This window comes from Lutra lutra, chromosome 2 (genome assembly GCF_902655055.1).
Source record: "Lutra lutra chromosome 2, mLutLut1.2, whole genome shotgun sequence".
Taxonomy (NCBI): domain Eukaryota; kingdom Metazoa; phylum Chordata; class Mammalia; order Carnivora; family Mustelidae; genus Lutra; species Lutra lutra.
In genome coordinates, this window is record NC_062279.1 from 108,609,975 (window position 1) to 109,737,986 (window position 1,128,012).

A 1,128,012-nucleotide genomic window follows, 5' to 3' on the forward strand; every position below is an offset into this window, starting at 1 on the left:
CTTTTACCTTGCTTTTATGTTCCTCCTTTTTATCTCTTCATCAAGGAAACTGTATTCCATCAAGCCCCAGGGTATGATAAATAACTTACAAGGATGCACGATTGTACATAACTCTCTTGACAGGGTGACTCACAACACTGATAGGTATTATCTACATTCTTTAAATGGTTTCCTGCAGGGGGAAACCTGTGTGCACCCAGAAATACAAAAGCACAGGAGAATAAAATGTCTAGAGGTGACTTGTTTGGCCCATCCTTATTTCCTTGCAAGAGGTTGCTTAGAAAATGCAACTATTTTCAAAAAGGCATGAGCAACTGAGAAACAGATGTTAGCATTCTGCCTGATATGGATCCTTCCAGGATGGCTCAGCAAACAGCCCATTTCTCAGGGTGTCGCAACCTTTCATGGGCTCCAAGAAAAAAGGCAGAAGTCGTGTTGGCTGGGAGAAGCATGAATACACTGAAACTGTGCCTTTCCGACCTTGCTTAAGAAACCTTTTTGCCAAGTGCTTTTCCAAAGAAGTGGGAATTCCATTAAGCGACATTTCTCAGGTACAGAATCCTCCCTTTGAACTTGAGTCTTTTGGCATTTTCATTTACTTCTGCTTAAACAGACACACGACCAGTGTTTATCAGTCCAGCACTTGGCTGGGGCCTTCTCCCTTCTAAACCATGAAAGGAAGCTCTGGTAAAATTATGATTCTTTATACCTGACAGGTTGTGACCTGTAGAAAGCTCTGAGTTCTGGCAGAAACACAAAATCAATTGAGTTTCATCTAAACCATTCTTTGGCTTTCAAGACCCTTTGATAAATCTCAGACGGAAATTCTTCAGTCCCACAGAAGCTCAGGAGGATAACCATACACTTTGATTTTTTTACTTTATCATGTAATTGAAGTGGCATTTTTATTGATCAGTTGCTCACTGGATCAGTGGTTTTATTAATCTGCTTTTCTAGTCAAATAACCTGACAGGACTTCATTTAAAACTGATTGTAGTGTCTGTAACTGGGCTTCACTTGAGCAGCGACCATAGGTGACTGGAGTCAGCATTCTATGACAAAGCCCACACACAACAGAATAAAGATCCAGTCAAGTTGGGAAAACTGGGAAACTTAACATGGCCGCCATTGTCAGCTTCCCGAGTCCCAGCAACAACTCGTTGTTTGGCTTAGCGGGAGGGTAAGGGAGAAAACTAATCCACCCTCCACACTCCAGCAACAGTGATCTTTCTAAAATACTAATTCTATCATGCCTATACCCTGCACAAACCCCTCTGCTTTTAGGACAAAGATCAAAAACTCACCCGAGCCTCCAGGATCTTCCAACACTCATCTCCCTCTCTAGTCTCATCCCTTGCCCCTCACACTGTAAACGCTGCCACCTGAACTCCTTACAGTTGAAGAAGTTCATCAGCCTCACTCTAACTTCTTGGCTTTTAAGCATGACAGTCCTTCTGCGTAGAACACACTTTCGCTATTCCTCAGGGGCTAATCCTTATTTGCCCTTCAGGACAGTTTTAACTCCAGACTTTTCAGAAGTTCTTGATATCTAACACCATTTTGAAATCTCCTTCTATCTTTGATGCTTGATTGTAAATTCCTTGAGAAAAGGGACTGTGTCTTAGACATCAGTGTTTTACTCTATTGCAATATAATTCATAATACATTACACATAATTTCTCCCCTCCAGATTATTTATCCTCTCTGGAAATATGCTGTATGGAGTCTTGTCTTCCCAGCCAGAAAAACATCCATGAGAGCTTGGCTTGCCCATTCACAACACAGAGCAGTTTGGGAACACATAGTAGTCATTCCGCAAGTATTTGCTTCTGGGAAGCAGGTACTCAGAATTCAATGAATCTAGGGTATCACTGATGGTGAGATGCGTCAGTATTTTAACCTACCATTAAGAAACCAGGTAAAGCCTCCAAAATTATGACATAATGCTTATTGAAGCTATGACACTCTATTCTTACTACTTAGACATTTTTCTATTTGGTTTAAGAGAACTGTTTGGTCATAGATATTTATCCTATCATTCTTACACATGCATAAAAAGGAAAATATAAGCAAAATAAATTGGTTCCACTTTCTAAATGTTTTCATATTCAGAATCTAATTCTGCTGCATCACATTTTTTAATTCAGAAAGGTCCGCGTCCATGATGTTTCCCACGATATCATCTGTGCCAACTGAGTGTTGGTGTTGTACCCTTTTCTTTTTTTTCTTTTGTTGACAGAGAGAGAGGGAGAGCACAGACAAGTGGGGGAGTGGGAGAGGGAGAAGCAGGCTTCCTGCTGAGCAGGGATCCCAATGTGGGGCTGCATCCCAGGACCCTGAGATCACGACCTGAGCCAAAAGCAGACGCTTAACCAACTGAGCCACCAAAGGCCCTACTGTTGTACCATTTTCTTAAAAGAGTGCTCCACTAGTACCTCTTGGATTTTCTTCCAAGCCATTGACACCACCCATTTTGCAGGTTTGGGGGCCAAGTGTTGATAAGATCAACACTTGTTGATCTTATCAAGTGTTAGATTTCAAATGACCACAATTCATGTGCTTTCCTCAAATGGTCCTTAAAAGTCAGTTGACAGAAAAAAAGAAGCACTCAGTTATCCAACGGTTCCATAGGGAATGACAGCCAAGTGTACACCATGTTTGCTCTGGCTGACAGCAATGGAAACCACAATCAATGCGAAAACCTACCACAATTTTAGAGTTAATAAAATGTGAATAAATACCTTACTTAGAACTGATGCAATATAAAAGTCTGTGCTTAGTAGGTGTTGTTGAGTGAATGAGACTAGCAGAGAAACAGATGTTGGAAGAACGTTGCCTTTGCCACATCTTTTTCCTCCCCGTTTGAAGTCTAGGGCGATTTCCTTGTGCACTGATACACATACGCTTGAAAAACATATCTCTCTTCGTGGATGGAAAAGGTAGTGAATGTTACAGTCTACGCACACTTGGTTCTCTGTGTTCCATGGATGGCCATTTCCTTCCAGTTTGGAAAACACTGGACAATTTTTTTAACTTAAAAATTAATCTTAAAAAAAAAAACTTAAAAATTAAAAAATTTGGGGCGCCTGGGTGGCTCAGTGGGTTAAAGCCTCTGCCTTCAGCTCGGGTCATGATCCCAGGGTCCTGGGATCGAGCCCCACATCCGGCTCTCTGCTCCTCGGAAAGCCTGCTTTCTCCTCTCGCTCTGCCTGCTTGTGATCTCTGTCTGTCAAATAAATAAATAAAATCTTTAAAAAAAAATTTTTAAATTTAATTTTTAATTTAATACATTTTATTTATTAAATACAATACAATGCAATATATTATATTATATAAAAGTCTGTGCTTAGTAAGTGTTGTTGAGTGAGTGAGACTAACAGAGAAACATTTGGAAAAATAGTTCTAGGAAGTTAATCCCCAAGGTATAAATAATTTCATATACGGTTTCTACTTTCATTGACTGAACATATACTGTATACCAACCCTAACGCTTGGTTCTTTTTTATACATTATCTCATTCAATGATATGTACATAATTTCCAGGTGGTATAGTCAGTTCCCATAGTGAAATGTAAATCTACTTATGTATCACTCTGTCTCCAGAATTCTCCATTCACCTGGAAATTACTCATATCAAATATCACAAGCAAAATTGATTTTTATAACTACATAATCAGAAAATATCTTCAAATCACCAAGGAAATTATTAGTTTTATTGTCAAAGATATTCCATAATAATTCCTGAAGACTGATCACTGATGTCAGGCTTTTTTTTTTTAATTAAAATATTTAATTAACTTGAAGTTTCTGTATGGTTTCAAAAATCAACTATTAAATCGAAATGCAAAGACAGATTGAAACTGGAAGATGGGACAAAGAGCTAGAAAAGTTATTTCTAGCCTTGGCTTTGAAAAAGTCTGGAATGTTGCAAATAGTTTCAAGAGGTATTTTAAAATTGCTAGAACAATTATTGAAACAAAATCAAGTTTAATTCTCTTGGACTTAAAAATATAGGCCTTCTAAGGTAGGAATTAGGAGACTGGGTTACACTCCAAAGGCAGAGAATTAATGGAGTTGAGTAAAACCTCTGCCCACCCAAATTTAAGAGCAAATCTCCTAAAACCAGAAGGGGTGTATGTATGTGTGTGTCTGTTTGATTAATGGATCAGTGTTATTCAAAGCTCATCTGACAATGAATCTTTGAGCAGAGAGATTGTCCCGTTATCTGTTAATCTCCTCTTCCTTCTAGCCACAGAGCCTTGGCCCCACCAAATGGCCCAGAGACAGCTCTGACCTGTGTGCAGTCAAACAATCCCACTCACACCATTCCCCAGCATTATTGGAAATTTGGGTGGTTGACATCTGAGGAAGGAGTGGGAAAAACTCCCTGGCAGGTCTGACAGTATGGAGGCTAATTTCCAAAGGGCAGAGTAATAAAATGTCATTCACTCACACAAACCCCTGTGGTTTTCAAAGCAAGAGCCAATGTGTTTTCTGCTACAATCTTAGAGGGACAATTAGTGGAGGGGGAAAGGGGCGGAGGTCTGAAACCTTGGCAGTGTGTAAATGTACCTGCTATAAAGATCAGTCTTTAGCTCACTTTCCTGGTCACCAGGGATAATGTGGATGGTGGTCAGAAGCTCTGTGTCCATATGGTGAGGGTGCTGCTTTGGAGTTTTTGTTTGTTTGTTTTTCATATTAGAGTGGGCAGCTCTCAATCTGATAGCCAGACTAATTTACATAGCAGCACAAAAGCTTGTATTCTGCAATGAGTTCCCAGTTGAAATGGAAATATCCTTACTAATTACCTGAGCGGGACTTTCTGACCGGGTCTGGAGATTAGAGGGATTTATTCACCTGCGGAAAGGCCAAGGAGAGACAAGCCCACTCCTTTGGAGAAGGAGATAATCTACAAAAGCAAGGGGAAAAAAGGGAGGGGGAGGGGGGAGAGACTCTCCGGGACAGAGCTCCAGGGCTGCTGCTGGCCTGTTTTTGTCCCATATTGGGGCTTACCTGCTGGCAGGCCTGGTGGGCACACACAGGGTACCTAGAGAACACAATACTTTTAGGGGCCCACGAAAACGTTTTTATTTTTTTATAAATCAGTGGGGAAAAAATGAACTTTTAGGTTGAGGAACATATTGTAACATATAATACTAATCTATCTCTTTTTAATTTAAAATTATATTTAATTTTTAATTTAATACATGTTATTTATTAACTATAATCAATACAATATATTATATTATATTATTATAATATATAATTTATATATAATACTATTCCTAAAGAAAATGGATGCTTTCCAGTCTACCTGCCTAAATAGGGAAGTCACCAGAAAATAAGATAAGTAGGTGAAGAAGGAAGGACTACGGCATAGAGCACATCAGCTCTCAATTCACCTGTTACCCACTGCAAATAAAACTCGTTAGGGCCAAATTTCAGAGTTGGCTGTCCTGGGGGATGAGGCAGTATGTTATCAATACAAACATCAAAAAAATATAGGGCCCTACCCTCAAGGAACTAGAGTTTAGTGGATAAAAGTCACGTACATAAATGATACATGAAAATGAACATCAATGAAGAGGAAAGAAGTACTACGTGGGGATTGATAGAGAAGTTAACTAGAATCCAGATTCTCCTTGGTGATGAGATGAGTTTTAAACATAGGCCATGGTCATCGTGAATGATGATGGATTACCCACTCTCGTCTGTGGTCTATTGAGAAAGTTGCGTGACTTCTGTTAAAACCCAGCACAGAGGCTAGTTAAACATTTGAACTGGAGAAGTCCTGCAGGTTCTGGAGAAAAAGGATACCTGTAAGCTGGGTGGTAAAAGAAAGAAATGACTGAACTCTCATCCTATAGAGCTGTGAAGGGAGAAATAGGACACTCTATGGATTTGGTTCAAGGCCTTCATTTATCTGAAAATGTCCAAGAACCTTTGTTGTGTGATTGACTTTCAGAAATTCTAAGAGGAGAAAATGGAGAGAGCCACTATCTGGCTCCTATTTAGAGAACAACAGAAGCAAAATGGTTACCTTCTTAAAACACAGCCCACTTCATTATTAGAACAAGGATTACAGAGGGAAAAGCACAGAGTCCATTTTGTGCCAATTTTAGTTTGGGCTTAAATGGTGAGGTTGGAGGCAAGAGGTGGAGCCAGGGAGTGGTAAAGCATTAAATACCCAACCATGACTAATCTTTGAGTTTAGCCTGAATGAATTCACTCTGCAAACATAGGTGTCATCAAAACATACCTTATGCAAGGCCTGAATGGGAAGCATGTCACAACATATAACCACAAATCCATTCTTTGTCTGCAAGATCATAATCAACTATGTCTGTGGTGCAGCATTTGGTATGGTCCAGTGACCCGGAATGGTTGCCCCAGGTGATTTCAACTTTGATGAAAAGAGACAAAGGTAAGCGTTTATTAATTGTGTTGTTAGAAGTGAATCTGTGCAAAGAGTTAGTTGTTGTTATTGTTGTTATTTTTAATTCAAAGTACGTGCTATGGCAGAATACAGCTCCCTTTTAGGACAGACCCGGATTCATATTCTAGGTCTGTACTGAGCCGGCTACACGAGGCACAATTACTTTATCTTAAAATGAAGCCCCGTCTCGCGCTAGAGTGCTATTACACTGTTTGGTTATCGTGAAGAGCTGAAAGGCACTTTCCTCTGCAAAGGTGGGAGAGCATCTGAGAAAAAAAGTAATACACCATTAAATCCACTTACCACTGCATGTGAGAAAGAAAAATAATGAATTAAGTAGGGATTCTGTGAATTTATTTCCTACTCCCTTCTTTATCCACTAATCCCAGCTTTCAAAAAAATAAGTGAATATATTAACTATAAAAAAAAAAAAAATCTACCAGGTAGGGGTGAACCATAGGACATTCAAACTTAGTACTTTTCCACTGAGCCCACACACCAAAGAGGGCACACAGTTGGAAGTTTTGACACATGTGTGTGGTATTCTGAAAATGGGCAACGTATTTAAGAGACCAAACTATATAAATGAGCTGTTAGAGTTTGGTCTAGGCCAGGGTTTCTCCACCTCAGGGCTTTTAAAATTCTGGACCAGATAACTCTTGGTTGTCAGGGACTATAATGCACCCTGCAGGATGGTTAACAGCATCGCTGGCCTCATCAATGCTGGTAGCAAACTGCTCTCCTCCCAGCTGGGATCCCCAAAAATGTCTCCAGCTATGGTCAAGTGTCCTCTGCAGAACAAAATCACCCTCAGTTAAAAATCACTGGTCTGGACAAAAAAGTGAGGTGGATTATGACGTTTGCTTTTGATATGTCTGTTCCCACTACCTTTCCTGCTCCTTATCCCAGTCTTTTTTTATTCATCCATTCAACAGATATTTATTAAATGACAACTGTGTGGCAGGCACTATACTAAGAGATGAGGAAAAAGCAGTGAACAAGAAGGAATGGTCCCAACTTTCATGCAGTTTACAGTTTTGTTAGCAAGACAATGTGAAGAAAATAATTATAAAATAATATGTACAAAATGTACAAAATCCAGCATTTTATAAGCTGCAGATTATAAAACGTACAATAATATGAACAAAACCGAAGTTCAGGGAACCTGTGTAGATACAGACAGCCCCTCCTTCCCCTGTTAGTGTTATGCTTAGGATTATAGTGAATGGTTTAGTAGACAGAAACCCACAAAGGAATGGGAAAGGATCAGAACAATAAAAACTTTGGAAGGCAAAATTTAGACAGATGAAATGAACTTAATGAACTAGAGGAAACTGAAATAAGACTCAAAACAAAACATAGCATCCTGATGCTGAGTAACACTGAGGTCAGAGAGGAAAACCTAAAACTTCCACAGAAGAAAAAGAAAAAAACCAAACAGATCACATACCAGGATGCATGAATTAGGAAGTCATCAGACCTCTCGCTGGCAGCACTTACAGCTGGAAGAAAATAAGCAATACCTTCAAAGTTCTGAAGGAAAACTCTTCCAACCAAGAATTCTGTACTCAGCCAAACTGTTTCATGACTAAGAGATAGAATGAAGACATTTCAAGACATTCTCTCAAATTACTTCCTATATGTTCTAGTTTTATATTGCTATAACAAATGACCTCAAAACTTAGTGGCTTAAAACAAATATATGTCACATTTCTAAGAATTTGAACAGAGCACAGAGAGACCAATCATCTCTGACCCTCAGTGTCTGATATCTCAGAAGGCATGACCAGAATATCTAGGAGCTGGCCCTATCATTTTTCTCTTCCTACATAGCCTTTCGACATGTTTGGCATGGGCTAGCTCACAGCAGATTAGCTAGACTTCTTACATGGTTCCAAGACAACAAAACAGAAACAGTTCTCTTAAAGACCAGGACTTGAACTGTCATACTCTATTGGCCAAAGAGTCATAGGCTAGGAGAGGAGGGGGAAAAGACCTCTCTCAATGCACTAAACCAGTTCTTAAATAGACCAAGAGGTGTTGTGTAGCCAGCAAGTTTGGGATTGAGTTGAAAAGGAAAAGGATCTGCATGGAAAGATAAAATAATCTACTTTAAACCTAATAAAGAGAAACCAAATGGATGAAAATTGCATGACACACTGATGTGATTTTAATTGAAATGACAAGGAAGGGACATGAGATTAAATGCATTTAAGAAATCTCTCTGAACTGCTTTGTAGAGGATGACTTGTGTGGGACAAACATGGAAGCAGGAAAACCAGCTGGACACTTACTTGGACTAAGAGAGTAAAGGTAGAGAATAAGAGAAATGGGCAGATTTGAGATTGATTTTGGAAGGTGAGCCAAATAGATTTGCTGGTGGGTTGGACATGGGAATAAAAGAAAGAATCGAGGATGATTTCTAGGTTTTTAGCTTGATGAACTACACGGACACTGATGTCATTCACTGAAATGGGAAAGAAAAGGAAAGATTTGGGAAGGAAATCAAAAATTCTAGCTTGAAATGATTATAAGTTATCAAATTTCGTATCAAGGAGGAGGCTGGCTATGTAAACATGGAGGTTAGTGGAGCTGATGAAATACGTTTGGAAATAATCATCTGGGTGGTTTGCAAAACCATGGAAATGGTGACGAGTGTCTAGAAGGGGGACCGAGATAGAAAAGAATAAAGAAGCTAAGACCAAGCCTTTGGAATGCTCAGAAATTTGGGAGTTGAGCAAAGAAAGAATATCCAAAAGGAGGAAGACAAAAGCTGTCAACAGTAAAGAAAATAACCAGAAGAACATAGTGTCAGGGAAGCCAAGTATGTTTTTAACTGACTTTTATATGCTGACTGGTCAGTGAGATAATATCGTAAGGAATGCTGGGTCTTGTATTTGGCTAGCTGGGATCACCATAAATCTTGGTGACAATGGAAACCGCAGTAGACCAGGTCGAGGAGGAATGGCATGGGAGGGGTTAGAAAAAATAAGATTCTCGAAGCAGTGGGTTGAGATAGGATAAGGACCCAGAATTCCCTTAGGAAAAAAAAAAGATCCAATGACTCTTACTCTTTTCCTGAGTGATACAGAATTAGGAAAATATATACATCAAGGTGACTTGCGATGACTTGATCCAAAAGCTATTGTAGGAGAGGCAAGGTAGGAGCCGCAACTAGCTCTGGTGCTAAGATAGAAGGTAAGTGTGATGGTATTTCTGGAATGGGCAGAAGAAAGCTGAATGAGTCCTGATCTACCCACACCTCAATTTACATAGCACCCTCATAAACAGTGTAGGTGTGAAGCAAAAAGTTCTGGTTGCTAAGAACCATAACACAAAAGGATTAGCCAGATTCTGGCCATAAAGTTTCTTGTGATTGGGCATAACCCAAGAAAAAATAATTTTCCCTTGAAAAAATTCTGTGAATGAGAAAGGCTTTTCTCTACCCACTTAGTCCTGGTTATAGTCAGGACTTAGTCTCGCCTGTCCCCGTCCGGACTTAACTTTCAGAAATAGCCAGGGAGAACCAACCAGGAGCATTAGCAATTCCAAGGCTCTCCGATCCCACCAGCTCAGTGGTAATTAACAAAGCCAAAGCCATTAGCTTCACCTTGAGATTGCTTAGCCTAAGCAAGAGTTTTAGTCCTGAGAGGCCTGGCCACTGGGCCTGGGAACCTTCTTCTTCCTCTTCTTCTTTTTTTTTTTTTCTTTTTTTAAGATTTTATTTGAGTGAGAAAGAGCATGAACAAGCCGGAGGGGGGGGGGATGTTGAGGAGGGAGGGCAGAGAGGGGGAAAGAGAGAAACAAACTCCCTGTTAAGTTCGGAGGCCTATGAGGGGAGGGGCTGATCCCAGGACCCCAAGATCATGACCTGAGCCAAAGTCAAACACTTAACCCACTGAGCCACCCAGTGCCCCTGAGAAACTCCCTCATTGACTTGAGGCAGTCCCCAAGACCAACAGCCCTCTCCCTGTCGTCAGCACACACAGAACCAACAGGACCTACTCCTCAAGTTACACACATGCACTCAGGGATGCGTGATAAAGAAGCAGAGGCTAGAGCTGTGGAGTGATATGTGCCGTCCTTCCAGACTTTGTTATTTCTGATGTGTTATTTGAACATAAAGAGTGCAAGAAGATTTGGCAGTTACACGGGGTTTCTTACGGCTTGTTCACTTTCCCTTTTCCCTTGATCTATGTCCAATCTCTGGATAGTATCGTCTAAAATGAGGCCCTGTTCCCACCCAATTTCAAGTCAAGTGCATTTTTGCAATAATTATAGAAAGGGATCAATCTGAACATGATCACTGGCACATACTCAAGGCTCACTAAATGTTGATCTTTGGAAGTTAAATGAATGAAACACTGTATAGTACACAGGCCATGAGCAGTGACAGAGTCACAGTTGGTTGGTTGATATCAAAACGGATGTCTTACATCACACTTATTTCCCTAACATCTGTTTTGAGATATAATTTCCCTAACATCTGTTTTGAGATATAATTACAAGCCATACAACTCACCCACTTAACATGTACAATTCAGTGATTTTTTAGTAACTATATGAAGTTGTATAACCATCACCACAGCCCCCAATTAGAACATCTCCCTCACCCTATAAAAACCCCCATATTCATTTGCAATCATATCCACTTCGCCCCAAGGCCAGGTCACTGCTAATCTACCATTTGTCTCCATAGATTTGCCTTTTTAGGATACTTCCTATAAATGGGATCATAAGACACAGTCTTTTGCATGTGGCTTATTCCATGTATCACAGCATTTCTGAGGTTCATCCATGTTCTAGAAAGTTTCTTTTTATTACTAAATAGCATTCCATTGTATGGACATACCACATTTGTTTATCCCTTCACCAGTTCATGGACATTCAACATGATTTTTTAAAAAATCCTTTCCTGAGTGTGTTTGTGTTCAAATGTGTCCTAAAATTATATTGCAGACGGACTGTTTCCTCCCTCCCTAAATAAAGGTCGTTATAAGCACTTCCTCAAGGAGACCACCAGCATCTTATAGAGGCTGTGCTAAGGGCTTCATGTCGGCTACAATAGGCTATGGATAGATAAGTGAGCAGTGATGCTGTTCTACTATCTTCTCTCTCTCTCTTTGTGGAGGGAGGGACAGGGAAATGAGACTTATTCAGAAAATCCACAGGTGGTCTTAGAATGCTCATGATACCAAGACATAATGGTGTCGAATTCTCCTGGGAAAGAAAAATGAAGAAAATCAGAGGCAACACCAAGATTGACGGAAGTCCTAAACAACAAGGGAAGGAGAGGTTGCGCCTGCCCTGGATGGGTAGAAATCCTGAAGGGAAGTGGAGTTTCTTCTCTTAGTAGAGCCCCAGAAGCTTTGTGCCCGGTCTTGAAGCACCAGCTGGTCCTTTGTGGGGAGGAAGAAAAACACTGTGGTATTATTCAACGGTACCTCCAGACCAGTCTCTGGGGAGACTGTTCCAAGTTCCTTTAAACGGGTGGGGGGGCAGTAAAATTGAAAGAGTAAGACTACCTCTTAGGGGCCTAAAATATCTGTGGCCACTAAACTAAAATATCAGGTCAGACCACCCAAGATTCCCAGAGTAGTTTCACTTGGATTGAGAGGTTGGCTCCTCAGCGGGGAGCAGGCCGTGGACGAGTGCAGGGGTAGTGGAGAGCAGAAAGGCAGCCCGAGGCAGCTGGCAGCCGTGGGAGGAGATGGGGGGATGGTTTGGTGAGCAGCCGTGGAAGCAGAGCACAGAACAACAGCAGAAGACCGTATCGGCCACAGAGGGCCACGTGGAGAGGGAGAAGCCTCCCTGGTTTAGAATTCTATACTACAAGGGGCATTGGGAGACCCAGGACAGCCACTACCAAACCTGGGAGGCAGAATGCAGGCACGTTAAACATGACCTGGGCTTTCCTGCCTCTGTGTCCTGTGGCTGCTCCTGCTGTCTAGAACATACTTTCTGGGGCTTCAGTAGGAAAACCTACTTCTACTGTTCAGTTGTGAGCTAAAAATGTGTCTCATCAGAAAGTCTGCTGCTGCTTAGAGATGCCTAAACATCTGTTAAGATGCCTTAACAGCCTATCACGGCTCCTGCTTTCCTTGAGAGTACTGCGTTTCAGTGGTTCTAAAACACACATTTCCCCTCACATTTGAACATCTCTAAGATTGGGATAAGTCACAGTTTAATTGGACACAGTCTTTCTTTCGAAGGGATGTTTTAAAAAGTGGTGTATTGGGGCATCCAGGTGGCATAGTAGGTTAAGAGGTCAACTCTTGGTTTCTGCTCGGATCGTGATCTCAGGGTCGTGAGATGGGGTCCCCCAACCAGCTCCTTGCTCAGTACAGAGTCTGCTTAAGACTCTCTCTCCCTCTTCTCACCACCTCCTCCTTGCACGTGTGCATGCTCTCTCCTCTCTCTATAATTAAATCTTTACAAATAAATAAATAAAATTTTTTAAATGATGTATCTTAAATTCGGTTGCCTCTCTGTTCGATAAAATACAGTATTCATCACACTCTGCGAATGTTGTTTTGCTTTTAGGTTTATTGTTTGTCTATCCTATAAGACTACCAGCTTCTCCTTGTCTATCCTAGAAGACTACAAGCAGGCACCATCGCTGAATCACCTGCCTACCCAGCATGTAGTACAATTTTCAACACATTGTACGTGCTGGATAATAATTAATCCAACGCATGACTTAGCCTTGCTATAGGATCTTGGCCAGAAAAACACCATACACCATACTATGTATAATCAGGTGACATAATAAGCTCTTTTAGACAAAATCAAATATATATTCTCATTGTCGGATTCACACGTACCCAGTACTTGATCCCGAAGTTTGAACTACAAGTGCTGGTTTTAAGCAGAAACTCCCACACAAGCGGATATCTGAAAACAAAGGACACTTGTATCTGTCTAACCAGAAGTAGCTGGTTTTTTGCATTATACATTTCTCAGAAAATCATTTTTAAAAGGGAGCTATTAATAGAAAGTATCCACAAAGCCTGTCTCGTAGTCAAACCCGGGTACTTTGACAAGTATGCTATTTTTGCATGTGAAGAAAACTCATTGTCACACATTGTGACCATTTTCTCCTGCTTAATTCTAATCCTATGTTTATAACCTTTTAATCTATTTTTATAGACACCATAGGTTTGGCCTTATCTATTCATCTGGCCCTGACTTAAATAAGTAGAAAAACCAGGGTGACTGGATCTAGGCAAAAAAGAATTTAATAATTAGTAAATATTTCAGGAAATGCCACTTAGAAACAGAGGAAACATAAATGGATTCCAATGCATGGTTGATCCATTTGAAACTGCTCCTCTGACTAAAAGTCTTTCTTGAAACTGATGCAAAGTTCTGGATAAATCTCTTTGTTATAAAAATCCCCAAGAGTGAGAACTTAAATACAAAATTATGCAAACTGAGAAAAATGTGTCATTTTTGCCACTGCCTCATTCTAGGGTTTTTGAGCCCAAAAGAGCTGAGAATGAAAGCATCTCAGCCTCACTATAACCCACGTCTCCCTCCAGCAGTCACGTGACACTTCTGAAGCTGTTTGCAAGGATAAACACAGAAGTGATTCTGATCTTGGGCGGGTCACGCCACTGGGGACCTCAGAAGTAATTTCTGCTCTGCGAATCTGACTTGTCCAAGCCCAGTTTAATTGTCGTCTCTGAGAAAACCTTCCAGACCTCTCTAGTCACCATCAATGTCTCCTTCCTCTTCTGGACATGTCTAACCCCTTCTTCCACTGAAACAATTACGTAGTCTGCCTTTGGTATAGATGGGTGTATATCTATTTGCAGTGGAAGGCTGGAAACTCCTGCGTCAGGATGATTTTGAGTCGCCCTTGGGTCTGGCACGTGGAGGGTATCTCATGCCTTTGCCATATCAAAAGGAATGGCTTTATAAGATCAGCCTTGACTTATTATTCTACGTATGTTCCCCAAGGCGTTTTGATTTTGTTTTTCAGTCCTAATACTCCAGATTCGAAAAAAAATCTTGCTCCTCTCCAACCCTCCTGGGTCTTTGTGTGTGACCTGGAACAAAGAGCTGGGTTCAGCCCAACTCAGCTCAAAGAGTGCCTCAAGCAGTTCATATCAAGTTCACGTCCTGAGGAACTGCTGGCTGGGGTTTCACTGGGCCCCAGGAGGAGAGCGCTTCCTATGAGATCTTAGGGATGAAAATCAATTCCCTTTGGTTCTAAGGGTAGAGGCCAATGCTGTCTGTGAACCATGCCGCCATTAAGGCATCATGACTATCTGCACAGCCCAGTCCTGGCTCCAACACTCATTTTCTGGGTGATGATATGTGGGTCCCTGAAGCCTCATGATCATTAGCTCCTTAGTCTCCAAAACGAGAAATCTAATGTGAAAGTGGCTCCATAAGGTGGACTGGTGTGAAAAGTAATAAATACAAAGCATTCCCAAGGACTCTGAGAAGGTTCAGTGCTAAGTATAGTGAAAACAATGTGGCCAGAGGCCTTGGACCTGTGCCAGATGCAACTGGCCTTGGCCACTCTTTCCCATACTGTTCCCAGATGATGATGGTTTGGCTGGAGATCCTGCCAGGACCCGCCACATCACCGTTCCCAGAGGGAGTCACAGGGTCCAGCCTGGTGTGTGCTGAGAAAGCCCCTGGGAAGGATGGGAACCACAAAGGCATTGCTAATGCTCTTCCCAAGTCAAATTCATGAACGTTCCCAGCTCTAAGCATTATTTCATGTATATCCGTGCTTCTGACCAGCAGCTAGTCATTAGTGATAGAAAACTCTTCAAATAAAATTCTTTTTACTTTACCCAGTTTTTGGTTTCAGGGAACCTAGCTGTGGGCGAAATTTCAGTCTTACACCTAAATAATGCCGAAACTATTGGCCCACTGAAGCATTTCCTTGGAAAAATCAATCCAACCAAGCTGTTTGATGTTGTCTAGCCACACCAACTGATCAGAGTTTTCACTTCCTAACCAGTTGCTTTGGCGTTGCGTAGATGAAGCCCAAATTAATTTTGTTCTTGGTCACTGTTCATAAAATCTGAAATCTGAAAGTTCAGCCCTAACCACCTCACAAAATGGGCAGTCTTGTTCTTGACCTCATTAACAAAGGACTCTCCTTCCAACTCACACCAACCTGGGGGAGGAAATAAACCAGACAGCCCGAATGACGACAGAGAGGGATGAAATTAACCCCTCCTTGGGACAATGCCTTTTCCTGTTTCTGGAGGCTCCTCCTATTCCCACCCTGGTTTCTGTATCCGTTACTCTAGCAGGATCCTCTTTCACTTCAAAGTGTTCCTCCTCGGGCTTCACAAGTAGGGGCATAACCTTAGCTTCTACAGGAAGGAATTTTCTTCCCAAAGGAAAGGGAAAAACCATGTGTTTGGTCGCTATAAAATTACACACCACCCTCCTTGTTTTTCATTTAATAATCATGCACACGGAAAGTAGAGGCAGGCCTTAAGACACTAAGGGCTAAACATTCTTCTCCTGGACTCCTGTAGTTCAAGTTGAAAGCATTACAAAAAATTAAAACTCTAGCCATTCAGTCTTCATTAATGATATTGAATGCCCGAGTCAGGAAAAGTTTTTGTAGAGGATACGATTCTCTTCTACTTCAAAAGCACATGAAAAGGCAGAAGCTGGACAGATTTTAAGGAAGAGAGGTTGAAGAATACCATTCATTCCATCTCAGTCGAGGCTACTGGGACCCTTCTTGGGAGGTCTGCGTTTACATCCAGTTTTCAACGGCTACATGTAGTTGGTGACAGTAGAGTACCAAAGCTTTTCCAGAGCTGTCATTTGTGTCATTATCAAAAACATTTATTTAGTACCTAACATATCTTATGTGTGGCAGATGCTTGAAGAGGCACATCCCTCTCTCTCTGGGGCATTTGGTCTAAGGTGGTACGCATATCCTCAGGGATATGGTGTAAATATCAGAACCTTAAGAGGAGAAAGCTCCCCCCCGCCAACATATAATTCAGGGGCGGGGGATTAAAAAAAGAAAGCTCAACCGATTTTGAACTGGTGGGATATGTAGAAAATACAGTTCATTGTCTTTGGTGTAGGGCCCTTTTGAGATGTAGCACATTTGTGGGGTGGGAGGTATTGATCAAAAGATGGCATAGGTTTAAAAAAGTGAGGATATACTCTTCTAAAAGTGTTCTTCCCTCCCTCGTTCAGAATTTATCAAATGCTCCCCGGCTGCCCAGATGTGTAGCTTGCACTATGAAAGGTATAAAACAAATAGACTCATCCATACCTTGGAAAACTCAAATACACTCAGGAGTCCATAACGACACAATGTTAACACATGGAAGGAGATGATTTATCCCAGTCCAGACAAAAACAACTGGTCGTGTGCAGACAGGGTTAGAGTGATTCTGAATCACTTTGGGCTAGACAGAACTAGGCTTAGAGAAAGACGAGCATAATTCCTAATTGACCTTAAGTAACTCCAAGGCAATCTTCCTCGCTGTTCTCTCCCTCGCTCTTCAACGAAGGGGCAGAAATCAAGCCCTGTGACTTAGGAATTTCTTCTCACAATTAGGAGAAGGTTTCTTCACCAAAGGTGAACACTGTAGGCTTTAGTCTTGGGCTAGGGAAAGGAAATGCTGAAAATGGATCAGCTCTTCCATGAAGACTATCTCTGAGGATTGTCCTCATGTCCATGAGGATATCGTCATATCCTCATATTTAAGCAAAAAAAAAGGGGGGGGGGAGAAAACGTAGTGCAAGGCAGAAAAGACCAGATTCCACTCCACCAAGGCCCCCATTGTCTCTGAGAAACCGGTGTTAACATGAGAAACAATGATCCCTTCACCCCTACACTGACAGAGAAAGAAAAGGAAAATCATTGGCAAAGCCTCTGTCGGCGGCCCTACGGAGTTTCAAGGCCATTATCTTATACTTAATCCTCACAAACAGCCTACCTGGAAGCTGTTAACAGCTCTCATTTCATAGACAAGAGAACTGAGACTCAGGAAATGTAAGTAACCGGCCCAAAGTCATATTGCCAGTAAGTACTAGAGCCAGGAGTTAAATTCAGGGCTGTCTGAGGCCAGAGCTCGTCAATTTTCCCTTGCCCCCCACACGCACCTCACTCCATGTATGCACACATGCACACAACATGGCACACATGTCTGTGAGCCCCGGGCTGGCTGTGGGATCGATAGTCCTTTAACAAGTTTTACCTGTCCAGCCTCTCCAGCGATACATGAGTATTTTTCAAATAGATTTTTCACTCACCCAAATTCTTAACAATTTCTATAGTATTTTTATAACAGCAGCCATGGCTTATTTTTGAAATGGACTATAGACTGTTTCTGGAGGGCTTCTGATGAATAAAAGGAGAAGCTTCTACACACACAAAATACTGCAAAATAAAATATTTAAAGACCTGTGCAACTATTATCATCATTCTGAGGCAAAACTATACTATATTCTATTTATAAAGTTATTTCCTTACATGTCTTCTATTTTTTCCCCCATCCTGTCATTCTTTTTCCCCTGATAATCTCTAATATATCTAAGGAAGAGGAAGCAAGAAGTTGTACCACCTGTGTTTACTAATTATAGCGTTAGGCCTGGGTATTTTATTAGAATGCCGATTATCTCTCAAGCAGCTGACCCTACCTTTTTTCCTTAGAATTGGCAAAAATTTAGATTCAAATATCTTCACGACGGGCAATTTTGTTTTATGTGGCACACCAGAAGAGTAAGTTGGTTTGGGTGTGTTTGGTTTGGGGCTTTTTTTCCCCCCTTTCCATTTTTGGTAGAAGGTTATGCTTCAGAAAAGTATGTTCAGTTGGCCTATACCATTGGAAAACTTTCTTGAGTTGTTCTGCCCATATGCCACAAGCCTGAACCCAACAGATACCAGCTCCAAGAAAAAGCAGGGCATTCTATCTCTGTGACCGATTTCCTTTTTGGATTCCCTTTGAGTCTGCCAACAAGTTCCAGATGTGATGCGTCGGTTTTACGAATGCGAGTTACCTGTCCGCTGGGAGCCGAAGGAGACCGCTAGTTTGGGCCACCCACAACTGACAGATGGCAGTGACTTTGGTCACTGATGATATTGGCGGGATTAAACTCGGCTTAGAAGAGAAAGAAACCATAATACCCCTTAACAATTTCCTTTGCTCCACCCAGTCATTCTGCTAAAGAAAAGAAGATTTGAAAAGTCGAGACTCCAACACCACATGTGCCCCATTAACATCTGGACAAGGGCTTGAGGGAATCTCTCTGGAAACAGAAAAGAAAAGGAAAAAAACCCTCTTGGTAATTGTTGTTCCCTAACTCTGCAGGGCAGTACGGTTGGCGGAGCTGGGTGGAGTGCCTGGTTTGTGAGACAAGCCAGCAGAAGGCCTGGCTGGTTGGTTACATAAACTGAAACTACTTCTCATTCACCTAAAAAAATTGGTAAATAGGGGCACCTGGGTGGCTCAGTTGGTTAAGCATCTGCCTTGGCTCAGGTCAGGATCCCAGGGTCCTGGGATGGAGCCCCTCAGCGGGCTCCCTGCTCAGCGGGAGCGTGCTTCTCTCTCCCTCTCCCTCTGTGTGTGCTCGCACACTCTCTCTCTCACCCTCTCAAATAAATAACGTCTTTAAAAAATTGGTAAATATAAGGTGCCTGTTACATATACAAAAATAGTACTAAAAGACTATAAGTATATAAAATTTTAATATACATGACTTTTTTCCAAGAAGAAATGCTTGAAAAAAGTTTCTGTATTCTGGATTTGGGTTCCCTCAAGAAAAACAATAAATTGGAGGTATCCTAGAGTAGCACATCTGATCAATACCATGGCATATGGGAAGGCCAACTCAGACCAACCAAAATGCAACAGTATCCCGAAAATTTGTTTTCCTGTTTGTTTTTTAAGAGTTCTTACATGTCAGAATTCCTTGTTTTCTGTTCAGAAAAGAAATTTCATAATTACCACAATGGAGTGAACTAACTCCACAGGCTTTGGAGTCTTAAGAATCCCAGGTTCAAATACAATCATGACCTTTGTTTGGCCAAGTGACACAACATCTCAAAGACCTCAGTTTCCTCACTTGTGGAATAGCACCCATGTTATAGAGTTGTGAGAATTCAGTGAGGTCATGTCTAACTAACACCTCACACAGTGACCGTCAGGTGGCCAAGTGCTCAATAGTTGTTGGCTATGAAATATAATCACAGCTATTCCCTTCTCCATTCCTACTGCTTCCTCTCTAGCCCACTGGCCATGTTCCTAACATTCTAACTCCTGACATGTGGGGTTGTTTTTTTTTTTTTAAAGATTTTATTTATTTATTTGACAGAGATCACAAGTAGGCAGAGCGGCAGGCAGAGAGAGTGAGGAAGCAGGCTCCCCGAGGAGCAAAGAGCCCGATGTGGGGCTCGATCCCAGGACCCTGAGATCATGACCTGAGCTGAAGGCAGAGGCTTTAACCTACTGAGCCACCCAGGTGCCCCCTGACATGTGGGTTTTATGGGCAGCACAGTGAATGTTTAAAAACATGGATTCTAAAGTCCTGCTGCCTGGGCTCGGTTCCTGTCTCCCCCATTTCCTGGCCCTTTGACCTAAGTCAAGTTTCTTCACCTCTCTGCACATCAGTCTCCTCCCCCTTTAAAACAGGGATGATAATAGTATCTAATTCTTAGGGTTATCTGAGGACTAAAAGAGTTAATACATGTAAGCCACTTGAAAACTATGCTCAGCGGTAGTAAGCTCTCGGTAACTATTAACTATCATTATTATTTTTATGCCTATTAATGCAATAGAATCATAACCTCCTTGAGTGAAGTTGCTGGACTGCAAAGTTCATAAAGTCTGCTTTTGTATTCATGGTATTCCCTGGTACAGAGCAGGACCACAATAAATATTGACTTTGACCATCTCTGCTTGCAGACTACGAAGTGACCTTCTAATATCTTTCTCACTCTGCGATAGCTCCCTTCGAGTCCATCCAAACTGGCCTTCAGGTCTGTCCCAATCCTGTCCTACCTGCCGGTCCCATCTCATCTCCCATTCCTCCCGGACATATACTCCACCTCCAGCAAACACTGATTTCCTCCACCAGCCATGAACTGCAGGGAGGGAGGTCTCAGCCCCTGCCATTGAGAGTGAATCATCATTCCTTTAGACCAGTCAAGGTGTTCTCATTACTCGTGCTGTTGACTGATGGAGGTATGGACATAAGTGGAATTTTGACCAATTAGATATCAGAACAAGCCTTCAGAGGAGAAGGGAAGTATCTGAAAAAGATTTTCCTCAATGACAGACCGTCTCTGTCCTCCCACTAGATACTGTGGCATTTGCATGGGAGACCGCTGGAATGGCCGCTGCTACCCGACATGCATAAGGGAAACTACCCCAAAGTGTTGAGGATGACTAACGAGGCACTGACCTGCTGAATTCATCAACCCTGGACCACCTAGCAATAGGGTCTGTGTTACAGAAAAGGACACCTATATCTGATTTGGGCTCTTCTGTTACTTGAAGCCCTGACTAGCCTAACAGATACGCAAGAAATCCTCCCCCGGCCCAGTAAGCCAAGATACTAAGACTTACCCCCACCACAAGTGTGCAAGTGCGCATGTCATAAATATACAGCTCCTTGCATTTTTCACAAACTAAATACAGCCATAAAACCAACACCGACATAAAAATTCAACTTCATTAATACGTTAATAAAAGGAATAAATCTTTTTTTAGCTAGCTCACAAAGTGGCAGAGATGATTAATATTCTTTTTCTTGGATGCAGGAAAGTGTATTCTCATATACTTCTGGTGAGAGTCTAATTTGGTAATAGGTATCACAATTTTAAGCATGTTCACCTTTTGACTCAGCAATTTAACTTCTAGGAATTTATCCTGAGGAAATACTCAAACAGGCACAAAGAAGCATATCAATTTTCATAGCTAGTGTTCCCCAGCAAATGTTTGCAAATAACCCAGGCAGCCATCAATGGCGAATTAAAAGCTGAAATAAATTTTAGGTGTACCTTTTAAAAATGAGATCTTTATGAATTGACACGGAAAGCTCCCCATGATTTACTGTTTAAGAAAATCAGCATGTTGTCAAATACACAGTATAGTATGAGCCCATTTATAGTATGTAGGGATAACAGTGGGGGATAAGAGCACAGACAACATCTACTTTGTACAGCATTGTTGTGTTTTACTCTGTGAATCAATAGGCACATGCTACTATTTTCATCAGAGGTCACGCTGAAAGAGCTGAGAACAAATATTCCGCAGGGTGCTGGATGGACCACCCCAACACCACAGCCGTCTCCTTCTGACATCCGCTGGCCTGGGGTAAGGCGGTGGGTTGCGGTGGGGTGCCACTGGGTTGTCCCCGTACTACTGGCTAGATAGAGACATGGTCTAAATAGGACATTGGGTTTTCATAGCGACCACAAAGAATTCACTGGAAAGACCAATTCTATTAATGCCTTTATATTAACTTACTGTTAGAGGAATAAGTTTAAAATGTCTGTAAGAATTACAGTTATATGACATTCTGGAAAAGGCCAGTGGAGCTCAGTGGTTGCTGGGGCTTAGGGTGGAGGGAGGGATGAGTAGGTGGAGCACAGAGGACTCTCAGGGCAGAGGAAATATTCTGTATGATACTATATGATGCACACATGTTGTTACACATTTGTCCAAACCTAGAAAAAGAGTGAACCCTCATGTAAGCTATAAACTTTGGGTGCTAATGATGGGTCAACATCTGGTTCATCTATGGTAACCAATGTACCACTTGGTGGAGGATGTGTGGGGACAGGCGGCTTGTGAAAACTCTGTACTGGGGCGCCTAGGTGGCTCAGTCATTAATTGTCTGCCTTTGACTCAGGTCATGATCCCAGGGTCCTGGGATCAAGCCCCACATGGGGCTCCCTGCTTGGTGGGACACCTGCTTCCCCCTCTCTCACTCCCCCTACTTGTGCTCCCTCTCTTGCTCTCTCTCTCTCTCTCTCTCTGTCAATTAAATAAATAAATAAAATCTTTTAAAAAACTTAAAAACTCTGTACTTTCCACTCAACTTTGCTGTGAACCTGAAACAGCTCTAAAATAAATTAAGTCTGTTTTTCATTCAATATATGTCTATATTGCAAAGTGATCACAAGTCTAATTAACACCCTTACCACACATAATTATACATGTCTTTTTCTCATGATGAGAACTTTTAAGATCTACTCTCTCAGCTACTTTCAAGTACACGATACACTGTTAATAACTGTAGTCACCGTGCTGTGTGTTCTATTCCAGGACTTATTTTATAAACTAGATGTTGTACCTTTTGATGACCTTCACCCACTTCACTCACCCTCCCTGCCCCCACCTACAACTACCAACCTGTATTGATGAGTTCAACTTTTTTTAATTTTTGTTTTTTGATTCCACATACAAGTGAGATCATATGGTATTTGTTTTTTTCTTGTCTGGCTTATTTCACTTAAGCATGTTTTCAAGGTCCATCCATATCATCACAAATGGCAGAATTTCCTTCTTTTTTATGAAGGATACTCCATTATGTATATAATGAACAATTATCCATCACATATAATATAGATATATCACATTTTCTTTATCCATTTATCTATCAGTGGACAGTTAGGTTGTTTCCATGTCTTGGCTTTTGTAGATAATGTTGTAATGAACATGTATCTTTTTGAATTAGTATTGTCACTTTCTTCAGGATAAATATCCATATGTGGGATTGCTGGATCATACGGTAGTTCTATTTCTTATTTTTGGGGGAAACTCCACACTGTTTTCCATAGTGACTACACCAATCAGTTTACATTCCCACCCACAGCATATGGGGTTTCTTTTCCTCGACATCCTTGCCAACACTTGTTATTTCTTTTCTTTTTGATAAAAGTCATTCTAACAGGTGTTAGGAGATATCTCAACGTGGTTTTGATTTGCATTTCCCTGATGATTAGTGGCTTTGAGCATCTTTTCAGGTACCTCTGTATGTCTTCTACAGAAAAAAATGTCTATTCAGATACTTTCCCAATTTTTTAATCAGGTTGTTTTGATGGGTTTATTTGAGAGGGTGTTATTGCACTGTATGAGTTCTTTATATGTGTTTGATATTAACCCGTTTAAGGTCTATTTTAAAGAAATCCTATAAGCATAAAACTCTTCTTGGGAAATAAGCTCATTTGTTTCTCTCATGAGAAAAAATGACTGGTGTGAGCTAAAATGGGAAAGGTTCAAACCACTCACTAATTATAGCTTGTTTCTGAATCCCCATTGACTCTCACAACCTAAACAACACTTTGTTATTCTCACACCTAGAACATTTATCCTCCCAAGCAAGGATGTTTCAGACTTAAAGGTAAGTTTTCACCCAAAGCATTGCAGTCATAGATGAAATCAAATAGAGACAGTTCCCAATCACTCGTGGTGCTTAAAATATTTATAATCCTTTCTATAGCCAAAGGCAGCCAGGCTAATTATTTACCAAGCAAGTGGAAATGATGTCCCCAGGGACACAGCGCAACTGATACATCAATTGGGAGAAAGATTGGTAGTTAGTTGGAGGTCGGGGAGTCTCAAATCATCGTGAAGTGGCTCTATTTTAGCCTCATATAAGAACTGGACCATCGAGCTACAAATGACACATTTGCTACTGAAAAGATCAAACGGTGCTGGGAGGGCTCCTGTAGCTAGTCCGCACGTTGATTTTCTGAGCATCTCTAATGAGCTGCTGCGATAGAAATCTATGCTCTCTGGGGCTAGGGGGTCCCCAAATGGAAAGGCTCTGTAGATTCCAGGAGAGAGATTTAATGGAGGTGGGAGATTATTGGGTCTCCACAAAGGGCTTTAAATTTCCCAGCCGAAAAGCTTTCTATTGGTAACAGCAGTGATTTTATGGGTTTTGTTAATTAGAAGACCAATTAATGCTTGCTTTAAAATTTTTCAGACAACACAGTAACATCTAGACTTGAAATTGACTCTCCCTCTCATCTGACTCCACCACAAATAACAGTAACGACTTGATCATATTCTTCCAGAATTTTTTCTACATTGTATACACATGCATATATTGGTATTGGCAGCTCTGTATTTAGATCTCATGTTACAATGTTGTTGGTCATTCCCAGCTCTTCTTGAAATGTTCCATTAATGACAAAGAGGTTTGGAGATTTGATGCGAAGACCAACAGACTGGACTGAGTTTGCCCCCTGTTGAAATGTCTGATTTCCTCCTCACATCGGTTACGAGAATGCTTCTTAAACATTGCTAGCTGTGTTTTCCGAGTTTGAAAACCCTAACCGGTGACCACTCTGCAAGCCAGAAACCTTGAGGTTTTCCTTACCTTAACACCATCCTCTCCCTTACCACCTTCTTCCATCCACAACTCCGTCCAGCGAATCTGAGCTCCTTCCCTGTTCCTGTCTCTCCATTTTCAACATCACTACCGTGGTCCAAGTCATCAAAATCTCCCACCTGAATTGCTATAGTAACCTCTTTATGATCTGGCCCTCTTCTAATCCATTCTCCACAAAACAGCTAGAGTCCTCTTTTTTTCTTTTTTCTTTTTTTTTTTAAGATTTTATTTATTTGTCAGAGAGAGAGAGAGAGCCCACACAAGCAGGGGGAGTGGCAGGCAAAGGCAGGCTGAGCAAGGAGCCTGATGTGGGGCTAGATCCCAGCACCCTGAGATCATGACCTGAGCTGAAGGCAGACACTTAACGGACTGATCCACCCAGGCATCCCTAGAGTCCTCTTTTTAAAGACAGAAATCTAATGTTAACATCTACTTATCAAGAGCATTGCATTGCACATACAACAAAGCCCTTGTATGGTATTCCCATCAGTCCTGTGTGTTATTACTTTGCCTCCTGGTCCAGTCTCAGCCACTCTCCTTTCATTTCCCAGGCTCCAGCCACAATGGCTTTCAATTCTTGGACTGTTCCTCCACCCCTGGCTCAGACATTTGGACGCTGCTCTTCTCCCTGCCTGGAGTTTTCTTCTTCAATCCTCCCTACTTCACCTAGTAAACTCCTAGTCAGTCTTCACATCTCATCTCGAACACCACTTTGTCCAGAAAATTTTTCACTGTATGTGTGATGGTTTGGTTAATATCTCTGTTGCCCACTAGACTGTAAGCTGCATGCAGACTGATCTGTTTCAGTACCTGGTTTCCCCAGAAACTAACAGAGTACCTGCCACGTGGCAGAAACTAGAATATTCACGGTGTCAGTTTATTCCCGGCAAAGGACCTGAATTTGCTAGTAATTAAAGGACCAGTACTGGTGAAGTTGCTGGGCTGAGTCCCAGCTGGGGAAACACTGACCATGCCCCCTGGTAAAGCAGCCTGCGCCTCGGAGTTTGCTCTCCACTTCCAAGACCACTCAGGCACCCAACCCCAGGCTTCGGGTGGTACTCCGTTCAGCTTGGCCACATCTGGATGGGCAGAAATGACATTACACATATGGAGAGCAGTTCTGATTCCTCCTTCTTCAAGATGAAAAGATGACCTTTCAAAGGTTTTTAAAACTATATTTTTACCAGTGAATTGAGCGGGGAAAATAAGCTAAATCTATCAAACTACTTTTCCATCCTTTGGTGCCCTCTATTGACCATAAACTCAATTGCAGTGAATTACACCAAGTTTTTTTCTAGCGAGGAGGGCTGGCTAATGAGGAGGGTAAATGTAAGTCTTTGTACAAATACTGGTTCTGGGTGAATTTAAGATCTGTGGGCAAATCCAACTGCTCTTTCATCAAAAGCAGTGTTTATGGGCATGCATCCAAACTTTCTATCACATCCTTAGGCGTCTTCATCTGGCCAATGTCAGAACTCAGCAAAATTGTGATAGAATTCCCAAGCATCAAATAGCAATAAGAGAGAATCACCTTTGCCTGTGCAGAAAACACACCCTATACAGAGCTGCGTGGTTATCTTTTTGTTTTTCCTGCCTGGACAAAGAGCAGAGTTATACCGGAAACATGGACAAAGCAACTATTAAAATATAACATTGATTTAATTTTTAATTATTTTTGTTTTAAGTTGTTAATTAAATACAATCATGTAATTTTAATTTTAATCATTTTATTTTTCCCAAATAATTTTAGTTCCAAAATAATGTTAGTTCTTTTCAAAATATATGGCCCACTTCTCATAGGAACATGGACAAGTCAGTAAAAACGGAGACATCAACTTTGTATGTGCCTTTAATCAGAAGCTCAGTTATTGGTTAGAAACTTCTTTTTCTAGAAGCATTGACAATTGAAGCAAAAAAAATGTAAGAAAATTCTCTGAATGAATTAATTATATTTTTTTGGTTTTCAGAAATTTTGGAAGGAGATACAAGTAGAACAGAACCCACTTTAAATTTTCCAGCTGTCAGCCAAGAGAACCGTGCCCCCCCCCCGCATTTTTTTCCCCTCCAGAAGTGGTCTGAGGAGAAAAATGAAAGAGTGGTGAATCTCCACACTGAATCTACAACTCAGCTTGTCTATCTGAGGTAGATTTGGTTTCTGAGGCTGTGGGACAACACCAGACAAGAGAAATACAATGCAAGCCCCACATGTCACTTTAAATTTTCTAGTCGCCAAGCTAAAAACAGTAAATAGAAACAAATAAGTGCTGTTTTAATATGGTATTTTATTTAACCCAGTAGGTCCCAAATATTACTTCAGCATGGAATCAACATAGAAAATTATTCACAAGCTATGGCACACTGGTTTTCATGATGCTTTCAAAATCTAGTGTGTACATCTCTCAATTCAGACACTAAGTTTTCAATGATTAACGTGAAATGCAGTTCTATCAAAGCAATAAAGTTATCTTCAATGGAAAAATATTTTGCACGGCCTCAGCTCTTAAAGTTAGGTAGGACGAGGTAAACTTTGAATTTCAGTACCTGCATCTCTCTTGCCACATTTCAAGTGCTCACAAACCTTGTGAGCTAGCAGCTAACAGTGATGGATAATTTTACACGTTGACTTTGCCAGCCCCTGGGTACCCAGATGAAACACTATTTCTTGGCGGAGGGGGGGGGGGCTGTGAGAGTGATTCTGGAGGAGACTAGCATTTGAATCATCCCACTCAATAAAGTAGACTGCCTTCACCAATGTGGGTGGACAGCATCCCATCGATTGATGGAATAGATAGAATAGAACAATGGGCAGAAGAAGGAGAAATTCACCACTTTTTTCCTGCCTTAGCAGTTGGGCTGGGATATTTCGTCTTTCGCTGGTCTGGGATTTCCACATAGGTTCCCCTGGTTCTCAGGCCTCTGGATTTGGACTGAATCACATCACCAGCTTCCCTGGGTCTTCAGCTTGCAGACGGTAGATGGCGAGACTTCTCAGGCTCCATAACAGTGTGAGTTCATTCCTCATAATAAATCTTTATATATAACCTGAAGCTTATACATACACGTCCTGTTTCTCTGGAGAGTCCTGCTAACACATTGCCCTACTGGGCGGCAAAGGTCTAACACATTCCCACCCAACAAAATGCTAAGTCATCTCTATCCTGCCTCTGCCACAGACTAAGTGATCTTGATCAAACCATTGACTTCTCTGGGCCTCCCTTTCCTCGTCTGTAAACAAGTGTTGAAGGACATGATCTTTGAGACCCCCTCCAACCTGTAATTTTATATTTCTAAATCCTCCCACACACCCCTTGGATTCACTTCATTTCCTGAAAGGAAAGCAGAAACCCCACGTATCCCTACACTCAGTTCTGTTCTACAATCTTTCATGGAGCATCCACCGGTGTGAAGACCTGAAGACACACAGATTAAACACATTTCTGGCTCTGCCCTCCAGAAGCTCACAGTGGAATGATATTATTCACTGTAACACACGTAGAACAACACTGCGTGCAGGCTATGAACAACTACTGTGGGAACAGGCCGAACACTGCAACAGCTCTACAGCATTCACGAAAAGATTGTTTTAACTTCACGAATTCAGTGGACAATCTGTTAAGCCATGCATTTGGTGGCAAACAAAATAACTAATATATTGGATTTTTTTTCTCCTTTGGAATCTATGCTCTAGGTTTCACTGGGGCAGCCTCAATATCTGAGGAGAACACAAATGGTGCCGAATTCCTTTGTCCCTTCCTGCAACATGCTTTTTCTGGTCTCTCAGGGCTAAGAGCCATGTGCTGATCTGCTTCCCGTGGACTCTGCCGAGAACAGCAAGTCCTCTTGCCAACATTTGCCAAGCAGATACCAGCCCGTGAATCGAAATTTCCAGCTGTGGCCAAGCATTCAGAGCCCCCACTGTCTCAGTCAGCGGTCTCTTTTTCAACTCATGGAAATGCTGCCCACGGTCCACAAAAAATTCATTTTAACCCCAACCTCACCTGCTGAGACCTACGATTCACCACCTCTCCACTTCAACTCTTTGCAAACCGGAGCCCATGCTAGTTCCATGGGCTAATGTTGGCTAAGGACCCCTCCCTCCAAATTCTTACACTGAAGGACAAAGTGGTAGCTATAAATTTCACCAAGGCCTGATATAAAAGCTGTGTAGTGTTTCTTAGGACTCTGAAGCACTTATTTCTGCCCCACATAGAACCTATTCGCCACAATGAAATGGGAAGACTTCTCAAAAGAAGGCATTTGATGTTCTAGCCGGTAAAAACATAGAAATGATTAAAACAGAGGCAAAGAATCCACATGTTGCTAGTACCTTAATGATTAAAACATGTATCTCATTAATTTAAGCTGACAGTGGGCCCTTTTGTGGGTAGACAACTCATATGTAACGTCTTACTCCAGCTGAAGAGACTTGTCCCATGCTAAGCCTGGCTCCCCATTTCTTTTATTGCTGAGAAGCCATCGGTACAATCCAAAATGATTAAAGCCATAGAGATTGAATTGCAGACAAAGAACTTCAGACTGGATCAGGGGTGGGAAAGTAAAACTCCAACCAAGGGCAGAACTCAAGGGACTTACAAGCAAAACATTCAACATTTTTTTTAAAGCTGGAAAATCCAACTTTCTCGTTTAGAACATGTTAAGGAAAAAATAACTGACATGGTCTATTAATACATTAATCCTCTTTCTGTGGGAGGAGTTCTTTCAGCGTCCCCAGATGAGGACGCTTAAAATCATGTATGTACTGTACACCGGCAATATGTGTTGTCAGAAGTATAAGGAAACTAATGAAACAGATTCCCAGCTCCAGTTCTCTTCGTCCACAGCTCCTCAAACCTCGAAAAACTTGTGAACTTGATTGGAAAAACAGCACCTAGAACATCTAATCACAAATACACCAGAGCAGCAAAATTAATACCTCACCAAAATTACAGAAAAATAAAGTTCTTCAAATCGCCTCCATATACCTGACCCATGAAAAAGAAAATTTCCTTTGCACAAAACAAACACAAATAATTCAAACCTCCAGTGTTGCTCAAAAAGCACAGAAGTCATTTTCTATTGCTAGTGTTCTGCATTTAATTTTTAAATCTTAAATCACTTCTCAATCACTAGACTTGAGCCTTGTTCTTTTTCTTCTCAGGTTGTAACTGATATATTAAAGCAAACTATACCCTTATGTGATGTTAAATTAGCCCACAGAGGAAATTCCCACCCCCTCTGTTTAACATCTTCTTTCACACTGTATCCATTTCCATGGGACCATCTTTATCCAGCTCATGATACAGATCAACTGAGCGAAGGGCACAGTTCTTAGGATACTTTTCAGTCCTTCTTAAAACAAAAGTGCTTCATGTCGAGATAGATCCCGTTTTAATCAAATGGTAAATTTCATTCTGATATTCTGTTGTCCAATGTCAGCTCTTTCAATGTAAAGACAATCATGACAAATGCCGTATTAATTTTCCCCACTTGACTATGGATGGATTCTTAAGTCAAAATAAGCTCATCTTCAGTAATAAAAATACTCAAACAGGGGGTGCCTGGGAGACTCAGTTGGTTAGGCATCTGCCTTCCACTCAGGGCATGATCCCAGGGTCCTGGAATCGTGCCCAGAGGACAGACTCCCTGCTCCATGGGGAGTGTGCTTCTCCCTCTCCCTCTTTCTCCCTGTGCACCCTCCCACCACCACCCCCCTGCTCATTTTCTCTCTCTATCTCTCTCTCTCAAATGAATAAATGAAATCTTTTTTTAAAAAATACTCAAAAATTCTTAAATGGATTATATCTGAAGCAACCCACTCCATCTGTGTATTGACATGAGAGCTGCATTGCCTATGAAGACAAAGAGAGTAACAACTATTAGTTCTTTATTTGTATGGATGAGACCTGTTTCTGGTTGATACTTCCTCTGGTTTGGTAAAGTTGGCTATATGGTATTGATGCCTAAGAGTAATGCTTCAGGTAAAATCTTGGCAATTTTAGATTACTTCTTTCATTTAATTTCCTCTCTGTGACCTGCTGTTTAAGAGGTTTCGCAATGCATTTATTATATTATGCTTCAATATTAGGACTTTTAGTTGGGGACTGGCAGAAATACTTCAACTAATGAAAACAATGATTTTTTTTCATGCTGTACTACATGGTAATTTAAAGCATTTCTATTAAACTGTCTCATTAGAGCTCCTGATGAAGCTCTGATATAGCCAGAAAACCCAAGGAGGCTGCTGGGAGGGACTCTATTATCAAATGAACGAGCTAAGGAAGGTCACCATGGGCCAAACATTTCAGAGCACCCAAATGACCTACTTTAAAACCATTTGAAGCCATTTGGTGGTACGGACCCAGGATAAATGACCCCCGCTTATAAATACCTTCCAGTTTATGTTCCAAAGGACATCCAAGTTCTACCACTGAGATTTATTTGAAAAGGCCCATTTTTTCTCCTATCCTATCTGAAGATTTCTTGAAAGCACGTTTGTAAAGTCCTTGCCTGTTACTACTTTGTTTCTCACAGGATAGGCTAATAATGAATATTATATATATGTATATATTATAATAAAAGATCATTTATTTATTTGAGAGAGACAGGGAGAGAGAGCATGAGTGGGGGTAGGAGCAGAGGGAGAGAGAGAAGCAGACTCCCACTGACCAGGGAGCCCAATAAGGGGCTCAGTCCTGGGACTCTGTCCCTGGACTCCAGGATCATGACCTGAGCCGAAGGCAGGTGCTTAACTGACTGAGCCATCCAGGTGCCCCAAGCTGGAGGTTTAAAAAGATAAGAAATTATGTTACTTTTAAACTGTGGTTGAAAAGAGATGAAAAATAAATTTTTCATGTTCTTAACATTAGCAAGAAGTGAAATTTGTAAACTTTTTGTATCACCAAAAAACCAACTTCTTGAATTTAAATGCCTGTTAATTTGATTTCAATATCAGATTTATTATTGTAGGTGGCTATCTGCCCTAGGAGGTAAGAAATGGTTTTTGTGAACACATAGCAATCCTGTTACAAGTCTTTAGAGCCTGGGAAGGAACTTGCCAAAAGGAGTATAATCTTACCATTGCTCTTATAACAGGAGAGGTCATCCTCTGGTCTTTAAATTGAATTTTAAATGTAAGTCTGTGTATTAACACTGAAAGTACTATTCTAACTAAAAGGTATTAAGTATCAAATAACTGTCTACATAACATGATGTTTAACCACCTTTGTCTCAGGTGCCTCTTCAAGGCACATGGATTCAGCTTTTCTCATGCAATTCTCTGAATCTTTGAGTTCTGAAATTATTTCTCTTTTTCACTCACCTAGCTGCCCAAAATGGCAGGTACAATAACTTCACCTTCACTTTAATCCTGAAAGCTGGAGTACATCAAATTAAGTATCACCCAAATACTGTTTTCCTAGGCGACCCAAATCAGTGTTTTAAAATGCACACCTCCCAAACCAATTTAAAGCTCACACTGTGTGTGTGTGTGTGTGTGTGTGTGTGTTTTAAGCTATGTATTTTTGAAAGCCAAACGTAGACAAAGCCTCAACAGAACACCCAAATAGCCTCTCAACTGATATTTCATTCAGTTGAAGTTCCTGCCAGAGGTCTGCTTTTGTGAGTCCTTGTTAATTACCAAGCTTTCCAAACTTTCTGTAATGACCTCTGATGTGCAAGCAAATCTACCCATTGTATAGCCAGTCTCCAAAGCAAACGGTAAGAAGACTGAGGCAAGCGCCAGGAAATTCAGGCAAAACCTCAGAGCTTGCTTTGTATCTTCTTTTAAGTATCACAAGCCCAAAGCCAGACAGCAAATAATTGATAGGCAATGGAGAAAAGAGTGATGGGATTGAAACCCTGCAGGGACTGACCCAGAAAGACAGATAAAAGGAACTGAGCGAGACTGGTTGTTCCATCTTAACACGGCCCTGAGAGGTAGATATTTCTGAGATCTGGCCCTGACGAATCCCTCCATGACTTCAAACATATTGCTCAATGTTTCTATTTCAGTAACTCTTACGTTTTCAAACGAGGATAATAAGAAACGGGTTCAGTTTCATCTCTGAACTGAGGTGCATTCAAAGGGCATCCTTCCAGTCTGTTTTTTCTCTAGGAGACAACTCTCTGAGGAAGGCTTCCCTGGGAAGATTTCTTTGTGACCAAAGGAAAGTTACTTAACCTCCTGGCCTCAATGTTCTCTTCTGCAAAATGGGAGTTAAAAATATCTACCTTGTGGGTGTGGATGAGGATAAAATAAGTTAGATGTATAAATTCACTTAACAAGGGTCTTACAAATTAAAAATAAATAAATAAAACTTCAGGAAATGGTAGCAATTGTTACTTTAAAAAGAAAGTTAACAACGACCTTCTGCATTATCTAACAAGCCTCCAAGTTGGCAAATTATCATTGGAAACCTAAAACTATCCATATTTAATTTAATCTAATTCCATTCATTTTAGGCTACCAACTAGAGAATTACACACTCTCTTCCATGTGGTTTTATGTAACTTCAATTATTTCATCTTGAAAACGCTGAGGATTCAGAAAAGGGGTAATATTGAAATAGATGGTCCCAACCAGAGTCAAGTCTGTCCACATAGAAGCTCAGAAGGAATTTATGGTGAAGCGGTTCTTGACTCACTATAGCAGACATAGCAACTGTGTGGCAGCTGCTCACCTCCAAAACATCCATCTACATCTGCAAATGAACATCTACACCTACTAACAGATCACAAAAGCCTTTTCCAAAATACTTCAAGCGGTCTCTGCTGATCTACCAACCCCCAATAACCTATTTCCAATCACAGTCTGTCACACAGAGTGAAGCATATTGTAAATGGGAAAGAAATCTTGAAGATGAACAAACTCATTTTGACTTTTTATTTTGTTTTTTTGTGTGTCTAGAGCACAAAAATCAGCAAAACAAAGAAAGCGTGACGAGTGCCATTTCTTGGTCAAATGTGATAATGGAGAGTACCGTGTAGAGTGAACAAATCAAATGAACAATTCTCAAAGCCTGTATGAGAAATGAAAACTCAAATGTTGTCTATATATACAACATCCTAGGAATACAAAAGCTTAAGTTTTATTTTTATTTGAGAACAAAGAGCAAAAAAAAAAAAAAAAATCCATGATAGGCAACCATGGGCAAAGCTCCTCTCTGGTCAGAGCTGTTGACAAGTAACTAAGTGTACACATTCTATTTGCACCTCCTCTTCCCTTCCCTGCATGTAGACTAGCAGATGGGGTAATTATCCTAGGAGGGCAAGAGGCAAGAAGGAACAGGTACAGTTGAGGTGGGAAACCAGACATGCTGATTGGTTCTTGAATAATGCATATCTGTAAGACTATGAAATTTTGGGTGATCAACATAGAAAAACAGCCTCAGTACTAAGAAGAGGGAAAAGGTTAAAAAGCAAACCTACAGAGAAAAGCTAAAAAGAAAAAGCTCAAGGAAACCTATAGGAAAAGCTAAACATACTTCAAAGGAAAAACCTATGAATAAGAAAAAAATATTTCTCCAGAAGCAGTTTTGTTTAGCTCTCGCATAAAGGACAAGATAATCTAAGCTGACTCTGTATAAGGATGCTATCCTTTGGACCACTACCACTGAGAGAAGCAGAGCAGAATAGCAGTGAACAGACTCTAGAGCCAGACTCTCTGGGTTCAATCTAAGTTCTGGAACTTTCCAGCCTTTTGACCTTGGACAAGTTGCACAACTTCTCTGTCTCTCATTTCCCTTCTCTGTAAAGTGGGGATGATAACAGAACCCAGCTCTTAATGTTCTGAAAAGTTTTAAATGGGCTAATACATTTAACATCTAGAACGCATAATAGGTATTCTTGACATAATAGGTATGATATTTGAATGTTTGCTATTGCTATGACTTGTTAAAGATCAGACCGCAGGGCGGGGGGCACCTGGGTGGCTCAGCTGGTTAAGTGACTGCCTTCAGCTCAGGTCATGATCTCGGAGTCCAGGTCCGGCTCCCTGCTCAGCGAGGAGTCTGCTTCTCCCTCTAACTCTCTCCCCTTTCATGCTCTCTCTCACTCTCTCTCTCTCAAATAAAGAAATAAAATCTTTAAAAAAAAAAAAAGGCTCAAACCTCAAGGGATGCTTGGGCGGCTCAGTCAGCTGAACATCTACCTTCAGCTCTCATCATCATCGCAGGGTTCAGGGATCGAGTCCTGCGTTGGGCTCCTTCCTTGGCAGGGAGCAGGCTTCTCCTTTTGCCTGCTGCTCCCACTGCTTATGCTTTCTGTCTCTCTGACAAATAAATAAATAAAATCTTTAAAAAAGAAAAAAGGTTAAGCCTCAAAGAAAAACTAGATATTTTTTTTTAAATAGTAGGATGTATTATTGAGTTTTATCATGTTTATTTTTAGGTACTTTACAGAATGTGTTGATTTCCTATTATTGCCGTAATGGAGCTCCACAAATGTAGTGGTTTAAACAACACACATTTATTATCTTACAGTGCTGGAGGTCAGAAGTTAGAGATGAATCTCACTGGGCTCAAAATGTTGGCAGGGCACTGCCTTTCTGGAGGTCCCAGGGGAAAATCTATTTTCTTGTCTTTTCAGTTTCTAGAACGGGTCCACTTTCCTTGGCTGGCGGCCCTCTTCCATTGTCAAAGCCAGCAATGTCCAATCAAGTCTTTCTCACAATATATCACACTGACACTGACTCTTCTACCACTTTCTTTCACATTTTAAGGCATTTTGATTACACTGGGCCCATCCTGAAAATCCAGGACAATCTTCCTATTTTAAACTCAGCTAATTAACAGCTTAATTCCATCTGCAATCCTAAATCTTCTTGCCATGCACCAAAACATATTCCTAGGTTCCCAGGTTTAAGGTGTTGATTTTGGGGGGCGGGGGAAATTGCTCCATCTATCACAGTGAGGGATAGCAATCTAAAATGCTGGGATAATTTATATAGTTAGCATGGTGAAATGAGAAAAGTTCTAGAGTGAACAGATAAGAGACCTGAGGTCAAGCCTGTGTTCAATTATTTTCTAGTTTTATGTCTGGGATTAATTTTAAGTCACTTGAATGCTTGGGATATGAACAATGAGCTGATACTGCACTGCTAAAGTCTGTACTCCTAACTAGGTATTTGCCTCAAAAATGGTAATTTGGTACCATGGAGCACAGAGCCCAGGAGTACAAGATCATCACCTCCAGTGGAAAAACCACTCAAAAGTGCTTCAGTGACAGATGATGGTCATAAACAATGTCTCTTTTACTTGCAAACAGTGGCCCATATCCAAACTTGGGCTGATCATTAACCTCGAGATAGCCTCTGGTTCTAACTGGGGAGCAACAGGAATCCCACTGGCTTTCCTGTCTAGTCTGCTTTGGGTTCTTGTATACTTACGGGGATGTTTTTAGCCAGTGATAACGTGTTGCCTTCAGAAGTTCATTACTCACAGAATCTTGGTACGCAGTATGTGTGTTCCCTGCTCCTCTTCCCAGGCAAGAACAGCTGTGTAATAGCAAATCTGTCAGGCATTCAGCTGCTCCTTGTCCCAGACCTCCAGGGTTGGCCTATCTTTCCAAGCGAATTTGAGGTTTCTCTCTTCTCTTTGTTCCCTGTGGCTATCTATGACTAGGGGGTGGGTCTCAGAGCTGTGTGGTCCAGTAGGGATATTGTGGGCTAATAATATCCATTGTCCTTGGGAACTTACATTTGCATGATGCCACAATAAAGTTCCTGGCTCGAATTTGCTTGTCTGTGCTAAAAACATCAGCAGACCATTGAAAAGGAGCCGAAGCCTTAAATGAAGTGAGTGAGGTCACGTCTAACAGATGGTATTGAGCTCGATGGTAACAAAGAGTCTAAAATGAGTGACTTACCTTTATTGTTGAAGGCATGACCTTGAAAAATATCATGAAGCCGGAAATGAAGACATGAACATGACCCATCAAAATACATCTTCTCTTCTACCTTTTATCAGAAGGGCTCATTAACAAAAACTGCAATAAAAAAAAATTGTGTTAATGCTTTCTCTAAGTTGGCCATGTGAAAAGAAATCGCAAAAAAAAAAAAAAAAAAGGGGGGGGGGCGCCTGGGTGGCTCAGTGGGTTGAGCCGCTGCCTTCGGCTCCGGTCATGATCCCAGGTCCTGGGTTCGAGCCCCGCATCGGGCTTTCTGCTCGGCGGGGAGCCTGCCTCCTCCTCTCTCTCTGCCTGCCTCTCTGCTTACTTGTGATTTCTCTCTGTCGAATAAATAAATAAAATCTTAAAAAAAAAAAAAGAAATCGCTTGTTATATCATTTAAATTTGATGCCCTATGGTGGAAATATTTGGTTACACTAACAACAATGCATCAAACATAGACTCAGTAGGGTCAGGGGTGGGTGTCTGTGTTAAATGATTTTAGTAGATGTGACTCTTGGCCCCCAGGAGCAAGAACTCTCTTTCTGTTTGTTTGTTTTGTATACTAATATACAGCAAAACCATCCTTTCTTTCCTCGCACTTGGAGAGTTCTTTTGGTTGAATTTGAGAGCTGGGTCTCTTTCAACATTGTATATATTTTTACTTAATGATGGAAAAAGTTGACTGACTAATAAGAATGCTTGAATATTAGGCTGAACAGCTGTTACCATTTTTAATCACTAAGTTCTACTTAGCAAGAAAATCCTTTCTGCCTCAACTCCTGTTAAGAGAATCATTCAAAAATTGGTTGATATTGGTTTGTTTTCTTACAAATGAGATGTATAATGCACTGAATCTAATTTTTTTTAGTGCGTTCCTACTACATTAAGGATCTCGTAGGATATGGGAATCAAGATTCTGGACGTGTTGGGACATTGTACAGCCATGGGATAAATATGTCTTAACCTTAGAGCATGCCATCGTAGTCATTACTTTTTATTAAATAGCTGATACTCCATTATTTTTCCTGAAAGTCAGTGTAGAAGTTAATTCCAGTGAATCTGTGGTTGATTTCATTGAGTTTGACCTAAACGAGATTTTATTGTAAGATGGCCAGTTCTACTATGAAGTATGAGATTTATTTGGGGGCAGAGTTAATATTTACAAATTACAAATGTCTTTTAAAAAACTTGAAAGATGAGGCTTTTTAGAACTTAGTTTCTGCATGCCACACAGGTCTGTCTGTTTCTGATGAAACCTAATTCCAAGCACCTCTTTTTACCTCCAAGAATTCTGGTTTGTGTCTTTCATTTGGTGACACTGTCGGGACTTCTTTCTGTTGCTCTGAATTTGTCCAAAAACTGTGGTACATCCTGATGAGCTCAGTCTCTCTAATCCAGCTCTAGGTCAAGTGCCCCTCCCTGAAGAGTTCTTCTGGTCCTTATGCCTGCGGTCCCACCAGCAGGGTCGGCTTGGGTGTAGGACTTAATTTACCTCCTTCTAAATCATGTGCTCGATTGCCTTCTTTTTCTCAGATGGTGGAAAGCCACCAAAGAACAGCTTAGTGCTTTAGGAAAAACAAAGTTAGGGAAATTATCCATCTGCTTGTAAATAATAGGTTCATGTATATAAAGCAGCTAATTCTAACACAGTATTAGGTGCTCCTTCAATAAAAGCAAAAGAAATTAAAAGATCCTAGAATTTCTTTGTCATGCTTAAAAGTCTCCCCAGCTCCAATCACCAGTTTTTTAGGAGTATTTGTTCTCTCCTATAATCTGAAAATGCATGTGCCTAATTGAAATAAGATGTACTCCTTAAATGATGAAAATAAAAAGTGATCAAAATAGATTTTTGTTATCCGTTGGGCATTGGGGGTTTAAATGCAAACTGCATGGCTTGCAGTGTGGGGAATTAATTATTGGTAATTGAAGTTGTAAGCTTAATTCCCTGCTTGCTTCAGTGAAAATGAATCCTTTTATTTAATATTGAAATAAGCACCAGTAACCTCATGATCTAGGACAGCACTTGCATTCAGTCATTGAGCAACATGGGATGTTACAAAAGCTTTATCTCTTAAACACTGAATTGTGATTAAAACAAAACCAAACAAAAACATCAGGAGGTAGATACATTAGCAAGTAGCATAATAGATGGTGTTGGGTACTCTTAATAGATCCTGTCTTGTTCACTGGTGACAAAAGCCACCATGTATTCTGATAAAAGTCTAAACCATTTAAACACACATACACACACACACTTTTTGAAAACTTGTTTTCATTGAACTAACATGTTTTTCGTGAACGTTTTCATTGAAATGCACCATCATATTGAAGCAGGAGGACCATTTAAACTGTTAAGCAAGTAAATGGACTGCCCTGTGGTTCTGCTATGAGGAGTTCTTTTCTTTCTGAGGGAATATTACAGCCAGGCATGATGTGGACTCTGCTTTCTGCGCAGTCTCATCTCTGATCTGTCTGTGTCTGTCTCTGTCTGCCTCTGTCTCTTGGCTCTGGCCAACCAAAGATGCTCTGGGCATTTACACTCCCTGTTTTTTTAGGACTTTCCTGGGCCCCCTATACCCACACTTTGCTTAATCAACATTGTTTTACTCCTCTCAGATCTCAGCTCACACATTACAGCTGAGACAGGGCTAAGTCTTCTTCTTTCATATTCTTAACACAGTAAAGTCATGTTGTCACTACTGCTTTTGCACCTGTCCCTTCTGCCAAAAGACGGTTTCAGGAAGGCAGGGATGGTGTCTGCCTTGTTCACAGCTAGAGCTCCAGCCACTAGTTCGAAGCCTGGCACATATTGGGAATCAAGAAATGTGTTTGAGAGAAGGAAGGAAAGAGAAAATAGGAAGAAAGGAAAACTGAAGATTAATGAAGGTCAAAGAGCCCCTTGGCAAAATTGCCATTTCATAGTCCTGTAGTATCCATGACAGTTATAAGACAATTCATGATTGCTTTTTTCATTTTTTTATGGGAAACAAATGGAATTTATACTTTCCAATGTTTTATTTATTATGCTTTGTGCTAAGTGTTGAGTGCACCTTCCCAGAAGACAATTTACACATATTTCAATATTTGACACACATAATTGTGTAACTTGGCAGGCCCACCGAGTGCCCGCTCCAACAAACAGAGTCAAGTAGAACTTTATCAAGGAGTATCGCTGTGAAATTTCAGAACACTGGGGACCAAGAGAAGATCCGATGAGCTTCCAGAGAGGAAAAACAGTTACATGCAAAGGATCAAGAATCAGAATGACTTCAGACTTCTCAATTGCAACCAGACAATGAGGAAAGACCTTCAAAATTCACAAGAAAAGTATTCCTACCACCATTCGAGATTCAGCCAAACTATCAAAGGACATTGGAGTAAGAGCATTCATCTGAAGGAAAAATAGGACCCTTCCAGATACGCAAGTTCTCAAAAAGTTAATTTCCATGTACTCTTTCTCAAGAAGTTTGAGAGGATACGCTCCCACCAAAATGAAAGCAAAATAAATCAAGAACGGGGAGGATGTGGCATGTGGAAGAGTTTGTTTCTGCACCGTATCCCGTGTTGTTAGAAGCTGGCCTTTGCGGAGTGCATCTCAGACTCAGGTTGCATTCAGCCACAGAGATCCACCAGCAAGAGATCTGGAGGAAAGGAAGGCCGGGACAGCCCAAGGGTCTGATGGGATTAAGAGATTTACAAAGTAACTGTGGCACTCATTCTACCACTCACGTCTTGTGGATTTCTCTCTCTCTCACTTTCTTTTCTCCCTTCTTAATCCTCTCCCCTCCTACGTACCTACTCTTTCTCCCTCTCCTTCAATAAACAGACTTTGACAGTACCCTCCATCCTTGCGTTTAACTATAAAAAGGGCAATCAAGCCAAAAGAAGCAACACAGCACAAGGGCTGAAAAGCGTGGATTATGGAGTTAGACAACAGTGGGTTCAAGTCCAGGTCTGCCATTTAATAGAGAGGTGGCCTTGGGCAAATTACTCACCTTTACTGCAGCACAAGAAGAAAGAAGAAAGATCACTGTATAGATCACTATATATATTCTTTGAATATTTTATGCAAACAGCATGAGTTTTTGTGATATTGATTTAAACAATAATTGATAATTAAATTTATCCACTCCACCAATCTCTTTTAATTGATACATTTAGACCAACATTTAAAGTATTTACTGATATGCTTGGGCTTAAGCTGGCCATTTTATTATTTGTTACTCTTTGTTTCCACTGTTGCCCTTTTCTTGCCTTCCTGTGGATCACTCAAACATTTTTAAGAATTACATTTTAATTTCTTTACAGTATTAATGAGTATTTTTTGTATAGTTTTCATAATGGTTGTCGCAAGGATTACAATACACATGTGTAACTTATCACGGTCTACCAGTGTCAACGTTTCATCACTCTGAGTGGTATGGAAACCTGACTTCCTTTAAATCTCTTACTCTTTTGCTTCTTTTAATTGAATTTTTTAAAAAAATTATTTATTTATTTTTAGAGACAGAGAGCATGAGCAGGGGGAGGGACATAGGGAGAAGGAGAGAATCCTCAAGCAGACTCTGCCCTGAGCACAGAACCCTATGTGGGGCTTGATCCTAGGACCCTGAGCTGAAATCAGGATTTGGTTGCTTAATCCATTGAGCCACTCGGGTGCCTCCTTTTAACTGAAGTTTTCATTGACATAATTGTATATACAGACATAGTTATAAGAAATAAGAGACTGATAACCAGTCTCCCCCAACAGTAACATTTTACAAAACCACATCAACCAGGATACCGAAACTGATATAATCCCCAGATCCTATTCACATTTCCCCATCAGACTCATTTATACGTGTGTGGCATCTATGCGTGTATCTTGAGTTCTGTATAACTTTATCATCTATGCAGGATTGAGTATCCATCACCACAGTCGAGATATTGTATAATTCCAACACTGCAGGGATCCCCAGTGTTGTTGACTACATCTGCCTTCCTCTTGCCTCTGCCAACCACTTTTTAAGACCCTAGACTAAAGAAATGGTAAATATCCTAAAATACCTTGCTACCTTCAGGGACACAGAGATTAATATACCAATTAAACCCAATACTACTCATCCCCCACTAAAAAAATAATTAAGAACAATTTAAGCGCTCTAGATATGTATTGACTTTGAAGTCTCTGCACAACCAGGATATTGAAATTGATACACCCTACTGATCATATTCCAATTTCTTAGTTTTATCGGCATTCATGTGTATGTGTGTGTATTTATGCATTAAGTTTTGTACAATTTTATTGCTTGTGTAGGTTCATGTATCCACCACCACAGTTAAGATGTTCAACAGTTCCAGAATCACGAAGACCGTGCATGTTGCCTTTTTATAATCTATTCACTTCCCTCTGCCCATTCCCTCATCCTTAACACCTGGCAACCATTTGCCCTGGCGATATGTCCTCCATCCCCACATTCTTTTTATTTTAAAAAGTGTTACAGAAATGGAAAAATAGAGTGTATAGCCTTTGGGATTAGCTTTTTTCTCATTATAATTTATCCCTCCTCAAGTATTTCCTCTATATACACTAAGCACCACATCTGATGGCATCATAGTTAAATCCTATGGTAGGCAGAATAACACCCCCTGCACCAAAGATGTCCATAACCTAATCCCCAGAACAGTGGATACATTAGGTTACATGGCAAAGGGAATTCAGGAGGCAGATGAAATTAACCTTGATAAGTAGCTGACCTTAAAATGGAAAGATTATATTAGCTTCTCAAGGCGAGGGCACTGTAGTCATAAGATCCTTAAAAGTAGAAGAGGGAAGGGGCACCTGGGTGGCTCAGGGTTAAGCCTCTGCCTTCAGCTCAGGTCGTGATCTCGGGGTCCTGGGATAGAGTCCTGAGTCGGGCTCTCTGCTCTGTGGGAAGCCTGCTTCCCTTTCTCTCTGCCTGCCTCTCTCCTTGTGATTTCTGTCAAATAAATAAAGTCTTTAAAAAAAAAATGTGGAAGAGGGAAGCAGAAGAGAGAATCAGAGAAATGAGTGTGTGAGAAGGACTTGGCCAACATTGCTGGCCTTAAGATGAGGAAGGGAACCAAGAACCCAGGGAAGCAGATGGTTGCTGGAAGCTGGGAAAGGTGAGGAAATGGACTCTCCCTAGAAGGTCCAGAAGGAATACAGTGCTGATGACACCTTGATCTTAGCCCAGTGACACTCATTTTAAACTTCTGACCTTAAGAATTGTAAGATAATAAATTTGCATTATTTAAGCTATTGTATTTGTGGCTATTTGTTATAGCAGCAATATGGAAAACTAATATAAAGTATCAAACTTGATTTTAAAAACCCATGAGGTGAAGAATCTGCCTATTATGTTTACCCCTATTTTTACCCAAACCACCTTTCTTTCTTTCTTTGTTTCTGAAGTTCTAGGCCTGCTGTTACCATTACCTTTAGAGAATCTCTCTTAGCTATTCTTTAAAGGTAGGTCTGCTGGCAACAAATTATCCTCCTTTTCCTTTGCCTGAGAGCTAATTAGGTTTAATACCTCCTATCCTAATTCTAATATAACTAAATCATTTTTCTAGCTTAAAAACTAAGTGAACTGATGTTAGGCATGAAACAAAGGCATCCTCTGATGCGAATCAAGTGGAGATACAGATAAGAAGACTTCAACTGGACCAAAAAAAAAAAAAAAGACTAGAATATATCACGAATTTATAATGAATGGTAACTAAAATTTGCAGCAACATAGCAAAATGAAGAAAATTATTTGTTTTATTAAAAAAAATATTTTAAGTATGGGGCGCCTTGGTGGCTTAGTCATTAAGTGTCTACCTTGGGCTCAGGTCATGATCCCAGGGTCCTGGGATCAAGCCCTGCATTGAGCTCCCTGCTCAGTGGGAAGCCTGCTTCTCCCTCTCCCAGTCCCCCTGCTTGTATTCCCTCTCTCTCTCTCTCTCTGTCAAATAAGTAAATAAAATCTTTTAAAAACATATTTTAGGTAATAAATTGGACAATATGAAGAAATACACAGTGAATTTGATAAAAAATTTCCTCTTGGTAGTAAAAAAGTATCAATAAAACCAGCTTGATGTGGGAATTAAATGTCCAATTAAAAAAACTCTGATAAGTTTTTAACAGAATCTGAGTTTATAATATTAATCAGCTAAAAAATGTTTCAGATCCTTAATCCGTGAATCTGTCAATAGAAAATCACATTTTGAGAGATGTAGGAAAACAAATGATTTTAGTTATGGAAATATTGATAGAAAATTATGAAGAAAAGACTAAGATTTTCTACAAAAAGTGAAAGATCACAATTAAGCCACCAAATAATTTCCCACAGACCTTTCTAATAATATCAAACATCAGGGGCACCAAGGTGGCTCAGTCAGTTAAGCATCTACTTTTGGCTCAGGTCATGATCCCAGGGTCCCAGGATTGACCCCAGCATGAGCCCCGCATTGGTCTCCTGGCTCAGTGGGGAGCCTGCTTCTCCCTCTCCCTCTGCCACTCTCTCATTCTCTGTCAAAAAAATAAATAAAATCTTTAAAAAAAAATTTTTTTTAAATATCAAAGATCAATTGATTCATAATTTGATAAATTGTAAGTACTTTTTTTTAAAACTTAGATGGGCCATGTGAACATAAGAGACATTGTCCATCAATACTTTGGTATATTTGTTTCTCAAAGGACTTTCAAAATTATGAAGTCTTATCAAATCGGAGGGGGGATGAGCTTGTGGTACAGATATTTTTTAATCTTTTATAACCTTCTAAGAAGAATTTCAGCTAGATTCTAACATGACACAGTGGTACATTTCTCTTAGGCCCCAAATCCAGATTTATTGGAAATTTAAAACAAGGGGCTGCTGCTGTTCCTTTACTGCCTCATTCCTAAGGATAATATACTGAAAATACTTACGCTTAGTTTTCTGAAGTAGATTCTATGAAAAGTGTTATGGGTACACTTGTTTAAAAGTTATCTGGTATAAACAGATACAAATGTATCATAAACAGATACAAGTGTATCTGTTTATACCAGTATAAACTGGTACAAATGCTTTGAATCATTTCCAGTTTATGGCACTGTCGAAAGAAATAGAAGACCATAATTTTAGTGATCTTGTCAGTGTCTGTTGCCAGTGCTTGTTGATAGAGTCATGGAAGGATTTTTTAAAAAATACTGTTGGGGCACCTGGGTGGCTCAGTCAGTTAAGCGTCCAATTCCTGATTTCGGCTCAGGGTCATGATCTTAGGGCAACGATCTTATGGTCATGAGACTGAACCCCACATCTGGCTTATGGTCAGTGGGGAGTCTGCTTCTCTCATTTTATCTCTCCCTCTGCTTCTCCCCTGGTTCATGCGTGCATGTTCTCTCTCAAATAAATATATAAATCTTTTTTAAAAATAGATAAATAAGAAGATAGTGTGGGGCACCTCGGTGGCTCAGTGGGTTAAAGCCTCTGCCTTCAGCTCAGGTCATGATCCCAGGGTCCTGGGATAGAGCCCCACATCTGGCTCTCTGCTCAGTGGGGAGCCTGCTTCCCTCTCTCTCTCTGCCTACCTTTCTGCCTACTTGTGATCTCTCTCTCTGTCAAATAAATAAATAAAATCTTTAAAAAAAAAAGAAGAAGATAGTGCTATGTCCAACTTAAGATTATCATGAAACAGAGGAATGCTTGCTAAATATTTGATAAATTAAGACAAAAAACAGCAGTGTGATTTATATTTTCCCATAGATATCAAACTACATATGAAATGTTTAAATTGAAAACTCAAAGAAAGGTTTTGACCAGTTAGACAGGTACAAGAATTTTTGTTGAGGTTGAAATGCTTCATAATACAAATGGACAACTATGATTTTACACATTTTTCTGATATGAATCGAAGTGCAGGGGACTCTGACTATAATCAATGCCATTTTGTAATTTGATTGCAAAAAAGAAAAAGAACTCATGAGAAAAAGTTTGAAGAATGTTTTGTTATATTGGTAAATTTAGAATTACTTTTCAGATTCTGCAATACCCCCACTGAACTCAATGTTAATAATACTAAGTAGTCACAATGGTAAATTTACTTAACTTGGATCCGTGCAGTTTTCTAAATTGATATGCTTTTACTTCAGTGTCAAATCAGTTCTTTTAAAAATAAACCACTTTTGTCAACATGATTGCAAATGTTAAGGGAAAATACCTTTTGGAACTTAATATATTTATTGGAAAAATGTCAAGTATGTTTGGAATAACTGTGGCATGTGAGTCAACTTTGAATGAAAACAAACATAAATCATGTACTTCTAATGAAAATTTATTGTCTAAATCATAAACTGAGATGTCCTATACACACCAGATTTCAAGTACCTAGTATAGAAAAATTTAAAAATATCTCATTAATAATTTTTTTTGGATTACACATTGAGATGCCAATATTTTGGGTTTATTGGGTAAAACACACTATTAAATTAATTTCACTTCTTTATTTTTAAATGTGATTACTAGAATATTTTAAGTTTTAAGTTACACATGTGGCTCCCATTATGTTTTTAGTGGACAGCAATGACCTAGATATTAATCCCTCGTTCGCTTTTGATGCTGCAACTATTCTCTCCCTATTAACTTTGCTTTGGATATCCTTCATTGGACAAGAAAAAAAGCCTTAATATTGATGTACTTGAATCATCAATTTTTCATTTATGACTTGTGCTTTCATGGTTGGATAAACTTCACAAAGATATTCTTCATTTTCTTTTACTCTGTATTCTCAGCTTTTCAGTGAGGTTTTGATTCATCTAGAATTCATCTTTGTATGGTGTAAGTCAAAAGTCTAGCTTCAGGGTGCCTGGGTGGCTCAGTGGGTTAAAGCCTCTGTCTTCGGCTCAGGTCATGATCCCAAAGTCCTGGGATCGAGCCCCGCATCGGGCTCTCTGCTCAGCGGGGAGCCTGCTTCCTCCTCTCTCTCTGCCTGCCTCTCTGCCTGCTTGTGATCTCTGTCTGTCAAATAAATAAATAAAGTCTTTAAAAAAATTTTTAAAAAATAATAAAATGGCGTGATCTTGGGGCCATACCTTAATCAAGTGATTAAACTTAGCATTACTAATAGTGAAACAACAGATGTAATATGACCCCTGATATGATGCAATGAGACAGACACACAACACCCCCTAAGTAGTCTTGCTGAACCCCTAAGGGTTAGCATGAATCTAATCAAACCACTACACCTAACTTCCAGTTTACCAAAAGTAAAGGGGAATGCGGAGCTAGTTAAATGATAACATGAGAAAAATAATCAGACAAATCCAAAATGTGAGACACTGTACAAGGGAACTGACCTGCAGCTCTCAAAAAGGCAACATCATGATAAAAAGGACAGTGCATTGTTCTATATGAAAACTAAAGAAACCTAAGAACCAAATGCAATGAGCAAACAACTTGATTTCATCTTGGTTTAAAATATATATATGACATTCTTGAACCAACTGGATGAATTCAACATGGAAACGATATTAATTTCTTGATGCATAACAGTGGAACTCTGGTATGTAGGAGTATATCCTTATTCTTAGAGGTTGCATGGTAAATGTTTGGCAGGGAAATGTCATGATGTCAAATTTACTTTGAAAATATCTAGAGCAAAGAGAGCAAAATGTTAGATTATTGACCTGTGGCAGAACATAGGTGAGTTCCATTGTAGAATTCTTTTAATTTTGATGTGCATGGAACTTTTTCATAAAAAACTTAGGCTAACTTGATTCGCTTCAGTAGGTGATACACATTAAAAAATAAGAAAAGTGTAGGCATAGAGCAAGTGAGAAGGGCAGTAGGGAGAAGGAGATCCTAGGCTGATGGGAAAAATTGAGTAGAGGCATGAAAGTAAAATGCTCATGTATTGAGAGATGAGGGAGTTGTCCCTGTAGATTGTATAAGATTCATTTCTGCTACCCCATATTGTTGGTGAGCAAACCTCTACTGAGCAGGCTGCCAGTGGTAAAAATCAGTTGAAGAAAAAGCTGAACATCCAGCTCTCAAGAAGAATTGGAACCCAAACAGCTCTGGGAATACAGGAATCCATAACAAGTCTTCCAAAGGGGACTGGATCAGCTCCAATCCTTTTCTCTCTTTGGGTTACTCTACCTATGAGTCAATTCTTAGGAGAGATCTAGACACAAGCAGGTTCTCCTGGCATGGGCACTAAGGAATCAGTTTCTAACTGGGTGGCATTCTTGCTCACCTAAATTCAACTCTATTGAATTCTATCTTCTGTTCTCTGAGCAACCCTTGAATCCTTCTCGTTTTGCTTGTTAGCAAGAGTTGCCTTCTGTTACTTGCCACTAAGAAACCACAATACTCCCCTGGGGATAAAAATATATTATATGTTTATAAAAAATAAAATTAATAAAAAAAAAAAAAAGAAAGAAACCACAATACAATTTCCTTTGTCTCTGTTTTATTTGTAGTTAGACTCTTGGACATTTTCCTGTCATACATTTCATGACACAATGCTTGTTGTGGTTTATTTTTGTCTGAATCTCTCTAGTAGATATAAAATTAGGAGATTTTGGAAATGTTTTTTTCCCCTCTGGATTCGGTAGGATATAGGGGTTAAGGATGGAAAGTATAGTAGGGTAAGGGTATGAGATACACAAAGAGAGAACGACAGAGAAAGAGAGAAGAAAGGAAGGGACAATAACTTGAAAACAATTCTGGTGCTAGAGTAAGTTTGTTAAATACACTGTGGAGCCTCGCCCTTAAGGAGCCTAGGACAGGAAGAAGCAACAGTTTGAGAACTAGTACGATGTCAGAAACTGGGTATGGGGCAAGTAGAGTAGGAATTGTAGTTGAATGGCCAAGGCTTTAAGGATCTCTAAGTCCTTTGGAGAGGAGAATGAAAACATACAAAGTCAAGATAGAGGAGGAAGGGGGCACCTGGATGACTCAGTCGGTTAAGTGTCTGCTTTAGGCTCAGGTCATGATCCCAGGGTTCTGGGATTGTGTCCCGCATCAGACTCCCTGCTCAGTGGGGAGACCCTGCTCCCTCTTCCTCTGCCCTTCCCCATTGGTCGTGCTCTCTCTCGGAAAAAAAAATAAGTAAATGATATCTTTTAAAAAATGAATTAGAGGGGCGCCTGGGTGGCTCAGTGGGTTAAGCCGCTGCCTTCGGCTCAGGTCATGATCCCAGGTCCTGGGTTCGAGCCCCTAATCGGGCTTTCTGCTCAGCAGGGAGCCTGCTTCCTCCTCTCTCTCTGCCTGCCTCTCTGCTTACTTGTGATTTCTCTCTGTCAAATAAATAAATAAAATCTTTTAAAAAAATAAAATAAAATAAAAATAAAAAGTGAATTAGAAAAAAAAAAGAAAAAAGAGCAGTTTCCTCAGGATTCAGGGCAATTCATATTCTCAGGTAATGATGCTTGGACCTGTAACAGCTACAAGAATCATCAAGGAGAGTTTTAAGGTAAATAAATATAGCTTAGATCTAAGGTTATATTTTGGAGTCGGCGTTAGGAAAGATAAAAGTGGTGAAGCGGGATGTAAAAATTGGTATGTGTGTTGGGGGAGGGGATCTTAAGGGGCAAGGGCTGTGGTTTCACTTCTGTATTTGCAGCCCCTGCCACTGCACCGGCACCAAGAGAACATTCAAATGCTTATGAGTAAACAGTTAAGTGGATGGATGAGAGAGTAATGTAGAAAAAAAATAATAACTTGTGGGCTATTTTAAAGAAATCCAGTGATGCTACAAGTTTCAAGGATAGGAATGACCATGGAGAGAATCCTTTTACATAGCTCAGTTTTAACTAAATATTTGTTAGATACACATTCTGTGCTCTGCACCTGCACTTGGGAAAGATACAAAGATAAAGTACAGTCCCCACCCTGATATAACTCACCATCTTGTGTGTGCAGAGGGAGAAGCAAGTACATTAGATGCCAGTAAGACTGGAGATACCATATAGCAAGGAAGAAGTAAAACAAAAGTAGGAGATGGGGTGCCTGGGTGGCTCAGTGGGTTAAGCCTCTGCCTTCAGCTCAGGTCATGATCTCAGGGTCCTAGGATCAAGCCCCGCATCGGGCTCTCTGCTCAGCCGGGAGCCTGCTTCCCCCCCCCTCTCTCTCTCTGCCTGCCTCTCTGCCTACTTGTGATATATCTGACAAATATATAAATAAAATCTTTAAAAAATTTTTTTGAAGGAGAACTTGACTGGGTGGGAAGTTAGAAGACTTAACATCAGAGATATCAGGAAGTATTGGGAGGTATTAGAAACACGCCTCAAGGCACTGGCAGAATTTCCAAAGATAAAAGCATTCAGAAAGAAGAAGTAGCACAAACAAAAGCAAGGAGGTGGGAAATAGTAGGGTATGTCCAGGAGGACAGGTTGTGATCATACCAGGAAGGTCTTGAATACCAGGATAAGGAATCTGTATTTAATCGCAGGTACTGGAAATCATTTAAGGTTTCTGAATGAGAGTTACATGGTTAAAAGTAGTGTTTCAAAGACCATGAGTTCATCAGAGTTTTATAGGACCCTGTACTCAAAGTCTGGTCTAGGGCCAGCGCATGAGCTTCACCAGACAGCCTATGAGATCTGCTGAATCTCAGCTCGCCTCCTAGACCCACGGAACATAAACCCACAAAGGAGCAAGAGTCCCCACGTGATCTGTTTGCACATTCAACTTTGAGAAGCCCTGGTGTAGATTATCGTGGAGGAGGACGATTTTACTTACGGAGACCAGTTGGAGACTTGGCCAAAGAGAGATGAACAAAGATGTCAGAAGCTAATGAGGTTGGCCGGGAAGGGAAAGGCCGTAAACGATGCAGAACTTTTAGGCTAGATGGGGATGGTGTATTTCGGCCTCACTCATTTCCCTAACAGATTAATCTTCTTCCCTTTGTTCGTGAAAGTCATTGTTTTAACACATTTTTCTTCTGTTTGTTCCTACTGTTCATTGGCAAGCCCTGCATCTTTCTGATTGCTCATTGCTCACAGGCCATAAAACAAGAGACATTTTTTCAACCCTTGTTCTTCAGGAATGCAGATGGCAACCACTGCTGTGCCACAGGCTGGAGTGAAGAAATCACATGAAGAGATTGCAAGGAAGGAGAAAAGTGAAAAATACCTTCGCTCGTACAGCAGGGTTCTCTTCCCTTCTGAGTTTAATACAAATCAAACAGGTGTGCATTGAGAGCATGGGAGTGTGTCTCCATCAGCTTTTCATTGTTGGCTTCCAGAAAATTCAGCTCTCTCAGAGAGAGGGGAAAAATAAACAGCTGAGTAGTGTGACTCATTTACACTTCAAATATACTTTGAATTGGTTATTCCTCAATTAATCAAATAGCTGGTGTGTCCCTAAAGTAGTATAAAGTGACACGCTGTGTGAAATCAATTTTTCTTTCCCCAATCATTAAATCCAGTAGCCTGTGACTACATCCCTGCTAATTCTGGTACCAGTCCTTTCATCCTCCATTAACTCTGGCACGCCTAACAGGCTGTCAAGAATAATTTCCCAGGACGTAAATAATTCAGAAATTAAAAATTAATAAATAATAACAGAGAACTACTGGGAAATAGGCTGGGTCAATTAGTGTGTTCTGCATTCTGTTTCTTCGCAGCGGGGGGGCAGGGGGGATGGGGGCGGCCAAATTCATTACTTGAATCTTTCCTTCGATTCTGAGGTCTGATTTACAGCTCTTCATTACTGGATCCAGTCAGACACAATTACTGCCATCCCTATCTCAGTTCCTAACTTCAAAGAAACGAACGTTTTCTTGTCTGCTTTTTTTCTCCTTGCAGCAGGCTCAGTTTGACATCCCTGGAATTTCTTCCACGCAGACTAATTAATAAGTCTTCGACTTATCATATTCACTTCTCTTCTTTGATGTGCTACCTTAGTCAATCATCCCATTTAATTAGAATTTCAATGATAACTTTACTTATCTTGTGGCTAGATGGAAATTAAAATAACGGGATTTTAATTCTCTTTCTTATAGGGTTATGACATTTTGGAAGAAAAAGTTTCAACACAAACATGATATTATGTACTTTCTGTGTGGGGGTGGAAGAGCTTTCTGCCAAATCATTTTCCTCTTGCTACAAAATAGTATCACTGTGGAGCAAGCAATGTTGGAAATGCACTGGATTTTTCTATAGCATCATTTCACCGAGTCCTTCACAGGAAAAAAAAATTGTCATAATGATTTGCATAAATAATTGGATCAAGTCACAGGTCATGTTGCCAACCAAGGCAGTGTCTGTCTGAAGAGAAAAAGTAGCTTCAGAAAAATCAAGGCTTTGGGTACCAAACCTTTAAAGGCTTCTGCCCTTTTCTGTCAAGCCACGCCATTTTCCATTTTGGAAAGTTCTGTGGGGGTTTCTTTAGACTTCTTCCACAAAATAGCACAAGGAAAATTAAAAGGCTCCCCCAGGAACACAGAAAACATTAGTAGGGCACATGATGTGATACTGACGTGTGATATGCAAAACTGGATAACGAAGGAGAGCAGAAAGCAGCATCTCATTTCTAGGTGACAATGCTAAGACCACTACTTCTTATTCATTCCACTGTGTGCCAGCCTCAGTCACACACTTTACTTCTGTTAATTCTCCTTATTATCCCCATATTAGAGGTAAAGAGAGAGTCTCAGCGAGGTTAACCTGCTTTCCTAAGGTCACAAAGGCAGCACGTGAGGAGGACCACATAGAGAAAACGTAAGAATAGAGTCTCAAGCCTTCGAGCATAGCAATGAAAGCTTTCCATGATCTAGCTTTATACTGTCTCTCTGCCTTATTCATGTTCTTTCTACTCAATTACATAAGCTCATCCAAAATGCATCTTCAGGGTCACCTGGCTGGCTGAGTGGGTTAAGCTTCCAATTCTTGGTTTCAGCTCAGGTCATGATCTCAGGTTTGTGAGATCGAGCCCTGCGTTGGGCTCCATGCTCAAAGGGAGGTTTTCTTCAGATTCTCTCTTGCTCTCTCTCTGCCCCTTTCCCTCTCTCTCCCCCTTCCCCCCTAAAAAGGAATAAATTTTTTTAAAAATGCATCTTCAGCATTAACCCACTGCCAGATGTTAGTATAATGATATTCTTATTAATACATTGTTGATGGTTGCCTTCATGTTTATAAATATTGGCTGAAACTCAGTCATTGTGGTTATAAACAGTGATCTCGGTCATCACAAATACATTATTTTCAAAGAGCAACTACAAACAGAAAATCATTTGCCATATACATAATCTTAGAATAAGAAAACAAGCTTTTCTTACATTTTCTTATACTATTTTTTCTCAGGAATAAAATTATTGGTTTTTCTCTTTGTCACTTAAAAAAAAGTAAGTTACTAGCAAGACGAACATCACTGGCAATTTCACATGATTATTCTATCCTTGCTCTCAAGTGCCCTCCTCTCCTCTCAGTAACAATGCCCAGTGAGACAACAAACAGTAGTTACAGTGACCAATGGAAACTTACTTCATTAGTAAGACATGAAACTACTCCATTAATGCCATTTTGAAGCTAACCTTTCAGGGATTTAATACAGTTGTTCTTTAACAATAGAACTTGGTTCATTTGCTACTTAAGACATGATTATTTAAATTAAAGTTAATTGGTTTCCTTACTCCCCTTTAGGGCATTAGGCTCAGAACATTTCTATTAGAAAAATCTAATTTGTCTCAAATTCTTATTTCTAAATTTCAGAGTGGCTAAAATGCTCTGATTTTTTAACTCTTTGTAGTAAAAATCATCTCTAAATGAGAGCTCAAATGGCAAAGCTATGAAAGTCGCAGGTGACGCAATTAGCCCAAGGGCAGGATAGGAGGTGAGGAGACCCAGAGCTCCAGTATAGGGGGAGCCCCAGGGCCCTGGCAGGGCCTGTCAGAGACCTGGAAAGCTGGGACCACTTCTGCTATTTCTCTTGAGGTTCCCAGTATAGAACATCCTCGACTGACCATGGTCTTACTTGACCATGCTGCAAAAGCGATACACATTCACTAGAAACCACCATGGAATTTTGAATTTGGCTCTTTTCCCAGGCTGGCCGTCCCTCATAGGGTACTCTGTCATGATGCTGGGCAGCTCCCCGCCCGCTGCACCGTCCCAAGGGTGAACCCCCGACAAACGGACGACCATCCCGCACCCAGGCAACCGCCCTGGTTTTCACTTCCAGAAGCATATTCGACTAATTACAGGAGATGTTCAACACTTTATGACAAACGAGGCTTTGTGTTGGATGGTTTTGCTCAACTGTAGGCTAATGTGAGTCCTCTGAGCACAATGAGGGTAGGCTAGGCTAAGCTGGGATGTTCACGCATTGTTAGGTGTATTACAGGCATTTCCAAGTTATACTATCTTCAGGATATGAGGAGTTCATTGGGAGGTAACCCCGCCGTAAGTCGAGGAAGATACGTATAAATTTTAAAATGAAGACCTGCCAAAGCAAGATTACCAAAACCACCACATATCTGGAATGCTTACACTGAACCAGTTAAAACGTTTAATACACAAAATGCTGAGTGATAGAATTGAGCTAGTCACAAATAATCACAGGATTAATAAAATGCTTTATTCATGGAGCTCTACAATGTGTGATACCCAATAATGGGACAAAGTGTGTACAAGTTCTACCATGAAAGTCTTTCTATTTCTATCCTGAATCTCAATGACTACCTCTATAACCTCATCTAGAAATACTGTTGAAATTCTTAAGTTCAAGCTCTTCTTGAATAGGAAGCTCAAATCCAAATGCTCCCTCTCATCATTCTTTGTCTCCAATCTCATTCATTCATTAAAAAAATACATATTTTTGAGTGCTTACTAGCTCCACGTGCCTAGGTATTGAAAATATATCCATCAAAAAAATATTTTTAAAAGGACATAATTTCTGTACTCATGCAGCATACTTCGAATGGAGGAAGACAAAATATATTAAACATACACACACACACACACACACACACGTGTATGTAACTATGTATAGTATGTTAGAAATTGGTAAGTGCAGAGTAAACAGAACAGGGCAGTGGTGGGGTAGGTAGGGAGACTGGGGAAGCCAATGAAGGACAGAAATGAGCAATTTAAATGGGAGACTTAGAATAGGCCTCATAGAAAAAGGGACCTTGAACAAAGAAGCAGAAAAAGTGAGAGTAAGCCATGTAGATACCTGGGAGAAGAGCATTCAAGGCAGAGAAATAGCCAATGAAGCAGGAACAACATGATGCCTTTGTGCAAATCAGAAAAGGACCCTCACTTCCCTCCACTGCCCAAATATTACTCACTACATTAACTGATCTAAGGAGAATATTTAAATTATCAACTTCCTAGATACTTAATAGATCTTAATAGTGTCTTAACAGATACTGAGAAAGAAATTAACACATTCAAAACCCATTCTTGACATGGTTAAAAAAGCAAAAAACAATTGGGTAGTAATCGATGGCTATTTTCTTAACACAGAACTTAGTAGACGCTTTCCTGTTAATGTCAGGACCAAAAAAACAGAAATGCCCATTATCTACACTACTATTTAATATTGCATTTGAAGGATCAGCCAATGGAACAGGAGAAGAGGCATAAGAACTAGAAAGGAAGAGGGAATATACCTGGATAATATACCTGGAAACCACGCAAAAATTAATAAAAAATTAAATACCAATAATATGAGAATTTAGTAAGACAGCAGGATACAAATTAATAAACAAATATTCACAGCCTTCAATGAAAAGAAAACAGTTAAATGGAGTAATGGAACAGAGGAAGCCATATAGATTAGCAACAAAACTATTAAACACCTATATATAAACTTAGTAAGAGATGTATAAAATCTCTATGAATAAAACTTTAAAAATAGAGATGAATAAACAGAATGATATCCCATGATACAATGACTCAACATCATAAAGAGGTCAGTTCTTCACAAGTTAATATATAAATATAGAAAAATAACAATGCCAAAAAAATTTTATTGGAGCTAAACAATTTGATTCTAAAATTTGCCTGTGTGTTAATATGCAAATGTTTAAATTATTTTTAATGTTTTATATAAAATATCTTGAAATCTATAAAAAGCAATCAGCCACATGAGAAGACAAGATAACAAAAGCCAAGAGAAATATCACAAAAGAAAGACATCCATGCAGAATTCAGATAATGGAGTTACCGATCATAAAACACTAAAATGATTATCCTGAACATACTCAAGCACTCAAGGTAGTAGAAGTCAAGATTGAAAAATTCAGCATATAATGTGAAGCATAAAAAGAGAAACAAATGGAAAGAGTAGAGCTGAAAAATACAATAACTGAATTTAAAAAAATCTTTCAACGTGTTTAACAGTGCATTAATATACTGAAGAGAGAATTAATGAAGGAGAAGACAGATCAAAGGAAAGCAGAATGAAGCACTGAAAAACAAAACAATGGTAAATACTAACGAGAGGGTGGGAAACTGTGTGGCTTTAACGTATAATCCTAAAGGGTTGCCTGCGTGGCTCAGTAGGTTAAGTGTCTGCCTTCGGCTCAGGCTGAGATCCTGGGGTCCTAGGATTGACCCCTGTGTCAGACTCCCTGCTCAGTGGAGAGCCTACTTCTCCTTCCCCCTGCTTCCGCCCCTGCTTGTGCTCTCTCTTTCCCTCTCCCAAATAAATAAATCTTTTAAAAATAAGTAAATAAAATACAATCTTAAAATTATTGATAATCTATCCATCAAGAGGCGAGAATATAAGTCCACTGCCTTTGAATCTAGGTTGGTTTGTGATATGATGATTTAAAAAAGGAAATACAGGGGCACCTGAGTGGCTCAGTTGTTTCAACATCTGTCTTTTGATCTCAGCTGGGCTCATGATCTCAGGGTGGTGAGATCAAGCCCCACATTGGGCTCTGTGCTCAGCAGGGAATCTGTTTGAGATTCTCTCTCTTTCCCTCTCCCTCTGCTCCCCCTACTTTCTCTCTCTCTCTCTCAAATAAATAAATCTTTAATAAAATAGGAATTAAATATTTGGTCTTGTTCTGACATATGGCTCCTAAAACCCCTAGAATTTCCTAAGTGATAAGAGCTAGAAAGTTTTTTGTTGTGTTACTGTGGTGACTTTGGGGCCTCACCTAAAGCTAGGGGCTGGTTGACTTGAAGAACCAACCATGTGGTTCCAGAACTGGTTGGGGAACCAAAACACTTCCATGTGTCACTGTGCCAGGCCTAAACTCCATAGTAACAAAAGATCCTCTTTGGGAGCCCTCACCCTGTGTATGCCTCCATCTGGTATTAATACCTTCTGTAATAATTTGGTAATTTGGTGGGAAAATGGATTTCCTGAGGTCTATAAGTCAAGTTCATCAAACCCAAGGAGGAGTCGTGGGAACTTCTGCTTCAGAGCCAGCTGGTCAGAAACACAGGTAACAAGCTGGACTCATGAGGGAAATCTGAAGTGAAAGGCAGTTTTGTGGGACTGAGTCCTTAACCTGTGGGATCTGATGTTATCTCCAGGTAGACACTATTGGGAAGCACCTCCTTCCCCCCACCTCCCCCATGCTGGAATTAGGACCCAGGCCTTGAGCATAGTGGAAACCAGAAGCATAATAAAATGGTTGTTATTTTATAACACTAACTTTGAGATGATTGGTTTTACTGCAACTAATAACTAGAAGAGAGACCTAGAGATACAGCGATAAGAATACAGTATGGACCTGGAGTTCCCAGAAGGAAAGAAAATGGGGCAAAAGCAATATCTGAACAGATAATGGCTGAGAATTTCTTAAAATTTCATGAAAGCTCTCAAGATACAGTTATAAAAGACCCAAAAACCTCACAGAATAAAGAAAAGCTTGACTAAGCACATCATAGTAAAACTAATGGAAACCAAAACTAAAATGTTCCCTAAGATAGCTAGAAAAAAAAAATTCCTTTTAAAGAAGAAAAAATAAGAATGATTTGACTTCTCAAGAGACCATAGAAACCAAAACACAACAGATTGATATTTTCAAAGCACCGAAAGGAAAAAAAATCACCAACCTTGAATTCTTATTTAGCATAGCAGAAGCTGTTGATGCCTTGCATCATATTCTTTCAGGCCAATCCTAATTTGGGCTTCATTTGTGGTCACTGATTAGTAACCTTAACTACACCTTCAAAATCCCTTTTGCCACATAACTTAATTATGAGATTATCACCATAGGACAGAAGTCACTGGGGACATCCTAGAATTCTTGACCTTCTGCCTACCACACATACCCTATGACCCACCAATTCCACTTCTAGGTTTATACCCAACTGAAAAGTATACATTTTCTTCACAAAATACAGGTACTGTAGTAGCAGCACTGTTCAGGATAGCCTGAACTTGGAAACCACCTTATGGCCTTCAACAGAAGAATAGTAGTATGCTTGCTCAGTGGAATTCTATTGACCTATGAGAATTTTAAAAATACATAAATGAATATTATAAACAAGATTGAACAAAGAAGCAAGATACAAAGAATTTTGTTCAGTTATATATAAATTTTGCCAAAAATCGGCAAAACTTATCTATGGGGTAGAAGTCAGAGTAGAGGTTACCCTTGGAGAAGAGGAAAGAATGGGAGTACGTAGAGAAGTCATTTGGAGTGGTGATGATACTATGTCTTATCTAGGTGTGTTCAGTCTGTGAAAATTTATAAAATTATATATGTATTGTATGTGCAAAGATTAAAAATTCTGCTTCAAGCAAATCTTAGAAAATCCAAAAGAATCTTCATACAAATTACTAGTAATAAAATTTATCAAGATGGCTGAAAGTAAAATTAATATACAAGCAACTCCGTTTCTATATATCAACAACAACAAAAATAGAATACAGACTTAAAAAGACACCTTTCACAACAGAATCAGAAAATGTCAACTTTTTTTTTTTTAAAGATTTTATTTATTTATTTGACAGAGAGAGAGATCACAAGTAGGCAGAGAGTCAGGCAGAGAGAGAGGGGGAAGTAGGCTCCCTGACAAGCAGAGAGCCCGATGCGGTCCTCCATCCCAGGACCCTGAGATCATGACCTGAGCCGAAGGCAGCAGCCTAATCCACTGAGCCACCCAGGCGCCCCAGAAAATGTCAATTTTAATTAACCTAGAAATAATCTAACAAAAGGCATGCAAATCTCTCTAGAAAAATTATAAAACTTTATTAAGGGATATTAAAGAGGACTTAAATAGGGTGCCTGGGTGGCACAGTGAGTTAAGCATCCATCCCGTGGATTCAGCTCAGGTCGTGATAGTTTCAGCTCAGGCTGTAACCTCAGGGCCATCAGATCCAGCTCTGTGTCCGGCTCTGTGCTCAGTGCAGAGGCTGCTTAGGACTTTTGCTTCCTTTCTCTCTGTCCCATCCCACCCTCGCTCTCTCTCTCTCCCAAATAAATTAAAAAAAAAAAAATCTTAAAAAAAGAGAGGACTTATACACTGAGAGATGCTACATTCATATTTATGAAAACTTCATATCACAAAAATGTTAATTTTCCTCTAATTGACCCAGGTTCAATGCAAATGCAAGCAAAACTCAGAGTAGCGGACTCTAAAATGTATCTGGGAGAGAGAAAAGGTTAGGATTTTTCGTTCCAAAAAAGAAGGAAAAGTAGTGCATATTTGTACTTCTAGTACTTAGGATCTACTAAAGAATTTAGAGAGTGTGGAACTAATAAAGACAACATGACCAGTGGAATAGAGTGAAGAGCCAGAAACAGACCCACACAGATATGGAACATTGCCATACAACACAGCTAAGATATCAGACTGGTGGGGAAAGGGGGTATTCAGTAAGTGGAGCTGGAAAAAAAAAATGATTATACATACTGGAAAGAAAGAAAATTGTATCCCTACCTCACTCTATACACAAAAATTAACTCTAAATGAGTCAATAATAAGACTTTAAATCACTAGAAAATATAGGTGATTATCTTAGACTGTTGAGTAGAAAAGCATTTTTGAAACAAGATGCAAAACGCACAAACTCAGCAAAGATACATTTGACCACATTGAAATTAGTACCTTTTATGAAAAATCTCTCAAATACATGAATTTTAAACCTCAAAGTTTCCCAGACTGAGCCAGAAAAAAAAAAAGTGTGATAGGTTCATCTTATTTCAATCTCACAAAAGTTTATAGAATATTTAGTTAGAGTACACAGAAGTCAATGAATGGGGAACTGAGAGACAGAAAGATTAATAAAAACAGAGGAGGTTCTTGGAAATATTTAATAAGATGCCCACATCTCTGATAAGACCGATCGAAAAAACACAAGACAAAGGGAATACCAGAAGGACAAAACCTGAAGGATGGAAAGAAGAAAGTAACTCACGATTATGTCAGGGGAGAAGCAGCTATTTGAGAGTCAGCGAAGGGGAGGATATAACCAGAGCCTTCCAGGGTGACAAAGATGTGAGGGATGATGTAAGTAACAGGACTCACCAACCAAGGCAGATCTCTAATAGGAACAGGGCGTCTGTCCCCAGCCACTTGCCTGCTTTCTCACCTCAACAGTCAGGCTGGGAAATGGGGAAGGGAACTTTAGTGGCTACTAGGAGGCTCTAGACTCAAATCCCCTCTTCAGGGACAATGCAGGAGGCTCGCAGCAGCTTCCCTCACTAGAGGCTGCTCTCAGCAGCTTCCCTCACTAGAGGCTGCTCTCAGCTTCAAGAAACTGCCTCACCCATGCTCCGGTGGGATCCAGGCTCAGGACTGACTGATGTGGAAGTGTAAAGGCCTGGCTCCTTGGCGGATTTGGGACAACTATGAAGAGCCATCCTCATTCCAGAGCTCTTGATAGGAACAGCTGAGGCCTCAGTGGTGGATTCCTACTTCGTCACTTCCTTAGGAGTTGGGTATTTTTTAAGGGCATTCCCCAATACACCAGCGTGCTGCTCTCTCTCAGTCTGTTAGCAGGGAGCGTAAGATAAGGATTTAAAGGCCCTTTTTAGCATTTTTTCCTTAGGACCCGATTAAAGTGCTCTTTAGTTTTTTGGAGGTCATGAACCTCTTAGGCAATATAATGAAAACTAAGGACTCTTGTCTCAAAAAAAATACACCTAGGCACTTAATGTAAACTTTCACATGGCACAGGCCCAGCTCAAACTTTATTACCTATGTGAAGCTCTGTACATAATCATAAAATTAGCCACCATTTATTGAGCACTTGCTTTGGACAAGACCTGTGCTAAGTGCTTCAGTTTGATTCTGCCTTTGATCACGGCATGACTCATTTAAAGACTTGCTCAAGGGGCGCCTGGGTGGCTCAGTGGGTTAAACCTCTGCCCTCGGCTCAGGTCATGATCTCAGGGTCCTGGGATCAGTGGCATCCGGCTCTCAGCTTCGCCTGGCTCTCAGCTCCTCCCGGAGCCTGCTTCCTCCTCTCTCCCTGCCTGCCTCTCTGTCTACTTGTGACCTCTGTCTGTCAAATAAATAAATAAAATCTTAGAAGAAAAAAGACTTGCTCAAAATAACACAGCTAATAATTAGCAGATACTAGATTTAAATCCAATTTGTTAACCTTGTGCTTTGGATGAATGACAAGAAAAAAGAAGGGAAATTTAGAGTAATTCTTTACTCTCTTTACTCTCTTACAAAGGTCACCTAGTAACAAGTGTCAGAACTGGGATCTAAATCCTCGACTAACTACAAAGCCAGGGCTCTTTGGGTTCAACGCGTCGTTGTGTCCCTCAGAATGAAAAAAGTTGACTTTGTCCCACCTCTGCCCTTTGCAGCTCCCTTTGTTATTTGCATTTGTTTCTCCAGCGATTCCCGGAAGAGCTTTGTGTGGCGCTTTTGCGGAAGGCTAACGTGCAGGCCCCCAGGCAAGGGCGGCTCGCCAGTTGCCGTACAACATGGCAGCTCTATGCATCTCCCTCTGGCTGAGGGGCGCTGGGTGGCATCCGTACACCAAGGCGGCGCTGGTTCTGACGTAACTTCCCATCCGACGCAGTCAGAGTTAACCTTTAAACTTGCATGCGCTTCCGTTTTCCTCTTCCGGGGACAGCTTCCGTAGGTATGGCTGCTTTTTTCGTTTCAGTATCCCTAACTCTTTTTACAATCGGCTGCCATCGGGGGAATTGAGGGAGCCAGGATGTCTCAGGCTTAGCTCTTTGAACTGGCGTGGGGTCAAAGGTTCAGGAGGAAGGCTGGTGGTGAGCAGGTCCCCGGCTTTTTAGCTTCAGACAGCCATCCATCCGGACCTCCCTTCCCCAGCCGGGAGTACCTGGAGCTCACAGCTCGGGCCTTTGCCGGCTTAGAAGTCGCGTTTGGAGACCTACGAGTTGTCATCCGGCAGGTTGAGACTGCGGCATCGCGGAACATTTTATATGTTACGCACACATTTTATCATTGGGCCTGCATATATGTTTAGGCTTTGGGATGGCGGACGACCAGTATGTCCGGGTCGTTATTTCAGAATGTTTTCATTTCCAAGGCCAGTACCAAGGGAGATAAAAAAAATGTTCAGAGGGAGTATTCTGTCTTGGTTTTGGAGCTGTAAACGGAATGGTAGCTGTTTGGATCTCCCGCATTGGCCTTTGGTGTCAACCGTTATGTTTTGGTGTAATGTTAGGAGCTCATACCAGCAAATGAAGGCTGTTTTCTTTTACATCGCATGTGATGTAGCGATTGCGAAGTTGGGGGTTAAAAAATGAGGATTCAAGTCTTGTTTACATTTTCGTGTTACTTTGAGTGGTTAACTGAAAAACGGTTCCTGTGCGTACTTGCATATCCGATTTGCTAAGTGACCTCATTCAGTATTATTTTCTGTTGGTAAATGAGAAAAAAAAAAAAAAAAGCTGTAATTCAAAGACACTTTGATACCAAAATAAGTGTTAGTTGGTGCTTGACTTGTCCCACATGCTACTTTGGTCTGAGTCACTGAGCCCTGAGCATCTTTTATAGGACAGGCACTCCAGTAGGTTGAGCAGGTTCGCTTCTGTCATTTAATCTTAGTGACAGCCGTGTGAATTCGGTAGAAGTCTTGTTTTAGAGACAAGGAGGCTGGGTAGCCCCTTCCAGTGGATGGCATAGGTGAGGGTATAACTTAAATGTTCAGGTGCAGTTTTTCTTTAAAAACTGTTGTAAACTTGCCTGTTCTTAACACTTTTTTCTGGACACCACGCCAAACAGATTTACTGAGAAAGAAGTCTGGCAGATTTTAATCAGTGCCATCATTGATTACTATCAGGAGAACAAATATGGGCCTCCTAGCATTCTTACCAATCACTTTAAAATATAAGTAGTTTTAAAGTACGGAGTTCTTTTCATAAGGTACTTTAAGGATTAATGTGTAGGGGCGCCTGGGTGGCTCAGTGGGTTAAGCCACTGCCTTCGGCTCAGGTCATGATCTCAGGGTCCTGGGATCGAGTCCCACATCGGGCTCTCTGCTCAGCAGGGAGCCTGCTTCCCTCTCTCTCTCTGCCTGCCTCTCTGTCTACTTGTGATCTCTGTCAAATAAATAAATAAAATATTTAAAAAAAAAGGATTAATGTGTATAAGAATATGTATATGGAATGTATGAAGTAGGTGATACCGTCTGTTGTGAGGTTTGAATTATTTCCACAATTCAGTTTTATTCCGTTCTTAATTCAGGCATTCAGAATGGTCCAGCGTTTGACCTACCGTCGTAGGCTGTCCTACAATACAGCCTCTAATAAAACTCGGCTGTAAGTATTTCTGAAATTCAAAATACATATTGTTGTTTACTCTGCAGAATGCTGAGCTTTTCCCTATCCTCTCACTTCCTAGGTCCCGAACCCCAGGTAATAGAATCGTTTACCTTTATACCAAGAAGGTTGGGAAAGCACCAAAATCAGCATGTGGCGTGTGCCCAGGCCGACTTCGAGGAGTAAGTGATCCTTCTGCTATGAATAACAAGAGCTAGTGAGCATTAATACCTTGGTAAGAGAATGCGTGAAGGAGAGGTCGCCACTGGGAAGGTTGAGAAGTGCTAATTATCCATGATCCACGTCTGTCAAGAACATAGACTTTTAAAGCCTAAATGACAGATGCAGTGAGATGCCTTTCAGATAAATGAGTATACCATTTCCTGTTCTGACCTAGCCTGCCCACATGTCAAATCCAGGACAGTTTCTGTTAAACCATCAAAGTAATCTCAGTGTTGACTTTGCAGGTTCGTGCTGTGAGACCTAAAGTGCTTATGAGGTTGTCTAAAACGAAAAAACATGTCAGCAGGGCCTACGGTGGTTCCATGTGTGCCAAGTGTGTTCGTGACAGGTAAATATAACTCTTAAATCGAGTGGTCTTTCTTGAACTTGTGTGCGCATGTGTCTGTTCCATTGCATGCTGGTCATAGAAGACTAGTGAACTTTAAACGAAAGTTGCATATTTTGGAATGCTTCCTAGACTAGGGATAATTGGTGCTCTGCAGACTGGTTCAAACTAATTCACTTGAGATTTTGGGGCATTCTTATGCTAGATGTAGAAATGAAATTGACCTTGGTTTTGTGGGGGAGGCAGGTAAGAAACTAGTAAGTTGTAGGTTACTCAGGTAGATGGAGAGTGGAAGGTCTTAAAAGTGTAGGAACAAAATAACTAGATGTGGAGCGCCTGGGTGGCTCAGTGGGTTAAAGCGTCTGCCTTTGGTTCCTGTCATGATCTCAGGGTCCTGGGATGGAGCCCCACATCCAGCTCTCTCCTCAGCAGGGAGCCTGCCTGCTTCTCTCTCTCTTTCTCCCTGCCTCTCTGCCTACTTCTGATCTCTTATCTGTCAAATAAATAAATCTTTTTAAATATTTAAAGTAAATCTTTTTAAAAAACAAAATAACTAGATGTAGTTCTGGTGTGGCTGGAGCAGTGTTGTGGGAGGTAATAGACGAAAGGTACAAGTCACAGATAGGAAGGCCCTTACAAGACAGATTTTTAGCTTGATCCTTAAACATGGAGGGATTGATGGGTTTCGAGCAGGGCCTTTGGTGGGCCAGAATCTACACCTACAGCAGAATGAATAGTAACCATATTCTTTGAACAAAAGGTGAGTGCTTGGAACGGTTCAGTTCCTCTTCTTCATGTAGGCTGAGGCACTGGCACCTGCATTAAGACGTAAAGGCTGGGTGGAGAGGGTTATAGGAGATGAGAGTGTTCCAGGTAGAGGACAGGACTTAGCTACGTGAAAGAATTGGTAGTGGCCTAGGTACTTTAGGAGTGGAAACGGTGGAGTCTGTGATGGTAACATTTACTGGGTGTTTCAATGATAAACATTGTCACAAATCCATCTGGGACGGGTTTCTGTTTTACTTTTTGTGAAGAAACCAAGGCTTGTTTAAATTCACATAGCCGCTAAGGGACAGCACTGGGATTCATTCTAGTTTTTATTGAGGCCCTTGCTTTTAAACTCACTGATTTTATAAACATGAATTGCCTCCAAAGACTAAGTGGAAGAATTTGTGAGGTAAGTTGGTCTTCACAAGTTAAGGAGCTGGTTCATTGAGTGGGTTGCCTCCAATTTATTCAATTCTATAAAATGGTTAAAGTAGGTTTCTAAACCAAATCCGGCACCAAACTTGGGAAGTTCACTCTGCCTTTCAGGAGTTAATTTGTAGGGGGATGGTAAGGCATGTTAGAGTAATACAAGTAGAAAATTTAATGTAACTTGCATGAAATACAGGAAAGCTGAACTATGATTGAAGTTTTGAGGAGATCATTACCTTCCAAGTTGCTGGGACTCTGTGAATGGCATTTGAACGATAGGTAAATATTGCCCAAGAGGTTGAAAGGGCATTTAGGCAAGGAATGTAAAGGAATGAGAAATGAGATTGGAAAGGTATATTGGAGATGAGAGGGTCATGAGTTAGTTTTAAGCGAAAAGGGTTTGGCTTTTTACCAGTGTTTGGTTCCCAGACTTTGCTAAACATAATCATGGGCACATTATTATTATTATTATTTTTTTTTTTTTAAGATTTTATTTATTTATTTGACAGAGAGAAATCACAAGTAGGCAGAGAGGCAGGCAGAGAGAGAAGAGGAAGCAGACTCCCTGCTGAGCAGAAAGCCCGATGTGGGGCTTGAACCCAGGACCCGGGAACATGACCTGAGCCGAAGGCAGCGGCTTAACCCACTGAGCCACCCAGGCGTCATGGGCACATTATTAAAAATAGGATTTACAGGCCCTAGCTCTTAAGAGATTTGGGTGTAGGTCTACTGGTAGTCTGTAGGTTAGTGTTAGCTATGACTCTGAGAGGAGTGTGGTCTTTGAGTAAGTTTAGGGAATGAGTCCAAAATCCCAGGAATTTTAGGCAGGGTTATAAACAGGGGTACCAATAAAGAGCATAGGTGGGACAGGTTTTTTTTGGGAATTTACTTTCTCTCTGGAGGTAACTTTGCTTTTAACAAGTGGTGGTGAGAACCAGCTGTTTGTCAGGTCCTATGCACTGTAATAAAAATGATTAATAAAAAAAGTACTTTCTCTCTAAATGGAGGTTCAAAGTACAGAAATTGCATCTCTTTCCCAAGTTTCATCTTCATAAAGTCTTGTGAAATGGGTATGAACTTACTGCTGTACCTTAACAACAGAGAAGGTAACTTGCCCAAGATCACATAGCTAGTAAGTCGCAGAGGTGGCCTCATTCAAGCTGTAGAATCTTTACACTTGAGAAATTGCCTCTTGCTAATATCTTTTAACCCACCATTTTGATTCCGCACACATAAATCCTTCATGACTCAGAAGAAGAGTTGCAGGTGCAATCAGCATAGAATTGAGGGACTATCCTGCTTTAAATGCCAGCGCAGGAAGGAGACTTCAGCTAAACAGTCTACCCATCTAATTTCAGCTCCTGAGTGTTTAGTCTGTACTTGTAGGTTTCGTTTACTTATAAGTGTTCATTTAATATTTCTCTTTCTAGGATCAAGCGTGCTTTCCTTATCGAGGAGCAGAAAATCGTTGTGAAAGTGTTGAAGGCACAAGCACAGAGCCAGAAAGCTAAATAAAAAAAAAAAAATGAAGCTCTTTTGAGTAATAAAAAAATCAAAAGGCTTGATCTGTTATTGCTGTTGTAATTTGTTAGTATACCCATTTCTATGGTGTTTGGGGATTTCATTATTTTTAGGTGGTTGCTTTTTCTGAAACAGGAAATGGAGGTCAGTGATACATAGAATTTTTGGATGGCAGCTCTGGAAGACTTGGACAGTTTGAGAAAAGTGGCCCTTAAAATATCTGGATGTTTCTTTTAATTCCTCTGAATAATTTCCATAGAGTCTCCCTTCAGCTCCAACATTGACAGGACAGAATTACAGTGTTCAATAAGTTACTTGGAATGGAATCTTTTACACCATCTTATTTAAACCTTACATTTCTTTAGGTCAGTTCAAAATGGTGTATATTGGAGAGCTCGAAACTTCATATTCAGCAAATAATGAGCTCTTATATACAAAACTTGTGGATCTAATGAAATTCAAACTGGTTGATGTTGAATTTATAATCAGTTCAGAAATTAAAGTAACGGAACTTGGTTATATTTATTCTTGAAAGCTGTGTGATATTCCTAACAACTCTTAATAATATAAAAGTGTGTAAAGAGTGAGAATAGCTCATTCTTACAGTGCTTAGACGGTACCAAGCATTTTCTAATATTCTATGTACATTAGTTCATTTGAATTGCCTTCCAAGACCATTTTTCGGATCATGTCAAGCTTATTTTTTTTTTAAGATTTTATTTATTTATTTGTCAGAGACAGAGGGAGAGAGAGTAAGCGAGCACAGGCAGACAGGCAGGCAGAGGCAGAAGGAGAAGCAGGCTCCCCGCCGAGCAAGGAGCCCGATGTGGGACTCGATCCCAGGACGCTGGGACCATGACCTGAGCCGAAGGCAGCCGCTCAACCAACTGAACCACCCAGGCGTCCCATGTCAAGCTTATTTTTAATCTCAGGGGAGCATAGAGAGCAGAGGCTGGCTACTTGTACAAGCAAAGAAATCTAGTCACCAAAAAGAGATTTCTATATATTTTGATCCTTTTCCTCAATCTAGGTGTTCGGTTACTGGTATGATGGAACTTAGATGTCTCAGGCAGAGGAGTGTTTCCTCTTATAAATGACCGCCCTTTTAAAGAGGAAAGGTGTCCTGGGACTAGTAAGTGGCTAAGCTGACACAGGAACTCCAGCAGTAAAGAATTTCTAATCCTGGCTTTGCCATGTGTGACGCTTCAAAATACTTCACGTCGTCTTTGAGTCCCTTTGATAACCCCGTGACATCTATGTTATCCCCAATTTGCAAATAAGGAAACGGAGGCACACAGGTTATATAATAGTACCCAGAGCCATTTGTTTTTAGGATTTTTGCAAATAATACATTTAGTGGTTGAAATCAAATGACTGTCACTCCCCACAAAGACAAATGATAGCTGAGACCCCTATTGTCAGCCTAGTCTTAATTGAGATCCACCAGGTAATAGAGTTACCTTCTGTAATGTGTAATCATGATATAAAATGAGATTTCTAATGGGGTTATAGTACCAAGGAAAATGGAATTCTGAGGTGAATGAAACAGTCTTTTCACTGACTTAGGCCAACCCATACTACAGGGACAAGTTTGGTGATTTGGTGTGTGTGTTCTATATAAGAACGTGAAAGTGAGTATGTTTAAAATAACATTAAAAAACAATGTTTCAACATTTTAATTCAGTTATTTGCTTGCTTTGTAAACTAATCTAGCTTGTAATTGTTGAATACTGGCTATGGAGGGGACAGCCTCTGTTTGCCAGCCCAGCACCCATATGCTTCCCTCTACCACTCAGGGTGCGTAGGACAGCTTGACTGAACACAGACTACCTGGTGAGTTGGACTAAGGTTCAGCAAGATGAGTAGGTTAAGAAATTTGAGAAAAGCATTAAAGTTACATACTTTCCAAAGAATGTATTTGTTAAGTGGTTTAACCTTTTTTAAATTTGCAACATTCTCACTTCCATAAAACGTCTTTGCAGACAATTTGAAAAGTATGGAAAAAACCGAGTGAAAAAAATCCCTTTTTATTTCAGTATATAGGTTATTTAACCGTTCGATTTTTTCCAGGCATAGATTTTAAATCAAAGTTGGAGGGATACTATATAAATTTTCAACCCACTTTATGGAAAAATATTTCAATGGCTGCATCTGCCATCAAATCTACGTGCCACAATTGACTCCCTTTCTTTTGAACATTTAGGTGATTTCCAGTTTTTCTTTTTTAATACTCGTGAGCATTCTTACATATTTGATCATTTCATTTATGGTGATTGTTTTTAAATTCATAAGCTGGCACTGAAGTATGGTACATATATGAAGTTTTAGTTCCTAGGGTTGCAGTAGTGCTTCCTAAGTGTCTTAGTCTGCTCAGGCTGCTGTAACTAATTACCACAGTCTGAGGGACTTAAACTACAAACATATCTCCTAGTGCTAGACTGATAGGGCTAAGCTCAGTGCTGGCCAATTCAGTTCTTAGTGAGGGCCCTCTTACTGGTTAGCAGAGGGTTATCTCCTTGTATCCACATGATGGAAAAAGAGAAGCAAGCCCTCTTGTGTCTCTTACAAGGGTGCTGATGCCATTATGAGGGCTTCACCCTCAAGATTAATTACCTCTCAAAGGCCCCCTTGCTACTTATACCATCACATTGGGGAGTAGGGTTTCCACTTAGGAATTTTGAGGGTGACACAGACATGCTAATTCCATAACATTAACAGTTATGAGATGTTCCTGAATGGTGACCCGTTTCTTCACCTGTGTTAGTTGAGCCACTGAAGTTCTTGACCACAGGCCATCCTTCTTCAGCTGCCCTTTGCTTATGCCTCTCCTCACCTCTTCCCCCCGCATTGTGCAGTCCAGCTTCCTCCTCCCACCCCTGCACTCAAAGCAGTGCCAAATTCGACGTGTAGTGTGTAGATCAAGAAGGACATAGATGGGGCGCCTCGGTGGCTCAGTGGGTTAAGCCGCTGCCTTCGGCTCAGGTCATGATCTCGGGGTCCTGGGATCGAGTCCCGCGTCGGGCTCTCTGCTCAGCAGGGAGCCTGCTTCTCTCTCTCTCTCTCTCTCTCTCTCTGCTCAGCAGGGAGCCTGCTTCTCTCTCTCTCTCTCTCTCTGCCTGCCTCTCTATTTGTGATTTCTCTCTGTCAAATAAATAAACTCTTTAAAAAAAAAAAAAAAAAGAAGGACGTAGATGGGTGTGAATATAGTACCAACTCTGCCCAAGTAACCAAAATGAATTATGCACTGTTCTGCGTTTTGATTTTGTAAAAAGCGAAACAAAGCTTTTATTGAATCCAGTTCTGTGTTGTGTGACTTAAGTATTGTTGACGTTTCCTAAAAAGACATTAAAAAGAGCCCTTAATGCCCGAATGTAGTCAGTGGTTTCTTTTTAAAGTCTAGTATTTCTCCTTCCATTGAATTGCTTATAAATTCTGTTAGAAGGATGGGGGAGGTGGTCTTCTACCCTTAAAAGCAGAAAATCTCCATATGTTTAAGTAAGTAAATTAAGTTTATTTTCAGCAATGTAATAACATACTTAGAATTTTTACCCTAATGATTTGGAGCTTGGGTTCCCAGAATTTTGATAGTCAGGACTACATGCAGCTTTAAATATAAACTGTATTTCTCATCACACCAATTAAAATCATATACAGTTCTTATGGAGTAAGATTGTGAAGCAGGGTGGAATATTAAGTTTTTTCTCTGAGGTGGATTACTTAGCAAGTTTATAATTATTAGCTGTTACCAACAGAGCCAGTGGTGTGCGGAGCCAGCTCATTCCAGCTGTGAGAGCCAATTGCGTGCATTTCTTCCCAGCTCTGTGTTTGTTGATGTCCGGTTCGTACCTTGAAATTATCATGGCAGGAGTATTTACATATGGGAAATCACCAAATGCTACAAAAATTTTTTTCTCTCCATGGGAGTTGCATGTTAAATATTACCGGGGAGCCTGGGTGGGCTCAGTCGGTTAAGCGACTGCCTTTGGCTCAGATCATGATCTCAGGGTCCTGAGTTCGAGCCCCACTTTGGGCTCTCTGCTCAGTGGGGAGCCTGCTTCTCCCTCTTCCTCTGCCTGCCATTCTGCTTGCTTGTGTACGCACACACTCTGTCTCTCTCTCTCTGTCAAATAAAATCATAAAAAAATATATTGCCAGCAAGCCACTGGCCATTTCTCAACTTAAATATGATTTTGCTTGGGGCACCTGGGTGGCAGAGCTGGTTGAGCATTGGATTCCTGGTTTCAGCCAGGTTGTGATCTTGGAGTCCTGAGATCTAACCTAGCCAGGCTCCGTGCCCTTAATTTGCAACTTAAATATGATACTACTGTTGGTTTCAGGAGCTCTACATATATTTCGTACATATATGATAATGATTTACACCTTAAAATTGTAACTAATGACTATTAATGCTTTGATTCTGTCAATATTCTGGGATTTTATTTTTTTTTTTTTTTAAGATTTTATTTGACAGAGAGCAAGAGAAGGAACACAGGCAGGGGGAGAGGGAGAAGCAGGCTTCCCGCCGAGCAGGGAGCCTGATGTGGGGCTTGAACCCAGGACCCTGGGATCATGACCTGAGCTGAAGGCAGACACTTAACAACTGAGCCACCAGGTGCCCCTTGGTTTTATAACATAGAAAAACAAAGTGTTTATTGAATCTGGGTGTGTGAATGTAGAGGAAAATAATTTAAAACCTTACAAACGTGCAAGGTTCATCTCTTTAAACAATGAGAACTAGATGTGATAAACACTGTATTCTAAACCAGGAGTAGAAAAGTTAAGACAGTCTTCATGAATTTCCTTTCTAAAGGATAAGATCCAATAATTCTGGATCAAAAGATGTTTTCAGGTTTCCAAAATACTAGCTGTTTAGTAATTTTGAGTAAATCTTAAATGTTTCTGGTTAATCTGAAGGATTATATAAATATTTTTGCCACTACATTTATAGTCTTAACAGTTTGCTTTAGTTTTCATTTGTTCACTCAGCAAATACTTATTAGAAACGACTGTGTTCCAGAAATTGTGCTCTTGGTAAATAGTAATACAGAAGTCAACAAAGCAGGCTCTTCCCTGCTGTCATGGCACAGAGGGGAGACCATGTTAAATGAGGAAATAAATACATTTTTTAAGGTTTTTATTTATTTATTTGACAGACATCACAAGTAGGCAGAGAGGCAGGCAGAGAAACATGGGGAAGAAGGCTCCCTGCTGAGCAGAGAGCCCGATGTGGGGCTTGATCCCAGGACCCTGAGATCATGACCTGAGCTGAAGACAGAGGCTTAACCCACTGAGCCACCCAGGCGCCCCAATAAATACATTTTTAATTGCATACTTTGGGATAAGAATCAGAGAGAGGAACTACAGTGCTGTGGAACAGGGTAAGAAGGACCCCTCACAGGGTGGTAAAGTAGGCTTTTCTGAGGAAGTGAGGTTTCATATTGTGGCAAGGACAAGTGGATTTTAGCTGGGTGACAAGTAGGGAGAACCTTCCAAGCATAAGAACCAACATGTGCAAATGCCTTAAGAAAGAGATTGTATTTAAAAAAAGAAAGAAAGAAAGAAAGAAAAATGGGGGCACCTGGGTGGTTCAGTCAGTTGGGCATCTGCCTTCAGCTCAAGTCATGATCCCAGAGTCCCAGGATCAAGCCCCGCACCAGGCTCCCTGCTCAGCGGGGAGTCTGCTTCTCCTCCCACTCACTCTGGTTATACGCACGAGCTCGCTCTCTCTCTCTCTCTCTCTCTCTCTCACACTCTCAAATAAATAAATAAAATCTTTTAAAAAAATAAAAGCAATTCATGCAACCCAATTCACTCAACATTTGTAGCTGAATGAATCTGATATGTATGAACAAACTTAATCACTAAGAGGGACAACATCCCTGCTACTATATAGCTTTTAGTCCACCTGCGTGGGTCCAGAGCCAAAAGTTGTGTGCCTCCTTTCCTTCCTAAGGGAGATCAATGGAAAAAAAAGCTTTCCTGTTTGGTTAGGAGAAAAGACACTCTCCTCTGCATTAGAGGATATTTAAATTATGCAATCCCCTAGATAATTTAGGCATCAACCTACTATTAAGGACGAAAGGGATCAAAATTATTGACTGAATTCCCCTAATATTCATTCAACCTTTGTATTCCTTGGCCTGTGCAAATAGCCTGAGGGCTTCACTTGCTAATTGGCCTGCTTCTCTCTCTGTTTCTCTCTCTTGGGTTGGGAGTAGGCTTACAGCTTGACGTTCCTAAAGAACCAATGGCATTAAAGAAAATTCAAATGTTTACAGCATCTTGATATCAAAGACTTTGTTAGCTATATGGTCTGTGATGAAACTATTCAACTCTGCTGATAGTGCAGAAGTGGCCCCAGACAGTACCCGAGGGGATGCTCATGGCTGTGATCCAATAGAGCTTTATTCACAAAAACTGCTGTGGGGCAGATTGGGCCCACAGGTTGTAGTTTGTGGACCCTCCCCACTCTAGATGACGCCTGCTTCTAGCACAGCTGCCATCTGCTTGCAACGGCATGAGAAACCTCAAGCAAGACCAGCAGAAAACTGCCTTGTTGAGTCTAACGGATGATGAGAAAGGATGATGAGAAAAAACAAAATGACTGTTTTACCCCATTAAATTTTGGGGTTAGTCTATTACATAGCAGTATACCACTAAAAGAGCGGTACAGTGCAATGGTCTTTAAATATGATTTTGCTTGGGGCACCTGGGTGTTTGGCAGAGCTGTTTGAGTGTTGGAGTTCTAGTTTCAGCTCAGGTTGTGATCTCGGAGTTCTGAGATCAAACCTAGGCAGGCTCTGTGCCCTGCATGGAGTCTACTTGGGATTCTCTCTCCCTCTCCTTCTCTCCTTCCTGCTTGTGTGCTTTCTCATGCTCTCTGTCTTTCTCTAATATAAATAATTTTTAAAAAAAGTAAATAGGATTTTGTTTGCATATCCCTTAAAAATCTCGGAAAAACTTTGTAGACATTTTCCCATTTTTAGATCATCTAAAACTTTTCATTATAAACTTAAATCATTGCAAAGGATATAATTTCCAGCACAGTAAAGATGTGAATAATTTGAAAAAAAAAATCACCTTTTAAATATTTCAAATTGAAGCTACATAGAAATCTTAAAAAAAAGACAGGCATAGATTCTTCTAACAGTTGGATGTTTTATATTCTTTATTTTTCTTCTTGACTCCTATCAATCCCATTTCCTCCCTGGGATTTTAAACTTTTTATGTTGAAAGTCTGTTCCTGTTCGGTGATTTCCACAATTCTGTCCTATTCTAAGAAAGAAAAGCAGAAGAGAGAGGTATGGAGTCTTGCCACCCATTTGGCCTCTGGGTAAAATACGGCAGGACCGCCCTTTCAACTGTGTTTTTGCTTCACTTTCATGGGATTCTCTCTCAGGAATTACCTGTTCTTTGACAATTTAAGGGAGATGACTGAAGGGAGGATGGTCAATGAAAATTGTCATCCCTCAGCATTCTGCATTTCATCTGAGGTCAGGTTATCCCAGTGTGGGCCAGGATAACCTACTCCAATGTCCAACATATCCCTCATGGGTGAGATAGGGGAAGACACAAAGTCCTGCACTGATTTTTTATTTTTTGAACATCAAGCAAGGAAGCATTCTTTGTAACTCATTTACTATTTATAAGGCAGCGTTCTGGGCAAGGATAAACAAAATAGACAAAAATCCCTGCCTTCATGGAAATTACATTCTAACGAGGGGAGACAATGAATGAATGAACCAATGAGGGAACGAGTGAATGCGTGGAATATTAGTATGACTAATCTACAGAGAGAAGTAAAGCAGGAGAAAGGGACAGAATGCAGGGGGAAGCAGGGCCTTATGATGCAAACAGTGATGTGAGGGGAGGCTGCTCTGAGAAGGCTGAGAACAAGATATCTGAGAAAAAGAGCATTCTAAGTAGAGGACAGTCTGGAGGCCAGAGGGTGCCATGTGGCCAGAGTGTTGGGGGAGAAAGCAGGAGAGATGAGGGTAGGAAGTTCTCAGTGTGCCAGATTGTATCTGTTCTTGTAGCTTACTGTTCCGACCACTACAGCTCTCAAAGCTGGGCAAGAGGGGCCTCTGCTCTGGCTTCCCCCTGCCAGTACCCCCCTCCTTCAATAAGCAAAGAGTTTAGGGGACTAGAATGGTATGCTGAGTTCTCCTCTCTGGCCTGTCTCTCAGGGAGAACTGTGCCCCTGAGGTGCTCCCCAGAAGCCCACGGGCATTTGCAGGGGCTGTGTCAGGAGCTTGGCTGTGTATGAGCTGAGCCGTCCACACAGCTGCACATGTGGCCCATCAAGGTAGGTAGGGCCAGAAGTCTAGAAAAAAAGCAGCTGGGCAGGGAATAGACTACCCGTATGCCACCACGCTTAGACAGAGAGCCCGTGAAAGTCCTAGGATCATAATGTTGGGCCTGGCCTTTAAGAAGTTTGGAAGGTATGTTTGTCAAAGGAGAGACTAGAACTTACCTTGTCAAATCATTTGTTGGCTCAATTTATACTTTCCTAGTGTTTAGGCATGATATCCGATGGGATAGTACACATTTATTTGTACTCCTGCGCTAAATCCTGCAAAATGTGTGGTCCGCTCTGGCTCTTCGGCTCTTGAATAGATGGGAAGCCATAGGAGTTTGTTTGAAGAAGATTGTGCTGGTCCCAATATTTAAAATTGTCCATTTATTGCTCCCAAATTTTACAGGCCTCCAGTCAATGCACAATGGAACACCACCCTTTCTTTGGTAAAATGGGAGACAAATGATTGTACAAGAGGGGATGAGAGGGAGAATTGATGTCCCGCTTATCTGGGAGGGATCAGTTTTAGGAAAGGGTACGTGTGGAAAGCAATAGTCTAGAAATTGTTTTCCTTAAAACTGGTGAAACCCAGTTCCCCTTGGGATGCTTTTGAGTAACTCTGGAGATTAAATGAGTGAAGTACCACAGTTGAAGATGGCTGAGATCATAGAAAGAGGACAATAGTAGAAGCAAAGAGGCCTCAACTGTGGCACTGGTTCTGTGACTAGTGACTTCTGTTATGGTGCCAAGTTACTTCCTGTTCTGGAAGACTAAATTAGGAATCTCCAAAATCTCCCATTCATGGACATATGAATTCATTTCATCGCCTTGGTAATGAATTGGACATCTGTGCTTCAGGCACTGGATGGGGTTTTGAGGGTGAACATGGTATCACCAGTGCCCTCCAAGAACTTAAAGTCCAGCTTAGTTCAGGTGCTCATGGCTCTTGGTAGATTCATTTAAATCAATGGTTCAAGCTCAGATGGCAGCTATGAGACATGTTGGAAATGTACTGGGGCACTGATGCTATGCATTCTGTCATGTATGGGATAGTCCTACTCAACAAATTGTCCTGAGTCTTATGTGAACTTCCAAGACCCAGTCAGATTTTTATGTAGATAGGAAACCTATTTATTATTATCTAAGTCTTGGTCAATTCCACTTAAATATAAACAAAAATGTACTTTTGCATGGTTCTAGTAAATACTGAATTTTCCAGGAGTGTGCTGTGTAATACCAAGGGAGACTATGTTTTTCTTCTGAGCAATATCAGGAGAAATTCAACACTTTGGAATAGCAAATCATAAAATTTGGGTCTTCTACAAGGTAATCCAAGATCCCCAGTTTTTAGGAGAAAAAAAACCTATAAATGTATGGATGAATATGTTGATTTACATTTTTTCTTAAATTGTTGGTGCTGGATATTGTCTGCATAAAATCTGATTAACAGAAACTTAGTTTGTGGTATAATGTGTATATCTGTCATACCCTAAAAAGAACACCATGATTTCTAAGTGCTTTGCTTTCTGAACAATTTTGAGAATTACTACTATAGGCAGTTGGGAGTTACCACAGAATTTTTAAGTACATGAGTGTTTCGAATATTTTGATGGCATTCACATCAGTTCATTCAACAGACATTAACTGTGCACTGGGTGTATACCGGGCCCTATGCTAGTACTGCCCCTGGGGAGACTTTCTGGAGTATACGAAGTCTCCGACCTCTCTTCTTAGCCCCCCTCTTTCCATACACACAGGCATGTGGCTTGGTGTAGTAGACAAAGCATGGTCTCCACTACTTAGTTATATTACCTTAAGAAATTACTTAAATGCTCTGAGTCTCTTTGTTATGAACCCGAAACATGGGTAAAGGAATACCTATCTTCCAAGACTGTTAAAAAGATCAGGTATGCCTGGTACCTAGCAGCTACTTAATCAGTCTTAGTTCCGGTCCCTTTCCATCTCTCCTCAAAACCCAACCTCAGAACACATCTGCCATCATCCATAGTGTAAACATGAGTTGGTGTGTTCCTTTTGGCTTATTTACATTTTAGCTTTAGAATTCCTGGTGCTGGGCTGAAAGACGACTTCTGTCAAAGGAATTTCGAGCAGGTGAAGCTGGTGATTCAATCTGCTGGGGTCAGTCTGTTAGATATAAATACAAAGCCTGCAGGTAATGCCAAGGACATGGTCCACTCTGAAGAGCACACCGGGAACACCACCTCTTTACAGCTAGATGTCAGGATGCAAATGAGGTTTGTCATATGAAATGTCCCTTTCCTTTTAAAAAGGTGATCATTAGGGGCGCCTGGGTGGCTCTGTCGTTAAGGGTCTGCCTTCGGCTCCATTCATGATCCCCGGGTCCTGGGATGGAGCCCTGTGTCGTGCTCCCTGCTCGGCAGGAAGCCTGCTTCTTCCTCTCCCACTCCCCCTGTTTGTGCTCCCTCTCTCACTGTCTCTCTGTCAAAAAAAAAAAAAAAATCTTTAAAATAAACAAACAAATAACTGAGCGTTATGATATGGACAAAGGTTCTCACACCGAAGAATCTGATGATCAGATTCCTGAGCCCCATCTAAGACTTTCTCAGTCAGAATCTCTGAACGTTCAGCCAACAACCTGCATTTTCACAAGATCTCCTTGCTGATTCTCACAGAGATGGATCTTGAACTGCCTTGTCACAAGATAGGGCAGAAAGTATATACGATTTGGTGTTAGACAAATAAGGGTTTAAATTGTAGGTTCCCCTCTTGGTCACCAATTAGATGACTTTGAGCAAGTGTCTTGGCCTCTCTAAATCTCAGTCACCACACCTATAAATGAAGATAATATAACTGGAGCTGTTTTGAGTGTTCAATTAAATATCCTGTGTTATCCACACCCCGGAACGCACGAACCTTTCCGGCTTTTAGCATGGAACAGCCTTCTTACATATTTATGGAGAAACCAGCAAAATGCATTCAAGGTGGCCATGATGGAGTCTTCTCCTCTGAATGATTAAAAACAAGTGATAATGTTCGAAATATACCAACAAGTCAACTGATAACTCATCCTCCTCTATCGTGTCTTATCCAAGTGATTTTTTTCCCTTTGTAAGGAATTACACACACACACACACACACACACACACACACACACACACAGAGCCTACAAATCCCAAGCTGCATTTGATTAGTTCTGGGCAGAAGCACGTTAGGGCATCTGAAAACCACAACTGGAGACATCTATTCTGATGGGCCTAATGCCCTGGGTATTTCCTTTCAACCGAACTTGGGGGGAAAGTACTTTGATATAACGTACATATGGAAATATTTTACAACATTCTTAAAAAGTTAGATATTGTATTCAGTGTATATATAAAACATACTTTTCTCCTCAGTGTTTGCAACTATGGATGAATCAATGTCTCAAGGAGTCCCTTGTCATTTCTAAGATAGAAGTGTTATGTGTTGTTTTGTTTTGTTCAATCGACTTCAGTGAGTATGAAAGGGCTGGACTGACAGCCCTGGAGACTGAGCTCTTTTCTCTGGGCTCCTGGCAGACAGCAGGGCAGCTGCGGTTCAAGCATACTGCACATACCTTACCTCTGGGAAGACTGTTTCTGAAGGTGAGAAGACGCTTTGATTTCTCATTCATTCTGAGGGATGGCCATGGGGATGGCAGTGGTGCGGTTGGCGGTTTACAAGGGCCTTTGCTTCTGAGGCCGCTGCTGCATTTCCCAAGTGCAACAAAAATTCCAGTCTGAGTTTTGGTTCAAGAAAAGACTGAAAATTTTTTTTTAAAGATTTTATTTATTTATTTGAGAGAGAGAGTAGGAGGGAGAGGGAGAGAGAATCTGAAGAAGACTCTGACCTAAGCACAAAACCCTCGCGTGGAGCTCAAACCCACCACCTCAAGATCATGACCTGAGCCAAAAGCAGGAGTCTGACGCTTAACTGACTAAGCCACCAGGGGGCCCCAGAAGTCTGTTGTTTTAAATTCTATTCCTAATCTTGGGGTGAAACATTCCTTGCAAAGTAGTCTTCATCATAAGAATCTATTAACAGCGGGGTGCCTGGGTGGCTCAGTGGGTTAAGGCCTCTGCCTTCAGCTCAGGTCATGATCCCAGGTCCTGGGATTGAGCCCCGCATCGGGCTCTCTGCTCAGCAGGAGCCTGCTTCCTCTCCTCTCTCTCTCTGCCTGCCTCTCTGCCTTCTTGTGATCTCTGTCTGTTAAACAAATAAATAAAATTTAAAAAAATAATAAAAAACAAACCAAAAAAAAAAAAACGAGGACCATCTGTCTGATGGTGTTTCAGTCCACTTTTGTTACTTATTTTTTTTTTATAAATTTCGGCATTGAAAAATGAAATCTACGAGGTTTACTTTAAAAAGCTTAACTGGATATAATTCTTTTTTTTTTCCTTAAGATTTAATAACTCAAACTTGCCAAATACACATTTATTTTTTTGCTTTTATAAGTCTATATGATATGCAAGGCAACTAGATGTAAAAGAAAATATCCTGGGTTTGATATTTTATTCATCTGAAAGTGTTGCTTTCACAAGATTTTTCTTTCATCATTAAAAGAGTAAACCATTTCCATTTTAAAGATATGCTTGACTGCTGTGGGAAGCAGCCTTTTCCATTTTGTGTAATGTTTCCTTGAGTTTATTTGATCACAACATTGAGGCAAGTTTTTTTTTTTTTTAATGAGTTTGCCTTTTTATTATGCTTGCAAATATGGTTTGTAAATCTCAAGGTATTGAAAATACATTTTGGCAAAGTACTGTGATTCCTGTAAAAGAGAACTCCTGCCCTGCTGTGGCCACAGAAAGAAATTACATGTGAGCAGCTGTCAGAAAATCATACCATTATTTTGTTGAATTGCCAGAGCTTTACAGGAAAGATAAAAAGTGTCTAGATTTACAGTTATTCTTCTTTAAAAATTTTAATGTAAAAATATATGTTATATATATTACAGAAGATTGCATATATATTACATGGAAAGATATAATTTAAAATATATGTGTATAATTTTAAATATATATATGTAAATAATTTTTTAAAAATCTGAACCCCTAATGCTGCATACTACTGCATTCTTCAAAGTGGCTGAAAGTATTTGCTACTTCTTTTTCTTTTAAAGGTTTTATTTGTTTATTTTAGGGAGGTGGAGCAGGGAGGAGCAGAGGGAGAGGGATGGAGTCTGACATGGGGCTGGATCCCATGACCCTGAGATCATAAACTGAGCCAAAACCAAGAGTCCAGCGCCCACTGACTGAGCCACCCAGGTGTCTCTGAAAGTATTTACTCCTGTCCCCAAGCCAACCCTCACTCCAAGTGACCTAAGAATAGAAACCATCCGTTGGCACAAAGCTTTAATGTATGTAAAGGTGTGGGCTTTGCAATCAGCACGCCAGAGATTGGCCGATTTCTGACTGTGTTAACTTGAGCATTTTGCCCAATCTCTATGAGCCTCAGTTTCCTCATCTAAAAAATGGAGTCAACAACACCTATTGGATGGATTAAATAAGATACCCTAATACACCTCCTGTGTTTAGTACACATTAAATATTGATCGCTTTATGCTTCTAATCTTCTGTTCTTCCTCTCTAGAAGATGACTCAAATCTTTTCCAAAGTCAACTTTACCCCTGGTGGGCTCCATCCACACACTTGCACCATGGCCCTGACTCCGCTCCACTCCTTAACACCCCCCCCCTTTCCGCCACCTCTGTCCCGCTCTCTTCACAATTTTCTTCCCTTATCTTATACAAACATGCCCAAGTCCCACCATCCTTAGAAACCCTTCTTGGCTACCACCTTGGCTCTCCTCTCCCTTTCATACTCAGCTGTGTTTGGAGAGATAAATCCTATATTCCTTCACTATTCTTATTTTTTAAATTCCCAGTCACTTTTATGAATGAATTAACTCACCAAACAATTAACTCACCAAAAATTAACTCACCCTCGTGTCCTCATTGACCATGATCCTATGTCTTAGGACTGTGCCTTGTCATGGAGTCAGATCTGCTCTCAAATCCTTCTAGTATCACGTGCTTATGATCCTGGCCAATGATCACCAATGACTAATTGTCAAACTCAGTGGCTTCTGTTTGATTTCACTCCGTCTGACTTGCTGGAAACTCATCCTTCCGAACCTTCTCTGCTACTGCTCTCCCACAGCTCTTCTTTCCTTTGATCTAGCTGTATCTATTGTGTAGTATCCTCTTAATCATGTGGGTGATTCCCTAGGCATGGTCCTCAGCTCTCCTCCCTCTCTCTTTCAATTTAGTCTCTGAACCTCCTGGAATTTAGCTGCATTTGGTGGGTATGTGTGAGCATTTTTTCTGGGAAGAAAGTGCATAACTTTTATCAGCCCTGCAAGGAGATCTTTTGCAGGATGATTCTTCTAAACAAAACCCCTGCCTGCCCTATCTCATGTTTAGGCATGTTCATCAACTAATAAGACCCCTACTATCACCCAGATGCTGCTGACTCCTGCATCTCTAAACGTGGCCTCTTTCTTCATCCACCAATGTCCCCTCCTGGAGAGTCCTTCTAGAACAATAGTTCTCATCAGGCAGATGGCAGAACCTTGGCCTCTAGCTCGATGGAAGGCACTGAGTGGGTTGAGGGTGACGGGGTCATGCACATAAAATCAGAGTCCCTGCGAGGAAGCAGCTCCACACTGGCTCTTGCCACGGAAGATCTGCTCAACATTGACCATTCTCCAGCTCCAGGAGAAGCCTTCTTCTTCAGTCCGGCTCTTGGACTCAACTGCAGAGATGCCTGGGACCATTATCACTCAGCTCACTTTCATCAGAGTCCTTTCTTTCCAGAGTGCCCAAGTCTCATATCCTTCGATCAAATTCACCTGACTCTAAAGACCTTTTTATAGTCTTTCCATCACCACCAACCTCCCTGCTCTGTGTATTTCCACAGTCTATCCCATGCCCTCATCATCTCTCATCTGGTCTTTTACAACGAGGTCTTGAAAGGTCTCTCCACCTCATGCCTTTCTGCTGTCACCTCCATCTTCTAAACACACAATTTTTATTATCCCAATTTCAAAAATCCTTCAGTGTTATCAATCTGTCAATTTAGATAAAAATTAAAGTGCCTCCTGGTGTTGAAAGACCCTCCACTCCCAGGCTTCCTTCTTTATTTTAGAGTCATATCTCCAGCCATTCTTCCATTTATCTTCTGTCATACACAACCACTCAACTTCTTTTGGACTTTTCCACCTCTCTTCAGATTGGTCATCATGGCTGGAAAGCCTGATCCTTAAGGAATGGAGCTCCTCTTCCAGTGCTCAGTTCAAATAGGAGCTCTTGTGTGAGCCTGCAGTTTTCTACCTGCAAGAATGAGTAACCCCTGCTTCAGGACTCACTAAGCTATTGGTCCAAAACTCCAATAAGCATGCACTTCCCAGACAGCCCTGCCATTGATTGCGTGTTTGTGTGTGTTTCTCCCCTGATCAGAATGACAGTTTCTCAAGGCAGAAAGCTGGCATTGGCTATCTTGTCCCTCCTCTACCCCCACCCCAGCGCTTAGAACAGAGCTTGTTCTCTGCTACATTCTCTATAAATGCTTGATAAATGAAGGAAGAAGTGAATGGTGAATATTATCATCACCACCATTGTCTGCCTTTACTGGTCCCCATCTCTCTCGAGGAAAGGGAGGAAGTGTATGAGATTAGGCAGATGCTTTCAGAGTGCACCCATAATTCCACAAAACAAGTATTAAATATGGAAAGGAGCTTTGAGATAGAAAAAAAAAGAAGATAGTAATGAACAAAAACAAACTAAATTTTGTTTAGTTTGTTAGTTTAGCTACTTACTACTACCTAGTTAGCAGGAAGGATGGCATTTTGATCGGCATACTGAGATTTGCTCAGTCTCTTAGAAAGAGTACCTTGGTGGGGCACCTGGGTTGCTCAGTCAGTTAAGTGTCTAAGTCTTGGTTTCAGCTGAGGTCATGATCTCAGTGTCATGACATCGAGACCCATGTCAGGCACAGAGTCTGAGGTTCTTTCTCCTCCTCCCCCTGCCCCCATGCTTGTGATCCCCCCCACCCCCCGCCAAATAAATAAATCTTTAAAAAAAAGGAGGGGGGCTGCAATGTGAAGGGAACTGGGGCAGGAGATGTTTGAATCTGGACTGACAAGTGGTGGCAAAGATGGAAAAGAGGGAACAAACTTAAAAAACACTAAAGAAGTACAGTTGTTAGAATGATACACTGAAGCATGAAAAGAGATGGAAGAGCCAAGAGTTCATTCATTCATTGATTCATTCAACTAATATTCAAGGAGTCCTACTGTGTGCCAAGCACTGTAGGGGGGCAAGGAATTCTGTGGTGAAAATACTGTCCCTGACCTCAAGACACTGAGTTTCTGATACTATAAATGGCTATTTGCTGGTGCATGGTAATGAGCACCCAAATACTCTTACTTAGAATGGAAACTAGTTTGGGAACCATTATTATTCCTCCTTGACAGAATAGAGCAGTGAACAATACCTGGGTAGAGAGACCGACATGCTCATGAAAGATGTCTGCTGTGTTCCAACATAATACTATTTTTATTTATTTTAAAGCTTTAAAAAAAAAGATCAATTAATTGATTGATTTGAGAGAGAGAGAGAGAGAGAGAGCATGGGGGGAGGTGAAGAGGGAGAGGGAGAAGGAGAGAAGCAGATTCCCCTGAGCATAGTCCAGGGAGCTGGATCTCATGACCCTGAGATCATGACCTGAGCCAAAATCAAGAGTCTGACGCCCAACTGACAGAGCCACCCAGGCCCCTCCCATAATACTATTTTTAAAACTTTATTTTAATTACAAAAGTAATAGACATTTATTGTAGAAAAATTAGAAAACACATGCAGTTCAAAGAAGGAAAAAAATCTGTAATCTCATCACATGGATATTAATCAGCTTTATGTCCCTCAGACTTTTTCAATCTACACTGCCCAGAAAATGCATACAATAACAAAGGGGCCAATTTCTACATACAATTTTGTAGACTGACTTTTGTTACTTTAAATCTATTGTGAATATCTTCCATTCCAGAAAATAAACTACTCCAGTATCATTTTTCATGGTTGTGTAAGTATTCTACTACGCACTTATTCATAATTCACTTAATTCATCTGCTAATTTCAATGCTTTGGGAGCAACTGATGATCAGGTGGAAATTTATTTCACTAGCTTAAAAAATAATGTCTCTTAAAAATAATAATATCTCTTGAGGCTCACACTAATTCAGAGCCTCACAGTGAGATACAGTTCCAGCTTAGCTAGGCTCACACAATAGAAATCTACCCCAGTCTATCCCTTTTCAGCATGGTATCCACATATACCTTTTTGAACTATATTTAACTTAATTTTCAAATAATGGCTGTAGCAACCATATGCTTTCTCCTAACATAACACAACTATCCCTCATACAACTGTAACCTGCTCTCTCCAAAGAGAAAGCAAAGTCCTTTTGTTTATTTTTGGGTGAGAATCATCCCTCTTCTAGTCATCTTCCTTTTCCAATATCCAGTAAGTTAAATACTAAGAGGTCAAATATTACCAACAAATATTATACTCCATGTAGTGGGAGAATGGGAAACAGAAAGAAAAAATATTGGTTAGCATACATACAAATATATTCATATCAAAACAAGGAAGAAATACTCATAACTCCCACAGTGCTTATTTCTACAACCACTCACATGGTCGCAGCTGGTATTTTTAGAGTTTTTCACTGCCTATTTCGTACTCCTTTTGCCCTCAGCAAAAACTACAGCTAGTTTTAGTTCTTTGCCAGTGGACTACAACTTAATTCCTGAAAGGTCTGAGCCATTACCGGTCCTGCCTCTACTGAGCTGTTGTTTCCCATGGATTTTAATCATAGAATATGGGGGTGGTAAGAGGCACCTATGGGGATCTCCTGCATCCTAAACACATTCCCCCTTGCTGACATTTTGTAGTGGCAATCCAATTTTTCCATGAATGTCAGGCTCATATCCCCTAGTCAATATCACACCCTTTCCTTGCTTTTGTGTTCACTGGCATGAGTGCACAGAGAGGTGAGGTGATGATTTCATCTGTGTTTAGTGGAACCACTGAGGTGTCCCTTGGTAGAAGTATTCCTTTCCTGGAACTAACATGTCTAGACCAGCAGAGCCCAAAGTTGTAGGGAATGGGAAACAAAAATCTCATCAGTGCATCACTAGAAGTAACAGTGAGAGGAGCTGCTCCCATTTTCTATCCTTGATTCCTGGACTTGCGAATCCTGGTTCTAAGGAAACAGGCACATGTATTGATCACTGATTTACAGCACATGCTGCATCCTGGCCGACACTGTTTGAGCTCCAAGAGGTGTTGACATTCAGCTGGCATCATAACTGAGTTTTCAGAAGACCCTTCCACCATTCCACACAGCTGCTTCAAGGTGATGGGGCACATGTGAAGACCGGCAAATTCCATGAACATGAGCCACTATTCATTTGCTGTCAAACACATTCCTTGGCCAAAGCAATGTTGTGTGGTATCCTGTGATGATGTGTAAGGCATTCTTTAAGTCCACACAATGGTGATTTTTGTAGCAGCATTGTGGGCAAGGGAGAAAAATTCGTATCCACTGTAAGTGCCTATTTTAGTAAGAACCAAGTGCCTACGGAAGTGGGCCTATGTAATTAACCTACACCAAATGGGTGGTTCATCTTCCTGGAGAATGGTGCCATTTTGGGGGCTCATGGTTGATATCTACTATTGGCAGTTTGGGTACTCAACAGTAGATCTAGCCCGATCAGTCTTGAGGGAAAGTCCATGTATGACCTCCATCCCTGCTGCCATGGCCACTTTCTTTGTGGGCTTACTGGGCAGACTGCAGTGACTGGAGAAAGAGGATGACTGAGGTCCACAGGGTGGATCATCTTGTCGACCTGATTCTGAATCTCCTTCCCTACATATGTTGTTTTTTGGTGAGTATGCACATGGGGCACAAATATCTTCATACTTTGAAATTTAAACCTAGGTCCATCTCTGGACCTCCTCAACAATTTTCCAATTGTGTCCCTTTTAGTTCCCTGGCCAGCCAGCCAGCCAAATAATTAGTCACTCCCCATGAATCGCCATAGACCTGCATCTGTGGCCATTGCTCCTTCCAGGCAAAATGAACAGCCAGGTAGACTCTAACATTCTGCCCACTGGAAGGATTTTCCCTCGTCACTTCTTTCAAGTGAGCCTCCCTCTAAGTGAGGCTGTGGTACAAAGTCATTTACTTTGACGTGCTGCAAGCACATTGTGCAGAATTACCTATAAAACAGCCCCTCCCACACTTCCTTCTTCAGGTAACTGGTCATTAGGTATTATTTTCCATAATGCCACAGGTGTAGGTTCAGAGAGAAGAGTCAGTGTGGCAGGGATGTGGGTCATGGGCACCTGGATTATTTCTCATGCAATTTAAATGTATTTTTAAGATCTCCACGAGACTTCTCTCCTGTATAACACTTTCATTTGATGATGGAATGCTGCTGTGGACACCCATGTTTATGGGTTGATAGGTTAGACAATGCCAAGTTGGTGATGGAGGGCTCCGGTTTCATGGTAACTTGTTGCCAATGGGCAATAGCATAGTCTCTGGTAAGATCCAATGGCAAGGCAGAAGCTACTTCTCAGTGGAGATATTTATCTGCAGAGGATGGCAGAGGTTTGCTGCAAAACTCCAGGGCTTTGTGCTATGATTCACATAAAGGGGCTTGTCAAACTCTCCATAGAGCATCCTTATCTGCCCCAGACATGCCAAGTGCTACTGGACCTGCTGAGTCATTCGGCCCAAGTGACAGAGCAGTTTGCTCAGCAAGTTGGACCTATTGCAGAAGCTTTCCTTATTCTGGGTCCCTCTCAAAACTAGCAGTTTATTGCATTACTCATTAAATAGATTGGAATAGCATGACCAGAAGTCACTACATGATTAAATTTACTTTAATCCACTGTTGCTCACTAAGATCCATTTTTCTTGTAGAAGGGCTGACTTAGCTAACTCAACAGAATGTGGTAGGGATTGTCACTCTGTATCTTCCAAATCTTTGATGGCGGCATCAGTCTCTGCAGCCATCTGGTTTTTTTGTTTCGGTTTTTTGGTTTTTTGTTCCACTTAATCTTTCCTGCCATAAGAACCCTCACTCTATAGGTCAGGAAACCATGGCGGGGATTCTTCCACATCTGAACATGCTTATTCCAGCTATACATCTTAGAATTAATCTCATCATTCTCACCACCTCTGAAAGGAGAAGTAAAATGAAAGCAGTGATGAAAGGAAACTCGTTCCGTGCATCTCTGTTGTTACAATGGGCAAGTACCTATGTTTTGCTTGTGAATTTTCATTTTCAAAATTTTAAATAATGACAATGATAACAACAAAATTTCCAATCTAATATTGCATTACAAAGAGTCTGATAGAACATGAGACATAATAGTGCTTCACCTGGTGCCTGACACAGAGTTGCCACTCAATACTTGTTCAGCTGGGGAAACAAACATACTCATGCTTATGCAGAACCAAAAGGGAAAGAGCATAGTTCACGAGACTGTCAACACAGCTGCAAAAGGTCTTTGTAAATTAATCTGAGCTAAAATTGTTATTATTATCTGACAAAAAAAAAACAAAAACAAAAACCAAAGCTACCAATTTCCTCCCTAATACATACGCACAAAAACTAAAGTCAGTAGAATTAATAGTATTGGTAGCACTAATTTGTTTAAAAGTCAGTTGAAGGGTCTCCTGGGTGGCTCAGTGGGTTGAGGCCTCTGCCTTCAGCTCAGGTCATGATCCCAGGGTCCTGGGATTGAGCCCCACATCGGGCTCTGCAGGGAGACTGCTTTCTCCTCTCTCTCTCTACCTGCCTCTCTGCCTACTTGTGATCTCTGTCTGTCAAATAAATAAATAAAATATTTTAAAAAAAAGTCAGTTGAAAACTTATTCGTGGTATTTTCCTTCTTTTGACCATCAGAGCCATTCCCGACTTCAAGGCTTCTAATTAATATTTCCTGTATTAAACATGAAAATCTTTGCAGATATCAGTTTTATGCTCTTTTCTTTTTTGAGTGTATATTTGGTTGTGGATGGTAAGAATCATTTTGCTTTTATGTATAAGCAGCTTAAAATGATAGGCTCTATTGTATATGTTTTAAATCTGTGTTTCTTCCAACATTTGCCCTTTTTCGTCTATATAAAACATCCACCCACTGAATGATCAGATTGTATGTTTACTTAAAGGCATGCTCTAATGTCCATGGTTATATTCATTATTTCCTTGGTTTTTGGTTACAGAGTTTATATTGTGTTTAACCAAAACATTTTCTGCAGAAATATTTTTGGTTAGGACACAGATGGTAACAGATGTATGTTTTTATTCATAAAAGGTTTTTTTTTTAACACTTGGCTTATACAATATTACAAAATCAAGTTGGAAAATATTTCAGATTTTAAGATGTTAAAAATAACAATAAATTGGTTTCTGGAGCAAACTTACATTTTGGAACAGAGAAAAAATGAAAGTAATAACTCAATACATAGATGAATGTGAAGCTCTGACTAGGTGATTTTATTTTTTACTACAAAATGTTTATTTTTAATTTAAAGCTTCTAGGTTTTTTCCACAATGCATATAGAATTAGTTGTCCTAAAATATATAGGAAGAAGGATAAACTTGTCCCATCTTAAACATCTCAAGATTATACTTTCAGGGATCATTTCTATAGTTCGTTATTAAAGAAGTTTCTCTAAACATGTAGAGTACCCATCTTAAACATCTCAAATCTTGTTTCCATTTGGAACAATTGCCTTTAGGTCTCAACCAATCACAGACTACTACACTTCTTAAGTTTCACTTCTCCAGCTTCAGTTTTGTTGTATGCAAAGTGCTGTTAGTATTTCCCTAACAGAGGTGTCTTGAAGACTAAATAAGAACCAGTGTAAATCATTTAACATATGTCTGTCAAGCAGTGGTTAATTGGTATTATCTTTCCCCCTGAAGCTATCAGAGAAGCTTAAAAACTTTCAATTTCTTACCACCTCAGACCTGTCAGAATGGCTAAAAGTAACAACACAGGAAATAACAGATGTTGGTGAGGATGTGGGGAAAGGGGAACCCTCCTACACTGTTGGTGGGAATGCAAACTGGTGCTGCCACTCTGGAAAACAGTATGGAGGTTCCTCAAAAAGTTGAAAATAGAGCTACCCTAAGACCCAGTAATTGCTCTACTGGGTATTTACCCCCAAAATACAAAGTAGTGATCTGAAGGGGCACGTGCACCCGAATGTTTATAGCAGCAATGTCTACAATAGCCAAACTATGGAAATAACCTAGATGTCCATCAACAGATGAGTGAATAAAGAGGATGTGGTGTGTATAAACAATGAGATACTATTCAGCTATAAAAAAAAAAAACACGAAATCTTGCCATTTACAATGATGTGGATGGAACTATAGGGTATTATGTGAAACAAAATAAGTCAGTCAGAGAAAGACAATTATCATATGATCTCACTCATATATGGAAATTAAGAAATAAAACAGAGGATCATAGGGGAAGAGAGGAAAAAAATAAAACAAGATGAACCAGAGAGGGAGATAAACCATAAGAGACTCTTAATCATAGGAAACAAACTGAGGGTTACCGGACGGAAGAGGGGGTGGGAGAATGGGATAACTGGGTGATGGGCATTAAGGAGGGCATGTGATGTAATGAGCACATATAAGTGGGTGCTACATAAGACTGATGAATCATTGACCTCTACCTCTGAAACTAATAATACACTATATGCTAATTTATTGAATTTAATAACAAGTACCTTTCAAATAAAAAAAAACCTCTTAATTTCTATGTTTTTCCTTTTTTTTTTTTAAAGACAACATAATTTCAATTGTTCCAAAGTTCTGCTTATTTATAAAACTATGGGAACTTCAGAAACATTCTGCTTTATAATACCCAGAGAAACCTGCTATGTATAAATACTGGCTGTGCTGTATACCCACTTCATTATTGCTGATATTGTGGAGATGGGAGTTTTAATAAAGGGAGAAACCAGGATGAGTTAAAGCTTTTTGGCCAGAAAGATTTTAGTATTTATGAAGATAGGGATGGCTGTGGGAGAAGCAAAGTGGAGCGGAGGACACGGGTTATTTAAAATAGTATTTTGGTCACGTTAAGGTATCAGCTTTAGGCATCCTGTGGAGACGTCATCTTGCTATTTTTGATACATCTGGACTGGATTTTTTTTTTAATTCCCAAAAATTTAAAAATTGTCAAAAAAATTTTGACAATTTTGAGCAATTATTAGTAACAGTAGTTATTACTGTCCCCGCAACTACATCGGGAAGTAAAAGTTCTGCAACTAGGGCTTTCTCAGACTCTTGAAAAAACCGCTAAAGAAAAGGCAGAATTTTCCAAACGTTCCCATTCATCCTCCAGCTCTGGGAACCTAGAGCGCCCACGTCCAATCAGCTTCTAAATACCCCGCGACGGTGAGTGGGAGGGGCTGCGATGGGTTCGGTCCCCACTGCTTCTCCCGCTTGGCCACGTCTGACGCCCTGCAGGTCCTTGAAGGTACATAAATCACCTGCCTATTCACTGGCAATAATTGAGCTTCTCATTCAAATTTATGATTAACAAAGCTTAAAAATATATATCTTAAAATCATGGTGTTTATCCTTTCTTCATAGTTTCTTCTTTTTCCTCTGGGTAGACAAACGGCCTTACAGGGTGGCGGACCTGCAAGTCTCTTCCCGGCGCACGCGCGGGCGAGCGGGAGGGGCGGACCTGTTTCCGGGTGGCGCGTGGGGCTGGAGGTCGAGTGAAGCCCGTGCCGCCACCATGGAGACTTTGTACCGCGTCCCGTTCTTAGTGCTCGAATGCCCCAACCTGAAGCTGAAGAAGCCGCCCTGGGTGCATATGCCGTCGGCCATGACGGTGTACGCTCTGGTGGTGGTGTCTTACTTCCTCATCACCGGAGGTAACTCGGGCTGGCTCGGCCCCGAGAGGCCCTGAGACGCGGAGAGCCGGCCCGCCCCGGAGGCGCGTCTATGGGGCTGGCTCTCAGCCCCGAGGGCAGCATCTCTGTGCTCTCGATCTCTTCGGAGGGTGGAGGGAATTTCTGGGGTCTCAAGGATTAACGCCCCAAAGGTTTATCTGCCCTCACGCCCTGTTCTGTTTTCTGAGAGGTCACTCATTGTTCTCACGCCCATTGCCTTTTCGCACCTCTAGCCTCTTAGCCTAGGGATCCGAATCAGACTATATTTTTTAAACCTGTCTTGTTGCTCTTTATTGCCTGCCGTAAGTTTTTTGACAAAGATTCTGGAGGCCTCTAGTCTTGTCCGTTGTACTTCCATGGTTGGTCAAGAGGGCTTGGGACTTCTCCCTTATCTTTGTCTACAGTCCCTGGACCCTTGGAAGAGACGTGACAGTCTTTAGGTTTGTTAGCTCACACCCAAGCGTCCGTTGTTGCTTTTTGCCCAAATAAAGAATAAATGCCAATGGGATTTTCCGAATCCACGGTTTTGATAAATATTTGGGATTGGAGTTAGATTCGCAGAAGGTATTGTATTTCAAGAAGCAGAAGTTGAGAATTTAAAGAATTAGGAAAATAGCAGTACTATTAAACACTCCAGAATGTCTTACCCTGTTTTTGGGGGGGGGTTGTTTTCAAATAAAACGTTGCAAAAGGGGCGTTGTTTTGTATAGTGATGAGTTGGCAATCCGGCTACAATTTTCGAGCCACCACCCTTTCAAGCCACAGATTCACGATTTACTCAAGACTGTTCTACTGAACTGGCAAACTGGGAAGTGGAATACTTAATTTGGAAGTTACAAAATTGAAGCTTACAGATTAGGGACAGCAAAAGTGGCTCCGTTTTTAAGGGAATAGCCATAAACATCTTTATTTTCATAGATGTGAAAAGCATTGGTACTGAAGAGGGATGAATCTGAAACTGTGACTATGAGAGCTTGGTACTAGAATGTGCCTTTGAATCTACCTTCCACTCCCAGTCCAGAATCATGATAGTTAACTTGTACTTATTTAAGTAAAACACATTTGAATATTTTTTATATTGGTAAGATACTATCCTAGCATTGCATTAGCATTAACATTTGCTCAGTACATTAATAGGTACTGTACTGAATAAATGAATTTAAAGTGCATGTGATTAAACAAAAATAATAGTCTTCATCTGCTTTGAGCTGCTAGTCTCTTTTTACTAACCCTTACTCCCTTGGAGTCCAAACCTTTCTTAGAAGCCGCACAGTTCCCCTTCTGTCCACTTATTCCCTATTGATTGTGTATGGGAAGATTCTCTGCTCCAATCCCAGGGGCAGATTGCAAAGAACACCTTTTAGTGGCCAAGGCCAGAGGTATCTCATACAAGGATTCGGTTTTGCCACTGGAAAAGAGTCTCTTCTAAAAACTGTGAGTGTACTTGTAGAAGTAAATGATACTTATTGCTGAGAAATAGTCAGCAAACAATGCATTGAGCCCTTATTAAGTTCCAGGCACTAGGTACTGGGAACAGCAGTCAAGGAAACATAAGAATGCTGCTCTCCTGAAGCTTGTAATTGCATGGTTGAGACAGGTTAAATATCACAGAAATCTTTTTCCACTGCATTATCTTTTCCATTACAAATTACCCGAGATTCGTTGAAGGGATAGAACAAGAAGTTACGAGAAAATAATGGGAGTTGGAACATCATTTATATTGGAGTGTGGTTCTTAGGGAAATGACATGTTAACCAAAATCTGAAGAATTGGGGGAAAGAAAATACTGGGCAGAGGGAAAAGAATGGACAAATACGGAATCAAGAGACTGGTTAGGTAGGTTTGTAGTTGATTGAGTCTAACTAGGTTGTTAGACTTGTAGACTACTGTTGGCAGTAGAGATGGAGGAAAGTATAATGAAAGATAGTTTGGAAGTAGATTCATTAGGTCTTGATGGATTGATTGGATATATGGATTAATTGGAGAGAAGGAAGTATGAAGGAATCTTTGAGCATCTGACTAGATGGGAGGGTCATTTTCTGAGATTGAAGAGTTGGAAGGTTTTTTGGTGGGGAACAGTGAACCAGAGGGCACTTCAGGATATGTAATAGTTGGACAACTATAGTTAGTTGGCTATGTCAAGTTTGCAGCTATGAGTTTAGAATTGAGAAAAGAGTTCTCTGTTGAAATGGATTAATAATAGATTTAAAAAAAAAAAATCCTCTCATAAGCCAGATACTGAAGAACAGAGAAAGTCCCTGTTCTTAGGGAGCTTACATCTAATTCTACTGGCGCTAACGTTTGATAGGTATTGGCACATTGACCATCATTAATCGTTAGTACATGGAGTTAAAACCCTGGGAAGGGATGAGTTCAGTTCAGGAGAGAATGTAGAAAAAGAGGACAGTGCATCAAGTCCTAAGGAACTCCCAACATTTAGTGGGTTTATACAACAGGCTCTGTTAGAGATGTAGCAAGAAAGTGTGACAGGAGTATCACAAAAACCAATTTTCCCCTAAAGAAGATGGATTTAGTAAACTGGGTTGAGTGCCGCTGGGAAGCCTCCTAAGACAACTGAAAAATGTCCATGGAATTTGGAGATTATTGGGAACTTTAGCAAGAGTAAGATCAGTGGAGGCAGGTGCCAGGTTGGAGTGAGTTGAAGAATGAAGGATAAATGAGGAAAGGGAGAAAAGTTTACCTTTTTTTTCCCCCCCAGAAGGCAGTCTGCATTGTTTCAAAAAGGAAGCATAGAAATAGGATGTTAACTAGGAGGGTCTGGAGTCAAGGGAAATTTGACATAGGGAAGGAGAGGTTGAAAGTTTAGGAAGGAAGAGAGATGGCCAAAGGATCCAAGTCTGTGAGAAGGTGGAAAGGGATGGAGTCCTGATAATTGCAGAAGGAATCTCACATTGTTAGAAGGAGGGACTCTTTCTTTCTTGTAGCTGGAAGGAAGGAAGGAAGGATGGATGCAGATACTAGTTTATAGATTTGGTGGTAGTGGAGAGATTAGGGAATTTCTGTGTGATTGCTTGTTAGTCCAGGGTGAGGGAGACACAGTCTTACTATGCTTAAGAAAAGCTGGAAGTGAGGTTGTTGGAGGATAGTAGAAAAGGTAAGGAATAGATGCTGGCAATGGGAGATTGGGAAAACAATTGATTTTGATGGACATTAGTATTAATGAACACAGTGACATCATGACCTAAGTGATGGACGTTAACATTAATGATCACGAATCTCTAGTATTGCTTGTCTGCCTGTTGATATGATTTAAAAATGTCTCCTTATTTTATATTTAAGCAAGAAAATTTCTCCAGTTACCTCTCAATTGATAGAAACGTATCCAAGCATATGTGGAACATTTTCTTGAACTAAAAACAGCCTTTAATATTAAATCTTCTTTATTGTGGAGTATTAGAAACAGTTACTGAATGAATTTATCAAACACCTGTTTTAGAGATAATCTGAAATATTGAATTGAATTTTTGGTGTATCTAAAGTTTAGGATATTAGCTGGGCTTCACTTGATTATCATAATATATCTCAGTAGTCTTGTTGAAATATAAATGATCCTTTAGAGACATGAAAACTCTAATCCTTTTTAAAAATTAGGAATCCATTCTAATCTATACTATTGTCTTTCATACAGGAATAATTTATGATGTTATTGTTGAACCTCCAAGTGTTGGTTCTATGACCGATGAACATGGACATCAGAGACCAGTGGCTTTCTTGGCCTACAGGTAACACTTAACTTTTTGAATGATTTGGTGGGAAGGAAGGTTGCTGGAGTATGGATATTATTTTAAAATATATTGAAACCTGTGGGTCCATCTGCATTTAGATAGTAGCTAAAATGGCAGGAAGTGGGCGAGAATAGAAGTATGTTACTTATTTATAGGACATAAAGTGTTTCACAGTGATTGACATGATCGCTTATTTAAAGGAAGGTATTGGTTTAAAATACACTTAGACTCTTCTGGGGAGCAGCAAGCTGTACATACCTGTTTATTTGTAAGTCATGTTCTGTTGGAACTAGGCATGCCCATTTGTTTATATACTGTCTGTAGCTGCTTTCAAGCTACAGTGGTAAGCGTGACACAAACCATGTGGCCTGCAAGCCTAAGACATGTACTGTCTGGCCATTTAAGGAAGAAATCTGGGGACCCCTGGATTATACTATCAAATAAAAAAATAATAATTTTGGACACTTGGGCACTCCATTTCAGTAATGAAGCACCATTCCAGTGTGGTTTGGTTCATTGGAGCAGTGCTTATTGTATTGTTTTCTAAAATTCACTTGATAACTGTCTACCAAATATAGCTATATATTTGCATTTATACTTACTTTTATGGTATTCCTGCATAGAATATTCTGAAAAGATTACTGTGATTCTCCAGGAGTGGGGGAAATCTAGATGATAGGCGATCTTGATGATTGGGGAACCCTTCGTAGTGTTGTCATTGGCACTGTTTGAATTTTGAGCCTAGTACCTGTATTGTGTTTTCAATTAAAGCAATTAGCTAACAAAAAATACATACCTCTGTAACAGATACCTATGTATAAATTATCCCTCTAACAGAAGAATTTGCTTTTTGGGAATCCATGAAAGCTCTGTTCCCAGAAAAATCAGATATACATATATATAAAAATTCACATATAATTCTAAGGATTTATAGATTGCTGGAAATCCTTGTGGGGTTCATGGAGCCCTGGATAATAACACTTGCTTTTAAAATTTTCCCTTTGAAATAAGACATTGATTGATTGATTTTTTAAAAAGATTTATTTGCTTATTTTAGAGAGAGAGTAGGTGCATGCACACATGCAAGTTGGGGGAGGAGCAGGGGGAAAGGATCTTCAAGTAGATTCCCTGCTGATTGTGGAGCTCCATGCAGGGCTTGATTCCATGATCCATGAGATCATGACCTGAGCCAAAACCAAGATGCTTAACCAAACAGATGCTTAACCACCTGAGCCACCCAGGTGCCCTAAGAGGTTTATAAATTCTCATAAAACTTCTAGAAACATTCCTAACCAATTCAGAATTGTAAATTTATAATAGAAATTTAAATGCCATAATTTTTAAAAGCTAAACAAAAGTTCTGGGTGAAGAGTTCATATACATACACTGACTGGCTTTTCATGCTAGTAAAATCTCAGCATTGATTTTAAATAGACAGTTTTGTTAGTTGAGGTTTTAAAACTTTATGAATAAAAGCTCCATAAAGACAGATTTTTGTTGTATCCCCAGAACCTAGAACAGTGTTTGATACATAATAGGCTAAATAAAAATAAATTTTGTTGACAAGAATACACAGAAATGTGGTAAAATAGTTTTAACAGTAAGAATAAAAAATAAACACAAAAATATTTTAGCAGAAATAGGAATTTCAGTCCAAAGACAAGTATTTTATTTTTCTGGGAATTTTTACTCACTGTTTTGCTGTGGTCTTTTTCAGAGTAAATGGACAATATATTATGGAAGGACTCGCATCCAGCTTCCTGTTTACAATGGGAGGTTTAGGTTTCATAATCTTGGACCGATCGAATGCACCAAACATTCCAAAACTCAATAGATTTCTTCTTCTATTCATTGGATTCGTCTGTGTCCTATTGAGTTTTTTCATGGCTAGAGTATTCATGAGAATGAAACTGCCGTAAGTTATTAAGTACTTTGTATAATCGGCAATTTAACTTCTGTTGCAAGTTGGTAAAATAATGACTTGGATCATGTAAAATCACGGGTGATTTAATTTAACCTTCATTTAAACCAGTGACATTTCTGAGAACCAAAGAAATTTGTGACTTGCTCGAGGTTATAGCTATGGTTAGTAGTAAAATTGAAATCAGTAGCAGGTCTTTCTGAGTATTTTCTCCCTACTGTTATTTTCCTGTTACATCACTGACTACTGACTGGAGATACTGTTTCTTTAAATTGCTTTTTGGTTAATGTATACAATATGGGATTCCAGTAGTAATAGTGATAGTAGGGAATATTTTCAAGACATTAATTATTGCTGCTCTCTGAATAATGATGTGAGGAAAACCCGTTAAGCCTTGGACAGGAAGATGGTTATTACCTCACCAAAAATTTGGGAAAAGGATTTTATACGTGTGTGTATTTGTGTGTGTGTGTGTGTGCGCGTGCGCGCCTGCAATATGAGAGAGAGAGAGCGAGATGGAGCTAAATCTAGGATTTAAATTTTTAAGAGGAAGGAATTTATATTTACAGGCCTGATAAGAACATTTTGTTTCAGAAAACACAATATCTTTAGAACAAAAACAAATTGGTTTTATGGCAGCTTTTATATTTCCATTTGAGATCATTAATTTGAAATGTGGACAAGTCTGATCACATTTACCTATAGTCTGATTTCACCTATGGATGAATTAGTAATTGCAGGAACCTTGGGTAGACATACCATACAGAGATTAGCTCTTAGTAAACTCATTTTTTAGGGACTAGGTTAAACATCAAGTGTCAGTGATTTCTAAGAACTGATACTCCTTTATTATAAGAGACATTAAAAGGAAATACAGGGTGCTCGCTTTGGCAGCACATATACTAAAATTGGAACGATACAGAGAAAGATTGGCATGTCTCCTGCGCAAGGATGACACGCAAATTTGTGAAACATTCCATATTTAAAAAAAAAAAAAAAAAAAGAAATACAGGAAGGTGTGTGGGTTTCATTTGTTCTGTGGCTTTACCTCTCCATTTTCTGTCACACATCTGGAGTAGAATGGGCAGTCTTCCCCTAGGAAGTCAGTAGTACTTAATCCTGCAGTCATGTTCACATCTTAGCAGGGTGGGAAAAGAGAGCAGAGTTCTTTGTCAACTGAATGAATATCTGTGTATCCATGTGGTTCCCTCAGACTCTTCTGCCAGTGGTTCTTATATTTGTCTGGGGAAAATAGTTTTGGGGTGCCCGGGTGGCTCAGTTGATTAAGTTTCTGCCTTTGGCTCAGGTCCTGGGATTGAGCCCCGTATTGGGCTTCCTGCTCAGTGGGGAGTCTTCTCCCTCTCCATCTAACCCTCCCCCTTGCTTGTGCTCTCTCTCTGGTAAATAAATGAAATTGTTAAAAAAATAGTTTTGGCCATTGGCTAAATTTTATGAAGAATTATGTACTTCAGCATCCTCTTTTTGTTCCTTTTTTTTCCTCCTCCGTTGAGAAAGGTATATTGGTATGGAAGAGGCTGAAATTTTCCATAGCAAAACAGGAAAAGAGGAGGCTCCCAGAGAGATCAAGAGGCCACTACAAATTAACCAAAACTTTTTGGAGGCATATAGCAGATCAGAAGTGGGCTGGTTTTGCCCATAGAAAGAGATTTATTTTTATTCTGCCTTAAGCTGCTCATTCTTTACTGTTTTAGGTCCTCTCCTTAGGATATAATTGCTGTTCTTTTTAGCTCAGGCATTTGACTTGTAGGATAATAGAGCTATCTACTGCTTAAAAACAAAAGCTTTGGAAAGTGCTTAATACTCTGATTGCCTCCATCTTACTGTTTCAGTTATTTATGTAAATATTTGTCTTCTTGTCCCCATTTGTAGGCTGGCATCCAAGATTGTTGACTAAGTGAACAATAGGAAATAGGGTATACTCCCTTTATATATAATCTTCCAGGTGTAAATTAGATTTAATCCAAACAGAACAGTGATCTAAATTGTAAATTGTCATGCAGCTAAATCTAGGATTTAGATTTTTAAGGGGAAGGAATTTATGGTTCCTTCTTTAATATGATTTCTCATCTGCACCTCCTAAAGCCTGGTTCCTTGGGTGCAGAGCGGGAAGAAACAACGGACAATTTTAGAAGAGAAAGGGAAGCAACAGTATTGCATTTTCTGGAATGTTTGTAGACCCCAAACAAGATGATGAGCCATGTCTGTGGGCCTACATGTTGCACACAGTAGGGCCGTGGTTAGTACCACTAGTAAGGAGGGAATATGGCTTTTTTGCACACAAATGATCTTTGAAGTTCCAACATACATAAACAGTTTGATACCTAAGTGGAACAGCAATAGCAAAAAGACATTAAAAAAACACACCACTAACCAAGGTTGCTTTCAGATCAAATAAGTTACTAGCATCTGAGGTAATGGATGGCTATGCTGCATAAGATTCATCACGATGACCTCCAGGGCTGAAGTCTTTGTTACAAAGAGTTTGATATCTTTAGTAAGAGAAACCTTTAAAAAGAAAAAAAAAAAAACCCAATAGCAGTGAATTGGTACTGTTTTATATTGTTTAATTTATGCTTTTTTAGAGACCTGATGTCTCCCTTACAGATAAAATTTTACAAATCAAAGTATGGCTTTATTTGATGCCATATATATTTTTTTAAGATTTTATGTATTCATTTGACAAGAGAGCATAAGTAGGTAGAGAGGCAGGCAGAGAAATAGGGGGAAGCAGGCTCTCTGCTGAGCAGAGAGCCCAGTGTGGGGCTCAATCCCAGGACCTGGGATTATGACCTGAGCCGAAGGCAGAGGCTTAACCCATTGAGCCAACCAGGTGCCCCTGATGCCATATTTTTTATAGAAACATGGGCACTAATAAAATGAATGACTATTTCTTGACCATTTGCATATATGACAATACATTTTTTTAAAAGATTTTATTTATTTATTTGATAGAGATCACAAGTAGGCAGAGAGGCAGGCAGAGAGAGAAGAGTAGGAAGCAGGCTCCCTGCTAAGCAGAGAGCCCGATGTGGGGCTCAATCCCAAGACCCTGAGATCATGACCTGAGCTGAAGGCAGAGGCTTAACCCTCTGAGCCACCCAGGTGCCCCAATATGACAATACATTTAAAGTGAAAAATCAAATTTTGGTGCCTAATAGTTTTATGGTACTAGTACAGAGTTACAGAAAAACAGTTTTCATTTTGAAAATAAAATTCTTCTCATATAATTCAAAAGATAATGTATGTGGGATTGTGTGTGTGCATTAGGTACCTTTTAAATGTGCACAGGTTTAAAGAATTGAAATGATGTTTAGATACTGGGTGGGAGATGGTACAAATTTGTGCTTGGTTCTTCTGAAAAGTAATGGTCATGAGATTCTCTAAAGTCTTCACTATTAGGGTTGTTTTCTGACCTAAAAGAATTGTAAAAATTAAAAAAATAAAAGATGGTGTGCTGTATCATGCTGTGATGTCCTAAAATTAGGCAAAGTGTTTGGTTGGGAGTGGAGGGATGGGTTTCCACTTGTAGGCAAGTCTATTATAAAGCTGTATAAAATAGTCTATTGAATGGATACTATGCAATTTAGGACCAAAAAAGCTTGTTTTATTTTCTATTTATTTATTTTTAAAGATTTATTCATTTGAAAAAGTGATAGTGGGGGGAGGGGCAGAAGGAGAGGAAAGAGATTCTCAAGCAGACTCCGTGCTGACCATGAGCCTCCTGGCGCTGGCAATTCCAAGACCCTGAGATCATGACCTGAGCTGAAACCGATAGCTGGATGCTTAGCTGATTCAATCACCCAGCCACCCCTAAAAAGGCCTGTTTTAGTCAGAGTGGCAAAAATCGCCTTTTTAGCAGTTTGAGCTAGTGTTTATTAAACCTGATGAGAAAAGCTAGGGAGCTCCCCTCTAAGTCCTAAGATCACCAGATCAGTTCAGTGAAGAAATTCTAAAGGAAGGGGGAATGAAAAATAAAAGTAAGAAAATAATAATACTTTACTCAATTAATGTCATTTAGGGACTAGGAGAATGCATATACATGATTTTTCTGTGTAACTGAAATTTAATTCTACACGTGCTAAAACACTTTTACTCCTTTATGACAGGCCACTTTCTAAGGTGTTTGTTTTATTGCCTCTGTAACATTCACATTTGTATTTAGCAAATATTATTTGATAACTGTTACTTGCAGGACAGTGAACATGAAGCATAATTTTGCCTTCTTGACTCAGGGTCCTTTTAGGTTCAGACTTAATTAGACACAGCAGCACTTACCAGTTTTTAGTTGATTTCCTTAGTGTAACCTGCCATTTCTCCTTTTTATCATCTTATACCTGTTGTCATTTTCCTTTTCTTCCTCTTCTTGATTTTGTTGTTAATTCTGTGTTTTGAGGAGATCGATAACCTAGCTGCTGTGCTTGCATTTTAAATCAGTCCTGGTTGAAGGAGGCTTCATGGCCTGGCTTTTTACCTGCCCTGCAGGTGTGTGAGTGGCTTTCCATTTGCTTGCAGATTTGGAGCTTATTGGTTTATAACTTTACCCTTTGAGGGGAAAGGGTAATGGAAATGAAGCTCAGTAATGTAGTCATTTATTGGGGAGGCAAGATACGAAGTAAAAACCATGAGGAGGAATTACACAATTATATTTTTAGATGGTCATTTGATTCATCATAAAATTTGGGCGCTTTGGAATTTGCTTCCTTTTCACTTTTTGTGTTTATAAATTTTATTCCTACAGGGGCTATCTGATGGGTTAAAAAAATGCCTTTTGAGAAGAAATCAGTGGATACTGGATTTGCTCCTATTAATGAAGTTTTAAAGGCTGTACCAATCCTCTGATGTGAAATACGGAAAAAGAGCGAAGCAGCAGTTAAAAGAAGCATCTAGTGAAACTAGGAAGCATATTAAAGCTTGAACTAGAATGTCTGCTTGGTATCAAAGAGACAAGCTCATCACAGTATTTATTCCTGCTGGCCTGTACTGACATATCAACGATGTTAGGTGGCATTTTCTTAGTTTTTCATTTCTTAAAGAAAATAATTCTGTTTCTACAACTATAATGTTGAATAAAGTGATTATTTTTTACAGCCCCCTTAACATTTTTTGGAGATGACATTTTCTGACTTTCAAAAATTAATGTAAAAGCAGGAAGCAAGAGTCCATGAGCTGAGAATTCTGGACAGATCAGCTTTATGTGTGGTGCTTTGCCTTTAAACAGAGTGTGTGACAGCACATTATTCAGATTTGTATGCAGGACTGTTTCATGCACAATAAGATGTATGAAAGGAGCAGAAATAAATAAGTTTTCTAATTAATAACTTTTGTATTTGTATTTTTATGAGACTGACCTGCCACCCACTGCGCCAAGAAGGCCACTTATGTATGTGATTTAATTAACTGATAATACTAACTTTTTGGTCCATAATTATTCTTGTGACTCTCTTAAACTACTGTTAGTAATTTTAAGATCTCAAAATGTGATTGATAGGTTGTCTTGTGAGGTCGCAATTCTGTATCCCTATAAATATTCAAGCATGGGCTGCATGTGTATGTCAGAGTTGTAAATGTGGTTGTGTGAGATGAAAACTCCCTTCAGGCATTCGTTTTCAGTAATTAACACAATTTTGGGCATATCTAAAAGGATCCCTACACCGGTCTGGTCTAGCCTTAATTTCTTGTAGCCAAGCCTTTTGGTTCTCCCTGACTGGCTGTGAATGTCACTTCTTTGGTGGCTCTGTTAATTCTTATCCCAAGATGTTTAAGTTTTTTGTTTTTTTTTTTAAGACTATATTTATTTTTTAGACAGAATCACAAGTAGGCAGGCAGAGAGAGGAGGAAGCAGGCTTCATGAGGAGCAGAGAGCCCGATGCGGGGCTCGATCCCAGGACCCTGGGATCATGACCTGAGCCGAAGGCAGAGGATTTAAGCCACTGAGCCACCCAGGTGCACCCCCCAAGATGTTTAAGTGTACAGGAAAATTCTGTGAGGTGATTTTTTTCTAATTCCAAGACTGATTTATATGTAGCCATTCATAAGTTAAAAGATTTATTTATTCAAAAAGTTCTACATACTTACTATATGTCAAGTGGCCCTGAGGACTATAAGGGTGAATAAGACAGATAAAGGCTCTGTTTTCATATTCTGGTAGAGAAGCCAGATAAACAAAAGATAGAAAATGCTTATGAAATGTCAGACACCAATAAACACCACAAACAAAAAGTAAGTTACTAGTCTGCTGATGAGAGATTTGGGGAGAGAATATGGTTTTATCTCAAGGCTCAGAAAAAGGAAAATAAGACCTGTATGTACTCACCAACTTTAAAAGGCTTGATTTAACTTCATTTTTTGTTATTTGGCCATATTTTAAAACCTTGGTTAAACTAGATAGAAGATGATAGGTGTTACGACTGCAAAAGGCCTTTTCCTAAACAACGAGTAGTAGACCGTTCCCATCAAACACCACAAGATGGCGCTACTGAGGTTTGGTGTGTTTTTTTGTCTCTGCTTTTAAGATTCTGTTTTTGTTTTTATCATAAAATAAATGTATCTTTACTGAATTCAGTGAAATATATTTGAATATCTGCTGGTAAAATTGCAAAGTTTTATGTGAAGAAAAAAATCATTGTCTTGTACTGGACTTAAAATGCTTTTGGTGATGCTAAAACTAAAATGGCATAGGCTGAAGGAAAGCCTTTCAAGTAATATCATTATTAACACCAGCAGAGGTTAAGTAAATGAGAAAGAGACCAAATTAATAGGTTAGACTGGAAACAAACTAGTCTGATTCTACCCCAGTATTCTCCAGGAGTTAAAGCTAACTAACGTGGAATAAGAAGTACAAAATGGTCCAGTGAGGGGTAAAGCAGGCCTGCGAGGCTAACCATGGAACGCTGCCATTCAGTGACGCAGAGCTGACAAAGTAGCTGTCAGTCCCATGGGGAGCTCCATAGAAGAGCCTGCCTTCAGAGCAGTTGGGTGGAAATGGCTAGCCCCCAGTATCAGCTGGGTCTTCAGCCCGAGGCCACACAGGCGGTGAGTTGGTCAAAGGGATCTGAGTAGCATACCTGTGGCAGATTCATAAAAGGAAACCTTACAGGATTAAAATGAAAAGAAATCCTATGTGTCTGGATAGTAAAAGAAATTGTACTCTGATTGTCATTACTTGACGTGGGAAGTGTGAGGTGACTTAGATTCTGAGTAAATGGTACATACCTGAAGTATAAAGTTGGAATAAAGGTTTTTTTTCCCATTTTGCTAGTAAGTAAATTGAGATTCATCAGCAACACTGCTTGCCTCCATATAGAGACCACTTGTTTCCATTATGAGCTGCTATTTTCTGGTATAAAAGGTCAGAGTTTGAACATAGTAATAAGTCTACATTTGTTTATAAAAGAATGAATGCCAGATGCTGGGTTAGATCAATGTGAGATTATTTAAAAAATGAGGGGTTACATAAAAAATACAAGCCCTTGCTAATGTGGAATTTATAATCTAGTGAGTGTGTACAAATTGGCCAATTCTCTGCTTATAGAAACACATGGGAAGAACACCTAAATCCAGATCTGGGTTGAGGAAAGGCTTAATTTGTTGTTGGAACATTGGGTCTAAAAGTTTCAAATGCAAATACACTTTTCCCAAAACTTCTTTGTTTTTCCTTGTTTTGCTTAATGTACAGTATTCTACTATGTACTAAGACTCTTAACAGCAAGTGAGAGAAAACCAGGCTGGCTGGAACAAAGGGTAATTGATCGGGATACTAAAGTATCATGATACTCAAGACAGGGATGCTGCCAGGCATTAGGTGTGCCAGAATTGAGGATCTACTACTGTAAGGACTTGTGTTCGTTTCTGACATATTCTATGATCTATCTGCTCCAGGCTTTTCTCTGTATAAAACTGGTCACTTCTATTCCTCTAGTTCAGAGTGGTGGGAATCACATCTGTCAGCCTACCTCGATTGTTACACTTGACAGCTTCAGCCACTCTAGAGGACATTTACTTGATTCAGTGAGTTCTTTTAAGGGTGGTGCCTCTTTCGATGGAAACCCTACCTTTTCCCTCATCTTTGACCAGCCCTTCCTGCCCCAGGCCTGCTGCTCCCAGTTGACTAGCTGCCTCTTTGAAGATTATCCAAAGTCCAGTCGTTATTAAGTTAGTTCATATTATTTGTTATAATTTATGTGAGAATTCAAGTCCTAATTTCATTGTCCATGATGAGATGTCCTCTAGCTTCTGTTGAACCTGCCAGTGATGAAAATCTTTTTACCTCTCAAGGCAGGCCATTCCATTTTCAGATCTCTCTCTCTCTCTCTCTTTCTTTTTCTTTTTTTAATTGAAGGGTGGGGGAGAGAAAGAAGAGGTGGTGATAAGGGGCAGAGGGAGAGAGACACTCTTAAGCAGGCTCCATGTCCAGCACATGTGCCTGGGATGGGACTCACTCCTCAGCCCTGAGGTAATGACCAGAGCTGAATCAACAGTTGGACTCTTAACTGAGCCACCCTCAGATCTCTTTGTCTTTTATTTTATTTTTTTTTTAAGTATTTATTTGACAGAGAGAGATCACAAGTAGGCAGAGAGGCAGGCAGAGAGAGAAGGGGAAGCAGGCTCCCCTCTGAGCAGAGAGCCCGACGTGGGGCTCGATCCCAGGACCCTGAGATCATGACCTGAGCTGAAGGCAGAGGCTTAACCTACTGAGCCACTCAGGCACCCCAGAACTCTTTGTCTTTTAGAAGCTATCTTCTGGTTTGCTTTAGTTCATTGGTTTCAGGTCCACTGCTCGTGTCTGCATCTAGGGATATGTAACTGTACTGTAATGACAGCCAACAGTTCAAATGTTGAAACTCTTAGAAGCCTTTTTTTTTTTTTTTTTTCAGGCCTACCATTATTAGCTTTTTGGGTTCGGAAATGTGCGGTCTGGTTCCTTTAGGGTCACTCCTCTCACCACACTCTAAGTTGTTCATATTCCTTCAAAAATACGTTCCCTGAAAGATTATGTACTGCGTTGGGGGTTCTTAGATGGGCATAGCCATTTTGGTGGTTACATCTCATAAGCTGTATTAATTATCAGGGTTTCCACAGTGGTTACTATGGACCTTGATGGTCGATACCATGAGTTCTTGGAAGCTCAGCTGGGGGGTCAAGTCAGAGTTGGATTCATATTTCAGCTCTGCCAGTTACCAGCTATGTCACCATGGCCAAGTTGCCTACATCCTCCGAGCCTCATCTTCTTAAGAAGATAAGGATAGCAATATCCACCTTATAGGAATGTTCTGCGAATTAAATGAGATAATGCACAGCGTCTGTCAGGAGCTCCGGAAATATTAGGTCTGTACTTATCTTTAGTCATTTTCCCTTCACACCGCGAGGTTTTATTGAATGCATGATTGTACGTTCTCCTCCCCGGGGATGGGAGTGGTGGACACGTGCACACACAGGCATGTGTACTCCATCGAACTGAACCTTGGAATGTCTGCTTTTTACCTCCACTTTAAAAAGCCTTCTTACCACTTACCTCACATCCGTCGCAGGGCGGAAACAGTTGCCGGCGGGCGGGCAGCATGACGCCGCCATCTTCTAAAGGCCAAGGAGCTGCTTTTGGTTAGCAGAGGGTGTCGCCTCTTCCTAAAGTCTGTTTCTTCAGACGCGGCCTGACGAGGATGCACCGTCACACACGCCATTCAGTGCTTATGTTGGCAATCGCTCCACCTCAGAAAAACGGTTGTTCTCTTGGCAGGAGAGTGTGGGCGCCAGCCTAAACACGGTGCACTCAAGGTCTGACCCGTTTCAGAGGTTGGAACACCTGGAACTCAGAGTCCGCTGGACTGTTGTACTGTTTTAACGGAGATGACAGGAAATGAGCTAACAATTTTAAGCCCAGAGAGCTCACGCCGGACTGTATCTTTTCACATAACACTTTATATTTGGATAACATGTAAACGGTACACTTGCGTCTGTTATCACATTTGAGTGGGAAGGAGGACCCCCAACTGTCTTCTGGGTCTCTTAGTGTCATGAGAAGAAATGGGCTGTCAGCAAGGGCTGGTACCGTGCTGGTATTTGAGCCATAGTATTTCCAATCCTTACCGCTGTTCAGTTCATAAAGAGTGCGTCTCCATTTCCCGGGATCTGCTGGGCTGGAACTGAAGCGTGCCTCGCTCTAAATCTCGCATACTTTCTGCTAGGACATCATATACGTTTCATCCTATATTCTAATGTATCGTTTTCAAAGTCGGTGTCTGCCCCGATGGTGGAGGTCAGGATGGTGGTTTGCCTTGAGAAGTGGGGCGGTGACCGGAGGGGTTGGGGGTCTCTGCCTGGGTTGCTGCTAATGTTATTTCCCGATCTGGGCCCCACGTGGTAAGGAATGTACACTTTGGGAAAATGAATTGAGCTGTACGCCTAGGATCTGTGTACCTTATGAATGTTATATTTAAATAAAAGGGTCTTTTTACATCCTGGTTTTTTTTTTTTTTTGAAAGCGAGCTCTTTACTTATCCCCGGAATCTAACATTGTGCTTATTTGTTACAGTGAACAAATATAGCTCGTGGGCATTTTGGTCATTTATTGTGGACAAGTGAGGGCTAAATACACAATTAAGGGAAATTATTGCTTCTAAGAGTGCTGCTCAATCTTTTGGGTCATAGACCAGTTGAGGATCTCATTAAAATTAGAATAAAAAGTAAAAATCAAAGCATATACATTCTATATCAGGCACTGGACCCAACTTCTTTATATGGTTTTCTCTTTACCTGCACCACACACTGTGAGGTGGGCATTATTCTCATTTTATAGATACGGGAATCAAATCTCAGAGTCATAAGCAACTTGACCAAGATCACACACTAAGGAATATTTAATCCAAGATTCAAACCCAAGTTTACCTGCCTCTCAAATCCATTCCCTTACCTACTGTACACTGCTTACCTCTAGATACTCTTGCCAAAAGAATGGACTCTTCCCTCTCTTCCATCCCCTCCAACACACACAGAGACACACACACACTGTCATCTGTTATTTCAGGAAGCTCAAAAACCTGAAGTACATCATCTTTAGACAGAGTAAGAACCAATTTAAGAAAACTTTCAGGTTGGAAAATAGGACAGAAAAAACTTATAAACAAAGGACTAGTACCATGATCTAGGACCATGGAAAAACACTCAGATCATTAATTTGATGAGGTTGTGGTTTTGATATCTTTTTTTTTGTTTCCCCCATAAAGCTTGATTCATGTAATTTTTCATGTTAACCTTTTATTATATAATATGTAATATATTCAAAGGAATATATGAAACAGACATGTAAATTGAGAAGCATAATAAAATGAACAAAGTCCCAAGAACCCATAACCCAACACAAGCATGAAAATATTTCCAATACCACGGGGCTTGTCTTTGTATTTTATCTTATCCAATCCCGTGCCTTCCCTCTAGAGGTATCCATTGCTATGAATTTGGTGCTTATCACTTCTTTGCTTTTTAAAAAATACCACATTTTTGTAACTATTTAACTAATAAAGCATACAGTTTTGCTTGCTATTGGGTTACTGCTTACCACATAGATAATATTCACTATGTTCGTAATTTAAAAAATATTTTCAGTTTTATGAAATTTGATTGTCAGATCTTTCCGGTGAAATAAAGTTTTCATCATTACGCAGTGACTCTTTTTGTATTTGATAATGATTTTTTTTTTTGTCTCAAAATCTGTATAGTCTGTAGCTATAGAGAGAATTGAGTAGCTAACTCAACTCTCTGCAGGTTAGAATTTGCCATATATCTTTTTAAATCATTTTCACTCTTTATATATATTTATATAGATATTTATATTTTGTATATAAATAGCTATCATAATATATATTTATATATTATATATTTATATATAAATATATTTATTTATATATATATTTATATATAAATATATATATAAATATATTTATTTATATATATATTTATATATAAATATATTTATTTATAAATATATTTATATATTTTTATTTTCTTTCACTCATTATACTCTGTTCTTACATATGTTTTAGATGTGTCTCCTGTGTGCATCATGAAACCTCATGTATTTATGTTTTACTCTGACAACCTTTTTCTTTTTTTTTTTTTTTAAGATTTTATTTATTTATTTGACAGAGAGAGATCACAAGTAGACAGAGAGGCAGGCAGAGAGAGAGAGAGAGAGGGAAGCAGGCTCCCTGCTGAGCAGAGAGCCCGATGCGGGACTCGATCCCAGGACCCTGAGATCATGACCTGAGCTGAAGGAAGCGGCTTAACCCACTGAGCCACCCAGGCGCCCCAACCTTTTTCTTTTAATGAGCGACTTTATTATTTTCAGGAATGGTGATGATTACATATTTAGACTTTACTGTATCTCTTCACTTGTCCTATTTGTCTCATTTTTTTCAATGCTCCTTTTTCCTCCTCTCTTACCTTTCTTGAGTTGATGGAATTTTTTTTTTTTTTTAATCCTTAAATGGCAGACTGTAGTTTCCAATGATAGCTGTGACAATACTCTGGTCTCACTTGTTTTGTGCAGAGTAACCTTGCCACTCCCCATGAAATGGTAGAGATGATGTCTTCAGAGCTTGCAAATTTGCCGGCCCCATGACCCCATGCTGACCCCGTGACCCCATGTTGGCTTTGGCCAACAGAACATGCCAGAAGTGACCATGCTGGTGCCAGATATGCTTTATAAGTGGCTTGGCAGCTTCTGTTTCCCCACTCTTAGCATGCTCACTCTTGGGGTATGCCTTCTTGGAACCCAGCTGCAAGATCATGAGAAGCCCAAACCCTCAGTAAAACCACGTGTGGTGCTCCGTCTTGCTGCTGCCCCTCGGAACAATTTGTTACTTAAATTGTAACCCTTGGAGGATTTTACTAGTTGCCAAGCACATTTAGATATGGCCTTAAGAAATACATTTACTGGCAACGGGTCTTTGGGGAGAAGGACGATAGAAGACCGTGAAGCTGGGCAGCTGGGGATGCCAGGCTCGCTCAGGGTGGGAGGCCGCCCCTTCACAGAAGCCGGGCAGCCCGGAATGCCCGGCCCGCCCAGGGCGGAACCCCGCCTGCTTCAGGGAAGCCGAGCACCCCGGAACGCCCAGTCAGCTCAGGGTGGAACGAAAACCGCCTGCTTCACTTTTCAGTTATCGCTCCTTTCTCTTCCCAGAAGCGCCTGTTGTTAGTTAGATGAGTCCTTTGAATGTGCTTGGTTAACTATAAACTTTATCCTCCTCCTCGCTGTCCTCAAGACGTGACTAACGTTTGACCTTCATCGGTCCTTCTGTTGGCTATTGTTTCTCTCTAATAAAAGTGAGACTGTGGAGTGGCTCGTGGCAGCAGTCTTTTTCGACTGTTGTCACCTGCTCCCAATCTCTTGCAGCTGACTTGTTTGTGCCTAATTGTGCCTAATTCTGACTAATTCCGATTGGAAGTGGCACGTTTTACTCCAACTGAGCTCCAAGCCAGTGGCCACCACCAACTGCTAGTCCCATGAGTGAACTCTGGTGGCCATACAGCCCCAGCTGCCATCTGGCAGGGCACCTGTAAGGGACAGAGCCACAAAGAACTGCTCACTGAGCCCAGGTGGCCTAGAAGACCTTGGGACATGTTAATAAACTGTTGCTTTTAGGCACGAGGCTTTAGGGTGGCTTTTTATGCAGCAGTAGATAACTGGGATGGAAACGTGGCCTTGGCTATGGGATTGATTGATGAATGGAAACTGATAGAGTCCTGAGAAGTTGGAGAAAGCAAGCTAGGAGGGTTTCGAGAATACCATCAATGACAGTTGACAGGTCCTCAGGGAAGTGCTGGTGGGGGCTGAAGACTGTGAGGAAGGGGACCTCGGTGGCTGAAGAAAAGTGACGCGTGCTACGTAAAGTTTACTAACGTGTAAAATAGAAAAGGCACCTAAGACAATCATGAATCCCATGGAGAGATTTCCAGGCAGAAAAGTGCCAAGTGTCAGTTGGGTTCTTCTAGCTGCAATATAATGACACGTGAGAAGAGAGAAAGAAACCAGAGAAGGAGTTGTCTTTTTGAGTTAGAGTGATAGCAAGCCCAGAAAAGACTTTCCAGGTAGCAAATAAAAGCTTGTGTTTTTATATATTTATTTTTTAGAGAAGGGGAGAGAGAGGGAGGGGAAGGGGAGAGAGAGAGGGAGAGGGAGAATTCCAAGAAGGCTCCATGCCCAGCACAGAGCCTGACACAGGGCTCCGTCACACAACCCTGAAATCACGACCTGAGCCGATATCAAGAGTCAGATGCTTAACCCAGCTGAACTACTCAAGTGCTCCAAAAGCTTGTGTTTTAAAAACACAGTTCATCCAAGAAACGTTCCTCATTTAACCTCTTTAAAAGACTTTGTGTTAAACTGATGGTTAAAGTGTAGTTTCTAGTACTTCTTCACAACTCTTAGTTGTATTATACATTTTCTTTTTTTTGAAATATTTTATTTATTTATTTGACACGAGGAGAGAGAGAGACAGTGAGAGCAGGAACACAAGCGGGGGAGGGGGATGGGAGAGGGAGAACTAGGTTTCCTTCCTAGCAGGGAGCCCCATGTGGGGCTCGATCCCAGAATCCTGGGATCATGACCTGAGCCAAAGGCAGACACTTAATGACTGAGCCACCCAAGTGCCCCTGTGTTACACATTTTCAAGGTACAAAGCTGTTGGGCATGTAGGAAACTATCCTTACTCTACAGTGTTGATATAAGCAAAACCTGCAGCCATCCTTTCTTCTCCTACAATTTTGGGGCTCTTGCTATGTGCCTACTGATCTGCTTTAGTCAGGTGGTCTATCCTCCGCCTAGTGGAGTATTATGACTCAGGATTTAAGGATGAAGTATATGAAGCCAGAGAGCTAAATATCTCCACCAAGAAACAGCTAGTAGAGATGGAAACTCGATTCGAACATTAGTTTGACTCCAAGTCAAAAGTCCTCCTTTACTTTTTTCTCTGAGAAGAGCAGGGAGCAGTCCAAAAACCAAAAAGCATCCGCCATGTGGATTATTTTCACCTTATCGAATCCCATACTTGCTGTCTCTCGCAGTCAGTGTATTTTAGACTACCTATATGTCAACCATGATTTCAACAAATTATCTGACTTTCTCCATTTCTTCTAGTTAGGAATATACCAGTAGTGTAATAGGCGTCTTCGTTTGTAAAGGGTTTGGATCAAATGACCTGCAAAGACTCTTTCACCATGGATACTGTCTTCATCTTTTCTAATTTTCCAACGCATGGGTTTTCCCAGCAGTGTCTGCGGGGCTACAAAGGAATTCCGTCTGACCAGCAGAGGGAGCTCTTGATAATTGAATAGAAGACGCATTTATTGTGTGTCTACTGTAGGTGGCCAGCTCTAGGCGGAAGCCCAATCCTGAGGCTGCCTCCAATTTATGCTATCTGTTCTATCTCTAGAAGGCCTATCTCAAAGTATTGTTTTTACATATGGTGAAGGTTTAAAAACACACACACTATTTAACCAAGAAAAAAGCTGCCTGTGGAAAACAGTAGTGAGACCTCTCCTAATGCTTCAGTGCCTGACTTGAGGCCCAGTTAGTTAAGTGACCCTGGGAGTCCATGACTACTTTGTGACGGATCTGACATGTCAGATGCCTCTCAGGATCTCAGGAGCTGGAAACGGCATCTTCTTAAGGCTGCTGTGATCATAAGTGGTATACAGTAGCCAAAGAGAGTTCAAGAATATTTTCAATTTAGGGGCGCCTGGGTGGCTCAGTGGGTTGGGCCGCTGCCTTCGGTTCAGGTCATGATCTTAGGGTCCTGGGATCGAGCCCCGCATCGGGCTCTCTGCTCGGCGGGGAGCCTGCTTCCTCCTCTCTCTCTGCCTGACTCTCTGCCTGCTTGTGATCTCTCTCTGTCAAATAAATAAATAAAATCTTAAAAAAAAAAAGAATATTTTCAATTTATATATACATTTGCAACACTGAATACCTTTTATCTATACATTGATACAAATACTAACATCATTTTTTTAAGATATCAACTAAATGATGTTTCAAAACAGGAAGTGTAAAATCCAAATGTTAGACGCCTGGGTGCCTTAGTTGGTGAAGCCTCTGCCCTCGGCTCAGGTCAAGGTCCCAGGGTCCCATCCTGATTGGGCTCCCTGCTCAGAAGGGAGTCCGCTCCTCCCTCTCCCTCGCTCCCCGCCACTTCACTTGTGTTCTCTCTCATTCACTCCCTCTCTCAAATGAATAAATAAAATCTTTTTTAAAAAATCCAAACGTTTCTGAAACTTGGCTTTCTCTTTGTTTCTCTCAAAGCTCTCTTAACAATTTTCCAGTTATCAGTGATTACTATTTTATAAACAGCCACATTCACTGAGGGCGGGGTCGTTATACCGTACTGTACTTCAACATGTCTAAGTGAGAGATTTCTCAAGACAGGAGCTGCACCAAAGCGGGCAAGACCACTTAAAACTGTGTCAACAATCAAATAGAAGATTTGTCAAATATTTAAATAAACTCTTGAAGGTAGGCCAGGACAAAGGTACTCCTAGTTCTTCCACTTACTAAGCTTGGTCATGTCTCCTCATGAAAAGTCATGATCCCTCTTCCTGTAAGGGTGACTTCCTTGAGGGAACCAGAGGCTGAGTAATCTGGGCAGATCTTCACAACAAGCTGGTCATCCATCTGGGCCACGTGACTGGGTGTCCCCTGGCCCCGGGCCACGCCTGGTCAGCACTTTGAGAAGAGCTGACAGATGTGCCTGAAAAGGCTGGATACCAACCCGAGCCTCAGGGGCTCTCAGTCCAGTACATGCAGATCTGCTTTCTCTCTCTCCCTTTCTCCCTCCAACTCCCCAGATGTCACTGTAGTTACTAAAGTAAAGCCTTGACAAGGAAACTGCCCGTTTCAAGGTTTGCTGTTTTCCTTGTCATTCAAATTCATCTTGGATCTCTTGCCCTGAGCACGTTAATCAGTGTTTCCGAACAAACAGGGTCTAAACAAGGGAGAGCAAAGTGCTGATTCACTAGTCCTAGATTCTCTAGGACTGTTAACACTTTAACTGCCTAATTCTTGTTCTGGAGGGGATTTTCTTTGACTGTTGAAAGCTTTGTTGTTTAAGGAAGGATGGGTATGAAAAATAACGAGTATTTACGGAGAAAGTGCTGGGCTCCAGGCGACATTGGAACTCTCTCAGTGTCTGAACTCTGCATCCACACAGAGGATGAAGTGAACTGATTACGTCCATTTTGTAGATGAGGAAACTGAGGGTCAGACAGGTCGAGTGGCTTGGGTAGTTTGCACAGATCCTCAGCGGGGGACCTACAGCCTGCCTCCAGAGCCTCTGCTCTGAACCATGAGGGAATGTTCCCCAGGAACGTGTCCTTATTTGGCCTCAAAGGATTAGGAAACTTTTAATGTGATTGAGTCAACCAGTTTAGAAATTGCTTGAATTCAGGATCTGATTCTGTTTCTTGTTTACTTCTTTACGCAAATGTCTGCATCACAGATGGAGCTTTGTGTTCCTCTCCACCCGCTGTAGCACTTACTACATTTTGTCAGTTTAGTCTCACTCGTTTGCATCTGAGAAAGGTGCTCAGAACTTAGCCTGAACAGGAGCTTGATTTTTATTAGGGGACTGAAGAAGAAATAACTTTTGGAGAATGCTTTAAATTTCACAAAGTACATGTACACTGCTCCACTGGTAACTACTTACAGATATTTAACGTGGTCTCCATTTTGCTGGAACTTAGAAAAGCATAGTTTTGGGGCTTCTGGGTGGCTCAGCCGTTAAGCATCTACCTTTGGCTCAGGTCATGATCCCAGGGTTCTGGGATCAAGCCCTGTATCAGGCTCCCTGTTCCGTGGGAAGCCTGCTTCTCCTTCTTCCACTCTCCCTGCTTGTGTTCTCTCTCTCGCTGTCTCTCCCTGTCAAATGAATAAAATCTTTTTTTTTAAAGGAAGAAAAGTATAGTTTTTATACAGTTTTCCTTTGAAAGCGTTAGTTAAATCCTATGTACCAAATTATATGTATGTCCCTGACTTCCTTTTTGTAATGTAGCTTCTGCATTTCATGTTATTAACTTCAGGCATGGGAACAGAAAACACCGAGGAATTCGCTCATGTAGGTGGTTCATGGTGCCAGCAATGAGGTGAGCTGTTAAGACCTTAGGAAAATGGAAAATGAGAGCACTTAAAGTAAGCTGGAAGAAGATTCCCTGGATGGAGGTAGTCTGTCATCTTGGATCATAACAGGAAATGAACTGTAGAGGTGAAGGCTGGAGACACCAAGTGCAATCAAGGTGGTCAAGATGTAGTCGCTAGAGACTTGGCCACCTGTGCTGTGGTTGGTTGGCAGGTGGATAAGGGATAAAATGGAGAAGGATCAATCTGGACCATGAAAAAGAAAATCCTCCACACCAGTCGGTAACATTTCTCCTGCGTTGTCCAGGATAGAGGAAACTTCAGTGTGCTAGGCTTGAATAGCTACCTGTTGGGCAAGATGATTTCAATAAAGGAAAAAAGTGCCTCAAACTCTTCTTTGAGAGACGTTGCTAGGATCACCTAATCACTGGAAGACTTTCTCCATCTGATACCATTGTGACTGTACCTATTACATCCATCTGTAAAATCCCAGCTTCTTTCCTAGCCAGATATTTGCATTTCCTTTAAAATAGTATGCTGGGACACAGCGACTCTAGGTGAATAGCCCTGTGGGCACTGTAAGTTAGCTTGGAATAGTTTTTCAGATCTTAATGACAGGCTGTTTCAATGAGCACAGTACTAGCCAGGCAGCTGGAACTTGAACCCTCTTGGATTTTCCCTCTCCGACCTCAAGGTACCAACACCTGCTTGGGATTTGGGTTCACAGGGTGCAGGCTCTCCTCCCCTTGCTAGGAGTTTGAGCTCCTTGAGACAGAGCCCTGACACAGGGCACACGGCATAGCACTGCGCACATCGGAGGGGTCAACGTGTCTTATGTAAATGTTGCTTTCATTATTTCCTTATCATTTTTATCATGGAAACCTTAAACAGAGGCAAAAGAAGAGTGAAGAGTAAACCGAACTGCGCCCCCCACCGCCCCACCCCGCCATCCCTTAGCTTCACCTGTTACAAACTCATGGCCAATCTTGTTCACCCGGGCCCAGCCCCGTCCCCAGCTCCCATCCCAGGTTGATTTGCAATGAGTTCCAGAGAATGAGACATACATTTATCTGTAAAGAAATTTTTAAAAATGTAGAAATACTATAGAAACTAGCTGTTAGACCAAAACCACAAACTTCCCTTCAGATTCTGTAAATATCAGTCACGTCTCGCAAACTGCTGTGAAAGAGAAGTCGAATACTGTTAATTTGGATCCTATTTGAATTCTGTCACTCTTCTCTTGATGTATTTCCTTGTGACACCAGCATTCTTGCCCAGCCGTCATACCTGAGCCTCCAGTCCCTGCGGTTCCTTACAGGTTTCATGCTGACCCAGCCATGCCTGGGCTTTGGTCCTGGGAGACAGTCCAGGCATGTGACAGTTCCCACCGGCTGCAGATGAGATCAGCCTGACACTCCTCACTCTGGCGTCCATGTGGGGCGTGCTTTTCCTTAGTGTTTCTGAAGAGCTGAGGGTTCATCTTAGGGCACAACAGCAAACAGCTGTCAAAAGGTCCTCTTTATACCATAGTTGGGATTGTAGTCTGCTGAGCAACCACCGTGTGGGGTCACCTGCCTTCGCTTTCCGAGATGCTGGGGTGGTATTGGTTCCGCCAGCCTTCCAGGGCTGCGCTGGTAGCTTGCTTCTCTGCCCCTGCCAGTGGCCCCTGAGCGGATATGTTTCTGGCTGCAGTGATTGTCATACTAGTCCCCATTCTAGAAGTTGTGCTGCTGCTCATGGTAAACATAAGCAGTTCCGAAGGGAACAATTATTTTATTTTATTTTGTTCTGTTCTGTTCTATTTTGGTTTATTTGATTGTTATTCGATTCTATTCTGTTTTATTTTATCTTATCTTATTTTACCTTATTTTATCATCTTATTCTATTTTGTTTTATTTTATTTTTTATTTTATTTTAACCCAGTCCGGGTATGCTTCCTACAGGCAGGGGCTAAAAAGAAGGCCTTCCCAGAGTGGTCAGGCAGGGTACCGAGAGGCAACAGGGCACAGGGCAGAGCCTGGAAAGGCTAGGGGCCGTCTGGCTTTTAATCTGGCCTCCACCATCTACTTACTGTGTGACCTTGGACAACTTACTTGACTCCTTGGCGCCTGTTTTCTTACCTGAAGGAAGAGCTAATCATATTACCTAGATCATAGCATGTGAGGGGATTATATTTATTTATTCAACACGTATATAAAGAATGCTACTAACAGTCAAGAATTCTTTCAGATGCTGGTGCTATAATAGTAAACAAAATATCCTGAACTTGTGGAGATTATATTTTAGAGAGGGAGACATATTGAAAGAAAGAAATATATAGTATCAGGTAGGCAAGTGTTAGGAAGGAAAACGAACTGGAGTACGGGTATGGAGATGAAAGGCATTCATACAGGGAAAGGTTTCAACAAACACGAGGCATTATTATTGTTTCTGTTAATCTAGGTTCAAAGGACGGGGCGTAGCCATGGTTTAGCTAAGGAGGGGCTGAATTTAAAGACTTGACATGAGTGTGTGTATGCTTCAGAGGAAGAGGAAAATTCATGACAAATTGGAATTATGGACTTGGCTTTGTGTTCAACACTTTTAACTCCTTCAAACAGTTGTGTAAGTTGGGTATTTTAAAGCTGGGTCTTAAGAAGACAAAACTGAAAGTTACAAGGAATTTCCTTGCCGACTTCATGCCTGTCCAGAGCGCCTGTAGTTTCTTCTACGTGATATCTATCAAGGATGCTCTTTTTTGTGCCATGGTCCAAAGACGCCAAAGAGTTGGAAACTATGTGTACTGGACAGGCCATTTGGCCCGCCATTTACACCACCCCCCACCTGAGGTAATCGATTACAGGTAGTTCTTGCTGCCCAGGCCTCCATGTTCTGAATCCCATAGTTCGGTTGCCCTGATCTCAGCTGATCCACAGATGCTTCCCCAGCCCAAGGCAGCTGTAGAGAGACTGATTATTGGCCTACATGGAGACTAGCGGAGAGGAAATTAGATTATGAAGAGTGATGCAATCAAATATTTTTTAATGGTGATTGGTGGCAGTAGGAGAGGCAGCTCGAGCCTTAACAAAAGCGACAGAAGCAGGCAGAGGGGAGGGGAGTAGTTGAGGGAACAGAAGAGAGGTGTCACGGTGACCTCCCGTGACCATCCGTTAGCCCCGCTATCCTGAGTGGCTGCACAAGGCCAATTATTTTACTGCTAAGAGAGCTTCTGGTTCTCCCTTCTCTCTGATAACTTTAAAATAAGGGGGGTAGTTCAGAGAGAGTTTGCTTATTTTAGGTGCCGAGTGCAGTAAGGCCAGCTTGGGAAATGCAGGAAGTAAGCTGAGGGAATTGATTCATTTACCGGGTATGTGCTCAGATTAGGTCCCCGTTGAGAGAAAGGGTGACTTAACTCACTTGGGGCAAGCAGGCACCATCTCAGGGCTTTGCTTTCCCTGCAGTGGAGAGGCTCAAGCTTGGGCAGAGCTAGTCTCTAAAGTCACAGCTCAAATAATCTGTGAGCCCAGAGTGGAAAGCCCGCCGAATAAGAACCTGGGATTTATCCGATGACACTTGACTCAGCCTGATGATCGCCACAGCAGATTCCTAGAGGTAAGTCAAATGACATTAATTTGAAACAGACGAAATTTGGTAATAAATCAAGTCTTTTTTTTTTAAGGTTTTATTTATTTATTTGACACAGAGAGAGAGAGAGAGACAGTGAGACAGGGAACTGGGGAAGTGGGAGAGGGAGAAGCAGGCTTCCCTCTGAGCAGGGAGCCCGATGTGGGGTGACACACAGCTGGATCCCAGGACCCTGGGATCATGATCTGAGCCAAAGGCAGACGCTTAACCAACTGAGCCACCCAGGTGCCCAAATCAAGTCATTTTGAATTGGAATATTGTTGTGCCTCAAGACAAGAAGAAGGTGACCTGTTTTGTGTCCCAGTGTGAGAAACAGAGATCATTGTGGGGGTGAGGAGAAACTCCTGTAGTTATTCTAACATAATGCATGTTCCCTTTTCAGCAAACACCTTCTCATCCTTCAAAGTTCCATTGTCCCTGCAGACGTCCTTGCTCTATGTTCCCATTATCCTTCATCCATTACTGGTCTTATTACATTGTGTTGAATTAGTCTAAAAGTCTCCTTCCCCCTTTAGACTTTGATCTCCTCAAAGGCAAGGACCAGGCCTTATTTATTTTTGCATCCATTATACTGTCCTTAGAAACTTGAAAGTCTCTAGATGTTCATCGAATGATGAATGATGTCTTACTTGAATGTTTATGCTCAGGCTGACACTGAGAGACAGACTATAGGTGCAAAAAACTGTTAATACAGTCAGTTCCCTGAGTTTAATTAAGTCAGAATAGAATCTTCACCAATTGCATTTGGGAACAAAATTGAGAGGCCAAAACCAGGAAGATCGAGGCCTGAAAACCTCACAGCATATTGAAAAAGGACAAATTCCTATTTGCTTCAGCTGATGTATTAACAATCATGAGCTTGTCAAACCGCTTCTGGTGAAGAGCCAGTCCTCTCTGAGCCCAAAGTAAGCTTCCGGTGGAAGCCTGTCATCTGCTCCTCCTGCCGTCGGGTTGAGGTGAGGGTCATCACCAATGCCAGGATTACATGGGCATGCAGATGGCCTAATCCACAGCAAAGAAGTGCTTGGATGCCAATAGTTGATTTTTATTTTCCTCACAATATACCAATTATAATGAACTGACTTATCAATTTGTTTCATGCATAGCTTATTCGGTAAATATTTATATTGAAGGCTTATTATTTCCTAGACATTGCTGTAGGCACGGGATAAAACAGTAAACAAAACAGACAAAGAAATTTCAATCCATGTGGAGCTTACATGCTAGTGTGGAAAACAGGATAAACGAATGCATATGATAGGGGTAGATGGGAGAAATGCTAAGGAAGAAGAAAGACAGAAAAGGGAGTTATGAGTTGGAGGGGAGGGTCCTTGCAATGTTTGACAAGATGGCCAAGGAAGGCCCTCCTGAGAAGGTAACTCTTGGGTGAGGAAATGAAGAAAGTGAGGGAGCCCTGAGGCAATATGGGAGCTCTTCGGTCACCGTGGGCCTCGTGAGTTCAGGGGCTCAGTAAGAAGCCCCCGTGGCTGGAGTTGAGTGAACTTGGGGGGAAAGTAGTGGTAGAGGGGCTTTTAGAAAAATAACATATGATCATATCACATTGAACCTGGTAGGACATAGCAAGGACTTTGCCTTTACTTTGAATGGGATGGGAGGCCACTGGAGTGTTTTGAGCTGAGGAATGATTCACCTTGACCTACTTGAACAGGAGGAATTTGGCTGCTGTGACAGACTATCTTGCAAGAGCCACTGCCAGGAGGTAACTTAGGAGGCAAGTTGCAATAATGCAGGTGAGAAGTGATGGTGGTTATATGAAGGGCAGCCAGCGGGGGCTGGAAGCCATCTATGTCAAAGGCAGAACCAACAGGGAGACTGAGAATGAGCAGGCAGAAGAGGGAGAGGAATACCAGACATCCCGCAAGCCAAGTGCAGAAAGTATTTCAAGGAGGGAGCCCCTGGGTCAGAGGCCCCTGCTGGGTGCAGTGAGGTGAGTGCTGAGAGATGACCAGAGTGCTTAACGGTGTGGAGTGTGGACACAGCTGGTGACATTGAGAAGAGCAGTTTCAGAGACATGGCGGGATGTTTGTAATGGAATGGGAGAAGAGAGATTGGACCGGTACACCTACCACTTGCAAGGACTTTTGCCAAAAACGGATGGGGAAACATGAGTATTAGCTGAATGGTCAAGTGGGATTTAAAAGGTCCTGTTGAGTTGGGCAAGTTAGCAATCTACTTGCCTATTGATGGGAATAATTCGGTAGAGAAAAGTGGATGATACCAATGACAGAGAGGAGAACGGTGGCAAAATGTGCTAAAGGAGGTGGGAGAGGGGATGGGCCTAGCTAGGAGCGTGGACAGTTTATCCCCCCTCTGAAGTCAGAAAGAAGGCACAAGGCCTGGCGAGGGGGGAGTGTGCACATTCTCTTTTGAGGGCACTGGCAAAGTGGGACACCAGCTTGTCCTCTGGATGAGAAAGGGGGAAGAGTTGGAGTTCTCAGGGGAGAAAGGACAATAGGAAACAGCCCTTTCCTGGCGAAAGGGGGAATGCTCTACATGTTAGGAAGTTTATAAAACCCAACAAATTGTCAATGGAGAGATTTAAGCAGAGATAGAACATGTGTCAGTGATGACGTGGAGGGAATTCAAGTGTCATACTGAGGATGTAGTAAGGGTTAAATGCTCCCTTTTTGAGTCTTTAATACTTAACTCTTTCAGAAACTTATGTATGGAAGGATTTTTTTAATATGACATATAAAATCATTGATGTGGTATAGAAATATGAGTATTTATGCATATGTATAAATACATATAAGACTTCCAGAAATCAATCTCACCAAAATATCAGTGAAATGCCTAGCAAAACTCGAAAGATGAAAAAGCCCTGAATTTATTAAAATCTGAAAAATTAAAATTAAGAATTCTTATCTAATAGTTTGATGGGAATGTGTGCTCTTTTATAACACTGGAAGTCCTCAGTAATCTTGCAATAATAATGGTCATACACTCTCAGCACTCAAAGCACTGCTGGGAAATTGCCTCATTAACCTTTATAATACCCTTGTGGGGTCGGCAGGAATTTGATGAGATTTCCATTCTCTAGAGTGGGCAAATGGAGACAGGGAGATTTGAGGAAAATTGTAGACACAGCTCAAATACAAGTAAATCTTGTGTTGAGTCCTGTGAGAGTCATCAGTTTAGGGGCATAAGAATGAATTAAAGTCTATTAATCATGGTAAGATGAGCCAGTCATGTTGAATTTATACCATAGATCTCAAGAACAGAGAGTCTTGTTAGAAAACATGGCGGGGAGCGAAGGTAGAAGAAAGAGAATTTTATCCAGTACTCTCTGTTTGGATCTTTTCAACTGTCTCCAGTCATACGTGTTCGAGAAGCGAGTGCTCATTAATGACTGCAACAAGTATGAGAATAAAATGAAGACCGAACAAAAACAGGAATTCTAGAGTTGCCAAAATGAGAGAAAGGAATGCGAATGAGGTGAAACAGAAGAATCTTACGTGAGATGTGTAAGGGAAGGAAGGGGAAAATGCTCTGAAATGTTGAGGTCTGGGAAAGCTGAGCAGGACTTTAAATCCTACAATCTTAAACTGACTGGTATGTGTGCACGTATGTGTATGTGTGTGTGTGTGCGCGTGTGCGCACACAGGGGCAGGTGCAGCGGGCTCCAGGGGAGGTAGTGGGCTGATGGAAAAAATTGATAATCTCCTAAAATAACAATTCCTAATTTGACACCCAAATGGCCTTCTGTTAATACTTAGCAGCAGCTAATATTTATTGAGACTTTACCACTTTCCAGGTACTCTTCTTAGCACCTTACGTGTATTAATTCAATCCTTCCCGCATATCTATGAGGCAAGTACTACTATTATGCTCTTTCTCTGATTAGGAAATTAAGGCATGGAGGTAAAGTGAGTGGCTACATGGAGTAGCCTGCTAATCCTGTTCAGGAATTTATTATGTAGCTGCTATGATGAGTAGCTACATATCAGGTCCATAATAAACACCATTTGAATGAATGAATGAATGAATGAATGAACGAAGAAACCAGTAAATAAATGATCTGGCAGGTTTCAATGCCAGAGTAATACCCAGTTAATGATCAAAATACCCGAAGTCCTAATTGAGGTATTCTCGCCTTTTCTTCCTGTGGGATTCTCTTCACCCTAGTTCCCATTGCTTTCATCCTGACCCCGGCAACTTAGGCGCTTCCCCCACCTACTGAAAGCATCTTTCTCTCAAAGTTTAAACTCAACAATCCACCGAGACCCACAACCTTCTTTCTATTCTCACATTAGCTAAAAATCAATACTGTTTATACTTGAATTCTTAACACCTGCAGTCAAAATGTGCCTACTGGAAGTGATTCTCACTTGGCAGAGATGAGAGACAAAAGTGGAGTCCTTAGAAATATGTCTTCAGCTATGTCTTTCCTGGCGGTCCTCATTTGATGGTATAGAAGCCCGGCTCACAGCCCCTGAATGAGGAAAGCTTTAATAAATATCTTCTATGGGGGCACCTGGGTGGCTCAATGGGTTAAAGCTTCTGCCTTCAGCTCAGGTCATGATCCCAGAGTCCTGGGATCGAGCCCCGCATCAGGCTCTCTGCTCAACAGGGAACGTGCTTCCCTTCCTCTCTCTCTGCCTGCCCTTCTGTCTACTTGTGATCTCTGTCAAATAAATAAATAAAATCTTAAAAAAATTTTTTTCTGCCCTTAAAAATAAATAAATAAATAAATAAATAAATAAATGTCTTCTATGTGGAAAATCTGGAAGGTAAGTGTGGAAACTCCCAGCTTCCATAGGTGGAGAACTTGTCAAGATAAAAGCCACAAACATTGATATCCATAAAGACATAGGTCTTCACTATCCTTTTTGCACTTCTATGAGAATAATAGAAGCCATGGCCCAGTAACTTGATTAATCGCTTCTTATGTATTTTGTGATATGACGTTCACGAGGATTCTGTGGGTCAAGACAACAGGCTAGGAGGGACCTTGACTAACACAATAAACAACGTGGAGAAGCCAGAGTTCCAGTTCATTCTCCCTAACTCCAAAACAGGTGCTTCATGGTCCTTCAGCCCTGTAACCCACGTGCGCTCTCTCTCCGTGATCAGATGGAGACAAGCACGGCCCCAGGCTCTCCACAGGCTCCCTGAGGAGAACTTCGCAGCAAATGCTCTTCGGAAAGCAACGAGAGCTTCACTCATCTGGTGCAGTAATTACAGCATTTATTTTCTGAAAAGTCTTCTAAGTCAAATCCCACAGACCCCAGGGAGAGACACATTCCTGTTCTGGACGTCAAACAAGAGTGTTAGCCCTGGCCACATTGTTACTTCTTGTCACTGAAGTGACCCCGAGCAAACCACTGGTTCGCTGCTTTTCTCAGCCTTACCACCCTGGGTGCTGGTGACCACGTATTCATGCAAATTCCAGAATCTTCCTCAACTTTGAATTCTAATCCTTTTTAGAGAGTTTTCCGTTTAGCTCCCTCCCTTTCTCATCTGCCAGACCATTCTGGTGTGTCTGTGCTGGTCTCAGGTGTTCTTGAGCTGTTACCTTCCTTCATCCAATGTGCTTCAAATTCCCGTCAGGGTCAGTCGCACATGGACAGGTATCTTGTCTTTGTTGGTCATCCTGAATATACCCTGCACCTAACTCCGTGCCTGGTATACTGTAGCAACTCAATAAATGTTTGCTCAATGAACGAGAAGGCCAAACTCTACTAAATGGAAGAAAAATAGCAAACTACCTTAACACTTTGGCCCTAGGGTATTTAGGAATTTTACAAATGGAGATTTCCAAACCTTGCAGTAGATCTGCAGAAATAGAATCTATAGGGAGGAGCCTGGGGAATTTGTATTTTTAATAAAAACACCAGACGCTTCTTAGTATTAGGCACATTTTTGAAACATGGCTCCGGGGTTTTGAATAAATATCTTTCACCTGATGGATGTCTCAAAGTGTACTTTTTTTCATGGTCATCTCACACTCATTTATTAAGCAACTACTACAGAATTTCTGAGTCAATACCATTTGTCTTTTTCCTGTTATGTCACATTATTTATGTCGATTCCTAGGCTGTCTTTATGTTAATGAATCCTTTCACTTGTACATTCATTCAACAAACACATGTTGTACATGCATCTGAGGCCAGTGGTGTCCAGATACGTTCAGATGAAAGAAGTAATGTCCACTGATGTTTTATCTCTAGGTCCCTGTTCGGCTGTGTTCAAAGGGTTGAACAGGCAATTTCTAGTGAGGTGCAGGCTGTGGAGAAGGGAGGAGCAGGAAGCGATGTGGTTTGGCCCTTTGTCAGTATTACAATAGAGTCCTGCCCTTGGCAGTGAACAGACTCCAAGGGGCTGTCCGGATTCCTTTACTGGCCACAAATGTGGTTGCATAAAATACGATGTGCCACTAGGGCTCAGTGGTTATTGCTTTTTCACTACAGAGATTTGAGGGGCAGTGGTATGTAATGTAGAGGAATTCTGTTCCACTCATGCAGGAAGGGTCATGTAGTCTCCAAATCTATTTTGTTCTTGCACTTTGCCTGTGACCTTTGGTTTAAGTGTGGAATCCTTCTCGCTGGACCGCACTATTTATTAAACAGAGTGAAATCCCAGCTGAAACAGTAGGCTTGGCCCTTTGCAATTTTGTCTGTGTTCATGGATGTTTTTACTCACGGGAGTCAAAGTCAAGTTCAATAGAGTACGTGTGTGGACAGAAAGCACTTCTGTGCTCAAGAACACTGTCTCTGGGCCTGGATGCCTCTGTTGCTGCTGTCTGGGCCATGCTGGTGTTTCTGCAGGAGAATATCGCCCCCCCACTCCACTTCCCCCCAAACCAGCTTCCCACACTGGCCCTGCCCCCTCTCTGCCGCCATCCCCCCAACCTTCAGGGTTTCTCATTTTAGCTCTTTGACATCAACAAGGAAGAAAGCTGACAAACAATCCCCACAGATATGTGAGGTATCCCTTAACATTTATAACTATTTTGTCACAGTCACCTCAGTTAGTACTCAGTTACTCAATAATTATTACCCAACTATATTACCATATTACTATATACTATACTATATTAGTATATACTATACTATATACTACTATATTACTATAGTCCCAGATTTATCCTTCCTTCCTCCTTCTCTCTCTTCTCTCCCTCTGGTAATTTTTTCTTGAGCATCTACTACATTGGGAGCCCCAGGAGTGGGGCCCATGCTTGAGGAAACAGTATAATTGGGAAAATCTTTCTCAAAAGCTGTCTGAACCGCGTGCCTCAAACGAAGCTGGAGTGCTTCTGGGGAAAGACTTGAACCCGTCCAGATCTATTGAACTTAACCCCCATTGGAGAGGGCCAAGAATGCATCATGAGGGAACACCCTAGTCACTTTGATAGTGTGTCAGGAAAGACACAAATTCTGCGACCCAGGAGTCTTTGTCCTTAGTGGAATGATGTCAGCACCTGAGTTTTCACTTCCTCAGCTAGAGAAACTCCAGCGTCACTGTGTGAGGGACGGAGATAATAAAGGTAAAACACCGTTTCTGGCCCACAGCAAGTGCTTAGTAGATCTCAGTACTTAAAACTACATGTCCTGGAAGATAAAAAAATTTAGTCAACATGATTCTCATCACCTTTACCTTTTCCTAAAATCACTGTTTCTCCTGTACATCCATGGTTCTTTGCCGGGGCTGCTCATTAGAATCACGTGGGAGGCCAAACAATGTCTAAAATCCTGATGTCAGGGCCCCCTACCGATTCCACCAGAGTTCCTGGAGGTGGGACCATGCTTTATGATTTTGAAAATTCCCCAGGTGATTCCAGTGTGCATCTGGTCTACATTTTCTCATTCTGTCCCATTCCCTTCATCCGTGACTAATCATACACTCGAGGCCTCAAGTTCTTTTTGGGAAAATAGCCCATGGCTATGTCATACCATTTGCCGTGATCTAGAGGAATGTACTTTTTGGTTGTTTTTAAGGGGCAGGTTCTGGGACCCATCCTGTTACTGCGAGGGTTAAGATGGGAACCATATGGTAAATCTGGGATTAGGGTCACAGGACAGCACTGGCAAGAAATGTTACGAGCAACCTCTGAAGAGTGCGTGGAACCAGAAGGGGAGGCTATGAGTAGAGCACAAGGACTGGTAACAGGGACAGACACTGAGGGAAGCTCAGAGGCTCTGCCGGAAGGATTAACAAATGACAGTTCTAAGCTTTAGGGGGAAAGGGGGGACTTTTCCTCTTAAACCCCTCTTCCACACTTAAACCACTTTGAGACGAAAGCCAACCAGCCAGCAACTATGGATGTGAATGAAAAGGAGAATGGGATGGTTGAGGAACCCAGAACAGGTGTGTGGTGACTTCCAGGAAGGGCTGGAATGAAGCCCTCAGAGCTCTTTCTCTTAACCTTGTGTTTTCGTTTTTGTTTTTGTTTTTTTGAGACAGAGAGCATGCTCGAATGAACGTGCAAGTGGTGGGGTGGGGGGCAGGAGCAGAGGGAGAGGAGAGAGAATCCCAAGCAGACGCCATCCTGAGCTTGGAGCCCCACAGGAAACTCAAACTCATGACCCTGAGATCATGGCTGAGCTGAAATCAGGAGTCTGACTCTCAACCGATGGAGCCAACCAGGTGCCCCTTAACCTCGTTTTTCTCCTTCTCTTTGCACACTGTCTGACTGCTCTTCCTCTGGTGAACAGGTTTCTCTGCTCTTTTGGGCACAGGGTACATCTCTTCTTCACAGCTCCCGAGTTTGTGTGTTAAATTTCTGGTCAAACAGGGCTTCCTGGGTGGCTCAGTCAGTTAAGCATCAGACTCCTGATTTCGGTTCACATTAGGATCTCAGGGTGGGGAGATCCAGCCCCGAGTAGGGGGCTCCACAGAGTCGCCTTGGGATTCTCTGTCCTTCTTCCTTTGTTCCTTTCCCCACTTGTGCTCACTCACGCTCTCTCATGCTCGCTCTCTCTCAAATAAATAAATAAAATAAAATAAAATGTTCATGGCTAAACAAAGAGACTCAAACTGCTCTTTGTTCCAATTCCAAATTTTGCAGCAGAGGGTCTGATTGGTTTCCGGGGCCGGTATTTCTGGTGACCACAGACTATTACTTTCTCTAACTTGCAACCAGCAACTACTTTTGTGTGCAGTTGGTAAATTCATTTCCTTCGGCTCTGGAACAATTTGACTATAAAATGCACCTGTGATGACTAGGGTTGTAAGATAGGTGCCCTTTTTCTCTCATTTCATTTTTACCAGAAGTTAATACTTACTGAGCCAGGCTGAGCAGGGCGCCCCCCATGGCGGGTCCATTAGTGTTCCTATATGTGGTCATTAGTCATAAAAATCACACATGCTGGAGAACATGCCCCTATTGTGACAGTCATTCATGGCAGAAATGGTAGATATGACGTGAGCTGGTTTGTAGGCATGAATGTGTATGTATCTCTACTATTTCAGTCTGAAACTTGTCCGTACACAAATTTAGATATACAGTGAAGATCTCCTCAATTTGCTAGTTATGAGACATTGGTTAAGATCTCTAGATCTATCAGATCTAGAGAAGATCTCATAGATCTGGCTTATTGATCTATGAAATGGGGACCTATGGAATGGAGGATAAAAATAATACTTAACTATCCTGTGAGGAGTAATAATAAACAAACAAATGAATATTAAATAAATAAACAAAATAATACAACTGAAGTGCTGAGCAAAAGGCTTAGCATATATAGCAATCACTCCAAATATCTTAGATATTCTTATTTTAATTTTTATTATTAAGAGACTAACTTTGGTGCCTAACTCCTAGAAGAATTAAGAACATACAGGTACTTGACAGCATGATTTTAAAGTGATATCAGTTCAGTTCAGAATGAACTGTTTTAAAAAACTCTCCCACTATTTGATACAATTTGGCAGGGCTTATGGGGTTGGGGGCGGGCGTCAGAGTCTACAGGTCTACTTTCTCTAGAGCCAAGGACAGAGTCAAAGGGGTGGGGAGAAAGCCCATTGCCAGTGGGTGACTCTGGCAGAGAACTGGTTTAGAGATAAACATTATTGAGCAAGTTTCACTTTGCCCTACACCTAAGGTGATGAAATGGACAGATGTCATGATGTCCAGAAAGAGCAGGAGATAACGTAACTGTCCAGGACAGGACAGGGTGTAAGTCCAAGGCTGCGTGCCAGGGACTCCTGAATACATAACCCTCATAGAGGGTGTCCTCTCCTCTCTGGCTGGTTCTATTTGAGCTTGCTGTGGAGGGGGAAGGAAATCAACATTTTTTGATTCTCTAGCATGTGCTAAGCACTGTACTGTGTACTGTTTGGTATGTTGTAAGAAGAGACAAATCTGTGATGCAGGTATGAACTCTATTTTGCAAATGGGAAAAACGGGCCAGGGTGGGGAGGGAGGGGGAGAGAGAGAGAGAGAGAGAGAGAAAGAGACTAATGTAACTGAGACAAATGCAACAACTAGCAAGAGGCAGAATTAGAAATGTTAAAATATTTTATTATGAAATATGCATACAAAAATTAGGTAAATCAGAAATACATATCTTAATAAGTAATTATAAGGCAGAGACCTATATAACTACAATCAAGAAACAAAACAAAGTCTCCTTATATATCCCTTAGGAACCATCCCTCCTTATTTCCCTCTTAGAGGTAACCACTTCACTGACTTTTACGCTAATTAATTCCTTGCTATATTTTAAACATATCAGTATCTAAACCCTATAGATTAGTTTTTCTTAGTTTTCAATTTTGTATAATGGGAATTGTACTATATGTATGTCAGTTCTCCCCAAAGTGATGTTTAGATTCAGCAATCCCAATAGAAATTCCAACAATTACGTTTATAGGCTGATATTATGGTGTAGACAGAAAGACGAAGAGTCGAAGATCAGCCAGGGTGGGGTGGACTGTTTTGCCCTTTCTGCTGAGAGTCCGTAGAGTGAGCCAAACTGACCAATTAGGCAGAGTACAGGGACAGATAAGAGTCTGGAGAAAAAGCTTAAGTGCTGGAGGGCTTTCTCAGGTCATCATGCAGGTGGCTTAAGCCAATTTTGTTGTTTTAGAGGAGACAAAATTGCTGAGTTCTCTGCCCCATTTGGATGTTCATAGAAACGGAGGGGATGACACTGATTTAGTGATGGGAGAAGGACTTGGGGTGAGAGGGTGGGACTCTACCCTGTTTATTCTCCCTTCTTTCAGATAGTTTCCCTTAGCTGCCTTTTCAGCATAATCATAAGTAAGCAAGGGAAGGGATTCCTTTTCAGTTCCACAATTGATTTTACTATTTCCTTATGTAATATTACATTACGCTAAATGGTGTTCAGAAAGGAGTGAGGAGCAATCTCGGAGCCTGCAAAGGCATCAAGGAGTGACCTTGACACCCTCATCGTCTCCACCAGCTCCCTGCAAAGACAGCCTCCAAACTCTGCTAAGCTTAGGGAAAACAAGGTACTTACCTTGCAAAAGCCCCTCTAAGACCAGGACCCCAATTCTTAGCAATCTAATTGGGATTGCTGCCCCGAAAGCCTCCGTCTAGAAAACCATGGCTATAGATCTCGATTCGAGATAAATAGTTCTAAAATTCTGTAACCATATTTTCTTAGTTAGGACAAACCCAGAAAAAAAGAAGGCAGATACTTTTATGATATCAACATGAAAAATGTTCTGAATAGCATTAAAGAGAACGTTCTAATGAGGTGGTTTTTCTTGCTATTTATTCATTTATATATTCACACTCATTCAGTAAGGAATACATATGTACCTGTTAGGTAATGTTAGCTTGCAAAGTAGAAAACCCAATTCAAACTAGCTGAATGACAAGAAGGATTTATTGGCTCATTTAACTGGAATATCCAGAGGAAGAGCAGGTTTTAAGGGTGCTTTTTTTTTTTCAGTGGTTCAGCAATGTGCTTCTCTCCGTAGAGGTATTACTTTTATCCTCTTGCTGATTAAGTGACTATAGGAGTTCCAGACTCATAACTTTATACCACGAGAGCTCTTCTCTTCCAGCATGCACTCTACTGGGAACAGCTTAGGCCAATGGGCCGTGGACCACGGGCCAAGGAACAGAAAACTGACTACACAAACGTGTTTGTGTATTAGATATGCATGTGAAAATCAAGCATTGCTAAAATGAAGGAAGGAGGAAGGCACCCTGGGTCAGCCGACAACAGATACCTAGTGTAGAGTGTGTGCTCCACTCTGTGGGAGAGAAAAATGTGAATCAGAGTGACTAGTGCTTTCAAGGACCTCAAAGGGAAATAGTGGCGATTAGACATATTCCCCGAGTACCTACACACTTCTGTGCTTTCCTCATATGACCAAACTTGAACGCTGTCATCAAAATCTCATGAGAGAGAACATTCTTAGATTTTCCAAGATTCATAGGCACTGTCACCCCAGAATCACAGCACCTATATCAGGAACACACTTGCATGGATGTGCGCACGTGCGCCCCCCCACACACACATTCTGTGTTGGTAAAAAGAAAATATAACATGATATTCTTCCTCTCTGGAGCCCCCTTACTTTATGATAGTCCCATGTATCCTACGGGTTCACTGGACTTGCCTCTCATTTGGAAACACTATCACTGTGGCAGACTGAGTGATGGTCCCCCAGGGTCATTCTGTCCCAATGCCTGAAACTGTGAATAGGACCTTCTATCCAAGGCGACTTTGCAGATGTGACTAAACTAGGGATTTTGCGATGGAGAAGATTATCTTAGATGATCCACCTGAATCTGATGTACTCACACAAGGCTCCTCAGCCGCAGGCAGCCAGCAGGTCAGAGGAGGGGGAGACGAGATGAGATCCGGAAGTTGGGGTGATGCACGTCGAAGGCGGAGGAAGTGAACCAGGAGTCAGGCAGTGCAGGGGGTCTCCAAGAGCCGAGGAGACAAGGAAACCGATTCCTCCCCCGAGCCTGCAGAAGCAACCACCCCGGCAATATGTTGCCTTTTAACCCTGCAGGATTCACTGTGGGCTTCTGACCTCCAGAACCCTAAGGGAATACATTTGTGTTTTAAGCCCCTATGTTTATGGCCGTTTGTTACAGCAGCAAAGGAAATAAAAGAGAAATAAAATAAAAAAATAGCCTCTCTTCCCTATTTCCAGACTCACCTCTTGGCGTTCTGCCCTGGCACTGCCTCAGAGATCTTTGTCGAAGGCAAATCTGTTTGCTTAAAGCTCTCCTAAGGCCCCTCACGGTTTAAGAGGTAACATCCAAATTCCTTTCCAGTTCCTTCCTCGCCTTCTACCACCCTTCTGTTCTCCTCATCTTCTGGTCTTCCTTCTTCCCTTGCTCTTTCATTGGTTCTCACTCTAGACCCTGGGCTTTTGCACTCACTGTCTCTGGAAGGGGGTGTCTACCCTCCTCCACCTGGGAGACGTCTTTCTTTCCACATCCCTTATCAGGGAGCCCAGCACACTCTCTGTGCGTCTAGATGAAATGTAGCTCATAGCACCCTGTGTTGTCACTGTGCCGTTTCCATCTTCTCCTGGCAGGGACTGAGCTTAAGCAGGAAGATGGGAAGAATCCAAGAAACTTTTGCCAAAGGCATTGATCCTCATGCCTGGATCACCCTAGCCTGCCTCCAGGTCTCGGGGGAGCAAGGCCGCCTCTCCTTTCCTCCTCGAGCATGCCGCAGATGGATGTTAAATGGTTCCTCGGGGTTGGCATCTACCAAACAGACCTACACCTCAGTCACAGGCTTTCAAGCCAGAAAAAGTGCTCCGGGAGAGGTTGGAGTGGGAGACCAGACCAATGGATACTCTTAGTTAGAACGCAGCTATCATACATATGGGCACAAATACAGGGAGAGCAGGCCCAGCATGAAAGTATTTTTAGAAGAAAAGATGGACAAAAATGACAAATCATGGGAAGTTTGGTAGAGCTAATATTTGGCCTTTAACTAGTGATTTGAAAGTAATTTGAAAAAAAACAAACAAACCCACGTGAGTGTGGTGATTCCTTTATTATTGTTTTTTTCTCACTTCCCAGATTCATGTTTCCCATTTCCCCACTTTGGCTTCCTGGGATGATCTCCAAAGCAAACTCTCCGTCCCCAGGTCCTTGTCTCAGTGTCTGCTTTTTAGGAAAACCCAAACTAAGGCACTATTTAAAACCACATGGCTACCCATCAGGGAAAGTCAAGACTTTTATGACTTAATTACGGGATGGAGATAAGAAAATGTTGCTGCTCTTTCATTTTGAAGTTTCACTGCCTATCTGAGGCATCTGGTAAGTCAGACATTGCTCTGCTTCTCTTCCCCATGACGGGCAGCAACTCCCCCTCTCGGGGCCCTGTCAGTCCGCACTCCCAAGTTATAACACCCAGAATCAAGCCAGATCAGATATAAAACTAATGTAGGACTATCTAATGCAAACATGCTATTAAAAGAAAAAAAAGAAAAAAGACTGTTTTCTATCATTCTTGGTCTTGACCTGTGAAGCTTTCAGAAAGACACATGGAAACAATCAAAATGAAAGGATTTCATGCATTTTGGGAGCAAAGCTTATTTATTCAAATTATCTTTATATTTGGATCCCATCACATTAGAAGCATTTAGAGAAACTCCTAGGTTTTCTTTTTAGAGCTATAGATTTCTTATTTAATAATTTATTATCATTATTATCATCATTATTATTATTATTTGGTAGAGATAAAGTGACTTGGTTTGAGGGTTCAGTTGGAGTTTTGTCTGACTCTCTAGAGATGGTTCCTATTGAACATATAAGTCAACAATTCTGTCTGAGGAACCAAAGTAGTTCTTGGTAATAGTGACAACTTTTCGCATTTTCACGGAAAACCAACTACCTGTAAAGTACCGGCTATCAAGGCTTTATCCTTTATTCTAATACATCAGAGTCATCTCGATTTTCCTGAGTTTTACTTTTATAACTTTTAATATCAGGAAAAATCCATCACACTGCTCCTTTTAAGCAGATGCATCAAGACCTCAGTGGTTATGAGAAAGATGCTAAAATTAACCTCAGGTTGTTGGGCATCTGACTGTGGACTTCAAGGGCAGGGAAGGTCCTGACTTTCTGAGGGACAGAACTATGACACTGAGGAGTTACATGAAGTCTCAATGTGACACATTTTGACCTGAAAGGGGGTCAGGAAACACCCAGCTCTTGTGTTGCCCACAGAAAGAGTTGATCCTCACTCTTCCCCATTAAGACTTGATCACAGACAAAGAGTGTCTCTGAGCGCTTCTGTTGAAGTAGAAGTTTCTTTACCCCTCCCCTCCCAAACTCAGTCTAGGTCTGAAGATTTGAGCCAGAAATACCCTCCATGGGTATGCCATCGACCGAACTGAACTTTCCTCACCCCCGACAAATTCCTATGTGAAAGCCCTAACCCTCAGTGTAATGGTATTTGGCAATGGGGTCTTTGGGAGATAATTACATTTGGAGGAGATCAAGACAGTGGGGCCTTCCTGGTGGGATTAGCACCCTTATAAGAAGAGATAGCAGAGAGCTTGCTGTCTCTCTCTCGCTGTCATGTGAAGACAGAGTGAAAAAGCAGCTATCTGTAAGACAGGAAGAGGGTCTCACTAGAAACCAATCATGCTTCTACCCTGATCTTGGACTTCCAGCTTTCAAATCTCTGAGAAAAAAATTTTTTAAACTTTTTTTTTTTTTAAAGATTTCATCCATTTATTTGAGGAGGAGGGGAGAGAGAGACTCAGCATGAGGGGCCGAGAGAGAGAAGCAGACTTCCCGTTGAGCAGGGAGCCCGATGCGGGACTCGATCCCGGAACCCTGGGATCATGACCTGAGCTGAAGGCATTCGCCCAACCGTCTGAGCCACCCAGGTGCCTCAAGAAAATACATTTTTGTTGTTTAAGCCATCTAGTCTATGGTATTTTTTTGTGGCAGCCTGAGCCGGATAACACAGAATATAAATTCCAGAAGCACCACTGAGATATTATAGAGAATTCAAGTAGACTTATCTCTCTCTCTGAGACTTTTCGTAGAACATATAGTTATCCTGACAACCATGGCTCCTGGAATCAAACACACACTGACCACAGGCCAAAAGGAAGGGGTTTTGGCTGCTTCTATGCTCTTCATATATGTTTGTCAAATGTGAAGTGTACTGTTAATTGATATACCTAAAATGGGTGAATTTTACTGTGCATAAATTATATTTCACACATAATTAACCTTGAATTTAAAAAAAGTCAATGCTTAAACAGGTGTCCTTAAAAAGGCTCAGAATAACTGGGCTTATTTCATTTAAAAAAAGATAAATTTAGGAGCAATTTAATAATATTGGAAACCCAACTGCCAGTTTTCCCCTCCACTTTTTTTTTTTTTAAGATTTTATTTATTTATTTGACAGAGAGAGATTACAAGTAGATGGAGAGGCAGGCAGAGAGAGAGAGAGAGGGAAGCAGGATCTCTGCCGAGCAGAGAACCTGATGCGGGACTCGATCCCAGGACCCTGAGATCATGACCTGAGCCGAAGGCAGCAGCTTAACCCACTGAGCCACCCAGGCGCCCTCCCCTCCACTTTAAAGATCATTCTGCACCATTATGTTTGGTAAAAAAGGGGGGAAAATTATATAGAGCCATGAATAGTTTATTGGCTCAGATGGTGTGCAGTGGACTTGGCATACCGTTCCAGAAGACCTGCATGGGGGGCCGTTGATCCCTTTAAATCTAATCTTTTTGAAGGACTCATGCCAGGACAAGTTTTGCAGATACGCTGGTATACTTTTCAGTGTCCTTGACGTACCTGTTGGAAAATAAACACACACACACACCCCTCCCAAGGACCAATACAAATTCTCAGAAATAATGTGTACTAAACACATAACAAGGAAGTCATAATTGACTCATAATTTAAAAGGCTTTGTATGTTCACAAGACAATTGGCCTTAATTGCTCCATTACTGACCCCTTAATGGCAACTTCCTTAGCTATACAAACTCCACTTGTTTCAATTCTTTAACCAGGTGTTTCTCAAAATATGGTCCTCAGACTACCTGCATCAGAATTATCTGGAATGGTGGCTAATAATGGATACCTGAAAGTGAATTTCTAAGGAATCTGTAGGTTAAAAAGTCCCCAGGAGGTGCCGGGTGGGCTCTGTGCTGGGCATGGAGCCTGCTTAAGATCCTCTCTCCTTCCCTCTCCTTCGGCCCTCCCCATTCCTTCCCTTCAAAAAAAAAAAAAAAAAAAAAAAAAAAGTCCCAGTGATTATTATACTACCAGCACTGAGAACACCCATTTTTAAACTGCTATTAGGAAAGGATTAATTTTTTTCTCTTTCTACTAGATATGAAACAAGAGCAAACTCTTTTTGTTTGGCAATTGCGTGGTCCTAGGAATGACTTGCAAAACGGAATAGCTCCTGTATCCAAAAGATTCCTTATGGAGGTGGACGCCCATCTTTGGGGCCACGCAGGAAGGGAGCCAAAGAGAAAGATGGGGCACAAACACCCAACCAACCATGTGTGTAGGGCATTTGGCTAAGGCGCTGCCTGGAATGATTTCTTTCTTTTCTTTCTTTTTTTTTTTTTTAAGATTTTTTTTTTAAAAATTTATTTATTTGACAGACAGAGATCACAAGTAGGCAGAGAAGCGGGCAGAGAGAGAGGAGGGGAAGCAGGCTCCCCGCCGAGCGGAGAGCCCAACATGGGGCTCGATCCCAGGACCTTGAGACCATGACCTGAGCCGAAGGCAGAGGCTTTAACCCACTGAGCCACCCAGGCGCCCCTGGAATGATTTCTGATTAGCTCTCTAAGGTTAGTGGTTTCTTCCTCCTATCCATCTGTCCTTTCTTCCTACCTTCCTTTCTTCCAATAAAACACTTATATGTATATGTGTGTAGAATTGAAAGAACATAATCCTTGCTTTGTAAATAGCCTCATCATTGGTTCATACATGGTCTTTACTCAGTCATTTAGTTAGATATTTTAAATAATGCAATAAATACCGGAGAACGTAACACCTAAATTGAAAGCTAGGACCTTGACAATAACTTATAGTTAAATGACATGACACCTTCTGTCAAACTATCCATTGCCAACCCTCCCCCTCCTCCTGTGCTCTTTACTACCAGCTTTGATTTCTCTATACTTCTGTTTTGTATCTAAATGTATTATTAAATACGTTGTGTGTGTGTGTAGTGTTCATAGGAAGGGGTCTCATGTTGTATGGAATCTTTCAGGCATATTTTCACCTATGATTATATTGATGAGGTCTATTCATACTGTGTGGCATTGCAACTGATCATTTTTGAATGCTGTATTATATTCCATTGTGTACCTATTTCATAGCTTACAAATCCACTCAACCGCCGAGAGGGCATTTGTGTTTCCAGGTTTCTGCTCTAATGGACAGCACTAGGGACAATACGAAATACATGAGAGGATGTGGGTCTGCAGGATCTCTTCCAAGTTGGGGGAGAGAATGGAAACCGAGGTAATGACTTTGGTGGGAATAGTTTGGCATTATTTACCCCAGCTGAGCATTCACATACCCTAGGGACTCAGCAATTCCATCCTTAAGCACACACTCCACAGAAACTATGGCAACGTGCAATCACAGATGGATAGAGGAATATCCAGAACAGGGGAGTAGTGTTATTTTGGACAAGTTTGGATGCTTCAAACTCAGGGAATGGGGCTGGGGTAAGGTTGGGGGTTATGGAGCCTGAGGTCCAGCGGCAGCGGGGTTCAGAAATCCAGGCCCCCACTGCCACCTCTCCCAAGGACTCCCCCTGGCTTTGTTTGCGGGGAGGAGCAGATCTGAAAGGGAGAAACGCTTACATTGTAATTCCCAGCCCAAGGGTTTGGAAGAGGAAGAGGGGCAGAAAAACAACTGTCTGAGGTCGGTTAGTCCTGACGCTGATGCCAGAGACCCCTCCCCCCAACTGAGGTCTGAAGGCACTCACCAGGCGACCCAAGGCAAGGGTGAGTCCCTGCGGAGCCCAACGATCTCCCCTCCTGTTACCTCTTTTCTCCACCCAGCTGAAAGGGCGGGCGTCCTTCGTCCGGCACCCTGCCCCCACCGTCAGACGCCAAGGTCAAAGCACCCCCCACGCACGCAAGTTTCAGTTTCCTCTCGTGGTTCCTTCAACCCTGGTGTCTGGAGGAAGGATCAACAATCGCTCAGCAACCCCGGGGGCCACCGTGTGGGTGTTTGCAAACTAGCTCCTAGCAGCAGACTGGGGTTGAAACCTGGGCCTTCCAGGCACCCGGCCTGTATTCACACTCCTGTCCTCACACCGCCTGAGGCGCCAGCAAGTCCTGGTGTGATTATTCTGATCTTCCACATGGGAGACCCAGATTCGGCAAAAGAAACAGGTCACCGAAGTCACACGGTGATGAAGTGGCGGAGCTGGACAGGACGCTCTAGCTCCCATGTGGCTGGGGGAGCACTGCTGGGGCCTCTGGGAGCCGGGAGCCTGAGCACGGGGCTGCTGCCTCCCACGCTAATCTCCCCCCTTGCGGGCAACCTATGGCCGATGAGCGCACCTCATGGTCTCCGCAGATGTGTGTCCAGCTGCAAAGACAGCTTTCTTGCGGGGGCCAGTCCACGGCTGCTCTTTCCTTAGCAGCTCTTTCCTGCTCTTTTTTTTTTTTTTTTTTTAAAGACTTGTGTTTTGTGGCGCTCCTGGGTGGCTCAGTTGGTTAAGCGTCTGCCTTGGGATCTGATTCTGATCCTGGGATTGGGATTGAGCGACGACGTTCTGCCCGAAGCCTGCTTCTCCCTCTCCGGCTCCCCCTGCTTGTGTTCCCTCTCTTGCTGTGTCTCTCTGTCAAATAAATAAATAAAATATTTTAAAAAGAAAAAAAAAAAAGATGTGTTTTTTGTGACAGGAGAAGGAAGCCATATTTTAAAATGCTGTTTAGGGGCGCCTGGGTGGCTCAGTGGGTTAAGCCGCTGCCTTCAGCTCAGGTCATGATCTCGGAGTCCTGGGATCGAGCCCCGCATCGGGCTCTCTGCTCTCTCGGGGAGCCTGCTTCCTCCTCTCTCTCTGCCTGCCTCTCTGCCTGCTTGTGATCTCTCTGTCAAATAAAATAAATAAATAATTAATTAATTTAAAAAAAGATAATAAAATGCTGTTTATATGCTCAGACATCATAGTGAAGGATCATTTCCCTGTGTCTCAAAATAAAATGTGTTGGAGGTCTCACAATAAATAAATCTCTTCTGAAACCCTTTTTAATTGGAGGCCGAGGATGCCCTGCCCAGACAGACCCTTTCATCGGGCTAGCACACCCAGCCCTCAACTACTCTGAAGTGATGACTGCTGATGACTCAGGGCTTCCTTTTCTCTGGAGAACTGACCTCTGCCCAAGGCAGCTGGCTCTCCCTGAGATGTCTACAAACAGCACCCTCCTCAGCTTGCAGCTAATGACTTCCTGATAGTCTCTTGTCTGAAGGGGGGGTTAGCTGTACGGTGTCACTCACGTTCCAAGGGTACTGATAGGCTCCTGCTAAGGATAGCTCTGCTGCCTCTTTCCTTAACTTTTCCTCTCCCCTCATTTCCTTAATCCCTTCCTCCTGAGAGCACCCCCAATAAATCACTTGTACAAGAATCCCTGTCTCAGGCTCTGCTTCTGGGGAATCCCATCTAAAATACCATTCAATTATTAGAGAATGTATTAATGCAGTCTAGATGCTATAGAGTAGCATTAAAAACTTGGTATATTTGATTCAACATTGAATTTGGTTCAACATTTACCATTTCTAATGTCATTTGAGCCTTCTTCACTTCTTTGATCCATGATTTAAAGGTGTGTTGTTTGGGGGCACCTAGGTGGCTCAGTTGGTTAAATGTCCAACTTCTGATTTCGGCTCAGATCATGATCTGATCGTGGTCATGAGAATGAGCCCCATGTTCAGCTCCACACTGACCATGGAACCTGCTTAAAAATTTTCTCTCCCTCTCCCTCTGCCCCTTCCTGCTCCTACTTCTGCTGTCTTTATCGCTCTCTCTAAAAATAAGTAAATAAAATTGTGTTGTTTAATTTCCTAGTGTTAGGAAATTTTCCTGTAATCATTTCTTTAAGGATTTTTAGATTTATTCCATTATGATAAGAGAACATATTTTATATCATGTTATCAGTCCTGGTCCAATTATAAAAGTGGAACCACTAGGATATATATCTATATAGTATATATAGTATTATATATATATATATATATATATATATATATATATATACACACACACACATTCACACACATATATATCCTAGTGAGTCTGCTTTTCATATACATACACATATGTTTATGCTTATATTGCATTTATATTTATAAGGATTTGTTACAGGGATTTGACCTTATGCAATCGTGGAACAATCTCGGTAAGGCAGGACAAGCATTTATTTGGAAAGGGAAGGCGGATGTGATATGGGAAGAGCAAAATCTAGAATCCAAAGCATAAACCCATGAGGACAAGCTGAAATCCATGTCGGTTTTTGTTGCCTCTGACCCCAGCAGTGTGAGTGTCATGAATTAGCTGGGTCCTTAATCATGGAACTCAACACATACCTTAAGTCCAGGAGTTGGAAGAACTAAGGGGGACCAGGGGAAGGGGGGGCAGTTGCAGCCCAGTCCCTGCCTCACATCAAGGAGATAAGTCAGCACATCGGCAACAGTGGGTGTTAGCTACAAAGGGATTTCTGCTTTGCCACCTCCTTCGAAGTCTCCAACCCGAATCTATCTTACGACCTATTCTCACCAAAAACACACAAGAAAAGGAATTCTTGGAAATACAGTTAATTCCAGGCAAATTGACACATTACAAAGCCACCACAGTCCTTCCTTCCTTGGCTTGGAACCTATGCACATCTCCTTAAACTATATTTAATCTCCAAATAAAGACAATAACAACTTTATGTTTCCACCCACCATGACACACCAATACCACACTGCAACCCCAAACACACATCCCTTTCCCCAGAAAAGGATACAAAATCCACTCCAACACACACTTTTAAAAATCTTAGGGTGAGGGGTGCCTGGGTGGCTCAGTTGGTTGAGTGCCTGACTCTAGATTTCAGCTCAAGTCATGATCTCAGGGTTGTGAGATCGAGCCTTACATCGGAATCTGCTTCATATTATCTTTTTCCCTCTCCATCTGCACCTCCCCTCCTAAAAAATTCTTTGGGTGGTGTTTGTTTTTTTCTTGCATTCCAGAAATACTCTTCCTTACCCCTATTGCATCCCAGCAATACTAGTTCCCCTTAACAATCCCTATCAATCACCCCATTGAATTAAAGCAACCATCCTCTTTGCCTGTTGATTCAATGGCATGAAAAACCCAGAGCAGCCAGGTAGCAGTCTCAGTTTTTAGGAGGAATCATTGTTGTATTCTCTAGGGGAAGGAATATTTCCTTTGGAACCAAGACTTCCAGACCAGGAAAGCCTAAGTTGTGGGGATAGGAAGAAAAATTGTTCTAGTGAATCCCTGCGGTTAATAGTGAGAGGATTCCCTTTCATTCCCACCTTTTCATTTCCTAGTCCCATGAATCCTGGCTGTAGGAGAAAGAACACCATATATCAGTCACTAATATAGACCATTTACTCCACTCTCCAGCCTCTCAAGATGTTAGCACTGTAATTGGGTCATAAAAAGGCCATTCCCCTATTCTTGTAAGCTAATTGTTTCAGGATGATGGAAAACATGGGAAGACCAGTGAACTCTATGATCACAGACCCTTTTCCGCATTTCATTTTCTGTGAAATGAGTTCTTGTGTCAGAAGTCATGTAGCGTGTAGTATCATGACAGTGGACTTATTCTGGAAGTCTATGGGTGATAATTTCGGTAGGAGCATTGCAGGCAGGGAAAGAAAATCTGCATCCAGAGTTAACCATCTCCTCCAGGATAAATAAAGCACTACCCTTTCCATGGTTGAAGCAGGATAATTTAATCAACCCGCCAGTAGGTATTTGGCGGATTCTCTGGGGGAATGATGCCATCCTGGAGGTTCAGCGTTGACATCTGCTATTGGCAGATTGGGCAATCAGGAGCAGCTGTATCCAGACTGACCCTGATAAACAGAAGTCCCTGTTGCAGAGTCCATGCATAACCCCCATCCCTGCTGCCATGGCCATTTTTTTCATGACCCCATTGGGCAATGACAGGAGTGACCGAGTCAGACCATCACAAGGAAACTGGTGTTTCTATAAAACCATCTGTATAACTGAAACCCTTTAGAAAAGAGGGATTAAATAAAGATGCAGTTCTAGAAAAAAAAGGGAAAAGAAACAGACTTATGTTCTAGATAGATATCATAGGTTAGTAATCTCAAGAATATCACACAGCAATATTATCAGTGAAGAAGAAAAGCAAATTATTGAATATTTGAAAGGAATATTCTCTCTCCATCTTCTCTTGTTCTTCTTTTATAATTCTTACACCAAGAAGACCAGAAACTATGTGTGAGGCAGGGGGGGATATGGTTATACTCATTGAGTTGAGTCCTCGGCGTGTTCTGAAGGAACAGGTGTTAGGGGACCCTGGCTCGCTGCAAATCATTCTTGCTTTCTGAATCTGCATTGTCTGCTCCCAGAGTCCCGTTTCTCCTCCAAATCCTTTGTTATGACTGCATTTTTTTTCTCTTGCTGGTGGAAAATGCATCCTGGATTTCTACTTTCCTTGGGGGTAGCTGTTTATTTCTGCACACAGATGATATTGTTATTGGTATAAAAATAGCAAGGATGCAAAAGCCAGCATTTGGTGGCCAATGTTATGTTCAGGTCCATATTACCTAGTAAAATTATTGTGTATTTGTTACTGTACCACTTGAGTGAGTTCCCCTAATTAATATTTTTGTGATTGTCACTGACTGATAAACTGTGTTTTTTTTTTCTTTTGCTTTTAGTACTTCAAAGCCAATTCATCAAAATAACTGGTTTTACATTTCATTAGGAGAGTCAACCGTCTATGTCAAAATTGTCAGTTTTATGTGTCTGATCCCAACATTTGATTATTTTTATTATTATTATTTTTTAAGATTTTTTTTATTTATTTGACAGAGAGAGAGATCACAGTAGGCAGAGAGGCAGGCAGAGATAGAGGGGGAAGCAGACTCCCTGCTGAGCAGAGAGCCCAATGCGGGACTCCATCCCAAGACCCTGGGATCATGACCTGAGCCAAAGGCAGAGGCTTAACCCACTGAGGCACCCAGGCGCCCCTATTTTTATTTTTATTTTTATTTTTTTAAACATTTTATTTATTTGAAAGAAAGAGAGAGAGAGGGAGGGAACATGAGTGGGGGAGGGGCAGAGGGAGAGGGAGAAGCAGACTCCCTGATGAGCAGGGAGCCAGATGTTGGGCTGGATCCCAGGACCCTGAGATCATGACCTGAGCCAAAGGCAGATGCTTAACCAACTAAGCCCACCCAGATGCCCCTGACTCCCAAATTTACAAATGATGTAGAGGAAAAAGCACTGACCCAGGAGTCAGAGAGATCTTGGTGCCAGTCCCAGCTTGGCCTGAAAAGACTGTACTTCATTCAGTCACTTAACATCTAAGGCCTTCATTTTACCCATTGATCTAACAAAGTTGCTGAACCAAGGACCCATTCCAAAGGAAATACTAGAAGGGTGTTCTATAAGAAAAAAAGAAAATAATTGCAGAGAGAAGGAAGAAATGAAGAACAACAAAAAGTATATATATATATAATGTCAATACATATATATGTCTTAAATTACAGACTTAAAATATTAAACTGTAACATTCAGAGAGAGAAATGAAATAAAAATATCCTAAAGTCTTCGCAATGAACATGAAGGGATAAAAATTCTAGTCATTACTGCATTGCTGGATTTTTTAAAAAGAGTTTATTTATTTATTTGTCAGAGAGACAGAGACAGAGACAGAACACAAGCAGGGGGAGGGGCAGAGGGAGAGGGAGAAGCAGGACCCCTGCCGAGCAAGGAGCCCCATGTGGGACTCCATTCCAAGACCCTGGAATCATGACATGAACTGAAGGCAGATGCTTAACTGACTGAGTCATCCAGGTGTCCCTCACTGTTGGATTTTAATAAGTACAGGTTTGGTTTGCCAGAATTTAGTTTAGGATTTTAGGATATATATATATATATATATGCAAAAACCCTAAACTAAATTCTGGCAAACCAAACCTGTACTTATTAAAATATATATACATATATATATATATGATATATATTACTCTCAAATTCTATATATGCCTATATATAGAATATATAAAAATATATATAAATATAAAATAATATACAAAATATATGACACATATATAAATATATATGTGTGTGTATATGTATATACACACACATATAATTCTACATATAGTCTGTATATATAAAGCAGTGCATCATGATGAAGCTGAGTTTATTTCAGGTTAGTTTTACATTTGAAAATGAATCTGGGGGGGGCGCCTAGGTGGCTCAGTGGGTTAAAGCCTCTGCTTTCGGCTCAGGTCATGATCCCGGGGTCCTGGGATCGAGCCCCGCATCGGGCTCTCTGCTCAGCAGGGAGCCTGCTTCCCCCTCTCTCTCTGCCTTCCTCTCTGCCTACTTGTGATCTCTCTGTCAAATAAATAAATAAAATCTTTAAAAAAAAAAAAAAAGAAAATGAATCTGGGTATATGACCTATGTAATTTTTCTGCCAAAATGTTTAACCTGAATTTAATCATGAGCAAAATTATACAAATTCAAATTGAAAGACATTCTTCAAAATGTCCAGCTGGCTTGGATTCTTCGAAGTCAGTGTGATGGAGGCAAGGTGATAGTCCACAGCAGGGACCCCCAATTGCTAGGGCAGATCTAGCTCTTGCCCCTTGTGAATGCCTAATCTGCCTGCAACAGAGACCAACAGTGAGTCCCTGACATGACATTAACCCTTGAAACCTTGAAATCAACTGGCCACTTGGTGACATGTTGACTACATTGGGTCCCTTCTGTCCTGGAAGAGCCAGTAGTTTATTTGCACAAGAATAACATCTATTTAGGGTGTAGGTTTACTTACAGAGCCTGACTAGAACCACAATCTAGGGGTTATTGTGGAATGCCTGATCCACAAGCCTGGACTCCCGCAAAACATCAAATGGGGAACTCACTTCACAGTGAAGATGTATATGGTAGGCCCATGACCAATAAATCGACTGGTTGTATTATACTCACATTACCCAGAAGCTACCACTCTGCTAGGGTATTGGAACTGGCTCAGAGGTAATACTCTACAAGGATGGTAGTCCTTCAGATGGTGGTATCTGCACCCACTCAGGGACTTCCATAAAGCACTGTGTCCCCAGGAGGGTCCTTGATACAAGAGGTCAAACCATCAATGACTCAGTGGAGAATTTTGTTCTTCCTATCACTACAACTTTGGGAACTGTAGGGTTGGAGGCTCTGGCTCCCAGAGGGGTGTATTTTGCTAAGAGATAAAGCAAGAGTCCTGCTACTCTATAAGCTACAACTGGTACCTAAGCACCTTGGACTCCTTGCATCTAGGAAGTAGCAGTTGGAGGTTCCATGTTGGCAGAGTTCATTGACTTTGATCTGCATAAGGGTGGGGGCTGCTCTTCCACTGTGGGGGAGACAGGATACATGTGAAGCTTAGATGGTATGCTTTGATGTCTCTTGGTACTCCTTGCCTAATTGTAACTGTGAATAGACAGTGGATCAACCCTGGCCTGAGAAAGTCATGGTTTCTAGGGGATCATGTGTCTTAGGAATGAGGGCTTGAGATACACCACCACCAGGACATCCAGAAGTGATTGCCCAGGGTGAATGGAATTTCAGTCATGGAAAGGGAGGTAATGAGTCCCAGTTGTGGCCCCCAGACTATTTACAGTGACAGGAGTTGTAGTTGGCTCCACTAAGCTCACTCCTCTAACTCTTCCTTGAGGAAGAGAGATACACAAGAACCACTGAAGAGCTACTTCCCAAACCTGCAGGGAAGTGGATCTGTGTGGCACAAGGGGCCGGCCATGGCGGCCACGGCTGTGTGCTGCTCAGTTCTCCTTCAAGAGGGAGCCTGTGGCGAAAAGTACAGTCCGCTGACAGTCTCCAGCTACAGCATCTTCAAGACCAGCAACATTCGGGCTGAATAAGTGTTCCCTGGGGGCTCCCAGTCAGTGAGGGAAGCCAATAGGGCCATCCAGGGCCGGTCATCTCTGCCTGCAGCTGTCTGCACAGTCCACGACCCTGAGTCCCCAGCGTACTGGCAGAGACTTTCCACAGAGCTGGACCTCAGTCTGAGCCTCTTCCCACTCAGATCTCCTCTCTGGCTCTTCTCTTTTCTTACGTTCCAGATCTGAAAGCTTTTCCTGACAACTGCTGCTTGTTTGCTCCTTTATCTTTCACAGGCCCCACCTCTAGTCCATTGTTCGCCCAATGATCTTGGTGTTAGATCTATCTTGGGACTCAATCTAGAGATCCAGGGGACCCGAGCTGACACAACCTCAATTCTGACACCCCCAAAACGAGGCAGTTACCTGGAACCTCACACACAGGTAGTCTCTGCCACATTTGGGAAGGTGTCACTTGTTTCTAGATCTCTCCTTCTTATTATGGAAACCTAACTTACAGGCAACGAAAAAGAGTACAGTATATCAAAGAAGAAAGTCTTAATTTTCTATTATCTTATACTTAGAAAACTTGTAACAAAGGTATGGGTTGTTTTTGCCTTGCTCTCTTGAACATACATACCCTCTCCTAAAAGAAAAGAGTTTAAGTACTGTCTGAGCTTGCCCACATGGGGTGCTCACGGGATGTGGATCTGTTTGGTAAGGATCTAATTAGCTGTTCCGTAGAAGCCAGCTACAAAGACCTCTACACTCCCTCCTTTTCATCAGCTCCTGGGAACCAATTTCTGTATTATCCAGCCAGAACCCACAGAGTCAGTGAAACTTTTAGGTGGAAAAAGTATTTAATAATGAGACCTTGCTTTTTAAAATAGCATTTTAATTAATCACAAACTCAGAAAGGAAGATTTTACAATTAATTTTCCTCCTGACATCCCTCTTAGTTGTCATGAAACAGCCATAGCAAAATTATTCTCCCTCCTGCATGGAACAAAAACCAAAATACAAAGTTTAATAAGTCTTCGGAAGGCCATGGAGAGAGAATGGGAAGTGAATACAGAAATTCAGATTTCCTCCAGTTAAGTACATCGGCCTCCAAGTGAATGTCTCACGGTACCAGCATGTTACAAAGAGACCCTTGAGGTTCCAGATTTCCTCACTTCCCTTGTCCGGTGTCTGGTTATAAATGTGTGTGTGTGTATGTGTGCACGCTCCCATTCTTATGTGTGCGGAGCTGTGCATGGTACCGATAAACTTGATGAGAAAGGAAGATGGCTGGTTGAAAGGTAACTTCCTACCTGACAGGTAAGTGACTTGCCAAGGGGACACAACCTGACATACACGGAGCTGAGGTCTCCTGACCAAACACAGCGCTTTGGCTACTGCTGCTGTTCCAGCTGCATCAGTGCGAGTGTTTCTGAGTTTACTCCTTGTCCTTCTTGCTGACGCCAGGAGCCCACCACGACCCCACAAGACCTTGACTAACCTGGTCCTCAGCCAGAGGTCTGATTTATCCACTTACTTCTTAACACTGGCTGTAAGCGATTTTTTTCCAAATGGTTTTGATTTCACCAGCCCTAATATTCTCTGCAAAACAAGGGGACACTTTTCTAGTAAAAATGTTTTGGTTTACATCATCTTTTATTATAGCCCCCAAAATATATATACATTAAATCAATGAAGAATGATTCCTTCGTATTTTAAGGCATAAGTCTGCAAAGTTAAGGAACCTATAGTGCTTTGTTCTTTCATTTCAAACACTGAAACGGAGTAAAGCCGCCAACTTCATTTTCAATTTGAAGCATGAATTTAGTAGAATAAATAAAGCACTTTCGGAAATCTCCAGTAAGGAATTAACAGGCTAGAGGCTGAACTAATCATCCTGACATGGTTTGATTATCACTTGGCTTACTCTTTTCACTCCGTTACCTTTTTATTTACACGTCGAAATGGAATGCAAATTCTACCGGTAGAGGGTACGATAGAGCTGCTAGGAGGAGAAAGAGACACTTCCAATAATTCTCTATAACCCTGGACATTTATCCTGCTTTATGGTGTTCATCTCTCATGTCTTGAGCTTCTTACTGAGCAGGGAATGTTTATCAGTGCACAATCCATTTCTCTTTCGGCTGGGATTTTCCCTGGGGTCCAAGGTGCCGTCATCAAGCCATTCCCGTGAGAGTGCTTCGTTTGGCATCTGCAAGACAGGTGCGCAGACTCCAGCGGGCGGCCGCTCCACCCCACCCGACCTCTGCAGGGCTCAGCCCCACACAACACCACAGTGCCCCACCGCCCTCCCAAACCCTGCCTAGACTCTCCCATAGACATCTGAAATGCAAGGTCAACATAAACTCCGAGATCCTGAGCCAAAATTTCAGAAACATGGGTGCTAACTCCGATGTGCAATTTCCCACGAACTCCCTTCTCCTTGTCAGTGTATGGTCAGTTCTCAGCTACGGTCCTGTCCTGGATTTGATAATCGAGTGTCAAACTGCAGAGAAGTATGGTTTTCGCGACCTGATCTGCATTCCACCAAGAGACAGAAGCTGTCCTGTTAGCAAATCATTTACTCTCATTCAAAGAGCCTAATGTTTCTGCACCAGGAAAAGGGCTTTGCTGACTGCTCGGTACGCGCAGGCGCGCTCAAGGCACTGAGTGTTCCTTTATGCATCGAAGTCATAAACAAATAGCAAATTATGTAACAAAGCCTCTCCAGGGTTCGCCTTTCTGTTTCCGGGGAGTGCTTTCTCAAACCCCGGCAGCTCAGGGAGAGAATGGAAAGATCCTCTGCTGGAAGCACATCAAATGCAGAAACTAGGCCACTTGGTGCCAGAGGCTTCCCAGGCCCCTGCCACCATCCGTGACGGAACACTGGCCTTTCGGAGCCACGCGGCTAATTCTTCCGCTGATTTTAAAGGGTGATGTGTGGGAATCCAACCCAGTGTCAGGTGGCCTGCGGACAAGCAGGAAGGAGCTTAGGACATCAGTTATCATTTCTCTCAATATTTTGCCGATACCCTCTGCTGGCCTGAGGGTTTTTTTGGTGGGTATGGGAATGATTCTGTAAGAATGGCTCTCTGGCTTGCTTTCTTTCAAACGGTATGACACTTGCTTTGAAATGTAATAGTGCACTCAAAATCACAACACTACGCCAATCCCAGCAAAGGTGGATTTTATTCTAAAGGTTATATCGTACAACTTTTTAAATTTGCCTTCCTTTTAATCAATGTTCCAAAGTTTTAAACTTTTCCCCCCAAAAGAGAACAGCAGACTCTTACCTTTGCTCTGCACGGAGCATTCTCAGAGATCACACTCTCACTTTGGGCTCCGATGCCTTCTTCTAAAACTACATCAAGAAGATACAATGTAGAAGACAGAATAACATAAAAATCTTAAAAAAAAAAAAAAAAAGACCTCTTTGGTGTCTATAGAAATACCTTTAATGAAGAATTGAGAAGTAAATGTAATGCGTTTAAAACATGTCCCTATTAGAACGGCTGCTCTTAGACTTTTATTGGCACATTTCATCATTATCATTTACAAGGGCCGCTGAACCTGGGCTGGGTACGCCTCGTTCACTTTATTCAACGGAAATACTCAAATTTATTCAAAGAAAGTGTTCTAACATTTGACAGTATGTTATGTTTTCCAACAGGGTTTTCGCCACTAGTTTACTCTTCAAGTTCAATTTATGCTCCTAACAAAAAACCAAATGAACCCTATTATATAATATAGGTAATCAAAAGATAAATTCCTATGACAGGGGTAGTTCTGAATGGCAAACAAAAAGCCTAAAAATGTAATAAGTGAAATACACATGCAAGTTGAACAATTCATCATATAGCAAAGAATTGTTAACCTGTAACCCATAGTTTTTATTAATAATGTTTCTTCTATTTCCCGGGGAAGAATGCTAAAACTCTATACATCACTGCATCTGTGGTGCACAGGGCAAGGCAGACATGCAGTTTTCTTTTTAAAAAGTGAATTATAGGGAAAAAATAAGGCTGTGTCTGTTCCTTAAAAACCCAGATCTGGAGCTGTGGGAGTGCATGCAGACACTTTAGAGTTAGCTAAGAGTCTACAGAGTTATTACTTTTCAGCTATCTTTTCCTGGTGCTACATAAAGTTACCCATCCATTTCTAAGCACCTTCCCTTCTGTCAGAAGAACACACACCACGCCGTCACGCCACGTATGACCGGGTGCGGGATGGGGAGGCATGTGAAACGTCTGCGAACAGACCTGTTAGAATCTCATCAAGTTGGTCCACCATAAACTTAGCATCTTCTTCTGTGAAGCACATAGGTGGTTTTATTTTCAGCACATTTCGGTGAGGTCCGTCCGCACTGAGAAGTACTCGCTTTTCTTTCATCCTAATTAGAGCGGGAAATATTCGTGAGTGCATATAACTGGTAACCAAGATTATTTAAAAATGGTGTGAACAGGGGCGCCTGGGTGGCGCAGTCGGTTAGGCATCTGCCTTTCGTTCAGGTCATGCTCCCCGGGTCCTGGGACATGGGCTCCCTGCTCCACAGGGAGTCTGCTTTTCCCTCTCCCTCTGCCCTTCCTCCCCCTTGTGCTCTCTTTCTCTCTCAAATAAATAAATAAAATTTTTTTTTTAAAGAAAAAGGAATAGTGTGAACATAGAGCTAGTTCAGTATTCTCATGCAAGCAGCCCACATTTATAAATTGAATGCATCTCTAACTTCCCTTATTTGGAGAGGTGGGAGGAAGTACAGGAAGCTTTCAAGTGGGGGGAGAGGCATGTTTCAAATGGGGACACCAGGCAGGTGTGGGGGTGCACTTACTTGTAGATGATGTGTTGAGCTTCCTCTGTGGCAGGGGTCCTTTTCTGACGGTCCTTCACCAAGTCAATTCCGATAAATAGGCCAATGCCTCTGAGGGAGGTAAAGAAAGAAAACTTGACAGATGCTCTCTCAGACACTGCATTGTCATAAAATACTAACACTGTCCCCCAACTTCAGTTTAATTTGAAGCTGGATTTGATTTGTCATCCAGTTTTTTTCTCTTTACTTTATTCTTTTTAAGTATTTTTTAAGTATTTTTTTTTAAGTATAAAATTGAGAAAGATATACACCCAAAAGTTAACAGTGGTGATATCAGTGTTCTGGATTAAGAACGAGTTTTTTGGGTTTTTTTTTTTTATGTTTTTCAATGTTTTCTAGATTTAGTTTCATGTAATTTATTTTAAATTTATAAGACAAAATTTAAGCTATTTTCATTGGAAAAATGAATAACTACATGACACATTCATGATAAACATACCTGATCTCTCCTATCAAAGTATGTTTAGCCTTCTGTTTATTGAGTAACTCGGTAAGATAATCCCCTACTCTAACGGCATTTCCTTGAAGGTCTTCATTTTCAATTATATTCAGGACAGCCAAACCAACAGCAGAAGATACTGGATTTCCTCCGTACTGTAGAAAAAAGGTTAAAAAACCATAATGGTTGAATTAGTGGTATTGCTTCATCCATGAGAAATTTGGCTCATACATAAGCAGGTAGAGATATAATTTCAATAAATTTTTCCCTTGTGTTGTAAACTTTTTAGATTTAGAATATAATGTGATTTTATTTGTTTATGACTGAGTAAAAATTCATTCCAAATTATATTTTCCATGCTGCATGACTGGTATGGAGGACTATCAGGGAGTTTATTAGTTCAACCAAACAAAAACCAGACACTGCATTGGGAGCTAAGGATTTCAGAGTATGGTTCAGTGAGGGGGATACGGGCTTCTGTACCTGAACAGTTATGTGAAAACAGCTAAGCAAGGACATTTTCTCCAAATAATTTATGTCCTTAGATTTGATTCTTACTTTTAGTTGTCACAAGTCCTATGACACATACAGCACAAACTATAATAATTTTTTCCAAGCTTAAGGTTCACGACTTTTGGGAGGTAAAACCAAGGAAATAAAACTTCCTAAAGATAAAAAATTTAGTATCTCCTGTGACAGCCATATAACATTTATAGTACTGTATCATCTAAACACTTTGGAAATGTTTGGGGAATTTAAATGTGATATAAAATAAAGAAGATCATATCATCTGTGGGTGAAACATCATAACCTCTAGAGTTGAGCAAGGCAACCATTTATCACTGGAACAATTAATCATTCTAGAAAGGGGAAAGAAACACAGGGAAAAATACAAGGAGAATTATGCCAGATAGGATGAAATACGGTTAGATCGAAGTCTGGCTGAGGACCTGGGGTGATTAGCTGGCAATACTGAACCTTATTCTTTATTCTTTACTACAATGGCAAGAAGTATAAGAACACACAGTATTTTTCCTTCTTAGCATAAGTCGGGAGGCCAACATTTACCGTATTGAAATATTCCATCCCAGAACTGCTGAAGGCTTCTGCGATTTCTTTGGTTGTCACCACGCATGCCATTGGGTGACCATTGCCCATTGGTTTTCCCATTGTGACAATGTCTGGAACAAAATCTTCTCCGTGCATTTGGAAGCTCCAGAAATGTTTCCCAACTCGACCAAAGCCCACCTGAACTTCATCAGCTATAAACACACCTCCTGCTCTGTGGACATATCTGAAAAGCAAAAGGGAAATCTTGGGTCTTCAGGTCACCAAGAGTCCCCAAACCCACCCACAAAGATACAGATTATGGAGGAATAAAAAAATGTTGTTAACTTGAGGTTTGGAAATAGTTGTCAAAACCATTTCTGTGCTCAAATCCCCAGTGACATCTGCATGATGTCACTGACTTTGAAATATAATCACACACTTTCCAGAGTAGACATGTGCTTATTATTCAGTTTTGTGCTGCTTTGAGTAAGCCCTACTATGGCATTTTAAGTGGGGAGAGAAAGACATGAACAAGAAGTAGTGTTTAGCAGGCTTAGTCTTCAAATGTTTACTTATTGGTAAAGCATGGGCACCAGCCAGAGAGGATGCCAGGCTGGGGACTGGAGCAGAGCCCCGGAGGGCCCCCCCTGCCGGACCACATATAAACGCTTTATTTGCTGGATCTTGGGAAGGTGGAGAGGTTCTGGGGAGTCCTGGTGTGGCAGGTATGCCGAAGTGGCTATTTGCCAGCTAGTCCGGAAGTACTTTGATATTTTAACCAGGACGGCCTTGCAGAACTGTCACCAAGACTTCAGTTCGACCCAGAGAGCCCAAGTCAGGTACATACTCTGCCACTTTCTGGAAGTAGCCTGCTGGAGGGATTATTTGTCCGCCACAACTCTGCATGGATTCAGCAATAAAGGCAGCAATCTATACAAGAGAAGATGGGGTCAAAGTCCATTAGGTCCCCCTTGAACCCCCTAAAAAAGAGGACTTCTTACAGACCAGGTTATTTGCAAGATGGTTGGGAATGGCCCCATGGCAAGAGGCAAACAGGCCATGTGGTGACAAAGATAAGAAGAGATAGATGTCTGTGCTGGAAAAGCAACTGATCTGAAATTCATCCGTTTCTGAAATTCTAGAGTACCGGTGAAACCACTGTGTGAGAAACGGAGGAGAGGGCAACCTCCGGTTCCCCATTATTAATTCAAATGCAGTGTTTTCATTAGGATCAACTGAACAAAAATGATGTTTTGATCCGTCTTTGACACAATCTTCTAAAAAAATTACCCAGTGCTAAACCCATTACCGTGGTGCCTGTTTCCCCAGCTGGGTGATGAGGACAGCCTGAGCCTGGAATTTGCTCTCGGAAAAGAGGAGGGTGACTGTGGGCCACACGCATTAGTTACTGAGCTGTATTTCTAGTTCTTACCCTGAACCGGACTTAACGGAATCAGGCAATTCACAAGAGGAATTGCAGAGGAAATGCTCTAGAGGGGAAGAAAGGAGTAGAAAATAGGTGACAACGAACCAAGAAGAGAAAGCACAGACGAGATGAGACAGGAAGTCAAGAGAACCGAGGTTTTCGTCCAGACTACATCTCAGTAACTGTATTACCTTGGCTTAAGTTCTTCACTTTTAAATATTTCATTTAGTAGCTATAAAATGAAGCCACTGGACTTACGAGATTGCTTCTCTAAACTCCTTTGACTTTGTAAGCACATCTATTATTCTGAAGCACCCATCTTTTATTTTCTCATTGCTTTCAGCATTGTTAACAGGACAGCATCCGGTCCATAACTACTGGATGTTAATGTTCTCAAAAAGTTATCCATACCCTTTTAGCAGCAAAAAAACCCATGTGATCTTGGTAATGTAAAGTTTTTGTTTTGTTTTGTTTTGTTTTTTCCTGGAAGCACTCTCTACCATTCGTGTAAGGGGGGATGGGCTGCCCTTGAAGAAGAAAGGCATATGAAGGTCCCCATAACAGGGAGCACTGAGGGCCAGCTACACACATGTCACGTCTGGAGATATGCAAATGACTCTCCAGCCACTAGGATAAAAATATTTACATTGGAAAAAGTAAAGTCTTCATTTTTATCTCATTAAAAAATTTTTTTAATTTCCCTGTTTATGCCATAAGCCAGTTTAAAGGCAAAACATGTGTCCAGTCACTTTAAAACTCCACATGAGTAACCCCCAAACAGGCTGGAAATTTATGTTAAGCTGAAGAGAGTAGGGTGAAGACTGAAAAAATGGAAACTCTTCTTCTTACTGTGGAGGATTCTGGTTCTGTCTTTGAAGCCCAGGCTCAGGTTGGGGAAACATTTGCTCTGCCTTGGCTAACGCAGGCTCTGCAGCTTCAGGAAAGTTGTACCAGTTCAAGGGAGGCAGCAAGGCTTCCTGGGCCTGGGAGCCTGCATTGGTTCAAAGGCCCCAGGGCCACTGGGCCTCTTCCCTTCCCTTCCTCTTATATCACTCCCCTACCCCATGGTATTTTCATTTGGAAGAGTCTGTCCATGGGCCTCTCCCCCTACCTCTTCCGGGCAGAGTTTGCATCCACTGGGAAAGTGAGAAATTAGGCCACCAGTTCTAAAACAGGCATAGTGATTGCGTTTCCAGAATAAATAAAAATAGATAGTCTTAGTGGCTTGATCATAATAATGCACTTTTTGAAAAACAAACCAAGTGAAATGTAAGCAGAAATAAACAGAAAGGAATTGAGATCTAATCCTTTTCCACCTCGCCAATGTGTCACAGTGATTTCGATCCTCTTTACAAAAGATGGTAAGCTGTTTCCAAAGCTGTAAATACAAACCTTCCTTCCATTGCTATGAGCTTCTTTAATAATTTCCTTTACTTCATCTGCATAAGCGCTGGCTGGGTCTGCATGATCTTCTCTGTATTTGCCTCTGTAAGTATCTGGAGTTGGTGCCTGGAAACAACCAAATGGTAGTTTCTTAAGATCTACGGCAAAGAAGGATGATCCCAGGGTCTTGGGATCAAGCCCCACATTGGGCTTCTTGCTCAGCTGGGAGCCTGCTTTTACCTCTGTCTGCCTCTCCCTCTGCTTGTGCTTTCGCTCTCTCTCTATCTCTCTGACAAATAAATAAAACCTTTTTTAAAAAGTACTGTGAAAATATCTACTTCTGGGACAAATGAACTCTAAAAAAAGGCATTTCCCCACAAGAGCATATTGGAAAGGTGATTATGTGAGTTTAAGTGACTCTAGGTTTTTTCGTTCTGTTTCCTTAACATTTCTGAATTCTGTGAAAACCAAGACCTTGGTATCATGAACAGGAACTTGGATTTGCTCCTAGACCTTTATAAGTCAAGACTGCATCCCTATTCGAATCAAGAGCAAATTCACATCCATAAGTGTGATTATCGTATTTGAAAGTTTCAAGGGATGAACATTGTATTAACTATTCTACACAGAAAATAATACAACACTTACCAACTCTATAGCAAATTGTAATCATTGCAAACACTAGAATGCCTTAGTACTGATGCCAGGTCTTACCATTTTGAAAGAAGGAATTGACGATTCTCTTAAAGTCTACTGATCCTTAATTAAACTGCCAGAGCTTAAATGTTTCAAAAACAACTTGACTGGTTTCTCTATTTTCTTTATTATTTATTTTACTTCATAACTCTACATAATACTTTAGCATAGAGCAGTTTAATTTTGAGATATTCATACACACTAGATTCAACTCCAAATCTCAAGCTGGCATCAGTAGACAGGAAAAGAAACTGAAGACCAAAATAAAATGATAGCTGTGAATAACAGCCTTCGCTACCACCACACTAAGTTGATTGTGAAAACTCATCAGTGGATTTTAAACAACATTCTGTCATTGACTAGCTTTTCGACTGTGCTAAGTCACATAACGGCTCTAGATCTTAGTTTCTTTTTCACAGTTCCATTTTGATGAAAGGATTGAGCTGGATTATATCATTAGGCATTCTTCCAGAACCAGCTTTCTGATTCTTGGACTCTAAGATACTCACCACATGCACAAATGCTTTCTTGACATCTTTGCCCTTCCGGAATTTATATGGACTGATCTCAATTAAAGATGACAGGTGACCATGATAAGCGCTGAAAAGAAAAAGGACAGTAACCAAAATCATTCAGAGAAGGGAGTTTTTGTAGTATATGAAAAACAATAATGTGTATCATCTAGAAGAATCTTAACCTTAGTGCCAGATTTAACTGTAAAGGATCTAATTCTTTGTGGCAAGACTGGCCACTTTATTTGTCCAGTTCTCCTTAATCATGTAATAAAACACAGAGGAAACCAAGTATGGATCCTCATAGACTTTTTTTTAAGCAGGAAAAGAAAACTTAATTTCTTAGGATGATATTAGATGTGCTAAATTAGAGTGTCTAAATTCAAAAATTATTTTCTATAGATTCACGGAAAATTGCTAAGTATGTATTCTTTAAATGTATTTGACAGTTATATTCAGGCGAATTTTAAAAACAACTTTTTATCACAGAATGGGTTGTGTTTCTGTCAGGAATCGTTTCTGTGGGATGTTGGATTGCATATGCTGGACAAATACAGCTTGTTAAGAGCAAAAGATCTCTTCAGGAAGAACTAAGATTGAGAGGTGACCAAGTGACTGTGAGGTTTCTTTCTCTTGCTTAAAATACAGTTTTCTGTTTCTTGCTCAGAGGCATAAGTGGGAGATCTGGAAAAGAAATTTTTAAAAGTCCACAAACACATAAAACAGAGAGGACTTCCCTTAACAAAATTAAAGATGCTACAGAACCATAGTAAGTATGAGAATGATATGTATGTGACAGTAAGTATGTATCAGAATGAGAACAAAGAGAGGACTGGGACAGACACCAGCTCAGAGACACCTCCACACATAAATGTTAATGCAGTGGACACCTGGTGGATTTCACAGAGGCAGGAGAAGAGAAAGAAGAAAACATCTTTGTGATCTGGGGGGGGTGTGGTCCGTGTAGGGGGAGTGATATTAACAAAACATAGAACACATAAACTATACAATGAAAATGTTATCTTTTTGATTTGATTAAAATTAAGGATTTCAGTTGAAGGATACCATGGACAAAGCTAAAAGACAGATGATACAGTGGGAAAAGATATTTGAAATGTTTCAAACTTAAAGAGATTAATGCTTACAATGGCCATTCTCAACTTGGTCTGCATCACTTGGGAAACTTGGGAATCACTTGGGAAACTTAAAAATACATACTGTTTCCTGGGATCCACCCCTGATTTTTTTAAATTGGTCTAGGGTGGGGCCTGGGCACTGGAACTTAAAGAATTTTTTTCCCAGATAATTTTAAGACACAGTCAAGTTTGAGATCTTTTGATCTAGACTGTATAAGCAAAAACACAAACCATCAAGAAACAGAAGGGAATCCCAATAGAAAAATGGGCAAAGAATATGCATTCTGGTCCCGAGAACCTAGGAATATGTCATATGGCAAAGGGGTCTTGCAGGTTTGATTAAATTAAGAATCTTGAGATAGAGAGATAATCCTGGGGAGTGGGGAGTTCAGTGGAATCACAGGAGTCTTTACAGGTGAAAGGAAGAGGCAGCAGGACGGTAGTCAGAGGCAGGGGAAGCGAGGTGAGGATGGGGGCCATGTTAGGACTGGTGGAATGGTTGCTCCAAAGAGGGGACCCCTGCGCAGACAGCCTCTGCAAGCTGGGTAAGGCAAGGAAACAGAAGAAGCCTCCAGAAGGAGCACAATCCTGTTGACATCTTTATTTTGGCCCAGTGAAGACCCATTTTGGGTTTCTGTTGTACAGAACTGTGAGGAAATAAATTTGTGTTGCTTAAGCCACTACATTTGTGGTAATGTGTTAAGGCAGGAAAGAAAGTGAATATATGACCCAACACATAAAACAAGAGAAGCCTATATAAGGGCGAGAAATGAGGTATGTGCTCAATTTAACCCTCTGTGACTGAGATGAGTGGGGTGGAGAAGTAGGAAGAAAATTAAAAGAAAAAATCTTAAAGATGGGGTTGTTAGCTTTCTTGTTTAAAATGGAATGAAGTCACGTTAAGGAGATGAAATTCAATAACGGCTCGTAATTGTCGCAAACGAACGAGAAAGGACTATCTTTTACTTGGTTTCTTATTTTCTTCAAAATTTGCTCTACATTGTTATCTTTCGAATTGATTACAGTGGGTCATCACAATGGTGATGTGAACGTATAGAGTCTGAAGAAATTAATTATATTTTTATTTGGAAAATACTGAGTTACTCATTAGTGAAGCTCAATAAACGGTTAGTGATTCAGGCAAAGTCCATGAGGCCACGGTCATAGCATTCAAGAGAGACTCCCCCGTTTGCAGGAATTTGATGGAATTAAGTATTCTTTAGGGTTTGGCTGGCCTTGATACCTTGGTACACAATAAAATCATGGTGCCATATATCCGCCCTCCTCCCCGAGTGCTTGTAGTATCAGCACGGACAGGATCGATACAATTTTGTCTCTTGAAGGAGCTTCTTGTTTAGAAGTCTTACATCCCAAACTTACTGGTCAAGAGTGATCACATCTTGGTGGTCTCTGAACTGCCGAGCCAAGCGTAAGGCCAAGTCATTGGCTTCAGATCTATTAAGAGAACACAGAGAGGGGTCAAGGTGACATAAGTCCTTTTCAAAATATTTCAAAATGTTAATTACAAAAGTTGTAAGATCCCAGTTTTTCAGAAATGTAGGGGGGAAATAAGTACAAGTCCTCTCTTTGCCCTTTAGTCTGCCCCCACCCCCAGCAGTCTCACTTCATCCTTCTCATACAAGTTTCCCAGATGTCTTCAATAAAGAATGAAACACACAGAAGAAACCCGGTGCAAAGGATACGCTGCTCATTTCAGACTTCCGCCCAACTCAGCCGCGTGAGTAGGGGACTGACTTAGAGGATGTTAGGAAGCCCACATTAAGCCTGATCTTGAAGGGAGGAACGGGAGAACGAGAGCCCATTAACAGACCTCTGAACTATGTTGCACTGACCCAATACGGGATGAGCTTCTTATGGACAAAATAAGGCTCATAATTTTTCTATCTGGTTTACATAGCCTAAAGACACGAGTCAGACACAGAAGAAAATAATCACAAGTGGGATGTTTATTATCCGCCCAACATCATGCTCAGTGTTTGCTTGCATTTATTCTCCTAACTCCTTTGCAAGGCAAGTGCTGCCCTCTCCTTTTTGTGGATGAAGAAAGAGACTCAGAGAGGTTAAGGAGGCAGAGTAAGTTCTCACAGCTACTAAGAGATAGAGCCAGCATTCAGACCAAAGTCTGTTTAACTTCAAGATTATTCTCTGTACTTGCCCAGGTTCTATCATCTCCAGTCTCTGGGGACAGTCTTTGGGGCAATCCCCCTTTGACAGTATAGGATTCTTTAGAAGTGAAAGCCAAATATGATGGTATTTAATTTATTGAAGGCAAAGATGCTTTACAACAATAAATTAGATCCTAAAATACCTTAACTCTTTACTAAGAAAAAGGGACGATCTTTAAACTTGGTTTTAAAATCTCATTGCAAAGACAGAAGTGAATCACAGAATCACAGAATCAAATATTTACAGAATTTCCAATAGTTTTAATCCACTTATACTTAATTTCAAAAATACAAGTGTACACTGTATGCACAGAGGAAATCCCAATATAAAGTTGTGTTGCAAGCTTTTCACGTCAGTAGACGTGTATTTCCAAAAACATATTTTTAAGGTCTGCATAATATCCCACAAAATGGATATATAACTTGAATTTACAGAATTTAAAAGTTGGAACATATCCATTCTTTTGAACTTACTCCTTCCTTTTTTGTATTTGTGTTGAGGAAATTGCCTAAGAAACAAGTCAATCAAAAGTCTTACAGAAGTTACAGCTTGTTCAGTAGAATTCTTCTTTTGTAAAACCCCTCATTCATGCCTTAAAGAAACTACGGAGGCCCACTGATTCTTTAGCTACTTACTCTACTTCCTGAGGAGGTGAGAGCCATCTGACAGGTTAGGTTTTATCTTAGGAACCCCAGGCTTGGATATTTTTGCCATAGTTACCACCCAAGTATCTAACCTTCAGAGATAGTAAAGCATGCTAAGTACTCTTTCCCCATCTCTCTCCAAGGAAGCCACAGTCATAAGGAGTTGAATGGCACGCTCACGTTAATCATCAGTGGCTGGGTCAATCCCCTAGGACACACTGTTGGGGAGCCTATCAACCACGAGCTCAGGAAGTAAAGCCAAAAAACGGAACCATCAGGGCCCCATCGTGTGGTCACTTAGTAAATGGCAAGAATCTCCGGAAACCTGAGGTGTCTGGGCTCCCCCAGGAAATCAAGAAGAAAGGTATGTGTGGGGGCGTATAAAAACAGATTGGGGGTGGGCGCCTGGGTGGCTCAGTGGGTTAAGCCGCTGCCTTCGGCTCAGGTCATGATCCCAGAGTCCTGGGATCGAGTCCCGCATCGGGCTCGCTGCTCAGCAGGGAGCCTGCTTCCCTTCCTCTCTCTCTGCCTGCCTCTCTGCCTACTTGTGATCTCTCTCTGTCAAATAAATAAATAAAAAATCTTTAAAAAAAAAAAAAAACAGATTGGGGGGAATGGGGTCGGGGTGGGGGGGGGGAGCTGGAAACATACCCTGAGTTGGTAAAATAGCAAACAGAGAGTTTCTCCGGCAGGGTTGCTACAAGGCGCCTGGCGTACTCCACCATATTGTCGTGAAGGAATCGAGAATTCGTGTTTAGCAGCTCCATTTGCTTCACGGCAGCCTTGACCACTTCTGGATGACAGTGTCCCACTAAAATGCAGAAGACAAAAACCCAGAAAAGGAATGAGGATTCTAAATTCCCGGGAAGTTGGTGATATTCTGAAGCAAGGGGGGAAAAAAGATGAGCTTCTTTCTCCCCACACTCTGCTGTTAACCTGTTATGGGCTAGGACTATGGGCCCGTCCAGCCAAGGAACAGCAGCCCCTGTACCTCCCGGGGCAGAGATTAGTGGTGCCATGTCTGTCCCAGTCCACAAATGTACCCTTCCAAGCGCAACAGAGACAGGATACTTACCGTGGGCCACATTGTTGATGCAGTCCAGGTACCGTTCTCCTCTCTCGTCAAACATGTACTGTCGTTGGGCTCGCACTATTTTGATGGGATCCGCAGCAAAAAAAACTTTGCATGAGGGTCTAGAAATAAGGAAAGGAAACACTTTGATCTGGAAGGACTGCTCAGTGTTTTTCCTTCTCAATGAAGGTCATGATCAGTGGAAATTTATAGCTACATAAAGGAAAGGGAAAACACAACCTGGGTGACATACGTTATTATTATTATTTTTTTAAATTTCATATTAGCCTGGAAACTTTTACCTTAATCCCCCATTGGTGACCCTGCTCACATTTCGTATGTTTGTTATATTAAATTTGCCATGATTTGACAACTGTTTAGAGGCACCTGGGTTCACTCTGACAACTCTAATTACACAAACCAATAACTAATATTCCTCTGGGACGTTTTGTTCTACCAGAAAATGAAACAAACAAACAAACTTTTTTTTTGAGGTTTATGATGTGTCAGGACCTGACAAATATTACAAATATCATTTCATTTAATCCTGCCAATAATCTTATGAAATAGGGGTTATTATCATTCTCATTTTTTAGGTGAGGAAACTGAGGCACAGAAAAATCAAGAAACTTGTTCAAGATTACAGCCAGGAAATGGAAAAAACAGAATTTGAAAGTAGACCATTCTATACTGCAGCCCAAAACAGTGTTTGCTTGCTTTCTCTTGCTCCCTTTGTAATCTAATTGATAAAGAAATGAATAGCACCGAGAGCTAAATATAAATAAATTGGTAATAAATACTATAAAAAAGATTTTTATAGGAAACCATTTCCAAGTCTTTTGAAGGGTATTTGTCCTGTACCAAAGAGATTTTCAATTCTTAAATAATGAAATCCAATTATTCTTTTAACCTCTTAATCCATTATTTAGAGCAAAATAAAAGGTCATCCATATTTTTGGTTATTTGGATGAATGTCTGGAGTATAAATCTTAGCAACATAGAACCATCACAAAGTTTTCTGATGTTGGCCCTATGGACATGTAGAAACTAAAATGTAATAGATACTTATTATTACTATTATTATTACTTAAAGACTTTATTTATTTATTTGACAGAGAGAGAAAAAGCACAAGCAGGGGGAGAATCAGGTTCCCTGCTGAGCAAGGAGCTCCATGAGGGAATCTGTCCCGGGATCCTGGGATCATGACCTGAGCTAAAGCAGGTGCTTAACCCAATAAGCCACCCAGGCGTCCCTGGAATATATTATTTTTATTTTGGTGATTTTGCATGCAGAAACAAAAATATGTGACATGCGTTGCAGGTATTTTGGAGAGTAACTAAATGTTTATATATTAAATCGATATGCAAGTGTTTAGAAGGTATTTTAACTATTGTGTATAGGTAATCTTAATTTAAAATTGCCTCAGATTAAGCATCATCAGTTAAAATGGGAAGCAATATTTAATGAGAATTTCTTATTGGTTCAATCCCAGCTGTTAGCTTACACCTCTGAGTTAAAAGCCAAAGCAAACCTTTGTCATGAATGTGGGCTGTGAACTGCAGACTTCACCTTCTCTTGCTAAGGGTATTTTCCACCTCGCCACTCAGATTTCAGGTAAAATTCTTTCAGGCTGTCCCTGCTTACATTCCTCCCTTCACAGAATTTATTCAGTTCACAGTGGAAATCACTGGGTTTGCACTGGACTCTAACTACATTGCAGGATTGAAAACTAACAGAATGGAGTGGTGATTAGAAAAGGATAAGGGGGGGGGCACCTGGGTGGCTCAGTGGGTTAAGGCCTCTGCCTTCAGCTCAGGTCATGATCTCGGGGTCCTGGGATTGAGTCCCGCGGGGGGGGGGGGGTCCCTGCTCAGAGGGGAGCCTGCTTCCTCCTCTATCTCTGTCTGCCTGCTTGTGATCTCTCTCTGTCAAGTAAATACTTAAAAAAAAAAAGAAAAAAAAAAAAAGAAAAGGACAAGGAGTGGCTGGGTAATGAGGGAGGAATTGGACCATTTTGGCTTTTCCTGCGTGGAGGTGAGAGAGCTCAGCCAGTCTCCTAAAAGGCCATCTAGAAACTTCCCGGGTTGAGACCAGGAGATGAGTAGGAGCAGCCGCCTAGTATTTCTCAGAAGAGAATACCAGTTCTTTTCTTTCTTATGTCCCAGTCCTCTCTCACGTTCACCCGCGACACTGCTTGTTAATTACGTGTGACTATTGCCGGCCTTTGACTTGACAGTGGCCACAGTCATCATTGATATTTACAGGTGCCTTTTTAAAAACCAGATTGTTATTATTAACGCTTATTAATCTCCCTTGCTGGCTCCTGTGAAGCAGAAAGTTACTCCTATTTGCACAGAAGAGGAAATGAAAGTAATCTGACAGAGGTCACGCAGGTAACGAGGCACCCTACTAGGGCCAGAGCCCAGGCCAGACTCCGCGTTCAGTCCCGTGCTCTAACCAGTCTTCTACCGAGTCGTTTGTAACATGGGCGAAGCAAAAGCAGACTGGAGAGAACACTGCTCCTTTTCATTGTACTGAGGGCACAGCTTGGGAGACCAAGGTGGGTAAGTGGCATTTTACCCTTCAGAAAGTGGTTGTAAGGGTTTTTTTTGTTTGTTTTTTGTTTGTTTGTTTGTTTTTTAACTTGCCCGGATTAGCCCTTTATCTAACCAAACATGGAAGAAGAAAAAGTTCACTTTTAGCAAAAGCTGTCAGAATTCGTTTCTGTTCATAGCCAGTATCGAAAATATTTTTTCAGTTCCTAGTTTGGAGGAACGTTCGAGTTGGTGGGATTTGGCGGAGAGCTACCCAGCTTCCCTCGCAGCGCCCATCCCTGGACTGGAGTTCCCCTCCTGGGGCATTAACCTTCGCGGGTCAACTCTTCCCGCCGCCCGCAGCCCCCAAGCGCCGGCTGGCTGCGGAGCGCCGGGACAGCGCGCGCGGAGGGGCTGCGGGCACCCGGGGCGGGCGCGGGGGGCGGGTGGCGGCGCGCGTGCGCAGGTGCGGCGCGGCTTGGAGGTGGCCTCTCGCGTGCACCCGGCCGGCCTCAGCCCTGTCGCCGTCCGGCTCGCGGCTACCTCCCTGGCTGCGGCTTCACGCCCCCTGCGCTAGTTCTTTCCCCGCTCTGAGCCTCTCCTCGCGGCTTTGGAGCCCTCACCCGATGTGCTTCCTCCTCAGCTCCAGGGTGTCCTGCTTGCTGTACAGCTCGCACATGGTGGCGCGGCCTCCGGGCGCTCCCCGGGGCTCCCGGTCGCGTGTGTGCGCCTCCCTCGCAAGCGCGCGGCTGCCTCCGCGGCGGGCCTTTTCCGCCTGATCCCTTCTGGGGGTCCCTTTGCCCTGGGCGTCGGAAGTCACCGGAGGCATCAACTAGCTGGGGTCATCCCCCTTTTAAGTCTTGCCCTGCCTTCGCTCTTCGCCAAGCCCCACCCTCCCATTCCCCTCCTCCGCCCGGTGCCTGCTTTGGCAAGTCGCCGGACTAGCCATTCAATCGCCACCACCCCTGCCCCTGGTCTAACTGGCTCCCGTCCCTGCCCTGCGCTTCCCATTTGCCCTCCTAATCCTTGCTGCTGCTTCGGACTCGCCTTCAATTTCCCTAATTTGGCCTTGCCTTCGCCTTTTGCTCCTGCCCGCGAATTCCTTCCTTACCTCCTCCTTTCTCGTTTCTTTTTGGTGTATCCCCTTATGTTCTTATAAAGGTCTGAGTTAACCCAGACTCGACAGTCGTCTCCTTTCTCACTTTGAGCGTATTTCACTACCATAACCTGTAACTCAGCAAAAGTAACAAGTCACATGCCCTGAAGAAAAGGAACAGGGGACTTAGCTCGGTACTTGTTGGGAATGATAATGTATACAGTGTTTCAAAGATCCACTTTAATTGCACTTCTAATTTCTCTACTACTATAGAGATTATAAAACATATACCTTACCTGGTTCAGTTCTTGAGACAACCCTGAGAGATGATCAGATTTATCAAGCCATTAACATATGGGGAAAGTGAGGTTATTCCTTGTCCCATGATTACATGTCTACCTGGTGGTGCCCTTGGAATTCGTTCCTAGGTTTCTTGACTTCCTTTGGGATGATCTTCACACACGGATTAAATTGGAGGTTCAATATCTCCTCAGAGTTAATTCTAATTCACTATACCATTAAGTCATGTGATTTTAAGAACTAAACATCCTCTGATTGAACTCCCCTGTTCTGGTAGATAAGAGCAGTGAGGCACAGAAAAGGTAGTCCTATTCAAGGTCATGCAACTACTTAGCCATAGAGTTTAAACTAGATCATTTCATTCTTTCTGTGTTTTGAAAGGAAGCGAAGAAATTTACCTATAACAACACACTTGAAAAATGTTTGCAGACAATCTTCCTCCTGAATGAAGTTATAAATTTATATTAAGGCACTGCAGAAGCAGTATTACTGCATTGCCTAAGATAAGTTGAGAAACCGAGTCCTATGAGGAACAGTGTGGTAAGAATCCTGGTGATTTAAATAAAGAGCAGAGGGCACTTAGGAAACTTGCAAGAAACCCCAATCACATAATCATGGTCTACTTCCATACTTGAAAGATGATGCCAAATGTACATTTATTCTCAAAACACCTAGACCTGGTGAAATCACAGATAAGCCATGCTTTTTCTATAAATCTCCATGGTTTCTTATTATTCCCAGTACTTTAAAATATGTTCTGTAGGGACGCCTGGGTGGCTCAGTTGGTTAAGCTGCTGCCTTCAGCTCAGGTCATGATCCCAGAGTCCTGGGATCGAGTCCCACATCGGGCTCCTTGCTCGGCAGGGAGCCTGCTTCTCCCTCTGCCTCTGCCTGCCACTCTGTATGCCTGTGCTCACTCTCTCTTCCTCTCTCTCTCTGATAAATAAATAAAATCTTTAAAAAAAAAACAATGAATATTAAAAAAATATATATATATGTTCTGTAAATAATGCTGGACCAAGAGTCTTAGGGCCTAGATCTGGTTCTTCCATAAATTGGTTGTGCTTCTTGACCTTTTAGAGGCCAAATTTCTTTGTACTAAAATAAATAAATAAATAAATAAAAATAAAAATCTCTCTTCCACCAAAGTATTATAAAGAACGCTTTAAAGTATTGTAAAGTCCACAAACAATGTGGCAGGATCATTGTTAAGGTCTCAATGATCCTATTCTTTTTTTTTTTTTTTTTAATACCTGACCTCTCAGCAGTTGACCACTCCTTTCTCCTCAAAGCATTTACTCTTGATTTCTTGGCACCACCACACTTCCCTCATTTTCTTCTTCTGTCACTCAACATTGATATGTTCATATCTCTGAGGGTAAGGTCTTGGGCCATTTCTTTTCTCTGTGCTCTTTCCCAAGGTAATCAACCATGACTCCTTTGGACTGAGGACCCATCAAAGTGCCACATTTACATCTCCACCCAGATCTTCTTGGTCCCAGACTCTCATTTCTATTTCCTTTCTTGACTTCTCTACTTTGATATTTCATAGATACCTCAGCCTGAATGAGTCCAAAATGGAAGCTTTGATCCCCACCCACAAGAGACTGCCTTTGATAGGGCCCCTTGCCCCCCAACCAGGCATTCATGGGCTCATTCAAAATATATCAAATGCTCACTGTATGTCCCTGAATGTTTCAGTTGCAGGAGAGAACAGTGAACTAGACTGAATGGACACACCCTCGGTGGCTTGTGCACTGGCCAGCATAGGGCCACTAGCCACCAGTGATTTTTGAGGACTTAAAATGTGCTAGTCTGAATTGAGATGTGCTCTCAGCGTAAAATATACACTGTATTTTGATGACCTTATACAAAAAACCCCTTTAACACTTCTCATTGAGTGTTATATTGCTTACTTGTTGGAGAAATATTCTAGATACATTGAATTAAGCAAAATATATCATTAAGATAAATTTCACCTCTTTTTTAAATGTGGCTTCTAGCAAATTTAAAATTTCATATGTGGCTTGCATTACTTTTCTATTGGATGGGATTATTCTAGATTAAGTTAAATTATTTTTAAGCCCTGTTGACTCCACTTCAAAATACATGCTAAATCTATCTGCTACCACGCTTTGGAAGCCTTCTGCATTTCCTCCAAGACTTATGCAGATGCATTTCCTTGCTTCCCCCTCCCACCCCGTGCAGACTCAATCAGATCCTGTCCTTTCCCTTCCTAAAACCCAGCAGTGACTTCCAGCTTTCTTCTCCAGGCTCAGTCTCTCCTGACCCCCCAACCCCATATTCCTTGTCCTTTATGACTTCAAGACTGCATCAGAGAAGTCATTCTTGACTACTCTGCCTCATGTAATTTTCAGTTAATTAAAAACATCTCTGTTCCTCTGTCTGAATCCCCTTTTTGGTCTTTATCTGCCTTGTTCATCACTGTACCTCAGCACTATCACTACGCTTGACCTATGGTGGATTGATAAATATTTGTCGACTGATGGGCTGACTGACTGAAACAGGAAAGATATTTAAAGACTTAATACCTTGCTTTGAAGATGAAATTTCTTACTGGCAATATAGCCCTTGAAACTGTTGCCTCTATTTGCCGGTTGATGGCCAACTTATATTTTAACCATTTCTTTAGGAGAGAGATGCTCAGATTCACTATTTTTTATGGGAAAGCAAGTTACTGTTGCAAAAAGTTATTTCCCCATTGTCTTACTTATTTCACAAAGTGGAATACTATAATATTACATTAAAATTATAGTATCAACGAAGTACCAGGGACAGTTTTCAAATAAAGAGTAGACATATAATAACACCAAAATAAAGATAGATGAAAGTCAACAGTTCACCCTTTACAAAGTTTTGTCAAAAAACAAATTCTAAGATATATTTTGGGTATGTTTTCTTGTGTACCTCTCTGTCATATGACTGTCTGGGAGGAGTGGGTGCTGGAGTGCCTTTCCTCCCGGAAGTAGACACTGTTCAGTTTTGGTCTTGATCCTATCGATTGGATCACACTACTGAGTGAGTTCTGACCTGAAGACCACAGATCAGTCAACCATCTAGGCTTGGCCAAACAAACCATGCTCTGCGTGACTGATATGAGAAGACACGGCATGCATGAGCTTGGGACCATCAGAATTTCACTCAGTAGTCTGATGAGAAGAGTCTAAATGGCAAGTTCCAATTTTCTTGTCAGTGAGAAACAAGCCAAGGTGAGTGAACTCTATGTCCCCAACAATAGAGGCCCTCCAGCTTATTATACAATACTCAAGATAGAATGTGAACATTTGACTGGTTCCTCACTGTTTCCTGTTACCCTGTCCTGCCCTGCCCTACCCTGCCGTTTCCTGAAATCATACATCATCTGGGACAAGAGCTGGGTGTGATGTTTTTTTTTTGACATGACACACCATATCCACAGAGGGTCTCCTTTGCCCCGACAGACCTTGCACGAGAGCGCGGGTCATATGTCTTAACTTCCCCTGAGAGCCCCCACTGATGTCAGCATGTGTGTACAATTGTGCACTCAGCTCCTAGTTCACAGCAGGAAGAACCTGACAGGCCCTTCCATCCCTGGGACTTGAACACCTCTTAAATGGAGCCATCTAACTACTCACAATGTGTGCGTGTGTGTGTGTGTGTGTTCCTACGGTACACCGACAGCACATAGGGCTCGTTCAAACCTATTCCTCTCCTCTTTCCATCCTGAGGTTCCCCCTAAACTAAGTCCACAGGAATCTTCCAGACCTGTGATTGAGTGTAACAGGAGGAGCCTTCTGAGAGTGTGTGCGGTGATGGAGAAAGGTGATATTTTAAACACCTGAGGCTCGTCTTACATTTACTGGAACTGTAGCAGCCCAGAAGCCATGTAAACACTCAAGAGGCTGGTACTGGAACTTGCACTTCGTGATGCCCTAGATGCAGACAGAGATCTAGAATATGGCCTCTGTTTCTTTCTAGTGAGTTTGTTTCTAGCAATGAAGGGGTCCAGAATATGCCACTGTGGCGTAAAAATTATTTTGAGCTCTGGGCATTTGAGAATCAATGGAGCAGGAAGGGGCTCTTTCCCTAAACTCCCTTTATCTGTCCAACAGCAGAGTCCCCGCCCCCCGAGCCCCACAGCAAAAACTCAAGTGTCATAAATCATCTCTTCCTCTTCACAGCCAGGGACACAATCTTACCACCTGGATACGAGAACTTCTGAACAGACACAATCACAAAACTCCCATGCTCGCCAGTTATTCTCCTAGGGGCCCATTTAGCTTCCCTAAATGTCATTTGTTTTCCCATAAGTACTCTTTCTCCCCTTTCCTTTCTCCCATTAAGATGGTGTATAAGCTCTGGGAGAGCTGGGTGGCGCAGTGGGTTAAGTGACTGACTCTTGGTTTTAACTTAGGTTGTAATCTCAGGGGTGGGACTGGGCTCCGTGCTCAGTGAAGAGTCGCTTAAGACTTTCTCCCTCTCCCTCTCCCACCCTCCCTCTCTCTCTCTCTCTCTCTCAAATAAATAAATAAATCTTATATATATTTTATATATATATGTATTATGTATAATACATATATATATAAAGAGATGGTATGGGTGTCTGGGTGGCTCAGTCAGATAAGTATCTGCCATCTTAAGTTAGCTGTTGTTTTTCATTATTACTATCTTTGGAATATCCTTCAGTACTTGTGAAGTGCAATCAGAAATTGATGGACAGGGGCGCCTGAGTGTCTCAGTGGGTTAAAGCCTCTGCCTTCGGCTCAGGTCACGATCCCAGGGTCCAGGGATCAAGACCCACATCTCTCCCTTTCCCCTGCTCATGTTCTTGTTCTCTCTCTCAGATAATAAATAAAAGCTTAAAAAGAAGAAAAGATGGTATATAAGCTCCAGATTCTAACTGCCCTATTGAGTCACATTTTCCTGTGTGCTTCCTCATAAACAAACACAAATTTTTCTTGGGCAAATTGATAAAGGGGACAACTGGATGGACTGCACACGGGTTCCTTCTTACTCCAACTGGGTAATATGCAACTATGCCAGGACCAAGAAGAGTTTTTCAAGGACATAATCCATGTGAAGTCTTGTTATTTTCCTCCAAAGAGCTGGCAGTAGTTGGGGGTAAGTAACAAAGTCCCAAGTTCAGCTACTTCTGGGCTGGGGCAGTGCATTGCTCTGCAGGACGCTTCCAGAATGCAGAAGGAAACCAATGTTCCATTCCATTGCTCTCCGTTCCAGCTGCCCCTGGAAGCTTTTGCAGTCAGAGAATGACGGATTCTCGCCTCTCTTGGCAGTTGGTTATCTACCGGTACTCAAAAAACTCTTATTTCAAGGAACACATTTTTTTTTTTTTTAAAGGAACACATTTTTTAAAAACACCGATATAGGCAATCTGAATGTTGAAAATATTTTTTTAAGATTTTATTTATTTATTTGACAGAGAGAGATCGTAAGTAAGTAAAGCAGCAGGCGGGGTGGGGGGGGGGGGTTGGAGCCGGCTCCCCGCTGAGCAGAGCCCGATTCGGGGCTTGATCCCAGTACCCTGGGATCATGACCTGAGCATGAGGCAGAGGCTTTAACCCACTGAATCACCTGGGCGCCCCAATGTCACTGTCTCTTATTGTAATTATACTGACAGCCTCTTAATTACTCCAGCAGCTTCTGCTTGGGTCCTCCTCCGGGGCCCCGTCCTCAAAACAGCCTCATTGGCTAGGAAAGCTCGGTCTTCCCACTCTCCTACAAACACTTCTTAATAATTTCCCGCTGGTTTTAGACTACAATCCATGATCCTGAGCAAGGCCCTGTGTCTTCCAGCCTCCTGGTCTCTTCCAGCCTCTTGCGCCTTCAAGCCCGGGTACACTGGCTCCCCGGAGCTGCCTCATCCGGGTCCTCCAGTGGGAAACCCTCTTGAGGCCCTAGGCTACTCCCACTTCTTCCCCTTCCCTCAGGCCTCAGCCTCCATGCGAGGATTGTTCCCCGTCAGCCACCACCCCACCCCTTAGGAAATCATCTCCAGCCAGCCTTTCTCTGTTAGGTATTTCCTCAGGAAATCCCATACTTTCCCTCAGGTGTGTTTGTCACAGTCATAACTAATGAATAAATGAGTTGTATCACTGTGTGTTGAAGGAAGGTCTATATTTCCCTCCAAAAATGAAAGTCCCACTGGCTAGAGTCCCACTCTATCCCTTGTGTCCCAGGGCCCAGCACGTAGTAGGTACTCAATAAATACTTTTAAAGTAAAGATCCTATGTGCTTACTGGTGTAATGGCGGTTACAGCTAACAAATGACTATCTCCATTTTCAGAGAAGGGAATGGAGACTCAGGTCATAGGCTGGGCTCCAGGCCACAGGGCTGCTTTGGGGTAGAGTGAGGTCAAGATCTAAATCTCATGACCCTGTCGTTCTGTCCAGCCACCTGGAGTGCTACCTGGTGCGCCATAATTACCTACCTTCTCCTCAGAACTCCTTCCTTAGGGATCCTGTGTTTATTTGCTTTTTCACACTGCCAATCTAGTCTGCTGACAGAGGGTTAATGTGGCTCCTGCCAGCGTGGAAGTCTGATAGGATCAGCTGCATTTCCTGGAGAAAGTCTGTGTTGGGCCGGTCGCTGTCCCACCAAGAAATAGTCCTTAAGGCCACCACGGCAGCGTTTGGCAGATGTGTTAGCTCGTTCTATGTGGAAAAAAAAAGTCCAGAAACATCAGTAAGTGTATTGAGTCACAAATGGGGTGACCCTGCAAGGAAAGGCGTGGGACCCAGGGGCACCCAGGCTTCCAGGCCGGCTGCCAGGATCAGCCTCCCTGGGAACTGGCAGGCCTGTGAGCCACGTGGCTGCCAAGTGCCTGGCCAACAAGATTCCTTTCTTCCTGACTTGCCTCGGAGGCTGAGGGAGATGGGAACAGGCCAGTCACAGCCAAGGTTATATAAGATGTATGTTTGATTTAAGCAGTGGAGATAAAGCAGTGTCAAACTTGATGTTGGATGTTTGGAATTATAAGCTTATAAAAGTGAAGTAGCCTGAGGTTTTCCTGACCGGCAGTTTCTGTAGCCTTGATGTTACTCCGCAGCCCAGTTTTCCCAGTGATAAAGACCTGTGGTGGGTTCGGTAGCCGCATGGCCACTGTCAAAGCCAGAGTTGTGCCTCCTCTGGGAAGGCAAAAAAACACCTTGAGAAGGTTTCTAGATATGAAATAATAGGCCTCAGGAGAGGGTCTTAATAAGAGGGGCCCTGAGACTGAATGACTGTGTGTGAAAAAGGGGAAGGAGTCCTTGCTGCAGAGACAGGGGCTCAAGGAGAGAGGACAGAGGGTGAAGAAGAGACAGATGAGCCTCCTAATGGGAGCTGGGGCTTGGGTGGAAGGAAAGGTCTGAGAACTTTTTTATTTTTGAACAGAAGTACGGGGCTGTCTGGTACACACTCCTGGGACCACTGTGGAACTCGTGGGGATGGGGCTAGATCCTGGAGATGGGTCCTGTGGAGAATGGGAACAGCAGTCAGCTGAGACAGGACCCTGGAGACCAAAGTGGCTGGGACAGAGCAGCACCCCGGATGCTCTCCTCCCAAGATGCACAGAGGGGTTTGTAGAGACGGTTGTCTAGATTTCGAGGGGCAGGAGAAACCCCGCTGACACCTGGGAGGTGTCCGTAGAGCTTGTTCCCCAGACCTGTCTTTTCTTCTCTCCATCTCTCACACCTCATTTCTTTTTAGGGAAACTGGGGTAGAGGAACAGGGGTTTTGGAGATAGACTGACCTGAATTTGAAGCTGAGCTCTGTTTCAGCTGCTTAACCTGTTTGAGGTGCAATTTTGTTAGCCATAAAAAGGATCTTCCAGGATACAGGATTATGGGAGCATTCCAATGATCATCTCTCTCTTTTTAATAAGTAGACTCCACCTTTGAAGCCCACCATAGGGCTTCAACTCATGGCCCTGAGATCAAGACCTGAGCTGGGATCAAGAGTCAGACACTTAATGGACTGAGCTACCCAGGTGCCCTTGGGGTGCTCAAATTCAATGGCAAATCACGCGTGGGTTAGAGCTCAGGGCCCAGAGTCAGATTGCTTGATTCCACCATTTGTTGGCTCTATGAGTTTTGGGCGAGTTATTCAACCTCCTCTTATGGAAAATAGGGCAAATATTAGGTCATTGCGAGGATCAGATGAGATAATACAGTAAAGCATTCAGAATAGTGCCTGCCATTATAGCAACTGTTTAGTAAGTGCTAGCACTACTCTTATTGTTATTATTACATATATAAAATGTCTGGTCTTAGTAGAATATTAATTGCTACTTTTTGCTGTTAATTTTATAGAAATAAACATCTAGGAATGCCTATGCTATCAACACATGTTTTCCCAGAAGAGTTAATTAAAAGAGAACCAAATGACTGCAAACATCAGGGATGGTTCATAGAAGCCTTAAACCCTTCTTCACTTACTCTGTCCTGTGTAAAGACTTCTGGCTACAACGATTTAAAATGTTGTTGATATATAAGTATATTTTATTTGCAAAAAAAAAAATGCCATCAGTTCTAAGAAATATACTTTCTGTCTTTCCTTGAACTTCAACAATCTCCTTGTAAATTGAATGGCCAGTGTTCAGCCTCTCCCTGCCAGAGGATGCGCTGACTTAATGCTCCTCAGTTTTCTCCCGTGTACATTCATTTTCTTAGTATTGCTTTAGGTTGATTGTTAATGACTTTCCATTGTTATTTGAGGGATACATCTACATGCCAGAATTTTGAATGCCATACCAAATAAAGGGGTTTAAAAAGCAGGTTCTGTAAAGTCACTGTTCCTATAAATTGTCTCTGTTCCTTTCTGGTCTGTGTTATTTTTGGGCTCTCTCCACTCAAAGAATCCCCTTTAATATTTCCTGCAGGGCTGGTTTAGTGATCACAAATTCCTTTAGTTTTTGTTTGTCCTGGAAACTCTTTATCTCTCCTATTCTGAATGACAGGCTTGCTGGATAAAGTATTCTTGGGTGCATGATTTCCCCATTTAGCATGTTGAATATGTCATGCCAGTCCCTTCTGCCTGCCAGGTCTCTGTCCACAGGTGTGCTGCCAGTATTATGCGTCTACCCTTGTAAGGGCCTCTTGTCCTGAGCTGCTTTCAGGATTTTCTCTTACCTTGCTATGAATGCAGAAAGAAAATGTATATATTATACAATGGAATATTATTCAGCCATCAAAAAGAATGAAGTCTTGCCATTTGCAATGTAGATGGAACTAGAAGGTATTATGCTAAGTGAAGTAAGTCAATCGGAGAAAGACAAATACCATATGATTTCACTGATATGTGAAATTAAGACTTTAGGAAAAAAAACAGATGAATATAGGGGAAGGGAAGGAAAAATAAAACAAGATGAAAACAGAGAGGAAGGCAAAACATAAGAGACTTAACTCTAGGAGCAAACTGAGGGTTGCTGGAGGGGTAGAAGGTAGCGGGAGGGGATAACTGGGTGACGGGCATTAAGGAGGGCACTTGATGTAATGAGCACTGGGTGTTGTATGCAATTGATGAATCACTGCATTCTACCCCTGAAACTAATATAAAAAAATAAAATAGAGGTGCTTGGGTGGCTCAGTTGTCAAGCATTCTACTCTTGATTTCTGCTCAGGTCATGATCTCAGTGTTGTAAGATCAAACCCCATGTGGGAGTCCATGATCAGTGGGGCGTCTGCTTCTCTACTTCTTTCTCCCACACTGCCCCTCACCCTGCTCTCTCTCTCTCTCAAATGAATAAATAAATCTTTAAAAATATATATAAAGGGGCACCTGGATGGCTCAGTCAGTTAAGCGTCTGCCTTTGGCTCGGGTTATGATCCTGGAGTCCTGGGATCAAGCCCCACATTGAGATCTTTGTCCAGCGGGGAGTCTGCTTCTCCCCCTCATTCTCCCTCTGTGCTCTCTCTCCTAAATAAATAAATAAATCTTTAAAATAAACAAACAAACAAATAAATAAATACAAACATACAAGCTTTAAAAAAAAGAAAAAGCAGGTCTGGAAAAGTAAGCTTTCCAGCCACTTGTCTCTCTGGAGAATAACTATTTAGTGCTGATTTTGAGGCACCCTCCCAAGGTTGAGCACAGCTTGATGGGACAGTTAGGGCTTTGATGACCAGGAGGGGATCTGGGTTCAAGTCCTGGCTCTGAGCTTATGCATGTGATCACAGTCAAATCATTTAATTTTTCTCTTTGGTTTCCTCAGTTGAAATAGAGCAGCCGATTCTGGGAGGCAAGTGGGTAGATTATTGATATCATCCTGACCATAGGTCAGTGCTCTGCAAGTCCTGGTTCTTACTGCTTACTTGCTAGGATACTTTAGTGAAATTTCAGGCTCCAAACTAGACTCTTTCCCACCCCTAGTTGAGGAAATAATTCAATCCAGGAGTGGTGAATTACTGGGAAGGACTGAGCGTGAGTGGCTACTTGTATTCCCTAGCTATGAAAAAGACGTCTCCCTGCACAGGATCGTGATCTTGAGTTCAATGGTTCTGAATCCTTTGATCGTAGTGCTATGTGCTATGTCCTACTCCTGAGTCCCCGGCACACAGCTGCAGCTTGGTGAAAGATCTCGTCAGACATTTGAAATCCTCTACCTGAGGCTGGAGTCTGGTCCCCGTGCCCTACTTTCTAGGGGGTACTTAGAGCCATCGTTCACTTTCCTGAGCTCGTTTTTTTGAGTCTGTAAAATTCAGCTGACAAAATCAATGTGAAATGATTTTTAAGGGAAATATTAGAAAGATATGTTATTTTGTGAGAAGTTGATATGAATGTTTCTAGAAATAAGTACTCAGGCTTGCCTAGAGCTTGTTTTTCTTCCCTTTTGGGCAATGCAGGTGATCTTAGGCACCTCGTCCTTTCCCTTTACAGTGTTGAGACATTTGGGCAAGGTCCTAGATACAAGAAAGGCTATAAAATGCTTATTAGTCAAATTTTGCTAATTATTAGCCACAGTGAGTGATCCGAAGGAGAAAGACAAAGATTTTGGGGGGGGGGTTTATGATGTGAAGTTAAACTACCATTGTGCTTTAATTTGGATGACTTTGGAGAGTGTAGAAGGGACTTCGTATATGACAACATACTATAGATCCTTGGTTTCAAGCTCAGAAATGAATGAAAAGACACTTTCCTTTATTTGTAAATGTCTGTTTCTTTCTGAATTCTCGATCCACTTTCTCTTTTGTACCTCAATAAACACAGCTAATAATTAGTTGAGGTTGAAGGGGAAAGTACATGCTGTCCGCCTTAGTCTAACTACCCTTGTCCTAGAATGTTCGTCAGCTTCAGCAGAACTACTGGATGTTCCATTTGCTGGGAAACCTCCTTCAAATTCTTCTGGTCTTGGGGTTCACTAGGGCTTAGAGCCACCCATGGTTTCAGGGACCAGCCCTAGGAGTATAGTTCATTGCTGGACAGGTCCCTGCTCTGGCGGGACAATGTCTGACAGTGATGTATTGCCATCTCTTTCTTCTTCCTGTCTTTTTCTTCCTTCCTTCTTCCTTCCTTCCTTCCATCCTTCCTTTCTTCCTTTCTCTCTTTCTTTCCTTATTATATTAAATGTTACCAAATATTTGAAGCTTCCTTTGTTCCAAACCCACTTCCCCCAATTCCTTTCTCTCACTCCCGGAAGGAAATCCTATCCTGAACTCCAAGACGGTCTTTACAGCCCAGTTTTTATACTTTGCTTTATTCCTCATCCATAACAATGTAGTATGGCTTTGTGTTCAACTATATGTCAATGCCATCATCCAATACATATAATTCTGTAAATTTCTGCTTTTCCTCAGCATTGTGTTTTTGAGATTTAGCCATGTTTTCACATGTAGAACTAGTGAATTAGTTTTAACTGCTGTGTGGGATTCCATTGTATGATTGTACTCCTATCCCATCCTTCAGTAGCACCATACTCTAGCCCTACATAGCATGCTAACATTACTATACTACTTCTGTAGCTTTGTTTCTTTTAAAGTGTAGGAGTTTTACTACTTTACATGTAGGTCATTAATCCACGTGGAAGTTACTTTTCTGTATACCATGAGGCAGAAATTTTATTTTCTTCCATATGAGTTATCCCCATATTTATTCAACTCTTTGACATTATGTATGACAAAAGTGAGGCCCAGAGAGATAGAGTGACTTGCTCAATGACACACAATGTCCCTGTGGTGGGACTGTGTCAGAGAAGACATTTTCCTTTTTCCCTTTGTTTTTTTGACCTGACAATGAGGAGTTATTTTTGTATTACATGATTCTTTATGAATTAATATTTGAATTACATTCAAATAACTGAATTTGTAAAATTGAGGTATAATTGACATATAACATTATGTTAGTTTCAAGTGCATGGAATAATGATTCAATATTTGTATATACTGCAGAATGATCACCACAATAAATCTGACACAACATCTGACACCATATGGCATTGCGAAATTTTTTTTTTCTTATGAGAAAGACACTTATGACCTACTCTCTTAGACTCTGAACTCTGGGAAACAAACTGAGGGTTACAAAAGGAGGGTGGTGGGGGGATGTAACTGGCTGATGGGTATTAAGGGGGGCACGTGTTGTGATGAGCACTGGGTGTTACATGCAACTAATGAATCATTGAACGCCACATCAAAAACTAATGATGTACTATACGTTGGCTAACTGAACATAATAATTTAAAAAATTTTTAAATAGAAAAATACAAAACAAAACAAAGAAAGGGAGGGGGAAAAAAAAGATCCTTACTACACTTCCTGTTGTGAACTGGCCTCCGAGGAGCCTCCAGTTTTATTGGGATTCCCCTGAAGTTGCTGCATAGACTCGGCAAATGAGGGTTGTCCAAACCCTCACCATGTTGTACATTACATCCCCATGACTTATTTTTTTTTTATAACTAGAAGTGTGTACCTTAATTTTTTTAAAAATATTTTATTTATTTATTTGACAGAGAGAGAGAGAGATCACAAGCAGGCAGAGAGGCAGGCAGAAAGAGAGGGGGAAGCAGGCTCCCTGCTGAGCAGAGAGCCCGATGCCGGGCTTGATCCCAGGACCCTGGGATCATGACCCGAGCTGACGGCAGAGGCTTAACCCACTGAGCCACCCAGGCACCCCAGTACCTTAATTATTTTATAACTGGAAGTTTGTACCTTTATCCCTTTCTTATATGTAATTTTTATATAAAACTTTATATGTAGAAACAAACTGATTGGCAAGTGTACCATAATCTCTGTGAAACTCTTGCGAATGTCCTCACCTGCTAAGAAAAGCCTGATTCAGGACTTGAAAACCATGACAGTAATATGAAAGCACTATTCTTTTGCTTAGGACCCATGCGTTCAACAACTACTCAGTATTTCTTCTTGGTTTCCCCCACAACACTTTCTTTGTGCTATCGTTATAGGGTTTATTTTATGCTGAGGGGGCATTCCAGGGGGTTGATTTGTTTATATAGATTGCAAATAGCTCGAGGGGAGGACTCGCTATGTTTATCTTATTCTGGAGGCTTATATGTTGTGTGCTACAGTGTTTTTGATTAAGAAAAAAGTGTGTGGGTGGGGAAGCTAGATCCAGAAATACAGAGAAAAATATTAAACAAATTTCACTTTCTGAACATAAACAATGTTATGTTAATTAAATTGTTAGAGTTTGCTAATAAAAAGGACTTTAAAATGTACTATTACTATTTTTAAAAGCACTTACATAATTCATTTAATTTTTAAAAATCAATGAATTCATTAACATTCAGGCAAGTTCTTTCCATTGGCTTTCAAATACATGGGCTTTTTGGGGGCAAATATTTTGTTTAGAGTTGATTTTGAATTGAAATGTAAATCTTTAATTAGCACACAGATTTTTGGATTTCATCAAATACACATCTATCCTTGGATTGACTGGGGAAACCTGCTAGTTTTGTACCTAAAGTTTTGTACTAATTTTTCTGTTATTTGGATTTGGGACTTGTAGAAACATTTAGTTTGCTTATTTGCTTGCTTTTTGGTACTGTTTTCTTAAAACAAGAGGACATTATCTGAGAGAAGATGTGTTTATATAGGAATTATATTTCAGATAAGTGAATTAGATTAGGGGTCACTAACATAATCAGAAAGACTGGAAGCAGTAATTCTTCATTCATCTGTGAGTTCATGAGGAAACTAGTTCAAGGGCACTTAAGGACACATCACTTTTCTGGGCATTCAGGGTCTGCCCTCTATTGGTGAGATGTGCTGGGGAAAAAAATGCTTTTATCCCTTAGAATTCCGCATTAGGTTGAAATAAACTTTATTGATTAAGCATAATGTTGATGGGAAGTCAGGTATGAATAAGGTAGAATTGGATTTAAAAACTCAAAATTGGATTTAATTTTTCTTAATCTGGGACCCGTTAATACAGGAAGAAAGATTGGGGGAATGCTAAAGAGAAATAGACAAATTCTGGGAAAATTTCAGTTTCACGTTTAGAAGACTATCTGCTTTGAAACCTTAAATCAAATGAGGGGTTGGACAGGTTTACTGAAGGATTAAAGACCACTCCATTTGCCTCCATGTACCTAATACACTATTACACTTTATATAAACATATCTTGATCTTTTGTGCATATCAGTCATTCCCTAATAGCCCAGTGCTCTTGTTATCAATGAAACTCTAAATATTTTGAAATACAAAATTATTTAGTTCATTGCAGAATACCCCTAATTTAAGGGTAATTTACACAGAAGTTAATTGATGAAACAAAGTTATAATATAACTTCATTTAAAAATGTAGGTTTAGGAGGCTCATTAAAAAAACTGCAAAATATTAAAATTATACATGATTTTTACTATTTTGCCTTTTATTTGCCTCTTATGTGATCCTTTTTTTGCATTCAAAAAGTTAATACATACGAGAAGCTTGGAAGAGGAAAATCCATTTTTATATATTACTCTTATGGAAAAAATGCTACATGAGTGGGCTCAGAAACCAAACTGGGTTTACATACAGACTTTTCATAGCTGAAAAACTGTCTTTTGTGATTGCTATGCAAAGTTATGAGTTATTTATCTCTTTGCTGCAGTTGTTAGCTTGTAGACTTTGGTCAAGTCTGAAAAAGTAAATTCCTATGTCAGGTACATAAGAATCTCTTCTTCTTTTTCTTTTTCGTTTTAAGTAGGCTCCACACCAGCATGTAGCCCAAACAGGGCCTGAGCACACAACCCAGAGATCAAGTCGCCAGCCAAGATCAAGAGTCAGGCGCTTAACCCATTGAGCCATTTGGGTGCCCCAAGAATCTGTTCTTAATAAACAACCTCGTAGAATACCAAAACTGAAGTGTTTTATCATGAAACCCCCTCTTTTTAAAAAGCATCTGGCAGAAACAATGTGCTGTATGCCAAACCCTTTATTTTTAGAGTATCCGTGTCACTCCCAGAACATTACCCCGGCTTTCACAGTAGTCTTCTGGCTACCATGATTCTCAAGCTGGAAAAGCCAAGCTCCCAGGCTGATATCTGCTCTACTTGTATTCAACTTACCTCTTCTGTTCTATTCCTCTGTTAGGGGATGAATTCTGTCCCCGTGAAGGATGTTGCATTCCTAATTCCCTGGTGCCTGTGAATGTGATTTTATTTGGAAATAATCCTTGCCGATGATTAGGTTGAGATGAGGGCATTAAGGTGGGCCCTAATCTAAGAATCAGATTTGGATTTCTGAATGTCGGAACGTTGCATTCATTAGTGTCCTGAAATCTACTGCAAACAATTCCTATTTACATTTTACTGACACTATGTCTCTTTCCCCGGGTAGGCTCTGCTTGCTTCCATTTTATATGTGAAGGCGCCCTCAGCACTTTAGAGGGCAAGTGCAAGATGAATTCCAAATGTAATTATTCTTCAGAAATACTCTACAGGAAAGTGCTGTGAACCAGGGAAGGCTATGTGATGGAAGCTCTTATTGCGATGAACAGCCTCCCATGATACATGGATTGCAGTTATGTGTTCTAACTCAGAATATTTTCAGCATTAGCTAAATTTATTCTGATTATCAGCTTCTTCTTAGGCATCCCTTTTCATTTTCTGATTCATACTTCTCAAATTTGTGATTTTAGTGTGAATGACTAAATATTCTCTGAGTATAGCAAATATAACAAAACTAGCACCTTTTTTAAATTTAATTTTTTTCAGTGTTCCAAGATTAATTGTTTATGCACCACACCCAGTGCTCCATGCAATCCGTGCCCTCCCTAATACGCACCACCAGGCTCACCCAACCCCCAAACCCCCTCCAAAACCCTCAGTATAAAACTAGCACCTTAATCATATAGTGAAACTTGTTCTTTATTGTTTTCTATCTTTTTTTAAAAGATTTTAATGGGGCGCCTGGGTGGCTCAGTGGGTTAAGCCGCTGCCTTCGGCTCAGGTCATGATCTCAGAGTCCTGGGATCAAGCCCCCGCATCGGGCTCTCTGCTCAGCAGGGAGCCTGCTTCCTCCTCTCTCTGCCTGCCTCTCTGCCTGCTTGTGATCTCTCTGTCAAATAAATAAATAAAATCTTAAAAAAAAAAGATTTTATTTATTTATTTGACAGACAGAGATCAGAAGTAGGCAGACAGGCAGGCAGAGAGAGGGGAAGCAGGCTCCCTGCTGAGCAGAGAGCCTGATGCAGGGCTCGATCCCAGGACCCCAGGATCATGACCTGAGCCGAAAGCAGGGGTTTTAACCCACTGAGCCACCCAAGTGCCCCAATTGTTTTCTATCTTAATATTATCCTTGTATATTTTGGAATGTGGATCAGCTGCATAGATCATGAATTTTTTTGTGTCTTATTTTCAGAGCTGGTCTGCAGCCCTCTGCAAGTTTGTTGAGCAGAACTAATTGATTAGAGTTTGATCACACCGTGCCCATGTTATATGAAGCCAAGGAACTAGTTAGGTTTGGACATGTTAGTGGATTGCTTAAATTCACGCCACCATCCTCAAAGGACCTTGAATAAGAGCATTTTCTTGGTTCATTGCAAACCTATCACTGGTATTAGAAAGCAGCTCAAGGGCATATGAGGAAAGGTCATCCCCTCTGCGGAGGAAGCATTACCATCGCTATTTACTGACTTCTGGCTGTAATTTGGAGCTAAATAGATTTTAGTCAAGTATCTTAAGAGTCAGTATCTTTAAGAGAATACAACTATATGCGGAGTTGCTAGGGAGTCATATGAGAGAAGAAATAGTGCTGCAGTTATCTGTGATAATATTTTTCTGAGTTTACTTTTACAGAGTGTCACTCAAGTTCTGCACTGTTGAACTTGAACAGGAAGAGACTGGTCATGAAAAGCCCATTATCCTAAGCTAGGTATTAATAATCTCTTTGTCTTTGTTAATATTATAATATGCCTCATTGTGCCAGACTTGGAGCACAAAGCATCAGAGTTATATAAGTGTTCTGGCCTGTGGAAGTATCTGAGAAAGACACTTGGAGTTCTAGATTGTTAAGAGGTGGAACTACACTGGTAACAACATGGGTGAAAATGTTACAAAATGCCTCTATGTAAATGACTCTTAATACAGCTGTCTTTCTTTCTTTCTTTTTTTTAAGATTATTTATTTATTTATTTGACAGAGTGATAGAGAGAGAGAGAGAGATCATAAGAAGGCAGAGAGGCAGGCAGAGAGAGAGAGAGAAGGAAGCAGACTCCCTGCTGAGCAGAGAGCCTGATGTGGGGATCAATCCCAGGACCCTGAGATCATGACCTGAGCTGAAGGCAGAGGCTTAACCCACTGAGCCACCCAGGCGCCCCAATACAGCTGTCTTTTGGTGCCCTTCCCTGTAATTGTTCATTCTTGAGAGTCTCATCTCTCTCTCCTGTTAGTAGTTCACTATCTTTATGCAAGGAAACTTGCTGAGTGTCTTGGGAGGTGATGACATTCACTATTTTAAAATACAAGGTAGTAGAAGAAAACTACCATGGTATTATTCACAGTAGCCAAGATATGGAAATAACCTAAGTGTTGTCAGTGGATGAATGGATGAAGAAATAATTATATATCGTGGAATATTATTCAGCCTTAAAAAGGAAAGAAACCCTGCCATTTGGACAACGTGGTTGAACACAGATATCAGGTTAAGTGAAAGAAGCCAGATACAGAAGGACAAATACTACATGATTTCACTATATGTGGAATCTAAAACAGGTGAGAGTAGAATGGTGGTTGCTAGGGGTTGGGGGTTAGGAGAAACAGGGAGATGTTGGTCAAGGGCACAAAGTTTCAGTTCTGCAGAATGCATAAGCTCTGGAGACCTCATGTACAGCACGGTGACCACAGCCAATACTATACTGTAGACTTGAAATTGTTTTTGGTGGAACAAAATGTATTTTATTTCAATGATACTAGTACCGGAAGGCCCAGAAAGGCCATGGATTTGTATACTTGAAATGTGCTCAGAGAGTAGATCTTAAGTATTTTCACCACTTTCACAAACATGAAATGGCAACTGTGTGAGGTGATGGATATATTAATCAGCTTGATGGTCACGATCATTTCACAATCTATGTGCACACCAGAACATCATATTGTGCACGTACGATGTATACACTTTTTATTTGTCAATTATACCTCAGTAGAGCTGGGGACATAAGAAGAAAACCACATAGATCCCACATTACTTTTCCTTTCATGACTGGTGCTTAGACCTATGTACATGGGCTATACAGAAACTTGTGGGACAGTAAAATCGTCACTGAAATTCAAGAAAGAGCATTTAGATTTTAAGAACAAATGGCTCGTGTTCCCGGTACAGACTGAAACTTTCTTATCACTGCAAACTTGCCTCTATGATAACAGACAGGCAGAGCTTTTGTTCTGAGAAGAAAAGAATAGCTAAGGGTGTAAAGAGTAATTACCAATGGAATTAATTTTTTATTATTATTAACTGACTTGGTGTAATTATAATTACTTATTAATGGAAGATTATTGTCATTCATCACCTAAGGAGTCTTGTCATCTCAGAGTTGGAAATGGTAGAGGCACCGAGTGCCTCCTAGAGGACAGAGCAGTGAAGCTGTAAGGTGGTGGAGCTCTCCACAGCTGTAAAGTTTGTCCTGCATAGAAGTCCTTGCTCAGTCACCTAGATAACCAGTAATCCAACTTCTCTGAGTCTCAGCTCTTTTTTTTTATTTGTAGAAGGAGAACAATAGTTGTTTCTCAGTGTTATGAGGAGTCAGTGTGACAGAATGTAATCGTAGTATCCTGTCACATGCTCTCTCAGGAAATCTTCAAATAGCTTGAAACTAAACAATACAATCAGAAACAGCTTTCGAGTTTGTATCAGTAAAGACAGCAAAAACCACACACCATAATAGTTTGAAGATAAATAGGAATCAATACATATTTAAGTATTAGCATAATGTGAAAAATTTCAAGTATTCTTGGTAGTATAGCACATGAAACACGGGATGTGAATAGGACTCTTGCTTTATCTAAAAATATCAATGCTATGTTAACTATTTATAATTTTTAGAAGATATCAATACTACAAAATCTGATAATTTGTAGCTTCTTTGGGTTTATCTACATATACAGTTGAATAACCTGTGAATAATGGCAGAGTGGTAGGCAGAATAATGACCCCCGCAAGGATATTCATGTCTTAGTTCCTGGAAACGATGAATATGGTATGCTATATGCCGAAAAAGAATTAAAGTGGCAGAAAAGTTAAGTTTGCCAATTAGCTGACTAACGAGATTATCCCAGATTATTCAAGTGAGATGAATGTAAAGTGTCCTTCAAAGAAGGAGAGGGAGGCAGAAGTGGAAGAACCAGAGAGGTGGCAAAGTCAGGAGGACCTGGTTTTGAGGACAGAAGGAAGAGCCAAGGAATGCAGGCAGCCACTAGAAGCTGGAAAAGGCAAGGATATTGATTCTCCCCTAGAGTCCTCAGAGAGGAATGCTGCCCTGCCAGAAACTTGATTTTAGCCTAGTGAGATCCTCTTAGGATTTCTGAAATATGGAACTGAAAGATAATATATTTGTGTTGTTTCAGATTTTGATGATTTGCTACATTTGGTCATAGAAAATGAAGACAGGCAGTTTTGTTTCTTTCTTTTCAACCCCTTTACATTATTTTTTCTTTTCTAATTGCATTGGCTGACACTTTCAATATAGTATTTAATAAAATGGTGATATTAAATACCCATTTCCTGTCTTGATTTTAAAAGGAATATTTCGGGGCGCCTGGGTGGCTCAGCAGGTTAAGCCGCTGCCTTCGGCTCAGGTCATGATCTCGGGGTCCTGGGATCGAGTCCCGCATCGGGCTCTCTGCTCAGCGGGGAGCCTGCTTCCCTCTCTCTCTCTCTCTGCCTGCCTCTCTGTCTACTTGTGATCTCTCTCTGTCAAATAAATAAATAAAATCTTTAAAAAAAAAAAAGGAATATTTCTAACTTTTTGCTATTAAGAAAGATGTTTGTAGATTGTGGTGATGGCTTCATGAGTATATATGTATCTCCAAACTCCTCAGGTTGTAAACATGAATTATATGCGCTTTTTGTATGTCAATCATACCCTTAATTAAGTGGTTTTTAAAAGAGAAAGATGTTGGGCGCCTGGGTGGCTCAGTGGGTTAAGCCGCTGCCTTTGGCTCAGGTCATGATCTCAGGGTCCTGGGATCAAGCCCCGCATCAGGCTCTCTACTCAGCAGGGAGCCTGCTTCCCCCTCCCCACTCTGCTTGCCTCTCTGCCCACCTGTGATCTCTGTCAAATAAATAAATAAAATCTTTTAAAAAAGATGTTTAATGTATCAGGTTAAGGAAACTCCATTCCATTTCAATTTTTATCAGGAGTACTTAGAGAATTTCATTAAGGCCTATATCTTAATTTTCCCTTTTTAATGTTTTATATTTCTCCCCCTCTTTTTCTATTAAGAGCATAATATAATTAGGCTTCTTCCCTTTCTTGTATTTTGGGAAAGTTAATGAGCTAGGGAGGAAAGAATCTTCCAAAATTAATAAATCCTTTAGTTCTGAAAGTAGAGAAGTTACCTTTATTGTGGAGGCATTCTCAGAGCAGCACCAAAATAGATGAATTAAAGAAGAGAAGTGAGAGCTAATATGGCAGTAAGTTATGCACAGTGAATTATGGGTAGTAAGTTTAAAACAGCAAATAATGCAAAATATGAGGCTAAAATTTATCCAGGGATAAATTCTCTTGTCAAACACCTTTACCCAGTTTTCCCACTATCACTTGCTTTTGTGTGTGTGTGTTTTTATTTTCTGAATGGAGCAGAATAGTCCAGGAAACTCCATGGTTATTGAAGCCCAACATGCCTAAGATATTTGATGCTTTATGCATCTACCAACATTTCAGTCACAGGCAGGGTCAATAACTATGTCTTCCACAATCTGGCCATTTCAGCATTCCTACTTTCTCAATCAGTGACTTTATATATTGGCTCAATATAAATAGGTTCACCTTCCTTCCCTTTTCTCATATTCCAACCTCCCCTTTAATTTGCAAGCACAAACTCATAATTTAGCAAGAAAAGTTGGTTTCTGGTTGACTGCCTATTAATGTACTCTGTTGAAACACATTTCCCACATGGAACATTATTACTCTTGGATCTTGTCATTGCCCTTGAATGATGGATTTGGGTCAACACTGAAATTAGTTTCTAATCCAAGCTAAGAAATGAATCCTTGTACATTTTAGGGTGGAGATATGAGAGGGGATTGAAGGTAGCAATGGGAAGTGGAAAAGAGTGCCAAATAATGAGGCGTTACCACTGAAGACAGCTTTGCATAGAGTCATTCCTTGGAAGAACTCCTGTGACAGGAGAAGAGCCCATATACCTGAGCTATAGCAGGTTTTGAGTGAAGTAGGTTAAATAATGCTGTAAAACAGCTGTGTCCAAACTGTGTTCTGTGGAAACTGTACCTTTAGTCCCTTTCCTAAACATTTCAGTTCATAGTCTTACATTTAATGACCTTTAATGAGGAATACCCACTACTATTTCAAAGTGCATTTCTTTTCTGGAGAATATAATTTGGACAAAAAAGAGTGAGGAATGTTTCCTTTAAGGTTTTTGTTTTTTTTTCTTGTCACTTTTTAGGGCCGATACTATAATTAGTAAGGGAATAGAAAGAGGAAGATGCTTATAGAATTATGTCTTTTGTGACAAGGGATTCATTGTTATCATGTCCGAAACAATGGAATAGTCATGCCAGTTTTAACATGGATTATATGCTTACCGTTGATTGCATATTCTCATGTTCAGTTGTTTATATTATCCTTGGATAGCCTGTTCTGCATTCGTTTGGGTAATTGCTTTTACTCATTTATTTATTCAACAAATATTTGTGGAGCATCAGCTATATGCCAGGCATCATGCTGGAATGAAGGACATAAGAGCAAACTACAAAGATATACCTCTATAAAGAAAAACCATGTCAAAAGTGCTGTGATAAATGACCTATAAGATGCAAAGGGAGCACAGAGGAGAGATGTCTAATCAAGATTTGAGGTTCTAGAGAATTTTCCCCAGAGCTAGCAATGTCTAAACTGAGACTTGAAGGATTGTTAGGAGTTAGGGAGATGAAGTGGATTTTTGTTTAAAAAAAAAAAAAAAGATGAAGAAGTGTCAGAGTTAAGACCTGGAAATGATAGAGAAGAGCCTGATTGAAGAACTGAAAAATAAGTACATAAGTACATAAAGTGCAAGGGAAAGAATGAGGGGTAAGCCTGGAGAAGTAGATATGGGCTGAGTATAGAGAACCTTGTAAATAAAAACAGAAAGTCTGAAATTTATTCTGAGAGAAGCAAGGAGTTTCAGTTTAAAGAGTTTTAAGCAGGGAAAGATCATTCTGGCTATTGTATAAGGTAAGACCAACTACAGATGATCCTTGAACAACACAGATTTGAACTGCTTGAGTCCACTTACATGTAGAATTTTTAAAATATAAATACAGTACTGTAAATGTATTTTCTTTTCATTAAGATTTTCTTAACTTTTTTTTTCTAGCTTACTTTATTGTAAGAATACAGTATATAAGATATACAACATACAAAGTATGTGTTAAGTGTGTTTATGTTACTGGTAAGACTTCTGGCCAACAGTAGGCTATTAGTAGTTGAGTTTTGGGGGAGTCAAAAGTAATACACAGATTTTCCACTATGAGGGGGTTGGCACCTGTAACTCATGGATTGTTCAAGGATCAACTGTATTGTAAGATATGCTACTATAGTAATCCAGGTAAGAGATACAAGTTACCCAGTTCTCACCATGGAGATGCCATGAAGAGGATAGATCTGGTATACGTTGAGCCAAGAGAATCAGTTGGCCATGGAGAGTAACTGGCGATGGTGAGGGTTAGGTTTGAGTCAGATATCAGAGGTAAGTTTTGGTGTTGCCCATGACGTGAATGGTGATCCCATTCCCTGAGATATGGAGCATAGGAGGGAGAACAGGGTCAGGTGGCAGAGGGCAAGCTCAGTTCTGCACCTACTGAGTTTGAGGTACACATCTCGACGTAGGCAGATGCAGTAAAAATTGGAGATTGGAGGGAGATTGGGGCTCTTGATGGTAACTTAATTTGTAGATTAGGAATTCACTATGGGAAAGAATAGTTAGGTGGACTGGTGGGGCAGAGCTTATCAGTGGATTGAGGAGTTAATGGGAGGTGAGGAATGGGTTGGCTGGATATATAATCAATCTCCAAGCTCTGAAGTGGAAGCAGCAAAGAGAGAGGGCAGCAGCTAAAGGGGTACGTGGCATTGAGGAAAAGCTTTTATAAAAATGGAAGATACTTGAATATATTTAAATGTGATTAGGATGGAGTTTGAAGAGTAGAGATTGGTATAACAGAACACGATTCTAGCAAATCCTGGGGTGGAAGTGGAGCATCTGGAGCTGAGGTTAGCTTTAAGTGGGAAGAGCGACATTAATTTCCATCATAATAGAAGTGAAAGAAATTAATGGTAAAATATGAGTACATTTTCAGTCTTGGTGGAAGTATTCAAGGGAGTCTCTTCTGTGGATTGTTTTTCTTCTGTGCATGCAAGATCAGCCATAGAGAGCAAGGAGAGTGGAGATTAGAGAAGATGGGGGGAGATTTGAAAAAGAGAAGGGTGTTTAAGAGCACAGCTGTTTAGGGGCGCCTGGGTGGCTCAGTGCTTTAAAGCCTCTGCCTTCGGCTCAGGTCATGGTCCCGGGGTCCTGGGATGGAGCCCCACATCAAGATCTCTGCTCAGCAGGGAGCCTGCCTCCCCTGCTCCCCACCGCCTGCTTCTCGGCCTACTTGGGATATCTGTCTGTCAAATAAATAAATAAAATCTTAAAAAAAAAAAAAAAGAGGACAGCTGTGGGCAACTTCATCCAGTGGTGCTGGTGAGGGCAGTAAAGATGAGGACTGCGTTTAGTCAGGACTGGGAAACAACTGGTGACTTTAGTGGAGGCATTCAGTCATTCGTTATTCAATGCATTCAAGTGATTGGTATGCACTACATTTTACTCACACAGTAATGACTGATTCAATGTGGTAGAGTTAAGAGCCAGTTGGGTATAAGGAAGCTTAAGTCATGAAAATGGAGAATCCTAAAAGGAAAAAGTGAGGTGGGAAGGCAAGCCCAACCTAGAAGCATAATCTAATAAACAAAAGTGCTAGCTGTTGCTGTTGTTATTCTAATAGAAAATCACCAGAGTTTGTTATAGTGCACTGAGTTAAATGGTGACATTGCAATATTGTGAAAGAATGAAACAAAATTCTTTATGGACTGTGTTTAAATCAGAGAAAACAGGCCAAGGTGTCCATGAACATCAATAAAGCTTTATAACAATACAATTCATTACCATTGTTTGGATTAATATTGTAATAATTACACACTTTTTACATTATGAAAATAAGTCATAAATAGTGTAAAAATAATTCTGAAGATCAACTTCTCACAAACTAGGAACCCTGAAAACAAGTTAAAAAAAGCAAATAAAAACAAATTAGAAACTGAACACAATGCAACTATCTCCAAACTGCACATCAAAAACCTCATGTCTTTTGATTCAGCAATGTCAGCTGGAGAAATTATAATGAAATTGAAATAAGAAATCAAACAGGGAGCATTCAAGCTTTCAGTTATGTACACTATAGAGAAAAACAGGTTTGTGCCATATTTACAGTGATAAGACACAACACATTCTTAGAATAATCAATTACATGAGACTGGCCCACAAAATGTTAAGAAAAATATGCAGTGTAATGCTTGCCAAAATATTTTTTTTTTTGCATTTTCTTCTTATTTTGTATTCACGTGATTTTTTTGGCAATATAAAAATAGCTGCACATAGAGATGAACTTTAAAATGTAAAAAATACAAATAAAAATATAATATTTTCTAATGGAAAATCAGATACATACATCTTTTTAAAATGTTATTAAGTTGCATGAAACATTTACAACAGTATAAAGAATATTCACATAAATGTCAACAATAGGTAAGACATTCTTTTGTGAATCCAATTTATTAATATTTCTGAGATATGTGAGGATATCTACTACATTTTGAGAAACGGTACTTTATCGATAAACACAACAGATCAGGTTGAAAAAAATCTTCCTATTCCCCAAAGGACAGTTCTGTCAATAAAGCAGCATAGGGAATCTTATGCATTAAACACGTTTAAAATATCAGAAATACCATTAAAATGTTTCAGTATTGGATTAGCAAAACAAAATCCACCAAAAGCTTAAGCTGGAAGCTTATCTCTGCTATGGCATAAAGTAAATCTAGCCAATATGAAAAAAGGGGGAAAAGTAGGGACGGAAGCTCCTCACATTTTAAAATAATTTTAGCAGAATCATAATTGATCAGATATGTTAATTCCACTAGAAATGAAGATTTTTTAATTGCCAGAATCACAGGTGCTTGTTCTTAATTATTATTTTTGAGAACATATGATTAGGTTGCTATGGCCTTGATTTTACAGAGATAGCAGAGGTTTTTTTTTTATTTGTTTTAGTAGAAATTTAAAAAGATCATTTTAGTAATGTTAATTATTAATATAACTTGGTTATGAAGACATAGAGGAAAAACAAGGTTTCAAATATCAATCTCTGCATGTTTCTATGATTGCTTACTAGGAGATTAAAACACCACCTGCTATTCAAGCATAACTTATTTCTGGGTAAGATAATATATAGTGGCAAAAAAAAAAAGGATGAAAAGCAGTATTAGCTCTTTATGGTACAATAGTAATATAAAAAAAAAAACCTTGGAAAATTAAGCACATTTTTAAGTGATAAAAACATAAGATACTGGACAATTTTTCCATAGGACTTGACATGCTGATTTGACCATTTTCCAAACTAGCAGATACATGTATACGGTGTAGACAGAGGACCTCTAGCATGAACTACAGAAGCATATGTTCTTACTGTCCCATCAGAACATCATGGACAGAAAGTAAATTCAAGAACAGATTTTTTTTTTGTTTTTGGTAGAAATCCAAGATATTCTTATGTTTTCTATAAAATCAAACAAGAAAGAAAAATTCTCCAGGATAGCTTCTCATAATGAAAATGAAAGCTAGAAGAAAAATTGGGGCATATTTGTGTGTCAGGTACTCTATGAATGTGTTAGACTTCTTTAACATCGGTTTTGTCAGATTTCATCAAACGAAATAAGCTAAAAAAAAATGAGGATGAAAGTTGGTAAAGACATATGGTATATGCAATGAACATGAAATAAAAGGATCCATGATCCAAGTAAACACACATCATCTCTAGGTACACTGTTTTGTTTTACATTAGGAAAGACTGGTCACTGAAACATATTACAGCAAATTCATGAACTTTAAAAATAAAATCACACACTAACAGTTTAGGAATGCTATTAAACAGAAAAATGAAATTATCCATAGTAGAGTTGCATTGTCCATAAAGAAAAAAAATGCATTAGCACCAACATAAATGGAAAACAATATTAAAGCTAAAACACATACCAATTTGGCATCCTTAAAAGATGCTTATCAGAAATAGAAGTAGCTCTTGACTTATTTCCAATGTGTCTTTCACATATTTTTTTCTCAATCTTCTATCCAATAATACAAATTAAGGGTTGGAAATCTTGAAGAAAACTAGATATCTGCCAACACATATACCAGCAGACATAAGTTTTTAGTTCATTTGGCAATATTTGAGAATTCTCTATATTGATGACAACATGGATGGCTGGAAATATTTTAGTAACTAAAAGTTCAAGATTATCCATGGTGGTTAAGACCTAATAATTCCACCGAACAAAGAAGAGTACTATCATCTCTTTGTTTTTCTCAGGGAAATTAATGTAATAGGAGTCTACAGTTTCCCTTACTCATAGAATAAAAATCAATGTTGTCAAATCAGTTGTAGAGCAAAAAACCCAACATAACCTAGGACAGAAGGGCTATGTTTAAAAAAATTTTTTTATGTGTGTATAAAATGTTTCTTCTTGATACTGAGGTATTTTGTTTTGAAGCTGCACAAGTTTTCAATAGTGATTCATCTCAATACCTCTTTCTACTGGAGGAGTAGAAAGAAAGATAGAAAGAAATATAGCCACCAGATTTTTTCAAGACACTGCTGCTTGTTTTCCTGAAGAGACAGTAGTTCTACCTGCTTTGGTTCATTTTTCTAAACCATGTAAGACAAATCGTTTCAGACATTGAACAATACTTTTTCCTAACCATGTCAAACAAGAGATGGTTGGAAAATAAAGGCCCTCTATTGTTTTAAAAATGCCGAACTGGCCTCAAGTGTGGAATGTTACTAGAAATGTTACCAATTATATTGATCTAATAATTTGGACATCTTTCCAATCTCAAAAACTTATTAGAAATAAAAAGAAGGCATTTTGTATAATTGAACATTTGGTTGTAGAATATGAAAGAGATCCCAAGCATCTTAAGATCTTTGTCTTATAGTCCTATCTTAACTGTTGTCACCATAAGTCAGTGATGAGCTAATTTTCCCTCCGGTGGTGAAAATTTATGAATGGAGCTAGAAATTTTCCCACAAAATGACATTAAGTCAGGAGAGAAAGTATATTGTCCTATGGGCTGAAAGAGTGACTACTCTTCGTTGATGGTGTTTCCCTTAATGTAACCCTTCCACTCAGAATAAGCATTTCAAAACATATTACCAACTCTTTACTGTGCAAAGAAATGCTCGGTCTAATACAATTAAGTAAGTTTTGAGCAAGTAGATGAAAAATATTCTATGGCAACTATATTTCACAGCTTTCTGACACACAGATTTGGTCTGTGCATAAGACAAACATTTAGAAATGTAAAAAAAAAAGATAAAGAAATCTAAATATGGACAAAACTTAAATCTAAATAGAATGATAAGAAATAGAAATGAGTTAATACTATCAAATGTGACCAAATCTTGACTTAACTGATGATCGCTATGTAAGTTACAGTCATCATATGAAAAAAAAAGTCAACAAGAACTCAAGAAATTGCTTGACTTTGATACTTTACAATGACCCAACTGAAAGCAGAGTTTCTTTTATATTCTCTTCAGTTATTCAGAACAAGAGAGAAGTTAGTAAAAAGTCAGCTTGACTACTGCTACCAAGTTATTAGGATTTGAAGACCTTCTTTTAAAAAATTGTACAAAACAAATGTGACAAAAACTGAAACAAATCTTTTCTTAATATTCCTGGGACTAGAAAAGAAAAGCATAAAAAAAGAATGAAAAATATCTTTCTGTTTCTAGAACTTTGTAGAAAATGTTTGAAATGGGTTGGATCTTGGAAGGAAGGAGAGCATCAGCTTCAATAGAGCTTATAGGGCACATTCCCCCACCATTTCAGAAGAGGTTATTTCAGCCAACCTATTCTCAGGAGTGGTACCCCTTCTCTTTGACGGGATGTACGCATCCTTTGTCCGCAGGAACAGGGGCTGACATTCCAAGAATCTCCTACCCAAAAGAAGTGCTCTATGCCTCTGTCAGTTTCTAAAAGCACCCATATTAACACTTGTTGGAATTCAGTTTATTTATTTATTTTTTTAAGTCTGTTGTTCTGGGTGCCCGCGTGTGTAAACCTCTTTCCTACTTGGTCACAGGAGAGACAGCGCAGGATGCCAAACTGGTCCTCTTCCCTTGTCTTCACTGTCAAGGGCAGCCCAAGGAAAAAGAGCGGCGGCAACCAGCTCAACCCCTTGATAGTTCAACCAAGGTGGCCACGTGAGCCCGCGATCCTGGAAGCTGGACGTCTGCAGTCAGGACTGCAACGCCCTCAAAATACAAGACCATTTGTGTGTGTGCTCTCCGCCACCTTATCTCTTTTTGGCAATAAGCCATGGTGTAACCCCCTTGAGATGACAAAAGAAATAAAAGCTCAGATGTGATCAAAGGACTCATCAAGTGGCATGCTAGCATCTGAACGACAAGCAGGCTTGGCACACGGTCATGCTTTTTTTGTTAGTTTCAGTGCGCGGCGTGGGCATGAAGCAATGCTAACAGTGAAGGTGAGTAGGGATGCGATGGTAGGCTCTAAAATCAGTTAGTTAGTATAGTACATTTTCATAGTTTTGAGTCCATATTTGGTCACAATTTCATGTAAACTATTTCATGGCGCTTTTTGTCCATGCAATTAACAAGCCCGAAGTCAGAAAAGAGCAAAAACTATCAATCTGTATCACTGGTGTGTCCGTTTAAATACATATCTTCACATAAGATAAAGAGATACTGATTTATATTTTTTTGCAGGCTTCTCACTGGTGTCACATACTGCCCAGTTTCAGATGTAAGTGGAAAAAGGATGGACATGTGTACTACTGCAAACAGGAAGAAGCAGCTCTATGTAAACATATCTCAGACTTGTAAAATTTGCAATTCGATTTTCAGCTATAAATATAAAAAGTGGACCATTATATATACAACTTCATGCTCGGAAGGTTAGATTCATCACTGCAGAAAAACAAACAACAGAAAAGACATACGTAGAATTAGTGGTCTAGAATAAAAATCTCAAATTAACATTTATTTTAAGAAAATTGGTAGAACCCTGAAAACAGTGTTTTTTTTTTAAATTAATGAGCCAAATGATGTATATCCCAAATATTACTTTCCTAAAACTCCAGGGTGTTATTAAAATTTCCTGGGTTCAACCCACTTTTTTTTTTTTTTTTTTTTTTTTTTTTGCCACTGAGAAATTAGTGGTGTTTGTCTTAGTAATGATTCTGGGAAAGCAGAAAATTAGGATTTTTTCACATATGTGCCATAATTAAAATATATTTCCTATACTTATATGATCTTCTCCAAACATTAAAAGCCACTGGGAAAGAGGCTGAGGATTCTGCCCTTGGTGGCACTGTTTACTTCACCCAACCTGACTGTAGTACTACTATCCTTCCGCTCTTATCTCCTCTTGGCTTTGGCTAGCCCTGCTCTGCTACAGCCAGTGTGCCAGGTAAACCTGCCTCTTCTCAGGTCTTCAAACCCTATTGGAGATCTAAGGTGATCTAAGGTACCGTAAATCTCTGCTTGCTCATTCTGAAGTGCCATAATTATTAAGGTTTTCCTAGAATTAAAGTCTGAGAGAACTGGGGGGCAACAGTCTTTCAGGTACACACTTACAGAGCAGATCTTGGGGACTTTGACTTTTACTCAACAAACAAAACAAAACAAAACAAACCCAATGAGAAAAGTAGAAAGCCCAGTTCATTAATTAAAAATATTTGTTTTTCTCGCTCCAAGAAAAATAGATGCTATATGAGGTGGGATTAAGAGGCTAGGTACTTTGTGATCTTTGGAGACAGAGTTTGCCCAATGTTTTCTGCATGTCATGTCAATGCCAGAGAATGTGCTTATGGAAGTATTCTTTTCCGCAAACTCTCACTTAGCTTGAAATTCAAAGATATATTTTTTTGAGTACCAATGTTTTGTAAAAAATATCTATGGAATTTTAAAGATTCTCCTTTTTTTCTTCTTTAGTATCTTAAAACTTAACTAAAAAAAAAAATCTCATTTTTTGCTGCAAACCTGTCAGCCCTACCTCACAAAATAAAGTTCAGTGAAACATTAAAAAATATAAATAAATAAATGAATAAAACATGAATAAATAATCTGATGAATAAAAAAATATGAAGCCTATATGTATTTTCCTATTACATAGTTTTTAATCTTTGGATGAGGATGGATAACTTTAATAGCCTGAAAGTATTTTCTTTCTTAAAAATATTTTATTTATTTATTTGAGAGAGTGAGAGAGAGAGCACAAGAATGGGATGAGGGACAGAGGAGAAGCAGACTCCCCACTGAGCAGGGAGATGGACATGGGGCTCGATCCCCAAACCCTGGGATCATGACTTGAGAAAAAGGCAGACACTTAAACTGACTGAGCTACCTAGGCGCCCCTGAAAGTACTTTTTTAAACATAGATTCTGCCATTTATTCACTGTACGAATTATACTGTGAACTAGTAAATCATTATTCTTCGAAGTTTAGAAAACAGAGCTATATCTAGAAAGAAAAGTCATTTAAACAAACATCAGTTTGGCATGAAAAAATTAGTATCGAGAGTAGTATGGCAAAGGAGACTTGCTCATTAATCCCAGTAATTTACGTTGCTACCACATTCTAAATTTTCACACATTTATCACTGTGCTCTAGAGGCTAGTACAACAGTGTTCAAAAAGGTAATTCATGTAGAATATGACTAACTAAAAGTAATCTGCTAGGTTTCCTTAAAAAATATTTAAAAATCACTTAAAAAATAATTTGAGATAGCTAATTTGACTATATAAGAGATTTTAGAACATTTTGTTTTTCTAATTCTTTCTTCTTCTTCTTTCTCTCTCTCTCTTTTTTTTTTTTTTTGGAGTGAGGAGGTGCTGGACCAAGCTGATCACGATTTGCATTTGTGTGTGTTGGGGAGTGTGGTAAGCAGGGCTGACGTTTTCTTATTGAGTTCTTTACATAAGAAGATGTTAGAGGGGAGCCTGGGTGGCTGAGTCAGTTAAGTGTCTGACTCTTAATTTCAGCTCAGGTCATGATCTCAGGGTCATAATCTCAGGGTTGTTAGATGGAGCCCCATGTCAGGCTCTGATCTGGGCAAGAAGCCTGCCTGAGATTCTTTCTCTCCCTTTCCCTCTGTCCCTTCCCCCTCTTCCCCACATGCTCTCACTGTCTCTCTCTCAAAAAAAGAAGTTGTTGGATTTAAGAAATCCTTAATCCAATGTAGAACATAGTGTCTATTCCGTGGGAAAATGAGTCCTTAAAAGGGCAATTTCTGATTTTCTAATGTTATTCATATTACTACTAGGTTTGGCCATTTCATGAACCAAAAAGATGAGTCCTTTCTTGGTGCCATGATTACTATGCCCTCACAAAAAGGAAATGATTTAGAAGCCACCAATAATTAAGTAAACTCAAGTTCTGAGTTCTGTCAGAAGGCTGGATAAAGTAAGCCTTTCAACATTTCCCTCTATGTAAAGTGCACCTAGGACTGTATTAAAAAATCATTACAGTATTAGATTACAGGTCAACGGTTAAAGAGTAAATGGTAATTCCAGCTCAGGATGGTATTCAAGATGCTAAGAACAGGGGTTCTGAGGGTGAAAGGATACTTTCCTCAGGTGAAGAAGAATATGATGATAGGCCCACCTTTCTGAGAACCCCTTGACCCCAGCTGTGACTGAGCTAATCCTCTGACAGGCTGAGAGTATGGGGAGCTGCTAAATAAATGACACTCCTGACGGAGAAGGTTTCTTTGCTGAGTGGGGGGACTCAGCTAAGTGGGAGAGTGAGTCACACAGGATCTCCTCACCAACGAAGCTGAGGAGATAAGACACACCACAGAGTCAAGTTTCCCTTCATCTCTCTGCAATCCTAGAGTTCTGTGTAGTCATGCTAAGAAGGCATGCCTATCAAAAGTTACTCAATAAGCCAAAAGGTGTTAGAGAAAAAACTTCGAAATGATCAGAGCAGCATGATGCTTCCCCCTAGCTCATGTTTCCATCCGTGGAATTCCTTTATCCATTAGTAGCATATATGCACAGTTCTTTATATAATTACATCCACACCATTATTGCATAAAGGGTTGGTATTCTTGGACTAGGATGGCGCCAATAGACCTCTTCCCTGCTTCAAGTCCTACCATTGCTTTCCACCGCTTGCTTCTGGTTTTGTTGGGTATTGGGTCTTGCCCCTGGAAGTTACTTAACCTCTTTGAGCTTCAGTTTCTTCATCAGTGTCATTGAGGATAATAACACTCTCCAGGGTTATTGTGAAAATTAAGTAAATGCTATCCCCTGTATGAAAGGGCTCCTCATACAGCCTTTGTACAGAGAAGACTTGCTATGAAGTTCCCTTCCATACTCAGTATGTACACAGTGACCATGGGTAGCCATATAAAGAGGCTAGAATCAATGGATATCATACAAACACCAATTTAAATATAAACAGATTCTTCTAAATAAATGATCACCGAAGGAAAAAAAAAATCATGCTTACACTTTCTGCTTTCTCAGCCTTGTGATTAATATTGGCAGGGTTCTACCATGTATTTGCATGTCTGCTTACGTAATTGAGTGAAATAGAAAAAGAACCACAATTAAGAATAGTTTTAAATAGTAGGAGGAGTTTATATAAGCAAACCATTGTCAAGATGCACTGCCCCTTTCCATTCCACAGAAAGGATTAGATAGGGAAGGTTTCCGAGTTATAGTGCTTGTTAAGAACTGTTTTCACTCATCGGTTTAGGAGGAAATCAGTAGTAAACATATTAATCAAAATATATTCTGGAGACAGAATCTTTTGCTTTCTAATGCCCAAACAACATTCAGGAATGTCAATTTCAAAAGATCTATTCTGAAAGGAAAAAACCAGGCCAGGGGAAGAGATAGGGGGAGTGCTTCTTTCAGAAATAATTCTGTAAAGCCTACCTTTTGCCAACAGCCAGGCATGGGTAATCCATCTGGCCCCTGTTTTAAAGAGAACAGTAAGAATTCCTCAAACTCCACAGAAGTGAACATACCTCACAATTCACATGCTCAGAAGCTTAAAATACGGATTTCTACCCACTAGGTGCCTGTGGCCATAGGCATTTTTTTCTAGTTATAGAATACCCAATATTAGGTAAAAGGAAGAAAATTCAAATGCTTTTTAGAGTGAGAACACATTTTGAAAATGTGAATAGAGAAATTAATGCCTAATTTTGAAAAAGTAATTTACAAAGCATAGGGGCCTGCTCAGCTCTACCTTAAGCTAAGCAATCTGGACTATTCCTCTTAATTTTACTAAAACCCATTTCATAATTATCTTGATTAAATAAACAAAACCAACTTCTCTTCCTTCACTGTGGTCTATGGTTGAATGCATGATAATGACGAATAATCCATGATGAACCATTTCTATCTGAAGTTTGTAGCTCTTCACATGCCAGTATCTTTTATTTTTCCATACTAAAAGCCAATATAGTAGAACGCATTCTATTAATTGAATTAAAAGACAGGCAGCCCATCTATATCTTTATAGTAAGATGTTATCCGTAGCATTCATCAATTTTTTAATTAAAAAGTCTTTAGAAGTCGGTTAACCAATTCTGAATCAACAAGGGATTCCTGAACGTTGCACCGTTTATTTTCATTTAAAGTGCAAGCACTCTTCAGATACAAATGATAGAAAGAAGGCAGGAAGAGCCGATATATTGAAGCATGCTTGTGTTTTCCCCTGGCAAAACGACTGTAAGGTATTTATTACTAACAACAAGCAAATAAAATAAAAGACTAGGCACCCAAATGGAGATTTTTAAATTGTAATTATTTACCAAATACATTTTTTCCTATAACCATACTTTCTTAAAAGGCTTAAGAAATATAACATTATCTTTAAAAAAAATCATGCTTAACACTGAAGAATAATATAAGAACATGCAGACCAAGGATAACAATCAATAAATATAAAACAACCCCCCAAATTTTCTTTTATACCTCAGAAAATATGAATATACTTTCTTGCTAAATGTAAAACAACAACAACAGAAAACCCACTTTGAAATAGCTTTATAAGGTATCTGGGAAAAACTTGATAATGCCAGATTGGTACAAGGAGAGGATCACCCAGTAGAATTTTAGATTTTAGTATAAGGAGGACTTTGAGTTCATGCCAATGGGGATAGGGAGTTCTGTCTACTTTAGGAAAGTGAGTTTCAAAAGGAGAGACCATTACATTGAAAAGGTTATGTGACAAAGAAGAGGGTTGGGCTGCAGCCTATTACCACCATCTTTAGAAGCTCAGAGAAGCTTGATTTCCTTCCCTGTGGTCTCTTAACAGCATTCCCTTGAACTGGTTAAGTCTTGACCACAGAAGCTTAACTCTGTCGGTCTGGCCTTATTTACAGCCTGACAGAAATGCAGCGGAAGAGGCAAAATGCCTTTATTTCTCTCAGAGAAAAGGAAAAAAAAAAAAAAAAGAGCCAAATTTAGGGATAGAACCCAAAGTTATGGCCTAGCAGTCCCTTTCCACGGAAGATTTTTATGTCATTTGCATGTCCTCTGTCAGTATTTATCCAACAGGTTAATATTCCCCAGAACGCAGACATGGCAGCCCGGTGAGCTGTAAGGACAATGTCAGGAGGTTAACGGGCAGTCCTGGACGGAGAGGCGTGCCTGCTCTCCTCACTTCGCAGAGATGCCCAGCGAGCGGTTCATGCACATGCATGTAGCGTGTTTATCATGTAAAGCTTGTTCCGCAAGTACCACTTTACACTGATAGAGATGAACATGTAATAAACAAAGGAAATGCATGCAGGGTGGTAGGAAAGAGAAATACTGTACCAATTGGCAAGGGGCATCCAGCCCATCCAGGCCAGGCTGGCCTGGCTCCCCTTTTTCCCCCTTAACGCCACGGAATCCCTGTTTGTAAAGATTAACTCACAATGTTACTAACACAAGAAATCACTTACGCACAAATTCTGCTCAAGAAATAACTACGATATCAAACCGCTGGGAGAGGAGCAACTCTGAAGGACAAAGTAACATGGGCTGAAGCTGGTTGAAGAGCCCGACCTAGCCCCGGAGTCGGGCTTCCCTGGGACACTGATTTCTCTTTGGCCTGGTGTGGGAGAGCACCAACTCCCCTTCAGACGCTGCAGTCACGTCCAGCTGCAGGTCAGTATCAGAGTGTTAAGAAGCCAAGCACAGCTGGCGGCCAGAGACGGGGCGTGGTTTATCCCGGGAAAGTCCGGGAAAGATGCGTGTGGTCCCTCCCAAGTCCCTGTGCAACAGCCCGCAGCCAGAGCCCCTGCTGTTACGGGTCCCTCCAGCGTGCTCTTCTCCCAGTGTATTTCTCCACACGCGCTATCTGGAGACAGAGTTCCAGGAGTCAGACATACCAACGGGCAAGGTGCATCTAATCCAGGAGCACCCTGTTCTCCTTTCTCCCCTTTAGGCCCCTTTTTGCCTTTCTTTCCCTTTTCCCCCTGTGGATATAAGAGTTTCAATAAAAGATGGGTTTTATTTGGGGCGGGGGGAATAATGGCGATTCAAAAAATGGTGTAGCCAATAAATGTCTGGAAGGGCATTTACCACTGTTTTCCGGTTTAGGTAAGGCATGATATTATAAAAGATAACTTAGATTTTCAGAGTGACAGTGGCTTCTGGGCAGTGATAGGTGGGATTTTACTTCAGAGGCTCAACAGGACGAAAAAAGATTTAAAAGGCCGACACATCAAGGGCTGACTTAGACCCAGCCGCCACAGTCTTGGCAAATGAGCTGTTTCCGCCTTAGATCTGGTGAGGATGACGGATACCAACTGTATGGGAGGCAGCCAGTGGTCGGTCAAATCCAAAGGAATAGTGAAAAACTGGGTACAGTTTTCAATACCTTGTCAGCTTACTTTTTTCTAACCCTGTAACAGATGAAAGCTACGCTGAGCCAGACGAAAAGGACAGAATATTAATAGCTTCTATCTTTTGGAAATGTATCCAATTTTATAACATTTTTGGTAGCTCTCATTAAAAAAATATTCAGTAAATTGAAATATGCTTCTGTGTTTTTTTTTTAACATTATTTAGGAAACTAAAAGCAAATATTTTCTTTATTAAGTCAGGTAAAGAAATTTTAAAAGTGCTAATACTTCTCAGAAATGCCAGTTGGAGAAATAGACTTATTTATAAATCCAGGGATGTTCTTTAATTCACCCTTACAGATTTCATGCCAGGTGTTCACAATGGTAAATGGATTTCCAGGTTACTCACAATGTAACAAAAGCAAAAAAAAAAAAAAAAAAAAAAAAAAAAAGTTCTGTTCAAGAGAGGAAAAGCAGTTTGGACTCAGTTGAGCTAACACTAAAAATGAGATAGGCAGGATAATTACATAGTGGGAATGTAGCCATGGAAATTAGTATTTAGGAATCATGGTAAAGGTTGTGGAAATCTGCATGGATCATGGGAATGGAGGAATTAAGGAAAGGAGGCAAAAGGAGGAGAAGGAAGGAATGCACCTCAGCTGTTTCTTATTAACATAAATATCTCTGCATATTTATAGACAAGAAGTTGGTGCTGTACAGAATACGAAATACTGTACAATACATATTTAAATTAGTGTATTCATTCCACACTCAGGAAGGCAGTTACAATAAAAGTGAATAATTTCAGAAGTGAAACAACATGAATATTCAAATACATATACATAAGATATATATGAAATAAGCATCCAAATTAACACATTCATTCTGACTGTGTGAGTGAAAGCTCCTCATTTATCTCCTGTGTGCCAAAAAGATTGCATCAGAAGGCTCAGAATCAAAAACACTTGGGTTTCTTGAATACTGGGGAAAGAGAGAAATTCTTTGTGGTTTATTAATCATGATCAAAGACAAAGACCTGAGAATCCAGGGTGACATGAGAGCAGGTGTGATAGGAAGTGAGTGAGGAGGGGCGGTCGGGACTAAATTGCTCACTCATGCAAGATCCGTCAACATTCTCAGCAAATAACTTTAGTGTCACAACATAAAATTGATTTAAACTTGTTTGGGTGAGCTCTTCTCTCCCAGGAGACAGTGGACTCTTCGTCACATAGGTGAGACAGGTGTGTTTGGTATTGATAATTTAGAATTCAATTCATTATTTGGTAAATCAACTGAAATTAGTCACTCCATAGAAAAGTGTTGTCATATGAACGTTGTCTCAGGTTATAGGAATCATTTTTCAGTAATATGTTAGCAGACCTCAAGCTTTATGGAAAACAGACACTATACTATTATATGAAGAATAATGAATCAGCGTTATTATGAACCAACCTCATTTTCTAATAGTCAGTGATTCCCTATGCAACACAAAACCCTAGTGCGTATGAGCACATGAGGGCTCTTGTTAATTTTTATCTTCCATGTCAAAGAATGATATACATAAAGTATTCACATTTGGATCTAATTTTCCTAAATATAAAACTTCTAATCATGGAATCTGAAATATGGAGATATTTTTGTATGAGTAATTAACATTATTCTGAAGATTAAATTTTTAGCTTTGTGTTTCCATCAGTTATAATACTGGTAATTTCATCTTTGTTTGAAAGAGCATTAAAATGAGCATCCCCATAATGGTGACATACTTCTGAGTGAATAAGATTATAGACTCCTACAACCCATTAAAAAATATAAAATAAATGTCTATAATCTTTAAAGCACCCCCACCTTGGGCTAAAAGCTTACATGTACAATTTGTCTCAAATCAAAACATGTGTATTTTACAGTTAGAATTTATAATTTGGAATAAAAAGGCTTTTTTAAATGTTTCACATTCTTTGTGAAATGGGGACAGTAACAGCACCAATCTCGGGGAGGTGGGGGGTGGGGGGGGCTATGAGGATGAAAAGACTTAGCTTATGTAAAGCTTTTGGGGAAATATGTAGTAAGTGTTCAATAAAGGTGATGATGTTGTTAATGATGATAGTGTTTTTACATAACTGGGGACAGAAGCTTTCTTACCAATGGGAAGCCAGGTAATGTCTAAAGTCTAAGGAACACACAGCAGGGTTAATATCCTTCTTTCTTTGACAATTCTAATTCGGCCTTGCTTTTCAACAGCAATTGCCTTCACGGTTAAAAGGAATTTATAGGTTTTGAAAACTGTGTTGTTAAGTACAGCAGGGGGGCATAAATGAACCTGAGAAACAGAACTGGTGTCAATTTGAAGTGGGAAGGTCCAATTTCAGCCACTTTTACTTGTTTTGTTGTGTCTCATGTAAACAACGAGTCTTCAAGGACCCAAGCAAAGGGGAGAGGAAAGGAAGAAATGATTTTAAAAATTCGTAATCCAAATTTTGCTTTCAGGCAAAAAAAAAAAAAAAAAATTTTTTTCTGGCATTGGCTGCTATATACCTGCGGCCGGTGGTCCCGAGACAGAACCTGAACACCAGCCTCATAAAATACACGGAAATCTTCATTTAAAAATATCTCCAGCATCAAAAGTGGAAGGTCCTAGTCCCTGATAAACTCACTGGGGTTTATCAGTCACACTGCTTGTCCTTCGTTTTCCGATCAAATAGTTGGGATACAGGACACACCTTCTATGTCTCTGCTGGGAATGCCGTGCCTGAAAACGAGAGGGTGGCTTTACAGGGTTAGATGAGCTCTGCCAGAAGACCTTTGCAGATTTGTGCTATTTAATTTTACTTTAATGTAATAAATGCTTTTTTATTTCACTTTTGAGAATCCCTGGACATTACATCTTTCAACTAATTGGTGTCAGGTAAGCCTGGCAATATTCTTCTATGCTAGACCATGCCCTTATTTCCAGCACTGGAACCTGTGAAGACCTGTTTTTTTAGAACAGGCGTCACTGTGTTTTTGGAGCACAGGATGGAGAACAATTAGATACATGAAAGAATCACATAGGTTGAACAGCACACAGCAAGAGAAAAATCAAACAGGCACATGCTAGAATGGAGAGGTCACCTTTTCTCCCTTTTCTCCCACATCACCCTTCTCGCCTCGTGGACCAGGGAAGCCCTAGACGATAAAAAGCAAACCAAAAAGATCGACTGATGTAACTGTGGTAAAATCACATTGAAAGAAAAAACATAAGATTCCATGCTCCTGAACACAATATGAAGAAAAATGGCACGACCAAGATTCTCAAAACTTAGTTAAAGTGGCACTTAGGAGTAATAGTTGTGTAACATCTCAGTTATCTATATGAAACACATTTCTTGCTTTTTCTCCTACGATTTATGTAGTGGATAGTGTATCAGGATCCTACTCTGAATCCGAGCTAGGACACTGACTTATGTGGGCTTGGGCAAATCACTTACCTCACAGCATTTTATGCTTGCCCATAACAGGTGCTCAATAATGCTCGCTTTGGCAGCACATATACTAAAACAGGTGCTCAATAAAAAGTTAACTATTATTACTTTTGCTATTATCATTCTTCACATAATAAGGCTGCCATTGTATTCACACAATACAGTGATCATTTCAAGAGGCCTTTGTTTTTGACATTCTCTATTTTTTATAGAATTATGTTATTATAAAATATATAGACTCTTCATGCTAAAAGGAAAAAATATTGCACAGCAGCTTTGAGAATGAACATACTATACCATTCCCAGAGGGTGGCACGCGAAAGATACTTCAATTTTATGCATATTTTTAAATAAGTGGTTCAACTGCTGGTGTTCAAGGTGTCCCTAATTTGGGAAAGTATTTTGAAGTGCCATTATCAACGGTTGGTTATTAACTTTATACTGATTATGTGTTTTGCTTTCCTGTTTATCTCATGCAGACACTAGTGGTATATTTTCTACTGCGATCTATACACACAGCAATATACGCTGTATGCTTAACTATGTGCCCAGAAAGAAAAAAGTATTCTTGCTGTTATTGATGATGGAGACCATCCGCATCTATTGTAATAGGACGATGTTCATTGTACATGTATTACTTACATCAAGACCAGGCTCTCCATCTTTCCCCTGCCAAAGAACCATAGTAGCTACATTAGTGTTCCTAAGTTTCATGAATAGGTTACTGTTATTGTTTTATTTAAGGCTGCCTGGACATGCAACTACTAGTATTAGAACAACTACTTCAGAAATGGGAAAGAGGTCTCTATTGATTAGTAATAAAAATTTCTTTCACCGAATCAAGTGAAATGACCGTTAATGCTGGAGTTACGGATCATGAAAATTTTTTTTATTATAGATTAGCTTACACAGCCTGCTATTTTGCTGAAGTTTAATGCTTGGCATCCAACTGACAATCCAGGAATAAGTTGAAAGCATAAGTACCATTTAATTGATTTTAAAAACATAGCGGCGCTAATAAAATACAAAAATCAATGCTGCTTCAACTTGATCAATTAATACTTGGCTCACAAATGAGTAAAGAAAGGGAAAACTCTTGTTAAATATGGTTTAATTTGGCTAGATGTGTATCTTGTCTATAAATATTGAGAGTGTGTCACAATTTTTTTTTAATTAACATATAATGTATTATTAGCTCCAGGGGTATAGGTCTGTGAATCTCCAGGTTTACACACTTACAGCACTCACCATAGCACATGAGAGTGTGTCACAATTCAAAAACAGTTTTGAAGTAAGCTTTGTCAATAAATGATCCCCAGATGCAAAGGAGTCAGACTACTGTGCAAGGATTGATAATTTCGCCCCAGGGTGCAGATTATTGGGGCCATGGTCTTATTATGTCACACAAGGGATCCATCCAAAGTTACTGGGAAGTTGCTTTAATTTCGACAATCAGATTTTGAAATCTATTTCAAAATCAGCCTCTCTCTCAGCCAGCGCTAATCCTCACATGTGGTAGGTACATAGGGATTAAAAAACCTTAATACACTATGTTTCTATTATAGTCTTACCCTACCCTGTTGAATGACTTATAATTACCCCAAAGCTAATGTTCTGAAGCATGCCTGCACTCTCAATTTGAAGACTGTATAACCGAGACTTTCCAGAGACAGGCCACTACCAACATTCTACGTTCTAAAGCTGTCGCGTCACCGCAGCAAGTTGGAAAAGTCAGAAACCTCAAGGTCATTGCAAACATCAATGTGAGAAATCACCTCTATTAGCAAGATTAGTTTTAGTAAGTAACCTGTGAGAACAGATGAAGTCTGATGAAAGTCATCTGGAATAAAACTTCCATGCCCACACAGGGAGCGTGTTTTCTGACAGTGGGGATCCTGTCAGAATTCAGGTTAATTCTGTTTATCTTGTGGACAATCTCTGATCTTCTCAAGCTCACGAAGTGTGTGTGTGTGTGTGTGTGTGTGTGTGTGTGTGAAAATAGATGTGACTATGACCCGTGAAGGACATGATGTTGTGGAGGGTCAGTGGATGGGTCTTTGCTCCTCTAACGGGATTAGTCTGCCCCACCAGGGAAGGGTTAACCGTGCCGGTGTCACGTCATCTACACATGCTGACGGTGGAGACCAGAGACAGAACTCACAGGCAGACCATAGGGTCCTCTGGGTCCGGGTTCTCCCATAGCTCCTTTTTCACCCTAAAATAAAAGCCATAAAGTTCAAATCATATAAAATGCCTATATTCACACACTTTCCCTAACATCCTGTGTATAAAAGCCTCCTTGTGAGGTACCATTCTATCAAGATTCTGACTACACAGGCTCTTCTGGGGTCTCAGTCCACTCTGTGGTAAAGGAACCCATATTTGCATATTTTACCAAATTACCTCTGAAAGAAGGGCAATAAGTAAGAATGCAGCAGCCAAGTTGCCCCAAGGACTTGCATATTCTAGGGTGCTGTACTTGGGTTTCTTTGGCATTCATGGGAAACATTTGTCACTCATTATTTTAAGTTACTATGTTTTTAAAATAGAAGAATAAAATGTCTTTTTTTTCCCCTCTCAAATATTTTCCTCGGCCACCCTGGCCCTTTACCAAGATGTATTTTGCTTTAGAGCCTCCCACACCAGGAGACACAGGCGAGTTTTATTCTCCATTGAGCTCACTAGAATAGGCACACTGGGGGCCAGGACCTGTGACTTGGCTCCCTCCCCCATCCATATGGATCACGCAAGTGTCCGGTGCATCAGGAAATATTTGTTGAATTAATCAAGTCAAAAAAGTACAATCTGGTACATGCTTTGTTTCCTTTCTCAAAGAGAGTTTAAAAACTTGTATGCCTTCTTCTAAATGCCCGAGAAGGTAGGTATATATTATTTTCATTCCTTGCTCTCCACGTGCCTATTTAAATACTCTTGCCCCAGCTCTAACAATATATGTGATAATGATGATCTTGAAGGCTTATAAAGAATAACATAGACTAGAGGTCATCCTAGGAATATGAAATAATAAAGAGATGTTCTGCATTTCAAGTTGCATTTTCTTCTGCTGTCATCTCCAAAATTAAAGAGTGTGTCAGGATTTAGCATGCTAACTTCAGGAGTAATGGAGATATTTATATGAGTGGCTGAAAAGAAAACGTTACCTTCTTTTATCACACCCTTAAAGTTTATAAGGTTAGCAAATCTTTTTCCTCGCTAAAATGCGAACTTCTGCTGGTAGCTGTGTGTGGAGATCCAAGTATTATGCTGTGTGTCTCTGTGTGAGATTCCTATGTGAGCAAATTTCAAGTCACTATTCACATTCTTCTTTCTTTCTTTTTTTTTTAATATTTATTTATTTATTTATTTATTTATTTATTTATTTATTTATTTGAAAGACAGAGATCACAAGTAGGCAGAGAGGCAGGCAGAGAGAGAGAGTGGAGGAAGCAGGCTGTCTGCCAAGCAGAGAGCCCGATGCGGGGCTCGATCCCAGGACCCTGGGAGCATGACCTGTGCCGAAGGCAGAGGCTTTAACCCACTGAGCCACCCAGGCACCCCCACATTCTTCTTTCTAAACTTAGGGGTTGGTGGAAGTAATCAGCATTGTCACCTAGAGGTACATATCATGTGGAGAGAGTACTGAAAAGAGATACGATAAAAGCTCATTGAACTTCTACTCACGATTACTTTATGTTTAATATTGAAAGATCAACAATCCTATTCAGTAAGGTGGCCAGGCTTTGAAATGAAACAGATTTCAATTTGAATTCCAATTTGATACTTACTGACTCTGTGGTCTTAGGTAACTTTCTTAACTTTTCTGCGCCTGAGTTTCACTGGCTGTTAAATAAGAATAATAATACATATTCTACAAGAATTTTTCTGAAGATTAAATGTGATTGTAAAATATGAAATGGTATGCCACCAAATAATATGTCCCATAAATAGTAGCTATTGTCATTAATATACAATTAGAGGTCTTGTTTTTAAAGAAAAGGGTTTGGCAACCCATTCAAGTTAGATTTCTTTCAGTTGTATCTGGCAGTGTGATTTATGATGTTTTAAAGATTTTATTTGTTTACTTATTTTAAAGAGAGAGAGAGAGAGAGTGCACAGAGAGAGGGGAAGAGGGAAAGAATCTCAAGCAGGTTCCAAGCTGAGCACAGAGCCCAGCGTGGGGCTCAATCTCACAACGCTGAAACCGAGTCAGACACTCATCCCGCTGAGCCACCCAGGTGCCCCTATTTATGATTTTTTAAATGGTAATGGTGTATATGTGTTCATGTGCAAGCGAGTGGGTGGTAATGGAGGGGCTGGGGGTTAAAAGGAAAGTTCACATCACCTGGAGTAGGTCTACTTGGAAAAATCTCCACAGATTTTTTTTGATATACCTATTCCCTTCTCCTTCCTCTGACTGAGTACTCTCAGTTTATTGTGTTTTTAAAATGCATATACCATGGCTTGTTTGAATTAAACTGTCAGTAAAACATTTGTCTGCTGGATCTCCTCTTACAGAAATGCTCACCCCAAAAAACTGCTTTAAGGTAATGACAATTCCATTGCACTTGCCAGTGAATGCTTCAGAAGCGGACACATGCTCTGATTCTGGCCAGTGAGGTGCTGGGGAAGTCTGAGGGGAAGCGATGGGGAAGGTTTGCTCGCTGCTAAGGAAGAGACATGGGAGGAAATGATGTCTCTTGGTTCTCTGCAGATGCCTCACTGGAGGGAAGGTTTGTAGGGACTGTGACCAGCTTGCTTGTGATCAGAAGACCAAGCCAGCTTGTGGAAAGGGAACAGAAGCAAAGCCAAGAGTCTCTCCTTTCAATATTTTGTTACATAAAACAACAAATTTCTCTACTGCTTAAGCCATTTTGAGTTGCGATTCTGTCACTTAGAGTCAAATGTATCTTAATCGTCCTAGCTTGAAAACTTTTGATTTGAATATGAAAAATATAAAGTGAAATAGGGATTTACAATTCCTCTCCTGGATTAAATAATTGTTAAAAACTTTGAACCTCTCAAATTTAACACCCTTCACAGAGCTCCTAAGCATTACAAGGCCCGATGAAGAAATCAGCTCAAGGCAGGGAAACCAACAGGGCTCACGCTGTCACTCATGTATTTGACATTTCTGAATGACACTGTCTGTGGAAGGCCTGGTTTCTTTTAGGCCCATCTCATTTCTTTCAGGCTCTTTAATTTGCACGTCTACACTGAGGAATTCTTCCAGAATGGATTCCTGATTCCTCCCTCTTAAAACTGCAAACTTTTCCAGGAGAGTCTAGATAGCACCTCAGTCAATTAACTTCAAGAATTGCACTCATGTAGCACTTTGGGTGAGGGGCACTTGGAGAGTCCTGACACATGATCTGGTTAAGATAGTTAACGTGCTGAGTAAATACAACTGTAACACTTTACACTGCACACCATTTGACTTGAACTATGTCTTCAAAAATTCTTAGCGATTTCATTTGCTCTGCTGGTTAATTCTGCCCCAGCGCCGAGACCTGATACTCTTGTGACACTGGGGAGCTATCGGAAGTAGCAGCTGATTTACCAAACGGTAAACCCTCTTGAGCCCCCAGGGCATCCTGCCAAAAGACTACTTGAGATTTGCCGCTCCATTTTTAGTACGTGGGCTGGATCTCTTGATACAATGCTTGAATGCGTCAGCAGCATGAGGCTCTCTGCTTACAAATATTTTTAATTAAGATGGTCTTCATAAGTCAGTTTGATTTTAGAGATAAGACAATTGCAGATTCCGGTGATTATTCTGTGAGGACTCACCTCTTTCTAGAAGCATTCTTGGATAAAGCCAGACTTCCTCACCGTTGTACGTACAGTCTGTACTACTTGGATTCATTTTGGTTATCTGGCTATTTCTTGCTGATTATTTTTTTTTTCCTGCTGCATTTAGATTGTAAACTACGCAAGGTCGGAGAAAAGAGCTGCTTCCTTTACAGTACTGAGTAAATCCATATAGTGTATTAGTAAGAGGTTATGGGATGACGAATCAATTTTAATGGCAGTACTCAACTCACGGCATCAAATTAGCAAAACAGACTACACAAATGGGAGGAGAGTGCTTCCATTTCACACTAGGAGTACACTGTGTTTTCTAGATCATAAAATGTAACAAATATTTACTGAATGAATGAATTCATTTTATAGAACACTGAATTAGGGAATTGGGATGGAGGCCAAAGAAATCACTCTGTGGCCCTCTATTTTTTTAAGTAAATTACCCCAGACTGAAGAAACTCTATCTAGTTTTAAAAGACCGCAGCCTGCACAATGAATCATCCCAACATTTCGAAGCCCTTACTCTTAGGATACTTTCTTTACAGCCTCTCCTGGATGGTGGGGAAATTGATGACACAATTCTGCTCAGACACAGAAAAAAACTTCCAAGTTTCCCAAAGTGGAGAAAAGAAAAAGTGGGAGAAAAACAGAGAAAGATGGGAGAAAAGTTCCAGACAGATGACTAGCTGCTGAGGCTCCAATGTATTTTTTGGTGTAGGTATTCATCTTCTGTTCTGAAGGTTTTTTGTTTTTGTTTTTGTTTTTCTTTTTTCTTTTCTCCCAAGGGTATGGAAACAGGGCCTAGCAATAGGGAGGTTAGTGAAAGGTTTTTGTTCTATAGTGCACTGAAATTATTTCCTTATGGCTAAAGAAAGGCAGCCTATTCTTTTGCTTAAAAAAAAAATAAATAAATAAATAAATAAATAAATAAATAAATAAAAGAGCACGTGTAACTATGGAGAAGAATACTTAGGTTTGGTAATTTCCTTTAAAAAAAAAAGGTTGTAACTTACTCTGAATGAATACAGTAGCTTTATATAAAAAATTATCAACAAAATATGAAGTCCTGGAGATTTTGGCCCCATGGACTTCAACTTCTGGATTAAGGCCAAATGAAAATACCTTCCTTCTGGGTTAAAAAGGAATGGTCTGAGCTATTTATTTGAGCTATGTAGATGTATGCATGATTTTTGAGTAAGGCAGCCACATTCTATTTTAATACCCCATTGTTCTCTCAGTGTGAGAACTCTGATTAGGACTTAAGATGGCATATTTTCATTTAATGTTTTAGACGGTCCTTTATTTCTTCTGGGAAATGAACAGTTCAGTTTAACTAACACAGAAAAGCCACACTGGGTTTTCTTTAGGTCACCGTTCAATAACCTCAGAAGCAACTTACTCTTTCTCCTTTGGGACCTGCGGGGCCATGGGGTCCCATAGGGCCATCTGTACCCTAAAAAAAAAAAAGATAAAAATAATATGAGACATATCCCAAGGGCCCTAAGGAAAGCAGTTATAACTCATCCTGGACTTTTCCTGGGTGAATGATGCTTTAGAACGCCAGTAAGATGACTCGTCTCCTTTCAAAGAACTTTAAGTCTGATTCAGGGCAGTGATTTTCAAGAAAGGCGTGCAAAAACGATGAGTTACATAACTGCGTATTTCAACGAAGGGCACACACGAGAAGCTGGAAGTCATATTTAATTATATACTTCCTCCCTGACTTCACAGAACATCTTCAGGAGAGATATGGGTTGTTTCCCCTTCTACCACTTCTCCAAGTCCATCCTCCACCCCCTGTCACCCCCAAGCTCCTGGGCCACGAAGCCTTGTTCTCAGCTGGTTAAGAGGCTCGAACAGTTACACAAGGGGAAAAAAATATGAAATAAATGAGAACAGTGTTGAACTGTTCAAACCAAACTCTCTTTGGCTCTGCGGGGAGCAGCAGGGGGCCTTAGAGGAAAGGAGTTACTCTCCCAGGGTCTGCAGCGGCTTACAAGGCACAAAGCCGGCGGCAGGCTGATTTAATGGCGTAATTGCCCTCTGGCCTCCCGGGTTCAGGATTAGGATTTCTGTCTCAGATTGAATGGATACAGGAACACTATGTCCAGTGAAAACAATGACTGCCTGAAGCACGTTTTTAGAATTGAAGAGCTTGGAATTTCCTTTAATTCTTAGACATGTAGCAAGGACTTAAAGTAATTTGCTCATTTTCAGGAAGACTGCACCTCTTTGCAAAGAATTTGTTGCAATATTTGCAAATGTAGGAACTAGTCCAGCACAGGTTTATAAAATAGTATTCTTATTTGTGTTCTACTGTTCTTTTTTCTTCTATCACAGCTTTGCGATATGAAATCATTTAGGACTTTGACTCATTCTGATGTTGGGGAATTCCCATCATCTTATCTAATCTTTTCCTTACTGCCTGAACTCAAAGTTCCATCTTCAGAAGACTTCTAACTACTGATTATCTGTGGCTGAAATTTAAGAAACAGAGCAGTTAAGAACCAAAGAAAAGAGACAAAATGACAGAAAACAGGTCATTTTGATGAACAGAGATTTGAAAGTTAGTGTCAAGGAAGAAGTTACCTTTTTAATATGGACAGAAACATAAAAGGAAGAACAAGTTCAACTGAATTCACATTATTTTGATCTCTTCAGAGGAGCCTGCCCACGGAATTATAGGAAATGTCCATTAGTTCTGGAAAAATTTGTCTGGGATTCTAAGACCATGAGGCTAATTAGACTGGTCATTCTTGCCACCTAGCAAGTGGTCCAGCCTGGAACTCGGGCTTCCGAAGGCTGTCCTGCAGTTTAAAAGCTGTGAGTGGATCAGAGCTGCAGACTCTGTTCTGCCCATCTTTCCCTTTTGTACTACATCTTTGTACACTTTCTCCTTTCACTCCAGTCTATGTCCCCCTCATCACGTGATGGGAGTACCTGGGGCAAAAGAGTCTGTCCCGAAGCACAAATTCATAGCCACACAACAGGTTGGAGCAAGATGAGGTACTGACTCACCCGGGATCCTGGCTTTCCGTCTAAGCCAGATGCTCCCTGTGTATTTGGTTGGTAGCAGGTTTGGTGGGTATAACACGAAGGACAAGAACAGAGATTAGTATGAGGTACTGATGAACAAATGTAACGCTTCAAACAACATCATACACAGTCATGGGGTTCTGGGATGACTGTCACATTGCTACAAATTGTTAGTTTAAAAAAACAAAACAAAACAAAACACATGACGATAAACACCCCGCAGATGATGGCATTTTCATGACATTTCCATTCAAAAAATTCTTATTTAGAAATAATGAGGTTTATAAAGAGGGCTTTAAAGTAGTTTCTGGGGCGCCTGGGTGGCTCAGTGGGTTGAGCCGCTGCCTTCGGCTCGGGTCATGATCTCAGGGTCCTGGGATCGAGGCCTGCGTCGGGATCTCTGCTCAGCGGGGAGCCTGCTTCCCTCTCTCTCTCTCTCTCTGCCTGCCTCTCCATCTACTTGTGATCTCTCTCTGTCAAATAAATAGATAAAATCTTTAAAAAAATAAAATAAAATAAAGTAGTTTCTGGTAACAGTCACAGACCGCTAATTTCCATTTGATACACATTTTCTAAGGACTGTACTGTCAATAATGAACTTCTTAAATTTCGAGAAAATATAATGGCCAATATTCTAAAAAAGGGCTCATTATAATAATCAATCAGAGTTAGCGTTTCTGAAAGGAATAAGAAGGTTCCAGTTTTTCTTGTTAAAACAGAACTTATGAAAAGCAAATGCAGAACTTCACCATGCCAAAATGACTGAAAATTGTCTCGAAGAATTGTTACATGAACAATTCTCATTGTTTTCTGGGTTTTCTTACTTTGTTCACATTAATTACCACTAGAGGGACTTCTAGGAACAGGAAAAAGCTGGAAAAAATTTCATGAGTCCAAACAAAAAATAACCGTCCTAAGCAAAATTGTTCCTCAATTCAGTTCAAAAAATCATTGCATCAAAGTCTGGAGGCGAGATAATTTAAAAATATGTTATTCTCAGGCAATGCATACTTTTTTTTTTTAACCTTGAACTCCAAGCTATGCATAGTATATGATTAAAATGTGACATTTTCAATGCTTGTTTCAAGAATAAGCACAATTACTTCTATGAATATGTCTTTTGTATCTCAAAACTCAAATACTGATTTATAGTCCTTTAAAAATATTGATTAAATAAAGGAGTATTTAAGAAAGATGATACACTAGTCCTATAAATTCTCTTGGCAAGGTTGAAGAACTAGGTTCCCACTTTATGCTTCAGATACAGTTAATAATAAAAAATGGAAGAAAAAATCTATTCCAGCTGCAAACTCTACCAAAAATGCTATACTATATATACTTGGATATTTTTAGTTTTTTTGTTTTACAATTTCTTCTATATAGTTCTATTGTGAGTCAGACTATATTGCAAAATGCATCTTAAGTTGGCAATGATTAAAATTTTTTAAAAAACCTGTGTTGTTGTTTAATGCTAACATATGTAGAGCTTTTGGCTAATTACTGCAGAGAAATTATCACTAGCTCTAAATTTGAAATTAAGGCAAACTTTAAAGAAATAAGATCAAGGGTTTAATAAAACAAATCCAAACTTTCTTTTGTCCTTTGATACTTTGTTCAGAGTCACCAGTATTATAACATTTGAAAACAAATAGGGAGATGGTAAAATTTTGTACTGATAGTATAACATCATATTTGCCTGGAATAAGAGAATTAATATATTATTATATTATATATACATTATATATAACTAATATATTATAGAAGTTTTGTGCCTCTAGTCCATGGTCTAATTGGTATGATTGAACCTATACTCTTAATACATCTTGTATCATTCATTCATAAACGAGCACATTTTGAACGTCTACTATGTGCCAGATCTGTGTAAGGCACTGGCTATCTAGAACACTTCAGAACTTCAAGTACCAAAATGTTTTAATCTTTTAAAATATGTGAATAAATTATTTTCTACCAATTTTATGTCTTACTTTAATAATATAATCTATAATGTTCTTTACTGACTTTTATCTGCATTTACTGAATAGTCAGCATGTTAATACCCTGAAACTAAAACCTTATATTTTACTATCATTTTAAAAAATCTCTTTTTAGTTGTGAGAAGAAGACTGGCATAAAATGCATGGAAGATGAAAATTCCCTTTTCACTAAAAATAAAAATCTCAAAAAAAATCTCAAAAAAATTGTCTCGAAGCTACTGCAAAATACTTCTTCCATCCTGTCCACTGTTGCCAAAAGAACCATATAAGAGGGCATTTTCAAAACAAATAACACAAAACATTTAGACTATGATATGATTGATTAATGTAAGGAGCCACAGCACTGACCCACACCATCAGCAATGGCCAATTGCATACCTGCCACCCAACAGAGGGCTACAATTTTTGGTATCAAAAGAGAAAAAAATTGAGGGAGGATTCTGACCTGCACTAAATTATTAAAACATTTGGGAGAAATTATGACATAATTAGCACAGTGCTTTTTTTTTTTAAGGGCAAGGTGATGGGAGAAGAATCATCCTTTTTTAAAGAGGAAGGTTGGCATGTATGTAATTGAATGACAGAACACTAAGAGCATCATTTGTCATGGGGTCTTCCTCTGACACGAGAGCAGTCCTCAAACAAAACTGGGCTGAGCTCTGCTCCAATAGAATACATTTTCCAATCGCAGAAATCTCAAATGTAAGATAGTCACCGAGTAAACCAGAGTTGTTACTTAGGGTAGAAAGAAAAGTCTGAGATTTGCACTGAAATGGAAAGTTTTCTTTACTTACTGGAAGACCAAGGGGTCCTCTGTCACCCTTTTGACCTGGTTCACCCTTCAATCCTTTAACACCATTTAACCCTGGTTCACCCTAAATGCAAAAGCAAATGCCAATTTTGGTTGCTATCACGGGTGTTTCAACTGCTGAGAGAAGAGAGCCAGTCTCCGAAATGGTTGCAGATTCCAGTTCTAGGTAACAGCAGAGTCAAGCTAGACTTGTCTTGCATCCGTCCAAAATTCATTTCAGACATTTTAAAAAATTAATAAACTGAAATTGACAAATAACATTCTAGGAAGCAAAACTCCTGAGCAAGCGTACTCCTTCTGACTGAAACGCATACGCCTGAGTTCCAGTTTTCAGTTCTACGTCAGAGAACCTGGTGTTACGCTACCTTGTTCTCACCAAGCAAATCAAAGACAGAGTGGAGGATGCCGAAGGAAGCTCAGTAGGAAAAAGCCACTCTGCTGGAATGAAAAACTGGAATATGCAGGACAGTGTTATATACAGATATTTTAAGCCTTTAAGCATTTTGCCCTGGGGAATGAGCTAAAAATGTAGCAGCTGATGTTTGAAGTAGTGCCATTTAGTGAGTCCTCATTCACTGACATTGCCAAGTCAGATCCCTACATGGATTAATTCACAGAATAGACAACTGATAGCCAATCCCAGAAGAGAATATGAAGACCACAGTGCTTACATGTAGTTTTACTGTTTGTGTATCCAATGTTAAAGTTAAAGAAGGATGGATTTTAACCTCAGGTGACATTACAAAAGTCATGGCGAGTGACAGTTTCTCCTGACTCTGATATTTAAAAACCTAAAAATACAGTATATAACTATTTTCTATCAGCAGCACCATTTTAGAAATAAGAGTTCTGACCTGCTCACTTGTCAACTTTTAAGTAAAGGCATTAATTTCATCACAAAAATCTGGAAAGATTTGTGAAAGGAAGATGCAGTCTCCAATGCCCTATAGAGTCTTACTGGGTAGGAACGGGAGTGGGGAGAGAACGTGCTTACATGGCAGGAGGAATTACTAACTTGGGCAGTATTTTCTCCATTTGTCTGATTGATTTAAGTCAGTGTGATGTTTGTTAAACATTGAGTCCAAGGCCCCACTTAGCGTTTAAACTTCCAAAGAGGTCACAAAGTAATGAACACATTGACATGACCTATTGGATTCTGGGGATTCGGAAGGTAGGATGTTTGAACTATAGGAAGTTCAAATGTGCTGTCGTGGGTAAAGTGTGATCCTGGGACTGTCCCAGAGCCAAAGTCAATGTCAGGTTAAGGCCAAGGCTCTAGGAGTCAGATTTAGTTAACTGGTCTCAACTTGAGGTTGATGGCTTTGCATGTATGTGGACTTTTAGCTAGAGGTCTTGGGATGATGACTAGGCAGAGCTGCCTTGGTAGGCCACAAAATTCTGTGGTGAGGAATCAGACATTGACATGAGTGGGCATTAACCAAAAAAGTGAATTTATACATAATCAAATGTAGAGACAGAAAGACCAAATTCCAACTCTGGACTTAAGTTCTAGTTCCAGATCAGTCATTTAATTAGCAGTGTAACTCAGGGCAAACAATGTAAATTTCATGGGCCCATAGTTTATCATCTGTAAAATCAAGGAATAAGCACAGGTAATCTACAAGGTCTTTTCAACTTTATAATTTTGTGAAATTTATGATTTAAATGGTGCCTTGAAATCCAACGAGAAGCCCAGAGTAACTACTGATTTAGTCCAGAGTGGGAAAAGAGACCCAGAGAGGTTTAGATAACTACCAAGACCTCAAAGATGATAGATGGGCTCTCTCTTCTGACCCCCAGAAAACAATGCCCTTACCCCAAACTATAACCCATACTTCTGAGACACTGTCACTCACTGGTCTTACCAGAAGATAGGGTGGTCTAGAAGAATAAAGAGGCATGAACTCTTTCCATTCTTGAGTGAGTCACCTGTCTGACCCCAAAAATGAAACTTAGGTTTCATTTCAGACCAATACTTCTACACTCCTAAAGTTTGGTGGGCCAGGAGGAGCCCCTAGAGGAGAGAGTGGACTGTCTCTAAGCTTTCTGATTTCTAGCTCTTGCATTTATGTGTTCCCCTACCCCTCACCATTTAAATGCACCAACTCACTACTGAGGAGCTTTCAAGAGTGCTTAAACCTTCTCTCATGCTTTCTCCCCCCTAAATGCTTAAATTTAGAACAAAGCATCAAATCGGAAGACACTAACAACTGACATTTACTGGGTATTCATCGACAATTGCATCAGATATTTTGCTAAGTATCTTACAAATATGCCTCATTAAATTATCACAACACTAAGAGGAAAATTGCCTAGTTCAGTGAGTGAAGAGAGGATAAGTAGTCAGCTTAAGGTGACACAGACAGTCAGTGGCAAAGCTGAAATTAGAACATAGGTACTAATTACATAGGCTCCCTGAAGGAAGGAACCTTTTTTTCAGGGCTCTTCTTAATCCTCCAAAATGTCCTCTTGGTCTACACAAAAGCAACGAACAGGTGCAAACCATCTTTCCAACATAAACTGCACTAATTCTGAAAAGGAGGGGTATTCTCTATTGTTCTCTTGTTAATCCAGAGTATAGAGTACATTGTAAGTGATGTAATCTTTTCTTGACTAGAGCACACCTGATACACCCCACCCCATTCTAAACCAGTGATCTCTGGGGGAGTACAAAATTAAGATGTTGGGTAGTCAAAGCATTTAGCTACAGTGCTGTTATATGACAAACAAGGAGTATCAGTAACATCTGAATCTGCAACTAATGAGACATCATAAGAAAGAGCATCTGGACTAGTCTGAGAATCTCATCAGGTCCATTTCTAAAGGGTTGATTTTGAGTATATTATGATTAGTAACTTAAGAAACCTATATAGTGTCATGGAAAAAGGCAAAATGAGGAATAATTCATCTGCAGGTGATATCACTTAAATTTGTTTTAAGTCATTCTTCGTTGTGAGATTTAAACATCTGGATACTTAAAGGCTTAAAGATTATCAACATTACTTGACAGATAAATAAGACAGGACAGACATGCTTCCGTCATGCTTCTCCATGATTAACAAGGAAATAGAAATCAAATAATCAAGGGATTTTTTGGATTACCTTTGGTCCAGGAAGTCCATGGGGTCCCTGAAAAAGAAAAACACAGATTTTAATTAAGAATTGATTCACTATTTCCTAGCAGAGCAGAAGTGATTATTGTATAGAGTAACCAAAGAGATGTAAAAGAAGAATCCTCCTGTTTGAGCTATAGCTAGAGGCAGGCCAGTGGATGCTAATACATAGTGAAAGTTCCTTCTAGCTCTTGAATTGTTCTGTAATTGGAAATTCATTAGCAGCAATTCTTTCTGCTAAATACCCATGAGAGGGAGGGAGAAATCTGCTAGGGTTAGATGGAAGAAAAAAAATTTTAAATGTATTGTGAACCTACACTATTGCTAGTTCTCAAATCCACATTTTTATAAAATCTAGGTGGAAAAATGTGAAACACGTTATAAGTTTATATGGAATAGAGGTGGGTTTTAAAATACAGAAATTTGCCAAAGAAAAGTTCCAGATTTTAAGTACCAGTGAATAAGAGACCTTCGAATTATTGAGTCCTCTAGACCCAAAAGGAATCTAAAAGAAGAAGGAATGAGGAGATGACAGTCAAGTTTGGAACCCTGTTACAATTTAATTAAAATTAATTTAAGACTAAGGAAAGGATTCTAATACAGATGCACTAAGAATTATTAGTTAGAATGCATTTGTTCTTATAAAGATGAATTCTTCAAGGCTCTCATAACTGTTGTTTACCAATGGAAAGAAGTTATACTGCATACATGAATCAGGGCTTTCCCCCTGTATTTTGTGGAAAATCTAACTATAGAGACTAATTTCTAACCTAAATTACCTAAACTGTACTGTGGATTGCTTTACACTTCTCAAGTGATTTAAATGAACTCTTTGGAGAGAGGAGTATTTAAATACCCAACAGCAAAATCATACAACAGTGTCAAAAAGATTTTTATCATGCAATATACAGATATTTGTTACATATGTCTACTGAGAAAAATATTTTCCTTTTAGGTTAGTGATGGATAAGCATTTTCAGGAAATGGCTGCTACTTTATCAAGTAGTCTTATTTTAGTAATGGTATAAAATCCCTTTAAGCTAATTAAGTTTATATGAACAGGAAATAGCATTTTAAAATTTAATTTTCTAACTTAAAATGGAGGGAGTATTAAAAAAGCCCAAAGTGTGCCATTTGCTTAATTCTTAATGAACTGCTGTTTAGTTTTAAGAAAATAAGGTTAATTATAACTATTTTGAGGTACGAAATGGAAATGGCAGTTGGTAAGAAATAGATGATTGGGTCTATGGCTACGCTTTGTGGCTTAGATCATTTCAGTGACATTCTTTCTTAGAGCACAATAGGAGGGAAGAGTGACCCATGGTTTATTTAATCTGTATGATTGAAGACATGGGGTTTATTGAGAAACTGTAGAGATGAATGTGACCTTAGAGCCTGCCTAATTTGTTGGAGTCCTGCCCCCATCAAAGGCATTTGAAGCATGCTACATTCTACGTTCTAGCCTTAACACTAGTGCCGTTAAGTGGACATTTTAAGAATTACACTGGTTTAATGGCTGCCTTCAGCACCAGACGTGAGTTCGATGAGGGCATGGCCATTGACTTCATTGGTCATTGAGGGATAGTTGTGGTAAACACTGGATCCACCAGAGCACCATAAAGATGAAAAGAGAAACAAGCAACAATACATGTCATCTGTGGAAGTGGGCTTCAGTTTTTACCTTATTATTTTATAAATGTTCCTATTAAACATCTCATTAAAGGATTTCAACCAAGGTTGGTTAGACACATTCATGAATGGCTACAATTATTAAACTTGTTATACTACTAATGGCCTAAACACTGGCTGGTTAAGATGATTTTTTGATGTTCATACTGCAGGTTGGAGTAAAGCTTGTTAAATCTATCTTCAAGTTTCCTGTCACAAAGCTACTCTATCTCTTCTCAAGAGATGTGTTTGGGATAGTGAAAGACAACACTATAAAGTCAGTAACTCTCAATGCACGTTGTATTTTCTGTCCATTCCACAGAGAGTAGCACAAAATACAAACTGGCTATTTTGAGGGATGTGTTCATGTTTTTTTTCTAGTAGCATGCTTGTAAATAAAATAAATAAATACATTTTGAAGAGAAGAAAGGCTTACCATGGGGCCTGGTGGGCCATGGGGGCCTGGTGGGCCTGGTGGGCCTATGATCTGTATGTCCAAAACATAAACATGGATTTGGTTACTTCATTTAGATAAGGCAGTTTGGCTCGAATCTTAGGCTGGGATTCTGCTAAGGCCATTAGTAGTTGCTGTGGAACAATACTAGAAGAAGTGATGCAATTGAGTCTTTATGTTTAGAAATTCATTAATGAGCATTAAAAAAAAAAAAACAACCACTAAAAAATACAGTTGTTTTACAAAAGCCAGGATAAATTTAAAGTACATTAAATGAAAAGACAACAACTGCTTACCAAGAAATGCTATAATGCCACAACCACTATTAAACTCTCAAATTATTTTGCCAAATAGCAACAGAGCTCTGGAGGAAACAAAAAAGTATGTTCTGTATTCACAAATCTCTACCCAAAAGCTTGATGGGAAAACCATTAATTTTCTCCTTAGGATTAGAGGGTCCCCTAAAAAATCTGCCTTTATCTCAAATCTCTGAGATATTTTGTCTCTCATTATACAAGGCCGACAGATACACTCTCACAGTTTGACAAACTAAGAGGTTCACGGTCTTTTTACTGTTAATAAGCCATCTGGCACAGGTCGAACTGGGCAAATAATAGGCCTGTTTCAGAAGTTCAACCGCCAAGGACTTACAGAAGGACCCTGAGGACCTGGCAATCCGGAGTCTCCTTTTTCTCCTTTCATTCCATTGGCACCCTACAAGAAACCAGTGAGAGTTGAGCCAGTAAACTTTTCCCAAAGTGTAAGAAACATCTGAATTTTCTCCCCAGACCCACCATTCTTTTGCAATTTTTATAATATTATACACATCACATATAAAAGAAGGATTTATCCCTCTGCATTTTAGTCTCAAACAGCTAGCCTCTCCAAATCTCTAGGACTGTGGGTGATATGTGAAATAAAATATAAAGTAAATAAAAACTAGGTTAGGCTTGATAGGTTAAACTTATACATTGTTAAATATACCAGATTATAAATGTCATATTTTTTATGGTGGTGCTCACTTTAAACAGCAAGTTTTTTAACTTGGTTTTCATTGACATTTATTTATATACTTCCTTGTTTTAAAATAGATCTAGAGCAGTGCAATTTTCTACATTTTTTTCTATTTTGCCTTCCAAATTCTTAGTAAAAATTATAGGGTAAAACCATAAAAACACCATTCCACACACACAAAGAGAGCACTTTCAAGAATAACTTCTTTCTAAATTGTCTTATGTTTTTTAGCTTGTTAATTTTAATTATTACAGTTTATTTTAAAATGACCAGTTACCATCATTTTACACATACCAAATTCAAGTGATCAACTATATTTATTTTACTATCTTTTGATGAAAATAATTCAGGAAAACATGTCAGTTTATTTTATAATTCATTTGGTTAGACGCTTTAAAACTTGTTTTAGTGGCCCAGTTGGAGAATAAACCAACAATACCTCAAATATGTAAAAGTAAAAATATTACTTTTTTATATAATATTAACCACTAGATGAGAGTGCAGCTAATTATATAACTCCTTTCTGATTAATTTATCTTGATATGAACATACCCTACAAAGTATAAACATACCGGTAATCCAGGAAGTCCGATTCCTCCTTTTTCACCTGGCATACCTGGGTCCCCCATGTCTCCCTTAGAGCCTTTAAGTCCCTACAAATGATATGGTTGCATGTAAGAATCATATTAACCCTTGATAGTAACATTCTAGGGCAAACAGAATTCCAGATCAGTTTTGTGCGCGGGTGGTCCTATCCAGAGAGGATTCTGATTTTCACTGTTAGGTAGAGTTATTTCTTAGAGCAACCTTCTACACTGAGTCAATACTATTTCCTCATGTAATGAAAGGGGTTAAATTCTACTACTTAGCTCATTTAATCACAAACTTAGGTGTTTACATAATTTCTCCTGATTCTATATTTTTTTCCTGGCAGCTAATTTGATACCACTGGTCCTGAAAACAATTTAAGGGATTGAATTCTCAGCAGTACAATATACATTTTGAACCAGGACTAATGTTATAATAACAAGAGGTTCAGATAAATTTCTCCTATCTCTACCCACGATACTCCTCTCCCCCTCTTAAAAGCAAGTGGAAGCTCTGGTCACCATCAGTTTCAAGGGTTCGATATAGAGAAAGGTAAATAATGTAGGCACCAATCATTAGGTGCCTAGTCATCAACTAAGCTTAGAATCACTTTAATTGTTACACAGTGTTCTTATTTTATTCTCAAACACCCCATGAGGTGATCCATGATGTTATTTTTATTCTTTTACAGTGAGAAAATAAATGTATTTTTTGAGTGCTAGCAAATCTCAATTTTGTAATAATACTCAAGTTAATTTATATTGTTAAGCATTTTTATCCAAGGAGCTTCACTACCGTACGACCACATGGTCCATTCTTGAGCAGGGATGATCATAGTTCTGATAGTCAGGGGCCCCTGGCTGCCCAAACCTGTTCAACTTTTCCATACTACAAACTACTTAGGGACAGGAACATGTCTTTTCTTGACTTATACCTATAGCACTTAGTTCAGAATCACTTGCTAGGTGGGTGGGTAGGCGCCCGAATGGGTAGATGGATCTTACTGGTTAATCAGCACCTGGCTGGTTTTAGGAATCTAGTGATGGAGAGTAGCAGGGCAGCCAATCTCTGCTATTGGACTTAAAAGCCTATAGAAAAAAAAAAAAACCCCAACTATTGTATATGTAGGGACCATGTAATATGTTATTCTGTATGATAAATTAATTATTTTTAATAACTAACATTGGGAAAGGTAATACAACTAGATTTTTAAAAAAGATTTATTTATTTATTTTGAGAGAGAGAGAGACAGAGAGAGTGTATGAATGGGAGGGGTATGGCAGGGGGTGGGGGGGGCAGAGAAAATCCCAAGCAGACTCCCAGCTGAGTGCAGAGCTCAGTGCAAGGCTCTATCTTAGGACCCTAAAATCATGACTTGAGCTGAAAACAAGAGCAAGATGTTTAACCAACTGTGCCCCCCAGGTGTCCCAGGACAACCAGATTTTAAAATTCTAATATGATTTCTGATTAATAATAGCAAATCATCTAAAGCCTCTTACTTTTTAAATTATCACATTTATTTAATGTGACATTAGAGGATTTGCAACATACCACTCTGATATTAAAATAACTTTTCTCTTAAACTTAATTTCTTATCTAATACTATCTCCTGAGGAGCATATTTTGCCAACTGTATCAAGAATCTTTTTGATTTCTTATGATCTTCTTGATGTCAGCCATTTCTCGTGTAAATAATGGAAGCCCAGAAAACATCAAATGTCTTGAAGCTAACCATTGTGATTTGACTCTGAATTCCCCATAATGTTCACATTATCCTAGTCAGATTCTTTTTGGTCAGAGGTAAACCACAGTTTCTAGGCCAAATTCAGCCCAGGGATTATTTTTGCACAGACTGAATCTTTGAAAAAAATTTAAGGTGTGTTCAGGTAAAAAACTAACGTGACAAAAACTCTGTGTGACCTGCAAAGCCTGAAACATTTACTATCTGTCTTTACAGAAAAAGTTTGCCAACCTCTGTGTTGAGGGAAACCCTTGGAGATACTGCCATTTTCTGTGAAGGTACAAACGCCCCACCTGTTTCTGTTTTTTTTCTAACGATCTTGAAATTTAGGTGTAATCTTTATTTGGGAAAAAAATCTTGTCAAAATAACACATATAAGCAATATCTAATTTTGTGGAAACTTTGACCGACTGATTTTATCTTGAATGATTTGTATTTATTGACAAAATTAGCCTACTCTTACTAAATTAGTAATGATCTTATAAGTCTAATAAAAATTTACTGAAGTGTCACTGGTAGATTGATAAGGAGTATTAAGACAAAACTAAAATGTCATACCACTTACATGTTTCTGCAAAGAAAACTAATGTCTAATTTAAAAGCAATTGCTTTTTAAAGTTAATATAATCTCTACAACAGATGGTAAAAAAATAGAGAGGATATCATATATCAACACTCATGTCTTTTTGGCTCCAATCTATAATAAAAGTGGTGATCAATTATGATGTTTGAATGACAGTATATATCTTTGAAAATTACCTGCTCTCCATCAACTCCTGGAATTCCTGGAGATCCTGGCTCTCCCTGTTAAGAGAAAAAGTGATGGCTTGCTTCCATTTATCATTGGTAAATAGAAGTCATATTAGCTGGTGACAGTACAATTTGACTTTCAGCGTATGAATCATAACCCAAGAATGGTTTGTTATGTCATACACATATCAAAACTAAGTGAAGTAACATTTTCTTGAAAATTATATGTAACAATAGTCATGTAGCTCTGATCCAATTTTTTATTTTTTGCCCCAAGTGAGATGTAGGCTAAAGGAAAAAATGGTGAAAGAAAACTGATAGAGATCATTTAGTGGTTGACCATATTCTATAACAAAAACCTATATGCCTTAGTTTATTTTTTCCTCCCTAAAAAATCTGTATGATTTCTCTTCATTTTCCAACTTCAGAAAAAAGCAAAAACATGACAGCTGACTTAAGAACAGAATGCAAAGCCATAAGTTTATAATATTTTAGCAGATAACATTTGAACAACGGATACAGGTTCATGATTATGAATGTGGTATTTCCGGACAGAATCAATCAGATAACATCTCAATGCACATAAAATTACTTTTGGATTGATTCAATTACCTATACTATGCTAGGAATAAATTAAAGTTTTCTATTCATATGATTTCTTAGAACCCTTGACAAACCCAAAAATCTATTTATTTTTTCTTAACTGAAGATGTCCCATTTAAAACAAATGTAAACAATGTGCTAGATATTTATTCCAACAAATCTCCAGTCATTTTTCACTTGGAAATGTACTGAACAAATTTTTTGAACACTTTAGATCAACGCATCACTTCTGTAAATCCCACTATATTGAAATTGTTAGACAGTCTTTCCCTGGTAAAAACGTTAAGAGCTATCAGCCATAGAATGAAATTTGAGCTTTCCAAACATTTAATGAAAGCCTGACAAACAAATGTGGGAAAAAAAAAAAAAAAAAAGGAAAAGCCTTTCCTTACTCCCGACTTCCTGTTCTTTGTGGGAGCAGCAAAGTTTATTTTGCCACAAACAAGTCTGCTGAGGTTGGATGCACCTGGCCAAGACCTAGTTTCAGGCTGAATACTTGTCAGCACTCTGCGTCCAGTAATGATTGTTTTGTTATGCTTTTACCTTCAAAATGTGACTCGTGAGTGTTTAAAAGAAAACATAACTCATGACTTATGAATTTATCTTTCACTCATCAAATGTAGTTGGTAAAGAGTTACTTGATGTGTAAGAAGTCAACCGATCCTGGTTTGACAAGGGAAAGAGAAACACTAACTGAATAGGTTTTCGTTCAGTCTGAGGTTGTGAGTCCCCAGGGCAAATGGGTTCTGTATTTAACTCAGGCTGCATTTGCTGACTCTTGGTCATAGGCATATCTCATTTCAGATATCCCAACCTTCTCAAGGAAAGATCACGGAAAGCTTGAAAGACTGTATCCATCAGTCCAAGAGCTCAGTTATGAGATCACTGTGTTTTGTGTGGGGTGGGGCAAGGTAATAGCATAGTGGGAAGTCTGGCAGGACTGAGAGGTAAGGGAGGCTCACTACTCCTCTCCCACTGCCCACTTTCCATGACATTCATTTGGCCAGTTTCTTTCTATCCAAGTTTCAGCTCAAAGTCATTCTTGATTCCTAAGACTGAGAGTAACCTTCCTATATGCGCATCCATAACGTGTACTCTTCTTCAAAGTACTTACTCTATTGATTAATAATTGTGCCTTTACTTGCCTATCTACTGTTCTAACTGTAAGCTCCTTATTGAAACCCTTACCATATCCAAGTATCTCTGTTAGATATTAGTCCTTATCATAGAGTAGAGGTTCAAAAATTACTTACTGAATAACAATTAAAATGAATAGTAATTGGATTATAAAACAAGGAGGGAGGTACAGGTTTTACCACTCCATATATCCTTCATGGCTGGGTGGTTCTTTTTGTATCTTTAGAACAAGGGATGGATTCCCTTTGGATTTCTGTAGATCCTTTGGGCTTTAAAGAAGGGTAAAGTCCTAGAAGCTTTTAGGGTGTGTTTAGCACTGGGGCAATTTGGGTTCTGGAGACTTAGTCAAGTGAGGAGAAGGACAAAGATCCTTAGATCCTAGTTGACTCTACACAGATGAAAAAACGATCTCTAGATTTCCTTTGTGGCTGTCTAATCCAGCTCACCAAAATATTAGAGTAGGAAATCCAGGCTGACTTGCTCACCAGGAACAAACAATTGGAGCATTTTTTGGTTACATTTCTTAGGGACCAGAATGTGATAGAGAAATAGAAAGTTTAAAAATCCCAAATCTTACATTAATGTTTTACATGAGATCTGTTTGAAATTAGGCTCCGTGTTCTAAATGTATCTTATATGGGTAAGGACCTCAGCACTATTTTACTTTATACTCCTTTTTATAATAGAAAAATAGTTTTCTATGTGCTAGCTTTCTGTTTCTAAGCATCTTAAAAGAAAAGGATACAAAAGCTGATGTGTGTGTCTGTGTAGGTATGTGTGTGTATGTGTATGATAGACTTAGCAAATAAACTGCTTTAAAAGGTACCAACAAAAGATGGATTTCAAAACTACTTGAATCTCCTACAGAACTCCAATGATGAAAGTCATATTTCAACAAACATAGCTCAGTTTTGAAAAGCTAGAGACACTGGTCATGTGTTAATTGCTCAAATGTGGCTAAACAAATCTAAGTTTAAGTTTGGAGGGATAAAGCGAACACCACTAATAAATTTGAGATATAATCAAGAAATTCTAGGTTCCTGCTATTCATAAGTGGTATGTTTCATTAGTTAAGATTTAAATGGCAGAATGTTTGAATAAGTATAATAGGATTCCTTATAAGAAATGACTCAAAAATGATTCCTCAAATTGTCATCTGTGAATACATCTTGCTCAATCTTCTCTTGTTCTTATTATTACAAACGAATTGAAGAGAAAAATCTTTTTTGATGTTAGAGTAAATTTTCCTTAGTCGTTCTTTTACTTTTATAATTTCTGTAAAACTTGTTTTTCCCTTGTTTAATATTCTGTTTTTCTTAGTATCTTCCCTCTAAATTTAATGCTATTCTTATTTCTCTCTCTTCTTTACTAATTGTCCTTTCTTTTTTTTTTTTTTTCCCAATCTTGCTTTCTTAAGCCCAGACCTCAAAGTTTATTCTTAGCTCTCTTAAGCAATATTGCTGATCTCAGCTCCTTCAGCATTTTGGAAGAATGATTTTTCAAAGATACATAAACTTAAGGTGGGATTCTCTATATCATACATGGTAAATGGAAACAAGAAAAATAAAGAATAACCTTTGGCCCTTGTAGTCCTTGAGGTCCAGGTGGTCCAGGGGGGCCCTAAACCAAGAAAAGACAAAGTTTTAAAAAGTAGCAAGTATATGTATTACTATTTATGCTTTAAATAATAAGTACACCATATACTTCTTTTATTTCTGTCATAATCAAACATCTCTCAATCTTAATTTGCAATGAGGGCAAATTTCACCAGCTATGGAATTATAAAAATGATTTACTTATATGCAAAAATATCAATACATTTAGGTAAAATAACACTGAAGATGCTTTTGAGTTTACTTTCTAAGATAATGCAAAATTGCTGCTGTGTCCCACATTCATCTCCTTGGGTTGAGAAAGCTTACTGATATTACCTGTGTTTCCAGACACCCAGCCTCCCCCACACACAAGGGACTTGATTCCCCAAACACTGAGGAACAAAGCTATATTATTATAAGGCCAAAGACTTTAAGAAAAGTAACAATAACTTCTCTTTTTTGGTCTTTTTCACTACACAAACAAATGACTTAGTTGGGCAAATGTCATAAAAGGTTATTAATATAAGGAAGCATAAAACTCAATATCAGACAAAAATAAGTGCTACATTAGTTCCATTACGACCAGCATGCATCAACACCAAATATGAAGTCACAGACCACAGAAATCATGCAATAGGAGTTACCGTGACAGTTAAGGTGGTAATCCTCTGTTGGGAAAATGCATTGACAAAGACAGAGTTACCTATTTTGTGTGCTAAAGTACAATAATACATTTACGAAATATTCAATTTTCTGAATACGTTCTGGCAAGCCTGATGTCCTATAAGAGACTGACAAGATACTGAAAACATATTATCCTATCTTTAAATGAATATAGGATAGAAATAAAGATTTTTCAGGGAGCAGGGGTCAGATTGCCATTCATCACCTGATAAAGATTGTTTTTAAACGATTTTTAGATTTTTCTTTAAAAAAAAATCTATGTGTTAAGAAAAAAGAAAATGTAAAAATTTTAATTCATTTGATTAAAAAAATTATGTAGTAAAATGGTGTACTGGAGAGCTTTGTCGGCATGACTGTGAACTGAGAAACTGCTATTTGCAAGAGTTCCATTCTAGAGCACTTCAGTTAAAGAAAAGGGAAATATCCAATTGTAGGTGTAAGTAATATTTTTTCTTTTTTAGATTTTAGCTTATTTATTGCATTTCAATTAGCTTTTTTGGGTGCCATGGCTAAAGACAGAAGGTGACATGGAATTCATCCAATTTCTTAGTGTAAAGTACTACAGCACCACAACAAAATGTATTCTGTCGAAGGATGATTTTCCATATTTCATTTTGAATCCATGAATCATTTCTGCATTAATGTTTTCTACTCTAAGTCTCATGCTGAAAGTTCTTTTTGTGTTGTGTGTGTGTTAGTGAGAGAGAGAAAGAGAGAGTGTGTGTGACCAGAGGGGTGGGGGGTGAGGAAGGGCAGAAGGAGAGGGAGAGAGAGAATCTCAAGCAGGCTCCAGAACCAGCAAGGAGCCCCAAGTGGGCCTCCATCTTACGATCCTGAGATCATGACCTGAGCTGAAATCAAAAGTTGGTCTTTCAACCAACTGAACCACCCAGGCTCCACGCATGCTAAAAGTTCTGTAGGGTCAATAACCACCTGACGTAGTCATAGAGGGAGCACACTTTCCATCAGCGACTCTGGTCACAGAAAAATGTTATACAGTCACATGTAAGCTTGTGAATATCAGTTTAACACCATCCGTTTATTTTCCACTCTTCCATTCCAATTTCTGATTCAGGTTGCTGTTGTTGTTTATTATTATTGTCGTAAAAAATAATCTTAATATTACCGATCTTGCTTCAACACTTGGGTCTCTAGTGACATGACATCATCATTTCTTAGAAAACAATATATTTACGCATGTGTAGAAATGATTAAAGTCTGTATTCTATGATAACATCAGTCGTGGTCATTACAGCTTCATGGATAACACAGTAGGAAAAAAACCACCACCAGTGCTTCTAAGACAAAAGGCAAAGTGGTCACAAACTGGAGGCAAGTTTAAAAAAATATACCAAGGCCCAGATTTTTATTCTATAGACTCCAGGAAACAAACTGAGGGTTTCAGAGGGGAGGGGGTTGGTGGGATGGGTGAGCCTGCCGATATTAAGGAGGGCACGGATTGCATGGAGCACTGCGTGTTATATGCAAACAATGAATCATGGAACACAACATCAAAAATTAATGAAGTACTGTATGGTGACTAACATAATAATAAAAAAAACTATCGTATTTGTGTAACACAAGGCACCACTTACTTTATTCTTAAGGGATTCACCTAGAGCTTGAGTCAGATTTATAGTCATGAGAAAGCTACTTCTTTCCTCCTATAAGTAGGTGAGTCATTTCTAAAAAAGGCTATTAGAATATTATAGAGTAGAAATAATTTCTTTATCACTGTCTTCCAATTATATATTTTATTTTTAACTACAGAGCAGAATCATGAAACCTTAGAAAGGGAAGAGAATTTACAATTTGAACTCTCTGAGGTTTTCTAAATGTAGGATATTTGAATTCATTTTCCACCTGGACACAAACTAGTTTTGTCTTTTTTTAAGGATAACAACGTGATTTATCAAGAGTTGCCTAATAAGGGCATATTATTAGTGGTAACTGAACTACTAACAGATGGAGTTTATGTCATCTTGTTAAATAACTGTATTTTGTGAGACCTAACAGTTACATAGGGTGGCTTTCATCCTGCTAATAATAAAAGAACAAATGACAAATTAAGCTTAACTTCTCAGCAACATAGTTTTTACCACCATCCTAAAGCACCTGTGTGCAGACACATGAGACATCCTGAAGATGTTGGCTCACTCTGGATTTCTTCTACCTGGTTCCTCTAAGTTAAAACTATGTGAACTCAGCAGCATTCTCTTGAACTCCACCAATGACTGGAAAACCATAATTTTGGTAGTGATGGAGAAAGACGTGTTGTTCTCTATGAGGCACGATGTGAAATGGGAAGCATGAACTGGAGGAACTATAAACAGGTTGAAGCCACCCAGGCTGTTTTGTGATTTATTCCCTGAGATCCTTATGTGAATCTCTTTAGAATTAAAGGCTAATTTCTTTCATTTCTCATTATGATGCAAGGTGAAAATCGCCCGTATTTACACTAAACAATACGTTTAAGTTATATGGCATTGAACGTTTTTAAAAACTTGAGATAGGAAGTAGAGAGGTTTTACTGTTAATTTTAGAAACCTAAAAATCAAAATAAATGGCTTATGGCAGATGTTTATGTAAATAACAATTTTCAGTAGAGGCAATGGTAAAATTTTCTATTTCTATTGTGATGTTTTTAGAATTGTAATATACATCTATTTACTTATTTGTTCTAGATTTTTGGGGGCAGATTTATTTTTAGAGGAGGCAATAATAAAATGAAATCTGTGGGGTGCCTGGGTGGCTCAGTTGGTTGAGCGGCTGACTCTTAATTTGGGCTCAGATCATGATCTCAGTGTTGTGAGACTGTGCCCTGAGTCTGGGCTCCGCACTCAGTGGGCAGTCTGCTTGAGATGTTCTTTCTCCCTCTCCTTCTGTCCCTCCCCCTGCTTGTGCACTTGCTCTCTCTCCCTGAAATAAATAAATAAAATCTTTAACAAAAGTGAAATCAGCAAAATGCTCAATACCCATCACTGGCTAAGAATAGAAGAGAAAAATGTCTACTACCTCTTCTCAGGCTAATGGCTTAACTAATTTTTTAGGCCCTTGTTCTAGTAGAGTACTATATTAGGAAAACAAATAATTTTTAAAAAATAACTATAAGCTATTTACAAGCATAACACATAGTTGCCCTAACATCCCTATTGAAGCAATAAATCTTTGTTGAGATAAAAACATAAACTACTGGGGGACCTGGGTGGCTCAGTGGGTTAAAGCCTCTGTCTTCAGCTCAGGTCATGATCCCAGGGTCCTGGGATCAAGCCCGGCATCGGGCTCTCTGCTTAGCGGGGAGCCTGCCTCCTCCTCTCTCTGTCTGTCTCTCTGCCTACTTGTGATCTCTGTCAAATAAATAAAATCTTAAAAAAAAAAATAAATAAACTACTTGACCATGATGGATATTGACTGGTTTACTGTCATACAGAACTTGAGGTGGAACAAGAAACTGAGCACATACATCATTTCTTATCAAGACCTAGGTGTCAGTTTTTTAAAAAGTACAGTACGTTTATATATGTATCAGCCAAGAGTGTTCAGGAGCTCAAAAAAAGTGACCCTAAGCTTAATATTATATTTTATGGACTCTTAGGAAAAAAACCTATTCTATAACATCTTCACTTTATAAATAAGATCAATGAAGTATAGATATACTCATTGATTTCCTGAAAATGAGTCAGCTAGTTAATAGCAAAGGAGAGATCAAAACAGATTTCAGTTTTAGGCTGAGAGTAGCTTGCTTCATGTCTGGCTCTGTTCGTGAAAAGAATACTTTAGCCCTTACTGCTAATGTTTGAAAGGATCGAAAGGAAGAATCATCTGGGTGGCAGCAGTGCAATGTTGGATGGGATTTAGATAGATGAGGGAAAGGGAAGAAGAATGGGATCAGGCAAAAAAAAAAAGGGTGATTTTTATTGATATGGTAAATATGACCACTCTTGGGGAAAATCTGTGCTGTGGAGAAATGGAAAATTCTATATAGGAAAGGCAGGATTAGAGAGCTTTGAAAGTCTGATGAAGGTCAGGCTAGATAGAGTAGGTAAGGGGGTCATTGGAGTTTCTGAACAGATTAGAGCCATCAAAAAAGTGACAGTTTAGGAAAATTAGTCTTAGAGTGATATGCAGGATGGGTTAGAAAGGGCACTAGGATTAGAAGAATTGGTCAAAGGCCTATTGCAATGTTAGCCCTGAAACAAATAAGATATGGACCAAGCTGGGAATGCAGAGAGAATGAGGCAACCTTAGGAGGCACTTCAAGAAATGAAATGACCACATGTGGTGAGATGTAAAGGATGAAGGAGTAACAATAGTTGAAAATGACTCTAAAGTTTCTACCTCAAGACAGTCAAAGAATTACAGGATCACTAAAAGATAATGATTAGTTAAAAAAAGGAATCATTTGGGCGTCTGGGTGGCTCAGTGGGTTAAGCCGCTGCCTTTGGCTCAGGTCATGATCTCAGGGTCCTGGGATCGAGTCCCGCATCGGGCTCTCTGCTCAGCAGGGAGCCTGCTTGCCTCTCTCTCTCTGCCTGCCTCTCTGTCTACTTGTGATCTCTGTCTGTCAAATAAATAAATAAAATCTTAAAAAAAAAAAAAAGGAATCATTTGATTGGTGGGAAAAGTGACCAGTATAATTGTGTGAGTTGGTAGGAATTGATAGGGCAATGGTGAATACCTAGTGGAAATATTCTTAGATAGCTGGAGGTACCCACAGCACGGACCCAGAGGTGAAAGATTTGGAAGCCACAACACAGAACACAGAGAGTGACTGAACCATGAAAAGATCAGAGACTTGAGGATACCAAAAATTAGGGGATGACAGAGAAACTGGAAATACTAACAGAGAATGGATCTATCAAAGAAGAAAACTAGAAGAAATGAGAGTAGAGGATTAGAAAAACGAGAAAGAAAAAGTTTCAAAAACAAGGTGGTTTAGTAGAAATGTCACAGAAAATCAAGGGTGAGGAGAACAATAGGCTTGACCTAGAGGTCACTGATGGCCTTTTAAGAGAAGTTTTAACAGAATATTGATATAGGCTAAAATGGAGGAAGCCAAGCATAAAAAAAAAAAAGACTCTGAGAAATAAACTGAGGGTTTTGGAGGGGAGGGGATGGGAGTTGGGTGAGCCTGGTGGTGGGTATTAGGGCACGTATTGCATGGAGCACTGGGTGTGGTGCATAAACAATGAATTCTGGAACACTTGAAAAAAATTAATTAACATTTTAAAGAAAGGGATGAAGAGAAAGCAAAGATGATGGAGACAAGCTACATGGTCTATGGACTTTTACTCTATAGGTATTTCTCTCTGGTAGTCCATTATATTATGAATGGTAGCAGTAGTAAGAAATACCTAAAGAGGACTTAGTATGTGCCAGGCACTGCTTTAAGTGTGTAATATGTATTTAGATATATATTTCTCATAACAACTCTTGAGACAGGTGCTACTATCTTCATTTTGCAGATGAGGACACTGAGGCACAGAGAAGTTAAATAACTTGCCCTCACCCATGCACTTAGTAAGCAAGAGATTGGCACCCAGGCAGCTCTGACTCTAAAGCCACAGGGCTCTTAATTGCTCTGCTAGGCTTGCTTTTGAAGCAAGGAGACAAAGTGGCGAAATAAGCACAAGGTTTAAACCAGATACAACTAAACACTAAAGTGTATCCAAAGACAGAAGGGAAAGAAAAGGAATGATGGAAATACGCTAAGAAATATGCTAAGAACACACACTGGGGCATGGAGAAGGGGATGGGCTCAGGAAGAAGGTGTGCTTTGAGCAAGTGGAGCCCTCTGGAATCGTGGAATGAGGGGCATGGGAGCTGATATTTACACATATTACACGGGTGTTCATTGGTGTCACTGTCAGGGTTGGTGACAGTCACTTACCTGCAAGGCTTCGTGGAGGTTGCCATTATAGTCTATGATCTCGGTGGCTCCCTGATCTCCCTTTTGACCAGGTGGACCCTGTGAAGAAAACCAACCACGGGAAAATCATGGAAGTTAAGCTAGCCTGTACAGGGAACTGTGGCAGAAACAAAAATAGCAACATGCAGCTCTTTCTGACCAGCCGTTCTGTTGTAGGACTCAATTGCACTTCAGAATAATTATCCTCAAATTTCGTCCTTATTGCAAAGATGACAAATGCTTTTGGTGTCCTATAGATTAAAGATATGAAACTTGATTTTTTTAAAAAAGAGAGATAATTCAATCTCTGAAACTGCTTTCTGAAAATTATAAAATATAGGCTAATCTGATTTGACTTGCAACATTTTGTTGGCTTTAACAATACTTATTAAAGCAACCCCTAATCTCTTCTTATTCTTCTAACATCTAATCGATTGTTTCCTTATTAGAACACTGTTCTGTAGGAAATGCTTGGCTTGTTCAGTAGGAACAGAATTTCATTAAAATTAAACCAAATAGGGAACAGATATAAGATGTCTACTGCACTCATTAGTTCTGCCACCGAATTTCCATTAGTCATGTCCTAATTCCCTGCCTGTCTTAAAAAAGGCTTAGAAAATATGGGCTATTGCTTTCCTTATAATTGGCTTAATTGAAAAATGGAAAATTCTATTAGCTGGATGGTTATGGGCTTGCTATTGCTCAGTTAGCAGAGGGAAAGTAGAGAGAAAATGTTCTTTAGAGCTTTTCTTGTGAGCTTATTTTACGTGTTAGACTCTATACACTCATTGTTCCAGTTGACTCAAATAAAAAAAAAAAAGAAAAAGATAAAAGGGGAGCAGCAGAAATCATCGGTAGTCCACCTCCAGTGCTATTATTGGGTAATATTAGTCCAGGTGCCTTGTGAAAAGCCACATGGATATATGAGTTGAATCTGGGCTTGGAGGGGACAAAAACTTAAATGAAAAATTTACTCACCCTTGGTCCCAGGGCTCCAGAGTCCCCTTTCTCTCCACGATCACCCTTGCCCCAGGGAAAAAAGAAAAGACTCAATTAGTAGTGGGGCCAATGGTCCAGAAATATCTCAAATCTAAGGATATATTTAAACTATGCAGAAGCACCTCCGATATGAACTTCTGACATGGAAATAACAGCTTGAAGAACAATAACCAGGGACATAGCAAATGCTTCCTTAAGATGCACTGTAAATCCCCCTTTCAGATGACAGAGTATCTTGGAATACAGAAACTCTCTTACTAGAGATTTTCAAAAGGAAGGCAAGTGGTTTCTATGATACCCAAAGTAAGCTTTTACCTCTCAGACTGAGCCATACTTTTGTTTTTATATGAAGAGATTTGGGGCAAAGGAAAACAGAGCCAATCACTGGGTTGTCTGTTTTCTGAGGGGAAAAAAAAAAAAAGAAAGGTGTGTAGAAAATCTGGATAGGGAAAGAATGGAGAGCTCAGTCTAGGGAGGTTTAGAAGGGAAAAGTGATCAGTGAGGCTGCTCTTTGATGATGATGAAGATCTAAGGAAAAGTCTAGAGATACAGGCCTTTTAACACTCAGAAGGTGCTGAAGTGGACAGAGCTAACCAGAGCAGGTTGGCAGGGCTGAAGGTTGGGGGTAGGGGGAAACCAGCTTTGTTTTTAAAATGCAATATGTAAAATCACTAAAGTTCCATTCATGGTGTTACTACCCAACCTGGAGAGAAACCAGGAATGGCCCAAGCATCAAACCACACAGGCATCCCTCCAAGAGCACTCAAAATTCTCATAAGTCTAAAGAGAATCTTTGGAGAAGAGATTTGAACCTGTGTAGACTTGAAAGTTCTTTAAGACAGCCCTAAATTTGTCATATTCTTTTCCTAGTTGGAATTCAAAGCCTTTTAATATGTCTCTCTACATATTTCATAAAATGGATTGGACCAATGAAAGTAAGCAGGAAAAGGGTTTTTCATTTTTTTCTATCCACATTATACTAATAACATTGACCATAATAATTAAATTTGCTATGAATAGAGAATTAATGATTTCCACTCTCTGTTTTTCTCATTTTTTACCCATTTTTTTCATGTTATTAGCTGATAACATCTTAAATAACATGATTTTGCTTACAGTATTAGATTATGGCAAATATTATAAAAAGCATGATAAATGAAAGAATTTTAATAGGTGGTGAAATTTTAATGCCATGGAGGGAATCAGCTAACTTAAACGCAAAGTATAATTTGAACATTTATCATAAAGACTGCCAGGAAATAAATAAGATCATACCCTACATAATGTAAATTAAATAAAATCTTTTTTTTCACCCAAAGAAGCTATTCTCACGAAACAGGAAATACAACTTCTCTTAAATAGTAGTCTGAAACACAAGAACACACTAAAACAAGATAAAACAAATTAATTGTTTTGAGATAGTATCACAGGGATGAAAATATTGTGATCCCAGTGTGTGAGAATTTAAAACATGATTCTCTGTGGAAGAGGCAAAAGGCACAGCTCTTGAAGGTGTCATGTGACATTAAAATGGTTACTGACCTTTGACCCCTTTGGGCCTCTAGCTCCTGATTCACCTTGTTTGCCCTATTATGGAAGAATATGAAAATGGAAAAGAGAAATGACAGAGGAGATAAGAACAGAAAAAGGAAATTAGCAGTGACTTAGAATAATGAAGAAAAATGGAAACACTTTATTATAACTGTTTCAATATATGGCTCTATGTAATTTTGGATATCATAATACAAAGCTTAAGTAGTTATCACCATATCATTAGCTCATTCTCTGGTCTCGCCACCACCTTCATTCCATTATAATTCTGAAGACTGCCCACCCATCACTGGATGGGAAGAGTTCTGTGAATAATCCTCATTAGTCTCAACAGTGTTGGCATAAATTTCTTTTTCATCAAAGACAAAACCATTTCCTGTGTCTCCAGGATGGATTATTAGAATAAAGTGTTACCATATTAGTTTGCAGGAAGTTTAGAGGAATAAAGACTGAACAGTGAAATAAATCCCTAGCTCTGATATTTTCAGAGTGTTCTACACCTTCAAGTTACCACAGAAACTAACACATCACATATAAACATTTTTCTCAGTAAGTTTTAATACGCACCGAGTGACAACATGTTAATATGACTGCACCTTCCCCTTTACGTTTGGATGTGTTATTAGATTTGTTTACTGGATAGAACAGACTAGAAAAGTTGAATCGTAAAAGTCCTTTCAAAAAGAACCAAACTGTGCATTTCAATAAATTATGATTTTTGCTGTTTTAATACCTGGTAAGGAACTATATTTTAGTTTCATATTCTAAAGTAAGTAGGACACATTTCCAAACCAAAGAAAGCTATCTTCCAATGCAAGAATTACTGACCTTTGGTCCAGGGGCTCCAGGCTCCCCTCGCTCACCTCTTCCAGGAGGCCCTGTCTCCCCACGTTCACCCTGTCGCAAAATACAAAACAAGTAAATGGCAATTCCTCCTTCACCCCCACCCCTGGGTTGGTCCCTATAGATTAACAAGTGAATTCAATAAAATGAAGGAAAGTGCAGAGTTACCACTTATTTACCACGTATCCTGCACTGTACTAATTTCAACATAGATTATTTCATTTAATAATCAAAACAATTATTCAGTGTTTGTATTATCATTTCTATTTTATACATAGGGAAATGGTTTGGTAATGCTTATCTGATATCTATGTTGGTAAATGGAAGACCTTTAAAGGGAATTGATAAGAGCATCATTATATTTCAAGACAGACATGGACACAGTTTTCGTTCTGTGGCAACTTTTTAAGATCTGCCAGGGGGGAAGCATGGCCAAGTGGCTAAGTGTCAGCTTTTGTAATCCAACATCTTAGACGTTAATCTGGGCTCTGTTATTCACCAGTTCTATGTTTTGGGACAAATTAGTTAAGTTCTGAGAAAGTCAGTTTTCTCTGTAATGTGAAGAAAAGTATAAAGACAAAGTGCTCAGAATGGTGCAACATACATAGGTGTTACAGCTTTTGACTATTTTCATAGCTCTATGAAGAATGAACATGGTCACTGCTCTCAAGGAGCTAATGATCTGGTTAGACAGACAAGATCCACATAAGCAATATAGTTCAGAATTAAGGAGTAATGTAAGGCTAACATGTGAGAGAAGAGGAAATCCCATAGGGTCTTGAACGGTCCAGATTGGCTAGCTGGAGGTGAGATCGAGCCATGTCCTAAAGGATGGATATGGTGTATTTTATAACTATTGTTGTTTATGACTGTGCTTTTGATGAGTCCAGCAGCTGCCTAAAACACTTCACATGCATTGTCTTATTTAATCCTTGGGACAAAGGAGAAAGGTACTGGTTCCCAGAGTCTTACAGATGAGCAGACTGAATGAAGCTCAGGGAGGTTAAGTAACATGGCCAAAAATCACAAAGCTTTTAAAGTGGGAGAGCTGGGGCGCCTGGGTGGCTCAGTGGGTTAAAGCCTCTGCCTTCGGCTCAGGTCATGATCCCAGGTTTCTGGGATCGAGCCCTGCATCGGGCTCTCTGCTCAGCAGGGAGCCTGCTTCCTCCTCTCTCTCTGCCTGTCTCTCTGCCTACTTGTGATCTCTGTCTGTCAAAAAAAATAAATAAAATCTTTAAAAAAAAATAAAGGGGGAGAGCTGTGATATAAAACTGATTGTGCTCAATACTCAACTTCTGCATAAATGTTTCTGTATGTAAATCTTTTGCACATATCTGATCATTTTCTTAGGATAAATTCCTCGTTGGGAACTTGCTGGGTCAAAATGTACAAACATTTGAAAAGCTTGCCAAATTGCTCCCCAGGAAGACCATGTCATTTTCCATTCCTGAGCACAGAGTAGAGAGTGACGGCTTCCTGCATGATGGGTAGAATTGCAACAATCAAACAGGTTTGGAATTCAGACTGGTGATGGCATGTTTATGAGTGAAAAGTCACCCTCCTCACTGAGGGAACTGATTCATCATGGAAAGGAGAATAAACTAGCATTGGATCTGTTCTGGGTGATTCAGGATTCTAAATTCCAAGATCTTTATCTGTATCATGCCCACAGTGGGGTTTTGCGGGGGAGGTGGGATAGATTAGGGGAAGGATTAAAGAAGACTCAGCAGGTTCTTCAGCATGAACTGAAAAGAATGTGAAAATGGAGAACCTGGGAGAAAGGCAAGGGACTTGTCTGGGTGGAAGAAATGGAAGAGATCTTCTAGAAGGAATTTTCCAGGGATTAGAGACAGAAGGGCCTCCACTGGTATACGGAATTTTAATTTTTAAAAAGTGTACCATATTTAGTCTTTCTTTAAATATTTTGCAGAAGAGTTCTAAAATAGTAGTTAGAAACTTATTTTAAAGAAAAGCAAAAAACCTGAGAAAAAAATTTATCTCTAGCATACTACAGGAGTCAAGCATATATATCTTTACCTAGAATTACTTTTTGTCACAATGTTCCACATTAGCTGCTTGTTACCCTATGGAATTATACTATTTATGTGTCTACTTCCATCTCTCCTTCCACCTCTGTCTAACACATACTGGAATGTAAGCTTCAGGAGAGTAGAGACTTTTTGTTGCGTTTACTGTTCATCCTCAAATATTAGAAAAATGTCTGGCAAAAAAAATGTGCTGAATTAATGAATAAACATTTTATTCAAAGTATTCTGAGTTATTCATAATAAAACTTCATTTCTTTAGGCTGATATAGATGCTGAGGATACAGCAGTGCATACGAACAGATTTTGAGATACCATTATACATCTTCCTTCCTTACAATCTCTCTTCATTATGTTGGAGATAAAATATGCAGGGTTAGTTTATTTTTTAAATCTGAATTTAGTGGTACAAATCCAGACTTGCCTACACAACTGGAAAAAGGCCACTGTTCATCTAAGACAGAATTTTAAATAAACATGACTTTTCTATTATAATACCAAATTCATATTGGTCAATTCAGCTGAAAATTACTCATATTGTTAATATAATTGTTAAAATATTGTTAATAAAACAAATTTCCTGCCCACATCCCTTCTTGTGGAAATACAAAACAAGTACAGTATGTTCTTTACTTTTATTGGGAATTCAAAGCAGTACCTGTTAAAATTCAAAGAAGTACCTGGGTTCTTCATGAGAAGGAATCAATGTTGATTTTGTGGATTTACATCTGAATTTTTTTTGAAACCCCAGAGTAGTTTATTTATTTATTTTTTAAAAGACTTTATTTATTTACTTGAGAGAGAGACAGACAGACAGACAGAAATAGTAACAGAGATGGCAAGAGATAGCACGAGTGGGGAGGAGAGGAAGAAGCAGGCTTCCCTCTGAGCAGGAAGCCCAATATGGAGTTTGATCCCAGGACCCTGACATCATGACCTGGGCCCAAGGCAGGCACTAAACTGAATGAACCACCCAGGAGCTCCAATTCCAGAGTAGTTTAAAGATTTTACTTTTAAGTAATCTCTATACCCAACATGGGGCTCGAATTCAGAACCCTGAGATCGAGAGTCTCATGCTCTACTAAATGAACCTGTCAGGTGACCTGAAACTACAGAGTAGTTGAAAATCAGTGAACTGAAGAAATGATACTTAGGGATGAACTCCATTGCCTACAACCTGTGTTTCTTCTACTTCCCCCTTTTCAACAAACAGAACGCCACAAACATTTAAAGATCTAGTTCACACCTGGTTCTCTCTGGCATTGACCAAGTTTTCTACTCCTTTGTGCTGACCTATGAGGCTGGCTTCTTTCTTTACCTGGCTTTGAGGCAGCACGTCTGAATAAGCACGACAGTTCTCATATGAACATGGAATCCTCATTATTCTCTTGCTTCCTCAGTCTTTATTCCAGAAAACACATTACTCGCGTGAATCTGTTCAGGCTAAAAGAGGCATTCTTCATGTTTTGTTAATAAGCCTGACAGCTTATTATGTGAAAAAGAAATTGCTTGAGAAAACAGAATTTTGGGTAAATTCAACTGAGTTTCAGTCCCCCTTAGGCCACACATAGTTTCCATTTACTAGGATTAGAGTTGTTTTCTCTTGATCAGCGGAAATGAGGACTCCTCTGTCAAAACAGACCATGAACATATTTCCCTAGCTCTTAGAAACCATCCTGGCTAATTTCTGGTGAATGCGATACACATTGAGGCAAAGACTTCTACGGCTTAAAAATAAAAGAATGCAGTTTGATCTAATTTTGCCCCTTTGATTCATGAATCTGTCATGAGTAAAGTTCCATCTTCAGAGCTATACCTTTTTATGTCTTACTGAGTAGATAAAAAGAGAACTATGGGTCCAACTACATCCACAGCAATGTAATTTTTTATATGGTGGCATAAATATTTTGCTTTTAGGGCCCTCTCTAGAATTGCCAAGTGGAAGATTATGACATGGTTTTCATTACAGGATCTTTCTGTAGACATTATTCAGGATAGATCCTTTTGAAATGAGACACTTAGGAATCTATATGACATCAGTACTTGCCTTTGTTTTTTTTGTTTTTTTTTTTTTTTTGTACTTGCCTTTGAAATTAAGGGAGTGAGGGTGGATAGTAATAATGTTTGATTAACAAGTATGTCCTAAAATTGGTGAAAAGGGGCAGAAGTTAATGAATTCTATTTCTTCTCATCAGAATTCCCCCACTTTTTCTTATAGTCAGGAGATAAACAGCATCATATCTACTTAGGAACAATTTGGGGGAAAACAGGAGCAACTAATATATTTCATTATCCTATTGTCTAACCTGAGGCTTTCTGGAATTAACTTCTTATGACTCTATTTAATGTGGTATTCCCATCAGAAATGTTCATAATAGGTGATAGGTAATTTCATTCTCTGTTAGGCAAAAATATCTGGTCACCTAAACAATAAAGTCACTCCACACTTCTTTCAACACAATGGACTAAAAATATATGACAAAATATTTCAGAAATAAAGGAAGGAAAAACACCACTAACCTTTGTTCCTGGTAACCCTGGTAAGCCTGGTTCTCCTTGAGGACCAATGAAACCTGGTTCTCCCTTTAAAAAGGATAGGCATATGAGATTGTTATTCATTTGGCAGTAAATAAGTAAAGTTAAACTGATTTACTTTTACCGGGATTTTGCCCCTTTGATTGTATGCAGCTTTCCTGCTGAGACCCAGCTACTGAGTATCAAAGCAATCAGAATCGGTTTTGGTCAGTGAAAATACTCTTAGCAAAGTTTTGGAGAAACTTGAAAAAGTTTTTATTTTTTATTTTTTTATTTTTTATTTTTTTTAAAAACACACTAGGTTTTATTAATGAAAATATATCAAGTTCACACAAACACTAAGTTATGCATTTCAAATCCACTCTATTGTCACCATTCGAAATACGGAATACACATGTGCAAAAGCATTCGAGTGTTTTCAGAAGGATATGGAGTACCTATTTCCAAAAATTTCAGGACTGAGGTACATTCCTCAGAAATGTGTATGTTCAATGGTATGGCGTTGTAAAGAAGAGTTAGCTACCCTCCTGCAGTCATCTGTCAGGGTTTCCTCATTTAACCACATCAAGTCATACTCTCTAACAATTGCACTTAGGAAGATACATTGGTAGTTTACTGACCGGCTACCTCTTTTTCCTTAAAGAACAATCAGGAAAACCTCTTATTTCTAATATTGAGGAAGTTATTTAGTTTCAATGCATGCAGAAGTATGTGCTCCAAACACCTATCCCATGGAATCTTACATCAATGTTATAACCGTAAGCACCATCTCCACTGAGATACACTTCATCTGTTTTATATCATACGGTCATCTTCCATGGAAAATTAGGTACACACGAGTCCCACTTAATGGAGCAGGACATCTAATTTGATGTAGCAACAATCAACCACGTGGTCTTACACACCCACAAGGAAAGGAAGAATTTTCTGGAGTGATTTCAGAGGAAATACATTAATACTGTTAGTCACAAATCTCAAATAGGGTTAATGTAAAAAATTTTAAAATACTGAAATCCTTATATATATGAAAAAGTCAATCCACTAAATCTGTTGAAACAGAGTACCACATACATTTTCTAAGTGTTTAAGTTTGATTTTTCCTTATAATCACTATTTTCATAGAGAGTAATGTTTAAATAGAGTGAATAATGTATTCCATTGGCTTGATTTCTTTAACATTTATTGGCACGTGATGTTCAATTAAATAGTTTTCTAAACACTGCTAATTTTCTATTGACTTTCCTTAATGCCCCACCCCCCGTCTTTACAAAGTTCTTTGGCATCTGTTGTCCTCCATTTCTTATCATTTACCAAATTCAGATCCACTATGTTAGGGTGGATATGGTAGGTGGCCTCTAAGACAGGCCTCAATGATCCCACCTCCTGAGTATTCACACCCTTGTGTCATCCGCCTCTGCTAAAGTGTAGATTGGACTGACTTACTCATTTCTAATGAACAGACTATATTGGCAGAAGTAATGGAATATCACTTCAGAGACCAAGTTATAAAAAGACTGTGGCTTCCATCTCTGTGGCCCTTTCTTGTTCTCTCTCACTTGGATCACATACTTTGGGGAAAGCAAGCAGTCATGCTCTGAGCAGCCCCATGGGAAGCCGACATGGTGAGGCCCAAGTTCTGCCCACAACCATGTGTGTGAGCTTGAGAACAGATGTCCACCCCATCAGAGTCTTCAGATGAAACCACAGTCCTGGCTGACAGTTTGACTGCATCCTTGTGGGAGACACTGAGCCAGAGGCCACCATCTGAGTTGTGCTCGAATTCCCTTTCTTCCAAAACTGTGAGGTAATTTTTGTTGTTAGTTTTGGGGGTAATGTGGTAGGCAACAATAGACATCTGATATATAGGTGTGGCTAGGGAGGAGATTCAGAAGTGTTCAGCATGTAAGGAAAAATATCTCTCTTTGCTATACCTCCATAACCTCTTCCCTACTACATGGAGGAAACCCAGTTGTGATATAATAAAATATATATATATATATATATATATATATATATATATGGTCTTGTTCCTGGTTCCTTGCACAGAGTTTCTAGAACCCTTAATTTCCTGAGTGATAAGGAATAAAAGGAGTAACTTTTGTTATTCACAACAAACCTCTTTCAGATGTACCTGATGGGTTCCTAGATAGCTTCCGGAGGGGAGTGTTAAAGTTGGAACTCCTCTCACCATCCCCAGAGAGGGCAGAGGGGCTGGCAATTGAGTTCAGTCACCAATGGTTAATGCTTTAATCAATCATGCTTATGTAATGGAACCTCTATAAAAATCTTTAAACAGTAGGGATTGGAGAGCCTCCAAGCTGGTGAACACATCAGGGTGCTGGCAGGATGGGACATCTCAACTCCATGGGGACAGAGGCTCCTGTGCTCGACACTCTTCAGACCTCACGCTATCTAACTCTTCATCTTAATCTTTATAATAAACTGTAATCGCATGGCATTTTCCTGAGTTTTGTGAGTTATTGTAGCCAATTTTCCAACTTCAGTGCAGTTGAGGGTGGGTTGGTTGTTAGTACCCTCAAATCTGGAGTCAAGTCAGAAGTGCAGATAACCAGGGGACCCAGTATTTCTGATTGGGGCCTCTAGATCGTCCTTTAGACAGAGGTTGAAAGTGAGGGCAGCTTTGTGGGACTGAGCCCTTAAAACCTGTGGAGTCTGATGCCAACCCTAAATAGTTGGTGTCACAATAGGACTGAATTGTAGGACACACAGTTGGTGTCAGAAAACACCCGAGACCAGTGTTCGTATTTTCTCCAGTATCCATAAAATTTTATTTTCTTTTTAACAATGTGAGCTCAAGTGTAAGAGTCTAACTTCTTGAAATCTATAAAGAAGTTTTAAAGCAAAAACTGTGATGGCTCTGTTCCCATACTTACTGCTCCACCCTCCCCCATTTGCATTATTTCTGGAGCAGTTGCTAATGTTATTTAATACGTTTGATTTTTTTTTATGTAGTGATATTTCAACATTTGTTTTTTGATACTTAGAGTTGAGCAGGCAGATACAGAGAGGATGTTTTATGACAAGTGTTTAAATGTCATCAAATATTTGGAAACACATTAGTTTTTTAAAATATGCCTCAAGGGGCGCCTGGGTGGCTCAGTGGGTTAAAGCCTCTGCCTTCGGCTCAGGTCATGATCCCAGGGTCCTGGGATCGAGCCCCACATCAGGCTCTCTGCTCAGCGGGGAGCCCGCTTCCTCCTCTCTCTCTCTCTGCCTGCCTCACTGCCTACCTGTGATCTCTATCTGTCAAATTAAAAAAAAAAATCTTTAAAATATGCCTCAAAAAACCTTGGGTACTGGGTGGGGAACAAAAGGATATCACTATCACAAAATATATCACATTGATACAGAACTCAAAAATATTTATCTTTATCTCTGATGCTCATGGTACTGGTTTCAGATAAAAAAAAAATGTGGAAGCTAAGTAATGCTTTAGGTTTATTGTTTGTGAACTTTTTGAGACTCTATTCTACCTGTTCCCATAATCTTACACATACAGAAAGGAACCTCCAAACAAATAATTTTTGTATGATCCCTTAATGGTCTAAAATGAAAATCAACAAAACTCAGAGAAATCATTGATGACCGTTCTACTTAAAGAATTTAACTTGTTATTTTAAACAAACAAAAAAATAACATGGAATACATTTATTTACAAGTAAGAGGTTTTTCCCAGTAAAATTTCATATATAAATACATAAATATTCTCTGTCCATCCTCAAGAAAAAAGTTGTAATAAAGTCAATGTGTATCATTAGTAATGACTTACTAACATGAAAATCTAATGTGAGTTAATAGGTTGAAAATTTATAGGTAGAAAAGACTCTTGCATATCTTCAAGTAGAAATAAACTGATCTCACTATTTAGCAAAACAAATAGAACACCATTAAGCATACTAGTTAAAGAGAAGAAAAAAGAGTAAATATTGAAAAAACATTTTTTTATTCAGGTTAGTGTTTAGTTTATAAAAAGATAAAGCATGCAGTTTCAAAATTCACAAATAAATAAATAAGGTTTTGTGATCTCAGTGGTCAGACAAAAGTGATTTTTCTTCTTTTTATAAAATAGAATATACATTAAATTCTCCTGAGGAAAGTATAGTAAGTTCCTTTAAATAGAATGTTCAGGGGGGAAATTTTTTACTTCCAAATACACAATTAGCCACGCCTTTGACAGTCACGATGATTTTAGCACTGCCTATGTTGGCTAATTTTAAAGACTTTTGAGTATGATTAGTTTGACCTTATTTCACTCTAAGAAAGCATCTGCCATATTGATGTATTCATTTCTTATCTCAATTTATTCAAAGGGAAAATAGCATACTTAACTTTAAGATCACACTTTTATGTTTATTTAATTACAGAGCTCTCAACCACTTTGGAGACATTTTCTTAATCCTCTCTATATCTTGGCACAGTAGGGAGGAAATAATCATTTGTCTCTTTTCTGTCTCAGGCTTGAAAGAAACTTGTTGAGGTAAACAATGCTTAAATAAGTTTACTCATAGTCTTGAGCTTATCGGGTCGTTTCTTAACTTCCTAAGCTAATGCGAGAAGTTCTCAACCTTTTTCCTTTACTCTTAGTGTACACAGTAGAAAAAGTTCATTGATAGGGTTTCAGATTCCACATTTCATTTAACACTTAATAAACTACCATTGGTAGAGTTTGGAGTAGTATTGAAGAAGAATATCTATAATTTTATGAAAAGACTATTAAAATAATCATCCCTTGTCCAATGACATATCTGTGTGAGGCTGTTATTCTTCATACACTTCAACTAAAACAACAAATAGTAACAGATTGAATGCCTACGCAGATATGACAATCCAGCTACCTTCTGTGAAGCCAGACATTAAAGAGATTTGCCAAAAAAAAAAAAAAAGTATAACAATGCACTGTTCCTGCTAATTTTTGTTTTGTTTTAGAAAATTCAATTATATTTCATAAAAATGTTATTTAATGAACACATAATGATTTTTTAAAATGCCTGTTTTAATTTCTAATAAAGAAACCTCGGTAGATATAATAAGCCTACATAAATGAAAGTTCTTTCAATCCTAGTTTTTAAGTGTGTAAAGGAGTTTTGAGGCCAAAATTTTTGAGAACCATTGCTACAAAGGTCCAGAATTGAGTTAAAGCCTGGATTTGCAAATTGAAATCCTGAGGTGCCCAACAACGGAAAATACTACTGTTCTTAAGGGGTGGCTTGGTCAAGACTTATCAGATAATGGGCAAGCAAAGCACTTAATGCTGTCACTAGAATAAAGTAAATAAACAATAACTTTTTGTCATAATTGTTGCCTTTATCTTTCAGTCTCAAAAATGCTGGCTATCATCATAATTACTATGGTTAGTAATAGTATTACAACATCTCTGCAACTAATTGGTGATATACAAGGTGACTTTTTGTTTCTCTACAATCTATACGGGGCTATACTCAATACCTCTCCAACTTCTTCTGAGAAGTAGTGCTAAAATTTCTCATGTGAATATATCATCATTTCATGAGATGATATGCAGCCGTAAGAGATTTTAGGACTGCAAAAGCAGAAGTATATAAGGTAGAGAAGTGACAGTTGTACTAAGAATGAATTTTTTTTCCTGTAAGGATGGAAAAGAAGAAAATGGTCATACCTACTGAATTTCTCTAAGTAAATGTAATCTTTAAAAAAAAATCTTGCCTCTTTGACAAGGACTGATTAAAAGTTCCAACTTCCTAAAATGTCTAGGAGAAAGGCCATGACAATCTATGGTTTTGTGGCAAAAAAAAAAAAAAAAAAAAAGCAATTGGTTTTTCTACTATAGTCATGATTCTAGTAAAGCAGAATAGAGGAAGGAGAAAAATTTGGTTTAATTTTCTGCTCTTGCCTTGGATGATGTATCTGATTTCTTCCTGAGTTGTTTCATGAGTTTTGTCCTTTGTCTATTCTTTAATGAATTAGCTCCCCACCTATGAGTTTGAAAATCGAGTCTCAATACCAAAACTGTAAAACATTTCCCTGTGTTAAACTGGTAGAATAAAATCAATAATAGAGTACCTGTGGTTTTGGCAAGTAGACTGGGATTTGGGTTGGCCAAAGAAATGCTATTTATTTAGCATATAACATAGTAAAAGTCTAGTAGTACATTGCTGGGAGCTGCAGCCAACAGCAGTCAGCAGTCCTATCTGAAAATCGGACACAAGTTGCTAATTTCAATGGAAGCTTTAAGCAGCCAGGGCACATAAAGATGCAGAACCAAGTCTACAGAGAATAGTTCTAGCTGAGATCAAGGATGTGTCTTCACACGACCAACTTTGGAGGGCCTAATTGTCTCACGTTGACCTTTCCAACTTAGCTAACCATTTCAGCAGCCACAACCTTGACCTTGCAGTACGAAGCTCAACGAAAATAAGTCACGGTAGCTAGTAAGTACTATATTTGAACAATTCCTGTTTTTGCACCAAAAAGTTTCCTTGCTAATGAGCGTGTTAATATTAGATCTCTCTTTCTTTTTCTCTTTCTATCCACTCAACTTTCTTTCTTACATTGGCAATGTATGCATAAACAGGAAAATTAAGCTGTAGGTAGGCAGCATCTGTTCACTCAACAAGATTAAAAAAGATGCAAAAAAGATAAGATTTTTGACCGAAGCCACTTTTATTACTTTTAAAAATTTTAAGTAGCCTAATGAGATAGCTTAGATTCTGTGTATTCTTACAAAGGTCCCTCCTACACACAAAACACCTATGACAAAACAAAATACCCCAAAACAATGCAAACAATTAATGTCTTTTACAACAAGAAAGGCAACAAAAACTGGCCTTCTATATTACAACAAGGCAAAGGAAAGGTAGAAGATTCCCTAACATGACCTTTCTGAAATCTAACAATAACCAACAAAGGTCTCATTAAGTTTTAGAATTCAGTAATAAAATTCAGACTGATTTCCTTCAAACCCACATTTAATACATAGCAAGAAAGCATTTGAGATCACCTTCTTTTATTTTTTAAACGGCTATTGGAACAGTGTACTGAATACTCTTCTATCAAATTTACAAAAAGGATGTCCTAGACATAGGTGAGAAGAGTCAACAAATACATAGATGGGATTATTGGTCAAGATAAAAAAGGAAGAGATGGCTTCATTCACACAGCAATGTCTCCCTGGGTGTTTCCCTATAAACATCCAGAACTTACCGTCTGTTAAATGGAATAGTGACCAGAAAGTCTTAACTGATTAGCTCTTGCCCACAGAAAAATCTCTGGTTTTTCATTTATTAACATTTGTTTTATTTTTATGTCATTATCAATTAAAGCAGTAAAAGATATTATTTTTTTAACCTGTCTAAAAAAGCCTCTAACACACCAGCTTAAACCAAGTCATGTTTTCCATGATAGTTATTACTCCCAAGCAGATCCAATTTTCATTGCCCAAAAAATAGTACAATAGGGCTTGAAAAATATGTGCTGATTTGCCTGGGCGCTACAGCATCACCAATAATTTTGATTAATGTGTCTTGACACTGAATGCATTAGCCATACAATATCCTTCTTGCTTAAAGGCTAATTAGAATTCAAGTCAGCATGATACCTGCTTCTGAGGATTACAGCAAGAACATTTGTTGTAATAAGAACGTCCAGGCAGCTAGTTTTTGTAGTGATTGATTTGTAAAATTATTGAGGGGGAAAAAAAGAATGAAAAAGTAGAGTCTGTCCCTGAAACACTATTTCCCTTAGGGACAAAATTTGAGTATAAATTAAAACATCTTGGTGATATGATGAAAATGAACTGCAATAGCAGGTTTATTTAAGACTCAGAAAACATACCTTTCTGCTTTTTTTTTTCTTCTTAACAGGATTACATCATGAAAACACATTCAGTATATTTATTGGAGGTTTCATTATGGCTGCTAAAAATCTCTGATTTCTGGTTGCGTGAGTTTCCTAACTGGATTCTTAAACTACTCAGCTGCTCAGACACAGACTCTGGGCAGGCAGGAAATAATTACAAGTAACAATAACACAATCTTATCCTTTTAACCAGTATTTCTTCCTTTTCTTTTTTCTTTTAGGAATACATTTCACACCCTATGTTACTTCCAGAAACTTTCCTCTACTGTTTTTAAAATGTGATTTGATGTTTCTGAGGAAAGAACCTCATTGCCAGTGAATTTGGATGGTAAATTTCTATTAGATTATTGAACAATGTAATTAATCCTAAGAAGGCCGACCTAAATGTTCCTGCCACCTGAAAAACTTAGCCTTTCCATGATTTGGTGTCAAAGATGATTTCATATAATGAGGTATAAAGAACTGGTTACTGTCTCTTACCCTCCCAATCCTTGAATTCTTAATCTGAATGTCAAATTTTCACTAATGTGGAAACCAGAAGAAAACTATCAAGTTTGAGGGAAAATACTTAAGATTTTTTTGCCACCTAAATGCTTTTTTCATTATGTATTTTTTACTGTATTATGTTTCCCGACTCTATTAATTTTACTGTGTTATATAAATTTTTCCCAATTTACTTTCTGAATATGATGAGATAAACTAGTGGTCTCTGTTGAAAGGAGGGAAGCAAGCATTGAAAACCCATATTTGTAAAAAACTGTCTAGGTCTAGGCAACACTATGACTGGGGCCTAGGAAGATTTCCTCATTACATGTCCAGGTTCTCTTGGGAACAGCATAGGAAGAGGAGTTTTAACAGTACCATGCCTTATGCCCAGAAGTTTGCATTCCTTCATCCTTTGTTCCTGGAATGTATTTGAGTTATAGGAAAAGGAGAATACTGTGATGTTTCAAGAAAACTAGGTTTCTTACAGTTCTTAAAGGTAACATTCATCCATCACTGCAAAGGAGTTTTCAGAATTTACCTCTATTAATTCTACAGAATGCAAATGGCTTTATGTTCTCCAGGCTAAAATAACTCACATGAGGAAAGATTAGATTGAACAAGTACATAAACCATGTCTCCAATATTCTGAGTTGCCCTAAGAGAAAAAAAGAGTAATAGCTAATATTTTTTGATATTTACTATCCGCTTGGCAATATTTTAGGAGCTACACATATATTAATTCACTTAATATACACAACTCTCTGAGTTATATACAACAATGATTCTCATTTTATAAGGAAACCGGAGAACAGGGAGATTATTGTAACTTGCCCAATGTCATGGTGAGGGGTAGAACCAGGACCCGCACACTGGTGGTCTGGTTCTAAAGTCAGGTTTCTTGCTCACTGCTCTATATTGCTTCATTACTAGGGTAATGTAATCATAAGAGGGGTAAGTAATGTATTTATGTTTTTCAAAATAAGTGTGGAGAGAAAAAAATTTTAAAAATAGGAACATCAGATCTTACCCTTTTATGTGATATCAGAAAAGCTAGTTACTCAAAAGTTTCACTCATGAAAAACATATTTGAAGTCTTATTTATAAAAATCATTTTGTGAGCTCAAATCTTATTCCAGAAGATCAATGTCTGCATGGTACATTGTGCATAATTTAATTTTCCCAGTTGAACATCTTGACATGATATGAACCATGAATGCATGAAATAGGAATTCCAAATGTCTTCCACATGGTGAGAGAACTTTCTAATACTTGTGCAGGAAGCTTAAGAATAGTTTGAAATTAAGTTATGCCTGTTGTTGGTGACTTTTATTATGTATGCCCAAGGTATCAGCACTTCTCTCTGAGTGGGACTCTGAGGTGATAGATAGATGAGTGTACTGTCTGTATTTAGGCACTTTGCTCATTTCCTGAGAGCTGTGTGGAAGGCACTGGGTGCTCATTAAGTTCCCCACCATTCCCTGAGAGCAACAGGTGGCAAATCAAAGCTTCCCTGGTATGTCATGGCTGGTTTCCTCAATGTCTTGGAAATAATGGATGGCATTTGCATGCTCTCTGTAGTACCAGAAGATAAGAAGGGGATGAATAGCAACAGGAAGTATTTCCGAAGCATGAACTATCACACAGTTCTTGCTACCACACGTTCTAAATCCATACATGTGGTTTCATCTTTTAAATATTGTTACTCATTCAAACTATGAAATCACGATTAACTATCCTGTGGTTAGCAACTGAGTAGAGGCAAGGCATATTGGAGGAATAAAGAACATCTCAGGCAATGAAGCTATATTGTAAAGTTATAAACATGTAACTCTACATTTATAAATATCCAATGCCTGCTAATGTCTATGTGTTCTTAAATTATCTCCTTCACAAGAGGACTTCTGTATTCTGAGCACCTACCATATTATAAAGAAAGAACATTGCTCACATCCTGAACTAGAGCGAGAAGACAAAGCTAATTACAAAATCTGTGATTTAAATCAAGTACTGAGTAATTCCCCAACAATATTTGATAATTGCATAGAAAAGTATCTCCAGTGAAGGATAAAAAGGTTTTGTCAATTGACAGCTTCTTGTCACAACAGTCACACTCAAGGTTTAAAAAACCAAGGCAAATATCAGCTATATGATCCTAACAAAATACTTCTGGCCATGTCTTAGGACCCTTGGAATAAAAGCATTTACTGGAGGTGGCAAATCACCAACACTCTTCCCAATTTGAAAAAGTTCAAACCTTTCGACTAGTTCACATATGATTAGGGAAATTGCCATGGGCTATTTTTCGTGGTGGAAGACATAAAATGAATAAGAGGTAACGATAAGAAATAGAGTAATTCAAATTGGTTTTTGTTCGTCTTGGAGGGAAAAACCCCAACAACTTCACCCTTACATACTCTTTCCCACCAAGACAGTGCCTCATCCTCAAGCGCATTTCAATGCAGGGCTGGAGTTCGTGCTTCACCAGTGACCATTGGAAGCACAGCCTTGCTAACTTAGGAGTAAAGCACTATAGGAAACCCTCCCCTAGCCCTTCCCAAATGTCCCTCCTTTCCAGTGCCTTCCGTCTTATATATAATGCAACCAGGTTCTTTTTAACTCATGTTGAATTAAATAATTATTTTAATTATCATTTAAAATAATTTATAAATGTACTTATAAATAAATTTAATAATAATAAATAATATAAATATAAATAAATGCACTTATAACTTATAATAAAATTTATAAATAAATTATAAATTATTATTTAAAATAAGACTAAAATAAATTAAAATTTTAATAATTTCCTTAAATTTGTTTTAGAAATCTATGATCTCCCAGTCATTTGTAAAAGGATCTTTTTTTAATGTGTGGGAATTACTAAGGAACCTTCCATAAATTAGCTCTACAATATGAAATCACATATTTAATTATTTTGCTAAATAGCAAGTGGTAAGTAAAAGACTTTGACCTTTTAGTAAGCTGTTCTCCTACAGTGTACTTTTTCGCTGAGGAAGCCAAAGACAAAAATAAAAGGACATATCTGAATGTCCATGATACCAATCTGGAAACATCAAAGAAAAAGCAGAAATTTCTGACTGCCAGCCTGAAAACACAGTTTTCATGTCTGTTACTTATACCAAATAAAGTCATAAAATATATAATACCATATGATGTCTGGGGAACTCAGTAATTTATCTTGTTTTATTCTGAAGCCATATTATTTCATGTACCGTACTTCAAACACAACCTTCATCAAACAGTATACATAGCCCATACACTGAAACTAGGATTAGTCATTTTAAAATGGTCTAACGCACACTAAACATTGATTCAAAGTTTATGAGAATAATGTAAGGAAAAATATACTTGCATTATGTTACTATATCAAATGGTTCTAGAAACAACTTTAAAGCTTTTCAGCTTTAGAAATCAGATCTTAGAGACTCGCTACTGCTAAGGCAATAGAACTTTAAGCATGTCGGTTGCCCTGTGAAAAATTTTAAGCAATTAAAAAAATGTATGTTTCCTAACATTTTTAGATGGTTTTAAAACATGGAAAACATTGTTTTCAAACTAAGCTTTTAGCAGTTATTTCAAAAGATACACACAAAGTTTATGGAAATAATATATGGTACAGGAGAGTTTAGTCATCTGACTTGTCCTTTGCAGTGAGAGTTATTGACAGGAAGTGGAAGCAGAAGCTATTTTAGAGCGATTGTTTTAACGAATGAATTACAAAAACAGCTGCCTAAATGTTCGATTTATGGAAATGTTAAGACTCTGATTCCAGTCAGAGTCTAAGGGATGCAAAGAACAAAATTAAAATGTGTAAGTGGACATCCTAGAGTTTAAAGAATTCCTTTGTGGCACTTACATTTTTTTCAAGGTCATAGTAGGTTCTAATAGTAGAATATATAGTCCAGATAGCAATGGCAAATGTCAGCAATACTTGTGCCTAGTTTTCAATTTAAAAATGCTAACGTGGGCCTCAAACCCATGACTCTGAGATCAAGACCTGAGCGGAGATCAAGAGCTGGATGCCCAACTGACTGAGCCACCCAAGCGCCCCTTGATTTAAAAAATTTAATTGATTGTGGGGCACCTAGGTGGCTCAGTCATTAATTGTCTGCCTTTGGCTTGGGTCATGATCCCAGGACCTTGGGATCAAACCCTGCATCAGGCTGCCTGCTTGGCGGGAGGCCTGCTTCTCCCGTTCCCGGGAGGCCTGCTTCTCCCGTTCCCGCTCCCGCTCCCACTCCCCCTGCTTGTGTTCCCTTTCTAGCTGTCTTGCTCTCTGTCAAATAAATACATAAAATCTTCTAAAAAATTTTAATTGATTGAGATGGCTGGAGAGAATTTAAAGGATAGCATTGTATTTTTACTTTTCATTTTTTTCCTATTTTCCTTTGATTTCTGTGACTTTCACAGTTACAATTCTATGAAACTGAGACTGTCAGTACAGTATTTACCTTTATCCCCGGAAGTCCAGGAAGCCCAGGAAGCCCTGGTTCACCCTACATAGGAAAATCACATAGCATTATAGAACAATAGTCACTCAGTCACAGTATTTGGAGAAAAACATGGCAAGTGTTCCTAACTGAATACTTGCTGCATATATATGTATACACATATATATAAATATTGTCTAGTTCTAAGAACTTTGGTGAGATTATACAGTTCAGTCAACTCTTGATTCAGGGATGGGTTGACCATTTGCAGATTTTTCAGGATTTTTTCTCTTCCTGCCATCTCACTGCTCGTTGGCATCTCAACCAGAAGGCAAGCGAGAGAAGTAAAAGGAACAGAAACTCTTGTGTTTTATTATTCCCTGGTAAATGATTTCTTGCGGAAGCTGAAGCTCTTTGCTTAAATGAGGATTATGTATGCATTTGAATAATGCATCCTGTTCCTGGGCTCTCTTACCTCAGATAATCAAGAGTTGGCTGTGTGAACAGATGGTCACATCAAAACAATATACATTAAAAGTCTTGCTCACTTAAAAGTATAGTAAAATTTCTTTTCCATTCCTGAATGATGAGAAGATAAATGCATGGTCAAGATCATACTTAACTTCAGCCTGTATTTCTGACAATTGTTGAGTCTGGGTAACCCTGCTTAGCGATTTAGGGCTAATGGTACCATGCGTGCAGCTGTTCCTGAATACAGGTTTGAGATTAAGTGGTACATTTTGTGTGAGCACACTGGAGTCAAGCTAAATCTCATTTTCACAGAATTGTCTACATTATTTTAAGTACAAAGTATAGTGACAAGAGGTTACATTGCTTAGAAAATCCCCTGAATTCCACTAAAGAAACATAAAGGAATTGCCAGGGAAAATGAAAGTCCGTCCTATATTGGACTGAGATGACTATTATTTGTGGAAACAACATTTGAGGGTCAAAGGCATACATTGCTTCAGAATGGTCAGTCAGTGGGATAGACAATGATACTAAAAGAGACTAGGGCATTAAACTAAATAAAAGTGGTAAAGGGAGACACTTCTTTTCATCTAAGTGTTTCAACAATCCTCATTCCAAGGAAAACCCAGGAACAATCAGATATTTTGTCTTTAATAGTATTACTCTCATATTATGAAGAGCCATAATTTGTTTTGGTATTATCAAAAAATGACTCCAGGTACTGTTAACTAAGCTGTATGGTTAGACGTAGAAGGGACAATGACTTTCCTGATGGTTTAGGTCACAGGTACTTCAGGAATGCAAAAGAAAAGCTACACTGTTTGAAACTATATAACTCAAATTTTGTACTGTGAACAGTAAGACTAAGATGAGGTTATGCCAGAGAAGAAAGAATGATCATTAAGAATTTAAGATTGCATTCAAAGAATACTTGTCCAAGTGGATTAAACTTGCCAAAGAAACAGTATGCATTGGATTTTCTTTTTTCTTTACCCTTTGCTCTTCATTTGATAAATTTAAGAAGATCCAGTAAATAAGGCTGCATCTATATTTTACTGAAGATTCTCTTTTACTTAAAAAAAAAAAAAAGTACAAGGCATTCGAATATACAGTAAACTGCAGGAGAACATACAACCAATAAAAGCAAACCTATTGGTGAAAAACCTATAATTTTGTATTGTTTGCAGAAAGGCCTCTGAAACTCAAGGCATCTTATTTGAAACACATGAAAATACAGGGGTTATAACACTGTTTGCCTGTAGGAGTTCTTACCACACTTCCCTCCTACCATATTAAAAGGATTGTACAACTACTTTAAAAAAGATATGTATATACACGGGTGTACACAGACATATGCCCATGTTTTCCGACAATGAGAAATATGTATGAGACATTACAGATATTTTACAATGTAGGTTGAACACTTAACAGAGACTTCAGCACTTAGCTGTTCTCTATATTACATGTGTATGTATGTAGGTATGTATACATATTACATTATTAAATGGACTTTTTAAAGGAAAAAGAAAGGAATTTCAGAAAGGAATTTGCCATTTCCAAAACAATAGTCAACACAATGAAAGATTATAAAATATTTCATGCTACTCTTTGTGGAACATCTCAACATTATTAGGAAGACTTTTCTTCCAGTATAAAAATTTTCCTATATTTATACCATGAAGGCTTGTCTTCCAGTAAGACCCAGTTTTTGCTGACTTCTCCATTTTTGCCTATTTCTTGGCCCAGGAGCTTCTCTGGGTTGAATTCTTGGGTATGCATGGCCCAAAGTCAGATCTGGGTCATAACTGAGAATTGGTTTATTCTTCGGTTCAAAGAATACTTGTCCAAGTAGATTAAACTTTACACATTATACTTTGGGTTCTTTTTTTCTTTCCCTTTGACTCTTTACCCTTCATTAAAGGAGACCCTTGTCCGCTGTCAAATTTGTGACTCTGCTTTTGCTCCCAGTGCCTTGTACTTTTATATATACTTCAACTGCGAAGGTCCCTTCTAATGGGGGATCAAGTATTTTCATCCCTTGAAAATTAAAAAATGTATTTTAAGAAGATGCAAAGAAGTTAGAAAGAAAAAGCTATGTGATGAAACACAATACCTATTTTTGTATATATATACACATTCAGTTTACAAACATAAATACGCATACTAACTCATGTATCAATCACACACTTTCCTGTTGAATCTATCAAAGGAAAAAGACTATGATGAAGTCATTCTACATTATGAATGTTGCTCTTAGACAACACCAGACAGTGGAAAGCTTATCAATGGGCTTTTCGTTCTGTCACAACACTCTACATTTCTGAAATGTCCCTCACGCAGGAGCTTGTGTATAGAATGCACAACACAGTTCTTCAATGATGAGGAAAATGCCATGGAAGTTCTCTTGGATTGGTTCTGTATTCAGTTCTGCTTGTCATTTTCTAACTTGAGTAAGCAGCAAGTATGGGAATACTCTACTTCTAAAGCGACGTTGGGGTAAGTATTGCCAAATCCCGATACTAGACAAAGGAATTTGTAAATACTGTAGGCAAGTGAGATTGCATCAAAGGATAGAATCTGGCCTAAATATTGAGGAAAAAGATGCTGTTCATTTGAGGGCACGTACTCATTCAGATAGGTTGTGAGCTTTTAATGAATCCACCCCTTCTCCTGATATAGTTTAAAGCAGATTTTTAATGAAATACAAAGGAAATCCAATGTTTCCATATGTAAACCTAAGAACTTCTAGGAATGAATCTAAACTGTGTTTCTAAATAATCATAATAAGGCAATATTTTATTAAACAATTGAAAATCATTTTGGATCTTCCACTGTGAAAACAGTGGAACCTATATAAAATTATGGCAGATTTGTTTTGTTTTGTTAAAAAAGCATAATAGTCCTGCAGACATTTTTTTAGTATATCACATATTTGGAGAGCACTTTAAATTTAGCCTTCAACGTTTAAAGATGAAGGAACCTAAAATTAGATCATCTGAGAAGATTATTTGCTTTTTCAAACCAAAGCAGACCATGGATCGCTGATGATACCACTAATTTCAAATTCCTTACATAAAGAATCAGTAGGAAATGTTGGGAGTTTAAGAGCAAAATTCACAGAATTCTGCTGGGCTCTTTGGAAAAGTCTGAACTTTACCTGAAACTGGGCCTGATGAATCATTATTCTTAAAGCCTAAGTTTCAAGAGAAACTGAGTTTCAAAAGAAAACTCTATTTTTAAATTAGAGGAATTTTAAAAGAACATGATAGGCCTTCTCAAAAATTACTTCAATCCTAAGTGTTAAAACAAAGCAATCATCCTCTCAATGGCTTCAAGAGTGTGGGAACACTATTTTACCACGTCTTAGGATTCCAAACTCCTATAATGAGATTTATTTTTTCTTTTCCTTTACACTAATGGGGTAAATTCTGTATCTCTAATTATGTTTTTTTCTACAACATCAGCTATTGCTAGATAAAGGTAGAGTCACGATCTTAAGAGATTTAGCCTAATGTGGAATTCACATTTACTTGTTAGCTCTAACACATCTGTTACCTAAAGTCTGACAGCACTGGGCACTGATATCCAGATGCTCAGACAATAAACTGCTAACAGTTGTTTCCTGCCTCAGACTCAAATGAGAATATGAATCTAAACATAATCACTGCATATCCTCTAATTTATCCCTGAAGTGAAGCACAAATGATTCAAAAAAATTCATGTATGCATTCACAGATCGGTTAAAGTGCTTGGCTAGTGTCTCCAATTAAAACTTCATTTATTAACAAATCTGGTTTGTATAACATAACACCCACTGCATAGGGAGACATAATTCACATAAGAAATATCAGGAGGGAAGTATTTGAAATGAAAGGAAAAGGAATATAAGAAGCTCTCATTCCCAATTGAAAGAGTTTAGTAAATATTCATTTCTTCTCATGAATGACAGAAACATGTAGAGCGACTTTAAACATGCAAGATAAATTGTTGGCATTCCAACCCGACTCATCTTTGTTAGCCTCAGACAGCTAAGCATATGCAGACCTTAGCTGATAAAACATCTTTTTACACGTACAGAGTGTTTCATATTTTGCCATGGTCCGCATCAACCCTTTTACAATGCAAAACAATCAATAGCACTCTGCATGCAAAGCTTGAAGACTACATCGTTTTTCAATTGTTTTCATATCACACAGTGGAGAGTAGGTATAAAAAATGGCAAAGATGAGACAGTAGAAAGAACACACTAGAATAGCGGTATTACCTTTTGTCCTGGGCGACCAGATTCTCCAGGTTCTCCCTGCCCGAAAGAAAACCAAAGATGTTAAAAACAATCTTACAAGAATTTTCCAAAACCTTTAGGCCTCTGGACAAGTTCACAGAGATGGCCTAGCCTTCTTGATCACATGCATTTCATTCACTGTATTCTATTACTCTGTGTCTCACCAGAGACAGGAAAATTTTTTTTTGCTGCGAACATACCTAAAGCTCACATACAAATCCACATTTCCATAAAAACCAGCTGCAAAGAGAAGTGAAGGCAAGACCTCTTATTTAAGCCTTTATCAGATTTCCAGCAGATATGCCCTGTTGTGTTTGGAAGCAGATCATTACAGAAGAATAAAAAACAGTCATAACCATCAAAAGTGGTACGAAAGAAGAGAAAGCAGAGGCTTATAAAATTCAGAACTGTAACTCCTTGGGTACAAACACTTGCAAAGTTATAGTTACCTTAATTCCTGCAGCTGATGACCCAGGGTCACCCTAAAACAAAACCCATGAGAGATTATTCCACAAGTTATGAGAATAGGAAACGTACAAACACACAGAGAGCCATTATCAACATGGCATTCAAAGGCGCCCCATGACTAACAGGACCTAACTATGCTCCATAAGACCACACCAACATGTCAGCTGTTAAGATGTCAACAATTTCCAAGGTAAACAATGCACTTTCTAAAAACATGGGTTTATTTTGAATGCAAAATACTTAAGGACTATATTCCTTGAAATCAACAGAAATCTATAAATATATATCTCTTCCCTTGATACAGTGCTAAAAAGGTATTCTAAAGTAGTAAATTATAATTTGGAGATCTGGAATTTTGGTTTTCTCTATTTCTGGAATTTATTAATGTCACGGGCTCTCATTACTGGGAGTTCCTTGACCCTCTTGGTCTTCAGAAAGTCAAGGTTCAACAGATGAAGTCAAAGGGTTAATGATGTCGAGCTGGAAAAAGCCACGTAGCAGGTCGGTTTGTTTTCCTCACGAAGTACTGTCACAGTTACGACCGGCACATTTTCTCTAGCTTTACACTTATTTCTTTGTGACACAGTCACCGGAAAATTACAGGATGATGGATGACTCTCGGGTGGCAGGGACATATGTAAGACCTGAGAGAAAATCTTGAGGTAGAATCTGCTTTCTTTTCTTTTTCCTTAATTTTTTACTGTTTTATTTTTCCTATCAAACATTTATTTATTTAGGTATTTTAATTTAAATTAAATTCATTAACATGTATTACTAGTTTCAGAGGTAGACTTCAGTGATTCATCAGTCTTATTTATATAATACCCAGAGCTCATTACATCACATACCCTCCTTAATGTCCATTACCCAATTACCCCATCTCCCACCCCTCCAGCAAACTTCAGTTTGTTTTTCTATGATTAAGAATCTCCTTGGAGGAGGGGAGCGCTCCTGAGTGGCTCAGTCAGTTAAACCTCTACCTTCGGCTCAGGTCATGATCCCAGGGTCCTGGGATCAAACCCCACATAGGGCTGCCAGTGGGGATCCTGCTTCTCCCTCTGTGTGCTCTCTCATCTCTCTTTCTCACTCTCTCTCTAAAATAAATAAATAAACTCTTTTTAAAAAGGAAAATCTCTTATGGTTTGTCTCCCTCTCTGATTTCATCTTGTTTTATTTTTCCCTCCCTTTCCCTATGGTCCTCTGTTTTGTTTCTTAAATTCCACTTATCAGTGAGATCATATGATAATTATCTTTCTCTGATTGACTTTCTAAAATGCACTGTTCTCCACTGGGATACCATAAGAGGGTGACTACATTCCCAAAGTAAATATGCTATAAAATCCACAGAGAGGGATTGGTGTAAGAGAAAAGGAGGTTAGTTAAGAATGTTGCTTCTTTCTTTTTTTTTTAAATTTAAATTCAATTAGCCAACATATAGTACATTATTAATTTCTGATGTAGTGTTCAATGATTCATAAGTTGCGTATAATACCCAGTGCTCATTACCTCACGTGCCATCCTTAGTGCCCATCTATCTCTAAAATAGGGCAGCAAAAGTGCCTTGATTTTCAAGCTCCTTCTAACGCCCATCCCATAAACATGCTACAAGGCAAAGAAAGAAAAAAGAAAAAGAGGGAGAAAACTTAACTACTTGAGACTGTTGAGAAATTAGGAACTGCCATAGAAGGAAGGTACATACTGGAATTTCTTCAGTTGTCATATGCATTCAAGTGCTCAAGGAACTCCAGGAATCTGGTTCCTTATTCTGGATTTAGGAAGTTGCCCATCTCTTTCAGAGACAGAGATGAAGCCTTGGGCCTCCATCCATGGAGCACTGGTTCCCTTCACCCAATTCTTCCCACCTCTTCCCCAGGTTGGCACCTTCTCTTTCTTGAGGTCTCAGCTTATATGGCTTTGCTTCAAAGAACTTGTCAACAACCAACTTCAGACACACGCCCCACATACAGCTTCCTCCCATCCAGCATTGAGCTCTGTTCATGTCCTGCAAAGCTCACTTCAGAATTACATATTTATGTTTTCTGCTTATTCATTGTCTGTCCCTTCCTCAAACAATCAGCCACATGGGGAGAGATTCAGTGCCTGTTTTTATTCCATGCCTAGCCCATAGGAGATGTTCAACACCTCTATGGCAAAGGAATGAGCAAATCTCTAAAAGAATGTTTTAAATAAGTCAGCAGTCAAGGATCAAAATGAGAAAAAAAATTAAGAGGGGGAAAAACTTGGGAAGGAGAAGGAAATAATGAATTAGTTTACTGAAGAAACTGATATATATGTGAGCTTCTTGGATGTCTGTAATTGTTATTACCCAAGGAAAAATTAAAACATGATAAAACATAAGGGCCCTAAATACTGTCTTATACTGGCTTCTCTTTCTGATCACTAAGTTCAGCTGAGTTCCAAATGGGGAGTGAAATAAATGTGGCTAATAAAATAATACTTATTTCTACTAAATCAAATCTGAAAGCCATCAACACCAATGAATCTGGTTTGTAATATTTTGCACAAGGAGACCTTTGTATTCCTAAAAGCAATTTTGACTTTGCTAAATCCCTTCTCTCATCTCATTTAGACCCCATAGAATTCTGATGAGATAGGGCATATATGACTATTTTCACTTAATAGATAAGGAAATTGAAGCAACGAGAGGATAAGTGAATTTTGGACTTCTCATGTTCTTTTTATTAGAATAAGAATTATGGTTTAGGGGCGCCTGGGTGGCTCAGTGGGTTAAGCCACTGCCTTCGGCTCAGGTCATGATCTCAGGGTCCTGGGATCGAGCCCCACATTGGGCTCTCTGCTCGGCAGGGAGCCTGCTTCCTCCTCTCTCTCTGCCTGCCTCTCTGCCTGCTTGTGATCTCTCTCTGTCAAATAAATAAATAAAATCTTAAAAAAAAAAAAGAATTATTGGTTTATTTCATTTTGACAACAAGGCATAAACGTTGCAGTAAACTTAAAAATAAAGGGAAGTTGCTAGTATTAACTGCAATTTAAAACCTTTTTATTTTAATGTCCTAATGGAAAGTGGCTGGATAATCTACTGATGAGACTAAGGACTAGATTTAGTTCTCATAGGAAGTGGATGAAGAGAAAGACAGTTTCCTGAAAGGCTGATTTACTTGTGGAAATAGGAGCAGTTTCATTTGAGGCGACTATGAGTGATATTTTAATTCTCTTTTTAAAAACTTAGACTGTGAAATCTTGAGGAATTTTTATAACTTTTAAGTGGCAAAACAACTGCTGAAAGACAGTCATAAGTTAAACATTTTAAAGGCTAGTCCTGCAAGTCGTGGAAATACCTTATTTCTTATTTATGTGCTTATAATCCTCATTCCTCCAAAAATGAAAATGAATACAGGATTAAAGGCAGAAAAATCCAACTATGTCTCAAGTATACTCTTCGTTTTGTAAGTCGGCTGGTCTAGAAACACATTTCCACAGGGCGAGTCACGAATGGAAAAATCCTTTGAGAAGACACTTGAGGTAAATGAATTTGACTTGTGATCATTCAAACACAGAGAGTTTCTGTTTTGGGTGTGATTATTTTCAAACACAATAGTTAGTATATAATGTTGTGTATGTGTTAATAAGGTCTAAGTGGATAAATCAAGTGAATGTGGTGACATTTCTATCATTTATTAATTCATTTGATAAGTGTTTGTTGAGCACGGTGTATGTGCCAGCCATGTTCTGTTTGCAGGGATGGGGGGAGGTGGGTGAAATTGGGGAGCAATGCAGTTACAATCCCCGCCCTTGGCCTATGCTCATGACAGCCATGTACTAAAATATATACAAAAAAATTACTGATTAAAAGCATTAAAAAATACTATCTTTTTCTTCCTTTCTTTCCATTTTTTTAAAGAAACATCTGGGATAGGAAGAGATTCTTATGCTTGGGAAATCCTGTGTCTCTGTATATAGCAGAAGATATGATAAACAAATGCACGTCACATGAAAAAGTTCTACCATTCCATGGAAATAAAAAACAGTTGAAAGGAAAATAAAATTTTTAAAAACAGGTTGTTTATTCAATAAATATTTATTATCTTACAAGTATGTGCCAGGAACTTAGACTGGTGCTGGGAATAGTCTGACATCATATAGTTTCTCTTTATTTGTATGTTTTTTCTTTCCCAATGAGCTGGATGTCCAACTAAACAAGGAATTACAATAAACCGTTATAACGGTTATGAAAGGGATTTTAAAGAGTGTTGTGGGAGACTAGAGTAGGTAACCTAACCAATCTGGAGAAGACTGAAATGACTGCCCAAGGGAAATGACTTATAGACAAAGGTCGTCTCAGGGGACTAAAGAAAAGAAAGTGGAGGAAGGAGTGGACAGACAGGAAGAGGTTCTGAGCTGAGGCAACCACATGTGCTGAGTTAGAGAGACCCCTCATTGACCGGGGGTACTGGGGCCCACTGAGATAGATCTGCACACAGGATTTTAAGAAGAGACAATTTGGTGGTAGCTCCAAATACAGGTGCGACTTCTGATATGCAAACAATGAGTCATGGAACACTACATCAAAAACTAATGAAGCACTGTATGGTGACTAACATAACATAATAAAACAGAAAAGAAAAGGCTCGGAGGATGCAAATCAATGATGCTATGCAGGCATGAACCAAGAAGGCAGTGTGTTTCTGGGAATGGACACAGAGGGACCAGAGAAAGTGAAGGCACCTGTCAGGTCCAGCAGACTGAATTATGAATGATAGAGTGGGGTGACCAAACCATTCAGCTTGCTGCGCCAACGCCTACTTTCAAGTTGCTAGGAAGAGATAACAAATCCATGTCTACGTTTGTTGGTGGGAGTAACGCTCCAAAGAGCAGAACATAACCTTTGCGTAGTTAACTCCACATGAAATCATTCTTTGGCGTGTTACTCGCAAGACTAGAGTATAGCACAGTTGCTCGCCGTGGACAAAACCCAGCCTAGTAGTTTTTACAGTTCCACAGCATTTCCAGATGACCGGTCTGGAAAGGTTTCGATTACTTTACCATCCAAAGGCACAGAGTTGGATCAAAAGGAAAAAAAAAATCCTATTACAGTGAATCAGTCAATGACGTAATTTACTACATCAATAGCAGGGGAAAAAAAAGCGCATTTTTTTATTTTACATCTCAAACTTGGTAAATGATGAATGAGTTTCACACACTGAACCCAAAGGCCGTGAGAAGAGTGTTTCCAACATACTGGAAACAAATTATATGACAGAAGCAGGAAATGTTTTAAAAAACACATCAAAAATTATATTCCAATTACAGCATTCTCAGGATGAATGCTATAGGTCAGATTACATATTATATGTTACAGATTCCTATTTACAATCCCCGGTTTAGGCCCATTGAAAGTTTATAAAAATGATTTCCGTTTTAACTGCAGCATTTCTGGTACTTAATTTCAGTTGACTAATAAAACTTTTTGATAAAAAAGAAAACAACCTATCCAGTTGATTTCAATTTCCATGTGGTAAGAAAGCTAACATTTATTGAGAGTTACTCTGTGTGAGTTGTTATGGTAAATGATTTGCATTAAAATAAAATTAAGAACGATATTCCCTTGATATAGACTTGGTCTTTTCAGAGAAAAAAGTTGCTTTGTGACTGGAAAATTGAAATTAAAAAATGTGTGATTAAAGAAACTATTATTGGCCTACATTCCAAAAACGAAGCTTTAAAAATGCATCTTGTAAAGCATAAAATTTTCTGCAGAAATCCACATAGGTGTAGTTGAGACTTGGCATAAACTTTTCTCAGTTGAAAAAACTGCTCTCCTTTTTTTAAACAGAGACTGGCAACTGAGACCTGTGGGCCAACTCCAGCTAGCACCAGCATATGTGTGGCCCACGTGCTAAGAATGGGTTTTGCATTTTTACATGGCTCAAAAAAAAAAAAAAAGAACAATAATACTTCATAACACATGAAAATTCCATGAAATTAACATTTCAGTGTCCAGAAATAAAGTTTTATTGGAACACAGCCATACTCATTTGTTTACATATTGTTAACGGTTGCTGTCACACTGTAACAACAGCGTTGAGTAGTTGTGACAAAGACCACAAGGCCCAAAAACTTCAGATATTTATTTTCTGGCCCTTTATTGGAAGTTTGCTGACCTCTGGTTTTAAGTATAAACAGGAAAGTTAAATATAACATCCAGATTTATATAGGTGGTGTTTGAAATTCTGACTCCGAGAGTGATCGAGGTATATCATTAGTCTTATTAAGTATTAAGCTCATGCATGCCGTATTAGATTGGAGCATGATAATTAGATTTGACAGATACAGAGAACGGGTCTACAGCAATGGTTCTCAACTAGAAGTGATGTTATCCCACAGTGGCCATTTGGCAATGTCTAGAGATAGGTTTGGTTGTCGTAGTTAGTGGGATCTAGCAGCAGCAGACCAAGAATGATGTTAAACATTCAACAGCCCCCATAACAAGAAATTATCTGGCCCAATATGTCAATAATGCTGAGGGTGGGAAACCCCGGTCTACCAGAGACTGAGGGCCCACTCTAATTTCTGGACTGCTCCTCGAATGCAAACATAACTACAACTTGGTCACATTAATTCATTCCTACCATCCATGCCATATTTATATTAATATTTATAAGAATGAGAAAGGTAAATTTCTCCTTTTTTATGGGGATGCTTTTACGACTAACCATTACCCATCTGTACTGTAATAATTTTCAAAGCAAAATATTTTTATCCTCAACTCTAAGCTTAAATGAATAAATCTTTTTTTATCACTCAATTACTTAGCTTGATTTTCATGAAAATATGACTATTCTAATTTCAATTGCTTAAAAGATCTTTTTCTTAATTCTTTACAGCACAAGTGCAGTAAAATACCCTTCTTATGCCAGAGATATCTGTGATGCATGAAGCCAAGCAGAAGCTATAATGATAGATGGGGAGGGGGGTGATGAGAAGAGGTAGGAAGATGAGTCACAAGACCACTGTGATATAAATGCTAATAACGATTTAAAAGATTAAAAAAAAACAATGCAAAGGCTGATGAAATATCTGGATTTAGTAGATTTCAAGTGAAGGTAAATTTTTAAGATTGCACTAGAGGCTCTAATCAAATGACATTTACTTTCAAACTTGTATATCTCATCCCAATCCTGTGACTTGTTCGCTCCCCAAATTGGAACAAATGGAATCACTCTAGAAATTTTATTTTACAACTTTGAGTGGAGAGTGCCCCACTTACATATGAATAAATTGTTTTCTTTTTGAAGACCATATTATTGTAAACGAGGTTACACATTTTCTAGAATTTGTGAAATACCCTTTTATTTTTAAAATATTTAAATTTGTAGCTAGGAGTTTGTAGAATGATCACCTTTACAAGTTCGATATTCAAATATTCTCTAAACTTGTAGAATTATTTCCCATCTTATCTTATTAAGCTACTACCACTCACTTACCTTTCTCAAAATCTTCCGCTTTCACATACATGGAATAATATTTCTTGCTCATACACATACTCTTTCATATTTCACAACACTGTACCTTTTCGCCTGTGTCACCTTTGGGGCCATGCTCTCCAGCTTCTCCCTAAGGGGGGGAAAGTGATATGGTGAAATATATTGGTGACATTACATACAGTAGCTTTCATTACTTTGAATTTGCTTTCAAGTGCACTATATATCAAAATCTGTTGCAAATGTTCTACAGAGCTAACGTATTTTTACTTGAGCAGCTGCCTGATATCAAGTGATCCAAATAAAATTTATTACAATGAACATAGCTGAGCAGTTTTAAATTATTCTATGATATCAACAGAAAGCAGTACTTTCTCTGATTCGAATAGCTCATTCTGGCACGGAAAGCCTCCTTAACATTATTTGTTTTCTCCTCAAGAAAGCCTTTTCCTGACCATTCCCTCAATATGCCACATGCCTCAGCACCTCCCTGTCCATCCTTCCCACCATTCCTGCCCCCCTGAGCTCCTGCCCTCCCCTTTCCCTCCTCTCTGTGTAAATCCTACTGTGTCTTCAAGTTCAGCTCAAATCAAATCTCCAAGGCTTAGAAGTGCATGACACAGCCCTCAAAACTGCGGGCGGAAGATTAATTTGTCGGCACCTAAGTGTTTTGCATCTGTGCATTGAACACCCTGTATTTTATTTGAACGCTCTCTCTTTTTTAATTATGGTAAAAGAAACTGGAGAGTTTATGCTTTCTGGGTTATTTTTTAGATTTCCTGTGCTTATTCCCTCCCTGACATCTCCTTTCTACCACAAAGCAAAGCGTTAGGAAAAAAAAAAAAGTCATTCACTCATTATCCATGCTTTGATTCCTTCAATGCTGAATTGTTTCATTTAAGTCTTGCAGCATGTTACAGTGGAAACATCATGGACCTTGGCGCCGGCAGACTGAGCCCAGCTCCAGCACCTACTGGGCAAATGAAATCCTCCCTACATCATGTGTAACAGAAGGGCAAGAATGCTTTATGGGGTTATAAGAAATAAACACTATGCTTGTGCAAAACAACTAGGCCAGTTTCTAATGCAGCATAAACTGTTAATGATAGCCGTTAATGATAACAATGCGTTATTGTTCATAGATTCCCTAAGCTGGAAGGCCCTTCTTCTGTTTAGCTTCCTAAGAGGTCAATTCAGCATTTAAAAATTTCCTTTACATAAGACATCAAGTACTGATAATGGTTTCCGTGGAAGAAAGCAGAGATGTAGGAGAGAGACTGCTACTTTTTTCTGTTTCCTTTTCTTGTTTCAGATAAAGAAGCAGCTAACCTGCTCCGGCGTTTGTCTGTGGCGGGGGACACACCACAGCAGCCCAGCAGCCTGAGTTGCTCTCTCTGATGAATCCCTGGGAAGGTGCTGGCCCTGCTCCTTTCCCCTCCTTAATTTCTACACAAAAGAGTGACCTGATGACTAATTAATTTCAAGTTAATTACAAAGAACTGGTTGGAAGCCAAATAAATGTACCGATAGTCTCTTAAGAGGAACCTTTCACAGGCAGCCTATTAACATACTTTTAAAAAAAGATTGCTTGGAAATCCCTTTATTAAAAAACAAAACAGACACAACAGACTTTCTTATGAGGAGGACTGACTCAGAGTGGTCACGAAGTGAAGGGTTGGACTAGCCTTTCCCTCTGCTTTGCTCTCCCTCCATTTAAATAAGTGTCTTTTAAATTTTTGCTTCACAGTGCCGAAAAATACAGTTACATTCAAGAAGTGTGCTGGATCTTTAGGGGTACTTCTTTTAGGATTGGAAGTGATGATACTACTTTATCAGAATGTTCAGATCACTTCTGAAGAGCATGATGTAATGTTTTGGTAGCTTCCTACATAAGCAGCACATGTCTCAAGCATTATCAAAGTAAACAGCATGAGAACCAGGAAAATTAGCACCACGATATGTAATGAGAGTCTAAAAATAATCAGGATGCCCCAAAAGTAGTCAGGAAGGACATCTGTGAGAAATTTAACATATGGCACTCTCCGCCTCCTTTTGTGTTTCTTTTTGCTTTTTTATAAGAATTCTTTGTGGGGCAATTTCCAGTGTCTTTGTTACAGGTAAACATCTGTATTTCTTTAACTTCGTGACCTAGGAAGCAGTAAGGAGAGACACAGATGCTTAGAAAAGCATTGGAGTGGCATTAGAAAGTAGGCAAAAACAAGTTTTTCAGGCCTACAGATTTCTGAATACCATTTAGAAGCTTGACATAGAATGTTCAAATTTGTTCCCTTTCCCTCCATTTCTTTAAACCTTTTTATCCAAACCTCTGTCCATACATAAGAATTACACTATTTTCTCCTACTAATTAACAGTTAGACAAGCACAGTGGTTGTTATATCTCTCTGTATCTATGGATCTGTATCTACAGCTAGCTACTCATCCATACTTCTATACAGTTAGGTTTGATATCTCTTTGCGGCAGGGCGGGGGGGGAGGTGGTGTTTCCGGGCAGAGTCATTCTTACCTTTTCGCCTTGATCTCCAGGTTCTCCCTGAGCAAAAGATTGAGAAACACATTAAATTATAAAACAGCCAATTAAACACCACCTAACAAAATCAGATATTGACTATAATAAGTCAATTATATGTGACACTTTCTATTTTGCCAACATAGAACTGCTATATTGAAAACAAATTGCAAGATGAGTTTCCTGAAGAATTGGGCATGGATATTAATATCAAATGTAATCTTAATTCTTTGATTTTAAAAGATGAAAGAAAGGTATTTAAGATTATCATCCAGAAACCATTTTGGGGGCATTAAGAACAATGTGGTACCAATTCAATGTCTTGAGCAGCTTCTTAGTTTTCAAGTTTTTATTCCTCCCAAACTCAGAATCAGTAAGGTGAACTAGCACATCCTTTCATGGTCTTTTATTCAAAGCAGCCCCAAGTGTATGGATTATTTTAGGGGCCTAGAGTCTGTGTAGTTCCCCCATCTGTCTTCTTCAAACATGATCCTGAACACAGATCTGACTTTGGACCCCTTAAGAGTGTCATGACTCTCTTTAACCTGCTGATAACCTGCATGTTCCAAATCAGGTATATTTTGGGCAACACTGGTACCTTCAGGAAAGAGATTAGAATGGGGCAGAGTCAACATGAGTTTAGGAGAATGTCTTTATTCAAAATGATGACTGGGACAGTATGAGGACTAAAATGCAAAACTGTGCTTTGAAGAGAATCCTTATTTTCACTTTACCTAGGAAGGCACAGGCAATGGAGTAGAAGAACTCTAAAGTAAATCATGCACATCATGATAATATTCCTCTTATGAAAAGCATCAGTAAGTGTTGCCATGAGATCAGGCTGCTTAAAAAAATTGGCTCAAGATGATTATTGTGTTTTTTAAAATTAAAAATCCCTCAAAATCAGTTTGGAGGGGCGCCTGGGTGGCTCAGTGGGTTAAGCCGCTGCCTTCGGCTCAGGTCACGATCCCAGGTCCTGGGTTCGAGCCCCACATCGGGCTTTCTGCTCAGCAGGGAACCTGCTTCCTCCTCTCTCTCTGCCTGCCTTTTTGCTTACTTGTGATTTCTCTCTGTCAAATAAATAAATAAAATCTTTAAAAAAAAAATCAGTTTGGAGGCAAGACTCTTTTCAGTTGCTGGGACTCAGTCTGACCCTTTGGCTTTCTGAATTTCAAGCCACCTTTCAGTGCTCAACATCCATCCTGATGGTTGCTAGGCAACAGAAGACTAGCACTGAGAACATGCATTAAGCATTAACTCTTATCATTTGGCTTTTTAGCATGGAGCAAGGGAGGGGGAAAAGACAGGAGAATGGCCGTAGGCCCAGAAGGAATATTTTCTTTCCTCTCCTGCAGGACAAAGGACAGGTCTATAAATTTTAGGTCTGTCCTAGGCGCCTGTCAACGGCAATGTGATCTGTAAAATCAGCTGACAGGCATCTGTGGGTAAGGACACACACCACACAGCTGACGGGATTAGACATTAGTTATGTACTTCAAGGGATATTCACTCATCAAAGGATTTGGGATTTGTCTGCCTGTTCGGTTTAAACTGTCCCCAATCTTTTTATATTTAATAAATTCATTTGTTCTTCAAAAAAAAAAAAAAAAACAAAGAAAGTCTGCAACCTCCCCCAAACCCTCATTACAAGTTTTCCCTCTATAGTAATTCAGACCATATCCGTTTTCAAATTTTAAACATGCCGCATCTCGGGCCACCTGTCTGGCTCGGCCAGTAGAGCGTACCACTCTTCATCTAGGGACTGTGAGTTTGAGCCCCGTATTGGGTGTAGACATTACTTTAAGAAAGTAAACGTCTTAAAAAAACAACAAAACATGTCACATTCTTTATTCTGCTCTTCGTCTTGTTGACTGGTTATATTCTGTATGTGCTGGAGGTGACCAAATACTGCAGAAAGACCACAGTGGCACCATGAAAGTCATCTTTAGTAAATCTTGTGAATATTATGCACATTTCAGGCAGTATTAACATGGCCTACGATTTAAAATGCTTATTAAGTGGCAAAATGACAAGAGTCATATTTGAAATATGGGCTTTTTTTCATGTTATTGAAATATCCCAGAATAAAGATTTCGACAATTGTATCTTATTTGCTTTTTTGCATGTGTAATGCTAATGAGAATCATACACATAATTTAGTCATTAGTCACAAACTTCTATTCAGAAGCATGTTATACTATTAACAATATTCCATCCAAGTAACACCAGTGGGATATAAAAAACTGTTATAGCTTACAATTTCATGAAAACTCATATCTCAAATGATTCTGCTTGGTTTCACTTGTACTAACCTTTGGCCCTGGTATTCCATTTTGTCCTACTGCTCCAGGCAACCCGGGATCACCCTCATGAAAAAAATAGACACTATTAAATAAAAGACATAAAACTATACATTATATAGATCATTAGAGGATATAGCTGTCCAATAATGATCTGGAAGTAGAAAAATAAGTGTCTACTAGTGTAAATACAAATTAGCTTATTTGGTCCAAAATCCTATGTGCTAGGGCTCAAGGATAAACAGGGTTAATTTCCTTTGCTCAGTCTTTTCTCCGTTAAGAAAGCTGAAGCAACTTACCGACAGAAATGTATATCTAGCATGGTGCTGGGTACCTTGTAGGCAATAAATAAATATCTGTGGAATGAGTTAAAGACATCTGAAAACACAAGCCCTCTTGATGGAGAACTTGCAAGTGGTTCATCAGCTCAGGAAAATAAAGACCAAATCATTACATTTATGAGACTTAATCAAATGAGCATTTCTAAATCTATAGCTTAAAGAACATACACATCTTTGAACACCAACAAAATTAGACACATCTGACACAAAAGTCAAAAGTCAAAATGGCTTTGGTTTCTCTTCTCAATTTCACTACAAAAATAATTAGAATAAGACATTCAGAGCTGTGGCTCTCATTGTCCTATTGAGTGATAGGCATTTGGGAGAAAGATGATGTTACTAGGTCAGAAAAATTTCCCATCTCAGAAAGAAGAGACCATGTAACAGTTTTCCTAGGCTCTGAACCAGCAGTTGTCTTCCAAAAATGAGAAGTCATGAAGTGCCCAGCAGCAAGGATAAGATACTCTGACTCTCAATTCTTCCATGTGGCTCCAAGTCATATCAAATAGAATTCCATTTCATTTAAGAACATTCCCAAAGCCCTTTACAGTGTGCACCAATGATGGGACAGCTTTCTTCTTTCCAGTGAGGGTAGTAAAGTTATTAGTTGATTTAAAAAAAAAAACAAACTTTATTTTTATACCAGTTTTAGGTTCACAGCAAACTTAGTTGATTTTTTTAAAAGATTTTATTTATTTATTTGACAAAGAGAGACGCAGAGAGAGACAGACCACAAACAGGGCGAGGGGCAGAGGGAGAAGCCGGCTTCTTGTTGAGCAGGGAGCCCAATGCAGGGCTCAATCCCAAAACCTTGAGATCACCACCTGAACCAAAGACAGATGCTTAACGACTGAGTCACCCAGGCGCCCAACTTAGTTGATTTTTAAGCATGTTTTCTAAGTCTCCTACAGGGCAGAGATTGCACTTCAATATTTGTACTCTCAGCTTAAAAAAAATGCATATTAATAATAATAACTACCATTTTTAAGTGCCAGGAACTTTACATTCATCAATCCATTTAATTCTCACCAGTTTCTATGAGGTAAGTACTACCTTTATCTCTATTTAACAGATGAAGAAATTAAGGCACAGAGGGCTTCAGCAACTTTTCTAGACTTACACAACTCTAGCCAAGATTTGAACTCTCATGATCTAACTTAAGAGGTTGTGCTGTTAACAGTACGATGCATTCTAGAATGAATGAAAGCATCTAAATATTGGGAGAGAATACATGGGCGTATTTCCATCCTCATTATCCTTTGGTTTATACTCCTCACTTATAATGACCTTTTGGGGCGCCTGGGTGGCTTAGTGGGTTAAGGCCTCTACCTTCAGTTCAGGTCATGATCCCAGGGTCCTGGGATGGAGCCCCACATCGGGCTCTCTGCTGGGCGGGAAGCCTGCTTCCCCCTCTCTCTCTGCCTGCCTCTCTGCCTAGTTGTGATCTCTGTCAAGTAAGTAAATAAAATCTTTAAAGGAAAAAAAGAAAAATAAATGACCTTTCAGAATGTATAGAAACCTGAATTAATTATAGCTTATATAAAGATGATCTATATCTTTATATAAATCCAAATAAACTAAGAATAGGAAGCTTATGTTATCCTTTTAGAAAAGCAAAAAATATTTTACTACTATACTGGATTATATTAATTTCCTGGAAGAAATTCTGCTTTGTATATAAAGTTACACTATAATTGTAACTCTTGCACTTTCCGTGGATAATTGGCAAAAATGCTGATAGAAGAGCAATGGCCATTATAGGAAATTTTTGACTGGCCATTTGCACATCACAAAGAGTAAGAACTCAGAAATAAAATATGCCCAGAAAAAGGACTGTCATTTACTCAGCAACAGAAGAAGAGCTATCACGTCTGCCTTCTTCAGAGAACCCACAACAGGATGCACTAATATCATAACTCGTGGTTTAATGCAAACAAGAGATGTTGCCAAGAAACAATACGAACTTTGTTTAGACTTTCAAAGAATAACCATGGTAGCCAGAATAATAATAAAAAAATAGTTAAGCCTCTGGAACTGAACAAAGTACATGCTGAGATTTTGAGGCAAGGAAGAGAGACGTTGCTTAGGTATCTGGTTAACATCCTCCTTAATATATGAACACCGAGGGACTAAAACTTGATCCCGTTTTAACATTTTTATATACTGTTAAAATAATCTTTTAACATAATACAAAACAAAAAAAAATGCACCCAGGATTCTATCACCCTATAATAATTGTTTTCTTTTTGTCCTGTTTCCTTCTAGTCTTTTTTATTTATGCTTACATGTTTTCAAGCAATTGCAAGCCTATTACATAGTTTGACATTCTGATTTTTTATTATTTGATACTATTGATATTTGATACTAATATCTGACATTTGTTTTCACATGGTATTCATGATTGTCTTGTGAATAGTTTGATTATCATCTATCAAAGTCCGCTATGATCATATGTTTAGTCTGTCCCAAACACTTGAATACTTGGTTGTTGCCACTCTCTGCTATTAAAGATAAACTAAAACACCCACCTCTGTAAATATTTCTAAATTGTCTTCCAAAGGATTCAAGTTTTATCTGGTTCAATAGGTCCCCCCCTCTGTGTTACTTTTTCACAACTTCATCGGCACTGGATATCACAATTTTAATTATTTGGGGGGCAGTATTAATAAGCACAAATGAGAGTTTACTGTTGCTCAGTTTTACATTTATCACTTGTAAGGTTAAATTTTTGTATGTGTGTTTATCATTTCAACAGGTATCTCACAAAATTTTAAAGCTAAAAGTGAATAAAGCTGTTTCTTGAGTGAACCAAAGGAAGATAAAAAGAAATGTGAGAAAGTGACTCATAGCATTTTACCTTTCTAATAAGTTTTATCAAGAAGAATACACTCAGGGGCACCTGGGTGGCTCAGTGGGTTAAAGCCTCTGCCTTCAGCTCAGGTCATGATCTCAAGGTCCTGGGATTGAGCCCCGCATTGGGCTCTCTGCTCAGCAGGGAGCCTGCTTCCCCGCCTCTCTCTGCCTGCCTCTCTGCCTACTTGTGATCTCTGTCAAATAAATAAGTAAAATCTTAAAAAAGAAGAAGAAGAATTATTCAAACTTAGATTAGGAGGCTATGGAGCATTCTGCTACTATCCAGCCTTAGTTGTGGGAAGGAATTGGGAAAGGTTGTGGGAAAGGAATGTTAAGGATGAAATGCTGTGTAACTCTGAGCTCCAAGTCCAAGATGTGGGATTCTGGAAGGCATCAATTCATTCAACTAACATTCAGTGAGAATTTTCTACCTGTTCTACTCTAGACTGCATGTTTCGTGGGATATAAAGATGAAATACGTATGACAGGCACCTGTGACCAAAGAGCTGACTTTTGAGCCAGAAAAAAAAAATACATACAAAAATAACTTAAGAGGACATCTAATTAAGGTCATAGAATTTTTTGCTTTGAATGAAGTTTTCTTGCATTTCATGAAATAAAGAGACACAAATCAAAAGGAATGAATGAAGAAGAATGAGCCATATGTCATGTAGTATATTAATATTTTCTGGTGTATGAGCATAAAATACTATGAGTCCCCTTCACATAGAGTTACAATATTACATTACTATGTAATGTATTAAAAATATACATATGAAAAAAGTCAGAAAAGTATAGACGAAAAAATGACAGGTTTCAAATGTAGAGAGTTAGTTTCCTTTTTGTTATAGAATGTGTCCATCAATTTCTGATTGCATTTCACAAGTACTGAAGGATATTCCAAAGATAGTAATAATGAAAAACAACAGTTAACTTAAGATGTAGATTGATAAGGTTTTCTCTCTAATAGTTTAAATTCTAAAGCATTCCCTATTACTCACAAATGATGATGTGCGTATTTAAGCTAAAAATAAGTTGGACTGGCTTTTAGGAAACCCTCTTGCTATTTTCTTTTCTTTCTTCCTTCCTTCCCTCCCTTCTCTCTCCCTCAAACCAAACGCTCTTTAGCTCTTCGAACTCTAACATAAGACATCACTCAAGATTTTTACAATTGTTTCAGGTACTGCTAATCGGGGGCAACCTGAAATAATGCTGAAAAAGAGGAAGGATTGTGGTTGTCTTACGAAATTGAGTGCCAAAGGGAAATAGGTCATTGGTAATATCCCTCGCCTGAGGGCAACAGTTTTCTATTCTGGCAATGCGAATTTACAATGAGTTGAAGCTTAAAATTTTTAGCATCGTATAATTTTACATTCACTTGTCAAAACCGATTTTGTTTAAGTGCTGCATTTTCAAAAAGAACTCATCCAAACAGAAGAGGGAAATAACTACAAAGGAGATGAACCATCAGTGGATGGAAAGAGTGATACTGAGCAGAATATGGTGTTGGTCTCCCCTCGCCCCCCAACACCCGCCCGGGCTTTTCAACTCTTCCTTAGGCTTATTTATTTTTATTTATTTTTCAATTTTTTTACTTGAGTATAACTGACACCCAATGTCACATTAGTTTCAGATGGACAGCATAGTGATTCCACTTCTCTATACATTACTCTATGGTCAGCACGAGCGTAGCTACCACCTGTCACTATATGTTGTTTTAACATCACTGACTAGATTCTCTATGCTGTGAACATGGTATCAGTCTTAAGGTTGCTCCCCTGCCTCTGGAGTTAGGGGTGTTGGTATGCTCACGCAGTAAAATAAAGACTAATGGTCACTGACACCTAAATGAAACACTGAGTGTGCTTTTTCTCCTGCCAGTGACAGTGCACAGAGTGATCCAGTGGTTGGCAGGGTGAGGAGGACTGGCTTTTAGACGCCTTCTGCAGGCAGCCATAGTGGGGAGTGTGTGTCCTTTCGTGAGACTTGGGGGCCTCAGAGGCTTTAGAAGCAGTTGGGTAAGTAACACCTGGTAGAGGAAGATTCATTGGAAGCACTGAGCAAGGCACCCAACAGGGACTTCTGGGTACAACTGTTTGGGAAAAAGTCAAGAAAATGGTGTTGGTTTTTTTTTGTTTTTGTTTTTTTTTTTTTTTTTTGAAAATGGGGTTTCTGATCTCCATTCCTATTTATTCTTTCTAGTTTACTTTAGTTTAGTTTTCTACTCTGGTTTCCTGATGGCAAATGAATATGAACACAAAATGCACAAAAAGACCTACGTATTTTGAAATTATAGGAATGTAGCATTGTACAACACAATAAAACAAAATAAAATCCTAGTCCCTCCCTATAAGTGCTATTAATGTTTTGAAAAAGTCATTTGTCTTTTTGCACACCTCTCAGCCTTGGCTCAAATGTCCTCTTACTACAGGGGTTGACAGGATACCCCACCACCACCTTCTTTGCCCACTATCTTACTTAATTTTCTCTATTGCACTAACTGCCATGTAATGTATGCTTTTTTTTGGTTTCAAATCTGTCTCTCCTACTAGGAATGCCAGATTTGAGAAATCAAGATACAGAACAACTACTTAAATTTTAATTTCAAATAAACAACACTATTTTTAAGTTACATATATCTTAAATATTGAATGGGACATAGTCATATCAGAAGTTATGGGTTGTTTATCTAAAATTCAAGTTTAATTTGGCATCCTGTATATTATCTGGTGACCCTATTTCCCACCTCCACCCTCTCACCACACTAGAATATGCACTCTGTCTATTATGATCCCTCCTCATTCCACATTGCCTAGAAACTATATCTTACACATAATAATTGTTCAGTTACATATATGATGGAGAAATGAATGAATACAGGAGAAGCATATACATTAAGGCCACATGAAGATATAAAGCTCTTATAGGCCTGGTGAGAGACAGACAGCGCAAGACTTCTCTTCTGGGAAACTGAAAAACCTGTAAGGGTGTTGGTAAGTGATGATTCATCTCAGCTACAGCACGCCAGCCCTTGGTGGGAAAAGAGAAGGGGACCCAGGAAAAAGATGGGAGAGATGTTAAGCCAGCAGTGATACCTACAAGTCACATAGGTCAGTGTGGAACATTCAAGCTGAGGAACAGAGGAAAAGCTCAAGGTAGGTGAAGGGCAGAGTATGATGGGTGGAGGAGTCCCACGAGGGGCAAGATGCCTTGAATGAGCAGAACTTTCATGGCTTCCAAGGGGCTCACACCCCTGAGCCCCACCAGAACTCTCAGAGAAGGATGGCTGAGAGCACTAAAGCCTGCTCTAGTTGTGCCTGTAGGTACAGAAACTGGGGCCTTCTACATATTTCCCTATGTTCTTCCATCTGCTCTTTCCTGCACCCCAAGTGCCTCGGGGGGGCGGGTGGCAAGCAGGAGGTGGGGCAGTGCTGGTTATATTAATTATCGTGTCATCTAAAGTTCCCACAAGACCCTTTCAGAGCATACACATGCCATCATTTACCTTATGAACTCACCCTAACATCTGCTCTTCCCTAAGCAGAAGCACTCACAGAACAGTGAATTATTTTAGGTGAAAGGACCCAAGCCAGTTATTCTTAACAGACAAAGAAGCACATTCAGAGAATAACGTTCCAGAGGGAAATACCTACAAAGAGCAGATGTAATATCAGAGCCCAGGCCTTCCGATTCCCCATCTTGTGTGCCTTCTATTTGAGCAACTCGTGTCTAAAAGAAACCTCATTCATTTTTATTATGCTTCTTTCCTGTTTAACTTGAGCATGAAAGAGGAAAGTGGCTTCAGGAAGCCTCCAGTCTAATCTCAGGTTTTCCACCTCTGGTCTTGTGACATAGAGCAAATTGCTCAAGTTTCTATGGGGCTCAGTTTTCCTTCTCTGAAGTGTGTGGGAGTAGATTAAATGCTTGTCTTCTCTTCACTCTAAAGGACTAAGATGTAGTTTTATTATTGTTTTAAATAGGAACTTAGAAAATTTTATTCAACTCATGATACCTATATAATAATATTATTATTATTATTTGTTGCTGTTGCTGGACTCAAGATGTTACCTGGTGATTCCTTATTCCTCAGACACTGATTAAACAATTAAACAATTTCACAGGTGAAGGAAGTTACGAGTCCAGGGCTCCGCGGACCCCTCTGCTGGGGTTCATCGTGGTTTTGTCCCAGACCAGTTCAGATGGGTCAGTCAGTTCTCTTCACCAGTTGCCTCCAAAACCCCACTCTTCCCAGGCCTTTTGTGAGTTCAGGATATGGTGTTCCTGGGACGGTCTCACATCACAGAGCAGGCAGCTTTCCTCACTTGCTCGCTTCCACCCCGACTTTCTCTCTCCTCTCCTCTCTCCTAGACCACCCTGGGCATTCAGCTTTACTCTCTCTTACGTAAAGCAATTTAGTAGTTTCTAAAAGGCTTCTGCTTGCGTGCCCAGTCTCCAATTCTTTTCTACCTCCTTGCCTACGGGCAGAGGAGTCTTTGTAACTTGGCAAAAGAAAAACCAGAAAACCTGCGCAGTTGGGTTTGGTTCTATGTCAGAGAATCCAGTGTCCTGTAGAAGGCTCTGTCTTGTTTATCTAATCAGCAAAATCCCTCCCTAAAATTAGAATCTCTCTGTCCATACCAATACGAATGCTAATAAGTAGAAAGTTGATAGGTCTATCAGCCAGGAGCCTAATAAAAACATTCTGTTTCAGATAATCTACTGAAATGGGTCTTAAACTGATTAAAGTAATAACTAAACTGAACCTAGTAATCAAACCTTCATTATTCATTTTTTTAAAGTACAAATGTTTAAAAATGTAAAATAAGTAAACATAGCTGTTTTATCAATAATATTATGGCATGGACTCTCTCAGAAATACGCCTGCGAATTAGGACTGTTTATTTCAGTTTTTGTTCTGCTAAGAAATGTAACAGAAATGTACAAAATATAATATGAACAAAGAAATTCAAATACAAAAAGATAGCTAAGAATTTAGTGGTCACAGGAAATAGCTAAATTGCATTAATTTGGGCAAAATTTACATTAATGAGAATTATGTGCCTTGAGTACACCCCTAATCTTTGAAGTTCTGGGTAGAAGTCCACATGGATGACTCCACATTCCACCCCATAGTGCTAATATCCTCTCTTCCTCTTCCCAACCCCCATCCTCTTCTTCACCAGGAAGGGCCTTGGAGGCTGCATGTGAACCTCACAGCCTGCAAGCTTTGTCCACAGCTCCCCACCCAGAGCGGCTCCAAGGTCACCAACAGGTTTAGGGGTGCCTACACCAGCTGTGTGGTTGTTCATGGGACTGTGGACCTGCAGAAGAGGCCGATACAAGCACTAGAAGCAGAATCAGGACACACGAGGCAGAAATTCTTGGGTTGTGGACCTAGGATGTGATCAAGAAATGGGGAAACTGGGCATTGAGTAATCGTGCCTCCTTGGCCCTCACTCTGTGGGGAGGGTTATACCACAGGAGGGACAGAGGAGGCATTGTGAGAAGCACTGCTTGCCTGGGTCTAAGGGAAACACTATCCAGTATCACCTTTGTAAGTAATTTATGAAAGGTACCAAAATGAGCAAAAACCAACCAGAGAGCATGGTGTCATAGAGGACTGTCTTTTCTGTATGTATGCAAAAATTGTTCACCATGTACATGCTTATGGGGGAGAGAAGATTGAGAACAAAGACATGTTTTAGGAAACTATAATCAAAGTGGTTCTGTTAAGTATTCTAGGACTTGCAACATAACACGCCCTTGACAACATATTGACTTTTTTTAAGTTTTAAAGCCCAGCTAATTTCTTCTTTCCTAAAGCATAGTCCTCAATGATAAATCTATGTACAGTTTGAATGATGAATTATTTTTTTTCTCTTGAGAAGAGAATGTGCCTAATTATTAATAGAAATGTTAAGTGGTTATATTCAGCTGGAAAAATTCTAAAGATCAATGAAGAGTAGTAGAAAGAAATAATAGTTCTTACTAACATTTGCTTATACACCCAGGAGGCTTCCGAGTCATGGAGTTATTAATGCCCCTAGTACAGAAAGGAGCATAGTCTGTTCTTATTTAATATTGTAAGAATATTTAACATTTTAATAAAGTTACATTTGTTACTTTATTTTTCCTGATTAAACTTTCAGATAAGTATTTTAATCTTCATTTGATGAATGAAGACACTAAGGCTCAGAGAAGATAAATACCTTGCCCAAGGTCCTACAAATACTGAAAAGCAAAGCTAGGTTATTCTGAATTTAATATCCTCGTTCTTTTTTTTTTTTTTTTTTATAAAGACTTCAGTTAGTTTCATTTTTTTTTTAAAGATTTTATTTATTTATTTGAGAGAGAGAGAGAGAGCAAGCATGAGAGGGGGAAGGTCAGAGGGAGAAGCAGACTCCCTACTGAGCAGGGAGCCCAATATGGGACTCTATCCTGAGACTCCAGGATCATGACCTGAGCTGAAGGCAGTCGCTCAACTAACTGAGCCACCCAGTCACCCTAAGATCCTCATTCTTAACGGCGGAAGCAGAGTCATGCACAGTGAGAACAAACTTCCTGGCTTTGAATCTGAACAAACACCTCGGTAACTCTGGGTAAAATATTTGTCCTCCCAGTTGCTCGTTAATATAGTGGAGATGCTAGTTCCTCCTTCATAGGATTGCCGTGAGGAATAAGTGAGCTCATATACACACCACACTAAGGACAATACCTGATACTAAATGGTGAATACATACACCGCGCTTTTCTGTTCTCTGCAATGGGCAGAGAAGACAGAGAAGAGAATCCTGAAAGTAATTCAATTTCTCACAAATTAACCCTTCTGATACTGTTTCGCAGTTGGAAAATGGTTACGATCTCTTGGCAGTGTGGTCTCATAACAAATGAATGGAATTGGGGAGATGCTAAACTGTTAGGATTGTCACAGTAAGTTATTTCATTGCAATGCCTTTTATTTATGTATGTATTTATATATTTATTTATTTATTTATTTATTTATTCATTTCAGAGAGAGACAGCACAAATGGGGGGCGGGGGTCATAAGCTTGGAGAAAAGGTAGACCGTGATGAATACAGAAGCCCCATCATGATTGGTAATATGGTATTTTGGAAACCAAATTCTGAAAGCAAGCTTGTCTGTAATTTAATTCGTAAGTAGTGCACCATAGGGGTAGTTTCTCTTCCTTCGCCAAATGCTGGCCACCTGTGGGGTCTCACCTGAGTCACCTCTCTATTGAGAGAAGCATCACTTGGCATTACTTGGCTTTGCGCACCAGACTCTCTGCCACAGTCCTTAACAGAACTGTGACGTAACAGGTTTTTGGTATAACTGTTCATTTAATGTCCCCATCCCCAGTTATGCTGGAAATTCCATGCAGACTGGGAGAGATGGTGCCTGGCACCCAGTAGTAAGGGCTGTATGGATGACTGAAAAAAATCAACAAGTCAATCAGTGGACACATTTATGGGAAGTTTTTTTAAAAAGCTTTCCCAGATTACATACACAATTGAATCAGATGTAGTAAATCAGTATTTTTGTAATCCCTTCTGGAAAATACGGTGTTCTTTCAATTAAAACGGAAAATAAGGGGACTTGATGATCTCATAAATCAAACACATTTGCCTTGTTTGTTTTGGGACATTCTGTGAGCAGCTTGCCTTCTCTCACACCCTTCCCCCAGGAATCCCTTTCCCTCAACTTTTCATTCTTCCCTCTCCCGATATTTTAGTAGAATGACAGAATTTAGTAGAATGATAACTATTATCAAATTCTATAGTAATATGCCTAAATGAAGTCAGGGGGAAAGTGGTTTAAAAAAATCTTTACTGTACTTCATTTATTTCAAGCCAACATTAAACTACCTCTTGTAACTAACTTTTCATTCCTCTCTAAAGGGACATAAAATTAATTACATACAGAATAGAAATAATGTTTGTCCCACTTAATAAGTAAAATTGAATGAAAAGCCTCTTTAAGAGTAAGAATGTATGCAAAAATGCCTGAGAATGTATGAATCACACTTAGGGAAAAAGTGATTTGACTACATGAAATGTTCTGTAATAGGGAAATGATGATGTCTCTTTTAGAAGAAAGAACGCATCCTATTATAGTTACTAGAGGAAAAAAAGTCCTGTATTCTGAGAATTCTAATGTACATATACATAACTGCTAACTTCAGAAGAGAGAAAAATTCATAAAAACAATTTGTCTCAACTTTAACCTGCAAAATGATTGAATTGCTGTAAGATACTTTCCCTGAACTATTAATTAATCTGGAATCAGAAATCAATCACTTCATTTACTCTGAGTATTTTTTCTTAAAGTCTAAAATCAGAAAGTCACAACTATATTGGATAAAAGGACCACTGAATAAGTTCTGCTATAGGAAACTTCTAAGCTAATCAACCAGAAAACAAACAGAACTATACCATATTCAAATCCTTCAGGAATTTGATTCAGAGCCAAGGAAGCCAAAGAAAAGAGAGTATTTAGTTGTTACAGTAAGTGAATCAAGAATAAAAAATATTGAGTTCGTCGAACAGTGCACTGAACAGACTTGAATAAACAGCTTGACCTTTGGAAGTCTGAGAGCTTCAATTTATCTGTTCTCTAAATACACTTACAATAAAAATGCCATTAGAAGTATGCTGTGAGGATTAATGTCAGTGAAGACCATGAGATCCACAGATAGGAGATGAAAAGGAATTCTAAATACCATAACTATAAACTAATTAAAATTTAATGTTCCTTAAAAATCACATAGCTATCTGGGATAGACTGTAGATGATACACTAACATCATTTTTTATTAGTAGATAACGCTAGCATCATTTTTTATTTATATTATATATTGAAGTTTAAAAATTATAAATTATAGAAAATACTTGAAAAATCCATGAATAAGATCTTCTGATATTTGTCTTTTGCTTTGGAAACAATCCCTATGACTCTGGAGCCTCAGAAATACTCTAGCTTGCTGAGACAAAATAATTGGTTCTTAATCCTGAAAATATTTATTATAATTTTCATGGTAACAAACAGACAAGGGTGATAAGTGTACCAATTAGACTTTTAATGTACCCTGTCTCTGTCCCCAGATCTCTTCTTCAGTGCTATTTGCTCAGTGCTCTTATTCAAGTAAACTGTCATTATGATGATTCATTTTTATGGGTGCTAATTAATGTGAAAATGTGGAAAGAGAAGAAAAATGTAGGGTTCTAATATCACTAATAAAAGTTGAGATTTTGGAAGTTCTGATACACACATATAAACAAAAATTATTTTTTTGTTATATTCAGTTAGCCAGCATATAGTACATCATTAGTTTTTGATGTAGTGTTCAAAGATTCATTAGTTGTGTACAATACCCAGTGCTCATCACAACATGTGCCCCCCTTAATACCCATTACCCGGTTATCAAAAATCATAGACAGCAATTAATTTTGTCAAAGGAAAAAAGTTCAAAAGATAGTTTAAAAGATGGTTCTACCACAAAGTTATTTTTAAAAGCTCCCACTTCTCCAGTATATCTGAGATGTAGGGTTTAATGGTCAAATATTTAGATATGCACGTATATGTATGTATGTATAATATGTATGTATCTCTTCATGTATGCATGTGGGTGTGTAAGAGAGAAAGACAGACAGACAGAGAGGGATCATGAATAATGGGACACAAACAAAATGCTAATTACACCTTTAAACTAACAAGATCTATTACTGAGAATTACAAAAGTTTGTGTCCAATACGATTAGCTAGGGAAGAAGAGGACAACTTTTCATACTTATAGGTAAGACTTAGTATGAAATCCACCTTAATTGCTTTGGCTGCTGACAACAAATTGAAAATATGGAAACAACAGCTTTCAGAAATGGGAACTGAGAATGCTAGAAGCCAGTTGACTCGAAAATGAGACACAGCTGACTCTATCTCTTAGAGACTTAGAAATAAGTAAGTGCATCCCCTAGTCTCATTTCACAAAGGAAATGTGAAAAGGGTCTTCCAAAGGCTGCCTGCCCATGAGATGGAAGGAAACTGAGCATCCTGACCCCAGAGCAGCGCTCTAGGGTGGGTGAGTGGGGAAAGAGCCCAGGGACAGAGAAACGTTTTCCCTTCCTGTGTCATTTTGCATTTTCGTGTTCTTCCTATCATGATTCAACTGGCTTCTCCTCCCTGCTTAAGGGTAAACCTGGGGCTCATTTGCTGAAACCTCTGCAGTGTGATACTATTCCCACAGACAGTAACATGTATTGAGCATCTGTAACATTGCCTTCACTTTAGAGACATTATCTGGTTAATGCTTCAAGGTCTGTATTTCTATTTTACACCTGAGCCTTAGAAACATTTAACTTGCCCAAATGAGAACTGGGATCTGACCCATTCACTCTGTCTCTGACTTTAGAGTCTACACATTTCCCCTCCATCCCACACTGCCTTCCACATTTCACAGAAGAGGCTCAGGAGCCCTTTGTAGACTGTGGTGCCAGAAAGAGCTAGATTGGGGTTCACTGCCATGGTACTGCTTATGTAAGTCCTCTCTTAATACAATTGGAAGAACTTGAAGACCATTACAAAATAATAAATATTCAGATTAGCAGTCAAGGTGACCCACATTTGAAGGAAAATAGTGGGGGGAAAAAAAGTCACTACCAAGTTTATTGGCCAAAGCCAATCACCAATTTTGTCAATCTGAATGGATGGAAAACAAATAAAATACATTTTAAAAAATATTTTTCTTCATTTTTTAAAGGAGAAAAACCTTTCTATTTTCTAGTTGTTATTCTGTTGTGTTTCTGATGGCTAGAAAATCATATTTTTCCTTAACCATTATCTGAAAAATATTTTCTAAGCCACAAAAAGACTTCTTTGGAAAAGTGAAATTGTAATGTGGGAAAAAAGTTTTCTTAAGACAGTTTGAGGACATTTAGGTGCTTTAAAATAATTATGTCACTGTAAGCTCTTGTCTTAGAAAAGCAAATTGTAGACATCCAAAACATATTTCATATGTTTAATTACAGAATTATTACTCTTTTTCCAGCTTTGTTTTTACTATCTAAATGACTTGCTGTTTCAGTGAAGGACTCATGGTTTTGTACTTTATTTTCCTAAAGATAATATAACAAATATTACAAATGTTAGATAATGACTAGTGTTAACAGAAATTTCATCCACAAAGTTTAGGTTAAATTTTATGGAGTAGGAAAATCAATCATAAACTACGTTTTGCTAATACCTTCATAAAAGTGTGAAATTATTTAGCTTCCCTAGATCTTATAGAAAACACTTTAAAATGCCACAAAGATGTATAACAAGACATAATACTGCAAATATTAACTATTTCCTTGAAATATAATTTAACCTTGGTGACTAGGACAAGAAAATGTCACATTCCTTTCTCTTGCTAAGGAAATTGCATATTTCCTTTGCAAAAATAAAGAATATGTAGTCTTCATAAACATGTATGTGACAGTTTTAAGGTTGGTTTGTTTCAGGTTAAAGGTTTCTATAAATTTTCATGATTGTCCCAAAGCTGAAAACAGAAAAGAAGCAAAGAAGAAAAAGCAAAACATTAACCTTGAGGGTATAAGCTTTGTTCTTCACCAATGTTAAAAACATTTCTCTTATATCCATATCTGTCCTTTCAAAAATATTATCTTGACTTACATAACTTCAAAATCAATCTTAGAATGAGTATAATTCCAAATTTTTATGTGTCCCTCCATGATCTACAATGCTCTAATAGAAAGTTAAGCTTTGACCTTTACCAGGATTTGTGAAGCAAACAGATACACATTTTATTAAGTGGTAAACTGAGCAGTGACTTGGGCAGTTCACTCCTGAGGAGTATTTGGTTTGTGGACTAACGGATACGATAAGCCTTGGTTGAGGACATCAGTTTCACTGGGAATTGAGTAATTGTGGAAGCACAGAGCCTTGTTTAAGATACAGATCGATCACATTTCCAGAATTTCACCAAAACAAAACGAAAGGAAAGTTTCATTGTAAGATGCCCCCTGTCATAAAGGCATTTAATCCTCACCCGGACCCTAATAGGTGGAAACTGTTACTGCCTTCCATTTACAAACGAAGAGACTGAGGCCAGAGAGTTCAAGGACTTTGCCAAAATTCATGTGGCCTGTACATGGCAGACTCATGCTTTTTGCTAGCCCCTCTGTAGGTTTTAAATAGTGATTGTTAATTATCATCTTATTGGAGAAGAAAAGATGGACAGGATGGAAATGTTCCTAGCAGGTCTACTCTGTATGTCAATATTGGGCTCCTTATGATTTCTGAATTTTATCCAGAGTGCACGGATTTAAGATTTTCTGTTGAACGCAAGCTGATGGGTCACAGGCTTTTATACGGCTAGTCCAAAAACCCTGTGGGAGACACGTGAAGTCCCTAGCTCAGCCAGTCCCTGGCTCCTTGTAGACGGACTTTGTTAGCTGCCCCTATGGCTTTCCTGGTCTCTGTGAGGTTCCAGATTGAAAAGCCAGTCAGCACTGTTGGGCAGCATAGAAGAGCAGCCCTACCTGTGGGAAGACGCTAGATGCTTTGTCCAACCAGTAAATATGTTGCAGGAGGAGATGTAACCACACTCATAGATATGTCTGTGTAGAGTTGTGGGGGGTTCTTATTTTATTCCCCCTTCATTATTAACAGTACAATAAAAGTATACTACCAGAGCTTGGCAAGTCTATTTAAATCCTGATTTTTCTTAACAGTAAAAAGAGCTTGCTCCTAGGTTCAGAATATTCCAATAGGTTCCCTCTGTAAGAATAACTTTTGTTAATGAGAGAAGTAACACATGTTACTTTTGCCATGCCAAGAATAAACTGGAGTATATTTTATCACAATTAGTGTTAAACACAACATTTTTCCTATTCTATGTATAAGAAAGATATAATTGTATTCCTATAAAGCTTATCAAAAGAAAATGGAAAATTTTCTAAGAGTTTCTATTTTATGCATCATTAAAAATTAAAATATTTGGATCTTTTGCACCATAATTTCCCTACATTTCAGAAGTATATGTAGTGTTTTTATAAGTATATAAACTTTTTACTAACATTACTGACTAGAATGATTTTGTGATTTTAACCCTTTAAATAATCAGAAATAGTCTATAGAACTTACCTTTTGACCATTCACCCCTGGAATTCCAGGTTCTCCCACAGAACCCTATGAAGACACAGGATTAAATTAAGCAGACGAAATCACAAAATATTTCAATTTTATATTTGTATTGTATTAATTATGTGAGCCATAACCTTACCTTGCTAAAACATGTGCGAAAGTTTAAGGTTTCAGATATATATCCACGGAATTCAGATATATAATAATGTAAGCAGATTCATCAAGCATTCCCAGAAACCATGGAGTTGAATTTAACCATGTTTTTAAATATCCACTTAAACCTAATATGATTTTAAAGAAATTTACATCATAAATTGGGATCCACAGCTCTCAGAAGACCACATGGCTCTACATTTTGGTGCTTTTAAGAAATAAACAGGCTTAGTTCCATCTGGGAAAGCCTAGCAGTAGCAGTAACTCTTGCATTTCAAGAGTTTAAATGCCATAAAACAAAAGGTAATTAAAGTAATAACCACTTGTTCCACAATTAGTCAAAAAAAGCACTCAGGCTATAAACTCAAATTTGCTGTATTTGGAGCATTTTCCCCTGGACTTTCAGGGAGTACATTTAAGCCAGGAGAGTGTGAATATGTCTTCCAACGACTAGAAAAGTTGTTACAAATGTTAAATACTGACTAGGAATAAAAAACAGCACATCAAATATTAAGTTAAGTGTTTGTGTGTGTGTGTGTGTGTGTGTGTGTACACATGGGCACACGCACACTGGGGTGATTATGAATGGTTGGACGTAGGTGGGGTGAACTGAGAATAAGAAAGCTAATAATCACCTTAGAAAATCTATGACATTTACCTGAATATAGAAACATTAACAAATATTTTCAAATAGTGATGTCATTTCCCCTTTCAGGCTCCAGGAAACCATTTTTAAATAAAATGTGTTTATTCTTTGTCTAGCCTAGAAAACAGATTTTTCTCAGTTCATGTATGAAATAAAATTTCTTTAATAATAATGGGAAAAAGTTTTTTTAAACAGTAAATACAAACCTAAAGCTGCTCTACAAGAGGAAGTCTATTAAAAATACAGTCACTATAAAAATATACAGCCATTATATGCAAAACAAATTGAGATGGCCAGTTCCTTAGTGCTTTAGGTAATTATATTGAGTGGGTCATTAAATGACTTCCTGAAGCCTCAGGCAGTAATTTTACCCTGGTTGCATGTGGATTAGGGTAGCTTTACAATTTCACACCATGCTTAATAAAGACATTATTGCAAAGGACAAAGTGTTCTTATACACAAGTTGTCTCACAACTCATTGGCTTTGGACTTCGTTTTGTAGGATTATATTTCAACAGATGCCACATGCCCAGCACTTGGGGGATAAAAAGTCTCTATCTTTGATAGATTCCAAAGATAAAGAATAATCACTTTTCCACCTGTTGTAATGCAATTGTTTTCTTTAGTTTTCTGTAGATTAAATATCCTTTCCCCCCCATTGTGAGGTGGGAGTTATAATAGGGAAGAGGGACTTAGCAATATTTTGTTGGCAAAAGGCCATCTACCTACTACTGATATATTTACTACTGTATATTGATGTAATTTTAGATGTGCTAGACCACCTCCATCAGAATGTAATGGTGAATTCTGATGACTGGAAAATGACAATCAGGAAGTCATTTTTCAGATTACCTCGCAAAGGGAAACACTTGTGGACCAATGGAATACAGTTACCAAACAACAAGTACGTCTTCTGTTCTGGTCCGTTCTACGATCATTTGGTCATAATACTTGAGCAGGACCATGTAGTTGATCTGCAATGTCCTATGAACCTTCAAATTCTGAGCTTTGTCACAATGTTTAACACTAAAAATTCAGTAACGTAAAGTTTGGCAGAGAGCTTAAAAAGAGTTTACTCTGGATTTATTGGATTCCCTATAATGGAGTTGATTAGAAATCTAATGGCTCACATTAAATGATTGTATTTTTAGAAAGGAGAATGCACAATCAAGATGCTTCAGCATGGCTTACAGTAGCTAATTCTATTCACCTCTCATGTTAACCATTAGGCAATGCAAGTATAATTACTTCCCCAGTACTGTTTATACTCTACCTTTTGTCCTGGAGGCCCCAAAGGACCCTAAAAAAAAGAAAAATTATTCAATTAACATAATAATGTAACCATTGAAACTTAAACGACCAATTAAAACTGTCCTAGTCTGTAAGGTTCTCTATGCTGTGCAGAAACATGCTGATGTTTTGTATGCCAAGGAAAACGGAAATTATTGGTTGGAAGTACACAATAGGTCTTCTCTCTAGTTTTCTTTTGAAGAACATCAAGCATCTGTAGTAAGGGTCTGATTTTTTCCTTTCAAAAAAAAATCTTTGCTGTTCCGGTGTATCTGTTTCTTCAAATACCGGCAAATCCATCACCTCCATCTCATTTAGAAAAGCTGGAGTTGTTGCTGCTAGAAACAGAGAAAATGCAAGGCAGTTCCCAGCAAGCAGCACGTTATGTGACTTCTGCATCTGCAAAACTTCAGTAAGCAGATTTGCAAAGGGAATCATTGAATAGCATGACAAAGGAACACATTTTGTTCAATTCTTCCTCTTAGGAAATATGGCCAACTGACTGGCACAAAAACCTGTTTATAACCTAGGGGATGCCAAAGTCAACTGTGGCACCTAGGGTGTACCAGAAAAGGAAATAAAAGATGCTGTCAGTTGTCGATAACCTATGACACTGAGCACACTGGAGGGGTTAGAATATTCAGGAAGATGGATGGGAATATTTATATATAAAATGGAAATATAGCAGTTCTGAGATTTAGCTGTTTTTCAACCACAAAGTCAGCATTGGGATTCTATTGGCTTTATGTAGAATTAGATGCAGCTTTGGGATGGTGGAAAAGAGCACAAAGACATCCAGCTATAATTCTGACTATTTTTGTCTATTTTTACAAAAAACATTGAGCATTTTCCTACTAACTCAAAAATACTTTTAATGGTAGTATATTTTAACAAAGTTACACTTTATAAGTGATGGTAAATGATAATTTATGACTTCATGTTAACTAGTTCTGTATTGTTACATCTAATGAACAGCTAACCTATTTTCAATGTGTGACATTTCAGTTAATCAGCATCTTAATTCATACTCTGTAACATTAAAGAAAGCATAGAGTGCACATTTGAGGGAAAATTGGTCATGCATAATTTTTTATTAAAAATACACCACATTTAGGACCATTCAGAGAATCTGTTCCTCATAAATTATTTTGTAATCCTCATAGGAAGACTAAGAATTTCCTCACAAAATCAGTTTTAGGTTATTGAAAGTGCACAGTGCAACATCACTTTTCTGTGTTCCTTTTTTATTTACTCAACCAGCTAGCTTCTTAATGAACTGGGTATCTGGCATATCTGTGTAGTCAGAGAGCCTTCCTTCCCATTTCACACCTCCTATTTAAAATTCTCCCTGTGTTAGATTTTGCAGAGAACATAGAGGCTATCAGGTGTAAATTCCCTCACCACCATGTCTCTCATCAATCCAAACCCACATGGACCTCCTTCCTAGTCAGAGGGAGAATAGGCACCCCCTCTTCTGCAGGCAGATACATCCAATAGACTTTGGAATCCATCCTTCCCTCTGTCCTTGGGGATCTTTCACCATCAATTATCCCTGCATCTGTATCAGAGCCTCCTGCTTTCCACTAGTTCCTTCCCCTTAGCTCATAAACAGGTTTAATCATCTCTCTCTTAGGTAAATTGTTTGGGAAGTGAATGCTAATGCTAAGTAAAGGCAGAATTTGGAACTTGTAGTGATAGGGGAGCTGAAAGTAGAAGAAGACTTGGGTTTTATCGTGGTCTATAATTCCATTTGCCCCACCGTCTCCAGGGCATTTCACTTCTTAAAATGTTGATGTTAGGAAGGAAATCATATAACAAAAAGTACATTAATTCAATGTTTAGACTGAGAATGGATATGTGCAATTCGAAAAGGTTTGTTTCCATTTAAACCTAACCTTGCCACTTGAAAAAAGATTGTGCAGTACAATTGAGTTTTTCACTGCATTGATGGATAACTCAGGAAGGGAATATTTCATTGAAAAATCAGAGCAAATTTGAAATCAAGTGTTTTAACTAGCAACTAACATTTCTGTATTTTCTAACTTGGTCTCTGTTGCATGACCACATTAAAGTAAAGATTTAGAAAGACTATCCATAACTGTGAAATCTACAAAATTATATTGCCTATTTTAACACAATATTTCATGAAAATCAAAGGAGAGCTATAGAGAAAATAAATACAAATTTTTTCCTTCATGGTTAGGAAACTACTTCTATTTTTGCTAAACTCAAAAAATAAAAGTAGTTTTAAAGATGTAACATTAATTTTGAATTGTGAATACAAGTCTTGTGGATTATTCAGAACTATGTTGCCAAGGATATATTCTCAGCTACCAAAAATGTGCATACAGTCTTTTGATCTCACTGGCAGGAAAAATGGTAGCAAGCCAAGGATAGTGTCATCTGTTACGAGCAGGGGAGTGGGAATTGACTGGAGTTGGATAGAAGGCACAGACATACTTTTAAGTACACACACACACACACACACACACACCATAAATAGTTACTTTGCTGATCAAGATCTTGCTTATATGTGTGTTTTGAGTGTCCTTCGATTAATAAACCCATATACACCCAAGACATTGTGGTCATTAAGTTCAAGTTTACAAATGAAAGCTTCACTGCTCAAAAATTGACTTTAGGGGCTTCTGGGTGGCTGTCAGTTAAGCATCCGGCTTTGGGTCAGGTCATGATCCCAGGATCTCAGGATGGGGCCCAGCATTGGGCTTCCTGCTCAGCAGAGAACCTGCTTCTCCACCTCCTGCTCCCCCTGCTTGTGCTCTCTCTATCAAATAAATAAATAAAATCTTCTTTAAAAATGGATTTTGAAGTTAGAGTATGTTATGGCCAATTGATTAAGATATTTACATTTGACTAGTTTTGTGGCTTCTAGAGCAAATATAAATTAATAAAGTAACAAGCAAATGCCATATAACCATTCATTAACCTATCTAATCCTCTTAAATTAATTTATATTTTCAGCCTGCTCAAAAGTCATTATGAATAATGACTCAGATGAACAATGTCGTAAGTTCACTACTCATTGGTCACATTAGTGCTTTTATTATTCCCAAAATTAAAGACAATTGTCCTAGTGTTGTAAGATTTCTAAAATAATTCCATCATTATTGTCTCTGTGACTTAAGTTTGGATTAAATATTTTTCCAAAATAAGAGTCAATTTTTCACCATTTTTATTAATCAATAAATTGTTCCTTTTTAGATATTTTAGAGGATAATAAATATTACAGGAATAAATAAATACATATAAATAAATCAAGTTCTTCTTGTACCATAGACAATAATGTCTCAAGACGGGAATGAGATTTTTCACCCTTGCATTTACCCAAGTCATTTCAACACTACTGGAATATGTTAATAGCCTTTAGATTACCTTAAGTGCAAAATGAGAGGAGGAATTCACTTCAAGCCTTCTATATTAAAACAGCCAAGCAAAAATCATCTTAGTTACACAGTCTCATTAATATGGAAAGTGTTGTGGATGTGGATGTAGGTCCAAGGTCTCTAATACACTTCAGAAAGTCATTATGTAAACCATATCTAGAATTATCCACTCAAATTAATCTTCAAACACATTGCTAAGAAATGGATGTTTCTATAACCATTACTCATTGGCTGCACTTTCCAGTTTGTAAAAATTTAAAAAAGCATTTTAATAAAGAAAAGTCCTTTTAATTAAAAAAAAAGCTTGATAGATCATGGAATGGAAAAAAATTAATGAATTCTTCTGACACCACCGATGTTATTCCAAATTTGATTGAGGTATTAATTACTTAAACAGGATGCAGAGTTTCTAAATGATGTGCTTTAGGTTGCCTCTTGGGAGGTGTTTTAAGGCAAGTTCTGGTTGCCTGCTATTAGGAAATGATGTTCTGTGTGAGCAGGGGGCGGACATAGTTCCTGTTCTGTCCCTGATGGCTAACAGTAAAATTTGAAGCTCTGAAAGCTGCTGGTCATTTCTGGGTATAAGAATATACAACCAGCTTCTGTAATAAAAAGCACAGGGAACAAGAAAGAGGTGGTCCATCTGTGAAGGGGAGGATAAAAGCCCCAAACTATTAAGCCATTTAAAATTATTTCCTTTTTGAGTTAAGAATCTTCCCATGATTTAATAAGAGTTAAGCAAAATGAAGAAAATACATTAAAGTCAGGTTCTGTAGGGAAGAATGATAACACATCTAATCTAACTTTTGGTGTCATAAAATATTAGTACCAGAATTTCTCAGGGACATGGTATAACAGACTTTAATCGTAATTTTTTCAAAGACATTAACTTGGTCAAAGGCATCACAAGACCAGAAAATGCATTAACTTAGTTTATAAAGAGTAAGAGGAAATTTGAAATAAATAATGAAAACTTGTCTTGCTTAAGAAGAATTCATTGAAGATATATAAAATTCCATATTCTACTTGGATGTTTTGATGAGGGAAGGTCAAGAAACATAAACTCTAGCCACTATTATATGTATGTCTGGAGTATAATTCAAGTAATGTTTTACAAGATTCAGATTTCATAGCTTAAGTGTGTGGAAATGCCAAACTAGGAACTACGGGGAAATGTTTAGAATATAAGAGAGTGTGCTGAAATGTTTTCAGTGTAAAAGCCAATGATTTAGTTGCACTGGGTATGAAGGAATAAAGCATAGGCAAGAAAGACCAGGATAGTGCTGAGATGGGAGAGCCACCTATCTTGTTTTGAGTCTTTCATGGACTCTGTCTTCAGTCACACTTAATCATTTATATTTTCCCAAGCAGTCTCCTATTAGTCTTCACGTGGAGTTCTTAATAATTCTTCGAGTCTCAGCAGTCATAACTTACTTCCTTTGTGAGCCTTCTCCACTGCTCCCAGACAGAGCTGGTTTTTATCCTCTGTGTTTCTCTAGCACATTTTAACCAGCTATATTTTATTATATTCACATATTTATAAAATCTACTTGACTAGGCAGCAAATTCTTTAGGTCATATATTTTACATCCTCAGTACCTAGTTCGTGCCTAGCAAATAAATATTGACTAAACTGAAGCAATGAATTAATGAACATAAAAATTATTAAATGACATTTATCAAATTTCCTCCATAATCTTACCACTCAAACCATCATACCTCTACCATGGGAAAGAGTTCAGAGTTTTGAAACACTTGTTCCTCTTTAAGTATCTGGGAGTTTTGTGTCAATAATACAACCCCATAATTTCTATTATTTGAAATAGTTCTTTTTCTAAAAAAATATTATTTATTTATTTGCTTGAGAGCGATACACAGAGAGAGAGAGAGAGCACATGGGGGATGGGACAGAGGGAGAGGGACAAGCAGACTCTGTCCTAAGCACAGAACCTGATCTGGGGCTCTATCCACCCTGAGAACCTGACCTGAGTGGGAACCAAGAGTCAGATGCTCAACCAACTGAGCCACCCAGACACGCCTGAGATAGTTCTTTATTTTTTTTAATTTTTCTAAAACAGGTCTACTTTAAAGACTATCAGTAGGATGGCATGTCATTCTATTAATTAATGAATACTTGACCAAAAAATTTTTTTAAAGGAGAAATTATTTTTTAAAAGGAATAAATTCTTTCTGACTTCTCTATCTCAAGTGCTGAGTTTGTGGAGAGGGGAGAAGGATGAGTCATCCACTGGTGTTTCTCAAGATTATGAAGCTGTGACATCTGTAAGGAAGGTCTCTTAAGCTCAGGAAATTAAAGAAGTAATCCATTTTTTTCACTACTTAACAAAACCAGGACCCAAGACTAAATATTGAGCATTAACTACCACCTCAGATTAAAGACAAATCTAGGTATTTGAGAATCTATGTTCTGATTAGGTCCCAAAACAGAGACTCTATCACCTCTCACCAGATATCCAGAGCTGAAATTAGTTCATTCCATTCCCTCTAAATACTTAATAAATTGTTTCTTGTTGCTGAACTCAAAATGGAAATGACCCGGAAAGAAAGAAAAATTAACAGGCTTCCTCTGCCCTCTGTGATTAAGCACACTTCCCTAGTGTACCATAAAGGAAACAAATTTATGGTTCACGAAGGCCTATCACTGTACACTACACTCAGTAAAAAATATTTCTATTGAGTAAAGTATAAGTGCTTTTCCTATTTTAAATCAACAATGCTGAGAAACACTAGCTGCTAAAATTTAAACATCCCATGATCAGCAGAAGGAGGACATAAATTTAGGACTATAATATATACTCATTTACTCTTCAGGTCTATTTCCCACCTAGACCAGCACTGTCCATCAGAACTTTCTGGAATGATGGAGGTGGCCTATTTTGCTTGATCTAGTATGGTAACCACTAACTACAAGTCGCCATGGAACCCTGGAAATGTGGCTAGTGCAATTGTTTGGAATTGGATTTAAAATTTTATTTAATTTAATTAATTTACATTTCAATAGTCACATGTGGCTAGTGGCTACTGTATTACAAAATGCAAATCTAGACTTTGGAAAACACAGAAGACTTCAATCAGGTGAACTGAATTCCAGCCTATTTCTGCCAGACCGCTTTGTGACCTTGGTCAAGTCATTTAACCACTCTGATGCTGTTTCTTTATCTGTGAAGTGATAAACTAGATGATTCCTAAGATTTCTTCTAAACCTTTTACACCCTGCTTTAAAAATAGCCACGTAGTGTGACCAGAAATTGATACAGTTACTTTCCCACTATTCTCATGAAAATCAGTGTTTTAGTTGCACCACGCATATTCCCGCACACACATATAGTCCAAATAATTGTTACAGCACAAATGAATTTAAGAAGATGAAGGAGAAAGAGCAGTTTTATGGTAGTGCTGTTGCATTGATCCTGCCTATTCCCACTCCTGGTGTGCTATGACACTTGTTGGGAGAAAACTACAAAGCTGAATCCTTTTATTAGTACCTGATTTATTGATTCATTGATTCATATAATTCAGTCATTTAGTTTATGCACAATAAGTACCAAGCACAAGTACTGTATGACATGATAAATGCTGTGGAGGAGAGAAGAAAGCTTCTAACTTAGCTCAGTGTGAAGGGGTGTGAATAAGTGAGTGTGCATGAAGTTTTTTCAAAGAAGGCGAGCAAAGGAGAAGTCTAAAGAATCCACCCAGACACGTGGACGCTGTTCTGCCCTTCGCCCTGGGCCGGAGGTCTCTTGCTTTAGGGCCCATGCTTTAGAGAGTTCTTCTCGGGCTGCAAGCCTCATGCTTGGCCCCCTGACTTCAGACTCTGCTTTGGGCAATAGGGACCCTAGAATTCTTTGCTCCACTGACAGGAGCTCATTTCAAGGACTCTGAGTTGCCTCTCCCTCAGTTCTGTTTTTCCAAAGGTGAACCACACCACTGGTATGCACAACAATGAAATGGTGTAAGAAGAAGAGAGGTGGGTATTTTAAGGCGTGTGGACATAGTTTGATCTTTGAACATTACAGAATGTCTACAGGTGACAGCTCTTGTCTCATAAAGTCAAGGGATGAGGTTGGTGTGGGAAACAAAGGGAATAGGCCAGGGCCAGGGGCTGGGACTAGGTTATAGCTCTCCACATGCTGCCACACTCTGGCTTGGATTTCCAAGGAGTACAACAATTTTGCATTTGAACTTTCCAAATCACTATGAGGACATACCTTTGAAGGTCATAGGTCAGAACGTATTTTACTTGCCAGTTTATTAGCTTGGCTTATCCTTTTAAATATTTCAGCACATTGTATGAGGGCATCCATTTATATTCTTGCCCTAAAATGTGCACATTTGCCCTTAATCTGCAGATGTAAGGCACAGAGCTTACATGGACATGACTTGTTTTGAGAAGTTTCTTCTTACTCTAGGAATGAGATATGAGTATTTGGTAAAGAGATTTCAATGTCATTAAATATCCTCATACAAGAGTGATTTATTTTGCCTCAGTATTGCTCTACAATATGTTGGATCCGAAAGATAAAATAAATGATAGCTAGAGAGGTTGATGATACATTTGAAGGGGACAATTTTTAAGGCTTTCTTCCACTAAAACTGAATGTATGACTGTTTTTATTGTATCTCATTATTTACAGAATGTGTAGATGGATAAATGGTTATGTAATATGTATCTGTGCATTTACAATGAAACAGAATAGAATGACAGGACTTTAGATCTGGAAGGGGTCTCAGATATCATTTGGTCTCACCACTTTAATATTTGTCTAATGTGATACAGCTAGATAGACAAATTTAAATATCTAAATTTGTCTAATATGATACAGCTTTCCAGACCTTTAATTGGAACCAGACTAAGACAGTTAAAAATAGAGTTGATGCACATCGTAGAGGTTAAGGAAGACAAAACGAGATGGAGAATAACACAGACAGTAATCTATTCAGCCTTGTAGACTATCTTTTCAGACTTGTGTAACTTGATTGTACTCTTATACCACTATAAAAATGCTCCTTTAAAAGTCTACTTTTTGTTCCTAAGTCACTGAGCCAGCTCTAAAGACAAGTCAAACTTCACGCTTTCGGACCACACCAAGGTGACCTTTCAACACCTTTGTTGAAGTCCACGCAGCCAGGAATCCAAAGTGAGGCCCTCTGAGTTGGGCAACTGGACAGGGAAGTGAGCAGCCCCAGGAGAAGAAGGCATTACTTGTCTACTTTCCCTTGGTCCATTTGGAAAACTGAACATTACAGTCTCTGGACAAAAAGCACCAAGGAGATGGGAAGGACTCTGTTGTTGTGGCCTTTACTTGGACTTCATGGACAATCAGATTAAGTGAGGATAATAAAGCATTAGAGAGGTTGCTAAGGCATCCCAGCAGGCAATGTGCACAAATGAAGCAAAGCAGTGTTACTCAGTAAGATTCCATTGTAAAAATCGAGTCTAATCGCCAAATATCCTAGGATGATGTTGATCATTTTTGTTATTGTGATTTGGGCTTTTGCTTTCTTCGCCAGATTAAAATCAAAAAGAGAAGACTGCTGTTGTCTCCCATGTCTGCCATCCTGCTGATCAAGACAGTTGACAGACCAAAGTACAGTTAAGTAAAATGAATTTTGGAGGTGGGAGAGCAAAGCATTGTAACTAAATATATTTAAAGTCAACCTTCACATATTGGTTATTTCAATTTTATTTTAAATGAAGCAGAAGCAATTATTTATGTTTACTTTATCAGCTAACATAAAATGCATTACTTTCACTTGACCCTAATGTATTAAATGTATTTGTGGGCAAAATTAAAATAAACTGAACACATCTATAACCTGTTCAGACATAAGTCCAAATTTTACTGTAAGGAACAATAACAGCAAAAGTACTTCTGAATTTAAAAAAAAAAAAATCTCTGACACTACCGGGCCCAACAAATAAATTTGAAATACTCTTATAATTTAGAAAGAAATGAGTGGATATGCTATGGAGTTTACATATATTTGGGAAGAGAATGAAGGATGAAGATAGGGTTTCAGAGTAGAGAAAGTGATTTGGTCTATAAAGCATTGGATGTAGACACTTTGGGCCACAAAATAATTTCCAGGAAATTGGGATGAGTCGACATATTAATAGAGATTTATAAAACATCTATCTTTCATGCTTTTGAGAACTCCTATATTTGCCAAAGAAAGAAATAATAAGAATATCAAAAGAAAAGCTAACTCCAAAAATGCTATTTGAACAACTATTTAAACCTCTGAAGACCTTGAAAAATAAAGATCACTTGCACCAGGGTTCAGAACTTCAGCACTTCCAATTGTGGTCAGTCCTAACTTTGATTCTTGGGTCTAGTTTTATGACTCAGAGCCACTCTCTTCTTATTTAAATGGAGTCCAATTTATTTTAGCTCATGATTCCGTCTTTTACAATCTCATCCTGAATGTCTCTGCAAACCCAAAGGTCATGTTTACAGAATAGATGCACAGCAGGATTAAATAAATGTGGAACTGCTTGAGCCGCAGGCCTTCTTTTTTATTCTATCAGAGATGCTGTTAATCTTCAGATGATTATTTTTGCAATATAAAATATATATCCTGGATTATGAAAACTAATTCCCCACCTGACACACTCATAAACAGTTTTGTAAGAGCTAATTTTAGAACGTTCTCAGGTTTTTTCATGTCATCATCAGAGACATTTTACATTTTATAAAATTCTCCAGTGCCTCTCAGGACCCTTTTATCAGCAAACACTCCTCCATGATACAAAGCAATAAACATAGTGAGTTTTGCATACCGTGGAAAAGAGAGCCATGTTTTTTATTATCTTTCCTTGTTTAACTGGTGGACGAGAAGATAGTTATGAAAAATTGATAATGTAAGATGATAGGAAAAGGCCAAAAAAAAAAATGACAACAGCAAATAGGACCAAAGGAATAAGTTGCGCTTTCGATCATAGTATTTAATACACTGCAATTTCACTGATAGCTATAATCACGCTGTACTTAGCCCTTCTGTTTCACAGTGGCCTTTCTGTGTGTTATTTCCACAGGGATTCATCTTAACAGCCATACTTCTTATTTACGGAACTCTCTATAGTTCACAAAGTATTTTCATATTATTACTATTTCACTTGTTTCACACAATAACCCAGTGAGATAGATGAATTAGGAATTACTGCCTATACGTCATAGATCAGTTTAAAAAAAGATCACAGACTATAGTCAAACACTCTTAAATAGTTGTGAGGCCAGAACTACTGATGCAATGTAATTTTCTCCCTGCCAGACTTCGAGTCAAAACAAACATGGGCATGTGTGCGCACGCGCGCGCGCGCGCACACACACACACACACACACACATAATATTTAAAAGAAAAAAAATTTCCAATGAAATTTTTCTCCCATGACAACTGCTATTATTTTTCCAGGATTCTCTTTTTTCTTTGAGATAGTTTAAAATATATAGGTGCTATTTGAGTTAACAAATATGACTAGTGCCTTTTTTAGAATAATAGTTTTTTAAACCATAGAAATATTTCACTTTAAGCAAATATGCGATATAAAAATTCAGTTTGTTGAGAAGAGGAATTAGGGGATTATATTGCTTTACAAAAAGACTCTGAATGGGATTGCTTTAAATAGCAAAATTCCCCAGAACTTTTAAGATATGTTGATTTATGAAAATCTGATTCATACAGAACTTTACAGGAATACATCTGTTATATAAATCCGTGTTCACCTGTAATTTACTCTAGGGGAAACAACTGAGTGATAATAATAATAACACACTCATATAGTTCTTCGTTATAAATTTTAAAGTGCTTTCCCCTAATTTATTGCATTTGTCTTTGGCAACCTTCTAAGGGAGGCAGAGAGGGTATTATTATCCTTTCTTTACAGATGAGAAATTGAGAGGTTAAGTGACTTGCCCAAGGTCAGACAGACTATTCATTCATTTACTGCTATTTGAGTGATGTAGATTTAACGGGTTAGTCGAGGAAGTAAGGTTCTTCCTCCTAATTTTTTTTTTAAGCAGCTGTGAAGGCTATTAAAAGAGAGGTGAATGATCTCACAAATATAACGTTGAACAAAAGAAGCCAGACATAAAAGTGCACATACTGTATGATTCTATTAATATAAAATTCAAATGACGGCAGAATTAATCGATGGTGGCAGAAGTCAGAATGGTGGTGAACTTTGGGAAGAAGTGGATGGTGACTGGAGGGCAGAGGGAGGTTTCTGGGATATACTAATATTGAACATCTTGCTCTGGTTTGTGGTTACATGGTTAGGCTCACTGTGAAAAGTCACTGGGGGGTATACTTGTGATTTGTTTACTTTTCTTTATATATATTATGGAAGTTTTCTTCTAAAGAAAGAGTTTTATATCTTAAAAAACAGCACTTTAGAAGATCATTACATTACTATATCCTTTGAACATTTGTGATTTCAATTAAGTTTCTTAGCTACATTCTAAAAATGAGAATATGAACTAAATTAGAAGAGTTTAAAGAGAAGTAAAAGTTTATTAAAAAACAGAAACAAACATCCGGGATTGTCGCCTGAAAAGGTGCTGTATGAAATGGGAAATCAAAGGAAACTAAGATAATAACATAATTCACTTAGGACAAGTAGAACTAAGTCCTAGGAAGTTAGGAATTGTAGAGAAATGACATTAAATTGTGATTCCCATAGTATATTCTAAAGTATATGTATGAATTTAAGGAGGATAAGATTTTAATTTTTTTAAGAAATCTGCTTTATTTTAGAATTTTGTATATTAGGATGCTGCATTGAGCATCAAGGTAGAAAGCCAATGACAACGATAAAAATCTGAGGAGAAAAAAACATAGGCTCCCGAGAATCCCACATGGTCTTCCATGTAAGAATGTTTGGAAGAAATATGTTTTGACCATCAGCCAGGATAGAAATTAGAGTTGCATTCAGCTGCTTAAGGCAGTTTCAAAATTTATATTGTAGTTTTCTAAGAATCCTTCACTCCCTGTGACCCGCTAACCCTGAAAACTAATGCTGTGCTTGTACCCAAAGTTACCACTGATGACATAGGTTTGGTTTAATTTTCGCATATTATCTTCTTTTGTTCTTTTTCTTCCATTTTATTTTTCTAAAAAAGAATCCATTATAGTACCTCCACTTTCAAGTCATCTGAATCAATTCTCTATCTTGATACCATAGGTCGGGAACAAAGAATTTGCAGTGGGGGTGGGGGGCTCAGACTCCATTTTAGGGTACTTTCCTTTAACTGGTGATGTTTCAAAGCCAACCCCACAATGGTTAGGACTACAGCCTGGTGAATTTCTTCCCAGGAGGGCTGTTGAAGGCATCCTGTTCAGGGAGAAGACTTTAACCTTTAACCCATTCACACATTTGTTTTAATTCCTGACCAACTGCCGTATTCTCATGTGTTAGTTGCATTAGGACCTAGCTAACTAGTTTTTTAAAATAAATGTTACACCCTAAACACCTGTAAGCTGCAAGCCACACATTGTGTATAAGGCACACAATCAAGTTCACAGTGACCACTGTATCCAGGACGAGTGTGAAAAACAGCTGTCCTCTGGAATCTGGGTTATTAGAAGGTCCACCTGAGTTCCCCAATATTATCTATGTCATAAAATAGGTTAGAAAGGTGGCTCTGGAGATAGGAAGGAAGAGACAGGAAGAGGTAGGTTGAAGGAATTCTACTCTTCCAGGCCCAGCAAGCTGCCCCAACTTCTCTTTCATTGGCAAAGAATAAACAAATCATGAAGAATGGGTCATGCATGTCTATTGGCCAGTCCATGTGGAATCATTTCATGATCTTTTTTAATGACAGAACTCAAGAAGGCACGACTGTTTCTTTCTGGGGGAGCCCTTCAACAACAAAAACTCCTTGAATCCTTCTAGAAGACTCACTGTACTAATTCACAGTTAGTCATATTCCTCTGAATGTGACTTTTGAAAGCTTTTGGAAACTCATTCCTTTGAAACTCATTCCTATTTAAGCTAATATGCATATCCCTGAATATAATCTTCCTTACAGCAGGAAGGAAGAAAGGAATAACGAAAATTCCATCCTTTGACCTTCCTCACTCTCTTTGTCATTTCTCCTGCCTGGAATCTCCCACTTTTTCCTTATGCATATTCTGGACCACAGTTTTGAATAAATTAGACTTATATTCTTTTTAGCAAAGAAAAAGAAATTGAGATACTTGCCATCAAGCCTTGCTCTCCTGGTTTCCCTGGTTCACCCTTAAAAAAGAACAGTGGTAATTTTTATTAATGCTATAAACATTAAAAAGCAATTTCAATCTTTTTTTTTTTCCTCTTTCACAATACCCACTGGGGTGCATGAATGTCAAATATACTTTTCAGGCTAAGTAGAGAAATGCAAATACAATGCAATAAAAAGAGAGCCACGTTCTTTCTTCAAATGCATTTTATAAACATTTTAGGATTTAATAAAATGAATCTAGATCACAGCAGAGATTTAAGAATTATGCCAAGAATGTATTCTAAATAAAAATCACCCCTACTGGGTGATTATATTAAGTCAGTAAATGGTCCTAGAAAAATATTTAATTGTAATTCCAGTAATATCTCGTTTATTATGTTCTGTTTATGAAGACATAAAGATGATGACCTGACCCTCTTTATGAGATCTCAGAACTTCCATACACAGGACAGAGACACAACTGCTCTTAGTACAGTAATTAAATAACAAAGTGAGCAAACCGAGTTTGAATTTTGATTTTCCTGAATTAGTGATGGCTGAAATAACGTTTTATTAAAATGAATAGCATATGTTTAAATACACAGAAATGTTTTGCTATATCATACCTCTGCATAGTTTTCTAATATGCAGATTCACACAAAATTCCTTATTATGTTTTATCATCATATTATCATATTGATAGTGATTAGCAACAGATAACTTTTGGAAGAACCATTCTTGTAATGTCAATAGCTATAGAAATTGTTGGGACTTTAAAAATAAGTATTTCTCAGTTTGTTCTTATAAAGCCTTTTTCTAGTGGTTATGATGGCATATAAAAATTAACTGCAAGACTATAAACCCTGTTCAATTTCTCTAGGTGGAATTAAAAAAAAAAAAAAAGCCTGTTCATACTTCTTCGTAAAAAGCTCCATTCTTACTCAGATGAATAAACTATATTCATTTGAAGGATGACATAATTTTTTAATTCTTTACAGGTTGTCATATCTTACCTTTATCTTCTATCTTGAAAGTAATCTATACTTTGAATTTTCTGTAGAGTATACAAGACCCAACGATCTGACTAGTTTTATACCATCAAAATGGTTTTAGCCATTCTTTTTAGTAAGAAATATTCATTGCATCTTTCTTAGCAACCAGCAATTATTTGGGGAGATTTAAATATCCCTAAAGTTATGCTGTCTCTATCATTTGGGATATCATCCCAGGAAAAGGTCAGACCTTCAAAGATAGTTTCAAGGTAAAACCACTACCTTTGATGGTTCAGTGAGACATCCTAACGGCCAACCAATCATAGGTTGGGATTCAATCCCTCCTTTCATATGACAAACTGACAGCCACTTTCAGAAAGGGAAATGGGACTTCCAAGAGGTTGTCTCAGAAAAGCCATTCTAACAAAGAGAATTACTCTGAAAAAAATACATAAATATATTGAATATAAAAATGAAATACTCCAAAACATAAATGACTATGGCTGATTTTTTTTCTTTTTGATTCTTTAGTTTTAAAATCTTTCCACTTTGCAGATAAATATTTTCATTCTTTTGTACTAAGAAAACACTTACGAAAATATTTAAGTCAAAGCAATAGATAAACAAATATAATAAATAGATTAATTCAGCAATAGATTTGAATTTCAAGTTCTAAGGCCATAATATTAATTTTTTTTTACCTTTTCCATATATTTTTTTCAATTGCTGGGCTGTCTCTACCAAATCAAACCATTTATCTAGTGTGCTGTACTACTGTATTATTGACACTTGATCAATCTTAGTAACTAAGTACTTAGATCTAACTATTGAGATTGCTTTAAAATCACTTCTATTGGGATGCCTGGGTAGCTCAGTCAGTTAAACGTCTGCCTTCTGCTCAGGTCATGATCTCAGGGTCCTGGGCTTGAGCCCCACATGGGGCTCCTTGCTCAGCAGGGAGCCTGCTTCTCCCTCTGACTGCCGTTCCCCCTGCCTGTGCTCGCTCTTGCTCTTTCTCTCTCTGTAATAAATAAATAAAATCTTTAAAAATTTTATTTTAAAAATCATTTCTTTTAAAAGCTTCACATGTATTTTTTTTTTTTAAGATTTTATTTTATTTGACAGAGAGATCACAAGTAGGCAGAGAGGCAAGCAGAGACAGAGAGGGAGAAGCAGACTCCCCAAGGAGCAGAGAGCCCGATGCGGGGCTCAATCCCAGGACCCTGACACCATGACCTGAGCCGAAGGCAGAGGCCTTAACCCACTGAGCCATCCAGGCACCCTAAAAGCTTCATATTTAAAGGACAAATGATATTCAAACCATACCTACTGATGTTTTAACCATTAATGTTACTATTTTATTAGCAATTGTATTCCCTTTTTGGTCAATTTATTTACGAGGGAGTAAACATTAAAAAGATTTATCTCCTTTGCTTTCCATAATTCACATGGGACTTTATCATCTACCTCAATCCTTTGGAGAATGTTACCAATCTCTCACCTTGAGTTTCTCCCATTTAAGTCAAAGGCATTGATGTACTCTAAGGTAGTCAGGGCCCAAGTGAGATCAGGCATACTCAATCCTAGATTTCTTGAGGCTTACCTGAAAACCAGTTTAACTGCCTTCTCCAGGTCTCTCTTTGTGGTTCATATGGGTTCCCCTGGGTTGAGCCATTAGGCAGAATCCTGTTGGCAGTGCCCTGTCTGCTTGGGTACTTTCTGTCACCTCATTTCCTGCAAACCTCTAACCCTATGGCCCCTCCTTACTCCAATCCACCCCTGTTCTCAGCCCTTAAAACAAATGGATCCAAAATGCAACTCACGGGCACTCCTGGCATTCCACGGGGGCCATCTTTCCCTGTGTCCCCTGGAGGCCCTCTTGGGCCAGGAGGGCCTGGAGGTCCTGGAGGCCCAGCCTGTCCTTGGTCACCCTATAAAGGAGAAGGGAACAGACCAACAATGACCATGAAAGATAAAGACCCAGATTTTCTTTTCAACACTTTAAATTTGTATTATCTAATCCACGTTTACACTATAAAAAAACCAGAACAATCAGAACATGAAGCCTGTAGGCAATTTGCCTTCCAGCAGGGAGCAAATAAATATTCATGCTGGACGAGCTGAGTAGATGCTATTAAAATCAAGGCAGCTCCGGAACCAGCCCTCTCAGCTCTTGGAAATGGTATAAGTTATCATGGTACACAGAGCTGGTATAAAACTTTTGCATAACCTGATTTGTGGAAATGCTGCATCAGTTATATTCACCTTGTTTAATAAAATGGCTGCATTTGTGGTTGGACAAATGTGTTTACTTTTTCACAACCTATAAAATTAAACATACAAGCTCTTGTCAAACTATGTAATGATTTATAAATTACCAAAGCCAGAGAGCTTAGAAACTGGATCTGTTACTGGATATAATTTCAGTTGTCTTTCTTTTCTAATGAAGAAAAAATTAGGCATTCTATGCCTTTTTACTTTGGTACTTTCATATACATTTCAAACAAATGCAGCTCCCTACACATAGTTTTGCTCTAGGATATTTCCAAATAAATACCCCCACCCACGAGAGATAAATGGTAAAGCAACAGTAAATGGAGTAATAACTGAATGTTAAGAAGAAATCAGACTTGAGCAAGAATAAGCACTACCTTAATGAGGCGGCGTTTAATGAGCTGCTGATCAGCAGAGAGAAACCCATGATTGATTTTAGGAAACACCATCTGATCAGTCAGGTGAGGTCAAAGGTTGAAGTTCAGAGGTGAGAGAATTGGAGAATAGACATCAGAAGGCCCCAAGAAAGAAATAAAGACATACACATTAGATTTATAATGATCATTAAACAAAAGGGAACTGGTGCTTGTGTCTGACATCAGACTGTCTGGCTCTTCTTGAAAGAAACATAATCCTAAAATAGGATGGCGAGACCAGATCTGTAGTTAGAGAGGGATCTTTTGGGTGTCCCATCCTTTTGCTGCGGGTGTTAGGCCTCTCGAATGCAGTATATGAAAGCAGCAGGAAGGCTCCCATCACCTGTGTCCTGCACACTGAGCAGAAAGTCTGGAGACAAAGCACCAGTTCAATTTCCGTCAGACTTGTCAACCAGCATAATGTGGCATGAACGCGACCACCATTTTATAAATGCCCCAAGTCCAGAATACTGAGGATTCTTTAATTGACTGAAAAATGTCACGGAGTGTTGTCATGCACGTAAATCAAACCATTGAGGGGTGGCACAGTCTTAGATAGTCATGCCTGCCTCTCTTCATCGACCCTGCTCGACTTTGATGTCCTTCTCTTTTATATGTTCAAGATTCTCCTTCTCAATAGATATTTGACCTCACGGACGTAGGTGAGGTCCCAAGGATCCAAAACCTCCCTGCATACGGTGAAAGGGAGCAACTGGACTTGGCAAGCCAATTTAGCTGTTCTTGCTCACTCTTATGCTGATTGTGGGCTCTGACTGAGCAGCATGGGTGCCAACCACGAACCTTGACGGTGAGGATCTGATTACTGTGCAGAGCAGCAACTGTGGGGAAGCCTGGCAGACCCTATGGATGTGGGACAGCACCAAAACAACACGACACAAAACGTCACACAGACATTCCACTGATGGACAAACAAAACAAGCATATACCTAATACCACCCTGTCCTGGCTCTAAGTCTTGTCTTGTTTGACACACTGTAAAGGAAACCAGGCACACACACGAGGCCCCCAGGCCAAACGTTCCTTTAATGGAAAGGCCAGATTGAGAACTCCTTGTAACTTGCTATTGTGGCAGTTACACTGGGATCTGTGTACACACTCTTAACATTTCTGGAATCTTACATACAAAATGTTAGCACAATATGTAGATAACTGCAGACACTGTTATGAAAACAACACCGTGATTTCCCTCCATTGATATTCTATTTACAACTCAGGACATACACGTATTAATTCTTTTTTAGACAACAGTGAACAGAATTTTGCCATCTGATCAGAAAGATTCCTCAGAATAAATGCAGTCTGCCCCACAAAAGATAGTCTTACCACCCACATATAAAAATTTCCCTCTCCAATCATACGATGAGTCTCAGGTCTTTCCTGTTTCAGGAATTCCTGCAGAGGTGGTGGATGGAAATCTGTCTCTTATAACATGCGTATTTCATGTCAGAGGGATTTATGGTCACACTCTGCAGTAATCACTTCTGTCACGTAACTTTTCCAAAAGAACTTGACAGTTCACACAACCCCTTGAAGTAGAAAAGTGGTTTTGAATTCCTTAACCAGGGAGAACCGGGAAGAGATGTTTTAGAGACTCTTATTCACAAATTTATACTAACTCGTGTACATAGGCATTATCAATTGGGTAGGTCTGAGAGAGAACTTTTGCCTTTGTTCTATTTCTTTTCCAGCTACGTGAGATATTGGAGCCTTTTATTCCATTCCCCCCCCCACACAGAACATTTTTAACATACAAATAAAATGAACAGCAACCACACCTTACATGGCCTCAGGTGTGTGCAGGCTTCCTAGACATTCCCTCCTCATTGCCCTTCCCCTCCTCCGTTCAAATCTGTTCTGAGGATATTTGTAGTGAAGGCCAGTAAGTTTCTAGTTTTTTTTTTTTTAAAGATTTTATTTATTTATTTGACAGACAGAGATCACAAGTAGGCAGAGAGGTAGGCAGAGAGAGAGGAGGAAGCAGGCTCCCTGTGGAGTAGAGGGCCTGATGTGGGGCTTGATTCCAGAACTCTGAGATAATGACTTGAGCCAAAGGCAGAGGCTTTAACCCACTGAGCCACACAGGCGCCCCAGTTTCTAGTTTTTTAATTTTATTAATCGTGGTATATTTTTTCTCTTATTTCCCCCTTATTCAGGATATACTTTTCTTTTTAAAAGAACCAATAAAATTATGTTTGTGGTATGAAGACATCTCTTCAGCCCTAATGCCTTTTAATTTCATTCTTTAGAGCTAGGACTTCTCAGGAAGCGAAGCAGAGGAAATCTTATCTGTTTTGCCAGATCCTTTCTGATATGGCTATTAAGTGTCTGGGTAATTTTGAGGTGACCTGTATCCTCTTTTTCTTCTCCCAAAGTAAAAGTCCTTGAAACATAGAAGCTACCCAAATTCAGAAATGCTACAAGTTGGAAAACAGATGTGTACAATTTGCTTTTGTTTTACTATGGAATATGAGTTTAAAATGTTATTAGATGGTAATGTGCCAACATCTTTCCATCTGTGACTCATTAGCCCCATATTACACAGTCAGAATTTTATATATAAATCTCATATTTATGTAACAAAGAACAAAAACAGATACAAACAAGAGGTCTACGAGGGATCAGAATCTTGACTAGTGGCGATAAATCATAATGTCACTTTGAACAGGATTATCTAACAAAAATAATTTAAAATTAAAAGCCTTTTAAAAGCACACATGGTAGGCCTTACAAATGTTTTGAAATTTGAATGTATAAATGTCACTTCTCGTACTCCTATCTGAGCATGACCAGCTTGCTGTTTGATCATATTTTCTAAATGCTCACAAAAAGCATTAGTTTTTAATTTCTTAGTTTGTTTTTCAGTGTTAATGAAATCTAAAGAGGAAAGTGGAAAGGTAATTCTCTCCTTGGATGGATCTTTTTCATCAAACAGAAAATCTCTATTTGAGGAAGCTGATTTTTATATTCCTCAATCATCATAACTGTAGAAAATGCTAGCAATTAGGTGCTTAGAGCTACATTATAAAGATTTTATTAGTGACTTGGGAAAAAAGACTTCAGAAGTTTATATGCAACCGAATAGAAAGAGACATGTGGAAGAATTCTCTTAAATTCTAACAAAAATCCCATGGCCTGGGCTGTAATATTCTAGGACCCTATATTTTTCAAACCCAGACAATGCTTGAAGGGTATATGCAAGTGTTGGGGTGGTGGTTAAAGGTTATTTACTATTGAAGGCAATAGTAAAAATGGCACATCTTGGGGCGCCTGGGTGGCTCAGTGGGTTAAGCCGCTGCCTTCGGCTCAGGTCATGATCCCAGGTCCTGGGTTCGAGCCCCACGTCAGGCTTTCTGCTCAGAAGGGAGCCTGCTTCCTCCTCTCTCTCTGCCTGCCTCTCTGCCTACTTGTGATTTCTCTCTGTCAAATAAATAAATAAAATCTTTTAAAAAAAATGGCACATCTTCCTTAAGATTCAAGTTTGATAAACATTAAATAACTTTTTTTTAATGTAAATCAAACATTGTCATATTATGGGGTAGAAGGCAAGATTTATACAAATTTTTAAAAATTTTCCCATTTGCTGGTGGTAGAGAACTTCATTTCATAGGGGATACCTATAGATGACAGGTAGAAACTGAACTCACCCATGCGAGGTACTCAGAGGATAAACTTAAAAAGTATTGGCACTAAATACTTTTCTGTTAAGTCATGGCTTTACGTAGCTATAACAGTTAGTCTTCTCTGGCTGTTCACACAGAGTGTACTTTTTCATTAACTACGCCATTTTTTTCCCACAGTATCATTAGTCATAGTCCTTTCTAAGTAAATGGAGTGGACATATTTCACTTGGTTTTACATCTTGGAAAACTAGCCTGCTACACAGATGGTTCACCTGGGTGTCGGGGGAGGAAATGTGTCTCCAGAAAAACATGGAGAAAGGTTCCAGGAATAAGTTGAAATGTTGGAAATAATATGTAAAATTTTGACTCCCAAATAGTTTGAATTCCTAAGAAATTGGATGTATGAGAGTGTAAAACTACCTTACAGAATGCATTTTCCTCTTGGGAGCCTACTCAGACTTTACAAATCTTCCTGACATTCTTTAAAGTAGGTTATCACCTTGGACCAGTGTTTTAATATCATTTCAGGAGGACCTCTATGTCCTTTCATTACTTTCTAGAAGCAAAGAGGAAAGCCTAACCCAACAAAATGCTGAACAAATAAATATTTCATAAGACATGTTTCTAACTACTTAGGAGCCATAAATTCAAGATGCTATTATTTATTGTATACTCAGCAATGGTGTTGTATGATTACATTATAGTGAGAAAACTGTATTTTTTCAAAAGTATTCAATAAGGCCATGTTAGAGGCAGGAATTTAATCCATGACTTCTAATTCCAGACTTTGTCATCATGCAGTTTATGTATTTGTAATTTCTTTCTACTTTTACAGTTTGAATATTAGAAATATCAACAATCTATAAGAAGTATTTATTGAGTGCCTTCTGTGCAGCATTTGCTGTGCTAGGCATGGGGATTGAATGGTAAGCATGACCACAATCTCGCAGGGGTCAACATCTAGTGGAGAAATAGGAAAAAATACGCAGGCAGTAATCATACGGAGGGATGGTCATTTAGGTGAAGAAGAAGGGCTACAAAGCAAATAAAAGTGTACCTAATGACAGGTTTGAGGAACCCTGGAAGACTTCCCAAGCCCTGTGAATGAGGGGTTGGGGGTTGATATAGCAAAAGGAAAACTAAAGACAGAGAGCCCATTTAGGAAAATGTTACAATAGTCTAGTTGAGGTACTGTGCCCTAGAACTACAGGAAGGACAAATCCATAGTTTCAAGTGATATTAAGATGGTAAGATTCAGACTTGTAGTCTGCCTGAGAACAGAAAAGAGAAGGAGAATCAGTGAATGCTCCTTAGTCTCTAGCCTGAGTGATGGAGAATGGTAGAGGAAACACTAGAAAAGAATGGGTTTTCTGGGGCAGTTAGGTGGATATGGATAATGAATTCAGTTAGGGACCTATTGAATTTGACATGTCGATGAACAGCCAAGGCATGGCAGTTAGATATGCAAATAAAATAGTCAGGAAAAAGGTGGGAATCAAAAGTCTTAGGGCTGCTTGAAGTCATGTAAAGAGGCTGCAGAGAGAGCAGATTTAGAAAACAACTCTTGGAAAGACTTCAATTTAAGGGATGAGAAGAGGAAGAAACAACTACAAAGAAATAATAAAAATGTGATTGTAGAGGCAGGAGGAACACTAACCTCACAAAAATTCTATACAAGCAGTGACTCAAAATGACAAATTAATGAAAACTGCATCATTAATTGTACTGTTTGAATAAATGTACATGAACTGAATTCCTCCACTCACTGTTGCACTGGGAGGTAATCTAGAGGCTAACAATGGCCAATGCCACCAACAGTGGATGCTCACTGATACACACAGGGGAGTATGTCTGAGGTTGTAGAGGTATGAAGGAAAAATTAAACTAATTTAATTTTTAATTATAAAAGTTTAATTATAAAGGTGGGCAAGGAACCTCCATAAACAAATTAAATCAGAATAAAAGATATGTTATGCTGAGAAATGAAAATCCCTGAGTTTCTCCATAATGTAAATAGTATCACGACTCTGTTAGCCTCAAATATATCACACATTACAGCACAAACATTACAGTTGGTATGTGTACAGCATAAATAAAGATGAATATTCCTAGGAGTTGATAAAACAATTTCCAGCTAAGAGAGACCAGATGGGGAAACATCATAATAGGATGCAAAAATATTTAGGTAAAAGAATAACTTTAGTTTAACAGCAGGAACTGTTAGAAAGCAAAACAGTGAAAGAAAAGAAATTAAGAGAAAGGAATTTGCTGCTAGATCATTTCATATTGCAATAGGTGAAATACTCTATCTGAATAGAAAAATCAGCTACATGAAGCTAAAAAACTAATGGAATCCTTTGAACAACCAAAGACCATGACCCTATGAAAATGAGAATTTATAACTGATAGGAAAAGATTGGCTTATGGAAATATTAGTTATGGGAAAAACTAGCTTTCTTAGTTGAATATAGTATTGGCTCAAGAAGTTAACTTTTCCTTTTTATAGATACTTCAAGTTCTACACTATTGGGTTCCATCATAAATGTTAATCTTAGTCACTCCAGGAATTGTCTTTTTATATATAAATGATACATCTTCATTTGAAAATTATTTAGAAGAGAAAGAGAGCAATACAATGTCTACATTGACAAATGTCATTAAATACTGTAACTACTAAAATGCTGAGTAAAGATAAATCACAAAAGTTCCGTGACCATGAATAAGCAGAACAATGGCAGATACATTTCAACACTGGCAAGTGTCAAGTATAAGAAAAACTTCCTAAACTTCACATACTGAAAAACACTCCATTTGTTTTGTGTGATCTCATAAGGTGTTCCACAGATTGTTGTAGTGTTTGCTAGGATATACAACTAAGAACCCAACAGATTAACAGTTGTCTTGTGTAGTTGGCTGCTCCTGTAATAGGGGTATAAATATTTACAATTGTTGAAATTAAAAATAGAGCTACCCTATGACCCTGCAATTGCACTACTGGGTATTTACCTCAAACATACAGATGTAGTGAAAAGAAGGGCCATCTGTACCCCAGTGTTCATAGCAGCAATGGACACAGTCGCCAAACTGTGGAAAGAACCAAGATGCCCTTCAACGGACAAATGGATAAGGAAGATATGGTCCGTATATACTATGGAGTATTATGCCTCCATCAGAAAGGAGGAATACCCAACTTTTGTATCAACATGGACGGGACTGGAGGAGATTATGCTGAGTGAAATAAGTCAAGTAGAGAGAGTCAATTATCATATGGTTTCACTTACTTGTGAAGCATAAGGAATAACGCGGAAGACATGGGGAGATAGAGAGGAGAAGGGAGTTGGGGAAAATTGGAGGGGGAGATAAGCCATGAGAAACTGTGGACTCTGAGAAACAAACTGAGGGTTTTGGAGGGGAGGGAGGGTGGAGGGTTGGGTGAGCCTGGTGGTGGGTATTAAGGAGGACACGTATTGCATGGAGAACTGTGTGTGGTGCATAAACAATGAATTTTGGAACACTGAAAATAAAATAAATTTTAAAAGAAACCAATAACATACCAAGTTTTTTATAAATCATTTGAAATGCATATTTCACTGTATATTAAATAAAAACTCAGCTATCTAAAAAAAAAAGGCCAGCAGAAGATAAGAGCCGGTGAAAAGAGGTAAGATTCCTAAAGAAGCATTCTCTTGCCCTGAGGCAAACAGAGAAATGTAGACACAGGATACATGGAAGAAAAACAAAACAGCTTTGTCTAGGAGACTGCACAAAAATAAAGTCATGTCAGTTTTATTTATATAAATTTAGCTATCACCAAATAGGAATGATTCTCCTGAAGTGAATATCAAGAGAACAGTCCTGTCTTAGAGGTTCTTCACAATAAAGATAATAAACAATGATGATGATGATAATGACAGTGGTCAGTGTTCACAAGATACATACAATGTGCCAGGTACTATCCTAAGAGCTTTATAAATGTTAACTCTTAATCCTCACAACAATCATTTCCCAGATGAGGCATTTGAGGCATGAAGAGGTTAAGGGTTTTGCTCACTGAACTGTAAGTGGAGAAACAAGATTCACACCCTGGCCATCTCCTCCAGCATCTATGCTCTTCGTCATTACAATTTCCATAAATCCTTCAGAGTTTCTGAATTTCTTCCCCATGTATTCATTCATTTATCAAGGAGAATTTAAGAGCATCCTATTAGGCACAAGGCAATATTTGGACATTGAGAGTAGAAAGCCTCATCCCAGGCTTCATGGAACTTATAGGATAACCAAAAAAGGCAAATGTTAAACAAGCAATTACAAATGCGGCTGTGATCTCTTTTGAGATACACACACACACACACACACACACACACACACACACATCCTTTTCCTCTTATATTTTTTCCTATTCCTTTTCCCCTCAGTCAAGTTCTCAGCTAACTCTCTACTACTGCCTCAGAAGCTATTGCTTCCAAAGAGGTATAAGGAGGCAGGGTGGAAAACAAAACTTGCCTACCAACATGTCAAAAAACCAGAAATGTCTAGGAAGACATTCCCTCAAACTGGAAGAAAGGAAATAGGTCTGTGATCCCCAAAAGCAGAGGGAGCCTAAGCCCTCTTTCCCAGTGGCACTTCCAAGAAGCAACAATACCTTGAAGAAAAATGGCCATGTGACACGTCTAGATGCAGGAGACCACGGGCAGCCTTGCAAAAGATTCCCCTGTATTAAGTGTGGCACAGAAGTAGCAGAAATTTTCCCATGTCCTATAGTTGCAGCAGTGACAACCTATATGTGAAGACTCATGCCAGTCAGTCAAGCTATGCTGCCCTCTCAGCAGCAAACTGTGTGGACTGATGACCGGAGACCAGGTGTCTCTCAATTTCCACCCCAAGCCTGTTGACACTACAAGACCTCAGAAGTGTGAATCAGTCCCAAAGGAGGGGAAGTGTGGAAATCCCAAGAAAAGTGATGTTTGGTACTTTTTGTCAGCTCAGGAGAAGGAAAGCCTCAGTTTCAGAAATCAAGTAGAATTCAGATTCAGAAATCAAATCAGATTCAAAAATCAAGTTGTTACGGAAAATTAAGTCATATTACTAACTCACCTGAGTTTGCGGTTTAAAAATCATACCCCAAAAGGGAATATGATGACTGTTAACAAAACAGAAACTATGAGAGTGCAAAGAAGGTGACCTAACCCAGATCAGCTGGTCAGGCAGGACTGCCCCGACGAAGTAGTGTAGAAGTTGAGACTTGCAGAACAGAAACGCCACATGGACCCTCAGTGTCTGCTCACTCTCTAAGGGCATTGATACCTTTCCTTCCTCATAGTATAGTATTTGGTGAATATTAAAACCAAAGAGAAAATATATTTTTCTTTTCCAACAGGATACCGAATATACACTTGGAATACAAAGATTGGGTCCTGTTTTAGGTACTTCCTTGAGATCTAGGTGCCATTCTCCATTTGCAGAAGTTTAGGATAAGGGCAGTAAAGATGGCTGTGGGAGGTCCAATTAATGAGAATGAGAGTGAGATTTACTAAAATATTCATGTCTCTTAAGTACGTTCTACATGCCAATTACTGTGAAAAAAAGCTGTGGGGGTTTAAATCTAGTGGACAGGGGAGGTAATCACAAGAATATCAATTTATAAAGAAAATATACTAGTGCTGTAATTACAGGGGCAGGCAGTAGGCTAGTTAAACACATTGCATTTGGGAAATGGAATAAGGCTCCTAAAAAGATGGGATTTCAGCCATAGGAGGAAGTATGTATAGGACAAAGGTATTTGGGGTGGGGTGTGGACTTGGGTTTGGGAAAAAAGTATTCCAGTTTGAGGTACAGTAAGCAAAGAGGAGCAAAGTGGGGATGGCTGATAAGTTGAGTTTGGTTGGGGTGAAGCACATACTTTTTAGGGAAGAGCCTGGAGAAGTTGATAAGGTATAGATGGGCAAGGTTTTCAAAGGAGCTCAAAGAAGGAAGTAAGTAATGGGAAGCCACAGAGATATTTACAAAATGAAGGTTCCATGGCTTATGTAAGTTTGAGAAAGACAAACTGGTAAAATTAAGAAGAATAGATTAAAAATCAAAATACAGTTCATGATCCCTTATCTGCAATTTCAAAATCCAAAGTCCCTGAAAATAACATTTCTTCATAAGTTTAATTAAAGGTTTTCTAAGTTGGCAGCAAACTCATTTGGTGGCAAAAACTTATTTGAACAGATGTGAGGGTATTTATGATCACTAATAATTCTTAGTGTGAACATACATGTGTTTCAGTGCAGAAACTGATGGTTTGATTACAGGGTGCCTCAGTCCTCTCTAAGGGTGTCAAACAATATGCAATGTATGAGTACTAATAACTTTTAATGTCTAACAACTAAATTCTGAAAAACATTTGACTCTGAGGGTTTCAAAAAAGGATTGTGAGGTTGTTCCAAAGTTGATGACAAAGATTCCCTTAATAGAATTAAAACTTATAGAAAGAATAGTAAGATTAAAAGTTAAGGCAATGGGGCGCCTGGGTGGCTCAGTGGGTTAAGACGCTGCCTTCGGCTCAGGTCATGATCTCAGGGTCCTGGGATCGAGTCCCGCATTGGGCTCTCTGCTCAGCAGAGAGCCTGCTTCCCTCTCTCTCTCTCTCTGCCTGCCTCTCTGTCTGCTTGTGATCTCTCTCTGTCAAATAAATAAATAAAATCTTTAAAAAAAAAAAAAGTTAAGGCAATGAATTTGGTTTTGAACAAGAAAATTTGTTAATATAGGCTAGTTTGGCAAGTGCCCTGTCTAAACAAAAGGCGATCTGAATTAAATAATTTAAACAAGTTTTTAGTAACTAAAGATATATTTACTTTTATGATTTCAATTTTATATGTTAATCAGAATTACCCCAATCAATTACTATCTAGTATGTATCTTTTAATTGATTGTTTTAATGAATAAATAAGCACATTATAATTAGCATATGTTTTGCAAGTAATTATTTAAAAAAAAAGACCTGTGAAAATGTTGCTCTTTCAGGAAATTAAAAAAAATACCCTCCAGAAGTCTTGTTTAGAACAGTATTTGATTGGGGCCCCTGGGTGGCTCAGGGTTAAAGCCTCTGCCTTCAGTTCAGGTCATTATCCCAGGGGTCTGGGATCATCCCGGCTCTCTGCTCAGCAGGGAGCCTGTTTCCCCCTCTCTTTGCCTGTCTCTCTGCTTACTTGTGATCTCTGTCAAATAAATAAATAAAATCTTAAAAAAAAAAAAGAACAGTATTTGATTACCAAACACTGCATGACGATTTGATAAACAACCTCCACTTAAAAAAAAAAAAAACAAAAAAACAGTACAAAAGTAAGCTGACATTCCACCCCTTCTGAATTTCATGCAATTTGCATTTGTAATACAAATTCTGAATTATGGAGCCCAAATGACTAATCTTTTAATTTTCAAGAAGTCCTCCCTCTAGGATGGTACAGCATCATGATGGTGTGCAATACAATATTTTATATTTATTCTTCCGGAAAAACCAAGGTGCTTTGTAGTTGAAGGTGCCAAGTGAAGGACTCAACTCAGCATAAATATACTCGAACAGTTTTCTGAAAGGAAGCAGTCTACACTAGGGAGAGGAGGCACAGCATGTTTCAGGAAAGGACAGTGCCAAGAAAATGGAGGATTCATTAGCAGACAAAGCACCTTATACTGAAAGGAAAATAAGCATTTGACCAAGAGCCTGTGAGAAAAATTCAACTTTTTTTGCAATCTTCATTTTGGAAGAAAAATCAGAAATGTCCTGTTGTTCCCTAAATCTAGGGTCTGGCTTGATGGTATTTGCTAAACTTCCTTTGAGTGATATTAGATGGAGTTGACTCTAAAATTCCTTTGGCATGCTACCTGGGTGGCAGCCTCTTTTTTCCTTCCCACGAAAGAGATAGATGGCTGGAAGCCAGTCTGTAAAAGAGCTGGTGAGAGTCCCATGGGGCTCAGCTACGATGGGTGGAGAGTTACCGTTGTATTTCCTACTCCACCTCTGAAGGTCACCATCTCCCATAAATCTCATAGTCCTCTGGGATAATGGAGCTCTTCAAAATGAACTAGCACCAAAAAAGATAATAGGCAAGTTCACCAGAGAGTAATGTTACTTGAAATAAAACTACTCTAGATACCTTCCTCCACTAGTCCTATTCTAGATACCTTCCTAACTTGTCCTGTTCTCTAATGTTCCCCTTTAGTCTACATCTTAAATTTTTAGTGTTTTCCCAAGGGCTGTTCAATTACATAAACCTGGATTGTGGCTTGAAAGCATCTCTAAAATTTGCAGGTTTCCATACTGGACTAAAATATCGATTGCAATTTAGAACATGTTTGAATGCCCTATAGTTATCTTCTTTTTGATGTCACTTGCTCATATGGAGTAAACTCAACTGACTGTAAGGACCAGGCCGACGACATAGATAAAAGAACAGGATTAAGTGGGCAGACTCGGCTGAATAAGAGACAGTCCAGGGCTAAAAGGAAACAGTGAGGACTCAATTGATTTTTCCTCAGAGGAAAGCAACCTTAGGGTTGCTCCATCTAAACATCCTTAAAGAGAAGCCAGAAATCCAAGTATTCTGTTTTAAATGAATGCTTCAGATATTAAATATTTGTAACCAATTCAAATTTACTTGAAAAAATTTCACAGTCCAAACAGAAATACATTTGAAGGAAGAATGTGGCTCACAGACCACCAGTTAAAGGTCTCTGATCTAGCCCTTTTGAATGCTGTATTAGAAACAGGACTAGTGTAGAAAGGCTTTGCTTCAGAAAGGAAATAATAACAGTTAGTTGACTGACAGAACTTTATTTTGTTGTACAGCGTTTGAAGAAAGGGTTACAAATTCTCTTTGCCTCAATCACATGTTGTAATTCAGAGCACTGGTTCTTAAATCATAAAACTTTCAAAATGTGATTGTTACACAGAACCTCTAGGAGGAAAAACAGAACAAGGTGTAATGCCTTTTTAAAAAGGAAGTACTGCATCCCATAGTGATGGATCCATTTGGGAGGAGTCCCATGATTTGAGGTCCTAATGAAAGAGGCTGTTGTAATCTATGTGAGAGTTATGGGTTCTTTGGGAATCTCAGAATAGAATTTCCTGACTTCTGTGAAATTAGATCTAAACTTTGTAATGATATGGATATTGGAAATCATAATATGAACTTCTAGCTTTTGGTTTTAATTTCCTGGCTGTGGTTGATGATAACATTATTTAGTGAAACGCAGCATACTTTTCATCTTAAGTTGTAACATACTATAATGTTTATTATATTTAATTTTTAAAAGTGGTATTTACTTGCACATACAATTTAGTTGAAACATCGACACTGATCGTATGCAAACATTTTTACCTCAATCTTCTTTATCTCCCAGTTTCCAATATCTAGATAATAATATGTGAGCCAAGAATGTTAAGAGTAGATATTAGGCTGTCTTGGAAAGTTACTGAAAATGAAGGCTCATAATAAGCTGTAGCTGTAATTTCTGATAAGGTCAGTTCTCTATTTAAATGTACTTAATATGCCAGCTATCAAAGGAATTTGCCATATATAACAGAAGCAAGATTTTTTTTCTTCTTATGATAACAAGAATTAATTCAAAGTGTAACATGGTCTTTTAACTTAATAAACATTTAATGAAATGTTTGCCTTATTTGTCAGTAATAAAAAAGGAAAAAAAAGCAACCGGGAATAACCATGTTCTGTGTTTGAGCACATGAAGTGATGAATATTTCTCTGATGTCTTAGATGATCTGAAAGCAATAGCCCACCCTTCAAAACACAAACATATTTCATAGGTCTAATTTTTCTCTTCAATGGGTCTCCAATTTCAGCACCACAAAGAATAAAGTTTACGTTTTAAGAACCAGGTGGCATTCTGGTTTACTCAGGTAAGTAGCCAGTTCTGTCACTTCATCAGCTATAACTTTTATGATTCCCATATGTGGCTAAAAAATTACAAGATGTTGTCTATCATATCATTATTGAATTTAAATTACTTATTTACACATAAGGCACTGTCAACCTTTCTCCTCGTGTGATAAGGGATGTTAGTAATTATGGAACACAAAAGTGAGGAAGAATAATTTATCATTTTCCAGGACTGGGATGAAGCTTCATAACATTAGCACAATTATCTGTATTTCTTGGCTTACGAAATAGGGAGATTATTAAATATTGGGAAAATGGCACAAAAAATGTGACTAAGGAAAAAAATGTATTTTCAAAGGAACTACCACAATCAGCTTTTCCAAGGCATCATTATCCAATTTGTGAATTATTATGCTCTTAATTTCCCTTTCACTCTCCTATTCTTTTTAAGTTTTCCTTTGTTATGGTGAACATAATTAAATGTAAGGAAAGAAAGAAAAAAGGGAGGAAAAGTCAAACTCAGGATTAATACACAAAAGTGGCATGGAGCATATGAATTTGTGTCAGGGGCACTATGATCCCATTAACTTCGGGGGAAAAAAAACCAAGGGCACAAAGAACATTTTTAGTTAGAATCAGAAAAAGAACAATTAAAAAAATAGATATTTTTAGTCAACTGAGAGTGAAACATTCATAGTTGATAGAAGAAAGCAGAAGCAACCAGTTCCTACTTAGCTGCTATCTCTCTCTCAAACAGAAAAATATACAGATATTTTGATTAAAAATTAGTATAAATATTGGTAGTATAAAATACCAAAAAAGTGAAGAAACTGTAAGTGAAAACTTTGGGAATCTAAATGCTCAATACTGAGCATTGGCCACAGAAATTATTAATAATTTCAATAATTAATAATATTAATACTGATGATTTTTCAGTAATGTGAAAAGTAGAAGTAATAGAAGAAAAAACAAGGAAGAATATAAATCCTGCAAAATATAGACAGATTGGTAAAATTTTATACACTTAAGTCAAGACTAGAATAAATCATTAAAGGGTTTGTTGGTGAAATTTTGCAAAAAAAAATAGGTGCTGTTTTAAAATATTTTATTTCCTTCTTAAAATAAGGAAAATAATACATGGATATATATATATATATAAAACCAGATGACAGCATGAGGTATGTCCAGGTTTCTTATATTATCCTTAGATACTAAATTGAGAAATCTTATTAAACCTACTAAAAATAGTGGATTTATAACCAATTGAACAGTTCACTTATAATATTGCTTAATTGGTCACATAGTTCCTGTTCTCAGTCCTGATCCATTCAACATTTAACTTTTGTATCAATGAATTAGATTAATCTTCTCAAACTTTGGGTCTGAGAATCATTTCTCTCCATGTATGTATACCTGTTTTTATATCTGTGCCTCAGATGTCCAGAAAATGTGACAGAGAAGAGATGTAATATTTGTTAGATGGCAGAATCAAACCCTGGAGAGAATCTCAACATAATAGAGTATACTTATACTATGGGAATAAAAGGATTAGTGTTTGGATCCAATAAAGAAGTTATATAAAAAGACACTGAGGAGCTAAGGGTTAGTGACAGTAAGAAAAAAGACTTTGGAATTTAAGTTGATAGTAAACATATGCATCAATATATGATATGACTGCCGATGTTGTTTAAAACTGATCTAATTCCAGGCTATACTAATGTAAACAGAAGCAGGTAGGCTACCTCCCACTTAATCAAGCTGCATTAATGTGTTTATTTTTTGGACATTACCCTTTAAGGAGAACATAGACAGGAACATATGCCATAAGAAAGCACACAATTGTCAAGTGAGGAATGGAGAAAGCAGCTGGGCTGGAGCAGGGGAAGATGAGGTGGGATCTAAGAGCTACTTTAAATAGGTTCAGAACTGCCTGTGGGGCATCATCACCTCTACCACTGCGAGGCAGAATGTAGTGCCTGAAGGTTTGGATGAGAAGGGCTCTGGGGTTCATTTTAACCTTCATTCACTGATTCTATAAAATCACTGGAGGGTTGTCATGTGTAAGAAGAATTAGTTCAAAAGGCAGGACTAAAACTAGAGGTAGAAGAAGTAGAAAACAGCAGATATTTATTCAAAAGAAGTCACAATAAATGCTTGTAGTATAAATGATTTATTAATTACTTTGTAATATTTAGAACTGCCTATAATTATTAGCATGCCTTCTAATATTCAGAATTGTCTATAATTATTAATCTGCTTTGGAAGAGAGTGAGTGAGCTCCTTGCCACTGGAGGTGTTTGAATAAAACTCAAAGCCATGAGCTAAGCATACCCTGTAGGAGTTTTTAGGCAATTGCCTGGCTACGAAATGGATTTATTTTGTAGTTACAAGATATAATTTGATGTAGCGGCAAGCGAAATCTGTTACCCATATCGTCTGCCTCCTCAGCACCTTTTCAAAGTTGAACAATCAAGATTTATCTAGAAACCCTTTCTGGCATTGCCAAAAGATTTATTATTCTTACAAAAAGCGAGTTTTTAGTTCCTGTATTATCCAACAGTTAAAAACACCGCAAGAAAGAAATGTTTCAAATGCATACAACCTTTTTCTATAAAAAGAAATAGAATCTACCTTATAGGACCCTCTTAATGCCATATTAAAAAAATCTTTTGTACCACACCCTCAAACATGCATTTGTTACACTCAGAAAAATCAGGTTTCAATTTAATTTATTATCAAGGAGGACACAGAGAAAAAGAAATAAAATAATATTAGCCCAAATTTATTCTTTTTCTTAAGATTTGTCAGTAGAGCTATAAAGGGCAATTCCAAACAATTCATGAACTTGTTTTTTATTGGTGAGCCATCAAGACCATTTTGTTAGAAATGTTAGGAGGGGAAATGTTTCCATTAACCCAACTCTGCAACCACAACACCAAAACCCCAGAAAATATACACAGTGCCTTAAAATAAGACTGTTTCTGGAAGTAGACTGACTAGTATCATAAAGGAAATTATTTGGGTCCAATAAAAAAACATATGAAACTAAGTTTATATTATGATTTTAAATATCTACAAATTTCAGCTACAACCTACACAGGTGTCTAACCGATACGATCTTCAGTAATAAACGAACATCTATACTTTTAAGAAAAACCAAAAGGAAATTCCGAAATTTGGGGCCAGACTTTTCCTTAAAGTAGTGACTCTGAAGTGTAAGCCTGTGTTGTTTCTAATTTTAAACATATAAAACTAAAGGACTAAAATATATCTTTTTACCATTAATTTGCATATGAAATTACTGTTCAATTCTACATGCAACTGGGGTAACTTTGAAAAATCTGTTATTCTACAATTCATATTTCAACAAACTTCTTAAAGATAGCATAAATTATATCAACATCTTGATTTAAAAAACTACCAAGTTTGAGCTAATATTAAGATTTTTCATTTGAGTATGGATGACACACTTTGTTCCATTAGTTTCAGGTATACGACAGTGATGCAAAAACTTTATATGTTATGTTATGCTCACAACTGTAGTGAGCACCTGTCACTATACAATCCTATTACAATAACATTGACTATATTTGTTATGCTGTAACTTTTACTCCCATGACTGATTCATTCCATAACTGGATGTTTGTATCCCCTACTCCACTTAGCCCATTTTGTCTATTCCCCCCTCTCTGACAACAACCCGTTTATTCTCCATATTTACAGGTCAGTTTCAGCTTACTGTTTGTTTATTCATTTTTTTTCTTTTAGATTCCGCATACATGTGAAATCATATGTCATTTGTGTTTCTTTGTCTTACTTCATTTAGCATAATACCCTCTAGGTCTATCCATGTTGTTGCAAATGGCAAGATGAACTAGTACTAATTATCACCTTTGAAGAGACTGGTATACTAAATAAAAAAATTCTACAGAACCATAGATCAACAATCACCAATGTGAGAGGAATCCTATGTAATTTAAAAACAAATGGTATACTAATTAAATTAAAGGGAATAATGTGCCCTTCTTCCTAGAAAATAAATGTCATTAATTGTTTTGTTACCTGTGTGTCTGCATATTTTGATGGACTTTGTTGTCATAGTATCAGAGACAAAATAATCTTAATCTCTAACTGAGGTATTGCAAACTCCAGGGCCAACAGAGACAACAGACACTTGTAAATAAATAAAGTAAGTAAGCTAGGTGTCACTGTGTATAATGAAGAATACATGCTCCATCTAAGGCAGATAGACCCAATTCAGCCTCAGCCAATGGAAATTATAAAGGAATGTATACTCACTGGTTCCAATTTTCCAAGAGGAATTAAAAATTATATTGTAATAATTTTCTATATGACAGATGGTAACTACACTTACCATGGTGGACATTTCATTATGTATATAAACATCATATGTTGTACACCTGAAACTAATACAACAATGTATGTCTGCTATGCTTTTCTTTTTAAAGATTTTATTTATTTATCTGTCAGAGAGAGGGAGAGTGAGAGAGCACAACCAGGGTGAGCAGCAGGCAGAGGGAGAAACAGGCTCCCTGCTGAACAAGAATCCTGATGAGGGATTTGATCCCAGTACCCTGGGATCATGACCTGAGCGGAAGGCAGATGCTTAGCTGACTGAGCCACCCAGGAGTACCTCAGTTATGCTTTTTAATTAAAAATATTTATATGAAGGGGCACCTGGGTGGCTCAGTGGGTTAAAGCCTCTGCCTTCAGCTCAGGTCATGATCCCAGGGTCCTGGGATCGAGCCCTACATTGGGCTCTCTGCTCAGCAGGGAGCCTGCTTCCTCTTCTCTCTGACCGCCTCTCTGTCTACTTGTAATCTCCGTCTGTCAAATAAATAAATAAAATCTTTAAAAAAATTTATATGAAATTTCCCAAAACTTAAATGTTAACAAATAATTTGAGAAAGACAAATAAAATTTATCTCATCTCAGAATCTGGTGCACAAACTACCAGCCTGTAGCTTCTCATTTGCCTCATGAGAATTATTAATTCAAAACATAGAGGAAAGGTTGCACAAAATAGTTTATAGACTTCAAAAATAAGGAAAAACAAAGACACTGAATTCCTTTCCCCTGCTACAGCCAAGGGTGTTACTACTCTCTACCTTAAAAAGAAATCCCATATAAATAGTGACAGTTTCTCAAACTACAACCCTGTTGGCACATGCCATTTCATTTGACACATTCTAAAAAATCTTAAGTTATTATAAGAGTTACTACATAAAATTGGGGGTAGATACCACGACTTGAACTTTGCATTCTTCTCCGACACATTTTATTAGAAAGACAGGGCTCCAAAGTAGAAATAATACTACAGACCTGTATAGAGTTACAGCATTCACGGTCAACATTGTGCCGGGGACACAGGAAGCCTTCTAGATTTCGATTTTGTTTGACTTTTCTGCCTCAAAGTGTAAAATGAAGGCTGAAGTTGTAAATCTCTACATTAATTTTCCGAGCAAATTTGAAACGTCTAATAGATCTCCAGACATTCCCCTCTTCCTGTAACTCCTCAGAATTAATTTCCTTTTATAACATTATTGAATAATTGTGAATGACTACCAAACAAAAGTTTGAAAGACTGAAAAGTAATTTTGTACTAAGCCCCCCAAAAAGCAACAAAAATGGCTTTATAAGGTTATATTCTAAAATTTCCCAACACTGAAGTTTCTTTAGAAAGTTTACTTTGCATGGAGTGCTGGGCGTTGTACAGAAACAATGAATCTTGGAACACTGCATCACAAACTAATGATGTCTTACATGGTGACTAACATAACACAATACAAAAATAAATAAAGGACTATATTTTTATGTAAAAAAAAAAAAAGAAAGAAACTTCATTTTTTCAAAGTCAAAATAATGTGTCTACCTATAGCAGAAAATGAAAGTGGTGAGTGTAGGGGTGAAGTTTTCAATTTAAACAGAATAGCTATCTACTTGGCAGTCAAAGATTAACATACAATTAAAGGGTAAAATATTTTTTACTATTGTTTTCATCATCAAAATTATACTGATTGTTTTATTGATTATAAAGTCTTTAAACAATAAAGACACAATACCAAAGAAATGTTTAAAAAATCAATAAAAATGGTTAAGTTGTAAGCTAGCAGTTTTTTACCAAATGATGGAAAACTGCTATGCTAAAAAGGCAAAACAGTTTCTGATTTCCAAAACACCTGATCAAACTATATTAATGATTTACAATCTTTCCAATATTTACTTTCTCAAAGAACAGTTCAGTGCCATAAAAAATATATCGAGAGTAATGAAAAATCAGGACTGAAAAATTACAAGGTGCTGCTATAACATACATTCAATTCAAAGAATACTATATGCATCCCTTTCATATCAAAAAGTTTATATCCCTAAAAGGAAATTCTGGTGCTGACATTCTAGAACCTTATGATTTCCTCAACCACTAAGAAATATAAAGAAGAGAGATAGCTAAGAAAATGCTAATGGGTTGTGAGCTAGGTCTCAAACTTCTCCTGATATTCAAGTCAAGGTAAGTATTGGTCAAATAATAAACTAATTAGTATTAAGCAAAAAAAGCTTAAGCTTAATCAGTAGACTCTACTACAATGTCAAAGCCAATTTTTGATGTGCTACTCAGGAACTGTCATCATGATGGTTTCTGTCTTACTTTGTAAAGGACCACTGAGAACAGTTTTCCTTACAGGCTAAGATGTTCAGGAAGAAAAATTAAGCATTAAATTATTAAAAGTTAGTTTTTATTCTCTTTAAACAATTCTGCAATGCCACACTGAATAGAAAGGCAATTTTAAACAAAGAGTTAAGGAAGATATATCAATTTAATCCAATAAAACTTCAGAGATTGCTTTGAATGTTTGCCCTTCTTTCCTTCCTCCCTCCCTCCTACGTTCCCACCTTCCTTCCTTCCTTCTTTCCTTTCCTTTTCTTTGTTCTCTTTTCTTCTTTCTTTCTGCAATACTTTGACTATATTCTCTATGCTATACTTTGCATTTCTGTGACTTATTTGTTTTATAATTAGAAGTCTGTACCTCTTAATCCTTTTTATCTATTTTGACCATCCCTCCCAACCCCCAGCCCCTCCCTTCTAGCAACCACCAGTTTGATCTCTGTATTTAAGAGTCTGCTTGTTTTCGTTGTTGGCTTGCTCCTTTGTTTTGTTTTTTAGATTTCACATATAAGCATAATCACATGGGTTTTTTTTTTTCCTGACTTATTTCACTTAGCATAAGACCCTCTAGGTCTATCCATGTTGTCACAAATGGCAGGATTTCATTCTATTTTATGGCTGAGTAATACATTGTGTACGTATTTATATATATGTGTGTGTGTGTGTGTGTATACATATATATATGTGTATACACACACACACATATATATATATATTCTTTATCCATTCTATTGATGGATACTTAGATTGCTTCCGTATCTTGGATACTGTAAATAATGATGGAATAAATACAGGGTTGCATATATCTTTTTGGATTAGTGTTTTCATTTTCTTTGGGTAGATCCCAGTAGTAGAATTACTGAATCATCTGGTATTCTTATTTTTAATTTTTGGAGGAACCTCCATACTGTTTTCCACAGTGGTTGCACTCCCACCAACAGTGCCCGAGGGTTCCCTTTCGTCCATGTCCTTGTCAATACTCGTTATTTCTTGTCTTTTTGAAACTAGCCATTCTGACTGGGTGTGGGGTGATTATGTCACTGTGGTTTTGATTTACATTTCCCTGAGGAATAGTGATGTTGAGCACCTTTTCTTTTTATTTTTTAAGACTTTATTTATTTGGGCGCCTGGGTGTCTCAGTGGGTTAAGCCGCTGCCTTCGGCTCAGGTCATGATCCCCGGACCTGGGTTCGAGCCCCACATCGGGCTTTCTGCTCAGCAGGGAGCCTGCTTCCTCCTCTCTCTCTGCCTGCCTCTCTGCTTACTTGTGATTTCTCTCTGTCAAATAAATAAATAAAATCTTAAAAAAAAAAAGACTTTATTTATTTATTTGACAAAGAGATCACAAGTAGACAGAGAAGCAGACAGAGAGAGAGAGCCACCTGAGCCTGAGCCACCCAGGCGCCCGAGCACCTTTCCATGTGTCTGTTGGCCCCTGCCTATCTTTTCCTAATAGGAATTAGAGAATAAACAAAAGTAGGTTCACATTTAAAGGTATCTAGATCTTGTATATATAAATAATAATCTGTACTCATGGGGTACTGTTTCATAAAGATAATATAAGCAACTGCAATTTTAAGTAAATATTCACACAATCTATACATGTATATAAAATATCTCTATAGATAGAATAATTCCTTAATGAAAATTGATATACGTACAAACACCTACATACAGAGTGATATTCAGTGTAGTATTTTAATTGACTAGCTGTGTAAAAGGCAAGTGTCTGATAATTTTTAATATGAGAAACACCTTGTAAGCCTTGAAAAAGACCAAGTAGCATAGTCTACATAGCTTAGAACCAGGCATGTTTTAGAAGATTCTCTGGTGTGCTCTGCATTTGGGGAGGTCTCCCTGAGTCACACCCCTCGCTCCATACTTCCTACCTTACCAGCAGAATGTCCCTTCAGCCATCCTGAAAATCTCACAAGATGATCACCTCCTCTAAGTCACAGTGGGCTCAAGACTTGGGTGAGATGGCGAGGTTGGGCCACAATTTTAATAGATTAACTCAGCTTCTGAAAATAAACTTGATGAAAAGCCCAAGGAATAAAGAAATTAAAACAACAGAATCCTAACTTAATAATCTTAATCTTAATAAAAAAAAAAAGATTGGTGATATCTCATTCAGTTTTTTTTTTTTTCTCACTTGCCAAGAAACTCAGATTGTTCAGACTGATATGAAGACATGGGAAGGAGGCAGGACTTACCATCTGTTGCCCCCTGCACCTCCTAAGGTTATATTTAGTTTCTCTACTTCACATCTTTGCACGGGCTTCAAACCATAACAACATTGACACTGACACATCAATTTCTCTCCTCTTGCTCACCCATTATCATTTTCCCATCTTCGTTCTCAATTCCAATGAATTCCTTCAGGCCTGCCCTAACTAAAGTTCCTGACTTGGAACGAATGTTATTAGTTTTTTGATGTTTTGAACACTACATTAGAAGGTTTTTATACCAGATTTTCCACCACTAAGGTTCCTTTATTAACAGATTCATGCCATACTCACAAGTTAATAAAGCACGATTAGACTGCCCAATTTTCTTGGTATAAGGAACTACGGGAACAATAATGTTGCATTATTACTATTGCTGTTATTTTTATTCTTATTACTACCGTTTTTATTATTTGTGTGTGTGTTGAATCATTCAAGTTTATTTGTGCTAAATATTAAAAAAAACTAGTGATCAGTAAAGACTTCTTTGAATATCAATATTTTTCAAACAAAATTTAACTGATTTCTAAAGAGAGAAAAATCAAAGCTTCCTGCCTCCCTCAAAAGTCACTATAGAAATGCATTGAAGTAGGTTCTTGCAACTGACATTATTTTTCGACAAAGCCAGTCCTGTTTGCCACTTGTGATTTACAGGCTATGTCTGCTACCAGAAGCTGCTGGACACATTAGTGCAGGTATGCTTATGAAAGGGTGCTGCTGTCTGGCACTAAATGACTTTCCAGAGACCCATCTCATTCAGACTTACAGGAACTGTTCTCCCTAAACACAGTCTGTCAATGCATAAGCCATTATTCCACCCATTCTGAAGGGAAGAATCAAAAATATAGTCCTATATTCTAGTCCCTTCTGCAAATCCTGATGCACCATTAAAAACCTGCTGTTTCATACTTTCTTGATTTCTACTTGGTGAATCCACTTCACTAACATTTTTGTTGCTGCATTTGGAAATGTTGGAAAAAGAAGGGTTGGAATTGTGTTGGATTTTATTAGTGTAAATTGCTTTTAATTTTCTATATTTCCTACTTGAAATATGCTCATTATTCATAGATATTACCAACTACAGTATGATCAATTTTCTGTCCATTCAAATACAAATTTTAACATATTTCCCTAAAGGCTTACTTTCTCTTCCTTATTTAATATTGAAAGTCACCAACCCCAAATCTATCTTTCCTTGCACATTTTATTATATGCTTCATTTGCAGCATTAATGCAAACCATAGCTCCATACTTCTATGAATTAATAAACATAAGATTCTTACATATGATTTCAAGTGAAAATTAACTTGCTTACATACACAATAAAAAAGAATAAAATATGTATGGTTTTGTATTTGATAGAAGATCATGAATGTATCAAGGAATTATTTAAATTATTTAGAAAATACCTATAGGCACTTATAAAAATTCAGACAAAAATATAAATGGAATAATATTAAATATATATACATGTATCCTTTCTCATCTGAAAATTTTCATTCCATTCATTTTTAAGAAAAATGTGTAGCAGTGTACATTAGCCTGAGAAGATTGAAAGGTATATATCCTTTCAATAAATCATGTACAAAATAAATCATGTACAAAAGTACAAAGGAGACTACTGTAGTTTATTTAACCAATGATTATAAGACTGGGGACAAATGAAATCTTTCCTTTACTTCATAAAATGGAATGAGTAATTATTTTATTGTGAAGGTCACTACATTAAAAACATTCAAAGAAAACCCCATTGCTATTTAAACTGGTTAGAATCATTCTCCAGAATTCTTTGTCAGAGGATATGTTTAGGATGGATTTTTATTTAATTTTAATATATCCATGGTCATTAATAGAATCTTTAGGTAAAGGCTCAAATCTCAAGCTTTCCACTATTTTGTTGTCGTTGTTTTAATACAAGGATTTGCAAATTGTTCATTTTTACTTCTAAATGTTTTGTATAAAAGTTTACCCAACTGGATTACTATATTTACAGGCTTACTTACATAATTTTTTTACATTAGACAAAAATGTACAAGACTTATAGTGTTTTCTTTTTCTCATTTGATGGGCTCACCCATACAACCAACAACTGAGATATAATTCACAACACTGAATTCCAAGGTAAATATTGTCTACATATTAACAATTATATGCAAAAATAACTTATTTATTTTAAATTGACCCACATCGGGACACATATACAAATGTTCCTAGGTTTAATTCAATATCAGTTCTTAGTGGTTTGAAGTACGACAGAGAACACTCAAAAGAGAACTCTGATTATAAAAAATACAATAAGAACGTTTGCAAATCTTAACGAGCTTGCTGTTTCCATGCCAACTTCTGCTGAATCTGGAAAGCATTAAAATAATTTTTTCACAATTTATTTCTTTCCATTGTGTTATATCCCTTCCCTTTTCACAGGCAATACATTCAGTACCAAATGAGTAGTGTATTCATTAGGGCTGAAGAGAAAGGCAAGGGTTAAGTAAATAAGGACATCAAATTAATATCCAGGCCTAAATGTTTTAGCAGAGCCAAAGAATCTGTTTAATCATTCGAGTCAACAAAGGTTAAGATAATAAAATAAACTTCTAAATGCTTTCCTTTTCTGGAACTTAATCTTTCTTGCTGAAGATGTTTTTAAGATGCTATCAGTTTTGCGTAGTCCCAGCTGTTATGAAAATTTACTTGAATACATGGGGAAGAGAAAGAATTTTATGAAAAGAGTTAAGCGGGGCTCCTGGGTGGCTTACTGAACTTGCGAGAGCCCAGCACTCATTTAAAACCAGCTGTTGGCTGATGATGTTAAGACTAATAACCACTAAATCTTTCACTTATCAGGCCTCTGTGTTATTTGGCAAGGTGATGGTAGCCAACTGATTAGAAGATGAATATATATAGTCAAAAGATAAATTCATGATGTTTGTTCATTTTATTTCTCAAGTTTGATTAGTAAACTTACCACAATTTCAGAGCAACATAGTACCCTAATTTAAACAGACAGTACTAAGCATTACAACAGTTTTGCTTATTTTTAAAAATATGTTTTTAAGTCACTAAGATAGGGAAAAGAAATATGAACCACTAACATCAAAGCCTTGAGTACCACTGTGATTCCCAGGGCTGTGGTTCATGACGAGGGCAGAGGCTCTTAAGAACTGGGCAAACAAGAAGTCCTCTTAGAAGACCAACGGCAGTAGTAATAATGGGTGCAGAAAACAATGGGAAAAGTCTTGAAGGTCTTGAGTCTTTTACAATGACATTCAGGTTCTGTGACTGATGAAGAAATATAAAACAATCTTTTGCAAAGAGAGGCTCAGAATAAAAGTGGAATCAAGGGGCACCTGGGTGGCTCAGTGGGTTAAAGCCTCTGCCTTTGGCTCAGGTCATGGTGCGGGGTCCCGGGATCAAGCCCCGCATCGGGCTCTCTGCTCTGAGGGGAGCCTGCTTTCTCCTCTCTCTGCCTGCCTCTCTGCCTGCTTGTGATCTCTGTCTCTCAAATAAATAAGTGAAATCTTAAAAAAAAAAAAAAAAAGTGGAATCAAAGTATCTTGGAGAACATGTAAATGCAGCATTATAAACAGCAGAAAACAGACTTTATTCATCTGGTTATCTATCCTAAAGAAAAAAAGTCACTAATAGTTAATATAGTGGGATTTTGATATTATACTATAATTTTCAAATTGGTTCCAACAAGTTGAGAAGAAAAATTGCATTCTAACAAGGTAACTGGGTATTCTGATGTCCCTTGGATGGGGATTAGCATTCCCCTGCCCAATTACGTTACATGAGGTTCCTGGGTATGACTGTGATGCATTCACCCATTTGTTTTCTGGAGGGTCAACAGTGAATGAATTGTAAAGACTGAGGTTACCATGACTACAAATAAAAAAAGATGCTCCTATTTGCACTTGTGTTCCCCAGTTTTTCACTTTCATTCACAGAGGCATGGAACTTAAAAGTTGAAAAGGTACTAGCAGCCACCTGAAGGCAGCTTACGATCATGTAAAGAGAACAGAATTTGAAATCTGGGTCTGACTCCCAGCATTGTCTTCTAGTAGATGTGTGTATGTGAACTTATAGAAATCATTTAACCTGCTTGAGCTCAATCCTCACCAGGAAAAAGAAAAAAAAAAAAAAGGATCATATTATGGGGCGTCTGGGTAGCTCAGTTGGTTAGGCACTAAACTGTTGGTTTTAGCTCAGGTCATAATCGCATGGGCCATGAGATCAAGTCCCCATTTGGGCTCAGCACTCATCAGGGTGTCTGCTTGAGATACTCTTTCTCCCTCTCCTTTTGCCCCTCCCCCCACTTTCACACTCTCTCTCTAAAACAAATAAATAGATCTTTAAAAACCGGCCATATTATTTATTATGCTGTTAACTAACTCACTGCATTAATTTTAAGGATAAATGAGTAAATATATGGAAAATGTGATCTGGAAGTACCCAGCCTCAAAACCTGACTCTGCCACTGACTGGCTCTATTATTGTGGACAAAATATTTAAACCTTCTAAATCTTGGTTTCTTCATCTGTTCAATGGAAACAATGAAAGCAACTATTTTGTAGGGCTGTTGAAATAAGATACGTCTTCATAGAATGGTTAGTACATCTTAAGAGATCAATAAAATTGCTTATCATTATTATTGGTGTTATTATTTGAGCCATAGGTATTTTTTGTCATCCCCGTTGTTTCATATTGAGGTTGATGACTTCAATAACTAACTTGTTGATAGGGGAGCAGCCTGACCCACTGGGAAAGGTACAAACAAGTGGTTGAGAGACCTGGGTGTGAATTCATTTTCCTACCACTTACAAATTATGTAAACTTGGGCAAGTGAGTTCACCCCAGATTCTTCACGTGCAATATGGTGAGAATGATCAGCTTTGATCAGTCAAGGATTTGTTATAGGTTTTCTCATACACTTTCTTATTTAATCTGTCATAACCAGAGGGGCAGATAGTGGGAGAGTTAGAATTCGGTCCCATCCAGTCTGACCCCAGCCCATGTGTATATAATTATCTCACCCAACTGCATGCACTTTTCCTACTTTTCTTCCCTCATATCCTATCTTGCTGAGATAGGCTTGGAGATGCTGTGTGCAACTTGCCTAATTACTTGTAAGACTAATAATTATAACTATGACATGTGAGGTGTAACTTCTTGGTCTAATGTTTGTTCAGCCTAGGAATGCCCCTACAACTCCCTGACAGCAGGTCTCCAACCACTGCTTGATTGCAGGGTACAGTCATAGCCTTAGAACTCTGTGCCACAAACTTAGGATGAAACAGAGTGAAGTCTTTGTGACTGACATCACAGAAAAAGCGCCATCCCTACCATACAGCCCAATGGCCTAACTGCAGAAATATGGACAATTTGCACAAATGCACTGAAGATTAATGGCAAATCTGTAAGAATATCGCCCCAGGAAACAAGGAGGAAACATCAGGATGCATTCAGCTGTGGAAATCTAACAACCACTGTCTTGTAGAATAAAACCAAACAATATCTATGGTTTCTATATTAAACCTAAAATTGTACACTCAAAATTGGTTCAATGAACACTGACAGGAAGCTCATGCCAAAAAAGTTAGCCCACTTTCTTCTGCACTAAATCATATGCCATCAACAATATTCAAAGATAGTCAACGTTCGTCCCATTTACCTTTTAACTTCTTGCAATCTGGCTTCTATTGCTTAACAAAATGTACTCCCTAAATATCTCATGACTCCAAAACAACAAAATCATAGGCTTTTTATAGACTTCATCCCTATGGTTTTCCTTTTATTAAGAGGATTTCATTGGCCACATTTTTTTTCTTTTCTCTTTTATTTTTTAACTTAGCTCCTCCATTAGTGTTCAAATTTTGTAGTGTCCTGGTTTTGACTTTGAATGAATGCTCGCTCTCTTTTCTGACTCTCTTTCTTTAACCCACTCCCTAAATGTGGATATTTCTAAGTGGTTCTCATGTCACCCTTTCATGCACAATTTTTCCACTTCCACTTTCTATTCTCACTGGGGACACTCCAGCTATGGAACGGTTATGATACTACCTCAGATTCCCAGTCTCGTGCTTCCAATTGTTGCTACATTATTCCAGTGAAATAATTCATCCAGATCACAAATTCAACACAACTAAATATTAACATATTTATACTTCTGACTGTTTTCTGACCAATTTTATCAAACCAGAAACTTCAGCCCTATCCTTATCCACTTTCTCAACATTAGTCCCTACATACAACTTAATGATTCATGCTGAATTTTCACCTTAGTATCTTCCTATTTTATTCCCTAACTGCAGTTTTTTTGTTTGTTTGCTTTTTAACTTGACCCTGGCCACAAATTACCAATGATCACAGCTTTGGATATAAATCCCATATGGATTGAATTAATCTCCTACCCTCTGCTTAAAGACTCTTTCTTATTAATTTCTCCTCTACTAATGTCAACCCTGGTTTTTCTTCTTTGAGTTTTTGTTTGGCACTTGTGGCAATTCCTGTTGGTGAGATTGAAAACATGCCCCATAGAACTAATGAAGTTGAAACTAGAAGAAAGTTCGGTTTGTTTTTCAGAGAACCATTTCCCCCCAATCAGCTATTGTGTCTTTTCAGACCCCACTAATAAATCCAATAACAGTCTCCAGAGAAACCTAGACTGAAGGTGAACTGATATGATTCAAGCATATAAACAGGTATGATCCTGCATTCAAGCAACGCCTTGGAGAGATAGTGAGCCCAAGATCCCACCCAAATTATACTAGCTCTTAGACGATTCCCATAGCCCTTTCCCCTTGCCCAATAGTTAGATTTGCCTCAGTATAATGTTAAAGGCTTTGCCCAAGGAGGAGCACAAGTTTGATTAACATAATGTACAATGCATGTATAAGCATGTTTTCTCAGTATGCCTGTGCAACCTTATGCCTGCCTTTAAATGTGATGGCAAATCTCCCTTTTCTGAATATTTATCCTAATCATATATAAAAGGAACCCACTAAACCCTTCTCAGTGAGTCACAGCTTTGGAAATTATGCCTTGTGATCTCCTTATTTGCTGCAAATAATGTTTCCTTTATGTGACAACTCCACTTAGTATGGTCTCTATCTGTAACTTATCAATGAGCAAACTCACATTGGTTTGATTACAAGATGACCCAACTTTCCTTTTCAATACCAATCTCTTTGGCTCACTTCCAGCTACAAAGTAACTATGTGACACTGTCTGGCTAATGAGATGTGAGCTGAAGTCTACTATGAAATTCATGGGAAAATTTTTGTTTTCTTGATAAAGACTCCTCCCCCTTTATTCTTCCTGCTGATATATATGTGATGGCTGGACTTGAAACAGCCTTCTTACAACCATGAAGAAAATGCCAAGAGTGATTCACAGAGGCTTCCATAGTTACATCATTGAATTATGTTAATCACACCACCAACTACCTTCTTCAAACTTCTCATTATATAAGAATAAACTAATATTGCAGTCTGCATAAAAAACATGGAGCTCTCTCTCATATTTTGGTAACTCTTTGGAATTCCTTCTTTGGCTCACCAACATAGCCCCTCCCCACTGCTGAGCTTCTCATTTTGACAGTTTTCTGCTGAATGTGACCCCTTACCTCCAAGGAAGGGGTGTTTCAGTGTTTCAAACTGAGCCAGCCCATCCTCTCTGCTCACTTCTCCTTGAAGACTGGTCATTACCCTTACAGCCCAGGTTCTTACGAACTTGTCCTGGGTGACTGACAGTTTCTGGTCTTCTTTCAATTCCACTCTATATGAGATACCATCATTAGGAAGACTTTCACAAAGAACATTTGGTAATAATACCAAAGAGTCCAGTGGTAATATACATCAAATAATGTACTAAAAAAATCTTCAATGTCTCCTTTCTGCCTATCACACTAAAACATTCAAAATATTTCCTAATATAACTTCAGTAAAAAAAAAAATCAGCCTACATAATGTAATTTTTCTATATTTAGCTTATATCCTTGACAAATAAAAAATGTTATTGTCTTTAAATGAATCCTGTCATTTCCCAATTGTATAGTACTGTTTATACTATTTCTTCTTTCTGGAATGTGTAATGTCTTCCCTCTTCATCTTCTCTTCTAAAGATTATCCATTTATCAAGTCCTAGCTCAAGTGTCACCACTTCCACTGTGTCCAATGATTCTTCAAAATGGAAGAATTTTTACTTATCTAGCATCTCTTGGTATTGTTATTTAAGGCACTTAACACAACCAAATAGTTTTCTCACTTGAGTACCCATGAGATTATCAGCAACTTGAGGGCAGTAATGATGTAATAATATTTTATTTTAACATTCAACAAATATTTATTGAGTCCTTATTGTTCTAGCTGATGGTACAAACAAGATAGACCAAGCCCTTGTTCTCATAGAGTTTATGTAAATGGTACAGCATGTTTTACAGATAACAAGCAAGTAAATAAATAAACAAAATAGGAGAATCTCAAATTTAGATTGGGTAGTCGGAGAAGTCTCACCAAGGAAGTATTTGAGATGAAATCTCAATCACCAGAAGACCAGAAGACAGCAAATAGAAAGTCATCCAGCTGGGAGTGAGTGTGATGTGTTTGAAGTACACATAGAGGACTTTGTGACTGGAGCATGGTCGGGGGGAAGAGAAGAGTGGTGTGAGATAAGGTTAGAGACTTAAGCAAAGGCCAGATCTTGAAGGTTCATGAAGGGTTTGGATTTCATCTTGAGGTTTAAAACAGGGAGTAAAATGATCTGATTTATAATACAAAATGATCTCTCTGGCTGCTGTGTAAAAAATGGGTTATACAGGGTCAAGAGTAGAAGCAAGATTACTTGGAAGGCTGCCACCATAGTCAAGAAGATGAGATGATAGTAGGTTGAATTTGGTGGTAGTAGAAGAGAGAGAAAGAGGATCCATTTATAGTTTCTATAATATTAAGCATGGTATCTTGAAGATAAAAGAAATTCAATGTATATTGCTAAATATATGTACAAGTATTTCCAAATAGTTTTACCTTCTTAATGTCTTTATTATCTTCAACACTTTCCTGTTTTGAATTGCATAATATGACTTAATATATTCCTGTTTAACAGTTGGGAAGCCAAAAAGAAAAAAAAGGGGGGAGGGGGAAACCCATATTTAAGGAAACAGTAGAAATCCTATAACAGTTGATAAGCTAACAAAGAACTGAAATGATGAAGGGTCATATTGTTAATGACAGAAGAAATAAATTACGTGAAACAAATGGTAAAAAGTTGAATTCAAAAACTATGATAGGATAAAAAGGGGCAGGGTATTCAAATACAAAGATCGACATTTTAGAAAAGAGAGTCTCCATGAATGTTAGCTGGAATAGTGTGCCTACAGAGGATGAGAGTAAAATGAATTCTCATTAAAATTGAAGACCTTTCCTGTTCTAACTTACTTTTGATTTCTCTGGAAATTATAAACCATTCACTTTACTATGTTGATATGATAAATTTCCTAATCAGTAGCTAATACTTTCTTACTAGAAAGTAAGTTTTATTTTTTGGAGACGATTATCTGTGACCTGCCTTGTTTCTAAATTAGGAATCTGAGAAAAGGTGCAATTTGGTAGGTTCTTATTCTATTTCACACATACATCCCAGGACATTTTAGATTTTTAATCCATGAAGATTCACCTTGCATGATAAAATCAATCCAAATGCCTTCAAACAAAAAACAAAATTCTGGGGAAAATGGGATCAATTTTTGCCACTTTCTACCTGAAATGCTAAATGGGCCCTGAACCGTGTGAAACTTGGCCTCAGTCCGTGTGAAAACTGGCTGAAATCTGTATGAAAGGCAGTCTGGGTTCGTCAAAGTAGTTCATGAACTTTGGCCAAACTTGCAAGGAAACTGGTCCAAGTCTTAGTTTGTAATGCAACATGAAACCAGGTGAATTTCACATGGTTTCAGGTTTCATCCTGAAAATTTGGCCTGGCTTTATCATCCATCATCACTTTTTGGAACGATGAAAGCCAACACACCTTTTTGAAAATGAGGACTGTGTGCATGCTGATGACAGCTAAGCTGCGAACCACCCCTTTACTTCCTTTGCCAAAAGAAGATTTCTCAGAATGGAAACAGTTTCCCTCTTACCTGGAAAGGGTAAGTTGAGTGATTTTGAGATTTCGTGTGGAAAGAAATGATACTCAATACATGGAGACATGCTATGTGAAATAATCACCACATACAGAGCAAGTGGCTATCCTCTAATCATTTAAGGTTATGAGAATTTTATTCCATTCACATCCATGACAGATATCACGATGTTTAAACTCCTCAACCACTAACATGAGCTTTTAGCTTGAAGCTAGTCATCAGCTAGAATGACTGCATGAGAAACAAAATGCTTGGAGTCATGGTCATAATTTTTATATAAAGAAATGGCTGAAGAGTGGAAAGGAAAACAAATCATGGCATACATTTTATCTAGTTTAATAAACACAAAGAGATAAGACTCCAAATTTTTCAAGTTACATCAACTACATCTTTTGCAATAAAACCTCTACTGCAGTATAAATGAATTCAGTAATTAACAACATACAGTGCATTTTACAAAAACCCTACAGTTTCTGTTTTAAACCTCAAAGTTTTAAATGTGCTTTTCCACTGTAAAAAATGACTCTTCAACCAAATACTCACTCTTGTGCATAGTGACATGAGAAAATTGAGAGGTATGTCTGAACGGAGCCACTACATCATTGGAACAGTATGTCTGAACATTTGGGTAATAAGGCACAGATGTGCAGCAGAGGACTTGGCACTACCAAGGTAACAACAAAGCATTCACCATTGTGTTATAATGGTTAAAAGAGCCACATTTGAGAAGAATAAAAGAATGCCCCTCCTCCCTGGAATGCTAAGTTATATTACACCTTTTATCTGCTTAAAAATCTATAAAAATAAGAAATTCAAATAAGTATTATTCAAATTTATGATGAAGAATAAAAATATAAAATGCATTAATATTTTCATCTATAATATAACATATTTATGCAATAGCACATAAAGTTTAACTGCAGAAAAAGGTCAAATTCAACAGGAATCCAAATGGCCTCATTATTGCAAAACAATGCATGCAAATCTGAAGGACCCAATAGCCAAGGGAATGGTGGTTGTTATTGACTTTTTAGTAGTGATTCTGGCCCTTCATCAGAGGGCTAATTATTGTACAGTGTCCTATTTACAGGTATCAAGTTAAAGCAATGCTACAGGATTTATCCATTAATTATTATTAAGGCTATTTCACCTACAAGTGGTATGGCATTTTTTGCCAGCTATTTCTAAACCATGACACAAACGCAGTTATAAAGCCAAAGCTACTTTAATTCAATAAGTTTGGAGCTGAAAATTAATTTTCTACCCAGGATTGGAAGAATACAACTTACCCGAGGTCCCTGATCACCTTGTTCTCCCTGTAGAATAGGAAGATGAGATGATAAATAGTTTTAGTGTAAAGGCTATATGTGACATGCATTAAAAAGACCAAAATACAACATAGCATAGACCATACCAATGGATTTACACTAACTTAATTTGTTTCTGCTACACATTTTCTTACCTTATCACCTTTTGGACCTGGAGGGCCCTAATAAAAAAAGAAAGAAAGAAAGAAAACAGTTTTTAATAAAGTTCAAAAAATTATAACTTAAATAGATCAGCTAGTTATCTGCAAGATTCATGCAAAGGGCAAAGAGGTATACCCATCAGTGAGGTTTATCAAGGAATTTTAGGTTCCAAAGTATAATTATAAGATGGTTAGAATGTGCAAGTGGTATAATACATTTACTATTATATATATAGTATAATGGTATTTATAGTATGGTATATATCATCTCCCAGTATGCATGGTACTATACCATACTGGTACACATACCAATAAAGTATAGTACTATACCATAGCATATATTATATATACTGCCATACTACACAGACAGAGAAAAGTGCACAAAGTCCACATGTCATAACTATATAATATGCAAAATAAATTTTCACAAGCTAATTGTACCTATGCAAGTAGAACCCAGCTAAGGAAAACTAGAGGGCTTATGGTAACATTTTCTTATCATTACTCTCAACTACTATTTCTGACCTCTGACAAAATAGTTTGTCTCTTTTTGCACTTTACAGAAATGGAATCATACCAGTATGCATCTGACCTCCGTTGCTCAGTAAGTGTAAAATGTATGCATAATTTTGTATGTAGCTGTAGATAGTTTGTTCTTACTGCTTTATAATATTCCATCATGTGAATAAACCATAATTTATTTGTTTATCCTACTTGGTTGATGCCATTTGTTTCCAGGAGTTTCTAGGTCTTGACTACTGAAAATAGTGCTGCTATAAATATCTTAGTTTATGTCTTTTGATTAAAAACTGTATGCATGGGGTGCCTGGGTGGCTCAGTGGGTTAAAGCCTCTGCTTTCGGCTCAGGTTGTGATCCCAGGGTCCTGGGATCGAGCCCCTCATCGGGCTCTCTGCTCAGCGGGGAGCCTGCTTCCTCCTCCTCCTCCTCTCTTTCTCTCTCTCTGCCTACTTGTGATCTCTGTCTGTCAAATAAATAAATAAAATCTTTAAAAAAAACTGTATGCATTTCTGTTGGGTGTAAATCTAGGAGTGGAATTATTAGATTATAGAAAATACCTAATATGTTTAGCTTTAGTAGGTACCGACAAATAGTTTTTCACTGTGATTCTAACAATTTATACTTCCATCACCAGTATACAAGAATTTCAGTGCCCCTATATCAATACCAATACTTGGTATTTTCCATCTTTTTTTGTTTTAGACATTATGGTGGGAGGTGTAGTAGTTTCACACTGTTTTAATTTGTATTTCTTCAGGGATTAATTAGTTTAGCTCCTTTTAATGCATGTTTTGTCCATTTTGCATCTTCACCCACAAAGTGTCTATTCATATTTTTTGCCCATTTTCTATTGAGTTGTCCTTTAGACTTACTGAAGTTCTTTACATATTGTAATATCTGTATGTATCAAGAGAGAGGTATGAGAGTACTTTACATTATTCTGAATATGAGTTTTCTATCAGTTATTTTTTGCAAATATATTATCCCACTCTGTGTACTGTGTATATTCTCTTAACTGGGTTTTGATGAACAGAAGTTTAATTTTAATAAAACACCATTTAATATTTTTTTCCTTTTATCTCTTTTTGTATTTCATTTAAGAAATCTTTGCTACTTCAAGGACATAAAGAGGTTCTTTTATGTTTATTCTAAATGCTAAAAGCCTTATTGAAACTATTATAACAGTGTATGTTAACTATACTGGAATCAAATTTTTTAAAAATTAAGATAAGTAAAGTAGAGGTGTTTTATATATATATATATATATATATATATATATATATATATATATATATATGCTAGAATATCACTCAGCCATAAAAAAGAATGAAATCTTGCCATTTGTGGTGACACAGATGGATCTAGAGTGTATGATTCTAAGTAAAATGTCATAGAAAGACAAATACCATATGATTTCATTCATATGTGATAATTAAGAAACAAAAGAAACAACGAAAAAAAGAAAAAAAAAGCAGACTTTAACTTTAGAGAACAAACTGGTGGTTGCCAGAGGGGAGGGGGGATGGGTGAAATAGATGAAGGGAATTAAGAGTACATTTATCATGATGAGTACTGAGTAATGTATAGAATTATTGACTCACTATATTGTACACCTAAAGTAAATATAATACTGTACATTAAACTTATATTATTTGGGATGGTATGGTACACAAAACAAAGTAAGAAAACCAACAATAAAAAAATAAAGTAAAAATTACAGGTTTTATTACTTTATTTTTCATACTCAGATCTGAATTCATGGAGAACTGATTTTGTGCGTGATGTGAGGTCAACGTCAAGATGGTTTTTTTTCCTATGTGTGGATCAAATTAACCCAACACCATTTATTGGAAATGAATCTTTTCCCCATGGTAGTACAGTGTTATCTTTGTCATAAATCAGATAGCCATAAAGATGTGGCTCTTTTTGGGATTTTCTACTTTTGGGGCAGCTGTCTATTCTTAAGCCACATTGAGATTTTCTTCATCTCTGAACAAAAATGCTAGCAGGACATACTATTTCTAGAGGCATCAATACTCCCCCCCCCACCAGCTCTTAAAATTGATATCATATTTCAGCTCAGCCTACTTGAAAAACTGGAGCATTTCAAAGTTACCTTCAATCAATCTCTCACCTTCACCTGGGAGTAACTAAAAGGCTGGGAAACAAGTGTAAGTCTAGAATAGAAGCACAGCCAAAGTTTTAGCAAAGTACTCCTTCCTAAGACCTTGCAATGTCATTTCAGGTGGAAATGTAGGAATACTCAGTCTACTAAAATATCTCTTGCTAAGTATCTGCTACAGAACTGTCCTAAATTCCTACTCTCAGTTGTGAGACTTCTGGTAACAGCTGTGAGGTTATCATAAATTTAATAATAACAATAATATCATGTCTTATAGTTTATATATTTTACCATCAACAAAGAACTTTCACCTGTTACCATATTTAATCTTGTCCCATCCAATGAAGAGAGTATTATGATATTCCTTTTATAGATGCCAAAAATAAAATTCAAAGATTATCAAGGTTAGATCTCTTGCAAGTGAATTAGCCAGGACTTTAACCTAGTCTGTGTGACTAGGTTAGGATGATAAGTGTTGGGACAGAGATCTAGAATTATATTTTCATAAAGAATGATTACTATGTTCCTGCCTTCAACAGATGCCTTCTGAAGTGGCTCCCAATTACATTTCCGAGTATCTTGTAGTGACCCCAGGATCTCAAGTACAAAATGAGATAAAGAGTAATTGTGGAGGTTTAGAGAGAGAGAGAGAGGGAGCTAAGATAACAGAATCAACTAAACAAACTCTTGTTTCTCTTAGCCCCAAAATAATTGTGCCATTAAAACAAAGGGAAACCAAGGAAATCATTTTTCTTTATGTTTTCAGTAAAATTTTAATGTTTTATTAATGTTTTCAGTGAACCAAGTAGTGAGTAATTGGTATAGACTATGTGTCTCCCCCTATAAAATTAAGTCTAAAGAATTTATTTGATAATTTTTAACACACAAAAAATGTTCTCTAATGCTCTACAAGTAGGGTTTTATTTTTGGTGAGGCAAAGGAAACCCCAAAAAACATTGAGAAAATACCTACCATTCAGTTTAAGAAATACAATGGAGATTCCAGTCTTGATTTAAATAACATGTTATTTAAGTTTATTTTGATTTATTATACATTTAAATACAAATGCCTACAAAAAGTTTGGCAGTGTCCTAGGCACTGATAGAAGATATGGTGGGAGAAGCTAATTTAGAAAACATGAATGGTCTGTTTTGAAAAGCTTAATAGTCTAGTGCTACAGTTAAACACTTCCTACTACTAGCATTAAGAAAAACTCGCCTAGAAAACCCAGCTACTATAAAGTTACTTATTTTATGTACGTTACAGTGGAACTCCTCCCCTGCTCCTACCCCTTTCCCCCCAAAAGCTTCTTCTTCTTAAAGTTTAGTTCTTTTTTCCGGGTAAGATTTCAGAGGCCAAGCCTCTCATTGTACCAGTCCTCTAAAGGCACTTTATTAGGTTTTATGGCATGTTTGAGGTTAAAACTTTTCTAAAACAATTTACAGTGGTGAGCAGGGATGAGTTTTTTTCCCCAAAGTTCAATGACTAATGCCAAAATCATATATGAAAACTAGACTTCTTTAGACAGCTTGCCATAAGAAAGGATCCTTAATTCATGAACAAATAAAAATTTGCATTCACAATTGAGCAATAAAATACTGCTATTTCAAAAGAGGTTGTTTTTGAGCAGACTGAATGGCGTCCTGGCACCTGCCAGCTCAAGACAGAACCGAAGCAGAGGTCAACCTCCATTCACAGCTGTGGTGGCTGCTTCGGACACTCCAGACCCCACTTGTGCTCTTGGGATTAATGGCAGGTGTTTTCTTCTGCTCTAACTGAAATCCCACTCTTCTTTCTGAATTGGATCCTCTTCACTGCAAATATGGATTGAATTTGAAGAAAAAAGAGGATGACCTTAGTAAACACAGACAGTATTTCAAAATTTGGGAGCCATGGTTTTCTTCTAGGTCAAAATATTACAGAGGAAAGAAAGGTATCTTTGATTATTAACTTTTAAAATTAAAGCTGGGTCACTATTTAAATTATTTTGTCTTTAGACTGATATCAGCTAAAGGATAGGCAATAAATGAAATTAAGGAATATTTGAATTACAGTATATTTTACACGGCATTTTGTTGTTTCTAGCTGTACCAAACTAACAATTTGATACTTAGTGGACGTGTTTGTTGTTCAGGTATCAGTATCAGTGACTGGCAGCTATTTGAAAATAAAACTTTGTTGCTAAAACAAGGTTGAGGTCAATGGTAAGTAAATATGGTAAAATTAGTGGTCATAAATAAGGTAATAGTGAGTCATTATTTATGACTCTTTATGTAAGGCTTCTTTTGGAATTCCTTTCCTTCTGGTTTGGTCTGGTAGGTTGGAGTCAGATTTTTTATTATGTCTGCTTAAATAAATAAACAAGAATGTTTGAAATGATTATTTCTAATAAGTTTTTATCTTATTAGCCCTAATTACATAAATTTTAAAAGTGTTACCAAAGCTTTTATTATTAACAGTAGTTGGAACATTTCTTTAGAGTGGTGTTAGAGTGTTATTAATTTACTTCCAATGTACGTATAAATACCAGTGGTAATTTCAAATTAGCCCCTAATCAAATGACTTCATATTCAGAATTTATGGCAACAATCCTGTTTGTACCAAGCCTTTAATATGAATCTTGGCCTATACCAACTTCAGCCTCCCCAAATCCATTTCTATCCTAGTAACAAAGATTATAGATATTTTTCCATGCTTTTTTATCTATTTTGATTAAATTATTAAACCAAACTAAAAGCATTGTGAATGAGAAGCACAATTGAGATCAGTAAAATATTGGATTTCAATCTGCACAAAAGTAATTGAAATATAGCTGGAAAAGATATATTCATGGAATCTGGGAACTGTAAATTTTACCTACTTTGAATGACAAAGGCTAAAGCGAGAATGATTTTTTTAAAGATGGCAATCATGAAAACAAAACTAAATTCTGCTAGAAGTTTAAGAAAATGGAAAAAAAGCAAACCCTGGACATTCTTGGCGGCCAGAGCTGCTAGAATAAGAATGGAGTTATGATTCTTATCCCTGAAAAGTGTAGATCATTTTCATTTTTGGACTATAACAACCCTTCTTCTGATTAATCTTTTCATTACCATAGAGTTACAAAGACCAGAATGTTTTATTTTCTAAGCATCTATAGCCAACTACCAGCCAGTCAATGTGCTCTGAGTCTGGAGGAAAGATATGTAAATATAATTGTAATCAGTGGAAGGAATGCTCTACAGACAGAAAAGAAAGTGGGAGAACTGGAGTTCCAAAGATGATACTGGAACTGGCTCTTGAAAGTTGGCCAGACATAAAGGGGACTGGGAACAAGTAAAGAAGTTCAAGCAGAAGGGGAGAACATGCACAAGTGTGAAAGAACATCATGCCATCAGAGAAAAACAAGGAGTTCAGGGTTGTAAGAACATATATGGTGTGGGGAGTGGAAATGTGGAATAGTAAGATTTGGGGAAGACATTTGGGAAGGTTGGCTAATAATACCCAAGTCCCCAGGCCAAATTCTGTAATCAATTTAACAAGGGAGTGGTTAAGATCAAGTGTGCTCTGTGGTACTCTGAGAGCATGGAATGCTATCCTTCTTAGAAAGTTGCTGCCTTGGTCCAGGAGATAGATGATCATGGGAGCAAAGGAAAAGTTCTAGATTCAGAACACATTTCTTAGATAGAACCAACAAGACCAGTTAATGGAATGGACATGAGAGCCATTGACAGATCACCAACATGGTGACTCATTTCAAAGTTCACAACATAGTGCATTAGCAGAAAATGTTTGACCTATACTGCAGTAACTCTGATGAACACAGGAGCTCAAGAGCCAAGTGAACCATAAAGAATTTTAAATCTGGTTTTAGGGGTATTCAAATCCAAACTGATTGTTGGCAGCCTTGGCTGGCCCAATTAGAGTAGCTGAGAAGGGGAGAAAATTCTCTACTGTCACTGTTAGGTAAAAGGAGAACAGATGACATATGGTGGCTGTACTGTGCATCCACACTTCCTCTGTATTAACTTACTAATAAAGTATACCATTATTACATTTCTTCCTCTGCTTTTAGACTGCAAGCTGACTGTGGGCTTACTATATTTAAAAGCTGTAATTTCCCTAGTTTTTTAAGGATAAGGACAACAATCTCTACAGCATGGGCCTTTCTCAAGCATTCTTGCAAACATGGTTTAATCAATGTTCACAGACCCCTACAGAGCAAGGAAATAGGAAATAACCCATTTTTCCTTGTTCAAGTAGGATGAACGCCTAAGTTCTACAGATGGTAAGATTTCTGCCTACTCTCTGACTGCAGCATGAACTGGCCCATTGTGCCAATGAGATAGATGCTCTTAAGCCATACATTCATGAATAAATTGAATTTGGTAGTTTTTAGCAGGTATCTGAAACTCACAAAATCATATTGCAAATAGTATTAACAATGGAAAAATCCAGTGCTTACTTGAAAAATAAGGACCCTAGCTATTTACATATCGATAAATCTACCATACTACAGAGTGAAATGTTTTATGCATTTAGCTTAGGCTCACTTTGAACTAAAATGTGAACTTGTGTTCTTCCAAGTATATACCTAAAACCTTGAACTCTCTAGTTCTCTGCTTTACTGGTGTAATACATATTTTTAGGGACATTTCTTCCTAAAATCACCTTTTTTTGTTTGTTTGTTTCATAGACTTTTAACTTTGCAAATGACTTCAAAAGGTAATGTGTAAATTTTAAACTTTTTATGAAAAACCTGACATGAAAATGTAGGAGGACCTATAGGTAAGTATAGATGTGTGTGTGTGTTTGCATATAATTTCTTTTTAAATGCTTCAGATAAAAATAAAAATAAAAAGCAAAAGTATCAGGGTGCCTGGGTGGCTCAGTCAGTTAAGTGTCTGCCTTGGGCTTAGTTCACAATCTTGGAGTCCCAGGATTATTCCCTGCTCAGTGGGGAGTCTGCTTCTCCCTCTGACCCTCCCCCTGCCCATGTGCATGCTCTCTCTCTCTCTTTTTCTCAAATAAATAAAATAAATAAACAAATAAGTAAAAATAGATAGATAAATAAAATAAAAATAAATAAAATAATAAAATAATAATAACTATAATAAAATAATTAAAAATAATAATAATAATTTAAAAATAAATAAATAAAATCTTTAAAAAATTTTTAAAAGCGAAGGTATAATTTGGAGAAACTATTTCAAAATAAACTTCATAAAGTGTTTTGGTGTTTAAGAGCTCAAGCCTTGGAGTCAAACATATTCAGACTGAAATCCTGGTTGTGATCACTTGTGTGAATTTTGGCAGGTTAATTAAATTCTTTAAGCCTCAGTTTCTTCATCTGTAAAATGGGAAAAACAATGTTTATTATTCGGCTAACATAAAACGCTATCCATGAAACAATTTATAGAATGCCTGATTGACCAATGGTAGTGATTATTAAGTACACAATTAATGTTTTTAATATTTTAAATATGATAAACATAAATATAAGCATTTTTTCTTCAGATATTTGACCTGAGGATAAAGAAGGCAAACATATTGATTTCCTAAAATCAGGAGGCCATGTGGTAAGAAATGTGATAGGCGTATGGTTGAAAATGTTTGGAGAATAAAAAGGTTTAATATAGCTTACCTTGATATTTAGGAGCTATTGCCAGAAGAAAACCAAAGCACACAAATGCATTACTTAATGACTAACCAAGACTACGCTTTAGGCCCTAGAACTACCAAGTTGCCCTTAGCATATAGTTGGTGCTAAATCAAATTTTGCTGAATTGAAACACCCAGAATGAAAAGAATGCAATAAAACTCTCAGTGTTCAAAGCAGCAACATATAAAGAATTATACAAGAACCAGATTCAATGTTGCTGCAGAAGAACCGTGTTTATTATAGTGTCAAACTCTGCTAAGTCAGGGAAGGGAATTATAGCTATAAACAGATTTATAGCTTCAGACTTTACACCTTTCATTTTGCATTGAAGATTAAAAGAGACCTAGCAGAAAAGAGTGTAAGTATAAACAGAAATTTCAAATATCAAAACCAGCCCCACTTATTACAAAACTAATTTTTACAACTATTCTTGTCTGGGCATTTTCTGTGGTGAGATTGTAACTTTTAAGTTCCTTTGTGATGTCAGTTCAAGCCCTAAACAAGGGACCATAGGTGCCCACGATCAGTCTTAAATCATAAGCAGCTGCCATAAGGAAGCAATTAGTGGGATCTAGCACTGAAAGAAAATTTAGAAAAACCAAACATTTAAAAAGGACTCTCAAAAGTAAGACTGATGTAGCTCAATGGAGTTAAGGGCTTATAAAACAGCAGGAAGAAGTGAGCGGGGAAGCTCACTCTGGCTTTCTTTTCTAACACAATACAAATTAAATACAGCCAAATTACTGCTCCTGCCAATCAAAACCAAGGGTTCCCTTCTCTCTAGCCTCATCCCTTATATCCAAATGTTTTAAGTGACTGCTAAAATTTTTTTGTTTAACTTTGCTTTTTTTTTTCTTACTCATTTTTAAGAGGTCAAATAAAATGAACTCCATGGTGAAAGACTTGGAATCCTAAACATTCTTTTTGTTGAAAGAAAGTATCAACTTGCTCTCTAAATGTCCACAGTAGCCCCTGTGATTTTACAGCTAATGGTGTAAGCTATCCTACAATACTCTTACCCTCCTCCATAAAATTCAAATGTATTCAGAAGCATAGCCTTCTTCACACCGTGGGTTTAATTTATAATAGTTTTTTTCAGCATGCTTCCTAATATACTGTCCCAAAATAATCTTGCCAAGGCTACTCAAGAAAGCCTGGTTTGCAGGTCACCTTGAATCTTTGCTTCATTCGTTGTATTTTACAAAGCGATGCAGTTTTGTGAAGGGCAACTGAGCACAACGCAGAGGTAAGGACAGATATCTCTTTGAGTCTAAGGAGATATGGAGAAGGAATAAAAAACAATCAACTGTTAAATGAGACCAGGAGAGTGGGGTGCCTGGGTGGCTCAGTGGGTTAAGCCACTGCCTCGGCTAAGGTCATGATCCCAGGGGTCTGGGATGGAGCCCCGCATCAGGCTCTCTGCTCGGCAGGAAGCCTGCTTCCCCCCTCTCTCTGCCTGCCTCTCTGCCTACTTGTGATCTCTGTCTGCCAAATAAATAAATAAAATCTTTAAAAATAAATAAATAAAATAAAAAAATAAATGAGACCAGGAGAGCTTGGATCTCAGGGCTTGTCTATGATTCTCAAGCTTCCTCTATAAATTAGAAGCCCAGTCTCTCACTCTCTGCTGTTGACCAAAAGGTCAAAAATTTTTAATGTAAGCTTCTACAACTACCATGCTTTCCATTTCCACATCCTTTTGTAGCTTCACCTCCTCTCCCTGTGGAACAAAGATAATATCCTACCAAGGCACCAGGGGCCTCCTCCCAGCCTTGCCTGCTATGTGTCATCGCTCTCATTGTCTTTTCAACCAATACATTTCCCTTGGGCTCTTCCCCTTGCTCTCCAAACACATCCATTGGTGCTCTCCAAAAGTTAAAGGGAAGAAAAGTTGCTTTTGCCCTCTATTCCCTCACTTTAAGGTCCTATCATCTCCTATCTCCATCAAACTTGTTTAATAATAGATGGGCCATAGAAATAAAGAAAATTGTATTTGAGGAAAGAGAAAGGAGGTAGAGTAGAAATCATATTTTTACAGTCTGGTTTTAGGAAAAATAAAGTAATGTGAGTTGAAATACATATTGGTCTTGAGGGCATTTCTTTCCATTAGGAAGAAGAAAGCTAAGCTATGAGAAGGGAAACTGCTGAGCCAGTCTTTAGGCCCTGGAAAGGAGTCAACCTGGGCTAAACTAAAACTAAATAAACCAGAGCTTGGGGAGGAAGGGTTGACAAAACCCAAACATGTCATGACTGCCCAAATTTGTGTCTAAATCTTTTGTCTTTTCACTTTACTCCCTTCATCAGCTATCAAATGTACCCTCAAGGCTTTAATTATTACCTGACTTACGTGCTCAATTCTTTTCCAGGCTGCAGGGCTGCATTCCCAACTGCTCACCAGATGTCTAAGCCAAGATATGCCATCATCAGCTCGAACTCATCATTCTCAAACCAAACTTCTCAATTTCTACTGCAAGCCACTCATGACTCCTGACCTTCCTGTTTTTGTTATACACACCACTACTCCTCCAACATTAAAAGGTCAGTGTTATGTTTGATTCGGTAAATGGAATCTATTGCCAAGTCCCAGAGATTTCATTCTCCAGAAAATCCCTTGAATCTATCTTTCCATGTTTGTTGCCAGCATCCTTATTCCTGGAAAACAGGAATAGTCTACAAGCTCTCCAGGTCTTCCCTCAATTTATTCCATCCTACATACTTTTGTCAGATTATGTTTCCTAAAGCACATTTCTGAACATATTCCTCAGCCCCCAAACTGTCAAGGACCCAGTGAAAAAGTTATTATAGGCAACAATCCTCCACGTATCCAAAAGCTGTTACAGGAAAGGTTGTGGGGAATCGGCCAATAGCACTTGACCTGCTGATCAACAGAATATTACCTGCCTCTTGATATAATGAAGAAGGGAGTATACTACACCTTCATAAGAGACTATTCCTAAAAACTAAACCAGGACTTAATCAAACTTCTAAATGGAACTTGCAGTGTACGAGAGATACAGAAGACAGGGGAACAAGTTAAACAGCACCACAAGGGTCTTTAGCTCTATCCAGAACGTGGGGCATTCTATATATATATAGGTCAAAGGTCGTGGGAAAATTAGTGACGTGAAAAAAGATTTTTCAAAAGAAGAGGCCTAGACACTAAAAGAGTCTGAAGAGTTATAACAAATGCCAACTGAGTTTGGGATCTTGATTCAAACAAACCATCTACAAAAAAACATGTTTGAGACAACTGGGGAAATTTGAATATGGATTGGGTATGATGATAATAAGAAATTATTGCTGATTTTATTAGTGTTGATAATGAAATGATGATTATATTTTTAAAAGGCCCTAGCAGAGATTCATATTTTAGTATTTGCAGATGCAATGACAAGATATCTAGGTTTGCTTTTAAATACATCAGCAAACAAAACAAACGATAAAAACAAGGGAAAAATAATTCATGAAATAATATTAGCCACTGATAATTTCTGAAGCTGGGTGACAGTTCCAGGGAAATTTATAATACCATTTTCTTCTCCTTTTGAGTATGTGTGAAAATTCCCCAAAGAAGTAGTTACATAATTAAAAATTTTATTTTAAGCAACCCTTCAGATTCCTACTGACTGAAGTGTAAACTTCTGTCTATGTCCGAAGTCTTCTATGATCTGCTCCTAACTTTCCTTTTGTGTTTTATCCCCTCTTCCACCCCTGCCCCAATCCCCAACATGAGGATTCTGTCCTCCAGTCAGCCTGGAATATCAGCAGTTCTCAGAGGAGCCTTCACTGCTGTCACCGCTGTACCTCTGTTTCTGCCATTCTTTCTACTGAATAAGCTTCCTTAAGTATCATTAGACTTGAAATAGTTATCACACACCTTCTTGAAACCTCTTACCTGGCAACGTGACCTATGGAGCTATTTGGAAAGAAAAAAAAATAACTACAGCAGAAATTTGAGTTTCTGAAAGAAATGTTAGTCCCATTACAAATGTTACTCCAGTAAGCATCCTGTCTCCACCCCTCTACAATCTCACGGTCATTTATGACCCATCATTGATGGCTCATCTCAGTGACTTCTCTTCGCTAAGTTTCCTTGACCCTCCTTTGGAGATGTTTTCCCTGTTTTGAATTCCTAAAGCACTTGTGAGGCTTTGATAAAACTCAGCTCACCATGCTAGGCATAAGATTTGTGCTTCCTAGTAAGCTATCAGGGCCCCTAAGGGCAAGGAGAAAGGCACATGGGGAAATATAACTAACAATGCCTTTGGAAGCTTTAACATGTACTAAAACATGACCTTAGGCAGGTCACTTAACCTCTCTGACCCTCAGTTTCTGCATTTGTGGAACGGAACAAACAATATTTACCTCATATGTGAGTTGTAGAAAGTAATTAAAAGAACATATGGTCTATAAATACTATTTCCTTCCACTCTTCTCTTCCTAATTCAAATGTGGTCTTGTACCTTATACATGGTAAGTATTAATAAATATATTATCAGATTTCTTCCAACAGAGGTCTCTAAGAAGTTATCAGAATCAAAATTAGTATTCCCTGAATAGCCTATTGACTTTCAAAAAGCCAAAGATATCTGTATGGCCAAAATGCTTCCAATGAATGTTTATAAGGATATATTTGACTTCAGCTAGAAGTTGTGCTTTTTGGGGTCACTATAATTTCTCATCTGTTGACTCACAACTCTAGTTCAGAGAATAAAGACTAATAGTAAATGGAATAAAAAAAACTTTGCACAGTCTCTTGAAGATGAACTCTACTCAATGAAATACATATCTCTTCGCACATCTCAAATAAGGACAGATGTTTTGGCTCCTATCTACCTGCCTGTGACTCCCAACTTTTAGAAAGAATGTTCTATTTTTACTCTTCCTGCATTTTCAATACTGAGTCATTCCTAAAACCACGGCAGTATTGCCTTGAAAACCACCAGACCACTAAAGTCTCTAAGTAAACTCAGTGTTGGAAACCTGGTGACTATAGTTCACAGAGCTAATGGCTCCTCCTTTAGCTTCTCTGGCAAAGCCTTCTGCTGGGTCTTCCACCATCTTTGTAGGAGAACTTCCTTTTCCTTTTGCTCTCTGTAATTCATAACTAACCCTCCTCCACCCATGACTTATTTTACCCTCGATAACACATTTCTGGGCATCTCACTCATTTCCACAACTTCAGATGCTACTGCACACCCAGCTGTGGCTTCTCTCCAGGACTATGCCTACCTCCCACTCTACATTTCTTCCTGAACACACTGTTCTCATCTCAGATCCTGATGCCCACCACTAAGACCAGTTTGTTTTCTTCGAGTAAGTTGCATGTACTTCATTCAGGGTCCTGATGGTCTACACTGAGACTGTGTGAATTAGATAAGGAGGCTTTCTTCCAGGTAGATGCAGCCCCATTCCAGAGCTCAAGTGAAGCACGAGCTGAATTTCAGACTTCCCTGTCTGTTTGCTGAACAGCTTTGCACAGTATACAACGTACACGAGTGTAAATGGTGGCCCTGAGTTTATTGCAAGAATAAGATTTCTTTTGGAAACTGAAACCCCCGCTGTGTTTATTCTTTTCCAAATAGCTCCATAGTTCAGATTGCCAGGTAAAAGGTTTCAGGGGAACTGTTTCATAAGTATTCTTTTTTTAAAATTTTGTCATAACTATTCTTACTATATAATACTTGGTATTTATTCAACTTTATCAATTAAGGATGCATCTCTTTTGATTTGTTTTCAACTCAGTGTACTTTTTAAAAAGATTTTATTTATTTATTTGAGAGAGATAGCATGAGAGAGCATGAGTAGGAGAGGGGCAGAGGGAGAAGCAGGCTCCCTGTTGAGCAGGGGGCCTGATATAGGGCTCGATCCCAGGACCCTGGGAACATGACCTGAGCAGAAGGGGCATTCTTAACCCACTGAGTCACCCAGGTGCCCCTCAATATATTTTTTTATAGAAAGACTATTTACTTAATGTGAATTATAACAATAGATTATGCCTGATCTAAATATTAAATAGTTAGCATTAAATATACTGGCCATTTGAAAAAAATAAACCTGAAGTATAAAGGCTCATATTAACTACGGGAGGTAGTAGAATCTCTTATAGTTATTATTTAAACTAAGTTTAAATGTGGCCTACCCAAAAGAAAGAAAGTAGAATAAAATGTTTCTGGAGCTATCTTTCTACCTACTATCTTACAGCATTCCTCCATTTTAATCTCCACATGGTGCAATAAATACATTCTGTACTTAAAACAAGCAATCAATTAAATATGACTAGAAATATTTAGAGAGAAAATAAATTTAGCCAATTATGAATTTTAGTTAGGGAACCCCTAGGTAGCTCAGTTGATTGGGCATCTACCTTTGGCTTAGGTCATGATCCCAGGGTCCTGGGATCGAGTCCCACATGGGGCTTCTTGCTCAGTGAGGAGTCTGCTTCTCTCCCCCGACCCTGCCTGCCCCCCATCACTGCTCCTATTCCCTCGCTTTCTCTCTTAAAAATAAATAAATAAAATCTTGAAAAATAAAAGAATTTTGGTTAGGATATCAATTTTGGTTAGGATATCAAAATTATCAAACCAAAGAATCCATAAAAACATATATGTGAAATTACATACATTTATACAATATTACTTCAGAAAATTCACAATTTTTTTGAAGTTTAAAACATTTCAAAGTGAATTAATTTTACTTCTCTGAAGAATAGTATTTTTAACTAAAACTCTCACCAGCTTTAGAAAGAATTAAATACACAAGTATGCACGAAATATTTGTTTTAGAATCCTATACTAGAATCATATCTAGTAGTGATAATCACTTTTCATGAATTTCTTAATTTTATTTTATTTTATTATTATTTTTTAAGATTTTATTTATTTATTTGACAGAGAGAAATCACAAGTAGGCAGAGAGGCAGGCAGAGAGAGAGGAGGAAGCAGGCTCCCCGCTGAGCAGAAAGCCCGATGTGGGGCTCGAACCCAGGACCTGGGATCATGACCTGAGCCGAAGGCAGCGGCTTAACCCACTGAGCCACCCAGGCGCCCCGAATTTCTTAATTTTAAAATTGAACAACTTAACTTAAAGCTATTATTCTATTGGATATTTTTCCAAAAGATGAGGTCCCATTTTAACGGTTATATGACATCACAGCTGTGTCAGTGTGAGTGCTCATGTGACAGGGTTTGTATGCAGATGTTTACATGTGCATAAATAAGACTTGAATAATAACACATGTCCCATACACTGTTCTGTTTCATTAAGTCGATATTAAGTATGTATGTATTAAGCCAGCCACCTTTGTTTTACACTGAAAAACTGAAAAGAAACAGATAATTTGCCCAAAGTCATACAGTTTGTAAATGACCAGTATTTAAACACAGGTATCTGCCCATGTAGCCTATTCCCTTAGCTCTACTCAACATATTCTGTATGCTCCCTTTAAAAACAGACTGCTAAAAGCTGATATTTTCAGTTGTTTCAGTCATTTCATCATCAAATATATATAAAATTATCTTTAAATCTGAATTATTAACTGTAGTCATTTATTTTATTTCTTTAAATTTTATTTATTATTTAAGCAGACAGAGAAAGAAAGAGAGAGAGAGAGCAGGCAGAGGCACAGGAGGAGGGAGAGGGACAAGAAGACTCCATGTTTAGGTGGAACCAATCTCAGAACGCTGAGATCACAACCAGAGCCAAAGTTAAGTATCTGCCACTTAACCGACTGAGACGCCTAGCCGCCCCAATTGTAGACATTTATTCAATGTGCATTTTCTTTTTTTTTTTTTTTAAGATTTTATTTATTTATTTGACAGAGAGAAATCACAAGTAGGCAGAGAGGCAGGCAGAGAGAGAGGAGGAAGCAGGCTCCCTGCTGAGCAGAAAGCCCGATGTGGGGCTCGAACCCAGGACCTGGGATCATGACCTGAGCCGAAGGCAGCGGCTTAACCCACTGAGCCACCCAGGCGCCCTCAATGTGCATTTTCAACAGCATATAAAGAAGGCTTATGGGTATTTTATAGGTATTTTTGAGATACAAAAAAAAGAAAAGGGATTGATAACTTCAGCATATGTAAATCAAAGTTTCAGTATACAAATCATGTTTTAAAAAGATATATGGATGATAGTGAAATAAATGAGCTGCTATACTATGTGTATAGTATATACATTTATATTTTAGTTTTTATTTTTTAAAAGATTTTATTTATTTATTTGACAGAGAGAGAGCTGAAAAGTAAGCAGAGCAGCAGGCAGAGAGAGAAGGGGAAGCAGGCTCCTCACTGAGCAGAGAGCCTGAAGCGGGGTTCAATCCCAGGATCCTGAGATCATGACCTGAGCAGAAGGCAGAGGGTTATCCCACTGAGCCAACCAGGCACCCCTATAAATTTATATTTATATAGTATTAAGTGTATAAATATATATAGGTATAAGCCATATGGAGTACAGGGACTCTTTCAATTAACCAATTACTTAATCAAAAACCAAAAACTCTAAAATGTTCAGACTTTTATAATCGCTCTTCATCATATAACCACCATAAAAAATACAGATAGTGGAGAATGATACTGCTTTTTCAGATCTAGCACAATTTATTCACAAATGAATACATTACTAGTTTAATATAATAGTTCTATAATGAATTGAGTAAAATAAATACTTTCTATACACACACACACACACACACACACACACACACGCTTTTCAAATTTCTTGGAGAATGTACATGTCCTCTCCCTGCCCCCAAGTGAGACTATATGGATCTGAAAAAGGCTGGACTGGAACACAAACATGAAATATGGGAATTGCTGAAGTGTTAGGTTAGAAGGAGCTTAGTATATAATTAAAAACATATGAACAGAAAGTTAAATATTGTCCCAAAATACACTATTTTATTTGGGAATAATTCCTTACAAGACACACACAGCTTGATTCTTGTACATTTTAGTAAAATATTGTGAAATGGCAGTGATAATGTCAGAACAACAACAAAACAGCAAAAAAGGATTTGGGGGGGGAAAGGCAATGTGACATCTTCTACTTCTTCTCAAGTGCATTTGAAAAAATACAAATGGAAGCCCCACGCCTTCATGTGCAGTTGTCTGATGGTATTTGCTTATGGTTTTCTCTTACATTTTTTTCTCACTGAGTAATACAGAATTACAACATACATGCCGCATTAGTCCTCCAAATTCCTAAGGGAATTATATCTCCTTTATGTTCACATGCAACTCCAAAGGAGAGTGATGAGGAGGGCTTTGAAATTCTGAAAATTTTAAGCAAAAGAAATGCCTCTGGTATAGAAGGGGTACTTTTCAGTTAATATAGTGGTTCTGTGTATCTCACTACCTTCTACATAACATGCTGATGCAGTTATTGGAGGCGAAGAAAAGGCCACCGTATCTTTATAATGCGTATAAGAGTGACTCGAGGTTTTTTTTTTAAATCTAGTTTCTATAATTTCTATTAAAGTATTTATTAGTGGAAGAATGTTTTTGTTAAATAAATGTGGCATGAAACACAACCACCATAAACTACTTTCTTTAACTGTCTTGATTATTAAAAATTAAAGATAAGCCTTGAATCCTACAAATAAATGGCTAAAATCTACATAATACATCTTAAGTGTGGCCCTGGGTTAAAGTAATCTTTTTATTTTACCAAATATTAAATATCAGTATAAACAAACTACTATAATAAAAGGAAACAAAGGTATCCAAACTTGCCAAACCAAGTGGAAGTAAGATATTAAAATTGAAAATTTTCAGTAAAATCTCAGAGCTTAGAAACCTCAGAGGCCTATTTTAAGTGGCATTATTGATGACACATGGTATTACTGACAGGGTCTTTAGAATCATGAAGAGCTGATAGTTTTCTCTCTTCCTCAACTTCCTTTTCCTTGAACTCTTGCATTTACTGTTCATAACTCAACAATATTTGTTGAACATCTACTATGTACCAGGTACTAAGTGAAGTGTTAGGGAGGATACTAAAGATGAGAGAAAGCATAGCTCTGCCCTTGAAGACCATAAAAGCTAGGAGTCAAGAGAGAGAAAGGATGTGTATAAACGACTACAATATAATAGAAAGAGGAAAAAGTACAATGGAAGGAGGAAATTAATATTACTAAGAGCCTGTCATGTTACTAGGCACTGCGTTAAAAGTTGTATCTATATTATCTTATTTAAATACTCCTGTATGTATCTGTAGAGGTAAGAAATTATTATCTCTGCTTTACAGATGGGGAAAATGAGACTCAGAATGACTGAGTAACTTGCCCAAGGTCACAGAGCTTATAAGTGAAAACCTAGGGTTTGACGTGCAGCCTATCTAGGCTTTGCTGTCTATGACCCCTCTAGTGTAAAGGAGTATGAAAAGCTGTACACAGGGATGCCTGGGTGGCTCAGCCTGTTAAGCGTCTGCCTTGGGCTTGGGTCATGGTCCTGGAATCCTGGGACTGAGTCCCGCATTGGACTCCTTGCTCAGCAGGGAGCGCTTGCTTGTCCTTCTGCCTACCACTTCCCCTGCATCTACTCTCTCTCTCTCTCTCTCTCAATCTGACAAATAAATAAAATCTTTAAAAAAAATAAGCTGAACACATAAAGTGTTGTGGGGATTCAACAAAAGAGAGAGCAGATATCTTGCTGGAATAAATGTCATGTGAGTATGAAAGGTGACCATATCTGGATGTGTTGAAACTGAGTATATCTAGGAAACTGAGTATATCTGAGTATATCTATCTAAAAGGGAAACAGTTCTGAGAAAAGGTTATTCTAAGAAAAGACAAATGAAAAAAAAAAATATGTGGCTATATTTGGTTTGGATGAAGGATAGTGTTCAGAGCATTAAATGAAAAATTAGTGGGATATAGGGCTAGAAAAAACAGGCCAAATCCAAGGATTTAAATGTTGGGCTAATAATTAGATTTTGTTGGCCTCTAAGTGGTAATCATAGTGAAATTTAAAGTTTTGGAGTCAGAAAAACAACATCATCAGAGCTGTGACAGAAAAACTATATCCATCAGACATATATGGAATGACACTGGCCATGGCTATTCTCCATCCTACCCCTCGATATCTCCACCATCAAGACAGGAAAAAGCTGCCATGTTCCCTTTCCTGATTCACTACCCTCGCAGGCATGACTGGCCAGGCAGTTAGCAGTCATGCCCTCACAGTGTGCAGAATGGAAATGGGGAAGTCAGGATCAAAAGACATAGAAATGTGGGATTCTGTCAGATAGGCAGTGGGCTAGAGGTATTTCACTGTGGTTGGGTAGAGCATGAGCACTTTGACTCTCACACCTGGTAGGAGAGAGGAGAGGAAGAGGAGGACCTGGGATGAAGAGCGTCATATAGACAGGGAATAGTAGACATGGGGAGCCTGGATTCAGCTATCAGAACAGGGATGCCTGAATGTGGGCAGGACCTCAATCATTGCAACTAAGGCCTGGCACCAGGCCCCACTTAGAGCAATGGGTCATCTTCATGTTGGAAAAGAGTCTTCTTAAATGCCTCACATTTAAGGTCCCCATTACACCTACAGATTATTAGATGTGCAGGTGGGGGGCAGGATTCTGGGTGGAATTGGACTCATCCTTGGAATGGCGGGTCTGCAAAAATTGAGAGAAACTTCAACACTCTCCTTGACTATTAATATAAAAGACCATCAAAGGAACAAAGACTGGATCTGTCTTCTTTGTCACAATTTCACAGCCTTATTGCTGTGCCTTTTACATGGAGCTAAATAAATCCTTAAGGTATTGACTTAAATTGTGTTCATATGAATTAATGAATAAATAGCAGGGTGATTTTCATTTCAATAGATAAATTTTGTCCCACCTCCCAAAAAATTCTCAGGACCTCTAGTTTGAAATACAAAAAACGCATCTGTCTTTTTTCTCATTTCCTTCCTCCTTTCTTCCCTGACTTGCTCTCTCATCACTTATTTTTTCTCTTCTTACCCAACCACTTTTCCCCAGTCTCTGTGACATTATTTACCCTATCCCATGCTTTTTCCTCTCCAAGGATTTGATTTCCTTTGATACAATGGATTCAGAGCAGCAACCTCTCCATTCATTTCTCTACCTCTTTTCCCATCTTAACTACAGCTGCTAGAATTGCCTTCCCCCCCCTTCTTCCTAATATGCTTTCACCATCTCATTTCCCTTGTCAAGAACCATTTGCTTACCCATTTAGGTAAATGCAAAGACTCACCTCTCTTCCCTAAGGCCTATTTTCATATTCAGTTTCACACTATCTCTGCCATTTAGCTTTGCAGGCCTCACAATTTCTTAACAATCTAAGTTAAATCCATCTAAGCTGTCTTCGGCTTTCAGAAGATCATCAGAAGAACTCCTTGAATAATAGACATTTTCCCTTTCTACCATCAGTCTACAAAATAAAACCTTATTAATCTGGAACTCCTAACTAAAGAAGGCGTGATACCAAAGAAGCAGAATCTTGCCTTTCCCTCTCTCAGGGAGAGACTTGCACTGAATACCATGAATAAGATGACATGGGAATGTTCAACCTACGCAAGAACACTTTACTGACATAAACATTTACACATGAAAAATGAGTTGCTGATTATAATTCTGTCCAAGTTCTTTAGCCAACTTTAAAGGAGGTGCAATCCCTCAGCTCAAACATTGACAACCCATTTTTAGGAAGTTGGTTGTTTGGAAATCTGATTGTATCTTCCCACAGGAATCCTAATAAAAGATGGTTTATGTTCCCAGATCAACCCACAAAGCCTACTCTTAATGCACCAAAAAAAAAAAAAAAAAAAATTCTTATTGTTCCCTAGAAATGTTTTGGCAATGCTATCCTAATGGAAAATCCACTATAAATTAGGATTTGGGATCAGTCAGTGAGAGTAAGGATTTTTAGTACAGTAGGTAGTCCAACCAAGGAGTCATCCCTCGGTGACATGGTTATGACTTAGGGAGCGGGAGAGAAACTTGGGTTTGAGGACTGGTTAAGGGAACTTGTTTGGAGAAATCTTGTTTAGGTAGCAAACTTTCTTCTTCCTTTTTCTCCCTTAACTAGTTGCAAAGGGAGATGGGAGGGAGAGTAAGGAAAAAGTTTTACAAAGCTCATGCTCTTCCCTTTCCCCACAATTAACAATACGTGCTAAGAAGACCAGCGATAAGGGAGGAGCAGAATTAGCAGGGAAGGAATGTGGCACTTTGGTTGCATTGAAACTTACATATATAAATAACAAAAAATAAGTTCTGAAGAATTTAAGCTCAGAAATCTTATAAAATTTGGGAAATTAAAGAAGTAGATTTTCAAGAAAAAAACTGGGTATCATTTTAAGTCACCAAAGAATTGAAAGAAAAAAGGGAAGACATACCCCAAATTATAAGTTCCTGTATACACTATATATGCTATATGTGAATAAAATCATTTTTAGTAGACCAAAAAACAGAACATGAATATTTTAAGAGAAATTTGATCAAATAAAATAAATCTTTCAAGTATTTAACAACCCTAAAAATTTTCTAATTTAGGTTTTAAATGTACATTGCTTGCTTATTCATTTTATCTACATTAAAAATATATATTAAACAGATTTAATGTGTAGTTTATATAAATCTACTCAGGAAAAAGTGGATTTGAGGTAACATGGTAATGTAAGATATAATTGTATAAAATACTATAACTGTGCTGTACATATTGATAATCACATTTACTACATCATTTCTATGTGTTCATATTTTTAGAGACAAAATTTGTTCTTGGAGGTAAAAGCCTATTTATTTCTACTTTTTGCAGAAGAAATTTCCCAGAGTAGATTAGAGGCTGGGAAAGTAATACATTATGATAGGTGGTAGGGAAAATAAAATGGAGACTGTATATCAAAATACATCTATAATTTATAAAAATATCAGTACATAGTTAATAATCATTAAGCACTAAATGGAAACTTCCATTAAGAATTACTTAATTTAGGGTGCCTGGGTGGCTCAGTGGGTTAAAGCCTCTGCCTTCAGCTCAGGTCATGGTCCCAGGGTCCTGGGATCGAGCCCCGCATTGGGCTCTCTGCTCAGCAGGGAGCCTGCTTCCTCCTCTCTCTCTGACTGCCTCTCTGCCTACTTGTGATCTCTCTCTCTGTCAAATAATAAATAAAATCTTAAAAAAAAAGAATTACTTAAGTTAAAATCTAAACTTGGAAGTTTCTTTGAAAATGTTATGATGATGACATAGAGTTAAGAGGTTAGGTCAAGACTTTTCCTTGGGGACATACCAACAAAACTCTTTGCCTATTTTTTGTGCCCTAGAAAGATGATGTGAGTTATCTCTGGGCTTTGCATTTCCCTCATGTTAATTCTTCCTGAATCCACTGCTTATCCTTTTGCTGTGACAAGAGGGAGACATTTTGAAAATAATGATCATGTGATTCAAGTATCCACTAAAGGCAAACAGATAGCCAAGATGAAGGAAAACCAGAGCAGGTCACTATTTTAAAATGCCAATTCTGTCTTCCTTGAAAGATTCCAACGTTTTCAAGCACAGGCAGTTAGATAGACTTTAATTTTTTAAGTGTCATGATATATTTTCAAATCTTGGTTATAGGGGCGCCTGGGTGGCTCAGTGGGTTAAGCCGCTGCCTTCAGCTCAGGTCATGATCCCAGGTCATGGGTTCGAGCCCCGCATCGGGCTTTCTGCTCAGCAGGGAGCCTGCTTCCTCCTCTCTCTCTCTGCCTGCTTCTCTGCCTACTTGTGATTTCTCTCTGTCAAATAAATAAATAAATAATCTTTAAAAAAAAAATCTTGGTTATAGTGATTCATAATGTCCTGCCCATTCTTGGCTCCCTATGCTGGTTTATCACTGGTTTATCATCTTTCTTCTGCTCATTAACTGTGGCAGAAACTCAAGATTTATTATGAACATGTTCTTCTTCTTAGCTATTTTCTTTAATATCTCATTAACTAATATGCTTTCAATGCTGTCTTTTTGTCCAATTTTCCAAGTCTATATATCTCTATTTGAATTTTTCCCTCTCTGTTTTGTCTGTAGGATTCTTGTACTTGGATGCTGTTCCAGATGTAGGTGCCAAGCCTCACCGCTGCCTCCCTCCAAGGCAGTGTAAGGATGCAGGTCCCACACGTCCTACAGCTGCCTGCATTCCTCTAGCAGCTGGAGAGCGTTGGACCTCCTAGGCCAGACCAGAAGTGCCGGGGAGTTAACACCCAGGCACCATTCTCAACAATAGAGAAAGGGAAATTAGTAGATAAATACATCAATCTCCCCAGCCTTTCAGTGAGCAATTCTGAGACAAGCTCTACCATCTCTCACAGCTTTCTCAGGAATACATCTGTTTTCTGGCCTTCATGTCTCTCCTGTCATTTCCCCCATGCCCTCACAATGCTTTCTGGGATTGTCTCCCAAAAAAATTACTTATACCCAAATCCTTATCTAAAAGACTGCTTTAGGGTAGGCAGAGGTGATGCTAGCAAAGACAGAGGTCCTATTAATACTTAAAATATTTTACAGATTATAATAATCTCTAAACCAGCACTCCAACTTCTTTTATCCTCTGCTATCTTACCTTTTCGTCTTCATTTGTGAGCTGAGTGTAGAGGTTTTTACAGACATTCTTGACTTCTGCCCCCAGTTTTATGGTGTTACCCCATGTGAGTCATGGATCTCTTCCAATTTGTGTGTGTGTGTGTGTGTGTGTGTGTGTGTGTGTGTGCGCGCGCACGCGCCCACGCACATGTATACAACAGCAGGACTGTTATAAGCATTAAATAAAATAAAAGCATGCAAGCACCTTATATTTGACGTCATCACATTACAATGTAGCAGTTCCAAATTTGGTAAATAAGCTACAACTTTCTTTTCTGGGTTTTTTTCCCTCCAATAATTGAGCCAACTTAGAAAGCAAGTGTGGAAATCACAAATAATAAGAGTATTCTCTGATAAGAGTATAAGTTAATTACACACCAAACTTTCTCTCATGAATGTGGTATGGAAAGGACTGCTCTACTGAAGTACGTGGGTTTCTTTGTTTATTTTGCTAGATAGACTTAGACACTGAGCTCATAAAAACGATAAATAATATCCTCATGGTCTGGTATGAGAATTAGCCCACAACAATTTGGATATTGACCCACAAAGATATCATGAAAATTATTTATTTACTAAATAGTCTAGGACAAAAATAGCCAAGGGGAAAGAGACATAAGAGAAATTCAATAAATATTTATGTTATTTATGGGTACTATGGTGTTAAAGGTAAAAACATTAATAATGGATTTCCCTTCTCCATAGCTCCCTACAGACCACAAACAGTATTAATATTGAGTGTGTTGTTTTTTACTGACTCTTCATTTCTGACTCTTCATTTCTTTCCCTTCTTTTATACTTTCATCTTCCTACACATTCCTCCCCTTCCTAAAATTTCCTCATTTTCTTCAATAGGATTTATAGCTCTAAAGATTTTTCTGTTGACTGCATTCACATTTAATTATAAATCAAGTCTTCAGCAGTTGGTTTATATTGAAAATGTAGATCAAATTCAATATCTGCCTGTAATGAATCAAAAGTCACTGGTATGATCACTGTCTAAATAGTCAGTCTGTGTGGATTTACGGCAACATTATTAGTATGTGATTAATCAGTACCTAACGCAAACCAGTTCATACCCGACATCTAAGTCATTTATTCTTACATTAAAGTCCTGTGGCACTGTTTTAGATCAGTTTAGAGTTTTGCTTTGTATGATAGTACGTTGTTAAATTTGCCATCTGGCCCAACAGCTGATGTGGCTCACAAACCCTGCAGAGGCCCCAGAGCTTTACTCCTGGGAAATATTTGGTCTACTGTGTAGTGTCATGATTACTGGTTCATAGCTTTTTTTATAGCCATTGAAAAGAATTGCAGAAAAATCTCCACATGGAGGAAAACCTAAACTGAAATTAATTTATTAGGAAAGAGTTCACTTACCTGAGGACCAGGTTGACCCTGAAATTGAAAAGAAAAAAAAGAAAAGAGGAAAACAATTATAAAATTTTCTTTTTAAGTGACGATTTTCACTACCAAAACTTAAACTAGTTCTGAAAGTCTTTACCAAATGTTTTTGAAGATCATAGACCTAAGTACTGACAAATTTTACATTGTGGTTTTGAAAAATCATATTATATCTTGCTATTTTAGTTCTATGCTATTTATCTGAAATCTTGCTATCATGGTCTGTTTTATATTAACTCCAAAATGACTCAGGGGCTTTAGTATGCGCTAGAGTTAAATTGGAGAGAAAAAAAAGGTAAGAGGTGAACTATGTTATCATAATGACTGGGTTACTTCAACAGAGGGCCTTCTAGCACAGACTATTACTATGAGCTACCTATTCAAAGAGCACAATGACAAGAAAAAAAGAGGCAGATATTTTTAGTTTTAGAATTCCCTGAGTCTTTGGAGTTCTCATTGTTTCAATAATCCTTTAAGTCAATTTTGAAAATAAACACCTATCTTTTACTCTGTACAATCCAACCTAAGGGCATTTTAAAAGAATATAAGAAGCTTTAGGCTCAATTAAAGTGCATCAGAACTCCTCACTCGGTCGATAGTTCACGGAACCATTGGACGATCTAATTCGGTTTGAATGGCACTTTTCTGTTCTTTAAGCTAACAAAAATTTCAAAGCAGCATTGACTGTAAATGCTTCTCAAGGAAAATCACCTGTGAATAAAAGTATTGATTACACATCACCTTCTTCTCTAATTGGGTTTCATATAAGAAGAGATGAAAGAAAAAGTGTACATCAAGTTAAGGAATCTTTAAAAATAAATTAATAACGTACAATTTCATTATACCAGCTGTATGTCACTGGGTATCCATCTAGAAAGCACAGAACTAATACAACTCCCAAAGAACACTCTCTTTCTCTCTGCCCCCCTCCCTCTCTCCTTCTCTTACTCTGTCTCTCTCAGACCCTCTCCAGGCTTGGAATTTCTCTAGGTACTTATTCTCTAACTGACTGGGAATAGAACAGATGATTTTTAAGAGTTTTGTCTGAAAATGTAGTTTGCCAGGTTTTATCTAATCAAACCATTTACTGTGGATATTACTCACAGCAATCCTGTATGCTAGTGGTGGTACTTTCCAAGTACTGGGCACGTTTGGACATGTTAGTCCATTTATTCCTTATGACAGCTCTGCATTTTACAAATGAAGAAACTGAGGCTCATAGAAATAAAGCAACAGTCACACAGCCAATAGGTGGAAAAGAGAGAATTTAAACCCAAATCTGATCCACAACGGTATCAGGGCACCCTTCAACTGAGAGGATGCTCTAAACTTCCCAACCACTCCTGACTGCAAGCAACAGCGTGAATCTCTGCTTAGAGATGTAGAGCCAGGACCAGCAGGCACCCAGCCTTTTAACTGATACTTGTATACAAACCAGGTCAGCTAAGGATCTTGAGGGTAACAGACAACCCTAAAATTAGCGCTGAACTTGGGGAACCTAAGGTAGGTGGAGAGCCCTGCCTCCATGTGAATGCAGATCTTCCCAAAGCCATGTAATGGACGAGATTACAATATGTGCTCACTCCCACTTATACTCTGCCTCTCTCTCTCTGGATGCTTTAAGCCTCTGACCTTCCTAAAATTTCAAACTACTGCAAACTCAGAAATGTGAACATGCATCTTTTAATTTTTTCTTTTTTAGGATTTTTACTTATTTATTTGTCAGAGAGAAAGAGAGGGAGAGAGAGAGAGCACAGGCAGACAGAATGGCAGGCAGAGGCAGAGGGAGAAGCAGGCTCCCTGATGAGCAAGGAGCCCGATGTGGGACTCGATCCCAGGACGCTGGGATCATGACCTGAGCCGAAGGCAGCTGCTTAACCAACTGAGCCACCCAGGCATCCCTGAACATGCATCTTTTAGAGAAATCCAGAACACATTAGATCTTTTATATGTTGTTGTTGTTGTTGAAAACACAAAGGTAGGATTGTCTAAAATCAGAAATACTTTCGACAAAAGAATAGTTTAGCATCATTGCTGAGATTGTTTGATTCCTACAATTGTTCTATGCATGACAGACTATTCCTGTCTATCTTTAAAATGTGGCATTCCTGGGGTGTCTGGGTGGCTCAGTCAGTTAGGTGTCTGCCTTCGTCTCAGGTCATGGTCCTGGGGTCCTGGGATCAAGTCCTGCCTTCAGCTCCCTGCTTAATGGTGAGTCTGCTTCGCCCTCTGCCCTTCTTCACTGTTTATGCTCTCTCCCAAGTTCTCACTCATGCTCTCTCTCCCTTGAATAAATAAATAAAACCTTTTTTAAAATGTGGCATTCCTGCCATTGCACTGAACAAAAGATTTCAGCATAATGTATGCACATATTTATGTTACTATAAACAAATACACATTAGGTTCTGGATTTTATGTTAGTGGTGGTGAAAACAATCAATAAGTGACAGTAAAATTGAAAAGTTGACTTTTACATAAGTATTAAAAATTATGTAGTACCAGGAGACTCAGACTACTACAATGTATGATGCAAATTTCAAGTGTCTGTGGTGTGCATGAGTGAGTGAGTGAGTGTGTGTGTGTGTGTGTGTATACATAGTGGGGAACATGAAAAGGAGGGATGGAAGAGGGTGGTAGACAGGCTTCCCTCCAAAGCAATGCATATAACTTGACAAATTTGATTAAGTCTCCTTAAAACATGGATTACACAGTGTAAGCCTTACACAAGATTCCAGGACTGACTACCTCAAATCTTCTCACTCAGTGGGATGTAACAAAGATTCCCCAACAGATACCTAGAATACTGTAAGGTAACAGTCTAATGGCTGGAGTCTTGTAGTCTTCTGAATAGAGCTATGTGGATCAATGAGGAAAGTGATCAAAGGACAGGTTCAGTGGGCATGGCAGTGGCAGCTTCCCTTATGGGAGTGCAGAGCATAAGAAGGAGATTGGACAAGAGCCCAAAAGTGATGGAACAGGGAGCAGAAACTCCGTAGTGATTGAGGACCCTGGCCATGAAGACTTTTTCCACACCAATCATGAAAGAAATATCTCAGAATTGCTTTAAGCCGCTTCTGAGTAGTTCATTGAGAAATCCAAGTATTCTCATTCATTTGTGGGTATTTTCTAGTCTATTCTAATTTACGGATAGTGAATGCTATTAGTAATCAACTGTGAGAGTTAATTTTATTCGGTTTTCTAAAACACACTCCTAATAAATAGTTATAAATTACGACTAAGGTTTACAAAATACAACTTACGCTGAATTTTTAAACAAGGAATTCCTTAAAAGGACGTTTTCCCCAAGCAAATCACCAAGCTGTTTCGAAAACTCAAATCTAGGATAATCAAGAGCCATCCCAAGGGTTAAATCACAGAAATACTGAAGTTTGAAAAGTAGATGCAAAGGTAGAGAAGGCTGAGCTCTGTGAGTCACTGATTTACTCTATGTCAACAGATCGATACAATGCCCTCCAGGCAGCTAAGGCACCAGCGTGAAGAAAAAGAAACAGCAGGAGGAGTGATTTTAAAAAGTGGTAATCAGAACAGCATGGTGGAAAACAATCAGCCAGTAGCTGATGCCTGACAGAAAAGTGTTCAAAGCAAGTTGAAAGTTTTGTGAGGCAAATAAACCACAATGGAGCATGATAAATGAGATGACATATCACTTAAGTATCTATCGTTACTTTAGGCAATTAAAGAGCCATATTAACGGTTCTCGGTTAGGCTGTTATCACAATTATTGCTGCCAGAAAGTGCTAACATCCTTCTCTAAACCGACAAAGCCATTTAGATTTCTGACTGAGGCAATTAGTTTCACTACATGATATTTTTTATGGGTGGTAAATCTGTGTCACTCCTTTTCAGATGGGAAAAATGCCATTTTCCCATTAACACATGCACAGCCAAGGGACACAAATTTGTACTTTTAAAGTACAATCTTACTTTGAAATAGTAATTAGGTTAACAGACCCACATACATCTTTACTGTGGTAAATTCTGAAATAAAAATACTCTCATTTACAAAAACTTGAGGGAATATTAGTATTGTTCATGCAACTCTAAAAGTTGCTACCTCTGCTTCAAGATAATTAGAAAGAAATTACTTCAATAACTTAGAAACTCATCCTTAACAATCCCAAACTTGCTACTACATTTAGTACCCTCAGATGCAGATTCGTTCCAATTTCTTGAATTGAAAGAAAACACTTCAAAATAATAACTTCTAAGTGTTGCATTTTGGAGCCCTTACTACCTAAAAAGATCATTGGAAGATGATGACTGTAATTTCATTCTCTCTTTATAAGTCTTAAATCCACACATTTGGACGTCAAGTTTATTTTTCTTTTCGGGTGAAAATAGCATCTAAAGTAGACATCCAGGTAAAGCTTTAGAATGACATGATAGGAACTCTGAGCGGAAGCAGGATTGTTCTGGTGGCAGGATGTTTTGAGGACCCATAGATCTTAGCATAAAGCCATCTCAGTGGGATCCCTCAACCTTTCAAGTATCGCAGTCTGACCTAGAGTCTGTGTCACTAAGTGGAGCAGATATGCTCTACCCCTGTAGTACCAAAAAGAGGCATCTTGCCCATCCTCCACACATGATGAGCTTGTTGACATTTCTTCCCCAGTATCCCAGTGCCCAAGTTAAAAGGTATTTCAGAAACAATTATTAAATTCCTAAGAGGTGAGGCTATTTTGACTAGTCCAAAGACATGATTTCCAGTATCTCAAAGGAACTGTTAATAAGTCTACTCTTCTTACACTACAGGATTAGATTTTCAAAATGTACCTTCTCAATCTAATAGCCTCTTTGCTTCTGGTCCCTGCAGAATAAACACATCTATGTCAAAGATGAGGTCTTTCCTCTCAATGGAATCATCTTCAGATAAGAGAGATGGAACTAAGAAAGAAGCCTGTGGAGGCTTCAAAGGAGGACGTACCTAACTATACACATGCCACTGAACAAAAGGCATGAGAGTTCCATCCTGAAGAAAAATCACTCCCTAGTTTGATTAAGCCCCATAGCCAATTAATGTGAGAATATTATATTCAATTACTTTGTAAATTATAAAATGCCATACAAATGCAGCATGGCAATTTATAGTAGCTTATAAAACCAATACCAACAATTCATTCCGCTAATTCAAGTTTAGATAAAAAGTGTCTATTAATTTTAAAAACAAATTAACATGCAAATGATATACTACAGAGAAAAGCAATTGAAGAAATAAAGCATTATGGATTATGTGTATTAATTAAAAAATGACTTAGCAAAGACTGCATAATCTTTCAATGTCTGAAAGCTGCTCATGCTTCCAAGGACTTACACGCTTGACTGAAATAAACATTATTCATAATTTATACTGCCTGTTGTGTTACCCTACAGGATAGATATTAATAATTCTTACTTTAGCCACATACACATAATACTACTTAGATAAGAGTATTTCAATTTAAAGTTTTCTTTTAAAAATTATTTAATCCCTGGTGGTTTTAATTCTGGGAAAGAAATGCCATATTCTACTCCAGAGGAAACAAAAAGCTATAGTTTCAAGCCTGGTGGGTATACACTTTCTAAAGTTTGAGAGAGTGAGAGCAAACATGGAGATGGTTTGGTTGGGTTCAATATAAAGAAAACAAAAATTAATTCAAAATGGAAGATTTGGGGGTGCCTGTTTGGTTCAGTCAGTGAAGTGTCTGACTGGTGATTTTGGCTCAGGTCATGATCTCATGGGTTGTGAGATCGAGCCCAATGTCAGGCTCCACACTCAGCAGGGAGTCTGCTTGAAATTTTCTCCCCCTACTTGTGTAGGTACTCTCCCTCTTTCTCTTTCTCAAATAAATAAATCTTTTTTTAAAAAAGGAAGATTTGGGGCACCAGGGTAGCTCAGTGGGTTAAAGCCTCTGCCTTCAGCTCAGGTCATGATCTCAGGGTCCTGGGATTAAGCCCCACATCAGGCATTCTGCTCAGCAGGGAGCCTGCTTCCCCCTCTCTCTCTGCCTGCCACTCTGCCTACTTGTGATCTCTATCTGTCAAATGAATAAATAAAATCTTTTAAAAAAATGGAAGATTTCTTCCATGATATTTGCCTTTCATAATTAAATAACATAACTTAAAGATTTACTCTTATATACAAACAGATTAACGTATCCTCACAATAATTAAAAAGCATTATTATATTTTCTAACACAATACCATATTTATCTTTTCAAGATTAAATGCTCATAGTGAGAACATAGAAAAGTAAAGAATTTTATCATGTGCATGTTTTGTCATTAAAAATTTCATAGACTAAATGTAAGAAAGATAAGGAGTCTACATTAATTTACAATGTTAGAATTTATTGGATTCCTACCATTCTCCTGAGGTTGATTTGAATTTTTGCTTACATATTTCTATATACATATTGAAATATTTATAAATATACAGATACATTTGTATTTTTTGTATTTTATTTTCACTTATATTTTATTTTTATTTTATATTTATATTTATTTATATATTATTTCTTTATGATATAACACTGAAAAATCAGTTATTCCAGTTATGAATTTAATATATTTTACTTACTTATATTGTGGTATATAAAACACAGATTATACATTTTTACGATACAATTGTACATGTGTGTACATATGTGTTCACTCAGACCTATATTTGTAACTCTATCTCTATGAAGGAAAGGAAAGAAGGAAGGAAGGGAGGGAATGAGAGGTGGGAGGAGGAAGAGAGGAAAATGTATACTTCTGGGGAGTGGACTTATAGGTAATTATTCCATCTTTAGAGGTTTCTATACTGGTCAAAACGTTACTAGCCCCATGTCTTGATTGTAAAAATATTTATCAGGGGCGCCTGGGTGGCTCAGTGGTTAAGGCCTCTGCTTTCGGCTCAAGTCATGATCCTCTGATCGCATCTGGCTCTCTGCTCAGTGGGGAGCCTGCTTCCTCCTCTCTCTCCCTGCCTGCCTCTCTTGCCCACTTGTAATCTCTGTTTGTCAAATAAATAAATAAAATCTTTAAAAAAATATTTAATCTTTAAAAAATATTTATTTTTAATCTTTAAAAAATATTTATCACACAATACTTAATTCACTACAGAAAACTTTTAAACAGAATCTTAATTAGGTTGTTAAATTTTTTCCATACTAAATTCATTCATTCAAAGATCTAGGTCCATAATTTTGAATTCCATTTCCAACTTCTCCTAATTCAGGCTCTTTTTAATTACATGGAAGAATGTTGTAAAAGTATTAAAACTATTCTTCAAAATTCGATAAGCAAAGGTTTTGAATTTACTTTCAGTGTATGTCCCACATCACTGTTATGAGTAGATTAAGAGTAGGGAAGGGGGCAGGAGAGTTCCAGAGTCAATCACCTGATTATAGGAAATCATGGATCCAGATAGTACAGGATCCCAATTAGGCAAAGTTTGTTAGAACCTTTGCTATTTTGCAAAGTTTTGGGGATTTGGCTGTGTTATTTCATGGAGTTACTTGGAAAATTTATGCTTTAGGCTATCAGTGTGTGTATCAAACTTCTAAAACATAATACATATCCAAGTCTTTTCACCAACTGGCATGCAATCAGGAAGGGCTCTCAAGGTCTAAATAAATGACAAGTTTTACAAACATATGTTTGGTAGGACACAATAAACATACAGAATACATGTGAGGACAGACACCTGCTCAGCTTCTATAGTTTAAAAACACATGCTTTTTGAAGAATGCAAAGGCATCTTTTACTACCTTGTCAATTTTTATTGTATATATATCTTAAACTGATTTCTCCAAAATAGAAAAAAAATGTTTATTAACATCTTTAAAAGTGTGCTATTCTGATTATTCCAGATAAATACTGAAAATGAATTTATAAACATCTATCAAGCTTATTAAATTTATGTCGGTGTCAAATTCCAATTTTCTAAATAGTGTGCAAAAGAAGGGTGTTAACAGTGTACTCTAGAGCTGCCTCTTCTAGATGTTTTGCATTAACAGATAAGTGCTAACAGAGTAGTTAAGTTCATAATGCCTGAGTTACATAATGCTTATTGCTCCAGCGAAAAAGAACCCTAAATATGAAAACTTATTTTAAAACTGGGGAAAAGAGGTCTTGTAAATTGAGACGCTCATGTGCCTTCAGATCCAAGATGTTTGGGTCTACAAGGTAATAACTACTACTTACAGACTACCATAAGACACCAAAAACATTATAAATGACACCTCTGTTACAATAACCCTGCAAATTAGGGATCATTTGTCATTGAACAATCCAAGTCTCAGAGAGGATAGGGTCCCCAAAATTACACAGCTTCTAAAAGGGGAAGCTGGAATATGAACATGGGTCTGACTTGAACCCTTTTGTGTTCTCATTTGCATGATGCTTGTGACTGAAGCCATGGGTTTGGAAGAGATTCCCCCCAAAGGGAAGCATGAAGAAGGGATCCTTAACCCTTTTTTGAATTGAATAAAAAGTTATTGTTGCTATGAGAAATATTCGTACATGAAACACTTAAAATTTTACACACACACACACACACACACACACACACACACACACAGACTTCCTTAAGTCTACCCATCAATTCTCTACTGAATCATTCACCCCAATATAAGAGAAATATACCCCTGGGTGGAGAAATAGAAATATTTCAGGAACAAGAGACGAACAGTGTCCCATAAAGGAAACAGGAGGAAAAGAATTAAAAACAGCAGCAAACTAGAGTTATAGAAGTCAAGATTGGAAAGAATTTCAAAAAGAGAAATTAAAATGAGGACCAAAAAGAGTCCATTGCATTTAACCAATAGGAAGTCAGAATCTTTCATGTAATTAATTGAGCAGTGAGGTGAGGAAATTAAGACAAGAATAACCTCCTTAGATGGCAAGTGGCTGTCATCTGAAGGTCAAGTGTGATAGGTCATTAATGGCTGCCTGGAGTGATGGGTTACAAGAAGGTTCTGATTGGGAAAGGTGCTTGGATTAACCACCAAAGGGTAAAAAGTAGAAAGTATGTGTACCAACAATTTGCCAACCTGTGTAGACAATTCTTTTGAACAACTGTGTGTGAGGGAAGAAAAGAAATAGGATAGTAGCTAAAAGGGACACAAGGCTGAGGTTTTTTTTGTTGTTGTTGTTTTTTTGGTAACGTGAGAAAAGATTTGAAAATGTTTACAAAACTGACAGAAAACATAGCTAAGAGAAAAAGAAACAGCTTGTAGAGAAAAATAAATATGTAAGAGAACACAAAGAAAGAGAGAATAAGGGTCAGGAGATGGGGCATCATTTTGTCTGAGAAGAGGAGAAAGTGAGGACAGATACAGATACATTTGGATATACAGAGACAGAAAATGGAGGTATTCCATGCCCTAAATCTCACAGGACTCTGTAGTTTGCTGGCTGTGTGATGAGTGTGGGAAGAGTGAGGCTGAGTGTTTATTCACTCAGCTAACATTTGTTAAGCACCCCCAGGTTGCCAGGCATTATTTAGGTACTAGGAATATGGTGAATAAAACTAAGTCCCTGCTATCATTCTTGTTGGGGGAGATAAGACTGTTAAGAGAATGTTTATAAAAAATGCTGCAGGTGGTGGTAACAGCTAAGAAAAACATACAAGGATAAGGAGGCTATGAGAGCCACTCAGTGGGAGGGTGTCATTTTATAGGGTGGTCACAGAACGACTGTCTAACCAGAAGAAAAGGGGGAAAAGGAACAGCAAGTGGAGAGACCAGTAAGGGGGAGATAGGGTGTTCAAGTAACTGCCAGATTTGCAGATAGATTGAAGAGGGTGAGGGTGTGTGGAAAAAAAGAGAAGTTACGAATGAGTCCAAGGTTTGCCTGGGACAAGTAAAGGAATGGAGATGCCATTTCCTGATGGGGGATGGCTGTGAGAAAATTAGCTTTGCAGAGTAGCAGCTCAGGAACTGGTTTAGGACATGTTAAGTCTGAGATTTCTATGAAACACCCAATGGAGATGTTGAGTAGAAGGTTGGATATCCAAGACTTGAATTCATAGAAGACGTCAGGATAGAGATATAAATTTGTGAGCCATTGAGATATAGATAATACATAAAACCATGAAATTATATGGGATCACCTACAATATAAATAAAAACAAGGAAGAAAAAAGGTCCAAGGACTGAGCCTTTGAGCATCCAAACAGGTACTGACCATGAAGAAGAAAAATAATAAGCAAGGCTGTGGAGAGGCCAGTGAGGTAGGAGGAGTGCCTTGAAAGAGTTATGTCAAGCAAGGGGATAAGAAGAGAAAGTGCTACAAGAAGGGAGTGATCAAGTGTGTTGAATATAGTCCAGTTCTAGTCCAGTAGAACCCTAACTACTAAATTTGTCATCGTAAAGATAATCAGTGATCTTGACAAAAATGATTCCAGCAGAGTGGTAGAGATGAATGCCTTGTTAGATTTAAGAGAGAATGAGAAAACAATATTTTGGTGACTGTGGACAACTCTTTCTATGAGTTTTGCTGTAAAGGGCAGTGGGAGTAAACAAATACAACAGTGTCTGGGTAAAGGTACGGGGTCAATGAAGTTGCTTTTGTTGTTGTTATTGCTGTTTAAGATGGAAGATATGGCTTCACTTTATGCCAATAGAATTATCCAGTAAGGAGGAAAAATCACTGATTGGGAGGGAGACAATTGCAAGAACAATGCCTTGAGCAAGGCAGAGATATTAGCTTAACTGCACAAATGAAGGGGTAGTTGATCCCTTGTAACAGGAAGAGAGGAGGGTATATATGTCAGTAAATTATCAGATCTGCTGGTGGGAATGTATGGAAGCTATATTCTGATTGCTTCTATTTTCTCAGGGAAATAAGAAACAAGGTATCAACAAAGTTAAGTGTATAGGAGATGCTGGAGGATTCAGGAGCAAAAAAATTTTGAAATAACTAAGAAACAGACAGTCACTGGATTATGAACATCGATCAGGGGTCCAGGAAGCATGGTGGATCCTTGTGAGATTAGTGGTGTGAATTTAAAATGAAACCAATTAACTGGGTTGTTTTTGTCCTCCTTCTTTAGTGATGTGGGTGCAGGTGCAGAGTAGAGGGTGAGTTGTATTTTGCCAGGCTTGGGTTTCCCCAGGCTAGGCAAGAGAGAGGAAGAAGAGCATTTGCAGGTGTATGCAAGAGAGTGATTAAAATGACACACTATGACATGTCATGTATCAAGAAGGAAAGTGAGGATACGGGAGGTGTGTAGGTAGTAGTCTCCATATCTCTGTTAGATATAAATATTTTGTTCTTCCACATTACTTTTGTGACATACCACTCTCTGAACTCTATTTAATATGTTCAATTGCACAAATGCTTTTGTAAATTAGTAGAACGTATGATGTGTTGATCTGTGGTTATAGGTTTTACCAGAACTGTTTTAACAGTTTCTTGAAACATGCTGTTATTTTATTTTAGTTATTTTATCTATTTCTTTAGACTTAGTTGTAGGAATATAGTCTCAAAAACAAAGTCTAACAATAATAAAGATGTTATCTATATTTATTCAATAAGGACTCAAAAATCATTGAAGTATTGAGTAATTACACAAAATATTTGCCTGAAGTACTCAAGATTTCCTTACAATTCTGAGTGTCTTTAGACATTATTCATGACAAGCTACTCTAAAATTTATATGGATCACCCATTTCCTACATTTTCTGTAACAAGGATAAATAAACTTTACCAACCAAGTCACAAAACTTTAAGGGTTACGGCATCTATGCAAATGAGGCACTGGAAATGCTGGAGAAAGAAATATAGCTCTTAGAGCACTCAGGCACTCCCAGCAGGATGGACTGACTGAAGTTTAAAACTTCACTTTTACTCTATCAAAGGGAATGACATCTTATTTTGACCAAACCGAGGCTCAGTTGGACCTGCAAGTCAAAACCTGTGGCTCAGTCTCTAAAGAGACCTTTAGCCCTCATGACCTCCCTGCAATCCTCCAGGCTCCTGATGTCTAGCACATCCTTGTCTGGTTATCTCTTCAGCCTTCCATGCCCGCTGTCCATTCCTTGTCAAAATCCCATCCAATATTACACTAGATATTAACTGACTAGAATCTAAATAAAAACTTGAAACATAACCTGCCCCCCAAAAAAAAGAAAAAAGAAAAAAGAAAAACAAACCCTATACAGACTTTAAGGCTGTCATAAAGATTTGCCCGATTTCCCACAGCTGATGGGAAATTTATTTCTTAATATCCACAGATTGTTTTCTTAATTCCTTTATGATATTACATTCTGCCTAAAATTATATCTTTTGGCATCTTCTCTCCCCTATTAAATGGTATGCTCCTTGAACAGCTAACACTTAACCATGCTGTTACAACATACCAGGCACTGGGCTGTTTCCTTTGTACACACTAGTGGATGCCATTATTAGCCCATTTTACAGTTGTGGAAACTGAGACAAAAAGAGCTTGAGTGACTTACCCAGGATCACACAACTATTAAGTAGAAATACTGAGATACTATTAAGTAGAAATACTGAGATATAAATTCAGAATCCAAAGCCTATGCTTTTTTCCTTATGCTCTACTGCACCTTGGACAGTGGAAGGTAAACAATAAATATTGGGTTTAAAAAAATTCATCTTTATATGAATTTCCATTCAACCAACCTACTAAATTCTAGGCACTGTGGTGGTGCCAGGGGGAAAAAAAAAAAAAACAAGGAAAAATATGGCATGGACTCTTCAACAGGGAATCCACAGTCACAAACAACTGAGAAGTGAATACATCTTCAGATTCCCATACTTTACTGGGTTTTTTCTTCCCACACAACTGAAAGGCCTTGTGACAAAGTCTCCAGTTGTAAAAACTAGTTATAGTGCTCTCTTGTCACTGCAATAAAATTGATTGTATTAAAAAATAAGCCACCTTAATTTAACATTCTATGGTTGTACAGTTGGTGATGCGGGGACTGAATTAGATACTGTAATGCAGTCTTCGAGAGTATATTGAATACACTTCATTTCTTCTGTAATATAGATGTTCTCAGTTGAGACAGGGAATGTAACTTAGCATTTTCAGAGCCACTGGCTAAATTACCTCTATTGATGAGGCTCGGCAGGTTCTTTCTGAATGATTCTAAATAACTGCCTAGGGATAAAAGATAGTGCTCCATGGGCTGTAGCCACAGCATGCTCAGAGCCTACTGGGAAGAGAATAAAGCACAAGGTCCTGTGCATGAATGGTTCTATGTTCTGCCTGGAGCATGGCTGACTGACCATCCCTGAATTTGTATAAATGAAAGGAAGTAGGCCAAGGTAGACATTTGTATTAATAATTGGTGTGTATGAAGTAAATTAGGCTATCCCAACAGGTCCTTCCTAAAAGAGTGGAAAGGCAGTACAAGTCTCTAGAAATAAAGTCTGCTAAAGCAATCTTTTCAAAGCTTTTGACAAACTGCAAACCTCAGCCATTTTTTTCTCATTGAAAGGAGAGTTCAGGGAGAACTTTCAGTCCGGTTCACATGTGTATGGGCGCGCGCGCGCGCGTACACACACACACACACACACACACACATAATGTATAGGTGTATGAAGCATGAACTAGGAAATCAAGAGTTACATAGCATTGTCCTTATTCACAACGGAAGTCAAGGGACCTGGTTCTGTCGTTAAGCGGAGGGAGGATTTTTCACCAATGTCAGAGGGCAGGTGGAGCACAGTTCCAGGTTCCTTTAGCTCCGTGTATATTCCCACGTGCACAATCTGTAGTACAGTGGAATCTGGGCCCCTTATCTGTACAGTTATGTTGAGACTGCAGGCAGGAACAACAAGAGCCATCCCAATAAGAAGAAAGAAATTGAGAAATTCAACCAAACCATTATTAAGATTTCTAATTTTTTGAAGAAAACAATAAATCTGAAAACGTTTTGCTTTCTGATCCTAAAGGATAGAATTTAACCTGCTTATTTCCTGGTGTAGAAATTTCCCAGTTTTCTAAATTCTTCTTTTCAACATGTCCTTTTCATGAAGAGCCCATAGTAGGGAAAGAATGGTGAGAAATAGTAATCCCATTCAGTAATGCTATAGAATCATATTTTGATCTAACCTCTATAGAAAAAGAAATGAATCTGTTTGGCAACAATATCCTTTACATCAAAAAATACATATCATTCAATCTTATGTCATTTCATAATGATTTTTTTTATTTTCACTTGTATAAATACTAACCACGTCTAAATAAGATTTGAATCCAAAAGAGCAATCAAAGTTTATAAAAAATGCCAAGTCATTCAAATATCTTAACTCAATTCAATAATAAATAGATTTCCAAACTTTCTCTTAACCTATTTTCATTGAAATTGGGGTAAAACATAAGATTTAACTCAAGTAATTAAGGAATAATACTACTTAAATGTAGGAAATAAATTTCCTTCATGGTGTGATTCTATTTCTTAACTATGCAAACATTTAAAAAACAAGAATGTAAAAGTTTATGGCTGATTAAAACCTGAAAGACATTATTACCTAAAAGCCCTTATTTTTCTTAAGAAACTGAAACCTCCATGTGCAGAAACAGAATGCACATGACTAATTCATCTTAAGCAAGAAATACACTTGATGTGGCTTGTGCCATGATGATGAGAACACAATAAACTGTGAAAAATGTCATTTCTGGAAAATTATTTGGCTAGTGTTCAGCAAGAGACGAATCTTTGTAACAGATGTGACATGATGACTTTGATGAATTGAACTTATTAAAATATGGAGATTTTAATAAAGATTTTATTTATTTATTTGACAGACAGAGATCACAAGCAGGCAGAGAGGCAGGCAGAGAGAGAGGAGGAAGCAGGCTCCCTGCTGAGCAGAGAGCCCAATGCGGGGCTCGATCCCAGGACCCCGAGATCATGACCTGAGCCGAAGGCAGCAGCTTAACCCACTGAGCCACCCAGGCGCCCAAAATATGGAGCATTTTAGAAGATATTCCCTGAAAACTGAATTAATTTAGATAGAATATACTGTATGTCAATATTCACACAGCCATTTCCATCACTGCAGAATAGATCTGTGTCAGTGAGATGATGTCTTCCTTTAAATACCTGCTTGGGGCCACTTTTTGTTCTCTAATTTAAAAAGTGAAGAGGAAACTTGGACATACTCTCTGGGGTTTCCACCAGCTAGAAGTCTATAATTTTTATATTTTATGCACTCGGAAGCTTTCCATGTTTGAAGATAAAAATATCAAAAGAAGATCTCTCTTCTAAAAAAAAGGTTTTTTTCTACTTAACAGAAAAGTCTGAGCTACAAGGCATTCTGAATAAAGAGTGGATATCTTGGTCAATCACTACAGACATATCATTTTTCAATTTGTTACAAAGAAACTAAAAGCCCATAAATATGAATATTAGCACTTAATACTCTATTATGGGGCTTTAGTGTCCCATAATGTATATATTGGAATGTTAGACAAGGAGTCAGTCTTATATAAGTGGATGTATTCTTATTTACTGGGCTTCATATGATGCCCTTAATGGATCATGCCAAACCACATTAAGCTAATTTTGGTTATAGTTTAAAAGTCAGAAGTTTGATGATCTGTAATTTAGGAATCTATTTAGATACCATTCTTGGTATCCTAATGCATTTAAAAGGCTAGCTAGCACAGAGTGAGACAAGATGAGAACAAATATGTGACAAAAGATGTCATTTTTAAGAGACTGATCATGTGATTTTAAGACCAAGCCACCTATAGCTACTTTCAGCAAGCAAAAGCAAGATGTAGCAAAGAAATGTTCCACACTTAAAATGATGCTGACTTCCAATGCCCAAAAACAAACATTCTCATATGAACTGTCCACTTTGAATGTTATCAAAACACTTCCTAAAAAGAATGCTTATATTGTTCATGGCATCTAATTTACAATACAACAAGGGTATTATAAATCACCGAAAGTACTAAAGTAGGTGACATCTTAGCAATCACTGTACTTTAGGGCAATAGACTGAATTCCTGCTTCTATAGAGAAATAAGACAGGTCAATTTTCACTAATAATTTATAATGAATGAAGGCATTCTTATTTACTCTATTTTTAACAGAACAGAAGTCTAGAAGATTAGCAAGGTGCTTTAGTTCCTAGAGTTTCCAGAAAGTACTGGAAGTTCTAAATATGAAAGAAATTGCCTATTCTTCAATGACAAAATAAAAACTTCCCCCTCCTCACAGTGACAAATAGGAGTGTCTCAATCCAAATTCATTTGCCTTGTGGTTTTGATTAAATATATACACATTGGAAACTTCATATTACAGAGAATGTACAATTCTTACAGTGAGATTCTTACAAATTATGATATTTGATATGAGGTCAAGCAATCTTCCATTTTGTTCAAAATGTTCCAATGACCTGAAATTGTCATCAGTTTATGTTCTGCAAAGTCTCTCTTCCTAAAGTCTATTCATACCGCCAAACTAAAGTTTAAGATTTTTCCCTCCCTCTAAACAGGAGAGGTAATGCCTATGAGAAAATAACATTTTTAACAAATAAAACCCAGGGGATCTAGTCGGGCAAAGGAATAAATCCTCATCCTTTGCACAACTTTCAAACTGGAAAACAATACAAGAATTCAAAAATCGCTTCTTTTCAATTCATGCTGTATAATGTACAAAGTAAGTTTTATGTAATGGCCATGCCAGATCCACTTTGCTGTCAGACATGAGAATTCAATGGTTAGAGGCTTAACTTTAATATGCAAAGTAGAGGGTTGGGCGGAAATGGAGGGGGGCATCAGGATAAATAACCAACACAACTGGAAGTAGGAATTCAGATCATTTCCTATCTGGGGATATACAGGGCATATTGGAGAATGGTCAGACTACCTGAAAGGAAACCACAAGCTGATTAGTTCCACTCCAAGGGATGGTTTTTAAAAACCCGTTCTTATTCTTTACCATTGATTGGATGTCTAAATAGAAGGCTACATATGGCGAAAGATACATACATTGGGTCATTATAACAGAAAGGCGATAAATTATTCGGGGTGCCTGCAGAGAACTCTGTAATCCACTCTTTCCATTTTCACTCTCACCTGTGAAAAAGCCTGAAACTCATGCCAATTGGTTGTTAATAATGTGCTCTGGAAGGGAGCAAGTTGAAATTGTTCCCAAAACTGCAAATCAAGAGACAAAGTATGTGTGTCTACTACTGTTGAATGAAATTATATATCAGAACAAAAGACCGTGTCTGCAGTACAGGACTAAAGTATGCTTTCATGTGTCCTATAAAATCCAAAGCTCTGGGCGGCACAAAGCTCTGGAGTGCTTATATTTCTACTCCCAGAAGAATATCATAACATAGATGCAGCTAACAGAAGCCTCCAAAAGGAAGTTTGTGATATGAAATGTAAAATAATTGTTTTTTAAATTTGTAGTTTCCAGATTGAGTTTCTACTGTGCCTGCCAAACATTCTCCTTCTTTTTCTGTGGGTTAGCTACACAAATATGGATTTCATTTGTTTATTAAGAAAAGGAAGTGGTGATTCAGCCACTTTGTATAGATGTGCTAGTGTTCCTGTTTCTATTCTTCCACAGGACACAATAAGAGGTGACAGGTCAAAAGCTAAGAGGAAGGGAGAGCACAGTGGGGCGGTGATTAGGAAGAGCGAGCTCCTTGGATCTCTGGCTTGGTCTGCAGCCCAGGCTGCCTCCCTCAGACCTTCTGATTCACCTCAGTGCCTGGCCAGCCCCAGCTGCTCCATTTTTATCCTTTTCCTCAATCTGGATGGTCTCTGGGCAGCAGAAACGCTATTACCAAACGCTCTTTTATGTAGGTTCCAAATGCCAGTTTTCCAGAAATCTTTCATCCTCAAATGTGTCAAGAAGAAGAGACTCTCCTCTTGTCTTTCTCTAAAAATGTTGTGGGTCTGTATTTATTTGCAACAGGAACATCAAATATACACATTCCAATGCTTTGCGCTGTCCACATGACACTTATGGGCCATGTGTCACAAGTATGCCACTCCCTATCTCTGAGCCCCATTTCAAGTTGACGAGTAAAACAGATCAATACTAGCAGTCCTGTCTACTTCACAGGGCTGTAGCATCAAATGAGCTATATGAAAGGGCTTTTGACCACTAACTTCCAATTAAATGTATTGCAAAATAATTAGCCAAGAATGTTTTCAAATGAAGGATGCATATATTTTTACATATCACAGGCAAAATTATAAGGCTATGCATATGGACTATAAAAGCTCAATTAACTCAAGGAACAAAGAAGGGAGGAGGAAGGATTTACAAAGAAGGGAGAAGACAGAGATAAAGGACACGTGTGAAGGTACACTGCATATTCAGTAGGGATCTGAAAAAGTATGGCTTGAAAAGGAGCTTATTTGAAAACATCACTACCATGGTTAAATATGTGTCAGTGTAGCTAGGCTATGGTGCCTGGTCGTTTGGTCAAACTCTAGTCTAGATGTTACTATGAAGCTGTTTTAGAGATATGATTGACATTTATAATCAATTGACTCTGAGTTAAGCAAATTGTCCTTGATTATATGGGTGGGCTTTGTCCAATCAGCTGAGGGCCTTAAGAGCAAAAACTTGGGCTTCCCAAGGAAGAAGGAATTTTGCCTCAAAACTATAACACAGAAACCCTGTCTCAGTTTCTACTCTGCTGGCCTGCCCTACAGATTTCAGACTTACCACCTCCCACAGTTATGTGACCAAATTACTGAAGTAAATCTCTCTCTGATAGATATCCTATTAGCTCTGTTTCTCTGGAGAACTTTGACTGATACAGTCACCAAACCCATTTTCACTGGAAAACGCAGTGGATTCTTTTCAGCCCTCATATTGTTTGCCATTTTGTACCTCAACCATGCCAGCAATACAAGGTAGAGAGAATACAGCCAAATGAATAATCATTTTTGGTCACAGAGAGAAAAGTTTAATATCATCTAAAATCATAACTATCTCCATTTGGGTATCTTACCAATAACTCAAACCCAAAATCTCAACAATGACAAATTTTTCCTCCATAAAATACTCCTTTTTTGAGCTGCTGCTCCCATGGTGTACCATTTGTCCCCACTGTAGAATCATCCTTCACTTATCCTCTGGTTCACTCCTCATATTCATTCTATAAATCTTATCACTCTTCTTAGGTAAGTTTTTTCAGATTAAGCCCATCTTAGGTTTTCTTCACGTTTCCTCCAGTAGCTACCTACAAATTACTCTCAGATCAACCATTCTAAATAGGCTTTCATTTATTGCTTACCAACAGCCCATTGCTTTTTTTTTTTTTTTTAATTAAAATTGAAGATCCATATCCTGCTAAGTCTGGCATTCAAGGCTCTCCATGTGGAATCCTGACCAAGCATTCCAGAATATCCTCTACTACTTCTATCAAGAGCTATCGACTCCAGACACCTTGGCCTCTCCAATGGCTCATTTCCACCTCTTAGGCCACCTTCTCTTCTTCACTAACCTAATTATTTCCCATCTTTCAGGTCTCAGCTCAAGTTCCAATTTTCCTAGCCATTCATATGCTTAATAGAATTTTCTCATTTAGAATTAGTGTTGTGATTATCTGGCTCATTCATTTGGCATTTAAGTATAAAGTGACTTGTAGGGTTAATAAATAGTAAACAGTGCAGACCATTCTCTTCAACCAAATTAAAAGCTGTCTGAGACAGGACTATATTTTTAAAATAATTTAAGGAGGGGTGCCTGGGTGGTTCTGCTGGTGAAGCCTGCCTTTGGTTTACGTAGGTCATGATCGCAGGGTCCTGGGATGGAGCCTGGCATCTGGCTCTCTGCTCAGCAGGGAGACTGCTTCTCCCTCTGCCTCTGTCCCTCTGCCTGCTTGTGCTCACTCCCTCACTCTCACTCTCTCTGTCTCTCTCAAATAAATAAATAAAATCTTAAAAAAAATAATTTAAGGAACAAAAGAAGGATAGGAGGGATGGAGGGAGAAACTGAATGAGAGACCTTCCTTTGTACTCATAAGCTGTGAGTTACAATTTGGCACTGCATATATCTTACATCCAAAAGCTATACTTATTTCCCATTGTGGGAATAATCAAAAGAGACATTTTAATAAAATGTGCTGTCCTGAGGATACATGAGTTTTCCAGTTGTGGTTGATTTGTATTACATCTGTTCTACCCACTCTGGGCAAAATGGCTGATAGGTATAGACCACAGTCAGGGAACAAAGTGATGTTAATTAATGTGCTTGGGAGTGCTCTGAAAAACAGCACCAAGGCTTTCTGTATTGGTAAACACAGTGCACATTTTTCAATCTTCATCCCATTTACTAGTTTGCATTATCTAACACTGTTCACCACTCTCTTCAATTTAAGACTTTTCCCTTGTCTCCCTTGACTCTAGTATGTCCTGATTCTCCCTCTACCTCCCTAAGTCTTCATCTCAGTCTTCTTTAAGGGTTCTCATTTTTCCACCTACTTCTTAAGGGACAAACTCTAAAAGGGAATAGGGGAGGGTCTTGTCTTCATGAGCTGACTAGCCTGAAAACTTCAATCACTTCAATAACCAGCTCTACTTTCATTATTCCCAAGCTTACACTCCAGCTCAAACCTTTCCCTTGAGTGGAATGACAACATAGCCAACTGGCAACTGGATGCTTCTGTTTGAATGTCCAATATGCATCTATAACTCTCCATTAGACAAAACCTCTTCTGCCTTCTTTATTCCTTGTCCCAGTGGCCTGCACTATTATTACTCAGAGCATGGCCTGAGAATCACCCCCACTTCTCTCTCTTCTTCACCCTTACAACTAGTCACAAATTTCTGCCTTTTCTACCTCATTAATAGCACCTGAATCTATCCCAATCTTACTTCTCTCCAAGCCATTACAGTTCTCACCTAAGGAATTGCAACAGTACCTTAATCATCTCTCACTTCCCTTTTGTCCTTCTGTCCTTTAGCAAGAATAATCTTCCTAAAATATTCATCTGACCATGTCTCCCTACTTCTTACATCTTTCAGACTTTGTATACTCTCAGGGTAATGACTTAGCATGCCTGCATGGTCCTTTGCAGACTTATCCACTCCAATTTCTGCTCTCTTGATTTATGGCCCTGAACTTTACACTTCAAACTATTTAAAATGCAGCTTTCCCTAATACCATTCTGTCTCATACCTCAAAACCTTCAAAAATGCTAGCCTTCCTGAAAACATTGCATTACTTAAGTTTTTCATGTCAATAATTCCTTGACTTATCATAAATCCGGAGGTACCCCTGATCCCATCCCCCACCCAAATCTGGGTTATTTACCCTTCTATTGTTCTCCTTTTGTACCTGGACATAACGAGCATACTTCTTCTCACATAATATTGCTATATTTTTGTATGTTTTGCTTCCACTAGACTCTTAATTTCCTTGAAGACTTCGTCTTATCTTCTATTTTATCACCACCATATACAGCAGAGGGTATGGCATATATTAGGTACTCAATATGAGTTTGATGAATGAATCAGTGATAAATGGCACTATATTTGAATAACTGTATTAGCTAATTATTAATAACCCTTTAAAGTATCTCCTGACCCTATATCCTATGATTCTATACTTTATTCATTTCCTTGACCATAAAGACATATTTCTAATAAAAAAATTCTACAGAAATAAAAGCTAGAGATGTATATGTATTTCTGAGACTGAAATTATTAACAAGTAAGAAAATGAGAAAAAAGCGTTATCTTATTTAACTCTAAGCAAATCTCAAGAAAGCATGTGGACTTGTGAAAATAAAAAAGGCATTAAAAATATCATTCAGAATGATTTTTTTTTAAATCATATGAACATTTAGGTAACCTAAGATACTTTAGGTTCAAGGCTTGACTTTTAATTACACCAAAGCTAGAACTAAGGTTCATTTAACATTTAGATGGGGGAATTCTTTCTATATTATAGTCTAGGACTCCATTCTGATCAAACAGGTCACTTAGTCAATTGAGGCCAAATGTAAGCCAAATTCATGGTGTCTGTATCATCAGAAATGAAGCAGAAGCCACCCTTTTACAAGAGGAAATTGCAGCATTTTAAGTAGCTAGTTTAGAAGAACGGGAACATTGAGGATGTCTTTGTAATCACATGCTCCACAAAGATTATTGAGTACATAGAAATTCATGAGGAAACAATGATGTACCCTTCAATTACTTGTTTGACCTTGTTCAAAATGCTAACATTCAAAATGATTCCAAACTGCTTTCTAACAGCACTTAATTTTAGAGTGACTTTCTTGACCAGGCTAGTTATTGCCCACAAATCCACAATTGGGAAGTCATATAATTATCTTCCCTTGTCCCAGAAGCTTTTTATTTGCAGGCTTGCATAGGCAGAGAGTCTTAGGAATTCAGCAACATAACTAAATATTTGATCACAAGAAAGTCAAACAGGGAAGAGTGCTGTGACACTCCATTTGTTTGTAGACTGGCTACTTAAAAGGTTTGCAGGTGTCTGATGAGCAACCGACAGCAAAAACTTTAAAACTGAGAGGTTCCTTTTTAGTAATTCTGACTGTGTTAGTCCTACCTGTTCTGTTTTTTATTTTTTAATCTAAAAAGAAACACTCTTTTAACTCTCTCTTATTTCATCTATCAAGTATCTCTGGGAGAGTGAGGATGCATGTCTAAACTCTCTTTGGTTTTAATCATCTGTTTCCCACCAAAGAGTGACAGTTGCTTACTTTTCAAACCTTCTAAGAGCCGCATTAAAAGCATTAGTCACAGATGGAGGCTTTGGCTGTACAGTTGGGACTTTGGGGGTGACTTTGGTGGAAGGCACTCATGTACACACACTTAGGACATGAGCCTCCCCCAAAAAACACAATCAGCCCTTAAAAAGGTAAAAATTAAAAAAAAAAATAAAAGTGTTAGTCATTTTTTTCATAAAAGTATTACTAAACATTAAGCTTTCATCTGAAACAACTGGGAGTTTGAAACAAGATAGATAATCAGAATTGTTCCTTGTTGAGTAGGTTAGCCTAAACCCAATAATGTTGTAGCAAAGGTAATGAAGTCACTCAGTGGCACAAGAGACAGTAGAGAGAAGAAAGAGGAAGCCATAACAGAGTCTGATGATGCTTAAAGTTAAAAAGCCCTCCTTATCAATGATGTTACAAAGTAACCTGGGCAGGACTGGGGCTCATGACCTGGCATTAAAACCCTACTCTTCTTATAAACCAATTCCCAACTTAAAAAAACAAAACAAAACAAAAAAAACCTCTTCCTTTTTACTTTTATTCCCTGCCCAAAAATTCTAGTAATATTTCTTTTAAGATTATATTTATTTCTTTATTTATTTGAGAGAGAGAGTTCAAGTAGGGGGAGGAGCAGAGAGGGAGAGAAACAGAGGGAAAAATATCTCAAGCCGACTCCTCACAGAATGTAGAGCCTGACACAGTGCTCAATCCCATTACCCCAAGGTCATGACCTGAGCCAAAACCAAGAGATGGATGCTTAACCAACTGAACCACCCAGGTGCCCCATTCTAGTGATAATAGTTTTGAAGAATGTTTTTCTTCTCTAAAATGTAACAGTAAGACAGAGGTTACATTATTACCCAACTGGCATACCTATGTAAATCTCTCTGAGGGTTTCTGGCATTTTCTATTCCTTTTTTTTTTTTTTTCCGATATTTCTTAAGGAATTATTTCCAGACAGGGCAGCAGAGATTGGCTGTTACCAAATGTGTTTACCTTTTCTTCTGAGCACACAGCTACATTTCTTGTTCTCTCTTGCAGTTATATGTGAAAATGGAAGTTGACTCTTACCAAAGGAATGTGGTCAAAAGTGATATAAACCATAAAACCCTGAACTTCAAGTGCTGGCCCAAAAAAATTCTTCTATCTAACCTTTAACTCTCTTTCCTTATTTTTCTTATCTGATGGCTGCATATCTATGCTCAGTGTAACTTTAGAACACTCGGATGAAAGATAGTCTCCATCACTCTGGGTCCTTGAAAGATTATCCCTCATCATGTATAAGAAATAAATGTATATTGTGGTAAACTACTAACATCTCAGGGTCTGTCTGTTATAATAGCTACAGTTATTCTAAAACAGATGGCATCTAGAAATAGATCAGTAGAAAAAATAATGTTGCAAAGAAAAACATTGTCAATATTTTTGTATGTCTAGTTCCTCCTCTCCCCCCCTTTTTAAATACCCTTATTTGCCTCAATTTGTGGGTCTTTTCCCATTATCTTTCCCTTTTCAAACATTCCAAAGTTCTGCTTAATCTGGCACTAAATCTACATAAACAATATGAGAAGAAGCATTGAAATAAATTGCCACTAAACACATTTCCCTCTTCAAAAATGGCAGCTTGAATCACTCAAAACAGAAGACATAAAAAGACACTAGGGAATCTATTCTATGTAAGAATTATAGTTATATCCACTTTTTCTACCTTTTGTTCCAAGAGACAAACCTGTGTTCAGTGTCCCAAAATGAACTACCCATCTGTGACAGCCTATGGTCATTCTATTATAGCCCTGTCCCCAAACAGCCTTAGATGTGAATTAATTCTCCAGGCTTGTTTTGTCTGTTTCTTTGGTTTGTTATGGTGACTGTATCTCAATTTTATCTAGCCATCCTAGTATATTACTGTGATTCTGCTTCCTGTAAGATAAATGGTTTGCTCTATCAACAATAATGCCCATTATTATAGAAAAAATAAGCCACTACACACCCAAAAGCATACTCTTTGAGCCCAAAAAGAAATTAAAATATGCTAATAATTAAACAGGAATATAACAAAGAAGAAATTAAAGGAACACTTACTGAAATACTCTAAGACAATTTTATATTTAATTTTCTTGACGCAGAGGAAAAGCTCTTATCATCATACATTAGATATGAATTGGATAATTTATAAGCTTGTCTTGAGTAACCAGCTGTATGAAAGAGCACATGGAAGATGGGAGATCTATAGGTAACTAAGAAAACTTAATAGGAACTGTAAATAAGAGAGGGTAGGATAAGACACAACAAAGAAGGTATTTGCAAAGAAAGTGGTAAACCTTAAACCTTACTTGCCTGAGAAACATCTTATAGAGATATGGGAATGGGAGAAATGGGCTTAAGAGAGATAGAGATGACATGGGTTCAAATTTTGGTTTTGCTTCCTGCTAAATGTGAGTGCTTGATCAAAATTACTTAACCAGTCCAACACTCAGTTTCTCAGTCTGTAAAATGGATATAATAAATCTCTACATCATGAGACTGGTATGAAAATTGGTCTGTAAAGTGACATGTTGATGGAAGATTACCACAAACTGCAATTATTAGTGTATCTGGAAAAGATTTACTATTGACTTAAAAGTCATATTGCTTTTCAGTATGAAGTAAAGATATCAGAGTTTTTCATCTAAAATTTCCTCAGAGATTTCTTTTCCTAATTCATCTACCATATTGGCAGAAATAGCATTGTAAGCTTACCTTGGCTAAGTCTGCTTCATTCATCTGTCAACAAGATTCTGGGCTTCAAATGGAGTTGACAATTGCTGAAGGTAGATGGGACAAAACAGGCTGCACGAGAGCCTCGTATTTCACACCTCAGAGGGTTCTACGCTACCAACAATAACATCATATCTCTTGTCAGTCAAGAACAATTATACGGCTTGATAGACTGATGCAAATAAAAAGCCAGTTAAAACAGGTCTCCTGACTCTTTTCTGGCTACACTTATAGGACTCGATTGAATCTGCTACCTATGAATATTAGAATAGCACTTCCTTTGGGGACAAAAGGACAGAGAAACCAAATCCTCCACTGACTCAAAAAACGGTACAAAATAGTGCAAAATTTGCTACATTTGAAAACTCTTGAAGTCACTTTGTAAATTTTAATCTTACTGTTTGCTTCTTATTGAAACATGAATGAATTTTTAAGACACCCAAAATAGAAGGTACAATTCATGCTGTGTGCAATCAGGTAACACAACGGTCAGGCAAATCCTTCTAGCAAATATATTCATGATACCCAAGCTAGACAGTCAAAGCACTTTCATGAATTCCTTTTGAGCAATGTTTGAATACATGTTACCTTTATGAAAAAGAAAATAGAAAAAAGTTCCTGATATCCATGTAAAAGTAAATTACATTATCGTAAGATTACTCCACTGGAGCCTTCTATAATAGAGACTCTTATGATAGTGATATCTTTTTGTCAAAGAGGGTAACTGAGTTTTAAGCTTAAAAGCTCCTTTCTAAAGAGTAAATTGATATGTGGGATCAAAATCAAGTTGTATTTCAAGGTTTAAATTATAAATGATCTTAATATGCAAGACATAGAAACTGACAGAGAATAATCACTTTAGCCAGACATAATTCTAGTGTAACATACCTAAGTTTTCCAAAATACATCAAATGAAGGTGTAAATGGAAAGTTGCTACATTAAATTCTATCATTATGCTTTTTAATTTTTTTTTTAATTCTACGTCAGGGTATTACTTCAGAAGGGCAATGAAAAAGGTGACTTAGTGGCAGAAGATCTGATACTGTCCTTCAGACCAATCAATCTTTTATTTGTTTGTTTCCTAAGTGTACGAATGCTGTTTTGTACCTACTGAGCACATTTCACAACAAATGAACGTGAATGGCAAGAAAATACACAACAAGACACCAGGTTACACTTCATAATCTTTCTGTACATGTGAAACCATGGGACCACAGAAGCTCATGGCTAGAAGGAGCTCGAGGAATTTACTGTTGCCAAGGGGTCTGGCACAGGCTCTGTGCCATAGACTCCTCACCAAAAGCAAGACTATTGAAATTCTCAGACCACCTTGTGCTTTACACTGAATTTAAAGGATGGAAGCAAGGGCAACTGTCATTAAAATGGGAGCATAAGCTTTGATATTTCATCCAATTTCTTATTTGTGAAGAATAAGAAATTTTATTATATAAAATTTTATATAATTTTATTATATAAAAAATATATAAAAACATATTTTTAAATGCAAAATTAGGGGAAAAAGTTCCTCTAAAAATAAAAATACAGAAACTTTCAGATTTCAGTTCATGAAAAAAAAATGGAACAAGAGAAAAAATACACATAAAATTAAATGTTGCTAAAACTAGGATGAGTATGGTCACTTCAAATTACAATTGTCAACAGTTAGATATTATACCTCAATAAATATATCATTGGTAAACCTTTTTAACCATATTGTTGTCACTGTTCATTTATTTTTATTCAGATACAAGAAATACAATGGAAATATTTTATAACTATAAAGTAAAATTTGATAAAACACTAATCCTTCTTGAAAATCATAAGTGTTTAGAAATTAAAGGCTCAAGAGGATTTCATTTTAAGGCATTTCACCCATAAGTGTTCCCATGATACGGGGTCCCAAGTACTAGAAGACTCCATTTTATGAGTAAAGAGAGCATGATCAATAGATACTTTTTCTCTTTTTTGCAATCAATGGTTTTTCATCTTTCTAAACATGGCATCAATTATCTTTTAGTCAGTATTATTAACCCATTTATTATTAAATTATTGATTTAATTATTTATTGAATTATTAAAATTATAAATTATAAATTATAAAATTATAAATTATAAACTATTATTAAAACTTATAATTATACCTTATTTCTTGGATTTCATGTAGTTTTGAAACACAGTATACCTTCTTCAAAATGCCATCAAGATGGGACAGTCTGAATGCTCATTTTATAGAGCAACACCTTTACATTTCTTGGACATGATATTAATACATATAATTACTTATTTCAAGGAATATGATTTGACCATAGCCTGACAAACTTGTGTGACAGCGATCCATGTTGTAACATACTCATATCTCATAAGGGATAGGGATAATGTGGTAAGTGGAAAGGGTTTAAAACCAGACACATCTAGTTATAAACCCTCTCTAAATGTGCAACCATTGATAATTAACTTCTGTGAGTATTGCCTTCACTGAGCATTGGGAATGGTAACACCAGGATTTATGTGAGATAAAATGAAAGTATATGTGTGGAGTGCCTAGAATATTACTTGCCATATACAGACATGTGTATTACATTTCGCATTATCGAGCTTCACAGGACTATAGGGTTTTTTTTTATTATAAATTGAAGGTTTGTAGCAATCCTGCATGAAATAAGTCCACAGAAACCATTTGTCTAGTAGCATTTGCTCACTTTTTGTCTCCGTGTCACATTTTGTCAATTTTCACAATATTTCAAACTTTTTAATTATTATTATATTTGTTATGGTGATCTGTGATTAGTTATTGTGACTCACTGAAATATCAGATGATGGTTAGCATTTTTAGCAAGAAAGTATTTTTTAATTAAGGCAGGTACCTTGTTTTGTTTTGGACATAATGCTATTACACAACTGAAGAGAGTACAGTATAGTGTAAACGTAACTTTTATATGCACTAGGAAGCCAAAAACTTCATTTGACTCATTTTATTGTGTTTATCTCTTTATTTCAGGAGTCTGGAACTGAACCCACAATATCTCCCAGGTATGCTTAAACATATTAGTTTGATTTTCTTTTCTATTTAATAAGAAAGAACAATTAAATCTTTAATGGAGAACCTGGACTACTAGATAGTCCCAAGAAGGGAGGGGCTGTATGGTGGCTGAAAACTTTTGAAGGGCCAAAGAGGAAATACTAGAACCCAGAATGTCACCATATGGCAGAAGCAAGATTTAACTACCTCTTGGCATGTCTAATACTTACATCCAACAAAAAAAGCCTTGAACACTATATTCTGGCTGTAATCTCCAGAGTTTCCTCTCGGTAGTAATGGTTTGTTTCTAGTTTTAAAGACAGAGGCTTACGTAGGAAGCCAAAGACTAAGGCTCCTAGACCTGGGCCATGCCATCTGCCTAGCATTAAGCAGGAGCTGAAAGTCAGTTACAAAAGCAAAGTCACTTCTAACATGATTTATGTTCCAACCTTGAACGTGGCAGGAAGACTGCAAAAGATATTTGGAAGCCAATGCTTCCTCTGAATAAAGTAAACGAGTATACGCTAAGCTCCTCTCCCCAGACCATGCTGGCCTGTTAGATACGTTGCCAATGTGGAGTCTTTGAACCCTAGAGCAAACTGGCTATGCGGGATGAGCAAATATCTCAAGGCCAATGATCATTGCTACCGTAAACGTACAGTGGACAATGCAAACACTGAGGTCAGACAACAGATATCCAGGATATTATTACTCAAAAACACATCTAGCTCAAAGCTGACAAGATAATCTGTTCCTGTGAGTGCAAAGCAGTCTGGAATGCTACAGCTCTGACCTACTCAAGGAAAGAAAAAAGAAAGTGCAACCCTCCAAGGACTCCATCTCATGTTCTTTAAGCAGGCAAACTCCAATAGACTTCAAAGGGAGTTTTGCCTAAGGAGGGAGTACCAGACCAAGCCCACAGGGGGTATCATTTCCATGATCATGTTGCCATCTACATTTGGTGAACTGGCAAATGCAAATATTTCAGATACAAGTTTAAACAGATGAAAAAAGAAGTGTGAAATAGCATGGGGATTTGCTTCAAGAGAAACCTCAGAATTCCAGGAAAAGTATTTAATATCAGGAGCTTCATAAGTTATTCCAAAATTCCCAGGAGAGTAACTGGTTTGTGATCTTATTAAAAATAAGGTTTTTTTTTAATAAACATGTTTTGCACGTGAACATATGCAAAATAGTTTACTTAAAAAATAATTTCCCAACACTAAATACTCTTCAAAGGTCAGTAACATTTTTCTAATTGAAATATAGACTATATTTTGATGTCATAACAAAGTTTTAATGTACTTGATCCCAATTAATGTACAAAAGCCCAAATGCAGAAAATATACTTACGGGAGGACCTGTGGGGTGGGGGTGGGTTGGAGAGAATAAGAGAAAGGGGAAGATGAATTAGTGAAGATACAAAATATTAAGATTAAACACAAGATGAAAACATTGTCACAATCAGCAAAATACAAGATGAAGAAGTCATTTAGAATTCAGTGATTCTTAATCTTTTTATTAGGTCATGGACAACTTTGATACCACATCAGAAAAGTGTATTTACATCTATCTGAACTTCAAATTTTACATGAAATTTCAATGGATGTTCAGATTCCCTGAGACCTGTCTATGAATTACTAAGGTTCATCTTAAGACTCATCTTAAGACTTAAGTCCTACTTATACCTAAAAATTTAGATAAAATATGAATCAGTAGGATCTTTGGTCATTTATGATAGCCTAGTTAGAGAGAATTGATATATAACTTTCTTGAGTTTGATAAAGTGGTTAAATGAGAAATTTACCCATGACTTTTTCTAAGGATATTTTTCACTCAGTAGCATTGCCAATATATAAAGCACTAAACTCTAATATTTGTTTCTTTGAAACTGTACATCCTCATCAAAACACAGGCAATGTCTAAGAAAATTTCAATATTTCCACACTGCATATTCAATTAAAACACAAGTTTTTAGTAGTCAATAAGTTAGGAACTGACTTTTTAATTTTTCTATAAAACTTCACATCAGTACGAAAGGTTTACCTTCCCCGCCAATCCTTTTTATTTCCTTTGACAAAGATCAATTCACTGATTATTTTGTTCCACTAATATTTCACTATTTCTTTCTTAAAACACATTTATAAACCATCTTCTAATATAATACTTTGTATTGTGAAAGGGATCCCTATATAAGCATCCAATTATTTAGAATAAATGAGGTTTAAAGATAACTTTTAAGAATACTTAAAAGGAATTAAGCAGCTATACTGCCCAAATTACTGAATTTTCATAAATCCCTTTTACTTTGACATCTTTTGTTTTCTTCTCTGAAAAAGGAAATGAGACCAAGAAAAAAACAAAAAATAAAAAACAAAAAACAAAAACACAACAACCCACAGCAAATCAATCTGTTGCTTTTTTTGGTAGGTTAGTATTTCTGCTATTTTAACACTTAGAAATTGCTTGTTTTTAACATTGATAAATAATTACTAAAAAATAGTGGAAAATGGTATTTCTTAGCACACTAGAATCAAACCTTAAATTTTTTTAAGTGAAGAAAAAACTCAAATAAAAAAAATTTTTTTGAAACCAAATATCCAAATGAGTGTATACTTACTGTCTTGCTTTTTTTATAAAGTCTAAAACACCAAAAATGTCAATCACCATGCGAAATGTTATCAGGCCATCAATTCTTCCTTGCAAGGTAAGAGGAAGATACAGACAGTGATTTGGCCTGAAAGCAAAAACTCAACTGAAATGGGCACCAGGTCAATTGGTCCCATTTCAAATTTTGCTCATAAACTATTGCACGCCCTTGGCCGAATCACCTGACTGCTCCAGGGCGTCCATTTCCTCAACTACAAAATGAAAATGCTGGATTGATTACTGAGGCTGCTGTCATCACGAAAATTCTAAGGTTATACAAGAGGAATAAAAATTCCAAATTTTGAAATGAATGAGAGTAAAAGCATAACAAAATTGTACCACTTGTATAAAATAACAATAAAGCTTTCCAAGACATGTGCCTCAGTGTCCCAAAGCAGATGTTTTCATAAAGATCCTGCATTTGCTCTCTATGGAGACGGAAGCGTGGGCGAATGGCCACACTGCATGCAGCTAGAAACCGTCGACTGTAGCAGAAAGGCCAAACTTCACCTGATGCAGTAAGTAACCCAAAATTGGGTCCCAGTGGTTATCAAACATTAAAAAATTAACAATATTTTCCAAACTTCTAACTACAGTTTGATGGAAAGAAGAAGATGAAAAATATTCTAGGTCTAGCAGAGGAGATTTAAACACATAAGCTTATGCACAACCTCTAGAAAGACAATATAATCATTAATTAGGAGGAACAGATGCAGGAATCTAACCAAAACATTAATGACAAGGAGCCGCTGAAAGAGAAACTTACCAGATTCTCCTCTTCGGCCCCTCTTACCTCGTTTCCCTGGAGGGCCTAAAATATAAAGAATATTTTTTTTAACATGGTTTTAATATTTTGTTTCTTCTTCAAAAATGGCTAGTAAGTAATTTCTACAATTTATCACTGTTTTTAACTAACAACCTCAAGAAAGGGACCAGATATTTGTAAAGGCCAGCATTATCCTATCAGCATAACTCTTAAGCCTCATTTAATTATAAAACCTACGCCAGATGTCTAAACATCTAGCATTACTTAAGAACGATAAACATTCAGAACTTTCAATCATCCTGTCTAGATAACATCAATAAAGAAAAACTTTAATTGCAAATTGGTACTGTTGAGATTTCATGTTTCTTATGAAAATTTTTTTTCTAAAGGTTGTAGTATATTAATAATTAAAAGCACTGAGCACAAATGACAATAGTTCCTCTTCAGTCAGGTCCATCACGATTCCTTTAAAAATATTTAGTTCACAGTTAATTAAAAGTATATATTCATAAAGGAGATAATCCTTACAATATTTCTATTTTATTACATATGAGTTTACATATATTGAAATTTCTCTAATTGAGAACCAGTGGAGTTAAAACCATATTCTTAATTGGAAAGTGTTTAGGTACTAGCTATAGGTCTCATTTTTCTAAGGAGCTAGCTCATTATTGTCAGTCAGTAAATATTTAATCTTTACAATGATCTCGCTTTGAAAGGGGAGGAAAAAACTTCTTTTTTTTTTTCCCAGTGAATTGCCTATAAAGACCACCTAGCTAGTATGCATCAGACTTAACACAAGATTCTAGGCATTCATGGCTTTTAAGCCATTGCTCTCAATTATATAATTTCTGCCTTCATTTCCTTGAGTAGGACTAGATCCCACTGAATTATGGTTCAGGCAAATAGAAAAGAATAATTAGCCCACAATGGGAATTAAGGTCTTATAATATTTGCTGGAAGAAAGAGGCCAAGGAAAATACAGACCCTCCTGGTTTTAAAGAACGACCTGCTAAGTTGGACTGATGACTTCCAAACTCTAGAAAGTTTAAGAGACAAGCAGCACAGGCCTTAGCATCCAACCAACTTTCAACGGGATTCTGAGCTACCAACTTCCACATGGAAACACTGTCATGAGAACAGAAACATCAGTGGGCCAGTTAGTTTTCCCTCAAGCTCTTACATAGAGTTAGTCTGGCCATCTGTGTTTTGTAAGAGGTTAAAAACAATCAAATAATAAAATTGGTTGAAAATGTTAGGAGAATTTTTGCAGCAGAGTCAAAAACTGTTATTCAGAATTTCAGATTCTCTCTGTATTCTGGAATAAGAGAAACTAATTTCTTTCTTCTTTCTTTCTTTCTTTCTTTCTTTCTTTCTTTCTTTCTTTCTTTCTTTCTTTCCTTCTTCATAGAGTAAAATTTCTTGGATACTATTCAGGATATACTTGGCCAAACTGAGAGTAGAAGGAGAATCACATAAATAGGCAAATAAACTTAGTAGGACCCTAATAGGTATGAAAAATATACTTATTTACACACACACTCAAACATACATGCACAGAAATATATTGACATATTCTGATATTTACAATGTCCTTAGGATTAGGAATCAGATTTTCTTTTCTATACAAAATCACTTAAACTAAGTAGTTAGTAAACACTATATACTTAACGATGTCTGTGGTCTTCATAGGAGGTGATACGGGTTATGTATAAGATGGATGGGATGTATAAGATGTAATAGAATAATTAGTATTCAAAAAAGAAATGGGTATGTCCACAGGCTAGAAATGGACCAGAAATGCGAAGTGGAAAGCAGGGATAAAGCCATGAACCTAGTTCTAGAACCTAGTTCTACACAGAGGAATGATGGCCACAAGTACTATTTCTAGAGAATAAATACACAAAAGTTCTCTAACCAGAATCAGTGGCTTAGAAATGCTAAAGACAAGCTGAAAAACAAACAAACAAAAAAACCAACAACAACAAAAACCAAGTCTCTGGCTTAACGGCTGAAGAATACAGACATAATCTCTCAATCAGAAAATGAAGTAACCATCTGCTGGTTGGGTGCCTAACTCTATGATATCTACAACATAAATCTGTGACAGGAGTCCAGAAATGCTAGCTTAGAACCAACCTGGTCTAGAAGGCTGCGGATGTCAGGTAAAAACAAACATAAAAGAACTAGGTAAGAAAGAGTGAGTACAGAGAAAAGAAAGGCATTCATAGTGAGAAAACTATAGCAAAAGAAAGAAAATACCTCCTACTCATAATGGGTACACAAAAAAAATTCCAAAACAAATGAAGAAATCTAAGGCTGCGACAGGCAATACTCAATAATAGGATCATGAATTATTTCCAGGTAAAATTAATTTTTAAAAACTATCAGACAGGAGCACTTGGGTGGCTCAGTTCATTAAGTGTCTGACTCCTGATCTGGGCTCAGGTCATGATCTCAGGGTCATGGGATTAAGCCCTAAGTTATGAGCTCCACTGCCAACATGCCTGCTTAGGATTCTTTCCCTCTCCCTCTCCCTTTGGCCCTTACCCTGCATGCATGCACACACATTCTCTATGAAATGAACAAATAAATAAAATCTTTTTTAAAAATCAGACAAAATTTGGTATGTTAATTATACTTTAAGAGATAAATGAAGAAGTAACATCTATTGAAGAATAAGGGATTTAAAAGATAAATTTTTCTTAAAAATGTATTTGAGGGGTGCCTGGGTGGCTAAGTGTGTTAAGCCTCTGTCTTCGGCTCAGGTCATGATCTCAGGGTCCTGGGATGGAGCCCTGCATCAGGCTTTCTGCTCAGTGGGGAGCCTTCTCCCCTGCCCCACCCTCTACCTGCCTCTCTACCTACTTGTGATCTCTCTCTTTGTCAAATAAATTAATAAAATCTTTTTTAAAAATGTATTCAAAAGAAACTTTTAGAAACCTGGAAGATAATTAAAAGAAAAATAGTCATTGAAATTAAAAAAAATAAAAAGAACAAAATATTCAAATTCTAGCCTGGATATGGTTGAAGACCGAATTGATGTAAAAGATGCAGAATGCAGCCCAGAGACAAATCCGATACTGATCTCTCTCTCTCTCTCTCTCTCTCTCTCTCTAACTACTCTGCTCTGAATGTTTGTGTACTCCCAAAATTCATATGTTGAAATTCTAACCCTCAGCAATGATGGTAGTAGGAGGTGGGGCTTTGGGAAGGCAATTAATTCATGATGCTGGGACCCTCATGAATGGGATTAGTACCTTATAAAACAGACCCCACAAAGATCCCCTAACCCTTTCCACACTGTGAGGATAGAGTGAGAAGACACTAGCTATGAACCAGGAAGAGGGCTCTCACCAGAAGGTGACCATGCTACCACCTTCATTTTCGACTTCTCAGCCTACAGAACTATGAGAAATACATTTCTGCTACTTATAAATCATCCAGTCTGTGGTTTTTATTATAGCAGTGCAAAAAGACTAAGACCCTATCTATTTATATTTCTATCTAATTGCCTATCTACCTACCTAGCTATTTATTTTTGTCAAGGAACAAAATTTTACTTATATCAATAAGAGAACCCAGAAGAAATGATAGAGACGTCCTTGTTTAAGAGATAATAGATGAGAGCTTTCCAGAACTGAATATCTGAGTCCTGAGGTTGAACTTATACCCCAAGTGGCAATAGAAATAAATCACACTTAAATGTAATAATGTTCAAGAATAATGAGCAAATGTTGATAACTACCAGAGGGAAAATTACAGTGGAAGGTACTTAGATTGACTGTTGTCTCACCCACATAAAATATGTCAGAAGAGCCTAGTCTTGATTTTCATAACAAATTTCAGAAATCTCTAATTATTATTTGCTTATTGGAATTAGTTTCTCATTTTCCCCTGAAGAATGTTCCTTTTAAACAGTAGACTTTATCAATAAAAATAAATTGCATTCATGTTTAAAACTAATTTGAAATAAACCATAAAAATAATTTAAAATGTATTAAATTATGAAAAAGTGATTTTAAAAAAGCAATGATATCTTTTTAAGAAGTTGAGAAACAAAGAATATTTCTAAACACATATGTCTTAAATATTCAATCAGAGCCTTAAAGAAATAAACCAGCGGTGCCTGGGTGGCTCAGTCAGTTGAGCGTCTGACTCTTGATTTCAGCTCAGGTCATGATCTCAGGGGCTTGAGATCGAACCCACACTGGGCTCTGCACTCTGCAGGGAGTCTGCTTAAAGACTTCCTCTCCCTTGAGGAGAACACAGGCAGGAACCTCTTCGACCTCAGCCGCAGCAACATCTTCCTAGGAACATCGCCAAAGGCAAGGGAAGCAAGGGTAAAAATGAACTACTGGGATTTTATCAAGATCAAAAGCTTTTGCACAGCAAAGGAAACAGTTAACAAAACCAAAAGACAACTGACAGAATGGGAGAAGATACTTACAAATGACATATCAGATAAAGGGCTGGTGTCCAAAATCTATAAAGAACTTAGCAAACTCAACACCCAAAGAACAAATAATCCAATCAAGAAATGGGCAGAGGACATGAACAGACATTTCTGCCAAGAAGACATCCAGATGGCTAACAGACACATGAAAAAGTGCTCCACATCACTCGGCATCAGGGAAATACAAATCAAAACCACAATGAGATATCACCTCACACCAGTCAGAATGGCTAAAATTAACAAGTCAGGAAATGACAGATGCTGGCGAGGATGCGGAGAAAGGGGAACCCTCCTACACTGTTGGTGGGAATGCAAGCTGGTGCAACCACTCTGGAAAACAGCATGGAGGTTCCTCAAAAAGTTGAAAATAGAACTACCCTATGACCCAGCAATTGCACTGCTGGGTATTTACCCTAAAGATACAAACGTAGTGATCCGAAGGGGCACGTGCACCCGAGTGTTTATAGCAGCAATGTCTACAATAGCCAAACTATGGAAAGAACCTAGATGTCCATCAACAGACGAATGGATAAAGAAGATGTGGTATATATACACAATGGAATACTATGCAGCCATCAAAAGAAATGAAATCTTGCCATTTGCGACCACGTGGATGGAACTAGAGGGTATCATGCTTAGCGAAATAAGTCAATCAGAGAAAGACAACTATCATATGATCTCCCTGATATGAGGGATAGGAGATGCAACATGGGGGGTTAAGGGGGTAGGAGAAGAGTAAATGAAACAAGATGGAATTGGGAGGGAGACAAACCATAAATGACTCTTAATCTCACAAAACAAACTGAGGGTTGATGGGGGGAGGGGGGTTGGGAGGGGGGTGGGATTATGGACACTGGAGAGGGTATGTGCTATGGTGAGTGCTGTGAAGTGTGTAAACCTGGTGATTCACAGACCTGTACCCCTGGGGATAAAAATATATGTTTATAAAAAATAAAATTAATAAATTTCCTATAAAAAAAAAAGACTTCCTCTCACCCTCTTCCTCTGCCCCTCCCCGCCATTTGTGTGCACTCTCTTTTTTTCTCTCTCTCTAACATAAATAGATAAATCTTAAAAATACATATACCAAATGCTGTGGGAAATACACCTGTTATACTGAGAATTGAGAAAGAATAAAATTTAAGGAAATGGAAAAGATAATTGGCAAAACATACCTATTGAAAGTCAATGGTTTTACAAAGAAATTCATAATATGTGAGAGAGAAAATGAAGCTGAACTAGGTTGTGATAAAGTAAGAATCTAAACTCAGTGACGTTTACAAAAAAAAATACTAGATTTGAGAAGAGGATGTTTCAGTTACTGTAAGAAACATAAGACTGAAGTGAGTCTTATTATATTATATTAGGCTTAGTGAAGTAATAAATTATGTAAAACTCTCAGAAAGACATAGATACAGATCTTGCTTAAAAGGGAATAAATAGAAATTCTGAAAAAGTCTATTGTGCCTCTAAGACAATTTGATATTGCTTGTGAATTTAAGGGAAAAATCATTTTTAAACAAAAATGATAGGATGGGATGAATTTAACACTAGACAGCTGGCAGATCACTAGAGTGAGATAATGAAAAATCAGAAAAGACAAATGATAAATGTTGCCCAGACAAAACTGATGTTAATAATAGTGGAGAAAGATAGTGACTGTTTCCATTCCAAACTGAGTGATGAAGTGTTGGCCAGGCATGAACTCTAAGAACAAATAGAGAAGCTAAAACCTGACTCTTATTCACTGAATTTGGCCAGATCCTTGTAGTAGAAATTTTCAGTGAATTCTATCAGCAAAAGCCATGAGTCTGCAAAAGAAACTGGTTCGAGAATATGAATGGGAAGCTATCAGCAACAGAGGAAGTGAAAATTTACAAGCAGAGAATTCATGAAATGAAGAATGAGTTACGGAAAATGGAGGGAGGCTATAAAACCAGATTGTTCTCTATAATAAGAAAATTCATGACACTTGGTGCTCTTCATGTTACAGAGTTGTTGCTTGAAAGACAATGCAAACCTTCAACCTGAGATAGGCATTGAAAAAAATTAACCATGATGATAATGCTTTAAAGACCTGTGTCAACAAACCTAACTTGAGACACATCTGGGTCATCAAATCACATCATAGTAAGGTGTCTTAAGCCAAGCCAATTCTTTTGGTCCCAAACTAATATGGCTGGAGCACTCTACACCTTACTAATGGCATACCCAGCTGTCACAAGACTTCTCTAAGGTGAGATATCTGCCAAGAAGTAAACATGCTTACATATGGGCCTTCCTACACACACACACACACACACACACAAACACACACACGGGTGGTTATGGCATATGTCTGGAATACCCTTATCTGGTTTAGCAGATAAATTACCCCCAACTGGTCAATTCTACTCCTATTACTTGAATCTATTCATTCTTTCCCACCCCTACTAGTATGTCATGGTGAGCTTAAACATAACCTTTCTGAGTACTCAGAGAAGAGATTTTTTTACTAGGATTTTACTTTTCTTCGTAAAATATTTTACCACATATAAACATTTACAATTAAATAGGAAGTGTTTGAGAAAAGTTTCAGAACTCATAATGGGCTAGGGTTTTGTTTTGTTTCATTTTTATCTCCTGCTTTGTATTTCAACAAACATTTCTGGCTGTCTCCATTCTGGGGTGGGGGGGGAAATAATGTGGATAGGGTTCCTGGGTGGCTCAGTTGGTTGAGCATCTGCCTTCAGCTCTGGTCATGATCCCAAGGTCCTGGGATTGAGTCTTACATGGAGCTCCCGAGCTCCCTGCTCAGGTGAGAGTTTGATTCTCCCTGTGCTCTTTCCCATGCTTGTGCTCTCTCGTGTACTCTCTCTCTCAAATAAATAAATAAAATCTTAAAAAAAAAAAAAGAAAGGATGTAGATAGAAACAAAAGAAAGAAATCAAATCATAATGGATCACAGATTTAAACATGAGAACAGAAACTATAATCTCCTAAAAGAAAACATAGTGAAAAGGCTCCTTGATATTGGTCTTGGCAATGATTTTTTGATTATGACACCAAAAGCACAAGAAACAAAAGCAAAAAATAAACAAGTGGATTTAAACTAAACTAAAAAGTTTTTGCACAGCAAAGGAAATGATCAACAGAATAAAAACTCAGTCTATGGAATGTGAGAAAATATTGGCAAACCATATAACTGGTAGGGGGTTAATACCTCCAAAATATAAGGCATTCCTACAATTTAAAAGCAAAAGAAGAAATCACCGGAATTAAAAATGGGCAAAGAACCTATGTAGAATTTCTCCAAAGATAACCTACAAATGGCCAAAAGGTATATGAAAATGTTTTCAACATCATTGAACCATGAGAGGAATGAAAATCAAAACTACAATGAGATATCATCCCCTAACACCTTGTGTACTGTTGGTGGGAAGGTAAATTGGTGCAGCCACTAAGGAAAATAGTATGGAGATTCTTCACAAAATTAAAGCTGAGACTAACCTACAATCTAGCAATCTCACTTTTGGGTGTTTATCCAAAGAAATTGAAGTCAGAATCTCAAAAAGAAATAAATACCTGAACTCCTATGTTTATCACAGCACTACTCACAATAACAAAGATATGGAAAAAACCTAAATGTCCATCAACAGCTGAATGGTTAAAGCAACTGTGACATATACATGTAATGGAATATTATTCAACCTTTAAAAAGAAGAAAATTCCTGCCATTTGCAATAATATCAATAGACCTGAAGGGCATTATACTAAGTGAAGTAATCCGGATATAGAAAGACAAATACTGTGTCATCTCATTTATATGTCCAATCTAAAATAGTCAAACTCACAGAAGCAGAGAGTACAATGGTTATTGCCAGGGCCTGAGAGGAGAGGGAAATGGGAACATGATGGTCAAAGGGTACGTAGTTACTGTTATGGAAGATAAGTTCTGGAGATCTACCATGCAGCACAGTGCCCATAGCTAACACCAGTGTTCCATATATGTAAAATTTCCTAAGAAGCTAGATCTTACGCTAGACACAAAATAGTAGTAATAGAGGGTGGAAGGAAACTTTGGGAGATAATGGATATGTCTAGGGCCTTGATCATGGTGATGGTCCCACAGATGTATATTTATCCTGAAATTTGTTGAGTTGATAGATTAAATATGTATGGTTTTTTACATGTCAGTTCTATTTCAGGGAAGTGGATTTTTAAAAAAGAAACAAAGGGAAGACTCATCTCCTGAGTGATCATGCTTAGATGATCTAAAACCTCAGAATAGGGAGAAATGTGCTATCTTATTATGAGAATGACCTAATGATCACTACTGACATGGGTCATTTGAGAACTAGTTCCTGAATGAATTTCCATGAAAAAGATAATGAACATATATAACAACATAAACTAGGAGTTCACTAAAGGTTAGCGCCTTCTTCCGCATTATTTATATTACCTTGTTATATTTAATCAATAGTAGTAATGTATTTGAGTATTTAGTAAGAAAAGTTGAGTGTGTATGTGAATAAGATTGAGAGAAATTAATGTTACCTTCCAATTAAAATATTCGAAGGGGCAAGTTAGTATAAAGAAAGAACATGGAATGCAAAGTTAAGAGACTTTAAGGTTTTCACTACTGTGTAAATTGAGCTGACTTCCAATTAACCTCTTTAATTTTAGTCTGTTTAAAGATCTGGTAAATAATAGTAAAACCACCCCCTTTTATATGATTATTGTGAGGATGAAAACCATAAAGTGCTATTTACATAGTTAAGTGACCATTTCCTTTATTTCTCATAAATTCCTTGAAGCTTATAAACTATTTCCAAGATATATTACTGTCATATTCATCAATTGAAGTAGTAAGACTTCAAAATTCAAATTAAACAATTTGACACCTCCTAATAAAAAGCTAAATTGTTTTAGTTAGTGGTTTCATCTCCAGAGGCAAAGAGACTCTTTAAGAGTAAGAGAAATGATATAAAAATGCCACAAATAACAGTAACTATTCCAAAAATTAAATACTCTTATCCAGAGACGTGGAGGCAGAAAAACAGAAATGATAAGGCAAGGGAAAGAGCAGGAGACTGAGCTGGTAGTCAGGGAGGGAAAGGACAAGCAGGAAGCAGGAAGCAGATGTTGAAGTCCTGTGTGCCTGTGCGTGCTGGTATAGGGGGCCTACAGGAGAAATGTGTGCAAGCCTAGGATGTCCCTCCCCTACACCCAATCTCAGGAATAGGTCTCCAACAGCTGCAGATGGCTCTCAAGAGGGAGGAACCTGTCTGGGCACAGAGGAGATAGCCTTCCTGAAACAGGTTTACCTTCATTCATTCTAGATTAACCTTACACGTAAGCACAGATTAATTTCAGAGCCTTCCCCAAAGTCCCCCCACCTGCTTGTTTGCTTAATGCCTGAAATTCTTTCAACATAGACCAAAGCTTTTCATTCCACAATTAGAAGTAAAAGGCTTAAACAGCAAATGCTTGGTAGAAGTACAATATTAGCTAAAATGTATTTTCTCTGTACTCCTAAAATCTCTATAGTACAACATACCCAAGAGGTCATGTAGCCCACAGATCTTCATAGTGCTTTATACCCGACTAATATGAACAGTTCAATGCCATATTGAATTGCAACCATTTGCAGTAAAAGTTCACCGGATTAAACAAGCTTGTACCTCAATGATTCATATTTCTGCAAATGTAAGATTGAAGCCAAGAGAGGTGAAAACAAGCTGCTGAGGGTCCCACACAGCAGACACCAGCTTCCTGATTCCAAGCTTAGTGCTCTCTGACTCAGCATGCCACTTCTCACTTCTGATCTCATAACTCCGTAGATTACAAGACTGGACACAACCAGCGCCAACTTTCCAAACTGCTTCATTTTCTCAATGGCCTGCTTTTTCTTTTTATAACATGGCTACTTAGGCAAATGTACTATTATTACTTGTTCTACTCTCCCACAAGACTGTAAGCTCTTGGGGGTACAAATTCCCTTGTTCATCCTTGTGTCTCTAGCAACTGGCATAAGACTTAGCACTCAATGAACTTTTAAAGGAATACTGCCTATGGGCAATTTGATCATGCCAACATTACTTCATATGGTGTTAATTTTTAAAAGAAATAACTTTTTTATTCAGGAGATTTATTTCCCAAGATAATTTAGATCAGCATGTACTGCACTATATGTAATACAGACTTGTTTGTTTTAAATATCTTTTGTGTGTGTGTTTTTGTTTCAAATTTCCTCGTTTCTAATCTCCATGGAATGTCACTTTATAAGAGAAAGTTAAGCATAATAAATAATAGGTAATAACTAAAGTTTATAATAGCCAAGCTCCATAACTCTCTACAGAGTGTTATTCAGATATACGTTATTTATTTTAAAGGCAATGAGTTCAATTGAAAAGTTGTAAAAGTATGTTTCTCTCTCTCTCTCTCTCTCTTTTTTTTTTTAAACACGAGAGACACACTAAGAAATGTTTTAGGGTATTCTATTCTTTTTTTTTTTTTAAAGATTTTATTTATTTATTTGACAGAGAGAAATCACAAGTAAGCAGAGAGGCAGGCAGAGAGAGAGGAGGAAGCAGGCTCCCTGCTGAGCAGAAAGCCCGATGCGGGGCTCGAACCCAGGACCTGGGATCATGACCTGAGCCGAAGGTAGCGGCTTAACCCACTGAGCCACCCAGGCGCCCCGAGGGTATTCTATTCTAATAAGTTATTCCAGTAATAAAAAATATAAAAATTAATAGTTTGTTAGTAAAAATAGTTCATTGGTATTTTAGTTAGAAACAACAAAAATGGAGTGGCTCAATTTTTACTTTTGAGCCTAAACCAGGCTATATCATAATCTCAATAAGGAGAGGGATATCTATAATGTACCAGACTCCTAAGGTTAGTAATTAGAAAGGTTTTATCAAATTCCTTGAGGAAATTTTAAAAATCAAATAAAAAGATCAAATCCTTGAAGTAATCTTATGAATATTCTTTTCATAAATCTGCTTATTTTCTAGTTTTTACACCAGCAACTTTTTCCTGGTGATGATTTCAAGTTAAACTTATGAAATGTAAAATATGTGCAGAAATTGTGTTCAATTAATGAGGATAAAACAATGTGACTTATGGAAGATATTAAAAAACATTTATTATCCTTAGGCGGATAATAAATGTGAAAATATTAGGAGTGTACACATTAGGACACCTAAAGCTAACTGAATGGATATGTATGTGTGCACTGGATTAAATGTAAAATGCTGTACTTCCTTGGGGTAGTAGCCAAATAGATTTAAAGCAACTAGTTTAGACAAAAAATGGGGTACTTATTCCAAAATATATTTCCCATTAGAATTTTTAAACAGCTATGCATGCCTTTCTGGCAAAGTATGTTTTTATTTTCTCATGAAATGCATTGAGAACAAGACTTTTGTTTTATCTCTTTCTACATTTTTGTCCACGTTAAAATGGAAATTTTAACAATTGCCATTTAAATGTTTTAAATAAATATAAGCAACTTACATCAGAATCGTGGTAAATATAATTCTCAACATTACTATATCATTGGCATTTTTTTTTAATTGGTTGAGTTCCTATGCCTTGTTGAGGGCGTCCAATGGGCCAGAACTGACGTCCAAACTTCTTTCCTGTTACTCAATGAAAGTTCAGTTCTAGCTTGTGCTTGGTTTATATGAGGCACTTCAAGTTTACTCAAGAATTAATCGATAATTGTAAATTTTATAATGAAGGGAAAATGACCATATTTATGAGATAACTGGGGACTCTTGCAAGAACATACTGGAAAACAACTGCACTTCACAATTAAAGAAAAGGATTTCCAAACCAAGTGCAATGGAATCTTTTCTGGGCTTTATGTTGAGGTTTTGTTTCCAGCAAATGAGGAGTTGTCTTTATTGCTGTTTTCAAGATTTAGATAATAAATACAGTACAATAGTCAATAGAAACTGTTCAGGACTACAAATAGTCCCATGTTACAGTTCATTGACTTTAATGAGGTCTGATGTGGCACAGTTGTTATTTCTATCATTCGTCTCCCACACATAAAGTGTTTCATTATTATGGTACTAGACGTTTTACCCCATGATCCAACAGGGGATTTGTCATGACAACATTTTCTATTTCTACTTGCAGGGAAGGGGGCTGCAAGATGTCAGAGAGTAGGGGTTGGGACAAAGAAAGATGTGTTTCTTTGTAAGATTATATGCTTTATAATGAGTGGTTATTACATACACAATGTAATATATTAACATGAAAAAAAAGTTTAGTTCCCAAGCTTGCAGAAAAATCTAAATGAGACTCTAGGTTCTATGTTTCTAATGGAATGCAGAGCAGTGAACAGATCTTTAAAGATAAAGAGAATTTTTAAAGTAACAGAAAAAAAACCCAAGATCAATGGTTGAATGTAGTTCTTTATATAGTCAATAAATAATGTTAACTCTTAATATATCAGAGATTGAAACAATGGAAAATTGGGGGGGGGGAGTGGGCTAATGGTAACCAGAATTTGTTTTCATTAATGGCTCTGCAATACAAGCTTTTGCCAAAGAGCTGATGGATGAATTAAATACAACAGCACCACATATGCCATTACACACATGTCAATGGCCCACATTTCTTTCAGCTGGTATTAAATGAATTATTTAGCATGCCCATTGCTAAAGTTAGTCAGCAATGGGAAAATCATAAGAGAAAAAAGAAAAAAATCATAAGAGAACTGGTTTAACCCTGAAAATTAGTGATGCAAAATAGTACACAAAAAGTCAAGAAGAAGACATCAGAATAGGAATAGGAGTACTCGAGGGGGAAGGGCGCGTGCCAAGGAGGAAGGAGAAGGGTGAGTGAAAGCAACCAAAGCAGGCATGAGAAGGCAAGGGTCCCTCTGTGCAACTCAGCCATCCTGATGGCCCCATAGTGTCATGGGGAGAAATACAAGTACTTTGACGTAATGACAGGGATCATGATGACAGTTAATATTTGGAAGTGCTCATCAATCATCTGGCACCAGATTAAGTACCACCCATGCATCGTTTCATTTATATATACTAGTTGAGTGATATCCATATAATTGTGGAAAGCGATGCTCTAAAGAGGTTAACTGTTACAAATCTAGTAAGTCGTTGGTTAAGGATTTAAACCCAGACACTCTGGCTCCTAACTTGTCAATTCCAAAACTAAAAACTTACTTGTTTACTAAGCACCCTACATGGAACACTCTATTTTCTGAGACAAACACGCAGAGCTGCCATTAAGGAAAACAGAAGCTTTAAATGAAGTTGGAAAGAATTGTTTCATGAGTATTCCTGAAGGTCTCTGTTTACAATTCTAGTCGATAGGTTTATTTTTAACTTCTCATTCTAAATGTAAAATAATCATGAGAAATTACTTGCCAAAAGTTAAATTCTTACTTTAGAAAGCTAAAAAGGAACCCTGCACTCTTCATACACTGAAAATACTCATGGGGTGATTTAGGTGGTTGTGATTAGCACACATGCCCAGTTAATATACTTTTATACCATGTATGTTGCTTTATTTTCTTCATTTTTTAATTAATGGTAAGAACACTTAATGTAAGATCTACCCTCTTTATAGAATTTGAAGTGTACAATACAGTATTGTTAACCACAGCATGCATACCAGTTTTAACAAGCCTGTTACATGTAAGTATTGAGAGTGAAACAAATAAAAAAAAATTGGTGTTTAAAAATGAGGGATGGTGCCTTTTTCACTATTGTGTTCTCTGTACCTGGGACATAAGTCAATATTAGTTAAATGGATGATGTTAAAAAAAAAAAAAGCTAAAATAACAATAACAGTTTTGTAGTATTTTTTCTGGTTAAAAAATAAAACAAAAGCCCAGTGGAGTACAATTTTTGAAACCAGCCAGAGGGACACATGTTTGAACCTTATTCTGCAACACACTAGCTGTGTGACTTTGGATGGATTAGGTTTGTAAAACCCAGTTCATCATCTACAAAATGTAGATAATATCTACCTCAGAGAGATTACATCTTTGCTCTTTCAGTCTCAATTCTTACTGGTCTCTCTCAAAACCAGCAGCATAGAAGTACACAGGTAATCATTTTATATATTTTCATAATATGATCCCATTGACCACTCTATTTCCACAGAAATATGAAAGGAAGTACTTATTGGCTCAGCAGACGAGGTTTTCCCACCAGGAAAACCCAATCCATTTCTCAACCCCAATTCTCCATGCCTAATCCCTAGTCTTTCATAATTCTTATCCTCCCCTTACTTAAATTTTAATTTCAAGAAGACAGTATAATAGTGACAATGCTTTCTCCCTTGCCATGTATTTGGTCCATTTTTCTCTCCAGTCTTTTTTCCAACATACCCAAGAACTAATTCTGTGCAATATAAATTCTGCCTTCTTGCAATATCACTACCAGTTTAATAACATTTTAACATGACTGTGAAGTAGAACTACCCAATTCTTTTTTTTTACCATTATTCTAAGTTTCCTCAATAGGAATAGGAATGGCATTTCCTACTTTAAACTGTGGTTTAGGGAGGAGCTGCTATTTGCCTTGTAGGGAACTAATTTGCTCAATGCTATGATGTATTTGAAATGTCATGCATATGAAAAGTGCTCTACAAAATGTCAAGTTATCTTGTAAAACTAACAGAGAACAAAATGTAGTGCAGGTTAGGATAATGGTTGGCCTTCCATAGAAATGTTAATATAGGTGAGCTTTCCCAGAAAATCCAGTCCCATTTGCCCATTAAAAAGATACTTGAAATCTCCTAACCACCCAACAGAGTTTCATTGCCTCCTTCAAAACAAACACAGTTGTTTCCTTACAGTCAAATCTCATATTCATCCTGACAGGCAAATTCCCTAGAAGACAAAAACATTATGAGTAGACTTCTATGAATAAAATGTTTCCCCATATGATTTCACAATAACTCTGGCACTTCAATGCTGCTATATCCATCACACAGCAAGCAAACATTTTCCAATGAAACTGCAGAAGGGCCAATCCAAGAATACAATTTTAACTTTGCAAATTGAGGGGTTTTTTTCTGTGTTGTATAAAAACGAATACAAACTTTAAAAAAAAAGAAAGTCCTTTTTTTTTTGGTAGACACACTCTCTTATGGTTTTAAACAATAAGGAAAACATCCACTAAAATTATATTGGCTTTTTATCCGACATCTTTTGTTCTAACCAAGATGAGAACCTCAAAGCATGCCAACATTTAGATGTGTGTCAGAGGCCAATAAGTAAAATGTCTAAGACCTAACTACAAATGCCAATCAACTTTAAAGGACTTATGAGAGACCTCTGATAGAGTAGACCAGGAGCTCTGGAACTAACTATCAGGGGTGAAAGTTCAAGAATTACAACTTAGGTTATGAGGGAGAGGGTAATTTCAAAGTAGAATTTGAGTACTTTAATTTTGCAACTTGCTCTCACAACAGCTTTACATAAAATAGAATAGTTTTTAAATATGGCATTTTATTATGATACCAAGTAACATTAGAGGAAAAACTTTTAAGGGAAATGTTAACTGTGGTAAATAGAGATGGAGCCATGATGCTCAGAAATGGGCGCTGGTACCATGAAATCTATTTTATGCTCCTTAGTAAAAGGATTCTTATTTTTCATGTGCCAACAAGTGGGCCCATTATGTGTTTTTTCAAAACACAAAAGATTGTGTCTTGAATAAGAAAAGCGTACAATACCAATAAAATATATTTCTTACACAAAGGGCTTTGTGTAAAATGTTCAGTAGAATACATTTTCGTTTTTAGTGGTTCTCCATATCTACATTTGAGTGTGAACAAAAATAAGGAAATTAGAATCTTTATCCATTTCAACACTACCCATACTCCCTCCACATGCATATTTATGAATATGTACGACTTAATCAGGTCATGCATCATTAATCATTCTTCATATTCAGCCTCTTCATTTCATAATCATTTAAAAGAAGTTCTTAAGTTTTACTGGTACGCTTTGAAGTTAGTTTTTAATAGCATAAAAAAGAATTCTTATAAATGAAATAAATTCCCTAGATATCTGACTGAATTTTATTGTTCCCTGAATATTTTATGGTGGCACAAAGGTGAACATATCTAAAAAAGTTGTTAACTTTTAAAAAATTTTAAGTCAAAAAACAGACAAGAATTCTGTATGTTATCAATAGTATATATGTATGGGGGCGCCTGGGTGGCTCAGTGGTTAAAGCCTCTGCCTTCAGCTCAGGTTATGATCTCAGGGTCCTGGGATCGAGTCCCGCATCGGGTTCTCTGCTCAGCAGGGAGCCTGCCTCCTCCTCCTGTCTCTCTCTGCCTGCCTCTCTGCCTACTTGTGATCTGTCTGTCAAATTAAAAAAAAATAGTATATATGTATGGTTTCTTCCTGAAAAGATCTTATGATCCTGTTAGAGATTTAAGGTCTAAAACACAAATAATGAAAGAACAATTTTTTTTTAAAGATTTTATTTTTATTTACTTATTTGACAGAGAGAGAGAGCACAAGCAGGGGGAACAGAGAGGGAGTGAGAAGCAGACTCCCTGCTGAACAGGGAGCCCAATGTGGGACTCGATCCCAGGACCCTGGGATCATGACCTGAGCCGAAGGCAGATGCTTAAGCATCTGAGCCACCCAGGCGCCCCTGAAAGAACAATTTTAACCAATATATAATACAATGTTATACTGTACATGGCATTTGTTATACCACAGACGCTCAAAGAAGAGAATTGGGAAAATCTTCTCCGAGAGGTAAAACTAAGCTTGACTTAACAAGTAGACAAAAATAGAGGATAAGGCAGGATGTAGAATAGGCATGAATAAACACGGCTAGCTATGTCCAGTGCAGCCAACCATGAAACCACCTTCACTATAATAGGAATTTTTGTTTAAAATAAGATTAGATAAATAAGGTGGGTCTAGATTATAGAAGGTCTCAAGTGGCAGAGAAGACGTTAGGAAATAATGACAGGAAAAAGGTATTTTGGGAGGAGTAACCTTTCAGCAGTTAGCAAAGTCAAGTGGAGTCTCTTACAAAACCAAAGGCATAAAGAAATAAAGAGTATAGTAGCAGTGGGACAAAAATTAGATACTAAAAATAATTTCGATAAGAAGAATAAAGCATGGGGGCATCTGGGTTGCTCAGTTAGCTAAACATCCAACTTTTGATTTCAATTCAAGTCATGATCTCAGGGTCATGAGACAAAGCCCCACATCAGGCTCCCCACTCAGCCCAAGTCTGCTTGAGATTCTCTCTCTCCTCTCTCTCTACCTCTGCCCCACCTTTTGCATGTGCACATGCTCTCTTTCTCTCAAATAATTACATGAAATCTTTCTTTAAAAAAAAAGAAGCATAAAGCATGAAGGCTCAATTTGATGTTATAAATAAGAGAGGTTGGACATCAAAGATAGTTTCACAGGGGCGCCTGGGTGGCTCAGTGGGTTAAGCCTTCAGCTCAAGTCATGATCTCAGGGTCCTGGGATCGAGCCCCACATCAGGCTTTCTGCTCAGCAGAGAGCCTGCCTCCCCCTCTCTCTCTGCCCGCCTCTCTGCCTACTTGTGATCTCTGTCAAATAAATAAATAAAAATTCTTTTAAAAAAAAAAAGCTTCACAGATTTGAGTCTTATAAACCAAAAAATGGGTTTTTTTATTTTTAAAAAAATATTTTAAATATTTTTTAATATTTAAAAATATTTAAAAAATATTTTAAATATAAACCAAAAATAGGTTTTTATAGGTGTTTATATTTGTTAGGTAGATTAAACAAAATGTCTTACTATCATCAGTGTAACAGTCAAATGTCAACCTTGGAAATAGTATCAGAATATTAGTAGGTTAATATGAATTAGATTCTGTGCAGTCTGCATTTCTTCTTTCAAGATGTGATGCACAGACCTTTACAATAAAGTTGGTTGCAAGCTCCAAAATTTGGAAAACCTTTCTTTTGAATTTGGACATCAATAACATTAAAGGTCAGCTTTATAGACACAATTTTCAGAGTTCCACCCAAGTAAAATGGCTAATAACTCGATGATGATATTATAGATTATACAATAACAAATCACAAAACAGTTCAAGCCTATAAGTGTTATTTGTATCTTTTAATTGCTCCCCTTTAAAACCTATGAAATTCTTTCCAATATTTCCACTCACATACAATGAGTTAATTCAGGATTTTGATCAGTGGAATATTGACTTGAATCATCCTAGAAATAAAAAGACAGTGGGATAAGTAGACTGAGAACTAAAGATTTCCTATGCCTTGTGGTCACAAAGTTTTGCAGAATCTTAGACTTCTTACCTATAATAAGAAGAGATTGTACTAGAGTTCCTTCTACCAAAATGCTTCTAGAAGAAACAAATGAAAATAATGCAGTTTCTAATTAATGGCCACACCTGCTCTTTAACACCATACAAAAGTTTTCATGAGTCTAGTTACACCAAAGTAAATATAAGAATGCCAGTTAAGTCTGTTGATTTGACATCAAATAGGCAGGCTTATCATTAAGTGGGTAGAATGATAGCAGCCACCACCATATTTTTCTGGAACAGGGGTGGAGGTCCTGTCTTGAGGAGGTAGAAGGTAGAGGCAGAGTGATGTTGTATCACATACCATAATAGGGAGGTCAGCTGAGCCTATAACTGTTTCGCTATTCAGAACTCTAGCAAGAAGGAGGCAGCAGTAATGAAAGAAAGCAATGCAGCCTGTTTCTTTCAGGCTCATCTAACCCCTCGGACTGATGGCTGCAGCTGAGAAATTCCACAGGGATTGAGGAGGGGAAGTGCCCAGGGCATGATGCAGGCACACAAATCCCCCTGGAGTCCTAACCATCCTGCCTGAGTACACACAATCATGAAGCACAGTTGTTTGATCTTGCTACACACTCTGCCTCCCGCATGAAGAAATGTTGAGAAGTAGGAACACGTCCATTCAGTTACATCACAAGTTGTAATAAATCAATAGCTAGTCTTTGTTCCATGGAGTCAATTATAATCTAACCCGATAAGTTGTACGTTACTAAAGAGTGTAGAAAATGGTCTTCTATAGCTACGTGACTGAAACTTACTGTTGTATTTGTTGTGCTATAAGATATTGATACAGTAACCTTCAAAATGCCACATAGATGGTAAATACCTTTTTTGCACTTTTGGATGTGTATGTGTGTGTTAAAGAATAAATCTCAGGGGCGCCTGGGTGGCTCAGTGTGTTAAAGCCTCTGCCTTACGCTCAGGTCATGATCCAAGGGTCCTGGGATCGAGCCCCACATCGGGCTCTCTGCTCCACAGGGAGCCTGCTTCCTCCCCAATCTCTCTACCTGGCTCTCTACCTATTTGTGATTTCTCTCTCTCTGTCAAATAAAATCTTTTAAAAAAAAAAAGAATAAATTTCATCCCAGTTTTATTCCTTACTTCTATTCTATTGACTGAAATAACCAAATATTAAGTGAAAAGAAGTCATACAAAGTAACTAAGTAACAAAGTAGCCTTTATTTTTATTTAAAAATGGTCTCCAGTTTAGTCATAAAACCCAGATTTTTGAGCCAAGACTGACAAGACCTTCTTCATGCCGATAGATTAAAGTATTCACTCTATGGCAAGGTTTTTCATTTCACTGCAGCAACCAATGATGAAATGCAATATGGTCAGATTAAAGGTGGTACATAACTACTCTTTTGTAATAGTAATATCTTTGGTGAACCCACACATGCTATCAGTCATTTAAATCCAGAACCTCAAGCTGAGTAGAGTCCCATCAAAGTCTTTACATGTCCCACCTGCCCTAGGGTGATACATACATCATCTGAAGCAAAGCTTAGTGACAGCTGCAGAAATGTACTCAATGAATTTAAAATAGACAGCAATCTAGATTAACAGTGATGGAAATATCTGGACATTCATTTGAAAATGAATTGTAACACTCCAAATCCAGAGCTGATTCCCAGCTGGTACAACTGGTTATCAGTTAGCCAGTTTTGAATGTACTTCCCCACCAACTACCTCTCCTTTTAATATCCTACCTCCCAACTTCTTCCTTAAAGCACCCCTCGACCCCGAACTCCACACACAATGGCTATTAAGGGGGAAAAGACCTGCCCCACAGGAAAGTTCTCAAATTCTCAACAGAGCTGAGGTTGATATCTATTTAAACTTGTTGGTGCAAGTGCCATACTACTTGGTCATTATTTTTGAATACCACCTTGCCCACTTCCATCATCATTATAGCACTTATCATGTTGTATCACAATTCTCCCTGTAAAAGTCACCTTCCATCTGCTCTTCCCAAGTAGCTGAGGACAGAGAATCGATCTAATTCATCTTTGAGCCCTAGCACCTAAGAGAATGATGCTGTATTAATAGATATTTGGTGAGTGTATGAATGAATGAGCCATAAAAATAGAGTCTCATCTTGTCACTGTGGTAGTAAAACATTTACAGATAAAATTATTCTCATTGTTGCACAGTATTTGTTATTTCTTGTCAGGATTTTCCTGTACACACATGTGGCCTTTAAATTTTCTTTGGCTTTCATAGAGTGGGATAGCAACAGAGAAGTAAAAATCCCAAGAGAGAACTCTTTTGAGGTATTTGTGCTTTTTATCAACTTTCCAGGAAGTATACTAAGGTTTTAAGAGACTATCCTATGAGAATAAAACTATAAAAAATTCTTGAAAAACCTCGTTCCTCTGACTCCCTATAGAAATAATCTTTAGAACTTGTGTTCTTCAAATGTCCATACTTTCAAATGGGTATGATTCCTGAGAGTCTCCACTGTCTCTCCACCAGCTCTGGCACCTTCCCCACTTTAATAGGCAGCCTCCTCGTCTAAACACAGTGTAACTCTGTCTTTGAGGAGAAAAAAGTCCTGAAAATGTTTTATCTTCACAGCATTTTAAAATTCGACTCATCAAATCTTTTTTAATGGTACAGTGCCAGATGGGAACCCAAATTTTGTTTCATCACATTGGGGACCATTTAGGATATCAAAAAGCACACTGGAAAAAATCTCTTTACAGAAGAATATATCCTCCATCTTCTGGTGAACAATTTTTGTTTTCTTTTCCAGGGAGTAGTTTATGTGCTATGTTTAGGCCACACATGAAAGTAATATCTCCCTCATGAGACTGACTTTGGCTTATGCTGATTTTTTGAGGCCAAGATTATGGTAATGATTTAAAGAGGGAAAGAAGCAAATTCAATAGGAGGAAAATATAGAAGAAAAGGGATTAGTGAGGCAAAACTTTTCCCCAAACTAATAATAACAACACAAAGTATGTCTTAGGAAACTGAAAGGAGAATCAAATCTCAAATAAAACCAAAGATACTGGGATAGTGTCTTCATTAGGTAAACAGACCATGTATTCTACAGCCTGAGGCACCAAAGGAATGTCGAAGCTTCTAATAATAATCTAAAACCAAAAACTTGTTTTCTAAGTTTAGGTCCTATTCTACGAAATACCCAGAAGTCTACTAGGGCACGTGCCGTTGCCTTTGGTGGCTCCTCCAAGACCAGCTGTGCATATCTTCGGTAGCTTGGAAGCTGGCCAGTGCAGTAAGCCCCATGCTGGACTTGGGAAACTAATCCCCTCTATTATTGCTTTTTCACAGGTGGAACACCTGCCCTTTTCTTTTATCAAGGTCTTCCTAATGACATATTAAAGGCTCCCCAAACTCAACACAACATTTGGATCATTATATTTGGATGAAAAGATAAATGCAATGAAAAAAACACCAGTAATGGGTAAGTAGGATATTTAGTCTAAGGACCTGGTGCACATGCAACAGATTTATCATTTTTGACAGCCAGACTGAAAACTGAGGGAGGGTGTGAGGGAGGGGAAGGGGAAGGAAAGTAGGGAGGGAGGGTGGGAGAAAGGACAGATGGAAGGATGGATGGAGGGATCAGGGCATTGTGCAAACGCAAACAAGCATACTTTCTAGGCTCTTTGTAAATGAAAAACTCCTATCTATCTATGGCTTTATTTTCTTTTCTGGGGAAAAATGAGAAAACTAAGATTGTCTGGGAGATATAGAAGCTGCTGGCTCTTAAACATTTGAAAACTAATTTTATTTATTCATTCATGAGGTAAGCATAATGCTACTTACCTTAAATAGCTAAATTTAATAAGATACAATTAAAAAAATAAGAGCAGATAAGCATATGACAAGAAATTTAGAAAATTAAGAAAAATTTTAAAATTCTCAGTTTCCTAATGCAACGATTATTTCACTTTGGTATATTTTCACAACCATATATTTGATATGTTTATTTTACATGTGTAAGATTTTTTTAAATTGTTTTTTTCTTACACAATCTCACACAAAAAGCATTTTTCAGGGGCGCCTGGGTGGCTCAGTGGGTTAAAACCTCTGCTTTCGGCTCAGGTCATGATCCCAGGGTCCTGGGATCGAGCCCCGCATCGGGCTCTCTGCTCGGCAGGGAGCCTGCTTCCTCCTCTCTCTCTCTCTGCCTGCCTCTCTGCCTACTTGTGATTTCTGTCTGTCAAATGAAATGAATAAAATCTTTTAAAAAAAAAGCATTTTTCATATTGCATCAGTCATCATAATCATTATTGCTATTCATATTTGGTTAAATAAATATTTCACGTTAGAGTAAATGGCATAATCCTCCATCCTGTTGAACAGTTTGGTTGCCCATGCATTTTTGACTACTACTACCTATATCATGATGAACATCTTGTATGTATGTTTTGCTGTGGTCTGAAGGTTTGCAACCCCCTAAATCCATGTGTTTAAATCCTAACCCACAAAGGGATGGTATTAAGGAGTCTGGGCCATTGGGAAGTGATTAGGTCATGAGGGAGGAATCTTCATGAATGGAATTAGTGGCTTTATAGAAGAGGGTCCAGAAAGATCCCTTGCCCCTTCCACCACATGAGGGCACAGTGAGAAGTGGGCAGTCTGCAGTCCAGAAGAAGGTTTTTACCCAAACTTGACCGTACGAGTGCCATGACCTTGCACTTCTAGTCTCCTAAACTGAAAAATAAATTTCTGTTGTTTATAACCTACCTGGTCTACAGTATTTTGTTATAGCAGGCCAAACAGACTAAGATGGGTGTTTTGTTTTATTTTGTTTTCTTAACAGAGACTATTTTCCTTGGGATAGAGTATCAGAAATATGACTCTGAAGCTAAAGGAGTCAAAGATTCTTTTTGTGGAAGTTGACCAGAAACATGATAGTTTCAGCCTCTACATCTATGGTAGCACTAGATAATCTCATTGATTTTGAAACTTTTAAGTTAATAGATGAAACATGTTACCTCAATTTCACACATGTTTTTTTCTTTACACATTAGGGTGAATATTTTGTATTTAATAGTTCTATGTCCTCTTCCATAAACTCAGTTTACTTCTTTTATATGAGTGAGCATTGAGAGAGAGTGAAACAAAGAAAGTTCTTTGTATTATTTTCAAAACTTGTACTTGAGATTACTAGTATCACTGGAGTTTTATTTCTAGTGTGAAGCATAATCCAGTCATTTTATAAGGATCCCATATTTTGGATTTTTGCTCTTCCTGTAATTATAGCATCAATATGGGTCTCTCAAATCTGGTGGTTGATAGTGATTTCACTGTTTCTGTTCTCCGTGAAGTCTGTACTGCAGACCCACCCACATTCTGAGCTTGCAAAACCCTCTGCAAGTTTTCTGTCTTCTTTTTAAAACCTTTTGATTACTCTGAAATGACAAGCATCATGACCACTACAGACCCCCAACCTCACCAAGATGTCTTATTTCTCAATAATAAATGTTGCAATCAGTGTGATAGTTGCCAAACTATTCCTTGCCCAGATGGGCTAAATCAGTTACATAACTCTATAGGGGGCCCACATAAAACTTTATACTGCTCAGCACCATCCCATTCCAACCTCCAACATGAGCACTCTGACTCTGCAACACAATGTATGATTTAGTGGCTTATTCCATTCCTCCACTGTGTTCTGGGCTGGTACCTGCAACCCAGTTTTATCAGTTTGGAGCTTTTCTCTGCAGACAAATTTACCATTATTCACCACATTTTCCAGATGGGATCACTATACTGTTATACATACAATCTGGGCTATCTCAGAGAACCACTGATAAACTGCGTGAGTGCATGCGTGTGTGTGTGCGCGTGCGTGTGTGTGCGTGTGTGTGTGTGTGTTACGTGAATGGCAGAAGTAGAGTGGTGTGGGAAACAGAGAAACCGAGCCCTAAGCCTCCTATTTCAGAATAAGCAAACACCTTAAAAACTTTTAAACTCCTGAACAAAATTTCTGCTACTTATCTTCTATTAAAATCCCTCTAGGGTTTGGAAATGCCCCTAGAGATAACCTCCACCATGAGTGTCATGAAGACATTGAGATCTATTAGACCAGAGATTCTATAAAGACAAAACTCATTATCGTCCTTTGAGCTGGCTTCTCTACCTGGTATTTATTTATTAAAAAAGAAAACTCAATTGCAAAAGATCTTTAATAAAAGTCCCCTGGAATTTTGGCTTTATAACAGCATTTCATTGTTGACTGCTAGCTATTTAAGGTTTAATTCTGAACCACAACAAAATACATCCTTTGGAATATTGCAGCCTTATCTAGTTTTGTAACCTACTGATAATCCATGTTCTTGGAGTCATTCCAGCATTAAGTTATATACTTTTAAGATGCTATCATATCTTCCCTGGTTGCTTTCTGTCAAGGGTAGCAATGCTCAGTTTTTTAAAAATATCTTCTCATAGATCATATATTTTTTTAAAACATTTTACTTATTTATTTATTCATTTATTTATTTATCTGAGAGAAAGAGAGAGGGAAAGTGCACAAGAAGGAGAATTGGCAGAGGAAAGGGAGAAGCAGACTCCCCGCTGAGCACCCTGATGGCGGGGCTCCATCCCAAGGTCCTGGGATCATGACCTGAGCTGAAGGCAGGTGCTTAACAAGCTGAGCCAGCCAGGAGCCCCCTCATAGATCATTATCCTCAAGCTTCTTCTATTCTGCTGCTCAGGATTCTACTTGGATTCTACTTGGATTAGATTCTACTAATTTTTAAGTGTCATTTCCATGACACAATAGCTACAACTAAAAACAGTTGTATAATATACAGAAACAATGCCCCTTTGCTCAAATCCTAATCATTCAATTCACAGAAAAGTGAAATGTAGATTATCAAGGCAGGATCAATAGGCAATATTTATGTAACTGTTTGAACTAGTTGAAAAGTGAATCAAAGTGGCTCCAGAAAATAACGTCAATTCTAGTCCCTCCTCCATTCCCCTGTTGCTCCCCCAACACAGCGAAAGCCCCCCCAACACAACATTACTGGCTTATTTTGTTTCAAAGAGGAAATAAACAACTACTCTAGAAAACTGCTATTACTGTCATAGAAAACAAAATGTACAACATAGATGTGTTTAATAATATGAAAACTTTAAACAGCATTAGCTAATGTATAAAACCCAAAGTGTTCTCTCAAGCTATGAAAACTGTGTCCAAATCTAATTCAAAGGCAGATGACACAACTTAGTTTAATGAAATTAACATAAGATCCAAAGGGAGTGTGTGTATGATTAATTATGAAAATATGACTAAATGATTCACACTATAATAGTATCATCATTTAGGCATTCAATGGAGACTTAGAGTTCAAGAAAATCACAAAACTTTCATTTTTAAGAACACTGAGCTTGTTTTAACAAATTCTACAAAATTACTAGAATGCCATTGATACTACTCAGGCCTAGTAGCATTAGGCTTTACTAACAGTTTCTATCTCAATAAGGCTGCAAGGAGAATGCACGTGACTTTAAAAAACTGGTGACCCAATTCATATAGTCCTACCTGAAATAGTTCCCCTAAGACCAAATAGTAGAGTTGAGTTTTTTTCCTTTATGTATCCTTAACAAAAAAAGACAAAGAAAAATGCAAATTCGCCCGAATAGGTGATGGAGTTTCTCAGTAACAGATATAGTAGGTCCTATAAAGAGAACATTCCTCAATAGCAACTTCATTTCACACTTTTATGAAGGGACTACAATAGTCAAATATCAAGTCAAAATCCAGAAAACACCAATATTTACTGCATTGTTAGTACCTGTGGTGTCAGTCTTAGTAACCAGGAGAGAATAACCCTATTAGTCTCTATTTCGTTCTTTAAAATTTAATTTTCAAGTAATTTATAGGTAATATCTATCCTCTTGTAACAAAATAATTGCTAGATAAGTAACCTAGACATATTTTAAAATGGGAAACACTTTAGAACTAAATATACATACTAACAGATAAATAAGAAATTTTAAGTTATTCTATAAACTTGGGACTAAATTCAAGACATGAACAGAATATGTTTGACAGAGAAATCAGTCATAAGAATTGGTATTACATGATCTGAAAAGGATAAGATGACAAAAAGATAAAAGTGTATTAAAACTCCACTTTTCACATATTATATCTTCAGATGAGCAGACACTTTTACATTTTCCCTCAAAGACTTTCATTATTATTGAAAAACATACAGGCCCCAAGGAAAAATAGTTAACAATATGTAATAAAAACACATTGAGAATTTTAATATGTATTTCAACTTTTTGTGTATATTTTACTCTCCAAGTAATCCATTTAGACTTAATCAAATCAACAATCTGCATGATCTTATATGTTCACTTGAAAGCCCACATAAATGCCAAAACATCATATGCTTCCTAGGAATTCTGGTGACATAAATTTTAAATGTTTAAACATTCACAATAAATACATCTATATTATAAGCATTCAGCAGAATTCTATAGTTGGAAGTGTCACACAGAAATAATTTTTCAGGTGTTTTAAACTACATGCTTTATACTTCACAGTAAAATTATCCCCCCCTCTTTAAGTAGAACTTGCTCTCTTGACCCACTGTCAACTTTTATTTACCTTAGTAACATATTCACTTATTAATCAATTTAGCATTTTCTGAGTGCTTATTATTTTCCTCACCCTGGTGTTCCATAGTCTCCTAACAGAGAAAACAACAAAATTTTGTGTATCTTTTCTAATATGAATACTTTTTATGCTAATAAGTAGAACAAAGGGTCTTGTAGGAATCCCTATTATTACTTTAAAATAAATCATCAGAAAAAAAAAAAAAAGGTAAGCTGTTGGGTAAACTGGGTGGTAAATTGCCATAAGGTAAGTGAACAGTTTGATAAATGAACATGCGCTAAATGAAAATAGAAAACCAAATTAGGAAGTATTAAAGTCATGTAAGGAGACATTTTAAAACCATAAAATTTTAGAACACAAATCTAGTAGAGAATGAAAGACTGGGAAATCAATATATAGATCTTCCTACACTTACGGTGGGGTTAGGTGCTGATAAATCCATCATAAGTTGAAGATATCCGAAGTCAGAAATGTATTTAATGCACCTCAGCTACTGAACATCCTAGCTTAGCCTAACCTACCCTAAACATTCCCAGGACACTTACATTAGCCTACAGTTGGGCAAAATCATCTAACACGAAGCCTATGTCACAATGAAGTATGAAATAGCTCATGCAATTTTTTGAATGCTATACTGAAAGTGAAGAACAGAATGGTTACATGGGTGAGGAATGATTGTAGTTTATCAGTAGTTGACCCTCGTGATCCATTGGCTGACTGGGGCCTGTGGCTCGTCGAAGCTGCCCAATATCACAACAGAGTGTCATACTGCATATTGCTAGCCCTGGGGAAAGATCCAAATTCAAAATCGGAAGTACAGTTTCAACTGAATGTGTATCATTTTACCACCATTGCAATGTCAAAAAAAATTGTAAGTCAAACCATTTTAAGTCGGGTGTGTGTGTGTGTGTGTGTGTGTATGTGTGTGTACACTCAAGCACAAGGCCAGGCCTTTACTCTAGGGAGCATGGGATAAACTATCAGCTTGTGGAATTTCTTTCCAGATCTGTATTTCCATAATTCCATTAAAAACAAAACTAGCGGGGCGCCTGGGTGGCTCAGTGGGTTAAGCCGCTGGCTTCGGCTCAGGTCATGATCCCAGGTCCTGGGTTCGAGCCCCACATCGGGCTTTCTGCTCAGCAGGAAGCCTGCTTCCTCCTCTCTCTCTCTGCCTGCCTCTCTGCCTACTTGTGATTTCTCTCTGTCAAATAAATAAATAAAATCTTTAAAAAAAATTAAAAAAACAAAACAAAACAAAACAAAACTAGCTTCCCATCTCTTGCCTCTTCCCCCACTTCCCACCAAAGAACAAAGGCAGCAGCATAATCTTTAAACGGTCCAGCTCACACTGACAGCCATGATTGCATCTAGCTGTCCAGGTCTAAGTACAGCTTGAAGACTTTAAATAGTCATAGGCCCATATTAGAACCCCGCTGTACACCAGCCCCAGGCACGTCGGCCCCAGAACAATGGGCGGCCATTGATACGTGATGTCAACCGTCTGAAGGGTAAGAATGAAGCCATTTTAAAACGGAAACAGACAAAAAGGCAAACTCCCTCAAGCATTTTCAAACTATATCATAATCAATGGTGTTGAAAGCTGCCCTGAGATCATGTGCTGAAGGATAAGACTGCGGGAGAAAGCGAAATCTGCAATGTAAGGAAGTCATTTATAACTCTGACAAGGTAGTCTCCCCACTCACTAGGCTTTCGGTGACTGAATGCATATTTAGAGTAGTTTGGTAGCGATATATTCAACTCTTTGGCCATCACCCATAGAGGGTAATTCTGGAAAGGAGGATGATGGCCATGGTGTCTGCATAGTAAATGGTTGGAGGGTGTTCCCTTTTCTTACTGATCCTGGAATGTCACGGTTTTCTGTGTCTTTCCAGAGGGCCTTTTGACCCGTTTGTCTCTTAAGAAGTTTTTTGCAATGTTTGAGTTTCTCTGTACAACTAATTTTCTCCAAATTTTCCTATATCCTCCAGAACACAAGAAATACTGGGATAATATTATCCATAACTCATTTCCTAGCATGATTTGGAACGGTTTGTTTTGCTTCATCAGGGATCTCAGTATTATTTAAAAGTTGCCTCTGATATTTATAATGCTCCTTTAGAGACTTATCATGGTGTAATTTAAAAAGTTGTACTGTTTGGGGAAATTTTACTATTACTTTATGTAATTTTTGAGGTAAGCAGTTTATCATATATTGCCAAACACTCTCAAATCTGCGTTTTTCTAACCAAAGAAAATAAAAGACATAAAGCATGTGTACCATCAGAACTGTCAAGGAAGCTTTTCTCAAAAAAAAACAAAAACAAAAACAAAAAAACGATTGAATAAAGCACATTTTTTTATGGTTTTAAAGTTTCTATGGTAAAGCTGCTTTTCATCATCAGATTAAATACACATTTATTGAAATAATGGATAAAGGCTTAAATGCATTATGGGATAGAGGGAAGACACCACTTCCTAGAAGCCCATTCAAATGTGGAAGTGGGGCTAATCACAAGGGGAGAATTATTTCTAAGTGGAATGCTAAAATGCACGGGGGAAGAAACTAGAAGGCAGGAGTATACTGTGGATGATTGTGATGGAAGCAGCAACAGCGTAGGGTACCTGGAACTCAGCATCACATGTCACTCCACATCGGAGTCTTGGGGGTGTCCTTCCTACCTGCCCTTGTCTCAAGTCCTGAACACCTTTCCGGTTTGCTCCGACCTTCAGCACGCTGGCTCCTTGGGGCCATTTTCAATGTGAGCGCCGGGGGAAGAGCAGCCTACGGAGCTTTTGAAACCTGATTTTTAATTCTGCTCACTACACGGCACACCAGATGCAAAGGACAAGAAGAAAAACATGCGTGTTTTCACTGGCAAGCTTACAGAGCCTCATGGTCAGAGGAATCTTATAATTTCTGCTGATGCTCCTGGACACAGATTGATGATCTAGGTTCCTGTGTGTGAGTGTGAGTTTTCAGGAAGTGAATGAAAGAATGATGTTAAGACAGATCATTCTGAAATACCGTTTCATAATAATCCTCAGACTCAGATTGAACTAAAGCAAAGCCTCATGATTTTTAGGCGAATTTTCTTCTACCTAAGATTTTCATTTGTTTTCATTTGTTCTTGGTGTCCAGACAGATTCCCCCACTACTCAGTTGAATGCCCTCATTGTTCTACTGAAGAAAATTCTCCATTATTCACTGTTAACCCACTTAAATTGGATAGGATAGAGTTTAGCTTAACTAAAACCTTCATAATTATTTGGGCAATTCTTTTGGATTGATTCATAAATTCATTCCTTCAGCAACGACATAAAGTGTTGGCACTTTCTGGACTAGGTACTGTGCTAAGCACTGGTGAGGAACAGCTGAAAGAAAACACATTGCCCTTAGCCACAGCAGATAAGAGCCATAAAAAATTCAAGTCCAGAGGACGAAAAAGGACATAAAGGGAGTTAATTCTGTCTTATAGGACACAGTAGCTTGAAAAAGTCCTTGTCTCCCCACTGCAAAACATAAGAAGAAAAACTATATTTATTTATTTAGAGTTTTCTGCATCTTGGAGCTAACATGTAAATTTTTCTGTCACATGCTTCCAATGCTCCTGAAAAAGTCTTATTTCACATTTCCAGGAATTGATGTGAGTTAAAGTGAGCCGTTTTGAGAACTTTATCACCTCTACTGAAATAACTTGGACAACAGGGGCAATGTGGAATAGCAAGCAATGATAGGGAACTCAAAACCAGATCACAAACAGGGTAGAAATGCGGAAGTCAGTCAAATGGTTTACTTTCCCACAGGATAGAACTGCTTACAGTCACAGCAGGTGAGTGCTCACTTAACTCTAGGAAACTGGCCCTTGCAGGCTTCTGTTTGCCCATCATCATCACCACAATTCATGCATTGCACCAGCCACTATTCTGTTATAAATGTTACTCATTTAATCCTGACTTGAACTTTATTTGATCAATATAACAATTATCCCCATTTTATAAATAAGAAAACTGAGGCCTAGGGAAGTTAAGTAACTTCTTAGCAACTTAGTAGTGGAGCTGGGAAATGAACCCAGGTAGTCTGGTGCCAGAGGCTTAGCTCCTAACCACTATATTAAACTGATTCTTTATGGATTTTTAAAATATGATAAATACAAGTATAGTAATATAATATTTACCCAAGAGAGTTCATCCTAATAGAAAAAAAAAAGTTAAGTTTATGTACAAGAACAAGGAATAAATCACCCCTGAGTCTCTGTAAGTCTGTGTTATCCTTACACAAACGTATTCTACTGCAAAAACTGACCAGTTCTGTCTCCCAAACTCTTCGATCCTTCTCATCTAAGTGTACTTAATATTTTTTAAGATTTCATTTATTTATTTGAGAGAGAGAGAGAGAGGGCATGCCCATGAACAGGGGGAGGGGCAGAGAGAGCGGGGGAGAGAGAAGCTGGCTCCCTGCTGAGCAGGGAGACCGATGTGGGGCTCGATTCCAGAACCCTGGGATCATGGAATCATGATCATGATCATGGATTCATGGATCATGACCTGAGCCGAAGGCAGATGCTTAACAGACTGAGCCACCCAGGCACTCCTAATTATACCCAATTTTTAAGATTAAACTTTAAATATGTACCTCATTAAAATTGCCTTGAAAATGGCAATGAGGAGCCATTTTCTTATGTAACTCTTGAAAGATGTTAAACCCAGAGTTCCAGTGCATATCATAGGGGATTCCTACATTTTATGTTCTTTAGACATCTCAGGCTCACCTGCTTTCTATTTATTACTATTCTTTCACAACTCTGCTACTACTAAATTTTACCTCTTAAGTTTTATGAATATTTCTCAAATATATTTCTTCTTTCTCATCCTCAGTGAAAGTCCTCTCTTTTCAGCTTTTACCTTTTATATCACTTACTGCAATCAACTCCCTTAAATTACTGAGGTCTAACCATAGGTCATTCATTGTGCTGGAAGCATTATCTTTTCCTCATTTGATCTTCAAAAACTCTGAGCAGGGTAGTAGTATCCACATTGAACAGATAAGGATAAGCTTCGGAGAGATGAAATAATTTCCCCAAGGTCACACTACTAGTAAGTGGTACAGCTGGGAGAACTCAAAACTGTTCCAGGTATGTTCCATATTTTTCCCAAAATACCATCTTCATTGGCTTTGTATCTCCCCTGCCTCATACATGTGAAATGATAAATACATGTTTGATGTATGTGTAATAGGAAAAATGCACATGGTCCTTCCAATCTACTATACCGTTATGGCTTAGCGTTCAATACTCTATCATCTAAGAGAGTTTTTGCCTCATATCAAATAAATATGTTCTGGATCATCTACTCAGAAAAAAAAGAAAAAATATGAGTAAATGTCTTTAGATTTGAAAGATAGAGAGAAAATTAATTCCATTTGTTTTTATTTCTTACTGTTATGATACTTAGTAAGCATTAGGAATGAACCCAGACCTAATTGTACCATGTCTTCAGGACTGATATTTTCAACAAAATAATTTTTTCTCTAAAGAAAAGAATCTCTCATGAAATATTACTGGATGTAAAATACAATATGATGAGAGAAGGAAGTTTATTAAAACTGTAGTATATAAAAAAAGTCGAACAGATTTCTAAAATAAAACTTTCGAAAGGAAACAAGCAGTTTTTAAAATCTGATATTGTAATGAAAATTTAATAGGACATCCAAACAAAGAAGCATTCATCTTTTTCAGGACCTTTGGAGAAACAAATCCAAGTATTTGCCTAAGAAGTCCAGCCTTGGAGTTTTTGATACTGTTAACTCCATAATAGTCATCTATTTGGTTTACTGATATAAATTAGTTTCTTTGGTTACTCCTTCTAAAAGTCAAAACTAGGATTGACAAGCTCAAACAGAAAGTCTAAATAATAAAGTCTACAAACAACTTCTAAAAGGAGATAACGATTCATACCACTCTGACAATCCAGATTGCTTCATTTCTTCTTTAACTACATATTCAGTATGACCAAATTACAGGAATGCCAATAATTATCCTACAAACAAAATACTTATATGCAGTACTTTTATGCAGAGTAAATAGGTTTCTTTGATCATCTTCCATAAAGATATAAAATAAGGGGACAAAAAAGAATAACTCTCATCTCCCCAGTTTTTCATGCAAGTTTCTCCTACACCTTTTCCCTCTATCATCTATTCTTTAAAAGTGAGCAACAGGAAAACTATTTAAATTTTTTTTAAGTTTTCTTTTTTTTTTAAAGATTTTATTTATTTCTTTAACAGACAGAGATCACAAGTAGGCAGAGAGGCAGACAGAGAGAGAGGAGGAAGCAGACTCCCTGCTGAGCAGAGAGCCCAATGCGGGGCTCAATCCCAGGACCCCGAGATCATGACCCGAGCCAAAGGCAGGGGCTTTAACCCACTGAGCCACCCAGGAGCCCATCTTTTTAATTTTTTAAAAGATTTTATTTATTTGAGAGAGAAAGAGAGAGAAACTATTTAAATTAAAGAAAAAAGACTATATGTACTTTTTTTTAAAAAACAGAACAATCACCTACCCATATTTCAAGACCTATCGTAAGAATCACAAACTTTCCAAAGCATTTTCCTGATGACCCTACCCACAAGTAGAACAAATTTCCTTTGTTTGTTATCCTCTTGAAATCATGTACATTCGTCTTAGAGGCCATACCAGATTACTGTGTTAATTTGCTTCATCTGTCCTCAGCACAGGATTGAAAGTTCCTTGAGGGCAAGGGACAGGTCTTACTTCACCTTTGAATCCTCAGTGCCCAGTACAGAGTTTGGATGGGACTTCATCAACTAATGTTTTTTGGAAGAAAAAAATAATGGTAAACAAAAGAAAAATAAATAAATTATACCCAAGCTTGTTCCTCATTAAGGCTACAATATTAATTCTATTCTTGCAATGTTGAAATTTATTTTTTTAAGGATTTTATTTATTTGAAAGAGAGAAAGCATGGGGTTTGGGGTGGGGAGGGTAGGGGCAGAAGAAGAAGGAGAAGCAGACTCCCCGCTGAGCAGGGAGCCCATCGGGCTGGATCCCAGGACCCTGGGATCATGATCTGAGCCAAAGGCAAACACTCAACTGACTGAGCCACCCAGGCACCCCACAACGTTGAAATTTAAAAACCAAAACTGTAATGATGGAAACTGCTTACAAGTTACCACTAAAAAAAAAAAATAAATAAATAAAAAATCGCAATATCAAGAAGAAAAAACACATTTTTCACTGTAGATTTTTAAGATCTGATAATTCCTGGTGATCCAGATGGTTGAAGCATGTTTATTTTCACATCACACAATCTCTATAATACTATAGGGGAGCTGAAACCACTTTTTACATTAAACTGAATTCCTTGAGAATTTATTCTGGTATGTTGTTATACAAGCAATGCTTACACCAGGAACCACATTTATGCCTAATATCCAAGCCTGTGTTCCATTATGTTCTGGAGGCCCAGCATGATTCATTTATAATGCAATAGCAATCTCCCGCTTTGTAGAAATCAGCAGTTTTCACACCTGAGACCAGCCCAGTTGGTTTGAAGACTGTTTCATTTCAGTTTGTTTTATATTGTTTTCTGGGACATAGTGTTTAGTGCTCTTCTCTTTTCTCAGGTAGTAATCACAGTAACATTTTCCTATGTGCCCTGTTCTTTCTTGCATTTTGTTTTTATCCCCATAGTTTTAAAAGAGCTCTTTCAAAATCCACCAATAACTTTTGAAGCTCAATGACCTTTTTCTCTTTTGTCCCCATTCTTAGACTTTACAGTAGCATCTGATGTTTCTCTTTCTGTCCTCTGTGACACCAAAATATCCTGGTTCTCTCACCACTCTTCTCTGACCACTACTTCGCAGTCCTCTTTGATATCAATGTGCTGTTCTCCGTGTGCCGGTCTCTAGCTCATTTTTTCTCTGTTTACACGCTCGTCCTCTGCATCCTGGGCTGCCTCACCTCTGTTTGACACAGTCCTGGGCCCTACACAGATGCAAGCCTGCATTTCTAATTGTTTTATATGTCTGCCTAAGAAACCTTCAAACCCCTCAAATATAATTTTTTTTTTAAGATTTTATTTATTTATTTGACAGAGAGAGATCACAAGTAGACGGAGAGGAAGGCAGAGAGAGAGGGAAGCAGGCTTCTTGCTGAGCAGAGAGCCCGATGTGGGACTCGATCCCAGGACCCTGAGATCATGACCTGAGCCGAAGGCAGCGGCTTAACCCACTGAGCCACCCAGGCGCCCCTCAAATATAAATTTTTAAAACAGAGCTGATCTGCCCCTCAGGTGCAGCCCTTGGATCTCATTTCCGCTAGTAGCCACGCTATACTCCTTTGCCTCGGGCTCCAGTCTTGTAAACTTTAACTATTTCTTCCTTGTCTCTTTCTTCCTTGTCTATTCTGCAATATATCTTGCACCAATGCTTTCTTCTGGTTCCACTTACTTCACCTCAATTTAGGTCTTCAATTCCATCAACCCGGACAGTTGTAAACTTGCAAGTGAACTTCTAGCTCCTTCCCCTCTCAGATATGATAAGCAAATTCCTCTTATTCCTCTTAAGATAATCTTCCTTGAGGACATGTATGATTATATATTTCCACTTCACAAAAAACCATCAAGGGATAGAATGCAAACACTTCAGTCTAGTTTTCAAGATCCTTTGCAATATCTACCACTTTTCCAACCTTATCTCGTTTGGTTCCCCTTGGGTATTTGGCATTTCAGCAGGACCGACTTACTAAATCATCTTTGTGCGTGTTCCAAGAGAATATGTCTTGTCTTTGCACTGCTAGCTCCAAGGACATTGCCTAGCACATAAAAATGCTCTATAAATACTGGCTAAGAGAATAAGCGTTAGCATATAAGAGTCTTTTACCATGAAAACACATCCGGTATACTTTATAAGGATGAGGTAGAAGTTACTGTAAACTTTATTAAACGCAGAGAACAGAGTAAGCCAAAGGAGTAATGGGAATAGAAGCTACTAAGGAAGCCCCAGGAGGACCCTCTCCCTGAGAATATTATTAGCTTTGTTGGAAAGCACTTGAGTTTTCTAGTCTGAAAGTAAAAGGGCAAATGGTAACTTGCCAAAGAAGCTCCCAGTCCTACACATTTTTTAAAAGAAATTCAGTTCCTGCTGTTCTTTATTTACTTAAAAATGGGTGTGACCTATCAGAGTCATTTGTCAAGGACTGAACAGTTGCAGCATAACAAATTTGAACCTTTCACTATGAATAATGCATAATTAACATACTAGGCAAAGGATGCTCAATGTTCAGCTCAAAAACATCCTGGTACCAAAAGAGAAAAGGAATCTTATTTGGTAAATTAAAACATATGTTGCATGTTGACTCTCAACATCCATAAAACTGAAAGAATAGATGCCAGTTTGTCTGATAATGATGATAAACTTGGAAGGATAGAAGGAAATCAGCCCTTAAGTGACTATATTCCAGATAACCTTTCTCTTAACTTTACTTTGAGAATGATTTGTGATAAGATCTTTATAACAAGATTTGAACCGTTAATAACAATAAAAATATTCAAAAATAAACAGAAAACCTGTGTGGGCTGTTCTGTAATTGGCACTCTTGATTTATCAACAACCAGAGCTTTAAAATGTTTCTAAATAAGAAATCAATGTTATGCCATGCCTTAGGTTTGACCATTAAAATTATTTCTTGACTATTAATAATTAGTCAATACCTGCCCTTAGCTATTCAAATAAAATTCTTGTTACTCTTCTGGGAAGAGTCCCCTCTGACTCAGAACAGCCTAGTAAAGCTGCGTTTTCAATGCAATGTCCCATTACACACCTTTAATGGAGTTAGTTGAATGTTTCTTGAAGTGCCCAAAGCATTATCAAAAAACCACAAATATGGAGAATGCAAACAAAGAGTATTTCAGCCAGGTGATTAAGGTCAACATCAACAGTCATAAATCATGTAGCTGGTAAGTACCCTTGATACGTTGGGATGGAGATTTACTTTATCTCCATGGTTTTCTTCCCCAAAATCCATAATCCCAGTCTAATTAAGAAAAACATCAGAAAAACTCCAACTGATGGACATTCTACAAAGTACCTGATAAATAATCTTCAAAGCAAAGTTACCAAAAACAAGACAAGTCTGAGAAACTGTCACAGCCAAAGAAAAAACCCTTAAGACATGTAAGACATGATGACTAAAGTTAACATGGTAGCCTGGATGGTTTCTGGAACGGAAAGTGGATTTTAGACAAAAACTAAGGAAATGTGAATAAAGTATGGACTCTGGTTAATATTTTTGAATCCATATTATTCATTAATTGTGACAAATGTACTATACCAATGCAAGATGTTAATAACAGGGGAAGCTGTGAAATGGCTATGGAGCATAAAGAAACTCTCTATTCTATATGCACGATTGTTCTGTAAATCATATTTATTATTCATAACGTTCCAAGCTCTATGCTGAATTTCATATTCTTTATCTACAGAGGTCACAAATTATATGCCAATTCAGTCTCCCCAAACCACTAGAGACAGAAATAATAATGAATCTAACGATAAGAAAGCAATAAGGTGGGCACCAGAAAGCAATGGGTGGTCAGTCCATTAAGCATCTGCCTTTGGCTCAAATCATGAACTCCGGGTCCTGGGATTAAGCCCCACACAGGGCTCAGCCAAGAGCTTTCTTGTCTCCCTCTCTCTGCCCCTCTCCCTGCTCACGCTCTCTCTTTTTCTCTCTCTCTCAAATAAATAAAATCTTAAAAAGAAAGAAAGAACGAAAAGAAAAAAGAAAAGAGAAAAAGAAAAATAAAGAAAGAAAAAAGAAAGCAAGCTAGCTAGTTTTAAGGTATATTTTAAGAGTTCTACTCAATTTTTTAAATACCTCATTTTAACTTTGCCATAATGTCACAAATTAGAATAAACCACATATCTTATTCCCATGTGAACGATGAGCAAATACTTCTAGATAGATTGAGTAATCACTTTAGAACTTGGGGACAGATTCAGGACTAGAATCCATTTCTCTTTTATCTAAATTATATTGAAGATATGAAAACTAAGTCTACTATAAAAATAATCGTTACTATCAATAACTTTGCTTTTGTTTTTGTTTTTTTTAATTTTTTTTATTATTTTTTAAAGATTTTATTTATTTATTTGACAGAAAGAGAGATCACAAGTAGGCAGAGAGGCAGGCAGAGAGTGGGTGGGAAGCAGGCTCCCCGCCGAGCAGAGAGCCCGATGTGGGCCTCGATCCCAGGACCCTGAGATCATGACCCGAGCCGAAGGCAGAGGCTTAACCCACTGAGCCACCCAGGCGCCCTTGTTTTTGTTTTTAAACCATTCAGGGTTTTCCAGGAATAGATTTCAGATGTTTGTTCTTTCAGGGAACCCACTGGATATCTCAATTATCACAAGACTCCTACTGTAGTAAAACGGGTGATTTATCTGCCTGCTTTCCTCACAAATATGTAAACTTCAAGAGAGCAGGGACCTTGTCCCATTTGACCTGGTCTCATAAAACTTAACAACTCCTTATTAACACAAAGTTGCAGAGAGGACGGCAGCATGAGCTGTGCCTGTACCTGACTGGAGCCTGAAGATGGTGGCTGGACACAATGGGAAACCTGGAAGTGGAAGTTCAAGGATGTCTTAAACCAAAAAAGTCTTGAATTAAAAGGGTTGTTATGTCCCAGGAAAACTGACATGGAACAAAGTGGAGACATAACCTTAAAAAACTTTGGATAAAGAATCATTGCAGCATTCTGGTAGCAAGATCAGGTCAATACTAAGAGAAAAAAAAATCAGGCTGACCTCACCCTTCCCCATGGCAAAATTTGATAGTAAAAGATAACAGAGACACGCCTATTACAAAAATCGAGGAAAGAAAAGTTCTTCCAATGAAACAACTTTAATCCATTTGGGCTGTGCAGGTCAGTTTCATTTCTGATCTTCATTTCTTAACTAGAATGCTTACCTCACAGGACATGAGGAAGGAACATGACAACTCCTTTATATGAAACATTAGCTTCTCTTCCTTTCTACGAAGTAGAGAATTCAAAAGTGCTTGGAAGTTAAGCTTTTAGACATAATTGTACTAATTTTATTTATTCTGTTCTTTTACCAAAGAATGCAAAGATTAACTTTACCCCAGTTCTTATATGAATGATCCTAAAGAATGAGATCAGATCTATTTGAGGTAGTTAGGACAGTTAATGAGACTTATTTGAGTAAGTTTAGAACTATAGTGCTGAATAGGTTAATGGTTTCTTCAAGATTCATCAGAACTGACATAAATATGAAGCACCATATTCTACATGAGGTTTGAGCTTATTTATTTATAAATAAATAAATATTTATATATAAATAATAAAATAAATACATATTTAATATATTAATAATTGTATCATAAGTTATAATTTTTATAAATATATTATAAATAAACTCACAAATATTTAGTATTTATAAATATTTATTATATATGTAAAACATTTCTACTTCAGAATAAAGTGTATCTGTAAATACAAAATGTTGCTACTTCAGAAAAAAGTGAAGTTATTTTTGAAGAAAATTCCTTTTTCTCTAAATAGAGTTAGTTTAAATTCATACAATGGAACTAGAAAACGCATAAAGAGCTGATGATTTCACACAATTTCTTCTATAACACACATCTTTGATAATTTTTATTCATGAAAGTTTAATCTGAGTCTTCATCTTCTACTGTTTCCCTGTTAAGAGTTTTTCTTTATTTTTCTTCTATACTGTATCTTCACATAATAATTTTTCCCTTTGGTAAATCACTTTGCATCTTAATTAAACATAGAGGAAGATATCTGTCATCAGTCATTTCATTGCATTTATCAAAAATTCAAGAAGCTGTTAGGAAACCCTGAAATTGTTTTCAGAAGTTAAATTTAAAATTCACAGTTCTAGAACTTATAGAAACCAGAACTAAATGTATTGCTTGCAAGCATTGAAATGTAGTTATGTTATGTCTGAATGTCTTATTAAAGACAATATAATTGTAAGCAAGTGCCATTTAAAAAAAACAAAGCCATCTTTCCTCCTTACGTTTCATACTTTTACTCGTGGTCAGAATGCCAAGTAGAACATATCAGTTTTAAATTCAACTTAACAGTTTATTTTCTGAATGAACATCATTGAGAACTATAGTGAGTTACATGATATGATGTAACAAGCACAAAAACTGTCTTTTGGACTCAGCATTAGTGATTGACATCTTTAAAAGATGAATGCATGTCACACAAGTTAAATCAAGTTTGCTAATATTCATAGCCTGGATTGAACAAAGATACTTTTTTTGATAAAATAGTTTGAAAAGGGTCCTCGCTTCAGCAAAGCCTGATTTTTATATACTAGAACAGAATCTACTTTTGCTGATGTCCTTCATTTTCTTCCCCACTATGAAGGGCAAAAAAAATTTGGCAACATCTTTGGAAAACAAAGACACTTGTAAATAGTTGAATAGGAAATTGAAAGCAACATATTTTGAAATACATTGAGATAAATTCAGGTCTATAGCCTGTCATCTAAGGGCTTCTATAATCTGGACCACAGTCTTAATTTCTACTTTGTTGTTTTGACAACTTTAACCTTTAACTACATTAGACTCTTCCCTACTCCTCTAAAAGTCTTTCCCTTTTTCTGGCTTCCTTCCAAAAGACCCACACTCTTCTTTTTTTCCCTCCAGATCTCATCTCTGAAATGCAGTTCAACCTAATCTCACTAAAATTAAAACCACTGCTCTCAAAACCATAAGAGACTGTTAATCTCATGAAACAAACTGAGGGTTGCTGGAATGGAGGGGAGGTGTGAGGGATGGGGTGGCTGGGTGATGGACACTGGGGAGGGTATGTGCTATGGTGAGTGCTGTGACTTGTATAAGACTGATGAATCACAAACCTGTACCCCTGAAATAAATAATACATTATATGTTAATTTAAAAAAAACTACAGCAATTGTCTATGTGATTTAATTCTCAACGATTATCCATTTCTTTCTGAGATATCCTATATTATTGCTTATTAAGTTATTTTAATCCAAATTGTCTTTGTGTGTCTGTCTATCCTATACTTTTATGCATATCCACAACACTTAACACAGAGTTCACAATAGAGTGCTAAAATGCATGCATCACTTCCTGAGAGCCCTTTTAGAAGTCAGCCAAAGCATTTCCAGGGCAATTCTTCCCTTTCCTGCTTACTAGTACTAGCTCACATGTCTGGCTAATAACTCTTTGGGTGAAAAAAGCCCTGTGCAATGCTGTTGTCCTTAACACCAGACTCAGAGGGAATCCATTTTAATCTGAAATAGGCCAGGACACATCACCACTTATTTTGAAGAGTCTGGCTGCTCTGCATGAACACACAAGTGCAGGAGAAGTTTTCCAAGATTCATTGAGATGTGAGTCCAAGCTGTAGACCTCGGATTAGAATCAAGCCCAAAGCTGAAAGAGCTGCAGACTCTTCAAACATTCATGACATGTGGGTCAAGGGCAATGGATGACAGCCTAAGGAAACAGTAATGTGATACTGAGCTTTTCACCTTGAGGTGACTGGTTAAAACTCAGCTTGGGATCACGAAAAATTTATAGCCCTCTAATGCAATAAAGGAAGCTATTCGTGACCCAGGGAAAGTGGCCATTAGACAAGTGACTAGCACTGGTCCATGATGAGAGCTGAGGCAGAGGCACGAGCCTGAACAGAAGCAAAATGCACACAGGCACACGTGTGCACACACAGCCCATCACCCCCCACGCAGTGGAATAAATAGTGCTTTCAGACAAGAAGAGACTTCCTTTGGAGCAATCCTCAAGGTTCACTCTCTTACCCTCTTACTCTTTCAGAAGATACCTCAAATTATAAGGTATTTATACTAAATGACGGATAAAACAAAACTGCTAAAACATGTTCTCCTTAGCCAATCAAAACCAAAACTGTGAATTTGCTAACTGTATATGTAAACAACAATGTTTCTAAGACCACTCTAGTGCCTCCTATATGTATGGCATTTTTATTAAAGCCCAAGATTTCTTGGAGGTAGCTAAGTTGCAATGAAAAAGAGCAACCAACTTGGCATGAGCAGACCTAGTTTGAGTCAGAGCCCCAGGCTTCTCATCTGTAGAATGGGAATGACAATAACCTAAGTTCAGAGGCTTGGAGTTAGATGAACTATTGTTAGAAAAAAAAAATTTAATTTTGACAACCACTTCACAATTCATTTAAACTACAGTCACTTTTTTTTTTTTTCATCCTCTCTGGAAAGTTAAACTAAACTTTGGTCAAATTTCCTACTCTTTACTGAACAAAACTAGAAATCTTAGACTTAGGAGTTCTTCCAGGCACATGGAGAGCCTGGATGATAAATTAAAAGGGCACTATCAGACATAATTTTAATAATGCCTTGAGAAAGACAAACTGAAATTCACATTCCCCTTCCTCTCATTAGTCTGAGATAGAATTCTCAACCCTTTAGTGAATTACAATTAAAAATTCTTTGACATCTCAACTAATTTAATCCTTCCTCTAAAAAAATGCACACATCTAAAAGGTAGGTTTAAAAATAAAATGCTGTGGTCTAAGAAATAAGAAAAATTTTCAAAACTAATGACAGTCCTGTAAAATAATACCTAAGGCAAAACTTATAGGGCCAAAAATTTTAAAAGCATGTTTTTGCACTAATTCTTAATGCAATCTAGATTATATCATTTAGCTTACTTCAAGATTATCATCAAAAGACTTCAATATTTTCTAAAACCATAGCAACTCTTCCTGATTTTTTTCATTATCCTCAGTGTAAAAATGTTTTTAACTCCTTAAAAAACTTTACTGGAAAACATCAATAACAAATCAAATAAGCTATAATTTTAAAGGCCTTATTTTTTATGTTATATCTCAAATCAAATTCACATAATCATTAAAAGTGCTTTTAAAAATGTTGAATGAATGAAGAAATAAATGAATAAAATAATAATGAGTGAATGATGACTAAAGTCTGCCTTCCAGGGTTTTGTAAACTTTTCTACAAGTGTAAAATATCCCTTCCAAGAGGGACAGTGTTCCCTTCCTCTCTCCATTGACCATGGGTAAAAGTACAAAAGGAAATCTATCCAAACCACAGGCACATGTTGGATAAGAGATAATATTTAGGGCTGACTAGTCAAACAAGTCCTCATTCAGATTCTGCCAGAAGAACTGAAGTTTCACAAGGCAAACTCTTGAATTTAATTTTCCTCATTTCCATTACATTTGCTTGGCCCAAACACTGAACTCTGTCGTAAGAGAGCCAGCCATTAAATACATCACCATAATCCTCTTGAACATTCAAGTTCACTTTGTACCAGGATTTTTTTTTTTACTTTCCTTCCTTTCTTATTTTAAAGTTTTAAAAATGATTACTCGAAGATAATGTGTGCCTTTATATTTAGTAACTTAGGAATCTTTATTCCTTTACCTGTCACTACAACTTTTGGACCTAGATTGATTCATACTCATACCTAGTACTTGACGTAATAAGCTTCTTATGTTTGGTAGCTGACTGTCAACTCAATCAAATCATTTATATCACACAGCATTAGGATACTACATTTTGGCAACATACTTCATGCCACATGTCTGAAAACTTTAGGATTTCAGACATTCATCAGTGGAAATATGGATAGTTGATGATTACTTTGCAAATCCTCCCCTGAAAGTCTAAATAAACCTTCCTTTAAGTCATTTGATAAGTTACAAGACAAAATTTGAAGACAGGTTTTTCAAAAACTGCAGAAGGTAAAGCAGAGACTTTAACTCAGTAGACAATAACAAATCAGCAAAAACATCTTCTAATCCTGCATTTGAATCCTTGGCCCATGTTTCTATCTTTGTCGAATTTTTTCAAGTTGGTAAAGAATACCATTTACTTTATTTTACTCCTATATAATCAACCACTGGCTATTAATGTGGCAAAACATTCTCTTAAATAAAACTGTTTCACCTTGAATATTGTTGCAATATACTAGAAATTAGCACATGTGACAAAATGACTTAAATATTCAACGTGATAAATTAAAATTTCTGATACTCCTAAAATCCTACTTCTTTAGATGACTATGAATAGACATAGTATTATCATATCGATACTAACTCATTAATGATTCTCATGTGCACTGAGAATCCATTCCATTCTACATCTGTCAAAACACCAAAGACACTACTTTCTGAGGACTCCACTTCCATTAGAACAAAGTAGATGATATATTGTATTTCTCCTCTAAAAATACACAGTGGGGTTTTTTTTTAATCTTGGAAGAGTGAAAATTTGGTGCTCAGACATACTTTGGGGAACAAAGGAAACCCACCCCATTATTCTTTATTGGAAGAGGGCATAACAAGGCAAAACCAAAACAAAAGGAAATGGATAGAGACTGTGGGTTCTCTCTGACTTAGCGCACGCTGGCTGAGTGCGGCACATGTGTGGCCAATATGTCTGGGCTCAAGGGCTACATACCAAAAGATCATACAAAGACACTGCAACTCATGCCTCTCTTGGGAAAGCTTGGAGGATCCTGAACCAAACCCTCCCAGACTCGAAAATCAGCTGCCCTCCTGAAAAGTCTTTGAAAAGATCATCCTGAGTAAGACAACAATAAAATGAACCAGGATGTGGTAGGAGACCAGAGTATTTGGAAAACAAGGCTAGCGGGACTTGATATGGTTGCCTTCTCCCTTCTTACAGGCTCTTTTTTTTTTTTTTTTTTTTTTTTTTCAGCATAACAGTATTCATTATTTTTGCACCACACCCAGTGCTCTCCCTTCTTACAGGCTCTTAGCTAGAAAATGAGAGAAGAGACCAAGCTACCTCATCAACCCCGGGGAACCCCTCTGGGACATGCCCACATGCTCAGAATTATGTGAAGGAGCAACAGAATTTGTTAACCAAAACTAGAAATCTGGTCTTTGCACACCCAAGATTCCAATTTGTGCAGAAGCTGAAGATAAATTCAAGAACTGAATGAAGGTTTTGGATATAGAAACAAAGTGGAAGTTTGTGGAATTGGAATGAAGCTATGGAAAAGTGCAAACTCGTGGTGTCATGAGAGCCAAATGTACATCGCCGTCATCTCTCCGCATGTAACCACACTTAATTCACGCATGGTAGCATAGCGTGTCAGCTGTAAACAGACTCTGCCCTACTACATCATTTTCTCAGCAGAGAATAAAACTTCTACAGTTCACTACCAAGAGACTGGATTTAGGGGCGCCTGGGTGGCTCAGTTGTTAAGCATCTGCCTTCACCTCAGGTCATGATCCTGGGGTCCTGGGATCGAGCCCCGTACTGGGCTCTCTGCTTGGCGGGAAGTCTGCTTCTCCCTCTCCCACTCCCCCTGCTTGTGTTCCCTATCTCACTGTCTGTCAAATAAATGAACAAAATCTTTTTAAAAAGAGAGAGAAAGAGAGACTGGCTTTATTATTATTGTTATTAAAACTGCCATTGGTTTAAATTTCCATTTGCCAACTCCCTCTCCTAAGAGAAACTTTTTTCAAGTTCAGCTTCTTCTATTTGTAATTTTGTATAAAAACACCGACCAAGAAACAGCCCTGTCAAAACTTCAGAACTCCTAACAAACAGCTCTTTCTCCTCTCTGATTTTGGGAGCAGTTGCTGACAGATGAACCATGTTAACTGAAATCATATTACCTTAGGTAAACAAGCAGTTTCATTTTTTAAGATGTAAGTAACAATTGTGTGAAATGATGAAGTGATCACATCCACTAGGGACAGATGGTATGTCACTGTTATAAAGGCCTCTACTTCAGTAAACTATGTCTTTCCATCACTATATGAAAGTGCAGGCATGAAGGCCTTTTTGTTGCTCTAGACAGCATTTTTGCGACCCTACATCAACATCAGATACTTCCTGAAGATGTTCTCGATTGATGCTGGGCTACTACTTTTCTTGAAGCAAACGTAGAAACACAAAGTTACTTATGCTGATGCCCAGTTCCTAAAACCCAAGCTGTCTTACAGATAAGCCTCTGTGAGCCAGAAGGCGGCCTCGGGTAAGCTGAATACAGAATGTGATGGTTAAGCAGACATGCTCTGAAACACAGGTACACTTGGCTGAGAATCCACACCTCTGGACAAGTGCATGCTTCTGTTCATGATACCAACACTTGTTTGAAGTGCAGAGCCTCATAATCCGTGCAGATGTAAAGCTATGCATAAGATGATAAAGCAACCTGTCCTATTTAGTTGAATAAATATTTTTGCATATGGCAGATACAATTTAAGTATAATTCAAATATCTTTGATATTATGAATCATTTTCACTCTCTGATCACTGAACCTTCTTATTCTCAGAAAAACACAAAATAAAAGTTTTATCTTTAATCATTAAAGTTTTCATCTGCCTTCTTCATTTACATTAGTTTTCTTTACTAATTTAAATAAGTATACTATCTAAGTTAGATAATTTCACCTGATAGAAAGAAATATAATTCACCAATAAGATAAAAAACAAAATGATCCTTACTTCCCAATCTATTTCAAGCAGAGGATATTTATATAATCACTGCCAACAGCAAAATCTGAAGGATTAGGAAACCAAATGAAATAATTTAGAGGCCATATCAGGTAGTGATTAAATAAAAATATAGATTTTGAAATTGGACTGTCATGACTCATTTCTGACTCCAGCACTCACTAGTTTTGTGATGTTGGATAGGATCCTCAACCTATGAAAACCCAGTCTCCTTATCTGTAAAATGGTTGTGTTAACAAACTACTCCAAAGGAGGTAATCCATGTAAAGCATTCTGGGCATACAGGGCTCACCACAAATACACAATGAATGTTAACTCCATTATTATTTTATACTACTTCCTAGTGATCTAAATATTTTTAACAAGATGCTTCCCTTGAAGAGGTTTTATGTGCAGCATGGAAAATATAGTAAAGTCAAAACTACCCAAACTACCAAAAGTCAGAACCTAAGTCTTTTGTAGAATTTTATATGTAGAAAGAGGAATAATGGATTTATTTGGGAAAAGGTAGATTTAACAAGCAAGGAACTAGAAACCCACATGAACATAAAGGTTATTTCAACCTGATTTGGAAAAACCAGCAATAAACAAATTTCTAACTGAAGTATTTAAATTTCAGGCAAGAAGCAAACTTATAGTTACTATTAGAGGAAAGAGATAATGTAGCAAAAATACAGTATTCTATTTTTTACCAAAAGTTCTATATAATTTCCATGTAAGTGATGCTTTGGCTGTATTACAAATGGAATATTTATGTGTAATGTCATAAAGAAATGGTGAGAAAATTTTCAAGAAATTATGACAGCATAAAGGAAATGTGCAAGATTAACAAAGAAATCATTTGGGGGAAATGCAACTTACGTAATCACATCAACAAGGGTAAAGACTGTTCACAAAGAAAGTAAGATTAATTAGATTTAAATTACATGCAGCCACCCTCATCATCAAATATTGTTTTAAAGTTCCCTCGGTCAACTTTAAAGTCATTATTCTTATCATCAAAATCTTATCATACACAGTTGAAACACATCTTTTTCCAAACCTACCACAGAATTTTTAACACCCACCATTATTTAGCTTCCCACTTTGTTTTTCTCTCACGCATATTTCCTTATCAAATATAATCCATCAGAGCATGTTGTCTACATGTTTAATCAACCTTCAGTCTTGAACCTCCAACCTCACCCATAAGATCTGCCCATCTCAGTTTCTAAGTACTTTCAGATCTTTTCTTACACATTGCCCATCTCGAAATTCAAGAACTTGTATTTAAAATGACTGGGAAATTGACACAAATACCTTTCTGGGCATAAAGGAAGTAAAATAATGAGATACTAAACCCCATGCTTTAATTACTCTTCATATCTAGTATCCCTGTGCCATCAGGAAACATAGTTCTGGCAACAGTGATGACTTTTCTCTATATAAGTAGAAGGGACAAGTTTCAATGGCCAAAGGTTCTGAAAAGGCAACTCTCTTCAACAGAAACATGTATCTTTCTCAGTATCATATCATATTAAGAACAGGAGAATATATAGAATGGGTATTTAATAAATACCTCTGGAATCCAACAACTGATTATCAGACATAAAACAGGATGGGAAGTCTTTTAAAGATTTACTTTATTTATTTTAGAGAGAGTGAGAATACGAGCAGGGGGAGGGGGCACAGGGAGAGGGAGAGCATCTCAAGCAGACTTCCTGCCAAGCCTGTAGCCCAATGCAGGGCTTGATCTCATGACCCTGAGATCATGACCTGAGTGGAAACCAAGAGTTGGACACCTAACCAACTGAATCACCAAGGTCTTCCAGCCTGAAGTCTTTTAAAAATAAGTTCCTACAAAGATTAAAAAAATCAAAAAGAAAAAGAATGATCATTTGAACACATGAAAGTCATATCATCCACATATCTAAAAACACTGTAAATAAATCTGAAAAGTCAACAAATGGGAGAAAAATTATAATGAATATATAAAAAGTTTTGATGAAAGCATAAATAGAAAAGTAAACAAAGAGATGAACAGGTTATTTTTTAAAAGGTGAAGGACTAGGGAGCCTGAGTGGCTCACCTGGTTAAATGTCTGCTTTCAGCTGAGGTCATAATCCCAGAGTCCTGGAATCCAGTACCGCATGGGTCTCCTTGCTCAGCCGGGGGCCTGCCACTCTCTCTCCCTCTGCCCCTCCCCCTTCTTGTGCTCTCTCTCTCTCTCTGACAAATAAATAAATAATTTTTTTTAAAAAATCCAACAATGTGGTAATGACTGGAATTTTTATCCCCTTCATATTCAATACAGAGACTTTAGAATATTTTTATTTCATTTATCTCTCTGAATCATACTGTTTAATATTTTAAGTCTTTAATTTTAGACATATATATGTATTTATGTATTAAAGTTGCTTTATATATATATATACAATTTGTTGTACTTCATTTCTTCCTTCTCTCTGCAATTGTTTTTCTTTTTTCTTGTAGAACATCCTTCTAGTATTTCCTTTGGAATGGGTCCTTTGTTCAACTCCTTTGTTAGATCAATGGATAAACTGAAGGACATAGATGTTAAGGGACTGAATGAAGTACAATCTTCAGAGGCCAGGCTGGGACTGGAACCAAGATCACTCTGACTCCTGGGCCAGTGATTTTTCCTCTATATCATTTTTAAATGTTGGAATCAGGGGTCCCTGGGTGGCTTAGTCAATTAAGTATCTGCCTTCAGCTCAGGCCAGGATCCCGGGGTCCTGGGTTTGAGCCCCTCTCAGGCTCCTGACTCAGTAGAGAGCCTGTTTCTCCCTTTGCCTGCTGCTCCCCCTGCTTATGCGCTCTTTCTCACTCTCGCTCTATCTCAAATAAATAAATAAAATCTTTAAAAATAAAGAAATAGGGGCACCTGGAAGGCTCAGTGGGTTAAGCCTCTGCCTTCAGCTCAGGTCATGATCTCAGGGTCCTGGACTCAAGCCCCTCATCGGGCTCTTTGCTCAGCAGGGAGCCTGCTTCCACCCCCTTTTCTCTGCCTACATCTCTGCCTACTTGTTGTGATCTCTCTCTGTCAAATAAATAAATAAAATCTTTTAAAAAATAAAATAAAATAGACATATTTTATTTTTATTTTATTTTTAGACATATTTTATTTTTAATTCTATTTATTTTTTGAAAGATTTTATTTATTTATTTGAGAGAGAGACAGAGCATGAGCATGAGCAGTGGGGAGGTGCAGAGGAGAGGGAGAAGCAGGCTTCCCACTGAGCAGGGAGCCCTATGTGGGGTTCCATCCGAGGACCCTGAAATCATGAGCTGAGCTGAAGGCAGATGCTAAACTGACTGAACCACTTAGGCACCCCCAACAGACATTTTTAAAAAAGATTTTATTTATTTATTTGACAGAAAGACACAGAGAGAGGGGGAACACAGCAGGGGGAGCTGGAGAGAGAGAAGCAGGCTTCCCGCCCAGCAGGGAGCCCAGTGTGGGCCTTGCTCCCAGGACCCTGGGATCATGACCTGAGCTTAAGACAGCCGTTTAACGACTGGGCCACCCAGACACCCCTAGACATATATATTTTTTTAATTTGAACTGTTAATATTTCAGTGAGTATCCTTTGGTCAAACTTAAAAAACAAAGAGACATTATTTTTTCTTATCAAATTGGCAGATTAAAAATGATGATACAAATTCAAAAAAAATTGGGCACATTCACACATTGTTAGTGGGGGTAAAAAATGCTGGTTTTTTTTCCAAGGGCAGTTTAGCAACTTGTGCATATTCTTTGATATATTATTTTTAGTAATTTAACTGAAGGAAATAATTTGGATACACTAAAAAGATTTGTCTACAGGATTTCTCACAATAAAACATGCAGTCATAAAAAGGGAGAAACCACTAAATATTCAATAATGAAGCATCATTCAATAAATTATTCAAAGAATACTAGTTCTTATTAAAAATTACAAAATAGAATGCCAATTAATGATATAAAAATGTTATAAAAATATTGCTAAATGAATCAAAGCCAGTTACAAAAACTACACATGATATAAGCCCATTTTTGTAAAAAGAAAGAAACCAGAAACATAGGCTCACAAGTTAATAGTAGCTCTCTTTAGGCAACTGAAATAAGGAGAACGATTATTTTTCTATTTGTTAATCTTGTTCATATTATCTAAATTTTTGACCATAAGAAGAAAAAATATAAATATTCACATTTCCCCTATAGTATTTCTAAACCTAAAGAACAAAAATATGTACATAAAGCCCTTCAACACTTTTAACACCAAGTTTATCTTCTCCAGCAAAAAAAAAGTTAACCTATAATAATTACTGCTAGTCATGAATTCCTATAGAAATAACCCTAGAAAGATTTGTTTTATAGGGCACAGAATTTGGGATGTTGTGTACTATGTTGTGTACTATGCACTGCAATCCCAGAGACTGTGACATACTCCTAAATTCAACAGCCTCCTAATCAGATTTCAGATCGAAGGTTAGAAGATCACATAGCAATAGCTATGAAAAAGTTACCTCATTCACACTTAGGTTGGTTCTCTCTGACAATTTACTTTTTTTTTTTTATTTTTTTAGATTTTATTTATTTATTTGACAGAGAGAGCAAGCACAAGCACACAGAACGGCAGAGAGGGAGAGAGAAGCAGGCTCCCCCTTGAACAGAGACCCAGGTGCAGGGCTGGATCCCAGGACTCCAGGATCATGACCTGAGCCAGAGCCAGAGGCAGAGGCTTAACCAACTGAGCCATCCAGGCGTTCCTTCTCTGACAGTTCAATAAACATTTATTAATAGCTATTTCTGGTTCCAGAGTTCTAGAGTCAGCATTGCAGGGAAATATAAAAGTGGCCACCTTGAAGGGGCCTTAAGTAAAGAACTAAGTGACATACAAGAGAAATACGTGACAATTCACAATTTCCCTTCCCAAGTGTGCTAAGGGTATTATTGTTTACTCACAGAATTGCCCCCAGACAACCTGAACATACTTCAAAATGGAATTCAAAGGGAGTCAGGAAGAACCATAGCTATCCAACAAATTTGTCCAACACTATGTGATTTAGCCATGATAGTGATTAGAAGGGTGAAAGTTGAGGAGGAATGGACAGGTAAAGCCAAACCCTCCATGATTACATGTACGAGAGGACTAAATTAGTGAAAACAAGTTGCAATCAGTAGCAGCAAAGTCTACTACATAATCTATAGTAAAGGGTTCTTGATGCCCCAAGCCTCAGCTTAGCTGACTGTTCGGAAGAAAACCACGTGATCTGGGAAGGATAGCCCTTAAGGTAGAGATTTCAAAATATGTAGAGATGTAAAAAGTGTGCAAAAGAAAAAGACCGTCTTTTCAGTATAACCACTTTGCTGGCAGAAATTACTAAAACTCTCCTGCTTTCCCATAATAGTTAGCAATTCCCTTTCTGCAGAAACAAGTCTAGGTGTCTCTTGAACTCATCTATGCTCTCCTCTGATTGTTTTCCTCAGTAATTTATTCCATATGTTTATTATCTCTTTCATGACATACTCTACCCAACTCAGAAAACAGACAAAAGCTACTCTTTGGAAGACATTTGGCTGTCTCTTTCACAAAGTGAAGACCCTTCCAATGCTTCCCTTTGATTACTCTTTCACTCACCCCAAACTACTTGAGCTACTGCTAAAATGTTCTTTCTCATCTCCTATGAAAACACACAACCAAGGGTTCAGCAAACTTCATTCTATAAATAAATAACCCATTACACATTATCCAGGCTTTTATTTTTATACAAAGTTTAAAGAGTAACATGAAATGCATTGCATTTATACTTTTGTGACACTTTGTGCCTCCTGGCAATTAAATTCCTCGTGAGGAACATTCTCTATCATACAGAGCTGCAGCATAATTAGCATGTTTGCCCTATAGAAATCAGTCTGTCATGTTCTACTATTCTAATTCCACTCATTTCAAATAAGCTCAAACATGTATGAAACCTTCAACTGTAAGTGCATGCATATATGTATTTATGTATAAAACGTGATGCATACAATTATAAATGTATAAATAATCATTTACACAGGTAGATAAATGTTTGTAATTGACTTGCGATTTTTTTTCTTCTTAAATTTTGTGTAATTTAGAAGTGTTATCTAATTTCATATACCTTTAATTGATTTTTATTAAATTAATTAATGGTCAAGAAATATATTCTGTATGGTTTCAATCCTCTCAAGTTTATTGAATCTCATTTAATGGCTCAAAATATAATGTAGTGATGAATGTACACTTGACAATAGTCTGCTGTGGAACAGAATGTTCTATAAATATCAATAAAATAAAGTTAGTCGAAAGTAATTTTAAGGTCTTCTATTTCCTTATTATCTGACTACTTATTCCATCAATTTCTGAAAAAGACGTGTGGAAACCTTTAACTAACATTGTAGAATTTTTTACTTTCTTCTTTTAGGTCTATCAATTTTTGCTTCATATATTTAGAAGTTCTGTTATGAGTTACATATACACTTGGGATTATTGTGTCCTTTTGATGAATTGACCCTATTATCATTATGAAATATCCCTCTGTATCGCTGGTAATCTTCCTTGTTTGAAAATCTAATTTGTCTGATAGTAACACAGCCGTGCCAGGTTTCTTTATATTTATGGTGGATTTCAGAGCATCCACATATGGTTGAATTTTGCTGTTTATCCAATATGATAATATCTGCCTTTTAATTGAAGTGTTCAGACTATTTACATTTAATGTAATTACTATGTTTGGGTTTAACCTACCATTTTGTTATGTATTTAAGTAGATACTTATCAGTCATATAAATAATGAAATCATCTCCTTGGTTTGATAATGGCACTACGATTCAAAAAACAAAAGACTTAACACAAAGAACTTTAATTAAGGGTCATAAAAACACACTGATGTTCTGAAACACTCATTCTTGTATTTAGAGGGTTCCTACAAAGAGATCTAATTCCATCACCCTCAATAAATTTCATGCATCACTATGCAAAACAAGTTGGAGACCATGACCAAAAAATATTTGTTTTCAGATATAACAGATGTTGGTGAGGATGCAGAGAAAGGGGAACCCTCTTATGCTGTTAGTGGGAATGCAGACTAGTGAAGCCACTCTGAAAAACAGTATCAAGGTTGTTCCTCAGGAAAGTTAAAAAGAAAACTACTCTATGACCCAAAAATTACACTACTAGGTATTTACCCAAAGGATAAAAAATTACTGATTCGAAGGGGTACATGCACCCTATGTTTATAGCAGCATTATCAACAATAGCCAAATTATGGAAAGAGCCCAAATGTGTGCACTGATTGATAAATGGATATAAGATGTGAGATATATTCATAAATATATATATAATGGAGCATTACTCAGTCATCAAAAAGGATGAAATCTTGCCATTTGCATTGATGTGGATGGAGCCAGAGTGTTATTATGCTAAGCGAAATAAGTCAGAGAAAGACAAATACCATGTGATTTCACTCATACATGGAATTTAAGAAACAAAACAGATAACATAAGGGAAGGGGTGGGGGAAGAAAGGAAGGCAAACCGTAAGAGACACTTTACTATATAGAATAAACTGAGGGTTGCTGCAGGGAAAGTAGGTAAGTGATGGGCTAAATGTGTGATGGGTATTAAGGAGGTGCTTGCTGTCATCACTAAATTCTACTCCTGAAACTAATATTACATTAATGTTAACTAACTAGAATTTAAATAAAAACTTGAAACAAACAAAAATGAAAGAATGTTAAGGATGAAAAGAAGGATATAACTTTAGGTATAAGAAAATATGAAGAATTTTATGCAAAAAATTTTGAAGTTTAGATGAAATAAATGATTTTCTAGAAAAAATGTTTTCATAGAAAGTTCCTTCTTTTTCTTAGTAGCTAATTATATTTTCTAAATGATAGTTTCACAAATCAAATATCCATATTAAAATGTAAACTCTTTAGACAAATTCAAGGAACTCTGCTATTTATAGTCCCTTTGGCACCATTATCAAACACTTTTATTTTCTACCTCCCCTTATGTTATGATCTCAGTCTGCGCTGGTCAGTTGTTCCATAAAAATTCATTACCCACCTAACTTTTAGGATCACAAAGGAAGTCATACAAGCCTGCCTATAAAGCACTAATATCTTTTTCACATACATAACCCATACCTACTCTCTCATAAATTAGTGAAAATTTCAAAGTAATTTTTCTACAAAACAAAACATATAACCAGGACTGTGGCATTGAAATACCATTTCACATTAAAAGGAACCAGGATTCCTTAGAGGAATGACTGAACTTAGGTCTGAGGTAGGAAATGAACAAGATGAACATGAAACACTTTGTCATACTATGTAACAAGAAAGCAATCAAGACTAACAGAGTTCAAAGAACTAGGAGCCAACCTAAATAAAAAATGGGGCAATTTAAGCACTAATAAGAATAATAAGTACAAAGTATCAAAACATTAAATTCATGAATTCTTATTAGTAGTAAAACTAACACACATATTGATCAGTTTGGATAGATGCTAGGAAACCATTTCATTATGTTGAACACACAAAAATAAAGGAAAAGAATTATGCACCAATCCTTTCTTTGCTACAAGAATTCTAGCTCCATGTAACTTTAACAGATGATGATGGGAAGTTCCTCTCAATAGAAATATTTCAGCTAGTAAATGAAAAAGAAATACTAAAGTTAGAAAATCACTTTTTCTGCAACCTCTAATGAATTAAGGGTTCCACTGAATGTTCATCCAAGTCAGATAATGAGAGAGAGAGAGCAAAAATCAGACATTATTTATCTCCTAACAGAAGCCCCAAACTCCCATTATGACAAAGTCTTGCCAAAACATGAACTTTATTCTGATCAAGCCTCTAGCTCTAACTACCAATTTGAAGGAAATACAGGGAACAGAAGGACACATTAAAAGACACCTTTGGGAATGCAGTAACAAAATCCAGACTGTGGGAAACTCCAGGACAATTACCTAATTTCTTCATGAACAGAGAAAAAAAAAGTGAGAGAGAGGCACCCTATGATGAGAGAAAACTTAAAGGACATATCAACCAATTATAAGAAGTGTGTGTCCTTCTTAGAATTGCTAAAAATTTACAGTTCAAGGAATTTAAAATACTATTTGGATATTTAATGATACTAAGAAATTATTGCCATTTATTAGGTGTGATAATGGTATTATGATATGGCAAAGAAAGATTCCTAAACTTTTGAGATAAATAGAAACATCTGTAGGTGAAATGGTATTTTAACTTGTATTTTTTTCTTTTCTGTTCTTTTCTTTTTTTTTTTTTCCAAATAATCCTGGCAGTGGTAGAAAGTAGGTAGGGATAGACACCTAATATTGATCATTGTTTAGACCGGCTGAAGATAAATTAATTTCATTTGGCTATTCTCAATACTTCTACATTTGTTTGTAATAGTCTGTGATTAAAAAAAATCTAAGAAAAAATTGTGCTTTCTCATTTTATTCAAACTAAATAATAAAACAATTGAAAGTCATGAAATAATCTTATTTGTGACAATTTCATAACATGTAACAGAAGGAAAAATGGAGTGCTATGAAAAGGTGAAATGGAAAGCTATGAAATGTCTCCATTCCTTGGAAATATGCCATTTTCCTTGTTTTAAAGACGGTAAAATGACCCTAGGAAGAGCTCTGGTACTTGTGCTTAAGGCAGGTTCTCCCAAGGAAACAGAAGGTAAAGATATTAAATAAAACCCAAATCCTCTTCAGCAAACTTTAATGTACCAAGCAGCAGCTTTTTCTTTAAATATGCTTCAGTTTCCTTTATAAAACCTATCAATTTTACTTTCATCTATTGAATACAGTTCATTTTAAAAGCTGTAAAATTTTCTGTCAAAACCACTTTACTCTATAATAATCCTAATTACTAATTTTACTCAAGAACGTATTATTACTGAGGATGTCAGTCATGATCTTCTATTACATTTGATGAATGAACTGCTTGTACTTTCTACATTTTTAGTATGAGTTGATCTCTCTCATACAATTGGGATGAAAATATAAAAGAGGGAACATTCTTGATCTCTATGTAAAAAACAATTTTTAACATAGAAATGAACTATAGGGGCGCCTGGGTGGCTCAGTGGGTTAAAGCCTCTGCCTTCGGCTCAGGTCATGATCCCAGGATCCTGGGATTGAACCCCACATCAGGCTCTCTGCTTGTCTGGGAGCCTGCTTCCCCCCACGCTCTGCCTGCCTCTCTGCCTACTTGTGATCTCTGTCAAATAAATAAATAAAATCTAAAAAAAAAAAAAAAAGGAAATGAATTATATATTAACATTCTTCTTTGTCTCCCCAATCCCATCCCCAAATTTCACATTAAAGATCATTGTTACAGTGACATAGGACATCTCTTTAAATTTTTTATTAAGATGGACAGTGAAATTTCTATTTTAATTCCTCTTCATTCCTCAAATTACCACAAACTACACCTATCTAAAATCAATACATTGACATTTCTATTTACTTCACGAGTACAAAAGGTGTTTTATTTATCATAAAATTTGTCCAAAAAATAATCCAGGAAATTCTAAAATTACACAGTTTCTAGGGATAGTCTTGCCATAAAGCCTGATTATGTTTTGGGGGGCATTTGGGTGGCTCAGTCATTAAGCATCTGCCTTCAGCTCAGGTCATGATCCCTCCTGGGATTGAGCCCCACATCAGGCCCCCGGCTCAGGGGGAAGCCTGCTTCTCCCTCTTCCACTCCCTCTACTTACTTGTGTTCCTGGTCTTGCTATCTCTCTCTGCCAAATAAATAAATAAAATCTTAAAAAAAAAAAAAAAGACTGATTTTTTTTGGGGGGGGTTATTAACATATAATGTATTATTTGCCTCAGGGGTTCATGTCTGTGAATTATCAGTCTTACACAATTCACAGCATTCACCCTCCCCAATGTCCATAACGCAGCCACCCTATCCCTACCCCCTACCTGCCCACCAGCAACCCTCAGTTTGTTTCCTGAGATTAAAAGTCTCTTACATTTTGTCTTCCTCCCTGGTCATATCTTGTTCCATTTTCCCTCCCTGGCCTCCACAACCCCCCACCCTGCCTCTCAAGTTCTTCATATCAGAGACATCATATGATAATCGCCTTTCTCTGATTGACTTATTTCTTTTAGCATAATACCCTCTAGGTCCATCCATGTTATTGTAAATGGCAGGTAATGGTGAATTTTTTGATGGCTGTATAGTATTCCTGTGTGTGTGTGTGTGTGTGTGTTTATATCTCACATCTTCTTTATCCATTTATCTGTTCATGGACATCCAGGTTCTTTCCATAGTTTGGCTATTGTGGACTGGTATGCTTTTTAATCAAAACTGCCTTAAAATATTATTCATGACACATGAATACCTTTAAGAAATAGGTATTTAGCTAAATCAGAAGCTATAGAAAATCAAATAAGGAATGCTATGTGGGAAAGGTATAAGTGAAATATCTCCTTAACAGTGGACAAAATATATTAAAGTATAAAAGAGCAGGAATTAGAAGTTGTCACCAAAATGGGGCAAAATTTGAGCCCAAAGAGTACTTTGGGAAAATACATATGAGATAATTATCAGTATCCATTTAAAATTTAATAGCTATTCCAACAAATGTGTTTTTTAAAGGCAGTTTAGTATAAATCCGAGATAAATTCAATATCCATCATAAATCTCAATAAATAATTTAGACAAAAAGTGATACTAAAAAAAGGAAGTTAATAAAAACACTTTTTCTTGCCTCCATGAAATACTCAAGCACCAATTTTTTTCCTAAATTTCCATATATCTTAATGAGGTCTTAAAGAGTTATTTTCTATAAAATCTATATTTACAGATTTTCCCCATTTCATCCTCAAAGATGACTAGATATTTTAAAGTTTATACCTCAACATCACAATTCAGAAGTGAGTAATATTATTATAGTTCCCTTGAGGTAATGTAAAATGTTTCATCTATTTCTACTGAGAAAAGTAAACTATCATTTGTTATTTAGTGAAATAATAGAATTGTTTTCACCACTGACAAGTGAAACTTGGAAGTGTTGGGCATGGAGGGGAGAAAAAAAAACAGAGGAAAACGGAAGAGAAGATGGTGACATATCCTACCTCTTTCATCACCAAATTTCACCTAAAATAAATAGAGAGAGAAAAGAGAGATACCAGGCCCTACTCAAAGAATAATGCTGACATGTCTGAAGACATACTAACAAATATAAGAAACAAAAGAGGACCGCCAATATGACCACTAATGACTTCTTTAAACAAAAACATACTTAAAAATAAATCCAAGTTTTGTGTTCTTTTTCTCATTGTGGGTGGCTCTTAGATATACAACTTACTGTTGAGCAGAGGAAGGGATCACTATATAACAATATATTTTTTAACATTCCATTTAACTTTGAATACCATGTGATAAACTCTTCCCATTCTTTTTCTCTTCCCATTTATGCTGAATCTGAATAGTATCAGCATAAACCTACTACATACCATAAAAACCTATTTATGCACATGGCCAACTATCTTAAACTCTGTATCTTAAGTGAGAATATAGATAATTGTTTGTAGCATATGTAGGAAGCCTCTTTTTATTTTTATTTTTGTATTTTTTTAAGATTTTATTATTTATTTTAGAGAGAGGGAGTGTGCACATGCGCACAAGTTGGGGAAACAGTGGGGCGGGGTGGGGGGTGGCGTGGAAGAGAGAGAGAGGGAGAATCCTCAGCACACTTCCTGCTGAGTGCAGAGCCCAATGCAGGTTCCATCCCCGGACCCTGAGATCATGACCTGAACCAAAATCAAGAGTCAGCCGCTCAAATGACAGAGCCATCCAGGTGCCCAGAAAGCCTCTTTCTAAAATTTTACGTTAGGCTTAAAAATGCCAGCTTTTACCTACGGACAGAGAAATCAAATACTGTGTTTATGCTGTATTCATTTCTAGGAACAGGATACATGCCTTTCCATAAATTATAGAATCATTTAATATATACATATAGTATTAAAAAGTCCAAATAATTATTTCTAATACAAACATGTTTTGACTAATATAAGAAGATACAGAATGAGCGTGTCCTATAGATTCAAAGGAGAAATCACTGCTGAAAAGAGATTTTCTTATAGCCTTGTGTGAATTTACCATCCTTCAGGATAGAAGAGGGTAGTAGCTATTGATCATCGAAAGGGTTGAAGATCAACATTATCTTTCCATGTCTTTCTGTATTTCTTGTCCTTCCAACCATACCACATTGCTTCCTTTAAAGAACAAATCAGAGGAAATCCCTTACTCCACCATTCAGTGATGAGCTTGTGCTCTTGAGAATGTGCAGGACTCCCACCACAAAGGGCAGGAGCAATCAGAGAGCTGTGGGAGCACCCACCGCATTTTTTGCCTTCTCTATTCTTGTTGACCTACAGTTATGTGCTACTTATTTTCTGTTGACCAAAACCTGTTAACACCCTTCCACTCTGGACCATTGTGTTCGTTACATCATAAATAACCCCTCTCCTTTCCTCTAGCCTTTGTTAAGATGATTTCTTAAAACAAAAAATGGTACTCTTTATTGCTTCTCTTTATATTAACTAGTGGCCATGCTTCCTCAAACTCTGAATCACGGGCTGGAGGAAAGCAGGTACTCCCCAATAGGTACCAAAGAAGTGTTTTTGGATCTGTAGCCCAGGGTTGAATTTTAGCTGGTACTTCTCCAGGAAGCCTTGCTTCTTCTCTGTAGTGCTTACGTTTTCACAGTCTCCTTGAAACTTCTTCACTCTTGGTTTCCATAACCCCATACTGTTCTTCATAGACTCCACAACTCCATTCGTTCCCACTGTCCTAGGAGTGTTAATGTTTCTTGAAGTTTGTATCCTTTACACCCTTCTTTATTTCTCGTGGAAGTTTACCTACCTCTAAGACTCATCCTAAATAGTCAAGCCTTCCCAGTAGCTTTAACTCACATATCATTCCTGATCTCCAGCTCACTATTAGCAACTTCACGTGGGCAAACTCTACAAATACCTCAAGTATAAGGTAACCAAAACTGAATGTTCAGAATATTCCTTCACTCCTCCCCTTTCTTGCAACAAACTCACTCCCTTCGTCTATCCTGCTAAATGATAAATTCTCTAATTTCAATCAAAAGTATTGGTACCACTGTCCCCCAAAAAACTGGATGGAGATATTTGTCCTGGGCTGTTACCTCTGTATCACCTCACACACTTAATAGGTCTCCCAAACCTATAGTGTTTGGATAACATATAGTTCCCATTCCCCTCCCCATGTCTACTACCCTGTCTTCAGCTTAGCCCCCTAGTCACTCTTGTTTGCACTACCGCAAGAGCATCCTACCTGGTCTCCAGGACTCCAGTCCCATCTCCCTGAAATTTTCCTCCAAACCAGGAAAAGAGTGATCTTTCTAAAAGTCAAAGCTGGAAGCACTTAACCTTCGAGGCTTACTCATTTATAGGATCAGTTCAAAACTCTCCGTGCTACCCTAACCCCTTCAAAATCTTTCCCTGGCCACTGATTCATATTTTTCTCTAACCTCTCCTCATATATATACATATGGAAACTTCATTGAGCCATGAATAATGTTTCTTCAATGTTTGCAACTACCGTTCATTCTATATGAAATATCTGCCCTCCTACTTCTCTGCATCCAGTAGGAATGGAAAGCTTACAAGTGCGATTCAGAATCTAGTCCAGGAAAATTAATCCTGGACAGACTCTATGCCACAGTCACTTCTCAGTTGCCCTTAGCTTGCTCTAAATTTGAAGTGCCAATGTATCTTTTCGGCTTCCCTTTTTTATTTAGTCATCTATCTATGGTTGTTCTTCACTTTACAAATTCTTGAGCCCACAACCCACCACTTCACCACCTATATCACAGCTTGTTTTTGTTTACCCAGACCAGCACAAATTAAACAGTAATGGGTCCTCTTTGTTTTGACGTTGGGATCCGTCATCTGGATTTCTCTCTTGATGCTATGATGGGTACAGTCCAGTACTTCAGTCTACATTCGCCCTTGCCAGTTGGGCAATGATCATATCACCTGGCAAAATTCTTCTCTTCCTGTAGGTCACAGCTGGAATGTTACACTCCTCCTGAAACCTTACTGACCTTCCCAAAGTCATCAACTGGTTTTTTGTTTTTGTTTTTTTTAATTTGAGTATACTTGACACACAATGTTATATTAGTTTCAGTTGTGAAAATTAGTGATTTGACAAATTTATTCATTATGCTGTGTTCACTGCAAGTGTAGCTACAACCCGTCCCATTATATCACTATTACAGTGTCACGTACTATGCTCCTTACACTGTGCCATTTATTCCAGTGACTTCCTCATTTCCTAACTGGAGACCTCTGTCTTATAAGGTGTGCATAAACTCCTTTACACAGACTTCATATTGCTTAATTGCTTAACTATTGTTAATTGCTTAACTAAGTAGATGTTTAATGCTTAATCACACAATAATTGAAAAAGAATCATGTGCAATATCATTTTTCTCCAGTGGCTATTCTCCTAAAACTAAAGAAATCAGGGGCACCTGGGTGGCTCAGAGGGTTCAGCCTCTGCCTTCAGCTCAGGTCATGATCTCAGAGTCCTGGGATGGAGTCCAGCATCTCAGGCTCTCTGCTCAGCAGGGAGCCTGCTGCGCCCCCCCCCCCCCCGCCGCTTCTCTGCCTACTTGTGATCTCTCTCTGTCAAATAAATAAATAAAAATTTTTTTGAAAAAAAAACTAAAGAAATTCATATTTTAGTATGTTCAAAGAATCTAAATATTTAATATTTGAGACTAAGATTCTGGTATCCCCAGGCTTCTGATTATTCCCTCCAGTTTCTGTTTGTCTTTTTTCCTTGTAGACCCTTTTGTTTTATCTTCTTATTTTATTTGCACTAAATAAATATTTATTGAGAGAATTAAAGAAATAGTTAATGAATGAACTTATTTAGTAATACAAATTAAATTATCTCACTTTATTTCTATTTTGTTATGAATAAGCATGAGCAATAAACTTTGTTGTTATGGAAGACTTCCAGAATATTAATTAAGATCTGGAACTCCTCCCAAATTCTCACCCCATTCTGTAGTGATTTTACTCCTTCTCATGAGAAGTTGATGGGATTAAAAACTGTAACTACAATCTATTTTCTTAGGGTACATCAAAGCACACATATCTTTTCCAAGCTAAAGCTTATCTGTTCATAGTAAATATGGTGAATTGTGGAAAGAATTTTCTGTAACCTAAATTCCTCTTTGTTGGAAAATTACACATTTGCTTTTTAGAATATATGATTTTATAAAAGGTTAGAGAAAGCTTCATTAGAACCTAACATCAAACTTTTCAAAGCAAGCTGGCTGAAAGCACAGGCTAAGAAGAGACAGACTGCCAGAGTCACAACTCATTAACTATATGTGGCAGACATCACTGGTCACCCCTCCAACAGCCATATGCTCCCCACCACCCCACAATTTTCCTTGTTAAAATAGGTTCCATTTTGTTCACCTTCTAAGAGTCTATTTCTAGGAGAGGTTGAGCTCCTCTCCTTCTCCAGGGACTGGATCTTTATTGGATTAAGCCAGTTTGGTAGTGGTTTTCTTCTCTCCTGGAAAATGGTTTAAACATGAATATATGCTGTGATATTGGTCAATGAGATACCAGTAGAAAACTGCGTGTGGAGTTTCTGACAAGGGATTCCTCTTTATTTAGAAGAGAACTCAGAAAAGGACTTTTCCTTTTTTTTCTGTCTGGTTACAAAGTTTTCTGTCCATGATGTCTGAAAACATGCCAATCACCAAGAGGGCACCTGGTCTGGGCAGACAAGACAATTTGCTAAGGACAGCAAAACAGAAAAAAGAAAAGAAAATGGGTCTTCAGTGATGTCACTGAATTAATCAACCCTAGAGCAGACCTACCTTTAGACTTCTACTTATTAAGTAAGATGATAAATGTTCTTATTGTTTTGGTTTCTTTTACTTGTTATCAAAAGCACACTAACTGAAAATGCTGTGTGAACATAAAAAAGATTCTTAATTTCTGTTTCATTTTCCTCTTTTATAAAAAATAAATAAAAATTTAACTAATCCTCATAAGACTCTTGTGAAGATTAAAGAAAACAATATATGCAAAACACTGACAGTAGTTCCTACATATAAATATTAAATATTCAATGAAATTGTTATTGTCATTATTACTATTAATAAATTTAATTATGAAGCTTTAAGAATTTTTTTCTTACTTGATGCCTTTAAAGGTTACCTAAATAGATGAACAAATTATAAAACTAATACTACTGGGATAACCGTGTAGCTCAGTTGGTTAAGCATCTGCCTTCAGCTCAGGTCATGATCTCAGGGTCCTGGGATAGAGTCCCATGCAGGGGGTCCCTGCTCAGTGGAGAGTCTGCTTCTCCCTCTCCCACTTCCTCATTTGTGCTCTTTCTCAAATAAATAAAATCTTTAACAAAAACTAATATTTCCATCTTGCTATGCTACCTATAAAAAGGCAATTTTTATTCTTTATCCCTGGAATATCCTTCCTGTCTATATCAAATTTTAAGTATAACTAATATACAAATATTTCCTATTAAGAAAGCTTATCCTCAAAAAAGGAAAGCAAAATGAGGGTCATTCCAAAGAAAGTACATTTTATGTATGTAACCTGAAAAATTCCCATTATTACAGAGCAAAGAAAAATGAGTAAGTGTATGATATAAACTATTCAATCACTTCCACAGAGGTTTTTCTATTCTCTATGTAAGATTCTTTCTGTTCTTATCCCAGATCTCTTAGAGGTGGAATCTTGCCAAGAACGCAAAAGTCTGTTGAACTCTCTAGCAGTTTTACAAAATTGGCAAATGTCCACAAAGAAGGACCACCAAATTCAGCTGAGCTTTGAACTAAAGACCTCTGTGCGGTCAAGTTAAAATCTGATTGATATGGGGAAAACCAAAGAACCGAATCAGCAGCAGTAGCAGTATATAAGAGCAGTTCTTCAATTTCTGTGATAAGTGAAGAGGAAAGGCTTCCACACTGGAGAGAGGAAAAACAAACAACTGTTTTAGTAGCACTGGGGCAAATGTGAATAATATCTTCTTCTGATGTATTTCCCTGATCTCTCAGGGAAAGAAAAAAAAAAAAGTCTCCCAACAGCACAGGAAGAAAACTGCTTCTTTAACCCCCTGATGACAGAAACAAATTGTTTTGCAGCTTTAGGAAGAGATTTGTCACAAATGTGCAAACCAGACCCAGTATCCTGGACACTGTGCAGAGCTGCAATATCACATTTTAGGGAATTCCAAAATGATCCTCTAATAACACAAGAAATTTTTTTTTAACACAAAATTCTGTCTTGATGGTTCACTATGTATGTGTGTGTGTGTGTGTGTGTGTGTGTGTGTGTGTGTGATAACAAATGCCATTTTGGTTTTAGTTTAAGTGTTATTATTAATCTGCTGTAATTCTCAAAGTATCTAGGAGACTCTGTACTAATACAGTTTTTGAAAATGCTCACTTTATTGTTGCTTAATGGATATGTTTAAAGCCAGACATATTTAAAACTAAATAGTTGCTCTTGGTAAATTGAGCAATATGAAGTGTTGGTGACAGAGCTAAATATTCTATGAATCACTCCTTTAATATTATTTTCATAAATGAAAATGTTCTTACAGTAACCTTTCATAGGCACTTCCTAGGCATTCTAAATGCATCTAAATAAATACTACATATATACACAGAACAAAAAATAGGAGCTGTAAATAATAGACAGACCTAGAATTCAAATCTTGGCTCTGCCACTTAGAAGACATGCAATTGGGCAAACTACTTACTATCCCTTAGTGTCTAGTTTCTCAATTGTATAATGAAGACGATAAACACAATCTTGAAGAATCTTCATAAGCATTAAGTGAGAAAATACACTAAGCACCTAGTAGAAGGTCTAGCATATACTAGATATTCAATAATTCTAAATTTCCATTCCTCACAAAAAATAAAAGTAATAGCAACAATGATAATAGTTCTAGAATAAGATTTAAAATATATTAATAAAAAAAACTTTCCTATAAGATTTATAAGTAGACTGGTTTAACAGTAAGCTCTATCTACATCATCCAGATACAATAGAAAAACCAGAATGAATACTCAAATAAGTATACACAAGTCATATTCATATCCATTCATTAAACATTAATTATCCAAATACTATGTACTAGCAATATGGAAATAAATGGCATAGCCCCCGAGATCAACAGGTTCACAATTTAGGATACAGATTTACAAAACTATATACTTCCAGGGACGGTAATTATGTGTAAGTCTGAATGTAGGATGGACAGTCAATCCAGACTTGAAGGAAAGAGTAGAATCAAAAAAGGCTTCCTAAAGGATGTAACATATGAGCAGAGTTCTGGAAGACAAGGAGTTCTCCAGGTAGAAGCTGACGGAGAGTGAGTCTGAGAGGTGGAATGTGCCATCTAGGCTGAGGGAGCAGCGTGTAAAAGTCAGGAAGACATAAAGAAGCAGTCTGTACCCTGGGAACTCAAAATACCTCACTAAGGCTAGAGCACAGGTTTCAAACACATTAACCAAAAATATCAATATGACACATAGTAATTTCATTTTGGCAGGTATTCGGGTGTCAGGTTGCCAATGCTAGATAATAGGGTCTTTTCTTTTTACAAGGTAAGTGCAGTACTGGTAGAAAATAAAAGTGGCAATCTAGTTGCTAAAATTACTCTTGAATTTAAATTGTGGTAGTACTACATCATCAGGACCACCCAATGTTTTGGTCTTCTGAAGAAAGGAGTAGCTATATATTTAAGGCATAAGAAAATTACCAGCAGAGTGAAAAACAATTTCAATAAAGATTTTGTTCAGGCCAAAATCAAACTGCAGTCAAATTAGACAGTTTGACCACTAACTGTTAGAACAGTAGGAAGCAGGATATTATTAAAAATTTATAAATATAAGCATCCAATGAAATACTTGTAAAATAGAAACGAAATGCACTGACATGGTTTTAGTCCAAAATTAAATACATATGTTTAAATAAGAGTCAAAATAAGCTATAACATTCTTGTAATATTACTTAGAATCATAAAATTATATATCAGAAACTTTTTCATAAATCATCTTATGCAGTAGATTTTAAACAGCAACTGAAGAATACCCCCATTCCTTCTTCTGGGGGATTTATTTGAACAGAAAAAAAAATCTTATTTTATTCCTTTCCACGTTCAGCAGTTATTGTACATAACATGTTAACTCTAAATTTGAGATGGCATAAGCTACAGCTTGAAAGTGTAATTTCAAGACCATGCCAATAATAATGGACCCATTCCTCATGCAATATTGACTTCTGGGTACAAAATGGTAATAGGAGGGTTGTGAGCAAGAAATCTGCAATTTAGATTATATTTAGGGAAATATATTTGTTTGGTATGGATCTCTACTGCTCTTCAATCAAAATTATTTTTTAATTGTATGTGGGTATGTGTGGATATGTGTGTGTGTTTGACCCAGTCATTGTCCACTTCACTATAATGAAGAATTAAGGGTCAGAGCACTACTTTGTGTTAGCAAGGAGACCTAAACGGATACAGAATTGAATTTTTAAAAAACCCACCTAGACCCTTCTACTAGAGCATCACCACTTCACCTAATATTCCCTCTCCTGTGCTGAATTGAATGTTTCAAGCAGTGGGAACTGCTGTAGCATTCATGCATCTGAACAACTTTCTTATATAGAAAGGAAAATGAATTCTAAAAGGTCCATACTCTATGAGATGGGATTGGGTGGGGACAGACATAAAGACATAAAGGAAAAATGTAGGATTTTGTCAAAGGTCAAAGGGTAGACTTCAAGTCATGGAGTAAAGCTAGAAGAGGAAGTAGACATAAAGAGAGAAAGAAAGAAAAAGAAAGGAAGGAAAGAAGGAAGAAAGGGAGGAAAAATGCAAATGAAATAGACAGGGCTTAAATTTTTTAGCTCTTTTCATTTCAGCTAGAGGAAGAGTCATAACCTCAGTTTTATAGCTATCTTCCTCTATGTCCTAACTTCTATTACTCATTCCATACCTTGGGTAAAGTTGATAAAAATTTTAGAAAGTTATGTGATGTGAGGAGCATCTAGTGGGGAGAAGGCAGAAGTATTAGGCAATTAAAAAAATTGTGCCTTTTCTTACAAAATCCCCCTACTGAGACCAGGGTAAGGACAGTTCATCAAGAGTCAACAGTTTCTGAATTCTAGCTTCTCATGTATCAATGTGAGAGGTAGCCCCAGCAGTGCTTAGATTTACAAAACAGCCAAAATGCCTAAACATTAAAAGATACTTCTATATTATATGGGTCCAACTACATATATAAAGGCAATATATGGCAAAAAAAAAAACTATATATATGAAGGCAAAATTATGGAAATAATAAAAAGATTAGTGGTTGCCAAAATTTGGAGTGGGAAGGATTGGGAGATGAATAAATACGCTGAGAACTGAGGCTTTTTAAGGCAGTGAAACTATCCTGTATAATAACATAATGGTGGTATAGCAAATTAATAGAATATACAAGGCCAACAGTAAACCATAATATAAACTATGGACACTGGGAGATTATGATGTGTCAATTAAAGTTCAACAACTGGAACAAATATACCTGGTGGGGGATGTTGAACATGGGGGAGACTGCATGTGTAGGAACAAGAGATATATGGGAAATCTCTGTACCTTCCCCTCAATTTTACAATGAACTTAAAGCTTCTCATTAAAAAACAGTCTTAATTTAAAAAAATACTTCTTAACACATGGGTCAAAGATGAAATTGCAAGAGAAATTAAGAAATGTTTTATGAAGGGGTGCCTGGGCTGGTTAAAGCCTTTGCCTTGGGCTCTCTGCTCAGCAGGGGGCCTGCTTCCTCCTCTCTGCCTACTTGTGATCTCTGTCTCTCAAATAAATAAAATCTTTAAAATCTTTTTAAAAAAAGAGAAATGTTTTATAAAAAATGAAAATAAAAATACAACTTATCAAAATACCATATGATTTTACTTACATGAGGAATCTAAAAAAGAAAAGAAATGACCAAACAAACAAAAAACTCTGTAACAGTCTAATAAATACAAAGAACAAACTGGTATTAGCTAAAAGAATGGGGGTGAGGGAAAGGATGAAATGGATGAATGTGACTAAGAGGTACAAATTTCCAAATAGAAAATAAGTAAGTAAGGGATGAAAAAATACAGCATAGAGAATATAGTCACTAATATTATAACAATATTGCTTGGTGATAGATGGTAACTATACTTATTGTTTTGTGCATCACATAATATATAAAAGTGTTGAATCAGTATGTTGTATCTGAAACTAATAGAACATTGTATGTCAACTATTGCTTCAATGAAAAAATTCCAAGAAAACAAAAACAACAAGAAAAAGAAATAATGAGCCTTATTGGGAGTGGATGAGGTGGCTGGGGAGAGGAGTGAGATAGTTCTTTTTTTTTTTTAATTTTATTTTATTTTTCCAGTGTTCCAAGATTCATTATTTATGCACCACACACAGTGGTCTATGCAATATGTGACTTCCTTAATACCCACCACCAGATTCGCCCATCACCCCAACCCCTTACCCTCCAAAACCCTCAGTTTGTCTCTCAGAGTCCACAGTCTCTGATGCTTCGTCAGAGTAAGATAGTTCTTTAAAAAAAAAAAAAATTGTTCTTTACTAATAAAACAGTAACATCAATAACTATGCAAATTATTCAATAAATGGCAATTAATGCTCAGCCCATATGAGGGAGCTGTAGAAAGCAGTGGAAACTGCAGCAAATTAGAAACTAATTCTCAGTCTCAAAGGAGTAACTGGAACTAAAATAATAATGATAATAATAACAAAATTAATAAAATTGAAAATAAGAAATCAATAGAAAAGAATCAATAAAACCAAAAGTCAGTTCTTTGAAAAGATCAGTAAAATTGATAAGCCTCTCACTAGACTATTAAAAAAAAAGGAAGATACAAATTAATATCAGAAATGAGAGAGGGGACATCATTACCACTATCATGGACACTAAAAGAATGATAATAAATACATCACTATGAAAAAAGTGATGACTACTAATTTAGTAACCCAGATAGAATGGATCAATTCTTTGAAAGACCCAAGTACCAAACCTTATTCAAGAAGAAACATTCAGTCTAACTGTGTCTATATCTATTATAGAAACTGAATCAATACTTAATAAACTTCCCATTTATTAAGATAGATAGAAGTGGAAGGAATACTTTCTAATTCATTCTATGAAACCAGTATTACCATAATACCAGAATCAATGATATTACAAAAAAACAAAAGATCCCTTGTGAATATAGATGAAAAATCCTCAAAAAAAAAAAAAAAAATAGCAGCAAATTGAATCTAACAATATGTAAAAGGAATTATACACCACGGCCAGGTAGGATTTATCTCAGATATAAAAGACAGTTAATGTAACTGATAAAAATCAGTTAATGTAACCCATCACATCAATAACCTAAAGAAGAAAAATCAGACAATTAAATAAATAGATGCAGAAAAGCATTTGACAAAATCCAATACCTTTACAAAACGAAAATTCTCAGCAAACTAGACATAGAGGGGAACTTCATTAAGTTGATTAAAAAAACAGTTTTCCAAACAAACTTACTGATAATATCATACTTAATGGTAAGAAACTCAAAGTTTTTCTACCAAGACGAGGGAAAAAGCTGGGCATCTCCTCTTAGTACCACTTTTCAGAATCATACTGGAAGTATTAGCCAATGCAATAAGACAAGAAAGGGAAAGAAAATGTATATAGGTGATGAAGGAAGAAGTAAAACTGGTTGTGTTCATAGATAACATGATTTTCTATGTAGAAAGTCCAAAAGAATCAACAAAAACAACAACAACAAACAAACATCCTGGAACTAATAAGGTTTATAAAAACATTGAAGGATACAAAGTTAATATACAAAAGTCAATCACTTTATTATTTACTAGCAATGAACAAATAGAACTTGAAATTAAAAAGACAATTATCATGTGATCTCACTGATATGAAGAATTTCAAAATCAAGACAGAGGATCAAGGCAAAGGGAGGGAAAAATGAAACAAGATTAAATCAGAGAGGGAGACAAACCATAAGACACTCTTAATCTCAGGAAACAAACTGAGGGTTGTTGGAGTGGAGGGGGATGGGAGGGATGAGGTGGCTGGGTGATGGACATTGGGGAGGGTATGTGAGTGCTGTGAATTGTGTAAGACTGATGAATCACAGACATGTACCCCAGAAACAAATAATACATTTTATGTTAATTTTTTTAAAAATAAAAATAAAAAGTCATTACCATGTATGTTTGCACTTTAAAAATTAGGTATAAGTCTAATAAAATATAAAGATTTAGATGAGAAAAACTACAAAATTATGGTGAAAGGTATCAAAGAAGAAGTAAATAAGTTAGAACTTATTTAGAAGAACTAAATAAGGAGAGATAATCCATGCTCATGGATAAAAAGACTCAACACTGTCAAGGTGTCAGTTCTTTCCAGATTGATCGCTAGACTGAACACAATCCAAATCAAGATACCAGCAATATGTTGTGATTATCAACAAACTGATTCTAAAGTTTATATGGAGAGTCAAAAGACTTAAAATAATGAACTCTATATTAAAGATCTGAGCTAATGAATTGACACTACCCAACTTCAAGATTTACTGTAAAGCTAAACAAAACAGTTCATAATGGTGAGAGAATAGACAAATAGATCAATGGAACAAAATAGAGATCCTAGAAATAGACCCAACATAAATACAGTCGATGGATTTTTGACAAAGGAGCAAAGGCAACCAGTGGAGAAAAGATAGTCTTTTTAAAAAATGGTGCAGAAAGAACGGGATCGACATGCAAAAAAAAAAAAAAAGAATCTAAACCCAGACCTTACACCCTCCACTAAAAATAACTCTAAATGAATCACATACTTAAATGTAAAATACAAAACTATAAAACTCCTAGAAGATAACATAGAAGAAAACCTAGATAACCTTTGGTACGGTAATGACTTTATAAATTCAACACCAAAGGCACAATCCATGAAAGAAATAACTGATAAGCTGGACTTCATTAAACTTAAAAACTTGCCCTGCAAAAGATAATTTCAAGAGAATAAGAAAGCAAACCATAGATTGGGAGAAGATATTTGCAGAAGAGATCTGATTAAGGGCTATTATATGAAACATACAAGAACTCTTAAAAGCAACAATAAGAAAATGAATAATCCAATTTAAAAATGGACCAAATTGGGGTTTCTGGTTGGGCTCAGTCGGTTAAGAGACTGCCTTTTTCTTAGGTCATTATTTCAAGGGTCCTGGGATCCAGCCTCACATTGAGCTCTCTGCACAGTGGGGAGCCTGCTTCTCCCTCTCCCTCTGCAACTGTGCCTACTTATGATCCTTCTCTCTCTCTCTCTCTCTCTCAAATGAATAAACAAAATCTTTTTAAAAAATAAATAAAAATGGGCCAAAGACCTGAACAGATACTTCACCAATGATATACAGATGGTAAGTATGCATATGAATTTATATGTCAATAGGCAATTGCAAATTAAAACAACAATGAGATACTACTATACTTACTATCTATTAAAAAAGCCAACATTCAAAACACTGACAACACTAAATGCTGATGAGAAGGTAGAACAACAATAACTCTCATTCAGTGCTGATGGGAATGCAAAATGGAATTTTGGATTCCTACCATGGAATAATGTTTTGCAGTTTCCTGTAAAATGAAATCCTCTTGCCATATGATGCAGAAACCTCACTCCTTGGTATTTACCACAAAAAAAAACTTGCATACAGATGTTTAGGATCACTATGTTCACAGCTGTCAAAACTTAGAAACATCCAAGATGTCCTTCAGTAAGTGAAATAGTAAATTGTGGTACATCTATACAACAGAATATCAGGGATAAGAAGAAATGAGTTATCAAGCCATGAAAAGGCATGGAAAAACCTTAAATGCATACTACTAAGTACAAGAAGCCAATCTAAAAAGGCTACATATTATATGATTCCAACTGTACGAAATTTGGGAAAAGGCAAAATTATGGAGAAAATGAAAAAATCGTGATTTCCAGGACTTAGAAGGGATGGAGGGATGAATAGGCAGAGTACAGAGGAATTTTTTCGGGCAATGAAACTACTCTCTATGATACTACAATGGTGGTTATATGTCATTATACACTTGTCAAAACCCATAAAATGTACAATACCAAGAGTGAGTCCTAACTTCAACTATGGACTTGGGTTGATGATAATGTGTCAGTGTAGGTTCATCAATTGCCCAAATGTACTACTCTAATGCACAATATCCATAGTGGGGGAAGTCGTGTGTAGGGGGAGTGGTGGAAGGGTGAACAGGGTTATATAGGAAACCTCTGTATTTTCCATTTAATTTTGCTGTGAACCAAAAACTGCTCAAAGAAATAAAGTTGTCAGTTAAAAAAAAAAAAAAAAAAAAAAAAATATATATATATATATATATATATATTCAATGGTAAAAGCAGACAGACTGAGATGTGCTCTCCATGCTATAGGAATTAGAAAAGAAGACATTTCTTAAACTTGCAATATGTAAGTTACAATCTATAGTAATTCTGATTACAAGATTGAAGTGAAGAATTCCCAATGAACTTTCTAAGGGAAAGTATTCATAATTCTAATCAAGAGCTATTGGGGGGGGAGGAGATATTTTGGGCTGTGAGTGTATAAGGGATAGGAAAATAAGAAGAAATATATGTATGATTTTTAGATATACCAAAAAGTATATTTGATACTAAATCTACTGAGCAATGACTTTCCAGGAAAAATGTAAACCATGAACATGGAGAAATATATTTCTTGAATTATTCACATACTTTGACAGTCCTCTAAAATAAGGCAATTTCAAGAAAGAGGGTAGAGTGGAAAAGCAAAAGGACAGCAAAGATTTCACAAAGATTTCACCATGTACTGTTTGTCTTGACTCATGTTCATCATACACAGGCAATGTAGTTAGTCCTCTGCAATTAGATTATTCAATAAAAGAAATTAAAATTTAACCATTGCAGACCCTCTAAGGTCATGCAAAAAAAAAAAAAAAATCAAATATTCCTATAATTAAGCCCACTATTTAAGAGTTGTGAAACGTCTTCCCAAAGATCCCAATCATATTTATTTGGTGCTTTTCAAGTATGGAGCAGAGTACAATAATTGATGTGGAGGGTGTTTAGCCAATTTTTCTCTGCTAACAAGAACTTTAATAAGGATGTCTTCCCTCCTCAAAAAATGAATAGCAGCTAGAAAAATAAGGCTCCTATATTAGTGCCATCAGATTTAGTGCCCCATATCACACTCTGCTATAAATTTAAATCTAGAGATCTTCATTTAATAAAACAAAATCGGAGGCTCCTGGGTGGCTCAGTCAAGCATCCGACTCTTGATTTTGGTTCAGATCATGGTCTCTGGGTCATGAGACAGACTCCCACCGCCAGATCCATGCTTAGCAGAGAATCTATTGGAGATTCTTTCCGTTCTCCTTCTCCCTCCGCCCTTCCCCATGCTCTGTCTCTAAAATAAATAAATATATTAAACAAAAAAAAGCAAAATCATATCATTCTATTAAATATATCCTTCTAAATGAAAACTTGTTTTTCATTACTTTCACAATCTGATCCATATTACACCAAGAAAAAAGTTCTCAACCCAAATTAATGTTTGTTGAATGGATGAATACATGATTAATTTGCTATGATTGAATTGTAACAAAATTAAGGCTTAGATAAATCAATAAGTACTTGGAAATACAAAAGTAAAGTGTATCAAACTTCTCCCAAACAAGATATGTATGTAGTAATATGTTTATTTGAGGACCAAAGATTAAGAAACAAGACATTTCACAATTACAAAAATATATATATTCTATTGATGATATTGGAATTGAAAACTGAAATTATTTCCACATTTGTGTAAAGAACCATGATATATTTATAATTATTCTAAGGTACTTGATGGGGCCAGCTGTTGTTCTTGGACATGGGCCTGGGCGCTAAAGCCATCATGGATTACTTCTGTCTCCCTAGCATTTCTTCTTCTTCTTGAAACCCCTGCATCTCCTGATCCTTGCTCACTGCCTCTGACACACAAATGCAAACAAACAGCAAGTTTATACAAGTCTAGGGATAGATATATAAAATCCACATGCTGTTTCAACCCCTTCTCCCCAGTACCAGATTTTATACTAATGACTTTACATTAAAAGTTCAGAGTGTTTTTGATTCATGAAGAAAAAAGGAAGGAAGGAAGGAAGGAAGGAAGGAAGGAAGGAAGGAAGGGAAGGAAGGAGAAAGAGAGGGAAGAAGGGAGGGACGGGAAAGAAGTGAAATGAAATGAAATTCACAAAATGCAAAACTAGAAATGTAAGAGGGAAAACATTACTTTCTATGATCATTCTTATCACGCTGTTTCAGGCATTGACATGCCTTTAAAACATAATCAGCATTTTACTTGGTGCGAGGTGGTATTTTTTATAATCTCTGCTCCCTATTTAATCAGTGTTTTATTTTATATAGTAAGATACTCAGTTCTCCCCACCTCATATATTTCTCAGCATTTTATCCTGACTTAAATTGATGGTTTTAATTAATCTCCTAAAATATAATGTTAAATTACATCATGTAATTATGTGGCCAAAGTATTCAATGAAGGCTATTAATTATTAACTATAATGATCTTATAAATAAAAGTTTAAAATATATGATTTTGAGAAATTTTACATTCCGGCTACAATTTCTCCTTAATGATACACAAACTGTTTCTTTTATTTTCTGTTCTAAAAGAGTTTTTTTTTTTTTTTAAAGATTTTATTTATTTATTTGACAGAGAGAGATCACAAGTAGACGGAGAGGCAGGCAGAGAGAGAGAGAGAGGGAAGCAGGCTTCCTGCTGAGCAGAGAGCCCGATGTGGGACTCGATCCCAGGACCCTGAGATCATGACCTGAGCCGAAGGCAGCGGCTTAACCCACTGAGCCACCCAGGCGCCCCTAAAAGAGTTTTTTGAAAGAGAATTTCACATGAGAGAACATGAACTCCTAAAGAAAGAACAAAACAAATTGAAAAAGTTTTGTTTCCTTTCCAGAGTCCAAACCTCTATTGCTAGTGGAGAGTGCATAGTTATATCTTTTTAAAGATTTATTTATTTGAGAGAGAGAGAGCACACATCTGGGGGGGTGGCATGGGAGGTGACATGCAAACAACTGAGCCACCCAGGATCCCCTATCATATCTTTATTAAAAAGGCATGTTAACGGCTGAAAATAATAAAATTTTCCTTCTACAACAATTAACGATAAATGTAAAATGGTCCCTCTCTACTTGAATTGGCCTAATTCCAACACAGGAAGATTTCTACCTAACATCAAAGAAGAAAAACACAGACTAGTATAGCCAAATAATCGAGATCTGCTAATTTGTTATCATATTTGAATAGAAAAACATAGCAAAAGATTAAAAATATGATTTTTATTCCCCTTTTTACTATAATTGGGAATTTCTTGGTGAATACATTAAACTGTATTAAATTAAGTACTTATGGAGTATAAATTAACTGTATTTGATTCTTGGCCAAGTGTCCTGAAAGCTTGGAAAAACCTATTTATTTATCATATTTTCTTAATACTTACAGAATTTTTTTTGAAGAAAACCCCGGTTTTTCCCCTAGAATAACAACAACAAATTAAGCAGAAGTATTTTGAGAGGTAATTCCACCCAACAAGACCATTCCTTCCAAAAGAAGCTATGTCTACAGATGGGAAACTGCTTTCCTGTCAAAGGGATGTATAAATTTAAACTTTATTTCTACAATGCATGGTGGAGGGATGGCAGGTAGCAGAGTGCTATCCCTCAGGGAACAAACCATGACAGTAATTACATCACTAATGATTACAAGAATTTTTTCAAAGAAGTTTCTGTCATCTAGGTAGTCCATTCGACACACAGATTTATCCCCAGTGAAGGGGGAAAGAACATTCTCAGGAAGTTACACTTCTAAATTACACGCACTTTTTGCTAAGTACAGATTGAAGGGTACTGAACAGCCAATTATTCTCAATGGGTATATTTTCACGCTCAGTCTAAAGCTACCCTGAATGCATCTTCAAAAATTGAGACTGAAATAGGCAAGTTCAATACATCTTCTTAAATGAAATGCTTATGGTGTATAAAACTGACCATTTTCCACTTCATTTCTCTATGAAACTTAGTCCTAAGGTGTTTGCACCTAGGATCATTATCTGAGAAGGCAGGTAGTTGTTAGTGAAGTGTTTTAGCATCATTATTTTCATTGTAATCACCATCAATTTTCTGCACTTGAAATCAATAACCTGTCTCCATTAAAAAGTAAAGTGGTGGGGCACCTGGGTGGCTCAGTGGGTTAAAGCCTCTGCCTTTGGCTCAGGTCATGATCCCAGGGTGCTGGGATCAAGTCCCGTATCAGGCTCTCTGCTCATCAGGGAGCCTGTTTCCTCCTCTCTCTCTCTCTGCCTGCCTCTCTGCCTACTTGTGATCTCTGTCTGTCAAATAAATAAATAAAATCTTAAAAAAAAAAAAAAGAGTCTCTTAAAAAAAAAAAGTAAAGTGGAGATGGAGTGACTTCTGGTAGGAAAAAAGGGTGTCAGTTGTTCCACTTTTGAAGCCCCAGAAGGCAGATAAGATGAAAATTGCAATTGATAGTAGATATAAACATAGAAAGAATGATTCATTGCACATGATTTCAACATCAAATAAAAACATTTGCCATTTTTCTCGTAAGATTATTCATAAGCAATATTTTGTGCCTTTAAAAATACAGCATACTGGGGCACCTGGGTGGCTCAATGGGTTGGGCCTCTGCCTTCGGCTCAGGTCACGATCTCAGGGTCCTGAGATCGAGCCCCGAATCGGGCTCTCTGCTTGGCGGGGACCCTGCTTCTCCCTCTCTCTCTGCCTGCCTCTCTGCCTACTTGTGATCTCTCTCTCTCTCTCTGTCAAATAAATAAAATCTTAAAAAAAAAATACAGCATACTAACTGTTCCTCCTTTGGAGGAGACAAAAAGAAGGAACAAGGTCCGCATAATGACTCCAATTACTATTCTAATACAAGCTTTGATCTCATTCACTAAGCTCTGTAATTATTTCCTATGTACTTTGTTATGTGGTAGTATTCATTTTTAGGAAAAACACAAGTATGTGAGAATTCCATTATTTTGTTAATTGAAATGAAAAGAGGTATTTTAAAAACCCCAAAATTCTTTCATAAGTCTTGTGGTAAGCAAGGATAGAAAAGCATTCAATGAAAAACATAACTTTCTTTATAAATGTTGACATTCTTTCTGAAACAAGACAAATTAATTCCTTAGAGGCCAATTTATTTCATTTTGTATATACCTTCTTTTAAATCAAGACTTTCAAGGAACCAGACTACATTTGCAAACAATGAGATTCAACATCTTATATTCACTCCTGAAAAACCAAGAAGATAAAACAACATTTCCTAACCTGGTCTGCTCTGATTTGAGAAAAGAATCAAGAATATTTCATTACCATATCACCATTCCTGTACTGACAGTAAAAACAAAGCACTATAATGATATTAGAATGTAATATGAACTCAAACAAATGCACATTTTGATAATATTACAAAGTGTAGCTGCTCTTCTTATTTTAAGGACAAAAGAAATTAAACTGTATCATCCATCTGTTACATTCTAACACAATGTCTATAGCATCTATTCCAGAAAGTAGATAAGATGACCTAATAACTTTCATTTTAAAAGCTTTGAGACACAACCTCACAGGATACTTCTCTCTTCACTTCCCTTTTGCATTCTCACTTTCCCAACTCATCTTTTCATTCATTAAAGAATTAAGTGAGAGCAATAACAGAAATGGAGAAAGAAATGAAAATCTTCAAAATACTGAATAAGAATCACTCTTGATCAGGCAGAACATTATACTCATATAGTGCATTATTCCCTAGCCATTAAATATTCTCAATTGTTCTGATACATTTGAGTATTACGACCATGCCTTCATTCCTTAGTATGTGCTGCTCGAATTAAACATTTATGAAATACAATGAAACCTCAGCATTGTTTGGTCATAATTTGGTCCGTTATTCTCTCTAATATTCAAAAAGAGGGTTGGTTATTGATGCATAAGTAAATTCTAGTGGAAACAGTATGCTAAAGTAGAAAAACATTTGATTTTGGATTCAGACAAATCCAATGTGGCACATAAACGTAGCTCCATCATTTTTTAGTTGGGTGACTGCAGAGAAGTTACTTTCTGAGATATAGAGTTTCATCAGTAACAGGGAATAAAATAGGACAGTAAAACCAAATTCAGAGGGCTGATACAAGGATTAAATGGACGAAAAATCACTTAGTACTTAGAAAGCAATAAATGTTGGTTCCTTTTATTTATATTGTACATTTATATCATGTAGGTATGTACAACATGGACCTAGTAAGTAAAAATATATTATTGAATGAGATGTGTGGCAATGTACAGTGGTCATAATCACATGTGAGTGGGGAACAGTATATATTGATCCTGCCTGTATGTACCACAAGTTTAAATGCAATTCCCAAACACTTGTGTAAACAAGGGGAAACACTCATAATTTAAGTTATTCAATTTAAATGATTTCAAACCTTATGGAAAAAAAAAACCCTTATATAGAATTGAAATTGAAGTTGTCAAAAATGATGAGAAATGGCAAAACTATTCCCTGAAATGCCTCCTCTAGTATCTAGGTATCTGCTATACTCTCTTTTAGCGACTGAGTCTCTACCTCTTCAAGAAAAATCTCTGCCAGTAAATCATGTTGGGCACTTAGCACTGCCCTTAAGCTTGAGAGTTAAGCTAGTCCTGGAAAGTCATCATGATGAGACTGTTATCTTGCTGGGCATTGTAGAATATGTCAACGACCACATTCAGGCTAGACTGAAACAAGGGCCCATGGTACATTGAAGTAACCTTATGACAGTGATTTCTGGGGATTCTCTGCTACCAATCACCACAGTCTCCTTTGAAGGAGAGAGAATCCGAGAAGCTTGAAACCAAGATCACTTCCAGCTTGTCTGCCCCAGACCAGTATTCCTTTCAGAACATGTAAAATCACGGTAAGAATCACGTGCTGTAACAATGTGTAAAATAGGGAGCAGTGGGAGCAGGGGACTTCCAAACTGGGGCCATCACAAAACACAGACTCCAAGCCTAAAGAGTATGATTTAATAGGTCCAAAGTAGGCCTGGAGATTGCTTTTCCTGCAAGTTCTTCAGGTGACTTTGATATATAACTAAGTTTGAGAATAAGTGAAATAAAGCATATCTTTACTTAGTTATATTCTTTTTGCCCCTCATCTTGTTTTGTCTTTGTGGCAAAATACACATAAATCTTTCCACCTTAAAGATTTTTTTAAAGATTTTATTTATTTATTTGACAGACAGAGATCACAAGTAGGCAGAGAGGCAGGCAGAGAGAAAGGGGGGTAAGCAGGCTCCCTGCTCAGCAGAGAGCCCGATGTGGGGCTCGATCCCAGGACCCTGGAACCATGCCCTGAGCCGAAGGCAGAGGCTTTAACCCACTGAGCCACCCAGGTGCCCCCCACCTTAACCATTTTGAAGTGTACAGTTCAGTTGTACTAAGTACCTTCACATGTTGGTGTAAACATCACTATCATCCATCTCCAGAACTCTGTTCATTTTGCAAAACTGAAATTCTGTACCTATTAAACAATAACTCTCCAACCCCCATTAAGTTGTATCTTACTTTGTCAAGTAAATTCTTTAATTTTTCTATAATTTTTCACTCAAATCCCAGTTGTAATGTGCAAATGTAACATATGTTATGAAATAACTTCTCATTTCCCTCAAGACTAAAAAAAAAAAATATTCTAGAGAGATAACACAGAAGTGGTCAAAGAAGACAATATATGATTAACATAGGCAAAATGTGAATTAAATGGTGATGCTACGATGTGATGACACTGGAACCCAGGAAACCTGAGCTTCGATTTGTGAAATTAGTCCCATTCCCTTGACAGATGAATGCTATCTTTTCACCTACACAACGTGACAGCATTTCTGCTACTAAACCATGCCATATTTCCATTCCTGCTGAATTGTAACACCGAAATAACAAGCTATGAGAGATTATACAGACTTGGCCAAGTGTATTAAGTCTTAATTGTCCCTCTCTCTTGCAAAGACAAAGTTAACAATAAAAGAACTATGGTGTTCTGGGGCGCCTGGGTGGCTCAGTGGGTTAAAGCCTCTGCCTTCGGCTCAGGTCATAATCCCAGGGTCCTTGGATCGGGCCCCGCATTGGGCTCTCTGCTAGGCGGGGAGTCTGCTTCCCCATCTCTCTCTCTGCCTGCCTCTCTGACTACTTGTGATCTCTGTCAAATAAATAAAATCTTAAAAAAAAAAAAAAAAGAACTATGGAGTTCTGAGTTGAGATAAAAGAAAATTCAAGCAATTAATTATTTATTAAGCTCATCTTTCCACAAAACATATACATATTAATCAATAAAATCCCTCAAGACCCCTAAAGGCAAAGATAGGTCCTACTGATGAGAATGATTAAAATCTTAAAAAGAGGAGTATTTAAATCCTAATTCTGTTTCAGGTAGTATTTATTTATATAGTATTATGTAGATCTCTATACTATAATAGGCACTAAAAGGTCACACAAAATACATAGGAAGTCCCTGTTTTCAAGATATTTAAAATTTAGTTGAGAAAACAGAGCATACACTAAAAATAATAGTAATAATAATAGTAAAGATAAATAGTAGTAAAAGCCTATAAGTAGAGGTCAAGATAAATGGCACAAAAAAATAATATAAGAATTCAGACTGTAAAGACAGAAATATGAGATGGAGTGATCATTCAGGTATGATACTTAGGAGATAGAAATTGTGCTGAATCTGAAAGGATGAACATTATTACTATAGCTGAGAAGATGAAGGAGAGAAGCAAACATCAAAGTAAGTTTAAGCAAAATTATACATGAGAAATTTAGTATGTGGGGTACAAGCAAACAAGAAGGAAAATCTGGCATTTGTTGGTGGACTTAACATAGAAGAACCAAGGGGGGAAATGATAGTAGCTTCAATGAGGTTAATATATATGCAAAAATAAAGAACCTTAAAAACTAATCTGAACTATTTGGACTTTATCCTGTATGCCAGTGGCCATCAAACATTTTTGATCATGTATCCCTTTCAATTTTGAACCTGCACTCATAATATATATTTAGTTATAAATTACATATTACAACCATTGGTTTGTAATTCATATACAAAAAGATATTTTTAAAGAAATTATATAAAAAAGGAATAACAAATAAGTTTAAATATCTTGCTAATAATAATAGTTTCATACCATCATTACTTAATATGTCAAGGGACAGTATTAACTAGGAATGAGTTTCATTCAAAGGCATGAAAATTCATATTTCTAATAACTTTACTTCAAACTATTTGGAAATAAGATCTGACTAGACAATCACACTCAACCCATATGACAAGCTCTTAAAAGGGCATATCAAGTCACTGTGTTTCACACATTGTGTGTCACCTATACTTAAAAGAAAAGATAAAGAAGTGGCTCTGCTGATTCTGAAGACTTAATATGAAAAAAAGAATTTAAAAATCTCATTAGTTACATTTTCTTGACGTTAGAAAGATTATTTGGGGCACGTTGCATTAAGTTAAATATATTACTAAAATTAATTTCACATGTTTCTTTTTACCATTTTAACTATAGATATTAGAAAATTTTAAATTGCACTTGTGATGAACACTGGGTGTTTTATGTAAATGATATATGACTGAATTCTTCTTCTGAAGCTAAAACTACACTGTATGTCAACTCAGTGGAATTAACTAACTTGAAACTATAAAAACAAATAAATAAACAGTAACAGTAACAATAAAACAATAACAACAATGTGGTTTTTTTTTAAGATTTTATTTATTTATTTGACAGAGGTCACAAGTAGGCAGAGAGGCAGGCAGAGAGAGAGGGGAAACAGGCTTCCTGCTGAGCAGAGAGCCTGAGCCAAAGGCAGAGGCTTTAACTCACTGCGCCACCCAGGCGCCCCAATAACAACAAGTTTTAAAAAGAACACTTTTGGGGTGCCTGGGTGGCTCAGTGGGTTAAGCCGCTGCCTTCGGCTCAGGTCATGATCTCAGGGTCCTGGGATTGAGTCCCACATCGGGCTCTCAGCTCAGCGGGGAGCCTGCTTCCCTCTCCCTCTCTCTCTGCCTGCCTCTCTGCCTACTTGTGATCTCTGTCAAATAAACAAATAAAAGCTTTTAAAAAAATAAAATAAAATAAAAAAGAACACTTTAAATTTTAAATTGCATATGTGCTCAACATTGTATTTCCATTGGACAGCACTGCTCTAGATAATAAAGTGGTTGAAAGATTATTCTGAATAAAGTTTTAAGTACACTGCTGAATTCATGCCTGACTTAAAGAGATTATGTTTGGTAGGGTACATGTTTTATTTTTTAATACCCCATATTTTACAGTTATTCAACGAAAATGTACAAAGAAAAAAAGACAAGAGGAGTCCATGAGCATGGTAGAGGGTAACAAAAGATATGTTATCAATACACCACCAACCAGGCTGGTAAAATCTTTCCTCTTATACATCATTATCTAGATGTAATCTGTATTGGGGACAGAAGAGTAGGGTGCACATGGAAAAGAGGGTAGCACGTACCAAGCCAAATCCAACACAGAAGCCAGTCTTTCTTCACCTCCACCTCTACCGGGAACCCAGCCAGTGTATATGAATGTTGACAGTGCATGACCAGACATCCTGCAGGGCCAGATGGGTTAACAGTGCCACTACTGGACAATGTCAGCACACTTGCAAATGACACCATTTAACAGAAGACAGAGAGACAGTGATGCTTGCTGTTTTCCCCTAGCTGCCAAGCTACCATGGAATCAGATAGGAAGGAGTTTTATCCTTCGGTAGAGATGAAGGTCACTAATTAAGTTCTTCATAGCTAAATATGGAGACTCATGGTGCTGAAAATTGCCAGTGATTAAAATTAAGATTAAGAGGGGCGCGTGGGTGGCTCAGTGGGTTAAAGCCTCTGCCTTCGGCTCAGGTCATGATCCCAGGGTCCTGGGATCGAGCCCCACATCGGGCTCTCTGCTGAGCAGGGAGCCTGCTTCCTCCTCTCTCTCTGCCTGCCTCTCTGCCTACTTGTGATCTCTGTCAAATAAATAAATAAAATCTTTTAAAAAAAAATTAAGATTAAGAGGGGCACCTGGGAGTGCCACCTCAGTCAGTTAAGCATCTAACTCTTGATTTCAGCTCAGGTCATGAACTCAGGGTTTTGGGATTGAACCTCTGCACTCAGAAGGGAGTCCGCTCTCTCCCACTGCCTCTGCTCTTCCCCCCAGCTTGGGTGCACACACCCACTCTCTCTCTCTGTCTCTCTCAAATAAATAAATAAATATCTTTAAAAAAACCTAAAATTTAAATTTAAAATATTAGATTTAAAAGATTAAAAAGAACAAGGGTAGAACGATGACTAGTCACAAATGCATCAATAGACAGTGTCACAGAGAGAGACTGGTTATTGCTCACTCAAACATCTGAGAGAAAGCCATGAGAATTTAAATAGTCTAGAGTCACATACATACATATCTCTGTGTGTTTGTATATATATATTTATGTTTATAATATATATTTATTTATAATATATATAAAACAAAATTTCTTAAAACCAAATATAACTGGATTGGTTATGATTGGTAAATATGAAATAAGGAACTTATCTCAGATTTGCTTTTACTCACTTTTATTTTTGAAAATATGGAAAAAAGATTTTAATATAAATAAAATGTCAAAAAGCTGTTTAGTAATTTGATTTAAGAACATTTTAAATGGGGGCGCCTGGGTGGCTCAGTGGGTTAAGCCGCTGCCTTCGGCTCAGGTCATGATCCCAGGTCCTGGGTTCGAGCCCCACATCGGGCTTTCTGCTCAGCAGGGAGCCTGCTTCCTCCTCTCTCTCTGCCTGCCTCTCTGCCTACTTGTGATTTCTCTCTGTCAAATAAATAAATAAAATCTTTAAAAAAAAAAAAGAACATTTTAAATGAATTATATCACAACATTAATTCCATCATACAACATATTTTTTATAGCAAAAGGAGAAATTTCAATTAGTTCTTAGGAAAACCTATTAGACTCAAATAAATGTTTTTATATATTGGAATGTGTTTTCTGGGGTTATGCAATATCATCTGAATATAAGGAATTAATGACAGATTTTTTTCATTTTTAAGAGATATAAAAATGGAAAGGACAACTTTAAAAGCCCTTTTTAAAAATACAATTCTTTAAACCTTCCACAGTCTGACATTACTTTTTGGAAATATGTTCTACTTTTATTTTTCCATTTGCAAATACTGAATAGTGTATTTAGGACTGTGAGAATTCATTCATAGTGATATACTGTAGCATAAAAATAGTATAGTTTTACATATTCCTTTACATTTTTCCTAATAAAATACTTGATTTTCGGAATTGACTTTTTCTCCTGAAAAGCACTACATTCATTGTTTAGAAAGACAACTTTAAATATAAAGTCCATTTATAATATTAATTAGAATAGGATCTACTACTATCATTAAGCTGGACCAATGGACCCATCAACAGGATTATTCTACATTCCTAGTTTCAAAGATAAGATAGAATTCTTCTCTTTCTTAAAATGATATTTAGTATGATATATCTGTAAGGAAACAATTTTTACAATTTTCTTTGTACAATTCCTGAAGAAATAATACATTTGTAGTTATACGATATTAAAGGAAGTTTTGTTCCTGTGGTGCAATAGTAGTAAAAATTTAACTGAAACACTAGATCTTATTTTAATATTACTTTACACTATTATTCAATGCTGTTTAATATTTACTATTATGACTTACATTTTTTTCACAACCCCAACTAATAAGTACTTGCCCATGAAGAAATGTTTAAGGAAGAAATATCCACAATACAAATTAAGAAAATAATTGGCAGAGATCCAATTATTCACCAATAAAGGGCCTAACTTGTTCAATGTTTATCAGGAAGGCCCCTTCTCCTTATCAAAATGTTCATGTAATAATCAATGGTTATTATATTAACCTGTGTTAACAAAATAATGTAAGGTCCATGGGGTAGGGATTCATTTCCTTTTTAAAAAACTTACTATTATACTGTTCAGAGTGCAGAATGGTAGTTGGCATGCAGCAGGAATACAATATATACATGCATATTTTAAGTGAGGGAATGGATAAAATGCTTAAATCTATTAATTCACACTTTCCTTCAACAAACATTTATGAACATAAAGAGATGCTATATAGACACTAGAGATAAAGATGAATAAGACATGGTCTTCAACCTCAAAAAACCATTGTTCGATGGAATGAAAATAAAAAACAGATGATAACAGTGAACTACAGCAACTGCAATGATTCTGATTTTCACAGAATTTTATGTGCATACATTGAATATATCTTGGGAGAACTGTGGGGAAAGGGAAGGGGGCACAAAATGCTTCTTGTAAGAAATTAGTTTTAAATGATGACAAACTGTCAGCCAAGTAAAGAACAAAGTAAAGAGCACCTCAGACAAGGAATGACAAAGATGAGAAAAAGAAGGGGACACTTAGAAATGACACATTCCACATGGCTGTGGATTACATGAAAGGCAGAGAGTTGAAAAGGGAGACAGAGGCCAGATCATGGAACTTGTTTTTGTTTTCTTATGGGTAATGGAGAGCTTTAAAAAGTGTTAAGTCAGAGGTGATAGGTTTTTATATTAGAGAATTACTCTGGCAACTATGTAAAAAGTAGAATAGACTGAAGTTGAAGTAGTGTTCCAGTTGTCACACAGAGAACTGATAAAGACTTGAACTAAAACAGTAATATCTGTAAGCAAAGGAGAATCTGATTCCCACAATGCTTAGGGCAGCAATTCTGAATCTCAGGAATCTCTTACAACCATGTAGAGGCCTGGCCCCTTCATCCACTCCAAGTATTTCTCATAAGGAGCGCACTCCCCTCCTTCAATGAGAATCCTTGACATTGTGGCCTATTTCAATGGTGTCTAAAAGTGTGTCATAGCTCTCAGGTGTCTGGGGGAAAGGAGGTTGGAAACCACATATGTAGAAGGTAAGATCATCTGGACTTAATAATCAAATAATTGCATTTGGATGATGGAAGAGAAGGAATCTAGAATCATTGTGTGAACAGCATGGATGATACAGCCATCAACTGAGACGGGCAACAAGGTACAGAAAAGAATCAAGTTTAGAGTCTGAGATGCTTGCAGAAAACCTAGGCAAAAAGGTCAACAGAAGTTAGAAAAAAAAGACTGAGACTTGGAGAAGTCTAAGCTGGAGATATGAAGTCATCAGAACACAGATGGCAGATAAAATGCAAGTAAAAAAAAATCTCTTGTAGACCAAGAAAAAATGGAGGGTCAAAATAGAACATGTAGAGTCCTCCTTAGGGAGTGGGCAAAAAGTAGCTCAAGAAGACAGCTGAGAAGAAATCACCAAACAAACAACAACAACAATAAAAATGTGAAGAAGGAGCAGAAAGAGCAAGAGACAGAGAACCACCACCAGTGGTTTACCTCCTTGGTAAAGAGTTTTAAAAAAGATGTGGTGGTCAGGAGTGAAGTGCAATAGAAAAGTTCAATTAAATAAGCACTGGGAGCCCCCTGCTTTTGGCGGTAAGGTGTTATTGGATAGTTTTGCCAGAAATTCTGTGAAGACATGGAGGTAGAAGATAGGTTAAATTGAACTGAGGAGTGAGTAGGAATTAAAGAAATGACTAAAGTGAAAACAGACTTTCTAATTAATTTGTTCTTGCTGCACTGCTTCCTTGTGTTTATTTCCTAAAAAGAATTTGTTCTTCTCAACTGAAAAGATATACCAACCTCATGGATTGGATGAATTCATATTGTTTAAAATTTCCATACCTCCCAAAGAAATCTACATTTTCAATGCAATCCCTATAAAAATACCAATAACATTTTTTACAGAACTAGAACAAATAATCCTAGAACTTGTGTGAAACCACAAAAGACCATAAATAGCCAAAGCAATCTTGAGAAAGGAGAACAAAGCCAGAGGTATCACAGTCTCAGATTTCAAGACATACTATGAAGATGTAGTAATCAAAACAGTATGGTACTTGCACAAAAATAGACACATAGCTCAATGGAACAGAATAGAGAGCCCAGAAATAAACAAATGCGGTTATGGTCAATTAATCTATAGTGAAGGAGGCAAGAATATACAATGGAGAAAAGACATTCTCTTCAACAAATGGTGCTGGGAAAACCAGACAACTACATGCAAAAGAATGAAATTGGTACCAATTTCTTACACCAAACACAAAAATAAACTCAAATAGATTAAAGATCTGAATGTGAAATCTGAAACCATAAAATTCCTTGAAAGAAAACACAGGCAGTAATGTCTCTGACATTGGCCTTAGCAACATTATTCTAGATATGTCTCCTGAGATAAGGAAAATAAAAGCAAAAATAAACTGTTGGGACCAGATCAAACTAAAAAAGCTTTTGCACAGCAAAGAAAACCATCAACAAAACTAAAAGACAACCTACTGAATGGGAGAAGACATTTACAAATGACATCTGATAAAGTGTTGGTATCCAAAATTAATAAGAATTTATACAACTCAACAACAAAAGACCCAAATAATCCAATTAAGAAAGGGAGGAAGACATAAACAGACAGTTCTCCAAAGAAGATATATAGATGACCAACAGACACATGAAAAGATGCTCAACATCACTCATCATCAGGGCAATGCAAATCAAAACCATAATGTGAAATCATTTCACACCTGTCAGAATGGCTAAAATGAATTATACAAGAAACAAGTGTTGGTGAGAAAGGGGAACCCATGTGCACTGTTGATGGGAATGTAGACTGGTACAGCCATTGTAGAAAACAGCATGGAGGTTCCTCAAAAACTTAAAAATAGATATACCATATGATCCAGTAATTCCACTACTGGGTATTTATAAAGAATATGGAAACACTAATTTGAAAAGTTATACGCACCCCTATGTTTATTGCAGCATCATTTACAATAGCCAAATTATGAAAGCAACCCAAGTGCCCATCAACAGATGAATGAATAAAGAAGTTGCATATATATACAATAGGATGTTAGCCATAAAAGAGAACAAAATCTTGTCATTTGCAACAACATGGATGGATCTAGACAATATAATGCTAAGTGAAACAAATTAGTCAGAGAAAGACAAACACCATATGATTTCACTCGTATGTGGAATTTAAGAAACAAATGGACAAAGAAAAAAGAGACAAACCAAGAATCAGACTCTTAACTATAGAGAACAAACTGATGGTTGCCAGACACGCGGTGGATAGAGGGATGGATGAAATAGGAGATGGGGATTAAAGAGTACACTTAATCATGATAAGCACTGAATAAAGAACTGTTGAATCACTGTATTGTATACCTGAAACTAATATAACACTCTATGTTAACTATACTGGAATTTAAAATATAAATAAATAAATAAATAAATAAATAAATAAGTTATGGAGATGGAAACTACAGTGTGGAGAATATAATCAGTAATATTATAATAATGTTTTATGACAACAGAAGGAAACTACACTTACTGTGGTGAACAGTGTATTGTATGAAATTGTTGAATCACTATGGTGTACACCCAAAAGTAATATAATATTGAATGTCAACTGCACTTCAATAATAATCATTTGTGTTTCTCATTTTTAATTTAAAAAAAGCAAGCAATCACATAAAGTTGCCCCAATTGTCAAGCCAAGAAACACAAACAATTTTATCCACATTTCCAACACAAAAATGTTAATGCTCCCTAAGACTGCATCTAGATGGAAAGAAAATATACCGTGCCCAAATTGAATTCTTTTGATCCTTCTTAATGTAATTGACTATCAACTGTCAAAACAAGTGAGGCCAGTTTAACTCAAAACAAGGACTGGTTCATACCAAAGAACTGCAGCTTCACTTAGATAGAGCTTTTTCTTTTTTTTTAAAGATTTTATTTATTTATTTGACAGAGAGAAATCACAAGTAGGCAGAGAGGCAGGCAGAGAGAGAGGAGGAAGCAGGCTCCCTGCTGAGCAGAAAGCCTGATGTGGGGCTTGAACCCAGGACCTGGGATCATGACCTGAGCCGAAGGCAGCGGCTTAACCCACTGAGCCACCCAGGCGCCCCTAGATAGAGCTTTTTTTCTTAATCTCATTCTCAAAACTCCAAATTCAATCTGCAACACAGGCCCACCTATTTAGTCATAGAATGAGAGGAAAAAGAATAAAGTTATATAAAACAGAAATCTGGATTTCTTTCTCAAAGTAACAAATTAGAGACCTGGCTCAATAAAATTTAGTCTGAGGCAGTTACAAGTAATGGCTCTCTGATAGATCCGGAAGTGTGAGGCCACAAGCTTGTTGATCATATTGACCATATCTTATGCACACTGGTATTTATTTAGCCGCTCATTCACAGATACTAAGAGGGTACAGCATTGCATCAGGGGAAGCCCTACTGTTAGAGCTTATGACTTGAAGAAAGGCACGCAATTTTAAAAGCAATAATCTTTTTTTTTTTCTTAGAGTTATTTATTTTAGAAAGGGAGAGAGTGTGCATGCATGCATGCAGAAAGGGAGGGAAAGGGAAAAATTCTCGAGTAGACACCCCACTGAGAGCAGAGCCCCATGTGGGGCTCTATCCCATGACCCTGATACACCCTGAGCCAAAATCAAGAGTCAGTCATTTAACCGACTAAGCCACCCAGGCACACCAATATCTTTTATTTTTTAAGTAATTTCTACACCCAATGTGGGGCTCACACTCACGACCCTGAGATCAAGAGTTGCATGCTCCACCAACTGAACTAGCCAGGTGCCCCAGAAAGCAATAATCTGAAAATCTAATATATCTAAAATTGTGGAATAAGCAAGAGTTCTTACTCTAATTTGGGGGAAATGAGAAAGAATAGTCAGAAAATGCCTCCTCAGGGAATGATACTTAAGCTGAAATCTATGGGATACGTGAGTTAGCCAAGTGAAGAGGAAAGGTCTGGAGGCAAGAAAGGGGATGGAGCTGAAAGAAGTCTGATTTGGCTGGAGACAGTGTGGATGGGAACCTGACAAGGCATGAAGCAGGAGAGCTGGGTCGCTTGGGTCACACAACAATGTGAACCGTATGTAGCAGGCAGCCTCCGGGAAGGCCACAAGATCCCTTGCTTGCGTAACCTTCTGCCCTGGTGTATGGGTTGAGTTACTGCCTCACTTCTAATGAATAGTATGTAACAAAAGTGATAGGCTGTCTGTTCCACAATTAGGTTATAAAAAGGCTGCGGCTTCTGTCTTGGGTGTCCCCTCTCCCTCTGAATTAGTCATTTGGGGGGAAGCCACATGCCACATCCTGAGGCAGTGCTTTGGAGAGGGCACATGTCCTCTGAGGCTTATATGAGTGAGCTCAGAAGCAATTTTTCTCCAAGTTCCACACTGAGATGACTATAACCATGCTTGACATCTTGACTGAATTTTATGAGAGACCAGGCATCAGTGCCACACACTCCTGGACACCCGACCCACAGAAACTGAGATAATAAACGTGAGCTGTTTCCAGCCACTAAGTTTTGGGGTAATTTGCTAACAAGTAATAGTAGCTAATTTACCATGTTAAAGAATTAGATTGAGCATTAACCTAAAGGAATAAGAATTTATTGAAGGGTTTTAAGCAGGAAAGAACATTAAACATGTCTATATTAGCAATCTTAAACATTCAGTAAAACTGTCACAGTAAGCTTGAAAGAATAACCTAGAACCATCAATAAAAAATAAATCTTTAAGGGGCACCTAGGAGACTCAGAGGGTTAAGCCTCTGCCTTCAGCTCAGGTCATGATCCGGGTACTGGGATTGAGACTCGCATTGGGCTTTCTGCTCAGCAGGGAGCCTTCTTCTCCCTCTCTCACTCTGCCTGCCTCTCTGCTTGCTTGTGATCTCTCTCTCTCTCTCCATCAAATAAATAAATAAAATCTTTTAAAATAAATAAATAAATAAATAAACCTTTAAGCAAATCACAATTTCTGCTACAAAACGCTAGTTCTAAAATTCAATATCCTGTATAAACTTCCATCTCATTCCTCAATTCAATCAGTCAATAATTAACCCGATTAATCTCTTAAACACTAGTACCTCTCCTTTCCTATTTGGACCCACTGGCTCACTGCCCTTATCATCATCAGAAGATAAGGGCATCATGAAGATGCCCTTCATCATCTCCAGCCTAGAATATCGGTGATACCTTCCTAACCATTTCCCCACCTAGAGTCTTGGCACTTTTCCAATCCATTCCCAAACTACCAAAAAAAAGAAGAAGAAGAAGAAGAAAAAGAAGAGGAAGAAAAGCATAGGCTAAAGAGATCATAAAAAGGTTAGTTATTTACATTATACCCCATCAGATTATAGGGAACAATGTGATTGCTATGCAAGCCACACATACACTGCAGTGACATGCCTCCTGCCTCTTCTTCCATCATCTCCCGTCCAATACTCCAGATTTAGGCTCTCAAAAAATATCTCTGGAGCGCTTAGTAAAACTTTCATCAAATTAAAAGAGCTGAACCCATTAATCAATGAGTAAGTTTGTCCTGCATACACCATCTCAAAGAAGGAGCCACAGTGCTGAAGCACTCATTGTTTTCAAATATACACTCTAATTTAATGAAACTAAAATAGTAGAAGAGGGGCGCCAGGCTGGCTCAGTTGGTAGAACTTAGGACTCTTGATCTCGGAGTCGTTAGTTCAAAACTCACATTAGGTCTAGAGTTTACTTCGAAAACAAATACTCGGGGGGAAAAGCAATTTCATCTTTTTTATTATGAAGCTAAACATGTTTGGGGAAAAAAACTTCAGACTCACATCTCATCAGAAAACTATTCCATTTGCCAGTTTGACACCTCTGTGTAGCACTTCACAACACGGGATAAGTCCATGGCCTACTCGGGGAGACACGTTTTATAAGAATTCAGGAGCAAGGCAAGATCAGTACCTCAGGAGCCATTAGCATTTCCAAATGCATTATATGAATTATTCCTGTGTGAGACATTTCATTGTAAAAAAGAAACTGGTAATTAATTCACAGTGATTTCAACTGCATGATTATTTCAAGTAATATTGATGTCATGAAATCCTTTAGCCAAATAACAAACTCTTAAGTGAATTTGGAAAGTTCCAATAATCAAGAAAGGAAAGGTCTCTTTTTCCTCTAAATCCAATGACCCTAAGTATGCAATAAAAGTAGACAGAAGTTTTCAACTAAAATCTTCATGTTTATTTATTTAAATGATGTAGCCACATTCTGTGAAGTTACTGAAAAACATACCTAATCCTTTATCTTTAAAAATTGCCATTCACTGAACAAAACTCCACTTCTTTACTTTATTCCTTTTATAACTTTTGAGAATATCAAATATTGAAGGTCAGAGGCACCATTGAGATAGAAAGCGAAAAATACTTTTTCTCTAAACCAGCTTTAGTATATTTCCAAATATGAAATAACTTACCATGCTAAAGTAATATTAATTAGCCTATAAGGTAATGCTCCAATTTAAGTGCATAGGTCATAATTAATGTCAGAAACATCTTCTGTAACTTATTATGTACATAATTAAATAAATTCTTCATTACCATATGGAAATATTAATACCAAAGGAAATATTCACCTTGTTATAAATTCAATTTACAATGACTTTTAAAAAGTCTTCATTTTTTTTCTAATCAGGATTAAAATAACCATAATGAAGAAGTTAAGACAACTGTTAGATAAACATATATATTCTAACATTTTGAGAACCTGTCAATAAGTAATAACACCCCCATAAATACCACATAACAAGAAAAATTCATTTACATCTTACAATTTACACTTCACTTAGATGGTTCAGAGTCACAAGAGCATCCTTGGAAAGAAATTTAAGAAATCATTTTACAACAATATTTGTTTAATAGGAAGTGATGGCTTAAATGTTACAATATGTTTCTTGAATATCTTCACATTAAATAGTAATTGAACAAAAAGCCCCCTGGTTCTGCTCAAGGGCAAGTCCCACAAAGCTGCTCATTATTGGAATGTCCAACTTGGAAGCCAAACTAAATAACAAGGAGTAATTTGCCAATTAGAACTTCCTGCTCTTTTCTCTTTATTCCTTAAACACCATTCAGGGGCTGAACCGGTCAAACACTTTTAGCTTCAAAACAGCAACTGAAAGGATTTAATTTGTGTCTCTCCAAGGTGAACCTGTCAAGAGGCAGCGGTGATGTAGTCCATGTCCCCCTGCAGTGATTTCCCCTCAAGACAGAGAAGTGGGTTTCCACTCTTGCAGAATATGGAGTTTCCTTTTCTCATTTCCCATTATTTTGTTTCAATTAATGACCTCCAAGTTTTATACTTGTGTAACTACTGGGCTTAAGATGGTTGAGTCAGTATATCCCAGAATCTGCTAACGTCTGCAGACCAAACCTGTTTATACACAGGAAATAAAGCACTTCACGGGGGACTGACACAGACTGGAATGGGGGGCCACGAAAGCTGTGTAAAACCCCAAACTTGGTAGACCTAGAGAGAACCAGGAGATCCTATTATTCGTGCAGGTGAGGGCAAGAGAAGGGGTAAACGAACCAGCACTTACAGACCCTTGGCAACATTTGCATTCCTCACCCGCCTTTTCATAATTACAAACCAGCTTACATCTCAGCTTGTTACTCAATTTAAAATGTCCAGTGATTAACAGAATTTAGATGCAGACTTTTAAATTGCAAACATATTCACAGATTAACACTAAATCAGTGAAACCCAGTCCTCTTTTCAACCTAAGGAGACCTGACATGAGGCTCTGGGCTTTCTCATCAAAGACACACACGCACTAGAAAAAGAGGCTTCAGCTTTGCTCACTGTAAGCCTGTACATGACCCCATGGAACTGCTCACTCCTCTGAACCCTGGCCCAGGAAAATTAGTGAAGGAGAAACTGCTTTTCAAATGTTTACTTGCAGAAACTAATTGTAATAGTTTGGCTAAAAAAATAGGTGTTTGGCTTTTTTTTTTTTTTTTTTTAACTCGCTGAGTTTTAGGTCTGTACTGACAATCCATTGAAAATGCAGTAGTATATTTATTTCTTTTTTCTTGAATTTTTTTTAAGATTTTATTTATTTATTTGACAGAGATAGGCATAGTGAGAGAGGGAACACAAGCAGGGGAAGTGGGACAGGGAGAAGCAGGCCTCCTGCCAAACAGGGAGCCTGATTCGGGGCTCAATCCCAGAACCCTGGGATCATGACCTGAGTTGAAGGCAGATGCTTAAGGACTGAGCCACCCAGGTGCCCCATTTCTTTTTATATATTGAAAAATCAATCTTAAAAGGAGAATATGTTGCTTCTATCAATGAGCTACTTGAACGGTTACCTAGTTAAAGAAAAGAAATTGTTTTTACTGCAGAAAATAGAAGGATGTCTGATCTCAGAGGTGACAAAATTCCTTCCATGACCAAACTTGAGGCTCCTCTGAGCTCTTTTTAAACAAGGCCTCAACCTTTCAGTTTTCATATTTGTCTCTGCATCGTTCAATTTTAGCAAAAATCATGTTAAGTTGGTTTAGGCAAAAACCTTCATCCTCTACCCAATGACTCAAAATCTGACCCGCCAGGGGTGTATGATGGCTCTGGCCCATCTTCAGCAAGAATCCCCACATGCTCCTTGACTACAAATCCCCACTCTTCCTTGTTGTCTTTGGAGTTGAATCCAGTCTCACTCCTCCACCGCAAAACTCCATTGCCGTGGTCCCTGGGCCTATCTTGGCAGTCCCCCTAACTAAAGTCTGCTCTGCTGTTTTTCAACAGTATTATGAAAACGTTTTTCTTTAACAGAGATCAAAAATGACTAAGCCTTTTTAAACTCATTATTAGGGCAAGCTTCCACACTTCCTAGGCAGTTTTGAAAGGGTCCAGGAAGTAAACATTAAAGTGAAAATAAATATGGTGGAGATAAAGTATAAAGAACTTGAAATTCATACCACTGTCTTACTACTGTGCTATTATGGAAATGTTTCAGTTTTAAAAAACTAGATCAACAGAGATTTATCATCACAGAATTTAGAACGTCATCAAATCTCAGTGATAGTTTAATTCCTAACCCAAACTTCACAATTTTCCAGATAAAGAAATTAAACTTGAAGTAATTGAATTTACTAACAATATTTTAAGACATTAGCAAAGGTTGATTTTACTTATACATAGGTTGCAATTAATTCCAAGTATTACCTAATATGGAAAAATAGTTCGTTCTTACCTTTACCAAAAAAACAAAAAGCAGAAAACAAAAAACTTCAAAATCAGTTTATCCAAAAGAAATATCCATTCTACCATCTCATCAGGTGGCCAAATTAGAAAAATTTAAACTCCCTCGGATGGCCGTTCTTCTGTCACCACTCACAGAACATCTCGTGACTCTCTCACCTGGGCTCTATTCACACTGCCCTGCTCTTGCGCAGGACGCCTCATTTATCTCCCTGCCACCAGGCTTGCTCAGTTCCAACGCCTCCTCCACACAGATGCAGTCATTGTTCTCATGTACAGTTTGATCTTGTCACTCCCTCACTCTCCGGGCTCTGGTGGCTCCTTATCACCACACTTTGACATGGTATTCAATGACTTTTCATGCTCTGGCTGTAGCCTGTGACCAGTCTCCTCCTTACCCCTGCTCCACTCACTCTGGGGGAGTAGTGGCACCTCCCTTGTCACCATTTCACAAATATCCATGCCATTATGACTTGGCTTCTGCTTCTCCCTCTTTTGGAATCTTCCTCCCTCTCCTTTCTCTTCTCCTCCTTCTCTACCTTCCGAATTTTCACACATCTTCACCTCTTCTTTTAAGCTGTTGTTTTTTTTTTTTCAAAAACACACAAAATAAATCAAACAATTGTTTCTCCACAGTAATTTATTATCACAGCACATTTATTTGTATCATCATACCTATCTCTGAACTATCTTCAATCTCCACATACACCCCCTAAATTATAAGCTGCTTACTTATTTTTGTGGCCCTGCTTTCCAGCAAAATGCTCAAATATAGTAAATATTCTATAAACGTTTATGGAATCAAATCATTTGGGCAATGAATCCATTTGTTGCCAATAGACAGTGCTCAAGAGTCATTTTAGAAATGCTCTCCTAGAGGATCAGTCGTCATCATTAAAGAAAAGTTGAATAATATTGAATAATTTAATGTATATTAAATTTCAGCAATTGAAAACTGAAATACATGGAAAACACTATTCTTGAATGTTCATCAATGAATATTGATTGTGCCTACTGAAGTGCATGACAGTGCTGTGCACTAAGCTGATTTTAAATAATATTAATAAAATACAATTTCTACACATGGCATAGGATATACTTGTATATAGCTGTACAGAGGTATATAATCTCTACAGCTTAAAAATTATGACATCGGCAACATACACAGTTCTGATTGGAAGCCATAAGGGTAATATATATGTTATGTCATTGAGGTTAGGAGTTGCTAAATATAAGTGAGTCTACAAAGCACAGGAAATCAGACATCTATATGGATGTTGAATTGAGATCATTGTAACACATCTGGTTCCAGGCTACCTTTTTTAAATTTTCAGCTTCTTTCTTAAATAATTAGGATTTTTAATTAGATATATATATTTATGAAAAAATAATGGAAAGCATATAATAGCGGGCTATTCTACAGGATCAAAATGGATGATACTGTCGACACATACAAATGACCAAGAAGGCACTTCTGGTTCTTATGCTTAATGAAAGTTTCTGGATTGATAGTCTGCTGGAAGTAATTTTATATGAACATAATGAAAGTGTGATGTAAACACACCCAGAGTCTTTAATTTATCTAAGCTACTTCAAACAAATCAGCGGCTATTACTTTGAAATACAGGAAGTAAGGTCACACTTAGGCCATTTCAATACTATGAATGATAACATTCTGATCTATTTTTCTGTGATTTTTCTATAAGCTGTCTAGCCCCATTGTGATTCTTAAAAAGAGAAACTATTAGGCTTCTTAAGTTTCTAAGGTCTCTGGCAGTTCTCTCCTGTCTAGTTAATCAAGTAATACCTCCTAAGGGTACTTATGAGATGAGTAAAAACTATGGTCATAATTTCTAGACTGCCAAGAAAATGGGAATTTATACTTTGGATAAACCCCAGGGATATTACATAGCAAGAAGTTTTTCAGACTAAGGGTGGGGGGAGGGAGGAGAAATACAGAGATGTGGTGAAAAGATTCTTTCAGCTATCTAATTTATTTTAACAGCATGTTTCAAAAAATTACCATTAATATAATCGATAGTTACGCGAAAGAGGAAAATTGCACCTATAGTTAAAGTGGGAAAAGGAACTGTCTCTATGAGAATCAAAACTTGACACTGTGACTTTTATGTCTACTGACAAATTTTAATACTGAAATATATTATGTATACATTGACATTCTTTACCATTTAGCCATGAGTGGTCAATTTTAGGTCCCAATATAATCTACATATCAAATTGTCACTGAATTTTGTGAAAGAAGCTATTTACTCTTGAGATTATATTTCTTGATTGGTAGCTTTGAAAAAATAAATTATATTCTCTATTCATATGTTAATTTAATATTTCCAACTATATTAGGAATACAAATGCAAAAGGAAATTATTAGATATCAATCTCAGTTTTCCTTACTTCTATTTTGATGGCTGAAAATTAATTAGGTATAACCTGCAAAAACAGAAATTTGATTTTTTTTTTAAAGATTTTATTTATTCATTCAACAGAGATACAGCAAGAGAGGAAACACAAGCAGGGGGAGTGGGAAAGGAAGAAGCAGACTTTGCACCGAGCAGAGAGCCCGATGCGGGACTCTATCTCAGGACTCTGGGATCATGACCTGAGCGGAAGGCAGACACTTAACAACTGAGCCGCCCAGGCGCCCCATTGAAATTTTTTAAAAGGTGTCTAACTTGGCAAAATTAGTTTCTAAGAATGCCCTGGATATTAATATTACACAGCATGTAGTTTTAAAAAGTATGGTTTCCACAACATTGTGAATGTACAAAATACCACAGAATTGTATACATTAAAATGGTTAATTTTATGTGAGCTTCACCTCAATTTTAAAAACATATTAATGTTAATAGATGCCATTGCTATTCCATTGACATTTACCCACAAATTAATAAGGGCCCTAAAGAATGATGTCCTCCTAACTATAAAGAACCTTCTAGAACCGCTGACCATTTATTGTCTTTTTGTAAGACACACTAGACTTAGTTGGCATAGTCTTTAACAACTTTCCCATAATAATGTAACTGACATTAACTACATAATAATCAAATAATTATTAATTACTTTATGTCCATTAGCGATTTAGCATTGCACTTTTATTAAAATTCCTTGGTGAAAAAATAATCTATGTAAGATAGATAGATAGATAATTTCCAGTAACCTGATCTTTTTTAAGTTCTTTATTTTCCTAAAAACCAAAATTTAAAGTCCAGGAGCAACATCAAAAATTCTTTAGTTAGTATCACCTTGTTCTAAAAAGCTCTCCAGTTTCTCCCTAGGAATCCTAGAAGTATTGGAAATAAAATCTCACACTCTTGGGATTTAAGAATCACCATTTTCTGTAGTATCTTTCAATTGTTCCAAAGCTGGCTAATCTCTCATAGATTCTTAGAAATAGGATCTTCATGTTTCTAAACATGCCCTAATAATATGACTAGACTTTTATCTAATCTGATTACATCAGGCAATATAGGCAAGACTAAAGAAATGTTTACTATCCAGTGAATAAAGCAAACTTAGCCTGCATAAGAAGGTATCCATTACAATTCTATGAATTTAAGGTTAGTTGCTAAATTCCACTTAATTAGGTGCTTAACTAGATCTAGTCCAGTATTCCCTAATGATGTTCCTAGATGAAATGTGTGTTTTAAAAGAACTGCAATTTCAAGCTTACCACTTCTCTATATGAACAGGTTATTTTCCAAGACAATGCTTGACTTTTTAATAAAAAGAAAGTAAAATTTACCTTACACTAAAAGAAGAGAAAGGACTCAATCATTTTATTTTCTTTTTTTTTCTAAGAAGGACTCAATTTCAAGTGTATTGTATAACTTAAAAAAAAAAAAACACTTCAATAATGAGCCCAAGAGATGATTAAAAATCCTCAATATATACTGTAACAAAACACAAATGGAACAAAATTTAACTTAGTAAAATACAATAGCGGAGTTCAAAAATTATACTTGAATTCCTATTAGTTTAGGTGACACAAACTCATCAGCATATATTTAATTACAGCTAATGTGGGAAAATTCTTATTTAGCAACTATGAAAAACAAGGTACGCTACATTGAAATCAAATCTGCACATTTTTCCTTAAAACTGTTTCTCTCCTAATAACATTAAGTGTACCAATATTTCACTGCTAGTGGTATGGAATATATATATGTTAGTTGCCCCTATTTATCCCATTAAAAAACAAAACAAAGGGGCGCCTGGGTGGCTCAGTGGGTTGAAGCCTCTGCCTTCTGCTCGGGTCACGGTCCCAGGGTCCTGGGATTGGGCCCCGCGTCGGGCTCTCTGCTTGGCGGGGAGCCTGCTTCCCTTCCTCTGCTCTGCCTGCCTCTCTGCCTGCTTGTGGTCTCTGTCTGTCAAATAAATAAATAAAATCTTTAAAAAAAAAATAGTAGTATTCATCATAACAAAAGGTAGAAGCAACCCAAGTGTCCACTGGTGGATGGATGAATAAGCAAAATGTGGCACATACATACAATAGAATATTATTCAGCCTTACAAAAGAAGGAAATCCTGATACGTACTGCCATATGCATGATCTTTGAAGACGTGCTAAGTGAAATAAGCCGGTCATAAAAAGGCCAATATTGTATGATCCCACTTACATGAGACACCTAGAGTAATAAAATTCAGAGTGGAACAAGTCGGATGGTGGTTGCCAGGGACCTGGAGAGGAGGGAAGCAGGGAATGGGGAGTTATTGTTTAACACATGCAAAGTTTCAATTGGGGGATGATGAAGAGTTCTGGAGGCGGATGGTGGTGATGGGGCCATCCGTGAGAAGGCAGCACAACAAAGTGGATGAACTCAATGCTACACAACTCTACACTTGAACAAGGTTAAACGGCAAATTTTATGTTACATGTATTTTAGTACAGTGAAAAAATGTAAGTATTTTTAGCAGTTAGGAAGGACACTATACATTTTTTTAAAAGACATGTGTTTGTTCACAAAACAAAACAAAGGAAAACAAGAGTAATATCACTAGTGTAGCCGAGTCCTAAGCCTAAAGGAAACTTTTGACAAAAGATAGCTCTGCTCCTTTTTACTGTAAAATACGTGTGCCTCTGAAGAAAAACTACATATTTTATCTCTTGCCTCAATAAAACTTAATAGTCACCAACAACGTCCTCCTTGGGTGACTTTCATGAAGACAGATAATATTTGAAAATAATAGAAAAAGGAGTTGGAAAAAAAAAAAAAGAAAAAGGAGTTGAAATTAGTTCAGTAGATTTATACAAGTTTAATTATTTAATTAATATAGTAAATAATTTTATATATAATAGCTAAATAATTAATTAATATATTTCCACTGACTGTCTTCTGTATGCAGGGTTGCAACTATGTAACTTACAAAAAAGTTAAGACTGAGCAATAATTAGTTTTTTATTAAGTGGCGTGTTGTATACCAAGCACCGTACATACGTTAGCTCAATAAATGTCTACTACAACCCTGTAAGGTCAATGTTATTTTGCCTCTTTTCAGGTGAGGAATCGGAAAAACAGGGAGTCTGGAGCTTGTTAAAGAGCCCATACAGTGTTTGAGGGAGACCTGCCTCTCTGACTCTGACTACCAACACATGACCCTGCCCCTAAGCAACCAGAAACCAACAGACTTATACAAATGAAAGTGTAGAGCAGTAGCAAGAAAATTTTTTAAATAATCTATTTGCAAACTAAGAATATTGCAGGGACTTGGACTATCATCATTAAATCAAATCTATGTTAAATATATTTCATGTGTAGGTAGCAATGAAAGGTTACCCAGTGAAATGGGGAATTCCTACATATGGGACTCTTTAAGAAGCCAGCATAGACAAAAACAACCATCTGTCTTATACAGCTTATACAATATTACCTAAGATCACTTCTTGAAGTCCTTAGCCACTCAAGAACTCTCGATTTTTATTAACCATGTATGTATTTTTTGTGCCTTAATTACAGCCCCAACCCAGTTGTGCTTTATCCAGTTAATGTTTCTTAAAATTTCTCTCTCTCCCTCTTTCAGTTCCTCTCTCTCCTCTCCTCTCTCTCTCCCTCACAGGCACAATTACCCATTGTAGTTGTTTCCAAAGCCCCAGGGGAGAGGGAACTGCTGAGCACAAGGTGGGTGTGGACAAGGTGAGGGACTGTGTGGTGTAACTGTGAGAGCATGACCCGGGGCACTTAAGAGAGACCCCTGCAGGACAGCTGTTTATCTCCACAACTGAGGCAGTTTCCCTCATCAGCAATAACAGAAAAACTCGACTAAAAATGAGTGGGAAAGAAAACATTCAGGATCGTCATCAATAAGCAGATGCAAAAAAAGCAATGGAAAATTGAAATCAAGAGCAGAAATGAAAAACATCTTCCCTGAGGAATTAAAATCCCAAAGTATATCAACTGAAACAAAGTATACAGAAAATTCCTCTTCTTTTAATTTAACTTCCCTCCTCTTGAGACTTAAATCAGGACAAATCCTTTCTAATATTTAGATACTCTGTCTTCTTTCTTTAGTGGACAAGAGAGAAGGGCCTGGCAAATGTATTCTTGGGTTGGGGGAGTGGAGGGAGAGATAATCCTATTATACCCTCTCTGAGTCTCTATCCCCACCCCACCCCCACATACTTAGATCTTTTTGACCACAAAGGAAGCCCTGATATCACTCGATGAATTTCAGAGCAAGGCAAGGAAGATGTTTATGATGTAAAGTATATTCATAACATTCAATTTTCCCTTTTTAAAAAACTCTGGTCAAGGGAGCAGAATGCTAATCAAACTTTGCAATACTTAAAGATAAGAGTCACTTGGCATTTTTACACCCACTGTTCAGAAACAATTCCTCTCCTTCTTCTACAAGAACACTACAGAACCCAAGAAAGAGAAACAGACTTAAGTTGTCTGACCTCCCCGGTTATCCCTCAGGCTGTTGGGGAAAAGAAACACATACTACACTCTCCAATTTATCACCCCTATTTTCACCATCATAAATTATTCCTCGGGCTTTAAAACAACTGGATTCTAAAAGGACACTCACTGTAAGTTACTTAATTGCCAGTAACTAAACTCAGATGTATGAGGAAATTTAAAATCTTTATAAAAGCTTCCTATTTAAAAGTTACCCAAAATGGAATCCTAAGAAATCTGTATTGCAAAATGTTATAGAAACGAGATTAAAATTAACACATTAGATATATCTTTAAAAAAAATCCTGGTACATGCTAGATAATCAATGAATCAATGGATCTTTTGAAAGAGTCTCAGATCACATCCTGCCTTTGTTAATCAATTATTTTTGGTTCTTAGAATATTCAGTATAAATTATCACCATCTAGTCTACAATGCATCATCTTTTTTTTTTTTAAAGATTTTATTTATCTATTTGACAGAGATCACAAGTAGTCAGAGAGGCAGGCAGAGAGAGAGAAGGAAACAGGCTCCCCGCTGAGCAGAGAGCCTGATGTGGGGCTTGATCCCAGGACCCTGGGATCATGACCCGAGCCGAAGGCAGAGGCTTTAACCCAGTGAGCCACCCAGGTGCCCCTATAATGCATCATCTTCATCAACAGACCAACATAATAATTCAGGTGTTCAAAGTTCTATTTTGCTTACTCAAGCAGAATGAAATGTCCTAAGAGGTTAACAAATTTAAGAGCTTGATTAAGCCAGGCACCATTATATAAGTATGCTAGGTGTGACACACAAACAAGAAAGTTAGCAAATGCTTTTGAGCAAACTGAATCATGGCAAACAAAAGGCAAAAGCAACGAGAACAAAGCAGAAATCAGGTGTTTGAGGGAAAACCATGGTTTTGGCACTGATCCAGAAGAAAAACAAAAAAAGCGTCTATGAGGTACACAGTCAGAGTAGGGCCATTTGTCAAAAGTCTGTAGGAACAAGCTCTAAGTGGCTGTCTTGCATGTCTCAAGACACAGAAATAAGCGGACGCTGTCAACTGCCAGTGTTGAAGCCCAAACCACGGGAGCTCTAATTTGACCCTCCTGAGAAAGAATCCCAATTAGAAACTCATAAAGGAAGCCGTTTAGACATGGTGCTTTGGGACAAGTCTGACCCAGTGTGTCAATGTCAACTGAAACAAAAAGCTAAGGGAACTTTCTCAAGCACGTTGTCTGTTCTAGATAAAAGCTAAGGACCTTTGAGACCTAGTTTTTTTGAAGTAGGCCTCCCCAGACAAAAATGAGGACTACTAAAATACTGGCTTGCTTTTTTTTTTTCTTTTTCCCATGCTTGCTAGTGTGCTTTGTAAAAACTGAGGAGTACCATTCAATCTAGTCATACTCTAGCAAAATTATGCTAGTCATAGTCTAGCAAAATTAGCTAGGTAAAAATGTTTCAATCTTAGTGGTCTAACAGCAAGCAATGAAGAGTACTCATCTGTAAGATTTTAAATTTGGCTTCCTATAGAAAGTTGCCATCACTGACAGCTCCTCAGATCTATACCACGTTGATGTTGTATAAACGGCAAAGCAAACTTATGTGTTGAGATACAAAAACTAGGGCCTGGTTGGGTATTTAAGAGAATAAGGGGCATGGGGAAAAAGAATAATTTAGGATTTCAACCATAAGTCACAAAGAAACAAGAAAATATCATGAAACAAAGCAAAACTTCATTCTATTTCAGCCATTCTTGTTACCAGTGCACCGCAAATCAAAGGTTCTTACACTCCACCAAGTCTTTTAACCTTCTAAGATTACAGTCAAAAAGTTGTACATGTGTACTTTTTCCTGCGTATAGGTACTATAGCTTTCACTAGATTCTCAAAGGATTCCCTCAAGAGCCACTGTTCTAAATTTACATGAATTTGCACTTGGATCCTAGCCACCTGTGATAACATCTGGAGTGCCTCTTTCACTATCAATGTAAGCTTGAAAAAAGCAAAAGCATTGTAGCAAACAAGTGTACGAGGTCCAGTGCAAGATCACGCACCTACATTCAAGCTTTTAACTGATAGCTGATTGCCTTGCATATAGCTCCTGAATTGGAAGAACTTAAAACGCATCCCCAGGAAGGGCCAAGGGATCAGAAGAGAAGAACTGCGAATGCAACAGACATTTTCCATTGATAAGGAAATTGAGATGAAAGTTCACAAAATAAATTTTGACTTAACAAAAATTCCTGGGTTTTTTGAAATCTCACATCTTAAAGATCAAGTCTCAATTTAAAAATACGAGTTAAGACAACCAAAATCCAAAGAGCACACTCCAGTAAGACCATAACTATTTTCAATTAACTCAGCTGAGGAAACTCTCCTTGGCAGATGACCTCCAGAGTCCAGTGCACACAGTCAAACTGTTCCATAATTTAGTCAACAAAATAAGTTCTAGTGCTTCCTGTGGGTTTTCTCCAATACATTCACCTGTACTGTATTCATAACTCCTCAAGGGAACCCTGAAGACAATATGTGCAACGTGTTTTAACTTCCCTAAAGAAAGATGGCAATAAATTCAAAAGCGTTTTGGTACTATTGCTGCTCTTGATATATAGTCTTAGTCATAATCACCTGAAGTGAAATAAAACCATCTAGGCGATTTTGTTTCATATTTGTTTAAAAGTCACCAATCCTGTGTTGTAAGAATTTTGAAGTCTATCGGTAACAAGACAACCATCTAGCATATAAAAAAAATACTACTTTTCGGGCGCCTGGGTGGCTCAGTGGGTTAAGCCGCTGCCTTCGGCTCAGGTCATGATCTCAGGGTCCTGGGATCGAGTCCCGCGTCGGGCTCTCTGCTCAGCGGGGAGCCTGCTTCCTCCTCTCTCTCTCTCTCTCTGCCTGCCTCTCCGTCTACTTGTGATCTCTCTCTGTCAAATAAATAAATAAAATCTTTAAAAAAATAAAAAAATAAAAAAAAAAATACTACTTTTACAAGTACAGCTGCCAGTTCCCACCGGGAGGCGCGGTCTTAGCCAGGAGAAGCCATCTCGCTGGCACTAAAGCACACAGCCCACAGCCCCTTGCCGCCGATCCCTGCGTGGAGCGCGGTGCCGCACTGCACACCAAAGCACACACGGGATCAAAGGCATGCACATAACTGGCATGCCATCCTCTCCAGTGCTAAAGCCTCTGAATGCTTCTATATAAAATTACATGGATGTTGACAAACCACCTGTTGGACTAGAGAAAAAATAAATTAAATTGTGCGCCACTTTTCCCTAGATGCTGCTGTAAAACTTGTTCTTTGACTTTTTTCAATGCATGTGTTCTACTTCAAGTGCTTTGTGGTATTCATCCAATGGAAAATCAGGACCACTTAAGAAAAAAAGAAAGAGAGAAAAATACTTTTAAGTTTTAGTTTGTCAAAATGCTTTTAAGCTGGCAGAGGGTGGGGTTAGTGCAAGGGAGAACTTTATCTCTGTTACTTACCAATCTGTTTATCTTCCTATGAAGGACAATATTTTTAAATTCATGAAAATAAAACAGACAACGCATATTCTCAGTAATGCCTCCAGCTCTCCCCACTAAACATTTCTAGAAAGTATTGTCAAAAAGCTGCAGTATTCTATACTATATAATTTTATATTTAGAACATGTTGAATGAATAGCACAATGATAATAATGCAAGGTAGAAATAAATATAAAAGATAATTCAATAAGATGTTTATTCATTCATTAAACAAATACATATTTAGGGACTGATGACATTCTAGAAGCAAATCTGGGATCCAGAGATAAAAAGAAGAATGAGTCATGGGCCTACACTCAAAACTATCAGTAAAGGAGACAGAGATTTGAACAATTACTGGAATTAAATGTAATCAGTGGATTAACACAGGTGTGTGCATGGTGTTGTACTTCAGTGATTAATGGAAAGCTTTATAGGGAACAAGCTTGAGAATTCTAAAGAGAATACTCCACCTTCTAAAGTTTTAACACTATTTCTAATGGGTCCTATAGTCACCTGGTTCAAAATTCAAAAAGAACAAACAGCTAGATGATGAAAACTTTTCTTGACAAACCTACTCCTAGTCACCTACTTGCTTTCCCTGTTAACACCCCAAGTTAAATAAGAGTTTCTTATAACACCCAAATATTGCTTTGCTTAGACTTTGCCTACCAATGACACTATTCTGCGTCTACTGTTATGTTTTACGTATTGATACGCTATGTATTTTGTTACATGACTAAAAACAACTCTGTATTTGGCTGTGTTAATTAACTAAATGAGGGACTCCTCTCACAACGTCTATGTATATCACATCATCATGATGTACACTTCACTTATTTTACAATTTTATTTGTCAATGATACCTCAATAAAGCTGAAGGGGGAAAAAAGGAACTCTATAGTAAGGGGAATAATCCATAAAACTGACTTGCAATGTTACTAAATAACAAGTAAAAATCTCTCTGTATTAGTTAAACATGCTAAAATTTCTCATGGTATTCCAAAATAGAGAAGATAATGAATAGGAAAGAAATAGAGGAAAATAGATTATAGAAATGATAATAGAAAATAGATTAAAACAGAAAACGGTAAGAACATTGTAAAGAGTATTCTCCAGTACATAAAGCTTTAATTAAATCTCAGCTCACAGCCACAGGATCAGTTGAATGTATTAGTGGCTCTTACTATAATCGCACAAAGTGTTTTCAACGCTAGTGGTGATTCTGGTAATAATTTTTAAGGAAATGAAAAGATAATTTCTACAATGAGTCCCTTATCGCTTTTCCTCATAATGGAGGCATACATGAGAATAGGAGAGAGCCCTCTGCTCCCCACTGCTTTACCACTAGCAGTATCCCAACATCCTTCACTAGATCTTTGCCCCCACTACACCAGCTCCCCTCAGGCTCTCCTCCAAATAACTACAATAGCTGACAGTTAAGTAACTGGACAGTGTGAAGCAGGGTGTGCAGGACAGAATAGATGATTAAAAGAGAAAGAGGTATGGAAAGCATTCATTGTGAAGAAAACAATCAGGAAAAGGCCCTAATCTTAGATATTCGAAGCTCCCAAGAAAGGATTCCAGATTTGGGATTAGAATGACAGCGGGTTTCCTGTACTATCAACATTTCTGACATTTTGCAAGTGAAGAGTGGATTCCTCAGCAACAGAAGAAATATTCATGAGCTGACAAGGTCAAAGATAAGAAGGTAAATAGACTTGTCACATCAGAAATAAACAGAATAATCTACATAAAATAACACAGCAATCAGAATAAAGAGATTGGTAGCAAGGAAATAAAACGGATTACCTAAGTATAAATAGGACAAAAATAAATTTGAAAACCAATTTCTCTGAGAATATGTAAATAGAAATACCATAAAAGGCATTATGCTTGGGTAGGAATAGTGTAACAAATTCATGACTACAGTTTAAACACAAGGGCCAAAATCCATGTTGCTTTTTCTAACTTATGTTCCATTAGAGAAATGTATATCATTTTTGGAGTCACCTGGATGGCTCAGTGGGTTAAAGCCTCTGCCTTTGGCTCAGGTCGTGATCTCAGGGTCCTGAGTCAGCCCTGCATCGGCTCTCTACTCAGCAGGGAGCCTGCTTCCCGCCTTTTCTCTGCCTGCATCTCTGCCTACTTGTGATCTCTCTCTTTCTGTCAAATAAATAAATAAAATCTTTTTAAAAAATGTATATCATTTTCCTTAACATTGTCAAGATACAACCATAACTACATAAAGTTCTAAGTAAAAATATAATTCCATTGCTCATATCAGAGCTCCCTAAAAATGAACAATTTGTGTAGAGTTGAAGAGAAGAAGAAAGCACCTCATTGGTTCATTTTTAGTAATGTTTGAATAGCAAAATGAAGTCAAAAATTTTGTTATATATATAAATAGAGCAAACTATTTGAAGGAAGTAACATTGTCTTAGAAATTGGCCATAATTAACCCAAAATAATACATATTATCACGTTTCTATTATTTCATTTTAAGGATATAGAAGCCAATTGTCTTTAAATTTGAGGTAAAGAAAAGCAAAGGAGACTTTTGCTTACTCTATGTTTTTATATCTAACTTAGCCCTACTTCAATCTATCATAGATAAGCCACTACCACCTAAACATCCTCTTGTGTCCAGGCTCTGTCCATCTGCACGACTTAGAACATTTGTTCTAATTACTACAAGAGTGGCTTATTGTTGGTCTAACAGACCATCAGTGAGCCAGAGGTCAGCAGGAAGATCTGTATGACCCAATCGCTGACCCTAAAGGATAGCCAGCGACCTGCTGACCTGACCTGTAAGTGAGGAAAGGACTAAAAATTCTCATTAGGATTCACTGTCTTTTAAACAAAAAATAAAGTTTTAAAGTAAAGATACCCAAGTCCATTAACCATCTTACATACTATATAATTGGCCTACTTTCTAGCCCTACAATAAATCAGTTTTCATAAATTTAAATATTGTTAGACTCTGGACATTTCATATAATCAATACAAGAAATATTTATAATGCTGAACACATTTCAACTTCTTTATATGAATTTCAAGTACAGCATGCTCTAGTTCAATGGTTCTTAATCAAGACAATTTTGCTCCAGGAGACATTTGACAACCTCTAAGACATTGGTTCTCACAACTGGGGGAGTGCTGCTGTCATCTAGTAGGTAAAGACCAAGGATTCTGCTAAGCATTCTACCATACACAGAGCAGTACCCACAATGTTCTAGTTGATACAAAATCAACTAGTTATTACTGATTTGCCTTATAATCCAGTAAATCAATCTTTCTTCCTTTACCCCTAAATAGCTACACTAAGAAAATACTATAGTATACCTATAATGAAATTACCTGGTTTGATTGTTTAATTATAACTTTCCTGAACCCTTAACACTGAATCTGAACTGTGAAAGGAAGAGATCATAGAACTTACATTTATATCCAGAAGTTACTTTTTCTCCTTAACTCTAAATTTTGAAAGCCAAATCTTTTCTTTGCTACAATAAGACCTTTCTTTCTCACATTTAAATTCTAGAAGTTATGGTCTATTTCCTTAAACATCTTAGAAAAGCAAATATAGGTACATCATTCCAATCACTACATTAATATTAATATTTTAAAGTTATACTGAAACTGGGTAAGAAGTTGGAGTTCACTTATAAAACGTTCATATTTTATAGATGAGAGAATTAAGACGGGAAGTGCCTGAGTTCACCTACCCAGGTATCTTGTGCTAACTAAGTATAAAGAAGCAGTTCACTCAAAGCCTCAGGCAACAGGTAACATTTAGTAAATCTTCTCTCTGCAGAGCCCTGAGATTTCATGGGCGGTCTCTGCCAATTCCTCCAACACTTTCATCCAAGGCTCTGCTTATGGTGCCAAGAAAGCAAAGTTAAATCAAGAGACTTGAAAACTTTTTTTTCCCCTTTCACCCATTTCAGCCTCTTCACACTCCACTCCTTTGGCAAACACTAGTTTGTTTTCTATATTTATGAGTCTGCTTCTCTCTTTTTTGTTATTATTGTTGCTTGTTCATTTGTTGTGCTTTTAGGTTCTACATATAAGGGAAACCATATGGTATTTGTCTTTCTCCGTCTGGCTTATTTCACTAAGCACAATACCCCCTAGGTTCATCCATGTTATAGCAAATGGTAAGAGCTCATATTTTCATGGCTGAGTAATATTCCATTGTTATGTATGTTCCTTCATCAGCTGATGGACACTTCAGCTGCTCCTATATCTTGCTATTGTGAATAATGCTGCAGTAAAAGGAGGGATGCATATATCATTCCAATTAGTGCTTTTGTTTTCTTTGGGTAAATACTCAGTAATGGAATTACTCGATTGTATGCACTTCTAGTTTTATGTTTTCGAGGAAATTCCTCACTGTTTTCCACAGTAGAGCTACCACTTTACATCCCCACCAGCAGCACACAAGTGTTCTTTTCTCCACATCCTCACCGACACTTGCTTTTTCTTGTCTTTGTGATTCTAGCCAGTCTGACTGGTGTGACGTGATATCGCCTTGTGGTTTTGATTTTCATTTCTGTAATGATTAGTGACATTGAGCATTTATTTATGTATCTACATGTCTTCTTTGGAAAAATATTTGTCTGCCGATCTTTTTATTTTTTTTTTTAATTTATTTGTTGGAGAGAGAGAGAGAGAGAGAGAGAGCACGGGCAGGCAGAGTGGTAGGCAGAGGCAGAGGGAGAAGCAGGCTCCCTGCCAAGCAAGGAGCCTGATGTGGGACTCGATCCCAGGATGCTGGGATCATGACCTGAGCCAAAGGCAGCCGCTTAACCAACTGAGCCACCCAGGTGTCCCATTGTCTGCCCATCTTTTAATCAGATTGTTTGTTTTTCTGGGTTGAGCTTTATGTTCTTTATATATTTTGGACATTAGCCACTTGCAGATCTATCATTTTTGTATGTTTCTTCTCCCATTCAGTAGGTTGCCTTTTCAACTTGATGGTTCCCTTTGCTGTGCAAAAATTTTTGCTCTTCTATAACCTTTTGTTGAGAGTTTTTAACATGAATGGATGTCGAATTTTGTCAAATGCATCTATTGAGAGGATCATATGGTTTTAATCCTTCTTTTTGTTAATGTGATTATCATGTTGATTGATCTGCATACACTAAAACATCCTCATGTCCCTGGAATACAGACCACTTGATTGTACTGAATGATGCTTTAACTGTATTTTTGAATTTGGCTTGCTAACATTTTGTTGAGGATTTTTGCACCTATGTTCACCAAGGATATTTTCTTTTTTTCCAGTCTCTGTCTGGTTTTGGTATCAGGGTAATGTTGACTTTATAGAATGAATTTGGAAGCATTCCTTCTGTTTTTGAAACAGTTTGAGAAGGATAGGTATTAACTCCTCTGTAAATGTTTGGTACTATTTACCCTGAAGCCATCTGGTGCTGGACCTTTGTTGGGAGTTTTTTGATTACCAATTCAATTTCATGACAAGTAATTGGTCTGTTCAGATTCTTCCATTTCTTCCTGATTCCGTTTCAGAAGACTGTTTCTAGGAATTTATCCATTTCTTCTAGGCTGTACAGTTTGTTGGCATAAATTTTTTACACTAATCTCTTATAATCCTATTTCTGTGGTGTGAGTTGTAACCTCTCCTTTTTCATTTCTGATTTTATTTATTCGATTTTTTAATGTTTCTTGACTAGTCTGACTAAAGATTTATCAATTTTGTTTATATTTTCAAAGAACCAGCTCTTAATTTCATTGACCTTCTCTACTTTTTTTGGTCTTTATTTCTTTTATCTCTGCTCTGATCTTCATTATTTCTTTCCTTCTATTAACTTTGGCCTTTGTTCATTTTCTCTAGTTACTTTAGGTGTAAGGTTAGACTGTTTGGGATGTTTCGTGTTTCTTGAGATAGTTATATATTCCTATAAACTTATCTCTTATGGAACTGTTATGGCTATGTCCCAAAGATATTGACATGTCAAATTTTCATTTTCATTTGTCCCCAAGTATTTCTTGATTTCCTCTTTGATTTCTTCAATGACCTACTGGTTATTCAATAACATGTTATTTAGCCTCCACATGTTTGTGGGTTTTTCTTGTAATTGATTTCTGGTTTCATACCACTGTGACTAGAAAAAAAATGCTTGATATTATTTCAATCTTCTTAAATTTATTGAGACTTGTTTTGGGACATATTATGTGATCTATCCTGGAGAATATTCCACACACACTTAAAAAGAATGTGTTCTGCTGTTTGAGGGTAAAATATTCTGTTTATATCTGCTGAGTCTATCTGATCTAATGTGTCATTCAAATTCACCATTTCCTTATTGTTTTTCTGTCTGGATGATGTATTTATTGACATAAGTGGGTTGTTAAATCTCTTACTAATATTGTATTACTGCCAATTTCTCCCTTCATGTCCATTAATATTTGTCATACATAGTTAGTGTTCCTATGTTGGGTGCAGAGATATTTATAATTCTTTTTTTTTTTAAGATTTTATTTATTTATTTGACAGAGATCACAAGCAGGCAGAGAGAGAGGAGGAGGAGGCAGGCTTCCCGCTGAGCAGAGAGCCCGATGCGGGGCTCGATCCCAGGACCCTGGGATCATGACCTGAGCCGAAGGCAGAGGCTTTAACCCACTGAGCCACCCAGGCGCCCCGATATTTGTAATTCTTGATTGATTCCTTTACCATAACATAATGAATAAGATAATGTAGAATTCACTTCAAACTAGTGTAGTAGTTTATTTCAGTAGAAACTGAAATAAAAACAGGCAACTGAAGATACAATAAGGGAAAAAGATACCTTGGAAGCCTTCATAGAAGGTGAGTTTTTAATCAGATTTTAAAGGAAGAACAGGAGAAAAACTAACTAGGAAGAGGTGGAGGCCATTTCTTTTTTCCAATATTTATTTATTTATTTGAAAGAGAGAGAGAGCACAGGGAAGGAAAGATGGAGAGGGAGAGAGAAACTTTAGCAGACTCCATGCTGAGTGTGGAGCCCAACATGGGGCTTGATCTCACAACCCTGAGATAATGACCGGAGCCAAAACCAAGAGTTGGATGCTTAGCCAACTCCTCCTCTGAGGGGCTCGAGGTGGAGGCCATTTCTACTCAAGGACTGATACATGCAAAGACCCTAAAATGGAAATTAGCAAATCACATTCAGAGGATTTTGAACAGTTAAAGTTCCAGGTACAGAAAGACCATATTAGATTATAACAGAAATTTATTTGTTGAAATTAGCAAGGCAGTGCAGAAAAGGGAAAGATTCGGTGAAAACGTCTAAGTGCCAAGCTATATGTATTCTCAGAGCAATTAACCAATTGCTGTATACCACCCTGTTTTATTTCCTACATGCCCTTATTACTTCATGAAATCATATTTATTTGTTTACTTGACTTTTGTTGGTCTCCCTAACCACACTAAGTTCAATGCATGAAGAGTTTGGATTGCAATGAAGAATATCTAGAGTCAAGGAGACCACTTTAAAATCAATGGTACTAGATAGTATGGAAGCTATAGAAATCCGAAGGAATGTGGGTTAAAAAATAATTAGACGGAAAAATCAAAGTTTACTGAACTCAAATGATGTGTCCCCACCCTCCCCCACCCCCCACATCTGAACACTACTTTCTGGACAGAACAGCCTCAACAGCAGCAATTCCTAAGGTCTTAGAGCCTGACCCCCACTACAGATGACGCTCACACTCAGAGCAGTGGCCTGCAAGGCAGTGTCTGCACTGAACTCTTGAGGAACTGATATCTTAGCAGTTGCCTGGAGATGCAAGTACACAACCTGAAAGGGCAGAGAGGTTAACACTCCCCTCTCAGGGAGTGGGGGAGGAGAGGAATGGTGAATTATAATTCATAAGGAATTTTAACAGGAGGGAGCCCAGTCTCTCTTTCTTTCCCTGAGAGACCATTTGATGTGCAATAGTTCATATACTCTCTCTGATGACACCCTATGAGACTGTGCCATCTTTGGGGAGCTTGTTAGAAAGCTGTGGCCAGGTTGGGAATGCACCCCTTATGTTTATTTGCCTATCTTCTACCCACCCCTGCCTGTTCCTCTTTTCCCCTCACTTCTGCTTCCCTGAGTTTGCACTCCCCATGAAAGTGCTAGCATGTGAGCTTCTCATTCAGGCTGTTTCCTGGACATCCCAGGCTAAGACAAAAGCTACCCTATCTAGTAAGTGAAATGCAACCCAAGCACTTAGCTGTATTGATTTCCAGTTTATTGGAGCAAATCCAGCAAGGTTTAGACATTAAGTTGGTGGCACAGATTTCAAGTTGTCAGTTCATCAGCCCAAAAATTTGTTTCCACCAGACTCTAGCCTTTGTTGCAGCCATGTAGCAATCAATTTTCCAGACTTTTTTGTTTTATATGACTAGGGGATATGCAAGATGGGATTTGAAGGAACTGAGGGTGAAAAAGAGGTGGGCTAGCAACATACAGAAGAGAAGCAATGGGGAAATTGAAGGAGACTAATTGCAGAAGATCAACTGTTTCCCCTCAGTAGGAAATTCTGCTAGGAGTGTTGCACAGCAGCCCTTGGACGCCTAAACAGCATAAATGGCTAAAGGTGTTTTCTGACGAATGAGGCTTTACTTCTTTGGCAGGTAAGTGAGTTCTGACTTTGGGAACAAGAACACCTGGAAGCCAGCTCAGTTTGTGAACTGCTCCAAATTCCTCATATCGAGTTCATTACAAGAAGCCACCTGCGCCTCTGCTCATCAAACCCTTACAGTTTCTGGTTCTGATCTGTTGCAATACACCAAAGAGTCATTTCTAATTACAAAAGTAAAATAAATAATTCGTGGGGATTTCCTGACCCTTCAGCTTAGAGCCAATGTGAAATTGGTCTATGTTGATGATCATAGAATTGCAAATTGCTTCAACACTTCTGCTAAGTAATCACTTAATCCAAGTAGTAAAACCTAAGTAGTATAGATTAACAAGTAGTATGGCTCAGTTTTAATTAGCGAAAATTATGAATTGCTAAATATTTTCTTAGGAAATGCTTGTGGAAGAGGATGCTATGTATTCACCAAACATTGTCTTCCTTTCTCCCTTAGGTATGCAATGGAATATGGGCAAAACTAAAATGGACCACGTTTAGATGTGGCTTGTGCAAAAAGCCCTCTGTGCAAATCCTCATGATCTTTCTCTTTTCCTATTATACATTGCTTGATAAGAGAGGAAGACAAGGCCCTGAAAGGATGTGAGCCCAGAGACACAATGAAAAGATCCCTGAATGAACACATTGAGCAGAGACAATCCCTCCACCTAACACCTCCATCCTCCACTTTGACCTCCACAAGAAATGCACATTTTTATGTTAAGAGGCTAGATTTGGGGGAACGTTGGTTAAAACAGTGAGTCAATCCTGACTAGAGCAATACAATTTCAGATTGGTCATTCAGACTAGGTTAATAACATTTATTGAACAAGTGTTAAATTCAACACTTCTTCTTCTCGTCCATTCTTCTATTCAACAGGTCTTTAGGGATCATGTTTGAATGAACAGATAAGACAGAATTAAATTATGTAAGCCAATTTCTCTAAATGGTTTTACGTTGTATGAGGGTGCTTTTTGTTTTCTTAAATATTTAAGCATTTCCATAATTTGGTTTATGACATTAATTTACAATATGAAACTTTCAGCCCAGTCTCTATCTGAATAATCAGAATTTGGTCTAGTTTGATATATCATCATCTTCCTGCTTTCTTAATGTTTTGTTTTTTTTTTTAAAGATTTTATTTATTTATTTATTTGACAGACAGAGATCACAAGCAGGCAGAGAGGCAGGCAGAGAGAGAGGAGGAAGCAGACTCCCTGCTGAGCAGAGAGCCCGATGCGGGGCTCGATCCCAGGACCCTAAGATCATGACCTGAGCCAAAGGCAGCGGCTTAACCCACTGAGCCACCCAGGTGCCCATCTTCCTGCTTTCTAATACTTTGTTTATTACTAAACCTGGTTGGAGTCTCAGAGGAATATGAATCCTGAATCTTTTAGCTCCACTTCATTATGATTTTTAGACTCCATCCTTGAACTCAAACATCTTTCAAATGTTTGCCATAAAAACCATTATCTCCAAATAGAACATATGATGATATGTTGATATGATTATAGTTATATAACACCATCTGCATATAAACTAGATTGTATATTCTCTGAGTTAACAAAAATAAGAATTTAAGTCATGCACGTTAAGTTTGGGCTTTAACTTCAATAGTTAATAAACAAGAAATTTTTAAATTTTTGAATAAAATTTTAATAACTTAGAAGTAGAACATGTAAAGGGATCACAAAGTCCCTGTGCATTAGGCTGAATATGAAAAAAGTTCTCAACTCTATCTAACAACAGTCAAGACCCAAAATTGGTGATCAGGGGTCACCTCTAATAATTTCAAACCACCAACATGAAAAAAAGAAAACACAGAGAAAAATTAAAATTAGTGCAGAGATGTAAGTTTTTAAGATCATTAAAGGGAATTCTGGACATTCTACATTGTTAAAAAAGTAATTAAGATTAGTGGTCATGATGGTGTAAACTAGTGAGAAAAATAACAATTTACATTAAGCTTATGCTACTTCCATGGCATTGGGAACTTTTCAAATAAAGTAAATGTAATGTAAATATTACATTTACAAAAGGTTTGTTTCTAGAAGATGATTTGCACATAAAAAGGTGTTAAATATAAATGTTCCTTGAGCTGAAGCATCTTCAGCATCTGGAATTTCCACATTAAAAAAATATATAGTTCTTGGGCCCTTGCTTTAAAAAGAAGACTTTTTTTTAGTTTGGATTGCCATTTTTACTTTTTAAAAAATTTGCACAAAAGATGAAATTCGTTCAAATTTTCTATTTAATAAGAGTCATACACATAGTACAAGTCAGTGCAGTCTATTCAATAGAAGTTACCTATGAGTGTGTGAAAGTGTGTGTGTTTTTAGTTCCAAGTCATAAGATGAGCTACAGGCATTCACTGGCGTATTCCAGATCCCCCACCAAACAACAAATGTATTTCATTTGGCGTGTCTGTTAGATCAATTATCCCAATCTCCTTCCTTCCATCACTACCTATGCTTAAAAAACCTTAAAGCTTGTCTTTTAAATACAGCTGGGACTCATTAGCTCCTTTCTGCCAATCTAACTCCTCATTCTGTCACTTTTCCCTCTTTCCCTTTATGTCCTCAACCAAACAAGTGTCATTTCCCTGCTTTCGTTTTGGCTGGGAATTCAACTGAATCAGCTTTCGAACAAATCTGGTGTGTAGAATTCTAATCTTCCCTGTTACTTTTGGCTCACAAATAAAAATAATTAAGCCATCTTCTAGTGGTGCTGTGACTCTCCTGTTTATTTGGGTTCTGCATTCAGAGTTGGAACAGGTTACATTTCTTCCTAGGGCCTAAACATCAAAATATTTGTTAACTGAGTTTTGCCCTCTACTGATCTGTGTCAATTCATAGTTACAGTAAAACATATTTATAACAAAAAGATTTTCTGGCACTGTGAGAACACAAGTCTTATTAAGGTTCTAAATGTTTCACTTTGTCAATGTTTTTGTCTCTGGAAAGTAATGCCAAATAATGCAGTCACTAAAAATGAATCAAATTTGCACATTATAGCTTGTGACTAATGGCTTTTTCAAGAAGTCTGAATTCCTTTTTTTTTTCCTTTTTACTTGTTGAATGATATGAGATATTTCTGCAGGATTTGATATATCTGATGGTCTTCTTTGGTTCTACCTAGTGATTGGAAAATCTGCAAGAAGAAAGTTATTTATAGATGTTAGAAATAATATGCCTCTGAAATTGGAAAATTAATTTTAATCAAATTTCTAGAAAATGGATATGCTCAATGAGGTCTTTTTCAGTAATATTATAAACAAATACGCTATTCATGAATCTTATAAAATGGAAGGAAAATGAGAACTTTATTAGACAAAACTTTATAAGGGGGAAAAAAACCCTATAGGAATTTATATAACATCTTAAGTAGGTTTAAATAATCCTTGAAATGGAACCAGAAGTACATTTTATAAAACTCATCTTTCTCTCTCAAGAGTCCCATTCAGGATAACATGTGTGCAAATCCTAGGCAATATATGGCTGCAAAGTGAGGCAAGGGACACATCAAGATTTGAGCCAAGTTCTTTCTGAGTTATACCCCATGACTCCTCTATATATTCAATCACTAATTCCAGCTAGATAGCACAAAATAAAGTCTTTTTGTCTCTGGCTTTTTGAATAGTTAAAGAACAATTAGGGGAACAGTCAAGAAAAACAAATTATTTACTGTGCCAGCCACTGTTGTTAAAATGTATCATTATATTTTTCACATTTTAAGAGTAATGTCAATATAATTACATTTGGAACTGTAATTGAAGTGATGAGATTTTGCCCTGTCCTCTACTCCCTAAGTCCAGCTTCCCTTCTTGTCTCTCTCCTTCCCAATCTCCTCCTTCCTTTCTTTTTGAGATGTGTCTAATGTGTATTAGCTTGGGGATAGGCAGTGGGTTAAGTTCTGAATATACCCCATCAACCAGATAAATATGGTCTGTATTTACAGTCTTGTAGAAAAGACCATCATTGAATAAGTATAAGTAAAAGCAAAAAAAAAGAAGTTACAGGACATAATGGAGGAAAGAACAGAAGGAGATCATCTATAGTGATGCAATAACTTAACAATGATTTCAGATAGTGGGGATGGAAGGTAGATTAACTAATGATTTCTGAAATGAGAGAAACAAATGAGTCAAAGTTGTTCATCTTGGCCTCCGTTCATAAATCCTTAATGCCTTCATCCAATAAATAGGCAGAGATAACATGGATAGCAGCAATGAGTTGACCTTTTATATGGCCATTTCTGAGGATCCTAAAATAGAATGATGAACTAAGAACTGAGATTCTAATGCCCCATAATGGCTCATGATTTCTTTTGAAGGAGGTTCAGCATCTTGAGGAATCACTGACATGGACTGTGACAGTCCCTTGGTGGACTGTTTTCAGGGGTTATGTGAAATTTCAGTGATATCCCTCTGAACTCTTCCTTCAAATTCTTGCTTTCTCTTCTGACTTTAAAATGCTGAAGATGTGAGGTGAATTTACTACAGCACTCTCAGCATCATGAACTGAAGAAATACTACCAAATAAATTTAAGAGATTAAAAGCAAGTACCAGCAAAAGAGTAGGAGTTTTTGCTCATTCACTTTGGAAACGCAACATATTTCTCTCACTTTACAGTTTCTCTAAAAGTTACAGTTCTCCCTTAAACTTACAAAAAGGAAAGGATAATTATTATATCATGCCAACACATTTTATTGCATCATTTCACATGCAAACATATACATAAACAATCCTCAGTCATGAAAGATTCACAAATTTCTATCATTATTTATAGTATATCCTTTGCTAAACTCAAAATGCACCTATGAAGTTCCAGTTCTTGTTGACATATATGACTCTCAGGAGCTGTTATATATCATATTAAAGTCTCCTTGCAGGGGAGGCTATTTCAGAGCTGTGCCAAAAGTTTATCTGGAACCAGACTAGACTAAACCAAGCTGTGATTCAAACTACTACAAATGAGAGTTTGAAAGCTTCACAAGCTTATAAAACAAATGAAATATTAACCATTCTAAAGAGAATCAAAACTTACGGTTGCCAGAGGAGAAGGGGGTTGGGGAATTAGCTTTCCTTTCTGATGCAGCTTTTTTTGTTATTTATTTGAAAATCTTGCTAAATGGCTTCCCGTTTTGTAACTGTTGGAAGGGCCATAGTATACTTCTCTAGACCTGAACTTCTGGTTAGCATGGGGACCACTAGCTGTACATGGCAACCGGTATATAAATTTTAATTAATTAAAATTAAGTAAAACTACCAAAAAAATGGATGAGGGAGAGTGGGAGGTAGATGTTTTCAGTTATTGATGAATAAGTCATGAGAATACAAGGCAGAGCAGAAGGAATACAGTGAAAGACATTATAATAGCGATGTAGTGGGACAGATGTTAGCTATATTCGTGGCGAACACAGCATAACACATAAAGTTGTAAATCACTCTGTTGTATACCGGAAAGCTAAGGTGCCATTATGTGTCAGCTCAAATTAAAAAAAAAAAAAAAAAAAAAAGGTATCTTGAAAAAATATATAAGATTTACGAATTGTTATATATGTATTAAAACTTGTGTTATGCAATGGGACATTTTATCTTGATCCATCGATCCATCAGGGATGGAGTTGCTGGACTCGCACTGCAGTTTTGGTATGACTCTTGGAACTCTGGTCTACCCTGCCTCCAACGGTCAGGCCTTCAGAGATGATGAGGTGTTTACTAGGGTTCCCAGCTCCTTGGTGGGTTCTGAGCTACAATATTTCTTTCCTAAGCCCTGCAAAACTGCTGAAAACTGATTTTTCAGGGTGCCACAACTTATCTTCTTAACCTCTTGCCTCACCGCTATAGAATCTGGTAAAAGAGTTGAGGAGAATACCACAAAAGTTGTCCTCACATCTTTTTCCTTCCTGTTTCTCCAGGAATTTGGCCTCTCAATTCCAGGCAGCCTAGGAAACCCTTAGCTCCAATTTTTGGCTCTCCATTATTCTAAGACTGACAGCGCTCTGCTGGCCTTCTTCCCCCTTTGCATAAATTTTGCACTCAAATTTTCACCTTTCTCCCAATATCAAGAATCAGCAAAAGCCCAAGGTGAAGAAAGGTTCAGAGACCTATGTTTACCTCTTCCTGGTTTCCTTCTCTCCAACACCTTGGCTACTCAGTTCCTGGTTGTCTCAGGAACTTGTGGTGCCTTCAGACTTAAGAGTTGTATTTAAGCTGACTTTTTCAATTGTTCTTAGTAGCAGCATCCCTCTAAAGATATGCTAAACACAGTCAGTAGTAGAAACCTTGGCACAACTAACAACATTTTCACTAAACTTTTTTGAGTTACACTTGCAGTGTTAAGACCTCTTTTTAATTTAAAGAAGGTGATTTTATTGCCTTGTAATTATAACTTGAATGAATATCGTGTTACATATGATAACAGTGAACATACATTGTCTAAGTGTATAAACAAGAGTTGAGAAAACTTATTTATGGGTAGATTTCAAAACATGATATATCTTGACATTTGTAAAATCCCTATCCATGTTTATCAAAACATTTTAGTTATAGACCTCATTTTATGAAAGCTAATTTTTATCAAAAGGCCATGGATAGATTTTTATTTTGGGTTATTGACATTACAAAAACATTATTACTAACAAGACTTATTCCTATTCCACATCACTTTTAGTAATCAATATTATATCTGGGCCATTACACATTGTACACCAGGAAATACTTCAATCCCTGATTTTTAGTAAAATAATCCATGAAATCTACTTTACCTATATATAAGGAATTTGTCACAGTCTCACTGGAAAATTTCAACAGTGATAATGGAGTGATAATGGAAAAATAAGATTTTCAAGCCAATTAAACCTGAACGTGGAATTTGGAGGTAAGGTGGTGGAAAAAGATTTCACAGTCCTACATTAATTCAGCCAATAGCAAAGCCCTACTGCCTTTGTTTGAAAAATATCAAATGAAGCTGATCGATAGACTTCATGGATAAAAAAAGAAGCGGATTATGGGAACTGAATAGATCTACTCATGAAGCTCAACTCATTCATTAGTGAGATGGGAATAATGTTGCACAGTTTTTTGGGTTTTTTTTTAAGATTTTATTTATTCGATAGAGATCACAAGTAGGCAGAGAGGCAGGCAGAGAGAGGAGGAAGCAGGTTCACTGCCAAGCAGAGAGCCGGATGCGGGGCTCGATCCCAGGACCCTGGGATCATGACCCAAGCTGAAGGCAGAGGCTTTAACCCACTGAGCCACCCAGGCGCCCCTGTTGCACGGTTTTTTAAAGAAATAAAGAGAATCAAATATTTTTAAACTAAATTTCTTAAAATCTCTTTATAATCTCTTGACAAGTATTCACTGGAATGTCCAAATTTGCCTTTCTCCATCTGCACACCTGGTGGCTGAGCATCTTTCTTGGCGTCTCTCACCCGCACTCCTGCATGTGTCTACTCTCCCCGCCTTCTCCCTCCTCCACACATGCTAAAAATCTGATAACATCACCCTCCTGTTTAAAGGCCTCCACATGCTTCCCACTCTCTACAGAATATATTTTAATTGTTTAACTTGGCACAAAATGTCCTTCTACAAATGTATTCCCCAAGCTACCTCTCCAGCCTCAGCTGCTTTGCCACTTCATTTACTCAGTGTGTCCGGCTACATATAATGCCTCACTTTGGCCCATATGAGCTTCTTAGTAAATCCTGTCCTATACTTTGCTAAAAATTTCCATTCCCTACATTCTCTACCGGGAAACTTCCCTAACCCAGCCTTGTCCGCATTTATCCAGGAATGGTCAGCCACATTGTCACAGTAATTTGTTCACCTTTGTTAGGACAATTACTCATATTGGTCTGTAGTCCCTTCTCCTTCACTGGCTGTAGCCTCCATACTCTGAGGGCAAAGGCCATGTCTTGACTAGCATCCTGTGTGTGCATGGATATCTATATCTGTATCTATAGCTATCACCTACCTGATGCCTAGTGTAAATACTCCACAACAGCTGAATAAATGAATTTTCTAAATGCATATTTCTACTGAATTAAACCATTTTGGCTAAGCTAATCAGAGTCCATCATGGCTGTAGAGATTTTAATTAAGACTAAGTAGTCCAAATTAATTTAGATAACAAATTATGTCCATCGTCCTATAACAAAGTGTACCTTTTCAGCAACTAATTAATTATGGATTTATATATACATATTTACTCAAAGTTATACAAATACTGTTTTTCTTTCCAAAAGGGCAAGGAACAGTACAGACAAATCAAAACATTTTATATTTCATAATTACAAAGCATGTCTCTTTGCAGCATATCATTATACTGGGATTGTCTAATTAACCATAAGGGTTATGTAACTCAATATTTAAAATTCCCTGACTTATTTAAAAACTATGTTATTTCATGTATTCATCCATATGGAAGTGTATTATATATTAGATGAATTAACCTCTACATTAATTATTCAAATCAATAAATATTAAAATTAAAAATTTGGTATTATAGCCATGAACATGAGTTTAAAAGAAAAATATGTCTAAAACAAATGTGAACTTTTTAGTTCAGATTATGAATTCATATTTTATCTTCCATAAGGAAAAAAATGCAAGTAAGGAGGAAATTAAATAGTATATGTAAACATACATCTTTTTCTTGATATTTTATTCATAAGGGAGGAGAGACAATTCCTTAATGGGAAAGATAAAATTTTAGATAAAATTGTGTTTATATGCTAAAAAGTATAGTTCTCAAAGTAGGAAATACATACCAGGTCCCTCTAGTAAGTAGCTTTCACAAACTCTTTTGTCTACTTCAAGTACAGAACTGAATTTACTACAATGCAGTGTAGACTATGTAATGCACACATCTTTTCGGAGTATGAATACTTATATCCAATGAGAACTCTTGGTATTGCCAGGAGCTGAGCAGAGGTGGAAATAGAGAGATGATGGTTGAAGGATATAAAATTTCAGTTATATAAGATGAATTCCAGAGACCCAATGTACAGCATGATGACAATAGTTAACAAAATCATATTATACATTTATAATTTGTTAAGAGGATCACAAAATGGTAATTATGTAGGGTTAATGAGAATACAGTTTCCCCCAAGGAATTGGGACCTGACATAAGAGCTCCAGGCATTTTAAGGATTTATCTGTCCCTCAGGGTCACTAGAGCCACCAGCTCTGGAAGCCTGAGACTAGGTAGGAGATATGCTTACTGAGCTCACTTCTAACCTTCTCTGGTACACATACTTCTCTTTGCTTCTCTCTCATCCACTGTTCAGCAAATATTTATTGTGCAAGGCACTGTGCTAAGGTATGGGGATAAAAACAGTAAACCACACAATTATAGTCTTTGCCCTCATATAGTTCATAGTCTAGCCAGGGCAATAGATACTCAAGTGTGCAAATATAATAAAATGTGATAATAAAAAAAAGAATGGAGAAAGAATGAGGTACTTGGCAAGGATACAACCCCAAAGGATTGAAGTAGGGTTTTAAAAAGGCATCCCTGAGGCAGTAATGTTTAAGTTGGGACCTGAAGATGAATTTAATTGATTTAAGCCTTTCTACAAATGCACTTCCTGACCACAATCTGATCCTTCTTGCCTCCTGTGGTCTAAGTGTTCTGCCGGTAGGACCATAATCCATCTTGATTATAATCCATTTTGATTTTATCACTTTGCCACAAACTACTTAAATTCTTCAACTAATGACTGGACTCCTATTTGTTCTATTAGGACACTACACTCCAGAATCCCTCTCTGAGGCCAAAATTCAAAAGTGTCTTTAATAAAGTTCAGTCAAGTAAACAGCATCCTAGGATCTCTTAAGGCTGAGAGTAGCAATACAATGTTTTACGGACCTTCAAAACAGCTACATTTGCTTCTGGCAAGCACTCACTGTATGAAAGTAGAATAGGAAAATAAATCAAACTTATGTCATGGTAATATCATCATGAGCTAAACAATAAAAATGATGGGTCAACAATTTACAAATGTCAGATATTAGGTAAAAACTTAAAATTTCATATTTAAACATTTAAAAACATCTTAGGAAAGAATTAAAAAATAAAACATCTTAGGATAGATGAACATTTTATCTAGTAGCTTTCATTTCAGTAAAGCTTGATCTTTAAGATGTTGCTAGGTCACTCTGAAACAGTATGGAGGTTCTTCAAAAAGTTGAAGACAGAGCTTCACTATGACCCAGCAATTGCACTACTGGGGATTTACCCCAAAGATACAAATGTAGTGATCCAAAGGGGCAAGTGCACCCCAATGTTTATAGCAGCAATGTCCACAAAAGCCAAACTATGGAAAGAGCCTTGATGTCCACCAACAGATGAATAGATAAAGAAGATGTGGTATATATATATATACATGGAATAGTATGCAGTCATCAAAAAACGAAATTACCATTTGCAATGATATGGATGGAATTGGAGGGTATTATGCTAAGTGAAATAAGTTCATCAGAGAGGGACAATTATCATAAGATCTCACTGATAGGAGGAATTTGAAAACCAAGACAGAAGATCATAGGACAAGGGAGGGAAAATGAAACAAGATGAAACCAGAGAGGGAGACAAACCATGGGGTGATGCACATTGGGGAGGGTATGTATGTGCTATGGGGAGTGCTGTGAATTGTGTAAGACTGATGAATCATAAACCTATACCCCTGAAACAAATAATATATTATATGTTAATAAAAAAATAAATCCTTCTTAAATAAATAAATGAATTAATTTAAAATTTAAAAAAAGAAGATGCTGCTAGAAGTTGCTAGGGTTCCTAAAATCAGCCATGATAGAAACTATGCAGTGAGATGGAAGATATTTTTTGATAAATGTCTTATAGTTATGGTCCTATCTAACTATATATTGTGAGAAATATTATTTTAATGTATCAGGAAACTGCATTAAGTAAGTATGTAATTTTACTGCATATGAGGGCTTGCAGTTATACCCTTTCTTCGTAAGAAATTTAAAGTGATTGCTTCTCCGTAAGCATTCTCTGTGAGCTTCTCTACAAGCATTTCTCCTCTACGAGCCACCAATTGGCAAGCCTGAAATGGCAAAAATATCAATATAAAAGAAATGTAATTATAGAAATTCTCACAAAGAACTGTTTGTTATAAAATATGTTAATAATCATAGTAAATTTAAAATAAATTGTTCAGACTCAAAAAATATAATTATTATCAGGTATAATTCTTATATAGAGAGTATTACTAATTTTCTAATTTTATAAGGATGAAAAGCTAAGTGCTGGGAGAAGTGTTTGGAACACACAAAACATAAGCTTAGGCCACTTTCTAAATTCTATCTGTAGACTACAAGTAAAAACTTAACACCTTCTAAGTCTCTGAAGTTTATGAGAAATGAATACAACTCTGTACCTAAAAACATTATAAAAGCCTATGAGTCATAAGTAACAAGTGTTGTACAAGGACTAAAATTAAGGCCCAACATTATGTGTTGCCTTGACATCTGGTAAAAAGGGGAGGGCCCCAAGGGGCCTATTTGCAAGTTCCTCTCCCCACTCTGTTCCCACAGATACAGCCACCCCCCCCATCAAACAACCCCCTTTTATCAAGGGACCAGGCACAGTTCCTACTTATCCCTGAGCAGTGGGTTCCACTTACCTGTCAATACACAGACGTTTCCAAGCCAGCCAATCACATCATCCCATGAGAACCAGGGGCACCCCGCCCTCTTGATACCATGAAACCTGCCTATCACAGACTTTGGTTGTGCAACCCCTGTTGGTCCTGCATGGCATGTGGTATCCTCCTCCAGCTATGAGAATATGTGACTAGGAAACTGCTCTTGATTCATCTGTTCAGTGTTTGGTGTTGTGTGTTCGGCCTCCCTTAAAACTCTAGGGCAAGAATTCTTCCTTCACCACTGGTGTGAAAAGGAGGCAATTAAAATAGCAACTTAATTAGTAGTTCTAATGCAAAACCACACACTTGCCTTTCATCAATACAGACCATTGTTTTAATTGAATTTAGGGGTAAACTCTATTGACAGAAAAGGATATAGAAGCTTCCAGGGGCTGCTACTCCTGGCCGAATTCATGAAAAATTACCTAAGGTTTCTAACATTACAAAGAAAATAGTCTGTACCAAACTCAAACCTGAGTTTTTATGCAGCTAATATATTTTAATTTTAAAACCCTCAGAATAGGGGCGCCTGGGTGGCTCAGTGGGTTAAGCCGCTGCCTTCGGCTCAGGTCATGATCTCAGAGTCCTGGGATCGAGCCCCGCATCGGGTTCTCTGCTCGGCGGGGAGCCTGCTTCCTCCTCTCTCTCTGCCTGCCTCTCTGCCTACTTGTGATCTCTCTGTCAAATAAATAAATTAAAAAATAAAATAAAATAAAACCCTCAGAATAAATCTTTACCACTCAATGAATAACACACGAAGTGATCATTACTAACCAACTTTAACTAGTTTATATTAATGTAGGTTCAGGTGAGCCTTGTCTAACTGAGCTACAAGATTGGTGAATTATACAATACTCCAATAAGAGTTCTTCATACATAACACACAATTGTGATTATATCTTAAAAACATGTGACTTCTTTCTCCTCATACTTTTTAAGATTAAGTCTTTCCCTGCTGGTACATAAAGTCAAACTGCCCAAGTATTCACAAAACATGAGGTTTTATTTTTTTACTGATCCCAAGATATTTAACTTTTACAAATAATTAGTCTCATTTTTTTCTGAGAATAAAATACTTATATATCTACAGAACTTCTAGCCATTCAATAAATATGTCGAAGGCCACACAAAATGCCATGGTAGAGCTAAAATACAGGTTGGATCCTGCCTCATGAAGACCTACAGATATTCAGTTGCACCTAATAAATTGCTGTAAGGAGCCCGTAGTCTCAGTATTTCCTAATTTTAACAAACTTATAGCTTCTATTTTATGATCTACCAAATGTCTTTTCCAATATGAGTCAATCCCTATGTTGAAGACACTGTTTTATGTAACTGCATTAAAGAAGAGTATAACAGGTCATAAATGTTTGAAAACTTCTACTAATTATCATACCATCATTCCTCTAATCAACAAGCATTTATTGGACACCTACCAGGGCCATCTATTGTAGCTACAGTAATGAAATATACAGCCCCTGCCCTTAAGGAATTCACACTGAATCTGGAGAGGGGACTTAACGTATTAGAGGATCCAGGGAAATTGCTGATAGTTAATGCTTCTCTCAGGGATAGAAAGGGCCAATAAAAACAGACTGGAGTTTAAAAAATTAAAAAAAAAAAAAAAAGTAAAAATGAGAAAGTTCCTGCAAAGAGCAGAGTGTGGAAGGAATTAAGATGGCCTAAGAATGGTATAGTGGGTTTAACTATACCCCCTCCCCTCCAAAGATATGTCCAAGTCCTAAACCCAGTACCTTGAGAGACGCTTTGTTTGGGAAAAAAACAGGGTCCTTACAGATGTAATTAATGAAGAGTCTCAAGACAAGATCATCCTGGATTAACCAGACGGGCCCTAAATCCAATTCAAATATCCTTATGATAGATGGAGAAGATACAGACAAGAGAGGAGAAGGTCAAGTAAAGAAGAGGCAGAGATAGGAGTTAGGCTTATCACAAACCAAGAAAAGCTTGGACCTATCAAGAGCTGGAAGAGGTAAGAGAGGATTTTCCGCAGAGTGCTAAGGGAGCATGCCATCCTGACACCTTGCTGGCCTCCAGAACTATGAGCGAATAAAGTTTGGTTTCAAGCTACCAATTTTGTGGTAATTTATTACAACAGCCCTAAGAAACCAATTCTATGTACAGATTTCCTGGTCTGAAGCAGACAGCAGAATCAAATATGGAGACCAACAAAACCAAATATCTAAATTGGAAAATAACATTCTCTTCTGTGATGACAAGAGATGGATGTAGAGGAGTCTGTATTGGCCTAGATCAGAAGTCCCATCTGTCACTGCCTAGCTGTGTCACTTGGACACATTCCTCTCAGATCCTCAATTTCATTGTCTGTAGAGCGACTGAGACTAGGGAAGAAAATGTTAAGATTAAAAATGTGGGGGGGTGCCTGGCTGACTCAGTTGGTGGAGCATGTGACTCTTGATCTCAGGGTTGTGAGTTAGAGACTGGGTGTGGAGATTGCTTAAAAATAAATTCTTAAAAAAAAAAAAGTCATGTAAACAAAACCTGAACAATGGCCTACAGAACCACCATCGCTGCCCTTGGGGATAGTTGATACAAATCTTTACCTACAAACATTTAATGGGCAATCTTGTATTATTCCAGGGACGAAGGCAGACTATAAAACTTTTATTTCCACAGGTTTCCTCCTCGTACCCTCCTCCATCCCCCTCCCTTTTCTACCATTTTGATGCTGAAACTTTAGGCCAAATGTAGTGGGCACCATCTGCTATCAATACAGCCTGCACTCTTCCTAGCCAAGATGAGTTCCAGGCCAAGTTTATCTTGTGAGTTAACAGGAGGTGACAAGCCTGGCAGGACACGAATTCTCCCTGCATGATTGATTCAGCCTGGCTGACCAACTCCATGCTAATGACGATGTGCCAGAGCTCACAACAAAAACGTTTTTGAATAATTTAAAACTTTGGAACATGATTTGCCAGATAATGTGATTCATTGTGCAATTACAGCCCCCGTTGAATCTGCTTCTGTGGCTGCCTCCAGAGCAAACATCAGTGATTGCAAACTGCCTGTTATCAAAATTAACTATATAAATAATGCAAAAGAGCAGAGACATGTTAATCTTTTAAGGGAAGACAGTGAGGGCAGAGCTGGCCTAAGCTATCACAACCTACTGCTTTAGAAAGATATTAGTAGTATTCCATATGTAGTACTTTAAAAAGTATAAGCGAATTAAACACCAGTAAAATATCTTTAAATCCATTATTAAAGGCTTAAGTATAGACTGATACAATTTCTGGGGAACAGATTTTAATTTCTTCCCCTAATTCAATTATCTACTTAAATAAGTTTCTTTTTACCATTCTGGCAGTTTACATCCTCACGTCAGTGTATACATCTTCACGTCAATGATTCAAATAAGGTATAACAAATTCAATTATCTGAAACATTCCTTAAAAGGAGGAATTGTCAAGTACCTGTCTTCTAAGGAATGGAAACAAAAACTTCCTCAACTGTGGTAGGTAGAGTTTTATTAATAACGGGCCCAGTGTTTTTTTTTGTTTGTTTTTTTGTTTTTTTTTTAAAAACACGTTCCTTTAGGGGGCGCCTGGGAGGCTCAGCCAGTTCGGCTCAGGTCATGATCTCAGGGTGCTGGGATCCAGCCCCACCAACCGGGCTCTGCACTTAGGGAGGAGTCTGCTTGTCCCTCTGTCTACCTCCCCCTCTCAGTGCATGCTTGGGCTTTCTCTCTCTCTCTCTCTCAAATGAATAAATAAAGTCTTAAAACAAAGCAAAACAAAAAAATCACACATGTTTCTTTGGACTGAATATCGGGGAGCTAAGGGGGAAAAACAATAACCAAAACTTTAGATCCAGGCAGACCCTAGTCTAGCACGGAACTCAATGTGGAGGCAAATGATTCAGATTTACATTTGACCTTGAATTTGTTAGCTCTGATGAGACTGAGGATAAATTGAGATATCCTAAGCCTCAGTTTCTTCATTTCAAGAATAGATTTCATAACACCTAGCCAACCTTTAAGTTTCAAATCTAATGGGATATTGTATGTAAGAGTTTTTCTGTAACAACAGGCCTTAGCAGGATATTAATATATTCTATATTTATAGTAGCATATTAATTATTTGAGAAGGTAACATTGAGGAAAATACTCATTTAAGCAATGTTAAACTTGTATTTTAAAAAAAAAAAAAGCGTTGTCTAAAATATTTCTATCTGTCTCCATAGAGAAGAATTTGAGAAGGTATATCCTCACTTCCTAGTCTGAAGGCACAGCAATCATCTGCGACCAAGGACGGTCAGAGGACCTTCAAGGTGACGATCACCACCTGTGTCCATCTCTGTTAAATCAACATCTCTGAGATTCCTCCCAATTGGCAAAAGCAGCACATCCTCTCCTGAGTCAGAAAGAGCCTTCCAAGCAACCTGCCTTCACTGTCCTCACCTCCCCCCGCAGCACCTGACGCAACAACTGTTTGGGCGGTTCCCACAAGAGCTGCTGATTTCAAAGCCCTGTCAGTGCAACTATGCGCGTCCATCCCATCCTGGGACTCCACAGTCATCTGAGACTTCTGATATGCATTCGTGATCCTAAACATTTGCTCCTTACTTCAACTTCTCTGAATCTCAGAAACTAAACTCCCTGTTAGAAACCGTGCATGAAAAAAAAAAATTTAAATTTAATTAAAAAAATAATAATAATAAAGAAACCTTTCATGATAGGGTGGAGAAAGGTAGCTCCCAGGGGAAGATGTCATCATTTCTCTCAATTTGCTTTATGAATCTCATTATTTGAAATAACCGGTTGCGAAAGCGTTTAACAATCCCCTGTCGTATGGATTACCTTCTGTGTTAGAAACCTATTTTTTTTTTTTTTCATATTTTCTGCAAAACCAAGTTTGGGGTTTTTGGAAGTTGTATTTTTGTTAATTTAGTCTTCTGTAGAGTTTGGAAACTTGGAAACTTAATAGAAGACTTTATCAGAATACTGCTTTATTTTTAAATAGACATTTAGAAAGTTCTGTGTGTTTGTTATTTAATCAACAATTAAAACTCAATGACTAAATGCTTCATATCTGAAATCAATAGGGATTTTCTATGAGCCATGACTGTAAAATCAGTACATTATGAAGAGATTTGCATATGTTAATTCTTTCATTAGAAGGCTTTTGTCAAGAAGATGCTGCAATGCACTAAGCACCATGCGGTTCTGGTAAAATGTTAACTCTGCTCTTAGTGTGTGTGTCTGTGTGTGCGTGTGTCTATAGTTAGAAACATAAAGATGTTAAGATAGGAACATACCTTGTTAGAGTGAGTTCTTTAACACAAGTGTTTAATATCTTACTCTCAGAACTTCTTTAGAAAATGGAAACTAAAAAAGATTAAAATGTAGATAAATTGTTTATAGCCTCAAGTTAATTAGTAAATACACACAAATGACCAGGACAGAAGACCTTTGGCAATATTGCCAAAGTGGCCTCACAGTAAAAAACTAAGGGGTATCTGGGTGGCTCAGCAGGTTAGGCATCTGCCTTCCACTCCGTCCTGATCTCAGGATCTCAGGGTTCATCCCCCCGACCCCACACACCCCCCCCAATCTGGCTCACTGCTCAACTAGGAGTCTGCTTCTCTCTCTCCCTCTGTCCCGCCTCCCACTCTCCTCCCCAGCACCCGCCATGCTCTCCCTCTGTCAAATAAATAAAATCTTAAAAAAAAAAAAGTTACAAAACTGAATTCTAAAGTAACTTTGACTTTGAAGCCCAGATAAGGAGTTAAATGCTTAAGCATTCAGCCTTTAAATACTCCAGCTGCGGTCACCAGATATAAAAAGAAAACAGGATACTGAAATTTAACTACTTGCTTATTCACTCATTTAAATTATTTAAAGAGAGTATGTTGAGCAAATTACATAACCGCTCTTTGCTTCAGTTTTCTGGTCTATAAAATGGGGCTAATAGTTGTACCTACTGCACAGGATTATTGTAATTAAATGAATTAATACACAAAACATACAACAGTGCCTGGAACAAATGGCAGTAGTGATGGTTACACATAAGACTTTCAGGATTCAAGGATTTTTTTTTTTAAGTCTGTTATATTAAGGTTACCACCTTAAGAAGTTTAAAAGAAAAGCTTCAAACGTACATTTTCAGCATTTAAAGATCCGTTTGATTTAGTGTTAGAAAAGGCTACAGTTTTGGAAGATAAAAGCAGTTTTTATAAGTTACTGAATTTTCAATGAGCAATAAAATGTTGGTTGCCTAGTTTTTAAATTTTGAAACAAGCTACCAAATAATATATTGATACACACATTTGTATACACGTATTTGTATTGTATTTCTAGAGATGTGTTTTTTCAAAAAGAAAGAAAATTGAACATGCAATGTCGTAATTCTTAACACTAACTTTGTGCAATGCAATTTTCCATGAAGGACTTGTAGAAGGTCTATATTGAGGGAATTACCTTCTGGACACCAAGAAGTGATTACTCACTGAGCTCTGGGTCATTAAATAATAGCAAACGTGGAAATAAACCCTTAAAGCTTTTTACCAGCCCACCAAGTTTAACCAGCCCCTTCTTAATCCTCTGATTCTTGAATTTTTTATGTGTTCAAAGGTAGGGATGGGGGATGGAACCTCCTTGAGAAATTGACAAAAGTCATGGGCCTTCTCTCCAGAAAATTCACATAACATCATTTCACATTCAATTTCAGGGGCTTCACGACCAGAGTTCAATCCATAGTGCTCTCAATTCCAAATGGTGATAATTTGATTTTATCCTGAAATTAAATTTAATAATTTAGAAAAATATCATTTATCCAAATGAAATATGGATGAAATTATTGGCATAGATTTAATTTCTATGTAAATGTATTAGGTTATGTTTTTATCTATTAAAGTTGTTATCTATCTCTTGAAAGGAGAGCAATTACTTTCAAGGCTATGTGTCATTGTCTTAAATTGTTTGTAGAAAGTACAGAGCAAGAAATATGGGCAAAAGGGTATGTTCTATTCAACACTAAGTAAAGGAAACCCAAAAGGGTAAACTGTAGTTATGATCATACTGATTCCAACTATATATTATAGTGTTTGAATAAGATAGTCTTCATTATATTTTTTTTAAGATTTTATTTATTTATTTGTTAGAGAGAGAGAGGGAGAGAGAGCGAGCGAGCACAGGCAGACAGAGTGGCAGGCAGAGGCAGAGAGAGAAGCAGGCTCCCTGCCAAGCAAGGAGCGGGATGTGGGACTGGATCCCAGGATGCTGGGATCATGCATGACCTGAGCCTAAGGCAGCTGCTTAATCAACTGAGCCACCCAGGCATCCTGATAGTCTTCATTTTAAAAAACAATCAAAGTGCTCCAGAATAACATATTTGACAGACATGGTAAAAATGTGGGCACTTTTCCTGGTGAATAGGTTCTTGCTATCCTCCCAGTAGCATAAATGGGTAGAAAACACCAAGAATGCTAAGGTATTGGCTGAAAAGAAAAATTCATTTAGATGGCACTACATCAAATTTATCTAAATTTTGCCTATGAAACAAACCTGAAATTACAGACATTTAGAGTTCCCTCACTTTATGGCCAATGGCTAAAGTCATACACCATAAGCCCATTAGAATTAGAGGCAGATCCAGAGCCCCGGTGGCTGTCCCAGCAGGTGTTAAGATAAATTGCAAACTTGCAGCCTAACAACATTTGGTATTATAGTATAGAAAAGTTTTCCTATTAGCCCTTCAGGCTTCAAGCTGCTTTTCTGGGAACAATAGAGGTCACAGCACAAAAAAACAAAACAGAACCAGCCGAACTTTAATTGAAATCCTTTTGTCCCCACTTCAGTGTTCATAACACCACAAACTTTTCACCTGAGTGTCAGGAATATTTAAAGCAAGGACTGGCCTCATTACTTTCATTACATTCAATTATTAAAATTATCATGTATTAATCTTGTAGGACTATTAACCTAAGTACTATGGTGACAGAGGGAGAAGCTCTCTACCCCTCACATGGCTACAAACATAATAAAAGGAGGTTGTAAGATGCATAAACACAACCAGGTTGCTCTCCGTTTGTACCAACATTATTACTCTACAATATCAAGGATTCTGATCCTTTGCCCCCATGCACACCTGCCACAAATCTAGAAGGGAGGAAAGGAGAAGAGAATGAAACTCAAGGTTGGGGGAGGAGGTAATTGATGATGAAAAATTTGTACCCATTCCAAATGGGGAACAGACTCAAGTTCATCAATTCCTGTTCATCAACCACATCTCAAGACCCAGAAGCAAAGAACCAAGGATTTGTTCTGTAATTAGTGGGAAAAATCCAAAGACTTTCATTACACTTTACAAGACTTACTTTTCTGTGTTTTTCTCTTTCTTTTTCCCCTACCCCCAAGTGATTTCAAATATAAAAGGTCATTTTAGAGATGATTTGGAGATAAAGCAGGAAGCTTTTTATCTTTATATTAATCAAGAACTATAGGGAGGCATTTCAGAGTCTCTAGGGCATCTTGAAAACATTTGAAACTCGAATGTGAAGAAAATGTTATGTACTTTAAAGCATTCTTTGTCATTACAAAGAAATGCAAAACCCAAAAGCAAAGTTTTCAAGGACAGCACAGCACATATGCCCATATGCACATTTCCTTTGTTGGATTTTAATAAGACAGTTAAACTATTCAGAATTGCCTTGTGATTTACAGTGTCCACGTTGAAATGGCAAAGAATGAACTGATTTTTAAACTTAAAGTATTTATAAAGCCCATATTACTAATACCTTTGAAACACACAGCAGCTTTAAAAAAATGATTGAGCTCCGGAAACCCTTTCAAAGGTTCTTTCACAAGTCTCCTTTGAAGCCCACTTCATGAAGAAAATGCTGCTGTCTAAAATTCTTCAGCTTGGAGAATACAATGTTATTATTGTCTTGCACTTCAGAGCTAGGAAAAACACATATTAGTTTTCTTGGCTCTAAGGTTCCATGCCTGAGCAAGCATATGGATTTGTTCCAGATAGAAGTTTTCAAGGAATTTTGCTTACAAGGAAGTGTTAAATCAGATATTTTAATTAATATTCATATTTACTTTGTTGCTAAATGAAGTTAAGGATTCTATTGGCATGGATTAACTGTCATTCTCATAAATCTAAAACCCTCTAGAGGCTTTTACTGTGGGAAGAGAGTCGGATGCATTAACACTCCATTAATATCTTCCTTGGAAACATTCTTTTTAACATTTATCTCGTCATCATTTCCTGAATCTGTAATGAAATGCTTGTGCTGGCATTTAACAAAAGGATCGTGTCCAGAGCCTAATGAAGTGTTAGACACCAAGGTAAGAAGCAAGTCTGCTGCACTGGCTCTTAGGATCGGATACACAATGGTAATTTCTAGACTATATTTAGCTCCAAAGTCATAGTCAGTAGCCCTAAGACTTAAGGTACAATCTGAAAGAACTTCAAGTTCCAGCGCTGCCTGAACAAGCACACAGAGTTCCATTTTCTAAATCATAAGCCAGGCACTGAGGTAATTTCCATGTGTACATCCTCTTCTAAAGTGACAGATTTTCTGAAAGTGACATTTTGGAATCACAGAATTTCAGGGTGGAAAAGATCTCTGTGAGGTCACCTAAAGAAGTTTCCTGCCCATTTCTCAAATCCCCTACCACAGTATTCATGCCAAGCAATCCTGGTTCAGAGAGGAGGAACTCACCACCTCATGAGAAAACTCATTCCTAATTCAGACAGCTCAAATTGTTCTACCATTTTTCTGTAGTTGATACTAAACCTTTCTCTTGGGGAATCCCATTTCTTGGTCCTGATTCCATCCTCTGGGGTCCCCAGAACAAGAGGAGTGAGTAGCAAATCTTCACTGGTATAAACTGGCTTGGTGTTTCGATATTCAAAGATTTGTAGAGAAAGAGTGTTGTAAATCGTCGGAATTTTGTTAAGGTTAAAAAAGTCATTTATAAAGGCATAAAAAAAGATATTCGTAGCTTAGCTTCTTCCCTAATTAAATGCTTTATAATAATAGCTTTACTTCTCCTAAGATTATTCATATCATAAGACAACCATAGCCTAGGAAATACTTGCTTATGATAGTTTTACTTGGACAAGGCAAATGGAGTTCTTGGGCTATACTGAATTTATGGGCTAATAATAATCACTTTCATATATTGAGCACTTTACCGTATGAATGGCATTATGCTGGGTGTTTTATATAATAGTCCTAAAGCATAATCATTCTCATTTTACACAAGAGAAAACTAAGGATCAAAAAGATTAAATAGCTTATCCATAGTCACATAAGTACTCAGTAGAGAAGCCACAGGTTCAAATCCAGATTCTTCTGCTAATCCAAGCCCCGACTGCCCCCCACCCTCTTTTTTTTTTTTTTTTTTTTGATGAAGAGTTTCTATGATGTTCTCCATTCTCTTTATTAGAGGATACTACATGTTTGTTGTGAACTGGATGTTTGTGTCCGCAAAATTCATATTTAAAGCCCCAATGTAGCTGTATTTGGAGATGTAGCTTCTAAGGAAGTAAATAAGGTTAAATGAAGTCATAAGGGTGAGGCCCTGATCTGGTAAGTATGAGTGTTTTCATAAGAAGAGATGCCAGAGGGGCACATAGGTGATTCAGTTGGTTAAATGTCTGCCTTCAGCTCAGATCATGATTCCAGGGTGCTGGGATCAAGTCCAACATCGGGCTCCCTGCTCAGTAGGGAGCCGACTTCTCCCTCTACTTGCCACTCCCCCTTGCTTGTGCTTGCTCTCTCTCTCTCTCTTCCCGTCAAATAAATAAATAAAATCTTAGAAAGAAGAAGAAAAAGAAGAAGATATGCCAGAGAGCTCACTCTCTGCCTTAACCATGCAAGGACACAGCAAAAAGGTGGCTCTCTGCAAGCCAGGAAGAGAGCTCTTACCCGAAACAGCCCTGCCAGATTTTGATCTGGAACTTCTAGCATCCAGAACTATAAGAAAATTAGTATCTGTGTTTAAACCACAGACACGTATCTTGTTATGGCAGCCCAAGCAGGCAAGGCCTTTCTGCCATTTTGACATAATCTACCAAATATATAAGAGAAGAGTGACAAAAAGGCATTTGTCTCACCAGGACCTTGATTGTTCTCCCGACCTTCAAGTGACTGTGATCTGATAGAACCAAGGAGAACCACACTATAGTCTCTTTCTCATGGCCCACTTGTTCACTTTAAAGAACCCACTTGAGTTCTTTATAATTCTGTCTTCTCAGCAAACTGAGAGATCTCAATTCTAATACTCCATTACCTTATATGCATGAAAACAAAGCTTTCTAATCTCTATTTATTTCCTGATCATTTTTGCATTGTTTATCCACATTCTTCTTTTCTCAGATATTTGTTATTTCTTTGGACTTTTAATGTTAAAAACCTTGAAGAAACACTTGGTCTAAATTGTAGAAATGTTCAGGAAAAAAAAGATCTCTAGCTTTACAGTTCATTTTGCTTGTGAATTCACTCTAGTCCTCATCTTTACATTATTGTAGGAAGCATATTAAAACATCCCAACATAATCCTTTATTCTTTTTATAATTCTTTTTAAAGATTTTATTTATTTATTTGACAGACAGAGATCACAAGTAGGCAGAGAGGCAGGCAGAGAGAGAGGGAGGAAGCAGGCTCCCTGCCAAACAGAAAGCCCAACACGGGGCCCGATCCCAGGACCCCGGGACCACGACCTGAGCCGAAGACAGAGGCCTCAACCCACTGAGCCACCCAGGTGCCCCCCAACATAACCCTTTAAAAAGCATTCCAAGAATGTTCTAGTAGATTCAGGAATTCTTGAAAATGCAAAAAGGCTCATCAAAGACAAAGCAAGCCCTTCTGTGATAGCCCTTTCAAGTGGTCCCCTCCAGAAGGGTAGCTCATTCCATACTCTGACAAATGAGACATGGTTACTACACCCAGGAGATAATAAAATGTAGACTTCCTCAACTGGGGATAATTCTGAGTCCCTCTAAAGAAATGTGGGAAGAAGAAGCATTTACATAATGCTTGCCTTCCAGATGTAAATAATCTGCTCCCAGGAGCTGATTTGATTAGAGAATGTTTCTGAGGAGATCCAAGGTCATGAATTCAACATCAGTGCACAATTTGCTCTCTTCTCTGGCCAAAAACTAGACTCAAAACTGTTCATCCATCTCACAAATTCAAACTATTGATGGTCTGTGGGAAGTGGTATGAGAAAATGAAGAATGAGCCAATGCAATTTTATCATTATTTCAGGGGAGAACTCTTAAATCTATCATATTGGGAAATATTTGCTGTTATTTCTACATACCAAAGAAGGCAGCAATTTTAAAACGACTTTCAAAATAAATACCTGAAAGAAAAGAGAAATTATAGAAATCGGTGTGGTAGGATACTACCATTTTTAATGCTAATGTATACAATGTGCATGTATTTGTGTGTGTGTGTATTTTCTCAGTGAATAGATGAGAGATTTTATTAAAATTTCCAGTCTTTCTTCTTCTCAATTAGAGACTTTTTCAGGATTCTTTGCTTGTACTTAAATTAATGACATTCAAAAATGCTTGAGTTTGAGATTTTAGGATGAAAGTTCAGTCGTTTGGCTTCTGGTTTTCTAACAACATGTTTAAAAGCATAGATAATAGAGCTACACAGCCTGATTACAAATTCTACCTCTGACACCAGCTATAAAACTTAGGGCAAGTTGCTGACTTCCCTGTGCCTCAGTTTCCTCATCTGTTAGACTTTGAAAAGAATATTTACCTCATAAAATTGGTGAAAGAATTAAATGAGTTAATATATACATAATGTTTAAGACAGTACCTGGTATACTATAAGAGCTACAGTAGTTAGTTAGCATTATAAACTCACATTGTGGCATAGTTTCACGATGAAGCTACATTACAATTCCATATAATTGTGTTTCTGCTACCATCTGTAGTTGGCAGCTTCATTTGATTATAGGGATATAACATGGCAAAGTCACTGCAGTGAAGAAATGTGGTCATTTTATTAAAATCAGCTTGCCCAAGCAACAGAGATATGATATCTTCTCTCCCATGCCATTGCAAAGAAAGTATATCAACTGAAGAAAAAAAAACAGTTTAAAGATTTTTTTTAAAAGAATTTTTTTCTTCCTCTTCCTACTTAAAATTATGTTTTGTTAAGCAGCCCCTGAAGCAATCTTTTCCAACTTCATAATAAAGCACCTAAGGAGATAGCCTCCCAAAAGGAGAAAAGTCATATAAAAAAATGAGGGTAATGGGAAACCCTAACAAGAATCTTGAATAATTTACCACTAATTACAAAGCCAATGAAACCAATCAGGAATTAATCAATAGATTATAACCACAATGGCAACTCTAATTTGGGTCTATGGAGCCCATGTTCCTCATCTACCATCTCTTCTTTGGTTTACAAACACAAGGGCTACAAGAAACAAAATTGGCCGGCTACCCTTTCTCCCAGCTGCTTCTCAAGCCAGTCCTATACTGTTCTCTGCTCAATAACTCTCCTTCCATGGAGACCGAGCTAGAAATAACTGGGCAACAAGTTTGAGAACAAGAGGTTGGGAACAAGTGTTGGTATATTGCATCCTCTAAGTGAGGCAGACAAAGGAAGCTCTCTGAAAGCAATGGACTCCCTATTGCAGTTTCTCATGATTTCATTTGTTCAGTGTATCAGAGAAATGTGGGCTGAGAGAAAAATATAAGAGAAGACACTATTTCAACCCAGCTGAGCTATACTAGATGAAAACCAATTAGACATGAAAAATTGGGCAAGAAGATATACGTATCAAACTTCCAGGGAGTTGCAAATCTGAGGATGGAATAGTATGCATGTCGTCTGAGAATGGGGCCAAAGAGCTCATTGGCAATCGTCAATTATAGGCTTATCTCCCATCTCACAACTGAGCAAAGAAAAATCAAACAAGTAACCTAAGGAAAAAGGTACTGCAAAACAAACTAAGGAGACCATCGATCTATAGAATGAGAGATATCGAAACATTAACGACAGGAAATCCTCCATAGGATGTAAGACAAGAAGAATTCCATGAAGGAAAAGAAATCCAGAAGACAAGAGGGTGTGATTAAAAGATCATAGGATGAACTAAATAGTTGAAGCTTGAGTATGCATGCGTTGGCTTACATGTGTGCACAAGCACGTGCGCGCGTGTGTGTGTGTGTGTAAAGAGAGGAAGGAAGTTAATGTAATCATGCACAATTTTTTTTCAGTTAACATTAAAATGAATAAAAGGGATGTTTTCACTACATCACTAATATCTCTTTCAAAACAGGGCTTTTTAAAAGATGCGTAATATTATATCATGTATGCATTATACTATTACGATTCTCTTAACATCAGATATTTAGGTTTTTAGATTTTCCAATTTTAAAGTATAATAAGCATCCTTGTACTTTCCATTTTTGTATTTTTTATTTCTTTAAGATAAATTCTCACAAGCAAGATTGCTAGGTCAGTGAATTTTCTCCTCTTTAAGATTCTTAATATAAATCAACAAACTGATTTTAAGAAATTTGTTGAAGTTTGCTCCCCTCTTGGCAAAGTTTGTAATTATCCATCCACGTCACTAAATCTACTTCCATGTTGTATCCCACTTTTTAATCTTGAAATTTCATATTTAAAAGTATTATAGTGGTCAAAAGTTCTTACTTCTTAGGTTGAACACTTGACTTGTATTTGTCAATTTGTCATCTTCCATGAATAGCTTGCAACTGCCTCTACTAGATTTTCTCTTAGGGTATTGTGAAATAATACAAAAAATATTGGTCTCTGTCCCTGGTTCATGGCACAGGCTCTTAAAATCCTTGTAATTTCCTAAGTGATATACTAGAAGCATCTTTTGTTCTATATTTGGTCTTTGACTCCCACAGGGTCCTGACATAGAGCTCCTGAAACCCTTGCACTTTCCTGGGTGACAGAGGAGTGTCTTTTGTGCTGATGAAGCAACTCTGGGTGGGCTCATGGTTAGCTCCTGGATGAAAGCTGGTCACCAGAAAAACTAAGCCATAATTAGAAGCTTGGGATTTTCAGCCTCACCCCCCATTCTCCTGAGAAGGCAAAAGGGTGGAAAACAGAATAATCACCACGCCTATATGATAATGTCTCCAAAGTCCCAATAAAACCTATTTAGAAGAGCTTCCAGGTTGAACACATACATGTATTAGGTTAACACACCCTAATTTCAAGAGGACAGAAGGTCCTATACTCAGTACTCTTCTAGACGTGAAATTTTGCAACTCTTTAACTGGCAGTTCGTCTGCATCCTTTATCATATCCTTTAATAAACTAGTAAACATAATTTGAGTGTTTCCTTCTGTCCTCTGAGCTGCTCTAGCACTTTAAAACAACCTGAAAAAGGGTCATGGGAACTCCAGATTTAGAACGAATCAGTCAGAAGCAAGGGCCACAAGCAGGGCTTATAATTGCAGTTTTGTAGGACTGAGTCTTAACCTCTGGGATCCTATACTATCTATAGGTAGATAGTGTCAAAATTGAGTTAATTACAAGACACCCAGTTAGTGTCAAGGAGAATTATTTGGTGGGGGAAAACCTCTACATATTTTGTGATCAGAAGTGTCAGCAATGAAGTGTTCTGTATGAGTAATAAAGAAGACACATCAAGGATAGGGAGGAAGGACTGGGTTTTTGCCTATTTAAGAGGGAAGGACTGTAGGTTTGTTTTTGGTTTTGTTTTTTTCTTTTTAATATTTATTTATTTATTTTAGCGGGGAGGGGCAGAGAGGAAGAGAGAATCTTTTTTTTTTCATTTTTTACTATTTAATAAATTTTTTAAAAGATTTTTATTTTATTTTATTTTATTTTCAGTGTTCCAAAATTCATTGTCTATGCACCACACCCAGTGCTCCATGCAATATGTGCCCTCCATAATACCCACCACCAGGCTCACCCTACCCCCCACCCCTGCCACTCTAAAACCCTCAGTTTGTTTCTCAGAGTCCACAGTCGGAAGAGAGAATCTTAAGCGGACTCCTCACTGAGCACAGAGCGCCATGCAGGGCTCAGTCTCATACACTGAGATCATGACCTGAGCCAAAATTAAGAGTCAAGACACTCAACAGACTGTGTCACTCAGGCGCCCCAAGACTGTAGGTTTCCTAAAATGGGTTTTGAGGGGGACCTGGCTGGCAAGTGGTTAAGCATCCAACTCTTGGTTTCCACTCAACTCATGATTCCAGGGTCCTGGAATCAAGCCCTATAACACACTCCACGTTCAGAAGGGAGTCTGCTTATGGATTCTCTTTCCCTCTCCTTCTACCCCTCCCCCTGCTCATGCTCACTTTCTCTCTAAAATAAATCTTTAAAAACAAATAAATGAAGTAACATAAGATAGGTTTTGGTACTCTTTTCAGTTGAAAGAGATTTTTTACATTAAATTTGTAAATATTGGTGGCATTTTCCCCCTGCCAAGTATTTGCCTTTCATTTTATTTGTGGTATTTTTTAATGGTATTTTTAAATTTCATGTTACAAAGAAAAGTAAAGCAGGGATAAAATAAATTGTACCTAAAGACAATAAAGAAGCAAAAAAAAAAATGCTTAATGAAATATAATCAGTGATACAAAAGAAAAACTTGAGATGTTATCTATTAATGCAAAAAAAAGAAAATAGGGAGAGAACATGTTTGTAGACAAAAGAATGGAAAAACAGTCAATTATTGTGGTATTTCACCAAAGCAATAAAAACAGAAACAATACTAGAAGACATACCAAAGAAAAACTTTCTTAGACTGAAACAGATCACAGACATTCAAGTGAAATGAGCTCATCATATTTCAGGCAAAATTTCCAGAAAGAGATCAATACCAAGAAACATAATGGCAAATATTTTAACCACAAGAATAAGGAAAATATTTAATAAACATTGAAATAGAGAAAGAAGAAAGGAAGGAGGAAGAGAGAGAGAAAGACACATATAAACATACATACAACACAAATATATATCCACAACCTCAGGATCTAGGCAATTCCAATGTGGGGACACCTGATTCTTTATGGAACATAAACAATGCAACATTGGCAGGGGCATATGAAAGACTGAAATTGTAGGTAGGGTAATAGTTTGGCCAGTATCTAAGAGAATGTCATGTGTGATATTAGCAAACTTAACAAAATGAGTGGGTACTATGGAAATGTTTTAAGGAATGAAGTTTTAAATGCCTTTTCCTTTTATGAGTCTGTAGATTTTAATGCTAACTAATAAAATAGGGTACATAAACAACCCAAATATTTAGAGCTACAGAGAGGTATCTTTCATCTGTTTTTTCACATTAGGCAGAAAAATGATTCAAAGTAAGAATTTGAGAATGACCTTAATTTATGAGTTCTGAAATTATTTTATATCGGTTGCATAAACCATATCACCCTTCTGGGTTATGGTAGTGTTAATTTTAAGGGAAAATAGCAAATTGCTTCAGCTCTTCCCACAAGGTTGCTAATATACACCAGATCATTATCCAGAAGCAGACAGCTTGCTAGAATAGTACACAGAAAGTAGCGTTTTAAATGAGCCACAAACCATGCTTCTTGGTTTTGCTTACATTGGTTCCACACATTAGGAAAACAATTGGTTTCACAGTAAATTCAGTGATGAAATAAATTATGCATTTGCCCATCAGGTTAGGGAAAATACATTCTTGTGGGAAACCAAGAAGGACAATGCAGGAGGGAGCAGAGAATTTGTGCTATTTGACTATGGTGACAAATTCAAACAGCTGGGGCCATGAACCCCAAACTCTCATTTTCATTCCCTTGCATGCCTTAGAGCTTTGGTACTTGTCACCCACAAGAACAGAACACACGAAACACAGAGAAAGGAGCAGCTGCTCAAAAAGACTGAGGACTTAGTAGGCTGCTCGCATTCAGCTACGTTTCTGAAAGCCTCTCACTCGGACCTACCACCTTCAGCCTTGAGGACTCCTCTGTTTTCCATAAGAAATGCATTCAACCCTCAGTCTCCACATATTTGGGGTTAATAGATCCAATATTTATTGTCCACAAAATGGATGTCATTGTTTAAATCATTCACTGAATATTGACAGCAATAAGAACTATGAGCACGTATAACAATGGTCTGCTTTTTAAAAATTATACCACAAATTATTGAATCGCTAAATAAGATGTTACAGAAAAAACATCTAAGTGAGTTTATACTCTACAAACTATGCAAAAGCACTATGGGTAACACAACACTCAATCTCTATGCTAAAGAAATTTACACACTGGTTCCAAAGGTAAGTAAGAGCATATAAATTACTGTAATCAAAGGAGAATGCAGCAATTTCTCTATAAGAAATAAAACTAAGTGTAACACAAGTAGTCAATAGAGAGCAATTTGTTCCTACAGAGTGCAAAGGAGAGCTACGTAAGTTTAATAGCTGAGTCTTAAAGGTCAGGTAGGATTATAACTGGAAAGGGACAGCCAAGGGAAATGCCTAATCTGCTTGGGACACAAGATTAATTTAGTTTGACTAGAACAGAGGGCATGTTGAACAACAGTGATAGCCAAACCTGGAAGACAGACCTGGCCTCATGGTGGATGGCCATATATGTCAGCCTAAGTCACTGAGTGACAAGTGACTGAGTGACAAGGTGTCACTGAAGAATACAAAATATTTGCTTTAGAGAAATTAATCTAGTGATCACAATGAAAAAATAGTCAGGAAATCCAGGGGGTGAGGTAGTACAATAGACTTTGCAATAACCAAAATGAGAAGTAGTGTTGAACCTTGAACAACATGAGGGTTAGAGGGGCCAGCCTCCTGCCCAGTCAAAAATCGAGATACCTTTTTACTCCCCAGAAACTTAACTAATAGCCTACTGTTGAACAGAAGCCTTATCAGTAACATAAACAGTGGGTTAATACGTACTTTGTATGTTATATGTATTATATACTATACTTACAATAAAGGAAACTAAAGAAAAGAAAATATGAAGAAAATCTTAAGGAAGAGAAAATACATTTACCATACTGTACTGTATGTATCCCAAAAAAATCCACGCATAAGTGGACTCATGTAGTTCAAACAGGTGTTGTTCAAGAATCAGCTCTAGTAGGGCTCCTGGGTGGCTCAGTGGTTAAAGCCTCTGCCTTTGGCTCTGTTCATGATCTCAGGATCCTGGGATTGGTCCCTGCATCGGGCTCTCTGCTCTGCAGGGAGACTGCTTCCCCCTCTCTCTCTGTCTGCCTCTCTGCCTACTTGTGATCTCTCTGTCAAATAAATAAATAAAATCTTAAAAAAAAATCAGCTCTAATAAGTTGACTAAAGGTTACAGCTGAAATGGTTAGTGTTACAGGCTGAACTGCATTCCCCCAAATTCATATGTTGAAATCCTAACCCCCAGTGTTCCTATATGCTGCTATATTTGGAGATAGGTTCTTTTTTTTTTTTAAGATTTTATTTATTTATTTGACAGAGAGAGATCACAAGTAGACGGAGAGGAAGGCAGAGAGAGAGAGAGAGAGAGGGAAGCAGGCTTCTTGCTGAGCAGAGAGCCCGATGTGGGACTCGATCCCAGGACCCTGAGATCATGACCTGAGCCGAAGGCAGCGGACCAACCCACTGAGCCACCCAGGCACCCCTGGAGATAGGTTCTTAAAGAGACAATTAAATTAAAATAAATTCATTAGGTGGTACCTGGGTGGCTCAGTCAGTTAAGCATCTGTCTTCAACTCAGGTCATGATCCCAGAGTCCTAGGATTGAGTGCCACACCAGAGTCCCTGTTCTTTGGGGAGCCTGCTGCTCCCCCTGCTTGTGCTTTCTCTCTCACACTCTCAAATAAATACATAATTTTTAAAAAATAAAATAAAGTAATTGGACTGGGCCCTAAGTCAATATGAATGGTGTCATTATAAAAGGAGGAAATATGGAACCAGACACAGAGGGAAGACCATGTAAAGACAGAGAAGATGGCCATATAAGCAAAGGAAAGATGGCACAGAAGGAAACAATCTTAATAACATCTTAATCTCAGACTTATAGCCTCCAAAATTGTGAGAAAATAAATCGCTAGGGTGCCCGGGTAGCTCAGTTGTTAAGCATCTGCCTTAGGCTTGGGTCATGATTCCAGGGTCCTGGGATCGAGCCCCACATCGGGCTCCCTGCTGGGCAGGAAGCCTGCTTCTTCCCTCTCCCACTCCCCTGCTTGTGTTTCCTCTCTCGCTATTTCTCTGCGTGTCAAATAAATAAATAAAAATCTTAAAAAAAAAAAAAAAAAGAAAGAAAGAAAATAAATTTCTGTTGCTTAGGACACCAAGTCTGAGGTACTTTATTATGGAAGTCTTAGGAAACTAATATAGACAGAAATAGACAGATGTGAGAGATTTGGGGAAAGACTAATTTAGAGCTGTGGGAAACAACTAGAAGGAGGTAATGGAGAGGAGTAAAAGTTCAGAAGATAGGAGTTTGGATGGCCAGGAAATAAGAAATAACAGACATTAAGGACACTGGGAGAAGCTGGTTTGAGGAAAAATGATAATTCAGCTTGAAAAACATTAAGTTTGAATTCTTTTTTTTTTTTAAGATTTTATTTACTTATTTGACAGACAAGTAGGCAGAGAGGCAGGCAGAGACAGAGAGAGGAGGAAGCAGGCTCCCCGCCAGAGAGCCCGATGTGGGGCTCGATCCCAGAACCCTGGGATCATGACCCGAGCCGAAGGCAGGGGCTTTAACCCACTGAGCCACCCGGGCGCCCCTAAGTTTGAATTCTGACAAGACATCCTTACAAAAGCATAAATTAAAGTAATTGCAAATGTGGCAAAGGAACTCAGGAAAGAGCTAAATTTTGGAGTCATCCTGATGTAAATGGAAGTTGAAGCTATAGGAATAGAGGTTTTCAGTAAGGGTATGAAAAATAAGAATAAAAAATTGAGGGGCGCCTGGGTGGCTCAGTGGGTTAAAGCCTTTGCCTTCGGCTCAGGTCATGATCCCAGGGTCCTGGGATCGAGCCCCACATCGGGCTCTCTGCTCCGCGGAAGGCCTGCTTCCTCCTCTCTCTCTGCCTGCCTCCCTGCCTACTTGTGATCTCTCTCTCTGTCAAATGAATAAATAAAATCTTTAAAAAAAAAAAAAAGAATAAAAAATCGAGACAAAACTTGGAGGAGGACCTAAGTCTCATTGACAAAATGAAGGGTCAGAGACTGAGGGAAAAGAGTGGTCACTGAAGTCTTCAGGTTTTATGGCCTCAAAGCACAGAAGTAACTTAATCACCACTTCTACTTCATTCTTTATTCTCCTGATGTACAAATTTCTGTCAAAGACCTGACATATTGTTCAGTGCCTTTGTTAATGGGTAACCAGATGCTGAATGGGAGTTCCTCAATGTTCCTATTAGTCTCTGAGTTGAGGCCCAAGAGGCACTAAGTATGTCACATTATACAGTTGCCACAACTGGAGCTGGATGGCTTCCTCTGGTTCTTACACAGAAGTTGTAGAGCAGCCCTACTTTGCCCCAACAGATACTCCCCCTAGCATACATGTCATACAAAAACTGAAAACTAGGAATGAGGGTGAGAGAAAGAGCTGAGTCACCACCTTGTTAAGGAGTGATGTGTTTGTGGTGATGGGAAGAGGGTATTTGCCACCCATCTCCATTCATTGTACCATAGGATGAGTCTGGGGATGCCATATAGGAAAAATGGTTGGCATTCTGTCCTTCAATTAGTTATCTACTTGGGCAGTGGACTTGAACATCATCTTTACCTGTGCTAGTCCAAACAGAACTGAAGGTACCTAGAGTGTGATGATAGGGAGAGACAGGTACCCAGCAAGACAGTTGGACCTCATACTATCCAGGATGGAAAAGGAAGTATGAGTTTCCTGTGGTCTAGTGGACACTGAATCAGGTGGTTAGGCTTGTACCTTGCTGGTTCCCACCTCAGAGAACTACTTACTGGATGAGGGACTCTCATCCCTAGAGCCTCTTTTCATTCTGCATATAGATTTACTAAGCACTTATTTTGTCCTCAACACTATGTGAGCTTCCTAGAATAAACAGATGCATGGAACATAGCACCTGACATACAGGAATTTGCACACACACACACACACACAAACAAAATAGCTTTTTGGGCAGTCACAACTTGTGAGAGTACCAACATGAAACATGGGGACCTAATATCAAAGAGCTGTGATGGTGAGAACTGTTAAGGAATGCAAGAGGTTGACTTATCTGGATCCCTCATCTCAAAGTGGGGCAGAGAAATAAACTCATACCTGCCCCCAGAAGACAGCCAACATTTGAACCCTAGCCCCATAGACAGCAACAAATGTCAGTCAGTACTGGTCAGAAAAACAAAGACAACAACAAAGTGAGGATAAGAGCTGCTCTCCCATTTCAGGAAAGATAAGGACAGAGCTGGTGAAGTTCAGGTCACACTCTCCCACCACCATGCAGAGCTGAAGAAGTGGGGTAAAGAATAAAAAGAAGATGACAGCCTCCCTCACACTTCAGATCCTGGGAGCAACTGGTCAAGACATCCATAGACAGAGGAGAGGAGATAAGATTTAAATCAAGATTGAGATTAAAGTTCTAAACTGGAAAAGATTTTTAATAAATGAAAGTAACCAGAAAATTATGATATCTTTACAAGTTATCCTTGATAAATTAGAAAAAAATTAACAAGACATTGAAAGTAGTGATTGAGGAAAAAAATTAAGTTTCATGTTGTTACTCTCACAAAGTTGTAATGCCCCCCCAATAAACTAGTTTTGAATGCAAACACTTAGATGCCAGTCATTGTGTTCTCTGCACCTGTTTATTCCAGGAAGCTTGCATAATACTGAGAACACAATAAATTTATGTGCAGAATGAAAAAAGATCCAAGGGATAGTAATTTTTGGCAACCACTACAGAGAAACAGGGATGACACACCTTAAGAAAAGGATTTAGATTAGAAACTTGATCCTCAGTGAGCGGGGCAGAAGAGGAGTCAGAGTCTGGAATAAGAAAGTAAAAGATGAGGTGGAGGGTAAGGAAGTAGAAACACCCTGTAAGTATAAATAACTTCCAGAAATCTGGTAATGTAAGGGGAAGAGACATGAGATGGCCCTAGGAAGCCAGAAAATCAAAGACTTAGGATGTAATCAACTTGAGCCTTTTTTAACATCTAAAAAAAGAAACCACTGAAAAGAGAAAGAACCAAGATTTAAAGACTAAAGATAGTAACTGATGAACAACATCTTTGATTAATAGCATTCTCTTTCTTAAACAATTAGACTGTGTCAAACAATTTGTTTTAAGCACTATTATTTTATCTATCTTTAATTATCAAACTCCTTAATGACAAGATCTCAAATATTGGAGCAAGAAGAAATGATTTTGCTAACAATAAAACCACAACTCCTCATCCTGTAAAATGTTTCTCTAAACTATAAAGAGAACATTGCATTTGCAAAAACCATTGTAAAAAAAAAGAATATTTCCACACGTATTTTATTTCCTCTCTTTGAAGTCAGAGGTTATGCCTTTTACAATGTCACATCCCACAAGGTACTAATTGCAGTGTATTACATATCATAAGTGTTCAATAACAGTAAAAATCAATTAACAGATTAAGAAATTAAATTAATTTAAGAAATTAAATTAATCAATTAAACAGATTAAGAAAACAGTTCCATTTATAGTTGCATCAAAGAGAACAAAATATCTAAGAATAAACTTAAAGAGGTAATAAACCTGTACATTGACAATGATAAGACAATGATGAAAGAAAAAGACACAAAAAACATCTAGGGTTCATGGATTGGAATAATTAATATTGTTAAAATATCCATACTACCAAAATCAAACTATGGATTCAATGAAATCCTTATCAAAAGTCCAACAATATTTTTCACATAAATAGAACAAACAATCCTAAGATTTGTGTGGAACTACAAAAGACTCCAAATAGCAGAAGCACTCTTTTTTTTTTTAAGATTTTATTTATTAATTTGACAGAGAGAGAGAGAGATCACAAGTAGGCAGAGAGTCTGGCAGAGAGAGGGCGAAGCAGGCTCCCTGCTGAGCAGAGAGCCCGATGTGGGGCTCGATCCCAGGACCATGAGATCAAGACCTGAGCCTAAAGCACAGGCTTAACCCACAGAGCCACCCAGCTGCCCCATGAGAAGCACTCTTGAGAAATGAGAACAAAGATGAAGGCATCACACTTCTTGATTTCAAACTATATTATAAAGCGCTGGCAATCTAAACAGCATATTTGCAGAAACACAAATATATATATCAATGAAACAGAGCAGAGGCCAGAAATGTACCCATATGGTCATCAATTTATGACACAGGAGCCAAGAATATACAATGGGGAAAAGAGAGTCTCTTCAATAAATGCTGTTGAGAAAACTGAACAGCCACACACTAAAGAATGAAACTAGATCCTAAATTACACCATACACAAAATTCAACTCAAAATGGATTGAAGACTTGAACATAAGACCTGAAATCATTAAACTACTAGAAGAAAACAGGTGGTAAGCTCCCTGACATCAGTCTTGGCAATGATTTTTTTGGGGTTTGACACCAAAAGCAAAGATAAGTAGGACTACATCAAACTAAAAAGATTCTGCACAGCAAAGAAAACCATCAACAAAATGAAAGGCAACTTGCTATATGGGAGAAAATATTTATAACTCATATATGTGAGAGGAAATTAATATCTAAAATGTGTAGAAGACTCATAAAACTCAATAGGGAACAAAAAATGTGATTAAAAATGGGCAGAGGATTTGAATAGACATTTTTCCAAAGCAGACATCCAGATGGCCAAAAGACCTGTGAAAAGATAGATGCCCAACATTACTCATCATCAGAGAAATCCAAGTCAAAACCACAATGAGATTTCTCTTCACACCTCTCAGAATGGCTAAAATCAAAAACTCAAGAATCAAGTGTCGGTGATGATATGGAGAAAAGAACCCTCATGCACTGTTGGTGGGAATGCAAAGTGGTATAATCACTATGGAAAATAGTATGGAGTTTCCTTAAAAAAATAAAAATTGAACTACTATATGATCCAGCAATTGTACTTCTGGATATTTATCCAGAGGAAACAAAATCACTATCTCAAAAAGTTATCTGTTCCCCCACTCCTTTTTCATTGCAGCATTATTTACAATAGCCAAGACATGGAAACAATATAAGAATTCATTGCTAGATTAATGAATAAAGAAAATGTGCTATGTACACACACACACACACACACACACACACACAATGGAATATTATTCAGTCATAAAACAGAAGAAAATATTGCTATTTGAGATAACATGAATGGACTTGAGGGCATTATTCTAAGTGAAATAAGTCAGACAGAGATATGCTTGATCTCACATTTATGTGTTATCTAAAACTAACCAAACTCATAGATACAGAGAACAGGTTGGTAGGTGCCAGAAACAAAAGGGGATGAAATGGATGAAGGTTATCAAAAAGTACGAACTTCCAGTTATAAGACAACTAAGTCCTCGGGATATAATGTACAGCACCATAATTATAGTTAACAGCACTGTATTGTGTATTTGAAAGTTGCTAAGAGAGGAGATCTTAAAACTCCTCAACACAAGAAAAAAAATTTTTAACAATGCATGGTAATGGAATTTAACTAAACTTATTGTGGTAATCATTTCATAGTATGTGAGATCATTATGTTGTATACCTAAAACTAATATAATGTTGTATGTCAATTATCTCAATGTAAAAATCAACCACTATATTATTTCAATTGATTTTAAAAGAAACCTAACTGTAGATAAAGTTCACTGATTCCTTGCAGTAATATATGCTGAGCTTTCATGCCAAGAACTAGTCTATCCTAAGAATAAATGATGAATAAAGAAGATGTCATTTGTACTCCATGGAATACATAGGGGGAACAAGAGAAGGAGAAAAATATATATAATCATGCAATTATATACTCAATCAAGCAAAAGACTGGGTGCATTACTTTATAAACTGCTTCCTTGGGTTCTATCAATCTATTCTATCTATACACTCTGTTCTCATTAATAGCATGAAAATGAGTAATAACTCTTGTGATACATTATGTTAACGGCCTCAATTCTTTGCCACTCCCTATATCCATGTGCTTTGCAATTCCTCCAGTAAAAGGAATGATATTTTTCTGTTCCTTGACCTTGGATTTATCCATGCTTTGATCAAAAGAACACTGGTGAGTGTAATGCAACTCTCCCCCATTTAACACATGGTTGTGCACACGCATGTTTGAGCTTGCCCTCTTACATGTCTACCACTGCCATAAGGAGGACATGAAAGACTTAGCCTACTGTCCCAGGACAAAAAAGGGAGAGGTGTGAAGCAGACTAGTCCCAGCCAGTTACCCTAGTTGAGCCTAATCTAGATCTGCTGACCTCCATCTGACCCACAGACACAGGAGTTTAGTAAACGTTTTTGTTTTGTGTCATTAAGAGAGCGTGGCTCCTTGTTACACAGCATTATTACAGCAGTAACTGATACAACTTTATATATACTTATGTCAATAGATCCTAATGCTGTGTTCATCTGACAGAACAGAACAAGCACTGTACTGGCATGGAAAAAAATGTTGTAGGATATGTGGATGTGTCTGGACATGTAGTTAGGTGTTACAATCTCAACAGTGAGAAACTAAATTCCCAGTACATAAATTACATAAATAGGAGAACCAAGTAGAATATCAGTCCACTTCTCATTACCAGACTTCTTATCCTTACCAAATGAAGTTCATGACTTAGCCCTAAGACCTAGCTAAAATTTACTGTTTCCCAGACTGTCATATTGAACAGATCATGACATACAGAAGCCAAGGAAAATATATAAAATTCATGTTTTGCTGGGTCCCACATGCTGTGGTGTTTTCAAACCCACATGCATCCACCAAGAAGCACTCAGAATGTTTGATTCTGAAAAAAAATTCCATTAACAAGAATAGAGTACAGAACAAAACTCAACAAGTCCCCCCATATGTTTTTCATTTTCTTGTATTCTATAAAGGAAGTGAATGAATGTGGTATTGTACACTGGATTCCCAGCCCAGAAACTTCTAGCTATTCTTTTTAATTTCATATTTAAAGAAAGCCCTGGGTTACCCTCTGCCCTACTTCTGAAATAGCAACAGTAGTAAAGGAGGTAATCTACCAAGAAGTAAATGTTGTATCTTTTCCTAGTGTAACAGGTTTGGACTTGTGCTTCATGCTTAATGCTAAGATGTTCTCCATGTTTTGTATACAGGTTGCCAGGATCCACCAGAGAGGATAATGTACCTCCACTACAAGAAAAGAGACCTCTGGCAAATCACTACTGCAGTGTTAAAAGGAAACTCACTCAGGTAGCCTTCTTTGCTCTTAAAGTCCAAAGTAATATTTAAAGATTATGCACTCAGTCTGGATGCCTATTTAAAGTTAGCTATCTAGGGGCTCCTGAGTGGCTCAGTCAGTTAAGCGTCTGCCTTCAGCTCAGGTCATGATCCCAGGGTCCTGTGATCAAGCCCTGCATTGGGCTCCCTGCTTAGCAGGGAGCCTGCTTCTCCCTCTGCCCCTCCTCCCACTCGTGCTCTCACACTCTCTCTCTTTTTCATTCTCTCTTTCAAATAAAAAAATAAAATCCTTAATGTTAGTTATCTAAACAAAAACTTCTCTCATTGCTTGGAATGTATAAAAAGATAGGTATTATATATATGCATATGTCTATATATACATACATAAATATATATTTTATATATATTTTGTATATTAAATGTGTTAACCCTAATACAGCTATAAACACAGACACAAAGCATGTATCTTTGATTTCATTCTACCAGGATCCTACAATGAATATGACAGCACTCTATACTTCAAATCTTTCAGAAAAAGGTTGTTGAGGTGTTTTTTTTTTTGTCAAAAATATGGAATCTATCATTTAAAAAAATTAGTGCATCCCATGGGTAAAATGAAAACATTTCAAAGGATTCTTCTGTGCATGTAGAAGTAAAAACAGACAAATGTATTCCATCTTCCATACCTTACACATCAAAACTACTACCTTCATAGTGAATTTAACAAGAAAGTTATAGCATTCCTGAGCAGCACAGAAAATCAATCAATTGCTGAGACATTTTGATTATCAATATGCAAATGCTGATAGGTGCCAGATGTTTGTTTCTTTTTTTTTTTAAGATTTTATTTATTTATTCGACTGAGAGAGAGAAAACGAGGAGGGCAGGGAGGGAGGGGTAGAGGGAGAGGGAGAAGCAGAATCCTATGCGGCTCTATCCCAGGACCCTGGGATCATGAGCTGAGCCAAAAGCAGATGCTTACCTGACTAAACCATCCAGGTACCTCACCAGAATTATTTTAGAAAGGCTGGTCTTTAACATAATTATCAGGTATGATAAATTCAGGTAATCTTAAAATTCAAAAACTTTTGGATGAATAGTATTGCTGTTTCTTGTTATTCATTGTCCATTTAAAATCCATTAACCAGAGATATATAAGTTCCACAAACACATATATTCAGTCAAACTATATATGCTCAAATATTAAATAGCTGAAGTCAAATGACAATATTTTTATATTTCACATTAAAATATGCAAGCTCTCATTGGGAAACATCTAAATTCAAAGTCAATATCTTATTTTCATAAAGCTAATAGTATAGAGGCATTTTCTAAACCTATATTCCATTTAAAATACCAGATGAACATCTTAATCCAGAATCTTTAAAATCAACTAATAACTTCTAAGAGCTAATACTGGCAACATGCTAAGTACTATTACACCTTCAAACTGACTGGATTCAACAGATAAATAAGTCATTCATCCTATCAAAATATTCTATATTCCATGAAATTAATTAACAGGTATTAGTGGAATGCCACTCTAGTATAGACTAGATTATTCATTATACACCTGAAACTTTAACATGTTCCCCATGTTTATCCATCCAATACACTCTCTCATTAATAAAAATCTATCTTAAACAACCCCTGATCCTCAACAAGATTTTTTATTTTTGTTGGGGTATACATGTCTTACAATTAATTTTTCCTTAATACCTGCACATCAATGGTTTGCTTTTACTTTGAACCTTTTCCTTTTATCTTACCATAGTTGTTTCAAAGATGAGTGCAGGGTTCTGACCAATAGTTACTTCTTTTGTAGATTCTAACCCAACACAACACTGGCCTGAAGGCCTTCTTCAGAAATAACTCATCTCTTTTCAGCTTCCCTAGCCATAAAGTCTATTTTTTTAACTGCCTCAGATTCTATCTATCCACACACACAAAAAAAAACTGATGTGTAGATTTAATATTATGCACTTATCAAGAGAAAAACAATGTTAAAGACAAATTACCTTTTATCTCTCTTGCAGACATCTTGACATCTGATTTCACTCTTTTTAAATATTCCAAGGAACTCTACTAGTACTCTAGAGAACACTCCTTTCACCTCTTAAATTCACTCATAGCTAGGTAAAAGCCATTGAACAGTGAAGTCCTACAGAGAGACTCTTGAAAGACTACAGAGGACATCAAGGAAAGAGATGTCACCCAAAAGTGTTAACACCCTGATTGCATTCTGTGGAGCCTCACACTAACAGACACAGAAAAGTGTTACAGATAAATCTGTTTCGGCTGTGATGAGAAAAACACTTCATAATCCATAAAATTACTACTCCTGCCATGCCCACACTTAAAATGGTTTACAATTTAAATCCTTAATAATGCTACACATGTTTAGGATGCCTCCCTGAAGACTTCTAATATGTACATTTGTGAAGAATCTGTCAAGTTCATGAGATTATGCTAGTACTTGAAACTGGGATAATAAAGGATAGCTCATGCTTTGAACGCTAAATACTTCCCTGTACAGCATTTATAAATTACCACTGGTGACTCAATCTATGCTAAACCAAACATATGTGGTCACTTATTCAAAGAAAATGTATCCTGTTGGGATAACAGGGAATGTTTTACACTGTGAGGACTGCACAGTTAGAGGGAGCTGAACTCCGTACCCTGAGAATTTGATTAGTGTGGCCAAGTCCAGATCTTTGTTTCACCTTCTATTTTATTCCCTTATAGCACCTGACATCGTTTTAAAATTTTTTCCAGAATTTTTAAAAAATGAAAAGGATCATTAGTCAACTAATTCTAAGAAAAATGTTTGTTAATAATTTTATTTAACAAATTTTATTATTTCTAACTTTAATTTTAAAGTGATAATTGGTAAAATCCGAGGTATTCCTTTCACATTTCTACCACCATATCACGTACTTTTGGCACACAACTGAAATTACATTTCCAAAAATGGCATTACAAATGTAAATCAGCTATCATTCATATTCTCCCCCTTAGAAGCAAAGCTATAATATAGGATTAGTTTCCTGAAGAAAAGTCTAACACCCAACTTTGGTAGAAATTTCTGATGACTATAATTCAATAAAGTAATGCAAGTCAGTATACTCCTAATAGAAGCCAATAGGAATGTTTGTAATACTCTGGTTAGATCTCTTCATGTGTTAGGACTGTACTTCCCTCCTTCCTTGGGAAGGCAGCATGGTCACATGACTTGATTTGGCCAATGTAATGTGAGTGACAGTGACTGAAAGTCACCTGCAGTTGGAAGCTTTAAAAGTTAGTATATAATTTAACATGCCTTTTCCCTCTGCGAGAGTGCCTGTCAATCTCGGAAAGAGGGCTACTCTATTAGCCAGGATCCTAGAATACTATACTAACAAACTGCAGCAAACCCCCCAGCTGACCTGGTATATAATATACATGAAGTGTCAGCAAGAAATACACCTTAGTTATTACAAGCTGCTGAGATTTGAGGATTGTGGGTTATTGTGGAGAAACCTAACCTAAAGTAACTGATGTATACTTTTTTTTTTAAGATTTTATTTATTTATTTGACAGAGATCACAAGTGGGCAGAAAGGCAGGCAGAGAGAGGGGGGAAGCAGACTCCCCACCGAGCAGAGAGCCCAATTCGGGACTCAATCCCAGGACCCTGAGATCATGACCTGAGTTGAAGGCAGAGGCTTAACCCACTGAGCCATCCAGGTGCCCCCTGATGTACACTTTTAGATATTAAACTAGTATAAAGCTCTCTAAAAGACATCTAAATCATTCAGTGACCAATCACATAAATGTTGACTTATTCTGAGGCAACAATATATTGAACAGTAATCTCATTCATAAGTCGCAGGGCGCCTGGGTGGCTCAGTGGTTTAAAGCCTCTGCCTTTGGCTCAGGTCATGATCTCAGGGTCCTGGGATCGAGCCCCGCATCGGGCTCTCTGCTCAGCAGGGAGCCTGCTGCCTTCTCTCTCTCTGCCTGCCTCTCTGCCTACTTGTGATCTCTCTCTCTGTCAAATAAATAAAATCTTTAAAAAAAAAAATAATGTCGCCTTCTGTCTTGCATCTTCAACATCTCTCTCCAGTGGCTCCTTTCACACAGCAGTCAGACAAGCTAAAAGCCTCACTGCTGGTGAGACACCTCCTTTAACCTTGTTATGTCTGAATTTTTTAATTCACTTCTCTTCTCTCTTCACTGTTAATATTTCTGAGGGCATAGACTACAATCACTGCCTCCATTTTCCATTTTACCTTATGCATTCTGGCTTCTACTACTTATACTACTAATGAGTTTCTAACTACCCAGTCCATGGCTCCTTGCTTGCCCCCATTTTTCAATTTTTCTTTCATATTCAAGAATGATTACCATCCCTTATCCTTGCAATTCCTCCTTTTCCTTCTGTGATATTATATCATTTTAGTTCTCCCTAAAATGTGTCCTATCAGTCTCCTTTGTTGGTTCTTATTTTTCTTCTATTTCTCTCTATATAAGTATTCCCCAGAGTCTTTTCAGATCTTTCATTCCTTTTCCATCTCTCCCTTAATATCATCTACTTGCACAGCTTCAACTGTCATTAATATACAGATGATTCCCAAGACTCTCTACCTTCAGCTTGTTTTCTGCTTATTCAGTTACCTGATATATATTTCCTCTTGACCATAATGCTGGAACCACAAAAATAAGTATTTTTTAATATCTTCACAAAAATATTTTATTTTTAATATCTATTTCTCCTATTGAATTTTCTTTCTTCATTAATATTCTCAACAAGTCTCAACAGTGTAAAATGATCTTCAATTATTTTCTTTTCCTCATTAACCACGTTCAACCAGTTTTTAAATCCTATCTGTAAATTTAGTATTAATTTAACAAAAGACTACTATGAAAAAAGGCTACATTTTCTGTTGGTATGACTTGGCTTACTAACTTATCATAAAGAACAGAGTTACACATAATAGAAAAATTGAATCCAATAAAGTAGAAAAAGAGTTATATGCCACAACCAAGTAGGATTTATTCCAGCTATGCCAGACTGGTTCAATAATAAAAAAATCAATTAGTGTAATCCATTATATCAACAGGCTAAGGAATAAAATTTGTATCATCATATCAATGGATACAGAAAAACATCTGACAAAATCATAAAAACTCTCAGAAAACTAGTAACAGAGGGGAACTTCTTTAATTTGAAAAAGAACATTTACATAAAACAAACAGCTAACATCATACTTAATGGTGAAAAACTAGAAGCTATCTCTCTAATATTAAGAACAAAACAAGGATGTGCCCTCTTATCATTCCTATTCATCATTATACTTAAAGTCCTAGTTAATTTAGCAAGACCAAAAAAAGATATAAGAATTATATAGGTTGAGAAGAAAAAGGCCAAAATGTCTTTTTTGCAAAATTGTTAATGTAGAAAATCCCCCAAAACTGACCAAAACAAACAACTTCTGGTACTCATAATATAGGAAAGTGGCAAGATATAAGGTTAATACACAAACACAGCTGCTTCCCTATATACCAACAATGAACAATTGCAACTAGAAATTTAAAACAAACACCATTTATAGTTACCAAAAATGGCAAAAAAAAGAAGCAGATATAAATCTAACAAATTATATAAAGATCTATGTGATGAAAACTACAAAACTCTTATGAAAGAAATCAAAGAATTAAACAATAGAGAGATATTCCACATTCATGAATAGGAAAACTCAATACTGTTAAGATGTGAAACGTTTCCCAACTTGATCCATAGACTCAATGTAATCCCAATCAAAACCCCACCAAGTAGGGGCACCTAAGTGGTTCAGTTGGCTAATCATCCAACTCTTGATTTCAGCTCAGGTCATGATCTCACCAGTGTGAGATTCAGTCTTGATTCATTCCAGGTTCCCCCTGGATGTAAATTTGCTTAAGATTCTCTCCCTCTCCCCCTACCCCTCCCCACCCCCCACAAAAAAACAGCAACTTATTTTGCGGCTATTGACAAACCAATTGTAAAATTTATATGGAAAGGCTAAAGACCAGAAGAGCAAACATAATATTGAGAAAGAACAAAGTTGGACGATTGACACCACCCAACTTTAAGACTTATTGTAAAGCTATAGTAATTAAGACTGTGGTATTGGTGAAAAAACAGACAGACATATGAAACAAAATAGAGATCCCAGAAATAGACCTACACAAATATTGTCAATTGATCTTTAACAGAGGAACTAAGGCAGTACAATGGAGTAAATGTAGTCTTTTCAAACAAATGGTATTGGTACAACTGGACATCCACATGTAAAAAAAAAAATCTAGACATAAACTTTATACCTTTCATAAAAATTAATTCAAAATAGATCATAGATCTAAATGTAAAAGACAAACCTATAAAACTCCTAGAAAATAACATAAGAAAATATGTGTGACCTTGGATTTGACAATGACTTTTCAGATAAAATACCAAAACCACAGTCCTTGAAAAAGAAAATTGACAAATTGGACTTCGTTAATATTAAAATTACAAACTTCTGCTCTTCAAAAGACATTGTTAAGAGATGAGAAGACAAACAAAAGACTGAGATAAAATATTTGTAAAACACATTACATATATCTATAACTATATTTTATATTTGTGTGTATACAAATATGTGTGTATATATATAGAGAGAGAGAGCAGGCGATGTAGGTATCTATATGAGAGATTAAATATTTATATATATTAAATATATATTTAGTATATATTTATATATTAATTAAAAATATTTAATATATATTTATATGAGAGACAGGAGGATGAGAGAGAGAAAGTTTGAATAATGGTAGAAGAGAGGCAGGAATAATCAAATAAATAATACTCCATCTCACCAAAAATCTCAGAACTAGGAAATTACAGATTGAAAAGTGCACCACCAGAAATACCCATCTTAGCGAATGAATAAGACTCACACAAAAGCATTTCATACTACAATTTCAGAAAATTGTGGATAAAGAGAAGCTTCATAAAATTACAGATAGAAAACCAGAATGCCTGGGAAGAATAGAGAATCAGAAATGCATTCGAATTCTCAGCTAGAATAATGGAAAGTGGAAGACAAATGTGGCCAAAATTCTGAGCTAAAATGATTTCCAATTTAGAATTCTTTCATAACTAAACTAAAAAACCAAACATGGCAACTGAATAAGGACATCCTCAGACATAAAAATCTCAAAAATTAACTTCTCATATACCCTTTCTCAGGACTTAATGGCTGATGTAGTCTGCCACACGCAGACAGTCAGCCAAGGAAGAAGATAGGAGATCCAGGAAGAGGCAGAAGAAGCACAGAGAATGCATAGACCAGGCTGAAGGGAAGCTTCAGAACAACAGTTTCTCCGGCATAGAAAACACCAGTCCAGAAGGAAAGTAGATTGAAAGCTCCAAGAAAAGCGTCACCAAGAAAACAAACAAAAAAGAATCTTATAGGTTGTCTGAGGGGTTGTGTTTGTTTGTTTGTTTGTTCATTTTTTTACCACAGTGACATGAATTTGATAGCTTTGAAAAAGTATCTTAAGGTGAAGTGAATCTTAAGAAGTATAGAAAGTAAAGAAGTAAACAAAAATAAGGCAATATCTAATTCCAAGGGGAAATGTCATCATAGGACACTACGTAACTCAATTGTGACAAACTTCTATGTAATCATAATGAAATAATCATTGAATAATGATTGAACAACAAAAAATGAGACAGCTATATTTAAAGGGTAGGAGGGAAATATATGTGTGTATTGCGGGGTGAGCCATTGCGGGCATAAGAGAATAAAATCTTCATCTTAAAAGGCTAGATATCAATGGAAAATGTGTGCAGACTTTTTAAAATAAAAAATAGTCTTGGGATGCCTGGGTGGCTCAGTTGGTTAAGCAGCTGCCTTCGGCTCAGGTCATGATCCTAGTGTCCTGGGATCGAGTCCCACATCGGGCTCCTTGCTTGGCAGCAAGCCTGCTTCTCCCTCTGCCTCTGCCTGCCACTCTGTCTGCCTGTGCTCACTCTCGCTTCTCTATGACAAATAAATAAATAAAATCTTTAAAAAAAAAATAAATAAAATAAAAAATAGTCTTGCAAGCATATTAGTTAGAAATAGGGAGATAAATAACAGAAATAACATCTAAATAGTTTCATGTGGTTGTTTCTATGAAATAGCAATCAAGGGTAGAGAGAGAATGGAGCAGGAAAAAAGACTATTTTATCCCACTATGATTGTTTAAGCTATATTCCTATATTAACATATTTATTGGCATTTGTTGGCTGTCAGTTTTGCTTTTACAAGTTGAACTTCTTTTTTGACAACGGCAAATGGAAAGAGAGTTGATATTTTCCTAAGGTCTATCCTGCAAATGAAAAAATTTTCTAAGGTATGTTGAAAGAAATTTATTTTTTAAAGGTGTTACAATACTTACAAAATAAGAGACAAAAGAAGAAAAATATATACCCATACCTCTAAAAACCACTCCTGGTACCCTATCCCAATAAGAATTTGTTCATTACCTTCTTTTGCAGCTAACTGGTACTTCTGCTGATTATAGCATTACTGATAAACTTCATTTTGTAATAGAGTAGTTAAGTAAGTGAATTCTTTTTTTTTAAGCTTTTATTTACTTATTTGACAGACAGAGATGACAGATAGGCAGAGAGGCAGGCAGAGAGAGAGGAAGGGAAGCAGGCTCCTTGCTGAGAGGGATCGAGCCCCTGATTCGGGGGCTCAATCCCAGGACCCTGGGATCACGTTCTGAACTGAAGGCAGAGGCTTTAACCCACTGAGCCACCCAGGCGCCCCAAGTAAGTGAATTCTTAATACTTCCACCAGACTCTACTACGGTGTGTGTGTGTGTGTGTGTGTGTGTAATTTCTTAATTTCTTAATTATTCCAATGTAATGAGATTACTCCAATGCAAAGTATTAACAAGCATGGCAAAAAATAATGAACTTGCATTTGCCCCTTTAATACAAGAAATACATAATTCATTATCTTCTCTAAAAAAAGATTTTATTTATTTATTTGACAGAGAGAGAGCACAAGCAGAGGGAGCAGCAGGCAGAGGGAGAGAGAGAAGCATGCTCCCCATTAAGCAGGGAGCCCAATGAGGGAATCTGTCCCTGGACCCTGGGATCATGATCCTAGCAGAAGACAGCCACTTAACCTACTAAGCCACTCAGGCATCCGTATAATTCATTATCTTAATGATTTAGTGACATCATTACTCTCAATTGAGTTAAGGAAAATCTCTCAGAGAACATGTACTCATCAGCAATGTTGTGTAGAATGTATGTCTGGTAGCATTTCATGCTAAAACAATCATAAAGATGATATGTCTTAAAATAAATTAAAACTTTGTCACAGCCCATTCTGTGCTGGAGACTGTGGGGTTTTCTGCACTATATCCATTCTCCCCACCTTGCTTTAGTCATTAGCTCCTCACACTTTAGCTGGGCATATGGCTACCTGACTAAAGACTACATGTCCCAGCCCCTGCTGAAGCTAGACGTGTTCATGGCCCATGGAGATGCAGGACTTCTAGTTTGTGTACTCAAAAATAAGGAGCAGGTTTTCCATACTTCCAACTGATTAGAATACGGACACAATATGGGGGAGTAAGAACCATAAAATGAAAGGTTGAAGACAGGAGGATCCTGGGTTTCTGATACTGTCAAACTTTGAGACCACCCCAACCACTTAACCAGACCTACAAAAGAGAATAAAAATTTCTATCTTGATTTTCATTCTGTTTTTAGATTCTCTATAGCCTTAGGAAAACCTGTATCCTATCTAATAAAGTTCCACCTAACACTTTCCTCAAATATCATTCAGGGGCTCTCGACAACATATTTATTTTACCAAACACCTTTTTCCAAAAGAGTCCAGCTCACTCTCCATAATTTTTCATCATTTTTCTTCTCAGTGTCTCTGACGTAATACAGTAACAATGCTTTAAATTTGGCTCAACCTCTATATCCTATGACCAAGGTGCTCATGTTAGGCTGCTTTCTGCCCTGGAAAATCACATCTGGTTCTATTTCATTACTGCTAGGCAAGCTAAATTTCCAGTTTTCAAGGACCAAGAAAAAGATTATTTTAACCCATTTTTCAGACAAATTTATTTTCATTCATAGGTCTTTCAATTCACCAAAACTAGATTTAACATAGAAGAAAAGTGATTTAACAGATAGCAACTTATTGGTTTTCCCTAAAGTTATGGCACAAAACAGTTAGTATCCTTCTACTATACACAACTCACCCATAATTAAAAGCTTTTCACATAATAAAAATAAATTTAAAAAATAGTAAGTTTAGATCTCTATCGAGTATTTTCATCTGTTTAGAAAGAAAAACACTGCAAAGCATAAATATTCTGTGCCCTTTTCATTTCCCTTGGCACCTCATTTCTCTCTCCATAAAAAAAGGATAATTATGCCTGCCACAAACTATTTCATGCTGATGTTATGAAGATAAATGAGATAACCTATATACGAAAGCATTTTGTGTTTTTAAGAAGAATAAATGCATCTAAATCCAAGACGGTATAATTCTTTATAATGTTTTCCAGGGACTTTCAGAACAGCTCCAGAGAGTTCATTACCCACAACAAACTTTTGGCACGGAAGGACCACCTTTCTAAAAAAATTTCATCCCCTGCACCTGACAACATTTTTCCATTAATTGAGGGTAAGTCCAGATGCTGTTGTGTTTGGTCATCTCCAATGTTCTAAAAGGATCCAGATTTCTCACTTCAATTTCTAGTACCAATGAAATGAACAAAAAGCCCTCTAAATCACAGAGGTTTCAGTTGACAGGTTAACAGTGAGACCCATTTCAATCAACTTCAAATGCAAAACAGATCTGGCAAGAAGCAGAGAGGGGATAAATGGGAAAAGGAAAGCCCCAGTGTCAGACTAAGGACTCCCTCTTGTCTACCGTCTGCTGTAATACATCAGCGACCCCCAAGGACTGGTCCAATCAGCTGAAATTGGCCTCAAACTCGACCAAATGGGGTTCTTTTCATTGATACTCCTTAGCTGTTTGCAGAAATCTGTTTTAGGTACCTAATTTCAGCGGAGAATTTGGAAATAAAATTTACAATGGCACAACAAAAAAAGCTAGAATTTTATCAATCTGACCCATAAATTATATCCCTTAACCTAATGGCCAACTCATCAGTGACCCTAGCTAACATCCTATTTACCCCCACACTGGGTTCACTAACAGACTTCTTTACTTCTTGGTGATGTGCCAAGTGTTTCTGTGTGCCCCATGCTGCTTTAGGAAGTTGCCAAACAAAGAAATCAGCAATGAGTATGCCAGCTGCCTCTGGACCTCACGGTGTGTATATGTGATATGCCTGAGTCAAGGCATCCCATATCAGATGATCAATTAGCTGTGGGGGCTGGCGGGGAAAGCTGTAACATCTTGGCAGTCTTCCTGGAGCATGGTCATAGTGATGTAAAGTAATATCAGAGTCTGAGTGGATTGGAAGGGATCATCGAGGTCCTCGGTACAGTTCTGTTCTCACTCCTGATGGCTCGTCCCCGAGGCCTCTGTCACTGACAAAGCTCTTAGGATACAGCTCAGGTGTTAAATGTCACTTTTCATTGAAATTTCTCAAAATGCTAATTTTCCGTGGCACAGTTTTTTCCTTAAGAAAATATTGGTAAGGAAACAGCAGCTTGTCTGTTTAGATAATGTGGAAGAAAACAGAAATAATTGGCGAACTGTTGTTTTGAAATAAGCACTAAACATTATGCCATCAATCAGGGTTTGTCCTAATCTTATTTATAAGGACTTAGTGACCACTAACCATACTCGTTATTTTGCATTAAAGAATATTCAGGATGTTGAAAATGGCAGAAACAGATGAAAGTAAATATTTAATTTACAATTCGTCCAAATAGACACGTAGAGTCATGTTTTGAAGTTCAGTACCACCTATATAGCGCTACCAATAACAGTAGTAGAGCATGGTCTGTGAAAGCACTGGTTTTCAACATGACACCATGAAACCAGTTGCTAAGACATTCTTCAACTCCTTCCAAAGTCATTGAAAGACCCTGCCTCATCTTTCTAAAGCAGGCCCCTTATAATCACTTTTCCCGATCATCAACAAGGTGCTTTGCAGCTGAAGAGAGCACGATAGGAAGCAGCACCCATAAACCCTTTCTCTTTCCCATAAACCCTTTCTGTTTGTCCTCAGCTCATTGAAATGTATCATGCACTAAGATGAAAATTTCATCACTGGAACAGCTGAAATAGAAGTAAGGACTCTGAAGCGACCCTTTTGTTTTATCTACCATGCATCACTCTTGGGAAAACTGCTTTGACTAGAGAAATGGGTTCCTCCAGCTCTATTAGCTAGCTGTTACTCTTCTGAACACAGGCAATGCAGTACATCAAAATAATGAAATCACTTAGGATACTCTGTTCTTTTGGTCTGCACACATTCATTCAACCAACATACACCAAGCCATTTTATTTTAGCGGGCACTATTCCACACCCAGAGGTCCCATCCTCTACCTCTGCCCAGCAGAACCTACAAACCCCTGCGGGCAAAAAATTTCCAAGAAAGAAAATACTGTCTATAAGAAAAATATACATTTTTAGATCTCATTCAGGTCATTTAAAAACAGATATTTTTCTCAAAAAGTAATCAGTATAGTGATTTTAGAGTTTTTTTTTAAAAACCTCAATATACTATTCTGTAAAAAGATATTGATTTCATTGAAGACATTACAAAGAATCATATTATGGAGAAAAGTGATAATTGAAATATTTTTGTTTCCTTTTAGGAGAGAAGAAGGTACACATATACAGGAGTGCACCTAGCTTTCCTTTATCCGGCCACATTGGATTTCCTTCATACTAAGCTACAGACAGAGCCATCTCATATGAACTATAAGGTGCCTTGAACAAGATCTTTTCCCTCTCCATCTTCTCTCTTCTCATTTATGCACACAGACATAAACCAGACTATTTCTTGCACTTATCTACCTTCTACTGTTAGCACTATCCTGAGAAAACGAATGGCAAGTGATAAACGAGTTAATTGAATGAAGAATTTTATCATTGTACTGTTGATTATAGTCAGTAAATATCTCATCCATTCCTATGACAGAGAATGTTTTAAACAAATTCTTTTCCACCAGTATCCATTATTAAACCAAGGTGAGTTTTGGTTAACATTTTCAAGTAAACTTAATAGCCTAAGTAAGAGTTCTACGCCACTAACTTTGGCCTGAAAACAATGGGTGTATGCTGCTCCATACATATCCAGAATAAGCTAGTATCTATTTCTGTTTCCAAAAGCAGGTGAAGTTAATCACATAACAATACTGAATGGTAAAGACGTTATTTTTATTATACCAAACAGCTGATAGGAGATTATGCCAGAAAAAAAATCAGAAGTCCTGATGTGTTCGTATTTGACTGGACAACCCAGTAAACTCCAGAAATAAAAATCTCATCCAAGTCGATAAGAATATTTTACTCAATAAAAAAAAAAGGCACCATTAAAATGTAAAATAAAACAGAAAGGGTTAACTGGTAAGCTGTATTTCTTTCCAGATATGTGATATTTTGACATCATTGGGGAAAATACTTCATTTATAAACCCCAAAAAATAGAACAGAAAATGTTATCAATAACAACCCTAGTCAATTTCTTTTGTTTTCTTTCAGCAACTTTTGGTAAATAAAACACAATTATTATCTTTCTAAGACAAGATCTGAAAATTACTATATAAAATAGCTATCTCACTGGAAAGATTATATGCTATCTCACTCTTTACTAATACTAGTGTCTCAACAAAAACACTTGCTCTCAAGAATAAAAAGTAAAATATAATGTGTTCCTGTTAGATATTAATTGTATTACAGTTTAATGAAGGGACCAATTTCAGAAAGGAAAAGGGAGGGTACAACATAAAGGAAAGAAGCCTCAAAAAAATCACTTGAAGAGCTGAAAGCTCCCTAATAGTATAATTATCCAAACAAATTGCAAGTCACATAACATGGTCATTGGAAAACTCCATTTTATATTCAATAGTTATAATATTTTATATTGACATTTTCACAATTCTTATAAAAGGGTATAGATTCTCTGAGTTCTCTGTTTATAACTAAAGATCTTCTTTTTTTTTTTTTTTAAGATTTTATTTATTTATTTGACAGAGAGATCACAAGCAGGCAGAGAGGCAGGCAGAGAGAGAGGAGGAAGCAGGCTCCCTGCTGAGCAGAGAGCCCGATGCGGGGCTCGATCCCAGGACTCTGAGATCATGACCTGAGCCGAAGGCAGCGGCTTAACCCACTGAGCCACCCAGGCGCCCCAAAGATCTTCTTTTGCTTAAAATTTTAAAATTCACTTCTATTCCAAAAGAGTACATAGTCGAATCATGTTCACAATAGTAGCTCTCCCATTTAGGCTTCTGAGCCATCTATGAAATACCACAGTGTCATCCAGCTGCAAGATACCTTAGATGACAGGTGACTTGGACCAGCTTAATTCAACAGCATCAAATAGCAATATGAACCTGTTTTGTTTCCCACTCTCTCTTTAGAATTTTCATAGTGGATCAAGCTCTCCCCTTTCCCCAATGGAAACTCAGATAATCATGACCTTTTGGATGAACTTTAAGTAATATAAATGCCTATATTTTAAGTTGAAAAGCATCTCGCTCTGATACCTAGAAAGTTAGTAATAAATTAAGGCTGTAATTAAGAGTTATTTAACATCACCCCTTATCCCAGCTAGTTCACCAATACCTAAACAAAGCCTGCCCCCTGGGAAGAGGGTAAGTGGAACTTCTCTCTTTCTAGATCACCTCCTATCCCTTCTAGCTGCTTATTCCGACCCTTCCAAGGTGGTGGTTTGACTGAGAAATGGGCGATCATAATTGCAGAGAAAGAACAGGTATTGGCAGTAAAATGTTACTTACCTGGCATTGTCCTAGCTTACTCTAGGCCTACTCTATGCACCTGGAAGATGGTTAAAATTTCTTTCTTTTGCAGGGTGTCTATGAGGGGCTTTGGATCCACCCTCATTGTTGGGGATCCCTGACCCTGCCAAATATACTGGCGGTCTGGTGGTTGTTTTATCTCTTTCTAAGCCCTGAGGAACCAAAAAAATCCAACTGGAACTTCTGTTTAACATCCCAGGAAATCATGTTGAATAATACCTAATATTATCTCACAGTGGCATGCAGCTTCACCTGAAGAATGCAGTAGTAGAAAGAATTTGGGCTTTCATATCCCAAAGACTTGCATTTTGAATTCTAGGATCTTTGTTTCCTGTTTGCCCTTTAAGAGATATAATTAACCTCTCAGAGCTTCAGTTCCCCTGTCTATAAAATAATACACAGATTTCAATGTTTTTAGGGAAGATTCTCTAGTTACGATTCATAAAAGGGCATTAATAATTAGAAGACCTTATAAGAGAACAAGGGGAAAATGGTGTTCTGGTTATCTATTGCTGCATAACAAATCACTTGTAAACTTAGTGACATAGGAGAATAACTTATTATTTTGTTCATGGTTCTGGAGGCTCAGCTGGGTGATTCTCTTATGTAATTACAGGTGATGGATGGGACTATAGTCATATGAAGGCTTGATTGGACTGGACATCCAAAATGGCTCACTCACCTGGCTGGCAGTTGATGTTGGCCATCAGCTGTGTTCAGCTGGGCTGGCAACCGCAGCACCTACACACAGACTCTCTGTATGGCTTGGCATTCTCACAACATGGAGGCTGAGTTCCCCAAACGATCAGCCTACAAGCCAACATTCCAAAAAGCAGGGGGGAGTTTGCAAGACTTCCTAGAATCTAGCCTCAGAAGTCCCACAACATCATTTCTGCCACACTCTGTTGATCCAGAAAACACCAAGACCAGTCTATATTAAAAGACAGGGGAACTGGACTCTACTACTTGACATGAAGAGCAGAAAGGTCCTATAAGAAAAAAAGGGATTACTTTCAGACTAGCTGACATAAATGGATAGAGAGGAAAGTGGGAAGTCAAAAAAGGAAAAAAAATAGTAGTCTAGAGTTCCCTAAAATAAGGTGCACAAGCCCATGAGGTTAAAATATTGTGACATCTTAAGTTTTTATCTTTTACTTTTTTAACTCCTATTTTTTTATTAAGTAAATAAAATATTTGTACTCTGAGCATGAATGGCGTATGCTCAAAAACTTCAATTAACAGAGATGAAAGGAAGGAGTTATCTATTCTCTGCTGCAAAAATGATAGAGTATAAGAAATAGTGACAAAAAAATAAACAAATAAATTTTGTAAAAAATAAAATAAAAATAAAATTTAGAAAATTTTTTAAAAAGTAAAACTATCATATGTTCCAACAATCCCACTTCTGGATATATATACAAAGAAAATAAAATGATATGAAATCAAAAAAGAAAAAAAAAGAATTAGTGACATAAACAGCGCTTGAGTGGTTCATTTAGTTAAGTGTCCGACTCTTGATTTCGGCTCGTCATTAACTCAGGCTGGTGAGATCAACCGCCACACTGGGCTCTAGGCTGGGTGTGAAGACTACCTAGGCTCTTTCTCTCCCCCTCTGCTCCTCCCCATCATTGCTCAGGCTCTCTCTCCACTCCTCTCTCAAAAAAAAAAAAAAAAAAAAAAAAAAAAAAAAAGAATTAGTGAGATAAGTCTCTACTTAACATTCTTCACCATTGAAATAGAAGAAATATTTTTTAAGTACAAATAGATATGCATACTCAAAAATCCTTTGATACCACTGACAAAGAGTCTACTGCCTCTAGAATACTTTCTTTTACAATTCAGTTGCTATGCTGTTGAGGAAGCCCAAACAGCGCAGTAGGCAGGCCCATGTAGAAAGAAACTGAGAACCCTGGTCAACAGCCCCAGTTAAACTCCTATCCAACAGTCAGCACCAACTTGCCAGCCATGTGAGGCAGCTTAGAAATGAATCCTGAAGCCCTTGTTGAACTACCCTAGCTGACTCCACGTGGAATAAGGACAAGCTTGGTAAAAACTGCAGATTTGTGAGCAAATGAAATAATGGCTGCCATTTTGGGAAAGGGTTATTACACAAAAATAGGTAACCAGAACAATGTCCTAAGTTGTCCAAATTGTAAATTTACTTTAATACTGCCTTTGTTCCCCCAAAACTAAAGATGAGTCTTATTTAACAGGAGAACCCATCATCTCTTATTTTATGATAAATAATGCAACAGAATTCTGCTATAACATACTATTCTATCACAGAGATAGGAAAAATAGTGTCCTTTCTACAATAATCTTCATGCCTAACAGTGACCCTACTGTCACACATCAGAATCTGATGTCCCATAGTCATGACGAATAGCCTCAAGACATCATCACCCTTTTCCCTTTTTCTCTCTGTAATCAATACTACGTATTGGTGAGTTTGCTCATCTGTGATTAAAGGGACAGTGTGCAGTCATGAAAGACAATAAAACTTTAGACTCACAGGGGTCAAATCTGCTTTCTTGGTCTCATAAATGGTCCATTTTAACCAACCTAATCCCAAGCAAAAAAATAAATAAATAAATAATAAAAGCGAAATTACAGCAAAATACATTGAATATTTCATAATATCAGTTAGGCTGGTTCATTCAGCAGCATTAAAATGAGATTCGACTGTAGCAAACCAAAAAATTCTAGGGAGAATATAGATAGTATTATTCCCTGACTTTTTAATTAATATTTCATATACATAATCTATAGGCAACTGGGAGTGGCCACAAAAATCTACATTGTTTCTGTGAAAGATCAGTAAGACTAAGAAAAGTCCTAGACTATCAACTTTGTTAGAAAAACTAATACACAGTAGTTTCACAATTACTAAAAGTATACATTTTATTTCCTAACAACAGAAGTTTGACAGTCTCAGCTTGGATATAAAAACAATCTATAAAATAAGTAATGTGTTGGAGGAGGGCCAAGTGGACAGAAAAAAACTATCAGCATCAGATAAAACACACCACAAAAGGGAAGGAAGGCTGCGTCTATCCTGGGCTTCAGTAAAGCTGTAGAGCCTCAGAACTGGATGGTTTAAGTGTGTCAGAAACACCAGACAGGAGCCTCACTAGGTGCTTTAGTGAATGCCATGCCTTCCCAGCAATCATAGCACGGCTGGCACAGTGCTAGTAAGAAAGATCTTGTAGGGTCCCATTCTGATTTAATCTGGTTTACGGACTAGTAACAGATGCATTTCATAATTTTTGCTTTAACATGATATGCAAGAAAATCTGAATGTACAATCTGCCTGCGTGCCTGGAGATTTTTCCCTTTAGCTTGATGCATTGCCTTTTGATGAATATTTAGCTCAGCAATTTTTATTTCTGTACACTAAGGAATTTTATCATTCTAAAAGAGCTTTTAAACCCTTTGGCAGTGATTCATTCATCTTAGTAAAACAATAGCTGGCAGATATACACAGTCTACAGGAAATCAGGGTAACAGCTTGGATCATTTTTTAGGTGAGCTTCTCAGAAAGCTTTGATTTGTCCTCTACAAAATGAAGATTTGTTTTCTTAAAATGAAAGTACATGATTTCTTTTTATTCTTATATTCTAAAAGTCAATAAACAAGTCATCAAATAAAATCTGGTCTATACCATCTTTCATAATTCACATCTGGGGTTGTACAGCTTACAATATTTTCCACCATAATATTTCTGCAAAAATAACCCTATAACATATTAAAATCAAGGAAGACAATATAGTTGATCTGGGGTCAGCCATCAACACTCATACTAAAAATGTACTTATCTCCCTATTTTGATACAGTAAGGTATCAGTCAGTAAGGTATCAGTAAGGTATCAGTCAGTATTAGTCAGTAAGGTATGAATATTTAAGAAATGTCTTTTAAACAGCTCCTGTAAATATAATCAATTTTGTCTAGAGATTAGCAGAAAGGATATAAGTAGCGTCAGATTCAAATCGACTCTTTCCCATATAACAATCAGCTGCTGGCTCTTGGATATCTGTTGTTCTTTGTTATGTTGGTGCTTTGTTTCCACGTAACTTCAGAGACAGTCCTACAGCAAGAGTTGCAGGAGGGCAGAAGCTGCCTTTTTTCTTGCTCACAACTTTGCATGCCTGTGCCCAGCACAGTTCTCGGCACATGGAATACATTTAGCACATGAGTTTAATGACTATAGCAAGAGGCATTCCTCAAAGCCATTTTTCTACCTTCTAAAATAAAATTATTTGCACCACTCCTCTGAGTTAAGGAATTATTTCTAGAAAAATCTTTTTAATATACTATGTAAGTGAATCAACACATTGGGTTACTGATAACTAGCAACTAGTTCCGTTAGGCATAGTAGATAGCTGGTACTGATCATCCTATCTGAAATGTAGCTCCCATATACAAGCCATGCCTCTATCTACCCCTGTCTCTCCTGATCCATTTTCTCTGCTTGGTCCTTTTAGAAGTTATTATCAAAGATGTCTTAAACAGTTGATGTTTTCATTGTCAACTCCTACTAGAATGTAAGTGCACGAAGCCAGAGGTTTTCTTTTATTCTATCCTGTATTACCGATGTCTGTGATAATGCTGCCTCACAGCAGATCTCATTCCATTTGTTGGATGGGTGGATGGATGGATCGATGGAACAATATCCAAATATATCAGAAAATAAGAAATTCAGTGGGCTGCCATAAAAGAGTTTAAGAAATTAAAGGTAAGACCTGGGTGTTATGGGTTGAATTGTGTCCCTCATAAAAGAAATGTTCAAGTCTTAATCACTGGCTCCTATGAATGTGATTTTATTTGGAAATTAGGCATTGGCAAATATAATCAAGGTAAGACAAGGTCATATTGGATTAGAGTGAGTCCTAATTCAATATGACTGTTTCCCTTTCAGAAGAGGAAAAAAAAGACACCTACAGAGACAAGACAGCCATATAAAGATGGAGGCAGAGATGGGAGTGAAGCTGACACAAGCCAAGGAAACCTGGGGCTAAAAGCTGCAAGGAGCAAGGAAGGATCCTCCCCTAGGGGCTGCAGAGGCTGTGGCAGGATACCGCCAACATTTTAACTTCTGACTTCTGGCATCAAGAACTGTGAGAGAGGGGCGCCTGGGTGGCTCAGTGGGTTAAAGCCTCTGCCTTCAGCTCAGGTCATGATCCCAGGGTCCTGGGATCGAGCCCCACATCGGGCTCTCTGCTCAGCGGGGAGCCCGCTTCCTCCTCTCTCTCTCTCTGCCTGCCTCGCTGCCTACCTGTGATCTCTGTCTGTCAAATTAAAAAAAAAAAGAACTGTGAGAGAATACATTTTTGTTGTCCTAAGCCACACAGTTTGTGGTACTTTGTTACAAAAGCCCTAAGAAACTATTACTATTACTAATAATTTTATTATTCTGTTAATTTTCACTACTTAGAGATTTTTTTATATTTTATTGAAGTTATTTTCAATTCAACCATTAAAAAGCTTTTTCCATTCTAATAAATTCAAGTAATATTTTTCAAACTATTGAGCCAATAAAAACAGTTGGCCCTGCTTTCAATCAAAAAAGAAATAAAGAAAGAAAGCTATAATATACCCTTAGACAAAAGAGGAGGTTGTTAGGTTTATAAAAGATGATTCATTTTTTTTTAATGATAATCTCTGAGTGGTAATCTCAAGGGATTTATTTGAAATTATTCTACTTAAAAAATTTAATTTGTAATTTTCAGGAATATCACTACTTTAAATAGTACAGTACAAACATGAACTGGACATATGTTAAGCCACTCCCTTAGCTATTACCAGATCCATTACACAGAGAATTAAATAAGCTCATGAAGAGAAAATCAAGATTTCAATAAAAAAAATAAAGAAATAGTTTTCTGGGTCCACTTAGCTCCAGCTGATGAGGTCCTTGAGAATACTTCTATCACCAGCTTCTTCAAATTCATAAAGGGTATCCAGGGAAATGAATTTTAATCAGTTAAATAAAATTCAAAATAATCTAATATTTCCAATGTATTACTAACTACTAATTACTAATGCAAATTTTGTTTTATTTAGATTTTTCACTGATGATGTCTCTAAAAGGAAGAAAGTTCACTTCACTTCACATTTCACTTTCAGTTTTTGCTAAATTTACACAAAATCAGAATGCCCGGTAGAAATTTTGCCAATAGCATTAGCATATCAAGACATGAAAATATTAGAGGTTTTTTTTTTTTTTTTAAAGATTTATTTATTTATTTGACAGAGAGAGATCACAAGTAGGCAGAGAGGCAGGCAGAGAGAGAGGAAGAAGCAGGCTCCCCACCGAGCAGAGAGCCCGATCCGGGGCTCGATCCCAGGACCCTGAGATCATGACCCGAGCCGAAGGCAGCAGCCCAACCCGCTGAGCCACCCAGGCTCCCCAATATTAGAGGTTTTAACAACCAAGAAAACAACAGATGTTTGGTGAGGATGGAGAGAAAGGGGAGCCCTTTTGTACTGTTGGTGGGAATGCAAACTGGTACAGCCACTCTGGAAAACAGTATGGAGGTTCCTCAAAAAGTTAAAAATAGAACTACACTATGACCCGGCATTTGCACTACTAGGTATTCACCCAAAGGATATAAAAGTACTGACTCAAAAAAAACACATGCACCCCAATGTTTATAGCAACATTATTAAGAATAGCTAAATTATGAAAAGAGCCCAAATGTCCATTGACTGATGAATGGATAAAGAAGATGTATACACACACACACACACACACACACACACATAATGGAATATTATATATATTATATATTTAATGGAATATATATACACACATATGCATGTACATATATATATATATAAAATGGAATAATAGTCAGCCATCAAAGAGAATGAAATCTTGCCATTTACAACAATGTGGATGGAGCCAGAGAGTATTATATGCTAAGAGAAATAAGTCAGTCAGAGAAAGACAAATATCATATGACCTCATTCAAAACGAATGAACATAGAGGAAGGGAAGGAAAAATAAAATAAGATAAAAACAGAGGGGGAGGCAAGCCATTAGAGACTCTATAGTTAAGAAAACAAACTGAGAACTGCTAGAGGGGAGGTAGGGGGGTATGTGCTAAATGGGTAATGGGTATTAAAGAGGAGAGCACTTGCTGGGATGAGCATTAGGTGTTATATGTATGTGCTGAATCACTAAATACTATTCCTGGAACTAATACTACACTATATGTTAATTAACTTGAATTTAAATTAAAATATATATATATATATGTTAGAGGTTAAGTTAGAAGTTGTAATTGAGGGGCGCCTGGGTGGCTCAGTGGTTTACGCCTCTGCCTTCGGCTCAGGTCATGATCTCAGGGTCCTGGGATTGAGCCCCGCATCGGACTCTCTGCTCAGCAGGGAGTCTGCTTCCCCCACCTCTCTCTGCCTGCCTCTCTGTCTACTTCTGATTTCTCTCTGTCAAATAAATAAATAAAATCTTTAAAAAAAAAAAAGAAGTTGTAATTGACACTATGATCTTGGTAAGCTTAAAAGATGGGAGGGCAAGGTGGGAGACTGCAAAAGTAATATCAAAATTTTGGCAACTGACTCAATCAAACAGATGTTGCTTATTTTTTATATCCTTTGCAGAATCTAGATAACACACTGCCTCATAAAAATGAAATTCTAGGGAATAATAATAATCTATAATTCAAGTGCATTGAGGATTCCAAAAAAGACAGTGAGGGAGCTTCTTTAAATTTTAACTTTCTTTTGTAAATTATATTAGCTCTTTAAATGAATTTTCATCTAAGAGCTGTGAAAGTTCTCCCAATCTCTCTCAGATTTTGTTAATAAATTATTTTATAAGTTTCTTTAGTTTTACAATATTAATCATTTTGGTTACTAAAAGTAAAAATATTTTAGATGTTTGTTGTTGCTATTTATTAGAAGGGTTTGTTTATTCTTATTTCTTTTTTTTTTTTTTACAAAATTCAACATTTTAATTATCTACTTTTTTTTTTTTAAGATTTTCTTTATTTGACAGAGAGATCACAAGCAGGCAGAGAGAGAGAGGGAAGCAGGCTCCCCACCGAGCAGACAGCCCTATGCGGGGCTTGATCCCAGGACCCCAGGATCATGACCAGAGCAGAAGGCAGAGGCTTTAATCCACTGAGCCACCCAGGTGCCCCAATTATCTACTCGTATACAAGCAAATATTTTATCCTACTATGTTAATTCTTCAATTTAAAAAGCCTAGGACTTTTAGAGTGAGGTTACAGTATAATCTATATAACTGAGATGTTATATTAAAAAAAGAGTACAGTAGATGGAAAGCTTACAAGTAAAAAAAATTCAGGAATTTAAAATAATAAAAACTACACTGCTTCAAATAAATATGATATTTGTGGAAATTTTAATTTAGATTACCACAAATGAATTAAAGAACTAGAATACAATATATTGGTAACTCAAATTCCTTTGCTAGCCACAACTTCTATCCAAATTAATATTTTTCCTCTGAATGTAATAAGCAACATCTAAACAGAAAACTAACTTAATAACATATTGCAAGAACAAAAATTATTGACTTCTAGAAATAAAATTAATTTTAGGCGAGACAAAAAAACTGGCACAGTAATAACAAAAACTGTCCATGATAATAATTTATCAACTGAATGAAAACAAAGAGAGTTTATTACACAAAATCCTTAAGAAAAATCACACTCACTTTTCTATTCAACAGGAACAAATTAGATAAAGTCCAGATTTTGAAAAGGATATGGGACTTAAATTTACAGTCAACTGCTTTTTTTTTTTTTAAGATTTTATTTATTTATTTGACAGACAGAGATCACAAGTAGGCAGAGAGGCAGGCAGAGAGAGTGAGAAAGGGAAGCAGGCTCCCACCAAGCAGAGAGCCCGATGCAGGGCTTGATCCCAGAATCCTGGGATCATGACCCGAGCCGAAGGCAGAGGCTTCAACCCACTGAGCACCCAGACGCCCCTCGACTACTTTTTGATAAGAATGCCAAAACCAGGAATGCTCGGATGGCTCAGTCGGTTAAGCGTCTACTTTCAGCTCAGGTCATGATCCCAGGGTCCTGGGATCAGTGGGGAGGTTCCTTGCTCAGTGGGGAGACTGCTTCTTCCTCTGCCTGCTGCTCTCCCTACTTATTTATTCTCTCTCTCTCTCTCTCCCTCTGACAAGTAAATAAATCAAATCTTTTTTTAAAAATGTCAAAACCATTCAATAAGGAAAAAACAGTCTTTTCAATAAATGGTGCTGGGACAATTGGATAACCATGTTCGAAAAAAAAAAAAAGAAGTTGAACCCTACCTACATATACAAAAATTAATTCAAAACAACTCATAGACCTAAATGTAAGAGCTTAAAACTATAAATATTTTAGAAGAAAAAAACAGAAGCAAGTCTTCATGACCTTAGATTAGACAATTTTTTTTTAAGGTTTTTTATTTATTTATTTGACGGACAGAGATCACAGGTAGGCAGAGAGGCAGACAGAGAGAGGAAGGGAAGCAGGCTCCCTGCTGAGCAGAGAGCCTGATGTGGGGCTCAATCCCAGGACTCTGGGATCATGACCTGAGCCGAAGGCAGAGGCTTTAACCCACTGAGCCACCCAGGCGCCCTGACAATGTTTTTTAAAATATGACACCAAAGGCACAAAAGACAAAAGAAAAAAATAGATAAAATAGACATGATCAAAATTTAAAACTTACACTTCAAAGAACATCATCAGAAAATGAAGACAACCCACGGAATGGGAGAAAATATTTGCAAATCATGCATCTCATAAGGAACTTGTATCCAGAATTCAAAAAACATCTAAAATTTGCCAAATGAAAAAAAAAATCTAATCTTAAAATAGGCAAAGGATTTGAATACACAGTTCTCCAAAGACATTATACATATACCTAATAAGTACATGAAAAGAGTCTCACTAGCAAAAGAACTCTGTTTTCTTTTAAGCAACGTAACTACAATTGATGTGAAGTTCTCCCTTATGCTTGGAAACAGTCTTTCTTGCTACACCTTGCCACCAGGATAGAAAACAGTAATATTTCTTATGGCTTGTACATAAAATGATTTTAACAATCAGTTCTCTATATTTCTTTGAAATGAGATATAGATTTTCTTTGACCATATTTTAAGGCTAGTTCTATTTGTTATTTTTTGTTATTTGTTATTCTATAAAACTTAGTGGAATATTCATATAACAGCTAATATTTTTAAGCACTTGTTATGTGTTAGACACACACGTAAGCCTTTTTTGTGGATTAGATTTTAAGCTTTAAAATAACCCTAAGAGAAAGATACATTATCTTAATTTAGCAAATAGAAACACTGAAACTTTGAAATGTGTAATGCAATGGTTTCAAAGATGTCAACTTGTTTACATTGGATCTAAGATGCAGGGATTTATTCATGTGAAATCACATGTAATTTGTCTACATTCCCACAGATAGTAGATTGTGGAGCCAAATAGATGCTCAGGTGACCTGGCTCCAGAGCCTACACACTTTTGCACTGTTCTTTATTCATGCCTTCCCTTTGAAGGTATGCGTTTTTCTTCAAGCTGGCTTACTCATAGATAATTGCAGTAATACCACAGATCAACTAAAAGATTGACAGTACGATCATTGCCAGTAATGATGAAGATGACACTCACTTTAAGGCTAAATCCTGTAATAAGGGTTGTTCTGTTCGACAAAATGTAATTTTGAGGCTTCACGATTCTTTTTGTAGATTAGGAGACATTGTTTATTATTGTACTATAGTGGAAAATGTTACTGAATACTAAAGTTCTATAGAATCAATTGCTACTTTTGGGTTGTTTTTTTCTGTTTGTTTTTTTGACTTTTTGGCTTTTGAACTAAACTTTTTCTTTATGGCAGCTAAACAAGGAAAGCCCCGTGAAGGTTCTAAACTCTATCCAAACTCAGGACAATCCAGCTTCTGTCTAGATTTTGCTCCCACACATTTCAGATTTTGATATAATTTGTCACTCTGCCATGTCCTTGTTCAAACCATATAGTCTGTATTCTCAGTTCTCATGCCAGAAACCACCATAACTCTCCTCACTTCAGGAAAATATGTTGGATACATATTCTCACCCAATAAACTCTCTCAAATTTAATTGTTTTGATCCTATTATATACATCACTAATTTTCACTTTCTTCACTTGAAAAAAAAAAATTCACCTCTTTAAGCAATTATCCAAATATGTAAGCCTTATACTCATCTACCAAAAGACCAAATTTCAGTCCATGAGATGGAAGTTTTTTATTTCATTTTGTTCCAAGTTTTTATTTAAATTCAAACTAGTTAACATATAGTGTAATATTAGTTACAGGAATAGAATTTAGTGATTCATCACTTACATATAACACCCAGTGCTCATCCCAACAAGTGCCCTCCTTCATGCGCATCATCCATTTAGCCCAGCCCCTACCTATCTCCCCCTCCAGCAACCCTTAGTTTGTTTTCTATAGTTAAGAGTCACTTATGGCTGCCTCCCTTTCCTTTATTCCCCCCCTTCCCCTATACTCATCTGTTTTGTTTCTTAAATTCCACATACGAGTGAAACCATACAGTATTTGTGTATCTCTGACTGACTTGTTTCACTTTGCATAATACACTCGAGTTCCACCCATGCTGTTGTAAATGACAAGATTTCATTCTTTTGATGGCTGAGTAATATTCCATTGTCTAAAGGGGTTATGTTGATCTCTACAATTCAAATCTAGAATAAATTTGGATTTAAGACCAAAGTGATCATTCTTCCTCCTTTATAATATTCATTACCAAAATAGATTGAGCTAGAATACCTCCACAACACTCTAGATGCCTTACAAATCTTGTGTAAACCAAACTGTGGTAGGAGCCAAGATGCCCTTCAACAGATGAATGGATAAAGAAGATGTGGTTCATGTACACAATGGAATATAACTCAACCATCAGGAAGGAGAATATCCATCATTTGCATCGATGTGGATGGAAGTGGAGGGGATTATGCTAAGTGAAATAAGTCAAACAGAATAAGACAATTATCATATCATTTTACTCATATGTGGAACATAAGGAATAGCATGGAGGACCCCAGGGAAAGGGAGGGAAAACTGAATGGGAAGAAATCAGAGAGGGAGACAAACCATGAGAGAATCTGGACTCTGGGAATGAAACTGAGGGTTACAGAAGAGAGAGGGGAGGGGAGTAAACAGGTGATGGGTATTAAGGAGGGCAAGTGTTGTGGTGAGCACTGGGTATTATATGCAACTAATGAATCATTGAACACTACATTAAAAATTAATGATGTACTATATTCTGGCTAAATGAACATAATAATAAAAAAAAGTTTTTTTAAAGACTTCTATAATCCAACATGTCTCAACATGTCAATTTAGCTCTAGGGGGAATCTCACTAGCCAGATATAAATTCTAGAAAGTAGTCAGGGGCAAAGAAACTTAAATTTAGATGAATGACTTAATATAAGCTTTTCCTGGGCAAGTTGTTTACGACTCTCAGCTGGAACCCTGCAAGTGGGAAAGCAAGTACACCTGTCCAGAAGTCTTTATTTATAGAGTTGTCAAATCACAATAAGATAGAACTAGAGGGAACTGCACAGATAATCTATAAATTATTTTTGTTTTACAGGTGATAAAATGGAGGCCATAGAAGACTGATTACACGTGACTAGATTTCTGGGTTCTTTTCTTTCTAGCCCAGTGTACTAACCATTAAGTCATACTGTTTCTCATTTCTCAGAAGCCTCTACTTTGAGGCAGATGGTCAATGGTTACACAGAGAATGAGTTTTATTTTATCTTGATTTCAATGGACAAAGAAAGACTGAGAACAAATCATTTAAAACTTTTAATTACCAACTTTTAATCTCAATCTCCATTCCATGTTATCTGCCCTTCTTTCCACACTACCACCCATGCCTACCCCCCAGCTGGCCTCACCACTACCCTCTATGCTACCCTCCCAAAAAGAAACCTAAAGCTGGATATAAGTTTTTGGCTCTTTTTTTTACTTCTCTTATGCCATGCCTTTATTTCCATTTATACCTCTCTGTCCTTGATGAACTGAAGAGGAAATTATACATTCTAGTACAAGCAGTCTCCTATGACTCTGTACAGTTTAGTTTTGCTTAGCCTGAAAGAAAAGGCTAATATTTCCTTGAAGTCCAAGCTATAGCTATAATTTTAGTTTCTTCCTGAGATCATCTTCTATATGATAATCCAAAATTACAAAATGTCAATGAGCTTCCAACAAATCAACTTTTTTGGTACCCTACTAAACAAAAAGTCATGTTAGAAAAAAATGATCTTCTGTTTATTGTTTCCATACTAATATAATCTCCTGAAAAACAAGTCATGTCATGTTTATTCATATCTGTGTTTAATAACACAATGGGAAATCTATATGTATTTTTTATTTTCTAATTTAAAAGTAGGCTAGAAGATACCATCCATCATTTATAGCCTTATTCCTAATCTAATAAGGCAACAGACTCACATCATAGCCACCAGTTGTTTTAAATTCTCAATTGAGTCTTTGTATGTGCTATAAGGGAAAAATTCATCAAAATCATGCTATGAGAAAATCTGTTTTCTGGAAGACATTTAGTATGATGTCAGCCACTTGAACTGCAGTTCTTTTATTGGTTCATTACATTTTACTTTAAAGATTAACTGATTTTGCTCTTCAGTGAACTCATATTTCTGAACCTGAAGATTCCTTGAGATTAAGCAGACATCCAGTTCACTTTAGGTACTTGTGGTTTATATCAACTGATGAGATATTCAGAAATAACTCTACACAACAGATTGTTAGGAATGAAAGCAACTCAAACTAGACACAAAGACTATCTAAAAGGTTTTTCACCAAGCATTCTGTGATTCCCTCAACAGAATGCCGAGAATTTTAATTTTATTTTACTGAAGATTTGAAGGCTGAATAAATTGTACCATGTATCAAACACAGCAGTAACATTTTTAATATATGCCTAGACTATCTATAATAAGTTGGGTTTTTCCTAAGTATATGGAAATGTGTTTTGCTATTAAGACCAAATGAAACCCTAGAGGGATAACATCACTAAGACTACAATAATAGAAAAAAGTTCAAAAAAGTTTCAAACGTACTTTATTGAAATCTAAATTCTGGAAACTAAATTCAAATTCTTTTAGACACGTGGAAATAATTTTCTCTCTTTCTACTAACCAACATATGATTTATTTCCTGTAATAATGTTATTTCATTGTTTTTGGTATCACATTGTTTATGAGTTTTCTTCATTCATAATTCCTCTAAAAACAATATAAAATAGACAAAGATCTTACTGATATATGTGAATATTTTTGCAGAAAATTTATGGCTGGAATATAGAATCAAGATTGAATAACATACAAATTGAATGTGAGGGTAGGTCTTTAGAACTAAAAGTTCCTAGGAAGCAAGAGTTTCCTAACCTAGCACAATGTCTCATCTACATCAAATACTAAATAAGTTGGGTGAATAATTGACAAAATTCTATGGCGGGGGTGGACCTGTATTACCCTCTGTGTGAATAACTTTTCTATGAAAGCTGACACACTTTCTTTTCTTTCTTTTTTTTTTTTTTTTGGTACTAGAATGTATTATTTCCTCTTTAGCTCATCAAGAAGGACAGACAGGTGTATATGAAAATAAAGGCATGGCATAAGAGATACATATTGCAACCTCCAATTTTAGTGATATTACAAAAGTGAAGAAATCTTTGGCAAAATAAATCATTTCTCCAATCGTTATCTGAATTTCCGTATCTTGGTGATTTTTTTTTAATTCTTGTTATTTTACAATGGAATAGAATAGAATGTCAATTCATGTAAATTTTTTTGATAAGTTCTGTATCAGTACAGCTTTTAAAATCTTTATCTGTACGGACTACATCAAATCACTAAACTTGTTTGAAATACTAACAGATGAAATCACAGTTAATGTTACAAGAGTATGCAGAAATAGATCTGATCCCAGCAGGCTTCTGTTGTCCTTAAAACTCATTATATAAGTGCTTCATTATCCTCAAAAACATATATTCATATCTGTTACATTAAGAAAGTGGAGTTAGAAGGTAATTGATACATAAATACAAAATAACTGTTTTAAAACTTCTATCATTTTAAGCAATATTGTTTTTGAATATCAGATTGAGGCCAGTGCAATGCTGTTAACAGTTTTGAGACCCAATTTATACTTTCTGTATAAAGGAATCTAAGCCAATGTTACCAAACACCCAGCTGTCTTAGCCTCCCATTCACAGATCAACCTACTTAATGTATGGGCTCATGATCATATCTGAAAGGTAAAAACCTTATTATTCAATAACTATTTTAATATTACTTTTATGTCAGTCTTCAGCATTATAAATTTTAGGAACTTTGTAAGCAAAAAAAAAGTAAAGACAATCATGGGCCAATGTTGCTGCTATTCCTATTACAACGCTTAAAACGGGGTGGGGAGAGTGGGGGGAGAGGAATAAAGTGTGTATAAATCTTAGCATAATAAACATTGGTGTTTCAAGAGAAACTTACAAAATTTAAAAATCAAACCAACAATTCCATCATGTTTTTGTAATTTTAGTTTTTTTATAACTATACTTATTACCATGTTTTATAATTCAAGCATAATATTCCAAATAACTATTCTTTAACCTCAAACCTAATACTTCCCAACATTTGAAACAATTATATTTTTTAAAAAGCTGGTTTTCAGAGAAAGTTGATAAACTAAAAACTCAGCTTTTTAAACTTTGGGCTTAGTACTAAATATTTATAAGAATTTATGTTCTCAATAATTAATATTAAACTAATAATCAGTTTAGTGATTACTACATAAATATTTTAATATGTTAACTTTTAAGTTCCATCTCCTTTTACATTAATGCTAAATGTAGAATTTAGAATCCTTACTTGACACACGTAGTCAACTATTTCCTCAGTGACCCCAGAGAGCTTTGAAAGGTCATGTTGTCTTCGCAGCTATAAACCAGACATAGTCCCAAAGGAGACTGTCAGTCCTGGGCTCTAGATGAAGTAAATCTGTATTGCTGAATGGAAAACCCGCATTGTTGTTTTTTGTTTTTGTTTTGCATTGTTTGAAAGAAGTTCCTGACTAAAAAGATTCTCTACCAATTCACTTTCTTGTGTCAGTAACTCTATCTTGTATACCTCTGGAAAGAAATGTGATTAGTTTCACTAATTAAATAAAATTCTTTAATTAAATAAAAATCGATTAAACTTTTAAAAAATCTTATTGAGTGATTATGTATATATAAAAGTGTGTGTATATGAGTTTTGTATCCAGAAGGCTAAATGGGACCACAGAAGCTGATCCTCTCACCTTCAGTTGATGTTACACATAAACCAACTCAAATAGACCAAGAATTAATTTCTGAATAAGTGATTGCAGTATCTTTTCTTTTTTTCTTCTTTTTTAAAGATTTTACTCATTTATGGGAGAGAAAGCACAAGCAGGGGGAGCAGCAGTGGGGAGAGGGAGAAGGAGCAGAGGGAGAGGGAAAAGCTGAGCAATGAGCCAGCTGATGCAGGGTTTTATCTCAGGACCCTGAGATCATGACCTCAGCTGAAAGCAGATGCTTAACCAACTGAGCTACCCAGGTGTCCCTTCAGTATCTTTTCTTAAAGATGCTTTAAGTTGGGGTGCCTGGGTGGCTTAGATGGTTAGGCATCAGCCTTCGGCTCAGGTCATGGTCCCAGAGTCCTGGGATCATGTCCCATATCAGCTCCTTGCTCAGCGGGGAGCCTGGTCTCCCTCTTCCTCTGTGCTCTCTCTATCTCTCACTCGCTCTCTATCTCTGACAAATAAATAAAATCTTTATCTTTTTTTAAAGATGCTTTAGTCCATACACTATCGGGAAATGCTTCTTTATTCCCAGTCTAAATCTTCTCACACTAAAATTTTTCATTTTCAACTATACAGTAATATATAGCATAGGTCTAAAGAAGCAGTAAAACTTGAAAGTGAGAACGAATAAAATTTCAAATAACAATACTAATATCTTAAGGAAAATCCCAGGAGAGGCATCTGGCAAAAAACATAAAATAGTTTTAAGTTGTGGGGTTGCCACCCTCCTCTAAGAAAACATGACTTCTGAATAGCTACATTTGAAAAGTCTTCCTAATTATTTTGGAGGCATTTTCTTGTAACTCTTGTTACTCGCAGTGGTTAAGTCCTATAATGTTCCTACAAACACTAAATTAGTGAATTCTGAGCCATTGCTCTAATATACATAAAGTACTAACAATACACGGTTAGTTTCCTGTGAGCCTCTGACCCATCATTCTGGTGAACTGCTCAGTACATACCCCTGTTTTATGTATGTTTCTGTTTAAAGATATTTTATTTAATAGGCATTTCTAATTCATTAGTATTAAACACAGGCAATAGCACTGTTACTCATGACTGAACAATGCTTGTCTAACTTAATTTCTCCAAAGAGCATGTCACCTCCTTCTTGTGTTTAGGAATACTACGCAGTACTTCAACACCATTCTTGGGGGCCCTATTCACAGTGAAACAACCAAGAAAATGAATAAAAATTAAAAATATATAAATGTGCCACTAAATAGACTTCAAAAAGGACACACATTTGCAGATTAAGAGCTGAGCCAAGAAGATCAAGAATCACCCTATTGGAGGTCAGTTGAAAATGGGAGTGTGGGATGACTCAAATTTGTCATCACTATGTGTATATCCACAAATGGCTGCAAAAGCAATGCAGGTATGATTTGGGGTTACAAACAAATTTTTGCAAGTAGATGAAATATAAATATGAAATCGGAGAATAATGAGGATTTACTCCACTTTTACTATCAAGGTAAAAGTCTTTAAGGTTTGATACACATACAGCAGCATTTTCTAAGGCCCCTTTTCAGTAATATAATACTGAAATAAGATATATAATTATATATAATATAAATATATTTATATTTATATATTTATATAAATATAAATAAATAAACATAAATAGTGTTACTTGCAACATTTTCAATGATTTCCTGTATCAGGGCAATCAACAGTTGTATTTCAACAAAAATTTCTTATATAATATTAATTACATGTGTACTTAATATTTGCAAGTGTTTAAGCACCCAGAAGATCCTACAAAATTAACCAATATATGTTAATAACCACACACAGGCCATTTAAATTGTCAAAAGGGGGATCATCTATGCCAATCTCAGTATATCAATCCAGAGGTTCCATTTCAAAAGCACTTAATCAAAAAAAGTTTAAAAGATGGAAAAAGTACATTCAAATGCACTGCTTAAATCAGTAGCACAGAGAAGAAATGGAGGTTGGAGAATAGAAAGATATTTCTATTACTGAAAATACAAACTTGATGTTGATAAAAATTAAAAGTTAATCAATAAAATTATTCACTCTCCCATGTCCACAAGAGTTCCTCAGTATAACTACTGTTATTACTGGTTACATCTCCATATTCAAAACTACTAAAAACTCATAGTCAAGTCTTAAGTGACAAAGTAATGTATATATCTTGAAATTCTACAATGAAGGATTTCCAAGATTGAGCTATTATTCAGTTCAAGTCCTCATCTTACATCTAAGACTTCAGTGACTACCAGCTCAGCTTAAGCCAATCTCAAGCTGCACCACATTCTTATTTGCAGTGTGTGATATTATATATCAAAGAGGACAAAAATTCACAGAGAAATCCAGGAAAGACAACTGCTGGGAGACAGAGGGTCTTTTTACATGACATGAGGTGTGTGGTCAGGGATGCGATGAAAGAGGTCTATTTGGATGATCACTGTAGCTATTCTTACTTTAGTTTTGTAATCCACTATGAACTCCATCCTGATCACCCAAACTAAATGTGATTTTCTAACCAGATTTACCAGTGTTTATTGAGAGAGACATCTCTTTATTGCTGAAAAGCAACATGACAGAATGGAAAAGAGTAGCCTTGCAGTTTGGACAAACCTGGTTTAAACCTCAGCTCTACCAGTTACTAAAAGTATAATCTTAGGCAAGTTAGAAACTTGCTGATCTTGTTTCCTCATGTGCAAAATAAAGAAATTAAATTCTTCCACCAAATGGTTGTTTTGTGAAAAGTAAACAGGTTAAAATATAAACAGCATCTAACATAGAACTTAGTTAAATACGATTACTCAATACATGATAGCTCTTTGGCAAAGGACAATGTCAAAGATTTCTAAAATCATCACCTCAATTTCTTAGGTTACCAGATGTTACCAAATATCTAAATATGATTGCTGTTGATTTCTGAGGTCATCCAGTTTTATATACAATCAATTTGTAGAGTATATGAACAAAAAGAAAAAATATGCCTTCAACTCTTAAGTATAAACATCAATACATTGTCAATAAGCCACACCATGTGCAAGAGAACATATCATAATCCACGTTGACAATTTTTCCCTCTGGGTCTTTGGCACAATATAGATACTCAGAATTCATCATACCCAAATGACTTTTTAAGATGACACACAGAAAAAGAAATAAGATAGTTACGTATTACTGTTTCAGTCAATAAAAATTACAAGATAACTTTAGATGTTGAATAAAAAAACACAGATGCTAAGCAATCCTCCTACAATTCTGGCTGAATTTTTTATTCACTTTTTGAACATAGAGAGTAAATAAAACTTTGTCTTCAACAGGTGCACTTTCAAACTAAATTATCCTAATAACATTGGTGTAAATAGCAAGAAAGACATCAAGAATCTTGCCAAGGGCACGTGGGTGGCTCAGTTGGTTAAGCAATTGCCCTCGGCTCAGGTCGTGAACCTGGAGTGCCGGGATCAAGTCCCACATCCGGCTCCCTGCTCAGTCGGAGTCTGCTTCTCCCTCTGACCCTCCACCACCCATCCTCTCTCTCTCCAATAAATAAAATGAAATAAATCTTTTTATTTAATTGCCTACGGGGTGCCTGGGTGGCTCAGTGGGTTAAGCCTCTGCCTTCGGCTTGGGTCAAGATCCCAGAGTCCTGGGATCAAGCCCCTTATCAGGCTCCTGCTCAGCAGGGAGCCTGCCTCTCCCTCTCTCACTCCTGCCTCTCTGCCTACTTGTGATCTCTCTCTCTCTCTGCTAAGTAAATAAATAAATAAATAAAATAAAAACCTTGCCCATGACAATTCCCTTACATAAGACTGAATTCTCCTTTACTACCAAAAAAGAAAAAAAAATCTCTCAATTGTTCACAGACACAGCTATAGTTTTTTGTTTTGTTTTGTTTTGTTTTGTTTTTTACTAAATACCCATAGGTAACCTCAGTGACAAATCACATAATTTGGTCCAGATCAGAGTAACAATGCATTATAAATCAGTGTCTCATTTGCTATAATTCCCTCCTTAAAATAGCTACAATGGGATCAATGTCTCAAATTCTGTTTTATTATACACACATTATTAAAAGCATCGATGACAAAATGCTAACTGAGAAGGCAGAAGAGCAGCTGGTTCCATGACTCCATGAAAAGAATGTTCTGAAAACAGTTCAAGAATGTTTGATCCACTTCACAAGGATTCTGTTCTAAAATTTCAAAGCCACATTAAAAAGTGATAATTGCTATCTGCAGTGGAAAAGAGGAAGTCCAAATGTTGGAATTGGGCCAAACATTAGCAACAACTATCTTTTGGGGACTTAATGAATTTCGCCTCTTCCTTCCTACCAAATATGGCTTCAACGTACATATTATGAACTGAAGGACCTGGGGACGTTCTTATTTCTTTAAGTGAGACGCAGCTTTTTAAGGCTAATCAGCTGTATAACATTCCAATTCATTTCGCAAGACAGAGGAATGTGCTGCCTAATGAAAATATAATCACCTCATAATTAAGTACTTCATAAATGTATTAGTTATAATTTTATTTTGAGACTGTTTAATCCATGTTCTCTTTCTCTTGTTCTTTCTTTGTCTCTGCATATTAATTACATTTGGATTTCTTTCTATAGTACCCTCACTGCTATATCCATTCTGGTTCAACTAGTCCAAAACTATCCCACCTTATGAGCATCAAGAAACAGAGAAAATTAAAAGATAGAATGTGATTTTTTTTTTCTTTTCTTGACTATCGGAAGAAATCATGTGTAAGTCTGTTTACTGAAAGCAGCTCACTAAGCATTTAACAAACCCTGGAAGAAATAATTCAAAAACTTACTCAGAATAGAAGCTATGTTTGTGATCTATAGTAGTGTGGTTCGTATTGTTGAGATTCAATTTATTCACCCGGTAGGAGACAGAAAATGATTATAATAATACTGATCCACTTCACCAAGATATTGTGAAGAATGACGAATCAACAAGTCATCTGATATTACTAGATAGAACTTGAAGCCCCATTACTCATGCTGCAGTGTTCTGGAGTGGGTAATTATTAGCTTCTAGGGGCCAAAGAACATAATGTACCATGCTTAATACCACTTGATAGGTACAACTCTGCCAGCCTTTCCCAACTACTGAATAATTCCATGCTCTGCAAATCATACTATTGCTTCCAAACATAACAATGCACTCTTAACAAGCTCCCCAACCTGAGTAACAGAAATGCAACACAATACTGCTCATTTTTTAAACATATTCTGATTTCCTACTTACTTCCTTTATCTTTACAAACTTTTTCTCAGTGATGCATCCATAGTAGTCTCCTAGGTGGCTCAAGCCATTAAGCATCTGTCTTTGGCTCAGTTCACGATCTCAATGTCCTGGGATCTAGCCCCACAGAAGGCTCCCTGCTCCACAAGGAGTCTGCTTCTCTGCCCCCCCATCCCGTCCCGTCCCTGCTCATGTGTGCACGATTGCTCGCTCTCTCTCGCTCTCTCTCTCTCAAATAAATAAATAAATAAAAATCTTTAAGAAAAAAATGATGCATCCATAGCCCCACACAATTTCTTGATGTAACTTCATTCAAAGCCTTTCAAGGTTATGGTGGGGGGAAATGGGTAGAAACCTATTATATAAAAAAATTTTAATTATTCCATAGTGTGACTAAAGTAAATAGTCTTCCTATATCAAACGCATTTTGCACAAATAAAGATGAAGGCAAAAGCTGAAGATAAGGTGGGCAAGAATACTCATTACTGTCTCCAAAAAGCTTCCCTTTCTGAGTTGTTTTTCTCCTTCAATACTGTGTCTTCCGCTCATCTAATGTTATTCTCCAGAAGTAAGCCTACCGACAGCATGGATGACTCTCCAACATCCATTCCACCTCCAAATGTTCAAATCAAGCACACCATGATAACTTCCTCTCCCTTGCCAGAAGTTAACATTAGTTTCAGAGAAGAGTTGGTCTACATCGATTTGGTTTGCTCAGAGAAGACAGTTCTCCCTCCCTCTCTCTCCTGCCCCATACCCCACAATGCCCCTTGATGAAAACCAGGAAATATGTTGTTTCAGTTGCTGTGGGCAGCCACTTTAGATCACCAGAGAAATTTGCCTCAAAATAAGGGGATACTTACTGGTTCAAGGTATTTAAGAAAATCTTTGCCAAATCATTAGCTGACCACTAAGCTAACTGCGCACTTCAGTGGCAGCCTATGATAGAGGACAGACCTTACAGAAGTCATTAAGTAAAATCATGAAACAAACAATAAGGTAGCAGTGAAACCCAATCTATGGCACAGATTGTACAATGAGGTCTTGAGTAACCTCTTGTGTGGCACAGATTTCACAGCTGGGTTCAGATATAATCTTCTCTATGGGAAAAATGTTTATCATTTATTTATGGCAGAGTTATTTCCAAGTATAACCTCATATTTGGCACAGATCAGGCAGTTAGCTCTAAGTATACACTTTCTCTGTAGAACAATCTATACATCTATGATGATTAGGCATGAGGCTGAATTCAGTTTTTGCTTAATGTAACACTGATTTCTTACATATTGCTTATACTTTGGACTCACTTCATTTATATTCTTCATAAAATTACTTGAAGATAAAACGCTGTACCGTATTGTAAAATAACAAGAGCTCAAAAAAAAAAAAAATCACCAAGATACAAAAATTTGATAATGACTGGAGAAATGATTTATTTTGCCAAAAATATCTTCACTTTTGTAACATCACTTAAATTAGAAGTTACAACATGCATCTAAAACATTTAATTTATAAAATTTTATGTTACACAAAATGTTTCAAGAATACATCTGTTGGGTACACCTGAAACTAATAGAACACTGTACGTTAACTATACTAGAATTAAAAAAAAAAAATTTTTTTTTAAATCTGCTGAATAAAGCAAGAGTAATTTAATAAGAAGCTAAGATAAATTTCCTCTAAATAACAGCTATTTTAAATTTGCTGGTTTGCCAGACATCAGAAGCAGAGATGCTGGCAGAGAATATTGGTCCTCAATTGGATGAAACCCAAATCTACTTCCCAAACACCTGTAACTTCCCCAGTTTTTTCTTAAAAACTCTCATAAACCTTATGGGTACAATTGCAAATGGCTACTTTTCCCATTCAATACTTTAGGAAATGAATAAATGTTAGGCACCAAAAAAAAGTTGATTGCTAAATACTGTTTATTTTGAAAAGTTATCCCAATCCAAAAAAGACATTTTAATTCTGATTCTCCTCCAAATAATTATTTTTTAGAAATATCTTGTTATTTATTGTCCTACAACACTTTAAAGTAAGATTTTTTTTAGAACGTTCTTTGATTTATTATTTCTCTCTAGTGATATTTACATTTTCTAAAATCAATTTATAGACTATGTTAAAAAGCTATAAATATCAGAGTGCCTGGGTGGCTCAGTAGGTTGAGTGTCTGCCTTTGGCTCAAGTCATTAGCCCAGGGTCCTGGGATTGAGTCCCACATCAGGCTCCTTGCTCAGCAATGAGCTTGCTTCTCCCTCTGCCCCTCCACCTGCTTGTGCTTTCTCTCTCTCTCTCAAATAAATAAATAAAATCTCATTTTAAAAAAAGTGATAAAATATTGGATATTTATCCTTTTTATTGTATTTCATTCTCAACAAAAATTGATACCAAGACCTCCAGACTGCAGTGGGCTCTTCTTGATTCTCTAAAAAATTTTAGCGCAAAAGGAAAAATTTCTAGGAACATCATTATAGTTTTAAATTATGTAGAAAATCATTAAAAGTGAAGGAAAAGCTTCAACATATTTTAGAAACATGTAAAATAAAATCTGATAAAATTTGTTAACTAGCAGCTGTACTACCTGTTGGTCACAGCTGAGTGTGATCTGAACAAATCATGTACAAGCAATATAATTTACAAAATACCCTGTTTCATAAAAATGCTAGATATTACCCCAGCACCCTAGTAGCTGTTCTTCGCTCTCCTTCATGATACTAAAAAAGAAATATAAAACATTTCTAACATGATCTACACATTATTATAAAAAAATAAGTACTGAGACATGAGTGTTCAAATAAATGGCACAGCCAGGGAAATAGAAAGCAAGTGCAATTCATCCATCAGTGGAAATGAATAAAATATCTCATGCGTCGTTATTTGAGGAATTCTCTCTCAGAACTCAACATATTTGGGGGGAACATTAGGGTTCACTCAGATGGAACTTTTCAAATGCAAAATTTGCAAGGGCATAAACCTCCACCTAGAGCAGTAAAAAGAGGAACAAATATTGTATGAAAAAACAATGAGTTACCCAAAGGATTATTTAACGTCAAGATAGGTAAATTTCTACTGCTACTAATGCACAGAATGTATACTGGTAAGAGAATGGTGTAATAGCAATTAATGAACCAACTATTCTTGAATTCCTCCCATCATTGCTAAGTGAAAATACAGCACCTTTAAACTTTGAGGAACATACTTCTCATCAGTATCTGTCTAAAATTCACCATCCCTCAAAGGCCACTACAAGGGTCACCATCTTCAGCAGACCCAATTCCAACCCTGCCCTCCAACTTGACAAGAGTGATTCTTCTCCAATCTTTGAATTCCACATACAAGGCTATATACATCTTTCCTAGAGAATTTAGTATTTTGCCTTGTACAGTCAGGGGCACAGAATGTCCCAGTTATGAACTGACTGCAGACAGACCTGAGATCAAACTCTACCACTGTCACTTGAGCTAAGTGATTTAACCTCTGTGCTTCAGTGTTCTAAGCTGCTAAATAGGGAGGACAATAGTAACAGCACTTGATAAGGTCACTGCAAGAATTAAATAATATACTTAAGTTGTCTGCCTAGTAGTTTGGCAGTCTATTAAGTTCAACCACTACTACTATCTTGTGGTCACTTATACATCTTTTTATCCTGTATTAAATTAAAAAACCTTTCTGAAACAAGTAGACTATTAAAAAGTAATTCCCTGAATACTCATTTGCTTTCCTTAAAGTCAATTTGCTATGATTTGCTAATCTGAGTAGAGATTAATTCTTCCAAAACAGTACACTATGCCTCCTACATTTGCTTTTTGGATAAGTGTTTACTACCTTAGTATTCATCCCCCTAGCCTTTCAGTAGAAAAATTAGCAAAAAAAAAAAAAAAAAAAAAAAAAAAAGGAAGACTACTGCAGCTCAGAGATTTTTTGATTTCCATCTATAAATTTAAAGGCTTGAGCTACATCAACTCTAAGATATCTTTCAATTCTCATATTCAAGAAACCCGTAACACCCATTGGAATCAAATCATTCTTGCTCTATGATGAAGCTACTCCTTTTGAGTTTTGCCAACATTCTTTGCATTCTTGTTTCAATTCCCTTTTTCCAAAATGTGATCTCTGGTTTGTATTTTCTGGAGTGCCATGTTACCTCACTCTCCCTTTTGCCCAATGCCTAAAATAACAGATACATTGTCATGATCTTCAAGATCTATTGCTAAAACCTGTATTAAGTCATATATACAGGGAGGGTAGTCTTGTTGTATAGACGGTTTCTGAATATACAATCATTAAATCACCTGTTAGCCACTTAATGGGAGACCCTTAGAAGAAACAGGTCATGTGCTAACTCAGATCTATGAAATATTTGCCTAGCAAAAAAATATTTGGCCTGAGGAAGAAATGACTCATATAAACACTACCAGTTTTCACCTTGGCACTCTTTTAGTCCCCAAGTCCTTCTGAGCTTACAGATGGTCTTAATTAAAAACAAGTAGTTTCTAATTTACAACACAGGAAACATTTAGAATTTGTTGTTGAAGTAGAGTTAGTGGAACCTAGTAACCCCAATCTCACCCCCAGACAACTATGTCCGTGACTTTAATTCATTTGTGCAGATTCCTGATGTGTTCATAAGTCTTTTTTATTACAAGTATAATATACTTCTATTGTACTTTAAAAAAAAAAAGTGTTGATAGACACCATATCGAGTCTTATCTTTTTTCACCTTGTGTCCTTGTGTCAAACTTGTAATGGGAGCTGATTATAGAGACCAAGAGCTCTGAGTCTAGAATATTAGCGGCTGATGGTCTCCATCTTTCACACAGGCTGCATCCTCTAACTGTGACACCAGTGTCCAGAGCCTTTACAAAGTGCAATACTGCTTGTTTTGCACATGCTTGTGTGCCTGTCACCCAGTTTTTCCTACAGTCCAATAGCTGCCATGTTTCACAGCCACATTTCCTCAGCTTTGTATCATTTGTGTAACAAGAAGTCAGTTCCACCAACAACTTTCCTAAAAGTCTATTCTGCGTGAAAATCTTTAGCTTCTTTTTTTTTTTTTGAAAGGCAAACCCTAACATTGAAATAATGAATGTCCTTAGCCCGTATGCACTCCACTTCACTCCCTGCAATAAACACACACACCAACACACAATTTGTCAAAGTTTGTCAAGACGTAAGGGGATGAGGTTGAAGGTCAAATTAAGAATGGTAGTTTTATCATCTGGGAGACTAGCCAATACTAGTGTTCATAAGATGAAGCCTGACTTGGACAGGGTTTATGGTATTATCCCAGTAGACCAGAAGTTATACACTATGTTTCAATGATTCCTCCCTGTTACTTAAAACTCACATTCTACATAAAACTTGATATTGACATTTTTGCATTTAGATACTCACACTTTTATAAGAATAAATGGAAGTAATTGGCTTTTTTATTTTACTAAAGCTTTCTTAATGCTTTTATTTCCAAAGTCTGAGGAGTTCTTTATTCAAAATAGTTATTCATTATCAACTTGGCAAATAGTGCTCACTTCAGCAGCACATATACTCAACTTAGCAAGTGTATTTGTATTTCTTTTATTAAATTTTTTAAAAAATTTCTTTAGGTAGTTTTCAGTACCTTTAAAAACTTTAATTTCTCGGGGCGCCTGGGTGGCTCAGTGGGTTAAAGCCTCCGCCTTCGGCTCAGGTCATGATCCCAGGGTCCTGGGATCGAGCCCCACATCGGGCTCTCTGCTCAGTGGGGAGCCTGCTTCCTCCCCTCTCTCTGCCTGCCTCTCTGCCTACTTGTGATCTCTGTCTAATAAATAAATAAACAAAATCTTAAAAAAAAAAAAACTTTAATTTCTCAATATTAACCATCTACTTAAAATATTCTTCCTACTAATAGTTATATTCATAAACGAAATAAAATTTTTCAAGGTAGGAAGAGAAAATAGGAACTAGAAAGACTATGGGTTGAAATTAAGCCCTCATCTCTTTCTGACCCCATGAGTTGCCATGCCATCAACACACGTGGAAGAAATCGCTCTGTGCACTGGGAAGGTCTAAGAACCAACCCAGCTTCTGGGATGAAAGGGGCCTCTGGCTGCACCAGTAACTCCGTCAATAGCTTTGCAGGATCAGATAGTTACTCTTTATTCTAAAAGTAACACTTTTTTTAAACCTGTACCCAATTTGTACGGTTCAAATTTAACTCTACTGAAATGGAGAAGAGCCACAAAGATGATTAAAGGGTTGGAAAGTAATATGTACAGGAAAGATTAAAGAACTGCGATTACTGTGCCTGGTGAAGGGAAAACTGATGGATGATTTAATAACATTCTTAAGGTATTTGGTAAGTTATTCCATTAACCAGCCGCTCTCTACCTACAAGGAGGACAGTACCAAAGAAAATAGTAAGTACAATGTACTTAGGTCAGAGCTAAGAAAGATTTCTCAGGAAATGAGGCTGTTTTAATACTGGAACACACTGGGGCTCCTGGGTGGCTCAGTCATTAAGCATCTGCCTTCAGCTCACATCATGATTCTGAGGTCCTGGGATCCATCCCCATACTGAGCTCCCAGCTCAGCAGGAAGCCTGCTTCTCCCTTTCCCACTCCCCCTGCTTGTGTTCCCTCTCTCACTGTGTCTCTCAGTTAAATACTTACATACATACATACATACATACATACATACATACATACTGAACATCCTCACATCTGACATAGATGACTATCTTCCTGGAGTTGGTAGTGCTAACGGAAGGTAAGAGGATAAATCCTCTCATAACACTTTTATACCTATGAAATCTAGGATTTATTTCATTTCATTTCATTTCATTTCATTTCTATTTCATTTCATTTCATTTTTGAGAGAGAGAGAATGGGGGTAGAGGGGAAGAAGGAGAGAGAGAATCTTGGAGACAGACACAGGGCTCAAGCTCACAACCCTGACCTCATGATCTGAGATGAAATCAAGATTCAGATGCTCAACTGACTGAGCCACCCAGGTGTCCCTAAAATCTAGGATTTTGAGTCAAATTCTCTTACATCTATTTTAATACACAAAATTACATATGTAAAAAGATACTGGGGGCAGCGAAGTTAGAAGTAAAAGTTGAAACAGGTCTGGAAGATAGACACTCTTTCCCTGTAAAGGATTCTCAGGCCTTACACATAGCAGCCCTGGACCACAATAAACACTCCTTTGTTGGTCTTTCTTTCTTTCTTTCTTTTTTTTTTAAGATTTTGATCATTTATTTGACAGAGATCACAAGTAGGCAGAGAGGCAGGCAGAGAGAGAGGAGGAAGCAGGCTCCCTGCTAAGCAGAGAGCCGGATGCGGGGCTCAATCCCAGGACCCTAGGATCATGACCCGAGCTGAAGGCAGAGGCTTTAACCCACTGAGCCACCCAGGCGCCCCCACCCATTTGTTGGTCTTACAAGTATGCAAAAACACTAGCCTCTTTACCTAGCCTGGAATAAGCAGAAGGATATTAGAAGAAAAGAAAAGAAACAGATTTTTTCCTCATTCTGAAAACTAACCCAAAAGTAGACATTTAACTCCCTAGGTCAAAGTAAGAATGACATGCGCAATAGAAAAGGACAGTTTCTATACTGGGGACTATGTATCTTTTTCCTTTTTCCAGTATCTTACTACCCAAAGAAATACTAAGAGAGGCAGGATAATAAAATCTGTAAAGTTCACCGAATTTAACAGAGAATGTACTGTGTCACCTTGTAGGCCTCCCTATGATTATTTTTCATTTAAATGTACTCATATGATTGCACTGTTCCCTTTCTATTGCAATAATTTGCAACAATTTTAGAAGACTTTACAAAGTGAATGAAAAGAAGTTGAAGCATCTGCAATTCAAGGCACTTAAACCTTAATTCACAGGGAGCAACTCTGAGAATAATTACCAGGGTCTCCTCATTTTCTGCTACACTGCTCATGAAAGACATGCCATCACTGTTCTTGAAAAAAATACCACAGATGCAATATTTTTAGAATTGTTATCATTTCTCACTTGAGTGATTCAATAACTGTAGCACTTGTTTTATGGTCCCCAAAAGAGCTTACATAACTAAACATACACAATTATAGACACTCAAAATAAAGTGTCTTAGGCAATGTGTTGCTTTACAGACTATCTGATGAAGGGCATGAAACAAACCTTTTAAAATTGGCTTTCCAGAAATACTTAAGCTTATGATAATATAATACACAAAAACTGTGTGAACCTTCAGAAAATTTTTGCATTGTGATTTGTCCATCTGATATATTTATATTTTATAATCTCTATTCAAATAGCTACAAGTTCAAAATCACTTAATTAACTAGATTCTTTATGTTATATGATTTAAAAAACTGAACTTCACCATTTCTCAATGTGACACTAATATGGATGCAGATAAGACAAAATATGAAAGTTCAGTTACTATCATATCTTAGGAAGAGGTTAGATGAACATATTACATAATTTGCCATCCCAACTGAGATAATTTTGAAAGTGGAGAGGATTATATTAATGACTAAACCCTAACAGCAGGTGGAAACTAGAATTGTCCTAGGCAAACCAGGAAATACGGACCCCCCTACCATAGAGCAACATGATCCAGTTTGTAATAGCCAAACACAGAAGCCTGCAAGGTCTCTGGGGACTTGGCCTTCTGGGTTAGAACTGGTATGCAGGAGATAATTAACTGGTATGAAGGAGTGGAAAGAAAGTTTATTTTGAAGGTCAAAGAATCTACCAAAAGGCCACCCCAGAGAAGCCAGTAATGATGGAGGCCCAGCCTGAAATAACAGAGGTGTCCTACCATATGCAGCAACACAGTGATGGGCAAAGAAAAAGGCAGGAAAAACTCAGACCTTCAGGGAAGCCAATCAGCAAGCAGCAGGTTTGACTGGAGTTCAAAGGCTGGTCCCATTCATCCAGTCACTGTACAAATACTAAATGAGCACCTACTATGTTTACCCTGACTACAGGGACTGAGAAAGTAGAGCACAGTGATGGTTACCAACAGAGGATATCGGATAAAAACACAGCATGTGATAATTTACCAAAACTACAGCACAAAAGAAGGATTCCATCTAAAAGAAAAAGAGGTTTATCTTAAGAACTATGCCCATGGGGAGGGAAGGTATGCTGAGGCGGGACCTGACAGCTACTGTTGTTCTTTAATAGATGATCCTGTAGTCATGTTTTATTAAATAACAAAAAATATTTTGCTGAAAAAGTGTAACTAATCCACAAAATGAAAATCTTCTCACAGGGGAAAGCAAGTAAAGAGAGAAAAGTGCAGGGGCGCCTGGGTGGCTCAGTTGATTAAGTGTCTGCCTTCAGCTCAGGTCATGATCCCAGGGTCCTGGGATGGAGTCCCGAATTGGGCTTCCTATTCAGTGAGAAGTCTGCTTCTGCCTCTCCCTCTGCTCCTACCCCCGCTTTGCATATGCACACGTTCTCTATCTCTCAAATAAATACATAAAATCTTTAAAAGAGAAAAAGAAACCTGAAAAGATAGGAAGGAGCCCAATCATGAAAGACTCTGGAAGTCAGGTAAAGAAAGATGAAGTGAAGTAAATTAATGTTTTTCTATATCAAAGAAGGTAGCAATTACAACCAGCTCAAAGACTAACAAAGGAACCTACAAGGGTTGATATGAGCCTGAACGAGGGCAGATGCAACACTGGTTAGGTACCATTGCAGGCACTTTAAAACTAATAAATAGGAAAATCACACGAAAAGAAGACCTGGGCATTGTCAGTAACAAAAAGCCAGCAGGTGGCTAGCAGGGAGGAGCAGATTCAGCAGATGAAGTTAATCTTAGACATGCTAAATATGAGGGGAACTAAGGCATCCTACAGGATAACCTCCAGGGAGTTGTAAAAAAACATGGGCTTCAGCTCAAAGATCAGAATTGAAAGCAACGATATGGGATTCATCTGAACATGTGACACCAAGAGAAAGAATATAAAGACATTACGGGATGAGATCCAAGTAACAAATCATGAGGTACCCCCACCCACCGTAAGAAAGGTGAGAATCTAGAAGGGAGAGATCAGAGAGAGAAGAGACTCAAGAGTTGACTGGCACAGAAGCCAAGGGAAAGAATGTTGACAGAAGACAATACTGTCAGGGACGCCTGGGTGGCTCAGTTGGTTAAGCAGCTGCCTTTGGCTCAGGTCATGATCCCAGCGTCCTGGGATTGAGTCCCGCATCGGGCTCCTTGCTCGTCAGGGAGCCTGCTTCTCCCTCTGCCTCTGCCTGCCATTCTGTCTGCCTGTGCTCGCTCGCTCTCCCTCTCTCTCTGACAAATAAATAAATAAAAAATCTAAAAAAAAAAAAAAAAAGAAGACAATACTGTCAACAGAATCAAATGCCAAAAGAGTTGAAAAGAATGAAAAATAAGAACAAGCCATCTTGTTCCCCAGTACCTCCCCAGGTAATATGTGAGATTATTTTGCCCTCCATAAACCCTATATAAATTTACTGTTAAGATTATAAATATTATTATTCCCTAGTCCTTGGCCAGGGTAATTTGAAACCTTTTATTCTTCATCTAGCTTGATCAAAGTTATGATTAATCAAAAGATGATTAATATTTCCCTTCCTCAGACTCTCATCATTTCTATCATTAAACATGTATATATTGAACATTGGCAAAGGTTTACTTTGCTGACCAGTGTGTCCAGCATATGCCTTAATTGTACATGGAGATTGAAATCTTCATTGCTTATCTGGGCAGCTGTGTGGGACAAGTGCGCTGTGCCACCAACTCTTTCAATTAGCAACAGTAAAGACCCACAAATCTCGAATTATATGGTGCTAGGTTCTGTACTATACCTGCCTCCAGGAAAACAGCATATCAGATCGGATCCCCCCTAAAATTATTAGCATATCTCTGGCCTCATAACTGGCTTAAATGTAAGTATCCCTTGGGTACCTGGGTGGCTCAGTTGGTTAAGTGGCTACTTTTGGCTCAGATCACGATCTCTAGGTCCTGGGATTTAGTCCCAAGTGGGGCTCCTTGCTCAGCGGGGAGACTGCTTCTCCCTCTGCCTCTGCCTGCCACTCCCCCTGCTTGTGCTCTCTCTCTCCCTTTCTTGCTATCTCTCTCTGTGTCAAATAAATAAATAAGTAAATAATTTTTTTTCTTTAAAAGAAGTATCCCTCAATCTCCACCCATGCAACGTAATAAAGCCAAGCCAGAGCACCAGTCCCACCCACCCCCCACACCTCCAGCTGCTGGGCTACTCCTCCTCTCACTGCAGACAATCATCTGTTTGTCAGACATCAACCCAGCTCTCTGGGGAACAGCTGATTAGTGAGGGATGGGTGGAATAGCCACCAAGCAGCTGCACCATTTTTCTGGGACAAGGGATGATGGCTAATGTTTATGAGAGGACGAATGTGGGAAAACTAAGCATTTAAAGCCCTTGATAAGTGCAGAAGCACTGCTGAAGTCAGCACCTTGGCAAAAATTTTCCAATCACTATCCTGACGGTACTCCTATCAGGAAGATAGTTGAATAATGGAATATAGTTAACTATGAGGTTAATGCACTTATTAAGCCTTCATCTACTGAACACCTAGAGGTGCCCAACTTTGTGGTAAGAACTAAATACTTTAGCCACCTTGACTAATTCCTATTTATGATGGAAAGTATCCAGAAATATCTTCTTTTTGTTCAAATCCAGCCTGACCTTTAAGAGTCTGGCTCAAATGCCAGGTCCCCTAGAAAAATTTCCTAAAGGTTCCCAGGCATAAGTAACAACTCTTTTCTCTCAATTCTCACAGCATTCTATTTGAACCTCTTCTATGGAACATGATATCCCCCATTATAATTATTTACATGTGTCATCTCCTAATAGGCTATAAATAACTTGAAGCCAAGATTCATGTCAGCTTAATATACCATCATCTTCATATTCCTCAGGATATAATGACTATATTAATGAACTACCTGATGTCCGCCTTGGCCTGACACAGATTAGATGCTTGAGAGAAAACATTTTCTTATTCTCTACACTGAAAACAATTTTAAAACATAAATGGAAAGGGGCACCTGGGTGTCTCAGTCATTAAGCGTCTGCCTTTGGCTCAGGCCATGGTCCCAGTGTCCTGTGATCCAGTCCTGTATTGGGCTCCCTGGTCTGAGGAAAGTCTGCTTCTCCCTCTACCTCTCCCCGCACCTTGTGTTCTCTTCTCTATCTCTCAAATAAATAAAATCTTAACAAAACAAAATAAAACAGGGGCGCCTGTGTGGCTCAACTGGGTGGCTGAGTTAAGCCTCTGCCTTTGGCTCAGGTCATGATCTCAGGGTCCTGGAATCCTGGGATGGAGCCCTGCATCGGGCTCTGCTCAGCAGGGAGCCTACTTCCCCTTTTCTCTCTGCCTGCCTCTCTGCCTACTTGTGATCTCCGTCAAATAAATAAATAAAAATTTTTAAAATATATATATGGAAAGACAAAATTTTAGAAAAGGTTATATATTTGAGTACAATCTAGTAATAATCATAACTCCAATGTCAATAATATTGAATCTATCATACATTGATCAAAATGAGATTTAACTTCACCTTTGCATCTATTAAAGAAAAGGTTAATTAAAAAGAAAAAAGCACTAAAGTAAATATTCATGACCTACTCAAACTTTCTAGGTCAACTATTTTCCAGTATTTTAAAACATTAATTATACTTGAGGCTCACAATCATCAAAGCAGGCCAAATAAGACTTCTACTTTCCCCTATCAATAAAATATTTGTTAGCAAGGAAATGGGGTTACATTATACTTGAAACAATTTTTTAAACTTATGCTTAGTTATAAGTAATTCATAATTCATGTCGTTTGCTAATTCATGCACATGTCCTTCAAAAGTTTTAATTTATGACAGAAAGCTTAAAGTTTTGGAAGGATCCTGAAGGATTTATGGGCTACACCCACTAAGTAAATGGGAGGTGGGAATTAAAACCCACTTCTTTTCTTGAGGAGCTGAGCACCCAGTAGTGGAGTGGTGGGGTATAGTAGAAAGAATAATGAGGTACAGATTTGGAAACCTGGATTCTACAGGATGCTATCCAAATACATGTACATGTTTATATGTGTATATGTGAACATCTATGTGTTTACATGTACATGCATATGTATATTGCAAATGTGTAATATTTTGCCTCATTTTCATGAACCCTGGATTATAAACTTCTTGAACACAGGAACAATGCTACACTCATCTTTCTATCCCATTCAAAGTCTATACAAGTACCTTGTTTATAGTAGATAGTAAATAAATTTTGTTTAAATCAAGCTGAATTGAATGAAATGCCTTTAATAAGCTAAGCTACTACCACGTTTTGATCAATATGTTTGAAAATTAAACACACTGCCCAGCAGAGAGATTTTTCTAAGTTTTTTGACAGGGTTTCCAAGCCGATAAATATATTAATTCCTTAAAACGAATTCTGGGTATTTCTGGAGATCTCTCAAGAAAAAAAGAAAAGGGAAAAAAGAAAATTAGCACTCATTGAGCTTCTACCATGTATTAGGCCCTGTATTAAGTGCTTTCACAGAATTCTTAGTTTCAAAAAACAATGATGCAAATGACAACACTTAGAAAATAGGCTTCTGTGAAATTGGAAAAAAACAGGTAATAGGTAATCTGTTACGGATAAATTATGGAGTCACTGGACAAAAAAACACTGTCTTTTTCTACGATGTGAAATCTGGCTTGAAGTATTAAAAAAGTAAGTACTCTGTTTTGGTGGGAAGATACTTTTTCTCAATGAAATTTTTACTCAACGGGAAAGTCCTGTCACTTGGAGCTATAAGAATATTACTTTTGCAATTTTTCAAGAATTCTGAATTTAGCCATAACAAAAAATTATTTCACTCTAAAATAGTTTCATTGCAATGTTTAAATTCATATTTCAAGAGTAACTTACTCTCATACTACAATTTAATTTAAAAATAAAACTTAAATCATCAAACCAAAAAAGTACTACATTGCTAAAACAAACCCAGACCCAATGAAGTTGAAAATTTGGTACAAATCTCACAGGCTTTGTGGTTTGAGTGTTTTCCAAATTTATCTTAACTCAGTTCTCCAAAGCCATGGTTCTCCCCCAGGCAAGGGTCTCAGAATAGGAAAGAAAGTGAATATTTGTGGTTGGGAAGGGCTAACTGGAGAATTCTGATGTATAGCCCTCTCTGTCCCCCTCAACTCAATCCCCTCCCAAAGGAGAACCACACTGCTCACTCATCTATTCAAATAATCTTTATCATTATATACTAGACTGTTTTAAAAATCTCTTTGTCTTTTTTTTGGTTTTCTCCTAGACTGGGAAAGTACAAGTGAGAAGCTAATGAAAAATCAAAATAGCAACAAGTAAATTCATCTCATTAAAATACTTCGTAACTTCAAAATATTGATGCTGTCTGACAATTTCATACATATTTACCTCACAATGAATACTACATCTGTTACACACTCCTAGAAAACTCGCTTTGAGTTTTGGACACATCAAAGCTTTCTGTTCCATTCTGCTTTTGTGCCTTTACTTAGTTAAGTAAAATGACTATTATTTAGATTTCAAGTGACAGTTCAGAATTCACAACTAGGCTTTAGAACAGAGCATACAAAGTTCCCACATTGTCTATTCATCAATGCTAATCTCACCTTCTCTCATGTGAACTTGAAGGCCTTTGGAAAAGAGCCACATACAGAAACTATACACAGATATGAACATTTTAAGCATTCTTGTGTGTGTGTGTGTGTGTGTGTACACATGCATGTGTGTGTGTGTTGGTATAGATTCGATCTAAACAGGAAAGCAAAAGAGTTTACCATATTGTTTTAAAGTGGCCTTTTTGGTGTTCAGGTTCCAATAATTTTCAAAATAAAATAAAATCTGATCAACAGTAAAATGGTAAGGTTTTTTTTTCATTCCGGATATGTGTTGATAGCTAAATTAAGTTTTTGGTGATCAGATTCACCTTGGGTGAATGCTTACAACTACAAGAGCTTGTCCATCAGTGACCGTTGAGGCACCTTCTCATCAAACTAGAGTCCATGTCCTCAGCAGAATACCAGTGCACAAGTACCCACTTCGTGCAAATATTTGGGACATTCTTGAATTTCTGTGATCTCAAAGATTTTTAAATTTGTTTTAAAAGAAAAGTGGAGGGGGGCCTGGATGGCTTGTCAGTTGAGCGTCTGCCTTCAGCTCAGGTCATGATTCCAGGGTCCCAGGATTGTGCCTGTGTCAGGTTCCCTTCTCAATGGGGAGCCTGCTTCTCTCCCTCTTTCTCTCTCTCTCTGCCTCTCCCCCTGCGTGTGCTCATGCTCTCTGTCAAATAAGTAAAATCTTGGAAGGAAGGAAGGAAGGAAGGAAGGAAGGAAGGAAGAGTAGAAAGAACAATCAGGGATAATGATTTAAGAAGTTTTTTGTTTTTTTTTTTTAAGATTTTATTTATTTATTTGACAGAGAGATCACAAGTAGGCAGAGAGGCAGGCAGAGAGAGAGGAGGAAGCAGGCTCCCTGCTGAGCAAAGAGCCCGATGCGGGGCTCGATCCCAGGACTCCGAGATCATGACCTGAGCCGAAGGCAGCGGCTTAACCCACTGAGCCACCCAGGCGCCCCATGATTTAAGAAGTTTTAGGTCCAAGTTCTATTAACTATTTTTTTCCAATTTCACAGAAGCTTCATTTCCAGACCAGTGTTTGGTTGAAGTAATGTTAATACCCAGGAGCTTTTGTGGCAAAGCGGCAAGAATCCTGGGAACTGAGAGAGCTTCTTTAGACCTTGGACTTGCCACTATCATTCTCAGAGTCTGGGATAAGTCCCATTAAATCTTTAGGCCTCCTTTCTTCCTCTCAAAACAAAGCGGTTACACTAGATCACACCAAAAGCCTCTTCCCACTCTCTGTTGTGAGATTATTTTTAATATTTTGCTCTTGACATACTGGAGTCTGAGAAAGTTAGGTGAGTCAAGGGAAAGTCTCCTGTGAGTCATACCCAAATCCAACAACTAAACTTAGCTGACTAGACCACATTGACTACTTCCCCATACCAAACATATCGAAGCTCCTCTAGCTACAAAAAGGTGCTTCTTACCATTCTGTGTAAGTCAGCATTTTGCTGAGATACATTCTCTTCACAATAGCATCTGTTTAACCAAATGAAATTCCTGTTCTAATTGCTACATTAAAGATCAATCATTATATCATTCCTAACATCTGTACAAATAAAATTTCTAGATATGTAAGGGGTTTGGAAAATTTTGTATTTCATATATCATGTTCCCACAGCTTGTCTTCATGTTGCACTTAAGAATCCAATTTGAAGATAAATTTTCACCCCCCATCTGAAATGTAATTTTGCATAAAACCCATTTATTATTAAATCTCTTTATAGTTCATATCTTATATTTTTAGAGTATTAACTCATTCCATGTTTAAAACAGAAAGACGATCACTGTGTTACTTATCCATGAAAGATGATAACGTACAGTTTCACATCTGGCAAGCAAAAGAAAATCATGACTATTCCTCTTAATGTAGGAAGAGCCCCCATCAGGGAAACAACCTGAACTAAAGGGAAGTATTTGAATAGGAAGAAAGAGAGCAAAAGGAGCAAATGAAACTTGGTAAGAGACTACTGTGTTTGAGCCTTTTCCCTAGACACATTTTGTGCTCATAACTCCATAAGGTAGATATTATTCTTGTTCATAAATGAGCAAACCAGGATCAAAGACATTGTGATTCCATAGCTAATAATGTGTTGTTGGGATTCAGGCCCAGCCCTGTCTCCCTCCATGAGGTTATGCTGCCTCCAGATTAAAGATAACTGGACAGCATATACACTCTATAATGAAATGGGCATGTGAAAGCCAACGAAATGAGTTCCAGATTGAGACTTTGAGGACTGTGCACCATCGCGAAGAACTCTGAGGAGCAATTAGGTAAGAGGAGAATCAAGATTTAATAACAGTCACCAACACAAAGAAGAAAGGAGAATTTCAAAAGGTTGGCTGAAATGTTAAGCATTCAGAATTGGCTATACTGAGGACAGACTAAATACCTGTTAATGATATCACCATTACCCTAAGTGAAACATCTGCAAATCATCATCGACGCCTTCTTCTCCCTCACCAATTAGGAACAGAGCCCAACCAAATCTACCTTTCCACCTCTCTGCTCTTCCCCAACCTCAGACCCTTAAAATTTCAAAAGCTGCCATTAACTTGGTCTCACAACTTCCAGTCTGTGTCTTTTACACTTTCTAGTTTAATCTCCCTAAAACACTGTCTAACTATATTCCTCTTCAGTGTGGAAATCAAAATGGTTTTCTATTAACCATACAAAATTCAGCCACATAGTCTTTTCCATTACCCATATGCATTCTTATATATAACTGCTCCCCATTATGCTGTACACCTTAAAATTATATGCCAATTATATCTCAATAAAACTGGAAAAACAAAACAATATTTTAAAGAATGAAAAAATAATAAATAATGCTTCCCAGTATAGCCCTAGTTAACATTATGAGCTCTATGACCATTAGACCAGCTGTTTGACCTTGGGCAAGTTAGAGTAGCTGCACCTCAGTTCATTACCTGTAAAACTGGAATAAATACCAGCACTTATTTCATATAATAATTTTGAGAATATTTTGAATTAAGTGTAAGCACAAAGTAAATTAAGTGTGAAACTTAATGGTGGTTGTACTGTTCATTAAGTCCTCAATACATTTGTCACTAAATATTAACCATCATTAATGTCACTTTATAACATAACTTATAATAAAATTGTTATTACCTTTTCAGCCAAATACTGTACAATACCCAAACATAAATATTATTAAAAGAATATAATAGCAGTAGAGACACCTAAATTTGAACGTATATAATCCGGCCCTAGAGTTATGCTTTAACCACTATACTACAACGCCACAACAAAATTATCAAATTACTGCCTCTGAAATATAACTCCAAGCATGCATTTTTGCTATTTTTTCTTTCTGAAGGATCATCCACCCATCCTCAAATTATCAAATCCTTAAATATAATATTAAAAATCCAGTCCAGGGGTGCCTGGGTGGCTCAGTCATTGGGCCTCTTCCTTCAGCTCAGGTCGTGGTCCCAGGGTCTTGGGATCGAGCCCCGCATCGGGCTCCCCACTTGGTGGGAGGCCTGCTTCTCCTTCTCCTACTCCCCCTCTCTCTGTCAAATAAATAAAATCTTAAAAAAAAAAAATCCAGTCCAATCACTACCTTTTTATAGACACCTTCTGTGAGTTTTCCAGCCAAACATGCTCTACCAAGTTCAAATTCCATTTGTACTTTTATCTTTACCTTTTTGTGAGACATTAATTCATTGTTACCAAAATTCTAAATTATAATATAACCTGCTGTATTTTCATTTACTTTATTTTTCAAATTAACATGTAATGCATTATTTGCTTCAGGGGGACAGCTCCGTGAATCATCAATCTTACACAAGTCACAGCACTCACCCTATCATTTACTTTTAAAGCTTACAAATCACTTTCAAATACATCAATTCTTATGTTTTATTTCCCTAACTAAGGCCCTTGTGGGCAGGGATGGGGACATTACACTTTTGAGTAACTTTAGCTTCCCCTAATACAGTTCCTTACAAAGAGTATATTCCTACTGATATCTGTATGGTTACCCACATACAAATAGTATGTTTCAATGGAATGATCAAAAAGAAACCAAACCAACTTTCACAATGAGAAAAACTGGTCAAGTGTCATAATAAATCCTATTTCCCTTTAAGAAGTAACTTTCTGATTTCAAAAAAAATCAGTTTTCCTTTCAATGTCAGTTGCTGCAAACTGTCATCTATTTCTTCCAAATATACCATTGATACTTCTGAATTACTAGAAAAATGGGGTCAATGCCATAAAGACTAAAGAAAAAGTCGGTAGACAGGAACCACAATTCTCTCCCTGACACTAATGGCATTCTCCTTTCCCATATCTTCAGTTTGATTTAATGTAAGTCCAAAGTTTATGTTGATGAATTTCAGTGACATAAGACATTACCCTCTTTCTGATGCCCTAGGAATGCCATGTTAAATTTCAATAGAAGTCTTCTCCACGGTTTTGGACAACCCCCAAGGATTGCAGTTAAAATTACCAAAAGCATCACTTAAAATGAGACACACATTCAAGTTTATACTGCTGAGTATTTACATTCATCGAAATAATCTTTGATGTGTGTGCAGGCAGGGAGCTACTATCTATTTCCATTTTTTATAGCTATCTCTGGCATCATTTTCCATTTAATCCCATTAAAGCAATGCTAGTTTAAAACAACAAAAGAAACACAGAAAGAAAAAGACACAAACAAAACAGTCAGAGCTGCCCTATCATCATTCATGCATTGCATGCACTGTGGGGAAGACTTGAAAATAAATAAAGATCTAACGTGTGACTAACAAGAGATGAATGAACTCCTTCTGAATTTTGTTCTTGGAGAGCTAGAATTTCAATTTCTTTTTTTTTTCCCTAAGATTTTATTTATTTATTTGACACAGAGAGAGACAGCAAGAGAGGGAACACAAGCGGGTGGGAGTGGGAAAGGGAGAAGCAGGCTTCCCACTGAGCAAGGAGCCCAATGCGGGGCCTGATCCCAGGACCCTGGGATCATGACCTGAGCTGAAGGCAGACCTTAAGGACTGAGCCACCCAGGCACCCCTAGAATTTCAATTTCTGACTCAAGATGCAACTGCACCAGCTACAGAGTGAAAATAGGAAAGGAAATCCTCCTTAGTTTAACCCAGTTTGTCATACAAAGCTACCTCCATTACCGACCTCAATATTTTGAGGACATTTTCTTTGAACTGCTGGATATTATATTGTAAACTCTTCAAAATATCTTTTTACTCAGCGAGTACTGAGCAACAGGGGACAAGAGAAGAGAAATTTTCATAATAAGTTGATTCCTTAATTAGGAGAGAGCTACGTAGCAAAGTGAACAGGGAAAACAGTCAACCAAATTATAAGAGGTAACGGGTGCCTGGATGGCTCAAATTGTTAAACATCTACCTTTGGTTCAGCTCATGATCCCAGGGTCCTAGGATTGAGCTGTGCATCAGGCTCCCTGCTCAGCGAGGAGCCTACTTCTCCCTCTCCCTCTCCCCCTGCTTGTGTTTTCTCTCTTGCTGTGTCTCTGTCAAATAAATAAACAAAATCTTTTAAAGAAAATTATAAGAGGTAAAATGGGGAAATAATAAAGCTTTTGCAACTTAAACAGGAAGAAATATTTCTACATATACAAAGAATAAATATTGCTTTGAACACATGTTATCTCCTCCAAAGAGTTTTACCTTGAAGCTACACTATTTTTTAAATGTCTAAGGAAAAATACTGTATATGAAATAGGTAGGAGCATTATATAAATCTTTACCATGTAAATACTGAAAATGATGTTTACAAAGATTTTTTAATAACATGGGAAATATTTGTTGATTAATATTAAGTGAAAGAATAACGTATTATCTCCAGCATGTGATCTCAATCACGTAAAAATATTTAACTTTTTTTTTTAAGGAAACATGTTAAAACATTAACAGTCATTGCCTTGGGTAGGTAGAACTATCTCTTCCAAACGTTCTAATATTTTAGTTCATATTACCTTCCTAATCAAGGGAGAAAAAAATCAAAACTAGAAGAAAAAGATTTTCAAAATTTAGTTCAAGCAGAAAGTACTAGTCAATTCATTTCTATATCTAAATTGAATGTATAAGTTATAAAGAATGATACAAATTATTGCTATTAATATAATCATTTTAAAAATAAAGCAACCAAGGGAAATTTCCTATGAATACTAGAAGGTAATAAAAACCATAAAAATGTTTAAGCAGCCTTATTTCAAATTATAGTATTTCAAAGTGTTAAATTTCTTTGAGATCTAATTATCTTTAACTTCTTAGAATCAAAAATAGCATTCCTAATGCTAATATTACTGAATTTTTATTAATATTACTATACTATAATTTAAGACATGGGGTTCTTCCCAAGAGCGTTCAATCTAGTTCAGAACTGAGTTCCAACCACATGAAATAAACAACATTGCAAGAAGAAAAACTATCCAGGACCACATCAGAGGTCAATATACCACTGTAGAGTCCAAGGAAGAAATCAGTAAGGGTAGGATCTATCAGGAATGCTTCACTAGGGAGGGGAGGAAGGGAAAAACAAAGCAATGTTTGTCAAAGTAGGCTCTGAGGATCCTCTCCTATTGAACCACTGGGCAAACTAGCAAAAATGTAAAACCAGATGGTGACTATAGTTAATAACACTAAATTATACATCTGAAGGTCACTAAGAGAATAGATCTTTAAAGTTCTCATCAGAAGAAAAAAAATTTAATAGTATTTATCGTAGTATACAGCTTAATGGTATGTACAATGTAAGTGCTAAATAAATACTTCTTGACTTGAAATCAGCTTTTTTTTTAATATTTATTTATTTGACAGAGAGAGATCACAAGTAGGCAGAGAGGCAAGCAGAGAGAGAGGGAAGCAGGTTCCCTGCTGAGCAGAGAGCCCGATGTGGGACTTGATCCCAGGACCCTGAGATCATGACCTGAGCCAAAGCCAAAGGCAGAGCCAAAGGCTTAACCCACTGAGCCACCCAGGCGCCCCTTGAAATCAGCTTTTAAATATAAAGAAGTTAATTGTGTTCCCCTCTAACAGGAAGCATTTTCCCACTTGGGCATCTCTGTAGACATCTGTCAAGGTATTCTCATAGTAAATTGTCAATGAGGCAATAAAAGTATAGTTATGTAATATTTTGATATCTAGCAATTCAAAACATCCTTGGCCCATGGTATTTGCCTTCTGGTCCCCTATAATAAGTCACTGTGGGTCAGTGAAAAAATGAGTGGTAAGGTAGGATAACATGCCTTATGGTCAGCCTGATCTTGATTTCTGACCTGTATATGTTCAGAGCATTTCCTCATCTCCCATGTATTTACCTACTATATTCTTAAATGTATGATATAATGCAAGCTCTAACTAAAATTCTGCCTTATTAACCATCACCAACTTTCTCTATTGTTAAAAAAGATTGTGCTATATAATAACATTATATATGCTATATAATAACAACATAAAATAATCTATACAACCACTGCAAGCCTGAAAGAGACATTCCTCTCAGTTCACTAACAAAAGATATTAATTTTTTTTAAATGTCCAACAATTTGCAAAGTACATATTACTTCCTTTAGAGTCTCTTTGACAAAGGAATCATAATGAAGCCCAATCTGGACAAAACACTGAAACAGGCACATATATTAACATCTCTATGGATCACACAAAGTGATTTTAAAACTTTTTGCAAAATCGTATTTTATTAGAAGGAAGGATTTTTCTAGCAATTTGTCCATCCAAACCTTTCAGACTAAGGGGAATAATTTACTTTTATTGCCCATTATGAAATCCTTTACATTATATCATATGGAGATTTGCTGGTGATAAATTTCAAAGGAACACAATAATTAACCTTAAAGGGTAATAATCTTTTCATTGCATTTGGTACTTGTCAGGTTTTGAAAATCCCCATTTATGACTTAAAGGGTGGCATAACCAGAAAGTTTCAAATACTAGTAATTGAAATAATTAAAAGGTAAGAAAATAAGATGGGTATGAAAGGAAGGACAAACCCCTTAGATATTAGAGAAAAAGAGGAAAAATTTAGTAATAGCCTAAGCATGTGCATAGACTTCTTAACTTCACCTAAGGAAGATCAGAAATGAGTTTATATTATAATAGAGAGAAATTTAAGTTAGATACTAGAAACATCTATCTAATTTGAAGTTTCTTGGTTCCTATAATCCATTACTGTAGAAAACTACAGATTCTGTTCTACTGAAAATTGGCATGAAGTTGATGGATAGAGTGATCATTTGAACATTGTTTAAAACAAAGCCCTTTCTGGGGCGTCTGGGTGGCTCAGTTGATTAAGGGCCCAACTCTTGGTGTCAGTTTAGGTATGACCTCAGGTGATGAGATTGAGCCCCGCATCAGGCTCCATGCTAGGCACAGAGTCTGGTTGGGTTTCATTTCTCTCTCTCCTTCTGCCAACCCCTACTCATGTGTGCATACATCCTCTCCCTCTCTCTAAAATAAATAAATAAACAAATAGCCTTCTCTGCTGCTGGAATTTTATACTATATCATTTCCTCATTTTCTATCACTGGGTCTTGTGCACTTTACTACTTACATTTTCTAAATTCTCTTCTTTCATGCTACCTTGAGAATGTATTTTGTACAGCAACGTAAGAGATACCATGCTCTACCCATCCCCCAAAAAAAGCACACCTCAATCATTTGTTTATTAAATAAGTATTTACATGTCTTCTATGGGTTTTTCACCACGAAAAACTCTTGTCAAAGATGGGCAAAAAGAGTCCCTTCCCACATGTATCTTAGAATCTAATAAAATAGAAAAGACAAACCATCTAACAAGAAATAGCATAAAAGGAATTGTAAATGCAATTTTTTAAAGCACTGATTTCTGTGGAATCCAGACAGAAGCACATAAGCAGGAGAACTTAAGCTTCAGGAAAAAGGAGAAATTTAAGCTGTAACTGAAGGCTGAGAAGGGTGACGAGTCTCCCATAATGTCATAGGTGAAGGTCTAAAGGTTGAAAAGAGCACAGAGCAAGAGAGAACAGAAAATATTACAATAGATAAAACCCCACCAAAGATCCTGTTAGTCATGCACACATGTTTGGACTTGTTTTAGGATTTACCAGATTTCACTTTAGAAGGAGCACTCTGGCTATGGTATGGAACATACAATAAGGAAGAGCAAAAATGTACTAGGGGAAAGCAGTCAGTAGGTTGTTACCATCAGCCAAGGAAAGATATTGGTGAGCAGAATTAGAGTAGCAACAGAAGGAGCAGAAAAAAGTAGACAGAGTGGAGAAATTTAGGAGGAGAATAGATAGGAGTTGAAAAGTTATAGGGAGGGCAGGGGAAGGTAAGGATAGTTCCTGAGTGAGTGATATGGACCATGACTACCATTCACTGAGAAATGAGCAGAGGGAAAAGCAAATTAGATGGGGGAAGTGGAATGATAAATTCAGTCTGAGCCATTTGACTTTGAGATGTCCAACTAGATATCAGAACCACTGATCAAATCCCTGGAAGGAGATTTCAAATGAAATCCAGCAACATATGGTATTATTGGCACCACCAGGTTCACAAACATCTTCAGCAATCCCACTCATTCACAATAATGAGTTCTGACTTCTGCTATTTTGGACCATGTAGGTTTTTCCTCTGAACTTGGGTAATTCATTAAGTTTATATTGTATAGAAACCAAAAGTACCATTGTTGAAGAACGTGAGTGTTTTCCAACTTTAGAAGCATAGTCTTGCTAAAAGACAGGTTAATAGGTATACACCATAATTTCTAGTTAATCTATCCATAATATCTTTTTTTAATAAAGAAAATTGAAAGTGAGTTTAGGTTCAAGTCCATGAATCACAATCTTAGTCGGACATTTTTGACATTTCCAATTTTAACCATGTCACTAAGATGGAAAAATTCATGATTTAGTAAGCTGCACAAAGCTCACTGACCATCCAGGATTTAACTACAAAATCCTCGAGTTTTCACAGCAAACCATGAGGTGTATCAGTTCAACTCTCCTACTCTAATCTATTAACCTATCTATTGAAATTAGAGAACTGAGACACTAGAAAGTACTCAGCACGGACTAAAACTTTGGGCTAATGATCATATCTGCAATAAATAGTCTAAACTGAAGACCAAGGAACAATTTAAACAACACAGCTTTCTGTAAAGAAACTAACTATGCTTTCTCTTTAGTGTTTCTTTTCAATAAATAGTGAAATTTTCCTTATACTTTTTTAATTAAAATGAGTTTATAATTAAGGCAATAAATGCCTATTCTGGCAAATATTTTCTTGATGTACTAACAGTATATACTAAGAGGAGTAAAAGGTCTTTGTGTTTTCATGTCATTTGAACCATATAAAGAATTAAAGATAAAACAACTTCAAAATGCCAATTTTGGGATTCTTCTCCAGAACAGCCACTGTTTAGTCCTACGCTACATACCACCGGCCCTTCCTAAATTTTACTTCCAGAATAATTGATCTTCTTTTTCTGATTATCTACCTGCTGAAAGACTATTAAAAAGAAACAACATTAAGAGGATAAGCCCTGAGAAAGTCAACCTATAAAAAGAAAATAATTAAATGATGTACAAATATTACTGGTAATACGTGTTTAAAACAACAGAATCTATCATATTAACATAATGTTTTCCTGCAGTCATTCTCTTCTCCCAAGTACTTTTCTATTCCCTACTCGTCCTCCCTATTCCTACCTCCAAACATTTCCCTTATGAAAGCTTTTTTTTTTAAAGATTATATTTATTTATTTGACAGAGAGAGAAGTCACAAGTAGGCAGAGCAGTAGGCAGAGAGAGAGGGGAAAGCAGGCTCCCTGCTGAGCAGAGAGCCCAATGCGGAGCTCGATCCCAGGACCCTGAGATCATGACCTGAGCTGAAGGCAGAGGTTTAACCCACTGAGCCACCCAGGCCCCATGAAAGCTTTTTTTAATAGGGTCTTCTCTTCAAGAGTAATAGGCATACTAGTTAAGAGCTAAAACTCTGGACTCCAGAATCAGACATAACTAACCTCCACTTTAAAATTATGTGATACGTGAAAGTTATTTAACCTCTTTGAGGCTCATTTATCCCATCTAGAAAACTGCAGTAATAGGTCGTTATACAGATGAAGTAATACATGAAAAAAGAGTTAAAAATACAATGATTGGTACATGATATAATAAATATCAGCTACTACTTTTATTATATGCTTGGAAGACTATGGATGAACAGCTGAGGAAATGAGACAATTTACGGTTATTCTCTGTAAATGAGATGAAGATGAAAGACCTCGGAAACCTGTACACGCAATGCAATGGTTTGAATAAAGAATGCCAGCATCAATCGGACGCCTTCAGCACAGCTTCTAGTAACCTAAAAATGCTCCATTGATCCCAAAATATACTTTATAGACTGTTGATGTGATTGACACTAAACTAATCAAGATGAGAAAGCCAGCAGAAAATTTTATTAATAACCTAAGGCTGGTTTTCATAAGTAAATTATCACATCCTAACCAGTCAGCATGACTTCGTCAATTTGTAATGTTTATACCCAAGTCAACCATCTTATGAAAGGAATTCACTCTAGGAAGAGAGGGTAAAGATTATTCCCAACTGGGGGAGGGGGAACATAAAAAATGTGGATACAAATCTCTTTCTGTACAGTTGAATTACATCTTTCTTCCAAGCAAAAACCAAGTAGCAATTATCATTATAAAGTCAACCCGTGACTTTTGTACTGTCAGCCTTTTGGGAGTCCTCTGAGAGCCTTCACTATTGTACTCCAAGCTTACTCTGCATTATGTCTTAATTAGATTAAGCTGCATCACTTGAATCTGAGATCATCCTAAATCACATAGTGGAGAAACTAATGAACCCAAATGCTAAGCTGCAGCTCTTAGAACCAGATGGGAAAAATCGAGAGTTTTTTGGTGGGTTTGTTAAAAATGGTCAATTTAGTCACCTTTCCAAACATACTGTCAGAAAACCTTATTCATCTAGCACTACTAGTGACAAATACAAGAACAAATTCTCACTCAGGTTAAATCCCATATTTACCTATTTTTCAAATAAAAGTTTTCCAAACTCATAGTAAACAAAACCATTTTCACATTCAAAACATTAAGTGTTCTTTCTTATTTAACTGTATTTATAAAGATCCAGGGATCTTAAAAAGAAAAAAAGATTAAAGAAACTATAAAATAATTCAGGTTTTTAAAAAAATGTTCAATGTCCCTGATCAAACTAAGCAAAATTCCATTGCAAGTTTTGAGCACAGTAATTAAATAATAAATTATAAATTAATATTTTTCTTTAGTCGGTATGGCTTTATACATCTCCTTAATGGATAACATAGTATAAAACAGTTTAAAAAAAAAACCTTAATCAAATCTGATGCATCTGAAGTTTGGATTAAGCCCATGTTATCTTTTCTTATGTATGACATCCATGCACCAGGATCATTTCACTCATTTGGAAAAATAGTGCATTGTGGAAGAGATTATTTGGGGAGAAATCTAACACTATAATTTACCATGAAATCTGGACTGCATGTAAGTCATCACAGTGAAACTCACATTTGAACATTTTTTAAACAACAAGTGTGAATATCTGTAATATATTACTTTATTTTAACAAAACACAATTATTCTGACCACAGGTAATACTGGAGGCATGAAGAGATGTGAGTCACCAGAAGATGTCTACCATTTTTTTGAGAATTTCCTCTTTATTTCATTTTGTTTTCTTTTCAAGACACTGTTAAATACAATGTATGCATGTCCATTTAATCACAATGCTTAAATATTTTTAAGTTGAAAATTACTGCTGTTATGAAATCAGAAAGTGGTGACCACTGTCCAAGTTTATAAAGCATATGAAACATGCACACTTCATACTCAGAAAATACACAAGGAATAGGTTACTGTGATAGATGAACAGTTTAGCTTAGGGAAGGGGTGGGAAAGACTTCTTTTATCTTTTTATTCTTGTACACTGAACCTGTATAACCCACTCAAAAAATAACAAAGTATTCTAAATTGAAAGGTTTGGAGCCAAAGACATGCACAGATTTAGTCCCGTTGTTTATGAAACAGCAAAAGATTACAGGCCAATATGATAACCTAATTATGTATGAACCATGAAGGGTACTTGCTAAAAAGGACTACTTCCACTGCTCAGGGGGTCAAATCCAGATGTCCCAAGGCTCAGCAAAAAGCTGGCCCCACAGGTATGAGTGGGCTCAACAGGAGGATGAGCTACCTAACCTTGGAGATCTACAGACTCCCTTTTTCTAAGGAGATCACCTCATCAACCAGGTGGCTTCTCTCGGTTCCATCCTTCATGGTCACCTCACTGTTGTTGTCTCTCAACCCATCCACACAGATATACAAAGCCTTGAGTGGCAGGCAGGTCCCTTTTCTGGAGCCCTCCCTTGAAGGGTACAACCCAGCAGTGATTCATGAGAGCCCAAGGATTTTAGAGTGCTTCTCCACCCTAGAGTTTTTCCTTAAATAGTCCTATTTCACATTTATACTACGTGATACTAATGTGATCAAGCACTTTTTGCACAAAATTATACTAGTTCATTTATTCAATAAATATTTATTGAGATACTACCATGTGTCAGGCTCTGAAAAATCTGTGACATAATTCTTTCAATAAAAACTAGAATTCTTCATGGATATTAGTATTTTTATTTTATGGATGAGAAAACTGAAGATAGAAGGATTTTACCAAAGGCCAAACACTTGGTAAGAAGCAAAGCAAGAATTATGACCAGTTTTTTCTGGTTCTGAGCCTGAGTTCCTCCTCCCACTTAACCATACCTCTGCAGCCTCAGTGGAAAATTACCAACTTTTTTTTTTTTTTTTGCATTTAGAATCGATGTTATTTTTCTTTCTATTTTTTTTACTCAAAAACACGTAAATTCAAAATTCCTAATAGTGTAGAAAAGCAAAGTTAAGACATAATTTTAATGAAAACAAATAAAATAACATTGATTGTTAAAGGAAGCTGGGAGAGAAAATGCCAAATTTACAGTATATTAAATTCTATTTCACGTAGCTGAAAATGATATTATTTCCCCTGGTCTTCTTTTCTCTTTGGCCTTAAGTAAGTGGCTATTAAATAGAATAGTCTTTCCTTTACTAAAATAAATTAGGTGAATATAGGTCTTTCACTTTCGTGATGAAGCACCCCCAGGAGACCAACTATGTCAACTTCTACCTTGTCCTCACAGTAATGTGAAAATCCCATCTACCATCTTGGATTTGGTCTTCAGAGGCCTACATTTTCAAAGGCTCTATAATTCATTATATTAAATATTATTGAGTACCAGTTACATGCTATGAACTATGCAGAAGAGAAATTTGACCAGCACCTTTCAAGGGAGTTCTTTATATAAAAAACTTCAACCCTGAACACCATAGTTATTTTTCATGCTGATAAGTTCCTTTTTACTTCAAATTTTAAGATGGGGTTGGAAACTTGAGAGAAATTATAGAACTTTTACAGCATTCATGCTAAACTTTTCAAAGAATTAACAGGGAAAGGAACCCCAAATATTTTCAAAATTCAGTATTTCATTGTAAATGCCTTTTACAGGAAATTCTGACTCAAGCTGTCATGCAGTGTGTTTTTGTAAATTTCTGAACAGTTAAGAATCAATAAGTCTCTTTCCAGCTGTAAGACAATAAAATTATGGAAGGGGATGGAGTTTTTCATTAATATGTGGAACAGTATGCAAATAAACTACCACTTTCTACATGCCATTATTAAAATATACCAAATGTGACTGTCCTTACATGGCCAAATTTTAAAAGCAACTTAAAAGCTATATAAAAGACAAATTTGACCATGTAAGGCCATCTACTCTGGAAATCATTTAATCCAATGCCATTATTTAAAAGATATAGAAACAGAGGTAATTATGAGAAAGCAGAGGTTTTCCATCAAATGCATCCTGCATATGCAGTATGAGGGAGATATTAGGTAGGCTAGATAGGCCCAGAAATAAATAATTGAGATACAAAGAGGTTATTATTGTGAGAAAGATGTATCAAATCCTCGTGGAGCTTCTAACTGTGCCTAGAAGATAGGGGGAGGCTTATCATCCGGACTGACATTTGTGTGGGTCTTGAAGAATGGATGGGCATCTGCCAGACAGAGAAAAGAGCAGAGAACATTCCAGGCAAGGACACAAAGTAGAAACGCAGCTAAGGGCCACCCAGAGCATTATATAGTCCTGAGGACCAATTGGCACTGAACTACATTAGGAAATTATGTTGTTGAATAATCTTTAATATACAGAAAATTGAAGTTACCTCTATATTTCCTTCTTGCCAGAAGATAATAAAATGCCAAGTTTTCAAAATCATGCTTTTATATGACTATTATTTCTGAATAGATATAATTAGTTGGCTGCAAGCAATTATGTTTGCCTAATAGTTTTCCCTCCTCAGCAAGAAGCCTGCTTCTCCCTCTCCCACTCTCCCTGCTTCTCTTCCCTCTCTCACTGTTTCTCTCTCTGTCAAATAAATAAAATCTTTAAAAAAATCTTTAAAAAAAGATTTTATTTATTTTTTATTAACAAATAAAATCTTAAAAAAAAAAACCCGAAGTACTATAGACCATCTTTCTCAGCATATCAACAATCACTCTGTACAGCCGCAGAAGACCCATCCTAAGAATCGGAAAAAAGAAAAGCCTAAGCTAAGACCTCTATCTTGGGCAAGTGGCATTACCACTGGGTCTCAATATTCTTATATGCAAATTATGATAGTAATGCCTGTCATATCTGCTGTCCAGGTTGCTATAGAGATCAAATGATATAAGTAAGGTGAAATCAATTAGAAACTTAAAAATTATAATTATACACACACACACATGCACACATACATATATAAATAAATAAACTAAAGGATTTTTAAGGAGTATTTCTTCTATATATAATGAAAAGCAGCATTACCCACCACGCAGATCTGAATCCTCTTCTCTCTGAATTCATAGCACATACAGTCAGTATCATTACTTAAAAAAAAAATCAATCATCATGTATTATGTTTCTTCTATACATTACAGGGTAACATGTTTTTTCAAAGCATTCAAATTTTTCAAAGCATCTTTTATTTCCTGTCAATCAATTGTTCTATTTTTTATTTTTAAAAAAATCTTAATAATCAAAATCTATTTTTCTGATTCTTGCACTAAAAAAGCACTAATTCTCTATATACCGATTACTTTCATCTCAAATTTCCGACTTTGGATATAACAAAAAGACATCAAAAGAACAACACATAATTTAATAAGATTCTAATGCATTAACAGCCACTCTTTTTAGCTTTAGTCTGGTTTACAGAAGGAGAAATCATTTCCACAGATTAGTTGACAACTATGGAAAGCAGAAAATTGTCTTCCATACAGTGAATACATATATTCTTTCATCTAATATTTTATATTAATATTATTGAATCTGTGGTAAATATGCCAAATGACCTAGGGGAAAGGGGAAATTCCTTAAAAACACTACAAGTTAGGGGCGCCTGGGTGACTCAGTGGATTAGGCCTCTGCCTTCCACTCAGGTCATGATCTCAGGGTCCTGGGATGGAGCCCCACATCGGGCTCTCTGCTTGGTGGGGAACCTGCTTCCTCCTCTCACTCACTGCCTGCCTCTCTGCCTACCTGTGATCTCTCTCTGTCAAATAAATAAACAAAACCTTTAAAAAAAAAAATTCTACAAGTTATATTTCCAATTAATTTTTGTTAAAGCAAACAGATTAAGAATTCAGGGAAATATATAAAACTATTCCTTTTTAGAGTTAAAGTAAGTGCTTGAGTTTCTTGAAAATATTATTGAAAAAATCATATTCTATATACACTGAAAAATAATTACTAAATTCAGCAAGTAAAACTGATCTAATGAATATTCAAGTAGCTTGGTACAGAACAGACAGTTATAATACTTAGCAATTGTCTAGGAACTTTATACCATTCATCTTTTTATATAATGCACAGATAACTAACTTTATGAAAAATTTCAGTTTGTGTTAGCACAGTAAAAACCACTGAGATCTCTAACCACAAATAATTGAGACCCAGAGTTATCGGTTGTTGAACTTTCCTTTGATTGTGTTTAACATGCAAAATTAGTTTTTATACAAAAGGTACATGTATATACAATAGCCCTTTTTATGGAGCTAATGTTTTACTAAATCCCCTTTTTGTCATTCTACAAAGGGACAGTTTTAGCCTCCCAACTAAACAGTTGAAAAGAACAGTAGCAATGAGTAAATGTCCCCCCACTGGGTTTATAAAAAGTGTATGTTCCCATCATGAAGAAAGCGTGCATATTGGAAAGCAAGTACTGGAACTATTGTATATTGTGTATGATCTCAAGTCGAGAAAACCATCTGTCCTTTTGCCCTGAAAAAGGACCCCCTGTGAGCCTCTTCTCATGGACCATTATAGTTTCCTTCAACCCTTACACTGCTCAGGCTTTGAACTGATGGCTGCCTGTCACAAAAAGTTCATCTCAAGTCACTTATCCCGAGAGGTTTCATAGGGTTTAGTCTGAGGTGACCAACCATGGCTTAACAAAAAGATTAGTGTCTGGGCACAAAGAGAGACACAAAAATATGAGTGACCTTCTTTGTAACATCTCGCCACACAGAATAAAAACAGTGAATGTAGTCAACTATAGAATATGCAGAGACGCCCGAGGGAGAAGAAAAGAGGACTGGAGAGGGAATCTGTCTTTACTGGGAAACAAGTGCTCTTTAATGCCAACAGGCATTTTCCCAAAGAGTTTTAATGATTCTGTCTCCTCCACTCTTTGTACAAGAAATATTAATAGAAATGACAATTTCTATTCAACCCCAGGCAAAATTAAGAACAGAGTGCAATGTTAGGTTTCTCTCTCTGTAAAGTTATTTTAGAAGGCAATCACCCAGTAGAGTTATAGAATTATATAAGGCCCAACAGGTTATCTACCCACCATCCTAATGCCAAAGGTAAAAGCCTTCCTACAAAGTCTTTGACAGGATATTGTGTGAGAGTTTTTCTTCCTCTCAACTTCCCTCCCCTGGTGAATACCTATGCACTGTTAAATGTTAAACTCAAAGATAATTCCTTCTATAAAGTCCTCCTAGCTCACTCTTCTCCTCCATATATACTGCCGTCATAGAACTGATAACATTTGATTATGCTCATTATGTATGTGTGTCCTCTTATCAGGTAATGAGCTCTCAAGAATAAATGTCATGTCACATTATTTTGTACACCTAACACAGTGTTTGACCCATAATAGGCAAGTAATAATTACTTCTACCGTAATTCTTAAACTCTCCCAATGATGAGGAGCCCAGCACCTCAAAATGAAGCTATTTTTAAACATTCATGTTTTGGGGTGGTTTGGGGTAGTGGAAGGCAGAGATTTGTTCCCTATTTATTTCCCCACCTGGACCCAAGTTCTACCCTGTAGTTTCAAGTATAAATGGTCCACTACACATGTGAAGATAATCACCCTGCTTTCCTTAACATCACTACCACCATATCTAGCTCTTGCCTTTTCAAGCTAAATGTTCGCATTTTCTTCTGCTGTTATTCCTACAAGACAAATCTCAGTTGCTTTTTTACCCTCACTGCCATCTTCTAGAAGTGCTTCAGTTTGTCAATATTTCCTTTAAATCTAAATCAAATACTGCATGTCTGGTCTAAACTGTGCGTCACATTTTAGAACTACCGCCTACTTTGTTCCAGGCACAATAGCATTCTGCGGCATTAGATGCTCCTTAGTCTTCCCCTTGGTATCCCCTCATCTTCTGAGAGCCATGACAGGAAACTTCTGTGGACTAGGACCTGTTGTTTCAATGACTTAACCAGACAGAAACTCCTGTATAAAGTTCATCACCATCCACACATTTGTACTAATTTAGAGCTTTTCTTAAAGGCCCAAGATTATAATAATTGCTTCAATAATTAGCTGAATTGAAAGACAAGAGTCAGGAGTAAAGCAAGAGATGAAAGGGGGGCATTCTGACTTGATTTCTTCTGTTTTAAAACAGAATTTTAAATAATTTTCTCTTCTCAAAATATTTAGCACCTTATTTGGATTTTTTTTTTTTTTTTGGCCTGTAAATAGTTTTTTTAAATGTCCCAAGAAAACTTGTTTTTTCATACACTTCAAACAACAAATAGGAGTCTTTGTTGAAAATACTAGTGCATAGATCACAGACAATATTTACTTGATAGCAAATTCCCGGAAATCTTTCAGAGATGACACAACATTGTCATGTATGTGATTCTACCTCCACAGTCCAATATTTGAGTTTTCTGGCCCAAGGAAAACATTTTACTACTATTATGTTTCACCATGACTTGCATGTGAATATTCTCTCTTATCTCTAGAGCTAAAATATGTTTTATGATGTTAATGAACTTGAATTGAATCAGCACCATCAGTTCAGACCACCCACCTCTTTTAAACACAGTAACAGAAATTGACCTATATAATTTCAAACACAGTATAATTTACTTCCTAGTCAGACAACATGCAAATATGTTCAAATACTTCGTAAATGTTCAATGATTATATCCTCTGTCTAGCATTCATATTTCTTATATGTTGAAATGGTATACCAGAATAAGAAATATTTGGCAGTTTCATCAAATAAAAGGGCTGGATGCCTTAAACTATTAATTTTTGTTCAATTTAGGACTATAATTCCTTGGGAAATGTATTCTATGTTTTTCCTGTAAAATTATATTTGTAGATCTGAATGGCCATTTACCAGCTCCTGCAATATTCTGAAGAACTAAATATACATGCTACCAAATATATGAGAAACATATTTCTTGAAAACTTACAATATGCTACACTGAGTACTTAAGTCTGCCTAATTGTGATAAATTGCCTTCTGTTAGTGATATAGTTAAAATAAGAATATTGTTCCCATAGAACACCTTTCAATTTCAGTTCTGTTCTTGAAGAATTTGGTGACTTGGACATGATGTTCACTTCCTTTGAAGAACTCTCTCAACAAATGATTTTCTTAAGAAAGTGAACTAATCCTCCAATTTGCTACAACTTGTTTAATATCCAATTTCAAGTTCTGCCTTAATTACAACAATAAGATTTTCATAGTCAAGGATCAAGGAATCTAACTGATATAGTATTTAGCCATCAAGAAGGTAATTTTATGATTTTTTTTTTAATGTACCTCTCTCATAACTAGAGGAGACCTGTGAGTTCTTGGAAATATAAAGTACATAAAAGCAAATAACCATATAAAAGATATTTTATAAAACGTGTTTTCTTCAGACCAGACCAGTTCTAAAAATCCTGCAATTAAGAGCACAGACATGAACACAGTCTGCTCTCACAAGGAAATCCCCAACTATTGATCCTAAGGGTACTGAAAGATGAGGCAGTTTCCAGGAACCAGCAAAGGCCTTCTATTATTTCATGAGGAAGCCAGGGTCCTAGAGTTCTTCCACAAGCTGATCTGCAACCCCTAAGTCTTCCAGACCACAGCCAGTACAAAAATACTTCAGCCTTTGATGATGATCCTTTAAACGGCTTTAACAAAAAATCACACTGAGATTCAAGTTTTTGTCTTGGTCTTAAACTGTTTTTACACAAGTGAATGCTAGCTTTCTAAGTTTGCCATAAGATGAAAGAAAACAAAAATATTCAGCACTTCAAGAAGACTGACCAAAGATGAAAACATGAGCAAATTTGAGTATTCCCCTGTCTTCACCAAAGTATATGTTTAAAAGTGGTTTTAAGATGAGAAACAACCCACATGTCCATCCACTGAGGGTGTTTTTTTAAATAACACATCCACTTAATGAAAATCTATTCAGCTCTTAAAGCAATGAAAAGTGAAACAGTATCATCTACAAAATAACCTTGCCAAAAATTTTAAACTGAATCTTAAAGGAAACACATCCTTGTGACTCTCTGAGCAGCATCATGGTTGTTACCAAGACAAGCACCTTACAAAAAAGGCAGCAAATGGAGCCAAGAAGAAAGTGGTTGATGCATTTTCTAAGGAAAATTGGTATAATGTGAAAGCAATAGCTATGTGCAGTATAAGAAACACTGGAAAATACTAGCCACAAGAAGTCCAAGAACCCAAACTGTATCTGATATCCTCAAGGGTTGGTTATTTAGCATGCAATCAAGCAACTACAGAGTACGAGGTTCCTATGAATTGAATTTGTCATGCTCTGGAAAATTGGTATCTTGAACAAATTCCTGACATCAATATCTTCTAAATTTCTCTCTTTTCCAAAAATGATAATAAACCTAGATTCTAAATAAATAAGGTACTTTAAAAAGCTGGAATGATGGGAAGAGCAGTTTTTTGACATTGTAGGTTTCTTTTGAATCAAACAGTAGAAACTCTAATTTTGCAAGGAATGACTAACACTTTACCTCTCAAGCTGCTTTTAGAATGTGTAGGGGGACAGGTGGTCCATTCTAGAAGGCCCGTGATTATAAGTTGACCTAAAGGGACAACTTAATGGTGGTTTACCACTAATGATCTGCTCAAAACCATATTTTACAAGCAGGAAGCTCAACACCATTCAAGAAGAGGAAAAGGCACTGCCAAGTTCTTGGATGGTTATATAATGGTTATAATCTGTTTATTTCCCTCCAAAAGGAAACTGCTTTAAAGATTATATCCAGCTTGTTAATAAGGAGCACCACTAAAATAAAGAGAACTCCAGAGGGTGTTTTGTTTTTTAAGACAATAGCTTTATTTTACAGCAATATAAGCAATTTGCTAATCACACTACTAAACTTTCTTCCTTGGAAACACTTCACCTCCTTGAAAACCCTTAGAACAGGGACTGTTCTTTCTAAGTTACAGTCAAATCCACTGTCATTAATATAATCCTAGATTCTCCTAGCTGAGTTTATGGGTTATGTCAATACACCATCCTGCAGGCAGCAGAAAACCAACCTAATAGGGAAACTAACGAGTCATGCACAGTTAAATCATACTTGGCTTCATGTTTTTAAAAGTAGTTCATCTCTCAATGAAATCATGTTTTTATAGGAACACTAAAGTTCAAACTAAGCAATTCTTCAGCTACTCCAAAAAATACAGTAGAATGTTGATGGATTTCTGACTGGGTTTTAAACCCAGCTCCCCAAAGAATAAGAGCAACAGAAACCAAGGCTTCTGCAAAGCCTTCAGAACAAAACTTCAAGAGTAGAAAAAGTATTTTCAAGAATGATTATTATAATTAGAATACTCTTTTGTACTTAGAAGACTACCGTATTTTTTCCCTCTACAGCACAAAAACTGAACCAGAAGCCAGAACTGGAAAGAAAACAAAAGTTGGTGCATTCAATGAAAGGAAAAGAAAAAAAAATTAAGATTACAAAGATTACCCACCAAAACATTACTGATTCGAGCTAAAGAGTGGAACAAATGAACAGACTTCAGAAGGAATTCTGCAAAGATTTCACTTAACTATTTATAGAATCAAGAACAGTTTAAAATATTCTTAAATATCATTTGCTAATTTCTTATACTGTCTTATAGTAGTCTTTCACTTTTGAAAGTGAAAGTGAATAATGCTTTTAATAAAAGATCCGATAATCTTGACCCCATCAAAGACTCCCCATAACATCAGTGAGGGTGCTGGCAAATCAGCACTTGGATTCACTTTCTAATGTGTGGTTTGACTATATGCATTACAGGCTGTGCAAAAGTTCATAACCTTTGAATCACCAATTCCACTTACATGTAACTATCAGCAATGCCCACAAAGACCTATGTATTAGATTATTCTCTGCAGTTATTTATAAAAGCCCTGAAAGTAATCTTGAGACATAGAAAGAGTAAAATTGTTAAATTATGGGAAATCCATATGAATATCATACAGAGAGTTAACATGGTCCACAATGAATGTATACGACCTTTTTCAGAAACTATTTTTTCTACTTTTACAAGAAAAACTTTTTTAAGTTTGTTGTGTTCTAGATTTACCTTTGCAGTTTTGAGAATATTCATCTGGGCTGTATATTATTAGGTCACTTGATACAGACTGCACATAAAAGGCTTTGGTATACCTTAAATATATATTGTAACTAATTATGTCCAGTTACTATTTACGTTCTAGTATTACTGCTCTATCCATAGTGGATCATCAAAGAAACAAAGGATAAAGATCATATTTTTAAGGAAAGAAAAATACCATAATAATAGCCTGCATACCCTGAAATGGATCACAAAGAAAACTAAACAGCATTAATGAGACAGGATAACTGTACTGAAAAAGAAGAAGTTTATATAAAATATGTTATTCAATTTTTCTCCAAAAATGAAAAGAGCATGTGTGTGTGTGTGTGTGTGTGATTGAACGAGATAGAGGCTATCATGAAGTTCAGCCCTTAGACCAGACAAACACACAATGATTTGCTTTGTTTGGCAAAGTGCTTTGATAAAAATATATTTAAATGCTTTTAGCTGGGGGATGCCTGGGTGGCTCAGTCGGTTAAGCGTCTGCCTTCGGCTCAGGTCATGATCCCAGGGTCCCAGAACCGAGCCGCAGGTCATTGGGCTCCCTGCTCAGCGGGAAGCCTGCTTCTCCCTTTTCCTCTGCCTTCTGCAACCCCTGCATGTGCTCCCATACTCACTCTCTCTCTCTCTTTCTTTTGCTCACTTCTCTCTCTCTCTCTCTTTTGCTCACTCTCTCTCAAATAAATAAAATCTTTAATAATTAATTAATTGATGCTTTTAGCTGGGTCTTAACACCCCAATCTGAGGATAGAATACTCAGGTCTAACAAACCTCACACATTTGTATGACTTCCCTGCCATTTGAGTTTGCCTTCCAGCTTTAGACTTAAGTCTTTCCTGGAGCATCCCCAATTACAGTATGTTTTGTTTCTCCTTCTTCTCCTCCATCTCCTTTCTACAAGCTCCTCAAACCCTACTCCTGCAAGTTGGAAGCCACTTTCCTAATTAAACTTCAGACAATCTCAGCTACAGTTTTGAAAATTTCCAAAAAGCTTCTCTATATTTCACCCCTCTAGGTCAACCCACAGAACAATTTGCTCTGAGCCATATTATTTTTTCTAAAAGGAAAAAAGTGTTCCATGACCAATCAAGTTTAGAAAACATGACACATTATATTCCCCATTTTAGAGATTCACAATCTAAAAATCCTACAGTGACTAAAACTGCTTTTATTCGTTTAACCCAGTGTGTTTCTAGTTTGTCTTGAAAACTTTCTTCCTCAGAAAATGTCTTAACATGAGAAAGAAATGGTGTTCTCAGGAGCACAGCTGGACAAACTACAATACACCAAAGACCCCTGAGTGGATTAATCACTGGTAGAAAGACAATTCCAAAAGTACTCAGAAATAGATTTCACCAAAAGTGAAAAACTACTAGAAAGCGATTGGACTCTTTATGAACTTTCCCATGTTCAGACATTTTAGCACAGAATCAAGAAGAAATGCTGCTAGTCAGCTCATCAAATTCCTAAATCATATTAAGCCAAGAGGAGTTGGAAACTTATTTTTAAAAATCATTATCCCAACAAATCCTAATAAGGCTGGAGCTGGAGTTTAGTAGGAAAATTTAGTGAAAATAAACAAAGTCTTGACTTGCCTTCCTCTTCCAAAAACAAACAAATAAAAAAGACCTGTATTGTAAGGGCCGATTCAACCAGAGCGGCCCCACCCCAGTTGAACTGCCATTTTGTTGTAAAACTTAAATTGACTCTGCCCACCCCCACAGGGGAACTTACTTAAAAACAAGTCCCAGAAACCAGCTCCAGGTAACAAAGTGCAGATACAAGGGTGGGTCAGGCCAGGTGGAGGTATTCAATCAGTGGGGGCGCATACTGTCTCCTAGTTACCAAGGAGTATGGGCCCCGCCCTTTGGGCACCTTTTGGGCAACAATTCTGAACTAGGTGATAGGCTGGTTCAAATGTCTACTAGGGTAAATTATAATTCAATTGGTCACCTAGCATGACTGTGCAGCTTTCTCTGTGTGTTACAATTTCATTGGCAACCTGTGTATGGTCAGGCCCAACCACATGGCCTTTGCTCTATAAAATTTAGTCTGGAAAGCAGGGAGGGGACATTCTTTCTGTAAGGGGTGGCCCCAACTGGACTGTTTGAGGGTCGGTCTGGGTCTTGATGCTTGGTGCAAAATAAAGCTTTGCTTGACTTTCACTTTGTATCAGTCTCGCTCCTTTAATCACGGACCCATTATTGGAGTACCCATTTTGGGGGGGACCCAACATGTACAATAAAAGGAAGACAGGCCTTAACACCAGCATACATAAAAAATAACTCAGGTTTTCTCAATGTTAAACTCAAGTGTTGGTAAATATGATTATGGGACCAGCAAGAAAATTTCTGCAATTTTTAGGATGCATGAGTTAGCATTATAGTATCTAGAACTTGGAAAATTTTCATTCCTCCTCATCTCTGGTATTTACCAGTCAAGATTATCGGAGCTTTTATTCAAACCATTATCCAACACTTTAAGAATGAAGTAGACAGGGGCGCCTGGGTGGCTCAGTGGGTTAAGCCGCTGCCTTCGGCTCAGGTCATGATCTCAGGGTCCTGGGATCGAGTCCCGCATCGGGCTCTCTGCTCCGCAGGGAGCCTGCTTCCCTCTCTCTCTCTCTCTCTCTGCCTGCTTCTCTGCCTACTTGTGATCTCTGTCTGTCAAATAAATAAATAATAAAATCTTTAAAAAAAAAAAGAATGAAGTAGACAAAATGGAACACCTGAATGATTCCAAAATATAAAACTATCAGTAGGAAATACAGTAAATGACTTCAAGCATTTGAAGAGTTGTCTTCAACTCTTGAAGAGGTAATCGTTTATTTTTTAGGATATAAGGTGAGGATGGTGATGGCGTACAAAAGCAAATGGTGGATGCCCATAAGGAGATAAATTTCAACCTAACAAAAAGATGACGCTTTTCAACAAGCCAGTCTGAAGGCTGAGTGGTTTATTCAAGAGATGCTCATATACTTAATAAACATTTAGCCAGAATATCACTGAGAGAATTCAAGTATCGAACCAATGTAGGTCTAGCTAGCCTTTAAAGACCCTCCCAACACTGAATACTGTCAGAGACACCACTACCATTTGGAGATGTTACTAAAAACAACACAATGAGAGACTGTGGACTCTTGAGAAACAAACTGAGGGTTTTGAAGGGGAGGAGGGTGAGGGGTTGGGTGAGCCTGGTGGTGGGTATTAAGGAGGGCACATATTGCATGGAGCACTGGGTGTGGTGCATAAACAACGAATTTTGGAACACTGAAAAAAAATTTTTAATTTAATTTAATTTAAAAATAAAAACACAATACACTCTATATGGAAACAAGACTATCAAAGCCTATGGGTACTGGAAGCTGAGTCAGGAGAGCTAATTGATCAGTTGTCAGGATTTTGCAAGCCCACTGTTAAACACAGTCATTAGTAAAATTTTAATTACATGAACTTACAATAAAATAAATTGTATTAAAGCAAAGTTAATAAACACTCAAACTTCTCACTTCCTAAGGTCACTTCGTTAACTTGCAATCAACCTTGGTAGGATATTTACACCCCGAAAATCTACAATTGCTTCAAATCAGGACTTTCTCTGAGAGCAGTTGTTAAAGATTTGTCATCAGCACACCACAACAATAATACATTTAGTCAACAAGTATCTATTATACTCCCACAAATACAGTTTGAGGCTGTGCAGGAAGAAATCTGCACTGGAGAAGAGGAAATAAGAAGCAGCATCTGAACAAGAAAAAGTGACCTGCTTTCTCATTGAATAATAAATTGTGGTCCATTAGTACAATAGAGTTACTCTACAGACTTTAAAAACAATGATGTAAATCAATCTGCGTAGGAAACATCAGCTACAAAAAAAGAATGAGGTACCGTGTGCCATTTTTAATGCAAATGTTTGCATTTCTTGGCCTATGCTTTACTTTGATAATAACAACTATGGTGTAATCAAACACAAAGAAAGAGGTCAACCTTAAACAATACCTTGACCAGAGGGCAACAAGCAAGCAGAGGCAGAAAGACAACAGAGGAAAGTAGGCTTGACAAAGGTAGCAGAAGCAGAGATAAATTCTGAAGCCTGGAGAGCACTGCACTGAATGCCTCCTGCTGAGGGAAAGCAATATTATCCTGAAAGATCTGATCACCCTCCATTTCCTGTTCTTCTAGGGGAGCCCACAGCGATCTTGCTATTCTTACCTTCCTTATTCACGGAATATCTTTAAAAGAAAGGTTCTCAACTGGGGGTGACCCCTAGGGGACATCTGGTAATGTTGGAGGTCTCTGGTTGTAGAAACGGTGCAAGTGGAGTCTAATGTGTAAAAGGCCAAGGATGCTGGAAAACCTCCTACAATGCACAGAACAGCCTCCCACAAGAACTGGGGAGCAAGGGGAGCTGTCCGTTAAGCATCTGCCTTTGGCTCAGGTTATGATCTCAGAGTCCTAGGATTGAACCCCAGGTCCTGCTCCCTGATCAGGGGAGCATCTGCTTCTTCTCCCTCTCTCCTGCCCCTACCCCCTGCTCATGCACACGCATGCTCTCTAAACGTCTGGTGCTCCCTAATAAATAAATAAAATCTTAAAATAAAAAAATTATCCAGCCCAAAATGTCAATAGTGACAAAGCTGACAATCCCTGTACCACTATTGCTTAAGGCCACCCGAATGCATCTCTATTTTTTATAACCCAAGGGAGTCTAGCCAAGACCCAGAGATACTATCTTCACTAGAAAACGTGATCATAGAATCTGAACTGATGTTCAAGAAAGCCTATAAAAGTCTTCTTAAAAATAACTGCCATGAAAGGTAGCCTGGGGAGGGGTTAAAAATGTTGCACTTGACCTAACAACTGACAGAGATCATTTTTCTTCAGAAAAACTACCTAACTGAAAAGTGCCATCAGCATTTCTGCAAAGTATAACATTCATTAAAGAACATTCTCAATTTTCTTAGAAGAAAGTAAAATAAATTCAAATACCATCTTCTCTAATAACATGTTGCTATTTTTGAAATTGTGAAAGTAAATGAACTGGAATTATGAGCCCAAATAACAATTATCATTGTAATTTTAAATCCATTAAAATGAGATACAGTTGGCTACAAGATCTACTTAAATAGCTCTTCTTCTCTTTCAATCTCTTTCAATCTTCAATCTGATACCATGATTTCTCCACCAGAGCTTTGCAGCCTACAATTTCTTTAAATAATAAGGTACACAGCACAGGGTCTAGCCCATAGTAAATCACTTTATCATTTAATACTTAATCATAAATACTTTATCATTTAAGTGAACAAAAAGACTTTCAAAAGACTAATATAACATGATCCTTTCACCTTTGTCAGAGTTGACCGGAGTTAGGTAATACCGCAAATCAGTGACCACCCACAATATGTACTTTTCAGAGACTAATATCTAAAATATTTAAGATTTATAATTAACTCTCTCCCCTACCTAGTAATATGAGACCTTCAGATAAAAAGCTGCTTCTGCACGAAGATAAGTATCACTCTATAAAAACGATCAATAACCATGTGGTCTCAATGTATCCCCACCCATCTCTGGCTGCCATTCTAAAAGACTCTTTCTAGAATGTGTAGGAAGGGCCATTAATCTAGCGTCAGCTATTTTTCTGACAAAATCTCAGTGAGCTGAGCCAAAAGGTGTTTAGCAACTAAAACAGGTGGGAGCAGAGAAAAAAAGCATCTATTCCCCGGGGCCACTGAGGCTGAGCTGTTTTGGGTGCTGGCAGTAAGTAAACTTGTGAGTTGTTATACACAGAAGCAGTGGGAGATCAAACAAGGCAGGGTCCAGCAGGACAAGCAACTGGCAAAGAAGAAAATATATCTTAGAGTATGGACTAAAGACCAGTCGTTTGAAGCAGCAGCACATGAATATGACAGGAGTGCCCAAGGAAAAGCCAAACTAGTCCGTATTTGAAGACAGAGGCAAAATGGCCGAAATAACAGCACAAAATCCCCACGGTAACCACATGCTCACAGCGGGTAAGCCTATATAAATAATATAATTGCCTGGATACAGTATCCCAAAGCACAAAGGTAAGGTCGGCAACTCATTCTTTAACATTAATGAAACTACTCCCTGATACTGAAATACAAGAAGCTGAGTCTTCCAAAGTGGTCTATTACCGTAAACAAATACTCAATGTAAGGGATTTAAAGTCCACTTCCGCAACTCGTGCCAGTCCTTCAGACCTAGGTATCAGCACAACTCTCATGGGGCGACTGCATACAGTATGTAAAGCTACAGTGAAAGGAACTGTCCTTCGAATAATGAATTTTAGCAACACTAAGAAAATTAAGTACCATATAACCCATAAGATAACAACAGGGAGAGAGACAGGTTAATAAACAACCATTACTACACTGAAGAGTGTAAAAAAAAACATTTCTTTGCTTACTTAAAGAATTTTTTTCCTGTAAAGTTGCTTTAGTAGAGGGAAATATGTGTTTCAGTGGAAAATTGTGCATTGTCCAGAGCATGCCCTTCCCACTTCTCTAATTCTGATTCTTTGGGAGCTATTTAAAATTGTAAGCTGTAGGAGTGCCTGGGTGGCTGAGTCGTTAAGCATCTGCCTTCAGCTCGGGTCATGATCCCAGGGTCCTGGGACCAAACCCCACATCGGGCTCCCTACCTCTCCCTCTCTTTCTCCCCCTGCTTGTGTTATCTCTCTCACTGTCTCTCTCTCTCGCAAATAAATAAATAAAATCTTTAAAAAATAAAATAAAATCATAAGTTGTAAATACCTAATAGCAAAGCAAAATAACTCTTGTCATAGACATGCAAATTCTTTATGACTAAATGCCACTGACATCCCTCCCTCACTTTGGAAAAAGTCCGGTTTTGCTTACATTTGCACATCAATTTCAATATTCTAGAACTATAAATGTGACTGGTTTTAAATTCTCCTTTGAACTAATTAAAACATCTTATCAGTTACTTCTTTAATGATTTAAGTAAAATCTTTAACATATGTTTATTTTATATCTGTATGAAAGTCGTGATTTTACCTTATTGGAAATTACCTTTAACAGTAATATTTAAGCAAACAATTAGTTCCTTTTGAAAATTTGGGAGAAGTATTGGCCTTTACCCATTCATTATTTCCTCAGTTATGCTGCTGGATTTCATCATAAGAATAGCTCTTGCCCAGGAAAGGCATAGAGGTTTTGAGACCCAAGGGTGATAATGTCCCTAATGGAACAAATTGAACGGGAGTCCATAAACTAATCAGTGTCACCAATGGAATGGGGACAAAACAGAGCTTTTGTTCATGTTAGAGAAGGCAAGGGAGAAAGGGAAGATAGAAAGGAGAGCAGACTGACTCCTCCACTCAGTTAGGAATATGGAAGGTCCTCTGTGTTTGTAGTTTCATAGATACATAGTTACATCCCAAAGGCAATTCTGTCTATTCTGTTTGCCAACCACAGATCACATCAGGGAAATGCCTATTCATTGAGACCTTGACACTTGCTAAGTTTGCTCTTGGTTTTCAGGAATTCAATGAACATTATTCTTCTCAAAACATCCTGTAATTGTGAAAGCTATGTGAATGTTCAAAACACCACTGGCACAGTTAAAAGTGGAAATTTGTAACAAACTGAAAATGATGAAAAAAATGATGAATGATGCATAATACAAGGGTAAGTGTGACTGATTAGAAAATCCCTTTACCTGGGTTTCCTTCTTGAGGACTATTACTAGAAGCAAAGGTTTTCTGCTCAAACACGTGAAAGGCTTAAAAGAATAAAACACATTCTGAGTCTAATGTGTTATGGGCTTACACATAGAAAACTGAGGAAGTATACCTCAGACCTCCCAATTCAAGGATGGTTTTGACATAAAAATAAATTAATTTCTTGGGACGCCTGGGTGGCTCAGTTGGTTAAGCGGCTGCCTTCAGCTCAGGTCATGATCCCAGCGTCCTGGGATCGAGTCCCACATCAGGCTCCTTGCTCGGCAGGCAACCTGCTTCTCCCTCTGCCTCTGCCTGCCTCTCGGCCTACTTGTGATCTCTCTCTCTCTTTCTCTTTCTCTCTCTCTCTGACAAATAAATAAAATCTTTAAAAAAATAAAAAAATAAATTTATTTTTTTTAATGCTGTAAAAATGGTAACATAAATTTTACCAACTCATAGCATTCCCCATATAGAACTTGACTGTAGAACCAAGCCAGTATCAGGAAACTATCCTCAGAAGAAGCTGAAATGTAGAGCGTTAAATAACTTTGCACAAAAGGAAACTATATACAAGAACATAAAAGCCCTGGTTTCTTTATGGATGTACTTTCTCAGTGCTAGAGTTTTTCCTTTATTAAACATTTCCAGATGCATAACATGTATAGTAGTACTAAGCCACCACTGTCAGTCTCGCTTTTTAAACTTCTGGGAAGTTGTCAGCATAAATGTAGGATTTGGGAAGTAAATGTAGACCATAGAGTTTGTTCAGTTAAACCTCTTTTTTCCAGCTTATGATAGCTTTGGTTGGTATATATGATCTCTCCAACCCTTAGTACCTAGTCAGCCTTCCTATCTTTGCTGCTTTACTGAAATGGTCCTCTCTTAGAAGCCAAAGTAACTAGAGTTAAGTTTAAAAAAGAAAAGTCATTTTTCTCCTCCAAGACTTCCCAGAAGTCCATAGGTAGAGATTATGTATTAAAGAGAAAATAAATCACTCACCAAAGCTCAATCACTTGTGCAGTGGCTACGCCATTCTATTATCTGTCCAGTAAGACAACTAAGGAAGGTGTTACACTTGGCCAAACTACTGTCCACAACTAGCTACTCAAATGGTAAACAGCATTGCTGATGACAGTGGACATTCATTTCAATGGGAGGTAGAATATTGCCTTTCAAATTACCTTTTGCAGACTTGTTACAGTATGATTGTAGCCAGATTTGTACTTTCTCTGTGAAATATACTGTATATATCATTCACTGTTGGATAAAATATTGTTGTTCATTCCTAAACTTTTTCCCTTTTATTATTTAAATATAAATGCCCAATTCGTATATTCTCATTGTACTGTAAATTTCAATCTTAACACATAAACATTATCAGTTTAACACACAAAAATCAAATCAAGTAAAAAAATCTCAAAGATCTTAGAAGCATCTTTCATAACAACTCTCTCACAATATACAACTTGAGGGATAGTTATTTTTCATATACTACTGTATAAACTAAGTATTAACCATCAATTAAAAAAGCAACTGCTTTGTATGTATTGTAAAAGGCAATAGATTGCCATAGCTTGGTGATAAGGCCCAATATTAATATCTAGAGTTAAAGAACAAAAACACAAAGAAAGAAATTTGAAAAAGCACAGAAAACTTATAAATAAACAAGAATAATATTGTGACTTGAAGGCTTAGAAAAATGAGTGAATTCAAGAGAAAGGATGAGGTGGGATACTGATTTTTCTAGTCACACAGTGCCCCTCCCCAGTCTTCCAGTACTCCTACCATTATTACACCCCCTTTGCTGAACCCCTACAATCCAGGAAAGAGACAATATTACATTAATAGTCACTTCTAGATTCTATTCATTTTTCTTTAATTTATTTATTTGACAGACAGAGATCACAAGTACGCAGAGAGACAGGCAGGGGCAGGGAAGATTCTATTCACTTTTAATAAATAACTTTGCCTCTATCATTCCCAGTAATGTTTCCAGGTACAGAATTTTTGAGACTAGTTCTGTGTTAACAAGTATGTGGTCTCCTTAGACACGGGAGCTGAGAGATCACACCAGGGATTGGACTTCCAGTGCTTTTCCATCAGTATCCTATGGAGTCCTAAGGTTCTTTGGATATACCTCAGAGGCTACCATGGGGGAGAGGGCTGGGAGGCAGAAAGAAAGAGCATGTAGGGTGTTGGCCTCTGTCCCCTCAGACCTTTGAGGTCAATCAGTATAGCGAACATTGAATCTGATTTCATTTACTGAGTTTCCTCATAAGATTAAACAGTTCAGCCTCTTTAAGAAATGTTGGAAAACCCCTGAACTACTTTATTTGATCTCTGAGATTTGTATTAGCTTTAATACATTATGGCTCACAAAATCCTCAGAGAAAATGTTAAAAAGCCATGGGGATAAGAATATTAGTATATGCAAAGAGATAAACCACAATAAAAGATCTCCATTATATGAACTTTTATAGAGTAACTTCTGTAGCGAACTCTACAATAAGCCTTAGAGGTACACAGATACAAACCAGAACCCTGACCACGGAGATCAAAAATGACATAGGTAGATACGGACTCCCAACCCACTCCCTCAGGAAGCAGAATACAATATACCACGAGACCACTTAGCAGTTAAGGTCAGGATCTGCCCACAAGAGTTGCCTGATCTTTGACCCACTTCACTCATCTGACTCCCCAACCAGACTGATAACTCTCCCCAGAAGGGCAGTTATTTAAGAAGCTTGTTTCCATTATAGCTTCATCTGCTCGGACCTTGAGCCTTAATTCTTTCAGTAAAAAATGATTTTTAGTTTTCCAAAGTTCACTCATCCCTAGAGTTTGCCAGCATTTCTGGCGTGACTTTAAGGTCAAAAAGTCATTTTTTGGGGTGCTTTGTGGAAAAGTTTTACCTTATGATCATATCATCTACCTCTAAATAATGCTGGCTGGATTCTAGAGTCCCTAAGACACAAATTGGAGTTTCATAACTCCTAGAAGGGTTATACAAACAACTTACCTTTGACAGCTGCCACAACTGACTGAAGATAGAGGAATGCTGGGAAAGAACTGCATCAGTTTTCCAGACTAGATATTTTATTCCAGCATCTTAAGGATCAAAAATAAGAACACAATTCTGGCCCTGTAACAGACTTGAAGGAGGAACTCCTAAGAGATTTTTCTCTCCCATTCACTGTTAAAAGAAGCCAAACAGAATGCTGGAGACAGAGCTATAAGGGAGAATTCTTCTGACTCCCTTTACATTATAATAAGAACTCTAAAAGACCAGGCTTGTTAAAAATGAAGGTAAAGCAATATGATTCCAAGAAATTATGGGATATATTCTTTCCTTTCCTCCTCCTTTTTTCCTCCTCTTACATGTGAACTCTTTGCTAAAGAAAGAAGAAACAGACTCTACCCTCGCCACAGCCAGGCTACTTCCAGTGAGATATATTCTGATTCTCATTATTACCATAATGTGCAAACTAGATTTGGCTACAATTCATCTGATTTACTCGGCCACTTAGCCTAAATGTGAAAATTGTATATAAATATGTGCTGACCACATTTCAAATACAAGAATAAAAACTTTGTATATATAACCCAGGAGCCCAGAGTTTCTAAAATCTAAATTACTAATATCCAAATGAACAGACAGTTTTTGGCATTCCTGGCAATCAGACTAAGCAATCAGGCTAAGGAATACAATATGAGAAAAATAAGGTACACATTTCAACTATCATATGGTAACTGAAGTTGAAATGGACACAACAGATGAAATGATGTCAAAATCATGATAGTGATTCCAAATGATTCTTGATTCTTAGAAATTAACAAAAGATGAGCACAAAATCCCCAACTGGTATATTCAATTATATTTAGTTCCTTTATTCTAGCTATTGGAATATTGGCCTTAAGTTCCTCTCTGTGAATTTATCTACTAAATAGCCAAACTTTTGACTAATACAAGTGTGGAATTTATTAGATTGTTTTAAATATCTTAAAGCTCATAGGATATTCTAGTGTTCAAATATAGACGGAAGAAATTACTTGCTTCCTCCATTAATCTTTTCCATTGCAAAGAGAAGTCAAGAAATCAGCGAGGAATTTAACCAGGAAGGAACGGACAGAAGTCCCACTGTTCAGCTCAGTTCCTCCTCCTTGTGGTCACAGAGGGAAGGTGCCTGCCATCTGGTGGCATTTCTTAAAGAAAGCCTATCTTTAAATGACTTACAGAACAGTCCTTTAAAAGAATGTATGGTAACAATGGAAAGTGCTCGATTTTAATTTGTAAGCAATTCCACTTACTTCTGCTTCCCACTCTCCTGCAGTCCTCCTTTTTAAAAGTCAATTTAAAATATTTTTTAACTGTGATAGTGCTGAACACATTCCCAAATGAAAAAATGATACATACCTAAGAATTTAATATGCAGGTATGCCACAGTCATTGTTAGCACACCTTGGCAGGGCAGGGCGGGGTGGGGAATGTGTTAACTATTATGATGCATTAAACCCTGGCATGGAACTTCACCCATATTGGCAAATCAGGGAGGGTAGGGATGCTTCTGTGTTTAGCTGTCACATACCGGGCTATAGCCGAAAGCCCAGACCAACTCATGCATTGTTTTCTCATTCTCAGCTTCCATCAAATCACCGAAGAACGCATATAAACTGGCTGGACAGAATAAAACCACTTTTCCTTAATAGGTTTTGGATGGTTTCCTCTCAAGATAACAAAGATTGATGTTCTTTTGATGAGTGTCTAGTGAGGTTCCCCCTGAAACAGGAAACACCCCCCCCCCAACGTAAAACAGTCCTCATTTATCTGGCATGTCTCCCCACCAGCTCTCCATGTGCCTAATTTTGTCTATGAGAGGATGCCCTCCTTCTTCATTCCTTCATTCCTTGTTTTGACATTCAAAGAGTGTTTTTTAAAATACCACACAGTTAATTTTGCAGTTAGAAACCAGTCCGAAAGTGTAAAATGTTAATATGCCCCAGTGAGGCTACTTCTACCTACACATTCATCAAATGAGCCGGAAAGAATTGACCCCTATTTAGAATGTATGCCCTTTCCTTAAGTAGCTCCCAGTTCATGGAAAAACAGAAATACCCAGGTAAGTCAGAGAAAAGAAGATCTCAAGAACTTGCTTTTTAGTACCTTTGAGACAAGAGAAAAGAGAAGAGAAACTAAGAAGCAAGAACATTGCTTCAAGAGGCAACTTGTCGCTGGTCTTTGGGTGACAGGGCATTTTGCCAGCTGTCATTACTGGACCCACTGAAAGTGTTACACCCAAACTGTTGTCCTCATTAGGACAGAAACCATGCTCTGAGCTGCTTGGAGGTCCCACTGTATTGTCTGGCCTCACCAAAGGAGAGGAGAGCCTGCTATTCTCATTTAAATAGCATGTATAGCATTTTAATTTGCTTTCTTTCTGCAAACCATTTCTGACTAGTCTTTACCTTGCATAATTGAATATCTACATATTATTATGCCCTTATGTGATGCACTCTTTCCATTCATTGAGCAGCTGGTTAGGAAAAATGTACAGCATAAGTGAAAAACCATGTTAGTGGGAAATACACGTTTTACATGATAAAGTAAATTTCTGCTGGCAAGGTAATATAAAGGTCTTCTCCTATGATAGGAAAAGGGTGCACAACCTTAAAGCTACAATTAGTATTTGTTTCTACAAAAAATGGGGGAGATGCCATGAAGCCAGCCACTGGAGGTTGCATCACTCACATACATGAATCAGAGATACTCTTACTTGCCTACATTTATGCTTCTTTTGGATATGATCATTTTCACAGACTTGCAGGGTGTATGGGGACCTCAAAAGTTACGTAGTGTATCTTTATCATCTCTAGTCACTCTCCCCACACAGAGGACTGCTGTGCTCCATTTCCTCGTTGTCAGTGAATGGAGAGGAACCAGGTCCAAGAACACTGCTCAGGACCACCAGGCAGGAAGTTCTGACTGTTATTCAACCCAAATCCCACTGTTTTCAGGGAAAAATGTAGAAGAATAAATCACCATCCTATTTACCACAAGACTTGATAAACTGAAGTCCCTTTTTTGCTTCAGTTGGAGATCAGTGTAGGTAAGTCTGGTATCAGTGCACCTTCATCTGACCAGAAGTTCTCAGAAAGCCAAAAGCCAGGGGAGGTTATGCAGAGCAGCTTTTTATCTATTGCTAGAGCTTTTATTTGTAATCAAAAGTCAGATTTTCTTATATTGTGATTTCTCCTACTGTGAATTTCTCCACCCACCTACCCCTTGCCCCAGAAAAGAACAGAACAAAAAAGTCCTTAGTATTTACAACATGAAAGAAATTGTGGGCATGTGCTCCAAAGAACACAGTCCTTTTTCTTGGTCGCACTTGTCATGACTGTACATTCAGGTCATTTAAAAATAAATGTCTGCCTGTCATCCTCATTGAACTGTAAGCTTCATGAGGGCAGATCCTAAGTGTGTCTGGTTCATCAGCGTATTTTCAGTACCTCGTGTAACACGTGGCATACAACAGGCTCTTTATACCTAGAGAACCAACAAATGCACTTGAAAATCATTCTAGTCCAACACTCCTATTTTGGGGCTATGAAATAGAGTCTATAAAAGTCATTCTTGGAAATGACTTGCCCAAGATTGTATAACATGTTAATGACAAAGCCAGGATTATAACTGGATTCTTTATTGCCCATCCACATTCTCTGTCCATTACGATACAGAGGTTCTTATATCTAATATCCTGGGCAAACAACACTACTAATGAGTAGGGTACAGAAATATGTCTCATCTAAACATCTTTTGGTTGGCTGCCTGGCTTCCAGTGTTCTCTACCAGTTGGAACACAGAGACCCTCCTATAAATATGCCTGGTTTATACATACTTGTAGGACTCCAAGAACAAAACCCAAACAAGATTCTATAGCCATAGCAAACAGCCAATTTATTCTCTCCTATGAGTGTCAAGTTTTACAGAGGCTAAGCCACAGATGCCAGCTGAATTTCTATGGTTCGGCTACTACTAACTCAAATGTTATGCTAAGCAGAGCTTCACTTCGTATGGTTTTTTACATTTTATTTTAGGGTTTCTTTAAAGCAGAGATTCAAAAAATAGAGGTTCCCCTGAGCACATGAAAAAAGTAAATGTAAATGTTCAGGGAGCAACGAAGGTGATTTAAAATTAGATTATGGCAATGGCTGCCCAACTCCATAAATTTAAAATTAAAATTTTTTTTTAAATTCAGACACTTAAAATGGGTAAATATAAATTATACTTTAATAAAGCTGTTAAAAAATAAGTGTGAAAATGAGTCAGACAGTTGAAGCACTTCTTTTAGAAAACATTTGGTATCAAAACGGTAAAGACATAACCTCATACTCTTTTAAGAGCAAATTCTATCTACTTCCATCATGGTTTACCTACAAGGCCAAAAGTTTTTCCTTCAAATTTGGTAAAAATAATTTAGTAGACTAACACAAAAATGTGCAAAGAACCAGTCTCCATTGATGTAGCACTAAGAGATATTGACTCATTTGATTATCTGCATGAATACATCTACAGATATATTTGCTTAATTAAGCATAGTATTCTCATCCAAAACCTGCCATTAACTAGCCATTTCCAGGGCTCAGCTTTTCCACCTATATCATGTGCTCCCATGGACCAGATTAGAGTTAAGTAGTATACAATATATTAAAAAGAATAATAACTGCTATCATCTAATGAATAACCACAAAGAAGCCACATTTTAGGTAAATTATCAATCTCTGAGGAAGGTAGTATAAGCCACTTTTTTGCAGGTGAGGAACCTAGAACATGACAAGTTTGACCACAACCCCACGGTTATTGAGTGATAGACCCAAGATTCCAACCCTGTCTAGTTCCGAAACCTATATTCATTCTCTATGGTTCATTAGACTTTGTGCTTTTGATTTTGTCACATGTGGGCATGAATCCTGACCCTGCCTTAACTATGCTAAGTCAGTCACCCTCTCTGAGTCCAGTTTCTCCACCTGTAAATATGAAATTACTAATACTTAACTCTGAAGGTTTTTGAGAAGAGTAAATGAGAGTCCTTCCCCTACAATTATAAACCATCCAAGAATAGTCTTTCCCATCCCTCTCCCACAAAAGTTCCCTCCTTTGTTTAAAAAAAAAAAAAAAAGGAAAAAGTATAAATTCTAAGACTTCCTTATAGCCTACCTGGATAGACCTCACTGGGACTGAGTTCTATCAAGAGCAATTAAAGTGAACATAAACAACACAGCACTAGACCTTTGCTATCAGTCCTTGGCTCTGTGATGGAGACTGTCAACAAGAGTGTCAACTTCAAGGGGTGGGCATCTGTCCACAGGAACTGAGCTGAGGTCACAGACTTGTCTCACTCTGCCCTACAAACAGATGTCTGGGTGACAACTCTTAGTCACTGCAAACCAGGGTTAAAGCCAAACCAGGTGGGAAGCTCTGTATCTCCTTTCTAATCCGCTTGGCCAGGCCTTTCATTCCCTAAGACAATACCTCACTGACCATAATTCAAAATAACTAGTTTTCCCCCAGAGTACTATTTTCAACATAATGCTTTTATTTTGATGATGTCTAATTATTCCACAAGCAGAAAAAAGTATATCTATGGTAGTGATTTGTTTAGCAGGAAACCTGTTTGATTTTGCAGTTTGGAATGCACACCTTCAAACGGTTACCTTGCAAGTAACCTGGTGAAAACTGATGTAATGTGGAGCTCTAGTGGTGGCAAGAAAGTAAAGCAGCCATTAGTGAGAGCCCAAAAAAAAAAGCCAAGGAAATCACCATTTATCATTTATTTATGTTATTATGGCAAAATTACCACTTATTATTAAACTAATATGTTAAGAAGAAAAGGGTTCAAAATGATATTCCAAGATAATATAAGGTAAACTCTAACTGTAATGGCTTCCCTCCAGATTACAAATTAGACCTCAATAACTTACATCAAACATCGTGAAGCAGATTTCACCACAAAAAAAAAAACTGTGTTGTGGTTGTCACTTTTCTGCTTTTTACCAAGTTCACTAAGAATCCTATTAATTAAACACTAGGTATTTTTCACATAGCTAACAAGAATACTGTATACAGAAAATTCTGGACTCTAAGTGGTATGATCAGTGAAGTACTGTACCAACTGTCTTGGGAATTTAAATAATCCCTAGAGGCTGATGAGGTTGTTGGAAGTTAATTCCTGCACTAGAAAAGTGCCTTCCTTGAATTTCTAACTTCTGAGGTGTTTCCCAACTCAAAACAACCAAGAATGTCCAATATTAACTCTTTGTTTTCTTGTTATCTAATATATATGTCTTCTCAATTGAAAGGGCTTCCTTAAAAACAAAACAAAAAAAAAAATACAGCTCCATTATTGTCAACAATGTAGCAGAACATAAATAAAATTTTTATACTATACAACCAGGAGTTGACATTTGAAACTTCTAAACATGGTGCCTGGTTTAGCTGTGTCAAGATAAGTTATCATGAGAAAAAATAAAAACCTCAGAATATGAAAAAAATACAGGATCTAGCCTTTCTGCAGATAAGTATCTAAGGTATCATGTTCCTGAACATTAAAGAAAATGTAACAGACTCATTTTTCTATAAGTGATGATGGAAAAAATGAAAATGCTCATAAATGCATTAATGACATTTATCTGAAATAAAAATCTCAAGACTCATGGGAGATTTTCATGGCTTCTATCAGTTCAATCCACTAGATGTTTTTCAATGGACACATTCAGTGGCTCCTAAACTGTCAGATCTACAGTTGACTGACTACCAAGCCTCAGAGGTCTGTGAATGTAGATTTAATGATTACACCCGGGTTTTTATTCATTGATGTCTCTCTTCTTCATCCTTCTGTTAATATGCTGTCATTAGTCCAGTTCCCTAACGCTACATAGAAAAATGAAAAGATATAACGGCCTTTTCTGAGACATCATCAAGAACACAATGTTTGAAATGAGAAGCTCAAGATAAAGAACTAATTTCCTTTTAGCCCTCATCGTTAGCTATAGGGTAGGAGAGAGAACATTTCTGATAGAAAAGAATAAAAGCAGGTGTGGAAGTTAAGGTAATTTACTAACATAACCGTATGTCAAAGGGAACAAATGGAAATCTGTACTAATGCAATATTGGCCACCAGGGAATTCAGAATCTAACATGTTCTGCAGTCCTTCTCACCACAGACATGAAAACTGAATAAAAAGGAAGAATATTTTTCAATCTGTGAGTCCAAGAACTTTGTCTTTGCATGCCATCTTGCCTGTATTTTCCGTGGTGATTATCTCCCTTGCTTTCCCATAACAGGCCTCCGTATGCTGCTTCAAATAATATTTGGGGCTTTATTTGCCATTCTTTTGACTGAGACATGCTGATTTTATTAAAGTCAGTTGGGCCTGCATTCTTTCTTTACTATTATTACAGGTAGATTTGACAGATACCGGACTTCGGTTTTAAAAATGCTCTGCTAGGGAGGAAACCTTGTGAAATAAGTTCCATTTTACCTGCTGGGCAGTTGCACTCTGAAGGTGCTTCTCTTGCAATTCTTATTTTAGCCATATGTTCATAGGATTTCTGTAGGAAAAGAAGAGGTATTATCATCAGTAGCATGGTAGAGAAATGGATTCTTCAGGAACTCTCTGGCCATATGCTTGATTCACCAGCATTTGAGAGCCTGCATAACTAACATTTACATATGTACTTGGACTTTAGTCAAAAGGTAACAGTACCCAAGCCCTAAAAAAAGAAATGACTACTGACACTGTATCGAGACTACTGGACTTGTACAATATCTTCCTCCATTCCTCAACTACCACCGCCCTCCTCTTTCTCCCTCAGCTCAAGCACATGCAGTCAATGCAAAAACCCAGCTTTAACACGCTCTAGTTTTAGGTAAGCTATGGGCTTTAAAATAGCCACTATCTTATACATGAAGGTCAACTGCTTATCACACTGCACAGCAACCACTGCCAAAGAGCTTCTCTGTTCGAAGAGCAAGTTCCAGAAAACCCCCTCACTCTAGTCTAATGCTGCCCCTGGTTGTGATAAATGTAACCTAGATTCCTTTCAACTCTCAACTGTAATGGCTCTACATGCATTAACACCACTACCATTACATCCTTCATTTAAAAAAAATGAAGCTGCATTTTTTTTTCTTTTTAAATACTGAATACGAAAACATTTCATGTGGGAAATAATCAACCTAAAAACCACATATAGGACTATTTCACTTTTAAAAGTGATTACCATTTGTGTATTAATAACACCTATGACACTAACCTTCTTATAACATATGAAGGACATAACCTATGTTATCTCAGGAAGGAATATTTTCCACAAGATTGGAAAAGATTCTTATGTCACTTTAGAAAACTAAAAAGAGATAAAATGCCACCCTGCCATTCTGGCCACCCTCACCTCTTTCAGTCCTTCCTATTTGTTCAGCATGCAAACATTAAGAGTGAGGGAAGGTGATAGAGACACAGAGGGTGATATCAAAGGATGTGCATATACAAATATACGCTACAGGGGGCATAGATGGTCGCCTAGCGTATGCACACCCAGCCACACCAAGTATGCATACAGTAAGGGTAGAGGCCGGTCCTGTACACGCGTGCAAGATATTATCCACGTGCAAAATACCCCAGCCTTTCACACCTGAGCCAGAAGTTGCTCCACTTTCTCTTGCACCATTGCTTTGAGCTGATCCAGGCCATCGGGAAGCAGATGGATGGAAGGGTCCCCTTTTGAGGATTCGAGAGCAGCGATCCTCGCCTGGAGGTCGTTGGTTTTCACCCCCAGGTACAGACAAGACATCACGGCCACCACCGACAGAAGGGCCGACAGGGCGGTGCAGGGGGGCACGGTCCAGGCACAACGCTGCCTGGCGGGGCTCGGGTACTCGGAGCCTGGCTCCCGACCCCCACCTTTCCCTGCATGCTTTTTCACCAGCATCGTAGAGGGATCAGCTGCCTCGGCTTCGCCTCCCACTCTCTACCACTTCCAAGAATCTTGAAAGGAAAGAAGAAGGACGATTCCTCCAAAGTTCAGTCTAGGCGGCTGCACAACTAGTTGGCGGAGATCGGGCGCGCAGATGGAGCTCCGCTTTCCTCAGCGCCGACACCAGCAGACGTGGACCATCCTCTCCGCTTTCTTGAAAAGCACCCTCAGACCGAGGACTGGTGGCAAAAGGTAAAAACCGGAATGAAACCCTCCCGGCTGGCCCTCCTGGCCCCTCAGAGGACGGACACCTCGGAAGGGGTCCTCGAGAACGGCCGCCCAGGGTCCAAGGGACAGCGCAAGAGGCGCAGCGAGGGGCCGCCGCTCGCCTTCGCCACCGAGCCCCCGACCTGTTGCGTCTCCGTTAGTTTGCCTTATTTCTACCTATTCAGTGCCTTTCCGCAAGCCGACCTGTTTGCCACCTAGATTCAGCTCCAGGCAGAAAGGCTGAGAGAGACCGCGAGAGCGCCTCGCCAAAGGGATGGCTAAGTGGGGGAAGACAGGAAAACGAAATAACCTAAGGAGCAAATTCGAGTGGCGAGGCTCAAGTAGCGGCTGCCCGAAGTATCTCCGCAGCCTCGCGTGTGCGAGCCTTAAATACCCTTCGGGATGCTCGCGTGTGAGTGTGTGTGAGTGCGCGCGCGCTCCGAGCGCGACGTTCCTCCCCCGACCCCCTCCCGGCGCCCGGCCTCCCGCCCCCGGCTCCTGCAGCATTGCGCCCCCCTTCCCAAGCCCCGGCAGAAGCCCGCCTCATTAGCATAATGTATTCACCTTTGCCCTGCCCGCGGGCTCAGCCGGAGACCCTCCAAGGGGGCGGAGAACTCGGGAGGGAGCTGAGCGGGAGGTCTTCATTAGCATAATACATGCAAATAGCGGAAGCGGCCGCCGTGATTGGAGGGGAGCCTGGCGACCCCTCCCCCTCCACGGAGTAACTTCAGCGTCCCCTAAGGCCACATCTCCCGCCTGGGCCGGGGGCCGAAGCGGGGTCTACTGTGGGGAAGGCGGTAACTCTGGTTTATCCTGACGCGGCCCAGCGCCCCTTCTTTATCCCTGTTAAATATGGAGAAATGGCCTCCGGGAGGGAAGAAGCGAAGGGAAAGCTCTTGCTCTGTACATCTTCACTCAAAAGCAGCAGCGGGAGCTGTTGCGATCTCGCTCTGGTGCAAACTTTCCCCCTCTCCTCCCTCACTTCCCCACATGTCCCGAGGCGAAGTGTCTGACTGACTCCTGAGGTAAATGTCCCCACTTCCCTTCTCTTCCCAAAGCCGCGCTGTAGAGTCTCCGACTAGGGGAAGTTTTCTCTCCCCTCCCCCAGTTTCCTTCTGTCTTGATGGGGCTGAGTCTCCTCCCCGCTCGGTGTTCTAGTCTGTACTAGGGTGCTAATGCTTTTTCCTGATTCCCCGTTTTGTGGGATTGAAAAAGGGAGCGTGGAGGTACACACATTTCTCAGGATTTAGGAAAGGACTGAAGAATGAGGTCAATTTTTCCTCTTACCTGACTCTCCGCCCTCTGGATCAAATTACAAGTTCTCTAAAGGGATTTTTGAAAGTAGGTAATAAGTAGCATTTTACATCTAATTGATTTGGGGGGAAAATTCTCATCTTTTACTCCAAAAAAGTCTCTTCTTATCTCCTCCTCCCCACGGGAAATACCATATATTTTTCTTATCCTTCTTAATCAAGCTAATGTCAGGTCGATGCTCACTAATGTAAGCAAGGAAATATTGCGCCTAGCTCGTCTTTCACAGATGTAAAGAATACTGCTAGGTATGAAGCAGGCTAAAGATGTTTCAGCTTTTGTTGATGGAAATACAGAAACGAAAAAGGAGTAGGGGAGGAAACAGACACAACATTGAAGGAAAACAGTGAATTGTGTTATAAAAGCAAAAGCCAAAATTCCTCACAGTTGTATTACACAGTAGTCTGAAAGGGTGGTCCCAGACTGACAACATCATCACCTGAGAGCTTATGCAAAATTCAAATTCTGGGACCCCTCCCTACACCTACTAAATCAGAAACCACGAGTATTAATGATTCAAAAACAGAGATCTGTGTTATAAGGAGTCCTCCTAATGATTTTGATGCAAACTTAAGCTTGAGAACCACTGGTGTAACACTTTACAAAATTGTTTCAAATAATTTTCTTATTTGAACCTCATAACCCTGTGATACCAGTAAGGAATTATTGGCCCCATTTTATAGATAAGGAAACAATTTTCAAGTCACATTTAATTGTGATTAAACATGTTTCCAAGTAATAGCACCCAAGGACTAGGTACAAATTTTTTTAATATGTCAACTCTTTCTGATTTTCCAATTACCTCTCTAACCATTCCTTGGTCTCCTTTGTGGTTGTTTTCCTCTGCCTGTTTTCTAAATGTTTGGTGCTCCTTAGATCTTTATCTTGTGCCATCTTCTAACTTTGTACACAATCTCCGGTGGTGCTCTCAATTACCATCCATAAACTGATGAGTAATCAATACATATTATAAGCCCAAACCCCCTTCTCAAGCTCAGACCTTTATAGCCAACTGCCTGTTTGCTAATTCCATCTGGATATCTCATAAGCAATTCAATTTAACCTGAATCTTACCTCCAACCCCTACTTTTTCCTTTGTTTCCCATCTCACTAAATGGAGTTGCCATCGATGCAGTGTCCCCAAGCCAAAATACCACCAATAACCCTTGACTTCTGCCTACCCTCTTCTCCTCATCTACCTTAATTCCTTCAATACTTTCTATTGTCCTTAGGATGGAAATAATATACCTTACAAATCACCACCTGGTGCCTGTCATCTCACCTTCCTCACAGCTCATCTTCCCCCTCACACTCTCCATGCCAGCTTCTCTAATGGAAGTATGGAGATAGAGAATGAAGAACTTCCTTTGGGGTAAGTCACTGGTCTCTTGAAATTTCAGTGGAAAGGCTATTTTCTGTGTTGACTGATGTTGACAGTAAGTCACATATTTAATTTGGATGATGCAGTGTCCTTATATCATGCTTTATGGAAACTGGCCATGAGAAGGTCCATTAACAGCTCTTTCAACCTCTCAGAATGGTCAGATCTTAGTAGAGAGATAGAGTTGGAATTTTGTGGATTTGGGATCTTTAATCAGAGGATTAATTTTGCTCTATTTCTTTGGTGGGCACAATATAATAAAGTACAATAAAGAAATGTACTTTAGCACTAATATTTCAAAACCCAGTAGATTTTCTGCATCAAGCCCAGAGAAGGCATGGATCAAGAAAGCTCTGGGGATCTAAACCCATATTATTCTATAGATTCATCAGAGCCCAGTTGTTGTTTTGGTTCCTATGTGGGAAAGGATTCAAAAAGTAAAAATAGCACTAAAAATGATACAGTCCAGCTGACTCTGATTTGCCTGAGACTCATATCAGTAGTAAGAAAAGGCAAGCAGCTGGTTGCAGAATAGGTATGTGATTGGAAGAATAAAGATGTCCACATCCTATCCCCCAAAACCTGTAAATGCGGAATGTTTGGATTTGCAAATGTGATTAAATTAAGAATCTTGAGATGGGGGGGGTGCCTGGGTGACTCAGTCGGTTAAGCGGCTGCCTTTGGCTCATGATCATGATCCCAGGGTCTTTGAATCTTGAGATGGGGAGATTTTCTTCTACCATGTGGGTGGCCCAGTGTAACCACCAGGGTCCTGATAGGGAAGAGAGTCTCACAGAGAGAGATGTGACCATAGAAGCAGAGGTCAGAGTGATATGAATACTAGTTTCAAAGATGGAAGCAAAAGAATATGGCAGTCCCTAGAAGCTGAAAAAGTCAAGAAACAGATTTTGCCCTAGAACCTCCCGGAATATAGCCTTCCTAACCCTTTGATTTTAGAACTTCTGACCACTAGAACTATAATTAATATGTTTGTGTTTTTCAAAACCCTGAGTATGTTACAACAGCCATAGGACACTAGTAGAATCTTAATCACAAGAAATCAGTCTGCATCTGCTACAGCATCGTAAGCACTGTTATAACCACTATAATGCACTGTAACTCAAGCAGACCCTGTAATAACTGTCCCTGTCTCTCAAATGTTTATGCATTCCTATTTTACTGACATGCCCATTGGGAAAGAATTAGAGATATATGCGTTCTCCTATGACATGTAAAATTAGGATGCCCACTATTGAAGCATTTTAAACAAAATATAATATGTTCTATTTCTTTGATGCCTCCCATTGGTGCAACTCAAAATTAATAAACCAGTCAAGTTGTAAAGCTGCTCTCATCCCTCCTCCCTATTGTTAGCCCAGCCACGATCATGACCCAGGACTCAATATTACTGCTAGCACTACTGTTACCAATTTCCAGGCCCCCGAAAGAAAGAGATAAACAGAATTCTGACAGAGAAACATGGCAAGAAGTTGAAGTGAGAAAAAAGGTGACCAGGAGAAAACAAAACTGAGGAAGATATAAGGGCTTTTTAAGTGGTTTTTGTTGTTGTTGTTGTTGTTATTGTTTTTAGAAAAGGCATCATCCACTCCTATTTCCCTCTAAAAGGCTCATCAATAGAGGTTATATAGGATGGAGGTGAATTAACACGTACTCAAAATTTCAATGTCTTATGTGTATTTTTTTTTAAGATTTATTTATTTTTTGAGAGAGAGCAGGCAGGTGCTCCTACCAGCAGGCAGGGAGTAGCAGAGAATCTCAAGCAGATTCCCCACCCCAAGTGAGGAGCCCCATCCAGGACTTGATCTCATGACCCCAAGATCATGATCAGAGCTGAAATCAAGAGTTGGTCACTCAACCAAATGAGCCACACAGGCCCTCTCCAATGTCTTATGTGTATTTAGAAAGATTCCCTGACCAAAATAAATAGCTGGAATAATCATGTTATGATGTTTTTAGATATTAATTATGTGACAGAAAAGTATTTCACTTAGTTAGAAAATGTCTTTTAGCACTACTAATTTTTAAGGCTAATTTGGTTCCTAAGACCACCATTTTAACCAAAGTTCGCCACCACAGTTCTCCAACAGAAGTAAATGTATGAGGCAATTTGTGACCATCTTTGTACACCCACAACCACCCGCTGTGTGCCTTAATAAAGAAAATGGTGGAATAAATTATGTGTTGTATTGAGCATGCTATTTCATAAACTTCAGATAAGAATGTGCTCCCAGGGAAACATCTTTTAAGAAGACGTTTCCCAAATAGAATGGAGTAGGCAGTAAAGTGAATTTAGAAGATGCAGTTCTCCCACAGCCAGGCAAATTTCAATAAATCATAAACAAATTATAAATATCTTAAGGAGTAGAAGAGCAGAAGAGTAGGATTTGGCTCTAGTGACAGGCTGAAAAATTCCCTTTCAGACAGATCAAGGAACTGATCCCATTTACACAAGCCTAGTTAAGCAAGGGGTTTACAGCTATATGAATCCAATAATCTAGATGACACAAGCCCTTCAAAATCCCATTCCTCTCCACAGAGTCAGTTTAATGTTTGTTTGTTTTCTGTTTTTGTTTTGTTTTATTTGGAGAGAGGAGATGATCTTCTTCTCAAACCTTAAATAACAAGATAATAACAGATTTCCCCAAAATATGCTAGTTTAATTGTTGGTTCTAACCAAAGCAACTTTTCACTGAATTTACCAAATCAACCTTGTGTTGTAATGCTATGTGGACAGAACATGTTTGTAGCATTGATTCAGATCATTGTTACAAGCACAGACCCTAAGGCCAGACATCCTGGTTCATAAGCCACCTCTGCCATTGAATAACCGTGGGACTGGGGACAAGTTACTTAAACTTTTCTGTGCCTCTATTTTCTCATCTATAAAACAAATATAACAGTACTCTATTGCAGTGAATAAATGGGGTGATATGTGTAAAGCATCACAATGCCTAATATTAAGTATGATGTAAATCTCCAAATCAAGGAGACAGACAGTAACAAATATAACAAATGTGGAGCAGCGGGAACTCTCACACACTCTGGAATGGAAATTTGCACAAGCACTTTAGAAAACTGCTTGGCACAATCCACAAGACCAAACGTACACAAACCCTTTGTGGAAGGATTTTAAAGGGAATAACAGTAAAAGTCTGAATCTAGAAAGCTCTGTCAGTAGATGCCACATGACCTTCTGGGAGACTTCAGATGAGGATTCAAAGGAGAATGAGGAAAATGTCCTTGAAAATTATGAGGAAATAGATTCTCATTACATAGTAGCAGACGTTGCAACACTATTGTCCATGGTAAAATGGAAACTAGAAAAATGTTCTTAATGAAGTATGTGACTTAGCCAAGAAGATTCCATTCAGAACACTGAAGATGCCAACAGGTTTCTTCTTACTGCGTGTAGTAAAATATAAAAGGAGATAGGTACAGTAAAGGAATGACTCTTAAACCAAAAGAAAGTCAGGAATTGTTGCAACAGACATTTTTCATTCTCTCCAGGTGACAAGTGATACTAATATTAAGAAATAGCTTTTGGATAAAACCAAATCCAGAAACTCTCAGAAAAACAGAAAAGCTGAGTATACTATCTTTTGTTAAGATCTCAGAAATATGTAAAGTGAGACCTCAGATAGCTGTTTAATCAAGCAATAGAGCATATACAAAGTTTAGAATGCTATCCCTTAGTGAACTAAATATAAGCCCAAAGGAGAATATGACTTATCTCAGTGGAATGAATCCCGATAATATTTATAAGAGACCAACAAACCTTTACAGAAAATTATACTGGAGAAAACATCAGCTTGAGCTGAAAGAAGAGGGACAGTATAAAAGAAGAAGAGGCCTTTAGACTCTAAAATCTCTACAGTTGGGAGGCAGGCTAAGAAAACTGTGGAGCTGAAAATACAGGATATATTTCATGATAAAGAGAAAATAACTCAGAGCACAGAGCCAAAGGGTCAAAAGGCAGAGCCAAAAGTTATGGAGAATCATTACCAGGAAGAAATAAACCTCAGCCCTAATCAAAGAACTTCTGATATATGCCCAGGTGAATTATAGAAGCTCTGTGAACCAGTGGTTCCTGGTGATATTTTTTTTTCCACTTTTAATTAAATAAGGAAGACTAAAGAAGGCATTCTATGCCTGTCCCACTATTATATGTTGGGCAGATATGGGGCGGATAACTTGTTTCTTTAGTTCACAGGGCTTCATATGGAAAGTAACTGTACTTAAAGAGAGGAACTTGAGGTTCCTCATCGATGAACCACACCTGGAGGGTCTCATTCACACCTGGATCTGATTAGGTAATAAACTCTTTGACTTCAAGCTGATGTTGTTATACAATGTGAATTTGGAGGTCAGTAGTGGATGAGTGTGTTTCTCTGCCTCTGAGGAAAGTAATCATCGTGTCATGAACACATTCAAACAGCCTAAGAAGAAACCCATATGGGGAGGAACAGAAGCTTCTTGTCAATTGCTCACACCAACTTGCCAAACATGTGGATGAAATGGATCCTCCTGTGCCTTTTAAGCCTTCAGACAATGAATGGAAGTGCCAGCCAATGTTTTAAATGAAACTTCATGAAAGATCTAGAACAAGAAGTACCCAGCTAAACTGCTCCCAGTTCCTCAACCACAAAAACTGTGAGATAATAAATGTTTATTATTTTAAGCCACTTTGGGGGATAATTAATTTTTAAATGATAGATAACTAATATACCACATCCTGAATATAATGCTTCATTTCCCTTGCATTTCTTTAATTTTACCATATACATATATCCTCATAATCAACTTAGAATTTAGTTTATGTGTTTCTTAATTTCATATACATGTAGTATTTGTATAAATATGTTACTTTTTTCAACATTGTATTTGAAGGATCTATTCAAGTTGTAACTCTCTTCAAATAATTTTACTACTATACATAGGCTACTGTAGGATTATACCACCTATATTTGTCCATTCTTCTGTTGATGGATTTTGGGTGTCTCTTTTTTTTTTTTCCTTTTTCCCCTCCATTTCAAGTAATGCCACTATAAGCATTCTTCTGAACATCTATTTTTACACAGGTACAAGAATTAATCGAGGCAATTATATTAGTTATCTCTTGTACAAGAAATTTTCCCCAAACTTAGCAGCTTAAAACAACACAATTTTATTATTTCACAGTCTCTGTATAACAGGAATTTGAAAATGACTTAGCTGGATGTTTCTTGCTCAGAGTCTCTCATGAAGTTGCAAACTGGGGCTGTAGTCATCTGAAGGCTTGACTAGGACTGGAGAATCTTCAAAGATGACTCACTTCCATAGCTCATTCACATGGCAAGAAGTTTTAATTTTTTTCTGACTCTTCTAGGAGACTGCAGTTCCTGGTAACTTGGGTCTCTCTAAAGGTTTTTTTTGGATATCCCTATGGCATGGCATTTAGCTTCCCTGCAAAGCAAGTGATCCAAGAAAGAGGGTAAGGAAGAAACTTGATTGCCTTTTATCACCACTCTTGGAAGTCACACACTGTCATTTCCACCATATCTATTCATTAGAAGTGAATCACTAAGTCTAGCCCCTCCTCAAAGGGCTGAGGACTAAGCCCCACCTATTATAGGGAGGACTATCAAAGAATTTGTAGGCATATTTTGAAACTACCAGAGGTATATTTCTACTTCATAGAATGTATATATCATCAACTTTTGTAGATAAGCTATTGTACCAATTTATATACCAACTATCAATACATTACAGTTTCCCTTGCTTCATATCCTCACCACAGTGGGCACCGCTTATCTTCACATATTCTAATAAATCTATATTGACATTTCAGCAAGACTAGCAAAATTAACTCAATTACAACACTTATTTCATTGCATTGAATAAAGACCAGAAGATGATGACGGAGTGAGACACGTGGATAACGTGAACATCTGGAGAAAATGTACTACAGAAAGGGGGAATAAGCTACGGCCCTGAAGTGGTTGTATATGTAGTGTCTTTGAGGAAAAGCAAGGAGGTCAACGTAGCAGGAATAGAGTAAGCAAAGGGAGAGAAGTAGGGATGATGTTAGAGAGATGACAGGGTGGAAGACAGATCATAGAGGACCTTCTAGAGCTTTACAGAAAGTTCTATTGGACGATGGAAGAGCCATATTTGGGAGCCATCAGTAGGTAAATCAATGCTTCTCAATTTTGGCTGCACATTGAAATCACTTGGATTCTATGCAGCCTTGATTCTCACTTGAGTTCTTCAGCTCTACTGAATGGTCCCTCAGGGCCTCTCCCTCTGCATTTAGTCTCTTTGTGTGGTCTTTTCACATAGTCTCTCCAGCAGGGTAGCTGGGCTTCTTCTCAAAGAGCAATGTCATTTCTACCACATGTTATTGGTGAAAGCAAGTCTTCTGGCCAACACTTTTTCAAGGGGAGGGGACTTCACAATGGCATGAATACTGGAGACATGGTTCCCTGGGGGCCATCACTCCAACAGAGTACCACAAAGGAAAGTATGGACACTAAAGGTGTAAAGGACAATGAAAAGATGCCAAAATGGATGGGTTGTAGATCGCAGTAGAAGATTTGTTGGAATGAGTCCACTTAAAGCAGTGAGATGGAAAATTAGGAAGTGGCATGTGGATAGTGGAATACTTGATATAAGGTAAGTATTAAAGTTATTGGTAATGGCAATGTCTGGGGCAGTATGTTCACAGTCCTGGTGGCACATTAGAAATAATGATGCTCAGGTCATATCCCAGGAGATTTTGATAGAATTAGGCTGGAAGAGGACTGTCATTGATGTCCCTTAAATTCTCCCTAGCTCATCTAATTGAGAGCTAATTCTAATTCTAATCGAGGACTACTGATCTAGAATATGACCTTGGATACAAATGGCTGAGGTAAGCTGTACAAAAAAAAAATCATCAGGTTAAATAAAAATCTTAGATACAGAGGTATTAGAATAATCATCTGCATGGACATTGAAATTATTAAAAAAAAAATTTGAAGAGAACAGTGACAGAGACTGGTGAGCACAGGGCTAAAATATTCAAAGAAAGAGAATGAGAACTCCAGGTTTCCAGTTTGTGCATGAGTGATGGTGCCATTGACAGAAATGAAGAAACATGGCAGAAAAAAACTTATTTGTAGAGAAAAAGTTCAGATTTTTAGAAAAATAATATAAAGATATAATATGTCTTGAATAACTGGATATCCACAGGCCAAAAAATGAAATTGGGCCCACTTCATATCATATTAAAAAGATTAAACCAAAATAATTAAAGACCTAAATCCATAAAGTCTTTAGAAGAAACATTGTGATAAATCTTCATGACCTTGGTTTGGGCAATGATTTCTTAGATACAATAGTAATAGCACAAGCAACAAAAGAAAAATAGATATATTTGGGTTCATCAAAATTTAAAACTTTTGTGTTTCAAAGATCAAAAACAATCCACAAAATGAGAGAAAATATTTACAAACTGTGTATCTGATAGGGGGTTTGCATTTGGAGAATACAAAGAATTCTCACATCTCAATAATATAAAGGTAAATAACCCAATTTAAAAATGAACAAAGAATCTGAATAGATATTTTTCCAACAAAGATACATGAATGGCAAATACATGAAAAGATGTACAACATCATTAGCCATTAGGGAAACATTTATCAAAACTGCAACAAGATACTACTTCACACTCACTGAGATGGCTATAACAAAAAAATAGAGAAAATAACAAGTGTCATCAAGGATGTGGAGAAAAATTGGAAACTTCATACACTCCTAATGGGAATGCAAAATAGTAAAGCCAATTGGGAAGAGCCTGGCAGTTCTTCAAGGACTTAAACATTTAAAAAAAAAAAAAAAAAAAAGTAAGCTCAACATAGAGTTACCATATGACCCAGCAATTCTCCTAAGCATTCCCCAAGAGAACTGCCAACATGTGTCTACACAAAAACTTTTACGTGTGTGTTTATAGCAGCATTATTTGTAATAGCCAATATGTGGAAACAACACAAATGCCCATCAATGAATAAATAAATAAAATATGGTATATTCATACAATGGAATGTTATTCAGCCGTAAAAGAAATGAAGTATTTGATACATGCCACAAAGCAGATGAACCACAAAAACATCATGTTAAGTGAAAGAAGCCAGACACAAAAGGTCACATATTCTATGACTCTTTATTTAATATATCCAGAATAGGCAAATCCATAGAGACCAAACATGTATTAGTAGTTATTAGAAGATGGGATGAGAAAAAAGGAGAAGTAACTACTTCATGGGCATAGGGTGATGAAAAAGTTCTGAAACTAGAGAGAGGTGATGATGGCACAACACTGTGAATACCCCAAATGACACTGAACTATACACTTCAAAATGGCTGTGTATTTTGTGAATTTTACCTCAGATTTTTAAAAACTTTATTATTAAATCTCTCTTTCCATTAAACCAAGTATCCAACAGATTGAGAACATTAAGATCATCGAAATTTAGCATCTCATTCATAGAATATATCTACAACAGACATGTATAAAAACTGAAATATAATATGCAGCTAGAGTTTATAATCTTGGGGGGAGGGAAATTTTTTAAAATAAACTTTATTTAGTTCTCCCAACATGATATGTTTGGCATGTTATTCTAAAATCCCCAAATAATTATCATTAAAGGCAAAAGTGCTTGTTTGTGGAAAGCATATAATTTTTCTGGGAGCACATTGATATCACAAAGAATATTTGAGGTCTCACTTCTTGAGATGTAATTTCCTATAATTGAAAGAAGATATTTAGCTCATTGCTAATGGGATATACATGTTCTTACTCTTGTCACTAATGTGTCTGGATCTCAGACATAATTAAATGAATTCCTGGAACTTAGTATTAAATGAAAATCTTTGCAAGTGGGGAGAATGTGACATCAGAAAGGGTCTGGCAGTGGGCTGTGGGCTAAGATCCAGGCAGGCTATATATTTTAATCACCTCATTTATTCCATTTTCCAGGCCACCCATTATATAGATAACTATTAAACATCTTGAATCTGAATAGGAAATTTCTCTGATTTAGGAATCCAAGTCTTACAACAAGACCGATGTTAAGTACAGTTTTGTCAAGGTGAGTTGGCTACTCTCATGTTGTCATACCAACAAGTCCAATTCAGGGAACTTGACACAACCTCAACTTCACAAAGTTCCTAGATGACTGATTATTTCTTATTAGTTACCTGCTTTGAGTACTATAATCAAGCACCATGTGCGGTCTTGTGGGTGCCTAACCTCACCACCAAAGTCTGTCCACACCCACCCCCACTGCCCACATGCAGACATACAAATCACCTCTTGGCCAAATTCTGGGACCTACAAATGCACACCCCAAAGACAAGGTATACCCTTTGGAGGATGGGCCCAAGGAAGAAGCCTTGGAGGCCTAGGAGATGGGCTTTGGCATCATTTGGTAGGGAATTCCACTGTTCAGTACCCGAGCATAGTTGGGAGATGGGGAAAGTAAACAGAACCAGCTGTAGTTGGGCATGTGGCCCAGTAGACTTTTCGCTCTATGGGGAGAGGACGATCCGGAGAAGAATGCAAACAGGTGCTTTCAAAAAGTGGAGACCGAAGAATAAGGTTGGTACTACTCAGGCTGATGTTCAACATACCCTGTAGAACTTTAACAGTTCCATTGACAACAGGCTCAAGAATTATTTCACTTATGATTAGCCTTATCAGTGAGTTACAAAGAAAGGAAGCTGATGTTGAAAGCCAAGTCACCAGCCTGTGCCAGGGCAAAGGGTATGTCACATGAGGTTTCTGACCTCAGATGTTACTGAGCTTCTACTTCTATCCCTCCAAAGCCCAAAACACTGTTCAGCTATTTTCCCAGAAAGTCCACATATCTAATATGGGGGAGGCAAGGACATGGGGAGAGTCCCAGCCAAGGGGCTGTGGGTGAATCTCCAAGATCTCCATCTTGTTTTCCAGTCTTACCCACTTATGGAGCTCTTCCTCCTCTTCTCTGACACTTTCGACACATGATTAATGCCCCCAGGATAAAGGACTTCTCAGTTCACCAGTTTATGTTCTTTATCCCTGTTCTCTCAAAGCAATTCCTCACTATCTTGTTAAGTCTCTGATGCTATTAATTAGATGTTTTATATATTTTGTGGAGATATTTTCGTTTATTTTACGAGAAAGTTGGGCTGAATTATAGTCAACTATCACTGGAAGCAGAAATCCCAAGATGGCTTTCATGTCTTTCTTTTTTGGCAAATTGTGTTTCTATAAATGGACCCCAAGTAGAGCTTCAAGTTTCGTTGACCAGCTTTGAAAATGCACTATTGAACAAACATTTGTTTAACCAGCACTCACTGACTGTCGCACTATTTAAAGCACTATAGTAATCCTCAGAGAAGATACAAAATTGAAAATGATGCTAGCTGCCCCATCAGAATAAGGTATAATCTTGAAGGGGAGTCAGACGTGTGTGTAAATAATAAAGGAGTGAAGGAGGAAGGTGAAGTACAGAAATGAACTGAGTCTGGAAGTAACAAGCCTTGAGATTACAAATTGGAACAGAAATGTCATGTTTTGTGAGGACTATAAATCAAAGGTCTCAAAATGGTAGGCCACAGACTGAATGCAGCCCACAAACGTGTTTGGTTTGGCCCACACAGTGTTTTAAAAATAGGAGATTTCCCATTTTAAAAAATCTGGATTTCCATCCTCTGAAAACTCAGAAGATCTGGCAACTGTCCTCATTGCCAACTGGCAGCCATCAACTGAGGCTAAGTAGAAGCAGCTTCCTTAGGGAGAGTTTAATTTCTTCAACTCACCGCACTTCCCATCAGCCCTACACTGCCGTCCTTCACCCTCCGCATGCCTCACTTTCTCCATCTAATGAAAAGTGCTATATAAATGCAGCTTCCAGCCCTTCTCCTTGGAATCAGAGAGCAGTGGCCTTCAAGTCCACACCCCCTACACACACTGTTTCTCACATACACGCCACCACCTTCTTTCAGTCATCTGTCTACTTTCTTTAGGTATTTAAGTTGAGGGCCTCTGTGTGTGTTGATCCTGTCCCCACAGAGATGAAGAAATGGTGCACATAAAGATTCACCGCTCCTGGTTCTTCCAAAAAGAGAAAAACATTGGACTCTAGTTTCACAGATTGTTAGGGAAAGAAAAAAAGAGAATACAGCTTGCACTGAGGAATGATAAAAGAGGAACTGGACCCTGCGGTTGGGAATAGGGAGAGAGAAAGGCCCTGGGCAGCTCAGAGGGAGTTCCAGTTAGGGGTGGCTTTCAGGTGTGCCGCAGCTGTGTTACACTGACATCTTTGCCAACTGATCACCCAGGCTTTGCCTGAGAAAAATCTCCCACTGCCTCTGTCACCTTCTGTGTACTTCCCGTGGATACACTTCAGCTTTTATCATTGGAGAACAAAAAAAAAAAAAAGAGAGAGAGAGAGATCTTGCTGGGTGGTGAGGATGGCCTTCTCTTTTTGGTAAGGGCTGAGCTAAGGGAGATGTACAGATACATTAACTGAGATTTCAAAGTATTTTTATGTATGATGGTTAAATATAGTTGACAGTATAAAACAGCATACAGTTTGAAGTCAAACCTGGCCTTGAACTCTGGCTCTGCTCCTCATCACTGACGACCTTTTTTCCTACATTTCATGGTAGCTATAAGGATTAAACAAGATGATATATGGGGCACCTGGGTGGCTCAGTCGGTTAAGCATCCGCCTTTAGCTCAGGTCATGATCCCAGGGTCCTGGGATCAAGCCCGACATGGGGCTCCTAGCTTGGCTGGAAGCCTGCTTCTCCCTTCCCCTCTCCCTCTACCTGCTACTCCACCTACCTGTGCATTCTCTCTCTCTCTCACTCTGTCAAACAAATAAATAAAAATTCTTTAAAAAAAAACCAACAAGGTGATATATGTAAAGTGCTAGGGACAGTGCCTAATATACAGCAAGTACTCAATAATTGTTAGCTTTTATTATTGCTTCACTTTACATGGGACCATGTACCAATCATGAGTCAGTACAAATTTTACTTTGGGTCTCTGCCCGCCTTAATTATACTCCTGCATTGATAAGAGACTTGGAATTAAATGGGCAGATAAAAGCTGGTGTACTTGTTACACCATGTTTTCCATGTAGAAGTCAGAACATGGTTTGAAAAATAGGGGAAAATTTAAAGTATAGGGCATGACTTATATGAGTAAGTGATTTATAAATAAAATGGTAAGTCATGTCATTTTTTTTCTCCAGCTTTCTGTATAAACCCTAAAAATTTACCAAGGCCTCACTCATGGGCAAAAGAACTTTAAACCCAAGTAGGGTTTGTCAGGCCATTCCAAGCCACTGTGTGATACACTGCTCATACCTCTAACAGAAATTTTTGCTTTCTGAACTCTGGCATTTCAGCTTGTCCCAGCCTCTGGTCTTACCCATTTGAAATCCATATTTGTGTCTATTCTGACTCAGGCTTGGATATTTCCATCTTTTCATTATTAATGGTCAGTCTATATTGTTATTAATCATGACCTAAAGTTTTACCCAAATACTCACTCTATTCCCCTACATATTATAGACTGGATACATTGACTATACCACCCTCCCAACTTTTCTTCCTGTTCTAAGCTCTACATCACCCTTTCTTCCTAAAGTTCTTCCCTTATGGCTTGAGTTCCCAATTCAGGACCTGTCTTTATTTGAAGAGAGTAAATTTTTTTATTGAAGATTAACATGCATTACAAAAATAGAAAAATACACAAATAGTAAGTGTCCAGCTCCATAATTTTTTTCTTTTTTTCTTTTTCAAGAGAATGCGTGCAAGCTGGGGGTAGGCCCCAGAGGGAGAGGGAGAGAGAGAATCTTAAGCAGCTCCAAGACCAGTGCAGAGCCTTGTGCAGGGCTTAATCTCAGGACTCTGAGATCATGAGCTGAGCTGAAATCCAGAGTCAGAAGCTTAACTGACTGAGCCACCCAGGAGTCCCAGCTCCACAAATTTTTCTAAAATGAACAATCCTGTGTAACCTATGCTCAGATCAGGAAATAGTCATAACTCTCTCCCACCATTCCCCATTTGAGAACAGAGTTTAGATTGACGTACTGCTTTTTAACTTTCTATACATGGAATCAAACAATACAGATTTGTCTTTCCCTGACTACTGTGTTCAATATTATGTTTGTGAGATTCATTCATATTTTTACATATGGTAGCATATTTATTCTTCTTACTGTATGTATTTCTGTGCTTGACTATAATACAATTTATTTATCCATTTTACTATTGATGGATATTTGGGTTTGATCCAATTTTTTGGCTATAACTGTTCTGTTAACATTTAACTGTTCTATAACTGTGCTGTTAACATATTTGCTCAAGTCTTTTGGTTACTATCCACGCATTTCTGTTGAATGAGTACCTATGAGAAGTCTGGTTCAAATGATTTGCAAGTGTTTAACTTAAATGGCTACAGCCACACACTTTTTCAAAGTGGTCATGACAATTTATATTCCCAGCAGTTGTGCAAGAAAGTTGCATTTGCTCTATATCCTCCCCAACACTTGGTGTTGCAGAGCCCCATTTAATGCCTTTTTCTTTTGTGCTGCACAGCTCCCCCACCTCCTACTGTATTCAGATAGGTTTCAGCTTCCCATCTCACCCTCTATCACTACACTCCCACATCCCTAATTCAGCAGCATCCCTGCACTAGTTAGTATTTACATTAAAATTAAACCCACCCTGGGGTGCCTAGGTAGCTCAGTCATCAAGTGTCTTGGCTTAGGTCATGATCCCAGGGTCCTGGGATTGAGCCCCACATCCGGCTCCCTGCTCTGTGGGAAGCCTGCTCCTCCCTCTCCCACTCACCCCTGCAACCCCCGCTTGTGTTCCCTCTCTTATTCTGTCTCTCTCTGTCACATAAATAAGTAAATAATAAAAATAAATTTTAAAGAAAAGTAAACACCATTGTGATTCAAGAACTGCTTTATATATCTTATCAGTAAAGAAATGACATTACTCATTAATAGTCCTCTTAGACTTCCCATATTACCTTTTGCCTAGCTTGGAGCTTGTTGACATGAACAATCATAGATGTGTCTTTATACCTGGTGCTAGTCCTGTGAATGTGCAAATTTTAAAAACCTATTTCAAAAATATTGCTGCATTAGATTCTGAAATGTAAAGGATCTTTAAAATGACTAAAAATAAAGTGACTGGGAAGGAGACAGCAATCTTTAGGATTTATTGCTTTACAGTAAGCATGACCTCAGGACCATAATATTGGAGATAATATAGAGGGAAGGATTAAAGTGAAATGCAAGTGTATGATATCAAGGCCCTCTAAGATCTTCTTCTTATTAAACTTAGCCAAAAGAGAATCCACTCACATTCTCCTTCTCCTAAATGTAGTTCTTTTTACTAGAAAAGAGATCACATAAATTCTAATGTATTCAGTTTCTTCTAAGGCATTTTTCAGTTCTAAATTAATTTTTTTCCAAAAGCAGAGGACAGATGAAACACTTAAAAGAAAACACCTTGAGGTAAAACATTATTTTTTTCAAATCTATGTTCATGCTTATGTATTCTTCTTTACTCAAAATGTTTGAGCACCTACTTAATACACATAGAATTATGAGGAATAAAGTAGAGGATTATAACATACCTCGTTTCAAATAACTTTGGCTTATGAGACATAAGTAATAAATATTCGTAAAGAAAATCTTTATTTGTAACCCCCAACTTTTTGCTCTAAGGAAAAACATCCTTAGTTTTCTGTCTCTTCTGGATAAAAACCTTTATTATTCACTTGGATTATAGCAAAGTAATCTCAAATTATTCTTCCAGAAACAATTTCTCCCTTGATTAAGAGATTTCGTCTACTAATTCCCATACAATTATGTGTTTTTCAAATGCTTTCTTTTGTAAATAACCAAAAGCCAGAATTTTATCTCTGTGTAAGTGAATCTTTATACGTCTCTCCTTTATGACTGTGAAAGCTAGGAAAAATGGTCAGTGGTTTTTGAATTCCTTATATAACTATAATTTGAATGTGAATTATAAATCTTTCACAAAGGGTCAGTTTTACCATCTGGAGTGCGATAATATAACCCTTAGCTTTAAGCAGTGATTCTGAGAGCTAAATTTGGGCTCATTTTCTCTTTGCCATTTTTATAACTTTTGTCTGTAGCAAAAGAAAAATGCGTTATTCCATTGATTAAATTAAATGCCTCTCTTCCAGATATCTGTAAGTCTATTAGACTCCTAAACCACCATTTGTGGCTTTTAATTGACTTTTCCTAGACTTCATTTAACCCACATACACACAAGTCACTCTATTCTCCCCTTGAGTCATGCATTTAGGTCCTATTAACACTAATGGAATTTATATGCATGCACGCTGAGGGAGAATAAGCCCTTTAAACACCTTTTTAATGGAACAGTTTTGTTTCTTTCCATTCCTCTTCACACTCTCAATTTGGACTTTCTCTTATGAGAACGTGCTTCCAAATAATGTCGTTCTGATTTCTTTTATTGATCATTCCTGGAAAAAAGCAGCATGACTAAATCATTACTATTGTATTAGATTTTCTGGTTTCACAGTGAAATTCACATGTTGCTTTCGTTCCAGTCCATAGTTTCCAGCAAATATGTTTAACCCACAGACTTTTTTTTTATCCTCCTAAAGACTTGACTAGCCAGAAGTCAATTAAGATAATGAATATTTACCCAGGAGACTAAAGATTTTTCTACCTTAACATGAAAATAAATAGACATGTTTTCATCCTCTCCCACCTTACAGTGTTTTTATTTATTTACACTTTAGGGTTTTGTTGTTGTTTTTTTTTTTTTTAAAGTACCTACGACATAGGACTTCAGCTACATGTTCAAATTTAGAACAGTAAAGTAACAGAAAATAAATTGTGCCACAGGAACCATAAATCTGCAAGAAGTAAAACTACACCTCCAATGCGTATGCTAACAATTCTATTTTTGTTTAGCTTGTAGAAATGTATTATTCTTTATTGTTCTTAAAATGGCTTTATGGACGGTCTTTACAAGCCAGCTTTGTTTTCCTTTCTCATCTGTGAAGTGAGGGACTGTATAAGACTATCACGATTGGGGTGCCTGGGTGGCTCAGTTGGTTAAGCATCTGCCTTCAGCTCAGGTCATGTTCCCAAATGCTGGGATCGGGCCCCATGTCGAGCCCCATGTCGAGCCCCACACTGAGCTCCCTGCTCAGTGGGAAGCCTGCTTCCCAATCCCCCTAATTCTGTTCCCTCTCTCACTGTGTCCCTCTTTGTCAAATAAATAAATAAAAATCTTAAAAAAAAAAAAAAAGACAACAGATACCTCTGTGGGTTTTTTTTTTTTTAAGATTTTATTTGACAGACAGAGATTATTTATTTGACAGAGATTACAAATAGGCAGAGAGGCAGGCAGAGGGAGAGGAGGAAGCAGGCTCCCTGCTGAGCAGAGGGCCCGATGTGGGACTCAATTCCAGGACCCTGGGATCATGACCCGAACCGAAGGCAGAGGCTTTAATCCACTGAGCCACCCAGGAGCCCCAATACATCTGTGTTAAAAAAAAAAAAAAGATTATCATGACTAAGTGCCTCGCAGAGTGCCAGACATATAGCACTAATCTGAATCACAGAAAATTACCATTTTGGTAGGTCAGAAACAGTTGATCAAGTGCCGAACACTATCTGTTGAAAACATCTGTTAAAAATTGAATGAATGAAGGAATGAATGAATGAATTCTCTTTCAAGTCTAGAACTAAATATTTATTTTATTTTCAAAAATTAGAAATATACAGGAATTAGTCTAAGTAGCAAAAGTATACATAAACACCAGACTTCCCCAAACATTCAATGGAATAAAACTGAAACTGACTAGTCTGTTTTATTCTCTTTCACTTTTTTGGTAAACACTCGGTATAATAAACCCGGTGTTGATTATTTGCCACTCTGAAGTAAGCTTAAACTTTACATTAAAAAGAGATGATATTCTGATATATTTGAGCATTTGGAAAATTAAATTCATGTATACAGATTTTGATGGTGCATGTGGAAAGGATTGAGGATAAATTTACAAAGAATTGGATAAGTAAAAAGTTCATAAAAAACATTTTGCAAGAAAGGAATCAAAATCATAGTATATTTCTTAACTGTTTAATGAATATTCAGCTGTCACAATAATATAATGCTGTTGATTTATCCCAAAATATTGTCTAAAAACATAAATATCAATCCCAGCAGGAACAGCTCAAAATGTAGAAGGAGATTATGTCTGGGGAACTGAACTAGAGGTATAAAAGGTAAGGGAAGAATTGCTGCTTTTAACTGTGAATTTTGGAATTATAGGAAAACCCCTTGATGGCACACCCCACAATAACACAAATTCCTAATTGAATGAATTGATGATTGGTCCCTGTGATCAGTACTACACTCACCCTAATAATTTTTTTAACAATGCTACAACTCCATATTCTATCACCCCATTGAATTTTTCTGGACTCAGTTGAGAGTGTTGTGCGAATATTTTATGTCATTTATATAAATTATATCATTTGCATTTTAACTGTGTACATGTATTAATTTGTTAAGAATAAAAATTAATTTGGGGGCACCTGGGTGGCTCAGTGGGTTAAGCCTCTGCCTTCGGCTCAGGTCATGATCTCAGGATCCTGGGATCGAGCCCCACATTGGGCTCTGCTCAGCAGGGAGCTTCCCTTTCTCTCTCTGCCTGCCTCTCTGCCTACTTGTGATTTCTGTCTGTCAAATAAATAAATAAAATCTTTTTTTAAAAAAGAATAAAAATTAATTTAGAAAAGCTTAAATTTTATATTGAACCTATCCAAGTTTTACCCTTTTTTTAAAAAACCAACTCTAGGGTGCCTGGGTGGCTCAGTGAGTTAAAGCCTCTGCCTTTGGCTCAGGATGATCCCAGGGTCTTGGGAGCCTGCTTCCCTTCCTCTCTCTCTCTCTGCCTGCCTCTCTGCCTGCTTCTCTGCCTGCTTGTGATCTCTGTCTGTCAAATGAATAAATAAATTCTTTAAAAAAATCAACTCTAATTCAGAAGGCGAGTAGTTATAGTGAGAAAAGAGAATTCAGCCACCTCCTCGGTGACTTTAACATGACTTCCCCATCTAACTGTCTTTCTCTGATTCCTCACTGTTTCCAACCACCTTTCCTCTCACAAATGACTGGAAGGATTGGTTGGGGCATTTTAGGTGGCATGGCCAGAATGAATACAATAAGAATAAAGCACTCAGCTTCCTTAGTTTTCCTGCTGTAAATCTTAGGGCAACTTCATTATTGTGACATTAAATTTTGCATTAATGCAATAAAATGACTTTCATCATATTGTAGTGACATAAAAAGTGTGAGAAGGTAATAGAATTCATGAAAACTATGACTTTATATTCTCTGACTTTAAAGGTTGGAAAATTTTAACTCTACAATAATTTATCTACACGTTTTATATTAATGTATTCTCCATTATGTATAATTTATTATGGAAATAAGTCTTTGTTAGAATAATTAATCAAATCAAATAATTTAGGGTACATTCTGAAGCTGTCTGGAGTCCTTGCATACAAAGATGAACATTATTCATAAAGTATGGTACTTAGTACTTACTTAATCAGAAAAGCTTTTAGGTTCAGTCTTGAAGTTGAAGGAGGAGCATAATTAAACAATGGCTTTTAACATTAGCCTTTTGTTGATCAGCTTTTTTCTCTCTCCTATCTTCACTTCCTTCTCTCCCATCTCCTGTGGAAGGATTGGATACTCATACCACAAATCTTCCCCCAAGAATCTTTTTGTCACAGCTTCTTTGATCTCCATCAAGTACCATGTCCTGAAGGGCCAATCCAACATCTCTCCATGTCACATGGACTGGGCACGTACTGTTTTATTCTCCGCCTTTACAGCCTCAGTAAAGAACTGTGATTGAAAGGGTCCTATCTTCTATCACACTTGCTTTTAATAACTGCTCACCTCCAAGCCATTTCACATTCCCTAGGTCTTTGTCGGATCAATCTACATACCGAGACATTTCTCGGTAGAGAAATTTAATTTATCTGAATTTAATTATACATGACTGTGGGGCAGTAAAAAGATAAACAATCACTTAAACAATGCCTGCATTTCCATGGCCATTCCTTTCAATTTATAACCCATGGCAGCTCAAGTTGAGGGTGGAATCTGCTATTTCCTAGACATACTCTGTTCCTGATACTTTCTCAAACTATGAGTATCTCACCTTATTGGGCATGAGTCTCTTATTAAGCCAACTATTACACATGGTTCTTAATGAAGAAACATTGATCTTTTCTAAAGATGGAGAGAAAACTGAAAATTATTTTAAAAAGAGAGAGAGGAAAATGGGAATAATCAACTCAACCTGGTTTGCTCTGGACTTTTCTGATTATCGCACTAAAAGTCCCACATCGTTGGAAGCCTCCAGTGCCAGGCAAACTGGAATGGTTGATCATCCCACTAGTAGAGTCCCGGCACCAGAAGGAGCAGAGGTTCTTGGAGGAGAGTGAGACTAAGTGTGAGCACACTCCATCCCAGGCTCCAACTGTCCTCCTCCACATCCTCTGTCCAAATTCTCCTCCTGCCTTTGTCAGTGTTTTTGCTTAGGGTAAGTGAGAGAAAGAAAGTAAGCCTTAGCTGAGTCTTGACTTAAGCCAAGGACTAGAAATCCAGGTTGCTAACATTTTATGAAAACTTTTTTAAAAAGGGATTTCTATAACTTTTCACTGTGTACTTCTCAGACTCTTAGACCCGAGGAGGGAAAGGAAATGAACCACAGATAACAAAGGGGTCTACCCTCAGCCACACAATAATTATGGGGAATATCTAGGGTTTCCTGTTCTTGGCCTGGCCCACTGAGCCATTTTGTCTCAGTAAGTTACTTAACCCTCTCTGGGCTTCAGTTTCGTTTTGTTTGTTTTTTTAATCTTTAGCCTTTTTTTAAAGAGACCATCTATTTCTGGCTAACTGACTGAACGAGGGTGAGGATCAAATAAAGAAAATGGAATCGTTCATGTGAAAAATCCTTACTCTGACCTCTTTTCTCCAACCTTCCAGGCCCCTCCCCCTGCCAGTTCATTTTGGCCTAGTCCTATGATTGTTTTCTTTATCCCAAACATTAAAGTTGCCTGTCTGAGATGCCTAAGAGGTTTTTTCCCCCTCATTGTGAATGTCAAAAGAAACCAGTGATATGAAAAGAAGTCAAACCCTTGGCTAATGGGAAAAGGTAAATAGGTCTCAGTATCCTTCAGGTTTACATCATGGGCTTCCTTCTACATTTGTCTGGTCCAGAAGGGGTTATCTAATGATGGGAATAACACATCAGGTAGGACATCATGGCAAAAAATAGATGAAAGAGCTGAGGACAGCAAATTTTGGAGAATTTTCTAAAATGGCAGTGACATCCATCACTGATTCCAACTCCTAGTTAACATCCTGAAGTGATAGTAGGGTTCAGAGCTAGATGCCCAACTGACAGATCCTAGTAGTCAAATTGAGGATATCAGGAGAGTTTTGTTCTACTTCTAACAAGTTTATATGTTAGCATTAGATTTTCTAAAACTATGGTCATTTTCAGGGACAAGTATAGCCAAAATCAGAAAAACAAAAATAGAACATATTCCAAAATTAGAAATATGTATCTGAAATTTTCACTTGAAAAGTTAAGCAGCAACCAGGTTGGGAATGTTAGTGTATCATACTGATGTCAGCAAGCATTAATTAATTAGAGCAACTGAGATGTGGGTCTATTCAAATGACTCTAATCACCTTTGTACAGTGTGCTAGCTATTCTTTATTTACCTCTTATTCTGTAAGAGGAAACACTGCCCGGATACCAGAGAGAACTGGAGGAGAGAAAAATTGGGGGATATATTCCATATCCCTACCCAGTTCCCTCTTCCTCCAGCCAGGCTCCACTTTGACCAGTACTGCATTACTCTGTGTAAGGCCCCAGATCCTGTTGAGTGGTCCTGGCACCATGTCTATACCACTCAGCAGCTTCTAGTAAAACCACTGCTGCCACTTGCCCTTAAGGTTAAGTTACAACTTAAGGTTAAGTTACAACAGCTTCCCATTGATGCTAGTCAAAGTCAACAATTCCTTGTTGGTTTTTTTGACTATGTTATATTAGTTTGCTAGAGCTGCCATCATAAACTATCACAGACTAAATGGCTTAAAAACTAGAAATTTATTTTCTCATAGTTCTGGAAGCTGTCCAAAATCAAGATACAGCAGGGTTTGGTTTCTGGCAAGGGCTCTCCCCTTGGGCTGCAGAGGGCCACCATCTTGCTACGGGCTCACATGACCTCTTCTTTGGTCGGGGGCAAGGGTAGGAGAGATGAAAGAGCTCTCTGGCCTTTCTCATAAGGACACCAATCCTGTAGGATCAGGGCCCCAACCTTATGATCTCATTTAATCTTAACTGCCTCCTTATGGGCTCTATCTCCAAATACAGTTACATTGAAGGGTAGAGCTTCAATATGTGTACTTTGCAGGGAGAGGGAGGGGGTTGGGACATGAACACTCCATGCACAACACATGCCCATCTTTCTGTAAATAGTCTCTATTAAACTGTCTGTAATGAACCCCTTAAAGTATGTTATCTTCTTCCTGCCAGGACATTGACTAATACATGTATGAATGATAAAACAGTGAATTGAGGCAACCTCTGGATTTTATAGGTTAAAAAATGAAAAAGAAAAAGAACCTTTTATCTAAATTTTCATATAATTAAAGTATCTTCTTATTTCTATTCTATTTCTTATGTCTTTTTCTTATAGACAATACAAGAATCAATTCCTTTCCAAACAGTTGCTTCATTTTATCTAGCTTTTTTATACAGGCCCCTAAAAATATCTTAATTATAATGTCAAATTTTTAACTATCCTCTGAAAGATTATCTGTACCTGTTGAGGCCATTTTGAAAGGCCACTTTGGTATAATGCCAAAAGAGAATCTTACATAAAAAAATTTTTAGCTAGGGGTGCCTGGGTGGCTCAGTGGGTTAAGCCGCTGCCTTCGGCTCAGGTCATGATCTCAGGGTCCTGGGATCGAGTCCCGCATCGGGCTCTCTGCTCAGCAAGAAGCCTGCTTCCCTCTCTCTCTCTCTCTCTGCCTGCCTCTCCGTCTACTTGTGATCTCTCTCTGTCAAATAAATAAATAAAATCTTTAAAAAAAAATAAAAAAAAATTTTTTAGCTAAAATATATATATGGAAGCAACTAGCTCTTTTGTTTCTAAAACACATCAAAACACACCAAAGTAAACATAAATTCAGGGATATTGATCAAAGAAACCAAATGAAGTGTGCCCAGGTGGTTCATCAGTTAAGCATCCAACATGATTTCAGTTCAGGTCAGGATCTTGGGGTTGTGAGATGGCCCGGAGTGGGCTTCACTTTGGGCATAGGATGTGCTCAGGATTCTCTCTCTCCCTCTCCCTTTGTTCCTCCCCTGCACCTGTATGGGCTCTCTCTTTCAAGAAAGAAAGAAAGTAAGAAAAAGAAAGAGAAAGGGAGGGAGTAGGAGGGAGGGAGGGAGGAAGGGAAAAAGAAAGAAGGAGAGAAGGAAAGAGAGAGAGGGAGAGAAAACAGATGAAAACCCTAGGCTTCATTTTTTTGTTATTGAATGAAAATCATTTTTAATGGTTCTTCAAAACAAACATTCTCAGTTTTTAAAATTTAAATTCAATTAACTAACATATAATGTATTATTAGTTTCAGAGGTAGAGGTCAGTGATCCATCAGTCTTACATAATACCCATTGCTCTTTACGTCACATGCTCACCTTAATGCCCATCACCCAGCTACCCCATGCCCCCACCTCCCTCCTCTCCTGCAACTCTCAGTTTGTTTCCTATGATTAAGAGTCTCTTATGGTTTATCTCCCTCTCAGATTTCATCTTGTTTAAATTTTTCCTCTCTTTCCTTATGATCCTCTGTTTTGTTTCTTAAATTCCACAGATGAGGGAGATCATATGATAATTGTCTTTTTCTGACTTCTTTTACTTAGCATAATACCCTTTAGTTCCATCCACATCATTGCAAATGGCAAGATTTCATTTTTTGATGGCTGAGTAGTATTTGCTTGCATATATATACGCCACATCTTCTTTAGCCATTCATCTGTTGATGGACATCTGGGTTCTTTCCATAGTTTGGCTATTGTGGACATTGCTGCTATAAGCATTGGGCTACAGGTGCCCCTTCGGATCATTATTTTTGTATCTTTGGGGTAAATACCCAGTAGTGCAATTGCTGGTTCATACAGTAGCTCTATTTTCAACTTTTTGAGGCATGTCCATACTGAAAAACCCTAGACTTTAAAGAACAAAACCCTACACTTTGAAGAGCCCTGCCATAGAAGACTAAATGCCAGTAGACAATAGATTCAATATCAAAGAGAAGCGGCTATAATCCAACTCTTTAATAATATGCCTTTACTCTTACAAAGCTCTTTGCAGTTTTATATATATGGAAGCTTGCTAATAGCTTCCCAAGTACAATTCTCTTTAGCCTTGGAAATAGAACTTGAAATCTGGTTTTTAGCTAAGGATGTAGCTACTAATCCTAAACTACACAGTTTGTATTATCTGATCTAATTATAAACTAAATTATAAATTGTTTGATGGCAGAGACCATGTCGTTCTTTCCTGCTGAATTTTCACAGGACTGACAAGAGTAAATACACAATAAACATTTTGCTAATTAGATGAATAAAAAAAATCAGCCATGATAAAAAAAACCTTTTTTATTTAAAAGAAAAAAAGCATTATTGCTTTCATAACTTTTCCCAGAAGGCAGAAGCGTAGCATTCCCGATACATTTGTGGGCTCTGGAACCACTCTGCCTGGGTCCATTCCCTGCTCTGATACTTACCAGCTGTGGATTAGGAAAGTTCATTTCTTTCTGTAACACATAAAATGGAGAAAATATTAATACCTACCTTATAGAGATTTTAGGAGAACTAAATAATTTGGCTTTAAAAGCTTAAAATAATTACTGGTATTGGCAAGTGATCAACAAATATCAACTAATAGTAAATATATATAATCAATCTTCATCATTTATAGATTCCATACTTGCAAATTTGCCTGTTCACCAAAATTTATTTATAACCCCAGAATCAATACTAACAGCCTTCCATAGTTATTCAGAAACAAGTGGAGTGGGGAACATTTTGAGTTGCCTCACACACGTGTTCCCCGCTGAGTCAAACAAAGTGAAACTGCTTTCATGTTTTGGCTCTCATAAGTGTCCTTTTCTCGACCTACTTAGATTTTCAGATTTTTGTGCTTTCTGTTGGTGATTGTACTGTTTAAAATAGCCCAAAGCATGAAGATGAAATGCTGTCTAGAGTTCCTAAGTGCAAGCTGTTATGTGCCTTGTAGAGAAAATGCATGCATTAAATAAGCATTATTCAGGCATCAATTACAGTAAGATTGGCCATGAGTTCAGTGTTAATGAGTCAACTACATATCAAAGAAAGTACCTTTATACAGAAACATACATAAAACAAGGTTATGTATTGATTGGTTGATGAAAATGTTGTGACCAGAGGACACAGGAACCTAACCCTATGTTTCCCCAAGGCTCAGTATTCAATAATTCTGTTTTTGTTGTTACTTTCTAGAATATAACCATCACAAATAATGGAATTGACTCTGTGTATGTGTATAAAACAATACGGAATTTTTTCCCTAGGACCCATTTATGGCTATCCTCGATTTATATATTTTGTTCCATGAGTTTTCAGGAGGAAGGTAGGGTGATCCTTTCTGTGGGGAGAAAATTTTCTAGATGGTCTAGATATACACAAAAGGCTAATAAAACAGAGGATGAAAACACAAAAGCCCAAAATGGAATTTTAGTGAAAATAAAGATCAACAGGTAATTAACCCAGAGTGGTAGCTGGTAGACTGAAGGGAGAACCAGAAATCCCTGGATGAAGTGGAAACTTTTGTGTTGTTTTAAACTTCTGTCAAGTTACTCAACCAACATTAAAACATCTTGGTTTTTTCTAAAGATTTTTTATTTATTTGACAGAGAGAGCACAAGAAGGCAGAGCAGCAGGCAGAGGGAGAAGCCGGCTCTCCACTGAGCAGAGAGCCAGATGCGGGACTCCACCCCAGGACCCTGGGATCGTGACCTAAGCCAAAGGCAGACGCTTAACCAACTGAGCCACCCAGGTGCCCCAATGACTTCCTTTGAAGGTAACTATACTTTGTCTTTACCTAGCAATATAGCAAACAGTAGAAAAGTCCCAGAATTGACAATGTGGACTGGGGGCAGGAAAAGTAGGGGTGATCTCTGGGGAAAAAGGAAGGTAGAGCGAGACTGTGAACTCAATCTTAAGGTTGTAATTACAAGTTAAATAAACTCTTAATAAGCTAGGTAGCTTATTCCTTGAAATTAACAAAAAATAAGTGTGCACACCAGCATTAGCTCCAGCATTGGCAGACCTAGGTTTGAACTACAGCTCCACAATTTCTTAACTTAGGTGTCCCAGACAAGCCACAAAGCCTTTGCTTCCCTAGGAGTAAAACCAGGACCTATTATCTACCAGGACCTATTATCTACCTCCAAATACTGTTTGAGTTTAAATGATGAAGTCTGTGTATAACCAATAACGCACTGCTAGGCCTGCAGTGAGTTTTCGCTAAGTGACAGGCATCTTATAAACTCCCCAGCTTTATTTTTCTCATCAGTACTCTTAGCTAATATGTATCCAAAGAGATGAGTATTTCAGGACATATTTTAATACATTCTGAAAAGAACATAAATAAGTTGGGGCCCGCGGGTGTCTCAGTCAGTTAAGTGTCTGCCTTCAGCTCAAGTCATGATCTAGGGTCCTGGGTTTGAGCCTCACTCCAGGATCCCTGCTCAGTGGAGAGCCTGCTTCTCCCTCTCCCTCTGCCTGCTGCTCTGCCTACTTGTGCTCACGCTCTCTCACTGTCAAATAAATAAAATCTTTTTAAAAAACCAATAGAATGTATTTGATGAGTTCCATTTCAACTATAAGAATCATACGAATGTTCAATCTCTGTACCTCTTAATACCATAGGAATGTGGTGAGGAAAACAAAAATAACTTATTTTAAAAGTTTCTAATTATAAGCATCTGGAAACCAGCTCAGGATGCCTTCTTCTAGAGGACTTGGTCTGAGGAGAGCATAATTTTGTCACTGAGACCAAAGGTGATATTTATCTATTTATTCATTTATAAATGAACTCATAAACAAGACATATTGAGTCATGACATCCCCATCCCCTATTCTGCCATTCCCCCCCACCAACCTCTCCCACCCCCAGTAACCATCAGTTTGTTCTCTATAGTTAAGAGTCCATTTCCTGGTTTGTCTGGTTCTCTCTCTCTCTCTCTCTTTTTTCCTTTGCTCATTTGTTTAGTTTCTTAAATTCTACAAATGAGCATAATAATTTATTTGTCTTTCCTCTGACTGACTTATTTTACTTAGCATTATACTCTCTAGCTCTATCCTATATTGTTGCAAATGGCAAGGTTTCATTTTTTTATTGGTGAATAATAGTCCATTACATATATATGTATATATACACATATATATGTATATATACACACATATACATATATATACACATATATATATATCTTCTTTATCTATTCGTTAGTCAGTAACACTTGGGAGCTTCCATAGTTTGGCTATTGTAGATAATGCTGCTATAAACGTCGGGGTGCATGTATCCCTTTGAATTAGTATTTTTGTTTTTTGGGGGGTAAATACCCAGTAGATCACTTGCTGGATTGTAGGATGATTCTATTTTTAACTTTTTGAGGAAACTCCATTCTGTTTTCCACAATGGCCAAGGGTGATATCCAGAGATGAGAAATCTAAAACAGAATGGAACAGAATTCATTTAGTCATTCATGCATTCAGCTCTCACGTGCTGAGTGTCTGCCATGGGGCCAGACCCTGTCCTACAGCCTGGGGAGTTAGCGATGAACAACACAGGTACGAGCTCTGCCCTCGTGGTCTTGGGAGCAGGGGAAGAAAAGCAAAAACAATCACACAAACAACTGTATAATGTAAACACGATACACCTTAAGAAGTGTTGTTTACACCAAGACACACGTGATCCAGTCTCAGCATTGTGGCAAAGAAAGTGGTCTAGGAACTCACAGGTAACTCCAGTGTCACAGTGGGAAGGAAATATGGATGTTCAGATACACTCCCGCAAATTCCCTCTCCTCTGTCACTTGCCTCACTCCCCTGAGCCACAGAACATCTCATCCCCTAGCCCAAGGTCACATTGATCCCCTTACTTCTACTTATTCTCCATTTCCCACTTCCCCAGTTTCTTCCCCACTTCCACTTTCCCCCACAGTCTCCCAACATCTTCCTTGAAGGTGGGAAAGTGAAATGAAAAGACTAGCACACTCTCTAGCAGTTGACAGGGGAAAAGTCAGGATCTTCCTATGATACAAGTTTTTATCTCACACAAAAGGAAAGAAAGAGGGTTTAATGTAAGTGTTTGATGAGAAGATTTAACCAGCCTGGTAATGTATAGAAAAGTCCCTGGGAAAATAACATTTAAATTGAAGGGTTAGCCAACAGAAGGAAGAACATCAGACATAGTGAATGAGAAAGAAAGGAGCACAGTGTTAAAGAAACAAAAAGAAAACCAATGTGGTTGGGGCAGAGCAAGGGGAGAGATTTGAGGAAAGAGACAGGATAGGCAGAGAAGGGCCAGATCATGCAGGAGTTTTCTCCCCAAAACAATAGAAAACCACTCAAGAGTATTATTTTATATTTGTAAAGTAAATATTCTTTGTATTTTTCAGGGCAGATTTTACTAGTAGTATGTTTGGTAAAACAGTTGAACCTGAACAACATGGGAATTAGGGACACATACCCCCTGCACAGTCAAAAAGCCATATGACTTTTGACTCCCCCAAAACTTAACTACTAAGAGCCTGCTGTTGACCAGAAGCCTTACTGATTGCATAAACAGTCGTTAACATGTGTTGTATGTTATATGTATTAGACACTATTCTCTTTTAAGAGAGTAAGTTAGAAAAAAGGAAAGGTTTTTAAAAAATAAAGAAAATACATTTACAATATTGTTCCATGTTTAACAGAAAAAGCACATATAGAAGTGAACCAGTGCAGCCTCAAACCCATGTTATTCAAGGGTCACTACACTATTTTTTAAGCTTTAAAAAAAAGATTTTATTTATTTGAGCAATAGAGAGTGCGCACAAGCAGGGGAGAGAGGCAGAGGGAGAAGGAGAAGGAGACTCCCCTCTAAGAAGGGACCCTGGTGTGAGGCTTGATCCCAGGACACCCTAGAATCATGATGTGAGCTGAAGGCAGACCCTTAACCAACTGAGCCACCAGGCACCCCTCACTGTGCTATTTCTTAAAAGCCAAGATCTATAATCATTTACCCTGAATCTCTCATCCACTGTCATAACATTTGCTGAAGGTTTTTATTTTGGAATGAGAATGATCTGTATCTATTCATTTCTTTCTTTAGGGAAAAAAATCATGTAGGAAAAATGAATATATCCTACACCTACACACACATTTATCCCAGTTTAAGCTGCTGTAGACTGCGTACTGAAACAAATACTCCCAACTAAAGTCGTTACAGGGAGTAGAGCATAATTATAGCTCAAAATGCAGCTCTCCTTGACTATATCGTGAAACCCAAAATAGACTTGTGAAGTTAGTATTTAAAAAACATCCAAATACACAAATTTTTATCTTCCTCTATGCTTGTAACAAAGATTCCTTTTCTCTGTGTTCACAGTGAACGGTTGTGTTCAGCCAGAAAGAAACCAGTCTCTCATGCCATTCTTTTCCTAAACACCTGGTTGTTCAGTTTTAACAAGGTGACTGGTTTCCACCATAACTTAGCTCTTTTTCCACTTGGCTGGGTCCCCCTGGACCTTAAAGTAAAAATCTATGTAACATTAGCTTTCTTACTAACACTATGTGGAGTTTTTTGCCTCCGTCATGCCACTAATTTATGGGTGATTCTGTGAATAATGCAAATAGGGATTCCTTCCTCTGCTCTTTCTTTTAAATTTCTATTAGATAAACCAAGAGGCAATACTATGCAGATCTTTTGGGTTCTGTGATCTATCTCAACCTGTATGTCCCTGATTACTAAGCACAGGTAAGAACTCTGACATCTGCTACTGGCTCCTTTCCTAGTTTATTGTGTATGTGAAGTAACCATAAAGTGAAAGGCTTTTCCAAGTTCCCTTATTTATAGGATTAGAATAATGGTTGCCTTTTACCTTTCAGACCAAAGTCCTGTCAAATATAGCTATCTAAAATGAGGCCATTCCACATTTGCACTCACCCTTCCAAAGCCTATAGAAATGCAGGGGAAGAATGATCTCCATGTTAAACCACTGGGTTTTATATTTTATGTGCAGCAGTAAAGAGTTTACTTTGTCCATACTGAAATTATTCCCAGGTTGAGGGCAGATGGGTCATAAACACCAGGTAATAAGTACTGGCTTTAACCATTCTTAATTAAATGGAGAACTTATAAGTTAGCCACAAAGTCGTCCTCCCTATCTGGCCATAGCAGGAACAATATTATGTACTTTGAGGTTTCAAAGAAGAGTATTGTCCTTATACCAAGGTAAAGGGTCCCTTGTCGTGAGCCCCTTGCTGTGGAGGGCCCTGCTCTGGGCCTCTTCCGGCCCTACCCATCGCTATGTTGCAAGCAAAAGGGATGTGCCCCCTCAGAGCCTGAGTTTTCTCTTCTGGACCACCTTCTGAACTCTAGGACCACAGAATTTCTCATCCAAATTATCCTCAACCTGCTTCCAGAGTTTCTAGGCCTAAGGGTGACCAATGAGCAGCTGTCAGAAAGGGGGTGTGGATGGAGCCTGGATATGTGGGTTGGGGTGTCCACACACGCATATGAAGCCCCTAGCTTTTGCGGGGGCAGAGATAGAAGGACAAGGGGGCTAGGGGGCCTGGCTCCCTTCACATCTCCAGGCTCTGCTAGAACAGTCCAAATTAGGAGAAAGAACATCTCTTACTTAACAGTTTGTCAACTTTATTCTAACTCGTAGGTATTTAGATATATGAGATGTGGATCTTTTTCTTTATATTTTTGCCCCAGACCTCCCAAATATGGGAGATAGGCCTTTAAAAGGATATCCTGAGTTCAGAGAAATCAATGACTCACAGTAAATTGGGAAATTATACTCTTTTCTGAACATAAATCACTGGGACCGTAACACAAAACATGTAAGGGAGGGAAGGCGGAGTAAAGCGCCCCCTTTTAGATCCCACAGTAGCTTCAATCTCCTAAATTGTGCTCTTTGTTCACAAAGCATGGGGAGCCAGATAGAACATTCTTCTCTCTGCCACAAGAATTCCATCCAGAGAACAGTGGCTCCCAGGCTGCCAGCTGCTCTTCACTCCCCTGTTGTAAGAATGCAGCTGAGGTTGAAAACTTGTCACCAACTTGGAGCCAATATCCACCTGTCCCTCTTGTCAGTCTCTTTCTGTAAAGTCCTCCTGGGATTTAAAAAGTAAGGCCATAAAAGTGGGATTTGCCTTGACTCTTTCTAGAACAGCTATACACCATGCTTGCATGCATCACATCTCCCGGGATGACAGGATCTCTTTAAAATCATGATATTTAAATAAAATAAAATAACAGCTGTGCAAGACTATGAACAGCCATTATACATATTCCCAAGAATGATTTTCTTATTTCATTGTTGGGTGTGGATTTTATTTTTCAACTAGAAAATTTTCCAAAAAGAAAATGATAAAAGGTGAGAGATACTCACAGTTATAATTTGTACAAACATCGTATCAGTAACTTAAGTCTATTTCTCATAAGTAAAAAAGTAAATATGTATAATTACATAGGTCATGAGTGTAGGCTATTTCGTGCTATAGTAGGAAATTAAGTGCTTTTGTAGAATGTGCATATTAACATACCATTATTTTAATATCTAATATATTTGGAAAATATATAAACCCTTAGTGGATTTTGGTTCAATTTTAAAATTACATTTAAAAATAAATCTACCTTTTCATCAGATCATTGATAGAAGGAAATGATTATCACATATGTAAAAAATAAAACTGTAACTCTTTGGAAGTAGTATATAAAGATATTTTACATAATCTTAAACCTTAAACAAAAGAAAACAAAGAGTGTACTTCCCTAAAAATTCATAAGATGTCAAAATATGGCAAATCAGCCTGGAGAATTGACCTGGCTCCAACCGTGAACCAACACTCCATTGAGCAGGGCCATCTGAGGTTTCAGCTAGGTCACTGCCAAGGTACAGTGAGCAAGTCATGCACACATTTTGGAATACTTTCTTTGTTCCATGACTACCCCTGTTGCAAATAGATGCTGCTGTTGCTGTGTGTATGTGCTTTTTTTTTTTTTAAGATTTTATTTATTTATTTGACAGAGATCACGAGTAGGCAGAGAGGCAGGCAGAGAGAGAGAGAGAGGGGGAAGCAGGTTCCCAGCAGAGAGCCCGATGCGGGGCTCGATCCCAGGACCCTGAGATCATGACCTGAGCTGAAGGCAGAGGCTTAACCCGCTGAGCCACCCAGGCGCACCCCCCCTTTTCTTAGAGAGAGGGAAAGAGAGCATTTGAGCAGGGGGGAAGGGAAGGGTCGTGGCAGAAGAAAAGAGAGAGAGAAAATCTTAAGCAGACTCTGGGTTGAGCATGGAGCCCCATACAGGACTCAATCCCATGACCCTGAAATCAGGACCTAAGCAAATCAAGAGTCAGCACTTAACCGACTGAGCCACCCACACACCCCTGTGTGTGTGCGTATGTGCATTTGTTTTTTAAAGATTTTATTTATTTGAGAGAGAGAAAGCAAGAGCAGTGGGGAGGGGCAGAGGAAGAGGGAGAAATAGGCTCCTCACTGACAGGGATCCCAATCTAGGGCTCAATCCCAGGACCCCGGGATCATGACCCAAGCTGAAAGCAGACAGTTAACCAACTGAGCCTCCCAGATGCTCCTTCTTGTGTGTGTTTTAAGCAGCTTTGCAAATGGTTATCTGTCCAAACCCTCTCAATGGAGAAATCAAAAGAAATTTCTATACTTCCTTGTGCTATGTGTGACTTTTACTCAGGAACTGGTGAAAGTGGAAAGGGGGAATGTCAACCAGTTAGGTATTGTGTAGACTAACTTCATTAATTTTGATCATACATAAATAGATTCCTGAAAGGACATCTTTTTCATACCTCTTAATGATGCTCAAGCCACATATAATGAGGATTAAAAAGGATCCCATACCACTGGAATAATTTAAATACAAGAGAATAATAATAGCCAATGGGTAGACTAAAGTGAGACATATCACACCTACTAACACAAAACTAATACGACACAGAGTTGTGGGATCAGATGCTTAACAAGGCACAGTCCCTACACTCTTCTTCGGAGTGAAATCTTTCAAGATGGTACCCAATTAACAGATTTTGATTGAGTTCATGAGAATGATTGAATAATGAGATTTATCCAATACAGATGTACATTAATCTTTAGAGAGCCTTCTAATTCTCGTTTTTAAGAAAGAAAACACATGTATTTCTCTATCTGAGAGGTTAAAAGTAGGTATGCCTCGGAGAAAACGTAGTAGACTTACAGAGCCTCTTGAACACGTGCTTCTTGTTCTGCTGATACTGAGATCAGAAAGCAATTACATTTATTGACTCCATGTAGCATAGCTATTCCTGAAACAGAGCTTATCGATGAGAAATTGGCGAGGAAAGTCACTTTTCAGTTCTCAATGTTTCAATCATGGAAAGTGACGCAAATGTCACAGGCTGTGATTTTTCTAACTCCCTAATTTGTTTTTCCTCATGCATACCACTGTTTCCTTTGGAGAGGAAGTAGCTTCTGGAAGCCAGCTGCTGCACATTAGTCCCTCTCGATGGCTGCCTCACTTCCCACCCCTCATCACCCCTCACCTCACCACCGCCTTCACCTTCCATGCCGTGAAGTTCTAACCTGCAGGGCAGCCAGAGAAACTTTGTAGTAAAGCTTAGGTTTAACAAACCTAAACCTGTGATATCCCTTCTTAAATTAGAACATGTAAATCCACCTGGCAAGAAATCACATCTGCTTTTAAATGATACACTCTGCCAGGCTACAACGGGCACACTCAGTACCCCACACCCATGTTAGGCGGTAATAACTTAAACATTTGCCCATCATAACCTCTGTGTATGTTCAAATAATACAAGCCACTAAAATTTCACTACCCGTGTACTTTTCTACCACCTCTACTGCACAGAGAGCTCATTCAAATTTAAGTCCAATTTTAGTATATGTGCTGCCGAAGCGAGCACTCAAATTTAAGTCCAAGCAGCACTGGAACGTGTTTATTTATAAGATTATTTTCCAGTTTGGGTAGAGAGCCAATTTACACACTTTCAATAATTTTGATAAATAAATAAACTGTATCCTTCCTATCACAGTGTTTATGGTAAGTCCATTATTACATATAGCAAGACTATTTTTTTTTTCAATACTGACCATACCACGTATGTGTGTATGTATGAGCAGATACAGATATAAAAACAGATATGGACGCAGATAGCTGCCAGTCATCAAATGTTTGCTATATGCCAGGCGGTGTGCTCATCACTTATGTCAGTGGTTTAACAGATACTTGTCAAATGTCTCTGATGCGTCAGGCACTTGAGTTGGGTAGTAGATAGGTAAGAGCTAAAAAGACAAACATAGCCCTAGTCCTCAAGAAGCTTAGACTCTAGTAGATAGGACAAACACTGAAGAGAAGCAATATAGGAAGGCATCTAACCAGGGGGCCTGCATCTGTGGTAAAACAGCATTTAAGCTGAGACCTGAAAGATAATTCAACAGGCGAAAAGTGAAGTGAGAATGGTCCTATCAAAGGAAATGTTATTCTCATCTGTGAGAATAACAAATGAGTCTGAGAAAGTAAAGAACTCAAGCAGAAGGAGAGTGATTAGCGGTGATGCTGGAGAATGGACAATGGCCAGGTATAAACGGGCTTTTTTGAGGAAATTAAGGAATTTGGGCTCTGCCCTGAAGGCAATGGACAGCATCTAGGCGATTTAAGCAAGCTAATGTCATCATCAGATTTGTATTTCGTAAGATAACTCTTATCTCACTATGGAGCAAGGATTAGAGACAGAGAGACCAGTTCAAAGCCAGTGCAGGAAGCCAGGCTGGAGGGAAGATGACCCAGAAAAAGGTGCAGAAGTGGAGAGGAGCAAAGGCAATGCATTCAAGAAATTGATTTGGTGTCAGTAGGACTTGGGGATAGATCAAATTCCGAGAGTGGGGAGAATAGGGGACATGTGTAGGAGAGAGGAATCAAGGTCTCATCAATTGTCTGATAGGTACAATTGTGGTAGAGAGCCAAACTCAGTTCTTCCCCTCAGAACACGCCAGTATTTTCTTTAATATTGTGTCTCAGTTATCTGAGTTCTCAGTTGTGATGACAGATATGCCCAGGGGATCTACCATGAGGAAGACCCTTTCAATTAATGGGCAAGAACAATCTTCATTTCACACACAGAAAAACACATTTTATAAAAAAGAATTATTCTATCTTTGGCCTCATCTGAACCTTATGTGAGGGAGTGAATAGAAATTAAGACCTAACTCCCAAATGAGCATGTTTTCCTGACATTATATGTCATCATTAAAATTGTCTTGTTTTCTTTCTCAGGCACTCTCGGTTCTAATGTTGGTTTCAGTTATTACTGGGAACCATAAATATGTGACTTTGAGTCTCCAATAAGCAGACACTTAAAAAATACTTAATTGCTCAGTGATCACACTCATGGCATCATAAAAGCTGAAGTCAATGAGAAGCCAGCAGACCCTATTTCAAAAGCCAGCAAAAATCTATTCCAGTAACTTCCTGTCAGCTTCTAAAATTCAAAAATTAGCCCTACAAGACAAGTAAGGGACTGGTGTGAAGTAGAAGATTAGAAGAGACCCCACTAAGCACACTTGTTAATAGGATAAAGGGCCATTTCATCGGAGTGTGGGTAGAATTCGTGTACATCGGGAGTAGAGAAAACGGAGTGAAAGTGTGACAGCTGGCACATCAACTCTGTCTTCTCTAAAAATATATGAAATATACATTGCTAAGGTGGCTTGATGATGGCTGTTGTCAATTCTAGTGATGTCATTATAAAAATCAACTTGTTTGTGAGAACTCGCCAGAGTTCTAATCCCTGCCTACGTGGCAGGGAAAAGATACAGGTGCAGTGGGGACATCTGTGAGTGTGTTTTCTTATTCTACTAACAATTCCCCCAAATAGTGTAATGCTGATTCTTCCATTACTTACTGAATGAAAATAAGAAAGAATTAAAGTTTAAGACATCATCCAAAGGGCGCGCACACACAGGAAAAACAAGTCAAGCCAAGTAATTGAAATGTTCTAAAAAGATCATCTGAGAAACTGACTAAACAGGCAAAGATGGATATTATTCATAGCTGACCATGTGTAAGAATATAGAATTAGCAGGTGGGAATATCTAGTGGAAATGTACACAGATACAGATGGCTATGTGCTCTAATTGCCCTGAAATCCTGCAGAATTAAACTTACTCTTGTCTTACTTACTTTTTAACAGAAGTGTTTAACTTTTGGTTCTTATGTTAGTATTTTGCAAACGTGAAAATGCATTAATTATTCTTGGAACTGTCTCACAAAAATTGCCCCTAGTGGGTGTTATGTGTATAGAAAAGAACAGGTGTCAGATAAGCAGTGTCAAAAGAACAGAGATCACCATTCTAATCAACAGGGAGGAGAGATCAACAAATTTGCCGCCCTCAGGGAATCCACAAAATCTCTTTCTCTTACCTGGAAAAATGATGTAGAGATCTTCTTTCTCAGGACAAGTCCTTTAAGTCACAACCCACCATAAGACAAGTTCCGAAATATTAACATTGTTGAGTGAATTCACCAAGGGCTCAATATAACTTTAGTGCTAGCAGGAAAGTTCCTAATGCCTTCTACTTCAGAGGAGGAAAAGAGGAGTAGAGAGGGAGAGGGGAGGGGAGAAAAAGAAAGGGAGGGAAAGAGGAAGAAAGGAAGGGAAGGTGGGAGGGAAGAAGAAAAAAGGAAGGAAGGAAGAAATTTTATACTTAAGAAATAGAAATGGTTCCTCCCTCATCTCCAGGTTGCCTGTGGAATGCAGGTGAGTGTGAATGAATAAATTGCTTCTCTTTCCCACACTGATGAAGCAGTTCTGATCCCACATAGGTCACTTCCTTGGGCATTGGAGGACACCACCAGGTAGAGGACAGGTGAATCACAAAATCTGCAAGTTGGAAAGACAAGTCTGAACTATTACCTGAGAAAGTGAATCCCCAAGATGGTCATCCAATGTCTGCATAAACTTCTATGATAAAGAAGTAGTCACTTTGACTACTAACTTTGTACAACTCTAATAGTTAAAAAGTTCTTTCTTAATGTTGGGCTAAAAATCTGCTTCTCTGAATTGTCTCTACTGCAATCTCTAGTTCCTCTCCTATAGCAGTATAAAAATTTTGTTCTTCTACCTCATCCCTTCACACACTGGAAAATGGTCATGGGCCACAGTGTTCTCTTTTTCTGAGGAAAACCCCAGTTCCTTCAGCCTTCTAGCATTAAGACATGGTTTCAAGAATCCAGTCACATTGCTCTAGATACCTTCCAGCACTAGTGAGTGGTTAAGAATATGGGTTCTGGAGGGGTGCTTTGGTGGTTCAGTGGGTTAAGGCCTCTGCCTTCAGCTCAGGTCATGATCCCAGGGTCCTAGGATGGAGCCCTGCATAGGGCTCTCTGCTCAGCGGGGAGCCTTCTTCCCTCTCTCTCTCTGTCTACTTCTGATTTCTGTCTGTCAAATAAATAAATAAAATCTTTAAAAAAAAAAGAATATGGGTTCTGGAATTAATTGTCCTCTGAATTTGAATCCTGGTTCTACCATTTCTCAGCTGTATAAATAGGGAAATTGATTCAACCTTTCTGTGTTCCATTTTCTTCATTGACAAAGCAGACAAAGCATTGACAAATACCTTATAATGCTATTGTGAATATGTTGTATAATAGTGTATATAAAGCACACAGTTAAGTGTTCAAGAGTTTTAACTCTTATCTTTACTCCAGAGCACAGTGAGATTACACCTTCCTTCTTTAGAAATTATGATTCTACTAAAATAACCAAAAATTTGTGTTTCTTACCAACCAATTATTTACCTTTCATTCCAAAACTACTTTGTCATGTTCCTACTGTGAACATTCACAGGGAAGGATGATTTAGAGGGAAGGGGACTATATTAGTTTCATCAGGATAGACCTCATTGAGTGATATTTGAGTGAAGACTTAAAGCAAGGAAGTTAATTTTTATATCAGGTAAAAATATATATATCAGGATATATCAGGAAAATATATCAGGAATTATATATCAGGAATAAGATATATATCTTATATATCATATAAGATATATCAGGAAAAAGAGTGTTCCAGAAGAATCTGTGGTGCACAGATTCTAAAATGGGATGTACATGGCATGTTCTAGAACAAAAGGAGGTCATTGTGTTTGGAGCACAATAAGTGAGGAGAAGCAGTAAAAGAGGACATCCTAGAGGTAACAGGAGCAGATCAGTTAGACTCCTTGTGTAGCAGGGAAGAGCTTTATTTTGAGGAAAATCTATAGCCCCTGCAAGATTGGGAACAGACTCAATGATATGTTGTATTTTGAATAGATCGTTCTGGATTTTGAGTCTAGAAAAGACGTAGATTCCCTCCCCTCAGGCTGAGGAGAGACCACCTTAGATTATTGCCATATTGGGAGAGAAGATGACGACTCAGACCAGGGTGACAGCAGCAGAGGAGATGAAAAGTGAGAAGACTCTGGGTCTACCTTAGGGGTAGAGTCAAGAGGATTTTCCTGATGGATGAGTTGTGAAGTGTAAGAGAAAGAGAGGAGTCAATACTGCCAAGTTCTCAACCTGAACACTGGGAAGAATGAGGCTGCTACCAATGAGCTGAGGAAGGCTGCAGGTGAGGCAACCTTAGAGAGAAAAAACGAGAATCCACCTTGGAGTTTGAGGAGTTTTAGCTGTTACCTAAACCTAAGAATGGAAGTGTAGAGCAGGACATGGAGTGTGGATATCTCAAGCTGGGGAGAAAGTCTTGGCAGCAGACATATGTGTGGAAACATGTCAGAAGCAGGATGAGATGAGGCAGGAGTGAGTGGGGACTGGGTGAAGAGCGAATCCAGTGACTGGATCCTGGGGTTCTCAAATATTCAGAGGTTGAGGGAGAAAAGGGGAAATCACAAAAGGAACCTGAGAGGAAGCAAGGTAAGGCAATGTGCTGTTCTGAACGCCAGAGGAACAGAATAAATGTCTCAAGTGTACCAAATACTGCCAGCAGGCAAGTAGACTGAGGACTGGGAATCGGATGTAACCACCTGGAGATCAGCGATGACACGGGCAGCAGGAGTTCAGAGGATGGGCTGGGAACACTTCCTCTGCTTCTAGTCATCATGACGTACTAGGGACTGGACCCACCCTCCCACCTTAAACGCAAGAATGGTTGGGATCCAGGGCACAAATAGAGGTCCATGCTGGGGATAATTCTTTTGCTGACAGAAATAGATTGGTGAAGACGCTGAGAGGTGGGTAGATGTGGTGGTGGTGGGAAGTCTATAGAGGCTCTTTCTGTTTCTCTTTTTCCAGTAAAGTAGGAGGCCCGAGCATCAGCCAAGAAGGAGGACAAGGGAGGAGATGCTGAGGGTTAGAGGAGAGAGGAGAATGTGTGAAATAGTCCTTCAGCAAGGTGACACATGGAAAAACCCTGGTGCACCCAGCAGCATTTATATAGTTTGACTGGCAGCACCAAGAGCCTATTTGGTAATGAAGTGAGGACCTCCAGTGCACTCCTTTTTTTTTTTTTTCAGCCACCTTCAACTACACAAGTGCAAGTTTAGGATAGTAGGGGTTAGATTTCCCTGAATTGTGGGTATGCTAAGTGAGTTAGATAAAGGGAGAGAGGGTCAAGCAAGCCATGTGTCAGCACAGTTAACTTGGATTGAACATGTAGTCCTTTCTGGTTTTTCTCCCACCAGCTGCTACTAAGCCAGATCCTCTCTCCATTATATTTGTGTGATTGGTTCTTTTGAATCTAAGGACATTCTGTTCATTCTGTTATTCCATCACACTTCTCAACAGCTATCCTTCCAACTTTGGATCAGTGACTGTCTCTCTCTCTCCAGCCACCACCAGAAAAATTGAACAGGACAAAGTCAAAGGCAGAGTCTATTGCTTCCTCTCTAAAGACTTCTTATCAGGTTAACACTAATAGATTTGTCAACATAGAAGGTAAATATATTTAACCAGCTTTATATTCAGATATTCTATCACCAAGTTCAATTTCTCCATCTTTCCTGCAGTGATATCAAGAGAGTTTATTAAAAGTCTTGCTAAAAGCAAGACACAATATGTACAGTATATTCCCGGGAAGGCAACAGAAGAGGTTTTGGAGTCGCCCCTGGAGCCAGAGCCATCATGTCCCCTCCTCAACCATTGCAAACAATAAAGGCCATTAGTACCCTAAAAAAAAAAATTAAGTCATGATGTTAAGTTGGCATGACTTATTAACAAATCCATATTGTTATTAGCAATTAATGTTTTGGGATTTTTTCTTTTTTTAAATATTTATTTTTAAGCAATCTTTACATAACAAAGTGGGGCTCAAACAACCCTGAGTTAAAGGGTTGCATGTTCTACCAACTGAGGCAACCAGGCACCCCTGTTTTGGGTTTTTTTTTTTTTCCTAAGTGCTTTAAATCAAGATAGCATTCTTCTGGACATCCAGCTCTAATTCACTTAAAGTGGAAGACAGAGGAATTGTGATGGCTGATGGCCAAAATACCTTTACTTGAGCCAACCAAACAACTCTTATCTCCATGCTGGTTTTAATTTTGATCAAGACTAACAAGTTACCCAAATGCTAGAAGTCTTGGTATAAGGATGCTGAGGCACACCCTGCTACCTGTTTCCCCAGTTCTTGACATTTTCTTATTTAGTGGACTCCCAATTTTGTCCTGGGCAGCAATGTACTAAGACAGAAAAAAAAGAAAGGGGAGAGGTAAGGAGGGAGGAAGAAAGAAGTGAAGAGAGGGAGGGAGGAAGGATGGGAGGAAGGAAGATAAAGTAAGAAAAAAGGCTATATTTCCTACCCTTTTTGCTGCCAAGCGTCCTTGTTACTATTCAGAACAGTGAAATGAAAGAGATTTTAAACTCCTGATACTTACATAGGGAAACACATTTCTCTTCATCAGTTCCCTCTTCTGCATGGAAACGGATGTGATGTTGGAGGCTCTGAGATGGCAAACCTGAGAACAAACTCTCCCCATCAAGGAAGGTGAAGAGCAAAGCTAGATGTGCCCACACCATGATGGAGAGCTGCTATTCCAGCCCCCAATCGCGGGCCTCCAGACTTCTTGTTATGTGAAGACTACAGACCCCCTTTGGGCTAAGTCACTAACACAGAGTTTCTGTTCCGCACTGCAGAACTTATCCATATATACGTGGAGAGAAGCTGGAAAGCTGCCAGTCACCAGGGCAGTCCTGGAAACTGGCTGCTCCCTCCATCTCTCCCCCTCTTCCGATTGCTGCATGATCTGTTTCTCATGGTGTATTTTTTCCCCCTGAACATTTCTTTATTTTTCTTTCTCTAACTACTTGCTTTTTTATCTGATCACCCTGTCTGTTCTCTAAGCCAAACCTTTTACTTACCAGTAATTTTTGCTCTCTTCTAACTTTAGTTTACTCACACCCATCATGGCTTTTCCAGAATATCTTTCATCATAACTCTCAGCTCTCAGTTCCCATGCTAATTATCCCATTCTTGATTATTCTAATTTATGGAGGGGAGGAGTGTAGTTGTTCCCTTTCATTTAAGCTCCAAGCCAACCTATTGATTAGCCTCCTCTGGGGCTGGTGTCTAACTCCAATCCAGGCAACTGCACTTTAGAGGATGGATGGGTTTAGCAATATGGCAGGAAAGTTGGCCTCCCAAGGCCCTTCTTGGTGGGGACCATGAGCAGGAGGGGCAAGGCAACCATCAGGATGAACCTCAGGTCTGGTAAGTTGCAGCAACAGAAATCACAGTCACCCCTGTAGAACAAAGCCAATTAAAGTCTCCTTTTAAATTATTCACATTTTAGAAAATGTAATCTAATAAACTATGGCTGGGAAATTCCAGGGCTCGAGGCCTAATCCCAGTTTTTCTATTAACACGCTATATGAAAGTTTGAAGATCTCATTGTGCCTCACTTTCTTCATCTGTAAAAATAGGCAACTCATATCTATTACGTTTTGAGGTCACAGAGAGGAACAATAAAATTGATTTGCCGAGTGTTTTATTGCCATAAAGCGCTATGTTGAAAATGGCCTGTATTTAAATAGCCTGATTTGTTGCAGCAGGTAATAAAAAGAGCTATTTAAAGAATATATTTTAGGGCGCCTGGGTGGCTCAGTGGGTTAAGCCACTGCCTTCGGCTCAGGTCATGATCTCAGGGTGCTGGGATCGAGTCCCACATCGGGCTCTCTGCTCGGCAGGGAGCCTGCTTCCCTCTCTCTCTCTCTGCCTGCCTCTCTGCCTACTTGTGATCTCTCTCTGTCAAATCAATAAAAAAAAAAAAAGAATATATTTTAAATAAATACATGTTTAATTTGTTTTCTTTCCACTGTTACTTTTGTGAAAGTCATTAAAATCAAGGAAGAATGGTATGAGACGCTAATTAAAGTCTTCCATCACACTAAATTTTTCTTTCCCCAATAGAAAAAATTCTAGCCTATATCCTTAGTTCGCCCTTTCAAAATTTGTTCAGCAAATGTGTCATCATGGCTCTGTCTTGAGCTTTATGCTTCAATGGGTAGAATCAGAATCAATGCGGGGAGCTCTGCTCATCTACTTCCTGTTCCATTTCCAGTGATGACGTGTTTGTTCCCGAAACTGGCCATGGTGGGAGTTCTTACACTACAGAAATTAGCAAAGCCTATAAATGAGGCCTTCCTTTTCCTTTTTCCAAAAAGCTGGTTGTTAAACATTTACCAGCCCATCACTGGAATGGATGTACCTCCTACAGAAATACACAGATACAAACATACATCATCATCAAGGACAACAGCAAAAATAGGCCTAAAACATGAGAGAGATAAATTTTTTAAAAAATATATTGTCTCTTTTTTTTTACAAACTTTTTCAGGAGAATCTTTAGGAATCCACTTTAAATATTTGCTCCCAGCACATCCAGACACTTTCTTTTCTTTTCTATTATTTTCTTTTTTTAAGATTTTATTTATTTATTTATTTGACAGAGAGAGAGCACAAGTAGAGTGGCAGGCAGAGGAGAGAGAGAACCAGGCTCTCTGCTGAGCAGGGAACCTGATGTGGGACTCCATCCAAGGACCCTGGGATCATGACCACAGCCGAAGGCAGACACTTAACCCAAGGAGCCACCCAGGCACCCCAAGATCCAGACATTTTCTTAGCCAAAAGCAGTAAGTCTCAAACACGAGCTTGCCATTAGAATCACCCAGAGGGCTTATTAAAACAAATTAGGGAGATCCGACCCCCGGGCTTCTGATTGAATAGGTTTGGAATGGACCTTTTAATTTACATGTTTAGCAAGTTCCTACGTGAAGCTGCTGCTGTTTAAGGACAAGTGGAATAACACAAAACAAAACAAGGCATAAACAGGCACTGATGAATGTGGATTGGACTAGTGAAAATGTAGTGACACAAACAGAATTCTGATGAGTCTAATACACTTGAAAACTATATAGAAGGCCCCTTTAAGATGCTGGCAACCCCAGATTTCTTTGTTTCTAGGTCTTCTCACAGTAATTGAGGTTACTAGTGTTTGCTCTTAACACATCTAAAATGTTGTAAATTTGGAGACAGGGTTTTTTGGTCTTTTGTGTTTTTTTGTTCCCTCATCAGAAAAAATCACTTTGCTTCACTATTTGTCAAAAATGACAATTTAATTCTATGTTCACATTTCTCTGTTAGCTTTAAAATGAGAAGAATTCATCGCACGTTTCCGTAATTAATGAAGGTGTGTTGTAAGAATATAATAATACACCGAGAAATAGGAAACCAGGACCTTAGACGCCTAAGACATCCACAAACAGGACGTCCAACAAAGCCAGCTTTTGGAGACAAATGGAGTTTGAGAAGTGGTGGTACTTCAGAAGCCAGTGTAGCTTTGACAACCCAGCTACCCTGATGTCAAGTTATCAGCATGTGGGGTGCCGGTTCCAGAGTCCTAATGTTACCATGACTGTTGTTCCTCTCTGTCTCTGTCTGTCTCTTCATTTCTCTTCCTACTGCCAAATGGACATAATTGTCTCCCTCCTGTGGCTTCTGTATTTATGCATGAGATATCCATTGTGTACCTGCCGGCTTTTGCCACAATTTCCTGCTTGCCATTCCTGTAAGCCACGCCTTCAAAGCCTAATAAAGGATGAATTTAGATCTACCTTGTTCACCATACCCAAAATGCCTAGCATAGAGGTTGGCACATTGAGGATTCTCAATTAAGTATCTTTTGAATGAACGAACACCTCATTTAGGCCAACTTAGAGAGTGCCCCACTCCAGATATATATTTGTAACCAAGAAGGCAAGGCTACTTGGTTAAAACTTAATCGATTACTAAAAAATTTGAAGATCTACTTCGCTCAGCCAGAGTTCTCAGAACATGAATATTCACCTATGGGTATTTACCCTTACCCTGTTTGGACCCAGCAGCAGAAGAAAGAAACATTGGATTGGTTAAGGAGTGTTGGGGAATGTAGAAGCATTCATACAATTATCCTTACCAACTGTCTAGGAGCACCTAAAAGCTTCCATCAATTAGTCACTCTGCAGAACTTTTGAATCAAGCCACAGGGTTCTCCCATGGAAGAGGGAGAGACCTGGGAAGGAGGAAGGACCTACTCCCACTCGTTATCAATGGGACTGGAGGGTAGGGATGAGGGCATTAATTCTCTGGTATATCCTGCTCGCTCACACTACCACAGAAAATTTTCAGGCTATCAGAATTCAGCCATAGTGTTACTACAATGGTAAGGTGGGGAGGTAATGGCCCAGGCACTAATAGTGGCTAGTACAGACTCTCTTCATGCCTGAGCATTTCACTGCCCTAAGAATACCAGAATTCCATCAGTAAGCATAACTATCTCCTTAATTTTCTGATTCCCCACACCTATGCCCAACAAAATCCAAACACTGAAAATAAAAATCATGACAGCGACTGCCATCCACTAATGCAGCTCTCCACCCAAACCACTCCCCACCTCCACATACACCCACACGGTGAGGTCACTGAGAGAAAGGTCTCTTTGTTACTCCTTAGTTCCCCAAAATCCAGATTAGCATTGGGCAGGTAGTTGGCTCTCAAATGCTGCTTGAATGCATTAACTGAATTGACAAGCCTAGTCCGGATCCATGGAATCACAACAAAGTCTAGCCTCGGAATCCCACACATGCTCTTCCGGCCATTTATTTCCAAAACAGAATATGTTGGCTGTTTTGCCAGATTCAAGCATCAATTTTGATACTTGAGAACATTGCTCCTTCTCAGACAAAACCGTGTTGCATATTTTATTAGGAACTGTGGAACTACACTATAGCATTTACCACTCTTAGCATAAGAAAGAAAAAACACAAAGTGCTACTAAATACCAGTAGTACTTTCATTTCCTGAACACCCAATGGTATGTATTACTAGCGCCCTTGACAGAGGAGTAACACATCTGTTACTAAGGGCACCAAGTACAATGCAGGGAATAGAGCTGGGTTTTTTTCTCATCTGTTATATTTACAGGTATCTGCTTGGGTTTTCTCTGGTTCTCTCATTAAACTGTATACCCCTCAAGAGCTTACCGTTTAATGTGTATCTTCTGCTTCTTTCATAATCCTCCAAAGTGCCTGGTAGAGGGCTTGGTGTGTGAAGGATTGTCAATAAACCGTGGCTGATGGCTAAAAATCTCCCTGTACATAGGTGGAACAACCCTAAGCAAGCATTAACAGCTAGAATTTCTTCAGTCTTGAAAGTAGTCAGTGTCTAAAACCTGGAAAACAGGACGCTCTGGCCACATCAGTACTCAGGAATGACTAAATATTTCATTTCTGCAACCAGTGTGTTTTTTTTTTCAAGCCATCTCCAAAAGTAAGTAAGCATATAGTGACCTAAATCTTTCATTTTTATGACCCACTGGTATATAATAAACAGTAATCCTAACGTAGACTCAGTGTTTAGTAGGAGATGGCCTAAGAACAGTCATTCTAAAGGGAGGCACTCAAAGACTCAAGCTGTGGAAAACATAACTAAATTCTGTGAATGCCTATTAGTTAGCATAAATGAGGTTTTCAGTGGAGACTTTTCCACTCAAACTCCTGAAATATTCATCTTTGCTTTTCAGGCTTTGTATGAGCAAAATCGAAAGAAAACATGTAGGGTAAAATAAAAATTAGGAACTCTACCTCTGGAAGAGTAACCCCTGCACTGTGATTTGACGGGGTCAGGAGCTAGGAGGAAGGATTCAATTTTCAGCCCCTCTGCTCTGTCCCTAAAGCCTGCCATGTGTTCCAGCTTGGCCTTGATCTGCAGCCGTCCCTATTTACTGTGTGACAGACAGCTGTTCCCTCCGGGCTCTCCGCCATCATTCCTCCACCTCACATGCCATCCCTGTGTAAAATAAGTCACTTGCCCAAACTGCAGCCCCATGCAAGCAGTAGTCTTTGGCTGGAAGGCTCAATATCAGACAAGGACCGATCAATCAAAGGGACAGATAAAAAAGCAGGCAGAAAAGAAAATGCTCTGATTCACAAGACTACCAAGACACAAAGCCTCCAATATGCCACCAAAAATCTCCTTGTACTTTTTATCATATTTGGTTCTATTCTCGGCTGTGAAAGCCTTCCCCTCACCTGCTGGTCTCTTTTTGAAGTAGAGACAAGAGGAGAGGGAAGCTCAGTGCAGATCATGATTGAGAGCTCCCTGTGTGGACACTCAAATCACACCTGGAGACAGAGACGTTATTGTGTCTAGCAGGGACCACCATTTGTAAATGTCCCGTTCTCATTATCAGGCTCAGGAGTCTCACCACCACATTTTTATGTAACAACTTAAAAGCTCTTTACAAAAATAATTTGGGATGGCCTGAAATAAGGTATTTAAACGTGTGTTTGTGTGTGCGTATTCCTTATTGGCATATGCGTGTATATATTTTTACACAAATGTATGCCACTAAAATAAAGAAAAAATTAATGCAATAAAAATAAAAGGGAACACCATGTCTTCTTTCAATTCTATATATTTTTTTAATACAGTTTGCTTTCATTTTCTTTTAGATTTCCTGTTTCTGGAAGACAATGATTTGAATGAAGTAGAGGATTATGGAGCCCAAAATACAGAAATGCACCTTTTTCCTTAGAACAACTTATTTTATCATTCTGAATGATGAACAGCATGGTTGGCCATCTGTTAGAGAGACTGAAGAGGGTATGTCTGCTGCATCTGGGAGGTTAGACCCCTGATCTCTCCTGTTCCTCCCAAATTAAGCAGTTTCATGATCTTCATGTGCCAGGCAAATTGCTTTTAAAACATTTCTCCAAGAAAATTGTCAAACTCAAAAGTAGCTGATTCATACAGATAATTGCCAATACTTTTGGTATCTTTTCTGTTCAAGCAGGAAAAGAAGAGTGGAGAGGAACAATTCCATGGGATTCCATTCCATTGAAAGTAGAGAAATCCCTTCAGACAGTGACTGAGTCTGCGTCAGCTTCCCATTTGTGATACTGCCATTACATGGTTGGGTTGTAGTTTCCATTATGGTTCCCATCTTCAGACTTTGTTATTCACACCTACCTAGACATTACTGGCTTCAACCAGGGAAGAAATAGTCCTATGAAAGACTATGAAATTTACTTTATTAATTTGCTTTTGAGGTGAGAAAAAACAAGCAGAAGATGATTTAAATTTCAAGAAATCTCTTTACCATGTCTAGTTGCATTACCATCTATGGACACAGGTCTTATTTTCATTTAAGAAAGGAATATATAAATACACCCATGGCCTCCCAAGGGGAGAGTAGAGCAAGTCCTACTATGCTGATCCCCATCCCAAAACCTTCTTATGTTGGTGAATCCTAGTGAAAATAAAAATCTGGGGCAACTTTGAAGAGTGAGAGAAGTTGTTTGTTTAATGCAACATAACCTCTAGAAAAGTGGAATGGAAGAGAGTAAAACTGTTGCTAAGAGCCAGCCCCAAACCTGCAAAGCAAGTTTAAAGGATAATTGTATGGACTGTTTGTACCATCTTGAATCACTTTTAGCTCCAGCAAGTAGACTCAGCTTCCTCTCCTTATAATGATGCTCCTTAGTATCTACTCACAGCACTTGGACAATTACCCCATTGAAGATAATCACCACTGAGCATTTCTACCACATGTCTAAACATATACACGTGTGTGTGTGTGTGTGTGTGTGTGTGTGTGTGTGTGTGTGTATAAGGACACTTTGAAATACATTTTCTGTCATCCTGAAGAGTAAGTACTAAAAGTACCAGAGAGTCGGCACCTGGGTGGCTCAGTGGGTTAAAGTCTCTGCCTTCAGCTCAGGTCATGATCCCAAGGTCCTGGGATCAAGCCTCAAATCAGGCTCTCTGCTCAGCGGGGAGCCTGCTTCCCTTCCTCTCTCTCTGCCTGCCTCTCTGACTACTTGTGATCTTTGTCTGTCAATAAATAAATAAAATCTTTAAAAATAAATAAATAAATAAATAAAATAAAAAATAAAAGTACCAGAGAGTTAAATCATGGATATCATATCTACCATTACACAAGTTAGGAATCTGAAGCTCAGAAAGATTACTTCCGGGGCGCCTGGGTGGCTCAGTGGGTTAAGCTGCTGCCTTCGGCTCAGGTCATGATCTCAGGGTCCTGGGATGGAGCCCCGCATCGGGCTCTCTGCTCAGCAGGGAGCCTGCTTCCTCCTCTCTCTCTGCCTGCCTCTCTGCCTGCTTGTGATCTCTGTCTGTCAAATAAATAAATAAATAAATAATCTTTAAAAAAAAAAAAAAGAAAGAAAGAAAGATTACTTCCTTGCCCAAGCTACGCTGCTAATACTGATGCTACAGAATTTGAAATTCCATTTGACCGGTTAAAGCCCATGCTCTTCCCAATATACCAGACTGCTTTTCAGTCCCTTCTCCCTGCTGAGGGGAGAACTCTGTAAAAAAATTTCTCATTACTATGCGTTTCTAGTCCATTGGAGTGCATTGTTCTTAAAACAAAAAGTGGAGACTCCTTTTTCTACTTAAAAAAATCTAAAACATCAGGTATTAATGTATTAAAACAGTTGTTCATTTAGCTTTGGGGGCATTTTCACTGGCAGAATGAATGTTTTAAGGCACAAATTAGTGCTTAATTTTAGTAACACATTTAGATAGTAGCCCTTAAAGTAAGAATTTTCCTGGTAAAGCTTCATTTGTTTTGCTTAGTAATGAGAAGAGTCAAATACATTAAAAACTGGATGATCACCAAATCACGAATGGGATTTGAGTGGACAGCTACAGTGAGTAGCACCGTTTTGATTACTTGGACAAAGTAGAAAAGAGCACTCAGGCAAAGAATCAGGATTATGTAGGGTCTAATCTTGGCTTTCCACTGACTACCATAGTCAACTATCTTAAGCTCAGTAAATGTAAAGTTCTTGTTCTACAAAATGCACTAAATAACACCTAGCTCCACTAAGATATAAATTTCTATGCTATATTCAGCACACCCTCTCACTATATGAAAGTTTCGATTAGAGACCACCCTTGAATAGTATTTTTAAGGAAGGAGAATGATTTGAAGGATTCACTGACAGTTTGATTGCATTCACATAATCAATCATATTCTAATAACACTGCGTTATCTAATATATCAATGAACATTCTATCCCAGGTTTTAGTTTATCAACACTACATATAATACAAAGTAGAATGGAAGGCCCTTCAGAGTTAATGAGCTGATTGTGAAGGCTGTCTTTGGAGCCATTACTCGCTGTTGCCTCTTCCCATTTTCCACATACGCACTAGTTAAAATATGTTGGTTGTACTGGTTACCAATACATATAAAATATGTTGGTTTTGTAATTAAAGGATATTTTACAATACCTAGCTTATTCTCTTCAAAAATACCAAGGTCACGGGGCGCCTGGGTGGCTCAGTGGGTTAAGCCTCTGCCTTCAGCTCGGGTCATGATCTCAAAGTCCTGGGATCAAGCCCTGCATCGGGTGCTCTGCTCGGCAGGGAGCCTGCTTCCCCTTCTCTCTCTGCCTGCTGCTCTGCCTACTTGTGATCTCTCTTTCTGTCAAATAAATAAATAAAGTCTTTCAAAAAAAAATACTAAGGTCACAAAAAGGTTGAGGAAACTATTGCACATTAAAGGAGAGTAAAGGGACTTGATAATTAAATACAATGTATGCTCTCGGATTGAATCCTAAACTAGGGAGAAACTAGCTCTAAAGGATAATATTGAAATAATTGATAAAATTTGAGCATGAAATAAAAATTAGGTAACAGTATAAAATCAATAATAAATTTCCTGGGTTTATGATCGTACGCGAATTATGTAAGAGAATTCCTTGTGCTTTGCAAATATACACTGAGGTATTTAAGGGTAAAATAGTATGATACCTCTAACACATTCAAATGGTTCAGAGAAAAGATATCTGAATATTTACATATGTATCTATACATATATAGAGAGAGTATGTCTAAACATATACACATATATACGTGTGTATATATATAAGGACATATATACATATAAGCATAGGCTTATACATGCATATATAAATATATATGTGAGAGAAAGAGAGAATTTTATAAAAACAAATAGGACCAAGGGGTGCCTGGGTGGCTCAGTTGGTTGAGCATCCAACTCTTGATTTTGGCTCAGATCATAATCTCAGGATCTTGGGATCAATCCCTGTGTCAGGCTCCCCACTCAGCAGGGAGTCTGCATGAGGATTTTCTCTCTCTCTTTCCCTCTGCCCCTCCTTGCTCTTTCTCCCTCTAAAATAAATAAACAAATCTTTAAAAAAAAAATAGGACCAAACCTAAACTATTCTTAAATCCAAACAGTAGTTATATGATGGGTCCTTGTACTATTCTTATAGCTTTTTTGTAAGTTTAAATTATTTTAAAACTAAGTTACAAAAAAATTGGCTCAGAACAAACATTTTACAAAATATGTTATTAACTACCTTATGGGTAAAGAGTTATGGTTTTATATACTCAACCAATGCATCATCCAACACGTATCCTATCTTCTGCGAATAATATCCTTCTATGTCTTGGACCTGCTTCTTCTCTTCATTCCCTTTACCCCTGACTCTGAGCACTTTTTCCGCTATTCTACTCATATGATAGCTACCATGTCCCTGCTCCCATGGCTGCAACCAATTGGACCATACGTAGGCATTTGACCCAAGATGGGCCAATCTAAGAATCTCTCCATTAATTTTGCACTAGTCGTAAAGGACTAAATCAGCTATTCCCTGAAGGTTATCTCAGTTTGGATTTTCCCCCGCCCCCCCCAAAAGGTTCTGAGGAAGAATTTGAGTACAAATACTTCATTTGGGAGATGATCCCAGGAAGCGTGGTAAGAGAGTGAGGAAATGAGAGGAGGAAAAGAAGAAAGCAGTAACGAAAGATGTTGAGTCCTGCTGGGGACATCTCAGAGGCCCATAGCACAAAACTCAGAACTGGGGAGAGGGAGTGGTTTATGTACCCACTCCCATCCCTCTCTGACTGAAGCTAACTCCTGAGCATACGAACCACTGGGCACTTGTGGCCTGCCCTCTCTGCCATCCCAGCCTGTTTCTCCAGCCTGTGTTCTCAGAAAAGAAAATGCAGAAAACAGAAAAAATTGTTTCTGTTTTTCTCAATACAGAAAAATGCAGGTGCTCAAGGTAGGAAGCCTGGGACAGAGAAGGGACTAACTCTTCAGACACAGGTGACCTCACGGATGGGCCAGGGGTATGACCAAGGCAGCAACAATGTCTAATACAGCGGTTATTGATGGAAATTTAAAAAGTTATCAGTGAGCTGTGCTTCCTGCCATGTGGAAGAGTCTGGTCTAGAGCAAAAGAGCGGGAAGCAGACTGGCAGAGAAAGAGGAGAGAGTGTTTCAGTAAGAGGCATATTAGCTCCAGACACTCTTGAGGCCCAGGCCCTGGCTTTGTCCATTCCACCTTTTCTAGGATTCAGGGAGCAATTGAAATCACCTTTACTGCTCAACACAGCTGTATTGAACATGAGTTCTCTCATGTTGTTCTTTGAATATGGTGAATGATAAACATTAGCACTGCCTCTTACTTTATAGACAGCCAATGCAAATACGGTTTTCCTTTTTCTTCTTTATTTGGTGCAAGACACTTAAATGTCTCTTTTGAAAAGCAAAAGAGCTTTGCACAGTGGCAGTATCGTAGCCAATGAGGTTTATCCGAGGCGCGATTATTGATAATTGAAAAGCAAAAGAAATCTGACTATTAAACTTACTAAGATAGTATCATCTACATCCCTGTGATGAGATAGCAATACTTTGACCTTAAAGCCCCACCGTATAAATGTAACCAAAATAGAGTAACAATTGTGAAAACTTCAGCTGGGACCTCTGTATTTCCTTTTAATTTGAGGCCATTTTTAAACTTCCTCAAATATTTTCTTTCTTGATCCACTGTTGCATATATCTTTGTACAACCAAAACTCATCAGACTTCATAAAACATTCTCCATCTACCCTGAGGATAATCTTGTAAAAAAAAAATTCAATGATTTCAATCTCTAGAATGGACTTTACAATTTTTGAAAAAAAAAAAATCTGTTTCCTAAGTAACTAAAAGGAAATCGAAATATAATTTAGCTTACAAAAACAACTCAAACATTTTATTTTGTGAGGTAGGAAACAAAAACATATTTATTTCCTGATCCTGAGAACACAGCAGTGTTTTGAGACCAAACAAAGATGGATGATTTTAATGTGCAGTGAAGTTGAAAAAAAAATGAGAAAGAAAAAAAACAGCAAGATATATGCCATATGCACACATACACACACACTGTAAAGACAACCCAATAAAAAACATTCCTCAGAACACATTTCTCATGAGATTCTGGAATGTATGTTGTAAAAGCATATATGGAGTATGTACAAGTTAAGACACAGACAAGTCAATGGCACAACAATGCAGATCATGGAATGATCACCATCACCATTTTCCCCACACCCATCCTGGCCACTTACCTAGGAAGAGTCTATTGTTCAGGCTGTTCTCAGCCTTCCTAGAGTAATATTTCAAATCACTACATGGATGTATATAAGATACACCCTAAAAGTCATGCTTACAGATATTAAGAGCTCAAACAAGGAGCTCTTTTTCATGAGATTTTCACAAACTGGTCATCTTCTTCTTAATTTGTATCTTATCTATCTTATTATCTATCTTATCTGTCTTATTATGGCTGTGTTTATTGAGAATTGGTTTGATTTTGAAAATATGAAATTGTCTAGATAGCCCATATCAAAGTAATTATATGAGCAATTTTTTAAAAAGGTAACTCAAAAGCACAAGGTTTACCTGAATTATCTGGATAGCTCACAACTTTATAATTCATTCTGTCAGCATGATTTTCATTTCTCTTCTTTATTTTCCATCCCCTGATGCAGGACACCAAGATGTCTCTTTTGGAAAATAGAATAGCACAGAGTTAAACATGGGAGCTCTGGAATCATAATTAGTTGCTTAAACTCTATATGCCTCAGTTTCCATATCTATAAAACTGGGGTATTAATGGTATCTGATTCATAAACCTGTATTAAGGATCAAGTGAGGTAAATACAGTAAAGCACTTAGAAAGTAATTGAGAGCGGAGATATTCGTATACTATTATCATAGTAGCCTTATTGTCAATAGCCAAAAGGTAGAAGCAATTTAAGTGTCCATCAATGGAGGAATGAATAAAGTGTACATAGATGTAGATATGATACCATAAAATACTATGCAGTCTTAAAAAGGAAGGAAATTCTTTTTATTTTTTTAAGAGAGAGAGCATGTGGTAAAGGCAGGGAGGGGCAAAGGGAGAAGGAAGAGAGAATCTTAAGCAGGCTCAACGCCAAGCAGGGTCCTGCACGGGACTCCATCTCACAACACTGAGATCATGACCTGAGCTGAAATCAAGAGTCATATGTGTAACCCACTGAGCCACCCAGGCATCCCAAAAAGGAAGGAAATTCTGACACATGCTAAAACATGCACGAACCTTGAGAACATTCTGCTGAGTGAAATAAGCCAGTCACAAAAAGATAAATACTGCCTCATTTCACTTACATGAGGTATCAAGGGTAGTCACACTCATAGAAACAAAGTAGAGTGATGGTTGCCAAGGACAGGGGAAGGGAGGAATGGGGAGTTGTTGTTTATTGGGTATAGTTTCAGTTTTGCAAGATGAAAAATTCTGGAGATCGATTGCACAACAATGTGCACCTACTAAACATTATTGCATTGTACACTTAAAAATACCTGAGATGGTACTCAAAAAACAAACTGAGTATAATAGAGTACTCTATTATATGCGGGGGCGGGTGGGTTATGGATATTGGGGAGGGCGTGTGCTATATGGTGAGTGCTGTGAGGTGTGTAAGCCTGATGATTCACAGACCTGTACCCCAGGGGCTAATAATACATTATATGTTAATAAAAAAAAATCTGAGATGGTAAGTTTTGTTACATGTATTTTACATTTTTTTAAAAAATGAAAAAAAAACAGAAAAGGAATTTTTCTTAAGAAGATTTTATTTTACCTTTAAAAAATAACACTTAGAAAGTACATGGCACAGAGAGCTTCAATTAAATTTTCCCTTTCTTTCTCAAATTTTCTAATTCAAGATGAGGCTCTTTTGCATATTCTGTAATCGTGTGTAGATATTTAATAAACATCAGAGGATCCTCTGGGTTCAAATGGAAGCAAGCGATTGATATTTTGTAGGGTTTTTCAGGGGGCCCTGGGTGGGGTTAAGCCCTGTGAGGAAGGAAGTGCCTGGAATCTGATATCTAAGCAAGGATCAGAAGCACAAGTGGTGCACTCTCCGTGGGGTAACACGAAAAAAGCTGGCAGCCAACCAGTTAGCTGTTTATGTAAATGAAGGAGAGCTACTACATACAGATTCTGGCTCCTGATCCAGCAGTGGGTCACTATAAACTCTCTCCAGGCCATTAAAGGAGACTAAGAGGTGGGCAATTCAAGCACAAGAAGAATAAATAATATCCCTCAGACCCATGGCATTCAAAGCTCCTGTCAACTGCTCTGACGGGGGTGGGGGTACTACCGGGAGCTATAGAGATGCTGAGTGAGAGAATATGACACAAAGTCAAAAGGACACTATAAAGTAACCCAGTCACTGGGGAAGGGGTTATAAATTCCAACACCTCGGAGTAAACTCAATAAGAAATATGCAGTGCCGACATCTAAACAAAAACAAAAACAAAAACAAAAAACACAAAATTTCACTGGGGAATATAAACGTGGTCTTAAAAACCTTGATAATGGGCACCTGGGTGGCTCAGTGGGTTAAAGCCTCTGCCTTCGGCTCAGGTAATGATCCCAGGGTTCTGGGATGGAGCCCCACATCGGGCTCTCTGCTCAGCAGGGAGTCTGCTTCCTCCTCTCTCTCTCTCTCTCTGCCTACCTCTCCCCCAACTGAGATATCTGACTGTCAAATAAATAAATAAAATCCTTTAAAAAAAATTGATAAGAAGAATTCATGTTGTAAAATTTCAAATCTCCTCAATATCACTATAAATTTAATGTAATTTCACTTAAAATTCCAATTCTAAAATTATATAACAAAAGAATAAAGGATGGAATTAAAACTTTAAAGCAAAAATATCTAGACTGTGTAGTTCTGCCATGATATAGACACAAACGTCAATGAAACAGATTCTAAATTCTGTGATGCACCCAAGAATACATAGACTCAGAATAGTGAAACACTTTTGTAATCAATAAAGAGTAGATTTTTAATAATGTTTGCTTTAAAAATTTGTTAACTCTGGAAAGATACAGTTAGATTCCTAATGTAATGCCAAGTATCAATGTATTTATATATTTCAATATAGTTTGTATCTTATATCAGAAAAACATAATCAGTGTATTACCTATGTAATTTAAAAAACAAAAAAGATTAAAAAAGAACTCAAATGATCAACGTATAACTTTGAAAATGTGTTTAGGGGTGCCTGGGTGCCTCAGTTGTTAAGTGTCTGCCTTCAGCTCAGGTCACGATCCCAGAGTCTTGGGATCCAGCCCCATATCAGGCTCCCTGTTCCGCGGGGAGCCTGCTTCTCCTTCTCCCACCCCACTGCTTGTGTTCCCTCTCTCACTGTCTTTCCGTCTGTCAAATAAATAAATAAAATCTTAAAAAAATAATAGTGTTTAAACTCATTACAATTTAGAACATGCAGGTTAAAATAATGAAATAAAAATTTAGCCCATCACATTGGAATTTAATAGTGTAAATACTATTAAAAGTCCAAGAAAAAGGGTGTTTCCCTTAACTGCAAGTGAGAATTTAAATTAGTATTATCTTTCAAGGAGCAATTTGGCAATATGCTTCCAAAGTGTTAAAAACTGTTTAGACTTGCCTCCTTTTCTCTGCCATCTTGGTCTGTGCAGTTGACTGTTCTCTGCCATGTCTTCTTACCAGATTTTCAGGGTCAAGCAATTCCTAGCCAAGAAACAAAAGCAGAATTGTCCCATTCCCCAGGAGATTTAGATGAAAACTGATAATAAAATCAGGTACAACTCCAAGAGGAAATATTGGAGAAGAAGCAAGCCAGGTCTATAAGGGATCACACATGAGATAGCACACAAATGTATGCTGCATGAAGTCACATGTTCATACACTATCACTCAGTAAACATCACCACTACCTGAACGATAGATATGTTTTATCAGGGAAATGATTTTTCTCTGTTACTTTGCTTCTGCACCTGTAGGTTGATTCAGTAATAAATATGTGAGAACTTCTGTTTAAAAAAAATTTAGACTTTTTCACCCAGCTTCTGCCTCCAAAAATATGTGAAGACATAATGAGGACTTTAATCTAGAAATATCATGAACTATGTAATCTGAAAATACAAATTATTTTTCTGCTGCAAAACACCCAGGAACGTTGGATTAAAAATAAACTTATTTTTTTTAAATACTGGTGGAAAGAATGAGGGGAGGGAGAGGGAAAGATGAGGGAGAACTGTAAAACAAAACAAATTCATTTATGAACTAAAACTTCCGCAGCCCCAGAGGGGTTCGTTAGTATCAGTAATCAAGGAGCTTTTTTTATTTTTATTTTTTTAAAGATTTTATTTATTTATTTGACAGAGAAAGAGAGATCACAAGTAGGCAGAGAGGCAGGCAGAGGGAGAGAGGGGGAAGCAGGCTCCCTGCTCAATCCCCTGCAGGACCATGACCTGAGCCGAAGGCAGAGGCTTTAACCCACTGAGCCACCCAAGTGCCCCCAGGGGCTTTTTTTAAAAGTAGGAAATACAGGGTGCCTGGGTGACTCAGTGGGTTAAGTCTCTGCCTTTGACTCAGGTCATGATCTCAGGGTCCTGGGATTGAGCCCCACATTGAGCTCTCTGATCAGCAGAGAATCTGCTTCCCTCTTTCTCTGCCGGCCTCTCTGCCTATTTGTGATCTCTGTCTGTCAAATAAATAAAACCTTTAAAAAAAAAAAAAAAGTAGAAAGTAGGGGCACCTGGGTGGTTCAGTGGGTTAAAGCCTCTGCCTTCGGCTCAGGTCGTGATCCCAGGGTCCTGGGATCAAGGCCTGCATGGGACTCTCTGCTTGGTGGGAACCTGCTTCCTCCTCTCTCTCTGCCCGCCACTCTGTCTACTTGTGATCTCTGTCTGTCAAATAAATAAATAAAATATTTTTTTAAAGTAGAAAATACATTCAAATGATTCAAGATTTGAGTTTTATTTAAAAAAAAAAAAAGAGGTGGGAAGAACACTTATTCAGAACCTATCCTCAAACCACTCCCTAGAGGCATCCATTGTTAACCAGTTGCTTGTGTACCTTCCCACAGTTGTGGTACATATGCATCTGCAGACTTACTTTTTTAAGATTTTATTTATTTATTTATTTGAGAGAGAGAGAGAGCATGAAAAGTCAGGGGGTGGGAGAGGAGAAGAGACAGAAGCAGGCTCCCCACTGAGCATGGAGCCCAACCAGGCTCAATGCCAGGACCCTGGAATCATGACCTAAACCAAAAGCAGACACTTAGCCAACTGAGTTACCCAGGTGTCCCTGCAGACTTACTTTTAATCTATATGGAAGCAGGATATACACACTGTTCTGTACCTTACTTTTTTCACTTAAGATGAGATTATTTCATTCCTACTTACAAAGAGCACTCTTGTTCTTTTTAACCAATGCACAATACTCCATTTAATGGCTGAACTTATAATTATTTAACCAATCTCCTGTAGACAGGCATTTAGATTGTTGCCAGTCTTTAACTATTACAGTAAAACTTCAGTGAGTAACATTGAACAAAGGTCACTTAACAGTTAGACAAGTATGTCTGTAGAAAAAGATTCCAAGAAGTGGAAGGATGTAGAAAGATACAGCCATTAGATAGATATATACGTATTATTAAGTCATCCTTCTTAGCTGTTGCACCAGTCCACACACTTACCACCTGTGTGAGGGCACCTGTTTCCCCAGACTCATGCCATTATTGTGTTTTATGAAATTTTTGGATATTTGCCCGTTTAAGAGCAGAAAAACAACATCAGTGGAGCTTTAAATTTAATTTTTCCTATCACAAATGAGGTCAACTATATTTTCTCAGGTTTAAGGGCCAATTATTTTGCTTTTTCATGAACTGTTGTAACTTTTACTCATTTTTGGTTGTTTTGGGTTTTTTCCTTATTGACTTGATGGAGATTTTATATTAAGAAAATTAGCCCTTTTCTTATGATTTGAAAGTATTTTTTCAGTTTTCATTTGTGTCTGACTCTTTTAACAGCTTTATTAAGATACAAGTGATACACAATAGACTGCTCATAGTCAAAGTGTACAACTTGAAAGCTTTTAATACCTATAATTAAGGAAAAATTGACCTGCCATAAACAGTATATTTAAAGTATGCAGTTAGGTAAATTTTCACTTATGTATACATTCATGAAATCGTCACCACAATCAAGAGAAAGAACATATTCCTGGGATGCCTGGGTGACTCAGTCGGTTGAGCATCCAACTCTTGATCTCAGTTCAGATCTTGATCTCAGGGTTCTGACTTCAAGTTCTGTGTTGGGCTCCATGCCAGGTGTGGAACCTACTAGAAGAAGAAGAAGAAGAAAGCGGGGGAGGACATATTATATTTCTCACCCCAAAAAGCTTTCTTGTGCCCCATTATAACCCTTTTGTCTTGCCCCTCCCAGCCTCCCACTCCATCTCCCAGATAATAGCAGTTCTGTGTTCTGCCACTATTGATTGGTTTGCATTTTCCATCATTTCAAGTAAATGGAAATATACAATATATACTCTTTTCTTTTGGTCTGGTTTTCTTTGTTCTGCATAATTATTATGTAATTATTCATGTTATGTACACCAATAGTTCATTCTTTTATTGCTGAGTAGTATTCCACAATCATCTCAAATGATTTTCAAAAGGGGTCAGAAAAAATGTATACATACACATACATATATATGTATATTTAGAAAAAGAATATGACAAAGTGAATGGGGCAAAATATAAACAACTGGTGAAATTGAGTAAAGGGTAATTGGGAGTTCATTGCACTATTTTTTAAAAAGTAGATTTATGGAGGTCAAAGTCTCTTGCAGGTTAAGATGATGTGAGTACATACATCTACTTTTCTCCATCCCCAAACTCTACAAAATTACAGTAAATGAGTTTTGTTTAGTATCTAAACCTACAAGTGTGAGGAAAAAGGTAGGGGAAACAGCAACATTTTAGACATTGGAAAATAGGTTATGTATGAAAACTGCTTTAGTATCCCCCAAGGAACCCAAATTCCAAGTTGGCCCCAACAAAGGTTCAAAATCAATACAGTTTGCACCACAGTCTCAGAAGGATGAGAAATTGGCAACACCAGAAAAATCTGAAACAGGGTGAGAGAGTTCCTATGTGGGTAGTGCTCGCTTTGGCAGCGCATATACTAAAATTGGAATGGTACAGGAGGTGTGAGTAAAAGCTGTTTGAGAAACAGTAAAATGCCAGGTCTCTTACTCCAACCTTAGAAAAACAGAGAAGGGACGCCATGAGACCATATGTCTAGTGAATTGCTGGATGTGGACATCCCTAGCCTTCTTCCCCAACACAACTCCCAACATGCTGATGGCCAGAAAAGAAACTAAAAAACTCTTTTCCATAGAATCTGACCTTCCTAAGAGCAAGACCTTCAGACGCTGATCCTGGAGGTTCCTCTGTAAATGGCCCACCCAAATTCTGAGTCAGTAAAATTCAAAGTTGAAAAGTTCTTCCCACAGGCTCAGAGCATGAATCAGTTTTTTAGGCTCACACTTTCTTGATCATGAGCAGAGAGCCAGGAGATTACAAACCTAGTGAAGAATGCCTCTACCACAGAAAATGGAAATCAAGATAAGCAAACAGTGGAGAAAAACAGAAAGCAAACATGGAGGGAAAAAAAGCTTAGAAAAATACATCATAAATTTATTTAAAAGTAAAAGAGGGATAGAATGTATTGTATCCATGAAACAAAAATAAGATGCCAGGAAAGAAAGAAAGAATGGAAGGAAGGAAGGAAGGAGGAAGGAAGGAAGGAAGGGAAAGGAAAGAAAAGAAGTAAAAAGAAAAGAGCCTTAAGACATTAGAAATGCAACAGCAGAAATGAAAATGTTGATAGACGGGTAGAAAGATAAAGTAGAGAAAATCTCTCAGAAAATAGAATAAAAAGTCAAAGAAATGAAAAACAGAAAAAAAAAAAAAAAGAAAGAAAGAAAGTTACAGCACCATTCCAGGGGGGCTAGCGTCTGAGTAATGAGGGGAAGAAATTATCAATGAAACAGTCTAAGAACATTTCGTGGAACTGAAGACCGTGAAATTACTGATAGAAAGGGTCCACAGAAACAGGCACATCATTGTAAACTTTCAGAAGTCTGGGAAGAAAAGTAATTTCCTAAAAACTCTCAGTGAGAATAAAACGAATTACATATCAAGGATCAGAAATGCGATCCTTTACCTCTTTTAGAGATACTTATTGGATATTGAAAAGTGAAACAGTATGATGTCTAGATTTTGATTTAAAATAATTGAAAATTGAGTAGGAAGTGGGAGTGAGCTACAGATGCAACATTATTGGCCAGGAATTGATAACTGTGGAAGTAGGGTGTAGGTATGGGGGGAAATCATTATATTACTCTTCTTTGTAGATATTTAAAGGAATTGTAGGAATGGTTTGGATTTCTCAGCAACACTGGAAACAAAAAGACAATGAAGCAATGCTTTCAAAATTCTAAAAGAAATATATTTCCAAACTAGAATTCTATACCTAGACAAGCTATAAGTCAAGTGCAATGGAAATGCCAAAGTAGATCATGGCCTTAGATGAATCAATGGTGGCCCATCCATTTTATTAGGAAGTAAGACAGAGTGTTAGGTGCTGATAGAGTTAAGTTGTATATTTGTGTAATAGAAATAAGTGTTAGTTCTCTTCAGATTGCTTCTGATTGCTTTGCTCTGAGGAGCTCCATAGTCTAGTAGGGGTTGTGGATATAAAGATAAGACTTAATGTACTAAAATAAAATGTATTAGGTTCTATAAGAGAGCTCTGTATAGGATCTTCTGGACCTCAGCCATATTATGGGGTCAGTGATGCCTGAGATGATTCTTGAGGAATAAATGAAGAAGAAAGGGAAAAGCATTCAAGGTAGAAAGATCACATTAACAGTGGTACAAAGGAATAAACATGGTATGAATAGAATATAGCACAGAGCCGAACACAAGAGAGTACAATAAATACTAACTGGCATTAGTTAAATTACTTGGTGTTTTCATGGACTTGGCATATCTGGCATTACTGGAGGTCGGGGATGAAACCAGAAAGAATTATGCAGATGTCTATCCAAGGGTTAGGCTAATCATCACGAAAGAGCAGAGCCAGGAAACACGGTGCTGAAAACTGTATAGGGTGCCTCATTTTACTGTGCTTTGCTTGACTATATTCGGAAGATAATTGAGTTTTTTACAAATTGAAGGTTTGTGGCAACCTTACATTAAGCAAGTCTATTGGTGCCATATTTCCAACAGCTTTTGCTCACTGTGTCTCTGTGTCACACTTGTTATTTCTCAAAATAGATCAAACTTGTTCATTATTCTCCTGTTTTTTATGATGATCTGTGATTAGTAATTTTTTTTAAGATTTTGTTTATTTATTTATTTGAGATAGAGCATGTGCACGTGGGGGGGGTGCAAGCAGGGGGGAGAGGGGCAGAGGGAGAGAGAGAAGCAGGCTCCCCGCTGAGCAGGGAGCCCAATGTGGGACTCCACCCCAGGACCTGGGATCATGACCTGAGCTGAAGGCAGACGCTTAACCGACTGAACCACCCACGCACCCTGAGTGATCTTTGATGTTATTATGGTAATTGCTTTGAGTCATCACAAATTACACCCATATAAGACAGTGAATTTGATAAATGCTGTGTTTGTTCCAACTACTCCACAGAATAGTTGTTCCCTGTCTCTCTCTTCCCCTCAGGCGTCCTTATTCTCAGAGACACAACAATCTTGAAATCAGCCCAACTAATAACCCTACAACGCCTGTAAGTGTTCAAATGAAAGAAGAGTCACAGATCTCTAACTTTTTTTCATTTTAAATGTTTTATTTATTTTGAGAGAGAGCACGCGAACAGGGGGAGGGCAGAGGCAGCTGGTGAGAGAATCTCAAGCAGGCTTCACGCTGAGCTCAGAGCCCAGCGCAGAGCTTGATCCTACAACCGTGAGATCACAATATGTCTCTCACTTTAATTCAAAAACTAGAAATGATCAAGCTTAGTAAGGAAGACATGTTGAAGGCTGACACAAGCTGAAAGCCTCTGGTGCCAAACACCTTGCTAACCTGTGAATGTAAAAGAGAAGTTCTTGAAGAAAATTAAAAGTATTACTCCAGTGAACAATGAATGATAAAGTGGAGCAGTCTATTGCAGTGCTCTAAATAAAAGATCAAAACAGCTACATTTCCTCAAGCCAAAGCCTGATCTGGAGCAGGGCACTGACCCTCTTCAATTCTATGAAGGCTGAGAGAGGTAAAACCGCCGCAGAAGACAAGTTGGAAGCTAGCAAGTGTTGGTTCATGGGTTTGAATAAAATAAGCTATCTCTATAACATAAAAGGGTAATATGGAGCGACAAGTGCTGGTGTAGAAGCTGCAGCAAGTTCTCCAGAATATCAAGCTAAGGTAGTTAAGGAGGGTGGCCATATGAAACAGACCTTCAATGCAGATGAAGCTCCCTTATATGGGAAAAAGATGCCTTCTAGGACTTCATAGCTAGAGAGAAGTCTATGCCTGGCTTTAAAATTTTAAAGGACAGGCTGACTTTCTTGTTGGGGACCAAGGCAGCTGGTGACTTTAAGCTGACACCAATACTCATCTGCCATCCTGAAAATTCGAGTGCTCTTCGGAACCATGCTCAATCTACTCTGCCTATGCTCTATAAATGGAACGACATATCCTGGAGGACAGTACATCTGTTTACAATGTGGTTTATTGAATATTTTAAGTTCGCTATTGAGGCCAACTGCGTAGAAAAAAAGTTGCCTTGCAAAATATAACTGTTCATTGGCTATGCACTTGGTCGCTCAAGATTTCTGATGGAGATGGGCAATGCCATTAGTGTTGTTTTCATGCCTACTAACGCAACATCCATTCCAGCCTATGGATCAAGGAGTAGTTTTGACTTTCAAGTTTAAGAAATACATTTCATAAGGCTCTAGCTGCCATAGACATTGATTCCTCTGACTGACCGGGGCAAAGTAAATTGAAAACTTTCTGGAAAGGGCTCATCATTCTAGAGGTCACTAAAGGGTTCCCTGGCTGGCTCAGTTGGTAAATAATGTGACTCTCGGTCTCAGGTTTGTGAGTTCAAACCCCACATTGGGCATGGAGCCCATTAAAAAAAATTTTTTTTCAATTAAAAAAAATTAGAGATAAAATAAAATAAAATCTAGATGCCATTAAGGAAATCCATAATTCATGGGAAGAAATCAAAATAACAATACTCACAGGACTTTGGAAGAAGTTGACTCCAACCTTCATGGATGACTTTGAGGAGTTTGTGAGACTTCAGTAGAGAAACTAACCGCAGGTGTGGTGGAAACAGCAAGAGAACTAAAATTAGAAGTGGAGCCTGAAGATGGGACCGACCTGCTGCAACCTCAGGACAAAACTTGAACAGATGAGGAGTTGCTACTTAAGGGTGAACAAAGCACGTGTTTTCTTGAAATGGAATCTATTCTTGGTGAAGATGCTAGGAAGATTGTTGAAATGACAACAAGGGATTTAGAATGTTATATAAACTTCGTTGATAAAGCAGTGGCAGGGTTTGAGAGGACTGATTCCAATTTTGAAAGAAGTTCTACTATGGGCACGAGGTTGTCAAATAGCATTGCGTGTACAGAGAAATCATTTGTGAAAGGAAGAGTCCATCAATGCAGCAAACTTCACTATTGTCTTATTATAAGAAATGGCCACAGCCCCCCAATCCTCAGCAGCCCCCAATTAGTCAGTAGCCATCAACATCAAGGCAAGACCCTCCACCAGCAAAAAGATTATGACTTGCTGAAAACTAAGGTGATGGTTACCATTTTTTAGCAGTAAAATATTTTTATTTTTTTAAAATATTTTTATTTATTTATTTGACAGAGAGAGAGAGATCACAAGTAGGCAGAGAGACAGGCAGAGAGAGGAGGGGAAGCAGTCTACCTGCAGAGTAGAGAGCCCAATGCGGGGCTCGATCCCAGGACCCTGAGATCATGACCTGAGCTGAAGGCAGAGGCTTAACCCACTGAGTCACCCAGATGCCCCACAACAGTAATTTTTAATGTATGTTATAAGCAAGGACCAGGACAAAAACTAATTTGGTCTTCATGTTTGTTTATTTTTATCTGAAACACTAACCACTATTTATCTTTTCCTGTGAATTTCTGAGTTTTCATTCAAGATGAGTCTAGGCCAACTGCGTAGACTCTGAGTAAAATTACAGAACATTCTACAAGGAAAACATAAGAACATATAGATTCATTCTCTTTTAAGTCTGCAAAAAGAAGTCATTGACTGAAATGGAACTTCTATTTGGTGAATTAATGGGCCCCTATAACCAAACGATTATAAGTCACAATTTAACTGAAAACCAGAAGGGTAAAAATAGCAAAGACTAAACATATAATATCCTTCTTTCTTCATCTTTACTTCTGGAAGGTGTGTCTTTCCTGCACGATGAATCACTGCCACAGACCTTAAAAATTTGTTCCATAAGAAGGAAGTACCAGAGAAGCAGGAAGACTGTCACTGTGGGCCCCGCTGCTCAGGAGGGAAAAGGCACACAGTCTGCGTGTTGGAAAACTCTCCTTCCTCGTAGGCCCCACAAAATGGAAACTAATGTTAAAAGAGAAACACTCCTCCTTGTTTCAACTTTACTTGTCCATACAACTGCAGTGATTATGCTACTGTTTATCATAGAAGGCAAGCTTTTATTGCCACCTAACCTTCTTGAACTAGTCTTGGGTATTCCCATAACCAACACCACTGTAAAACTTTCAACATCTCAATCCTAAAAGTTGAATGAAAGCATGGTGCCTAAAATTTGCAGTGTATGTATGAGATTTTGGCAACCATCCCTTCTCTATAAGCCTAGAAACAAAATGAAAAATTATTGACTTTAAACCAGAATCAAAATTAAGGTTTTCTCTTTCAAGACTTAGCTTGATTGCTACAGAATTGTATCCGATTTCCAGATTAATAATTGTTATAGTAACCAAATGTTCCAATAGTATTAAAACCACAACATTGTCTAAAGTCTATGTATAAACTTTACCTCTGTTTTTTGTGTGTTCTCTAAAATTTCTATTTTTACATATTCCTTTCGTTGTTTTATTAGAAAATGAAAATCAGTATTGACCTTTTTTAGCTTTTCTCCCAAGACATTTTTCTTTCCATCTATGAAACACAAGTTGCAAATAACGGTGTCTTCAAAGTTATACAGAAATAAGTTATGTACACTTATTTTCTCATTTGCCTTTCCAATAATGATTGCATAAACAATTGTGATAAAGAATTCGTGGGTAGAATTATTAATATTTTCAATTTCTTTAGGCTCTTTTAGCTAATTCAATATACCAGAGCAGCCCCTAGTGGACATTTTTGTACTCCAAGAAGAATCACCTCATTACCTTACAATGTATGAAATTGGTTAAGGAAGGCAATCTGTACAGATATTACTGATGGTTATATTTCTTAATATTGCTCTGGTGAGCAAATATATGAGCTCATAGAGTTCACCTAATACAAAGAATGATAACCAACCTCACAACTATTGAGTATTTAAAGAGAGAAGTATTTCAAATGTGTGAACATACACATATAGTCCTTGCTTCAAATTTAACGTGTCATATTTTCTAAAATAGTCCTTATAAGGAAAACAGCCGATGCCCAAATTGCTAGCAATAAAAATTCTCAGTTAAGCCATTCATTCTCACTCACTCTCCTGGATATCTATGGAAAGATGCTTAATAGAGACAATGCTGTTGCTGTAAAACCAAGACACAAGGTAGAAATTACTGTATGTTATCCCAGGTGTTGATATGTAAATGCAGTTAACAAGGGGGAAAAGCTATGCTAATACCAACAGTCTCATTTCCTTTTGTTGAAGTAAGGTTGGATTTGTCAGACATTCAATTAAAACCAGCATGGGTTTTAATTGAATTTAAATTATACAGAATTATACAGGATTTTACACATTCATGGAGAAACATAAACAGGTGCCATCAAAATGCAATAATACAGTATTTAACTTTATTCTAATACTCTTACCACTTTCTCCCCAGAATAATTTAACCATGCACACAGCTCCCCTGCTGGGTTGGATTAGAGACCCAGAGAGGCACAGATGTGTAGGACAGGCAACTCACCCCTGCCTCCACACGTTGGGGGGTTCATCCAACTTGTTGCTAGGATCCAACACAGGAAAAGTGTCAGGACTTCAAACAGTGCAGGGGAAAAGGGAGCAAAAGGGAGTCATTTGCAAGCAGTGAAAAAGAACAGAGGCACTCCTATAGAGTTCGGCCATGTCATCACTAAGTCAATGAGACAACGTTCTTCTGTTAACTTTTATAGGCATAAAGCACTTATCTGGGCACTTGGACAGTTAGCAGGGGTCAGCAAATTATGTTTTTGTATGGCCTGTGAGCTAGGGATGAATTCTGCATTTTCAAAGACTTTTTTTTAAGATTGATCAATTGATTGATTTTAGAGAGAAAGAGAGAGAGCTCTAACAAGGGGAGAGCAGACGGAGAGGGAGAGAGAGCAACAGACTCCCCTGCTGAGCACAAAGCCCAACGAGGGTAGGGGGGCTCAATCCCGAGGCCCTGAGATCATGATCTGAGCCAAAAACCAAGAGTCAGAGGCTCAACAGACAGAGAACCCTGGTGCCCCTCAAAGATTTTTTTTTTTTAAGATTTTTTTTAAAAGAAAAAAGCGGGGCACCTGGGTGGCTCAGTCAGTTAGCGTCTGATGCTTGTTCTCAGCTCAGGTCTTGATCTCAGGGTTGTGAGTTCAAGCCCTTGGACTCCATGCTGGGAGGGACCCTACTTAAAAAAAAGAATATGGGGGCACCTGGGTGGCTCAGTCATTAAGCGTCTGCCTTCGGCTCAGGTCATGATCCCGGGGTTTTGGGATCGAGCCCTGCATCGGGCTCCCGGCTTGGTGGGAAGCCTGCTTCTCCCTCTCTCACTCCCCCTGTTTGTGTTCCCTCTCTCGCTGTGTCTCTCTGTCAAATAAATAAATACAATATTTAAGAAAAAAAAAAAAGAATATGTGTATCAGGAAAAACTCAGTTTATTCCTCCTATAAGTCTCCTTTACTCTTACACTACAATCACATTCACAACCAGATATGAAAGTAGGGAGTTCCCCACCAAGAAAGCCTCTGACACCAGCTGGGTGTCCTATGACTTCATTCAAGTCTGACTCTGTTTACTTGGAGATAGCCTCACGTCCCACAGGTTAATTGCCCATGAGACTGCCTCCGACATCGGATGCCAATTGTACATGGTAGGTCCCCAGGTTACCCATAACCTGTGTCCAACTTGACCACAAATTTGAGCCAAACCACAACCCCCTCATTTGGGTTCAATGACTTTGCTAGAGGAGTTCCTAGAACTCAGGGAAACACATTACTGGTTTATTAAAAGGTATGATAAAGGATACAGATGAAGAGCCAGATGAAGAGATACACAGGGCAAGGTCTGGGACGATCCCCAGCACAAGAGTTTCTGTTTCTGTGTGGCTAGGGTGTGTGGATACGTTCCAATCTGGAAGCAATCCAAAACCCATATTAGAATTTTATGGAGATTTCCTGTCATTGGCATGATCAAGTATTAACTTCATCTTCAGCTCCTCTCCCCTCTCTGGAGAAAGGGGGGTTGAGTTGAAAACTCCAAGTTTCTTTTTTTTTTTTTTTTTAAGATTTTTATTTATTTGACAGAGATCACAAGTAGGCAGAGGCAGGCAGAGACAGAGGAGGAAGCAGGCTCCCTGCTGAGCAGAGAGCCCAATGCAGGGCTTGACCCCAGTACACTGGGATCATGACCTGAGCCAAAAGCAGAGGCTTTAACCCACTGAGCCACCCAGGTGCCCCCAAAACTCCAAGTTTCTAATTATGGCTTGGTCCTTTTGGTGACCAGTCCCCATCCAGGAGACCACCCAGAGTTGCCTCATTAGAACAAAACACACTCACATCACCCAGAAAATTACAAGGGTTTCAGGAGTCCTGTGTCAGAATGGAGATCAAAGACCAAATATTAGAACAAAAGATGCTCTTAGTGCTATTATCACTTAGGAATCTACGAGGGTGTCTGTTGTTCTATGCCAGAAACCAGGGGCAGAGACCAATATATTTTTTTTCTATTATTGCATAATATGTGACAGAGACATATGATTCCTGCAAAGCCTAAAATATTGACTGTCTGGCCTTTTACAGGAAAAGTTCGCTGATCTCTGCTATACAGAGAGATTTAACCCTCCATAAAGTTAGTGTCTAGAAAGGAAATTAAAATAACAATAATAATAATAAACAAAATAACATAATTTTTTGACTCCTTACTATGCAACAAGCACTGAGTTAAGTGTATGACATTCATTACCTCATTTAAGCCTCACCAAAAAAAAAAAAAAAAACCCTAGAAATAATTATGATTATCAATCTCCCAATGAAGAACACAAGACTTTAAAAGGTTAATAACCAAGGTCACATAAGTGACGAGACCCAGAATTAAAATCTCGGCTGTCTGACACAGAGCACTTAACCACTCAGTTCAGGTGCACATGTAAGGCTGCCAAAATGTAGGGAGTGGTAAGAATCTCAAGGAACATTAAAAACCCAGCATGTAGTGGAAAAGCAAGAGCGACAGATAAGCCTTCTAGAGGGATGCTCTGGGAACATTTCATGGACCAGGCAGCTTTTAAACCAGCCAGGAAATACTGGAAAGATCTAGATAAAGGACAACCAGGTGGGGGCAGTTTAGAGGCAGAAGCCTTGGGAGTGTTGAGGGAATGGTGAGCCTCATTTCATAGAACAGGCAGGAAGAGTCTGGGAGATCAGAAGGACACTAGGTTAGACGGGGACTGTGGATCCCAAGGAATGCTAAACCTAGGGGAAAAGGGTCACTGACATCAATGGGCCTGAACATTTATGACTGAACAATTGGCACAACCAACCCAATGCTCTGGGGACATTAACCTGACCAGGATACACTGGATGGATTAGAAGAAGGAGAATTAGAAGCAGAAACATAAATTAGGAGAGCATTAACATACTCCAGATCCAAGATGGTAACAATCTGATCCAGAGGGCAGACAGGGAGAGCAGAGTGGTACAGAGAGAGAGATGTCCAGAGTATTCGTAAGGTCTCTACCTGCAACCCTTCCAAAGTCACAGAGCAATGCAGGAGGGGGAGGGGGAGTGGTCTGGCAATGGCAACCCCTTCTTGTTCCCACAGCCCCCCCACCCCCCGCCTCAGGCTAAATATTGCCCCTTTTCATGACATTGCTACTCCACTTTTTCCCCAGGTTTGTGCCTCCCACACACCCTCCACCAGTTTTACTGACTAAAGTTCCCCGTTTTTGTTCTCTTGACAAAGTCACTCTTTGATTTTAATGGAATTTTATTTTAATGGAATTTTATCTGAATAAAAATGCCAACATTTGGGGGTTGTGTGGGGGAGGCAGAGGGAAAAATACTCACAGTGTGGTTTACCAGGTCTATAATCCCCGGGAATTGTCTTCTAAAAGAGTGATGACATCCATACACAGATGAACGGCTCATACTTCCTGACATGCAGGCCTTGGTTTAATGAATCTGTCAGTTTGTCACTTAAAAAAATTGAGTGTCTATTCAGCAAGGGAAATAAGAGAAATGAAAATGCAGTCTCTGCCCTTAAGTAGCTGAGAGTTTAATATACACACCAAATGAATCAAATAAATCAAATGTACACCAAATAAATCAAATATACATACCAAATCAAATATACATATCAAATGGATACGGAACATTTTAATGTAACTATATGTTAGTACCATCAAATCATATTCCTTTGGAACACTTGAGGAATGACTCTTTTTTAATAGCTAAATAATATGAACAGGTAAGTTCACTTACCCTCTCATTCTCCTTTTACATGTTTTTTGCGTATCTACTTTAACAAAGTTCTTTATTTCAAACCCCTTGAATAGAAAAGTTCTTTTAAAACATACTATCTCGGGGCACCTGGGTGGCTCAGTGGGTTAAAGCCTCTGTCTTCAGCTCAGGTCATAATCCCAGGGTCCTTGGATTGAGCCCCTCATTGGGCTCTCTGCTCAGCAGGGAGCCTGTTTCCCATCCTCTCTCTGCCTGCCTTTCTGCCTACTTGTGATCTGTCTGTCAAATAAATAAATAAAATCTTTAAAAATAAAATAAAATAAAATAAAACATACTATCAGTTTATGGGGTGCCTGGGTGGCTCAGTCGGTTAAGCACCTGCCTTTGGCTCAGGTCATGATCTCAGGGTCCTGGAATCTAGTCCTGCCTCAGGCTCCCTGCTTGTCCCTCTGCCTGCTGCTACCCCTGCTTATGCTTTCTCTTTCTCTCTCTTTCTTTCTCTCTCTCTCTCTCACACACACACAAATAAATAAAATCTTTGAATAAAATAAACTATCTCTTTAAGAATACACCACCATGTCTTTAACCTACCAGGATCTCACTGGAAGGAGAATGTCCCAAAAGGCAGAATATCATTTGTTAAATCTTGAGAGTGAAAAGAAGCATGGAAGAGCATCGTTACCCTGACACTGTCTGTGAATGCTTCAAGACAGAGAGGAGCGATGAAAATGTTGCTGAGGGGGAAAACAAACTCAAAAGCCAGCAGAGACTATTTTAGCAATGAGCTGAAAGAGAGGGGTGAGGACCCCAACCCCAGGGAGGCATCAATGTCGAAGGCCGAGAGGATGAAAGAATGTGGAGGGGCTGGAGCCAGTAGGTCAGGCATTTGGGACAGGAGGTCCTTGTGTAATAGCGCAGTGAAGTCTGGCCTGTGGGGGAGCAGAGGGGTCCCTTGCAGGGGTCACGAGGCTGGACAGCCCCAGTCTACTGACCAGATACGTGTTTTGGACTGGTCGATGTCACAAGACAAAGGCCCTGACAAATCTGAATGCATACATGCTGAAAGAACTCGGAGAGTAACCACTGACGTAATCAAATCAGAGCCACCAGGTATATTCTCACAGGGGTAAGTCTAGACTCAGATTTTGGAGCTGATGTTCCAGAACTTCTTTGTCCCGTCTGGTCCACTTCCCAACAGCAAGTTCTGGCTTCCTTTCTGCCCTATGGTGCGTTTGAATCAAGTCCCACCACCCTCCACTCATGAATCATCGTTGAGCCCACAAGGAAGGATTCCAGTAAAGGAAGCGAGCCGGACTGTTAGAGGAGCTATTCTGGGAGCCTCATTCTTCACTGGACGCTGCTGATTTCACTTTGTGGATTTACAGGGTAGCAGCTGTGTTTCGATTTCTCCTGTAAAGCTAGCTGTGGAGAAATATCATGAATTAAAACAGACAAAAAGAGACCAAAAATTACTTTACCAGTTACCCCCAAGTTGACAGTCTATAGATTGCAACCAAATCTGAAAGTGGTTTGCTGGTCAATCGTATTATTCTGTAGCTCAAGTGTCTTGTTGAAGACCTAAAGCAGGTGAGGTTTTCGGCCCAGATCCAGAGTTTAAAACGTGTATAATACAATGTCAGCCTACCTACAGTTTTACGAGAATCTCTGTGAAGTTTTGGGGGGTTGGGACTGTATGCTGTCGTCCTTTGTTTTCAACGAATACAGTTTTTTTTTATGATGGTGTTTCCCATATCTACTTCCCATTGTTGGCAACTGTGACCTGAGTTATTTATAAACTGCTGTCAGACTCTCAAAACGTCTCTGCCTCACCACATACTGAACTGATCCTTCTCCCTCCCTCTTTCACTGTGGATGGAGAAACAGATGATCACAAAGCTTTAAGAGGCCCTTGGCAGGTTTGTATGGTGGGAGAGAGCTTGGGGAGAGAAAGGAGGAACTGGAGTCGAGGCACAGAAACAGTTCCTGGGAAAATGGCTTTGCAGGGGAGTGACTCCATCCGGTGATACTGAGTGCAAACCTGTGAGAAGAGAGAGCCAGCCATGTGCCAATGGGCAAAAGGGATGGTCCCTGTGGACCCGCAGCGGGAGTTTGCTCTGCCCCTTCAAAATGTCATCCAGAGACATCCTTGGGCCGCTGAACGGGGCACACAAATCCAGATCTATGCCGCCAGGTGAGAAGCATAAGAAAAAGGCTTCCTCTCCCCTGTGTTTAGGAGACCTGGGTTCTCTTTCTGATTTTACTCCTAGCTGGGTGGCCCAGACTACAATCCCTTAGCATCTATGAGTTCCAGTGACATTTTGTGAATCAACAGGGGATCTGAGTAAATCAGCCCCCTGGCCCTAAAATCCCCCAGGCCTATAATCTGTCAGTGTATCTGGTAGCCTCTGCAGAAGGAAAAGTCTGGGGCAGCGGTTCCTCTAAAGCTTCTGGTCATTGTCTGGTCATGTCTGTGATTGGGCCAAGTCCTCTGGTTTGTGGGATTAACAGGAGGCACCAAATAACTGTGTGTCATCAGAAACAAAGAGTTTGGAAAAGACATTTCCCCGAGCTAACTTAAATATCGCTGCTCGAAAATAATAAAATGCTACAGAAAGCAAACATCAACGCCACCACAAATCAACATCTGAAGAACAGCTCTAGAAAACATCTGGAAAATAGCAGCAAGTGAACCAACCACCAGATAAAATGTTCGATTTCCCAGTCACTGATGTTACTCACTGCAAAAGCCGTTAAAAGGTCTTATGAGGAATCCTATCTTGGCACTGCGTGAACAGCAAGAAACCCAGCTGTTTGCACTTGCTCTGTAACAAGTGCCAGTGTACATACCGTAATCCGCAGTCAGCTGAGGAGGGAGCAGCAAACTGCGAGATGCGAGGTGAAATCCCGACACAGGAGTGATCAGGCTACTGGGACCAAGTAACAGGCAAATGCCTCTTTTCACTCCAACAGCCCACTTTCAGAGCAACTTCCTTGTGAAATGTTGTTTCTTGCTATATATTCATTCATTTGCTTTTACTAGCAATTTATATCAGGGCCTGGAAAGAACTTCTATTTCCAGGCAAGCGGCCCTCTAAACCATAACAGATGTTGGGAATGCTATGAGACTGGTCAAAAAAAAAGGCCGGGAGTGGGGGGATGGGGCGAAGAGGGGATATCAGCAGGGACCTTATCAGCGACAGACACGAAATGAAGGGGCCCCCAGGTGAGTGGGCAAGAAGACAGATAAGCTGATGAGCATGACAAAACAAGATACAGTGAATCCTTCAAACTCCTTACCTCAAAGAACCAGAGGATTGTATCCATTCTGCAGTTGAGGTTTTGACAGAGAAGGAGGTAAAATTGCAAGCAAAGGGGGCGCCTGGGTGGCTCAGTGGGTTAAAGCCTCTGCCTTTGGCTTGGGTCATGATCCCGGGGTCCTGGGATGGAGCCCTGCATCAGGTTCTCTGCTCGGTGGGGAGCCTGCTTCCCTTTTTTCTCTCTGCCTACCTCTCTGCCTCTTGTGATCTCTGTCAATTTTTTTTTTAAATCTTTAAAAAAAAAATTGCAAGCAAAGGAAAAAGGTGGGAGTGCTCAGACACTCAGACATCAGGGCAGAACCATTATTTGTAATCCTATTTAAGCACTCACTGAAATCAGTAATTCCCTGGAATTTCAAAGGAAAAGTCTAATCAATTTTGCTATTGCTCATTCAATTGTTAAGCTCCTTACTATGTATCAGGAAAGCTTCTGGGTGCAGCTGGGGTGAGCAGAATAAGAGTAAACAAACTGTAAGTTCTGTAGGGAAGACATATTATTCTGGTCATCTCGTGAGTAAATAATCACCACCTACAATCACTGTCGTGAAAACAAACCAAAAACATATGCAGAAAAGGGGTTTCGTCTCTTCGTTTATACACTAGGAAAGATAGACAGTAATCAAATAACCACAGATATAAATATAAAATTGCAACCATATGAGTGCTGCAAAGGAGAGGCAGGGGTTATAAGAAAGAACAATTACAAGACCAGAATTTGTCAGAGGTAAGAGATGGCTTCTTTGAAGAAGGAATATTTGAACTTTAATTTGAAGGATGAGTGCAGTTTAATTAGGTGAAGGAGGGACTGGGATACAGGTGGGAAAGAGTTCTCTGGGGAAAGATCAGAAGGAATGGGCATCAGCTGCAAAGCCAGTGGTCAGGAATGGAGCCTTCGTACGGAGCATGCTGCAGACTGAAACTGGGAGAAAAGGGAAGAGAAAAATTTGCAGAGTCTATAAGCCATATTTGTCTTTGCTCTCAAGGCATTAAAGGATTTTTTATGGGAGATAACATGATCAGATTTGGTGTTAAGATCACTCGGGCTGCAGTGTGTCAAATGGATTACAGGACCAGGAATGGGTACAGGTAGACCAGTCAATGGATTCTTTCAGGCCAGGTGATAGAAGACTATAGCTTGCACTTGGGCGGGTGGTGGAGGAGATGGAATTTCATCCAGACTGAGGGCCAAGACAAGGTGAGCTTATTGGGTCTATGATTAGGCAGGTCAGCGTGGGGAAGGAGGGTGGGTGGTACTAACAATCCCAAGAACCCACACTTCTCAAACAAGAACTTGCTTTGAAAGCAGAATGCAGAAAGACGGCAATGACTTCTAGGCAACACAAATTACCCAAGGAACGCTACCATGTCTTTTCTTATTTCCTGACATTCCTTTTCTTAATTCCTGATATTAGCCAACAACTTATGCCCGAAAATGATGACGTAGAAGGAGAAGGAAATATAGGAGAACCAAAGCTCCTTTTTCCTTTCATCCTTCCTTATTCATCAGGAAGATGGAATGTTCTAGAGAGTATTGGTATGCTGTACACATATAAATAAGTGCAAAAAAGAATTGAGTTGCCAACACCTAAAAAAACAAATAATCCAGTCAAGAAATGGGCAGAAGACATTTCTTCAAAGAAGACATCCAGATGGCCAACAGACACATGAAAAAATGCTCCACATCACTCGGCATCAGGGAAATACAAATCAAAACCACAATGAGATATCACCTCACACCAGTCAGAATGGCTAAAGTTAACAAGTCGGGAAACACCAGGTGTTGGCAAAGATGCAGAGAAAGGGGAACCCTCCTACACTGTTGGTGGGAATGCAAGCTGGTGCAGGCACGTGGAAAATAGTATGGAGGTTCCTCAAAAAGCTAAAAATAGAGCTACCCTAGGACCCAACAAATCCCCTACTAGGTATTTACCCAAAGGATACATAATGAATTGAAGGGGTACCTCCACCCCAATGTTTATAGCAGCAACGTCCACAATAACCAAAATAGGGAAAGGGCCCAGATGTCCATCAACAGATGAATGTTAAAGATATATATATATATCTACACACATATACACATATACACACACACACACACACATATATATATAATGGAATATTACACAACCATCAAGGAAAATGAAATCTTACCATTTGCAATGTTGTGGATGGAACTTGAGGGTATTATGTTAAGTGAAACAAGTCAATCAGAGAAAGACAATTATATTATTTCACTCTTATGTGGACTTTAAGAAATAAAACAGAAGATCATAGAGGAAAGGACGGAAGGATAAAGTAAGATGAAATCAGAGAGGGAGACAAACTATAAGAGACTCTTAACTATAGGAAGCAAAATGAAATTTGCTGAAGGGGAGGGGATGGGGGGATGGGGTAACTGATTGACAGGCATTAAGGAGGGCACATGATGTAATGAGCTCTGGGTGTTTTATACAACTGATGAATCACTAAACTCTACTTCTGAAACTAATAATACCCTCTATGCTAATTAATTAAATTTAAATTAATAAAAAGAGTTGAGTTAGTTTTATGCCACATTTCCATTCTTCCAGTAAGAACAAAACGCATATGCATGTACAAGCTAAGAAGTAAAAAGACTGTAATTTTGTGATTTCACAAGTTAAATCCTCCTATATTTGCCTTTTTTTTAAAAGATTTTGTTTTTTTGACAGAGATCACAAGTAGGCACAGAGGGAGGCAGAGAGAGAGGAGGAAGCAGGCTCCTCGATGAGCAGAGAACCAGATGCGGGGCTCGATCCCAGGAGCCTGGGATCATGACCTGAGCTGAAGGCAGAGGCTTTAACCCACTGAGCCACCCAGGCGCCCCCATATTTGCCTTTTAACCAGTATTATACTTGGCACACCTGGGTCGCTCGATCAATTAAGCATCTCCCTTCAGCTCCGGTCATGATCCCAGGGTCTTGGGATCGAGTCCCAAATGGGGCTCCTTGCTCAATGAGGGGCCCGCTTCTCCCTCTGCTCTGCTGCCAGCCCCTTTGTGTGCTCTCCTCTCTCTCTCTTTCTGTCAAAATAAATAAAATATATAAGAAAATAAACTGGTATTGTACAATATAGATGAATGGTAAAGTTCATGCCAGTAATTAAAAATTTAATCTTTCCTTACTTAAAATGACATGAAATAATACTCAAAAGGCAGACCATTGAAGAAAAAACTAAACATATATTAGTGTCTTTAATGGTACTTTCCCCCTGCTCCTTTGAATAAGACATCCGGAACTCTCATTTGTGGTGGACCCAAAAATGTCATAGCAGGCCCTGCATACTGTATTCCTTCGTATCTTGTAATTGACTATTTAGTTGCATAATTCTTACTAGATTGCCTCCCTGCTGAACATACAGCAGACAGGAAAGAAATGTCCAATAGAAACAAATCTGGACGTGGGTCAAGAGAGAGTATATTTGAAAGGATTATTGCAATCAGAGGACAGGAACTACTGGAATAGAGAGAAAGCTCTGGTCAACCAGACCATCTGCAAGTGTATCAATGGTCCTTCTAAGAAGAGGAGATATGCACACGGACATGTGTACCTGCAGAGGAAAGACTGCGCCAGGACACCGAGGAGGCACCATCTGCCAACCAGCGAGAGAAGCCTCAGAAGAAATCAGACCTGCTATTTCCTGTATCTTGGAATTCTAGTCTCCAAAACTGAGAAAAGAAATTTCTGTTGTTTAAACCACCCAGTCCATGGTATGTTGTTATAGCGTCCCAAGCAGACTAATGCAATCTTCTTATTTTTGAGATACTTTTTTATATTCTGTATGAAAGTTTGTACTTTCTGTGGAGTTTGTTGTTGTTGTTGTTGTCAGACATATGTATTGCAAATATTTCCCACTCCAGTGACTGCCTTTTCATTTCTTCATGGTGTCTTTCAAGGAGCAGAAATCTCTAACTTTCATGAAGCCACATTATTTAATTCTTCTATATTATGGTTTGTGCTACAGTCATTCCCAACATCTCCGCTGCCTCATCCAGTCAACCAAGGTCCGATCAGGAGACAAAAACACCTCGGTTATGTACTTTTTTTTTTTTTTAACAATCAGACCTTTAAACAGAAATGTTCGGTATAAATGATTGTTAAGCAATAAATTGTGCTGAACCACTAACGGAGATTCTAAGAGTTTTCTGAGGGACAGATGGTGGCTACTTCCTTCAAAGCCAATGGAGAGTGAATGGGGAAGGAAATTTCAAAATGGAGAGTCATCTCTCCCACTAGGGCTGAGATTGAGACCTTCCAGGGAAGGGATGGCTGCCACAGGAGCCCTCAGCCTGCTGGTGGCAGGAGACTACTGGAGGGCACTAGGGGACAAAGAAAAGTGACAGAGGACACAGACCTCACCTGTGTCAATGACACAGCAGGTCAGGTCTCAAGATAGATATTTGTTAGTTAAAACACTCCAAACAAGGGGCGCCTGGGTGGCTCAGTGGGTTAAAGCCTCTGCCTTCGGCTCGGGTCATGATCCCAGGGTCCTGGGATTGAGCCCCATATCGGGCTCTTTGCTCAGCGGGGAGCCTGCTTCCTCCTCTCTCTCTGCCTGCCTCTCTGCCTACTTGTGATCTCTGTCTGTCAAATAAATAAATAAAATCTTAAAAAAAAAAAAACACTCCAAGCAAGAAAGCGAGCAAAGAAAAGAAGAGGGAACTCCGAACCAGGAAACCTGAGAAGGAGCCAGAAGACAAGCAGAACCAAGCAATGCTGCTAAGAGAAGGTCCCAACACCAGGTTTTTGTATTTGCAGTTTCTGCTCGGGGATTTCTTTCCTAGCCCATTCTCCATTTAATCCTACATAACCTTCCTACCTTTCAATCTCAGTTTAACACATCTCCTCTTCTGGACGCCTTCTCAAATCCAACACATAGTGAACTGCTCCTTTGGGTGTAGAACGTGTCTGCATTTACCCTGTGATAAAAGTTAAGCTCCTTGAAGTAAGGAGACGTGTGTATTCTGCATTCGATCTCCAGATCATAACACACTTCTTAGCATGTTGTTGGTATTTTGGCATTCAGTAAATGAAGTTTTCTTTTGTTTTGTTTCTTGAAATCTGAATAAATCCCTCTTTTCTCTGTCCCAAACCACTTTATTTATACTTCTGTCGTGGAATGTATTGCCTATGGTTATGTTTCTATGTTGCTTGGTCTCCCGAAGAAAGTGTTGTTCCTACTAATGTTCGCATTCCTGTGATCAACAAGCACTGTGTTTTGCACCAAGTAAGTATTTTTGGAATATTTGCTATATGAATTTCAGCAAACTCATACAAGGCCTTTATAGTGTAGTAAAACTGATTTGTGATTGGCTTGTGAAGCCATTTCCTTTATAACTATATCATATAACCTTGGAGGTATTGGTTTAAACTCATTTGCCTGACAGAAACAAAAGAGCTTAAATAAGAAGGAAAGGAGTGTTTTGTTTTTTTGAGGGGAGTTTTTTTCTATGAGGAGTAGGACTGTGGTTGAAATTCTGGAATGGGGGGCGCTTGGGTGGCTCAGTCAGTGAAGAGTCTGCCTTCTGCCAAGGTTGTGATCCTAGGATCCTGGGATCCAGCCCCGCATCCCGCTCCCTGCTCAGCAAGGAGCCTGCTTCTCCCTCTCCATCTCCTTCCTGCTTATGTTCTTTCTCTACCTCTCATTCTCTGTCAAATAAGTAAAGAAAGAAAATCTTGAAAGAAAGTAAGCAGGAAAGAAAGAAAGAAAGAAAGAAAGAAAGAAAGAAAGAAAGAAAGAAAGAAAGAAACTAACTCTAGAATGGGCTGGAGGGAGCCCTCATCACCAGCACTGCCTCCTCTGTGCGTCCTCATGGCCTTGTCCCCACTTACAGCAGATCTTTCATTCTTTACTGCCTGCCTTTCCTCCTTTCCTTTCTTCCCTCTAACTGGTGAAATCACAAGGCACAGGAGGGAAATGCTGTTGATAAGTATTCGCTAAGGTTGAATATGGCCTCTCACAGCTCCAGAATCTACAGTTTCTCCACGGAGACAGACTCCAATCTAAGAGAACTGAGATTGGATTATTTTAGTCAGTCCCAGGTTGCAACTGGAGGGACTCTGACCTAGCCTGTTTGTGTCCAGTGCCTGCTTCTGTTCAGTCAACTGTAGGGTCATGCAGTGTCAGCCTGGCTAGGACCCCACTGCCCTCCCCACCACCCCGGGACAATGGGGCCTAGAGGAGGAGAGGAGAGAGGTTAGAAAGGAAAGGAATCTAAATGGAACTAGACAGAAGGAACCTACACCTTATTCACCAACCCAAGCCACCCAGTCAGAGTTTAAAAGGAGGAAATCATGTCTGGGTGGGAAGAGGGATTCTACACCACCAACCATAGGGCTGGCCCTAAATTGAATAGTCAGCAATACAATGTAGAGAGGGTAGGGTCAGGTTGCACAGGACTGGTGGAATTTGAAGGGCCCAAAACATGCCCCGGTCACATCAGATATGACCTCTTACGGGGCTGAGGCTTTTTGGGCAGCTCCCATCTTGCTCAGTAGCAGCTTACCAATGGTTGAAGTCTGGCCAGCAGGCAAAGGCACTGGGCTGGACACTGGTAGAGGTTTATGATTTCCACCATATATGCATGCTAGCAACATATCATTGCCCACAATGACCATTTTTGAAAGGCAACATGTATTTATATAGCTAAATATATTTAAGTGAGTCCGAGAAAAAAATAATTTTATTATATTTTTATCACATCTCATAGCATTTTCCTATATTTATTATGGGAGAAGGTACCACTGAGCCAGATGCAGATCTGTCTCATTTGTTTAATTAATGTAAAAATAACAAAAGAAATTAATTTTTTTAAAAAGTCGAGTTTTCTGATCTACTCTGCTGTCTGCTGTCAACTGCTAAGTACTTTCCTAGAATCATAGCACTTTCAAAATCTTAATTCATAACTTATTGACCAGAAAGTGTCCCACGGCCAACCTAACCACCAAAGTCATTGTGCTGAAAGGCAGAGTTTTGGAACAACTCGGTGCCCAGTACTTCATACTGCTGTCCCCTGTCACCCACATCTCTGCCCTAGCACTTTAAGGCTTATCTGTATTTTAAAATTAAAAGGACAAAATCTTTAAAATTAAGAAGACATAGGACAATCTTATCAAAAAAGAGTAGATCCTTAATGTTGAGAGAAGTGCGATTATAGAAATAAAAATGGGTGTAGAAACAGAACTTCCTGTCCTCTCAAAGAGAGCACCGGGTAAACATCTTTATTTTTTTTTAAAGATTTTATTTATTTATTTGAGAGAGAGAGAGTGAGAGAGAGCATGAGCGAGGAGAAGGTCAGAGGGAGAAGCAGACTCCCCATGGAGCTGGGAGTCCGATGTGGGACTCCATCCCGGGACTCCGGGATCATGACCTGAGCCGAAGGCAGTCGTCCAACCAACTGAGCCACCCAGGCGTCCCAACATCTTTATTTAATGTGGTCCATGGTGCTGGGGTTGTTTATGGAGTGATATATACTATGGAATGTGGAATTGAAGGACTCTAATTCTAGCAAAATTAGTTAAAGAACATTTTCATTACTTTGGTTCCATATCATCCTACTTTGTGATCCAACACCTAAAAGTGATTCCGCTTTCTAATTACCAAGAAACAAACTATTTTTTGTCCATTTTTTTTAAAGATTTTATTTATTTATTTGACAGTCAGAGCTCACAAGTAGGCAGAGAAGCAGGCAGAGAGAGAGGAGGAAGCAGGCTCCCTGCTGAGCCGAGAGCCCGATACGGGGCTTGATCTCAGGACCCTGCGATCATGACCTGAGCCGAAAGCAGAGGCTTTAACCCACTGAGCCACCCAGGTGCCCCTTTTTTGTCCATTTTGTGTTTATATTCCCATGCATTCTTTTCAGGTTCACTGCATTATAGAACTCCTCTCAATCCCACTCTCATGTCCTTCTCCTGTCAAAGCACTTCTATTCATTGTCCACCAGATGGCGATGGAAGCCCACCGACACATTATACCACAAAGCAGGAGAAAAATGAGGTAAACCCAAAGGGAGAGGTAGAACTTTCTAATTTGTTTTTAAACTTAATTGTTAAATGGAAGAGGGCTATTGCATCTTACAGCCTCAAATATTGAGCTTCTTAAAAAGCCCAATTTTAAAAAATTTAGAAAGGTTTGTTAACAACAATGTTTTTAGTGAGCTAACTAGATAAAGTTTGCTAACCTTTTTTTTTAAGTTCTCAGTAATCTCCTTATTGAAACTTCTTGGGTGGGGAGGAATCAAAAGTGGTGTTCCTCAATATGCTTGAAATCTCTTATACTTTTTTTTAAGATTTTATTTATTTATTTGACAGACAGAAATCATAGGTAGGCAGAGAGGAAGGGAAGCAGGCTCCCCGCTGAGCAGAGAGCCCGACGCAGGGCTGGATCCCCCGGGCTTGATCCCAGGACCCTGGGACCATGACCTGAACCGAAGGCAGAGGCTTAACCCACTGAGCCACCCAGGTGCCCCTCTTATACTTTTTCATACTCAACTATAGCATAGAAGAGAAAATCTTCATAATGGATATAATTAGCTACTGGAGACTGGATCAACTTTACCTTCATACCTGGATTCTGGAGTCTTTCAGGCAACCCTCTCTCCTTTCTTTGTGGCTTCCCCCATTTCCTATCCCATTCACTGAATTATTGAGATAAATGTGATCTTGGGGTGAGTTTCTTAATCTGTTTGAGTTTCAGATTTCTTGTTTATAGAATTATTATTTTTTAAAGATTTATTTATTTATTTATTTGTCAGAGAGAGAGAGAGCACAAGCAGGGGGAGCAGCAGGCAGGGGGAGAACCAGGCTCCCCATGAAGCAAGGAGCCCAATGCTGGACTCGATCCCAGGACCTTGGGATCATGACCTGAGCCGAAAGCAGACACTTAACTGACTGAGCCACACATGGTGTCCCTATAGAATTGTTTTTTTAAATGTCTACTATTTTGTGGAATTAATATACTAGCATACCTAAAGCAATGCCTACCACATAGTAGGTGCCCCCAAATGGCAAAAATTTTTTTTAAAGATTTTATTTATTTATTTGACAGACAGAGATCACAAGTAGGCAGAGAGAGAGGGGGAAGCAGGCTCCCCGCTGAGCAGACAGCCTGATGTGGGACTTGATCCCAGGACCCTGAGATCATGACCTAAGCTGAAGGCAGAGGCTTAACCCACTGAGCCACCCAGGCACCCAAGAATTTTATTTTTATCACCAACTTTTCCCTTATTTTGAAAGTGTACATGTTGCTTACTAACCGTAGTGATTTGTATACAGTTCTTATCATTTATGCCTAATGATCATGGGACAAAATTATGACTATGCCTTTTGTTTACATATGTGCAGATTAACTATCATAATGACTACATTTTGTATCTATGAAGAACTCATGTATTTGCAGCCATTATAATTTTTTGCTACTTTATCTTGGTTGGCTGATTACAATATCAACATAGTACATACCACACACACACACACACACACACACACACACACACACAGAAGATACGTTACCTAAGCCCAGAGTGTGTCTCAAAGCACATATTTTCCAAACTTCAGCTAGGGGGAAAACTAACAGATACCAGACCCAATGACTTACTCTGTCTGCCTTGGTTCTAGAGAAAGCCGGTGGGTTATATGACCTGATTTCAGCTCTACAACTTCTACACCTCTACTAGAGTTCCATGGAGAACAAAGTAAGAACTCTTTGTCTTAGAAAGTAGGCAGGAAATCCCCCACTTCACTCATGTATCAGAAATCTCCCAGATCCAGGAAATAAGAACAGCTAGGCCTTAGAGATGGCTTTTGGATGAAGTTTGTGCAGTCTACGATGGGGCACTGTCCATCCAGTTTCGGTGGGGAGTCTCATTCAAGGATAATAAGACTAATTTTGATAAATAATAAAGATCTTCAGTAGGTTCCCTTAAAGTTGTAACACAGAAATCTTTCACAGAAAAAAGAAAAAATAGAAAGTAAAGCTACCTACAAGACTTCTATGTACCATTTCTCACTATCTGTGACAGTTAAATTCTCCTCCTCTTTCAATCCCTCAGTCCCTCCATGTTGTTCTCTCAGTATTGCTTGTACTTTGCTCACTCCCTTCTTCACACGTGGTATAAAAATGAGCAGCCATCAGTCGCATGCAGCCGGGCACCAGCCACAACGAGGACAGCTAGAGGTCTCTCCGTTTTCTCCTTGTGAGAAGTATGTAGGATCCCTTAGAATGTATCGTTCTCTCTTCCTGAATGTTTTTTCTAAAAAGAAATGTTCTCAGAGAATTTCTGGGGAATAACATTACCCATGTTGTTATATTTAAAAGAAGAAAATCTCATGGGAGAAATTTCTGTTTAAAATAACCCTCTCCCGGGACGCCTGGGTGGCTCAGTTGGTTAAGCGGCTGCCTTCGGCTCAGGTCATGATCCCAGCGTCCTGGGATTGAGTCCCACATCGGGCTCCTTGCTCAGCGGGGAGCCTGCTTCTCCCTCGGCCTCTGCCTGCCACTCTGTCTGCCTGTGCTCATGCTCTCTCTCTCTCTAACAAATAAATAAATAAAATCTTTAAAAAAAAATAAAATAAAATAACCCTCTCCCATACCAACTTTCTTGTAGCTCGACCCCCATAATACCAAATAAATGTGCTAGAATGTGATAAGGACTTGTTTTAGTGTATTACACAGCCACTGTGAATAGGATTCTACGTGATTTCTACTTTTCACCAGTGAAGTAAAAAGTTGTAATAAGAAAAAAAAAAAACCTTTTCGAAAGAAATTGTGAGCCAAGAAAATAAAATCTACTTCAATCCTTGAACAAAACACAGCAGAAAGAAAGACCCCATGGGAAGAATACCGTATTAGCTTGCCAGGGGTACCTTAACAAAATACCACAGACTGGGTGGCTTAAACAATAGAAATTCCTTGGGGCACCTGGATAGGGTCGGTGGGGCATCCAACTCTTGGTTTGGGTTCGGGTGGTGATCTCAAGGTGGTGAGACGGAGACCTGTGTCAGGCTCTACGCTCAAGTCAGAGTCTGCTTGAGATTCTCTCTCCCTCTCCCTTTGCTCCTCCCCCTCGTGCACGCGCACTCTCTCGCTCTCTCTCAAATAAGTAAATAAATCTTAAAAAAAAAATAAATTCCTTTTCTCATACTCTGAAGGTCTGAAGTCCAAGATCAAGGATTCAACAGGTTTGGTTTCTACTGAGGAGTCTCTTTGGCTGGCAGATAAATGGTGGCCTGCTTGCTCTGTCCTCACATGGTCTTTCTTCTATGCACAAATATCTGTGTCCTCATCTCTTCTTATAAAGATAGCAGTCACATCAATTAGGGACAACCCATATGACCTCATTTTACCTTAATTACCTCTTTCAAGGGTCTATCTTCAAATACAGTCATATTCTGAGTTATTAGTGGTTAGGACTTGAGGAGGGGTCCATCAGGCCCCTTGAGAACGTATCTCTTTGGCATGCAGATTATTTTGAGAACCTGTGCTTCCCTTAACTACGTAGAAGAATCTAAGTTAGAGAGTCTTTCCAGAATAAGGGTATTAGCAAAGATAAAATTTATCTGTGTGACCCATCTACCTGGCAGGGCAAACATCTAATTACCAAACATCTGCTCTTCTTATCTTCCTGGAATTACATTCCTTTCCTCTGAGGTCCCAAATCCCTTCCCCCTTCTTAGTCCAGAATGACATATATACCTCGTTTTGCTGGTCTCTGGAATTTCCATGTCTATGTGGATTCCTTGTACATATGCTCTTACATTTGATTTTCTTCTGTTAATTTGCTTCATGTCAATCTGATTTTTAGTCCCTCTAGGACCTTTGAAGGGGGACAGGAATTCTTGCTTTCTGACATACAAGTTACAGGGGAACACAATTCAGTCCACAACAGAGATTTAAATTTTGTTGGAATTTTAGTTGGATATGCTTTTAAAGACTGTAAGGATATTAATAAGCATTTTTGTAATTACTGAAAATATCAAACTAAATGAAATCCATGTGGCAAATGGAATGACAAGTTATGGAAGCTGGGATGGGGAGCAAGTGTGGAGCATGTGTAGTTGAACTTCTCTCCCACTATGGGGCTACCTTTTCCAGAATTCCCAGAATCCCAGATTAAATGTAGCTCATGATCAAAATTCAGCTCATTTGTCCTGTTCTGACACCTGAAACAATAGACTTAACCACTCTTCAGAAGAAAGCTTTCTAATATTTTAGGAAGTTAGACTCATCTTCTCTAGTCCACCCCCCCACCACCCACAAATTCTTGCACATTTTTATATGTCAATCTTTTTTTTTTTTTAAGATTTTTTTATTTGAGAGAGAGAGAGAGAGAGCAGGAGAAGTGGAGTGTCAGAGGGAGAAGCAGACTCTCTGCTGAGCAGGGAGGCTGATGCAAAACTCGATCCTGGGACTCCAGGATCATGACCTGAGCCAAAGGCAGTTGCTTAACCAACTGAGCCACCCAGGTCCCCCAACCTTTTTTTTTTTTTTTTAAGATTTATTCATTAACTTGAGAGAGCATGCATGAGTGGGGGGAGGGGCAAAGGGAGAGAAAGAGAGAATCTCAGGCTGACCTCCCCACCCTCCCACCTTGAGCTCAGAGCCCGACTTGGGCTTGATCCCATGACCCATGAGATCATGACCTGCCCTGAACTCACAAGTCAGACGCTTAACCAACTGAGCCACTCAGCCACCTCTATATATCATTTCTTAAAAACTTTGTCATCGTAATGATTTTTTAAAAAGTGTGTCATAACTGAATCAGTATGTTTGACATATTTAATCTGGGATGTTTTGAAGAGAATTGTTTCACATAATTGATCTTTTTATGTAATTGGATCTTATCCTTTCCACTTGTAACAACAACAAAAAAGAACTAGATCTGAAATATAGAAACACCCCTTCTTAGGATGTTTTAACTTAAGTAGCTTCATAAATAAAAATTTATCTTCTGGAGCAAGTTTGTCAATTTTGCATGCTTCCAGCAGATGGCACTAAAGATTGAGCTCAGTAATTTTAGTGGCGGGTAGCCCTTCCCAGCCCCTTCATGGCCTCTGCCACCCAGAAAATAAGGGAGTTTCTGAGGGGTAAACACACAAAGATGTTGCAGGGAAGGAAACTAGGCTGTGGTCACCCATAGGCCCCCTGAGTTGTCCCGCTGTTTGAGAAGGATGGGTGTTTCCCGCATCTCACAATGCACTGTGGGCCACAGTGTGCCCTTGCTCTTCAGTTGGGAAGTTCTGATCTGGGCCATCTTCTTATTAGTTTGGAACCTATAATGAGTTTACTTTTTTTTTTTTTTTTTTTTTTTTTTAAGATTTCAGTTATTTATTTGAGAGAGAGAGAACAGAGGGAGAGGGAGAGAGAGCAGACTCCCTGCTGATCTTAGAGCCTGACGCAGGGCTTGATGCCAGGAACCTGAGTTCATGACCTGAGCGGAAGGCAGACGCTTCACCGGCTGAGCTGCCTGGGTGCTCCTGAGTTTACATTTTTAAAGTGTATTTTATAAATATGAACCCCAGGTCAGGGAGAGAGCAGTGAGAATTTTGAAGGTATTCAGAGTAAGGCTTTGAAGATAAAGGGACTTAGGAATGGAAATCCATAATAATTAAGTATACAGTGAATTGGCAGGGCAAAGAGTGAATCATGCCATTGTTATGGACTGAATTGTGCCCCCACTTCAAATTCATATGTTGAAGCATTAAACCCCACGTGACTGTAGTGGAGCTAGATCTTTAAGGAAATGATTTAAGGTTAAATGAGATCATAAGGATGGAGATCTGATCTGATAGAACCTGTGCCCTTACGCAAAGAGACACCAGGGAAGTACCTCTCTCTGTCATATGAGGACATAATGAAAAGGCTGAGTTCTGCAAGTACAGAAGAGAGCTCTCACCAAAGCTTTACCAAGCTAACATCCTGAGCTTGGATTTCCAGCCTCTAGAGCTGTGAGAAAATAAATTTCTGTTATTTAAGTCACCCAGTCTGTGGTATCTTGTTGTGGCAGCCTGAGGTAATACACCATTTTTTCTATAACAGACAATGATCAGCAAGAGGAAAGATAAATGCCAAAATGGAAACACTGCTGAATGTGTGGCAAGGTGATCAGTATCAACATCCCAAGGCCATTAACCCATTAGGAGCTGGTTTGGGATCTTCAAGGCCTAAGAAATTACCGCTGCTGTAGAATGCCAGGGAAATGCCAGAACTGGCAGCATCAGCATCACCTGGGAGCTCATTAGAAATGCAGAATTTCAGGGCGCCTGGGTGGCTCAGTCAGTTAGGCTGAGCGTCTACCTTCGGCTCTGGTTGTGATCCCAGAGTCCTGGGATCAAGCCCTACATCAGGCTCAGCGGGGAGCCTCCTTCTCTCTTCTCTCTGCCTTCCACTCCCTCTGCTTGTGCTTGCGCACGCACGTTCTCTCTTTCTCTCTCGCTATCCCTCTGTGTCAAATAAATAAATACAATCTTTAGGGGCGCCTGGGTGGCTCAGTGGGTTAAGCCTCTGCCGTCAGCTCGGGTCATGATCCCAGGGTCCTGGGATCGAGCCCTGAGTCAGGCTCTCTGTTCGGCAGGGAGCCTGCTTCTTCCTCTCTCTCTGCCTGCATCTCTGCCTACTTGTGATCTCTGTCTGTCAAATAAATAAATAAAATCTTTTAAAATAAAGTAAAATAAACACAATCTTTAAAAAAGAAAGAAAAAAGAAATGCAGAATCTCATGACATCCCCAAATCCACCAAATCAGAAACAAGATTCTCGAAGTGATTCATATACACACTGAGGTTTGAGAGGCACCACTTATCGTTTGCTACAGGCAAAAAAAGAGAAGAGTAAGCTTGCTCCTAAAACTTCAAAGAGCTGACTCAACTTTCTGTTTGGTGGACATGCATATATGGCCCAGTAGGTAAACTTTTCTACTTACTCAGGACTTGCGAATATTGGGGCTTAGAAACAACGGCGCTTTAGGAACCTAGCCTAATCATATGAAAGAGTTTCTAAGGGTTCTAAAATAGGTTGTGTATCCTTGATGCTGTATATCTCTGTGTGTGTGTATGTGTAGAGAGAGAGCTGTCCTAAAGAGATTTCAAGTTACATAGTAGGTGCTCAGTAAATGAGAATTCCACTCATTCAATTCCCATCAGAATAGCAGGTTAGAAATTCTCAGATGGCAGACTTGTGGGCCATGTTTATCATATTCCCAGTGGAATATATACGGTTGTTCAATTTAACTAATTGCTTCAGACTGCTGTGCATTTTCAGTTCTTCCATTTTACCAATTTTCTTGTCTTTCCTGTATTTATTTTGCCAATAGCGATTGTTGCTCTCAATGTGTCTGTATCAATAACAGCTCTTCCCCTGGCCTTGTGATTCATTGTTTCTAACTTGCTATGGGCTGGAGAAGTATAGAAATTACAGTACTGTAGATCTAAAATAATAGCCAAATATTCTAAGTAAGAACCTGAGAGAATTTCCTGCATGTACTTTTGTGCACAGGTGACTATGTGATAACTATTTGCCTAATAATTTCTTTTTTCTTTATGTCTTTGATGTTCAGATATAACCTTGCTACTCAAAGTGTGGGCCTACTAAAAATGCACTAAATGTGTAATTGTGTAGATATACCAGATAGAGGAGGAGAAAGAAGAAAAATAATTTTTCATTTTGGGGGAAGGGACACCTAAAAGGGAAAGCTTCTAAAAGAGAAAAGGTGGGGGTGCCTGGGTGGCTCAGTGGGTTAAGCGTCTGCCTTAGGCTCAGGTCATGATCTCAGGGTCCTGGGATTGAGTCAGGCTCTCTGCTCAGTGGGGAGCCTGCTTCCTCCTTTCTCTCTGCCTGCCTCTCTGCCTACTTGTGATCTCGTTCTCTGTCAAATAAATAAATAAAATCTTTTAAAAAATAATATAAATAAATAAATAAATAAAAGAGAAAAGGTGTTCCACAAAGTCAAACAGGTCAAACAGGATTTAAAAACTAGAGAATTTAAAAAAAAAAAAAAACTGTCTGAGGAAGATACAGAAAGAATTGGACTATCATCTTCTTAGATACACACTGGTCTTTAGTTGTGAAATCTCTTGCACCTTCTGTTATAGAGAAGAGGACTCCTAAGTTAGGGGTGACAAATAGTGGTACATGTGTCAGAACTTCACACTCGGCAAAACGTCCCTCCTGTACCTGCAGAAGGGCTTAATTTCAATTATAGCACTTTCCCACTGAACACAGACTTGGAGTCAGCATTTGCCTCCAAACTGCCCATCATTTCAGAACTGACACAGGCCCTACAACATTTGGCATTTCTGTATTTAGATGTGTATTCGCACATCTAAAAACTATGACTTTTAATGACTGGTGTAAAAAAAAAAATTGAAGAGATGTCCTGAAGAAAAAGAGCATCACCTCCTAATGTTAAATAAAACAATGAACCAATTCAGCTTAACTTTGCTGTTCAAAAGCAGTATTTCTCCTATTCTCCTGTGTGTCAGAATCACCAGGAGAGACTGCTGTTGGGTGCCCTGTCCAGAGTTCAGTAGGTCCTGGGTGGGACCTAATAATTTGCATTTCAAACATTTTGAGATCCACCATTCTAAAGAATACTGGAACAAATTTTAAATATGTAAAACTGAAAAATCCTTGACAAGTAAAATAGTACATCATAATTAGCATAGCTTTATGAAGAAAAATGTAAGGGAACCCAGCAGAGTTTGTAGTGAAAGAACAAAGATTGTGAAGCTTAATAGACCTTGGTTTGATCTCTGGTTCTTTATGTAAAACTGAAAAATCCTTGACAAGTAAAATAGTACATCATAATTAGCATAGCTTTATGAAGAAAAATGTAAGGGAACCCAGCAGAGTTTGTAGTGAAAGAACAAAGATTGTGAAGCTTAATAGACCTTGGTTTGATCTCTGGTTCTGCTACTTATAGGTTCATGATTTTTACTAAGATGACTTGAACTCTATTAAGCCTTAGTTTCTTCTGGTAAAGTGGGGATAAGAAAAATATCCTGTAGAGTTATTGTGAGGACTAAATGTATCAAGTGACTAGTACAGTGCCTGGTATATGGTTAAGTATTCATTCAATCCTTCCTCCTTTCCCTCCTTTTCTCCATTGATGGCAGTCATGGAACTTAAAGTAATGGAGTGAAATAACATTTTTTAAAAGGTTGTAGGATCTGACATGCAAAAGAATCTTATAACCATACTAGAAAAAAACTACAGTGAATTAGTGGACAAAGTGGAAGCAATTTAGGTTGTAAAGACTGTGGGGAAGATCTGCAGAAACATATGGTCCCAGTCCACCTCTTTAGAAGTCGCCCCTAAAGTAACAGGGCTCACCTTTATTCCATATACCTGTGATGAAAATAGGATTCCTATACCCAGGAAAATACATTCAGGGGCACAATACCAATTGCCTCATTATTCCCTTACCCTCATAATGGTAGCCCTTATCCAGGAGTTTTTCTTCTGAGCCTTTTTTCAAAAAACTCCTGGAAAAGTGTCGGAAGAGCTTCCCCCTGTTGTCTAAGTGGAGTGTGATATATCGTTGAAAATCCTAAAACCCAAAAGTACCAACCCAACCACTGAAATCCTATTTGTAGTCCATTTGGGTCATTAAAGCACCAAGTACCATTAATTTATGGCAATGAGGAGAGGCAAGCTTTGCATTATTCCGGAACACACTACATGATCTCCATAATTAATTCAGTAAATTAGACTTATCACTCCAGAAATATCTTGCTAGATCCCATTTCGAGTTCAATGATGTTTCTGAGCAATTCCATTTCGAATACAGAATGATGGTAGCATACTCAGAATTCCAAGATGGCGAGACGACTTGGCTAATGTAGTCCAAGACTTGCTTGCCTGTCAGCATGCTGGGACAGGTCAGGGATTCAAAGATTACAATGTAGAGGAAGCAAACTGAATTTTTGCTTCGGATGCTGGAGCTCCTTTCCTAAACATCAAAGAATGAAGCTACCCTTGGCAAAAATCATAAAGATAAAGCTTGTCCTCCAGTTTCTCTTACTCTGTTTTCTCCTTCCTCTTCTCCAGGTTTAAGTCGGCGGGAAAAGTTTAGAATATTATTTCGATTCTTGTGCTTATCAAAGAGAAATGTTTCCTTCTCCTCTGCTGAGGATTAGAATTCCCTGGGAATTCAGGGACCCTGAAAGCCATATTTCCTTTAGAGTTAAAAGTAAGGAGGGGAAATTCAGGATTAAAAAACAAAACCGAATCCAGGGGGAAGGGAGGACGGGTGGGTGGGGTCAGTCCGGTGCAGCGTGGCCCCAGGGCTCCGGATGTCACCCCGCGGCTCTCGGATCCCCCTCCCAGCAACGTCGCGCCAGGCTCGCCGCGCGCCCAGCCTCCGCACCGGTGGGAGCCGGCCCAGGTTTCCTTCTCCTACCGGGGTCCATCCCTCCCGCCTCACAGCGACCCTCGCTACGCCGAGGCCAGAGCTGTTGTCGCCAAGTTGGTGGTGAGGCCGCGGCCCCCCACTCCGCCTCGGGCCTGAAAGCGCCGGGCTTCCGCCGGCAGGGGGCGTTGCAGCGGCGGCCCGAGGCCCGCGGTGCGGGGACCAACCCGAGGCTGGAACCTCGCACTCAGCGTTGGGGGCGCGCAGCATCGCCGGGCGGGACCGGCCAGGGGTCAGGGGCCAGGGTCCAGGGTCGCGGCACTCGCGGCGGCCTAGCTTGGCTCCGCGGTGCAGCGCCGGCACGCCCGGCCGCGGTCCCGGGCGACTCCCTCGGTGACGCGGGGCGCATTCCTTCCTCTTCCTTTCGCCTCTCCGGCCCCGCCTTCCCTTCCCTCCGCCCACCTCCCCGAAGCGGAGCAGCAGCCGCCAGCCGCGCCGTCATGTCGGCCCCCGCCGAGTCCCCTCATCCGGCCGCCAGCGCCCGGATTTCGCCCAAGCTTGGCGGAGCCACAGCCTCAGGAGCCGACGCGCCCGCAGGCCCGGGCCCGGCGCCGCACCAGCAGAACGGTGAGGCGGCCCGCCCCAGCGGAGCGCGGGGCCTAGCGCCGGCGGGGCAGCCTACGCGGCCGCTCAGGACACACCGGGCCGGGCCCAGAGGGGTGATGGGGCGGGGGATGCCGGGGGTGGGGGCGAGGGTGAGGGAAGCCGCCGACAAGGCCAAGCTGGGGGCGGACTGTGGGGGGGCGCGGGGTGCGGGGCGCGGGGGGGAGGGGACGGGCACCGTGGCGCGGGGGCGGGGGCCGACCCGGGAAAGCTCGGGCCGGGGCTGTTTACGTAATGTGACCCTAGGCCCGAAGGCGTCCGGGGTTAGTAGGGGAGGTGGACAGGGAGGGGCCCAGGTCCGCTTTAAAAACCGTCGTAACCCGGCCTCAGCGCCGGCGAGTTGCCCCGAGCGACCCTTTCGCCGGCGATAAGGCGAGGCCGCGGAGTGCGCGGTCTGGGGAAGCCTGGTGTAGCCGGCGAGCTGCACGGATTGTGCCCTTCCCGTCTCAGGAAAATTGCTTTGATTTCTGCGGCCCAGCGAGCACGTTGCCTTGAAGGGAACTTAAGTTAGCGCTCAAGTTTGTAGACAAAAGGGTGTAAATATGCAACACAAGTGTAATCGTAATCGTGACCCAGTTCGGCCGCAGGCTCTGTCACTGCTGCTGCGGCTGCCGCTCTGGCGTTTGGAGTCTGCTTGTGGTGTTGGAAAGGGAGCAGGTGTCAGACGGATTTAAACGAACACCTTTAGATGGAGGGGGAGGGGGGAACATTTTTTTTTTTTTTTTCCGCCAGCTCCACTTTCAGAAAGACGACAGTGTGCCAGAGTTGGCCCCGCTTGGAGGGAAGCTTTCAAGGCCTTCATACAGGCAGCAGCCAGTGCGATTTGAAAGCCGCGTTCATGCTAAAGTCGTAGCATTTTGGTATGAGGGATATTCAAGTGAAAAACGATCATTTCTAGGATATTTATTCCCTGATCATTGCGATCTGAATGTTTGTGGGTGGCGCCGGGAAAGGAGGACCTCACGTTATAAACTTGATAGTATTTTAGATGAGAACCTTCGAAAGTCATGAAAAAGGCCCTGTTTTTGTAAGAGAACAAAACTACACTAGTACTTTTCAAACAGTTGTTAGACTGACCTGTTTTGTCCAATTTGTTAATGGAAATTCACTGGACTATATAAATCAGTTCAGCCAATATGTGGTTTTTCAGCTGACGCTTTTCAAACATGAATACCATTTATCCCGAGAATCAGAGGTTGAATTTTTTTTTCATAAAAGTGATGTCTTGGGCCGACTATCCTTTGGATCAGCCATACTTGTCAGTATTACATGCTTTACTTCCAGTAGTCATTGTTTACTAGGGTGTAGAGTGAACAGTGTAGTAGATTTTGTGTTCCTGTCCTGAACATTCATAAAGATATTTCTGAGCAGTGTTTGTCCTTGTAAACTTGATATAAATTGTTTTTCCTTTTAAACGATCTTCTGTGTAAAGGAACTGGCACGTTTATTTAAGGAGAGATTGCAAGTCTTTTGGAGTATTGTAAACCCATATTTAACAGTCATCCAAGGATTGTCTTTTCTTGATTTTCTGGGTATGCATTATTTTGTTAGTGAATGATTTTTTTTTTAAGATTTTATTTATTTATTTGACAGAGATCACAAGTAGGCAGAGAGGCAGGCAGAGAAATAGAGGAGGAAGCAGGCTCTCCGCGGAGCAGAGAGTCCAATGTGGGGCTGGATCCCAGGACCCTGGGATCATGACCTGAGCCCAAGGCAGAGGCTTTAACCCACTGAGCCACTCAGGTGCCCTGTGAATGATTTTTTAAAGTGGCAAATACGGATCTTAGCCTTATAAATTTTGTGAAGGCCCAAGAGATGCCAGGATATCTATTGTAATGAGGATATTAAATCTGTTAAGAACATTAGACGCCAAATATAGATGATGCTTTGTTTCTGATGTTTGTAATCATTACTTTAACATAATTCATTACTAGCATTTGTTGCGTATTTACCAGTTGGGTACTTAAGATTAGCCTAGTAGAAATCAGAATCCCTGCCTTTATCCTAAATTCACCCTTATTTTGTTGACATTCAAGTTGATTCTGACCTTGATGGATTTGAAGGGTAGGAATAGGAGGAGGGCAAGACTGTCTTGAGGCAGAGGTTACAGCATGAACTAAAGTCTCTAATTGTGCAAGTGCATGGCATGTTTAGAAACTAAGCTGTCAAGAGGCAAGAAGTGTGCTGGGTAATAGGGAGAACCCAAGGCATTGAAGCTGAAAGGAATACTTAAAAAGGGGTCAGGTTGCAAAAAAGCCTTAAATGTCATTGTCATGGAATTTGGAAATTAAATTCCTCCTACATTCCATCTCCTTCATAGGCCAAGAGAGTAAATTTTACCAGTTCTCATCACAAGAAAAAAAAAATCTGTAATTATGTATGGTGACAGACGTTAACTACACTTATTCTAGTGATCATTTTGGTAATTTATACAAATATTGAATCATGTTGCATACTGGAAACTAATAGAGCGTATGTCAGTTATATCTCAATTTAAAAAAGATAAAGAACTAGAGTCAATTTTTTTGTTGTTTTATGGAAGGTAGTAGCTTAAGTTGAGAAGTAACAAGGTCAAATATAGTTTTGGGTTTTTTTTTTTTTTTTGCTAATCTTAGAAAAGAAATTTTTTGCTGCATTGTATTGGCATTTATAGATAAAGATTAAGCAGTCCTTCGGGGTTTTGGTTTATTCTTTAGGCCTACATGAAACAGTTTGCCTTTTAATGTGTCTCTGTGGAATTCCAGACGTGGTGAAAAGAAACAGGTCAGAAGTGTGCATATGAAACATTACAGGAGACAGAATTGTTAAACTGGAATGGTGTCTAGTGATCACTTATTTTAATGGTTATCCAACATTTTAAAAATCAGATTTAGTTTTTCAAAGAAAGTAGCGGCTAGAGCACTGATGGAGAAATCTGAAAAAAGTGAACCTGCTACAGTTAAAATAGAGGTAGGGGTTTAGGTGTTCTTGGAGTGCAGTCTGAAAAACACCTGGTCCATTTTGTAGGTGTCCAGTTTTGTAGATGAAACCAAGATCCGGAAAGGTTAGGTGGGTATGTTTTTCACCAGTTCCTGTGTAAACTTTGTGAGGGCTGCAGTTTTGTTGCCCTTGTCACTGCTGTATATTCAGGTATTCATTAAACATTTGTTACATCAAGTCCAATTCAGTCTTCCTAATTCCTCCAGTTCTCTTTCTATTAAGAGACTATAGAAAGTCTCTTTAGAGACTTTGACCTATTTTTGCAAGGTTAGGGAATAGGCAGAAAACTGAGACTTCATTATCACTTTTGTTTTCTAGGTTTACCTGCTCACATGCTTTCCCCCCACTCATTTGAAGATACAGTTTGACTTGACCCTGTGACGTAGTTGTCTTAAACTTCCTTTTGTGTACTTGTATTTCTATACTTCAGTTTTTCACTGAGCAGCTTATGGGCTTTCAGAATTATTTATATTTCCATATGAAGTGTTAGTTGAATATTCTTCAGATTTTACTCCACCTTTTGAGATTCTCTCTAAAGCCCAGTCCTCAAAGAAGGGAAGATTGAGTGAAATAATATCCTGGTAATATGATGGTGTAATTCCAAAATTTCTCCCAGTTGACTTAAATTAAAAGAGACATTTTAATTAGCTTATTTATTTATTTATTTTAAAGGTTTTGCTTATTTATTTGACAGAAAGAAAGGCAGCAAGAGAGGGAACCCGAGCAGGGGGAGTGGGAGAGGGAGAAGCAGTCCTCCCACCAAGCAGAGAGCCCGGTGCGGGACTCAGTCCCAGGACCCTGGGATCACAGCCTGCGCCAAAGGCAGAGACTTAACAGACTGAGCCACCCAGGTGCCCCTGAAAGAGATAGTTTAAAAGCTTTTGATGGTGGGGGGGGCACTCAGATTTAACAGTAAACCACTACCGCTTCATTCTATTTAAGAAGCAAATGGTACTCATTTTCAAATGAAAACGTGTTTTCTTCTTTCCATATGCCTTTTCCAGGAATGATACTACTGGCAGTTTTATCATTTCTGTAGCCAGTCATGTGAGAAAGATGAGTTAGTAATGGGAATTACTGGGATCCATTATGGAAGATATAAACATACCTTTCGCTCAGTAGTACTATCTGGTCAGTTATAGGAAACACTTCAGCTTTGAGAGCACATGCAAAATTTAAATGGATAAAAATCTCCCTAGTGTGTCTGAAGTAAGTTCCTTTTGCTCAGAGCAGGATCTGTGTCTCAGGTTTCTAGTCTTCCTTTATAGCTTAGCAGAAGCATCAGGTCCTCTGGTGAAGATATTGCCATGGTGTAATGTAACCATCTGGATACAGCATTTCCTTCTAAGCTGATTAATATCTCGAGAATCTTTTTTTTTTTTTTAAGATTTTATTTATTTATTTGACAGAGAGAGATCACAAGTAGGCAGAGAGGCAGGCAGAGAGAGAGAGGAGGAAGCAGGCTCCCTGCTGAGCAGAGAGCCCCATGCGGGGCTCAATCCCAGGACTCTGAGATCATGACCTGAGCCGAAGGCAGCGGCTTAACCCACTGAGCCACCCAGGCGCCCCAATATCTCGAGAATCTTAAAAATCATTCCTTATATAAACAAGTGCCTTTTATCTGGGTTTAACTTTTCTTTTTCATTGCTGTTTGTGTTGCATTAGTTATTGCGGTATCTTATTCCCACTCCACACCCTCCCTACCCCCTGGTTTCTGAGACTAGATCTGTAATAATTTTTGTAAACCCCATTCCTTGCCACTGATTATAGTATTTCAGCTAACTTCATTTTCCTAATTATCTGTAAACCCTGAAGTATTAGAAGCCTAAAGACACTGAAATTTTTGAGCCAGTCTTCAATGGACTTTTCTAGAAATGAGAGCATCCTCACAGTCAGCCCTGCATGTGAGAGCAGATTGTGTTTTATTCAGAATTGTCAGAAGGTGTGGGCTAGTGAGAAGGTTGATGGCTTTGATACAGCTCCAGGTTTTGTAGAGGTAATTACTTTACATCTCTGAGCTGAAGGGGATAATAATACCTTCCTTCTAGAGTTGTTGAGAGAATTATATTAAATAAGTAACTATTTTTAAAGTACCTGGTGCTTAGCAAAATGAGATACTTAGCAAATGAGAGTCTCCTACATTCCATCTCCTTCAGAATACCAGGATATAATTTCTTCAGATGGTGGAGACTATATGAGTTTTCCTCATCATATTCCCAATGGCAGCAGGCAGTAGGCACTCAACTGAGTAAGTGAACTTGGCTTCATATTCACTATTGTTTTTGAAGACGCCCCTAAAAGGATCTGTGTAGGGCCAGCTCTCCCTATCCTTTCCTATATTTAAGGCTCAATCACTGTTTCCATCTTTTTATTATCTTATTCCCCTGCCCAGCCCTTCCTCCCTCCAACAGATCTGCTCTTGGAAGGTTCCCTCTAATGGCCATCTACCTCAGCTAGCTGGCTTGTGGGAAGGTGGATTTAATTGGTTTCAAGTTTTCTAAAATTCTGTGCTGGAAGGTGCTTGTAATAGGAGCCAAGGAAAAGCAGGATGAGGTAGGGAAGCGAGAGGGAGTAGTAAAATGCCTTGCCTAAGCCAATGGCCAAGTTGTAGCTTGCTTGTTGTTTCTAGTATTTCTGAGAAACAGGTATTGTGAAATGAGCTTTGGAACCTGCAATGCCTGGCCTTTTCACTACTTACCAACTCTTTGAATCTGTATATATTAATGACCTTGCATGTTCTTATTTGTAAAATGATGATAGTGCTACTTCACAGGGTTGTTGTAAGAATCATGTAAGATTATGTAGAGAAAATCAAAGTACTTGGCATGTAGTAGGTTCTCAACCAGTATCTGTTTTCTTTTGGTCCCGTTACTCTTTTTTTTTTTTTTTTTAAGATTTTATTTATTTATTTGACAGAGTGAGAGAGATCACAAGTAGGCAGAGAGGCAGGCAGAGAGAGAGGGGGAAGCAGACTCCCCACTGAGCAGAGAGCCTGATGCGGGGCTTGATCCCAGGATCCTGAGGCCATGGCAGAGACCTAACCCACTGAGCCACCCAGGCACCCCAGTCCCGTTACTCTTAACACTCTTTATTAAAGCAGCCAAAGAGGAGAACTGATGGACTTAATGCAGTGAGATTTCATCCAAATGGTCATATAGACTGTGTCTGGCTCTGTCTGCCAGCAGTGACTGGGACAGTTAGTTTTGTAGCTATTAGTCTTCCATTAGAAAAGAATAATCCAGGGTATCCAGATGTGATTGGAATTCCTCATTTTAAAAAAGATTTATTTTAGAGAGAGAACACGTGGAAGTGGGGTGGGGCAGAGGGAGAAAGAGAGAGAGAATCTTCAAGCAGGCTCCCCACTGAGCACTGAGCCTGATGTGGGGCTCCATCCCAGGACCTTGAGATCATGACTTGAGCCGAAATCAAGAGTCGGACGCTCAACTGACTGAGCCACCCAGGCACCCTAGGAATTCCTCATTTTTAAAATCACTAAGGGGCACCTGGGTGGCTCAGTGGGTTAAGCCTCTGTCTTCAGCTCAGGTCATGATCTCAGGGTCCCGGGATCATGAGTCCCGCATCGGGCTGTCTGCTCAGCAGGGAGCCTGCTTCCCCCTTCTCTCTCTCTGCCTGCCTCTCCTGCCTACTTGTGATCTCTCTCTCTCTCAAATAAATAAACTCTTTTTAAAAAAATAAAAATAAAATCACTAGGGTTGTGGTGGTCATCTGTTTTTTAGGCTTGTAAAAAATGTATATTTTAACAACATTATTGATACTTTATTGCCAGGGGTCCTATATCCAAAATATTGAGTAATCAGTACTACGTGTACTGATGACTGAATGGATACCAGCCTTGACACCAGAACAGGATTCTGTAAGCCTGTAATGTTCCAGGCTTTAGTCTTTTAATTAGCTGGATCATGAGGAGGTCTTGCGGGTCTGGGGCAAGGGACCAGCTTTGTGGGGTATAACGGGAAAGCAGGATCAGGGCTGTGTGACTATTTACTGGTGGCATTCTTTAACAAGAATGATTGTTAAAATGCATAGTAGCTGGATATTGACCTATTTCTTGGTAGTTCAGTGATGAATAAATTGTGTTCTTATATCTGATTCTGCCTCTCCAGGTTAGTATGAATGTGTGTCTGTAGGATAGAGGAGCTTATACTTTGCTGACCTTGATGTTCTTTTTAAGGTGCTGAAAAAAAAAAACTTTAATCTGACTTAAAAAATATTGAAATGTGATTCAAGAAAAGACTAATGAAACAAATATTCTTGATATTAAAAATGTTACTTCTGGGGCACCTGGGTGGCTCAGTGGGTTAAGCCGCTGCTTTCAGCTCAGGTCATGATCTTGGGGTTCTGGGATCGAGTCCCGTATCGGGTTCTCTGCTCCGCAGGGAGCCTGTTTCCTCCTCTTTCTCTCTCTGCTTGCCTCTCTGTCCACTTGTGATCTTTCTCTGTCAAATAAATAAAATCTTAAAAAAAAAAAAAGAAAAAAGAAAAAAAAAGTTACTTCTGGGACGCCTGGGTGGCTCAGTGGGTTAAGCCTCTGCCTTCAGCTTGGGTCATGATCCCAGGGTCCTGGGACGAGCTCTGCATGGGGCTCTCTGCTCGGTGGGGAGCCTGCTTCCCTCTCTCTCTCTCTGCCTGTCTCTCTGCCTACTTGTGATTTCTCTCTCTGTCAAATAAATAAGTAAAATCTTTTAAAAAAATGTTACTTCTCTGACAAGGGAGAAGATGAAGAAACTCATTTAAGGAGAGCTTATGATTTTTTTTATAAATGTATAGTGACTAGATATTCCATAAAATATTTACCTTGTAAATTTGGATTTTCATGTCTGGCTTGCTTACAGCAAGAATAGAATAAATTTTTCTTTGGTGGGAATCTAGTCTCTAGAAAGAGATTATGTCCCTGAGGCAGATATATCCTTTGGGTAGATCTTGTGATAATTTAGTCTTACCAAGAAGGGCATAGATGTCTAGTGATAACCAGAGGCTGTATCTAACTGGTATCTAACTGATGGTATTAGCCAGGCTGACCAGCTAAGTACCTCCATTGAAAGGTATATAGCCTGTTTGTTGAAAATCTTATGTTTATTTCTCAAGTCAGTTTGGTAACAGTGAGTAGATAATGTGTTAGAATAATCTGTTTCCTTTTTTATACAGACATACCTCACTTGAGGCTAAGAATGTAGAAGCTTTTCAGAGATTGTATATAGTCTGAGTTTTTCTGCTTTTCAGTGATTTGTTGATGCTCTTATTGTGAGTCACTGTTAAGCCATTTGGTGGATGCGGTAATTATATTACTTCATAGATTCTAAAACACTTTTTTTTTTCCCACATTTTTATCTCTGAATTTGGGGAGCATCTTAGAATTGGTAATTTTTTTTTTAAGATCTTATTTATTTATTTGTCAGAGAGAGAGAGGCAGGCAGAGGGGGAAGCAGGCCCCTGCTGAGCAAGGCATCCGATGTGGGACTCATCCCAGGATGATCCCAGGACCAGGGATCATGACCTGAGCTGAAGGCAGACGCTTAGCTGACTGTGCCAAACAGGTGTCCCAGAATTGGTGAAATTTTGAAATTGGCTTTACTGAAACTGTAGAAGTTATAGTACAGTTTTTTTTTTTTTTTTTTTTGAAAAGCTGCCATTGACATCTGATGTGGTGAGGTGAGGAATGGCCTGGTACTATGTTCCCATCCTAATCTTTGAAATCTTTGCAGCTAAGATTAGGAAGTGGGGATATTATCCTGGATCTGGGTGGGCCTGATATAATCACAACAGACCTGATTAGAGGGAATCAGAAGGAGTCAGCCAGCAGAGAAAGTAATGAGACCACAGAAGCAGAGGTGGGAGTGATGTGCTTTGAAGATGGAGGAAGGGGACACAAGCCAAGGAATGCAGGTCGCCACTAGAAGCTGAAAAAGGCAGGGAGAGGGATTCTCTTCTTGGAGCCTCAGAAGGAACCATCTCTGCCCATGACACTTGGACCTTAGCCCCATGAACTGATTTTGGGCTTCTGACCTCTGGAACTGTAAAATAATAAATTTGTGTTGTTTTAAGCCACTAAATTTATGGTAATTTGTTATAGTAGCAGAATATACCTTGTACGGGGCGCCTGGGTGGCTCAGTGGGTTAAGCCGCTGCCTTCGGCTCAGGTCATGATCCCAGGTCCTGGGTTCGAGCCCCGCATCGGGTTTTCTGCTCAGCAGGGAGCCTGCTTCCTCCTCTCTCTCTGCCTGCCTCTCTGCCTACTTGTGATTTCTCTCTGTCAAATAAATAAATAAAATCTTTAAAAAAAAAAAAAAGAATATACCTTGTAGGTTTAAAAAGCAGCACCATCAAAACACCTTAGATATAATGAAATACAATATATTACTATTTTTCTTTCGTTTCAAGTGATGTTCTTTTACTTGAATTAGTAGAGTAAAATGTGTAAAATGCCACAGTAAACAAGTTCAAATGTACAAGAACAGATTTGTTCTTGTACTAGAGTGTAAGTTGCTTTAAGTAGCGGAAGCTCTTAAAGTTTTGTGTTCTTTCTTTTTACTTACCATGTAGTCCTTGTTGATCCATCATGATGAGGGAAATGCCTGATTCAGAAATATTTTATGATTATTTACTAGACTTTACTAGACTCAGAATATAGGAATCGTTTCCATGAACCAGGCACTATGCTGAGCTTTAGGGATATGATAGAGCCGAGAGCAAACTAGACTTCTTCTTCACTGAGTTTGCAGTCAGACAGTTACAGTAGCATGTGAAAAGTGCTAGCATTGTGGTCCAGGATACTACAGATGCAACATTAAGTAGCCATTCACTTGCCGGGTTAGCAGATGTTTTCTAGAAGCAGAGCTGACCTGAGATCTGAAGAATGAGTAAAAGTTGATCAGATGAAGCGGGGAAGAGGGAATTTTTGAAGATTCCAAGTGGGGGGGGGGGGTTGGTCAGAGGTGAACAAACACAGTTTGAGAAAAATTTAGTATGGTCAGAGTGCGTGTGGAACAGTGTTTTTCTCAGCCTTTTTATACTCAGGGCTACCTTAGTGCTAAAATTTTAGGTGGTGGCATTCTTGAAGGAATTAAACTTTAGACACTTGTATTTTTAAAAAGCGGATTTTAGAAAAGTATCACATGTTTATTTCCCCTTCAGAAGGCTTTACAAGGCAACTTAACTGTATTCTGCGCTTACCAACCCCTTTGATGGCCTTTTGAGGTAAAACTCTCGCATATACTCTTTCCTGATATGTTGTGGCTTCTTTGCTCCCTTCCTGCTAGGTCATCATTCTGTGTCACTTTGACCTAATGATAGGCTCCTTTGGTTTAATAAAATTACGTTTTATTTACTGATACCTCTGTGTCTCTTAAATAAATAAAATCTTTAAGAAAAAATTTCTTAAAAAACATAAAAAGACTGCAATCAAGGCGTCAGCAGGGCTGAATTCCCTCCTCAAAGCTGAGGGAGAGTATCCAGAGACTATCCGTTTCTTTGCCTTTTCCCACTTTTAGAGGCTGCCTGCATTCCTTGATTCATGGTCCCCTCTTTCTGTCTACAGAGCCAGCAACATCTGGCGCCATCTCTTAGGATCTTCTGTAGTCACACCTCTCTGACTCTTTTCTGCTTTTAAGGACTCTTACAATTACGTTGAGCTCACCTGGATAATCCAGGCTTTTCTCCTGATTTTAAGGTCCGCTGATTAATGATCCTGATACAGTCTGCAACCTCAGCTCCCTTTGCCATGTAATGTATCATATTCACATGTTCTGTTGAGTAGGACATGGACATTTTGGCGGTGGGGCGGGGGTGAATTATTGTGGCTCCCAATGTCTTACAGACTTACGTTTAAAATTTTGAATTTTTTCTTGATGGCAAGAAAAACCATTAGAAAACTTTAAACAGAGAAATAACATGACCAGATTTGCTTTTTAGGAAGATCACTCGGGTTATGTGTGGTGCAATCATTTGTCTAAAAAATAGTGTCATAGAGGGGCGCCTGGGTGGCCCAGTCAGTTAAGTGTCTGCCTTCAGCTTAGGTCATGATCTCGGGGTCCTGGGGTCGAGCCCCATATCAGGCTCCCCGCTCAGAGGGGAGTCTGTTTCCTTCATCATGCTCCACTCCCTGCCCCAGCTTATGTGTGTACACACTCCCTCTCTTTCTCAAATGAATAAATAAAATTTTTTAAAAGTTGTGTCAGTTTAGTAAGTCATTGCCAGCACTTTTTTCCGTTTATGCTTTAAAAGCTTATTTTGCAATAATTTTTAGATTTGCAGAATTGTTGCAAAGATAGTACAGAAAATGCCTTGTTCTTCACTCAGCTTCCTCTAAGTATTACATCTTCTCATGTCTTAACATCTAACAAAATCATGGTACATTTATCAAAACTAGGAAATTAACATTGCTGAAATACCATTAGCTAAAACTATACCATTTCCACTATTTTTTTTTTCTGTTCCTGAATACAGTCCAAGGTATCTTGTTGCATTTAGTTGTCATGTCTCCTTAGCTTCCTCTGATCTGTGACAGAGCCTTCGTTTTTTGTTTGTCTTTAGGGCTTTGACAGGACCAGTAAGTTATTTTGTAGACAGTTCCTCACTTTGCTGATGCTTTCCCATGATAGGCTGGGTGGATTCTTAAGAATTTATGAATTTTTATGAATTCATGAATTTTTAGGAAGAATAGCACAGAGGTGAAGTGTCCTTATCACATCGTATCATATCAGGGATTATATGTATCCGCTTGTTTTATTACCAGTTTTGTTAATCTCTTGGACACTTGATTGAAGTATCTTAGCTCAGACCTCTATAACAAAATGCCATAGATGGGGCGCCTGGGTGGCTCAGTCATTAAGCATCTCCTTCTTATAAGGATACTAATTCCATCATGAGGGTCCTACCCTTGTGACCTGTTCTAAGTCTAATTACTTCCCAGAGGCCCCATCTTAAAACTATCAAATTGGGGGATAGAGTTTCAACTTATGAATTTGAGAGGACATATTCAGTCTCTAATAGAGGCTGCCAAGTTCCTCCACTGCAAAATTAATATTTTTTTTCCTACTGTTTGTTAGGAGTAACTTAACTTCAGCCCACATTCAACAGAAGGGGATTAAGAATTACACTCTTCTTTCTGCAGTTAGGTGTATCAAATAATTTGTAGGTATATGCTGAAATCACAGTAATTCGTAAATATTCTTGGGGAGATACTTTACTATCCTGCTGCTTCTTAAAATTTTATCCACTAATTTTAGCATTCCTCAGTGGCTCGCACCTGCAGTGATTTTTACTATGGAATTCTAATGGTAATTTTCTCTTTTCCTCGTTTATTCTACATTTATTATTTGGAATTTTTCCATATTTTTCCATAAGGAAGACTTGCCCTCTTTTTTTCATTTTAAAGTATTTTTAGTCATTTATATTATTTTGGACTCATGAATATTTACTTTATTCTTTGAATTATAATATAGCACTATCATTATTTATATTTGTTGCTCAAATTGTTACAGTTTTAGCCATTGACATCTCTTTGAGGTTGTCTCCTGTGTTTCTCTGCTGCCACTGTTGTGCTTTTCGACTGCTTCCCTACTTTCTTTTTTTTTTTTTAATTTTTAAAATTTTTTATAAACATATAATGTATTATTAGCCCCAGGGGTACAGGTCTGTGAATCGCCAGGTTTACATCACAGCACTCACCATAGCACATACCCTCCCCAATGTCCATAACCCCACCACCCTCTCCCGACCCCCCTCCCGCCAGCAACCCTTCAGTTTATTTTGTGAGATTAAGAGTCTCTTATGGTTTGTCTCCCTCCCAATCCCATCTTGTTTCATTTATTCTTTTCCTATCCCCCAAACCCCCCCACTTTGCATCTCTACTTCCTCATATCAGGGAGATCATATGATAGTTGTCATTCTCTGATTGACTTACTTTGCTAAGCATAATACCCTCCAGTTCTATCCACGTCGTCACAACTGGCAAGATTTCATTTCTTTTGATGGCTGCATAGTATTCCATTGTATATATATACCACATCTTTCTCCATTCATCTGTTGATGGACATCTAGGTTCTTTCCATAGTTTGGCTATTGTAGACATTGCTGCTATAAACATTCGGGTGCACGTGCCCCTTCGGATCACTACGTTTGTATCTTTAGGGTAAATACCCAGTAGTGCCATTGCTGGGTTGTAGGGTAGTTCTATTTTCAACATTTTGAGGAACCTCCATGCTGTTTTCCAGAGTGGTTGCACCAGCTTGCATTCCCACCAACAGTGTAGGAGGGTTCCCCTTTCTCAGCATCCTTGCCAGCATCTTGTCATTTCCTGACTTGTTAACTTTAGCCATTCTGACTGGTGTGAGGTGATATCTCAGTGTGGTTTTGATTTGTATTTCCCTGATGCCGAGTGATGTGGAGCACTTTTTCATGTGTCTCTTGGCCATCTGGATGTCTTCTTTGCAGAAATGTATGTTCATGTCCTCTGCCCATTTCTTTTTTTTTTTTTTTTAAAGATTTTATTTATTTGACAGAGAGATCACAAGCAGGCAGAGAGGCAGGCAGAGAGGAGGAAGCAGGCTCCCTGCTGAGCAGAGAGCCCGATGCGGGGCTCGATCCCAGGACTCTGAGATCATGACCTGAGCCGAAGGCAGCGGCTTAACCCACTGAGCCACCCAGGCGCCCCATCCTCTGCCCATTTCTTGATTGGATTATTTGTTCTTTGGGTGTTGAGTTTGCTAAGCTCTTTATAGATTTTGGATACTAGCCCTTTATCTGATACGTCATTTGCAAATATCTTCTCCCATTCTGTCAGTTATCTTTTGGTTTTGTTAACTGTTTCCTTTGCTCTGCAAAAGCTTTTGATCTTGATGAAATCCCAATAGTTCATTTTTGCCCTTGCTTCCCTTGCCTTTGGCAGTGTTGCTAGGAAGAAGTTGCTGCGGCTGAGGTCGAAGAGGTTGCTGCCTGTGTTCTCCTCAAGGATTTTGATGGATTCCTTTCTCACCTTGAGGTCCTTCATCCATTTTGAGTCTATTTTTGTGTGTGGTGTAAGGAAATGGTCCGGTTTCATTTTTCTGTGTGTGGCTGTCCAATTTTCCCAACACCATTTGTTGAAGAGGTTGTCTTTTTTCCATTGGATATTCTTTCCTGCTTTGTCGAAGATGAGTTGACCATAGAGTTGAGGGTCTATTTCTGGGCTCTCTGTTCCATTGATCTATGTGTCTGTTTTTGTGCCAGTACCATGCTGTCTTGATGATGACAGCTTTGTAATAGAGCTTGAAGTCCGGAATTGTGATGCCACCAACTTTGGCTTTCTTTTTCAATATTCCTTTGGCTAGTCGAGGTCTTTTCTGAATCCATATAAATTTTAGGATTATTTGTTCCATTTCTTTGAAAAGAATGGGTGGGATTTTGATAGGGATTGCATGAAATGTCTAGATTGCTTTAGGTAGCATAGACATTTTCACAATATTTGTTCTTCCAATCCATGCTTCCCTACTTTCTGACACTTCAAGATACTCCATTTGTCCTTGCCCTATCCCAGCACCAGAGTCAGTCCTTTGTCCTAGGAGCCCTGGTTCCTTCTTTCAGGGCATGGTATTTAGAAACTGAGAATTGGGCCCTGAAAATATTGTAGCTCCTGGCATATCACTACCTCAAGTCTTTCTCAGTAGACAGAGTCAGGAGACATATATTTATCTACTAAATTATGTATGTAAACATCTCTATAATTATATCTACATCTGTCCCTCTGTGTATATATATTACCTAAACATCCTTCAGTTAGGTTATCCTACATGTAATGCAATTAGACTGATCTATCAGTTTTTATTCTATCTATCCTAGATTATCTTTTTTTTTAGAAGTTTGTGCATAGTAGCTTCTAGTTTGTTTGATTTTTTTTTTTATTTTATTCATTCATTTGACAGACAGAGATCACAGAGAAGCAGGCAGAGAGAGAGGAGGAAGCAGGCTCCCTGCTGAGCAGAGAGCCCGACACAGGGCTTGATCCCAGGACCCCAGGACCATGACCTGAGCCAAAGGCAGAGGCTTTAACCCACTGAGCCACCCAGGCACCCCCTATCCTAGATTATCTTGACATCCTGGTTGATTTTTTTTTTTTAACAAAAATTTGCATATAGTACAACTTGCTTGTATTCTTTGTAGTGTGCAGCTCCATGGGTTTTGACAAATGCATGCAGTCAAGTATCTACCACCACATTATCATATAGATCAGTTCTGTTACTATAAAATGGCCCTAACGTATCCTGTTGAAATCCTCATCTCTTCCTGTACCAGCCCTGACAACTATTGCTCCGTTTTCCAATTCTGTCATTCTGCTTTTCGAGAATGTCATATAAATGGCATCATAAAATATGTAGTCTTTTAGTTCTCGTTTCTCTCACTGAGTTACATTCATCTGTGCTGTTGCATGAATCGGTTGTCTGTTCCCTTTTATTGCTGTGTACTATTCAATTGTATGTGTGTACTGGGATTGTGTAACAATCCTCTGTTGAATATCTTGATTGTTTCTTGTTTTTGCTGATTGTGAATAAAGCAGTTGTAAACATTCATGTACTGGTTTTTGTGGGAGCACAAGTTTTTGGCTCACTTAGGTTAAACATGTCGGAGTAGCACTGCTGGGTCAAATGGTAAATACAGTTGATTGTGAACAACACAGGTTTAAACTGCATGAGTCCACTTATGCAGATTTTTTTCAATAAATACAATACAGTACTATAAATGTGTTCTCTTCCTTATGATTTTCTTAGTAACATTTTCTTTTTTATAGCTTACTTTAGTATAGTAATGTACAAAATATATGTTAAGGTTATGTTACTGGTAAGGCTTCTGGTCAATAGTAGACTATTGGTAGTTAAGTTTTGGGGGAGTCAAAAGTTATACTCAAATCAACTGTGCAGGGTGTTCTTGCTCCTAATCTCTGTGTTGTTCAGGGGTCTGTGTTGTTTTTTATTTGACAGAGAGAGACACAGCAAGAGAATGAACACAAGCAGGGGGAGTGTGAGAGGGAGAAGCAGGCTTCCACACAGCAGGGAACCTGATGCAGGGCTCAGTCTTAGGACCCTGGGATCATGATACTTAACAACTGAGCCACCAAGGCGCCCCTATATTTAACTTTAACAGAACTTGCCAAACTATTTTCCAAGGTGGCAAAATAGTACTATTTTGCATTCCCTCCAGTAATGAATGAGAGTTCTTGTTGCACCACATCTTTGCCAACATTTGATATTCTGTGATTTTTTGGGGTGGGGTTTAGTTAGTCTAATGGGTGTATAGCAGTATTTCATGGTTTAATTTGCATTCCCTAATGATTAATGATGAGCATCTTTGTGTATGTTTATTGTCATCCCTATATCTTCTTTGGTGACTCTATTTTCAGACCTTTTACCAGTTTTTTGGTTGGATTATTATTTCTTAATAAATTCTGGATACAAATCATTGGGCATGTGATTTGCAAATGTTATCCCCTTGTCTGTAGCTTGTCTTATAATCCTCTTGGTGGTTTTTGTAAATTGAAGGTTTTTAATTTGATAAAGTCGCTTTTCTCAATATTTTCTGTTCTTTTTTTTTTTTTTTAAGATTTTATTTATTTAGTTGACAGACAGAGATCACAAGCAGGCAGAGAGTCAGGCGAGAGAGAGAAAGAAGCAGGCTCCCTGCTGAGCAGAGAGCCGGCTGCAGGGCTGCATCCCAGGACCCTGGGATCATGACCTGGGCAGAAGGCAGAGGCTTTAACCCACTGAGCCACCCAGGCTCCCCAGTATTTTCTGTTCTTAATCATGCCTACATAATCTTCTATACTTTCTTCTGGGAGTTTTTAAATTTGGCTTTCAAAAATAAATAAGTGAATGAATGAATGAATGAATGAATGAATAAATAAATAAATTTGACTTTCAGATCTATGAGTCATTTTGACTTAAATTTTGCTTAAGACCTGAGATATGTTGTGGTTCATTTTTTGAATATGGACCACAGCAGCAACATTTGTTGGAAATACTATCTGTTCTTCATTGAATTGGCTTGACAGCTTTGTCAAAAATCAGTTGACTGTATTTTTGTGGCTCTATTTCCAGAGCCCCTTTTTTCTTATGTTCTACGTGTCTGTCCTTTCACTGGTACCACACTTTTTTGGATTATTGTAGCATATAAAGCAAACCTTGAAATTGGGTAATATGAGTCCTCCAACTGTGCTTTTTCAGAGTTGTTGAGATTTTAGTATCTTTGCCTTTCCATAGAAGTTTTAGAATCAGCTTGTTGATATGTATAAAAGAGCCTATTGGTATTTTTTTTTAAGATTTTATTTATTTATCTGTCAGAGAGAGAGAGGGAGAGAGAGCAAGCACAGGCAGACAGAATGGCAGGCAGAGGCAGAGGGAGAAGCAGGCTCCCTGATAAGCAAGGAGCCCAATGTGGGACTCGATCCCAGGACGCTGGGATCATGACCTGAGCCAAAGGCAGCTGCTTAACCAACTGAGCCACCCAGGTGTCCCCTATTGGTATTTTTATCAGGATAACATCAAACTTAAAGATCAAAACTGAGATAATTTATATCTTAATACCAAGTTTTTCAGTCCACAAATACAGTATATCATTCCATTTTTTTAAAGAAATCCTTGCTTTCCTCAGTGTTTTGTAGTTTTCAGCATATAGGTCCTTCACATATTTCATTAAATTTATATTTTAAGTACTTTCTTGTGATACTATAAATAGTACTGTTTTTTAAAAATTGTGAATCCTGTTTGTTCGTTATTTAGTGTGAGAAGTGCATTTGACTCTTACATACCGATCTTCTGTCTTGTGACTTTGATAAACTCACTTATTAGTTCCAGGCTTTTCTTTTGTGTGTTTTTCTCTTTTTTTTAAAATCCTGTCATTCTGTAAATACCGTTTTATTCTTAATGGTCTGTGTGCCATTTATTTCTTTTTCTTGCCTTACTAAAGTACGTGGTAAATCCTGAACTTTATTGAGTAGGGGAGTGGCTTTTATTTTCTTACTGTGAGTGTGTGGTAGTGAAGAATATGGTAATTACTAGTGTTGCTTAGTGCCATTACTTCAGTTTATGCCACAGGACCAGCGTGTTACCCGTCATTGCTTTTGTGCCATTAGTACAAATGTCACCACAGTGAAGAAGGCAGATATTTTAATATTGTTATGAAAGTAGTTTTTACCTGTGGATCCCCCAGGAGTCTCCAGTATTACCATTTTTTGAGAATTGCTGTTCTATATCCTTACTGTATGCATTTCCTAGGTCGGCTGTAACAAAGTACTACAAACTGGGTAGCCTAAAACAACAGAAATTTATTCTCTTCTGGTTCTGGAGACTAGAAGTCTGCAGTTAAGGTGTTTGGCAAGGCCACATTCTCTCTTTAAGGGAGAATCTTTTTTTTTGCCTCTTCCAGCTTTTGGTTGGCTGTTGACATTCCCTATATTTTGGCCACATCAATCTGCTTTATCCTCTCATTGCCTTTTCTTTGATGTGTATGTCTTCTCTTTATGTGCATCTTACAAAGATATATGTGATGGCATTTAGGACCCACTCAGATAATCTCACAGTCCTTAACTTAGTTGTGTGTTTTCTGTCATAAAAGATAATATTGGTCCTTTCCCATATAAAAGCATTTTTTACACATTCTGGGGATTAGGATGTGGATGTATCTTTTGGGAGGCTGCTGTTCAACCTACTACCCTTATTCATTGCATAAATGTTAGACTGCTTCCCCCGGTTTCTAAAATTTTATTTTCCTTCAGTCTTCTCTACTTTTTTAATTAGATCATTTTATTTATTAATTATTCATTTTGAAGTAAGCTCTACATCCAACGTAGTGCTTGAACTCATAACCCCAAGATCAAGAGTCGTGTGGTCTACTGACTGAGCCAGCAGGTGCCCCAAAATTAGATCATTTTTTTTAAATTAAAGATTTTGTTTATTTATTTGACAGAAAGAGACACAGCGAGAGAGGGAACACACGCAGGGAGAGTGGGAGAGGGAGAAACAGGCTTCTTGCCAAGCAGGGAACCGGATGCAGACCTCTATCCCAGGACCTTGGGATCATGTCTTGAGCCGAAGGCAGACATTGAACAACTGAGCCACCCAGGCACCCCAAAATTAGATCATTTTATTGATTATTCTTCAGGTTTATTGATTTTTTTCTTCTGTCATACTGTTGAAGCCATCTAACATAATTATTTCAGCTTTATTTTGATTTTCATTTTCATTTGATTTCATTTTCAAAATAGTTTTCATTTTGAATGAAAATGATTCACTTTGAATCTGGTCTCTGCCTGATTTTTTTTTTTACCGAACATCTCAGTGTCTCTACTTTGTCTATACAGTTAGTTAACCTGCCAGCTAGGGATTTGACCCAACAATTGTAACTGACAAGAAATAAGTTTCAGGGAAATAAAATGAATGAACACACAGACTTACCTACAAATGTATTTATCATTGTGTAGGTTAATGTTTTTTTAAAAAATGGAAAATAACCTAAATGGTGATAAATAGAAAAGTGATTAAAATATGGTAAATTTATATAATGGTTATTATTCAGACATTTAAAAATCATGATGAAAAGATATTCAATTCAGGCTACTTAAACAAATCATTTAAAAATGTAAATTATAATTCTACTTCTGTTTAAATTAGATAAATCCAAGGAGAAATTACTGGGTTATTGATAGTAGTTATCTCAGGTGGTAAGTTTATGGATGGTTTTTATTTGATAATTTCCTGTACCTCTTTCTGCAATGACTATATATAACATTTGTAGTTAGAAAAACACTTTTCTAGGGTTATTTTTCAAAAATTTGACTATCCACATATGTAACTAGTTTATCCTTTCCTCCACAGCCTTTGTCTCTATTTTAGAAGTATTAAAATACCAGCAGTCTAATACGCTGCAGAGCCATTTTGCTTTTTTTTTTTAAGATTTTATTTATTTGAGATGGAGAGAAAGAGAGATTGAGAGAACGAGTGAGGGGAGAGGCAGAAGAAGCAGGCTCCCTGCAGAATAGGGAGCCTAACATGGGACTTGATCCCAGAATGCTGGGATCATGACCTGAGCCAAAGGCAGATGCTTAACCAACTGAGCCACCCAGGTACCCCTGCAGAACCACTTTTTTTTTTTTTTTAAAGATTTTATTTATTTGAGAGAGAGAGTGAGAGAAAGCATGAGAACAGAGAAGGTCAGAAGGAGAAGCTGACTCCCCATGGAGTTGGGAGCCCGATGCTGGACTCGATCCCAGGACTCTGGAACCATGACCTGAGCTGAAGGCAGTTGCTTAACCAACCGAGGCACCCAGGCTCCCCAGAACCATTTTTAATCCAAAAAAATATGTGCATCTAAATTATCCCAGAAAGCCAGTTCTTTTTCTTTTTTCTTTTCTTTTTTTTTTTTTTTCTAAGAACTCAGTATCATTAACTAGTGAATTATTGAACACTACATCAAAAACTAATGATGTACTGTATGGTGGCTAATTGAACATAATAAAAAAATCAGTAGCATTAATAAAATTTAGTAGTACCTCCAAATACTTTTTATAATTAATGTTTCTACTAATGTCCAACTTAATGTTTAGGCCTAGGTTGAAGTCATTTTATACACACTGATATTCTCCTTTCTGTTTATATTTTTCTGTCTTAATAGTTATATTCAGTAGGAACTTAATAGCTTACACATGTAATTTTAGATAGCAAAAAGAAGTAAAATCAATTTTGATTTATCCAATTATCACAATATATAAAACATCATTTTAACATGTATTCAATATTTAAAAATTACTGAGATATCTTAGTTTTTTTGCTCAATTCAGATTAGTTATATTCTAGTACATAATAACCACGTGTCACTGGTGGCTGCCATATTGGATAGTGCAGGTCTATAGCACATGTGTATGATTCCAGGTGTTTTTACCTCTTGTGATAGATCCAGTTTTCAGCACTTAGTTGTTGTTTTTTTTCCTTTCATTCTTTCCTAGTGTACCTGATTCAATTTTTTAATATTTTCTTTATGCTTTATAGCTCCCAAGTAATATATTCTAGGAAGGAACTATTTTTCTAATAGAATAGAATAACTTAGTGCATTCTCTACATATGTACACATACTATGTTTAACTTATTTGAAGATAATACTTTCTTATGTAAGACTTACTGAAACTATGATGTCTGGAGTTTTAAGAATATAATGCATTTTTATGTTAGGTAAAGGTGGATGTTTTTCAGTTTTAGAATCTGGAATCTGAACCTTTTTTTAAAAAAAAGATTTAATTTGTCAGAGAGAGAGAGAGTACACAATTAGGGGGAGTGGCAGGCAGAGGGAGAAGCAAACTCCCTGCTGAGCAAGGAGCCCAATGCAGGACTTGATTCCAGGACCCTGGGATCATGACCTGAGCCAAAGGCAGGCACTTAAGTGACTGAGCCACCTAGGTGTCCCTGGATTCTAACTTTTAAAAAAAGTAGTTACTGCTTTCAGTTACTGTTGCTACATAATAAATTATTCCAAAATTTTATAGTTGAAAATAAGTATTTTATTATGCTCACAGATTCTGTTGATCAGGAATTTGCACAGGGCAGTACCAAGATGGCTTTTCTCTGTTCTGTGATGTCTAGGGCCTCAGCTTCGCAGACTCAGAGGTGTTTTGATGGCTAATGACTCAAAATCTCCAAACTTCAAACCTGGGTGCCTAAAGGTGACCTCTCCATGTGGTTTGACTTCCCCAAACCATGGTAGCTGTGGAATAATTGGACTTCCTACATATCTAGCTGCTCAGGGATCCACATGCAAATGTTCCATCAAACACAGAAACTGAATTTTCTCTGACCAAGCAGGGAAATCACATAGCTTTGCTTCTGCCAGTCTTTCTTGGTGGAACTGTGATAAGCCTGCACAAATTCAGGGGAAGTAGACAGATTTCACCCTTTAGTCCCCACAGTATCAAAGAATTTGGAGACCATGTTTTAAAACTGTCACAGTTACTGAGGGAATTATAGGAAATACAGGCAAATGAAACTGCTAATACTAATGAAATGTCCATGATTTATAGATTGTGTTAAAAATAAAAGAGCATAGGTTTATATGACTTATGTATTTATCATATTTGCCAGGCTTGGTTTTAGTATATGCAGAAGAAATAAGACTTTAATATTAGTTTTGGTATTATACCATAATAAAATTAGGAGAGTTATCGAATACATTTTAAAGTTGAAGAAAATGTGTTGCTTGTTAGGTCACAGTAAGACAAAATTTTTAAAAATATTTTTACATGTCCTAGATACCATTTTCTTTTCATTTAAGCTGATCCTTATGTTTATTTTTTTTTAAAGTAGAAGCTTTTGAAAGTTGATTCGAAGGACAGTGAGTGGCACATAATGTAATGTAATATGTTTAATGATATAATATGATATAATATTAAACAAAAATATTAAATTAAACAATATTAAATTAATAATTAAATTAATAATTAATAAAAATATTAAATTAACAAAATATTAAACAAAAGTAATACTAAGGTTAATATTAATTTGAATGGTATTGATAAAAATACGTTCTGTAGTGATCAAGGAAATAAATATGTCAGTGGAAGTATTAAAAGCATTAGAGGAAAATGAGTATATATTTATATAACATTAGAAAAGGGAAGGCTCTTTAAGTATGATTTTAAAATGAACGAGGTCAAAAAATAGTAACCTGATGGAAAATACGTGTAGTACATAATAATAATTTAAGGTTAAATTTTTTAATATACAAGAACATATATAAATAATTATGGAAAGCACAAGACTGTGAGAAAAGGGCAAATAACAGAGAAGACACCTAAGTAGTTAAGAAATATCTGGAAAGAGTCTCAGCATTACTCAGTTAAGTACTGCAACCTGAAATGTTTCTCTCCTATCAGATTGGCAAAGATTGAAATGTTACTCAATGTTGGGAAGATGAGGCACTCCTAAGCATTATTCATAGGAGGTATGAATTGATAGACTTCTGAAAGATATTTGACAGTAATTGTCAATCTTAAAAGCACAATCCCTTTGAACTCCCAGTTTCACTTCTAGGAGCTTATCCTACGGATTCATTACAGAGGTTGACCTCATAAATGTAAATTAGTTCAGTCCCTGAAATAAATATTCATCAAAGGAGATTTAGTAAATAATGGTACATTTCTAATGAAATACTGTGTAGATTTTTAGAAGAATAGTGAAGATTTATGTATGCTAATAGAAGGATATTCAGGACACATTAAGTAAAAGAAAAGCAGGTTGTGGAACTGTGTCATGAAGGATATAAAAAAGCCATTAAGTAATAGATCCATGTGGAAAGAAGGATATTAGCTACCAGGGAAAGAGGGGTAGTTGTACTTTTTACTTTGTATTCTTCATTATTTGAATTTTTTTTTTTTTTTACAATGGGTATATTGTTACTTTTATAGTTTAAAAGAAGCTAATAACAAAGGTTTGCACTCTCTATACTGGGTATAATAGTTATCTATTGTTGCATAACAAAATACCCCCCAGATTTAGTGGCTTAAATAGCAAATATTTGATCTCAGAGTTTCTGAGGGACATGAACTTGGGAGCAAACTTGCTGGGTGGTTCTGACTTTGGATGTTATTAGATTGTAGTCAAGCTGTCAGCTGGGGCTATAGTTTTCTCAAGACTCTACTGGGTATGAAGAATCTGCTCCGAAGTTCACTGATGGGGTTGGTGCAGCCCAGTTTCTCTTTGGCTATTGGCCACAGCGTTCAGTTCCTTACCTCATGGATTTTTCCATAGGGCTCTTCACAACTTGGCAGCATTGTTCAAACTGAGTGATCTAAGAGAGGGAAACCAGCACCCAAGATCAGGCTAATCTTGAAAGTGATACATCATTACCTCTCCGACATGGTTTTGGTCCTGCAAATCAGTCTTGGTATATTGTGGGACGGTGTGAATTCATATACAAGTGTATGAATACCAGGATGTAGGTATCACTGGGGGCCATCTTGGAGGCTGGCTACCACAGTGGGTCTATAACAGTATTATCTTTTGTGACTATTGGAGAAGTAAATTAATTAGGGGGACATTTGATGGGAACGTTGCTTAAAAATTAGTTATCTCCTTGCCAATTCCTGTGTTTGCTCTTCTTTTTTAGGTCCAGCACAGAATCAAATGCAGGTTCCATCAGGGTATGGAGTGCATCCTCAAAACTACATTGCTCCCTCAGGACATTATCCTCAAGGACCTGGGAAGATGACCTCATTGCCGTTGGATAGCCAGTGTGGTGATTACTACTCTGGTCTCTATACGGTACCGACACAAAATGTGGTGACTCCTAATACAGCAAATCAACAACCAGGAGCACAGCACATGTATGGCAGGGGTCCTCCTGCACCTCATATAGTGGGATCCACTCCGGGATCTTTCCAGGGTGCCGCATCACCAACATTGCATTTGCATACTAGTGCCGCCCAGCGGTACTCCCATTTTGTGAATCACTACAGTAGCCCAGCCGTGTACTCTGCCAACTCTTCTGTTGCTTCTCAGGGATTTCCCTCTACCTGTGCTCACTACGCTATGTCAACTGTTTCTACTGCTGCATATCCTAGTGTTTCATATCCCTCTCTGCCTGCCGGTGATCCATATGGGCAACAAATGTTTACCTCACAGAATGCTCCAACGGTCAGGCCACTGAGAGAGAATTCATTTTCTGGTCATAGTACAGCCATCAGTCATCCCTCACCACTTCCACCTCCTCCATCACACCAGTACCACCAGCAGCAGAGTCTTTCAGGATGCAGTACTCTCTCGTGGTCAGCTTCAGGCCTTCCATCAACCCAGCATAATATCGTCCGAAACCACACTGGCTCCCTGGCAACAGCCAACAGCAACCCAACAAATACTGGTAGGTTGAATGGAAAGTTCACCAAAGCATGCCTGAAAATCATTGCATTTCCAATCAGGTTTTTATTTGCATGAAGATTTAAGATGATATTGCCTAATAGAAAAAGTGGAAATTAGCTCACCTTTGCAGTTTATTTGCTTTATTTATTGTGGTGTTTTAGCAACATCTCCCTGAACCCTTACCCTTGCCCTATTCAGTTAGCCACCCAACCACCAACCGTGCATAGTTATGTTCCTTATCATGACTGGATCTTAGTCGATATTTATTGATAAATTTTATGCCTCTGCAGTGGTTGTCCTTAGTATGAGTTAGGTCAAGGGCAAAATAGGAGGGTCCGTTTGGGCATATGCTTTGTTAGCCACTACTTTCTTTTTTATATTGTTCAACCTTAGGACAGTTACTATTCCAGCCTACTCACTATATATAGAATACCACCGTGGTTTCTCTAAGTGAACCCCTATTAATGATGCTCACAGAAGATAATATATATGTATATAATATGTAGGAATACATACTAAAGCTTATGTTTCCTCTTCCCAAATTGGTAAATTAGGATGGAGGCTGGGGAAGATGAAGAAAGATTCTTGAAGAATAGTCTTGTAGTTAATCTTTCTGACCTTCTTAAACCAAGATGTAGTTAAATTTATTGGTTTAAAAATTATGTAAATTATGTGGTCTTTTTAGTGTGGGCTTTCCATATCATGTACTCATTTTAATTCAGCTTGTAAGCTTGAACTTAACAACATACCCTCTTGAACTGAATGAAAATGTATGTAAAGAATGGGAACTGGTGAAGCTGTGGTAGTTTTCTGAATGTTGCCTTTAAATTCTGTATCAGAGTCCAAATAGCCCTAAGTCAAGGATGCCATTGAAAAATATCCTTCCCTGGACAGTTAGATTATTTAAAATTAGAACTTCAGAATGTTGTATCTGAATATATTTGAGATCATCTGTTCTTTCATTGCTGTTATTTAGAAACCCTTTTGGCTGCAATCAACTAATAGTGGTTTAAACAAAAAAGGTGGTATTTTTCTCACATAACAAGAAGTCTCGGTAAATGTAGTGGATCCAGACGTCCTCTGTGTCTTTTCTCTCCCTGGTCTACCATTCTTTGCATGTTGGTTTCCAGAAACTTCTGTACCTGTAGACATCAAGTCAGAGTTAAAAGCAGGAAGAAGGGAAAGGAAAGAAGATGGGGTGATGGCACTGGCAGACTTTCCCTATCATTTGCCATAGCTGTTTATTTTTTTTTAATTTAATTTTATTTTTAATAAACATATATTTTAATCCCCAGGGGTACAGGTCTGTGAATCGCCAGGTTTACACACTTCACAGCACTCACCATAGCACATACCCTCCCCAATGCCATAGCTGTTTTAAAAGAGAATCCCTTGGGGCGCCTGGGTGGCTCAGTGGGTTAAGCCTCTGCCTTCGGCTTAGGTCAGGATCTCAGGGTCTTGGGATCCAGCCCTGCCTCAGGCTCTCTGCTCGGTGGGAAGCCTGCTTCCTCCCCTCACTCTCCCTGCCTGCCTCTTTGTCTACTTGTGATCTTTGTCAAATAAATAAAATCTTAAAAAAAAAAAAAGAGAGAGCGAGAATCCCTTATTTTAGGGAAGGTTAGAAAATGAATACTTACCTTTGTAGCCTTCACGGTAGACGCGGGTAGGAAAGAAGGGGGTTGGCATTGACTGGGTCTTGGGTGAATCAACCTAAAGCATCTGTCACAGTTCCCAAATGTGGCTGTGCACAGATTGTGATCTTCAACCTTACTTACTGAGCTAGAATAGAATCTCATTCTCCAGGCTCGTCTTGGGAATCTGTATTTCTGACTTGATCTTGTCATGATGCCTAGTAAAAAAGGTCAGTTTTTTTGTTTGTTTGTTTTTTAAACAAATGAGGAAAGCTATCCAAGTTGGGTTGCCTGCTTGTGGTCATTAATATTAGAAACCCAAGTTTGTCCTGGAGCTCAGTTTCTTTGACTCTCAGCCTTCCCTTCTCAGAGTCAGGGCTTTCTGTCTTCTAAAAATTCTGGTTTTTTTTCCTCTCTTCTTTCAGCAGTCTGTTTACAGATCAGCTTATCCTAAGGTCTCTGTGACTTAAGGATTTTGTGACTTTCGGGACAAAAAAAAAAGAAAGAAAGAAATACACGTAATTCCTATCTTATTTCTGAGATGGGAATGGAATCCTGGATGGAACCAATTATCCTGAGATAAAGGATTAGGGAAATATGGGGTCACTTGGCTAATGAACAGAATACCTAACTGGGAAACACTATCCCTGAAAAAAATATTAAATAAAGAATACAAATAATTACAAAATTACCTTCTATTTGAATAACTAGTAATTAGTTCTTCATATAGAGAGATGGGCTATATTTCCATTCTTTTAATCTTAGTGCTATACTGTGAAAGCCATAATAAATATGATTTTAGAAATTAATTGATGTTAAATAGGGGTTTTTTGCCTTTAGTTTGGTAAGTTACTTTTTAATTATATTTTGGAGATTGACAGATATATCAGGTTAATTTGACACTTGTTTTTCATATTTCAAAAGAAATGAAGAAGTTACTTTTAAAACCTACTTTGAAATATTATAGAAGTTCCCAGATTTTCTCATTGAGCCGATGTTTATCAATATTATTTTTCATGGGGGCGCCTGGGTGGCTCAGTGGGTTAAGCCTCTGCCTTCAGCTCAGGTCATGGTCTCAGGGTCCTGGGATCAAGCCCCGCATCAAGGCTCTCTGCTCAGCAGGGAGCCTGCTTTCCCCTCTCTCTCTGCCTGCCTCTCTGCCTACTTGTGATCTCTCTATCAAATAAAAAAAAAAAATAAAATCTTTAAAAAAAAAAAAAAAAAAAATATTATTTTTCATGATGTTCTATGCAACTTAGTAATAATAGTTCATAAGGTATTTGGCAGATATCACTGTGTTTCTCTTAGAAATTTAAAACATCCCTTGGTAGTTTTTTATAATGAAAAAATAATGAATATACATAGAGTTCAAAGAAATAGATAAAATGGAAAGTAAATGGTTCCTACCAGTAGATATTTTGGCCACTAATTTTCAGAGATAGCCACAATTAACAATTTTTTGTGTATCCTTCCCAAAATTCTCTACGCATGTACAAGTGTTCTCTGTTAGAAGTATCATAAGCATACACATACATACTTAAGTGAACCATTAAATAGCAAGGAACTGTTTTGTATGATATGCTAAATACATGAAACTATTGAAATTTTTAATTTTTTTGTTAATTTATTATACTTTTACTAAAAACCCACTTAATCTTAGTACATAAATGTGGTATATTAGAATGTAATAAACTTAATTCATTGAAAAAAAAAACCTTTGGAACCCTATGAATTTTTGCTAGGGTGACTTGGGTGCCTAGGTACAAGGTTTGACAACCATGGAAATATTGATTTAAATTTTCTAGAAAGAAAGACAACTTTTATTTGCCTTGGATGCCTTTACATAATATTAGCACATTAGAATAATTATCTTAGCTATTAAACATACTTTTAGGTGAAATTCAACCATCGAGTAATTAACAAAAATGATTGTACTTTTTTTTTTTTTAAGATTTTTATTTATTTATTTGACAGAGAGAGATCACAAGTAGACAGAGGCAAGCAGAGAGAGAAAGAGAGGGAAACAGGCTCCCCGCTGAGCAGAGAGCCCGATGCGGGGCTCGATCCCAGGACCCTGAGATCATGACCTGAGCCGAAGGCAGCGGCTTAACCCACTGAGCCACCCAGGCGCCCCGATTGTACTTTTTTATTACTTGATTATACTAATTACATTTTCAGGTGTAACAAAAGTTCTTAAACAATTCATAAAGTGTTGGAGATCCAAAAGCATGAACATGAGTTAAATGATTACCAAAAACATGTTGGCTGCATACATGCTACTATTTTTAGGCAGTCATTGAGTTCATTTTCAGAAACATTGGAATAAAAGAGAACTTTAAATGTTATCTCACTTGCCTCTCTATTTTATAAGAGTATATTTCAGCACTAGAACTTCAGATTTTTTAATAAAAGTTCTATCCCAAGTATGTATGTCTGGGGTGCTTTGTTTGTTAACATAGGGTGAAGTTTTGGCTGCTGTGTAAAAAGTGTCATTTCATTAGGACTGTTACTGTAGATAAATCTCTGAAGGTTTAAAAAGTTTTTCCTAGTTTGAGATAAAGTTAGTTGAGTATGTAACTTTGGTATATAAAGATACCCATCTTTGATAGCAAGATGAGTATTGGAACATCATTTAAAATCATTTTCTTAAATTTTTACTATCCCTTTGTTTTGAAAAGTATATAATTTTAAAAATTAGCAAGATAAATCTTGGCTAAGAAGTAGAGTTTTGCCAGAAAATATTATATTCATTAAAATTATTTTTACTTTTTTTCCCTGGAGAATCACATATTAATATTATGAAATAGTATTGTCTAATGGTGTTTTACTGTGTGCAATTTTATAAAACAAGAAGCATTTTTTTAAAAAGTACTTATAGAAATAATAATAATAAACTTCTATATAATTCTGTATAAAAATCCACAATATAGGGGCACGTGAGTGGCTCAGTCAGTTAAGCGGCTGCCTTTGGCTCAGGTCATGATCCCAGGGTCCTGGGATTGAGGCCTGCATCCAGCTCCCTGCTCGGTGAAGAGTCTGCTTCTCCCTCTCCCTCTGCCTGCTTGTGCTGTTTGTCAGATAAATAAATAAAATCTTTAAAAAAGAAAAAAAAATCCACAATATACGTGGCATACAGTATCTAGTTACTGGTAAGTTAATATTGTAACTGTTGTCTTGAGGTACTGATATGCCTGAGGAAAAGCAAAATAAATTCTCAGTGTTCCTGATATTTCAGCCTCAGTCTGAAGAATAAATTCTTCATGTATGAAGTAAATTGCAGGCAAAATAAATATTTAAATGTACGAGGCAAAATTTAAGAAACTTTTTAGCAAAAGTATGAAAGACTACCTCTAGAAACTTGTAGAGAAGGGTTTCTTAAAGACAACACAGTAAAATAAATTATAGTTTTAAAGAGTAAGCATGCTCAATTTGACTAATTTTTGAATTAAGAACTTTTCTTCATTGAAGGACATGAAGAAAACAAAAAGACAAGGCATAAACTGGGAGAAAAAAATACAGTATTTATCCAGAATACACACATAATATATAAAATTAATAAGGAAGAGAGCAACAACCCAAGAAAAAAACAGAAGATCAAATGAAAACATACTCAACCTTATAATAATCAGGAAAAGAAAATTAAAACTAGAGTGGGATATCTTTTTATACTTAGCAGCAGAATGGTAAAAATTCGAGAGCCTGACCACACCATTGGCAAGGATGTGGAATAACAGAACTCTTAGACATTCTTGTTGTTAGGAAGATTTATGGCTTCAATATTTTAGGAAAATTTGGCATTACTGGAATTGAAGATGGCCATGCCCTAAAATACAGCTATTCCACTTCTATAATGTGGTGCATGAGTCACCCAGATTCGTATTAAAATGCTTGTTCTTACCAAGTCTCGTATGGCATGGCCTAAGAGACTACATTTTTATCACATGTCTGCAAGAGCTGTTGGTAGCCTAGGTACCACACTTAATAGGAAGGCTCTAGAGCACCACATCTTTTGAGATGTGTAGCACTTACAGGACATGGTGACATTTGCTTGGAATACTGGGCAAAAAGGACTAGTCTGCTCTTTAGGCCAAAAGACCTTATTTCCCCCAGGGGGATTCTGAGCCACTTGCTTCACACCTACAGCTACCTGAGGGGGGTACACACCTTGAGAAGCTCCGCCTTAGAGAAACATGCATATCTGCTCCAGGGACAGGTTCATGAATATTTATAGCAGCACTGTCTTTGTAAAACCAAAAAGTGGAAACCCAAAAGTCATGATAGTGGAATGGGTGAATAAATAATGTCCTTCCACTGGAGTGCTGAACAGAAGTGAAAATATGATCAAGGGCTGCGCTTATTAACATGAGTGAATCCCAGCAATGTAACAGCAGAAGTCATGAAGAATGCATGTAGTGTGATACCATTACCAAGTGAAAAAAACAAGCAGAAATCATGTTTAGGAATACTTGTCTGTGTGGTAAACTATTTAAAAACAAAAGCAAGGGAATAATCACAATTCGGAAGGGAGGACTTCTGTGAGGAGTACGCGGACAGCGTCAGCAGTTTTGGAAAGGTTTTATTTTCACACTGGATGCTGAGTTCATGGGTATTTTATTACGGTTTTATATGTGTATTTATGTACATATGCATATACGTATCACAAGCTCATCTATACCAATTATTAAAGAAAAATATTTGTGATAACAAAGCTGGGAGTCAGTGTATTCTTTACTGGGGAGAGAGCATGGCAAGTTCAAGGGACTGGAAGACGACCAGTGAAGCCAGAGGAGAACTCAGGCCAGGATGAGGCTAGGGACTTAGGATCATTCCAGGCCTTGTTAACCATGTTAGGAAGTTTCAAGGGTAAGATGTTTTGTCTCCACCCTGAAGCACTGGCAGAATTTTGAAGGATTATAAGCACGTCAAAGACTGGCTGTAGTGGTTCTGGAACAGAGAGGGGCCCTGTTTAAACTACTTAGCTTTGACTTTGTGCTGGGAATGGCTTTTGAAAAATTAATTGTGGGACTAGTTTGAGGCCTAGGATGATGGAGTTGTTCCTGATACAGGGTTTTTTTTGCTTTCTTATGCCAAGAGCCTCTAGGTACTACCAGCTTATTGTACTAATTCAAGCCCAGAGCTCTGGCCTCACTGGGCTCTGAATGCTCTGAACCAAAGCTGCTGGGGTTTGTTAGGATTCCTTTCCTGGTTTATCCTTCTCCTGAGGCTATAACCCTGCAGAGCACTCACTTCAAAGTGGAAGTACGGGATGCCTTATCAGGTACCCCACCCCGTATGCCCTGGCTGTGTCTTCTGTTTCAGCACAGAAAACAGCAAATCAGCTTTGTAGCAGACAGTGAAAGCAGCTGTGAGTGTTGGCTATTTCTCTGAGTTTTCAATTTTGTACAGATTTTGGCTCAGAAATTTATTAATAGCATGTTAGATCTTTGATGATTTTAGGGAAGTATTATAAAAATGGATTTTAGGGCACCTGGGTGGCTCAGTTGGTTAAGTGGCTGCCTTCAGCTCAGGTCTTGATCCCAGGGTGTGGGGATGGCCTGCATCAGGCCCCCTGCTTAGTAGGGAATCTGCTTCTCTCTCTCTGCCCCTCCCCCTACTCGTGCTCACTCTCTTTCTCAAAAAAAAAAAAGAAATCTTTGAAAAAACATAGTTTTTAAAGTTACCTTTAATGGGAGGTTCGGTCTTTACCTCACCCATCCTTACTGTGTCTTCTACCCCCGTTCCCTTTTCTCCATCACTCAATGTTAGATGATTTTATCTTTCTTAGTTTTCACTTTGTATTCTTAAATATACTCATCACTCTGTTACGTTTTAATGATTATACCAGTTATCTAATTCTGGTTTAAAACGAAACGACTTTTTTTTCCCCATAGTTCTGTGGGTTGGTTGGACAGTTCTTCTACTGGTTTTTCTTGGACTCATCATTGGGTCTTCATTTAGCTGGAGACTTGGCTGGGTTGGAAGATCTTAGAACTTCACTCATGTATCCAGCAGTTGGTGCAGATAGTTTACAGGGGTACCTAGGTTTTTTGACACTTAACTAACTTCCTTACATGATTACCTTAGGACAGCATTTCCAGAGCAGAGTGGGTAGCTACAAAGTTTCCTGAGATTTGAGTTCTGGGACTTGTATACCGTTGCTTCTGCCACATTATGTTGATTAAAACCAGTCACAAGGTCAGCCCTAATTCAGAGGGAGGGAAAATAGACTCCACTTCTTAATGAGAAGAATTGCAGAATACTGTGACCATGTTTTCAGTTTCCCAAAATGATGTTTGTCCTCCCTAAAAACGATGAATAGCACATTTAGACTCCTTCCACCTTCTTTCCCATTCCCTATTATATTTCTATCATTTGTACACTGTGGAGCATATAATGTGTTGGGGTTTTTTTTCCTTAATTTTTATTTATTTATTTTAAGTAGTCTCTATCCCCAATGTGGGGCTTGAACTCGTGACCCCAAGATCAAGAGTTGCATGCTCTTCCAGTTGAGCTAGCCATATAACATATTTTGTTCTATCACCACCTTCTTATATTTGTTTTAGTCTTAGCCCTTCTAAGTTTCTCTCTCTCTATATGCACACACACATACATATTTAAATATACATGCACACATATATACATACATATATGCATGTGTTCATTATATTTTCACTGTTCACTACTAGTTTTTTGCCATAGGTTTTTTTTCCCCCTAACTCTGAGATATAATTGACATACTACATTGTGTAAGTTTAAGAGGTATAAAGTGATGATTGATATATGACGCACATATGTATTAGAAAATGATTACCACGGTAGGGTTAGTTAATATATCCATCATCTCACAGAATTACCTTTTCTCTGTATGTAGAGAACATTTAAGACTTACTGTCTTAGCAACTTCCAAGTTTATAAAACAGTATTGTTAACAGTAGTCACCATGCTGTACATTAGATCCCCAGAACTTACTCAACTAAATATCTATGGGGCTGCCTCAGTGGCTCAGTGGGTTAAGCGAATGCCTTCGGCTTAGATCATGATCCTGGAGTTCCAGGATCAAGCCCCACATCTTACACTCCCTGCTCAGAAAGTCTGCTTCTCCCTCTGTCCCACACCCCGCCGCCCCTGGCCCACGCTCCTCTCTCTCACTCACTCTTTCTCTCTCTCAAATAAATAAAGTCTTTTAAAAAAACCTAAAAATTTATGGTAACAGATGGTAAGTATGCTTATTGTGGTGAGCATTATGTAATTGTCAAGTTACTATGTTGTACAACCAAAACTAATATAATATTGTATGCCAGTGGGTATACGTCAATAAAATAATTACAGTTTATACCCTTTAACCAACATCTCCCTATTTTCCTTCCCCCTCCAGTCCACCCCCATGCCAGGCCCTGGAAGCTACCGTTCCACATTCCACTCTGTTCCTATGAATTCCAACATTTTCTACATATAAGTGAGATCATGTACTATTTGTCTTTCTCAAACTTATTTACTTAGCACAATATCCTCAAGGTCCATCCATTTTGTCACAAGTGGCAGGATTTCCTTTTTTGTGGTTAAATAATATTCGTGTGTGTGTTTTTTATCCACTCACCCATCAGTGGACACTTAGGCTGTTGCCTTGGGTTTTTCAATGAGCTCTTGGTCGACTGAAGATTATCATCTAGATCGGGCAGTTTGAGCTATCACAGAGGCCCACTGTGAATCACCTGTACTTTGTTTATTCCAGACGTCCAACCTAGAGTTACCATTGAGTCCTTACTTGATTACGTTTGAAATACAGTCTCTGATTAGTAGCAGTAAATAAGATGTGACAGTTTATAATACAAAAGGGGATCTGAGCCGATACTAGAAACATTTGTGGAATTCGTGGACTGCATTACTGCAGAAGCAAATAGCCTCTATTCACCTTATCTTAGATACCATTATGTTGTACAATAATGAATTAATAGTAGTGACCATTAAAATTATAAAGAAAAATTGTTTGGGGTTCATTTTGTTTAAAAAGGTAAGGAGGCTTATGACATGTTTTAGGAAAGTTGCTGTTAAAGATTATTAAAACATTTGGTATTTAAGTTTTCAGTTTTTCTGGAAATCATTTCTTTGGACATTCTTATCTTATTCTCTCTATATAATACTAGATAAATGTGATCCTACCAAGGTTTCTACAGGAACTTCAAATAAACCATATTTTGTTGGTATCTTAATATTTTCAAGTTGATTGCTGTGGGTGAAATACTTTTTTGTCTCCAGTTACAGATTCTTTATCTTGTCCTGTTATGCAAAATGTTCAGCCTCTCAAGTCCAGCCCAGTTGTATCCACTGTTTTATCAGGAGCCTCATCAACACGAACACCTCCAGCTGCAAATCGCACAGTTGAGCCTGTAGCCTCAGTTACACAGCCATCGGAGCTGCTACAACAGAAAGGTATTTAAAAAATGCATTACGTATATGTGGAGAGAGCACACACACACACACACACACACACACACATATACACACATACTGATTCAAAAACCTGATTTTATTATTTTTAAAAAATTTTTAAAGTTATTTATTTATAATCTCTATATCCAATGTGGGGCCTGAAGTCATGACCCCCAGATCAAGAGTCACATGCTTTTCTGACTGACCCACCCAGGTACCCCTCAAAGAGGTGATTTTTAAAAAGTCAAACTGTGTAACCATCATTTATAGAAAATAAGACGAAATGTAATTTATAATCTCAATTCAAACACTATTCCCTTTTTATATATTAACTTCCAGTCTGTTTATGATTATTTACATAGTCGCAGTCATATATTACATACCATTTTGTGTATTGTGTTTACATTTGTTAAATTACACACAGTTCTTCATATATCCACACATAGTCGTTGTAGTCATTTTCATGGCTAATACTTCATCATTTCAGTGTATTACAATTTACCAGTCCATCCCTCAATTGTGGAACATTTGTTTCCTGTTCTTTAAAGGTTATTATAGTTTTCTTTTAGGATAAAGCATCCAAGATTTTTTTATTTAATGAATCTCCATATCCTATTTGATGATTTTTCTACTTATTATTAATGAAAGTAACTTTTGACCCAGTTTTGGGAATAAGAAGGATGAAAACAAAACTGTAAGCCATACCTTTGCAGCATGGACAAACAATACAGTGTATATTCATTTGCTTGTTTAATATTCTCCATGTGTTAAATAAGTGACAGGTAACTAAAATGTGTTATTTTTTACTCTCTTTCCCTACTTTGCCTTTTATTTTGGGTTTTTTTCTGTCTAAAATTCCAAATCTGTTGATGTTTCCAGTTGAAATACTGTATTTTTTATTTCGTGAGAGAAAACTGAACTATTACTAGGAAGTTTGTATTTCCATAGCAACCATTAGTGATATCTTAGGGACTGTACTTACTGTGTTATGGCAGCTTCTCACCTTGAATTTAAAGAATTCTCTTTCTCTCTCTCATGTTTCTGAAACTCAGAAAAAGCATTTCAGGTTGATCTCACTACTTGCTATCTGTTGAGTATGTGGTCAAGAATACTTCCTATCATTTGATCAGATTATACATTATAAATTTTCTTATTTGGCTTTATAGGAAAACCAACTGCAGCACCCTGGAGTGTCCATTGATTCCCAACAAGCCAGTGGGTATATTAGGAATAAAATCTAGTTTTTTTTATAAGCATTTGCCTTTAAAATGAGGGACTGGTAAGAAAGTTTTGCTTATCATGAGTAGAAAAAAACATGAGCATAGGTTGAACCCCTAACAAATGAATGGTATCTTTCCTCTACATTGATGACTACCTTCCATTTCTTAAATATTATGCTCATTTTGACCCTTCACATTCCTCCTCCTAATATCTTTTTTCCTATTATATTTTCTTTTTTTACCATTTTACTTTAAGTAGCATCTTACCATTGTACTTGAAGTGTCATTTTACATGGTTTTACAAACCACATTTCCACAAAATAATCATAATTATGTTTCCTTTCTTTTCTTACTCTAATATAGATTTAATAGGATAGATTTGGGAAGAGGAGCTACCATTTATGGAGCATTTACAATGTGCCAGAAACTTTATATTTATTATCTCATTTAACTCCCATTGCAATCCTATAATATTATCCCTGTTTTACGGATGAGAAAAGTGAGATTCACAAAGATTAGGTGATTTCCCCAAGATTTTAAATTACTCTGCCTAAGTAGAAGAGTGAAAGATTTTTAATTCAAACCTGTTTATTTTTCTATAAAGTGAGCCTGAATTGTTTTCTTATTGCTAACAAACTTTTGATGTACCTAAGAGACGCTCCTTGAATAAGTAACAGTAAAGAGAATACTAGAAACATTTGAACTGTAGCTTTTATTATTCCTTTTTCTTAAGTAAGGGATTGGTTTAGCTTAGTGGCCTTTTTATCTTTGGGTAGATCTGGATGTACAACATACAGTGTGCGGTGGGGCTACTATATATGTGTTGTGTAAGTTGCGGTTTGTGTGAATGGTGCCTATTGTAGTTGGGTGGTGTGTGGGCTGCATAAGCTATGCTGTGGTTCTGATATCCCTACTAAAATATTAATGCTTCACAGAGATTACTGTTTTTCTCCCGGCTTCAAAGACATCCTTGCCTAGTTATTCTCAGAAGGACCCAGCATTCTTATACTGGTTTTAAGGCAGGAGGCTGCAAAGTTTTGCTTGCATATCTCCTAAAAACTTTTTGGGTAAACTCTGTAACCACTTAAACATTTTTTAGATTGACATCTAAAATTTTTCACCAGAAGTCTAAATAGTTGAAGGCATGTAATTTTTCAACATAATGCGTATATTGATTTTTAAAATAAAGATGTATTATTCTTTGTATCCACTAGAATGAACCTGCCATCATCCTTTTAAAAAAGGCCCAAATAGAGCCTTTCTTTAAAATTTTTCTCCTTAATGTCATACTGTTTTCCCTGAATATAATAATATAATATACTCTTAAGCTAGAAACTCTTTTATCATTCTATCATACTTCTCTGCCATAGTAATATTATATAAATTGAAATTTTGCATTTTGCTTTATTGTCTATGACCATAAGATCTAAGCATTAACATTTTTTCTTCTGGATTAAACTGTCAGTACAATTATTGTTAGCATATAGTTGGTCAAAACAACATATAAACATTATGAGTTTGCGTATTTTTTAGTGGGAAGTACATTTTTACTGGAAGTATATCTTTCGATGAGATGAATGGCTCTCCCCCACCCTGACCATAGGTTTGTGTACCTGAGTTGTATATGATTGAGTGCTAGAATAAGATATACTTCAGATAAATTTCATTCATAGTTTTTATTTTCACATATAATTGTTATAAACTTTGTTCAAGTGAAGTAGCTAGGAATGGTAATGAAAGGCTTTTATTAAAGCAGTATTGTTCTTTGGAGTTTTTTAATATGTTTAACCTTTTGAGTTACATTATCAGAAATTTTTATTGTCGTTTGTTCCATTTTATTTTCCAGGTTGTAGATAGATGGTAGCATCATTACTGTCATGTAGCAGTTTACTTTTTTTTTTTTTTTAAAGATTTTATTTATTTATTTGACAGAGAGAAATCACAAGTAAGCAGAGAGGCAGGCAGAGAGAGAGGAGGAAGCAGGCTCCCTGCTGAGCAGAAAGCCCGATGTGGGGCTCGAACCCAGGACCTGGGATCATTACCTGAGCCGAAGGCAGCGGCTTAACCCACTGAGCCACCCAGGCGCCCCAACAGTTTACTTTTTATAAAGTGTCTTTAACTTTGATTTTCTCACTTGATCATCAGGTGAAGCAAGCATAGCATATTTCATCTTCCTTTTATAGAAGAAGAAATTGAAGTTTAGAGAGGTTAGGTGTCTTACCCAAAAACAAACTCCCTAAGTGGGGTGCCAAGATCAGTATAGATCTTCTGCATCCAAACCTAAAACTTGTTTAACTGAATCAGCAATATTCAGAATATTGTGAATTTCATTGTACCGTTGCCAGTACAATATCATATCCTTTAAGTGTATTTTTATCAAAGACTTGAAGCTGTGATAGAGGTCATTTGTTTTATGTGTGGTATCGCATATAACCTTATTGGCAAAGGCAGTCTTCATTTTCAAACCAGTGGGACAAATTTTATTCTTTGTCAGAAAATCTAATTTCATTTTTTTTAATCTAAAGAAATGTATTCCTGGTGTTTCAAAGGAGTATCATAAGCTCCATTGAGAAATAAATTATAGCATATATCTTTTAAGCCAAATTACTAAAAGCAGTCAAATTTAAACAGCAAAGATCTAATGTGATTAATTTATCCTTTTTTGGGCGCCTGGGTGGCTCAGTGGGTTAATGCCTCTGCCTTCAGCTCAGGTCATGATCTCAGGGTCCTGGGATCGAGTCCTGCATTGGGACTCGATTGCTGAGCAGAGAGCCTGCTTCCTCCTCTCTCTGCCTGCCTCTCTGCCTACTTGTGATCTCTGTCAAAGAAATAAATAAAATTAAAAAAATTTATCCTTTTTTATAATAAGTTATAAAAACTAGACAATGAGTCAGTATGCTGTTTTTCATTACCAAATTTGAAATAAAGCAGTGCAACATGTACCCGATATTACACTATTTATGAAGTGAGGATTAGCTTGAAAAGCATTATATTCCTATGGTAAATATATGCATTGTGTGTATCAAACTCTGATATTTGACTTTTTAAAATGTTTAAATAGGAATCAAGTATAAAAATCAGAAATAACTGTTGATTTCATCAGACATCATGATAAAATGTTTCCATATAATTAATTGAAAAAAAGAAAAATACATACCATTAAGTGATAGTAGGTTCCCATTAGTAAATATTTTTTTTTGTTAAAAGGAGGCAGAGAGAATTAAATATTGTATAAAATAAAAGGTGAGAAATGATTATAATCATTGTAAGTATTTTGATAAAATAGGTTGTAGAATACTTTATTGAACATCTCAGATTGACTCTGAAAGAAATTATGTACAGTTTTTTGTTTTTTGTTTTTTTTTTAAGATTTTATTTATTTATTTGACAGAGAGAGATCACAAGTAGATGGAGAGGAAGGCAGAGAGAGAGAGAGAGAGAGAGGGAAGCAGGCTTCTTGCTGAGCAGAGAGCCCGATGTGGGACTCGATCCCAGGACCCTGAGATCATGACCCGAGCCGAAGGCAGCGGCTTAACCCACTGAGCCACCCAGGCGCCCCTGTACAGTTTTTATCTACGAGTTTTATCCAGTGTATCTTGAAAAAATTGGCCAATCCTAGAAAACATCCTACTTGTTTTTAAAAGAATTTACATTGCTAAGAATACTACTAAGATTGGTGGAGGGTTTTTTTTAATGACTTGCCCTATCCCTTGTAGGATTAAGTATAAATGTTTTTAATTAAATATACACAAAGAAACATTTTTAAAGTTCAATAATAATAATAGCTAATAATTATATAGTAATTAGTGTATTTCAGGCAACATTTTAAGCTTTGAAATATACTAATTCATTTAATCCTCACAACAACCATTTGAGGTAGTTATTACCCCTTTTTACAGATGATGTAATTGAAAACTAGAGAGGTCAGTAACTTGCCCACGGGAACATAGCTGGTAAGTAATAGAACCTAGAATCGAATCCAGAGTCCCCATCTTTATTCACAGTGTCCTGCAGCTTGTCTTTTCGGTCTTCCTTACTGTTTTTGCTTTGTTCTCATGGGACTCTTTCAAAAGCAGTGTGTTCTTTGACAGTAGTAGTTTTGAGCTACATGTATACAGAATTATTAAATAAAGTCATCATTACTCCCACCAGTCTACTTTTCAGTATTTCTAAGTTAAGAATATTGCAGTGAGCACCAGCCCTATTTCTAACATATTTTGTCTTAACTGAAACATGAATGGCAGGGTAACAGAAAGTCTATAGATATAGGGTGTCTTGATTAATCATTTAAGGAAGAAGGAAGCTTTCCTTTCAGGGCCAGAGGTATTTTTATATCTCAGGGCCATGATTTATGGGAAGATTTAGGATAAATTAAGAGTATGTGTTTCCTTTGTAAAGTGAGCGAATGGCTGTTGTTAACATAGGCACTTTCTTAGCTGGTAAGTTTCAGAACGCGAGTACTATGGAAGTTGATTCCCTTAAAACCATTATTTTGCAAAGAGTAAGAAAGTCACATAGTTGTATGTGTACCTGGTTTGAAGACCAGCTTAGGCAAGATAGCACTCAAAAGTCTGAACTCTTGAATTTAAAAAAGCTAACTTCCACAAGGGATTTCTTCTCTTCAGACTAGTTTTATTTATTCGCAGTATGTATCCAGGGAACAGTAAAGATGCCCTGTATTAAGCAACTCCAAGAGTATGATCTCTTGGAGAGTTTTGCCCGAAGGTACTTTAATATGAGAGGTAGTTTAAACTGAATGTCCTTTTTAAAATACTGGGGCTCAGTTGATAATAAAGCTCTTCATCGTGTTAGGTTCTATCTATGAAGATAGATTACTTCCTGATTTACTAGATTCAAACCATGAGAACTCTGGGTAAAGCAGAGTAAGTTAGGATACAGCATTCCCATGCTCTTTGGTGGTGGTGGTAGAGGTGGTGGTGGTGGGTAGAGTGGGAGGTACTCCGTGTGCATTTCTGCAGTGGCTTTTAGACTAAGCTCTAGAGGGTGCTGTATTCTGCCACCTCATATATGCAATCTGAGTATCTCATCCATAGGTTCTGGCTCTCAAAGAAGGTCTCAGGAAAGGCAGTCAGGAAGTTTGCATAACCATTCACATACCCTACAGTACATGACTTGGCTGTCAACTCCTTTTTGGTTGTAACTCCCCATTTGTTGCCGTTTGTATGTACTGTACCCAGCCTAAAGCGGGGCATTTAAATAAGGATTGGTTGTTATTCTGGAGTCACAAATAAAAATGTCATACTCTTGTGCCATTTAATATCCTCCAGCTTTAGACAAAGTTTACTTGGACAAGCAAAAGAAGGCTAAATTCTGAGCATAGTAAGAGTCATAGTTGGGGAAGGCTTAAGTCTTGACGCTTTTATCATTAGCACGTCTTAAAAAGGATTGCATCTTTTTTCAGGAAAGTAAAAATTTGAGTATGTTGTGTGATGGTCTGTTAATACAGTATGTTGACTTCCATTGTATAATATAAAATGATATAATAACATTATTCTGTCTTATTCATAGGTTTCTTCCAGTACATTAAGTAATTGCTCTTTAGGTTTTTTTAAATCATTGTATAGCCATCTCATTTGTTTCCAATTAAGCGTTGGATATTTTTCTAATAAGTGAATCTTTTTAATTTAGTAAATGTGGAGAAAAAGAGGAAGATGTTTTATCATACATATAGGTTTGTGCTGTACTTTGGCTCCTTTGGTTAGTGTCAGAATCAACAGCCTGAATATCGATTCAGTCATGAAAAGAGTGGATTCTCTTCTGATTTTTTCCTGCTTAGTGGCCTCTCTTAGCACAGTAAGTGGAGTTTCTTCTTTCTCATTTCTTCTTACTGTATATACACACTTGTACTTTTTAAAGTGCAATGCTAATTGCATTTTGAGAAAGTACTTCATTTTTAAAGAGGTTCTTAAATTGAAGAATTTGTTTTCTCTAAAATCTTTTTACAGGGGTCCCTTGGGTGGCTCAGTTGTTAAGTGTCTGCCTTCGGCTCAGGTCATGATCCCAGGGTCCTGGGATCGAGTCCTGCATTGGGCTCCCTACTTTGGAGGGAGCCTGCTACTCCCTGTCCCACTTCCCCTGCTTGTGTTCCCTCTCTCACTGTGTCTCTCTCTGTCAAATAAATAAATGAATAAATAAAATCTTTAAAAATAAATAAAATCTTTTTACTGTTAACTTGTGTTTAATTGCAAACTTTTTAGTATATTTAATGCAAGGTCTAATATTAGCCAAATTTTCATTTTAAATAGGCTTTTATTAGAGGAATATGCCACTCTGAATGTGGTTTTTCAAAGTATCAAATTGATTTCTTGTATTGCCTGAATTTATTTTAGTTTGCATTGATTTTTACTTTCTCAGATGAGTTTGTAATAATTACTATTTTATCTATATATATTTTTGAAAGATTTTACTTATTTATGAGAGAGAGAGCGCGAGCACGAGCATGGGGGTGCTGGGAAGGTCAGAGGGAGAGGGAGAGGCAGGCTCCCTGCTGAGCACAGAGCCACCAGGGGGCTTGATCCTAGGACCCCTAGATAATGAGCTGAGCTGAAGTCAGATGCTTAACCAGCTGAGCCACCCGGGCACCCCTATTTTATCTAACTTTAAAAGATGTCTCAGCAAAGCCAGCAGATTTTTCAGCGACTTATTTGGTCCTAGTGGGAAGATCAAAGCTTCACTCATCAACAGTTTAACCTTTGCGCTCTTCTGAGCTTAGATTTTTCTCTTTAATTGCTTTTTTCCTATGATAGACATGAATTATGATTATTGACATGCTAATTTTAAAAGGTCATCTGAAAGAAAAAAAGAAAGCATCAGAGGACTACCATGTGATTTTGGTGAGGCAGGGCGCTTTATTGTGCTTCTGATTTTGTGAAATGTCCTTAAATATCCACACTGTGTTTCTGTGTTTTTTTCTTGTATCTTTTTTTTCAAGTTGAATTACAAGGTTTTTTTTACAAGGATATTTATTCCTTTTTTTATATTCTTATTTTTAATTGGGGTTATTTTATTTTCCCTCATAAAATTTTGTGAATGTCAATTTTTAGGCTAATTTTTACCAGATTTATTAAACAGTAAAAATGCCCAATCACTTTTTTTTTTTTTTTTTGTAGAGGGAGAGAAGAAGTGTTACATAGTTAACCACTGTGCCTTTTCCACACAGTCTTCCCTCTCAGTGCGTCCTTTTTTTTTTTTTTAAAGATTTTTTATTTATTTGACAGAGAGATCACAAATAGGCAGAGAGGTAGGCAGATAGAAATGGGGAAGCAGGCTCCCTGCCGAGCAGAGAACTCAACGTGGGGTTCGATCCCAGGACCCTGAGATCATGATCTGAGCTGAAGGCAAAGGCTTAACCTTCTGAGCCACCCAGGCTCCCCCCTCTCAGTGTGTCTTACCCAGAGGACCAGTCTCATTCACCTGCTTCAGACTAACGTGTAGGCAATAGGCTGAGATGATTGGTCATCTCAGAAAATTCAGTGTTTTGTAATTGTCACACTTGTAGGGCTACAGTTAATAAACTCTTTTTTTGAGCATCTGTGAGCAGAGAACTATTCTGAGTACAGTTCTTTTCTTTAACTGTCATTCTTTTTCCGTTATGAGAATTGAGTTACCATCAAAGTGGCATTAGCAGAAGGAAGGTATCAAGTATTTGCATGTGTGTTGAATGCGGTATAAATTCATTTCAGTAGAAATGATCACTGCTCAGCAAGAGTGCACAGTCCCAAAGGAAGTATACCACAAGGGCCTCAAGGTCAAAGAAGGTAAACATGTATAGAGCTCAGTAAAATTTTCAAAGTATCATTGCAGTTTCCTGAATACTATCAGTGTAATACGTGGTACTTCTTTCACACTTAAACCAATTCATGTAAAAGCTGCTTTTACTAAACTGCTTTGCAGAAATTTTCTAACGGTTCCAGTTTTGATAATAAATTTGCTAACATTAAAATGCATGCTGGGATGTTCTTTAGAATGTCAGAGTTCTTTCTCACTTTTAATGCAATGTCAAAATTTTATTTCTCATCTTTCCTGTTGGTTTGACTCTTGTGTTTGTGCTTTCCACTTTACAGGCATGCAGTATGGTGACTATGTTAATAATCAAGCTAGCTCCGCACCAACTCCCTTGTCATCAACTTCCGATGATGAGGAAGAGGAGGAGGAGGATGAGGAAGCAGGTCTGCTTTAGCTTTACACCAGTTCTCGATCTTTTCCTACTCAAATTTTCCTTTTATGTCCACAGTCTATTAGCCTTAAAAAAAAAAAAAAAAAAAAAGTGTTGCAGATTTAGCTCCATGAACTTGCTTGGTTTGGGTTACAGAAAGGTTGGGGCACCTGAGAGGTTGGATCACTTGGGTTACAGAAAGATTGTATTTTGCTTGTTTATTTTTCTTCCTTTGGACATCTTTTACCATTTTGTAAGTAACAACGCATCTTTCATGATGATAGAGTGCTTTCTTCTTTCAGAAATGCATTTCCTCTCATGTCACATGCCAAAAAATGAGCCCTAACTGAAGCTTTTGGCTTTATGATTGCTTTAGCACCCTTTTAGGAATAGTGTTTTATATTCTGCTTTGCATGTCATTTTCATCTAATTGAAATGAACCATATGGGTTTTAAAATAGTAAAAAGAAATTGACAGTGTTTTTTTTAGGTCCTTTTTTGCCCTTCTCATCATATATTTAAAAGAGCAAGAACTTGTAGTTATTATCCTGCTTCTTGAAGTTGTAGTTCACATCTTTCTAGTGAAGAAGTTGCGTATGTGATTATGTGTTGCAGCCTGTTTAATATCCTTTTCTAGCTTTGCTGGGTAGAAAACTGCTGAACATTAAGCAGTTCACTTCCTTCATTAATTCTAACAGTGTAAGACAACCAATAAGTGCTGACCTTTCAAGGTATGTATGACCATGATTCTCCTTTGGTCATCTTTATTAGTGAATAGAAGAATATGCTTTATAAATAATATTTTTATATGTTTAAACACAAGTTTATTTCTTAATGCATTTTTGAAATATTCAGATCCTTGTGCACAATTTGAGGAGGGCTAAAGTAGAGGGTTATAGATGGGGGGTAATTTTTTTTCTTTAAATATCTAAATACCCATCTGTCTTTTTGGATTTTTTGTCATTTTTAAATTTTGTATAATTTCAGTCTTACAGAAAACTTGGAAGAAGAGTAAAAGAAACTCCCATGTGCACCTATATAAACGATTTTGCCCTCTTGCTTTATTATTATACATTTTTGTCCTACATCATTTGAAAGTAGGTTGGAGTTATCATGTAGCTTTACTCCTCTGTACCTTAGTATGTATTTCCTCATTAAAGAACAATGTCTTACATAACATAAATGCATTACAGTATTCAGGATATTAAACACTGTTGTAATAATATCTGCTACGCAATCAATAGTCAGATCTCAGCAGTTGTCTCAATAAAAGCTCTCATAGCTGTTTTCATGGCCCAGGATCCAGTTCAAGGTCATCCATTGAATTTTGTTGCCATTTCTATTTAGACTTCTTCCATAGAAGACAGTCCTTTAACCTTCCTTTCTTTTTCTTGACTTCGACATTTTTGAAGGATACAGGCAAGTTGTTTTTTAGAATGTACCTCAGTTTGGGTTTATCTAATGTATCCTTGTGATTAGATTCAAATTGTGGTTTTGGCAGGATTACCACTGAAATAATGTTAAGTTCTTGGTGTGTCCTGTCCCAGGCACATGATGTTGATTTGTTCCCATACTGATGATGTTAACTTTGATTGCTTGATTAAAACAGTGTCTACCAAGTTTCTCCACTGTAAAGTTACCACTTTTTCCCCTTGAAATTAATAAGTAATTTGTGGGGAGATTTTTTTGATAGCGTGTAAATGTCCTGTTCTTAATTAAACTGTCACTCAGTTTTAGCATTTATTAATGATTTTCTAATTCCTACATTCCTTCTATATTTAGGAGTCAAGGTTTCAATGTAAAGGAGAGCTTTTTCTTCTCCCTTGTTGACTTCTTTGGGTTCATATTGACTCATGGATTCTTATTTTATTCACTCAGTAAATCCATTTCAATCATTAGTTATTTTCATAGTGGCTTGTCCGAGATATGGCCATGACAGATCCTTCAGACCATCTTTTGAACATGTTCTCATGAATCTTTAAGCACATCGAGGCCTCAGTAAGATATTCCTAGCTCATCTTATACTGCTGCAACAGTGGACTGAGCCATTTCTCCAAGGTGTCCTGTTTCCTTTAGTGAAGAAGGGCATTTTAGAAACTAAGATCTGATTGTAGTGTGTAGTTATTGCCACTAATGGGTCGTTTGTTCTCAGGCCCTATAGTATTATTATTATTTGATGTATATATTATTCAGATCCTCTCATGATCCTTATTTTGCCATTTCAAAAGTGTATTATTTCATATAATGTTATTTGTCAACCTAACTTTTGCCCTCTTTTTGTAATTTTTTTTTAATTCCCATATAATTAACTAAATTACTCTCATTTTTATTCTGCTTGTAATTAGGTGCAATTGTTGAAAAATCTGTTTCCTTAGGCTAAAAATATTGGGAAATCAAAAAAATTAAGCATTTATGGTTTTTCTCCTATCATCTTTGTCTTGTTTAATTACTTTTTTCTTGAATATATTACAGATTAAAAATTTCTGAGTTTTTTTATTAAAGATTTTATTTAAACTCCAGTGTAATATTAGTTTCAGGTGCATAATATAGTGATTCAGCACTTGCATACAATGCCCAGGACTATTACAACAACTGCCCCCCTAATCCCCATCACTTCTTTCACCCTTCCTCCCACCCACCTCCCCTTTGGTGACCATCAGTCTGTTCTCAATAGGTTAAGAGTCTGTTTCTTGGTTTGTCCCTCTCTTTTTCCCTTTGCTCATTTGTTTTGTTTCTTAAAATTCCACATATGAGTGAAATCATATGGTATTTGTCCTTCTCTGACTTATTTCGCTTAGCATAATACCTTCTAGTTCCATCCATGTCATTGCAAATGGCAAGACTTCATTCTTTTTTATGGCTGAGTAATATTCCTGTGTGTGTGTGTGTGTGTGTGTGTGTGTGTGTGTGTGTGTGTACCCACCTCTTCTTTATCCATTCATCAGTCAGTAGACACTTGGGCTGTTTCCATAATTTAGCTGTTACAGAGAATGCTGCTGTAAACGTCGGGGTACATTGAGTTAATACCTAGTAGTGCAATTGCTGGATCACAGGGAATTCTATTTTTAACTTTTTGAGAAACCTCCATACTGTTTTCCAGAGTGGATGCACCAGAATAATTTCTAAGTTCTTAACTGAGTGGCATTTAGATTTTGATAATACTGGACATTTTTGAGCACTTACTGTATGCCAGTTGCAGCACTAAAGAGCTCATGGATTTTTGTATCAGCTTTTCTAGATTCAAATTTTGACTTTGACACTTTACTAGCTTTGTGACAAGTTTCTTAAACTCGTTGATTCTCAATTTACTCATCTGTAAAATGGGAATAATAATAATAATAGTAACATTCACGTGTGGTTATTTTGAGGATTGACAGTATTCTTTGTGAAGAACTTAGAACAGTGTCTGGAAAATCAAAAAGATAACAGTCATTAACATCGAGGTTATGTTCTTACTGCAGTTTATTTTGTTCAGCAGTCCTGTAAACCAGAGAGAATTGGCTCCATTTTGCAGAGTTGATCGTGATCTGAAGGAGCTAAGTACCACTTGTCTCTGGTCCCACAACTACTAAGTAGCAGGGCGGAGATTCAAACTGATGTCTGTCTTGTCTGCACGAAAGTGTGAAAAGGAAAATGTCTCTGTCTGCTAGTGAGCCCACAAAGCACTGCAGTTCAGGGAAACTAGAGGGCCTGTGGCAGTGATCACTACTGTGTTACTTACATACTGTCTTCTTCCTGCTTTTTTTTATTATGCAGCAAAATAGTAGGACTCTACCATGGACATTTTTATTAGTATCCTGTGTTCTCAATTCATGGTTTGTTAAAAAAAAAAAATCATATATTTATTGATTACAAATTAAAGACATGTTCTGAATGGGAAAGAAGATGTAACTTTTAAAAGAATTTAATTTTATTTTTTAAACCCTGCTCAGTTCCAATAATTTTTTCATGTGTGATGAGGTAAAAGAAAATGGCTGGGATTGTTGTGGGGACTACATATAAGTACTTATAAAAAGTAGAGCTTTAGAGTGCTCTACTTTTTAAGCATTTCAGTGGGATTCATTCCCTATATTCATGGAACTTTTGTGTGTTGAGTTTATATGGAATTGTTCTCCAAGAGTATTAGGGCTACAGTGGAAGGAGATATGGTACCGGCATCTAGAGTTAGAATTCAAAAACTACTTTCAAAAAGAAATAGTGTTCAAGTAGTAATTAGATGTCTAGGCTAGCCCCAAATCTAATTAACTGAAATACTAAACATTTGAAAATGCTTTCTTTTTTTTCCTCCAGCCATGGCAAATGTAATATAGATTCTGTGTTTTATAAGTACCTGCAAACTGGTCCTATCTAAGGTTCAAGAATGAGGGCAAGTCCCTAAGCTCTTCATTGGACTTAAAGCCAGCTTGTGCACAGAAAGCAGTGTATATTGCTTGGTGTCATGCTTCAGAGATTAATACAGTAGCATAGCCTCTTCCGCATACCCCTCATATGATAGGGAAGCATATGTGATCACAATATGTCTTGAGAAGTGCATTAAATAAGGGGTGAGGAAATTTCCTGACATAGGAAAGGAAATGATTTCCCATGGGTATATTAGAAAGGTTTTATGGAGGATTTGAAGTTTGAAGGATGAGTAGGAATTTGCCATGTGGAAGAATAGAATCTAGGCTCGTGAACCAATATCTATGGTGCAGAAATATAAGAGAAGATGATATGTTGGGTGCAGAATGAAAACATCAGTGTGATTGTATCGTGAGGTAAGAGAGAGAAAGTGGTGTGGGAACAGGAGAGAAAAAGAGGTAAAGAGGGCAATTGGAAGCCACATTTTGAAACTCTTTGATACCACAAAGGTGTTTAGACTTTATTCTGTAAGATGGTAAGGGAATAGTGTTTTTAAATAGTGTTTTTAAATTTAAAATAGTGTTTTTAAATCTGTTCAAAATACTAACTTGTATAATGTACCTCTTAAAAAAATACGACTTCAACTTGTGTTGGTAGTGAAGTCGTGACCTAGTTAGAATTGAACAATAAGTTTTAGCAAAACTTGAGATGTTCAGTGGTCTAGAATTAAAACTTTTATCATGGCTTTGCTATTTAACAAGTTGATAATAGAGGGGCACCTGAGTGGCTCAGTCGTTAAGTGTCTGCCTTTGGCTCAGGTCATGATCCCAGGGTCCTGGGATTGAGGCCCGCATCAGGCTCTCTGCTCAGAGTGAAACCTGCTTCTCCCTCTCCCCGCTCCCTGTACCTGTATTGCTGCTCTCGCTCACTCTCTCTTTCTGTGTCAAATAAATAAATAAAAATATTTAATTTTAAAAAAAAGTTGAAAATAGAGATTTGCATTGATTCTTTTCCTAAAGTGAATTTTAGAGTAAGCTAGCAGGTTTCAAATTATTTAATAAATAAAACAGAATATTTCTTTTTAAAAAAAATTTATTCATTTGAGAGAAAGAATTGGGGTGGGGGAGCAATGGAGGAAGAGGGAGACAGAGAGAATCTCCAGCAGACTCCCTGCTAAGCCTGGAGCCTCACATAGAGTTTGATCCCAGGACTCTGAGATCATGACCTGAGCTGACATCAGAAATCAGATGCTCACCCTACTAAACCAGCCAGGCCCCTGAAAACAGATTATTTCTACAAAATTAATACTTTAAATCTTTAAAATAATTTGATATGTGTAAACAGTCTTAACATTTTTTTTTCCCAAGAATAATTATTTCCTGATATTTACATTTGAGTTTTTCTTGGGCACCTGGGTGGCTCAGTTGGTTAAGCATCTGCCTTCAGCTCAGGTCGTGATCCCAGGGTCCTAGGATCAAGTTCCGCGTCAAGCTCCCTTCTCGGGAGAACCTGCTTCTCCCTGTCCCTCTGCTGTTCTCCCTGCTTGTGTACACTCTCTCTGTGTCAATCAAATAAATAAATAAAATCTTAAAATAAAAGTTCTTCTTGATCAGAGAGGAATGCTATGTATTTTTTTAAATAATAGCTTTATTGAAGTACTGTAAAATTTACTCATTGAGTTTTTAGCATATTAACAAAGTTATGCAGCACTCGTTATGTAATACCAAACATTTTTATTGCCCCCCGCAAGGGAAACTTCATATCTTTTAGCAGTCACTTACCGTTCTTACCCTCCTCCATGCATACGTACATGCATCTCTAGGCATCCACTAATCTACTTTCTGCCTCTGGATTTGTCTGAGCATTTCATATAAACAGATCATATAATATGTGGATTTTTGTGACTGGCTTCTTTCTCTTCACATGGTGTTTTCAAGGTTCATCCATGTTGTGGCATATGTCAATACTTTGTTCCTTTTTATTGCTAATACTCAGTTGTGGAGATACATCACACTTATTTATCTGTTCATAAGTTGATGGACATTTGGATTGTCTCTATGTTTTGGCCATCTGAATAATGCTACTATTAACATTCATGTATGTGCAGGTCTTTGTGGAGGTTTGTGTTCTCATTTCATTTGAGTGAAATTGCCAGGTCTTTAGGTAACTCTTGTGTTGTGTTAACCTTTTGAGAAACCACCAGGACATTTTCCAACATGACTGTACCCTTTTAAAGTCTCATGTAGTTTCCAGTTTCTCTGTATTCTTGCTAAAACTTGGCATTATCTGTCTTTTTAATTATAACCACCCTGGTGCATGTGAAGTGGCATCCCATTGTGGTTCTGATTCTCATTGCCTTAGTGGCTGATGATGTTGAACATCATTTCATGTATTTATTGGCTATTTGTTTGTCTTCTTCAGAGAAGTGTCTGTTTAAGTCCTTTACTCATTTTTAATTTGGTTATTTGTCTTTTTATGGTTGAGTTGCAAGAATTTTTTTTTTTAAGATTTTATTTATTTATTTGACAGACAGAGATCACAAGTAGGCAGAGAGGCAGGCAGAGAGAGAGAGGAAGAAGCAGGCTCCCCGCGGAGCAGAGAGCCCGATGCGGGGCTCGATCCCAGGACCCTGGAATCATGACCTAAGCCGAAGGCAGAGTCTTTAACCCACTGAGCCACCCAGGCGCCCCAAGAATTCTTTTTATATTCTGCATACCAGACCCTTACCAGATATATTCTCCCATTCTGTGGATTGTCCCTTCTTTCTTGAGGGTATTGTTTGGAGCATGAAAGTTTTTAATTTTCATAAAATCCAGTTTACTCTTTTCTTCTTGTTGCTTGTGCCTTTGATGTCCTATTTAAATAACCTTTGCTAGATCACGGTCACAAATATTTACTCCTGTATTCTCAGATTTTGCTGCTTACATTTAGGTCTGCGACCCATTTTGAGTTAATTTTATTGGAGGGTAAGGAAGGGGTCTAACTTTATTCTACTTCACGTGGCTGTCTTATTGAAAAGAATATTCATTCCCTATTCATGTTGTCTTAACATAAGGTTTTTTTTTTTTATATATTTTATTTATTTGACAGAGAGAGAGAGAGAGAGAGAGAGGAGGAAGCAGGCTCCCTGCCTAGCAGAGAGCCCAATGTGGGACTCGATCCCAAGACCCTGAGATCATGACCCGAGCTGAAGGCAGAGGCCTAACCCACTGAGCCACCCAGGCAGCCCTTAACATAAGGTTTTGAGATGAAATTCCCATAGCATGAAATTAACCATTTTAAAGCGTATAATTCAGTGTTGTCCAAATAGTGCAACCACCGCCTCTGTGTGGCTCTGTCATTTTGGTGGTTGTCCAGTCACCACTTCTCTCTTGTTCTGACTTTGAGAAAGTACTAAGCTAGGTAGAACTGAACATTTTCGTCATCCCAGAAAGAAACTATTTTCATTAAGCAGTAACTTGCCATTTTCTCCTCCTCTCAGCCCTTAGCAACTGCCAGTCTACTCTCTATCTCTGTAGACTTACCCATTCTGGATATTTCATATAAATAGAATCATAATCATGGCCTTTTGTGTCTGGCTTCTTTCATTTAGCATGTTTCCAGGGATCGTTCACATTGTAGCATGTATCAGTATTCCACTCGTGTATAGCTGAATAATATCCCATTATATAGATATGCCACATTTTGTTTATCCATTCATCTGTTGATAAATATTTAAGCTGTGGTATATTTTGGGGGGAGACTTACTAAACAAGGATTTTATTTTAATTATTGAAGTATAGTTAATATACAGTGTTAGATTCATTTCAGGTGTGTAGCATAGTGATTTGACAATTCTATACGTTACTCAGTGCTCACCACAGTATGTGTAGTCACCACGGGTTGCCATATGGTGTTATTACAATATTATCAACTGTATTCCCTGTGTTGTACTTTCATCTCCATGACTGATTAATTTTATAACTAGAAGTTTATACCTCTTACTCCCTTTCACCTGTTTTACCCGTGCACCTACTCCCCTCCCCTCTGGTAACCACAGTTTATGCTCTGTAGTTAAGAGTCTCTTTTGTTGTTTGTTTTTGTTTTTTAGATTCTACATATAAGTGAAATCATATGGTATTTATCTTTCTCTGACTTACTTCACCTAGCATAATACCATCTAGGTCCATCTGTGTTGTAGCACATGACAAGATGCCATTCTTCTTAATGGTTGAGTAATATTCCTGTGTGTGTGTGTGTGTGTGTGTGTGTGTGTGAGAGAGAGAGAGAGAGAGAGAGAGAGAGATCTTTACCCATTCATCTGTCAGTGGGCATTTGGGTTGCTTCTATACCTTGGCTGTTTTAAATAATGCTGCAGTGAACATAGGGGTGCATGTATCTTTTCAAATTAGTGTTTTGGTTTTGGGGGGTAAATAACCATTAGTGGAATGATTGGATTGTTTGGGTTTGTTTGTTTGTTTGTTTGTTTCATTTTTTGAGGAACCTCCATACTGTTTTCCATAGTGGCTGCACCAATTTACATTCCCAGCAACAGTGTAGGAGGGTTACCTTTCCTTTACATCCTGACCAAAGCTTGCTCTTTCTTGGCTTTTTGATACTAACTAGCGATTCTGACTGAGGCATACAAATGCTGAGTAGCAGGCTAAGTAGCAACCCAGCCCAAGCTGGAGACTCCTTTTTTAAGGTTTCATACAGCTGTGCTGCCTTGTAAAAGTCATTAAAATGGCATTATCTTATGATATCCTAATACTGATAAAATGTATTTAATAGCTTGAGATTTGGTAAATGCAATCATGGAGGTGTTACTCTAGTAAAGTTTCCATCAATCTAACATTTATATTTGTGTTTTTGACTGCTTTTAAAAGTTTGATACTTGTTCTTCTCTAAGATAGCTTCACATCATCTGATTAATTTTTGTTCCACTTGTCAGCTCCATATTCTCCCCACTCATATGAACAGAAATTTACATATGGTTTTTAAAGGTCGTTAAACATCAGTCACTTTCAGTTTAAAGTCAAAAATTTTTCCTAGTTCAGCAAAACATCTTTTTCAAAATTGCCAGGGGGTGCTGTACGATCCATTGTCATTTTAAACTTAGTGGATATTTTGGTTTTTCCTTTTAGGTGTCGACAGCTCTTCTACGACAAGCAGTGCTTCTCCAATGCCCAACAGTTATGATGCGTTGGAAGGAGGCAGCTACCCAGGTAATTCATTTTGTGCTTATTTGATGCTTACTCGAAAAATTACTGACCATCAGTTTTTTCCAAACATCAACATATATTAGACATAATTAGCAGGCTTTTTTTATATAGCAGTATTTTTTAACAGAAAAAAGGGGACATTTTCTGGTATTTTTCAGCCTTAATTTAATAGTTGTAATTGCCATGTAACAACTACAAATGTTGTTTCTGGGAGGCCTAAGAAAATTTATTATTTTACTTTTGTTATCATGCTCTTTATCTTTTTCCTCTTTCTAAAAGACTTAATGCTAAATAATTCTCCTCTTTCCCTTCTTTCTTATGCTAATAACTTCTTAAGTAAATTTTATGTTTCTGTTCTCATGCTTAGGTCCTTGAATTCCTTCCAACTAGCCTCTGAGTATAAATAGTCTTTGACTCTTTATTCCCCCAATGGCTCCTGGCTGCCTCACCAGGTAAATAGATTAACCAACTTGGGGGTAGATCTTAGAGGCATTAATTTTAACTTTATCTGGAAATAATTTTGGTCATTACATAGGAATAGGAGTGGTGCATAGTATTTTAAAAATACAAACTTAAGTTTTAGAATTAGTAATTATTTCATTATATCTTAAATTGTGATCTTCCTTTTTTGTATGTCTCTTATCACAGATAAACTGACAAACACATCTGACTTCTCTTTTTCTCACTTTTTCTAATGATTCGAAACTTTAGGATGAACAGAACAAGTAATCTGCCCTTCTCTTTATTTCTTACCACTTTGGTAATAATCCAGGATGGAGTTTAATTGAAGTTGACATATGCTGGACTTAACATACTATCTTGCTATCATTGTGCTATGAAGCAGTAGAAAACTTTCATCTTCTTAGCTTAGTATAGAGTTCTCTTTTAATGTTTCAAGAATACTTCAATAAGCTACTCACTCTTTTGTGCATAAGGATTTTTTTTCCTCTAGGGATGCGTGTTTGTGTAAGAAATTGGGGACTGTTCCAAAAGCAATCACTGTTATCAAAATATTCCAGAAGAGTTCATTCGTTCAGTAAATGGGGAATACTACCTGTGGAATCACTATATTGTACACCTGAAACTAATGTAACACTCTATGTTAACTATCCATTTGTTTAATTAAAAAAAATTTTTTAAGATGAATTTACTATAACTATATAGTATTTCATGAGCTTCAAGTTAACCTAACAAAAGAAAAACAAAAATTAACCTGAAGCGAAATGCTGAATGGGATAGTTAAAAGATCGTGGCTTTGAAGTTTTGAAGTTCGACCTTGATTTGCTTGTCCATCTTCATTTCATCAACAAATCATAATCTTCCTATGAACTGTGCTGACACTAAGTGAGTGACCTTAGGCAAGTTTTCTAGCTATTTATAGTGCACCAGAATTAAAGATGTGAACATCTAGAGCAGTAAGATTAAATGAATTGAAAATACTGTGTCAGGTGCTAGGATAGAACTTAGGACTATAGAAATGTATGGTATATTGTCCCTTTCCTGAGAAAGAGGAGAAGTTTTAGATCTCCACATTTATGACTCCAGCTTTTTATATCTTATGCTAATTACTGTTAGCATGTTAAGAGAACTTTCTACTTATATTCCCATCACTGTGATGAAAGATAAGCAGGATATGACACTACATTAAATTTTTGTCCTAAGAAACCTGGGAGGTTTCCAGAAAACCAGTAAGCCAGCCCTTGCCTAATAAGCACAAGATGATAGAAGAATGTCTGGGAACATATCTTCAAAATGAGAGCCAATAGATATTGTCAGTAGAAAGATATGATTCTTGAAGAATCTTTAAAAAATATGTTTTATTAAGTCATACACTTTTAAGAGCATTTTTTTGCAGAGTCTGGTTCCTGGTGAAGAATACAATTTTTATATGAAAAATAGATTGAAATTCATATATATGATATAGATTTATTTGACTTTAAAATAAGACTAACAGTATAGCAACATATTAATAATGGTATGTGTAGTAATTTTTAGGGTTTCTTGTGATTTTTGTGCTTAATGATTACATTTTCTACAGTTTTTTTTCTCAGTTCTAATCAAATTTTAGTTTTTTATTTTAACATTTTATTTATTTATCTGAGATAGAGTGTGTGTGCACAAGCAGGTGGAGCGGCCCGCAAAGGGAAAGGGAGAAGCAGGCTCCCTAGTGAGTGGGGAGGCCAATGTGGGGCTCAGTCCCAGAACCCCAGGATTATGACTCAAGCTGAAGGCAGATGCTTAGCTGAGCCACCAGGAACCTGTAGTTTTTTGTTTTAAATTTAAATAATAGAAGAACATTTGTTCATTAAATTTTATTTGGCATCTGTTACATACCAGACATTGTTTTAGAAGCTAAACACTATACACTAGTCTTTCATAATCTCAGTTTTGCCTCTGCAAATAATACAGACTTCTAGCTGAGTAAAGGGGGCAGAGGGTTCATGATTCTATTCTCTCTACTTCTGTGGATGTTTACAATTTCTGGATGTTTGCAATTTCTCCTAGTCAAAGGTTTATAAAAGGAAAATGCCAAAGATTATGCCTTGCCCAGGAGCCAGCTGTTTCCAGAGTCCTGGTTTTCAGTGTTAACACCATGTTTTTCCCTTTGCTAGATATGCTTTCCTCATCAGCAAGCAGTCCTGCTCCTGATCCCGCTCCTGAACCTGATGCTGCTCCTGCTCCAGCATCTTCTGCTCCTCAGCCTTCAAAAATGGCCAAGCCATTTGGGTATGGTTACCCAACTCTTCAGCCCGGTTATCAGAATGCTACAGCACCACCTAACTCTGGAGTAGCGCCCAGTAGCCCAGGGTATTCTGGATTCCAGCCGTATGCTCAGGTATGTATAAAGACACCGCAATTCTAGAATTGTCAAACTATTATCAATTTTCACAAATCCCTGGTGATTCAAATGGATCATAGGTGCGAATACAGATAAGCCTAGGTGAAACGTACATAGATTTTGGTTCCAGTTTGTGTGTGTGTGTGTATTTGTGTGTACATAGATAGAGATTAAAAGAAATATAAATATCAAATCTTTAAAGTCGTTAAATCTGGATCAAGTTATTAGGTATGATTTTTCTGTCCTTTGTTGTACTTTTATTTTTTAGAGCCTTGCTCTTTATTTCTTTATTTCTCACTCTCCCTCTGTACTCTCTGTCTCAAATAAATAAATAAAATCTTAAAAACAAAAATAAAAATACTTTCCATTCTACTATTTAAATTATTCTTTTATAATCAGGAAATTAAATGTTAAGTTTTTTTTAAAGTCTGTAATATTAAGCTGGCTCTTTCCTCAAAAAAAAAAAAAATGATGTTACAAATGTGGTTTGGAATTTTGGTTCCAACTCTTAGATCAAAGAAGTCTTCATGGTGTGACATAGAACTGAAATTGGTAACAGTCTCCATAAATGTAAATGCTAATCAGTAGTTATATTTATTACAATAAATGACCCATTTATTATATATATTGGACAACCCATTTAATATATAAGAATATGAATTGTAGGGGCGCCTGGGTGGCTCAGTGGGTTAAGTCGCTGCCTTCGGCTCAGGTCATGATCTCCGGGTCCTGGGATCGAGTTCCGCATCGGGCTCTCTGCTCAGCAGGGAGCCTGCTTCCCTCTCTCTCTCTCTCTCTCTCTCTCTCTCTGCCTGCCTCTCTGTCTACTTGTGATCTCTCTCTGTCAAATAAATAAATAAAATCTTAAAAAAAAAAGAATATGAATTGTATTATTTAATAATATAATATATTATATTGATATATAATATCGTATATTATTATATTATTATTATATATAATATATATAATGACCCATTTATAACAAAGTGACCCATTCTGATACAACCTTTTTTGGAGTCACCTTTTAAATGCCATATCAATTTAATATAGGGAATAGTAAGTATCTTACATTTATATTTATTAAGAATGTAAAATGTAAGAAAACAATTGAAATGGTAAAGCATTCTACTTAAAATGAAAAACTGTTCTTAGTAGACTAAACTTACAGAAAATTCATCTTATGGTACACTAAGAATGAAGATTAAATGGGCACTTGGTTGGCTCAGTCGGTTAAGTGTCTGCCTTCGGCTCAGGTCATGATCTCAGGATTCTGGGATCAAGCCCCGCATCAGGCTCCCTGCTTAGTGGGGAGCCTGCTTCTCCTTCTCACTGTGCCTGCTGCTCCCCATGCATGTGTTCTCTCTGTCAAATAAATAAATAAAATCTATAAATAAATAAATAAATCTTTTAAATACTTACTACCTGACCCTCTACAGAGAAAGTTTGCTGACCCTTGAAATAGTAGAATGGAAAGTATTGGGGTTTTGTTTTTAAGATTTTATTTATTTGAAACAGAGAGTACAGAGGGAGAGTGAGAAGCAAACTGCCCACTGGGCAGAGAGCCCTATGTGGGCCTCAATCCCAGGACCCTGAGATCATGACCTGAGCCAAAAGCAGCTGCTTAACCAGCTGAGCCACTGAGGAACTCCAAAAGTATTCTTTTTCCATTTTATTTTGCAGAAGTTAAGAGATTGTCCTTGGACTAAAAGTAAAAATTAATATTTATTATACTAGATTTTAAAAATAACTTCATTCTTGGGATGTCTGGGTGGCTCAGTCATTAGGCATCTGCCTTCAGGTCAGGTCATGATCCCGGGGTCTTGGAATCGAGCCCCGCATCGGGGGTTCTCTGCTCGGCAGGAAGCCTGCTTCTCCCTCTCCCACTCCCCCTGCTTGTGTTCCCTCTCTCACTATGTCTCCGTCTGTCAAATAAAAATCTTCAAAAAAATAAAAATAACTTCATTCTGTCCTTCTGTAATTTCCATCCTTTTTATACTCTAGCTCCAATGGAAGGATCACAGGAGTTTGAATGAAGGAGACAGGCGCATACTAAAAAGTAACTGGTGATTAATCACGGGAGAAATGAGCATCATGAAGCAAAAGCTTTAGACTTTATACTGTTAGAGATCAGTGACTTACACCTTTCCTTTTTTATAACTTTTTATTGAAACATCTGTATTCTATTTATGCATAATTAAATAAATCAATATCATACTATTTGATACCTTTCTACAAATTGGACACATGTAACCAACAGCCAGAGCCCTTTCTCATGCCTTTTCTAGCCACTAACCCCCAAACAAAAGTTAGTAACTATCTTGAAAGACTTCTAATACTGCACATTAATTTTACCTGTTTTTAATAATAGCTGTGTATATTCTTGCCTAGACTCTTTGGCTCAACCATATGCTTACTGTGTGCTTACTGTGTTCATTCGTTTTCATGGTTTCATGTACCCCATTATGTGAATATAGTTGTTTATTTATTTGTTCCATTGTTGCTGGGCGTTAGGGTATGTTTCCAGTGTGGGGCTATTATGAATAGTGCTCTTGTGAATATTTCTGTTCATGTCTTTTAAATGAATGTATGTATCAAGGAGTGGAATTGCTGGGCTATGGAGTATCCAGACTCTCCAAGTTAATGCAAAACAGTTCTCCAAAGCAGATGTTCCAGTTTATACCTCCATTAACAGTGTGCGAGAGTTCCAGTTACTGTATGTCCTAGTCAACACTTGGAATTTTGACCTTTTTATAGTAGTTATCTTCTTTTCATATTGAGGTGAAGAAATTGAGACTCAGATAAGTGAAATCATCTGTCCAAGACCAGGCTTAGTTCTGAGAATACAAGTCTTTAGAGTTCAAAATTAAGCACTTTTTTCCTTCTCTTTAAATGGTAGGGACTTGTGCAAAAGAAGACCAAAGTCACACTTGATATATGTATCTAAGGAATTTGGTTTTATTTAATCTGAATTTAAAATAGTTTTTTGGACATTAGTTTCAGGGTCAGTGAGCAATAGTAATTTAAACACACAGCTAGGATGTACATTTAAATTCTCACCTATCTATTAAAAAAAGATTGTAGATGTTAATCTAAGATTAATATTAGCAAGCTAATTTTAAAAGAAGGCACTTAAAGGTGACTTTTTATATGCCCTTCTGGTTCACGGTTATGGCCAGAGGGGTATCAGGGTCACCAAGAATAATTTGGAGGTTGCCAAGGACTTGTTTTAAAGTGTTTTCAAGTCTGACCGAGAACTCTGACATTGTCGGGGAGGGGGAAATTAAGAAAACAAAAGAGTAATAGGAATGAGATCAGAGGTAATGAAGGGCCATAGTCAAAAGCTTAGATTTTATCCCAAGTCTGAAGGGGAGACATTGGAGATTTTATGTAATGGAATGATACATCTGATTTACATTATTTAGAGAATCATTTGGGCTGCTATGTGAAGAACAGATTAGGGATGGAATTTTCTGAAAAGACAAAAATGGAAACAGGGGGGCGCCTGGGTGGCTCAGTGGATTAAATCCTCTGCCTTTGGCTCAGGTCATGATCCCAGGGTCCTGGGATCAAGCCCCCCATCGGGCTCTCTGCTCAGCAGGGAGCCTGCTTCCCTTCCTCTCTCTGCCTCCCTCTCTGCCTACTTGAGATCTCTGTCTGTCAAATAAATAAAATCTTAAAAAACAAAAATGGAAACAAGGAGACAAATGGAAGCTTTGCCATAATCACAGAAATGTATGATTGTGCTTTGTTCTAAGGTAGTTATCGCTGAAGGTAATGAAAAGTGGATGGATAATGTCTGTCTTTTGACTTATTGATGGATTTGTTACGGTAGTTGAGAGAAAGGAACGTATAAAAGATAACTTGGGTTTTTGGCAGAGCAACTGGGTAGAGGATAGTTCGTTTACTTCAAAGGTGAAGAGAGACAAATACGTCTAAGAGTGGCAATCGAGTTGGCCATGTTAAATTAAAATGCCTAGTAGATATTTACATGGAGCTATGTAGAAGGCAGTGGAAGTGTATATGAATGCCCATTCCTCTATATTACCAAGTTCATCAAGAATTATTTTTTATTAAAAAGAATTATTTTTTATAAGTAGACATATTTTTTTTATAATTTAGTCATAAATTACTAAAGTCCCAGTTCATATTCTTTCATAATTATTCAGGTCCTCTGGTTTGTCTGATACACATTGCAATATTTCCTCCACCTTGACATTTGTTTTTAATTTTAATGGTATTTTTTGGCATTGAAGGAATATCTTAATTTTATATAGTCATATTATGATTTTAATTTTATTTTCAAAGATTTTATTTATTTATTTGACAGAGAGAACACAAGCAGAGAGAGTGGCAGGCAGAGGGAAAGGGAGAACCAGACTCCCCACTGAGCAGAGAGCCCAACAAAGGGCTAGGTCTCAGGACCCTGGGATCATGACCTAAGCTAAAGACCAATGCTTAACCAACTGAGCCACCCAGGTGCCCCCATATTATGATTTCTTTTGTTTTTCCTTTGTTTGTATCCTTTAAAAAATCTTTTCAACCTTAGATTAGGATATAATCCCCCTATAAATTTTTTGAGTTCTTAGGTGATTTCAGTTTTACATCTTTAGTCTATTTAAGGTTTTATTTTGGTTTATAATGTAAATAATAAACTCATTTTCCTCCCAAAAAAATAGCTCTAAGTTCACTATCATTTACTAAATAATCTGTCTTTTCACTGGCCAAAAATTGGGTAGTTTGAGCATCAAAATGAATAACTGTAACTCATTAAGTCACTTAGAGTTCATAGAAAGCTGTTAATTCATAATAATACTAAAAATATAACAGAAGAATAAAGAAAAAATAAAGCAGAACTCATTGAATATGATTATACATTTTTATGCCATCAACTCATTATCCTGAAAATTGATTGTTGAAAAAACTTGGAAAAAAAAAACGTTTATCCTGCCTCACAGAATCCAAATTCTTAATGCTGAAAAACATTGCTGAAATTTTGTTATGAGGTTAAACTGTGCTGAGATTTAAATGTATTCATTATTTTGCTTTGAGTTTTTTTTTCAAGACTTCTTTAAATTGAGCTGCCCTATTAAAACCATTCTATTTCCAAGCCAGGTTCAAATTTTTTCATATTCTTACTTATTCAGTATGTTAAAATCCTATATGTAGTATAGTACATTGTATTCATGCTCGTTATATTGTTCTTTTGTTTGTTTTGTTTTGAATTGCTTTTTCAGCAGTATCCTGGTATGAACCAGCTGTCCTCTGGTCTGGGAGGTCTGAGTCTTCAGAGTTCTCCACAACCAGAAAGTCTGAGACCTATAAACCTCACTCAGGAGAGGAATATTTTACCCGTGACTCCTGTTTGGGCTCCTGTACCTAACTTAAACTTAGACCTCAAAAAATTAAACTGTAGCCCAGAGTAAGTATTTATTTTATGATCTTTAGTAAATGATACACTTTGTCAGAAATGCTTGACTTTCAAACCTAGTAAAAGTGATATATTAATTCCTTGATTGGAAGTTTTGTTAATGGGGAATTTTCCATTTTACTTTGTACAGAAGTTCTAGCTATAAAATTCATTTTAGGTCCTGTTCCTGCCTTCATCTCTCTATCAATCCTATTCCCTATCACCTAATGCAAGGAAATTTTTTTTTTGAGTGAAGGAATCAAGAACCCAGATCTAACTCTATTTTTCTTAAATTTCTTTTTCCTCACTTAGTAATAACTTCTGATGTCTTTTAAATAAGGTGGAATCTTTAAAAATGTATGCCCTTCGATCTCTGCTTTAAAAAGGACTCTGACTTCACTTAACGTAATCCCAAGAACAGGTTTAAATGGTTTGTCTTTGAGTTTCCTTTTTCCACACAGCATAGAATGTAAGACCATTACCGTATCCAGCCTGGATTTAAATTTGGATTTCCTTTCTTGAATATTTCCTCACCTCATGGAGAAGGTTAGCTGACTGTTGGCATCTGGTGGCCACCAAACCCAGGTGTTTCCTCCTGGTGGATGAGTTAGTTCTGCCACGCACCTCACAGTACCTTCAAAACCAAGCCTTCTCCTTTGTTGTCTGCTTTCAATACGTCTTTCTCCCGAGAGTAGGATATTCCTACGCACCCAGAGGCTTCCTAGAAAACATCTTTCTGCTCCTCATAAAGTAAACTCTGATTCACAGAACATGTGTCTTCTTCCTCGCATTCGGAGAATTAGTGTTCCTCTTTACAGCTAGTATTTTTCTTTATTAGGGCAATAGTTTCCTGGCTTGTTAAGAAAACTGTAAACTTCTCTTTTTTCAGTCAAAATCTTATGTAGATTTCCAATATAGAAACCAGGAAATGGAGTTCCTTCTGCCACACGCTATGACCAACCCCCATCAGTGCCTGAGGCAGTGTCAAGATCTTTGCTGTGAAAATGTACAATCATTGATCCTAAGAGGAAAACAGCTGCCCATTCCTATGAATATAAGTTGCTGTCAGGTCTATGAGTATGTGGATTTGGGCCTTCTATTTTGAAAGATTAGGCATTGCCTAAGTAGGTGAATATAGTGTTTATATATGTCATAGATAGTGGATGGTGTATGCTTCTACTCAGTTACGTGTTTTCTGTGAAAGTCCCTCTCTTACCAAAATAGCAATGCATAGTATTTGGGAGTGTAGACTTTACAGTTGGATGGACTCAGGTTCTTACCATGGTTCCACTGATAAGTAACTATAAGACTCTGCAAATTTCTTAACAAATTTTCAATATTGTCAATTGTGAAGCAGGAATAATAATAGTGCCTACATATAAAGGTAAATCATTTATTTAATAAATATTTACTGAATGCCTTCTAAATTAAGGGCCAGGCACTGTTTCTAGATGCCAGGAATGAACCAGTAAACAGAGTTCCCTATCTCTTGCAACCTTTATCCTATTAGGGAAGACATACTATGAACAGTCAAAATGTCTAAGTTAAGCATCATACATTATACAGCATCTGTGTAATGTAATGTCAGAATATTACCGTGAAGTAGGGAGTAGTGAGGCCAGTGGAGGTTGGCTGTATTCAGTCGAACAGTCAGGACAGGTTTTCCCAAAGAGTTAACACTGAGTGGAGATCTGAATGAAGTGTGAGAGCAAACCACATGACTCTGGGAAGCAAGTGCCAAGCATGTGCAAGCTACATAAGCAGCAAATGCAGAAGTCATGAAGCAGGGATCATCTTAGTGTTCAAGTAACGCCACCAGCCTGGAGTCCAAATATGTCTGGATATCTCAACATACTGTGAGCTGCTCTTCTTAAAATTCCTTTCCTGGTTTCCAGTACTTCTCCTGCTTACCTCTTTGCTCCTTTATTGATTCTGTGTCTACTGACCTTAACTTAAAACTTAGTAAGTTATAAACACTAAATAAGTAAGTGAGTACTTAGTAAGTTATGAACACTTTCTCTAAGAGAGAGATAGTGCTATGATGGCACAGAACAAAATGATGACAATCTCAAGTGGAAAAGACAGACAGGGTACACAGCCAACTAAATCAAAGCAGACTAATGATACCATAGAAGCATAAACTGATCTCAGAGCACAGAGGAAGACATCGTTTCTTCTGACTTGTGATTGGAGGGAATGGTGATTTCAGAAGAAGCGATAATTTTGATGGGTCTCAAAGTAAGAGACTCATCAAAGGACTTTCAGCAGGTGAAAAATGGGTAGTAAAGCAGGAACAGCATTATTAAAGATAGAGGTTTCCTGTTCACTTTTGTTTTCCTTTTCAGTCCTTCCTAATTTATGTTCTACATGCTAGTGATAATGTTTTTTCCCAAATCTGTTGTACTTTCCCACCATGAAAATGTTGAATCCTTAATTAGGGTTTTTGACCTATATTGTATATATGCCTGCTTAGTGTAATATGGATTTTCCTAGTTGTAGTTATATAACACCCAAACGATTTTCATTTATGCCCTTAAATTCTCTTGATTATCTGCATCTATAGTATATATGTATTTTCTGATCATTATTAAAGTCTGTGTTGTCTGTATTTTTTTGCAGTTCATTTCGGTGTACTTTGACAAATATTCCGCAGACACAGGCTTTACTGAATAAAGCTAAGCTTCCTTTAGGACTGTTGTTACATCCCTTCAGAGACTTGACGGTAAAGTAACATATTTTAAAATAATTGTGGGTACTGATGTGTGTTTATGTGCAGTGTGTTTTGACTGTATATTTTCTTGGAGATTTTTTCATCTTTTATCTTTTAAGTTAGAAATAATCATTTTTGTCAGTTCACCTCAGCAAACATTTTCTAACTACCTGCTTTGTAATAGGCCCTAACCAAGCACTGGTAAATAGAGAGATAACTACGTCATTGACCTTGCCCCTGAGAAATTTGTATCTAACAGGGGACAAAGATATAAAAAGAAATAACTACAGTACAGGGTAACTAATACATGTACCTAACCAAATTCTACAAGGTGCTTATAGGCAGGGAGTATATTATAGTACTGGGTGCAGTAGCAGAGGTTTGCTATGAGTGATGAGGTCTGAGCTGGACTTTGAAAGATTAATGGTTTTGGAAGTTGGAAAGGCCATTACAGTTAAACCTTAGGCGTCTTTCTTAAACATAAAGGTTGCACCAACGGTTGTCCACTTGGGGGTGGAGGAACTGTATGCTGGTTCCTAATTCTATGAAACAAATAACTTTTGTAATAGTAAGTCCAAATGCTTCAGGTCTTCTGAATGAAAACACTTCTTAAGTTTCCATAGTCTATTGGTTTCATACTAAGCCTGCCGGATTTTTACATATAGTTCTGATATTTTATGCAAATATTATCTTTAAAATCTCTAAACTTCAGAAATTAAGTTTCTGCAGATATATTTTATTTGTACTCTAAAAGGTGCATTACTCTCAGATTTTTTTATTACCGTGGTTTTCTATACCTCTTAATGCTACTGAGTTTCTTTTGCTCTCACTCATCCAAAAAAATGTGTATAAACTACCCATTATGCTAGGTGCTAAATACAAAGGTTAGTAAGCGTCCTCATGGAGCTAACTTGCGTACTAACTAGGATACATAGAAAGGAGCAGAGTGGATAGAAAATAAAATAATTATAAATGTGCAGTAAATACCTTGAATTTATTCACTTAGTAAATACTGTTTGATCACCTCTAATACTGTTTCAGCTATTATCTCTAAATCAAGATCATTAATTTCCCATATACATAGGTGAGAATTTTTGTCTAAACACAGATGCCATCATGATACCTTCTGGAAGTATACACTAAATTGGCAACAGTAACTTTCTCTGTGCTGTAGAATTCTGGCCAATTCTTTATTTTCTCATTTTCAGTTAATTGTATTTCAGGTTTTTTCATAAGTATTATGTCATTACTTGTGTAATAAAAACTATATATGTGAAAGAAATTGAATACAAACACATAATTATAATGTAGAGATAGGAAAAAAGTGCCAGAAGGAAATATACTAAAATGTTATCAGGGATTAATTCAGGGAGATAAAATAATATGTGATTTCTAAGTGTTTTTTTGTATTTTCTAAATTTCTTAAAAATAAAGTTCCTTTCCCAAATCTTTTCTTTCCTTTTCCTTTTCCAGAAGCTCTCTGAAACAAATTTATAGGTTTATTTTTACATAGCATAATTTGTAATCTTTGCCCCCTCAGCACTTGAAAAGATCACTAAAATTACCAGCTTTTCAATGGTCTCTTTTTTGTTAAGTTTAGCACCATAACATTTTCACCCTCTTAAAAAAACAACTCATTCGAATTAGGAAGGATTTCTGCCTTTCGTCACCTGAAACTGTTCACGCACACAAAAATTTTTTTCCACTTACTTCTTTTAAAAGCCACACTGTGCTTGGTTCTTGTGGCCTTGGTCCCCGTCAGGACTGTGGCGGCCATCTAGTGCACAGTGCCTTATGCTCTGGGACTAGGTGCTGTCAGGCAGCAGACACAAAAACATTTCTATGTGGTATGTGTTTCATTCTCAGTGGTGTTTCTGGAGGCTAGCTGATGAGCTCCAAATTAAATTATTTTCTTGGCCAACCAGGCTTTTCATATCAGTCAGTAACTTTTACTGCATTTGGTTTGGTGTTATCTTAACGATTTGTGACAGAGAAGGAGAAAACTTGATGGCTGCTTGTGTTGCTCAGCATATCACGGGATTTTATGAAAATGCTTCCATTTCAGAACACTATTACAGTTTTCTGTTCTGTCTGTGGAGCAGAGCAGTATGTGTTCCATTTTTACCCTGAAGTGCTTTTTTTCTGCTACAGCATCTTTATTTTACTTCCTAGCAATTACCAGTGATAACATCAAATACCATTGTGAGGTGCCGATCTTGTCGAACATATATCAACCCTTTTGTATCATTCATTGATCAGCGGAGATGGAAATGCAATTTGTGCTATAGAGTTAATGACGGTGAGTTTCAGATTCTTAAAATAAGTGTGTCTAATATTATTTTAAACATTTTGACATTTTTTGGTCATTAGCTGGTCTCCATTGCTTTAAAAACTTTCATGCCACTTTTTATGTGAGAATATAGGCTAGGGACACTTGATCTTGGCTGGGGATGATTGATAATGAGGAGAGTGACAGTAACGGCAAAGTAAAAAAATAGTCACAAAACAAGCAATGAAGGTCATGTAGACTAATTGTGCCATGTTTCTCTGTTATCCCCTTTAGTGATTTCTTAGGTCCTCTTAGTATCATTGCTTTCAAATTTGCGTTTCTGGTTTTTTTCCGTGTCATGTGATAAAATAAATAGGACATAAACCTAAGAAGCAAGGTTACCTGTGTCCTGGTTTCCTTACCTGATTTCACAATAAGTTTTTTTTTTATCTTGATATATAATTTTAAAGAGCATTTTTATCATTGGATGTTCACAGAACCATTATAAACCTTATACAAATATTGATGGTAAAGATGTTTATTTCTTGGTATGCATATGTCTTGTTTAGTTACAAATTATATTACTAAATTTGTACTGGATTTCTAAATTTTACCTAGTTCCTGAAGAATTTATGTATAATCCCCTTACTCGATCTTACGGAGAGCCTCATAAACGACCAGAAGTACAGAATTCAACTGTGGAGTTCATTGCTTCTTCAGATTACATGGTAACTGCTCAGTGTAAAAATGAGTCGTGGGCTATAACTGTATTGTCATTTATAATTTGCTCTTGAGCGAATTCTTGGAAAGTTTGAATTGTCCCCAGTATGAATTTTTTTTAAATAATGCTGAAAGTTTATACTTCACAAATAGAAAACTCTATAATTGTAAAGGTTACTTGATGTCCTAGAAGAATGCAGTTATGTCAGAAAGAAACATTAGTAGTTTTTTTATGATAAGGACTATTTACAATATTGTTGCCATTTTGATTTAATTGCTGACATGAAATGAAAATAAATACATGTAATATTTAAGACCTTCAAACAGAAAAACTCACGTTTTTGCCAAAGTGCAATTTTCAGGCTCTTAAAGAGATCACCATCTTACTGATTCACCCAGTACAGATATCAAGATAAGTGGACAGTGACTTTAATTTTTCTCTTTCCAGTTTATCATCAAATTCTACTTTTCTTTTGTTTTTCTTTTTTTTTTTTTTTTAAGATTTTATTTATTTGAGAGAGAGAGCACAAGCAGCGGGGAGGGGAGAGGGAGAAGCAGACTCCCCAGTTGAGCAGATAGACCATTGTGGGACTCATCACAGGACCCTGAGATCAAGACCAGAGCCACAGATGCATGCTTAACACACTGAGCCATCCAGGCGCCCCCTACCGTCTCTTTAATTGTACTACAAGACTCATTATTTTCCCTTTATAAAAACAAATTCTTGGCTTAAGTTCTGCTCATCTTCTTTATTGTATCTGCTCACTTTAAATGTATTTATAATAGCTTACACTTATTTCTTCAGTACCTCATCACTAATATTTGTTGTCTACAAAAATGGAAGGTGTTGCTAGGGCGGAAAGGTGAACAGAGACAGCTAATGTGTATTAAATTTCTGTTTGGCCCATTTCTTTCTTGGTTTTTGTAGTTTTTATGGTCCTTTGGGTCCGCTTTAGCATCTGCTCACTTAAACTACTATTTCCTTCTCTGTTTCCATATTAACTATAGTAAACTTTTTCTCTTGGGCATTTTTACTCTCAGCTTCTTACCTTCTTTACAACTTAACATTCCCAAATCTGGTCTGACTTCGTAGGATCTTAATCTAATTGAAATGGTAAAGCAAGAAGTTAATCTTTAATTTTTCTCATATGACCCATGTGATCCTTGGTCAGCATATTAAGAAAAAAAAAGATTTTCTATATCCTTTCAACTTTCTATAACAGTAATTTTCGAGCATACTTCAAAAAAGAGATAATAGTATAGTGAACTATTATTTACCCCTCACCAAGATATATTTACTATATTTACTACTATTCAACTATTATTTACCCCTCACTAGATATATTTCATCTATCCCCAGTCCCACCTCAATATCCCCTCCCCTCACACCACCCTGGAATTTATACATATCATTTAACCTATATGTACTTCAGTATATATCTCTAGCAGATAATGACTTAACATCCTTAGAATACCATCACAGGACTTCCTTTATACTTGGCATTTAACCCTTGGGATTTAGCCATGACCAGCTAACCCTAGAGCTAGTACTAGTGGCTAATACTATTGTCCGATTTTAAAAAGTAAATATAAAAAAAGTGTTTTTCTGGATTAGGGAAGGGATAGAGGTGTTCATATTAAAAAATAAGCTCATGTTTTTCTTTGAAAGATGAATCTCAATCAACACTCTACCAGGTAAACATTAGCCCATTTATTTAACCATTACTGTGTAATAACTCCTTATTATTATTATTTTTTAATTGAGAGAGAGAGAGAACACACAAGCTGGGTTGGTGTAAAGGGCAGAGGAAAGGGAGAGAATCTTAAGCAGGCTCCATGCCCAGTGCAGAGCCTAATGTGGGGCTGGATCTCACAACCCAGAGGTCATAACCTGAGCCGAAATCAAGAGTTGGACACTTAACCCACTGAGCCACCCAGCCGCGCCTAACAACTGCCTTATTATGCTTAATCCATAACCAACTTTATAAGAAAAAAGCTAAAGGAGTGTCATTTTCATTAGTACATAAGATCTAATAAAATGCCAGTCCTCCTATTTGTGTATTTTTTGTGTGTCATTTACTCAGTAAATATTCAGTAATAATAGTGTTATAAAAAGAATAAATTGTGCCTGCTAAATAAAGTACATTATTTTCATTCCTTTCAGCTTCGTCCTCCTCAACCTGCAGTTTACTTGTTTGTTCTAGATGTATCTCATAACGCAGTAGAAGCTGGATATTTGACAATTTTGTGCCAGTCATTGTTAGAAAATCTAGACAAGTAAGAAATTTTTTTACTCATGATGTGTGTGTACAAATATATATAAATGTGAAAGTTTATTAGCAATTTATGGAGTTAGTTTTTAATTACAGTTTGACTTCGTTTATCTCTCACTACAAGAGTACTTCTTGTCCACCTCAGACTAAGGGTCTTGCTTCTTCGGTTACTGCACTTTATAACATGGTATCTGAATCATAAAATTGTTTTGTTTTTAAATTTTTTATTTACTTGACAGAGATCACAAGTAGGCAGGGAAGCAGTCAGAAAGAGAGGAGGAAGCAGGCTCCCTGCTGAGCAGAGAGCCTGATGTGGGGCTCCATCCCAGGACCCTGAGATCATGACCTGAGCTGAAGGCAGAGGCTTTAACTCACTGAACCACCCAGGTGCCCCTTCCTTTTAGTTTCTGCTGATAACTTAGAATTCTTATATTTTTATCCTTATTAAAGCATTTGCCCTGGTTTTAGTCACAGGTGCTTAATTCAGATAGAGCTCTAGCAGTGAGTGGCAATGGAAGACTGTGCAAAAAGATAGTTTTGAAACTGTAGAGTCAGCTTGCTGGAACAGTGTGAGGATGTATAACCCTAGAAATAGGAGCCAGACCAATGAGTAACTATTTGTGAGTTAAGTAGGCTATGCAAAACCAAAAGGACAAAATTGGGAATGGAAAATCACTTAAAACATGTATATATGTTTAATTAAGCAGAAAATAGAAGCATTGGGAAACTAAAAAAAAAAGGTAACCTGTTTTTGGAAAGGGCTAGTGATAACAACATTGAGAAAGGAATTTGATGTGGAGCAATTTCAGCTCAATTCTGAATTTTGAGCTTGGAATAGAGTAGATACATAGTCTCCATTCTAATTGGTAACAAACTACCCTAACACTCATTGACCTTAGAAATTTCAGAGGAACAAAGAATTGTCTGTAGAAACATCATAAATCCTGACCTATATTGGCAAGCTAAATACTTGCATTACTTGGTGCATTCTGTTCTCTGAAGTGGTTTTTGACCTTGTTTGCAGACCATCTGACTAGCCTGATCAGTCATGCATAATAGGAATAATGCTTCTTGTTTTGATGCACACTATTTTGGCATCCTCTAATATTAAAAAATATTTTTAAAATATTGCTAAAATAATATAATTATTATATATAAAATTATATAACAGCTGCTAATATAATTGGTGGTACGTAGAAACATACCTTTTTAAGATGAGGCATCCAAACGAAATGGTAATTTATTCTTTTTTGCCAAGGCATTGACTTTTGAATACTGAGTTCTAACAGAAAACTTCTAAAAGGTTGATGATAGATAAAATGTCTTAATGTTCTTAAATGTGGTTTTTATTTAAAATTTCTACATTAAAATCTGATTTACATTACATTGTCTTTTCTTGGAAAGTACTCAAATGTCATTCTTCCCTTAAACTGTTCAAACTAGAGAGATACCTCATTTTTGTAATATTGGAACTGAAAATATGAGTAGATTTTTAGTTAAAGGAGTGTGTTTTACAGGAAAGTTAGCAAGAAATCTTTGGGGGTTTTTTGTTCTGTTTTGAGAGAGAGAGAAAGTGTGCGTGAGGGGGGCAGAGGAAGAGGGAGAGAAAGAGAATCCCAAGCAGGCTCCACATACCCAGCATGGAACCCAACTCGGGGCTTGATCTCACAACCCTAAGATCATTGACCTGAGCCAAAATCAAGACAGACACCTAACTGACTGAGCTACCCAGGCACCCCAGAAATCTTCGATTATCTAATCATTTCATTTTTAGTTTTGGTTTATTATTTATGGTTCAGTTTTCTGAAATACCAACTCTAAACATGTACTTTCATCTGAAAATGGGATGTTTCATCCTTGGTCTTCTCTGATGTATGTTGGTCTAGGGAGGAATAACTTCCTGTCATCTGTGGAAAAGCACATGTAATTATTCTTAGACTTAGTTTACTATTTTATTATTTTTTAAAATAAAATATGCAACTGAAAACTTTGAATTTAAAGTTGCCCTTTTTATCCTTAGGCTTCCTGGAGATTCACGAACAAGAATAGGATTTATGACCTTCGATAGCACTATTCATTTCTACAATTTACAAGAAGGATTATCACAGCCTCAAATGTTGATTGTGTCTGATATAGATGGTAAGCAGTGAGTAAGTCTTTCTAACTATAGATTTTGGAATTGAGGCTATTTGTTTGACAGTATATCATGTCATAATTCTGTAAGGATAATTTGTTGTACTTTGATATTTGTCTTAAAAAGTTTCCTGGGAGGGGAAAAGGTTTCCTGGGAAAAAAAAATTTCCCTGGGAAATACTTCATTCTGAGTTTTCTAGGCCCGTGTATGTACTTATACATGTGTGCACACACATATAAAATGTATGCAGAGTGGATATATAAGCAGTATTATAGTGCCCATTATATATGGCCAGATAAAAACTAAGATTTTTAAATTGATGATATTCCTTTGACTTGATTTATCTGTTGATTAAAATAAATGTTCTTCCCTTTAGATGTTTTCCTACCTACACCGGATAGCTTACTTGTGAATCTATATGAGAGTAAAGAGGTGAGACAGATTTTTTTTTCTTAAAGTATAAAAATATTTCTTTTATTTCAACTGTTGACTGAAGTCTTTAACATTTGTTTACTTGGTATGTAAATATCACATAGATAATGTAGATAGCGTATCTATTGACCCCTCAATTTACAGTCCCCCAAGATAGAGTGGGATATATTATACTCCAGAATGTTTTAAAGAAGAAAATTTCCTTGCCCTCTCAGTAATTCAATTTTTAATCTTTGTTTTCCCAGCTTATAAAAGACTTATTGAATGCATTACCAAATATGTTCACCAATACAAGAGAAACACACAGTGCCCTTGGTCCTGCGCTTCAGGCTGCCTTTAAATTAATGTCTCCAACAGGTGGCCGTGTGTCTGTATTTCAGACACAGTTACCTTCCTTGGGTGCAGGACTTCTGCAGTCCAGAGAAGACCCTAATCAGAGATCAAGCACAAAGGTATTGTATATTTGGTTTCTTGGTCATATTTAAGATGGTGTTTGTACCTCTATAGACGTGTGACTATTTGTTCATTCCTCTACTTTTCTACTTCATTAATAGTAGAAACTCTGCTGAGAAGGTTTAATCAGATTATCATTTTGTGTTGTTTTAGTTCTTGGTTTGCAAGTCATAGAAATTTAGAAATCATTTCCTCTAATCCTTTCATTTTACAGATGAGGAAAACAGATTAAACTTGCCAAAGGTTGAATAACTAATAGTAAAGATGTAACTTGATTTTCTGGCCGCAGTGCTCTTTCATGTTATACAAGAGATAATACTTACTGAATCTGAGATATTATAATTTAACATGCTCGTACTAATAAACATTTAAGTACAAAGGTAATACAAATCATTGCCTAACAAATTAAACCATCAGTAATCTTTACTGTCAAGATAATAGTGTTTGTGGGCACCCGGCTGGCCCCCTTGGTAGAGCGTGCGACTCTTGATCTCAAGGTCTTGAATTTGAGCCCCACATTGCAGGTAGAGATTACTTAAAAAATAAGATCTTTTTTTAAAAAGTGTTCAGTTATATAAACACGTACAAATAAGCATAATTGGGCATCATACATATACAGGATATTTTTTAATTGGCTTTTTTTTTCATTGAAAGAGTATATTGTGAGCATTTTCTGAGGTCCCTGGAAATTATCTTTAAAAAATATTTTTTGGAGGTATCTGGCTGGCTCAGTTGGAAGAGCATGCAACTCGATCTCAGAGTTGTAAGCTCAAGCCCCACTTTGAGGGTAGAGATTACTAAAAAAATAAACTTTCAAAAATAAAGTAAGAAATATTTCTTAGTAAATATAAATGTACTCTATTTAATTAGTTGCCTCCTAGCTACTAAATTGTTGTCTCCAGTATTTTCACTATTAAAGGAAGACTATGAGGCTGAATACTACTTGAGTTTTATATGAAGATTTTGTTAGAGTATTTTAATCCCTTATTTCAAATAGTAAGTGAACTGGAATCATTTTGTGCTGTGTGTAAGTTTTGTCTGACCTCAAAGAAATATTACTGCAAATAATTATGAGTATGAATTTAGCAGTTTTAATAGTACCTTAAATATTTAGCCACATATTCAGTTTTTCCTTAGGAAAAATTCCTAAAAGTAAAATTATTGGGTCAAAGAGTATAAGCTTTATTTAAGTTATTAGTGTGTTTTATTTGTGTGGGGTTTTTTTTATTTTGTTTTGTTTTATTTTATCAACTGTACCCTTAAAGACTCTCAAATCTTCTAGCCATCATTAAGTATTGTTGCTTTTTTTTATTCTTCACCAATTTGCCAGGGAAGAATAGTGCTGTATTTCACTTTCATAGAAACTGCATTTCTAAGTTATTTTTCAGAAAACATAATTTTAAAATAAATTGGGGCAAGTATATTTTTTAAACTCATCAAGTATAGCTATCACTCAGTTCCTCGATCCATTGCAGTCCATTATAGAATACTGAGGGGTTTGGAACACAGGAGGGTAGTTATGTGTTAGTGAAGTCTTCAGTTTTGTTTTGTTTTTCTCATTTAACTCCTAGAAATATTCTTTATCTGCCTGGGACTCAAAAGCTTAAATGCCTGTGCTGGTTTACATATTTCTTCATATCGGAGTAAACTCTAATATAGTAATTTTACACTATAATTAAGAGGATTGAAACATTTTGTTTTGTAACGTAGGATAGTAATGAAGAACTTGGAGCCTGGCTCTTACATTTTTAACTCCTCTCGGTTGCCACCTTCTCAGCTTAAGTGTCCTTAAACCAGTAGGAAAAGCCTTCTTTAACCTCTGACTCTTAAACATCTTTACGAACAGTGTACAGTGGTGGTTAACAGCACTCAATCAGGGGCCAGACTTGGCAGGTATATCTTCCAGCATCTACCACTCAGTAACTGTGTAATCGGTCATTACTTAATCTAGTTTTTGCCTCAGTTTCCTCATCTGTAAAATGTAGGTAACTTTAATTTGCATAAAACATCTCAAACAGTGCTTTTTAAGTGCTTTATAAATATTAGCAGTTATTACTATTTTTAAAGGATCTGTGCCAACTATCTCGACATTTAAAAAACTAACTTAGTTTGATAGGAGGACGAAGGATAGCCTTTTCGTTATTGTAAGAGAGACGTAGAAATATGTGTCCAGTGCAAGGTTTCTAGCTCTTACTTTATGACCTGTTGACTTAGGTTGTACAACATCTTGGCCCTGCAACTGATTTTTATAAGAAACTGGCTTTAGATTGCTCGGGGCAGCAGACTGCAGTGGATCTGTTCCTTTTAAGTTCACAGTATTCTGATCTTGCTTCTCTAGGTAAGGAGATATCGTCACATTCATCTGTTTACATAAACGCTTTTAGCATGTAGTCAAATTTAAACTCTTTATTAAGAGTTCTCAACATTTGGGGGTAAAAAGCATGTGAATTAGATAGATACAATCTGTGAAAATTACCAGTAAACTGTAAAGCACTATACATATCTAAAACGCTATTATTCTTTGTTTTTAAAATCTAATTCCTTTACCATTTTGCTTAATAATAAACCTCATCACATACTTTACAAATATTTGTGTTTGCTCAGATTTATGTATTATCCTTTTGACCGCTTAGGTTTTCTCATTATGACAGATTTTGTTCATGACATAGAATCTCTTCTAGTGTTGGACAAGTAAGATATTACTGGGTATTATTACAGGATATTCTTATTTCTGTAGCTAATACTTTTTCTGTTTCTCTCTGAAGCTTGCATGTCCAAGTACTCTGCAGGGTGCATCTATTATTACCCGTCTTTCCACTATACTCACAATCCTTCACAAGCAGAAAAGTTACAAAAAGACCTAAAACGGTATCTCACAAGAAAAATTGGATTTGAAGCGGTTATGAGAATAAGGTGTACGAAAGGTATGAAATTATTAAAGATAGGCTTTATATTATATACTTTCGTCAAAATTAATTACCGATGACTACTTGTAATGATCCTTCATCATGAAGAACTTTCTGCCTCATCCAGGTAGCTGTAAGCTCTTTTAAATATATGTAGTTATTGAATAATCATTGCCCAGCTTTTTAAGTAATTTGAATAAGCAAAAGTAATGTTTGCTTTATTAGGAAGAACTTAAGAGAAAGCCACATTGGAGGTGATTTTAGAAGGAGAATTAGAGGAGTAGGGAAGATTGGAAATGAAAATTGTCTGATGAGTGATCTTTGCCTTCGTAATCATTCAGTCTTTACCTCAGTTTCATGTGAATGTTTGCTGAAGGGAATCTCCTCTCTAAATTTAATTCTTACATGAGTTACACAGTAACTACCATTTGTTTCATATGAGAATGTATAAGATCAGTTATCAATACAAGTTAAATGTCTACTTTCCCTTTTATATAACCTGTATTGTTTTTTCTGAACTGGTATTTAGAACCTCTGCTAACACACCAGTCCTACTCTCCAGTTACCCTTTTGATTCAAAAATCAGCGATGGGTTTTACTTTAAAAAGTAACTTCAGCCTGAGATAAAGATACTTTTGGTACTTCATCTTTTATAAAAAGTTTTCTCTTCCCTAGGTCTTTCAATGCACACTTTTCATGGAAACTTCTTTGTCCGTTCCACTGATTTGTTATCCCTTGCCAACATCAATCCTGATGCTGGATTTGCAGTACAACTGTCAATAGAAGAAAATTTGACAGATACTTCCTTAGTGTGCTTTCAGACAGCCCTGTTATATACATCAAGCAAAGGTAATGTTAACAGACAGGAAATAAAATCAGTAGTAGTTTTCCCCTCCTTTTACATGCTAGGGAAATGGGGAGAGAGAATGAACGAACATACAATGGGAGATAAATGGAATTTGCATAGTTAATCAAATATGCGATTGTTTTTTTTTGTTGTTGTTTTTTTTAACTCATTTTTGAATCTTTAATATCTTTTTTGACTCGTGGAAGTCATGTATTCTCAGGGTCATATGTGTCTGGTAAACTCATGCTAAATCCAGTTATGTCATCCTTAGCATTATTTTTTGCCCCATATAATAAAAAATTCTGCCTAGCACATAAGGCCCATATTAGTTATTTGACAGTCAAGTTTTCTTTTTTTTTTTTTTTAAGATTTTATTTATTTATTTGACAGACAAAGATCACAAGTAGGCAGAGAGGCAGGCAGAGATAGAGGAGGAGGCAGGCTTCCTGCTGAGCAGAGAGCCTGATGTGGGGCTCGATCCCAGGACCCTGGGATCATGACCTGAGCTGAAGGCAGAAGCTTTAACCCACTGAGCCACCCAGGGGCCCCGACAGTCAAGTTTTCTGACATTTTACTATGTTGGATATAATTTGGAATGATCGATATTAAAATAAAAACCAGAACTTAATGTTCAGCTATATACAAAATACAGTATAGGTTCATAGTCCACAGATTTAGAGAGTGTTTTATTTTTCTTTAAAACATGTTACTTGAGGGGTACCTGGGTGACTCAGTGGGCTAAGCCTCTGCCTTCGGCTTGGGTCATGATTTCAGGGTCCTGGGATTGAGCCCTGCATTGGGCTCCCTGCTCAGCGGGGAGCCTGCTTCCCTCCTGTCTTTGCCTGCCTCCTCTCTGCCTACTTGTGATTTCTCTCTCTGTCAAATAAATAAAATATCAAAAAAAAAAAAAAAAAAAGTGTTACTTGTAACACTTTGTTTTCACATTTCAGAATCCTATGGGTGATTTAATCCAATTGGAATGGTAATTTGAATAATGTTTTGACCTGTTTGCTTTATTTTTGTCTTGGCCCAATGTGTTTCTGCAATGATGTTGCTTCCTCCTTCCGTGTAGGTGAGCGGAGAATTAGAGTGCACACGCTGTGTTTGCCAGTAGTAAGCTCACTCGCAGATGTATATGCGGGAGTGGATGTACAGGCTGCCATCTGCCTCCTGGCAAACATGGGTGAGTGAAAATTTGAAGGAACAGGTGAAAGGTGGTTTTCTGTCCTAAAAACTGAAACCTGGGCATTTTTTTTGCCCTACAAATCCCTTACTTAGAAGATATATACGTTCTCCATTTTCATTTACAGCACTGTGAATTGGACTGCTCTTATAATTCTTATTAATTCGTTAGTTTAAAAATCTTTGAGGGCTTCATAATCACTGAAAGCTGGTAACAACCCAAATGTCCTTCAACTGTTAAAAGTAGGAACAAACCATGGTATATCCATACAGTGGAAATACAACTCAGTAATAAAAAGAAATGAACTGATGCTATGTCAGTAGACACGAAAGACTTTCACAGGCATTATGCTAAATGAAAGGAGCTCTACATTCATATGACCTTCTGGAAAAGGGAAGATTATAGGGATGAAGAACAAACAGATCATTAATTATCAGGGTTAAAGATAGTGGGATTTTACCACAGTGAGGCAATACCACTGGATATTTTGGGGGTAATAGAACTGTTGTGTATTTTGATTATGGTAGTGATTATATGGCTGTGTGTTTGACATATAATCACTGGACAGTTACACCCAAAAACATAAATTTTATTGTGTGTAAATTTAAAAAAAAAATATTTTGGGGAATCAGTGTAACATTGAGTGTTTGGTTTTCAGTGAATTTTCTCTTGGGGCATGAAATGAACTTTATTTTTCATATAGTCCTAGAGAAAAATAGTCATTATTATTCATTTTGGGAAAATTATAATAGCATTTACAAAAGTATGCCAATTTTTAATTATTTTTATCTATATTTCAAATTCAGTATATTATAACTGATTGTTTTTCAATGTAGTTTTACTTTTAATACTTGAGCATATCTGTAGGCTATCTTTAGCTTAATAAAATATGTATTTAGAAGAAAATAAGTTTCACACTGATATCTGGCTTTTCACTGTCTGTGTGAGAACCTATGTTCAATTGCCCTCTTTGTTTCCTTAACCTGGGAATGCTTTGATAAAGATTTCAGAGAATCACAAGGGATAACTCAGATTGTAAAACTTACATTGTTTATGCAGAAAAAAAATGATACTTTATACATGTGACTTCTACTGGAGTAACTGCACCATCCCTAGAGCTTTCTCAGATGTAAATGGTTGATACACATTCTCTAATATCAATGGCAGTTAAGTGGTTTCAGATGTAAAGAGATGAAGACAAAAAGATCCAAAATAATCTAGATCTGTTCTGATTGTGAGAATTATGCAGATTTACTTCCCAAAAATTGTGTAATGAGCAGACACTTGCAAAATGAAGGGGCAAGTAAAATGTTAGTTTTCTCTCCTAAAAGCAGAATTTTTGTTGGTTTCTTAAATAATGCATGTAAATTTTATCCCTTGTAGCATTCATGGGAGTCTGGTGGTTAAATCCATGTTCACTGTGATTGCGTTACAGCTGTTGATCGGTCTGTCTCGTCCAGCCTGTCAGATGCAAGAGATGCCTTAGTGAATGCTGTGGTGGATTCCCTGTCTGCGTATGGCTCAACGGTCTCGAATTTACAGCACTCCGCACTGATAGCACCCAGCTCCCTCAAGCTCTTTCCCCTCTACGTTTTGGCACTTCTCAAACAGGTAGCTCTCTGTCTACACTGGTACATTTCATACATGTATCAGACACATTACATACCTTCTCAGTACATAGATGAAGAAATGAAATCTAGGTTTTCTGGGGTTTTTAATAATTAACTAGATAGTTTTACAACTTAGCATTGGAAAAGTTTTGAAAAACAAAAGACCAGTAGAAAAAGTATATAAAAACAAATGATGACTGTCATGAAGCTGTATGCTCTCACTCTTCAGTATGTGAGCAGCTTGAATAATGGTGTGCTTCTAGCACACTCTTAATAATGTATGTGCTTCTGGAAGGAGACTCTAAGGAGAGGATTTACTGTCCATCGAACATCCTTCCAAGTCTCAGGCACTGTAATAGTTGTTTTTTATGCATCATCCTATTTAATCCTTACAGCAGCCTACAGAGGTGTTTTTTTCTGTTTTTCTTAATGATAATATAGCTTTGAGAAGCTAAATAACTAGCTCACATATCTGCCTATTGAATGTCAGAGCTGAGAATTCAATCCAGGTCTATTTGAAGGCTGTGCTTTTTTCATACTGTGATGGTATATATATTTGTTTTGATATTTGTCTATATTTATGTTTTATTTGAAAAATACGGTGTTGCTGTTGTTTTATAGAAAGCATTTAGAACGGGTACAAGCACACGCCTCGATGATCGTGTATATGCCATGTGTCAGATAAAGTGTCAACCGCTCGTTCATCTGATGAAAATGATTCACCCCAACCTATACAGGATAGACAGATTGACAGATGAGGTATAATTTTTTTAGTGTATTTGAAATTTTTGTAATTTAAATATATTTGAGTGTCTTGATTCTACAGCTAAGCTACTAATGTATTATTAACAATTTTTTACATCTGCTTTTTCCCTATGATAGTAATAATACATTAAATAAGGACACTAGCTATGAATTTGGTTGAATAATAGGACTGTCAGATACTGTCTGTGGTTATGGAGTTTTCAGAAATATAGGAAGTAATTCACCTTGTGATTTGGTTATAATATTTATTACAAAGTAAGTTGTAGAGTGGACATTTCCATTTATATTTTGTAGATATTGGCTGTTCTTATTGTGATCAGAGTACAATTTTTATTTTTGTTGGGTTTCTTTTTTTTAAGATTTTATTTATTCATTTATTCATTTGAGAGTGAGAGAGTAAGCATGCACAAGTGGGGAAAGGGGAGGAGGGAGAAGCAGACTCCCCTGCTGAGAAGGGATCCTGCCTGACTCAGAGCTCAGTCTTGGGACTCTGTGATCATGACCTGAGCCAAAGGCAAAGCCTTAACAAGACTGAGCCAGACAGGTGTCCTGTTTTGTTTTTAATTCCAGTATAATTAATGTATAGTGTTATGTATTAGTTTCAGGTATATAATATAGCGCTTTAGTAATTCTGTATATTACTCAATGCTCATCATGATAAATATACTCTTGATCCCCTTTATCCACCCCCCGCCCACATCCCCTCTGGTGACTGCCAGTTCTCTATAGTTAAGAGTCTGGTTTTTTGGTTTGTGTGTGTTCATTTGTTTTGTTTCTTAAATTCCACATGTGAGTGAAATCTTAACGGTATTTGTCTTTTTCTGACTGACTTATTTCACTTAGCATTATACCATCTACATCTATCCATGGTGTGGCAAGATTTCATTCATTCGTATGGCTGAATAATTTTCCATTGTGTGTGTGTGTGTGTGTGTGTGTACACCATTTTTTCTTTATCCATTCATCTGTTGATGGATACTTGGATTACTTCCGTACTTTGTACATATGTCTTTTTGAATTAGTGTTTTTGTATTCTTTGGGTAAATACAAATTAATAGCTCATATTGTAATTCTCTTTTTAATATTTTGAGGAACTTCCATATGGTTTTCCACAATGGCTATACCAGTTTGCATTCCCACCAAGAGCACATGAGGGTTCTTTTTTTCTCCACATACTTGCCAACATTTGTTGTTTCTTGTGTTTATTTTAGCCATTATTACAGGTGTGAGGTGGTAACTCATGTGGTTTTGACTTGCATTTCCCTGATAAGTGATGTTGAGCATCTTTTCATGAGTCAGGTGGCCATCTGGATGTCTTTGGAGAAATGTCTGTTCATGTCTTTTGCCCATTTTTAATTGGATTATTTGGGTTTTTGTTATTATATAAATAATAGTATAAATTCTTTATATATTTTGGATATTAAACCTTTTCAGTTTATTGGCTATATCTTCTCCCATTCGGTGTGTTGTTTTTTCGTTTGGTTGATTGTTTCCTTTGCTGAGCAGAAGCTTTTTATTTTTACGTAGTCCCAGTGATTTATTTTTGCTTTCATTTCCCTCACCTTAGGAGACCTTCTAGAAAAACATTGCTATGGCCAATGTCAGAGAAATTACTGCCAGTGCTCTCCTCTAGGATTTTTACAGCTTCAGATCACATATTCGGGTTCCAGTTTCATTCTTTTGTGTGTTGCTCTCCAGTTTCCTCAACACCATTTGTTGAGGAGCCTGTCCTTTCCCATTACATATTCTTGCCTCCTTTGTCAAAGATTAATTGACCAAATAATCATGATTTTTTTTCTGGGTCTCTCTTCCATTCCACTGATCTATGTTTCTGTTTTTGTGCCAGTACCATACTGTTTTGATTATTATTGCTTTGTAGGATATCTTGAAATCTGGGGTTGTGATATCTCCAGTTTTGTTCTTTTTTCCAAGATTGCTTTAGCTATTTGGGGTCTTTTGTGGCTCCATACACATTTTAGGATTATTTATTTCATTTCTCTGGAAAATACTGTGGCTATTTTGATACTGATTACATTAAATCTGCAGATTGCTTTGGGTAGTATGGACATTTTAACAGTATTTATTCTCCCAACCCATGAACATGGAATAGCTTTCCATTTGTTCGTGTCATCTTCAATTTCTTCCATTAGTGTGTTACAGAGTTTTCAGAAACAGGTCTTCTACATGAGGCAAACAGGTCTTCTACATCCTTGGTTAAGTTTATCCTTAGGTATTTTATTGTTTTGGGTGTAATTGTAAATGAGGTTGTTTTCTTAATTTCTCTTTCTGCTACTTAATTATAAGTGTATAGAAACACAACAGTTTTCTGTATATTGATTTTCTGTCCTGGAACCTTACCAGATTCATTTATCAATTTTAGAATTTTTTGGTGGTGTCTTCAGGGTTTTCTTTCTTTCTTTTTTTTTTTTTTTCTTTTTTAAGATTTTATTTATTCATTTGACACACAGAGAGAGATCACAAGTAGGCAGAGAGGTCAGGGGAGCGGGTGGGAGCCAGAGGCTTAACCCACTGAGCCATCCAGGCACCCCTTCAGGGTTTTCTGTATAGACTGTCTTGTCATCTGCAAGTAGTGAAAGTTTTACTTCTTCCTTACTGATTTGGGTGCCTTTTATTTTTGTCATTGCTATCTGATTGCTGTGTGTAAGACTTCTAGTACAAGTGGTAAGAGTGGGCATCCTTGTCTTGTTCCTGATCTTAAGGGGAAAGTTCTCAGTTTTTCACCATTAAATATGGTGTTAGCTGCGGGTTTTTCATATATGGCCTTCATTATGTTGAGGTATGTTCTCTCTGATACAAGTGCAGTTTTGATTATATTATAAACCAGATCTGATGTCCAGCAGTTATTTTTAATATGCAAATACGTAGTGTCTTTTCTTCCTAGAGTTAAAACTACTCTTTGGAATCTTCTGTATTTTGCTCCTTAAGAAATGTAAAAGAGTAGCTTGCTTTCCAGAAGATTTAATAATCGTACTTTTAACGTATCCAGATCCCAGAAGGGAAGAAAGTGGACAGATCATTTTACATATTCATGTTTTTATCTTTGTTTTTTTTTTTTTTTAAAGATTTTATTTATTTATTTGACAGAGAGAAATCACAAGTAGGCAGAGAGGCAGGCAGAGAGAGAGGAGGAAGCAGGCTCCCTGCCGAGCAGAAAACCCGATGCGGGGCTCGAACCCAGGACCTGGGATCATGACCTGAGCCGAAGGCAGCGGCTCAACCCACTGAGCCACCCAGGCGCCCCTATCTTTGTTTTTTAAAGATTTTATTTATTTTAGAAAGAGAGCATGCACAAGCAGGGCGAGGGCAGAGGGAGAGGGAAAGAATCTCAAACAGACTCCTTGCTTAGCACAAGCCTCATGCAGAGCCCAACACAGGGACCGATCTCTTGACCTGAGATCACCACTTGAGCCAAAACCGAGAGTCAGACACTTAACCAACTGAGCCACGCAGGTGCCCCATCATGTTTTTATCTTTGTAACTTGAATACATTTGAGTGTCTTGATTCTATAGTCAAGGTGGTAATGTATTATCAGTAACTTTTTGCATCTTACAAAATTCTCAAGTGTCATTTTTCAGTATTTTATAAAGAGCTAGTAGCCATTATGTTCCACACTGTGCTGATAGTTATATAAGCTCACTCCATCTTTTTTTTTTTCAGGGTGCAATACATGTTAATGACAAGGTTGTACCTCAGCCACCTCTTCAAAAATTGTCTGCAGAAAAACTGACAAGAGAAGGCGCTTTCCTTATGGACTGTGGCTCTGTAAGCACCCTCTACTGATAAAGTTTAACACTGTTCCAGCGGGCAAAAGGAGAAACACGTATGATCATAGATCAGGCAGTGAAAGGTGAAATAAGGAACAGAAAGGCAGTAAGTTAGTCCCTGGCACAAGAGGTCATTTTATTTTAGACTTTTCTAGTTGGATATCGTTTTATTATCATGGATTATTTATTGTATGGATAATGTATACTTGATAGAAAAATAAAGAAATAAGTTCTGTCTTTAAGGATTTTACCATCTAGAATCCCAAAATTCAAAGGGACCTCAGTAGTCTATCAATTTCAACTTCTGTCCTTTGCCTGAAATGCCAGTAATAATTAGGAGTTTAGGAGAAGTCACTGGGCAGGATGGTGGTGAAGGGTATCAGAATGGTCAAGATGACTTCATAACTGATACCTTTTGAGCAGGAAAAGGGTGGATGTGGGAGAGCCCATTAGTTAAAATAGACAATAACTGAAAAAGTGGATAGGAAAAATAGTCTTGGCTAAAATACTTGGTTATCTTGGCTAAAATACTACCTTCTAAAGGGAAAAAAGATAGAAGATGGTAAAATATAGTTTATGGGAATTCTTGAAATTTAAGCTAAGAAGATATGAACCACTCTAGATTCCTGGATACAGATTCCAAATGTACCAATTACAGGTTTCCTTTTTACTTTTATGTTTGCTCTTACTTAACTGCGATCATATATTTTACCCCTTTTCTGCTTGATAGTTTTGAGAAAAGTAGCTATAAAAAATTTCAGATTAGGGAGTTTTAATATTTTGTTGTTTTTTTCATTTTAGGTTTTTTACATTTGGATTGGAAAAAGCTGTGACAATCACTTCATAGAGGATGTACTCGGGTATCCTAATTTTGCATCAATACCACAGAAAATGGTCAGTGCCTTTTACAGTTTTAAGTTTTTGTATGCTTGTTTGTTTAAAATTTTTAGTGAGCTAAAATTCACACACTTCACCATTTCAGTTGTCATAAAGTATACAACTGTGGTACAATAATCACCAGTATTTTAATTTCAGACCATTTCTGTCACACACACACCCCAAAAAGAAACTGTATTCCAAATTACCCTCCTGCTTTCCCCTGGCAACCACTAATTACCTTCTGTCTCTCTGGCATTGCCATTTCATGTTTATGGAATCCCATAATATGTGGCTTTTGTGTGTGTTTGTTTGTTTCACTTCTCATGATGTTTTTAAAGTTCATATTGTAGCATGTATGAATACTTCATTCTTTTTTATGACTAAGTAGTAATTGAACGGTTAGGCTACATTTTTGAATCCAGTCATTCATTCATGAACATTGGGTGTTTTTCACTTTGGGGCTTTGTGAGTAGTGTTAGTATGAACAGTTCATGTGCAAGTGTTTGTGTGAACACACATTTTCAGTTCTCTTGGGTATATACCTAGGAGTAGAATTGCTGGGTCTCATGGTAAACTGTGTTTAACTTTTTGAGGAACTGCCAAAATGTTTTCCAACAACTTAACTTCTGATTTAAGTTATTTTATTGATAATAAATGTAATTTTTTCAGTGGACATTTACTATATGTTTATTAACCAATACCAAAGAAATATTATCCTAAAATAGTTCTCTGTAATTAATAGGAAAGGCCTACTTTACTGTTGGATATTGTAGTTATGTCCTTCCTCCTGAAGTTAATTTAAAATCAATGTAATTTTTATCACATTCTGATTGTGATATTGCGATTTCAAAATCACAGTTGTTTACAAATAGCAAACAATTGCTGTTGTCTATTTCTGTTTTTTTTTTAATTTGATACACTAATTCCAGAGTTCACTTCTAAGACTCAGCAAATGAAGTTAATAAGGAGAAGTTTGAAAAGAGGAAAAAAAGTCAGCAAATGGGAAAAGCATATGAAAAAGAAGTTCTAAATAAAATAGTAAACTTTATTTTATTGCTGTAGTTATTTAAGCACTGTGATACTAGCATTATAAACATATAAGCAGAACAAAACAGAGGTCAGAAATGGATCTAATTCATGAAAAATAGAATGTGCTAATGAATATATTTAAAGAAAAAATACTAGAAAAATAATCTTTACTGTATTAAAATGGATAAGGCCTTTGTAAGTCAATGATGAAAAAGATTAATAAATCTGATAGCATTAAAAACTAAAATATTTCTATGTGGTAAAATAAATAAAGCCAAAAGACAGACAACAAAATCAGAAAGTTATCTGTATGTAGCTCAGGACTGAGAATGGGCTAATTTTTCTAGTATAAAAAGTTGTCTTACAAATCTTTCAGAAAAAGATACCCTGGTCCCTTCAGAAAAAAAGGAAAAGAAAAATGGGCAAAGGATTTGAATAGACAATTTACAGGGGGGAAATATAGTAGTAGCCTTATGAAACAATGTTCAGGCTCACTCATAATTAAGAAGATAAAATAACAGTAAGTAAAGCTTTTCTATTTAAATTTTTTTGTTTTACATGCTGTATTTTGAGTGATTTAGTTTACTATTAATTTGGCTTTGGAAACTTATAAATGTTTCCTCTCATCATATAAAATCATACACAAAAATATTTCTATTTTGTAATATATATTTATTCAATTTATAAAATATATAAGAATAAACTCTTTGTCTTTAAAAAGAATCTTGCATGTAGTTTAAGTTTTTATTTTGATTCCATTTAGTTAATACACAGTGTTATATTAGTTGCAGGTGTGCAATGCAGTTCAGCACATCCATATACCACCAGATGCTCATCACAAGTGCTCTCCTTAACCCCCATCCCTTATTTCACCCCTCCTACCCTACCCTGGTAACCATCAGTTTGTTCTCTATAGTCTAGAGTCTCTGTGGTCAAAAGTCTGTTTCTTACTTTCCCTCTCTCTTTTTCCCCTTTGCTTGTTTGTTTTGTTTCTCAAATTCCACAGAAGAGTGAAATCATGTGGTATTTGTCTTTCTCTGATTATTTTGCTTAGCATTGTACTCTCTAGCTCCATCCATGTTGTTGGAAATGACAAGATTTCATTCTTTTTTATGGCTGAGTAATATTCCAGCGGGGGTGTGTATATATTATATATATTTATAAGTGAGAGAAACATATATATCATTTCTTCTCTAACCATTCATTAGTCAGTGGACACTTGGGCTACTTCCCTATCTTGGGTATGGTTGATGATGCTGCTATAAACAGGGATTCTTATATCCCTTTGAATTAGTGTTTTTGTATCCTTTGGGTCAGAACCTAGTAGCGCAGTTGCTGTGTTGTAGTGTGGTTCTATTTTTAAGTTTTTGAGGAGCCTCCATACTGTTTTCCACAGTGGCTGTCTAGTTTGCGTTCCCACCAACAAGTACGAGAGAATTCCCGTCTCCCATCCTCACCAACACCTGTTGTTTCTTGTGTTGTTGATTTCAGCCATTCTGACAGATGTGAGGTGACATCTCATTGTGGGGAGGGGGGTGTTTTTTTTTATATCTCATTGTAGTTTGATTTGCATTTCCCTGATGATTGGTGATGACTAACATATTTTCATGCATCTTGTTGGCCATCTGTATGTCCCTTGCGCTTAAATTTTAGGGACTAACGGAAACACACAATTCTCTGAGAATAACTGTTTTTAGAAGAGGATGGAGTCTATAACTGTTGGGTAAATTTAGAAGTTAGTGATAACCCCCTTCATTTGCATGTTTCCTTTAGATGAAACTAAAAGTACAGTACAATACCAGTGACATACTAATCATTGTGTATGTTTTATTGACTTAGTTAGAAAAAATATATGCAGGCAAAATATCAGTAACATATCATTAAACATGTGTTGGGGCACCTGGGTGGCTCAGTCAGTTAATCATCTGACTCTTGATCTCACCTCAGGTCATGATCTCAGAGTTGTGAGATTGAACCCTGCCTTGGGCTCCACACTGGGTGTGGAACCTGCTTAAGATTTTCTCTATCCACGGGCGCCTGGGTGGCTCAGTGGGTTAAAGATTTTCTCTATCCATCTCCCTTTATCTCTCCTTGCTCCCCTTCCCCCTGCTTGCGCATGTGCACACACACACTCTCTAAAAACGAATGAATGAAACATGTTTTATTAACTTACCCAGAAAAATACAAACAGATTTGTGAACAATTTGAATTTCCCCCTTTTGGTTGCTGCTTTAGGTCTGGGAATAGAGTGCTGGCAGTTGGTTGGTGGTAACGGGAATGAATCATGATTTAGTTCTAATTTTGCTACAGTCCATAAGAAAGGAAGTAATTTCCTAATTGTATTACTTTTACCAGACTCATCTTCCAGAGCTAGATACACTTTCATCAGAAAGAGCAAGATCCTTTATAACTTGGCTTAGAGATAACAGACCATTAAGCCCAGTTCTTCACGTGGTAAAGTAAGTACTTCTGTAACTTAATTATGAAATTGTCTTATCCTGTGCAGTCTGTGTGAAACTGCTTGTCTTCAGAGCAAACCTTAAATAATATTATGAAAACATATACTAATAGGAGAATGCTGTTAATTGATTAATAGCCATGTTCCATTTTCCTAAAGCCCCCACGTGTTAGTAATTTTTTAAATATATAATTACTCTGTAATGATGTGATTTTTAGACAAATACCCCCCCCTTTTTTTTTTTTTCATTTCAGAGATGAGAGTCCTGCCAAAACAGAATTTTTTCAACATTTGATTGAAGACCGAACAGAAGCCGCATTCTCTTACTATGAATTTTTGCTTCACATTCAGCAGCAGATTTGTAAGTGAAGTGGAATAAAATCTGAATATGAAGAAAAAGACCCATAGCCTAGGTAAAGCGTAATCTGTCAGGGAAGCACATCTAGGATATTTGAAACAAAGGCGTTTGCTGTTACAAGACAGAGTGCGTATAGTGTAGCACCCTGAGGCTTTGGCAAAAGGTGAAGGGGAAGAGAGAACTTGACAGGTTTTCTTCAGCCTGAATTAATAGTATTGATGATGGTGTTTCACCGAGTCCATTTTGAATTGGTTTCTGCACATTTCCAGTAGCTCAGCAGTGCAAGCCGGCACATTTAGGTAGCTCTGTGGAATGATATGTCATAATGTCAAATTAGATCAATTCCTTTTTCTGATAATTAATATAACTCTTCCGGACTTGAACTCTGTCTGACAAGAGATGCCAAAAGGCAGTGGTACCATGTTACTTGTTTATATGAATTACTTTTTAACAAGGAATGATTTGTATTCATGAATTCAATATTTTCCCTGTAAAAAAAAAAAGGTAGCATTTCAGTACATGAACTATAGAAAAATATATATATAATGTACATAAATGTTACATTTGTAAAGAAAATGTAAAAATGTAACTACAAAATATGAATTGCTTAAACTGTGCTGCATTGTTGGATGACAACTCCTTTTGTCACAGTTGAAGAATGAGGTTGACTAATGCGTATTATGAATTGAGTCCACAAAAGAAATACAAAACTCTTTGTAATCCTGTTAAATCTTTTATGTGGATTTATTTATGATCAGCCTACTAATTAAAAATATTTTGCTTGACAATATTTGGTGTTTTTTTGTTGTGGGGAGGGTTGGTGTTACTTTCGCATATAGGATATGTTGAGTTTACTACTTGAGTTTAGTAGTATTTGAATCCATTCATTTTTATTAGTTTCTGGACATTACCAAGTACTCATTCTGTTTGTATTCTAAAAAACCAATGTCACTTTTAAAATACATATGAGTATTGACTAGGTATAATCTTAATTTGTCTTTCTCAGTTAAATTAGGCATTTTTTTCTGTACATTCATAGCAAGAAAATTTTCATGACATATGTGACTCTTCTATTTAATTGACTGTTATGATTATCATCTTGAATTTTGAGAGTGATTTTATTCTAATGAGAAAAATCTCTCATTTGCTAACAGCATATTTAGTATAAAAACTATTAATGATCTATTAGATTGTGGAATGGAATTCTGTTTTATAACTATGAAAGTCCCATCAATTAACTTTGAAAGGAACAAGATTTTTGGTGTGTGTAGTGAGTGATTTTTACTGGTTTTGTGTTTGGTGGTATTTCCTTTAGATAAAAATAAAAGTACTCTCTCACATTCCCTGATGGAAATGAGAGGTTAAATGACTCACCCTAAATGACATTACTAATTAGTGACAGAGCTAATAGTAAAAGCCAAATGTTCTCCCCACCCACCGCCTACTCCCATCCTGCCCTCACCCCCAGGACTGTATTTGTCTCTGTACCGTGCTGCCTCCAGGAAGAGTGAATCTTACTAAACATTAGAGAAAACTACAACACTCTTAAGGACAGCTAAATACTGTAATTTTATAACAAAAAGTGTCACGTTTCTATTTTAAGAAAAACAAAAATCTTTTGTCTGGGTATTTTGTTTTTCATTCAATAAATATTTATAGGCACTTAATACTTGTCAGACTTTGTTCTAGGCACAAAACACAAAATCCCCACTTTCATAGAGCTTACAGTTTAGAGTAATGGTGTGGAGGACTACAGAAAAGACAGTATATGTCAGGCGACATGAATGCTACAAAGAAAAATAAAATTGGATAAATCAAGAATGCCATTTTTGATAGTAACTAGGGAAGGCCCTTCTGAAAAGGTGACAGCTGAGCAGAGATGTAAACCCACCTGGATATCTGGAAGGAGAGGCATCCAAGTGACAGGCGAATATAGAAATTATTTTCAGATTGCCCTTGTTTTCTCTGGGGAAGGGGAAAAGTAGGAGAGGTTTCAAGAAATAGTTACCCAGGAGAGTGAGCAATTGAATCAATGAGTGGCCTGTAGTAGGGTTGTCAGGAAGCACTGAGGCCCCGTCTTGGCGTATGAGTCATGTGCTTGAAACCATCTAGCTTAGCTGTGCCTCTTTCCTCTAGCCGCATTCAGCTGCATGATAGACGGTTGGATTTCAGCATGGTTGGTACAAGGGAATTGAAGACACATAAAAAGGACAAAAGAGGGACTCATTTAAAGGAGGGGCATGCAAAATGGGAGATGGACAGAGAAAGGGAAGTGGGCTTAGTAGTTTTAGGTCCTCTTGAGGTCAAAGGGCTGTTAAAATATGGACACCAGAGAGAATGAGATGGAAAGACAAGAAGTGGTGTCAGTATATGGGATGCTTGAAATTGAGATTTGAGCGAAGTTTAGAATTTGGTAATGACAGAAATGTAGGATCTGTCTGTGGGAGTGGGTTATTGAGGTGGCGTAGAAGATCAAGGGGAAAGGAGGTCAGAACTTAGAATCCAGGGTTTTCAATGGACCATTCATTTGACTATTAAAATAAGTGACAAGAAATAGTTATAGAGAGATGGGGACTATAAATAAGGGAGTAGGGGATTTTCTGGCGTGATGGCATGAGCTCAGAGGACCTGGGGTGGGCAAAGAGAAAGGATAATCTGGATGTCAACAATTGAGGAGCTGAAGGGTGCCTAGCAAAGGTTTGAGATTAAAAAAGACACCTTGGGGCTCCTGGGTGGCTCAGTGGGTTAAGCCTCTGCCTTTGGCTCAGGTCATGATCTCAGGGTCCTAGGATCGAGCCCCGCATCAGGCTCTCCGCTCAGAAGGGAGCCTGCTTCCCCCTCTCTCTCTGACTGCCTCTCTGCCTACTTGTGATCTCTCTCTGTCAAATAAATAAATAAAATCTTTAAAAAAACAAAAACAGACACCTCTTGAAAGGTTTATAAGGAAATTGTGTCCTCAAAACACAGCCAGGTTTGTTAGAATGTGTAGAGACTGACATCAACAGGAATATAGACATGATGGGTTAATCGTCATAGGAGATGGGAAATTAGTTCTAGTCTCTGGCCACTTATTTGTGAAGAAAACAGGTGAGCTTTCCAGGAGTTCTGAGCCCCTTTTCAGTTGATTGAAGCTGTCTTTAAAGTCAGAGGTTCTTAGTGTTTGTCGTGGGAATGAAAAGAGAATTTCCTGGGAGAGCTTTCTCGATACACAGCAATTCTGCCTCAAATCATATTCACCACCTGGATAGGAGGTTGACCAAAGAGATGTACTTTATTTATGACAGAGCAAGAGAAAGAACACAAACTGGGAGTTGGAGAGGGAGAAGCAGGCTCCCCGCTGAGCAGGGAGCCTGGTATGGGGCTTGATTCCAGGACTCCAGGATCATGACCTGAGCCGAAGGCAGACGCTTAACGACTGAGCCACCCAGGCGCCCAAGAGATGTATTTTAAAATACTATCCCAGGTGGTATGAAAAATTTCCTAATCTCCTATTATACATTGTTGAATAGGAACATACAGTTCAATTTATAGAGATGTTTACATTCATATTTACATGTTGTAGGGATGTTACTAGCATGTTTCCAAGCTAGTTTTATGGGATACTTCTATAGAACAAATTAAGCGTAGTCCACAAATCAGTGGAAGAAGGATTCTATGTTTATTTATACATTAATGTATATGTGTGTGCAAAAAACTCTTTGAAAGCTGTTTGTGGATAGGAATCTATTGTGGTCAACTCGTGAGGCTGTGACATGCATGTATTAATTAACGACATGTAATACTAAGCCATGAGTCCTCTATTCAAAGTAACTTTTTAAGACATTAAAAATACTTTCAAAGTAAAAAAAAAAAGCTGAAAACAACACTGCAGATACTCTGAGTGCAATCACTGAGAAGTGAAAGAAGAGTTAAGGGAGAAGAAAAAAACACAAGCTTTGCTCCAAGAGACTGAGTCGTCCTGAAAAATAAAAGTAGTAGGTAGATATTTTATGAGTCATTCATTTTTTAGCTCTGAATCCAGAGATAGAATCTGTATCAACCAGAAAATTGGGTCTCCTCTTCACTTCTGCCTTATAATATCTATAAGACATGGCCCTTGGCATAACCAATGGGCAGGAAGGGTACACGTACACAGCTTGTGCGAGGAAGGTTATGTGACCTGGGGACACAGAGGCAATGCATTCCCTTCTGATAGGTCTGGAGCTAACCCAAAGGTGAAAGCCATTTCTTTAGTTTCCATCATAAACAATGCATAGTTATGTAGTTACTCATGTCCATCTGGAGGCCAAAAAGCATTCCTTACTAGGAACCACTAAGTGAATTGATAAAGGTTGCTAAAATTTTTTTTCACTCATTTATGAATAAAAAATCATAAGCATGAAGCAGTATTAAAATTACTCAAGATTCTATGTCTGTTCTCCTAAGAAACTTGGTTCCCATGCAAGGTTGATAATTTTGCAAAAACTCCCAAAAGTGTAATTACTGTGCCACAGAGAGCCTCTCAGACAACAGACAGAAGCTACCCTCCAGCCAGGACTCAGGCATTTCCTTATGAGTGCATCGTAACTGTTGGGAGATGTTCATGATTTTTGCTACTTTTGCTTTTCAGATACCTTTATTTTAGCTTGGTAGCTGTGTAGGTTGTTGATAAATTCGATCAGTGTGTAGTGATGTCTATATGCTTATTTTTACACTGTAATGTTCTAGTTTTCTGTAACTACATTTTAAAGTATGTTTTTAGTGCACGAGTCCTAAAACAATCATACTCTCATTGCTAAGACAGAAATACGTATAACCTACACCTCTCCCTAGCTTGCAACACTACACTGACGATATCACTAGTATATAGGTGCTAATTTAAGTAATTTATAAATAGAAGGAGAGTAAGTGCAATATAATAGTTTCTTTTAAAGTTAATAGCCTGTGGTTTTATAATATTAAATCACGTGCTCAAGCTTATCTTTTCTTTAGAAATAAATAATATGCAAACCCCATATGTTCCTCTCAGTTCTTTATTACTTAGAAAGTTACTTTAAGGCACAATATTATCTTGGGTTTTTTAGTACTTATCCCACCTCACATATTTATGAGCCCTTATTCCAGGACAGGCTACATAACAGGAACACATTTATTTAATTAAATGACCAGAAAACTGATCAGCCTTTCTTACCATGAAATCATTTTGCAATGACCCTAGAGAAAGCCATGAAACACTGTACTAATTTGGAAAGCCAGTTCCATTTTTTTTTAATTTTTTTTTTTTATTTATTTGACAGAGATCACAAGTAGGCAGAGAGGCAGGCAGAGAGAGAGGGGGAAGCAGCCTCCCCGCTGAGCAGAGAGCCCGATGTGGGGCTCGATCCCAGGACCCTGGTATCATGACCTGAAAGCAGAGGCTTTAACCCACTGAGCCACCCAGGCACCCCAAGCCAGTTCCATTTTTTATAGGATTTTTTATCTGTATTCCAGTTCCTTTCAAATCTTGCTCCTTCAGGACCTACGTCTTATGACTCACCTATGAACAATAGGAAATACCTATTAACTATCAAAAGGTGAATAGTTTTACTAGAATGCAAGATACTGTACCCCTAGACTATCTCCTAGTAATGATCAGAAACTGATAATTATTTGCTGAGTCAAGAATAATGGGCAGAAATGAAGGAATAATTTGTTTCAGCAAGAAGGGTCAAAGCTTAAAGCAACGTTCCTTAGTAACTAGGATCCAGAGTTTTGTGTCCCCAAGAAATAAGGGGTCTGAAAGCGTGTTTTTCCCCCAAAAGGTAGTGAAGTTATATTGTCTTTGTAGAACTTAAGGCAAACTTTTGGGTCTTCCTCAGGGAAGGAATGGGAACAAAACTGGACTGGGGAACGGGAACGGGTGGGAACCAGAAGGAGAACTCTGAAAGGAGAAGGAGACTGACGACACTTTAGAGGAGCTGTCCTTTTTCCCCCTCCAGGCTTTGCACGCGCTGCTCCCCTTAGCTGGAGAACCCTCTGACCCTGACCTGGCTTTACCTCCGGAGACCCACTCAGCTTTCAGAACTCAGCCTAAAGATCACCACCCCCTGGCAGGCTTTCCTGACCACTCCCCCATCTACTTTCAATCCCCCTCCTGTGTGTTTCCAGCCCTCCGTCTATCTCCGTCATAGCCCACTGTGTTGTACTTAACGTTCCCCCTTAAATGAAGGCAGCTGTGTTGTCTCAGCGCCCAAATGCCTTCGATGTGCCATACGTGGCACATCATAGGCATTCAGTAGATATCGAATCAATGTTAAATGATTGCAACTTCGAGATAAAATGAGTTGAGAACCTGGAAGCAAAAAAAAAAAAAAAAAAAAAAAAAAAAAAAAAAAAAGACGCCTGGGTGGCTCAGTCCTTTAAGCATCTGCCTTCGGCTCCGGTCCCATGACCATGGGATCAAGCCCCGCATCTGGCTCCCCGTCTGGTGGAAGCCTGCTTCTCCCTCTCCCTCTGCCCCTGTTTGTGTTCCCTCTCTCCCTGTCTCTCTCTCTGTCAAATAAAGAAATAAAATCTTTTTTTAAAAAAGAAAGAAAAACAGTCTCTGGGGTAAAGAAGAAACATACTATACAATGCTAGGTAGAAATCGAAAGGAAGTCAGCCAGAGAGAACGGGAATAGTGCCAGAAGGTGGATACGAGTCCCATGAAAATTCTGGAGTGCACCACCTCTGAAGTTTCCGGAGGTTCAGCGGACTGGAGCTTGTTGCCAGGTTCCCCCCCAAAACAAAAGCCAATGCTGCTCCTGGGGTCACTTTCCACAACGCTGTGTACAACACTTGTGGGTTCTGGGGGCTCTTGGAAGCTGCATATCCTACACTTGAGTGTGCTGCTCTGACGCATTTACCAAGTAACCCGCTGGCAGGCAGAGCAGGAGATGGCTCCACACCGCGGCGGGCCACAGTGCAAGCCCCTCTGCCGCTTGAACTTCACCTCTCCAGAGTTTGGGAGTAGCTGTATCTTCTGCAAAAAATTTTTTTGTCTTTTCGAGAACAGCTCCTAGATTGCCGCTGGGCATGCCTGCCACAAGATACCAAGTGCCCTTGTGATCTGACTGATCGGTGTGAACTGGGCAGTAAGACTGGGTGTGCCCAGCTGCAGGCTACGTTAAATGGAAAGAGTGTGTCAGGGCTCCTGGGGGGTTCAGTTGTGAAACGTCTGCCTTCACCTCGGGTCATGATCCCAGGGTCCTGGGATGGAGTCCTGCGTCTGGCTCCCTTCTCTGCGGGGAGCCTGCTTCTCCCTCTCCACCACTTGTGCTCTCTCACATTCTCTCTCTCTCTCAAATAATAAATAAATACATTTTTTTTTTTTTTAAATGTGTAAGGTGTCAGGAGCAGCTGGTCCTGGTAAGTGGTGAGCAGGTGGCTGGGATCTTAGGGCAGCTCCTCCCACTGCACTGCAGCTGTCCCTCACTCCCCATCTACGGCCTTGGGAGGTATTTCCCTAGGACCAGTTAGCTAGGGAAGAAAAACTCGACTATAGTACTAGTCTAGTGGTGAAGGGAAATTTCCTTTATGGGCAGAATTCGAGCTATTTGTCTACACTGAGATGGCCAAGAGATGTAGGTCTGGACAGCTTCCCAGGCAGTAGCTATCGGCTAAATGGTAATGGATTTGGAAGGAACAAGATTGGAAATTGATGACAAACAGGTTCAGAGAACAGGTATGCAGATAGATTTCATAAAACAGACAGAGTGAGAAGATACTTGTATTCCGTAAGAATGTACACCGAAGAACATCTGCAGCAAAAATTGTCCACCTCGGTCAGGTGAGCAAAGTGACCCGACTGTAAATGTCAGCCTTTTCCTTAGCCACCCCATGGGCTCAGTGGCCCATGTACAAAGTTGCCGTATCTTCAAGAACAGAAGCTACGCGTGGGCCAAATAATGACTCCCACTACTATTCCTAAGCCTGTTTTCAGGGGAGACCTACTTTGATTTCTCAGTGTGGCATCGTTTCTTGGGAAACAAAGCAGCCACTCACTAGTAGGATGATGACACTGGACCTTTCCATCATGGAGTCATTTGTTATTGATGGAATAGACACATACCCTGAGTATGGCTTTGCCTGCCCTGCCTTTGGGGTTTCTGTCTACACCACCATCTGTGGGCTTCCAGAATGCCTTCATCATTACCATGGGACCTTCACGACATTGCCTCTGATCAAATCACCCATCCCATGGCAAAAGAAACATGGCAACAAGAACTCACTGGTCTTCCCACAATCTGTCACCTCAGAAAGCAGCTGGCTTGGTAGAAAAGTGGAATGCTCTCCCAAAGACTCAGTTGCAGTGACTTATGGTATAATGTCCCATAAGATAGAGTGTAGACTTTAAGTCTGCAACCAAATTTTTCTTTCATAGCCAGAACACACAGGTTTGAGAATCAAGATTCAAAGTGAGCGCATTGTCTCTTAGCCTAGTCACAGAATTTTGGGGTCTTCGGTCCCAAAGGTAAGATGGTCCCATTGGGGGAAGGGGGTGACACTATAATGTCGCCTACTGAATTGGACATATGACAACCATCTGGCTGTTTTAGCTTCTTATACCAACAGCCAGAAGGGAACCAATTCTGATGGTGATGAGGAATTAATTTGTTGCTATATAATGGGGCAGGGAGGACTATATCTGGGACCTTTAGGATTTTTCAGAGTGCCTCTTAAAGTGCCTCTTCAGCTCTAAAAATTAATGGAATATTGCAGGAACTTGTTTAAAAAAGGGTGAGGAGGTCATTGATGACCCAGACTCTTCAAAAGTTAAGGTATCTCTCTCCCCACCAGGTAAAGAATGCCAAGTAGCATCCTATACTACGCTGAATACAAATTGGAAAATGATCTGAGAGGTATAGTGCAAACAAATTTGACAGTGAAAAAGAACTCAATTCTAGCCCTGGATCTGTCACATTATATTAGACCAATCAGAGTGGAAAAAATAGGGCTTGAGAGCCAAACAGAACAAAATTTGGATTCTAGTCTCTCTGGTAGCTGTGTGACTTGGGGCAAGTCTCTAAACTTCTCTGAGCTTTATTATTCCTACTAGAGATAATTCTATGCTAAGAATCTTGTGAGAACTCTATGGTACAAATGTGTAAATTTTCTTGTCTAATACCTGGACATGATAGAGTTAACCCTTGAAAAATAGTGGGTTTGAACTGTGCAGGTCCATTTATATGAAGATCTTTTTCTTTTGTTTTTCTTCTTTTCTTTTTTTTTTACTTTTATAAAACCAAGTTTTCGCTTCCTTTAAGTTCCTTTTTTTCAAATTTTTATTTAAATTCTAGTTAGTTAACATACAGTATAATATTCAAGAGTAGAATTTAGTTTTTCATCACTTACATACAACACCCAGTGTTCATCACAAGTGTCCTCCTTAATGTCCATCACCCATTTAGCTCATCCCCCCCCCACCTCCCCTTTAGCAACCCTCCGTGTGTTCTCTATAGTTAAGAGTCTCTTATGGTTTGCCCCCTTCTCTCTTTTTTTTTCACTTCCCCTATGTTTATTGTTTTGTTTCTTAAATTCCACATATGAGTGAAATCATATGGTATTTGTCTTTCTTTAACTGACTTATTTCACTTACCATGATATACTCTAGTTCCATCCACATTGGGGCAAATGACAAGATTTCATTCTTTTTTATGGCTGAGTAATATTCCATTGTATATCTATACCACATCTTCTCCATCCATCATCTGTCGATGGACATCTCAGCTCTTTCCATAGTTTGGCCATTGTGGACGTTGCTGCTATAAACATTGGGATGTATGTGTTTCTTCAGATCACTGTATGTGTATCTTTGGGTAGTGCAATTGGTAGTGCAGCTTTTTGAGGAACCTCCATACTGTTTTCCAGAGTGGCTGCACCAGCTTGCATTCCCGCCAACAGCGTAAGAGGGTTCCCCTTTCTCCGCAACCTCACCAGCATCTGTCATTTTCTGACTTGTTAATTTTAGTCATTTTAACTGGTGTGAGGTGGTATCTCATTGTGGTTTTGATTTGTATTTCCCTGATTATAGTGATGTTGAGCATCTTTTCATGTATCTGTTGGATGTCTTCCTTGGAAAAATGTCCGCTCATTTCTTCCGCCTATTTCTTAACTGGATTATTTGTTTTTTGGATGTTGAATTTGATAAGTTCTATGTAGATTTTGGATACTAACCCTTTATCAGATAGGTCACTTGCAAATATCTCCTCCCATTCCGTAAGGTGCCTTTTAGTTTTTTTGATTGTTTCCTTTGCTGTGCAGAAGCTTTCTATCTTGATGAAGTCCCAGTAGTTCATTTTTGCTTTGGTTTCCCTTGCCATCAGAGATGTGTCTAGTAAAAATTTGCTACAGCCAGTGTCAAAGAAGTTGCTGCCTGTGTTCTCTCTAGGATTTTGATGGTCTCACATTTAGGTCTTTCATCCATTTTGAATTTATTTTTGTGTATGGTGTAAAAAAGTGATCTAGTTTCATTCATCGGTGCAATTGTAAATGGGATTGATTCCTTGACTTTCTGCTTCTTCATTTTTGGTATTTAGAAAGACAACAGATATCTGTATGTTGATTTTATATCCTGCAACTTTGCTGAATTCTTGTATCCGTTCTAACAACTTTTGGGTAGAGTCTCTTGGGTTTTCTACAGAGTATCACGTTGTCTGTGAATAGTGAAAGTTTGATTTCTTCCTCGCCAATTTGGATGCCTTTTATTTCTTTTTGTTGTCTGATTGGTGAGGCAAGGACTTCTAGTACTGTGTTAATGGACATCCTTGTGTTGATCCTGAACGTAGAGGAAAAGCTCTTAGTTTTTCCCCTTTGAGGATGATATTAGCTGTGGGTCTTTCGTATTTGGCCTTCATAATGTTGAGGTATGTTCCCTCTATCCCTACTTTTTGGTTTTAATCAAGAAAGGATGCGTACTTTGTCAAATGCTTTTTCTTCATCTATGGAGAGGATCGTATTGTTCTTATCCTTTCTTTTTTTAATGTAGTGTATCTCATTGATTGATTTGCAGATGTTGAACCAACCTTACAGCCCAGGAATAAATCCCACTTAATCATGGTGAATAATTTTTTAATTATTTAATTGTTACTGTTGGATTCGATTTCCTAGTATCTTGAGAACTTTTGCATTCATGTTCATCAAGGATATTGGCCTGTAATTCTCCTTTTCGGTGGGGTTTTGTCCGGTTTTGGAATCAAGGTAACTCTGGCCCTGTAACATGAGTTTGGAAGTTTTCCTTCCGTTTCTGTTTTTTGGAACAGTTTGAGAAGAATAAGTATTAACTCTTCCTTAACTGGTAGAATTCCGCTGGGAAGCCAACTGGCCCTAGCCTTTTGTTTGTTGGGAGATTTTTTATTCCTGATTCAATTTCTCTGCTGGTTGTAGTATTTTTTTTTTTTTTTCAATAAATGCAGTATAGCACTTAAATGTACTTTGTCTTATAATTTCTTTTTTTTCAAAGATTTTATTTATTTATTTGAGAGAGAGATCACAAGTAGGCAGAGAGGCAGGCAGAGAGAGAAGGGGAAGCAGGCTCCCTGCCAAGCAGAGAGCCCAATGCAGGGCTCGATCCCAAGACTCCAACACCACAACCTGAGCCAAAGACAGAGGCTTAACCCACTGAGCCACCCAGGTGCCCCTATCTTATAATTTTCTTAATGACATTTTCTTTTCTCTAGCTTACTTTACTGTAAGATTACTGTAGATGATACAGAGAACAGGGAAAATATGTGTTAATTAACTGGTTATCAGTAAGGCTTCTGGTCAACAGTAGGCCATTAGTGGTTAAATTTTTGGAGGAGTCAAAAGTTAAACATGGATTTTTGACGATGGGGTGGGGATGGAGGGGGGTTGGTTCCCCAGATCCCCGTGTTTAGGGGTCAGCTACACTCAGTAAATGGCCATCAATGATTTGACAAAATAGCAGCACAACAATAATATAGTGATGAGCCCCTCATTTTGAGCCTACCTTTTTCCCTCATCACCAGCTTCATTGGGCCTCCCATTTATCAGTTTCTACCTTCACTGAAATTCTTCCCCACTGAGACTGTTGGGTCCCCCCAAAATTGGGTACCCTAATAATGGGTCCGTGATTAAAGGAGCAAGACTGATACGAAGCGAAGGTCAAGCAAAGCTTTATTTCGCGCCAAGCATCAAGAATCAGACCCACCGTCAAACAGACCAGTCGGGGATGCCCCTACAGAGAGGATGACCCCTCCCTGCTTTCCAGACTAACTTTTTTAATAGAGCAAAGGCCATGTGGTTGGGCCTGACCACACAAAGGTGGCCAATGAAATTGTAACACATAGAGAAAGCTGCACAGTCATGCTAGGTCACACACAGGTGGCCAATTGAATTACAATTTACCCTAGTAGACATTTGATTTAGCCTATCACACCTTGGTTAGGATTGGCGCCAAAAGGCTCCCAAAGGGCACGGGCCCATACTCCTTGGTAGCTAGGAGACAGTATGCGCCCCCACTGATTGAATACCTCCACCTGGTCTGACCCACCCTGGTACTTGGGCTTTGTTACCTGGGACTGGTTTCTGGGACTTGCTTTTAAATAAGTTCCCCTGGCGGGGCAAGGTCAATTTAAGTTTTACAACAAAATGGCAGTTCAACCGGGTTGGAGCCGCTCTGGCTGAATAGGCCCTTACAAGACCAGAGCTAAAACTCTTAGTGCTGGCTACCACCACCATAACTCCCTTTTTCCTATGATCAATGTATTAACCACACTTCTCTTTGCTTCAGACCAGTCAGCACTGTGGGTATATAGAAGCAGTCTTACTCCAATCCATCATATACCATCGCACCTCAAAACCAAACTAAGTTTCATTTGAGATCTAGCTTTAACTTTCTACCTGATAATCTCTTTATTAGTAGTTACGAACTCATGCCTCTGGGCCTTTGAACATGCTGCTCCCTCTGCTAGAAACATATTTTTACCTCTTTACCTCTTACCATTTGGCTAGCTCCTATTCCTCTTTCAGTTATTAGTATGTGCAGACATCCACTTAAACCTTATCCCAAGCCTAGGTTGGGGGCTCCCTGCTACATGTGTCCATAGGCTCTGGTATTTTTCCTATTACAATATTTATTTCACTTTATTTAAATTACCTGCTCTGTTTAGCTTTCCTACTATATCCTGTTTGGGCAAGAAACTCAGCTTTTTCTTTTTTTTTTTTTTTAGGATTTATTTATTTATTTGTCAGATAGAGGGGCGCCTGGGTGACTCAGTCAGTTGAGTGCCTGCCTTCGGCTCAGGTCATGAACCCAGGGTCCTGGGATCAAGCCCTGCCTCAGGCTCTCTGCTCAGCGGGAAGACTGCTTCTCCCTCTCTCTTTGCCTGCCGCTCTGCCTACTTGTGGTTTCTATCTCTCTGTCAAATAAATAAATAAAATCTCTTTTAAAAAGATTTTATTTATTTATTTATTTATTTATTTATTTATTTATTTGATGGAGGGGGGAGAGAGATTGGGACAGGACACAAGCAGAGGGAGCAGCAGGCAGAGGGAAATGCAGGTTCTCAACTGAGCAGGGAGCCTGATGTGGAACTCTATCCCAGGGCCCTGGGATCATGACCTGAGCTGAACACAGACACTTAACCAACTGAGCCAACCAGGTTCCCCGAAACTCAGCGTTTTCATTCATCACTCTATCATTAGAGCCTTGAACAATAGCTGGCACACCCCTGTGCCCACATAACCAGAAGTATGTGTGTTTGTGTTATTCTTTATTATTATTATTATTATTATTATTGTTATTATTCATTTCTTGAGAGAAAGAGAGCACACGTGCCCACACAGGAACAGGGTTGTAGGGAGGCAGGGGCAGAGAGAAAATCTTAAGCAGGCTCCATGCCCAGCACAAGCCCAACAGGGGCTCGATCTCACAACCCTGAGACCATGACCTGAGCAGAAACCAAGAGTCTGACCCTTAACCAACTGAGCCACCTAGGTGCCCCAAGTTTGTGCTATTCTTTTTTTTTTTTTTAAGATGTTTTTTTAAAAAGATTTTATTTATTTATTTGACAGAGAGAGATCACAAGTAAGCAGAGAGGCAGAGAGAGGGGGAAGCAGGCTCCCTTCTGAGCAGATAGCCTGAAGCGGGGCTCAATCCCAGGACCCTGAGATCATGACCTAAGCCTAAGGCAGAGGCTTTAACCCACTGAGCCACCCAGGCACCCCAGTGTGTGCTATTCTTTTTTTTTTTTAAAGATTTTATTTATTTATTTGACAGAGAGAGATCACAAGTAGACAGAGAGGCAGGCAGAGAGAGAGAGAGGGAAGCAGGCTCCCCGCCGAGCAGAGAGCCCGATGCGGGACTCGATCCCAGGACCCTGAGATCATGACCTGAGCCGAAGGCAGCGGCTTAACCCACTGAGCCACCCAGGTGCCCCCCAGTGTGTGCTATTCTTAAAGGTGGTTGCTCTTTTGAACTTTGAAGTCCTGCTCTATTTTTCATCATTTCATTCATTCATTCATTCATTCATTCATCGAATATTTAAGAACCTACTATGTGACGGGCATTGTGAGTTAATAGTTTTAGAGCAGTGAACAAGACACACAAGGTCCCTTCCGTCATGGAGCTTGCACTCCAGCTGGAGGGAAGAGATAAAAGATAAATACATAATATGTCAGGTAATGATTAAATGCCAGGAAGAAAAGTAGAGCAGAGTGAAGGCTACAGGCAAGGAGTAGGAGATAGTGTGGCCAGTACAAAGCCTTTGAAGGGCTTTGAAAAGAGGAACGATGTGATCTGACCCTCACAGGAGTCCAGCCAGCCTGAAGTAGGCAACTGAAGAGGGGAAGGTGGACGCAGTGAACAGCTCATGAATAAATCAGGCCCTGGGCGTGGTTCAGATGGGACCTGTTTGCTTTCAGAGAATGTGAAATTCGGGAATTGATTTCAGCAGTCTGGATGAAGCCTTACTTGATCATTCTTTTGTTGCGCTACTGGGTTCCATTTGCTAAAATTTTATTTAAGATCTGTTTTATTGGGGCACCTGGATGGCTCAGTGGGTTAAGCCGCTGCCTTCGGCTCAGGTCATGATCTCAGGGTCCTGGGGTCGAGCCCCGCGTCGGGCTCTCTGCTCAGCAGGGAGCCTGCTTCCTCCTCTCTCTCTGCCTGCCTCTCTGCCTACTTGTGATTTCTCTCTGTCAAATAAATAAATAAAATCTTTTAAAAAAAAAAGATCTGTTTTATTTACTTTTAGAAGATTGGTCTATAGTTCACTTTTATAGTATTCACCTGTTTAATTTTGATCAGCGTTATGCTTGTCTTATTAAATGAGTTGGCCAGCATCCCATCTGTTTTTGATGTTTTGGAACAGTTTGTATACATTTTGGTATATAAGATAGGTATTACCTATTCTTGAAGTTTTGGTTGAACTGGCCCATTATGTCTCCAGGCCTGGGGCCTGGGGCACTTTTCCAGGTAGATCATTAACCACTGTTCTAATCTATGACCTTGGATAGACTCAGGTTCTCTAGGTTGAGCTAAGTTTGGTCTTTATAGTTTTAACTTGATTGGTATAAGCAATTATTATTGGGGATTAGCTTTTTTCTTTTCTTTTTCATGGGGGGGTTAGCTTTCTTCATCCTTTCTTTCATGTTTATGTATTCCTTCTTTCTTTTTCTTCATCATTCTTGTTTCAGGGTTGTCTGTCTTGGCTTAAAAAAAAACAAGAAACAAATTTTGGTTTTATTGACTCACTCTATTTTGGGGAGAGATTGCTTTAGAATAAAATGTGGAGGAAGTTTGATTCACTTTCTGCCTTTACCTTTATCAGTTCCTTTCCACTTCTTCCGTTGGGTTTATTTTTGCTGCTGTTTTACAAGCTTCTTGTATTGTAAGTTTAGTTTATTTTCAAACTTTTCTGTTTTCTAATAAATGCATCTAAGACTGTGCAGTTTCCTGACTAGAGAAGTTTTAATATTAAGTGCTTTCATTCCTATTCAGTTTTAGAAAAGTTCCTGATTTCCATTTATTTTCTATTTAATCCATGACTATTTGTAAGTGTGTTATTTAAATTCCAATGGTAGTGATTGCTTTGTCTTTTAATTTCTAACTTCATAAACATACCTTTTTTTAAAAGATTTTATTTATTTATTTGACAGAGAGAGAAATCACAAGTAAGCAGAGAGGAGTGGGGGAAGCCGGCTCCCCGCTGACCAAAGAGCCCGATGCAGGGCTTGATCCTAGGACCTTGAGATCATGACCTGAGCCCAAGGCAGAGGCTTAACCCACTAAGCCACCCAGGTGCCCCATTAACATAGCTTTTTGTTACCAGGTTTGAAAATTTTTCTGAGAGGAGCACTTGGGTGGCAGTCAGTTAAGTGTCTAATTTTTTTTTTTTAAGATTTTATTTATTTATTTGACAGAGAGAGAGATCACAAGTAGACAGAGAGGCAGGCAGAGAGAGAGAGAGAGGGAAGCAGGCTCCCCACTGAGCAGAGAGCCCGATGCGGGACTCGATCCCAGGACCCGGAGATCATGACCTGAGCCGAAGGCAGCGGCTTAACCCACTGAGCCACCCAGGCGCCCCTAAGTGTCTAATTCTTGGTTTCAGTTCAGTTCATGATCTCAGGGTTGTGAGACCGAGCCCCATGTCAGGCTCCATGCTCAGAGCAGAGTCTGTTTGAGATTCTCTCTTTCTATCTCTACCCCCTCCCCCAACTCACATGATCACTCTCTCTCTAAAACTAAAAAAAAATTTTTTTTTTTGAGAATTCCTTTGGGGCCTGATATATGGTCATTATATTGTGAATCTTTCACAGTGTTTGAAAATATGTATTCTCATTTGGGTACAAAGCCCTTTATGATTTTAATTATTAAAAATTAAGGTCTATCTTAACCTCAGGAAACAAATTGAGGGTTGCTGGAGGAGAGGTGGGTGGAAGGGATGTGCTGGCCGGGTGATGGACATTGGGGAGGATATGTTCTATGGTGGGTGCTGTGAATTGTGTAAGACTGATGATTCACAGACCTGTACCCATAGGGCAAATAATACATTATATGTTAATAAAAAAAATAATAATAAAATGAAGGTCTAGGGCACCTGGGTGACTCAGTCAGTTGAGCATTCAACTCTTAATTTCTGCTCAGGTCGGGAGATGGAGCTGTACATGGGGCTCCATGCTCAGTGGAGAGTCTGGTTGGGATTCTCTCTCTCTCTCTTTCTCTCTCTCTCTCTCTCTCCTTGTGCCCCTCCCCACCATGAGTGCTGTCTCTCTCTCTCTCTCTCTTTCTCTCTCTGAAATAAAGAAATAAATCTTAGAAAAAAAAAATGAAGACCTTGGGCCTGGAGGCAGAATAGGGAAAAGGAATATCCTTCTCTAGAAATCAGTCAGAAGGGGGCTTCCAAGTAAGATACCTGAGGGGACCCCTCCGCCAATCTGCCTGCCCCTCCTACAATCCAGTGCAGCTCATATCTTCAGAGGATATATTTAAGGTTGTTCAATTCAGATGATTTTACCAGTTAAGACCAGGTGACAAAAAAATATAAAGCTTTTTTTTTGAAAATAAACTTTCCTTCCACCTTGACTGAGACTAGCTGCTTCTTCTTCTTTTTTTTTTTTTTTAAAGATTTTATTTATTTGTTAGACAGAGATCACAAGTAGGCAGAGAGAGAGAAGCAGGCTCCCCGCCGAGCAGAGAGCCTGATGTGGGGCTCAATCCCAGGACCCTGAGATCATGACCTGAGCCAAAGGCAGGGGCTTGACCCACTGAGCCACCCAAGTGCCCCTATTTATTTATTTGAAAGAGAGAGTGATTGAGAGTGAGAGCGAGAGTGGGAGAGGGAGAAGGTGAGGGAGAGAACACAAACAGGGGGAGGGGCAGAGGGAAAGAGAGAAGCAGACTCCCCACTGGGGCATGTCCAGGGATCATGACCTGAGCTGAAGGCCACACTTAACTGACTGAGCCTCCCAGGTACCCCTGAGGCTAGCCTCTTTGCCAGTAGCAAGCAAGCAGTACTAACACTAGATAATTCAATTCATTATTGGATGGCTCATCTCTGAAAAATTGGTTATTCAAATGGAAGGTAGTTTGAGGACGTAAGTGAATAGAGTCTGCAAGTGCAGGTTGCATGAGAGCAGTGGATGAAATCTGTGGACTAGCTTTATTAGAAGTTAAAGTACAAATATGAATATTAATGACCTAATTCAGAATAGGACACAGGTTAAAACAAGGGTTCAAAATTTTAAAAGAGCCCTAAAAACTCAGTCATTAAGATAATATCTTAATGTAATTTTTTTTAGTTAACATACAGTATAATATTAGTTTCCAGTGTACAATATAGAGATTCAACACTTCCACACGTCACCTGGTTCTCATCACAAGTGCCTTCCTTAACCTTGTCACTTATTCTACCCATCCCCCCACCCACCGCCCTTCTGATAGCCATCAGTTTGTTTTCTAGAGTTAAGAGTCTGTTTCTTGGTTTGCTTTTCTTTCTTTTTTACCCCTTTACTCATTTATTTCTTAAATTCCACATATGAGTCAAATCATATATTTGTCTTTCTCTGATTTATTTTACTTAACCTAGTACTCTCTAGCTCCATCCATGTCTTTCCAAATGGCAAGATTTCATTCTTTTTGATGGCTGAATAATATTCCATTGTATGTGTATACACCACCTCTTTGTCCATTCATCAGTCAGCGGACACTTGGGCTGTTTCCATATCTTGGCTATTGCTATAAATATCAGGGTGCATGTATGCCTTTGAATTAGTATTTTCCTATCCTTTGGGTGAATATCCAGTAGGTTGATTGGTGGGTCAAGGTAATTCTATTTTTAACTTTTTGAGGAGTCTCCACACTGTTTTCCACAGTAGGTGTACCAGTTTGCATTCCCTCCAGTGTAAGAGGGTTCCCCTTTCTTTACATCCTAGCCAACACTTGTTGTTTCTTGTGTTGTTGATTTTAGCCATTCTGACTGGTTTGAGATGGTATCTCGTTGTAGTTTTGATTTGCATTTCCCCGATGAGGACTGGTGTGACATCTTTTTATGTGTCTGTTGGCCATCTGGATGTCTTCTTTGGAAAAATGTCTATTCATGTCTTCTGCTGCTTTTTAATTGGGTTATTCATTTTGGGGGCGTTAAATTTAAAGCTCTTTATCTATTTTGTACACTAACCCTTTATTAGGTATGTCATTTGTAAATATCTTCTCTAGTTTATAGTCTGCGTTTTAATTTTGTTGATTATTTCCTTTGCTGTACAGAAAGAAACTTTTTTTTATTGTGATGTCTTCTCAATAGTTTATTTTTGCTTTTGTTTCCCTTGCCTCAGGAGACATATCTAGAAAGAAGTTGCTATGACTGATGTCAAAGAAGTTACTATCTGTGTTATCTTCTGGGACTTTTGTGGTTTTAGGTCTCACATGCAGATCTTTAGTCCATCTTGAATTTGTTTTTGTTTGTGGTATAAGAAACTGGTCCAATTTCATTCTTTTACATATAGCTGTCCAGTTTTCCCAATACCATTTGTGGAAAAGACTGTCTCTTTTTCCATTGGATATTCTTTCTTGCTTTGTCAAAGATAATTGACCATAAAATTGTGGGTTCATTTCTGGGTTTTCTTTTCTGTTCTTTTGATTTAGGTGTCTTTTTGTGTGTGTCATTATCATACTGTCTTGATGATTACAGCTTTTTTTTTAAAGATTTTATTTATTTATTTGACAGAGAGAGATCACAAGTAGGCAGAGCAGCAGGCAGAGGTGGGGGGGAAGCAGGCTCCCCGCCGAACAGAGAGCCCGATGCGGGGTTCGATCCCAGGACCCTGGGACCACAACCTGAGCCGAAGGCAGAGGCTTTAAACCACTGAGCCACCCAGTCTCCCTGTTGATTATAGTTTTGTAACAGAGCTTGAAATTCAGAATTGTGATGCCTCCAGCTTCGTTTTCTTTTCTAAGGTTGCTTTGGCTATGTAGAGTCTTTTGTGGTTCCGTACACATTTTAGTGTTGGATTGTTTGTTCTAGCTCTGAAAATTACTGGTGGTATTTTGATACGGATTACATTAAATGTATAGATTGTCTTGGGTAGTATTGACATTTTAACCATCTTTGTTCTTCCAATCCATGAGCATGGAAAGTTTTTCCAGTTCTTTGTGTTGTCTTCAATTTCTTTCATTAATGTTTTATAGTTTTCAGAAGATGGATCTTTCACCTCTTTGGTTAGGTTTACTCCTAGGTATCTTGTTGTTTTGGGTGCCATTGTAAATGAGATTGATTCCTTAATTTCTCTTTCTGCTGTGTCGTTATTGGTATATAGAAATGCAATAGATTTTTTATGTTGATTTTGTATCCTGTGACTTTACCAAATTTGTTTATCAGTTCTAGCAGATTTTGGGCAGAGTCTTTGGGTTTTCATTTTACAGTGTCATGTCATCTGCATGTAGTGAAAGTTTTACTACTTCACTGCCTATTTGGATGTCTTTTGTTTCTTTTTGCTGTCTGATTGCTGTGACTAGGACCCCTATGTTGAATAACGTGGTGATAGGGGACATCCCTGCCATGTTCCTGACTGCAGAGGAAAAGGTCTGTTTTTTCCTATTGAGGATGGTATTAGCTGTGGATTTTTCATATATGACCTTTATTATGTTGAAGTATGTTCCCTCTAAACCTACCTTGTTAAGGGTTTTTATCATGAATGGATGCTTTGTCAAATGTTTTTTCTCCGTCTATTGAGAGGATCATATGGTTCTTATCCTTTCTTTTATTAACATGATATATCATGTTGTTTGCTTTGTGAATATTGAACCACATTTGCAACCCAGAAATAAATCCCAGTTAATCATGGTGAATGATTTTTTTAAATGTATTGTTGGATTCACTTTGCAAATATGTTATTGAGAATTTCTGCATCTATGTTCATCAGGGATGTTGGCTTGTAGTTCTCTTTTTTTAGTGGTGTCTTTACCTGATTTTAGTATCAGGGTTCATTCTTGGTTCATGGAATGAATTTGGAAATTTTCCTTTTTTTTTTTTTTTTTTGGAGTAGTTTGATAAGAACGGTTTTAACTCCTTGGTTTTTTTGTTTTTGTTTTTCTTTTTTTTAGAGAGAGAGAGAGAGAAAAGTGCATGTGCACATGCAAGCAAGGGGGGAAAGGCAAAAGGAGAGGAAGAGAGAGTATCTTTTTTTAAAAAGATTTATGTATTTTATGGGGCGCCTGGGTGGCTCAGTGGGTTAATGCCTCTGCCTTTGGCTCAGGTCATGATCCCAGCGTCCTGGGTCGGGCTCTCTGCTTGGCAGGGATCCTGCTTCCTCCTCTCTCTCTCTCTGCCTGCCTCTCAGCCTACTTGTGATCTCTGTCTGTCAAATAAATAAATAAATAAAATCTTTTAAAAAAAAAAGATTTATGTATTTTAGAGAGAGGGCATGCACAAGTTGGGGAGGGGCAGAGGGACAGGATGCTCAAACAGACTCCCTACTGAGCATGGAGCTTAATTCCAAGACCTTGAGATCTTGACCGAAGCCAAAATCAAGAGTTGGAGGTCTAGCTGGCTGAGCCACTCAGGCGCCCCAAGGAGAGACACGTCTTAACCAGGTTCCATGCCCAGTGCAAAGCGAACGATGCGAGGCTCGATTTCACTACTCTGAGATCATGACCTGAGCCAAAATCAGGATGGAGTTGGATGCTTAAGCAACTGAGCTATCCAGGCACCCGATATTACCTCTTCTTTAAATGTTTAGTAGATGGGGCGCCTGGGCAGCCCAGTGGGTTAAAGCCTCTCTGCCTTTGGCTCAGGTCTTGATCTCAGGGTCCTAGGATCCAGCCCAGACTCAGGCTCTCTGCTCAGCAGGGTGCCTGCTTCCCTTCCTCTCTCTCTCCCTGCCTCTCTGCCTACTTGTGATCTCTGTCAAATGAATAAATAAAATCTTTTAAAAATAATAAAAAAATATTTAAAAAAATAAATGTTTAGTAGAATTCTCTTATGAATTTATCTGGTCCTGGACTTTTGTTTGTTGGGAGTTTTTGGATTACTGATTCCATTTCTTTGTTGATTTTTGGTCTGTTCAAATTTCTATTTCTTCCTATTTTGGAAATTTATCTGTTTCTTCCAGGTCATCCAGTTTTTTGGCATATAATTTTTCATAATATTCTTTTATAATTGTATTTCTTTTTAATTTTTAAATTTTTAAATTTTTTAAAATTTTTATAAACATATATTTTTATCCCCAGGGGTACAGGTCTGTGAATCTCCAGGTTTACACACTTCACAGCACTCACCATAGCACATACCCTCCCCAGTGTCCATAACCCCACCACCCTCTCCCTACCCCCCCCCCGCCCCCCTCAGTTTGTTTTGTGACATTAAGAGTCTCTTATGGTTTGTCTCCTTCCTGATCCCATCTTGTTCCATTTATTCTTTTCCTACCCCTCAAACCCCACATGTTGCCTCTCCACTTCCTCATATCAGGGAGAGCATATGATAGTTGTCTTTCTCCGATTGACTTATTTCGCTCAGAATATCGAAATTTTAAATAAAGCCAGAATTTGACTCTTCACTCCGACAATTCACCTCATCCTAATCCTAGCTCTGATTGTGGGAAGGTCAGGGGGCTACATGATGTCAGAAGAGATAGGCGAGGTTATCTTGGGGTCTTGAGTCCCAAAGTCTTGGGGTCACGGTTGTATATTTCCATACTTGAATTCTGACTGTATAACATCCCAAGCTTCTGTTTCTTCATTTGTAATAAGGAGCTAATAATACTTAAAATACTTATCCCATAAAGATTTTGTAACGACTAAGCAAGGTAACACAAAGTACTTATGCCTGATCCCCAGAGGCAGAATTAGCTTTTGTGGAGCATGAAGCTTTATATATACTTTGGAAGACCCTGTTTATGAAAACTAATAAAAAGTGAAAAATACAAAATGACATGGTAATGAATAGAGGGAGAAAATAAATCATAAATGATAATTTCTTTAAGAGCACAAAAGGAAAATATTTTTAAAAATCTGTCACCCTTACATACCAGCTACAATACTTTTTTCCAATAGTATTTTGACTACATTCCCTTTAATTAATTTTTCATACCACAACAATTTTTTTATACTTTCTATAGAGAGACTAGAAAAAAAAACTTTTTTTCTCTAGCATGTAGATTTGTTTTATATCACTGATAGTTAAGAAAAGTGTCCCTAAGCTTCAGGACTCACCATTGGTAGTGTCATGTTAATTCTTACGCTTGTTCTTTTTTTCTTTTTCTTTTTTTTTAAGATTTTATTTATTTATTTGAGAGAGAGAGCACAGCCTGGTGTGGGGGGACACGCATAGGGCAGAGGGAGAGGCAGACTCCCCGCTGAGCAGGGAGCCGAAGTGTGGCTCCATCCCAGCCTGCCAGGATCATGACCTGAGCTGAAGGCAGACGCTTAACCGACCGAGCCACTTAGGCGCCCCTAATTCTTAGGATTGTTCTTAAATTTGGGGAAACTTCTATCAATTATTTTTCATATATGAGCTGTAATAACTGGAAGAATAGTCCATAGACACCTTCTGGGTCCCCTGATTTCAAACATGATTTCCTTTTACTAAGCACATACTTCTGGTAACCTGGGATGTCAGCACACTGCTGGGAGAGAGCCTCTGGACACTGCAGACGGAACAGGCTTACTGTTGAGGTTCTGTCCACACAGTGGCTCAGCACACAACAGATCTCTTTGGGGCACAGCAAACTTCCCCACAGTGTATGGGAATCTTGGTGAGAACAATGACTTAATGTGAGCTACTTTATAAATGCTACTTAGATACCATAGCCTTTTCATATTTCATAATTCTTCATTTCTCTCTCTTTTTTTGAAAGAGAGGGAGGCATGGGGGAGAGGAAGAGGGGAGAGAAAGCATCCTAAGCAGACTCCATACCCAGTGCGGAGCCTGAGGCGGGGCTTGATCCCATGACCCTGAGATCACCATCTGAGCCGTAATCAAGAATCCAATGCCCAACAGACTGAGGTCTTTGTTCCTTGCCCTGGAGCTCTTGACACAAGCACTTCCTATCTCTGCATTTTGTTTTCTTTGCTACCTGCACCCACAGCTCCAGGACTTTTCCTCAGCCACATCTGTTTTAAGTTGTTATTGCAATATCTCTTCCTTCCCATTAGCATCATTTCATTTATTCATTGTTGACTAAGTCTTGAAAGCAGGTACCATTCTAGGTCCTCAGACACAAGGATTAATAAAAGCAAGCACCTGCTCCAGCATTTATGATCTAGCTAGAGAGCCAGACGTAAGTGCAAATAAATAGTGTGATAAATGCTACAAAATAGGCAGGTGTTCAGTGCAATGGAATGGTTCATAATAATAATAATAATAATAATAGCATTTATTGAGGACTTAGATGTCAGCAAAGTTCATTTAGTTTAAGTTACAGGGGCTCTTCCCTTACACAAGCCTCTTCCAAGACCATTGGGCTGAGAGGTCCCTAGCAATGTGTTGGCTATATATTTTTGTAATTTTTTCTAAAAGTAAGATATTTTAACTGAAATCAAGACCACTATCTTTTTAAAAAATTAACATATAATGTATTATTAGCCCCAGGGGTACGGGTCTGTGAATCGCCAGGTTTACACACTTCACAGCACTCACCATAGCACATACCTTCCCCAATGTCCATAACCCCACCACCCTCTCCCTCCCCCCTTCTCCTGGCAACCCTCAGTTTGTTTTGTGAGATTAAGAGTCTTTTATGGTTTGTCTCCCTCTGGAAGACCACTATCTTTTGTTGTTGTTGTTGTTCAACCACTCCTCTGTCACGGGAGGTTGAAGAGTTCTGGCCATTTTCAAGATGCAGCAAAAAGTAAGTGGAGTTGGAGATACTCAGATATTTTGATGCAGATTACAGGTCATTTCCAGGTTGACTAAATTATTGCTAGCCACACCCATGTAGAAGTGACTTCTAAGAATGCTCTGATCACCTGTGAGGCCAACTTACCCTGTATTGGGACCCCAAAGTGCAGAGCCCAGAGACCACACTGCGGTGTGACTGTGTCTTACAATGCCAAGTTACCAGAAGTCTTTGGCTGGTGAAAAATGGCATTTGATGGGGCGCCTGGGTGGCTCAGTGGGTTAAGCAGCTGCCTTCAGCTCAGGTCATGATCCCAGGGTCCTGGGATCGAGCCCTGCATCGGGCTCTCTGCTCAGCAGGGAGCCTGCTTCCTCTTCTCTCTCTGCCTGCTTGTGAGCTCTGTCAAATAAATAAATAAATCTTAAAAAAAAAAAAAAGAAAAATGGCATTTGAAATGAATAGCCCCAGAAGTCTGTGGAATACTCTTCCAATTATGATGTGCACGAAAAACACCTGATGGAAGCTTTCTCCAATTTAGGAACAATCCTAAGAATCAACACGACATTACCAACGGTGAGTTGTAAAGCTTAGAGACACTTTTCTCAACTGTCAAGGATATAAAACAAATCAGTAAGCTAGAGAAAAGAAAGCTATCTTTCTGAATCTCTCTGCAGAAAGTATTGCACAAATTGTTGTGCTGCAAAAATTTGATTAAAGGGAATGTCGCCAAAATACTGTTAGGAAAAAAGTATTACAATGATGTGTACGGGCAGAGTCTGTGCTCCCAAATAGACATTCTTCCCTCCTCATCTCCATGTCCCTCCTAATAAAACTCTTCTTTTTCTTCCCCCTCCCCAGCTCTATTAAGATATAATGGGCAAATAAAAAGTGAATATATTTAAAGGGTACAGTGTGATGGCCTGATACATGTATGCATTTTCAATGATTATCACAATCAAGTTAATTAATACATGTCACCTCACAGTTACTTTTTTTTTTGATGTGCTAAGTACAGTTAAGATCTACTCTCTTAGTAAATTTCAAGCACACAATGTGCTATAATTAACTATAGTCATCATGCTGTACATTAGGTCCCCAGAATTTGTGTGCTCTCAGACCAATAGCTCCCCATTTTCCCTATCTCCCAGCCCCTGGTAACCACTGTTCAAGTCTCTGCCTCTATGTGGATGACTCTTCTTGGTTCTACATTATTAAAGTTATATGGTATTTGTCTTTCTCTGTCTGACTAATTTCATTTAGCATAATAAGCTCCAGATTCATCCATAATGTTATAAATGGTAGGATTTCCTTTTTTTTAATGGCTGAATAATAGTCCATTGTATGTATATAAATAACATATAATATGCTAGATATAAATATATAATATGTAACAGAGCATGTATAATAGATACATAATTATATATCACATTTTCTTTATTCATTCATCCCTCCATAAATATTTGGTTTGTTTCCATATCTTGGCTATTGGAAAAAAGGAGCCCTTGTTCATTGTTGGTAGGAATGTAAATTCCTATATAGCCATTATGGAAAATACTATGGAGGATATTAAAAAAAATTAAAAATAAAACTACCATGGAGCCAGGGCAGCTGGGTGGCTCAGTTGGTTAAGTATCCAGCTCAGGCCATGATCTTGGAGTTGTGAGATTGAGCCCTGTATCACTCAGTATGGAGTTGGCTTGAGATTCTTTCTCCCTCTGCTCTTTCCCCCACTTGTACGTGCACATGCTCTCTCTCTAAAATAACTAAAATCTTAAAAAAGAAAGAAAAAAGAGGGGTGCCTGGGTGGCTCAGGTGATTAAGTGTCTGCCTTCAGCTCAGGTCATGATCCCAGGGTCCTGGGATGGAGTCCTGCATCCAGCTCTTTGCTCAGCAGGGAGTCTGCTTCTGTCTGCTTCTTCCTCTGCCTGCCACTTCCCCTGCTTGTGGTCACATACTCTCTGTCAAATAAATAAAATCTTAAAAAAAAAAAAAATTACCATGGTCTCAGCAATCCCACTACTGGGTGTATATCTGTAGGAAATAAAACTGGTATCTCAAAAAGATACTGCATTCCTCTGTTCTTTGCAGTTTTATTCACAATAGTCAAGACAAACTTTTTCTTTCATTTGGAACACTAGGAAAGAATTCAAGTAAATTACCTTCCCATGTGGACTTAACCATTTCATGTGTCACTATCTGCTCAGGACACTTGTATTTTGTAATGCACATGTAAGTTAACATATAGGAATCAGACTTTAATGGTGGCAAAGTTTTTGTTGTCATAGAGACCTCCATCTTTTTTCAATAAACAAAGATCATTATCAGGAGAGGTTTGCCACTTGTTGCATTATTTTCCAGCTTTGATTCATTAACTTAAGCCTCTTCAGACTTAGCAAATTAAGACACAGGATGCACAATTGAACTTGAATTAAAGACAAATAACAAATGATTTAATCTAAGTATATCCCAAGCATCTCATTTTTCTTTAAAGAGTGTCAGTCATGCAACATCTGCCAATTATTTGTTGTTTATCTGAAATTCAAATTAACTGGGCATCCTACATTTTATCTAAGAACTCTATTCTAAGCAAGCTATGCGAAAGATTATTTTGCTCTGAAATGGTTTTCAACTTTTTTTTTTTTTTTTAAAGACTATTTATTTGTCAGAGAGAGAGAGAGAGGGAGACAGGCCGGTAGAGGGAAAAGCAGACTCCCCACCGAGCAAGGAGCCTGATGCAGGACCCCATCCCAGGATCCTGGGATCATGACCTGATCTGAAGGCAGACACTTAACCGACTAACGGGCATCCCTTTTATATTTGTTTTTATAAACAAAAAGTCTCTAAGACAAAAAGCATTACATTTTCCAGTTCCTGGGAAGACGAAGTTCGGGTTCCTTAGCTCCTTCTATTAAAAACGTGATTGAACAGAGAAGCCAACTGTACTGTGCTAGAGAGACTGTCCCAAAGACCTCCAGGCAGGCCACCATCTCGAGAACAGCAAACCTCCGCCAAAAGCAGGCCTTGAGCTGACCCTCTGATGGACGTTCACTAGCCATCGCTGCCCTTAGCACAAGCCTCGGAGACAAATGAGGCGTGGAGGCTTGGGGACCTGCTTCTCGCCCCCTCTCCCACTCAGTCCTGGAGGCTAACTTCCAGAGGGACCCCGCCTGCATCTCTCCAGATCCCTGACGCTCTCCTCCCCTCACCTTACTTCCCCCTGCCCCGTGGGCACCTGCGGAGACGCTAAGTAGCCAGAATTAACGGCGGTGTTGGAATCAACAGCCCCCAAGGTGTGATCGCAATCTCTCGTTCATTCCAGAAGCGGATTTTTTTTTTCCCCCCACCGGAAAAAGAGGGGCCGGCTGGCATTCGCGCTGCCCCCTGAAATCTAAGCTGGGGTAGGGCGGCTCACCAACGCCCCTCCCGTTTTCCTCTTTTTTCGGTCGGAGGAGAGAAAACAGGCCGGCGCCGGGCGCGGACGAGAGCCGCGGGAAGTGGGACACACCCTCCCGTCAGCCCGCCCTCCGCCCGGCGGCGCGGCGCGGCGCGGGGAGGCGGGGGCAGGCGCGAGGCGCGAGGCGCGGGGCGGACTGCGCGCGTGGAGGGCGCCCACTGCGAGCCTCCGGGCACCGACGATGGCCGGCTGAGTCGTGCGAGAGCCGGAGCCGGGCAGGATGATGCTCCTCATGGGCGCCCGGACGCCGCGCCCGCGGTTGCTGCCGACCCTGGGGCCCGGAGCTCGAGTGCATCCGCGGCCGCGAACGCCGTCGCCTCAGGTGAGACAGAGCCCGGCTCCGGGGGCCGGGGGCGCTGGAAAAGTTTGCGTCGGGCGACTTGGGCGGGAGCGAAAGACGAGCGACCGGCAAGTTCCTGGCGTTTCGCTGGCCCTCCGGCTCCGCGCGCAGGGGGACCCCGACAAGTGGGCGCCCGGGCCGCAGACGTGGGTGTCCAGGTCCCCGGCACAGTCACGCCCCGGGGCCGAGGGAAGGCGAGGCCGGGGCGGCGAGGACGAGCATCACCTCCGCCAAGCTGGGGTGCGGGGACCGCAGGGCGGCGCCCCGGGGATTAGCAAAACCTCTCCGGGAAGCGGTTTCTCCGCGGCTACAACGCGCTCGGGAGGAAGTTTTCAGAGTCACTTTGCCGTTGGCTCGGGCGTGGGTGGCGAGAGGGGCTGCGAAAACGACCGAGCACGGTGACTGTCCCGAGCGTGCACTGTGGTGGGAAAGTGAGATCTCCAGTCTGCAAGCCGCCGCCCCTCCCTTCTAAAGGGGGAGGAAAACTCGGGTTTTGTTCTGAGACGCGGTGAATCATGAGTGTGTGTCGGTGAGTAACAGCTGGCCCGACACAGTTGTGTTGTGGCCTGTGTGGAACCGTTGCTTGGAGGAGAGGGAAGAGAGTGGATGTGCCCTAGAAAAGACGGAGGTAGGGGGAAATGAGGCGTGCACCTCGGGTTGGGATAGAGCCCCACAGGAGCCCTAACTGAGCCTGATGAGGAAGGACCGCCCATTAAAAAGAGCCTTCACCAGGTGCGTGTGGTTGGGGAGTGCGTGGTTTCTGAGTTTTAGTTCTCAGCCCCTCTTCCCCCATTAGATTAGTTTCAGGTCGTTAAAGAGGAAAGTACGTTTAGCTGTGCAGTTTGCAAGAAAAACAAAAGAAGCCAGGCCATTATCTTGTCACTTTCACTTCCTGTTTTTTTTCCCCCCTCCAGCTATTTCAGGGCTTCGCAGTTTTGAGGGCTGGAGGAAATATTAAATACATATTTAAAATTCCTTCCCTGAGTGTTTGGGAGAGATCGAGGAAGGGCATTTTGCTACTAACACCCAGGAAAAGGAGCAGACTCCTTAAAATGATAGACTTAGTAGTAAATTGTAGAGCGGTGCTTCGCCTTTATGAAATTGTACTTTCTTAGCAAGTGTTGCACTTCTTGGTGAGAAATATACCAAACAGTGAAACAGCCCAACACAAGGAGCCTCCTTGACTCTACCACCATTTAAACATAAATGACTGATTCTGTTTTCTGTTAAGTTCATTTAACATCCAGGGTAAAGTTGTTACAGAGCCCAAGGCTGGCAGCTCTTTCTCAAATTATCATCTCTAAGCCCCTTTCTCAGTATTTCCCACCTGATGCTGTTCCCACTGGGTGCCACTGCACCGCCAGCAGGAATGTGGATTCCCTTTAAAAAAGAAAGGAAGGAAGAAAGAAAATGATACAGTGGGGATTATTAGGGCTAATCATAGGGGAAGAGTGGTTAGTACTTTGCCTCTAGGTAATCATCTCAAGCCTTACATTGGCTTGTTTCTAATTTGCAGATATTTGTTTTAAGTCTTGACTGTCCATGCTATTAAGTCAATTTACTGAACTTTAGAAGTGGAAATGCTTCCATCATTTTACTTGCTTCATAAAAGACCCCTGAAAGAAGAAAGACAAGCCTGTGAGTTTGCTTCTTTATATGCCTGTTTGGAATCATACAATAAAGAAACTGACAGGGGCACCTGGATTCAGTCCTTAAGCTGCTGCCTTCGGCTCAGGTCATGATCCCAGCGTACTGGGATCAAGTCCTGCATTGGGCTCCTTGCTCAGCGGGAAGCCTGCTTCTCTCCGTCCCATTCCCCCTGCTTGTGTTCCCTCTCTTGCTCTCATTCTCTCTCTCTGGCAAATAAATAAATAAATAAGAAAAAAACTGTCAGATATCCTGGCCACTTAGGATTAAACCATTCTCTGCCAATCATATTAACTGGCCATAAGGACATTTTTCATTCTAAAGTCTATTTTGTGGTCTCTCCATTGGATATGAAGAGTCCTGTGACTAGAGAGAGTCATAAGAGATATGACTCTTGCCACATTCAGACCCCTAGCATCCATGAAAACAGGAAAAACACACTCAGCAAAAGTGAAATTTGCAACCCCACAGCTCATAAAAATCTTAGCGTGCAAGGACTTGTCATTAATAATATCTCAGGTAAGCATTCCCAAATATATTCGACCTTTTCCGAAAGTACGGGTGTGCTTTACAGGAGGATTTGGTAATTTTAGAACATATACAGTTCTCATCATTCATATGGTAGGTGAGTAACAGTCTGTCAGTATTTTGTGGGTGGAAAAACGTTTGTCAACATGGATACGTTTGGTATACCGGGATTGTTTTTTAAATTTGGAAGCGTAAGCGAGCAAGAGCATGTTGTGTTACCTTTCGCCAAGGCATGCCCGGGTGTCTAAGATCCCGTTCCAGTGTCAGCATCTCTGCCTGTCAGCAGCAGGCTGGCTGAGGCTGAGTGGTTGTCAGGGCGTCCATGGCACCTGCTGGCCTTTCTGTTCCGCAGGACGCGGCTTTGAGTGATGATAGCATCTGGTGAATTATCGCTAAACAGAAAGCCCTTAAAATTGTGCCTTTCTTAATTTGGGTTTTCTGCTGCTTAATTTGCGAAACTAACTCCCTGGTAGGATTTCAGGCCCCGTAGGACAGCATTTGAGTCCTTAAAGTTGTGTTTAAAACTTAAAAAAAAATCAAGCGTGCTTTGTAGAGAAGTTTGGGTATGTGTGTTTTGTTTTGTTTTTAATATCTGGAAACAAAGCAATACATGTTTTCATCTCACCACCAAATGTTAATTTAGAAATTGTTTTTACCTTTTGAATTTAGGTCAGTCCCATTTGACACTTTCCTCCAATTCTACCTCTTGTGTTTGTAATTAGTGCACTGTATTCTGTAGTACTGGTTTCACAGCTTTCTGCCGAGGAAGGTGTTTAGTTGTACGTTGGAGTTTGTACTTAGACTATAGAAGACATTGGGGCAAAGTCATTCTAGACCAGTTTGTTACATATTAAACATTACCATCTTCCCAGTTCTTAGGTATTAGTATTCGTGCTTGGTTTTTTATTTTTAGATTTTACTGTTCATTGCAATTTAACAAACACTACTAGTGCTGTTTTATGGCAGACTCCTATAAACTAGAAAACAATTTTGTATCTTGGCAGATAAATATTTGTGGAATGAGGTCCCTGTGAGATTAAGGTAGAAAACCTGAGGAAATCTTGGTTGATCTGATAGCTCTATAAACTAAATGTGTTTAGGTCATAGAATAGAAATGAGCAGCTAATTTAGGTGATGGTGGGCGGTTGGGACATCTGAGTGCCACCTGGCCTTGCCGTCCCATTGTTCCCTGAACCAAGTCACTGGTCTGTTTGGGCATGTTGTACTCCCTGTTGTACAAGGAGACTTGTCTGATTGGTCCCCAAAGCCCTTTACATCTTGAAAATTGCTGTTTTGTAGGGGCGCTTGGGCGGCTCAGTCGGTGAAGCGTCTGCCTTCAGCTCAGGTCATGATCCCAGGGTTCTGGGATCGAGCCTTGAGTTGGGTTCCGTGCTCGGCAGAGTCTGCTTCTCCCTCCCCCTTCCCCTACCATGCTCTGTCTCTCTCACAAATAAATAAATAGAACCTTAAAAAAAGAGAATTGTTATTTTATGGGGCACCTGGGTTGCTCAGTTGGTTAAGCCTCTGCCTTTGGCTCAGGTCATGATCCCAGGGTCTTAGTATCAAGCCCCACTTTGGGCTCTCTGCAGGGAGCCTCCTTCTCCCTCTCCTGTTCGCTCTGCTTGTGCTCGTCCTCTCTCTCTCTCTCTCTGTGAAATCAATAAATATTAAAAAAAAATGTCACTGTGTAATTTTACCAGGGAATGTAAACAGTATTGAATAAAGTATTGTCAGTTGTCGGAATGGTTGTCTTACTGGCTGAACAATCCTGTTGTATGATGATCTCAGGCTAGAGTGGCAGCTCTACCTTGTGGTTCCAGTAACTGTTTTCCCTTTGAAAAGGCATTGAAATTTATTTGATTGGGTAAGCATGTCAGAACAGATTAAGTCTCGCTCTGATACTTCTTTCTGTCATTAGCAGTGTTTTCATCTGTGAAATGTTGCTTATTCAAGAGTATCTAGCATTAGAGCCCTAAAACCATTACATAATAGACATTGTGAGCTAACCTTTGGGCTGAAAACCCATAGGTAATAAACAGTGTTATCTTAGCTATATTCCAGAAATATCTTCTTTTTAAAAAAAAATCTCATTTAATTTACCACAGTATGAATTTTCCTGTTTTTTAAAAAACAAATACCAGTTCTCTGTTCTCTGAGCTGTATGGTTCGGACTGCAAGGGATTCCTCACCCAGATGTTCTTAATGAATTTTCCAGATTAGCATACCTTTTAAAAAACAAGGTAGTCTGTTAAAAGGTGCCCTTTAAGAGGACCCCCAGCAGAAATTGCTGTCCAGTTTTAGTATTCAAGTCTCTGTTTCTCCTGCCCAGATGCTGGGTTTATTGTACGGGCAGTGAAATGAGTGCATGGCCAGGGCTGTTCTCCCTGTGCACTGGCTGCCAGAAAGCCTAGGGTCAGATTTTCAATCCACCTTTTTTTTTTTTTTAAGATTTTATTTATTTATTTGAGAGAGAGAGAGACAGTGAGAGAGAGCATGAGCGAGGAGAAGGTCAGAGAGAGAAGCAGACTCCCCGTGGAGCTGGGAGCCCGATGCGGGACTCGATCCTAGCACTCCGGGATCATGACCTGAGCTAAAGGCAGTCGTCCAACCAACTGAGCCACCCAGGCGTCCCTTCAATCCACCTTTTAACAAATGTGAAATGATAAGCATTTTATGTGTTTGAATGAATGAAACTCACGGTTTCATCATCTCTACCTTCATTTTTATCTCCAGTCACCTCCTCACCCATTTTTCTGAAGTTGTCTTTTAATGGGAAAATGTGGTGGTGCATAAATAACATTTTGTTCTTGTTTTAAAGATTTTATCTATCTGAGAGGGCACAGGTGGGGGGTAGGGGAAGAGATAGAGGGAGAAGCAGGCTTCCCATTGAACAGGGAGCCTGACATGGGACCAGATCCCAAGACCCTGGGATTGTGATCTGAGCCGAAGGCAGATGCTTCACCAACAGAGCCACCCAGGTGCCTCCATAGATAAGGTTTTAAGAAATTAAAGAAATGAACTTTCGGTGTTTGAACAAATATGTTCTAAGTAATTAATTGAGAAAGTGTGGGAAACTAGCGTCTGTCTTTCCTGCAGTCTCCTAGGTCCTTCTTCGCCCATAGGAATTGGATATTGATTGGATTGAATTGATTGGATAATCAATAAATATTGATTGGACTGAATTGAGCTGCTGTAATAAATACTGATTGGATTGAATTGAGCTGCTAGAATCTAGATGCTGTGGTTCTCTCTTTTAGATTGAGTTGTAATTGACATGTATGGTTCTGTCTTAAATGAGGTGCTGAAGTTGTTTACTCGCCACCCTTTTTCCTTCTTACTGCTCTAACCTGTCCTAAATCTTACTTCTTTGCTACCTCAGCTATCCTTACCTGACTTGCAATCTAGTTTGGGTCAACTACCAAGGCCTAGAAATCTCTTTATTCTCAGTTTCCTATTCCATTAACTCCTAAATGGTGTTATGTGATTGTACGTGATTTTTACCTTAGATGCAGCTTCATTATAAAGGGAATAGAGAGCACTGCAGTCCAGGCTTTTGTTTGGCAGCTCTTTTGGGGATAATTATATATATATATATATATATATATATATATATACACACACACACACACACACACACATATATATATTATAAATGTATTTTAATCAGAGAGAGTGTGCACGTGTGTGCGCACAAATGGGGAGGGGGGTGGGTCTGGGGGGGTGGGGAGAAGCGGGCTCCCCGCTGAGCAAGTAGCCCGATGCGGGACTTGATCGGAGGACCCTGGGATCATGACCTGAGCTGAAGGCAGATGCTCAACTGACTGAGCCACCCAGGCAGGGATAATTAGCTTTCTATTCAGGATTCACAATACTGGTGAGAAATGATGAATGAAATCTGCACTCTAAACAAAGTTTACTGAAGAGAATTTCTCTCAGTAGATTTCAGGGCAAGAAATAGGGAGACATGGAAAGAGCAACGAGGGATGAAGCCGGGGTTGAAATGTCTGTAGCCTGTGAGCAGAAACAAGAAGAGACAGGGACATTAAACCTCCTATCAAGAAATGGATAGGTGCACAAAGCTTTATTGTGGCAAACTTTAGGGAAGAAAAAGACTTCCCGATCGGCAAGGGTCATCACCCAAGTAGGTGTTGTACCTGAGGGTCTTCTGGTACTTACTAGGTGGAATAAATGGTTTATGACATGCTGTGAACACAGTGGTAATCTCATTATATTTAATTCTACTGGGAACTCTAAATTGTTTTGTTGTAGGAATGCTTTTATAATGAACACATTGCTCAAATCACATTTCTGGGACTTGATGATTTAGCTTATTTTTAACCTCTTAGGCATAACGATAAATAAATGTCCTGAATCTGGTTGGAGGAAGGAAGAAGTTGGTCTTTTTGACAAACCCTTGTTCTTTTTCTGACTGCGCAGATGTGTGTGTTCATGTGTGGCTGTCTCTTATTAAATATTTTGTTTTTGGTATGAGTTTCCCAGTAGGCTGAGTAGGTTATTTGAAGAGAGGATTTTAAAAGGTGTTTGACGAATAACTGCTCTTTGCACCAGTAATGCAGCTGTAATATAAGTGTACATTTTTATTAGAGAGGCTGACAGTATTGTGACTATAAACCTGAAAATACATTGTTTTAGAAACTGTCTGCAAACATATCAACATAGCACTGGCTCTCTAAGCTCTTGCTGGAGGATATTTGTGATGACATTTTACAGTCTGATGACTCATTTTTGCAAGTCTGCTTTGAGAATGTTTCAAATAATATATAATAAAGCAATTTCCACTTTTCAGGAGAAAGTATGGTTTCTTTTGACCTTGTAAATTATCCTTTTATGGGTTGGTTATTCATGAAACCAAGGCAAGAAAGCTTTGAAACATAAGCTACAGTTGATCCAGAAATCCAGTGGCCTTATCCCTTCCGTCCCACTTTGTACTTGGTGCCTTCCGTGTTCTGTAATTGGTGTCTGTGATGTTCCCTAAGTAGCATTGGACCCCCCCACATCACCCACCCTTCTTTACTCTCCTGAGTTCTGCACTTCCCCCAAGGCTGAGTTCCAGTACCCACCGCCCGCTGCTGCAGATCCCCATTTTGCTGAGGTCCACAGGTCTGTGCCACCAGAAGTAACCACATTCTTTTCCCCCTCCCGTGGCACTTATGCATCCCACCGTGTGTTCTAGCTCTGCTCTTGTGGTTTTCCCAGCTGGATTCGGTCAGCACTTTGGGGTCAGAACTCTTTCTTCTCACCTCACATGGCCTCTGCCCTGCCCCAGTAGGTGCATAACATATGCTTGTCAGGTAGAGGGGGAGTGGACAGATGAGCAAGAACTAAATATCATACAGAGTTCCTTAACGGCGGCTCTCTTCAGGTCTTACCTTCTCGATTTCTTCCTCTTCACTTCACCCGGATGGGCACACCTGAAGCATTCTTCCCTACTGTTTGTGATATGAGCCTTGAATAATTGAAGATTTTTTAAAAAGTTAATAAAAATAATCTTTATGTGTTGTATTTTCCATTAAAAGAAAGCAGCAATCTTAAATGACTGTTTGGTTAGATTTAATTAATTAATACTTTTTTTTTAAAGATTTATTTATTTGACACACACAGAGAGAGCACAAACAGGCAGAGAGGCAGGCAGAGAGAAAGGGTGGGGAAAGCAGGCTTCCTGCTGAGCAGAGAGCCTGATGCAGGTCTTGATCCCAGGACCCTGAGATCATGACCTGAGCCGAAGGCAGAGGCTTAACCCACTGAGCCACCCAAGCGGCCCAGTTTGGTTAGTTTTATTTCAGATAAGCTTTCAAATCGGGAATTTTAAAGGATGTGATGAAGCATAAGTTAAGGAGAGCCTGGTGTGTAAGGGTGTGTGTTTTCTTGGCTGTTTTTTTTTTTTTCTTTTATTGAGGGATATGACCTGCCACATTATATTCATTCCAGGTGGGCAACATAAATGATTTGGTATTTGTATATGTGTTGTAAAACAAGCACCACAATAGGTCTAGTGAACATCTGTCACCATACACAGTTACAGAAGTTTTTTTTCTTGTGATGGGATCTTTTTTTAAGATTTACTCTCTTAGGGGAGCCTGGGTGGCTCAGTGGGTTAAAGCCTCTGCCTTTGGCTTCGGTCATGATCCCGGGCTCCTGGGATCGAGTCCCACATCAGGCTCCCTGTTCAGTGGGGAGCCTGCTTCCTCCTCTCTCCCTCTACCTGCCTTTCTGCCTACTTGTGATCTCTGTCAAATAAATAAATAAAATCTTTAAAAAATAAAAAGATTTACTCTCTTAGCAACTTTCAAATATGCAATACAATGTTTTTAACTATAGTTGCCATGCTGTTCCCTGTGAGTTACTTCCCTCTGATATGTATTTTTATAACTGGAAGTCTGTATTTTTTGTCTATCTTCACTCATTTCTGGCAAGCACCCATCTGTTCTTTGTATCTATGAGCGTGGTTTTTTGTTTTTTTGTTTTTGTTTTATCGACTCTACTTGGTATTTGTCTTTCTCCGTCTCACCTGTTTCACTTAGCATAATGTCCTCAAGGTCCATCCATGTTACTGCAGATGGCAAGATTTCATTTTTCCTTATGGCTGGATAATATTCCATTGTGTGTACACACCATGTTTTCTTTATCCATTCATCTGTCGATGTACACTTAGGTTGTTTTCTGTATCTTGGCTATTGTAAATAATGTTGCTGTGGACATGGGGGTGCATAGATCTCTTCAGATTAGCGGTTTTGGGGTTTTTTTGGCTAAATACCCAGAAGTGGAATTGCTGAATCATACGGTAGTCCTGTTCTTAATTTTTTGAGAAATCTCCAGTTCTGTTTTCTACAGTGGCTACACCAGTTTACATTCCCACCAACCGTGCACAAGAGTTCCCTTTTCTTCACCTCCTTGTTGACACTTACTTCTTTTTCAATAATAGTCTTCACTGTTCTTAAAGTGATATAGTGATTAAAGTTGATTTAGGAGGATTGTCACATGTGAGTTCTAATTCTGTGGGAGAAGTAACCTGACCGGTGAAGACTTGGGTAAGGAGTGTTTAAGAAGCAGTGGTTCAGCACGAGCATTTAGTCCAATGGGTTTGTTTATCTTGGGAGTTGCCATTAAACCATGGCTACCATCTGCCTTTAATCTGAATCCACCGTTAGAACGCAGCCTGTGTTTATACACTGTTTTTCCTTTTCCTTTCCCAAATCACTTTCTAAATGAATTTTCTATTATCTCTATGGTGAGAATAAGCTACAAGATTCAGCTTTTGCTGACATTCAAGGCCCAACGGTAACAAAAAACACAGTTTTTAAGCCAGTTTTTTCTCTCTAGGAAATGGTTCTGAGGTGAATTTTTTAGGTCAGCCCTAGCTCTGCTCCACACAGTCATTTTTTAGGTCAGCCCTAGCTCTGCTCACACAGTCATTCAGGGACCCTTTCCTCTGTCATCATCAGCATGTGGCTTCCAAAGTCAAAGGACTATGGGGTTGTTCTGATTTGTTTTGTTTTTGTACTTGTAAAATGTTAATAGGCGAGGTTGGTGATGTCACATAACACCCATGCTCACATTTGTTGAATATTTCATTGGCTATGTCAGATGGCTACATTTGGCTACAAGGGGCCTGGGAGAATGTAGTCCTGGCAGGGAGCCACAGTCTGGCTAAACTTTGATTAACGTGGAAGAAGAGAGATGGATTTCCACATTTAGCTGTTTCTGCTGCAGGCCCCTTGGCCAGAAACAGGAGAGTTTTGTATTTAGTGGGCACTGAATTTCCAAGGCTCTGTTGAACTTTTGTTTATATGTGTTCCTCTGCAATAGATGTTTGCAGGGAAGCTTGCTTGCTTTCTGGAAAACTTAAAAAGGAAATGATGGAAATGTAGCATTTTAAATTTGGGCTAGAACAGGAACATTTGACACCTTGTTAGGTTCATTATAAGCTGCCCTCCGGGCTGAAGCTTAATAGGAAAGGGTGTAATCTCACTTGTACACTGTAAGGTAAGGAAGGGAAATAAGTTCTGATGGTTCAATTAGAAGCTGAAGCCAGAATTCAAGTTTATGCAGTGACACTTGATAAAGAGGAAAGAAAAGTAGAAGATGCTGACAGTATGGTTTTAGGGAAGGACTTCTTTTAGAGGAATTGTGATGATTAGTAGGTAGAAATTATAAAAGTACTATGCATATCTAGGATATGAATTTAATTGCATTTTTTAGGCTAACCTGTTAGAAATATGGTCTAATAGAGGGATTTTTTTAAAAAGAGCAATCTTAGTTGGATAATTAGGATTGTTGAAAGATGCTGGGTTTTAGGATGAAATATAGCTTAGTATATAACATATTGAGAATAATCCACTGTAATTGAGGTTATGTTCAGAAAGTGTTTTATTCATATGATCTTGTATAATGCCTCCTCATCACATTATTTACTTAATCACCTTTCTTTGGCTTATACACTAGCTTTTTAATTTTAATTTGTCAGGCTTGGATATCACTGTTGATCATTTTTTCGGTTTGTTTTTAAAGTTTTATTTACTTAAAAGAAAAAAGTTTTATTTCAGTAATCTCTACACCCGGCATGGGGCTCTAACTCCTCACAGCCGGCTCTGAGATTGAGAGTGCCCTTCCGACTGAGCCAGCCGGGCACTCCCACTGTTAATCAGTCTTGAATGCATTACTTTGATTAATTTGGAGATAGAAGAAATGTTTTCCTTTCCCATTGCTTTTCATGTCCTTTAGTGTAATTACTGTTTTATATCATGAAATGGTCAGATTGTAATACTGTGTGTCTTGAACTTGGACACTATATTTAATTGTCCGTGAAACATTAATAAGGCTTTAATGAAACAGCTGTCTAAAGGGCTTATTATATATGTGTATACATATACATACACATATATAGTATACAATATGGATTATGTAGAAACACATGTAATTGGAAATACATAATACTACTATCACTGATCTGAACATATTATTAATGGTGCCTGTGCCTTAGCTCGGCATTGTTACAACATGAACGACCATCCTAGGTCCTGTGGAATTCGCTTTTTCTGGAGGCTTCTTACTCTCATTCCATATGGATTAATCTGGGCTTGGTAAGCATGTATCAACCCTAGAAGAAAGCAAGTCTCTCTCAGTGGGTAAAAAGGTATGGGATGCGTGTGACTCCTTAGTGACTGAGAGAGAGTGGAACATCCCAATCCTGACAAGCTGTAGTCCCTTACATCGTGTCAGGACTCACAGTCCGGCTGCGTCCTGCGTCAGGGAGTTAGGGTTCGTCTCTGAGTCAGTATGTCAGAAGGGACACTAGCAAGCTACGGGGAGGGAGGCGCCTCCAGAAGATTAAGGTGTTGGGGATTTCTACAGAAGATGATTAAAAGGGCCGGATATTCTTAATCTGGTGAAAAGAAGGCAAAGAAGAAGCAAATATTGGTGTTCACATATCTAAGGAGATTTCTTGTGAAAGAAAGTTGTATTCTTATGTTGCTTTAGAGTGAGGAAATCACACCTGAGATTGGACAGACCAGGTGGGCAGAGCTCAGCTCCGTTTAAGAAACTATTTATACCTATTCTGGCTGTTCATGAGAACAGACCTTTTAAGTTCTAGAAGAACTTGGGCAGATGCCAAAGAAGGTCTACTCAGTGAATGCTGCAGACCAGAGCTAGGAAGCAGAGCCTCTTTCCTCCTCCGGTTTCTCTCCAGTGCCCCCTACTGACAAAACTTTAGTGCCAACCAGCAGAGGAAAACTATTTAAAGGGCCCAGATCCATTTTCACAGAGAAGTCAAAAAGGATGAATTTGGAGCTTACTGGAAGTTGATAACCATCCCAGGTGGGATGAGGCACCTGTGCAGTACTGGAAAGTGACAGCTGCTCTCATGGGCATGGCCAACATGGTAAAGCCAAAGTGGGGTGGGAGACAAGAGGCCAGACCATGACTGGGGTATTGGTTAAATGGGTGGTAATTTTGGGTACAGTAGAGTGCTTATCGTCTAGATCAGAAATCAGGGAAGCAGCACTTGACTGTTCCAGGAAACACAATCCAACCCACAGAGGAACAGATACAATGGCTTCAGAAAAAAAAGGAGACTTAAAAGTGCATGAAGAAGTTAGAGCAAAGGGTGGATGATTGAGAAGCCAGAAAGTAGGCTTGAGAAGAGTTTGTTGGGAACTGGTTCAGGTCAAGGTCAAAATGAGAGGTCAGCTGAGATGACCTGTACGGTTCCTTTCATTTTTAACGTTCTGTGGGTCGCTTAGGTATTCCGTCTTTGATATCCCCTGCAAAGTTAGAAGCTGCTTAAGTCTGGAGATTGATAAACTTGGCTAAAAATTAATCAGTATCTCTTGTTGTCCACTCCTCGCAGTCTGTCTTCGCTACCAACAAAAAACTTTGGATTGTTAGAGTGTAATGAATATTTCGTTGTGGTGGTTTGTGTTTCGGCCCTTCATGTAACGTTCTTTCTGTAAAGGTTTGGTTTTAGGATGTTTGCTGTGAGTTCTTGCCTGGAGGTCAGCCACCCAGGTGTGCTGCTCATAACTGTTGTCAGTCTGAGCTGAAGCACAGATCTTCTGCTAACAAGTGAAAGCTCTTTTTCCCATATGAAATTCACTTTCATGAATCCAGGCAGTTTCATTTAATTAGTTTATTCCATTTAGTGGGACTGTGCCACGTCTAATTAGTGAAGTCTGAAATTATGTGGGTGACTAAGCATTGTCATCAGCAGTTGTTGTTATGCCTGCAATTGTATGAAAACATCCAAGTCTGATCTCTCAGAGAGAAGTTCTATTATTTGACTGACCTTTGAACTGAATTAGGATGAAATATCTTAATACTGTATTTATAATTCTTATTTTTTATTTTTATTTAAAAAAAGTACTTATTTACTTGAGAGAGAGACACAGCGAGAGAGGGAACACAAGCAAGGGGAGTGAAGAAGGAGAAGCAGGCTTCCCACTAAGCAGGGAGCCTGATTCGGGGCTTGATCCCAGGACCCTGGGATCATGACCTGAGCCAAAGGCAGCCGCTTAACAACTGAGCACCCAGGCACCCCTAATTCTGCTTATTTTAAACTATTAGATAGACATTAGAAAAGGTTTTTCACAGGCACAACAGTGAGTGTTAAAATGATTTTAACATAGCAGTGTATTGGTTTTGAAACTTCAGAAAACATCTTTGTAGTCTCTGCTAGTCATCTTTTTCAGGTGTCTTCCCTGCTCTTATTGGACATCTTAGTGGGACATGACTTGCCTTCAGCTGGTCACCTGACCCAGGAATTTGGAATGGGGTTTAGGGTTGCCATCCCTCTTGGCTGCTCTTTTGAATAGTGGAATTGTTCACTTGGAGGTGGGTAGTGATCATTTTCTTTGTTGTGGACTAGGAAGCAGTGAAAATCATTTCATAGTGATAAAGCAGAATGACACTGACGTGTAGAGAAAAGGAGAAATGAAATACAGGTCAAGAGGACTCACCAGCCTCCTCATGACACTCCAGTCCCTGGTCCTTTCCCAAGGTGTAATTACATCCTTCCACTGAGTCTCCGTGAGAGATGCCCCTTAGCCCTTAGACTAAATTCCCTCCTTGCTTAAGCTAAGTAGATGTTTGTTCCTTTCATCCAAATAGCACATACATACATGAAGATCATTCAGACTTATTTTTAGAAAATCAACTAAGATCTCAGGAGAGAAATGGGTAAAGGGCATAAGTGATTCTCAGAAAAGGAAGTTAAAAATGCCTAATAAACCTATGAAAAATAATAAGCATCACTGATAATCAAATAAGATTAAAAACAGGGGCACCTGGGTGGCTCAGTGGGTTAAAGCCTCTGCCTTCGGCTCAGGTCATGATCCCAGGGTCCTGGGATCAAGCCCCACATCGGGCTCTCTGCTCAGTGTGGAGCCTGCTTCCCCCTCTCTCTCTGCCTGCTTCTCTGCCTACTTGTGATTTCTGTCAAATAAATAAATAAAATCTTTAAAAAGAAAGAGTAAAAACGGGCAGGGATACACTTTCTCCCTTTTTTTTAACCTATCGAATTGGCAGAGAAAAACAATACTCGAAGTGTAAAGCATGTCATGATGTAGAACTGATGTGGACTGCTAGTCAGAGTGTAAAGTGATTGTGTAATTCAGAATCCCAACAGATGGCTCAGTTAGATAAGGATAATCAGAAGAGAGTTTATCCACAAAGGACTGTGCATAGAGGTGTGGGTACAGGGGAACAGCCAGAGATGGGGCAGTAAGCTTGGGCTGGTAGTGGGGGGGGTCAGGGAACGTGGACCCAAGACCACCTTGAGGGGAGTAGGAACCACCCCCTTAGTTGAAGGACCCAGCCAGATAATACTCATAAATTATTTCCTTATTGTTCCTTTAAACATTAACATTCATTGAAACTGGAATTGCAAAATTCTGTCTTTCTGGTCCAGGTGAGACTTCAGGTGCTTCAGTAAATCATTTTTAATGAAGAAGCTGATGTTTTTCAAAGTCCAGCCTCTAGGTTTGTTTTCTTTTTTCTGCCAGATGTTATTGGAGTCCCCGCTCCTTTTTTTTTTTTTTTTTTTTTTTTTGGTTTATAATCTGTGTGATGATGGCTAATATGAGCCTGTGCTAGACACTGCTGTCAGCTCTTTCCTCACTATCTCATTTAGTCCCCTGTACTGGTGTCCTGGGAGATGGTGTTCCTGTGCGCCTGTTTACTGATCACTGGAGGCAGCAGCTGAGGCTTGAACCTAACCTGTGGCTTCTCAGGATTACGCCCCCCAGCAGCCACTGCTTTATTGTTGAGGAAAGTTCTCTCTCACTTTGAAAAAAGAAAATTATAAGGGAGCATTTTTTCAGGGTTTGGTTATGCTGATTCAGTTGAAGAAGAGCTTCTCACATTGCTAAAATGTGATTGTTTCGTAGTCTGAAATGGATATTTGAATTTTATAAGAGCTGTGAGATTAAATTTTGAAGTGTACCACAAAGTTGACCCAGCTGTACCAGCTTCATATGGAAACTTATTTATAGTGAAGAGGTATGTTTTCTAAAACCTTTTTTTTAAAGGTTTCCAAGTAAATACATTGGAAGTGTATTCCAATACATTTCATTGAAATAAAGCTCCATTGAAATTGCTTTTTTTTCCCTCCAAAAGAAGCAGTTGGCTTTCAAAAGAGGAAGTTAACATTTATTAATTAAAAGAGACTTCAATTGTTCAAACTCAGTCAGGGGTCATTTGTGAGTTCAGATAATCCAAGAACATTGGGCAAGAACTTCGAAAGACAATTTGGGTCTGCATACTATTTTGTAGCAAGATTACAGCAAAATCAGAGTTAAGCTTGTATATAGCTGTCTCCTGTCACTTAAAATCTATTCACATCCCCCCGCCCCCAACCAACTATAGTCCAGTGTCTTTTTTTTTTTTTAAGATTTTATTTATTTATTTGACAGAGACACAGAGAGAGAGAGAGGGAACACAAGCAAGGGGAGTGGGAGAGGGAGAAGCAGGCTTCCCGCTAAGCAGGGAACCCAATGTGGGGCTTGATCCCAGGACCCTGGGATCTAGATCCAAGCCAAAGGCATCTGCTCACCAGCTGAGCCATCCTGGCACCCCAGGCCAGTGTCTTTTTAAAAATTTTTTAAAGATTTTTATTTGTTTGGCAGAGAGAGGGCGTGAGCACGCACAAGCAAGGGGGACAGGGAGAGGGAGGGGGGAAGCAGACTGCTCACTGAGCAGGGAGCCTGACGTGGAGCTTGGTCCCAGGACCCCATGATCATGACCTGAGCCCGAGGCAAATGCTTAACCAACTGAGACACCCAGGTGTCCTGAAAATAGTCCAGTGTCTTAAATTTTAAAGTTATTCCCTTAAGTGATCATCAAATAATACTTAGTAATATAGTTCTGGAACTCTGAAGATGGTTGATATATGAAAATTTGATAAAATCATTAAGAATAACTTACTGCCTAAAAGTTTAAAAAGTAGTTTCTGTACACATGATCTTATGTTATCTCTCTATAGCCTTGTCATGTGGATAATACCTTTTTTTTTTTTTTTTTTTTGCTGGATAATACTTTTATAAACGGGAACACTAAGGCCCAGAAAAGTTAAGTAAATTATTCACATAATTAAATCCAGGTCCTCTGATGATGAACCCTACTTTTTTTTTTCTTAAGATTTTATTTGATTTTTGACCCTTTAAAATAAAACTTTTGCAAACACCAAAAAAAAAAAAAAAAAAAAAAGATTTTATTTGAGAGAGCACGTGCAAGAGAGCATGAGTTGGAGGAAGGGGCAAAAGCAGAGGGAGAGGGAGAAGCAGACTCCCTGCTGAGCAGGGAGCCCAATGCCGGGGATGTGGGGCTCAATCCCAGGACCCCAGGATCATGACCTGAGCTGAAGGCAGACGCTTAACTGACTGAGCCACCCAGGCGCCTTGAACCCCATACTTTTAACAAACTCCTGCTATGTCCTAGTTTTCTTCTTTCTTTTGGAGCACAAAAATAATAAAATAGACTTGGCAAACCCAAGATTAATCCCAAAGAAGGAATTCTCTTTTTGGATAGTAAAAATGAACAGGACAAGTACCAAGAAAAAGCAGCTTATTGTTTGAAGCTCCCCTCATGTTCATATCCCAGTTTCCTTCATTTGCATATGCAGATCAGGCCCTTCTGCCTCCTGCTTCCAGCCTTCCTTAACAAGCTCTGTTCCTTTGTCACAGGTGTTCACTTGTCGGTAGGATGCCGCTGGAGCCTTGCTTCCATTGTTTTTGTTGATGTTGATGATAGAGAGCATTTGCACTTGATCAGTTAGACTGAGTGTTCTCTGAAGTCTGGGACCTCGTGTGACACCTCTGTACTTTGAAGTGCATAGTTCTGGCCGGGTTAATTTCTGGTTTTTCCTCTCCAGCATATCTGAGTGGTAGGGACTCTAGTTAAACCTCACATTTAAGGCAAAGCAGACTTTGTACTTGCTTAAGGGTGCTGCATCTAAGAGGTGGCATTTACTTGCAGATGTCAAACGCGGGTACATTTTGATGCTTTTCTGACAAGTGGCCATTAATGTCTAGGAAGGGATGCTGCCTTTTAAACTCCCTCGAGGGCAGCTATGGGTCAGTGCAAAATTCCTGACCACTGCTGCACAGAGGACATTTGTATTACAGTTGGCTTTGAGTTTTTTCAGAGATTCAGTCAAACTTGAAGTCTGGCTGAAAATGGCAGTTAGGGGACAGAAGAAATAACCAAATTCCTGTAAAGGAACGTAACAAGGTTTGAAGATTACTTTTACAACAGGCTTGAAACAAACGTTTATAGGAAATGAGAGTATTCTCTTAAAAGGTAGTTACAGATTTAATAGGAAACAATGATTAAATGACTAATATATTAAGCTGTGTTCTGAGTGTTGCCTAATTACTGAGATCATAACCTTAACTTTTTCTAAGAAAGGCGCTCATGTAAAAATAGATACCAGCCTATGCTGGAGGCTTTGTAAACGAATTGAATTCAGAAGTATTTCGTTGTTTTCTCCAACATTTCAAATAGTAATTTTGCTACCTTTATTGTACTGAAAAAAATTAAGCCAGTAGAAATGAAAACTTGTTTGCTATTTCGGTTGGTGGATTTGATAAAATTAGGATGTCTGAGTGGCTCAGATGGTTGGATGTCTGCCTTTGGCTCAGGTCATGGTCCTGGGGTTCCAGGATCAAGCCCTACATCTGGCTCCCTGCTTGGCGGGGAGCCTGCTTCTCCCTCTCCCTCTGTAGCTTCTGCTTCTTGTGCTCTCTCTCTCTCTGTCAAATAAATAAAATCTTAAGAATATATAAAAAAAAAGATTTGACATAATTCGAAGCTAAATCCTATGGGGTTCGTGCCCATAATGTGGTCTAAAATAGAGAAACTTTAAAGAGTTACGTCGATCTCCAAGGGACAGATCTAGAAAGGTTCATTTGTCATTTAAGGAATTAGTTTTTAAAAAAACTACGGACTTTAGTAGTAACCTTCACCTTCCCAGTTGTAGATGCCAAATCACAGCTTCGTGATGATCTCTTTACCACAACCTCCTAACGGAAAGATAAGGTAGGATTGTGGCCCAACTGGCAAGAATACATCTTTAAAATATATCCTCTGTTTCTCATCTTTAAAAACATTCATGCTGAAGGGGGTGCCTGGGTGGCTCAGTGGGTTAAAGCCTCTGCCTTCGGCTCAGGTTATGATCCCAGGGTCCTGGGATGGAGCCCCGCATCGGGCTCTCTGCTTAACGGGGAGCCTGCTTCCTCCCCTGTTTCTCTCTGCCTGCCTCTCTGCCTACTTGTGATCTCTGTCTGTCAAATAAATAAATAAAATCTTAAAAAAAAAAAAAACAACAAACCATTCATGCTGAAGGATGGCACACTAAAGTGAGGGTGAAATGTTGTAGTCAGTAGATGTGTTTCTCATTTTCCTGTGGTGATGCAAATCACCAGGTAACTCCCTCTGTTGCTTTGCGCTGCGGCCAAGAGACTGGGTGGGTCTGCCTTGAGAAGCTGGGCATTTGAGTCACTGAATTCAGTTATGTTTTTCTTTGTCAGCTAAACGGGCATTTATGTTTTCTTTTGAATTTTTTAGGTTTGTACTCTGATGCTGCGGTCGTCAGCTTTTAGAAGGGTTTGAAGTGGCCAAGTGAAAGAAAATCTTTTTTTTTTTTTAAGATTTTATTTATTTATCTGACAGAGATCACAAGTAGGCAGAGAGGCAGGCAGAGAGAGGAGGAAGCAGGCTCCCTGCCAAGCAGAGAGCCCGATGTGGGGCTCCATCCCAGGACCCTGGGATCATGACCTGAGACGAAGGCAGAGGCTTTAACCCACTGAGCCACCCAGGCGCCCCAGAAAATCTTGTTTTATCTCCCGTCACTGTCTCTTGAAGATCGTGTCTATTGCTTTTTATCCCTTATGAAGGGTTACATTTCTTAGTTCAGTACAAACAGAACTTCCTCTCCCAACAAACTGATGCCTTTTTGCCAGGAGTAAGTGCTAATAATTCAGTCAGCCTGACGTTTTTTCCTGTCATGCCTCAGAGATGTTACAAGGGCTGTGTTTTATGTCTCATTATTGATAGCTTTCCATAGCCCATACCATCAATTCTCAGCTTTTATTTCTTAAAAAATTATTTAAAAAAATTTTAAAGTAATCTTGGTCCCCACCTGGGGCTTAACTTACAGCGCAGAAATCATGAGTCACATTCTCTACGCCTTGAGCCAGCTGGTGCCCCTCAGGTTTTTTAGCACTTGTTTTATAAATCGTCTGTCGTTGATGGTGGGGAACGGAATGCAGTATAAAGAATGAGCGATAAATTGACCAATAATGTCCATGCAATATGATTTTTTCATGGAATCTGATAAACTATTTTTGACATTCATTTGGAAAAGAATAGAATAGTCAGAATTTAAAAAAACAAGAAGGGACTTGTCCTAACAGATGTCATTTAAGACTAGCATAATTAAGACAGTGTTGTATTGATTCAGGAATATCTAAATGGATAGGGAATAGATGATAGAGAAAGAGACTATCAGTGGGAATTGAGTATATTATAAACGTGGCATTTCAGACCACTATAGAAAGGGTAGATTATTTGTTCAGTGATTTGGGGGTAATTGATTATCCATTTGGAAAAATAAGTGTAAATTTGTATTTCATATGTTCATAAAATTTCATATGATTTGACTAGGTCAAAATGAAAAACTTTGGAAGTACTAGAAGAAAATACAGGAGAATATAATCTTAATTGCGAGGTATAAATGAAAAATTGGTAAATTTCATGTTAAATATACCAAAGTAATCAGTTTTTTAAAAGATTTGTGAAGTTATTAGTGTATTAGTGACACTCTTAAAATGACATCATTCTTTATCTCTTTTCAGTGTAATAGAATTCATTGTTTATGCACCACACCCAGTGCTCCATGCAATACATGCCCTCCATAATACCCACCACCAGGCTCACCCAACCTCCCACCCCCCGCCCCTTCAAAACCTTCAGATTGTTTTTCAGAGTCCATAGTCCTCATGGTTCATGACATAATTTTTAATAGTTGCATAATATTCATAGTACCGCTTTATCATTGTATAGTGGACATTCTTTTTTTTTTTTTTAAGATTTTATTTATTTATTTGACAGAGATCACGAGTAGGTAGAGAGGCAGGCAGAGAGAGAGAGAGAGAGGAGGAAGCAGGCTTCCCGCTGAGCAGAGAGCCCGACTCAGGGCTTCATCCCAGGAGCCTGGGATCATGACCTGAGCTGAAGGCAGAGGCTTTAACCCACTGAGCCACCCAGGCGCCCCTATAGTGGACATTCTTAGTTACATTTCTTTTATTTTTCAAGATTTTATTTATTTATTTATTTATCTGTCAGAGAGAGAGAGAGAGCGAGTGCACAAGCAGGCAGAGTGGCAGGCAGAGGCGGAGAGAGAAGCAGGCTCCCTGCTCAGCAAGGAGCCTGATGCAGGACTCGATCCCAGGACCCTGGGATCATGACCAGAGCTGAAGGCAGTGGCTTAACTGACTGAGTCACCAAGGCACCCCCTTAGTTACATTTCTTAAACCATTGAACGAATTTATGTTTTCTAAAAGATGGTCTTCTGAGCTGTGTTCAGATAATCCAGGAAAAACATTAAATTAGAAGACCCTCTTTGTCCAGATACCTTTCTGTCTTGCAATTTCGCATTTGATACTCTGATTGGGTTAAAACATGCCGTTTTACATTTGTTCTTTTTAAAAAGTGACATTTCAAAGTTACATTTTAACATTGCTCTATTAATTTGTTTGCTTTTAGAATTCTCTTGTGACCAGGGGGTGCCTGGGTGACTCAGTGGGTTAAAGCCTCTGCCTTTAGTTGAGGTCATGATCCCAGGGTCCTGGGATCGAGCCCCACATCGGGCTCTCTGCTCCTCAGGGAGCCTGCTTCCTCCCCTCTCTCTCTCTGCCTGCCTCTCTGCCTACTTGTGATCTCTCTCTGTCAAATAAATAAAATCTTTAAAAAAAAAATTCTCTTGTGACCAGTGTATTTGCTCCTTTGTTTTATTTGTGACTACTGAACTAAACTGTCCAGCAAGGTATAAACAACTTAGAATGAAAAGACTTTCATATTTAGATAGTAGAACCTTCTCTTCAAGACCTGTTTGGGTGAAAGCCAATATAGAAACCAGATGCAGCACACACCTGAGGGAAATGGTGTTGGTGTTCCAGGCTCAGGTCTGACTGGACTGCCTCTGGCCATCCCCACCAGATCTTTGGGGGCACCTCTGCACATTGCTTGGAACATGCTTTGACAACCACTGATAGCAGCAGTGTTAGGTGAAAAGGCACAAGGGCGTATGGTTTAGAGTAATGGTGCTAGTGAGGTTCTTAGGATTTAAGAGCTGGTCTCCTTTAAAGGGAATGCATTGTGCTTTTTGAAGTTATTTTTGTGTGGCCATGTTGGCATGCCTGAGTTTGTTCATTCATTCATTCATTCATTCATTTAAGGGGGGAGAGCATGTGTTCAGGCAGAGGGAGCAGCAGGCAGAGGGAGAGGGAGAAGCAGACTCACTGCTGAGGAGGGAGCCCGATGCGGGGCTCCATCCCAGGACCCCAGGATCATGATCAGAACTGAAGGCAGATGCTTAACTAACTGAGCCACCAGGTACCCCCCCACCACCATCTTGGCATTCCTCTAACCATCCTCCACTTGACAGCTGCTGATGCCCTCATCAGTTTCTCTGGAAGGTGGAGCCTAAAGTACAAAAGATTTTTAGACACTTCTTTTGCCTCAAGGTGAAGGCCATGCCTGGCCCCGCAAGTTATGAACCTCCTGGTGTGACAGTGTTTGTCAGAGGGCAGGGCTGGGCCTACATGACTCCTTTGTCTCCACATGCCTATACTTCCCTCCCCTCTGGAAATAACTTCCACGGGAGTGTGTGCAGAGAAACTGTGGAGTGGATGCTCTCATGCAGGACGCGCTGGCAGCTTCCAGAAGCCTTTCCTTCTATGCAGACACAGCTCCCAAGGAGGCTACCTCTGCTCTCACCCCACTTGCTCTAGTTTAAAGACATAGACGAAGCCCCTAAGTTTTTACGTATTGGGGGTAGAGTTCTAGTCTACAAAAACCTTCATTTTAGTCACCATCTCCTGTTCTTGGATGTGCAAACCGAGACATAGATATATTCTGGTGTTGTTGTTTTTTTTTTTTTTAAAGATTTTATTTTACAGAGAGGAGAGAGGGAATACAAGCAGGGGGAGTGGGGGAGGGAGAGGCAGGTTTCCCACTGAGTGGGGACCCTGACTTGGAGCTCAATCCCCAGACCCCAGGACCATGACCTGAGCCGGGCAGCTGCTTAATGACTAAGCCACCCAGGCGCCCCTAGACTCTGGTATTGAGTCTCTTCCCTGCTGTTGCCCAGATGAATTTCTGAGTGAGCTTTAATGGCTGGTTACTGAAATGGGCTCCTCATGATGGTGTTTTCCTTTCTTTTAGTTCTGCTGATCATTAAGGTTTATGAGGGGAGGGATAAAGTCCCTTTTGTACCCCCAGGGCCTGGCATAGCGCCTGGCACCAGACTGACTTTGACCATCTCCCTGGCCATGTGGGCATCCCATTTCTTCGCTGTCATGGCCATTATTCAGAAGTGCCTCATCTTAGCTTAGATGAGAATGCTGGGAAGGTCTTGGGTTTCTTCCCTCTTGTTCATGCAGATCCAAAAAAGTTACCATCAACCAGTTTATCTGGTGGTAGACGACTCCTTACACTGTTTCTTTTTTTCTCTTTAATTAGAAGTACCCCTCAGTTAAGACAAATTCAGATCCACTTCCTGTTTCATTTTTGTTCTTTTGTGAGAAGGGCCTAGTCTAAAAAATTTCCTATTGGAAGGCTGTTGGAATTAGGATAGGAATAATACCACGTCTTTTTTCTCTGAGTTCTGAGTAAGTAACCCTTGATCCTCAGTTTCTTTAACTATAAAAAGACTTGAGAGATATATGAAAATGAGGGTACCTTTGAAAATGTTTTAGGAACAGCAGGGTACCTCAATTGTTGCCCATAATTGACTTCCTATTGCTTTTGTTTCTTTAAAGTTTAAGTCCTTTCTACACCAGTTCTATAATATTGTTTGATTAGAGCATTGAAAACTATATCTAATGCAATTTCCATGTTTTATGGACTTTAAAAATTGAGCTCCTTTTTCATTAGAAAGTTCTTATAAAGAGTAGGGGCAAAAACCCAGGGGCACCTGGGTGGCTCAGTCATTGGGCTTCTGCCTTTGGCTTGGGTCATGATTGGGGGTCCTGGGATTGAGCCCTGCATCAGGCTCCCTGGTTGGTGGGAGGCCTGCTTCCCCCCTCTCACTCCCCATGCTTGTGTTTCCTCTCTCACTGTGTCTCTCTCTGTCAAATAAATAATAAAGAAATACATAATTCATTTTAAAAAACTGATTTTTTTTTTTTTTTTTTGACAGAGATCACAAGTAGGCAGAGAGGCAGGCAGAGAGAGAGGAGGAAGCAGGCTCCCCGCTGAGCAGAGAGCCCCATGCGGGGCTCTATCCCAGGACCCTGGGACCATGACCTGAACTAAAGGCAGAGGCTTTAACCCACTGAGCCACCCAAGCGCCCCATAAAAAAAAAAACGATTTTTAAAATTTAGGTTTTTTAGTAGATTCGTATGTGCATGCATTAAGTCAGATAGCTATACAAGTTGCTATGAAAAGCAAGCTTTCATCACTATCTACAAGCAAGCACTCACAACAACTCTTTTAGCTGATAGGTTTTGCTGCCCTTCATTGCTCTGAAAGATGGGCCTTGCTGCTGTCACTTGGTATTTGTTTTAGATATTTTTAGGAGAAGGAGGATGGAGCTCTTCTTACTGCTGCCCTGTGCCTTTCTTGTCTCTCCACTCTATCTCAAAAGCTGTAATCTTAGCTCAGTGTTCGGGCTTCCCTTGTGCACTGGTGAATGCTCTCCATGGGGGAGCCATGTAGAAAACTGATCACTTCTTTTCTGTGCAAGGTCAGTCTTGCCCTTAGTGTAAGATTGTTTTTCCACATATAAGTGTGCATGTACACACATTTGCACTTGATTCTCTTTGTACCACTCAGTAATTCAATCTGGGACTTCCCTTCAGTTGTGTAAATCTCACAGCTTCAAGCTCCTTCCACATCCTTTCAGTGGTTTCTTTTTGAGATACTCTTTCCTGGAGTTGCTGCCCTCCTCGTCTGTTTGCTCAGCTGCTACCTATGATCTCCACACCTACCCTCACCCCTGTTGTTCTCTGGTCCTCAATCAGTAGAGAGCACCTCTTCTAGTAGGTTTAGGGGAGGGGTATGATACAGGTTGGTAGACGAATGATATATGTTGTCAAGATAATGTGGGGTAGTTTCATTGGGTTGGCTGAGTATCGAACTCTAGGTGGGGAGAGCGTTTTCCTTGGAACTTTGGAGCCATTGCTCATTCTATTTTAGCTTCTGGTGTTAAGCCCAGTGCCATTCTGATTCTCGATCCTCAGTATGAAACCATTTTTTTTTTTTTTTTTTAGTTTTCTGGAAGCTTAAGTAGGGCCGTTTCTTTGCATTATGAGGAAATTTGATGTTCAGAGAGTTCATAAAGATGGGCCCGTGGGTATCTATGTCTTCCATCATTGCCCTGGCTACTTAGTAGGCCCTCTTGATCTGAAAATTTGTGTCCTTTAGCTCTGGAAATTGTTTTCATTGATGATTTTCTCCATTCTTTTCTCTATTCCTCTCTGTAATTGAACTTGTTAGAAGTTTTCTTCACTTAGATATTGGATCAATCCTCTGCTTTTCTAATTTTTCCTTAGTTTCCATTTCTTGGTCTTTTGTTTCTACTTCCTAGGAGATTTTCTTGATCTTTTAAGTGTTCTTTTGACGTTTTCTTCTTCTCTTGTTGAATTCTGTATTTTCTAAGAACTCTCACTTGCTAAATTCCCTCCCTTAAAAAAAAATGACATCTTGTTCTTGCTTTCTGGATGTATTGTCTTATCTCTGAAGATATTAGCATGAGGTTTTATTATCTTCTTCCTGCCTCCTCCCTGTGTACTTCACATTGCTTGTGGTGGTGTTCCTGCTTTCATATTAGGGGTGTGGTACTAAAATAGCTGATAGGAACCTGTGTAGTTAGGTGGAGTTTATCTAACATGGTCAACACACTTTTCCGTACAAACGCACAATCCCTTTATCTGCAGTTCCAAAATCTTAAGTTCAAAGTGCCAATATCAGTAGGAACGCATAGACTCTGATTTTAATAAATGGGTTATAATCTCTTATTATCATTATTTATTCTCAAATTTTGCCAGTGGGAGTCCAGTCTGACCTTTGCAATTCCCTATCAATTCCCTATCAATTCTTTGAGCACTTCCTTTGTGGTACAGCAAGATGGTCCAAGGCTCATTTTGTATTTTTTCTGCCCTAACATAAGAGTTAGCTTTTTCTCCAAAGAGCCCAAGTTTCTTTTAGTGGCTGATGGTATTTAAACGCTAAGATCTGGTGGCTAGGCATGTTCCTGGGTACCAATTGTAGCACTATCTCAGAAAACCAAGCTAGTAAGAAAGAAACATAAGAAAATTAGCATATATATATATATATAAATATTATTTTTGTATGTTTTATAACACACTATATATTTTATGTAACATACACGTATATACTGTGAATTCATAATGATTCCTGCAGTTCCAACTCAGCACCGAAGGTTACATCTCTAACAGTGAGGTTACTTCTCTGTCTGCATTACTTCAGTATGCTTAATCATTTGTTCAAGCCTAGAGTACACAGAAAATAGTAGCGTTAGAATCTCTTTCCTGTGCCACTGCAAAAAGCAAACCTCAGTAGAGACCAGTATTTTTTTTAGATAAAATTTAGATACAATAAACTACATCCTGTGTGCATACTTTCTAATTTTGACCACAAGTAGACTTGTATAATCTTCTACCCCTGTAAAGATATAGGAACATTTCTATCACACCAGAAATTTCCCTCATGCTCACTGGCTTGCTTGCTTTCTTCCTTTTTTTCTTTCTTTTTTAAAGATTTTATTTATTTCTCAGACAAAGAGAGAGAGAGAGAGAGCACAAGCATGGGGAGCAGCAGAAGGAGAGGGAGAAGCAGGCTCCCAGCCAAGCGGAAGCCTGATGTGGGGCTTGATCCCAGTACCCCAGGATCATGCCTGAGTGGAAGGCAGACACGTAACTGAGCCACCCAGGTGTGGGGATAATTAGAAAGCAGTAATGTACACGTGGATATATTGACAGTGAGCGAGCCAGGAAAAAACATTTTTAAGCCGTGTTCTGTCTTATAAATTCAGTCCTTTTTAGGCATTTACTTGAGATTCCATTCACGATCTAGTATTTTCTTCATTCTTTCTAGGTGTATCACACTAATGTCTCTTTGAAAGTACCAGTAATCACTTCAAGGCTAGAGCAGGTTGGCTGGGTATGTGTGAGCAAATAGAAACACACATCTTTCTTGTGTGTGATGGTTCAGAATGGCCATTTTGGGATGATACCCAACAGTATTTCAGTAATCTTATTTCATGTCCATATTTTCCTACATGATTAAGAAAAAATAGGAGTTTCCCCTAAAAACTGGGGATAGTATGTAGGGAATCACTAGAATAATAAGAAAACATGGTTGTCCAGTCTTTTGTTAAAAAGGACACTCGAGGAGGGCGCCTGGTTGGCTCAGTGGGTTAAAGCCTCTTCCTACGGCTCAGGTCATGATCTCAAGGTCTTGGGATCGAGTCCCACATCGGGCTTTCTGCTCGGCAGGGAGCCTGCTTCCTCCTCTCTCTCTCTCTCTCTGCCTACTTGTGATCTCTCTCTGTCAAATAAATAAATAAAATCTTAAAGAAAAAAAGAAAAGGAAACTCAAGGGAAGATAGTTGATTTCCAGTTCTCCCACAGAGGTGGGTGGAGCGGTTATTGGAGCTTGGAGCCCCACTTAGTGTTTGTTGCCGTCTTGCCCTTCAAGCATATGTAAGACTGAAAGACTGAATGATTATTTGAAGTCATTTTGGGGCGTTGTGAGAGTGTGTCTCATTCCTTTCTATGTCTACCTGCATAATGATTAAGCAGGTCAAGTGGCTGGTGTCACTGGCCATCATTTCTTTCTTTCTTTTCTTTCTTTCTTTTTTTTTTTTTTAAGATTTTGTTTATTTATTTGACAGACAGAGGTCACAAGTAGGCAGAGAGGCAGGCAGAGAGGAGGGGAAGCAGGCTCCCCGCTGAGCAGAGAGCCTGATGCAGGGCTCGATCCCAGGACCCTGAGATCATGACCAGAGCTGAAGGCAGAGGCTTAACCCACTGAGCCACCCAGGTGCCCCTGGCCGTCATTTCATATGACTACATTTTTTAGACTTTTTGGAACACCAGTGTGAATTGGTGTGGGAAACAAAGGCAGAAGAAAAAGTTACTAAATTTCCTTACTACCTACTGCCCATGGACAAATCCTTGAAGCAGGCAGTGACATTCCTCTAGGGACTCAGCTGTCTCAATGTTAAGACTTTGCTAAAGGCAAAAAGGCAATTCTAGCCTGATGCCCCTCCCCCTCTCCCCAGGAGCTTGAAAGTCTTGTTTAATGTATAAAGATTCCTTTGGAAACTACCTTTATCTCTATCCGCACCCCCCCCCCCAAGATACGTTTTGGCAATCATTTCCCAAGCATATGGCACACCGATACACGTATGAAGGGTCTCATGACGAAGGTTTTATTAGACGGTAATAAATGACCTTTTCCCCACAATAGCTAGCCCACTCAAGGTCTTGGAAACCTTGCTTGCAAAATGCCTTAGAGACTTAGGCCATCCCTAACCCCTTCCCAACTTGAAAGTGTATAATGGACCACTCCTCATGACCCGGGTCACAGGTCCTGTCCTCATGCTTTAATAAAATCACCTTTTTGCACCAAAGACATCTCAAGAATTCTTTCTTGGCCGTCAGCTTCAAACCCTAACATTGTCTTTCCTACATCTTGAATGTTCTTATTCAGAAAAATGGAAAGACTTATTTGAAAACTGGCACTATAATTGAAAACACTTGATTTCCTGAAGATGGTTAATGCAATATACACGTGTATTTGAATTTTTGGGTCTAGTAATAAACTATTGATGCACGTTAGAAGTTTTAGCCTTTTTGTATTTGTCTTTAATTCATCATCTTCATTAATACAATGCAGTAATTTTTTTTTTCTAGATCATTGAACTTGATTGCTCTTTGGCACTTATTAAAGATGTGAAGGCAGGGAGGCCAAACTTAAGCCTATGTAAATTTGTCCCGTGCTGCCGCTCTGTCTTCTGAATGGTAGAGTGAGTCCAAGGATAATGTTGGGACTCCAAAAGTAAAGTGTTGACTGAGTCCCAGACACGCTCCTTGGCCAACTGTTGCTAGGTCTCCCTAGGGGAGAAAAGCCTGAGGGAAGAGGTGTACACACCTTCCTTCTTCTATTTATATTTAATGACCCCTGCTGCCTAGAAGGCTGCCTCTGCTCTTCAGAATTCAACAGGGCCCTGAGAATTTCTAAAACTGGGTATTTACCAAAGAGATACAATCTGTGTGGATAGGAAGCAACTGGTAACTCTGTCTAAAATATTGCTTCCTGGATTCTGTGTGGGTTGTCAAAAAGCATGGCTCTTGTTGTAAGGGTTACAGTCTGTGGGGGCGGGGTCCAGTTTGCATGTGCTCTCTGGAATGTCACAGCAGTCTATGGGCGGCCAATTCAGTGAGATTTTTAAGCCTTCCAGGAGAGCCGTGAGGGGTACCGTGGGGCTCATGGTTGGGTTACTAGGTGCTGGCATTAAAAAGAGAGAGAAAGGCAGTGCCCAGCTAGCCCCTGGACAGAACGCTCATGAAGACAGAGCCCCTCAGGCTGCGGTGGGGATGGACACTGGGGACCAGGACGGGTGCCCCAGGTTGGGACACACAGGGTGGTGGAGGGCTGCAGATGCATAAATATGAAAGTGGGTCTTCCGGAGGGAGTTTAAATTACAGGAAAATTGGATCAAATTCTCTTGTAATTATGATCTGAGTCCGTGATTTTTCATATTACCAGTGAGTCCCGAATAAAAGGGAGATTGGTTTAACAATGAGATAGCACCTCACACCAGTCAGAATGGCTAAAATTAACAAGTCAGGAAATGACAGATGCTGGTGAGGATGCGGAGAAAGGGGAACCCTCCTACACTGTTGGTGGGAATGCAAGCTGGTGCAACCACTCTGGAAAACAGCATGGAGGTTCCTCAAAAAGTTGAAAAGAGAGCTACCCTATGACCCCGCAATTGCATTACTGGGTATTTACCCTAAAGATACAAATGTAGTGATCCGAAGGGGCACATGCACCTGAATGTTTATAGCAGCAATGTCCACAATAGCCAAACTATGGAAAGAACCTAGATGTGAGATGAATGGAGAAAGAATATGTGGTGTATATATATACGATGGAATACTATGCAGCCATCAAAAGAAATGAAATCTTGCCATTTGTGATGATGTGGATGGAACTAGAGGGTTCTCTATGCTTAGCGAAATAAGTCAATTGGAGAAAGACAACTATCATATGATCTCCCTGATATGAGGAAGTGGAGATGCAATGTGGGGGGTTTGGAGGGTAGGAAAAGAATAAATGAAACAAGATGGGATCGGAAGGGAGACAAACCATAAGAGATTCTTAATCTCGCAGAACGAACTGAGGGTTATTGGGGAAAGGGGGGCTAGGAAAGGGTGGTAGGGTTACGGACATTGGGGGGCTGTGTGCTGTGGTGAGTGCTGTGAAGTATGTAAACCTGGTGATTCACAGACCTGTACCCCTAGGGCTAAAAATACGTTATATGTTTATAAAAAAAATAAAAAGAAAAAAGGGAGATTGGTTTGAAAACTTCAAGCTGATACTTCGCTCATTGAATTCCTTTTACTTTTAAAATACATGTGTGCGGTGTTTCTTTCTATAGTCAAATGGTTAATTTTATTTTGTTCTCTGAATTGGCATCAAAAGAATTGTGAAAGTATTTCAATAGATCGGGATATATATATATATATATTCAGCTGTGCAGAATACAGCCAGTCAACTCTTTTATATGAGCCAAATGTGTCAGAATAAATAGACTGGGCATTTATCATCTCTGAAGAAGGCTTAAATTTTAACTTCGGAATGAGAAAGCTTTGAATGTCTTTGACATTTAACATGTTTTAAAAAAGAAAACAGCCGGGGCGCCTGGGTGGCTCAGTGGGTTAAGCCACTGCCTTCGGCTCAGGTCATGATCTCAGAGTCCTGGGATCGAGCCCCGCATCGGGCTCTCTGCTCAGCAGGGAGCCTGCTTCCTCCTCTCTCTGCCTGCCTCTCTGCCTGCTTGTGATCTCTCTGTCAAATAAATAAATAAAATCTTTAAAAAAAAAAAAAAAGAAAGAAAGAAAACAGCCAAGGGGTGCCTGGTTGGCTCAAGTTGTTAAGTGGCTAACTCTTGATCTCAGTTCAGGTCTTGATCTCAGGGTGGTGAGTTCAAGCTCTGCATGGGGCTCCATGCTGGGTGTGGAGCCTGCTTAAAAAAAAAAAGAAAAAAAAAAACGCCAAAAAACCAGCTATCACTTCATTTGGGAGGAAAAAAGGTGAAAATGGGAGAGGTAGAAGGTATTCTTAATGATGGATCTTTAATTAAGCACTGTGGTCCAAGAACAGAATTGGGCATCATAGCTTACCATATCATATCGACTGATCATAGCTTGGAATTCGAAGCCTTAATTAAGTGCTGAGCTTTGCTTGGGGTTCAATTTCCAATCAGGTGAAACTTTTTTGTGTGGTTTGCATTCAGAACCCCATTCCATCCCTCCCAGCTCTTGTTCCATCCTCTTTGACCTCTTTTGGCCACATGTCTTCTATGATGGAAAAAAATCTTGAGTTAACGGAAAACGCCTGAACTACAAGAAACACCTTTGCCACCTTTACTTTTTTTTTTTTTACCCTGAGGTTAAGTAAACTTAACTTGAGCCCCAAAGCATATACTTGGCAGGGCATCTGCTGTCTTTCCACTGCAGTAGTTTTGAGGGAAGACTGTCTAGAAGGTCCTTGGGGGTGGCTCTACTTTAGAATATCGTTCTTCCCTGCAGGATCCTGTGCATGGTCTCCAGGATTCAGAATCTTGGTTTTTTATCAGTTCGTGGCACGAATCCAGCCCTAGTGAGCCCTGAGTCCTGCTTGTCAAACTTAAATCTCTTGCTAAAATGATGTTAACATTAATTTACATTTAGCAATGTATGTCCTATGCAGGGCAGTGTTCCTAGAACTGCGATACCTTGGGGATGCAAATGAGTCGGAAGGTGCTTGTTGAACGAGGACTTCCAGGATATGTTATATAGGCTGCCATGTGCAAACCCGTTTCCCCAGTAAGAAATGCAGATTTTTAGGGGCGCCTGGGTGGCTCAGCGGGTTAAAGCCTCTGCCTTCGACTCCGGTCGTCATCTCAGGGTCCTGGGATTGAGCCCCACGTCGGACTCTCTGCTCTGCAGGGAGCCTGCTTCCTCCTCTCTCTCTGCCTGCCTCTCTGCCTACTTGTGATCTCTGTCTGTCAAATAAATAAACTCTTAAAAAAAAAAAAAAGAAATGCAGATTTTTAGTGGTGAAATGGCAAAAGTACTTGATTGTGATTTGGGACATCTGGGTTCTGGTGCTGGTTCTGCTACTGCCTGTGCAGTAAAGGGATAGAGTTAGGTGGCTTCGTCCCTCAGATGCAGGTTTTCTTTCCTTTTTAGTGTTCGTGCCTCCAGTGACTTTCCAGCTTTATCCAGATGTTGAGTAGCCTACATTTTCCACTTTGTACTCTGCTGTGCTGCCGTAGGAAAATGGTGTATTCATAGATTCAAAGCTGTTTTGAAGAACAGTCCGACACAGTCATCTGTGCGATGTGGATTTCGAAACGTCAGCTCTTTGGGGCTGAGACTTTGCCTTAGGTATTTGGATGTCCCTGGGGCCCTGTCAGTGAGTGGTAGGAATAGGTCTGACAGGGAGCTGGGAAGACTCTCATTGCTAAGCTTAGCTTTGAGAACAAGAACTAGACAGGATGGGCTGGAAGTAAGAGGCGTGTGCTCCTCTGCGGAGGGTTAGGGTGTTGGGGGGGACTTGGGGACATGTTTTCATCATATCATTTAGTTTTTGGACCCCATGTGCATCTCTCCCCTCTGAGGAGGCCTGTTCTATGAGACTAACCTACAGTACATCGACAGACTAACCTACAGTACCTATTTGCTTCCTAGAGGATGCTCCTTTTCTAACTGGCTTGATCGCTCTTAGGTTTGCTATTCCTCATTCTTTCATCAGTAACGGTACAGGGTGTGAGGTGTTAGACTGCTTGTATAGTTATGTGCTTGAGATCTCTTTCTCTCTTTTTTTTAAAGATTTGTTTATTTGAGAGTGTGAGTGAGCAGGGGAAGGGGCACAGGGAAGAGAATCTCAGACTCCCCACTGAGTACGGAGCCCCACACCCACAGGGCTCAATCCCATGACCCCTAGATCATGACCTGACTGAAACCAAGAGTCAGATGCTCAACTAACTGAGCCACCCATGAGCACCGTGGTTGATACCTCTATATTCACATACGCATATGCATGTGTGTATGAGTACTATGGAAATATGAGACATCCGGGCCAGGGAAAATAATTCTTTATTTAAAAAAAAAAAAAAAAGAATTCTTCGTTGGTACAACCAGATCAACAACTAGAATACCATGGAGCAATGAAAGCTCATGGAATTTCTCTGCAGGTGGCAGGTTGCGCCCCATAGATGGGAGAGAACACTGCTGTATTTTCCCCATTTATATACAGAAGAGAGACAGCCACTCTCCTCCTCTCTTATAAGGATGGAGAAAAGGCTTTGCTCCTTTTAGATAGGCTAGAAAGGCTCTTGGGTTCTTACCCTAAACTTTGGGAATACAAGTGCATCTCTCTGAGGACCAGATAAACATTCTGTCTTCTAGATTTTTACGTCCAGGAAATGTCTCCAGGGTCCGTGCTTCTGTAAGTATCCGGGAAGATAATGCTTCTGCCTTCCTGGCATGTTGGGAATTTAGTCCCGGGGCCTAGTCTGGGCTGTAACCATTTGGCCCTCTTGTGGAGATAAGTTTTACCATCCCTTTTGGAACAAGCAGTTAACTAGACAAATGGCTATAGATCTAATCCTCATGGTTTATGAAAAGCAAAATGCATCTAAGGGAAGTGCAAGCAAACATTTGTTATCTTTATATCTTATATTTTCCTTGTTTTAGGAGGCTACAGCTTTTGTAAGAACACTGAGAAATCCAGGGAAGTTTTATTTCTCCAAATCCACCAAAGGTACTTTCACAGTTCTGATAATACTTAATTTTTTGGAAGTAGTGACTTGATAGGTCAAAGAGGGTAATTCAGTTGCTTATATATCATATAAGTGAGGATTACTAGAAATTAGGGTCAAATCTCTCTGTAGTTCAAGTAGAATTCTAGGCATGTATTTTTCTCTCTCTGTTAGAAGAAAGGCTGATGGTTTGGAGGCGATTTCCTTTTATTGGTATCACTCGTGCTGGCAGAACGGAAGCAGATGGCAAACTGGGGCATTTTAAATTCCACTGCTCGCTAAAACTATAAGAACATAAAGCCCTGTGATTATGTTGCATTGATCAAGTGATTAAGATGAAAAGAGTGCATTTCGTAGCATATAATTTCTCCTGATCTCCCTTACTAGATTGATGACTTGAAAATTTTAGAATAAAATAACTGTCATTTAAAAGAGACCGCTCATTCTTTTTTTTTTTTTTTCATTAATTTTGTTGGTCTTGTGGTCCATTAGTCAGCTCAGACTTTAATTACAAAACGCCATAGATGGAATGGGTTGAACAACAGACATTTTTTGGTCACAGTTTTGGAGGCTGAGAAGTTCAAGGTCAAAATTTGGCAAATTTGGTTCCTGGTGAGAACCTTCTTCTCAGCCCACAGACCCCTACCTTCTCATCATGTCCTTGCTTGGCATGGGGAGAAAGCTCTGGTATCCTTATCTTCTTACAAGGGACCTAATCTCATCATGAGGGCTCCATCCTCTGGACCTCATCAGAACCTGAGGCTCTGGCTCCTAGTATTACGCTGGTGATTAGGACTTCAACTTAGGAATTTTGCTGGGACACAGCAAAATGAATGGCTATTCAGTCCATCAAGGAAGATTTGACTGTGACTTTAGTAAAAGAATGCAGATTCAACAACTCTTAAGTTTCCTTCTAAAATCCTAATGAAACAAGAATACAGGACTAAAAAAGATATACACAACAAGGATAAAGAGATTGGAGTTATTATTTGATTGTAGTCACAACAGAGTACTGGTGCTAGATAGCAGACAAATTATAACAAGCCTGTGTTACTTATCTATTATTATTTAACAAAAATACACCAAAACTTAGTGCTTAAAACAATGCACATTTATCTACCAGTTTCCGAGGGTCAGGAATCCAGGCGTGCTGCAGGGTCTATGCCACACTGAAATCATGATGTTGGCCCTTGGCCAGAGGTTACCCTCAATTCCTTGCCTCTCCAATAGGGCAGTTTTCTCCATCAAAGCGTGCAGGCTGAGAGGCAGCTGAGCTAGACCAGCAGATGGAAGTCAGCCTTAGAAGCTGATAGTGATGTAACATCCCATCACCTTTACCATATTCCATTTGTTAGAAGCAAGTCATTGGGTCCTGCTCACACCCAAGGGGAAGGGGTCATAAAAGGGTGAAAATGTCAGGAAGGACATCACTGTGGGTATCTTTTTTCATTGAATTATTTATTGAGATAATTGCAGATTCACAGGTAGATTTTAAGAGATAATATGGGAAGATCTGGTGTGGAGCTTGCTTACCCATTTTTTCCCCAATGGCGATATTCTGCAGAACTAGCATAGTAGCAGACCCAGGATATTGATGGTGACATTGATATAATCCACCAGTTTTACTTCACTTATTCAGATGTATGTGTATGTGTGTTCAGTTCTGTACAAATTTGTTCCATTCTATCAGGTGTAGATATAGGTATCCACCCCTGCGGTTGTGGATCCTTTATGTTGAGGACCATATTTGCAAACCACATGCAACAGACCATCTAATGACTTACATACCTCCAAGGTGCAAAAAAATACATTTTCCTCCATCTAAGGCCCCCAGAGCCTCATCTCATCTCAGCATCTGCTCAAAGTCCAAAATGGTGTCCTCTGAGTCAGCTCCAGGCCTCTTGGGTACAGTCCCTCTGCATCTGCAGACCTCCTCCACCATACTTTGTTGCTGCTTTAATGACACCTCATTAGTGTGAAGCAAAAGCTGGGCCTTCAGCTCCTACTCTCTCCTGGCTCCTCCTCAGCCTCTGTGACTCCTGGGCCAGGTGCGTGACTTCTCTTCTCTGAGGAAGGGCTCCAGCTTCCCCAGAATACCCTTGTCACCAAGATCAGAGGCAGCAGGAACTGACTTAGATTTCAGTCCATCCTTATGGACTCCAGGTTGTGCTTGTGGTTCTTAGCTTGTTTTCTCTCACCCACTTTGTATCCATCTTCCTTTCCTGACCACCTGCTCTGTGGACTTTAGCCCCAGAATCGGACATTATGATAACAGCCTCATAGAAAGTGCTTCACCAGTTCCCACAGTTGGCCAAGGTCAGATCCCTGTAATGAGCCTCTGTGTAGTCACACAATACATTTTCAGTGGTTTGCCTCTTTGGTTGAACCCTAACTCACTCACAGTCCAAAAAGCCGACCATCAGGTAGCAGTAAGGAAAACTAAGAAACAATTTATATTGTTGGATTTGATGGAACAAGTGCCTCCAGAAATATGGGGTAAATCGTGGGTTATAAACATGAGGATTGATTAAAGGTCTGTTTAAGAAGCTATTAGACCCGAACTCTCTATATAGATGGGCAGGTGGCCTCTCTCCCACCTGGAAGGAAGGCCATAGTTGTATGTCTTAAGACGGGGGACATCAGGCATCGATGAGAACTGGCGTACTCCGTGGAAAACTGGAGGATTAAGTGAAAGTTAACTCACCAAAGTTGAGACTCCAGCCATCTTTCTTTCCTGTGTTGTGGAGTGCAAGCCCTTAGGATTATATCCTCCAAGCACATTACAGAGGAGCCTCTTATAAGAAATCTGGCCAGCCCAAAAGAAGAGACTTGAAAATGCTGGCATTGTATAAAATCCTGAATAATAGGATTGTCGTAAGTAGGAATTTATTTGCTAGGTCTCAGCAAATAAAAACTTGAAGAAGGTGGTATTCCTTCTGAGAATATTTGTCAAAGAATAATACTCTTCCTTTATCTTTGGAAGACCATCTTTTTCTTCCATGGGCACATCTGATAAGGGCCACTTTATGTAGTACTGAGGGAGAAGGCACTCTTGGCTGGTGATATGGGTCGGTAATATTTTTCCAGCAGTCAGTGAGTGACAGGTGTCAGCACTGTGTGCACCTTTGTCCATTCAGGACAGGAAAGGAAGTACCCCCATGGATTACATCATATCCAGCAGTGAAAAGCTGAAAGCTTTTCCTCTAAGACCAAGAACAAGATAAGGATGCCCACTCTCGCCACTTTTACCCAACATGGGTTTGACAGTTCCAGGCAGAGCAGTTAGGCAAAAAAAAGAAGTAAGAGGCCTCCAACAAGGAAAGGAAGAGGTAAGACTTCATCATTATTTGTAGATGACATACTGTTACATATAAAAACCATAAAGAGTCCACCAAAAAACCAAAACTAATGAATTCAGTAAAGTCATAGGACATGAAAATCAGTATATAAAAATCATTTTGTTTCTGTGCACTAATAACACACTACCAGAAGGAGAAATTAAAAAAACAGTTCCACTTACAAGTGCATCAACAAGAGTAAAATGCCTAGGAATAAATTTAACCAAGGGGGTGAAAGACCTGTACACTGAAAACTGACATTGATGGAAGAAACTACATAAGACTCAAATAAATGGAAAGCTATTCTGTGCCTGTGGATTGGAAGAATTAATATTATTAAAATATCCATACTACCCAAAGCAATCTATAGATTCAGTGAAATCCGTAACTAAATTCCAGTGGTTTCATCAAGATTAAAAAGCTTCTGCACAGCAAAGTAAATAATGAAACTAAAAGGCAACCTATGAAATGGGAGAAGATATTTGCAAATGACCTGATGAAGAGTTAGTATCCAAAATCTGTGAAGAACTAATCAAATTCATACCCAGAAAACAAATAATCCAGTTAAGAAATGGGCAGAAGACATGAACAGACATTTCTCTAAAGAAGACATCCAGATCACCACCAGACGCATGAAAAGATGCTCAAAAAGATTCATTTCCCATTAGGGAAATGCAAATCAAAACCATAATAAGATACCACCTCACACCAGTCAGAATGATTAAAATTAACGAGCCAGGAAACAACCGGTGTTGGCGAGGTTGCGGAGAAAGGGGAACCCTCCTACACTGTTGGTGGGAATGCAAGCTGGTGTAGCCTCTCTGGAAAACAGTGTGGAGGTTCCTCAGAAAGTTAAAAATAGAACTACCCTGTGACCCAGCAATTGCATTACTATGTATTTACCCAAAGGATGCAAAAATATTAATTCAGAGGGAGACATGCACCCTGATGTTTATAGCAGCACTATCAAAAAAAGCCAAATTATGGAAAGAGCCCAAATGTCCGTGGATGAATGGATATAGAAGAGATGTTGTGTGTGTGTGTGTGTATATATATACACACATACACATACATGTACAATGGAATATTACTCAGCCATCAAAAATGCTATCTTGCCATTTGCAGTGATGTGGAGGGAGCTAGAGTGTATCATGCTAAGCAAAATAAGTCAAAGACAAATACCATATGATTTCACTCGTGGAATTTAAGGAATAAAACAGTTGAACATAGGGGAAGGAAAAAAAGAGAGGGAGGCAAACTGTAAGAGACTCTTAACTATAGAGATCAAACAGGATTGCTGGAGGGGAAGTGGGTGGGGGATGGGCTAAATGGGTGATGGGTATTAAGAAGAACACTTCTTGTGATGGGCACTGGGTGTCTTATGTAGGTGATGAATCACTAAATTCTACTCCTGAGACCAGTATTACACTATCTGTTAATTTGGGTGGCTCAGTGGGTCAGGCATCTGCCTTCAGCTCAGGTCATGATCTCGGGGTCCAAGGACCGAGTCCTGCATTGGGCTCCCTGCTCAGCCAGGAGTCTGCTTCTCCCTCTGCCTGCCGCTCCCCCTGCTTGTGCTCTTTCTCTTGCTCACTCTCTCTGACAAATAAAATCTAAAAAAATAAAAATAGAATTTAAAAACTTAAATAAAATCTCATATTCTTCTGGAAAAAAAAATTCAATGACATTTTTCATAGCAAATCAACAAATAATCCTAAAATCTGTGTAGAACCACGAAAGACCGTGAACAGCCAAAGCAATCTTGCTTGAGAAGGACAAAAGTGAAGGCATTGCACTTCCTGATTTCAAACTTACTAGTAAGCTATAGTAATCAGTCAAAAACAGTTTGGTATTGGCATTAAAACAGACCTATAAATTAGTGGAATAGAATGAAGAGCTCAGAAATAAACACATGCATAGATGGTCAATTCTTTATGACAAAGGAGCATAGAAAATAAAACGGAAAGGGGATAGTCTTCAATAAATAGTGATAGGAAAACTGGGCAGCCACATGCAAAAGAATGAAACTGGATTATTATCTTTCTACCATACGTGACCACTAACTCAATTAGAGATTTGAATGGAAGACCTAAAACCATTAAACTCATAGAAGAGAACATAGACAGTAAGCTTCTTGACATCAGTCTTGGAGATGATTTTTTGGATTTGACACCAAAGCAATGACAACAAAAGCAGAAATAAACAAATGGGACTACACCAAACTAATAGCTTCAGCACAGCAAAGGGAACCATCAAGAAAAGGGAAAGATAGCCTACCAAATGGGAGGAAATATTTGCAAATCGTATATCTGAAAAGGGGCTAATAACCAAAATATATAAAGAACTCATACAACTCAATAACGAATAAACTATCTGATTGAAAAAAAAGGGCAGAGTATCTGAAAGACATTTTTCCAAAGAAGACTCCCTAGGAGTAGATTTTAAAAGTTATCATCACAAGGGGCACCGGGTTGGCTCAGTCATTGAAGTGTCTGCCTTCAGCTCAGGTCATGGTCCCACGGTCCTAGGATCGAGCCTCACGTCGGGCTCCCTGCTCAGCTGGGAGGCAGTTTTTTCCTCCACCTGCTGTTCCCCCTGCTTGTACTCTCTTTCTCTGACAAATAAAATTTTAAAAAATAAATTAAAATTAAAGTTACCATCGTGAGAAAAAAATTGTAACTGTATGTGGTAATGGATGTTAACCAGCTTATTGTGGTGCTCGTTTTTCAGTATATACAAATATAATCACTTTTTTCACTTGAAACTAAATATAATGTTATATGTTAGTCATATCTCAATTAAAAAAATACCACCAGCATGACGAGTAGTCTGATACTACATCTGACAGCTGCAGAGGGGAATAGACCAAAACTTGAAGTTCAAAAAGGATATATGTAAAACGGTAAGGGATAGATCTATAATGTCTTGCAGTTCTCACTCAACAGACATTTGTGGAAAGAATAAATGACTATTTTGATATGTTTTTGCCCTTTAGTACCTATTTATAAATTACCTGTCTTATGTTCTCTCCTTTTCCAGTAATCAACTTTGCTAAATTTTAACTGTTTTCTGCTAGAGAATTTTACATGTTGTTTTTACTGTTTATCTTAGCAGTAGGACATAGTTTTAGGTCTACATTATGTACACTATCCTGACTGATGCACCTCTTGCTTCTCTGGATTTTGAAAGTCTTGCCAAGTAAGTTTTCGATAGTACCTTACCTCTAGCAGAGTGTGTATGGTGCAGCCTCATTGTCTAGTGCCTCTACCAGTTATTTCCCAGCAGAATACGCAACCATGAAGAAACATGGTTCTAAATTTTGTCCTTCTTCCTTTCATACAGCCCAGCTTCATTTTGCTTTCATTTGGACCTGACACTTTTTAAAAAATTATCATATAATGTATTATTTGCTTCAGGGGTACAGGTCTGTAATTCATCAGTCTTACACAATTTACAGTGCTCACCATAGCACATACCCTCCCCAGTGTCCATCACCCGGCCACCCCATCCCTCCCACCCCCCTCCACTCCAGCAACCCTCAGTTTGTTTCTGAGATTAAGAGTCTCTTATGGTTTGTCTCACTCTCTGGTTTCATCTTGTTTCATTTTTTCCTCCCTTCTGCTGTGATCCTCTATCTTGTTTCTCAAATTCCTCATATCAGTGAGATCATATGATAATTTTCTTTCTCTGATTGACTTATTTCACTGAGCATAATACCCTCTAGTTCCATCCATGTTGTTGCAAATGGCAAGATTTTTTGATGGTTGCATAGTATTCCATTGTGTGTGTGTGTATTTGTTTGTTTATCACATCTTCTTTATCCATCTAGGCTTTTTCCAAGTTTGGCTATTGTGGACATTGCTGCTATAAACATTCAGGTGCATGTGCCCTTTCAGATCAGTTGGTTGGACCTGACACTTTAAACAAGTGTGTCTTAGGCTGTTTTGCCAACTTTTGGATTTTCTTGAGTGTGGACTTACGACTTTCATTTAAGCCACTAAGGTTTCAGTAAAGAAGAAATTCTTCCACTAACTGCTTATGGGGCAGCTGGGTGGCTCAGTTGGTTAAGCGTCTGCTTCAGCTCAGGTCATGATCCCACTGTCCTAGGATTGAGTCTTGTATCAGGCTCCCTGCTTAGTGGGGAGCCTGCTTCTCCCTCTGCCTCTGCCTGACCCTGCCCCAGTTTGTGCTCGTGTGTGCTCTCTCTGTCAAGTAATAAATAATACTTCTTTTAAAAAAAATGAACCATGATAGTATTTTAATATTTTTCTTTCCAGTCTTTTCTCTCTACACAATCATGTTCCCACATAATAAGTTATTAACAAACATCCCAAAGTCACAAGTACAAAAATATACAATATACTTTGTGTTTTTGTTCTTTTCCAGGAAAGCAAGAACATGTTATTAAATTGCAAATGGTACTGCATCTTTTAGACACAATTTGTAATTATGAATTTTCAGTGTTTGGAATATGGGCTTTAATTTTGTTCTTTTGATTTATAACTAAATATATACATACTCAGTTAGCCAGAGCCTAAATACACAATTTCATATTAAAAAATTCACCCATCTGGGAACCTCCATTAATCTCCTTCTTTGTTCCAATCATATTGTAATCTCTGCTTGTAACACATATGTAAGCACTTTGATTTACCCATCTCCACCGATTTTATAAAATAGTAATGATACAGGCAAATTGATAGTCCAAATTTGCCTCAACTTTCTGGCACAGATGCTTGCAAAATGGGAGTTTTTGTCTGGCATAGGATCATGGCATCCTTCGTTCATCGCTTTTTTTTTTTTTTTTTTTTTAATTTATTTATTTGAGAGCTGGGGGGGGAGAGCCTCAGCGGGTTGGGAAGGGTCAGAGGGAGAAGGAGAAGCAGACTACGTGCTGAGCAGGGAGCCTGCCCTGCAGGGCTGGATCCCAGGACCCCAAGATCATGACCTGAGCTGAAGGCAGACGCTTAGCCCACTGAGCCACCCAGGCGCCCCATAGTTCATCACTTTTACTGTTGGCATTTTGGTAGGGCATTTTTTGTTGTTGTTGTTTTTGTTGTTCTGTTTATTGCAGAATGTTTAGCATCTCTGCCTTTGTCTACTGTATGTTTGTAGCACCCACCAGTCAATATGGCAGCTGAAAAAGGTTCCCCACACATTTCCACATGTACCCGGGGGCAGGCGGCAGCAAAGCACAGTTGGTTAGCTGAAGCACTGGAAACTAAGTTTGATGTAAAGGAAATTGAGAAGTGAAAATGTATAGGTGTGAAAATGCTGGTTTTGAAATAGAAGAAATCTGAAGACCGTTTGTTTATGCTTTTACACAAATACAGTAACACTTTATATCATTTGGATCTAACCGCTTTTGAAGTTATCATTACCAGGGTACTTTCCTTGTGTCATTGTTTTCTTGAAAACAGTTTTAATGGGTGCATAATGGATTTTACAGATTCATAATTTATTTAACCCTTCCGTTATTATTGGACAGTTGGGTTGTTTCCATTTTTTGTTGTTACAATGTTTCTAATCTCTTTGTATAGATAAATCTAGGTAGACATTAAGCCCACAATAAAGAATATGCAAAGATTTGATTTTCCTACTCTGATCAATCAATTTTTATACCTACTTTACTTTTTTAAAAAGATTTTTATTTATTAGTTGACCTAAAGACCACGGGAAAGAGAACACAAGCAGGGGGAGCGGGTCTTCAGGTGGACAATTCTGGGAAGTGTTCTAAATGCTTCTCGTGGGTACTGGCAAAATCAGTCTCCTGTTGTCTGTAGGGTGACCTCTGGAATGCTCTTTAGTTTAACTTTTCTTCTTCCTTGTGTCATGCCTTCTATTCTCTAACTCCCCCTTTGGAGGATCACCTCCCATGTAAATTTCTGCACCCAGATCTTGTCTTAGGCTCTGTTTTTGGAGAAACCGAAACTAAGATTTCTGTAAGGATGGGCTTTTTTTGATTACTATGTTTCCTATTAAATACACGTGTTGCACTTTTACCTAATTAAATGGCAAGCGAGAAAACAGCCTGGAAACAAATTATGATTCGCAAAGGTATACAATCACTGGACCAAAGTGGTTGGAACCACAGGGAGAATAAAATATAAGTTGTGATTAGAGGCATGATTTTTCTTATAAGTACCATTAATACTTTATTTTTTAATAAGATTTTATTTATTTGAGAGAGAGCGTGAGCAGGGGCAGAGGAAGAGAGGGAGAGGGTGACTTCCTGCTGAGCAGGGAGCCTGAAGTGGGGCTGGATCCCAATACCCCGGGATCACAACCTGAGCTGAAGGAAGATGCTTAACTTCCTGAACCACCCAGGTGCCCGTAAATACCATACTTTAAATAGCCATATTGTTTAAAAAGTGCTTAAAGCCTATGGAAGAAGACCAGTGCTTTTTCTTGCTCATGACTGACTTCCACACAGCAAGGAAACTACATCCTCTAAGAAGCTTATTAAGTTGACACTTACTACTCTTCCCAGACTGATGTACCAGGAATCCCAGTTGGTTCAGAGTCCATTAGTGAATATTGAATCTCTTTCTGTGTTGTTCCTCTTGAAATTAACAAAGCTTTTAGGTCATTAATGGAGTTAGTCTATAATAGTGTTTTGAGGTTGTGTTGATTCTGCCTGAGAAATTACAATAACAGTAGTCGTAGTAGTACTTAGAGTAATAGTGAGGGTGGTGCATTTACTGAGTGCCAAGGTTCTTTACCCACCTGCTTATCTTTAATGCGTCTGTCAACTTGGTGAGGTAGGTACTGTTATCCCCATTGTATAGATGAGGACACTTGAGGTACCTAGGTCCCATAGCTGTTGAGTGACCATTTGGATGCCCATTCCTACCTGCCTGACTCAGCTCTGCCTTTACCTCATACTGGTTTCTTTCTCATCAGATGCTTTCCAGGACTTCTAGGGATTGACATGATGTTCCTGAGACCAGTCTTAGAGACACTACTGGGTGAATTCATGGTCAACTCCCAAGTGTTGTGTTCCTTTACTTTCTGTGCACAGACCATGCGATGCCAGAGAGACTCCTTAATAACCTGTAACACCAGTGTGCATTTAAATTCTGGAACCCTGCACCAGAGGGACTCCCTCTGGCTCCCCAGCCCCAGCAACAGGTCAGGAGTGAGGCCTGCCTGCACCCCACCCCCGCCTCCCCACCCCAGTGCCTCCATTGTTGCACATTGTTGGTGGGGAATCCCTTCATCCCTGCACAGTACTAACTATGGGGGAGGTATTTCATCAGACTTCTCTTCCTTTTCTAGCCCTTATTGAAAGTTGTATCATTGAGAGATTTTAGTGGTTCCCTACACTACTATAATTTATAGTACAAGTGCTCTAAGGAGCTATTTATGAAGAAACTCCCAGTAACTCACTATACAACGTGAGAGCATAGCAAGGAAAGGAATGTCTGCTGAGTCTCCCAGATGCCAGGTGTTTTCAGTCTCACGTGTGCATAAATTAACATTCGGTTTTCATCACAACTAATTCTGTGCACAAATGATTTGATGGCAATAACTTGTATGTTTTTCTCTTTGTTCCTGATCTGAAGAGGTTGGGAGTTGATTAACAATAAAGAGCTTTTATTAAATTTGTAACACATTTGTCTTTGAGATGTTTGGTAATTTGTAAGCCCTCTTCCTCTGTGCCTTCAAGGAACTCCAAGTCCTAAAGAGGCAACTCAGTCCCCACTTTACACCCGATGCAGCTGGAGCTCGGAGACGTTGAGCAATTCGCCCAAGGGGCCAGAGCCTCCACATTCTTCTAGCCGTAAGCCATCACAAATCTGATGTGTTTGGTTGAATTTTTTCTTTTGTTTTTCCATAATTATTAATAGACTGTATTGTCTGGAAAGAAAGAATGGGAGGAAGAGGTAAGATTCAGAGACTAGAAGTATATTTGATTCTACAGCTGTCCTGAACTAAATGGTTAAGGCACCTCTTAAGAGTTTGGCGGACCAGAGAGTACATGTTCTCTTCTCCATCTTTATCTGGTGTATCTGAGAAAAGATGGCGGTTACCTTAGTTACTTCTGTACTATACAGAAATGTTGCAAGATGAAATGAATGCTGTGAAGAACTTTGAAATGCTTAGAAGAAAAAGTAGGTGAAATTAAGTTGGCAGTATTTGAATTTTATATCTTGAGAGAAAGATACATAATGTTCTGTAGTAGCTGCACATAGAGGAAGTAAAACAGATTTTACTCTCAAGATTTTACAGTAAGTACGATAATATAATAAGGGACAGAGTACATAAAATAGAGCATAAGCACTTTATACTTGTTTCTGCTTAATGATAAAACTATAATGTCACTACTAGAGTTGTTATCCACCGATAATTAAATCACAATGGAAGAACTTTAGTCTGTTTGCAACTCCACAGTTGATCTGTAGAAAACATGAACATGAAACAACGTATAGTTTTTTTGGCATTATTAATAAAAAATAAAGAAAAAGTTTCTTAATTGAAAAAGGGAATATGTGCTTATTATTTAAAAACTTGAAGAACTGGGAGACAGAAGTACTTCCCTTTCTCCATCAAGTGCTAACATGTAATAATACATGTTTGTTTTAAACAACAGAATTTTATAGGGACGCCCATATGGCTCAGTCATTAAGCATCTGCCTTTGGCTCATGTCATGGTCCCAGAGTCCTGGGATCAAGCCCCTCAGGAGCCTGTTTCTCCTCCATCTGCTTGTGCTCTCTCTGTCAAATAAATAAATAAAATGTGTAAAAAAAAAAAAATACCCAAATTTTATAAAGAATATAAAAGTTAATGTTTCTGAAATTTGGGAAGAAATAGGTAAAATAATCAAGTTATTTATTGGCAAAGAATTTTGAATGAATGTAAACCAAAAAGTTAAACCTACAAGGAAAGATCTTAAAGAAATTAGGGTTTCAAAAAGCAATTGTGCAACTTTAAGTGTCTTTCATTTTTAATAGAAATGTCAGTATGATTTAAATTTGAGGATCATCTGAGGCATTTGAAAACCAGTTATTTTGTTAAAATATGCTTCAGCTATTTTAAGATTAAATCATGTCTGTGCTTCTCTGGATCCCTCATTGCACCCTAAAACTTACTCCATCGTGGACCTTTCCCCACAGTATCACAGTTGTCCATTTACTCACTTGTTGCACAAGAGTACAGACTGTATCTTGCTTGCCAGGGTCCCTCAAGGGTCTGGTACATTATATAGCGACCAGAAGAAGTACTTGATAAATGGTTTTGGGAGATTGGGAGATTGGGAGATAGGACACAGGGTGAGAGACGGCATCTCCTCATTCTGAATAGACTGCGATATTTCCATTGAGTGGAGTCAGAAGAATCTGCATTTAGGTTATCTGCCCTAGTCCTTTCCTCCCTCATCTTTCCAGAGTGCCTGCCCTGGTCCTCAGTTATTAAAGCTCAGAAGAGATTGAGTTTCAACCTATCACTATTGTTCTTTCAGTCACAAATGAGTGTTTAGGGCTCTTAGGCTCTTAATGGCCAGTGTCCTACATTCTGAGGTAACAACCCATATGAAATTGGGATGTCTGAGTCTGTGTCTAATACTGGCTTGTCAACACCGTTTATAACCAACCCTCATTTCTCCCATACATTATTTGCTTCTTGACTCATCTTACAGTTCTCACCCATCCCAAATTCCTTTTAGAAGTTTCTTACAGAAAAGATGTAAAATCTGAACAGTTTTCCAGCAAAGAAATTTTACAAGAAAAAAAATTCTTATCATAATATTCTTCTCTGGTGATGTTCCCTTTAAGGAGAATGCAAAGGTTTTATAGAAGAGATTTTAGTAAATTTAATATACAAAAATTTAATACTGAGAAGTCCTGGCTGTAGTACATAAGTGGTCTGTCAATTACTACACAGATAATTAACTATAATTCTGAATGCTCAGACTTAGGAAAAGTTCTTTGAAAGCCAGGATTTAAAAAAAAAAATCATTAAAGACACTGTGGTCTGGTGATTTTGAAGTCAGATTGACCTGGGTATGAACTAGGATCCTGTGACTTGGGGCCTGCAAGTTACTTAAGGCTCAGAGTCTCCTTAGTGGGAGAGAAAGAACAACAGCTACCCCCTGGGGTTTACTTGCAAATTAAATCATGAAACACAGGTGAAGCTGCTATACAGCTTTTCAATAGGTAACTCCTTTCTCAGCTCTTAATAGTACAGTTAAAGCAATACAGTATTTGTATTTGTATGCAGCAGAATCCAACTCTGACCATCTTAAAAAATCCTTCTTAAACAAAACTTGCAAGTATTTTTCCCATTCAGTAGGTTGCCTTTTCATTTTTTTAAAAGATTGATTTATTTTTATTTGAAAGAGAGTATGTGAGCCCAGAGGGGGTGGGGGTGGGGGAGGGGATCTCCAGCAGACTCCTCTGCTGATTGCGGAGCCCAGGGTGGAGCTTGATCTCAGGACCCCAAGATCATGACCTGAGCCAAAATTAAGTCAGATGCTCAAATGACTGAGCCACCCGGGGGCCCCACCTTTTAATTTTGTTAATGATTTCTTTTGCTGTGCAGAAGCTTTTTAGTTTGATGTAGTCCCACTTGCTTATTTTTGCTTTTGTTGCTTTTGTTTTTGGTGTCAGATTCACAAAGTCATTGCCAGGACCTATGTCAATGAGCTCACCCCCTGTGTTTTTTTTTTCTAGAAGTTCTGTGGTTTAGAGCCTACATTCAGGTCTTCAATCCATTTTGAGTTCATTTTTGCATATGGTGTAAGATAGTGTGGTCCACTTTCATTCCTCTGCCTGTGGCTGTTGAGTTTTCCCAACATCATTTATTGAAGAGACTGTCCCTTCCCCATTGCATACTTTTGGCTCCTTTATCATAAATTAACTGACCATATATGTGTAGATTTATTTCTGGACTCTATTCTGCTCTGTTGATTTGTGTGTCTGTTTTAATGGCTCTTCCATCTTTTTCAGAGGAATAAATTGAGGCTCAATGTGGTTAGTTGGGTGGCTTGTCAATTCATGTCTTCTGCTTCATGAATCAGAATCAGTGCTCAGGCTGCTACCCACTTCAGTGCAGTCCCTTCCAGAAATCCAACCTTTCCTCCATGTATCAAAATTTTCAAGTAGTTGGGGTAAGGATTTGTGGAGTAGAAATGAAAGACTTCTGAAATAAGGTATAGCAGATACTAATTTTTTCTGAGAAAACGCTTATATATAGCTACTATCGTTAGATGGTCACCTCATTTTTTTTTTCTTAACTGAGGTAAACTTTGGTCTTAATATCTAGTATTTTCTTTAGGAAGTCATATAGATAACACATTATTTGCCAAACAGTGTGTATTTATCAGCTTAGCTGTTGAGACTTAATTATGGTCTCAGGGGTAGTGTCTGAGTGCTTTGCCTTAGTATTTTCATTGTGTAAGCTGAAGTTTGGGTTTCAAAGAAACAGCTAAAGTAAAGGGGGATACAGTTATCTACAGTTATTGGAAGTTAAAGCTGGGTTTTAATATAAAGTTAAACGGAAGCTGGCAGAAGTGTTAAGAATTTGCTATTAATTATTTGTGTTTTTTTTTTAAGATTTTATTTATTTATTTGACGGATCACAAGTAGGCAGAGAGGCAGGCAGAGAGAGAGAAGGAAGCAGGCTCCCTGCTGAGCAGAGAGCCCGATGTGGGGCTCGATCGTAGGACCCTGGAATCATGACCTGAGCCGAAGGCAGAGGCTTTAACCCACTGAGCCACCCAGGTGCCCCGATTATTTGTGTTTCTAAGAAGAATTCTCTTTTGAGGAGGCCTGGGTCACATTCACACATGTGATATTATACTGAACAAGTTGAGGTGCATTTGTTGTGTTTTATTATATTGCGGTTAAAACAGGCTGATTTATTTTTCCCCCACTACAAAACAGATTTTTTATTTGGAGATATTTGTTAAACACTGGAAGATAAAGATGAGAAAAGAAGGAAAAACTGTGGGGATTAATATGTGAAAGATAATGCTAATTTTACATAAAGTAATGGATGTAGGGTGCCTGGGTGGCTCAGTTGGTTAAGCGTCTGCCTTCAGTTCAGGTCATGATCTCAGGGTCCTGGGATGGAGCCCCGGGTCAGGCTCCCTGCTCAGTGGAGAGTCTGCTTCTCCCTCTGCCTTGCCCCACTTGTGCTTGCATTCTCTCTCTCTCAAATAAATAAAATCTTTAAAAAAAATAATGGGTGAATTGATATTGATATTGATAATGATTCCATTATCCACTTTTGCCAGGGAGGTTAGTTTTAGTTTTGTTTTTAAAATTTCTAATAAAATTAATATAGCTGAAGATGTACCACAGCTTTCAGTTTAATTTCCTGACCATTATTACCATTATTTCTAAATTTAGTTTAAAAAAAAAAACTTCCTCAAAAGGTGTCAAGTTTATCCTCAAATAATACATCATCATTCTTTGTTTTCTGAGACCAGTAGGAGATGACCAATGTTTACTGGCATTTACCTGGGAGCATTTGAAAGAAATGACAAGAGAAGTTTAATTTTTCACTGAGATATTTAGAATAACTAACAAAGCGTAAAGGTATGGAGGAAGAATTAAATTTACCTCCATGATTAAGTACAAGGTGATATGCCTGATTTGGGGGGAATTAAAGAGTCTAAGCCTTGCCTCCTTAAATGGAATCTGTTAAGTACTTTAGGAAATGAATAGCTTTTGTTGGGGTTTGGAACATGTTACCCCAAACTATGGCATCTTGATAACAGACCATAAGTGTCAAGATCCCTGCTGTAGTGGGGAGAGGTGGAGAACTGAACTTGGGGATGATTGAACAGCCGACTGATATAAGTAGTAGGAGAAAGTTAAACCAGGGGTAAGGGAAAAGGAGTCATGTGGCAGGAACAGTATTGGGTGGGCTGATGGGGAAGGCCTGTTGGAGGAAGCAACATCTGGGCAAGAGCTGAATGGCCAGGAGTCAGTGGTGCTCAGGCTGCAAGGAAGGGTTTTCCAGCTGGAGGAAGTGGCAAGTGCCATGTCCCTGAGCAGGAGTGGAACGGAGGTACTTCTGAGACAGAAAGGAGACCAGTGAGTCTAGAGAGGACAGAGTGAAGAGAAGAGAAATATAGAGGGTGAAGTCAGGACGTAGGTAGAGGCCAGACTGGGAAGGAATTTAAATTTCATCCCAAGCACAGTGGTAGGCTCCTGGGGTTTGAGCAAGGGAGTAACAGGATCTGATTGATGCTTTTACAAGACCACTAAGGTTATTGTTTGGAGAGTAGCTGGGAGAAGGCAGGAGCGGAAGCCGGGAACCAAGTTAAAGGAGCAGCAGAAGATAGGGAGAGATGCTGACAGCTTCCAGAAGGGTGGCAATGATGGGATTTGGGTGAAAGGGAAGGGGAATGAAGGGTTCCTTGGTTTTGCCTGGAGCAGGTGACTGGGTGGTGACTGCTGACGGGCGAAGCATCAGGAGGGGCTGAGAGGGCAGAGAAAAGAATTTCTGCCTTTCAGCGAAACTCAGGTTTTCTTGAAGGAGGAGGAGAAGCATGACATGTTTTTGCTCTGTGAGCATTGCCTAGTCTCTTCTGCTTTGGGTCTTAGGACTTTGTTTTTTAACACTAACTCTTCCCTGGTTGACTTTTTTCCCCCAACACTGGATAATGAGATGGGAATGTGGGGCGCCTGAGTGGCACAGACGCTGAAGTGTCTGGCTCTTGGTTTCGGCTCAGGTGGTCATCTCATGGTGGTGAGATCAAGCCCCATGTGGAGTTCCGTGCTCAGTGGGGAGCCTGTTTGAATTTCTCTCCCTCCCCTTATGCCCCTCCTGCTTGTGTTCTCTCTCTGAGTAAATAAATCTTTAAAAAAAAAAAAAGAATGTGAGACTCTTTCAACTCACTGTAGGTCTCTTTTCCTCAGAATACAGGTTACATAATAAAATGAAACTGAGTGCCTGTGGCATGTTTACTAAATACAGTGACAAATACTGAGTATCATACATACTTGAGACACAAGGCAACGCAGGCTTACATTGTCTTTCCTTTAAAGAAATGCAGGACAGATTAGAGGGGGAGAAAAAGAATATGGTGCTAGTGATTCTTCCATCATCTCTCCGCTCCCACTCTACCCTTCTTTGCTTCGGGATGTTGGAGTTGGTCTCTAAACATTTCTCCTTTGGCAGCTGCTGCACGTTAGCCTCTGTCAGAAGAGGGACTGGTCAGTGGCATCCCATGGCAAGGTGATGGGCGCAGGGATCACTCCCTCCCCAGTTCTGGTTCTTCTTCCTTCCATGCCAGAACCCTGTGGTGCTCCTACGCCACCCTTGGCAACTCTCGCAGGCCTTCTGCCCACCTGCTGGCTGTTTCTGAGGTGTCCCGCCGCCATGTCCTTAGGCTGCATTCTTCCCACGGGGAGACCTGGCCTGTGGCCCGGCTTGCACCCTTAGCAGGGGCTGCCCTTCCATGGCCTGGCCCAGGCTGTGGCTCTCCTTGGAGCCTCTGAGCCCACAGCTGCACCCTCTTGGGGGCGGGGGTGGAATTTCAGCCTTTGTGGGAGGGAAGCCTCTCCTGAGCCCTCCACTCTCCTTTGGTGTAGATAAATGTTATTCCAGACCGCTGGGAGCCACGGACTACAACTGAACACAGTATCTCCCTCCGGGTTTGATATTTGTTTAGAGGGAGGTCAGCACACTTTTTTGGTAAAGGGCCAGATGACAAATATTTTAGACTTTGTGGGCCACCTACGATTTCTTGTTCATATTGTTCTTTTATTTCTAAATCGACCTTTTGAAAAGGTTAAAAAAAATTAGCTCATGGGCTATAATTTCTTGACCCCTTTGGTTTAGAGAATGAATCAAGAGAAGTCTCACTTTTCGAAACTAAAGAAGTGTTACCTAAAGCAGACATCTGAATTTTAGACTTACTATAGATTTTTGGCATAGCAAATCACCGCAAAGCTCAGTGCCTTCAAACAAGAATTTTTAACTTTCCTGAGTTCTGAGGCGGCAGGAATCAGGGAGTAGCGTGGCCTGGTGGTTGTGGCTCCAAGTCTCGAATGAGGCTGCGGGTGTTGGCCAGAACTGCAGGCCTGCAGAGGCCCTCGTGCCCGGCCTCTGGCTGCGGATCTCCACGCCTTTCCCCTTAGGCCTCTGTGCTGCATTTCTTTGTGATCTTCGTACCTTGCTGCAGGCGTCCCCCAGAGAAAGTGACCCGTGAGGCTGGGCAGAAGCTACGGTGCCTTTCAGATATAGCCTTGGGCATCCTGCACCATCACTCCTATGGTATTATTTTGGCGGGACAGCTGTGATTTCGTGTGGGCGGCATCACACACGGATGTGACTGCCAGCGGGTTGGGATTATTGGGGACCACGTTGGAAGCTGTTCTGCCATAAGACCTGTACCTGTAATTGCTTCTCCGTTAACAAAGTGTGAACAAGCAGAGAATCTTGGAAAATCAGTGCTTTAGAAATTAACTTAGTGAGATGGATAATTAAGTTCCATAAAAACAGCAGCTTCTAAAATACCTAAGTTAGATAGAATTGTGTACAGTAAAAATGCTCTCTGCCATCCATTTAATCAAGTTTCTCTTTTTTTTTTTTTAAGATTTTATTTATTTATTTGACAGAGAGATCACAAGCAGGCAGAGAGGCAGGCAGAGAGAGAGGAGGAAGCAGGCTCCCCGAGAGAGCAGAGAGCCCGATGCGGGGCTCGATCCCAGGACTCCGAGATCATGACCCGAGCCGAAGGCAGCGGCTTTAACCCACTGAGCCACCCAGGCGTCCCAATCAAGTTTCTCTTAATAAAATTCCACTTAAACCTTTCTTTTCCATCTAGAAAGGGTATAAACCTGATGAATTCTTTAAAATACCTTGCTAAGGGCACCTGGGTGGCTCAGTGGGTTAAAGCCCCTGCCTTCGGCTCAGGTCATGATCCCAGGGTCCTGGGATCGAGCCCCGCATAGGGCTCTCTGCTCAGCAGGGAGCCTGCTTCCCTCTCTCTCTCTCCGCCTCCCTCTCTGCCTACTTGTGATCTCTGTCTGTGAAATAAATAAAATATTTTAAAAATAAATAAAATACCTTGCTAAGTTTTTTTTTTTAATTCACATACAATTGACATGTAACAGTTTCAGGTATGCAATATAGAGCCAATATTGTACATATTGTAAAATGATTGCAATAAGTCTAACATCACTACACACATTACAGATTTTTTTCTTATCTTTATTTTAAGATCTACTCTCTTAGCAGCTTACAAATAAATATACAGTACAGTACTAAAGCTATAGTTCACCATGCTGCACATTTCATGCCCAGGACTCATTTATTCCTTAACTGGAAGTTTGTACTTTTTGACCCCTGTCACCCATTTTGTCCATCCCTCGTGTCCCCGTGGCCTGCCTCTGACAGCCACCAGCTTGTTCTCTGTACCTATGAGCTCATTTTTTTGTCTTAGATATCACACATAAACGGGATCGTGAAGTATTTGTCTTTTCTCTTTCTGACTTATTTCAGTAAGTATAATACCTTCAGGGTCAATCTGCAGTGTTATAAATGGCAAGATTTCCTTCTTTTTAATGGCTCTAGTGTGTGTGTGTGTGTGTGTGTAGAATGGGTCGTATATATAATCATTTATACATATGGTCACCAGGGCATGCTGAATTCTTAAGGCTGTTCCCATTAGTAGAATTGTTGACTTGGCAGATATCAAGTATTTGTTCCCAAGCATGGTTTTTTTTTTTTTTTTTTAAAGATTTTATTTATTTATTTGAGAGAGAGACAGTGAGAGAGAGCGTGAGTGAGGAGAAGGTCAGAGGGAGAAGCAGACTCCCCATGGAGCTGAGAGCCTGATGTGGGACTCGATCCCGGGACTCCAGGATCATGACCTGAGCCGAAGGCAGTCGTCCAACCAACTGAGCCACCCAGGCGTCCCCCAAGCATGGTTCTTTTAATTGTATTTGTTAATTGTAATTGAGTGTTTTCAGTAGTATATAAACCAAAGAACTATGAATGTGAGTTGCCTCTAGGAAAATTAAGTTAAATACTTGGGGATAATTTGATAAATGAGTTACTCAGATTTGTTGTTGAATTAGATATTGGCAAATCCAGGAGAAATCATGAAAATCTGGAGAAATTCTGAACTCAGATTGGTTTTCAAATATCTTAAAGGTCCTTTCTAAAGAATCTGGAAATGACACATGATGCCCTGTGTGTATCATTGCAAAATACCAATGAGTGGAATTTTTCTCAAAGAAAAGACTTAAGTCATATGACAAAATATTGGCAGTTGAACATTTACACATTTTGGATTAAAATAAAATTTTTAAAGTATGTTTGTATTACTTAGTCTGTGTCTTCTCATTACCAGCTACCTGCTGGTTGTGATTGCATTGATGAGGAACTCCCAATTTTAAAGTAGAAGGGCCTTTGGAAATGTGTGGTGCAGGGATTTGCAGTATGCTCCATGGGTCCCTAGGGGTGTGTAAGTGCTCTCTGGGATTACATGTTTATGTAGAGGGAAAGTATGGGTATGTGATTGCAGGCTTACAGGGTGTTTAGGGGGGCTGCGATCTTTGAGAGCAGCTTCTCCTGTGTCTGTCCCGTACATTCCTGCTGGGTAGAAAAGCATTTGGACATTCATGGGTTTCACATTTATACCCCTGAACAGACACTGGAAGAAGTTTTGGGATTGCCCAAGAGAACGTAGCTAAAGTCCATCAGTTTCTGAGAAAGCACCCGAAAAATGCCCCGATGAGGCCGTTTCCCCTACAGTATTGTCCTGCTTCCCTGTGCACTCTCCCCTCAATACATTAAATAGTTGGAGAGAATTCTGGCTTTTTTTTTTTTTTTTTTTTTTTTTTTGGCCATTCTTTTCTTTACAAGCCCTTTACTCTTATATTGCATTTTTAAACACTTTAACTGAACCTTGTTACATTGAAAATGAAAGAAATCTAAATCTACTGAGCTTTTACCACACTGAAAATAGTGAGGTTCTCTTATGAAAAACTATGCTGTTTTGACCTGTGATCAAAATTAAACTCAGTTATGCCTTCTTCAGTCCTTTCTTTCATCTTTTCCCACAGAAGCCCCACCAGTTCTCTGTTCTTCATTCCTCCATTGGGAAGGTCTGCTTCCTCTCTTTTGGCTCTGCTGACCTCCTACTCAGACACCTTCCCCCTCTCTTTCTTCGTGCTCCCACGTGTTTTCAAGGTCCAGCAGAGTGGCCAGTGTATTGGATGAATTATGTTCCTTCTCTGAGCAGTTTGCGCATGGGATCTGCCCCGTGCCCCTTGGCGATAATTAACCTTCTTTCTTCCTTCTGAGCTTGTGTCTTCTATATGGCCACAGGTTTGGCTTCTTGAGGGCACAGACTGCATTCTGTTAATCCTGTGGTTCCTTCCTTGGTCCTTGAGTCATCTTCATGCCACCCTCACATGTGGGATTAGCTGTCATTGGTTTGCCATATTATGGTTTCAGTGAACCCCCTTAAAAAAAAAATCTTTTCTATGTTAATTAGATCTTAATGGCAGTTTCCTTTTTTGTTTTTTTTTTTAATCCTTAAAAAAAAATATATTACTGGATGTCAGTGGACCTAAAAGGGCGTCATGCCATAAGGTATGTTCTGCCATATAGTTGTTTTCAGAAGGGAATGAGTACTGATGATTTTTTTTTTAAGTTGGTTTGTGTATTTTCCCCTGTTTGAGTCTTCTGTCAATCCTGTCCTTTCCAATCTCTTTGGCAGCGCTATGTTGAGTAGGCGGCACAGTGTGGTGGCTCAGTGAACGTCAGGCCCTTAGGCTGATTCTCCAAAATAATGACTGTGAAACTGTGTAGCCAGAAAGGGAGGTTAGAAGGTGATATTAGGGACCCATGAAATAGGAATACACTGGATTTTAGGAAAGAGTCTAAAATGTAATATTATAAATTTACAACATTAGAAATGACAGAAGTCAAGAAGTATCTGTTAAAAACTTTTTTAAAGATTTTATTTAATTATTTGAGAGAGAGAGAGTGACTGAGAGAGCAAATGGGAAGAGGGACAGAGGGAGAGGCAGACTCCCCACGAGCAGGGATCCTGACAGGGGGCTCAATTCCAGAACCCTGGGATCATGACCTGAGCCAATGGCAGACGCTTTACTGACTGACCCACCCAGGTGCCCTGTTAAAATAAAACTTAAATCATCCTGGCTTTCAGTTAGTCTTTTGTTTTGCATTTATTAGAACAGGATATAATATTATAAGGAATTTTAAAAGGAAACTTATTAAACATGAGTCCTTAAGTATGCCTGCAGAGGAATAAATTTCTAAGTACTTGATGTGTTGGTTTGCTGGACTGGAGTAGAGCTGCCCACTCTGCTACCCCATGTGGCTTGTGGCCCTCTATCATCTCAGACACTAGGCATCAAAGACAGCTTTGTTAGTACCATCTGGCTCTACTTCTGAGGCTCTATCCCACTCCTTTGAGATAATTCTTTTTTTTTTTTTTTTAAGATTTTATTTATCTCGGGGAGAGAGCGAGCACGAGAGCAGTGGGGGAGGGATAGAGGGAGAGGGAGAAGCAGGCTCCCCGCTGAGCAGGGGATATGCGGGACTCAATCTCAGGACCCTGAGATCATGACCTGAGCTGAAGGTGGACTTCAACCAACTGAGTCACCCATGCATCCCTGCTTTGAGATAATTCTTGATAGTAATTGACTTAGATTAGGAGCAAAAAAAAAAAAAAAAAGGAAGAAAAAAAGGTTTAGGTATGTTCTTCTCTAAAATGCACCTTCCATATGAAGTTTTTCTTATTTTTTTTCTGTGGGGGCTCCATTACACTTCATTTGTTCTCTCTACTATCATACTTACTCTCACTGTATTATGCCTGTTCTAAGCCTGTTATTGAAAGAAATTTTCACAAAGGAGAATTGAAATCTCAGTTCAAGAGTCCAGTTCAGATTTAGCTGAGCAACTTAAAGAGGAATATTCGTATAGGAAGTACATTGTCCCTAAGTTTAATGGCTTCACAAAGTGAACATACCTGTGAGCGAGAAATAGAATATTAGCAGGTCCTAGCGGGCCCCTGTGCTCTCTCCCTAAACCTGGAAGTATAACCATCATCCTGCCTCCAGTGGCATAGATTACCTTTGCCTGTTGTTGGAATTTATATAAATGGAATCTTAGAGCATACACTCTTTTATACCTTTTGCTTAATGTTTTTGTGTATGTATGTGTATATATGAACGTGTATAATGTGTATTATTGTAATATCCCATCTGATGACTATACCTCTGTTTGTTGCACTGATGATTTGTGTAGTTTCCAGGTTTTGCTTATAAAGAGCACTTCTATGAATGTACTTTTGTTTTTTGGGCACATATGTAGTTCTTTCTCTTGGTTTGTACCCAGAGTGGAGTTGCTGTTGTTAGGTATGTTAGTAGTTGGAAATAGTTTTCCAAAGTGGCACTTTTAAATAGTTTTAAAGTGCTTTTAAACACTTTTAATAGTTTTAAAGTGGCACTTTACATCGTCAACAGCAGTGTACAAGAATTCCAGTTTGCACACACATTTAGTCAATCACATTCCCAGGATGGGAGCCTAATTGGCCCAACTTGGAGCAAATGTCTGGGCAGTTACAATGAGGGGACCTGGGTGGGGGCTGGGGGGAATTCGGGGATCATGTAATACAGACATGGTTTGGGAAAGCCCACCACTGATAGGCTCTAGCAGAAGAGGCAATTTCTCGAAAATGAGAGGTTGTGTGAATTGTGTGGATCTCCTAAATGGTTTCAACATAGTATTGGCAAATGAGATGCACAAGGAGAGGCTCTGAGTGAGGTACAGCTTTGAGTCATCAGCAAAGTAATGTAGTTAAAGCCAGTGACTAGGTGAGGGTGGGGCAAAGAGTGAGGTGAGAGCGGGTAGTGCATGGTAGAACTCTGGAAAACACCAACAATTAATTATAGGATGACAAAAGAATCTCTAAAGGAGAAGGGAAAGGTGTGATCAGAGGGCCAAAGGAATGTGGTGTCATGGAAGCCGAGAAAGAATCCTTGAAAGATAGCAGTCAGAAGTGGTGACTGCTTCTGCGAAGTCAGTGACTAAAAAGTTTTTACTTGGTGGGAGAGGTTAGTGGCCTTCTGAGAGGAATTTCGGTGAAATGGGGGAGCAGAGGCTGGAGTGCAATGGGAAGGGATGAGGGAAAGCTAGGGTAGTAGAGATAACAGCTGTGGCCAGGCCTCTCAAGTGACTTAGTGAGAAGGGGTGGAAGGGGGTGGAGCTTGAGGGAAGGCCATCAGAAAGTAGCAGAGAACAGCTGGTGGGGAAGATCCGAGAGAAAAAATATTCGGACAAGTGAGGTCCCTCTGGTGGTAGCGGGAACAGCTGGGATCCAAGCGCTGGGAAATGTGTTAGCATTAGGAGGACCCAGAAAGACTTCCTGCACTGCCACCACGGAGAAAGCAGGGAAGGGTGGCTGGATTGGTAGCCATCTGGAAGAGTCTGTCAGTCAGCACACGGGAGGTGCTCAGTAAATATTAGTTGGATTGGACTGAATGACTATTTTCAGGCATTATATCCTGCAGTCTCATCTGTCAGTTTTTTTGGGCTTCTAGATCTCCTGGCTTACGTTACTCAGGAGAGCTGTTGTTTCCACATCTACCACCACAGAATGTGTAATAGCTTGGGATTACCACTTGCTAAAGAAATCCAGATAACGGGGACACCTGGGTGGCTCCGTTAGTTAATCGTCTGCCTTTGGCTCAGGTCACGATCCCAGTGTCCTGGGATCACGCATCATATCCAGCTCCCTGCTCACTGGGGAGCCTGCTTCTCCCTCTCCAGCTCCCCTGTGCTTGTGTTCCCTCTCTCGCTGTCTCTGTCATAAATAAAATCTTTTTTTTTTTTAAGATTTTATTTATTTATTTAATACAGAGAGAGATCACAGGTAGAGAGGCAGGCAGGCAGAGAGAGAGAGAGGAGGAAGCAGGCCTCCCAACTGAGCAGAAAGCCCGATGCGGGGCTTGATCCCCGGACCCTAAAATCATGACCTGAGCCGAAGGTAGAGGCTCAACCCACTGAGCCACCCAGGTTCCCCATAAATAAAATCTTAAGAAAGAAAGAAAGGAAGAAAGAGAGGGAGGGAGGGAGGGAGGGAAGGAAGAGAAGGAAGGAAGGGAAGGAAAAGGAAGAAAAGAAAAGAAAGAAACCCAGATGTGTTCCCTTTATATGGTGCCCATCTGTTTCCCAGTAGGAAACATGCCATGCAGAGATTTTCAGAGTATGTAGAAGCTGGGACTATAAACACATGTACTGATTTCAGTTGGTGTGTGTGTGTGTGTTTATGTATACTATGTATTTCTGATATGTATACATTTCCACATTAGACCATTTGTGTCCAAGTATTCTCTTTAGCTTGGGGAAAATAGAAAATACTTGTATTGACTTTACAAAATGTCACAGCCGTGTTTTTGGAGTTGTTTTCAGACCTTGGGCCAAATTACTTTGTATGTCTTTAATGGTGGGAAGCCTTCAGCCTTTCACGGGTTACTAGATGGCTTCAGACAGCTAGGTGTTGTTCGGAATCCACTCTTGGCCTTTTCTCATCCGATTTCCAGTATGAGCCTTGAATCCTTTTACAGTCAATTACATAACCTGATGATATCTGTGGACTACAACTGAGCAATCCCTGAAGAGGGTGGTAATAACGAGTTCTCACTTGTGGACGTGGGAAGGGCCAACTGGAGCACCATGTTATCGCTGAAAGCCCCGTACTGGGACGGGTGTCACATGGAGCGCTTTTGTAGCAGGATAATTAAAGTTGTCCTAAAAAGGCTTCTATTTACAAGCACTCTGTTTTTATTTATTTTTCCATATCCATGTGTCACTCTTGCCTTTCAGATAAGAAATTTAAACCGCTCCCCTTTGATTTGTATTCATTATGCACGTTATATGCTGGTTCCTGCTGTCGCCCATCACCCATCCATAGCTCTTCTTCACCCCACGTCACAGTTCTTTGTTTCTCAAGTAATGCCGCTGCTGCTTTTTTATTTTCCGCTGGGCTAGACTTCTGTTTACACCATACTCTCTACTTCTTGACACTTGACATTTTCTTAACGCTACAGTGTAAGGTTGGATCACAAAAGCCCACTGTGCTTACTTTAAAGGGAGGAAAACAATGAACTAAAAGAAAGTTCAGCTTTTTCTTCAGTCTCCCTGATGTGTACATTTTTTTCTTTTCCCCTCCCCCCTCTGATGTGTCATTTTAAAATAAATGGCTTGTCATGGGGTTATTGATATCCTCTACTAGATTTTAATACTGGAAATAATTTATCATTTGTTAACATCCAAGAGAAGCAATATTATTTGAATTGAACTAGATAGGTAAGTTTATTTTACAGAAAACTTATGCTGTCCTGGAAATATGAACCCTCTGACAGGATTCTTAACTGCTGAAAGTTTCCAGATGGGTCACAGGTGGGATGTAAATTGAAAGAAGAACTGAGTTTGGGTTAGGCAGTCTTGAAATGCTTCAGCTCTGGATGTGTGGCAGTTTTGTGTAAGATTTTTAGAATGGTCTTTTAATAAAATCCCTCTGAGAAAGGGTTGTTGTAGGCTAAGTATAATGGTTTCTCTTTGACACCTTACTAACATGTCAAGAGAATGCCAGTATTCTTACCATTTGTAAATAAGAACTGGCTAAGGGTACCCTTAGCATGAGTTTCTGTGCTTGGGTTTTTTTTTTCCCCATATTTTTTTCTTTTAAAAATTTTTTCAAGTCTCCAAGTAGCCATACGTTTTTACTGGCATACAGTAAAAAAGTAAAGTTTATTTAATATTTGACCACTGGTTAATAGGTTGCTTCTCTCTGGAAATGATAATTTTAGATTAGTTCATCTAAACTATTTTTTAGAATAAATGATAAGTTTAATTTGTCTAACCTATTGTTTATAGCATTGTGTTATTGTGGAACAAGCAAAATGCAGTAGGAAGAAAATTCAGAAATAATCTGAGAATAAGTCATTAACGTGATGCCATTCCCCCTCAAATACAAAGACATTCTCTAATTTAATCACAAAATGACCCTCCAAATCAGAAAATTAACATGGGCACATTACCACCATCCAATCTGTAGACCCTTCAAATATTGCCAGTTTTCCCATTAATGTTCGTTAATGTCAAAAGCTCAGAATCACAGTTGAATCTGTCATATCTCCTTCAGTCTGAAACTAACATTGTTTCTTTGACTTGGAACGATTTTGACTCTTATGAAGATTACTGTACAGTGTCTCTGTTTGGGTGTGACTGGGGTTTCCTTGTGATTCGATTCAGGTTATGCGTCTTCGTTAGCACTTTCCCAACTGGTACATGTAGTCTCACGGCTTGATTTCCTTCTGGCCCCATTACTGATACTAGTCACTCTGATCACCTGATTAAGATGGTGCCCGAAAGACCTCTTTCTTTTCAACTTACTGTTTTTCCCTTGGAATTAATGCTTTGTGTGGAGGTATATGTGTGAATACCTTGTTCCTTATCAGACTTTAATTTTTTCCATTTACTTAATTATATCGAAATGGGCTCATGGTTTCCGGTTTTCTTCAATGGATTATCCATCTGTTACTACCATTATTTTAATGCTCAAATCATTCTAAATTTGACCATTGAGAACTCCCTTTAAGTTGATTTCTGCATCTTTGTGATATGCTTCCCATTATTCATTGAGAACCCCCACAGCAAGAGGCCTCAGGCTCATTTTGTCCTTCTTGTGTCCCAGCCCAGGGATTAGCCATTTTTCCAAAGAACCCTGGTTCCCTTTGGATAAGAATGGTACTTAGGAGCCAAGATCTAGATGCTCCATAGGGTCATTACTAGAACTTTTACTGCTCACACCCAGCCCCTCCCATGGAAAGAGAGGATACACCCATATAAGTATAAAATATATAAATATATGAAATTTAGATATATTGTATAAACATATAGACCCTAAACACTTGAATTTTTAAAAATTTTTTATATTTATCTTGTTGGTTTTATTTATAGTTTTGTGTATTAAAAACCATGAACTCCTACCAGTGCTTCCCATTTCATTCCAATACTATAGAATTCATTCCAGTTTTCTCCTTTACATATTGTAGCTCCTTTTTTGACAGGATAAGTCTGACTTCCACTAATCTTGATATATTTGCTTATTTGATCAGTTTTTTTCCCCCCTAAGATTTTATTTATTTGTTTGACAGAGATCACAAGTAGGCAGAGAGGAAGACAGACAGAGAGGAGGAAGCAGGCTCCCTGCTGAGCAGAGAGCCCACTGTGGAGCTGATCCCAGGACCCTGAGATCATGACCTGAGGACCTTGAGATCATGACCTGAGCTGAAGGCAGAGGTTTTGTTTTTGTTTTTGTTTTTGTTTTTTAAAGATTTTATTTATTTATTTGACAGAGAGATCACAAGTAGATGGAGAGGCAGAGAGAGAGAGAGAGAGAGAGAGGGAAGCAGGCTCCCTGCTGAGCAGAGAGCCCGATGCGGGACTCGATCCCAGGACCCCGAGATCATGACCTGAGCCGAAGGCAGCGGCTTAACCCACTGAGCCACGCAGGCGCCCCGAAGGCAGAGGTTTTAACCCAGTGAGCCACCCAGGCATCCCTGATCAGTTTTTCTGTATGTGACAGCCTCTAATCTCTGCCACCACTCCTTCCCCTACATAGATGCTTTCCTCACCTGATTGGTCTCCAACAGCTTGTTCTTAGCTTACCCTCCGTGCAGATGCCTTCTTCATTCCATCTGGATCCTGCCAGCCCTTTTAGTATGCTTAGGCTGCTTTACCCCCATGCTGGCTGCCCCTGAGCAGGGATGTCCTCCAGCCACAGTCAAAGTCCGACTTCCCACCTTTGTGTCACTCCTCTCACCCTCTGTGAGTGCCCTTTTTAGAGGAATCCTTAGTTTGAAGAAGCATTATCAGTCCCAAGCAGGAAAAACAAAGTCACATTTGTACCTGACACTGTAGTGAAATTGCAGAACCCAGAAGCAGAAAGACCGAAGAAAATCTCACAGAAAATCGTAAATTTACAGAAGATGTTTTATTTATTTGTTTTATTATTTTTTTTTTTAAGATTTGATTTATTTGAGAGAGTGTGTATGAGAGAGCACAAGTAGAGGGTAAGGGGAGGGAGTAGCAGACTCCCAGCTAAGCAGGGAGCTGGATGGGGGCTCTGATGCAGGCTTGATCCCAGAATCCTGGGATCATGACCTGAGCCGAAGGCAGACGCTTAACCAACAGAGCCACCCAGACGCCCCTAGAAGATGTTTTAATAGAGGCCAGAGGGAAAAGAATATCTTCAAAGATCTGAGGGGAAATAACTTGGGGTACTCTGTTGAGTAAACTATCTGTTTCAGCAAACTAAAGGCTGAGAGACTAAAAGATTATTGAAAGTTCTTCTCTGGAAGAAGAAATTGAACACCTAAGAAAACAGAATGTAAGCAGAAATGGAGAGCAAAATAGTTGGAAAGCATACAGATGAACTGAAGAAACAGTCACTATATAAACCATAGTTGTAATGACAGTTTAGGGTTTCTGAAAAAGTGGAAATCATTCCTTCTTCATTGTGACTGATACAGTCTAAATCCTTTATTGTTGTTCAGCAGCAAGGTAAAGAAATTAACTTTACACACTAAACCAAGTAAGAATGTCTTAGAATGTAAAAAGCAAACACTAGAGGGATAGAAAAAAAAAGCCATGTACTTTTAAACCAGTAGAGATACTGGAGTATTTTTTTTTTCATTATATTATTAAAATATAAGAAAGAGGAAGGAAACAAAGGAAAGTCAGGATAAAGAGAAAACACAAAATAGGATGGCAGATATCAATATTTTTTTAATGATTTTATTTGATTATTTGAGAGAGAGAAAAAGAGAATGAGCAGGGGGTGGGGGAGGGGCAGGCAGAGGGAGAAGCAGCTCCCTGCTCAGCCTGATGGTGGGGCTCGATCCCAGGACCCTAGGATCATGACCTGAGCCAAAGGCAGACACTTAACTGACTGAGCCACATAGGCGCCCCCAGATATCTATATTTATCTGAGATAATAAATGTAAACAGATGAAATTCAACAGTGAAAAAGACAGAAATTGCCAAATTTATTAACAGCCTGGACTGAGGACTTTATTACCCATACAAAAGATCTCTTTGAAAACATTACTCAAAGCTGTACTGAGCAAAATTTAATACAGAAGGACTAAGAATGCAGAAGAAATACCAAAAGAGAAAATGAGTAAAATACAAGAATAAAAAAATAATAAAACAATATTTTGTTGTTGGTGGTGATTTTGTTTTGTTTTTAATGTAAGCTCTATACACAGTGTAGGGCTTGAACTCATGACCCTGAGATCAAGAGTCCCATGCTCTACCGACTGAGCCAGCCAGGCACCCCAAAACTCAATATTTTAAACCCTGTTTTATGGGATGCCTGGGTGGCTCAGTGGGTTAAGCCGCTGCCTTCGGCTCAGGTCATGATCTCGGAGTCCTGGGATCGAGCCCTGCATCGGGCTCTCTGCTCTCTCGGGGAGCCTGCTTCCTTCTCTCTCTCTGCCTGCCTCTCTGCCTGCTTGTGATCTCTCTGTCAAAAAAAAAAAAAAAGAAAGAAGCCGGTCTGAAGGGGCTACACATACTGTATGATTCTGACTGTATGACATTCTGGACAAGGTGAAACTGTGGCAACAGTGAAAGGATCGGTGGTTGCTGGGGGCCGAGGGGTGAGAGGGAGGCAGAGCATTTAGGATGTTTAGGAAACTGTTCCGCGTCGTGCTGCGGTGGTGGGCACAAGTCATCATGCAGGTGTTAAAACCCATAGAATGTCCAACCAAGAATGAACCCTAATGTCAGCTATGGACTTTGGACCAAAATGATGTGTGAATGAATATGGGTTCACAGACTGGAACAGTTGTACCACGCTGGTGCTGGATGTTGATACTAGGGAGGCCGGTGGAATGGGGGAGGGAAGAGATGAAGGTATGTAACTCTCTGTACTTTGCTCAGTTTTACTATTCTAAAATTGACTTAAAATATAAAGTTTATTTTTGAAAACTGGGGGAGGGGCATGCTGGATTCACCCCACAGGCTCTTGTTTGCCAACTCCAGCTCTCTACTTCCCATTACATAAATGCTAAGCTTATTTGCTAGATCAATTAAGTGATAAATACATTTGAATAGGGGGAAAAAGGATGGGAAGTAATTGTACGCACCTCATATGGTTGCTAGAAAGATTAAATAAGATATTGCGTGTAAAACATCTAGCTATACAAAGAAGGTGAGAAGAATATTTGAGGTGGAGAGCAGCATGTGCTACAAGCCTGAGATATGAAAAATTTGTCAAGTTCTAGGAATTGAGAGGTAACCAGTAGGATCAGTGGAAGTAAGCAAGGAAGAAAGGGAATGAGACAAGCAGCATCTCATTGGCCATGATAAGCTTTTATTTTGTTGAATTACAAAGGGAATCCATTGAAAAATTTTAAACAGAAGAGTGAGATGATTGTGTTTACATTTTTAGATCAACACTTTTGCTGCTTTGAGGAGGGTAGCATAGAGGAGAGCAAGGGTGGAAGTAAGTAAATGAGTTTGGGAACTGTTACAGTGGCCTGGACCAGACATTAACAATAAAAATGGAGAGAAGTGTATAAACTAGGCAGATAGAATGGGTGGGTTGATGGAATTGATGGCATCAAGAACAACTCCTGGGTTTCACTTGAGCAGCTAGGAAGACGGTGGGTCAGTTACTGCAGGGGAAGGATGGAACCGGAGTTACAGGTTTCAGGGGGTCATTCAGGAGTTTTGTTCTGGGTAAATACAGTTTTAGAGGTATAGGATTATGTAAGGGCACATGTTAGTCCAGCATTTGGACTAAATGCTGGACCTTGGGAGAGGTCTGGCGAGAGTTGAGGGGATGGAGATAGAAGCCTTGTGGTAGTATGTTAAAGAGTGAATGGGAGTGGAGGATGCCAGCTTAGATAAACTAAAAGGTGTGGTTAAGGAGAGCCTATGAACGGGGCAGTAGCTGGAGGGCTATGTGGCTAGTGGAAGGTTTGGAACTTTTTTGAAGATGAGAGATAGCAGATCATGTCTGCCTGATGAATCTGTGGTGTGAGTAGTAGTGAGATGAGATGTAGTTAAGATTTTGAATGTAGACGATGGAAAGCAGCTGAGGACGGCTTGGCCTTTGAAGAGGAAGGTCACTTGATTGTAAAAGGCAAGAAAGTGATAGTAAGAATAGAGTTCTGTGTTTTTTTTTTTTGTTTTTGTTTTTGTTTTGCAGTAGGAATAGTTTTTATAGGGGGGGAAAGAGTGCAAAAGGCAAGGAAGCATTCAACAGTGCACGCTAATCCAGAAACTACAGTGTTTCCTGAGTCTGAAATCCAGGGTAGGGAGGTGGGTGGTGCTGGTGATGGTAAGGTGAGACCGGAGAACCAGACAAGAATCAGTTCATGGAAAGTTATCTTTGAAATTGTTTCTCTTTGCAATAGAGAGCAAAGAGAGTTTTTTAAATCTAGAAATAGTTTGACTTTATATGATTTCAGGAGATTGCAGTAGATCTTACTATGGAAAGGATGTGGGAGAAGCCAATTAGGAATCTGCTGCAGTGATCTAGGCAAGATGATGAGGCCCTGAAAGAGGGCAGTGGGGGTGGAGATGGAGGGAGAGGATTGGATTCAAGGGATCTGTGTGAGTTAGAACCAGCATGCCTTTGTAGTAGTTCATTTGTAAGTACAGGTCTACCAGTTGATTTTATAGAATATTAGTTGTTGCGGATAGCTCTCAGGGCTCTAGTTCTAACAAACTGGTCATTAGTGGTGTGAGTTCATCAAAATAAGGAATAAAGGAGAGGATCAGGTCCTCGGTTCAGGAGGTATTGCGGTTGAGGTACTGGTGGGCTGTCCCAGTAAGGACATCTGGTGAGCCTCCAGCAGGAAGCTGGTTCCTCCAGGGATGCCCAGATGTGTCTGTTATTGTTCGATTCTGAACCTTATGAAGATTTGCTTGCTTGGGTTCAGACTACTATTAATACGGAGTTGTACTGAGTAGAACAACATGACGCAAAGAAGATATTCCCAACAAGAAGTTTGATAATATGTTATCAGATCCCCAAACTATTGCTGATTTGTGATTTAATCATCCTGCAGTCTGCTCTGAAGGAAAAAAATTCAAAGAAAGATTTACATATGAAGATGTTTAGAATCAGTTTAGCTCTAATGGTGAAAAATTGAATATAATACATAGAAAATAACCTGGAAGGTATACATCAGTGTTAACTGGAGTAATTCTAGATGATGGCTTTTTGGATGACTTTTCTTTCTGTGAATCTATGATGTGTAGATTTTTTAAAAATGAGCATGCATTTTCCGATGAGAAATATATAGAAATATATGGAAATGGTGTATGAAATGGAAATGTCCAGCAATAGGTAAGTAGTAAATTCTGGTACATCTGTAGGATAAATGTTTATGGGGTATTTAAAATTATTTTGTTAGGGTACTAAATGAGAAAAATATGCAGCCAAGAATACTTAATCCAGCTAGGCTGTCATTGAAAATAGAAGGAGTGATGAAAAGCTTCCAGGACAAACAGAAATTATGAGAATTTGTGATCACCAAACAAGGCCTTCAAGAAATATTGAAAGAGGCCCTCTAAGCAAAGAGATAGCCCAAGAGTAACATACACCAGTAAGGAACAGAGACAATATATAGTAACAACCACCTTACAGGCAATACAATGGCACTAAATCCATATCTTTCAGTAGTCACCCTGAATGTAAATGGCTGAGTACCCCCAATTAAAAGACACGGGGTATTGGGTTGGATAAAAAAGCAAGACCCATAGATTTGCTGTCTGTAAAGAGACTCATTTTAGACCCAGAGATGCCTCCAGATTTAAAGTGAGGGGGTGGAAAACCATTTATCATGCTAATGGACATCAAAAGAAAGCTGGGTGGCAATCCTTATATCAGACAAATTAGATTTTTTAAAAGATTTTATTTATTTATTTGACGGAGATCACAAGTAGGCAGAGAGGCATGCAGAGAGAGAGGGAGAAGCAGGCTCTCCACCAAGCAGAGAGCCCGATGTGGAGCTTGATCCCAGGACCCTGAGACCATGACCCGAGCTGAAGGCAGAGACTTAACCCACTGAACTACCCAGGCACCCACAAATTATATTTTAAACCAAAGACTGAAATAAAAGATGAGGAAGGACACTATATCATACTTAAAGGGTCTATCCAACAAAAAGATCTAATTGTAAATATCTATGCCCCTAAAATGGGAGCAGCCAATTATATAAGCCAATTAATAACAAAATCATAGAAGTACATCGACAGTAATACAATAACAGTAGGGGACTTTAACACCCCCCCCTTCACTGAAATGGACAGATCATCTAAGCAAAAGATTAATAAGGAAATAAGGGCTTTGAATGACACACTGGACAAGATGGACTTCACATACATATTCAGAACATTCCATCCTAAGGCAGCAGAAGACGCATTCTTCTCTACTGCACATGGGACAGTCTCCAGAATAAATCCCATACTAGGTCACACATCAGCTCTCAACTGATACCAAAAGATTGGGATCATTCCCTGCATGTTTTCAGACCACAGTGTTTTGAAACTTGAGCCCAATCACAAGAGGAAAGTTGGAAAGAACTCAAATACATGGAGGCTAAGGAGCAGCTTACTAAAGAATGAATGGGTCAACCAGGAAATTAAAGAAGAATTTAAAAAATTCATGGAAACAAATGAAAATGAAAACTGTTTAAAATTTTTGGGATGCAGGAAGGGTGGTCCTAAGAGGGAGGTAGATAGCAATACAAGCCTTTCTCAAAAGACCAGAAAGGCCTCAAATATACAACCTAATTCTACACCTAGTGGAGCTGAAAAAGAATAGCAAATAAAGCCTAAACTGAGCAGAAGAGAAATAATAAAGATCAGAGCAGAAACAATGAAACAGAAACAAAAAGAACAGTAGAATAGATCAGTGAAACTAGGAGAGATGATTCTTTGAAAGAATTAATAAGATTGATAAATCCCTGGCCAGACTTCTCAAAAAGAAAAGAGAAAGGACCCAAATTAATAAAATCATGAGTGAAAGAGGAGAGATGACAACCAACACCAAAGAAATGCAAACAATTATAAGAACATATTATGAGCAACTACATGCCAGCAAATTAGACAATCTGGAAGAAATGGATTCATTCTTAGAGTATAAACTACCAAATCTGAACCAGGAAGAAATAGAAAACCTGAACAGATCCATAACCAGTAAGGAGACTGAAGCAGTCATCAAAAATCTCCCAACAAACAAGAGCCCAGGGTCAGATGGCTTCCAGGGCAGTTCTACCAAACATTTAAAGAAGAATTAATACCTCTTCTCCTGAAACTGTTCCAAAAAGTAGAAATGGAAGGAAAAACTTCCAAACTCATTTTATGAGATCAGCATTATCTTGATCCCAAAACCAGACAAAGACCCCACCCAAAAGGAGAATTATAGACCTGTATCCCTGGTGAACATGGATGCCAAAATTCTCACCAAAATACTAACCAGTAGGATCCAACAGTACATTGAAAGGTTTATTCACCAGGACCAAGTGGGATTTATTTCTGGGCTGCAAGTTTGGTTCAACATCCACAAATCAATCAGTGTGATACACTACTTTAATAAAGGACAAGAACCGTATGATAACTCTCAATAGATACAGAAAAATCCTTTGACAAAATACAGCATCCTTTCTTGATTGAAACTCTTTACACGTAGGGATAGAGGGTACATACTGCAATATCATCAGTGAATATCATTCTCAATGGGGAAGAACTGAGAGCTTTCCCCTAAGGTCAGGAACTCAGCAAGGCTGTTCAACGTAGTACCAGAAGTCCTAGTCTCAGTAATCAGACAATAAAAAGAATTAAAAGGCATCCAAATTGGCAAAGAGGAGTTAAATCCTCACTCTTTGCAGATGATATTATACTTCATGTGGAAAACCCAAAAGACTCCTCCCCAAAACTTCTAGAACTCATACAGGAATTCAGTAGAGTGTCAGGATATAAAATAAATGCACAGAGAGGCACTTGGGTGGCTCAGTGGGTTAAGCCTCTGCCTTCAGCTCAGGTCATAAACTCAGGGTCCTGGGATAGAGTCTGGCATTGGGCTCTCTGCTCAGTGGGGAGCCTGCTTTCTCCTTTCTCTCTCTCTCTGCCTGCCTCGCTATTTGTGATCTCTCTCTGTCAAATAAATAAATTCTTTAAAATAAATAAATAAAATATTAAAAAAAATAAATGCACAGAAATCAGTTGCATTTCTATACACCAGCAGCAAGACAGAAGAAGGAGAAATTAAGAAGTTAATCCCATTTATAATTTCACTCAAAACCGTAAGATACCTTGGAATAAATCTAACCAAAGAGGCAAAGAATCTGTGCTCAGAAAACTATGGAATACTTATGAAAGAAATTGAAGAAGACACATAGAAATGGGAAAACATTCTATGCTCATGGATTGGAAGAACAAATATTGGTAAAATGTCTGTGCTACACTTAAAGCAATCCCTGTCAAAATACCATCAACTTTTTATCGCAGAAATGGAACAAGTAATCCTAAAATTTGTATGGAACCAGAAGAGACCCGAATAGCTAGCGGATTGTTGAAAAAGAAAACCAGAGCTGGTGGCATCCCAATCCCAGACTTTAAGCTCTATTACAAAGCTGTAACCATTAAGTCAGTATAGTACTGACAAAAAGACAGACACACAGATCAATGAAACAGAACAGGGAGCCCAAAAATGGACCCTCAGTTCTATGGTCAACTACTCTTTGACAAAGCTAGAAAGAATGTCCGATAGAAAAAAGACAGTCTCTTCAACAAATGGTGTTGGGAAAATTAGCCACATGCAGAAAAATGAAACTGGACCATTTCCTTACACCACACATAAAAATAGACTCAAAATGGATGAAAGACCTCAGTGAGGCAGGAATCCATCAAAATCCTTGAGGAGAACATAGGCAGCAACCTCTTCAACCTTAGCCTCGGCAACTTCTTCCTAGCCGAAGGCAAGGGAAGCAAGGGCAAAAATGAACTATTGGGATTGCATCAAGTTAAAAAGCTTTTGCACAGCAAAGGAAACAACAAAACTAAAAGACTAAAAGAACTGACAGAATGGGAGAAGATATTTGCAAATGGCATATCAGATAAAGGGCTAGTATCCAAAATATATAAAGAACTTATCAAACTCAACACCCAAAGAACAAATAATCCAATCAAGACATGGGTAGAAGACATGAACAGACATTTCTGTTCTGACATCCATCCAAATGGCCAACAGATACATGGAAAAAGTGCTCAACATTACTTGGCATCAGGGAAATACAGATCAAAACCATGATGAGATACCACCTCACACCAATTGGAATGGCTAAAATTAACAAGTCTGGAAATGACAGATGCTGGCAAGGATATGGAGAAAGGGGAACCCTCCTACACTGTTGGTGGGAATGCAAACTGGTGCAACCATTCTGGGAAACAGCATGGAGGTTCCTCAAAAAGTTGTAAATAGTGATACCCTATGACCCAACAATTGCACTACTGGGTATTTACCCCAAAGATACAGATGTAATCTGAAGGGACACCTGCACTCCAATGTTTATAGCAGCAATGTCCACAATAGCCAAACTATGGAAAGAGCCTAGATGTCTACCAACAGATGAATGGATAAAGAAGATGTAGTATAGATATACAATGGAATATTATGCAGCCATAAAAAAGACATCTTGCCATTTGCAATGATGTGAATAGAACTAGAGGGTATTATGCTAAGCAAAATAATTCAGTCAGAGAAAGACAATAGTCATATGATCTCACTGATATGTGGAATTAGAGAAACAAGGCAGAGGATCATAGGGCAAGGGAGAGAAAAATGAAGTAAGATGAAACCAGAGAGGGAAACAAAGCATAAGAGACTCAATCTCAGTAAACAAACTGAGGGTTATTGGAGTGGAGGGGGGTGGGCGGGATAGGGTGGCTGGGAGATGGACATTGGGAAGGGTATGTGCTATGGTGAGTGCTGTGAATTGTGTGAGACAGACCTGTACCCCTGAAACAAATAATACATTATATGTTATAATAATGATAATAATAAAAGACAGAACTATGGAGACAGTAAAAAGATCAGTGATTGCCAGGAGTTGGGGTGGTGAGAGAGAATGGGATGAAAATGGCAGAGCAGTTTTTTATGGCACTTAACCTACTCTGTATGATACTGTAATGGTGGAGACATGCCATTATGTGTTTGTCCAGAGTCACTGAATGTACACCAAGAGTGAGCCCTGATGTAAGCTGTTGACCGTGGGTGGTTATGATGTGTCCGTGTAGGCTCACCAGTTGTTAACAATGGACCACTTCAGAGGGTGTTGCTAGTAGGGGAGGTCATGCATGGGGCAGAGGCTATACAGGAAATCTCTGTACCTTTGTCTCAATTTTTCTGTAAACTTAAAAACTGCTATACGAAAATAAAGTCTTATTAAAAAAAAAGAAAAGTTATCTTTCTCCTTGAATTGCCTTTGCATATTTGTAAGAAAAAAATCAGCATATGTGTGAATCTTTAAAAAAAAAATTAAAAAAAATAAAATTATTTTGTTTACGAAAAGTTTTTGAGGTAGGTTAATGGTTATAAAACATTAATGATCAGTTCCCCATGGGCTGTGATTACAAGAACATATATATCTGAAGGAAGGCTCGCATAAATGAAGTCGGGTTGGTGGGATTGTACATGTCTGTTATCTATATTTCTCAAGTTGCCACAGTGACTTTTTTTTTTTTTACATTTCTTTTAGTCTTTTTTTTTTTTTTTTTTTGGTCTTCTAGTTTTTAAAAAGCTTTTTGCTTTTTTCTGCTTTCCTTGAAAATTTTCTATTTTTTTCTAGCACTTAAGAAACTGTAGATTGAAAAAAAAAAAAGAAACTGTAGATTGAGTGGTTTCCTTTTTTTTTTTTTTTTAAGATTTTGTGTATTTGTTTGACAGACAGAGATCACAAGTAGGCAGAGAGGAGGCAGGCAGAGAGAGACAGAGAAGCAGGCTCCCTGCTGAGCAGAGAGCCCAAGACGGGACTCAATCCCAGGACTCTGGGATCACGACCTGAGCCGAGAAGGCAAGGCTTTAACCAACTGAGCCACCCAGGTGCCCTGAGTGTTTTCCTTTAAGTGTTTAACATCCACACGTAATTACAGTTTTTCTAACAAAGTCTTAAGTTTTTCACTGTCTTTGCCCTCTTCCTGAACATGACAAGGATCTTCACATGTTCTAAGAATCCATTCAGTGTAACATACCAAATCTTGCTTAGAATTTAAAGATCATTTTAACATGAAAAAATGGTTTAAAACTTATTAAAATGAATAGTTTACTTACCATTGTATTTTATAGCTTTGGTGTTTGTATCTGTTTCCTGGGGCTTTCTTGACAAAGTACCTCAGGCTGAGTGGCTTAAACAATAGCTTTGTTTCCTTACAGTTCTGGAAGACAGAAGTCTGAGGTGAAGGTGTTGGCAAGTTTGGTTTCTTCTGAGTCCTCTCTCCATGGCTTCTGAATGGCCGTCTTCTCATTGTGTCCTTACATGGTTTTTCCTCTGTGTATGCTCATGTTTGTGCCCAAATCTCCTGTTCTTGGAAGGACACCAGTCATAGTAGATTAGGGCTCACACTCATGTCCCCATTTTGACTTAATTACCTCCTCAAAATATATTCGCATTCAGAGGTACTGGAGGTTGCGGCTTCAACGTGAATCTGTGGGTTAAAGGGAAGACACAATGCAATTCAGCCCATAATGATGTTCTCTTCCATCAGGGGTTAATTCCCTTTTTCCTGACGAAGTTCTTCAACAAAGATGTATGGGAAGGAAACTGTGATCTCTGTATATCTGAAAACTCTTTTCCTTCAACCTTCAGTAATTTTCCTGAGATAGTGTTCTAGGTTGGAAGTTATTTTCCCTTACCAGCTCGAAGGTATTCCCACATTTATTTAACATATAGTTATTGAGCCCCTATCTTGCATGTCAGGTGTGTCCGGGGATACAGCAGTGAACCAGACCAGACCCCTCCCTGCTCCGGGGGAGATGGCACACTAGTGGGTGGAAAGGAAATAGCATTTGTACAGGTCACGTGAAGTTAAGTTTTCATTTCTCTAGAGTAAACAACTAGGAGGTGGGATCACTGGGTCACATTTTAAAAAATGTAAAAACAAGGAAACCGCATCTTGATTTTATTAACCATAATAAATTTAATGGAAAGTATGGCAGAGCGTTAGAAGCAGTCTGGTCTTGTTAATTGGCCCGGACATAGGCTCATTGCACAGCTTCTTTCTACTAACACCTGCCTCCCTTTTACTTTGAAGCTGAATTAGACCTCTCCTATGTTAATGATATTTTCTCTTTTGTCATCTTCTAATATAGCCATCTCCTCTTCATTCTCATAACCCCTATCTTCCTGATCACTCTGCCTGTCCAAGATCCAGCAGGCTGGTATATATCGAAGCTGAGATTCACACTTGCTCTGCTTGCAAAGCCTGCGTTCTCTCCACTGTGACCATTGTGATCTCCCGGGAAGACTTAAAGAGGAAATGGCTTTTGAGCTGGACCTTGAGGGAATGACAGGATTTGTAGATAAAGAAGGGGCTTTCATGAGTTATCATCAAACTGGTTCTGTGCAGAAATTTAGCATAGTGCCCTGAGGGTCACCGAGGGTCTTTTAGAGCCCAGCTGCTCCAAGCGTGAGCCTCACACCTGTAACTTCCGGTATAACCCTGGGGCTTACTGAAAATGCAAATTCTCCCACCTGACCTCAGACTTACTAGATCTAAAATCTCAGGGTGGAGTCCAGGAATCTGTTTTTAGCAAGCCCAGTCTACTTCACAGTAGATGATACTGTGCTCTTCAGGTGATTCTTAGAGGGCGGGCAAATGCTTGAGAAACCTCTGAGAGTTTTCTCTGGCTGCCGTACCTTTCAGAATTTCCTTGTTGTCAAGTGGTTGCCTCTAAAATGATCTCCTTGGGGCACCTGGGTGGCTCAGTGGGTTAAGCCACTGCCTTCGGCTCAGGTCATGATCTCAGGGTCCTGGGATCGAGTCCCACATCGGGCTCTCGGCTCAGCAGGGAGCCTGCTTCCCCCTCTCTCTCTCTGCCTGCCTCTGTCTACTGTGATCTCTCTGTCAAATAAATAAATAAAATCTAAAAAAAAAAAAAAGACATACGGCTGACTAAATTAAAAAAAACAAAAAACAAAAAAACTCTAAAATGATCTCCTCAGTAGTAGACCAGAAACTTCCATCAGCACATTAAATGATAAATACTTCCTGATTGGGAATTAACATTGGCATCTAAAACCTAACTCATAAGCTGTCTAGCTATAGATAGACTCTAGGATAAAATTAAGCTAGTATGTAAAGTGGTAACATAGAGGGAAAAATCCTGGAAGGATACTTATGAAACTACTGTTAAAAAAATGGTTCATGGGCTGGGGTTCCTGGGTGGCTCAGTGGGTTAAGCCTCTGCCTTCGGCTCAGGTCATGGTCTCAGGGTTCTGGGATTGAGCCCCACATCGGGCTCTCTGCTCAGCAGGGAGCCTGCTTCCCCTCTCTCTCTCTCTGCCTGCCTCTCTGCCTACTTGTGATCTCTGTCTGTCAAATAAATAAAATCTTAAAAAAAAAAAAAAAGTTCATGGGGGTGCCTGGGTGGCTCAGTCATTAAGCGTCTGCCTTCGGCTCAGGTCATGATCCCAGTATCCTGGGATTGCGCCCCACAACAGGCTCCCTGCTCAGCAGCAAGCCTTCTTCTCCCTTCCCCACTCCCCCTGCTTGTGTTCCCTCTCTCGTGTGTCTCTCTCTGTCAAATAAATAAATAAAAATCTTAAAAGAAAAAAAGTTTCATGGCCCTGTTGTAAGGTTGAGTTTATTCAAGGGGACTGTAACTAGAGGGTTTTGCAGTGGGAAGAGAGATTGGGCTCGACTCCAAATACAGCAAGGCAAAACGGGGATTTATATGGAAGGGCAGGATTGATGGAAAATAACTCGGGAGGGCAGGGTAATTCTTAGCTGAACTGACTACTAGGATTCTTGCTGAAGGCAGATGAGAATGATCAGGTACTATGTATACATGGGGGGACTGTGGAGAATGAGGAGTTTGGTTGGATATGGAGGGTGGAGGATTCTGGCCATACTGACAGGATTCTTGCTAAAAGGGGTTCTTAGAGGACACGCGCCAGGATGTGGCTTAGTCAGGCCTAGAGGAGCCAGACTGAACTTTAGACGAGGAGAGAGTCTTCGTCACCACTAACAGTGGTGGAGGGAGGTTTTGGTGCAGAAGGAAAGGGCAAGACTTTCACTTTTACACTCTGCGGTTTTATATTTGCCTTTTATATATATGGAGAATCGTTTATATCATTAAATATTTTTAAAGAAGTATTTTGGTAGAGAATTCTGACGTGTTTTCAAGTGGATACTTGGTTTCTTGTAGTTTAAAAGTGGTAGGAAAAAAACAACAGTATTGTACTATCCAATATCCAAACTTAGAAAACTTCTTCGAATCTTTATTCTTTGAGAGCTGCATCTATCTTAAGACATAGTCAGGGTTTTCTTCCTTTTCATCTTAGTAGTGAGTTATATTTAGAAATAAAATTCAAATGAACGGCCTTAAATTAACGTGACAGATGATATTTTGTTGTAAATAATAGCCTATGTTGTGTTTAATCCTAGAAATGTGTAGCTGAATGTTTTGTTTAACTTATTAACAACATTGTTTTGATTTTGAGCGTAACGGAACATCATTTGAGTCATTGTCATTGTTGATTTTTCAGAGCAGTGAGCACATTTCTAACTATTTGATTTATTGCATAAATGAAAACTTGACAAATAGAATTTTGGAAGAGTTTTGGGGGCACCTGGGAAGTTCAGTTCACTCTGTGGAGTGTGCAACTCTTGATTCTTGAGGTTGTGAGTTCGAGCCCCACGTTGGGTGCGGAGATTACTTAAAACTCTTTTAAAAAGTCAGAAAAAGAATTCTTCATTGGATAATTCCTGACACACTTATTGTTAAGGAACACTTTGCAAGGTGATACATTAAAAAACACTGGATGTTGGGGCACCTGGGAGGTTCAGTCGACCAAGCGTCCCACCTCTTTCAGGTCCAGATCTCAGGGTCATGAGTTCAAGCCCCATGTTTGGCTGCATGCTGGATGTGGAGCCTGCTTAAGAGGAAAAGAAGAAAAAACCCTGGTTGCTGTGATACTGATTCCTCTGGTGTAGGTTCTTTGAAGTGCCAAATGCCTATTTCTCAGTGCCCTTTCTTTCAGTGACCACAGCGTCTCTGTGCCCTGCTGTGCCGTGATGTCATCTGGCCTGCCTTAAGCACCAGTACAAATGTCAACCAAACACCAACACAAACTCAAACGTGTCCCACAGTCAAGGAGCCATTTTAGATGTTCTAGGCCCAGCAGTGCTTTCTGATAGAACTTTCTGTGATGATGGAAATGTTCTGTTTCTGTGCAAACACCGTAGCCCCCCGGGCACACAGAGCTGTCGAGCACTTGAAAGGTGGTAAAGGTGACTGAGAAACTGAATTATTAGTGTTCCTTTTAACTTTAATGGTCACGTGTGTCTAGTGCCTACTACATGGGCCAACAAAGCCGTCTGAAAGGTTTGGCGAGCTTCTCTAAGGGCTTATCTGGGTCTGTGTGGGAAGCTAAAGTGTTTATCATGCTTGTCCTCTAAAGTTAGGAAAATCTTCCGGTAAAGACACTTATTTCAGCTTTCCCACTTTTTCTAAAAGAAGAAATAATCTTTCTTACAGGTTTTGTGCGTGCAGCTGTGTGGAAATCTTAAATACTATCAGTCACATCTTTATAGTACAGTGGTGCCCCCTGATGGTAAGCTTTCTTATCACTTTTTAGATTCCTATGCTAGTATATTTACATTCTTCAAAATAAAAGGAGAATTAGGGGTTTTGAGCAAAACGGACTCTTTTTTTTTTTTTAAGATTTATTTTTTATTTATTTGACAGACAGAAATCATAAGTATGCAGAGGCAGGCAGAGAGATGGGGGAAGCAGGCTCCCCGCTGAGCAGAGAGCCCGATGTGGGGCTCGATCTCAGGACCCTGAGATCATGACCTGAGCCGAAGGCAGAGGCATTAACCAACTGAGCCACCCAGGCGCCCCCAAAACGGACTCTTCTTGTCCCCCTCCTTTCTCTTCCCCCACCCCGCCCCTAGTTCACTTCCTCCCTTTTCTGCTGCCATACTATGTCTTTTGGCAAACTCCCACCCCAGCAACAGATGAGGTATAGATGAATTTGAGGCAGTTTCTGTCCTCAAAAACCCAACTCTTCACCTGGGAAGACAATAAGCAGATAGTTATAATAAAGTGTGACGCATGCTTAACAAAATGTTACAGAATGGTAGAATATAGGTAAATTGTAGTATAATGAAGGCACTATTGTAGGAATTCAGAGGATTATGAATTCCATATTTAAGCATTCTTCATAGAACCTTGTATTTTAAAGTTGCTTTTTAAAAAACTAAATTTTACCTATTTCTATATTCCTACTTTTTTTTTTCCTCGACAGAAGTAACAGTTAATTATAGACACGGCCTTCCCTTGATAACACTTACTTTGCCATCCAGAAAAGAGCGCTGTCAATTTGTGGTCAAACCAATGTCCTCAACAGTTGGTTCATTCCTTCAGGACCTACAAAATGAAGATAAAGGTGTCAAAACGGCAGCCATCTTCACAGGAGGTATATATATATTTTTTTCTACTTGTCTTTTTTTTCTTTTTCTGAACCTTTATTTTATTCTTATTCTAGGCAGTTGATTCTTTAATTCATTGCGTAATAAATGGTTGGCCTTTACTGTGTTCTTCATTTTTGTATATCAGTAATATAAGAAAATTAACTCCAGGGCGCCTGGGTGGCTCAGTGGGTTAAGCCGCTGCCTTCAGCTCAGGTCATGATCTCGGGGTCCTGGGATCGAGCCCCGCGTCGGGCTCTCTGCTCAGCAGAGAGCCTGCTTCCTCCTCTCTCTCTCTGCCTGCCTCTCTGCCTGCTTGTGATCTCTCTCTGTCAAATAAATAAAATATAAAAAAAAAAAAAAAAAGAAAATTAACTCCAGTAAGAGGTGCCTGGGTGGCTCAGTGGGTTAAAGCCTCTGCCTTCAGCTCAGGTCATGATCCCAGGGTTCTGGGATCGAGCCCCGTGTAGGGCTCTCTGCTCCACAGGGAGCCTGCTTCCTCCTCTCTCTCTGCTTGCCTCTCTGCCTACTTGTGATCTCGGTCTGCCAAATAAAATCTTAAAAAAAAAAATTAACTCCAGTGAATAAAGAATGAATGGCGTAAGTTTGATGTAAATTTCAGTTATTTCAAAATCTTAGCCCTAAAATTTTTCCTGAGAAAATTTTAATGACAGTGATTAGTGTGTAATTTTCAGCACAATTTGAATAATTAGAAAACAAAATGCAGCTCTAATGATTAAAATAGCTAGTGAATAATTATACAAATAATTAATCTTTATTATAAAGCATCATGATCTCATATTTTCTGATGGCTCACTTTCAGGAAGAACATACATATTTTTTAATACCAGTAAGGTGTTTAATCACTAGACATTTCAAGTTTTAGGATCTAGCTTTTATGTCTTCATGGTCTGAAGTGGTCTTGGACCTGTTGCCCCTAAAATAGAATAAAGAATCCTTTACCCCAGCCCATCATAGAGGCTACAAATAGAGATAAATGACCAAATTTGCATTTTTATTTTATTGTAGTATTACATGCTTAGAATAAACTTATTGAAGCATTAATGATTACTGTTACAGTTTTGAAAAGAAAAAAAACATTCTTCTTCCCTGTCCAAGTCCAGAACCAAATAAGGGGTAGATACAGAAGTTGGAAAAATTGAGATTAAGAATTTATTTTCTAGAGGGTCTCATGCTGAGTGAAATGTCAGAGAAAGATAGTTATCATATGACCTCACTCATATGTGGAATTTAAGAAACAAAACAGAGGATCAAAAGGGAAGGGAGGGAAAAATAAGACGGAATCACAAAGGGAGACAAACTGTAAGAAACTCTTAACTCTGGGAAACAAACAGGGTTGTTGGAGGGGAGGAGGGTGGGGGGATGGGGTAACTGGGTGATGGGCATTAAAGAGGACACTTGATGTGATGAGTGCTGGCTGTTGTATAAGACTGATGAACCGCTGACCTCTGTCTCTGAAACTAATAATAACTATATATTAATTAATTGAATTAAATTTAAAAAATTACTCAACAAATTGAGCATCTAACAAATTCCAGGCACGGGTCTAGGTGCCGGAGGCAGAGCAGAGGACAACAGAGGTAAAACAGTTCTCCTCTTTTTGAGGTTATGTTTTAAGAAGAGAAAGAAAAGGGTGAAGGAAATATGTAGTGTGTTAGGTAATGAATATTACAGAGACAAGGCAGAGTGGGGTCTGTGGTGGTGGGGAAGTGCCTGTGGAGCAAGCGGGTGTTTATGTGGTGTCCAGGGAGATGCTCTGGAGTTGGGGGTTGTTATGGGGGAGGTGCTCACAGAATGGGGAGAGTGCTGTGGAGGGGCATGGTGTAGGGGCAGATGCTTGCAGAGTGGGGGGTGTGTGCTGTGGGAGGAGATGCTCTCGGAATTGGGGGGGGGGCAGTGTGGGAGGAGATGCTCTCAGGGGTGGGGGAATGCTCGCTAAGGTCAGGTTCTGGGAAGACCTGGAAGAGGAGAGGGAGCTGCGTAGATGGGTGAGCTCTTCTGGCAGAGGCCCAGGGGTGGGAGCTGAGCCACTATGGCTACAGAGGAGGCAGCTGGGTGAAGTAGGAGCGGAGGGACAGATCAGGGCAAGCTTTATTGTAGGCTGCTGTAAGGGCTTTGGATTTAACTGGAAGGGGAGCTTTCTTCCTGATAAAAACAGGATCAGAGAAGAAGGTTTTAGTCCTGTGGCCACAGTGGCTTAGCTCTTCGTCTCTGAACTAGACTGAATGGTCCCAGGAGCATGGCACACTCTCAGGCCTTCTGCACTGGGCCAGCCCCTGCCTTCCTGAACTTCTAAGAGCGGGCAGCTAACTGCCAGCCCGTGTGCCTGGAGGGGCACCGAGCACAGCCCTTGCCCGGTGGTGTGGACTCAGTAAGTGTCCCTTAAGTGAGGGAAGTAAGCAAGGTTAAAGCGGCAGTTGACAGGGACCCTGCTTGTTTCTAAAAACCTGAGTAGCTTTGAAACATAAAGCACAATGGAAAAGACAGGAAGTCTTAGAGAAAAAGGGCTCTTTAGACTGGGCGAAAACACTTTATTGGGGTTTAAATCAGTACACCCAAGACTCGGTGAAGAATTCGAGACTCTATCATTAGCTCCTCAAGAGTGTTTCGCGTCAATTTGCCACGGTTCCTGTATTAGTATAAAGGATAATGTAGTACTTGGGCTGAGAAATCATACCCAGGTGATTGCTTTTTATAGCCCTATTTGAAGGAGTAGGTTTGAAGTCATTTAAATGTAAATTTTTAAATGACACTTTCAAAGTCATATAAAGTGATTGGTGTCTTGCACTTCTTTAAAAAGAGAGGTTCTGTGGGTGGAATTTGCCTGCCTTTAATTTGGGCTTGAAAAGAGTGTTCTCTGCTTGTCACAGTTTTGCCCATAGTGTGGGTTGAATTATTTGGCAATTCCCGGGAAAATGATGTCACCCCAGCTGATGAACAGGAACCCAAACAGCCAAATTCGAGGAATAGACCCAGGTGCAGACTTGACTCGCTGCCTTCTGGAACAAAAGAGCTACAGAGAGCCAGATGGGAGGCAGACAACCAGGTTTTTCCTGATTTTACTAGCAGCATTACTGCGGTCATGCATATTAATGTAGTTGGAGGAGCTCTGGTAGGATGTAGCCAGGCAAATGCCAGGCGCGGCAAAAATTACCCATCCTGGACTGTTCTGAAAGGGACAATGATAGAGAAACTCCCACCCACCAGTGGGACAGTGTTTTGCTTATTGTTCAGTGAGTTTGCTTTCTCAACACCTGGGTTCCATTGAAGTTTAGTTCCAAAATAAAAAAACCTAGCTATCTAAGAGACTGAGCGAAAGCACGCTGAGGTTAAAAATTTCAAGGAGGTTTTTGTTTTTCATTTTTTTGGTTTTGATTTGTTGTTTTTCTTCCTGAATTGTTCCTAGGATATTTGAAATTACTATTAGAATCTCTCCTACCATTTTCTTCTTCTTCTTTTTTTAATGTTCTAAAGTCTTTGCATTTTCTTTTTTCTTTTTTTTTTAAGACTTTATTTATTTATTTGACAGAGATCACAAGCAGAGAGAAAGGAGGAAGCAGGCTCCCCACTGAGCAGAGAGCCCGATGTGGGACTTGATCCCAAGACCCCGAGATCATGACCTGAGCCGGAGGCAGAGGCTTTAACCCACTGAGCCACTCAGGCGCCCCTCTCCTACCATTTTTGACCTCCGTAAAAACCACACACATGCTGACTGACTCCTTAGGTTTAATTACGTTTATTACTATCCCTGCCATCACGCACCCCGCCCAGCCCCTGGAAGATTTGCCTCACACTGCCCCCCTACCCCAACCCAGCTAGAACATCAGGGAGCCCTATGTGGTAGTGGTTGGTGGTGCTGTTTGGCTATCAAGTTTGAACCAATCAGTCTCCTCTAATAATTAACAGGTTTTAAATGTGATTACTTGTGTGCCTTGCACATGCCAGTCAGGGGCTTAGCTACCAGCAGCAGATAAGGGAGGGCAGACCAAAGACCAGGTTAGCCTAGGATCCACCCGATGGGCTCTGCTGTTGACACCTGCACCCTCACCGCCCCCTCAAAGTGTCACCTCCCCTGCTCTGGCTTTGCTATGAAGAGTCTGTCCCTGCCCCCAAGTTTAGCCTGACCTTCTGCAGATACAGTCTCCGCAGGAACAACTGCCTAGACCGCAGGCCCACTAACAGCGTGGGAGAGGGAGCCCCTGCCTGCTCTCTTTGGTGCAGTGTAATGGGAGATAGAGCAGGAAGGGAGAATTCCTCCATGTGGGAACAGTATTGGGGATTGGAGAGCCCTGCCCCATGAAAGTGTCCACTCCTGTATTATAAAAACCTGAGTTAGTAAATATTTCTCTGTATGTTGGAAAATGGTTCTTACTGTCTAAAACAAGGACTTATTTTGTACATGATTTTTTTCTTTCAGATGGCAGTGAAATTCCAGCTTCGACCTTGATGGATATTTTGTTAATGAATGATTTTAAGCTTGTCATTAACAAAATAACATATGATGTACAGTGCCCCAAGAAAGGTAAGAGACACAGCTAGACAACTATCTTTTTTCCTAAGATTTTTAAAATTTATTTGACAAGAGCACAAGTAAGCAGAGTGGCAGGCAGAGGGAGAGAGAGAAGCAGGCTCTCTGCTGAGCAGGGAGCCTGACACGGGGCTCGATCCCAGGACCTTGGAGTCATGACCTGAGCTGAAGGCAGCTGCTTAACCAACTGAGCCACCCAGGTGCCCACTAGGCAATTATCTTAACATTTCCCTTTAGTTGTGGGGCTTTTACAGGGAGCAAGCATAAGAACCTTCTTAATTGACCAAATCACCAAGGATGCTTTGGAGAACTGATGTTTATGCTTTTCTCTGTTGCCCAACAAGGCCTTGTAGTGTCGTATCTTTTTTTACACTTACAAGACTTCACATTAGGATCTTGAATGCTTAAGCTGACATTATTGGATTAAGAAGAAGTGGGCCTGAAAATCATGAATCCATGTGTGTATCATATAGCGCTTAACTCTTTTTTCAAAAACAGGCTTGGGGCACCTGGGTGGCTCAGTGGGTTAAGCCTCTGCCTTCGGCTCAGGTTATGAACTCAGGGTTCTGGGATCAAGCCCCGCATTGGGCTCTCTACTCGGCGGGGAGCCTGCTTCCTCTTCTCTCTCTGCCTGCTTCTCTGCCTACTTGTGATCTCTGTCAAATAAATAAATAAAATATTGAAAAAAAAAACAGGCTTGATTTTTTTCAAGTAGTTTTAGTAGGTTCACAGGAAGATTGAACAGATAGGATACAGTTCCCATATACCCTGTCCCCTCCCCGTAACCTCCCTCACTGTCAGGCACTACATTTGTTACAATCCATGAGCCTGCGCTGGCCCCTCATTATTACTCAAAGTTCGTAGTTGACATTAGGGTTCTGATAAATGTCTACTGACATATATCCACCATTGTAGTATCACACAGAGTAATTCCCCTACCCAAAAGTCCTCTGTGATCTGCCTGATCCCTCCCACCCACCACCCCACAACCATCGGCAACCACTAAAGTGTTTACTGTCTCCATAGTTTTGTCTTTTTCTGAATGTCAGATAGTTGGTATCATACAGTATGTAGTATTTGTAGGTTTTTGTGTGGACATCAGTTTTTGATGCATTTGGGTAAATACCAAGAAGCGTGAGTGCTGGATTGTATGTTGAGAGTATGTTTAGTTTTGTAAGAAACTGGCAAACTTTCTTCCAAAGTGGTTGTACCATTTTGCATGCCCATCAGCAGTGAGTGAGAGTTCCTGCTGCTCCACATCCTTGACAGCTTTTAGCGTCGTCGGTGTTTGGGATTTTGGCCATTCTAATAGGTGTGTAATAGCTTGTTTTTTTTTAACTTGTACTTGCTTAATGGCATACGACTTCAGATGCTTACTGTATTCTTTGGTGAGGTGTCTCTTCAAGTCTTTGTGTCATTTTTTAAAGCAGGTTGTCCAATTTTTAAATTGTTTTAAGATGGTTTTGCATATTTTATTTTTTTACATTTATTATTTTTTTAAGGTTACTTATTTATTTATTTGACAGAGAGAGAGTGATCACAAGTAGGCAGAGAGACAGGCAGAGAGAGAGGGGGAAGCAGGCTCCCTGCTTAGCAGAGATCCCGATGCAGGGCTCGATCCCAGGACCCTGAGATCATGACCTGAGCTGAAGGCAGAGGCTTAACCCACTGAGCCACCCAGGTGCCCCTTTACATTTATTTTTAAAGATTTTATTTATTTATTTGACAGAGGTCACAAGTAGGAAGAGAGGCAGGCAGAGAGAAAGGGGGAAGCAGGCTCCCTGCTGAACAGAGAGCCCAATGTGGGGCTTGATCCCAGGACCCTAAGATCATGACCTGAGCTGAAGTCAAAGGCTTAACCCACTGAGCCACCCAGGTGCCCAGGTTTTGCACATTTTAGATAACAGTTCATTATCAGATCTCTCCTTTGCAAATATTTTTTCCCCAATCTGTAGCTTGTCTTCTCATTCTGTTGGCATTGTCTCTTGTGGAGCCGACATTTTAGTTTTAATGAAGCCCAGTATATTATTTATTCCTTTCATGGACTATACCTTTGGTGTATATATCAGGTCATCCTCATAGCCAGAATCATCTAGGTTTTCTCCTATATTCTAGGAGTTGTATAGTTTCACATTTTACATTTAAGTCTATGATCCATTTTGAGTAAATTTTTTTGGAGGGCATAAGGTTTGAATTTAGATTCTTTCTTTCTGTTTGTTTTTGCATGTGAATGTCTAATTCTTCCAGCACCTTTGTTGAAAAGACTGTCTTTGCTCTACTGTATTGCCTTTGCTCCTTTGTCGAAGATCAGTTGACTCTATGTGGGTCTGTTTCTGGGCTCTCTGTTCGATTTCATTGATCTGCTGGTGTATTCTTTTACCAATACCAGGCTCTCTTGACCACTGTAGCTTTATAGTAAGTCTTGCAATTGAATGGAGTCAGTTCACTGACTTCATTCTTCTTCCATACCAAGTTGGCTAGTCTTAGGTCTTTTGACTTCCAATGTAAACTTTAGAATCCGTTTGTTGATATCAACAAAGTATCTTCCTGGGATCTTGATTGGGACTGTGTTGAATGTATAGATAAATTTGGGAAGAACTGATAATCTTGTCAGTGTTGAGTCTTGCTTCCCATGAACATAGAGTATCTCTCCATTTACTTAGTTCTTCTTTGATGTCTTTCACCAGAATTTTATAGTTTTCCTTATAAGGATCTTGATCGTAGCTTGTTACATTTATACCTATTTCAGTTTTTTAGGTGCTGATATAAATGGTAACATGTTTTAATTTCCAAATTCCACTTGTTGATATACGATACATGTACATATAAGCATTGGATACGTTTTTGCTGGTATTACTTTGAACAGACTGTTGTTAGATCAGTTAATAAGCGAAAGGAAATATAAGTTTTAATTTTGTCTTCCCTTACTCCCTCTTTAACATAGTTCCTTTATTTACATAGATCTGGGTTTCTGACCTTGCATCATTGTCCTCCCTTCACTTTTAACAGCTTTCACTAGGCGGGGCTACTGGCCCCATTTTTTGTTCTCAACTTTTGTTTGAGAAAGTCTTCATTTCTCCACTTTGGCAGAATAATTGGGTGGGCTACAGAATTCTAGGTTTGTGGTTTTTTCCCTCACATTGACATAAAATGAACACACCTTTTAGAATTTCTAGAAGGAGGAGGATTGTATTGGAGTCCAGGTTAAGACAGCTGCCCAGGATATGCAGTCTTCACAAAGCAGATGGTGCTGTGTCAAAGGACATTTGCTGCAGGTTATTTACTTTTTTTTGCATAAAAAGTTACAGGTCATTAGACCAAGGACATTTCAGAAAGTTGCTGACATTAAGTTTCTAGTATATTCAGAGCTATTGGACTTTAATCCTATGTGAGCCAGGGAAGTTTCTTCCTTTTTCTTTTGAGTTCAAAATGCTCTTTTGGGGTTGTCTTCTTTTTTTTTTTTTTTTTTTTTTTTTTTTTACGATTTCATCTGTCTATTTGACAGAGACCACAAGTAGGCAGAGAGGCAGGCAGAGAGAGGGAGGGGGAAGAGGGAAGGGGGAAGCAGGCTTGCCGCAGAGCAGAGAGCCTTATGTGGGGCTCAGTCTCATGACCCTGGGATTATGACCTGAGCTAAAGGCAACCATTTAACTGACTGAGCCACCCAGGTGCCCCTGGGTTGTTTTCTTTAACAAAGCAGATGTACAGCATGTGCTGAGGGCAGAAGCAGACACTGCTTTGAGGTTTTGCCAAGTCGTTCTGACCTTGGTAAATGGTAAAGTGTAGGTCCTAAGACACAAAGTTGAAATTTTCTTTTATCACTCTCAACGGTGAGTTTTCCCTCTGTCTCCTCCTTGCTGGTGTCGTCTCCAGGAGTCAGGTGTAATTTTTATTTGTGTTCTTTGGTAGGTAAGGCATTCTTTCCTCTGGTTCCTTTTAAGGTTTTTTTTTCTTTATCTTTGATTTTCTGCAGTTTGAATATGTTACGCCTTCTTGCTTTTTTTTTTTTTTCTCTTGTCATATACTTATGTGTTGGGTAGTAGATGCTGAAGCAAGTAGGTGTTTGATATGAGGTATATTATATGTGTGTCCGGCGAAGAGACTGCTTGCTGTTTGCAGTAGTGGTAGGTATCAGAGACTTGAGTTTCTTCTAGTGCCCTTGTTTTTCTCTTCCCTGTTGTCTTTGGATTTCCCTGGAAATTCTTTTTTGGAGTCTGCGTCTTGCAAAGAACAGCAGGGCTGGTGATGTAGTTGTAAGGTCTTGGGGGTAAGGGGAGAAGTATCCTATAAACCTATGTTGAATTGCGGGTGTTGTATTAGCCAGAATTCCTGGGCTGCAACTTTGAGAAGAGTTTCTTAGCCTTTTTATTTTTCCCTCCTTTATGTGAGACGGGAAGGCTGGAGGGGGGCTGCAGTCGGCTGGCTGACCTTCTCCCAAGCCAGATAAGGATCTGGTGAAGCTGTTTCCTTGCTGTGGAGAAAGTTATGCTGGGGGCTGATTCAGAATGGTTACTTTTCCCCTCTCCCTGCTCCAAGCACCAAGTTATGTGTGATCTCTGACCTTCACTGTGAGAACCTGGTAGGGCTCCTGGAGGTAAAACTCACGAATGTGTTTTTGTTTTCAAACCGGTCCACGCCGAGCCTCAGGCAAATCACCATTTATGTTTAAGTGTTCCTGCCACTATTGGCTGGGGAGGCTTCTGTTCCCAGTAAGCTGTGAACATAGACTGCAGCAGGAAGGAATTAGTAAGTCTATGCCTTAATAAATAGATGGCAAAATAAATAGATCAATAAATAAGGGAAGGCTCTTGTTCATAGTTAGGATGCTCAGTGTTAACTGGTAAATGTTGGGGAGGGCTGCGGGAATCCAAAAGTCCTCTTGCAGCCAGATTCTCCCAATTCTGCCTCAGCCAAGAATTCTTGGTGAGAAGAATGGTGCCGGTGAGAAGGGGATAGGGTAGGGGAGGGGATTTAGATTAAAAAGGAATAAATGCTAACAATGAAGAAATGGGAGTAAGTCCCAAGGAACTTAAGGGGGCTCCCACTAGTGGTTAACTGGTACAGTTGAACACCAGGACTCCCATATCTTGTGACTTGCCTCCATTTTTATTTCAAGCTTTTTCTTATTTTCTGGTGTAAGGTGGTCCAGGCTGATCTTGTACCCCAGAGTTGGTGTCGGCCACTTCTCTGAAGATCCCTTGAAGAGAAAAATATATTTTTAAATTTTGTGTGTTTGAAAATTTTACAGAATTTTCTAACACAAACAAGAATAGAGAAATTAAAATGAATCCGTTCTTTCAACAGCTGTGAACTTTCTTCTACTGTTAATTCTTCTTAAAAATCAGGGCAGTATTTAACCTCAAAGGGAGAAGGATGGTGGAAGTTGAGAAATACAGAAAGGGAAATCCCTGTGAAGGTAGAAAGTTCATGTTCAGTGAGTCCCCAGTACTCTGGAAGGCCTGCTGCTTCCTTTCTCTGGGTTGAGTATTTGAGAAAACAAGTGGAAATAAATGATTTTTTTTTTTCAAGGGCATCTCTTTGTTCTCCTTGACTTTCCTCTCCTGCAAGCCCCAACATGTCACAAGCCTTAGGTCCCCGGGGACTAAACTGAGGCCTCCCTCCTGCCTGCTCATTGGGAGGAGAGCCTTCTCCCTGCCCGGGAGGGGGGTTTGCTGAGATTGCACTCCGGGTGCGTCCCACGCCTCCCTGGCCTCCGGTTTACCAGGTTCCTCGCTGAACACCGAGTTGGACTGACTCAGTCTCACAGAGGGAATTCAGCTAATGGGCACAGGAGATACAGTTGGAAGAAAGATGACAGAGGAATTATACTGGACTGATAGAAAATTCAGTTTGTAAAATTATAAATTTGGAGTTAAAAAATGTATTTAAACTCTGTCTTTTCTAAAAGCATTGGCCAAGTTAGATTTGAAAATTTAGGATATGAAAATGAAATCCACATTGAAGACACCTGTAAAAGGAATAAACAGCTTCTGGTTTTTTGTTAGGTGATAACACAGACAAATGTTTATTTATTTAGAGAAATGTTTGAATTGGTAATACAACATACAAATTTAGCTGTACCATTTTTTCTGAAAGACTATAGCTTGTCACTGAACTCAGATAAACATTTTGTGTCACATAACAAAGATCCTCTCTTTGACCATACTTGAGCCAGGCACCTCTGAGCCCTCTTCTTGACTAGACCTCAGCCTTGACCTAGAAAAAAGATTGCAGATTCTCCACACAAATGATTTTGTTCACCCACTACCCCTAAGAGACTTGAACAGACACCTGCATGGTTTCTGCAGCTCACGGGCCTATCCCTAGGATTAGACTACAGCCCTCCTAAAATCCTTGCCTGGGAAAGTGCAACACTGTCGGCAGAACTTCCTGTTTGTTCAGGGAAAACCTGGTGATCGGAAGACAGGTCCCTGAACCCCCTCTTACAGCAGTTACTTGGGAAAGCTTGCAATTATAAATCCATCCTCAGTGGCTTTGAAGTGTACAGCTTCTACCGTCCGGAACTGTCATCTCAAGGACCTGAGAAACTACTGTTTGAAACGCTGACGACCAGGGAGGGAACTCTTGCTCTCCATGCCAGCTGGGTAGCTGCCTTGCTCGGACTTGCACGGGGCCCTCTCTGTTGGTTTCTTTTCCGCCTAAGTGCTCATCAACAACACAAACAGTCTAGTCACATTAACCAACAACCTTCACGCCTGATTTTTGTAGATTTCTCCTTCCCTGACTCTGCTTAAGCCCCTGACATCCCCCCTTCCCTTGTCCCTGAAAACAGCAGCCACCTCTGCACAAACAGAAATCTGAGCTCAGTTTACCCTGCAGCCTCTCCCTCATCGCAGTGGTTACTGATTAAAATCTATCCTGATTCCTTTAGCGTCTGGCTTAGTCTGTCCTGGATATGCTCCACAGCTAGCGACAGAATTGCGTCCCATCTATACCTTTCTTCTATATGTAGACCTTTATTTATTTATTTATTTATTTATTCATTCATTCATTCATTTATTCATTCATTTATTTATTTATTTAATATTTTTAAAATAGCATTACATTTCCCATCAAAACAAAAGGGCTCTGACTGTTCTACAAATCTCAGAAGCCTAGAAGGAAGGGAACTTCGACTTCTCACTTCTTCCTGGCAGCTGTAGCCTGGAATGTAGAAGGGATTAAAGACCATGATAATGTCGGGGCGCCTGGGTGGCTCAGTGGGTTAAGCCGCTGCCTTCGGCTCAGGTCATGATCTCAGGGTCCTGGGATCGAGTCCCGCATCGGGTTCTCTGCTCAGCAGGGAGCCTGCTTCCCTCTCTCTCTCTGCCTGCTTCTCTGTCTACTTGTGATCTCTCTCTCTGTCAAATAAATAAATAAAATCTTTAAAAAAAAAAAAAAAGACCATGATAATGTCTTGGAGGCTGTGTGGAGATAAAAGGGAAAAGACTGGAGCCCTGCTGGTGCTGGAGGCTCACTGGAGGCTCACAGAGCTAGTCCTTAACCTGGGGTCCTAAGCCTCCCTGGGCAGCAGGTGTGCATGACTGGCCGGCAGACCCGTCCCACCTCGCACCCCGCACCCCGCCCCCTGCCCCCGGCCCCAGTTCTCCTGTAGTGCTGGGCAACAGTTGTGGTCCTCAGGAAAGGAGCACTGCAACCCAGTTTGTGGAAGTTTGTGGGAGTTTATTGATCCAAAGAGGCAGAAGGAAGAGAAATCCATAGGCAAAAGAACTTTGTTAATAACTTAGGAACTGACTTCCTTTCTTCTCAGACCTACATTTTGCTGAAAAGAACTTACACTTTAATTGCTTTTCAAAATGTATATTATACGTATTATACTATCATTTACATGTTTTTATACCAGCTTCCCTCCCCGTGCATCCTAAAGTAATTTTTGGATAGATGGCTGGGGTCTAAGTGGGGAGGGATCTTAGGTTGAAGTCAGGTGTAAAAATAACCATAAGGAGAGCACTTGTGATGAGCACTGGGGGTTGTACATAAGTGACGAATCACTAAATTCTACTCCTGTAACCAATATTACACTAGATGTTAAGTAACTAGAATTTAAATAAAAACTTGAAACAATGACAAAATGAACCCATAAACTCTAAAGTGTTACTTTACAAACAAGGTGAGGCATGCACCTGGATTCTGATAGATGGCTACCTTTTCCTATATGAAGATTTTTAATGAAACAGTAAAGTCATATTACCCAAGAAAAAAAAAGACAAAAAACATAATGAAGTTTAAGCCTACTGTCTAATAATTTGTCATTCCTGGCTTTGTTTCTGTGGGAGGGACAAATCACCTGAGACAAGAAGAAAGGCCAATCCCAGATGCCTCCCTAGGGCTTGGAGTGCCCAGGCCGCCAGCCACGGGCACACAGGTTGGGTTCCCTGGACTCGGAGAGCCTGGAGGAAGAAGTGTGGTAACTGTCTTACGTATCCTTTGTGTCTTCTCTCAGAGAAACTGAGTATGGAACATGCTACAGAGATGGATAATGTGAAATCCTTGGTTCACAGACTGTTCACGGCTTTGCACTTAGAAGAGTTTCAGAAAAAGAGAGAGCACCACTTACTGGAGAGAATTGACCACCTGAAGGGACAGCTGCAGCCTCTTGAACAGGTTAGGAAGCATCACCGTTGAGGCTCTTTGAAAATAATACTGTTGATTGAGCGCTTGCTAAGTGAACATTTTGGGGAACGCCCTACATAGGCTCGCTTTCTCCTTCAGTCCTCACAGTGAGCCTGTGTGTACTGTTGCCTCTCAGGCGCAGAGACCGCGAAGGTGCAGAGCTAGTGCATGGCGGCCCCACTGGAGCCGCCATCTTGAACAGTGTGTGCGCTGCCTTCCGCCACTGGCCACACTGTCTCTGTGAATGAGGATCAGATGGGCCTGGATGTACCAGCTGCAGCATTCCTGGTTTCTTTTTGGGAGAACAGGCCCGTGGCCCCAGCTCTGCTTACCATACAGACAGCTGGAAAGTTAGCAATGGCTTCCTAACATCCGAAGTTAATCACTGATGGAGGGGAAAAAATAATAACTTTTTGGGGGAGGCAGGGTTGGAGTCTGTTTTAAGGGAAAAAACGGCATCTCCTAAACCTCCGATCCCCTCTGACTTTTAAAACCAGATGGGTGTCTTCTGTGTATCCTCGTATCTGAATAGGAAGTTTCTGGAAATAAACTTTTTTAATAGTATCGTCTAAGGATACCTAGGAGATGGCAGAGTGATGGACTTTGAAATTTTATTTGTTGGATTGTGTGTACCCACATTTTTATTTTTCACTTTTTAAAAAGTTGGTGATATATTTACTCGTATTAAGATTTGAAAATCAGGAAAGGTGCCAGTGGAAAGTTTTCCTCCTACTGCCATATCCCCACGCCTGTGGATCATTTTAGATTTTCTTCATCTGTGTATACACAAGTCAAATACATTATTTTGTTCCCTTTTTCAGAAAAGGGCATACACTGTTATCTACTGTTCTCCCTCCCCTTTTTTCACCAGCAGTGTATGCTGGAAGGATCTCTGCATGGGTACATGGTTTCCTCGATACTGCTGCATAATAGCTTGGTAGATGTAGGCACAATGTTAGTCTTTTACTCTTGAGCACCTGAAATGGACCGTGTGTGAGCAAGGCTACCTACAGGATGCATTGCTAGAAGCGCAGTTGCTGGGTCAGAGAGAATAGGCCTATCATTTCAGGCTTCAGAAGACAGCGTCTTGAGTTTTCCATTGTATACCCTTCTATACTACTTAATTTTTTCTCCCCACAAGCAGATATTACCTTTATATTAAAAAAAATGGCTCATTTAATGAACTGAATTGGAAATAAGTGATCACTCACGAATGTGTCTGTTTTATAACTTGTCCCTAAATTAGACCTCATTAATATAATCAGATAGGTGTTACTTTACTTTTGTTCCTTTTTTTCTTTCCCCGTGACTGGGTACCCTGTAAGCTGAACCAGGCTGGTTTTGCCCCTTAGATAAAAGCTGGCATCGAAGCTCGCTCAGAAGCCAAAACCAGTGGACTTTTGTGGACCGGGTTAGCCTTGCTGTCCGTTCAGGGCGGGGCGTTGGCCTGGCTCACTTGGTGGGTGTACTCCTGGGATATCATGGAACCGGTGACATACTTCATCACATTTGCAAATTCCATGGTCTTTTTTGCATACTTTATCGTCACTCGCCAGGTGAGTAGTTTGTTAGGAAAATGGTAAGTTAGAACATGTTTTGCAAATAATTCCATATCCAACTGAAGTAATGAGCAATAAAACCCTTTTTATTTACTGAATTGCTCTCTGGGTCTGTATAAGCTGATAAATTCTGTTGTTGTTTTTCACAAGGATAGTGCATATACAGCACAGAAAACCGATAACCTCTGTAGAGAAATAAATAGTACAACTCACAAATTTCTCCATGGAGATAAACACATCAAATTGTGTTCTGTGTCTTTAGAAATAAAATTGAATATGTATTGCAAAAACACTCAGTAACTTTAGCTTTCATTGCATGATTATTTTGCCAAAACAGTTTCCTTTTTCCCCTTTCTATCCCAATATGTGTGATTCCTCTTCCCAGCTTGCTTGCTTTTGAGAACAGCCGCTGATCTCAAGCAAGATGAAATGTTTTCCTTGTGTTGCCTTATGCTTCCTCTGTTGGCCACTGCAAATATTTTACTCATCTGCCTTCTTTTGCTTTAGTGTTGCTAAGGCAAGTGTCTTTCTTTCAGAGACATTATGTTCATTTAAAACATGTTCTTTTTTTCTCCCTCCTTTTTTCCTTGTAGGATTATACTTACTCAGCTGTTAAAAGGAGGCAGTTTCTGCACTTCTTCCATAAGAAATCAAAGAAAGAACATTTTGATGTGGTGCAGTACAACAAGTTAAAAGAAGATCTTGCTAAGGTACCCTGTCGGAAATACGACCTCTTGTGACTGGTCGTATTTGGGCTCTTTGGGAGCTAGAACATAGTATCAGGGAAATCCCCAAGTTCAAGCTTGGTCCTCAGTAGACTTCTGTGTACTCTGCTTTACTCAGCGAAACAGTTGATGTTTCAGTTGATGCTCAGTGAAACTGTGTGATGCTAATTTCACATCCTACAGTTTTGGTTTTGACTCCCATATTCTGCATGGGGATGTCTTTTAATGTGTGGGGGGAAACGTCCTAAATGACTTTGAGATAGTAAAATAATAGTTTCCAGTAGCAGTTCTTATTTTTTATTTCTATTTCTATTTCTGATTTCTATTCACATTCTGAGTATGTGTTTTTATTATTTATTTTTATTTTTTATTTTATTTTGTTTTAAGATTTTGTTTATTTATTTGACAGAGAGAGAGATCACAAGTAGGCAGAGAGAGCGGAGGAAGCAGGCTCCCTGCTGAGCAGAGAGCCTGATGCGGGGCTCGATCCCAGGACCCTGAGATCATGACCTGAGTTGAAGGCAGAGGCTCAACCCACTGAGCCACCCAGGCGTCCCTGAGTATGTGTTTTTAAAGAAAACTGTCCAATATCCAGCTCAACTTTTTTCCTCTTCCCTTTTTTTTTTTTTTTTTTTAAATTTTTATTTTGGAGCAGAGGCACAGGAAGAGGGAGAGAATCTTAAGCAGGCTCCATGCCCAGCACAGAGCCTGATGCGGGGCTGGATCTCACAACCCTGAGATCATGACCTGAGCCGAAATCAGAGTTGGAAGCTCAGCCAACTGAGCCAGGCAGGCACCCCTCAAGTCCAACTTTTAAGAACATAAAGTAGACTTTTAGGAAGATGAACACCAGTAAAACATGTTAAGCTTTTTAAAGGTATTTATAACTTCTCCTCCTTAAAAATAAGAGAGTCAACATGGATTCCTCATTTCATCTTTTCCATCTTTCTGGTGAGAAAATCGAGGTGCTTAGTTACTTGCCCAGGTATTATACTGTTAGAAAGTGGGGAGACAAGGCTATGAACCCACCAGCCTGACTCTGGAGCCTGTGCTCTCATGGTCTTCCACATAATCTGTATCTCAGGCAGCTTTTACTCTGGCCTCTCAGTGGACTCATTAGCTTGATTCAGATGCTACACGCTTCTTAACACATTAACTAGATTTTTATTTTTTCTTAGTAATTTTACAAGAAAAAAGTTTCAGTAAAAATCTCTTCCATTGACTAATCCATGCTCCTTTAATAGCCAATATTCATAATGTCTCTTGTTACCTGTAACATTCTAAACTACCCATCTTTCATTAAAAAAACAAGTTCTAGAATTCAACTTGTAATCCAAGAGTTGGGGATGATAAAACCTTTAACAATTTTTAAAATTTTCAAAAATCACTACTTAAGAAAAATATTATTTTTAATTGGCGGGTACTCTTACATTTGAATGATATAATCCAAGGAGGCTAAAGGATGGATGTTCTTCCCACTGGTTGATAGTCCTGGGAGTTTAAGATTTCAGGTAGCACCTATGGGGGTGCCTGGGTGGCTCAGTGGGTCAAGCATCTGCCTTCGGCTCAGGTCATGATCTCAGGGTCCTGGGATCGAGCCCCGCATCAGGCTCCCTGCTCACTGGGGAGCGTGCAGCCTTCTCCCTCCGCCTGCTGCTCCCCCTGCTTGTCCTCTCTCTCTCTGTCTCTCAAATAAATAAATAACATCTTTTAAAAAAAAATAGCACCTATGAAGTATTCTTTTAAGGCAGTAATGTTGAGGAAGAAGGGAGAATGATTGGTCCCAGTGTTTTTCTTTTCAAATAAGAACTGGAAAAACCATTATAAAAGAAACAGCAAATAGCAAGAACTTGAAGGATATATTAGAAGCCTTAAACTCTTTTCAGAAAGGATCCCTGTTCATCAAAATACTGTAGATATTTGCCATTAGTAGTTTCAATAGATTTATTAACCTAAGGATGCATTAAATTTATAGAATTCCTCTCCTGCAGTAATGCTGTTTCTCGTTCTCTTTGATCACATACTTTTTTCTTTTTCCCGTTGACAGGCTACAGAATCCCTGAAACAGGTGCGCCACTCCCTCTGTTTGCGAATGCAAGGAGAGGAAATCAGTGAAAAGAATTAATCTTAGATTTTTAAATGTCATTGAATTTTTCCAGTGTGTGTTGATTCTGCAACTTAGAAACTGGAACTTTTTGAGTCCCATAGTTCCTTTGAATTTGATTGTTTCATTGTCTTTTGTCAATTAAAAAAAAATGCTTGCAAAAACACAGGTATTCTTTGAAGTTCTCACTTGAGATTTTTGGTTTGTGGATTCACATGACTTTTCGGGGATTAATGCCAGAAGGAGCTTGGCCGAGTCAGTCCAAGTCAGAGCGGCTGCGGCTGGGGCTGGGGCTTGGAACTTGAGCTAAGCGTCCTCGTCCTCAGACATTGTGTTCATTCTCCCTGTGAGGGGGAATGGTCAGGGTGCGTGGAATTCACTCTCATTCTTCGGCTTCCTTTAGAATTGTCTTGTCATTAATTTATTTTTAAATACATGATTGTTCCAAGACCTTGATCATTAAACATAGCTAAAATTATCATAAAATGTCATTTGAAACATTTCAAGTAATATCTACTGAGATAGATAGCGTTTATATGCTGTCAAATACTGATGCAAGCTTTTACGTATACGTTATTTGTAATCCTATAATCCTATGAGAGTAGCTGTTTTTAATTCCAGTTTCGTAATAAGGAAATGGAGGTATGGAGAGGCTAGTTAGTCCAAGTGCACAGAGCCAGATTTCAGCACGTACTCAGAGAAGATGATAAATCTTCATGCATTTACAACTAATGGTATTTGGTCCATTGTCCAGGATTTCAGGGCCTCTGGGCCAGAAAGGGTGATGGTGATAATCTGATATTAGAGATTTGCTATTTAAAAAAAAACACCCCAAAGCTCCCAGTGTTTTCAGAGTTTGTCTTTCAATCAAATCAGATTCAAACTTCCTGTATGCAAACTGGAACAGTGCACAGTAACCACTTGCTGTGTTGTCAGTGTCTTGAAACATGGAGATTTTGAATCACTACTATATTGGTGTCTTAGAACTAAACTAAGAGGATGCACTAGTATGTTTTTATAATGAGTATCACCAGGTTAAGCATTATGACGAGTCCTTAGAACATGTTCTACCTTTGAACTCTATTCCTAGGGAGACAAGACCATCAGTACGATTAGATCAGAGTTCAGAGAAACCACTTGGGAAAGGTGGGCCTTGCCTTTCGGGTGGAATTTGGAACCAAAGGGAAGCATTTCAGGTGGAGATATAACATGGGAGGAGCAGGGGAATCCTGAACTTGGTCTTGGCTCTGTATTGGTCATTCATATGGATGGGAATCAATTTCTCCCAAACTCCTGTTTATGTTAATATTTTGACTTCTTCCCATGAGTCACACGTGTTCTTACTGGCATCTAGAATGGTGAATCCTTTCCAGAGGATTTTCATTGACTTTGTCCAGATCCATCAGAGGAATCACTGTCTATGGCAGCTACAGCCTTACAAAATGTACTTCTTAAATATTGACTTGGAAGTTGAAATGACTCCTTGATCCATGGGTTGCAGAATGAATGTTGTGTTAGCCGAATTGAAAACCTTAATCTCACTGTGCATCTCCATAAGAGCTTTGGGTGACCAGGTCCATTGTCAGTGAGCAGTAATATTTTGAAAAGAAACTTCTCATTTCTTTTTTTTTTAGCAGTCGGTCTCAAAAGTGATCTTAAATATTCAGTAAACCATTTTGTAGACAGCTGTGCTATCACTCAGGCTTTGTTTTTCCATTTACAGAGCTCAGGAAGAGTAGATTTAGCATAATTCTGAAGGGCCCTAGCTGGGATTTTCCGAATGGTAACCAGCTTCATCAGCCCCTCACAAGAGAGTCAGCCTGTCCTTTGAAGCTTTGAAGTCAGGTGCACTGACTTCTGTCTAGCTATGGAAGTCCGAGATGGCATCTTCTTGCAAGAGGGCTGTTTCATCTACACTGAAAATCTGTTGTGTGGTCACCTTCATGAATCATCTGAGCTAGATCTTCTGGAAAACTGTCAGCTTCTCCATCAGCACCTGCTGCTTCATCTTGCACTTTTATGTAATGGAGATGGCTTCTTTCTTCAAACCTCAGAACCAGCCAACCTCTGCTGGCTTTTGCCTTCTCTTTGGCAGGTTTCTCACTTCTCTCAGCCTTCACAGAAGTGAAGAGAGTTACAGTCTTGCTCTGGATTCAGCTTATACTGGCTTAAGGGAATGCTGTGGTGGGTTTGATCTTCTGTCCAAATCACTCAAACTTTCTGTCTATCAGCAGTAAGGCCGTTCCACTTTCTTATAGCTCCTGTATTTACTGTCATTTCCTTCGAGAACTTTGTCCTTGCATTCACAACTTGGCTGTGTGGCCCAAGAGGCCTTGTTTTTGGCCCATCTTGGCTTTTAACATGCCTTCCTGACCAAGCTTCATTATTTCTACCCTTTGAGTTAAAGTGAGAAACCTAGACCCTTCCCTTCACCTGAATACTTAGGCCTATTAATAATCCTACAGTGGCCTCTACTTTCAGATTTGTTGTGGGTCAGGAAGTAGGGAAGCCCGAGGAGGGGAGAGAATGGCTAGTCAGTGGAGCAATGAGAAGACACACATTTAATAAGTTGCTGTCATAGATAGGTGTTATTCATGGCACCCCAAAACCATTATAACAGTAAGCTCAGAGATCACAGATCACCAAAACAAATACAGTAACTACAAAGTCTGACCTATGAGAATTACCAAAATCATGAGACACACAAGATGAGCGAATACTTTTGGGAAAATGGTGCCAATAGACTTGCTTAATGCAGAGCTGCCACAGACCTTTGGTTGGTTAAAAACAAACCTGCAAAGCATGAAAAGATGAGATATGCCTGTACACATCTTCTTTATCCATTCATCTCTTGAGGGACACTTAGGTTGCTTCTATAGCTTAGCAAATTATAAATAATGCTGCAGTGATTAGAGAGATACATATATTGTTTTGAATTAGTGGTTTTGTGTTCTTTGGTAATTCTAGTAGGAGAATTACTGGATCGTATGGTATTAATATTTTTCACTTTTTGAGCGGACTCCATGCTGTTTTTCATAGTGGCTGCACCAATTTACATTCCCACCAGCAGTGCACAAGGGTTGCCTTTCCTCTACATCCTGACCAGCGCTTATTGTTTTTTTGATGATAGGCGTGCTGACTGTTGGGAGGTGATAGCTTATTGTGGCTGATTTGCATTTCCCTGATGAGTGATGTTGAGCATCTTTTCATGTGTCTGTTGGCCATTTGTATGTCTCCTTTGGAAGAATGTCTATTCAGGTCCTCTAACCATTTTTAATTCGGATTGGTTTTTGTTTCCTTGGTGGTGAAGTGAATGAGTTCTTTATATAATGTCAATATTAACCCTTTATCAGGTATGTAACTTGTAAATACCTTCTCCCATTCAGTAGTTTGCCTTTTTGTTTCATTGGCTTCCTTTGTTGTGTAAAAGCTGCTTAGTCTGATATAGTCCTATTTGTTTTTGCTTTTGTTGCCCTTGCCTGGGAGCAGAAACTCAGACCAAATGTGCAAGAGCTTTCTGCCTGTATTTTCCTCTAGTTTTATAGTTTCAGTTCTCACATTCATGTCTTCAGTCCACTTTGATTTTATTTTTATATATGGTGTAAGAAGTGGTCCAGTTTCCTTCTTTTCCATGTAGCTCTCTAGTTTCTCAGCACCATTTATTTAAGACTTCGTTTTTTCTTAAAAACTTTGAGAGAGACAGATAGAGGGAGGTAGAGGGAGAGAGAATCTGAAGCACACCATGTGCTAAGTAGAGCCCAACATGGGGCTCAATCCCAAGATCCCATGCTCATGACCTGAGCCGAAACCAAGAGTTGGACACTTAACCAGCTGAGCCACCCAGATGCCCCTTTAAGAGACTTTTTTCCCATTGTATGTTCTTGCTATCTTTGTCAAAGATTATTTGATTGTGGGCTTCCTGTTTTGTTTCATTAATCTGTTTTTGTGCCAGTACCATGCTGATTATTATTGCTTTGGAATAGCAACATAGTTTGGAATCGGGAAGCATGATACATCTAGCTTCGTTCTTCTCAAGGTGGCTTTGGCTATTTGGAGTCTTGTGTGGTTCCATACAAATTTTAGGATCCTTTGTTCTAGTTCTGTGAAAAATGCCATTGGTATTTTGATAGGGATGACACTGAATCTGTCGATTGATAGTTTAGGCAGGATGGACATTTTAACAATACTAAACCTCCAATCCGTGATCATGGTATATCTTTCCGTGTTGGGTGAGCTGTGCCTTCAGCTCAGGTTTTGAACTCAGGGTCCTGAGATTGAGCCCCATATTGGGTTCCCTCCTCAGTGGAGAGTCTGCTGCTCCCTCTCCATGTGTCCCCTCCACAACCCCTTCATCTTTTCTCTCTAATAAATAAAATCTTTTTTTTTTTTTTTGAAAGACTTTATTTGACAGAAGGTGAGAGGAAGCACAAACAGGGGGAGAAGCAGAGGGAGAAGCAGGCTCCCTGCAGGGAGCCAGATGTGGGATGTGATCTCAAGACATGGGGATCATGACCCGAGCTGAGCCAAAGGCAGCAGTTTAACCCACTGAGACACCCAGCCTCTATAATAAATAACATCTTTTTTAAAAAGTGGACATTCAGGGGCACCTGGGTGGCTCAGTGGGTTAAAGCCTCTGCCTTCAGCTCGGGTCATGATCCCGGAGTCCTGGGATTGAGCCCCACATTGGGCTCCTCTGCTCAGCGGGGAGCCTGCTTCCCTTCTTCTCTCTCTCTCTGCCTGCCTCTCTGCCTACCTGTGATCTCTGTCAGATAAATAAAATCTTAAAAAAAAAAAAAAGTGGAAATCCATATGTAGATGAATTTGTATGACCAAGTAAAACTCTACTCTGAATTAAATAAGAAAGTGCATTAGAAAAATTAAAATATGAATTTCAAATATTTTATTAAGGAAAAACAACTAATTCTTGGATTCCAAAAACCTTTAAAAACACTATAAAACTTTTTTTTTTACACTATAAAACTTTTATAAAAAAACAAAATACAAGTTAAATGAACCAGATATTTTGAGAGTAACCTTATGATTTACTGTAAAAATCAAGTATTACAAATCCTTGTGGATTTTTATTGTAATTCCCTGAGGATTTCATTTCACATATATCAAAACCCTTTCACCATGTCTAATACAAATATGAACTATTCTTTAAAGTTCTCACTAAACCTTTAAGACTACAAATCACTTTATCATAAATTTCAACCTAGTGGTATTTATTTATATAAAAAGATGGAAAATCTGTTTTGAATATGGATACATAAAACAAAATATTCCCTATCATTTAGATTTCGGAAAGAAATGCAGCTTTTTAGTTAGCATTGAGGCAAAGCAGGGAACCTGCTTCTTTCCAATTGCATTTGGGTCTTTGCAAAAGTCCACTCGGCGCTGAGAGACTTTCCTGTTCACCAGAGTGAGGAGTTCCGTGAACTCCAAGGAGGAGCCGAATTTCCCCAGCATCTCACACAAATCTTGAATGTACCATGAGCCATTCACAGTTTCCCGATGAGAATAATAGCCTAAAAGGAAGGAAAAGGACACTGAAGTATTTTTGGCTTTTGGTTACTTCGAGTTTATAATGCACCCCTATAGAAACAGAAGTTCTAACAATTCTTAAAGACTTAAGATATGTCCGTTTCAAAACTTTTCTCTGTTGACTAGTGTCTAATGGGAAAGGGATTGTTTTATATAGTTTTATAAAAATGGGGTTAGTTCTAAGTAGTTTCCTTCGTTTCCTGAAAAGTCCCAAGACCACAGTAGCCAGGCAGTGATTGTGACACGAGACTGGAAAGAAAAACAGTTTGCTGCCCTAGCAAGGAACAGCAAGCATCTAAGTGTTTTCAACAACGCTTTCCACAAATACCACTATGACACCATCATGATAACAGGCAGCTAATATTCAATATAACTTGTAAGCTGCCACGGTTCTCAGGAATGATTTTTCTGTAAGTCACTCTACACTTGAGATCACCCTGTGCCATGTGATCAAAGAAATCTGTTCTTCTGTTCTAAGACTGTGAGCGCCAGGATCAAATCACTGCGGCCCACTTCTAGTTGGTAGTGAACAGCCACCCACCTTCTGCCACAGAGTAGCACATGAGGAAGTCAGCCCCAGCGGGCAGCGTGTGCACGGAGGCCGCATCCACCTGGGTGACGTTGGCCTCTGGTGCGTCAGTCCGATGATCCACTACGTCCAGAGGAATGACTGGCACGTCATGCTGGTCTCCCCGACACGCCTAGGAGAAAAAGCACTCTCTGGTCTTTACCTAAGCTCTCCTTCCCAGTGCTTCAGGCTTACAGTCAATGTGTCCTTTTGGACACCATCATGTCAGCAGCAACAGAAGCCGCTTTATAGGTACGTCAGAAACCACACCATCGAGTTTCGGAGCATACAAAGCTGACTGGTTTTCCCTACTTAGGTTTTCTTCTAATTAGGGTTTTCAAAAAATTGGCATCCTCAACTATACACCAAATTGTGTTGATTGAAAGGTATGCTCTGGAGAAAGCCTCTGTGCTTTTAAAGTTTCTAATGGGATCAGCCACACTGCAGGACCAAAGATGCACCCCTTCTTCTAAAAACTGTGGTCTTTGCCTAGTGTTTCTATTCAATCAGGGAATATATGCCCAGACTGGGTTGTGCTTACCCAGCTGCTGCCATAAATTGTCAAAAGGATACCACGTGACCCAAGAAGCTATCTTTTACTGTGCCCTTTTCTTTTCACTTATACTTTAGAGTGAAGTCTCAAATTCTTACCTGCTAATCCTGACTCATAGATGGGCTGACATTAATTTCTACTCTTAAATGACTATTATGGCTGAATGTTGTCACCCCCCCCCCCCCCATTAATATATAGAAGTCCTAACCCTCAGTATCTCAAAAGTGACTGTATTTGGAGATATGGTAAGATGAGGTCTGTTATTTTAATTTACCATAATTGGTGTCTTAGATTAGGGCACAGAGGAGACCATGTGAAGGCACAGGGACAAGATAGCCACGTCCAAGCCAAGGAGAACTGATACCCTGATCTTAGACTGCTAACCTCCGGAACTGTAAGAAAATGAATTTCTGTTGTTTAAGCCACCCAGGCTGTGTACTTTGTTCTGGTGGGCCTAGTACACTTAATACAGTGACCTAAGAAGATTTGACAGTGCATTTTAAATGCATCTCTCATTCTGAAATGCTTAATGAGTTATAAGCTATCTGTTTATTTATTGTGCAAATAATAATAGGGCAAGAGCTGCCAAGACTTATAAGCTTTGAAAGAAAAAGTTGTGAGTGATTTCAGTTAAAGAGAAGATCCCTAATATTCCATTTCTACAGGGAGATTTTAATCTTATTTCCTATTCCCAGGCTTCTTTTCAGCACTTATTTTCCACTGTCTTCCTATCTAGCCTATAACACCCCTAGAATGTGCTGCTCTCACCCGCCAGCTCAGAGGCAGTGAGCTGGAGAGTGAGCCTTTACAGAGGGCTGGCGCGTGCTGGACACTGTTCCCAGTGTGCTCGTCTGTTAGGTCGCCCATCCTCCCAGCGACATCATGAGGTGGTGCTATTTTATCTCCTTTCACAGACGAAGAATCGGGAGGCACAGAGAGGTAACCTGGCAAAACATTTTTCTCCTTGTGGTGCTCACCGCATAGCAGCCTGCTAGTTATTTCGAATTCTGTTGTCTCTGACAGCCCTAGTCACTCCCCTTTTCACGAAGCAATCATGTCATTATTTTCCCTGATTTTTCCCGTTCGCTGGGCTGTCTCCCTTAGCATCTTTCCTCTGCTCACTGCTGTCCCTCAGTTCTGTTTTGCACTCACTTTTCAAGCTATACCTGATATGGAGAAACTCATCTACGCCCATGGCTGCCATTACCATTCACCTCCTCCTTACTCTGAAATGTACTTCTCCAACCCAGGCTGCCTTTTTTTTTTTTTTTTTAAGATTTTATTTATTTATTTGACAGAGATCACAAGTAGACGGAGAGGCAGGCAGAGAGAGAGAGGGAAGCAGGCCCCTCGCTGAGCAGAGAGCCCGATGCGGGACTCGATCCAGGACCCCGAGATCATGACCTGAGCCGAAGGCAGCGGCTTAACCCACTGAGCCACCCAGGCGCCCCCAGGCTGCCTTTCTTAAGTTCTAGAACTATAACTCTGCCCATGTGTGACAGATACTCCAAGGCAGTTGTCCCAACAGGAAACCATGGATCATCCTCAACTTCCCAGAGACCTCCCCCGCCCCCTCCCCTCAAGGCTTGGTGGCAGCTGGAATGTAGCCATGCCCCTGTGCTGTTCATGGAAATACAGAACTGGAGCACGAGAACACTGTTCGGATTCCTTACTGATGTGCCAGATGAGATCCTTCGGGCCCAGACACATCTTATCCCTAATACCAGTGTGGTGGAGGGGAAAGGTGACCGGGTGAAGTAAGCTAGGACCAGAACTCGCCCGCAGTCTGCCCACTGGCCTCCCTGCACAGCGCTCTAACACCAGAGACCCTTCCTCGGGGAGCTCCAGCTGACGCCGGGCTGGACTGTGGCACATTGGTTATTTTAAGTCCTTTCAAATGTCAGTCTATTAATAAACTGAAAATCTTTATCATTTATTCCTTGTTAAGAAGGAATTACTACTAATGGGAATTACTATTAATTGTAACTCTGATTGGCTGGGAAGCCAAAAGGGCCTTTCCAATTATTGGAGAGTTACTTTCAAAATTGGCTTTAATTCTTTATAATCATGTGTACAAAACCATGGACTTTACAATTAAGACTATAAAATCAGTCACCTGGGTGGCTCAGATGGTTAAGCGTCTGCCTTCAGCTCAGGTCATGATCCCAGGGTCCTGGGATTAAGCCCCACATTGGGCTTCTTGCTCAACGGGGAGCCTGCTTTTCCCTCTGCCTCTGTTTCTGTCTCTCATGAAAAAAATAAATCTTCAAAAAAATTCTAACAAAATCAGTCTTACCTGAATGATAAATATCTTGGGTTTTCCAACTAGGCTTTGACATTTGTCTCCTTTGAATAAGCCAGTCAGTGTCTGAATTTCAATTTTGGCATCATATGCGTAAATGTGATTGCCTTCACCATGACTCAGGAAAACACATAAAAAGCAGTCGGCATCCGTGTGGCTAGAGGTTGACGCTATAAAGGTAGCCATTAGTTCACAAAGAAATGAAGATGTTTATTATGTACCTATAAAAATTCAATCTAATACAAGAATAAAGTTACAGATGGAGGAGGAAAATTTTATTTATTTTTAAAAGATTTTATTTGGCAGAGGTCTCAAGTAGATGGAGAGGCAGGCAGAGAGAGAGGAGGAAGCAGGCTACCCGCTGAGCAGAGATCTGATGTGGGGCTCGATCCCAGGACCCTGGGACCATGACCTGAGCCGAAGGCAGAGGCTTTAACCCACTGAGCCACCCAGGCGCCCTGGAAAATTTATTTTAATAACTGTAAAAAGGATGTAATGAAGTGCAACCTAGTATTTAATCAAGCATAATAATTTATATCAGACGGTCTCTGATTTTTAAAAACCAACTAAAAGTTCGGAGAGTTTAAAAACAAATTTCATTAGCTTTTCTGCGACAAAGAATAATGACATGAAAAACATACTGGGAGGACTGTGGCTACAAAATATGTGTCTCGGAGCAGAAAGCTGAAGGTGGCCCAGAAAGGCCTTGCAGACACTTTGGCCAATGGCTCTGTGTGGCTGCGCCTCTAGGGAGTGCGCCGGCTTCGCTCCCTGTCTGCAGCACTGACGGTGAGCAAAGCCGAACACCCGCAGGTCAAAGAGGTCTGGTACAGGGGTGTCTCAAAAAATTAAAAATAGAAATACCATCTGATCCAGCCATTCCACTTCTGGAATTTACTGATGAAAACGAAAAACCTAATTTGGAAAGAGACACCTGCATCCCCCAAGTTCCCTGAAGCACAACAGCTAAGACGTGCAAACAACCCCAAGTGTCCATAAGTGAATGAAGGAAGGAAGAAAATGGGATATAGGTATCCGGATATATAGACAGACAGACAGACAGACAGACACACACACACACACACACACACACACACACACACAGTATTATTCAGCCATAAAAAAGGAAATCCTGGCCTTTGTAATAACAAGGGTGGATTTTAAGGGCGTTATGCTGAAAGAAAGAAATCCAAGACAAAATACCATATGATCTCACAGGTGGAATCTAAAAAAAAAAAAAACCAAAGCTACAGATAGAGAACAGACTGGTGGTTGCTGGCAGGTGAGGTACAGTGGGTGAAAGGGTACAGACTTCCAATTATAAGTCATGGGGATATAATGTGCAGCATAGGCCCTATACTACTACTATATATCTGAAAGTCTGAAAGTGGCTACGTAAATTTTTAAAATGTAATTTGTAATTTTGTACGGTGACAGATGGTGAGAAGACACAGGTGACCATTTTACAATGTATACAAATATTGAATCATGCTATACACCTGAAACTGATGTTATATATTACACTTAATTTTTAAAAAGCCCTGCAGTTTAAATACATAAATACTGTAATAGTCCATTGCAAATAACTTGAAAATCCATGGCATGCAGTAATTACGATAAATGTAAGTTAGATTACCTACTGTGCAGTGATATAGAAGTTTAGAGATAGTATATGTAAATCCACAATTAAAAAATCCACAATATTTTGAAGCCAGTAAAACACTTGGGTATGGAAGGAATCAGCTGAAACATGACAGCCCAGCATCTGTAGTGTTTGCATTGACTTTTAATTGCCAAATGAGAAGGTCATTTCCTTCATTTCTAGAATAACAGACTGTAATGAGTGGATGCTAAACATAAACTTTGGAGGCATAATACTTTGCAAGAGTCTCGAATCTGGTGGGTAACATCCAAGCAGAGAGGCACACCAAACCTGTAACCCACGCTAAATTAGTTGGTAAGACTTTTTAATAACACAGTTAATTATCTGGATGCCTTTATAGATAGGATACTCCATTCCCCTAGAAGATAAATAGGAAAACTACTTACCCTCATGAATTTTGAGCAGTAGTTCTTCTGCTTTAAGATCATTAAAGCATTTCACTTCAAATCCTAGTTCTGAAAACCTGGTGATAAACTGGGTATTAGCGTAGGAGCTATTCACAGTGGTCAGATACCTGCATTTACTTGGAACATATACATCTATACAAGTTTTTATGACCTACAGATTGACCTTCAGGAGGAAAGAAAAAATGAAATATGAATGAACTACAAACAATGATGGTTTTCCTTAAGCACCCACAGTTGGGAAGGATTTACTCATAACTGATTCAAGTCAGAATGTTGCCGTCTGCTGTGCAACTATGTAATGATGCAGAGTCCATTAACATTTAACAGAACAAGGTGAGGAAGGAAATTCAGGCAAGTTCTCAAGGGACCTGTGCCTTCATGAGGCACAGCCTCAGGCACTCTTGCTCGGTAATTTCCTCAGTGTGGACAAGTTTTGGTAAGTATCACTTAACTGTCCCGTCCTCCTGACACTTAGATAAAACCAGTACCTGCGTGTTAGATTGTCTCTGTCTGCGCTGGTGCCCCGCCGTTCTGGCAACATTAAATGCCAGAAGAACCTCTCGTGGTTGAAGATTAAAGCAGTTCCTCTCCTCTTGTGGTCCATTTTGTACTTTTCTGCCGGATCAAATACTTCACTGTTAAGGAAAAATTTAAACAATAATCACTTTAAGTCATATTAAATAATGAGCTCCTCCAAGCCCACTATCAACGTGGAGGGTAGATAGAGGTCTGCTGTCTGCGCCTCCCGTGCTAGGCTGACATGCTTCTGGTGTGCACTGGGCAAGCCTCACCGCTGTTCTGGTAAGGATAACCCTGAAATGTTTCTGTACTGATGGGTAAACAGGAGCCATCCTCAGCACCCTGACCCCCAGTCCTTCCAGGAACATCTTTTCTCCACGATCCAGAAACCAGGGACAACAGCATGCGCAGGCCCCAGCTATGGTTCCAGCGCCCACGCCACACCAGTTACTAGATGTTTTGAACATCACTGTAGGTCCTGAAAAGACCAGAGGCAGCAGCCAACCCACAGGTCGACCAGCCTCCGGTCCCAACACTGACGCTCGCCATTCTCGGCTCTACTTGCTCCCAGGTGCCCTTCTTGCTTCTTGTAGACTGATCACAGTCAGCAAAGGAAGAGGCCTTCATTATGAAAGTGCACATTTTTACCTCTTACGGAAGGCGTCCATTTCGGTCACATTTTGTTCCTCACCTTTAAAAAAAAAAAAAGTTGAATTTTATTAATTTGCTGTTTGACTTGTGGTAAAAACACAGCAGTCCTCCCACACTGTAAATCCTTCTAGTTTTGCTTGGTTTAAAAGGCAAGTATGAAAAGGGGAAATAGGAAGGGAAACTGCTTCATAATCAATGACTAGAAATTAACAGCTCAATTCTTTCTCACCCTGAACTCTTACTGGCAAAATAGGAAAGAGTATTATCAAGAGAAATGGAGAAAACATTATGCAAATACATTCACTGCAAAATATACCTATGGTGACACGGTTCTGATTATGGACCAACGCATACAAAATATAGAATTGTTCTGCAGAAAATGTTTTTGCAGATAGTCCCTATAACCGAGAAGCAATTAAAAGCAGAGGAAAACTGAAACAATGTGTGGATAATACTGGATTACCCTATGGGCTGGAAGAGGTAGAAGTATGGAGAAGGGAAAGGCCAAGGGCAAAGGCTTAAATTTTGGATCTCCCAAATGAAACACATTTACAACCCACCCCATCATGGGGACCCTATGTCCCCAACCTGCGACCAGACTTCCCCACCCCCTAGGCTGCCCTTCACTGGATCCTCCTCTACTCCTTAGAGCAGTGTTGTGCAACAGAACTCTCTCTGCTGATGGACTCCTTCTGTACCTGTGCTGTCCTATATGCTAGCCACGGGCCACAGGTGGCTGCAGAGCACTTGAAATGGGGCTTGTGCAGCTAAGGAACTCAATTTTTAATTCATTTTCAATAACCACACATAGCCAGTAGCTTCTGTACTGGACAGCGCAGTCTAGCATCTCTTACAATAAAGGCCCAGGCACCCATGACTGTTTTTACCTCATAAACTTAACAGCCCGAGGGGAGAGAAAGTAAGGAATAAACAAATATTAATGGTATTATAAGATGCTCTCTCCCTTGAGGTCACTGAGGATAGCACAACAGACCCTCCCACCCGTCACCTTGGAACCAGGAGGCTCCGGTTTCCTTCTGTCCCTGACACCTGATTGTTCTAGCCTCACATCCCCTCCTCGCTGACAGCAATCTGCTCTGGGAGGGGGAGGCTGGAATTCAATTCCATGCCCTTCACCGTCGCTTTTGGGGCCTATTCCTCCCGGAATCCACCCGGCATCCACATCCAGCCAGGACCCCACGAAGGCCCTCTGCTGTCCAGTAGACCCTAAATCAGTTTTTCTCAACCTTGGTATCGGTTCCTGGTGTGGGTGATAAAATGTCCATTCCTTGATCCTAACCCAGATTTGCAGAATCAGAATCCCAGGGAAAGGGGAATCTGCATTTTTCACAAGGTGATTTTTATACCGAGGAGTCAAGGGCAGCCTCCCTAATGCATCCTCCCGGATCTCCCAAGGTTTCCTTCCTGCCCCATGCACTCACTGCTCTCTCTGCACACCTCCAAAAGCCAGCCTGCTCTAGGGGACCCCCTCCTCCAAACCCTGCTCTACCAAGTTACCTTGCACCTCATAACGCTGTTTTACTAAAAAGCCATTTACACATTTATCGACCGGGGACATCTCCTACTCCACATACCACCCTAGGAGGAACCCGGTCTACTCTTCTTACTCCACGAACTACTCCACCCAGAACACTTCCTAACACTTCCTACTCCACACCCTGCTCTGCCAACGCTACTTCCTTCTCCATGTGCTTTGCTCCTGGGGATACTTCCCCTTCCGCAAGCTGCTTACCTGAGGCTACATCCTACTCTTCCTACTCCACAAACTGCTTTACGCAGAAACTTCTCCACCACACAGTGCTCTGAAGAGGACAGTACACAATTCATGCTACCCAGGATACTGTCTCCACATTCTGCTCTACATGGGATCCTTGTACCCCACACCCTGGCCTCTGGGAAACACTCCCTACCAAGGATACGGGACCCTTCCCAGCAGCCACTGCTGCACCCGGGCACACCTGCTTCCCTGGGAGACCTGCTTCACTCACCGCTCTACCAAATACACCTCCTGCTCCGCACGCCCCTGTGGCCGTACCTGTTGCTCCAGACACTGCTCTACTGGGGAGTACTTCCTACTCAGACTCTGCCCTACTGGGGGACGCTGCTCTTTGAACACACTGCTTTACTGGGATAGTTTCTACCCCACACACTGCTCTCCCAGAGATCCCCATGTGGCTTTACAGGGATCTTCCTCATAGGACAGTGCACTATATGGGATACTAACCTGGCACACACCTCTCCACTAGCGCACTTTCTACCAGACATTACTTCACCAGGGACAGCTCCTTACCACATACACCATTCTTCTGGGGAGACGTCCTACATCACACAGTTCCAACCAGGAAATCTCTTCCTCCCCACACTGCTCTGTCCTGAATACTTCCTACCGCACACCCCATCTACTGGGATTACTTCCTACTCTCCACACTGCTCTACTAAGGCAGAGGAATTTTCTCTCCTTCCATTTTCAAAAGTGGTTCAGGATCCACCTCCTTTTAATTACCTCACCTCTCTAAGCCAGTTATATGATAAAGAAAAAAACATCTCAGACTAAACACATTCAATCCTTGTGTGAAGGACAGTCCCCTCATTCATCCCCCCCACAAACCTGCCCCGTTAGGAAAGCACTTAGCTCCAACATGGCACACAAAGTAGCAGACCTGGGAGCCCACCTCTTCCGGCCCCTGCTCCACATAGGTTAGTGAGCCCAAGGCAGCTTGAAGCATAGCAGAGGGAAGCGGTGCCAAACGGCCGGTCACCAAACTAACTCAAATCATCGAGGGTGAAAGCACTGGCAGATGTACGCTCGACTGGATCTTCAAAACTAATTTTTTTAAAAAAATATAAATGAGAACTGTCCTGGAGTTTCTGTCGGGCTAATATGGGACACAGTTATGTAAATAAATTACATCCACACAAAAGAAAAATACTCATTTTTTATAGTCTGAGGAAGGAATTGCACCAATCCTCCTGGCTAGGTGTAATTTCAGCTGTCCATCTGGATGGTCTCAAACAATGCCCTCAGCTTGGACGTGACCTATAGATTTAGAAAAGATAGCTAGTTTCAGGTCACTCCAGATAACCTAAAATCACATTCAATTTCAAAGTTAACAGACATGGCAATCTCAGGGATTTTTTAAAGGTGTTTTGTTGTTACTGTTAGTATCATGGAGGCGGGGTTGGGGGGGGAACTGGGCTCTGAGAACTTTAGTTCGGACCCTGGCTAGCTCAGAGCTGGCTCTGATACTAGCAAGCGCCCCACATCGCGCAGAAGCAGTCAATGGCCAGGTCCGCACGCCATTCTAGTCTGGCAGTTTGTTCCACCAGAACGGGAAGCGATGGACACAGATATTAAAACCTAAGTTTCCAACACTACTGGAGTTGATAAGTTTTACTCAGGTTTCACAGAAAATAATATTCTGTGACTCTCTTGTGGTCACTCTAGGCTGTATGTCCTCAGCAGACAAACTTCAGGAAGGGCACACTTTAACAAAGTCATCGTTACACTGCAGGAATACAAATGAACTAAGAGGGTAGAGCGCTCTGCCATCATGGAAAAAATCAATTTCAATGGAGATACCCTATATAACATCTATAAATTCCTGTGCATCTGCAATCTATTCATCAAAAATGGGTCCATCATTAAACTTGTCTCTTGACTTCTTTTCACTTCTCCTTGCCTCTGATTTAGGCAATTTTCCTTTTCACCATGATGCACCTACGACCTCTTTGCTCCTTGAAACAGTTTAATTTTTACAAAACGAATCTCACCTTTTTCCTCTTCACCTTAATTGGATAATGCCTCCAGATAATCCTGCCAGCTAGCCTCTATTGATGGCCTGGCACTTTAGACCTTCTTGCCCTCAGCTCCACAGCCCATGACACACAGTGGTCAGGCTTGTCCAAGGACACTAAAGTGGAGCTGGTACTGAAAACCAGGTCTGCCTGGAAACTCCAAAGTCTCTGCAATCTTGTCACCAAACTAAACCCCTCCTACCAGAGACGCCAGTTACCTTCCTAAACTAAGTGTTCATTTCCCCAACCTTCTCCATTAACCAGGGTCATCGTCCTAATGCACTGCAGTACCAATCAAACTCCACCCATATTCCCTATCAAGAATCTGTTTAATAATCCTACATTGAGTAAGCTATGTCAGGGCTAGAACACACTAAAAAGGGGGTGGGGTGGAGAAAAAGGAAGGACGCAGGCAGGAAAAGGAAAGCAATTTAAAGGGATTTAAAGAATGGAGGGGGAAGTGCCCTGACTAGTAGTTGGCGTCCTGGAGGCCTGCCCCTGCTGCCCACCCCCCACCACGGAACCCAAAATAGGAGTGGCCGCCGGACCCTGCACCGTCCGTCCGGGGCAGGGCCACTCCCTGAACAGCCAAGGTGACGTCCTACAACTTGCCTCAGGGGCAAGCCCGGTTTCTTGCAGCACAGAATAAAAAGCTCTGAAATAAGGTATTCTGCATCAACCACTAGTTTCAACCTTTTCTTTCTTCTTCTTTTTTTTTTTTAACACTATGGCCAGGCTCGAAGTTTCTAAAGCTATCAGTGATATAATTAGTAACAAGGAAGAAAGTTCTGAAGTCCACGTTTAGCCGTTAATTATTCTGTAGGGAAAGATGTGGCTTCAACTCAAATCCACAAACAGTCGTGGGTGTGGGAGAGACACTGGGGCTGCCCAAACCGCCAAGGCCTAGTTTTTGTACCCAAGTCAAGTACGGGCATAAGCAGGGGCTCCTGCCGGGCGCTCCCGCGGGCTGGTTATGCTTCCATTATTACGCATGCAACCACTTCTTACTTTTTACTCAGGAGTAGAAAAAAACCAGACCCAACTTCCGAGAGTCAACTTTCCAAAAGAGCAGAGCAAGCGCAGGGGGGCGCCGGCACAGGCCCCGCCGCCTTCCAGGGTTTAAATGCCCGACGTCCGGAAAGGGATAACCAACCCGCCGGAGGACAAAGACGGCCTGGGCACGCCCCAGCGCTGGGCGCCGCTACCTCGAGCCGCAACGAGCGACGACGAAGTTCTGGGCTGGTTTTCTAGACCAAAAAACTAATAAGCTGCCCCTGCCGGACTTCAGAGCTTCCCTCCAGGACCCGCAACTCTTGGGGGTCGTCCTGCAGACACAGTGCCCGCCTCCCGCCCGCCTGCCCCGCGGAGGCTGTCCGGCACCTCCTCCCACCCCCTACCCCCGGCCTACCTGCAGGGCGAACCCCGCGGAGTCGCGGTCCGGAGCTCATCGTGGCCCCTAGCGCAGCGCAGATGCCCTGGCGGCCTCCCCTTCCTGCAGCCGGCGGCGGGCCGGCAAACTCCCGCCCCTTCCTCCGCCCCCGCGCCGCCCGCCTCGGGCCCCGGGAGTGGGTGGGAGCAGCGTCCCTGTTCAGAGCTTCTTGCCCGCCGAGTTCAGGCTCCCGCCCCTCGCTGCGGAGCTCGCGGGGACCAGAGCGCCCGGGGAGGGCCGATGGACGCTGTGTCGTCCGCCTGGCGCTTGGGGACGAGCCCGGCCCTCGGGAAATGCCGGTTGCCACCCGGAGGGCACAGGGCGAGCGGGTGATCGGGAAGCGGCGGGCGATTTCAGAGCACCTGTGGGGAGCCGAGGCTCGCAGTCCCCGTCCCCAGGGCTCGCTTTTCCCGACCGCCTCCAAGGCGGAGGGCGTCGTGTTTTCCTGTTTCGTTAACAGTCCTTCCCCCGCGACAGTTACTTTATTGGACCTGTAATGACTTTAGATGCTCTTGGGATTCGGGACAAAGTAAAACTGGAGGCAACCCTAGGATTTTTAAGTCTGGCTTTCATAGGTATAGTTAATTCGGGGAAGCAATCATGCAGATTTTCGGAGCCTGAACTTTGGAGTCTACAGATGATGACATTTCTTGAGCCAGAGAGCCTGTTGTCCTCACCCTCAAAAAATACCCAAACAGTGCGTTAATTGGGCGCGGCGGGGAGCTCAAGGTTGCATTTAACCGAGCTCCGCCTTAGGGTGGTGGTTGGCTATTTTGTAAATTTGCTTCAATGAACAACTCTAAGATCAGATGAAAAGGTGGCTTCCGCTTTTATAACTTCTCTGGTCCTTGTCATTTAAAAAAGTAACCATCTTCAGACTGGGAAAAAAATGTGTTAAGGCATCATTTCTAATACATTAAAATAAGTATAAGGTATCCGTCTTCTATAAATATTACTCTATTGGGGAGAGAAAAACAAAATTTAACGTGATAACTTTTCCCACGTGTGTTCGGTCATTAACTAGAGTATGAAATCAGGATTTTCCTATTTACTACTGTTCATTTCGCTGTATGCGTAAAATATTTCAGAAATCTATTTTAGCAACTTATTCTGTAGTTAGGACATGAAATCTCATTCTCTGCCTTACAAGGTTTTGCAAGGATTAAGTGAAATGACTACTTAAAACAGTGCATGGCTTTGAAGAGCTCAAACAATTTGTTACCACAATCTTTTAGCTCATTCAAAGGATTGGCCTTTTGGTTTCCCCATTACCTGGCAGGGTTGCTTAGCATGTAGGTGGTGCTCAATAAATATTTATCCATTGAAGGAGATCCAGGATTTCACCATTTGCACTCTGGACTTTATCCAGTTTGAATGTGTTATCTGACCACCAGAACTTCCTGTCCTTTTGCCTAATTTTCAGGGTCTCCTCTACTTGAGTCCTGAAAACACTCCCTCTATAGGAGTGGAACAGCTGACCTTCTACTTTTCTGAAAGGAGCAGATGAAAGGAATTTGCTTTACCCCTAAGTATCTTGTTATCTCAGAAAATTGTGTTTTTATAGGATATGCATGTGGTTATATTTTAAAGTAGGATTTTGCCTATCTTAAGACATAAGTACAAAGCATTCTGAGATACTTATTTCAAAATTATAAATGTGTAATTTTAGCTTTTTTAAATCAATAGCTATCACAATAAAATGGGTAAGTGTCTAGGACTGGCAAACAGGTTGCCTAGATTCTAACCTGGCTCCACTATTTTCTTAGCCTTGAAACAGTGCACAAATAATGCAACTTAATCTCTCCCAGCTTCAAATTCTTCTCTGTAAAATGGGGACCAAGTTTACTCAAGTTTTGGAGACAGTAACTGCTGAACTTCTAGAACAGTACCTGGCCCATAGCAAGCTTTCAGTACATTATTTTTAGCTACTGAAGACTTCCTAGACCAGTTCCCAAACTGTGGTCTCTGAGCCAGCAGTATCCACATCATCTAGAAACTTACTAAAAAGGCAAACTCTGGGACCTACAGAATCAGATCTGAATGAGGAGCTGGGGGTAGGGAGAGCGGTGCCCATTAAGTGTTTTTAATGCCGGAATCCAGTGATTCAACTGGATGCTCATGTTTGAAAACCACGGATAGAGACTAATTAGAATCCTACCCATCCAACCTTCTCAAAGAAGAAGAAAAGAACCTAAAGCAAATCCATAAAATTAAGATACCCTAAAGACTGAAAGTTACTTGACAGATGGCTTGAATGTCACTTTCATAGAACTTACTGAAACTGAAGGTCGTAGCTGTCACCTATCCTAGAAGTGAAACATCTGGAATAAAATTCAGAGATAATCTTCCAATTTTAGTCTTTTTTTTTTTTTTTTCAGTTTACCCCACTAAACCTTCTAGTTTTTCCCTATATAATCACAAAAATATTAGGTTTCTATTGTGATTCCTACACTTAAGAAAAGTTAAAAGCCAGCAAAAAAAGGCTTGTAAAGTTATCACCAAGGAGACTTGGATGTTTTGGAAACCTGTAAGCATGAGGCAAAAAAGCCTAATATCACTATGGCTTTTGCCAAAAAGATACTATTGATCGAGTTTTAGTTATTTTTATTAATAACTATTAGTTACTTTTTGTTACACCTCATTCTTGCTTTTATGATTTGAGCAGATGGCTGGTTTTGTAAGGTTATGCCATGAGGAAAAACAACAAACTAAAGGGGCTGGCTACTTCAATTATTATAACCACTCATTATACAAGACCTGAATATACTGCAAGTAATATCTCTGAATTTGAACAATGCAACAAAAGATATGTGGAAGAATCTTACCTAATAGGTTTCATCCTACCTCAAAGTTACTGAAGTCAGTCTACTAAACAGTTGTTTTTATAGAGACTCCATTGTCTTCGTTAGATGTTATTCTTGTTTTGTACCATGATAAAATATTATACATTATGATTTCCTGATAATCTCATACCTTCTACAAATTTTGACAGAAATGCTTTTTCATCTTATGAAAAATTAGTTAGAAGCTAATAAAACTTTTAATTAATATTATTAGTATAGTTTACAGGTTCACTGAAAGAAAGCCTACTCCAGATGTGTTTAATTTGCTTTTGTCCTCACAGTTCAATTCTCCCTCCCTTAGAGCTTCTTGGTGCCTCAGTTTCTCCACCAGTGAAGTGAATACAGCCTTATCTGTTGCTGGAAGAAGTATGTCAAAAGGTTTTAAAGACATAGCATTATTTGAAGGCAATATAGTTTTATTTAAAAATATTAGTATTGTATTTCTTGCAGAGAGCTGCTAAAAGCTAGTTTTGGGGTTTTCCTTTTGCTTGTTCTTTTTTTTCTTTATGAATTTATTCTATGGATAGGGAAAATACCATTCTCAAAATCTAAATACATGTTCTGTGGTACATGATTCAAGTGAAAACATCAGTAAGAACTCACGTTCAGCTATATATATATACACACACACAAACGCAAACACACACAGAAATCATTATAGATTGTACATGTACATAGGTTAATACACATACATATTTCCTAGCTCTGTTTGTTGGGAGGGTCTAGCAGCAGTGACACCCCTATAGCAATGAGCGCATCTAGCACCCAGATATTGGTTTCTAAGTTCCACTAGAAACCATTCTCTAATAATAAGAACCGGTGTTCTCTGAAGAAGAGGCTGATTCTAGCACTGGAACTATACAAGACAAGCCCAGAGCAACATTCTTACTTTCTTGCCAGGAAATATGGAAGTGCTCAAAAATCAAAAGGATGGGGACACATTAAAGACAAACAGGAGCCAACCTGACATAAATCCCATTCGCCGAGCTGAAATAATTTAAGCAATAAAATAAACATTACCCAAAGTCTAAAGAAATATACATGAGTCCACACTGATATAAGTAACTGAATAAATGGGAGGGGTGAGAAGACCAATCCTTTTTACAGAAAAATCCCAAGTACTATATAAAGATATTCCCCTTCCAGCAAGTAGAACAGAATCTTGCCACCCTTCACCTCCCACAGACTGACTTGAGGCCTGGCTTCCAAAGAACAGAAGTATGGAAAGGGAAAAAGAGTAACTTCACAGTGGAGAAATCTGACAGACACTACCTTAAGCAAGTTTTCAGAGTTGACACACCAAGTTAATAACATTCAACTATTGATATGATTTGATGAGAAAAACGCTTTATGGTTTTTTTCCCTAAATATCCATAACCCCAGTACAATTATGAGGGAAACATCATTCAAGCCCAAATTGAGGGGCATTCTATAATATACCTGATCAGTACTCCTCAAAACTGTTAAGATATTGAAAAACAAGCCTGTGGAACCATCGCAGACCAGAGGCTTATCAGACATGATGACTAAGTGCAATGTGGTATCCTAGACTGGATCCTGGAAAAGAAAAATGACATTAGTGGAAAAACAATACAATCCAGATGAAGTCTAGAGTTTAGTTAATAGCAATTACCAATGTTGGTTTCTTAACAAATGTTTCATGGTTATGTAAAATGTTAACATTAGGGGTAAGGAGTATATAGCAAGTCTATATCTTTGCAACTTTTATGTAAATCTAAAATTATTCCAAGATAAAAATCTTAACACATAAAAACAGCCTCCACTGATCTTTGTATATAATTTATAACTATGAATTAAATATTTTAGAGAATTCTGAGTCTGTTCTCTTGAGGAAGCCAATGCTACCAAGAAAATCCACAAATTTATTCTAAGTTTAAAGTTACCTGGTCAAGTATTTCAACAGTAAATACTGGGAAAGATTAAATATGGATAATGGCTTATAAAACTGTTACCTTTTTAAAAGTCTGAAAGTATCAATTAAGGGTTCCAAACATTTAAGTTAGAATCCAGTTTGCTCAATTAGTTACAGGGATACACTTGCCTTGTCCCATAGACGACACATCTCTCAGCAGAAAAGTTCCATCATCTTAGTTTGGGAAGTTACTAGATTTTTAGCAATGATACCTATTCAAAGTTAGGAATGTGGCCCTTTCCCCAGAATATATTTTTTTCTCTGCCCCTTTGCCTGTAATGACTTAAAGAGAACCACCTCTCCTGAAGCTGTCCTTTCTGATGTTCTAAGCATTTTATCTTTGTAACTTTGGCTATAGGTTACCCAAAAGCTATCCATGGCTTGGGATCCGAGGCTAGGGAAAGCCAACAATTAATGGTAGGCAAAGAGCACTAGAGGAATACAGCTGCTCTTTCCAAAGGAAACTTTGGAAAGGAGAAACTTTCAACATGCACAGACATTTCCAGAGGCAGCTGAGGTTCTGGAATTTGCTTTTAAACATCTGCTAATAATTTTCAATGTAAATAAAAAAGCTACAAAAGATATTCTTTGTATCTTGCTTTACCATCCCTTTTGATTCCACAGTTAAAGACTTAAAAAGAAAGTATCAAGAACAGTATTTATTAAGACCATTATTAGGAAAAGGTTACAGGCTTTTCAAAATAAACCTGAATCTAGTATGAGGACCAAGTACTAGGGAAAAAACACCAAAGCATAGCAGCATATAATGTTCTAATCTGTATGTGAAGTAATTTTTCAATTGTCTCATTAAATCCATCTTTTCTTCAATTTATGCCAAGGTTATAGCAAAATATGATGTCTGTCCTATGAATGGTTCATAAAATGGGAGTGGCTGTGCTTCTGAATTTTGTTCATGTCACCTTCTAGACACATTACATAATACCTAGATACCCTGGTTTTGCCCCCTAAAAGGCCACCAGTTGATGGTTCCAATTTTGTAAGAAAAAAAGACATGGAAAACTTGTCTTTGCAACTAGTCTTATCATTAACAGAAGTGAGACTTATTCATATGCTTGATGGGCTACAGGAAAACAGCATATTATGTGTTAATTAAAATAGAGAAAAAATAAAGTCAGATCTTTCCCAGGAATAAATGAATATTTAAAATTTTATAGTAAACATATACTTCTAAGTGAAGATTTTCCCATATTTCCAAATAAGATTATGTTCAACATACCTTGTAATCAATTTTACATTTGACTTCATTGTTTTGGTAAATACAGTTGTGAATACTGAGATACAGACTCCTTTTAAAATATTCTCCCCTTAACATGCACCTCTTTCTGAGATTGGTCAAGACAATTCGGTACAATAAGGCAGCAACATCCAGGAAGATCACCTCCCCCACATTTTTCTTTAGTTTGTACTTTTATGCTAAAATAAAGTCTTAAAATAATCCTTTCACAAAAATAAGGCAGCTTTATGATATAAAAACAGTAGATCTTTGTCAAAGGCTATATTCTTCTGTCCTTATCTGCTGTCACCAACTGTCAGCATCTTCTTTAAAGATCACTTTTCTCTTCGTAGCGACACCTACACGCGGCTCGTTGGCTATCCAGATACGGTTTACAGCCTAAATGTATAACACTGTCAAACAAGAGCTCCACTGTGGTTTCACAGGCTGCAAAGTAAGAAAGTGCTGTTACTGCCGGCAACTGCTCTCCCTCCACACATATTACACGTTACAGCACAGTGTCAGGCACATCCTTAGTGAGCACTTAAACATCTTCTGTATCAACGATCTCCCAAACCCTCACAGGCCAGAAGCACACACACACACAGACTTCCAGTGTTAGCATGTTGAGCATGTATCTACTTTTTTGTTTGCTCGCAACTGTTCATCCCTATTTTTTTTCTACAAGGCAAATGAGTCTCTCTCAATAACACAGTTCATCACAGTTCATCACGGTTACTTTTCCTTTTATCTGAAAAATACCACTAATAAAGATGCCTTAGAACACACTTGATTTTGCAGTTCAAGGGAAGATTTTTAGGTGTACAAAAAAATAAAGGTTGAAAACAGAGAGACAGGGGCGCCTGGGTGGCTCAGTGGGTTAAAGCCTCTGCCTTCAGCTCAGGTCATGATCCCAGGGTCCTGGGATCGAGCCCCGAGTCGGGCTCTCTGCTCGGCAGGGAGCCTGCTTCCTCCTCTCTCTCTGCCTGCCTCTCTGCCTACTTGTGATCTCTGTCAAATAAATAAATAAAATCTTAAAAACAAAACAAAACAAAACAGAGAAACATCAAAACATTTAATTTTGGCCAATGACTTCTATGAATTAATCACACACCATTTAAGAGGCTTACGGTAAATGGACCCCAGTCTCTCGCTCTTTCTCAGTATCCCAATTTGGCCTGGGAAGGGAGACGTGGGAATCAGAAGTGTTTTTCTTCTGGCAGGGTTTGAAATTTTTTTTTAGGACTATAAAAAAGATAATGGATTTACTTTTCTTATTCTAAGAAGCCTGGAACAGCCAGCTGAGATAATCTTCATACACAGCACAGCACAGAATAGCTTTTAGTCATCCAAATACTCACACTAAGGAAGAAACTATTCATTGCAAAATCCTGACATTTTCAAACTTCTCCAAAAGGCTGTGCTGTTAAAGAACACAACCACCACAGAAGTGTAAAGACTATACTTATTCAATAGGGCATTGGAAGGAAACTGGCTTCATCATTTAGCCAAATGAGTATGTCCTTAGATCAGAAGACAGGAGATACATCCATGTATGCGTCCACTATGCAACTAGCTTGCTCAGCCAAGAGCGTGCAAAGCATTCAGAGGCTGGGAATTCAAGCTGCAGAGACTTCTTCCTTGACAGTTACTACTAGGAATTCAGAATCTGACCCATGGCATTGTTCGGGGAATACTGCAGTAGACAGAGCATGAGTTTTAAAATCGGAAGTATGCAACTTAGGACAAGTTACTTCCTGGAACTTCCGTTTCCTTCCTTGGAAAATGAGTATACCACTACCTACTTCTTTGGGTTTTTGTGAACACTGAGGAAAACAGATCTAAAATATCTAGCATGGTATCTTATGAAAAATGCTTTGAAACGCATAGTTTCCTTTCTTGCACCTTCTCTTCCAATTTTGATGTATGATAAATACTTTGGCTTGACATTGAAAAGATTTTATAACTTCTAGTATTTGTACAGTTATTTGTATTTCCACAAATGTTTTATTTTCTATCTTTATGCCAATTCTATGACACGGGTATTATTTTATAAATGGGCACACTGATACACCTTTTCCCTTTGCTGACTCTGCTTCATATCCCTTCGCTCTGAGTATGACTATTTGCTGAATCCTGTGAGTGCTCCTAGCAAACCTAGAGGTGGTTTTGGGGACCCTCCTGACACAGATACATATGAAGAGACAGTTAAGCGCAAACCCTCTAGAGCTTCCCACTTGAAATCCTATGTGTTATACACTTAAAATCACTGGATCCAGGATTTCAAACTTCAGGCTCTCATAATTAGAAACAGACTACAGGGTACAAGATCGTGGATGAATTCTTGTCTGCCTCGCATACCCTCTTCCCAAGGTTTCCTAACACTTTTTGCTTCCACAGCTATAAATCATTTGAGATGACAAAATCAACAACTCCTCATCTCAGAAAACTGAAGGGGCTGTGTCACAACAGAGAGAGTAATACACAGCGAAAGATTTCTAGTGGTACCTCCTGTAGTGAAACATAAAGCAGTCAGTAAAACCTGACAAACTGCACTCATCTTCATCCTGCTGCATCACCCTTACCCTGAACGTGCTGAGCCAGTCCTAGTGTCTTCTGCACATCCCGGCAGATCTTAGAGAGGCAATACTGGAATTCCTCATCGCAGTCGTTCTTGCTCTTGCCGCAGGTCTCATAGCACCTGTCGTGTTGGTTACAGCACTTTGTCAGGGAAGGGATGCCAATATTAAGCTGAAAGAGGCATTTGGATGGATTATCGTTGGTGAAATTCAAAACTCCTCTGCTCAAGTAATGCATTCAAGTAGACTTAGAAATCGGGGACGATGACTGCTGCATAACTCCCCAAATCCATTTCTGTCTACAGATGTTTTCCATGTTATTTATGCATCTGCCCGTCACTCACCCACATGCACCTACATGCTCTCCCTCTCAGCCATGCCTCAGAACTCCCTATTTTGCAATATATTCAGTTATCTGCTAGTAACAAATGTAACTTCCAATTGTCCAAAACACAAAACATAGTTTTAAGAACAGAAAGGTGAGGCTAAGAGCAAAGACTGATTTTTGGACATTCCAAAGTAGTCTGTACCTCTCCCCCTATAAAATGTACTTTACATAAAGTATCACTGAAAACTTTAAAGCTCCTACAAACTTACATTTTATTTTACTGTGGTTCGACCTTTAAGTATCAATTCCCTAAAGATACTGTTCCTTCAAATCTATAAATTATCTTTAATTGGTTTCAATAACTTTATATGTAAAACCCTTATGTCCAGGAATCACTCATCAACATTTTTTTCTCACAATAATTGGCTCAGATTCAGCTTCGCCTACCAAAAAACACAGCTATCTTATTTAGCTTTGCTTTAGTATAGAAAATATGCTTTATCTATACTTTTTTATCCGAAGTAGCATTACTTGTATAGATTTTTTAAACCATGTTTGTGACATGAAGAAATATCTTTTTAATAATATTAATATCTATAAGATTAAAAAATTAAACATGAATTTTATTCCATTTGGTTTTGTTAGGACTTACTAATATGTTTTAGCTATAAAAGAATATAATAAACTCAATTACCATTATAACAAGCAAAATTATTTGTGATCCTGAGAACACAATGACAGTCTTGCATAATTAAGGGTACTACACAGTTGGGGCGCCTGGGTATCTCAGTCAGCTGAGCGTCTGGCTCTTGATTTTGGCCCAGGTTATGATCTCAGGGCTGAGCTGCTGGGCTCCACACTCAGCAGGGGGTCTGCTTGAGATTCTCCCTTTCCCTCGCTATCTGCCCTTTCCCACCCTGACCTATGCCCGCTTTCTCTCTAATAAATAAATCTCTAAAAAAAAAAAAAAAAAAAGAGTACTACATAGCCTACTGATTGTAAAGCTTTTCAAATAAGAAAATAATGGTATTTACGTGAACACCAAACAGTGGAGAGCCACATCCATTCGGCGGGGAGGGTTTATAACCGTAACGTGGGAAAGGCTTAGATCCTATAAAATATAAATGGTATAATTAATTTTCAAGTATGATGAAAAACATGCAAAAAGGTCTATGATGTACTACTAGATTAGCCTTGGAAATATTTAATATTTGGGTACTGACATAAGTGAATGTCTTTATTCTAAGCCTATACTATACAAAACATGTAAAAGCTTACTCTCGACTTCAGGAGGTTTCAAAGAGTATATGCGAGACTGGGTCCATATATATGAAAGATAAACCCACCCTGTTTCCCTGTACATTCTAACACATTTTTTTGGTTAAAAACTTATAGGGCAAAACTGTATCTTCCCAACCTTCAGCCAATACTCCACTATACACAAACCTCAATAACCATTAACTAACCAGTTTACTCAAAGAGCTTAAAGCTAAGGAAGATAAGGTCACCCAATGAACATTTAATTGCCTTAATGCCATTGTAAGACATTACAGGACCACATATTCTAGCCTGGACTCCAACCAACCATTTCACAAATATACTTCTTTGCCAGCTAAGGAAAAAGGTCAGGAATAAAGATAGCTTGGCGAACCATATTACTCCAGTTTTATTCTCCCTAAAAGCACCAATGGTTCAGTAACAAGGAGAAAGATGACCTTACCACAGCAATCTTAACTGCTGCAAAATACTTCAAAAATATCTCTCCTCATGAAATATATACGTCACTTCAAGATACCAAACAGTCACCTACTTTCTCTTGAATGTTTCCCACGATCCTCCTACAGCATCAAGAAAGAACCTATTCCATTGTGGAATGGCACTAACTGTTAAATTCTTTCCTGTTTTCTTTTGAGCAATCCTCTACCCCTGGGGAACACAAAACAAGCCAATTACCTATTTTACATGAGCAATCCTCCCAATATCTGGGACTCCCATTTATCTTCAATTCGAGAAGCAAAACATCCCCTGTTATTCCAAATCATCTCTCTCCAGAGTTCCTTATTTAGGAAAAACACAAAGTATCCACCAACTTTCAGGCAACTATTTATTACTAGAAGACCAAAGATAAGTTTACCCTCCAAAAGTACAGTGGGGTGGAGGGGGACAAAAGCAGCTCTTCCAGTAATCAACCACCAAAATAAGTAATCAACTCAAAGTAAGGATCTAAAAATGGTTTAAGTGAGGTGCTAAGACTCACATGCTTGACTGAAGTGACAACTAGAGCCTAAAGAGAGTGTAACCTCAAGAAGATACAAAGCTTTAGCCTGCTCCACCCAGTCTGAAGAGTAGTACGGATGAAGAGAATGGTTATGATGGATTGAGGAATGAGGAGGTCAATGACAGAAGTTGGTCTTGCTTCTCCAGCACTGTTCAAGAAGGATGGTTGTTTTTAGGCCCTTGGAAAATGAAGGTACATGCCTCAAGCTATCACAGATGAGTCACTGTGATCCTTCACCTCCTGCTCTTGGTCCTTCATTCTTAAGAAAATTGTTTATGATTTGGCTTTCCACTTAATAGGGCCCAAAGAGGGAGGATATACTAACCACCTGGGTACCTCATGGGTACCGCAAACTTTAGAGGTACCTCCTGAAATTCATCCCGAAGCCTGCTCCATCCATAGTTCCATCTTCTCAGATAAAAGCAACTCCAACATTCCCAGCGCTCAGGAAAAAACCTTAGCCATCTTTAATTCTCTCATTTTCTTATATCCCACATCCATTCCACAGCATGTCCTGCTGACTCTACCTTCAAAATATCCAGAATCTAATCACTTCTTCCCAATTCCACCACTACCATCCTGCTCTAAGCCACCATGGATTTTTGCCATAACCTCCTAATATCTCCCTACTTCGCTTTTGCCACTCCACAGCACCCCCACACCACCTCTAGCCATCGTCTATTCTCAACACTGAACCTGAGTGATCCTATTAAAATGTTAGATCACGTTTTTCTTCTGTCAAAACCCCTCTAATGGCTTCTCACCTTATTCAGAATAAAAGCCCACATTCCCTTCCAAGGTCTAGAAACTCTATATAATCTAAACCACCACACAACACACCATGACTTCTCTGACCTCATCTTACTATTCTCTCTCCTCTTCCTCACTTCAATCCATCAAATCTGACTTCTCCGTTATTCCAGACACTCCAAGTCTGCTCCTGCCTTAATGCCACTCAACCTGCTATTCTTCTATGTGGAGGCTCTTCCTTTACGTTCTCAGCAATGCCTTCTCTGACCATACCATATGTAGCATGAATAACTGTCGAACATATTATATTATTAACCTACTTATTTATTATCTGTCTCCCCATACTAAAATATAAACTCCGTAATGACAGGAATTTCTGTTTTGTACCTTCAAAGACTTGAACACTGCCCAGCGTGTGGTTAGGTTATCAATAAATATTTGTTGATGAATGAACGGATAGCCAGGTGACTTGGAAGGCAGTTCTAATATTCATTATAAATAAACTGGTACTGACGCTTATCCTTCAGTCTCCTTTAAGTTTGGCAAGCATTAATCAACCTCCAAAGCTTGATCATTTCTCGTTTGTCACATCTCTTTAAAATGTGCCATCCCAAACTGAACACCAGTAGGTGTGATGGGCCTATTTTGAAGTAGATAAAGTCTTGTATTAACAGCGCCCAAGACAGTTAGCATATATTTTAGCTATGTCTCAGTACTAAGATACATTGGACAGTAGGAAAAAAACATCAGTTCTTTCTAAAATAAACTCTATCTACTGCTAGACACTCAGCATCTCTACAGCTTACATTTTGAGCCTAAATATTAGATGATGTATCAGAGCTACTACCCCCTGAAATTTGTAAGCCAATACAGGAAGCTAAGAAAAAAATGAAATGAGATGAATTTCAAAAAACAAACCAAATCCACTGGGTACAACTACATGGAAATACCAATCATTGATTCTACTTGTTGACTTAGGCAAATGCTCCTCTCTTGATGCTTTGTTTTAGCATCAGTATGGACAGATAAAATCTAAAGATTTGCCTGGACTGAGGTAACGACAGATCTCTTCTATACATTTTTTTAGAAATTTGATGTAAATACTTCCAAACAGACCAATTTCTTTCACGTTAATGACACTGAAGTCGATGGGAAACAGATAGGGAAGGCTGTTGGGACAAAGACCTTAGCACTATACTTTATAGGAAATGCAGTGTAGAATTCAAACAGCTTTTCCAAACACTTGAGGTTTTAATTCATGAATTAATCTCCAGAGGGCCCTTGTGCTACTTTATTTTTCTAGTTCACTCGCTCTACTTTCCTCAAATGTCTAACACCTCCATTCCCATCTTCGTTCTTAGCTGATGACCTTGATTCCTACTTCACTGAGAAAACTGTGAAGTAACGGGAAGAGAACTCAGACATCTATCCACCTAATCAGCATCTGTGCCCCTATCCCCTACCTTTGTTTCCTATTAACAGGGATAGGCCATCTGTGCTCTTGACCAATTTATTTATGCACTGGAACCCACTCCTCTCACTTACCTAAGGAACTGACTCCAATAATTCTTCATTTCTCCCTCCACAGTGTTTTCATTCTCTACTGAATCATTCTCAAAAGCATACAAATATGCTATTATTTTTCCTAATGACTTTCTTCCATGGTCTGCCCTATTACAGTTAAGGGCAACCCCATCCTTCCAATCATTTAGGCCAATTTAGTTTTGGAATCATTTTTTACCCTACTCACACCTTCCTTCTGAGCTATCCGCAAATCGTTCAGGCTCTTCCTTCAAAATATATCCCTAAATCCAACCCCTTCTCACCACCTTTCTAGCTTTGAACCTGGACAAAACCACCACCATCTTTTGTCTGAATTCCTGTCCCTGTCACTCTGCCTTCGTTCTTGCTCTCCCACCTCCCTGGACTCTTATCCTCTGCACAAGAGCCAAAGGAATCCTGTTAAAACATGTATCACTGAAGGAGCTACTTATTCATAATTCTAAAACACTTTACAAGCCAATTTTGTTTTCTATTTTTCAAAAAGAAATCAAGGTTTTCTTTCTCAAATCTTCTTTGCAGTTGGGGAAAAAAAAGTTAAGAAAAAAAAAGTGACCATGTAATTTGTTCCTCTAAGAAACTTTACTTCAATCTCAATAAAGTGTTCTTCCCACCCCAGGGAGGATGGCCAGAAGGGAGCAAGTCTCCATAAAGCTAATCCTTTTGATAAAACAAAGATAACTGAATTCAACCAGGCTGTGCCCTTTAATCTGATCATCCTCTCCCTACTACCAAGTCTTTTAAGTTCCCTTTAACCTCTTTACTGCAACTATTGAACACCCCTTAATTGCCATGCTCCTCTAGCTTTGGGATTTGTCTGTTTGTTTGGTCCTGATTTGATCATTGGCATTCCAAAATACCGGAAAGGTTGAAATAGGGTTCCAGGGAGACTTCTCAAGTAATAGCAATTAAAGAACAATATTCATTATGTTGGAATTATCAACATGGTGACTTGGAACCACAATTCTATGAGCCCGACAGCATTACTAAGACACAAAAGGATGCTCACTGAAGCATACCATTTCCTAAACTCTCAAGTTCATTTATGCTGGAGATCTTCCTTGAGACTCCACATGGTAAATTTAGTGAGGCTTGTTGAAGATAAAAAGGGTTAAGTAAAATAAAACATCAAAGTCATCTTTATTAATAGGAACAGTACTCATTCAACGACAGAGCTATTTTGAATATAAATAAACTCTAGAAACCCTGATTCATCACAAGTTTATGAAGATTGCTTATTGAAGATGTAAGCCTCTCCTATCTCAGTAAATGGCAACCACATCCTTCCTTTGGCTCAGGCCAAAATCTTCGGAGTCATTCTTGACTGGCCTTTCTCCTACGTCCTTGTCACTGGCCATTCCCTCTGCCTGGAGGGTTTTATCCCCAGATCATCACGGTGTCACCTTCAGCATTTTCAGATTTCTTCTCAAATGCTGTTTTATCAGTGAGACCTTCCCTGAACAACTTATTTAAATGAGGAAGCTGCCTTCCAACACCATCACTGTTTTTACTATAATTCTCAAAACACTGCCATACTTCAGACCTACATATACTGCATTTTGGGCTTATTTTACTTATTTTTTAGTTTGCTGTCTCTCCCCACCAAAATGTAAGCTCCATGGACAGGAATTTTGTGTTCTGTTTACTGCTGAATCTCCAATTGGTAGAACACTTGAGACGTAACAGGCACTCAAATATTTGTATAATGAATGGGGATGACTAAGTAAAATGATGACATCCGCCTCAGGAAAGGCAATATTTAATTTTCAAATAGTTCACTTACTCCTCCTAACAAGCTCTACAAGGACAAAAACATCCTTCCCCATTGCATACTGGTCGTTAACATTTAGGCATAAATTTAGGAAGGAAACATTTAGCCCTTCATAGCACATGAGCTATGGCTCATTCTTTAGCTCCATTAACATAAAACTAGAAATTATTTTGAGAATTAAAGGCAGCAAATGGCATCACAGTTTTACATGACACAGATTTCTTTTAAATTCACCTACATGCCATCTGGTTTTACTGGTCACCGAATTCCCTATTGCTTTAAGCTGCCAAGCATTAAATGAACTAGGCCCCAACTTTGTCTACTCTTATTGGAAACCTGATTTTCCTATCAAAATCTTAACATTTTGAATTTCCAAAGAGAAGCCTGGGTACTTTATCTGAGCTGCTACAATATTTAAACATTCAGAAAAAGCAAGTACTTGAAAAGAAAGATATCTGCTAAGACACTGAGTTTATTATTACCAAAAATGCCACCGAACAAGTTCTCAGATTCAAAAAGAACTAAAGTTAAAAAATATGAAAAGCAAATCAAAACAATTACTAGTATTAACCAACAATGGAGAGGAAGTGTCACTATCAAGTCGTGATAGACAATTTCTGGAAGAGTTATCAGAACTCTTTCTCAACAAAAGAGTACACCAAAAGTCTGTACAAAGGTCACAATTTATTTTCTGTAGCCCTGCAGGAAAAGAAAACAATTAAAAGCAATTCTTAAGAAAAGTAAAACGTCATGATTAAAATTCTGTCTATTCTCCATGTTCGGCTGACTAACGGCGCTAAAATATGGGGCTAAAATCGGTCTGTTCCGCTCCAGTCCCACGATGCGTACGTCACAAAATTCTGAGGCAACTTCGTGCAACAGCAAAAGAAAAAGGGAGCGAGAAAAAGGTAGTAATTCAAAAGCAATGAAAACAGGTGGGAGTGTACACCTCCTGTGACCTCTTATAGGCTAACAATAGTGGTGCGAACTTCTAACCTGATTGCTCAATCACAAGAATGCTAAGACTCTAGCAGTGGTTAAGTTTCTCCACAGCTAGACGACAACGTCAAGGTCTGCCTTGCATCCCACACCTCCACGACCTCGGTCCCCGCAACACCTAGAAAGCGAGGGCCTCGCAGGGCCTGGGCTCCCTCTCACCGTCATTGCACTTGTACTGGCAGAGCCCATCCTCGCCTCCGAGGAGGTCCAAGGCGGCGTTCAGGTACGTGTCTATCTTGTGAACGCCGTTCCGGATGGTCTTCAGCGTGGCCCGCCAGTCGGTAGTCTGGGCCTGCTCCTGGCACCTGTGAGCGGCAGGCACGAAGAGGAGGACGACGAAGGCGAGCGCGTGCCGCGGGAGCAGGGCCATCCGCGCAGCACCGGGCCGTGCCCCCACGGAGCCCACAGGGCGCCCTAGGCAGCAGCGTCAGCCCGGGGATCGGCGTCCCCAGCCGCCTCCATGCCCACGCCTCCTTCCGAGCTAGTAGGCGGGGCCTCACCGTCCTTACTCAGCTCTGGCGGGGAGGCGGTGCTGTAGCGAAGACGCGCGGCACCGCGCACGCGCTGGCCTGACCCCGCGGCCCCTACTGTGCGCTTGCGCGCAAGTGTGGTGCGTCAGAGGCCGGCGAAGCGGGAGCTCAGAGGGTTGGGGAGGAGCTCCTCGTCTAAGCCGTACCCACGGAGGTCCTCCGCCCTATTTAGTACTGTCTGAGGGAACAGCCAAATGAAGAGCCCCCACTTGACCTGTCAAGGTTCGGTCCAGCAATCGCCATCACTCCCCACCCCACCCCCGTCCCTAAGGACAGGCTTTTATGGGTGTGGACGCCGTGGGAAAAACGAGTTCCCCTAGCCCCTTACAGAGAGCGCTGCGAGGGGTCCAGCTATGTTTCGGTTTGAGGACGCGAGTCTGCGTGACACGTGGACCCCCTCGCGTGCTTTCGGTTGTGGTGGCTGGGGGAACGGGAGCCGGACCGGTCAATCCAAGGGCGAGGTGGTCCCTGAATGGCTAACATGAGCTAGAGCCTCATTTACAAATTCTGAAAGGAAAGAAAAAAAAAAAGAAATTCTGAAAGAAAACCGTTTGACAAAAACTATGAGTTTTCTTTCCTGATAAGGAAGAAACGGTACTCTACACTTGAATACAGTTTTTAAAAAAATCTTAATTGGAAATCACTGTTTTCGTGCTCACCATATTTTGTAATTTGAGAACTCTGGTGAAATTTCTCAGTATTTTTTCCCCTGCGCTGTGCAGAATACTTAAATAATAATTGCAGTAGTGTTTTTTGTTGTTTTGTTTTTATTTTTGTTTGTTTTTTTTTACCAGAGTTATAAATAATCTGGTTGTGTTAGTATCCCGGAAATTCTAAGAATTTTACAGTCAGATTCCAGGGCAATATTGCAAGTGTTGGGAATAGATACATCCTTTCTTATTAAAATTACCAATAAATTCTAGGTTGGTGTTTTGTGTTTGACAAAAGCTTCCTAAGTGTAAGAAATATGCACTAAAGAGTTCCTAGGAATTACATCCCTCTTTTTGAGAACTTACTCTGCTTCTGCCATCCACTTCACATGCACCATCTCACATTCAGAAAACTGCTTTACGGAGATGTAGATTTTGGGTGACTTAGAAACAAAAAGGAGTCCCTCCTGGCAGAGGCAGACAGATGTAGCCCAAACCCAGACTGCCACCCTCAGCCAGGCTGTCTTGGGCTGTGATCTGTCTATGGCAAAGGTGGAAGGGGAGACTTGTGCCAGAGAGGTGTTGTCCCCCTTTTACCGTGGAGGAGTCAAAAGTACAGAGAATTCATGTGAGGGTATCCTGTCAAAGTAGGGGCTATTTCTACCTTCATGAGTTGCCAAAGATTTTTTTTTCTTCATTTTTGGACAGCGCATTTAAAAACATTCAGAAAAGGGAACACAGAATTTTTTTTAAAAAAAGTTTTCTGGAGCATTGGTTTTCTCATCTCTAAAGTGTGGGTGTTGAATGAGATTATCTCTGAGGTCCCACCTAATTCCACCACCCAAAACCTTAAACCAGTTTTGGTTCTTTCAAATCTTCAGAGAAACTCTCCCATATGTGAGTAAATATTCCACAAGAAAAGAGAGAATGTAGTAACACCATTCCAACCCTCAGTTACTAAAGCCCCGAAGGCTCTCCTTTTTTCCTTTTCTCTATACATTTACTCCTTGGTGATCTCATCTAATTTCTTATACCTTAACTACAGCCTCTGCTCCGAAGATTCAGTCTGCTCTCTCTTCTCTTTGGAGATTAAATTCTCAAACTCCAGTTCCTTGGACTGATAGGGTTGTTCTCATTTTCTTTGAAACAAATTTCTTTTTCCACTGTGTTCCCCCTAGGAATCACCACCATCTTTCCAGAAAAAGATTCTAAGTTTTATTTTTACATTTACTTCATATTCAATCATTAGATATTTGTTGTTCTGCTGCAGTAATTCCAATATTTACTTTTCCCCCTTAATTCCTGCTGCCGGATAATAGAGTCTGGCATTGACTACAGGACCAGCTACATAACTTGCAGGGCTCAGTACACAATAAAAATGAAGGGCTCCTTGTTCAAAAATTATTAAGAATTTCAAGAGGGGGGCGCCTGGGTGGCTCAGTGGGTTAAAAGCCTCTGCCTCAGGTCATGATCCCAGGGTTCTGGGATCCAGCCCTGCATCGGGCTCTCTGCTGGGCAGTGAGCCTGCTTCCCTTCCTCTCTCTCTGCCTGCCTCTCTGCCTACTTATAATCTCTGTCTGTCAAATAAACAATAAGTAAAATCTTAAAAATAAAAAAGAATTTCAAGAGGATGACAGTATTAGAGAACATTAAAGCAAATACGAAACATTTCTGAGTTCAGTGCCTTGTACATCGACACAGGATTCATGGCCATGAAGCCAGCCCTGACAGGTGATATCATGTAACTTCTAGAAGACCCCTTCCATCCTTTCTTCCTAATAGCATAAATGGTTTGAGAAGAGCCTTCTTTACAGGGCACTTTCATCTAATCAATAAAACTTGTTATTATTGTGACAGACACTGTTGGTTGCAAACCCACAACTTCCAGGTCTTTTCTGCTAGCATAAGGCTAGGTTGTCTAGATATAATTTGACTGGATGGGCAGGAGCTGAAGCCAGGAAGCCAGTAAGGATGTTAACAAACCAGGTAAGACATTATTATGACTTGGCCTAGGGAAGGAGAATGGAGGTGTGAAAGTGGTCACATTCTAGATATAACCTGATGGTAGAGCCAACAGGAATTACTGTTGGATTGAGGATGGTATACGAGCGAAGGAGGAATCAATGACCTTGAGGTTTTGGCTTTAGCACTTGGGATAGTGAGTTCTCACTAAATGACATGGGGAGGATTTCAGAAGGAGCAGATTTCAGGGAAAATTTAGAACATTAATTTTGGACATACCATGTTTGAGAAGCTTATTCTGAATTTGTACTTCAGAGGTGGGATAAGGACTAGAAATTTATTTGAAGTCCTCAGCATAGAAATGACTTTTAAAGTCATGGCACTAGAAGAGATCCTCTAAAACAGGAGTATGTAGAGAAGCAGGACTAAGTCTAAGTCATAGAAGATTGGGGAACTGAGAAGTGGCAAAAGAGACTCAGAAGGGGCATCCAAGTGCAGCAAGAGAGTGCTTTATTGCAGTGTGTCTAGGAAAAACAGAACCATCCGTTTGTCTGGTGTAGAAGAGGATGAGGACCTGATACTGATTGCTGAATTTAATAATATGGAGGTCAAGGTGAACTTCACAGAAAACTTTCATGACAAGACACATGTGTAGTGAGAGGAGAGAAAAAAAAGGAAGAGGAATTGGAAAAAGCAGTTTTGGTCAGTATTATCAAAACAAAATTATGAAAATATAAAAGATGCTGTATTTGTGCTGATTCTTGTCTACATGATACATGTGCCTTGGAATGTGGTCCTCTGGGTGGCTGAGACTAGGCTGTGTTTTCTCTGCAGAGCTTTCCAGTCCAGTTATAAGCGTAGTCAGGCAGATACACCTTCTGGAAACCCCGAATGGTCGTTTCACTGTCATGGACGTCAAGGAATGTGATGATATTATTAATGAGTGAGAATGCCAAATGTATTGGGTTTAATGTAGTGTACTAACCCAGAATGCTTGGAGAGTGGAATCCTCTCTGTGTTATTAAAACAATACAAAATCAACAAAATACAAATGATCAGGGGCAGTTTCTATTTGTTAGTCTTTTGCAGTGCCTCGTTAAATGGCCTGAGCTGTGTTATTATGATGAAAATAAATGACACGTGGTGAAACCATTCCAGCCTTAATGATCAATCTTTGCCCAGTGTTAAGGCTGGAACACTGGTTTCTAAACAGGGCTCAATTTAAGGGGAAAAAAGTGCTAGTTTCCAGCTTCTGCCTTTAAGAAAAATAAAAAATTAATAGCATGAATAGCTTTCAAACCAGGGACAAGGGGAAGGACAAGAGATGGCTGCACCAGATCTATAAGCACGGGTTGGTTCCATGATATATTGAAAATAACGGCTTTCCATTTCAGGTGTTCTGTCATCAGGCAAATTTGATCAGTGTTTTAGTCTGCTTGGGCTACTGTAACAAAATACCACAGACTAGGTGACTTATAAACAGCAGAAGTTTCTCAGACCTGTAGAAGCTGGCGGTTCAAGATCAGGGTGCCGGAGTGATCAGGTTCTGGACAGGACTCTCATCCAGTTTGCAGACAGCTGACATCTGCGTCCTCACATGATGGAGGATGGGTGGAATTTCTGGGGTTTCTTTTATAAAATACTAATCCCCATTATAAGGCCTCCACCCTCATGACCTAAGCACCTCCTGAAGACCCCACTTCCTGATACCATCACACTGGGCATTAGAATTTCAACATGAGTTTTGGAGGAACAAAACATTAAAAGTACAGCAATCAGGGAGGAGATTTTCAAGTGATCTTTGGGGGTAGAATGTAAGATTACTCGGCATGCAGAGAGATGTGCTGGGTAGGATGGAAAGGAACCTACCTGGGTACGACTGCAGGGTTTTAAACCTTCAGGCTAAATTCAGCTGTGTGGTCTCTCTAGGTTGGATTTCTGGTTACTTCCAAACCTCTGACTAATTTTCAGTTTCATATCTCCTGCTGCATGCTATATACATCTTTCCTGGGTTCCCACAGACCTCACAGCTTCAAAATATCCTTCACTAATGAAACCACCTTCTCTTTCTCTGTTTCCTTTATTTCTTTAGTCAATGGCAACAGCAATCATCTCATTATCCAAGAGAAAACTTGGGAGTTATTCTAGGCTCGTATCCCTCTTTTTAGTGCCCTGTTCTCTCTTTCTGTCCCCAGCTGCCATCTATTTCACTCCTTAATATATCTGTGATCGGTGTCGTCCTCTTTAAAAGTGTCCTGCTGTAGTTTCCACTTTCACCATTTTTCATTTGGATGGCTCCAACAGTCTCTTAAATGTCTTTCTTACCCCATCTCACCCCCTCCAATACATCTTCCTCAATGCCTCCACGGTGAACTTCCCAAAGTCTTTCAGTGGTCCCCACTCTTTGGCATGACTGCCTCTCTGATCTGCCCTTTTCTCCCTTTCCAGCTCTTCAGTTGCACCCTGGGCACCCCCTCCGCTGTCATGCTCACCTCTGGGGAAGAGGGCTTGACACTTCAGGCTGATTTATGGGTCTCTTTTGAGTTTTCCTCTCTCTTGTCCCTGGCAAAGTGCAGCTTTATAATATTTCCTGTCTCCCTCATAAGATAGTAAGCTCTGAGAGTTAAATATGAGACGACGGCAGCACTCCATGTCTAGTGAGCTCTGTTCGTTGAGCACCTTCAGGAAACACCACGCCAAGGCAAAGCAGCAGCAGCAGCAGCAGCAGCAGCAGGTCAACAGTTGGGTCCAGTGCCCAGCCTCTGCGTGGAGCCTGCCGCCCGAGCTAGCGGCAGTGGGAGTCTCTGATAAGCAGGCCTACAGTGCTCCTTGAGCATTATCCCCAGATGCGCAGCCAACTCTGGCTTTCTTGGAGATTCTGTGAACTGCATAATATCTTTGAACAAATCGCCTTCCCCCCATTAAATCAATTAGATTGGCTTCTGTGGTCAGCAGCCAGGAGCCCTTTCGTAGACCTCTTGACTGAGAGAACCCTGGAGTCCAGTCATCTCCCTCCTGCTGTTCCCAGGCTCTGCTACATGGAGTCACTATGGGGAAGCTGGCTCTTCACTCTTCAGGCTCCAATTCTGGTCCACTCTACTGTGAAGCCTCCAGGTCCCAGGTCACTGTGCAGACTGGCTTCATCATTCCAGAGGCCACAACGCTACCTTCTCCCAGCTTTCAGCCCTTAGTCCTCATATCCAGGCATCTTCAAAGATGCTACATGCTCCACGTTTGCTGGGCCAGGACGTGGTGGAAGTTTTAAAACACGCCACAGATTTTTTGACACCCCTCCCGTCAAGAGATGGATTATATTTGTTCCCTTCAACCTGCTCAGGTCTGTGATGAAAGCGAGGCTCAATGACTTCCAAGGCTGGGTTTATAGAGGTTGTCCTCATTTTCGGGCTCTCCTGGGACACTTGTCAGCTGTTATGTAAGAAGTCTAGAGCCCCTGAGTCCTCATATTGAGAGCCCAAATGGAGAAGCCCACATAGACAGAGATGCCTGAGAAGACCCACTGTTGAGTTCTCCCAGCCCAAGCACCAGACGCATGAGTGAAGAAGCCTTCAAGATGATCCTTGGCACAGCCCTCCTTGTCTGATAGTGACTACACTAGAGGATGGAAGAAATGGCCAGCTGACCCCAGTGAATTCCCAGACATGTGAACAAATAATAAACAATTGTTATTTAAGTAAATATGTGGGACTCTTTCTTCCACAGCCATAGATGGCCAAATATTTTTCTGCATTCAATGACAAAGGCCTGGGCAGCATGGGAGGGGAAGAGGAGTTAGTGTGTAATAGGCACAGATTTTTAGTTTGGGAAGATGAAAAATTCCTGATGCATAACAAAGGAACATATTTAATGTCCCTGAACTGTACACTTCATTTTTAAAAAAGATTTTTATTTATTTATTTAAGAGAGAGGGAGAGAGAGTAAGAGAGAAGATGAGAGGGGAGAAGGTCAGAGGGAGAAGCAGACTCCCCACGGAGCTGGGAGCCTGATGCAGGACTCAATCCTGGGATTTTGGGATCATGGCCTGAGCCAAAGGCAGTTGCCCAACCAACTGAGCCACCCAGGTGCCCTGAACTGTACACTTCAAATGGTTAAAGCAGTTTAAAAAATTGTATGTTTATGTTATCAAAATTTTTAAAAAGGAAAAAAATTCTGGGCACTAAACAACTTTGGAATATATAGAGAAATGGGCATTTCTCTTATTAAAACAATTGGGCTTTATCTAGGACTGAACCTAGGGATTGAAGGTAATATCTATGTGAAAAATAAACCTCAGTCTTCAGGATGATGACAGCTGCATTTTAAATTATAATAAAAGCAGCTAATGTTTCTTCACTGAGGACCCCTATGAACCAAGTGCTAGTGTTGCAGACAGAAGGAAGACAGTCTCTCTTCTGTGTTACAGTGTAGTAAGCAGAGGGCAGGAGCGGGTTTGCGAGCATCCTGGGGAAGACGTAGACAAACCAGGGTCACGTGATAGAAAGAGACTGTTGCCCAGTGTACAGTGGTTCCACAGGAGAGCCCTGAGTAAATGCCATTTACTAAGAGGGGAGGAACTGGATAAAGAAGGGGTCATTTTGGGTTGGCTCTGTTTCTTCTGAGATGCTATTAGATGTCCAGGTGGAGAAGTTAAGTGCTCAGTGAAATACTAGTCTGGGGTTTAGGAAGATCAGGGCTGGAGATACAGATTTGTGGGCCATTGGACTGTGGGTGGGATTTAGAACTGACTCTAGGTAAGATTGCTAGGGAAAGCACAAAGTTTAAGAAGTGACCAGAAGGAAGAGACTAGGAAGGAGGCTGGGATCAGCCCTGGAAGGCAGCGGGCCAGGAGGAGAGTGTGATGTCCTGAAGGGCCCACTGTGTCTTCAGCTGCTGGGGCAGGGGGAGAAGAGAGTTGCTAAGTGACTGGGTTTGACACCAAGGAGGTCAGTGGTTATGTGGCAGTATCTGTGAGAGGTTTAAAGAGAGGGTCAAGGAGGACTTGTGAAATGGGGAATTAAAGACAAATCTTTCGGGCGCCTGGGTGGCTCAGTGGGTTAGGCCGCTGCCTTCGGCTCAGGTCATGATCTCAGGGTCCTGGGATCGAGTCCCGCATCGGGCTCTCTGCTCAACGGGGAACCTGCTTCCCTCTCTCTCTCTCTGCCTGCCTCTCTGTCTACTTGTGATCTCTCTCTGTCAAATAAATAAAATCTTAAGAAAAAAAGACAAATCTTTCAGGAGAATTTTTAATCCTTTCAGAAGCAGAGAAACGGGACAAGAGCTGTGAGGTCAGTTATGTTCCTGTGTCAGGTACTATGCCAACATTTCATTTAGTATGTGGTTTCATTTTTTTCAAAATTCTAGTTTCTATTTTAAAGGTAGAAAATGAGAGACAAAGAAGATAATAAATTGCCCAAGGCCAAGTAATTAGTCGTTGGGGTTTGAATGCAGGCTTATGTGAACCCAGAGTTAATCAACGAGCAAAACCTTTAGTATAGTCAATATATTCTCTCTGTATAAAGAGATCATTTAATCACATTTTCTAATAAATAAAGTATGTATGCCTGACTAAAATATTTCTTTGATAATTATACAGTGAAGTTCCAATATGGAAGAAGCTTCGCAGAGACCTTAAAAATATCCAATAAAATGTGCTTTATTATCTTTTTCCTAGAGAAGTACTAATTATGCAGTATCATTTCAACTAAAATCCAAATCCCAAGGGAAAAAGAGCAGAAGAGAGAGATCACAATTTTATACATTGTGCTGAGAAATAAGAGACCTTCCCACATGAAGGCTAATCCAGTCAAAATAATTGGCCACTTTGGTGTAAACACCTGGGTACTCTGGGCTTCCGCAGTTTTCACCCCAACTCACAACACCCCAAACATAAGTTACATTGTTGACATCCGTACAGACTAAGGGGCCTCCGGAGTCCCCTTTACAGGCATCGATGGAACCGTCCTCTGTACCTGAAAAAGACAAAGGAAAAAGAAAATCACACATGTCCTTCCATTTGTCGAGGCTGCCATGCCAACTTCCTTTCTCCTCTGTCAATGCGTGTACCAGCTTTGGCTTTTTTATAGTTTGCTGATAGGAAATAGCACATATTCTCCCTCTCAGGCCCCTGCTGGGCCATAGAGCTGGAGAGGTGCAGGCTGGGAAACATTTTGTCTTCTGCTCATTCTCCATATTTAGTGAGTGCTTCCTGTGCTTCCTCCATTTTTTGCAAGTTTATACTCTGACGAGATTGCAATGTGAAAGCAGCATCCAATACTGACTGGGAAAATGACGAAATACTTCATGCTTATTGAGTGCTTAATATGTATTAGTCAGTCATTGTTTTGATCCTAAACCACAACCCGATGAGATAAGTATCATTATCCTTATTTTCAGATGAGACAAATAAGGCACAGAGAGGTTAACTAATTTGTCCAAGATGAAAGAGCTACTAAGTGGCAAGAGTTTGGACTTGAACTCAAGGAGGCAGAACCCTTTGAGCTTTTCCTCCTAACTGTGATAACTGCCTCCTGGTAGGTTTTGTGCTCTTCTCCCCTTTTGTCCTCTGTCATCCTGAACTCCATTTAAGAAGGGAGGGCACAGGGAATGGTCTGTTTGCTTTTCTCTCACTCTTAGGACTTTCTAAGGTTTTTAAATCACTGATCCCAAAAGTTATGGGATATCAGTGACTTTGCCTTTTTCTGGACTACACTATTTATAAGTGGTTTTAATAAAGCATCGTCAATGCATTACCCTGGCTTTGATTCCCTGCCTTTGCGTCACCACCAAAAGCAGGAAGTGTTGTCTCTGTGTTAGTGATGTGGGAAACAAAAGCAAAAGAAATGTGGCTTAAATTGAAATCTCCTTACAGTTCGCAGCCCACCGAGAGACACCTGAAACATGCAGAGCATGACCTTGCTCAAGGAATTCCCGGCTGCCTTAGTGCCTTAATGTTTCAAAGGAACCTTATCTTGTCAGCAGCTGCCCGTCAAGGTCCTGAAAGCCTTTGCTTCCAGATTCCCTGGAGACTTGCGCTATCCCTCACCCCCACGAATTAAAAAGTATACAGTCAGTCATTCCTCACAGTCCCAGACAGCTCTTTCTGCCCCCAGGTGCCGTCCTGTGAGTAGGGAAGGGGTAAGGTCTTCGCAGGATCGATAGGAAGCCCCTGACTGGGCACAGGAACTATTCCTGGCCGAGGGAGACTCGGAGACAGAGCAGAACAAGAGATAAAGGAACAAACCAAGACACAAGAGCTTCCCCTTCAGTTCCCAATAAAAGACTGCCATGAAAAGCCCTCAGTGGCAACCCATTCAGAACCCCTCTCACTGTGGAGAGCTTTTTCTTTCCTTTCTGCTCTCACCTCCACTCAATAAACTCTCACTTCCAGAGAGAAGTTCACCCTTTTGTGTCTGCGAGATTCCGTCTTCCACTCTGTGAAACAAGAACCCTGAAAGCTTACGATCTAAGGTAGGGGGTCTAGCACCAGCGGGACAGTAAAGGAGACCGTGGCAGGGCCCATCCAAAGTGCCATGGCAGTGCTGAGGCGGGAGAATTTACTTTCAATTGGACACGACTGAAATGGCTCATTCAGATTTTTGTTTAGAAAAAGTTGGGGTTTTGATCCTGGATCTGCCACTGATTGTCTATAAGACTTTGGGCAAATTAGATAACTGCTCCACGTCTCAGTTTCCTTCTTTATGAACATCCCCAGTTTTGCAGATGGGGACGCCTGCTCAGGGCCCCATGAGTCGTAATTGGTAAAAACTGGGATATAAACCCCGGCAGCCTGGTTCCAGACTCTGTGCTTTTAGTCACCTTACTAAACGGTGGCGTAAGGAAGATTTGTTTTCCTCTTCGTTTTAGCACGAGGGATTGAGCTAAGGGCAAGGGAAGCACCAGCCAGGAGGTCCGATGAAAGGGCCCACAGCCCAGAGCGAGCGGTGGATTTGGTGAGGAGGTGAGAGGTTCTGGTAGGGGGTATGGACACAGATCTTACGGAAACCACTCCGTGCTTACCTGCACAGTCCATTTCTTTTTCATAGTAGCGACCCGGATAAAACCTGGAGCAGTTGTTGATTAGGCTAACTTCGCCCCACTGAAGTAAATTGACTTTTTGGTTATCTAAGCAAAGGGAGAGAACAAACATTGAGAAGTCGCAAATGAGAAATCTAAATAAATGCTCTCATCACTTAGTAAGCCACGAGGCATAGAGAAGATGATATATACTCCTTAACACATATATCAGCTTTTGAGGAGAGTTCATTAACATATTTAATCACACACCACTCCTATGTCCAGTATCTCCAATCGTCTTTTAAAACCAGTTAAAGGGCTGGCGCCCGGGTGGCTCAGTGGTTAAGCATCTGCCTTCAGCTCAGGTCATGATCCCAGGGTTCTGAGACTGAGCCCCGCATGGGGCTCCCTGCTCCATGGCCCCTTGCTCCCTGCTTCTCCCTCTTCCACTCCCCGAGCTGGTGTTCCCTCTCTCGCTGTCTCTCGGTCAAATAAATAAATAAACAATCTTAAAAAAAATAGTTAAAGGGCAGTCCTGAACACATGCCTGAAGTCGTTCTCATTTCACAGAGACCTGGCTGCTCTGAGATGAACAAGAAAAACTCCCTCCCCTCCGATTGTTGAGTCCAGCAGGGGTGGAAGGGTGAGGGGAAGTGGGGGGCGGGGAGAAGTCGGTGATTGGGCTTTTCTCACATGAATAGCTCCTATCGTCTTACATCCCTGATTTCTTTGAAAGTGCTTGTTAGAGTGAAAACAACCTTTTAATATAATAAGTTAAATGAAGAAAATACATATGCAGTTATCAGCGTATATGTTTTTGTGTCTGAAGTTTGTCTCCTGAGTGATTTGAAAGAGGAGTTTGGATTTCCTTTTCATTTGAGTTGGAGATGTGGGGCTTGAACTTTTTCATGTAAGGAGAGAAAAGGGGCAGAAACTGTTGCTGATCGACAGCCCAGGAAGATGAGAAAAACTTAAGAACAGGGGTGAGATGTCTTGGGTGTAAAGAGCAAGTCTTTGCCCCATCTTCCTCTCCTTCTTTTCCCCAAGATTTCAGCAATTTTTACACTCTAGGAGGGCAAGCACTGGACCTGATTGACAGGCTGCCTCATGCTAGCACAAAGTAGTTGCTTAAAAAATACTTATGTAATTAATTCATCCATGAACTCCATAATCCAATTATACACTAAACAATTTATGCCAAATGACTTACCCCCTCACTTACTGTAGAAACTATCAGTGGACAGAGGCTTCTGACTATCTTGAGAGGACACCTCCACAGACCCTAGCAGTGTAGTGGGGATATAGTAAACGGTAAAACTAATATTCTTCTCTTCTGAGAAGCAGGGGGACACAAAAATTCACCCAAATATAGTGCAAATTAGAAAAGAGTTTCTTTTTTTCTCCTTCAAGTCTTACTTCAAGTTAGTTTTAAGATGCTATCTTTTTTAGATTAAGAGTTTTTTTAAGAAATTAGTAATTTATTATTATTATTTTTTGTTTTTTTTTTTAAAGATTTATTTATTTATTTATATGACAGAAGAGATCACAAGTAGGCAGAGAGGCAGACAGAGAGAGGGGGATGCAGGCTCCCCACTGAGCAGAGAACTCAATGTGGGGCTCTATCCCAGGACCCTGAGATCATGACCTGAGCTGAAGGCAGAGACTTAACCCACTGAGCCATCCAGGCACCCCAGTAATTTATTATTTCTTCTAACTCAGTTGAAGTCTTTAAAAACTGGGAGCTCCTATACCATGTGATCAAGTTTTAATGGCTTGGGAGATTACTCCCTCTCCTGAATTCTTGTTTTGTATACTTTTTTTTTTTCTTTTTTAAAGGGAGAGTGTGAGTGGGGAGGGGCAGAGGGATAAGGAGAGAATCTCAAGTAGACTCCATGCTCAGAATGGAGCCTGATGTGGGGCCTGATCCCACAACCCCAAGATCACGACCTGAGCCCAGATCAAGAGTTGGATGCTTAACCAACTGAGCCACCCAGGCACCCCAATGTTTTATATATTTCTTTAGGCACCTGTCACATTCTGCTGTCTGATGGTGGCATTCACGTCTGATGGCTCCTCTGTACTATAAGTACCTTGAGAGCTGGTCTTTGTTTCTCAGTCTTATAGCTTCTATACGCCTTGTTGACCTGGTCCATACTTTTCATCAGTGAAATCCTAGCACATTAGCATTACTATTGTGAAGGGCTCAAAAAATGTGTTAAACTATATTTGATTAATGAGTAAAACAATGCATAAGAACATATCTACCAGTCTATAGGAAATACATGGAATAGAAGAATGTGTGAAATGCCACATCAAGGATACAATCAGACAAATTCAAGATGTGAAAATTCCAAAATAATGAACCAGTTTCTTTAATAAATACATTTTAAATAAAAGGAAGGGCTAACTGTTCTAGATTAAAAGAGACTTAAGAAAAATAGCCACCAAATGCAATGTGCAGACTTCAGATCCCAATGGAAATAACCCTGATTATAAAAATATTTTGTAAATAACTGAAGAATATTAAACACAGGATGGTTATTAGATGATATTATGGGATCACTTTCATTTTGTTATGTATTAATGGTGTTGTGTTTTTGCTTTTGTTTTTTTAAGTCCTTACCTGGTAAAGGTATCTACTGGAATATTCATGGATGAAATTACATTATATCTGGGTTTGATTTAATATGCTCCAGGGGAAAAAATGTGTGGGGTAGCAGGGATATGTTCAATTGTCCTTCAGATCCATTCTCCACCCATCAATGCCATGGCCCCTGCCCAAAGAGCCTGATCTGAGGGACTGCCCCAATAGGAATCTCTTAGCCCCTGGTTTTCAATATAAAACCTCAACAGAAGAAGGGAGGGTAAGGAGAGAGGATAACGGGATTGGGGTTGGCTATAACCTTCCATCCAAAGTCCCCACTTCTCTTAAGGCAGCCTGCTCTACCTTCGGCTCTTTCTGTTGGTAAATTCTTCCTCTCACATCTTCCGATCTAAGAGAGGCAGTTCTGGAACTGTTGGTCCCAGTTGCTGCATAGCCCTGTGGTTCCCCAACCCCCTATCCACATTCCTGTAATTAATCCCTTTATAAATAATCCTCCCTAATTTTCCTATTGAGCTTGTGATTGATTCAGAGAGATAAAACAAAAATGGTAGAGTGTTGATAACTGGAAACTGGGTGATGAATAAGTAGGTTTATTATACTTTCTCTCTACTCTTCTGTATACTTGTAAATGTACATAATAAAAGTTTTTTTTTTTTTTTAAGGAACAAATGTAAGGACATAATGCCTTCTGGATAAACTAATTACTAATTAATAAAATTTAGTCTTGGGTATTCAAACAGTCTGCAAGTCCAGGTTAATTTAGACACATATTTTATACTTTTCCATGTGGCAATTTTAAATAATGTGTTGGAGTCTATAAGACCAATGTAGTGAAGTTATTTACAAAGAGAATGTAGAAAGTCAAAAGGAAGCTAAATTTCAAAGCTAACTCTTCAAGATAAAGGGAAAGGCATTGGCTAATTTAATTCTAATCCAACTTCTTATTTAGCCAGTTTTTCTAATAATTTGTCCCTAAGTGTCTACATAGCTTATTCAGACAAATGTTCACCTCAAGTCTTCTTAGAAGCTCAAGAAATAATTATGTTTTCTTCCTCTTTGTGGAATGTGATGGGGAGGGTGAGGCAAGGAAATGGGGGAGTGGAAGAGAGAACAGAGGGTTGTGGGATTACTGACTCACCTATACTTTGACTATTCCTTTGAAAACCATTTTTTCTTCCACCCTTGTCTAACAAACCCATAAAGTCCACGCTATATATGTCCCCATCACTCTGCCTTTTTTTTTTTTTTTCTGAAAATGGTTACCCCTCAATATATGCTTCAAGATCACAGAGTGTGTAGGTGTCCTTTGAAACTCTGGGTCAGGATCAGCTACCTAATTTTCAGGGCCCAGTGAAAAATAAAAATGTGAGGTGGAGGCTGCTGCAAAAATTATTAAGAATTTCATGATGGGGGCGCCTGGGTGGCTCAGTGGGTTAAGCCTCTGCCTTCGGCTCGGGTCATGATCCCAGAGTTCTGGGATCGAGTCCCGCATGGGGTTCTCTGCTCAGCGGGGAGCCTGCTTCCTCCTCTTACTCTGCCTGCTTCTCTGCCTACTTGTGATCTCCATCTGTCAAATAAATAAATAAAATCTTTTAAAAAAAAAAAGGAATTTCATGATGATGACATTGATGATGACATCAGGGCAGTCCACTAAGCAAGGGGCCCTTTGGAGCCTGGGATGCTGGGCAGTTGTACAGGTCTAATGCCTAGGAAGCCAGCCATGGCTGAATGCTCATTTTTCTGAATTTGATTCTATGTTTCTCCCTGAGTACTAGGTAATTAGCCCCTATCCATTTCTGTTCCCATTAATTTCAACCCCTGGAGTCTAATGAACAACTTTTAAAACATGTACCTTTTTCTCGACCCCAGCCAGAAATAATGCATTTGTCGTTAGGTCTGAATAGATATGGAGACCAGGGCACACAGGCAGGGATAGAATGAGGCAGCTCACAATCTTTTCGGTTTGAGTGTTTTTTCAATTCAATCAAAGCTATGTCATTTTCATAGGTGGTTCCGTTGTACTTTTCATGAATAATAATTTGATTTGCAAAGTGAATAATTACTTCCTCGTCCGGGTTTAACGAGTCTAGAAATGATGCCCATATTTGGTAATGGTATAGTTTACTGACGCTGTAACAGAAAGGAAAAGGGAGAGACGATATATTGAGGAAAAATACCAAATATAAACATGAACATCTGATGCTTTATCTTTATATCCTCCCTTTTAAAGGACTTTCTTCCTTTTTCCAGATTTTTAAAAAAAATCTTGCATGATGAAGAAGTGTGATTAAATTTATGGGGTAGAATTAAAGTCAGTGGGTAAATGAAGAGATGGATAATCCACTTAAATGCTCAAGGGACATAAAGAACCCACTAACAACCAGAGATGCCCAGAAGTGGAATGAATTGGCTACCTCTGGAGTGAGACCATCATCACTGAAGGTGTTCAAGCAGAGACCAGAAAGCACGTAGCCAGAAATGTGGCTGAGGAAATGGGGAAATCAGGACACACATTCCTATTACTCTGCCAAACCCAGAGGTTCTCAGGGTGGACACCATGGCAGTCATTATCCTGCGTTTAAGACTGACTTCATGTTGGGGCACCTGGGTGGCTCAGTGGATTAAGCCTCTGCCTTCAGCTTGGGTCCTGATCTCAGGGTCCTGGGATCAAGCCCTGCATTGGGATCTTTGCTCATCGTGGGGCCTGCTTCTCTCCCTCTCTCTCTGTCTACTTGTGATCTCTCTCTGTGTCAAATAAATAAATAAAAATCTCAAAAAAAAAAAAAGACTGACTTCACATTAACATTGCATTGTATTTATTTGCTCTCAAGTCTTTCTTCCTGTTGGACTGTGCTACTGGAGGTCAAAGATGGGGTCTAATTCATCTGTGGATATATGCCTGCATCTAGTATCATACCTGGCATATATTCACTGTTTTAAATTTTAGTTGAAATGGCTAATGGGCCAAATATTGCTTGCTCAATTTTCATACTATTTTTTACCTCATGGTTTCCAGCAAATTGGCATTTACCATCATTTTCTCAGGTAATCACCTAACAGTTAAATAGTGTTGTTCTAGGAACCAATGAGGTATTCAGGATTCTTTTTATTTATACGTAATATTCCAAGAATGCTGTGAATCTTATTAATTTTTTTTTTTTTTTAGGATTAGAGGTCATGAATATCGTTTAAAGGTTAACCCTGTTTATTCATTCAATTTACTAACAAATACTTAGTGTGTACCTACTGTGCTTTCCACTGGCACATAGAAATGAACAAAATCAGAAATATTTCCTGGTTTCGTGGAGTTCAGGATCTAGGGAAAGATGCAGTAGTAAATGGATAATGATAATAGTGAAGATATGTATTCTACTGTGTAAAGTAAGAGGAATGAACAGCACATGGGGTTCTGAGAACTTATCCAAAAGGCTTTGACTTACGAGAGTTAGGAAAGATTCTCTGAAGAAGTGAAGATTGAGCTAAGATCTGAATAAAGAGTAGCACTAACTAGAGAAACAGGTTGGGAAAAATCATTTCAGGCTTGAGAAATAATATATGAAGATCTCTGTGCAACAGGGAGCAAGGTATACATGAGTAGCCAAAAGAAGTCCACAGCAGGTAGAGCAGACAGCAAGAGTTGAAGTCATGGGGCAAGATGAAATTGGCAAAGGTAATTAGGGGTCAGATCATATGGAGCCTCATGGGCCATGTTAAAAATGTTGTGTAGATATTTTAGAAGCAAACAAGCCTGGCAAAACAAGTGTCTGACATCTTCAGCCTCCCTCAGGGAGAAGAGGACACTTCCTCCCACCAAAATTCATGAGAATATGCATTAAAAAAGTAGAAACAACATAGATTAAGACTACTGAGAGTGGTAGTCCATGATGACAGTGTAGGAACACCCTGAACTCACTTTATCCTATGGACACACTGTATCTACACCTACATACAAAGCAATACCTCCTGAAGAAGAACGGGAGGCTAACTGAACAACTTCTGCACAACAACAACAGAGGGACCACAGAGAGAATGGTAGGAGAGACAGAGACATGGTAATAATGGGAATTCCAGGGGCGCCTGGGTGGCTCAGTGGGTTAAAGCCTCTGCTTCAGCTCAGGTCATGATCCCAGGATCCTGGGATCGAGCCCCACATCGGGCTCTCTGCTCAGCGGAGAGCCTGCTTTCTCCTCTCTCTGCCTGCCTCTCTGCCTACTTGTGATCTCTGTCTGTCAAATAAATAAAATCTTTAAAAAAAAAACAATGGGAATTCCAGACTTGATTCAATGACCTGAAGATGCTGGTGAGTGCCATTGTCTATGTCCCCCCCCCCCCATCTTGATAGCTCAGATGGGTGTAGGGGCCAGACACTCTGGGGTGGCCTATAGCCTCAGTGACCCCAGAATCCTAGCCCTAACATCTCCAGCCATCCCCTATAGGTAAGCCCCTGCCTGCACCCATCCCATCTCCAGCTATCTCACTGAGGCTGCCACAATACAGCGCACACCCAGACACCCCCTGTTTGTGCCCACTATATCTACAACCATCACTCCAAAGTGGACCAGGTGGAAAGTACTCCAGGACACCTCCAGTCAGCACCTGCTTCAGCTCCAGCCATTCCATTGGGCAGCCCCATATGGAGTGCCCCATCCTGCTGGCCCCAGCTTCAGGTATCCTGCCATAGTGGCCCTGGTACAGAGCACCCTGGAACTTGCCAAGCCAGGCCAGTTTCAGCTCCAGCTCTCCAGCCAGCTGGTTCCAGCATGGAGCACCCTGGGACCCCCAGGCCCATACCCACCCCAGCTTTAGCTGTTCCTGTAGGGTGGCCCCAGTGCAGCATGCCTTAAGACCCACTAGCCCATGCCTGCTTCAGCTTTGACCAGTCAACCAAAGCCTCCAGTACACACAGTCAACACAGGGAAGAACCTGCACAAGACCACTCCTTCAAGACTGGGAAAGGTAGCTTTTCTGCCTAATTCGCAGAAACAGAGAAAGTCAAGCAAAATCAGCAGACAGAGGAATACATTCCAAATAAAAGAACAAACAAGACAAAACCCCAGGGATTTAAAAAAAACCCAAAAAACAAAACCCTAATGAAATGGAACTAAGTAATTTATTTAGTAAAGAGTTCAAAGTAATGGTCATAAAGATGCTCACTGAACTTGGGAGAATGAAGGAACACAGAGAAAACTTCAACAAAGAGTTGAAAAAGATAAGAAAGAATGAAAAAGAAATCACAGAGCTGAAGAATACAATAACTGAACTAAAAAATATTCTATAGGAAATCAATAGCAGATTAGATGATCCATAAGAACAGGTCGGTGATCTGGAAGACAGAATAGTGTAAATTACCCAAGCAGAACAGAAAAAAGAAAAATAATTTTTAAAAAGCATAAGCTTAAGAGACCTTGGTTTAGCATACCAAGTATGCTAACATTCACATTTTAGATGTCCACAGACAAGAGAAATAGAGATAGGCAGAAAACTTACTTGAAGAAATAATAGTTGAAAACTTTCTTAACCTGGGGAAGGAAAGAGACACCTAGGTCCAGGAAGCACAGAGAGTCCCAAAACAAGATGAACCCAAAGAGATCCATACCAAAGCATATTATAATTAAAATGGCAAAAATTAAAGATAAAGAGAAAATCTTAAAAGCAGAAAGAGAAAAACAGCTACAAACAAGGGAAACCCCATAAGTCAGCAGAGACTTTCAGGCCAACGGGGAGTAGCAGGATATATTTAAAGTGCTGAAAAGGAAAAGCTTACAACCAAGAATATACTATTTGGCAAGATTATCATTCAGGATTGAAGAAAAGATAAAGAATTTCCCAGAGAAGCAAAAGCTTAAGTTCATCACCACTAGACTGGCCTTACAAAAAATGTTAGAGGGAACGCCATAACTAGAAATAAGGAAATACATGAAAGAAAAAACTCTTACTGAGACAGGTAAACATAGAGTAAAGGCAGTAAAGTAAATTGGCTACTTGCAAAGTTAATATGAAGGTTAAAAGATAAAAATAGTAAAATCAACTATAGCTAAAATAAGCAGTTAAGGGATACACATAATAAAAAGATACATTTTTTATTTAAGACATTAAAAACTTAAAATATGAGGGAGGGTGTAAAAAATGTAGTGCTTTTAGAATGTGTTCATATTAAGTGACTATCAGCTATATATATATGTGTGTGTGTGTGTGTGTGTGTGTGTGTGTGTGTGTGTATATATATATATATGGGAAAAGAGAGAGGTTGCTACATATGTAGTTAATATATATGAGCATCATGGTGAGCACAAACCAAAAACATAAAATAGATATACAAAAAATAAAGATAAAGACAAAAGAACTTAAACATAAAACTAAAGAAAATCATCAAGCCACAATGGAAGAGATGCAGAGAACAAGAAAGGAACAGAGAAGAACCATAGAAACAACCAATAAACAATGAACAAAATGGCAATAAGTACATACCTATCAATAATTACATGTAAATGAATTAAATGCACGAATTGAAAGACATAGAGTGGTTGAATGGGTCAAAAACAGGACTCAGCTATATGCTGCCTATGAGAGACTCATTTCAGATCTAAAGACACAAACTGAAAATGAGGGGATGGAAAAAGATGTTCTATGCAAATGGAAACAGAATGGAAGCTGGTGTAGCAATACTCAAATAGACATAATAGGCTTTAAAACAAAGACTGTAACAAAAGATAAAAGAAGAGCATTACATAATGATAAAGGGTAAATCTAAGAAGAGGCTATAACATTCATAAAGATTTATGAACCCAATATAGGATCACCTAATTATATAAAGCAAGTATTAACATACATAAAGAAAGATATGGTAATACAATAATAGTAGGGGACTTTAATACACCATTTACATCAATGGATAGAGCAACCAGACAGAAAATCAATAAGAAAACATGGGCCTTAAGTGATACATTAGACCAGATGGACTTAATACACATATACAGAACATTTTATTCCCAAACTACAGAATTCACATTCTTTTTAGCACACAGGAATGTTTTCCACAGTGCATTATATGTTAGGCCACAAAACAAGTCTTAATATATTCAAGAAGATAGAAATCATATCAAGCATTTCTTCTGACCATGTAAGTATGAGACTAGAAATCAATGAAAAGAAGAAAACTGGAAAAAAAACACAAACACATCGAGGCTAAATAGCATGTTACTAAACAGCAAATGGGTCAATGAAAAATCAAGGAGGAAAAAAAAAAGCCACCTTGACACAAATGAAAATAGAAATACAACAGTCCAAAATCTAAGGGATGCACCAAAAACTGTTCTAAGAGAGAAGTTCTTAGTAATATAGGTCTACCTAAAGAAACAAGAGAAATCTCAAATAAACCATCTAACTTTATACCTAAAAGCACTACAAAAAGAACAGAGCCGCATATTAGTAGAAGGAAGGAAATAACAAAGATTAGAACAGAAATAAATGAAATAGAGACAAAAAAATAGGAAAAAAACAATAGAACTAAAAGCAGATTTTTTAAAAGATTAAAAAATTTGATAAACCTCTAGCCAGGCCCATCAAGAAAAAGAGAGCCTAAATAAATAAAATCAGAAACAAAGGAGAAGAAGTTTAAACTCGCACCACACAATTAGAAGTGCTTATAAGAGATTACTACGAACAACTATACACCTATAAAACCTAAAAGAAATAGATAAATTCCTAGAAACATAAAACTTCCAAAACTGAATCACGAAGAAATAGAAAATCTGAACAGATGACTATTAGTAATGAAATTAACTTAAAAACTTACAATACACAAAAGTTCAAGACTAGACAGCTTCATAGGTGAATTCTGCCAAATATTTAAAGAAGAGTTAGCACCTATCCTTCTTAAATTGTTCCAAAAAATTGCAGAGGAAGGAATACATCCAGATTCATTCTATGAGGCCAGCACTACCTTGATACCAAAGCCAGACAAAGACACTACAGGAAAAGAAAATTACCCACCAATATCTCTGATAATCATAGATGCAAAGACCATCAACAAAATATTAGCAAACTGAATTCAACAGTACATTAAAAGGATCTTCACCATGATCAAGTGGGATTTATTCCAGGGATGCAAGGATGGCTTAACATCTACAAATCAATCAATGTGATATACCATATAAATAAAATAAAGGATAAAAATCATATGATTAGCTCAATAGATGCAGGAAAGAAAATTCAACACCCACTTATGATAAAAACTCTCATCAAAGGGGATACAGAAGAAATGTACCTCAGTGTAATAAAGTCTACAGATGACAAATCTGTAGTTAACATACACACCGGTGAAAGCTCTTCCCCTAAGTTCAGAAACAAGACAAGGATGCCCACCTTGCTGCTTTTATTTCACATAGTATTGGATGTTCTAGCTGCAGCAATCAGACAAACAAAAAAAAAAAAAAAAAAAGAGAGAGAGAGAGAAAGAGAGAAAAAAAAGAAATAAAAGGCATCCAAAATGATAAGGAATAAATAAAACTATCCCTATCTGTTGATGGCATGATAATACATATAGAAAACTCTGAAGATGCCACCAGAAAACTATTAGAACTGATAAATGAATTTGGTAAAATTGCAGGGTACAAAATTAACATGCAGATATTGTTTCTATACATTAATAATGAACTACCAGAATAAAAAAAATTCTATCTAAAATTGCATCAAAGAGAGTAAAATACCTAGGAATAAATTTAAGTGAAAGACTATAGGACATTGATGAAAGAAATTGGAAGTGACACACATAAATGGGAAGAAATACCATGTGGATTGGAAGAACCAATATTTTAAAAATGTCTAGACTACCCAAAGCAATCTACATATTTATTGTGATTTTTTAAATTAAAAAAAAAACAATGGTATTTTTCATAGACCGAGAACAAAGAATCCTGAACTTTGTATGGAACCACAAAAAACCCCCAAAAGTTGTAGCAATGTTGAGAAAGAAGAACAAAGCTGGAAGTATCAAATTCCCTGATTTTGAACTATACTACGAAGCTATAATAATCAACACATTGTGGTACTGGCCTGAAAACATACACATAAATTGATGGAATAGTGTACAGAGCCCAGAGAAAATCTCACATACATATATGGTCAATTAACCTATGACAAAGGAGCTAAGAATATGCAAGCTAAAATAAACATGGGATTATATTAAACTAAAAACCTTTTGTATGATGAAGGAAACTGTCAACAAAACAAAGAGAGAACTTATTGAATGGAAGAAGAAATTTGCAAATCCTAAATCTGACAAGGAGTTACTATCTAATATATACATAGAACTTATACGAGTTTAAAAAAAAACACTAAAAAATGGGCAGAGCGCTTGAATAGACATTTTTCCAATGATATACAGAGACATACATATGGTCAACAGACACATGAAAAGATGCTCAACATCTTTAATCATCAGGGAAATGCAAATTAAAACCATCAGAATGGCTAGTATCAAAAAGACAAGAAATAACAAGTGTTGGCCAGGATTTCAAGAAAAGGGAACACTTGTGCACTGTTGGTGGGAATGTAAATTGGTACAGCCACTAGGGAAAACAGTACAGAAGTTCCTCAAAAAGTTAAAAATAGAACTACAATATGATCCAGCAATTCTGCTTTTGAGTATTTACCCAAAGAAAATGAAAACCAATTTAAAGGCATATATGCCTCCTATGTTCACTGCAGCATTATCTATAACAACCAAGATATGGAAAGAACCTAAGCATCTATTGATAGATAAATGGAGAAAGAAGATGAAAAATAGGGCAAAATAGGTGAAGAGGATTAGGAAGTACAATCTTCTAGTTATAAAGTAAATAAGCCAAGGGGATTAACATACAGCATAGAGAATATAGTCAGCGAGATTGCAAAAGCATTGTACAGTGACAGATGGTACTGACAACTATGTTTCTGGGGCTGACTAGAAGTGTAACTTTAGCCAAGTTATATAATTTCTCAGTCTCCTGCTAATCCACAAAATGGGAAGACTGACTACCTCTTAGGGCTGTTAAGAATATTAAAACAAAATAACATATGGGAAAGTGCCACACGCATTATCTGGTCTGGAAGAGGCGCTCAACAGATGACGTTTCATTCACTTGAGAGATCAGAACTGAGACTGGAATCCCAAACTCTGTCCTCCTGCTGACCTTAACTTGTTATCAACACCTTTTGTGTGTTGCCCTTTAGCCACTGGTATGGACTGAATTGTGTTCCCCCAAAATTCATATGTTGAAAACCTAACCCCCAATATGACTAGATTTGGGGAGAGTCTTTAAAGAGGTAATAAAGTTTAAATAAGGACATAGTGGAGTTGTAGTCCCATATGATTCGTCTCCTTATGGGAAGAAGAAGAAACATCAGGGATACACACAGGCAGAAGATGAGCAAGCCAGTGCTAGAGCAGCAGGTGAGACAATTAGCTCAGAGTTTAGAGCAGTTCCTTTACTGTCTGGAATGCATATCAAATACATGCAAGGGTCTGTGGAAGGGGCCAAAAAGATTTGTGCATTTGAAGACTTTAAATGCACGTGGCTCTTTAAACAACATCCTTGTTGAAGGGAGACCAGAGAAAATGCCCGGTTAGCATCATCTCTTCATCAGCTTTTCAGTCATAAACTCTTCTCAGCAGTTTGGTCCTAACTCTATAAAATGTACACAGTATCTACTTGCTTTCCCATGCTGCAAATGAGTCACGTGACATAACTTGGTACCTCTGGTTTTGATCTGACCTTGCCATCTGGGATCATAATTTGATCTGGGAGGGAAGACCACAGTAGGTTCTAGGGGCATGGCCTCTGGGGTTCCAGTCATGAATACTGGAGGGATTTAGCTGTCAAGAGAGTGGAATTTGTCACATGTTTTTATCTAGCATCTGCCACAGTCTCTATTACACACTTTCATTATTTCAGGGAATCCAAAATCTTTTTGGAGACATTTTTACCTGAGACAGTGTGCAGCAGTTATAATCCAACACCCTCCAATATAAATTCCTCCACATTTGATTTTCTTATTTTCCTTAATTGCCACCTGCCACGGGAAGTCACCCTGTAAGAGACATTAGTAAGACATTAGTGTGGTCACTGCCATTCTACCAGATGGTGATAGACAGGTGGCTCTAAGATATGTCCATTGCAAAAGTCCCAGTCTCTTATCATTACATATCTCCCCAACTTTCTTTGTTTTTCAAACTTGGGCTACTCCTGGGAAGTAACAGGTTTACCATGTGTGCTGGCTTTCCTCCTACAACTCGTTTCCTTCGAATGGGCGCACTGTTTTTAACTCCACAGGACACTTTAGGGAGAAATGACTTTATCCGTTTTCTTTCTTCAAGAGAGGAAGAGATTATATCATTATGATTTTGAACCCATTACTTCTTGATTATTTTTGCCACCAAAACAGCAAAGTCACTGCTAAAACAAAACAGGCTGGATTGATTAATAAATTATTTTAGATATTAATTGGTACTATTGACCTTGTTTAAAAATTCTGGCTTATCAACAAGGATGGGACGGGAGGAGATTACAAGAAGTGAAATAAGTCAAGCGGAGAAAAGCAATTATCATATAGTTTCATTTATTTGTGGAACATAATGGAAGACATTAGGAGAAGGTAGGGAAAAATGAAGGGGGGAGGGAAATCAGAGGGGGATATGAACCATGAGAGACTGCGGACTCCCGAGAAACAAACTGAGGGTTTTAGAGGGGAGGGGGGTGGGGGATGGGTTGGCCTGGTGATGGGTATTAAGGAGGGCAAGTATTGCATGGAGCACTGGGTGTTATACGCAAACAATGAATCATGGAACACTACATCAAAAACTAATGATGTACTGTATGGTGACTAACATAACATAATAAAAAAAATTCTAGCTTAATATGAAAATTGCCTCTGGGGCGCCTGGGTGGCTCAGTGGGTTAAGCTGCTGCCTTCAGCTCAGGTCATGATCCCAGGTCCTGGGTTCGAGCCCCACATCGGGCTTTCTGCTCAGCGGGAAGCCTGCTTCCTCCTCTCTCTCTCTGCCTACTTCTCTGCCTACTTGTGATTTCTCTCTGTCAAATAAATAAATAATAAAAAAAATCTTAAAAAAAATATGAAAATTGCCTCGATTCTCTGAAGTTCTGCCTAAAGGTACATGGGTGGGGCAGAAAGAGGCTAACTGAAGGTTTAAAGATTTTCATGGGTCATGCTTGAAATCTGGTTGTTTTTGACAAAACTGATATGACAAAACGCATAGCAAATAAAAAAAATCATGTAGGTCTAAAATGTTGTTTTCACTTCAAAATTAGCCTTGCGAATTAACTCATTAAAAAATTTTTTTTTATTTTTTTTTATAAACATATAATGTATTATTAGCCCCAGGGATACGGGTCTATGAACTGTCAGGTTTACACACTTCACAGCACTCACCATAGCACATACCCTCCCCAATATCCATAACCCCACCACCGTCTCCCAACCCTCTTCCCCCTCAGCAGCCCTCAGTTTGTTTTGTGAGATTGAGTCTCTTATGGTTTGTCTCCCTCCCGATCCCATCTTGTTTCATTTATTCTTTTCCTACCCCCCAAACCCCCCACATTGCATCTCCACTTCCTCATATCAGGGAGATCATATGATAGTTGTCTTTCTCTGATTGACCTATTTCACTAAGCATAATACCCTCCAGTTCCATCCACGTTGTTGCAAATGGCAAGATTTCATTTCTTTTGATGGCTGCATAGTATTCCATTGTGTGTGTGTGTGTGTGTGTGTGTGTGTGTATACACACCACATCTTCTTTATCCATTTGTCTGTTGATGGACATCTAGGTTCTTTCCATAGTTTGGCTATTGTGGACATTGCTGCTATAAACATTCGGGTGCACGTGCCCCTTCAGATCACTACGTTTGTATCTTTAGGGTAAATACCCAGTAGTGCAATTGCTGGGTCATAGGGTAGCTCTATTTTCAACTTTTTGAGGAACCTCCATGCTGTTTTCCAGAGTGGCTGCATCAGCTTGCATTCCCACCAACAGTGTAGGAAGGTTCCCCTCTCTCCGAATCCTTGCCAGCATCTGTCATTTCCTGACTTGTTAATTTCAGCCATTCTGACTGGTGTGAGGTGATATCTCAGTGTGGTTTTGATTTGTATTTCTCTGATGCCGAGTGATGTGGAGCATTTATGTTTGTTTTTCTTAAAAGTGATAAGGAGAAGAGTAATATTATTTTTTTCTATTTACATTGATAGCAAAGGTAATTGTTGCTTGAATCAATTACATATACATGCATACATACATACACACACAACATTAAAATGCAGATGTAAACCAGGGAAGCACTAGTAAAAAAGAATAATTTTAATTTACCTTTATCCATATTAGCAGTCAAAAATTGTGTCTCTTCTAAAATAAAACAAAAAGTCCCAATGTTTATGGTTGTGTTCATAGGAAAAATCAAATAATTAAGATTATTTAAACTTTGATCATAATTTTCTATCTTAAAACCCATCCTATATTGATTGATTGATTTGTGTGAGAGAGAGAAATTGCATGCACATGCATGGATGAGCACAAGTGGGGGAGGGGCAGAGAGAGAATCTTAAACAGACAGGCTCCACAGACATGGTCTTGATCTGACCACCCTGAGATTGCGACTTGAGCCAAAATCAAGAGTTGGATGCTTAACCACTGAGCCACCCAGGTATCCAAAAACCTGTCCTCTGTTTAAAAAGGACAGTAGAAATCCTCAAAGCACACCATCTTATTTCCTTTCTATACCTAGGTTATTGTGAAGGCTCAGGAGGAACTATGGAGAAATTTTGCAGGCACCAACTAGAGGTGTCTGTTGGTACAAGTGAATGGTGAGACCCATGGTGCTGTGGTTTTTTGCATTTAGAATAGGCAAAATGCTTGGGTCAGAGAAGGAAAGCTGCTTCTTCAACTCCGATTCACAAAGTCCTTACATAAGGTAGGGAACAGTTACTAACACTGACTGAGAGAGTACTGAGCTGACACTAAAAAGGCCTCTCTGACTACACTAATGAGAAAGCTGAGTAATTGCTAACACGTGGTCATAACATGTGCAATTAATAGCTACGTTAAAATATAAGAAGAGGAGTACCTGGGTGGCTCAGTGGGTTAAGGATCTGACTCTTGATTTCCGTTCAGGTCATGATCTCAGGATCATGAGATAGAGCCCTGCATCCGGCTCCACGCTCACCGGGGAATTTGCTTAAGATTCTCTCTCTCTCTCCCTGTGCCCCTCCCCAAGTTCACTCACTCTCTCATACAAACTCTTTCACTAAAATAAACAAATCTTTAAAAATATATATAAGAAGACAACAGTTGCTTTGTTTTGCTTCAATTCTGCTGCAATATTCCAAGAATTCAATAAAATTTTTACCTTGAGCCACATGTAAAAAGTCCCATGGAAAAAAAACGAAAATTTACCACAGCAGAGGATAATTTTTGAGAAAAATGTGCACCATATCAATGATATACATATATCATAAAACTATAAAACTTTATCCTTGTTTTCATTTCTGTAATATAAATTTTCTCTTATAAAAATGGATTTACCTTTAATTTCAGGATAGCCTTTAATTTCAGAATTTCCATTTCCTAAAAATAAAACAAAACATTTTTTGTAGCAGAGATGATATTCACCTGGATAAAATATACACCAATCATTAATATCTTAGAAACAGTTTAACAACTTAATTTTTTACAAAGATAAAAGGGAATCACAGTATGTCATCTTTCTTTGATTTTTAATACCACATAACAGATGTTTCATATTGCATTTAAACACACACCAATTTCATTATATCAAGGAAATAATTTTTACTTGAGTTTTAAAAAGGTGTATATTTTGGATATATTTGAACACATATGGACAGCAAGTTTACTATACAGTTATATAAATTTATAACTCTTTTAAACTTATATTTATTAAAGGTGGGCTTTCCAGGATACATGAAATCAAGTTATACTCCAAACTTCCCTTGGTTTAGTGATTCTGATCTGTCCACTGACAGATCAATCAATATATTAATGTTTTTATTTTACATCTCTTCTCTCATTTGCTCTTGCTTAGAGAGGGAAAAATTAGAACCATTACTGAAATACAAAAGGTGGTACTCACTTTAAAGAAGGGTAAACTGAAGTAACAATGACAGTTGACTTAATGTATTTTTGATATGGATTCAAGAACTTGATTTAAAAAAAAGCTAGCTTTGGCGCGTCTGGGTGGCTCAGTGGGTTGAGGCCTCTGCCTTCGGCTCAGGTCATGATCTCAGGGTCCTGGGATCCAGCCCTGCACCAGGCTCTCTGCTCAGCAGGGAGCCTGCTTCCTCCCCTCTCTCTCTGCCTGCCTCTCTGCCTACTTGTGATCTCTGTCAAATAAATGAATAAAATCTCTTAAAAAATAAAAATTTAAAAAAGCAATCTTTATGTTATAGTTTCTCCCTGATAGTGGGATTTTTTCCTTCCTGATAAGCTAACAAATTGTGTTCTTTGAAGTTAAACTTTAGAGTTTTGAATCAGAAGGAGAGGGAGGTAAAACGGACAGAAGAGGAGAAGAAACCTCAAATATCATTATACTGAAAAAGTGAAATCAAACTATAGAACTTCAGAGGACAAATACTGCATGGTTTCACTTATATGTGGAATCTAACAAAACAAACTCATCGAAAAAGAGATCAAATTGTGGTTATTAGGGGCAGGGGTGGGGTCTGGGAAATTACGTGAACCTGGTCAAAAGGTACAAACTTCCTGATCAGTAAGTGCTGGGGGTGTAATGTACAGCACGGTGACTAGAGTTAGCATGGTTGTATGGTATACTTGAGAGTTGCTAAGGGAGTAAATCCTAAACGTTCTCATCACACACACACATAAAAATTGTAACTATATGACATGATGGATGTCAACTAAACTTACTGTGGTCATCATCTCTCAATATATGTGTTGCCAAGTCATTATGTTGTACACCTTAAACTTATACTCCGTGTTGTATGTCCCAATTCTATCTCGATGAACCAGGAGGGAATGACTCTCAAGCTTCACCAGCAAGAGTCATCACTTACTATCTTCCTCCCTAAAAGATGTTTGGAAATTTCTCTCTCCTCTCTTTACTAAGGTTTTAACTATATTTGATGGACATAAAAGTATTTTGCTCAACTGCTTATATAAACTTCAAAAGAAATAATATGATTTGAGATCCTAAAAAGTGTGTTTTTACATTTAAGAACTGATGTGAATGGGAAACTAAACAAGACTTCAATAAAGTCCAATAATACCAAGCAGTGACAAAATGTAATTATTATCAATTCATTTACCCATATATATATCTATCATGTATTTAATGCTTAGCTCTAAATCACATTTGGAATATAAAAATAATTAGATTCTATTTTCAAGAACAGGGCCTGACACACATAGTAAGAACTTAATAAATAGTCACTGAGAAAATTAATGAATATAATAACTTCGAAAAAGCACTGATGTAAGGAAGAAGTTGGTCTGTGTGACACAGAGTAGGTACCTAGTAAGTATTTTTACCATCAGAGGTTTTTCAATGAGCACCAAAAAACAAAGAGCATTAACGATGAGCACCAAAAAAAAAAGAGCATTAATGCATTGCTCTGAAACTTGGTAAGTAAAGGGAAGAAATTAAAAACTATGTTTCCTTTCTTCTATGAATTGCATTTAATGGAAACAAAACAGCTGATAAAGGAAAGTTCTCTATAGAAAACCAGTTAATAAGTGCAGAAGGAATGCTGATTTAGAATTCACCATCTTACAATTCCTGTAGACAAATTGGATCTAGGCAGCAATCACACAGACCACTAAAAACCATTAAGATGAAAGACTGTGGGGGAAATTTTTAAAGGAAAGATCAAACTGGTCCAGTGATCAATTTTAGCATCATTAGAAGTGGGATACACAGAGAACATGACATTTTATGTAGTAAAAAGGACACAACACTACCCATCAAAAATTCTTGCTTAAAATATTGAAATTTGTATCTAATCAAAACTCTATAAATCCAGAATAAGGGACATCCTGTAGGCAAATGATCAGGTTTCTCTAAAAATCAATGACATGAAAAAAATTGGGGGTGGATTGGTAGGTAACTTTTTTTGTTAAGATTTTATTTATTTATTTGACAGAGAGATCACAAGTAGACAGAGAGACAGGCAGAGAGAGAAGGAGAAGCAGGCTCCCCGCTGAGCAGGGAGCCCGATGCAGGGCTCGATCCCAGGACCCAGAGAACACGACCCTAGCCGAAGGCAGAGGCTCAACCCACTGAGCCACCCAGGTGCCCCAGTAGGTAACATTTTTCTAAAATTGAACTATTGTTGACATATAATGTTATATTAGTTTCAGATATATGACCTCATGGTTCAACAATTCTATATATTATGCAATGCTGACCACAATAAGTGTGGTTACTATGTGTCATCATGCAACATCCTTACAAAATTATTGACTATACTCTCTATGCTGTACTTTTCATCCCATGACTTACTTATTTTATAACTGGAAGTTTGTACTTCTTAATCTCCTTCAACTAATTCCCCCATTCTCCCCACTACCCGCCTCTAGCAGCCACCAGTTTGTTGCCTGTATTTACATATCTGTTTTTGCTTGTCTTTGTTGATTCATTTGTTTTGTTTTTTAATTTCCACATGTAAGTGAAATCACATGGTATTTGTATTTCTCTGACTTATTTCACTTAGCAAAATACTCTCTAGGTTTATAATGTTGTTGCAAATGGAAAGATGTCATTCTTTTTTATGACCTGAGTAATATTCCAGTGTGTGAGTGTGCACATGCACGTGTGTGTGTGTGTGTGTGTGTGTGTGTGTGTGTGTGTGTGTATTGCATCTTCTTTATCCATCCATTTGTCAGTGGACCCTTAGGTTGCTTCCATATCTTGGCTATTGTAAATCATGCAGCAATAAACATAGAATGCATAAATCTTTTTTGTATGTGTTTTTGTTTTCTTTGGGTAAATACCCAGTAGTGGAGCTGCTGGATCATATGGTAGTTGTATATACATATATATAATTTTCTTTTTTGAGAATCCTCCATACCTTTTTCCATAGTGGCTGTACCAACTTACTTTCCCATCAACAGTGCGTAAAGGTTCTCTTTCTCCACATCTTTGCCAACACATACTATTTCTTGTCTTTTTGATACTAGCCAAGCTGACTAGTGTTAGGTGGTATCTCACTATGGTTTTGATTTACATTTTCCTGATGATTAGGGATATTGACCATCTTTTCATGTGTCTGTTGGCCATCTCTATGTCTTCTTTGGACAAATGTCTATTCAGTCCTTGCCCATTTATTAATCAAGTTTGTGTGTGTGTGTGTGTGTGTGTTGAATTGTATGTTTTTATATATTTTGGATATTAACCCCCATCAGATATATCATTCACAAATATCTTCTCCCAATCAATAGGTCATCTATTTATTTTGATGGTTTTCTTTGTGTGCAAGAGCTTTTAATTTGTTGTAGTCCCAACAGTTTACTTTTGCTTTTGTTTCCCTCATCTGAGGAGACATATCTAGAAAAATGTTGCTATGGCACCCAAGAGATTACTGCTTATGCTCTCTTTTAGGAGTCTTATGGTTTTAGATCTCACATTTAGATCTTTTCTTTTTAAATTTAAATTCAATTAACCAACATACATTTAGGTCTTTAACCCATTTTGAGTTTATTTTGTGTATGGTGAAAGAAAGTGATCTAGTTTCATTTTTTTGAAAGTACATTTCCAGCTTTCCCAACACCATTTATTGAAGAGACTGTCTTTTCTAGATTGTGTATTATTGTTCCCTTTGTTGTAGATTAATTGACCATGTAAGCATCAATTTATTGTGGACTTTCTATCCTGTTTTATTGACCTATGTGTCTGCTTTTGTGCCAGTACCATACTGTTTGATTACTACAGCTTTGTAGTATATCTTGAAATCTAGGATTTTGATATCTCCAGCTTTGTTCTTTCTCAAGCTTGCTTTGGCTATTCAGGGTTTTTTGTGGTTCCATACAAATTTCAGGATTCTTTTCTCTAGTTCTGTGAAAAATACTATTGATATTTTGATAGATTATGTGAAATCTGTAGATTACTCTAGATAATATGGATGTTTAAAAAATAGTTGTTCTTCCAATCCATGAACATGGTATATCTTTCCATTTATTTGTGTCACTTTCAATTTCCTTCATCAATGTCTTATAGTTTTCAGAGTGTAAGTCTTTCACTTCCTTGGTTAAATTTATTCCTAGGCATTTTATTCCTTTGGTGCAATTGTAAATGTGATTGTTATCTTAATTTCTTTCTCTGATGGTTTGTTACTAGTATATAGAAACACAACTGATATCAGAATGTTAAATTTGTATCTTGCAATTTTACTGAATTCATTTATTGGTTCTTATTGTGTGTGTGTGTGTAGTCTTTAGTTTTCTTTCTTTTTTTTTTTTTTTAATATTTACTTATTTGTTTGCGGGGAGGGGCAGAGGGAGAGAATCTTCAAGCAGACTCCTCACTGAGTTCAGAGTCCAATGCAGGGCTCCATCTCAAGACCAAAAAGAACATGACCTGAGCCTAACCAAGAATTCGATGCTCAATTGACTGACCCACCCAGACACCCCTAGAGTTTCTATGTAAAGTATCATATCATTTGCAAATGGTGACAGTTTTTTCTTTACAAATTTAATTCCCTCTCTTCCCTCTCTCTCTCTTCCTTCCTTCCTTCCTTGTCTGATTGTTAGGACTCCAGTACTATGTTGAACAAAAGTGGCAATAGTGGACATCCTTGTCTTGCTCCTAATTTTAGAGGAAAAGCGATCAGATTTTCACCACTGAGTATGATATTAGCTGTAGGTTTGTCATATATGGCTTTTGTTAGGTTGAGGTGTATTCCCTCTAAACCCACTTGGTTGAGAGTTTTTTTCATGAAATGGATATTGAATTTTGTCAAATTCTTATTTTGAATCTATTGTGATGATAATATGTTTCATCCTTCATTTTGTTAATGTGATATAGCATACTGATTGATTAGAGGATATTGAACCACCATCCCTGGAATAAATCCCACTTGATCACGGTGAATGATTCTTTTAATGTAATGTTGAATTTGGTTTGTTAATATTTTGTTGATGACTTTTGCACCTATGTTCATTAGAGATATTGATGTGTAATTTTCTTTTTTTGTAGTGTCTTTGTCTAGTTTTGGTATCAGGGTAATGCTGGCCTTATAGAATGAATTTGAAAGTTTTCCTTCCTCTTCCTTTTTGGAATAGTTTGAGAATAGATATTAAATCTTCTTTAAGTGTTTGGTAGAATTAACCTGTGAAGCCATTTGGTACTGAACTTTTGTTTGTTGGGAGTTTTGTTTTGTTTTGTTTTGTTTTTTCCCAATTCAATTTCATTACCAGTAATCAGTCTGTTCAGATTTTCTATTTATTCCTGATTTAGTTTTGGAAAATTGTATGTCTCTAAGAATTTTTCAGTTTCTTTTAGGTTGTCCAATTTTTTGCCATATCATTTTCATAAATGTCTTTTATAATATTTGTATTTCTATGGTGTCAGTTTCTTTGCCTTTTTCATATTTGATTTTATCTATTTGACTCTTTTTTCTTTTATTTCAATGACTTTGCCTAAAGATTTATCAATTTTGGTTATGTTTTCAAAGAATCAACTCTTGGTTTCATTGGCATATTTAATTTAATTTAATTTAGTCTTTATTTCATTTATTTCTATTCTAATCTTTATTATTTCCTTCCTTTTACTAACTTTGGGTTTTTTTGGCTCTTCCTTTTCTGGTCCTTTTATATATAATGTTAGATTATTTATTTGGGATTTTTCTTCTTTCTTGAAATAGGCCTGAATTGGCATAAACTTCCCTCTTAGAACTGCTTTTGCTGTGTCCCAAAGATATTGGACTACTGTATTTCCAGGTGGGTGACTCTTAAAGAATAAAAGCTACTTTAAAAACTTAACAATCAAATACAATGTTAGATTGTTTTGAAACTTGATTCAAATACATTGTTTTTGAGAGGGGTGCCTGGGTGGATCAGTCAGTTAAACATCCAAGGACTCTTGGTTTCAGTTCAGGTCATGATCTCACAGTTGTGGGATTAAGCCTCCCATTGGGCTCTGGGCTCTGGGCTCAGCTTGGAGTCTGGTTCAGACTCTCTCTCCCTCTCCCTCCTGCTCACTCTCTCTCTCAAATAAATAAATAAAATATTTTTTAAAATATATTTTTGAAACAGCTGGGAAAACTTGAACATGGGCTGTTATTAAACAATGTTTAATAACATTAAATGTTATTAATATTAATTAATGTTAATTAATATATATAGTAATTCCTAATTATATATAGAATTAATATAGAATAAATATAGAATTCCTAATAATTCCTAATAATTACTATTATTAGGAATACTAATGAGAGTATTTTGTGTATGTATAAAGTGTAGCATTAGACATGCATCTAGGTGAAGTGACATGATATCTCAAGTGTGCTTTAAAGTACTCAAACAAACAAGCTGAACAAGACTGGCAAAACACTGCTAATTGTTCAAGGGGGAGAGAGGCACATATTGGTTCATTCTCATAATCTACTTTTGTTATGTGGGAGCTTTACTAATAAAAAGTTCTGGGGGTGCCTGGGTGGCTCAGTGGGTTAAGGCCTCTGCCTTCGGCTCAGGTCACAGTCCCGGGGTCGTGGGATCGAGCCCCGCGTTGGGCTCTCTGCTCAGCGGGGAGCCTGCTTCCTCCTCTCTCTCTCTCTCTCTCTCTGCCTGCCTCTCTGCCTACTTGTGATCTCTGTCAAATAAATAAATAAAATCTTAAAAAAAAGTTCTGAAATAACAAATGTATTTAATAAAAGAAAATTTGAGAAACGAACATTCCATAGTTCTTCAAATGCCCACTCAGTAGTACTCTTACTAAGACTCCCCTATACTCGCTTAAGATTACAATTTACCTAAAAGAAAGTTTCTGGGTCCCCAGATCAAGTCATAGAAAAACGTAACACAAACCCTTAATTACCTTCACAACCAACTTCATCCTCTCCTGTAATACAGTCCACCTCGCCGTTGCACTTATATTTGTTTGGAATACAAACACCAGACTTACAGAAGAAACTTTTCCCTCGGCATCCTACACAAACATAAATAGAAGAAGGTTTTTATTTTTGTTTTTTCATACTTAAAATACAGTAGGATAGAATCTGAGATGCAGTGGGCAAATCTTCTACCTGTACAGCACAGTTCGTCACTCAGGTCTCCACAGTCGTTGATACCATTACAGGTTCTCTTCTGAGGAATGTATTTCCCATTCACACAGTGAAAGGAGTCATTTGCCGGAGGAGCTGTAAATTAGGAATCCTCTTTGTGAAATTTATGTATGGTGTTGTAGGTGACATCTTGATTACATTTGGAATAATGAGGACATTAAGATAAAGTCAGGCATCAAATAGAAAATGATATAAAATGTATTGGTAGCATCAACATAATACATATGGTTAATAAGGAAAACATATGCTAAAGCTGGTTTATGGAGTCCCTTTGGTACCTCTGAAAACCAGTATTCACGCAGAGGTCTGTGCTTGCTGAGGTTAGGGGAAGGGGCTCAGGGACCACGGGTCCTTGCTCACACTGGCAAGCACGGGTGCTCACCCATTCCTCTTGTGCTGCTGTAGGAATCCCACTTCCATCCCCTGACTTGGGCAGTGTCGTTTATATTTCGATAGTATTTTTTTTTTAAGCACCAAAAAAGTGTTTAGCCTTTAAAACCATACATGTGACTAAAATACTCCAGTGTGGCAGCGACTGTCTTGAGACTGTGGTCACTTGAATATTTTAAAGACATTTTGAAGGGTGTAGGCTGGCCCTCTCAAAGGAGATATTGAGGTTTCTTCTGATATTTGCATTACTTATGTTTGTTGTATTAACTTTAATCCAGATGTTTCAGCAAGCAAAGAGGAGTCAGGCAACTTTGCTCCCCATATAGGAACCTGGAGAGAAGTAATATTTGAACGCAAAAAAGGTACAATAGAGGAAAAGCAGCAATTTAGGTTCTAAAGGCCCAAAAATGATTTTGCTTCTATTACTGCAACTGAGTATCTATCATGTTTGTTTACTACAGATGTGGCATGCAATAAACAATTTTGAAGGAAGTTTGGAAGTTTCATGCAACTCCTCTACCAACCTGTATTGTGTGTGTAGCAAATCACACCAGCAAAATCCTGGTCATTTCTAGTTCCTCTCTTAGTAAAAGTACATTCAGCCAAACTTGTTTCGAATCCTTGACAATGCACTTGGAGACATTCAGTGGAATTTACAGAGACATTTTCAGGAAGCTCAAACTGTTTTTGAATATTAAAAGCACCTCTACAATTAGAATAAATGAAACATACGGTAGAATGATTAGTACTTTGAATTTATAACCTTACCTTAGGAGGTAAGGAACTGAAGTAATTTCCTCTAATTTTTCACATATGAGTGATACATTGAACAAGATGCTTAAATTCTCTGAACCTCAGTATCTTCACCTGTAAAAGGGAATATGATATTATCAGCTGGTTTTGTAAAGAGTGATAAAAACAATCAATTTACACTGGCTAGCCAAAATTCAAAGCTGGCAAACACTCAGCAAATATTACTTTCCTCTTTTCTGTTTCCTGCTAAAAATGCTTTCTTCCACACTCCTGATATTTCTTTCCAACCTGAGATGCATCATTCTTGGCTTCTCTCCATCTCTTAATTCCTTTTTGCTCAAGGAACAGGAGTAGAATAATCAATCAGGGAATTTTGGAATTACAAATCAGGCAAGGTTAGCTCACCTTTCCTTTTCTCTTTTGGGAACCTCTTCACAGGCCTCATGCTGTAAGGCTTACCTGGTTGGCCCCATTGTTGCTTAGAATTTGGGAGATTAAGTTGGTTTAATTATAGCAGGTTCATTTTTTTTTTTTTTAAACCTAGCCATGTCCTCAACTCAGCCTCGACAATATTAAGGGGATATTTTGGCATCTATGTGCCATTGCTTGGACTTCTCAATTTGTTTAGAATTTGTGCTACCTCAATGATTCAATATACTAGAGATGATGAGTTCCAGTAAAATATTCTGCTAGAACATTCAATTGCTCCCTGCTTCTCTTTAGAAAGAAATGGTGTTAAAAATAAGAGGATGGGCAAAGATGCATCAGGTAAATATAAACAATAACAAAGCAATAATGGTGATATAAATAATAAGTAATTAAAGGAAATAAGAAAGGCATTTTTAATGATTTCAGATCAATAATGATGGTTAAAAGGAGTCATAAAACTGTGCCAAACAGCATCAAAACAAATGAGAGCCACTGGGGCAATCTCACAGGTAAATGATTTAAAAAAAAAAATCTCAATTTAAAACTATCTAAAAGTACTAGATAAAATGCATTCAGTGAGCTCTTCTTCTTTTTCATTTTTAAGATTTTATTTATTTACTTGAGAGAAAGGGAGAGAGCACATGTGGGTGAGGGAGAGCAGAGGGAGAGAGAGAAGCAGACTCCCAGCTGAGCAGGGAGCCCATCAAGGGACTCAATGAGCTCTTAAAGAAGTAAGGGAAATACCCCTGGCTAAAATAAGAGAAGAAGTCTGGGGGCTCCTGGATGGCTCAGTCGATTGAGTATCTGCTTTCGGCTCAGGTCATGATGTCAGGGTCTTGGGATTGACTCAATCCCAAGTGGGGCTCTCTGCTCAGCAGGCAGTCTGCTTCTCTCTCTCCCTCTGTGATCTTTCTCATTCTTTCTCAAATAAATAAAATCTTTAAAAATAAATAAATAAAATAAAGTAAGACAAGTCTGTCCATGAGCTCATACAAAATATGGTAAGAGCAAAATACTGGGAGATCAAAGACTGAGAGAGTTTCCCATTAGGTTGAATTATAGGTTGTAGGTCACAAACTGTCAAAAATCACAAATATCTTGTGGCTCAACTTAATAAGATACTCTCACTAATTAACTACTAGCAGAAGTGGTTTAAGAAGACAGTAAATTCAGAATAAAGTTGAAAAATGTAAGAAGCAGCAACAAACTAAGATGTTGGTAAACATGAAATAAATCTGAGTAAACACTAGTTGAATGACAGTAATAACAACTGCTTATTATATAATAATAGAAATTAACTTCAGGGATATATAAAAATAATGTGGAACTAAATACTGGAAACTTGGTAGAAATAGTGACATTCCTTATATTATTCCTAAGAGGGTGAGGACTTCCTAAGTCAAGTGGGTAATTCATGGTATAAATGTGACGATAACCACTAAAGGAACAGAAATAGGATGTATATAGTTTACAAACCAAGTAGAGGGGGGTGGGAGGTTTAAAAAATACAATAACATTATTAAACCCAATAGAAATTCAGATAGGAAGAAACAAGTACACAGAAAAGGCAGGGTAAATAATACTACTAAAATAAGATAGGGAAAATAAATTCAACAATGTAAATAATCACAATACTGTAAATGGACTAATTCAGACAGTTATTGTCATATTTGATTTTTTAAAAACAATCTAGATACATGCTGTTTATAAAGGACACATTTAAAAGATAAAGACATAGAAAGCTTGTATGTAAATAAATAGGAAAAGATTTGAACAAAGCAGTTAACAGGCTGACTTATTTTAATGGACAACATATTTATCATATAGAACCCTGCACACGAAACATTTAAAATAAACTCAGCACAAAATAAATAAAATAAAATATACTTAGCAAAAAGCAAGTGTCAACAAATATTTAAACAATTATCATCATATAGAGACCATTCTCTTAACACAGTACAATTAAATAAGAACTCTATAACAAAAAGTTAACTAAAAGCAAATATATATTCATTAGGGAAGTAATAAAGAAACTTCTAAATCAAAAAAGAAATTATACTGAAAATTTAAAAATATTTCTAATTGAACAATAAATAAACACCACCTTTATGCCACTGAGACTTATAGAATGCATATGAAGCATTATCTAGCGGGAAATTTGTACCTTAAATGCTTATATTAGAAAATAAGAAAAGTTACAAATTGGTGAGTTAAGTAAGCATTTAAATCAAGGAATGAGGGAAAATACAGTAGAGAAAAGGAGAGGGACAACAAACTTAATGAAGTTGAGAGAAAGTCACAGGAGACAATTTACATATAAAATGTAAAAATCAAAAGCACAATCAAATAAATCTCTTTAAGATTGATAAAAAGAGAAGGCATAGATAAACAATGTTAGGTATGAAAAAGTGGACATAATTATAGACAAGTAGAGACAGATGGTAATAAACATATTTACAATTCTCTGGAACTACAAAGGATTCATATATCCAGATACTTCAACAAACTTACAAGCGCTCTGTGCTCAGGGATGTTCTAAGTGCTAGTGAAACATGAACATATTTAATCCTCATAACAATGCTATGAGACAGGTAGTTAATATTCTCAGGCTACATATGAGGGAATTAAGGCAGAGAAAGAGTGGGTAATCAAAAAGCAAATAGTTGGCGCGCCTGGGTGGCTCAGTTGGTTAAGCCTCTGCTTTGGCTCAGGTCATGATCCCAGAGTCCTGGGGTTCAGCTCTGCCTCAGGCTCCCTGCTCAGCGGGGAATCTGCTTCTCCCTCTCCCACTCCCTTTGCTTGCGCGCTCTCTCTCTCGGTCAAATAAATAAATAAAATCTTAAAAAAAAAAAAAAGCAAATAGGTGGAACAATAAAACCAATCCTGGGAAAATCCACTGACAACAAGGACTCACAGCTGAAATCCAAGTTCAAGACAGGCCACATTAGCTTCTATAATGCTCCAGGGTTTTTTACATATGAACATTTCCTTATCTTGGTCTACAAGTTTTACTTCAACGATTCCTTCTGAAGTGGTATTCCCGTACTTTACAGAAACACTAAATTGTCCTAAAATTTAAAAGAACCAAAAGAATGAGCAATATTTAGGCATTCACCTTTTCTCCTCTTGATGAAAAGCCTTTAAAATAACAAAAAAGAGCATTTCAAATTAACTTTGAACACCATGAAGATTTTAACAAATAATAGTAAGCAATTATTTCATGAGGCAGCCCTGTGAAGACTATACTGATTATTTATCCCATGTTTACACATGAGGTTAAGTTGCTTGCTCCAGTGGGGAAGCCAGGAATTGAAAGCTACCATATTGATCTCACTCCCAAGTGTGTGCTCTTCAATGTAAGCCAAAAATAATTAGAACGTAAAAAAGTTTTATGTATTCTCATATATTTATGGCACTTAATGACTCAAGAGAACAAAAGTCTGCCACTGACAAAGTAATCTCCAGTATTGATTCCCTCCTGTCCAACAGGCAGTAGGGAGCTCTCGTCTTCCTGCTCTACAGTGCCTCAACCTCTTCACTCAGCATCATACAGAGATTTAGGTGCTGTGTGCCAGCATATGTCATGGTAACTAAAAAGAATGTTTTGTGGTGCCTGGGTGTCACAGTGGGTTGAGCACTTGACTCTTGGTTTTGACTCAGGTCATGATCTCAATCTCTGTGAGACTGAGCCCCAGTCAAGCTCCTCACTGAACATGGACTCTGCTTGAGTTTTTGTCTCCCTCCCCATCTGTCCCTCCCCACTGCACCCTCTCCTTCCCTCTCTCTCTAAAACAAATAAACAAATCTTTAAAAAGAGAATGTTTTGAGTGTTTTTTCAATCAGTTCATGAAGTGCCTGCGATAACTAATATTAGAAGATAAGCCTGAGGTTTGCTGTCATAGTTAAAATTTCATGAGCTCTTTTTGTGTGCCAAACACTGTGTGAAGACCTTTATATACATCATTTTATTTGATTTTTATGAGGGTCATATGAGTTAGGAACTAGTGTCATTCACATTTTACAGATGTGGAAAATGCGGTCTGATAGTCACATAGCTTGTCAATAACTGAGATTGGGTGGAGGGGCTTGCCACTCAATCTGACAGTAAGACTCCTAACCTTAACCACTCCACAAATCCACCTACTGGCATCCCAGTCTCCTCACTGCATTAGGAACCTGGATGGAGTGTAGACAAGCTCTTTTGTCTGATGTGCCAAGTTTGCTAGGTTAGAGCATGTCCTAGGTTAGCAGTGGCCCGAGCTCCCCTTAGATCAAGGCCAGTGTGGTTGGGGCTCCCTAAGGGTAGGGGCTGATGGGATGGATGCTGGAAGAAATTATTGGAACTGGAGGTCTAGAGGTACAGCTCCCTATTAGTATCAACCTCACATAAAGACTTGTTCATTGGGTTCTGAACCAACTCAACGGCTCTGGGCATAGTTCTGCTAGCCAAGTCAAAGTGAGGGTGGGGATAATTTTGAAGGGCCAGGCAGCAGAGAATGGCACAGGCACTGAGGGGGAAGGACTGGCCTCAGGGCCTTGCGCAGTGGACTCGAAGGCTAACTATATTCTGGTGACCTGAATTTCTTTGGTTATCATCGCAATTGCAACTGGGTCTAGAGAGGAATTTTGAATTGGCATCGTAACATTTCATAGCAAAATTATTTTCTAATAGAAAGTAGAGCGAACAATTTCCTTGTTACGTCACAGATTCAACTAGGCTTTTCCTACCTTGAGCTGTGCATGCTCCACTATTTAAAAATTTTGACCCTGGACGAAGACATTCAACACTCTTTTGCTGACAGTAAGTTGGGTAGGTTTTCCCATTAGTTGAACACACTGCAGTACCATTCTTTGGGCACTGATATGGGAGTTTACAAATACAGGTCCCATCGATGCATTTCTGCCACGGTTGGCAGAAGACTTTGCTGCAGGAGAGATGTGTGTATTTTTCAGTTAAGCACTTTTTGTCTACCAGATCATTTTGAGGTGTGTTTTTTATTGCAGAAAGCTGTAAAACACAAAATAAACATTGACAAACTAAAATCTTCTTTTTGAAGATGATTAATTGACGGAAAGGAACAAAACAGACTCACCCAGCCCACAGTACAGGTGAGGGGATGTGGTGTAGTGGCTTACAGAATCACAAATGTGACTTCAATTCCTAGCTTGGGTACTTACAGTTATATGCCCTTGCCCTCATGAAATGTGTGTTTCCTCATCTGGAAAATGGGGGTAATAGCTTCTTGCAAGGCTATTGCAAGGTTTAGAAATTCTACACATATAATGGTTGACAGGTACTAGGCATGAAATCAATAGGAGCTATTATTATCCTAAAGACAACATAAAATTCTGCCTTGGAAGAAATCAATGAATCTCATAAGTCATGTTAAGAAGTAACAAAATTGGTGCTAAATATAGTCTCGTGGAATGAACTGATGAATAAATTGGTCAATTTTATTAATAAATGCAAAATCATTTGTTAAACTCCTACTGTGTATAAAGTTTCTTTTAGATGAATGTACATGGGCTCTGTCTTCCAAGGGCTTGATATCTAGGCAATAAGACAGAAACATAATAACTGGGGAGAAGGCAGATTGTGGTAATTGATATAGCAGTGGTACAAATATAACACAGTACTCTTGGAGAGCCAGAATGGAAGAGAGCTAGGCTTTCCAGGGGAATTAATAAATTAATTGCTTAACTTTCCTTGGGGAATTTAAAAAGGCCTCATGGAGGTGGTAGCATTTGAGCAAGGTGAGAAAGGACAGATGCTGGCAGAGGGCTGATGTTAGCAAAACACAGGAGGGATGGTGCAGAATGTATTTAGGGAATGGGAATATAGGATTTTGTATGCTTTAAATGGGATGGTCACTGGTCAGGAAACTGGTAAGAGACAGCAGGAGTAGAGTGTGGGAATGGTTTAGAAAGACACTCAAGCAAGCAAAAGCAATAGGATATTTTTTGAGAGTTTAGACGTAAATGGACACAGAAATGGGGTGATAAATGGAAGGGGATAGTGAGTAAGGAGAAGGTTTTTGTTTAAAGATGGAGGATCATATACATTTGCCATATTAAGGACTGTTATGGATTATATGATTTAGTTTTAACTAAAAATAATCTTCACAAATTGGTAAGTGGTTTAAAGATTCATAGCATGAAATGAATGTTGGATTGAAAAAAATGCCAAAGCACAACACCACTGGAAAAGCAAATGGCAGAGTCTACAACTCTAACCCCAGTAGAAGCTGTTCATCAGCCACATCATGGGGGTAAAAACAATAAAATATGATAAATATAAGAAAATATTTTTAATAAAATACAATAAATAAAATTTAATAGTTTTATTTATATTATTTAAATAATTTTATTTATATTATTTAACAATAAAATAAAATATGACAGAAGTCAGTCCTGTCACCCAGTTAGTAGAATTAAAATGAGTATTTGAAATATAGATTTATATCTGGTATCATTAATGATGAACCTCTCCCTATGTGTTTCTTGTGTGTTGCTCTTTCTGAAGTATCTTTTGCAGCTAATATGCCATCAAGGCAAATGAAAAATTTTAAAAATAATAAAGTGTGTTTAATGACATTATTTCATTGAGATTGATAAACATTATTAAAATATTATTTATGTGCTTAAAATTGTATTTGTTTTTTAGGGTGCATTATTTATAGCAGTGTAATTATTATTTATTACTAAATATATTCACATACACTAGAAGCACATGTTCAAAAATTTTTAGCAATCATGGCTATAGTCTATTCATCTACAAAACATAACTCAACTCCTTTAGTTACCTTACTTTTCTGTGTATATGGGTTTGTTTTTGTTTGGTTTGTTTTTGACCCTTTCCTTGGTTATTTGCAATGATGTAGCAATTATTTTGATGTGAATTTTGTCTTTTTATTCTAGGCACGGCTACAATGATACAATATTAAATAGATGGTTGGCAATTAGAAAACAAGAAACAAACTCCTATTGGCCCCAATATACAGCTGTATAGCTTTACCTGTGTTGTCTTTGTCCATTGTTTTTGTTTTTCATCTATATCCTATAAACAAAGGAAAAAGAACCATCAACAATGACCAAAGACAGAAAAGGCCTCCACTGCTCCCCTTCCACTGCTACGTAGCTATGTGATCTTCAGTAAATGACTTTACTTTCTGATTCTGTTCTTCCATAAAATGTGGAAAATAAAAATAATATTCTCACAGAACTGTTTGAGAGATCAAATGAAAAATACATGGGAAAACCAAATAAACATTTAAGTTTACTTGACTTAAACATTTAAGTCCCTATAGAAATGCAAATATGATGGCAACTGTGGTGGATTCCAAGTGGCTCCAGTTCTACCCTCCCTACCTTCCAGTCCTTTGCTGTGCTTCTCACTGGGGGCAGGGTGTATTTTCTTAACTCTAAACTCTGGGTCTGGCCATGTGACTTGCTTTAATTAACAGGAAGTTAGCAGATGGGACACAAGAGATTGGAAAGTATTTGTCCAAATGGTTTGTCCTTTTGCTTCTCTGCCATAGCTATGAGAAGAACAAGGCCAGGCTAGCAAAGAAACACTCTAACAGAGTCCAGTTTAGATCACCTGATCACCAGCCAACCTGCAGACTAGTACACTAAATAAAATTTTATGCCACTGAGATTTTATGGTGATTTTATTATCATGGCATTAACTAACTGGCACAATCATCATATCCCTGGAAAACACTGAGAAAAAAATGGAAAAGATTCAAAAAGAGTAAATAATATGAAATTTTGGTTTTTTTCCAGAAGTGAATAAAGAGCTTCTATTCTGAAAGTTAATAACTATATGGGAAGTCTTTCCATTGGAAGAGTCTTAGCCCCTCTGTAGCTTTAGTTTCTTCTCATCCTGGTCTTTGCTAGCAATTTTTTCTACACTTTTTTCTCTCCTTTGATCTGTCCATCCTGTATTATACCTGTTTCTGATATAAAGTCATGCTCTGATACCTTGACAATCAGATACGTAAGTGGCTGCTGTCCTATTCAGATAAAAAAGTAATATTTCTCTACTAATACATAATGATGAATTGTTTTAATTTGCATAAAGAATTTGAATTTTGATATTTTTGCTATTTGTTTTCTTTTTTAAATAACTACCCTGTTTGTCCTAGGACCAGCATGTTGTTATTGGAAATGGTAGGAAAATGGTTGTATGGTGTGCATAGGTAGGGTGGACCCTGATACCTTGCTCTTTAAAAATTGAAAATATTGCTTTGGGATCAATTCCATTATTTTTGCCTCAGAGATGAAAAAAAAATCATTGGCCTAGTTTATTGGGTTTTTTGTTTGTTTGTTTGTTTGTTTTGTTTTTTATTATGAAGGTAAGATGGCTGAAATTTTGTTATTTTTAATTAATTTTTTAAAAACAGGAAACACAAAGGAATATTACAAATAGGTTCAAAAGGGTGCCTATAAAAAGTATATTTCCTTTCTTTCCTTATCCATTCAACCTACATAGGCCCACCTCAGAGTCAACCATTTAATAGTTCTTTGTGAATCTTTCCAGAGATCATCACTGCACATGAGCTCATGTTTTCTTTCCTAACTCTGTCGCCCAACGCTAGTGCAATTTGCAACCAGTGGCCCTTTCCAATGTTTTGTCATTATAACCAATGTTACAGTGAATCTTTTTATAAAATACACATCATTTCCCACATATACTAAATACATGTCAGTACTTACCTGGGAGTGAAACTGCTGAATAAAAAAAATTAGCACTTTTAACTTTGATAGATATTGCCTAATTTCTCTCTATAAAGGTTTTCATTTGCATTCCCATCATCAATCTATGACAGTGCCTATTTTCCATAATCTTGACCACAGAACACATGCCTCACTAACTTTTTTTATCTTAGCCAATCTAGCATATAAAAATGTTATCGGAGTACAGTTTTATTTGCAATTTTCCCCAATGAGTGAGGCTGAACATCTTTCAATTCGTTCAAACTTTAAGAGAGATTTTTATTTTTCTCCTTGCACTAACCATATCTTTTGCTGATGTATACTGGATTGCTGTCTTGTTTATTTGTTTGGCTATTTTGTTTTGTTTTGTTTTGTAGGAACTCTGAATGTTAAAGAAACCAGCCCTTTGGAATAGGAGTTGCAAAAAAGGTGTTCGTCTATTGAAAAATGGCAAGCCTAGTGTATTTGACACACAGAACATACACTTTAAAAAAATATATTTTATTTTAGAGAGAGACAGCAAGAGAGCAAGCAAGGGAGGGGGGAAGAGAGAGGGAGAGAGAGAAACTCAAACAGAATCTCAAGCTCTGCATGAGCAAGAGCTCAGAGCCCAACACCAGGCTCAATCTCACTACCCTGGGATCATGATCCTGAGATCAGGACGTGGGTGGAAACAGAGTCTGACGCTCAACCAACTGAGCCACCCAGGTGCCCCCAGAACAGATACTTTTATAAAACATTACTTCCTAATCAATAAAATTATTTTCAGTAAAAACCATGAAAGAAATGAATGATATATTATGCAGAAACATGTATAGAGCAAACACTGAAATTCATATATATAATACCATGTTTATAAAAATAAAAGAATAAAAAATATAGTACAGTACAAATAAGGAAAAAATAGATAAATATTTTTAACTACATAATAAATGCATTTGGTGAAAAAGGGAAAAAATTATACCTATATATAGGTCTGTTATAGTAATGAATAATAATATTGCAGGCTTTTAAAAAGATTTAACTAATTAATTAATTAATTAATTAGAGAGAGAATGAGAATGAGAGAGCACAAGCAGAGGAGCAGCAGCAGAGGGAGGGAGAAGCAGGCTTCCACTGAACAGGGAGCCGGATGTAGGCCTCAATCCAAGGACACTGAGATCATGACCAGAGATGAAGGCAGATGCTTAACTGACTGAGCCACCCAGATGCCCCAATAATATTGCAGTTTAAGAACAAGGAAATACATTTATAAGAAAGAATAAATTTCATTTAAAAAATACTATTCAAATTTGGTAAAATATGTCCTGCATATACTATTGTTTGCACTTGGCACACCTGCTGGTCTGCACTGTTTTATTATTTTATATTTTAAAAACAAAAATTCCAAATGGTCATTAGAATGAAAAGACTGCAAGCTCAGCTTGTTTCTTCATCCCTTCATCCTTACAATTCACTGTGACAACACTGTTTATTTTGAATCTATTTATATTCAGAAAAATGTGATAACATGGAGTTTGGAGACAGGAGCTCTACCCGAAATGAGCTTGAACAATTCCAACGTATAATGTATATGAGACTGCCTCTAACAGGGCTGAACTGAGAGATCATTGAATTAACTCAATACAATGACTATTAAAGGATACATTTTTAAAAATATGCCCATTTGTAGTTTACATTTGTATTTTAAAAAATCAATCTTGGTAAAACCAGCAATTGTTAACTGTACTATCTAATATAAGAGCCACTAGCCAAATGTGGCTATCTAAATTAAAATATATTAAAATTATGTTAAATAAGAATTCTCTTGCTTCCCATCAAGATTGAATAATAGGGACCAGGTGTATATTTCAGTTTAAAACAACCAAGAAATGGACAAAATATGGAAAACAATGACTTTTAAGATACTGGACATCAGGCAAAGAAGGATAGTGATCCCTGAGAGTTGACAGGCAAATTAAGAAGCTGTATAATTGTTCCATTTGATTACCTTGAGAAAGTTCCAAGACTGTGGTGCAGAGAGACGGAACTTTAGCTGAGCCTAAGGGACTCCCTGAGCTGAGGAGACAGATTTGAGAGTCTGAGGAGACCAAAGCAGCTACCGTTCACAGAATCAAGTACTGGAAAGAAGTGAGTAGAATAGAAAGAGACCTTTGGAGCTTCTTAGCAGATGCCCTCTGAGTGTTCAGTGATTATTTATCAGCACGTGCATGTGACGAAACTACCACAGACTGGGGAAGGAACCACCGAAATGAATTCTAGGTGACAGGGCCCATGAACAGTGCTCGTTCTCACCACTTGTGATTCCTGGGGATTTCTGGTCCTATGTAAGAATGCTTAAAGCCGGGGTGCCTGGGTGGCTCAGTGGGTTAAAGCCTCTGCTTTCAGTTTGGGTCATGATCCCAGGGTCCTGGGATCGAGCCCCGCATCGGGTTTTCTGCTCAGCGGGGAGCCTGCTCCCCCCGAGCTCTCTCTCTGCCTGCTTCTCTGACTACTTGTGATCTCGGTCTGTCAAATAAATAAATAAAATCTAAAAAAAAAAAAAAAATGCTTAAAGCCAAGACCTGAAAGGATCAAACTGTTTTCAAGTAACTTAATTACATCTCAGAACAAAGTTCAAGAACATTTATAAGGATACAAAAATACTCAGCATCCAGCAGAGTAAGATTCATAGTATCTAATATCCAATTAAGAATACTGGGCATGCAAAGATGCAGCAAAATATGATTCATAATGAGAAAAATCAATCAGCTGAAATTCACCCAGAACACTAGCACAGATGTTAGAATAAGCAGGCAAGGATATTCAAATATTTATCATAACTGTATTCTACATGTTAAAACGGTTAATCAAAAACATGAAAAACATTAGGGATCCAAATTGAACTTCTAGAGTTGAAAACTACAATATTTGAGATTAAAAAAGTATTATAGGGGCACCTGGGTGGCTCAGTGGGTTAAAGCCTCTGCCTTCCGCTCAGGTCCTGATCGCAGGGTCCTGGGATCAAGCCCCACACCGGGCTCTCTGCTCAGTGGGGAGCCTGCTTCCTCCTCTCTCTCTCTCTGCCTGCCTCTCTGCCTACTTGTGATCTCTCTCTCTCTCTTTGTCAAATAAAAAAATAAAATCTTTTAAAAAAAGTATTATACTGGATGGAACTAACTACAGGTAGGACTTGGCAGAAGAAAAGATTAGAAAACCCAAAGATTCATCAAACAAGGTATGAATGAGCTGTGCAACAAATTCAAGTGGCATGGCATGTGTGTAACTGGAGTTCCAAAGAAGGAGTGAGTGAGATGGGAACAAAAAGTATATTTGAAATAACAGTGGCTGACACTTTTCTAAATTTGATGAAAAATATAAATTCACAGTTCCAACAAGTTTAATGAACCCCAAGCAGAAGAAACATGAAGGAAACTCCATGAAGGCATATCATACTCAAACTGTTCAAATAATACCAGCGACAAAGAGAAAATCTTCAAAGAACCAAAGAGACAAGACACATTATGGGCAAAGGAACAAAGGTTTAGTGTGACAGCAGAGGTCTCATCACTAATGCAAGTAAGAAGATAGTGGAGTAACAGTTAAAAAATATTGGGGTGGGGGGAATCCTGTTGACTTATACTTCTATACCTAACAAAGATATCATTAAAAGTTTTTTTCTCGTTAAAGATTTTATTTACTTATTTGACAGAGAGAAAGAGAGACAGTGAGAGAGGAAACAGAAGCAGAGGGAGGGGGAGAGGGAGAAACAGGCTTCCCACCAAGCAGCGAGAACAATGTCTGGCTCGATCCCAGGACCCTGGGATAACGACCTCAGCTAAAGGCAGACACTTAATCACTGAGCCACCCAGGTGCCCCATCATTAAAAGTTTAAGGCAGGGACGCCTGGGTGGCTCAGTTGGTTGAGCGGCTGCCTTCGGCTCGGGTCATGATCCCAGCGTCCTGGGATCGGGTCCCACATCGGGCTCCTTGCTTGGCAGGGAGCCTGCTTCTCCCTCTGCCTCTGCCTGCCACTCTGTCTGCCTGTGCTCACTCTCACTTCTCTCTCTATGACAAATAAATAAATAAAATCTTAAAAAAAAAAGTTTAAGGCAAATAACAACCTCTTTAGACAAAAAAGGTGAAAAATTAATCACCAGTATATCTGCCTTACAAGAAAAGTTAAAAAAAAAAAAAAAAGGTCCTTTAAGCAGAAGGAAAGTTATGCTGGATGGAATTCTGGACTTACACAGAGGAATGATGAATGCTGGAAATCTCTGGAAATATCTGATATGGGGGGAGGTCAGTGAAGACAATAGCTTTTATTTCTGCTTTGTACCTTTTCTTGTGGTATCTTTGACTTTGCTATCAGAGTAATATTGGACTCATAAAATGAATTAAGTATTCACTCCTTTTCTGAGTTAAGAGTTTGAGAAGAATTAATGTTAATTCTTTCAATATTTAGTAGAATTTACCAATGAAGCCATCTGATACTGGACATTTCTTTGATGAAAAAAAAATTTAATTATTGATCCAACTCTGGTTATGTGTCTATTCATATTTACTATTTCTTCTTGATTCAGTTTTGGTAATGTGTTTGTAGGAATTTGTCCACTCATCTAGGTTATCTAATTTGTTGGCATATAATTGTTCACAGAACTCTTATCATTCTTTTGACTTCTGTAAGGTCAGCAGTAATGTTTTCACTCTCTGATTTTATTTGTTTCTTTTTTTTATCAATCTAGCTAAGGTTTGTCAATTTAGTTGATCTTTTCAAAGAACCAGCTTTTAGTTTAATTGATTCTATTATCTTACCATTTATTTTTTCCATCTACATTCTTTTCTTTTCCTCCTTCTCCTCCTTCACCATCTTCCTCTTCTACTTTTTTGGGAGGCTAAACAACATGCTACTGAGTAACCAATGGATTAGTGAAGAAATCAAAGAGGAAAAATAGAGACAAGTGAACATGAAGACTTAATGGTCCAAAATCATTGCAATACAGCAAAAACAGTTCTAAGAGGAAAATTTATAGCAATGCCAACCTACCTTAAGAAACAAGAAAAATCTCAAATAAACAATCTAGTCTTATACCTGAAGGAACTAGAAGAACAAACAAAGCCCAAAGTTGGTGGAAGGAAGGAACTAATAAAGATCAGAGCAGAAATAAATGAAATAGAGACTGAAAAATGAAAAGTTCAATAAGACCAAGAATTGGTTCTTTGAAAAGATAAACAAAATTGATAAACCTTCAGCCAGACTCATCAAGAAAAAATGGAGGACCCAAATAAATAAAGTCAGAAATGAAACAGAAATAATTACCAACACCACAGAAATACAAAGCATTTGACAAAATTCAGTATATTCCCCATTCTTTTTTTTTTTTAATTTTATTTATTTATTTTACAGACAGAGATCACAAGTAGGCAGAGAGGCAGGCAGAGAGAGAGAGAGAAGCAGGGCTCCCTGCCGAGCAGAGAGCCCGATGCGGGACTCGATCCCAGGACCCTGAGATCATGACCCAAGCCGAAGGCAGCGGCTTAACCCACTGAGCCACCCAGGCGCCCTATATTCCCCATTCTAATCTTTATTATTTCCTTCTTTTTTCTAGCTTTGGATTTAGCTTGCTCTTCTTTTTCTGGTTCTTGTAAGGTGTAAGGTTAGGTTTTTGATTAAGGATTTTTGTTCTTTTTTTAGTGTAGACATTTACTGCTATAAATTTCCATGTGAGAACTGCTTTGCCATATCTCGTTTTAGTATGTTGTATTTTTGCTTTCATTCATTTCTAAGTGTTTTCTAATTTACTCTGTGATTTCTTTGACCACCAGTTGTTTTAAAGTATATTGTTTAATTTCCACATATGTGTGAATATTCCAGTTTCCTTTCTGTTACTGATTTCTAGTTTTATTCCATCATCTTTAGAGGAACTATTTCTTATTATTTTAACATTTTAAAACGTATTGAGACATGTTCTGTGGCCTAACATATAGCCTATGGTGGAGAATGTTCTATGTGCACTTGAAAAAAAATGTGTATTCTGTTTCTGTTGGGTGTAGTGCTCTATCTGTCTAGTTGTTAGGTCTGGTTGATTTATGGTGCTATTAAAAATCCTTTATTTTCTTATTAATATTCTGTCTAGATTTTCTATTATGGAAATTCTATTACAGAAAGTGGGATATAGAAGTTTCCAATTATTATTATAGAATTCTCTTCTTCCCTTCCATTATGTCATGGTCTCATGTATTTTGGGTTTGACCGTTTGGTGTGTATATGTTTATAATTATATATTTTAGATGAACTCTTTTATCAATATCTAATGTTCTTTGTTTCATCTGATATTAGTGCTGTTACTTCCAGCTCTGTTTTAGTTACTCTTTGTATGGAATATTGTTTTCCATCCTTTTACTTTCAATCTATTTGTGTCTTTGGATCTAAAGTCTCTTTATAAAGCATATAGCTGGATCATGTATATAGAGTCTCTTGTATATAGCATATAGCATATAGTTGGACCATGGTTAGTTTTTTAAAAAATAAATTCTGCCAATCTATGCCTTTCATTGGAGAATTTAACCCACTTACATTTAAGTTGTTTATAAGGAATGCCTAACTTTTGTTGTTTTGCAATTTGTTCTCTGTATGTATTATAACTATTGTTCTTTATGTCCTCTGTTATTGACTTCTTTTGTGTATGTTGATTTCTTTGTAGTGAACGCTTTTGATTTTCTTATTTCTATATATTTTTAAGATTCTTTTTGTGTGGCTGACATGGAGATTATACTTAACATCTAGTTAAGAATTGATACCAACCTAACTTCAATCTAGTTAGAATTGATACCAACCTAACTTCAAGGGCATATAAAAACCCTGCTCTTACATGTTGTTGCTTGTAAACCCCTCCCCCCTTTTATGTTGTTATGGTCACACATTACATCTTTATGCATTTTATGCATGTTAACATAGATTTATAATTATTTTTTCTACATTCTTCTTTTAAGTCACGTGAAATAAAAAGAGGGGCTACAAACCAAAAATAAAATTTCACTGACTTTTGTATTTACCAATTTAGTTATCTTTACTGAAGTTCTTTATCTCTTCTTATGGCTTCCAGCTACTGTCTAGCATATTTTTGCTCAGCTTACAGGACTTTCTTTGAGTGAGTTTCCTGTCTATTAGTAACTAACTCCATCAACTTTTGTTTATCTGAAAATATCTTAATTTCTCTTTCATTTTTAAAGGATTGTTTTGTTCTATATAGAATTGTTGATTGACACTTTTTTCTTTCAGCACTTTAAGACTATCATCCCACTCCTTTCTCCATGCCTCCACGGTTTCTAATGAGAAATATACTCGTAATCTTACTGAAAATTCCTTGTCCATGATGAGTTTCTTTTCTCTTGCTGTTTTCAAGATATTGTTTTGTTCCTTGGCTTTTAACAATTTCATTATAATGTGCCTTGGTGTGGACTTCTTTGCATTATCTTTTGGGGGCCGGTAAGCTTCCTAAATCTGTAGATTTATATCTTTTTTCCAATTTGGGAAGTTTTTGGCTGTTATTTTGTCAAATATTCTAACATGTTCTCTCCTCTTCTGAGGTTCCTATTATGTATAATTTTGGTGTTCTTAATGATGTCCCACAGGTCGTAAGCCCTGTTTCTCTTATTTTTTCTTTCTGCTCTTCAAACTTGATACTTTAATTGACTGATCTTCAAGTTCACTTACTTTTCTGCCTGCTCAAATTTGCTATTAAAACTCTAGTAAGTTTTTCATTTCTGTCATTATACTTTTCTGCTCCAGAATTTCTGATTTTTATGATATCTATGTATCCCTTCATTGATATTTTGTATTTGCTCATACACCATCCTCCTGGTTTCCTTTAGTTCTTTGAAAGTATTTAAGATAGTCAGTCTAAAGTCTTTGTCTAGTAAGTCCAAAGTCTGTTCTTACTCATTTCTGTTAATTTCTCCTGTGAAAGGGCCATATTTTCTTGTTTCCTTACATGCTTCATCATTTTGTTAAAACTAGACATTTTGAATATTACAATGCAGTATCTCTTGAAATCAGATTTTTCTTTCTCCTCAAGGTTTGCTTTTCTTTCTTGCTATAGACTGTAGCTATTTGTTTAGTGAGTTATCTAAACTGTTTTTGTAAAGCAAAGTTTGTTTTCTGTCATGTGTGGTTTCTGAAGTTTCTGTTCCTTTACCTTGCACTCAGCTAGTGATTAGACAAATATTTCTTTGAATGAGAGAGACAGAGAAAGAGAGAGAGAGGAAGGAGAAGGGGAAGAGGAAGGGAAAAGGAAAAGGAAAGGGAAAGAGAAAGGAAGAGAAGAGAAAGAAATGAAATATAAAGAATAAGAAACTCCTCAAATCAGTAACAAAAAAACCTCATCTAGACTTTGCAAATTGGTCCTGTGCTTGATTACCACCCCCCAACATTTAGCCAGGCCGTTTACAATTCTCTCTTAGCCTTCACTTCATCATGCCTGCACTGAGCCTAGAGATCACCTATAGGTGTTGGTTTAGGGTCTTCATAGACCTTTTCTGAACATGCATCCTGCCATGGACATATGTGCTGCTTTTTAAAAAATTCCTAAGTATTCACAGGGAATTTTGAGTGGTTATTTTCCCACAGAAACTCTTTCCCTAACTTTTCCTCCCAGGCTTTGGCACTCTACTGTTTGTCTCAACTGTAATCTTTTGTCCCGGGTAGCTGCAGGTTGTTTGATGCCTCACAATGTTTTTGAGGAATGCCCACTGGCTTTCCATTCTGAGTGCATTCTGAGTTAGGCAAAACAAAGACAAATATGTTCGATCAGTCTTTCCAGTATCCTCCAGGCAGATTAAAATAGACAAAACACCATTCTTCTAAAATAATGTCTGTTCTGCTCCTTCTAGAGCTAGGGATGAGAGTTCCACATGTGGACTGCTATCTTCAAGACTGCTACTGAACTGGGGACAGTGTAGGGCTAGGGCAAGTTGAAATGCCGCAAAGTTTTCCTCCCATTTTTAAGTTGCCTTTTCCTTCATTCAGTGTTCATTTGGATGCTGTAGGGCTTTGTTTAATAACTGGAGTTCTGACAAAGTTTCTTCTGACAGTCTGCATGATTGTGTGTGTGTATGTAAAGACAGTGTTTGGATTTGCCTACTCTGCCATTTTTGCTGACCTCACTCTCTGAATTACATGTTGCTTCCTTTGCATATTGTCTTTCCATCATCTCTTCACTCTGCTGAACATCACCCTAGCTTTTTCTTTCCAAAATATTACTGATATAAACAGGTTTGTAATAAACTTTAAGGATAAATAAAAATTTAAGGTTTGGTCAGATTTTATGTTATAACACAACACTTCACAGTAGTAAATAACCATATTGAGTGGTTATTTCTATTTCTACTCTTTAATATACCTTGGTTATTAATACAGCAGCCAATCCCTCCGTGTTCTGGTTTTATCTCCCAGAGAAACCGGAGTCCCCTTATCTCTATGTTTGGGCAATAAAACCAGAATTCTCACTTCACTATTCAGAACAACCTAAGTCTATCCCATTGCTAGTTCACTCCTGCCATTGATATAATCCACTTTCAAATAAATCCATCAAAAAGTTTTGATATAAAAGGGATGGGACTTTTTATTCCTTAGAGGGAAATCTGGTCCTAGCTTTCAAAATAACAAAAATTTCTCCCAGATGTATGTATTTTATTTCATTTAGAAAATGTAGACACATTTTAAAACTTCTTTGAACACATTTATGTTGTCTCTATGGCAATTTCCATTTAAAAATGGTTATTTCAAAAAACTGAGGTTTGCTGGAGGGGATGGCTGGGTGCTGGGGAGGGTGTGTGCTATGGTGAGTGCTGTGAATTGTGTAAGACTGATGATTCACAGACCTGTACCACTGAAACAAATAATACATTATATGCTAATAAAAATGGTTATCTCTCAGTATTCCATTTTCTTTTATAAACTAATATTATAACTAATATTTTTCTTTTATTAACTAATATTTTATAAACTAATATTCCTACAAAATTCTGTTTTTTAAAGAAAAGAAGACAACTTTATTATTGAATGATTATTCAGTAAAAGAGGATCTTCCCTTTCTATAAGTGAATAATAAATACTCTTTTCTTTTGATTTTGTTCTGGGAATCAAAAATGTGGCTGAAATGTCTTTTCCTCAAAAATAAATTTTTCCTATTCCAAAGTAATACACATTTATTTGGTATTTTAAAAAAATGAATAATGAATAAAACAGAATTTCTTAGTTCTGAAAATTCACAAATGTATATAAAACAAAAAATAAAAATCACCAGTAATCGCATTACCTGAGATACCAACTGGTATCTATTTGATATATACCTTCTAGGAACTTTTAAATTGCTGTTTACATGGGCAGCTATATGTGTGTATTTATGTGTGTGTGTGTGTGTGTATGTGCGTGCGTGCGCGTGCACATATGTACACATATACATGGATACATAAATGTATGTATATTTTCTTCTTTAACAAAAGTAAGATTTTAGTAAGGCTTTTTTCTCAACAAATATAAAATGCATCATTTTAATAGCTACATGATAGTTCCTTTATAGATGTACAATAATTTAATCAATTTCTTTTCAATGAACACTTAACTTATTTCCATTTGTTCTCTGTTACAAGCACTGCATATATATTTTAGAATTACAGGAAACTTAAAATCAGTAATTCTCATTTCTTAGTTTTCTTTAAATATTTGCTTCTCTAAGCTGGCGTTAAGACAGTTTTTGTAATCCTGTTTCAAAATGATTTGACCACAAAAGTAGGCAATCATCAACAGTTGTCTAAGATATCTTAAGTCTATCTAACCTTAATAGATGACCTTCCAACCTGGCTATAATCTGTCATACCAGTTTTGACTACCCAAGTTCCCCACAAAGTTTCCATTCTAATCAAATGGATTTATTCACCTGGAGGAGACTAGGGCTTTACCAATCTTCTACCATAGCACTTCCTGCTTTTCCAGGCTGAAAAGCATGCAAATCACTCTGTTCCTTTACAGTAATCCAGAATTATGATTCTGATTCAAATCCCACTTGGTCCATAAACTCTTCATGACCTCTCAGCAGGAAGGGATTTTTCCTCTCATTATGGTCCTTTGACACATGATATTTGTAACATTTTTGGCAATTAAATATCTTTCAAAAGTTCCTTCTCAAAAGTTATTTAAATCTTATTATTTCCTCATTGTCATGTTTATGTCATTTTTCTACAACCGTACAAAGAGCTATTTGGAGATCAGACATGCTCTTTGCCCAGCACTACACCTTGCATGTAGGAGTCTGGTAGATATTTTTTTGATTTAATATAATTACTATAAATTACAGACCTATATTAGTAAAATTCTCATTCAGTTCAATTTCTATGTACAGATAAGAGCACATGAAAAAAGCAATTTTTTAAAGCTCTTTCATCAAGATATTAACATAAAGTCTTTGTTACTGACTATATACTGTGGATGTTGGTATCTGAACTATGTAATCTCTAAGTCAAAATAATATACTTAAGGTTTCTTTTTTTTTTACTTTTTATCTTATTTATTTATTTAAAGTGTTATTTTATTTAAGTTCAATTAACACATAGTGTATTGTTTCAGAGGTAGAGTTCAGTGATTCATCAATTAAGTATAACAGCCAGTGCTCATTTTATCAAGTGCCTTCCCTAATGCCCATCACCCAGTTACCCCATCTCTCCACCCACCTCCCCTCCATCAACCTTCAGTTTGTTTCCTATAGTTAAGAGTCTCTTACGGTTTGTCTCCCTCTCTGACTTCCTCTTATTTTATTTTTTCATCACTTCCCCCATGTCTTTAACACCTTATTTACATTTTGATAATATTTAAAAAACAAATTAAAATAGTCTACATAAATATTGAGTTACTTACCTTGCAAAAACTTAGGCAGAAGCACAAATGTAACAAAATAACATGAGCAAGCTTCATGTTGGAGACTCAGTGTCTGTCTCTCTTCTTTACCCTGGGTAGTCTTTCAAAATTTAATTTTTAACCTTTGAAAAAACATTCAGAAAGAGCAAGCGTCCTAAAGTGCTTTGTACTTTTGAACTCAGAGGATTTGGCTAAAATCCAGAGTTTTACCGTAACTGAAACCACAAAAGATCTTCTCAGTGAATAGCTGAGGGAGGTGACCAATAGGGAGTATGTTTCCTCCAAAGGAAATGATTTCCCCACTTTGTTACTAGATAACGCCAATTCTGTTCTCTAGGGAAGACAGAAACTACAATGAGAGAAAATTTGTTTTTGTTTAAAATTATGGTTTTCCCCTTAAGGTTGAAGAACAGGAGATAAGAAGTAAAAGTACATTACATTGAAGGCTGTGATGAATACATTTTTAATCCTCCACAAAACAGTTCCTTTACCGTACATCAGTTATGCTGTGATCAAATGATATCCTCTGAGCACAGAAAACCTTGTGAGGGCCTGAAGGGTCTGATACTTAGTTGCCATCAGAAGAAGTGTCTGCTGATCATACTTTTCACAGCTAGGGCAGCGAAACCTTCCAGGAAGTGGGATCTGGGAAACTCATCTTTTTGTCTTTCAGAGTCCACCATTTGTACATCTATTTATATCTACTTTTCACATACGCTCCAAGAGTGGCTCCTTCAAAATTGCAGGAGGCCTTGAGGGAACATTTAGAAGAGGGAAATGGTAAGAAAAACTACAGCTCCCGCCTTTGTAGTGGGTCTGGAGGCTGCAGTTGATACTCAGCCTCTCTCTCTTTCCTCTCCATTACAGATTCCTCTCACCCTGAACTTCCGCCTCTGCCAACTTCAGCTGTTCACCTAATGTCATGACTCCCAAACTTCCTGGAGCCCCTGGTTACATTTACTTCTCAGACCATAGTTGCTGTTTTTATCCTTTAACTGTCACAAGAGGCACCCAAGGAACTCATATGGTTCCATCCATACTACTCCCTTCCCTCATTATATAACAGCAGCCCCTACTCCCTCCAAATGAACAGGGTGAGTTATACTTGTCAACATGGCGACTCCTCTTCTTTCCTGCTGGTCCCCAGACACAAGAAGCCCAATCAACGTGTATGAGGCAGAAGGCTTAGCTTATAATTCATTGGGTTTCTTGCTGTGCCTCCTGGCAAAAGTATGCTTCCTTTGGGGAACAGGAGCCCTAAGGCCACAAAGTCTCCAGTTGCAGAGACAGGACACACCAAACTCCCAGTTAGTCACTGAGAGTGACAGTATGTGTGGTCATTTCTCCGTCTATTCCTCAACTCCCAGACCTCCATCTTCTTTCTATTGGCAATACAATGCTAAATGAAGGTCTTTCATTCAGTGCATATATTGCTTGCTAGAAGACAGCTCCCGGTTGTCAGAGTATTGCCTTTAAATAGCACCTCATTTCTGCATTTGGTGGGCTATTCCAAGGCTCCATAAGGCTGCCAGTTTTCATGTGGGGCAGTATGTGACATACCAGTGAATCCCACGGTCAGTCACCCACTCTCACATCTCCTTTGCTGTCAGGTGGGTCCTCTTGTCTGACAGGATGTTGGAAGATTAAGTACACTGAAATCCTTTGGATTATGACTCCAGCTAAGGCCCTGCAGGCAAGAAAGGCACAATGTAACCTAGAATATGTGTCCATTTCTCTGAGAATGTACCACTGGCCCTTTTAAAGTTGAAAGGACCAACTGTGTCAGTTTACCAATGAGTACTAGTATCCCTGATGAACTGTGCCATCATGGGGACTCAGCATTAGTCTATGTTGCTTTCAGATTGGACAGTTGTTGATGACATCAGCCAAGTTAATCTTAGGGGGCCCATGATATTGGCCTCATGGCTAGCCTCCATTTCTGCTACTATAGCCACTTTATTCTTGTGCCCATTGGGCTAGCACGGGGGTGGCTGCTGACACTGGCTGATACCAATTGGCTGAGTCATTTTGTTCGTTATTTAGTATCTTTTCTCTGGCGGCCATTCCCTAGTGGGTATTAACATGTCATACAAATATTTCTATACTTCATTCCCACTCTTATATGTACATCCACATGTTTGTACCCCAGATCTTCTTGTTCTTAATCCTTGAATACTTTTTATTCTTAAAAAAAAGAAAAAATGGTCAGGCAATCACTATTGCCTGTGATTCCATATACAGTCTAGTTTTAGGCCACCAAGTTTCCCACACAAAGTGGGTGACCAGTATATCATCTGAAGCTCTGCCCATCGTGAAGACGTTCCCTTACCAGTGTCTTCTAAAACCACTCCTAAGTTTGGCTATATTGCGGCTGCTGTCTGTTTTCAGCTTGTACCTACATACAGCGCCAACCCCTCTGTAAACCAAACACAGTTTTCCCCTCCTCCTGGTCGTACCATATTCCTTATAGAGTCATAGGTGTGAGCTGAGGGAAGGACTTGGGTGCAACAGCTTGGATTAGGTGGGCCGGAGGAATATCTGAGCTACCAGCTGATGGGGTTTGCTCGTGGCCTTGGTCCGGTTTGTATTTGGGTCTGGATGTAACACTTCCATTTTATAAAACATTTTTGCTAGGCCTGCGCAACCGTATATTTTGTGGGTCTGTTAGTACCCGGCTCATAATGGGCATTTCTGGTCACATGGCAATATAGTGTCCAATGTTCAGTAATTCCAGATTTACCAGGGTCCAGTAGTGTACAGTTGTTCCTCGAAAAGAGTGTATTTCTCTGCTGCAGATAATTCATGGCTTTGCTCCAGAACCCCAGTGTTAGGGTCCGTGATCAAAGGAACGAGACTAATATAAAGCGAAAATCAAAGCTTTATTTCACGCCAAGCATCAAAAATCAAACTGACCGGTCAGGGCTATCTCTTACGAAAAGACGACGATGATTCCGACAAGGTCACTCCCAAGAAGGCCGCTCCGGACGAGGCTGCTCCGCAGAGGAGGCCACTCCCCTGTTGGAGCCGCTCCCAAGAAAAGGCCACTCCCAAGAAGGCCGCTGCTGGTGAGGTCGCTCCCCCGACAGGGCCGCTCCCAAGAAGAGGCCACTCTGGAGGAAGCCGCTCCCAGGACGAGGCTGCTCCCAATGACGAAGAGGCGATGACGACAGCGACGATGACAAGGAGGACAACACAGATGACACAGACTCCGCTCCCATGACGCCACTCTGACAAGGCTGCTCTGGCGAGGCCGCTCCCCAGGCAAGGCCACTCTGGAGGAAGCCTCTTTCCTGACGATGCTGCTCCCACAGGGCCACTCACTGAGGCCTCTTCCCAGATGAAGCCGCTCCCCGGAATGACACAGCTCTGGCGAGGCAGTGGCTCAGGGTTCCTGGCGAGGTTGCTGCCATCTAGGCCGTTTCCCGCGGCCCCGCTGCCGAGGGTCACGGTGTGTGGGTGGGGCCGCTGGCATTGGGTCCGCTGGGGTCTTGGGGCGCAGGCGTCTCGGGGCCACAGGCATAGTGGTGCTGGCGGCACGGGACCACTGGCGTCTGGACCACTGGCGTTGGGACCGCTGGCATCTGGACCGCCGGCGGCTCGGGGCCTCAGGCGTTGGGACCGCCGGCAGCTCGGGCTGCAGGCGTCGGGACCGCTGGCGGCGCTTATAGCTCTTACAAGAGCTGTTACAACCCCTATAGCTCTTACAAGACCTATTACAGCTCTTCTTCTGCTCCCACCGACTCTTCTTCTGCTGCTCCCGCCGACTCTTCTGCTGCTGCTGCTCCCGCTGACTCTTCTCCTTCCGCTTCTTCTTCTTCCTTCTTCTCCCCTCGACAGCCTCGCAGACCAACCTTTATGGGGGTGGTTGAGCCCCACCCCTACACAGGTGGCCAATTGAATCCCAATTCACCCCAGTGGATATACACGCACGCCCCCAATTGGATGTCCCCACTCGGCCTGCCCGGCCCCTACATCTGGGGTCCACAAGCCAGTTCCTCTGGGAGGGGCAGGCCCTTACACCAGGGTTCTCTATTGTAATTCTCTCAATGCTCTTTCTCAAACGTTATGCAATGTTTTTTTTCCCACCACTGACAATTCTAACATCATAGGCTCTGTCAAATCAGTGCAGAACTCCTTCCTGCTCTGGCAGCCTGAGCAGTATTCCTGTGTTTTGTGCTTCTTTCTTTGTGAAATGCAGTTCAAGATGAAATAATTTGTCTTTTAATTTAGAGAAGATATCCTGGCAGGTTTCCAAGCACTGGTTTATAGATGCGCCAGGCCTGGTCTCCTGCCCTCTGGAGTATATGTGTCTTATCAAGGCATTCAGCATGCTAGCCATCTCTTGCTTACCTGCTCTGATCAACATAATTTCATCAATGTGATGGAACAATGTGATGTTCTACAGGAAGTCCGGGTCATCCAGATCTCCTCAGACTTTATTACGATGGAAGATGGGTGATAAGATCTATGGAAAAACTATAATGTACGTTGTTGCTCATCCCCTGTAAGCGAGAACTGTTTATGATCTTCTTTTCCATTTAAAATACTTACAGTAGGGGTGCCTGGGTGGCTCAGTGGGTTAAAGCCTCTGCCTTCGGCTCAGGTCATGGTCCCAGGGTCCTGGGATCGAGCCCCGCATCGGACTCTCTGCTCAGCAGGGAGCCTGCTTCCTCCTCTCTCTCTGCCTGCCTCTCTGACTACTTGTGATCTCTGTCTAATAAATAAATAAATAAATAAATAAATAAATAAATCTTTAAAAAAAATAAAATAAAATACTTACAGTAGTTCAAGTTCTCCTGAGCAAATTCTTATTGCTACACTTTATAATATTGCTAAAACCAGAATCAAGGTTCTTATCTCTAAAAGAAATTCAACTGAAACAAGTATTAAACCTTAGGTAAGGGGTGATTTCTAAGCTTAGAAAGAAGAGAAGAAAACAACAACATGGAATGCCTGGGTGGCTCAGTCGGTTAAGTGTCTACCTCAGCTCAAATCATCCCAGGATTCTGGGATGGAGTCCCACATCTGGCTTCTTGCTCAGCAGGGAGCATGCCACTCCCTCTGCCTGCTGCTCCCTCTGCCTGCCACTCCCCCTGCTGTGCTCTCTCCCTCTCTCTCTCTGACAGATAAATAGAATTTAAAAAAATTAAATTAATTAAAGAAAAAAACAACAGAAAAGACAAATATCCAAATTACATATAAATTTTTTACAACAATAAAAAAAGTGAACTAAGCATACAACTCAGGATTGCATTAAGAGAATAAAATGAATCAAAAGCGATAGAAAGGAAATAATGAAGACATAAGCAATAGCAAAGAAACCAGAAAGTAAAAAAGTAACAGATTTGATACATAAGCCAATGAATCATTTTGAGAATTTAAAATAAGAGAGAGAATAAAACAATTTTAGAGGAATACTATAGTGGAAATGTTTAGGGGGCTGCCCACACCCACACCCATTTTTCCTTCATAATGGGTTCCCAAATATCTTTGTGAAATTATCTGTCCTCTGTTATGGGTTGTTTTGGTGGGAGAATAGTTCCCGGCACCTGCTTTCCAAAACGGAAGTTAAGAAATCCATATCCAGCCTCTTTCCATTCCCTTTTATAGACCAGGAACTGATGAAAGAGTCTCTCTCCTTGGTGTTTGAATCTTGAGTTAAGGATAGGAAAACAGAAGAACCCACTGGGAATAATTTATTGAAGCAGCAGCAGCATCAGTAGCAGCAGTGTACTGGTCAGGTGGCTTAGCTGTTGTAACACAAGTTTGCTGTGATTCCTTTTCACCTTCCTGAATGACTATCCCCAGTTCTTAAGCCTAGTTTCTCAGCCTCCTGTCAGTAGTGTGAATATTCTATTACCTTCCAAATGAATTTTCTTTTACTAAAGCTAGTCAGAGCTGGTTTGGTGGCCTGTCACCTAGAACCTTAAGTGATAAAAGCATGTGCAACTTATCAAATAATCTGAAGATCTAGATGAAAATTTCAAAGAAAATAAAATGATCAGAATTTACTCAGGAAGAGGTAGAAAACTCAAATTAATAGCTAAGGAGAAATAGAAAAGTTAAAGATTTTTAACACCCCCCAAAGACACTAAGTTTTACTAACCCTCTCTCTCTCTTTTTTTAAGATTTTATTTTTAAGTAATCTCTACCCCCAACATGGAGCTTGAACACAACCCTCAGATCAAGACTTACCTACTCTTGGGGCGCCTGGGTGGCTCAGTGGGTTAAAGCCTCTGCCTTTGGCTCAGGTCATGATTCCAGGGTCCTGGGATTGAGCCCCGTGTTGGGCTCTCTGCTCGGCAGGGAGCCTGCTTCACTTCCTCTCTCTCTGCCTGCCTCTCTGCCTACTTGTAACCTCTGTCTGTCAAATAAATAAATAAAATCTTTAAAAAAAAAAAGACTTACCTACTCTATTGACTGAGCCAGCCAGGTGCCCCTATTGTTTTTTTTTTTTTAAAGATCTTATTTTACTAACTCTTTTAATAAAGATCATTCTTCTGTGATTTAAACTTTTCCAGAACACAGAAAAAGATTAAAAGCCCTCCAATTTATTAGCAACATTCTAATAATCTTACGCCAAACTGGTAAGATGGGACTCAGAAAGAAATCTATGAGCTAATAATTATAATTAATTATTCATTTATATGCAATGATCCTAAATAAAATATTAACAAATTTTAAATTATAAACCACAGTATATTAAAAACAATATAATGACCAAGTGGGGAGCATCTAAGAAATTTACAGGGATAATCAACATTAGGATATCTATTAATATAAGTCAATATATTAAAATATTTAATTAATTAAAATAATAGATTAAATAAGATATCTGTATAATTATATCATAAGGTATCGAAAAGGTGTTTGAAATGAGTTTAACATAAATTCTTAATTTTTGAAAAACGAGAACAAATATCATTAACCTGATAAAGGGTAGAAACCAACAGTAAACACCATATACAATGGTGAAACACTAGAGGCAAACCCAGAAAAATCAAAGATGCTGTATTTCAATACTGTGGTTGTTGGAGGCAATAAACATGAAAAAACATAAATATTAGAGCAGAAGAGACAAAATTGCCATTATTTGCAAATGAAATGACTGTCTACTTAGATAAAAGTACTTGAAAAAGTATCAGACCTATTGTCAAAGTTATTAAAATGACTGGATACAAAATCAATAGGAGAAAATGATTTTCCTATATGTCAGTAATTAAGAAGGAAAGATAATAGATGGTTCATGAGTGACATTCTGTAGTTAGTTTTTATCTTTTCCCTCCTAACATGTCAGTGGGAATAAATATAAAAATAAAAATAATTCCAGGGCACCTGGGTGGCTCAGTCAGTTAAGTGTCTGCCATTAGCTCAGGTCATGATCTCAGGGTCCTAGGATCCAGCCCTGCATTGGGCTCCCTATGCAGCGAGGAGTTTGCTTCTCCCTCTCCCTACAATCCTCCTCCTCACTTGTGTTCTCTCTCTCTCTCTGTCTCAAATAAATTAAAAAAAAAATCTTTTTTAAAAATGAAAAATAGGGGCACCTGGGTGGCTCAGTGGGTTAGGCCTCTGCCTTCAGCTCAGGTCATGATCTCAGGGTCCTGGGATCAAGCCCCACATCAGGCTCTCTGCTCAGCAGGAAGCCTGCTTCTCCCTGTCCCTCTGCCTGCCTCTCTGCCTACTTGTGATCTCTCTCTTTCAAATAAATAAATAAATCTTTAAAAAATAAAATAAAAATAAAAAATAAAATAATTCCATTGCACCATCAAAAACTGAAGAGCAATTCCATCAATAGGACATAAACAGTGAAGAACTACTGAAAATGTACAATAGAGATGAAGAGATTAACTGCAAAACCTAACAAAGTTTAAGAAATGTCATATATATGACAATGACACATCCAGAATAAGGGAGACCACAAAATAAATAGAGATAGTGGAAATCTAAGAGAAGTGATGCTCTAGGTGGTCAATTAAAGAAAGGTCAGAATAGTTGAACTAGTACCCCATTCTTTTTTTTTTTTTAAGTAATCTCTACATTCAATGTGGGGCTCCAACTCAAAACCCCAAGACCAAGAGTTGTATGCTCTACCAACTGAGCCAGCCAGGTGCCCTGAGCGAGTACCCCATACTTGGGGCAACTTACTTTAGCATTTGCTCCAGGATAAAGTCTACAGAAGGCTCTCTGCCCCTCATGTTCTAACTTTGTACTTCCTGAGTGGGTAGTGGGGCAGGAGAAGAAAGAAGCATTCTAGGTATATACAACTTCATGGGGTTCAGAAAACCTCTGCATTTGAAAAATAAGCCGTAGGCAAGTTCTGGAGACCTCAAATCTCACCCTATCCCTCTCCTGCACAATCATCCACAGAGATTCTAGTAAGGTCTACACAACCAGAATGTACAGCACAAGAAAAAGAAAAAGATCAACCTCATTTAAGACTATAGGTGCAAAAATCCCAAATAAAATATCAGCAAATTGATATAAACAAAATCTTAAATAGGATTCAGCAGTCTGTAAATAATAACATCAACACTTGACAACTGTCATGCACATATACACACACATCAACACACATATGTCTGTAGGTTCAAGTAAATAAGTAATTAGGTTGATGTCATAATTAAAGGGTGGAAGAGGCACAAGTTTGAATTCAAAGAAGCAAAAACATTGTAGCAAAAACAATGTCAGTGTGGAAGAGGGAGGAGTAGCGGACTGAAATGATATCAGGTCACAGGAGTTCAGCTAGATATCAAATCATACTGAACACCTACAAATTCAACAGGAGATAGAAGACAAGAGCAGCAATTCTAGGAACAGAAAATCAATCACATTCTGAAAGACAGGACGTGCAGAGAAGTGAATCTGAAGTGACAGAAAGATAGACCGTGGTGGGGAGGGGCCGGCTCCCAGCAAGCGGCAGAGCAACGGAGCACAAAATCAGAACTTTTAGATGTCTGCTCCACTGAGGGACATCACTCCAGAGGCTAAGCGGGGGTGGAGCCCTTGTGGAGACAGTGTAGTCTCAGGTCCCGTGGGGTCATAGAAGGATCGGGGGTGTCTGAGTGTAGCAGAGCTCACAGGTGTCAGAGCGAAGAAGCTGACTAAAGGGACTGAGCCAAGGAGTGAGCTCTCAACTTGGGGTTACCTTAAACTGTGACCTGTGGCACAGTGGGGCCACTGCTCTTTGCGCAGAGACCCCACAAGTGGCAGATCGAGGTACACCCACCTTCCTCCACCAGAGGAGCAGCACAGTAGGAATCTGCTGGGTTTGGACTCCAAACAGGGCTCTGTGTAAGAGACAGAAATGCTTGGTCACAGGCTGGGTGAGCACAGAGCATGGCCGGAGACCAGGGAGATGGGAGTGATTGACCGCTTTTCTCCAAGGGCACACTGAGGAGTGGGACCCTGAGCTCTCCACTCCTCCGGGCTGGAGATTGGGAGGCCACCATTTTCATTCCCATCCTCCAGAGCTGTACGGAAAGTGTTCAGGGAATAAAAACTCCCGAGAGCAAACTTGAGCAGATTTCTTAGCCTGGCCCCTGGCAAGGGTGGTACAATTCCACCTCAGGCAAAGACATTTGAGAATCACTACAACAGGCCCCTCTCCCAGAAGATCAGCAAGAACATCCAGCCAAGACCAAGCTCACGGATCAAGGAGAACTGTGGAACTCCAGAGATAGGTAAAAGCAATGCATGGAATTCATGGCTTTCTCCCCATGATCCTTTAGTCTTGCAAAGTTAATTAAATTTTTTATTTTTATTTTTTTATCTTTATTATATTTATTTTATTTTTATTTTTTTATTCTAACTTTTTAAACTTTTCATCTTTCCTCTTTTAACATTTTTTAACTAGTTTATCTTAATAATACTTTTCTTTTTTTCCATTTTTTAATTTATTTGACAGAGAGAGAGTGAGAGAGATCACAAGTAGGCAGAGAGGCAGGTAGATAGAGAGGGGAAAGCAGGCTCCCTGCCAAGCAGAGAGCCCTGATGTGGGGCTTGATTCCAGGACTCTGAGACCATGACCCGAGCCTAAGGCAGAGGCCTGACCCACTGAGCAACCCAGGTGCCCCTTAACAATACCTTTCTAAAAAGTCTTTTTAAAATTTCATTACTATAGTCATATTTTATCCTTCATTGCATTTAATCCTATTTTTTGTATACATATAGGGTATTTTTTTCTTTCTAAATATTTTTAGGATAAAATTTCTGCTAATAGATCAAAATATACCCTAAATCTAGCAAGGGCTTTGTTCTAGTCCCCAGCCTGAGAACATTCTCTCCCCACCCCCCCCCCCTTTTTCTCTTTCTTTTTCCAACCAACTTATCAATTCCTTTTTTAGAATTTTTTATAAAAATTTTCATCTTTACAGTCATATTTATCCCTTCATGGTGTTTACCCTTACATTTGTATATATATACATTTTTTGTTCTTTAAAATTTTGGGAGGTAGTTTCTTCTAAGAGACCAAAATACACCCAAAATCAAGTGGGTGGCTCTGTTCTATTCACCAGTCACATATATATATATATATATATATATATATATATATATTTCTTTTTACCCTCTTTTACCCTTTTTACCCTCTTTCTTCTCCCCCCAGTTTGGGGTCTCTTCTGATTCAGCTAGCGTACATTTTTCTGGGGTCTTTGCCATGCTTTTAGTATTTTATTCTCCCATTCATATATTCTTATCTGGATAAAATGACAAGGCAAGAAAAACTCACCACAAAAAAAAGAACAAAGGGCAGTATCAATAGCTAGGGACCTAATCAATACAGACATTGGTAATATGTCAGATCTAGAGTTCAGAATGACAATTCTCAAGGTGCTAGCTGGGCTCGAAAAAGGCATGGAAGATATTAGAGAAACACTGTCTGGAGAAATAAAATCCCTTTCTGGAGAAATAAAAGAACGAAAATCTAATCAAGCTGAAATAAAAAAAGGAATTAATGAGGTGCAATCAAGAATGGAGGCTCTTACTGCTAGGGTAAATGAGGCATATGAGAGAATTGGTGATATAGAAGACCAAATGATGGGGTATAAAGAAACTGAACAAAAGAGAGACAAAAAACTACTGGACCATGAGGGGAGAATTCAAGAGATAAGTGGTACTGTAAGATGAAACAATATTAGAAAAATTGGGATACCAGAAGAAGTAGAAAGAGAGAGGGGGGCAGAAGGTATATTGGAGCAAATTATAATAGAGCATTTCACTAATATGGCAAAGGGAACAAGCATCAAAATCCAGGAGGCACAGAAAATCCCCTCAAAATTAAAAAAAAAAAAAAAAAGGTCCAAACCCCATCATCTAATAGTAAAACTTACTAGTCTCAGTGACAAAGAGAAAATCCTGAAAGCAGCTCGGAACAAGAAGTCTGTAACATACAATGGTAAAATATTAGATTGGCAGCAGACTTATCCACAGAGACCTGACAGGCCAGAAAGAACTGGCATGATATATACAGCACATTAAATGAGAAAAATATGCAGCCAAGAATACTATATCCAGCTAGGCTATCACTGAAAATAGAAGGAGAGATAAAAAGCTTCCAGGGCAAACAAAAATTAAAAGAATTTGCAAATACCAAGCCAGCCCTATAGGAAATATTGAAAGAAGTCCTCTAAGCAAAGAGAGAGCCTAAAAGTAGTAGATCAGAAAGGAACAGAGACAATATACAGTGACGGTCACCTTTCAGGCAATATAATGGCACTAAATCCATATCATTCAATAGTTACCCTGAATGTAAATGGGCTCAATGCCCCAATCAAAAGACACAGGGTATTGGAATGGATAAAAAACCAAAACCCATCAATATGCTGTCTGCAAAAAACTCATTTTAGACCCGAAGACACCTCCAGATTTAAAGTGAGTGGGTGGAAAACAATTTACCATGCTAATGGACATCAAAAGAAAGCTAGGGTGGTAATCCTTATATCGGAGAAATTAGATTTTAAGTCAAAGACCATTATAAGAGATGAGGAAGGACACTATATCATACTCAAAGGGTCTGTCCAACAAGAAGATCTAACAATTTTAATATCTATGCCCCTAACATGGGAACAAACAGTTAATAACAAAATCATAAAAACAAAAAACAAAAAAACAAAACAAAACAAAAAACATACAAACCAGTTAATAACAAAATCAAAGAAAAACACTGACAATAATATAATAATAGTAGGGGACGTTAACACCTCCCTCACTGAAATGGACAGATCATCCAAGCAAAAGATCAACAAGGAAATAAAGCCTTAAATTACACACTGGACCAGATGGACATCACAGATATATTCAGAACATTCCATCCCAAAGCAATAGAATACACATACTTCTCTAGTGCACATGGAACATTCTCCAGAATAGATCACCTCCTGGGTCACAAATCAGGTCTCCACTGGTACCAAAACACTGGGATCATTCCTTGCATATTTTCAGACCACAATGCTCTGAAGCTAGAACTCAATCACAAGAGGAAAGTTGGAAAGAACTCAAATACATGGAGACTAAAGAGCATCCTACTAATGAATGAATAGGTCAACCAGGAAATTAAAGAAGAATTACAAAAATTCATAGAAACAAATGATAATGAAAACACAACTGTTCAAAATCATTGGGACACAGCGAAGGTGGTCCTGAGAGGAAAGTATATAGCAATACAAGCCTTTCTCAAGAAACAAGAAAGGTCTCAAGCACACAACCTAACCCTACACCTAAAGGAGCTGGAGAAAGAACAGCAAAGAAGCCTAAACCCAGCAGGAGAAGAGAAATAATAAAGATCAGAGCAGAAGTCAATGAAATAGAAACCAAAAGAACAGTACAACAGATCATCGAAACTGGTTCTTCGAAAGAATTAATAAGATTGATATTTATCAATATTGGCCAGATTTATCAAAAAGAAAAGAGAAAGAACCCAAATAAATAAAATCATGAATGATAGAGATCACAACCAACATCAAAGAAATACAAACAATTATAAGACCACATTATAAGCAACCATATGCCAGCAAATTTGACAATCTGGAAGAAATGGATACATTCCTAGAGACATATAAACTACCAAAACTGAAGAAGAAATAGAAAATCTGAACAGATCCATAACCAGTAAGAAGATTGAAACAGTCATCAAAAATCTCCCAACAAAGAAGAGCCCAGGGCCAGACAGCTTCCCAGGGGAATTCTACCAACATTTAAAGAAGAACTAATACCATTCTTCTGAAACTGTTCCAGAAAATAGAAATGAAAGGAAAACTTCCAAACTCATTTTATGAGACCAGCACTTGATCCCAAAACCAAAGACCCCATCAAAAAGGAGAATTACAGACCAATATCCTTGATGAACACAGATGCGAAAATTCTCACCAAAATACTAGCCAATAGGATCCAACAGTACATTAAAAGGATCATTCACCACGACCAAGTGGGATTTATTCCAGGGATGCAAGGTTGGATAAACATCCACAAATCAATCAATGTGATACAATACATTAATAAAAGAACATACTCTCAATAGATGCTGAAAAAGCATTTGACAAAGTACAGCATCCTTTCTTGATCAAAACTCTTCAAAGTGTAGGGAAACAGGGCACATACCTCAATATCATCAAAGCCATCTATGAAAAACCCACAGTGAATATCATTCTCAATGGAGAAAAACTGAGCACTTTTCCGCTAAGGTCAGGAACACAGCACAGATGTCCATTATCAGCACTGCTATTCAACATAGTACTAGAAGTCCTAGCCTCAGCAATCAGACAACAAAAAGAAATTAAAGGCATCTGAATCAGCAAAGAAGAAGTCAAATTCTCACTCTTTGCAGATGATATGATACTTTATGTGGAAAACCCGAAAGACTCCACTCCAAATCTGCTAGAACTTGTATAGGAATCCAGTAAAGTGTCGGGATATAAAATCAATGCACAGAAATCAGTTGCATTTCTACACACCGACAAGACAGAAGAAAGAGAAATTAAGGAGTCAATCCCATTTACAATTGCACCCAAAACCATAAGATATCTAGGAATAAACCTAACCAAAGAGGAAAAGAATCTGTACTCAGAAAACTATAAAGTACTCATGAAAGAAATTGAGGAAGACACAAAGAAATGGAAAAGCATTCCATGCTCCTGGATTGGAAGAAAAAATATTGTGAAAATGTCTATGCTACCTAAAGCAATCTACACTTTTAATGCAATCCCTATCAAAATACCATCCATTTTTTTCAAATAAATGGAACAAATAATCCTAAAATTTATATGGAACCAGAAAAGACCTCAAATAGCCAGAGGAATATTGAAAAAGAAAGCCAAAGTTGTTGGCAATACGATTCCAGACTTCAAGCTCTATTACGAAGCTGTCATCATTAAGACAGTATGGTAATGGCACAAAAACAGACACATGGATCAATGGAACAGAACAGAGAGCCCAGAAATAGACCCTCAACTCTGTGGTCAACTAATCTTTGACAAAGCAGGAAAGAATGTCCAATGGAAGAAAGACAGCCTCTTCAACAAATGGTGTTGGGAAAATTGGACAGCCACGTGCAGAAAAATGAAACTGGACCATTTCCTTACACCACATATGAAAATAGACTCAAAATGGATGAAGGACCTCACTGTGAGAAAGGAATCCATCAAAATCCTTGAGGAGAACACAGGCAGCAACCTCTTCGACCTCAGCCGCAGCAACTTCTTCCTAGGAACATTGCCAAAGGCAAGGGAAGCAAGGGCAAAAAATGAACGATTGGGATTTCATCAAGATCAAAAGCTTTTGCACAACAAAGGAAACAGTTAACAAAACCAAAAGACAACTGACAGAATGGGGGAAGATATTTGCAAATGGCATATCAGATAAAGGGCTATTATCCAAAATCTATAAAGAGCTTAGCAAACTCAACACCCAAGAACAAATAATGTAATCAAGAAATGGGCAGAGGACGTGAACAGACATTTCTGCAAAGAAGACATCCAGATGGCCAACAGACACATGAAAAAGTGCTCCACATCACTCAGCATCAGGGAAATACAAATCAAAACCACAATGAGATATCACCTCACACCAGTCAGAATGGCTAAAATTAACAAGTCGGGAAATGACAGATGCTGGCAAGGATGAGGAGAAAGGGGCCCCCTCCTACACTGTTGGTGGGCATGCAAGCTGGTGCAACCACTCTGGAAAACAGCATGGAGGCTCCTTAAAAAGTTGAAAATAGAGCTACCCTACGACCCAGCAATTGCACTACTGGGTATTCACCCTAAAGATACAAATTGTAGTGATCCGAAGGTGCACATGCACCTGAATGTTTATAGCAGCAATGTCCACAATAGCCAAACTATGGAAAGAACCTAGATGTCCATCAACAGATGAGTGGATAAAGAAGAGGTGGTATATATATACAGTGGAATATTATGCAGCCATCAAAAGAAATGAAACCTTGCCATTTGCAAAGATGTGGATGGAACTAGAGGGCATTATGCTGATTGAAATAAGTCAATCAGAAAAGGACAATTATCATATGATCTCTCTGATATGAGGAATTTGAGAGGCAGAGTGGGGGGGTTTGTGGAGTAGGGAAGGAAAAAAATGAAACGAGATGGGATCGGGAGGGAGGCAAACCATAAGAGACTCTCAATCTCACAAAACAAACTGAGGGTTGCTGGGCGGAGGGGGGTTATGGATAGGGTAGTTGGGTTACGGACATTGGAGAGGATATGTGATATGGTGAGTGCTGTGATGTGTGTTAAGCCTGATGATTCACAGACCTGTACTCCTGGGGCAAATAATGCATTATATGTTAATAATAATAATTAATTAATTTAAAAAAAAGAAAACAAAATGTCTGTGTGAACCTTAATTTTTTCTTTCTAAAAATATATACCTCCTAACTGTATTCACCAATAATGGCTAGAAGTTATGATAATCCAGAAGCAAAAACCATCTCATTGTGTCCAGATTGTGTTCTTTACATACTATTTCTCATTAAAAGAAGGAAAGACTCCTTGGAGAACAGGCTGAGGTAGGAAATATGTATAAGTCAGATAAAGACATCTTGTGTCAGGAACCAGGAAAGCTATTAGAGGTTACTGAATGGTATTAAAAGACATGGGACCCAAATTGAAGGGGCTCTCATGAGCCAAAGATGAAGCAATTTTAGCACTTGAAAAATAATAATAATAACGAAGGATTGAAATAAAGGTAAATATTAAAATTGAGGGATTTTTATCTCAGGTGATTGCAGAAGGAATGATAAAACTAGCATATCACCATTTTGTAACCACTTACAAACCAATAAATCTAGGTGATGATCATCAGTTGTTGCTAAAACCACTAGGTGAAAAGCTGGAAGGGAACTTCCTAACAGACAAATTAGGCTGATACAATGGTTGCACTGATCAATCTTAATATTGACAAGAGAGACAACTGGATGCCAAAGGCAAAAAAAAAAAAAAAGAAATTGAACTTTGAACATAATCAATTTTCTAGATCTCACTACCAGTTATCTACCAGTTTATAGGAAATGGAGAGGATAGAGAACATGGTTTATACCAAGAGGCTGGAAAATACTGAACTAAAAGACTCAGTATATTTAACAAATAAAAGCCATGAAAAAAAATAGGGGGAGGAAACTGATAAGAAAAAGAGTCTTAGAGGGGTGCCTGGGTGGCTCAGTGGGTTAAGCCACTGCCTTCGGCTCGGGTCATGATCTCAGGGTCCTGGGATCGAGCCCCACATCGGGCTCTCTGCTCAGTGGGGAGCCTGCTTCCTCCTCTCTCCCTGCCTGCCTCTCTGTCTACTTGTGATCTCTGTCTGTCAAATAAATAAATAAAATCTTAAAAAAAAAAAAGAGTCTTAGAAACAGATCAGTCAAATGTAATGTGTAGGCAGAGCTTGGATCTTTACTTGCTGAAAGCAACTATTAACAAGACATTTAAAAATAATTGGGGAAAATTCTACATGGACTGTTATTAGCTGTAGGAATACTAAGGAACGATTACTTTAGTTAGGTGTGATAATGGTATTGCACTCATGTTTAAAAAATCCTCTGTTGGAGATTTATGGGTGAAATGCTATGTGGGGTTTACCACAAAATATTCCACCAAAAAAAGTATATAAACACATAATTTATAGTAATTCATAAGTAATTATAAAACATTTCAGAATTATAAAATAAAATATTTATTTTAAAAATAAAACTTATTTTACAATAAGTTTATATGTATAATTTATAATAATATATATTATAAATGTAGTAATGAAGGTATAGATGAAACAAGATTTGCAAAAGGCTGGTAATTGTTGAAACTGAATTATGGGTATATAGAGATTCATTGTACTGCTTTCTGAATTTTTATCTTTGAAATTTTAATACTAAAAGTTTTAAAAAATAAAGTCATAGTGCCTGGCTGGCTTAGCTGCTTAAGCATCTACCTTCAGCTCAGGTCATGATCCCAGGGTCCCGAGATGGAGCCCTGCATTGGGCTCCCTGCTCACTGGGGGTCTGCTTCTCCCTCTCCCTCTGCCACTTCCCCCTGCTCCTGCTCTCTCTCTTTCTTAAATAAATAAATAAAATCTTTAAAAAAATAAAATCATGAGTTCATATTAATGTTTCCAATTTATAGTCAACTATATATGGCCATGTCCATTTAAAATTTTGTTTGAGTATAACGTTTTTTAGCCCTTTCTCCTCTCTGTTGTTCATAGTATCCCCTTACCAAGTATTTTAATTAGATTTCCTAAATTTTCAGTAGCACAAATGGATGTATGTCTCTTTAGATATTGGTTCTTATAATTATGCTGTATTTTATATCCTCTTTTTCCCTCCATTTATTCGATAATCTCTTTGTCCATTATTTTGTAGTCATTTGTTGACATTCGCAATCTTAATGAATGGGTAGAAATTCAAATTATAGAGTTCAGTTTAGTTCAGTCAACAAATACTGGGCATCAGGTTTTTTGTTTTTTGTTTTAAATAGGCACTGTGCTAAATGCTTAGGATACAAAAACAAATAAGATGTAGTGTCCACACTTCAGGAACTTAGAATCTAGCGTAGATTTCTCAGTTGGGGCGCTGCAGATGCCATTAGGGGCTCTGTAAGAAGTTAGTAGGAGTTTCGGAAAACAAAGGGGAACATTTTTAATTTTTTAAAATTTCCTTCTCCATGCAATGCCAGTAATTGCAGTAATGACTAGTAATTAAGTAGCACTGTTAGTAATTTGGCTAGAGGTTTTTCAGCTGTATGGCAATGTCTGCATGACTACGTCCATTTGATTGAGTCCACTCTCAGTTTTTGATATAAGATAGAGGATGCTATTGTTAATTGGTGAGTGCTGCATTGCACTGATTGGAGAGTGATAGGTTGATGGCATCAGCTCCTCCATCTTGAACTGTATCTCCTTATTCTCCCTCAGCCTCTCCCTACCACAGCTATCTTTCTTTATCTCTCTCTGACAAATAAATAAATAAAATCTTAAAAAAATAAAAAAATATAGGGCACCTCCGTGGCTCAGTGGGTTAAGCCTCTGCCTTCAACTCAGGTCATGATCCCAGAGTCCTAGGATCGAGCCCCACATCGGGCTCTCTGCTCAGCAGGGAGTCTGCTTTCTCCTCTCTCTACCTGCCTCTCTGCCTACTTGTGATCTCTGTCAAATAAATAAAATCTTTAAAAAAAAACTTCAATGATTTCATCACAGTGTTAGAGTTAACAGTGGACACCAAATGGAGTTAAACACTTAACATAAAAGTTAGATGAAGCAAAGCAAAATAGAGCAAGGCAGTCAAGAGTAATTTTCTATATGATCTACAGAATTTAAAGTACATTTACCAAATCTGAATAAAAAATATACTTATTAAGTTCCTTTCATACATAGGATTGTTAAGGGCTTTCTCAAGAAGTTTATGTATTAGTGTAGAAGACATATTGTGAGTTCCAGCATTTCATAGTGAAGTTTACAAAGTTGTTTCCAAATCAAAATTAGCCTCTGAAGTAGGTACCAATCTCTGCCCTTTCAAAGAAGAGGCAATTCGACTGTGTCAGATACCAAGGTAAGGTCTCAGACAATTCTGGTGTAAAAGATACCATCCAGGGGCGCCTGGGTGGCTCAGTGGGTTAAAGCCTCTGCCTTCGCCTCAGGTCATGATCCCAGGGTCCTGGGATTGAGCCCCACATCCGGCTCTCTGCTCAGCAGGGAGCCTGCTTCTTCCTCTCTCTCTCTGCCTGCCTCTCTGCCTACTTGTGATCTCTGTCAAATAAATAAATAAAATCTTTTAAAAAAAAGATACCATCCAAATTTAATAAATGGTTCACTAGCTTTCTTTGGGAAAGAAATTACACTGGAAGCTGAAATTAGATATCAAGGGCTTAAAGGGGAAGAGGGGCTTGCAGCACAGATGGTCCAGAGCCTGTCAGTGCTAAAAACGTACTGGACAGGGGCACCGGGCTAGCTCAGTCGGAAAAGCCTGCCACGCTCCATCTCCTGGTTGTGTGTTGGAGCCCCACGTTGGGTGTAGAGATTATTTAACTAAAGCATGTTAAAAAAACAAAAAACAAAAAACTTGACAAACTGAATAAACCGTTTGGTGCAAAAGATAAAAATATCTGGCTTTTGTCACATAAAATATACTTTTAAAGAAAAAATATTTTTAAGATACACATACACCCAGTTTTTCTTCCTTTAACTGGTGAAACCGTAGGAGAGGACAGGCGCAGTCAGCTCACAATCGTACATACTACAAAAGGTCCGGGAGAAACAAGCGCTCCAAAGAACGCAGGAAGACCTTGCACGGGGTTGCAATGCCACCAGATCCACCTCTGGGCAGAGCGCAGCTGAAAACCCCTCAGAGATGTGGGCTGCATAGTTGCTGCGGCTGGCAATGAACTGATGAACGAGACCATTTCACGGCCTGAAAAGCCAGGGCTCACGGCCAGTCCCCCGCCACTTAGAACCCGCAGGCTCCCGGGAGAGTCAGCGGATCACTAACGCCAGCCATCTCCCAGGGCAACAGCGTGGCGGCACTTCCGGCAGCTTCATCGCATTCAAAGGACGCCACTATTATACGTCACTCCCTACGTAGGTGAAGGCAAGTTGACCTGTCGTGAACTGGGGTTTGAAGTCAGATAGTATTGCTGCTCTTCCAGCGGAAAAGGCTGTTCTGAAAGGCGACGGCGCCCCGGGTTCTGCCGGTGATTGGCTTTTTGTAAACCAGTGTCGAGTTTCTTGCCGTTTCCCACCCCACCCCGCCCCTCCTCGCTTCGCCCTCAGTGTGCGCGGGTACGGTGGCCGAGGAGGCTCGTGTATAGCGGAAGAACAGGGCAGGTGGGTGTGCTCTGCGGGGCTGGAGGTGCACGTGGCGTCGGTGAGTTGGAGTAGGGAGCAGAAGGGTCCCGGAACCCAGGTGCGGGAGGGTGGCGGGGAGGAAGAGAATGCGTTGTGAAGACCTTACTGCCTGCTCCGGGAGGAGGTACTAAGCGGGGACGCCGAGGCTGGTGAGTGGTCTGGTCAGCGCGTACAGGCTCTGGGGAGGTGACACTCCTCACCCTTCAGGTTCATCTCTGGCTGCTTGGTCGTGCTGAGGCGGCAAGGTTGCTGTATTTATTATTGTCCCCCCGTATAGTGTTCTGAGCGTGGCTCAGAGGGGTTAGGTGGTGTACCCAGACGGCACACGGTGACCAAACGGTACGCACTTTTTTTCTCACCAGGTAAAGTAAGCATGTCTTTTCGAGGAGGAGGTCGGGGGGGCTTTAATCGAGGTGGCGGCTTCAATCGCGGCGGCAGCAACAACCATTTCCGAGGCGGAGGCGGGAATTTCAGAGGCGGCGGTGGCGGCCGAGGAGGATTTGGACGAGGAGGTGGCCGCGGAGGCTTTAACAAAGGCCAGGACCAAGGACCTCCGGAACATGTAGTTTGTATGTCGCCTTAAATCTTAGCCTGCTTGTTAGCCTGCTTGGGGCGGAGATTATGGGTTTAAGTTCGGGGGTTACGCGCTGAAAGATATCTCTAGCAGCTCTCATACGGAAATTGCTGCTTGGTTGGGGAGTCAGTTCTGGAGATGCTGTAAACTAACTTAAAATAATGCTTTATTGCTGTAATGAGAAAGGGAAGATGAAGAAAGCAAAAGAACACGTAGAATGCGTACGTGGAGGTGGAAATTGAGCTTGGGCTGAAAACGAAGTTATTAAGTAGGTAGTATTGTGTATTTACTCCTGTTGTTCCCGTTTTACAGGTAAGAAAATTGTGATTCAGAGTTAGGTTTCTTTACAGGGATCATAGTCATAAGTGATCAGTTTGAGATACAAAGCTTTTCTGACTCCAAAGCCCATGCTCTCAGTTGCTATTCATAATAAGAGAAGTGTGAAGTAAATTGCTTGGAAGGGAAACTATAGAGGGGAAGCCAAGAAAAGGACCTAATTAGAGTAGTTTTGAAGTAATTATCAAATGAGGTGGGATGGAAGCTGTGGAAAGTGACACAGATTTGACAGTAGAAACCTACATCAAAACGGAGAAATGATGAAGAGAGTTTAATATAAAGATGAGGTTGGGCCTTAAAAGCAGTTGTGCTACATGGTTTGAAGAGTGCAAAGGGTAGAGTCATAGGTCCTAGCCCACAAGCATGCAATGATCCAGGCATGGTGCACTGTGAGGGGGATGGAAGTGAGGGAAAAAAAGGAAGGGTTTGATGGGAGAGAGATTCCAGTGGAAACAAATTCAGTAGAACTTGGCTAATACTTGGGAATAAAAGGTTCCAGGTTTTGAGCTTGGGTAAGGGGGATGAAGAATTGGTTTTGCAGGAATGTGATGAGTATTTTTGTTTGGGGTGACAGTCAGAAATAATGGTATTTTGAGATTCCACATTTCTCTGAAAAAGAATGAAGAGTCATTGGTGTAGAGGTGGTAATGGGAAGTTATAAAAGGGGGGGAGAAAAAGAACAAAGACTTGATTTACGGTTAGGGACTGTGGAAATGAAAAGAGACGGTAGCGTGTAAGCATGGTGTTTAATATAATAGTTATTGTTATAATAAAACACCTGTTATAGGTTGGTCTTAATGTGCCAGGCATTTTTCTTAGCACTTGACATTTATTATTGTGTTTATTCCTCATAATACTGAATGTTAGGTGTTGGTACTGTTATTAGCCCTTATTAAAGACAGGGACACTGAAACAGAGAGATAAGAATCTTACCGCAGTTTACATAGCTATTGTGGAGTTTTGGGATTTTTTTGGAGGGGTGGGGGCTCAGAGGAGAACAGATAATGTGAAATCCCAGGTACCCAAGAAGAAAGCTTCCAGATGATGTTAGTCAATATCATTTGAAATTGTTTTATATTTTAACATTTTCTTGTCCTATTTCAGTATTAGGAGAGTTCCTGCATCCCTGTGAAGATGACATAGTTTGTAAATGTACTACAGATGAAAATAAGGTGCCTTATTTCAATGCTCCAGTTTACTTAGAGAACAAAGAACAGATTGGTAAAGTGGATGAAATATTTGGACAACTTAGAGATTTCGTATCCTTTTTAATTAGAAGACCCAGTGATCTCATTCGAAGGTTACCATTTGCTTTTTCTGGAGCTAAGTTCTGATTTAATTAGACTTCCTGCTTCATTAAATTGGACAGAATATTGCTATGATTGGACCATAAAGGAGAATCAAGAGAGGAGAATGTATTTCCACATACTGAAAAGAAAAGACCCTATAAGAGTGACTTCCCTTTTGGAAGGTTTTAGAAATGATTGCCATTTGGATAAGTGCTACAGGATTAAGGTACTTTGTTTTGATTATGATGATACCACAGGAGTAGTGTGGAATTAGAAGTTTTAAAAACAAAAACTTCATTTTCTCTTGGAAACTCACTTCTTACCTTTCCTAAATATTCCCATATAACTTTGTTTTTATAATTACATATGAATTCATAAGGTTATTTTTTTCTTAATTGCTTATTCCTTAATATAACTAATAGTATTTTTCTGTTAAATTGTCAGAAAATATGAAGGCATCTTCCTTTAAAAAACTGCAGAAGGTGAGTCAAGCTTAGGATAACTAGGATCTTTGGTTTTATAAGTGAATGACTTTCCTTAGGACACTGCTACTTAGCACTTGAGAATCCCCTGCTGTATCACTAGTGAAGCTCTTAAATTCAGATGTTTTGTACTTTAGATGTTGAACTTACTGACTCTAAAAGCGTATTATTTAATATTTAACATTTATTTAAAAATAAATATTTATTAGCAAATTCTATAACTGCTATAATGTGTTTTTTAGTTTATGTAAAACTCTTACTGGAAAGCTTACATGACCTAACATTCTAAGTAAAATGTTAAATTTTGAAATATTATTTGAAATATTATTTGGGAGAAGTCAGACATTAAATGATTTCACAAATATTTCAATAACATTTTGATACTTGGTGTGGAGGAGAAATACAGATTGCTATGAGAATGTTAGTAGTGGGACCAAATTTAATATATTGGATTTCTGAGGAAGTGAACTAGAAGCCGAGACCTGAAAGTTGACTAGAGGTGATTCCCAAACCTCATTGCTCATCAAAATATCTACAGGAGCTTTTAAGGTCATTATTTCTTGGTCCCACTCTTAGAAATTTGAGCAAGTAAGTCTTAGGTAGGGATCAGGATTCAGTTGTAAAGAGGGAGGCTCCTGGATAATGTTGATATATTAGGCTAATACTTGGGAACCACTGCTAGCCAAAGAGGTGGAAGCCCATTGCAAGTAGAGAAAAACAGTTTGTACAAGTCTCTGAGACAGCCAATTTAAGGATCTGAAAAAGCAGAAGTATAGCTCAGATACAGAACATTTAGATGAGACTGGAGAGGTAGGCAGGGGATGGGTTACTTAAGGCCTTCAAAGTAGTGGGAAAGAGTTTAGGCGTTAGTTTTGTTTTTAAATATTAGGATAAATACAGTTAAGTTATGTTAAAAAAGAGCACTGGAAAAATAAAAGCATGCTGGAAAGGGGTTAGTTAGTACAGTATGTAAAGGAGGCAGGACAGAGAACTGCATTAATCCTGGAAGAGATGATATTTCGGACTAGGGTAGTAGTGACAGTGGAAATGGAGAAAAGTGGATTGACTTATGAGAGATACAGGAAGTAGCATTGATAGATCGTGGTAGTTGATTAGCAATATCTGGGGTGCCTGGGTGGCTAAGTAAATCCTCTGACTTCAGCTCAGGTTGTGATTCCAGGGTCCTGGGATGGAACCCCCCGGTTGGCGGCTGGCTCCATGCTCAGCGGGGAGTCTCCTTCTCCCTCTACCTCCCCTCCCCCTGCTCATGCTCTCAAAAATCGCCGTCTTTTACATGTCTGATTTCAGCATCTTTGTGGATGTACCAAAATGGGAAACATTGAAGAAGAAGGGAATTGGGGGAAGATGGTGGATTCAGTTTTAGACATAATAAATTTGAAGCACTTAGGAGATACTCAGATAGTTAGGAGCTCAAAGGAAGAGCGTGGATTAGAGATGGAATTGGAAGTTGTCATTGTACAGACAATATATGGTACAGTCTAGGAAGAAAGAATGAGAAAAAGAGCTTTGGGATACCTCTCTCTTGAAGACTGAGAAGTAACACCAGTAAAGGAGGACACAAACCAGGAGACTTTTAGAAAAGTGGTTATCAACAAAGTCAGAAGAGCAGAAATGCTCAACTGTGGCAAAATGCTGCTGTAGAGTGTTCTTTGGATTTAGCAACAGTGAGGGCAAAATGTCATGGAGCCAGTGGAATGCTGGGCCCACTGATGAGATGGGGACAGTACCTTGTTGCTGGCATATGGCTGCTACTGGCTGTAGGAACCCTGGCAAGTACCCACTGGGAAATTGACTTGCTTTAGGTGGGCCTGAGAGCCAGGCTTCTCATTTAGTGACCTGAGAAAAGGAATTTACCTGCAGTACCCACTTAAATTCCATCTGGATGCCTGCCCTTTCTCACGATATTTTTATTTGAATATTTATTATTTGAATATTGAATATTATTTTGAGAGAGTGAGTGAGAGAGAGCATGAACAGGGGGAGGGGCAGAGGCAGAGGGGGAGGGAGAAGCAGACTCTGGCTGAGTGGGGATTCCAGTGTGGTGGGACTCAATTCCAGGACTCTGAGATCATGACCTAAGCGGAAGGCAGATGCTTAACTGACTGAGCCACCCAGGCGCCCCTTTGGATTTTTTATTTAGTGGGTTTTTTTTGTTTTGTTTTGTTTTTTATCATGGATGCTAAATTGGTACATTCTACCTCTCCCCATTTCTAGATTCACTGTTTAGGTTCAGGTCTTCCTTATCCAGCCTAGGCTATCTCATTGAATTTTCTGTAATGATTGAAATATCTACCTAATATAGTAGCCGCTAACCAAATAGCTATTGAGCACCTGAAATGAGACTAATGTAACTCAGGAACTGAGTTTTTAATTGTTAATTAAATAGCCACATGTGGCTAGTGACTGCTGTATTGGGCGGCGCAGAGCAAGGCAGTATTTTTGAGAGAATGGGTTTGAAGGGAAGAGTGATAAGGTGCTATCTAAAGAGGGATTCAGACATCTTATTAGTAATATATTACCATTTGAAACTGCTTATACGTGTTTTACGTAAAATTGTGAACTATACCTCATTATGTTTCATTATTATGAAAAATTATGTCTTTAATCCCAAGTAATAGAGTGGGATTAGTTTATGTATATCCTTTATGACTTTGTATGTTCAGCAAATAGTTACTGATTTGATCCTTTATTAAAGTTTTGAAATAACTAGTATGTGCCTCATTTTGAATTTTAATGTTAAATTTTTAATAGTTTTCATTTTAGGGCAATTCTGTTGAGTGAAAAGGTAGTTAATATTTGGAAGGCATCTATTTATAAGGAGAAATGAGACTGAATTGGTCTTGGGTTTTTTATATGCATGTAAATGCTTATTGTGTATGAAGTTTAAGTGCTTTGTGTACATTACTCTTTGGATCTTCACAAAGACTTTGGGGTAGGTACTTTGTTCTCTTGATTTGATAGATCAGAAAACTAAGGCACAAAGAAATTAAGTCTTCGCCTTTTAAGTCTAGTGTGTAGATTCTTCACGATTATACTGTAATGCTTCCTAAGTCGTCACACTAATTGTTTCTGTTATACTTCCAGTTTTATATAGACCCATATAAACTGCTACCACTGCAGAGGTTTTTACCTCGACCTCCAGGTGAGAAGGGCCCTCCAAGAGGTGGTGGCAGGGGAGGTCGAGGAGGAGGAAGAGGCGGAGGTGGCAGAGGTGGCAGAGGTGGTAAGTTATTTTGGGGGGAAATTTTCTAATGAGATTTCAAAGTAGCAGCCAATTCATATAGTACAGTTTAATTTTTTATGTAGGCAAACCTCCTTTATGCTTATTTATTTATTTTTTTTAGAAAAGCTGTTTTCAAATCTTGGCAGATTGTCAGAGTAATAGTGCTCAGTTTCAATAACTCATTTTAAAAATCTAATAAAGTGTAATTTTGAGGGATTTTATCTTTTTGGGGTTGTTCATGTTTTGTTGAGCATTTTATAAGGTAAAAAATGTGGGTGGTTAGATGATGAACAGAGTTGGGGATAATGTGCAATGCAGCATCGAGTATGCTTAGATCTGTGAATAGTCGGGTGGTGGGTGGGTGGTGGGATGACGGCAAAGCCAAGTTATTAGGAAGGGGAGCGGAAGATTGGTTGGATCTCTTCTGTTACTGAAACAGAAAGGAGAGAACTGTTTTTACCCTTGTCTTAATTTAGTTATTTCATTCTAAATGTGCTTTTTTGGGTCCACATAGCTAAGAGATAATCTCTTTAAGAAATCTGAATATATGTCTATTAAATATTTTTGAGACTCTAATGAGATCCCCCTCCCATTCTATATTCAGTCTCATATATAACGAAAAAAATTCATGTTTTCTTAAAACTTGTGTATTTGTATACCCGTATTTTAGAAATATGTTTGTTTTTCCTCTTGTTATAATTCATCATTCCTTACCACGAAAAGAATTAAAAATGGAGACTGAAATAGGAAGCTGAATGTATGTTAAATAATTAAAAATTTTAAATTTTCTTTTTTTTTTTTAAAGATTTTATTTATTTATTTGACAGAGAGAGATCACAAGTAGGCAGAGAGAGAGAGAGGGAAGCAGGCTCCCTGCTGAGCAGAGAGCCCAATAGGGGACTCGATCCCAGGACCCTGAGATCATGACCTGAGCCGAAGGCAGTGGCTTAACCCACTGAGCCACCCAGGTGCCCCAAAATTTTAAATTTTCTATTCAACATGTGAGCATCAGTGATTGTCCATAATTTAGCTCAATTAACTTTAAATAATTATTTTATTATAGGATCTCCAGAGTGAAATCACCTCCATCTGCTACCCTTTGTTCTTATGATAAAAATCCTTAGTTCAATTAAAAAAGTAATTAAGCAAAAGTTGAGGTACTCCTGCACTTAACTGTAGGGCTGAATGGAACTTTAAAGTAACAAGTTTTTGTAATTCATTAAACCAGAATACTTGTTTAAAAGGTTGCAATCTAGGGTATTAGGCTTATCAGAATAGGATAGGCTGCAATAATATTTATAAATGAAAAATATGAAATGAAATTATTCCTTTACTTTTAGGTGGTTTCAGAGGTGGAAGAGGAGGTGGAGGCTTCAGAGGAGGAAGGGGGGGTGGTGGTTTCAGAGGTGAGTGTGAAAAAACAAATCTTGGAATCACTGAATTTCTGAATTGTTATTATCTACCATTTTAAATTTTAATTCAGTCTTATTTTGGTTTCCCCAGTGTATAGAAACCGTGGTGTTCTTTGCTTTAGCCTGATTTATAGCTTTATTTTGATCACTTTCGTGCTTTTCCTTTTGAATTTTTTCACCTACTTCTAATTTGTTTTGCTGTATTAATTTGACAAACGAGAAGGTATAATATGAATGACAGTTAAATGTGGTAAATTGGTTGGCTAAACAGTGTAAGACTTCATGCTGATTTTAAACTTGAGATTTCGGGTATAGTGCTATTAAAAATTGATTTTCTGAGTGAAGTAAGTCAAGCAGAGAGAGTCAATTATCATATGGTTTGCTTATTTGTGGAGCATAAGAAATAACACAGAGGACATGGGGAGATGGAGAGGAGAAGGGAGTTGGGGGAAATGGAGGGGGAGACGAACCATGAGAGACTGGATTCTGAGGAATTGAGGGTTTTGGAGGAGTGGGGGTTGGGAGGTGGGTGAGCCTGGTGGTGGGTATTATGGAGGGAACATATTGTATGGAACACTGGGTGTGGTGCATCAACAATGAATTCTGGAACACTGAAAAGAAATTTTTAAAAATAAATAAAAATTTTAAAAAATTGATTTTTTGTAGCCTTAATACTTTCATTTTCTCTTAATCAGGGAGAGGACATTAAGTATAACAGTTGGCAGAGAAACTTTCTACATGAACTACTTCTATGGATCAGAAACTTGTTTCTTGAGCAAGTCTTGAAGAACTGGTCATTTTCTGACAGTGGAACTAAAATGTCAATGCCATGCAAAAATGAATGCAACAGAATAGGTGATTTTGCACTAAAAGAGTATGAAAAAACATTTTAATGTTTTGTACAATGCTTGGAACTCTGTGGGTGCTTAATAAATGGGCAGTTTCCATTTGAAGCATACTTGGAATTTTTAAAATAAAATGTTTTATTTCTTTAAGTTGTAACAGAGCAGCTGTGTTTATTAAAACAGGGCTATTTTTGAAGCTAAAAGGTACAACTAAGCTTAAACTCAGTGGATTTCAGATAGAAAAAATGATTTGTTTACATATGTAACTGATCTTTAAAAAAAGTAGGTTAGTGGAACAGTACTTTAACCTTGTTTATAAATTAACACCCCCTTTCAGAATCTTTGCCTTTTGTTTGTGAAAACAATACCTTTTATTGCATTTCACTTGTGTATGAAAGAGTTACTAAAGCATTTTCTTTAATTACGATTAATAATTGATTAGCAAATTTTGGTTTTGATTATGAATCTATTAAAGTTGGAACAGCTCTGTTCACGTGAGAACTGAAGTTCAGGAAATTTCTGGAGACGTGTTCAATTCTCATTCAACATAGATGGAATCTTGAAAGTTTTACTGAATGTTTTTATTTTACCTTTTAAAAGAAACTCTAAAGGTTAAGATGTTATTTATCATTAAAAAAAGATGTTATTCATTATAAATATATATTTGTTCAGATTCCTGGTTTCATGTTCAGAATCCTGGGTAGGGACATTACAAATGAAATTGATTTTTGATCCCCACTGCTAGTGTAGTATCAGGAAGTAATTATGATAACAAGTTAGAATACTGTGCTATTAGGACCATTTCCCTGCCATTGATTTTTTTTTCCCCCCACATGTATTTGTTCTCAGAAAGAATGATATTTCCATCTTTGCTTAAATTTTCTAGCATACTATACCTAATATTAATACTTGGTTAACTCTTGAATACTTGTTTGAGGTAGCATATAGTATTGTCTGTGTCAGTGATGAGGTTTTATTTATCTTTCTTGATTAATAGAATTGCAGAAGAATTAATAAATATGTTGGCCATGAATATATATAATGAACAAATATGTTGGAAATTACTTTTTCGGGTAGCCTGGGTGGCTCAGTCAGTTAAGTGTCTGCCTTTGGCTCAGGTCATGAGCCCCACATCAGGTATTTTGCTCAGCAAGGGGCCTGCTTCTCCCTCTGCCCCCTGCTCATGTTCTCTCTCTCTTGCTCTATCTCAAATAAATAAAATCTTTTAAAAAAAAAATTACTTTTTCACAGGAAGAAACGGTTGTGTTTTTAGAACTTGGGAAGGAAGGCTATTCGATTTTTTAGAAATGTTGGGTTGAAATTGGATTGAGAGTTACAGCCAGAGTTTCTACTCTTGGTTTGTAAAAAACCTAGTGAGCACTACAGGGGTGATGATGGCATTGTCCAAAGAACAAATAATAGTGCAACTGTCCTACACTTTTTTTGGTATTTAAAAGTCTCAAATGTCTATGATGGAAGCAATGGGTAGGTTGGTAGACAAACTACTTGAAGGTTTCCCCTTTTACCTTAGGTATATCTTCGGTCATTGGTTATCTTTATATTTTTACTCTCACATCTTATTTTCCCCTTTTCTTCCTTACAGTAGTTCTTTCTGGATTTCCTTTGGGGCATTAAGTTTTGAATCAAGTTCACATGTTTAGGGAGCCTAACAATGAATTTGGTACTGTGGTGTGGTAAATATCACTGAGTTCCATTCTAAAAGATTTTTTGATGATGCACATATTAAATCTTTGGAGTTGTTAACTGAATAACATCTTGATTGCTTGCGTCATGTTAAAATGTACTTGTTGCCATAGTAATTAAACAGTTTAGTGGAATACAAGCAATAGATCTTAATATGCTTGGAAATTTGGGAAGAGTTATAAAAGGATTGACTTTAGGTCAGTTGAAGTTTATCGGATTAAAGAATTGTGAGCTATATGTAAACGTTATATGCTTATAGTTCTATTACTTAGTATTCTAAGCCTCATCCTAGTACAGCTTTTCTGTATTGATCATGAAGGAGCATGAAAAAGTATTTTGAAAGTACTTAGCACATTCATACTTTTGAAGCTTTTTTATCTACAGCAGATAAATTTGGAATTTTTCTTTAGTTCTTAGAAATAATTCTTTCTGGAAAATTTAAGTGGATGCTACAACTAGGTATAATCCATTACAGAAAAGGGAGGGAATATGAACCTATGAACCAAAGAAAACACAAGTAATTTGTGACTTATTCTACATATTGAATGCAAAAACAAAACAAAACTTAAAACCCAACAACTTAGAGATTTTTTTTTTAATTCCTTTTAGGGATTATGTTAATTGCCTTAGGTCATTTGAAAATATTTTGATATTGGAATCTGATGAGATTCACTTTCCTAATATAGCTAATCTTCGGAGTATTACTTTACATTTATGAAATTTTGAGTATTGGTTAGCTGTAAGATCTGGGACAGATCAACCTGGCTCAACTTCATTTTATTTTTTAATTTTTAAAAAAAAGATTTTATTTAGGGTTGCCTGGGTGGCTCAGTGGGTTGAGGCCTCTGCCTTCGGCTCAGGTCGTGGTTGCAGGGTCCTGGGATCAAGCCTCGTGTCAGGCTCTCTGCTTGGTGGGGAGCCTGCTTTCCCCTCTCTTTGTCTGTCTCTCTGCCTACTTGTGATCTCTCTCTGTCAAATTAATAAATAAAATCTTAAGGAAAATATTTTATTTATTTGAGAGAGAGCAGGAGAGAACACAAGTGGAGTTGGTGGTTGGGGGTGCAGAGGGAGAGGGAGAAGTAGACTCTCCATTGAGCAGGGGCTCTTTCCCAGGACTCTGGGACCACCACCTGAACTGAAGGCAGACACTTACACAACTGAGCCAACTAGGTGCCCCTCAACTTCATTTTATACGTAGTTGGAAGAACTGAGGCAAAGGATTATTTTGTGTCCTTTCCTGCTGCGCTATTCTAAGTTATAAAATTAAATTAAGTGGGTAAATATAGCCCTCTAGTGGTTCTGTTACATGTTTACACTGTTAATTGGTATATCTAGCATTTCTCTGAAGTTAACTGATTTTGAAAAATTAACTTGAAAAGAATCGGATTTTAGTAATATTACATGACAAAGAATATGGGGGGGAAGCTTATAGGGAGATCTTTTTTTTTTTTTTTTAAGATTTTATATATTTATTTGACAGAAAGAGACATAGCGAGAGAGGGAATACAAGCAGGGGGAGTGGGAGAGGGAAAAGCAGGCTTCCCGCCGAGCATGGAGCCCTATGTGGAGCTTGATCCCGGGACCCTGGGATCATGACCTGAGCCGAAGGCAGACACTTAACAACTGAGCCACCCAGGTGTCCCAGGGATATCTTATTCTAACAATTTTCATTCTAGATTATAACCTGTTTCTATAATTACTTTTTGGGTTATTACAAGATGGTTCAGAATATTAGAATTGCCCTGTACTTTACAGGATGAATCCAGATTCTTTGCTGATAGATGCTGTGATTATTATTATCTGATAATTACTTGTGCATATCAAAGCATTGGGTTAATTAAGGTGGGCTGTTAGATTATATGCATGCTATGAAATACAAGTTATTAATAAGTTAGACTTGGGTTTATTGGCCTGGAATTTATGATGTGACTTTAGAGGAAAACAGGTTACAGAATGATTTTATAAATGCATATCTCCCTGTTTTTCCTTAAAAGAAAAAAGTGGGAGAAACCTTGACACTAGTGTGAATACATATTTGTATAAGCAAAAAAAACCAGAAGATCTACACCAGAAAATATTACTACTTTTAAGAAAGTGAGATTTGGAAAGATGGAAGGAGATCACTTCTCTGTTTATGTCTTATTATTCAGATTCTTATGGAAAAACTTGAAAGGCTCAGCAGAAAGCAGGGCCCTTAATCTGAAAAGTTTTAGGAGACCAAGGCCAGTTCTTAATTTCAGAACTGATTTCCACCAGCAATCAGTTAAGTCAGCTCCTGCTGATTTTGAGTTTATTGTTTGAATAGGAGGTGTGCACTTGATAATCTCCTTAGCTACAAGTCTGATGCCCCAATTGTTTAAAATGCTGTGCTTGGTATTTCTCTTTATTTTGCTAATAAGCTTTTTCCTTGTCCTGGGAATTAAAATCCTTTCCTCTCCAGCCCAATTAAGTTTGTTAAGGGAGGGCTTCTATGAAAAGGCCCTTCTTTGAGGTCTTTAAGTGGAAATGATTGGTTCTGAAAATTCTTCCTTCAGTGGTTCTTAAAAAATTTCATAATTATTGAAGGCTCATTATGAAGGCTGTCTCAATTTCTTCCCTCCAAAATGCTAAGGAATAATTTAGACAACAGTACAGACTCTAAACAAGAAGATGGCTCGGTCTTTTCACAGACTGAACACAGTATTGTTGCAGCTTACTTGATCACAGCAGGTATGAAGGTTTATTCCATTAACTGTTATTTTGTTTTGAATGGGTGAAGGAAAGCAGAGGTTTTCAGCATAAGGTTATAGAAAAAGCATGGGTTCAGAAGTGTTTCAAGTTCCATATTGTTGGCCACTTACCCTGAGTTGGGGTGCTCATGTGGCAAATAGAATAATCATAGTTGCCTTATTTCTTGGCTGTATAGTAAGAGAATGTAGGTGAAAGGATAGATGAAGTCATTGTTAATGGTGGTTAATGCCACAGGTTATTTTGAATCTTGATAAACAATGTAACATTAGTGAAGTGGGGCTGAGAAAAGCTTTCTGTAAAATGAATAATATGTCATCCATATATTTGATTATTACATTGTCAGGTTTTTATTGGGGAAGAGTGTGTACCATGGCAAAAATGTATTTTTGTGTCCTTTACTATTCTAATACTATTCATAGTCTTGTCTTTGGTGGTGGACTCTAGTTAAGATGAAAAGGTCTTGGAAAGAAAATTAAAGTTATAAAAAGAGCAGACTCTGTTGTCACTGAGGACAGAGTTTGAAAGTTCAGCTCATTCCCAGAATATGCTGTATTGGGAAACTCTTGAGCTTTGAATTTTATCTTTTAGTATCTTACCTTTCCAACAGTAAGCAGGTTCCTTCAGCTTTTTGTTCTTACATTTTCTTTTCTGAAAACAGGATAAGAATGAGATAACTGTCGGGATTGTTGAGGAGAGTGAAATCAAGTGACCTAAATAACATATACAGTAGGTGTTGGGCACATACTTGCTTCTTTCTCCCCGTGTGTACACACTCATTGATGTACAGTGGACTAAGATACAGGCATGTTTGTTGGAAGAAAGGGATGGGGGAAATGAAATAGACGTTGTCTAATTATCTTTTTAATGTATAGGTTGAATTATATACATTTTATATTGAGGAGTCACTTCATTTCCAACTTTATGCTCATTAATGAGTTTTAAAAGTAACTGTTATTAAAAAAAAAGTAACTGTTATTGGGAGGGAGACAAACCATAAGTGACTCTAAATCTCACAAAACAAACTGAGGGTTGATGGGGGGAGGGGGGTTGGGGGGGTGGGGTTATGGACATTGGGGAGGGTGTGTGCTATGGTGAGCGCTGTGAAGTGTGTAAACCTGGCGATTCACAGACCTGTACCCTGGGGATAAAAATATATGTTTATAAAAAATTAAAATTAAAAAAAAAAAGTTCAAATAAGAAAAAAAAAAGAAAAGTAACTGTTACATTGGCTTATTGTCAGTTTTTATTTTAGATTGACTTATATGAAATTCTCAAATATATTCAAAAGTGGAGGGAAAAAGTATCACAAATCCTACTATAACCAGTTTATTCTTCATAGTTGCTTAGTTTCCCTATAATTCACAAATACTTCTGTGCTAGCAATTGTGGTTCTTCAGTTAATTTTTGTAAATTTTAGTGGTATGCTAACTTGTTCACTTGAATACTGCAAATATTCAGGTACTGGATACGTACTGGACAAGTTCTGTTTTCTTTTTGATTTTTGTTGTAACAATATGAAAAAATAATCTGCTAATTAAAGAGAAAATCTTATTACAACTACATAGAAATACTTTGTATGCAAACTTTTGGTTTAGTTTTTTATAGATGACCAGGAAAGCTTTCTTTTTTGATCTGTTTACAAAAGTAGCATGCAAAGAAAATTTCTTGTTAAGAAATTGTTCTCTCTGGTTCTTACGCCTGTAACAGTAACAATGATAGGAATTTTACCACCGCTACTATGACGATGATCATTACTGCCACCATCACCACTAACTACCACTATTAACTGTTATTTGAATACATGCACTGTTCTAAATACTTAAACGTACAGAATAATTCATCCTTACACAAGGTCAGTAAGTGAATCGGTTTTATCTTCCCCGTTTATATAGACAAATAGTTTAAGTAACTTACCCAGTACACACAGATCTATTAAGGAACTATGCTAGGATTTGAACTCGGGCATTTTTATTCTGGAGCCCTCATGTAACCTCAACAGTCAGTTTTATTAAGGAATACCTTGGGTATGTGTTATTCGTGGTTTTGGTAGATAAACTGAAGGGAGCATATGTAACCTCTTTATGCTCCTGTTGAAAGATTTATTGTTCTCTGGGTCCCCTAGTTTTCTTAGGTCCCCCTTTTAACAAAACCCACTTGCATTTCCAAATCAAAACCAAAGCTATAAGAAGAATTTAGTTAAAGCATTTATTTCATTTATTACTTTTACCAAGAGTTTATTAGATTTGTTGTTTAAAATTTAATTTTCAATTTAATATTTCTCTTAGATTTTAGCTCTTACAAACTTTTACCAGCTTGAGCATGCTCCCTTTCTCCAAGTAAGGCTGGGAGGCAAGAGGACATGGTAAACTGATGATCTGAAATACATTCATTATGGATGAATTGTAAATTGAAGGGTAAAAGATACTAGGCTGCAGCGGAGGCTGTATACCAGGTAATGAAGAATCACCTAAGTCATAAAGGTGATGAGTCCCTGAATGACATGATTCCATTTGCATTTTAGAAATATGCTGTACTAGTAGCTAAGAGACTACATAGGAAGCCCCTGTGTGTTTAAGAAGGATCCCGAGGAGTGAGAAGTGGCAATCAGGATAGAAGTAGACACATTCAAGAGCCAGAAGTTAGAACTGATGGTTGGATGTGGCAATTGAGGGAGAGGGAAAGGGAGTGTCAATGAAGACAGGTTTTCTGTTTGGGGACTCCTGTGGTTAGATGGTGAAGCTATTCACCAGGAATACATGTGGGGAAGAACAGGTTTGAAGAAGGAAGAGAAAATTCACTTGGTTCAGCATGAGAGATGTCCAGTGGACATGTGGGCTTGAATTTTGAATTTTATGAGGTCAGTCTGGAAAAGAGCAGCACATAGCCTTGGATATGTATGAAATCACAGATTATGTGGTCAATGCAAAAAGAAGGGGTCTAAGAAGCTTGGATGATGCACATATTTAAGAAGGTGGAGATGGAGAAGGAAAGCCAGGTGTAGAGTAAGTAGGATCTACCAAGAGATTCTAAGAAAGCCAGAGGCTAAGAGGAAATTAATTTAGACCTATTAAATGATCTGTTGCTATCCATTAGAAAACACCTGCAGTTAAGAAAATAGAGCAGAGAGCTTGAGATAGCTGCCGAATGAATAGAGAAAAAGGCCAAATTGTTTAACCCATATCCCCCGTTATATCTAAGACCTTCCCCAAAGTACAGTTACTTCTGGTTGTGTACTCGGTAGGCAAGAACTTACCGTACTATGTTTTATCTGATTTTCAAAATCGCTAATTAGTAGTTAGCTTAGAAAGATTCTTCAATTCATTAAGTTTTTTGGAGTATTTCTTGTATGCCTGCTACAGTACTTGATGCTAAAATCAGAGCCAAAGAGGGGCACCTGGCTGGCTTAGTTGGTAAAGTATGTGATTCTTGATCTCAGGGTTGTGAGTTCTAGCCCTACATTGGATGTAGAGATTACTTAAAAATAAAGTCTTGAGAAAGAATCACCAAATTTGCTATCACTGTGCCTTACTTATGCTCTGCAGGAATGATAGAAATTAAACAATATGAGTTTCAGTTGTGGTCTGTTTATTAAATAAACCTGCTATATGCCACATAGTCATAGAACACAGAAGTCATTAGGAACCTGAAATCTAAATGAGAAGGCTAGGAATACTTAAAAGTTAAATATAGCATCACATAAAATGAATAGTGTATAATATAAGCAAGCGCTTTGGGAATTTAGAGAAGGGAGAATTACTGTAGGTAGGGGAAAGCTCTAGAGCAGAGCTGGGCTTGAGTAGAACTTTGAAGGATGGGTAGCATTTGTATAGTTACAGGAAAAAAATAGGGTGTTCCAGGTGAGATGGGCTTTACAACAAGCCTTGTGTCTTTGATAAGTAATTAGAATTGGATGGCTTGTTTGGCAAGTGTGGAAATTTGCTTAGAGAAGGTGAAAACAGATTGAGGCAAAATCTGGCTATCAGGTTGGGACATGTGGGCTTTTATCCCACAGCCAACAGAGAGTACTGAAGCTTTGAGAAGAAACGTGGCTAATTCTCTGTTGTAGCCAGCTTATTCTACCAACAGCACGGAGGGGAAAGAATAGGAATCTGGAGGATTAGTGTCATGGGATGCTAAAAGGAAGTTTCGACTGAGGTGCCAAGATGAAGTGGAAGTTCTTCCTCAGCTGTTACTTTTGTGTGTTGGTGCTTGGAAACCTTCCCTCTCTACTGTTGCTGGGGGCTGCTCACTCCCCAATTGTTAGGACCTAGTGTACGACCCACTTACAGGATGGCTTACAGGATGTTTATGCACCTCTTGCAGCATGTAGAGGTTGTTAATTGGGCTAACGTGGGTGTCCGATTCATTCAACAATACACTGCCATTCTGATGATGAAGTTCAGTCATCTAACGGAGTCCAGCCCATTCCATGGCATTGACAACAGTGAGTTTCTGGGCCCCCAAGGCTAAGAGTCAGATCCCAGACTGTGGAAACTTGACTAGGAAGGTGGTCTCCTGTGAGCCTTCTCAGTCTACCTAAAAGCCAGCCGAATTCCCTTTCTGAATAGTCAAACCTTGCAATGTGCCTTCTCTAGGGGTTTGTGTTTGTGCACACTGAATGAGGTACTCAGGTTTGGACACACTGAGCTTCCAGAAATATTGGAACAGTCATATGATCTTGTACATGGGAGATCCTAGTAAATGGCAATGAGTTGAATGAAAAGGGACATGGAACTGGAGCATGGGTCGGGGCTGGAAAGTGACAGAATTGTTAGGGTAGAATTGATAGGTGAGGCTTGAGAAAGGAAACTATTAGAGGAAAAGCCTCAGGCCTCAGGAAGGAGGAGGAGGAAGTTAGACTGCCAAAAGAGATGGTATGGTCATACATGTATCTTAAAAATCATCGGAGGTGGTATCACGAAAGGCAGGGGAGGAATTTCAAGGGCAGCATGATTAACAGTGAGGACAGTAAAACTGGCCTTCAGTACTCTGTATGCAGTTGGTAGATTCTTCATTTTAATTTAATTATTTCTATTTCACAGAAGGGCTGGGAAGATACTACAACCAATTTTAAGAACAGTTGGAACTCCTCCAGTAAATGAACTAAAATGGATTTGCTTTGCTTTTGAGGGGGCTTAAATATTTAATTTTGATACTACTTTTAAATATTCAAATTAAACAAAGTGATTTTTTTTTTTTATATGTTCTCAGGTATAATAAGTATTTTCAGCAACCTAATAGTTCTGGGCATCTTCATTAAGTACAAGGAACTTCGGACACCCACAAATGCAATTATCATTAACCTGGCTGTTACTGATATAGGGGTCAGTAGCATTGGATATCCCATGTCAGCAGCTTCAGATCTGTATGGAAGTTGGAAATTTGGATATGCAGGATGCCAGGTATTGGAGATCTTTGGAATGAAAGCAAAATAAAATAGTAAAGAGATGTAAATTTAAATGTCTTAAAAAAAGGAGTTCCAAGGGTTTCAAACAAATAAGATCATGTGGGATAATAGATAGAGTGGTCTTACGGAAAATAGCTTCAGAAGTGACTGGGAAATACATTACTTAGTAAAAGAGAAATGACATTGGTAGCATTCATTATATTTTCAAAAATTCTCCTACCCAAAGGAAAAAAACAAAAAAATCAGCATTCAGCTAGAGAAGAAAAGTAAAAATCTGCATATTCAAAAAACTTTTTATTGGAAACAATGAACTATCTAATGACAGTATCCTAATATCTAAGTAATGTAATTAAGCTATCAGTTTTTGTCCCCCTCTATGGACAGTCCTCCAATGGACTTGCAATTAATTATATTCGTTATTATTTTTACTGGCCAGGAAATATATTAATATTAATTCATATTAGGAGAGTAGGGAGATAAGACTTTTGGCCCAAGTTTTTAAAACCGTTTACTATTTTAAGCTATGAAATTACAGACAATAAAATGAGAGTAATAGAATAATGAATACTCATGTATGTACCTCCAGGTTTTGTCAAATCTTAATGTTTCGCAATATGTGCCTCAGGTTCAGCTTTTTAAAGATAAAAAACTTGAGGGGCACCTGCGTAGCTCAGGTGGTTAAGGGACCTGCTCTTGGTTTCAGCTTAGTTCATGGTCTCAGGGTCGTGAGATCGAGCCCTGTGTTGGTTCCAGGTGCTCAGTGCAGAGTCCAGTTTATAGTCTTAACTGTCCTGCTCATGTGCGTGCGTGTGTGCACACATGGTGTCTCTCTCAAATACATACATAAAATCTTAAAAAAAAAAAAAGATCTAAAACTTGAATAATACTGTTGAAGGCCGCTGCCTACTAACCCCAACCTTCCTTCTCTTCCATGAATGTCTTTCTATCTTAGACACACATAACTATACTGTTGGGATATTTCCAAATTCTCTATAAAATAATATGTTGTGTACATGATGCAGTCTTATTATATGATGAGATGTTTTTGAAGTTTATCCATGTTGACAGATGTAGCTGTAAGTCATTCACTTTAACTGCTCTGTGATATTCCATTTTATGAACATACCCCAATGTATTTATTTTTCTGTTATTAAGCATTTACTCCCATTTGTTTTCAGTCACAAACAAAGCTTCAATAAGCATTCTTATGTGTCCTACAATGTCTAAGAGTTTCTTTAGACATACTGCTTTAGGAGAAGGATGGTTGGGTTGTAGAGAATACTCATCCTCAATTTCATCAGATGTGGCCAAATTGCTCTCCAAAATGGGTATGCCAGTTATGAGAACTTCTCCTATTTCATATTCTCTCCCATGCTGGGGATTGTGAGATTTTTAATTTTTTGTCATTTTGTTGGGTATATAGGGGTACCTTAATAATCCGCAGTTCTTTGAATATGTATTGTGGTTTACATCTTGTATCATAAACATTCAGGTTTCCCCTGTGTGAACAGCCCATTTTCCATTTGTCTTTTCTTCTTGTTGAATTCTCTATCTTGTGAACACTAGTATTTCGTTGGTTGTCTGCACTACACCTGATTTGTGGTTTGTTTTTGCACTATGTTTATAGAGTATGTTGTATAGAAGTTCTACTTTAAGTCTTAAAATTTTTTTTAAAGTTTATTTTAATTAATGAAGACCTAAAACACTTTCCGTACATGCCTTTAATAAGTCAGTTACAATATGACAATGGAAAATGTATTCTAAAATTACTAAAATAAAAAACATTCAGTGTCCTTAAATGTACTCTAGCCATGTGAATAAAAATGTAAGTGTCTCTTGGGAGGGTGTGTAGAATGGTGTATTCTTTCCAACTTTGACTTTTAGATTTATGCTGGGCTGAATATCTTTTTCGGAATGGCAAGTATTGGATTACTCACTGTCGTGGCCGTAGATCGATACCTGACCATCTGTAGTCCGGACACAGGTATAACCCTTCTCTTAGCTTTCTCAGCGAATCATTTCTGGCCTAACTACTACTCAACACACACGCACTTTAAAATAAAAATGTAATGACTGGGGCGCCTGTGTGGCTCGGTCAGTTAAGCATCTGCCTTCAGCTCAGATCATGATCCCAGGGATGGAGGTGGAGCCTGGGATGGAGCCCTGCTTGTGTGCTCGCTCCGGGTGCTCCGGCATCTGGCTCCTTGCTTAGTGGGAAGTCTGATTCTCCTTCTGCCCCTCCCCTGCTCATGCACACGCTCTCTCTCTCTCGCAAAAATAAAATCTTTTTTTTTTTTTTAAAGATTTTATTTATTTATTTGACAGACAGAGATCACAAGTAGGCAGAGAGGCAGGCAGAGAGAGGGAGGTGGAGGCAGGCTCCCTGCGGAGCAGAGAGCCCGATGCAGGGCTTGATCCCAGGACCCTGGGATCATGACCTGAGCCGAAGGCAGCGGCTTAACCCACTGAGCCACCCAGGCGCCCCGCAAAAATAAAATCTTTAAAAAATAAAATAAAATATAAATGTAATGAGTTGCATTAAGACTGCATAGTCACTCTTGTTTCTCTGATAATCCTTGTTCAGAAGTTTCAATGATTTCCTATGATACTTAGAATAAAATCCAAATTTCACAGCCCAAACTCCAAGGCTCCATGTGGTCTGGCCCCTGGCTATCTTTCCAGCATTGGCGGGCGTCCCCTCACTTTGGGGTACTGGCCTAGGCCTTTCGCATTTCGGGATTTTTGTAAGTGCTGTTTTCCCTGGCCCTGGAGAATGCTGCTTCCTGCTTGTCCTCTGGCTGATCCTTTTTATCATTCAGGTGCCAGTTTAAATGCCTTCCTTTTTTTTTTTTTTTTTTAAACCTGAATATGAATTCATGTAGAAGGCGCTGAGTGAACTAACGTGTTTTGTAAAGAATCTACCTAATAACTTTGAATAATCAGTTAAAACAAAGTGAAGATATGAATTCCGTCATTGGCAAATGATGCTAATATTTCATCTGTTTGTTAATAGGAAGAAGAATGACCACCAACACTTATATCGGCATGATTCTAGGGGCCTGGCTCAATGGTCTCTTTTGGGCTTTGATGCCTATCATAGGGTGGACTAGTTATGCCCCAGATCCTACTGGGGCTACTTGTACCATAAACTGGCGGAAGAATGATGCGTAAGAGACACATTTTCACTTTAAAATAATCAAATGCTTCTAATGTAGACAGTTTCTCATCATTTCAAATTTAAGCTCAGATCAAATGTTTTCCATACAGAGTGTGGCCAAGTGCTTCCTTAGTAGTGATGGTGTGATTCCAGCATCAAATTACACTTGTTTGCAAGTAAAGGCCATCCAGCTCCCTTGTTCCCTTACCCTCTACCGTCCTCTCTCTCCTGTGGCAGCCAAGTGGGTATAGACCACCCTTCCATATTGGTATCTCAGGGGTAGAATCTGAAAGGGAAAAACGGAGCATTAGTATCACTAGACAGCATGTGACTCTGCCAAAAGCCCAGGTGGACCCCTACTATCTTTTCAGGATGACCTGGTGATAAAGCTGGAATGACAAGGCAAAGGCAGTCCCTGAAAGGACTGGGTTGCTCCTTAGTGATGCTCTTCTGTATTTACCAGGGAGGAGAGGGTAACTTTGTTAAAGAAAATGAAAGATGACCCAGAATAATGGGTAGAAAATTTCTAACTCTCCAACTAAATCTAAATCTTAAACTTTCTGTAAAGGGTCAATAAGAAAATATTTTAGGCTTTACAGACAAGACCGTCTCTGTTATGATTGTTCAACCCTGCCTGTGAAAGCAGACGTAGACAGTGTGTAGATAAATGTAGTTCCAGTAATTTATAAAGAAGACAGGCCATAGTTTGCGAACCCCTAATCTAAATGAACCAATTAAATATCCTTCCTATGTTACTTAATACAATGACTGTTGAACAGTGCCACAGTTATTTTTAATAATTGTTCCATTTCCTTTCCCCTATTCAGCACAATAAACAAGTAGTGATTTGGTGATTCCCTCTTCTTACTTTCAGATCTTTTGTTTCTTTCACGATGACAGTTATTGCAGTAAATTTTATTGTGCCCTTGATGGTGATGTTTTACTGCTATTACTATGTCACTCGATCCATTAAATGTCGTACTACTAGTAACTGCACTGAGTACCTCAACAGAGATTGGTCAGATCAGGTAGATGTAACAAAGGTAAGACATTAAATTTTAAGACATTAAAATCCTTAATTAATCCACTTAATGTGGTCCATTTTACAATCCCCTTTCCCCATCACCTGATTCTTACTCTGACTCTTCTTCTTATGTTTGTCTCCATATTTCTAAATGATGTGTTTATCTGCCGTTTCAGATATTTTTGTTTGCTATTACTCTTGATTTCCTACTATGGATAGTGAGAATTTATTTCTCTTACACCACCTTTCCTATTCCTCCACCCCAACCTTTCTCTCTCCTCATCTTGTCAGCATAATGTTAATAATATTTGGTTACATAATTGTACCTTATTGTAACTACCTAAATTTTGTTTATTGCAGATCTCTTTATGGTTCTGTGATTTGTATTTTTTTTTTATTTTGTTTTTCTTTTGGGGTTAATCATTTTCTTTCTCTTCCTCCTCTCAGTCCCCTCTTCTGCTCCCTATCCTTCCCACACCCCCATAGTTTTGTTTGCTCACTGTTCTGTGTATGGGTCACTAATTCATCTCTGAACTCCCCACCAGAAGCACCAATCTCCTCTCTGTATTTTCAAATACATTAGAGACTAATTGACTTTATCCTTCTCTTGGACCCTTCCCTCCTGCTGTGACTCTCAGGCATCTTGCTCTACGCTGGCCCTTCTCTAAGAAGACTGCCGGCATCCTCAGATCTCCTTATTGACAGCTGAGAATGCCTGTGGCCTCTCTCCTGGGTTGGATCACCTGTTTTCTGGCTTGCATGTCTTCCTTTTTTGGGGGTGTACTCGCTCTCATTTGGTGGAGCACCTTCTCAAATAGATTTCTGAGGAGGTTATAGGAGGTAAATTTTTAAAGATTTTGTTGTCTGAAACTGTCTTAATTCTATGATCATGTTTGACCGTTTGCCTCACATGGAATTTTAAGTAGAACAATGATTTTCAAAGAATTTTGAAGGCATTGCTCTAGGGTCCACTAGCTTCCAATGTTGCTCTCGCAAAGGCTGACAGCATTATGGTGACTGACCCTTTGTAGTGTTCTTTGTGTTCTCTCTGGAAGCTTGGAGGATCATCTCTGTGTCTCCAATTTTCTGGAATTTCATGCTGATGTGTCTTGAGGGGGCTCTTTATTCACCCATGTTCTTGGGTACTTAGAGAGTGCTTTCAATATGAAGACTCAAGACTTAAGTCTTCCCCTTCTGGGAGATTTCTTGTATTATTTCTCTGGTGATTTCCTTTCCATGTTTTGTTTGTTTGTTTGTTTTTGTTTTTTTCTGTCCTCCTTTTCTGGAAGTTTTTTTTGTTTGTTTTCTGTTTCTTGTTTTTGTTTTTGTTTTTTTATATTGAATCTCCTGAAAATATCTTCTAATTTTCTTAGATTTTCTCTCTATGTTGCCCCTGTCTTGGACTTGTTTTTGTTTCTACTTTCTGCAAGATTTCCTCAACCATGTCCAGGTCTGGGATTGGGTGAGAAAAGTGAGGCTCAAGCCTTGGTGCGAAATTTAAACAGGCACCAAAAAAACTCAGCAATCCTCCCAAAAAAGTAGTTAATGTAGTATTTTTTAAAAATCAAATTTAATATCACATCAGAGAGGGAGACAAACCATAAGGGACTCTTAACTGTAGGAAATAAACTGAGGGTTGCTGGAGGGGAGGTAGGTAGGGGGATGGGTAACTTGGGGATGGGCATTAAGGAGGGCACATGATATAATGAGCACTGAGTGTTACATGCAACTGATGAATCACTGAACTCTACCTCTGAAACTAATACTATATGTTAATTAATTGATTTTAAATAAAAATTAGTTTAAAAACCCCATATTGAGCAAAATAGAAAATTTTGAAGACAGGGTCTGACCCTGTAATTAACACAACTTACCTCATTACCCTAATGCTAGCTAACCCCATCATTCAGCCTTTCAATTGCATTTTTAAAATTCTGCCCTTTTTTAGGGTAAAGGATAAAAATGGTTATTATAGATTAAAAGATTAATTTCACATCCTCTACTCCTTTCCAGTTGCCTCCTCTTCTTGTTTTATGGATGTATATCTTGTTTTTTTTTTTTTTTTAATTTGACAGAGAGATCACAAGCAGGCAGAGAGGCAGGCAGAGAGAGAGAAGGAAGCAGGCTCCCCGAGAGAGCAGAGAGCCCGATGCGGGGCTCGATCCCAGGACTCCGAGATCATGACCTGAGCCGAAGGCAGCGGCCCAACCCACCGAGCCACCCAGGCGCCCCAATATATCTTCTTTCTTGATAGTATTATGTACATATTTACATTTTCCTTCTGTTCATCATATATTTCTTGTTTCCCCTGAATTTCTGCACCACCTTTTTTGGTATCTTAAAAAAAAATACTTATTATTGAAGTATAGTTGACATACAATGTTATACCAGTTTCGGGTGTACAACATAGTAATTCAATTGCAGTAACTGCAGTTACCATCTGTCACCATGCAATGTTATTACAATATTATTGATTATATTCCCTATGCTGTGTACTTTCCATCCCTATGACTTATTTATTTTATACCTGGAAGTTTGTACCACTTAACCCCCTTCCTCTATTTTGCCCATCCTCCTATATTCCTCTCCTCTGGTAACCTCCAGTTCTCTGTATTTATGAGTCTATTTTCATTTTCTGTCTGTTCATTTGTTTTGTTTCTTAGACTCCACATATAAATGAAATCATATGATATTAATCTTTCTCTTTCTGACTTATTTCACTTAGCATAATACTCTCTAGGTCCATCCATGTTGTTACAAATGGCAAGATTTCATTTTTTTCCAGATTGAATTTACAAAGCTAGAAAGTTATTTTTTTCAGATTAGCAGATAAAGACAGTGAGGGGGGAAAAGCACAATGCCGGCAGTCCATAGCACAATTACTAGATATGGGTTAGGAGTGCATTTTCATCTGCCTCTCTTCAAAGCCAACTTTTGTATTCTTCTCTAGCACACTAAAAGAAAGAGGACATACTTTACATTGTTTAACATTCTATCCATTTAACAAGCTCTTGCTATCATAGAGGACTCGAGGCACAGAAGCAAAGTACAACGAGGTTTGGAAAAGTTCAGATTTTCCTCTCTGTCATCAACAACATAAACTTATTCAAATTCCTAGTTAGATAATTATTCATGCTATTTTAAATATAGTAGCTACTTCAATATTTTAGATATCGGGTTTGCCAAATATTGATTTATTTTACAGATGTCTGTGATAATGATACTCATGTTTCTGGTGGCATGGTCCCCTTATTCCATTGTGTGTTTATGGGCTTCTTTTGGTGACCCAAAGAAGATTCCTCCCTCAGTGGCCATCATAGCTCCGCTGTTTGCAAAATCTTCTACATTCTACAATCCCTGTATTTACGTGGTTGCTAACAAAAAGTAAGTAATGTTTAAGATGCTTTTAAATTTTTTAAAAAATGGATATAGAAAGATTGTTAAAAAGTTTTTTGGGGAGGTAAGTGACAGAAACTCCTTTAAACTAGTGTAAAAATTTGGCTCATGCAATTGGAGAAGAATCTAGGCCTTTAAATGCCTTGAGCTCCAGTTCTGTGACAGCCTCTTCCCATATGGAGGGGAGAGGATTATAGCAACCCAAGACCCAAGTTCTACCAGCTAAGCCTCCCCAAATTTGAGTTTCATCTCAGATGGCTTTCTGTCAGAAAAGCTGCTGGAAGGTTATTGGTGGACTCTGCTTAGTTCTCATGGTTATCCCCTCTCCAATTCATGGAATTGTTTTTTCAAAGAAAAGAGTGGTTTTATTATCAGAAAATGGACAAAGTGAGGAAGGCAAAGTTGGGCTCCACAAGTAGGTGGTATAGTTGCATATTTATTAGAAGATATTCAAATGCAAGAGAAAAACTCCACACTAAAATAAAAGGGCTTCAGGAGTGGGTAGTTATTCAGATAATAAAGAATCCTGAACTTAGCAAAGATTTCTGGCTCCTCAGTGAAGTCTAGATTATTTTACTTACTGTTACTGCTAAAAGATGGGATAACCAATTTATTGTCCTTAAATATTTGATCAAAAAAATCTCAGTAGAGGCCAGGCAATCTTGTCCTGAAATGCAAACGTTTGTACTTATGCACATTTTTTGGAGAACAGCTTTAGCTACAGGTACACAGAGAAACATAAAAACTTTTAAGACCAAACAGATCACATAAGAAGCATAAAGAACATATATTAAATTCAGAGTCCATTGGTAGTTCTTTTGGAAAGATTAGTCGTTCTCAAGCTCCCCTTAATTTCACCTGGCCTTTGCTCAGAAGAACAAATGTGTGAAATATACATCCTTAGTTCAAGTGAATTTTAACTGACATTTGAAGTGTCATCTTAATACATACTGATTTTTATTAAGTGTCTTCAATGTTTATAATTAATGGGGCAAAACTGGTCTTTAACTGTACCGTATACTTTATACATTCATGAATGTTCTTGAAAGATGTTAAAATTGGAGGCAAAAATGTATTTGGAGATGTCAGTTAGCAGTAGAGGCATCTTAGCCATGTTCGAAAATGCTTTAAAAGTTCCAAGTCATTATAGGATAATGCCAGATTTCCCCTTTCTTACTGTAGATTTCGGAAGGCAATGTTTGCCATGTTCAAATGTCAGATTCACCAAGCAACGCCCATGATGAGTATTTTACCAATGGACGTATCTCAAAATCCACTGGCTTCTGGAAGAAACTGAAGTAAGAGAAAAAGTACACAGTGTCAAAATATTTTATTTACCTTATTCCCCAGTGGTTTAGTTTTATTTTAAATATGATCCTGTTTAGATCAGATGCAAACAGAGATTATTTTCTTATTAGACCCTAAATTCCCCAAGTTTAGCTCCTCATTCTTCTGTTTATAGGATGGCTATTGTAGTGATTGTTTATTTTCTTCATGTAAATTTACTGTTCATCTCCTTTGATGACTCTAGGCATGTGAGATTAAGGCCCATTCCCTTTCTCCCAATCATGGGATTCATTATACTATATCAGTGACTTCGTAACTTGTCTAGGCTCACCATTAGATTAGAAGTAGCCACTATTTTAATGTTAAAATAAATAAATAATAATGATAATAATAATAATAGTCTTCAATAAGTAAATTACTGAAATGAGTTGTTGGATGTTCCTAGGTAGATGGAAAAATATTTAAGCATTTCACACTTCTCAAATTGTAATACAATTATTAACTTCTACTATTTAACAAAAATATTAAACACTGTTGCTTCTAAATCACATTAGCTGATGTACATATATACCTTACATAGCAATGTAATCTCTGCATATTATTATGTATTCTGCATTTTTAATTTACATTTTTCTGTGTATGTATTTCCATATATTTGCCACTAGGATTAATTTAATCATGGGGGGTTTATATTTGTTCTCCTTTTTTCCTATTTTGTTTGTCTGAAATTTATCTTATTGCAGCAAGAACACAACATGGCTCTGTCCTCTTAACCAGTTTTTAAGTGTACAATACAGTATTGGTAACTATGTGTACAGCAGATCTGTAGAACATATTGTCTTGCTTAACTGAGACTTTATGTCCATTGATAACTGTTTACTTGTTCTTTGATGTATCCTTAGCAGGTAGATGCATTTTGCCTGGCACATAGTAGGTGCTCAATAAAAAACATTGTTGAATGTTGAATGCATTTGTAGACTCATGTATTTGTTGTTTTAAATGACCATTGTTTAAATAGTGGACATTTAAAATCTCTGGTATTGGGGCACTTGTGTGGCTCAGTGGATTAAAGCCTCTGCCTTCAGTTCAGGTCATGATCCCAGGGTCCTGGGATCGAGCCCCACATCGGGCTCTCTGCTCAGTGGGGAGCCTGCTTCTCCCTCTCTCTCTGCCTGCCTCTCTGCCTACTTGTGATCTCTGTCTGTTAAGTAAGTAAATAAAATCTTTAAAAAAAAAATAGGGGCACCTGGGTGGCTCAGTGGGTTAAGCTGCTGCCTTCAGCTCAGGTCATAATCTCAGGGTCCTGGGATCGAGTCCCGCATCGGGCTTTCTGCTCAGCAGGGAGCCTGCTTCCCTCTCTCTCTCTCTCTCTCTCTGCCTGCCTCTCTGCCTACTTGTGATCTCTCTCTGTCAAATAAATAAATAAAATCTTTAAAAAAAAATAAAAAATTAAAAAAATTTAAAAAAATAAATAAAATAAAATCTGTGGTATTTTATTTTAACTGAGCAAATTTTTCTGCCTTTATTTTTTCTGTATGCATCCTATCAATTTTAAACATTTCCCATAATCTTATTTTTTACAGAATTGACTTTCTTTTGAAAGGGTTTTGGTTTAAAGATTGTTGATAGAACCACTATACAATAACAAGATTAAATTATATATATATGTTATCAGGCAGGGCTAATCAGGAGGTACTTGATATGCCCAGATATATATAATATATATATGTGTTTGTATGTGTTTATAAAACCTAAATCCTTGATTGTCAATTGCCATGAGGATTTTCCATCTTGTGTACATGGAGGTAGTTTTTAATGATTGAATTTAATTTTTATTTTTGGATAGAGCCTAATTTTGCTAAAAGACATGACAGCTGATCTGTCAGATATGGCTTGATGCCTATATTGAAAAACTACTTAAGAATAAAATATATTCCTGAACGAGATCATGGCCTTTGTTAGAAACTACTGGGATAACCTTACACTGCCCCGAAGTGACCTGGGAAAGCCAGAGTCTTAGTCCTGCCACTCAGTGGTGGATTGAAGCATTTTGCCCAAAAAAAATCTAGGTACTTGATTTTGTTAACTTTGTTTTTGGAGACTATAAATGCAAAAAAAAAAAAAAAAATTATAATGTTATAAATAATCTGCAGTATTTTCTAGCATCTGCTAAAAGACAATTATTCTTAACATGAGGTGTATCTTCAAGATAATAGTAGCAATTACATCCATAGAAAAAGGACTTAATAAGCATTTCCTTACAAATCTGGATATGGGAACCTATTGAAATTTTCTTGACATGTGCTTGAGTCTCATTTTCCTTAGAACGTGTTACTGAGTTGAAACCATATTCAAAGGCTAGGTCGATTGATCCCCTGTAAAATACACTTGAAGGTTAAGTAACTACAGAGCTCGGCTAATCCCATGTAATCTGCTGTTACTAAATGGCTGTTTGTATTCCTGGCACACCAGTTTCTGAAGCTTAGGATTTGGTTTTTACTTTTTGTTCAAATAACCTCAAGAAGGAGCGATGCGTCTTTCCGCATGTCTGTGCATTGTACTTATTAGCTTTTCGGAGGGAGTGAGCTGTTCATGTCCTTCACAGTGTACCTGCGATTATCAAGGCAGAAATGATGGCACGGGATCAAGGTACGCTCCTCTCCTTGCTACTAAGTGTTCTAGTGATTCTAAGGAAAAGGGCTCCAACCAGATAGCCTTACTTTGAATGCAAATTGTTGGCCAGGTATCAGAGGAGAGAAGGTTTAATTTACATAAGCTTTAACCTCATTGTTTTAATACCGTTTGCCCACTCCGTTGTTTTCATTTTGAGCTGCTGAGCTCTTAAAAGTCCCTCAAATGACTTGAGACTCTCAAACACATTCTGTGTTACAGAAGTATCCATTGCATTTGTATTCACATGTCCGCTTCAGGAGGTCAGACTACTAGAATGAGTGCAGCCGCTCAGCTTGTTTATAGAAAGCAAGCCCAGGAGGGAGGGCGGATCAGGAGGTGCTTGACGTGCCCAGATGATTTGCTTTCCGGAGTTCCCGTTTCATTTTGAAGGTTATTCATGCCAACTAGATAGATTTTTTTAAAAGTAGGAGGGAAGCTCACAAGAGTGAAATTAGAGAGGTTCGTGATTAAGATTTTTCATTTTAAAGTTTTGGAGTTTACAAAGACATTGAAAGATGTGGGTCAGCCCTGTCTGTTGCAGATACTGGAGGGCTTCACAGAAGTCAGTTGCCCTCTGGGTTGCTTTTAACATCTACCTGTGAATTGAGAATAATTATGTACTTTTAATATATGTGAGCCCTTTGAGATAGAAGTTAAATGAAAAACAGGACTTTTGTTAGCTAAACGTGGTAGAACTTGATTTTTTTTTTTTAGAGGATATTTATTTATTTATTAAAGACTTAAAGAGAGATAGTTGGGGTGGGGAGAGGGAGAAGCAGGCCCTCCCCTGAGCAGGGAGCCTGATGTGGGACTTGATCCCAGGACCCTAAGATCATGACCTGAGTCAATGATGCTTAACGGACTTAGCCACCCAGGCACCCCTGGAGAGGATATCTGACAACAAAATAAGGTTATTTTGTGACTTGGTTGAAGTGAACAGTGAGCCTCCTACAGAAAATAATTTGTTAAAACAATCACCCAACTTATGCCTTACAACTTTAAACAAATAAATAACAATTAAAACCTATTTTTGAGTAGTTTGTCTTATTGTATGAACTTTACTTAACCGACTCATAGTATCTTTTTGAGATATTCTCTAGGTGGCTTCAGACAAAGAGAAAAATGTAACAAATTGAAGACCTACTTGGCAAAAGATATGAGGCAGCTAATGACTCAGGGCAGGGTACTTTTGAGGAAACAGTCACAGAAATGTTTTTTTCTTGGTGATGGCCCCATTATTGATGGATTTTGTAAAAACCATAGCATAGGACTCTAGAAATAATCTAGTTTGACTGTTGTCATTTTATAGACAAAGAAACACAACCATACAGAGATTATAAGCCTTGTCTAAGGTGACAGCACTGAGTTGATGCCGGGACTATTTGATAAGGTCTTTGTTTCCTAGGTAGACTTTTTTCCATTACACTGGAATGCTGACCTAATAAGTAGATATCAGATCATTCCCATATAAAGTAGCAATGGAACTTGTGATACAGAATAGAGATAAAGAATAATAGGAGTTCCTAGAGAATTCCAATGATTCCATAGGGCCATCTCCTAAAGTTACAGAAAGATGACCCTGTCAGTACACCCCAGCTTTATGCTACCTCTCTTCACATTATACTCTGGCTTTTGAAATTCACTGATTTAATGTCATGTATTTTTATGGGATGGCTGTTTCATTGCAACTATGTACAAGTATAATGTATTTCTATGTATAATGTAATTTTACATTATACAATTTAGACTGTGCTTTGCAAAAAATTTTTAACATCCGTTTTCAGCATTCTAGTGGGGGTGAGTATATAATGAGACATAAATAGGTCTTTTTTCAGGTTAAAATAAATTAAATTCTCTGATTCTTCATATTTTTCACACACACACGGGACAGGCTTGTTTTTCTGTGCCTGTTTTACACATTGCCACTAAACAAGATCACAGTGTGACTTATTCAAGGTCACTTCAGTTAGTAATGGTAAGAGGAGTAAACTCACAGTTTGATTTATTCCTTAGGCTAAAAGCAATGCGCCGGTCACTTTATTAAAATAGAGTTCAACTTTAAGCATCTAGTGTGAACAATTGCTCTTTCTCTTTTCTCCCTCCCTTCCTTCCTTCCTTTTTAAAATTAAATTATCTTAAAAAAGATCAATTTATAACTTCAACAGGGGTTTAAAAAAAAACACAACACCATTTCCTAAAGAGGTTAAGAGCGTGTACTTTGGAGTTGGATAGACATGGGTTTGAAAGGTGGCTGTGTAACCCACTAGCTATGTGATCTTGGGCAGTTACCTTGTGTTGGTGGGCCTTGGTTATTTTCTCTGTAAAAATGAGAATGATGATAAAAATAGCAAACAACCACTAAGTGCCTATTATGTGCCAGGAAGGTATAACATTTTATATTCTTTTCACTTAATTATAACAGGCTATATGGGAAAATGAAATGGAGGGATTGGTGAAGTGGCTTTTCATGGCCACAGAGGAAGTGGCAGAGCTTAGATCTGAACCAAGATCAGCCTGACCCCAGAGCTGGTGCCTTTACCTCTTTTCCCCAGTATCTACCTTCTAGGGCTGTTGCTGGTTAAATAGGGTGGATGTGATATGTTGCCCAGGCCTGACACATAGAGAGCTCCATCTGTGTTAGGCTGAACCACGAGATTGCTGATATTTGTTCATTTTTAACCTGCAAAAGTGACCATTTCATATGGTTCAATCTAGAAGAAGATGATGGTAATGATGATGATGATGATGAATTATGAATAGGTCAGTCAGGCTGAACAACTGTTTTGTGAAAACCAGGAGGAAATGAAAACCTGATGCATGTTTCAAGTATTATTTTTTCCCATGGGTCTTGGAAAGCAGGTTTTCTTCCATTGCTCTTGTGACACTAGGTCGGTTCTATGTAATGACATGGATATGAACGAGGTCCCTATGAACTTCCCCGTGGACACTGTGAAGCTGCGGATAGAGAAGACTGTGGTCCGCAGGATCCCCGCAGAGGCCTTCTACTACCTGGTGGAGCTCCAGTACCTTTGGGTGACTTACAATTCCGTGGCCAGCCTTGAGGCCAGCAGCTTTTACAACCTCAAGCAGCTACATGAGTTGCGCTTGGATGGAAATTCTCTGGCTGCTTTCCCTTGGGCATCTCTGCTGGACATGCCCCATCTGAGGACCCTGGACTTGCACAACAACAGAATAACCAGTGTGCCAAACGAGGTGGTCAGGTACCTGAAGAACCTTGCCTACTTGGATTTATCGAGCAATAGGCTGACCACACTACCACCAGATTTCCTGGAGAGCTGGTCCCACTCACTTACATCATCACGGAGCCTGGAACTTACACCACGAAGAATTGTTCTTGGTAAGCTCAGAAGCCTCTGGGCTTCTCAGGTCCAGATAATTTGTTTTGCAAGGCTTCAGCTGCCCAGTCTTTACATATGTGTCAAATTTCACTTCTTACTCTCTACTTGCACATTTGATGGGCTGGTACTTTATCGGTTGATCTAGGTCAGTTCTAGGCCTTACCCTGTGTAAGGTGTAATGGCTGTGTGCGCTGGAGTGAGGGCAGCAGTGTGTGTGTGTGTGTGTGTGTGTGTGTGTGTGTGTGTGTGTGTGTGTGTGTGTGTGTTGGGAGGGAGAGGAGAGACCCTCATAAATCAAGAGACTAACGCTGCTGTTAGCTTGGGGCTCAGTGATAAAATCCACCCCCCTGCCCCAATTCTGAGAGCACATCAGTGCTCCATGCCCTGCCCCAGCCAACCTGCTCTGTTCTCTGTTCAGCCCTTCATCAGACTCTTCAGGAGTGAAAGAGGGGCACTGGCATCTTTACAAGGTGGTGGTGGTTTTATTAGTTCAGGAGAATAGCTTCCAAAGTCTCTTAATCTAAAAAGAAATGATGAAGACAATCTCCTAATGGATTAGTGTAGCTGTGATTTGTTTTGCAGACTTTGATCTTGACTTTGTTTAGGTTCTGTGGGTATTTGTCTTGGGTTCTTAAAGTGTAAGCTCCTTCCAGTAAGTCTTTCTCTTCTTTTTTTTTTTTTTTTTAAAGTACCTTCCCATAGTGTTTTGCATGGTGCTCTGCACATGGAGAATGCCCAGTAAATGTGGTTGCCAGATTGAAATCAGTGAACTGAGACCCTTCTCAGGGGTACCTGCGGGCAGTGAGGCCTCTCATACTTTTGTGTGAGACACAAGCCTAAGGCCCTGATCAGTCAATTTGATCTCCTACTAAATTCTTGTTCACCCAATAAGGCTGTGTTGTCAGCTCACTCGTGACGTCCATAGGGCCAGGGAAGAGGTTGTATTTCTTGGGATGAAAGAACTGATTGGCCAATGAAATGACTTACAAGCCTTTTGGTGTGAGAAGCAACTTGATGCTGAATTTATGCCAGGAATCCCTGCTGACCAATATCACATGCTCAAATATTTGCTGAAGTCAAGTATAAATAATTTGAAATTTTTTTTTGATAAAAAGGAAAATGCTGTGGCAGCATTTAAATGATTTTAGCATTGCTTTGGTTGAAATGTAAATGCATTTTGGTGCTTATGAGACTAAAAGTGTGAGTGATAACCAAACAGAAAGAGGAAAAATCATGTAATTATTTATTTTATACCTATTTTATGTTTGCCTACTGCTTATCTAGTGCTTCAATCATTTTTATTAAAGAATAAAAGAAATATTATAGGGTTAGCTAGGGAAAAAAACATGAATTTAACAATAGCTATGGAGTCCTTATGTCTACCGTGATAGGCACCATGTAAGCCTATATTGTAGTATTTATTTTAGCCACTAATTTAGTTCTTGTGACTAATAGCTAGAAACTATCTTAATTTAAATAATGAGATTCTGTTCCTCTACACATTTTTTTCCTACACATTTTTCTAAGTTTCTTTAGATTTGCCAAAAGGAGCTATATAGTAGAAAATAAAATCAAATTACCAAACTACTATTAATAGCTCTCTAATGATTAGTCACTAATATTGTTAATATCACTATAAAGAACTGATTTGCAGGACATTAATATTTTTCCATTGTGAATTAAATCTGGGTGAAAATTTAGGGATGAAGGGTTATGAAATTTCACTGTTCATGAAGATAAACATGGAGATAAACATCTCTGTTATGGGGTTCAGATTCTTCAAAAGCAGATTCTTTAAAGGGGTAACATGAAAATCCTTTTGATATAACATTAAATTTAAAAAACAGGATGTATCATTGTACACGATCATAAGTATTTTAAAATGTGCAAAGAAAAAGACTGAAAAATACACTAGCTGGTTAACTGTCCTCTTTGGGGGATGGGACATCCCCCAAATGTGATGGGACATCTTTTCAGTATTCTGTATTTTCAAAATGTTCTGCAGCAATCATGCATTGCTTTCATAATAATGATGATAATCATGATAATAAATAACAAAAGATAATTTGAAACATGTCCAGTCATATGTGGCAGCTGATCTTAGCAAAGCCATGCCTGCTATGTAACGAAAGGGAAGAAAGTACTCTCCTCTAAAAGAAGACTAGCTCATATGTGTGAATCACACACAGAAAACTCAGTTTTCTCATCTGGAAAATGGAGGTAGGAAGACTCACTCCCTCCTGCTCATAGGATTGTAATGAGAATATTATGAGATAGTTTATGGGATAGTTCTTTAGAATATGAGGTGAACAGTCTCTAAGGTTATGATTTTAGATCAACAATAAGCCATAGCAGCTGTGACGGAGATGGGAGTGTCTTATAAAGAAAGATTCCTCTATTTTGGCTTTTTCTGTTATTTTACCTGTGTTTGAGTCTTCAAATTTCATCATTAAAATATGGTGATGAAAACCAATGCTAGCTTTTCTAGAACTTGGTGTATAACTCTTGCAACTGTATCTTTCCAGGTACCCCGCAGAATTTACTTTTCTATTATTACAGTGGGATATATTCTGCTTTTATTTGTTAGTGTCCTGTGTTTATTATTGTGAGCAGATGGAAGTTATGTTTGTAACAATAATAGTGGTAGCTAATATTAATGGAGTGCTTACTCAGGGCCAAACCTTGTTCTTACATTTTATAGATATAACTTCTCCCAGTCTCATGTTAACCCTGTGGTAAGTACCATTCCATCCCCATTTTATAGAAGAATGGAGACACACATTAAGCCACGTGCGCAGACTTACTCATCACACAGTGGTGGAGCTGGGGTGAATACAGGTGGTTTGACTGCACGACTCGTGATGTTCCCCACTCCTGCATCATGCAGGGTACTGTATGGGATAATATCAGAGTTGTCTTCCTCACATACGCCTTACTGATACCTTTAAGTAGTGTATTTATTTTTAAAAAATTAGGAAGAGGCTCTTCCATTACTCCTCTTTTCTACATGAGTAAAAATTTCTACATGAGTTAAAAAAATTTTAACAAAATTGTCCTCCAATGTATTATACAAACATAAACTAGTGTCCTGCAAGTAAACATTTAAATGAAGTGTGAAACTAGACTGGATTTTTTATTTGCGATGCAGGTAAATTTCCATGGCCTCTTCCTCAGGAAGATACAAATATTTACACAGGCAGACTCTGTAAGGCCCAACACTCTTTGTCCTGGAAAAAGCTTGCAGGAGGAGAGGGCATTAAATGCTTTGTTGGTTGCTTTATTGCTACTCGAATTTGCTCAGTTGCAAACATGAATTCTTTTCCTGTTCAGAATGAAGTTTACCTGAAGGGCAGTAACCACATGAGTATTTCCACAAAATTTTTCTAAAATGGTGTTCATTTCATTCAATGAACACTCCTCAATCCCAGTTGATAAGCTGGTTCTTTTTGAGGCACAGAGGAGATAAATCCACATAGATAAGTGAACTCCTTGCCAGGTGCTCTTTTGAGGACTCCTTGGTAGGATCTGAGGACAAGGCTGTAAAGTGGGTCTATAATTACTACCTGCTTTGTACAGCTGGTGAAGAAGCAGAGTCAAGCTTCAAGTTCACTCCATCTCCAGAGATATCATTCTTTTGTTTTTTAAGCCTTTTGTAAATTGAGGAGTTGAGGTATAATTTGCATACCGTGGATCTTAAGTGTACAGCTTAGTAAATGATGATAAATGATATACCCTGACGAAACCCACACCCTCATTAAGATATGGAATAATTTCATTACGCTGGAAAATTCCCCTGTGCTGCTTCTCGACCAGGTGCCTCCATTTCAAGCAACCACTGTTTTTATTCATCACAATAGGTTAATTTTGTCTGCCCTAGAATTTTACGTAAATGAAATCATACAAGATGGCCCTTGTGCCTGGCTTCTTTCATTTAGCATTATTGTTTTTGAGATTCACCGACGTCGTTGCATGAATGGGTAGTTCCTTCTGCTGAGTCATTTCAGTTTTACAAATATATGAATTGTTCATCCTGTCTCCTGTTTTTGGAAGCATGGGCGGTTACCAGTCTTTAGCTATTATGAATTAAGCTGCTATTAACATTCTTACACAAAGCTCTTTGTAGCACATATTTTCATTTCTTTTGGATAAATTCCTAGGCTTCAGATTGCTAGGTCATAGGATGGGTATATATCTTTTTAAGAAACTGCCAATTTTCCAAAGATGTTGTACCATTGTACACTCCCACTAGCACTGCACAACAGTCTACTTGCTCCATATTCTTACCAACATTTGATGTTATCAGATTTTTTCATTTCCACCATTCCTGGGGGTGATGGGTCAGGCAGTGATTTGACATTGTGATTTTCATTTGCATTTCCCTGATGACTAATGCTGTTGACCATGCTTTCATTGGGTTATTGTTCATTGCTATATTCCTTTATGCCAATATATAATTTTTTAAAAGTTTTTTTAATTGTTGAATTCAAGCCTTTTGTCAGTTATGTGTGTTATTAATATTTTCTCCAAACCTGTGATTTATTTATTCATTTTCTTCATGGTGTCTTTGGTAAGAAGGTTTTAAATTTTAATGACATCTGATTTATTAGTTTTTTTCTTTTATAGTTAGTGCTTTCTGTGTCTCATCTAAGAAATATCTGTCTACCTACAAGTCATAGAAATTCTATTTTCTTTATAGTTTTAACTTTTATGTTCAATTTCTGGCTTTAATTTTTTTTTTAAAGATTTTATTTATTTATTTGACAGACAGAGATCACAAGTAGGCAGAGAGGCAGGCGGGGTGGGGGAAGCAGACTCCCCGCTGAGCAAAGAGCCCAATGCGGGACTCGATCCCAGGACCCTGGGATCATGATCTGAGCCGAAGGCAGAGGCTTTAACCCACTGAGCCACCAGGGACCCCACTGGCTTTAATATTCTTACCTTTTTAAAAAAATATTCTTATCTTTTATGCTTATGACTGTGTTCTGTCTCAAAACAGTTTTTGAGTATAGTGTGAGGCAGGGGTTGAGGCTTTTTCTAAGCAGATGTCCAGTTGTCCCCCCACCATTTGTTGAAAAGACTTTACTTTCCCTCCTGAATTGTTAAATGCCACTGCCACCCCAAAACTGACTAAGGTATGATTTTTTGCTTTTAAGAGCTTGTAGTCAGCAGAATTACTTTTGTACAGAAATTTATTGCGAACTTTTCACAAAAAAAATAACACATTTAATTCAACTACTGTGATGCATGGAAAACATTATCCTTTTAGAAAAGGAATAAGGCAAAATTGATTTGCCCCTATCCAAGAATAGTTAGTTGAACTAAATTAATTAGTGCAAATTACTGTGATTGTGGTTGGTATGTTGCCTTGAAGGAATGCAGTACAAATAACAGTTTAACTTCAGGGAGTTCTTGTACCTTTGTCCCCAAAAGGGAAAAAAAACAAAAACAAAAACAAAACACTTGATGAATTGGTTCAGCCCTCAGGTCACTCTTATTATTCAGGTTTTAAAAGTTGTGCCTTTGACCTTGATGTTTCAAAGCTAGAATAAATACTCTATTTTTAAGGATTTAAAAAATATTTTCCTGTTTTATATAACTTTAAGACATAGCCAGTTGGATTATTTTTAAAAGAATTCTGTTTCAGGGGCACCTGGGTGGCTCAGTCAGTTAAGCATCTGACTCTTGATTTTAGCTCAGATCAAGATCTCATGGGGTTCCATGCTCGCGGGGAGTCTTCTTGAGACTCTCTCTGTCCTTCCCTCGGCCCCTCTCCCTGCTTGCGAGCATAGGCACGCTCTCTTTCTTTCTTTCTCAAATAAATATCTTTAAAAAAATTTTTCTTTCACCATTAACATAGGTTTATGACAGTTTCATAGCATGAATAAAACTGTAAATGTTACAGTTCTTGGATCTTCCCCTATGTAGACATTTGTGCTCCAGACATCACTGCTTTGACATGTGTTTATAGATAACAGCACTTATAGCTGCCACCCCTGGCTCTAGACGTTTTAGGTGATGAAATGAGTTATGGTGGAAGGAATATTAGATTAGGAGGCTGAAAATCTGGGACTTAGGACTCTAAGCTACTTACAGAACCAAGGCAGTAATCTCTTTGTGCTTTAGTGTCCTCTGATGTGAAACTCAAAAGAATCATACTAACTTCATTCATGAGGTCAGTGTAGGACATATAGAGCTTGAGAATGAAAGCTCTAAGGATACCAAGGTTCAGATCCTGACTATATCCAGTTGTATGACCACAGGAAGATCCCTTAACCTGAGTGTTGGCTTTCTCCTCTTTAAAATGAGTATGATGCTAGTATTATCTACCTCATGCTATTGTCAGGATTGAAGTAGACAAATGCTTTAGCATGCTTAGTACTGTTGGAAGATAATTTTCCGTGGCCTCTCACATTTCTGCATGTCTTGTGAGCAGAGACCGTCACTGACTATCTTTTGTCCTGAACTATCTTTTTAAGGATGTCTGTGTACAGAACTGCTTTGGAAGGTAAAGATATGTCTCTGTCCAGAAAAACGGTAGGCATGTTTACTGCCTGGTATAATGTAGAAATGTCTTCCTCCAGAGCTGTAAACTATCCTCCGTCTCTGACCAGTAGTCTTATGTCTTTTGCCAACTGGGAGGTGTTAGTCCCCCTAAACTAGTATAAAGCTCAGACCTTTTACAATTCTTGACAAAGTACAACATTTGCCACATAGGAAGCAATCAGTGACTGTCAACCTGTTTTATTATTTTATAAAGCAAAAATCTAGCATAACAAGTGTTTGAGAGCATAAAGTTTTATTCACATATTAATTATTACGTGACAGAATGAAATTGATGTTTGCTGGCAAGCTGGATATTAGAGACTGGTCATAGACATACAGGACTAAATGTAAGAAGTTCAAGGTGATTCACCCATGGAAGAAATGAAATTTCTAAGATAGAAGATTAAAAAAAAAAACAAACCAGCAAGTTTTTACTAATACTGGCAGAAAAATAGGAACCAATCATCAAGTGCTAATATAATAAAAATAGACATATATAGAAATTTATATTAAAACAAAAATAGACCTAAATAGAATTTACAAATGGACAGTTAAATCTTCCAACATGGTTAGCATTTTTTAAAATTGCAGTTCTGTCTTTTTTCCTTATGAATCAATGTATAATCTACTTTATTAGTAAAAACCCACAACCACAAACATTATTGAGATAAATCCCTTGCAACCTTGGGCTTTATGTGAAGCTGTTGTAAGACATTATCACCCCCTAATAGCCTTAGAGAGACTTTTGTCTGCCAACGGCTCTGAAGCACTGTCTTAGATCTTTCTGGGATCTTAGCAAATAATTTTATAGTTTCACCCTCCCTGGATTTATTTGATTTTTGCTCAGAAGCCCTTTTCTTAGTTTGAGAACTTTGGAGAGGCTGGGAGTAAGAAGCAGGGTTTTTTGTTTGAATTTTATTTAAAAATTGTTTTTATTATGTTCAGTTTTATTATTGAACCCTGCAAGTTTTGGCTCCTTTCTCTTTAACAGTTCTTCCTTTAACTGTCCTTTCCATTTTACCATGAGCAGCAAGAAGACACCAGGTAGCACTTGCAGTACTTGGTATGGAAATATCCTTAGCGAGAATGTTCGTTTCCTTGAGTGCACTTTATACTTTCCACTTTATACTTAACCACGCATGACAATGTTTCTCAACTTTCTGCCGCACCATCAAAGGGTCTGCTTTCCTCTAGTTTCCAGTAGTTATATTTTCCTCACTTTCCTCGAAAGCTCTCACTGATGGTCCCCTTGAAGGTCAACACACTTCTGCTAACAGTTTGAAAGCTGAGGGAGGCAGTCCTCCAACCGGAGGCTGTCAGCTAACTGTATTTCTGCTGCTGATTCTCTCTTGAAGGGGGATTTGAGCAGTGCACCTTCTTGGCCACCATATATGACATTTATGCCAAGCTCTGTTCTAGCCTCTGCTGGTCTCCAGTCTTATCTCCTGACATTGCCTTCATCTCACTCTGTACTTTTGCTACACAGAACTTGTACTACCTTCACAGATCTTCAAACCTTGCAAAACCATGACATAGTGAGGGCTGAATTAGGGGGCCTCTCTACACCCTCCAATATTGACAATAATATACTTCCCGAGCACTCTAGAAATATCTCTAGCAGTGTTTTATAGTATTCTGTGGTACTTGAATTAAAACCTTGGCTCGGATGCTGATTAAGCTATATGGCCCTGCTCAAATAATTTGATTTCTCTGTATCTCAGCTTCTTCATTCTTAAGATGGGGATAGTAATCCTCTTTCTCATAGGATTTTTAGGATTAAATGAAATAATACAGACAAGCGCTTAGAACAGGGTCTTGCCCAGAGTACATGCACAATAAATGTTGGCTATGATCATTAATGACCTGACCTGACAGGCTGTATTCATTCAGGTAGCCAAACTGCAGAGCAAAATTGACAGGGAGGCGACTCCATTCCATCTCTCAAAGCACTTCTATTTTTAGGGAGATAATACAGATACTTGCTTGCCTGAGAGGTTGTGATGTAAACAGAAGTCAACAGAATAATCTTTGTCAATCTTTTCCTCCCTTCTGGTTTAGGTCTGCAGGACAACCCTTGGCTCTGTGACTGCCACATTTCCAAAATGATCGAGCTGTCAAAAGTTGCTGACCTTGCTGTAGTGCTGCTTGATCCTCTAATGATTTGTAGCGAGCCTGAGCGCCTGACAGGGATTTTGTTTCAGCGGGCTGAGCTGGAGCAGTGTCTGAAGCCGTCCGTTATGACCTCGGCCACCCAGATCACATCTGCTTTGGGCAGTAATGTTCTGCTGCGGTGTGATGCTACTGGCTACCCTACCCCACAGCTCACATGGACCAGGTCTGACAGCTCACCGGTTAATCACACAGGTATTTTCTTTATTCCTTTTTTAAAAGAGTCTATTTATTTGAGAGAAAGAGAGCATGGGCACAGAGAGAGGGAGAGGGAAAAGCAGACTCTCTGTGAGCAGGGAGCCTAATAAAGGGATCGATCCCAGGATCCTGGGATCATGACCTGGGCCGAAGGCAGACGCTTAACCAACTGAGCCCACCCAGGCATCCCCAAAATTGACTAGTAAATTCTAATAAAATATGCCAAGATTGTTGTATGAAAGAAATTTGAAAGGTTCGTTTTATTTGTTAATATTTTCCTCAGTTTATCTAATTAAATAGATGAAATTAGACAATATGATTTTTTTTTTGATAGAAAACATGATCCAGTGGATAGACGATTGCAAATAAGGCCCCTTGTCTTGCTGCGTCATTTTGGATATGACTCACGTAAAAATGTATAACTATTACAGTTTCCTTAGAAAAGATTTTCATGCAAGTTTCTCATTTTTGAAGGATTATTTAAATAATAAATTACATACAAACCTTATCATGAAGCAAAAAGTGTAATTTTTAGGAATACTGGTTACATAGACTTTTTAGATCCTACTATAACCAACTCAGTGCTTTAGCTTTAGTTTCAGTAGTGATATTCTGGTGAATTAAAGTGATATATTTAAAAAACTAGTGATATATTTAAAATTAAATGTAAATTTTATTTGTTTCTGAGAAACAAACTGAGGGTTTTGGAGGGGAGGGAGGTGGGGGGTTGGGTGAGCCTGGTGGTGGATATTAAGGAGGGCACACATTGCATGGAGCACTGGGTATGGTGCATAAACAATGAACCTTGAACACTGAAAAAATAAAATAAAATTAAAAAAATTAAATGTAAATCAAAGTAAAATAAATGTAAATGTAAATCAAAGTAAAAATAATGAAACCCGATGGAAGAAGAAATAGTCAAGGCCTAATATTCTTACAAATAGATAGTAAATGGCCCACAGCTTAAAGTAGTAAGTTAAATTTTGGGATACTAGGATACTGTTTAGTATATTACTCTTCTTCAGAAAGCTTCTGAAATCAAGACAGAATGGTAATATGTTAGATTTCAGTGTTTAGGAAAGTAAAATTCCAATGCAAAAACTATATATTATTCTTTTTTTTTAAGATTATTTATTTATTTATTTGACACACAGAGAGAGATCACAAGTAGGCGGAGAGGCAGGCAGAGAGAGAGGGGAAGCAGGCTCCCTACTGAGCAGAAAGCCTGAAGCCAGGCTCTATCCCAGGACCCTGAGATCATGACCTGAGCTGAAGGCAGAGGCTTAACCCATTGAGCCACCCAGGCGCCCCTAAAACTATATATTATTCTACAAATAAAAGAACCCATGGCTTATTAACTTACCTAGATTAAATATAAAATGAAAGACTGAGAATACTAATTATGACTTCTCTATGCCAGAAAATGATCTGTTATGCCATCTGGCTATGTAGATAGATAGCATTTTATGACAATGAAAAAATATTTTGGGAAATATTTAAGTAAGATCTTATAATAACCATTTTATAGGACCATGGTGAGTTAAAATTGGAGAGCATCTTTGAGACCACTTTGTCTTATCCCCTTATTTTAAAAATACAGAAACAGAGGCCTAAAGATCCTAATTGACTTGTCTGAAATTACATACTCATCTGTGGACAAACGTTTACTAAAGCTAAGTCTCCCAATTCACAGCCTTGTGTCTTTTTAAAATACCGTTCCCCATACAGACCTCATGGTACTTGGCATGTCCTAGACCTTAACTATACCTGCCATCAAAGACTGGTGATTGTGTGCTATTTCCCTCTTGGTTTATGTGAAAAGGATGCATGTAGAACCAGATCGGTTAGCATGTTCCTTGAGTTTCTCCTTTTTTTCCCCTTACAGAGTATATGTATTTTTTCTTACAGTAATTCAGGAATCTCCAGGGGAAGGAGTCAGATGGTCCATAATAAGCTTGACAGGCATTTCTTATAAGGATGCTGGGGATTACAAATGTAAGGCCAAAAATCTGGCTGGAATGTCAGAAGCTGTGGTTACTGTGACAGTGGTTGGTGTTGTCACGACTACTCTATCGTCAGATATCTCTGAAAGAACTAGAGATCACCCTGAGGAAGAAGTCCAGCCAGGATCTGGAGCTACATCCCTACCTGGTTCACGGTCATCTGCCTGGCCTTCTTCCTTCCCTGCTTCTTCCATTTTTCTTTCTACTTCTACTTCATCTCCTCCCTCCGCTGCTTTCTTCTCCTCATCTACTTTACCCTCCTCCATCATGTTTTCAGCCACAACTCCAAGCAACAGAATTTCAACAAGCCCCACCATTGCCAGCCAGCAGTCACTCCAGCTCCGCCCAGATGGGAAAAGAAATTTAAAGGTGGAAGTAGGTAGAAGTAAGCTTCCCTCAGCTAGTGCAAGTAAAAAAGAAGAGTTGGCATCAGTGAATCAAATGACACCAATGGAAAAGAATGCCACAGTAGAAAATCTCAGGATAGTCCGTGAGACTGAAGAGAGTGTGACTTTGATGTGGAACACCGTCAATACCACACACCAGTCTGAGATGACCGTATTGTACTCCAAGTACGGTGAGAAAGACCTGCTCCTGCTGAATGCAGACTCCAGCAAGAATCAAGTAACCATAGATGGCTTGGAGCCTGGTAGGGAATACACAGCATGTGTCTGTCCAAAAGGAGCACCTCCCCAGAAAGACCAATGTATTACATTTTCTACTGACAGAGTGAAAGAAGAAGGTGATTCTCAAGTGTCTTTCCTTGTCGTGGTGAGCAGTATTGCCTGTGTTGTTGTTTTGCCATTGATTTTTTTCCTGTTGTACAAAGTCTGTAAACTGCAATGTGGGTCAGAATCTTTCTGGGAAGATGATCTGGCAAAAGAAACTTATATCCAATTTGAGACCCTGTTCCCCAGGTCTCAAAGTGTAGGGGAACTTTGGACTCGGAGGCACAGAGATGATTCAGAAAAATTGCTGCTTTGTTCTAGGTCAAGTGTGGAATCTCAGGTGACTTTTAAAAGTGAAGGTTCAAGGCCAGAGTATTATTGCTAAGGTTTTACAACTTAGGGACATGTGAATGCCACAAAATTTCTTCCATGCAGTTAAGGATCTGAGGATGTAGATGACTTTTGTTCAGACTTTCATATCCTTTATGAAAATCACAAATGGAGTGTTTTTAATTGTGCTTAAAAAAAATACTATGTGAGGGGCACCTGGTTGGCTCAGTCTGTAGAGCCTGCAACTCTTGGAGTTGTAAGTTCGGGCCCCATGTTGGGTGTAGAGATTACTTAAAAACTACCATGCGACTTCTGAACTGAAAAAACAAATAGTTTTGGTTTTTGTCGTGACTGCCATAGAAACAATTCTTAGGGTAGTTCTTAATAAGCTAATAGTATGTTTTAGAGTAATGTTTTAGTTCTTAAAAATAAATTCATGTGAGAATAGTTGTAAAAAATTGAAGTCTGAATTTTAATAGATAGTTTTTTGGGAAATGAAGAAAGATTAGTACAACCAGCTAAGCCTTGATGTTCATTCATGTTTGAAGTGCTTTATGGCATTTGCTATGGGTATTCACTGCCATTGCCTAGTGGGCGAGAGTGAGAAAGTACAAAATTTTGCATTCATTAAAGTTAAATCCAACCCAATGGAAAGGGACGGCTCCAACTCTTGGTACCATTATGCATTACAAGACTGTACAGTTGTATTAATATTGCAAGAAAAGAATTTTCCTTTATCCTTAAAGTTTTTAAGTATTAGCAAAAAGAAGTTTAAAAAGAGGATCATGAAAATAGTAAGGCCATTTCTAAAAATAGTAACCACTGCATCCTAATACATTTGCTAACAGACTGTATGGATCTTTTTTTTTTTAATTAAATTTAATTTTTTGGTGTGTGTTCCAAAATTTCTTGTTTATGCACCTCACCCGTTGTGGATCTTAAAAAAAAAAACAAAAAAACGTGCTCCTTTTGAAACAATCTCTTTAATATTGTGATGTTTACTCTATTCCTTCTCCTCCTTTTTTCTGTCTTTCCTTCTTTTTTTAGCTTCAGCTTTGTCAGAAGATACTCAGGTAGCCAAAGGACAATAGCTAAGCTGTTTGTCTTTTGCCATGTTATATTTTGATCTTCGGGCTAACAGGAATAACTTGGAAGTCTTTTTTAGAGCTGAAAAGGATGTTTTAGGATTTTGAAGAACAGCTTCAATGGATTAATTTGGTCAAATTTTCTAGGTAAAAACATCAGGGAAATTGAAATGGAGTGGGACACACAAATAGGTAGAAAAGGGCTTCATACATAAAATTTAGGTTTTTTTAGAAAAAAGTTTATGACTACCTTTACTAAAGATTATATTCTCTTTATTGGAGACTTTGGAATACAGAACAGGTTTATAAAGGTGTGTCAAAAGTCTTGAAATGTTCTGAGAAGCAAGTTTCAAGAAAATCCTATATTTTGCATTGGCAATAGATTGGCTTCAATGTAATATACTGTGAAAATTACAATACAAGCAGCTGAACAACGAAAAATCATTCATTCCACATGGCTCTTAATTAAAAAGGAAGAAGAATTCTAGTTTAGACATATTCTGTGTATTAGGAGGAGGCCAGCATAGATGGATGGCCTGTCCAGAACTCTCAAATGTCCCATCTTGTATAATTTCCTCTCCTTTCTCTCTCTTTCCTTTCCAGCTTGTCCTTGGTGCTTTCATCACTGAGTGCATTGTCGAAACATCTAACTGTTTTAAATTCAGTATGCATTGTTAAGATTTGTTAGAAAAATACTTTTTTTTATAATTTTGTGTCTAGCTTCAAATTCTGTTGAGATCAACGTATTTTAAATTAAAAGACTGCAAAAACTTGCATTTCTTTACTCTACAGACATCATGGAATTCACTGCCATATTTAGAAGGTTCACATAGACAGACTGCCAAAGCACTACCATGTTAGAAATAATGACTACAGGAGAATGTTATGGACTACTGAGGCAGGTGGCCCCCAAATTGTACAAAGGAGGGTTATCTGTTAAGAAAGGAGACTTGGCCCACCCTGATCAGGTAAATTACTGATGGTCCTCACAACCCAAAGTCTGCATTTAATTTTGACCAATGAGGAGAAGCTAGTTGCTGGTGTGGAGAAGAGAAGGCACTTCTGTCATCTACAACTTGGTCTTGGCCCATGAAGTGAGTCCTAAGGAATGTGTTACTAATAGTGAAAGAACTAAAATTGTAAACCAGCTACTTTCTAAAAATACATACATTTGAGGGTAGGCAAATGATATCTGATGATATCACTGCTCTTATGTTCTTACAAGTATGCTTTCCTGAGGGGGAGGAAAAGGTTGATGTAGCAAGCAGCATAGAATTCTGCATAATCAACAGCCTGCCAGTGTCACCACCACCATTGTAGAGAGCAATCAGAACTGACATACAGCCAATATATGTGACAATTAAATATGATCACAATGTTTTACTTTCAGACAAGATATATTAGACGTTTGTAAAACATGGGTAAATGGTGAGGGTGTGTCACCTGGGAGACTATCATGAATGATGTGCTATCACATAAAACATGTTGAGAACTCCAAGCTCATGGTTTATGAGGGCTGCCAAAGAAAATGCTGGACTTTAGAGTCAGACAAGTCCCCTAGACTTTGGGAAATTTATACAAAAAGTTCAAAGACAAAAAATTTTTGACCCATAGACTTGAGTCTCAAAAAGGGATTATGGCTAACAAAGGGAGATGATAAAAACCCAAAAACTCTTAACTGAATAATTGTGAAATAATTTAAATAAAACAGACAGGGAAGTTAAATGGCTGTCTACTCATCTGAAAGTTTAAATAATATATGTAGAAGGTATAAAGAAGGAAGAGTGATCAAGGTGAAGGTAGAAGTGTAGCAATCTATTATGAAAGCACCATAAACTAAAAGCCCCAATAAACAGGATAAAAAAATATGGTAAAGTTGACCAGAAGGAACTGGAAGGCTTTTATGTTGTTGTTAAAAAGAAAAAGGAAATAAGAAGTCTACTGTTTAGAGATGATAAGAGAAAGTATATCAAAGAAGTAGCAGAATCATTCAACTCCTATTTTTTCTTCTCTTTTCTAAATGGGTTTTTCAACTGAATATGGAGAAGAAACTAACTGAAGTGAAAATTCTAGCCCAAGGTAGGTAAGAGATTAGTAAACTAACTCCAGGATATTTTCAATGAGGTCAGATAAATTACCAGGGTGGTAACAGAATTTTCAGTCATAATCTCAGAGCTACTGTTTAGCAGTCTTTGAAAACTCATGGCAAATAGGAAAGATACCACAGACCATAAATGACTAACTTTCATCTTTATTTTTGAAGAGAAGAATAGGGTGGGTTCTAGAAATTAGAGGCAACTTGATTCATGCATGTAGGATTGACAACAGATTGTTAAAAGGCTTGATTTTGAGCATGCAGAAATGAATGTTATGGTAATGAGCAGCCAACAAATGTCAACTAAGGAGAAGCTTTAGTAAACCAGTATGGCTTATTTTTTAATGAGGTTAATAGGCAGACATCAAAGGACTGCTTAAAAATCAAATAGTAGCTGGCTATGTTATTTGTCTTGCCTTGGTGGAGTAATAAGGGTTGCTTCCTCTCAAAAATGTCTAGTAATGGCTTTAAATAACATTTAAATAATAAATAGAAAGTGTTTGTTAGGATGCCTTTCCCCTATTTCCCATTTTTGTAAATGACTGGATGAACACAGACTTCTCAGCTTTGCAGAGGACATGAAAATAGGGTATCTTATGTTGGTGCTTCTCAAACTTTTCCACAGAATATTCTTAATGGAAGGGAAAAGTAAACATGTACATCTGAGAAACCAGGGCAATTGTCCTAAATGGCTGCCAAAAGAGAGACATTTCTCTGAATTATTTTGTCTTAAAAACTATGTGAATTTCCACTCTATTTCATATTTTTAAATTTATTTTATTTTATTTTTCAGTGTTCCAGAATTCAGTTTATTTCGTATATTTAAAATATAAAATAATTCTGTCTAATCAATTTCTTTTCTTTCATTTTTTTTTCTTTTTTTAAATTGGTATCTCTGTGCCTTTGAATACTTTGGCACATATTTCCCTGAGGTGCTCTACTTATCTTCATCCAAATCAATCATAAAAACCTTAAACAGAATAGGTTAAAAAACAGGGAATGAGGGGCACCTGGGTGGCTCAGTGGGTTAAAGCCTCTGCCTTCGGCTCAGGTCATGATCCCAGGGTCCTGGGATTGAGCCCCACATCGGGCTCTCTGCTCGGCGGGGAGCCTGCTTCCTCCTCTCTCTCTCTCTCTCTCTCTCTCTCTCTCTGCCTGCCTCTCTGCCTACTTGTGATCTCTGTCTGTCAAATAAATAAATAAAATATTTAAAAAAAAAAAACAGGGAATGATGGCTCTCTAGTAAAGGCTATTTCATACTGAATAAAGCCATCCATGCATGCATTTATATGACAGATAGGACACCAAATCTTGAAAAGGATCTTAATAAGATGGCATATTAACAGAATTAAATCTAACAGGGATAAATATAAATATAAATATTTGCATTTAAATTGGCACAAATATGTGTGTTCAAGTGGTAAAAAAAAATTGTGACTTGAGATTTTTCATTTAGATTATTTAGATTAGAATGATTCCAAACATTCTACAAGCCAACGGAGTTATGTAATTGTTAAGTATGGTAGCATTAAATTACTTTAATATAAGTAGCGGATATCAAGAAAATTAACAGTCCCTCTGTGCTCTGCATTAATAAGCCATTTTTATAGAAGCAAATTTAATTTTGGGTGCCAAATTTAATAGGGACTTTGATAAACTATGGAGTATTCATAGGAAGAAAACTACGATCACCAAGCATCTAGAAACTTTATCATGCAATAAAGGGTTAAGAACCTAGAACACATATGAGGAGACCAGATGAGCTTAGTGCAGCACATGACACCGAATGTTGTTCTACAGCGTGCTTCTGAGGTGCTTTTGCTTAGGTTGTTAAAATGGAGGCTACTGGGTTCTGCAGGTAAAATCTGGATTCAGGAGCCTGGGGCCCTGGAAGCTGCATTTTGATACTCAACCCAGGGAAATGATGCAGGTGAGGTGAAGGTCTGAGAAATGCTCTTCTATGCACTGGATGTAGAAGCAGTAATGGAATTACAGAGAAGCAGAGTGGCTCCACATTAAAAAAAAAAAAAAAAAAAAAAAAAAAAAAAACAACCAATAATCTTTCTTGGTAACAACTAGAGGGAGAAAACAGTATAGAAAGGCATATAGCAATAATATTACTCAGGACATTCATGGATATTCCAGGAGTCAGGGATGATACTGAAGGGATACTGAAGGATGCTGTAGACTAAAAGTCCTCTGGTCAATCATTCTGACTATAGCAGAGCAAAAGAAAAACTGATAAAAATATATTCATTGGTTTTAGTGGAAAGAGAACACTAATATTTGTATTTATGTGTAGCCACTTTTTTTGTTTAATTTATAATAAAGTTGATTTTGTATACAAACATCTGACTCTTGATTTGTTTAAGCAGTGCGTATTTTGATGTTTTCCTTTTAAGCAGTTAATTTCCATTAAGTGGTTAGATGAAAAAGTTACTGTAATTTTTTTCTCTTTGGCGTAGGATATAACACTGATGATTTATTTCTTAATTATTCAGGGAAAACCCCCCCAATGTTTATAGATTATTTCGGTAGTTTGTAATCAAAATTTAGTTCATAGAGAAAAGCAGCAATTTTGAGAATACCATGAACTACGAATTGCCTACAAAAGAAAGAAACATCAAATTCCAATGAGTGTCCTGCCATTGCTGCAAACTGGTGGGTACGGAAAGCAGAGAAGGAAGTGTTAAAGGACCGCAAGGAAGAGAGCAGAGAGTGTATGTGAAGCAAAGACAAAATCGCCAGAAAACGAAAAGCCAATATCAAGTGCAAATATATGGACCTTGCGTCTAAGACTTGGAAGTTCCAACATGAGCTACAGGGAAGAGGCATGAAAGTGAGTGGGACCAGAGTTGGAAACCTTGGAAAAGCATTGCTTCTAGTAAAGGAGGAATTAGAGAATGGTGGTAATCATCAAAGACATGGTATTAAGAAAAAAAGAACAAGAAGGGGAAAATTAAAGCAAATGCACTGACATTGATCATTTAATACATTTGACTGTAGAGCAAAGACTAAAATAAGAGTGGGTACCTGAGTGGAAGAATTGTATGTTAACAGTGTACAAATGGGCAGAGTAGGAAGAATGCAACAAAAAATGGAAAAGGAAGAGAGATAGGAAAGAAGATTAATTGGCTGCTATGTAAGTAATAAGTGGAAGTCAAAGGATACTATTTAAAAATTATAGACGGATAGTAAAACGTTAAGTAGGAAAGAAGAGAATTAAAAGCACTATAAAAGACCCGTTAAAACAACAAAAACAAAATGCATGCTTTTTTAAAAGCCAAGTGAAATTAAAAAAAAAAAAAGCAAGACACGAAATAGAGAAAGATTGAAACTATTTGTTTTTAAAGACAAAGGAAAATATCCTTAGGGTTTCCAAGCAAAAAGGTCAAATTACTTAAAAGGTTAAGAAAATTAGGTAGCCATCAGACTTCTAAAAAACAACATACTAAACAACATACAGCAGAGCTGCCGTTTGAGGAAACTCAGGAAGAAAAGGCAAGCCAGCAATCTTTTATACAGTTAAGCAACCCTTTGAGGCTAAAGAAGATAAAAAGCTATTTTCCCCTTTTCCTAAGACGTTTAGTGGTTTAAAGCATTTCTTGCACATGATTTTGTCAGGGAAATCCGGAAAGAGCTGGCTGGGTTGTTAATTTCTGATGCTATCATGTTGGTTGGGATGGCTGAGGCTGAAGAATACACCTCCAAGATAGCTTCTCTACTCACATGTCTGTGCACTGGTGGGGACAGTGGAAGGTTGGGTTTAGATGGTTTAGATGGGTCCCTCTCCTTCTCTCAATAGCTTCAAGGCCTTTGCACATGGTCTCTGTAGCTGCGTTGTCAGACTCCTTCGTGGTGGGTCAGGAATTCAAGAAACCAAAGAGAAACAGACAGTCCTCTTAAAAGATACACCCAGAACAACATATTATGTTGATTTAAGTAGTTACAGCCCAATCCATAACCAAGGAGGGAGGCAAATAGACCCCCCCTGTCAACAGAAGTGAGTAAAAATGTATGGCCATTATCTTCAATCCAGCAAGTAGAATTCCTACCTAGACATTAAAAAACTAAACAAACATAAACCACCCTTGGTGAAAACTAAAATATATGAGAAGTTTCAGAATTTCTGAAAAATAGGGGATAATTTAAAATTCTATATATAAAATTCAAGATACTTTAAAAAAGTATTCAGCAGAATATTCATAGTGGCAAATATATATGTCAATATAAATAAAAGTGAATAAAAATAAATTTCAAAAAAAATTAGGAAAAGCAAAAAAGTAAGCAAAAAGAAGCTTAAAGAAGCAAACAATGAAGGCAGAAGTAGACAATAATGAGGCAGAAAATAGAAAAATAGGAAGTCAAAAAAATCAAATTCTGTTCTTTTGAAAAAAAAAAAAAAATCAAGAGATGAACCACTAAGAAATTTAACTTTAAAAGGGCATAAAGGACAAATATACAACATAAGATGACAAGAGAGGAGTAACTATTGATACACAGAAAGTTTTAAAAATCAGAGGACTACTTTGCATACCAATATGTAAATAAATCAGAAAACCTAGATGAAATGTGTCATTTCATAGGAAAATACAATTTACCAAAATAGACACAAGTATTGATAGAACGCATAAGCAAAGCAGTTAATAACAGAGTTAAGAGAAGCAATCAAGGAACTCTCCCACAAAAGTCACTGGGCCTAGATGATATCAAAGGGAATTCTCCAAAAGAGACCAAAAGAGAGAATATTCATGCTACTTAAACTGCTTCAGAGAAAATGAAGGAAAATGTTCAAATTCTTTTTACAAAGCAATTATAACACTAATATCTAAATATGATAAAGATAATTTAAAGGGAGTATTTTGTATCGTATCATTTATGAATATTGACACAAAAAAAAAACAAAATAACATTTTAGTGAAGAGAGTTCAATACCACATTAAGAAAACATCATGACCAAAGAAGGGTTTATGAAGAAATGAAAGGATGGTTCAATATTAGGAAGTCTATTAATATAAACTACTATAGTAATACATTGATAGTTCTGAAAAGCCTTTGAAAAAGGTCAACACTTATTCCTGATAAAAACTCTCAAAATGAATATGGGTAATATATGACGATATGTAATGATGTAATGATAAAATATGGATTATGTATGATAGTCATGTATCATAGATTGTTGATTAGGAAATGTCAATTATCATTGATATTAGGATTGACATACACTCATATTAATGTATATACACACATGTAAGTGTATGTGTCCATATGTACACACACACACACACACACACACACACAAAGGCAACATTTTACCTAATGTGAGAACACAAAGGCATACCCATTGGGGCTCCTGCAGATGCAGTTAAGCATCTGCCTTTGGGTCAGGCCATGATCCCAGGATCCTGGGATCAAGCCTGGCATGAGCCTGCTTCTTCTTCTCCCTCTGCCTGCCACTCCCTCTGCTTATGCATGCATGCTCTCTGTCAATTAAATAAATAAAATCTTTAAAAAAAAATGGCATACCCACCAATAACAGGAATACAGAAAGAATGCCTACTATCTCCACTATCATTTAACATAGTAGTAGAGGTATTAACCACCTCAATTAGACAAGAGAAAACAATTAGAGATATAATAACTGGAAAACAAAAAAAGAATAAAATAAAAATGTGATAGTAACACTGGAAAACCTGAAGAATTAATGACAAAAACAACTCAAAACAAAAGAAATGAGCAAGGTGGCAGTATGTAAAATCAACACACCAAATTTAATAACCTTTGTAATATACAAATAATAATATATATTATTTATATATATATAATATATATATCAATATATAATATATATTGATATATATATATATTATATACAAATAATAACCAACAGAAGATAGTATGGAAAAGAAAACCCTGTTTACCATAGCAAAATGAACAAATAAAATAGAAAAAAATGAAATGTGAAATATTTAAAATTCATTTAAGGAAAAAATCATACCTGAAAGCTATAAAAACAAATCTGAACAAAGCGGAAAACATTCCTTATTCCCGACTAAGATGTTTCAACGCCATCAGGATAAGTTATCTCCAAGTTAATTTATAAATTTAATATTCCAATAAAAATACCAACAATCCCTTTGTTTTTCTGGAGCTAGACACTTACTACTTAGAAAAAAAGGGAAATAATAAAATATACACACATATCTGCTTGTTCTTTCAAAAGAAACACAGATAATAAAGCAATGAAACAGACTGCCTACTAAGGATGTTATGGAGAAGCAGGGGGAAAAGAAGGGGTGATTTAGGGTGGGAAGAATAGGGGACAGAGTATACTTCTCTGAGTATACCTTTTTGAAAAGTTTTTCCCTTTGAAAGCATATTAATCTTCTATGTATTCACAAATGAAAATTGAAACCTCAAGTATGGGAAAAGAAAAATGTAAGTTAAATGCAAACAAAAACAAATAAACCCCAACTGTATTTCCAACTCATAACCTGTCCACATTGAAGGGAGGGAGGAAAAAGTAATTTAAATAATTTTTTCATTTTCGTTTTGAATTAAAATTCTAATTTTGAGATAATTGTAGATTCACACGCAGTTTATAGTTGGGGGAGGCTAGGATACCTCATTACAGACTGACAGGGATGAAAGTCTAGGCTCCTCACTTGGCCTTTGCTGGTGGTAAAGATGGGGTGAAGATGGGGCCCCAGTTTTTTTCTGTGGGATTTGACTGAAGTTGAGTGGTTATTATCCAAAAGTTTCCTCTCTTGCTAGGCTGCCCTTTCTTAATCCTTTGGCTAGAGAAAGCAGCCTTTTGCTGTTTTTGTCTATGCTTGTTGGCATTTCTGGATTGACAGTTTCTTCAGCTCAAAGTGTTGCATGCAGAAGGCAAAAAGAAAAGCCAAGGAATTCATCATCATCATGTCCCTTGGGTCTTGAGATACCTGGCTAGTCTGCTTTCTCTCTACTTTTCAGAGTCTTCTGTTAAGGATAAAGTCCACGTTTTTTAGTTGCACTGAATAGGAGGAATTAAAAAAGGATGTCTAGTCTATCTTACTAGAAGTGGGAGTTTTCCCAAGTAACTTTTGAATATAGTCCTTTTATAATCTTGGTCTAAGGGGGGAAAAGACCCACAAATAAATCTTGAACTCTTTCTTTTGGTATTTTTTTGGAATATTTTAAGTGTAACAATTCTTATACTATTTCCTATGTATTGTAGGAATAAGAGATGAGTGAATGGGTTGATATTCTTGGAACCAGGATTTTTACTGCACGGGGAGATACAAATATGGGGAAAAGAAAGGAAAGGCAAAACCTGGCGGGGTGGATTGAAGTTTGGAACTGAAGGTATGAATTTATTATTTCCATATCCCTGTATGTTTATCCATTCATCCATCCATCTGCATGTTTGCCTTTTAGCTCTCTACCTTCTGAACCAGTTATAAGCAATTACACTCCAATAGCAATAGTAATCGGTATACCTAGTACCAAATCTTACTTTTTAAATACCATTCCCCATCGAAAGGAACATTCCTTGGAGAAATAGCTAATTTCAAGACTGGTAAGGAAGGTAAGAGTTGAACCAGAAGCATCTTATTGTGTCAGAATATAAAGAAGTTCTCAAAAAATGGGTAGTGTTGAAAGCCCCCCTGAAACCACTTTGCAGGTTCTTCTCCTGGCTAAATCTGGGAAAATCTGAGCATAAAAATAAGTAAAGATGGTAATTATAACCCACTAAGTAAAAGAGAAATCCATGAGTCAATCCATGGATAGTACATAGCAGACAGATTGGTACATAGATAGGAAAGTATATAGATAGATAGACAGATGAGAAGTCCAAACTCTTCCATCTTGCAGAAAGCTAACTGATAAATCAAGAGTTGGAAAATCACCATTTTGTTATCATCAGAATGAAGATTAGTTTGCACAAGAATCACCAATGAATGACAAATCTAGGGAGAAAAGTTTGAGAATCAGGATATTTGCACGGTTTTCCAAATGTCTCTCCACAGACTGCTCATTACTGCAATGGGAAAAATAATAACTATACAGTGGATAAGCAGAACTAACTATTGGGAAAAGAAAATCAGTATCACTAGTAAGAGGGCAACAGACACACCCTGCCTTAATGTATGATTTCTTGAGAAGGGCACAGTATCACCTACATAGTATTATGGCTGGGGAGAAAATAAACAGAATCTTTTTTTTTAAAGATTTTATTTATTTATTTTAAAAAGAGAGAGAGAAGCAGGTTCCTCGCTGATCAAGGAGCCTGATGCAGGGCTTGATCCCAGGACCCCGGGGATCAGGACCTGAGCTGAAGACAGAGGCTTAATGGGCTGAGCCATCCACGTGCCCCTGATAAACAGAATCTCATGAGAGAACAGTAGACCAGTCCAAATTGAGGAACACTCTTGAAAATAACTGACCTGTATTCTTTAAAAATATTTATGTCATTAAAGATAAAGAAAGACTGGCAAATTGCTCCAGCTTATTGGAGATTAAAGACTAAATAACAACTAAATGCAGGATGTTATCCTGGACTGGATCCTGGACTCTTTGAAGAGAGAAAAAGTGTAAAGGGCATACCTGGTGAAATTGGGGTAAGGATGCTTGATTAGGTAAAAGTGTTACATCAATGTTAGATATTTTGGATTTAGTAACTGTACTGAAGTTATGGAAGGGAATAAAGTCAAAACTCATGTTGTTAAGAGATGCACATGCAATGCTGAGGAGTTAAGAGGCATGACATATCACGATGTATGCAACCTGTACTTCAATATACATTTCAGAACAACAGGTTGATGGTGCAAATGTAGCAAAATGTTAACAACTGGTGAATCTGGATAAAGGATATATTGGAATTCACTTGTAACTTTTTTTTTTTTTTTTTTTACCAGTTTAAAGTTGCTTTGAAGTAAGAAAAATAAAAAACAATGCAGGGTAGTAGATCAAAGATCAGAATGAAGGTAGGAAATGAAAACCCTGCTACAGCTCTGTCTCTGAGTTTTAGATAGAAATTTGGAATGAAACTATTTTTGTTCAGGTTGGCAGAGGTTATGATAATAATCATTTTTCACAAATTCAACATGTACTGGGAGAAAGAACAGAACTTCAATGAATGTAAGTAGCTAAATCAGATTCCTTGTTGTCGATGACTAACG

General features: G+C 38.5%; 11 protein-coding genes, 4 long non-coding RNA genes, 1 other non-coding gene and 3 pseudogenes across 37 annotated transcripts; 14 read left to right on the plus strand and 5 right to left on the minus strand.

Annotated features, from left to right (window-relative positions):
- The first annotated feature begins 48,778 nt into the window (after positions 1 to 48,778).
- On the plus strand, positions 48,779 to 68,503 carry LOC125093266 (uncharacterized). Its single transcript, XR_007125190.1, has 2 exons — positions 48,779 to 48,838; positions 67,434 to 68,503. It is a non-coding gene; the product is annotated as an uncharacterized LOC125093266 (long non-coding RNA).
- Positions 52,236 to 68,391, minus strand: LOC125093268 (uncharacterized). Its single transcript, XR_007125191.1, has 3 exons — positions 68,263 to 68,391; positions 57,505 to 57,509; positions 52,236 to 52,246 (listed from the first exon to the last, which is right to left on the minus strand). It is a non-coding gene; the product is annotated as an uncharacterized LOC125093268 (long non-coding RNA).
- On the plus strand, positions 61,579 to 66,630 carry RPL34 (ribosomal protein L34). 2 transcript variants are annotated; one of them, XM_047718179.1, is made up of 5 exons: positions 61,579 to 61,650; positions 63,231 to 63,304; positions 63,387 to 63,486; positions 63,772 to 63,875; positions 66,500 to 66,630. In XM_047718179.1, the coding sequence occupies exons 2-5, from the start codon at positions 63,240 to 63,242 to the stop codon at positions 66,582 to 66,584; spliced, it is 354 nt and encodes a 117-aa protein (XP_047574135.1). In that variant the 5' UTR covers positions 61,579 to 61,650; positions 63,231 to 63,239; the 3' UTR covers positions 66,585 to 66,630. The 2 variants fall into 2 exon arrangements, with proteins under 2 accessions (XP_047574135.1, XP_047574136.1); XM_047718180.1 differs by lacking the exon at positions 61,579 to 61,650 and adding an exon at positions 61,727 to 61,932.
- A 20,085-nt stretch (positions 68,504 to 88,588) lies between the features above and the next one.
- Positions 88,589 to 88,682, plus strand: LOC125094445 (uncharacterized; annotated as a pseudogene).
- Positions 88,683 to 90,654: 1,972 nt separating this feature from the next.
- On the plus strand, positions 90,655 to 101,894 carry OSTC (oligosaccharyltransferase complex non-catalytic subunit). Its single transcript, XM_047718181.1, has 4 exons — positions 90,655 to 90,873; positions 94,541 to 94,634; positions 96,355 to 96,552; positions 101,318 to 101,894. Exons 1-4 carry the CDS (start codon positions 90,735 to 90,737, stop codon positions 101,334 to 101,336), a joined length of 450 nt encoding a protein of 149 aa, XP_047574137.1. The 5' UTR covers positions 90,655 to 90,734; the 3' UTR covers positions 101,337 to 101,894.
- LOC125094518 (U6 spliceosomal RNA) lies at positions 97,437 to 97,544 on the plus strand. Its single transcript, XR_007125544.1, has one exon. It is a non-coding gene; the product is annotated as a U6 spliceosomal RNA (small nuclear RNA).
- Positions 101,895 to 146,221: 44,327 nt separating the features above from the next.
- ETNPPL (ethanolamine-phosphate phospho-lyase) lies at positions 146,222 to 164,126 on the minus strand. Its single transcript, XM_047718188.1, has 13 exons — positions 163,909 to 164,126; positions 160,754 to 160,872; positions 160,330 to 160,489; positions 158,228 to 158,302; positions 155,709 to 155,799; positions 154,513 to 154,629; positions 152,542 to 152,624; positions 151,713 to 151,938; positions 150,645 to 150,799; positions 150,167 to 150,256; positions 149,601 to 149,731; positions 148,635 to 148,702; positions 146,222 to 147,553 (listed from the first exon to the last, which is right to left on the minus strand). The coding sequence occupies exons 1-13, from the start codon at positions 164,112 to 164,114 to the stop codon at positions 147,422 to 147,424; spliced, it is 1,653 nt and encodes a 550-aa protein (XP_047574144.1). The 5' UTR covers positions 164,115 to 164,126; the 3' UTR covers positions 146,222 to 147,421.
- Positions 164,127 to 194,003: 29,877 nt separating this feature from the next.
- Positions 194,004 to 650,260, minus strand: COL25A1 (collagen type XXV alpha 1 chain). 5 transcript variants are annotated; one of them, XM_047718182.1, is made up of 39 exons: positions 649,289 to 650,260; positions 648,136 to 648,205; positions 401,001 to 401,045; positions 398,939 to 398,946; positions 369,098 to 369,115; positions 343,851 to 343,877; positions 343,678 to 343,704; positions 309,784 to 309,855; positions 308,956 to 309,063; positions 306,143 to 306,178; positions 292,499 to 292,525; positions 290,427 to 290,471; positions 274,105 to 274,158; positions 271,790 to 271,816; positions 269,354 to 269,398; positions 261,787 to 261,819; positions 261,320 to 261,355; positions 256,606 to 256,650; positions 243,779 to 243,841; positions 239,199 to 239,267; positions 238,362 to 238,406; positions 236,799 to 236,843; positions 235,803 to 235,880; positions 229,873 to 229,896; positions 229,209 to 229,253; positions 225,903 to 225,947; positions 223,387 to 223,467; positions 222,452 to 222,514; positions 221,783 to 221,833; positions 219,668 to 219,694; positions 216,549 to 216,629; positions 213,743 to 213,778; positions 212,124 to 212,177; positions 207,084 to 207,137; positions 205,565 to 205,591; positions 204,573 to 204,626; positions 200,449 to 200,526; positions 198,556 to 198,594; positions 194,004 to 194,578 (listed from the first exon to the last, which is right to left on the minus strand). In XM_047718182.1, exons 1-39 carry the CDS (start codon positions 649,583 to 649,585, stop codon positions 194,576 to 194,578), a joined length of 2,082 nt encoding a protein of 693 aa, XP_047574138.1. In that variant the 5' UTR covers positions 649,586 to 650,260; the 3' UTR covers positions 194,004 to 194,575. The 5 variants fall into 5 exon arrangements, with proteins under 5 accessions (XP_047574138.1, XP_047574139.1, XP_047574141.1 ...); XM_047718183.1 differs by lacking the exons at positions 200,449 to 200,526; positions 309,784 to 309,855 and adding exons at positions 201,006 to 201,092; positions 310,624 to 310,683; XM_047718185.1 differs by lacking the exon at positions 205,565 to 205,591.
- On the plus strand, positions 204,448 to 259,572 carry LOC125093272 (uncharacterized). Of its 2 annotated transcripts, XR_007125193.1 has the most exons (6): positions 204,448 to 204,458; positions 209,068 to 209,070; positions 211,254 to 211,438; positions 225,360 to 225,421; positions 251,653 to 251,807; positions 259,396 to 259,572. It is a non-coding gene; the product is annotated as an uncharacterized LOC125093272 (long non-coding RNA). The 2 variants fall into 2 exon arrangements; XR_007125192.1 differs by lacking the exons at positions 204,448 to 204,458; positions 209,068 to 209,070 and having other exon boundaries at positions 211,253 to 211,438.
- Positions 650,261 to 650,602: 342 nt separating the features above from the next.
- Positions 650,603 to 677,699, plus strand: LOC125093273 (uncharacterized). Its single transcript, XR_007125194.1, has 3 exons — positions 650,603 to 650,862; positions 652,381 to 652,520; positions 677,645 to 677,699. It is a non-coding gene; the product is annotated as an uncharacterized LOC125093273 (long non-coding RNA).
- Positions 677,700 to 704,111: 26,412 nt separating this feature from the next.
- LOC125094478 (uncharacterized) lies at positions 704,112 to 704,224 on the plus strand (annotated as a pseudogene).
- Positions 704,225 to 708,392: 4,168 nt separating this feature from the next.
- LOC125094414 (60S ribosomal protein L39-like) lies at positions 708,393 to 708,548 on the plus strand (annotated as a pseudogene).
- A 35,738-nt stretch (positions 708,549 to 744,286) lies between these two features.
- Positions 744,287 to 834,647, plus strand: SEC24B (SEC24 homolog B, COPII coat complex component). 6 transcript variants are annotated; one of them, XM_047718189.1, is made up of 24 exons: positions 744,287 to 744,902; positions 769,053 to 769,802; positions 779,689 to 779,862; positions 789,167 to 789,271; positions 798,722 to 798,802; positions 801,412 to 801,635; positions 806,873 to 807,057; positions 809,665 to 809,767; positions 811,928 to 812,054; positions 812,643 to 812,752; positions 814,909 to 815,021; positions 817,038 to 817,156; positions 817,528 to 817,583; positions 817,829 to 818,035; positions 820,251 to 820,374; positions 820,802 to 820,960; positions 821,618 to 821,791; positions 822,862 to 822,972; positions 824,408 to 824,583; positions 825,204 to 825,341; positions 829,027 to 829,131; positions 829,935 to 830,027; positions 833,397 to 833,500; positions 833,754 to 834,647. In XM_047718189.1, the coding sequence occupies exons 1-24, from the start codon at positions 744,776 to 744,778 to the stop codon at positions 833,866 to 833,868; spliced, it is 3,780 nt and encodes a 1,259-aa protein (XP_047574145.1). In that variant the 5' UTR covers positions 744,287 to 744,775; the 3' UTR covers positions 833,869 to 834,647. The 6 variants fall into 6 exon arrangements, 5 of the variants coding, with proteins under 5 accessions (XP_047574145.1, XP_047574146.1, XP_047574148.1 ...); XM_047718190.1 differs by having other exon boundaries at positions 806,876 to 807,057; XR_007125195.1 differs by lacking the exon at positions 833,754 to 834,647 and having other exon boundaries at positions 829,027 to 829,133; positions 829,936 to 830,027.
- Positions 834,648 to 862,199: 27,552 nt separating this feature from the next.
- Positions 862,200 to 958,699, plus strand: MCUB (mitochondrial calcium uniporter dominant negative subunit beta). Its single transcript, XM_047718199.1, has 8 exons — positions 862,200 to 862,422; positions 940,030 to 940,105; positions 940,802 to 940,972; positions 945,403 to 945,507; positions 953,978 to 954,138; positions 955,500 to 955,703; positions 956,300 to 956,416; positions 958,479 to 958,699. The coding sequence occupies exons 1-8, from the start codon at positions 862,321 to 862,323 to the stop codon at positions 958,554 to 958,556; spliced, it is 1,014 nt and encodes a 337-aa protein (XP_047574155.1). The 5' UTR covers positions 862,200 to 862,320; the 3' UTR covers positions 958,557 to 958,699.
- Positions 958,700 to 963,326: 4,627 nt separating this feature from the next.
- Positions 963,327 to 992,773, minus strand: PLA2G12A (phospholipase A2 group XIIA). 4 transcript variants are annotated; one of them, XM_047718194.1, is made up of 9 exons: positions 992,422 to 992,773; positions 985,939 to 986,015; positions 984,583 to 984,748; positions 970,740 to 970,782; positions 970,061 to 970,207; positions 969,552 to 969,628; positions 967,497 to 967,672; positions 964,621 to 964,780; positions 963,327 to 964,063 (listed from the first exon to the last, which is right to left on the minus strand). In XM_047718194.1, the coding sequence occupies exons 1-9, from the start codon at positions 992,630 to 992,632 to the stop codon at positions 963,825 to 963,827; spliced, it is 1,296 nt and encodes a 431-aa protein (XP_047574150.1). In that variant the 5' UTR covers positions 992,633 to 992,773; the 3' UTR covers positions 963,327 to 963,824. The 4 variants fall into 4 exon arrangements, with proteins under 4 accessions (XP_047574150.1, XP_047574151.1, XP_047574153.1 ...); XM_047718195.1 differs by lacking the exons at positions 984,583 to 984,748; positions 985,939 to 986,015; positions 992,422 to 992,773 and adding an exon at positions 975,967 to 976,384; XM_047718197.1 differs by lacking the exons at positions 984,583 to 984,748; positions 985,939 to 986,015; positions 992,422 to 992,773 and having other exon boundaries at positions 970,632 to 970,747.
- An 8,265-nt stretch (positions 992,774 to 1,001,038) lies between these two features.
- Positions 1,001,039 to 1,050,657, minus strand: CFI (complement factor I). 2 transcript variants are annotated; one of them, XM_047718200.1, is made up of 14 exons: positions 1,050,505 to 1,050,657; positions 1,036,909 to 1,036,950; positions 1,034,622 to 1,034,901; positions 1,032,808 to 1,032,961; positions 1,029,236 to 1,029,417; positions 1,028,283 to 1,028,396; positions 1,028,075 to 1,028,185; positions 1,020,595 to 1,020,636; positions 1,019,383 to 1,019,418; positions 1,017,265 to 1,017,368; positions 1,016,986 to 1,017,089; positions 1,007,872 to 1,008,149; positions 1,003,418 to 1,003,522; positions 1,001,039 to 1,001,370 (listed from the first exon to the last, which is right to left on the minus strand). In XM_047718200.1, exons 1-14 carry the CDS (start codon positions 1,050,559 to 1,050,561, stop codon positions 1,001,153 to 1,001,155), a joined length of 1,827 nt encoding a protein of 608 aa, XP_047574156.1. In that variant the 5' UTR covers positions 1,050,562 to 1,050,657; the 3' UTR covers positions 1,001,039 to 1,001,152. The 2 variants fall into 2 exon arrangements, with proteins under 2 accessions (XP_047574156.1, XP_047574157.1); XM_047718201.1 differs by lacking the exon at positions 1,036,909 to 1,036,950 and having other exon boundaries at positions 1,050,505 to 1,050,638.
- A 19,919-nt stretch (positions 1,050,658 to 1,070,576) lies between these two features.
- GAR1 (GAR1 ribonucleoprotein) lies at positions 1,070,577 to 1,079,177 on the plus strand. 7 transcript variants are annotated; one of them, XM_047718204.1, is made up of 7 exons: positions 1,070,577 to 1,070,684; positions 1,071,201 to 1,071,407; positions 1,072,853 to 1,073,007; positions 1,073,460 to 1,073,519; positions 1,076,625 to 1,076,763; positions 1,078,104 to 1,078,169; positions 1,078,871 to 1,079,177. In XM_047718204.1, exons 2-7 carry the CDS (start codon positions 1,071,212 to 1,071,214, stop codon positions 1,078,882 to 1,078,884), a joined length of 630 nt encoding a protein of 209 aa, XP_047574160.1. In that variant the 5' UTR covers positions 1,070,577 to 1,070,684; positions 1,071,201 to 1,071,211; the 3' UTR covers positions 1,078,885 to 1,079,177. The 7 variants fall into 7 exon arrangements, with proteins under 7 accessions (XP_047574160.1, XP_047574159.1, XP_047574158.1 ...); XM_047718203.1 differs by having other exon boundaries at positions 1,070,581 to 1,070,817; XM_047718202.1 differs by having other exon boundaries at positions 1,070,583 to 1,070,857.
- A 3,113-nt stretch (positions 1,079,178 to 1,082,290) lies between these two features.
- Positions 1,082,291 to 1,098,830, plus strand: RRH (retinal pigment epithelium-derived rhodopsin homolog). The gene is made up of 7 exons (XM_047718210.1): positions 1,082,291 to 1,083,433; positions 1,088,666 to 1,088,856; positions 1,090,746 to 1,090,845; positions 1,091,875 to 1,092,028; positions 1,092,893 to 1,093,061; positions 1,096,248 to 1,096,426; positions 1,097,621 to 1,098,830. The coding sequence occupies exons 1-7, from the start codon at positions 1,083,328 to 1,083,330 to the stop codon at positions 1,097,733 to 1,097,735; spliced, it is 1,014 nt and encodes a 337-aa protein (XP_047574166.1). The 5' UTR covers positions 1,082,291 to 1,083,327; the 3' UTR covers positions 1,097,736 to 1,098,830.
- Positions 1,098,831 to 1,100,255: 1,425 nt separating this feature from the next.
- On the plus strand, positions 1,100,256 to 1,119,636 carry LRIT3 (leucine rich repeat, Ig-like and transmembrane domains 3). The gene is made up of 4 exons (XM_047718211.1): positions 1,100,256 to 1,100,374; positions 1,103,287 to 1,103,756; positions 1,112,359 to 1,112,664; positions 1,114,576 to 1,119,636. Exons 1-4 carry the CDS (start codon positions 1,100,256 to 1,100,258, stop codon positions 1,115,721 to 1,115,723), a joined length of 2,043 nt encoding a protein of 680 aa, XP_047574167.1. The 3' UTR covers positions 1,115,724 to 1,119,636.
- Positions 1,119,637 to 1,128,012: the final 8,376 nt, after the last annotated feature.

Bases quoted from the DNA above. Each gene is read 5' to 3' on its own strand.
- RPL34 (XM_047718179.1), top strand. From the start codon at position 63,240: ATGGTCCAGCGTTTGACCTACCGTCGTAGGCTGTCCTACAATACAGCC. The intron at 63,487-63,771 runs GTAAGTGATCCT...TTGACTTTGCAG, and splicing joins GCCCAGGCCGACTTCGAGGA to GTTCGTGCTGTGAGACCTAA. The intron at 63,876-66,499 runs GTAAATATAACT...TTCTCTTTCTAG, and splicing joins GCCAAGTGTGTTCGTGACAG to GATCAAGCGTGCTTTCCTTA.
- OSTC (XM_047718181.1), top strand. From the start codon at position 90,735: ATGGAGACTTTGTACCGCGTCCCGTTCTTAGTGCTCGAATGCCCCAAC. The intron at 90,874-94,540 runs GTAACTCGGGCT...TCTTTCATACAG, and splicing joins TTACTTCCTCATCACCGGAG to GAATAATTTATGATGTTATT. The intron at 94,635-96,354 runs GTAACACTTAAC...GGTCTTTTTCAG, and splicing joins GTGGCTTTCTTGGCCTACAG to AGTAAATGGACAATATATTA.
- ETNPPL (XM_047718188.1), bottom strand. From the start codon at position 164,114: ATGCCTCCGGTGACTTCCGACGCCCAGGGCAAAGGGACCCCCAGAAGG. The intron at 160,873-163,908 runs GTGAGGGCTCCA...CCTTATTTCTAG, and splicing joins CTGAGGAGGAAGCACATCGG to ACCCTCATGCAAAGTTTTTT. The intron at 151,939-152,541 runs GTATGTACCTGA...TTTGCTTTTCAG, and splicing joins TACTTCCAGAAAGTGGCAGA to ATATGTCCACAGAGCAGGAG.
- COL25A1 (XM_047718182.1), bottom strand. From the start codon at position 649,585: ATGCTGGTGAAAAAGCATGCAGGGAAAGGTGGGGGTCGGGAGCCAGGC. The intron at 648,206-649,288 runs GTGTGAAAGGCT...CTTTTCCTACAG, and splicing joins TGGAGCAACTTCTGGCTCAG to AAATCCTATGAACATATGGC. The intron at 198,595-200,448 runs GTACAGTATTTC...TCTTTAAAACAG, and splicing joins TGGATGCCCCTTGCCAATTG to GGGCCAGATGGATTACCCAT.
- SEC24B (XM_047718189.1), top strand. From the start codon at position 744,776: ATGTCGGCCCCCGCCGAGTCCCCTCATCCGGCCGCCAGCGCCCGGATT. The intron at 809,768-811,927 runs GTAAAGTAACAT...TTTACTTCCTAG, and splicing joins ATCCCTTCAGAGACTTGACG to CAATTACCAGTGATAACATC. The intron at 820,961-821,617 runs GTATGAAATTAT...TCTCTTCCCTAG, and splicing joins GAGAATAAGGTGTACGAAAG to GTCTTTCAATGCACACTTTT.
- MCUB (XM_047718199.1), top strand. From the start codon at position 862,321: ATGATGCTCCTCATGGGCGCCCGGACGCCGCGCCCGCGGTTGCTGCCG. The intron at 954,139-955,499 runs GTTAGGAAGCAT...TTTGCCCCTTAG, and splicing joins AGCTGCAGCCTCTTGAACAG to ATAAAAGCTGGCATCGAAGC. The intron at 956,417-958,478 runs GTACCCTGTCGG...TCCCGTTGACAG, and splicing joins TAAAAGAAGATCTTGCTAAG to GCTACAGAATCCCTGAAACA.
- PLA2G12A (XM_047718194.1), bottom strand. From the start codon at position 992,632: ATGGCCCTGCTCCCGCGGCACGCGCTCGCCTTCGTCGTCCTCCTCTTC. The intron at 986,016-992,421 runs GTGAGAGGGAGC...TATATTTTATAG, and splicing joins CCAGTACAAGTGCAATGACG to GATCTAAGCCTTTCCCACGT. The intron at 970,208-970,739 runs GTAAAAATGTGC...TTTCCTTAACAG, and splicing joins ATGGACGCCTTCCGTAAGAG to TGAAGTATTTGATCCGGCAG.
- CFI (XM_047718200.1), bottom strand. From the start codon at position 1,050,561: ATGAAGCTTGCTCATGTTATTTTGTTACATTTGTGCTTCTGCCTAAGT. The intron at 1,034,902-1,036,908 runs GTAAAGCTATAC...TGTGTTTTACAG, and splicing joins AATGGACAAAGACAACACAG to CTTTCTGCAATAAAAAACAC. The intron at 1,020,637-1,028,074 runs GTAATTAAGGGT...TTTTATTTTTAG, and splicing joins GGATGAAGTTGGTTGTGAAG to GAAATGGAAATTCTGAAATT.
- GAR1 (XM_047718204.1), top strand. From the start codon at position 1,071,212: ATGTCTTTTCGAGGAGGAGGTCGGGGGGGCTTTAATCGAGGTGGCGGC. The intron at 1,071,408-1,072,852 runs GTATGTCGCCTT...GTCCTATTTCAG, and splicing joins ACCTCCGGAACATGTAGTTT to TATTAGGAGAGTTCCTGCAT. The intron at 1,076,764-1,078,103 runs GTAAGTTATTTT...CTTTACTTTTAG, and splicing joins TGGCAGAGGTGGCAGAGGTG to GTGGTTTCAGAGGTGGAAGA.
- RRH (XM_047718210.1), top strand. From the start codon at position 1,083,328: ATGCTAAGGAATAATTTAGACAACAGTACAGACTCTAAACAAGAAGAT. The intron at 1,093,062-1,096,247 runs GTAAGACATTAA...TTTATTTTACAG, and splicing joins ATCAGGTAGATGTAACAAAG to ATGTCTGTGATAATGATACT. The intron at 1,096,427-1,097,620 runs GTAAGTAATGTT...TTCTTACTGTAG, and splicing joins TACGTGGTTGCTAACAAAAA to ATTTCGGAAGGCAATGTTTG.
- LRIT3 (XM_047718211.1), top strand. From the start codon at position 1,100,256: ATGCGTCTTTCCGCATGTCTGTGCATTGTACTTATTAGCTTTTCGGAG. The intron at 1,103,757-1,112,358 runs GTAAGCTCAGAA...CTTCTGGTTTAG, and splicing joins ACCACGAAGAATTGTTCTTG to GTCTGCAGGACAACCCTTGG. The intron at 1,112,665-1,114,575 runs GTATTTTCTTTA...TTTTTCTTACAG, and splicing joins CTCACCGGTTAATCACACAG to TAATTCAGGAATCTCCAGGG.